Source organism: Camelus ferus, chromosome 8, assembly GCF_009834535.1.
Source record: "Camelus ferus isolate YT-003-E chromosome 8, BCGSAC_Cfer_1.0, whole genome shotgun sequence".
Classification (NCBI taxonomy): domain Eukaryota; kingdom Metazoa; phylum Chordata; class Mammalia; order Artiodactyla; family Camelidae; genus Camelus; species Camelus ferus.
The window spans coordinates 44,093,559-45,237,512 of NC_045703.1; the positions used below are offsets into that span (position 1 = coordinate 44,093,559).

A 1,143,954-nucleotide genomic window follows, 5' to 3' on the forward strand; every position below is an offset into this window, starting at 1 on the left:
TAAAATAGAATTTTCATGCCAAACTTTCTTCAAATATGCCAGCATAATTAAAAAAAAAAAAATCTCAGGCATGGAAAGCCTCAAGAGAACTGCCATGCAATGATTCACAGAGACAACAGTTTTAGGTAAAGCAGGATGAGAGAAAAATCATAGAGATGCAGCAAAAGATCTGTGAATTAAAGGTGACTGAATAGCTTGGTGAAGTTTGCTCTTATTGTAACCACTTATTTAAGATCAAATAAAAAAGAGGAAATACATCTACAATAACCTTGAATTTTAAATCTAGGGAAAAAATTACATGATGTGAATTATTGTGGAAGAGAATTAAGGAATTTAAGAATGTCCTAATTTCTTGTCTTAATAGGGAAAATTAGTTTTTTTTTTAAGAAAGTATTTAAAGAAATGATAAACAAAAATAAGGTTGGTGAAACATATTCAAGTACATGTAAATAGATTAGACTCATGAATTTAAACTTCAATTTAAAAACTGAGTATTTAAAAATACACACACGCACACAGAGAAAGAGAAGGAAGGGGAGAAGGACTGTTTAAAAGGCACATTGACTTTACTTGTGGCCAAAATAGAACAAGAAAAACAGGATTTACCCTTCAATCTGAAACAACTAAAAATCTGGATACATACAGGAAAGGACAGTTTTCAAGACATTGGCCTCAAATAACAAAGGACAGTGATCTCTGGCAGATAGGAAACAAATGAGGTGAGACCTCTGATTTTTCCAACCTTAAGAGACTGTCCAGATCACATGAAGGGTAAATTCAAGTAGAGATTAGTGGACTTCCTGATTTGAGGAGGTTGCGTTAAGAATCCAAGAAGAATGTATTTAAAGTTCATATGGCAGCTGGAGTATGAGAGAGGAGATAACCACTCAAAAATAGTTCTGGGCAACTACAGAGAATCACCCTCTTAGCAAAGTATTGATTACTGCATGCTTTTAAGAAAACTACCTCAACAGTAATTGAGGGGGAAAGAACACCCGAAATGATTAAAGGGAACAGGACCCAACAATCACATAGGTTGGGCAATAGTGTTTGTACCCATCAGCCACACTGGAAAAACTACACAGTTCACAGGGTTCTGGGTAGTAGGGTCTAGTCTTGGCATTGGGAATACTTAAACTACACATGACTCTAGTCTTGCATAGAATATCTTAAAAGCAGGATTCCAAGTGATCAAACTATTTTATCTCAGAAAAAGCTCAAAATATTTTTAGAATGCAGAATATCCAGCATCTAACAAGGTAAAATCTGTATTGCCTCACATGTAATAAAATTTATTCCAGACATAAAAAAGTGAAAAAAAGTATAACCCATCATAAGGGGAAAAAATCAGCCAATCAAAATTAATCAATAAGAACTGACAAAGATGTCATAATTAGCAGACAAGGATGTTAAAATACTTGTAATTCTATTCTATACGTTAAAGTAGCTGGAAAAAGATTGAACATGATAGCAGTAAGATTGGAAGATATAACAGAACCAAACAGAATTTCTAAGGATGAAAACTACAGAGATGAAAAACAGGAGACTATTCACTGCAGGGAAAAAAATACTGAATTTATAGATACAGCAATAGAATTATTCAAAATAAAACAGGTAGAGAAAAGATTTAAAAAGAAAATAAATGGTGCCTCACTTAGGTCTGAGACAATTTCAAGCGGCCTAACGTACATGTATTTGGAGTCTCTAAAGGAGGAGAAGCAGAAGAAATATTGAAGAAATAATGGCCAAAATTTTTCCAAATCTGATGAAAGCTATATACCTACGGATCAAAAAATTGTGTTTAAAGGAATATAGTTTAGTCCATAACCTTTCCAACCTACATATTTTAAATTTATTTTGTAACCCATTAGTAAGAAATCTATTGTGGAAAAGCACAGTACAATTATTTATATAATTTTGGGTTGTTTTCCAAACTTTGATACTGTCCTGGAGGATATATGTATGTTCATGTATAATCGAAAAATTGTGCTCTACACTGGAATTTGACACAACATTGTAAAATGACTATAACTCAATAAAAAAGTGTTTAAAAAATAGAATTTCTCTATATAGGCTCTTGTTTTAAAAAGTTTATTTCTTCTCAATTCATCCTTTATTTCCCCAAACCAACAGAGGGATACACTTCAAGTTTTAAGTACCACTGCCCAAAACATGCCTTGACATGTAGTAGGCTATCAGGAAATGAGATATGTTTTCTGATGATACACCTGTCTTATCCCATGCCAAAAAATAAGGAATTATTTTGACTCTGTATTTATAAATCACGGGTTCTTTGTGAGGGTATCATTTATACCCCCCTCTTCTTTCTCCCTTATGAAGGTTTGTAATTTGTCTTGATTTATCCTCATTTTAATTAAAGTTATGTCCCTCTTTCTTTTATCATAAAAGATTGGTGTGTTTACTTGCTGTATTAATTTTCTATTACTGCTGCAGCAAATTAACACAAACTTCGTAGCTTAAACAACAAAAGTTTCTTATTTTATGGCTGTGAGTTAGAAGTCTGACGCGGTTCTCACTGGGCTAAAGGCAAATTTTTGACAGGACGGTGCTCCTTTCTGGAGGCTACAAGGGGTGAATCATTTCCTTCCTGTTTTGAGCTTCCAAAGGCGGCCAGCATTCCTTTACTCCTCCATCTTCACAGCTAGCAAAGGTGAGCCCTATCTTTCTCACATTCCATCACTCTGACCTTGCTTCTGTCTCCACATCTCTTCTGACTTTGACTCTTCTATTTTTAATGGCCCTCATGTTACCTTGACAATTCAGAATAATCTTATTAGCAATCTGAATTCGATCTTAGTTTCTCTTTGCCATACAACTTAATATATATATTCATATGTTCCAGGGAAGATGTGGAATCTTGGGGTGGGACAGGGGCATTATTCTGCCTCCTACATTTTTTTTGTGAAACCAGTTTTTGTTCTAGCGTCTATGCATATTTCCCCTTTCATTTTCTTATAGTTATAAAAAAAATGAGTTCATCTCATCCTGCTTATCAAAATCATATCTTATTCATTTCACATAGGTGCAAGCATCTGACAATTTCAATACGTCTTCTGGCATGCTTGTGCCTAAGTTCTTACATGTTGAAATACAAATTATTTTCCTTTCTTTTTATGACTCTTTAATTTTACTGTTAGAGCATACTTTCTTCTTTCCTTTCTTCCCTTTTTGAAATTATACGTGTTAGAGGTTACATACCTATAACTTTATTTCGGGGTCATAAAAAGATTGTAACAAAATGATTACAATAAAATGGGAGGGTTGGATATCATAAGACTGAGAGTCACTATATTAGAAGTAGGAAGTTGACTCCTTGAACAATAAGCTGAAACTTCTTCAAGGCTAATTGAAGTGTTCTATCCAAAAAGCCATACAAACACCACCTGGTCCCAATACACACCTCCAAATACTTTGGATATTCAGGCAGGTCTAGAGCCACTGTCAGTGGAAATAGTGACCTTGGTACGTCATTCATTTTAGTTTTATAAAGAACTTGACTGAGTATGAAATAGAGCTTGTGTAATATACTTTGTTAAAGGCTTCACAAAGCAACAGCAGAAGATTAAGCAAATTAACTGAAGAATTCAAATTAAAAAATGGGCTAGTTTTTAAAATTTTCTAGGTAAAAAAATTAAAATCTGTCTTAATTTTATGTTGACTACCAAATAGCAATGTGCACACATTTTCAAAGTTTTAAAATAAATATTGTATTGTTCTTTGTGACACTTTCAATTTCACTTATGTGATTTATAATGGAATTCATTACCAAAACATTCCTTACTTTTATGGGGATAGTTTACATACAAATATATATCAAAGTAGAAGGTTTTAGGTTTTTAAAAATTCTCTACATTTTCCATTTGAGTAAATCTCATCTCTGATGTTACAAGTCAAACAGGAGCCTCCAACACATTTTTGGGGCTTCCTTCATAAAGACAACAGAGTAACTTGATACTCTGCTTCAGATTTTTCCTCCCAACCTTTTCTTTCCTCTAGCTATGCAGTAATGGATGGTGGTTGTAGGATAGCATTGAGCATTAAGTTCTGAAAATCCTATCCCTCTCAAAACTGTTTCGCAGTTGATTCCTTGCAGAGGCGAGCTACAGAAAGAAGACACTGCAGGATCCAGAAGGAGTTAAATAGAAATAATTCGCAGAAATATTATCTCTTGAATGTGTTAAGGGAGAAGCATCCTCAACCGTTTCCTCCTTCTAGATGCATGAATGCACCTTCTAGTCAAACTGCAGTCAAGTAGACGGTAGTCTTCTGCCTCCAGGAAACTACCAACCAACAACTCAAACTGCCTCCACTTGCCATGAGTACGTATACAATTCCCAATGAGTTGCATTCACTCATTCACTTATCTCCCTGCCCCTCATTTCAGTTTAGGCAATAACAGGTAGCTGTTTTGAATTCTTTTTTGTTATACATGATGCTCTTTACTCATTTCATTTAATGTTCACATCTCTATGTGGCTAGAATAATTATTATTTTACAAATGAAGGAAATCAAAAGGTATTTACGGAGGTAATTAACCCTCAAGATTATGCAATAAATAAATTGCAAGGCCAATAAATTAACTATGGTTGTTTAACACCAGATTGCACAATTCATTCATTTAACAAATACCTGAGTAGTATTTAATATATGTCAAGCAGAGAGCTAGGTGTTGAGAATGCAATGATCAACAAAACAGAAAAGGTACTTTCCTTTCCCTTTAGGTACATAAATTCTACGGAGGGAAATAGATGCAAGCAAAGTAACAGGTAAGAGGTCATAATTTGTAAAAAATTTAATGACGAAAACACATAAGGAACCCAGTAGGGAATAAAGGTGTCTCTGAGTACGGACTAGTTAAGCTAAACCTTTAGAAAGACAAAGAATGGCACAGGGAGAGAGTATAGGGGAAAAATACAGCCTTTCAGGCCTGCACATAAGCCAGTATGGAGGATGAATTACATGTGGTTTGGGTTAAGATTGCAGAGGTAATATAGGTAAAGCATTTTTTGGCATGTAATTTGGCAATATTCATCTACATTTTAAACACATTTTAAATTTGCTTGGATGCAGCACTTTCTTTTTTTGTAGACTTACAAAAATATTCTTGCATATGTGAACTAAGCTACTCAAAATCAGGTAAATCTTTCCCTTTCCTAAGGGAAAGGAGGATATGGGATCTTAGGTTGTTGTTTCTGTTTTTTCTTTTCTTTTTGTATCCTCTGGGCTATAAGTTATAATGCTCCATTTTGGATTTTTTTCTCCTACTCTGCAGGCAGTCACTGATAGAGATCTTTCCTGGAATAGTAATAGAAAAATAATGTACAACAAAGCTGACACGCCACATGCTGGGCTGTATTGCAGGTGCAATCATAACTTTTAATAAAAAAGTTTATTTTGGTAAAATAATATCTTTCCAGCTGTCCTAACAGATACCAGTGAGAAGTGTCCTCTGTGGAAAGGATGGTGATGGAAAGCATCCCAGACCCCCAGGGAAATGCCCTTGGGGCGGATCACAGAGCATTCCCCTAGTGTAGTAGTGAGATTGTGGCTCTACCAGTAAAACCTGCTCTGTAGGACTGCATCGGGCTAGATTTTTATTTGTGCTTTTGTTTTCCTGCAAATCACTTTCGAGTTTGTTTCTCAAGTCTAGAAGCAGCAGGCATGTAATTTTGGCAGAATCTTTCTCAGCGCATTTCTAGTTGTTTTATTGTTTATTTAGAGTGTGGGGGTGAGTAATAATGAAGAAACTGGTACCATAGTTTTAAGACTGGGCAAATTTCTTCTTGCAGCTCTGCCAGCTCTCCACAGTCTAGGCAGAATGGAGAGTTCAGCCAATTATCTAGCTAGTTTAGGCAAAAAAGTAAAAATAGAGAGGATGATTAAGTACTTCCTCTACCTCCTGCTTGAGTCACTGAGGTAACAACCAAAATGTTCTGCTTTAGTCTGGCTGCGGAAACTGGAACCTTTAGTGGCTGAAGCTGACTTACATTGCTAGAGTAAACTCTGTCCAGCTCAGTACACTGTGACTTCTCTGTGTGGCATAAAGAATATACAAGGTTAACTAGGACATGTAGATAGACATGATCTAACTCCTGATTCAAAACTTGTAACCTATTGCCTCATTTCTTTTGCTTTTGCACGCTCTTAAATCTCCAGCATAATTTGGCATCAATATATTCACTTCTATTTAACTTTTCCATGTTCAGATCATGTGATCACGTGGAATAAACTGTGGCATGTATTTACATAAATGTTTCTTTCTTCCTCCTTCCCTTCCTTTCTTCCTTCTACATTTTTTCAGTGTATGTAATATCCCAGGTACTGTGCTACATACTAGAGAAATAATGCTAAATAATAATCCATATCTTAATAAACTCAGACTATAGTTGTTGGGGAGATAGACAAGTAAATTAATAATTAAAGTATATTGTGGACGAATATTTGGATAGAAATATATATTATAAACTGCTAGAAAATAATACAGGATAACATTATAATACCTTGGCTTATACACTCACATACACAGAAAATACACAAAAACAAACAAACAAACAAACAAATAGTAAATAGCAAAGCTACCCAGAAAAGAAAATATAGAATATCAACCCAGATGCATATGAATATGACTTAGTTGTTTTTAATTTTACATAAAATAAACCTAATACATAATTATTGGTGGTCTAGGAAAATAGATTGACAGAATAAAATAATTTAAATTAAAAAGAAGTTAAATTTCTCTTTATCTTTCATTGAATTACAAACTCCATTATAGTATGGGTCATATTTATTCTTTCTTTGAATTATCTACATTTCATGACACATAATAGATTCTTAATTATCATGTTTACAGGAAAGAAGAAAATACCACAACTTTAAAAAGTAATGATTTTTTATGAAACATAATACATAATTCTCTGTATTAGAATAATATTGAAAATGACATCATTTCTTCGAGAATTCAGGGTCGTGATTATAGGCAATAATTATTAAATTCAAATTTGGGTGTACATGCGGATAGAGATACAGGATGCAAGGACAAATGGACAGCAATATGAGAAGGTACATCCCATTTTCTTTCTTGGAAAGATACCTAGATTGCTGAATGTCTTGCTTCTAGTTTATTTTCATTGATTTGTTTTCTTTCTCATATATGTGGAAGAAAAATCAATGTACTGCTTGGCCCCAAGGGGAATGTGTTATGACTATTCTTTCCTAATGTAAGTCATAGAATAAAACTATATAGTCTTCTCTCAAATACTTTCCTTACCTTCCAGAAAATTCTTCATTCTCATTGCCAGTTGATTTCTTAGTAGCACACACATCTGTATCTCTTTTTTCCCAAACTGTCACTATTATCATAGAAACTTCAATATATTTTATATATATTTATGTTGATATTTATTGAACAAGTATTTATTAAGCACCTGCTATGTATCAGGCACTGTTCTAGGAGTTCAAGATATACCAAGGAACAAAACAGAACTGCTAAATTCATGGAGTTTATAATCTAATGTTTTTAACTGAAGTGTCTCTCTATTTTAGGAATTCATGTCAGTATAATTGGGACAAGAATGCCTACTCATTAAAAATTTTGTAATATTTACAGTTGACAACGCTCCTTCAGAGAATACAATTTCATTCAAATTTCGCAGATAAGATAGGTAGATCGGTGTTATTACTGTTTATGCGTGTGCATGTGTGTGTGTGTGTGTGTGTGTGTGTGTGTGTGATACACAGATGCAAAACTTGGGCTCTTAGACAAAATAAATTACTTCTCAAGGTCCACAGGTATAAGTAGCTAAGCGGCTTGCATGTAGAACAATTAAATATTTTAGAACTACCTCAGTACTTTTTAATTTACAAAATATTTTTGTAATCAGTTTTCACTTTCTTCTTCACAATGATCTATCTGGTACTTACTGATCTCTCTCTAATTTTGGTACCTGATGGTGTGGAATTGTTGGAGTACCTGTCCAAGGTCATCTAGCTGGTAAAGGTGGACCTAGAATCCAACCAGGTTCACTGAAAAAGTCATCTCTATATGCTAAACACTGGACAAATATTCTCTTTAATCTTTCTATATTCTTTTAGGCAAACAGAGTCCTAAAAAGTCATCATATATATGGCAGAAAATTTTGAATTCTTTATGAACTAATATCCCATGAAATTAAATTTTCTCATTACATATTCTGAATAACACGCAGGTATACAGTTTGAATAATGAGGTGACAGTGGTAGGCAGCCAAATCACAAAACTATTATATGACACATTCTGTTATTCAGAGTGTATTCTATGATTTTCTTGGGTGAACCTATCATTCAGACAAGGCTTTTAAAAAAGTACATTGCTGGTGCCCAAATAAGGTTAAAACAACCAAGGAAACAAAACAAAACTCTAGCCACCCACCCATTAACACATACCTGGTAAATATAGAGCTAGAAATGTACATTATTTTTGACAGACAGAATTTCCAATAGTGCAGGTTTTAGTACACAAAAATCAGCAGGACTGGTACATGTAAAAGCTGTTAAGGTATCCTTTTTCTTCTTAAACTCAGCAGTTTGAGATTATCACTGTTTGGCAAGCAAGAGTAAACTGGACCACAATTTCACCAGCTTCGTAGAAGTATTCCAGGAGACTGTGTTTATAAATGAGCCTTAAAATGTCACATACTTTTCCTGCAGCTTCGTTGTTGATATCTTACTTTCCATGGACACACTCAGTCCTTAGGTTTCATGTCCCACTGCCAAATGTGAAAGCTGCTGGTTAAGTGGCACATAAAAAGCTTCTGCCTTTTTGTTAATAGGAAACACTTTGTATATCTGGTTTCTATGGAACTGATCGCTATCTAGCTTGTATATACTTGAACGTTGCCCTGGATGTTATTATGGTTTTCCTCTTGTCCAATTATGTTTAGAGGATTTGGGGATCCTCTAAACAACCCCAATCCTGGACAACCCCTCCAATACAGCTGTGCCCTCAGGGCTTCTGTGGTCACAGGACTCAGAATGCCCTCCTCCATGAATAGCTTAAACAATCTGGTGAAACATAGCTATTTTATATTTTGTTCTAAGAGGCTATTGAGGTATTTAGGGTAAGGGAAAGATAGGAAACCATCAAATATCAGGCACATAATATCTATCAGGTGCTGTGAGGTGCTTTCCATAGGCTGTCTTATTTTTCATACCAGAAAACTCCCTCTATAAATTACATATCATCCCCATTTTACAGATGATAAATCTGGTACTCCAGACTGTTAAATAGCTTATCCAAAGTTAAACAGCAGACAGGATTTCAACAGATTATCTCCCTCCTAAAATAATCCTGTTTCTGCTTGCCATTTGGTTTACTGGGATTAATTTGCTCCTGGGCCAAATGAAAGAGTAATAATTTCTCTTCTGATTGGCAAACTGGCAAATTAAACTTATTTTTCCTGAATTCCCAAGTCTTACTTTTCATGGTTCTATTTTTTGTTTGTTTTTGTTGTTGTTTTTGGTTAAAATGGAACATATTCAGGCAGAGGTAGATTTAGTTAAGGTGAATTTTTGTAAATTGAGTGAGTAACACTGTCTAACCAGGTTTGCTCTTTCTGCCCAAAACCCTATAATAATCAGTAGTCTGCTCAGTCCAGATATCTGTATGTGACAATGGGTTAGAAAGATTCTTTTACTTGAGACTTTGTGAAGCTGACCAAAATAATTATTAAGAATAACTAACTGCATTCCTCAATGGGGTCTATATTCATTTTCTGGATAGTAAGCGAAGTCTAGAGAGGGTGGTCATGGAAACAGCTTGTATGTTTAATTGTTCTAGATGCTTTGCTTCCTTTGATCCTTTTGGGGACTTCTCCAGGCTCTACTACCTGGAACTGATTTTTTTTTTCCCCAGAAATCCTTACCAACAAGATCTTAGTCCTTGAATGTATAAATAGCCGAAGTTCACATTACGTGGAATGTTTATCATACTTTTATGGAGACTTTGCATCATTCCAATATGCTCACTGCTTGATTTACTTACTAGCTCTGGTCTTATCTTGCCTTCGTCTGTACCTATTTAGGTAGGAGTTTCTTCTTCTTTTTCCTTTGATTTGTTTGTTTTATTCTTGGTTAAAGTAACAAGAAACCCAACTTAAACTGGCTTAAAAATTAAAGTGGTTAATCCACTCATATAACTGAGAATTTTAGTGGTAGTTTGGGCTTCAGGTTCTGTTCAGTGAAGAATCCAGCTCTATTTTTCTGTTATTCTTTTGGCTCTGGTCTCCTGCAGTTTTAGCTTTGCCCTCAGTCTGTCTTGCCTTATGGTTATAAAATGGCTGCCAGCAGCTTCTGGAGTGACCTGTTTCCTAATTCAAGTTTGTAGAAAAGAAACCATCATTTCCCAAACTGTTGAATTGAAGTTCTAAATTTTCTCTGAGTGAATCAATCATGGACGCCCAGAGGGAATGATTTTTAACCTAACTGATTCATTCTAATCAAGGCTCATACCTGGTGGAGGCCAACTGCACCACAAATGCATGGTTTCTGTACAATGGAGAATGACAAACACTTGAAAGGTGGTGATCAAAATGCCACCACATAACATGAACCTAGATGTTAATTTTGTCTTTATTCTTATTGTTGTTTGGTTTTTTTTCCCACTAACAGTGGAGCAAAGAAAGTTAGAGAAAGTCTATTGGGATCTTTTTGATGAGAAAGTCACAATCTTAATGGTAACCACAATGGAAACAAACTTTCTCCTCTATGTAGTAAGTACTGAGACAGAGTGTTGTCAACTGCTTTCAGCAGTAGTTGGGATGGTCTAACAAGTGGTTCCCAAACCCTGGTCTGGGGGACACCAGCATCAGCATCTCCTGGGAATATTCAGAAATGCAAATATTGAAACAAAAACTCTGGGAGTGGGGCAAATTTGAGTTTTAGGAAACACTGCAGTTGATTTTGACCACATTAGAGTTTGAGAACCACTGGTCTGGTCTAACACTTGCTTCAACTGTCACTATCGTGTGGCTTCCATATATACTTGATAGGATCATTTACTCTCATTTAATTGCTATTTGAGATTGGGGTGTACCAGACAACTGAGTCCCAGATAAATCATTTTCTTGTTATGTTCTGGCACATACCAATAAAAGTTTAAATTCAACTAACATTGTACAGTCAGTTCTGTTATAATTATGGTTTTAAAAAAATGTAAATTTGTTTCAGTGCAATTGATTTATTAAGAAAGAAGTTTAGCATACAACAAATTTTGCATTTGCTTATGCACTGTTTCATCTGCTAGAAAAATTAGGTGAACACAGAAAACTACACTTCTGAGCTAAGCCTCATAGGAATGTACAAAACATACACACATTCACATCTTACAAGGACAATCAGTAGTTCACACTCATTCACATCTGATGTTTCACTTCCTATTGACTCAGAAAACCTTCTTTCCACACTTCACAATGACTCACAATCTGCAACCCTTCCACAAAAAAACTTCAGATCCTTTTCAGAATGAAGTGCCATATTTGTTGTAGTATTTACCTATTTCTTATCCATTTAACAAGTGTAAAACTGCTACCATTTTCATTAGGTTTCTTTCTTGCTTGCTTGTTTGCTTTCTTCCTTCCTTTCTTTTTAATGTTCCATTGACAAATTTTTGGAGTATCATGCCCCAACCCCTATGGTTTTAACTGCATTCTTTTGCATGGTCTGGAGATTTTTAGAAGCACCTTTGTTTCATTAAGGCAGAACTGAGAATTTGAAACTATTATAATCCTTATTTCACAGCAAACTTTTTTTGTATAATTATAATTATTTCATTTCCTCGTTAGCAAGCTCAAAAGACTGAATTTAAAGCTTTTACCATCGGGGGTGATAGCCTTTAAAATATTTATCAGTTTACATATTGATGTATTTTGTATGACTCTAACATTGCAGGTTTTAGATACTAAAATATGTTAGTCCATACCAGAAAACATTCCAGGAAAAAAAATGCATTCCTCCTTAATTTCCTCTCTTTTTGCTAATGCCCTATTATAACTGTTAGACTAGAGGTCTACATACAAAGCTGTGTCTCATGGAGAGCAGCTTCTGTCACGGAGCAACCACTCTGTATAAGGTATACTCTGTGTAAGGGTGGGACAGACGATTTACTCACTTTAAAACAATAACCTATGCATATCTTTCAATACAGAACACCAGGTGTGTGTGTGTGTGTGTGTGTGTGTGTGTTATGTGTGTAATTCACTTCTAAATCTATAACAAAGGGAACAGCAATTAACTTCATTTATAAAAAAGATCAATTGATAAATCTGTTAACTGGGGACCTTGAATGGCTTTGCCAATCTCTTATGGTTTGATCTTTGAAATCTGCAATCTGTTTCTCTCACAGTAAGTGATGAGGCATTTACATGTATAAAGATAACTTAAATAAATAAAATATAAATAAATAAAAATAAATTTATATTTTGTACAATGAAAAAGTCCCAGGCCATAGTCTCAAATAACTTCCAGTATCATTTGCTTAGTGTCTGCTAAATCATTAGACATAGGGTACTACAGAATGAACAAAACACTTTTCTCCAAAATTAAACTAAAAGATTTGCAAAGATGCTCACATTAAAAAAATAACAACAACAAAAAACTACACAAATCAGTTCAATGGGCCATTCAGTTTCCAGAAATACAAATTTGTGACTCCTTCAAAGAGTCTATAAAAATCCCTGAAGAAATATGAATAGTTATTAACTTCTTTATTTTCAAAGGATATTTTTTCCTCACTGAGTTTATAGTCTTCTATTTGTCATCAAACACTAACTGGGCTTAAAATAGGAAAGGGAAAAAAACAGAAACAGATGTCAATCATGCATGTGAACTTTTGGCACTGTAAAATGAAGTACCCCTAAATCCATGTTCAGGGGACATATAAACTGACAACATTTCTAAAGTTCTAAAGTCAGTTTCTAAATTCTAAGTTATTCTTTCATAATGGACAAAACCCTTAAGTCTTTAATACAAAGTATTTTTTTTAATTAAAAAAAAAAGTGAAGTTGAAAAAAACAAAAGCTTGTATTTTAGAGATTTGGTGAAGAAATAACCCATTAGAAGCAGCTTTTATAAGTATAAACTGCTAGAGGAAAAAAAAAAAAAAAGACAGTGGAAGTATTCTGACATCTCATCATGAATTAGTGCTGATGAATGTATCTCACATTTGACATCTTTGTTTCCTAGTTCTGACTTGTTCACGAACTCAAGGTTTGACCTTGGGCAGATCACTTCATCTCTCAGGGCTTTGTATCTCCTATGTCAAAGGAAGAGGTCTGTATGATTTTTAAAAATTATTTAAATGTTTACAGAAAAACATTTTGAAGGCACACAGAGGTACTATGATGAGACAGTCTAAAAAAAAATCACTTAAATGTAACATTGCTTTGATAACTGACCACGACTGGAGAGAAGTACAAGTTCTTTTGGAGAATTTGTTTACTTGCCTTAAATACTAATGGAGGAAAAGGTATATGAATGTCTATTGTAAAAATACAGACAATTAAATATAGTTTATCATAATAGATCTGTAGATATCATGGACCATTACCTACATATTACTTGTTAAATTTAATGCCCTCTAGCACTCAAGTAATTGTACTGAACCCCTCATTTGTGTATGTGTGTTTATCTTGAGTAAAGTTTATTTCAAAGATCAGTGCCCTTGAGTTAGTCAGGGACAGGTGAAAGCTCTTAAATCAGTCCTATGTATGTCAATTAAAAGCCTCTGAACTAGTCGTATTTCTCATTAGAGCCTTTTAATTGCAAGGGGGAGAGAGGGAAATAGAGACACCACAGGACATGCATTTTCTATGGTAGTTTGATTTAGTGAATGCTGGACTAGTAAACCATTAACTGAATATAAAAACATTGCAATACATATTTTTCATGTTTGTTTTTGTGTTGCTTGCCACCCGGACAAATGAGGGGAAAATAATGCATTTTGTAGGAGTAGGTAATCCTTGTCTCTGAGTTTCCTGGACCTGAAATAATTGGCAGCATGATCCTGAAATGCAGACACAGAAAGTCACCCTTGGTTTGATGCCTTTTTTTGGCTTTTCATGTTTTTATTTTGCTGCATTTTTTTCTGATATCAGATGTTACCTTGGTGCTAAAAAATCAAGAGGGGGAAATGCAGGCAGAAAAATGAGAAAAATCAGCTCATTACTTCTCTCCCTCCCGTGTATGACTGGGCTCATGTGATTGGTACATTAGACTTTGTAGTGTCATTTCATTCCTTTCTCTGTAGATATCAATACTAGGAAATGAAAAGCAAAATTCTAAAGTGTGAGTAAAAGCACTAATTATTTATGTATGCACATAGTTTGCAAAGGTTTGTAACAGTTGATCTTCAAGTAAATGTCTAGGCTGAAGGATTTCAGTGTGTAGGTGGCTAGGATGTATTTTATATTTATTGTAATTAATATCTAAAGTAGGAAGGAAAAGAAAAATTGTCCCTCTTATTATTTTCCCCAATTGCCTCTGCAAAAGTAGGAAAGGCAGGGGATTGCTTTCCATCTACTTGAAATAGACATTTAAATTACAGTGAATTCCAAAATCCTTGGGCATTTTTCTCAAAGTTTCCTTCAGTGAAAATTGATAGGAATCAAAAATTTATATTTTAAAAAAATGGCAGGGCCATTGCTCCTAGCAGAGTTATCTGAATGATTTGCTAGGTCAAGCAATCTGTCAACTATTTTCCTCTAGATCAGAGGATTAGTATATCAGGCCAGAGTCTTATCCTGTATAACACTGAACAAAGTTATTTTTGGAATCTGACAGAGTGTATGATTTGACACTCCTAAAAGATATATCTAAGACTTTACTTCCAAAAACTGAGTGGATATTATAGCAAAATATAATTCCTATGCTAAAGTACAGCTGTAAAAACTAAAATGTAGTTTGAATACATTCAGACTGAGTCTTCAATGCTTTCTCCATTCAATAAAGAGATTGCAAATTAAAAGTACTCAAAAACTGCAGTTGACATTCAGAAACTCATTAACTTCATTCTTTTCCAAAATCACCATAGCAATTAGTCTAAACTTTAATTGGTCAAAATTGTTCATCATTGAAACATTGATTTTTAAAAGACTGTTTTTTTTTTTTTTCTGCCTTGGACTTAAAGTTTTAGAATTTTAAATCCATTCCTCTACCAGTTCCTGAAATGATCCAGCACATTTGCATTTGAATTTTGTCTTTCTAGGGAAGATATTATTTTTCTTGGACTCTCTTACGCTGGCTTCTTTCGCTTGTTCAGATGTCTGTGAGCATCCTATGCCAATCAGCTAGAGACTGCATGCCAATCTATATTTCTCAAGGGAAAAATGGAAAAATTTACACACAGAGATCCAATTTATATTTAGAAATCTCAGATGGGATCTTTTGTCAATTCTTAACTGTTTCTTCGTGACATAATCCTTACATTTTCATCTCAATTTAACTTCTTCAATTTAAGATACTACTTCCTTGTTAAAATATTTACTACCTTAAAATTACCCACTACAAATTAATAGATACAAACCTATATTCCTTCTTTCATATGTTTAGTCAATTAATTATTTGTTCATTCAGCAACTTCCAGTGCTGACACTGTGCTAGAAACAAAGAGGAAAGAGGTGTGTTCTATGATCCAAAAGTACTTATACAGGCCAGGTAAACAAACAAGTGCATTTAAATATTAAGAGAACAAAAGCAGTAGGATATGCAGGGTGTGCTGGGGCACCGAAGGAAGTTTTGGTTCTTACCACCTGGGAGAAGGGAGGTGACACAGAAGCTTTGTGGGTGTAGATGATGCATGACCTGAATGTTCAAAGGTGTTTTTCCAGATGGTTGCTGGATGAAGGTGCTCCAGAAGGAGAACCAGAGGAAAAGTACAGGCTGGGAAACAGCAGGGTGAATTCAGGAAACAACAAGGAGCTCAGTCTGGCGAAAGCAGAATGAGAGACAAGGCAGAATATTCTTTCTTTTAGAAAGAACACACCAGAGACTGGAAGAAATAGAGATAAATAAAACATTTCAGAATCTAGCTTTTGCTTCTGGTGAACAAAGACTCCACTACAGTGGAGTAAAAACAGAAGTATGGAAGAGAGGAAGAGAAATTGCTTTCCTTCAAGGAATGACAAGGATGAAATACAGAAATCTGAGAATATGGGGACCCAAACACATTCTTAACTTCATCTCTTTCACTATGCTTGGTAAATATGTGGGTAAACATACAATTACATTCAATTAGTTTCTGTAAAAGTCATATGAAAACTAAAACTATAAACCTATAATTGAGAAAACAAACTATATAATTGAAACTATAAACTCTGTATTTGTAGATATAATATATATGCCAACAATAGTAAAAAGGACAGGTGGATAAATGGAACTCTTTTTTTTCCAAAGTTCTTACATTTTACTTAAAATATTTTAAAAGAAACTCTAACTAGATCATGGTAAGTTAATAATGCATGATGTACTCCCATAAACATCCACCAAAAATAATGCAAAGATGTATATTTAAATAGAGGAATTTAAAGGAAAAATAATTCAGTTAATCTAAAAGAAAACAAACAAGCAAGCAAGAAGACAGGAACAAATAAACAGATGAGACAAACAGAAAGTTATGATTTGGTCTTGGTTTTTCATTTTTGTCTTGTTTTGTTTTCAAATCCAGGTAAAGAATCTCTGTCTTTTAATACAAAGAAGTAATTTATTCATATCTAACATAATTTATGAGATAGATGGCAAATTCTTTTTCCTCTATGAGGGAGAAACTGGTACAGGACATGCCCTTTCTCTGTAAACAATTAGAAAACTGGACCAAATGTATGAAAGAATTATTTTCAGACACTGGCCAACAGATAGCAGAGCACTGTAAGTCTTAACAAGTGAGTTAAGCCCTACTTGCCAGAGGCAAAAAGGGTGCATGAGAATGATTTCTCTTCAAAAACATGCAAGTCAGAAAGTAATTAAACAGTATTTTTTAAATGCTAAAATAATTTTATGTACAACAAAATATCTTCCAAAAAAGCAGGTAAATAAAGACTTTAAAATTATGTATTTATTTAGGTTATTATTTATTAAAATATTTGAGGTATAGCTGATATATAACATATTAATTTCAGGTGTACAATATGATTCAATATTTCCATATATTACAAAATAATCAGCACCATAAGTTTAGTTAACATCTGTCACCATGCATAGTTATACAATGCTTTTTGCTGTGATGAGAACTTTTAAGATTTACTCTTTTAGAAACTTTCAAGTATGTAATATCATATTATTAACTATAGTCACCATGCTGTACACTATTTCCTCAGGACTTTAACATTTTACAACTCAAAGTTTGTACCTTTTGACCCTCTTCACTCATTTCACTCACCTTCCCACCCCCAATTTCCGGCATCTACCAATCTGTTCCTTGTATTATGAGCTCAGTTTTGTCTTTTTTTTTAATTCCACAAGTAAGTGAGACCATATTGTGCTTGTCTTTCTCTGTGTGACTTATCTCACTTAGCATAATGCCCTCAAAGTCTATACATGTTGCAAATGCCAAGATTTCATTCTTTTTTATGACAGAATAATATTCCATGATATGTATATACTACATTTTCTTTATCTATTCATCCATTGATGGACAGTTAGGTTTGTTTCCATGTCTTGGCTATTGTGAAAAATGCTGCAATGAACATAGAGGTGCATGTATTTTTTTCAAATTTGTGTTTTTGTTTTCTTTGGATAAATACCCAGAAGTAGAATTGCTAGATGACATAGTAGAGCTATTTTAAATTTTTTTAAGAAACATTCATACTGTTTTCCACAGTGGCTGTACCAGTTTATATTTCCACCAATTGTGCACAAGGGTTCCCTTTCATCCACAACCTTGCCAACATTTGTTATTTCTTGTCTTTTTGAATGACATTAACAGTCATTCAAACAGGTGTGAAGGGATATCTCATTGTGGTTTTGATTTGCATTTCCCTGATGATTAGTGATATTCAGCATCTTTTCATGTACCTGTTGCCATCTGTATGTCTTCTTTGGAAAACAATGTATGTTCAGATCATCTGCCCATGTTTTAATCTGACTGTGTTTTGCTATTGAGTTGACTGAGTTCTTCATATGTTTTGGATATTAACTCCTTATCAGATATATGATTTGCATTCAGTAGGTTGCCTTTTCATTTTGTTGATGGTATTCTTTGCTGTGCAGAAGCTTTTTAGTTTGATGTAGTCCCACTGCATCATTTTAAAAAAAGTTTATTTTTGCTTTTGTTGCAAGACTTTTTGAGAGAAACAAAAGCTGGAAGAGTTGTCAGCATATTTTAACCATCCATCCATCTCCAAACCTTTTTCATCTTCCACAAGACTCTTTTTGTTCATTTTGTTTTTGTTTATTTTTCACTTGTTTAAGTGATATTATACTATTTAAAGCAAAAATAACAACAACGTATTTTGTGATTTATGACATATATACAAGTAAAGTGTATAATAAAAAGAGTACCAGGTGGAGGAGATGTAAGTTTTCAGTTGTAATGTCCTTACATTACACATAAAGACATATATTATTTTGATACGGAATAAATGATTTAAATAATTTAATAATTTAAAAAAGCAAATTGTGAAAAGTTAAGATGTATATTATAAACCACAGAGAAACAACTAAAAATATAAAGCAAAAAGATATAGCTAATAAACCAACAGTGGAGATGAAATTGAATAGTACAAAATAATTACATAATCCAAAAGAAGCAAAAGAGTGGGGGAAAAAACCCCAAACAAGGAAGAAATGGGACAAATGGGAAAGCAACAGTAAGTTTGTAGGCTTAAATGCAACCATATCAATAATTACATCAACTCAAATGATTTAAATACACCAATTAAGAAGATAAGACTGTCAGAATAGGTAAATAATGGAGTACCCAATTACATGTTGTCAACATGAGACACTTTAATATAATGACACACGTTTAAAGGTTTCAAAGTTAAAGAATGGAAAGAGATGTACTGTGCATTAGAAAGCTGTTATGATACACTGAAGATACAGCACCACTTTTGTTATAGTTCTGCCAAAAATGCACATCCCGAATTTAATCAGGAGACAAACCCAATCGAAGGGTCATTCCACAAAATAACTGACCTATCTCTTCAAAAGTGTCAATGTTATAAAGCCTAGGAAAAACTGGAGAATTGTTCCAGACTGAAGGAGACTAAAGAGACCTGTGAGAGGTGATTCTGAACTGGATCCTTTAAATGCAAACATTATTGGGACAAATGGCAAACTTAAATAGGGTCCAAAGAAGTGGCCTAAAGAGTTAAAGCAGATGACAGTGTTGCATCAATGTTAATTTCTGATTTTGATGGCTGTATTTTATTATGTAGGAACATATTGAATGTCTTTGGAGGAAATAAATACTAAAGTAATCTGAAAATTGAGGCTTCAGATTGATAACTTATTTTCAAATGGAACAGGAAAAGAGTTATTTGTACTATTTGTGCAATTTTTCTGTACATTTGAGAATTTTTTTAAAAACTTTAAAACTGACTAAAAAATGAACAATAATTGGAATAACATCGAACTTTCTTGACAGTAACATTAGATGCTAGAGATAGAGAAGCGGTGACTTCAAAATTCTAAGGGAATCTGTTGTTCAACAAAGAATTCAATGCCCAAACCACCCACTGATCAAGCATGAGGGTAGAAAAGTAATATTTTTAGATACATAAGAACTCAGAAAGCTCTATCAGAACTGAAGAATCTACTTTATCAAAATAAGGGAAGAAAAAGAAAATACATCCATTGGTGAACAGAACTCTTAAAATGGTAGTGTTCAGGGGGCATAAAGTGTTAAAAGAGGGGCCCAAGAGTAGTCAAATTGGGAGGTGGACAGTGGTAAATCTGGACATTACTATTCTTCATTTAAAAATAGGTACATACATTACTTTAATGACGATGTTAAAGAATTATTTTTAAAATAAAAGAAATATGGGGAAGAGAATGACTAAGTAAAGATGATAAGTGAAGGTCATTCTTAATAAAAGGAAGAAGAATGCAGGAAAGGTAGCTAGAAAGGAACACAGATTTGAGAGATATTTTTTTCCTGTTAAATTAAGAGAAATAAGCATAATTTTATAATCTAAAGGAAAGCCAGAAGAGTGGGTGATCAAATAGAAAGTACTAGAAGGAGTGCTTTTTCAATTTTGCTGGTAGAAACTACATGATCTGCCATGAAGATAGAAATAATTTGCAGTCGTGTGTGCTATAGAGAACCCCACTTTTTTCCATACAGGTCATATGCTAAGAAAAAATGAGACTTACAGAGTAAAGAGGATTGCAAAGCCTGGTGAAGACTTGAAATCACATTTGTGGCTCACAGTTGAGGGAGCTGAAGGAGGGAAACATTGGATTGCCAAGCAGCATGGATAGTCCAGCTGAAGAGATGAATATACATTTTAGTAGCACTAGCTGCACATTTGTATGTTTTTGTTTTTGTTTTTTTGTCCTCAAATATTATCACAGTCTAGGTGTAGGGATTTGGGATTTGACTGATCCCAAACAAGTGATAACCAAGGAGTTGGTCTAAACTCTTCCAAGAGAAAAGAAGTGAAACTCTGTAAGGATGACAAACAGGATTAAGAGTGAGGGGTTAAAAAGCTGGAGTTCAAAATGCATTGAAACAGCAGTTAGAGGGAAATTACAGGAGCCCCAAACTGGGCTGATGTGAAATTGTAGTCCAGGCAAGAATGGGGTTAGGGAAAGGGAGACTTGGAATTGGCACTGATGAATAAGAAAAGAAAATGCCATTCCAAAGAAGCGAGCTGGTGGAAGAGAACATCAGTAAAATAATTAGAGTTGCTTGTGTAGAAGGAAGGAAAACAGAAAGTGGTGCCTTAGGAACATGGAGCTCTCCAGTTGTTTTGGGGAAGTTAGGCTGACTTAGAGCCTCTTTGCTACCTCCTTGCATTCTTGGGGCTGACATTTCATGGATGAATCAAACTTTCACCACATTAAACTATCTGTGGGTGATAAACCACCTACTATGAAGTTGGCCTTTTCCAGGTTTCTACCTTGGCACCAATTTAACACCTTAGTCCTTTCTAGCAAGGTTGTTTTTTTATTTATACTTTCGATTTCCTCTGCATTTCAGTTGTCTTAGCACACAGTCCCAGCTGCAGACAGCTTTTATTTTTAGGCTTCCCTATTCAGAAAGAGTAGTCCCTGTTTAGGGATTTCACTGTCATTCTAAGCTTTCCACTGAGCAACGACCCTGCAGCTTTCTTCAAATTCAAGTCACTGGGGAAACCTTTTGAAATGCTGAAAAGACAAGACAACATTTTGTACAAGGAAGAAAAAGCAACCAAAAAGAGATTCCAGAACCAAGCAGATACCACAAAAAGGACAGGAAAGTGAAGACAGTGACGGGAGCCAAAAGGACAAAAGACAATACATCAAATCCTTAATAAGCCAGCCAGCAGCATCACAACCAAGGGCACTAACTTGTAGCTAGAGGTCTGCAAGCAGGGAAGGAAATTCTTGCTTCATCATTCCCCAAAGTACCACCCAAGGTACTACAGGTCATAAAAATACTTCCTATTGTTAAAATAAGGAAGTTACTTCCTAGTCCACAATACTAGTGAACTGGTTAGATTTTGAGAACTCTTCCTGCAACTCATTCAGGTACAGATTTTCAAATAAGTACATTATTTGAGTTCAACAACTTTATGCTGAACCTATATTTTAAAAAAGGAATAGTATGTTTAAGTAATGTGCCTAGATACTGAAAATATATTTATCTAAGCATTGTCATATTTTATAAAGGATATGTTCAAATCCCTTTTTGCATTATTTAACAGTCCTAGCTATGATGTACAAAAGATGGACAAATATTCAGTAAAGTAACTTCAACAAATGTAAAGGTAAAATTCAGGGCATGCATAACATGCTTTAAACATGGATATCAGGAACAATATATACTTCAAATGATGCCCAAATATGCCACATTTTGGTCTGTTTGAAGAGCATGGAAGTGGCCCTCGTTGGGAGAGGATGCAGAAAGCAAGTTACACAGAGATTGCAAAGTTGCAGAAGGAAAGTCCTAGAAAGCGTTAAAATTCTGTACCTCCCAAATAAGACCCTTCTAATCCTAGAAGATTTTAAGAATGAGTTTTCAGTCATTTATTTCCTAAAAATTAATGGTATTTTAATCTTAAACACTTCAGCCACTTGAGGAAGATGTAAGAAACAGAGAAAAACCACTAACCTTTTAAACTAACCCTGCTGTTGCAGTTCCTGCTGCCACTCACAGATTCACTCCTGGTTACTGCCTTCTGCTTTCCCCATATGTGGTTCCCCACGGCTCATTCATTCTCAACAGGATGGCGGGGACTCAAGAAGTAGGGGCAGGAGAGCAGGCTGCCTGGGCTCAGGGTCCTGTCCTGGTTTCACCTCCAACAAGTCTTGCCTTGTATCCACATTTCTTTGTCTCTCCTGACAATTTCTGATGGCCTGCCTGTTGGTCACACACTTTGCTTTCATCCCTTCTATTTCTGCTGATCATCTAGAAGCTGTTTGCTGGGACTTCCAAAACTCCTGACATGCTCTGACTTAACAATATTCATGTCTGTCTTTTGATTCTTTGTTCATTCATTTCCCTGATGTTTCAAAATGTGTTTCTCCTCAGTTCTAGGGCTTCTTCTGACCTCCACTTTACCCTTCCCCTACACATTCTGCTGTAATTAGTGTTGTATGAAAAATGCTAATCAACCAATACTTAAAATTCATAAAAACTTTGAAGTGAAAAAAAAATCTTGCATTTGTTTCGATGTGTTCCCATAGATTTGACTATCAACCTTTAAAGTCAAAAAGGGTGGTAATCAGTAGCTTTAAGTGATAAAATATTTCTGGGGGTTGTATGATGATCAGGGGTCAAGTGCTCAGCTCTATTATGTCATAGCTGATCAGCGTAGCAGTAATGATAATAATACTTTTCCCCTAGTCTTAGCATAAAGCTTGGTATATAGGAAGTGCTCAATATAAATTAACTGTTATGGTGATGAATAAAAATTGTTAACAATTGTCAAGATTTAGACTGACTTCTAGAGGAATTTTCTAGCAGGTGCCTGGCTCCCCAAAGCTTCTCATGTCTATAGCATTCTCTCTAACCCTAGCAGAGTTTCTCAGCTTCCTTTATTGACTGTGTTTTTCTCTATAATGTCCACATCTACACTTCTAGCTTTATGGAAATACTGTCCTTCCCAACAGTCTCTGATGACACGTTTCACCTGGTATGATCGTCCCTTGTCTAGTCAGATGCTATCTTTCTGTCCTGTGTTGCACCTACCAGAGGTGTGTCTCTCAGAGTTCATCAGCTGACCTTCGGAATCACCTGGAAAGATTCCCTCCTGAGCATGACTCAACACCTCTGGCTCAGCCACTCTTATCTCATCACCAGAGACCATCAGGAAACAACGTGAGTACGAAATGACACTGACCTCTTTTACTCTCTCTCTTCTGCATTATGAGAAGCCTCACATCCTTAGGTTAGGATGATTTATACTGCCCTGTCCTTAGAGTTCTTCCTCGGCTCTCATTTAGCACTTGTCACCTGTGATTGTATTTGGTTGTTTTCAGCATGCCTCCCCTTCAAAACACTAAGCTTTATGAAAACAAAGTAAATGTACATACTTCTGATTATGGCTTGACTCTGAGTTCCCAGCCCAGGGATTGGCAGTGTCATGCAGCAGTTAAGAACCTGTGATCCGCAGCCAGGCTCCTTGGTTCAGTTTATGACTCCACCTCTACTATCTGTGTGGATTTAGGCAACTTACTTAAATTACTCATATTTCAGTTTACTTGCTTGAAAAATAGGTATTTTAATAACAGTGTTTACTTCTTAGGGAAGATTGAATAAGGTAATATGCATAAAGCACTTAGGACAGTGCTTGGCACAGAGCAAACAGCTATTAAAGTAGGTTCTTAATAAATATTTGATGGATTAATAAATGCCACAGTAGGTCCAGCCATCAGCATTCTGCAGACATCATTTAATCAATCTAAACAGTCCAGCTGCCTTGAGAACCTCTTGATTTTTTTCACACATGTTTTTCATTTACTGCCTCTTAGGCTTTATTGTATTTGTGTCAAATCCGCTTGTCTAAACATTGGAAAAAGCAGAACAGCGCCACATAGTTTTAAAAACTGTTATAATTTAGCCCTATGGATTTCTAAAACTTCATATACAAAGTGCTTAATTGCCTCACCTGAGGTTTTATGTTGCTGATCAAATCCACTCATTTAACAGATATGTAGTAATGTGGCATGTAGTGCATAAAGAATGATGTTAGATTACTACCTGTGTGTGCATGTGTACTTGTATATATTTGCATGTGTGTGTGTGCTGGGAGTGGAGCTGACAACACTGAAGATGAATAAGATAAAGTTTCTGCTCTATGGAATTTTGAAATTTAATAAAGGAGATAACCATGCAAACAACTGACTAAATCACAAGGCCTGATCCTTTGGGAGCCTGTGAAAATCTGCATCCTGCTCTGGGAAAGCATAATCTCTCTTTGCGTCTATAATTTTACCCAGGCTGGCATCTGAGTTAAGAGGGTAGACTCCTAATGTTTGTGCAATGCCCCACATCTCTGTACACAGAAATAAAGTGCTGCTATTAGCACAACATGAAAAGTACTTTTCCCCTGAAAGGAACAAAAGTTTTGCCATGAAGCTACAGAAAAAGGTAAGTCTTTCAAGAAAAAGGCTTTTCCTAAAAGGACTTCCTAAGGAACATTTTAAAGTATTTAAACAAACAAACAAAACAGAGTAGAGTTTAAGCCTGTGTCCCTTCCATATTCCCTCAACCTGCTTCTTTTGACCATTAGTGAATCATTTCTTTGAGTTATTTATTTTCACCCGCACTTTGTTGTACCACTAAGAGAATTCCCAGAGGGGAGGCTATAGACGTCTGTCAGCAGCAGGGTCTATTCTGGCAGGAAAACTGTTCTATAAAAGAAAAAATAAATGGATTTCCTTTCTCTGTAGTTCAGTATTTTCCTCCCCGACGCACTGGCTAAATTCCTCCATCCTACTTCCTCACAAATGTCAGGGTGGAGTTGCCCCACTCTCAGACAGCTCTCTTCATTATGATTATCAGTGTTAATGCCTTGTCATTAATTCTCATGGGTGTAAGGAGGCCTCACGCTGAATGAATGGGGAAGGTCACCATGGAAACATTTGTCTCCATAGCTGACTCACTGCAACCCCCATAACTGCTGAACCACATCCTGCCATCTGAATTGCACTGGATGAAGCCACAAATTTGGCATCTCCCATAGAACCATATTCTTTTCAAAAGCTCTTAAAAATCTATGCCAATGAAACGTTCCTCAGACTCAGGGTAAAAATACCATCTGAAGTATGTTTAAGTGGGTGATGCTATGCAATTACTTGTTAACACCTTTTAATAGACACACACAGTAAACATTACTTGTGGTTTTCCAGCTCCCAGTTACTGCGTGGTGTTTTGGTCTCTGCAAGTGCCTGTGTAGAAAATGAGCAAAACACTTGCATTCTCACATTTCAGCGGTCTCCTCAGGGTTAGTGTGGTCTATCAACCTGTATCACAGTGAACTGGAGGGAAATAAAATGGTCTTTGCTGAGTATACTTTTTTCCCCCTTGGATGTTCCAATGCAAAAAAAAAAAAAAAAAAAACTAAGCAAGATAACCTATGCAGAAAAATTATAGGACTGCAGATTTCTCACTTTGCCTTAACATGGAAAGGCAGGATATCAGCATTTCCTAGATGGGAAATTATGTCTATGCTGGGAAATATCAGGCTTAAAGAAAATCACATGAGAACTGCATCCCAGCCACTTCGGCATAGTTCAGTGGAGCAATCTGACTAGTTCTGCCTATTTATTTAAACCTAGGCCTAAGGAGAAGCAAGCATGGGAGTGAAAAAGGGAATAAACTATTTCCTGAGCCGTGCATGGTCACTGGATCTTCACAAAAGTAGGCAAGTCTTTATTTCTTATTCATACTTTGGATCCCAGGTGGAAGACTTAAACTTGACTGATAATAGCAGACGTTTATACAGCACTTGCTTAAACATATGCCAAGCGGTGCATGTATTAGCTCATTTGATTCAATCATAAATTAGCATATGAGGTAGGTATATTCTCTACTTCACTTGACAGGTTGAGAAACTAAGGCATGGAATGATTTAGTGATTTCCCTGTGGTCAGACAGCTCTTACGTGACTGAGCTAAGACATAAGTGCAGGCAGTTGGCCTCCAGAGTTCATTTACTTAAACATTCAGCCATATATTTGTCTCTTGCGGAGTTGGAATTCATTCTCGGCCTTCACCTCTCTCCCTCTTTTCCTCTCTCCTCTCTCTCCCTTCTTTTCTCCCTCCCGATACCTCTTTCTCTCTCACCTCCTTCCTGTTACTCATTCTCATCTGCCTCCCATCTCTCCCTGCAAGCCTACTCCCACCCAGCCTTTCTTCTCCCTCCCTCTCTGTCACTGGAAGTGGAAGCTGATGTGCCCCTCCTTTGTGCAACAGTGGGTCCCAGGACAAGGGAGTATGGCCTCTCTCAAACTTTTAGCAGTAAAGCAGGAAAAGCTGGTCTTTGCTTCCAGAGTCCTTTTCCCACCAACCTTTAGTTTTTCTCCCATTTCCTTTCTTTTCCAAAGGCTTCCATGTACCTTCTCTGCTATCAAATTTTTTCTTGGAAAGTTTGGGATGTCTTAAACTTACAGTGAATTCAGTCTTTTCATTCATATTAATGAATTCCCATTCTATGGACATTTATTTCTTCTTTTCTTTTAATTTTGTTATTGATGTATACCATATATATAGTGCTATGGACTGAATTGTGTCCCCTCAATAAACTCACATGTTCAAGACTTAATCCCCAATGTGACTGAATTGTAGACAGACCCTTTTAAAAGGGTAATTAAGGTTAAATAAAGTCATAGAGTTGGACCCTGTTCCAATATGACTATGTCCTTATAAGAAGGTAAAGAGTCACCAAGGACGGGTGTGCATGGAGAAGAGGCCACGTGAGGAAACAGGGAGAAGAAGGCCATCTGCAGGCCAAGAAGAGATGCCTTAGGAGAACATTGCTGGCACCTTGATTTTGGACTTTTGGCTTTCAGAACCTCAAGAAAATAAGTTTCAGTTGTTTAAGCTACCCAGTGTGTGTTATTTTGTTATGGCAGCCCTGGTAGATTAATACATATGAAGAATTGCACAAATCTTTAATAGATTTGATAGCTTGATAGACATTTACATATTTAAGTATTTATAAAATCACTATAGATCAAGAAATAGAACATTTCAGTTACTCAGGGAAGGTTTCTCATTCTCCTCCTCACTCATTTTAGCAACTTGTTCCCATATTTTCATATATTCCTGCCTGCAGAGAGGGTATACCTAGGTGTAACCCTGTCAAGCACTGGTGTAATGCCAGTGCTTGGATGAATGCATCAATTTGGGAGCCAAGACTATCAAGTTACTTGGCTCAAGGCCTAAAGCAACATTCTTGAAGCTGTTTCACAAATGATAAAGATGATGCTATAATTTTCATCTGATTTTTGTGTCTATTTCTCAATTGTTTCTGAACTGGATAGGGAAAAGGGTGCCATTAGCTTTTTAAACCAAATATCTTGATACTTGGCTTGGCCCAAGGTTGGAATTTTTAAAAAATCTTACTATTTTTATCATGAAATATTTCAAACATTCAAAAATATAGAGACTAATATAACAAACCTACCGTACAATTTCAATAACTCAGGACAGTTTACTACCCTATTTACCTCTGAAAAAATTTTAATTTAAACTACTCTAGCAAATTCCAGAGTTTCTTCTCTTATTTGCTCTGGGTCTTGCAAACAAACAAAAGTGCCTCTAGATGAATCATATAAAAATACAATAAAACAGATAACTCTCATAATAGCCAATCCCCCCTTTTTTTACTTACCAGATTACTGGTTTATTATCAGTGCTCTTCTCTAATAATGAACTACAGAAATGATCCCTGAAAATATAGTCTTGCCAATCCCATTTTTAGCTCATGTATTTCCTAACATGTTACATAACATGTTAATCTAATGAAATGCCCCAAGGTTCAAACTGCAAATTTTAAAACTCCTCACTTCTTTCTATATGTCATTGATGATCCCATTCTGTTTCTCTACTTCTAAAACCACATAAGCCAATTCCTACAATAAATCTATAATAAATTCCCAAATAAATATCTATATATGTCCTATTGGTTCCATTTCTCTGGAGAACCCTATTACAGGGCTTCACTTTAGAGTACATGGTTGAGAAATATGATTGATTCATATTTACAGCAATATAACATTAGTCAGTCTACCTAAGTTACTCTGCCAAAACCACCTATTTTTCCAAGGTATATTTTGTTGAACTTTTTTTTTCAATTGAAAGTGACAGATTTCCAACCCAAACTAGCTTAGTAAAAAAATATATGGCATCAAGTAAAATTTACAGAAGCTCCCTAGTTTAGACATACTGGACATGTGTGGTCAAATAATATCAGACTTCTCTCTCCTTCTCTCCATCTCTCGTATCTGTCTTCTTCATGTTGATCCTTGACAGGTTTTCTCTACTTGACTCAAAAGACAACCTTTGTAAACTTATACGTAAGCGCCAAACCTACATTATCCTTGGAACTAGGGAATCTCACAAAGTAGGTTATGACTTTCTTTTTTCCACACTTATCAGTCCTCAAAAGATACTGCTTAATCTTGCTTGAAAATATCCCCCCACGTGGGACCAACCTCTCTACATAGGGGTGTGGGATATACTGACTGGCCAACTTTGGTTCATGCAGTTAGAGAAAAAGTTGTGTTCCCACAAAATTCATATATTGAAATTCTAACCCCTAATAACTCAGAATGTGACTCTGTTTCTTGGAATGGGTTCTTTAAGGATGTAATTAAATTAAAATGAGGTCATTAGGGTGGGCCCTAATCCAGTATGACTGATGTTCTTATAAGAAAAAGAAATTTAGACACAGACATGTACAGAGGAGAAGACCATGTGAAGGTACAGGGAGAAACTAGCTATTTAAAAGCTAAAGAGTGAGGCCTCAGAAGAAATCAACGCTACTGACACCTTAATCTTGGACTTCTAACCTTTGGAACTGTGAGAAAATAAATTTCTACTGTTTAAAGCCACCCAATCTTTGGTACTTTGCTTTGGTAGCCCTAGCAAACTAATACACATTTCTAATCCTGAAATGTGATGGGATAGGTGTGTCTGATCGTCCACTGAACTATAAACTCCAGAATGGGAGACAAGCAGTCCTCAGGAGAAAAGGAGAGGTATCATGACTTGAAGAAGGAAGGAGTGATACTGGACATACCATAATTGCTGATGTCTCCATAGGTGGAGAGTAACCAAATCTGCCTTGGTCCAAAGGTCATGAATTCACAGCACCATTCTGGAAAGAGAATTTATTATTTATGATAGATTTCTTATCAAAATTGTTCAAAATTTTGAACCTCAGCTTCAACCATCACAATTTGGTGTATGTTGGAATGGTAGCTGAGCAGAGTACTTAGAAGGCAAGACAGTATTATCATCACACTCAAAGTGGTAGATAGTGTTAGAAGGGTGTGGTCAAATAATGCCACCTTCCCAAAGACTCCTGGAAGGCTGGGTGAAAAGAATCTACTAGTTTTGTCAATTAAAAGATCATACATTAATGAAGGCAGTTTCATTCTTGTGATTGGGCAGAAATCTACAATGGACGGAGAAAGTGAGGAAATCCTTTTCTTTCTTAAAAAAGTCGTTTGTCTAATAGTGTAATAGGTAGATGGTGCTTTATGGGAAGGTTGCTTTTTAAAAAATTGTATAATAAAAAAGTACTTATTGACCAATTGGGATGAAGTTCAAATAGGAGATACTACAAATTGAACCAAGACACAGAAACAGCAGATGGAGCGTGATTCTAGATTGAGCTGAGATTGAGAATTTTTTTCACACAAATAAGTCTCTTAATGCGTTTATTTTAAAATTTGGCGGCGGGGGGGGGGCATTTGAGTTTCCCTCTGAAGAAAAGAAAAAAAAGAAAAAAAAAGTGGTGTCTCACTCCCTCCCCCACCTCCATCAACTACAGAAGTACCTGTCGGGAGGGTATTTCTGCGGCCTCTTAAATCTTGAAGAAGGAAGGAAACAGCACCAAGTATCCACGTTGAGAGAAGGCACAGAATGAGCCCAGGAAGCCCGTCAGGCGGGGCATCACGGGTCTTCACGGTCTCGCGAGGTGTCGTGAGGAGGACGCGAGCGCTCGTGGCTGCGGTCGGTCGTCGCCGGCTGGAGTTCCCCGGGCGGAGGGTCTGCGAGGCCCCCTGCAATCTGTCCCGAGAGTTGCCCGGAGCTGGGACGCCTTCCTTCAGGCGTTGAGCTTGCTGTGTCTCCCCTGGGGCGCTGGTGTGATGGAAGCGGTCCCCGGGCAGAGGTCAGACACGCACCGCGGAGGCTGGGCCGCCGGTGTGGGCCTCAGGTCGGCGGTAAAAGCAAAGGACTCGTCGACAGGCCTTGAGGATAAACGTGCGGGTGCCGGTCACCGGAAACTCCTTTAAGACATGGCTCCGCTTTCCGTTCCGGACCCTGTAGAAGCGACCGACCCCTCGTTGCGGACACCGAATCTCCCCAGGGACATGGGCTCCGCGGGCGGCGTTGAGGCCGCTCCTGGCGTGACGACGCCCTGGATGGATCTGCGCGGCGTCACGTCGCGGACGCCCAAGCTCGGGCTCCGCGTGTTCTCCTCACACAGCACCCCTGTTGGTGGCCCGCTGGAGGAAGCCACTATGCTGTCCTGATCTCGTTGAGGTACCGCGCCCTTGGTGACGTTGGGGAGGGTGATAGGGCTGATGCAGGTGGGGCAAAGCACCGCATCTTTCGGGCCTTGGCCGTGTCCCACTAGTATTTCTGGGCCAGAGGCCCGCTACTTGAGCTCCTGGCGGGCGGACGCCTCGCTCTTGTCAGTGTCCTCAGCGGATGAGTCGAGGAAGGGCTGCGGCTTTCAGTACTTCTGTTGTGCTTGTTGGGAGCCTTGGACCCGCACAGCACGTTCGAATCCTCACTGACTGTCTTGTGGAACTAGACGACCCAGTAGGACTTCTAGATGGGAATGCAAGTGTGGTTCTCCAGGGCCTTTCAGGCAGATCTCCAGGTGCAGCGCACAGGCCCTCCAGGTTTCTGCTCCCCCAACTTCAGTGTGTTGCACCATGATTGAGCAAAATTTTAATCACACAAAATGTGAATTTTAAGACTTGCTAGTCTTGAGCTGAATGCCGCATATCCTAGAAGTCAAAAAGTTTGAAATTAATTTCATGAATTGATCTTACCTATTTCTGTGTTCCCTCTGCTAGTTACCCAGTCTCCCAAATGAGAAGTCTGGAAGTCATTTTATACCTTTCTTCCTTACTTTCTTTCTTCCTTTCTTTCTATTGAAGTATAGTTGGTTTACAGTGCTATCTTAATTTCTGGTGTACAGCATAGTGATTCAGTTATACAAATATATATTCTTTTTCATTAGAGGCTATTGCAGGTTATTGAAGATAGTTCCCTGTGTTATATACAGTGGGACCTTGCTGTTTGTCTATTTGATATATAGTGGTTAGTATCTTCAAATCCCAAACTCCCAATTTATAATACTTCTCTTTTCACCCCAGTCTATTCTTCTTATCTTTCCCGCCACCTTCCATCCAATCAGATACTAAGTCCTGCTGATTCTTCACTTAAATATGTTGTGCGTCTATCTTTTCTCTTCATCAAATTTCTTTTTGTGATCTCTGCTGAAATGGGAGCTTTTTGTGAATGAGGCTTATTCTTTATATTTGTCTTTATCAACTCCTAAAAGCATATAAAACATAATATGCAGTACGTTTTGTGGACATGAACTGAATGATCTGGTCCCTGGTTTTTCAGTTTCATGTCCTGCTCCCCTTGCATCCTACAGTCCACACACACTGTACAGTCTTCTTTTCCACCAATACTCCAGACGATTCTACGTTTCTTTGCCTTTACATAAGCTGTTGCTTCTATATCAAATGTTCTTTGTAGTGTGCATTGTCCATCTGGAAAATGGACATGTCTCTGAAAAGTTAGTAGTAGAATTAACACCCTTGTGAAATTTCCCTTTATCTCCCTACTTCTGTGTAGACCTTGCTGCTTAATAACAAATATGTTTCTTTTTCTTTCTGGCGCACAAGGAAGCATTGCTTAGCCTCACTTGTTTGACATGGCCATAAAATGTGAGTGGAAACAATGTGTAGACTCAAGCTTGGCTGTAAATCCCTCCCAATTGACATCCTCCACACTGTTTTACACTTTCAGATGCCTGGTTTAAAGAACACCTCAAGGAGATCCCAGGAACTGTGTATTTAAGATGGTAGAACTATTGGAAAAAGAGAGCCCAGGTACCTGAGTCATTGCTTGGAGAAGTGCCCAACTAGCAACTCCTACATGGGACCATTGTAGGACTGAGAAATAAACTTTCAGGTGTTAAATCACTGAAATTTTGGTATTTATCCATTATAGTCACTGATTTAATCTTAACGAGTACAGCTTTCATTGCATTTTTTAGCCCCATTATAACTCATCATATTAAAGTGTAATAGTTGATGGATGTGTCTATTGCTCCACTAGACTGTGCCTGTCCTGTTGACCTAGTCTCTATCAATGTTCCTGGTTTCTAGCATAAATTAGGTGTTGTTTTACAAACATACATCCTAATTTTGTGGGAGAGCCATAATTTACTGTATTGGTTTTTTCTCAAAGGAGAAATGAAGAGGATGGCTCACAAAAAAACATCCTCATAATTATAACTAAGTAGATTTTATGCACATAAGATTCTCTTACGGAAAACATATCAAATGTAAGCAGTCATATTTTTACCCAGTTACCATGCCAGTTCCTCTATTTGGGATAATGAGTGATGTTGGACATATTTTCAAATTCAAATGTAGTTTTAAAATGTGTAATTTGTTATTTGTATTTTCATCAGTAGTAAGTTCAATGGTAGTTTCTGCAAATTAACGCTCACAGTCAGAGTGTTTTAATACTATTGAATAATAACAGTATGCAATTTGAAAGGTAATTCTATTATGGCAAGCTTCCTGGGAAAAACAAATAGCCTGACTGTTATAAAATTTGGCATCATTGTTAGAAATTACAAGTTTATTGAATATAAATACAGTAGTCACTTGGCCTTTAAAAGTGAGGTTTTGAATTGGTGGTGAAAAGGGATAGTTTCATATGATTCTTTTCAGTACCTGTCTCTTCTTTTTTCCAAATTACCAAATCCTGGATTGGAATTAAGACTTGTGAAGGGAGCAAAAGGGTAATTGTTGTTCAAGTCAAAATAATAGCTCTTTAAGTTCTAAGTTTTTTCTTCATTCCAGGGCAAATAAGATATTTTCAATCCACTTTAATTATAATCAGTGATTGTTAAAATCATAGAGAACAGAAGATGCTTTTGTTATTCAGGATTATTCTATAAAACAATTAGTGCAAATAGATCTAGGAAGTACTGGTTACAAAAATCTAATATGAGGACACTTGAATATTACTGTTACATAGAACCTTATTTTATACTTTATTTTCAGATTAAAATCTTACTAATTTGAATTGACAATTATTTAGGACTTATGATAAACATTGTAGTCTGAAGTTCGTTTTATTTGACTGTTTTAAAATGTTGGTGGTAAAAGTGAAATTTTAGAAGATTTGGTAATCTACATACAGTGTTTAAAGAAAGAAAAAGACATAGTTTTATATTTTATTCACATGAAATTCTTTTATTGAAATACATATCATATGTAAGCTTTATAGAGTTAATACTAATTACAACGAAATCATAGCCATTTACCAAGGTACATATAATAGGATGTTGATTAATCAGTATTAAGTTTATGTTACTATATTTACTTCAGGTGGATGCAACTATATTCCTTTTAAAATATCATAAAATCGTAGTTATTTACATTTTGTTCATATATTTTTTCATTACACAGGGACAGGGCAAATAGAATTTATAAGATTAACATTGAATCTTTGCTGTTGGGGAAAAAATGTCTCCTCAAACTAATGTGGAAAGATTAAAAACAGGAGATTCTGGGAAGATGGTGACCTAAACTAAGTGTTCTTCCTTTCCACTACCTACCAACTCCATCCAAACTGTCTTTCCTGAGTCAAATGGCTGCTCTGGGACCCGTGGAATGGCTAGGTGGAAAGGAAGCCTTTGTTTCTCTCACTCTGGTGGGGCAAGTGCCCAGGACCACCAATGGAGCCTTGGTCTAGATTGTTAATTGCTGAAATCTTTAGAGAGCTTGGCACTTAGAGATGAGTGAAAAGCCAGTGGAAGATCAACATGTTTGTGGGCCTGGTTTTCATTGGTTTCCCAAGGGAAATAACACTTTTTTTTTTTCAGTAAAGGAAAAGAGAATTGGACCATCCTCAGAGAATGACAGGTGCTTTAATGAGAATTTCTAAACTCCTGGTGGATCACCAAAGAGGCCTCCAGTGTGTGTGTGTGTGTGTTTCATCACTTTAGTACAACCATCCTAGAGTGCCACTGAGCAGAAAAAAATGAAGCAAAACACAAACATCTAAAAGAGCCCAGCAACCAGGGAGGAAGATGGATGAGAAAAAAACACAACACATGCCAAACAAAATTGAACTTGAACTCCTGAATGAGATAGATAATAATTTGAACTAAAATACAGAGTTTTCAAGGAGAGTCAAATATTTCTTCAGAAGTCTTTTTGAAGCTAAAACAAAGAAACAAACAAAAATAAAATCCACCTCTTCCCACCAAGAAAGAAAAAGTATGATTTTTTAACCAAAAATTAACCAGAACTGAAGGAGTGACAGTCTTTGGTAAGATGACAGAGACTGCTATGTGTTCCACAAAACCTGGCCCCTCTTTATCCTGGGCATGTAGGTAGATTATATTCCCCAGCCCCCTTTTCCATAACAAATGCCCGGGCTGTAGAGCTCTTGCTAATAGAATGTGAGTAGAGATAATGTACACTAACTCCAGAGCTGACAGACCTCTAATGATGACCCTCCACTCTCTCCACACTTGCTGACTGGTTGGAGATGTCTAAGATGACCTGGGAGGCCCCATGTTGAAGATAACAAGTCCCCATCAAGCTAGGTTAATTGAACACAGCTGACTCCCCCTGACTTTTACCACTTAAACTTCATGTGATCAAAAAATGCAACGCAATTGTGTTAAGCAACTGAGTTTATCTTTTATGCCTTAAGTATACCTTAATGAATCAATGCTCTGAAAATTAGTGGTTTGAAAGATCAAAGGAAATAATATCTGAATGTATGCATTATAAAAATAGATTTATGGAAATTGTAAGACATTTGGAAGGTAATTAAAATATGAAGACATGGAATTCCAGGAGAAAAAAGAACAGATAGAGAAATGATTAAACCAATAGTAGTAGAAGACTTCCCAGAGATAGAGACCGAAGAGAACTTAATGATGTTCAAACAGAATTGATGAGAAAATACACCCACCTAAGGATTTCATGGTAGTTTTTTTTTTAAAAGGTCCTTATAAGACTTTATCCAAAAAAAAAAGCAAAAAAAACCCCACAACAGTTCTTACAAAGGAAGGAGAATCTGTCAATGGACTTCTCATCTGTAACATGTAATATAGAAGAGAGTGGAATAACATCTTGAAGGGGAAAAAACTTCAAGGCAGGAATCCTAATGCGCTCATAAAAGATATTAATATTTCAGGGTGTAGGAAAGATATTTATGATTATGCAAACAATGGAGTATATACTGCATTAGAGAAAATGATGTATATACACACAAATGTACATGTATATGACCATAAACATTATATTTTTATATCCTTAAAATCATATAAAAATCATATAGAAAAAAATAATATATGTACACACAAATATACATGTGTATGACCTTAAATATTATATTTTTATATCCCATCTTAAGTAGAAAAAATATTCTTGATCAATGTAACATTTTAACATATAAGATAAAAATAAGCTTAATATTAGAAAAAGAATGTTACAATTTATCAATTAATACATTATGATAAATGTTTCATTTGAGAAATGAATAGTGATTCATTATCAGGAAATCTGCCACCAGAATTTAATGCATGATTTACTATAAAACAAATTGAATACATATATGTTTGTATCAGTAGATGATGAAAATAGCATTCTCAAAATTAATCATGGATTTCTCTCAAAACTTTAAAAAAGCCAGAAAAAAACTACATTAAAATTTAAATATCCATTTACCAAAAACAGATGAAATTTATTTCTTTTCTAGATGGTAAGATACTAAAATCCCTAAAAACATCATGGTGGATATGTTTCCAAATGAAAAAAATGGACAAAGGACACAAATAGGCAATTCATAGGACAGCAAATCTAAAAGTTCAACAACAAAAAAGAAAATGATCAAACTCACTGAGTCAGAGACATGCAAATTAAATTAACAATGAGCTGTCATTATAGCCTGATTAGATTGGCCAAGATAAAAAAGACTGATGTTTTTCTACTGCTTGTAGTGATATAAAGAAAAGAGTATTTTTGAGGGATGGAGGTGGGGAGGTAATTAGGTTTCTTTATTTTTAGAGGACATACTGGGGATTACCAAGACCTTGTGCATGCTAAGTATGTGCTCTACCACTTGAGCTATACCCTCTCCCCAAAAGAGTATTTTCAAAAACTGTTGGTGAATTTCTGTTTTTTCAGATTAGGTCAGCTATTATAATAAAAAAGGAAAAATACCTCATATAACCTTTGACCTATCAATTCCATCCTGGGTATTTAAACCATGGAGTTAAAAGCACCAGTATATAAGTATGAATACATAAGGATGTTCAAGCTAAAAAAAAAAAAAGGAAACTGAATATCCATTATAATAGTTGAATTATGGTAGCTGCATATAATGAATTATTCTGCAGCTATTAAAAATGAATTAGAGCTATGTTAAGGTACTTTGCAGAATTTTCATGAGGTATTGGGTGAAAAGAAAAAGGAAGAAAATGTATATAGTATTTAGGGTTTGTAGCAAATAATGAAAAAATTATATATATTTATGCATGTAAAATATGGTAGAATAGCTATTACATTTCAACATAATTTTCTTGGAGTGGAAAGGTAGGATAAATGTTATGAAGAAGAGAGGTGAGGAAAGGTGATATCAAGAATAAAGAAAAGGAAAAACAAACAAATAATAACAGACTAAAAGAAAAAGCAAATGTCCAAGATACGATCCAAGTGTGCATCTATGTAAATTAGTATTCTGCTGTTTTTTGCTTTCTAGAAGAAATAGATTGATATTTAACCATTACTAGGCTTAATTACACATGCAGTAAAAGCTCCAATAATTGTCAGCCTTACTGTATCAGAATATCAGGCTCCAAAAATGTGGAAGTACATGGATAATTTGGTTTTAAGAAGGTTGTGATGTGACAAAGCTATACTTGTTTCCTGCAGACCAGACCAGGGTATAGGCAAGATGTTGGCCTGTCCTTGCCTCAGGAACAGCAGAGATGGCTTGAGGGTTTGGATTCTCCAAAAGGAAGAAATCCTACCCATTTCAAGAGAAACTAGCAGGATATTTATGTTAGGGCCTCATATTTACTGGGCTTTGCCTTCTCCATTGACAGCTGGAGCCAATTGTGTCGAAGATCATAGCAAGTGGCCACCTATAAGCAGGGATATGAACAAATTTCTCCTTTGCAGAGAGTTACCTAGGTTTGAAAAAACATTCTGATGCCTGGGTTCCAATCGCAAAGGTTCTGTTTTGGTTGGTATGGGGAGATGGGCTGGGTTTTTGAGATAGAAGGATAGAGATAAAGAGAGGGAAACGCCCCAGGCCATTCTGTTGCTCAGGTAGAATTTGTAGAATTGCAATCCATTTCAAATCTATGTAAAGTCTTTAGTATTAAAAACCATTCCCCATCTGGCTTAGTTACTAGAAGGGCCAAGATTCAGTGAGCTGACAGTACATTGGAATCACCTGAGGAATTTGAAAAAGTACTACTGTTCCCCTCCTACAAGATTCTGATACAGTTGGTCTGGGCATAGGGACTTTAAAAGCTTACCGGGTGATTCCGTTATGTAGTCCAGGTTGAAAAACCACTTATCTAAGAGGAAATAGTACCAAAAAAAAAATTCTGTAGAGGTGCAAAGACCCTTTGTGATGTGATGGATGTCAATCTATCCATTTATTTATTCCTTCATTTCAGGCATTCAGTTTAGTCATTCTTTTCATTATATTCAATTAATTCAATAATTATCAAGTACCTACTTTGTCTTTGTCCCTGAAATAGGGGCAGAGATTCTTCACTCAGTCACCATTTGATGGCTAAAATGCACATTTGTTTTCACAAATTTCTCCTTGTGCCTGGAGGTCATCTTTTATTCTGTTGGAAAGAGAGGAAAGCTTTTTTCTTCTCTCTCCTTTTCCTTTCTCTTCCTTAGTTTTAGTAAAATGGGAAGGATAGGCTGGGAAAGAAAAAAATTGGAAGACTTTACTGAGTACCTCTTCTATGATAGGCGAGGGTTAGCATTTCACAATTGGAATCTCACAGATCTGTCAAGGAGATAATATTAACTCCATCTTACAAATGAAGATACCCAAACTCAAAAAATTTACATAATTTGTTCAAGATCAGACAGCCACTTAGTTGCAAAGCTAGGATATAAACTGCAAAGTTTTGCCCCAAAACCTTCTGATTACACTTTCTATAAAATCAGAGGAGAGCAGAAGTATGTCCCCACTGGAAATTGTGTGTGTAAGCATGTATTTGGGGAGTGTCTGGGAAGGTAGTTCCTTTGAAGTTTCTTCTTATATCTTAGTTTATATGACTTTTCATTTCATTCTTTATATGTTCATTAGAATATAAAATTATGCTTACTATTAGGAAAAAATAATCTTATGTTTTGCTTTAATGGGTACACTTTCATCAGTTTATCAGTTTCAGAAAAATATGATAAATTAAGGACCAATGACTACATAAAAGTTTCAGTGTCCAGGAAATGTCTGCTTTACCTTGTAATCACTAAGTTTCAGGAATTCATAGTAACATAAATCTGGAGATACAAATGACAACAGACTCTTTTTCACTGTGCTTCTGAATCTAACAAGGCTTGCTGAAAAGAGACTCAAATGCTGCCTGAATTGAAAAGGTCTGTGCTTCCACTGGCTAGTCTCACTTACTCACTGATGCTGATCTTTATTTTTCCTAATGGTGTAATTCTCATCTCATGAATCAAGAATCTCAAGTGACTCATAGTCCTTATTATTAACTCTCTTCATCCAATTAAAACTTCATTTTCTGTGTAGTGATCCTATATGTATTTCAGCCACTCAGTTTGCAGCACTTTGCACCCTTATAATTATTTATTCAATTCTTTAAATTATGTTTGTGTATTTCCTACTGGTATAAACTCTAAGAAAGTAGAAACTTCACTATTTTGTTTAATATATCCCCCGCATCTAGTATTTTGACTGGTACATATTAGGCATTTAGTATTTGTAGGATTTTCTCAAATAAGTTACTCATAAAATATACTTTTTATGTGCCAAGCTTCACTGTTTTGAGGAAAGCCTGAAGTAACTTTTGATTTCATTGATCGTACTTTTAACTGTATTGTTCTATCTACTATATCTTTTTAGTTGCAAAATATCCTGAAAAGCTCTCAGATTTGTTTGAAATATTGCTGTAAGACTGATGATTTTTTGTTGTTATTCCCTAGGAACTAAAAAAAATAAAATTCTACCCAATATTTAGGTTTATCTGTATCTTTATGATAAAATTTTAAAAATGTAAATGAGCATCAAAATTCATAAACATCTTTCGTATTAATAGCTTTTATGTACTGTAAATTTACCACGTTGGATTAGGAAGGTATCTTTGGTTGTTTCTTTTATCAAGAGCCTCTCAAAGATTTACCAGGGACATTTGAGGGACAGTTGACTCTATGGTATCAGATTGCTGCACATCTCTGTTGTTTTGTATGTTTTTACTGGTTTCAGACCTATTTTCAAATGATTGACTTTTAAATCCCCTTCAGTATTGCCAGTTGAAAATAGAATTTTAAAATTATTTGCCTTCTTTAAAGTAAATGGAAAAGATAATACATTCCCTTAGCTACTTAGAATTCTCATGTAATTAGGGAGCTCGTAGTATCAGGAACTAGAGTTGTGTCAAACTTGCCCTATGCATATCTAGTAACGATATATATGCAACTACTGCATTTGTTTTGTGATATTATATGTATTCTTTATATATCACATGTCAAATTATATTGTTTTATCACATACATGTATATATATCATTTTTAGTGAGACATGACAATTTCATTTTATAGTATCCTTAATCAACAGAGAAGATACTTGTTCCTTAAAAGAATGAAAATAAAAACAGAAAGCAACTGAGAATTTTGAGATTCAGTCTTTCCCAAGGTCACCTAAGCCCATACAGATTTGGAGCCAGTTAGAGATCTGCTCTTCCGTGCTGTCCAGTCTAATTTCAAAGTAGAAGCTCTTTTTCACTTTTCCTGTTTTAATTCTAGAGTTCTGGCAGAATGGAAGAAGTGTAAAGAAAATGGTTCATTGCTTCCTCTGGTATATACTTTATCTTGTGAGAATTTATGGTATGTGGTACTTGAGAACACTGCCTGCATGGCAATTCTTGCAGCATCTCTACTGCTGTATATCATCCCATTTTCTTATTTGCCACACTGTAAATCAGCTTTGCAAATAGCCACTCATGCAGGGAAATAACACTTAGGCTGGATATGTACTTTCCAATTTTGGTTGTGGTTTAGTAGGCTGTATCTGATAAATATACTGCATTTTTAATAATTGTCATCTCTGAACCACAATTTTTTTTAACATTTTTTATTGATTTATAATCATTTTACAATGTTGTGTCAAATTCCAGTGTTCAGCACAATTTTTCAGTTATTCATGGACATATACACACTCATTGTCACATTTTTTTCTCTCTGAGTTATCAACATTTTGTGTATATTTCCCTGTGCTATACAGTGTAGTCTATTCTACAATTTTGAAATCCCAGTCTATCCCTTCCCACCCTCCACCCCCCTGGTAACCACAAGTCTGTATTCTCTGTCTGTGAGTCTATTTCTGTCCTTTATTTACGCTTTGTTTTTGTTTGTTTGTTTTTGTTTTTGTTTTTGTTTTTTAGATTCCACATATGAGTGATCTCATATGGTATTTTTCTTTCTCTTTCTGGCTTACTTCACTTAGAATGACATTCTCCAGGAGCATCCATGTTGCTGCAAATGGCATTATGTTATCGGTTTTTATGGCTGAGTAGTATTCCATTGTATAAATATACCACCTCTTCTTTATTCAGTCACCTGTTGATGGACATTTAGGCTGTTTCCATGTTTTGGCTATTGTAAATAGTGCTGCTATGAACATTGGGGTGCAGGTGTCATCCTGAAGTAGATTTCCTTCTGGATACAAGCCCAGGAGTGGGATTCCTGGGTCATATGGTAAGTCTATTCCTAGTCTTTTGAGGAATCTCCACACTGTTTTCCATAGTGGCTGCACCAAACTGCATTCCCACCAGCAGTGTAGGAGGGTTCCCCTTTCTCCACAGCCTCTCCAGCATTTGTCATTTGTGGATTTTTGAATGACGGCCATTCTGACTGGTGTGAGGTGATACCTCATTGTAGTTTTGATTTGCATTTCTCTGATAATTAGTGATATTGAGCATTTTTTCATGTGCTTTTTGATCATTTGTATGTCTTCCTTGGAGAATTGCTTGTTTAGGTCTTCTGCCCATTTTTGGATTGGGTTGTTTATTTTTTTCTTATTGAGTCGTATGAGCTGCTTATATATTCTGGAGATCAAGCCTTTGTCGGTTTCACTTGCAAAAATTTTCTCCCATTCCGTAGGTTTTCTTCTTGTTTTATTTCTGGTTTCCTTTGCTGTGCAGAAGCTTGTAAGTTTCATTAGGTCGCATTTGTTTATTCTTGCTTTTATTTCTTCTAGGAGAAAATTTTTGAGATGTATGTCAGATAATGTTTTGCCTATGTTTCCCTCTAGGAGGTTTATTGTATCTTGTCTTATGTTTAAGTCTTTAATCCATTTTGAGTTGATTTTTGTATATGGTGTAAGGGAGTGTTCTAGCTTCATTGTTTTACATGCTGCTGTCCAGTTTTCCCAACACCATTTGCTGAAGAGACTGTCTTTATTCCAATGTATATTCTTGCTTCCTTTGTCAAAGATGAGTTGACCAAAAGTTTGTGGGTTCATTTCTGGGCTCTCTATTCTGTTCCATTGGTCTATATGTCTGTTTTGGTACCAGTACCATGCTGTCTTGATGACTGTAGCTCTATAGTATTGTCTGAAGTCTGGGAGAGTTATTCCTCCAGCCTCTTTCTTTCTCTTCAGTAATGCTTTGGCAATTCTAGGTCTTTGATGGTTCCATATGAATTTTATTATGATTTTTTCTAGTTCTGTGAAATATGTCCTGGGTAATTGGATAGGGATTGCATTAAATCTGTAGATTGCCTTGGGCAGTGTGACCATTTTAACAATATTGATTCTCCAATCCAAGAGCATGGAATATCTTTCCATTTTTTAAAGTCTTCTTTAATTTCCTTCATCTATGGTTTATAGTTTTCTGTGTATAATTCTTTCACCTCCTTGGTTAGATTTATTCCCAGATATTTTATTACTTTGGGTGCTATTTTAAAGGGGATTGTTTCTTTACTTTCTTCTTCTGTTGATTTATCGTTAGTGTAAAGAAATGCAACTGATTTTTGAACGTTAATTTTGTAACCTGCTACCTTGCTGAATTCTTCAATCAGTTCTAGTAGCTTTTGTGTGGACCTTTTAGGGTTTTCTATGTATAGTAACATGTCATCAGCATATAATGACACTTTTACCTCTTCTTTTCCAATTTGGATCCCTTTTATTTCTTTCTCTTGCCTGACTGCTGTGGCTAGGACTTCCAGGACTATATTGAATAGGAGTGGTGATAGTGGGCATCCTTGTCTTGTCCCAGATTTTAGTGGGAAGCTTTTGAGTTTTTCACCGTTGAGTACTATGCTGGCTGTAGGTTTGTCATATATAGCTTTTATTATGTTGAGATATGTTCCCTCTATACCCACTTTGGCGAGAGTTTTTATCATAAATGGGTGTTGAATTTTATCAAATGCTTTTTCTGCATCGATTGAGATGATCATGTGGTTTTTGTCCTTTCTCTTGTTGATGTGATGTATTACACTGATTGATTTGCGTATGTTGAACCAGCCTTGTGTCCCTGGGATGAACCCCACTTGGTCATGATGTATAATCTTTTTTATGTGTTGTTGGATTCTATTTGCTAAAATTTTGGTGAGGATTTTGGCGTCTATGTTCATCAGTGATATTGGCCTATAATTCTCTTTTTTTGTAGTGTCTTTGCCTGGTTTTGGTATCAGGGTGATGGTGGCTTCATAGAATGAGTTTGGGAGTATTCCCTCCTTTTCAATTGTCTGGAAGAGTTTGAGAAGGACTGGTATGAGTTCTTCTTTGTATGTTTGGTAGAATTCCCCGGTGAAGCCGTCCGGTCCTGGACTTTTATTTGTAGGGATGTTTTTAATTGCTATTTCTATTTCCTTTCTAGTGATCGGATTGTTCAAGTGTTCAGATTCTTCTTGATTCAGTTTTGGTGGACAGTATGTTTCCAGAAACTTGTCCATCTCCTCTAGGTTATCCAGTTTGGTTCCATATAGTTTTTCATTATATTCTCGTATGATATTCTGTATTTCTATTTTGTTTGTTGTAATTTCTCCATTTTCCTTTCTTATTTTGCTAATTTGTGCTCTCTCTTTTTTCTTCTTTGTGAGTTTGGCCAGAGGTTTGTCGATTTTATTTACTTTTTCAAAAAACCAGCTTTTGGTTTGGTTGATTCTTTCTATGGTCTTGTTAATCTCTATTGTATTTAATTCCTCTCTGATCTTTATTATTTCCCTCCTTCTGCTGCTTTTTGGGGCTTTTTGTTCTTCTTTTTCTAATTCATTCAGGTGGTGGGTTAAATTGTTTATTTGAGATTGTTCTTCTTTTTTGAGGAAGGCCTGTATCGCTATAAACATCCCTCTTAGCACTGCCTTTGCTGTGTCCCATAGGTTTTGAGTGGTTGTGCTTTCATTATCATTTGTCTCAAGGTATTTTTTAATTTCAGCTTTGATTTCCTCATTGATCCATTGTTTTTTCAATAACATATTGTTTAATCTCCATGCTTTCCTTTTTTTCTCCTTTGTTTCTCTGTTGTTGATTTCCAGTTTCATGGCATTGTGGTCAGTAAAGATGCTTGAGATAATTTCTATCTTCTTAAAATTGTTGAGGTTTCTTTTGTGCCCAAGTACATGATCGATCCTGGAAAATGTTCCATGTGCACTTGAAAAGAATGTATATCCTATTTTTTGGGGGTGTAATGCTCTGAAAATATCCACCAAATCTAGTTTTTCTATTGTAGTATTTAATTTCTCTGTTGCCTTGTTTATTTTCTGTCTGAAAGATCTGTCTAGTGATGTTAATGCAGTGTTAAAATCTCCAACTATGATTGTATTCCCATCAATATCACCCTTTATCTCTGTTAGTAATTCTTGTATGTTGTTAGGTGCTCCTATATTGGGTGCATATATATTAACGAGTGTAATATCCTCATCTTGTATCACTCCTTTAATCATTATAAAATGTCCTTCTTTATCTTTCTTTATGGCCTTTGTTTTTAAAGTCTATTTTGTCTGAAATCAGTACTGCAACACCTGCTTTTTTGGCTTTTCCATTTGCATGGAATATCCTTTTCCATCCTTTCACTCTCAATCTATATGTGTCCTTCTCCCTAAAGTGGGTCTCTTGTATGCAGCATATTGAAGGTTCTTGCTTTATTATCCAGTCTGCCACTCTGTGTCTTTTGACTGGAGCATTTAGTCCATTAACATTTACAGTAATTAATGATAGATGTGTGTTTATTGCCATTTTGAACTTATCTTTGCAGTTGAATTGGTATCTCCTCTTTGTTCCTTTCTTCTTCCCTTTGTGGTTTGGTAATTTTCCTTTGTATTATCATGGAATTTATTTAATTTTTGTGACTCCTTTGTAAATTTTTGGCTTGTGGTTACCCTTTTTTGTAAATCTATCAACCCATTACTATAACTGTTTTTATTAAACTGATAGTAACATGATCTCAAACCCATCCTACTGTTAAAAAAATTTAAAAAAGAAAAAAAAAATTCTTTATTTCCCTGCCTCCCTCTCCCACTCTCAGTGATTTGTATGTCTTCTTTTATAATTTCATGTTTACTTTATTTGTAATTCATGAGTTATCACCTTTCCAGTTGTGTGTTTCTCATTTCTGTAGCATCCTGCTGCTTTTCTATTTAGAATAGCCCTTTCAATATTTCTTTTAGCATGGGTTTAGTGTTGCTAAACTCCTGCAGCTTTTTTTTTTTTTGTCTGTGAAACTCTTTATTTCTCCTTCTATCCTCAAGGATACCCTTGCTGGATAAAGGATCCTAGGCTGCATCTTTTTTTCATTCAGGGCTTTGAATATATCTTGCCACTCCCTTCTGGCCTGTATTGTTTGTGTAGAGAAATCAGCTGAGAGCCTTATGGGGGTTCCCTTGTAACTTACTCTTTGCTTTTCTCTTGCTGCCTTTAGAATCATTTCTTTATCCTTGACTCTGGCCATCTTGATTATGATATGTCTTGGTGTGGGTCTATTTGGGTTCTTCCTGTTTGGGACCCTCTGAGCTTCCTGTACTTGGATATCTGATTCCTTCTTTAAGTTTGGGAAGTTTTCAGTCATGATTTCTTCAAAAACCTTTTCAATCCCCTTTGATCTTTCTTCTCCTTCTGGGACCCCTATTATGCGAAGATTGGGACGCTTTATATTATCCCATAGGTCCCTTATGCTATTTTCATTATTTTTTATTTGCTTCTCTTGTAGTTCTTCTGAATGGGTGCTTTCTATTGCCGTGTCTTCTGGATCACTAATTCGTTCCTCTGCATTATCTAGTTGGCTTTGCACAGCTATTAGGTCATTCCTCATCTCTGTCAATGAGTTTACCCATTCTACTTGGCTCTTCTTTATAGCTTCAATTTCATTTTTGACATATTTTACATCTCTAAACACTATCTCTTTTAATTCCTTCAGCAATTCGATCACTCCTTTTTTGAAATCTTGATCTAGTAGGCTATCAATGTCTATTTCGTTGATCTTTCTTTCGGGGGATTTCTCTTGTTCTTTTAATTGGGAAAGGTTTTTCTGCTTCTTCATCTTGCTCATACCTCTTTGGCACTGTGGTTTATGGAGTATCAGTTGTTTATTTTGGTCCTTAAGGATTTTATCTATCTGATGCCTATTTAGGAATAGAACTTAGGAAAAAAAAAATAAGAGAGAGAGAAAGAATTTTAAAAGAAGGGAGAAAGAGGGTTTGAAAACAGTGTATAATGAATAATAGAAGAGTGAGTTGAAGCAGAGTATTAATCGGGTTGAGACGTCCTTTTGAAACCTTTACAAAAAAAGGGGGGGGAGATGAATAGATGTATTTGAAACCTGTGTCTAATCAATAGCAGGACATCAAAACCCAAGAGAAATAGAAATGAATTAAGAAGTAAAGATTAAGAGAGTAATAGAAAATAGAACAGGTAAAAACAGATTTAAAAAAAAGGGGGGGGGTTGTCGGTGTTCTCCTGGAGTCTGTGTGCTTTTAATGTGAAGTCTTTCTGTCTTCGTCCTGTTTTGGAAGCTCAGCTTGCTGTTTTCAGTGGCCCTCCGTTGGCGCCCTCTTCTGTGCTGCTCCCAGCACCTGTCGGCAAGCAGATCGCGCCTCCTCCTAACACTAGGTCAGGTGCAGCTCTCTGCTGTGGGCGGGTGGGTCGCTGCCCCTCCGGATGCCGCAGTCAGATGTTGCAGACTGGCTGGGTAGGAGGGCGGGTCGTTCCCCCTCCCAGCACCTCGGTCAGGGGCTGTGTTCCTGCCCAAAAGGCGGGGTGCCGCTCTCGCTCTGCCTGCGCCGCCGCCGGTAGCTCCGCTGCTCTGTGCGGCTGCGCGCTCCGCGCGCCGTGGTCGGCGCTCCGCCCTGGTCGGCGCTCCGCCCTGGTCGGCGCTCCGCCCTGGTCGGCGCTCCGCCCTGGTCGGCGCTCCGCGGGTGGGCTCGGGGAAGACCGAGGGACAGCCATGTCCCTGCTCCGAGCCAAAACCCAGCTCCTTGTTTGGCTTTGTGGAGCAAGTTCTCTGAGGGACCAGGATGGAAGGATCCTATCTGCCCCGGGGTGCAGGCCAGTCTCAGTCTGGCCTTTGAGGCTGCTAAGCCCTTCGGTGCGGATGCAGGTTTCGCCCCCGCCCCCGTCTGAGTGCTCAGCGCGGAGGATATGGTGGCTGTGCCTGATCCCCGCCTCTCTTCCCCCGAAAACTTTCCGCGGGTTTTCAGAGATGGGGGTGTGCACGCTTCCCCCGAGAGCACATCAACCTTGCTGTTTTATGGAGGGCCCAGGTTGTTCAGCCCTGTGCACCCACAGCCACGGCGCGCAGCCCCTTGCGTTCCCCCGGGGCTGCCTCCGTGCGGCCACTTCCGTCCTCCGCCCAGCTTGTGCAGCCTGGCCCTGCCCGTGGCTGCCGGCCAGCGTCTCAGGCTGGGTGTCGGGGGGACGCTCTGTGCCCGTTTAACTTAGTTCTGTTAGTCAAGGGCTGCTCTGTACAGATCCGAGCCTCGGAGCCCCTCCGTCCCGCTGGCCTCTCAGTTGGAGAGGGGAGACCCAGCGAGCGAGCGCCAGTCCTCCTTTGCCGCTCCCTCCCCGTGGGACCCATCCCGCGCTGCTTTGCCTTTTGTTCTTTCTTTTTTCCTTTTCTCCTACCAGATTTTTGGCGTCTTTATCTTTTGAAGAGGGCGATGTTCTGTTGGAGTTCCACAGGTGCTCTGGTTGGCTGAGTGGGTCTGTAGTTGTGGGTCTTGGTGTATCTGTGGGAGACGGTGACCTGCGAGCGTCCTTCTACTCCGCCATCTTCCGGAAATCCCCGAACCACAATTAATATTAACTGATATACAATGATCAAGCTAACAGTTTCAGAACTCTTTGGGCAAAAAAATGATGCTATTGCAGTATCACTTTGTTAGACAGGATTGATATGGGTAATTAATAATTTCAGGATATATAAATAGCAATTCTGTGGGGTTGAGGTAGAAAATCTTCATTAGGAATTGGCAAAAATAAATAAAAATTATGCAGGATAATTTAAGATGCAGCTGAAAAATAACCTTGACAGAAAGAATAGGCACAGAGTACAAACTGGGAGCTTTTTCTAAGCAGTTTTGAGCGGATCCAGTGAGTATGAAGTAGGAATTCCTAAAGTAAGGCTCTACAAAAAGCAGTGACTGTGTATATACTTGTGGTTTTCAAAGCCAGAACTAGCTCATGTGCCCACAGCTTTGACAGATTCAAGTGGATAGGAAGCTGCAGGAGACAACAGGGAGCACTGGACTAGCCAGCGGCGCCCCAGTTCTGGCTAAAGAGCTGGCCTACCCTGTTGCCTGGGGCTGAGAAGCTGCAGTCAGCCTAGATCAAGGTGCTGGGGAAGGACTAAGCAGGTGGTTTGATCTGAAAGACTGGAACTGGCACAGAGTCAAGTAGGTCAGACAGGTGGGGCAGAAGCAGGCATGACAAGAGCTCCAAGAAGTTGTAGCTCTGAGAGGGGACGCCTGACCTCTAAAATCTTTTTTGACTAAGGGCTGTTCTGTTGTTCTTTGCCTTTTTCACTCTCCCATGGGGTAGAATTCTCAAGTCTAAATAGCTTCAAAAATTTTGGAAAAGCCCTGTTGCCTGGAAGTGATATTGTATCTTTGGTCCCCCAGGAAAAGTCTTTGTGTCCTGAATTAGAACATGTTATTGATCTTTGCCCTCAGTGATAAAGTCATCCCTGGTGCGAGGACAGGAGAAGTTTGTGCTAGTGAAAGGGGAACTCTTAAACCCAAGGATGCATCTATACTTAAGCAGTAAAATCCTAACCTGAGAGATTCATAAACTCTGCAGCTCTCCTTACTTTGCCCTTGACTTCGTCAGCTCCCTTATTTTAAAAAATGATGTAGGGCATACTGATAAGATAGATTCCCCAGAGTATATCCACCCCCCACTTCAGCCTGACTGTGGTTGACAGTTTATGTAACACTAACTCTGAATATATGGTTGTCAAATTAATATTTTTACAGAATTTATTCCATAGGTAAAACCAGTCATGCTCATTGTTAAACAGTGGACATTGTTTTACAATTTCTGATGCTTTAAATATCATCCCCGTATGACTGAATCTTATCTTGGCATAGAATTGTGGTAGTATGAGTGCTGGGCCATTTTTAGTGCACAGTAATTATCTCCTATAAGATAACTTTATTATTATCCTTCAAGATAACCATGAGATTTTCGATACTATTCTTCATTTTCTCTCTTGTCTAACTCCAATGGAAAGGAGTCTTAACTGAATTTTCATATTTTCCATAACTTTTGGACAACTCCATCAAACCTTCAGCATTTGGAATAGATCCAAAAGCTTCCTATAAGGCCATTAATTGACCAAAAGATCTCTTTTCTACATTTACAGAATGGACAATAAGCTTATTATATCATTACTCCAAGAAATTGCATAAGCTGAAAATATATATGGAATTTAAAGACATATACTTAAAAATACTTTAAAAACATTTAGTACATCTGAGTAGTGTCCCTGTCACTTGAAAATATTTCTCAAACATCTTCATGGCTCCAGGTAAGGAGCCATGAAGATGTTTGAGAAATAAGGCTTTGGTCAATGGAGAGCTACTAGACAATTTCTGAGCAGGGGAGTAAGACTAAAAGGAGTTAAAGGAGATTCTTTTCTCACTTCCTCATAAGATATCTTCATTATCCTATTTATTTTTTCCTTATGACACTTTGGTAAGAATTATATATATTTAAGTGAATAATGCCTATTTCCTCAGATAAACTAAAAAAATCCATAAGGGCAGGAACCTTGCTCCTTTTCCACATCTTCAATCTTCCAAGTACTGTGTATGATAAGAGCCTGTGCAAGGTAAGAACTTAATTCATTTTTTGTGAAAGAGTAAATGAATGAGTAGAAGAATGAATGAATCTAGTAGATAGTTAGAGGGTTAGACAATGAAGGGAGTAAGACCAGGGATACAACAGAAAGTCAGCAGAGTTGACCTTGAATAATACACTAAAGGTTCTGTACTCTGCCCTTACAGCCTGTTGGGTACTGGTGGCCTGAGTGCCCAGGTGTTGGCCATGCCCAGGGAGCATAGTGAGACCTAGAGGTGACTCTTTTCTCTGATTGTGTTGGTGGCAGTAAAGCTGTTATCTTTCTCTGGATTCTGATTACACACTGTGTATACAGTAATTGTGTAACAGGCCAGGTGAGCTGTAAACAAAAGCTGTTTTCATTTCTTCAACTCCCTGTGCAATTCTTTAGCATAAGAGATGATAAGCAACTTTGGCAGGCAGTCAGATGTTTTAAACATATTTTCAGGGTAGTCATGAATACATCATTATTGTAATTCCTCAAATTTCATGGTAACTTTTAATTGTATGTTCAGTAGGAACAAATCTAAGCTGACCTGTCTAACTAGTTGGTTGTATAATAATTAATACACATAATAAAGACATTAAAGGACCATTTTAGCTAATAATAGCAAGCTTATCTTCCTTAAATGGGCTATTTTTTTTCCCAAAATGATTTGCAGTATAATTTATTCAGGCTAGTTTGCATTCACCAAATTTCTTTATGTTCTGACTACTAGAACCAATTTGTCTTCTTTTGTTAATAGGCTTATAAATTTGAGTTTTAAAGCCAATTAAAGAGAAAATTACCAAATGAACTAAGCCTAATTTATTTAACTGACTAGCTTTTACTTTTACAGAATTAAAAAAATACGGAATTTTATGTCTGATTTTGCCTTTAGTGACTTTCACTGAGTACTTTAGACTTCAGTTTTCCAGTTACATAATCTGTAGAATGGGGTCATTTAATGATTATTCTCTGAATGTTATGGTGGTGTTACATTATAAGCTTAAGAATTTCAAATATGAGCTATTCAAGAAAATTTTGTATTAAGGTGTTTATTTACTACGTCTTATTTACTAAAACATTTTAAAAAGTCTCAGTGGTTTCAGAAAACATCTATTCAAATAGTAGGTTAGATATTGGAGATATAGGGATGAAAATGTAATCTTTGTTCTCAAGAAGCTCACTGTCTTGTAGGGAATATGGATAAGAAAAGCAAGCATTTCATTCTAGTGTGATGAGTAATATAATAGAAGTCACACAATATGTAAAGATGAGAGCAGAGAAAGGCATTTTTTTACACTAGAAACAATTTATTTTGTTGTCAAAGAAAAATTTTTAAAGGCAGTTATACTTGGTGGGGTTCTTGAAGGAAAAGAAGATAACAGCCAGAAGGAAATGTATGTGTATGTGTGCATGTGTGCACACCTGTAGTCTGGGTATTTCAGATAGAGAAAACAGCACGTGCAAAGATGTTAAGTCATCAAATAGCTCTTTATCACTTGTACTATATATAGTATTTATGTTTAGTGATCACTTATGAGAAGCTAGGGAAGATAAACAAGAAACTAGATCACTGAGAACTTTACAAAAGATGCTAAACAAAATGGCTCATTATTCTAAGGATAATGTGGCCCCTCTGAAGAATTTTATACTGTACAGTTTCTTTTTCCCTTTATTTCCTTTTTAAATACATTCTTTCAATATACATAGAAATAATATGGCCTCATCTAAAAGATTTTAAAATTCAAAATAAAAATTATTACTTTACAATAAGATTTTCCAAATTACTGTATCAGTAACATGCTTTGTTTAATTAACAAAGTCTCTCATCTTTCATCCTACTCCTTTCCTAACATTTAGATAGTATTATGTTATTTTCTTCCAGTCACTCAGTTAAGAATAACAGCTTTAGGATCAGTATGAAATGTGGATAGAGAAGTTTCAGAATAAACTTGGGAGATCTGTTAGGAGGCTATTGGGTATTGCAAGTAAAAAGTGACAAGTGTCTGAGCTGAAGTAGCAGTGATAGGAATTGAGAGAATAGAGTTGGTTTAAGTAATACTAAGGAGGTTAGATCGATAGGACAGGGTGAAAGATCAAATATGGGATGGAAATGATAGGATGTTTAAAGTTGATTGCTCAATTTCTGGTTCAGCCTAGTAGTTAGATGGTGACACACATCAGAGAGTTTTGGAGTGGGTATGGAAAAGAGGTAAGAAAAATGGTAAGTTCAGTTGGGAATCTATTGATTTAGAGATGAATGGTGTATAATAGACATATGGATACATGGTTTGGAGCTCAGGAGAGAGATCTGAGAGACTCTCAGATTTGAAACTCACTGTTGAACAAATAGTAGTTGAAATCACAGGATTGGCTAAGATGTTTCAGGACAAAGGGTTAATGGGAATCAGAAGAGTACACATGAAGAAACTTTAGAAAAAACCTGTATTTACCGGAAAAAGGAGGAAAATGAAACTTAAAGGAGGCTGAGAGAGGCTACCATAGAAGTAAGGATAAATCCAAGACATAGCAGAACCTTGGAAGATGATGGAGGAAATAATTTCAAGGTAGAAGAAATAGTCACTGTGTCAGAAGTTACTGAGGGGTCAAGTAAGATGAGGATCTGCAATTGTTCACTCAGTTTAAAAGTTAAAAAGTCAAGGGTGGCCATTGCCTCATTTGTGAAAATTCAGGTGACATTTTAAGGATTTTTGTTAAGCAAAAGGACTTATCTTGGAAGGATAAAACCAAACCAAATAAAACAAAACCCACTCTGATACCATAAAAGTATTTCCTTCATCTTCTAAATGTCACAAGCCCCTTTGATCATTTAGTTAAAAGAAAAGAGGGGAGGAGTTATATTTGCTCCTTCATCATCCTTATTAATTCAGTCAGTTGTTGATTTTAGTAAATCAAAATGACAAAATTGGCCTTTGAGATTCTATTTCTTTCTTTTCATGATATTATTTGTATCCCTTTTATTGATTTAAATAGTAATTCTGAATGTTATTTTCCAGACTAGCATTAATGATTCTAAATTCATAACATGGATATTAAATATGCATTTTTTTCCAGCTTTATTGAGATATAATTGACATATAGCATTGTGTAAGTTTAAGGTGTACGATGTGATAATTTGATATATATTGTGAAATGATTACCACAATAAGGTTAGTTAATACATCCATCACCTCACATAGTTTCTAATTTTTTGGTGCTTAGAACTTTTAAGGTTTACTATCTGAGTAACTTGCAAGTATATATATGGTATTATTAAATATAGTCACCATACTGTACATACCCCCAGAACTTACTCACTTATAACTTTTTACCCTTTGATCATCTTCATCTTCATTTCTCCCACCTTCCTCAACCCTGGTAGCCACCAGTCTACTCTCTGTTTCTGTAAGTTCCTTTTTTTAAGATTCCAGTTGAGATCATACAATATTTGTCTTTCTTTGACTTATTTCACTTAGCACAATGCCTGTAAGTTTCATCTATATTGTTGCAAATGGCAGAATTTTTCTTTTTTTGACTGAATAATATCCATTGTATATAAAGTTGGTCCTTGAACAAGCTGGGGGTTAAGGATGCTGACCCTCCAGGCAGTCAAAAATCTGCATTTAATTTTACAGCCAGCACTCCCTATCTCTGGTGCTGCATCTTTGGATTCAACCTGTTGTGGATTGTGTAATACTGTAGTACATATTTATTGAAAAAAATCCACAAATAATGGACCTGCACAGTTCAAACCTGTGCTGTTCAAGGGTTAACTGTATATACCACATTTTCTTTATCCATTCATCCATCAGTGGACACAGATTGTTTCCATATCTTGGCTATTGTAAATAATGCTGCAATGAACATGGGAGTGCGATACCTCTTAGAGATAGTGATTTCATTTCCTTTTTACATACCCAGAAGTAGAATTGCTGGGTCATATGGTAGTTCTATTTTTAATGTTTTGAGGCACTTCTATACTGTTTTTCAAAGTGGCTACACCAGTTTACATTCCCACCAACAGAGAACAAGGGTTTCCTTTTCTCCATATTGTCTTCAGTACTTATCTCTTGTATTTTTGATAATAGCCATTCTAACACTCTGCTATATACACACATATATATGTGTGTGTGTGTGTGTGTGTGTGTAGTGTAAAATACAACTTTGACATTGAAGGAAATTAAGACAATGTTTAACATTTTTTTAACCCCATAGAATCTCTCAGGAAGAGGGGCTTACCCAACTTAATATGTAAATTAGCAGCATCAAGGAAAACTTATGCCCAGAGCTGGATTGCTTTCCAGCTGATTCAGTTTTTCCAGTTTAACCCTTAAATATGGGAAACATTACATGAAATTTAAATTTGGTGAGAAAGACAGAAGAGAGGAAAGAAATAGAAATACTTAATTGCATTACTTAATAGTATTGTAAACAACTTCTGCTTCAAAGTGGAGTGATTACAAAAGCTCAAAATAACCTTGAAAAGTACAGGAGAGCAGAGAAAACACTGACCTGGATGCCAGAGATGAAATATTATGAGAGAGAACAGGTGAAAAATGGCAGCAGGAATAACATTTTGGGCATATGAAAGATTGGGATATTTCCAAGAGGCTACTCACTTCCTGAAACAGGATTGTGTGAACTATGTTTCCTAAATATTTAGCACTCACAATGTAAATGGTTAAGAATTTCAGAGAAGTTTAATCGATTACTGATTTCATGCCAGGTCAGTGCAAACATTTTTCAATAAATAGAACATGTCTACAGTTAAAAACGGGAAGTTTCAGAAAGTGTAACACTTCCTAAGTCAGGGTCTCCTTACTGAGTATGTAGACATGTTCTTACTTCTGTGATCTGTTGTTCACACAACGGGCAAAGACAAGACTGATGAAGAGCATTTCTATTCTCAACAAACTTAGCAGAACTGTTTGGAACCCTTGGCCTCCAGAACATCCACAGAGCTGTGATGTTCTCTAATCCAGTTTGTGAGGGTCAGAAGAGCTCCTGTCTCTACAGAGTCAGAGAGGCACTCTAGGCTTTAGGTGAAGGTTAGAGGCAGAGAAACTTTCCAGAAATCCCCCATGGAGCTGTATCTGGAAGCACCAATTTTATTTATAATTCATTTATAATATAAAATGTTTTAAAATAATCTAATTTTGGAATTATATATATTTGGAATATAATTTTCAGTTTGAAAATGAATTAGAATTTTTACCTAAATATTTTAATACTCTAGCACTGTACATCCAACCTAAGACACCTATGAAAATCACTGCATATATCCATATAAGCACATGGATCACATACATTGGAATGCACACAAGATTTTCAGTGCATGACTCAGTATGAAATTACACTCTGCAGTGGAAAATTTCAAGTCCTGATATTCATGGCTATAGTATAATTTCTATCTTGCTAGAAATGAGTAACTTTTCATAAACTATACAAAGATGCTTTAGAAAAGAGATACACTTCTCTATTAAGGTTATCAAACAAGTGATAACCAAAGGTTACCAACTAGTAACAGGTCATTGTGCAAATTTCTATGATCTTGTGAAATGTTACAGGAATGGCTAATCATTTTATAAAATTTACTACCAGTTTTAAATTTGTGATGGTTGCTGGGACAAATTAAAGAGTGTTTGAAAGAGTATCAAAATCTCCCTTCAGAATGAATAAAATTGCCACTGAAGATGTGGGGGCAATTCCTTAGCTCCTCCTTGTCAAACAAACCCTGTCTACAAAGGGTGACATCTTTCTGACTTTCAATGCCCACCAGTCTTGTTCAGAAATATCCTCAGTGACTGCTATTTGCTAGCAAATCACTCTTTTCCCAACTCTACTTGACAATAATTTTAATCATTTTAAATTTCTTTCTCAAATGTCACTTCTTTGTGAAGCCTTTCCTGAGTCTTTAACTGAACATATTATCTCCTTCCTCTGACTTCACAAAATTATCCACTCTTCATATTGTTACATTTATTTGTTTAATTGGTTCATTTGCCACACTATTTTGTAAACTCCTTGAAGGCATAGAGTTTCTTCTGCTTTGTATTCTCTGTCTCCTTAGCTCACTATCACATAGATAGATAGTTAATGTTTAAATATATTATTTTAAATTAAAATTATATAGAGAAAGAGTAAGTAGACACAAAAGGACTTAGAAAGACAGAGAGAAGATACTCTGGTCAAAAAGATCTTTATTATCAGCACACTAATGACCTACAATTGGAAGCATTATGCCAATCTATGTCATGACTAGCTCTTTCTTGGTCACTGCATTTTTTTTTTTTTAACTCTTGTTATAATAGCTTGCGTATTATATTTTTATCTTGGTTCACTTGCCACCTACTGCTGGGTCCTAGAATGATCATATCCTCATCTGGCCAGAGCAGAAAATGTTTAGCAGTTTACTTATGGAAGCCTAAGTTGTCACAATTTCAATAGCACCTAATCACTGCACTTTTAGTCAACTATTTAGTTCATTTTTGATCGTTGGCCTTTGTTTATTACTTCAACCTCCACTTTGGACTCCATTTTGGGACCTTCAGCTCCATCAGTTTTGGCATCATCCATTAGTCCCAAATGTCTCTTGGCTGTTCCAGTCCTGCCTCTTAGTAAGTCATAACCTTGGCATGATCTTTTGTAAAGTTCTTCTTGGGTAGTTTTACTGGATTAAAGCAAAAGGTGGGTATAGGAATGGCACAGAAGAAAATAAATTTGACTGCTGTTAAGTGTTACCTAAGTTTATGTGATTATTATCACATAACTCATGCTGTTGTATTTGTCCTTCAAATTGTCTGATGGTTGCTGCTACACCCAGCTGTCTTTAAGTCTTCTTAGGGACCCTTCTTCTCTAATGATCCCAACATAGAGTAAATGTAGTCCAGAACATTCAAACTTGGCTTATTATCTTCTTGATTATTAATTAACTATAACTTCCAACATTCACAAGTAAAAATTCACAGTCAAGGTAGAAGTAATTAATTGATTACTTTAAATTTGAAGAATATGAGAATTTATTTTTATGGAATTTCAAGAGCAAAGGAGATGAAATTCCAGAAAGTGGAATTTTGACCCTCAAATTCCCATTTTATATGCTCTTAAAGATATGGGGAAACTTGGGATTTTCTGTGATGATTTGTACCATAGTTTTTAGGAAATAAAAAAATGAGTGAAAAGTTTCAAAATAAATTAGTAAGAGGGTAAACTAGTTATTTAAAAAACTTAAATATGTATGGTAAAAATGACAATGTCTTTAACATTAATGTATCTTATTTAAATAAACAAATTTATTTAATTTTTAAATAATTCTACTTTTATAATTTTGAAAGAAAATTATAAAACTAATTGTAACTATAAAGTACATTTCTTTACAAAAATATTTTATTACTAAAAAATGAAACCCTAATAACACAACTATAAATATCAGAGCTCCAGATTTGAAATATAAGATTATATTCTTTCCATTACGATCAAAAATAGACTAAGTCTATGGAAAAACACTCAAATGCTTGTTGATGTGTTGTTTCTGTGTGTGTGTATGCGTATGTGTCTGTGAGAGAGAGAGAGAACCAGAAAGTTTGAGCTTGCTTTTGGTTGTTCTTTAAGTTAGACTACCTTCATGCTAATTATTCTTTGTGCAGCTCTAAAAGTCCTTTCTAAATTGCACATAAGGATACTTTTTGAGTTCTGGCTGCTACCACATAGTCACAAAGATAATTCTAATCATCTTCAGTATAGTTAAAAAATAGGATTCTAAGCAAAACTGGATATATTCTCTTGGAATAGCTGGACCAGTTGGAATTTTGGTGAGATTAATATTCAGCACAAGAGAATTCGGCTCTTCCCACTTAAATGGCCAATTTAACCAAGGTCCAGTTTAGAAAATTCCAAAGCAAACTAGTGGTGCACAGAGAAGATTCTGGAACAAAAAAAAAATCCATTTGAACAGCAGACCAGGGTAGTAATTGGACCTTGAGATCACAATCAAACAAACACCTAGTAAAGCTGTATTATATAGCCAAAATCAACAGTAAAAGAAAACAAAGCCAGGTGACTAAGTCAAGATCAAGAATGACAATGGTCATAATCAGCACAAATAATTATAGCACCAAAGTTTAAGGACAGATTGGCCAAAAATATGTGAATGGGAAATTGAAATACAATAAGCAGTTGCATATGGTGTTACTTCAGTCTCCCTTTCTTCTTCCCTCCCTCCCTTCTTTCCTTTCCTCCCTTTTCCTTAACTTCATTGCCTTTTTACCTTCATTTTACAAAACAACCTCTACTATGTGCCCCAGGATAACACCCACTATAATGGTGATAAGATGTGTTTCTTGCCTAAACGAAGTTCTCAAACTGTGCATTGGGATCACAGGTTAATATTTGTCCTTACCTAATCTATCTTGATTACTCACCATTTGCAAAATTTCAGTTTTCATACTCTAAAATATGAATCTGGTGCTGAACACATGGCTTGAGCTGTAGAGAATTATGTGCCTATGGGCAGAAACCCCACTCCTGACTCCAGAACTGAAATGACTATTCTAATCGATGTAATGTGTATAGCTCATGATGTTACACAGTAAAATTCACTTGGAATAGTGGTGCTGAGAGACTTGGATAATGGCCACATATAGACTTGGTAATAAAGCGAGAGAAATTCATGATTAACCTTTAAGTGAGAGGACATGATTTTTCTTGCAGTACAGCTGAATCTTTGCTATTATTAAGAAACATTAGGGTGGAATTTTAGAGAATTACACAAAACATATTGAACTATTACAATGGTATGAAGTAAAATACCAAACTCATACTTGGATAGAATATATGCCTAGCCTTAAAATATATTGTGTTTCAGGTTGAACTTCATGACAGCTGAATAAGGGATATGATATTGCCATTTAATGAGCTAATTTCTTCCCAACTTTAAGAGTGGCTAAAGGTCAGCCCTTTCAGATTGCATAGCACACACTTGTAAGAAACCTTTATAAATCATCCTTATGTTCAAGTGCAAGGCAACTATAGCACAACTCCATGTATTAAACCAAAAGTGCCTTTCAAAATAGGGGAGAGAGAAGCAAATATTCACAGTAACAATACGCTGAGTGCTTTATGAAATAGAAAATTAACCTTGGTAGTTTCTCAGTGCACAAGGCTTGGATAAAGTAGAAAGCTATTCATTAAAGATTCCAAACTTTGGAAGTGAATATGTATGCCGTCTATTCAGTTCTGGGTATCAGTTCAGTCTGCCTTATCTGTAAATTTCAGAAAATGTAACCTACATACAGCATGGCCTTAATGGATGTGGTTTAGAGAGAGCTTGCCTGAGCATTGGAACCTTTCTGAATGTTGGTTTAGACAGATTGAGAAAAAGCAAGTTTAATATTATAATGAACGATAAACGTGCATTTTAATAAAAAGACTTAGAGGAAATTCAGCAAAATGTTAGTTATGGTTTTATCTGGGTGATGGGAATTATGAATAATTTTAATATGTCTTTTAGAATACAGTTCTGCACTTTTCAAATTTTCTGCAAGTTTACATTAAGTTTATAATTAGAAAAATAAGCTTAGAAAAATTTCTGATAATATAATTCTTGGTTTTTCACAGGAAGAGTCCTTTCATCTGGTTCCCTGCTCAGCTACCTTGTCAGTGGGATCTCCTCTCAAATGATAATTCCTTGGGCTAACTTTTGGATCTCCAGGTTAGTTATTTTCTTCTGGACTTTGAGTACTTTAGTTTTTTCCCTCTTAAGAAACCACTCCTCGTGGCAGACTATTGATTGTGGAACCTCCCTTTGGTGACGGGATCTTTAGGTTGAAAATGGTAAACTACTTCATTCCACCTTTAGTTACTCACTGACATGCTGGTCAGCTTCATGCTTTACTGAAGGTACTGTATTACAACTTCTGGAGGTGTGCTGAGTGTCTTAACAAGTACTTGAAATTTTGGGATGTCAATGGGGGATATCTAGCAGTCCTCAGAGGCTTGACTATAGCTGTCTACACACCTACTTGAGGACTTTATTGGCAGGACAGTCTAAAAGAATGTTTTCATGAAAATCTGTAGGACTTCTAGGTAAATTAAGAATAAAGGATTTTGGAATTAAAAGTCACTGGCTCTCACAGACCTTGGAGTGTTATGGGGACTCAAGAAATAAATGATTAAAAAAAGGAACACAGGGGGAGATAAAGGTAGCCTTTGATATGATGAATATTTTTATTAGTTGAAAGACTAAACACTGTTTTCAGAGAACAGATAGAAAGTAGAGAAGACATTTGAAGGGAGTAGAGAAATCATTCTGAGGTAGGGACAGTTTAGGGACAAGTGCCCCATCTTCTGACAAATATTCACAGTTTATAAGGAAAATTAAGAGGCGATGTAGGTTGATATATAAACCGGTATCGAGAGACTTGATATCAATTTTTTAATAAGTAGTAACTGTTTATTCTAAGGATTTAAAGAAGTACAATTACTTATGGCTCAGGTCTTCTGTGGCATATATTACTGAAAGATATCAAATCCTAATTTTTCAAATTTGTGAATATTACTTTATTTGGAAAAATAAGCCTTTGCAGATGTGACTAAATTAAGGATCTTGAGATGAGATTATGATGGCTTGACCCCTGGGCTATAAATACCATCACAAATGTTCTTATAAGATAGAGGAAGAGGGAGACTCCACACAGACACACAGAAGAGAAGAAATGTCCCCATGGAGACAAAGATTGGAGTGATGTAGCCATAAGCCAAGAAAATGGTTGGAGCTACCAGAAAGTGGAAGAGTCAAGGAAGGTTACTCCCCTAGAGCCTTTGGAGGGAATCAAGTTCTGCGGACACTTTGAGTTTGAACTTCTGGTATTTAGAACTATGAGGGAATAAATTCCTATTGTTTTAGGCCATTCAATTTTTGGTAAGTTTTTATTGCAACCCAAGAAATGGATACATTAGCTTAAATAACTTACATTGGGAAACATCTTCATTGCAATTGGTTGGGAGAGAAAGATGACTTTAAGTGTGCTTGTAATATGGTAAAAGGTAAAATTTGAAAAGCAAGTAGGCAGTGGTGGGAGGGATCTAGCAGTACAGTGGCAACAATAACATTTGCTATTGTAAGAGGACTGGGGCATGAAAGGAGGGGAGAATAAGAGGGAAAGGGTCTCTTTTCTGAGTGTCCCAATCTCCCTTTTAGTTGAAACATTAAATCTAACCACCTAGATGGGATGAAGTTGTTTTAGTTGCAATACTGGATGAGAATTGTTTTGTTTTGTTTTCCATCCAAGTCCTGGATTATCCTTTAAAATTGCATAGCTGCGTAAATAGAATCTATGCTGTAGTTTATCAGCAAGGAAACCAATAGAAGGAAAATTGCCTAACTTATCTTTCTGGACCTGAAGAACAGTTTGTTTTAAAGAAATGGCTTAAATTACTGGTTTAAAAAAACAAAGCCAAAATAACTGCTGCTTCAAAACTCAAACTGGATCCATTCCAAAGCATTCATTCCTCAAAACTACCTTGTGGATGCCAGACCTAGTAAATTTACATTTGACAGACAAAAGAAAAGTTTTTCATGTTACACAAAGGCAGTATTATAATCTAGCTGTCAGACCTTAGCTCCACTGTTGCATGGAGATGTGGGACAGATGAAGATAATTCAGGGAATCCAGCTATAGCCGCAGTCCCAGGGAGCCCTCCCTCAGTTAGTTGAAATCCCAAACGTTTATCACAAAAGCAAGAGAAATTTGATAACAACCTGGCAGTGGGGACCAGACTTAGTCTTGCTAGAACAAGAGAGTGATATTCAGAGATTGACATACCTTTAAAATGATCAAAAGGAAAATGCAAAAGTTTTCTTTTCAGAGTTCGGGTCACACTGAGTTTGGTCAGATAGTGTGAGGCGCCCAGTCAAGTCACTCGTTAGAGTTTGTAAAATAAATTTGGGAAAGAAAGGAAGAGATTGAAAAGAATGGGCTATTTATTTACTAAAAGGACCAATGAAATCAATCCCCTCTGAGTGTAAAAGAAGGAAGGGAGGATACTCTGCGAGGTATTTAAAATGTGTGTACAGATTATTTCTAGAAGACACTTAGTGGATATGTGCCGTGGTATGCACCAAAGATAACAGAATTCTGTTATGTCACTTATCACAAAATAATGGATTGAAAAATCTATATCAATATTAGTTTACAAAAGTACTGCATAATATTAAAAAAGAAAAAAAAAAAAAAAAACAAGGGCTGTAATAAAGGCAGACATTCCCATGAATGTCCACTCCTTGGAATCAGCCATGGTTAACAGCTTGGTGTACAAAACTGTAGAATTAAGAGCTGATAAATTTGAAGGTGTTATCCAGTCCACTTCCCTTATTTAAAGTGGAGGAAAAATGAAGCACAAAGATACTGAATTGTTGAAGTTTACACTACTAGTTAGCAAAAGATCTTGCTTTTCTCTTATATTACCTAAATATACAGATGCTTTTATTCATCTGATTTTTCTTGTAAGCTAGCAGGGAAACACATCCTAGATATTTTGAACTTCCTGCTAAGTTGACTCAAACAAAGCAAGGGAGGAAATTTAAAAAAACAGAAGACAGCTAAAGAGAGCCTCCTAAGGTAATTATATGAAAAGGTAGTTTGTGACTGAATTATCACTCTCAGTAAATTAAAGAGGACTCCATTCTTACTTTCAAACTTGAGGAAAAAACATGATAACAAAAACATAGCAATAGAGTATTTACAATCTTCAGAACTTTATTTAATACAGGAGAGCCTTTTTTTAGCTCTTTCTCTAGGAAATCAACCTTCAGTTTCTGAATCCTTTTGTCCCTTTTCTTCATCCTCCTACTCCATCCTCTGCAGCACCCTCAAAGCTGCTTATTTTATGGCAAATAATATAAAGAATTTTTAAATTTTCTCTGAGCTATCCCCAAATTTCACTGAATGCTGATGCTTTTTCCTCTAGAAGAATCCTTATGAAAATCTCTTTATTTCTATGTCTTATAAAACCCATATTTAACATTTAAACTTCTCTAAGGAGATTGTTTTCAGTACTACGAAAATCCCAGGAAATTGACTAACATCATTTTATGTATTCTTAAACAGTACTAACAACCATTTCTCTCGTAAAGCTTTCCAGTTTTTCCCTGTGATTGTTATGTTTTTTCAGTCTTTCAAAGTACTGAATACGATGAACAGAGAAATAGTAAACATAGCTTTTTTTCCCTTTTAGCACCTAGTAAGATATATGTATGAATGATACACTAAGAATATGTGTATTCAGATTCTCTCTACATGTATGTTTATATATGTACATAGCATTCATAAATATGGGAGTCATAAATTTTTGAGTAGGAAAGGAGCCTGGACTTTGAATCATGTAAATTTGGGATCAAATGTTGGCTCTTTTACTTGATAGCTGTGCGATCTTGGGCAAATTGCTGAGCTTCTGAACCTTAATTTCCTCATTTATAAAATGAAGATAATGATGACTATCTTGAAGTATTTTCACCAGGATTAAAGATGAAGAAATAAAGGGCCTGATACAATACCTGGCATCTAATAAGTGTCAACAATTGGCAATTATCATCATTATTTTCTCATAAATAGTATTACATTGTCAGAGGACTAAACAATATTGCCTAAAAATCAGCTTTTGTCTTTCCTGTACCAATTTCTGCCCATTAGAAAATAACTCCTTCTTTGGTGATCATTTGCAGACTGTAGCTTTATTCAGTCTTTCTCAAACTTACATTTTTTCTTCTGCTCCATCTCTGACAGTTGTGGCTGCTCTGCTATTATAATTTTCTGACTCTTGTCCTGTTCATGCATTGTTTCAGACTGGATTTTAACATGTTCTGGAACCATTTCAGATATTCTGCTCTCTGTGCAATTGCCTTAGAATCAACTTCTTCCACAATTGGTTGTCACTTGTTACATTTTTATCACTTGACCAGAATGTTTAGTTGAATGTAGATTTGGTTGTCATGCCTCTGGAGTGCCTGAAGTTCAGAACTTTTTACTGGACACTTTCTCTTGTCACTTGATGCTAAGAGAAACATGTCAACAGTGAAACTTATCTGGAAGCTGAATATGATGTTACTGATAGATTTAGGTGTCATAATATATAGTAGACAGTAGTGTTGCTTGATAGAACATTGTTTGACTTTGTGCCAAAAGCACATTGGGTTCACTATAACCGTCTAGCTTTTTGAATATCAGTATGTCATTTGTTAGCATGCTAAAAATGTAGCAAGAGGCCAGGATTATTTTTAGTTGGAGAAGCTTCATTTACTTCTTATAGGCTAAATAGATATTTAATGAATAACTTCTTTAATTTAGCCTTGTTCTTAACACATGAAAAGGGAATAAATATTCAGTGATTTGAATGATGAGTTTTCTGTAACAATGAAATATTTAAATACTCTTACCAACAGCATTAATCGACCATAACGTTTCTTTTGACAACCACAAGTATTTTCTATTAAGTGACAGTAATCTTTTTTAAGCTAAACGTAAAATCACAAACGTAGAAAGCTTTCATTTTGAACTTTTAATACTTAGAAGTGAGCCTTTGTTCAGATTAACTTAAGTGTTGCATGCATAAAGATCTCTTCTAAGTCAACATTAGTTTTATGATTAACTTTGAAACAAAAAACTCAAATTTTAATCACTGGCATGAAATATTTCTTGGAGCAGGAAATTAGAATTTGTTTTCCTTGAGTACTAACTCCTTCATAATTTGATGCCCTCTGATATTAAATGCCATATTTTCAATGATCTAAAATGATGCATAATTTATAAAGTAGTTCAATCTATTGTTATAACATTAAATGTGATAGATTATATATAGTAATAAGTGGTCATCTATAATAAATTTGCTGAGATTAGCTGAAATCTAGGTGAGAGATATGCCTGTGAAAAATTATTCTGCCTTTAGAGTGAGAACCAAAAAGATGGTTCATTCCTTTAACCAAAGCTTTGAGTTCATAGTCATGAAGTGAACTACATTTCCTCCATTTCCTATCAAAAAGTGCATAACCAGAAAAAATTTTTTGAATAATTTCTGGCAGTAAATGAAGCTAACAATAGCCCTTCTATTTCCCATGCCAGTAGCTTTTGGGGTAGACTATTACATAGCAAAAACCCCTGATCTGTACTTCATCAGAACTGATTTGGTTGTAGTTTTTTTTTTTTTTTTTCTTTTTCTTTTTAAAGTTTCTAAAGGACTATCTCTCAATCACTTTTGGCCGTTCCAAACACGATATTTTCCTATATTGGTAGGTTTCAGTTTAAAAGCAGAAGCTTTTCTGAATATTCAGTAGGAAGGGGTTTGACACAAGAATTGCAAGCATAACCATTGTTATGGCTGGGGAGTGAAGATAGGGAAGCCAGCAGACCCGGAGAGGATTTCCAAGAGTTTGTCTGAAAGCTGTGAATTTTAAGAATCTCCAAGAAGTCGCTACTAATGTTTCTGTTGTCTGAGACACCCAAAGTGGATGATTTGGAAGTCCTTGATACAGAATCTCATGTCTCCCTGTGCATATTTCTTTTAATTGCTGCCAGAAAATAGTGCCTTTTTTTCTTTGCTATTTTCTGCATGTTAATGCTTGTTTGCCATTTGCAGACTAACTTGGAACCATCCAGTTAAAGGGGATCTGGAGAGTGGAGTTTCAAGTTCTCCTTTGAAGCAGACTAAAAGATAAAATGCTGTCTTAGTCAATTGGAGCTGCTATAACAAAAATACCATAGACTTGGTGACCTAACCAACAAGTATTTATTTCTCACCATTTTAGAGGCTTGGGAAGTCCAAGATTAAGGTTCCAGCAGATCCAGTGTCTGTTGAGGGGGCTCTTCCTAGTTTACAGATGGCCATCTTCACACTCTGTCCTCACATGGCAACAAGAGAAATCTCGTGTCTCTTTTTTAATAAAGGGAGCTTTAGTCCCTTCCTGAGGGCCCCACCCTCATAACCTAATCTAACGCTAATTCCCAAAGGCCCCATATCCAGATACCATCATGTTGGGGATTAGGGTTTCAACATATAAATTTTAGATTCACACTAACATTCAGTCCAAAGCAAATGGGAACAGGAGTGATGCCAAGTTGAACACAGTCTGGCATAGTTCATGATTTGTCAACTCAAAGTCTGTATATACACTTCCACTTACATTTTAACTTCAAAAACAATAGCCATTCAACTTCATGCTTCTACATGATGTGATATATAACTCTGCTATGATATATACATACAGCCACATATAACTTACTCTTTTCACAAAAGGGTAGACACACAATTCCATGAATAATACTATCTATCCCTGGCTTATGTCCATTCCTTTTCTAACTTAATTTCAATTCTCCTTTGATAGCTTTTAACTTATAGATTGAACTGTAAGGTTAATCTCTACTAATATACTTTATGTTGGATAGAAGAAGAGGAAGGTTGGAAAACAAACTGATTGTGCAAATATGTATATCATAAAGCAGAAAAAGAAATAGTCTTAGCTTCTACCTCCCTTATTCCCACAAGTAAATAAGAGGCCATAGTCAGTATTTATAATTTCCTTCTCTCCTACCTATTCCATTTGCTCTCAACAAGCACCTTAGCTGGTCATGGTTACCTAATGGGATAACACAAAGCTTCATGTTTGAAGGGCTGGAGTTTTTAATGGTCCTGCTTTTTTGACTTGCTCCATTACTTTACTAACCTTTTTTTCATGGAACATATCATTACTAGGCAACCCAGAGAATCCTTTGAATTTTCTCTGCCTTAATTATGTAGCAGTAACTTTTTCTCCTTGATAACAGGATCAATTACTCTCATTAGTACAGCAAACAGTTCTTTGCCTATTGGCTTAGTGGCATGAAGAGTTCAAGGTTTAAACTTGAAGTTCAGTGGACTCATGGTTAGGTCTACTAGTGGAAGCATTTATTTTTCGGGAATTATGTCCTCTACACCTGTAAAGCCAAAAGATAGGGAATGAGAAGAAAAGCTTTTGTGATTGGGTCCCTAAGGATAACAGTGAGAGAAAACACTCATTCCCAATTCTTGGTTCCTTGGTCTGTGTCTTCTGGCTATGAGAGAAATAGCACAATATTGATTGCTGGTTTAATATATCCACAAAGTAATGTAGAAAAGCACCTAACTGAATAAGGTATTATTACTTGTCTTTAATAGGGCATTCCACTGTTGTGTCAGGCAAGGAAATTTGAAGTGATGTGGCACATCATAAAACCAATAAATTCCATGAGTGTGAACATTTCCCTCATTTTTTGCTAGTAAGTGTGTTCTTTGGCCAGAAGCAAAGTTTTGTGGGTATCATGATAGAAAGTCAGAAATTCCATTAGCCTATGAGTACCGGTGCTTACAAAACAGTGCAGACAGGGATGATATGTCCATATCTATTGTGTTTATCCTCATGACATGTCGCTTCCTCCTCTGTGATGAGGTAGTCATCCTGGCTAGCTGATCACCTTGGGTACGGTGCCACAAAAGGGGATCAGCATCAGACTCAGCTGATGGCATGTTAGGTATTTAGCAATAATGACAGTCAGAATTATTCTTGTTGAAGGGCAAACCATATTTTTTAATCTATGCATAGCCTCTATCCCTGGTGCCTTGAGTACTTTGTTTATGAGCCCACTGGTCAAGCTGGAGTGCCTGGGGAAAGGGGGTGGCTAATATCCGTAGGAAGTATTATTTTCTCCACTTTATTATTGGAGAAATTCTCTGTGGTTGATATCTGTTTGTGAGCACTTACTTGGGCACACAACACATAATTTCAAGCTTACTAATGCCCAGAAGTTTACCACTTCTTATTCAGATATTCATGTTATTAATTCTTTATTTTGTTTCTTTCAAAATCCTCAGCAATGGGGAAACGGTTATACATTTTCCATGGTTCAGGTCGGCCATCTCTTTTAAGTAGTAAACAATTGAATGCATTACTTTTTATACACAAATATATTCATTTCTGGATAATTTGATATATAATTTGATGAATTTTGGCAAATGTGTACACTATGACCTCCACAAAACTGTAAATATAGAAGATTTCCTTCATCTAAAAAAATACCCTTGTGCTTCTTTGCAGTCAGAACCTCCACTTCTCCCTTCCAAACAAACACTGATTTACCCTAGATTAGTTTTGCCTATTTCATAAAATTTCATATAAGTGGAATCATGCAGTATGTAGACTTTCATGTCTGGCTTCATTCAACTGTCTAATATTTCTCTATTTTTTCTTTTTTAAATTGCAATACAGTTGACATAAAATATTATGTTAGTTTCAGGTATAAAATATAGTGATTTGACATTTATATACATCCTTGTGTAATTGTTCTGAGATCCATTAAAATTGCTGCATATTTTAGTAATTCTTTCTGTTTCATAGTATTCATTGTTTGAATATACCATAATTTATTTACCAATCAATGTGATGCATAGTCACATACAAGTCTTTCTGTAAACATATGCTGTTAATTCTCATGGATCTCTAGTTTAATTTGGTCTTTTCCGTATCACCCATGTCTCTACTTAAAATGCTCAATCTTTTCTCCAGATTCTTGAACTCATGGATCCAGTTGTAATAACTGGTTTAATGTCCTCATTTACAGACTCTGTCAACTTCATAATATTGGATCATTTTGATTGTTTTGTTTTTCTACTCACTCTGAATCTTATTTTCTTGCCTTTTTTTTTTTTTTTTTTTTGAGGACTGATTTTGTGAATTTTACCTTGTTGTGTGCTGGATATTTTTGTATTACTATAAGTATTTTTGAGCTTTGTTCTGGGACACAGTTAAGTTACTTGGAAACAGATTGGCTTTTTCAGGTTTTGAGTTTAATCATTTTTAGTGGGGATCAGAGTGGCTAATTTTGCCACAGTGCTTAGGGAAAACCAGTATGTGTATTCTACCCAATGCCCTATTTTTCACTCTGGCCTGTAGGTAGAAAAACTATTCCTGGCCCTGTGAGAACTTTGTGTATTTTCCCCGTAGATTCTTCTTTTTCTGTCCTCAGAGAGTTTGCTCACAGATATTCACTGGTCGTTATTCAGTCAAAGACTCAAGGGAAGTGAGATCCCCTGAAGACATCTGAATCCTTCCCTGTGTGCAACTCTCTTCTCTTTGGCCTTCTGACCAGCAAAATGTAGCCTTCTTCACAGAGAGCTGAAGAGTTTGTCAGAGACTGGGGTACACTGGCTCTGAAATGATGTTGACTGCTGGGGAAATGAAATGTTCTTGTGACTGTGAATCTGGTCATCTTATTCTCCTTTATCTTTGCTGCTTGCTGACATATCTTTCCTTGATAAACCCTCTCTCTTTGGTGACATTTTTGTAGCCTTTTTAGTCCTAGTCACATTGCAGTCTTGCTAATTAGTCTCCTGACTTGGTGTTTCCAAAAGTCTTTACTTACATATACTAATAGTCACATGAATTATTCCCATAAATGAGTAATTCAGTAATTATATGTTTTTACTAGTTTTACTTTTAGAGATCAATTCCATTGTAAAAATTGTGACTACAGTTATTCTGAATTAAGGATCTTAGAACTTATTTTTATTTTAAAAAATCTTTACTGGGGCTTGCTGTCTTATGTGTATGAGCTTCTTTATATCTAGATTTAGGGGAGTTATCGTTTATTTTTAATATCTTCTAGTTTTCTTTTGCCCTTTTTATTTTAGTCATATTTTGTTGTCTATAAAATTTAAATTCTTATAAGTAAAAAACTATTAATCTTTACATTTATTGTTCTTTCTCTCACTTCAGTGCACTTGAATGAATTAATCGCTAATCCAGAGACTTGATAATCATTAAATCCTATTTTCTGCTAGATTGGTGAATATTTATTTTATATTTGCAGACATTTTGGAAGGCTGTCTCATCTCACATATTTCTCTCCTTCTGATGAAGCTAATCAGTCCTTTCCTTCCTGACTGCCCTCACCCCATCACTTGGCTAATCTGTAGCATCATGGGGACAAGTCCATGATGGGCGTGTTGGGACAATCTGATTCCTCCTGTTTGATGATAGCTTATTGTAGCACAATGGCCATCTGAATCATGATGGTCTAAATTAACATTATTTTCTGAAATTTTAAATCTGGGCTCTAAAATTTAAATTGAAAACAAGGGAAGCCATTTGAATGGGTAGCATGCAATCTTAGGATGCTTGAAGATGGGCATCTTTGTTCACTGTATCCTGTAACCTTCAGAGAGAGATGAATAGATGAAGTTAGTACTCAGCAAGAAGCAGAAGGGAGAGGAGGTGAAAGGGAATGTTCTGGATTTTTGATGTCTTCTACTTTTCTAGTTCCACTGTTTCTCTAAAGCCAACATACACTCCTATCCTAAGTCGTTAATAAAACGTACCTATATCCTTATAATAAATTCTCTCTCTCTCTCTTGCTTAATCTAGCTAAATTTAGTTTATAATGCTTATAAGGTAGGAGTTCTAACTAATAAAGTGTTGAATTTTTTTAGTAAACATTTTGATATAAACCATCAGATGTGTTATCCAACATCCACCCTAAAGTACATAAACTCTTATACTATCTTCTGGGCAGCAGATGAAGGCAGTTTGCAGAAGAAAGACGATAAGGTCAAGACATAGTTTGATAATGCAGATTTATATCAGATTTTGTAATTTCTAAGAGGAAGATTAGACTTGAGCCAGGTTTAAAAAAATTCTTTGTGGGAGGTTTAAGTACCAGTACTTTAGATCTGGAGATGGGACAGAAGCAAATGGAAGGGTGATAGGAAAAGTTTGGAAGTAACATTTAGGATAATGATATAATCCATACAGAATTAATCTAGGATGAATCTCAAGGATAAGGAGTTTAGTTACTCATTAATTTTTTCATTGGGCACTGGACATATAGTGGAAACCAAGGCAGACACTGCCCTTTCCTGTGGATCTCATATTCTTGTGGAGATGGAAGAGAAAGATATTAAATAATTAATTACACATTTATTTACTTTGTTGTTATTAGAGAAGTGCTATTCGGGAGAACCATTAAGAGAAGGAACTTGATCAAGACTGGATAACATAGCATGACTCTTTGAGCAACTAAAATAAAGCATTTTTGTATATATTTTCTAAACCAGATGTTAAAGTGGCATACTTGTTCCAATAGGCCTATGGATTAAAAAAAAATCAGTTCATAATTACTTGTAACAAAAAAGTGGCAGAAATGTAAACGTGTATGGGTTTAAATTTCTGAGTTCTTTTTTAATGCCTTTGACATTAATCTTCTTCTTGAAATAAGTGTTAGTCTTGCGACTTAAAATGCAGAGAATAATACAGTTGTCTAGCTTTGTCAGAGGGGTGCAGTGAATGCAAAGAATTATTCTGCCTAAGAAATTTACCATTCTAAGTGAAAAGGCTTTAACTATCAAATAAACTTAATGCTATTGTATATATTTCCTTAAACTGTTTCCGGAAAACTGTTTTCTTTCTACTATCCAACTCAAATTGCTCAGACTTTTCTCCAAATCTTCAGTCACTGGGAGGAGAAAGAAGATAGAACTAACCAGAGTTTAAGCATGAACTATGTGCCAGATAATATAGGAGGTGCTTGGCCATTTTTTGCTGCTTCTTTGTCCTTTGAAAGCTATCCTTTTCCTTATTAGTCTAATCATGTCTAATTCTCTAACGGAACAGAACTTTTTCTCCCAGGCTGCAGACACCTTTGGGGTTTGTGTATAGGCTTCAAGGACTTAGTAAAAACTTAGAATTGTATTTCAGAGTTGGGATTGGGCAAGAGAAGCAAGTCCATAATATTTATCAGATTTAAGAGAAAATAGTGAGTCAAAATGTTAGGTAGCTGCTCAAAAATCCTGTCTTGTTCCTGAAAACTCTAGCCCAAGTTGACCACATTCTAGAAGCAGTTCTGAAAGACTAAACTGGTTCACATGCTACTTACTGGTTTGAGAAATGAATGTCTTCTCTTACAAATCAGATAGAAATTTCCAAGAGACATAATTCTTGTATGCCTTTTGTATCTCCCTTTTATTTCTAGCACAAGGGTTTAATCATAAAGTTAATTAAAATTCTTCTTCACAAATAACATATATCATTGCTTCTTTAAATGATAAAAGCTGAATTCTAATGCAAACTCATCTAGCATCACAGATTCCTATAGCTTAAAAGTAAATTTAATTATTATTCACAGAAAAGTTTATTGGTAAAAATAACAGTAAAAATATATTTAGTTTAATGAACAATACATATACAGTTTGTTGAATTTGTTACTATCTCATATCACTGGGTTATTTTGAAAAGGGATCTTACAAACATTAATCTTTTCTTATTATGCCTAACTTTTAAAAATGTTATAGTTAGCAAATTAAATAATATTGTTTAACTACTTAGTATATGATAAGCAGAAGAATAGCTCCCCTCCGTGATATCCACCTGCTAATCCTCAAATCTGTGAATAAATTAAGTTGGCATAACTTCAGGGCAAAGGGGAAAGAGATTGCAGATAAAATTAAGGCTGCTAATCAACTGACTTTAGAATAAAGAAATTATCCTGAATTTTGGGGAGGGGTGGGTACAGATTAACCACAAAGGCCCTTAAAATGTAGAAGAGGAAAGCAGAAGTATCAGAGTCGGAGTGGTTTGATGTGAGAAACTCGCCAGACTATTACTGGCTATGAAGATGGAATTGCAGGCAGCCTCTGGAAGCTGGCAAAGGCAAGAAAACAGAATTTCCCCCAGAGCCTCCAGATGGAATGCAACCCTGCTGATACCTTAATTTTAGCCTACTGAGATCCATTTCAAACTTCTGATCTCTAGAACTCCTTTTTTTTGGTTTGGGGAGGTAATTGGGTTTACTTATTTACTTATTGTTCAAGGAAGTACTGGGATTGAACCCAGGACCACATGTGTGCTAAGCATGCACTCTACCACTTTAGCTGTACCCTCCTCACATAAATTTGCATGGTTGTAGGTCATTAAATTTGTGGTAATTTGTGACCACTGTCACAAATAACAAGAAACTTAATATACACTATCAGGTAGAATAATAACATTAGATTACATTATTGTGCACATACTATGCACAAAGTAGTTGGTTAAATACTCTAAATATGTGTGTTTTTTGTTTTTTTTTGTTTTGTTTTGTTTTGTTTTGTTTTTTTTAGTTTTAGTTCCCATACAACCTTATGAACTAGACTTTTATGGCGGAAGGAACTTTTGAATCAAGCTATGTCTGACTCCAGAGCCTATGGTCATAACCACTGTGCTATACAGCCTCTTCATTATAAATCATTGAATGAATGATTGAGATATGTAACACCAAGCCAGGTATATATGGAGAACAAATGAAGTGCTCAGAAAATTCTTATGAATAATTCATATTTTAATTATAAATTGAATTTTTTATTAGAAGCCAATTCTTAATTTTCTGAAGGGCATTATTTTGGTCAACAGGAATATTCTGGAGGCTGGAGTTATTCTTCCTCCCTGGATAGAGGTGTCAGTGGCTGGAGCAATTTGAACTTAGCTTTTTGTATTTTAGCTCTTCATTACATCTGTCATTTGAGTGATACTCAAGCCTTTGGTAGTTCATTTCTTCTAATTCTGAGAATAAGAAGATACATGACCCTCCTAGCAAACCCTGGTGAATCATCTTAATCTGGGTCCCTCAAGGTGTTCCAAACAGACATTTTTTATAGGATGAGAAAGTGAAAGCATACTGAACCTAAGGCCAAATTATAGATTCCCTAAAGGTAAGCATCATATAAAACAAACGATCCATTTTTTCTTCAACTTTCCAAACTTATTTTTATCCATTTTCTTGAAATGTTTTCTCTCTTGCTCTATAAGTACATCAAGTATAGTGCCTGATTCTCCCTATGGTATTTACTTTCCGTTAACTTCTTATTGATTTTCAGTTATATGTACACAGTATTGCACCAACATAAACTGCTGCAAACACCAGACTTAAAGAAGTTCTGAACTATAACTGTTTTAACTTGGTGACAGAGCACTACAACATGAATATTATCTGTGGCCTATTAAAAATGTATTTAAAGGCAGTTGTGACAAGTAAGGTCAAGTCTAATCAAGTGATGATGTTATATAAATTATAGTGGGAAGAAATTTTGCATCTGAAGATGAAGAATGTTCAAGTGAAAAGAACAGATTAGAATGGGTAAAGATGAGTTTTTGGAAATATAGCATTACAGAAGGTGAAACAAAGTATAAATCATTAGGAAAAGAAAGGTACTAAGAAAAGAGAAAAGTGGAGGGGAGGAGTACTAATGAAGAAATACACAGCAAGTTGATATGTCACCTAAAAGGGTTATAGTTTTGAGACAAATGAAATTTTAACAGTTATTTTAACTGAGTATGATTAATAATGCCTATCACATTTTAAAAGCATTCAAATTTTTTATCGTTCTGCTTTAGAATCTCAAACACAGTAGAGGTACTTTGAAATCAGAGAGACTTGGATGTAGATTGGGCAAAGTAATTTCTTTATTAGTCTCAGTTATGTCATCTATAAAATGGAGATAATAGATATTAACTCAGAGTTATTGAATGGCTTTTCCACTAGTAAAATAGTAGTAAAGTGCCTGTGTGGCTTTTATACTTTTAAAAGTAATATATGTAACCCAGTATCCATATTTATATTGAAGCTAATTGAAATGAAAAAGTAAATGTAATAGAAAAGACTAGCCATAAATAAAATGGATTGAAATAATCAAGTAAAAAGCACATATGCTTTAATTTCTTTAAATTATTGTAAAGATTTTGATTGAAGTCCCCAATGCTGATTGAATGTCTGTCTCTATTAATAGGCATTAATAGGACAAAAGAAATAAGCAAGCTAAGGAGGTTGAAGGCAGAGAGAATTTTTTTAAACTGATATGTTGTGAAAATGATCTTAAATTAAAAGATTATAGTTATGTCCCTTTATATTATAATCTGAGCTGAAACTGAAATTGAGTTTTTTTTGTTTTTTTTTTTTGTTTTGTTTTCTTCTATATCAAAGCAGTAACAAGTAATTATCTTGAATTTTGAGATTGGGTTCCACTTTCAGACAGTATTTCTAGAAACAGAGCTAAGTTTAAATTCCTTATAAGAAAATTTTTATCACATTTCTGACCTGTATTGACCTGTATTTCATGTGCTGTATTTTATCACATAAAAGACCTGTACTGCATGAACAACATTTAAACAATGTTCATCTACATGAACACGATGTATTCCCCAAAGCTTCTTTCTTATCAGAGGAAGGTAATGAAGGTGTATTTTTGGAGGAAAGATAAGCTGCCTGTTTTAGCTTTACACCTTCTTTCTTGTGTATCATACATATCATTTGTACAGATAAGAATTCTCTATTTATCTTTCATTAGTTAATTACTGGAAACACTGTTTTGTTATTTTTCTTTTTACCGTATTTTGTTTGAAGAGTTCAAGATTCTAAAGCAAGAAGCTTACTTACTGAGTATTTTATATTGATCTTGGTTTTTCTTTATTCTTACCACCCAAAAGTTCTTACAAATACTTCAAGTGCAGGAAATAATACTCTGGTGTTTTTCTCCTTTGGCCTGGTTGAGTTGGGCTAAGTGGGTTACTGGAAAATAATTGAAAAATAACTTTTTCTTGTGGAATGACTTCTTGGGCATTAACTAATTTGTAAAAACTGAATTAAATTTTCAGTAGCCCAGCTGCAAGCTTCAACCAAATTAAACAATCCTTACACAAATTATTATTATTATTTTTATGAAGTATAGTTGATTTACAATCTGTTAGTTTCAGATATACAGCAAAGTGATTCAGATGTATATGTGTGTGTGTGTGTGTGTGTGTGTGTGTGTGTATATATATAATTTTTCAGATTCTTTCCCATTATAGAGTATTATAAGATATTGAATATAGTTCCCTGTGCTATATAGTAGGTTCTGTTGTTTATCTATTTTATATATAATAATCTGCTTCCATGTCTTTGCTATTGTAAATAGTGCTTCTGTGAACATTAGGGTGCATGTATCTTTTCGAATTAGAGTTTCCTCCAAATATATGCCCAGGAGTGGGATTACTGAGTCATATGGTAACTCTATTTTTAGTTTTTTAAGGAAGCTCCATACTGTTTTCCATAGTGGCTGCACTAATTTACATTCCCACCAATAGTGTAGGAAGGTTCCTTTTTCTCCACATTCTCTCCAGCGCTTATTATTTGTAGACTTTTTGATGATGGCCATTTAAAAAAAAAGATGTACAGTTGACATACAATGTTGTGTTAGTTTCTGGTATACAGCATAATGATTCAGTTTATATATATACACATACACACACACACATATATATATATACACACACACGTATATATGTAAATATATATTCTTTTTTATGTTCTTCTTCATTACAGATAATTAAAAGTTACTGAATGTAGTACTCTGTGCTGTGCAGTAGGACCTTGTTGTTTATCTATTTTATATATAGTAGTTTGTATCTGCTAATCCCAAACTCTTAGTTTATCCTCCCTTTCCCCCTTGTTAATCATAAATTCATTTTCTTTGTGAGTCTATTTCTGTTTTGTAAATAAATTCATTTGTATCATTTTTTCTAGATCCCACTTATAAGCAATATCATATGATATTTGTCTTTGTTTGATTTAGTTCACTTAGTATGATAATCTCTAGGTCCATCCATTGCTGCAAATGGCATTATTTCATTCTTTTTATGGCTGAATAGTATTCCATTATATATATATGCCACATCTTCTTATTCAATCATCTGTTGATGTGTTACTGAGTCCAAATTTGTTCTGCTCACCACAGGACAGGCCAATAAATTGGGAAATGAGGTGTTGGGGCAAGGAATAATGACTTTATTTAGAAAGCCAGCAGATTGAGAAGATGGCAGACTAATGTCCTGGAGAACCATCTTACCCGAGTCAGAATTCAGGCTCCTTTTATACTAAAAAGAGGAGGGGGTGTGGTTGGTTGTTGCACACTTCCTGGTATCTTGCAGAGTCTTTTGTTCTTGCAGCTGTCCATGTAGGTCAGGTTATGATGTTTCTGTAATCTCCAACAAGGCAAATGTTAGTCTCTGTTCTGCAACTTTTTATCTCTATTTGAATGGAGAAGTGTTATACCCTAAAGATCAAAGCCTTGAGAATGGGCTATCCTATATATTTCAGGCTATAGGCAACATTCTTTTATAAAAGGTGCAGAACCAGCATGACTAAGCACAGGAAACAGAGCACAAAGTTAGAGCTAAAGGAACAGATATAATATGAGTCAGATTTGTTCTTCCTTATTACAGATGGACATTCAGGTGCTTCAATGTCTTGGCTATTGTAAAGTTGCTGCTATGAACATTGGGGTGCATGTATGTTTTCAGATTAATTTTCTCTGAATATATGCCCAGGAGTGGGATTGCTGGATTATATGGTAACTGTATTTTTAGTTTTTTAAGGAACCTCGATACTGTTCTCCATAGTAACTGCATCAATTTACATTCCCACCAACAATCTAGAATAGTTCCTTTTTCTCCGCACCCTCTCCAGTATTTATTGTTTGTGGACTTTTTAATGGTGGTCATTTTGACCAGTCGTTGTAGATTTGATTTGCATTTCTCTGATAATTAGTGACACTGAGTATCTTTTCATGTGCCTATTGGCCATCTGTATGTCTTCTTTGGAGAAATATCTATTTAGGTCTTCTGCCATTTTTTGATTGGGTTGTTTTTTTGTTACTGAGTTGTATGAAATGTTTGTATATTTTGGAAATTAATCCCTTGTCAGTCACTTCATTTGTGAATATTTTCTCCCACTCTGTAGGTTGTCTTTTCATTTTGGTTATGGTTTCCTTTGCTGTGTAAAAGCTTACACGTTTGCTTAGGTCTCACTTGTTAATTTTTGCTTTTATTTTTATTGCCTTGGGAGACTTACCTTGGGAAACATTGCTATGACGTGTCAGAGAATGTTTTGGCTCTGTTCTCTTCTAGATTTATGGTGTCTTGACTTATGTTTAAGTTTTTAAACCATTTTGAGTTTATTTTTGTATATGGTGTGAGGAAGTGTTCTAACTTCATTGATTTACATGCTGCTGTCCAATTTTCCCAACATCACTTGCTGAAGAGACTTGTCTTTTCTCTACTATATATTCTTGCCTCCTTTGTCAAAGATTAATTGATCATAGGTGTGTGTATTTATTTCTGGGCTCTCTGTTCTGTTCCATTGATCCATATGTCTGTTTTTGTGCCAATACCATTCTGTTTTGATTAGTGTAGCTTTGTGGAATTGTTTGAAGCCTGGGAAGGTTATGCCTTCAGCTTTGTTCTTTTTCCTCAGTGCTGCTTTGGCAATTCTGGGTCTTTTATGATTTCATATAAATTTTAGGATTATTTGTTCTAGTTCTGTGAAAAAATGTCCTGGGTAATTTGTTTGGGATCGCATTAAATCTGTAGATTACTTGGGTAGTACGGACTTTTTAACAATATTGATTCTTCCAATCCAAGAATATGGGGTACCTTTCCATTTCTTTAAATCATCTCAATTTCTTTATCAGTGTTTTAGAATTTTCAGGGTATAAGTCTTTCACCTTCTTTGTCAGGTTTGTTCCTAAGTATTCTATAATTTTTTGATTTGATTTTCTTTTTTTAAAACTTAAAAATTAAAAAAAATTTTTTTCTATATATTTTTTCTTTAAAGCCCAGTATTTTATCCTTGTTTTTTTGATGGGGGAGATTAATTAAGTTTGTTTGTTTGTTTGTTTATTATTAATGGAGGTACTGGGATTTGAACCCAGGACCTTGTGCATGCTAAGCATGCACTCTACCACTAGGCTATACCCTCCCCTTGAGAGTGTTTTTATAATTTCCTTCTCTGATATTTCATTGTTAGTGTAAAGAAATGCAACAGATTTCTTGTATCCAGTTATCTTACTGAATTTATTTACCAGTTCTAGTAGTTTTGTATGGAGTCTTCTGAATTTTCTGTATCATGTCATTTGCAGATAATGATAATTTTACTTCTTCCCTTTCAATTTGGATCTTTTTTTTTTTTTTTTTAGTTGTCTGATTGCTGTCTAGGACTTTCAGTAGTATGTTGAATAGAAGTGGTGAGAGTGGGCATTCTTGTTATGTTCCAGTTTTCACCAGGAAGGCTTTCAACTTTTCAATGTTAAGTGTTATGTTGGCTGTCGGTTTGTCATAAATAGCTTTTATTATGTTAAGATATGTTCCCTCTATGCTCACTTTGGTAAGAGTTTTAACATGAATGGATGTTGAATATTGCTTGGGGGGATGTTAAATTTTTATCAAATACTTTTTCTGCGTCTATTAAGATGATCATGTGTTTTTTATAATTTCTGTCGATGTGGTATATCACATTGATTGATTTATGTGTGTTGAACCATCCTTGTGACCCTGTAGTGAATCCAACTTGATCATAGTATGTGATCTATTTTATGTGTGGTTGGATTCAGTTTGCTAATATTTTCTTGAGAATTTTTGCATCTATATTTATCAAAGATGTTTATTTCCATTTCTCTAGTAGATGGATTCAAAAAATATTGCTACAATTTATGTCAGAGAGTATTTTGCCTATGTCTCCCTCTCAGAGTTTCATAGTATCTGGTCTTACATTTAGGTCTTTAAAATATATTTTGAGTTTATTTTTGTATATCGTGTCAGAAAGTGTTCTAAGTTCATTATTTTACATGTAGCTGTCCAGTTTTCCCAGCACAACTTGTTGAAGAGACTGTCTTTTCTCCATTGTATATTCTTGCCTCCTTTTTTGTAGATTAATTGACCTTAAGTGCATGGGTTTATTTTTGGGCTTTCTATCCTGTTTCATTGATCTACATGTCTATTTTTGTGCCAGTACCATACTGTTTTTTATTACTATAGATTTGTAGTATGGTCTGAAGATAGGGAGCATGATTCCTCCAGCTCTGTTCTCTCTCAAGATTGTTTTGGCTATTTGAGGTCTTTCATGTTTCCATACAAATTTGAAATTTTTTGTTCTAGTTCTGTGAAAAGTGCCATTGTAATTTGATAGGGATTGCACTGACTCTGTAGATTGCCTTAAGTAGTATGATCATTTTAACAATATTAGTTCTTTCAATCCAAGAATACAGTATATCTTTCCATCTGTGTAATCTTCAATTTCTTTCCTTGGTGTCTTATAGTTTTCCAAGTACTGGAGTTTTGCCTCTTTAGGTAAGTTTATTCCTAGGTATTACCTTCTTTTTGATGCAGTGGTAAATGAGATCATTTCCTTAATTCTTTTCTGATATTTCATTGTTAGTGTATAGAAAGAAAATATAGGCAAAACATTATCTGATATAAATCTCAGCAATGTTCTCCTAGGGCAGTCTATCCAAGCAATAGAAATAAAAGCAAAAGTAAGCAAATCGGACCTAATTAAACTTACAAACTTTTGCAAAGCAAAGGAAACCATAAGCAAAACAAAAAGGCAACCTACAGAATGGGAGAAAATATTTGCAAAAAATGAGACTGACAAAGGCTTAATTGCCAGAATATATAAACAGCTCATACAACTTAATAAGAAAAAAACAAACAACCCAATCCAAAATGGTCAGGAGACCTAAACAAGCAATTCTCCAATGAAGATATACAAATGGCCAATAGGCACATGAAAAACTGCTCAATGTCACAAATTATCAGAGAAATGCAAATCAAAACTACAACAAGGTATCACCTCACATCAGTGAGAATTGCCATCATTCAAAAGTCTACAAACAATAAATGCTGGAGAGGCTGTGGAGAAAAGGGAACCCTTCTACACGGTTGGTAGGAATTTAGTTTGGTGCAACTATTATAGAAAACAGTATGGAGATTCCTCAAAAGACTGAAAATGGACTTACCATATGATCCAGCAATCCCACTGATGGGCATATATCCAGAGGGAACCCTAATTAAAAAAGATACATTCACCCCAATGTTCATAGGAGCACTATTTATAATAGCCAATACATGGAAACAACCTAAATGTCCATCAACAGATGACTGGATAAAGAAGTTGTGATATATTTATACAATGGAATACTACTCAGCCATAAAAAAGAATAAAATAATGCCATTTGCAGCAACATGGATGAACCTAGAGATTGTCATTCTAAGCGAAGTAAGCCAGAAAGAGAAAGAAAAATACCATATGATATCACTTATATGTGAAATCTAAAAAAAAAAAAAAAAAAAAAGACAAACTTATTTACAAAACAGAACAGACTCACAGACATAGAAAACAAACTTATGGTTACCAGCGGGGAGGAGGGTGGGAAGGGATAAACTGGGAGTTCAAAATTTTCAGATACTAACTAATATATATAAAATAAATAAACAACAAGTTTATACTGTATGGCACAGGGAACTACATTCAATATATATACCAAAGGAAAACTGCATTTAGAGACCATATACCTACTGTATATTGAGAATTATGTCCAAAGCTTAGTATTCCACAGTGAACAAATTGGATCCAGTGTCTACCTTCAAAGTATTTACAGAGCAGTAGGGAAATTAAGTGAAGAATAATTACAATACTGCTCATAAGAGATAACATAGAGGCAGTAATAGGGTCTTACAGGAGCACTGAAGAATAAATATAATGGCTTTTATATTGTAAAATTTATTAGTAATGTAATTTGAACAAAACTTACAAAGTGACCCAAACAGATGAAGTAGGATGTCTAAACATTAGCTTATAGTAAAAGAAATAGTTTAAATCTTCTGATGACAGTTGCTGAACTGAGAGTTTTTACTAATTCCTTCTGAATGAAGAAAAAACTTAATCCAGGTTTGCTTCCTGAGAAAAGGAAAATCAAAATTCAACAACAGTCTGAGAAAAGAAAATTAGTCAAAATGAGGCTAAAAATTATTTTAAAATATCGATAAGTAAAAGTGGAAATCAATGGAAACTACCTTACAGCAGAAAGGTAAATATAAAAACTGTATGCCTCAAAAGGAAAAAGGAAGTCTAGATATTCATGAAACAGTCGTAAAGGGGAGACATTTATGTTAGAAAATCACACAAAAGCCTAAAAGCTTAGAATGTTCAGATCCCTAAAGAAATAAAGATACCATCATACAGATTTTATTGGACATTTTATTTTTACAATATTTCATACTGAAAGTTATTTTTTTTCTCAAAGAGAGTGTATCACATAACAACTACTAAAACAAGAACAATAGGTAAAATTAGGTAAAATAGTCCATCTTTTAGCAGTTGAGGATTTAACCCTGTAATTTGTCTTTAAGTTTTTATTAGCCTGTTTCTGAGTGTCTCATATAACAGTTGGTTTATAGATTATCCCATGATTGGGTAGTTTGACTGTCCCTGAATCATAGGCTGAGAAGGCTTATAGAGAGTCTATTTTCCTGACTCCAGGCCCAGTAGCCTTCAAACTAACCAAAAACATCACTCTTTTGGTTTTTAAAAATCTTTTTTGAAGGAGAGGCCACAATATTTCCTTTATAAGCTCTTTGGACAGCATCTAATTGGTAGGCTATTTTAAAATACATTTTCAAAGATTACACTTTTTCCAAGTCTCTTCTCAATATGGTACTAGCACAGAATTTCAACAGCCCATGTTATTATCATGTCATTCTGGTACTTTAACTAATAGACCCCTGGGAGGATGAGAATCAGCTTATTCTTTTGAAATGATATATAAATTTCCTTTCTTAATTTTATCTAAAGTGTAAACTTGTATACCCCAATCATGTCTTTTCTTTTGTATTCTATGTAGCATTCCTTTCGTCTTTAGATGAGGTTTAGAAGCAATAATGAAAGAGGATATTTAGATAGTAATAGAATTAAAGTTGAATGAGAGATTTAGGCTGAGTGGGAAAGGGCTTGAGTAGGTAGTTGCTAAAATAAAAGGGAAATAAGGGACTTTGTTTTCAGAGGAGGCCTCTTGGAGAGGAAGACTAGTGTCTTTTTCAGAGACAGTGAACTGGGAACATTAATTCAAACTGGCATAAGACATTGAACATAGCTATGTAAAGTGACAGTTTGTAAACTGACTGTGTTTTCTCCATTGTCCTTAGGAAGTTGACATTTTATTTTAAAATACTCATCTGAATATAGTTACTACTGGATATCTACTTCTTTTGTTCACCTAGAATCCATTACCTTTCTCTCTTACATTGATCCTCCCCCCCAACTTTTGGAAGACTATCCTGCTCCCACTTTTAGGGCTTGTATTTTGAAAGAGATGACCACTTACCTAGATCCAGGTATGACTGTGATCCAGGCTTAGATACTAAGTTTATTCAATTCCTTCGCCTACAGAGCAGGTTTGAGGGATAGTGGGAACCACATTTTGCAGAGCAATCCTAGGGTTGAACTATTGAAAAAGAGGAGCTTTTTCCATTCCACTTGCTGAAGGTAGAAAGTATCGCCTAGAACTGCTAGAAGCTGTTTTGTTACTCCCTGGGATTGTTGCAGAAAAACGTGTTGTAGCTCAATGTTACAGCTCAGTGTTACGGCTCAGTTGTGACAGCAACTTGGATCTGGGCAAGAGACAAAGCAGCACTCGGAGAGTTGGAGAACTCAGGTTTATTATGCCAGTGGGCCCAGAGGAGTTAACACTCCTAGCTCTGGACCCCGTCTGTAGGTTTACACAGGCTTTTATAGGCTGCCAGTTTACGCTTTGCAACATCGTATGCAAATAAGGTATAACAAAAGTTGACTAATTAGGAACAAGCCTTGTAGAAATGGACCAATCAGGAAGGAGAGAAATAACCAATCAGGAGTAAGGGAAATGGACCAATCAAGAGTGAGAAAAGTAACCAATTAGGAGTGAGCTCTGTGCAAATGAAGTACTACAAATGGACCAATCAGGAGTTAGCTTAGGGAACCAATAGAATTTTAGGGGTAAGTTCCACTTTCCTAGAAGTAAGCCTTTTCAGAGGTAAAAAGTGAGAGAGAGCTGCTGGGCCAGGGAACTGGATGGTGCTGGCAGGAGAGTAGTGGCCCTGCCTGGGGGTTGTGCTGGTCTTTTTATGGGGCTTCCCACCTCAGGATAAGCTTAACTGAATGAAGCCCATTGCAGAAAAAAACAGATCTAACAGAAGGAGAGAGACGAAGTCCTTACTGATGTCATTGAGCCACTGGATATAGTGCCTTTTGAATGTTCAGTTTCTTAAGCCTATAGATTACCCTACCCTTTTTGTTTCCCACAAGCCATCATGACTTACATTTTTCTGTTACTCATGACTAGAACAGTCCTAGGTAATAAAATGTGTTTTGCTTTTATACCCATAGAGGGGCTTGGGTACTTCTATAATTCAAATGCTGAGAATTCTACCTAGAATCCACTTCCTTTCTAACTTGCTTTACCACCTGAAAAGAGGACAGTGAAGGCAGGCCTGGGTGGCCAGCGAGCTAGGAACACTATACAAATGGTTGCCATGGGTCATCTCTCTTATGTTTGATAACAATAATAAATACTTCCTTCTCTTGTTAAGGAACAAGGTGGACTTATTTTAAACTATAATTTTTTCTGTAGTGAATGCAATGAAAAGCTGATTTTTTTTTTAAAGAGAGATCACTAACAATACCCTTTAGTACTGACCAAGAGGCTGCATAGAGAAAGTAACAAAATGACACTTCTATTTTCTAGACTGCCCAACTGAAATCCTGATGTAGAAATTGTTGCCTTATAATCTTTTTTCCATCTAGCCAGGCTAGTGGTACAGAAGATCAGGGATGCTAATTACTGGTTCTTGCTAAACTTCAAAAAAAAGGATAAGAGATAGAAATAGTTTCCACTGAAAACTTATGGTCTATGATATCTGAAGTTGAGTTCACTTTCTGAAGGGGAATGTTTTTATGAGAAACTGGGATATTACAATACTGTTCTGGTGGTTTAAATAAAAATAAGTAGATTCATAACTCTAGACATTAATTATATTAGATAATATACATCATTTGTAATATTGGAACAGAGAAAGTCACATTTTCTTTGCTGATTTTCAAGTTGTCACATCATTTTTTTTCTTTTCAGGACTTAGCGTGAAGGCCATTTCTGTACTGGCAGATAAAATGTCAAGTTGAGAAAGCTCAAAGTCATTTGACAGTAGGGAAAATGTTGGGTTTCTAACTTGGCAGCAGATTTTATTACTTTTAGAAAAATTTAAAAATATATATCACATAAATTGCATAAATCATAAATGAAAAGCCATGTGAATTCCCACAGAGTCAACATGCCAGTATAACAATCATCCAAATCAAGAAACACAACATGACCAGCACCCCAAACTCCTCTGCTCAGTCACTGTGTACCTCCTTACTTACCAAAGATAACTGCCATCCTGTCTTCTTACACATCCTAACTGTAGATTAGTTATTGGCAGAGACTTGGAATGGCAGAATGGCCTATTGAAATGTGAGGGAAGTTCCATGGATGGACTTAAGCCTGAAACTGCATGAACATCTTTTACAGCAGTACCTGTTTTTCCCACAACCCACACAGGAACTTACCCTTACCTACTCTACATTACCTCTGGAAAATTTTTTATATTAAATATTCAATCTTGCAGTTGGATGACATAAGAGACTTTGTCATAAGAGCTGTATAGCATTCTATAAGATTGCCATTGGGGTGTCGATAAAGTAAGCACCTGCAATAGCCATTGGGAGAAGGGCCAAGGTGGAAGCAGTCTTGTCCTTTTCTCTTTTCTCTCTTGCCTTACTCCATAAATTCCACGGTTTACTCTTTTAATAAGAGAAAATAGGGAGAGAAATGTGTCTTTTAAAGGGCTTCATTTTAAGTCTCTTACTTTATTATTAAACTCCACTTAATCCCTACCAATTTAGACTTTAAGGAGTACAGCTCTCTGTTGGCACTTTCTACTTGCCTTCTGAGGCGAAGAAATTGGACACATGTAAATAGGTTAAGAGACAGTCCAGGAGCACCATCCAGTGTGTGCTCTGTAAGGCTGGGTTAAGTGAAATGAAAAGGTGTCTTGCTTTGAAACAACGGTCATTCCAATGTACTGCTGGCTCCTCCAGGTTTCAGAGTATGATAAACTAATCTCTTGGTCATTTGCCAAAGGGAATACTGAATGTTTAACAGAACCTACTACACATGTAGGTGTATCCTCCCCAAACTAATAGATGTTACATATCATGGTGGGATATCGGAGATATTTGACTTTTAGAAGCATGGAGCAATGATTTGGGTTAAAACTAGAGATGCTATATTATACAGTAACTCGTTGCATTAAACAAATTTCGAATTTTAAAAATGTGCCTTAAATAATATTTTACTCTTTTCATTGAACAATAATCTCATGAACACTAATAGTGAGAATCTATGGATTTTGCAATTTTCAGAGCAGTTATTTTAATCAGATTTAAAGAGATACTATGCTATATAAAACCCTTAAAATATTTTTATGTAGTAGCGCCATGGTTTATTATGTAGAGCTCATTTGAAGACACTCATGCAACATATTAAGTTAGCTTCTTGTAATCCTATATATTACAGGTATTTTTTTCTTCCAATGAGTAATTATTGGGAACTAATGAGAACTGTTGAGAGGGTGATTTCCTTAACAAAGAAGCTCTCTACCCATAGAGGCTTGCAGTCTCCTTGCAGATAGGGATTCTGAGTGTGTGTTTTGAAATAATGTGTGGAAAACAACAATAATGGCAATGAATAGAGTGTATTTGAGGGAGGAGTAGACAGATCAGTCCAATTGAATGCTTGTGTGTATGTGTGTGTAAACCAGGTGTAGAATAAGGTAGGAGTCATTAAATTGGACATATTGCAGATAGTCTTACATAGCAACAGATGCAACTGTACTAAATAAATGTTGAATGAATAAATGAAAAAACTCCTTGAATTTGCAGTGGAGGATTTGCATCTTCATCCTGCAGGTACCAAGGTGATATCATGAGTTTAAGTTGTTTCCCACTTTGTGACCAGAAATGCTAGTGTTCTTCTGATAGAACAAAGTTGCAAGTTCTTAGATGGGTGGGAACTGAAAGAACTTTTTAGCTTTAAAGAGAAAACCCTGCTCGACATTGTACATACTTAAATTGATATGAAGTTGCCCACAGGTACTGGAAGGACTCAGTCAAATAAATGGTAAAGAAACTTCAAAACATCTTGTACTTGGATATAAATTTAGTGGTTCAGTATCCTAAGAATAAAACCAGCTCATCTTTCCCAAAGCCTAATAACACTGTTTTCTGTGACATTAAATACTTTAAATTATACCAGAAAGTGTTGTGACAATATCAACTACTACTAGGGTGATAAAATCAAAATGTCATCTAAAAAAAATATATGTAAATATATACACCAAAATGATACATATAGCTGTATATATAAATGCTGTGCACACATGCACACACACTTTATTAAGTAGTTTTTAAAAATTCTATATGGTGAAATTTTGAAAACTTGGAAAAATATTAGTTCATTGGAGTTTTTTTAAAAAATTCAATTTATTTTAACTAAAAAATTCAAAAATAGAAATTCACTCATTTCTTCTACTCCCAACAATCAGAATTTCTGATAGGAATCCAGATTTTATAAGTAATTCCTGTAGTCAGATCTATGACTTTTAAAGTATAAACCAATTTATTTTATTTAGTTTCTTTTGATTTGTTTTATTTTGATTTCATTTTTAGTAATGAGTTCTAACAAAACGGTCCACTTGGTTGTGCTCGTGGCACAACTGATGTCAGCACGTTACCAGCCCGCTGTAGATGACACGTCTTGATCTCCAGCTCTGTGGCTACACTGTCCCCGTCAACACTGTTACCAAACGTGAGATGTGGATCAGTTATTTTCTGATCATTATCATCTGCATAATTTAGTTCCCCCTAGATAAGATCTTTGTAAATAATGTTGAGTTATATAAACTACAGTAGGCAAATGGCATATTGGAAAATATTCAGTTTTACTCAAGTGTATAACAGATCCTAGTGTAAGAGGACTTAGATATTTCTGTGGTCAGTATGACATTTTGCTCGTAAGTTTCCAACATAATATAAAACTTGATATAATATAAGTGAGAAAAATAAGGCTTTAGGAATGTTTTCAGCTTATTTTGGGTCATCAAATGAAAGAGTCTTGTCATCATTTCATTTGGCATCTTTGGATTATTTTAATGGATTATGTTCCAGATGGGTATTAGCATATTGGTGGGGCATGGTCAAATTTTTTTAAAAAAGCAGTAGCTACTGGATTGGCTTGAACTGTTTCCTTTAAATGACAGATTAGTTTTATGAGTGGTGTTTTTAATACTGCTTCACAGCAAAGCAGATTTGTGTAATTTGGCCACCTGCTATAAACATCAATTTTAATCAATCACATATATCTTTGCCAATATAGTTTATCAGTGGTAAAATGTTTGAAGATTTTGAAAAAAATTCATGATAAAATTAAGCAGCCATCTGGAATTATAGTTTTTCTCTAAATGATTTGTAGGTTTGAAATGTTATACATAGAGAATATACACATATAAACGCACATCTATTTTGCCCCTGTTTATGATGCTGTTTGTGAGGACATTTTATTGTGAATAATACAGAAAATTTGCCTACTTAACAAGGTAAAGCTCCGTGGGTGGAAAGACGCTTGAGCCTTGCTGGTTGAGCTTGTGTGCTTAGATGATAATCCATCTGCTCTACCCAGGGTCTCAGTGATTATGATCCAATCTTTGTAGCTTTTCAGTCAGTGTAAAATTATTGCAAAACACGAAATCTGCTTTCTGATATTTATTTCAAGTGATGTTGCTTCAATAATGGACCCCCAATCCAAATATAATTTATGAGGAAAATGTTGTATTTATCCTGCATATGCAAGTTAGATTTGTCCCCCACCCTCCAATTCTCTACAGTAGAAACTTCCCAAATTGCTCAGGAGAGACACATTCAAAGAACTTGCGTAAGGATTATATTGCAATCTGGATCTGTGAAACCAAAAATATTGAATGTTAGTAGTAATTTTTGCACATAACCTTACCTCAATCCACTTATTTCAGAGACATGGCTTATTTTAGATTTTCTTATTTTAGTCTTATTTTAGGTTTAGTGTTTTATTCATCACTAGTGGTAGGGAATGTGGGGGTTGGTTTTCATATCCTCTGTTTTACCCCTCTTTTTATACTCCTTTTATTACTCTTTTCAACATGCCACCTGTGGGGGTTTCTCCTTGAAATAACAAGTATTCGTCCAGCTAAGAACATATTTTATTAGCTTTATTGCTTATCTTGCCTTTTATTTAAAATCATAGGTCTCAGAAAAGGCTGGATACAAAATTTAAAATGTTAAATCTGAAAAAATAAATTTTAAAAAGAGTCTTAAGATTGCTATTGATGGACTTATTATTAGCACTTAAAAATAAACTATTTTAAAGCCATTAGGGATGACATGTTACACTTTTAAATTCTGTGACATTATTGTCAATATATGGGATATGGAATCCTTACTTTATAAAGATTAACACTGAACATGTAAATAAACCAAGACTCATATAATCACTGTTGTGCTTTTTTTAAAAAAAATATTTAAAAGTAAAATATTTTATGTATTTGAAGTATATCCTTAGGTTATCACATCATATAGAGAGAAGTGAAAGTTTTTATCATTTGTTAATTTAACAAAACATGTATAATGGTCTGACTACTTACCTACATCAACTAATGTAAAAACTTGGTTGGGTAAGTTAGGCTGACTCTAGATGGCAAGCTGTTGTCAATATACTACGATACCTCTCATGTAAATAAATACTTATGGCCTAACTTAATGCATGGTATAATAATTATGAATAAATGTCTGTTGGGAAAACAGAGAAGAAAGCAACCCCCTCTTCCTTGAATAGTAGATAATGATTTCACCGAGATGGTAACATTTATCCTGGGCCTTGAGGGATGCATGAGTTTATGAGGCAGGGAAGAACATTCCAACAGAAAAAATAGTATGGAAGAGTATAGTGAATTAACAGAAGGCTGAGCTTGGTTGAGGCCCATAGAATTGGAAAAGGGAACAAGATGGTGGAGACATAGGAAAAAATCAGTCTAGACCTCATCTTAGGTCAAATTATTAAGGGTATTATTGCCATGATAAAGAATTATTCTGTAGGCATGGAGAGCTAGCTAGTATTTTAAAGCACAGAACTGACATGAATTAATGAATTTTTGTAAATAGATTAAAAAGTAATTGTGTGGATGCAGTATCAAACGGGAACAGACTGGCAGCAGAGCCAATTATACACAAATGATAGTGACACATATAGCTAGAGAGGTCTGTAGGTTGATAAATTAACTCCATGGTAACACAAAAAACTATTCTTATATTTATTATCTATTTATTTATTTTTTGAGGGGGAGGTAATTAGGTTTACTTATTTATTTATTTCTAGAGGTGGCACTGGGGATTGAACCCAGGACCTCGTATATGCTACACATGTGCTCTACCACTTGAGCTATACCCTCCCCCACAAAAAACTATTCTTAAAAAAAATTAAGTATGTGTTTCCTTTATTGATATTTTGAAGATATCCAAAAGCACAAGGAACTGGTTTGTGTTTTGTCTTCTTAACTTGACTCTTCTTCATAAGTGGACATAATGTAAATTATTAGATAAATAACCAACAGGCATCTGACTAAAGAGGAAGAAGAAAGTATGTGAATAAGGAACATACCAAAAGATAATTTAATTCTTATGTAGTTGAAAGTTGAAAAGATAAGATGTCATGGGTTTTGAAAGGTAGGAACTCTTATGAAAATTATTGCTTCTATATAAGATGTCTTTTAAAAAATTCTATTCTCCTATTTATGCTGTTCAAAATCACTACTATAATAGGTTATGAAATGGGGTTCACATGCCTGGGACTGTTTGTCTATGTCAAGTATTGTTTGATGACTTTGACTTGATTTGACAAGTCAGGTCAATCAAAACAATGAAATAAGCCTTTACATTGTATCTAGTCTAATTATGCAATCAGCACTTAGATATTTTGTTATACTAGAGCATATTAATTGTTTGCTTCAAGGAGTTTAGTGCCCTTAGCTGCCCTTCTAGCATGTAAAGTGTTCTTCACTTTAGCAAATATGTAAAGGAATAGTTGGATTAAATTTTGAGCAAAGCAATTTATTTCCTTACTTAATGCAAGACTAGTACTAATGATTCTTCTAACAATTGTCATAAAGATGATTCATATTTTTCTGTGTGGCTTTATAAATGCACCATCTAGCATAAGATAGAAGATTCTACTTTAATTGCTAACATTTATCTTTTTGGGTCTCATTTTCCCCCTGGAGTAACATTTCTAGAAATGATAAAAAATAAATCATTACTTAAAAGATTGGGCTTTAAAAATGGAATTCAAGGTTATTAGATAAAGTTTTTATGGGTGGGACTGGTGGTACATGTATTATCCTAGTTTATGTATATTTTTTGTCTGTTAGGCCATAGTTATAATTAAAGAGTTAATTGTTATAATTGTCTTTTGGGGGTCAAAGTTTAGATTAAAAATGTAAGGGCGCAAGAAGTTTGCCTTAAGTTTATCCTTTTAAACAATACCTTAAGTGAGTAGCTTTTCCATGTCTTTCTTCATCTCTTGCCCTCTGCCTCCCCCACCTCCATTATTTTCTTCTGCTAACTTGTTTTCCTTCCAGAAATATATATTGAGAGCTTACTAAGTATAAAATGTGTTACTGTACTGGCAAATATGTTGCTATACAAAAAATGCAGATATTTCTTACATTAAACGTACTGTTAAGCTGAATATTGAGCAATATTTGAAGAAGGAAAGAACCATACTTTTTGGAAGGTTGATATCATGAGTGAGCAATGATTGTATCAGGGCAAAATTGACTGTTTAGGATCAAGTCCAAATGTTCATTAAATAAAAGGAATCTTGTAGGTACTGTAGGTTTAGCAGGCAAGAAGTCATGTTCCAGCTAGCAGGGGGAGGTTCCATTAGAGGATAATTCAGGTAAGGAAATAACAAACAAATTACAGATCCACGTGGCCTTTTAGCAGCCCCTTATGAGGGAAAGGTGCATGGTGCAGAAAAAAAGCATGGACTGTAAGGAGGAGGAAGGCACAAGTAGTGACTTGTGCTGTCAAAGAAGACAAATTCATTATAAGAAAAAGCAAATCCCTTTGTCTTCATCAGTGAACATTAGCTGGACCATGATGGAGTTGGCCAAAAAGAATGGGGCCCTTTTCAAGAGTAGTAGTTTAAATTGATTGGCTGATTTTTTCTTTCCATTTTTCCCCCTTTTTTCTTGAGGGAGGAATGTGGCAATTGTAGAATCAAAATTGTATCTAAGGAGACTATTTCAGAGAATGTAGTGATTAAGAGCATGCACTTTGGAGTCAAACTGCCTATTCAAATCTCAGTTTCACTTCTTCCAAATTACATGGCCTTGAGCAAATTATTTAACTTCTTTGTGCTCTGGCATTCTTATCTTCAAAATGAGAAAAATAATAGTACATATCTCATAGAATTGTACTGAGGATTAATTGAAATAATACTTGTATAAAAAAAAAGAAATAATACTTGTAAAGCGTTAGAATCATGACTGGCTAAAGTAAACAGTTGTTAAAAATATATTTTATTACAGTTATTTTATGAAATTAAATACGTTTTAAAAATCAAATAAAGGCTGTATGCATGAATAGCTTACAAGAGAAATTGTAAATACTACCATTAAAGGGGGAAAAAGGCAAACATGAGGCAATTAGAATTTGAACTAGAAGTGTGGCCTGTAGTATGTAAAAGAAAGAGTGGATCTGGAATTTATTTCCTCTAGTTTTACAGGGACAATCCAGTTCTTGCCCAGAAATGCCAAGGTGGTCTAGATGTATTGTAAGTTCAATCATATAAGTATTAAAAGAGTTTAAGATTTCAAATTCTTACTTGAAGGGACAAGAGTTGTTTAGACTCCCAAAATCCACTCTTGAGTTAACAAAATTTGGATCAAACTTCTCTTTCCAGGGGTCTTAATCATCTTCAGGGCTAGAAACCTTGGGGCTTTTGATAAAAATATCATACGACTTGGTCCACATGGGTCTGTAGACTGAATAAACAGACCAAACAGAAAAGCTGAAAGGATTTTAGAGCTGGTTCAGAGGCTGTTACACAAGTCTGGCTCATTTATGAATAGCTGGTTTTTGTGATTTGCATAGTTATTTTGTGGGTAGCACCTCAGACTTTTGACGTTTGAAAGTCTTATTCCATCTTTGAATCCATGATATATCCATTTGGATAGTCCTAAAAATGTGAACATATTTTGCATAAGCTGGAGAATGATGCAAATTAAGGAATGATTAATTGTCCTGTTGAAAGATTGATTCATATTTTCAGTTATTCTAGGGGGAGATTTCTATTGGGTGAAAAAAGGTGAATTTCTCTTTGTCACTTTGCTCAGTCTGTGGAGAGCGAAGTATTATTCTTTACAGTGTGTTTTCTAATAATCTGTCCAAACTAATTTTGTATTCCAGAGTCACATATTGCTCTTGAGTTTTTTTCCTCCACATTTCCCCCTAGTGGATTATTTATACTTTTAACAAAATGATGAATGGTACTTTGTATATTCGAAATGTGTTTATTTCCTCTGGAGAATCTGAGTGAAACAAGTACATTCTTGCAGAAGAATCCTAATAAGGTTACATATTCCTTTGAAATTGGCTTTATCTTTGATTGTAAGAATTCTCTACAAATTGAATGCTATATATTGAAAAGCTACAGTATTTCATAGCTTTAATAGCAGAGATGAGATTATAGAAACAAGTCATAATAGAGAAGGGGTTTTATTTTCTTCTAGAGAGGAGTATTTCATAACATAAAATAACTACATTTGGGGATTTAAAAATATATTTCCTCTGCACGTTACTATGAAACTTTTAAAGACATGAAATTATTTTTCTCCTTCCTAGAGATCCTTTCTCACTCTCTGATTCTCTTCTCTGGCCTTCATCACATTTTCGCACTTTGGCATTTAAGCATTTGATTATAATTTTGAATTAATAAAGATATCCATTTGTTTTCATAATATATTATGAAATATATATATGATGGTTGATATTGGAACAGAAAATAAAGGGCAAAGTGAAGATACAGAGCAACAAAGGCACAAAATTATCCAGAAAATTGCTTTTTTTCTTCCTGTATAATCAAAGTGTTATCAAAAATTATATTTAGATTTTTAGAATTTCTCGAATTGGAATGGTATTAAATATTATTTGGAGATTTTTCAAAGTGTAGTTATGAGCACATGTATAAGTAACTGTGCAGTAGGTAGCATGAGTAGAAAATTTGTACAAGCTTAGTTGTCATTAATTTTATTAAAATTATTTATAAGATGGACTTTAATAAACCACAGATTTTTAAGGTTTTTTTTTTAAAAATTTAAGCTCTAATTAAGAAACTGTAGCACTTATATAAGAATGTATACATGTTCATGACATGGTCCATACTCTCCAGGAATTATAATTCAGTTGGAGAGAAAAATGTTGACACCATGATGATACAAGCTAGTTTGCTAGTGGCACAGGATATGAAAGGCATTTTTGACTCTTTAGGAGGATATTGGACAGATATGTATATTCATAGTTCTCTGAAGAAAGGATTCATACATGCCATTAGTTTCTCCTCAAACTTTAAAACCATAGTTGCTCTCATCATTGGGTGATCTGTTGGAATAATCAGGGATGGTTTCTTGGAGGAAGTAAGAAGGAGGAGGAGGTAAGATAAACTTAGCACCTAAAAGTTGTGTAAGATGCCTATGGGCAGTGATACATACAGATAAAGGGAGAACATCCTTTAAGAGGTCAGGAGTACAAATTATGATTTAAGGCAGGAAAATATAAAGTAAATTTGTTCAGAAATAATGAGTAGGCAGCCAAGTTGAATTAGAGCTGAATTAAGTTAGGCCAAATTATAGAAGTCTTTGGATTCCAATTAAGGTATTATTGGTAGAATGGGGTCTTTAAGTGTTTTTGAAAGTTGAAATTGATTGTGGTATATAAAACAGCCTGGGAAGTGAAAAGAGATGAAGTTGGTGTTAGATTTTTTTTTTAATGTAGCATATAGAAGTTCATGTAAGATTTAATATGAGGAAGAAACTATAAACTAGTATGAGAGAAAATGATAAGAAAAAATCCTGCAAGGTCTTTGTAATTATATGTGCATGGTTATAAGAGCTATACATGTATTAATTCACCTTAACCAAAAAAATGACTGAATCCCTATTCTGTGAGCTGGGCACTGTTCTAGGGACTTCAGATACTTCAGTGAGCAAAGCAACATTACTGCTTCTGAGGTGTTTACATTCTAGGGGACAATATAGAAATCCTTAGTGAATAGGACAATTATGGCACCACAAAGTGCTTGTTGTGAAAGGGGAAACTGCTACAAAGTAATGGAGGTATTTCTAAATTTTTGTGCTAAAACAATAGGTAAGAAATTTGCTCCTTGTAGTTTGAAAGAGACAATATTACTTGTCATTAATATTCCATTTGAACTAAAGAATAAAGTAACTGAACAGTATTTATATTGAACATTTCAGAATAATCGTATACTTTATCCATCTGAATGTTCTACGTGACCTGATAGAAAAGGAAAAAGACAGGAAAAAAAAGAAAGATAAAGAAAAAGAATTAGAGATCTGAAGTGCTTCGGATAGCCAGAAAACAACATTGAATCAACTGGGTATTAAACGTCTTATAAAACAAAAAGTCTTCAATATATGGCAGTTTTCATTCATGTTTGTAATAGTGAGATTTTAGTCTGAGAAATACGTTTTCTTCAAAAGTATTTCTGTCAGTGAGGCTTGACTAGTTATAGTCTTACTAAACAGTGAGAAAGGATTGACAGTAAGTCTCTACAAGGCACACACGACACCAGCACTATTATGATATTAGAAATTTTCTTTGGTTGTTTTAGATTTATGTGAAATTCAAAATTTTAATTTAGCAAATATTTAATAAGTACCTTCTATGTTCAAGCTACTGTAAAAGGCAATGGAAAAATTTTTTATAAAGAATAAAAGAATTTGCCTTCAAGAAATTCACCATCTAAATAGGGAAACAGGCATGTTAAAAGTCAAAACAAACCAAAATAAAGTTATAATAAAACATGGTTAAAGGAGCCTAGAAAAAGGACATCTAATTCTGCTTGAGGTTATCTAGCAAGCTATGCCCAAAGAGTGAATCTCAAGATAAGCTCCAAAGTTAGACCAAGTAGAAAAGGGCATTTCAAGAATAGGAAATTCTATAGGCAAATGCACTAAAGAGGGTAAAGCAGAGAATGCTGAGGAAATTGCAAACTGAATTGTAGAATATTGGTGGAATTGTCAAAAGGCATTACATGACCCTGGATTGTGGCAAAAGCCAGCTCATGAAAGGCCTTGCCCACTAACGTGTGTTAGAGTATTCTAAAGTGGAGTCCTTCAAACCTTGTAATGTGAGAAGAAATAATGCTGTCATTACAATCTCCAGATACACATTTTTTGTCAAGCAATAACACAGATCTATGAAGTGTAGTGAAATAGGATTGTGTAGTCCAATGTAAAGCAAGTGGTCATTTTTGCAGAATGAATCTAGATTTTCCAGGGTGAAGGAGAGTCAAACCATAAATAGATAGGGGATGTTTAATGAGCTTCTAAAAGGCAAACTTCATCTAGTCAGACTGTAGAAGAGAGTCACAGAAAGGATAACTAATTAATTAATTTATCCCAATAAATCTTTATTAGGTGCCCATAACGCTATGGGACTGTCATCACTGTGGGAGATGACAGTTTTGCTCTTGAGGAGTTTTTAAGTTACCACAAACATCACAATCTTTGAGTCTGAAGAACTGAGGTAATAGAATCTGCTGAGTAATGTTGTGGCTACTTTCTGTCCCCCAGGTATCTTGAGTGAATTATGTTGCTGATCTTCAAAGATTAGGAAGGTTAATGGAGAATTGCATTTCTTTATGTGCTTGTAAGTGTGTCTTGTGAACTGAATGTGAGCCTATTTATGACATGTCATAAAGCGGTCTTGTGTGAACTCTTTAGCTGGTGCTACAAACTTGGGGGTGTGAAAAATAAAACAAGTAAGTAAGTTTTTAAGTATATAATAAAAGTAAAAGAGAAAGAAATGCATGAGTAGAACAAAGAGATAACATTATAAACCATGACAGATAGTGTTGGTCAGCATTCACTGAGTTTTGCTTATGCTCTGCCCAGGGATGTTGAGCATCAGGAGAGTTTGGCTTCCTCCCCAACTCCAGGGGTGAAACTTGATTAGTCCAAGCCAATTATGGTAATTCCATATCCCTGCCAAATAATTCATTCTGGCATGGGCATGTGACAGAATTTTGGCAAGTGAAATGTGAAGGGAAGTCAGTTGGACAGCTTCTGGGACAGGTTTAGCCATTCTTATTTAGGGATATGAAGAGAATATGTCTCCTCTTCATTCTGGCTTTTGAATGTTGTTTTGTGAGGATGTAATGTTTGAAGCTACTGCAGCCATCTTGCTATCAGGAAAAGACAAGCCTAAGGACATGTCTACATTCTGATGATGGCAGTATGGAAGGGATGGAAAGATCCTGAGTTCTTCATGGTATAGTGGTCTGATAAATTAACCAACTAACCATTCCTACCCTGCTATGAATAGCTATGAATACCCATATGACATAACAGATGTCTTTACTGAAGCCAGTTTTGTTTTAATGGCTTTTCTCTTTCTTATAGCTAAAACATTGCTGGGATGGAAAAACTTTCTGCTGCCCTCTTAGTATCAACATTTGGGGGCCTGCAAATTAAATTGACAAAAGACAGATGAACAGGAGAAATGTTTCTTTACTGATACTAATATTTTTATGTGTACTCAGACCACACAGAAAAAAAGAAAACACAAAGAGGGAGTTAGATTTGGGGCACATATATCATTTAAACAAATAGTCATAAATTGCAGAGAAATGACTAGCCAAAACAAAGGGGGTTTGGGTTACTAGGGGTATTAAATTAGGGGAGGATGACTAGAAAATAAATGTATGGTAGATAAGGGTCATTGAGTGTACTTTGTTATGCAGATAAGAGTTGTTTTCCTCTTCCTGCAGAGGGGAACACGTGTACAAATGGAAATATATGCTGTGCTTTTAGGAAAAGAGGGGAGTGTAGGGGGTTCTTCTTGCATCTGCTGCTTCTCAGTTGCCTTCAGCTCAAAATAATCCTTACTCCAAGTGACATATTTTGCAGTAGTATATTCCTTCAACATCGTGTAGTAGTTATTTCATGTTACGACTGAATGCTGTATCCTCTCGAAATTCATGAAATCCCACCTCCAAAAATGATATAATTAGGAGGTGGAGACTTTGGGAGGTATTTAGGATTAGATGAGGTCATGAGGGTGCTGCTTTTATGACTGGGATTAGTACCCTTGTAAGAGCCACAAGAGAGCTTGCTGCTCCTCTCTGCTTTTCACCATATGGACCATACAAGAAGTTGACAGTGTGCAACCCACAAGAGGGCTCTTACCAAAACTGGCACCCTCATCTTGGACTTCCAGTCTCTAGAACTATAAGAAATAAATTTTTGTTCTTATAAGCCACCTAGTTTGTGGCTTTTTTTTTTAGTGGCCTGGGCTCACCAAGGCAACCACTCTTGTATTTCCAGAGGTTCATCTTGAGCCTTTTGTTTGGGCTGGTGTGCTCTCTAGGAGCTAAAGCAGATTGGAGGGGTTTTGTTTTCATGTTAGACATATTTACAATTTATAATTTTTACATTTATAATAAAACCAAATCTTAAGCATCATTAGAGCAAAGTTGAGGTGATAAATGAGTTGAGGAAAAAAAAAAACCCAAAAAACTAAAGTGATTTACAAAAAAATCCACAGGCAGATTTTAAAGGCTTTAATAGTTTACAATTAAGACACTTTTCTTATTTTTATGATCACTAACAGTAAAAACAGAAAGACCAAAATCATGTGATTAAGAACTAGCAACGAATCAGGCAGACAGCTATTTTTCAGGTATAAAAATAAATGCAGTTCTGTAGGAAACTTAAGGATGTGGATAACTACCAGCTGTCCTTTAAAAAGACATATAAATGAGACAAAATTTAATCCATTTAAATAAAGATTAGGAGTAAGGAAATTCAGAGATTTGAATCCTATGATAAGTAAAATGTCTCTATGTCACTGTGGATATCATTTGTGTAGGGATCTGAATGACATTTAAGATCCTCTTGGTTATATGAAATTGAGTTTCAGTGAAACTAGCCTTATTTTGGTGAAGTATCTGACTTAGCATTTTTTCTTTAGGAAGATATCATTTTAATTAGTATATTTGAAGGCTGAGTGGATAGTTTTATCCTTTCAAAGTAGTGATTTTCTTCACAGACTTCAGTTCTATGTCATATATTACTGACCTTAAAAGTGTCTCTAAATTACTCCTGTTTTCTTTTCTTAAATTAGAACTTACTCCTGATTGAGAAGCAAGAACTGAAAAGAACTGAAAATGTCACTTCTCCCTTTGAGGAGTGAGGTGTGGGGGAAATATCTTAGAAATGTTCAGTTTTCTAGTTTCATGAAGTACAACTTCTACTTGTATAGAATGTTAGGTCAAATTTTTTTTTTTTTTTTTTTACTGTTGGCATTTCTCACATTCAAGGATAAGGGCTTGATGCTCATGTAAAAACAAGAAACAGAACCTGCAAAAAATCACAACCTGTATTAGGGAATTCAGTCCCCAACTGAGAGCAATTACTGGCAGTGTTAGCACGTTATCAAGAAGTGTCAGAGTTCAAATGGCCAGTCTGAGTGTTCAATTTTTACTTTACTTGCTCTCTGATACTAGCTTAAGAAGGGTATCTTTTAAAGGAAGAAGGTGATCTCACATGGATTGACAGGCAGCAGTCATGGCTGCTATAAAATATGTCATGACTCTAGACCAAGAGAGAATTATTCACTCACTTGGAAAATGCTGTATTCCCAGAAATTCATCAGGGGCTTACTGGGTAGGTAGCTTGTCTCTAATAAGTGATCATAATTGTTCTAGTAAACTTCCTAGGTTGCATGGAGAAAATTTTCATTTTCTCAATCATTTATTGGATACCACTGCAGGACAGAGACCTATATTAGGTCTTGATGGTCATAGGTCATTAAGAATCTACAGTCTAGCAGAAGGAAATAGATGTGTACATGCAGAGATAACCAAGTGAGAGAGGTGCAAATGGTGTGGTTGAAGTACAATTAGATTAAGGAACAAAAATTAGGTACCACTCGATGAAAAGAAAATCATGCATCCGTTCATACAACAAGTTCTATCTGTTTAGCATTTCTAATGTGCCAGGGATCACACTTTCTGTGAGAGTTATGATGATGAACAAAAAAGACTTACAGAACTTATTCTAGGATGATAAGATTAAAATGTCTCACTAATGTTTAATTAAAAACTAAGTTAAGTATGTGGTTGAAATGTACAGCTGGAGGGGGTTGGGGTAAATACAAGGCTGAGAATTTAACTTACATATTTTCTCAGTGAGCTGAGAATAATAAAGTGTTTTGCACTTAGATTTAGTCACATGCCCCTTTGATGCTTCATTTTCTGTACCTTTAAAACTAGAAGTTATATTTATTTCATCTCACAGAGCAAATTAATATGAAAGAAAGAGCCTTGAAAAATAAAAAGTGTTTTACAGATTTAAGTTGTATAGTGTTACAGGATAATAGTTAAAAGTACTGAGTCCAGGAACATCCTTTGCAGAACAAGATTGTTATATAAAATTCATCATGGTAAGGTCATTAAGTGCATTTATTGTTGTTGTTGTTGCAAGTATTTCACAAAAACATTTTATAGTAGGTATTTGTTGATTTTTTTTTAGCACAGTCAATAGAACAGTAGATATAGAAATAAGTTGCAGTGATTTCAGAAAAAATCAGAGGGGAGAAGACACAAGGTAGGACCAGAAGTGGAAGTCCTGGTTCAAAGATTCCTTTCGCATAGGCACAAGTCAGTGGAAATTGTCCCCTTTTAAGTTCTGATCTGTTTCTTTAGGGAGAAAGTCTTCTCCCTTAACTCCGTTTCACAACCTTTCCCTGCCCTTTTGAACAGCAAGATCATCTCTCCAGTGGGTAATTATGACTTCTCTGTGAGCCAGATAGGTTGAAGAGCCCCTAAGCCCTATGTCTGGGGTCCTTGTTGGTTTAGATTTTGTTCCTTTTTCCTTTTAAAAATAGACCATTTTATATTGTTATCTACTGCTTTATGGTTTTCCTTGTATTTTCTTACTTATGTTACCCACACATTGTTCTTCTAAATTTAAAGATTAAATTCTGTGAATCTTGTGCTTCCTTTAACTTTCCTCCATGGCACACTGAAACCAGACTGGATATTGCAATTTTCTGACTTCTTCCAGGTAGTCATCAGAGGTACCTGACAACAAAAGCATAAAAAATCAGTAGAAGAGGTAGTCCATGACTTTTTGTCACTTCTCAAACCACTCAAGATTATCATCTATTTCAGGAAGAAAAAAAATTCTATAGCTCTCTGTTATCTTCCTTCATGTCTGATCAGCAAGTGTGCTGACATTCTAAGTTTTTAAGAGCATATCACATAGAACTGGTAGGTTTTTTGATAGAATTGCCAACTGTAATATTTATTTCATGCTTACACATCACTCTCAGCAGGTCAAAAGTCATTGTATTGTGATCATCTAGATTGGTTCTTTAATATATTTGTGTTAGCAGCAGCACAGTTCCTGAGAAGCAATACTATGAATATAAGGATGATTGGCATTGACATCCATCAGTCCATTAATCACCAAGGAAAATTTGGCTGAATTAATTTTTCTGGTTATCATCTTTCCCCTCTACTGTTCGACTTGTGTCCTTTACCAAGTTGCAGTCTTGGACAGTTTTAAGATACCTTCCAAGATACAGAAGGGTTTTCATCAAAGATATGAAAATCAAGTACATAAATGTAGTATCAGTTCAGTGCAGTTATCAACATATAAAACATCATTGGGCATAAAGAAAGCTTTTTGTACCCTTCTATAGAACAGCATTTTGAATTCATGAAAATTTCCTTAGATATTTAATAACTGCACTCTGTGGTAGGTACTGTATGTAATGTGGGAGCTCAGGCTGGGGACTGGGGGTGAGGACATGAAAATGAACAGAAGTGCAAACACTCAAAAAGAAGGCACTTTGAGGCCTTTTAAATTCCTTATCATCTGACCGTATTTCTATTTAAACATGAAGAATTTTAAAATCTTTTTTTTGGAGCGACGGGAAGTGGTCGTTACCAAGTACATCATTTTCTCCCTTGTACTTGGCAACAGTCTTTTTCCATAGTTGATATTGTCCTTCTACTCCATATGCTTGTTTCTGAATGGTTTCCTACCTAGGATAACCTTGTCTCTTTTCTGTTTTCATTACCATTTTTTTTCAGGGAAAATTGCAAGAAAGTAGAATAGGATAAATCCATATTATTTAGTGCTCTTTCTTATAACTCATATTTTTTTTCTCTTCTGCAGTTAAAAAAACCCAAACTTTTATCCATGTTTTTCTTTCTCTTTTGAATATTCTTCTCTTTTCTTTTGTCTTTCTTGTCATAATTAAGTACAAGTTTTTACTGAAGTTTTTTTAAAAACTACTTTAAAAGGGGTCTCATTATGTTTGTAAAAGTTTCTCTTCATCCCTCTCATCATATCTTCCTTATGACTTTACTGTGACCTCTGCTCAAACAACTAGAATAAATATCACCATTATTTCTGCATAGATTATGCAACATGAAAAAGACTGTACTTTTTATCTAAAAGCACTTAAATGTATTGCAGTTCATGTTTAAATGTTCAAAAACTATACATAGATCATTGTCTCAGCACTATTGCTTATTTACTCTAATTCTTCCTTATTTGGGTAGGGAATCCTTCTTGTGACTTTTTTAAGGTATGGAGACATTGGAAGACTAAATATTCACATGTCAACAAGGAAAAAAGTGATGTAGCAAGTGTTGACATTTAGATTTCAGGGGAAGACACTTTGTTTTTAGTGAAAGGTGAGGGTGCCAATTAGGATTTAAATGTGTTGATTCATTTTCACAAGTACGAATTTAGAAGAAAGCTCAAAAGTGAACATTTTTGTGAAAGTGATCATATGATAAATCTTGGTACTTATTCAAGAGGTGGGGTAACCAAAAATTAAAGGAAAAAAATAGCTGAATGTAGCACTATTAGAAATTATACACTGGGAATTGAAAAAACTAAATGGTGGTGGAATAGTTTTAACTCTTCCAACTCTAAACCTATTATTTCAAATTAGTGTTTATTATATATTTTCTAATTTTGATAAAATGACACCAATGTACAATTTTTACATCAACTTCATCAATATCATTATTACTGTCATCGTCAATATTATCATCATTATCATTGAACATTTATTCCATACAAAGTGAGATGCTGTGTGTTTGTGCTAAAACAGAGATTAGACAACAGCTCTCATCACAGGGTCGTATAATCTAGGAGTAGAGACAGTAGCTATACACAGCAATGAAGGAATGCTAATCAAAATCGTTAGACTCTCTTGCAAAGTCCCCAGAATTTGCCCTAATTGATTGTGATTTTTTCTTTATGCTATCATATATAATTCCTCTAACCTTTATAATTTAACATTCGATTTTAATCTGTCTGGTTGATATCAAGAAAACCTGTAACTCTAAACATGATTTGTCTACTTTACCAAACTAATCTGGTATGAACTGTATTTGACTTACTGGAAAATATAATGAATCCCTAAATTATTGATACCTGTTTGTTTTAATCAGTGTAATTAATGCTTTATGGAACAAATAACCTTGCAAATATCATAATTTTAACAGGAAGTCTGATAGGGGTTTGTGCAGTGGTCTTCCCTGGATTGCTTATCGCTAAGCAATGACTCACACCTGTAGACTTTTTCAGTTCTGTAGCTCTCTCATCTTGGAGTCCATCTTTACAGGAGAAAGAGTAAACGATCAAATGGGACCTTTTAAGAATATATCACTTCTTCCACTGTTCCATTAGCCTGAACTTAGTCATATGGTTTAAGTTTGATAGTAAGGGAGGCTGGTAAATGTAGTCTTCTTGTGTGCATCCCTCCAAAAAAACAGAATGGGTTTGGTGAGTCCATAGCATTGTGTCTGTCACACTGTAGAACATCTGAGTAGAGATGACAATAGGCATTTGCAAATTAGGAACTTAGGAGACAGGACTGAATAATAAATATAGCATTGAAGACAATGATAATTATATCAGTGATAAGCTGGATATTGGATAATGAAAGCCATTACCCAAAGAAAGAAAATAGCAAATGATTTAAAATATGTTTAAAGAGTGCTCTTAAAAATGAGGGACAAAGAGGGAACACTATTGTGGCATGAACTTTTAATTGCCTCCTAATGACCATTTCTTTTTTTGTGAAAAACCTGATTTTTTTTTTTTTTTTTTTTTTGCCCAGCTAAAAGGCTGTTACCTTTCTTATAGTTGGGTATGATCACGTGACTAACTTCTTTCCATTAATATAAGTGGAAGTGTTATGAGGGATTTAAGCAAAATCTTCTTTAAAAAGAGGATGTATGCTGTTTGTTTTCCTTTCCTTTTTTTTGAACCATGAGTTGACCTTCAGAATGAGAAGCACGCATTAGGATGGTGGAGTAAAGACATAAGTCTGGGTCTCTGAAAACTCTGACTACCTTCTGCCGAAGTTATTTTACATGAGAGAAAATTATACTACTATTTTATTCAAGTCACTGTTAATTTTTGTTTTCTGTCTCATGCAGTGGGTCCAAATTCTAAATGGTCTATCAGGGGATACCAACATTTAACACAAATAACTCCATGGCCCACTGAACCTAGATTTGATACTTTATGGATTTGATTCTTTCCAGATAGGTATTAGAGTTTTATGATAGCAAAAGCACAAAAAATCAATACAAAATGTAACCTCTGACTCTTTGTCATTTCAAACTACTCAAAATATAATCTATTTTAGCAGGAAAAAAATCTATTGTTTTCCTTTCTGTAAGATAACCAACTTGATCTTCTAGATGTTGCAGGAACCAATATGTTTAGAAAATAACCATTCAAGAAAAGAGAAAGTACTCTATTTTTAGGTCTTTATATCTATGTGAAATATGTAGATACTATGGAAGGTGAAATAGAAAGAGTATGTGATCATAAAAAAATTAATTGATTTTGGTAAACCTGTTCTTCCTACAAACTGTTATATATATAACATCTTGGAAAATTTAGAGGGCACTGGAATCAATGAACAACAAGTAACATGGTCTTATAAAGGATAAATTATGTTAAGATTGATAGCTTCATGTCAAATTACAAACTTTGAGAAAAGAAGAAAGATAGTAGATGCAATATGTAGTTTCTGAAATTTAATAAACCATTAAAAGTACCTGAAGAAATATGTGAAAAATTAATTTTAATTGGCGCTATCATTGTAGCTGACAAATGAGTGGCATTGAGTGAATTGAAAACTGTCTGATGGTGATAAATACATGGTAAGATTAATGCCATTGCATTAATTTTTGGCAGAGCTATCCAGAAACAAGTCAGTGCTATGATAATCTCTCTATTTTTCTCTCTCTTTCTCTTTTGTGTCTGTCTTTCTCAGCATATTTTTATTAGTCTTGCGAAAGGATCGTATTATATAATAGTCTAATCAATCAACATATGTAACATGTTGGCCTGTTGTGCTCCCTAAGAATTTTGATTAATTATAATTTACTGATGAATTGATCATAAATTGGTTGTTTTGTCTTATTTTAATATCTGCTTTTCACGAAGCTGCATTCATAGATGTGGTGGTTGCAAGTTTTTGTTTTTTTTTTTTTTCTCCTCCAGACGCCTGATCTGTATGGTTTCCTTTATTCTTAAAAAGTTTTGGAGAGGACATACCTTTCTTCCAAAACTTCTTTCTTGCCCTATTTTCTTGAATGGTCTGTTTTCCTTCCCTCACTGTTTTCTCTTTGCCACTTTTTTTCTCTCCAATGTTCTCACAAAGATTTTAGATTTTTAAATGTTTAGTAGTATAAATGAGTAAAAAGGTATTAGCATTGTGAAGTACAAAAGCTTGTTCTTCAGAATCAGATCTGATTAAAAATTGCTACTCATATTAATTGAGTAATCTTGGGCCGATTACCTAATAGCTTTGAGTATGATTTTTTTTATTTACAAAAATTAGTATGTAAATACATGTTATAGGCATACTGTGAGAATTAAATATGATGCATATAAAAGTTGTTAACAGGTGCATCTTACAGAGTTGGTAGGTAGTCAGTGAAGATTTTCTTTCTTTTTTTTTTCTTATGTTTGTCCATCCTTCCCTCCCTCCGTTTTGGCCTCCATCTCTCCAAAATAACATGTTTGTACTTTACTAAAGACAACAATATCCTAATATAAGCTTTAACTTTAGTATACCTCTTAAGTCACATTTTGCCAAATTTTTATTCAGTCACTGCAGATTCAGATAACTTCTGTAAGAACAAAGAACAAACAAAATATTTCTGACTGTGAGTATTTTTATACTGGCATATTCTGTGTGAATTTTGGGGAAATGTTAGCGTTGCCTGCTTTCTTTATCCTCTCAGGGGTATTTCTCATTCTACTCTTGATTTCACTCACTTATACATTCTGATTAATGTCATAGGAGTGGCAAGCATATAGGTGCCTAAAAATGTATAAATAGTAAGATAAAGGCTATTTCAGGGCAGCAGATTGAAGTGGCTGTTTTTGTGGGTGTTAACCATATCTGTCTCCTGCCAGAGTTCAGAACATCCATAATAGTTAGCAGTTGAATCATTCCACTAGTGAAGAAATAATAGCATTGACAATGATTGCTCCTAAAATCTCTCCTCTCTGCTACTGTAGAAACTCTTTGTACTTCCCCATCATGTTGCTTCCTCTCCTCACCTTCCTGTACACTGAGTGGACAGCCTTTATTTGAAATGTTAAGCACTGACATTTCCTCTCTCACCATCCAGCTCTGTTGGCTTCCTTTCTTTCTTAAATGCTTCCTACATTGTAACACTGAGTTATTAAGCAGCTAATGCATACAATTTTAAAACTAGTATGTTAGTTTGTATTTTCTTAAGAAGTGAAATTGCTGTTGGTTGACCTATTATATAGAAGTAAATACTACTCAGCAGAAGGCAAGATATGATTGTAGAAATTGGGTGTTTAGTGAGAAGTTGCTGCTTAAATGACCACTTTGGGAAACAGGCACAGAAATGTTTGGCAATCCCAAGGAAAAAGATCCATTTATGTTTAGTGGGCGACTGTAGATGACATTTTGAACACCTGCATTATGAGTAAGTGGTGCAAATATAAAGACACATCCATACTCTACAGAATTAAGAGAACAAGCAATTTGTTTTCTTAAATCTGTGAACATATCCTATAATTTATCTAAAACTGCAAATTTACAAACAGAATATTGACAGAAATATGTAAACCTTTCCAACAGTTTATTTCTGAACACATTATAAAATGACAGAACATAGTAGATTTCATGGCACTTATTTCCCAAGGGAAGTGTTAGGTTTGTAAATCCTGGAATGTTATCAAACTATGTTTTGAACTTTCTTTTTGAACTAGAATTTTAAAAGGTTACATATTTTCTTGAAGAAAATGTTCATCCAGTTACTAATAATGATGCTGAAGGAATGGAAATGTAATTTATGGAAATCATTTACCACTTGTTAAAAGTTTTATAGTTCAAACTGGAATACTGAAGATTGAAGTTTGATTTAATATTTAGTGGAAGAGGAGAGTTTATTATTTATATCTCTGATATTAGAAATTATTTGAGGTTTCTGTTACCAAACCTCATAAAATATATTTTGTAAGAATCATTCTTAAATCAGGTTTTAGAGTGAAAAATAAGATGTGCTGAGAGGAATTAGACTTTTAACATTGTAGCTGACCTAAATAAGTTGGAAAAAGTTCTTAAACAATTTTCATTTTCCCATCAATAAAGGGAGAGATAATAATACTTAATTATTTATTGCACAGGAGTCTTGCAATAATTAATGTCTTAAAGCACTTTGAAGATGAAAACAATTTTATAGGCCTTTTTATTAAAGGTAAATTTTTATGGTAAATATCAACCAATGAAAGTCACTCATTTGGTTTCCTCAATTTCTTTTTAAATGCTTAATTTGGATCCTTATGTTAATTAGGAATTTAAAAAAAACACATATAAAAGGGATGTGAAATCCTGGTTTGAATCTTGAAGTTTAGAGTGTGAAATCATGGATAACTTGTTTTTCTGAATTTTGTTTTTCTCATGGTCATAAGCCTCTTTCATATCTCAGGGAGTGAGCAAGTATTGCTCCCACCTCCTTATTATAAGAAGAAATTTGCCATGTTAGAGCCTCTAAGATTCACCTATCTCTAAAGTCTTTAACTTAATGCAAAGAGAAAGTGTGACTATATCATGGTAATTCTGCATATGGAAAAATAAATAATACTATTCATTCATTTAAAAATATTTATTGGGCATATACTATAATCTACAGAAGATAAATCACCAAGTACATTGGGAAATACAGAAATTGCATCTAATAGAAGAATTCAAGTAATTCAATTTAAGGTGGAAAGTGATAGGTTCTCTATAGAAGGCTAAATGTCATTATTTCAGTGGTTGAGAAAGGGAGATACATGGTTTCAAGAAATACAAAATTTCTGTGAAGTTAGCAACTTAGAGGTAGCTTTTTATTTATTAGTAAAGAAGGGAGGAATGATACTATAGAACAGTGGTTCTCAATGGGGGCAATCCTCCCCTTTCCTACTTCCCCCTCCTACCTCAGAGAGTACATTTAGCAGCATCTGGAGACACTGTTGATTTTTAGTTTGTTACAACTCAGGAAGTAGTACTGGCATCTGATGCTGCTAAAACATCCCACAATGTACAGAATAACCACCTCCCCTAACCCCAACAAAGAATAATCTGACCTTAATGACAATAGAGCCAGTCTTGAGAAATTCTGTTTTTGAAAACACTGGGTTATCAAAGGTACCGATGGAGAAAGTATAGGATATTTGGAATAGTTTGACACGAGTAGAGAAATGGGGGTAGGTAATATTGAGAATGTTATTAATACTATAATAATTTTGTATGGTGACCAGTGGTTACTAGACTTATGTTAATCACTTCATAATGTATTTGATTGTCAAGTTACTAAGCTGTATACCTGAAACTAACATAATTTGTTCAACTATACTTGAATTAAAAAAATTTTAAAAGAAAGTGTTAATAGACACTCTTGAGTATTAGGTTAGACTATAGAGTTGATTCATTCTTTTCACTCACTTACTCACTTACTTATTCATTCAATAAATATTTATATCTCAGGCAATGAGGACGGAGAAATGAAAAACATAGTTTCTGCTCTCAACTGTACAGTGTAACTAGAGAGAGGCAGGTAAACCAGCCACTGAATGTCTAGTGAATCTTTGCATTTGACTTCTGTGAAACACCAATTCTACGGTCTTTAAAAATAGTTCAATTAAAGATAAAGTTTTGAAAAGACTACATACTGTATCTTTCCTCATGCCTTAGGACTTGGCTTTATTTTAGCCAGCAGTTATTTTGCCAACATACCTTTTTGTTCCTTTGGGGTAACAGCTATTAGCGATTAGCAATCTGTAATGTGTTGGATAGCTTCCATTGTTGACCCTTCCATATTCACTCCCTACTCTTCTCCATATTCTTCCATGCCCCCAGGATGCTGATGTTTGTGGATTTCATGCTTCAGTGCCCTTGTGTTTGGTTTTGGTTGTGTTTAGCCCAACTGAGACATCTGTACTTTCAGAAGGTGAAAGTGAGAGGAGAGAATGATTAGGGCATTTATTCTTCTCCTAAGTAACCAGGTCACCACAGATTAGCTGCATCCCTTAACAGAGGACCACAGCTCCTTTCAGATGGCCCTTTTCATAAAGCTATACTCTAGCAGTCCTATAAACTCATCCCTATCCTCTCTCCAGACCTTGGGCTGGCAGTTCTCCTCACCTGTGGCAAGCCTTATGATTCTACACTGTTCCTCTTTATGATACCTGTCTAAATGTTTAAATCCTTTTTAAGCTTTCCGTATATTACCCAATCTAGGACCTCATTTCTATATATGAAACACATGACTTGGAAAATGCTCATATGGTAGCTGCTTATAAAAAGAGTTCTGCAAAAGAAAGAGTCCAGAAAAGTTTAAATTTTATATTATGACCTATGAGAATCTATTGGAGAATTTATCTGTTAGCTTATTTATTGATTTGCATATTTTTAAGTAAGACACACCTCAGCGGTTAGGCTGTTTCACAGAACCATTTTGATATTCTGTATGTAATCCTACTTTTGTATGTTTGATTTCAGAGCAAATTTAAGGTTTTAGAAAAGTGACATGTCTCAAAAAAAACCTGTGCACTCTGGGAGATGGATTGCAAAGGAGGGAAGGAGACCAACTGAGATGCATAGTCAATACTGAGTAATTAATATTTTATTCCTTAAGTTTTCCTTTATTTTCTAACTCTCAGGAAATAAAGACAATACTTTAAAAAGTCAAAATAATGACTCAGGATTGACAGGGAATGTAACAGTAAAATAGGAATTGTACTAGTATAATTGACAGTAGTTGAAAATGTATTGGATGTGATCATGTAGAAGGCTGATGTGAGATACGCAGAGAAAGCTGGTAATGAAAATGTAGTACATGATGCAAAGAAACAAACTCCACTCTCCAATTCCTTTATAGGTACAAATCGTATTTATCTCATGATTACTGGGGTTAGAGTTTTATTGAGATGACATTAACATGCACAGGTATGACAATAATCTTTTAGATAAACAGAGACTCAGTTAATGGTGAAAGTAACTCCTGGTGTCAGCTAACTGGAGAAAAAGTGAGTCTTCTTACGGGAAACTTGAACTTCAAAGTCAGACCCTAAATAGAATGAAGCGGGGACTCTATCTCCTTCATTTGATCTTTAAAGTATCTCTAACATCAAGAAGGACATATAGTGGATTGTGTGTACCACATGGAGAGGGACCAGAGACCATAAAGAGACTTTGGCAAAATCTCATCTTTGTCCTAGGGTCCCATTTGGATGAAATAGGCATATACTCCAGAGGAAAAAAAATGTGTCTGTAACAAATCAGTTTAACTTATATAAAGATAATCTTTGTATTTACTTTTTTTGTTCAGTTAAGTTAATTTATATTCACTGGGCAGCAAACTTGCCAGTAATTACCAGCAATTCTAGAAATATGCAGATGAATAATATATGGACCCTGCCTTTAAGGACTTTTATGTAAACTTCTATGAACTTTCCAACTATGTTCCAACTGTGCTATGGGGATCCAAGGAATAGGTCATTTATCCAACGTGATAAAAGAAAGGTCTTCTTTGTCTAGCATGGTGATGACAGCAGCAATCTGTAAGATAACAAAAGACCAGTGTGAATCTCAGAACAAAATGAGGGTGGTTGGTGTGATCCAGTGATTTTTTTTCCCATCAGGAGATATCCTTCTGTGGGTCAACTTAGAGGGATCTTTATTATTTTTTCCATTAACAAAGCTGGCATTTCCTTTAAGTTAATAACTGAGATTGTCCCCCTGAGGGATTATAATAATGGTTGTGTAACAAAGTTACTATTAGGCCATTGTTTATTTTAGCTACAGAATTCAAAAAATATTAACATTTTCAGCCTGAATGATACATCTCTGATTATTAAAATGTCTGTTATTCACATTTTTTTTGAAAATATAAAGCAACAGAAAATTCTTATAGTGTCTTACATCTGATGCATTCAGAGAAATATTTGAGAACTTGATATTGTAAAACACTTTATTTTTGAAGATACGAATTTGATCGTCTCCAAGCTTTTTCTTTTTCAATTGCTGTCCCAACCCTTCTTTTCCTCAATTCACCAGCATCACCTAACACGTTCCCCTCCCCTAGTAACCTATGTTCCTATATTTTAACACCTTTATTGAGGTATAATTTACATATCATAAAATTCACTCATTTGAAGTATACATTTCAATGAAGCTTATTAAATTTATATAATTATGCAAACCATCACCACAATCTGCCTTTATAAGACTCAATTGCTTAAAAAAATTTTTCTTATGCCCTTTTGCAGTTAACCCTGCTCCTACCCTAGCCCCAGAGAAATCATCCATGTTTTTTCTATGTCTATAATTTTTCCCTTTTTAGAAATTTTGTATAAATAGACTCATATAACCTTCAGTCTTTTGTATCTAGCTTCTTTGTATAATGCTTTTGAGGTTCATCCATGTTGCTGTAAGTATTAATACATTTTTCCTTTAATTAGTGAGCAGTATTTCATGTTTGGATATATCATATTTTGTTTATCCAAACACCAGTTGATGGATATTTGTGTTGTTTCTAATTTTTACCTATTATGAATTGTTCTAAAGAAGGGAATATAAATAATGCTTATTTGCCCACAAGTATTTATGTAAATATATATTTTTTTTTCTCTTGGGTAGACACCTAAGACTGAAATTTCTGGGTTATACGCTAAGTATACAGTTCACTTTTTAAGAAACTGCGAAACTACTACTTTTCCAAAGTAGCTGTACTATTGTATGTTGACACCAGCAAATGTAAGAGGGTTCCAGTTTCTCCACATTCTTACCAATACCTGTTATTGTCAGCTGTTCTGATTATAGCCACTCTAGTAGATATAGAGTAGTATCACATTGTGGTTTAATATCCCATTTTCCTAATGGCTACTTGTGTTGAACGCCTTTTTTGGGGGGGGTTATTATACATTTGCATATCATTTTTTAATAAGGACATCTTTTTGGATTGTAAGAATTCTTTTTTATATTCTGGAGATAAGACTTTTATCAGATATTATTTTCATATATTTTCTCTCAGTCTATGTCTTGTCTTTTCATTTTCATACTGATGTCTTTTAAAGCCATGGATGCATAAACATATTTATCAATATATATGTGCATATGTAGAGATTTTATTTGGTCTTTTGGTTTTATTAAAAGGAAATCCAACTCCTCATATCTTTCAGTACCTTGATTTTCTCCCTCAACATACCACATGGAAATTCCTCCATTGTTTCTAATTTATTATTTTCAATTTCTGTGTACTAGTCCATGGATTTATTTCCCGATTGATGAGTATTCAGTTTGTTTCTAGGTTTGTTTTTTTTTCTCTCCACAACAGCCAGTGAAACAATAACCAGTGAAACAACCACCACACTCATATCCATACCTATGTATTCGGAGTCCTGGTGCCTTATTTCTATAGCTTGAGGTTGAGGAGTAAGATTTTTAACTCAAAGGCTACATTTGCTTTTTACTTTGATAGATGTTGCTGGGTTGCTTTCTGAAATGAGTGTGATAACTCACGTTTCTACCTAATGTCTGAGCATCTCTTCTCCCATAACACACAAGTCAAAGAAATGTCCATTTAAACATATTTGCCAGTGAGGAAGGTAAAATGTGACTGGGCATATGCATTCTATGATGACTAACAAATTTGGGCACTTTTCACATGTTTATTAGTTGATTGGATTTGTTCAGCTATTAATTCCCATTTAAAATTTCATACATTTTTCCTTTGGTCATTTGTATTTTTTCTTTTCAGAATATAAGTGTGTTTGGATATTATAGATGTTAGCTTTGGCGATTTGGATTGCAAATATTTCTTCCAGTCATATTGTTTGAGTATTGGTTTTGCTTTTAGTTTTGTTGTTGTTGTTGCTGTTGTAAGAATTTTTATATTTTGTAGTTCCTAGTATTGGTTAAGAAAGTCTTTTTCATTACCAGACTCATGTAGTTTCTTGAAATACTTATATTGTCTTTTTACTATGTTTTAAAATTATTTTCAGTTTTATAAGATGGGCACTAAGTTTCTTAATCTTTTTTTTTTTTTTTTTAAATAATAGAGTACTGTCATGAAAGTAGTGATATCCCACTCGCAGACACCTAGAGCACAGATCTTGGTTTCTGAATACCATTAACTTCTAAAAGGAACCAAGGCTCCTTGGAGAAATGGCTGATTACAAGTTGTGGCCAGGAAAATAAAATCAAGTCCAGGTCATCTCTGATGCTAGAAATGCAGGAAGTGATCAGACTAATGGGATTATGTTAAAAGAACTCTGAGATCACAATGAAAGGTCTCTCACTGGTCTAATGTGGGAAAACTTGAACATTAAAAGAAAGAACAAATAACAATGATGGTAAATGATCATAAAAAATTTGAATAAACAAACCCAAAATTCATGAGTCAATAGAGATATTCCAAAGGAGAGAGAGAGAGAGAGAAAGAGAGAAATGTAGATTAAAAAAAATAACTATTGCAGCATCAATATAATATCTGATTCAGGCAGGAATGTCAATGGAGGCTAAAGTCTTTGACCAGTGGATTGTTGGGGAACATAATAGTCTCACAGTGATAAGACATCACTTCATAGATTGCTTGCTAACTGCAAAAAGGAAAATGTACCTTTCGTATGAAAAGGTCTGCAGGCACTACCTCAACCAAATAGACAATCTTAGCATCTGCTATTAATAGGATGATACGACAATTTGTGTCTGCTTTGGTATGTATTATAACATATATAAATCATTGCCAATAAAGTGATTTTCCAAAAATGTTTATTCTTAATAAAACATCTATCTGATTTGCATTTTACAAGAAGTATTGGAATTAGAGAAGCAAGTTAAATAGCTTTATTATGAATCAGTCAGACAAATCTGTAACTTGGGGCATTCTCAAAGCCAACTGGTCTGGACTTTTTAAAAAGTCAAAGTCAAGGGAAAATAAAAATAAAAAGGTCAAAGCCAAGAGAAAAGAAGAAATACTCTAGGAGAGTTGAAGGATTCTCTAGATTTAAAGTGATTTCAGAGACATAACAATCTTTATTGCAATATGTGACTCTGGATACTGGAGTTAAAATAATAAAATATATTTTGAGCATAATTGGGGAAATTTGAATAACAACTAAATTAGATGACATTATAAAATTGTTATTAGTATGTCTTAGTTTTAGAAGTTGTATTTTTTTTTTAGAAGCATGTCCTTTTTAGGATATGTGTGCTAAAATATTGGAAGTTTTAATTGCTGCAAAAGTCTTTTTCATGTAGAGTGAAAATCTTTTACTACCTACTGGTCCTCATTCTGCCATCTGAAGCTCAAAACATATGCATTAATACTGTCAACAAGGAAATACTGTCGTTTGTATTATCAACAAAATAACTGAAATGTATACACATAAAAGGATGATTACAAAAAATTGGTGTCCTAATATTATCATACTAATTATATTCCACTGTGGCAAACACTCTTTTAAACGCATGATTCCTTCTAACAGGTATGAGGCATAAATCACTTATGTCAACTGTCTCCTACCACTTAGATGCTGTATTCAAATTAGAATTAGGGGGCAAAGCTGGGAATTCATTTTTGCCATAATTACAGTGAATGATGATCCATTTTCAGGAGTTGTGAAGAAAGCTGAGAATAAACTTACCCTAAAATAGAGGGGGGACAATAACCATGACTTTTGTCCTGGAGAATTGCAAACAAATGAGAATTAACTATAAGAAACTCAAAATATCAATGACAGATTTCTGAGGTGAAGGAAAGAAAAAGAACAGATAAATTATCAGTTATGTAGGGGTAAAAAACTCAAAAAAAGAAATCTCCAAAAGAAGACTAAAGAAATATAAAGGTGATTATTCTGAATTAATCCACTGATTAATGGGTTAATTATATAGTCTACAGATTGCAAAATTAAGTGTATCTTCTTCCTGACTATTAGTTATATAGACACTCTCTCTAGTTAATGACAACTGCAGTAAGCATCTGGAAAATATCAGGTAGCCAGCGTGCCCAGCTGAATCTTCCTTAACTTTCATGGTGAAAGCTTTGTCTATGTAGAGACTGCATATTTTATCCCTGATGGTAGAAGTAAGACATGCATGTGTTTTGAAGTTTGTAGTTTCCTATCTAATATTTTTGATTGTTATTATGTAGATTTGGAGAGAAAAATTTGGTGAGGGAACCATTGCTGTTAATATGTATTACCATTCAGCCGCTACCTTTTTATGCAAAAATAATTCTGCTTTTGAATTATATTCCTCTAGTTGTTATCTGTTGCACCTATATAGCATCATCAGTAGTATTTAAGTCTCTACACCTGACAATTTGCTTGGACAAATGCAAAGAACAAGGAGCACTGATTTCTAAGAAGCTAGTAAGAAGTAATTTAAATAACAAATTAGCTTAATTTTACTTTACAATAATCTAACATTTTGGAAAAATGTATTTATATATCACAATGACTTTTTTTTACCATACATGTTTATTTTCAGGTGCTTATAAGAATGCAGTAGACATGATTCTGTTTAATATATATAAATGTGGATAGATTTAACATTGAAAGTTTTAAGCATTTTCTTGTAGAATTTGGATGTTTGTTTTTCACTCTCTCTAGCAAGATAACTTTTGAGATAGATATGTGTGAGAAATACAGAATGGATGGCAAAATAGAATGCTAGGATATGAAGGGACATTTGATAAAAGTATAATTGATTGAGAGACTTTTGTTGAGCAAATGAAACCAAAGTTTTTTTTTCCCCAACATCACAAACTAATTACATTTCTTCCTGATTTCCTAGGAGACACATGTGGAATAAAATGTAATAAATACTGTACTTGTGTGTTTACTTACCAGAATGTTCTCCTTAGAAAAAGTAATGATACCCTTTCATTGACATCATCCAAGTGATAATATACTTTTGTTTCTGTCATTGGAGTAATAATAACCTTTCAACCATATCACTGCACAGTGCTTCTTTCTTTTATTGTACATAATGCATAAAAATAAAAAGGCTATATTATTTCTTAGGGAAAAAATTTGTTATTTAAAGAAATTCTCAGACATCTGAAAGCTACAGTTCTTTGCTAATGTGTACTAAAATTTCTATAGATGCTTGTAACTTTTTACAAAGATTTATTTTAATATTCTTTCAATTGCACATTAGACTTAACTCTGCTAGTTCACATCTCAGAAATATGACTTCAAATCAGTTATAGTTGCTTACCTCACAACGACAAGAAATTAGATTTTTTTTGCCAGATACTTCTGAAACTGTTTCAAAGTCTGATTTGCATAAAATATTGCTGGTAGGTAAATTTTATGTTCCTGAAGGGCAGATATGTCCAAGCTTATACCAATGGGTGATTTTAATACAACTCAATAAGAGTTGACACTACTCATGGTGAAAATTTCAACTTTTTCTTTCAAATTACTTTAATCACTTAAATAACACAGCTTTTAATATAAAACATTGATATGCATTTAATAGGGTCCTTTATGAGTTTCTTCCTATCATAATAAATTATATACAGTGTGAAATAAATTGTGACATTGGTCTCTTTACTTAGTATCTCTTTAGAACAAAGAATATAAGTCCTTTGTGTTTTTGTTTATTAAGTTTGCTTTACTTCATCATAAATTGTAAAACTGATTTTTGCTGGGTGAAGGAAATACAAACAGCATTACTCTATATAATAAGAAAAGTGAACCATATATTGAATATTTAAAATAAACTAATCTTAATAAACTAATCATAAAGTATCCTCATGCAGACATGAATTCTGGGAAATAGGCTAGAGGAATTTGATAGCAATTAATTATAAATTTTATATTTTTTCAATATATTATTTATTAAATAAGTAATAAATTTGTGTTTATTATTTATTCTGTTTCCTGTCTTGTTTCAAGCTCCAAAGTACTTCATCAGAGATGGTTAACGTTGGTTTGAAGTCATACTTTCAAATGGAGAGCAGAAATGTTACATCATTCCCATATTTCTACTACTGCAAGTAGTCTGTAAATTAAATCCTTGATTGTCTGTTGGATTTTAGTGAAACAAGGGATACCTAGTTAAAGCTTTTAAAGAAAAAAATCTTATTTATTTAGCAGAGCAAGAAGACTTCAAGATTAACTTTTAGCTACTCTAAAAGTCATCTTTTGTTTTTCTTTTTGGAAGGAGAAAGATTGTTTACCAATTGGTGGTATTAAGAATGCTAGATGACACTGTGACTTAGTTAGTGTGAGTTAAGCCAGGACCTTTTCCATGAATATTAAGTGATGTGTTATTCTCAGTTGCTATGGTTCTAATAATTTTTTGTTATCAACCTTATTTATATATAATTCACATACTATACATACACCCACTTAAAGTATACAATTCAATTTTTTTAAAATCTATTCACAGTTATGCAACCATCGGCACATCTAATTTTAGAATATTTTCATGATCTTCAAAAGAAATCTCATACCCATTTACAACTACTTGCCATTTTCTCCCAACCACCCCACCACTGCCTTAACCCTAGACAGCAGCTAATTTAACTTCTGTCTTTATATAAATTTGCCTATTCTAGACATTTCATATAATTGGAATCATACAATATGTGGTCTTTTAAGATGGTATCTTTCGCTTAGCATATAAGGCTCATCCATGTTGTAGCATGTATCAGTATATCATTGCTTTTTAATGAGATATATGTTACACCTCATTTTATTTATCCATTCATCAGTTGAAGGACATTTGGGTAGTTTCTACCCGTTGGCCATTATAAATAATACTGCTATGAATGTTCCTGTACAAGTTTTTAAGTGAATATGTATTTCACTTCTCTTGGATATATGTGTAGCAGTGCAGTTGTTGGATCCTATGATAACTCTATGAATGATCATTTGAGGAATTGCCAGGCTGTTTTCTAAGGAGGTTGTGCCGTTTTACATTCTCACCAGTATGAGGTTTTGATATCTATACATCCTTGCCAGCACTTGTTATTATTTGTCTTTTTGATTATAGCCATCCTAGCGAGAATAAAGAGATAGCTTGTGATTTGATTTGCATTTCCCTGATGATGTTGAACATCTTTTCAAGTGCTTATTGGCCATTTGTATATCTTTTAGAAAAAAATGTATATTCAGATCCTTTGTCTATTTTAACAATTGTTGTTTTATTATTGTTATGAGTTCCCAATATATTATTTTATCAATTTTGCTTTGTGTGGTTTAAGATGAAAACCTTGAATGTATGTGTGTATGTCTAATAAATTCAGTTATTAACAAAGCATTAAATCAATCAAATATAATTTTTGGTCAGCCTGACACAGGGAAATGAATTTGACTTAATTTTTCTTTTAATTATTCTGACCTCTATTTGACTACCAAAGTGTGTCAATTTTAATAACTTATCCAGGGCACAGCTTATAAAATAATAGGATGTACTGAGTGAAAGTTAAGTTCAGGGAAGTAAATTATTTGTTGTGGGATTTCAAAAAGAATCCTCATTTTAGAAAGATAGAGTATGAAGAAAAAAGTACATTGACCAATGTATTACTGACCAATATTTTCATTATAATTCATTTAAGTCATTTTTAAGTGCTTAAAATTTTAGCTTTTGAACAATCATCTTTCCTTCCTTTCATAGTTTTTTCATAATCCTTTCCTCATACATATTATTACTTTTAGGCTATAAATCTAAAAGAACATTAATGCTTTTATATTTCAATGAAAACAATCACTTCCACTCCCCACTCCCTTATCTTCAGTTGAAAAAGTGAGGGAAAGAGGGAAAATCTTGGTTGGTCACTTGATGTTGCCAGTCTGGCCCATTTCCTAAGCATATTGGGGCAGAGATATAAGCTTAGTTTACATGGAAGAACATTGAAGAACAATCAAAGCTTGGAGAGGAAACCAGCCACTAAAATGTCTAAGTATTAAGTATTTCTGCCTATGTAAATGCAGGAAATGGAGAAGACAGCTGAGTATTCAGGATGAGGTTCAGGTTCACTGGCATTTGAAAGATGTTAATGACCTTTCCTTTGGGTCTCTTTCTTTGGATCAGGTATGTAGTATGAAAGTCTTCTTGCATACACTGGACAGAAGGAATGTGTAGCTCAACACATACATGACTTCCTTTTTATGAAAGAAAGAAATTATGGGAAGTATAACTGAAAATTATCATCCCAATTTGCAAACTCGCTGGGCAATATGAATTTCTTTTAGGGTTTCTAACATATTTTGGTCAGACAGTAAGTCTTCACCATAAAACAAAAATTAATGTACTGGAAAACTGAACAGACTAAATTTAGCTTGAAAGTTTGTATATTTACAGGGAATCAACACATAAAATATGATGCTTATTTTAAGTGATCTTTAAAATAAAGCAGTGTATGATGTATGGTATAACTTTAATGTAAAATAAATTTACATATATATAAATTTATAAATATATAAATATTTTAAAAAAATAGATGCAGTTCTTTCAAACAGATGAAATTCTAAATATCAGCAAGTTACTACTAGTGAGAAGATGCTGAATGTTTAAGTCGGGATCCAAGTCCTAGACATAGTGATAACACTGTTTGACTAATAGCTTCTTATAACATGTGCCAGCCATATCATCTTCTGAGCTTCTTATTCTTATGCCTGCCCTTTATTTTAGGTCATAGGTATGCCATTGGAATTTTGCCTTTTAACAAAGATTCCCTGTGACAGGATAATAAGTTAATAACAGTCCAATAATAACGTGAATGTGGAGAAAAACGTTTTCAGCCAGAAGAGATTGAAATTATTCATATAGAAGAAAAAGAAAGTAAGAAGGAAAGAAACAGTAAGAGAAATAAAACCTTTAGGGCAAGAATTTTGTATCTACAAATATGCTTTCCTTTAACACTAGTTTTTGCAAGTGAGTGTGTGCATTTTGTGGTCTTAGTAAATCATGACTTCTTAACTACCAGTTTAAAGCTATTAAATTACCAACAACCAATCCTCCAAAACTTGTATGCATGAAAAGATGTAAAAATAAAATAATACAATAAAGAAAATTTTCTGTTTAAAATTTAATGCTGATATGATTAAAAATATACATCAACAGCTTAAAGGCAATCAGACTTCATAATCAAGGAATAAAAACAAGCTTCATTGTCATTTCTCGGTGCAGGATTAATTGATTATTATTTTTTGAAAAGCCAGGAAAGGCAGGAGGTGATTCATTTACTGAATTGAAAACTACATCTGGGTCACAGTTAATAACCATCTGAAAGGAGAGTATCATTTGAGAAGGCTTGGGGTTATGCCTGAAGCTTTTTGCTTTTATATCATTTGCTAATAAGCTAGTTATCTGGATGCTATATTAAATTAGAATATTTGATTTTGTTGAGATTAAAAGAAAAATTAGACTTATAGTTAATATTTTGTACTTAAAGCTTCCATTACATTTAACAACTTTTAAAAATCCAGAGTAACGGCCTGTGTTTCCTTCTTTCCTTCCTTCATTCCTCCTTTCTTCCTCTCTTCCTCTCTTCCCCTCTCGCTATTCCCCCTTCTTCCCTCGCTCCCTCCCTCCTTTTTGCTTTAGGAAATGTTTCTCTATTTGCTGTACATGAAATAAGTATAGGAATTGGAGTAAGATAATGTTCTGAACTTACGTTTTACAAAGCTTCAAACTTTAGAACTCTGCGTGGTTTAAAGAGCTTCATAATTAATATTTATGCTGTATAAACTCACTGGATTTTACTAGTATGTACTAAATCCCCCAAAGTTTATATATGTAGGATAATTAGTTATATTCTAAGCATTTTCCCCCTCTGGCTCTATAGGGAAGATAGATACAGCATAGAAAAATGTGAGAATATTAGTGAACCATTTAGGAAAAAACTGAAATTGAGAAAAAAAAAGTTAGATGTGAGAGAAATGTTACGACCAACACTGAACTTAATGTGTATTTGACAAGTGTTATACATTTTTTTGGACTGTAATTTTTTAAAATTTGGTTTTCCCTTCATTCATTTTCCTTTCTCTTTTATTCTTCTCTCCTCTCCCTTCTCATTCCTTGTTTCTTTTCTCTCCTTTTTTTTCCACCAAAATTTTTTTTCTGTCACAAACAAGAAATGATTTCATTTTGAGAATTTTAGAATGCCAATATCCTTACATTAAGTTTTGCAAGCTCAAGGAATGTGTGTGTGTGTGTGTGTGTGTGTGTGTGTGTGTGTGTGTGTATGTGTGGTAGAAGTTTCTTTTCTAAGAAAAATTTAAATATAAATTTAATTTTATTATCTTTCTCTTTTGCCTAACATTTTATAAAAATCCTATGTAGTTTTGGAAACAAATCACAGTAAATAGTTTAGAATCTTCTGTGATACAGTCTTTCCTTAAAATTTCTTATTTACTATAAATATCTATATTGACTTATTGAAATATAGCCACAAGTAGATCTTCCTACTTTTCTTAATGTTCCAGTTTATGGAACTGCAAATTTGAAAACATCATAACTACTTATTAAACACAGTCTTCAGTTAAAAATTAACTTGAGCACAGGCAATTAGTGATTTATGAATGAGATTTTAAAAGTTTCACTTATAAGATCATTGTTTAGAAATTTTGGAAGTAATTTTCCTACTGCAGCAACATTAAAGGAGTGGGACACAGTCCAAGAATAATCCCCAAACTGGTTTGTTTATCTCATAATTAAGCTGAAGTATAGATATCTTGATTCTAACTTCAATGCATTGTTTGCAGGAAAAACAAATGGTTTAAAGCACTCTTGATTTTCTGATTTACCAGAGTTTTGCTTTGCCTGTGTAATCTGATTCTTATCCCTGGCTACACAACTCAATAAGAAAAAACAAAACGAAACAAAACAATGAGAAATTGTTCAGCTCTAGCTCACCACAATTTCATGCCAATTTTAACTGAGCCCATACCACTGCCTTCTTTCTTTCTTTATGTATTTATCTACCTCTTCCTGGTTCTCTCACAAAATATTCAAAAGTGTAGCTGCTGTGGATTTTTTGTTCTCTTTCCCTTTATCTTTCCAATTCCATATTCCCTTCTTCCTCAAGTTCCATCCTTATTCCTCATCAAATGATTATTTCTCTTATTTATTTGGAAAGATTCAGGGTACTCTCCCTCCTTCTCGGCTTGTCAGTTTGTGATTCTCTTCAATTTTAGAGAAAGAGATGATTATACTATAAAACCAAACTGTCTCTTTGTCCTTGACCCAGTTCTTCCTGTTTCATAAGCAGTATTATTTTCACAGATAGTCTTTTCCAGTCTAGAATCTTATATTCTGCTTAACATTCACATTTGTTCTCACATCCTTCTCTAGCTACTGTCCTCTTTCCTTCTTTTACTTTATTGCTAATCATCTTCAATGTCCCTTTCATGTCTATCCATGTGACCTTAAATTCATTTAATTGTTTTTTCTTCTTTCTCATTCTATTGGGGTTACCCTCTCAAGATCTACTTATTGTCAACTTTAATAAATTTAATAGTGAATTTATTCACTCTCAATCCACGTAATTCTTTAATGCATTTCACTCCCTAAAATTGTGTATCCTTGACTTCTGGGAAAGCATTTCATTGCTCTGCAATATTCAAATTTTTCTTCCTTTCCTTTCTCTTAAATGCTCAATCTTTTCCCAAATATTCCTTTTCACTCCCCTGTTGTTCTCTCTGTTAAATAATACACCTCAGAAATCTCATCTCCCCCAGAACTGCAGCTGTCCCTGTGTCTGTGTGACAAATTATTTTTAAAAAACAATGACTTCTCATTTTTAAAGAGTTTTTGTTTGTATTTAATTATATTTAATTGTTAATATGAACCTATGAGGTAGGTATTATTATACTCATTTTATAGACTTCCAAATTCATATTTTTCAGTTTCCCACTATCTGGCCACTTTCTGAAATTCAACTTGACATGTGTTATATTTAGGCATTTAAATATAGTCCAGTAAAATATTCAAGATTAAATTTATAATCTTTTTTCTGTCCCATCCAGTGTCTCCTCCCAACTTCCCTACTGGGGTTAATAATACAACTACTAGCCAAGTCATTTAGTTCAAAATACTGAGTTAAATTTGATTTCAAACATTACAGACTTATAATGGGATTAACCTGGATTATCATCTCTTGGTGGCTACAATGATCTGTTTCTACTCACAGCACTTCTGACATCAAATGTGTTGGTTTTTCACACCAAGAAATTCTCCAGTTCCCTGTAAACACCAACTGGATTGCCTACAATTTAATTCAATTCTGACACTAACTACCTGGAGCCACAGGTTAAGAGCTCAGTCCCACAAGACTGCCCCCATTTCAGATCTTAGTCACATGTAGTGGGCCCCCAGGTTATCCCCAGTGCTGTACAATTTGGCTGCAAATCAGGGGTTCCCATTGCTTCCTCCTTACATTGCTACAATGACCCACAGAACTCAGGGAAACATTTCACTTCATATTACCAATTTATTATAAAGGATATTATAAAGGCTACAAATGAACAGCCAGATGAAGAGGCACATGAAGCAAGGTCCAGAAGAGTACTGAGCAAAGGAGCTTCTGTCCCCATGGAGATTGGGATGTACCACCCTCCCAACACAAGGATGCATTCACCAACTCACAAGCTTCCCAAGCACTTTTATTTAAGGTTTCCTGAAGGTTTCATTATGTAGGCACAATAGATTAAATCATTGGCCAGGGATGATTAACTCAACCTCCAGCCCCCTCACTCCTCCTCAGAGGGAGGTTAGAGAGTGAGATTGAAAGTTCCAACCCTCCAAACACATGGTTGATTCCTTTGGCAACCAGCACCCACTACCTAAGGGCCCATCAAGGATCACCTTTTCAATATAAACTCAGATATGGTTGAAAGGGGCTTATTGTTAATGACGAAAGACACTCCTCATCTTGATCACTCTGGAATTTTCAAGGATTTTAGGAGCTCTGTTCCAGGAACTGGGGATGAAAACCAAGTATATATTTCATATTATGTTACAATATCACAGTGGTCTTCTCCATTACCTGTCAACCCATCTTTCAAAAGCCCACTTAAATGGCAACTCTTTCACCTGCTCCCAAGATTCCTAGGAACCTTCTCACAACATTGTTCCTGTGGCACTGTTTTGCTCCCAACCTGATACTGCCGAATACTATCTATCAGAGCTCAGGTTCTTGGGTTAGACAGGCTTGTACTCTGATCCTTGTGCTGTCACTTACAAGCTGGATGACTTGTTGCAAATCACTTAACATTTCTGAAGCTTTATTTTTCCTTACTGGTAAATAATGTTAATAATAGTAATGCCTAATTTGTGGGATACTTAAACAGATTAAATGAGATAATAATATGTATAGCTAGAACATAGTAAGTGCTCAAAAAATTACTAGCTAACTCACCTCCTAAAGCATAATAGTATGAAAATAAGCAGAACCTGGAGTTTGAAGATTCAGTTTGCATTTTTGTGCCCTTCAGCTTTATAGTACTGTGACCTGGTCATAACACCTGAACTCATAGTACTTTTATTATTTTTGCTATACAGTGGGATGGATTATAATTCAAATGAGTATTTGTGGGATATGATGAGAAATTTTTTGTGAAGATGTTCATAAACTATAAGATTCATGGTAAAATGTAAATCATGATTAAAATCAAGCGCTTGAATAGAGTCAGATTTTGTACATCTCTCCATTTTGTTCATTACTTGAACAAACATGAATTACATGAACAAACATGTATAACAGAGCGGCTTATATATAATAGTCTGTGGTTGTTTGTGAATTGAATTTACTATGATATCACCTCTCCATTTCTCATATACAGATACTTTCCAAATACTGTTGATTAAAAAAAAAATCTCATTATTACTTTCCTCTGTAACCCCAAGCCACTCACCTAACCAAGTCCCAATCTCCTTTGAGAATAACTGTAAGTGTCATCTACTTGGACACCTTCCTTTCATTACAGTGATGTAGAATAATCTCCCTTAAATACTTATTTGACCATACCGTTCCCTTGTTCAAGAACCTTCGATGGCTTACTTTTTCCTAGTACAACAAAGCTAACCTTCTGCTTTGAATTTTAAAATCCTCCATCTGTTCCTGCTCTTCCTAGGCGATATTATTTTCCATTATTCCTTAACAAGCTTCTACTGCCCTACTGAGACAGGTATATTTTTTGTCTCTAGTAAACTAGGCCCTGAAGATACAAATTTGCATAAAATATTCAGTAGCATGTTCCTTATTTTCCTTTCACCTTCTATGCTTTCACATATGCTGTTTAAGTCTCCTGGAATGCTGTCTCCTCTCCCATCACCTTACATAAATCTACAGAAACTCCATGACCCAACAAATGTTTTTCACTCCCCTATGAATTTTCCCTCTTCTTATTAATCTTCCCCTTCTCTTAATGTCGTTACATAGTCAATTTTAGAATAGATGATTTAGTCAGGTAGTATCAAATTCAAAAGTTACCATGGAACATAAACAGTCTCTGTCCCTTAGCAGTTCCCCATTTCTCTCCTCCCAGAGATGTTCTATATATAAACAAATATTATATGATTTATATATATATATATATATATATAGGATACACACACACATACACACACCTTTCTCTCATCCCTTCCCTTACCCCCTTTTAGTACAAATAATGAAGGAAGTGATGAAGCTGTCCTTAAGGAGGTCACATTCGAGCAGAAATCTTAATGAAATGACTGAGCATATCCAGTGAATATCTGGGGAAAGAAAATTCCAGGCAAAGTAAACAGCAATTGCAAAATCCTTCATGTGGCATCAGGCTTGTTGTGCTCCAGGAAAAGCAAGGTGGTCACTGTAGACAGATTGGGAGAGTGAGGATGAGATCACAGCAGGTGAGGATAGTTTGGTATAGGGCCAAACCAAGGAAGTGATCTAAGCCATGGTAAGGAGTTTGAAACTTATTCAAAACTTGAACGTTTATTGTAGGATTTTTAGCAGAGCATACCGTGAATACTTACATTTAAAATGACCATTATAGTACTCCATTGAGATTTGATAATAGGCAAGTACAGAACAAGCAGGGAAGATAGTCTCGGCATAAAAACACTTTCTTAAATGTGTCTTGACATTGCAAATCAACTGAAATTATACATTCCTTAGAAATTAATGACATTACTACATATTAAAACTTAATGGGTATGGGTAGAATGATGCTGGGGAGAAATTCGTAACTCATATGTTGAAAATAAACATTTAGGTAAAAGTAGAATTAAGACAGCAAAGTGGAAAGGATGAAGAAAGCTATAAGCAGGAATTAAAGATAAATAAAATAAGACTAAGAACTTGTTCTTTGAAAAGACAAATAAAAAGGAGAAAATTGGCCAGTTTGAAGCAGAACAAAAAGAGAAGCACATTGAGACCGTTGTAGGTAACTTTTGTGAGGGTGGTACAGCTCACAATTTTACCTTTTCTAGGATCGGCCTTTAATAAACAGTGACAGATTCTTAGTGTCCCCATCTATAGTATGTGATCCTTTCCAGTAGCTGTCATTCATTGAGCAAGCTGGAGAACTCACCCAAGCTGGACCAATTATCCCCCTCCACCCCCCCTGGAATTCTGACATTTAAGATTGTGAGAAATAGACTCAAGAGTGGTTAGAACATATGAGAAATGGTCATCATCTGGGGTTCACTGTGCTTCTGCACATATGTGCAGACTCTTCAAAAGTTACTTGGACTCATGGATAGATTAAGGGAATCAATTTCCGGAACTTTATTGTCCGTCTGTACTCTAATTATGCTTTTCTCATTTTTATTTTCACAGTAGCCCCTTTCTCTTTTACAAAAAAAAATGGCATATACCTCACTTAGACTTCTTGAATATTATAATAGTGAGTTGTACCAGTATATAAAAAACACCAGGCTGCCAAAGAAGGAACATTTGGAAATATTGATGCTGGTATTGAACGGAAGGCCTAAAGATTAGGTTATAAATCCTCTTGCAAATCAGGAGATTTCTTGTCTTTGAATTAAATAAAATTTAAGGAGAACTTAATAGATTTCCATTGATTAATCATTAAAAATATTTTTTAAAGAAATATCACTAGGTAATTTTTGTCATGTAACTGATAACAAGTTCTAAGAATCCCATAACATTGCTATATAAAAACTCCTTCTAGGACCAGTTATTAATTTATATGAAAAAACTCTCTCAGCACTTACATCAATGAAAATGAAAATAGGGATCATATGAACATTAAGTCCAATTTCATTTAAGCACTACTAACATTCATCAATGAATATATGAATTGATAATAAAAATAAATGAAAACATATAAAATCTTTAGTCTCTTCCATTTCACAAGGAGTGCATTTTTAGTTAAAGTATACATTTAATGATTGATAATTGTCAAAATTTGTGAACTTGTTTAAATCAACAGATAATAATTAGCAATTACAATAATAATTCAATACAAAAGAAAAAATAATTTAACACTTGGAAACTTGTAGTCAAAGGAAATTAAGCATTAAATTTATGTGCATAGTTTTCTTAAAGAAAAATATAAATAATAAAGATGCTCAAGCATAAAAATATGCATCACCTTGATATAAAGTTTTATGGGGTCAAGTGAAACATAAAAAGGAAACAAGGATTGATGTGAAATTTTGGTGGGTGTCCAATCACTATGGTATTTAGGACCCACTGGGTCCATTTTAAAGTGATAGAGCAGTTTCATTTTTTAAATCATATATTTACAATATACAAAAAATTATCTTTTTGCAGCTACTTAAATGATAATACAAAATTTTAATTTTCAACTTAAAAATTCTTTACAAATATCAAATCAATACATGTATACCTGACACATATAAAATGTTATATATCTCAATTATATCTCAATAAAAATAATTCTCATGGAGATATATAAGCAAAATGTTTGATGACCTCTTTTAAAGAGAAAACCCACCCCTGAAACTTGTGCTGCAGAGGTCTGGTCTGGTGAGAACTTCTTTCTTCCTTTCACAGAAGTAAGTTCGATTTGCAACCAAAAGAACCTAACAATTGTTGGATTTTTATGGTATACAGATTAAGAACATTGGTTTTAAGTTTGAACACTTGATAGGGCACTTACTCTCTGTGTGATATTAGATAAGTAACACTGGTTTATTTTTCAATTTCTTCCTTTGAAAAGTGGTAAAAAATAGGCTACCTATCTCAAAAGTTGTAATAATTTAATGAATACAGTGCTTGGCATACATTAAGAATCTGAAATATTAGTTATTGTTGGTATAATGAAGAAATGGGCTTTAATTAAAGGTATGGAAGGGAGTAGTAGAATACTTTAGATAAGTATTTGACAAAATAACTGAAAAACTGGATTAATTGAATTTATCTTTAAGAAAATATAAATTGCTAAATTCTACTCATATAAAGTAGGAAACGTGAATAAAGCAATAATTATAAAAGAAACTAGTACCTAAGAAAGGTAGTAGGGTTAGATGATTTTATGAACAAACTCTTCTAACTTATGGAAGATTTTTAGGTTTTTAAAAACTGCTTCCCCAAGTAGCACAAGGTGAAAACTGCTAAATTTATAGTAGTATTATACTACTAGCAAAATATGTCACAGAAAGGACCCATTTACTTACATACACATTACATCTCACATAAAATACGATTTAAAACTCAAAGTTTAGGAATACAACCATGCTTAAGCATTAGAGAAACTACTGCTATAATGAGATTAAGGAAAAACCATACCACTTACTTATATTGAGAAGAGCTGACCTGAGAAATACCATCATATAGGATGTTCTTAGGAAAATTCATCATGGAACCATATCAGTTGTCCTTAAGTTAATCTATAAATTGAGTATAATTCAAATGAAAATTTCAATGAAATCATGGTTCTAATTTTATCTCAAATTAATCAATATGTGCAAATAAATATTTGACATACCTTGACATGCTTGTTGGGAGTGTTATTTGCTACAGTATTGGGAGGGTGCTAATATGGCATTATATATCTAGGTGACGAATTTGTGTATTCTTTGATCTAGCAATTAGGTAGATATGGATTGGTTGAGTGGTGGAGATTATTAGTAAGGGAAGAAAGCAATTTGAAAAACCATGTTTAATATGATTTCATTTTGCTAAAAATCTGTATTTATACATTTAGATACATTTGGGTATATAGAAAAAAAAATCTCAAAAAATACACATCCAAATGTTAACTCATGAGGCACTGGGAATGCTTTACTACGTACTGCATACAGTTCTGTAACATTGGGTTTTTTTTTTTTTAACAGCAACAACACACTCTTGTATAATTAAAATAAAAGTCAAGTGTTAGGAAAAATCATAAGGTTGGCAGTGGCTATAGGATAAACATGTTGCTTAGCTTGGAATTACAGAGAGACATAGACTGATGGGACAAAGCCAGGCTCAGAAAAATTTCCTTACAACCTCTTCTTAATTTAGTAATTGGAGGCAGATCTGTGTTAGAAACCTGATTCACTGTCGCTTTATCTAAATCACACTCTCCCTTTTGTAGTCAAATATTTAGACCTAAGTTCAAGACCTTACATTTATCTAATTTAATGTTATCTTGTTAATTTAGACCATTTCTTTGTACATAATACAAATGGTGTGGGAACTTTTGGTAGTTAAAACAAAACATATTTTTCCTAGGTTATGAGATGTTACATATATGTCTAAATTATCGCTTAAATCTTTTCCTTGTATAGAAGCAAGGAGAGGATATACGTCTGAGTTTTAGTATCAAAAGCCTCCTTGTTTCAAGGATATAGTCAGTAAAAGAAAGGTAGACTTTCACAAAACTGTGATGACATCCATTTATCCTTGGGATGTTCCTACATTTCTGTCTTTTATTTTTGTTGCTTTTGTCTTCCGGTCATGTCTTCCAACCTGATCCCACGTAGAAGCATTGTATGGTCATTCTTCCCCAATTTTTCCTCCTAGCTCTCTCTCTCTCACCTGTCTGTCAGTCTCTCTATCACCTATTTTTTCTGTACAGATTATTGCCCTTGACTTTCACATCGATATAATAAACACACATTTTCCCTTTAACAGCTTTATATGTTATCTCTCCCAGGAGAGTCTAAATTTGAACACAGAATTTGACCACAAGATTTTCCATAGAAATATTCCAAATAGAAAAATAAAATCTCTGTAAACCTAAAGGACTTGGGACAATAGCTTAAAGCATACCAGGAAACACTAAATTTCCTTGAAACTCCATGTTTTATCTGTATAATTTAAGTCTTTCTAAATTCCACTTCATAATGTTTAATATAAAATTATAGCTTCAAATATGAAATAGAATGAATCACTTATTCTACCAAATCTTTAATAAAATTGATTCCCCATCTCCAAGAAAATGTGTTCTGTTAGTATCATCACTCTCATGTTTCCTTGAATACCACCTCTCCAAAGCACAGTACTTACAACTTAACTTTCATATGCATTTGTATTTGTGTGTGTGTGTGCGCTTGAATAGGGAATTATTTTGTACTATTATTTGGCAAAAAAAGATTGCCTTTCCAACATTTCTTAGGAGCCTGATATGCTTAAATGGAGGAGTAATATATATAAAAGAAAGCAAAATGTGTGCATAAGCTCCTTCCTAGAGTTTTATACATTTTTGAAAGCTGAATTTCACAGAAACCGTTTCAGTGTCTTATGAAATTAGTCACTGGAAGGAATTGATGCAGCTTTTATAAGAAACAAAAGTTCCCACAGAGTGCTAAGGCTCTGCGAGAATGAGCATTAGCAGGCAGGTGAATCAGTCGTGCAAAATGAAATTACGTATGCACCTATTAAGGATTGCCTTCTTGCTAAGTGAATGAAGTTTTTTTTTAATGAGACATATTGCTTGTAATCGAAAGTCCTTAATTATGGGGGTATAATAACAATAGAAACTTGAGGCCGCTTGTTTGCATGATTTCTTTTTACAAAAATATTGAAAATGCAGATTAAAAAAGGATATTTTACTTTCTTCCAAATGTTTGAAATCAGAAACATAAAAGGAATAAAATAAATCATTTAGTGTCCCATCTTAGAGAGTAACATCTTTCTTTTATTACTATAAAAACAGTTATTTTAAAGCATTATTTTAAATAATTTAATGTGCAATCTAAATAATTTACAGTTGTGAATAGATGTTTATTAGGTACCATTTATGTGAAACATAAAAGGTATATCTTTCTTAAGAAAGGTAAAGGGGCCCTACAGTGTAAAATCAGAGGGCATGAGAGAAAAATACAAAGAAAAACCCACTTTGAACAAAATTTAGGGACTTCAGGAAGCTCTGAAGGTTTTAAATGACTAATAGAAATTGTATGCTAGTAGAACTGGCGCCCGGAAAGGTTACAATCCCAGTTGTGAAGGTTCTCTTTTCATGGACTTGTTGAAACAGCAAGAAAATGAAGCCATATTCCAAGAACAAAATGTGTTGTATGAGTGATGGGCGACATGTCAGCAGTCATTGCTATTAGCAGAAATTCCATTGTCCTTTTAAGTTCTACCTCTCATATTAAATTGACAATTTCATCACCATATTCAATTTCTTTCTTATTCCTATTTCCCCAATCATTCTGTACTTTTCCTTCTTGAGTCCATGTGAGTAAAAGGAGGTGGCAGTGCTGTCCTCAGCACAAACTTTGACTAGGCAACAGTGACTTTTTAATGTCACTATGGCACTTGAAACTCAGAAGGAGAACATTAAATTGTTGCTTAGCTCTGTGCTGGTGTCAAGCCAGCTCCAGTCAGGAACCTTAGTAAATAATGGGAATAAAACCTAATAGGAAAGAACTGCCAGACTTTTCTACATACTGTATTTTTTTCTCTAGGAAGAACTCCCCTGCACATAAAAGGTTTCCCTGTCCCAACATTTTTTTTCCCCCAAAGCCTCTCTTGTTGAGTGACAATGAGTTCAAAGGATGCAGTAAGTCACTCTTGACCTCTCATTTCATTTTATCACAAGTGACAGGTGTTTAAGCTGAACTATTTTCCTTTTTTTTGGCAGGACTGGTGACTTTGAGTTTGTTGAAGGTTAATCTTTCTATGCAAAAACTAGTAAGGAAGTAAATTATTCTCTGAAGATGTCCTTACTAAATACTTCACGCAAGCCTAATGCTGTGGCTTAAGTATAATTTGTCATCTGCAGTGCAATATGGAGTTAATGTTTACGCTTTATTTTTACCTTGGCTAGTTTTTTCCTTGCTCATTCAAGCAAATCTTGTGCCTTTTCCTCTTATTTTATTCTTTTTTGATTTGTACACTTGCCGTGAATGAAAGGAAATTTATGTGGGAGGATCTATGTTGTCATTTAAAAGATTTTCTTTAAGCATTTTAATAATATCTTAAATAATAATGACTTATGTGTCTATAGACAATTAAGGCAAGTAAATTAGGTATTTTGACTTGTTTTATAACGAATGCTACTGTTCTTTCTCACATTTTTGAAGCTTTGTGGTTTTGTATGAATTTGGTTTCTAAAGGCCAACACTAGGGGTCACCCTTCCTTATTTTAGTTTTAGTCATTGCCCAGAACCCACTGACAGTCCATTAATCTCAGAAGAAACTAAGTAATTTTGTTAAGGAAAGCAAAAGACTTTCAGCACTAAGAGTGCTAGTAATTTTGCTTTTTGTCCTTGCTCTGTCGTAAAGACCAAATTTGTAACAGAGTTTTATGAATGAGGAAATGTCTTTGAGCTCTTTTGGGCAAAAAGTATTTTGAGAATAAAAATTAACTCACTTGATTTGAAGTAGGACTCTTAAGACAATAAGCATTTTAGGGTGTAACATATAGTGTATTACTTAAAACCATTAAATTTTAAAATGAGTTTTTCACTTATTAATTTACTTATAGATATGATAATGATATTGCTTAATAAAATAGTACTAACATCTTCATAAAATGAAATGGGAGGAGTTAAAAATTAATGGTTATGCCTATCATAACTATGGGTTTATAAAAAATATCTGAGAATGAAGTTATAGATAAAAGTGTATGCTGAATGAACCATATAATGCTGTTCACTCTCTAATGGGTGTTTCTGTTTGAAAGAATATTTCTATATATAATAATGCAAATAATTTGCAGAGTAGCAATCACTAGCTCAAGATTTACTCCACAGTTCGACTTTGAAGATAGATTTTACAGTTTTATTAAGAAGCATGTATCTCTCTGGAATATTTCAAACATAATGTGGCGATAAAAGAGATCACTCAGAATCCCAAAGAATGCTATTCTTCCAAGAATTCTGTTCAACAGTCTTATTTTTTTCTTTTAGAAACTTTTATCTCTGGCCTGTTCTCCCTTTTTCCTTGTTTTCAGTGGGTTTCCAGATAATAAAGACAATACTCTTAGTTATAAAATGCTTATTATGTACTAGGCATTGAGTATTCGTAATGTCTTCATTTTGTTGATGAAGAAACCAAGGCACAGTGGTTTACGTACAGTGCCAGAGATAGGCTTTGAACTGAGGTTGCCTGACTGCAGAAATCAAGCTCCTAAGCTCTAGATTATGCTGAGTTTGCCAGCTGACCACACAATTGTATATCAGTTACACAGCACATATGTAGAAACACCCAAAGAGACGTTTAAACGTTAGGTAACAAATATACAATTACCTGTAGCCATCTAAAGATAGTGATGCAATTTCAAAGGAGTGATTAGTAGGGCAGCTATTTGGGAACAGTGAGGATCATACAACACCCTAAATTTTCCCTACAAAGGGAGCCACATCAACTTGGAGGGAAGAGTCTTGTTCAGGTGGTTAAGTAGGACCAGCAGTTTCCATGGCAATAAGCAGGTGAAGCACCCCTGCTGCTTGTTCATGGTGATGTTCCAGTGTGCTGAACAAGAAGACAGGGAATGGTTAAAGGGGATTCAATTATGTTTAATTGGTTCTTTAGCTGTCTTTTTTCTATATGTAGGTTTTCCTAAATCCAGAGGAAGAACAAATTTTCCCTTCCTCTGTGCTCCTTTAGCAACTTGTATATATCTTTTACTGTAATTTTCTCATTAGCTCATAAATATGTCTTGAGTTTCCTGTTTCTGTACCTAATCTACAAATTCACTGAAGCTGAGACAATGTCTTATTCTTTGTAGCATGCCCAACACGTATCACATTGTCAGACATATGAGAAACTGAAAAAATGATTGTAAAGAAATGAACTCTCAATTTTTAAAGGACTCTTGCCATATTTTTCAATATGAGGCTATCATATTGTTCAACACTGGGAAGACGGAGATTGGGGCTGGGGTATATGAGGATGCTTTGCTAGGCAGATGCAGCAGGTAATAGGTGATTAGGAGACAGAAAGGGAAAGAGAGCAAGCTCAAATTGGATTTCCAGAAAGGGAAAGGAGGTGATGAGGCTCGCCCCATTCCTGGATGAAGATAGCTGTCCTGTGTCAATTTCTAGATGGCAGTCTGTATATTGTACCTGAAAGGTTAAAATAATCTTTGGCAAAATTGAGTTTGGTATAGGAAATTAAATTTTCCTCACTTTTTCAGAGTTGACTGAAACTTGATTTGGGGGCTGAGCAAGCATCCTCTTGAAATCTAGAAGCCCACTGAGGCATCTCTGTCACTGCATCCCCACATGCTGCTAAGGTTCACTCTGAATCAATCAGGCCATGAAATCTGCCAATTTCCCATGTTTGCCACAAAATTTTCACTCATACTCAGTATACTTTCTTTGAGTTTAGAAACTCTCTTTAAGACTGAGGAGGCCATAGAAGGCATTCACATGCCCACCTTTATATTAACTTCTGTCTGTCCTTAGACTTTCTCCTCCCTGTTTTCTCTGAGTAAATCCTTTTTCCTTCCTCCTGTGGCCTTAGAGCTAGCTGGTGGAGAGAAAAGAAGAAATGAGCAGAAAGGTTCTTTCTTAACTGATGTTTTCGTGAGCTGGCATTGAGCTCCTTGGGACTTGATGTTGTTTCAAACTATCTATTTCTCATAAGGTACTTTTCAGTTTCCTCACAGCCTCCCCTCCTTTCATTCCTGTCTCACCTTCATATTTAAACATGTATCACTCTCCTTAAATGGTTTCTTCAAGGCCTTCTCTTTGGTTTTGACATGAAGACAAATGAACCCCTAAATCCCTTTCCTAGGGGAGAAGCTCAGCATACCAACTCCCCCAAAATTCTCCTCCAGATTTCTCCAGCCGTTTTATACACTCAGTGTGAGTGGGAGTTGAAGACTCATAAAATCAGTTCCTCTCACCATTTTCTGCAAATCTCATTGGTGGTCTTACACCTGACTTTGATACGCAGTGTAAGGGCTTTGACAGAAGACTGAGGTAAAACTGTTCAATTTTAATGCCCCATTAACCAAGTTCTGACTTGTGATAATATGCTGAAAAAGAAGTAAAACTCCACATGGTTAAGATACTTGCCCGGTGCCACCTATCCAGTAAATGGCAGAATCTGCCTTTTTTTTGTTGTTGTTATTGTGGCAAAATATATCTAACAAAAATTACCATTTTATCATTTTTAAGTGGCATTAAGTACATTCATGTTGTTGTGCATTGAATATACCAAGATCTTTCTGATGCAGGAAAAACGGATATGGGGCATGAGGAGGGCCGTGTCCCAGGCTTTGGTTGAGCCCCTGGAATGTGCCCTGCCAAGTGTGGGTCCTTGGCTTCGCGCAGGAAAGAATTCAAGAGCGAGCCACAGTTGAGTAAAAGTAGATTTACTTAGAGAGATACATCGAAAGGCAAGAGAAAGGTCATGAGGTGAGGGGGTTGAGTGCTCAGATTAGAGTAAAAGTAGATACACACTCCACAGACAAAGTGCAGACCATCTCCAGACGGAGGTGGGGTGGAGGGGAGAGGCTGGCCGTGAGGCATGGTGTTGCCGGTTTTTATGGGCGCAGTGGCTTCCTGTGCTAATAAGTGGAAGGACCAGTCTAACTAGCCTGGGGAAGGGGCTGGGATTCCCAGGAAGTTGACCATTTCCCACTCTTTTACCTTTTGTGGCTAGCCTTGGGACTGTCGTGGTGCCTGCAGGCATGTTACTCACCATGCTAATATATTACAATTAGCATATAATGAAGCTCAAGGTCTACTAGAGGTTAAATCTCCCACCATCTTGAGCCTCAAGGCCTACTGGGGGTTGAATCTTTCACCATTTTGATGTTAATTGCTGTAGCATTCCTTGAATGGCTGTGCCCTGCCCCCTTCCTGTTTCATTTCTACTTGCAGGCTGCGTGTACATTTTGTGACTCCCTGATTCTCATTCTGTTTGTGGCACTCAAGGCTTCAGGAGAGGTTCACCAGGCTCTTCTCCCCTCTTTCTCCAGTCCTTCTTTGAATCTGAGTATCTCCTCTATGTCTAATAGGTTTTCTTGTATAAATAATTCACTTTTAAGTTTTACTCTAAATAAGTGTCTAAAAACTACTCCAGCATTTCTTTTCTCAAGGACCAGTTGTTACATTCCACCAGTCTTTCCCATTCCTACTGGAGTTTTCTTCATACCTCTTTCAACTCACGAGAAAATGGGAAACTCTTTGAGCTGTTTGCAAGAGCAGATCTAGGTACTGTCAATGTACTAACTCCACACCTGAAATACCATCCCGCCTCAAAATATGACCATATTCCATCTCATAGTTAAGTACTTCAGATGATGGTTTTATATTTTCTGCTTTGGCCTAAGACATCATTCATTAACTAATTTATGTGTTTTTAAATATAAGAAATTAATTATAAAGGAAAATTGGATACATTTACTACATAATTTTGAAATGTTATTCCAAAAGGCAATATAAACCAAGATAAAAGTCCAAGTGATGCATGAAATGAAAAAAAAATTTTACATGAACTGGAAAAAATATACATATATTACAGAACTGGTGAATACTTGTTTGACACTCAATGCTTTTGTTTGTACACTAGCTTTCCTTGTTTTTGAGCTAGCCTCACATTGCTTCCCTTCCTTTGGAAAGCTGTTGCTCCCCAACTTTTGCAGGGTGATTGTCTCAGTGCTTTCAGTCCCCGAATCTCCTAAATCATATGAATGGGCTGCTGACCCAGGCCTAGCCAGTTGTAGCACTCCTTCCCTCCCAGCCACAGGGAGGCCTCTGGGTTGTTACATATCAAAGAGCAGGAAGACATGAGAGTCTGTTAGAAGTAGAGTGAGGCTGTGGTGCTTAGTGTGGGTTTAGAGGTGGAGGTACAAAATCTTCCTCTTTGCTCTGAGACTGTGTATTTGGTATAATGTAAATCTCAGGGAATGGCCAATGGCAATGCTTTTCTTCCCCACCACTTTATCCTTCGTGGTTTTAGGCAGTACTGCCCCCTAGTTGTTGCCATTCTCTAGTCATACAAACTTTCCTACTAAGGAACTGGGAAGTAGACTCTCAGCTAGGGTCTGTGCCTAGGGTCCATGCATAGGGCATGCTTGACCATCCACTAAACCAGAAATCTATCCATCCCCAATCCTGCCTTTGTTATCTGCAAAAAATGTTGTATTAGTTCTTGCTGTAAAGCATAGTGATTCAGTTATACATATGTATACATATTCTTTTTCATTACAGGTTACTACAAGCCAGTGAATATAGTTCTCTGTTATATAGTAGGATCTTGTTGTTTATCTGTTCTGTACATAGTAGTTGCAGTTTGTATCTGCTAATCCTAACTCCCAATTTATCCCTTCCTCCTCAGTAACCATGAGTTTGTTTTCTGTATCTGTGAGTCTCCTTCTGTTTTGTAAATAAGTTCATTTGTGTCATCTTTAGATTCCTTGTATAAATTATATCATATGATGTTTGTTTTTCTCTGACTAACTTACTTCACTTAGTATGATAATCTCTGGGTCCATCCATGTTACTGCTAATGACATTATTTCATTCCTTTTTATGGCTGTATATAAAAATATATATATATATGCCACAACTTTATCCAGTCGTCTGTCGATGGACATTTAGGTTATTTCCATGTCTTGGCTATTGTAAAAAGGGCTGCTGTGAACATTGAGGGGGCATGTATCTTTTCAAAGTAGAGTTTTCTCCAGCTATATGCCCAGGAGTGGGATTGCTGAATAACATGATAACTCTATTTTTAGTTTTTTTTAAGGAACCTCCATACTGTTCTCCATACTGGCTGCACCAGTTTGCATTCTCACCAACAGTGAAGGAGGGTTCCTTTTTCTCCACACCCTCTCCAGCATTTATTATTTGTAGACTTTTTGATGATGGCCATTCTGACTGGTGTGAGGTGAAACCTCATTGTGATTTTGATTTGTATTTCTCTGATAATTAGCAATATTCAGCATTTGTCATGTACCTATTGGCCATTTGTATGCCTTCATTGGAGAAATGTTTATTTAGATTTTCTGCTCATTTTTTTTACTGGGTTGTTTGTTTTGTTGATATTGAATGTGTGAGCTGCTTGTATATGTGGAAATCAATCCCTTGTCAGTCACATTGCAGATATTTTCTCCCATTCCATAAATTGTCTTTTTGTTTTGTTTATGGTTTTCTTTGCTGTGCAAAAACTTTTAATTAGGTCTCATCTGTTTATTTTTGCTTTTGTTTTCTAGGAGACTATCCAAAAAATCATTGCTGTGATTTATGTCAGAGAGTGTTCTGCCTATGTTTTTCTCTGGAAGCTTCTTAGCATCTGGTCTTATATTTAGGTCTTTAATCCATTTTGAGTTTATTTTTGTATATGATGTTAGAGAATGTTTTAGTTTCATTCTTTTATATGTAGCTGTCCCGTTTTCCCAGCACCACTTATTAAACAGATTGTCTTTTCTCCATCGTGTATTCTTGCCTCCTTTGTTGTAGATTAATTGACCATAAGTATGTGAGTTTCTGGACTTTCTATCGTGTCCCATTGATCTGTGTGTCTGCTTTTTTGCCAGCACCATACTGTTTTGATTACCATAGCTTTGTAGTATAGTCTGAAGTCAGGGAGCCTGATTCCTCTGGCTCCATTCTTCTTTCTCAAGATTGTTTTGACTATTTGGGGTCTTTTGTGTTTCTGTACAAGTTTTAACATTTTTTTGTTCTAGTTTTGTGAAAAATGCCATTGGTAATTTGATAGGGATTGCATTGAATCTATAGATCACCTTGGGTATTATGGCCATTTTAATATTTAATATTGATTCTTCCAATCCAAGAATACAGTGTATTTTTCCATCTGTTTTTGTCATCTTCCATTTCTTTCATCAGTTCCTTATAGTTTTCAGAGTATAGGACCTTTGCCTCCTTAAGTAGGTTTATTCCTAGGTATTTTATTCTTGTTGATGTGGTGGTATTGGATTGTTTCCTTAATTTCTTTTTCTGATACATCATTGTTATTGTATAGAAATGAAACTGATTTCTGTATATTAATTTTGTATCCCACAACTTTATCAAATTCATTGATGAGCTCTAGTAGTTTTTTGGTAATATCTTTAGGATTTTCTATGTATAGTATCATGTCATCTGCAAACAGTGACAGTTTTATGACTTCTTTTCTAATTTGGATTCATTTTATTTCTTTTTATTCTATAATTGCTGTGGCTAGGACTTCTAGTACTATGTTGAATAAAAATGGTGTGAGAGTGGATCATGTAGAAGTCTGTATATACATGATTGTTTTAAGTTGCTATCTCTTAGTTTCAAATGCATTTTAAATACTCTGCATTTGTAATTTCCTCTCTTCATGATTACTGTTTTTAATATATTTTACAACTAATTGTTTTATGTATTCTTTAACTGCTTATTGTAGTTACAGATGATTTTACTGCTTTTGTCTTTTAACTTCCCTATTAGCTTGTGTATGCATGGTTTCCTACCTTTACTGTGTGTTTGCCTTTACTGGTGAGCTTTCCCCATTTCATAATTTTCTTGGTTCTAGTTGTAGCCTTTTCTTTTCCACCTAGAGAAGTTCCCTTAGCATTTGTTGTAAAGCTGATTTGGTGGTGCTGAATTCTTTTAGTTTTTGTTTATCTGTAAATCTTTTGATTTCTCTGTCAAATCTGAATGAGAGCCTTGCTGTGTAGAGTGTTCTTACTTGTAGGTTTTTCCCCCTTCATCACTTTAAATATACCATGCCACTCCCTTCTGGCCTGAAGAGTTTCTGCTGAAAAATCAGCTGATAACCATAGGGGAGCTCCCTTATATGTTATTTGTTGCTTTTCTCTTATTGCTTTTAATATTTTCTCCTTATCTTCAATTTTTGTTAATTTGGTTACTATATGCCTCAGTGTGCTCCTCTTGGGGTTGATCCTATTTGGTACTTTCTGAGCTTCCTGGACGTGGGTGACTGGGGGGGTTTTCATCTATTACCCTTTCAAATATTTTCTCAGGGCTTTTCTCTCTCTGTTCACCGTCTAGGACCCCTATAATGTGAATATTAGTGTGCTTCATGTTGTCCTAGAGGTCTCTTAAACCATTCTCATTTCTTTTGATTCTCTTTTCTTTTTTCTGTTCTGTGGTAGTGATTTTCACTACTCTGTCTTCTAGCTCACTGATCTGTTCTTCTTCCTCATTTAGTCTACTCTTGGTTTCTTCTAATCTGTTACTCATTTTGGTTACTGTATCCTTCAGCTGTGTTTGGTTGTTTCTTTACCAAAGAACCAGTTTCTAACTCTTTGCTAAAAACTTTAAACTTCTCCCTCTGTGCCTCTATTCTCCTCCCAAGTTCTCTGATTATCTTCACCGTCATTACTCTGAACTCTTTCTCAGGTAGATTGTCTATCTTCTCATCATTTATTTCGTCTTCTGGGATTTTATCTTGTGCCTTTGCCTGGAACATGTTTCTATGCTACCTCATTTTGTCTAAATTTCTATTTGTATTTTGATGTATGTGGGAGGTTAGTTATGTTTCTCAACCTTGGAGAAGCGGCCCTCTGTAGGTGATGTCCTATGTGTGCCAGCAGTGCATGCCCCTTTCATCACCCAAGGGCCAGGGACCAACTGATTCCAGGGTAGAGTCTGGTCTGCATTTGTGGACTAGGTCCACAGGCTGTGGGATTGTTGTTTTCTTTCTTCTCATGTCTGCCCCCTGGTGGGTGAGGCTGGACTAGAGATTTGTGTAGGTTTCCTGGGAGGAGGGGCTGATGACTGCCCACTGGTGGGTGGAGCTGAGTCCTGGCCCTCTGGTGGGCAAGGCCATGTCTAGGGGCATGTCTAGAGGCAGCTGTGGCCTCAGGAAGTCTTTAGGCAGCCTGTCTGCTGATAAGTGGGGTAAGGCCTTGGTGCTAATAACCCATGCAAAGTGTCAGCCTCCAGGAAAGCTCATGCGGATGAATACCCCCTGAATGTTTGCCACTATCTTTTATGCCCCCAGGATGAGCCACAGCCACCCTCTCCAACCCATCACCTCCCCAGGAGACTTCCCCAAACAAGCAGGAAGGTCTGGCCCAAGCTCCTATGAAATTAATGCCTCTGTTCTTGGTCCCAGTGCATGTGAGATTCTGTGTAGTCTTTAAAAGAGTGAAGTCTGTTTACCCTAGTCCTGTGGCACTCCTACAATTAAACCCTCCTGGCCTTTAAAACCAAATGCTCTGGGGGTTCCTCCTCCTGATGCCAGACCCCCAGGCCGAGACCCATGACATGGGGCTCAGAACTCTCACTCTTGTGGAAGAACTTCTGCAATATAATCCTTCTCTGCTTGTGGGTCACCCAACTGGGGAGTGTGGGACCCAGTTATATTGTGAGCATGCCCCTCCCACTGTCCCACTGTGGTTTTCTCTTTATGTCCAGTTGAAGAAAATCTTTTTTGGTAGGTTCCAGTCTTTTTTATTGATGGCTGTTCAGCAGTCAGTTGTGGTTTTGTTGTGTTCCTGAGAGGAGGCCAGCTCAAAGTCCTACTGCTCTGCCATCTTGACAAGCTCGCATGCGTCAAGGACTACCACTACTACTTCTTCTCTTTCTCCTCTTTTTCTATAGTAATAAAATAATTAATTAATGGGTCAAATGATAAATCTTTGTAAATATATTCTGGGTATATAACTAGCGTATAATGTTACAAGGGTCAAGAGGTTTCTAGTTTCCTCAATTTTTTTTAGTAGTCTCTTGTTTCCATTTTTCATCAGGGAAGTCACATTGAATTCAGCTGTAGAAAGAAGGCTAAACAACTGTCACAAACTGCACTACAAGGCAATTTAATCTCAATAATCAGCTCACTGAATGAATATCATTCAGAGGTAAAGATAACCACCATGGAAATTCAAGAGCATTTAAACCCAACTTATTTTTAATCTCTCCCCAGCTGACAATAGGCAAATATTGATACTGGGTAGCAAAATCTGTAAAGCAAAGGAGAATGATTTTCATGGCTTTTGAACAAAACCACTGGAGTCACTTTGCCAGTTTTTTTTTTTTTAAACTTTGAATTGGGTTATTGTTTCAGGCATTGTCCCTCACTCAGAGGCAATTTATACAAAAAAGAGGTTTTCATTTTAATACTGAAGAATTTAAAGCATATTTCCTTGGAAACTTTGGTTGTCTGGAGCAACAGAACATAACATAAACAATGTTTTCATCAGAGCTAATGTTTCCAAAGGAAGAGGAATATTAATAGTTTGTCCCAGATAAAGCATGAATTAAAACTATAATATTTTTATGCTGAGTTTCATTATGATTAGCAAAACTTGGTTACTTTCATCAACAACATGAAATAATTACCAAAAAACCTTTCCAAAGTATATATTAAGTTACATGTTCTATATGTTATGTAATAATATCCCTTCTACTGAATTCAGGACTGGGAGGTAGAAAGCTAACTGAAATAATTGTTTTAAGTTGAGTATCTGGATAAAATATAGGTACATATTTCAACATCTTACTTTAAGTTAAAAAAGTAAATTTGTATTTATTTGCCAATCTGCTGATGGAGATCCAAGACATTTACTTTGATGGATCTGCTGAGAGAAATTCTACTTTTCCTTCTTATAGAAACACATCTGCAATATACTGTGTAATTTCTGATTTTACTTTCCTTAAACTTAGACGTAGAGCCCATGCTCTTCCAAAAAAAAAAAAAAAGTGCATATTCCTTCTAGATTTGTCTCTGTCAACTTTTAACAATTTTATTTTCTGTACTTCATACAACAGAGAATATATGTTAGTGACTCACAATTATGAAATCTTAGCATTTAACTTAGTTTACATCACAAACCCATCATCAATCACATTTCATCAGTTTGCATAAAATTTAATTTAATTACATAATTATACTAGCAAGTAAAACTGGCGTAAAGAGTTTAGGAAATATAACTGTATCTTGGTAAACATACAACTCTATGAGTGGAAGCTTATCCACTAAAAAAAAAAATTCACTGACTAGGAGCGAAAACTTTCTGTCCTCTTATGTTCTGTGGCTGGGTATAAAAATTAAACAGACATAGACAAATTAATAGGAGAAAAACATATAAGCTTTATTTCATATTTTTACATGTACATGAGAGTTTTTAAAAGAAAAATGAAGGCTTAAACAAGCCATTAGGTCTAAAAGCTCATGTATCTTTTAAAATAAAGAATAATAAATTGTGGGGATATGACAAGACAAAAGGTCTTAGGTTAGGGGCTAGTGGGACAGTGGTACAGTGACTAGGAATAATAGAGGGAAACTAATGTAAATAAAGGGTTGTTTTAGCAGATTTGTTTGCATAGATTCTTTTTTTTTTTTTTTTTTTTTTTTTGTAGAAGTAGATTTATTCAGAGATGCACGTTCCATAGTCAGAGTACAGGCCAGCTCTGAAAGCCAGAGAACACGATGTGTGGGGGGCTGAGGGAAGTGTTTAAAGCAAAAGTAGATGCACACTCCATAGACAGAGTGCGGGCTGTCTCCAAAGGCAAGAGAGAGTAACTGTATAGATTCATTTTGTTATTGGCTCCTAGTCTCTGGTTTTAAGAGTGTTCTTCTCTCCCTGATACAGGGAACACATATTTCTCATGGAAAATTTTATGACCTGCTTTTACGTAGAAAGGGGGAGGTTAGGTCTCTAACCTCCTTTCCTATATCTTCTATTTCTCAAGTGCATTTAACTTAAAATAATCAATGTGCTAACATGGTATATTTTGGGGTGGCATGTTCTGAACCACTTCAGTACTTAAGTGTACCAGGCTCTATGCTTTGTCCTGGTGATGTGAGAATAAATAAAATAAATAAGTATCCCTGCCAGGGTGGAAAGGTAGATTAGACAAGAAGTAAATAAATAGTTCTTAGTAAATAACTATAACCTCTTGTATAAGTCAGAGATGTTCTCTTCCTGCATACCCCACATTCACAACATGTGTATGGTCCTTTCTTTGCCTGAGGTCCCTGATGTTTAAATTAGAAGTTATTACTGTGGGCTTTCCCACATTCAGTGCACTCAAAGGATTTTTCTCTAGTGTTAATTCTCCGAGATTGAGAAAGATTATGTGACCTGGCTGAATATGTGACCAGTCTTTTCATTCTCCTTTTCCACCCACTATGACTTCTTTTTTTACTTTGAGCAAGGTATGCATTCTGGTTGAAGATTTTCTCCAGCATGAACTCTTTGAGCAGACGTGTAAGGGTACTTGGATAATAATTGGCAGCATTCAGGATGCAGTGGACACCAGTCAGTATATTTATAATGGGAATGGAGGGAGTAACTTTGTTGAGTCAATCACATAGACTGAATCTTCATATGTATTTATTATTACATTATGATTTAGGGGATAGGAATACAATTAGCATGTTATTATTTTTGTTCTGATTAGCATGTTGAAAATGTTTCCTTCAGAAAATATAAATGGTGCTGTTTTTACCGTATTTTGATAATGTCAACATTGTTACTATTTTATCTAAAAAGTAATATTTTAATAATAAGGAATATGATTACTTATAACTTTTTTTGTCAGTACCACAAACTAACTTTCCAAAATTGTTTTTTTTCTTTTCAATGACTTGTTTATTAAATCTATTCAGTACTTTTCTTTTATACTATAATAGTACTTCAGCAATGTCATAAGAAAATTTAGAAAAGAAAGAGAGGACTATAGTTCTTTTTTTTTTTTTAACATTTTTTATTGATTTATAATCATTTTACAATGTTGTGTCAAATTCCAGTGTTCAGCACAATTTTTCAGTCATTCATGGACATATACACACTCATTGTCACATTTTTTTCTCTGTGAGTTATCATAACATTTTGTGTATATTTCCCTGTGCTATACAGTGTAATCTTGTTTATCTATTCTACAATTTTGAAATCCCAGTCTATCCCTTCCCACCCTCCACCCCCCTGGTAACCACAAGTCTGTATTCTTTGTCTGTGAGTCTATTTCTGTCCTGTATTTACGCTTTGTTTTTGTTTGTTTGTTTGTTTTTGTTAGGACTATAGTTCTTTTAAAATAAACACAAACACTAAACATACACAGTGTGATAATGCATCCATTAGAATACTCCCACTGTGTGTCAGTAAACAAAACACTATTTTTCAACTTTGCCTCTTCCTATTTCTTTACGAAAACAAACTCAGCTTAACTGTAGTTTTCCTTTTGTTGCTATTATGATTTCTTATGGAGCAATTTTAAGCAAAGCAGAAAAAGAAGAATCACTTGTATGTATGGGAATTAAGTGGTAAAATGAGCTTGGAATATGAAAGAAACAGCTATAACATGCTGTGTGATGTCTCGATATTTTTTTTTTTATAATATTGGACGTTGTTTAATTTTCTTCTTTTTCAGAAATTTTTTTTTGATATTTTCAGGTTGAAGCTGAACTTTTTGTTCATTCATTAGTGACGTGTTTATTAAACATTTGCTAAGTGGCAGGTATGATTCTAAGCATTTGGAATGTATCAGTGAATAAAACATCCAAGATTACTGCCGTCTTAGAGCTCACTTCCCAGCAGGGAAGAAAAGTGCACCATGGAAAAGAAAGCAGAGGACATTAGGAGAATTGGGAGTATTAGGGGCACGGTAGAGTCAGAATAAGCCCCATTTGGAAGGTGATATTTGGGCAAAAACCTGAAAGAGGAAGGGAATAGGTTTTGTAGGTACGACGAGGAGAGGAAACTACTCGAGTCTCTGAGGAGCAGTATGCCTGGGGTGATGGAGGATAACAAGGGGACCAGGATGCAGGTGCTGAGTGACTGAAGTGAATATTAGAAAGTGAGAGCAGTAGAGTCATATGATCTCACTGATCACTCTGGTTGCTGTGCTGAGAATAAAGTGTATGTAGCCAAGGGACAAAGTAGAAACAATAGTTGAGAGGCTATTAAAATAAAACTGATGAGAAATGATGGTGATCCAGACTCTAGGTTTTGGATTCTGGATATACTTTGAAGGTAGAGCTTTGAATTTGTATTATTGTGGGTTTTTTTAAAAAGTATTTTTTGTTGCCGTAGGCTGGAAATATGTATTGGAAAGATTCTACTATTGCTTTGTAACATTCCTAGACATAATTTATTACTCTTCTTTAACAAGAAAAGAATTTGAAAGTCTACCTAACTTTTGCTCACACACAAAAACATTTTTTTAGTGGGAGTGATAGATGATTAGAGATATATTTCACAGATTATACATGGATTAGTTTTTAAGATAAACTTGGCTCTTCTATCATTTCTCAGTGCCCTTAATATAAATATATCTACTAATTATAGAAATACTGTCATTTATTCTAAATTTTAATTTTAAAATTTATTTTCAAAATAGGCACCATAGTTAAAAAAATGGTATATGTATACATATATCACACATATTTTATCTTTTTAAATAGACCTTCATAAACTAATAACTTAATTTCTTTTCTTTTATTACCAACTTATTTGAAATGAGGAGGCTGACATTCTTGAATGTTTGTGCATGTATCTTACATTTTTCTCATTTTATCTAAATGCCAGTTCTGGTCAGAAATTGAAAAACAAATTAAGTGTCACCAACCTATTTAACATTGTTGTCAAAATCATTCAGCTTCACATATAGCTGCTCTCTAGATCTTTGACTCCCAATTATAAGAAGGTATCTAGTATTTTTGTTTTTAGTCTTTCACCCTAATCTCCATTATAGCAGCTATTTTCATTCCAAACAATTGAAAATTGTGTCATAACTAGTTTATTGCCTTCTACTGACATAAGACATATTGAAATTTTTTAGCCTGTAAGAAGTGATGTGGTAATGAAAAAGACAGATGGAAATGATTAAAGGGAATACAGAATAGAGAGTGAATGTACCATGGGGGTAAATCCAGTCATTTTCCTATATAGAAATTTGAATGTTCTGAACATATTTTATATCAGCTTAAGCCTGGGCCTTACTGACAGTTGAAAAATATATGTTGAAAGTTTCAAAATTTCTTTCATTTGAGTACTGATAAGCCCGTTTCCTCTGGCAAAACCAACATTCTTTTTAGTGGAATTTAGGCGGGTGTCACAGCTCCTTATAGACAACATGGCCTTAAAATGATGACAGAAATGAAGGGAAAAAATCTCACAAAAATATTCTCAATTTTCAGTTTGATTCCATGCATTTAGGGGTTCTCCATGTTTTATTTGCATTAATTTCAGTGGTTAAATACCACTCACAGGTTTCTGTCTCCAACCAGATCTTTCCCTTGAATATCAGGTTGTATATCTATCTGCTTACAATTAGTGAATCCCAAACTGAATTCTCAATCTGGCACTCCTCTACCACCTCATTCTTTCTAAACTCCATCAAAGTCATCTACATCTTTCAGCTGCCCTAGCCCCCAAATTTGGATTCATTTTTGACTCCTCTCTTTCTTCCTTATCCCACATCATATCATCAGGAAATCCTGTTTGCAGTAATTTCAAAGTATGTATAGTATCTAACCACTTTCCTGTTTGACCCACCATCTACAGATTTCTAAATGTTCTTCCTACCTCTTGCCTTGTTCCTTTACAGTTTATTCCCACTGCAGTGACTGAGTGATCCATTTAAAACATAATGAATTTTCATATCACTTCTTTGCTGAAAAGCTCCACTGGTTTCCCATTTTAATTAGTGTAAAAGCCAGAGTTCACATAATGGCTTTAAAATTTTTTGACATTTTAGGGCTAAAATTAAGAGCTCTATAAAAGATGAGATACAACAGAAGACTAGATTCAATGAAAAATATCTAATTTGAATCCTTGAAGGAGAAAGAATGTCAGAGACATGGAACACATGGATATGATCTAGAGTTCTAGAAAGAGAGAGGAAATGTCGCAGAGGCAATATTTGAATAAATAATGGCTGAGAATTACCTAAAATGTATGAAAGACTCAGTAGAAACAGTACATGAAAGACTGCTAGAAAAACCTCTAGCAGAAGTTGTAGAAAGAAATCATACCAAGGCATATCATAGCAAAATTTTGAGAGCCAAAGACAAAGAGAAAATCTTAAAAGTAGGAAAAGTGAAAAAACCACTTCATCTTCATAGCTTGACAGCCAGTTACTCAGTGGAAATGATAGAAGTTAGAAATTAATAGAATGATGTCTTAAAAATGCTAGAGAAAAGACATGCCTATATGAATTAAAAGTTTTATTTTATTTATTATTTTTTTCAGTAGAAAAATAGTCAGTTACAATGTGTCAGTTTCTGGTGTACGGCATAATGCCCCAGTCCTGCATGTATATACATATATTTATTTTTATATACTTTTTCATTAAAAGTTATTACAAGATATTGAATATAGTTTCCTGTGCTATACAAAAGAAATTTGTTTTTTATCTATTTTTATATCTAGTGGTTAACATTTGCAAATCTCAAGCTCCCAAATTTATCCCTTCTCACTCCCTTACCCCCAGCAACCATAAGATTGTTTACATATCTTATAACGAAGAAAATAATCCTTCAAAAATGTAAATAAAATAATTAATAATATTTGCAGATAGACAAAAATTGAGAACTAATCACCAGCAGATCTGAATGAACAGAAATTTGGGGGGGAATTCTTCAAACAAAAGTAAAATAATTTTATATAGAAATACGGAAATTCAGGAGGCCAGATAAATACATGGGTAAATCCAAACCTATACTGTTCATAAACAACAACAATAATAATAATGATTAATAGTGCTTAATATATGTGAAGAATTAAAACACATGACAATACAGAATATGGAGGGGATGACAACCAATTTATACTATTAACATTTTGACTTTTTCTAACCTCCTTCCCTGGAGCTACAAGCTGGGTGACTCTCAGTGTGTTCATGTTGATAGTTTTACCAAATATTTTCCACTGAATAGTATAGTCAGCCATCTTTTCTATTACTAATATCAGTTTTCTCACTGTCTCCTGCCTGATTACTCAGCCAATGCGACACTGCGTGGTATTTCTTAAAGGAAGTACCCCGCTTCAAATTACTAATATCTACATTAATTAAGATAATACCAGATGCTGTAAAATTAACAAACAACACAAACAAAACAAAATTTTGGTTTATACGACTGAAGATTATATTTTGCTCAAGTAATATCCAGTATAGGTGCTCTTGGTTGATAATTTGTCTTGCATTGAGTGATTCAGGAGTTCCGCCTCCTTCCATCTTATGTTGCCATCATTCTTTAGGACCTTGAAGTCCTCTGCATTTAGTTGGTAAATAAGAAAAGAGAGTATAAATAAAGCAGGGCTCTTTCTCAACCTCAGGTGGCATCACTTTGACTCACATTACATTGGTGTCACTCCCTCAAGGTGGTAAAGAATTGGAATTGTAAACTTTGATTTACAGGAGGTTTCCACAGGAACTCTTATATTAGTGAAAAGAGATGAGTGTTTTTTTGGACAGTTAAACAGTCTTGTCACAGAAGCCTTTATGAATAAATAAGCTGAATGGTCCTGTTCTTGACAAAGACCAGCTTTAACTTAGCTAGCCATGACAGAGTTAAGTGGTGAATATGAGAGAAAAGAGTAAAAGAGAAGAGATGGAAAGTGAAATGAAGAATAGGAGCTCAAAAATAATTGGCACAAAGAATAAGATAGCCAAGTCCTCTCTCCAGAATACTCCTGTACAGATTGGTATAATGAAAAATTGCTTGTACCACAGAGGCAATTCTTACATATAAGAAGAAATATTAAACTAAATATGTACACCAAATATAAAATTGTATCTATAATTTCTATCATAGTGCTGAACATTTAGCATGTGTCAATCAATATGAGATTGAATCATTCACCTTATCAAGTTCACCTGTCAGTTTTTTATTGTCTTCACTTAATAACACTTTTTCTCATTCATACTGTTGCTTGAGCTAATTTTCAAATTCTTCCCTTTTGTTTTGACTAATAGAATTCAAAACATAAAAGGAAAAAAGGAATTGGATTAAAGGTAAAATAATGGTATCCCAAGTTGGCTATTGTACCATATGCTTTCTTCTGAAAAGTCACTTATATCTTGATTGTTCCAAATCCTAATCTTTCCCTTAAAATTAAGGGATCACAATCATTTCTTTTTAATTAATAGATTTGTCTGCTTAAAAATTTAGTTAACAAAGTTTACCTCTCATCACAATAACTTTATATTCACATTCAAATTTAAATAGACTTGGTGAAGTAGCAAAGTGTGGGGATGGAAATGCCATGTATGTTGTGCCATTATGTAAAAACTTTCAGTTAAGTCACTTATCTAGTAGTATATATCGCTAAAATGATAAGCAAATGTTGAAAACAATCATGCAGTCACTCTATTACATGTTTAAAAATACATACATTTAAAAATATACACACATTTTACTTGAGAGGAATACTTGTGAATTTTAACCTGTCCACAACGAATTTAATTAACTTAGTTAAAGACACTAAAAATAAAAAGAACATATTGATGAGAGCATTTTATATGTGCATATTGTACAAATCATTCTTTGATTCTGCCTACAATAGGGTCCTGAAGTTATACAAGCTTTCAAAATTTGGATTAGCCCTTCAAAACTAGCTCTTCTTAAACACGGGAGAGAATAAAACAAATAAAAATGTGTACAACTAAAGATACTGTGCTGAAATGCTTAATTTCTCAAAATCACTCATACTTTAACAGTGGAAGAAACAAGTGATAATTATGGTCTTCTCATTTGTGACCTAAACCCATACCTCCAGAGGCGAGAAGTGACTATTCTGACAGTATAAGTTCAAACTCACAGGCTATTTGCATATATTAGATACATACCACTGCATCAAGCCCGACTAATTGGAGGATATATTTTGTGAGATGCAATAACAACCTAACACATAAAAATATGTCTTATAACATTAAACCTAAATTAAGTATCTACTCTTGATTATTCATTTAATATGGAAGCACTACTTTTTAGATTTTAATTTACAAATAGTAACATTTAAAACAATTACATTCATCCGTGGATATATTCATTTGCAACTTAGAATCAAATCAGATGGCTGTTTAGAAACTGCTTAATCTTATACACCAAGCTTATGCTTTCTATTAGTTTGTAGAACCCATTTAGATTTAATGAAAACCTCGCATCAGTTATCCATTTTCAATACTCTTATTAAATTAGTGCTGAAATATTGTGTCTATAAAGCATTGAGTTCAGGTTCACTCTAGTTGAGTTCCTGTTCAAAAGGCACCTTCCAGTATGACACAATAAAGAAACCATTAAAAAGTTTTAAACATCATATTAATTTCTAATTAGACCTGATCAAATACATATTAAAATTTTATTGTAGTTCATTTTGTACTTGATTTATTACTGAGTATGGTAGTTGCACTTTTTTTAACTTGGTAGCAAATGAAGTGGTTTCAGCTTCATGATAATCATTAAGACTGCAGTCAACCTGTTGATTTTTCTCTTGTTTAATACAGGAATTTTTAAAAAATTTTAATAGACAAAATAGATGAAGACCCACCTGTGAGGTATTTATTTTGCCTTCAGGGCCAACACTGGAAAAATTAATATGTACATTTCATTGCTAGAATCAAGGAAATTTTGGTCTCTTGTAAATATTATAAATTACTTGATGGCAACAACTATGTCTTAAATATTTTTTGTATCTAGACTATAGCTAAGCAGTTTTATAGCCTGCAGCCGTACTGAAGGAAGTGAGGGAGGGAGCAGGGAGAGGGAAGCAGAATCTCATTCCTCTCCAAAACCTGAGAGATGAATGAAAAAGGTATTGTAGCAGCCTCTCACAAATCTGGTCCCTTTTGTGAACATGCAATATCCCTCTATTTGTTTTCCTTAATTTCTCTAATATGGCTTTTGTAGTTTTCAGTATGTAGGACTGGTATATCTCACCTTAAATTTCTTCCTAAGTATTTTGTGTTCTTTAATGCCTACATAAATTGTATTTTAAAAAGATTTTTTGCACAATTGTTTCTTGCTAATACAGAGAAGCAGAATTAATTTTTTTTTATATTGGCTTTGTATTCTATGACCTTGTTAAACTCATTTATTCATTCTCGTAGTTTGTTTTATGGATTATTTAAGTCTGAATATTATGATGCAATTTGTGAAAAAACAGTTTTATCTCTTGTTTTTATACCTTTAATATTTAAGAAAGTATCTTTTTTCTTACCTTATTGTACCTCTAAGACCTCCAGTAAAATTTTTGGGTAGAAGTGTTGAGAGTGGGCATCTTTGTCTTGTTTCATATATCAAGTGAAAGCATTTGAGGTTTTACTTAAGTACTACAGATTTATTGTACATATCCTTCATTAGATTGATGATGTTGTCTTCTATGCCTAGTTGCTATGGCTTTCTATCATGAGTGAGTGTTAAATTTTGTCAAATATTTTTTTCTGCATCTATTGAAATGATTATATGACTTATTTTGTTAATATGGTGGACTACATTGACAGATTTTCTGTTATTAAACCAACTTTGCATTTCTGTGTTAAATTCAGTTCAGTCAAGTTATATTAGCTTTTTATATATTCCTTGATTAAGTTTGCTTATATTTTGTTAAGGATTTTTGCATCTATATTCATGATAGAAATTGTTCTGTAATTTTCTTTTCTTTTAATGCCCTTGTCCGGTATGGCTCTGAGTATTCATTTTCAGCAGGGCTCTGGAAACCGTACACCCCAGAAGGCATAAAACTGCATAAAAAAAATTCTGTTTCATACTGTTCCACTGCCACTATTCACCAAAATTCAGGGAGTTGTGGGAAAAACTATCAGGCACATTGATTTATTTTTCACATCTGGGGCTTTTCCAAATTTTAGTCCTCTCTGCCAGTCTACACTGTTTTAAAAAGCTGGGCTGGTTTCTTCTCATTTCTGCAAAGTCTTATCTGTGACATGCCTGCTTATAACTCACTTGTACCCAGAAAAGGCATGTGCTCTAGGCATGGAAGCTGTCTTGACTCACTACTCTTCTATGCATGGTTCATTTCTTGCTGGGGTTTAGCTTTTCAAGGCTTCCATGAATCCATCAACCTTTGATATTCCTGTAGAATATTAGATATAGGTTTGTTATTTGTCATTTTTCTTGTGGATACCATGAAAAGTATATATTTTTGCATTTTTCTGCATCCTACTGAGAAGTACAAATTCAACTATGTTATATTGTGTTCTCTTTCTTTCTTTCTTTCTTTTTTTGAGATACAGAATTATCCCAATTGTCTGTGTTTGCTGACAGACCATTTTTTTCCCCTACTAAACCTTTTTGCATGGGTCCAGATTATAGTTACGTCCAAGATCTTGTCTCTTCTATCTATGCCTTAAAATCCAAGCCTTTAGTTCATTAAAATCAATAAATATTTTATGAAGACTCATACTGAGGTTTTAGCATACCATAGAGGTTGTCAGTGCTTTCTCTTTTCCTTTCTCTCTTCTCTCACTCACTCTTTTAGCAACCATTGGGAATTTCCTTACCCTCTGGTAAGATAAATTGTGCTTATAAAAGCTTGTTTTCTGTATTTTATCCAGCACTTCTAGACATTCTGTGGTTGGACAATATCTAGTGTGTCATACTGACGGAAAACATAAGTCACTTCTGAGGCCTTCATATAGCTTTTAACCTTTCACTTAAACAATCTGGAAATACTATTTTTCTTCAGTTCCCCTTTTATATATCTATAACATGTTCTGTGCTATATACCATTGCTAGTTTGCATGCTTGTTCTTGCTGTACTATGAGAGTGTAAGATCAGTAAAGAAAGGAATTTTTTTACATTCTTTATATCATAGTGTATGCCTAATGCAATGCATTGCATAATCTATACACCCAAGGGAAAAGTTGATGTATGAAGACTATAATAAGGTGGATAAAAATTTAAACAAAGTAAAAGCAAAAACATTTCTGTGGGAAGGTAAATTTTGAAGATTCTTTTCCCTTTAGTTTTGGCTGCAGACAAGAATAAATGCAAAGGCAAGAAGAAAATGGACAATGGTCTTTTTCTCAAACCACTTATCCTAAGTGGTGCTGCCTTCACCCTATAGTCACCAGACTTATTAAGTAGTAGTAGTAGTAGTAGTAGTAGTAATAATAATAATAATAATAATAATAATAATAATAATAATAATAATAATAATAATAATTTAGTTAAATTTGAATATTAGATAAACAAGGAATGAATTTTAAATATAAGTATGTCCCAAGTTGCAATATCTGCTCAAATTTACCTAGATGTTTTATATTTTATCTGTCAACACTGTTCACATTACAACTATGATGAATGCCCAGAGCCCCACCATTGACCATTTTCCAGGTGTATCTTCATTGCACTGTACCCTATACCCTAGACCTTCTCTCTCAATCTCACATCTCTCATGAGGATAATTTCCCTCAGCGTTCTTTTTCCTGTTTTTCAAGATGACAGTTAGCAAATTGACAAAACTGAGCTGTGTAGTAGGTGAATAATAGTGGGTTAATTCCAGTGAAGACATACAAATGGCCAATAGGCACATGAAAAAATGCTCAATATCACTATCAGAGAAATGTGAATCAAGACTCAATGAAATATCACCTCACACCAGCCAGAATGGCCATCATTAAAAAGCCCACAAATGATAAATGCTGGAGAGGGTGTGGAGAAAAGGGAACCCTCCTACACTGTTGGTGGGAATATAGTTTAGTGCAGCTTATTATGGAAGACCGTATGGAGATTCCTCAAAAAACTAAAAATGGACTTACCATAGGATCCAGCAATCCCACTCCTGGGCATGTATCTGGAGGGAACTCTAATTTGAAAAGACAATTACCCCAATGTATATAGTTTTTGGTAATGACTCTATTTATTAATACATGTATCACAGATGTTCACAATATCAATACATTCTTGTTGACCTGCGAGACAAAGGCATTTTTTTAAAGATCTTTAAAAAATATTTTGACTTTTTTTCTCCTTTTACACTCATCTTTAAATTGATTTGATGAGATCCTTGATGTCCATAATTACAATACAAAGAAAAAAGTAAAGATAAAGAATTAAAATAACAAAATAGGAGTTAATTGGGGAAAAACAAGTAATATTATTTCCTTCATGGGAAGCAACATTACAGCTTTGTAAGAGGATTATACAGGCTTCAACTGAGAGCTGCACTGAACTGTCTATATGTTCTCAGGCATGTAACAATAAGAAGCAAGGATGCCGCCCAAAGCTGAACAATTTCCTTTGTGCATGATACATGCCTATTTTTCCTTATAGAAGAAAAATAGTGGGTTTCCCAATTTCCAACTCACACAGCATGTTCCCAAGGTAATAGTGGTCTTTTGACGTCAGTGTCATAATTCAGTATAAGTGAATCTATTAATAGAAACTTTAAACCAGAGACAAAGATATTTCCAAGAAGTGAGGGAGTAGTTTGTTGTCTTCAAAACAGCCCATAATTTGTCCACTGATAACACCTGTGTTAGAAGGAGCACTTCCAGCTTGTTGAGATCATTAGCATACAGACTTTGTGATTATTTGCTACCTGGTCTTAACTGTAATTGAAAAAAATTTTTTGGTGTTGTTACATAAAAATATTTGAAAGAATTTTCATGGAATTTTAAAAAATTTCAAATGATCACCTGCAGTCTTAGTTTCTAAAAATTTGGTGAAAAATCATTAAAAATAATAAAATCAGGTATTAAACATATAAAATTACTCACATCACCAGTATTTTTTCTCTCCAGACCAACATACTTACTGAATATCACAACTTTGTATGTCATTATTAAATTAAGCAGTAAATCAGGAAATAAAATAGAACATAATTGGCATTAAAAAGAAGTAAATTGCTTTGAATGATGATCTTTAGTTCCATCCATGTTGCTGCAAATGGCATTACTTTATTTTTTTTTTATCACTGAGTAGTATTCCATTGTATAAATATACCACACCTTCTTTATCCAGTCATCTGTCGATGGGCATTTAGGTTGTTTCCTTGTCTTGGCTATTGTAAATAGTGCTGCTATGAACATTGGGGTGGATGTATCTTTTCGAATTAGAATCCCCTCCAGATATATGCCCAGGAGTGAGTTTGCTGGATCATGTTGCCTATTGGCACATGAAAATTTGTATGCCTTCATTGGAGAATTGCTTGTTTAGGTATTCTGCCCATTTTTGGATTGGGTTGTTTGGTTTTTTGTTACTAAGTTGTACGAGCTGTTTATATATATTGGAAATTAGGCCTTTGCCAGTCTCATAATTTGCAAATATTTTCTCCCATTACATAGGTTGACTTTTTGTTTTGATTATGGTTTCCTTTGCTGTGCAAAAGCATATACGTTTAATTAGGTCCCATTTGTTTATTTTGGTTTTTATTTCCATTGCCTGGGTAGACTGCCCTAGGAGAACATTGCTAAGATTTATGTCAGAAAATGTTGTGTCTATGTTTTCTCCCAGGAGGTTGTAGTGTCTTGTCTTATGTTTAAGTCTTTAAGCCATTTTGAATCATCATTCTGAATCAAGTAAGCCAGAAAGAGAAAGAAAAATACCATATGATAGCACTCATATGTGCACTCATATGTGGAATCTTAAAAAAAAAAAAAAAAGACACAAATGAACTTATTTACAAAACAGAAACAGACTCACATAGATGTAGAAAACAAACCTATGGCTACCAGAGGGGAAGTGGGGGTGGCAAGGGATAAATCGGGAGCTCAAGATTTGCAGATACTAACTACTATGTATAAAATAGATAACCAAGTTTCTTCTGTATGGCACAGGGAAGTATAGTCAATATTGTAGTAACCTTTAATGAAAAAGAATATGAAAATAAATATATGTACGTATGTATATGTATGACTGAAACATTATGCTTTACACCAGAAATTGGCTCGACATTCTAAACTGACTACTTCAAAAAAAAAAGTGCAAAAAAAAAAAGAAGAAGTAAATTGCTACCTAAAGTATTCATCTAACTAGATGAATTTTTGCATTTGGAACTTATGGGAACTTTTTTATTTATAAATTTATATTTAAGGTTGATTCTTTCAAGGATATTAATATTAGAAGAGGAGATAGGAAAAGGAATTATGAAATGATTTTGAGTAAACTAAGAGGAATTTTATTAGTATTTTAAGCACACATTTTATTTTTATGGAATAATAGGGATTTTCAATTATAGCAGAAACAATAGTTACATTGAATATAAGGAAATACTTGTAATTGGAGAGTGTATAAACCAGGAAGACAGCTATCAATTTCGGACAATTTTTAAAGGAATTCTTATAATCACCCCTCTGAGGTAAATACCTTTAACATCTTGTTATCTAATATAGCTTTTTGTTTGTTTTTAATAAGGCAATTGAAAGTGAGCTTTGTCCAACATTGTCCAGAAATTAGGTGAGGAGTTAGAATTAGAATCCATGTCTCCTATTTCCAAATGTAATGCTCATTTTAATGCCTCAAGTTTTACAATACCTCTCAAACTTATTTTAATGTCAATAATGATTTATCAATTTAATTCACAAACACACATGTATTCTTTGACCCTTCTTTTTTTTTGTTTTTGTTTTAAATTGGCTTCTTTTAACTGATTTAAAACAGGGGTCTCTGGCAGAGAAATACTCAAATATGAATTGCATGAGTTAGTCTTAGTTTAATGCTTACTGATGAACTCGAAGATATTAACACAATTTTACCACTCTTTAAGCAGATTTTGTCATCTTTTATTATTTTAGATTTTGGAACATATTGTTAGAATCTTTTATCAAGGATGAAAAATGTCAGAGCTTGCCCTAATGAGCAATTTTGATTAACTCATGCAACAATCTGGTCTGTATTTCCATACTATGGTTTCACTAATTTCAGAAGTTCAGACAGTGCTATAACTAGCAGAATAATCTTAGAAGACAGCAGACAGTGTTGATGCATATTCCTTTTCTGGTATTCGGGACGAGTAGATGAAAAGACACATGGTTATGAAGCTGGAATATGTTAGCCCCTGCTCAAGGTTCCTGCTTCTTGGGTGAATCTTCAGGAGCATAAATTCAGAAATGAACTAATCAGGTCAAAGTAATTAATCCTCTTTTATTCACATGATCACTATGTAAATTCATACATGTCCTTCAATTCAATGGCTGAGCTTTGCACAATACTCTTATTTTCTGTTATGCCTTGTTCTTTCTTTTTCTCTTAAGTACGTATGTGTATAAACTGTTTATCCAGATTATATTCTTTTAGTAGAGATTCATTCATTTATTTAAAAGAAAAACTCTACTATGTGAGAGACTTTATCCTAGGTCATAGGCATTGAGCAATCAATAAATTAAAGTCTTTACTCTCATGGAATTTATAATCTGCTTGGAACTTACAGCTTTGTAGTCTGCTTGGCAAAGATTTTGTATACACACACATATATGTCTACATACACACATATACACATGCCAACATACATATATATGTGTACATCTGTGTGTGTGTTGATACATACTATATGAAAAATAAAGAGAGTAAAGGGATAGAGAAATTCACAGGGGTGCTATTTTAGCTAGTAGGAAAATGCCTCCCTAATGCAGTAACATTTTAATATAGACATAGATTAAATGAAGGATAAGCCAGGGCGATATCAGAGGAAAGAACAATTCAGCCAAGGGAGGAGCTTGCTTTGTATGCCTGCAGAATTACAAAGAAGCAGTGTAGCTGGAGCACCATGACAGGTGAGTGAGAGATGAGGTCTGAGATGTCAGGAGCCACATCATGCAGGGCTTTGTGGGCCTAAATAAGGACTTTGGAATTTTTTCTCTGTAAAATGAACATGTACTGAAGGGTTTTGATTTGAAGAAGGGCATAATCTAGCTTATGTTTTAAAAAACTGCTATGTGTGTGGTGTAAAGAATAGACTATAGAAGAACTAATGTAGAAGCAGGCAGATGCATTGGGAAGCTATTAGAGTAGTACAGGCAAGGACCGGTGATGCTTGGACTGATGTGGGATCTGTAGAGGAAGGAGATTCTCAGTCCGTTTCAGAGATGGAACCAACAGGCTTTGCTAATGTTTGCATAAGGAATGTAAGAAGATGAGCTGACTCCATGAATTTGGCCTGAAAACCTGGAAAAACTGACATGACTATTTTATTGAGAGAGAAAAATTATATTAGATATGTAGTGATTTCCAAAGTCTTTCCTAAGAGTGTAACAATTCTCCCTGGGTATAACTAAAAACTCAAAAAGACTGCATTGGTCCAGTACCTCTTTATGTTAACTTTGTGAGCATTTTTCACAGTTGCTAATGAAAGCTCAGGTTGGCAGGAGAGATAAAAATGATTGGTGGAGCTATTAGGGAAATATTCACAGAGGCTAATAACTATCTTGCTTGACAGGCAGAAACAGTGACTACTTAAGTGGCTTTAGGGACTAGGAGTGGCCTAAAAAAAACCACTAGCTTATAGAAATGTCAGCCTTACCACAGAGTCCCTGACTTCACAACCCGTTTGCTAGTATAAAAGAAATAGAGAAGTTTCCCTGCCTTGGTTGGATTCTAAATCCATACAGATATTTAAATGCTAAAAATTAAGTTGATTTAACTTTTCCTTATAATTAGCAGGGAAAGATTTATTTATTTATTTATTTATTTATTTATTTATTTATTTATTTATTTATTTATTTATTTTATTCTGAGAATAGAGAGAACTCTGGGACCACTTAGTATATGGATATTCTTATACTGACAGAAAAATAGACAAAAAGCATGATTAGAAAAAGATACTTATGTATTTATATGTATAACTGAATCGCTTTGCCATACACCTGAAACTAACACTATAAATCAACTACACTTCAATAAAAAATAAGAATAAAACAAGATACTTAGTAGAACACTTTTAAACAATATATAAACATAATTTTTCAAATTTGTATAATAGATTTTTTTCTTAATATATGCTTTTTGATATTTGCGTTTGCATTTCATAGAATCCAGGATAATTTATTGCTGGAGGAAACTATATTTTTAAAAATAATATGGTAAATACAGTAAACAATAGTGCACCAGAATGCAAATATCCCTGGTAATGACACATATTTTGTGTTCTATTTTTAATATCCTACATGCTCGGCTTCTATAGAAATCTGTCTTTTTTTCCATAGAATGATGGTATGATACCAGATATTTCAAACCAAATCCACCACTTAGTCTAAGAAAATAAGTAACAAAAACAAAAATTGCAATGTTTCAAAAGGTAGGAATATTTTCAATTTTCTTTTGGAATTTTTATTTTAAACTCATTCCTGAAATACACAATTTTCCATCTCAGTGTGTTAGACTGAACCTGATTCAACTGTCTGTATCCTTGTCTTCATTTTTTTGTAGTGGAAGATGAGGCAGTGAATCCTACCAAGTCATATAAAATGGGAATTTTCCCCCAAACAGGAGAAGTGTTTGGAAGTCCATTGGCCAGTGCCTGACATACCAAGCCTATATTAATCCAATTGGCTCCCTCATTGCACCTATACATAGGTAGCTAAAAACTATTAGTGAGAATTGTATACTCACAAATTTATCTTTAATCACAATTACACCCCTAACCATTTTCTAAAATTTCTTTATATCAATTCCTAATCAATTTTTTCTTCTCTTCTCCACAGTAGCTATAAGAAATTTTCTCCACTTTTCTTATTCTTCTAGTTCTTCCCTGTCTATTCTTATTTTTATTAGTTGCCTTCATTGCTTTTTTCAGAGAAAAATAGAAGTTCGAGAAAGAACTTCAGTTACCTGCCACCATGCCAACAAATTCATCTTGTCACATTCATGTTTTCTTTCTTCTTTCATCTCAGTTATTAATTTTCCCATCTGTGCTCTAGATCTTCCACCTCTTTATCTCTTTATCCTCCAGAGTCAACCTGTTTGCGCTTTTTCAGGTTCTTCATTTGTATTGTATTCCTTGTTATCAGCTTTTCCTTTTTCACTTATTTGTAAGCATTGACATTTAAATATGTTCAAAATATTAACATTAAAAAAAGTTTTCTCTGACCCATATGCTTAAGCTACCACTCTATTATTCTACCCAGTGATGCTAGAAAGCTTATTTTATAATTGTCTTTAAAAAATACCTGATTTCTGGTAGTTATTTCTGGGACAGTTTTGTTGGAACCAGATGCAAAACTGAATTGAGCAGTTTTCGGAAGTATAAGGCAACCTAAATATACAGACTTTTAAAGTGGTGTTACTTGGCCATTAATGAAGACCTGAGACTTGGTTGACTCTAATGGAGTCTTTCAGATATGCCCTTGACCAACACAGAGTTTCCTCTTCTTGGTTCTGAGTAGACTAGCCTCCTCTTTCTTGAATCTCTTACAATATTCTCCTCTAAGGCAGTTGCCTGGTAATGGGCTACCTAATCTTCTCACCCTGTATTAGTTTCCTGTTGCTACCATAACAAATTATCTCAAATTTAGTGGCCAAAGACAACACAAATGTATTATCTTACAATTCTGTAGGCTAGAAGCTCAACATGGGTCTTCCTTGACTAAAATCAAAGTGTCACTAGGGCTGCCTTAGGAGAAAATCCATCTTTGCCTTTTCTAGCTGCCTGTATTTCTCAGTTCATGATCCCTTTCTTCCATGTTCAAATCCAGCAGTGGAGGTTGTCATTCTTATATCCCATCATGCTGACCTCCAGTTCCCCTTCTCTTTTCCACTTTTAAGGAACCATGTGATAACATTGGACTCACTGGAATAATTCAGGATAATCATCTCGGATCCTTGACTTAATTACATTTGAAAAGTCTTTTGCCATATAAGGTATCATACCCACAGAGTCTGGGGATTACAATGTGGACATCACTGGTGGACCATTACCCTGCCTACCACACGCGTCAAGTACCACTGTTGTCACTGAATCTGTTAGAGCAGGCAGATAGCTAGATATGAGCAGAGAAAGGGGGACACAGACCAAATGGCAGGAACTGGGCATAAAGGAGGGGCACAAGCCAAATGCAGGAAAACATACATCATGTAAGCACCAGGGGTCCCTGGGCAGAGAAAGAACAGCAGGAATCTTTGGGTTGATAAGGGGCCAGCCACACCTTTTGGCCTGGAGACCAACAAAAAAAGGTGAAAAAAAGGCAGGAATTTCCTGTGTCCAAATGAACCTTTTGCTTATTATGCCCTCATTTCAATAAAATTAGACTTGCAGATCAGAAGTACCCATCATGCACCAACACCATGACACTTCTGATCCACACTAAATAAGAACAAAAATCCCTCCTCCCTTTGGGAAGGTGGAGTTGGGATGATACTCAGGAAATACAACCCCAAGCCCTTCCCTCCTCAATGAATATTCCGCCCATTCATTTTTGTACCCTATGTAACTAACTTGCCATAGAAACACAGGGCAGCCACTCACCTGAGCCTGCCCGCTCTCCCCTTGAGAGGGTACTATCCATCCTTTAATAAATCTCACTTTACTTTTTTTAACCTCTACGTCTTGTCTCTGAATTCTTTCTGGGACAGGACAAGAACCTGGAACACTGGTTGCATCCACTGGCAACAGATCCATAGCTATGGTTATTTATCAGTATGTTTCACAGTGGCAAGTATGAAATCTGAGCAGGAAAGAAATAGCTCATTTATGAAAAAATTGCAAAATTTTTTCTAATACATGTTGCAGATGCCTGAGGAATAGATGTGGAATTGTCTTTTAAGAGCATTAGACCAAGGAGAACAGAATGTAACACTAGATTGGATCAATTTTTGAAATGGGTAAATTTACTAGATATTCTAGATTTTATTTATTAACTTGAATAGCTGGAAATAGCTTTAACAATTTGTTTTGTTGTTGATGGAAACTTAGATTGAAAGAGGTTGATATCCAGAATTTCCCTAACATAGTATAAAGAAAGGAATCCAAAAGTCTTAGGAAATATGAATGTTGGAATATTTATCATATATGACCTGTGCATTCCTTATCGTTATATTTTCTAAAAAGACCTAAAATCCTTATTTAACTAAGGCATTGACTACCAGGGTCCTTAAAAAACCCAGTGATGACTATCGTCTGTAGGCTCCTGATAACCACAGGAGATTTTGCCAGTGAGATATGTTCTTTGATTTTACTAAGAGTGGTGGGATCCAGAATGACTGAAGCTAAGTGTTTATGGTTAAATAGGATCAGAGACAAGCAGGTACATGTATAGTAATATGCAGCAGGGATGAGGTGGTAATCTAAGTATTTGAACCCACAGGAATCTTTGGAGAAGGCTATTTTTAAAAAGTGATATGTATCAGAGATATATTTAACTCATTATTGATGGAATCAATAAAATGATAAAGCTGACTAAAAAACACCGTAGGGTAGATAGGATTATTTATAGCCATGGAAAGAAAGAATACTAAATTAAGATTTCTAAATTACGTACAAAAAAAAATCAGTGACCTACAGGATATGTAAGGTTTCCTATGGCATAAAAATCATTTGCATCTCTACAGGACAAAATTAATCTGCATTGCTATAGAAATAGAATCATCCGCATCACCGTCAGTTTTATACTCACCAACACCTACCCTTACAGAGTTGCAAAATGCTATAATCAAATGCACATGCCCTTAGGCATTAGCTAATCCTTATCAGATAAACCTGCCACAAAAATATCTAGCATGACATTGAAAGGACATGCAATCATCCATTTGCCTATTTGCAAGTTTTGAATTTTCTTTTTCTTATGAGTCCTTCCTTTTTAAACACAAATTCTCTTAACCCCTGGCCACAGGCAACCACTAGTTTTCTGTCACTATAAATATGTCCTGCATGAAACTGTACACAATGTACTCTTTGTGTTTGAATCTTTTTTGGTGTAAAATTGTCTAGCTTAATATTTTTAGTATCTATCAGTCGTTCATTATTTTTGTTATTGTTGAGTTGTATCCCATTATATGGATATACCAAAATTTGTTGATACGTTTATCTACCAGCAGACTTTTTGCATCCTTCCAGTTTTTTAGCTATCTTGAATGAAGCTGCTAAGAATCTTCATATATAAGTTTTTATGTGAACATATGTTTCCATTTCAACTGAGTAAATATCTATGAATGGAATTAATAAGTTGTATGGAATGTGTACACCTTTATAAAAAACTGCCAAAAAGTTTCTCAGGGTGGTTAAATCGTTTTATATTCCTGCCAGTAATGATTTAGAGTTCCAGGGATTCCCCATTTTTATAAATACTGATATTGTTAGGCTTTATTTTAGCCATAATAATGGGTGTGTCTTAGTTCAAGCTGCTATAACACAAGTAATATAGACTGGGTAAACAACAAGCATGTATTTCTCATAGCTCTAGAGGATAGGAAGTCCAAGATCAAGGTGCCAAAAGATTTTGTGTCTGCTTAGGGCCTTCTTTCTGGCTCATTGATGACTGTGTTCTTGCTGCACATGACAGGAGAAGAATAAGAGAGCTCTGTGTGGGGTCTCTATTATAAGGGCAATAACCCCATTCATGTGGGCTTCATCCTCATGACCTAATCAAAGGGCCCATATCCAAATACCATTTCATTCAGAATTAGGTTTCAACATAAGAATTTTGAGGGACACTAACATTCAGTTTATAGCATAGAAGTAACTTATTGTGGTTATAATTTTCATTTAATTAATTTCTAATCACATTGAGCTTTTTTTCCTGTAGGCATTCACCATTAATATGTCTTTTTTGGTAAGGTACTTAATTATGTGTTTTGCCTATTTTGGTGGGGAGGTGCTTTGTCTTCTAAATATTTAGTTGTAAAAGTTCTTTATGTGTCAATGATAAAAGTCAGTTCCAAACATACATATTGAGGACTTTTTTTTCTCAATCTGTGGATTGCTTTTTCTATTTTCTTAACAGTGTCTTTTAAAGAACAGAAGTTTTAAATTCTAATGAAATCAGTTTACCAGTTTTTTTTTAAATGGATGCTTTCTTTCCCCCATCTTTGCGTACTCCAGAATCTTAAAGATTTTGTCCTATGCTTTTTAATAGAAATGTTGTATTTTTAGCTCTTACGGTTATGTCTGTAATCCCCTTTGAGCTAAATTTTATGTATGCTATAAGGTAAGGGTTGAGGTTTATGTTTTTTCCATATTTATAAATGGTTGTTCTAGTACCATTTATTGAAAAGACTACATTTTTTTCCATTAAATTACCTTTGTCAAAAATTAATTAACCACCCATATGTAGGTCTATTTTCTTCCTTTGATCCATAGCTTAATCTTTACACTAAAGACAAATTATCTTAATTTCTGCAGTATTATACTAAGTCTTGAAGTCACGTAATGCATATTCTTCAACTTTTTTCTTTTAAAAACTATTCTTGATCATTTGTGTTTCTATATAATTTTGGCATCAATTTATTAATTATCACAAACGCTTGCCTATTTTTGTTGGAATTGTATTAAAGCTATATTTCATTTATGGAGAATTATCTCAACAATTTGAATTCATGAACATGGTATATATCTCCATTTCTTTAGATGTTTTAAAACTTTGTCCAACAATATTTTGAAGTCTTTAATATACAAATTTGTCATATATACAGCCAAGGAATTAAGGGTGTCACCGTGAATATTTCTGGAGCTCTTTTTCTGTGTAACCTCCTAATCTGTAGAATACTGACTGCCCAGCAATATCCAGCTATCTAAACTTCCCTCAATCCAGCTTTTAACTCCTTAATTCAGTAAAATCATTGTGTTTTCCTTGGAATCTTCTCCATGAACTTACATCTGGACTGTGTGGGCAATGTAAATCTCATTGATTTGTTTCCTGTCCCTCAGTTGTTTCATACATTTTTGTCTAGTTTTCTCATTGTTGATGATTAAACAGCTAGTTGGATTATTTGTTACTCTACCTTGATCAGAAGCAGAACTCCTAAAAATCATTATATGTTATGGAATAAGAAAATAATTAAACGTCTTTAATTTCTAATTAGCAAGTGAGTTCTCAAAGCACTGTTTAAAACTTTATTCACTGCTTTGAAATATCAACTTTATCATACAGTTGATTCTTGATTATACTTATATCTCTTTCTGGACTTGATATTCTCTTCCATTCATACATTTGCTTATACTTAAGACAGTAATAGTTTAATAACATGAAGTTGAAAATAGAATCTTGTAGTGCAATACCCTCTAATGAGCTTTCTTTTTTTGTACTTAATTGTATATGATATGCCATGATGAAAATAGGAATGTGACATTTTGTATATTTGTTTTTAATATGTTATTAATCCATAGAATTTTTCTTCTTTTATTAAAAATATAATTTAAACTTATTTTGGTAAACTATTATTCTGAATTTAGTTGTTTAGTAATGTTCAGATTTGATGGACAAGAAAAGATTAGTCTGAAGAAATTATTCCTTATTAAAACAGTTTTATTTTCTCTATGCTGTGTGGTAGATAAATGAATGAACTGGCATATCTGAGCTATTAGTAAGAAAACTCATAAATTCAAAGTAATGTTAATAATTTAAATTTATAAATATTAAGGGTAATCAAAGGGTTTAAGATGAGCAATCTACATAAGAAATTGAGAACTTAATTTGATTCAATCTTATAGCAATGAAATTATATTTTTGAAGATTGAGTAACTTATGAAAGATATTCAACTGAACTAAGTAAATAAAACAAAATTTAATTCCAAAATTAAAACTAAGTAAATAAACCAAAATTCCAATAAAAGTATGAACTTTTGAAGTGAATGTAATATTATATAGAGATATGAGAAGTTCATATATGATAGCTACAGTTGAAATTAAGTTTGTAGAAAGAAACATAAATATTAAAAACCTTATGTAAATGCAGGAGACATGTGAAAGAAGAAAAATTGTTTATTTGACTCTAGAAGAACTTAACTTTGATCATTCATTAGTTTATTCAATCTACAAACATTTATTGAGCTTATTTAGCATCTGCAGTATAACATATTACTATTTATTGAGAGAATATAAAATGATATAAGACTTTCTAACTTCAGTGAAATCACATGTTCATAAAGATCAAATTAATTTTTATACAAATTTTAAAAGTGATAATATAGATATATAGTACATATTCTCCTAATGAATAGATATATGATCTATAAATGTTGTAACATTAATATAATTATGCTAATATTATGAATTATGTTAGCCTAGGATCAATGTTTTCCAGCTTTAAAAATATTGCTTTATTACAGTTGGATGTTTTATACCAAGCAAGCAACCTAGCAATACTAACAACTGAAAAAAGTTGTCACAAATATTACCACAATTTCCATCAATGAGAAAAAAGGACTATAGTTTGTCCCTTTGAATTTGCTCTGTTCCCCTGGGCTTCAATGAAACCTTAGAAAATAAAAACTACCTGGTTAAGTGCTTGAGAGAAAGCAGTTCCTTGAGGGAGCAAGAGAAATCATGAAAAGTAGACTAAAGATAGTTAAATACACAGATCCTATTCTGAAACCATGCCTCCTGTGTGCCTCAGGAGTTCAAACCAGTATTATTGCTTCACGGGCCATGTTTCTCACTTGGCCTCTTTACCTTTATCTTGTTATAATCATTCACTTCCTCTGTTACCCTCATATCATCTGTGCTTCCTCCTCAGTTGAAGTGGGACTCAGGAGTGCTATTACGCAGAAGCCCTATACCCCCTGTTTCTCCACTGCACTCCTTAAAGGTAACTACAAGAAACTCTGATTGATTCTCTATGACAAATTGTAATTAAGGATTGTATGCAACAGAGATCAAATTTACATATTTACACATCCATCCAAGTCTTCATTACAGTAGGTTTATATTGTTTTCATGAACTCATAAGCATTAACAGAGAAAACCAAGTAGGTATCCCACTGTCCTTGATTAGACAGTCATTGACAGTCTGGTACACTGCTTATTTATTTTTTGAGAATCTTTAGCTTACTCTCATATTTAAATGTGTCACTCTGAAGGGACTTTATGCTCTCCTTCTCCATCCCAAACCCCAGCATTATTATTTTTATCTTCTGGGATACAGATATTGTGACCCTTCCCTATGTTCTTTTTGGTGCTGATAGAACTCATTCCAGTCCCAGTGATCTTGGAATACTCTCTTTGCATCAAATCACAGAATTCTTTGTCTCTGAAATAGCGCATAAACAATTAAAGCTCTAATGCTACCTTTCTGGAATTTTGCCTCTTACTGGTTTCTGTGTCTACCCACATATGTGTTGTTCACGTGAAAGACATTGTAAAGGCACAGTGCTGGTGCCATGCATAAAATGTTTCCACTTTAAAATTTCAGGAATTTAATAAGTGGGAATTGACTGTAAAGGAATAATGAGACATTTTTATGGAATAAATTTTCATACTTTGAGCAGCATGTCCTAAGGCAAGATCCTCAGAATAACCTGTGGGATGATTCATGAAAACACAAAGGGTTTTATGGTCTAATAAATGTAGTATAATAAGTATAAACTATATTTCATCTCATAGATTCAATGCGTTGAAACATAATAGTTTCTCTCATATCAAAGAAATCTGCTTAGCATAATAATTCCCAAATTTATTTTTGAAAGGTGGCTTTGTACATCCATTAGGAGCTCAAGGTCTCTGGTCAGGCAACTCAAGAGCATATTCTGACTCTGCCATTTGCCAGCTGTGTGAAACTTGGGCCAATTACTTAACCTCTGTTTTTCTCAGTTTCATTATCTACAAGATGGGGAGAATGATAACAACTGACTCATAAATTTCTTCTGAGGATTGAATGAATTAGTATATGTCAAGTGCTTTGAATAGTATTTGATATAAGTGCTCACAAAAGATCTATGATTATGATTTAACTTTGATATCCTTTTTTTAAAATATAGTACCTACTGGTAGCTTGTTGTTAATCAGTATTTATCATTCACTGACTAATTTGCAATGCTGGTTGTGTGTGAGCTCTTGTCTTAGTCAGTCTGGGTTGCTCTAAAAAATACCACAGACTGAGTGGCTTAAACAAAAACATTTATTTTTCAGTTATGAATACTAGGATGTCCAAGATCACGGTGCTGGTATATCCTGTGTTGGTGAAGGCCCACTTCCTGCTTATAGATGGCTGTCTTCTCCTTGTATCTTTACACAGTAGAGATCAGAGAGTGAGGAAGCAAGCTTCCATTTCTCAGTTTATAAAGGCACTAATCACATTCATAAGTACACCATCCTCATGAAGTAATTACTCCCCAAAGGTCTACCTCCTAACATCATCACATTTGAGATTAAGATTTCAATATATAAATTTTAGGAAAGACACAAACATTTAGTCTATAACAGCTGTACTACTAACATTTATTTTTATTTTAAAGATAAGCAAACTGAGACATAGATTAAATTGTTCCATTTAATCAGCAAATATTCACATGGCAAAACGTAAGTATCAGGTTTGTATTTTAGGTACATGGCACACACAGTAGAATTTTGGCCTGTCTGACTCTGAAGCTTATGCCAGCAGTGGATGGGCTTAACAGTCTTATTGTATTTATTTAAGATACTTGAGACATTGAACATGACCATCTGCTAACAAGATCTCAATTGCAGAAGAAGAATCTATTATGTTCTGGGAACTTGGCATATCTAAGAATGCTGTCTAAAAGGTTTTTCCATGGCTAATTACATCAGGGGTAAGTGCCTGACCCAAGAATGAATGATCAGTTGTTTGATGAGTTCTGCCAAACAGGGATAATAGGTGATTAAATGAACACTTTCAGGCTTTCTCTTATGGTATTTGAATATCAGATATACTGAGAGGGTGTCTTTAATTTCGTTAATATTGGTTGAAGAGCCAGAATGTTGCTAGCTCACCATAATAGTTAAGTCTTAGGCTCAAAACACTCACTTCTGATAAATAGTAAGAGCCAGGTTTGTCTGATTTTCTACTAGATCTACTACTATATTTCAATGTCTCTAAGGACTGATATGTTGTGTTCACATTTTCCTTTCTTCCCTTTTGGAACAGGACATTTTGACCAGCTAAGATGGTGCAAAAATGCTGCTGACACTTTTCTCTAACTCTACCTGCCATGAATATCAGTATCCACATATGTGAAGTAATTTTGTTTCCTAATTAGAAAAAGAGGGAGGAATTTTAGTTAGGATATGGATTTTTTGAGAGCAGAAGGATAGAGAAGCTGATTATTTTACTTTTGAACCTATTATCCGTTAACAGGGAATTAAACACAACAACAGCGGTTATAAAGAGATGTCATTTCTTCTATCTCTTTGAGAGAACTTTGTGGTATTCAGGCAAGAGATTAGACCAAATTTGATGAAACTATTTGTGTAGTACCAGGGGCCCTGCAGAGCAGGGTTTATGCTCACAAAGTACAGCTCAAAGTTAGTGGAAGGCTATTCTTCCCACATCTGCATTGAATGCATTGTCCTTCTATTCCTTTAGAGTCTAACAGCATGGGGCATTGGGAGTTTTCTAGAAGCAGCGACTCTTTTCCAGGGGCTTCTGCAGTCAGGGGCTGTGAACTTATGTGAACTCGAAAGAAGAGCTGAAGATGAGTATAAATGTGACATGATGACTGCATCTTGACAGATTGTTTTTTAAGCATAATTGAAACATAGTTTGAGCACTTCCAGAAAAACAAACAAACAAACTAGAGAACAAGTTGAGAGGAGCTTATTTCCTGCTTAGGCAGGTAGGAAAGAGGTTGATGAGTCGTAATTAAATATATCTCCATTTTTTTAAATTCGCAGTCTGTTAAGGCTTGGGAATACTGGTTATAACTGAAATAAATTCCTGTCAACTGAAATAATACCAGCATATCTTAAAAGATTTCTTCCAATCTGGAAGAGCTTACCTATCACAATTACATGGTATACTACCTATAAGAAGTGAGCACAGAGAGCAGCATTGAGAGATTTTTTTCCTACTAAATTAATTTAAGGATGGAACAGTCTGAGTTTTTTTTTTTTTTTTTTTCCATTTCAAACCAGAAAGGGTTGCAATCAAGTAAACAACAAACTAAGAATCACAGGGTAAAATTTCTCTCATAGTAATAAATAGTTGCATTAACGTATACAATTTACAAATTAACAGTTACTATGAAAAATACATGTATTTCTTTTTATTCAACTTTTTATTTTGAAGAAAATTAATAGACTCATTAGAAGTTGCAAAATAGTACAGAGAGAGTCCATGTACCCGTCCTCCAGATTCTGTCAATGGTGGCATCTCTCATCAATGGTGGCATCTCTCATAGTACATTGTCCAAGCCAGGATACTAGCAAATTACAATGAATTAGACTAATTCCTCAAATACTGCAAACCATCAAAACTCACTCAAGATGAAATAGATAATCTGAATACTTTTGTAATTATTTGAAAAATTGATTCATAATTTAAAGGTTTCTGGAAAACGCATTCCCATGGTTTGACTGGATAATTCTATCAAGTACTTAAAGAATAATTAATATTGGGGGGAAGATATCGCTCAAGTAGTAAAGCACATGCTTAGCATGCATGAGGTCCTGGGTTCAATCCCCAGTACCTCCTCTAAAAAAACAAATAAATAAATAAACCTAATTACCTCCCCTCCACCAAAAAAAAAAAAAAAAATTAAAGAATAAAGTTTGGGGAAAAAAAGAATAATTAATATTAATTTTACATAATTTCTACCAGAAATCAGAAGAGAAGAAAACACTTCCGAACACTTTATTTTAGGCTAGTGTTACGCTACTACCGAAACCAGATGAAGATTGTACGAAAAAAAAAGCTACTTCCTCAGGAACATAGACACAAAAATCCTCAACAAAGTATTAGCAAATTGAATCAGCAGTATATTAAAAAAGTTATGCATAATGACCAAGTAGATTTTATTCCAGCTATTCAAGGCTAGTTCAACACTTGAAAATGCATTAATGTATCTGTATGCAAAGAACTTCAGAACTGTGATAAAAAGTATAAACTATCTAAATAAATGGAGAGGGAAACAATGTTAATGGATTGAAAAGCTCAACATAATAAAGATGCCAATTCTCCACAAACTGATCTATAAACACAATACCTATGAAATTCTCAAAAATATTTTTTTTGTAGACTTAGGTAAATATATTTTAAAATAAGTATGGAAAGGCAAAGGAATTAAAATAGCAGTTTTGAAAAGCAGAATAAAGCTAGAGGAATCTCACTACCTAATTTTAATACACTGTAATGTGTATTTTTCTATGTCTCTAATTAATTAATTAATTAATTAATTTTTCCTGTTTTATTGAGATATAATTGACATACAGCACTCTATTAGTTTAAGGAATACAGCATAATGATTTGCCTTACATACATCATGAAATTACAATCACAATAAGTTTAGTGATCATCTATTATCTCATATAGATATAAAATTAAAGAAACAGGAAAAATTATTTGTGTAATAAGAACTCTTAGGATTTACTCTCTTAACAGCTTTAATATATAACATACTGCAGTGTTAATTATATTTATCATGTTGTACATTGCATCTGTAGTATTTATTTATCTTATAACTGGAAGTTACCTTACCTTTTGACTGCCTTCATCCAATTCCCCTTACCCTACCCCTGGCCTCTGGTAACCACAAATCTGATCTCTATCTATGAGGTTGTTTGTATGTTCATTTCTTTTTGAAGTATAATTGACCTACAATGCTATGTCAGTTCCTTTTGCAAACATAGTGATTTTTTCCTATACCTTTCAAAATGATCACTACAATAAGCCTAGTTATGACATGTCACCAAAGACATTACTTAGTTGTTAACTGTTTCCACACAGTACATTTCTTATGTATATCACCACATCTTCTTTATCCATTCATCTATTGATGGTTACTTGGGTTGCTTCTGTATGTTGGTTATTATTAATAATGCTGCAGTGAATATAGGGGTGCATATATCTTTCTAATTAGTGTTTATGTTTTCTTTGGATAAATACCCAAGAATGGAATTGCTGGGTGATATGTAGTTCAATCTTTAGTTTTTTGAGGAATTTCCATACTGTTTTCCATAGTGGTTTACCAACCTACATTCCGACCAACAGTGTATGAGGGTTACCTTTTTTCACATCCTGGCTAACACTTGTTATTTGTAGTCTTTTGGATACTAGCCATTCTGACAGATCTGAGGTGATATCTCTTTGTGGTTTTGGTTTGCATTTCCCTGATGATTAGCGATGTTGAGCATCTTTTCATGTGCCTGTTGGCAATCTGTTTGTCTTCTTTGGAAAAAGTTATATTCAGATCCTTTGCCCATTTCCTCCACCTTGCTTTTTTTTTTTTAATTGAAGTATAGTCAGTTTACAATGTTATATCAATTTCTCGTGTACAGCATAATGTTTCAGTCATACATATACATACATACATTCTTTTCATATTCTTTTTCATTATAGTTTAATACAAGATAGTGAATATAGTTGCCTGTGCCATATAGTAAAAACTTGTTGTTTATCTATTTTATATATAGTAGTTAATATTTGCCAATCTTGAACTCACATTTTATCCCTTCCCACCCCCATTCTCCTTTGTTAACCATGAATTTGTTTCCTATGTTTGTGAGTCTGTTTCTGTTTTGCAAATAAATTCACTTGTCTTTGTGTGTGTGTGTGTGTGTGTGTGTGTGTGTGTGTGTATGTCTGTGTGTAGATTCCACATTTAGTTTTTGTGTATTTTGGACATTAACCCCTTATCAGGTGTATTATTTGCAAGTATCTTCTCCTATTCATTTGGTGGTATTTTTGTTTTGGTGATAGTTTCCTTCACTATGCAAAAGGTTTTTGGTTTTATGTAATAATGTTTGTTTATTTTTGCTTTTGTTTCCCTTGCCAGAGGAGACCTGTCCAAAAATATATTACTAAGACCAATGTCAAAGAGAGTACTGCCTTTGTTTTCTTCTAGAAGTTTTATGGTTTCAGGTTTTCCATTTGTCTTTAATCCATTTTGAATTTATTTTTGTGCATGGTATGAGAGAGTAGTCCAGTCTGATTCTTTTGTGTGTGGCTGTCCAGTTTTCCTAGCACCATTTATTGAAGACTTTCTTTTCCCCATTGTATATTCTTGCCTTCTTTGTCATAGGTTAATTGCCTATATAAGTGTGGATTCATTTCTGAGCTCTTTATTCTGTTCCATTGATCTGTGTCTAGTTTAGTTTAGAGCTGTACTGTTTCAATTACTGTAGCCTTGTAATGATGTTTGAAATCAGGGAGTGTGATACCTGCATATCTCTTCTTTCTCAAGATTGTTTTGGCTAGTTAGGGTCTTTTGTGTTTCCATACAAATTTTAGAATTATTTGTTCTAGTTCTATGAAAAATGCCCTTGGTGTTTTGATAGGGATTGAACTGAATCATCTGTGTATTGCCTTGAATTGTATGTTCATTTTAACAATATTGATTTTTCCAAAAATTAACATAGTATGTCTTTCCATCTATGTCATCTTCAGTTTCTTTCATCAGTGTTTTATAGTTTTCTGAGTATAGTTTTTTATTTTTTACCTCCTTAGGCAAGTTTATTCCTAGGTATTTTATTCTTTTAATGTGATGGTAAATAGAGTGTTTCCTTAATTTCTCTTTCTGATAGTTTATTGTTAGTGTATAGAAATGCAACAGATTTTTGCATATTAATTTTGTGTCCTGCAGTTTTACCGAATTTATTGATGACTTTTTTGATAGCATCTTAATGATTTTCTATGCATAGTATCATGTCATCTACAAACTGATTATTTTTCTTCCTTTCCAATTTGGATTCCTTTTATTCATTTTTCTTGTCTGATTCCTCTGGCTAGGACTTCCAATACTATGCTCAAAAATAGTGGTAAGGGTAGGGATCCTTGTCTTGTTCCTGATCTTAGAGGAAGTGCTTTCAACTTTTCACTGTTGAGTATTATGTTAGCCGTGTACTTATTATATATGACTTTTACTATGTTGAAGTATGTTCCCTCTATACCCATTTTCTGGAAAGTTTTTATCATAAATGGAGGTTGAATTTTGTCAAAGGCCTTTTCTGCATCTGTTGAGATAATCATATGATTTTTATTCTCCAATTTGTGAATGTGGTGCATAACACTGGTTTGCAGATATCAAACCATTCTTGCATCCCTGGGATAAATCCCACTTGATTATGATGTATGATCTCTATGTCTCTTTTTAAATGCCCCTATTTAACATGCTCAATTTTTCTAGCTTTTGAATATATAAGAAGCAGTTATAATGATCAACATGTTTTCATGTTCTGTCTGCTCATCCTAACATCTATTCCAGTTCTGGGTCAGCTGCAGTTGATTGCTTTTTCTCCTAACATAATTACTTGCCTCTTTGGGTGCTGCTTGATTTTTTTTATTGAATGACAGGTAATATGGATTTTGCATCTTTTGTACTATGTGCTTTTGTATTTCTAGAAATATTCTTGAACTTTATTATCAATGAAGTTAAGTTACTTGGAAACAGTTTGATTCATTCTGGTCTTATTTTTCAAAATTTGATTTGTAGGACAAGCATATCATTTGATTTAAGCCTAATTTTACTCCATTACTGAGTACTCTACATAATGCACCTTGAACTATGAGGTTTATCCAGTTTGGCTTGTGGGAAGAGGCATTATTTCTGGTCTGGAGGAGGGGGCACCAGGTACTGCTCCCTTTATTTATTTCAAGTGTTGTTGTTTTTTTCTTCCCCCTTGGCCTTGGGTGATTTTCTTACATTGATGTTCCAATGAATACTTGTCTATTTACTTGAGGGGAACCTGCCACAGTTCTCTGGGGTTCGATCTCTGTAAAGCTGTCTTCTCACTCTGTAAAGCTGTCTTCTCACTGACACTCTTTTCTTTGACTTTTGTCACCCTGGTCTTTCTGGATTTTCAGCTGTTTCTTCTACTCAGGGAATCTGTTAGTCTTCTCCAGTATAACCACTCCCTGCACAGGAGCCTGGAAATTGTTTTAAGGCAGTAAGCTGGGACAGTAGTAGAACTCACCTGAGTCCCATATCTCAGGAATCACTACTCTTCATGTGATATGTTGAAAATGTTGTTTCATATATTTTCTTTTCTTTTCAGTCGTTTCAAGTAGGAAGGTAAATTCATTCTCTCCTACTCCTTTTGGGCCACATATGTAAGTTCTACCATTCTATTTTACCTGGACATCTTTAGCGTTTCCTACATCTTTTTTTCCTTCAATTCCACTTTCTTCTAATAATTTCCTTTTGCTACAACCAGAGTAATTCTTCTAAAATACATAGTTGATCCAGAACTCTGTTAAAACACTTCATGGTTTCTTATAGCATTTAGCATGTGGAATAAAATCTAATAAAAGTTTAATATGATTTAGCGTCTAAATCTAGCCTTAATCCTTTCAATCCAGTACCTTCCCATTATTCAACCGCACTTGACCTGAAGTTCGTCAAAGGTATGAGAGAATCTTGCATCTGTAAATGTTCACACATCCTTGCCCCTTCTCCTAGCTGTGCCCTGCTTACCCTTCACTTCTTCATTTAAAGTATACTTTCTCTGGGTTTAACTCAAGTACCTAGCACATAACAGGCACATAATAAATATTTCCTTTAACATATTGTTATCTGTGGTTAGTGTGGGGAGGATATGTTGAAAATAGAGATTAATCTTGTATGTTTGTGACATTTTAAAAATTAAATGAATGCTGAGTAAAATTAAGTTACTAATTTTTATATTCTTAAGCTCTTTCCATTTCCGGTGAGCAGTTAGGAGTACGGCTGTTTGCAACACTTGAGTTTGCAATGGAGTTTATCCACCTGTTCTCTTTTCCTTCATCTCTCCTACTGAGTCGTCTGGCCTTTCTCCAGGGCTCTCTGTTTAGTGCCACATTTCACCCAATTCTAGGTTGGCATAATCATTCCATTTTATTCCAGGAAAGGCCCTTCTACTTCTTCCTCAGGCCAGCTGGCATCTTAAAACCATTTGCAATATTCGTAGCCTGTCTCTTGTTTCAGGTTATTCCTGCCTTGGCTTTTTCTCATAACACACCAGATTCTCTAATAAGGCAGAGCCTATTTATCTTGACTGCTGGTGGGCAAGATTCCGAGTCTTATTACAAACCACCAAGCAGAAATTATTTAACTAGAAAGCAAATGTGGCATTTGAATTTTTTTAAATAATAAAGGATGAAAATAAAGGGCAAAATTTTATTTCTACCCTTTAGATAAAGATCCTCAAGAGAATTTTCTCATAAAAATATAATATTAATTATTGACATATACCTTGGAATGTGTTTCAAAGGGTTTTTTTATTTAAATGATTTTAAAGTATGTGTATGATTATGTTTTTTAGAAAATAATTATTTTTCTCTGTTTTTAATTTTTGGGGTGTATGAATGTACAGTGGATTAATCTTTGAATCACATGTCCATTTGTTATAAAATACTTAGTAAGTACATCTAAGTACAAAGCACTGTGTTTGATTTTGGGAACATATAAAGACCTGTAGTCTCTCCCCTCATATACCTACTTGTGAATAGATCACTTGAAGGTCAGTTTTTTTGTTTGTTTGTTTGTTTTATGAGGGGGAGGTTTATTTATTTATTTATTAGGTTTATTTATTTATTTATATTTGGAGGAAGTACTAGGGATTGAACCCAAGACCTCATGCATGCCATGCATGCACTCTACCCCTTGAGCTATATACTCTCTCTTCAAAGACCAGTTATTGATTCAAAGATGAACTACAAAATTTTAGAACATCTATAATGCCTAACTATATTACATACCTATTATGTTTTTTGTACTTTGTAGAAACTGATATATTAATTAACATTTGTCTTCCTTTGTATCCTGTTGTTTCTATGTTTGTGTTCCAGGGACATAGAATTGGATTAATATTTATCTTTGTTTTATCACACACTCTCATCAGTGGTTCTTGCATACCTTATTTTTAGTTTTTATACATTAGTTTGTTTTCAAGCAATAGTATAACCAATACCAATTAACCTGACACCCAATATAGAAAATAAAACATCTAATGACCTGGTTTTTGCCATTTCTTCCCCCAGCCTGAGTCTTACTGCCTTCTAGTCACTATTACCTTGGATCATATAAGGATATTATGTTGCTTTTAAATATATGTCTTAGTCATTGCTAAGTATCCTTAACAAGTAGATTGCTTTGTTTTAATTTTTTTATTTTATTAAAATATATTATGCAATATTTTAACTTTTTGGACTTATTTTTATCACTTAAATTTAAATTGCTTACGTTCATTGGTGCTGTTGTATGTAACATTTATTCATTCATTATCTGACATTACCACATTTTAAGAATGTAGAATGATTTATTCATCCATTTACCTGTCACTGTACTTTTGATTATTTACAAGTTTTTGCTATTATAAACAAAATGTTACTAATATAAATATTCTGTATATATGTCTAGTTTACCTTTGCATGAGATTTTTTTAATATAAAAGTATCTGAATTAACCACAAATTTCCTGAAAGTTACCAGGAAAAATAAAAATGTGTTAGACTGTATTTTGCTATTATGTAAACTTACATATCCAAGACAAGTTCTATCTATTGTAATATACACATGTGTAGAAACATGATAGTAATGCTTTTTTTGAAAGTCAATTTTGTTAGAAATCTCAAATTTGCTGTCCATTCTGCCAATATTTTTCTTTATTGTCTTATTTTCAAAAGTATACACAGTGCTCTTTTGCTAAATTTTTAAAATAGGTAAATACTATGTTATATCTCACTTAGTTTATCAGTTGATGTGAACAAAACATCCATTTCTACCCAGAACAAGGATTTCTTGTGTTCAACTAAAAAACTGTAAGGCAAGAGTTGTGACTGCATTTGACAAATTGAAAGAAACTAGGAAGCATTGTTCAAATACCGTTTTTTCACATGACAGAACACAGAAGTTTGAACAAGCAGACTGCAGTAAATGAATCCACTGATATTTGTTCAGTGTTGATATTTGTTAATATTATTCAACATCATTTTCAGTGGCCTCTCTTGCAAACAATTTGAGATTATCTTTTTGTCTTAAACCTTTTTATTCGAATTGTTTATCTTGTATCTCCTTTTCAAAAAGCAAAACTCATACTGAATCTTTTTTTCCCAGAACCAGGTAGGCTATAATAGCTGGTGCTTTCAGAAGGGACCAAACAGATGTCTCACAGTGGCTTCTGTTACGTCTGGCTTTATGCTCAGAAATGTTTAAGGTCACATTTGTAACATATTACTTGACCACAAGGGTGCACTAAGAAGCCCTCATAAACACAAGAATCAGTTATTTAATTTACTATAACTCTTATCCAGAACAGTAAAATGTTTCTACTGGATTCACATGGAGATGTTCATACTCAAAGAACTTTCCTGCAATACTAGAAATTCTATGCATAGGAGCAAAAAATGAATTCCCCTTATCAATAAAATACAACAGATAAGAATTTCTTTATAATAATTAATTATTAGTTTTTAAAATTGTTTCATAGTTTTTAAAATTGTTTCATTCTCAGGCATGAAAATGAATTATCAAGTTTTTAAAAAAATTTTCGTTGACATTTGAAAACTAGTTTTCCTAAATCAACTACACTTCAATAAAATTTTTAAAAATTTTTTATATAATTTGATAATTAATACAGTAGATAATTTTGAATATTGATTTTATTTATTTAAAATGCCTCAGTGATTTTCAGATTTGTTATGAACATCTTCAATTATCTCATTTATATAGACATTTATACTTGTGAACAGATGCAAAATAATTAGAATTATCTCTTTATTCCATTTTGTAATTATAATTAGAGAAATGTGGAATAAAGAAATAATTAGAAAGGAAGATAGTTTCCTTCTCTAAAAAGAATTTTTAATTATTTGGGAGAAATAGAGATGAGATTTTAGCATGTATTCTAATGTGAACTATAAAAATTTAATACATTATGTTAGATTTTATCAATGTTTCTTCATTATTTAAAGTTGTGTATTGTGTTTTTATGAGCCTTACATAAATCAAGAGACACTTTACATACTGCTTATACCAACTTGCACTAGTGGAAGTGGGTTTTATTTCATTTCAAAAACAAATAAAAAAAAACCACACCAACAATAGTGCTTCAAACCTAACTATGTCTGTATATTAGAAATACATCACATCACTTCTGTCATCTAATTGAAAAAAGTGGCACTCATTTTGCTTTCAGATAAAGCTTTGCAATTGTTAACATGTAGGTCTGCCACATCCTTTATTCTCCAGTGAGCATTTATTAACTGCCTGTTTTATGTCAGGCACTGTGATAGATCTTGGGGAATTAAGGTTAATTGATTCTCAAAGTTAATCAAGGTTAACAATAACAGATACAAAGTTTCCTTTAAGGCATTCACTGTCTATTAGGACAGCATAAGAGATGGAGCTATTAGAAAGGTGTGAGAGAAAGCTTTCTTCAGTATTCATGGGAAACTTCCCATTAGCAGCAATCAGAATGGATTTTTTTGAAAGGGACATTATCTTATGTATCATGTTTTTAGTTTAGGTAGTGGAAGAAGCACTAGGTTGGGAGACAGAAGTTTCGAGTTTTAGTCTCAGCTCAGTCAGTAATACTTTGGGAACTTCAAAAGATCCTGTTTTCTCATTTGTAAAATACATGAAAGTTAGAGTAAATAATCTTTCAATTTTCTTTAAGTTTTAAAACACTATGATTCTACTTATGTGACTGTATAATTAAGAGATTCGCTTTAGTAAAATGCAAAAGAAACTGGATTGCAAACTGAACATTTTGTAGTAACAGGACAATAAATATATTGTGGGCTTTTGATTTTGAATATAAAGGCATTATTCATTTTACAGTTTAGTTCAGCATTTGGCATCTTTCCAATGTGATAAGCACAAAACGACCCCTTCCATACAAAATAATCCTTTGAGTACCACAACATTCCAATGCACTGCTGTTCATCACTGTAAATTTCTTGGTAGGCTAATTGGCTTGGTGATGGAAAAATATGGACTATCATTCCAAGAAATTATATTTCATATTGAAGATTTAATATGGGATTTTACCAAGGGCTTCCTTATTTTCCTATCACACCTATAATCACCTTTAATTTACTTCAAAATGTTTATTATAGAAAAAGTCAAACATATAAAAAATGAGAGAGAATCATATAATAAATTTCCATGTATTTATCATACAGTTTTAACAATTATCAATCCATGACCAATCTTCATTACCCTATGCTATCCAGTACTGCTTATTTTCAAGGAAATTCAATGTTGCATCATGTCATCTACAAATACAATGACAAAGCAATCTCAACCATTTGTAAACTAAGCTCAGGTTTCTTCCTGTTTCTTTGTTTGTTTGTATTGGAACTTTCTTCTCCCATATGACCATCTGTGAGTTGAGGGAGTGGCACTGCTGCAAGCATGACGGGCAATACAGGATTTTGGGATACCTGCTTAAGTGTCTTATTCTTTAATGTGCTTTAGTCTTGTTTGAGCTTGATTTGAGATGTATGACTTCCACTGAATTTTGGATGGCTGCTGTGTCTGCCTGACTTCATGACTTAGTGGACCTAACAGAACACAGCTCATGATAGGCAGTCCTGTATGTGTGCTCTTGGTGTTCCACTGACAACTGTTTCATCTTTACTAGGGGCTGCTTTTCAACAAGTGTATAATTCTCCACTTCAGGTGGCATGACCTTACTCCTAGTGATGACTCCAGCTGCCTGCATTATGATTCACCTACTGTGGCTTTCCAAAAATCCCTCACTGTCTTTAAATACCACTGAGATTTTAATAAAGGGTCTACTAACTTGTATAGCCTAAGCAGCAGGCTCTTGACCTTGCCTGAACCCATTTTATATCACCTATCTGCTCCAGCTCTAGTGAAAGATAGCAGTATATCATGGTATTCAGTATATAAACCAGATCAGTATTCCTAAATGAGAAATGTGTTGCCTTCAGAACGTTGAGTTCAAACAAGCAATCCGTTTCCTATGTTTGGGGGAGGAAATTTTCCTCTACCCTTCTAGGTTCCTCTGGCTGGCCTAAGAATTAAATTAGCATAACCCAGATTGACAGGAGAAAATCAAACAAAAGTTTAATGGCATGTATACATAGGAGAGACCCAGAAAAACTGACTAACTCACCAAAAGGGCCAAAATCCTCATCTTAAATATTACTCTCATATAAAGACAAAAGAAGCTGTTGAGGGTAGTGGATTGGGACTTCATAGGGGAGAAGGCAATTCATATGGAGATGAAAAGCAAATATTTGGTAAACAAATGTTTGCTGAGCCACTCAGACAATGGAACACAGAGTGGTCTCTAATCTTTAGGCCAAGCAAAGTTTCCCCTGCCATGCTATGAATAGTAATGAATTTAGTGTTGTTGTTGTTTTTTTTTCCTAGGACTATCACAACAAATTACCACAAACTTGGTGGTTTCAAACAATAAAATTTTATTCTGTCATGTTTCTGAAGGCCAAAAGTTTAAATGCAAACTGTCAGCAGGCAAACTGTCAGAAGGATCAAACTCCCTCCAGTGACTCTAGGGAAGACTTCATTCCTTGCCCTTTCCAGCTTCTGTTGGCAGTTGGCATTCCTTGAGCTTTTTGCTGCATCATACCAATGTCGGCATCCATGGCAACATTACCTCCTTGTTCTTCTGTCTCTTCTCCTCGTGTGTCTCTTAAAAGGTTCTTTCCATTAGATTTAGAGCACACTCAGATAATCCAGGATGATCTCAATTTGAGGTTCTTAATTATATCTGCAAAGATTCTTCTTCCAAGTAAGGTAATATTGCCAGGTTCTAGGGATTTGATGTGGATATCTTTTGGGTGCCATTTTTTTTTCTTTTAAAATTTTTATTTTGAAAAATAATCCATCACCCAACCAGCAACATTTTGACAAACTTGCTCTATCTATCCTCCAATTATTTATACTAAAGTATTTCAAAGCAATTCCCAGAATTCATGTCATTTCAACCACTAAATATATCAATATGCATCCCAAAAATGGGAAGCATTTTCTTACATAACCACAGTGCCATTATCACATCATATATAATTATCATTTTTATTGTGATCAAATATCCAGTTCGTATTCAAATGTGCCCAATTATCTACAAATATCTTTTTACAGTTGGTTTGAATTAGAATCCAAGCAAAGGACTCTCATTGCATTTGGTTATTATTTTAAAAGTAATTTCTACTGTTAAATGGTCTTCTCTCCTTTAGTTTTTCATGCCATTGACTTGTTGAAGAACCTGGGTCAGATGTTCTGAGGAATTCTGGATTTGGCACATTTCTTCCTATAGTATCCTTTAACTTGTTTCTCTAGCTGCAATATTACCTATTTATATGCAGAAGCTTAGAATTAGGTTCAAATTATTTTGGGGTGCCATCTGTTGGACTACTTCATTTAGTATAGGTTCTTCCTCCCCATACTCAGTGTAAAATAACTGTAGTGTATCTATACTTTCAGCGAATATGGTTATTGTAACTATACTGTTTTCTTTATAACCATCATTTAGTTTTAGTCCTGCAGATAACTATATACTTAAAGCTTCGTCCAGACATCATGCTGATAGCTCCCCATTTATTTAGGTTGCTTGAAACTTGTCCTCTAATAGATTCCTTCAGAAGTGCTCATGGAAGCAATATTCTCTGGGTTCTTGATGTTCCTAGTAGTTGGATGCTTTCTTTTCAGCTTGTATTTGTAGTATGCTTGTATGGCAATTTGCCTGAATATAAAAATTATTGGCTTACATTTTCTTTCATTGTGTTTCTCAGATCTATTCTTTCAGTTGTCTTATGAAGCATAAAGTGCTGGTGTCAAAAAGTCTAACAATAATCTAATTTTCTTTCTCTTTTAGATAGCTTGATGTTTTTGCCTAAATGCTCAAACCTCACCCCTTTTTCCTTTTTCTTAAAATTCAGTAGTTTTCCTGAATATGACTGAGCATTTCCTGTTCTGGCTCATTTAGCCACATATACAATGTGCCTTACAGTATGTGCTTTCGGCCTCTCATTTTCTCAAGAGTGTTTTGAACCATGTTTTTAGTATTTGTTCTGTTTTGTGATTATAGCTTTCAAATGTTGAATCTTGCCTATCTTCTAGTGATCTTTATAATCTTCTTTCCAATCCTCTTTTATTTCTTTATTTTATTTTGACTTTTAAACATTATCTCCTTTCCATCTTTTCTTTCTCCTAAGCCATTATTCATGCTGGTGTGTGTGTATGTGTCCGTGTCCCTTCCAGTTTGGACTTCATTTCTGAAGTGATTTTTATTTATTTTTTTTTATTTAGCATTCTAAGTTTTGTCAGCAATCTTTCCAAATATACTTTTGTCTAGTCATCACATTTATGAGTTTGTATAATTCTTATTTAAGCTATTAATTCACAGTTTTAACAATTTCTTAACTTTTTTGGACTAATTTTTAATAAGTAGGTGACTTCTGTGGGAATATCTTTGTAGTACACCTCTATTTTCTGAAGGGACATAAACTTTCTCCTTAATTTCAGTTTTGTTACAATAATTTTATCTGTGGTTTGACGATAATCCTTTCCATTGCTCATGCTTGAGATTAATTTTCTTACATTTTTAGGAGAGAAAAGTGGGTAAGATTATATTTTCTAGCTTCAAGATTCTAGACCTCCCTCTTCTGTTAGTTTAGTGAAGTGTTGAGAAAAGTTTACTCTCTGAGATCGTATGGCTTTTTCTCCTTTCTAAAATTAGATACCCTTTTCTTTCTTTGTGCCTATCCCCAGCATGTTTTGGAAGGAGCTTTTAATGTTTTATTTGTTTGTGTTTTAAGAGTTCACAGAGCTCAGACTACTCCAACACTATATGATTTTACCATGTTTTCCTACATTGTACCCACAAGTTGGAACCTGTCAAGTTCTGTCCTAAATCTGCTACTGTTCCTGTATTTGCTTGCTTAGCTTTTCAGAGCTTGATGATTTGGGGGTTCCCTAGCTCTATGGCTCTGAAAATTTCCTCTGCCTCCTCCAGCACAGTCATCCAAACAGGACTATTTGGGTCTTGTTCTTGAGGTGTGCATCATCTCCTATTAACATTTTAAGGTTTGTGGGGAATAACTTGTCACCTAGTATTGAGGTAGAGATTTTCCAGTTTTTGATTTGCTGCTCTGAGTGTTCCATTGTTTTTAAGGGAACAGTTGCAAAGATTTAAAGATTTCATGTATTGGTTTGCTAAGCTACTTTAACAAAGTAACATAGACTGGGCAGCTTAAACAACAGAATGTGTTGTCTCAGTTCTAGAGGCTTGAAGTCCTAGAAGTAAGATCAAAGGCCTAGAAGTCCTAGAAGTAAGATCAAAGGCCTAGAAGGGAGAGAATATGCATGCCTGTCCAAATTGTCAAGAGAGGACTTAGAAATTCCAGTAGACCTCAGGAAGTAATTGGGAAATGACTGAATAGGGATCACGTGACTTTGGTGACTTTGAAAGAGGACCTGGACTACTTGAGAAAAGAAACAGAAAGCTGATCAAGGTTTTTGAGGCTTAGGGAGATTAGGTTATCTGCAATATGCTTGATAGATTCAAAACAAAATTAGAATTAGTAGATTAATTCACAGTTTATAATATGCATTTACATCTGTTTTCTCAATGCCAGTAGAATATAGGAAATAATGACTTATTTAGCCTTGATAATTTCCCAGGAGATTTGCACAACTTGTATCTCGTGCACTCCCTGCAAAAACACTTTGATATAGATGTTAATGCCCATATATATGACAAATGATGAAATTATGCCCAGAGAGTTGAAATAACTTCCTCAAAAACATACATTTCATATGTGTTAAAGTTAAGAATTGAATTTGTCTCTCTGACTTCAAAGATCATGTTCTTTCTGCCATCATGCTCTGCCTCACAGGAAGTTACTATACGTTAGATGTGTTATAAAATATATATTAGAGATTCGGCAAAAAGAAGAAAGAGGCAGAGATAAGCATGAGACATTTTGAGAGGGCAAATGAGCTATTGACTGATCATGTATTTTGTGAGGGTAGGGATTACATCTAGCGCATGTTTGCATCTCCTGTACTCAGCACAATGTAGTGATATATTAGTCTCTTTTGAAAAAATTTTATGAGAATGCAGTGTTGAACCCAATTGAGTAAAAAATGGTGAAAAATTAATAGTATGTAATTAATCATTTACAAATTTAATTGTCCTATATATTAAAGGGAAACATTTCCTTAGTCATTTTTCTTAAGTTTGTGATTACTATGTCCTACTTATTGTCAGTCTAAGATAAATCTATTTAATAGTTGAAAGTACCAATAAAAAATTGAGGGAAGGAAAGGGGAGCAGTAGTCACCAGTGAAGTCTCTCGTTTGTGGGTTATAGAATTTAGCTCATTAGCAGCTCATTTTACCTTCACCTTCTCCCAGGGCTGATTTCTAGTCTTTTATGTTTCCACATTCAGAATGATTTTTGGACCTCTCTTAATTACATCAAGTTATAGCTAATGTAAGGACATTACTGTCTTGTCTATACAAGAGAAGAAAGAGATGCTAATGATAATGAAAACATGGACAGTGAGGATTTTCTTGCCTATAACATTTAAGTTATGCTTTATATGATGTTAAGAATTAAGAAATTACATTAAACTATTATGTTAAAATTATGAGATCATGTTGAAGAATAAAGACTATATATTTGAGCCTCATTGGTAGTATTAAATGTTATTTTTAGAAATGCTTTTTGCTTATTATATTATAGAATTAAAATATTAATAAAATCAAACTTAAAAAACAAATATAAATAATAAATTAATATATAGGAATCATGAAGGAGATTGCATTATGAAACTTCTTTTTTAATCAACAGAACACTGGTTAGGCTTTGCATTCCGGTACTAGTAACTTTTATCAAACTTATTCTCTTGTTGATGACTATTGTAACTCTGGAAAAAAAAAACTGTTTGTGATATTAAAAGCAATCAAAAGCATCAGAAAGTGCATAACACACAATGTTTTAAAGAAAAGAAGTAAACAAGATGATATTCTTGTTTAGTTGATTTTTCCCCTGAGGTCACTTCCCAGTTTCCTGAGACATGTAGAATAGTAGAATTCAAATAAAAATGTGCAGTGTTGGACTGAAAAGACAGAGGTTGAAAAAGACAGGAGCAGATGGAAATTAAGGGAATAATCTCAGAAAGGAGGAAGCTAGGAAGAAGGGATGCCTACCTCCAAATTCTGCATACGTATTTCCTTCAACTATTTAGATGATTCCTAAAATGTACATATGATAAGCAAGACTCCAAAGAGCCAAAAGGAAAGCAGAAGCTTGGAGGCTGAAAAAATGAGAAGAGGTTTTCATTGCTGCCTGTTGCTCAGGAAAAAACAAGAGTTTACTGTTTCAGTGTTGCTAAGTTCTAGCGTCCAGAACTGTGAGACAATAAATTTCTGTTGTTTAGAACACTTAGTAATGTATTTTGTTTTGATAGCCGTAGCAATGAGCAAATCACATGCAACAATATATAACAAAGATAATAAGTTTTGACCAAATGCAGTTGATTCCATGAATACAAGGTTGGTTTAACATTGGAAGTCAGTCAATGTAATTTGAACACATTAACAGAAAAAAAGGAAAAAGAAATAGGATCACCTCAATAGATGCAAAAAAACCATTTGACAAAATTCAGCACTAATTCATGATTGAAAAAAAAAATCTCTCCCAAAACAAGAATACAACTTTCCCAACCTGATTGAGGACATCTATGAAAACACTACAATTAACAACACATACAATGGTGAAAGACTGGAACGTCTCCCCAGTGGGAATAATAATAGACTCATCAGTCTCACTTTTATTCACCATTGAAATTAAAGTCCTAGCCAGTAAAATAAAGCAAGAAGAAAAAAAACAAGAAAATAAAATAAGAAGTAAAACTTTTTTTGAGGACAACATGTTGTGTACTTAATAAACTTTATGCAGTTTACAAAAAAAAAATAAAACAAAAAACAAAGTCTACTGCAACTAATGAATAAATTTAGTATGGTTTCACAAACTCTTCCAGAAAATTGAAAAGGAAGGAATACTTTCCTTGAGGCCAGCTTTACTCTAAAATCAAAACCAAACAAATTCATTACAAGGAAAAAAAAAACTGTAGATTAATATTGAGACAGAAAGGAAGAGGGCAAGGCACAGCCATTAAAGGAATGACAACAATTAACAACAAGATGGTGGAGAATTCAACTCCCAATAGACCTTGAGGCCCAAGATGGCAGGAGATTTGACTTCCAGTATATCTTGAGCTTCATTATACACTCATTGTAATATATTAGCATACAAAATTGCACTCACACAGGTGCCATGACAGATCTGAGGCTAGCCATAAATGGTCACAAAGTGGACAGTTAAGACACAAATGAGCTTACTTACAAAACAGAAATAGACTCACAGACACAGAGAACAAACTTATGGTTACCAGGGGGAAAGGATAAATACCAGGGTGGGAAGGAATAAATTGGGAGTTCAAAATTTGCAGATACTAATTACTATGTATAAAATAAATAAACAAGTTTATACTGTATAGCACAGAAGACTATAGCCAATATCTTGTACTAACCTATAATGAAAAAGAATGTATGTATATATGTGTATGGCTGAAACATTATGCTGTACACCAGAAATAGACACACTGTAAATTGACTATACTTCAATTAAAAAATGTAAAAAAAAAAAAAAAGTGGAGAGTGGCCCAGTTCCTGGGAGTCCCTGCCACTTCCTCTAAGTAGTTGGAATAATCCTCTTACTCATTAGCGTATGAAATTACTGATCCCATAAAAACTAAAAACCCCATATCTCACGGTCACTCTTTCTCTTGCTTTCTGAAATGGCCCACACTCTATCTATGGAGTGTGTATCTGGTTTTACTTTAACTACCACCTCTGCCCTCCATGCATTGTGGCTACTCTGGCCTTCTGAGACGGCCTACACTCAGTCTATGGAGTGTGCATCTCTCTGAATAAATCTACTTTTACTCAACTATGGCTCGCTTTTGAATTCTTTCCTGCATGAAGCCAAGGACCATCACTTGGTGGGGTGCATCCCAGGGACTCATCCGAGACCTGGGACATGACCATCCTCTCATGCCCCATTTTTTCCGGTATCAATAACCCTTATGAACACAGATGTGAAAATTATTAAGGAAATTTTAGCCAATCAAATACAATATAACAAAATGATAAAGTATTATGTTCAAGTAGGGTTCATGTGCATAATACAAGCTTACTCTAAAAACATTTGAAAATTAATGATATGATTTATAAATGAAAAAATTAAATTAGAAAAATCGTGTAATCATCTTAACACATGCAGAAAAAACATTTGATAGAATCCAGCTTCTATTCCTGGTAAAAATACTCAGTGAGCTAGGAATAGAGGTATATTAGTATTCTACAGAGAAACGGAACCAATAAGATACTATATTTTTATCTGTTTGTCTGTCCATCATCTATATCTATCTACCTGGAGAAGTGGGGTGGGTTGATAAGGGAGACAGGATGAAGGAGGAAGAGTGGGAAGGAAGAGGGGGCAGGGGAGAGGGAAAAGGAAATATTTAAGGTATTAGCACATATAATTGTCAGGACTGGCAAGTTTAAAACCTTCAGGGCAGGCTCTCAGGCTGAAAATCCAGGGATGGTGCAGTTGATGGTGCAGTCTTGAGTATGAAGGCTGTCTGGAGGCAGAATTCCTTCCTTTTTGGGTAGTCTTTGTCTTCTATCTTACGTTAATTGGAAGAGACTCACACATATTATGGCAGGTGATCTACTTTGCTCAATGTCTACTGATTTAAATGTTAATCACATCTAAAAAATACCTTCATAGCAAATCTAGACTTGTGTTTGATGAAATAACTGGACACTGTAGCCTAGGAGAATTGGCACATAGAATTAACCATCACAGAAGGAAACCTCCTTAACTTGATAAAAGTCTCCTATGAAAAACCTACAGTAAACCTTATATTAATTGTGAAAGACTAAATGCTGTCCTCCTAAGATGAGGAGAAAGGCAAGGATATTCAGTCTTAACACTTTTAATCAATTTTATATTGCAGGTTGTACAATATGGTAAATAAAAGAAATGAATCCAGATTTGAAAGAAAGTCACTTCATTTGCATAAGAATGTGACTATTTGTAGAATATCCTATGGAATCTCAATAAAGCTACTGTCACTAATAAGTGCTGTTGCAGATTACAAAATAAATATATAACAATCTATTATATTTCTACATGCCAGCAACAAACAATAGGGAAATTAAGTAAAATAATGCTACTTAGAATGCCATCTAAAATATGAAATAGGGATACATGTGAAAAAAGAAAAGGCAAGACCTATACAATAAGAGCTATAAAACATTGCTGAGTAAAATGAAAGAGCTAAATAAATGAAAAGATATACTGTGTTCATGGGTCAAAAGACTAAATGATGTTAAGATGTCAGTTCTCCATAAATTGATCTATGTATCAATTGGATTATGTTCATTTATAAATTGTCTAAGGTTGCTTTAGCTCTACAATAGCAGATTTGAGTAGTTGAGACAAGAGACTGCATGGTCCACAAAGCCTAAAAGCATGAAATATTTGCCGCCCAGGCCTTTACAGAAAGTTTGTCAACACTCGCTCTATTTTATTTTCCAGCTGGCTCTGGATATTTTATCAGCCCCATCTCAGTCACTTCCCACTCCCGATGTCAAACTTCTTATAGATCATCTAATGTGCAATGCTGTCTTTCATCTGTGGCTTTCTACATATTGTACCTACAATATTCTTTAACCACGCTATCTCCTATTTGACTGAGTTGTCTCTTTTTTCACCCTTCAAGCCGCATTTTAAGATACTGCTTCCTTTAGAGAGCCTTGCTGAGCCCTGAAATTTTATGGAATTGCCCTGACCACATGCTCTCATTGAGCTTTGTGCATTTTCTACTGTAGGAGTTAACTCACTGTAAACAATTTCTCAAAGATTGTAAACTGTGTTTGAGGAAGGAATTTTGTCTACTTTTTTTTTTACTGGGGTGGGCATAAAATATCAGTAAATAATTATTGAATGGATTAATAAATAAATGACAGCTTACGACCAAGATAGATTTGGACCTAGAGGCATGCTCAAAGAAAGGGTTTATGAATATCATAATGACAATGACTATTAATTTCTTCCAAAAGAACTCTATGCCATTTCTCTTGGTTAGTCTTGCTTCTAATTTGAGACACAGAGTTATAGTTCTCTGACTTTAACATTTCAAAAAACTGATAGAATCATGTTACAGAGAATTCTTCTATGAATATTTTTGAAATTAAACTTTCTTCTGGCATAGCATTGATAGGATCCTGCCTAGTATATAATGGAAACTAGTCCCTTCCAGTCCTATAATTTAACCCTAAATGAAAATAAAATTTAGTCCAGTCCTATGATTTGACCTTAAGTGAAAGTAAAAATTAGTCTCTTTACTGATATGCTAAAATTGGACGTAAATTCCCTGGGCTCCTTTCCCAGACCAACAACTGACTGACTTGTATAAAAAGTGCACACTTTTATTTGCAGCCCAGCTTCTCCCTATTTAAAGTGGCAAGACAACTGCTTTCCCTATAATTCCTTAATGTGGTTGTTGAGAGGATTGGCATTCCTTAATGTGGTTGTTGAGAGGATTGGCATTTTAATATTTTAAAATAAAAAATTAGGAAAATCTCTGAGTGCATTTCAGGTAATATGGAGGGGAATTAAAAAAACACAGCAATACTTGGCTGGATAAAGGAGAGGGCAATAAATTATATTTATGTCATGTAAAAAAATACTGTAATGATATTCAAGGTAAATAAATTAAGTGGCTTTAAAGGAAAAGTGAAATTTGTAACTAGTATGCAATAGAGGCAATCACATGATAGTGACTAGTGAGACTGATTCGATGAAGTTTTACTACTGAAAATTACAAATGGAATCTTGAATGCAAATTGTTACTTCAAACAGCTACCTAGTCTAATAATTGGAGAATTTGGCCCAGTACAGCTGCATTTTGACTGGTACAGGATGACTCTAATACTCAGTGTTTGGTGGTTTGGATTAAACACAGTAGGAGCAACTCTGGGAAGCTAAAAGGTACACAGTGAGACATCTAAACAATGAGAGGATGATATTTGAGAAGGAGATAAAGGCTCATTATTGAGATTTTAGAGAATTAAAAGGAGCGTTAGACAAAGTGCTTATTTTTAGTTAAGAAATTATGCCATAACCATATACTGGAATATAAAAAAATAGTACCCATATATTGCAACATACAGATTGTAAATTGATGAGAGAGAATACAAAGTGACATCAGTTATGTTGCCCCAGAAAAATAATGTCCTAAAATCTCTCTATATTTTGCACAATAAATTTGGCCCCCTGCCTGTGCCAGAGAAAAGGTGATGGGCAGAAGCTGCTATCATCCCTGCAGAACATTTTTGACTCAGCAGCTGAAAGCGACAGCTAAAGTTATAGAAAATTGGTGGAGGAACAATTGGATAAATAAGAGTCATTTTTTTTTTCTTTCAGAAGTTAGTATATATAAACTAAGAAACAGAAGGTTCAAAGCCTAAAGATTCAAACCTCAGAGGAGAGGCAAACAGAAACCGTTGACTTGGAGTGAAAAATAAAAAAGATAAAGAATGAACATGTTTTAGGATTACTGATGTTCTTTGTTCTCTCTTGGTCATTTCCCAGTTTCCAGAGATGAAGGATAGGTGTGTTAGAAAGTAAGCAAAAGAGTAGCAAAAGTGAAAAACCACCACCAACACTCCCCTTCCCCCCAAAAAAGCAACTCAGTGTTTTTATGAAGAAAAATACTTGAGGAGGGCAGAATCAAATCTAACCAAAAAATAAAATTAAGAAATCATTTAGCAAAAGGTTTATTATATTTGTAAAATTCTCGAAGTATTTTTAGAGGGTATATATCCTTAGCAAAAAACAATAAATTCTTTAATGTTGAGTTTAGGGGATGCTTATCATCCAAATTTTGGAAAATAACAAGAGCTGTTTTTTGAGAAGATGCTATCATAAATAATAATAAAAATGTTTAAAAGCCTTTTGATACATGAAAAGGTCAATATATTAATTGATTAGAAATATTAAATTAAGAGCTTTCACCAACACTGGCTGATGACAACGTTGCCCTTGGGTGTTGAATAGCAGGACTATGTTCCAGACACTTTGCTAGGAACTAGAAGCCCTCAGGTGACAGTCAATGTACTTCTATTAAGTTGCTTATAATATGGTGAGAAAGAGACATGGAAACACAAAAGCAGTACACTGCCATGTAATTTGGAAAAGTATGCTTGGTACATAGATGAAATATTGACAAAAGAGCTTTTATGTCTCAAACTCTCAGAATGGATGCTCAATTTGTAAGAGGAGAGAGAGATCCTACCTGTTTTGTTCAACACTATATTTCCAGTTCCAGGAATAATGATTGGCATAAAAGCGTACTCAGAATATTTTAAAAGAGTATAACAGATTAAATCTGCCTTAGGGTGTTAGGCTAAATTTCACAATGGAAGTGATGATTCTTTAGAAAAGACAGGGAAACAACATACCAATATGCCCAATGGCACAGAAGCAGCTTGATTATCTGGTCAACAGCCAGTAGTGGCTGCCAACCCTTGTAGGAAGAGATGAAGTCTCTAAAGTCTAAAGAGCCTGGAGAGATAGGCAATTGTCATAGCATTAGATGGATCAGAAATGTGGAGGATATTGAAGATTTGATATGGATGTTTCCTGAGATAATGGAAGTGAAATGGAAGGTGGAGAAAAAAGGAGATAATGGAAGACAAATCTTCTTGAAGAAAATGACTTTCAACACTTTTTAAAATCTGGTTTAGACAGGGTATGAACAGGTACCTCAATCAGGGCAGAGAAATTTCTGACACTTGGATGTGCCAGGAGAGTTTTTGACGGGTGAGGTCTAAGTTGCTTATGGACATAGGGAGGCAGGTCAGGGTAAATAGCTCCTAGGCTTGGGCTACTCTACATCATAGTATAAGTTATTTACTGTTCAAGAATTCTCTTCCATTGTCACAAAGTCTTTAGTGGGAGTCATGTCCAAAGTTATAACCTGGTGTTTGTTGACTGTAGAATATTAAGACAATACTTTGGGATACTATCACGGATATCTGGAGGACACTGCAATAAAGCTATGAATACCTAATTTGGTTGTAGTTTAAATAAGACACTTAGCACATTGCGTGGGCATAGAAGTCATGCATAAATATTAGTTGCCTTTATCTCCTCTACCCTATATCATTGAGTACTCCCATCATCACAAGTATTTATTTGTCTCTTACTGCTCTGTCTCAGGGAACCTCTCATTTAGTGTTTTGATTTTTTCCTTTGTATAGACAATTTTTATTTCTCTTTTCCCTGTACCCTAAAATCCTTACCCATATTCTCTCCAATAACCACATTAATCAACTCCATTAGGAACCTGAGGATCATCTCTATCAGGATACCTAATATCATTCTAATCCTGAGTGTTTATTTCCTATGCTTTAATCCCCATCACAGGCCCTACTTAGTCCATGAAGATACCGCAGCCCTACTGAGTTTGTTTGGATTCAGTCTATTGTTGCCTTCAGATGAGTACCACTCATTAGGCCTTAATGATTTTGTGATAGCTATGATATCATAAATAGGTTGTAAGCTCCTTACCCATTAAGTCTTGATGTGTAGTTGAATCCCACATAGTACTAAATTCCAAGATAAGAACATAGCAGATGTTCATTAAATGCTTGTGCTTGCTGAGGCCACATGTGGGTGGAGGAAGGACTCTTGAACAAGAGAAAGTGTTTGTATTCTGGACAATACAAACACTTGGATCTTTCCTAACAGAGAATGGATAGAGGATTATTCAGTGTTAGGAGGTGCCTCTTCCACTTCCCTTCCCTGTCAGACATCTTTATGACCTTCATTTTGTCATTCTACTATTTTCCTTCAGCCATTAACGATTTTCTTGGCTCTGCATCTATGGGATCTTTATGTTTATAAAATGACATGAGGTAAGCATGGAAAGAATTTGTTGCATATCACTGAATAAGAGATGTTGCTCATCATGAGGTAACGTGATATGGCAATCCCCTAATCACTGGAATGTTCTGGGTATATTATTGAACACAACAAAAATGGAACAGTTACACCATGCACACATGACTTTACAAATTTATTCTCAGAATTGATGAAACAGTAACCACAAATAGCTGCTCATATTTTGTTCTGTTATATAAAAATGTAACAGCTAAGTTTAGACTTACCTCCAGTGCCTCTGGACACTGGAGATAAGTCTAGTCAACTGTTATCAGATACGTAAGAATTTTTCTGTTATATAAATGCATAATGGAATGGTACTTGGATGAACTTTTTATGCTCTATAAAGGTAAAAAAAATAAGGACACCGGAACATTTATGAAAGATATCAGTATTACACAAAAAATCTACATAATAAATTGGACTGTTGATGTAAAATTGTTATTCCTTTCAATATCCTTACAACAGAACTTTCTGAATACATAACTTTTAAGTTATTCTAAATAGCAAATAAGAATCATGTATACAATTAATTGCCAATTTAATTAACTGCATTATTTTCCTAATGAGTAACTGAGAATATTAGGAAAGGCAAGATGATGTATTTTCTGCATTTGTTCTTCAGATAGAGCTTTGTTTTTACTTCTACTGACCATGACAAAAGTTTTCTTCCAGGGTTGTGACAGGGAAGGAGAGACAGTCATTTTTCTCTAAGAATATCTGTAATTGTTATTCCCCAAGAGAAGTTGCCTAAGGGTCCTCTTCTCCAGTTATAAGCTTTCTCAAAGACAAAAAAGCCAGTCTCTCAAAAGCCATGGAGAGCTGTGAGTCAGTGAAGCCTTTCCCATGGGCATTGCCACCGTGCTTCAGGTCTAACACCTCAGCTATGCTCCCTTAATACCTTTCTACTGATTCCTATCTTGAAATTGAGGAGGATAAAAAATTGTCAATGCTAGAAAGACTATTTGGAAACACTTGGTGAGGTCAATTTAAGAGTGACTAGTGTGCAGTTGTATGCTCTTTAAGTGTTATTTAAAGTTGATTAAATATGATAAAATGAGGAAGAACCCTAAAAGGAAAAAGATTCAATATGATACACCTATATAGTACTAGTTTTGATTGTTGGTGTTTTGCAGTGGCAAATGGGATGAAGTGACGTTTATGGCTAGACTTTTTTTGTGGTGCACTTACACATGCTTTGTATTGTTAACATTTAACTCTTCAATAGTCATGAATTGATCATTTTTTTTAAAGTACAATCACATCACTTTTCTAATGGCCGACTTCCTGTTTATGGATTCAAAGAAGCCACAAAAGAGATTTTTTGATATGAGGTTCAAGGTCTGTGAGAGACACTTTGGTGCTGATAATTTATTGTTACTTTCTTTGCATTTCTTAGTCTGTCTTCAGGAATTGGACACCGGCCTTGAGAACAGGCTAAGTCTGGAGCTAAAGTAACAGAGGCATCAGTCTCTAAGTTCTCCCCTGTCATTGGTGCAGGAGTTCCCATCACTCTGCCAGCTCATGTATTTGTTTTCATTTTCCCATTCTCTGAGAGTCCTTGCTATCTTTTACTATGGTGACTGTTTCCACTACCATTGAGAAGCTCCCGCAGGACTTTGAGTGCACGTCCATTATGTCTACCTTTAGAATATTAAATCAAACTTATTTTTCTCACTAGTACTCACTTTTTTCCTTATCTCTGACCACTCTCACTGACTGCTCTACAAGATCATGGAGTTGGTGAGATTTTTTTCATTAATTTCAGCACAAGTGACTAACAGTGTGTATTTCTCAATGATTACTGCATTTTAACTTCAGCTTCATATAGTCCTTTTCACTAAGGTTACACAAAAGAGGGATAATCAAATATATGAATTAAATTTTTGTTTTCCAAAATATACCTTTGGCAGCCATGGAGGTGGGCTCTTTGAATCCCCCTCCAAGAAAGTACTTGTTGTACAACAGCAATTAGTGCAATGACCTGATAGTCTTCAGTTGGGAAAATTGCAGTCTCTGCCCAGCCTCTGATCCAAATCCATGCTATTCCCAGCCATACCATAGTAATGACTGAGCCCACTATGGGTGCTGGTCCTGGCATATCTGTTCAATACATACAGAATTCTACTATGAGACAGTCTTTTCTCCAGAGCTCTCTGTTGGTTGGCTGAGATTTTGCTAGACCTATGTCACTGTTAGAAGATCTCTTTGCCCACTCTTTCTTATAGCAATGGATGAACTAGGACTACTACTGTTTGATAAATGCTACTTATGGTACAATGTGTAAATGCAACATATTACCTTGTGTAATTTTTGAAAGATCATTGTAAATATTTTTCAATGTTACTTAAAATGTAGATTTTTAAGGGGTTATCATTTATTAATGTATTGTCAATATTTAATATTATAATATTGACAAATCCCTATTTGCAATATTTGGAATCCAAATTATTATTAACAAAATATTTTCTATTTTAGTAAACATCAATTGTTATTAAAATAATATCTGGAAGAAATAATTCAACTTGTTTATGAGATAAGGACTCTTTCTCCTCACACACCTTTTCAAAGCTATCCATTTATTGTTGAGACATTTGGATTACTGTAATGATAAGCAGTGGTTCTCAAACATTAGCCTGCATCAGAATCACTTGAGAGCCTTTAAAACTCGGATTGCAGGGATCCCAAGGTTTCTGATTCAGTAAGTCTAGAGTTGGACTCAAGATTGTGCCTTTCTAAGAAGTTCTTAGGTAACATGGAAGTTAATGGCCCAGGAACTACACTTTAAGAACCACTACTGTAAAATATGTTTTTTTTTCAGTTATCGATTCAACCATTCTGTAAAAATCTTGATACCTACTATATGATGAAACCTGGGATTAAAAAAAGTAGAAAAGCTTCATTTTCTTTATCGGAGGGAATTATTCTGAAGAGTGTCTAGATTCACTTTATATCCAAGATTATTGTCAGTGTTTAGCTTCTACCTGCAATTTCATGTTTCCACATTATTTTTACATCATTCATGTATCTTCTATAAGGAAAATGTTTAACAAATTAAGATAGTTTGACTTAAAATAAAATGTGATGAATCTAAATTAAAGCCACCTCACTAAATCTGAAAAGCAAGATAGCTTTGAAGATCTTATACATAGTAGATTGAGATACTTAATTCACTAGGGCTGCCAACAAAATGCCACAGCTTAAACAACAAAAAATTATCGTCCTGGAGGCTAGAAGTCCCAAATCAAGGTGCTGGCAGGGTTGGTTTCTTGTGAGACCTCTCTTCTTGGCTTGCAGATGGTCTTCTTTTCACTGTGTCCTCACAGTGCCTTTTCTCAGTTCTGGAGCATTCCTGGTATCTTCCTCTCCATCCCTAGGTCTGAAGGGTCCAAGTAAGAAAGTCCTGGTACTGGGGCCCAGCAAGAATAGAAATAATAAAGGAAGGGACACACAGCGGGAGCTGTGGATGGCTGGGGGTGGGGGTGGGGGGTGAGGGAAAGCTACTGACAGAAACATGGCCCAAAGTAAGGAAGTAAAGAAGTAGTTAGAGTAAAACATCTCAATTTATCTCCTGCTCTCTATTTTGATGGTTCTTTCCTTTGTCTAAATCCTACAGGAAGTCAGTGAGGGAACTTGAATGATGTAGTCTATGGGATTAACAGAGAAGGAGAAGAATAGATGGGGAGGGGGGAGGTCCCAGAGATAATAGCAAATCACCAGCACAGAGGCTGCAGAGGGCCTAAGATTATAGTGAGAACAGCCATTTTGACACGTTATTTACAAACAAGAAGTACTTGTATGTCAAGCACTGTTGTTATGAAATAAAGTTTATATTTTGCGTTTGAAATCAAATTATGGAGAAGACTAAGTAAAATATGCAAAAAATTACAGGGCCATTAGGAATAATAAATAATCATGAGCTAAGTAATTTACCCAAAGTGGAGGCTCAGGCAAAGAGAAAGATCACTGAGGAGGTCACAAACCTACATTTTATCAAAAATCAATTTTGAGCAGTTGACCAATTTATTTAATAGTGACCTATTTATTTTTTCCTGATGTTGTGCTCAGTGTCGTGGTAACTCCATGGCTGATGTAAGATGTTTTCAGTCCGTGCTGTGGCAATGCCATACTGGAATCTATTTTTTTGAGAAGGCTTTGACAGTAAGGTCTGACAGCATTCCTAGGGTGACAAATTCTATCTTTGGAAAGAGTTGTACATTTTCAGAAACTGCTAAGGTAGCTGGGTGGTACATGGTTTCAACATAATTGAATAGTATTTTTAGGACATTGGGTGAGCATGAAATATATTAAGTGATAAAGTAGATGAATCCTGATAGAATGATAGGAAATCACCAAATGTTTATGAACGTTAAACAGCAAAAACTATAGTTTAAAAAATATTTTCATATAATTTGTCAAAATAATTGGAACACTTATTAATAAGAAATCTACCATCTGATCAGTTTACTCCCATCTCTGCATAAATTCCTGGCTTTCTAAAATGCAACATATGATTAACAACAAAATTCATCCTTTAAAAAGTTTCTAAAACTTCATCCCCTCATAAATGTTTCTAGGTTCAATCTACATATAAACATTGTAATTCATTATTTTCTTGATGTATCATTTGCACAAAATATACATCACTACTGGAAATAATTACCCTTTTTAATTGATAGATTTAATTATTTTCTTTAATTGCCTCTTTATCATCTGTCATATATTTGTAGTAATTTAAAATTTCTTATTTTGCTAAATTTTAAGTTGGTGAAGTTCCGATATCCTAGGAAGAATTTTGCAGTGATTGGTCCTATAGGCTTGAAGTTGGATTCCATAGATTTGAGCATTGGCTCTCTATTTGCTAGCTGTTTACCTTGACCAAGTTGTTGAAATTCTATAAACCTTAATTTCTTTATTTGTGAATAAGGAATAATAACCCCCAAGAATTAGAATACATGAGAATGTATTCCTGATTAATCAGAAAATAAAAAAAAATAAATTACTGTTATTAGTTCAAACAGCTTGTAATATAGACATTTAAAATATCTAATTATAAGATTTAGGTGTTCATATGTATCTTGATGTTTATATGATTTAATATTGTCAATCATGATGCAATATATAACATTCTCATACTTTAGAATATGCCATGGTTATATAATTTAATGTATGATATTCCTAAGAATAATAGTAAATTAAATAATTTAAAGATGATATTTCTTTTATAATTACTGACCTTTTAAAGTAACTTATTATTGATGACTTTTGAGAAAAAAGTTTTAATATTAAGAAGTTTATCTTTTTATCAAAACACACAATAATTTAATAATTTGGATGAGATTTTGGAGGAAAAAAATTCCTGAATGTTAGGAGTTGCCGCTAGTCAAATTCTAAGATATTTTAACATATTAACATCTCCATCTGCTCTTTCCACTATTAGTGAAGCAGGTGGTACATGTAATCTCCAAAGTAAAGCAAAAATCATGTGGCTTTCAACAATACTAATGTGAGTTTAAAATAAATTATTATAAAATTTTCAGTTGTGGAAATATTTTTAAAATGGAGGATAAGTAACAAGTATAACTGATATTTTATCTTTTATCACATAAAAATGGCAGAGTATTAAATTTGTTTGTGCCTAATGCCGTATTTTAAATGTAGAACCTCCAGGGGAAGAAGCAATCATTTAGCAATTCATTTCCATAGCTAATATACCTCATCCTGTCTATACGATATGATACTATACTATCTGATACTGTATTTTTGTGTTTTTTTGTCTCATGTAACCAAAAAACCCCCAGTGAGTGTGGCTTAAATATTAAATAGGAGTTATTGGCTTTGATAAATATGTAAATTGGGAAGCATGCTGAGTTCATCATGATTCAGCAACTTAATGATACGTTTAAAAACCCCAATTTTCTTTCTCATTCTTCCTTCCATGGTCAAATTCATCTTAGAAGTTTCCTTATATTAACAGAATAGCTCCAGCAATTCCAGTCTTTGTAAACACACATCACCCAGATACAGAAGTGTTTCTTTCTCAGGGTTTTAAGCCAGAGTCTTAAAATTTACTTTTTAAAATTCAGCTTCTGGTTAGATTGGCTCAGGTCACATACATCTGAACCAATCACTGTGTTAGAGAATGGAAATGTGTTTATTGGTTTAGATCAATCAGATGCTACTCTACCAAATTTAACTTTCCCCAGAACACATGGGCTGCATGGTGAAATGGTAGATACCCAAACTGAAAATAATAATGCCTTTAGGAAGGAGAGAGGAGACAATAGAGCTGACTAGGTGGCCAGCAAATCCACTATAGGCATTTTTATCAAAATCAGCAAAAAAGAACCACAAAAACTAATCATGGGGATTTTGTAAATATAACTTTATATCTTAAATTATATATAAAATAAATCAAAGCACATGTAAAGAACATACCTACAGCTATTACAGTAATCTCTTGACTTTTTTTCCTCAAATAGAACTTTTATTCCCAGAGGTTTTATCTATTTTTCTATGTAGATTTTATTGAAGTTTAGGGATCTTGAAATCTAAGAGTCTTAAATGACTATGCCTGTAAGTATTAGGTAATGTGTCCCAACCAAGAGCATTGTCAGATATGGGAACTGAACTCCTGTTTTGAAAATAAGCCTCCTGATAACTTGCTCTTGATGGCATCTGGAAGACACGTGTCATGTGGTTCCATCACACATGGAACCACATGCCAAATGTCACGTGGAAGCATGAATGATATTGCATTTATAGATCTGGTTAAATAATGAACAGTTTTTAAAATGCTAGAGTGTAGTATACATCAAAGTTGTAATGATTTCCCTCTCCCATTTCTCCGATGCTAGCAATAATGACACTGCCTTATTTCAAATTGACTTCCAGAACTGACAACTGTGTCTGAAGGGGGAAAGAAGAGTTAACACTCTTTTCCTGTCTTTTTGGTTTTAGCAAATCACTCCGGATGAGCTGAGGCAAAACTCCAGTTAGAATGAGCTTGAGAACACTAGGCGAATATTGCAGTACAAGCACAGGATGGTTTGTGTTAAAAGTTCTCTAGGAACTGAAAAAGGCAATTCTGTTTACAGTTTAAGTGAATAAATATAAAGTTTTGCTCCAAACCTTTTAAGGTTTTAGAGCCAAAATTCTTCAGTATTTTAAAAATACATTTTAAATCATATGTAACAACTACACAGAACAAATAAACATGAATTTGTATATAACTGTTTTGGAGGAGAGAATTAGAAGGATTAGGGATATAGAAAACATTACTTAGCATAGAAAAGAGTTCTAGGAAGGACATCTCAATAGTGCACATATCTTCAGACCAAACCAGTCTTAAAATTTTTCAGAAAGATATGGTTCTACTATTTCTTAAAATCCTCCAGAAAAGCATGCTTAACCAACAATCCAATAGTCAAGGTACTGTGTACTGTATGTTAAGAGAATTACTACTTAGTCAGGCCATTCATGAGATTATTTACAGGCAGGAGAAAGAACTTGGAGGTGGTTTGTGCTTGGTTGGGGTGGGAATGTGAAGAGGTACAGAGATAGACCTATGGGCTCTTTTTATAAAATACTCCATGAACCAAGGGAGGCTCCAGCAAAGCACTTCAGTGCTTTGGTTTAAACTGTGCCAAGAGAGAAGCACATTCTACTCGTTCATTTTTTCAGGGCAACACAGCATGACACAGACACAGTGAAGACTGAAGGAAATTCAGTATCATTTTGTTCTCTAGTGAGTTTGTTGCTTTATAAGCAACAAGAGAAGCTACCCTTATCCTGAAGTAATACTTTCATGAAGGGCACAGACAGCAGCAGCAGTATGAGTGGGCCCACTCAGAGTGCGTTGGTAGACAGCAAACTTCAGTGAAATGTTGGACTAAGAGTAGAAAATTATTTGTGAGCATATATGAGACAAATAACAGGGCTTGAGGAACTGGGTGGAGGTGCTGAGTATTTTTCATAGACAGAAGGCATAATCATGCAGTGATATTTGAAGTATTGTTGTTAACAGGATTATTTCATATTGGTAAGAGATGCGACAATAGCCCATTTCTTAACACTATGATCTTAAAAAACTAAATAACAAATGACCAAAACAAAGATGATTAATGAATATCAAGGCAAAGAATGTATATTCTCTTTCTGCTATGTATTTCAAGAGCTCTTTCCCCTCTACCTTGTTTCTGTGGTGGTTACTTCTAACTTCAGTTGTGTAAATGATAGTTTATTACTTTAAGTTTAGAGATTAGTTTGATCACCTGAAGTATGAAGAATTAAATGAATAAAAGAAGACTCAGAGATCTCTCTTATATTGTTGGAGGCTAGCCTTACATTTGGAAATGTTTAGAGAGTAATTTCTCAGATTACTAAATGTCAATATTTTCAGAAGTATTTACTTATGAGAAATACATGGAGTGTCTGATGAGTTGGCATAAGTGACTCTACCATTGCCCTAATTTGGATATCTTTTGATGAATTTAAATAGAAAATTTTTGGTGAAGTAAATTTCAGGTATATTAAAGGCTATCCAATAGCCTTTCAATATATTTCTTGTTCTGCTTATAATAGAAATAATAGTTTTTGATAGTCAACCAAGAACCTTGTCCTGAACAACAAACAATGAAGTAAAATGGATCTTGTTTTCTATGGACTTGCTGAAAGACACATAGAACTTTAATTGTATTATTTTAGAGTATTAAACTAGATGTCACTGTTGAACTGGTTCTCCAGGCTCTACAATTTTTCTTCTCTCACAGTAATTGCCTACAGTAACTTTGTTTTAGAACTGGTTTAAACACAAGGGAAGAAAGAGTACGGATTGCTTATTCAGTAGATTGAGGTTCAGCATTATTGATAGACATGGCTTCCAATCTCCCTCTCACCTTTTTATTTCTGAAAGCTGGGATTCTGCTTGCTCCTGTTAGTAGGATGCGTGGATTAATTAAATGAACTCATTTTTTATAGGTGCAAACATATTCTTTCAAATTCACTATCTCAGTAACACCACTAACATGGATATCCAAGTAAGAAAGTTTGGAATTACCCTTCATTTAGTTGTTCATTAAATTCTATCCTTTTTACCTCAAAAGCTAGTCTCAACTGTTCACCCCTACTTGTATTTTCCCAAATAATTTTATCATCTTTTGTCTCATCTTTCTTTTGTCTGGTCATTCAGTGTTGGCTTTTATGGATTTCCATTATGGGTTACCATTTATTTTCTAAACCATTCCTGTAAGAGTTGGAGTTAATATGTGAAGTGGCAAAGAGTTTTCACCCAGCTGTCAGATCACCTAGGTTAAATTCTAGCCCTATCTTGGTAGCCTGATCTCGAGTAAGTTGCTTATCCACTCTGTGCCTCAGTTTCTTATTCTATAAAATGGGGATAGTAGAACCTAGTTGTGAGGGATAGGAGAGAAAATATATATGAGGCACTTAGAAGAAAGCATTCTGTGATGCTGCCTGTCATAAAACAGAGTTCTGATCTGAACCCTATGATAATTCTCCTTTAACCTCCAGAGTATATATGTACCACAGCACACAAGAATTTTCACAGCAACTCCAGGTTACATTTACAGGCTTATCTCTATGCCTTATAAATATTTTCTGCCTACTCTAAATTATATGCTATTTTGTAGGTGCATACTGTATGCTCCAACTACATATTTCCTCATTTTTTCTCCTTAGAATGATTTCACATTGTTTATTGCCTGGAAAATCCCAATTTGTATTTTAAAGTCGCAGCTATATTTGACTTATTTTTGTATTTCCATGATTTTGGCTGAACTTGGCTCATAATAGGCCTTCAATAAATTGATCTCTACTGAAATAAACAGAGATTATCCTTTGTGCCATCAAAATCCTTTAATCACCTTTTTTGGTCCTTTGATTCATTAAAAAATGTGAAATACTTAACCCTGAAGCGACCTTAAGCTTCTCCTTCAGGGACCAAAATCTTGTCCTGGAAATCCAAATTTGGAAAGCAAAGCCATAAGTGTTTTTCTCATTCTGCTTTTCTGTCTGGTCTTTCTGGAGGAAAAAGGAAGGAAGACAGGAATTAAGAAGGAAGAAAGTGAAAGACAGAAAGTGAAAGGGAGAGACAGAAGGAACAGAATGAGAGGAGAGAGATAGAGGGAAGCAAGGAAGGAGAGAGAGATGGAGAAATAAAAGGAGAAGGAGGAGAAGAGGAAGAAGAACAAGAACAAGAGGAAGAAAAGGGAAAAAATTGAAATGGAGAAGAATATTGAGAGTTCATGTTAGATGCTCTTCTTTTCAATAAACTATAAGAAGAAATTAAAACTTGAGATAAAGGGGCAGGAAAACTTTCGGCTTGAATGGAGTGGAAAAGAATCTTGGAAAACCCAGTAAGAATAGTGTAGACAGATAATTAGTGATGAGTCAAAGTGTTGGCATTCTCCAATCAATAAGCAATTACAGAGCACCTGTTACGTTTCATGTCCTATATTGAGCAGGACTGAGACCATTTTATCTGATAAATAATACAAACCTGTAATCTTTTATTAGTCTTTTTATTCTAATTTTTTGGCTAAGCTACCTCAAAATGCATAAAAACAATACTATCACGTAAAATATAAAAATACTCTTAAATAAAGAAAAATTATGTTCAAAAATTGTCATGAAAGAGAGTATTCCACCATAACATATAGCTGCTATCAATGTTAGAATCTGCTATTTTGCTATTTTGTTGTCCAGTAAAGAGAAAAGTCCTCTGGCAATATCACTTTCTTTATTATCTCTGCTGATGTTATCCATAAAGCAGAATATTGAGTCATTGTCTCAAAGCAAAAAATAAAAATGTCTACTGAGGTTTGCACAGAGGTTTACAATATATTCTAAAGTAAAGTGTAATTTTGTAACTAGAGTTTTCTGACCCAATTTCACAATCCTAAGAAATTTTAGGCCTTTGGCAAAAGTCTTAATCTAATGAGTCAGTTTTAAAATTCAATCACAATCTTATATTCTTCTTTTTTCATATGACATTTCTTTAGTACTTTATCACTTTTCTCCAAACAATAAGCAATATTATATGTCAAAATTACTATACATTTTTGATCTTGTAAGAAGTTAATTATGCAATTATAAACAATGTCCATAACTGGTAAGAGGGTGGATTTAGCATCTGACAGGCCTTTTTATTTTCCTGTTACTTATTAGTGTGACTTCAGAGAAGTTGTCTAAATGCACTGTATTATAGTTTCCTCTCCAAAAATGGGAAAAATAGAATAATGTAAGAACTAAATAAATTAGAAGATAGAAAACTCATAACACTGCCTGGCAATGATAAGGACTTGATAAATGTTAACAATTTGATATTTGCCTTTCTGCTTGTTTGTCTATCATTCAGATCATCTTCCTCTACCCAGGGAATTCCCCACCTAAAAACCTTTGTGAATAGAAGCTTAAATAGCAAGTATTTATGATGCTTGCATGTCTAACCTCCTTTGCACTTAGGCTTGAAAACTAACTGTGTGTAACCAACATTTTAAATTATGAGATATCAATACAAAGAAATATATACAGAAGTGAATCTGTTTGTTAGAAGACCAAGACAACTGTAGCAGCAACAACCACCTTTCAGGGCAGGAGTCCTGACAGTGACTTCCAGAATTGTCAGTAGTGTTTCCTGTGGCTTTGAACGTTCAGCCGTGACAGTGGCACAAGAAATGGCCAGTTTCTAGGGTACTATTTGGCTGATGCTCCGGTTGCATGGCCTCTGGGTCTGGTTCTCCAACCCCACTGGCATTTCTTTCAAAACATTATTTTATCTTGAATCAGCCAGTGTCAGTGTTTACTGCTTTCAGCGAAGATCCTTTACTAATATAAAATTAGGACCAGAAATGTTTGAAATCAACAAGCTTAAGGGAAAATAGGGAGTGGGGTGGCAAAAGAGCACATGAACACATGCGTCTTGAGAAGTCTGAGATTTGTTAACTGGCTAAAATGCAGAAAATTTCTAGCAAATATTAAAGGGTAGAACTTTGGTAGCCAGTAGTATGTGGCCTGAGCCACCAATTAAATTATCCCTTCGGGTCATCTGCTGTAAAATAACAATTCAGAGCAAGGCTATGAGGCTCCAGCGGCTGTTACAGTGAAGTATGAAGAGCAATTCAATGAGTCTGAGAGATTTTTTTTTTTCTAAATGCATGGACATCTCAAAAGAAAAAGAGAATGGTTTGCTCAGGTTTCAAAATTCTTGGCTTAAGGCACAGATTGCAAATAAGAGAATCTATATGTCTGTGTTAAAAGAAAAAAACCCTATCATCTTTTGTTGCACAAAGCAAATATACTGGAAACTGAACATAAGTTTGAGTCTGTGCATTGCTGAATTACACTGAGTGAATTCATTGCTTCACTGACTTTCTTTGATGAAAGTGAGAGCACTTTTTGAAAAAGAAAATGCCTGTGAAAATTGGAATTGAGATATTTGGAAAATTCAGAGAAGCCTGGGCCTCCAGTGCTTTCTGAGCCTTTTTTGCCTCGGGAAAGCCACCACTCCTCTGTTGTGTTGAGGTTGCCCCTCTTGCTTGTCTAACCTAAGAGAGGAAGGAAGGAATTGGTAGGAGGAAGCCAATTTTACTGATGTCCTATCCCAATAGTTTCCTCATCTCTAAATCAGTCAGAAAAGTTAGATCCCAGCATGATTTATGGGCATAATTACAAGGTCAAATCTTACAAAGCTATGTGCATACACACAAACACACATATACTCACACACATAAAAAGTTGTAGGGACTTATAAATTTATGTGAGTAAAAATATGATAAACATATGTAGGATTGTTTTTGAAGTTCTAGATTAGAAGTGGTTTGTGTACAAAATCTGTTCAAGTAACTGTTTATAAATCAAATTTTATTGGAACACAACTCTGCTCTTTTAATTACATATGGTTTATGGCTGCTTTATCATTATAACAGCAGAGTTTAATTGTTGTGATAGAAACTTTCCCACGTGCAAGCCAAAAATATTTACTATCTGGACTGTTACAGAAAAAGTCTGCTGACTCTCAGTCTAGGCCAACGAGAAGAGAACAAAGTTTGGAGTCGGCCTGAACTGACTGATTTGGGTTGGCCATACTGGCAATTCTGAAGCCGATGTGCTTCTTGATCTGGTGGAAGTAATCTCAATTTTTTTCTTTTATTTTGCATTAGACTCAGTAGCGACAGACTCTACGTTAAGATAGCTGCCAGAAATTGCTCACTATGATAGAGAAGAAAAAGAATCCCAGTATCAAAGATGTTAGACATTTTGGAGTGGATTTAGTATATACGAAGCACTCACTTCTCTCCCTGATTTGTCACATTCTCCACACATGTAAATCTATAGAAGCCAATAGAAATATTTCACTTTCAGAGGCAGAATAGGACTGGTTACTGTTAAAGGCATTAGGACTATCTTAGAAATTGTATTGGTCATACAAATAGGTGTTTTGGTGGTTGTTTTGAAGTGGCTAATTGACCGCGGAATTTCTGTCACTGAAAAAGATGGACAGTTTTTTAAGGTCCTACCTGATTTATATGTACCCAAAACTCTGGATCTGAAGAAAAACGGCCTGACTTGAATTCATAAGACTTGAGTCTTTTTACAGGTTCACCGTCCCTGGAGGGGACGGTTAAGGGAGTTTAGGTCTGTGGAAGGAGGACTTCCTAGTGGTAGTGTGATACTCAGGATACCATTAGCCAGGATAACTGTGCACTGTGGATAGAGAAATTCCCACATGAATCAGGAACGATTGGACCACAGCCTGGTTTTAGGGGAATAAGTATGCTGATAAGCCATTGGAAAGAGTTAAGATTTAAGGAAGTTAGTTGATAAATGGAATTCTGACCCATGTATACCTCCCATTAGGCTCAGATACATCTATCTGTATTAATTAGGGTTATGTATGCCTGCAAATAGTAGAAAATCCAACTAGTGTGATTTAAATAAGCAAGCATTTATGTTGCACCTGTCTCAAGAGGTGTGGACGTAGCAGCTGTCAATGCGTTGAACAGTTCTGTGGTGTCAGAGGCTACGGTTCTGTTTCCCTTTGCCATTCTCTCACGTGAAAGGACAGCCCCTGCAATCGCTGCCTGTATATTCACGCTCAAGGGAAGGTCAACGTAAGGAAAAAAGGCCAAATTTGCTGCCAATTTCCTCCTTTATAAAGCTAGTAATTTTCAAAGAATTAACGTCTATCTAACATATTCTGATAAGAGATCATTTCTAGGAATGTATCACAGGTGTCTGTCCTGATAATAAGAAAGTGTAAGAAAAATGCATTCAGTTGAGCTGGTCACATTGCTTCTCTGAATTAAAGTGAGGATGTTAGCAAGGATGAAATGGGAACTGGATGTTATCAACCCGTAAACTCTGCCACATCATCCCATATTTATTTTACCAGATCTTGAGTGTACGATTGGAATACATATATTTAGTAACTAGCAAAACTTTCTATTTACACATCTGAACTGTGAAATCTAGGTTACTGTGGTGGGGAGGGCCAAGTGAAATTCCTTGGAGCTTTCCTTTCCTAGCAAGGTAACTTGAAACCAATACCGTCTTCCTGGGGAAGTCTGTATCATCATCGAAGAGTTGAAAGAACCCCAAGAAGCCCACCAAGTCCCGTGATTCCTTTATAATGTTGGGAGGTGTAAGATAATAATGATTGCCTTGTCCTTTCAAGGGATCTACTGGCATGTTCCCCAAATTTCACTAATAGAGTAGACCCCCAAATTTTCATAGCTTATTTCTCCCCTTTGGGAACCCATTTGTGTTATTAAGTTGCCTCTTACTGCTTACGTGGCCCTTTTAGGATGAAGTCATTGATACAGAGGAAAACATTATGTTGTTCTGTGAAAAGTCCAGCTGCTCCAGATCCCCTCAAGCTATACTGTGATAGAGCATGTGTGAGAGAATGAACATAGATAAGGGAAAGATTGCAAACACATAAGCGAAGAGTCAGAGCAATGTCCTTAATTGTTTTTTAGATTTGAGAGCCTGATTAATCATAGCCACCATATGTATCTGTGTGTGTGTGTCTGTGTGTGTGTGTGCGTGTTTGTAAGTGTGTACAAAGACAGCCTCAATAAAGGAACAGATTTATTTCTAACAATTCCTTTACAAGTTGTTTATTTGAGTTTTGGATATTCCTAGATGAAAATGTATTATATTTTTAATCAGATTGGTTACTAGGCCAGCCCAAAAAAGCCAACTTAGTCCTATTAGACTATAGAGTAGGTACAGTATGATAGTATGTTATAGATTTTAGGTCCTGTTGAAAGACAGTCATGAAATGCAGTAGAAGAAAGAAAAGCCTTCCCTGCCATTAGGACTTATAAACAAAACAAAATGAAACAAAATTTCACATCTTGCGTATTGATTCTTTTGTACTTCTACTTCCTTGCCTGAACCTAATATACTAATATACTAACCTCGTTGTTGAAGTGTAGCACTGACCCAGCCTTGCTACAGGATCTAAAGGACCCATGTTCCAAAATTATCTATTTTTTTAAAAATTAATTTACACTGATATTTGTATCACTGTGCTTGCATGTGAATGTGGGAAGGCTTTCAATCTGGGTTCATGAAACACCATGTTGGTAAGCTGCTCTGCCTGTTTATCTGCTCCCAAGGTTGGTTCACCCAAGCTCTTCTACTTTCTATAGGTCCTTTTTTTCTCCATTTCTAAATACACAGGTCACTCGAAAAAATTTAAAGTTTTTCAGAAGTTTCCTTTGGTGGCCCAGGAGAAACCTGAGGATGGAGACAGTGGGTAAAAGTAGGCGATTACATTTTGAGATTATCTAAAAATTGAGTTCTAGTTAAACTGAGGCCTGTAAAATAAACACTTTCTCATTAGGCAGATATTATCATTAGAGACTTTCATTAATTTTATTCAGGAACACGTGATGCACTAAATGTCCAAAAAGGAATACTGTGGACAAGGGATAAAGAGGGACAAGGATACAGAACTATTTGAGGGGGCAGGGGCCAAGTCTTCCCTCTCCCCTCCCATGGCAACACCTCCACCACACCCAATCGTTGTTCAGACACTTTGATCTGGTTCTATATATTAGATTACTGGTCTTTATATTAGATTTTCTAAAGAAAGGGTTCCATTGAACAAAGACTTTTGAGAAGCACTAGATAAGGTGATGTTTCATGTCTATTCCAAATCTGAAATTCAATGGTTTGGTGAAATCTTACCACTTGCAACCAGTTTTTTGAATTTTGTGAAATACTTTGTATTCTTTGATGAACTTGAGAGAAATTAAATAAAATATATTTTAAGTTTGATTATAAACATAAAATTTAAGTGTTAATGATAGTATATTAAATTTTAGAGCAAAAAAGTATTTTTTCCCCAATGCTTGATATTTTAAAACAGCATTGAATCCCTATTCTACCATTTCCTAACAATGTAAAATGGATAATTGTCTTGAACTCCTTATTCTTCAATTTTCTCATCTGTAAGATGAAGATAATAAATGTATCTATTTAGTGGTTATGAAAAACTGGTAAGACATTTAAAAGTTTTAGGAGAGTGACTGTAATCTAGTAAGAACATAGTGTAAATTAATAATTATTATTACTGCTTATGTTGAAATCATCAACTCTAGTTATTTGTTTGACCACTGAAAATTTGAGTAACAAATTATGACACCATTAAGAAAGAAAGAAAGGAAAATGGAAGAAAGGAAGAAAGAAAGAAAAATTAGGACATCTAGAATAGTTTGAAGTAGAAATGCAAAAAAGGAAAACAGATGGGCAATATCCAGAAAGAAAATTTTGCTCAGTATTGCCCATCTGCTACTCTTCGCCTGCATGCTTCACAGTAATATAAAATTTCAAACAGCCAAGCAGTATAATCCTCAATCTAGTTTAATTTGTGTTTGCACCTCATTGGCTGCTGGCAAGGGAATGGTTAGATTCAGATTTGATGATAAAGCCACATAGTCCTCATGTTTATCCCATGAGAGGCAAAGCTGTAAAAAGATTAAAATTAGTAGGAAGCAATTATTCTCCTTATTAATCAATTCTGGACACATTTGGCAGCTTTTCTCTTGCAACAGAAGTACTATTCAAATAAAGGTGGTAGAGACCCTTTTCAGTGGTGTTATTTTAATTGAAAGCATCATGCTCTCTTTAGTAGCTCATAATCTTCTTTGCCCAAGAAAGTGCTAAGATTAGTGTTTTTCATTTGAAAATTACATAGCTTTCTAAAAGCACTATCATTATTCATTCTCTTATTAATTTAAAGTATGCTTATTTACAGTAAAAATAAATAGAAGTTTGTTTGTTTAAGGAATTAGAGAATAATGCATTTTTCTCCTAATGGGAAAAAGTTAGATTACTTTGTTTTCTTTTAATAAATGGCCATTCATTCCAGATCAGTTATCAGATGATAATTTTTTTTAAAGACAGGACTAAAATAAACATCTTTATTTAGTAAACAGTTGCCAGTTTTTACAGAAATAAAAATGGCAAGGGATTAAGTCTATAGATTACTAGACCAAATGATTGTTTTTCTGTTTTAATCAGTCAGTTCAACCCCTTAAAGATTAATTTAAAAAAATAGATTTTTATTTACTTTTAACACAGAAGAGGAAAGAATACTGAAGGTTTTTCTTCTTCTTTCTCCTGGATGATTCTTGGTATCTGTAGGAATAGGAATGCTCTAATCGAGTCAACAGCAATTCAAAACTCTCAAGGTCTTAGAACAGCAAATATTTGTATCTCACTTATCTTGTATGTCACTCTAAGACCCAGGCCAATGGTACTGGCTTACCTGGAGCATTGCTAATCCTCATGACAGAGTTGGGTAGAAGCATGGCGAAGCACGCAGAATGACAAATATCACATTTCCCATTTCACTGGCCAAAGCAAGTCACACAACAAACCTTAGTTCAACACAGTGGGGAGGTGTAATCCCCACATTGGTAGGGTCAGTGAATATCTTTTGCAACACTCATATCATAAATACAACTAAAAGAGGCCTTGAAAAAAATCCTTGTAGGCCTGCATCAAAAATGTGCAAGGAGAGGAGAGAGTATAGCTCAATGGTAGAGTGTATGCTTAGCATGCACGAGGTCCTGGGTTCAATCCTCAGTATCTCCACTGAATGAATGAATGAATGAATGAATGAATGAATGAATGAATGAATGAATAAATAAATAAATAAATAAATAAATAAATAAATAAATAAATAAATAAATAAATAAAAATTTAAAAAATGTGCCAGGAGAGAAGAATTTTAGTTTAAGTTGATCATTTATCTAATGTGGGAAGGGGTAGAAAAGATCAAATAATAAAAAAGTTAAAATTAACCTTTTATTCTGAATATAACCTCTAGTCATTCCCAAATTTCTCTGGTTAAGAGTGTTTTGAGCCTGTGTGTCCTGAGAAGAACAAAGTGTTTGAATTTTGTAAGGGCATTTTGCTCACTAACAAAATTAAGAGTCTGTCAAATTGTTTTCTTTCTGAATGCCACTTTTGATGTATATATTCTTTCAGCGGAAATTTCCTGTAGGACTCCACTAGTTATAATGAACCTACAAGTACTTTGTCATTCTTTATATATTCCTTTTTATAATTGTTGCCTTCATGTAGATTATGGAACTATTTTGATCTCAGTTAAATTATGATAATGTTGTGAGGCTTAATAGGTAAGTGGGACATTTGATCCTAAAGAACATTATTTGATATTAAGATATAAATTTCAATCCTATTTTTCTCCTCAGAGGACTGCTGATTCAGGGATCATTCTATATTCTTAAAACTCTAAGTCAAGCTTTATCATGGATTTTTTGTTTTGTATAAGGGCTTTAAGTTTATCATACTGCAGAAGTACATAGCAAAATCTGAAAGGAACAAATTTCCTCTGAAATAGTAGAAACTTTTAAGGTATGCTCTATGGTTTATATTAATAACTGTGAGTTAATTATTCTTTGAAATTTCTCCTCTCTTCTGTGGTAGACTTCCCCTAATTATACAGTTAAACCTCCACTTTCTCTTCTAGTCTCTGTGAGAAAGAGTGGGCTTTCCTTTCACTTGCCTTCTTGTTCCCGTGTGAGGGATATGGATTGACACTTCTGCTTCTGGTTCTCCTCACCCTTCTCCATGGGAGGAGTGAATTATCTGGTTGATAAGTTGGGGAGTAGGAATTGGGCAAGTGAAGCTTAGGCATCCTAGTTTTGGTCTTTGCTTGCCTCTCAGGTTCTCAGCTCCATAGCAATGTTTTACTTGGGTGAGCTTCATGGGGGTGCTTGTAGTCACCCAGAGCTGACAGTCAGTAGGTGGATAAGTATCTAACTAACTCTGGGCTTGGGACTTGAGAACTTGTGGCTATACAATTCAGCTACATTCTCCAACAGTACCATCATGTTATACTGATGTTCCATTACTCCTCTGTCTGATTCTTTCTTTGTCTTTTAATTGATTCTGAACTCAAGCAAGTAAAAATTGATGTTCTCCAGCCTTAACCATCTATCCTTCCTTGAACTACTCCCACAGCTTGCTCACTGCTATGGATTAATGGCTTACAACACCATGTTATGCTATACAACTTTCCTGTTCCTTTTTGCCAGATTGAATTGGAATTTCTGGGAGTGGGGCTGGGCATCTATATTTTCATAAAACTACACATATTTTTGTTGTGCTCCTAAATTAGTGAAGATATTGACTTATATCACTTATATCTGTTGCTTTCCAGTGTGTGTTTATATTTTTATTTATGATTTTTGAGATAATAAACATTTGAAATTTACTAATAACGTCTATTTAAAAAATCTTTTTTTCCATTTCTTTCTTCCCCTCCCCTAAGAGCTGAAAATTTTCTTGTAGATTTTTATTGTTTGAATTTAAAGTAGGTTATTTAAAATCACTACAGAAATGATCCATGAATATATACATATTGTTTTTAAAAAGCTTTAAATTGTACAGAAACATATTTACTAAAATTCTCCATTAATAACACTTGCATCCTTATATGTAACCATTGAGAACAACTTGGTACCTGTAGATAGAGCTTTATATTCCTGAGTTTAATGTAAAAATATATATTGCTTAGTGACTTTTTAAACAATGTATCTTGGTGAGATTCCTGTGCCTCCTTTTTATAATGTTATGAAGTTCTATAGAAAAGACAGGTCATATTTATCTAATCATTCCCTAATGAATAGATTTCAGGTGTTCAATTATATACCATTGCAGTCACTCCTGCAATGATCATCCACCTACCCATATTTCTTTGCTCACTTGTGCAAGTACAGGCTTTCTTCCTAATGCTCTGAATGAGCTCCTAAAACCTCATGTTCTTCTAAATAGTACAATTGAAGAACCAGTCTCCTGCGGCAGACTACTCAATACCTGTGCACATTTGAAACTATAGAACCAACAAAACCAAATTGGTACTTGGGGAGATCATATAGACGGTCTAGGCAAGAGAGCTTTGTGTGCCTGGGGGCTGTTACCGTGGAGTTTTAAAATGTACAAATCTATTAAATAAAATTGCTGATATGAGTAGGCCTGATGGGACTGAAGAGTACAGGTGAAATGGAGCTGTAAGCTGGGTGGATGCCACAAAGGTGGCAATACGAATTGCCAAAGGTAAAAGCGACGTAAAGCTGAGGTTGAGACATCATGGGAGAAGCCTGGGCTCAGGCACTGATTTTTAATTTTATAAAATAGAGCTGAACCGAGTTCTGATACTTCTGCATCAGCCCAGCTGTAGGCTTTTTCCTTTTCTGCTTAAGGTTCTGTTTCTACTCATGCTTTCACCTGCTTCTTTTGCCTGGGAAAAAATAATGTATAACTCTACACAGCTTTTGTTTATTTGCATCCATTCCTTTACTTACGAATCAAGTATGAGTAATTCACATTAGAGAAACATGGGCTGAGATAATAACAGATGGTGTTTATCAAACGTGTTTCTGCAAGTGGAGTAACTGGGTCAAAGGCAATGTATATGTTTCAAATGTGTGGATTCTGTCAAACTTTCCTCAAAAGTGTAATAATAATTTACGAACAGAGTATAAGATTCTTGTCTGTTTTCCTATTATTTTCACCAGCACTAGGTCTTACTAACCTTTAAATTTTTGGATCAACTTATTTCATATATCAGAGTGGAAACAAATTTTATTATTGACTTCATTTAGATTTCTGAGATAACTGGTTGAACAATTTTTATATATCCTTTTTTTAAACAGATATTTTACTACTTTGGGTGCTATTTTAAAGGGGATTGTTTCTTTACTTTCTTTTTCTGTTGATTCATTGTTAGTGTAAAGAAATGCAACTGATTTTTGAACGTTAATCTTGTAACCTGCTACCTTGCTGAATTCTTTGATCAGCTCTAGTAGTTTTTGTGTGGACCTTTTAGGGTTTTCTATATATAGTAACATGTCATTGACATATAGTGACACTTTTACCTCTTCTTTTCCAATTTGGATCCCTTTTATTTCTCTCTCTTGCCTGATTGCTGTGGCTGGGACTTCCAAGACTATGTTGAATAGGAGTGGTGATAGTGGGCATCCTTGTCTTGTCCCAGATTTTAGTGGGAAGCTTTTGAGTTTTTCACCGTTGAGTACTATGCTGGCTGTAGGTTTGTCATATATAGCTTTTATGATGCTGAGCTATGTTCTCTCTGTACCCACTTTGGTGAGAGTTTTTATCATAAACAAATCGAATCTTTGTTCTTATGAATTGTTGATATTCTTTGCCTACTTTTATATCAAGTTGTTTGCTTTCTTGTTAGTGGTTCATAGCAACTTAAAAAAAATAATATACATAAACTATGTGCCCATAAAATATTTTGAAAAATTTCTCACAGTCTGTTGCCTATAGTTTAATTTTGCACGTGGTTTCTCTCCATGTGAAAAACTTATCATTTTTAAGAGGTTAGTTTAACTAATTTTTCTCTTGTGGTTCTGAGCTTTGTGACTTGTTTAGGAAAACTTTTAAACCCCTGTGTTATTAACCTAGTCTCTGGTGTTTTCTTTTACACTTTTGAAGTGATTTTGTATTGTTAGAATTTGAATGCATATGGTAATTATTTTTATGTAAGCTATGTAGTCATAACCTAATTTCATTTTTTCTCAATTAATAATCAGTAGTCATGGTGCCATCCTTTCTTTACTAATTCATGAATATTTATAAACCTAAATATAAACTATTAAATTGATCTGTTTCCCTGTTGCTGAAGCAGTAATGTCTTCCCTGGTTCTTCGTCTTCTTTTTTCTTTTTTTCTCTAATTTTGAAAGTTTTATTGGTAAACATGCTTTAGAAAGGAATGATTAATCCTAGTGCATCCAAGTCATAGTATCTGATCGTGGTCCTCATCCCCAACCAATCCTCACCTTCTGTGTCTCATCACCTTGCCCTGCCTTCTGCAAGAATCCTGTTAAATCTGTTCAACAAGAATCTCCCTTTCCTTGATGTCTCTTCTTAGTAATCTTTTATCACCGATTCCTCTTCCTCCCAACCCAACCTCTTCCTCGCCTGTAAATCCAGTTTTTTCTTGTATTCAGAGTTGAGCCTGATCTTTTTACCCTGCTGCAGCCTCCTCATTGTAATATTCCATCTTGAGCAAAGTTTACTTATCATATCTAACATGTGTCACAAAATTCTTTTTTTACAAGAGTCAGCTTGTCAGATTTTATAAATAGCTCTTCTAGGATTTTAATTGGTATTGATTAATTTTGAAAGAAATTAGTATATTTAATATTTGATTTTTTTCTTCAAGAAACATGGTCTATATCTCTATTTCAGTAGGTTCTGATGTCTTGCTTTTTAGTTTTTTAATGCTTATTAGAAGAATTTGATTTTCCCTTTTATAAGTCTAGGATATATGCATGCAAATATACAAACACATACGTATGTAGTTTTAAGCCTTAGTAGTATCAGAAGTATTACAAACTTACAAAACTTATCATTTAAAAGTTCATTTAGCTTTTATTTACATTTATTTAGTTTTGAGAATTTAAATAGTAAGCTTTTAATCCTTTTTAAAATATATTTTATTGAAGTATAGTTTACAATGTGTCAGTTTGTCAATGTTTGCCACTTTCAATCAGAAAGACTAAAATAAAGTTAAAAATTTATGATCAATCAAATTGAATACATGTATAGGAAATGTAAATAAATAAACTTTCAAATGATTTTTTTGTGGGTAAGTTTGTAGAATTTATGCTTCTCAAGTTATTAAAGCTTAAAAGTGGACCAAGATATTTGGGATACATTGTCTATTGATTTAATATAATTTGTACTAGATGTCAGTTAATATAAATTCCTTTTTAAAAAAGGGATGTTTCATTGTAGATAGAAAAGAAAAGCTTTTATTGGCATTTTATCTTATATAAGATAAAAAAAAATTAACTAAATATTTTTCTCAATTTTACCAAAATAAGAGATATCCTTTTAACTGCTCTAATTTTTGGCATATGCAAAGAATGAATCAGGAGTGTTTTGCTCTAAATTTTTCTAACAAAATTGAATAAAAACATAATTTGAAATAATTTGTTTCACATTTGACTTTTGCAACAGGATTCTAAAAACAGGTCATTTTTGCTTAAGTATGCAAACTCTGTCTGGTAAACATTTTGATCTTAAAACCATTTTTGTTTAAAGCATTCTTATTATTCCCATGCTTCATTTTCTTTTGTTTAATTGCTAACTGGACTAATTTTGAATGGTCTGGTCAATGACGTCTGTAGTCCCCAAAATCTCTTTCACTGACTTCACGAACTTTTATAGTTTTTGCATGATTTTCATTTTTATATTGCAATTGACTTAAATTGTATTTTTATTGTATTATTTGAAGTAATATCTGATAATGAGACTGACAAATAATGTAGTGTGACATGCAGAAAAAGACATTTCACTTAAATTTAGGAAATAATTTTAAAAATTGAGCTATTAAAATAGGCTATTCTAATGTCATAGTTACTTAGTAATGGCTCTATTTTTCTCTATCTAACCTCACAACTGTGAGGACTCAGAAAAATTCTATTCAGATAGTCACCACACACTTTTATCATGCAAATATTATTCTCTTATGTGTTTTCAGACAACTTCCTTTTTTGGTAAGGTATATATTGGATATCTTTCCATGTCAGGACCTATGGATATACTTTATTCTTTTACCTGGTAGGTATGCCTCATAGGTTTATCCAGTACTCTGTGGTGGAAATTAGGGAAACTTCTGATTTTTCAGTAATACAATTAAAATTTTGCATACCTTTTTTAGTGATATGAGAATATTTCACTAGGATAGATATTGAGTACACTTGCTGGGTTGAGACGATGGGTATTTTACATTTTAGTGTATTTTATCAATTTGTGCTTTTCAATGTGTTGGCAGATTAGACACTCCCATGGACAGTATATGAGCACCCCAGTATCAGGCTTTATCCAATCCTTGAAAAAAAACTTATTTTTTCAACCTGATAGATTAAAACTGGCACTTCATTGTTTTAATTTGTGTTTTCCTACTAACATACAAGGTTCAGTGCCTTTTTGTATGTGTATAGCTATTCCCCTTTGCTTTTTTGTGAATATCCTCTATATATTCTTTGCCTACTTTTTTGTTGAATTGTTTGCCTTTTCCTTGTTGAATTTACAAGTATTTATGTATTCTAGGTACTAAACTTTAATCTCTTATATTTTATCTTCTACTTGTCTGTTGCTTATCTGTTCATTTTATTTATTTTAATGTTGATACTGTTTATGGATTTTGAATTTTGGAATGTTGGGTCTTCCCTATCTTTGTATTTCCCTTCTAATACTTTTATGATTTTATTTTTAGCAGCTTTAAAAGTTAGTTTCTTAATCCACTGGAAATTTGATTCTGTGAAAAGTATGAAGTAAGGAAATCCTGTGGGCTCCCCCTTTAAAATATATCCAGAATCTGTTACTTCTCTCCACTGCAGCTACTCCTCTGGTTCAAGCCACAAGTTCTGGATTTCTGCAGTAGTGGCTGATTGTCTTGTGCCTAAACTTGCTTCTGACAGGCTACTTTCAACACAGCAACCAGATACATGTTTTTAAAATGCAGTATAGAAATAGCTGCCCTATTCACTTAGGATGAAACCAGTGTCCTTAAAAAGGTGAAAATGATCTGGCCTATCACCTCTGACTTGTCTCTTACCACTTTGTCTACCCCTTCCTCTGTCCTTCATCATCTTCCACTGGCTTCAGTTTATACACCACCACAGACCTGTGCACATGCCCTGTTTTCTACCCAGAGTGGTGGCTTGCTCTGTCCCATAGGCCTGGAGCCAAGTTGCTGCTACGGCAGCTGCGTCTGCTTTAGGTTGACGTCCCCACTGTGCCTGCTGCTCCTGATCCTCCTTTAATGTCTGGGTACAACTTCCCTCATGCCTCCTGTATTTTTAACGTTCCATGTTGTCACTGATTTTCAAGACATGGGCAGGAGCTTTTCATTTCACTAAGCACCACACACGTGCACCTCAGAAGTGTGAGGAACTAATTCCTAAAAGATGAACTTTGACCAAAGGGGGAATGAGTGGGTAAATAATCTCCTCTCCCCTTTAATAGGCAGAGTAGTTCTATGTAACCTCTCTGAAAATGTCTTGAATGACCCAGCCATCAGTTTGCCATAAAGCTGTGTCCCACTGCCCTATTTTGTTCTGTCTCATTCCCTTCTCTACTCTATTTTCCTAGTGTTCATGCTTCCCTGGGATTGTACTTCCCAATAAAATGTTAGCAAAAAATATGTTTCAGAGTCCATTTTCTAGCATTTAGTGCAAATAGAGTATTCTAAATTATTTTGTACACTTACATTTGTTTCTAGGCTAGCTATGTCTTCTAATTATTTCCTTCACACCTATTCTTCAGTTTCATAGAGAAATCTGTTCCCTTGACTGTGTAGTTTGTTCATGGGATGACTATAAAATGCCATCAGGAGAACTAAAAATAACCAACTGGACATCTCCAATGGCAATTACCTCAACATTTCTAACTCACACCTGGCGGTCTTCCTGTATTTCCTATCTCAGTTATTAACACTGCCAGACAGCCAGTTGTTCCAGCCTGAAACATTAGAATAATCCTTAAATCCCCATATCCGGTTGGTTAGCAAGTCTTGTTAATGCACTCTCTCAAACATCTCCAAAATATTTTCTCTCCTCCGTCCTGACCCTGCATTCATTGGACTCCTGTGCTCTGTCAGATCTCAGCTTAAATGTCACCTACTCACAGAGGCTTTCCTGACACCCTGTTTAAAGAGCCTTCACCTTACAGTTACTGTTATATCGCCCTGTTTGTTTCCTTCATAGTGTTAACAATTTGTAATGACTTATTTAAAATTTTTTACTAATTTATTATTTATTTTTTCACTGTAATGTAAGTGCTATGACAGCACAGCCTTGCCTATCTTGTTTTCTGTAGTAGCCACAATGTCTAGTTTCCAGCTTATAACAGGAAAGCTGGAATAAAGCTCTGTAAAGATTTGTTATTAGAATGAATGAAGAAAGAACACAGTACTCTCTTATGAAGGTCATTTCCCTCCATTTTCATTAATCCTTTGGTCTATTCAATCCTCCACACTGATAGAATTGTTTTTCAAAAGCAGAGCTCTAATCATGTCACTTCTCAGTTTAAAAACTTATTGTCTTCTTGAGTATAAGATAGACATCAAATTCCTCAGTCTATAAAAATGGTAGAACTATTCTTCATCTACTTTATTTTTTTAAAAAGAAAGCAGCATTTTTTAGGTTATTTTTTGAGGGGAATTTGGTATATATTTTTTTAAAATTTTAAAAATTATACAATTTTTAAAGGTTACTTTACATTTAAAGTTATTACAAAATATTGGCTATATGCCCCATGTTGTATAATACATTCTTGTAGCTTATGTTATCCCCAATAATTTGTGCTTCCTACTCTCCCTCCTCCTCCCCCCACTACCGGTTACCACTAATTTGTTCTCTATATCTGTAAGTGTGCTTCTTTTTTTGTTGTATTTACTAGTTTGTTGTATTTTTTAGATTCCACATATAAGTGATATTATACAGTATTTGTCTTTCTCTGTCTGACTTATTTCACTTAGCATAATGCCCTCCAGGTCCATCCATATTGTTGCAAATAGCAAAATTTCATTCTTTTTTATGGTTGCGTAGTATTCCATTGTAAATATATACCACATCTTCCTTATCCATCTATCTGTTGATGGACACAGGTTGCTTCCATATCTTGGCAACCGTAAATAAAGCTGCTACAAACATTGGAGTGTATGTATCTTTTTGAATTAGTGTTTTTGTTTTTTTCAATATATACCTAGGAGTGGAATTGCTGGGTCATATGGTGAGAAATTAAAGAAACAATCCCATCTACTATTTCGTCAAAAAGAATAAAATACCTAGGAATAAACCTGCCTAAGGAAGCAAAAGACCTGTACTTGGAAAACTATAAGATGTTGATAAAAGAACTTGAAGACAGCACAAACAGATGGACAGATATACCAAGTTCTTGGATTGGAAGCATCAGTATTGTTAAAATGACCATACTACATAAGGCAGTCTACAGATTCCCTATCAAATTATCAATGGCATGTTTCACAGAACTACAACAAAATTTAAAATTTATATGGAAACATAAAAGGCCCTGAATAGCCAAAACAATCTTGAGAAAGAAGAACAGAGCTGGAGAAATCACATTCCCCAACCTCAGACTATACTATAAACTACAGTAATCAAAACAGTATGGTACTGGCACAAAAAGAGACATATTGATCAATGGAACAGTTTAGAGAGCCCAGAAATAAACCCATGCACTTATAGTCAGTTAATCTACAACAAAGGAGGCAAGAATATGCAGTGGAGAAAGTAAAGATAGTCTCTTCAATATGTGGTGCTGGGAAAACTGGACAGCTAGTCACATGTCAAAGAATGAAATTAGAACATTCTCTAACACCATATATGGAAGTAAACTCAAAATGGATTAAAGACCTAAATGGAAGGCCTGATACTATAAAACTAGAGGAAAACATAGGCAGTACATTCTTTTACATAAATCATAGCAATATTTTTTTTGGATCTGTATCCTAGAGTAATGGAAACAAAAGAAAAAATAAACAAACGGGACCTAATTAAACTTAAAAGCTTTTGCACAGCAAAGGAAACCATCAACAAAATGAAAAGATAATCTATGGTATGGGAGAAAATATTTGCAAATGATATGACCAATAAGGGATTGCTTTCCAGCCTATATAAATAGCTCATAGAACTCAATATCAAAAAAGCAAACAACCTGATTAAAAAATGGCAGAAGGACTGAATAGACATTTTTCCAAAGAGGAAATGCAGATGGTCATCAGGCACATTAAAAGATGCTCAACATCTTTAATTATCAGGGAAATGCCAATCAAAACCACAACGAGGTATCACTTCAGAAAGGCTATTGTTAAAAAGACCACAAATGACAAATATTGGCAAGGATGTGGAGAAACAGGAATCCCTTGTACAATGTTGATGGGAATGTAAGCTGGTGCAGCCACTGTGGAAAACAGTATAGCGATTTCTCGAAAAACTAAAAATAGAACTACTTTTAATCTACTTAAATGAGGTTTTAAGTAGAATTCAATGTACAATATTAGGTCAAAATCTTAAAATTCATATTTTGTCTTAAATTATGAATTAAAAAAACCTGATTCTCTGGAATTTTAGGGTAAGAAAACTGATGTATTTCTCGGGACTATATTTGTCCTTTCTTCATAGATATTTTTGACTTAATTTTTTTCATGGATTAAGTTCTATTTTTCTATTTTCCATATGTTTCTTTCTTTTTTTTCTATTTTTAAGTTCAATTGCCAGTCTTTTTCTGTATTTTGGAATCTTAACAGTTAAATGTATCCTTTTCTAGGTAGAGCTATAGAAATTGCACGTAAAATAATTGTATTTTGTGATTAGCCCATGAGGTTGATTTCTCTTATGCCATTCTCCTACGGATTATATGTTTGTGAGTGGCAATTAATAACAACTGACATTTTAATATCTCTTTCTCTTTAAATAGAAATAATTTAATGATCATACATAATTGACATTAAAATTATGTATTGGCCATGTAATTAATTTTTAATTTTATTAAAAGAATAATTTTACTCTTTTAAAAGTGTTTTAACAATTTTATCTTGAGTTATACTTTGTTCTTTTCATATCTACACTGTTTTTACTTATACATTTTTCTTTTTAAGTCAGTCTTTCAAATTACAGTTGGCCCTTGAACAATGTAGTGCCAACCCTCCACTCAGTTGAAAATCTGCATCCTCAGATTCAACCAATCGTAGATCATGTAGTACTGTAGTGTTCACCATTAAAAAAAAAATCTGTGTATAAGTGGGCCCACACAGTTCAAACTTGTGTTGTTCAAGGGTCAACTGCATTCAGATAAAACATTCTTTGAAAAAAATTTCCTATCTTGTAAATTGACTCTTTAATTTTCTGATCTGTAATGCTACTTTATAGGATAAATGTCCCCATATTCATCGCAAATCCAATATTTTGTGACTACCTAGAGAATGTATTTTAGTAAATAACTCCTTAGTTTATTAATAAGTAGTCCTATGCTTTCTCCACTATTTATAATGTGAAGAAATTCAATAAATAATCTGACATAATTTTATAGGTTTGTAAGAAATATTAGTTGGGTTAATATCCACAATTATTTTTCCTATTCTTGATCTTCTCATATTTTTTGAAAGTACAGCTTTTGAGAAGCTTTTAAATATAATTTGAAAAAATTTAAACAATGTGATCCATTTCAAAGGTCGTATTATTAAGATGAGGAGTAAGAATATTCTCAGGCTATGATCCTCAAAATTGTTCTGCTCATTACATTTCTTAAATCATTCGAATGAATGATCATTTTTTTGTATCTAGTCTTTTTATTATTATTTAAAAAGTGTATCTTTGGGACATTTATTCCTAGCCATGAGGGACTAATTGATGCTGAATCTTCTGTATACAAACTACTAGGGAAAAATAAGAACAACTGGGGAAAATATAAACATGCTGTTTTAAGACACTAAATAATAGGCAGTACAAATCTGTATGTCCTGAGAAAAAAGAAACACACTAGATGGTGCCAGTGATTGAACCAACTTTCTGCTGGAGACAGTTTATGAATTACAGCAGGCAGAGAAAACCCAAGCAAAGCACAGCAGTCCTGCTGAATTGCAGAGATAGAGATCAGAGTTTGGGGAGGCAACTTAAATTTGTGAAGCAGGGTACTGGAAGAGGGTGATTTTAAGTGATAAAACTCCAGGAATCTATGTGCAAGGCCCTTGTATTTTTGACTTAACATCAGCTTCTCCAGCAAAAGTTGAAACTCTATGAAACCACGCAAAGAATTACAAGGGAGTTGAAGCTGAACATACAGGACTGGGAGACATCATTTCCAGCCAACTACAGTGAAGAGATATTATTTAACAATTCTATAATCCAGTACAGACATTAGAGGAGTCATGTCTTAATAGGAGAGTTAAACTAGACCTAAAGTGAAGGCTACCTCATTTATACCTTAAAAAATCTTTAAAACTAACAGTGAAAGGGTCAGTCTAATCCATAAAACATTTGATCTTAGCCAAAAGGCTGAGAAGGGATTAATCCACAAAATCAAAACCATCATTCTTCAAAGGAAGCAGACAAAGTCCAGATACTCAACAACATAAAACTTATAATAATTCATCACTTTAACAATTAGTCAATAATTACTAGACACACAAAGAAGCAGAAATACATGATCCATAATCACAAAAAATACATTAATAGAGACAGAACCAGAAATGACAAGAGATGTTTGAATAAGCAGATATGAACTTCAAAACATCCACTGCAAATACTTTCAAAGAGTTAAAAGTTAAAGTTGAACACAAGAAGAATAGAAAAGGAAACCATAAAATTAAAACTAACAGAATTTGTTTAAAGAAAAAAATGCAAAATAATGCACAAAACATTTACTGGATTGGCTTGAAAGTGGTCAAGATTCTGCAGAAGAAAAGATAAATACACATAGTGCTATAGACTGAATGTTTATGTTCTCCCAAAATTCATATGATAAAATCTAATCCCTAATGTGATGGTATTTGGAAGTGATTCCTTTGGGAGGTGATTAGGTCATGAGGGTAGAGACCTCATGATGAGGATTAGTGCTCTTATAAGAGAGACCTCTGAGAGCAACCTTACCCATCTGCCATATTGTCTATGAACCAGAAAACAAACTCTCATTAGGCACTGAATCTGCCAGCCCCTTGATCTTGGACTTTCTAGCCCATTTATTTCTGAGAAATAAATTTCTGTTGTTTATAAGCCACCAAGTCTATGATAATTTGTTATAGTAGCCCAAACAAAGATACATAGATATAGCAATAGAAAGTATTCAAACTGAAGCACAAAGAGAAAAAAGAATTAAAAAAATGAATGGAATGAAAACTGATCTCAAAAACAGAGATGGGCAGTGGGGGTTGGGGGAAGGGATAGAAGAGATTATAGAAGAAATTACTTAAATTTTCCTAAATTTTAAGAAAACTATAAACTCAATAGTTCCAAAAAATTCAATCATCCCCAAACAAGATAAACATCAAATAAATCCATACCAAGGTACATAATAATAACATTTATCAAATCAAAGATTACATAATAATCTTAAGATCAGCCTGAATTAAAAAAAAGAGAATAATTGCAGACTTGTCATAAGAAATTATACAATCCAGAAGATAATGAAACATCTAAAAGTTGCATATTTTATGCCATTTATATATACATATATACATAATATATGTGCATATATGTATACTGTTAGTTATAATGTTATATTATGATATATAATGATGTTATTTACATCAATGCATAAATATGTACAAGACATATACATATATATATATCATATATAAGTACAATGGTGCAGATAAAAATAGAATACCAAAAAATAATTATTCAAAAAGAAAATAGAAAAAGAAAAAAGACTAAAGAACAGATTAGGGAAAAAGAAAATATGTAAAAAGCTGATATATTAAACCCAGTCATATCAATAATGATACTAAGTGTAAAATGCCTAAACAAGAACTGTATGATAGAATTTTCAGTTATAAAAGAAATGTTCCTTGTGTATATATAAGCTATATTGTCCACTGTGGATTTTCAACACTTGAACTGTGGCTAGGGTGACTGAATACCTGAATTGTTTACTTTATTTTAATTTATTCAAGTTTAAATTTTAACAGCCATATGTGGCTAGTGGTTACTGCATTAGACAGTGTAGACCTAAACAATCCAATAAGAAAGCAACAATTATCAGTCTAGATGAAAAAACAAGATTACATTATAGATTGTCTATAAGAGACTCTCTATACATGAAGATTCAAATTGAAAAGTAAAGGGTGGAAAAAATATGCCAAGCAAACATTAATTATCAGAAATATGGAGTAGATATATGAATAATAGGAAAATGGATTTTAGTAGAAAAATATTAATAGAGATAGAGACATTTTGTAGTGATAAGAGATTAGATTTTCAAGAAGAAGTAACAATATTAATGTGCATACACTGATAACAGGGCTTCAAATTACACAAAGCAAAATCTTACGGGATTGTTGTGGTTTTAAAATATACCTACAAATTTTGTGATACTCTTCTTTCAAAAGGTGGAGGCTAATTCCCCATCCCTTATATGTGATCTATACTTATTATCCTACTTATAATGAATAAAATTTGACAAAAGAGATGGTATGCGACCTTAGGACTGGGTCATAAGTGGCATTGTAGATTCCTCATTCCTTTTTCCCTCTCAGATCACATGCTTTAGGGCATGTGACAATTATCATGTCACATGTGGCAAAGACCTGAAACCTCCTGCCAACAACCGCTTTAGAATTGGATTCTCTAGCCCCATTATAGCCTGCTGGAGACTATAGCCCTGAGTAATGTCTTGTTGCAACCTCATGAGAGACCCATCCAAGTGAAGAAAACCACCCAAATGAATGGTTCTGAATTGCTGATCCACAATAATTTTGAGATGATAATTGTTTATTATTTTAAACTTCTAAATGTGGGAGTAATTTGTTATAAAGCAATAGATAACTAATATAAGACTAGAAAGGTGAAATAGCAATATCAATAATTACAGTGATAAATTTCAATATTTATCTTTTTGTAATTGATAGAACAAATAAACAGCAAATGAGTAAGTATAAATACAACACTATCAACCAGTTTGACTTAATTAACCTTTACAGAACTCTCCACCTGAGAATAGCAGAACATTGTTTTCAATTGAATATAGAACATTCACTAAGATAGACCATGTGTTAGAATAAAAAACAAGTCTCAACAAATTTAAATGTATTTAAATATATCCTCTGACCATAAGAGGCTGAAACTAGAAATTAATGACAATAAAATATCTAGAGAAACCTCAAAAAAATTAGATATTAACAGCTGTCTTAATCATCTCAACTGCTATAAAAAATCATAGACTAGGTAGCTTACAAAGAACAGATATTTATTTCTCACTGTTTTGGAGATTTAGAAGTACAGGATCAAGGTGTCAGCACATTTGGTGTCTGGTGAGAACCTGCTTCCAGGTCTTTTTGTGGTGTCCTCACATGATGGAAGGGGCAAGGGGGCTCTCAAATCTCTTTTGTAAGAGTGCTACTCCTATTCATGAAGCACCATCCTTATGACCTAATCATTTCCCAAAGCCCTCACCTCCTAATACCATCATATTTAGGCATTAGGATTTCAACGCATGACTCCTGGGGAGATACAAACATTGAGACCACAGCGGCAACATACTGCAAAAGAACACATGTCAAAGAAGAAATCACAATAGAAATTTTAAAAAAAGATTTTGAATTGAACTAAATTTTTTTTAATTCCAAATTTGTTAGTTGCAGTTAAGGCTATGCTTAGAGAAAAATTCAGCACTTTAGTAATCATTTAATAACCATTAATATAAAAGTGATATAAGTTATATAAGAAGAAAGGTGATCTGAGTATTCACCATAAGAAGCTAAAAAGAAGAGTGAAGTAAACCTAAAATAAGTAGAATGAAGGAAAAGTTAAAGATATAAAGGGAAACCAATGAAACAGAAAATAGTCCAAAAAAAAAAAAAATCAATGAAACCAAAAGTTTATTCCTTGAAAAATGAATAGAATTGACAATCCTCTATAAAAAAGACTGATATAAAAGAATAGAAGAGACACAAATATTGGGGAGAAGATGTCATTTACTACTGATAACATAGATATTAAATGGATAATAAATATTAATAACTTTATGGCAATAAATTTGATATCTTAGCCAAATATATTTTAAAAGATATGAATTATCAAATATGATACAAGAAAAAGTAGAAAATCATTGAATCATTCTCCATCTACTTAAAACATAGAATTTGTAACAAAAATTTTTCAAAAAAACAAAGAAAACAAAACTGTGGGCCCAGAATGGCTTCACCAATAAGTTCTATAAAACACTTAGGGAGAAAATTGTAAAAATTCCATACAAACTCTTTCAAGAAGTACCATATTCCTACTAGTTATATAAGGCCAGCATTACTCTGATACCAAAACCAGATATAAATATTATAAGAAAAATTACTATAGACTAATATCCTTTATGAACATAAACCTAAAAATTCTTAATCAAATATTAGTAAATTGAAACCAGCAACATATAATAGGGATAACCTATCGTGACAAATTGGGGTTTATGCTGGGACTGTGAGTTTGATTAACATTGAAAAATCAGTTACTGTAATTCACCAAATAGAGAAATAACCAAATAGAGGGAAAGTGTTTATTTAAATAGATGAAGAGAAAACATTGCCCAAATTTAATACTCTTTTGTCACAAAAACTTTTCAGCAGAAGAGAGGAACTTCCTCACTTCATAACAAGCACCTATTAAAAACCTATAACCATTACCATAATGGTGAATGAATGACTGCTTTCCCCTCTGATCAGAAATAAGGCAAAAATGTCCACTGTCACCACTATGTTCAACTTTATACTGGAGGTCACAGCCAGTGCAGTATGGCAAGGAAAAATATGAAAGACATATAGATTGAAAAAGAAGAAGTAAAATTTCTTATTTGTAGATGGCATGATCCTGTACATGAGGTATGCAAAGGCATCTACATATGAGCGACTTGAAGTGATTTTAACAGTTTTTCTAGATCCAGTATATGTAATCAAAATCACTTGTATTACTAACAGCATGAAAAATTAAATTTAAAAGTACTGTTTATGATAGCACCCAAAAACATGAAACATTAAGAGGTAAATTTTAGGAAGTCTGTTGAACACATACAAATTGAAAACCACAAAGCAATGCTTATAATATTGAAGATGTGAATAAATGGAAACATCTATATTTACAGATTGGAAGGCACACAACTGCTAAAATATCAATGTCCTCCCAAATTTATCTATATATTGAACCCAATTGCAGTCAAACTCCTTACTACATTATTTCTGGGATTAGAAACTGACAAGCTGGCTTTAATAATTGCATGGAAATGCAATAGATCTAGAATAGACAAAAGAATTTAGTTTGTTAAAAAAATTGTAGTATTTACATTACTTAACTTTGAGGTTACTATAAATCTGTAGTAATTAAGATAGTGATATTGGCATAAAATATTCTATATATATTTGGATATATGAAAAGAGAGTCCAAAAATAGGCCCACGTATGATTAATTGACTTATGAAAAAAGGGCCAGAGTAATCAGATGGGAAAATAATAATTCTCTCAACCAATGGTACTAAAATGAATGGATATCTGCATTTTTTTTAAAAAAAAGGCCCTTATCTAAGGTCTTTACTTCACAGCAAACAGCAATAAATCATAAACCCAAGCCTATGAAGTCTCTAGGAAAAATAGAGAAGATAATATTCACAAATTTGAAGTAAAAATTTCTGAAATGGGACACAAAAACTATTAAGCATAAATGAAAAATCTAAATAAATTGAACTTAATCAGAATTAAGCACTTCTGTTCTGCTGAAGCAGATGTTGGCTTACAAACTGGCACACTTATATGTACATGGAGAGCAAGGAGAGACTGAAGAAAAAGGTAAACCACTTAGGACTTGTAGGTGGCAGATTTAACAAGCAAAGGAATTTACATGGAAGGCTTGTCTTGTGCGGCTGCAAGATGCATAGATCTCTGCACCCACCTGCTAGAATCTTAAAAGTTTATACGGAGGCCTTAGCCTGGTTCAGTCACATGTGCTATCCAGATGATCTCAGCAACACATTACTATTTCAAGGGTGTGTCCTTGAGGCAGCTTCTAGTGGAGGGAAGGCAGGGAGGGAATGCACTTTCCAAGGATAGGGAAGGGAGCGAGGAGCCTCCAGTTGCCTGGATCCAGTTAGTAGGTCAACCAGCAGTCTCGTTCTCCCGATAACCTCCTCCAGCAGCAGTTGAGAAACTGAAGAGTCAAGCCACAGGCTGAGAACAAATGTCCTATATCAAGTATATTTGACAAAGGATTTTTCTCCAGAATATATATTTAAATCTTATAACTTAATAATAATATGACAAATTAAACAATTAGAAAAAAATGAACATAAGATCTGAACAGACATTTCACAAAAGTCATAGAAATGCCTAGTAAGCCCATGAAAACATTTTCAGCATTACCAGAGAAATGTAAATGATAATGCCAGTGAGATTTTACCATGCAACCACTAGAGTCACTAAAAATAAATAATATTAGGTGTTGGCAAAAATGCAGAGCATCTGGAAGTCTCATAGACTACTGGGGAAATTTAAAATAATATAACCATATTGTAAAACAGTTTTATAGTATTATCATTACATATGCACCAAAACCCCCAATAATATCACTCTCAGGAATTGAGGAATATAAGCATATGTCTACACAAACACTGTATTCAAATATTCATAGCAGCTTTATTCTTAATAGCTCAAAACTGAAACAATCCAAATGTACTTCAACAGGTAAATGTATAAGCAAATTGTGATATATACATATAATAGAATACTATTCAGCAACAAAAAGGAATACACTATTGGAATGAAGCAACAACATGGTTATACCACCAAAACATTGCACTGTTAAAAATGAGACACAAAAGACAATGATTTTATTATTTAATTTGTATAAAATTTGTCAACAGCTAAACTTTTATATAAAATTTGTAAACAGTTAAAATAATCTATAGTGACAAAAGATCAGTGGTTGCCTGTTTCTAGGGGTAGTGGTAATGGGGGAATTACTGCAAAAGGGCAAGAAGGAAACTGGGGGAATGATAGAAATAGACTATATATTAATTGGGTTAATTGTCAAATGGATGCCTATATTTTTTAAACATAGCAAGTGGATGCATTTATTTTGTGTAGATGTACCTCAATTAAGTTTATCTGAAACAAAATTAGCTCTGATAGTACTGGTTTTGTATCTTAATTTTGGTTAAATAATTTTGTATTTTTTCCTATGTCGAATCAAACAAAGTTGACAGCAGAGATCACAGTCTTATTCTTAAGGCCTGGGCCAGACTCCATTTTGCAACTTCTACAGAAAAGAAAAAAAAGTTTCCTAGCACTAATACTGATAAAACTAGGGAAGATGGATAACACTGAGGGATATCCGTTTACTTCAGCACCTTTGGCCTCCTCGTAACTTCTCAGTCATCCAGGCCTTTTGGACAGTCTTGTCACTAATGTGGATCCCCTGGATACACAGTGCTCTCACACAACTTTGCCAGGCCTTTCTCAGGAGGTACATCTACTCAGCTTCGGTAAAGATCCTACTTGTGCAGATTTCCCACAAATAATGCTTTTCTTATGGAGGGATTTTTTAGATCACAAAGTGCTTTCATATCAATTACTTCCTTTAATTTAAAAGAAGTTTAGCCAACAGAGCAAGCCAGTCCCTTCGCAGAGGGAAGGACCGCTGTAAGGAGAGGCCTTTTCCACCGAGGACCCTTTAAGAGCGCGTGCGGGACGTCCGTGGGGCGAGAGCCCGGGAAGGGGGAGGGGGAGGGAGTGTCCTCTTTCTACCCCCACCCTCCCGCGGCGGCCGAGCCAAAACCGGTGGGGGCTGTCTCCTCCTCTTACCCAGCAGCTGCTGCTCACTCAGCCCAAGCCAGGGCAGGGGACAGGGCGGCAGCGACTCCTCCAGCTCCTGAGAAGTGGATCCCCGCAGGGCTACCGCAATGCCTGGAGCCGCCGGGGTCCTCGTGGTCCTGCTGCTCAGCGGGGGCCTCGGGGGAGGCCAAGCGCAGCGCCCGCAGCAGCAGCAGCGGCGGCAGCCACCGGCGCATCAGCAAAGAGGTACAGTGGAGGCACGGGCTCCAGGTTACACCGTTGGGGCCCCTCGGTGCTCGGTCCCTTCTTCTCGAAGTTGCTGTTCAGGCACCGCCTTCTTGCTTTGCACTAGGGGAGCGCGCTTTGGGGCGACAGGGGGTAAACTTGTTACAAGTTCACTTTCAACCCCCGGAGTTCACCGTGTAGGGGCGAACAGCCAGCCTCCCCCTAAATAACACGAAACGCTTTTCATCTTTCAGTCGTTTCTGAGAGGTCTTGTTATCACTATACATCCTGCAAATTGATTTTCAAAATCTTTACGATAGACAAACTTTTAACCACTTAAACATTTAAAAAAAGTTTCTCCAAATCAGACTCTATCCCTACAGAGAAAGGTTTCCCAAGCTGTGGTTCATCTTGGAGCTTTATGGAGGGCAGCTGATACATCTTTTTTATTTTAAGGGACTTTGTTTCCAACTCTTTGAACAGGGTTTGTAAAAGCATTAAGTATGTGGGTGTTTTTTTCCTTTTTTTTTTTCTTTTTCTTTTCCTGTTTGTTTGTTTTCCTGGCAGTGGCACCTCCAGCCTCATCTTTTCTTTACCCACATCCTAGTTTAGGTATCCTACTTTATTATAATGAAGTGTCTCCCCTTGCTTAAATGTAGATGAGAGCTCTATGTCATCTGTATTTTAATTAATACCACAGTGACCAGATACACACGTCATGGGACTTTGGAAGACAGTTGTACTTAATGTAACTCAAAATATTCTCATCAGAGCATCTTAATGTTTGTATGCATATCATCATTTCTGAAACTCTTGGGAGACTTTGAAGAGTTACTCTATGATCATGGATTTTACAAAAAGCACATATGCAGCGTTAAAAAAAATTTATAATGCAGTATTTCAGCAAACATTTCTGTAAGTTGGAAAACATGTATCAAAGTAAAAAAGCTTTTAAGAAATATCTGAGGTTTGATTTCAAATATCAAAATATTTACCCTAAGAGTACAAAATCTGGAGATTAGTTGCTTTTGGAAGTTTTCATGAGGCTGAATCTGCCAAAATTTTGAAATACACTCATCCCTCTTTTAGTTAACTGGAATAAAGCTATGTCTAACAGTTCTGATAGTTTTTCTGCTTATAATCTAGTATTTCTAGCAGTACTATTTTATTTTAAAAGGAGTAGAAAAAATACCCTTAAGCTCTTTGCTATAATGATAACTCCCTGATTAAAATTCCTAGAATAAAAATGACCTTAGGTTCACTATATAAATTTTGTCTTCTTCTATTTTTGCTTTTCCTTATCTGAGAAGTAAAATGGGGTCAATGTGGCTTAATTAATAGAATTTCTGAAACAGTGATTTTGAGAATATCTTTGGCAACTGATTTTTTTTAAATACTACTTTTAAATATTAACTTTGCTCAGTTATATGATATGCTTTAACAATACACAATACTTTAATACTGTTAGGCAGCTGGGAGTGAAGAGTCGAGGATCAGCAATTCTCTGTTCACTTGGAGTGGGCAGAAGCCAAAGCATGCAGAGCAGGGATCAAGTGGGCTCCTGACAATTTTCCCTAGCGTGCCCCCCATCCCCTTATACTCTTATTCTCTCTCCCCACCCCAGTTTTATTTGAGATAAAATTAACTCTGATTTCTATGATCTAGGCACAAGATGAAGTAAATAGAAGGGAGATTTTATACTGCCATTCGGTTGAGAGATCACTTGAGCGTTATACGCAATAAGTAATTCTATGCAAAATAAATATAATCTGCTACAGACTGCTATATTCTACAGTCTAGAATCTATTACTGTATATTTTATAGATTATTTGCAGTATATTAAAAGACTAGCTCAAAGATAAATGGGTAAAACATATTAATATTAAAATTCTATATAAAATATATTTCATAATACCTTAAATTTGTATAGTGCTTTATAATTTAAAAATGCTTTGTATACATAAACTTATTTCACCTCTAGTCATTATTATTATTGTTGGACAAATTTAAAACCTGAGACTTAGCTTTGACTTAAGTTCATGCAACTGATAATAACTTAATTTTTAACAACTAAGAGCACTTCTAGTATTGCTTTATGCTAAAGGGCACTGTATGCTAAAGTTCCTTTTTTATAGTACCAAGATTTCTTTCCATTTAATTTTTTGAGGCCATGTTTCCTTTTCAGTGTTGTTCTGTTAAAGCAAGCTCTCAGTGAACATGATCTGATATGAGTTTGATTAAAGAGGTGTTTTCTTGGCTATCATCAATTTTCTCTTTTCAGTTATACTAGCACTAACCTTCTTGGCCAAAAATTAATTGTTTAGAATGAGTTCTGTTTTCCCGTATAGTGTGGTGCCAATTTATTAATAATGTTGACATGAAGCAACCATTTTATGTAGTTTCTAGAACATACTGAATAGTAGTATGAATAGCATTGACTCAGCAAGAATGATATTCCAAGGAAATTCCTTAACTAAATTTAAGATTGACAAAATAGAAAAATGATGTAGTCAAAGTGTTTCTGCATTTCAGCAAGGCAGTAGATAAAATCTTTTCCTGATATTTGTGTTAATAATACGTGGAATTGGATGTGTAATGGTAAATTGCAACTGACTGAAAATAGATTCTTTCCATCGACTATTACATAGTAGACAGGGTCAATCCACAAAGAAGACTCTAGGCGTGTGACAAAGATTTCCTTATGTCAATTTGTCTTGGTAATGGCTTGATGGAAGACATAAAATCCAAGCTTATGACAACTTCAGATGAGCCAAAATTGATTCAGATGGCTAAACTGGTGAATAACAGATACAGGAATTTTAAAGGTCTTTATAGCCTGACCCATGAACAGAACCTATGTGGAATTGGTTTTATTATTTGTATCCAGATGTTAAATAATTTCATTTTGTCTTCTTCTGGAAATTTGTTGTGTCCTTTATATGTACAGGAATGAGTACAAAGACAGGATGAAAAAGGTAGTCTGAATTACAGCAAGTTCAACGTGAACAAGTAGTATGATATGGTGACAGAAAAGTTAGCTCACTTTTATTAAAAAAACTTAGAAGCAGATAGATTTATTTGTTTAGAACACATTTGGGTGCTTCACTGACAAATGGATGTAAATTCAGAGGAGGGAGAGCAGAAGTTAGGGGTCTGAAAAGATTTTCAGAGGAGGACTATTCCATGTAAAGATTGTTAATTTGGAGAAAGATTTAGGAAATAATAAAAGGTATCCTCAAATTTTTGGAAGTGTTGTTACCTGGAAGAGAGACTAACATATTCTTTCTAAAGTCTGAACTCGGATCTATGGAAGATTAGGACAAAGAGGAAGATTTGGGTTAAATAAAATGAGAGGAAGCCTCCTCCCTCTCCCTACCCTTCCCTCTTCTGAGCTATTCAGAAGCAACTGGGTTGTGTTAGAGCATTTAGCTTTTGGAAATATTCATGCAGTGATCAGATGTGCAACTTGTCAGAGATGATTGAGTATGGAATGCCTCTACAGAGAGGAAGTTAAAACTCATGAAGTCTCCAGTCCTTTTCCAAGTCCAAGATTCTAGTATTACATCTATTGTTTTCAGAATGCATACTTGTATTTGAACTTCTGAATTCTTAGAAAATGTCAAGAAAATATTAAGTGAATATAAATGTGTTTTTAGATGTCCTCTGGGATTTAAAATAAAAACATATTTGAGACAATCCTCACTCATGTTTGGCAAGAATATTTAAAAATTTAATGCAGAATTTCCACATTCCCATCAATTGCATGTTCTAAAACATCCTGTGCTATAAAATGTGAGAACACTATAAATTACCTGAGAACTTTTCAGGGGATTTATTGTGGTCATAAACCTGGAACTGATTTTTTTTTTTTTGGTTATTTCTTTACTCCGTATGTAACTTGTTGACTTTTTCACTACATACTGGCCTAATAATTTAATAAAAATGAATTATAACAGATGAAATGTATGGCTAAGAATAAGAACATATTCAACATTGACTATTATATTATATGGATGTATTAGAATTTTAAAAAATGATATGCACTTTATATTTTTAATCTCACATCAGTATATGTAAATTGCTAATCTATCTTATTCCTAAAAATTTTCTATTCTAAGATTTCCTGCAAAGTGATGAACTGAATCTATACCAAGATTTGCTAGGGATTATGAAAAAATTGTACATGCTCTGCCAATTCTTTCTTAATTCACTTCAGTTACTTGAGTTCCTGAAAGATGGGTTAACTGTCACCTACACTGTCATAACTATACTTTTTACCTTCCTTAGATATAATTATTTAAAAACTCAAATAGATGTCCCAAGTGTTCTACCCAGATATGACTGCATAAGAAAAACATGAGTTTATATTTTATGGGAGGGATTTAGTTAAATAAGAATTTCTGAAGTAGTAGAATTTGGAATTCTTAACACCTTTCAACTATATTGCAATAGCTATGACTTAAAACAAGTTTACCTTTTAGCAGATTTCACATTCCAGTGTTTTCTCCATCCCCATTTATCTAAAGCAGATCATTATCACTATTTTTCTATTCATACATTTCATAAATACTGATTACTCATCGACAATGACTAGTGTTCTGGACTTTTCAACATAGACCACTAAGACTGAATCACTGTTCCTTCTTTTAATTCAAATAGATTTAGCAGAATGAAAAGAAATTCAGTTAAATTTTCCATAAGGTCTCACATCTCCCTTCATAATCTGCTTCAGAATTATGGGACCACAATTCTGGGCCACAATGAAAGAGGAGGAATTGAGATTTATGAGTTCGGAATAGAGAAAAGTAACTTCAACCTAGCCTGTACATAACAAGATTAGTGGGGTGGCTAAAGTATAGAATCCAAAGGATGTATCAAATGGACACCTGAGTCCAGTAAACATTAGCTCTCCAGTAGGATTCTGTCATGTGGGTAGAACATGGCTGGGAGACTTTCTGAGAGGGTAATTAAAAAAAACCCAAAAAACTGGTGACTCCAGGTCATCTGTCCAGTTTGCAGTAGGTCCTTACTTAGCAGCTGGAGACTGGAAAAGTTCAAGAATAAAACTTTGTCAGTGACCAAACTGTTCAGCTTTTAATATGGACAATTGGGGTTTGGGATTTGTGTAGAATCACAGCTTCGAAGTGGGTAGCTAAGTGGGAACTAAGGCAAAAGCCTAGTGGCAGTGAATGAGAAAACAAGGTAGAGGTTAGGGAAAGACAGAATTAGATCAGCACACAGTTCTCAAGACTCATACCAGGCTCAGTGTATGCCAGGTAGACAGAAAGAAGACTAATTCTGGTCTGTACTCATTGGTAAGACTGAGTTCAAAAGCCAGAATTTGTGCAGGAAATTGATGGGATTGGGCCTGTGTGTATTGGAATGTGGTTATTGAATGAATGTGTTCAGTGAATAAAAGAGACCAAAAAAAAAAAAAATCTCTTTTCTTGTGGCGTTTATATTCTAGTTGAGGAGACAGAAATATGATAAATATAGAATGAATAAGTAATATAATAAATACTGATATTGTGTGGAATGTAGTGGGTGATGGATTTCTGGACAAATACAGCAGGGTAAGAGGTGTCAGAACTTCTAGGAGTGCAGGTTGATTGCTATTTTAGTTGTTTTGGATTTGTTTTAGTAGGTCTTCCTCTTCCTTTTCTTCTTTTGTTCTCTTCTCTTGTGATTTGGTGACTCTCTTTAGTGTTATGTTTGCATTCCTTTTTCTTGTTTGTATGTATATCTATTATAGATTTTTGGTTTGTGTTTACCATAAGGTTTTGGTATAACACTCCGTATGTATATGTGATATTTTAAGTTGCTCATCTTTTATTTTCAAAAGTATTCTAAGTACCCTGCATTTGTACTCTTCTCCTTTCATGATTACGGTTTTTGATGTCACATTTTACATTTTTTTGTATGTCTTTTGACTGCTTATTATGGAAACGGATGATTTTACTACTAATGTCTTTTACTCATCCTACTAGTTTGTGTGAGAATGATTTCCTAGCTTTACTATAAGTTTGCCTTTACCTGTGAGCTTTTCCATTTTGTAATTTTCTTGTTTCTAGTTGCAGCCTTTTCTTTTCTGCCTAGAGAATTTCCTTTGGCATTTGTCACAAAGCTGGTTTCATGGTGCTGAATTCTTTTAGCTTTGCTTGTTTGCAAAACTTTTGATTTCTCCATCAAATCTGAATGAGAGTCTTGCTGGATAGAGTATTCTTGGTTGTCGGTTTCCTCCTTTCATCATTTTACATATTTCATGAGACTCCTGTCTGGCCTGCAGAGTTTTTGCTGAAAATTCAGCAGATAGTCTTACAGGAGTTCCTTTGTATGTTATTTGTTGCTTTTCCCTTAATGCTTTTAATATTCTCTCCTTATCTTTAATTTTTGACATTTTAATTATAATATGTCTTGGTGTGCTCTTCTTTGGGTTAATTCTGTATGGGACTCTCTGAGCTTCCTGGACTTGGGTGACTGTTTCCTTCCCAAGGTTAGGGAAGTTTTCAGCTATTATCTCTTCAAATATTTCTTGGATCATTTCTTTCTTTCTTCTCCTTCTGGGATCCATCTAGTGAGAATGTTAGTGTGCTTCATATTGTCCCAGAGATCTCTTAAACTGTCTTCATTTCTTTTCATTCTTTTTTCTGTTCTGCAGTTGTGCTTTCCACTACTCTGTCTTCTAGCTCACTGATCCATTCTTCTGCCTCATTTAGTCTATTGTTGGTTCCTTCTAGTGTATTATTCATTTCAGTAATTGTATTCTTCAACTCTGGTTGGTTGTTTTATACTTTATAACTCTATTCTATGAACTTTGCTCTATGTATCTGTTCTCTTCCTGAGCTCTCTGATAATCTTCATAATCATTACTCTGAACTCTTTCTTGGGTAGATTGCCTATCTCCTCATCACTTATTTCTTCTTCTAGGATTTTATCTTGTGCCTTTGCCTGGAACATATTCCTCTGCTGCTGCATTTTGTCCAGATTTCTATTTGTGTTTTTATGCAGATTAGTTATGTTTTTCGACCTTGGAGAAGTGGCCCTCTGTAGAAGATGTCCTGTGCATCCCAGCAGTGTACTTCCCTCTTGTCCCAGGGGCCTATGGCCAGCTGGTCCCAGCGTAGTTTCTGGCCTGTGTTTGTGGGCTTGTTTTGCAGGTTGTGAGATAAAAGTTTTCTAGGTGGGTGAGGCTGGTCTAGTGGCTGGTGCAAGCTTCCTCGTGGGAGAGGCTGGTGCCTGCCCACTGGTGAGTAGAGCTGGGTATTGGCCCTCTGGTGGGCAGAGTCATGTATAAGGGTGTGTCTAGAGGCAGCTGTGGGGTTAGCCTTAGGCAATATCTGCTGATGGATGGGGATATGTCCCCATCTAGTTACTTGTTTGGCCTGATGTGTCCCAGTTCTGCTGCCTATAGGCTATTGTATGAGGTCAAGTCTCAGTGGGTGCTAACATACAAGCAAGATGTAAGCTTTCTGGAAGGAGAGTTCATTCAGACTAACACCTCTGAATGGCCACCGCTGTGTCCATGCCCTCAGGGTGAGCCACAGCCACCCTACGCCTCTCCAGGAGACCCCCAAGCCTAGCGGGTAAGTCTGATCCAGCCTCCTGTGAAATTACTGCTTTTGTCCTTGATCCCAGCAAGTGTGAGATGTTCTGTGCGACCCTTAAGCTTATTGTCTCTGATTCCTGCAGTCCCCTGGAGCTCTGTAATCAAGCCCCATTGGCCTTCAAAGCGTAACACTCTGGGGACTCTTCTTCCCAGTGCCAGATCCCCAGGCTGGGGAGCCTGATGTGGGTCTCAGAGCTCTCACTTCCATGGGAGAACCTCTGCAATATAATTGTTCTCCAGTTTGTGGGTTGCCCACCGAGGAGGATATGGGACCTGATTATATTGAAGTCTGCCCCTCTTACCCGTCTCGTTGTGGTTTCTTTTTTAAGTTTTTAGCTACAGAAGATACTTTCTCATAGTTCTGAGTCTTTTTTTTTATCACTAGTTGTTCTAAGGTCTAAGACACAATCAGAAGGCTTAGAGAAGTATGGGGGACAGAATCATTGTAAAGATTTTGCCTTTTAGTCTAAGTGAAAAGAATGATATTGAAGAGTTTTGAGCAGAATTAAATGAATGAATTAAATAGTAATTAATATATCTTATCTCATGCAGGTTTTAATCCATCAGATTAGATAAATAATACAAATGTAGGATTATTTTAGATTCATCTCCTGCCCCAAACCTTTCACTCATACAGTATGTTTAGGTGACTCCATTCCAGGGTATTCCACCTCAACAATCTTATCATCAGAATGCTCAGATGCATCTTTGTAAAGCTTCTATTTTATTTTTTGTCTTTCGCCATCTCATTTCCATTCCATTATTAAAAGAATATCAATACCTCAAAACTACATAAATGCAAGGAATTTTTACATATCCTTTTATTTTGCCCCCATGTTCTTAGAAATATGCCATAGATTTCTTAGAGTATTTTCAACTAATATGCACATTAGAACAAATTATTAACAAACAAAATTAATTATTCATAACCCTATATGGACATATATATATATATATATATGTATATATATACACCTTGGAGCTCTCTTTTTTATTATTCATTTCAGTATCAGAGCTAAAGTTTAGATACTGTTGTTAAAAATCACACAATGATGTTTTGATCTGATGACTCTTACGAAATGGATTTTGAAATGTTTTCCCATTCAGAAACTTATTCTATTATCTGTTTGATTTTTATAACTTCTTTAAAGATCTCTGTAAGCCTTGCAGAAACCTTTGGAATAAAGTAAAGCAATTTTGGTCTGATTAAATTCTATGATTTAGAACAAATGTAGGTGAAGAAAATTGCATAGCTTCCCTCCCTCTCTTTCCCTTTCCTTCTTCCCTCCCTTTCTTCCTCTCTCTGCTTCTTCTTTCTCTTTTGTCTCTCCTTCATTTCTTCCTTCTCTCCCTGTTTCCCTTCCTTCTTTTTTCTTGTTTCCTTTAGTATCCTGATTGTGAATACAACATGGTTTTCAAAAACATGATTCTAACAAATATAACTTTTTAGAAGGTAGGAAAGACAAAACTTCACTTAAATCTTTCTTCTTAGGAAAACCTCTGATAATTACTATCTAAAGATAGTTTTGAGGTATAATCTAAACTTATATGATGAGTTTAAAGCTTGATGGTTGCTTGACAAAGATCTATAATATGAATTTAAAAAAAAATTAAAAAGACACAACAGTGTTTTTCCAGTCATCTTGAATGTGGATTTTAACATGGGAGCTTTATCCTATTTGGGCACATGACATGTAGAAAAAGACCATAGAGGACAATCTATTAGTGGTTTATTACTCATAACACTGGCCTTCTGTAGCAGGCCTAGTCTAGTTCAAATAGCAAGTTAATCTATGTAAATTCTGAATGATGAAGACCTGAGCAACTATTTCCTGCCTGGCACTTGGGAAGGGCATCTTGTGCAATGTCAAGGATGTCTCTCCTTGAATGGTCCTCTAAATTGGCCACCGGGTTGTGCACTTACCCACAGCACTTCCTTTAACTGCATTTCCAAGGCCAGATGCTTTAGGCTGGCTTAATAGTATATAGTGCATTGTGAGCGTTAATGTATTCATTTACATAGCAAAAGGTTTTAGTTGGTTAATATAATTATCCTTATTTTATAGAAGAATAGATGTCTAGAAATTTGTCAAGGACAAATGCATGTCCCAATGCTAGTTTTAGAGAAATTAGAGTATGTTCCTGCTCCTTATTTTATGGATCCTAAGTTGTCATCTCTTTTGGAGTTTTAAGTCCTTCTTTATCTTCTGTAAAATACCTTAAAAAATCATATCTTCATTTCTAACTTATGTTAGTTGTCTAATTTGAAACCAGAGATTCATTAGGTATTATGAAAGAATAAGAAATATAAAATGTGTAGTCTTTAAAACTTTTTCATTTAAACACACACACACTACTTAAAACTGTGCAGGCATACACACATATATTACTTAAAATTATGTATAAATTTAAAAGTATTCATCAAATTTTAGTCTTTAAATTCTTCAAATTCGGATTACTGGATATTAGACAATAAGAAGGTATTAATTGATTATTTTCTTTTCTGAAGTCTCCTTATAGAAATTACTTTAGCAGACTAGAAACATAATGATATTTATTATATAATAAATTCTTTAAAAAAATAATCACTGTGTATGTCAGTGAATGAAAGGAGTAAAAGTCAAACAGATATACCTAAGAATCAGAGTAGAGTTAATTTCAAAATTCCATCTGAAGAAGTGTAGAACACTAGCAGCTTCATGAAAGGATTTAGAGTTCCATTTGAAGTTGAATCTCTCAGTTAAGATGGAAAATTTTGTAAGACTTCTAGAGTTTGAGGATGTATATGTGTAGGTCTGTATGTGTGGCACTGGTACGTATGTATGTACTATTTGTAGTTTAACCCTCTCACAATTACCTAATTAGCATATTTTATACATTGCTATTTGATTTTTTTAATCATTAGATTTTCAATTTTATAAACAAAAATCTAGAATAAGGGAGTCTAAAAATTGAATTTGCAGAAAAGTGTAGTTGCCTTGATAAATTATTATGGACCACTAAATTGTAAATGGAATCATTATATTTTTCCACACCATAGCTGCACTGTTAAAACTCTAAGGTGTAACCCTTTTTATGTTGCTTGTAACATATAAAGTCCTATTCTAAAGGGGAAATAAGGTTAGAAGAATTTGCCACATCAAATCTATTTTTTCCAAAAGCTTGTGTAGCTACCCCAATTTTCTGGTTTATTGCCTGCTATTCTGTTTTCAATTAGTGAATGAGACTGAAAATACGAAGGAAAACACAAAGTAGTGAGATTGTCATTTCAAGTCGCTACTTCACCTCATTGGTTTGTTGTGAGGAGTATATAAAACAATGAATATAAAACATGGAGCATCTGTTAGGGCTTCAATAAATGTGAATTTTCAAAAGCCCTCAAGAACAAAGAATTAAGTCTAAAAACTGTATTGGTGCCAAGAAATTCTCTGGCTTAAAGCGGCATTTTTTTTTCCCCAACACTGTGGTACACCGAACTCTGCAGAGATTGTTTATGAAGGTATTTGCTCATATACTTGAAAACACAAATGTACGAATTCTATTTTAATTGGAATTTGTGTTGGATTAGTTTCCTATTCTGAACTTCATGGCTTAACTTAACAAAAATATTCTTATTAACATATATTTCTTTATGTCTTTAATTTCTGTATACATTCCTCCACTTTAGAGATAACTTTGAATAGTAGGAAAAATATAGACTTGGGAGAGGAAAAAAATTGGATTCACAGCCAAGCTATCATTTTTCATACTAAGAGCAAAATACTGAGTCAACAGAGTTTAGATTTCCTTTAAATTAAAGTAGAATTAAGCTAGATAATATATATGAAAATATTTGGCAACTGATCAGTAAAAATTAGCTAGTTTCTTCTTTCTCTTTTATTGTTTGATCACAAAGCTCAAAAATGATAATTGTAGTGCATATGACATCCCTTTTGCTTAAGAGCCAAACACTCTAAAAGTTTTGTTGAGTACATCCTAAGAGATTATAGATAGTAAACTATTTATGTCACTGCAGAGAGATTGACGGATTCTATCAAGGTCCATGACAAGTCAGTAACAGAGATACGAAGAAGCACAAAGTCCTATAATTAGCTAATAGTTATGTTAGTAGCTTAATGTGAGACATGATTTAAACAGGCAACAGAATGGAAATTTTAGCAATGCTTTGTGGTTATTTATATTTCAAATATATAATAAACATTTTTTTGGAATTGTTTTTTGAAGAATTTTTAAAGGATTTGTTTTTAAGAGTTATTTTAATGTATATAATGTGTTGGAAAAATGTATGGCACATAGTGAGTGCTTCATAAAGATTAGTTATTATTTCAGCCTATGAAGCACATGTTGTTACTAACATCTGCATGGGTAAAGATGACAATTCAGCATGTTTGACACCCAGTGGAACATAATTTCAGGATGGCCTTCAGTGGAAAGTATAATAGGATTGTAGAAAAGCTCTCAATATAGAACCTCTATTTTGTACTCTCTCTACTTACTAAGGTAAAAAAAAAAAAAAAGTCTTGGCACACATTATTTAATACCAACCTGAATAGGGAGAATTTTTAGTGTGTCTACCTGTGTATTAAGTCTAATGATAAATTTCTGGAGAAAAACAAAAGCAAAAGCAAAAGCAAAATCTACCTCAGGAAATCATATAATCCCAACAGATCTCTAGGGAAACCTACTTTTCTATACTTGGAAACATCAGAATTTGAAAAAAAAAGTTAAACAAAATTCTTCCTATAGGCCCTTTCCTACCCCAAAAGTTTCAATCATGTTTAACATGTTTAACAACTATCCAATTTTTCATTCTGGTACATTAAAAAAATTACTGGATTTGTGACTGGAACTCCAGGATACAAATTTTGCCTTCAGCCTTTGCTAAAGCTATGAGCTTAACCTATAGAATGGTCATTTGACTATCTGAGACTCAATTTCCATCTAAAAAAAGTGAGAACCCAATGTTCAAATCTACCTCTTGGGGTTGTTATAAGGGTTAAATAAAATGTGCCATAAAAATAATATCATTAATAATGCTGCTCATTATCACAACAAATGATAGGTTTGGCCAAAGGCATTGTTGGTTTATGAAGTTTTTCTCCACCCCTCTCTTTGATTTTTTTCTTTCCCAGTGGTTTTTAATACATTTCGTTCTTCTATATTGAGAACCATGGCCCATCATCTTTCCATTTTTTTTTTCCTTTTTGCCACATGCCTCCCATTAACAGAAAAAATTAATTGGTCTGGAAAGGAAATATTAAAATGCATATCCTATCTTTATTGGTTTTGAGATAGATCTAGATGTACTTTATTTGTAAACAATGGTATATTTAAAAATACTTTAAAATACTTTTTCATTTCTCTTTATTATCTCCCCCAAGCTTGTACAAAATGTTTTTCACTCAACTTTCAAGGACTGATTTATCCGTGGGCTTCCTGACAGGTGCTACCTAAGATGTGCTGAGAAAGCAACACTATTCTAAAGTTCCTTATCTATCTAGGATTTGAAATTTTATCTTTAGATATTCATTCCTTTGTACAAAATATTCCTCTCTCAGGCCATTTTCCAGATCCTAGGAGATCCATACTTTTTTTCTTTTAAATTAATGAATGACTGTGTTTAGACTCTTTTGAAAATAATTCCATAGATTAGGTCAAAATTGTATTTAATGACTCTGTCCTGTTTATGATTTTCAATTATGTAATAATTTAAAAGACCAATCCAGTCTTATTTCGGACATACTTCAAGAGCTGTTGGTATTTTAGGGAGCTAGAAGGGCATACAATTAATTAGTTCTTTCAAGATGTTCAGCTATGTAACTTCGAAATTAATAAGGAAAGTTTCACAATGATTAGACTTTTGTCTTTTATTTGTATTTATTATATTATGTCTTGTCTCCAGTCTGGCATATGGTAGGCACACAATAAAAAAATTATAAATGAATGAAGCCACTTTTTTTATTCAGATCAAAAGAGTTAACCTTTGAAAATTTTTGTACATGTACTATTTTTCCTAATGCTTTCATAATTTGAATGAATATTTTTATAAGATATACATTTCCACAAATACCGAAAGATAGTTTGCACAGATACAAGATATGCTTATAAATAGCACTTAGGTGATAAATACAATATTTTAGAAATATTTTAGAATACATTATTTTGCCTCTGAGATACACATATACATAAAATTTTTTTTCCTAAGAATATTCCAGTAAAAACTGAGCAATTTTTAAGCTTTGGATGAGGATTGTGTATTTCTTGGCTTAGTCAGAACTTTTCTATATGTGAGACCTTTTTTGATGAGAATTATAATACGTAAGATTTAAATGTCCATTCAAGGTGTAAATTCTAGGGATAGAATATAGATAACTCACATACGGTGACTTGATTGGCATCTGTTTTCATTTTTCTTTTGTGTGTGTATTTTTTTTTTTTAGATATCGCTGTAGTCTTTTTTATTTCTGAAGAAAAGTGCTTTTTAAAAATATTCACCAGGACTCCACAATATTTCAAATAATTAATGTACTGTACTCCTAAGTGTGGTCTCTTTTTGGAGTTAACAATAAAAATGGTGATCTTTTAGAATTAATAAAAGAAATTTGCAGTTCAAGAGACATGGTACCTGTATTCTCCTTATTTCAAAAATGGAACTCTAATGTTAGGCAAGGCAGAGCTGATTTTGTTTTGTTACAACTTTATTCTCTGCATAGCCTAGATGCTGGCACAGAAAGTGGTAACAATGAATACTGAATGATGAAATAATAGAAAAAGGAGAGCTAACTTGTAGGAAAGCATAGAGATTATTAAGAATATGATGCAATCCAAAGTAGACAGTTAAAATTTTTACTCAAGTACAGAAAAGGGAACCAAAAATAGAATTTGCCAAGACATGAAGGAAAGTTGTAAGATCACGGAATGCTAAAACATGGTGTTCCAATTAAATATTTAAATATTAGTGATGCTTCTAAGAGTTTACCAGCTATGATTAAATATATGATAGACACTACTGTTCAAGGCTTTTCCCCCCAGTTTCCTTTTTAACTCCTCCACACTTTCCATGCTCACCACTTGGAAAAGATTCCCTCTTTACTTTTTCCTAATTAATCTGTAATTTTTTTTTCAAAAAGATAATTTTCACCCTCTATGCCTTTACTGAGCTCTTCATACCATCAAGAAACCACCCCCTTTCCTCAGCACTCCCTACTTTTGATCACCTGACATTCTCTTCTACTTTCAAAGTGGAGTTCAATACTCATTTCCTCCACGTCCTCAGTGATGAATCCACCTGTGTCTGATGAATGCTGTCACTTTATCCCATATATCATTATATGGGGTGTAAAGATATTCATCATATTGTATACTTGGTTTTTTTCTTGGTTTTCTTGCTTAAGTTATGTGTTTATGAGCTGAGAGTGTGGGAGGGGAAGAAATTTGTGTTGAAGTTAGATGTGTTTTCTTTTTAATACCAATTGGAGCACTGGAGATTGAATTCTGCATGGACTCACCAGGTCATGGCAACATTTTCAAGTGAGAATTTATTAAAGGGAATAGAAAAGTGGCATGCCACTCTAATTTTTATTCTCTTGGTATGTAGTCTTCATAGATAAATAAAGAGTAAAGTTATTGAAAAGACAATATAAATGAAATAATGAAACTGCAGTCCATAGAATTATTAGCATACTAGCAAATTTCTTTCAAGTTAAATATTCTACTACAAATGGGAGTTAATATTAAACACTTTAAAAATTTCTCTTCAGCAATTAGCTAGTATAGTTTTCAAATAGAGAAGATCCTATAAACTAATTTTCTAAATTAAAGTAACTATATAATATAGTTATGATTTCCATGGAGAGATAAAATCAAATCCTTTCTGATGGCTTTAATTACAGCCCCCTTTTCCACCATGCTGCTATCATATGCTTACATTTGTGTAGCATCTGGTGTCTAGGATGTTTTATTGTTTCATCACCAACTCTATGCCTCTACACAAAACATTTGAGTATAGTGTTATATATATCAGAGTATTCCTACAATTGGAGTAAAGTGGGAGAGGGAGCGGGTCAGTACTTAAAATGAATAGCGTAGCTTGATAAAAATAAGAATGGATAGAAGTAGAATCGCAGATTTTCTAAATCCCAGGCATGCATTTCAGTTCCATATAAATTCTTCTTTCTAATATAGAAAGTAGCAGTTTTTTAAAAGGAGAAATATAATATGAAAATTGCAGCATTGTAACAATATTAAAGCAGGGTAGGGTTATGCGTTTTTAAAATTGACTCTGGATAATCTATAACTTTTTTTTTATTCAGTCAAAAAAGGTTGCTTTCTCATGTACTCCATTCATTTTATCTGTGTCTTTAAAATAATTCTTACCCCTTCCATAACTGAAGTGTTTAATTCATTGTTTACATTCTATTCATGAATATGACCAGACACAACTTAGAATATGCATAGTATACTGTTTTACATTCATACACATGTATTTTCCATCTTTCTTGATAGACTTGTATATGGTTTCATATATTAGAGAATTTTAAACTGAATTTATTATAATTCACTGAGTAAAATATTGGTGTTAAATTCTAATGTTATTTTGAACATCCCTTTGAGAGATATTGGAGAGTTACAGTGAACTCATCATTTCACCAAGATTTCTTTGTAATAAGATATTCACCATTACTGGAATTATATTTTGTGCATTATATTACATTGACGTAATTTTAAACTTCCATTCTACTTCACTATAAATGGAGTTTCATTATATCCGACTCCACAATAAGTGGGCTACAGTAACGTTGACATTTAGTAAAATTATAGATCTTACTGTCTTTGTACACTCTGCATTAAAATGCATTATGTGTGTTTTCAATTCTATTTCAAAGAAACTACTATTGATTTACATAGTTGTTGTATGGAAGAATTCTTTTAAACTCCATTGCTAGATTTCATGGTGGCTTTTTTTTTTCCTTTCTGAAATCACTTGAAAATATTTCTTAGTGTATTTTCAACTATTGGATAAAAATGAGATAAAACTTACGGATTATAAATATATTCGTGGAAGTTTTCTTTAACAGTAAGTCTTTATAAAGCCTTTGTGGATCTTAAGCTGTAATTGTAGCTTTCTCCTGTAACTTTCTTTTATTCTATACTTATATTATGAAAGCTATTGTAGAAAACTAAGTATTTTACATAGTGCTGAGAACGCCTTTCTCTTTTAAAGAGTGAAATTAAAATATTTCTTTTGTTTCAAGCTCAGGGGAAAAAGCTTGGTGAGAATAGGATCTTTCATCTGGATACATGTTTCTGGGATTTGATGGCAGTGCTATTGCTGTGGAGGCTGGGGGAAAAGGAGGTTGGGCTGAAGAAGGTGACAAAGACAATGGACTTTGGTTCTAAGAGGCCTGGTGTTGGAATCTCTTCATCTTTCACCCTAGAAAATCTCAGATGTAGGCATCCAGCTGCAAGTAATCCCTTTTTTAGGTCAGAGAGGTCCTTAGAGTGCCAGAACCAAAGGGGGAATTGCCCTAGAATAGTCTTAAAGCCATTAATTGTAGAACCATTTCCTCAAGGGTTTGAGACCCAGAGAGGATCAAAGCCTAGGACACACCTGTGCAGTTCAGATTGATGGGAGGAGCATTTTAAATTCATCCAGGTCAAGATCACCTGCCACATCTGTGCTTAAACCTTACCACATGTCCTCTTCTTTCCACTCTTTCTGTTCTTTCTGTGGGGAGAAAAGGGTCACAGAGTTAGTAAGAGTAGCTACCTCAAGAGACAGCTTTATATTTCATCATTATGCCACCCACAGCCTTAGTTTTCCAGCTTGGTTTGGGGCATCCTGTTTGTAACTTACGTTAACAGATTTGGAATAAAGATGCTTTGACAACAGTTTAGATGAACAGTTTTAATTCCACAATAAAGTAATTGAGAGAATCGTTCCTTTGTCTTTATCTCCCAAGATAACAGTATCTGGAGGCCAGATTTCCTGCTGAGTTCCTTAGCATTATTGCCAGGTCAGAAACTAGGCATATTAACGTGAAACATGTTGTTCTGCATCTGGAAGCCAGAATATAATAAGCATTGTTAATTTAGTTAAAGAAAAAGACAGCTGTTTAAGATTAGCCTTCTTGTATATGTGTGGGAGTTAACAGAATAAAGTCTCTTTCCCAAGACATGTTTTTCTTTTGCTTGTATGCAAATTTTAATTGATGAAGGAATTAATGAGGTAAATGAAATAATAGACTATTTTATAGTTTTAGTTGGAAATTGGTTGAGAGGTACTCATCTGAATGCTGCTGCAAAGTTCTAGAAACCAAATAATTTTTGAAATCTATCTATACTTAATATTCTGGGTCATGGTTTCCTGTAGTATAACTATTAAGTCAGATAAAGCAACTTTATTTCCAAAACCAACCTTCATGGTAACCATTATTTAGAACCCTGGTAGAAATGCCATCTTACAGTTAAAACACTATTGCTTTCTGATATGTATTTTGATAATTATCTACATTACATGCATTTATGTAGATGTGTGTAATGAAGTTTCTTTGGAAAATATAATTTGTTGAATTTGAACCTCATTTCCATTTAGCTTTCACAAGCTTTAACTGTTTTTCTATTCTAGCAAAGGGGTAAGACCAATAAGACATTTTATTCACTTTATTTCTACTATTCCTGAGATCCCTGGGGATTGGTATTATGGTAACCATTCTAGAGAATTAGACTGAGAAAATGAAACTCATATGGACTGTGAAATATTTACAATATGACATAAAGGCATAATCTCTTTTTTAACAACTTTTTTTGAAGTATAATTTACATAGAAAATAAAATTCACACAGAAGTACCTTTAGATGACCTTTGACAAATGTAACTATCACCCTGGTCGAGAAATAGAATATCCCACTTTCCCAAAAAGACCCTGCTTGCTCTTTTCAGTCCCACAACCTCTTATCTGGTTAGTTTCATCTCTTCTAGAATTTCCTTTATATGAATCACCAACTATGTATGTTTTGTGTCTGCCTTCTTTCGCTCAGCCTAAGGTCTGAAAAAATTCCACATTTTTGTGTTCATCAATATTTTGTTTCTTTTAATTGCTAAGAATTTCCAATGTATGAATGTCTCAATTTTAAATTTAACACCTATTGATGACTTTTAGACAGTTTTCAGTTTTTAGCTATTATGAATAAATTTACTGTATATGAGTCATGTACAGGTCTTTCTATGGACATATGTTTTTACTGCTCATATTTATCTAGGAGTGGAATTACTGGGTTGCATGGTAAATATACTTTTAATTTTATAAGAATGGGAAAGATATTTTCCAAAGTGGTTGTATTGTTTTACTTTTCTAAAACAAAAGACATTATCTTAAACTAGTGATATTTATTACTTCCAGAAACATAAATGTTTGGTAGGCTAAATTTTGGGATAAGGAATGATATTGTAATTGATCATTTTTCTATTTACTTCTTTCTTTCTCTTTTGTTTAGAAAAATTATAAAAAATAAAGAAAAAAAACTTGCTCTATTTGGGAAGATTTTATTCTTTAGGAGGCTTTCTGGTAAATTTAACATTTCTTAAAATTCTACATAGGCATACAAAACAGAGTAAAATGCTTTGTTCAACTTTTAAAGTAGGTTATTGGCTGTCTTATCTAATTGCTTTTATGTACTATGGTCATGCGTAAAGCAATGATAATAATATTAATGGGAAAAGATAAATCCCAATCTATTCATTAAATATAAGTTTGTTGAACATTTGCTATGAGTCAGAAAAGGTTTTCTATATAATACGTACAAAGATGTGTAAGACATATTTTTTTCCTGCAAGAATTTTGTAAGTAGAGAAGAAAACTAAATGTGTATATACAATGAAATTAATACAGGAAGTATGTAGGTGGAAAGGGGTTTAATAAATTTATTTAAAATATTTTAAAAGTAGAAAGAGTTCTGTCTCATAGGAGTAGAGACAGTTTCACAGAGAAGATGGAATTTAGCTGAGCCTAACAGGAGAGAAGAATTTTAATGGGCAGATGAGGAAAAGAGCAGTTCATGAGAGGGAAGAGTGAGTTATGGGGTATGTCTGTTCAGAGAGGCAGTAAGTTAAACAGAATTGATGAACTAGGAGAGCAAAGGATGAAGTTTAGGGTTACTATTTTGTAAGGAAACAGGTTAGTTTGCAATGAGAGAAAGGGAAGCTCAAAATTAAATTTTGAAAATGTATCTACTCGGAGAGGTTATGAAAACTAAAGGTGAGGTCGGGTGAAGTCTGGAAGGTGTGAGAAAGGTCATCACTATGTGAGCATGTTAGCATTGCTAAGTGGCTGGAGAGTTTTTTAACTTACAAATTTCACTTTTTTAGTAACTTTTCAAATTTGATGACTCTAGCCAAAGAAAAAGACATGCCATCATTGATTTAACCAGTTATTATCATGCTTTGTATGACTGGTGTACTTTTTCTTTAAATGACACATTCATATGAAAAAAAGATCAGTTTTACTCTACCCGGGCTGCTTTTCACATTGGATAACAGCCACAGGAACTTAAGCTATCTCTTCACCTCAGTTGTTTAGATGACCTTAATAAGTTAGTTTCGCTTATTATTTAACGAGAGATATTTTAATAGAAAATTCCTTTTAAAATTGTGCACATGTAGCTTATTGAGATATAATAACTAAAGTTACTGTACTTCTTCTACCTCTGGAATCTGATTTGTGGTTGTTGTCTACACTATATTTTAGAGCAGCAGTAATAGAGCAATCAGAATTAAGCTCTCGGAGCAGATTACCCATGCTTATTAACAATAAAATATAGTCAAAATATACCAGGCATAAACATAATTTTATGTAATGAAATTACCTCAGCACATAGTTAATCTAAATTAAGTGAGTTTATAATTGAGGTTTATGTGCAAGGAAAGGGAAAATTTATCTGTTATGTAGACTATATATGTTTTTAATATCACAGCCAAAGTTATAGGTATCCTCTGAGAGTGAGTGTGGGTGCTGTAAATTGTGGCTGTCCTTCTCTGCTGTGGGTACAAATATATGGCAAACCTCGATCAAAATTAGAAAGATAAAAAAGGGACTGTGGGGAAATGGAAGAGAAAGTTGGAAGAGAAGAGGAAAGCTAACTCCTTCATCCTTTCTTTCCTCGAGGTTGTTAACCACAATAATTTCCGACCTACATAGTTACGGCAGAATAGAAAGAGATTTTATTTTTATTTTAAAAATAGCTCTATATGGCTCAGTGTTTGTTTCAGTTGCTTAATTGTCACAGCTCCCAAAAGCCACATGTTTTGTGGATGTTATATTAGATACTTCAAACCAGTGGTTTGTGCCTATTGGCTTCCTGTGTAAATAGGGAGATAAATGCTGTTTAAATAGTCTTTAGGTGCATTTGTTTTTGCACCTTAGAAAATATATGCATGCTCATTTGGAGGGTGAATGTTAAATTTGCAAACAAATGTGAAGTGGGTGACAAAGAAATACTGCTCATGATAAGAGCTGACCTATATAATTTAGCCATGTAATCCTTCATAATATTTGTATGCAATACTTGCTTCAGTTCACCATAGCTTCTGGGCCGTGTACATCCCAGTCCAGTCTCAAGCATGTCTAATTTTGCAGTAGTTCTCACTTCAAAAAATAATTTGCTTTATTTTTATTTTACTTTATTTGTTTTAGTTTTAAAGATGTACCACCTAGCTAGATAACAAAATCAGCTTTCATGGACACCTTCATTTTGAGGAGTCTTAAGATAATTCTTATACTTGAGCCTTAAGGTGAAGGTAGCATAGTCTCTAAAGCAGTCTGATAATTGAATATGGGTTAGTTATTCTTGAATTTATGGACTATTGAACATAATTATATTTTAATTTATAGTACCTAAAATGTGTTCTTAAATTTGGTATTCATATTGTTTAGTATTTCACAAATTTCTAAATTCAATAGGATAGTCATAATGTATGGTACTTTTGAACTTTTTTATTTTACTAAAAACAATAAAAACATCCCCCTAAATGTTTCTATACTTAATGTACATTACTGATTTTGAGTAATAATGGGATCACTTAAAACAAGTGGCTAGATCCATTTGTGAATAGCTCTACTTGGGGCAGTTTGTTGCTAGACCTTATTAAGGTTAAGATGGGAAATAATTAATCTATCCATTGAAATATTTTGCTTCCCATGGAACTTTGCCTGAGTGCCATTGCTGTGTATTCAATATTTGGCCAAGGGCTGAAAATCAACATGTATTTGGCTCTATCAAAACATTTTATAAATATTCTACTTAGATACTCACATGAATAAGACAGAGAGGATAATGGAAAAAATATACTGATTTTATTTAAAAAAAAACCCACACATATATACATACATACTCACGTAAATATTTCCCCCTTTTAATTGCTAATCTGTTTTTGATTAGTCTGTGGTTAACTTTGAAGAGTTATGGGAGCACAGGGTAAGAGCTAAGGAAAGAATTTTACCCAGAGCATTTCTGATTCTTTTAGTATTTTGTGGAACAGCATGAGAGATCTCTTCCAGTTGTGTAGGATAAGTACAGCCCACTGAACACTGTTTAACAGCAGTTTACCACAAGCCAGTTATAATGTCAGAAACATTGGAACCTTTTCTTTTTTTCTATATTTAAATAATGATAAATGCCTTCATGCTGTGTGAGAACTATTGAAGTGTGTTTCTCTGCAGGTAAACTTGGCGGTGTCTTATATAACTCCACTTGATGGGAGTATTACTTAAACAGTGTGAAATACATTGTCGGACCAGAAGTGTATCACAATTTGAAGTGATGCTTATGCAAGTGGATAGTCTGCCAGTTATTTGTAGTTTAAAAAATGGACCTCTGAGGCCACAATATAAAACTCATGTCTTTATTTGGGTATTTGTAGTGAAAACTATAATTGCTCCTTCTGGGAGAATAATATAAACTCAATGATTTGGCCATAGTCCATCAAGTACATGTGATGAGAGATAATTTTATTCTTTTTTATTTCTAAAATAAGATGTATAATAAATAAATCATTGTTGTTTTCAAGTGTCTAAATATAATTTTCTTGAAATTGAAATATTTAATTGCATATGTGCCTAACACCTGATTATCTACCTTTTGACTGCAGTTATTTATTACGTAACTGCTGTGCCATTTTTTGCTGCTAGTTTTGTCACCATCCATCTCCCTTGGTGATGATAGCCTGCTTCTTATGTCAAATTTCAGTAGTGATTTCATGGTCCTAGCTGAGCAGCTTAATAACCAGGTAACCAAAAATTGGGTTTGGCCAATGAGCATATGGGAATGGAGGCCAAAAATTTCAAAGTCCTTGGGAAATTTTTGAAAGATTTCAATTCTGTTAATTCATATTCCATTCATTGGGTCTGTAAGCACTCCAGATAAATGCAATGATCAGAGAGAACACTAAGTGTAGATACCAATTTTAGCAACTGAAACAGTTAGTATTTGAATCACTGAGTTTCTGATATGGAAATACCTCCCTAGTAATGTGATTGCTTGTGAAATGGTGTCTGCATTGCTCTTACAATTGGGCATGGCAATTGAGTACTGTAAATTGAAAAATCTCACCACTCTGATCATGTTTCACTAAAATAACTGGCATTTCAAGTCTTCCTTCCCTTGTGATTTCGTTGTCTTTATCCAATGATTATTTTTTAGTTAAAATCTAGTTGCATACAACTGCAAGGTCCTTTCCTTGTAGAGTGGGTTTTCTCAAATAGTGTGGACATTCAGAAGTCTAGGAGGCATCACACAACTCTGCGGAGCTGTTGTGTCCTGCCAACAGGGGCTGTAGGGTCAGCCCATGACTTAGGGCTAGAGGTGATCCAAGCCTTCCCACTCAACTGCTTTTCCATCTGAACAGTCAAGTAAAATTGGAAATTTTTTGCTGAAGCTGGATCTTTTCTCTGTTCTGATAGGAATGATCTGGGTAAGTAAGTTACTATGCAGATGGCAAGAGTAGAACTGAAGAGGTGGAGATTTGGGAAGTAGAAACTTTTAAGCATTAGGTTTAATATAAGTGAGGAGTGTTGACTGGCTCCACACCCATTATCTTTACGTTAGTGTTTACTGTCTCCTCTTCTCTAACTCAGCCCACCTAATTCTTGTTCTTTCTTTCGTCCTTGTGTTGGATTTCTTTCCATTTCCTTTGTTTCATGGTGTCTTAGTGCTTCTCCTCACCCTTCCTCTTCCACATACAACATGAAATTGAAGCTCTGTCTCTAAAAAAAAAGAAGACTGATAATTAAAGTAATATAAGCTTATCACTTACTCATTACAATTAGAAAATATGTATAAGCAAAAAAAATTTTCCATCATTCCAAACTAGAAATTAATCAAAAGTTTTGAAGAATTATAATTATTTATAGAGAAGTATAATTTATCTTATTTTTCTTAGCTATTTAAGTTTATTCTGTGTTCTCAATTTAACAATTCATTTTGTCATGTATTTTGCTTTTGCCTTTATTCCTTTTCCATGCCACAAAAGCAAAATTAAATTTTATTTGCCTTATATAGGCCTATTAATTTCATTGGAGAAAGAGGCTTCCCTTGCTTGCTTCAGGATTTATGTATTTTCATATTTCATTCTGGAGTTGAGGAAAATGAGGAAAGCTTGCCACCAGTACTACTTCTTCCCTATGGAGTTTTAATTCAACCACAGCCCTTTACTGAATGTGTACAGTGGAGAATGTTATTTTATCTTCTTACATCTATTTTTCTTTTCATTTTATTCTGTATCCTTTTATCTGTCTTCCTTTCTTTTTATCTTAGTATCCCTCATTTGTCTGTATCCCCTTTCCTTTAACCTCATTTTGATAGAGTGATATGAATCAACCTAGTGTGACAAAAAGTGTTATTTTCTTGTAAGTGAATGGTTTGAAAGCAAAAGTAATTCCCCTAACTTGATGATGTTTAACAAAAAAGTGGTATCATTACTGAAAATTTTCTAAACTTACAATTCAGTTTAGTGAAGGAGGAATTCTGTACTTGATTTTACAAATATTGGAAACATACACTTTAGGATCTAAGTAAACTTGCTAGAATGATTGTACATATATTTGCATTCCAGTAATGGTTGTGTTTGAAAATTTAATATACTTTTATCATAAAAATCTATATAATGCTGAATTATATAAAGAGAGGTTGGAATTAATAAAAAGAAAAAAAAGAATGTTGAAAGATAGAATTTGCACATGTATCATCTTCTACCCTTCTTCCAACTCTCCAATAAACACTAGAAAAGCACTGTGACTCAAACCATTGTCCATCTGGAAACCTTGTAGTCTTCCTAATCTTTACTTTCTTAATTGCCTCCATTATATCCAAAATTCCCTTGTATCAGGAGTAATATTCACAGTGTTGTGCAAAAAATGTAAATTTTATATTTCTAGTATAGAGTTTGATTTGTGACTGTGAACCTCCTTAGGGTAATTTAATCTAGGTGTTTTCAGGTAATTTCAATTCAGTCTCGTACTTTTGGGGTCATTTTTCAATTTAAAACTCAAATCATTGCAAGGGTCAGCCTCCCGATCTTTCTTCTGATATAAGATCTGGGTGTGGGGTGTGGGGGAGCATATGCATTATCATGGTGTCAGGATAGGTGGGTGTGCATTTGGATCCTGATTAAATGTATCGATATAGATAGTATATTGTGATTGTTTCAACTAGTGGAGATCAGATACAGATTCAGTTTTCCCATAATGATCTCAGTATTAACTTCAACCTTACATTCTGTCTGGCCCACAGTTTTCTCCTCCTCTGTACTGCACGTTGGTGATCTCTAGTAAGTGAACTGACTCCGCTCAGTTTCCTCAATGATGAGGCCGTAAGAGTGTTGGCGGTTGTCTTCTGCCTCTCTCTTTGAGAACCTTGGAGCACTCATGGGGATTGTTGCTCAGATTGGTTGTGCCTGTTTATGCATGAACCATATACAGCCAACTGTTTTACCAGTATCTAGAGGTAGCAATTTTGAGTGTTCTATGTTTGAAACATTAATGTGCAGTTAGTGTTAGTCCAATTTGATAATACTCAGACTACTACTATTAATACTAATAATTATATAGTGATTAAAACTTGCCACTTACTATTGTAAGTGCTGGAAATGTATTAACTCAATTCTCAAAACAATACTGTGTGGGAGATAGTATTGTTCTCATCTTGTAGATGAGAAATTTGGGGCATACGTTTAGATAACTCACCCAAGGTTTCACTTATTAAGTGGCAGAACCAGGTAATCTGATGTTTGGGTCTGCACTCCTAATCCCTAAATTCAGTGGGGGACACCCATGTGTTTGACTTTTCTCCTCACTCTGCCACATCTCTTTTCCTCAGTGGTCCAGGGGCTGGTCTCAGCCAGGGGATGGTGGGTTGTGGAGGAGCTTGTTCGGTGGAGAGCAAGTTTCGTTTGCTTTTAAATATTCCACTGCCTCTCATCTGAATTCTAACTTTTTAGATTCAGAAACCACAGATTTGAGATCTTTGTTTGTTGTTCTTTTCTTTCTCTCGCCTCCAATCTCTGACTCCTTCCAGTAAAAGAATGTCCTCATAGTCTAAGATTCAGCCAGTATTGGTCATATGGGAGAAAAGCCAGAACACATTAGTGTTTCAAATTGTTAATTTGTCTGAGGCACACTCACCAAAGAAGTCTAGTCGATCCTATTTCCTGCAAATCTATTAGTTGAACCTTATGAAACTGCCACTTTTGTAGGTTAAGAATGGTGAGTGGTAGCAATTTCATATGGTTCAAACTAATACTACTTCATCAATTTCCTTACAGGCTCAACATCATTACAATGATTCAGGTCACCATCATCTCACAACTAGCAGTCATCACAGTGGTCTTTTAATGGATCTTTCTGCTTCTCATTTCTCCCTCTTCCATTTGTTTGTTATGCTTCAGCTAGAGTGGGGCTTATAAAATACAATAGTATTGAGCCACTCCTCTATATTAAGTGCTGTCATGACATCCGATTGACCTCAGTATAAAATCCAAGTTCCACTAATGTAGCTTATAAGTCATGTAGCCATACATCCCAGTTTGTCTCTGACAGCTCTGGTTTATACCTGCTGCCCCAGCCTAATTATTTGAGGTGCCCCTTTTTATCCTCACAAGTGGCCTTATTTAGATGATGAATTATATGATCACCTTATTTATAAGGTACCTCATGATCAGGCCTCTGCATTTCTTTCCAGCCTCATCTCTCGCCACTTTTTAAATTATAATTTGAGCTGTAGCCATCCTGAACTCCTTTGGATTTATAGAACATGTCAGGATTTCTCTCAGTTCTGAGCTTGGGCCCATGATAGTGTCATTGCCTGCAGTACCCTCTGTTAGCCTAATTCATGCCAATTTGTCATGATTGCATTTTTATACTTCCTGTGAGAAGCACCTCCTGATCTCTAGACCAGCTTGAATTTCCTGGTTTTGTGTATTTATGTTTGCTCTGTGCATCCCCAGTCAAATCCTCTTTCCATTTAACCAGGTTTGTGTCTAATTTCTGTGCTTCCTTTCACTCCTGAAATCTCGATAGCTTACCATTACAGAGATTTAGCTCTCAGTCATGCAGTGTCCAGGACAGATCCATCGGATGACTCAGGGTCCCCATTCTGCTCTTGTAATGTTTCCAACTCAGCAAATGACGTCCATGGTCGCAATGGCAGAGGACGAGAGGAGACTGGAACTGACACTCCAGTTATTCAGTGCTTCAGCTAGGAAGTCATACACCTTTCTCTGATCTACATTTTATTATCAAAAATACCCTTTCTATCTGCAAAGGGGCTGAAAAGGAATATTTTAGGGATCTCAAGGAATATTTGGTAAGAACTACTAGCTCTGCTTAATCATATTGGCAAAAGAAAATCATCTTCAAAAAATCTATGAAAATCACACTCTCTTCTCAAAGATTCCAGCTACTCCTTAATTTTGATTTCTCTTTATCCTAGTAATAGTTTGTCTTAAAAGTTCATTTTCACATATATACAGCTATTACACATCCTTCCATTTCCACAGTGTTAAAAGCTGTCCATGCCTGAACTATTGACATTAATAAAATCCTTCTCCATCCAAAATAATTCCTTATTTAAACATTAATGTTCAATGCTAACATTTGTTTGAACCATTTATGATGGAGGAGGAGGTAGAAGTGGAGGATGTAAAAAGAAAAGTAAAAATGAAGAAGAAAAAGAAAAGAAGGGGGGATATCCACTGAAGACTTTAGAGTGAAAGAGATACCCTGACATTTCACTTGTATTATTTTGTCTATCAATTGAATAATCAGTTATCAGAATTCAGGAATATACTGCAGGAAAAAATTTCCCCTATATAACAAACTAAAGCTTTACCCAACATTCTTCTTAAACTCCTATAAAACATTTACACTCCTCTGTTATATATTTGTAAGAGGTCAATGCACAGCTGTCTCGAGTACCATCTGACTTCCTCCTAGATTTGCAGGTGCAGCTTATACAGCTGGGTTATCACCCAGCATGTAGATGCTTTGTCTGAGTCCACTACAAGCCAAACCACCCCTTCACATTAAGCTGGTTGCAATTACTCTTTTTACAGGATTACATCTTTTTTAGGGAAGAAACTCATTCAATGAGAAATAACCTTAAAAAGCCTTTGGCAGAATATGTATGCTTAAGTCTCTCAGCAAAATTAAGACGTGTTTGTAAAAGTAATATAGGAATATCTTTTTGTTGTAAAAAGTTCATATGTAACCTCATACATATTAGGATGGCTACTTTAAAAACAAAAATAAAAGATAAGTGTTGGTGAGGATGTGGAGAAATTAGGACTTTTATACACTGCTGGTGGGAATATAAAATGGTGTAGTCAGTCACTGTGGAAAACAGTGTGGCAGTTTCTCAAAAAATTAAAAATAGAATTATTTATCATATGATCCCACAATTCCACTTATGGGTGTATATCCAAAAGAATTAAAAGAAGGATCTCAAAGAGATAATTGTACACCTATGTTTATAGTGTCATTGTTCTTAATAGGTCAAAGGTGGAAGCAACCCAAGTGTCCAAGTACAGATGAAAGGATAAACAAAATGTGATATATACAAACAATGGGATATTATTTAGCCTTGAAAAGAAAGGACATTATGACACATACTGTGATATGGATGAACCTTGAGGACATTATGCTAAATGAAATAAGCCAGTCATAAAAGACACATAGTATATGATTGCACTTATATGAGGTACCTAAAGTAGCCAAATTCAAAGAGATAGAAAATAGAATTGTGGTTTCCCGAGGCAAGGGGAAGGGAAGAATTATTGTTAATGTGTACAGAGTTTTAGTTTTTCAAGATGAAAAGGGTTTTGGATATGGATGGTGGTGGTGGTGGTTGCATGACAATATGAATGTACTTAATACTACTGAACTGTACACCTCAAAATGGTTAAGATGGTAAAAATTTATGTTATATGTATTCTACCACAATTTAAAAAATTCAAACATAATATCCTTACTCCCAGTGCTCTACCCAGAGAAAACAGTGGTCTTTATTCTTCAGTTATGAGGTTTTTCTTATGCCTTTACATATACACAAATTCTCATATAGCAATACATGGGTTCTTCTTTGATTAGTTTTGTTTTTCAGATAAATACTATCTTATTGCACATCTTGTTCTGCATGTCCAACAGTGTTTAAGTCCTGTTATGAGAGATGGGGGAGGAAATTCCTGGACTCAAAGTGAAGTGGCCTCTTATTCCCTTCTCTGCCATGTTCTTTGTGATCTTAATTCTGTTAGTCTGATATTCATCATCAGTCCTTCAATAATGAGGCATTCTGATGGACTTTTTCATGGTCCACCAGACCTGGGATTCCTACCTACTACTTCTGCCATTTCCATGTTACTTCTCCAAAATTCTCTTTTCTACTGAAGATTATGTTTTTCTTCCTATCTATCTATCTGTCTGTCTGTCTGTCTATCTATCTATCTATCTATCTATCTATCTATCTAGGGGTCTGAGTGGAGTGTTGCACTGCAAAGGTGAAATCACACTTTTTCAAATTACCTTAGCTTTGAGTCTGTTCTGAATTTCTTAAAAAAAAAACTTTTTTGGTGGTGGTGGCAGTAGGAGGTTAGAATGCAAATATTAGTTCTTTAGGCTTCCAGTCTTTATATATGAGCAATTCATAGTCTCAAAGATGAGAACATAGCATACCCAAAATTTATCATTCTCAGAGGTTACTCAGATATTTTATACTTCAGTAATAATCAATCTTATTTGTTCTGAATATTTAGGGTGAACCCAAGAGGAAGAAGTGGAAAGAAAAGTTTTAAAACTCAAATGCTTCAGTAGGTTCCCAAGACAGCTTAAATCTTTTTTTTGTTTTTCAAGATAGGAAAATCCCAAATAACAGTGAGACACTCCACATCTAAACCTTATTTAATACTAATATTGTGTTTATTGATTAGTAAAATATACTAGAGATCATATTTTGAATGTTTATGCTTCTTTTAGAAATGGGTAATCCTTTTCTGAGATAAATTTGAGAAATTTGACCTTTGTTCTGAGCCCCTCACTCCTCTTGAAGTAGATAAAAGACCACTTAGCCAGTTAGGTATATTTAATATAGTAGTAAAATTCGGGGTTGATACGATGTTTTAGTATTCAGCAGCTATAATGTTGTAGTATTGCTGGTAAGATTGTGAAACAAATCCCAGTACACTTAAGCTCTTCTAACAAAAATGAAATGAAGAATTAAGTATGTATATGCTGAATCTGATTAAGGTTGACAACCAGTTTGAATACATTCGTTCTCTAAGGTATAGTTTTGGGTGTAAATCATCAGCAAAGCAGAAAATCGTGAAGTTGAAAGCAGCAGAACACAAAGACCTGGTGTATTTAAAGGGACTGACAATATTGTGTGGCTATTAAAGTAGGATCCATAGCTGATAATTGCCTGTAACTAATGAAATGACTAAAGTATTTCCTGGATAATACACCAATCTCCTTCCTCTCTCCTCACACCTCTAGAGCAGTGTTCTTTAGGCCCTTTCTTGGTAAAAGATACATTTAAATTGTGACCCATTTTCTCTGTTTAACATACACTTAAATGCACGTACACACACATGATGAAAATGTCATCAAATGTCTTCAAGCAATATTTAGACTTACTACATTCAGTGTACTCCAGTATTTTAACTCTATATTCTTTATTTTTAATACTAATTTTGACCTCTTAAATTGATTTAAATATCCTTTCATAGATTGTTAAATCAATTTAAAAATCCTCCCGAGTGTTTCATTTTATATATTTGACTTCACAAAGAGAGTAATTGAAATGTGTGTTGACTGAGTAATGGATCACTTCATATTTACCTGCATAGACAAGTAAAATGTTTCTGGGAGCTGGAAGTTTTGTTCAGGAATTTTGCTTGAAATTCTTTATAAAGTATTTGCCTTATTACTTGCCTTATTACTAAAAGTTTATGTCAGTACATGCGAAAGCAGAGGGAAAGGAAAGCTCTTTTTTAAAATTGTAAAATTGTTACAATGCCATGCATAGGATCATCTTTAAATATGTGCTTATTAATTATCCCAGGGGGGATTAGCAGTCTTCACTTTATTTACATGGTGACCTTCTAGGAATGAGAGATAAAAGCTGTAGGATTGTATTAACGAAAGACTCCTGAAGGATTCAAAATTCATTACTATTACAATTTTAAAATTTCAAATAGTAGTGTACCTTCTACCTCAACAATTGCACATTCTTGTCTGCATTATTTTTTTAATTGGGAGTTTATTTTCTTTAGAAATATGAAACCAGTAAAATAAGATCAACATTCTCTCTATTGTCTCAAGACTGTAGTAAGGTCAATCTAATGATGCAAAATTTGTAGTCTCATCTAAGCCCATAAATGTGAATATTACTTCAATGTCAATGACTCTAAAATCCTTATTTCCCCATTTGAACTCTTCTGTGAACTCCAGCTCCTAAATTTCAACTATCCTTTGGATATGTTTGTTTACATATCTCTGGAAGGACTTACAACTAAACGTAGTCTAAACTTAACAACTAAGCATTCTCTCTTTGAAGTTCCCATTCCTCTACACCACCCCCTCCCCCAAAATCAAGTCTTTTCTTCTTATTTCCTAATTTCTGCTAAGGACATCATTAGTCTTCCAGTCCTACTAGATACTTTTCTTTCCTCCTATAGTTTATCAACCAACAAGGCTTTGATTCTATTTGTAGAGTATTTCTTTTACTCTCCTACTTCTTTCCATTTTCACTGCTTTTATCGTTATTACCTTTTTTCTAAGTTGAAGTATAGTCAGTTACAATGTGTCAATTTCTGATGTACAACATAATGTTACAGTTATGCTTATAAATACATATATTTGTTTTCATAAAAGGTTATTACAAGATTTTAAAGGTTATTACAAGATACATCCTTATTACTGTTTATCTGAATTATTTGAATCACTTCTTGATATAGTCACTGGCGCTGTTCATGGATATTTCCCATTCTTCTGGATTCATAGTAGGATTATATTTGCCCTTCCTCTGAAGTTAGGCGTAGCCATAATCAGTGAAGTGTGAACCAAAGTGTCATATGTTATTCTTAGACTGAGTCCTTTGTAATCCAGTGCACAATTCACTATGCCATAGAGACAAGTGGTCTTACAGATGGAGGCTTGAGTGCAGAAGATATGAATCAATGCCCACCATGTTCCCCCAAATCACATGGAGCAGGAACAAGAAATAAGTCTCTATTAGGAATAGACTTACCATATGACCCAGGAATCCCGCTTCTGGGCATATATCCAGAAGGGACCCTACTTCAAAAAGACACCTGCACCCCAATGTTCATAGCAGCACTATTTACAATAGCCAAGACATAGAAACAGCCTAAATGTCCATCAACAGATGACTGAATAAAGAAGATGTGGTATATTTATGCAGTGGAATACTATACAGCCATAAAAACCAACAACATGATGCCATTTGAAGCAACATGGATGTTCCTGGAGAATGACATTCTAAGTGAAGTAAACCAGAAAGAGAAAGAAAAATACCATATGAGATCACCCATATGTGGAATCTAAAAAAAAAAAGAACATAAAAACATAAATACAAAACAGAAACAGACTCATAGACATAGAATACCAACTTGTGGTTGCCAAGGGGGAGGGGGATGGGAAGGGATAGACTGGGAGTTCAAAATTTGTAGATATTGACAGGCGTATGTAGAATAGATAAACAAGATTATACTGTACAGCACAGGGCAATATATACAAGATCTTGTGGTAGCTCACAGCGAAAAAGAAATGTGACAATGAATATGTGTATGTTCATGTATAACTGAAAAATTGTGCTCTACACTGGAATTTGACACAACATTGTAAAATGACTGTAACTCAATAAAAAAAGTTAACGCCCCCCCACGCCCCCCCCCCCAAAAGAAAGAAGTCTCTGTTAGTTTAATCCATTTAGACTTTGGAATGTCTAGCTTTACAACATCCTAGCCTGTCTTGAGTGTTACAGTCCCTTAATTGATTTCTCTAGTCAAAGTCTCTTCCCCCTCCAGGTATTCTCTATCATTGTCAAGTTAATCTTTCTAAAATGTCTAATTATATAAATTCCTTACTAAAATATTTCAGTATTTCCTGTTGTCTTCAATCCAGTGTTCACATCACAGTGTGTATCTCAACTTCCTTTTAAACAACCCTGCTGCTTCTCTACATGCATACATACACACTGGATGCTTTCTACCTCTTCTGCTTTTTTGTTTCTGTGATCTAGGATGCTTTCCCTTTCTAGTGCTGTTGAAGTGCTACCTAGTTTTAAGTAACAATTAAGATGTCACCATTTCTATGAGAGCTCTGGGCCCTTGAATAAAAGGGACAAGAGACACCTCCCTTATTTCCCGGAGGACTTTGAATCTCCATTATAGCTATCATACTTTGTACTTACCATTCTGTATAGATTTCTAATTCTTTTCAGGCAAGAAATCATCTTCTTTCACTTCCCTATTATTGCAAAGTCTCTTGCATGATGCCTACTAAATATCTTAAAATTGAACAGATGAATAAATGAAACTAAGATTGCATTTGATTTTAGAACTGCCACCTTTGCTCTTTAAAAACTGTGTGGTATTGACAACAACAGTGAGGCAAGTGCTGCAATGGATGTTTCTTAAGTTAAAAAAATGTAAGTTCCATGGCGGTCATTTTCTTTCAAGTGGTGTTCCTAAAAATTAATTTTTTAAGATCCACTTTGACTTTTACTCTTTTATTTGACTTATTTTATTTGACTTTAAAGCCCTTCTTTGTGACTCCGATTTTTAAAGTTTAAACAAATAACAATTACTTTAGGGAACTGTTATTTTCAACCTATTACTTTCCAAGTAGTGCACTTGGACTGTTACTATACAATCTGTTCTTATTCATTTTAGGTCTATTACATTGTTTTGAAAAGTAGCAATTAAGCAATACTTTTTTTCCCCCCAAACTGCTTTAAATGCACCAATCATTCTTTTCTGAATAATTTAAGGACCTAAGCCAATGAATATTCTTCTACATTATCCTATTAAAAGGAAAAAAAAAACTAAACATTTTTATTCTACAAAATCATACTTAAACATGCCTCTATATTATACTGTAAAAGTAATCTTCAAAGTAATAGATGAAAGAACAAGATTAAATTATTCTTCATCACAAATTACAAGAATGTTGCCTCTTTTTTTGTGGGCCTTTTACCAACAGTGAAGTTTTGTGTCATTGATTGCACTTTTGCTAATGTGAAATCTCTAGTAGGGGTGACCAGGCCTTATGCAAATCTGTTCAGTTGTTGTTTTTTCCAGGAGTGATGCCTTAGAGCCAGAGAATCAATCATTTAACAAGTATTTACTGAGAGCTTACTGATACTCAGGCCTTAAGCTGTTGCTAGAGAGAATACAAAGTATGGGATATAATCCCTGCCTCAAGGGCTTATGTTCAGAAAGACAAGACTCTCATACATTACAGAGAAATGTACAAGTAAATGATTAAGTTCTGAATTGCACTGTACAGCCTCTAAGTAGAAAGAACTGAGAAAAGGGAGAAATCTATATGGGGCATGAATGGTAGGGGAGAGGGATCCTTTGTCGAGGCCAGATGTCAGTAAGTGAGCACTCGGGGAAAGCTTGTGCTTTGTTTATTTATTTGTAAACATCTGTTGGTGACTTATGTACCACAAGGAAAGAAAAAGGAAGGCCCTGGGAATTTCAACATCTAAGGGTAAGCAAAGGAATAAGAGCCAGCCAAGAGGGTAGGTTTCTAGCATCTCGACCCCCAAACACGCTCCATGCCGGGTGGTCTTAGTCTCAGTTAATGACTCTTGGTGCCTGATTCAGCAACCTCAGAAGGACCCCACTCTTTTCTCTCCATCTGCACTACTTGTTACATCATTATAGTCTAACTTCAGTATTTTCCCCTTGTACTTTCACTACAGAATTTTAACTTGTCTTTGAGCTGCTAGCCTTTTCTTATTTTGAGCAATCCCTCCCCCTACCTATGTACAGTTAGTTTCCAAAAAAGCCAAAAGTTCTACAAACTTTTCATTTCTCCTCAGTTTCCACTCAGATTCTTCACATGCTCAACACCCAGTTTAGAAAGGCTTTCCTCCAGAATTGTGTTTGAAAAACTGTTTCATCTTTTAAGACTCAAGAAAAATGTTACTTTTTCATGAAAATGGGTACTCTTCTATCCTCTTGATATTAGCAATTTTCTTTTTTGTTCCTGTCTCTATAATAGCCCTTATCATAAAGTGTTACAATTTATCTTCCTCACCAGAAGCGCCACAAAATCAGGCATTTTCTTACTTCACTTCTGTATCCTTCTGCTTGATACATGGTAACTGTTCAATAAATAGATATTGGGTGAAAGCATGAATCTTTTATAACATCCTCTTCTTCACTTGACTTTGAGTTTTATGAGTTGCAACTGCTTCTGATTCATCTAATTAGAAGAGTATCTGATACATAGTACAAAAGGTAAACATGAATAAACAAAGGTTATAAGCATAATTATTTTAGAGAGAGGCAGAAGAGAAGATTTCAATGTCCTGGAAGTCCACCCAGAGATGAAAGAGCAGATGAGTATCATGGTTACAAGTAGGTAAGCAGAGTCCAAAGTGTGGAGTCATAGTCAAAAGCAGAGAGGAACAGGAGGGAGGAACAAGAAAGAAATGATCAGGTTGAGTGGAGACTAAAATACGCATCTCTATTATCTCATTGACCAACTCCTACTTTTTATAAGATAGTTGACTCAAGCATACCAACTCTGAGAAACAAGTATCTCTCACATGCATGTTGATATGCCTTCCTGGTTCTCTCTGAATGCTTTGAGCAAGCCCCCATCATTGCCTTCTAAAAAGACTTCCCCCATTCTTGCCCACTTCAGTCTGTTCTCTTCCTGGCAGCCAGAGATGTTTATCATTCCTTAACTTTAAAGTTGTAATGATCTACCATTGTTCCTATAAGAAACACCACTACTCTTGCCACTATTCTTGGCTCCACTATTCTTGCCCCTTAAGAGTTTTGCCATTATTTTTCAAGTTATGTTTGTTCATGCGGAATTTATTTTTTCATATATATATTTATTTATTGAAGTATAGTTAGTTTACAATATTGTGTCAATTTCTGGTGTACAGCATAATGCTTCAGTCATACATGAACATACATGTATTCATTTTCATATTCTTTTTCACTGTAAGTTACTACAACATATTGAATATAGTTCCCTGCACTGTACAGCATGAACTTGTTTATCTCATACTGGACTCTTTTGATTACTTAAATATGTTCTGTTCTCTCTACTGCTTTAAAAAATCCTTATCTCTGAGCCTTCCTAGTGCTTTAGAAGCTCACCCCCACGTATCCAATGCATTTTTCAAACTTGAGTTCAAATATCATTCCCTTAGAAGTCTCTTTAGATCATACCTTACCCCCTCAAGTGGATCACATTCCCTTATTAGGGGAGCTATTGTTTTCCTATGCTTTTCCTTTGTAGCATTCCTCATAGATTATAATTGTTGACTTCTTGATTAGTTGGTTGGTGTTCCTTCTTTCTCTCTTGTAAGCTGGATGGAAAGGAGTATTTCTTTTTTTTTTCCCAGATAAAATATTATAGGTTGATTTAAAACTTAATTCTCACCTGAGTATGCAAAATACCATCTCCACAAAATGTTCATTTTTTTTAACTTTTTAGTTTACAAATATACAAAATAGAATTAAAGCAAGGAACTATATTAAAAAATAATTTCTTCTGCTTAAGGGCATACTTGGGAATAAACCATTGTACAGATTATTGCACATATGAAACCACAGTGCATAACAGACTGGGAAAGGACTATTCTGTTTTCCTTACCATCTCTCTCTCTAATATTTAGCACATTGTTTGGCACTGATATACACCCTATAAGTATTTGTTAGGATGAATCAATACTGGATGAGGGAATAAACAGATCATTCATTCATGAGTGAATAAAGAATGTATTACTTTTTTTGTGGTAAATATTTTGTTTAATTCCATGGCTAAACCTAGGAGTGCCACATCCTGAAATATGACCTGGAGGCCATGGAAACGCAGGGAATATGTTAGATATGCAGAATATTATTTTAAATCTTAATAAGAGATGTGTAGTATTTACAGGGGTACAAAACCATATATTCCATAAAGGAAAAACTCAAGAGCAATGGCATGGAATAAACATGGGGCTTTTGAGATAAGTTGCCTGAGCAGGAGGTTTTCTTTCAGTGATGGTGGAAAATAAGGCCTGGCGTGGAGCAAGTGAAGGAGCGATTTAGGATGAAATGAATTTATCCCAGACTTTCAACAAATACTGACTTAACGTCTACTAGTTACCAGCCGTATACTATTAGGTGGTAGGGTAACATGGTAAATCAAATGAGTTGGGAGAGAGTTACTGTGAGCCCTTGAAAACTAAGGTGCACCATCAAAGTTTGTGTTAGAAGATTAATCTGAAACCTTTTGAAAGACAGATCTGGGATGAGGAGGAAGTTTGTTGAATAATTGAATCAATAAATCAAATAAATTAAAAACTAGTCATGCTTTTGTGAATTGTGTGCATCCTCATTTAGTTTGGTTTTCTTGACTATAAAATTTTACTTTATATTTCACTAATTCTTTGATTCTCTTACACTCATTTAAAGAAATTTTTAACATATAGCTTTCAAGATTCAGAAACAAAAGAAAATTGGCATGCTGGACAAACCAGTGAGCCCGGAACTGAAAAATATTAATCAGATGATAAATATATAAGTAAGAAAACATGATAAGGAGTTCCATTAATGAGATACCCCATGAATGCAAACATATTCTCATGTGGTGGATGGTAGTTTTATTCTCTGTGCTCAGTGCACTATAATCTAGTGACTGATTTTTCAAATACATTGTGTAGCTAGGGGTCATCACATAACCTATATATACCTCTGGCACTGAGAAGTTCCGAGGTAGGAGATAAAAGGGGGCAATGTTGGTCTCTGTTAATCTTAGCTTGAAAATAGCATCCCTAGGGAACTCTGTCCAATTTTAGCTGTGTTTAAAGTTCTCCACCACAAAAGAGCAGCAAAAAAACCAGTCTCATTAAAACAAACTCACAAAACAATTCCAAGATATATGATTAAGAGCAAACCAAACAACCAAAGCACAAATAATGTGACCTTCTCTTGACTTCTACTTTTACAGCTCTACTTATTCAAGTTCTGTTTTCGACATTAAGCTTTGTTCATAGCCATAACTTTTGTGGTTATTCACCCATTCCATCTATTACTTTTCCTCTTCGATTTTTATTGAGTTCTTTTAGGAGAAACTTGAAAAAAAATCTTTATCAGCAAAGGTTTGCTCAAGTGCTTTTAAAGTAACATGTATCTACAATATCATTTAAAAATGTCTGTTCTATTGTCATTTAAGTTACTGTTTATTGACACTTTTCTGAAGACTAAAGAAATTCTTTTCTTCCAGCTCAGTTTAAGAGAAAAAGTAATAAAAGATGGACAGCAGCCAGAAACATTGAATAAATTATTAGCCTTTTTATTTAATTATTAAAACTATGAATTGACTCATTTAAATGGATTCTGAAAGTTTTTGTGTGACTGAACACTGTTGTCATGGAGATTAAAACAGTTTTTTTCCCCATTGTATATACTGAGAATGGCAAGTTTCTTCTAGTGGATGCTTCTGTGGAGTAAAAAAAAAATTAGTTTCTGTAGAATTTTGTGGAATAAGCCCTCTAGTTGATCTTTTACAGAATTAAAAAAAACTTAGTTAATGAAAATATGTCTTAATGGGATCGTTGGTATGTAGTCTTACTTGGATAACATTTTAAAAATCACTTTTTTTTCCTGTACATTGTGGAGCATAGTGAACAATTATCAGTTGCATTGGTAACTGCCTTGGTTTCAGTTAAGCCCAAGTACTTAGCAGAGGGAACTCAGTTGAGGTGGTAGGGCTAACTGCCAAGGTTTGCTGAAAGATTGTTCTAGAGACCTGTGGGCAGTGTGCCTCCTGGACGGACTGTACACTTGATGAGAAAGAGTGCCCTTTGTGTAAGCTGCCCTCAGGTTTACTGTATAAGTCCCTCTTTGTTATGCATTTCTACACATGCTAGTATTTTTTTTAAAAACATAAACTGTTTATTTTGTAAGGCATCTAGCTTTTATTTTGATGGGATCAGAGAATGTGTCTTGCACTTCTTCTATTTTGCAGATTTGCGTTGTGGGCTTGTACCTACATTTTTCTGTATACTCAGGAAACAATGAGAATTACATAAATTTTTTTCTGCTTGCTCACTGATCAGAAAAAAATGGTGGAAATAACATTAAAACGAAATCACTAAATATTACTCATGGATAACGTAGAGGAAAACAAAGAGAGCAGTTATATGGTGTAGATAAGGAAGAGAAGGGGAAATGTATCTACCTTGTAAGGAGACCTTTGTAGTTCAAGTGAGAGGCTCTTTGGATAGGAGGTACCTAGTGACGAAAGAGCCACTGACTTTAATAAAGATTTAGAGAGATCACTTATAAAATATATTTATGGTGGGAAGTTCATTAGGTGCATGTATGTATGATGAGGTCAAGGTCTCCAAAGCTCTTCAAAGTTTAGAGTGATACATGTATTGTGATGTACTTTTGTAGTACTATGTCAGCGCTCTTGCAGTTTGTCCCCAGAACTTAATAGTTTCATACTGCATAGGAACTCACATCTATAATCTTAGGAGGTCTAGTGAACAGGAAGTTCATTAGGTGTCAGTTCTCTCATAGTATTACAAAATAGCTAATGGAATCTTATATGATTTCAGTAGACAAGGTTTTTCAAACAATGGCTTATGTCTCACCTGAGTCCAAATCACCAAGGGAGTTGAAAATGCACATTCAAGGGACCCTAACTAGATTAAATGAAATAATCTGTATCTCTGGATTTAGGTCCAGAAGTTTGCATGTTTACCAAAATCCTTACAGGCACCCCAAGTTTACAAACCACTGATCTAAAATAAGAAAAATGAAAGCTCTGATTGATCTTTTTGTTTGCTAAGTGAAATCTGGAAAACATAAACTTCAGATGCCATACTTCAAAGGCATTTTGGAAAGCAGTTTACTTTTTGAGGAAAGAGTGGAAATGAGAATGAAATGAGAGTGGAATGAGAAGGAATGCCTGGGGTGATGGCAAAATTTATCAGATACCAGAGCAGGCTTAGAAAAGGTACACTAGTTCTCTTCATATATTTCAGAGAATATCAGTAAGAAGAATTAAATTCATAAGTGTGCCTCACTTACCTAAAAATTTTTATGGAAAAATGCACTTTAGTTGATGTAATTGTGTCTTTTCCCTCTAATGACCATCTGTTAGAATTTTAAATGCCTAGACCAATGAAAATGTTTGTATCAGTAAGATACATTTGTTACAGCAAGCTTCTCACTTCTGGACTTTTTAATCGGCATAGCTGCCATCAGACTGACCAGCCAGCTTGCCTGCTAATCCATTTGATCCATGTCACACTAACACAGCAGTGAGTGGAGAGTAGCTGCTGTTTTTATTTCACTCTCCTTCTATGTGTCCTAACATTTAGGTGCCAGTAACGGGGATAGGCATGTTATCAAAGAGTTGTTACAATAGCTTAAACTCAAATCCCAACTCGTTTCCCACAAAAGAAAGATAAAGTTAAGTGTAAATTTCATTACTGTCATGTAGATTAAATATATGAGTTGGTAATTTTTAATTGTGTGCGTTTTTTCTTTTAAGTGACTAGTCTGGATGTCTGAGGGCTTTGTGTACGTACGATCATATTTGTGGGACAGTTAGGTTGTTTACTGTGGTAGGCAGATTCTAAAATGGGTGCCAAGTTCCCTAACCCTGGAGTTACATGTCCTGTATAATCACTTCCTCTTGAGGGTGAGTGGGACATGTGAATATGATGGGATAGCAATTTGATGATTAAGTTACATTTTATGACAAAGTAGAAGAGGGATTTTAGATATATTTCAGATCCCTAACTGGATTAATTTGAATTACTCAAAAGGGAGATTATCCTGTGAGGGCCTGACCGTAAATTGTTTGCTATCTAGCTAGAAATAAAACATTATACCATAGATATATATATACACCATAGATAGCCTTTCCAAATGTAAACCCATCAACTTTGTTTATTCATTTGTTCATCAATCTTTGATTAGGTATCCTGTATTTGGGAGATATTTATAGGCGTTGAGTTTTACAATGCAAAATCTGGGCACATCCTTTGTAAAAGAAAAAAGGATTACCCTTTTATATTAATAGTAATAATAGTTATTAATATTGTCAGATACCTTCTGTGTACTGTCCTATATTATTTATTGCTAGAATTATATAAGATAGGTTGTTCTTCTTATGTTAGTTTTCACTTGTAGACGATAGAAATCAAAATTTTAGCCTGCCTTGACAACTCTTGTTATTTTGGTCAGAGAGTGTGAAGGGGACCTGACTTAGCACCTGTTGACCAGGAATTGCAGTCTCTTCATCAGGGCTGTCTCCTGTCTCTTCTCAGCTTTCCTCTTTGTTGTTAATTTGGGGGGGAATCTTCCCACAAGTTGCCTGAGTTACAGGGTTTGGTGGTCCTCAGCACTTTAAATCTCAGGAGGAGAGAAACTTCCTACTTCTGGGGTCGCCGTTAATCTCTGATGGGCGTCTGTGGGTCATGTGTCTAACCATGTGCTCACAGGGGCCAGGGTTCTTTGGCTAGCTTAGGTCACATTTCCCTGAGTATCAGATAGGTGAAAATGCTTCCTGGTGTGCATTCCCTAGCTAGTCAGTATCAGCTAGGATTGGAATCCATGCTCCTTCCAAAAGATCACCCTGTGTCTACTTGAAGTACTTTTCAAGTGAACCTGCTTCCTGGTTTTGTTTTGTTTTTCCTTTACTTTTATGTGAAAACCTGTTCTTCTGGCTTTTAAGTAAAAGCAATAAAAAAGGCCCTGTTATATTTTCTTCTCACAAAGAAATTAGTTTTACATAGAGTGGATTTCATTAGTAGACCTAATCTTTAAGGAAGAAACACATAGTCTTATAAAATACTAGAATATCCTTTAATATTTAATGCCTCCTGGATTCTAATATAATTGACAGCCTTTGTGATTCACTTCCCATCCTCCAGATATACCCCTTGTTAAAAAAAAAAAACAACAAACTTATATCTGTAGTATGTATGCTTGTGTGTATGAAAAGTATGCATATGGATATGTGTGTGTGTGAGTGAATGTGTATGCATTGTGGTGTATGTGAGAGGGGAAAGGAGAAGAGAGAAAAAGAGCATGATGTTAGCTTATTGATGTACTATGGTAGTTTTGTTGAATTTTTTTTCTCTTCTAAATTGATGAAAGGATGACTTTGGATATGCTGTTTAAAGGAGATGAACTTGTTCTCCCCCACTTTTCTGAGGACAGTTTTAAAGGAAGCTCATTCCTCAGATATTTCTCATCAAAATTATAAACCTGCAAAGTGCATTTGCATTATTCTAGGTATATTTTATTGGCGGTATTCTTTAAATGTTGAATCCCAGCTGATTTTTCTTGATCTTCAAAAAGTTCAGGGACCAAATTATATCCTGCAGATATTTTGTTATTATTGTGCCAAATTTTCTGTTTCATCTCTTCTGCTTTAGTTCTACAGGAATGTTAGATAAAGATTGTTTGAAGATAGACTTGAATCCTAAAGTTTGTCTCCTAGACTAGTGGATTATTTCCTAATTTAAAATTATGCAGTATGCATGTTGAAGAATATGTTTATTTTGAGTGTCAGCATGTCATCATTTTTACAAGCAGAACACATTTTTCAAAGAAAGAAAATATGAACCTCATAATGATGACTTATAGTATTACTCTTGAAGGTGGCTCTTATTTTAGCTGTTATAAAACAGGGAGAAACATCACGGAGCATTAAAATATAATATCTATAGTCACAGTAGCATACCATTAAATAAAGTGGAGACATGAATATTTAAATTAGGATTTTTTTTTTATGCTATATTATTTCAGGAAGAAATTGCAAGCTGTGGAAATTTTTTGTATCTGAGTGAAAGAACTCTAGTTTTTATAGCTCTTTTAAAGGAATATCTACATCAGCAAAAGATTGCTAACAGTCATCATACTTGATTTTATTTAATATTTCTAAAACACATACAGTTGTTTTTATGAAAGGGGGGTTTGTTGGCATTTTACATGACCAATTCCTTGATTTAATTTTTACTCACAGGGCTGACCTGTCATATGGGATAAATCTACACCACAGCAAAGCTATTTTTCTCAAGTGCATCGCCAGATATAACACATTTGAATGAAAAAATTACAAAATCATAGAACGGGAATTATTTGAGAGCTTTTTAAAACAATCTTTTGGTTTAAAAGCAGAGAAATATTCTACCATCAAACACTAGATTGTGTGAGATGAGTCTTTGCGCGTTCCAACTGAATTTTCTTTATCTTTCTAAGTTACCCTCCACATGAATTTAAATTTCAGCTGTATTAATAAGCATTCTTTAGGGTGTCAGAGGGAGATAATGATTTATGAGCTAGATAAACCTGTAAGACACAGATGTGAGCAAGGAAAGTACTAAGAGTAAGAATCACTCTTCACAAGGAAATAAATAATAAAATTGTTTAGTACAACAATAAATGAAGCATAGTCCTAGTGGGGGAGATAGGAAGAAGGAGAACAGGGAATTGGAAACAGGATCCTGAGAACTGTGCTGGAGCTAAGCATAGATTGCTGGGTAAATGCAGTTGTGGAGTGGCCAGTGGGCCTGGGGTTCAGAGGAAGGTCACAGTAAGAATCTTGCAGGAGGGCACAGATCTCAGAATAAAAGAGGTCCCCTTTCCAACACAGGCTGTGCTAACTTCACGGCATCTGCTGTCAACCACTGGAATGTGGGCTTTAAGTGGAAAAATCTTTAGGTAATAGGTATTTAATTATTCACATTATAGAGTCAGAGGAGGTATTTAATTTGGATGTGTTTGTACTTCAGTCTAAGATGTGATTACTTCTTGAAAGACTTTATAGAATACCAATGCCCAAACTGTATTATATTTCTGTTCTGTACCTCAGCTCCCTTTGTGGTAACAGTGCAAGAATGTAGTGAGAATGTCTGAGGATCTATTTCTTTTGCTTTTTTTAATGGAAAATTTTACTTAGACAATTGTAGATTCATATGTAGTTGCAAGTAGTAACACAGAGAGGTCCCTATTAACCCAATCTCCCACAGTGACCATTTCACAATATATGTGTATTATCAAAACGTCAAGTTGTGCATTTTAAATATATGCCATTTTTGTCAGTTATATCTTAATACAGCTAAAAAATTCCAAATTAACAAAATTGAGTGTATTTGGATTTAGTTTTATTTTTGCCAAGGTTGTTTTATAAAAGCAATATCCAAAAAAAAAAAAAATTGAAAATCTTCACACAATGCTTTTTCACAATTAATAAGAACCACTGCCTTTAGAACAAGTTCAGTCTAACAATCAATGAAATTGTTCTGTGTTTACAGATACTGTATTAACTTTCTCTCTAACTGCTATGAAATGGGAACTATTATTATTCCTGGTTTACAGATGAAGTCATAGAGATAGAGGCTAAAGAACTTTAGTGAGGTCACACAGCTAGTAAGTGTCAGAGCTAGGATTTGGGCACATAGAGAAAGGTATTATAATCTGGGTCCTTAACCACTAGCTTATATGACCACAATGAGTGAGAGAGATGACAAGTTCTAGCTTTATCAAAACTCGAAAATAAAAGGTCAGAATATGTGGAAACACTCAAGATTGGGAATACTTTTTACATATAAAGAATGAATAGAAAAAAAACCCCACGCTTAATTGTTTCATCCTCATTTTACTTTCACTTCAATTGTAAGCATTTTGCTATAGTTTAGGTTTCCAAATTTGATTTTTATTAAAATAGATAAATCTATCAACCATCTATTGTATTTGTCTCTTTGCATGTTTTGTCAAATTTAAGGAGCAAAAATAAAGCTACTCATACACAGTTTTAACATTAAATAGAGCCATTAATTAATCATTTCAGAAACATTTAAAATGCCGCTTTTTCTCAAATGAGAGTAGGTTTGGTTGATCTGCATGTCTAAATTAACTCCAGGGTGTAAAAAATTCAATAAAAAATATTTGTGGCAAAAAGGAAAAAAATAAAAGCTCAGTTGAACAAAATACATGAATTCATATGAGTCAATAATTCTTAAATTGTCATAAATTTCACTACCACTTTTATAGGAAAAAATTCACACAGTTTGCAATGTGGAGAACAATAGCTATCAAAGATGGACATGGGGCAGTGGTAAGCCATGGAGTTCATAAAGCCACAACGTGGACATGGCATGTCTTCTGGGGCCACTGATTTTATTCAAGGACAATTTGAAACAATACTTTTATTTAAGCAAAACTATAGAGTAGACCAAAATGTATTTGAATTTTTTAAAGATCCATTCTGACTCTTTTAAAAAACTTCAGAGTTGTGGCTGTTAAATTGGCACTTTCCCACCAGACCCCAGGGTGTGTGCAATTTATTGTTCTCTACCTTCTCCTTGTATTCTCTTTATATTCTCCAACATATACTTACACTTTAAAATAATATTTAGTGTTAACATCATTAAAATTCTTTGAATATTACTCACACCTGAGCTCTGTGGTGCACTATGCCTATATTTTCTTTCTTGTACATTTTTTTCTAGCATTAAAACTGCCTTTATTTTAATTCTATAGTTTACTATAGACACATCACTAATTTTAAACCATTCTCTTTGATAGAATTTTAATCCTCCTCTCGATATGCTGGATCACACTTGAAAATCTATTGGTTGATTTTTTTTTTTTCTGAAACAATCATCCTGGAGCTCTTTACTCTCACATTTTTGTGGATAACATTCTCTGGTAGTTTTTTTTAGAAAGCATGAATGAAAGGTAAATGTTTGTAAAACTTACATGTCTGAAGATGTCTTAATTCTTCCTTCTTTTAAACATCTATTGGTTATAGAATTCTAGGTTGGAAAGCATTTTTTTCTCAGAATTTTAAAGTTATTAATTCATGGCTGTCACCTCCTCACTCATGTCACTCTAACCCCACTGGGTCATTGCTATATTACTGTGTTTATAACAACAGACACCTTGAGTAATTTAGTCCGAGGCTTCACCATTCGTGTGATGTGGACCTCTGGATCCTAAAAAGGTCTATAAATCAAACTATACCCAGATTTAACTTTTAAAATCTTATATATTTCTTTATTTACCTGATGGCAAAAGTAGAATCAGTTACATTTTATTTCAAAATCAATGGATCTATTTTTTTTATCCCACAACAGAATCTTCTGAAATGGCAAAGAGTAGGTTTATTAGTGAAAGAGCAACAAAGAAAACCTCATGTTTTCCCTCCTTCCGAGGGAGAGATACTAATGATGAGAGATTATACTAATTATCTTAGTGTCTTTGTTGTCTTATAATTGTTATTATGTTTTTTGAAAAAAATAAATACATGGTGGTGTTGGGGGAAGAATATTGGTCTGAGAAATAGATAGCCTTCTTCTGGTGCAGTTCTTTCACTAACTGATATTTTTAGTCTTTGATGTGTGATCACAGATAACTGTAGGAAGGGATGATCTTTAAAGCCCCCTTCTTTCTATTCTCCCTTTCTGTGTTTTTGTCTTTCTTCCCTTCTTGCTACTGAGATGTGACTCTTGTTTTCAGCTGGCTCAGATTACAGGGGTGAAAATGTACATTGTTGACAAACATACAAATAAATAATACCAAATGACCTTATGACTACTGTGAAAAGGTATGTAGAAAATACTAGGGTGATATGGATTATTTTAAAAACAATCTTATTTCTTACCTAGTAGGCGGTTTCACTTCCAACTATGGCAACGTAATTGAAATAGTGTCTCATATGACTGAGATCTTTCACATCTGGCTATCTTTAGACCCCATCTTATGCAAAATTCACTGGGTATTTTCCACTGAGTGCTTTGTTTACTGCTATAAAATCTTAAATCAAAATATTACATTAAAGGAAATCTTTCGTCAAAAGAACCTCAGTGAAACCTCAAAACGACCACTCAATTCATCTGTTTAAAGCATTAGCAAAGGCAGCACTATTATCCCAGTTTATAAGCTATGTAGACTCATCATTTTTGTTTTTTCATGTATGCTTTCCCCATGGCCAAAATTCTGCAAATTACTAATACAGATTGGCAAGGAGAGAGGTTAAAAACAAGCAAGCCATTGCATTTTAGCTGACAAAACATCTATTGAAATGTTATCTTGGTGAAGCACTAGGAAATTCATCACTGGAAGATTCTGAATCAAAATCCCCCAAGAATGTAACCTACTTAGGGGAACATACCTTCAATATTCTTCTTCTAGTTTAATTTAAATCAACATGTAGATGTTTTACATGCTCCACGCACGGTATCCCAGAGATTGTGTTTTTCCTTTTGAGGTTTGAATATGCTGATCACCTTTCATAAACAGTGCCATTCAATGCACTTTAAAACACAATCTTTGTTTTTGGTGTGAGTAGTGGGAAGGGACAATCATTAAAGACTGGAGTATAGAACTGTTGTTGATTAAAAAGGTGAGTTGAATGCCCTGTATTTTAAAATGGGAGTGAGCTCTCTTATTACTAAAAGAATTTGCATTTATGCGATACCTGATATGGGAAGGGAATGCTTGATGAGTAGCCAGTGATGTTGAACTTGTGGTATTTTCCAACTGACTTCTTTTTCTTATGAAGGCAGCATTTTAGTGAAATTGTGTTTGTTTTTCTTTCTGATAGGTTCTAATTGAAGTTTGAAGGTTCATTACACAGTACCTGGGAATATGTTGTCAAATACAATTCACCTCTCCCATAGTGAATGTTGGCATAATTTTGTAAGACAGGGACTACAGAATGCTCAGCTGTTATCATATTTGGCTCCAATTTCATTCATCATGGACAGAATTTCTACAGTGTTTAGAATCTCTACTTTCAAATGTCAGTACACTGAAGTAAATATTAAAGAACAGATTTGAATCTGAGTAGATGAACATTGGCATTCAAACAACACTTTGTAGGCTAAACCTTATGTCTCTTTCAATTATGTTGAAAAAAATACAGCCTTCAATGTTTCACAGATGTATTACCTGAAATTCAAAAGCATGCTACTTTATCAAAGTCGTCTTCATTTAAGTTTAATAAGAAAAATAAAAATAAAAAATGTTTACTCTTATTACACACACCCTTCTCATGTAGCAGGACATCTCTGATTTTATTTGGGAAATTGAGTATATGTCCGGTAGGTTTGAGTGGCTTGGTAAATGAGTCTGTTTTAGTATGAGCACTATTTTTATTAAGATTTTATAAACTAACTTGGTAGTTTCCAGTTCTGTGGCAATAACAATCTATCATCATAAACCTGAAACATAAATGTACAGGATACATTCTTATTTCAAGAGTCTGTAAGTTGAGTCCCCTCATGAACAATTTATATGAGAGGATCATAAAATGAAGTTCAGCAGTAGCACAGGCAACTGCAGTGAATAGTATGTTGTTTAAGGTCCTTTAAATCATGAAAAAAAAACTTTAAAGAATTTATTAATCTTACTTCAAATATACATATTTTTTGTAAATCACAATTGGGAGGAAGAATTTGTTTTCTGGAAGTACTGAGCTGACCATATATTAGAAAACTAAATAAAGCAGGGCAGTGATCTCTGTTCTGAGTGAAATATTTTGCTCTGTTTCACATTGGGCTATAATGATGGCTGTGTCAGTATCATTTTATTTTTCTCCTGTGCAAGTTTGATACAGCTCTTTATATATTAGTTTGTACTTTGGAAAACACAAACTCTGTTGTATTTAGAGGAAAACTGGCCTGAGAATATGAATTAGGTTTAATACCATGGTTATCAACTAAACTTTTCTATTTATTTAATTATTTGAAATAGATAACACTGTGAAAGAAAATTAAGATTTGTCAGTTTTTATTTTATTCCCATCTTGTTTCTTATTTATTTGAATCATCATTTATTCTTCTTTCAGCTCAGAAGGACTGAGCTGTCTAAAGGAAATGAGTAGTAATTTAAAGTGCATAGATTTCTGAGTGTGGGCATTTGCAAACAAACAAACAATAGTGATGGCATTATTATTTGTGGTATTTAAAAATCATGTTCAAACAGTTTAAAAATATCTCCTGAGTTACATTTATTTTATAATATTTTAAAGTGAATCTTTGAAATGTCTCCCAGTATTCAAGGGTCAATTGTATATGTTTAGACATTAGACACTTATTTAAGAGCAATTGAATATCTGAGTTAAATTCTTTTTAGGAGATGTGAGTCTTCTGTGTAATTTTTACCTTCTGTGGACAACTTCTAGAGGTCTCTTCTGTTGTTCTTGGTTAACTTACAGGCCTTTCAATTCAAATAAATAAACTAAAGCAATACATAAGAGCAAAGACTGAAAATAAAAGAAAACTAATTTGAGCTCAAGGGGTTTTTTTGGGGAAGGCCTCAGAGAATGTGCCAGCTCTTTTTAAGAAAGGCATTGTATTCAAAGGCCACATTTAGCTGAATAGATTGAAAAATCCTTATTGTTTTGATTAATGATTCAATTGTTGTCTCAATGCTGAATATTCATAAAAAGTACCCATACATTCACATTTTAAAAAGAGGTAAATTAAGGAAAAAGTAGGTCAATGTGCTGAGAAATGAGCTTTTCTTTATCAAATGGTTAATTCTGTACTCTTTCAAAAGAGCAAAGATCAGCTCAGCAAATAAGGTGTTTGGGATAATGAAAGTACTGTACACAGGAAAACTGTCCTTTTGTTTTGAGTCTAGAATTGATTAATTAAATTTCATTGTAGAAGTATTGCATAAAATAAGTTTCAAGGGCAAAATTCTTCCTCATTACACAACTAGTGAAGGTTCAAATTTCAGTGACTTACTCAAGTGTAGGTGGGAAAATGTACTCACAAAATTTATGCAGATTATTAGGAAAACTTATATTGGGAATACAGACCAGGGATGTATCCAAGAGTCACCAGCCTCAATTCATTCTTGCTGCTACAGAAATTACGGGGCCAGGCTCTTTGCACTGAGACAGGAAGCAGCATCAGGCAGGGAAGCTTTCATTACCACCTGTGTCCCATGGGGTTTGTCTGACCGACTGCTGATGGGCACATAGATGGAAGGCCTCTACCATTCCCAAATGCAATATGTAATCAACCATTAATAAAAAAAGAAATATTAATGAAGTCAATTTTAAAAGGAAAACAAATGTTTTTTAAGGTACCAAAGAAAAAACACAAAGGATAGTCAAATATTGATTATTTCATTAAATATTCATTATTTAATAATGAGTAAAATATCTGAGTGGGCACTTTTAGATTGACCGCATGTACTCTGCATGAACACCCACTTGCTATATATATGTCAAGTCTGTAGATGTACTCCTGACTATTCTCTGTAGTACGTATGTTCTTATCTGATATTGTACTGAAGAGACCATTAGAATCTGTTCTGAGCAATACCTGGTGAGTATATTTGCCCTTCATTTCAAAACTTTCTCTGTTTAAGAGTGAAGGGGAATCTCTGCCAATCAGTAGCACAAGGTTTCCATGGGTTCCCAGGAAGAAGACCCCAGTCTTTACCTAGAGTAGCACAGATTTTATTGCTCAGTGGATGATATAAATTGTGAGTCTGAACTTCGCATCTCAGGTTTAAGTTACTTAATCCTTAAAGAATATAAGATTTCCAGCCTCAGGTCCATCATTGCTCAAGAATAAGATCCCAGGTCTGTGCCTGCATTATTTTCCTTCAGCCCAAACTGTGAGGGCAAATTTTGCTCTGTAAGAATTGGCATTAAAGAAATCATCCATTCTATTTTCTTTCTGTAGATGAAATGGGTTTATGCAGTCAAACAAAAGGAAGTCCATATGAAGCGACTGTTAAGGAGGGGCTTTCCCTCCATCCAGTCTGGTGAGCAACTGCCTTGCTGACTATTCTGGGGCGGCTTTACAATGACCAAAATGAAGTTGTAGCAACACTGGTATCCTGGACGTAATAGTCTGTTCTGAGTGAATATGCCTTAATAAACATATTGGAGTCTAAAGCATATTCATTCATTTTTTTCATTCACTGATTCATTAATTATTCAGCAAATACTTATGAGTGTCTATTGTGTGTCAGCCATTGTTCTAAGCAGTGGGAAAAGAGGAGTGGACAAGTCTTTGTTTTTGTGATGTTTTCATTTTAGAATGGATGGGGACGAGGGAAAAAGCCAAAAAGCAAGGACACAGATAAATAAACAAAATAATTTCATATAGTGATAAAGAGTAGGAATAAAATTAAACAGTTGTCATAGTTCATGGAGTGGGAGTCAGTTTGACTCGGTGGTCATGAAGGGCTTTGCTGAAAGAGGCAATGTGTTAGCTGAAGCTCAATTGAAAGACTTTCCAGCTATGAGAGATCTAAGATGCAGGTGGTTCTAGATGGACAGAGATTCAGAGATCCTAAGACGTGAATGAATGTCTTATGTAGAGATGAACTTCTTATGTTTAAGGAACAGAAACAAAGCCATAAAGGCTACAATACTATGAGCTGGGGAAAGGATGGTATGAGATAAAATTGGAAGATGTGTAGGGGCGAGGTAGATGGTGCAGGGTTTTTTAAACTGTGGAGCTTTGCTGGAATCTTATTATAAGTGCGTGGGAAACCATTATCTGGTTTTGAAACTGTCCTTGTTTAATACTGTGCTACTCTGCCTGCTCTGTGGAAAAGAGATTGTAGGGAGACAAGAGTTGGAAGCATGCAATACTTCTAGTCAAAGATTCCACAGGAGACTTTGTCAAGTGCAGTTTCCATAATTCCCAAACTCTGAAGGGGACCACTAGGGCTTCTTTTTCAGTTGTTCTCATTTGTTATAGGCCAAGACTGCTAAGCAGATGAAATTGGGGGCCATTTACAACTGTTAGTTCTCGTTCACACTTTGGTCACTTGAATAGGGTTAGTGCAACTACAGGGAAGATGACGATGCAATGGTACTTTAAAATAATCACATCTGTGCACTTTAACAGAAGTTTTGAAATATTACATTATCACTGACAGTCCAATTTCTAAAGGCAGTTCACATAAATTTCCAGTTCTTTGAGAATATATTTGTTATTATATTACAACTTCCTGTGTAGTTTTAAATACTTGGGTTAATATTTTTTTATTTTAAAGCAAATTAATATTCTGCATACAGAAGCCAAAACAGCTTTACTATTTATATAGAACAAGGACAATCAAAAGCGCTCTATAAATGGAAGACATCACATTGATGTTCCCATTCGGTGGACTCAGGTCTAAGGCTGGGTGAAGATCAACACCAAATACGATTACAGCTAGTGTTGCAGTTATTTTTGAGGTCTAGAAAGAGGTATCAACTAGAATCTAGGCAGAAATCAGTGGAAATCATTTTTATTTCAGAATTAAATAACTAAATGGAAAATATGATATTTTCTGTAAACTGTATAAGGTATAAACTGCAAACTAGCATTATTATGATTGTAAATTACCAAATTTAATTCTTACGAAAATTGAAGTAATCTTCTAACCCCACATCATATTTTAACCATAAGTCTTTTTGTTTTGTTTAATAATTCTTGAAAGGATGCAAACTTATGGTGAAATTTATTATGCTACAAGGTATTTTTAAAACTTTCTGCTTGGATACAATATTATAGAATCTTAATTCAAGACATAAAGGTGGAAACTAAATTGTGAAGATCTTTCAAATATATTGTCACCTTAAGTAGTTCTCTTCTATATTACATGACCTACCAATGTTGAGTCTGTATGAGTTTTTTCAACTGTATTTGATTTTAACAAACCACTGTGGGTACAGTTAAGAAGATGTCTTATTTGAGGCTTATAACTGAAATTGGATAAGGTTCAAAGGTTCAGCAGATATAAACATACTTTAATTAAGAAAAATAATACATTAAAAATTGCTCAAACAGCTTTTCTCTAAAATTTCTTCATGAACATCAACAAATAAACATCTGTTTCATAGTAGAAAATTTAGTTGTAGGAAATTGTATTCTTATTCTGATAATTTGTTTCTCTTAACTTATCAGGATACTTTTTCTTAAAATGTGTTTTATGATTAGTGATAGAATTAGCATAACTAAGTTGATCATTCCCCATTGGTTTGTCTACACTAGCTAGCTGTCTTTTGGTGAAATGAATTAAGATGTACTTTACAATGACTGTAGCTAACAACCATGAACATTGGTAGCTAAATGTGTCCCTGGTGAGAGGTGCTAGCCTTCTTTTGCATGTCCCTTGAAGCAGGATTCATTAGCTGTAAGGCTGGATTTATTAGTGACTACATGGGAAGGTAAGATAGGAGCCCAAACTACTCTTATTTCCTGGTATGCGGTGTCTTCTTTTCCTGCTCTGTACCAGTCTCTTGGTTGTCTCAGGAGGGTTTGGATGTCCATGGCTTTCACAGTCAGCCAGAGCCCACCTCCTTTACTCTCCTTCCCCTGTCACTGGAAAGACAGTGAAGACTAAAGGAAAAAATGCTTAACTTTCTTACATGGAGAAAGCATTTTGTTACCTATATTTGTAATTTAACATGATACCTCTACGATAACTTAAAATTCAACACAATATTTTAGCAATTATTAATATATTTTTTATGTAATTAGTAGTGTTGTAGGTATATATGAAGTAGGTTACCTGCCCTCAAGATAGTGTATAGTTGACTCTTGAACAACATGGGTTTGAATTCCACACGTCCACTTATAACGCTCATTTCTTTTTCCATACTGTAGTTGATTCTTGAACGAATGGTGACTGACCATTAGTAGCAAGTCATCTTAGTTATTTGTTTGTGGGACAGGTAAAGCAACCAACCTCCCAACTGTCGAAAATCCACACATAACAACTTATAGTTGGCCCAGGGTGAGGCGAATGAGATGCCTTGGGCACAATTTCGTCTGCCTTCTTAAATTTTGTGTCATAGGGCATCTCCCTCACTTCATCACTGAAAAGTAAATCTTTATGCTGACTTAGAAAAAAAATGATATTGTAAAGGACTGTTTATTGATATGTTAGAGCACCCATAAAAACCATTGCAAAGGAAAATATATGAATAATGAAATGATTTAGTAATACCTTGAGAATAGCTCTTATTGCAAATGATCTCTGTGTCTCTTGTAATGACTTTCCAATATTCTGTGAAAAGTATTGGTGTTGTTTTAGCTATGATATTGTATTTCGATTTAATATTAATATCCCTTTATTGTTGAGATATAAAATTTAAACTGAGTGTAAGAATTGAAAATACGTAGGAAAATAATGAATTACAATGTAATCCAACTTGCTTACTAATTTAAAAGTAGTTACTAGTAAGTTACTATATTGCAGTGGAAAAAAAATTTTAAGACTGGTAATTCAACAATTGCTGCCGTAATAGCTGAAGTCACTTTTATGTGGGGCAATGCTAAATCAAAGTCCTTGTAAGATGTTACAGACCTCCTAATAGCTTGGCTCAGGATCTAAAGAGCCCAGGACATGAGAGCTCATTTGAGAGCAGGATTCATGATTTCTTTACTGTGCAGTACTCCTACCTCTGGCTTTGGCTCAAAGACATAGCCATGCAGAGAAGGACACCGATCATAGCAGAGTTTGCTATTTTTATAATTTTTCTTCTGCCGGGATCACTCTATAATTCTTGAGTCAAAAATAACAAGAAAGTTATTTAAAAAAAATAAAAGCTTAATTTGAAATATATTATGTTGTGCCTTTTTTCTTTTATTCAGAACACCTTTAAAAACTCTGCTGATGATTAAAAATGTTGAAACCATAACAGTATTTATGGCATGCTTTTAAAATACTTCTCACTTCTCTAGCTACATGACTTAATATTTGGTTTAATCGTCTCTAGACAATATTAATTGTAAGAGTTTGCTGTATTGCTTCATGGGAATTCGAGGTTGAAAGAAGTTGGATGGAAGGGTGGGGAGTAGAAAAACAGAAACTGCTTTTTCCATCCACTTGAAGGAGCTTCAAATTACAAGAGAAGATGAAAGAGTCACTGAGACAAAGGATCAGATTGGTTAAGTATAGGGTTAACCCTATTGCTTTACCTGTCCCACAAGCAAATAACTAAGATGACTCGCTACAAATGGTCAGTCACCATGGGAATGTATAGAATTCTTGCTTTGTGGTGAGGGTGCTGTGGGTTCTTAAAGCCTGTGCCCCCTTCCGTAAACAATCCTGGGAATTGCCTTCTAGCACAAATGCAGACTTGCATTTCAACTAAATGCATTTCCCTCCTCAATTGCTTTTTAAGCTTTGCTCATTAACACTGACCTAGTGCAGCATTTAAAGGGCCTAAATATATCACACAGTGGCTAGCGCAATCAAGATAAGTAGTCCGATACCAGCATGCTGTGCTCAGTATGCCCACTGGCTGGCCTTTCCTGTAATTCAAGGTACTCCGTTTGTGCCCAGTTAATCAGGTGACCCTCTACTAGCTTTATTAAGCATGGACTTGACAGTTGAAGAGGTCACAATGGGAAGAAAAGTATCCCCTCATTCTGCAGAAATTGTTGCTTGAAACCACAGAATATTTGCTAACATCCAGTTTTCACCAAAAGAAATCACTTCATGACTTGTGGAAAAATCAATCCTGTAGGTAAACAGGATCTTAAATTCAAATGGTCATACCTATCGGGGTATGTAGCAGCATGCCAGAAGCTAGCTAAAACTGCAGGATAAACACTGTACTACCATCTTGTGGAATATAAAGCTTATTTAAACATTTTGATGGGTCATGGGGCAAGTAAAACACTGGTTTGTATTAAAATATATTCAAAAATATAATGGGATGTAACTGAAAGTTCACATACAGTTTTCAGATTAACCCCGCCCCCCCCATTAATACATATTCTAGGGTACTATATCAGACTCTCCTGCCAATAGTATTAGTGCCTTGGAAAATTTTGAGATGTGTTGTCCTAGACTGTCATTGATTTTTGGAGGCATATTTGCAGAATAAATCAATGAGGTGGTGGAAGTCAAAAAGCTAGTGGAAATGAGCCTATGAATTCATTGACTCGCCTATTCATCCATCTATCCATCTATCCATTCACACAATATATATTTATCTTATGGACTAAATATTTTATTAACTTTGAAGTTCAAAATTATTTAATAGGAATTGTCTCTGCTTTGTGACACAATCTATCAAGAAACAGTTTTTTAAGTAAATAGCATATGGTGAGCAAAGTGCAGCAGTAAATTAAACAAGATGCTACTGGAACATATGACAGAAAAATAATCGATTTTTATAAAAGTTAGGGAAGATTTCCCAGAGGAAGTAGTAACTAATCTGAGATTTTTAAAGACGAGCAGGAGAAGTTCAGGTGAATAGAATTTGCAGTGAGGGTAGGGGTGGAAGGATGGGGCAGATTGTTTCAGGAAAATAATTTAGCACTTTAGCTTCTGAGGTGAACCATAGATAAGAAAGTGTGACTTTTCCAGGAACCGAGAGAAGTTTGGAATACTTGGAATTTAAGTGTGGGGTCAGTGACGGAGAAGAAGGAGGAAGCAGGGATCAGAGGGAGAAAGTAGGCAGAGGGAAGGTTAAATGATACGGAACAATCTGATCACTAACCACTTTGTGAGCCTTGATAAAGAGTTTAAGGAAATCCCTCTGATGGCAGTGAGGAAAATGAATCAGAGAGGTCAGGACAGGGCATTTCATTAAGAGGCTTTTGAGGTAGTTGAGGGAATTGGTGATAATGACCTGAATGACTGTGGTGGCAATGGAGGTGAACAGGCATGAATGGACTGACAGACTTTTTTAGTAGTTTGACTCAGAAAGATTTGGCAACTGATTAGATGTAGAGTGTGAGGAAGAAGAAGGGGTTAGGCATGACACTCAGATATCTAAGTTGGCTAAAAGAAACACAGAAAGATTTCAAGAGGGAAAAAAAGTTTCCAGTGGATTTTTTTTTTCCTTTTTTCCCCCAGTGTCTGATAGACACTCATGCTAGTATTTAGGTGTGAGTTGAATAGAGTCAAAGCTCAAGGGAGAACACTAGCTGGTGATAATGATTTGGGAAATTTCAGCATATAAATAGTCATTGGAACTCAAAGGAATGGGAGATGTTGCCCAGAACAAGTTTAGGGGGTGAAAAGAAGATGTAAGAGGAACACTGTGAAAGACATCAGCATGGGAGAGGAAGGGATGCTTTGCTTGAGGATTTACTCTCCATTCTGATTTTTCTCTTTGAGAGAAGCATCACAAAAGTAATTATTTCTTTTCATATTTCAAGCTATTTTACAGTGGTATCTCACTAATGAAGAGTGTATGTTGTGAATGCTGTTAACATTCATGAGGAATGTGTCTTGGGACCTTCAAATCTGAAAATGTTATTTTAGTACATATGAATCCCAAGAAACTGAGAAGTTTAGGTTCATGATTGCTTTGCAAGAGATCCTTCAAGTAAAGCACTTACGAAACTGATCTCTACAGTAGCCTTGTGGTGCAAGGCCAATACATGGACATAAATTATTATTCTTATAATCCCAAATTGGGGTTCCCAGTATACAGAGCAGAACTCCTATGTGCTTCCAAATAGAAGACATAATCTGTATTTGGCTATCTTCTCCTCTTTGAATGTGTTCACAGATGCGTTTTATTCTGGTGATATCTGTGATTACCTTTTCTGACCTACAACCTGGCCTTTAATCTATGATCACCTTTGGTTAGAAGGAACTTCATATGGCTACATGGTCACCTTACAGCGTCTTTTAATTTTTTTTCCCTTTTTTTGAAAGGGAGAGAGAGAGATTCTTAAACTATGTGAACTTAATTTTACTTGTGATAAATGCTGGTTCATTAGCTTCAATACTGCTTTCACCCTCCGTTGCTTCAGAGGAATGATAATATATACTTCACATATCACCTGAATTAGATTTCTGTTGAGTCAAGTATTTTCTGAATATGTTCTCACTTCACAAAATTAAATTATTTTCAACCTCTCTCTAGTTTTACCACTGTTTTGATAAAACGTTTTATAGCAGAGGAAAATGTATCAAAACTATTTCAAGACTTTAAAAATTTCCTTGTTTGCCTCGGAGACTATGTTTGATCCATTCTGTCTCTAGAATGGAAATACCGCAAAATCAACATTGTACTTTTTTACTTGAATCCCAAATGTATCTAGTCTGGTTAAGTACCTGCAGCACTGTCAGTTGACTTTCTTTTAAGGGGAACTTCTCTTTTGAAAATAAACCATTAGAAAAATTGTTTCCTGATTTACTCCATGAGAGAAGATGAGTATGGAGTAGCAAGCCTGCAATAAAATAAGTATCCTGAGTGCCTCCCAGCTTCACGGACTAGCTAATGAACTCACTCACACACTAAGCAAGCAATTTTGAGATTTGAAACAGGGCCTGAGGGGAATTACCAATGAATATTTGTAATGAATTATTGGAACTGCTTGTGCATAGTCGAAACTTCAAATATTAAGCCTGTGTATCCTGGGAATCCAGTGATTCCTTCAGCAATTTTTTTTCTGATCACCTACTCTGTGCTTCAGACACTGAACAAAATATCAATCTGTCCTTTTTTTGAGAGACCTTTGCAGCCTATAGGGGAGACAAACTCTAATCAAGTAGTCAAGCTAACAGAAATATAATTCAACATGAGGTAAGATAAGGAATGGGTTTCTCAGTAGTGTTTCACCAAACAACATGATTTTACGAGAGAGCAGCCAGGAGCCACTTCTCTGAGAAAGTGACTCTTGGAGTATGAGTAGGAGCTAGGTATGAGTAGGGAGGAAATTGGGGCAGATGTGGAGGGTCTTTAGAGAGAAATTTACATAAACATAGTCCCTCTCCTGGTGTACCCTGGAGAGATCATGGAGCCCTCAGAGATCTGAAAATGTCACTGTGGCTAGAGCACAAAAGTGAGGGGAAGAGCATTTGAATTGAGAAGAAGCCAGATTATGCAAGGCTATCAAGTTTGCATTAAGGATTTGGTACATTATTCTAATTAAATACTGTTGGCCATGTAGGTCAGGGGTATACAAAATTACTTTCTATAGGGCCAGATGACTATTGCTGCGGCTATTCAACTCTACTGTTGTAAGGGAGAAGCAGCCATAAGACAACATGTTTGTGAGTGGGGGTGGCTGTTTCAATAAAACTTTATTTACAAAAACAAATCATGGGCATTATCTTATATACTCCCTAATTAGGCAAATCCTAAAGTTACTGCCTTATTTCCAAGTTTCTCCACTGAAATTGGTGTAGAGATATTTTGGGGGACGTTAGTGCATAGCCAGCAAATATCACTATACTTTATACACTGAAAATTGGGTTAAGAAAAAAAAAATTGGACTCCTTTGATTTTGCTTTGAACTCATGTCACAAGAAGAAAGCAGCAGTCTGGTTCATCTGCCAAGAGAAAGAGCATAAAAGACAAAATGAAATGCCAGAAACTGGCTAACTAGTGGGGATGAGTGCTAAGAAAATGTTAAAAAGATTTCTTGCAAAGCAAGAATCACTTGGGAAGTGAACTTGTTCAAAGCATGCATTAACTTGCCTCTTGTGAGAACAAACTGTATTGTAAGGCTCTGCTCCAGCTTGTCTGATAGACAGCACCTGTGGTCTCCATAGACAACAGACTCTCTACTTAAAAAGTACTGAGTTTAGTGCTCATGCTGTAGGGAATGATGTACTGTCGTAAAAGTTTTCAGATGAAATCTGGAAAAGCTAAAAAGACTTTGAAAAAGTGGGTTTGACTCCCCCTTATAATCATGGTACTAACTTCTTAGATTAATTTTGTAAAACATTTTTATGTCCCAAGTGACTAGTAAATAAAATTCTTGTCAAAATCACATAGTGTATTTAAAATATTATAGAATTATAACACTGGGCACAACTTAGAGAAGATATTATTACTCAGGATGGGCTAGGTTACGCTGCAATAATTCTGGTATAATAAGCAACCCCTCAGTTTTGGTGGCTTAATACAGCAAGCGCTTATCTCTGTCACACATTACTTGTCCATCTTGAATTACTAAAGTGATAGAAAGAGGAGTTCTGTTCAATATAAACAATTTAAGACCAAAACTGTTGGATACTTAACCGTATGGACAATTGCTGGACATCTTGACCTATATAGGGATACTTGGAGGATCCCGTGCATCTCTTCCATTCTTGGCCAGGATGACAAGCATCATTTATACCTGTAGGTCACTGGCCAGAATCCGTCACATGGCCTCATCAAGGTATCTGAGTTATATGGAAGAGCAGGTAGATGTTGGGGGCACCACTTTTTCTATCACACAGATAATCTCAGCAGAGATAGGTGAAAAGTCTAAATATTTATATGTAGACCTGTAGAGGATCCCCTTTGCAAATCTGGGGGTTTTATCCTGGATATGGAACTCACTAGAAATCAAACGCATGTTAAGACCATTGGGGGTACAGTAGCTCAGTCAAAGCTTGCAAAAACTATCAATGTAACTGATATGCTTAAAATGATGAGAAGAGTATCAAATAAGAAATAGATTGGATTTTTAGAGTCATGTCTGCTCCTATTAAATGTAGGCTGTCACTGCTGTTATGGTATAAAACAATGAAAGTTCTGTCTACTATTAGGTGAAATACTTTATGAATTGACGTCAGCAGTCATTTCTGATACCATATATGAAACAGTCCAAGAGAAAAATGGTCACTTTACTTTCCTAGATTGGTGTCACACAGAGTAACATTTGTTGTATGTTTTAAAATATTTTGCTGGTTGTCCTGTATATACCTGAATTTCCTGCATTATATACAACTTGAAAGGACAGTACTCTGCATGTATGAATAACATGGCAGTTTCTAGATTTTCATTTGATTGAAAGAGGTTCTGTTTGATATTTAATTGTCTTTGTGACAGAAAGGTCCATTCTTTTCTTTTTTTTTTTTTTTTTTTTGAGTTACATTTCTCATGGAATAATGGGACATATTAGGTTAAGTTTAGGAAACTTATGTTTATCAAGCTGTCCACATATCTGTTAAAGGAATTTCATATCTATAAATAAATAAGCTTATTTTTCCATGGTGCCAGAGAGATAATGAAACGTTCATATAAAAATATTTCTACCAGCTGAAATATCATGATTGTTATTCTAATATTCCCTCCACAAATACTTAGAGAACTATGTGTCTGTTTTAGAAAGTTGGGGTACATATTTTAATTTTTTCTTGCTTCTTGAGAAATCCTTTCAACCTCAACAAAAATAGATTTGATTTTCATGTGCATATTCAAAGACTTCTCTGCACCAATACTAATAATAGGAAAATAAATCTGGAATACCAATCGTTGGACAAATGTAGGATTTTTAAATTTAATTTAAACTTAAATCTGTGTAAGATAGCATTGAGAAAATCTTAGTCCTTATCATTCTAGGTATAATTGTGATGGTCACTTTCCCCAAACCAAGCTGCACACTCTTTCCCACGTTTCCCTGTTTGGTGAGGGACATCCTACTTTCCTACGAAGACTGGCTACTTCTTCTCATTTTTTCTGCTCCTCACAGTCGCATGTAATTAAATTACCCTATAGTTGTCAGTCCCTAAATAACTCTTGATTTCCTCTGCCCTATTGTTTCTCTGCTAATGCAGGTAAAATGCAATCTCCCTGCAGTGATTTTTCCATAATCTACATCTTGTATTATCATTCTCCTAATTAAAAGTCTTTGGTGGTTCCCCATCCGTCAGGATAGAGTTCAAACTCCTGAGAGCTGCATACACTTCCTTTCAGGATCTCATTGTTGCCTGCCTTTCTAGCCTCAATTCTCATTACCTGTTCACATGCCATTTGAACCCAAGACAGTAAAAATGACTCCCAGTTCCTCCAAAACATTCTGTTCCCTCTTGCTGGCTTTCCTTTGTAAAGGCTATTCTTACTGCCTTCAACACAGAAACACCACCCCCAGCTCCTAGTTCATCAACTTCTACTCATCTCTTGGTTGCTAATGACTCCTGGAAGTCGTTCTGTAATTCCTGGTCACTTAGGCAGCCAGCTTCTCTGCTCTCATAGAACAATCTAGTCCTCTAATGTAGCATTAGTCACACATTATCAGAGTTGTTTTACTTGCTTGTCTTCTTCACTGCCTTGCTCCTTAAGGGTATTAACAGTGTTTTCTTTGTTTATTCATTTTTTTTTCTACTGAGAAAGTTTAAAAATACAGAAAAAGAGATTTTAAAAAATACTCACATTCCTATCTCTAAGAAATAACTTTTGGCATGTCATGTTTTCTTTTTCTTACCAAAGTGAAAAGACAAAATACAACTAATCTTGATCTCTATCCTTAATCCTTTTCTGCTTCTCTTTCAGACACCCACCATCATGGTTTGTGGCCATTTCCCTTTCCAGTAAAAATACTGTTACATACATATTATGTATACCTAACCAATATTGTGCATTCATAGTTTTCCAATGTTTAAAATGGTTTCTTGCCTTCTGTAACTTACTGCATGCAATTTTATTTCAGTATTATGTCTGTATAGATCTCAAAATCATAATATTGAGTGAATATGTCAAAAGGTGGAATGTTACATAAATTTAAATTTTTGGCAATTTTATGAGTGAAAATGGTATATCATTGTGGTCTTCATTTACCTTTTCGATTAGTAACAGATTGTACTTTTTCCCATTGGCCAGTCCGATGTTGCTGACTCTGAATTTTCTGCAATTTTGGGCTTTTCCTAGAGAATGAAAAAGTGAATATCCACAGGCTTGAGGAATTGTCAGTATTCTAGGATGCATAGGCAGGCAGTGTGGTGAGTAACCACTTTATTGTGGAAGAGTGATAGAAGGAGAGGATAGAGAGGAAGATGGAAGAACATGATGGTCAGAAGCTTGGATTTTATCACCTGGTGATGGAAATTTATTGACAGATTCTAATTAGAAAAGCAACAGTGTCAAAGTTGGGTTTTAAAAAACAAGCTTATGAAGGATGCTTTGTAGGTCAAGGCAAGAGATTTGGAACAAGAAAATGACTTAGAAAAATACTGCAATTGACCAGACAAAAAGTAGTAATGGGCTGAAATGAGCAGGAGTGGAGAGAAGTGACTGCACTTGCCATTTATTTAGGAAATTGAATTTCAGGGATTTGGATTGGGTGAAGCACAAAGGGAGGTATTTTATGCACATAATATAAATATTGTGATATTTATTATTAACATGTACCATTGACATGAGTTATCTTTCCTTTATTAAGTTGAAAATTAAGGTAATCAGACCCTATTAAACATTGTCCTATGTTCACTATTTTATATCCATGTTAATATGTAAAACGTGTATAATTAATACATATAATAGACACATGAACAACTACCTGCGTTTTATAGAGTGTGGTGGTTCTTGCAAATCCACCCTTTCCTTTCCTATCTTTCAGTCCTTCTCATTTCCCCATACCCGAGATACGGTCTGACCAGCACATTGTTTTGTTTTATTTTGTCTCCTGCAGTGATGCTGGGACAATTCAGAACTACTAGGAAACTCTAATTTTTAGTCTGACATGATCTTTTTCTGTTCATCAGCTGCTCATATTCTTACTGTGCTATAGTCACTATGTATAATCCATTTGACCAGGGCCTCCTCATTCCTGGCAGATGTTTGAAAACATCTCCAGAAGGACCCATTGATACTTGTTATTTAAATGTGAATATCATTGGAGGTGAGTATCCGGGTGTGAACTCCCTCTTCTACTCTCCTTTTCTCTCAACTTCTCATTTTCTCTGTTCAAAACATGGCCATCTTTCAACTTTCAGGACACTTCTAAGGACAAAAAAAATCTGTGTCTTACAAATTCTGCAGGTACATATTACAAATTTCTCATAGTAAGAAGCATTTTTCTATGGAAGAAACAAAGTTTCTTTGTAGAAATGAGAATTTAAGTGAAGTTTTCACATTGGGAATGAGAGACGTTTCTCACGAATCTTACTGGTTTCCATCTGAATTTATCTGTAATTTAATCTTGATAGTAGTCATTTTAGATGGTGACAGATATGGTTTAGTTAAATTTTACTCGATTCCTTAGTTTTCCTGGGGAAGTCCCCGGGCTCTGTATCACAAAACAACGTAAGTTGCCTGAATTCACCTTGAGAATCACTTGACTGCATTGAATCAGTCAAGTGGGAAATAAAGTAAAGATTCATGAACATTTCAAAGTTTACTAGAAACTCACTTTCTTGCTTTTCTGTGTAGATCTCCTACAAATTAATCAGTCAGTAGGTCTGAAATACATGATTTTTATTTTGCATTCAAAGATCGTATCACTTTTTATTCATTTGATATAAATCATAATATAGTCTCTTGTAAGTACAGCTTTTAAAAAACTCTTGTTCATAGCCTGCTTCATTCCTTTAAAATTTATGTCCATGATGTGCATGGTCCTGAATGTGGAGTGGGTCTCTCTGAAAAAAAGTGGGTCAGATGGTTGCTTGTGCAGATTGAGGAAAAACTGATAGTTTCCTGGGCTCTTTTGAAGGGCGCTGTTTTAAAATACGAATTAGTCAAGGTTTGCAGTGCTGTTATAGCCTGAACACATCAAACCACTATGCAATTTTAAACCATTCAGTGCTTATGGCAAAATTCTGGCTTTTGATGTTGGGGCAAGAGTAGACATTTTATTGGAATGTGAGGCAAAAATAAAGACAAAAAACTTTGGATGATTTGGGGGATTGACTTTCTTTTAATAAGAAATTTTGACTCCTAAGATCTTGAAATGTCAACAAAATGGCACACAAAACAAAGCAAAACTTCAGTTTGGAGCCCACTTAAGAATCTGATATTAATCCTTGAATATTTAAAAAATATTTTTATTATGGAAAATTTCAAACTTACGAAAAATAGAGAATATTGTATAAAGAACCCCTGAAGTACACGTTAGCCACTTCAATCACTGCTACTCACACCTAGTTTTTTTTTTTTTTTTTTCAATCTGAAGCCCTACTAACTACCCTCTTTCCTTACTGGATTCTTCTGAAGCAAATCATATCGTATAATCTGCAAATATGTAAGAATGGATCTCTAAAAGACAAAGATTGTTTTTAAAAACATAATCCCAATACCATTTTATGCTCAAAAGTGAACAATAATTATTTCATATCATCAAGTAGTCAGTGATAATCTAACATTCCTTTTTAATATATTTGCTTGAATACGTATATAAATAAAATAATTTCATCATTAACTACTTTTTTTTTTCACCCCCAGGTATAGTTCACATAGGAAAACAGATTAAATACTTGATATTTTCCCTTTATTTCCAAGTTTTTGGAAAAATCAGTTGGTTCACTAATATGCTTTAGTGGTGACCAACTTGCTTTTTGTATGTTTTTTATCTTGTGGATTTTGAACATATTTGAAGTATTTCAGTTCATTACATTTATTCTTATCAATGCTCAAATCGTCTCATCCTTGTCTGGTGGGAGTGTCTTCAACTTGGCTTGTTACTCTTTTCAGCTCGATTTTCTTTGCTATTTTCTATGTTTTTTGGTATATAAAAATGTTGCCAGCTTGTCTTGCTTTTTTCCTGCCCTACTCTTAGAAATAGTCATGTACAGAAGATCCCTGGTCCTTATAGTGAGAAATAATATTTAGAGACCATGTCTAGGCTTGTAGGCCAATTCACTGTTAATATGTTGGTAGTTTTTAGGTCTTGCAGTAGACCACGTGGGAAATACATATATATTTTAATGGTCAAAATACATTTTGAGTTTATGCTGCTATGTCTATTTAGGATTATGTGGCTATGCTTAACTTTTTATATTTTATGATGTATCTCTTTTCTCATCCACTGGAAGATTTTATTCCTAATAACTTATTTTCTCTGTCATGTTATCTCTGTACCTGTAGTTTCAGAATGCCAATATTATCATATGCAACATAGTTTCTGAAATTATTTTAAAAGATTTCCTAGTCATTATTTTGTATTTCTGAAACATCACACTTGGCATATATAGTCAAATTATTTATTTATTTGTTTGTTTGTTTATGTTTAATCTCAAGACTTTATTTTAATTACCTTTAAAAAAAATTCACTTGAAAACATTTTTCTGTGGTTAGGCTCCCAACTCTAATCACAGCTTCATTTGTCTTACGTGACTTTTTTTTTTTTTTTTTTTTGCTTTAAGGCATTACATCTTTTAAAACTTTGTTTTGTTTTATAATAATGTAAATCTTTTTCATAGTTCCAAAGTCAAATTTATGAGATAAAGGTATATTCAGGGAATACTAGGCTCCATCTCTGTCCATCCATTCTGTTCATCCCCTCCCTGATGTGTAACCATTTTTTTAGTATAGATTATCTTTCCATTTTTTTGGACTATATCAAAATAATTTATACAAACAGTTCACTAAAGGATATTTTTTCCAGCCTTTTGTTGCTACAAGTAGACTGCAAGCAATTGTTTTGTGTATGTCTCTTTTATATGTTTGTCAGTGTACATTGAGGGTAGATTCCTAAAAGTGTGATTACTCAGTCAAAGAGTAAATGTGAATGTAAATTAATTAGGTGTTGTTAAATTCCTCTCTATGTGGGTAGTACCATTTTCCAGTCCCCAGATCAGTATATGATAGTGTCTGTTTCTGCACAGATTCTCTAACAAATCATGTGTCTAAACTTCCAGAGCTTTTCTGAGGGTATGTCTGATGATTGGGGAAGAGGAAAAGGGAGAATTCAGTTTGAAGGGAATAGTCCTGGACTTGAAATTATAAGACCCAGGTTTAATTCCTGATCTGTTAATAACAACATTTTTAACCTTAGGTTAATTAACTTTTATCATTTGTTCCATAGCTCTGTGGTAAAGGCTGAATGAGATGACCTTATGAAATGTAACAGAATACGTTATCATAGTAGTTACTCAGCATGTAGTTTTTAAAATGTAAAGCAATAGAGATTTTTTAAGTATTTGGAACTTTCCAAAAGTCTTTTGATGAGAACAAATAAGAGGATATGGATTACTGACCAATGATTTTAGGATCTCCACTATCCTAGATGTTATGATAATGTCTAGTGCCACCTCCAAAGGCCAAAGTCCATGTTGAACAATACTTATAAAAATGATAAATATGTACTACATTCAAAACTTACATACCAATCACTCTTCCTGAGTTAAAAATTATGTAATATAATTATCACAAAATCCTATAATATCAGGGCTGTTATTAACCTCATTTGGCAGATAAGTAAAGTGGGATAAGAAAGGCTTAGTAACTGCCCGAATTCATACAGCCACTATAGTTGAATCAATATTTGAAACTGATGGTCTGCAAGTGTGCATGCATGTATGTGTGTTTACGTATGTGTGTTTGTGTGTATTTGGGTGTTTTGGGTTTGGGGGAAGAAAAGGTTCAGTTCAACAAATCAAAACCACTTTAGTGCCTTAGGTAGTATGACTGTATATCCTTGTTTGCTCAGGACCATGCCAGTTTACACTTGATATCTTGATACAACTACAGGTAGTACCAACTTTTATTCTCAGAAGTCACCCCACTTATGAGTAAAAACAGGCTATAACCCTGTAGGCAGTTTGTGAAGTGGTTTGATGTTATAGTTGTTCAAAGTGTTTGGTGGAAGAATCTTCTCTCCTAAATTAAAGAAAGACCATTGAAAACATCACCCTCCTGATGGGTGATCTGCTAACTTCTTTATAGTACCTGGGAGTTAATTCAGCCTGCAACTGTGATAAATATCTCCTTAGAGTTTAAGTCCCTGGTGGGGCTCAGTTTGGTTATAGACAAGAAAAAGAGCAGACTGCTCTCAATGCTGGTAACTGATTCCTCACATTTTAACAATTTATACATTCCCAAGGCTTAGATTAGTGCTTGGCACAAACTGATCACTTAATGTTTTTTGAATGAATGAATGACCCTTAATTGGTCTCTTGCCACTATGATGGTAATAAAGTTAGCTTAACCAGAGTATTCACTTAAATTGAATACTTACCTAAATATTTACATTCGTATTAATTCATCCTCTTGTTTCAGAGAAAAATGTCACCAACTTGAAATGGAACTGCCTTTTTCAAATTATGTCATTATATATATGTATGTGTATGTGTGTGTGTGTGTGTGTGTGTGTATGTTTTAAGGAAAATCAGGGACCAAGAGTAACTTGTTTGTCGGCCAAAGTTATAGCTTGGCTTTATTTTGTTTATTTACTTTGTTATTTTTAATTTGTGTAAGTATTGCTGAACATTTGATCTGATAATTAGCACTTGAAATGTTAGTCTATTTAGAGAGTGCACTGTAGAAGGACAAGTGAAGGAGTTTTAAGAGGTGGTCATGACCGATGCAAATTTACTGGAAAAGATAAAATATCCACTTGATGTTAACAAAATAGGTTTGCTAATGCCAAACCAACGCACAGGCTATGAATATGTGATCCTGGGCAAGTAACCTTTTATTTTCTCTGTCAAATGTACTTTTCAATAAAAAAAAAAAAAAAACACCACCTTAGGTAAAATTAGATATGGAAAACTGTTTTACTAAAGGAGTTTCAGTTATTAAATAAAACCTTCTAGGCCAGCCTTAGACTAAGGTACTGGAAAAACACATAGCACATGTGACAACTATGGTCATAAGAAGGGCTCAGGAGGCAGGAGCCCAATACTGTGTAAGCATGGCCCAGACAATTACATAATTATTGGGATTCTCATATGTTCTCAGAATTTAGACTAAATTAAGAATAGTTTTCTCTTTAAGTCTTTGAAATCATAGGACTGAGAGAAATTTGGTTCTCTACATTTATTTTCAGTGTTGATGGAAATTAGGTTTCATCTGAGATGAGCCAAATAAATTAAAACTGAAACATTTGATTTAGAAAACTCAAAATTTACTTCAGGCTAAGATTATTCATGTAACAAGTCTATTAGATTCAATTACAATTAATAGGATACAAAATAAAAGTGAAATCATCCTTTCCTAGACAATTAAATGAAAAAGAGGACAAAATTATTCTATAAACTAATATATACTGAGTTTCTAGAATGGAAAGGTTTGTCTTCATAAAAACATTTTATAAAGAATGACAATGGTAGTGATATGTAAATGTAGGTTGCTTAAAAATAATGATTACCTAGAAGATGTTATGACTGTGAGTCTGGCTTCTCTAGTTCTATAATATTTAGTTAAACAGATTTGTTGATACATTAATTCATTAAAAAAAATGAAACAGGGCTCCATCCTTCAAAGTTCTAACAATTGAATTGCAGTAAGAAATATACATGTGAAACATTTGTTCTTAAAATTTAAAAAATATAAAATATAAATTATGAGGTTGGAGTAATGCAGAGAAGAATTATGAGAATGTAGGCATTAAAAATTTTTCTTTTGAGTGAATGAAATCATGCATGGTGCTCATATATGCTCAGTTTATAAATCATTGGTTTCCAAAATAGCATTCGAATAGCCTGCATGGCTATGTAAGCATAGACCTTTGAATTTGTGTTGAAATTCTGATGTGCCTTTTCTAGCTAGGCTACTAGAAAGCAAGACACTTTCATACCTCAGGTGCTTAATTAAATTTGCCTCACAGAGCTGTCGTAAGGATTACAGATAATACACACAAGGGCTTGGCACATAGGAAGAGCTTATAAACAGTAAGTTACTATTTTTCACTTGACATCAGGCTTTGTTGATATTTATAAAAACCAGTTTTCTAGATAATTTGCTGGATAGAACTGAGAGTAGTTATATTTGTTATTTTAAAGTGCTTTCTACTTCTTATGGCCACTGCTAAAACAATACCAAACTCAAAGCTGTACCATCAGCCAGGATATCTTATATAGCTTTGTTGCAGAGACATGTTTATCAGGCTTCTGCAGTGTACAGTATGTCATTAGTTTTTTTGTGTGTTTCTCAGCTCTTCCTCGTCCTGTGCTGTTTCAGAAAAAAATATTATTCTTTTATGTATTTCCTATTGGTTCCTGAAGGATGCAATTACTTTAATTATTGATTATTTACAGTTTAATTGGAGACCATTTTATTCTAACTCATAGGAATAAAACAGCCACAAATGGATGTGAAACATCTCAGAAATGTGTATCTAACAAAGAAAGCATACATCTTCAAATATGAATATGCATTTACAGCCTGGCTGGTTGCCCGAGCTCCTAACAAGTTGTTCTGTGCTTCACCTTCTTATTATCATAGATCCTGCTAATGAAAACTATGGGTCCACAGCTAGAGGTAATAACATCCTACAAAATTTTGTGTCTGGGAAGAAGTGGACTTTGTGGTGAAGTGATTAAATATTTATCAGTTTGCCTTAAGCCAAGTACATGGTAAAAGACTAGTTTTATTTTTGTTGTGTTTTCAAGTAGGCTACTTCACTCTTACTTATCTTGACTTGCTCAGAGAGTTCACTGTTGAAAGCTTTAATCTGAAATACTTTCATTGTATGTTTGTTACCTAAAACAAATGAGCTGAAAATGTTTTTAATTGAGCTGTAAATTATGACTTGTCAGTATATAAATCATACAGTATTATATATTTTTATATACGCAAAAGAAGATATTTTACTTAACATGAGTTTTTGTATATAAAGGTTGAAAGAACTACACTACAGAGTTGAGAATGTAGGCATTAAAAATGTTTTCAAAATCATTATAAAGAGGCTAATTCCATTGTTATTTCTTTAGCATTAGCTAGAAGATTGTGACCCAATCAGTTTGAACAAGTTTAAACATAAAAATGATCACTTAGGTTGAATTTTGTTTCAAAGAGTAAATTCTTGGGACTTTGAATATTACACAGTCTGTCCTCTACAAGGAGGAAAAAATCATCATCTTGTGATTTTTGTTTATTTCTTTTCCCTGGGAACAGCATCCTGCTGGGGAGCTTATTTTATTCTCCTGGGTTTGCTTCCTTCTACCTTTTTCTTTCGAACAATGATTTTACTGGTTTATAAACAGAAACTTATATCAATTGACCGTCCTTTTTCCTTCTGCTGTTGATCTCAAAACTGTTCTGCAGTCCTGAAATACGACACACTATTGCCTTTTTGGTAAAACTAGTGCTTCCCAAATTGTAAATGGATGAAAATGCTACAACCTATTAAGGAAGCAAAAACATCTTCATATTTGCTCTACGAATTTTTCAAAGTGAAATACAGTCATGTCTATATCAATACATTAAAGTTCATTTTAGATTTCTTTACAATAAATTGAAGAAGCAATCTGCTTCTGGTATTAAATAGTGAAGCAAAAAGCATGATTTTAAATAATCCTTCCTGTTTTGTTATGATGCAAAAGTCTGTGATAGTTGCTAACTTAAGAAACAGTTCAGGTAAAACTTACAGTTGGCTGTGAAATCTATTCAGGACAAAATAAAATGATATTGGAAGTATGTATCTAATTACATGTGATGTATCTAAGCAAACTAGCTATTTGAGTTCTACTTTTTGTAAGTATCTCCTATGTGCTCTTGACATCTGTACATGTGTTTAATTTTCAGTGAATGCAAAATCCTGGAATTAGGCCCATTTAAGTATTAATTTGAGAAATGTATTCATAGTCTAGTAATTTTCTTTTATGTCTGCATTATTTTAAATCACAGCATAGATTTGCACTGTGTTTTATGGCCAGAGCACATTTATTTGTGAATCATTTAATCCTTTTTATTTTATCGCATATAGTATAGAACAATTAATATAATACACTGTTAAAAATTTTTAATATGATAGAGCCTTGGCATTTATAAATTTATCATTTACACTTACAACTCTTTCAGTTTCAGTTATTTGTGAGAAATCTCTAAGGTGTGTAATACAGTTTGAAAATTTTAAGGACAGTAATCTGTGCTCTGACTTCAGTCATTGGCAGCCAGAAAGTGAGCCCAGCTGACTAACCAGTACCAGCATCGCAGTGTGGCTGTCAGTTCATTGGCACCTTGTATTAACTTTTAAAAAGTAATAGAAACTTTCTTTCATAGGAAGAATCAGTACCCAGAAAGGAATTCAGCTGCTAGTCGATTAAAGTTTTTATGGATTTGAACTGTATACTATTACTTATACGTGGAATCTGAAAAAATACAACAAATTAGTGAATATAACAAAATAGAAGCAGACTCACAGATACAGAGAACAAACTAGTGGTTGTTAGTAGGAGGAGGGTAGGGCAACATAGAGGTGAAGGAGTGGGAGGTACACACTGTTGGGTGTAAGATAGGCTCAAGGATGTATTGTGCAGCACGGGGAATATAGCCAATATTTTGTAGTAATTGTAAATGGAAAGTAACCTTTCAAAATTGTGTTAAAAAATCTGTGTGGTCAAAAAAAAAAAAAAAAAGAACAGTTTGATGTCTTTGGAGATTTGTGGTCTCAAGATATATCCCTCACAAATGTTATGATTATACTGAAGTTCAAGATAGTTCTTATTCTGTGGTCAAATTATTTCAGTAGTTGGGATGTAGCACCCTCATTAAATGAGAAATGTTGCAAATTAGAAATAGTTTGCAACTGCAAGGCATTCAAATAATTATCATCTTTGATAATTTTTTTTTTGCATCTAGGTATGGGGACCCAGGAATCTGCATTTAAGAGCTACACATACACACATTTTATGCTTTCACATTTAAATGTAAAAGGTTGCCTATATTCTGTAGTGTCCAATTACATTCACGTTTAGTGAAGACAGTGAAGAGATAATTCCTGACTAGCTAGGTTAGGGTAGGAAGTCACTAACTGCTTTTTATTTTGTGCAATGACATTTCAGTTCCCATATTACTTTTGTTCTTTTTGTCTTCACTTCCTGTTGACAGTTTTGTTGTAAATACTTCATGTGCATCATCTCATTTAATCTACTGGTGTGAAGAGAAACCTATAACCAAAGTTGGGACGGTGTCAAAGTAAAGCCCATTTCTCATTTATGTACAGGGTTATCCAAAGGAAGAATGGAAATTTCATTTAAGATAGTGGAATTTTTAAGCAAAAATATTTTGGGTATCATATGCCTGATACATCACTGGTACTATTTAATTTCTCTAGCTGTCAATGAAAACCATCCCTGAGATACACTGCAAAATCTTTCAGTGGGTGAAATCACTTAACCACAGTGTGAGTGCCACGAGTTATTTATTTTAAATGACAACAATCACATTTTTATGCAAATACATTGATCTTGCCAAGAAGATTATGACTAGAAAGCTGAAAATAAAATGAAAAAGCACTCTCTTTTTCATATGGAAACATTACTGAGCAGCAGAAACTGGAAAACCATCCACCAAGAATTTAGATATAATATAGATGGGTCCTAACTTAACAATGAGTGAATAGTTACTTCTCACAAATTTAAGCATCAGTGTCTTGACAGTGGTTCTGGATGCCTTTGTGTTGCTAGGCAACCCAATAGGGGATGAGGAACTTCCACTCAAATTTACTTATATATGTTAGATTTTATACATATTATACTGAGAATGTATTACACACATCATTACAGGCTACTTGTACATTTCTGTTCTGTCTTTTGTGTGAGCTTCTCAGTATATACATGGAAGACACTCAGCCTGCATCCTTGATCCCCCTTTTTTGTAAATTAACACAGCCCTAATACACACATTGTTACAGTTGACCATTGTGGCTACATGAAAGAAAATATGTAGCCTTTTTTGATTCAGAAATAATAGTTTTTTAAAATATGAAATTTATTGTGTGTGTGTGTGTGAGAGAGTCAGTGTTTCTAAAACAAGAAATTTTTGAAAGAAAGGAGTAGTCTCTTAGTTTCACCTATTCTCATTTAATTACTTTGATTAATAGATGCAAAATAAAAATTAATACAATATCTAAATACAGTGAGATATTAAAGGTCCAAACTGTGGATATTTGAATTAAAGACTGATCAACTTGGGCTTCTGGAATAATACTCATGATATGTAAGAAACTGGTAGCATACTTTTAAGTGGGAGCATTCATTATATTTGAGAACTAGAGTGGTTTTGTGAATCAAATTTTAGGAGTTAATGCTATGTCAGTGCTACAAACCAGAGAATTAGGTATTTATAACAAAAGAGCTTTAAGGAATAGGGCATAGTGGAGTGTGATAGCTGAAACTGCTGAAAATGGATGGTGTAAATCTAAAGGATGGAGGAGGAATCTTTGTGGAATGATTACACACCTGGAACTTTCTGAAGACAGATGAGAAGAGCAAGGAATACCAAGGGTTTTTTTATTTCAAAGAAGACTCTGAGGATTTGGGTTAGATGCTATTTTATTAGCTTTGTCAGTTTCCAACTAGCTAAATAGTCCAAATTTGTGAATGAAGATGTTTTTAGTGTATCACTCTAAAATTATGGAATCATTCCTGGACAGTGAGTCAGAGTTTATAATTTCCATCCCAAAGGAATACTAAAGGGTTGGAGTCTGATATGTTGAGAGTCTTTTGCACTTTGAGTTCCTTATGGTAGTTTGAATCAATATTTAGTTGACTGTTTTTTGTTTATTTATTTGCATTATTCGTTTTTAATTGAACTTACATAATTTTATCTTTGAAACTGAAGATTAAATTGAATGTAAGTTCTACTGTATATTTTACCAAGATTATATTTTAAAACAGCATTTATTATACAAATTCTGGTCTTATATCTAATACAATCCCATAGAAATTTAGAAATACTTTAAAATTATCCTCATGGGTATTGTTTTTTGGTTGGAGAAAATAAAGAACATGTAAAAGTTTATCACACTGAATTACAAATAGTCAACAGGAATTATTTTGTGAATGAAAATTCTCATAGATATTATATGTCAGATGACATGTGTATTTAACATAATTCTATTACACTTAGCATAGTACTGTATTTACTAGGGTAGTTAAAGAAGATTTCTGTATGATGAAGTTAAGAGGTGTTGATAAGAACCCAATATTTAGTAAAGAAATCCCATGATTCCTTAGATTTGTGATTCATCAATGACATATTTGTTTACTTAATGCTTTGTGAATTTCATAATTTATTGTAAATATGGTTTAGTGTATTTTTGTTATTTAATAATTTAAATCTGTTTCTCTTATAGATAAATTTATGGGTTCTTTCTGTCTTACTTTGATTTAGTTTTCAAAAATTGAAATCAAATATAATTTTCCTTATTGTATGCTATCAAATAACCCATGGGACTGATTTTCTCTTTACCTAGTGAATTTTCATGTCAATTATGACCAGTTTTTACATAAAAATACATTTTATATGGCTTATTTCTCTTATTCATATCAAACAAAATAAGAGCATAATTAGTACACTTAGTGTATACTGATTTTTTTTCAATTTGACTAGTTAACTAAATATTAAACTTTTTCTTTACTAATTTTCTTTATTTTTTATTTCTAAAGTAATTTTTATTTGTTTATTTTTCTTCCAATTTTATTGAGATTTAATTGGTATATAGCATTGTATAAATTTAAGGTGTGTAGCATAATGATTTGACTTACATACATCATAAAATGATTATAACAAGTTGAATGAACATCCATCATCTCATATAGATATAAAATTAAATAAATAGAAAAAAATTTTGTGTGTGATGAGAACTATCAGGATTTATTCTTTTAACTTTCATATTTAACATACAGCAGTGTTAATTATATTTATCATGTTGTGCATTATATCCCTAGTACTTATTTATCTTAGAACTGGAAGTTTTTGCTACCTTTTGATGGCCTTTATCCAATTCTCTCTCACTTTTTTTTTTTTTTTTACTATTTTTGGATATTTGACAGGTATATAGTCAAACCTTACTCTTCTCTTACTTCCCTTTTATTCATTCTATTAATTTTTATATGAATTTATTATTTGCTAGTATGTTATATAAAAGTGTACAAAACAGATAAGGCCTTTGTCTTTATAGAACTTATAAATCTAATGCAGGAAAGAGCCACTAGGTAATTAAACAATATAATTATGTTATTTATATGGTAAGTGCTAAGAAGGAAATAAACAAGACAATGTACTAAAAGTTGTGTTAGGTTATTTTAGATGAAATGGTCAGAGGAGACTATGTGTAGAGGTGACGTTGCAACTGAAACAAGAAAGATGCAAAAGAGGCTGGCAAGCCAAGACTTAGGGAGATAAGTTCATAAGGCAGGATGATAAAAAAGTAGATAGGCATAATGGTAAGAAAGTGTTTGGTGGGTGCAAGAAATGGCCTGTGTGGCTAGTATACAGTAAGGGAGGGGAAGAATAATATGAGTTAACGTTGGACCTGTAGACATAAGCTGCTAAGAAGTTCAGATTTTCCAGTGAGTTTTAAGTAAGTGAATGAAGCAGCTTTCTTAAAAGAGAAATGGAATTGAGGAGGTTTGTAATGCAGTGATTTTAAAGATGGATCATGGAATCGTTAAGCCAGGGAAGAAGGAATGATGGCAGAGAAGAGGTGATGGATAAGAGAAAGGACCATGAGTTGTTGTAATGGGTGAGCTAAAAGGATGAGGTGATGTGGTGAGTGCCATGTCTAGGAAGGAGCCATGAGAGTGGGTGCCTGAGATGGAGAGGAGTAAAAGAAGTTGATGAGGAAGTCTAGGACCTGCACACTAGGTAACTCACATATGTAGATTTTGCTGTTATATAGGGAGAGGTGGGAAGGAAGATGAACCAGAAACCATGTCTTGAAAATGCTAGGAAGGTGTTTCTATGAAAGTAATAGGGGGTGTAGTAGGTGCTATATCTTAATGATAGAAGCTTCAAATAATCTGAGATTTTTGAGGAGATAGAGAAAACTGATTTGGTAGTAGCAGCAAAGAGGACATGTAATAGACTGCTAGATCTTGAAAGACCTTTTAGAAAAGGTCTTTCATTAAAAAAAATCATGTCTCACTACTCACTGACTTACACCCATATGTGTTTCTGAACAATTTAACAATTTAAATGTGAGAGCAGGGATCATGTTTGTTTTGTGGACTGTTGAATCATCGGAGCCTAATATATTGTCTTCTTACATTAGTCTGACTTAAATTAATTGACTATACTGTAAACTCAGGTTCTTGTTTTTCTTTGATTTTAATTTGCAAATTAAGAATAATGTACTTTTCTTATTTTCTGGCTTTATTTCTAATTCTTTTTCTCATGTGCTATTATAGTATATGCTCATATTTTGACACATTCTAATTATTGTCAAATTATAAGTACTCTTAATTAATGTATTTTTGATGCTTCAGAATATCCTGTTAACTAGAATTTAACACATATTCCACTAAACACATTTCAGGACATATTTATAGTTAGTTCTGTTAACACAGTTTCATTATGGTTTCAATTTATGTGATCCAGATTTCCAAGTAAAACCTTATGGAATTATCAGATTCCTCAACAATATTCAAAACTTTTATGAAACATCTGCTGAGTTTTCAGACATTTATTTTGGAAAGAAAACATATACTGGGAAGAAAATTATACTTTAACATGTTTTATTTTGGGGAAAAACTTCTGAAAGTTCAGATTTTCCTGTCCTTTTCATGTAAAAACGCTGGTTTCTTTCCCAGAGTTTATTCACAGTGTTTATGTTGGCTGCTGAGGTTAGGTTTGTGTAAGGCAGTAAGTTTAAATTCTCCCTGGTTTTTCTCTCAATTTCTCCTTCCTTCTTTCTTCGTTTTCTTTCTTCTTCATTAATTTTTAAATCTACACATCTCACACATTTTATCTTGTAGGGGTAGGTGGGAACAGTGATTGCTCCTATCTTATTCTGCTCGATTATCTTGGCCTTGAAATTTAAAAAAAATGACTTACTAACATTGTCTTTTGTGCTTTATATAATAAGATAATATCAAGAAAATTTGCTTTTTTACATTTTAATATACTATTTTATTAAATTGTTGAATAATCAATAACTTGTTGACTTATTACTTAAAATTATTTCCCATAATTTAATATTAATTGTACAATTTTAATTGAATTTCAGCTCCTATTTTAAATACATGCAGACTAGTACATTGTTGTTGAAGAAATAGTTATAATAATTTAATTCTAGAAAAGTTTTCCAATTATTCTGAGGCTCTACATATTGACCCAAAGATTACTCTACTCAAGGGGAAAATATATATAATTTTTGTATTTCTGCCTCTTTATATATTAACTTACCTACTTGTTACCTCCAGTATCTTTATTTATTATTAGGAGAGAGAATACTTTTCAAGTGTTTCCTATTCTTATGCTTTTTCTTCAGAAATATCTGTTTGAGATTTATTGTACTTTCAGAGAAGAGATATGTGTGATATAATTATTCTTAGTTTTTGGTAAAAAAGTAAGAACTCTAAGATTGAGAAATGTCTCTGATGGCAGTGCCTAATGTTAAGCATTTATCATAAAGATTAGATTAGTATTAAATCAATCTAGAATTACATACATAATGTTGGCAGCAAATATCACAGGCTAGGTAAGAACCAACTTGTAAAGTATTAAAAATGCGATCTCCAATTATTGAGATCCAGAGACATGTCACTTGTGGTTATTACCGTATATTGGAAGAAATTGTATTGTTCTCTGTATAACACTTTTTATAGAATTTTAACATAACATTTTAAAGTACTTTTTTTTTGGCAGAGAGGTAGGTAATCAGGTTTAATTATTTACTTTTAGGGGAGGAACTGGGGATTGAACTCAGGACCTCATGCATGCTAAGCATACATTCTACCACGTGAGCTATACCCTCCTCTCTTAAAGTACTTTTTGAGTAATAATTTAGTGTCTTTTTACTATTTGTGTCAACATATTTTTTAAGGAAGAAATGGGTGATAATTTTATTTTATTTTAGCTGACTTAAACATACTTGTCTTGATCTTAGAGTATGGGCACTAGGCAGCATGACCTCTCATTTCTTCCTCTGTATTCCTCATCTCAGTGAGCTGCCCCATTCACCCATTATCCACACCACGAGTCACACCATGGAGCCCTCTTTTACAGTTGCCATCCCCACAGCCACCAAGTCCTGTGGATACTGCCTGTGACGTCTTCTTAAAATCCCTCTGCTTCTTTCCAATCCTACAGCCAGTGCCTTCATTCAGAATTTTAATATTTCTTCCTTTGATTTCTGCATAGCCTCTTAAGTTAGTCATCTGCCACCTCTCCTCCTCCCATTCTCATATCTCTCTTGCTGAATATTCTGCTAAGGATGCCATGGTCTCCAATATAAAATTTATATTGAAACTTTTAATAAGATAATCATCCCTTTATAATCTGGTCCCTGTTCATCAGCCCAGGCTAATCTTCGCTACTTCTCCCACTGATACTACACTCTTGTCACACTGAACTCTTTGCAGGTACTGTGCTGTGAACTTGCATACACTTTCTCATGGGCTGCCCCTTCTACCTCCCTTCTCCTAAACTTCCCATTATTTGCATGAGTAACATATCCTCACCTTTTAAGAATTTCCTGAAATTATCCCCTGACATCCTAATCCCTTAACAGTCACCACTCTGGGCTACAGAGGTCTTGGTATTTATATCATTTATCACATGACACTGCCACTGAAGGTTTAAGTGTCTGTTTCCCATCGTGGGCTTAAGTAGCTCTGCAGAGGGCTAGGGATGCAACCTGGTGGAAGGGGGCCAGGGAGACTTGTCTCTAAGATGCATGGGCAGAGCAATGTTTTACTAAGATTATATTTATTCAAGATGGCTTTGGGGCGGCTCAGAGAAATTACTGGAGAAAGGAGAAGTATGAGGGATCGTAAGCGGCTCTTGCCACCACCATTGCTATTTCCTCTACTGTAGAGTGAACTCCTGGAAAACAGGGACTATGTCTATCATCTGTGTGTCCCCTGAGCACCACATAGTGTTTAGCAAATAGATTGTATGCCTGGTGCACATTAGGTTCTTAAATGTTAAGTGAATTGGAGATTCTAGATGCTATTCATGGAACCATACTAAATTGCTTCCATAAAGTAATTTCTCTGTGGCATTGGAGTATATATATAAAACACATCCCATTTTTTTTCCAAATGAAATGTCTGATCCATGCTGTTTCATTAAGATGCATGAACTCAAACAGGATTACCAAAGCGTTGCCATGTAAATGTAAATCACACATGAATAACTAGTCTAACATTCTATTCACTAACGGAGATTTAGTGAAAGGAATCTCTTCGGACAGTGCTTTTCTGATGGAGGAATAAGTCAGAAATATTAACAGCCAGCTTTCTCCATTTTAGGCTGCCATTTTTTCCTAAGAGCTGTGACGCATCTAGAATACCTAAATTGCCTTTCTGAAATATAGGAACACAAGTGTATTGTCAGTAAAATGGTCTGTGCTGATTAGTTTGTTTTTGGGGTGCAGCTGATTCATCAGTTGATGGAGATGCTGCTGGCATTTCATGCAACCTGCTATGGTGTGCTGGCTTTATTGGCTTCCTAGCAGCGACACTGACATGAATTGTCAGATTTTATGGGCAGTTTTAAACCTAATGAAATACATCCTCGAGAAACTCCCTTCGCTATTTTAGTAGCTGTACAATTTGAAAGAAAAGGACCAGTGTACACAACACAGGGTAGTTCAGATCTGAAATCATAGGAGATGGTGACAACATGCTTATTTTGTTCTTGCACATGGTGTCATTAACTGCACGATGGGATACTGATGCTGCCAAAGAGGCTGGTATTAATCTTTGTGTCAAAGCTTGCAGAATCCCGGCATGTCTTCACTGATGTAAGTGTTGCTGTCCATCTTTTTGATCTTAAGATTACTCCTTTGGGGTATAAGGTAATATAAAGCTGCTGAACTTTAAAAAAAAATTCAAAGTTGGTGAAGATAAGAGATGTTCATTTTCTTCCAGTACTGAAAAATCAAGAGTACAAAGCCACATAAGAAATAGGAGTTCTGTCACTGTTGGGTAATTTACATCCATTATCCAATTTAATCATAACCCTGGGAGAGTGGAAATATTATAGTTCTATTATATCAACGAGAACTAAAAAGTTTGCAGGTATTTGACCCCAGGTCTGCAAGGATCCAAAGATGTATCCTTAATTAGTCCTTTCTAGGGTCTTCTATCAAAGCAGTTGTTTTACTAAAGTTTTGCTGTTTATTAAACCTATGTGCAAAAAAAATATGCTATTTCCTCAAGTAAAGGAATGTTGACAAAAATCCACACTCAAAGTTACCTAATCCTTTTATTTATTTCTACCTTTTAAAATATTCCCTAAATAGTGATGGAGTCAAGATCTGCATATTGCCAGGAACTTTGGCAGAGTGAGAGATTACTTTTTGGATAGAGTCACTTGTAGGAATTTTCCAAATGAATCACACAGAATCAGCTTAAGCTTCTGGAAAACATTGTAGGGACCACAAACACATATTGTACCCAGGATGTAGTGTGCTTACTGCAGTGTGGGCTATGATTTTTCTTTTGGTGTGCATAACCCAAAGACCCAGATAGCAATGGCTGACTTTAGCACTTCTGCTATATAATACTTTCTTAAAAGAGAGTATCTTCTTTCACATTAAAACACTAGTATCTCTACCAAATACAATAAATTGAGAAGGACACCATGCCACTGAAATCTCACCTAGTGGTTACAAGGAAATGATCCTCTCCCTTGGATGTCTTTGGAAAGTAAAGATATTAACTCTTTAGTCAAATAAAGACTCATTTAGTATAAAAATTGCCTGTTTAAATACTTGTGCCAATGTGGAAATAAGTTAACTATCTTCCCACCCAACTACTATCTCTCAAGTATTAGAGATTCTCTTTCTTTTTCCTTCCAAGCACTTTGGAATTATGGCTCAAAAAAAAAAAAAAAAACTATGTTGTGATTAATTCTTCAAAAACCTCAAAAATTTGACAAGTATTCTGCAGTTTTTTCTAATTATTTAAAAAAGCCACAACGTGCTTAATCCAAAAATCCAGGCTGGAAATAGACATTAGATGAGACACTAGAGTCTCAAGAATAATGAAGAAATAATTTTTTTTGAAGAGCATAAAGTCATTAATTAAACATTTGACCTTTTGTGGCTTCTCAAATGTCCATTTTCAAAAAGATGGAAGCAGTTAGAAGGAAAAGATATGAATGTAGATTCAGGGCCAGAGGACGAAAATAGTTTAAATTGCCTTGATATATGTTCACAGATTGCAAATGAGCACTTCTTAAAATTTACACCCTTGAATATGATATCTCAGGCACTGAGTTTTTTTATGTATACAATGTGATTCTTACTGCCTTCCAGCTGTGTTCCGAATTCAGAAGATGACCTTCCCTATAAGTTTTATATGTAACTCATAAAATGCACAGCCCTGGAGAACAATTATCATAACAGGGAGTGTGCTCTCTTGATTATGCAGTGGGGTCCTGTTTCCCACCTCTGTTTTTGAAGGGTATTAAAGGTAAGATTAAAAATGCCCCCGTTGTTCTGCTTGCTTGAATGTAACGGTGAAGGAGACAAAATTGATTCTAGCCTGTGGCTCAGTGTTTCAATGTTATTCAGCAGCACCTGTTGGCCGGCAGCTGTTGGGGATTATTGCAGGTTTCGTTGTCAGGAACAGTATGGCAACAATAAGAAATCAGATTTAAACTGGTTACTGAAGGGTTTGTTTAAAAGGTTTAAAAATCTTTTTTTTTTTTAATAATCAAAGACATTAATTCTAAGTGGTGAACTCGAATGAATCTGCCTATATCTTGGGACCAAGTCATAATTTCTAAATCTGAATAATGACCACACATGTCCTGAAGCCAGGACAATTTTCTCCCCAGAAATACAGCAACATTGAAAGCTTCCCTTTTCAACAAGCTTGAAAAGATTGGAAGGGTACAGTATTCCTTTAATTTTTTTTTTTTTTCTCTTTGGTTCAGGTGAAATCGAGGATACATCTCTGATAATTAGAATTTCATATGGCAAATGCTCGCGTACATAGTGGATTTGAGGAAATCAATTTTCTCTAATAGAGAAAAATTTCTCCTCTGGAGAGAAGAGATTTGAAAACTTTCATGATCTATTTAAATTCAACATATCTCCCTCCTATTTTGAATACGGAAAAGTGACTCTAAGGTCATAAGGTGGACTTGACTTCTCCCTTCCTGGTATATTATGACATTTCACATTCAGGCAAAATAGGGAGAAATATTCATGGATGAATAAGGAGGAGAGAAATGTAAATTTTTACTGTATTGTTTCCCATGGCAAAACATACTTTATGCAATCCGTCATTCCTGGTTGTCTAAATATGTGTTTTCCCTAAGGCAAAGTCTCAGAAAATTCAGGAAGTGTTTCAGGAGTTCTGTTAGAGAGGTGAATGGTCTAGAGCTAGAGCAAGTGTTACATGACTTTTTATTTAATATATTTGTTTCCTGTATCTATGCCTTAGGCATACATGTACAGTCACATGCCCAAAATTCAAGTGTTTGCTTTTTTTCATATTCAAATTTTATTCTGAGAAAAGCAGATTTGTTCCTAATCCCGTTAATCTGTGTAGAGAATAGCCCACCTTGCTCATTTTACTTTGCAAACCTACTCGCTATTCTTACCCCTCCTTCTCTTTCTTTTCATCCTTCACTAATAGAACCTTCAGTTACTAAGGCAAGGCATACAGGACCACTCTGAAGCGTAACTGAAATTAAGCAGATATATCATTTAAGTGGCAAATCTGGCAGTCACCAGGTTCTTTTATAATATCAGGTCCCTGCTCTTTTGGTAATGGGTGTGAAAAATGCTACACCAGTTCCTCGGATGGAGAAAAGAGATCTACTGGTTTATTTGGAAGCTTTGAACCCACCCGCACATCTCATGTTTATGAGATTACTGTGAGTTGTCTTGTATGTCTTTTCAAGTATTTATGTAATTAGGTTGGGCTCCATCTAATGGAGAGGAGTCACTCTTATTCTGTGCCCATGTGGCTCATCCATCTCTGAGACTTTTCAAGCTTCAAAGGTGGCAGTAGTACGCTCGAAATCAAGACTGAGCAAAGAAAAGATCTTCACAGAGATTACTCTTGAAATCTATTCTGAGAACACCTGTTTCTCTCAGTGCTGTTTACTTCAGGACTTTCAGGGTCAGGAGGAAAGCTTTTCAACAAATCTGGTTCCTTTTCAAAACTATTTTTGGTAGTTATTCTACATGTGCCTGGTAATTCATTTTAAGTGGGTAAGGGAGGGTGATAATCAGTGGATAGAATTCTAAATGCACTATGGCTCTTACCATCCTGTATTTTTTCATAGATTTCATCTGGTAACATACAAAAGTTGTAAAAATGAATAGGTTTAACTTTGTTCAATACTGAAAATTTATTAAAAGAGGGCAAATGTGGCACTGGACTCCTGGACTGTTGTTTATATTCTTCTCCCTTTGCAAACTCTCAGGATTAATTTTAGTTGTTTCACGCAATTCCATACTGTACCTTGTCTTTCTGCAAGGCAAAGATAATATTGTAGTTCAAAACTCAGACATCCATAACCCTTAAGGAATATATTTTTATTACTTCTCAGCAGGAGCACTTAAAATTTCTCTACCTATATTTTGCACTTATCTGCATTCTTAAACACAGAAAGTAGATAATAAATATTCCGATTTGCATAACTCATTTACTTTTACTATAGTAGTAGCTGTGATTTAAATACAATGATAACATTATGCACTGTTAATTTATTTAGAACTTTTTACCTCTATCTATCTGCAAATAACCCCAGACTTCAGTACTGTTATGACCCTTAATTTGTTTCCTTAAAACAGTTATAATTTGGAGTTAAAATTGTTGAAATTATTATAATTATTTACAAAAAAAAGGATTTATACATTCTTCTATGGATTGTATGCACATTTATTTTGGATATTAAGAAGACTATTCGTTTTTTGGAATACTTCTTTTTTCTTGATTATTCACTGGAAATAGCTAGTTATCATTTTTACATGTCTCTCAAAGTTACTGCAATTTCTTAGAGGTAATGGGTTTTTGTCCTAGCAGAAAGATACTGTGCAAATAATGCTCACTGAAGAACAAGAATATACTGTATTGTTTTTTGGTTCATCAAGGTGATGGCTCATAAAGAATAAATAAATGTTCCATTGACAAAGTTAGTTATGTATTTTAGCTTATTAAATGCATTAAAACACAATGAAAAGAAAATCATTTTCAAACCCGCTGTGCTTGGCTCTCACTAATTATGTTTTTGTCTATGGGATATAGATTTTAAAGGCTTTATTTAGAGTCAGTAACACATGGGCTGTTTATATATGATAAGATATAAGACACTTACCTTCAATAGGGAAGAGCTATAATGTCCCCTTCTTCAACATAATCATATTACAATTCCCATCTCTTCTTGAGGTATTATCTATGGTCATCAGACTGTGGTATGAATGTGCTTAAAGCAAATATGACCAAATGCCACTATTATTTCAACTTTTTTGTATGATTGATATTTTTATTAAAATATTGAATAAATAAAATAATATAACATATGACCAAATAGTTATTAGGTGGTCAGGGAACACCTGATTAAAGAACCCAGAGTGGCATGTTGTAGGAACCAAAAGAAAGCTGGTATAACTGGAGCATAGAAGGTGTGGATTAGAAAAGTAGTCCTATACAACTAGAAAGAAATGTCAGCGAGGTGGACAAGGGCCAGAACATGTAGGGCTTTGTAAGCCAGGAGAGAGATTTGCATTTTATTTTTAATAGAATGTAAGTAGAGATATGTATTACTTTGGACGCATTTAAAAAGATTTCTTTGACTACCATATGGAGAATTTATTATTGGGATACAAGATCTGAGGTAGGGAGACAAGCTAGGAGGCTATAGGAACCCAAGTGTGATGATGACTTGTATAGGGTGGATTTCATGGAAATGAGAAAGGTATACATGTAGGGGATATTTTGGTGGGTGGAATCAGTAGTTCTTACTGGTGAATTGGATGTAGGTGATAAGCAGAGAAGGAGAAAGTTTAATGAAGCTAGTTAGGGAAGGAGACTCAAGGATAGATCATAGATTTTTGGTCTTGAGCAATTACATAGATGGTGATGCCATTCAAAGTGCTGGAATATATTGGGAAGAGAGCAAGATTTTTATGGAGGGAAGGCAAGGGAATACAGTGTTCTGCTTTAGCCATATTGAATTTGAGACACCTTTTAGACATCTAAACAGAGCAAGGTCCTTGAGAAAGTGGGAGAGGTTGTGATATTGACTTTACAGACCACGTGTGGAGAGTTTGGTCTTCAATAAGAAGAGTTTTGTTTATCTATAGCAACAGGAGGGAATGTAGAGAGTATGGGGCAGATGCTGGTAGGTTGGTGTATTAGTGGTGTGAACATGAGAGGGTTTCTGTCTCATTGCTTCTAATTTCTTGAAGAGGTATGAGGCAAGGCCAACAGTGGAAAATAAGGCAGAGTAAAGTGGTGTTCTGTACACTTGAAGAGCAGGAAGGTATGGTTACCTTATCTGTGCCTTTTCTGGTTATCTTACATTTGGATCCTGTGTACTTTTTATATTGGCCTGGACTACCTAGCAAAAGCTAGAGCTAGGTTTATTCCCTCTGTACTTTTACGACTTCATTGGGCAGGTCTGTTTCTGGATTCTTATCTTATAGGTCATTATTTATTCATGTACAATATTTATTGAGTACCAGACACCACATTTAATCATTCCAACTTTAAGTTTTTCATCATCCCATCATCTAGATTTTAGCTGCATCAGAAGAATCATATAAAAGCTGCCTTCAGATGGCTCATTAGTGTTGCTAAGATTCTTTAAAGTTATGTTTTCTGAGCGCTAAGCAGAAGAAAAATACCATTCATCCTGTGCACACTTCCTAGATGTTTGACCATGGTGGAATTATTTAACCTTCCATCTTTAAAACAAGGAATATAAAAATCTAGCTAGTAGAGCAGGCAACATAATTATGAAAAAGTCAGGACATAAAGATTATGAAATAATAAGCATTCAGTATTGTTGGTAGACTCTAGCTGAGTGAGAGTATATCAGGTATTCTGTCAGGGAGAGTTATCAAGCCTTAATGCTTTGAAATATAACTCAGAAATCTCTTCAAATAAGAAATTAAGTAGAATTTACTCCAAGATAACTAATTAACACTTTCCAAAATAGCTGAGAACACTCATGTCTGAAATTGAACTCAATATAGATCATTTATCATTAAAAATGTAAACATACAAACTAAAGGATACCTACTTAGAGGTTAAAAACTTTAGGCTATCTTATTTGGAGATACAGATCAAGAACACAGATATTAAGGAGAAGTTACCTTTTAATCATATCAAATCTCCAGGGTTTTCCCACTTCTCTTAAAACGCATGTAAGTTTAGGCTGGTCAGAATCTTTGTTGTCTTTGCTGTGAGGTTGTCAAAATCATGTGTTTAAGCTAAGAAGCACTGGTGACAAATGAGAACCAGAAAGGGGGGGTTGGGGGGTGTCTCGCAAACCCCAAGGGAAAGGAATATTCAGCATCTCAGCTACTTCGGCTTCTCCCTAGAGTTTATCTCTATTATGGATTGTGCAGGTAGTTTTAAAATATAAATATGCTTAATGTAATAATATTCACAAGTATTTCACCATGAAAATTGCTAAACGTTTGAAATATATAATATGAAATGCACTATCTTTGATAATTATTTCAATTGACTATATCCTTGTCAACTCTAATTTTATTAAGAAATTTAGTACCCTAATTCTTCAGAATTTTAAACTTGTTATTTTTTTTTTAAGTTTTTGATATGACTGTCAAAGGAAGGTATTACTTCAAGTAAATATAATTTTCCTCGTTCCTAATCAAAAGTTTTTTTTTTTATGTAGTCTGCACAAGAAAATGGAAATGTGCAAAAATACAGTGTTTTAACTTGCAAGTTGCTTATGCATCTTGGGTTTGCTTGTTTTTGCAATTGTGTGTATTTTAAAATCACCATTTGTATTTTGTATTCTACCTTTTGACTGTAGTAGAAATTCAGATTGAAGACAATGGGAGCTGTGATGTACTATATATAAGCTTGCTTCCAGCTGAGAAAAAGGACCACTCTTGCTTGTGCTTCTGTCAGCAGGAGGTTTTCTTTCAGTTTGTTTAGAAGAACAAGGTCCTGTCATCTACATAGCATACGATATTTGACAGAAGAATTTTCTTTTGCCTTTTGTGGCTTAAATGCTGAATGCCACAGAAACTTCTGTCTAGCTGAAGAACAGTTTAAGGTATCATCTATAACAATGGGTAACAATAAAACCAAATAAAGATTTGAATTATTATGCATAGTAGTACAAGAACTACTGAATACCAATAAGAGCCAAAAAATTCCCTGAGATTCGTACTAGACATTAAAACATTTCAAAAACAGGTATGTAGTATAACTCACTTTGGAATACTCTTTGGCATTATCTACTGAGGTTAATAAATGCATACTGTGTGAAGCTGCACTTCAACTTGTATGCATAACCTCAAGAGAAATGTGTGCACCTGTGCACCAAACACACATCCAAAAATGCTTGTAACAGCACCATTGATAATGTCTAAAGCTGGAACTAACCAATGACATCAGTGTTAGTGTGGATAAACTTTTTTTTGGTATAGTCGTGTAAAGAATACTATAGAGTGGTGAAAGTGAACCTATCCCTGACAGCATGGGTGAATCCTCGAACATAATGTTGAGCAGAAGACATCAGATAGAAAAGGGTATATACTGCATAATTCTATTTACATAGCATTCAAAAGTAGACACAACTGAACTGTCATGTCATTTCTAATCAGGATATTAGTTATCTTTAAGGAGGGATTGAGAGGGTGGATTCTTGGGTATGAGAGATATTCTTTCTTGACCTGGATAATGATTATATAGGTTTTTACTTGTGATACTACATTGATAATATTATTATGATAAGATAATAAGATTTTAATTTATGATAGTACATTCAAATTATACTGATATTTATATATATGTCACATATTTATATAAAATACATGGAATTTATAGTATATAATATGTTGGTATGTAGCATGTACCAATTTTAAAAATGCTTTAAAAATAAGAAAAAAATTCCAGGATATAAAAAAAAATTCCATTTCCTTTTCAGTAGAGGTAACTTAATTATGTACAAGTCCTACATGTAGTATCTTATATATATGTTTTAACATTTTAAATAAGCAATAAGGAAAAATTGGTAGGTTATGTTAAAAGTGATATAAAAGTCAAAGGAAAAGATTGATAAGATATATTATTTTGATTTTTTTAAATAAAAAATACAAGCACAAAAAAGTTAAATAGTATTAAAAAGCTTGAAACACATTTATCCACTCCTTCTCGATTCCCAGTTATGTTCTTCTTAGGTGTCTAATGGGAACAGTTTTTGACTATTTTATCTCATTTTTTTTGATAGACTGTTATTCATATTTCTCAGTTTGTCAATTTTATATACTATCAATTGACATTCTATTTTTATAAATCAAAAATTAACTTTCTTAACACACCATCTGTCTTGCTTGTACTTCTAATGTAATTACATCATGGCTTTATTTAAATAGTATATATTCTATGATGTAAATATTATCCAGTGTTAAAATATCTACAATTCCATGTTTATATACCCTATTTTAAGAGTAATTTTTTATTTGTTTATATTTCCCAGGTTTCTGATTCTTCTTGTCCTTCTTGTACTATTTGTCATTATCATATTGTTTCCTCTCTCAAAAATATTTCAGTACATTAGTTTTTCTAACTAGTCCCATTTTTCTTTAGATCTGTTTGTCCAAAGTCCTCTGTGTCTTACCTGAACTTGCACTTATTGTTCCCTAGGTTTCCTGCTGTGTTTTCCTACATTGAATCCACTTTGTCTATATCATACCTTCCTCTTTCTTGTTTTATTTTCTCATTTTGCTGGAGTACATCCTCAAATAGTTTCTTTAAGAAGTGTTGCATGGGAATAAACTTTCTGAGTCCTTTTCATGGAGTTTAAATCATTGTATTTTATCAAATTTCTTCAAGTTTGGGTAATTTCTTTCTTCTGTTTTTAATAGAAATTCTTCTATCTGGTTTCTCTATTCTATCTTTTTGAAGCTCCTTTTCTTCAAATTTGACCCTTTTGTATTGATGATCTGTGTTATTTTTCCCTCATATTTTAATCTGTTTTTCTTTTGTTTCTTTTATAGGCAATGTTCAGAAGTTATATGGAAACTTTATTTTAGAATGATTGTAATATTTCTTTTTCATATTACTATATTCTCTTCCTCTTCTTGAATCTCTCCAAGAATATTAGAGGCTTCTGTCTTTTAAAAAGATGATATTTTTGTATAATCCTTTGTCTTCCAGGTTCTTTTTTTCTGTTTAATTTTGGTTCTTCTTTTCTATGATGTACACTTTACTAAAAAAAAAACACCCCCAAAACTCTGCATATGTTTATTCCCTATTAATATTTGCTGTGAGGTTTTACAATGATCTGCTTGAGGAGATGATTGAGAGGACTGAGAACCCAGAGTGTGAGAGCAGGACAACAGGGTGATTAGACAGAGAGCCAGTCAAATGCAGGAATATGATTTCTTTCCTCTGGGATCATATCTTCAGAGAGGTAACCTTCATTCTTTTCCCTGGCGGAGAAGTGGCTACAGGATTTGGGGCCACAGCTGTTCTTGGCCACAAGTAGAAGTGTTCACCTATAGAGAAAAGTTTCAATTACTTTTGTCAAATTACACCTCTTAATATAATCACTTCTTATGAATAACTTATTTCACATAACTGATTCATCAAAGGAAACTTCATAGTTTTAATTCTCCAGTAAAACAATGGAATTTCTCCTTTTTGGAATAACATTTCAAAGTATAGCAGGCTTAAATCGTAGTGTTTGAGAAAAATTCCAGTTTTTGAATTATAGTTTACTCAATTAGTGGAACCTTGGTGGCCAAATTACGGCATCTCATTCACCAAGCAAAATATTGAGTTGTTTGACACATGGTATCTCTTATTTATTTCAAAATATTTCATCTATGAATCCATTGCTCTTCTGTGTTGACTTTTCTGTTTGCAAAAGTTAAAATAATGTTAGAAAGGCAAATTATTCAGATACTGAAATTACATTTTCATTGATTGCAGGTAGCTTATAAACTGTTAGAATTAGATATTTGCTTTAAGTAAATAGTTTTTATCTTAAGATTATATAGAAAGTGCACATAATTCTGGAGGTAAAAATATTCAAGTGCTAAGAAGCTCTCCTGTTATTTTGTTATTTTTCTTCTATTTGCTACACACATGCACACACATTCATACACACACACACACACATAGTGTAGTTAATTCTATAGCCACAAGAATTAGCAGCAGTTTGGAGAGAAAAGGTAGGAGAAAGAATGCCCTGAGCATCCCTTTGAATAGCTCAGGCAAGAACAGGTGTTATTATCCCAGGAGGAAACTGTAAGTGACTTTTTTGTAATTGGAAGTATGTCCTGCCCTGATAAGAACTTGTGGATAAGGAAACAAGAGACTTGTAAATAGCCAAAGGGAAGGAAGCCAGAAAAGCTTGCTGTGTTCCTCCACTTAAATATATGTCATTTCTTTAGGGACTGCAGGTTTTACAAAAAGATGAGGACTAATTTGGGATGTTACCTCTGTTTCCAAAAGAAAAAGACTCCTCTAGAATGTGGTTTTAAGTAGGCCATGGACCAAAAATAGGCCATAAAGCCTGTCAGGCAGCTTTATGAACTTCAAGGTTCTAGGAAATTTCATCCGTTGAAGAGTTCCCCCAGTGCTTTAAACAATATTGGAAAGAAAACAGCAGTTAAAAAAAAAAAAAATCAACCATGCTAGTAAAAATCTCTCCTGCAAGAAATTATGGGATGGTAGAACCTAACTAGTTTTGCTGTTGTTGTTGTTTTGTTGGTTGAATGGTTTGTTGTGGACATTTGCTTACTTCTTGGCTTGTTGATTTCAGCATATAAATAAAACTTTGCAAGGCCAACTAAAGAAAATAATCTTTCAGGAGGCTTTAGGATAACATCATACATTTTTGAGGTTTTTAAGGCTGAGATTTTTACTTAAAAGGAATGTCATAATGCTGCCCATTTTTGCTTATTTTACATTTTTGCTTACTCAGGAAACTCAAGAAATTCTGCCTGTTGACAAGCTCTCATTGTGTATTAATCACAACATGAAACTCTCATTTACTCTTAAGTGTTCAATGCTATGCATGTTATAAATTCATTCTTGGTGACAGAATTTTCTTGGTGCTTAAGAAATTGTACTTTAATCACTTTTAGTCAAGAAGTTTAGCAAAAATAGTGCTTCGACATACAATGTCAGCATGTTCATAGATTTTGATAAATGTTGACAAAATCGATACATATATGAGAGCCTACATAAAGTCATCATACGTCAAAAGCTTTTCCTAGCATAACTCACGGCTGTAGACTTTTCCTTTCAATAATAAGAGAAGACATTTTGATAACTAAAAAGCATCTAGCCAACTTTCTATTCAAAGAGGACTTTGTTCCAGGAGGCAGAATAATAACTCAAGAAACAAATAGAATCACAAACTTCAAAATACTCCTGTACTTAAAGATACTGTGAGTTTTAAAATAATTTAGTGCTTCCAGTTTAGATATGTGGGGAACACTATTTGAATCTACATGCCAATATTGATTGACGCCTTGAATTTGAATATTCCCTGTAATCAGATCTCATTGCATCTATTTTTTTCTTCTTAGTTAGCGTTTTAATATATCACCCTATTATTTCTTTCCTTTCAGCATTTCATTTGCTTAATTTTTTTCTGTTTTTAAAAATAAAACAAAAAAAAATTATATACTGCCCTCTGCATCTGTGTCTCATATCCATCTACTCTTCAACTGGTGACAGTCTGCATTGTTTCTATCTCTCCATAAAGCCATTCTCATTACAGTCACCAATGAGCCCTTAATTTCTGAATCTAGTGAAGATTTTTCTTTATCTTCCCTGAATTCTTTATGGCATTTAACATGTCTGGGCACTCCCTCTTTGTTTGAGAACTATCTTCCATTGACTACTAAGACAGCACTTTCTTTAACCTCTATAGATTCTAATGTATAATCCTTACCTACAGATGTTCTTCTGAATTCCATATTTTTTTTTTTTTAGTTTAGAATTACTCTGTATATCTGCGAACACTTCCTTGACATTCATTCCAAGTATATATTCGAGACTCTCAGGTCTGGACTTTCAACCTGATCTGTTGCTCTTTCTGTATTCCACACCAGGTGCCAGCAAGGAAACTTGGGGATCACCCTTGAGTTCCTTCACTCTTACCCCTCATTTAAGGAATTACCAGTCTCATTGATTTTACCTTATTAATAGCTCCTGGATTGTTGTTCTGTTCTCAGTACTTTGTCAGTACCCTTCAGACGTGGTTATGTCCCACCTGCATTGCAAAAATAGCACTCCAGTTTGCTGTCTTGTCCCTAGTCTTGCCAACCCCATTCAGTCCATTCCTCTCATCTCCTTCCCTTTTAACATTTATCATATCACTTACCAATTTTCATTATATATTTGATTTTATTTATTCACTTATAAGTCACGTGCTTTGTTATCTCATTAGATACCAATTCTATATCCATGTTATTTTTATCTTTGTCATTCACTGCATATACATATCATTATACTCATTGTAAATAAATACTTTATTTTTTAATAAATACTTTTTGGAGAATAGATAGGTGATTAATTATGATCTGACTGCTCCAGAGCCGATGATTATGACCACATGAGTGGTGGGACAAGGATAAAAGATAGTCACTGAAATTGGAAGCACTGAAATTCCTCAGCTGCTTTAGCAAGAGTCCGGGAGGAGGTCTTTATCTCTTCCTTGCATTTGTGAAAGTTGCCTGTATTTTAAAGCAGGGTTACTCATACATTTAATATGGAACTTAAATACAGTTCAATGTTGAATCTACTTACTTGTTATATAGAGAGTACATGAGATAAATAAATCAACTCAGGTGAAAAAAAACTAGGAATCATGATAAAGTTATTTTCTCATTTCTAGAGGACATACACTATGCCCACGGAACAGAGTCACCTCAATTACTGTATAGCTGTAGATTTGTCTAACTAAATTCATGTTATGTCAAGATGTTAATGGTATGTGCAGATATCTTTCCATTTCTTGGTTAGGCAGAAGTGGTTAAAGGCAGTCAAAATAAAAAGTCAAGTGCTGTAAGAAATACTTTCTTTTAACTTATGAACAGTTAAAAATTAATTTAGTGCTAAGTAGTTTTGGGATTCATACTGTATAGAAAATAATCTTGCAATGACAGAAATTACATGTAGTAACTGTTTATAGCTAAGTAAATCTACTGAGGAGTGTAATATAGTTTAAGTCATTGGGAAAAGAAAGAATTGAGGTATTATAAAGTGTGAAAAATTAAGTGAAATGTACACTTTTGCTATTTTTTCATAAATTGGAACTTTTATTTCCAATTACAAAATAAGTCTTTCTTTTCCTCCTCTCTCTCTGGGTAGCTTGTTATCTGTAGCAAGTAAATTTCTGAGAAAAGTGAAAATATTCATATATATTGTCTTTACATCTAAAAGAAAAGAATATGTATTCAGACACTGCTACTACTTTAAAAATAAAAAGCTGAAATCATAAATTTTGTTTTATTAAAGATTTTAAAAAATAGCCAACTGAAACAGTTATTACTCTTTTATAAAGATGGAAATACCATATTTTGCTTTAATATAACTATGATTACTCTTTTCATCAGTAGCTTTGTTAGTAGGTCAAGGAGAAATCATACCTAAGAAGAAGGGTCCATGGAGAAAAGAGATGAACCATATCAGAATTAAAATTAAATTGAAAAAATTTAAATCAAGGAAACCATTTTTGCTTCTTTCAGTATGATGTGCAAATTCATGCATTTTAAATGGGAAATGGGAAATTTCATAGCTGCTGAACAGCAGTGATGTGAGCTCTGTGGTCAGGGTGGATGCGGTGTACAATATACCCGTGGCAGCTTTTGCTCATTTAAGGAAATTACGTTTGAAACATTCTGACTACGTTATGGAGCCACAAGAAAATGTACAGTGATTTCTTTTTAGTGGAACAAAGTGCTTGCTCTTTTTCATCTCAGAATCATTTTCCAATCTTGCTATATGTAACGGGCAGTGCAGATTCAATCAGAGATGTATTTGCTGTGCACATACCTGCACCCACAGTCACACCTGTAAAAGCTTACCAACCATCTATGTATGTATTTGTGTGTGTCAAACTTAGCCATCAACTAGAATTTGTATTTAGTTTGAATATTAATTTATCTCATCAGTAAAATGCTCATCACTTTCTCTCTATAGGCTATTTTATCTAAGAAGTGTTAGTGATTTTTATTTAACATAATATGGAATAGAAAGAAAGGTTGTGTGAAATTGAAATCATGGTATCAATTATCTTTCTATCATGCAGAATAAAATAGCTACTTTGACTAGATATGTTTAAATACCTATGATAATTAAACACACTCATGCTGTAGCAACTGAATTTAAAATATATTGATTTTTCTGTTAAATTATATAACATTTTCACTAAAACAATGTATTATCAAGTTGCAGGTAGCACAGTGCTAAAATATTTTGCATGAAGACAGTTGTATAAATGCACACTAAAGTTGAGTCTGACAGCAAGGATGAATGTAGTGGTGACAAATTTAGAAACTCCAAGAATAAAGCTGTTTAGAAGCAATTAGTATTATATGTGTTTTGTGAGTAGGGATGCATTAATTCTTCCAGATATAAGAATTCTGTTTCTCAAATAACTCCATTCATGTAAGCAGTACAATTCCTGTAACGCAGGTTTCAGCTTCCAGCTGTTTTCTGATGTTCGAAAATGAAACACTAGGGTTTGAAATGGTTCTGGGGACACAGCCTTTCCTGTCAGGGATTCTAGCAGATGCTGATATAATTTAATATTCGTGGAAGACAGAGCAAATATAGAATAGCATCAAATTGATTTTGCAAAGTTTTCAAGCCAGATGTCCCTTGGCATTTATATGGAAGAAGTGTACAGTGTACCAAGTTGCATATTTTTGTGTGCAAGTTCTCAGCCATGGGATGTAGTCATTGGTGTTTTGACAGCCATCTGCTCAGGCCTTACTTCCTCTATTCAGCCATAGCTAAAACTGAACATTTTTCAAAGTGAAAAATTCCAGGTAGCTCTGACTATAAGAGAACATAAGACTAGTACTCAATATTAAATATTAAAGCAATACATATCTTTTGTTTAGTAATAACCCTTATATTAAAGAGAATGTTTTAAAAATAGCTGTACAAAATAAATAAGCTTGTTGAGAATAGAGACCTTGTCTTCTTATTGACTGAGTTTGTTTTAATTGTGTCTGAGGCTCTGGCTAAACACTGAGGGTGTTAACAGAAGTGAATAACTCCACAATGACTTAGCCCAAGGCTGACCTTACCTTGTATACAACAAGCACTCCATAAATATTTTCTGAATGATTAATGAATAAATATGTTAGAATCCATATGTAACAACCTGTTCATTTGTAGAAATTTTTGCCCAGCAACTGATAGGTTTTAATACTTGGAGATGCTTGCATACACATATGTGCACATGTGTGTGTGATAAGTATGTTTACACTGTACGTGAATGAAAGAGTTAATAAGAACTGTTGAGCACTGACTATGCACTTACTGGTATGCTAAGCATTCTGGAGATTCAAAACAAGTAATTTTTCTAATGTCATAAGTACATGTGCATAAAAAGAATAAAATAAAGAACATTTGTCTAAAGCGATAAATTGTGTAATAAAAATGGATTTTTTTACCCAAAAGATTAGAAAAGGATGAATAAATTTTTTATCAAGATTTTGAAGAAAATATTTAATTTAGACCTGTGGAGAATAATTCTGGTAAAGAAGTTAACACAACCTTGGTGAGGTGGGTAATGAAATAATGTTTTCAGAGTAAGATAAGGAAATTATTTGACTAGAGCATGGCATTTTAATTGAGAATAATCGGAGATAAATTTGAGTACTTTAGGTAGGGAAGGTGTTTTAGAATAAGATTATGGAATACTTGAAATATCTAGGTAGAACATTTATATTTAATCTAAGAGTCAAGTGAGAGTTATTAGAAGGTCTGGAGTGGGGCAAGAAAATGAAGAAAGTGGGCATCTGTGGAGCTTATTCTGACAATTATGCACAGGAATCTAACACATTATTATCATCTCTGCTTTTAATAAAAATAGGATTTATTCTGTATCAGTAGTGATGGAGGATAATGGAAATTTGAAGCATATTTTAAAAAATAAGGATAAGACCTGATGATTAGAAGATAAAAGAGAAGAATTTGTCTCAGATCACTCCAAAACAATGTCAATACAGACACACTATCATATCTTATACGATAAACTGTTTGTATTGTTTTCTGCAGTGTAAGTTTTTCTATTCCATGTTAGAAACCAGCCTTGTATGCTGTATTCATGCATTAATTGATTTATTTATCAATTACTTATTGAATACTTTCTTGGGTCCAAAATTACACTAAGCAGATATATTACTGAACAAGCTTTCAATTTAGTTTAGAGGAATGGAGACAGTAAACAAATATGATTATGAGTGTCTAGAAATCTTAAGGCCCCAAATCCATCTATCAGTTTCATAAGCATGATTTACAAGCCTGCTTCATTACTGACAGGGTAGACAAAAAATATATCTCTAAAGAAAAACATTTTACTAGGTATGTTTGTTGTAGCCAAGCAAATACATAGCATTCTGAAAATATTGTTTAAATCTCCTGTTTCAACGTGCTCGGGACCAGTTAATGTTTACAGTTTTGTGACTGAATAAATCTATATACTGAAAACATTTCATTCAATAAGCTGGCCTTCTTGAGTTTTGAATAAATTTTGGAGCCTGAGGGAATCAATGAGTGTTTAAGTTTAATCTCTTAGTATTGTCAGCTCTTTATTTATTGTTGTTTTAATATTTTGAGTAAAATAATTACCTTTCAGAATATTTTACTCTATTAACTTCTATCCATAAGCCAATCTGGTGGCAGTTATAAGATTCAGTATCTGTAGGAAAAAATGACCAACCCTTGGCTGTCTTGACATGACTGAATCCACCAAATATATATTTCATTTCCAAAGTAATTCAGTATATAATTTTAGACAATATAGTTAATATATTATTAAATTAACCAGTAGTGCAAAAACAGATGAAATATTAAAGCTACATGTAGAGAAGAAGTTAGAGAAGCGGGCAGACACAAATCATAAGTTTCATGTATAATACTGAAGAGCAATTTACTTTGGAAGCAAAAATCTCATGACACTAAAACAAGATGACGGAGAAATTACTCTGTTTGCAAGTGTGGAGAAAAAATAGCTTGTGATACCATAGTGATCTGAGAGCTCATTATACATCAGCAATGAAGAGCTCTAACTACCATGCAATTAAAATACTAGAGAGTATAAATAAGAATGTATCATGTGTGGTGGCATATAAAAATTCAGAAGCGGATGGAATTTTAGTAGAGTGATATTCTTGAAAAAGGAGACTGATTAGGAATACTTAATTAGAGCACAGTTACACAGACAACTTCTGTAGTAAGAATGTCTCATTTTGGATATCGTACTTACAGCAAGAATAATATTCCAAAAATGCATCATCCCTGGATGCTGATAAGGATGCTCTGTTTCATGACCTATAGCACATATCCAGACTCCATTAAAGTCCCTTTGTCAACTTGACTACCAAGCAAGATTGAGAACCGTGTAAGTTTCAACGTGGACAACTAGTAACCACTGCAAGTTAAAAAGAGTCTTATTTCTCTCATCTCTGTGTCCCAAACTCATAGATCCCAGTGCAGATAAAGCACTTTTTGAAGACCTTTGAAATACTTGCAATGGCATTTATTCTGGGGGAACTCTAAAGAAAATCAGAACATTTAAAGGTGACTGAAGTTAAAGAACATAAAATTGGTGAGGGTGAGTGATTTTCTTAATGCCTACTAATTATTGGAGAAAAGAGACATGCTTCCAAATAACATGAGAAAAACTGGGGAAAAGACCCAGGGAAAATTTTTTTTATTGGGGTATAATTGATTTGCAGTGTTTCAGTGCACAGCGAAGTGATTTAATTTATATATATAATTTAATATATATATTTAATTTATATATATTATATATATTCTTTTTTAGATTCTTTTCCATTATAGGTTATTACAAGGTACTGAATATAGCCCTTGTTGGTTATCTGTTATATGTATATTAATCCCAAACTCCTAATTCATCCCTCCTCCACTTTCCCTTTGGTGACTATGAATTTGTTTTCTGTCTGTGAGACTATTTCTGTTTTGTAGAGTTCCTTTGTATCAATTTTTATAATTTTTATGTTCCACATATAAGTGGTATCATAAGATATTTGTCTTTGTCTGACTGACTTCACTTAGTATGAGAATCTCTAGGTCCATGTTGCTGCAAATAGCTTTATTTAATTCCTTTTTATGGCTGAATAGTATTCCATTGTATATGTGTGTGTGTGTGTGTGTGTGTGTGTGTGTGTGTGTGTATTCTTTGTTCCTAAACTTATATATGTACACCACAATTGCTTTATTCAGTCATCTGTTATGGACATTTATGTTGTTTCCCTGTCTTGGCTATTGTAAATAGTGATGTTAGGAACATTGGGGTGCATGTATATTTTCAAATTAGAGTTTTCTTCAGATATATGCCCAGGAGTGAGCCAAGGGAAATTTTTGAAAATGTTTTAAACTACTTTTGGTCACATTTTGACAGTGGTTTTTCAAAAATTTTCAAATTTTGAAAATCTAAGTGGATTTTGAGAAATGGCGTGGTCACTTTTTCCTCAGATCTGTAGGGCATGCGATTGTAGAGCCTTCATGCCTTTACCCATTGACTCAGACCTGCTTGTGTGCAAAGGCTACCTCTGGCTCTGGGCTAGAATACACAGTTTTTTCCCCCCTTTGATAGCCACTGACTCAGAATCAGATCCCTTCTCTAGGATCCATGTCTTTAATTCTCTGTTCCTAAACTTAGGTTCCAAGTCCTTACCTAGGTGTTTACGGCAAAGAGTAGCTGAATCTGGTTTCTCTGGGCTTGTATCCATGTTTACCTTAGGTCACCCTCTGGGCTTGACCTCTGGCTGGACTTACTCTGAGTATTTTTCAAATTCTTTCCTGGCTGCCTGCTGTCACCTGCTACTTCCAGTCCTTCATGTATTATTTTCAATATGAAAAAAATTTTAATAAAATGTATGCAGAAATTTTATTATATAATTCTCTTGCACTAGTTTGAAGCTCTGTGAAGGTGAGAGTCTTGCCTGTGTCCATTTTTAACTAATTAGCTGACCAGCTGAGTTCCTGGACAGTTGGAGGATTTCAGTGAAAATGTTACATATGGTCAAAGAAAAACCAGGATTGGATTTGAAAAACAGAGCTCTATATTTAAGAAATTGTCTATTATTACTGATGTTGTAATATTTTATATATATATATATATAATTGAGTTAATATTATCTATAACCATCTATCTTACAGTTTTGTTGTGAGACTCAAGAGATAAATGAAATATTTTGTAAAATTCAGTGCTGTACTTTTATTATGATCAAAGAATTGGATTATTCGAACAGTGTGAGTTAACAGTACATACCACGTGACAAAGGAAAGTTCGTGGGTTTTGTTTTGTTTTTGTTTGTATAAATTGAGCTAGAACAAATATACTTAACTCCATGAAGAATTTTAAAGAAGTTAGAACTGATATGACTAAATCAATTCACAGTTAATGATATTCATTAATGTTATGAATATTAACTGAGCATTTATTTGATATCATTGACTCTAGTTGTCTCTTAGAACATAAAGATGAATGAATTATGGTCTCTGCCCTCAAGGAACTTAGAATTTAGTGGTCGTAGAATGTTGGTAAAAAGGCAAAAGCAAAATTCTGACAAAAACCTCATTATATCTGAGACTTTGTATGTGCTTGGTAAATGAAAAGTATTATTAGCAACACTATGCTAAATGACTGTAAAATGCTGATTTTTCGCTTCCAAGTATTTACAGGAGCAAATAGAGTATTTGTGAGTTTTCTTGCATATTTATGTGTGTGTTCAAACAGCTGCTGGAGAACAAAGTGTTTTGCTATAAACACTGTCAAATCTGACTTTGAAAAAAATTTGTCTATAAAACAAGTATTTCCATAGATATACTGAAGCTGCATAGAATTTGCTTTTAAAGCATAAAACAGAATTAGATGCTTGAGTCAGCTGTGAAGAATTTTTTCATGCAATTCTCTTTCTAATTCTTCACCCTATGTATCAGGCTGACCTGATACAACTTGAAAGGGATGATGTAATATAAAATTTCAGAGGTGAGCATAAGTTTAACACTGTATTTATTAAAAGCATACATTTATAGATTTATATCTTCCAAAATGTTTTTGTTTCTTTTGTTTTTTGTAGACGGGGCTTTGGGAGGAGGATGTTTGTGGACTGAGGTATTGGGAAATACATCAGTCAATAAATCTAACTCTGATTAATCAACCAAACCAACCTAATTCCAGGGAGAATTCAAAGTGATTCAAACAAAACACGAAAGACAGTTTTGTTTATTTTCTGAAAGAGAGGATGAGAAACTACCCAGAGTTTAGGGATTTGGGTTTAGGAAGACAATTAATACAACTTCAAGAAAATAATAGTTTTAGCCCTCGATGCTAACATTATCTATGTTGTCAAGTCACTAAAAATAAAAAAGAAATGCATCTATGTGTATTTTTTTTTGGTACGTTTTTGTTGTGTTTAATTTTTTCCATGTTTTATTCTTTTTTATGTTTTGACAAAAGGAAGTTTTCCACCACTTCAGGATAGGCACACAATTATTCCCTAAATTCTAAGATAAAATTTTCCTTGGAGAATATTTTTGAGCACCTTTATGTGTCCTGCCCTGGCTAAGCTGTGAGAATATAGTGGAACAAACTAAACAAAACAAACATGGTTTCTTTCATCATGGGGCTTCTGTTCCAGCAAGGGAAGTAGACCTTGGATAATATCACATATAATTACACATGGGAAAAGTGAGGCATAATTAGAGATTATAATGGGGGACTGTTTAGAAAGGGTTAGGAAAAATCTCAGAGGAAATAAGATACAAGGAAGAAAGATTTGTGAAAGTTAGAAAGGTATGATGTGTAGAGGAAAGTTAAGAGGCAGGGATTTCTAGGCAAAACCCTGAGGAAAGAAAAAGCAGATCTGTGTTCTAGAAACTGACTAAAGACAGTATTCTTGGAATGTGATGAGAGAATATTGTAAAATAGGATAATAATTTTGAATTTTAACCTAGGTGCAATTACATTCCCTTGAAAGGTTTTAAGAGAGGTGACTTGATCACATTTGCATCTTAAGAAAGTCCATTTTGTTAAAAATAGATTGAAGAAAGAAAGGCAAAGGGTAATCAGGAGTCCATTTAAGAGGATATTGCATACTTCAAAAAAAGGGAAAAAAGAAGAAGCTATTGCAGAAGTCTAGAGGCTAAAAATGCTTATGACTTGGTCTCAAGTGTTTGCAGTGGTGCAGGGGAGAAGCATATGGATCTGAAAGTAATTCTTAAGTTAGTATAGTATTTGGTGATGGAATGTATCAACAGTGATTCCTAGCTTTCTGTATGAGACATTAGGTGGGTAAAATAAAATGTGCTGAGCTAGAGAGAACTCAGGGGTAGCTAATCCAGGGTGTCTATGCAGGGATGGTGGTGGTGCTCAAGCTCTGGAAATCATGAGCTCTGCTTTGGGTAGATTAAGTTTGAGATGTTTGTGAGACATCTCAGTGGAGGTGTCAATGCATAATTAGACCTGGAGCTTCAGAAAAATATCTAGCCTAGAGATATAACTTGGGACTTGTTGACTATGCAGATGGTATGTAAATGGTTTAGAAATAGATGAGATTATTAGGGATTATTTGAAAATTATTTGGGGATGAGAATGAAATAAGAAAAAGATCTAGGATCCAAGCCCTGAGGAACTCTAATACTTACTGATAAAAACAAATGAAAAAGAGCAAAGTAAATTAATGTGACTTTTCTCTTTCCTTTTGTCTAGGTCTTTTAAGCCAGGAGAAGCACAGTATAGAACAGGAATTTTTAAAAAATATCTGTTTTATCATGAAAAATAAGAAATTGTCCTAGCAGTCCTTAAAGAGCAGGGCCCACGGTGAACAGCATCTTTCCGGGCTGCCATTGTATGCATCAAAGCTTACATGAGTCCCCTCTGATATTTTTGTTTGAGGGATGTAAATATAAGCTCATTCTCCTCACATATCAATTAATTTAGAGACTTACTATATTTTTATACTTTAGATTGTTGACAGCAGACAGAGTTTTTTTTGTTTTCTGTATTACAGACACCTCTGTTGTGGGATAATTGCCAATTTAAGGCTCTAAATTTCTTTTTTTTTAGATCTGTTTTGATTTATTATTTACATATACTGTTCTGGTTTCAAATTTACCTAATTATTTTATAATATTATTGCACTTTTTTTGCCACTGCGCTAAGTACTTTATTTTTTCATTTGAAGTATAGTTGATTTACAGTGTTCCAGGTGTACAGCAAAGTGATTATGTTATGTATGTATATATGTATATATGTATCCAAATATATATATACTTTTTCAGATTCTTTTCCATTATAGATTATTACAAGATACTTAATATAGTTCCCTATACAGTAGGCACTTGTTGTTTATCTATTTTATATGTAGTAGCGTGTACCTGTTAATCCCACATTCCCAATTTATCCCTCCCATACTTTCCCATTTGGTGACCATAAGTTTGTTTTCTGTGTCTGTGAGAGTATTTCTTAGGGCTCTAAATTTCATTTTCAGTGACTTGAAATTGTTTTGCATTTCCTCTCCTTTGCCTTTTTTGCTCCTCATTTTGAGTTTGCAGACAGACCTGCCAAAGAGGCATCTAGTTTATGGGCTTGGTTTTGGAAGCCAGGCAGAAGAGAGCAGATTCTGAACATATGCTCTGCTGATATTGATGAAGTGAGGTTGGAAGAAGCTTGGAAACTATTTCTCCCCAGCTGCCACCCCCTCAATGGATATTTTGGGTACCCTTATGCTAGAACATTCTAAATAAGTGCCCCAGCTATAATAATTATTTTTTATCATATGATTTTGAAAATCTTTAGGATGATTCAGGATTGTTCTGCAAGTGGAACATAAAAAAATAAAACAAAGCAGTTTGTAGATTCTAACTTTAAATGGATATTCGGTAAAATTTCCATGCATATTGATAGAACTGGAAATTTTGTGACCAGGGCAGTGCTCACTAGGTCCTCAACAAATGATGGAAGCCGGAGTAATGGGGACCTGTATTTGGGGGAGATGGATTTGAAGTTAGATAAAGAATCTATTCAGTCTAGCCATAGAGATGATATTTTGCTAAATTTTATTTATTTATTTTTTTTTGCATTTCAAGAAGTTTTTATTGATCACATATAGCGTGGTCACCTTCAGTTTATTGAGCATTCAGTAGTTAGAGTTGGTTTAAAAAGTATATTTGAGGAGTTCCTTGAACAATGCCTTACTTTGAGTCATTGTCATGGAGATGTTTTGTCATGTCCTTCCTGGTGTATCTGTTAGTGTTCTTACCAAAAATCCAAGTCATAATAGTAGCTATTTTCTTCTATATGGTGTTTTAGGTCATTGAGAATTTTTGGTGTAATCCTGTCTTAATAAAATCCCTTTGTCAGAAATTTAATAGAATTCTGTAGCACTTGGTTGGGTCAAGTGGCTAAGATGGCATCTGAGTTAATTATAGCCCTTGTCATCCTTATTTCCAGTCAGAATATCTGTACGTTGACATTCTACAAGCAAAACTTGCTTAAGACCCTTTGGAGTATGTGTGGTTACATCTGATTTAATTTTTTTTCTGATGATAATAAAAATACTTAAGGTTTCATCTTAATCTGTTTAGAATGAACAAAGGAAACAATTTTTACCATTATTAAATAGAACATGTACTACTTTTTTTGATTAAGAAAGAAGAAAGGAAACCAGACCGACCCTTTAGCCTCCAGAAATATCCTTTTCTTTTTGTAGCTGAAAAGGAGAGAACTAAGCAACAGTACAAGACAAATTTGAAAGGCCCGTAAATACAAGTTAGGGCCAGAATATGCGCCTGTTTTTGTTTTTGTTTTTGTTTTTGTTTTTCTGAACAACTGGATTCAGCATTATTTTTTTCCAGTTTACAAACGTTGTTGTGTCTGGACGGCTATTAGTTCAAATTGGACTGATTTTCTAGTTCTATAAAACTCTTCATCTGCATCATGGATCAAGAGCATTAAGTTCCTTCCTGCAGTGCACAGCTGGAAATCATTCTCTTCGGCAACATTTTGTTTTGTCCCATTTTTGTTTTATACCAATGTGTTCCTACACACCCACATAGCTCAGGATTTCAGACAAGTATCTTCTTTTCTTCCCAGACACGTCTTAGAACATTTTAAATTGGCAGATTCTCTTTTGTCTTTCAAATGCTGAATTACTTGCAAACAGCTCTGTTTGCCTGCATGAAAATTTTTAAAAATGCTCCACAGACTTAGAGACTGAAGTGGAAAGTTAGAAACATTGAAACAGACAGTTATCTCGTATTCTTTTGAGAGGAGAGAGGTGCTTGGCACAAACAAGCAAGAGAAATACTGTATACCAAGAGTGGGTTGACAGAAGGAGAGACGGAGAGGGAGAAGTGTGTACTGTATTGGTGTAAAAAAATGTGATGATTTTTAAAAGTTATTTAAAAATGGAATATATCGAAGAGAATCCATTAATTGGATGACTTGCCCATAGCAAGTCTCCAAATGCCATCTGTTATCAATTATATGAACGATGGTCTATGCAAGCTGAACTATAGTGTTAACAAGAAATATTACTTGAGAAATTAAAATACATACACTGTTTATACTGATATGCAAACATGTTTATAAATATTTCTGAATGTTAATTAAAATATTATAATATGCTAGGCACAGGCAATGAAGACAGCTACTCCACAATATTCATTTAGTTTAATATTTAAAATGATGGAAATAAGAAAATATATTTAAGAATTCTTTTTGTCAGACTACGTTAAGTTTTTCTTTAAAGACACGAGTTAAATCATTGTCATTTTAAAATGGTAGTTTACCAAACTTCATATAGTTAAAGGTAATCAAAATAAAGAACACAATGGAAACAAACAAACAAACAAACAAAAATAACCTAGAAGGAAACTTTCACCATGAAACAGAATTTTTAAAGTGACATTGTGACCACTTCTGAACATGCTCATTTAATAAGTCTTGTGTCTTTGTGTAAACAATTATGATTGTTGTCACTGCTATTGTTCCTTCACACTTTATCCTAAAGGTGTTTAAATGAAGCAACTGTTCATATATTTAACTGTTTTGTCTTGATCTTCCTATCTTCATTGTGTGTGTCTGTGTGTGTGTTGGTGTACGGGGATGTGTAAACATAATATGTGACCCTTCTGTCCCTCTGGCTTCTTGATCACAAGCAACAGAAATCACCAAAACTGTTTAACTTAAACAGAAATGTATTTGAAATATATCACAGAACCTGTACAATTGCTGGAAATACTTGAAAACTAGGCTTAAGACAGGCATCAAGGCAATTCCTAGGTTTCATTGTCTAAAAAGGCTAGTCAGGGTCCCTTTGCAGACATTGCTGTTACCACTTCTCCCACTTGCACTGGTACTGTTATCTCTGTCGCTATCATGATCTTATTTTCCTTATCTCCTCAGTTCTGTAATTGCTCCAGATTCAGAGCCCTAGGCCAAAGTCATGTGCACAGATTTCCCAAACTGCTAAAGAGAGGGAAGAAGAAAGATCTCCTCAACTTCCATTTCCTCGGTAGGAGGTAGGGTACTGCAAACCCTCTGTACTAAAACTGCCAATTACCCGCGAACAGAAATGGAGGCTGAGTGTTGGACAGCCAAGCCATGATAAAAGATCTACTACATTTTTCGAATAGCTTGGGTTTCTTTGAATTATTTCACTGAGCCTAGGTGCCAAAACAGTTCTATTTCCTCTAAATCAAGGGTCTGATTATTTTAGTGGCTTTTGTTTGCCGGATTTCTCCCCGAAAAGATTATACAAGTGCATGCATTTATTCTCATTCAATAAATTTAAATTTGAGTGCTGTTATATTCTAGCTAGTGTTATCCCTGTACCCAGTCATGTTATAGACTAGAGATCCAGTGTAAAAGATACTAATGTTTCAGTGTGATAAGGGTTATAATAAGATATCAGCTAAGTACTAGGTAGACACCAAGAAGGAAATAACAAATTCTGTGTTGCAAAGTCAGGAAACACTCACAGAGAAGTGGGTATTCACAGAGAGCTGGGTAGTGAGAGATGAGTAGATGATCATCTAAGCAAAAAAGGAAAATGTTCTATGTGGAATGGACCAAAATAATGTCATGACAAAGAATTTTCAAAGCACCTGATACATTTATAAACAATAAGTTGTCAGTACACTGGACACGTAGGAAGTCATGAAAGAAGAGGGAAGCAGTTGATTTTAGAGAAGTAGTTAGGGGCCTGATTATAAATACTCAGACTACCAAAGAATTTGGATGCTATGTTATAGGCAGCAGGCAACTCACAGAGTTTTTAAACAAGAAGGCAATATCGAAAGACAATTTTTAGGAAAATAATTTCCCCACCAGTTTGGAAGACGAATGGAAGTGGAATCATGAAGGAAGACTAGTTAGGGTACTGTTGCAGTAGACGTAAGTTCCCATAGGATATCCTTATCTGAAAGTATAGATAGAGAGATAGAGAGACAGATAACATTAAGCTGGAGACAAAAAATTAATAGGAAGCAGAAATCTTAGAATGGTAAGAAGACATAATTGTTCTCAGAGTACCTTTTAACATTTTCTGGTTTCTGTGGAATAACATTTTATCAGTGCTAGTTTATGTTTGCCTATTTAGTGAGAATGGCAGAGATTTGGGGGATAAAAATAACTGTGAATCAGTTACCGGCCAGTTATTTTTGTAGATGGTCTCATGAAGTCAGTCAGTAATGCAGGTGAGCCCTTGGAAGGGTTGGATGATTTGGACTTTTTAAGAAGTTATAAGTGACAACTAGAGGAACTGATTTGTAAGTAGCATTTAGAAACCAGAAGGGGGCTATTTTTCCTCTCCCAGTGACTAGCGATCCACTGGGGAGATTTATGAAAGTGTCGTTTTCAGAGGAAATCAAGACTTCAATTACAATAAGAAGGTTGAAGGGGTGCTTTCTTAAAATGGAAACATTTGTAGATAAAGGATAGGATTTGTAAAACTATGGTGGAAGTTGGCCTGTGAGTGTGCCTATGGGAGGGAAAAGGAGAACTGGATGACACAAAACAACAGGAATGAGTAGGAGCTGAAAAGGGTTTTAATTTAGAGTAGGAAGAGGAGTGAGGCAGGGTAGATCTTTAATAATGAAATTCATTCAAATTTATTTGGGATTGCAATAATTGTGTTTGAAAACCAGCTGTGCCATTTAGGTTCTGGAAATTATTTTCCTCATTTGTAAAATTCAAATTTGAACTAGACTTCTCTGATTTGAATTCTTTTTGCTACTCGTTAGCAACCTTCCAGTTCATCACCTAGAGAAAAATTGCATAAGTCCTAAGGAATGAGTATGAATTGTGCACAGAACAGATGACTTATTGATACATTAAATGCATTTCTCTCTGACTCACTTCAAAAGGCATCACTTATGTATTAAATATGAAGCTAAGTCAAAGTTCTCCATTTTTAAGAAGTAAGTGCTGGAAGAACTGTACAAGGAGAACAGTTACCTGCTGATTGCTGGCCTGCAGGTGTCTTGGAGAAATGTTCAGCTGTTTTGCTAATCCAGTCCTTTATTTTGCTCGGTTCCTCTGATTCTGAACAGGATTGAAAAGATAGTTTCCCTTCATAGTATCCAATCAGCTTTTCCACATTTGATTTAAGTAATGTCAATTTAAAATTTTGTTGTTACTGATGGTTGATAATTTATAAAAGCCAAAGAATGCAGTAAATTGTGTATATATATATACGTACATATATGTATATGTGAGTATATATACATATATGTATATATGGTTATATACACTGGTACATACTTATACACATACATATCTAATGTCTCTATAGATAATTTGTCAAATTTTAAGAAAACATTTTCCCATACAGAAAGTTGTAAGAATCATACAATGAACACCCATATACTCAGCATCTACATTCTCAAATGTCGCCCTCTGTATTTGCTTTATCATACATCTATCTGTCCATCAGTATCCATCTTGTATTTTGATCCATTGCAGACTTCATGCCTAAAGATTTCATCATGAATATCATTAACTAGAGTTCAATATTGGTTTACTTTCTTTTTTAAGGTAAAATTTACATACCGTGAAGTATACAAGTCCTTACGGGGTGTAACATTCATTCATTGATTGAAACATTTAGTGAGTTTTAACATATGTATACACCTGTACAATACAAACTTCTATTAGGAATATTACCATCACCTCAGAGATTTCTTTTATGCCTCTTCCCCTGAAGTCAACTATTTTTTTCTGTTTTATTTTTACAATAAAATAAAGTGGTTGTACTAATTTACACTCACAGCAGCAATGGAGCAGAGTACCAGTTGCTCCCCAAAACTTTTAAACATTTGGTATTGTCCATCTTTTTAATATTGTGCCACTGCATGTAAAACATAAAAAACCTTATAAATATATGGGTTCATTTACTGTGATCCCTCCACCCACCATTCCTTTGCTCTAATTGTCATATGTATTGCATCAACATACATTGTACCTCCCCAGGCAACATTATAATTTTTCTTTAAACATTATTATATATTTAAAGAGCTTGGGAGAAAAAAACTATCAATTTATATTCAGGTTTACTTACACTTGATTTTGTCATCTCCAACTTTTTTTAATCTCATGTAGTAATTTTTTAGAATTCTAAATCCTGCATTTTTCAGTTCTAGAATTTATATTTGGTATTTTTTTGTAGTTTCTTATCCTCTGTTGAGATTTCCTATTTTTTTAATTATAAGTATTTGTGTGTGTGTGTCTTTGATCATAGTTATGAAAGCTATTTAAAAATATTTGTGTACTGATTCCAACATCTAGTTGATATCAGTGTTGGACTCCATTCACTGCTTATCTCCTAAGCAGGGGTAGCATTTTATGTTTCCTTGTATGTCTAATACTTTTTAAAAACACTTTGTTCTGGATTTTGTGAATGATACATTGTAGATACTCAAAATTCTGTTTTGTTCTTCTGAAGAATCGTTATCCATCTTTTAATTTTGTGTTATATCAGTTGGTTAGCTTATCTGGACTCAAGACTCTATAGAGTCTTGTTTTTTCCTGTAGAATGCAGCAACTGTTATCACTATTTTGTTCTTAGTTCCAACTGGGGTACTTGGAATCTGCCTAAGGAATATGTATATCTGATATCAGTGAGAGATTTGGGAAGAGTTTTATTACACATATTTTGAGGCTCCCTTTCTGTTGCTTTCTTTTTTTATAGTATTTCTTCCTCACTTTACAGCATCTGTGATTATTCTTAGTTCTGTTTTCTGCTTTTTCAAGACAGAAATGAAAAAAAAAAAGGAAAGAAAAGACAGTGAAATTGTGGGTTTCTACTTGAGTTTTAGTCACCTTGCATGGTGCAGTCTGAGGCACACCAATATCTCAATCCTAAGCATATGCATTCCTCCTGGTTTACCCCTTTTGAGTTGTTCTTCAGTGTCTTCAAGTATTTGTGATTTTTAAAAATATATTTTGTTAATATATTATGGCTGTTATCCATGAGTGGTTTGATTTAATAGGAGGTACTCCACAATTACTAAGTAGTATCTCCACATGCAGGTTTTAAAGATGCTTCTGCCATTTGAAACCAAAATACGGAATTTTAAGGCAGATCATCAAAATCCTGCAAACTTGTATGAACATAGCACAGTATTTGAGCAAGCAAATGCTGTCTAAAAACATCTGAATGATAACAGTGAAAATTTGGTGAATTTCTAAATGTTTACTATATGGTAGCAGAATTCCTATTTTTCACATGACATAGACTTAGCCTTTTTCTTAGAATACTTACTAAATGTATATATTATAGAACAGAATATATTATTCTTTAAATAGTATACATATTCTAATCTTTAATAAAATATATAATATAAGGAGAATAAATATTATTTGTTTTTTCTTTATACTTTCTTCTTTAAACCACAAATCCAATTAAATTTACTTAGTCTTTTTTTTAAGGAAAAAATGTCTGTCATAATTGTATGGGTAATGATGACTGGCTTTTATGTCATTAACATTACATGACCTCAAATTGAATTAAGAGGCTATAAGTCAGTAATCTATAAAAGTTCATCATCTATTTGTAGTTCATTTACACTTCCAATGTTTGTATAATCTTAACCAAGTAACTCATATTGAATATAGCAATAAATATTTCTTTTGCTGCTTTTGAATAGGAATAAATAGGTGCAGTCTAATAGATTTAACCTATAATGAAAATGGGCTGCAATCTATAATACAACCTGCTGCAGATTCAATAAAAAGCTTCAAGTTGATCGTTAGCAACTAATTGGGGATCTTCCCTGACCAATACACTTTACTGATTATTTAAAATAAACAACAAAATAGCTAATAAAATTTCAAAAGGCAGCTGTTCCCTGACCACAAAGCAAGACTATTAAATTATGAAAGGTTAATTTTGAGCACATTATCGATAAGCGTAACAGAAATAAATCAATGGAAAGAAGTGAAAGATAGTAAATGTAAATTTTATTGACATCTTTAGTTGAAGAAAACTCTGTGAAACAACAGAAGGGTGGTGACCAGGTAAATTATTTCTTTTATTAAATGTGTAAATTGATAAACTCTGCTGAGGACCAGGTTTTGGCTTTTCTTCAGGCTCTGATGATCATTAGCCTTCTGAGTTAAAAAGCTGAGTTAAAATCTTAGTTATTGATCTTACTCGTTCATAACTTTGTGCATATTATTTGTGTTCTCTGAGTTGAATTTTCTTCATTTGTAAAATGGGATTATTAAAACCTACACAATGGGGTTACTGAGGGATTAAATCATATTATTTAATGAATATGAAATATCTTCAGAATCAATGTCACTTCCATATCTGTAATCCTTTTGTTTATAGCCATGCGTTTTGATCACATTATATTCACTTAATCCGGTGGGTAATCCAATTCTATATTTTGGGACGTAAGATATACAGGAAAATAATTTTCACCAGCCATCCTCCCCTGTTGGCTCCCTCCTGTGATTCCTCAGATCTGAGAAAGTCCAGGCCTACCCAACTCCAGGCAGATTCCTTAGGGCTGCTCCAGAGCAGGGCACGGGGAGTCTTACCCATTCTTATGAAAAAGAACCCGAGGTCAGGTCAAGGTCGAGGCTAGTCAGAGGTGAAGGAGACAAAGATCTCAGAGACAAACTGACCATGTCTTGAGGCAGTTTAGAGACAGTGGCTCCTACCTGAGATGGCTTTTGTGTAAGGAAAGGAAATTTGTTTGAAGGGCTAGAAGGGGCTTCATCCTGCAGGCCAGCAAGATGTTGTTCCCTCTTAAGAACAGGATTTCCAGCATAACCTTCCTTTTTACTACCTATCATTTTACACTATAAATTATAATTTTAAAGACCTGGGAAAAATCCCACTGAAACAAACTACTAACAATGACAAATAGGCAATAGTTTGTGTTGATATATATATGTGAACCATTATGTATACTCTAAGTGTAATCTATACATAACTATGTTATATCTAGATCCAGATCCATATCTATATCTATATCTACATCCAAATCTATACACAATCACATGATCTAACAGATTAGAACAGTTACAAATGCAGTGCTCTGTCAGTCGCTCAACATCCATGTAAGCTTTCAGTATAAAGTTCATACTCATGTACTATTCCTCTGCCTGGTATGTTTGCTTTTTCTTTCTTCCTTTTTTATGCCAAATACATTTCTATTACTCCTCCAAAATTCAGCCCATAGCCACTTCCCACAATAAACCCATATAATAGTATTTTAATTGCCCAGTTTTTTATGGTATCTGGTATAGTATGTGCTCAACATATATTTGATGAAATAATAATTGTACAGCTAAATGCAAAGGAATGATTAATAACAGAGGAGAGAGATATACAGATAAATCTTACTTACTTAATCATACATCATTTACCAACCTAAAGAATAAAATGTCTAGAGATAGGGAATAATGATCTAGGGTTGGTCAAATTATTTTTAAATTTGTAACGTGACAAATTTCACAAAACTGAAATATTTTTCAATAAGCCTTGTATACACAGGTAAAGCTTTAAAAAAAAAAACATATCAACCTTTGTAAAGTACTTAATCTTTTGTAAAACACTTCGCATTTTCTCCCAAAATAAATAACAATAGTTTTATGAGTGGCTAAAGTTTTTTGACCAGTAATCGTATTAGCTGACTCATATCACCTTGACGGAGTGTCTCATTGAGTTGGAGTCAGAGCATAGAGATGAGGGGAGAGAGAAATTTAAGAGAAAAAATGAATGAGATAGTAACTGCAGTTAAGTAAAAAGGTTAAGTTCTGAACTTCTAGAAAAGAAGAAAAATTGGAAACCTCAAATAACTATTAACTAGAGAAAAGGGCTAATGTGGTGGTGGGGGTACTGGATTGGAACAGCAGAATCAGAGGAATTTTAGAGACTGGTGAGTGTGGGGAGGGAGGGAAAAGATAGAGGATTGTTTAGAGGAAGCTTTTTGGGAGACCCTGAGAGTGACTGAGGGAAGAGCTTCCTGGTCTTACGTATTCACTTATCTCTTTAAATTTTTGAGAGTGATTACAATAGAGATTCAAATTATTTAAAATTATTTTTTATTTGTTGTACTATTGCTTCTATTAAAGAAATGCAATTCTAAGGTTAACCAGGACCACAAATTAGCACTAGATTTCTGGGAGCTTCATGTAACATTTGTAGAGACCATACATAGACTTTGGGGCCAGATTGCTTGCACTCAAGTCACAGCTCTGCTACTTGATAGCTATAGTCTTAGGCAAGTTGTTGAACATCTTAATAAAATAGGGGTAATAATGGTATGTAGCTTGCATGGGTGTCATGCATAGTGAATTAGCCCACAGAGATAGTGTTTGAACAGACCCTGACAGAATAGTGCCTGACACATTATAAGTATTCAGTTATGCTGGATGTTATTATTATTGTTATTGTTGTTATTATTATTGTTATTGTTGTTGTTGTTGTTATTATTATTATTATTATTCAGATGATACAGAGGAATGTTTACAAGGCCAATATTTATAATTCATTAATTTTACAAATATTGACTGCTTATTGTGTACCCAGCATGTGCTAGGTTTTGACAATAATGCATAAAGCACTTATAAACTTAAAACTCTAGAGACTGTCAGTAAATATTAGGACATGAGATTTAGTCAATAAAGGACTTTCTGTCAGAGATTGAATTGATACAGACCTACTTGTCATGTGTATAGAGCAGAGACCACCTAGATGTTTAGCATGTTCTTTACATAAATCGAGTTGAATTATCTATAATCTCAGATGCGCTTTCTCCAAATGAGTTTTTCAGTTAAAGAGTGACTTCTGATAAGTGACTTGACTTTATTGTCATTGAAAAGAGGTCTATAAAGTGCAGAAACTAGACATATATGAAGCAGCATTGAGAGTAAGTTATAGAAGGTGAAGAGATTGAGGTTTCTTTTTTTTTATGGAATCAAAGGTCTCCCCGGCTCTACTGTGAAGTGTGCCTATGAGATTGCATCTAAGCAAACAGAACACTTCTATTTTATCTTAGAAGTAATTTGTGGTATGTGATCATGGACTACTGTGATGACTTGTTTCTGGTGAGATACCGCTGTATAGTATGGCTATATAGCACAGAAAGCAGTCAAGAATGGTTTTCCTGGTGTTCCAAATTTTTTCGTTATTTTCTATCTTCTCCAGTCTGGATATAAGTGACAATAACCATTTATGCTAAATGATATTGGAGCATAAAAATGACCATGAAAAACAGATATATAGTTGTTCAAAATCTTTACATATGATTGCCATTTAATACTAAATATAAAATAGCTGAAATGCAGGATGGAAGTTTCAGTAAGACCTGTGCCAATAATATGAACAAAAGATTTTTTTAAAGTGTGTGTTATAGGCAAGACTTACTAATTAAGTATTAGAGGTTAAAAATTAAGAAGATAGCTTTGGAGTCCATATGTAAGACCCAGAAAAAAAAAAGTTCATTTGGTAAAACATGCTATTTATGTAATGTACTTAATTAAGCTAGGTATTTAATCATCACTGATATTTCATTTTTTGTTTAATTTAATGATCTGAAAAACATCCTATCTTAATTTCTTTTTAAAATGCAGCAAAATCATCCCACACACCTACATTTGTCCATCTTTTTCAGGTTTATTCCCTGCTGTCCTGAACCTCGCTTCCAATGCTCTCATCACTACAAATGCAACATGTGGAGAAAAAGGACCTGAAATGTATTGCAAATTGGTAGAGCATGTCCCTGGGCAGCCCGTGAGGAACCCACAGTGTCGAATCTGCAATCAAAACAGCAGCAGTCCATACCGTATGTATTTTACGATGAATTTGTATGGCACTGGGTAGGATCTATAATTGAGAGATGTTGAGGCCAAACTGCATTAAAGTCAAACAGTTTGTAATCCCCAAAATTTCTAGAACTTTTCTTCCAGTGTGAGCTTTACATCCCCTCTCCATCACTTGACAAATATTATTGGAATTCCTTATGTGTAGCAGGTATGGTGCTCGAGGTTTTCTAGCTGAAGAACTGTGGCAGTCCTTAAGTTTACTACTTGCAGAAGAGTCTCTGAGGATGTGGTTATTAATGCAGAATTTAGTCATTCATTGGCCACTTATGTGCCAGGTACTATGCTGGAAATTCAACAGGAATAAGAGGTCCCTGGATTCAAGTTGAAGAAATGGTAAAATGCAGACTATTTCTGCATAGTGTGGTGAGTACTAAGGAGAGAAGGAGCATAGGGGCTTCAGGGAGAAAGGGGAGGGTCATACATTCAGTCCTGGTATAGAAAAGGCTTGCCAGAAGTAGTACCTAAAGATCTAATATGAGTTGAGCAGGTAAAGCAAAGGGAGGAGAAGAAGGAATGCCAGAAAAAGAGATCAGAATAAGACAGAATATATTACTTGCCCAAGGAACTAGAAGTAGTTAGGAATGGCTGATCTGAACGTGTCAGAGGGCAGGGGATAGGGATGAGTCTGGTGCAGAGGCAGGAACTAGACTATGAAGGTTCTTAAACAACACAAGGAGAGCTGTCAAACAAAGCCCTCTTGGATGCCTTGAGGAACCAGGCTGATATCTCAGACTCTTTCATACGTTTATTCAGCAAGCATTTGAATATCGGCTACTAGCAATGCATTGTACTGGAGGAGAGGGTTAAATCACATATAGCCTTTGACTTAAAGGACTTAAAGGGGAAATAGGAGATAGAGAAAAGTAAATTGAGTACAAAAGGAACATCTACAGATTACTGGGAGAAAGTGACCCATGTAACGAGAAAATAAAGATTAATGAGATGAAAGGGGGAAAGCATTAAATTAAAAAACTACATAAGTCTTGAAAGTATGAAACAGCATGATATATTCAGAGACTATAAGTAATTAGTTTTAATGAGTAAAGAATTTATATAGAGAAGGGGAGAATGGTGTGAGATAATCCTATAGATGGAGGTTGATTTATAGATATACATTGGGGAATCATCAAATATTGGGGAGATTAATGAAGCAAATACTTAATGTCAGTGTGGAGAATTATAATGGGGATAAAGCTTCATAGTTATATTATTTAAAAATTTTCTTAGTTTTTCTTCTCCTTTTATTTTAAATTGTAATACTTATAAAATGAAGAAAGCTTTCTCTCACAATTTGTATATTTTATCTCAAAAGAAAGTTCGGAGACACTATACCTTCTTTCTTGGAGTTGATTAAAGGGAAGAGTGCATAGTTCCATCACTATTATAAAATGTAGAGATGCTGAAAACATTAATCTGTCTGGAGAATTAGGACTTTTGTGAATAAGATTACTGGTCTTGTATATCACAGAATGTTAAAAAAAAATAAAGTTAAGAAACCAAAGATGGTAAGCATCGGAAACCTTCCTTGTTTTTTAAGTTTTTTTCAAGTGTGGTTATTTTCTGTGGTGTAGATTGTTATGGGTGTAGGAGCGGGGGATATTGGGACACATCCTATCTGTTTGCTATTCTTTTATAGAATGGGAAGGATAAAAGACCTACGTCAGAGCCCTGGGGAAAAATCAAAAGCAAGAAAATTGAGGTAACAGCCAGAAAATAAATGAATTGTTGGATTATGAACTTTAGGTTTGTTAGGAAAGAAGATGAAGCCTGATGGAGAGAAATTACCATTGGTATAAGAATTAATGGCCTTGATGATTTCATAGAGAATATGAGAAAGCCTGGAGCCATAGAATGAATGGGAGGAAATGATGGGGGTGGTTGGAAGTGTGTGGATGTGTGTTTAGGAAGGGCTAGGCAGAGAGTGAGAGTTGGAGAGATAAAATACGTAAAAATTATATATGTGTGTGTGTGTATACATATATACATGTGTATGTATGTGTATATGTGTATAGTTATCTATATATGTATGCATATAAATATAAATATTTATAGTTCCTGTCTACAAGTACAATGTCAGAGTAGATAAGACTTGGATAGAGAGAGCAATTAAACAAATGTTCAACGCAGTAAACTCAGGGCTATACCTTGCTGTATATGTTATCAGTGATGTTAGAATTTCTAAGGAAAACATCAGTGGGAACTGAAGTAGGAAGAGAAAGTTCTAAGCTGGTGGTCAGACTCAGAAGGGCTCTAAAAACCTGAGTTACCTGAGATAAGAGGGAAAAGCATTCCAGCAAAAGAGAAAAAGAAGGAAACATATACAATCACAGACACAGGATAGAAGGAAGATGGAAAAATTCGGGTAGAAGATAACTGAGTGGACACTTGTGGCTGGGAAAATGGATAAGATGTATTCACCAAATTAATCCAAGAGCCACTGTTACTTCCCTCTTCAGAGTTCCATATTCAGGCTGTCAAAGGAAGACATCTATATATTCCCACCCCATATTTTCATGTTGGAACAAAATCAATTAATTGTTTTAGTAAAGCAAGGCACGTATGAGGTATATTTAGTATTTCTCATTTTTGTTTACTTGTGGTAAGTGTTTAAAACTTTTCACAGTCTAGATTTCCTTCATGTGATTAATTTAATTTTAAATTACCAGCGTAATTACACTTCAAAATCCTGTTTTGGAAGCAGAAATTTAAAAGGAATAATACCCCACAAGAGTAAAAATTTAGCAATAATCCACATGAATATATTTTAGTAGAAGTTGGAGTAACAGATAATAAAATTCCACAGATTCAGTGAACAGCTAGAATAAACCTGGGAGGTCTGTATTTAATTACCATACAAAGGAAAGGAAACTTGAACTTCCTGACTATGAATAGATTGTGCTTTCCAATTAAAATAGCTGTTTGAAAGGTTTACTTCATCAAGGATTCCCTCGCCAATTTTCAGATGCATTGGATTGACTTGAGTAACTATCCCTGTTGAGGATGTTATAAAATTCTATCTCTATTTAAATAAGGGAAGTATGCCAACAATTAATCAGTATTTGCAAATTAATTATGATTAAACTTCCATAATGGGGGTTATGGTTAATTGTTGATTCATCTCCCAGGCTTCCTTTTTGTGACTAATTCTCATATCAATTTGACCTGAGGTGGCAGATATCAAATTTCCAATTAGATAGCTCCTCTCACAATTACCTACGAGCCACAAGTATGATTTGGAAATGTGTGTGTTTTTCTATCATATATTAAACCCAGTCTGTAAAGAATATTCAGGAGGATGTTTAAGGACTGTTTGCTGTGATAATTTATTTTTCTTCGGAAGCAATGCCAGTAATATTTCATTTATGGTTCTGATTCCTCATGTGCCAATTTTAGCACCCACTCGTACCACCAAGGGCATTTATTTGAAATTTAGTTATGCTTCTGGTATCTGTTGTGATTAGAAAGACCTAACACTTTCACTAGCTTCAGCAGAACAGGTTAACTAGTGCTAATTAGTCAATTTATTCAGCAATTTTATTTTTCATTAATGAGATAAGATGCCTTATGTCAGTGGACTGCTAATGGGATAAGACTTGGTACAAAGTCCATCCAGCTGTTTAGTTGAGTTAAATAATTTACCAATAAAAATAGATTATTTTTGTCCTGTCTTATATACTCATATTATCATAAATAACTCAAAGATATAAGCCTTTACATTTTCAGTCAAACAAGTTATAGTAAGCTACATTAATAAAATTAATATGTAATAAAAATGCACAGAGTCTGAAAATGGCAAATTTAATGAATATTCAAAAAATTTTGAAGATGATGTTACTTAACTAGCAGACTCCTATTGCACTGAGGTCTTCTTTTTGCTTGATTTTTATTTTCAAAATTTTTATTAAATGTAATTTGTCTCCAGTAAAGACTCAGAACCCTGCACATTTTGAACTGATACATAATTGATTTTATGTACCTGCATAATAATAGTTATAATATTAATTGTTGTAATGTTTCTTCTGGTAACCCTGGGAGTTGAGAGTTCCCATCCAAGATAATTTTACTAGTCCATGACAAAATGATAAAATGAGAACATTATAATTTTTTAATGAAAATATAATGAATACCTTTTAAAGAATTAGCCTATATTTTGATACTATGTTTTTTTTTTAATTTTTGTGGTGTTTCAATGTCCTCCATTTTATGAAACAATAGTGATGATGTATTAAATGGTAGCAAGAGTAGACTGGACTCTACTGTTACTTGGAGAAATAAAGAGCTGGAGCTCCTATATCAATTCCACAGATCTCTCTCACACACACTTTAAAAACATTTGTACTTTTTTCTGAATGTTAACATTCTGGGGACCTGTGCTGGGAGTGGATTTTGTTATCCTTACTTCAAGAATGACACAGAGTTTAAGTGAGTTGCCCACGGTCAGTTAAGTACTAAGTGGTGGATTCAGGTGGACTACTTAGCTCCTCATGCTCCAGCACTTCATCGTCCGGGTCTTATGCTCTTCCATCACCATTATCATTCAAACACCTGGCTAGATTTCTCCATTACCTAGGCAAATTGAGTCCATGATTATTCCTCATAGTGATATGTTTTGCTCATTATTTGAGATATTTCTTTAGTTTACAAAAAAAAAAAAAAAAGATTGTGCTCCAATCTAACAGGGTATTCTTAGTCCAGTCATTTGAAACATCTTCCTCAAAGAATTAGTGTTATAACAGTTCTCAAGACTGACACCCCAAAGCATACTTAATCCATAATGAACAGAAGAGTAGCAGGGAAGCTGACCTCCACTCTTTACATTTCTGTGGGCAAAAAGGCTGACTTTCAAAGGAGATGTTAGGAAGTTCAGTTCTCTTACTGCAGTCCCGGAAATAGGAACGTCTCCAATAATCTCTACTCCTGCCATCCTCATCCATGCATGAGCTGGGAGAGCCAGAACTTGTGTTCCTTTGGAAACAGAAAAAAAGATGTCAGACAAGAACCAATGATTGTGAATGAGAGCTTTGGCATTCCAGAGGTAATGATCGCTGCTGTGAGATGCATGGAGGAGATGAGGAATCTGTGAGTGTGGGAGATCATGAGAAGGAAGGAACTGTAAGACAGGACTGTGAGAGGAGATGGCAACGATTGTCCACATCTCTTATTTCTTTCTCTAGTCTCCCCTTGAGTTCTCACAGTAGGTCCTGTTCTCATCTGTCTGGAGTAGAGGCCAGGGAAGGTCCATGTTGTGTGGTTGGGATGGAATTTCACGTGCCATCCTCTCCTTGTTTGCCATTATTGTCCAGGCCCCTCCACCGAGCTCATGATTATGGGGATGGGCAAACACTGGATGGGAGATTTGGAGTATCTTTCATTATATTTTTAAATAGTGGCTTAAATAGAAGTTGGCTAGTTAAGGACTGTCTGCAAAAAGCCTACTAGGATGAATTTGACAGCATTTTATATTAAAACCAGATATGTATTGAGTCGCCCAAGTCTTGAATGTGTCAGAAGTGTAAATCTTCAAGTACCTTTCAGCCACAATTCAGGAGTTTATACCAGAACTGCCTCAAACAGTAGGGTTTTTGCTTCTTTGAATGACTGACACATCAATTAGATTTCAGTATTATTTCTTCATGCTTAATTTCTATAGTGATCTTTAAAGTTGCCCATTTTAGTTGATGGTCAGAGTGCTGAACAGCTTCTTCTCTTATATTCTGAAGTATTTAACCATTTCAAACTATCTTGTAAATGCTGTAAAAAGAGTCTACATTAAACAAATTCTGTTAAAAATATGAATTGCTGCCTCTTATTTTAATGTTTGACATTCACATCATGATGGCTTTAACTTAGTTTTAATTTTTATTTAAAAAAAACAGCTATAAATTCTTCATATGATTTTTTTTCTCCTTTCGCATGCTGCTGCTGATTCAATAGAGAGACACCCAATTACGAATGCTATTGATGGAAAGAACACTTGGTGGCAGAGTCCCAGTATTAAGAATGGAATCGAATACCATTATGTGACAATAACACTGGATTTACAGCAGGTAGAGTGCCTCTTTTTATTTTATTTTATTTTTTTCTTATTTTCCACTTTGAAATTTACCTTGGATTTGCTATTTGTGTAGTTAGTAATTCTTGGGTGAAAGCATACTCTTTCTTATCACCCTCCATTATTATCATGATACAGTGGTCAAAGGAGCCTATTCACTTAGTATTTTTTAATTTCAAAATATTTGGCATTTATTTCTAAAGCACAACTAAATGAATTCACATGAAGAGTTTGGAACTGAATTAGGAGCTAACTCTGTTTTGACTAGTTAATGATGAAAATATTGATCAACATTTTACATAAAGAAAAAAATAATAGTGCTCTTTTTAACTTCTAAAATTATAATAGTGCTGCCACTCTGCTCATGGTGTGTGTGCTAAAAGGTTCTTGGATAACAAGGCTCTTGTGTAAATTGCCTCTCATTACTGAGAATTGAGCAAGCTGTGACAGTTGATTCTTAAATTAAACCTGGGCCACTAAATGAGGTAACAAGCCTTGCAGTTGTATAAAATTGATGTTGGAAGTTGTTAGAGTTTGTGTTTACATAGGCCTTAGGTGCCTTCTACACTTAATTTCTTTCTTTCTGTTCACAATACTCAGGTCAGGCTTAATCAAGAATCACCATCACCCCCAATTCTTTAGGCTTGCAAATAAGATGGAATCTGGAAAAATGTTCCCATATTTTACTGTTATTCCAAATACAGAAGTTTATTTAATTGACTGAAGGCTGAGACCAGGAATGTTGAACTTAGAGGACTTCTTTACTTCAGCCTGTTCTCTCATGCTCTGGAATGAGGGGCTCTCAGCCACTCCTCCCTGGCCACGTGGAGACAGAGCAGCAAAGGAGTTTGGTGTTAGTGAAGAGGGAATGGCCAAGATAGTTAACAGATACTACACACTGTAGAGGTTGTGTTTCCACAGGTGATCACAGTGGAGGAGTACCAGCGAGTGGGGGTCAGTCACATTATCAGGAGGCCAGATAGACACCAGGCATTTCCCTACTGGATGCTGTTTGTCATCAACAAGAGTATAGTGTGCCACCATCGGGTTTTGGGTTCATTTTGGACAATGTGCACATATTCAGGAATTGCAAAGAACTGGTTAGTGGGTCTCACAGAAGATACTCTTTCCAACCATCTGGGACTCTTCAGGACCTGAGCAACAGGGTAACAGCAGGGACTCAGTGCTGCAGCCACATTGCCAACTGGCATGAATTTATTTCTTCCCCTACCAGCAGCTGAATGTCATTCTTGAGTTAACAATACTTCTGAGGAAGACTCAGAGCACAATCAGGGAGTGACAGGGCAAACTAGTATAGTACACTGATCAATTATGCTTTAAATCAACTAAGTCTTATGTATAAATTCTCTGAAAATTCTAGTCTCAGAATGGACTTCATCCCTCTCTTGATAAAGACAGTTTGGTCCTTTGCCAGTCACAGCAGTTGTCCCCCTTCATGTGATCATTGAAAGTTGGCTTTCCCAATCAGGAATGAGTCTGCTGTCTCTTGCCTTGGGTCATCTCCTAGGATAGGAAATCAGTAAGTAGTGATGGTTGAGTTTTCTGTTTTAATCTCCATCTATTCTTTTAGATAACACATGGAGCCCAGGGACTGAATCTTTAATATAGTTTTCACAAATCACTTATACTACTCTTTTGAACTCAACCACAATAGTGTTTATAGGCATACCTCATTTTATTGTGTTTTGCTTTATTGTGCTTCACAGATACTGCTTTTTTTTTCTAAGTTGAATGTTTGTGGCAATTCTGTATCCAGCAAGTCTGTTGGCGCCATTTTTCCAACTGCATTTGCTCACTTCATGCCTCTGTGTCACATTTTGGTAATTCTTATAATATTTCGAACTTTTCCATTATTATTGTATTTGTTATGATGACCTGTGATCAGTGAGCTTTGACATTACCATTATAATTGTTTTGGAGGTGCCACGAACCATGCCCACATAAGAAGGTGAACTTAATAATTGTTGTGTGTATTCTGACTGCTCACCAACTAGTCATTTCCGTATCTCTCTCCCTCTCCTTGGCCTTCTTATTCCCGGAGACACACAACATTGAAAGTATTAACCCGACAGTTAATAACCCTACAGTGGCCTCTAAGTATTGAAGTGAAAGGAAGAGTCACATGTCTCTCATTTAAAATCAAAAGGTAGAAATAATTAAGCTTAGTGAGAAAGGCATGTCAAAAGCCACGACAGGCCAAAACTAGACCTCTTGCACCAAACAGCCAAGTTGTGAATGTAAAGGAAAAATTTTTGAAGGAAAGTAAAAGTGCTGCTTCTCCAGTGAACATAGGAATGATAAGAAGCCGGAACAGCATTATTGCTGACATGGAGAAAGTTTTAGTGATCTGGATCGAAGATCAGACCAGCCACAACATTCCCTTAAACCAAAGCCTAATCCAGAGCTAGGCTCTAACTCTCTTCAATTCTACAAAGGCTGACAGAGGTGAGGACTCTACTGAAGAAAAGTATGAAGCCAGCAGGGATTGGTTCATAAGGTTTAAGGAAAGAAGCTGTCTTCATAGTATAAAAGTGCAAGGTGAAGCAGCAAGTGCTGATGCAGAACAGATGCGAGCTGCAGCAAGTTATCCGGAAGATCTAGCTAAGATTATTCATAAAGGTGGCAACACTAAACGCCAGATTTTCAGTGTAGATGAAACAGGCTTCTATTGGAAGAAGATGCCATCTAGGACTCTCATAGCTAGAGAGGAGGAGTCAATGCCTGGCTTCAAATCCTCAAGGGACAGGCTTACTTTCTTGTTAGGGTCTAATGCAGCTAATGACTTGAAGTTAAAGCCAATGCTCATTTATCACTCCAAAATGCTAGGGCCCTTAGAAATTATGCTAAATCTGCCTGTTTTCTGTAAATGGAACAACAAAGACTGGATGACAGCACATCTGTGTACGGTATGATTTACTGAATATTTTAAGCCCACTGTTGAGAACTATTGCTCAGGAAAAAAACAGGTTTGTTTTTTTTTTCTCAAAATATTACTGCTAATTGACAATGCACCTGGTCAACCAAGATCTCTGTTGGAGATGTGCAATAAGATTCATGTTGTTTGTGCCTGCTAACACAACATCCATTCTGTAGCCTATGGATCAAGGAGTAATTTGAACTTTTAAGTGTTATTATTTAAAAAATTCATTTTATAAGGCTAGGCAAAGTAAATTGAAAACCTGTAAAGGATTCATCATTCTAGATGCCATTAAGAATTCGTGATTCATGGAAAGAGGTCAAAATATCAACTTTAACGGGAGTTTGGAAGAAGTTGATTCCAACCCTCATGGGTAGGTTGGAGGAGTTCAAGCCTTTGGTGAAGGAAGTAACTGCAGATGAAGTGGAAATTGCAAGAGAACTAGAATTAGAAGTGAAAATGTGACTGGGTTGCTGCAGTCTCATGATAAAACTTGAACAGATGAGTTGTTGCTTTTTATGGATGAGCAAAGACAGTGGTTTCCTGAGATAGAATCCACTCTGGTGACAGTGCTGTAAAGACTGTTGAAATGACAACAAAGGATTTAGAATATTACATAAACTTAGTTGATAAAGAAGCAGCAGGTTTTGAAAGGATTGACTCTAATTTTGAAAGAAGTTCTGCAGTGTGTGAAATGCTACTGAACAACATTGCATGCTACAGACAAATCGTTCGTGAAAGAAAGAGTAAATCAATGCAGCAGAACTTTATTGTTATCCTATTTTAAGAAATCGCCACCGTTGTCCAGCCTTTAGTAACCACCATGCTGATCAGTCAGCAGCCATCAACTTTGAGGCAGGACCCTTCACCAGCAAAAACATTACGACTTGCTGAAGGCTCAGATGATTTATAGCATTTTTAACAATAAAATATTTTTAAAATTAAGGTATGTAGATTGTTTTTTTAAACACATGTTATTGCACACAGTACAGTGTAAACATAGCTTTTATATGCACTGGGAAGACAAAAACAATTCATGTGATTCTTTTTTGTGATATTCACTTTATTGCAGCGGGCTGGAATTGAACCTGTGATGTCTCTGGGGTACTCTTGGACTTGTTATCAAACATAGTAGCATTTTTTCCTTCTAATTTACAACTGTAAGATACAATCACACGTTTTTACTAAGTCATTTTTATTCAACATATGAATCATTATAAATTCCACAGATCAAAGAGTCCACCCAAAAACACACTGTTCAATGAAGCCATTTATATTTTCCCATTTGCTTTGCATCCCACTCATCCATTCCCACATGGTTTCTCAAGAGTTATGTGGATTTGTTTTCCTGGTCTATTTTCCTTGACTTTACTTTAATGGCCTTAAGATGAGTAAATGGTTAAGACATCTTTTATAGTTCATTATTCCTAACAAGTGATAGGAATCTGTTTATAATACTGGTTTTCCTGTCTCCAAAGTCTAGAATACACTTACCTGGAAGTGGTACAAGAATTTGTCCTTGTATGCTTCTGCATCTCAGGATGGTGCACCTATGTCTCTGTTCACTTCAGCCCTCTCTTACCTCCTGTGAGTCAACTTACCATGTGTTCAAGAGAAGGGAGAACACAATCTACAAAATAAAGTAAATCCTTATTTCTACTCAACTCAAGATTTTAATTTAGTCAATGATTTAATGATGCACAAAAGTTAAGCAGTTTTAGTAATCAGATTTTATAAGGAATTCCTTAGTCAGGAAGGGGCTTTAGACCTCTTATTTGGCCTCAGGCTTTGTAGTAACAAACTGTGGAACAGATTCTTAGAACCTATTCAATTAAGGAACAAAGCTGCAGAAAAGCATACTTCAATGCATTGACAACAGAGAAAATGTGAATATCCTTATTATTTTGTTTACTTCTCACAGTTAGCCTATAAGGCAACTAGTAGTATTTTCCCTTTGTAATAGTTGAAGAACACTGAGACTTAGAAAAGTTAAGTGACTTGGCCTTCTTAATAAAGTTTATTACGGGCAGGGCTGGAATTTCATCCTGAGTAGTCTGTATCTAGACCCCAAACTATACCAGTATTTCCTAAATGGATCTAGAGACCTAGCTTAGGGAGAATTTTTGGTATATAATTTCAAGGGGTCCATACATAGTTTGGGTTCAAGAAATACCATGCTATAATCCCCTGGCTTATGGGAGAATATAGCCAGTATCTGTTTTGTAGAAAACAAAGAGTAGATCTCTCATTTTATACTACATTTTAGTATGTCTCTAAAATGGCATAACTTCAGTCTTTTCCACCTACAGCATGAAGGATTAATAGGTTATTCATCATAATATGAGCTATTATTCACCTGGGGCAAGGGCAGCAGTTTTGTAATGATTAGGTAAATGTCACTGAATGTTTGTCATTGATTCACCAAGAGGTTTAACCATTTATTAGTTCTCCTTTTTGTTTTGAGACGCATGAATTTCAACAAGTGCCAGTTTTTTGTTGTTGATACATACTTGGCTCCTCTGTGAAATACTTTAATAAATTACTATTTTAAATAAATAGTCACGATTGAATTTCCTTGATTAAATCATTACAGGTTACACTGGGAAATTTCTTTTACATTTTAACATTCAAGATAAGTATGAGAAAAATATAACAATTATTGATAAGACAGTAGACCCTTATTTTATAAATAGATTGTTTTTAGATTATTATTACTAAGCGATTATTAACTTTTCCCAATTCTACTAATTACTCACAGCATATCTGGAGCAGATATTTTAATCATGATGTGCCTCCCAAGTTCTAGATTAGCAAAATAAATATTATAATATCATGGCAAGAAATTGAAATAACAATATAGCAATATAACAACGAATTCCATCTGGCAATTATAGCTATTTTAAGGTCCTGGTATGAGCATAAACACGTTGAGAAGCTTAGCTGTTACAGTGGTATGTATGCAAAAACTCAATATAATGGCAAAGAGAAATATACATCAATTTAAAAGACAATAATAGGGAATTAAAGGTTAATAGGATGTCCAAGATACTTCATTTTAGTCCCTTTCCAACCAGCTTTCACCACAACATGTCTTATGATATCTGATCTCATTTTATGACTTTTTAAATTTGGCCATTTCCTCGGTCCTGCTCTTTGATTTGTTTAGGAAGAAAGTTGATTGGCAAGTAAGATAAAGCACAGAGGGACAGCTCCTTAATAGACTTTTTAAAAATGTATATTGAGTTCATATGCATTCCTGGATAATCCAGGTACACCATGGAATTAGTTATGCTTATGGGTAAGAATCTCCTTTATCTCAATACATAAGTCCAATCTCTTCCTAATTTATCCCCCAAAACTAAAAATACATTTATCAGGAAAGATTGTCTTACAGCTACAGAGATCAAGTTCTACATGTTCTTGACCTAAATATTTTATTCATTGACCTTATAGAGACATATCTAGTGAGACTGATTAACTATTGTACATAAGAGTTATGTTTTGAAGGAGGTTGGGTTAATATTTCCATGCAAATATTACCATACTTTTGGAATCTATGTGAATAGCATAGAGCCATTTTTTTCTAAAGCCTTGAATCATTAATGTGATGATTAAACCTTTATATAATAATAAAGCATGAAATACATTGACATATCAATGTGTTCAGTTTTTTCATATATTCAATTTTATTTTGTTTAAATAAAGTAAAGGGTATCAAATTTTTAATTTCAAAAGAAGATTGTTATTCTTGCATATCATACTCTTTTCTCACACTCTCTTCTTACTCATTCCTATTGAAAGGATCTGTTGTTCTACAGCTTAGAGAGCATTATTAGCTCTACCTATTAAAGAATGGAAAAAATGAGATGTATACAATTATTACTTATTCAAAAGGTAGAAAGGACTGTAAATGATATCCCTATATTTAATATCTCATTATCTAAATAAGGAAGAAGACACACATGTGATATATTAAAAAGCCAGGCAAGATGTACATAGTTCTAGCTGAATATGGTTCTGTTAATCACAGTCTATTTGGTGCAAGGTTTTCTTCCTGGAGACAGATCTCTGTGAAGGATTTAGCCCTTGACATGGTGGTTAGATGTTTATTTCCCTATAGTCCCACTAGATTGCTAATTCTTGAAGCAGAATTCTGAGTTCTCTCTATCCATCATGGCACTTAGCATCTAGCAGGAACTCCGTAGATTTGATGAAAGAATGGTCTTCAAATAACTGAATTTTTTTTCTTGGTATTATTTGGTCACTGCTAAATTGATGAATATAGAACTAACTACAGAGGAAATTATAATCTTCATATTCAAAATGTCCTACACGGTACGTCTTGTTTAGTATAGCAGAATACAATTAAATTCACAGTTCTTTACCTGCTTTTTTTTTTTTTTAAAGATCATTGATTCAATGTCTCAAGTAGGATCTGTGGTTAATTAGAAAATGTATTCTCTCTCTAAATGAGTTTGTGCTGACCTTTTAATCACTAATAAAGGTGACAACCAGCTTTAGTGTCTATATTGTGCACAACATTAGTTCTAATTGTCTCTCCTTCTGTCTGCTTTCAGTACTGCACTCACATTGATCTTAGTACAAAATCAGATCTGAGACTCCTTCCACTAAAACTCTAATGGCACTCAGTAGGAGAAGCACAATTGCACACAAGGATTTACGGGATCTTTACCTCACCCCTTTTCATCTCTGGCCTCTTCTCCCCTCTTCAGTTGCCTGACTGACTGCTTCAGTGGGCCTTAAAGTCTTTTGCAGTTGCTGTCCCTGTCTCAGGGCCTTTGCACTTGCTGTTCCTACTGTCTGGAATAATTTTTCCCAATTTCCATATAGTCTGTTTCCTCATTTCCTTTGGGTTTGTATTCAAGTGTTACATTCTTAGCAAGGACCTCCCTGATAATCGTGATTAAAATGACAAGCCCCTCCCTACTTCCTAACCTATTCCCTGTTTTATTTTTTGCCATAAAACATGGCTATCTAGCTTACTACATATAGTTTACTACAGATCTTTCTCTACTTATGATGGGATCACATCCCAATAAACCTATCATAAATTGAAAGTACTGTAAGTCAAAAATGCATTTAATACATCTAACCTACCACACATCATAGCTTGGCTTAACCTACCTTAAACGTGCTCAGAACACTTACATTAGCCTACGGTTAGGCAAAATAATCTAACCCAAAGCCCACTTTATAATAAAGCGTTGAATATCTCACTAGTAATTTATTGAATACTAAACTGAAAATGAAAAACAGAATGGTTGTGTGGGTACAGAATGGTTGTAAGAGTGTAGGTTTTTCACCCTTGTGGTCCTGTGGCTGACTTGAAGCTCAGGCTCACTGCCCTGCCCAGTATCAAACCATATCGCAAGCCTGAAAAAGATCCAAATTCAAAATTGAAAGCAAACTGTTATAAGTCAGGAACCATCTGTATTTGTGTTGAATGTTCTTTACCTATCCTTTTTAAATATAGTTTTCATGAGAGTGGAGATATTTGTCTATTTTTATTTTTTGAATTGCCACATTCAAAGCTCTTAAAATAGTGCACAGCATATGAAGCACTCAATAAATTTATATTAAATGAATAAGTGATTGAATAACCAATGCAAAACATCAGTTCATAGTATAAGAATCTTATTAAAGCTGAAAATTAAACAAAGGAAGAAATAATCTTACTTCTTATGATAAAATAGGCTATGCATTTTTTAACCTCTTATTTTTCCTTTCAGTCTTAGGTTAAATAGCATGAAGTAGATTTTCTCACTAATCCTTTTACTAAGAATGTTCTAAACTTCAGTTGTATTTGTTACTCTTTTTGTTACTTTACCACATTTATAGCTTTATTTGGGAAAAGTAGATTTTAATCAGTTTAACTCTTTTATAACAGAGAAGTCTAGGACTAGAATTTTTTAATTGATATTTTATTATTTCTTTGTGGGGAAAAAAAGTATATGTGAAAAAGGGGGAAGGGACCACCAGGGTGCTGTTTAAACAAGAGGGTAGACAAAGGGTATTATATATTTTGATATAAATTACTGATAATCTAAATTTGAGCAAAATCATGAACATATAAACATTTTGGAGATGCAGATCCTATTTCAAATAGTGTCAACATGAATGCCCTGGAAAATGATTCTTGAAACCAGGGAATATGTGAAAGAATTGTTTATTTAAAAATAGAAATAATAATACATAAGGGAGAGATCTGTTAAAAATCTGTGGAAAAGATGTTAAAATTTTTAAAATTATACTAATTTTGTTATGCAAGTCTGAACAGGACTGCCTAAAATAGACTGAATGTGGGCAATTTTTCACAGCTGTCTGATGACTTCCACACAGGAAATACAACTGTATTTCATCATGTTGGTGGAATACTGTGTTTTCCCATTTTATTCTTAGAGCCTAAGTTTTTACTTATTATATGTATGTGATTATAATTATATGTATTTATATATTATATATATTTAAGTTATGCAATAACATATGTGTTTTACATGTTTTCATGTGTAGATAATACATGTTTCCAATGTGACCCTGAGTCTTAAATATACAAACATGGCAAGAATGAGGCTAATGAGAAAGGAGGAGATGTAATTTTGTTCAACTTCCATTTCCTGACTTATCACTTGATTTACTTTTGGTAAATTGTCCTACTTTTATACTCCTCATTTGGTCATACGTAAATTATAGTTAGTGTCACTACTTCTTTTTGAAGAAGATTATTAGAAGGCTAAAGTGATATATTATAGGCAAATAGCCAAGCACAATGCTACACAGTAGTTGATACTCGGTTAAGTAACAGTTCCTGGCCTTCTACATTGAAAATAATGCTGAATAGAGAATAAATGTGCTAGAGTTGTAATAAGAGTGATATAAAAAAGCAAAACAAAAGCTAGTTTAACAACAAAAACAGTTTAATTACTGGGATATTTGAAGGTTACCTACTAGTTTCACTTGGCATATAACTTTTAAAAAATTATGGATTCAATATATATTCAGTATTTTGTGAAAATTAATATCTATGTAGGGAAAGCCTAAAAAGTGTCACTTGGGCATTGAACTCTTTTTATTATAACTTCTGTATGATTTTGTTGTTATTATATCTTCCTGATTACTGAATTTTTAATCATTAAGAAGTAACCTTATTCATTACTATTATGCTCTTCGCTTAAATTTCTTTTCTGCCTGATATTATTTTATTTATATCAGCTTTATTTTGTTATCATTTGCATGCTTATTTTTCTGTTTATTAATTTCAACTTTTCTGCCACCTTCCATTTTACATATGTTTTTATACACAGCATATAGTTGAATTTTGATGTTTTAACTAGTGTGACAATGTTTATCTTTTAAAAAAACTTTTTTTGTGTTTGTGTACCTAATATTTTTATTGAAGCATGTATATGAAAAAGTTGGCAAATCATAAGTGAAAAGCTTGATGAATTTTCACAAAGTGAATCTACCTAAGTAAGTACTACCCAGATCAAGATAACCAGTAATGCAGAAATTACCCTCATGTTCTCTCCTAGCTGTTCTCTTCACTCTCTCTGTAAAGGTAACCAACATTCTAACTTCTATTCAACAGTGAAGCCCATTAGCCCCAAGTATTTTCTCTGTGGATAGGCTTTGAGTTATAGATCAATTTCTATAATAAATGTGGGATTCTTCAGAGTTTTTATTTCTTATTATGTCTGTTTAGTTGAGTTGGGCTTTTTAAGAAATCTATCCATTTCCCCTATATTTTCAAATATATTGACATGAAGTCAATGATATACCACTATTGGCTTTTTAATATATAAGTGGTCTGTATAATGTATAAATGATCTCTTTTGTTTTGTTTGTTTTGAATATTGTTGGTGCAATCTTCATTTTGGTTTTGGCATCTTTAATAATTTTTTTTATAATTTTGGTATTTTATCAATAGTCAATTTTTGACTTGGTTGATTTTCTCTATTGTTAGATAATTACATTGTATTTAATTCTGCTTTTATGTGTCTTGTCTTTTACTTCTAATTTTTTTGGGGGGATTTTAGTTTACTGTTTTTCTGTCGAATGGATACTTAGATGATTAATATTTCAGCCTTTGTTTTCTCCACATATATTTTAAGGGTACATATTTGCCTCTACATATGGCTTTAACTGCATATTACAGGTTTAATGTTGCACATTTCATTATCATTTTTTTAAAAGTATTTTCTGATTTTCATTATAATTTCCCATAATACATGGGTTATTTAGAAGTTAAGTGCTTCACTTTTAAACTATTGAGTGTTTTTATTATCTTTTCATTTTTGTTGTTGTTTTTCTCACTTAATTTAATTGTAGTCAGTTTATTTCCAGTTTTCTGAAATTCAATTTTTTGAGACTTGTTTTCACCCAACATACATTTCTACTGAGAAAGAATATGGGCTCTGTAGTCAGTAGTTGTAGTTTTATAAATGTATCAGTGACTTATGTAAGTTTTATTTATATATATTGAGGCTGTTTTATTAGGGGCATACAAATTTAGGATTTGTGCTATATTAACCATTCTTTCTATTGCTAGCAATAATTCTATCCTTAAGATTTACTTTTATAGTCTTGCTAGCTTCCTTTTTGTTAGTGTTTACATCATACAGCTTTTCCATTTATTTTGGTATCTTTATATTTAAGGATTATCTTTTGTGAGCAGTATGTAGTTGAGTTGTTTATTTAACCAATCTGACAGTCATTGTCTTTAAATTAGATATTTAATTATTTTCATTAAGTATTGCATTAAATACTACTGATATTTGAGTTGAAAGTGCTATGTTCCCATTTTTTAAATTTTATCTAATTTTTTGTTAAATTTTTCTTCTGATTTTGGTTTTTTGGATATTAAAGATTTTTCCGCATTTAATTATTCTTTGTCTCCTTTCATTAACTTGTGTTCTCTGCAGTCTTTTATTACCTGTTTTATTAATTACCTTAAATATTATAGCATGCATCCTTGATTTCAGAACTTGCTATAAATTGATAGTTTCATCACTTCCCAGACAAGGCAAAAGGCCTTATAACATTTTAACTCCATACTCTCCACCCCCACCACCCACTCTCCCTGACCCCAGTCAGATTTTGACTTATAGTTCTGATGTGTTTAATTTTATATGTATATTAAATTCCATAAGAAGTAATTATTATCATTATAAACAGGCACTATTCATTTAATTTTAAACACATTTAACTTTTTCAGTTCTCTTTCTTTATTCTTTTGTTAGTAGACTTCCCATTAGGTCATTTCCCTTCTGTCTTTTTTTTTTTTTTTCTTTGTTTTAAATGACAGTTTGCTGGTGACAAATTCTCTCAATTTTTTTTCTGAAAGCATTTATTTTCCCTTTATTTTTGAATCACATATTTCATTAGGAATAAAATTCTAATTTGAAAGCTATTTTCTTTCCACACTTTAATGATCTTATACCATTACTGCTTGGCTTTTATAATTTCTGTGGTGAAATCAGTGGAAGTTCTTTTTTTTTTTTTAACATTTTTTATTGATTTATAATCATTTTACAATGTTGTGTCAAATTCCAGTGTTCAGCACAATTTTTCAGTTATTCATGGACATATACACACTCATTGTCACATTTTTTTCTCTGTGAGTTATCATAACATTTTGTGTATATTTCCCTGTGCTATACAGTGTAGTCTATTCTACAATTTTGAAATCCCAGTCTATCCCTTCCCACCCTCCACCCCCCTGGTAACCACAAGTCTGTATTCTCTGTCTGTGAGTCTATTTCTGTCCTTTATTTACGCTTTGTTTTTGTTTGTTTGTTTGTTTTTGTTTTTGTTTTTGTTTTTTAGATTCCACATATGAGCGATCTCATATGGTATTTTTCTTTCTCTTTCTGGCTTACTTCACTTAGAATGACATTCTCCAGGAGCATCCATGTTGCTGCAAATGGCATTATGTTGTCGGTTTTTATGGCTGAGTAGTATTCCATTGTATAAATATACCACCACTTCTTTATCCAGTCACCTGTTGATGGACATTTAAGCTGTTTCCATGTTTTGGCTATTGTAAATAGTGCTGCTATGAACATTGGGGTGCAGGTGTCATCTTGAAGTAGATTTCCTTCTGGATACAAGCCCAGGAGTGGGATTCCTGGGTCATATGGTAAGTCTATTCCTAGTCTTTTGAGGAATCTCCACACTGTTTTCCATAGTGGCTGCACCAAACTGCATTCCCACCAGCAGTGTAGGAGGGTTCCCCTTTCTCCACAGCCTCTCCAGCATTTGTCATTTGTGGATTTTTGAATGACGGCCATTCTGACTGGTGTGAGGTGATACCTCATTGTAGTTTTGATTTGCATTTCTCTGATAATTAGTGATATTGAGCATTTTTTCATGTGCTTTTTGATCATTTGTATGTCTTCCTTGGAGAATTGCTTGTTTAGGTCTTCTGCCCATTTTTGGATTGGGTTGTTTATTTTTTTCTTATTGAGTCGTATGAGCTGCTTATATATTCTGGAGATCAAGCCTTTGTCGGTTTCACTTGCAAAAATTTTCTCCCATTCCGTAGGTTTTCTTCTTGTTTTATTTCTGGTTTCCTTTGCTGTGCAGAAGCTTGTAAGTTTCATTAGGTCCCATTTGTTTATTCTTGCTTTTATTTCTTCTAGGAGAAAATTTTTTAGATGTATGTCAGATAATGTTTGCCTATGTTTCCCTCTAGGAGGTTTATTGTATCTTGTCTTATGTTTAAGTCTTTAATCCATTTTGAGTTGATTTTTGTATATGGTGTAAGGGAGTGTTGTAGCTTCATTGTTTTACATGCTGCTGTCCAGTTTTCCCAACACCATTTGCTGAAGAGACTGTCTTTATTCCAATGTATATTCTTGCTTCCTTTGTCAAAGATGAGTTGACCAAAAGTTTGTGGGTTCATTACTGGGCTCTCTATTCTGTTCCATTGGTCTATATGTCTGTTTTGGTACCAATACCATGCTGTCTTGATGACTGTAGCTCTATAGTATTGTCTGAAGTCTGGGAGAGTTATTCCTCCAGCCTCTTTCTTTCTCTTCAGTAATGCTTTGGCAATTCTAGGTCTTTGATGGTTCCATATGAATTTTATTATGATTTGTTCTAGTTCTGTGAAATATGTCCTGGGTAATTGGATAGGGATTGCATTAAATCTGTAGATTGCCTTGGGCAGTGTGACCATTTTAACAATATTGATTCTTCCAATCCAAGAGCATGGAGTATCTTTCCATTTTTTAAAGTCTTCTTTAATTTCCTTCATCCATGGTTTATAGTTTTCTGTGTATAATTCTTTCACCTCCTTGGTTAGATTTATTCCCAGATATTTTATTACTTTGGGTGCTATTTTAAAGGGGATTGTTTCTTTACTTTCTTCTTCTGTTGATTTATCATTAGTGTAAAGAAATGCAACTGATTTTTGAACGTTAATTTTGTAACCTGCTACCTTGCTGAATTCTTCAATCAGTTCTAGTAGCTTTTGTGTGGACCTTTTAGGGTTTTCTATATATAGTAACATGTCATCAGCATATAATGACACTTTTACCTCTTCTTTTCCAATTTGGATCCCTTTTATTTCTTTCTCTTGCCTGACTGCTGTGGCTAGGACTTCCAGGACTATGTTGAATAGGAGTGGTGATAGTGGGCATCCTTGTCTTGTCCCAGATTTTAGTGGGAAGCTTTTGAGTTTTTCACCGTTGAGTACTATGCTGGCTGTAGGTTTGTCATATATAGCTTTTATTATGTTGAGATATGTTCCCTCTATACCCACTTTGGTGAGAGTTTTTATCATAAATGGGTGTTGAATTTTATCAAATGCTTTTTCTGCATCGATTGAGATGATCATGTGGTTTTTATTGCTTCTTTTTTGAAAGTGAAGTGTCTTTTTTCTTTGAAGATTTTATTTCTTTGGTGTTCAGGGATTTACTAAAATGTGTTTAGTAGTGATTTTATTTGTATAAGTAGTCATGGGAATCAAAAGCTTCTGGATTCTATGGGTTGATATATTTCACTGGTTTTGAAAATTCCCAGCCAATATTTCCTCAAAAGTTACTGTTCACTTTCTCTCTTCTATTTCTGGGATCCGAGTTACACGTATGTTAGCTTTTTCATCAAGCCAATTATGTCCATTAAGCATTATTCTATGCTTTTCTTAGTTTTCATCTTTTTTCCCTATCTCTCTGAAGGCTTCTTTAGTCTATGCGTTTTCTGGTGACCTATTTTTGAGTGTATTAATGCTTTCTTCTGTTGGATCTAATCTTCTATTAAACACATTTACTGAACTCTTAATTTCAGTAATTCTATTTTTCAGTTCTAGAATTTCCATTTGATACTTAAAAAAAAATAGATTCCAGACTACTTCATTTGGTCATCTGGAACACATTAATCACAGTTGTTTTAATTATATGTTTGATAACTAACATTTGAAACATCTGTGAGTCTGTATTTTTTTTTTCCCCTTCTTGGTTTACAGATTCGTCGAAAGCTTGGTAGTTCTTTTTTTTTTTTAATTAAATAATATACATTGTGTCTGAAATTTCATAAAAATTGTTTTAAATGAATTTATGTTCATTCTGGCAAGAGTTAGACTAGGACCAGATTGCCTCGATTCGATCAGCTATTCAGATTTTTGGGTCCTGATCAGGGATTCTGGTGGCTGTTTCTGGTTTGCCCTTACTTCTAGACCTTCAGGGTTCCTAACTGAAAGTCTTTTCTTTTGGCAGACTCTGAAATTTAAAGTTTGTCTTTTCAGCTCTGTGAGACTTACCAAAGAGCTGCTTAGCTTTTCACCTGTTATGAGTTAATTTTTGCATGGTGTTTATCTTCTGAATCCTTCACCTAATTTGGCAACTCTCTTGAGGACAAAAGATGAGTAGAATGTAGAGCTCATTTTTCTATGGCTCATGGTTCTTCATGTCCTAGCTGACTTCACAGTTCTGAACTCCAATCTTCATCTTCTCATCCTGTGAGATTGATGAAAGCTCTAGGATGTAGCTTTTTATATGAGCCTCTGTTTACCTCTGAGTAAATCAAGGAATACCCTGAAAGGAAAATGGCTAGCTCATCCTGATATCTTTTTAATCAAGTTTGTCTGCTTTGTTTGCTCTCTGATGACTTCAAATAGCTGTTTTTACTATTTTATTAAGCTTTTATAGTTCTTCTCTTTGAAAGCAAATATGTATTTGTTTTATTTATAGTTAAATCAGAATATTATCTGATGAGAATTTTTCTTTTTTGTGAATTTAAGGAAGATTTTCAATGATTACTTCAATACTAAAATATATCAATTATTGAGACATTTTAATGGGTTATAAAGAAAGCAAGAAAACATATTTAAAATTGGAATCATCCTGAAAAATCTGGGATGCAAGAAATTGTCCCCTAAAGCAGTCCTAATTAAAGTAAGTACAATCCTAAGTAGGAAGAACCTTGCCCCCTATAGATTTGCCCTCAATAATATATAAAGAAAATCACATTACAGTAATAAATTGGAAAAACTATTTATTGATTAAGAACTACTTGACAAGCACTATTCTGAGCCTGAAAGTTTGGCCATAAAGGAGCCAGAAGTCCTTGTTTTTCAAGATTTTACATTCTAATTGCAAGAGTCAGGAGGGTTGCTTGGGAAAGAAAAGGTATGTGGAAAATTAAGTAAATAATTTAGCTAAAATGTCATGGAAAAAAACAAAACAGTATAATATTATGGAGAATAATAAAAGGACACTTTATTTGTATGTCCTACCTATGGGTTTCTAAGAAACTGATATTTGAGCTGAGAATTGATTAACAGACATTGACAGTCATGAAAAACTCTGAATAAGTTTATACCAGGTAGAAGTAACCTTGGTAGGCTGAGGAATGAAAAAAGGTCCCTGTGTGGCTGAAACATACTGATCAAAAGCAAAGGTTATATGAGATGATGTCCAGGAGGTATCCAGTTCTACTTATAGTAATTTCTGGAGAGAGTAGTCAGTCATGATAAGGTGCTAGATTTTTGAGTGTAATGAGAGACCTGCAGTGGGATTTAAGAAAGGAGTAATATGATTTTATTTATTTTGTTAGAAATATTATTCAGCCTGCTAAAGGGGGAATGTAATGAAAACTAGGTGGCAGTTAGGAAACCACAGCAATATTCTAGCCAAGAAATGATGGTGACTTGGGACTATGGTGGTAGGAACAGAGATAGACAGAAATGGTGGATTGGGATCTGCTGTGCAGGTTGATATAACTAGATTTGATGGTAAAATGGGTATAGTGAGGTAAAGATGTTGATTCCTAGGATTTTGGCCTGAAGAAATTTACTTTACTGAGATTGTTATAGACTCAAGGAAAAGCAGGATGGCAATTCTAAGTGGTAAATAGGGCTCTGTTTCGATGTGTTATATTTGAAAAGGTTATTAGTCATCCACATGGAAATATTAAAGACACAGTTGGACTTATGAATTTGGAGTTTAGGGGAGAGACTAGAATTAGTGATATGAATTTGAATATCATTGGCAAAGAGGTTGTATTTAACACTATGGCCCCATTTAAAATCACCTAGAAAGAAAGTATAGAGTTAAAAAAAGTTCCTAAAATTGAATCCTTGGCACTTCAAATATAGTGGTGAGTGGAGTAAGGAGGAGAGAAAGGTGAAATCGGAGAAATCAAGATAAAATATATCAAGAAAGAGGGAATGATCAACAGTGGCAATATAGCTGCAAAGAGGGACAAGTTACACTTAGGTATTGGAAATATCAGAATATAGAAAAAAAGCATCATATTAAATTTCAGAGAGTGACAATATTGTTTTATTAGAGAAACCTTAATAGAAGGTGAAGGCTCCAAACACTGAGATTTAATTTGAAGCTTTCACCACAGCAACACCTATCAGTGATCAGTTTAATTATATAAAAACACAAACATTGATTGTGTAATTTTAAACTTAAGGTAACAGCTAATAAAACAGTACAGAAAAAAATAGATTATAGCATCCTATATCTATTAGCCAGATCATGTCTAAATATTAAAAGTAATATATTTCCTGTCAAAATACTTCAGTTTTATTTGTTTTAACAAATATTTTAATGTGGCTTTTTAGCCAAGTTTGCTGTGGGAAGGTCATGGTAGATTAATCTCAAATTAGCTGAAACAATGAACCCAACTAAAAGAAAAATTGGCCTCATCATGTAGTACAACCAAGGAAATCAGCCCCAAACCCTAATGAGCAGTTGCCTCTCTGCATTGGGTCATTATGATTATATCAATTTAACAAGCCATGTTGGGAAGCACAGATGAATAATCTTCAAAATACAGAGTGAATACCTAATTTAGCTGTCTGCCTTTATACTATTTACTATTTCTGTGATAAAATCTTGCAGTAATGGGCTGGAACATACCATCTTCTCAGTAATAATATTTCAGTACAATGTCCATGTTTGCTCAGTCATCATCCTCACTGCCACCTCCCTCAATTCATTTCAACTGATAAGCTTTTCCATCCATCAGTGTTTAGAATAGTTTATTTAATTAATGATTTTGGAAGTATGGCAATGTTTATAAAATAAATAGAAAAATCAAGAAATGGAGTAAGAAAGTAAAAAAGATATTTTCCACTGCTTTTAGAATATACTTAGGAAACTCTGCACCCTTTAAATAGTAATGCCTCCTACCCACCTCCTCCTAGTCCCTGGCGACACCATTCTACTTTCTGTCTCTATGAATTTGACTACTCTAGGTACATCATATAAATGGAATTATGTAATATTTGTCCATGCATGTTGTAGCATGTCAAAATTTCCATTCTTTAAGGCTGAATGATAATCCATTGTATGCATATACCACATTTTGTTTGTCCATTCATCCATTCATGGACACTTTGGTTGCTTCCACCTCTTGGCTATTGCTAATAATGCTGCTATAACATAGATATACAAAAATATTTTTGAATCCATGCATTTGTTTCTTTTTGGGTACATACCCAGAAGTGGAATTGCTAGATCATATGCTAATTCTATTTTTAACTTTTTAAGGATCCACCAAAGTTTTCCATAATGGCTTCACCATTTTACATTTCCACCAACAGTGCATGAAGTTTCCCATTTTGCCTACCGTTGCCAAACCATGTTATTTTCTGCCTTTTTCTGATAGTTGCCATACTAATGGGTGTGAAGTGGTAATGGTTCAGATTTCTTTTCATAGTTTTTAAATCTTTCTTGAGATAACAAGGGATAAATCATTCAGAGAGATACATAATAACTTTTAGACCATATGCTGTTGGAAAGAATAGCAGTAAAGAGGGACCATGTAAAATTTGAGAATCTTGAAACATGACAGATAAAAGATTTATATGAAAGGGTGTTAAATCCTGGACAATTTTGTTCATCTTACTGAAATGTGTCATTAACAACAGGCATGTGATAAGTTGGAGTCAGTTAGAAAATTAAGTGTTTTATTTACCATAATTTATTTGTGTAAATTATGTTTTTTATAATATAAATAATTTAATAATATAAATAAAATATGTAGAGTACTTGTGTCTAGAAATACAGCACTTTTATCTCTAGTGAGTAAATGGCACTTCTTGCAAACCTGTTTGGTCGCAGGTGCAGGGCAAAATGTTTTACATGCATCATTTTATGTGTTTTTTTTTTTCAACTCTATAAGAACAATACTATTACAGATGAGAACATTTTGCATCAGATAGATTTAGCAACTTGATCAGAATTTCACAGCTGGTAGCGATAGAGCCAGAGTCCAAACTCAGTTCTCTTTCTAATTTCTGAACCTGCCTTCTATACTCCAAAGAGGTATTCACGCAACTTAATTCCTACCTGAATCTTAGAGTAATCAAGAGCATCAGGACTTCTCCGTATACCATATACATTTGCATGTATAATGGCATGTATACATGCCGGAAACTGTGATAATCTCATTAAAACAAGAAAAGATTAATGTAAAAGAGTATTAAAATTTAAAACTACCTCTAAGTTAAATTTAAGATTTATCAAAGATACTAATAACCTCTAACTTACATGTATAGATGTAACTTGAAATACTAAGTTGGCTATTTAAATGTATGTCTGTGTCCTTTGTCTTTTTAAAGTGTTTTGAAGAGAGTTATTGCATTATTAAATGCTGTTCATTGCTCAGTTTAAGTAATTTTCTTTTAAGGAATCATGCAGAATTTGTGAGCCTGTATAAGAAAATTCTTTGGGCAGTTACAATTGCAATAGACTAAATCCTACACTAGAGTATTTGAGAAAGATTATCATTGATCCAATTTGGTTAAAATGATTTCCAGAAGTTTAAATCCTTATTTCTTTATTTTTAGTGTTATTCATTGATTTTCCTAAGGAAGGGCTTTTAAGCTTCTCCCCAGTAATCACAATGAAAACCTGCTTAAATATTTACATATCAACATAACTTTTAAAGTTCTTAGTACTTACAGACATTAAGTAGAATTCCATATTCTAAATTTTACAAATGAAGCATTTCTGAATATAGAGAAAATAAGTATAATTTTAAGCACAAAAATTTGCATTCTTTTTTATATCATTGTCAAGTGTAGAAAATGAAGGTTAAGGTGCTAAAACAACTTGCTAAGAAACAATGGTTTATTATAAACTTGTTTAATCTGTATGTCAAATGCTTGGGGTTTTTAAAAGTCATATATCTCAATCAAAATATTTCTAAAAACATAGTGATACCTTTGGCAAAGTTATATTTTATACTTGAAATAAAAATTATACTAGATGATTGTATTAAAAGCCATACTTGCATGTGATACTATTTAAATGTAGAAATATGTAAGAGTTCTTGATAATTCCTTTACGAATCTTCATTACTTTTCTAGCATCTGGATGGATACAGGTGACTAACATGTAATAGGTGCCCAAGAAGTAGCTGTTGAACAAATGGTTAGCCTTGCTGAATGGCTCCAAGCTTTGTTCTGTGCTGCTATAGCATTACTTTCTAATTAAATTGTATCCCTCTTTTTTAACGATTATACAAATTATTCCTTGCTCAGGAATAGCATAAATTGCTAATGCAACCTCAGGCTTAACACAGTTTTTCAGTTCTCTAAGTCTTTAAAACACCCAGTAAATTTAGAATATAAAGTGTTACTTCTCCTGTAGGTGCCTACTTTCAAGTTTCCGAAAGAGCTCAGTTTCAACAAGAAACACTTGTGTATATTGATTACATAATGTAGGGATTCTGTCTGAGGAATGTACTTAAAGTAGATGCTATTGTAAATCGTAAAATTTAAGACTCCTCCTATTTATGGTCCTCTCTAAATTAGGCTATATTGTCAGTTTCCTAGGAATAATCTTTATTCCCTATCTGAATACTGACTATATTGACTAGCTTTAATTCTTTTGATTTTCATTAAAACTTTGAATTCCAAATTAATTTGTGAACTCCATGGCAATATGAAATTGTTTCATCAAACATCTTTTTATCTATTTAAAATCATTATATTTTACTATTTCCAATATAAGGAGTACTTTTAAATTTTATTCCTGAAACATTTGTTTTTCTCTATAGGTATTTTCCTGTTGATTGTTTTTCCGTCATACATTTTGGGAGTTTTACCTAGGTTTCATAGCAAGCATAACTGTCTTTACAGATATTTCTTCTCATGAATTAACTTTTTGATATAGATTTTGCTTTATTGTATTACAAATTTAGTTAATAGCAATAAGATTTGGTTTTATTTTCTTTCAGTTCTCTTCTGCACACACACACACACACACACACACACCAACACATATATTCACACACAAATACATATATATTTTAAACTGATAGCAGACTGTAGATAAAATTCTATATTCTTTTCAACTGTATTCTGTTAGCTAGATACTATATTATGAACATCTTCCTCATATAATTATGTGGTCTTTGAAATTTAGTTATTTAAAAATTAAATTTCAAATGTATGGTCTCATAGACTATATTCCTGCTTCCAGACCTCCTAGACGTTGTGGACGCCCTGAAATGCAAGGGTGATATAAGTGAGACACAACACCTGCCAGGAGCTCAGGAAAACGATGGACTTTCTGGTACCTGATGATATCATGGGAGCAATTATATCACCTTTCAAAACAAATAATAAATCTCAATAATTAAATTTTAAAATGTATTCCACCATTGCATTATGTAAATATATTTTCTTTATTTTTATTCATTACAACAGTGAAACCAAACAAGACAAAACATAAACAAATAACTATTGGCAGGTGAATATACAAGTGAGGGTTAAGGTAGACTTTACTCTCACTTAGAAAATATCTTTTGACTAATCTAATTTCTCTTTGTCTCTGTGTCTCTGGTCTCTTTCTCAGTTAAAAGTTTCAAAATAGATCTAGATTTTTTTGCTAATCTGATATGTTCTTTATTTCCCTATCAAGATTATCTAAAAAGAATAACAACTTAGATCCAATGTATTGTTTAGGAAATGGATGAAAGCACTGCTACTGATGATAACATATTTAATGAGCATGTAATATGGGTTGGACACTGCAGTAGCACTTTATGTGTGTTATGTTTTGTAATCCTCACAACTTTATAATGAAAATGTATTATTATTTTTATTGTCCAGATTAAAAACAATGAGTCACAGAGAGGTTATGAAACTTTCTCAAGTAGCAAGAGCCCATTTAATACTATGCTGCAACTGTCTCTCAACCAGTAACTCCACTTGAAAATCTAATGATGCATCACATATTTTACAGTTCACAGCAGAGGCCTTGTTGATTTCCTTCCTCCAAACATGCACCTTCTCAGTAATAGCACCACTCTTAATCCAATTATTCAGACAAATAGATAAACACAAACAGAAAACTTGGGAGTTATATTTGATTATTATTTTCCCTTCATACCCCTTATCCAAATTCTGAAAACTCAACCTATAAAATATATCCTGAATTTGACCACTTCTTATCGGCACCACTACTACCACTACTTTTTTTTTTTTTAACATTTTTTATTGAGTTATAGTCATTTTACAATGTTGTATCAAATTCCAGTGTAGAGCACAATTTTTCAGTTATACATGAACATACATACATTCACTGTCACATTTTTTTTCACTATGAGCTACCACAAGATCTTGTATATATTTCCATGTGCTATACAGTATAATCTTGTTTATCTATTCTACATTTTGAAATCCCAGTCTGTCCATTCCCACCCCCTGCTCCCTTGGCAACCACAAGTTTGTATTCTATGTCTATGAGTCTGTTTCTGTTTTGTATTGATGTTATTATTATTATTTTTTTAAGATTCCACATATGAGAGCACTACCACTACTTATCTGCATCACTGCCACCCTAATCTAAGCCATCATCATCTCTCACCAGGACTCCTAGAAAAGCTCCTGACTAGTCTCTTTGCTTTCCCATCCCCTCTTCATAACCTACGCACCAAACAGCAGCCATAGTAATCTTTAAAAAATGTACATTGGATCTTACCACCCCTCTGCTCAAAATTCTGCAATGCTTTCCTGAAGTACAGAAACAAAAAGCCATACTTCTTGTCATTTCCTGTAGAATCTGCATGGCCTGGCCCTTGTGTGTTTCTCCAGCATTAGCCCAGGTCATCATCCATTGCTGCCACATTTGAGATGAACCAAGGGCATTCCTGCATCAGGCTCTTTACACTGGCTATTTCCTTTGCCTCAAATACTCTTTTCCCCGGATCTTGACATGGCTTAATTTGTCATGTCATGTCATGTCATTTGAACAGAAGTCTCTGCTCAAATAAAAATTCTTCTGTGATCACCATCTATTGTAGAAACCCCTACCTAAAATTTCATTATTTTTTCAATTACCTTGTTTGTTGCATTGGGGGCCTGGCAGATGATTAACCGTTGATTGTCCAGGGGTAAACAAAAAGCCTTAATTTGTTGTGTTAGCCAGTTTCTGTAGTGTGAATACTCACATCAGGACTGATTTCAAGCTACCAAAATGATGTCATTGAAGAAGGAATTGGGAAGATATAAACACAATTGGCTTTTTAAAAAAATTAAAATATATTTGCTATACAATATTGTGTAAATTTGATTTGTACAACATATTAATTTGATGCATCTATATGTTGTAATATGATTGCCATTGTAGCATTAATTAACATCTCTATCATGTTATGCAGTATCACTTTAGTGGTTGTAATAATTCTAGTCTCTTAGCAAGTTTGATTATTATAATGCAGTGTTGTCTGCATTCACTGTACTGCGCATTAAATCTCTAGGACTTATTTACCACTTGTTGCAAGTTTGCACCCTTAAACCACATCTGCCCTATTCCCCAACCCCTACCCACCTGGTAACAACCATTTTACTCTTGTTTTTATGAGTTTGGATTTTTGAGATTCTATAGATAAGTGATATCATCCAGTACTTGCTTTTCTCTGATGACTTCTCTAACTTAGCATAATACACGTGCTCAGCATTCACCCATGTTGTTGCAAATGGCAGGACATCCTTCTTTCTCATAGCTGAATAATATTTCATTGTATATATGTATAATCTCTTCTTCATGCATTCACCCATTGATGGACACTTAGGTTTTTTCCATATCTTGGCCATTGTGAATAATTCTGCAATAAATATGGGAGTGCATTTATCTCCTCAATATCCTGCTTTCAGTTCTTTTGGGTATATACCTAGAAGTGGAACTGCCAGATCTTATGCTGAATCAATTTTTTAATTTTTGAAGAACCTCAGTATTGTTTTTCATAGTGACTGGACCAGTTTACATTTCCATCCACAAGGTACAAGTGTTCCCTTTCCTCTACGTCTTTGCCAGAATTGGCTTTTGAAAGCCAGTACAAGCTGGCTCCAGCAGACTACTGGTATGTTGTCTGTTTTTCTAGCATATAATCCCTGTGAGAGAGCAACTTTGTTATCTTCTCCACTGTATTTCAGCACTTTAAAGACTGGCACAGTAAATAATATGTTGCTCAATAGTATTTTAGAATAAATGAATCAATGAACTAAATATATTACTCTGTGAGTCTTCAAAATATTTATGGAAGTGCAGAATTTTAGAATCCATAATAGGAATTTTGAGAAAAATAGGTATAGTAATACTAGCCTAAGTGAATGTGACTGCAGGTATAACTGTCTTTCTTGCCCTTCTTAATCAAGGAGTCATCCTAGTCCCCTTTTGAATATATTCTTTTAAGCCTCCCTAAAGAGATTACTGAGCATATAGACATTTAAATGTATTCTGTTCATATTTAAATAATTTCATTTATGTTTAGTGTTCAAAAATGATCTGATGTTTTCCAGTATGTTGTGTACTTTAAGCATTTGATGCATGCCCAAAATGTTGTTCGTGTCAAGAATATCTACAATTCAAATCATGACCTTCTTTTGGTTTGTCCTATAAAGTGACCTAGACATAAAAAGGATTAGACTTAAAAATATTAATAGTTATACAGCTGTTGTTCACTTCTGTCTATGATGATACTTGATAGTGTATTATACTGAACAGGCAAACAATGGGAAAAGGGTCTCCTTCACACAAAATGTGTGTAAAGTCTGCTTTCAATAAGTGACTGCATTTACTACCTGTTGATTATGATCACTGTTTGAATACCATATTTATACTCACTGCAGACATGATATCTGGAGTAAGAAAAGGTTAAGCCTTCATCCTTCATACCTCTTATAAAGCTTTGCAAATAGCTGCAGCTATTTTGCAACAATCCACAGTATGTTTAGGTCTTGGCTTAGTAATGAAGCACTTCATTAAAATGTTGTTTATAGTGTTTCTGTTCACAACAGTACCTCCATATATGCTTATGGTAGAGTTGCACGGATGTTCTATTGTCATCCATTCTCTGCTGTTAGGTGGATTCAATTTATAGTGTCGGAATTTACTCTTGATGACTTTTCAGCTTTATTCTTTAATGTTGGGTAATTGTAGTCAATCAAACTGTTCAAGAACCCCTATGAATTCTATTTTATGCCTGGGGTATCATAAATGAGATAGAGCTTGATTCCACATTAGTAAAATACTACTTCTGTTTCCCAAAGGTATATTGTTCTTTACAATTTCTTTCTAGGCGTTATTATTAAATGTTCTATTGGATAGTGATTTCAGGATCAGAATATAATGACATTTTGTTGTACTTTAAATGGAAACGTGTGCAGGGTTTTTTCTAGTGAATTATTTTATATAAATTAATCATGTTCAAGGATGATAGAATGTTCACAGTGGGACATTTGGTACCACAGAAAATATCCAAAATAATTTGCTCTTTTTCAGGACAACTGTAACCATGACTTTTTGTGACATTCATAACCTGCTAAATTGGACAAATTTCAGTGTTAGAAAATTGTTCTCTGTCACTCTTTAAGCTTTTTTCCCCTCCTGCTGTGCTAAGTCCTAATTTGATTAGCCTTGATTTTCCTCTAGGGGTGAAGGTTAAACAAAAAACTTTTTTACTTTGGTGCAACCAATTAATTAGTCCTGCATGGAGAGGTATGGAAAATCCATGAGCAGTCAGACTTTCTAATGGAGTAAAACGCTTGTTTGTGGAGGCGGCATAGAGAAGACAGTAAAATTTCCTAAGAGTTATCTGTGTGTTGTGCATCCTTTTGGAGCTTCAGAAATCTAGCTCAGCACTTCATAAATCTCTTCTGACTTGACATCACCAAAGTACTATGATGATTTGATGCATTTCTAACTCATAAAAATCAGGAGAAGTTTAGTCAGAGGACAAAGAGCAAAGAGTTTGCAGGGTTGTTTTCATAAGAATTTTATCCTGTGTCCTCTCAATATGGTACCCTTTCAGACATATCTGTCATAACTTTCAGCATTTGGTCTGTAGAAAATGTCTGTAGAGTTATATGAGTGCCATCTCCTGCCCTTATTTTTAAATCTTAGCCAGAATGATATCAGGCTCTGCAGTTTCTCATTTTTCATTTCATTTACACTCTTCACACTTCACTGTGAGGTGAAGTCACCTTTCTAAAATTTGAGGTAAAGGCCAGCTTGACAAACCTTGGCAGAATTCTCTCTTTTGCAGATTTTTATCTCAAAGGGAGAATATGTGATGTAGACTATTCAAGGTAGTTATCTTGGTAGCATTTCCCAAGAAAACTGGAAATGATGAGGGATGTGTCATCTGTACTTATTAATGTTAAATGGTAGTTAGGTAGGTGCACTCTTTAGGTACTTGTAGAAATCAATCTAAGTTTCCTTAAATCATTTCAGAGGTGGCATTCCATTTTGATCACCTACTCCATTGAATTAAAAAAATAATTGAGAATCTAGTATGTGTAAGGTATTAAAAGACATTTATAGTGTATTCTACAATTTCTACTGCTACCAACTTATAACTTAGTTTTTGTGGTAAAACGAGGGCAAAATTATTTTTTACAAAGTAAAATTAAATTGTCATAAGAGATGTTCAGTTGTTATTCTGAAATATAAAATGGGACATGAGAACGTGGCTAGGTTAGAAGTTTGAGATGTGGGAAATATCTGTATAAAGGAGTTAGTTTAGGTATTCATAGATATGGAAGGTATTATGCAAAAAGCAAAATGAGACAAAACTGGATTTATAAACCTGCTCCATAATTTACTAGTCATGTGAAGTGGAACAAGTTACCTAGTGCACTGGTTTCCTATTGCTGCCATAACAAATTACCACAAATTTAGTGGCTTAAAACAGCACAAATTTGTTATAGTTTTAGAAGCCTGACATGAGCCTCACTGGCCTAAATCCAGGTGTGAGCAAGGTTGCATTCCCTTGTGAAGATTCTAGAAAGGAATTCATTCCCTTGATTTTCTAACTTTGACAGGCTGCTTGCATTCCTTGGCTTATGGCCACTTCCTCCATTTTCAAAGCCAGAAATGGGTTGAATTCTTCTCATGTTCCACCACTCTGACCTCTTTTGCTTCCCTCTTCTATTTTTAAGGACCCTTGTGATTATATTGGGCCCAGGGGTACTTTGCAGATATGATTTAAAGACATTCCTTCTCAAGGTCTTTAAATCATATCTGCAAAGTACCCCTTCACATATAAGGTAATATATTCAAAGTTTCCAAGGATTAAGCTGTAGACATCTTTGAGGGGCCATTATTCTTTCTGCCACACAGGATTCTTGTTAGCAGAAAGAAACTTCTGTATGCTGAAGTGCCTAGCAAAAACTAAGCACTCAATAAAATGCTACTTTCCCCAAGAAAAGATTTTTAGGACGTAGAACATTGGGATGCACCTTTGTTAAGGAAACTTGAATTAAAAAGAACCACAGCAGGCACACCCCACACAGTGCTCTCCTCTGAACACTCCTTCTGTCTTCACTCCCTTCTTTCCTATTGTTTATTTTCCATTTTAGGCAAAAAGCTGTATTAGGAAAACATGTTTTTCTTCTTTAAAAAATCTCTAAATTATAAATAAATATCATTTTTTCCAGAGATAAAGAGAGCTTCAGATAAGGGGAGAACAGTATAGTCAAAAGCTATGGAGATTTCAAAGAAACTTGAGGATGGAGGAAAAAAAAATGAATTTTCCAACTAGGCTGCTGGTCACTCTTCTGAAAGTGATTCGAGTAGGGTGGTGAGTGGTTCATGGGCTGCAGGGGGTTAAATAGAGAAGACACGCTAAGGTAATAAACAACAGAGAGCACAGACTATTCTTAAGAACGTCCCTAGAGAGGGACAAGGAAGTGGGGCCTAAATAAGCAGGAAAATAGCTGATGCTATTTCATTTCAAATAGCTAAAACTGAGTAAGTGTTAAGTGACTCTGATCTGTTGAAAGAATTCATGAACCAAGATCAGAAAGTTTCATCTGTCTGTGATTTGTTATTCTACACTGTTAACATTATATTTCTAACTCTCTTCATCACTACAAATCTTTGCTTTTATTCCCCAAATGCTTTGAACTAGAGTAATTCATTCATGTCTGCAATGTCATAAATTGGTGAAAGCATAGGTTCTTCCTACCCCGGTAACTATAGAAGCACAAAAACAAAGGCAATGCTGGGTATTTCTCCAGGGTGAATAATTTTTAGAAAGCAAGCTTTAAACTGTCACATTTCTGACTGTCTGTGATTCACACCAATATTGTTCTTTGTGATGGCTTCATTGAAAGGACTGTCATGTTCGATGGGGGAACTCAGCCTACCTGCTCTTTTACCAGTAGCTGGTGTGAAAGCCATGCTGTGCCAATGGCTTGTTCACAGGAGGCAGGTCCATCTTTTGAAACCATAGATTATAAGAGAGAAATATGTGAGGAGAGAATACATGTCAAGGGCAGTGCTAAAGAGAAGGAACAAGCTTGTCTGAGTTTCACCTGCAGCTAACATTGTTAAAAGTGATAGCAACTTAATGAAGCATGAGTACTAATACATTCATAAGCTGAGGGAGGACATTACTCATTCTCATTTGCATTCCATTTATTAGTGTTCCTAATGTTTTTAAATACTAGACTAAAATTTGATACTTTCTGGGCCAGCAATACCCTTTACAGTTGATAATTAATTTTAAATAATTAAGATATATTTCTTGAGCTCAGAATGCAATGTAGTTGCGGTATGAAACAGATATACATTTATCAAGATAATAAAGAAAATGCATTAAATAATTTGCTTTTTAAGAGCAAGCACTGAATTACCAATAGTGGAAAATCACGTGAAAGAGAATCATTTGTTTATTAGAATGAGGTGTATTAGTAATCTTTTTTATTCTGATTTTTATGAAAATTTCCCAACATACAGAAAAGTACAGAGAGGAGTACCATAGACCTAGATATACCCAACACCCATCTGTAAGAATTGACTTGTGGCCCTTCTTGTTTCAATTTTACATTTATCCATAGTCCACCCCACCTGCCAGTTTATTTGGAAGCAAAGTCTATACATATTACTCCCTTTATAAATAATTCAGTATGGATCTCTGAAAGATACAGCTCTATTGTAAACAACACCATCGTCACACCTAAACATTAGCACTATTACTACTACTTCTTTAATACTAACAAATATTCAGTCAGTATTAAAATTCATCACACTGGCCTCCAGACTTTTTTTTTTTTTTTCCGAATCAGGGTTTACCTGAAGTCGCACACTGGATTTGTTTGATCTATCTCTTAAGCTCTCTTAATCTATAACCTCATAACCTCATAACCTCATTATTTTTTATTTTCTCGCAATTTTTTGAAGAAACCATATTGTATGTCTAATAAAAGTTCTCACACTCTGGATTTTGCTAATTGTATCCCTGCGGTGCTGTTTTCATGCTCCTCTGCTGCCTTATTTCCTGTAAACTGATAGTTGTTACATTTAGAGACTCACTCTGATTTGGGGTCACTTTTTTGGCATGACTGCTTTATAGATGGTGCTGTGTCCTTCCATCACATTGCAGAAAATATCCAAGTATCTCTCTTTTGGGGACATTTGTGGCCCTTGATGACCATTAGTGGTCATAGATCCATCATTTCAAAAAAAGCCCTCTTCGTAAACAGCAGCATCCTGTATACCTGAATATTATCCACGTTGGTTTTTTCACTTAATAATATATCCCTGTATTCGTTGCTCTTCCATCTCAGGTTTTCTTGGCTATTCTTGCTTGTTAAGTTTTCCAAATCAACTTTATAATCAACTTGTCCAACCTACTATTTTTAATAAAGCAATGTAATTGCTCTATATTTGCATATTAATTTAGAGTGAGCTGAAAAGTAACTCTTGTTAATTTTCAGAAATAGAAGTTGAGATTTTCTTTCTTGCATAGTGATGTAGGAAAGTCCTTCAGATACTTTCCCATGAGTAGTGAGGCATTGATTAAAACCAGTTAAAAAAAAGAACAATTTCAGCGAATAATTGAACATTGTATCTTCAAAGGATTATCATTAGTCATCCAGTTAGATTAATAGTTCTTAGAAATTTTGGAGTGTAATTCATTTTCAAATGTGTAAACTTTACATGAGTTTAATGTGAGTATAAAAAATCTGTTTTAATTGAGGGCAGATTGTTTCTGTTCCTCTGGCGACACGGGAGCCACTTACCCTGAGGTGAAATGGCACATTTGCTTACCTGCAACTCATTAAATTCACACTCAGCGATTGCAGTATACACTTGGGGGTGAATAAATGGGCTGCACATTGTAACTGAGGGACAATTACAAATCAATTCAGTCTGTGAAATTATTGTAAATTAATTTGTCTGAAAGAAAGTACAGGCAGGCAAGGGGGCTATCCTTCAGGATTCCCCACCACATGATTCTAGGTTAACTGAAGTAAGTGTAAATGTACAGGTGACGTAAAACTCACCTAGGAAGTAATCATTGAAGATATTTCTAAGTTAATTTTTTTAAATTGAAAGCATTTATTATCAGAGCTTGATTTAAACATAAGTCCAGTAATAGTGTTATCAAAATATGTATCACGATCTCTTCAGATAATTTTTAAGATTGTAGTGAGCCACTTGTTTTCTGTGATTGCTCTGTAATTTGTGCTGGGGAGTAAGAGTTTGGTTGCATGTGGTTTGGTGGTAGGGGGGTAGTCTATTGTACTCAGACTTTCACTGAATTTCCTACATTCGTGCCCACTTCTCACCCCTGCTTCTGCTCAGACCTGCCATCGTGAGGATCTGCTTGACTTCCCCCAGGGCAACAGCCACTCTGAGTTCTTTAGCCCGTGACCTCTGCTCTCCCTCATCAGCCAACTCTCATGGACCTTCCATAAAAATACTGAAATACTGAACTCTTCTCTTTGTTGTTGTTGTTGTTTATAATTTCTTTATTCTCTCTTTTTAGGTCTCAGGTTAAAGATCAGGTAATTGCATGAACTTGATCCATCAAATAAACACAGAGATGTTTACACATTTCTATAAAGCTACCCCGATTATTCCAGTGGGTACTAAGCTTGAAACCTGTGCTTCCAAGGATCCTTTCTGGTTCTGATATTGTGTAACTCCCATTGCTTTCTGAAAGCTAATATATATATATATATGAGTAAATAAGGGAATTTGACAAACATACTTTTAGGACTAAAAATACACATGAGTTTTCAAAGTATATTAGAGATAGCATCATAGCTTAAATCCATAACATTGGCAAAAACAGGTAGTAGAATATTGCAAAGCCTCTTCCACAATTAAGCATTTTTGGTATGTGGGCAACTATTTGCTATAGGAGGTTCACAGACAGCAATGTGGGGAAGGAGGCAGAGGTCATCAGTTGGCAGAAATTAGATGGCCACATGTTGTTCTCTTGACAAATTAGGAAACAAGAAATGGAAGAGAATAATTTAGGTCAAGTTCTGTAAGAAAGTTGATCTCACATCTTCCATAGAAAAGTGGCCCTCATTAATAGTTTTATGGCTTTCATGGGGGATCAGCCTATAGGAAATAGAAGTCCTGTGTCCTTGTTACATCATTAAAGAGTCATACTTAGGCTTGACTCTCTAAACTGTGTGCCAGTGACACTCAAAAGTCTCAGTAAAATCTGCAAAACACAATATGCTTTGGTAGCATTTTCCCAGATCTGTGATTCTTTTGAGGACAAAGGAACCGGGATAAAGTAGGTTCCTGAGAGTCATAGCACAGAATAGTTTTTAAAAATCCAGACCCTGCAATGCATGTGCTAGAAATTGGTTCTGGATGTCAGACATATCCATATGAGTTATAGGCAAGCTAATGTGTCCAGACTCAGGGCAGCATCTAGAGTGACCAGAGTTCCTCGGTAGCTCACTTTGGACTGTGAGGTCTCCTCCTTTTGCCCCAGTGCTGTACCAATATCTTATCTCAGCCATGATGTGAAAAAGATTAGAAACCATCACTATGTATGATGGTCATTTTGTGTTACTTGTTACTTAGGGATTGAAAGATTCTTCAGAAAGATCCTATTCTCCATTTCCACCCTAAATGAGATCAAGTTCTTAATACTCTTGGGAACATCTAATTCGATGGTACATCAGTGACATATGATTATGATTACCAGATATTTTGTTAGGTGACATACAAATGGAATATGAATTAGAAAGTTCTCCTTGATACAGTAAAATGTCAAACATTTGGCATAATTTATAAGTTATTTTGATTTTTTTTTCAGCCATGAAGTTAGTAAAAAGTGGCCTCCAGCAACAACAAAAAGTTGGGTATTGTGTGTTGATATCTAAGGTTCATGGAAGCCCAGCCGTCAGAGCATTTTTGTACTTAGAATGAAGTGTATGCTTTCCTTGTTGCACCCCATACAGATTGGGGTTTTATTAATCTGGTTTTATAACTACTGATTTTGAAGAGTTTTTATACTGAAAACATGAGACAGAGTTAATAAAAGTAGCATAGTTACATTAGAGAATCATAAAATTTTGGAGTACTTAGAAAATCACTGTTAGAATTTTCCCAGTCTTTTTCTGATGCTTTCAAAGAACACTTTTATTCATTATGTTTTTCAATAAGGCTGTCTACCACATTTTTAAAAGTTTATTCAAAATACTACATGCCAACTAATTTAATTAATTTTGCATGAAATTTGAAAGAATCCATAGAAAATAAATGAAAGAAGGATATTGTTTTGAAATGGGATGACTCTAATATTCTCAAAGGCAGTGACTGCTTTTCCATGTCACTTAATTCTGGCAGTTATATTGAATTATAGAAGGAGTCTGTGTGGTTTCTAGTATAACTTCTTTTCATAGATTTCATCTATTATTCCAGAGCCAACACAGAAGCTCCTAAGTCATAAATCCATGTTGTAGCTCCAAGAGAATGTGGCCTTTTCCTATATACTTGCTTTCTGAGGTGTTTCTGCTTCTAAACAAAGTTCTTTTTCCATACATCAATATGTCTTTATTCTTCTTATTTGTGCCTATAATCTCTAATTATGCTTTGTTATTTGTCTTTTGGTTTTCTACTAAAAAAAGTATCTGTGCATTGTATTTTTCTGGGTGGAAATTTGCTGAAGTATTTATCTAGATGATTTTTTCCAAAGAACAAGCAGTATTTTTTATTCATTATCTCATTATCTCTTCCATGGTTTTAACTTTGGAAAAGAAACACTGGGAAACAGAGGGTAAAAGAGTTTAAGAAATTTATTCAGCTTATAGAGACATAATAGAACGAACATGCAAGCAATGTATGTCTTAGTTACTGCAAGTGACAAGATATGCTGGTTGGGATTTAAGCTCTAACAAACAGGAAAAATAAACAGTATAAAGCTAATAGCAGTAACATGGAAGCATGTTACAATAATTTTGGTTATTCAATTTATATAATAAATATTGAATGCACACTATTTCAAAAGAATTATAATCAGGAATGTAGCACCTGTGCTCTTTAGGTGCTCACAGTTTAGTTCTTCATAATTCTTTATTATTTTACAGGCTTTGTCATGAATAATTTAGGATTACCAGAAATTAGGACCATAGTGTTTCAGATTTTTAACAGAAATGAGTATCTCTCTGTGTTCTATCAGATTAATCAATAGGTATGTCCTTCAGTGAATTCCTTTGTAAAGAAGTTTCATGGGTATGAGTTATTGAACATGGAATGTCTAAGAATAATAATTCCTTGTAACACCTGAAAAATGCAGAAGTAGCAGATACTTTAGATTATGATTGATAGAGTATATTCCATCCAGTCTTACTCTTGTCCTTTCTTTGTTACTTATTTTTAATTTTTTTTCCTTATTTTAAAAATAATTTTATTAAAAACTAAGGCATTTATGTTCATGCAATTAATATAGCAGAATATTGGATGAAATATAAAAGCTCTTTTTCTCTCCTTGACTCCTTATTCCCAAACCCCAGAGGTAATGGCTTTGATATGTTCATATATTCCCTTCCCCAAAATAACTGTAAGTGTATTCCAGTATTTATATGCACATACATATGTATGTGTCTGTCTGATATTATACTTATTTGTATACCTTTGTAAATATAAACTCATAATATTTCCCACCTAGAGTGATAGTCAATAAATTAGAACAGTCAAAGCCCAGACTAATCAGAGGAGATGTCTTGGCTGTTCCTTGCTATCCCAAGGTTAATCATATGGTCTCAGGAGAGGGGAAGCATTTGGAAGGCTTGGGCAGCAGTAATTTACCAACAAGTACAGAAGTATTTCAGTATTTTAACTACCAGTATTTCCACAACTGTGCCTAAGGGGCAAATACCAGCCCAACTTTCAATCGTTTCTTGGTTCATGATTTTCCTCTCAGTGCACTCAGGTAGAAAGGCTAGTATTCTAGTAAAGATCTCAAAAGACCCACGTCAGAGCCATCTGTCTTACCTCTTGTAGAACAACTTTTCATATGTTTAAATTCAGTTCCTTAGAGTTTGCCATAGTCACCTTACCCATATTCCTGAAAATCTCACGTCAAAACTATGAAGCAAGTAAGGTTTATTTTCAGAACATTCCTTTCAAGCTTCTCTCTAAGCAGACCCACTGATTACATTTTAGTGGGTTTTTCCTCCAGTGACCCCAATCACTCAGAGCTTAAGCCTGTCAAGCTCCTCATATCTCACTGAATTTACTAAACAAGAACATATAATAGTCCTTTGTTATTAGTATATTTTTCATATATGCCATTTTACAGTATATTATCAACTCATAGATGGGGAGACTGTAATTTAAACTGACTTGTATGTATCTTTTTACTCAGGACATTGTCTATAAATGTCACTCAATAATGTTTGTGTGTTATTCTTTCTGACTTTTGGATTGAATTGGTAAAGACACACATATTCACCGTCACAGAGCATCCAGAATATTTATTTTTTACATCTTCAAATATTATTTGAAAGTAAAGAATTGCCATATTCTCAATTGTCACTCTGCAGACTTACAGTGACTTGAAGCCTTTCTTTATTTCCCTTTTTTTTAAACACATGTTTACCTCTTGTACAGAAGGTACATAAACCCTCTATTTAATGTGTTCCAGTTTCAGATAGTTGTCTGCATGTCCTAGAATTTCTTCATTATTTTCTACTTGGGGATGTAGAGGTAGACATTTATTGAGTATTTACAACCAAGTCCCTTGCTAGGTACTTTGCATACATTGTCTCATTTAATCTAAATTGCTCTCAGTAATGTACTTTGTATATTTATTATTGATCCTAATTTGCAGAGAAGAGATCTAGGAATTGACAAAGCAAAATAATCTGCCCTTGGTCACATAATAATAGGACCACAATTTGAATACAGGACCATGTCTCTAAAGTGCTATGCTGTTTTTGCTGTACCACAGTAACACCATCTACATGGTACTTGTCTGAGGACTAGGTGATAGAAGTGTTTCTAAACTATCAAGCACAATCACACATGGGGTTTCTAACGCATTTATTATACTCTCCAACAAAGTAAGGTGAGTACATTGGTATGTAATAAATGCTTTAAGTGGTTGTGATTACAATGGAACTTCAAAAATTAGATGAAATGATGTCAATGAGTTGTTAGAAAACTAAAATCCAATTTTAACCCATTTCTTTTAAAGCGTGGGTGTCAAAATGAAACATCTCGTTTTAGCAAAAAGTTATTAAATATGAATATGTAACAGTAAAATCAGTTCAGAGAGCATAATAGGGTTATCGAATAAAATCTGAAATAAAATATATTGTAGCCTTAGGCCTTATATTTGATATCTAATGGTGAGAATACTTTGGAATTCAGAGTTATGTGTTGTTGTTGTCACTCTTCCCCAGGTGTTCCAGATTGCATATGTGATTGTGAAAGCAGCTAACTCCCCTCGGCCTGGAAACTGGATTTTGGAACGCTCACTTGATGATGTTGATTACAAGCCCTGGCAGTATCATGCTGTGACGGACACAGAGTGCCTCACCCTTTACAATATTTATCCCCGCACTGGACCACCATCATATGCCAAAGACGATGAGGTCATCTGCACTTCATTTTATTCCAAGATACACCCCTTAGAAAATGGAGAGGTAAGATGAGAAAACTCACCATAAGTACATTTAAGATGGCAAAATGGGCCTGTCAGAAAGACTTGAATATGTCAGTAATTAATGTCAGGGGGATTTTAAAGTAGGATTTAGCAGAAGTACATTTAAATGAGTTATTAAATAAAAACGAAAAAGCAAAGGTGATTAGAATTTTAACTATCTTCATCTAGTGTGTATTTCCCATTGCCAAGAAAGATCAGAGAAGAGGAAACGGGTTTAAGTTGGAAAGTCAGTGATTAATTTTACATATAAAGAGACTTTTCTGGCAATGAGGTTTGCTAATTATTGGAGAAGGACTGAGACCTTAAAAGAAGCTTTAGATCTGTGTGTACTCTGGTCTGGAAAGGAGGACAGAAGAGGTAAATTTGGGAAGAAATATAATTTCCAGGAAGGACCTAAATAGAAGGGAATTTTGTCAGTCTTTGTATGCTTTTCTACTGTCACCACAGAGGGCTTCAGTGGGGTTTCTTTCCTTTGTTCAGGCTTTGCTTATTATATATGCTTAATTCAAAAGTGTTCAACTTTCTGCAGCATCTTTTAACCTGTGGTTCAAATTTTAGATTCAGTCATTGCTTTTTGGCCACAGATTCAAACCATGACTTCACCTTTATCAGCTGTGTGATCTTGAGTCAGTGGCTTAGATTCTCTATGCCTCAGTTGCATCTCCCATAAATTGGAAATAATAACAATAGTTCTTCTTTCTTATGATTGTCAAGAAGATTAAATTATTTATTATGTTTAAAGCATTAGAACAGTGCTGACATATATACTTTTGCTCTGTAAGCATTATGTAACTATTTTGTTGTTGCTGTTGTAGTGATAATAATAACTATTGAGACTGTTGGTTGTAGTGGTGGTAGCAATAGTAGTAGTAGTATTGTAGTCTCCTCCCAAATACCCAAACCTTGATTTACTGACTCTCTTGGATTCTCTACTTATATTTTCCTAATCAGTCTCATTTTGTCCTGCCTGCTTATATGCATCTTTATTTTTACTCATGTCTGATATTTTCTCTTCACTAGTTCATACACCTGAAGCTAGTATCATTTTTTATATATACATTTTCAGAAAACCCATACTCATACTCTGTCATGGCCACCTCAGCCAATGTGGGGTTATCTCTTTAAACACTTCTGAGGGGAAGTTAGATTTTTGACATAAATCTGTCACACTCTCTTTTGGCATTATTACTCTATAACTGTACACTAGTGCCTCACTTTATTTCAGTTTCATGTTCAAAAATACCAGTTTTGGGTGAAAAAAAATCCAAATGGTGCTCTCAGCAGAGATCTCAATCTGCCAAATGACAAGGAGTCAAAAGCAGTGAGTCAAACAGCTGTTCAACCTGCTCTGTGCCCAGAAGCATCCAATTCCTGGCCAGATTGGCCAGAAGATATGGGAGTAGGGAAGGAGTGAAGAGAGAATATATCTGAGTTGAATTTGTATTATTTTTCTCCTGGATCCAGTATTTATCCAGAACTAATAATTTTCTAATATTTATAAAGCTATATTTTACCTTTAAAAAATGGTCCAATTCAGAAATTTGTGGAACAATATAAAATGTACCCAGATAGATATGTAAAATACAAGTTACATGCATATCCCCAACGCATGCTCTTCCTGCATCAGTGGTGGTTCTCCATCCTTTAGACCCTGCCAACTTGACAACATGGAACAGATAGATTGTGTTTGTTTACCTGCATGTATTGTTTTAGACATTCACTAAAACTAATCATTGATGATGACTTTTAAGAAGTTTATTCAGCTCTCTCTGTGACATTTTTTTTTTTGTTTTTTTGTTTTTAGTCTATTTCTCTGTCATTGGAAAGTGGATAAGGTGAGGAACAAACAGAAAGTAATTTAAAATATTTGAAGTAGAATGATAATATATAAGAATATGAATTAAATTTAGACCTCTCCTAGAATATCTGCTTCATTTTATATCTTACTCTGTGAAACATGTTACTTTTTGAAATGAACAGGTCCTGAGAAGGTAGGTGATATTCTTCCAAGACTCCCAGATCAACTGGTAACAAGGCTGAGATAAGAATCCAGGTCCCCTGACTCCTAGGTTGTCTCTTTCATATTCTAGTAAAGACCCAGAAGTTGATATTTTTAAAAAGTTGATAATTTTTAAACTCAAGAATGGTTACAGGAGACATAGATATACTTCTGTTATAAGTAGAAAGATTCCTAATTCTGAAATATTATGATATAGAAGAATGTACCTGGGATTAGACGACTGGGCTCTGATTCTGACTCTAGTTTTTCTGAGACTTAGGCAGGCCACTTAATCTCTGAGATTGAATTTATTTAATACATAAATTAGTTTAATATATAAATTGCCCTTAAGCCATCTTTCAGTTCTATAGTAATACAATTTTGGATGTCACCTACAGTATAATATGTGGGACTATTTTAAATTTTTTGGATGCTTTTCTCCAGTATTTTCCAGAAAAGTGACTATGAGATAAATCTCACTGTCACTAACTTTTAGTTTCAAAATGATTCACTTTTAAATACCATCTGAAATTTAATTATTAGGTGCTTATGTTCAAATCTTTCCAGAGAAGTGACAGTCAAGTAAGAAAAACAAACATATAAACCAGTAAGTGCAAAATGATAGTATAAATACCAGAACAGAAGTGTGTGCAGAGAGTGGTAAAGTCCCCCTGGATGAGCCAAAGAAGCCCCATTGAGAAGATGAGTTCTCAGAGTACAGGGAAACAGAAACAAAAGTTTCTTAGTATCTCAAAAGTTTCAAAGACAATATGCAAATCTGCCAGTTTGCCCTGTGAGTTAAACTAGGCATGTAACAGAATTCACTTCCACTGTTGAAGGATATTTTTATTGAGTATGGAATTGTAGGTTTGTCATTTTTTTTCTTTTGGCACATTTTATTGTCCTCTGGTTTCCATTGTTTATGTAGAAAAGGTAACTACTTAATAATTGTCCTTTGTAGTGTCTTTTCTTTTATTTCTTTAAAGCATTTAATCTTTTTTTTCCAGGAGTTTTACTATAATGCTCCAGATCTGCACTTCCAAATACAATCTTCATTAGAATTATGTGGTTACTTAATTTAAATTTCAGTTAATTCAAATTAAATGAAAATTCAGTTTCTAAGTTACATAGCCACACAAGTGCTCAGTAGCCACATGTGACTAGCAGCTACCACATTGGATTTCATAGAATGAAACATTTCTATCATTGTGCAAAGTTCTATTGGTCAGTGATGACATATATGATAGCTTTTTATTTTATGGGTTGGGATTTATTTAGTTGATATATCTGCAGAGTGATGTCTTTTATCAGCTCAAGAAATAATTCAGGCATTGACTTTCCAGATATTGCCCTTTCACCATTATCTTTCCTCTAGAAATACAATTTAAAATAATTTAGAACTTCGCACTGTGTACAGTATGTATCTTATACTCTCTTTTGTTTATACTCATTCTTTTGTTTATACTCGTGGCTTTCTGTTCGTCATTGTAGATATTTTCTTCTGGCTTACTTTCAGTTCATGATGTCTTTCTTTAGCTATATAAAATCTACTATTGAAACCACTCATAGGATTTTTAATTTCATTTATTATATTTTTCAGTTCTAGAATTCCTTTTTGGTTCATTTAAGATAGTTTAGTATCTAGTTTTATATTGAAATTTTATACATCTATTGAATTTTTAATAATAAAACTTATATTCAAATTTTTAATATTCTATTTTTATGTCCTTGAACATAAAGTAACAATTATTTAGGAGTTCTTATTTTATAATTCTAATATCTGGCCTTTGTGAACACTTAAATGACGCAAAGCTGTGCTGCACTCCCATGACAGCTGCTTTGATTCTAGTTTATCCTCATCCTAGGCTTCCTGTCTTTGGAGTCTAAACCAAAGTGTGTAGAATTTACCCAAGTCTCACCCATGCAAGTCCTGGAATCCAGCTTTTGTCCTCCTAGTAATACAGCTAGGCTTTCCAAAGCACTGCTCAGTCTCTTGGCCATGTCTTCTGAACAGGGAGATGCCCACAGGCAAAGGATGTCACAATATGCTAATTACCTCTATAGACATCTTTCTTCTCTTGATATTGAAAAGTTGGTTCTCCATCTCCTTTATAGCTGTCAGATAGCTTTACATAAATGTTTTTTATATGTTTTGTCCAGTTGGTCTAGTTGTTACCATTAAAAGTGTTGGTGCTAATTTTATAATTTACTATACACAGAAATATAGTCTCATATATGTTTAAAATCTTTTTTATTTTAGAATCATTTTAACTTTATATGAACATAAGAAGAAGAGAATCCCCATGTCCCTTTTACCTGGCCCCCAGTAAGGATAATATCTTACATAACCACCATTTATTTTGTCAAACTGAGAAATTAACACTGATACTCTATTACTTAATCCATAGATTTATTCAGATTTCCTTCATGTTATCATTAATGCCCTTTTTTACTCTTCTGGGATACAATATGAGATACTACATTGCATTTATTGCATCATTGTGTCTCCTTAGTCTCCTCTAATCCATGACAGCTTCTTAATGTTCCCTTGTTTTTCTTGACCTTGATCGCTTTTAAGAGAACTAGTCAGGTTTTTTTTGTAGCATATTACTCATTTTGAGTTTGCCTGTTGTTTTTCATGATTAGACTGGGCTTCTGGGTTTTGGGGAAGAATACCATAGAGGTGAAACAACTTTCTCATTGCATCACTCATATTTATTTTTATTTGCACATGCCCTCATGCCCTGTCTATTTCCTTTTTATTGATTTATAAGTCTTACTGTCTTCTATTAGCTAGGGTTTATTTTAGACAACAGTGTCTAAATATACCCCATGATTTAAAATGTACATTTTTGACTAAGCACTGAATGATCCTTTGCTTCCAAATCTTCACATACCCTTTAAATATAAATTTAAGTCAGAGAACAAAGGAAATAAGAGCAGAGTATTTTTAAGACTCGTCTGTGAAACAAAGTATTATGAAATAAACATGCCTCAATTATGACCCACTAATTAAGCAATCATGTTTATGTTACAGGTATAGGACATTAATAGACAATAATCTTCTGCGATTAACATCAAATCAGTTGAGTCCAAGGTTTATTACATTGTCACATGTCTATAGAATTTTGGAGACATGTGCCAAAACTTTTAGAACATTCCAAAATATCATATTCAGTTGAAAATTGTATCATTTTTGAGTCTGAAAGATTCCTCAAGTAAATTCATTATCCTTATCCCTTATTCCTTATTAAAGGATATCCCAGCCCCAGACTTCAGCGTTTATGTTCAAACTTCAATACTGCCCTCTGTCCATATTAGCAATGAAGACCATTTAAGCTTTTCCTTCTGACCTCTTGAATCTTAACAGCATCATCTCTGCTTATTTTTTATTTTTAGTTTTATTTGTTGCTCCAACCACCCCCACTCTTTTGCCTCCACCCTCTGGCTTGATCCATTTTCTACCTTCCACCCCACATTGCTGTCAAGAGATCCACAAATCTTAATCATGTGGATTCACTGGAAAAGTAGCATAGGACACACACCCAGTCCCCTAGATAACTAGGTTCAACCACTTCCAAGAAAGAGAGTGGTCCTGCAGCTAGCATCCTGGACTTGCCCCCAAAGGGAGAAGAGAAATTCACTGAGCTATGAGATAAATCACATCTCGGGGCCTAGTTGAAGAAAAATAATAGAGGACAATGGAGGGGTAACAGTATAACTCAATATGTTGTTATGCAGGCCGTAAACAAAAGGAGATGTTGAACAAAAACCTTCTTACAGTTCTATTTTAGAAAGGCAATTTTGTGTCTCAGTACCAAGAGAAGGCTCAGCAGGAACCTTGCTTTGAGAGAATGATCCTGAGCTCCAGAGTAGGAGTTCTAGGGTGTGAAGTAACAGACAGCAGGAAGCCTCCATTACTTCAAGGCCAGTCAAAGAAAAAAGCTTGGTGGGTACAGCTGTGCAGACCTACCTCTCCAGCAGTGCCACAGGGAGCCAGCTCCATCTAGAGCTACTGTCTGCTCAAGTGCTGCCTCTGCTGAAAACACTTGCCCCAAAATGCTATTGAAAACTGCTAACAAGAACCACCACTTGTAGGCACCACTGAGAACCATGACTGTAGCAGTGTTTCCTCCCAAACTTGGCTTTACTTGGAAATCACGTTTGAAAGACAGCTATTTCTGGGACCAGGGTTATTAATTCAATAGATTTGGAAACGGCTCAGGAAGCTCTATGTATATGTCAAACAAGTACTCCTGGTGACTTTGATGCCCTCCTCTTGGCTCATTGTTCAGATATTTTCCAGCTTTTTCAAACCCTGGAGAAGAACCAATTATTAGTTATTTAGGAAAGAGTATCAGACACTCTGACTCCTTCTAACTGAAGAAAGAGACTAATATTTTTCTGTCAGGACTGAATCTGTGTGTGAGTTTGAGTTGAGTAAATAAACTTTGAGCTATAAGTAAGTTATAGATGGTTGAAGGAGCAGCTGAGAGAATGGAATCACATTAGTAATACTGACAAGAATGAGGCTGTATAGATGGCACTGCTTTAGGGTTCCTAGAATTTAAATTGCAGTAAATGTGTTTCTGTTATTTGAGATTCTTCCCTTTCTGTGACTGGGATTATTCCTTTTAATTTCCTTGGATTGTCACTTGACTGCTAACTAAATATATTCATGGTTACCATAGTAATTTTTGCTTCAGTTTCCTCATACAGAGATCTTTAAGTTATATACATATGCTTTCCTTTCCTCCTTACCAAAGCCTTCCTCTCTCCTGGACTGCAACTCAATTGGAACTTAGATTCACTTTGATTCTGCTTTTGAAACATGGCAGGCTTGTATAAAATTCTCTGGAGAAACCATCACTAATTCTTGAAGACACCTTTTTTTCTGTAAACTGTGTGCAGAGCTTTGATATTATTTTGATTTCCTATGTGACAGAATTTTATATATACAGGCAGAATATTTTTCTCCTTCTTTTCATCACCTGACATTATGATGATCCTTAGAATTGCAAATACTGGAGAATGAAGAAACAAACCCAACACTGTATTAAAAAAAAAAAACCTATTTCTGAGATCCTTCTTTGATGTGATATTGTTAGGGGTATAGCATGATTGTATATGTGAGTTTGTGTGGAAATGCAGGAATGGAAATGAGGAACCAGCCTTTCTCAATTACCCTTGGAGTTGCTCCCTTATGGAGAAGCGGTAGGGTGTCACTAATTTGTATAGGTTATGAAGAGAGATTTAGGGAAATAATTATTTGGGGTTTCAGACTTCCTTCCTCTAAAAATAATTCTTGCATTGACCAATATGGGGCCAGTTAGGACCTGGAGCAACAACGTCAAAGTGCCTCATTACAGAGGTTTACAGGGCTCCCTCCAGAAAAAAACCCCAGCGTGTTTCAACTCTAGTTGAAATATTTTAGAATTATATGCGCATAAAATCCATAATTCGTTTAAAGTATTTGTATTATATTTAAAAACATGCCTTTGAAATAAACTAAAAATAAAATTAAGAAGATTGTATTCCTCCTTTCTGTTGGTCAGTTTATAGACTCCTCCCAAGAATATGGTGTCTAGAAAATATCAATAAATCCTTGTTAAAGTAATGCAGTGTTGTTGAAAAATCATGACATCTAGAGAAACCGAATAGGAATGGAATCTTGAGGAGATAACACCAATTTTTAAGAACTGTTTATCTCAGTGTTGTAGTATAGGATCTTCTAGGATTTACTAAAATGGAACAGAAGAATAAACTTCTGTTGAGCTGGGTAAGGAAGTGTAGGGCTGTGGTAAAGGCACAAAGACACAGCTTACTGTCTTTTAGGGTGTTCACTAGGTACAATTCTCAGATATAGCCTTGCCACAAATTAACCATGGGGCTTGGACAAATAAGTCAGCAATCTACTGCAGGCGTTGGCCAGTTCACATGACTATAATAAAGATCAAATTAAGTCATTTGTGGAAATGCCTCCTTGTAACCTGTATAATGGGGATAGTAAATACCCTAGTTCAGTAGCTAACGTTGGCTTAAGCCTACCTCTGATTGTGAGATGACTGGTCGGTGCTAACATCGCTATTATATAAGGAAATCTGCAAAGGATGAAATAAGATTTAATATTGTATATACAGTCTTTACCTTGTACATCCAATAACACTTTTCTTCTACATAAATATTACAGAGACTAGTGCACAAGCTTTGTTATGCTAACACCTTGTGGAAAAATTTCAAGAAAGCTGGGTAAACTGAGTTCCATTTGTTATACTCATACTCATTGCAACTTGTTACAGAAAAAACCTATGTTAAAGTTCTCTGAACTGGGAATTATAAAGTGTTGTCAGTATTTTGAGTCCCAGTTCTAAAGCATATTGATATTACAAAATTATGAAGCAGGAGTAGTATTTGTTGTGTAAAGAAAGAGAGGGAAAAATAACTGTTATGTGCATTGGACATCATTTGACTTTAAAATCAAGCCTGAAATCCTGAGCAAACAGTCAGTCCATGATGGAATGGCAGGTCATACTAGAACTAATGGTCTCATCATTTTTTTTTTTTTTTTTGCATTACCAAAGCAGGGACTAGGTCTTTCAGTTGAAGTCTAAATCCCATGGGAAAGAAGAGGATTCATGAGTACTATTGTTATTGTTACTGATAATGTTGGCAATGACTATTTCGGGTATGGTGCTTCATGGATTACAAAGCAGTTGTCACTCACACCCTCTTCCATCTGATCTTTACCAAAGCCTTGGAGACACTTGAAAACAAAATATTTATTATTCTTCTTTTTATTGATGGAGGTTAAATAACTTGTTTGGCGCGATCACAAGGGCTGTGTGACACTGTATAATATTTAAGTGCCACCCACCACCTCTACTGGGAAAAACCTAAGGGCATGTCAGTTAACCAATCTCACACAGGAAAGATAATGTACTATTATTTTTATTACTGAAGTATACTTGAAAAATACAACAAAGGATCTTAGGATCTTGAAACTATTAAAATAAGCCTCTGAAGCTTAGAGAAACTATTTCAATACTAGAGCTATTGTCAAAAATCCTTGAGACAAGTAACCCAGGAGTGGAATAGTTATGATTACACTCTACGAGCAAACTTAAAAGGGTATAAGTAGCTGCTTTACCACAGCCCTTGCTGTGAAATGAAAACTGGAGAAAAATCTACTGCAAAGCATTCTAGCCTGAGGATGTGTACGATTTTGCACCGTGGCCGACAGACTGCAGCCAAATATTTTCATTGGAAATAATGTGATGAGTGACTGTTGAATTCTGCTACCTGGGAATCACATAAGACATACAATTTAAATTCTAATCATGGGTAGCAAAACTCCTATGATACTCATTTTGCAAAGGAGAATGGCAACCCTGGCAAGATTACAAGTTAGAAAATTATATTCCCCTTGTGTAAATTTGTTCTTCAGCTTCATTCAGTAATAAGAATTATTTATTTTCTTATTCAAAAGATAAGTGCCTTCTAAAACCAAGCTTACTATTAGGTTGAGCCACATGAAATTGCCAATATTTGACTATTTTTAGACAATAAATATGCAGTTTCACATGGTTTAAACTAATATATGCCAAAGCATGAATAGAAATATTTGCAGAAATTTAAATTGTCCTCAGCATAACCTCACTTGTACACATATTTTTTAGCAAAAGCATTGAAAGGAAATCAAGTCCCTTCACTGAAACAATAATTTACAAGTATAATAATTTAAACTAGTTATTTTGTGAAGGGTTTTCTTTACTAGGTTAGTAATATGGTGAATATAAAGCTAAAATGAGTCGTACTGTATCTGTTTCTTAATTTTTGGTGGTGGGGGGAATATAAATAGAACTTTCATATGAATAATCAGGCATTACATCAGGTGTAGTGGGGAACCACGTGGGAGTTGAAGGTTTATCCATTAACTAGGAGTAAGTTTGGGAACTGAGTAGTTTTGGCTCATAGAACGTAAACCATGAATTTGCGTATCTGTGTTTCTACACTAACACATTCCAGTGCCCTTAAACGTACAGCATAATTGTGTGACTAGACATTAGTTGTATCAGGAATGACAGCTGCCACCTTCTCAGAGGCATTTCAATTATTTTTAAACGTGGCATCCATCTTATGGCAGTTATCCACTGTTCGCTTCAGTATGAATTATCTTATTGTAAGACTATTGGTGAAAATTCTTGAAGATTTTATTAAGGGGAAAACCCTTTATTGTTTTGGAAGGGAAAAAATCATAGTAGTGATTTAATTTTACTTTCTTTCTTATCTACTTTGTTCATTTTATCAGTGGATGAAAAACATTTTGCTCTTCCTTCTTATAATTCATTATGTTGCATCCTTTTATCTCCTAGCAAGATAAAATTTGGTGTTGAATTCACTGCAGTAGAGCAGCTCACACATTAATCACTACTAAGCAAATGTATGACCAAAAACAATAGGACATTAAAAATATAGCCAGGATACAGTTTCAGTTCAACCAGCAAGTGATTTGGTATTGTGAATAAATTTTATGGGTTTATATAGGCAGTGAGTAGTCCTCAACACTTAGCTATTTTTTTCCATTGACAAATACTGATCATCACCTATGTTGCAAATGCTCCCTTAGGTGCAGGGGATAAAAGACATTATGTTTCAGAGGAGGTGGATAAGAAAAGAGATTCAGTAAATCAGAGAAAATGTCTTGGAGTCTTGGACAAGGTGGTAAAGGTATGCCTAGCACAGAAAAGTCTTGGTTACAGAGGGAAGGGGAGAGAGAGAGAGAGAGAGAGAGAGAGAGAGAGAGAGAGAGAGAGAGAGAGAGAGAGAGAGAAAGAGAGAGAATGGCAGTGATTTGTCTAGGGAACTGAATGGTGCCACCTAGAAAATGTGGGAAGGAGTGATGGGAGACAGGTTGTGCTCATAGCAGTCGCTTTGACTCACCGTGATTATTTCAGCTACTGAATATCTGATTAAATTGAGTAGAGAGGCTGTCTGTACTGAGCTGTAAAACAGTTTCAGAATAAGAAAATTCAGTTTTAAACTTACACTCAGAAAAAAACCAAACACCTGCCTTGCAGAAATATATAGCAGAAACAGATTTTAAGGGAGCAGAATTCTTTCCCTGTACAATAATTATGGCTAAGTCCTTGTTAAAATAAAAAATAAGGATGTTTATCAGCCTAAAGAATGAAAGCATTTGGCTTTTTTGCTTTAGTTTATAAAATGTATCCTGTTTTGTAATTATTTTCCAATAAGGCTTATGCAGTGTGGGGTTCACTCTTTAGCTTGAGGGACCTACTACTGGAGTTTCAGTGTTTTACTCTTTCTTTTTTTGCTCTGATCAGTCTTTTCCATTGGGAGGTAACTTTTTAATAATTCCCAGAAACAAGCATGGAGTAATGTTTAACCTCTAAGTTACTGTCACAGGTGAAGCAGTCCAGTTGGTCAAATATGGATGTATTCATTGTCAGCAGGGCTCCATACTCAGGAAAGAATCCTCATTTTTCTGGAGACAATGGCCAGCTGAAAGCATCAGAGAACTGATAGAAAGAGAACTGATAGAACTGATAGTAGGGAGAAGAACCAAAAACAAAGGACTATATAATTGGCCCTCCATATCGATGGGTTCTGACTGTACTATGCCATTTTATATAAGGGACTTGGGCATCTGTGGATTTTGGTGTCCGCAGGGTAGGGGTCCTGGAGCCCATTTCCCGTGGATACCGAGGGACCACTGTGACCCATTTTGTCAGCACTTACATTGTGTTGTCTGGGTGCTATGACAGTCTCTACTAGTTAATTCCACTAGGTGTCTGATGTTTACAGAACTACTAACATGGCTTATGTTAAATATAGACAAACAAACTCACAAAAAACACCTCTCTGTGACCACATAGAGAGTATCTGAACTTGGACAGAGGATTGCAAATGGTGTTCTCAGGAGGCCAAACCATTAGAGTGGTAGCAGAATGAGGGGAAATGGTGTCCTGGGCATGTAGTGTGTTTATACCCATCTTCTTACCTGCAGAGCCACTCTGCTAAAATTTGCCAAGGCTCACTAGTGTCTTGGAGACATCCCAGAGAGGGGAACCCAGATATCATCACCTTCAGCCCTGCTCGGTTAAGGCCCTGCATTAGTACTGAGAGGAGAGATGGTTCAGGGCATTTTACTTCTATCACTGGAAAATAGCACAGTTGGTGCCTAACTTTCATTTCTGAAAATAGCACAGGTGATTTTTCAGCCAAATCCAGATTTTTATCAAAAGAGGAAACAAAGGCAGAATGTGGAGAGAAACTGATATCAGCTTAGAATATACTGAGATTTGTTTTAAAATATCAAAGTAACAGTATCTCCAGGCACTTTAGACTCCAAAATTGGGAGCAGGTGAAATAATGACAAATAGGATGTCCACACTTGAAAGAGAGGGGACTTGTAAAGCATAAGGTAAATGCAAATCAAGGTTGAAAAGATATAAAATAATTAGGTCCAGAGCAATCAGTAAAATACATGCCAAACCAAACAATACTTTGATATTCTGGTCTGGAATGAGGATTTGGGGTTATTTTGAAAAATAACGTCAGTACAGCTCTGTCCAGAACTCACAGCTGCAGAAACGGAAGTAAACAAGTCATCCTATTAGAAGACTGGAAGGTTAAAGAACAACCAAAGACTCAAAACTCAATGAAATTCTTATTAGTTCCCAGTGATACGGTTACCGCTCATACAGATCCCTAAAGGGAAACTACAAAAGGATGTTTCTAGAGATAGGAGTACAAATGCCATTTGCTCATTTGTTTGTTTTTAAATCAAATAACAAGAATGAAGATGAGGTAAAAGATGTTTTCTGTATTTGTTTTTAAAAAGTATCTGTATATTTTATGTGCCATCAATTAACAGAAAATCTTTCCCACTGTCTTTTCATAGATCATTAAGTGGTTGAAAGATGCTGCTGTTTTCTAGGCATTGCTAAAAGCTCTTGAGTTCCATGAGGGAGGGGAGTATGCCTTATTCTTTTTTTGCATTTTCTCACTCCACAGTTTACATCATGTACACATACATGTAAGATCTTCCATGCTGACAGCCAAATCAGATTATTCTTGCCTGGAAGTAGAAAGTGGGATTTAACTTACCGAGTTTGACTATCTTGACCAATGAACCAGGTAGCTTTCAAATTTGTGACAGCAATGTAGCACCTTAGAATTTTATAGTATTTGCATTTATGTGCTAGAGCTACATGAAACTCCCAGGAAAATCAAGAACAAAAAGATAATTATTCTGGACTCAAATTTAAACATCCACATAAGTATATTAATAGATAAAATATATTTGTATGACAAGTTTCATCTTGTGTATCTCATCTCTTGGGGGTACCTAAGAGACCTATGCTTTCTCAACCTGAAAAGAACACGTAAGAAAAATGCTACAGGGGACCGAGAGTGTTATCTTGAGGACTGTGCATTAATTACCCAAGTCAGAAAACACTTAACTTTGCAGCCCTGTTCCATCACTTATGAGAGTAATTTCTAAAAAGCAGAGAAATAACCAGTCTCTTGTAAATTTGCACAAAACCAAATTGGTGTCTCCACTTTGATTTCTCTTCTGAAATTAATTTCCACCTCGGTTTTCTTTTGCCTCTAGTGTTCTGGATGATCATTTTGTAGCATCTGGATAATTTTTTGTTAACATCTGGAATTGAGTTTTTTTTTTTTCCACTTGTCTGGTGTATATAGAATGCTCTGTAAGAAATATATTTTTCCAGCTGCTGTTTATTCATTTCAAAAAGACATGGTTAAGTGAGTGTAACAGCCTCTAAAATTCCCAAGGAAACACAAAGCATGTTTAATACAAAGCACTGCCAGTCGACTTTCTCTCCTACCAGCTTTTCCCATGGCAGAAATGGTTGGGATCCACGGAGAAGGAAGAGTTTTTGAATAGTAACAGGTGGTGTCCTTGAGCACACGGGCTTTAAAACCAGCCCTAGTTTGGAATCTTGGTCTAGCAGCCAAAAGCTGTGTAACCTTGGGCAACCGTTTGGAGTTCAGTTTCCTTATCTCAAAATGGAGAAGTATAAATACCTGTTTTCTAACATCGGTCATATTAAATGAGACGATTTAGGTAAATTATCTGGCTCAAGGTGGGGACTCAAAAGAGGCATTGTTATCATTAATTTTTGTGTATTACAGAATGCAGCTTAGACTTTCTTCTTTTTCTGACCTCCTAGGGCTTTTATTATATGATGAGCAGTTTGGCAATTTGTACAAGATTTTTGAGAGCTGTGATGGAATCTTTTCTCTTAAAGAGTTGCTCTTGGAGTAGAAAGAAAAGGAAAGAATCAAACTGGCTACAGACATTATTGAGGAAACCAGAGACCGCTTCCTTTCTAAGCTTCTGTAGCACAGGTCATGATGTGTGCTTGCAAAGTAACTTGAATTTTTAAGCAATGCTTTGAAATTCACATACCAAAACAAAATCTGTAAGTCCAAGCTATTGTGATAGGAGGTATAAAAGGATCCTATAGTCATTGTCATAAGTGAAATGTTGTTAAAAATGTTTTGGAACTCTTCTTGGAGTCTGTTGTTTTTATATTGATGACTTATTAACCACTTTTGACTCTAAATGACTTTTATTCACCCTGCCCCAGAAATATTCATCTTCAAAGATAAAGTTTTATAATACTGAATTAGTCAAAGGAATGTACTGAAGATTTTGAACACAGCTCTAAAGAGTCCCAAAATCTCCTGAGTGTTGTTGTGATACGTGTAGGCAATTAATTTAAAGCATTTTTCATTCATTTAGTTGTAAGATTTTTTTATTTCTTTGTAAAAAAATTAGTAGCTTCATTTTACATTCACAGATTAGAAGACAATTTTTAAAGGAGCATGAATTAACAGAGGTTCAGAGAAATGATTTTAGTAGCATGAATTTCACATATTGATTCTAAACACCCAATGATTTTCTTAAATGTATTCTTTCCCATGCTCTTATGCTACAGGTTTACAAACTATTTAATTTTTCATTCTTTCTCAGATATTTAGCAGATGTTGGTGCTCAATTATACTAGATAATACTAGAAGAGCAAATGAATGGAGAGATGATAAAATAAATGAATGTATTACCATTGTTTATTAAAGAGGTATCCCTTTTTATACCTCTTCTAATTTCCAAGAGCAATGTCAACAAAACACAACTTTAAACTCATCAAAAAAAGAACATTTAACTGAGCAAAAAAATTGAAAAGAAGTCCACATTTACTGTTCATCTGGAATGAGTTAGTTATTGCAGTTGAACTCTTAATTTAATTCAGAATTTTCAGACAATTGAGGTAAAAAAAAGAGAGAGAGAAATGTTAAATTATACAGTTTCCTTGTCTGACAAAGGAAAGCTTCCAAATTATGAAGACAAACATTTTCTTGGCAATGAATTCTCAGAGAGCATTTTATGCAGTCCTTATGCAAAGGCTTCAGACAGCAGAAGTGCAAGATTTTCAAACATAGCTAGTACTGTTACTTACTTATTTCTACCACATAAGAAAGTTAAGGATATAAACTTAAAATTTTCACTCAATAATGCTGTATGTGTCTCTGAAGAATTAAGATAATATGATTCAACTTATAACTTCCTGATAGTATTACTTAACCCAAGGAGGAGCTCTGGAGATGGATAGGTAGTATGTCCACCTTGATGTCAACCTCAGATGTCAAGTGCACAGGCATATCTGCAGGGTTGAATTATTTGACAGACTTAAGCACCCATATTTGTTGCTGGATGGTCTTCTGCATGGTTGACATAAAGAATGTACTCCTAGCCAACTGGAGAGCCAGCCCACTGCCACACAGAAGTGCACTGTCAGGTGGCCTGTGATTCGAACTAATATATTTTCCCCAGCGTATATTTTGAGTGGGAATAGCTAATATCTATTGATTACTTGACATATGCCAGAAACCGTTCTAAGTGCTTTGCATCTCTTAACTCATCAAACTTCCACAGTAACCTCCTGCGCATGCCGTGGACATTATCATTGCTCCCATTTTATGAATGAGGGAATTGGTGGATGGTATCACCTTGTCCAAGGTCATACAGCTAATAAATGGCAGAGCCAGGATTTGAGCCCAGGATGATGTTGTAGCCTGTGTGCTTAGCTACAGTCATGAACTTAACCTCAGCCTACCTAGAAATTTATATTATCATGTAGACTTGACTGAATGGATAACTTCAGACTCGTTCATGTAATACAGGAGGAATATTGACATGATCAATGATAAGGGGAGTAATCTAAAAATTTCTTGCCTTCACCATGAAGGAGCATCAGTGTGACTCCTTGTCCAGTATCTGATTGTGGAGAGAATTGCATTGTCATCAGCAGGCTAAGATGCAGAAAGTAAGAAAGGTGCCCTGAATAGTCATAGCCAAATGAATGGATCCACCTATTGCATGGCTTCAGTCTCAGAAAGAGTGCTCGTCTTATGAAAGTGGTCGTGGTCTAATGGGCAGTGCATTGGATTTGAAGTAAAAACCAAAAATAGAGTTTCATTTCCAGGTCTGCTACTCATAGTCTCTGTAATCTTCTAGACTTTACTTTTTCTGGGGCTTTTGATGTGCCTTCTTAGAAGCTGTGTTCTTATCTGTAAGTTGGGTAAAGAGTCCTCCTCCCTCTACTCACTAGCTTTGCTGTGATACCAAATAAAATACTGGATGTGCATACCCTTGTCAATTCTAAACCAATCTACAGATGCACAGCATTCAGACATGCTTGCCATAGGTGAAAGGCATGCATCCAATTAATGAACAATCTGTACCAAGTTATTTTAGTTCAATTAAAAAGACAAGCAACTTATCTATAGGCCAATTTCATGGCATTTAAAGCTGGAATTTTGTCTGTTATATATCTGTTCTTAATTTCTCTGATTCTGTCTTTGAGGAAATTTTAATAGACTAGAATAATATGCCAAGAATATATGGAGTCAGAATCTCTCTAAGAATTGAAAACTGATGAGAAATTGCTGAAAACTGAGAAAACGTGTTATTGTTTTGAAATGCTTTTCTTAAGAACGGAAGAAGTGAAGCCAGGACAAGTAGTGGTGCTAATAGGCTCTGTGGGTGATGCGTAGGAGTGAGAGACCCAGTCCTAAAATTCCTTAAGGGAGCAAAAATTTTATAGAAAACTTAAAGTTTTGTTTCAATATTTTTAAAATGCCAATTTAAAAATAAATAGTACAAAATTATATAGAGTAATTATATGAGGAGAATTGCACTATGATGAATAGCCAAGATGAAGGAGAGAGTCCTCACTTCTTGCCCTGTTCTTTCCACTGCTAGCAACTATTAATGGTTTGGTATGTATCCTTCTAGATATCATTTGTAATGCATATATGAAACATGTATAATATATGTATTCTTGCTTTTTTCACAAATAGGATTATCCTCTATGCGTTATTTGTGATTTGCGTTTTCACTTATGATACTGTAGGCATTTTTTTCCATTTCACTATTGGTAGATTTACAATGTGTTTTTAAATTTTAACTGTGATGTATGTAGTACTTCATTAGAAAGTAGGTGTCCTACAGTTTATTTAACCATATGCTCATTCTTTAAGTTATTTCCAACTTTTCATGATTATAAAAATGCTGTAATGGACATCTTGTACAAATATCATTATTGTCATCCATGAATATTTCTGTAGCGATATAGAAATTCATATTGTTTTAATTAATGGAAAGTTATGTATCACTTATACTGGCTGTAATTATATCTGTGATATAGCCAACTTAAGAAACTTTAAAATATAATTTCCAGCACTTGTATGCTAATATCATAAAGAAGTTTTATTTATAACCAGAAATATCCAGATTTCATAGGAAAATCAAACATGTCGAGAACATATTTAGTGTTGTCAGAGCAGATTTCAGCATGTCCCAGCCTGAGTCCCTCAGATACATATTTTGGTTCCTTTCAAAGAAAATCAAAAGAAATTATTTAAATATCCAAATTTCGATTCTCTCCCCTTCTCCTTCTCTATCCTCAAGTGTCTCTATATCAGTGAGTCATCACTGACACAGTAATGGAAAGTTAAAATTGAAAACTGAGTTTTAAATGTTTGGGGATTTCTAAACCCAATCACTGAAAAATCCTTAAATAGATTACCATTTTTAAAGCTTTAAAAGTATTTTATCCAAAAAGGAGAAAAAGAAGAAACTCAAATGAAATAAAACAATGAGCTTTGTTCCATGAAACATTGTCACACGTAAAAATTGACACGATTAGACTAGTAAAGTTTTGAACTTACAAGATTTTATGAGAATCATACTGAGTAAAAATGTATAATGTTTTGTAAATAAAAATATTATGGGATTTCTGATTCAAAAAAATCAAGAAAAGTACAATACTTTTACAGTGTTTACTAAAACATAATGATTAGTATACCATAAAACGTCTGGATTTTAGATATGATTTATGACCTTATAAGTCAAACCTCTCTCCACAGATGACTTCACTGTTGTCTCCAGTGTTATTTTGTTTAAAGGCTTATTTATCCTCCATCAAATGATCTTTCTAAGGCTTTTCAGCATGTCTTTTCCAATTGGTTGGTAGATCTTCAAGGAAATTAGTATCCTCACAAGTCCACACAGTCTTTGGCTATTGCATTTTCCATGACTCAGAACAAAGGCAAAATGTACAGGGAAATGCAGAAGCAAGCACTCTGGAAGAATCCAAATGTACCTAATGTTTTCTCATGCTACTTCTTTATTGCCTTTAATAAAAAATAGCTTTTGAATTGCAAGGATATTTTTAAGCCGCATGAATCAGTATGTGCCTTTGGCTGGACTTTTCAAGGAGACTTTTTGAATGCTGAAATGATTAACAATATCTGAAGTGAAATTGCATAAACTGTGTGGTGTGGTAATAGTGGGTGGGAATACATATTAGTCTAGAGGCTCCTGCTGAGTGCAAAACCTCCTTCCCCATTGTCCCTCACCGATGGTGGGCCTGGGATTTCAGAAATAATTACTTACAGAGCACTTACAAAAACAAATGACTCAGCCTCTTCACTGTGCTTGTTCCGTTTTGGGAAGTTCGTCTACCAGGCTGTTAAGTTGGGAGACTTACCAATTTAATAAAAATATTTACTATTTTATGAACACCTCAGAGTTTTCTGCAAATACACTTTCAATTTTTATTACAAACCTCCCTGATACTGTTGTTTACCATACATTTTTACTTACTTTGGATATTTTAATTTAGCGTGAGTTATTTCTGTAGATTAACAACTTTCCATTCTAGCTTGATTTCGTCATTGTCTACTGTGTGTTTTCAGTAGTGTGTCTGCTATTCCAAAGATCTCTCTGAACTTTACAGATTAGAACTGGCAGAGCCTCATGACACCTGGAGTAAAAGCTAAGAGGTCTGGAAAGTGGTGCTCACAAATAACCTCAAATCTGGAAACTGTATGCTTTAGAAAACTAAAATCATTTTGTCAGTGAAGCTCTAGATTAGACCTTCTAAAAATCTTTATAAAATAGGTTTTAAGAAAATTATATTTGGAGCCTCTGAAAACCATGGAAAAGGCTGTGGATCAAAGAAATCAGAAGGCAGGAGCAAATTGTAAATACTATATTTTGAAATGATGATTGAAATAAACCAGAGTTAATTTTCTGAAGCATTGAGCCATTAAAGATTTATGAGTTACCTAAAATCTCAAATCTTTCTGAGGTAATCACTTCAGTTGAGATAAAGGGAAGGTATCTTATTTGCTGCTTCACTGCTTAAACAAGTGCAAAAAAAATCAAATTTATGATTATTACTAATTATTATGTTCATTGCAAAATTATGGTTAATGCAACATTATGTGAGAAAAAGGACCACTAAATGGTGTTTTAGTCTTTTCTTAAGGCTTACAAGCAGAACTTACGAGTTCCCTAAACCGATTAATCTTTGCTTGAATATGCAGCTAAATGTCCTATGAAATTTTAGGCTTAACTAGGTAATACTTTCATTATATTAATTGATAATCTATAAATAATTAGCAGAATGTTGAAGGAAATGGATTTTTTTTCCTAATCACATTTATACAATCAACATTTATAATGTGGTTTTTGAAAAAAATCTTATATGGGAATTGCTTCCCTGTTTGTCACGTGTCCCCTCCTGAGAGGGCACCAACACAGACTTCTGTGTTTCCCCTTGGTGACTGGATTTCATCCTGGGGAGCTGCAGTGGGGAGCTGTGCTCATTATCACAAACAGCACCTTATTAATATTTGTGGTCCAGAGTGAAAATTCAAGAAAGACTCAGAACGCCTTCATGCTATTCTTTGCTTCATGCCTTTGGAAATCTTTGGGAGGCCTAATAGCAATGGACAGGATATTGGGGAGCAGGATTATATATGAAGTTTACAACCTGGTTTTTCCTAAATGGTGCTTGTATGAACTTTTGTAAATTGTGCTTTTGGGGAGATTATATGATCTCCAGGTTTGCAGGGCTGAAGTTGTGCAGAGCAGTCGTCTGTGGCAGGGTGCGTTCCGCCTGGGCCGCCAGTTCCAGCTCACCCACATGGCCCCACCGCACACACTTACTGTTGGGCTGTCCAAACTCTGTCACTTTTAACCTGTCTGCTCTTGGCAAGTTCTTTAACCTCCCTGAGCCTGCTTCCTCATCTGCAAAAATGAGGAGCATAGTAATTCCTTTCCAACCCTGAGAATTAAGTAAGATGAACTTAAATGATAAGATCAGCTCATACATGCCTTTTTTTAAATTATTACAACTTAAAATCTTCTAATTCCTATGGTGTTTTCTTGAATAGTTGTATTTTAGTTAATAGTCAAGAGTCAAAAGCTTATGTGTAAATTCAGATGACAAACCTTGGTAAATTTGGTTATAAATTCTGAAACCAGAAGCATCGATCACCTTTGTTCCAGACTACCTTTTCAAGTCTATTAATAGAGTGAACAACTTTAGAAAGTAATGATAGTGTCTTCTTGTGAAGCCAAAGGCAGGTTTTCTTACAGCCTTGGAAGATATAGATGGTGTCTGTATCCTCCCAGAGTAAAGATTTGATTTCCTTATGCTCAGTGTTCTTCAGCTGTAACACAACACACCAGAGTGCAGGTATCAACTGGTCCTCGTTGTATCCTTCTGTGTTGCAAAGTGAGGCTGGTATCATCAAGTATGCTGATGCTCGTGCTGCTTCCTGTGCTGTGAGTGATAAAGACCCCTTTCCCTGTTCTTGGAGTCTCATATGTTCTGCCAGAATCTATGAAACGGTGTCAGTCTAACTTATTATCTTGCAGATTAGGTAAAATCCAAAATCCCAGATCTTTCACAGTTTTTAAAAAAGGCTTTATTAAGGTACATTTCACATATGACAAAATTCAAAAATTGATAGTGCACAGTACAATTGTATTTTGTATATTCACAGAGTTGTGCAAGCATCATCACAATCTAATTCTAGAACATTTTCAACACTTCAGCAAGAAACCCCATACACATCAATAGTCATTCTCCATTTCTATCCATCTCTCTCTCCCCAGTTGTGTTGGGTTGATCTTAGAACCTAGGAGAGCAGGGTAGAGTCAGGAGAGTGGTTAGGAGAATTTTGTGGTACTTCAGGGGATAAATGATAGTGACTGAGAGCCTGCTGGTGGCAGAAGCAGAGGTGGTGAGAATTGTCTGAATAAAAGACACTTTTTAAAGTAGTGCCAATAGGATTTCCTGACCAGTTGGATCTGCCAGGAGAATTTGCTGATGGATTTTCCAGGAGTTGTGAGATTATGAGATGAGTAAAGGATGAGTCTGCAGTTTTTGGCATGAGCAACTGGAAGGATTGGGTTGCAGTTAAATGAATTGGGGAGAACTGTGGGTATAGCAAGTTTTGATGGAGAGGAACAGGAGTTCAGTTTGGGGTATGTTAAACTTGAAATGTCTTAATAGACATTATGGAGAGGTTGACTAGATAGTATGTAGTATTCTAGGGTTCAGATGAGAAATACTGCTGAAATATATGAATTTGAGAATTTAAAACTGTTAAGTCTATATGAGGTCACCCAGGAAGTGCATGAAGACCAAGAAGAGAAACAAACCTAGGACTGAGCCCTGAGGCACTTCAACCTTTAGAGGTCAGAGAGAAGAGGTAAAACTAGTAAAATCAAAGAGCAAATGCACAGTTTTGGACAGAGATTTCTCACAAGAACATTGCAGGCATTACACATTCTCTTTGTTGCAAGATGTGAAAATAATCTTCTGGGAAATGTACAGTCAGACCTTGGTGAAATTTATATAATAAGCAATGGATTATTTGCTAATTCCATTTGATTCCTAAGAAAACTAAAATGTTATTTGTTATTTAAAAAACAATATCGGGGAAGGGGCTGGAGGCTCATAGAGAACTTGATTGGATTTTCCAGGAAAGGTGTGGAAAAGCCCAACCTCTGTTATACATTAAACAAAAGCAAACAAACTAGCATATACTGTTTTATGTCCTTCAAGATTCACATTCCAAATTGTTATATCAGATCTTAAATACCATGTATTCAAAGATATATCCCAATGGTTCATTCTTCAAATAATATCTGAAGGATAAACTCTGAATTTAGAGACTTGCTTTGAAAAAAAATTATGATATAAATTACTGAATTAGTTTTTGCTTCTGGCTTTTGGCTGCATTGGTAAAACTTTGAAGGACATTTAGTTTTAAGTACAATTTGACTTCTACATTTTAGCCAGAGAGAAGCCTTGCCAGTCAAATTTTACATATTGAGAAAAAAAAAAAAAGAAGCACGCACTGCATTATTCACATTAGTTTCCCCTCCACTATAATGTGCCAGAATTCAAGAAGTACTTAATGTTTTTTTGTAAAACAGAGGGAGTGTCTTACGTGATGCCAAACATCTGAGTGAAAAATATAGTTAGCCGCCAATGTTTATTACTATCTGGATATTTGGTGTCATGGACATGATAAGTCATAATTAGCATTTCAATTTGTCAAACAGATGTTCACTGAATCACAAACACAACCTATTCCACAAGCTGGAAGGACATTTTAGATGACCTGTAATTGTTCTTCTGCTTATCAAAGTTAAAGAGGAAAAAAATATTAACATAATCCATCAAATGATGTGTAAAGATAAGTTATGTTATTTTATAAATATGTGAATTTACACTAACATGACAATGTGTTGAAATTAACTTAACCTGTTGTGTTTCAATGACTGTGGCTGAAAACAGCAGCAGGCAGAATTATAAATCATCTTTAAGGCTCAAGCATAGTGTCTATTTTTTCAGATTTTCTTTCTTTAATTAAGTTTTTTTTGTAAGTGACATTGACATAAAAAAATTCTTTCCATGATGAATGATTATTTGTCTTCAGTGGGCTACAAGGGTTTGATTTGAGGAGTGAAAAGATTTCTCAAGAAAACTATCTTTGGTTAAGAGTTTCTTTCTTAAATGTTTAATATTCCCCAACAGCTCCCTATAGTTGATTCTTTAGGAATATGAAAGTTGTAAGGAGTCCTGGAATTCTGGGTGGTGGAGGAAATATGTCAGCAGGCTCTGCGAGCTGCACCTTTCTCTATTTCCAATTTGAGTTTTTAAGTTTCTCTCCTGATCTTCAATTTATGTGACTTATTTTTCTTTTCCCCAATAGCCTTTGTTTTTGAAATAGTCTTCCTCCCACCACTTAAAGAAAAATTTCAGGAATAAAGAAAAACACAAGGAGTATTAAAATGGTTAAAGAAAAAGCATTATTGTTGTAAATAGAACACTCCAAAATAATTATTTTGAAAGAACAGCATTCATTTGGATGTATAAACTCTGGAATGCTTATTTAAAAATTGCTCACTGGGTTGTTGACCTACATATGCATTGTGTTTTTATTTGAAGGAAAAATGGGATTGCTGGTGATATATGTGCACTCTGCAGAGATTGTATAAATTGATGATGATATTTATGTTATAAGAGAATGTTTTCCTTTCTCTTTGTCAGTGCTATCATTTCTTAAATACACCACTGGAAGGAAATAGGGATTTATAGGTGTGAAGGAAGTGATTCAGATAAGAGCAAGGTGGTAAATTAGAATTGAGAATGAGTTAAATTTTATTTAAAACATAACATACTTTTGAGACCCATTGAAGGAACTTTAAAGACGCAGGGGTATAAACGTAGCAGTTAAAAGCAAATTCTATTTCAGTTAAAGTAAATACCCAGAGGATGGAAAGGTCATGAGATAAACCAGTGAAAGAGCTTAATTATGATAGAGAAGAAAGAGTTAGAAACAGAAAAGAAGGTGGATTATCAGGGAAGAAGGGAATGAAAATTGATTTTCAGAATAACCTACAAATAAACCTTCATCAATAATAATGCCAATCACAGGCCTGAGATTTTTCAAAACCAGCTCTCTAAGAATGTACTCTAGTTCATTGTGAATAAAGGTAGGCCTGGAGCATGGGGCATGGTGATCTCTGGCCCTGTGCTATGGAGTGAGATGACCAGGCTAGGACAAATCTGTACATCATCTTTTCACATAGGTACTCAGCCCATTGGAGACACCTGTAAATAGAATTTCAGAGATTCTTACTTGTGTCTCTCAAAAGACTGCCATACCTAGGCATCTAATAAGGAATGTCCTGGCCTACTGATGAGTCTGTGTCTCTAATAAGCACCTTATCAGATTTAGAGATACTGAAGATGGCAGGGATGCTGAGAGTGGTGGGATATGGTAGGCCTAGAGAAAAGATACAGGGAAGTCTGAGATGAGAGAGAAAAGGTAATTTTGGAAGTGGAGAGACTGGAAGCATTGCATTCTGGTCAGTGAGCATTCACTGAACTTACTGTGTGCTTTTATTTCAAGGAACCAAGTTCACAGCTGTTAGAATTACAAAAGCAACATAATCATATTATATGCTTTCTTTTAATAATTTATGTGTCATTATTATAAACTACCTCAAAAAAGAGGTTAATGTTAGCTTTTTATTTTGGAAATAAACATCATAAGAGGAACAGAGAGATAAAACAATCTTATTGCCATTTCTCATTGGAGCCAGTTTAGAAAGAAAACAAACCAAAAAATTCTTAAGCCCAATAGTGATATTCATAACAATTTTCCTAATTTAACTCCTTTTCTTTTTCACTAAGGAGGAACAGTTGTATTTTTGTCATTAACAGAAAAGGGAACAGAGCCTAAACACCCTATTATGAATTCTTCTGGGAAAGCATATTACAAATAATTGAAAACAAACGTGATTCTGTGAACTTGGCAGCAAATGTGTAACAGAAAGCAATTCAGCCCTGGCCCCTGGATGATTGATTAAATGCTTTATTCACTTTACCTTTCATTCATGCTATGTTTGTCAGAGGAAAGAGAAAAGGGAATGTTGCAAAACAAAATCCACTTTAAACAAATAACTTACAATAATGATCAGTGACCTCAAATCAGCCATTTATTCATTTTTCTCAAGTTTTAATGTTTCTGAATGTTTGCTACTCTGCATGAGTTCCTGCAGAAAATGGGGCCTTGAATTTCGGCACGCCCCCACCCCTAGCCAGCTAACCGACAACACAAAAGATACTTGAGCTTCTTTGAGGGCATGGCCCTGCAGCTTCCTGTGGTCAGTTATTAGTGTCAGTCCAGCAAAGGAACAAGAACACTGTGTACTCGGTGAATCTACAGAAAACTTCATCTTCTGGCTGTGTGGGAGGAGAGGTCCCTTGGTGCATTCTGTTTCTTTGAAGGGACTAGAGATCTGTTGGTGCCATACAGATGTCAGGGGTGCGCAGAGCCAACATCTTATAAACCTGGTAAATAAATGATTATGATCCAATTCTGTACAGAATAATGGTAAGAATGTGAACTTAGGATACTGTTGACACAGATCATGTTTGTTGTCGTTTTAGTTGCTCGATAAAGCATGTAAAATTAACACCGAACCTTTTCAATGAAACACTTCCTTAAAACCTTTATATTTTCTAATGATACCTAGCCGTCTGGGCACATCACAGGACTGTGTTGCAAACCTGGTGACTCCAATGAAATTTTAAATATAAAGGCAGGTTTACAGAGAATCCCTTCCTATATCATATCCTTTTCCTTTTCATCTCTCTCTAGTCACAAACCACTGCCCAGATGTTGCTAATTCTACAACCTCCCCTTCCTGCAGCCCTTGTGTTGGCACTTGGTCACCTACTCTATCCTCAGCCCCAAAGGCCATCATGTCAGGGAATGGGAATATAGGCCATCCTCAGAGCAAATCCCAGCACATAGCTGGAGGAGGTTTGAGCTAGGGACCCTTCTGACCTTTCTTTTTCTTAATTGCTTGTGTGAAATTGAATATGAACGAGGAGGCAAAACGAGGGCAAATGTCCTGCTCTCCTTCATGCATAGTCTCCTGTTGCAATTTGACATCCTTAGCCCTTCCAGAATCACCCTCCATTGTGGGTGAGAACTTTGTCACTACTACTTCCATTGTCTGAGGCTGTCCAGGTTGGTGACAGGTAACTCCTGTAGAGGGGGCAGCACATCTTGCTTAGCAGGGAGACACCCAACCATTTGTCTTATTTTTCTTACTCTTTCGAGAGTAACAACTGACACTTCATAGTTTTTCCTGTGTGCCAGGCATTTTTCCACTCAGATTGCAATAAATTACCTTTTTAATCTAGCAAACAGCATACTAAGTAGGTATTATTATTATTGCTTGCCTTCTACAGAGGAAACTGTATCCCAGAGAGATTATGTCAGTTGCCTAAATTCGCATAAGGAGTAAATGGCAGAGCCAGACTTTGAACTGAGGCAGCCTTCTTCAACATATATGATCTTCAACTGTGATTAACTGTCTGAACACATACAACACACATGCACACACACAATTATACAAAGCACCAGGAATGGTATTAACCTAAATTAGAAAAGCATATATATACAATTGTCTTTGTAGTCTTACTTGCAGGCTCATAGGTACTCAACTTTACAAGCCCACTGAAATAAAAATCCTTCAATTATGGAAGTATAAAATTTTGTTCTGGAAAAAAAACAATTCATTTTGTTAGTTATTTTTACTCTTTGTGCAATCTTAGGATTGGAGAGGTAAAACCTGTAGTTTCTTCTTACACAGCTAGGCTAGAGGCCATATTTAAAGAAATAGAATGCATGATTTCACTTGAAAGCCTAGAAACTTGATAAACTGTGGATGGGAAATTTCCCTCTAAAGATGAAATAAAACGAAGCAAGATAAGAATAAAAAATATAAGAGGCGATAGGAGAATGAGCAAAGATATGAAGGAGACACCAAAAAATTAATAATGTGAAAGCAAAAAAATAAAGAGGCGAAAGAAGGGAACATTCAGAAAATATGTTGTCATTATATTAGTGCCAGTGGGCAGTTGGATGGCACATGTCAAAAAGTGGGGGTGTGGCCACTCAGCAAGGAGATTCTAGTTTGCATACACATATGTTAGGATTATTAGAAATACGGCTAGCCTGGTGGGGAGGTGGTGCTCAATTGTGAGAACCTTGTGCTATATTCAAACCCTTCTCTAAGTCTTACTATGTCTCTGTAAGTTAAAATCTCTGACATCTTGTTGTTTGAAGCTGAAAATTTCTGAGCATTAAATTAGCTGTGATTACCAGTAGCCATCCCAAAATACTATTTTCTATAAATGAGAAAAATCCAATTAATGTATTTTTACAGCTTTCATTTATTTACTTGCAACACACACACACACATACACACACACACACATGCATTTCTCTCTGAGGAACCCTTGAGTCAGAGAATGAGGATGGAAAAGAGACTGCATTTCTCTTTCAAGTGCACATCTAGGTTTAGTTCCAATCTACTGACACAGGATCTGGTGCTGTATTTAGACCTCTTGCTCCAAGATTTTATTTTAATTTCAAACAAGTATTCCCATGCGGGGACTGAAAACAAAACAGGAAAATGTTGCTTAAGTTTTCCTTTGTGCTGTTATTATATGTGTTTCAAGTGTACTGATTGTTCTGTCCTACCAATGTAGGTCACTGTACTCTCAGTGGCTTTTTTTCTATTTGGAACTTTCTCTAACAACTCTCCACACTAAAGAAGAGCATATTAATTTCACAGATATTTACTTCCGGTATTAACATATTATTTTTCCCTTCTCCCTGTATCTTGAGGTTTTAGTCCTTCCTACTTAGTAGAATTTGTCATAAAGTAGAAATTATTTTTTTTTGCATATCAATGCATGGTTTTTACTTACTAAAATGCTTACGTACTAAACCTGTCATAACCAATTTCATTTATTTTGATGTTAGTAAGACTTTTAGGGGTTGGTTCTTTTCTGAACAATTGATGCTTTAGCCTTCAACTCTTGGACAGGTTCTGGTTCTGGTTTTGATTAGTGTAGACCTTTGCTTCCACTTACGAGGAGGATTTCTACTGATACGGATCAATGCCAGGTGGTGTTAATCAGGTCTAGGACTATCCTTGGCTTAGTGATCCTCTGTTCTTTAGTATGCTTCATTCCTGCCCCTTCACAGGAGGCCTGTTTAGCATCTGGGTGGGTGGTGGATCCTGGGTGGTGACCTAGGGCATGGTAAACAATTTACTCAAGAGAGTCTAGAACAGACACAACTAGTAGGATAAACCTGACCCAAATTCATGAAGAAAAGCCAAGAGCTGGGGAAATCAAACAAGCTAGATAATTCCAGAAGAGCAAGAGCAGGATAAATAAAGAAAGAACGAAGTTAAAATACTAGTGTCAGTAACATATGGGATTGCAATGTAAGTAAGGCAGGTAAATAATGGAAAAGTGCATGGAAAAGATGATCTCACCAGTGGTAAGCTTAATGTTGTTAGAAGTCTTCAAATAGTGCCTGGATGACTGGCTATTATTCATTCAACAAATGCTTACTAAAACCCTGCTCTATGAGATGTACAGTGGTCAGCTGAGTAGCTCAACCAATGAAGTCAGACTAGAATTGGAACACATCTTCGCTATATGAACTTAACCATACTTGTTAAAATTTCAGTGTCTGTTTTCTCTTCTTAAAAGGGAGACGATAATAACACTAACCTCATGAGGTTGATGTAAGCATTCAATGAGTTAATACTATATGAGTTAGTATACACAGATTATATGCAAGTATGCCTAATATCCAGTAAGTATGAAATCATAACCACCATTGTTTTTACGTGTTAAGTGCCTGTGTATTGGAAAGAAATTTCTAAAATAGCTGTGAGGTTGGAATAGATGACTGATGATTTATTCTCTTAGTCTGTCTCTGGTTGAGGCACATCCAGCAAGTGTCTAGGGATAGTGAAAGAGTTTTTCTTCTGGTGATTTTTCCCTCCTGGTCTGCTCTGAAGCTACTCCTCTTAGATTCTTTCCTTGCTATGAATTTCAGATGATGTCTATATCCCTACACAGTCTTCGCTTGACAGCACAAAGATGTAGTAATGACATCTGCATTTAATAAAATTTGAATGAGACACTCCTAAAAGAGACTGAGAAAACCTGTTTTGACGACTCTTTTTTTATCCATGCAAATATTATATATGTTAACTGAGGAAAGAAAAAACAAATAATAAGTGAAAATTTTCCAACTTGAAGTACTTTTAAAAAATATCATTTGAAAATAATTACAAATTTAAAAATAGATATAAAACGAGCTCATGTGTTTCAAGTCCTTTTAGAGGAAAAAGGGGGTGATGTTTGCATTCAGTAATTATTTCCTCTTTTGAAAATTTTAGGGACTTAGTTGTCATTGTTTCTTTTATACGTCATGACCAGTGAGATCTTCCATTCAATTATGATGAAATTACATGTCACCCATCTGGACATGTTTCAGATGAAACTAATCTAAGCTCAAGGGAAATAAGTGTTTTGCTGGATGGTTTTGACTTGCACAAAGGAAGATGACCACCAGAAGCTTTTTGAAAAGAAGGACCATACCAATTTTGAAACTGAGAAAATTGAAACTCCTAAAGCAGCTAAGATTTTGCTTCTATTTTGATCTTTCCAAAACACTTAGTTAGTCCTTCTATGTGTTAATTTCATAGGAGTTAGAAAGCACTGCCACATGAAATCTAGTATTGGTACAAAAAATAAATAACTGAGTAACTCTGATACAGAGAGAGAGAAAGACAGAGAGAGAGAGGGGAGCTACACAACCTTTGGAGCACAATATTTTGATCAGTTTCACTCAGAGAGAAGAAAAATAAAAACATAAAAGAACAAATACTCATTGAAGAAAACTGAATTTCTTATTCTACTATAATTTATTAATGACCTTTGCTTTGACAGTGATGAATCTGAGTACATATTTCATAGAAGGAAAAGCTTTCATCCAGGAATAACAAATTCAAGAATTATAATTCTAAAGAACAGGAGGAAAACAATCTTAAGTTTCAGGGGCAGTTGGAGCCAAGTAGGTATCAAAACGGAAATACTGTCTCACAGGAGTGTGAAAGACCTGCCAAGGCTAAGCTCGGGGTACAGTTGTCAGTGATACAGTCGTATTTGTTAAGTAGTTCATTAGGCTGACATTTCCTTGTATTCTTGGAATAGATTAGTTATGGAAGTTAATGTCATGGACAGTCTTTGACATTTTATATGTTAAAATATTACTTTTCCAACAGCACAATAGTCATCAACCAGGGAAGAGTAGTAGTTGCTTTGGTTGAGCTTGTAAATTCTAATGATAGTGTCATGTTTATTAGGGACCTTCTAAAATAATTCAGTACACTATACTCTGCATGAAAAGAAAATCTTTCCAGTTCTGGTAATGCATCTAAGGATATACACGTGTATCACATTATTTTTATCTTCAAAAATGCTCTGTTAGTGTCTTAAATAACTTTTTGTTCATTTATCCAAATATTGGAGGCTACAAGGATACCCATATAATGTTTTTTAGGTACTTGAATTATTACACCCCTGGTGAGATGTACTGAATTATGGCAAATAAAATGTATGCTAGAATTCTTGATGTATATCCAATAAATGCAATTAAAATATAGGTAAAATATATACAAAGTCAAAATTTAAATGATATACACAGTACAAAAATTGTGAACGTGTGATTTAAGAGCTAATTCACTGGAAGTTCTATCACAGTCTGTAATATCTGGGTATTGATGCTGATTCATTCATTCACCAAATAATTATTGAGAATCTACTGTGTGCTACTCACTGTGTTAATCACTGCGACTACATTGTAAATAAGATAAACTTCCTATTCTCCTGGAGTCTACAGTCTGGTAGCAAACACACAAGCAAGTAAATAGGCAAAGATAGTAGTGAAGCTTGGAGAATTCATAGGAAGAACTCCTAGACAGGATATGGAGGTCTCTGTGGAAGGAAGGAATTGCCACCTTGGATGAGACTTGAAAGATGTATAAAGTATGTCTGTGCTAATTGAGAGCAGTGGGGAGACATAAAAGGTACTTCACAAAGGGCCCAAGAGGAAATTGACCATGACACAAAAGGGGCAGTGAAAATTAGTCAGTGGCCTAGAATAGAGTAGGCAGCCAGTAAAGACTTTTGAATCAATGAGTGACTGACAGACTAAATGAATGAATGAGAAATACTGAAGTATGAAAAGATGGATCAGAGATAAAATTTTGTAAGCATGTGTTTTAAGCCTTCAGAGTATTTCATTTTCTGGATGTGCAAATGAACAGTATTTGAATTAGTAAAAAGACATCATAAAAACCATCATAAAAATGACAGTGATTAGTTGGAGGAAATAACAAAATACGGGGAAAGGAAAAGGAAAGAGGACTTCAATAAACTGTGCCTGATATAACTGGAAATAATGGACTGGAGAAAGATTCATTTTATAGTACCCCATTTCCTCATTAAGAACCTGAAGATTCTTGATAGGGAAAATCTCCAGTCTGAAATGTATACATATTTTATTAACTTGCATTATAAATGACACATTATGTAACTGTTATTATTTATCCAGTGTGTTTTATTGCCCATGAATTAATTTTCACATATTAATGTATTTTCATATTTTAAGACTAAAAATATCACATTGATTTGGAAAGGTTTTATAAACTGCGGTGAAACTTTTTTGATAAGATAGGAAAGGTTATTTTTCAATAACCATTCAGTTACGTTTAATAAAACTAATGACAATCCATAAAGATGATAATATTTAGTAAAAACTTTTCTTCTAGAAGCTGCATACTTTGTAATTGTTCTTTAATCTTAGCAAGTCCATAGGGTTTAAAGAATCTACTCTATGACTTAAACATATTCTACGTGCTGTCATGAACTCTTGTGTAAATAATATTACATCAGATTTGAGGGTTGGACAATGAAATAGAATATGATTTACACCAAGAAGGAACTAACCAATGGGTAAGGCCCACTTTGCTCTAGTTAAAATTAAATTGAATAGTTCTTAATTTGAAATACAATGTTTTATGACATTTGTGTGTCCTTCTCAGCTGAAAATAGCCTGTCTAAATGAAACTTTGGTGTAATAGAGAATAAAGTTAACTAATATTTAACTAATGTTAACAAATGTAGTAGACCTAGATGTAAGGAAATCATGGATCAGAGCTGTTAATTCCTAATTTTCTCTAAATCAACTTAACTCAAAATGCTTGGGTAGAAAATTATATGAGGGATTACTGAATTTAATTTCATTATGTGGAAATACCATACTCAAGGATTTGCTCATATAATAACAGAAAAATGTAATTAATTATTCTGTGAAATTGCTTTCCATATAGGAGGCTGGTTGAATTTGCTACATATTTAGAATGTACATGTTTCCTTTATTCAAAATTTTTTACTGAGTATTCAGGTTTTGCTAGGTACTATCCTACGTGCTGGGAATTCTGTCAGTTAACAAAATAAATAAACCCCTGAATTCTTGAAACTTATATTCTAGTGAGTGGAGAGAAATAATCAACAAGATAAGTAGGTAAATCGTATTCATGATATATTGGAAGAAAAGTACTGTGGAGAAAAATGAAGCAGATAGAGGAAGTAGAGAGTGCCAGGATGAAGTTTGCACTGTAATTAGATATGGAAGGACTGGCTGAGAGGGCCTCATCTCAGCAAGGTTTGAAAGAAGTGAGGAAGTAAGTGTTGCAATACCTAGGAATAACATTCCAGGCAAGAGACCCCAAGTTTAAATGTCCTGAGGTAGAAGCCTATCTGGTCTGCCCTAAAAAAGATGGCAGCCTGGCTGGAGCAATTGGATGAGGGAACAAGTAGGAAAAGAGCTCCAAAAAGTCATTGTTTTCTCCTGTAGCATAATTAGGGAGTAGGGGTGGAGGGGTGACATGGAAGATAGTATAGGATCTCATAGTTCACTATAAAAATTGTGGCTTTTATTGGTAGTGAAGTAGAGAAGCATTGGAAGATTTTAAGGAAAAGCGTGATATGACCAGAGTTGTATGTTACAAGGAATATTAAAGAATTCCCTGAAACAGAAGCTGACCTCAAGAGAATTTACAAGTCAGTTGTTGAGGCACCAAATAATAAGGAGAGAGTAAAAATTACTACTCCCATTCAGGAAATAATGACTTCTGTGCAGTTTGCTAATGATGAATGTGATTATGGTGTAGGGTTTGAGATGGGAATGGACCTCTTTTGCTGTGGTTTACACTATTTTCATAAAGTTGAGGGCAAATGTTTACCTCTTGTATGTAACTTATTGAAGAGAAATCTTTGCAGAGATTATTGAAGATCATATGGCAAACAGAAGTAAAGAAAACACAGATACAGACCAACTTAGAACATGAGTGAGAGTTGGCTTTGGTCTACAATATTTTAAATTATTAATATTAAACTTGTGATCTTTGTTTTTAAGGAAAACAGAGAATAAAATGATGGAAGTACTTACTAAAAACTTAAAACAACCCCCTCCCCAAACAGCTGCTATGTTGTAAATAAATCCTAAGGAGGTAAGAGTTATAGCTGGAAGAAATGTTCAGATCCTTATCGTAGTGCCCAGGTGCAAGAAGACGAAAGCTTGGACGAAGATTATGTTAGTGGAAGTGGTGAGAAGTGTTTGGATATATTTTGAAGGTAAAGCCAACAAGATTGGCAGACAAATTGGTTGTAGGAAGAAGGAAAACTGAAGGATGCAAGCCTGACTCCAAGTTGCTGGGCCTGAGTAGTTGAAAGGATACAAGTATGTAGTGAGATTGGGAACACTGGGGATGGAGAGCAGGAACTCAGCTTGAGATGTAAAGTTTGGGATACTTGTTAGACAGCCACATAAGTGGATCAAGAGGGCAGTTGGATTCTGCATCCTGACCTTCAGAGGAGAGATCAAGCCTAGAGATATAAGTGTGGGAGATGTCAGAATAGATGGTATTTAAATCTGAGAGCTTTGGTGGGATCACTAAGTGAGTAAGTGTAGATAGAATAGAAGATAAGTCCAAGGACAGAGCACCATGTATTAGAATGTTAGGGAGGAGAGAAGATAGTAAGAAGGATTGAGAAGGGGTAGCTGGAGAGGTAGGAGGAAAGCCAGGACAGTGTGGTATCCTGGAAATGAACAGACAATCAGTTGTTTCAAATGCTTCTGCTAGATCAAGTATGGTGGAGACTGAAAATGGATGACTTGCGGCTTCCTATTTATCACCCAGAGCCAGAGTCAAAGCCTTTGCTGTGCTAGAAACAGAGGGAAAAGTTGCTGCACTGTCACCTTTTCCTTAGTTTCCTACAGTTCACCCCCTGTCTCCAAACATTTGCTTTCTTTTCTTTCTTCCCCACGTGCTGGGTAAAATATAAGTGATTAGGTTCATTTTTCCAAGTTCTCATCGTAATCTTATTCTTCCTCTCTGAACTAACATACTAATCATGGTTAGATTTAAGAGGTTCCCACAAGTCTCAGCCACTCATTTACATATACGTTGTTTGACCACACCAGTAGATAGCTAACCTCATCCTACACATATGGATTTTATTGTTCTATCTCCTGTGGTCGCCTTACTACCAAATTGTTATAACAGTCACACTTAGAGACTGATAAATCAAAGGGGACTTTAAAATATTCTGAGAGCGATTCAAGTTGTCAACTCCATTTCCACTACTGATTTCAAAGTTTCTTATTCTTATTAATGATCCTTAAGTTACTTTCATCCTCCCATCCATCCATTCACTCAATAAACTTGTATCGCTAGGAAGGGCATTAGGAGTATGCTGTTTCAGTAATCTAAAGCAGATGTAGCAATATAAATAGAAAAACATAATAAGAAGGGACCATTATCTGTACTAGAGATTTGATTATTTGCTGTATAAACCATCTTTAAACTATATTCTTATCATCAAAGTAAAAATGCCGTAGAGGCATCAAGATCTTCTCTATCTACAAGGGAAAGATGATTTATATAGTATGCTTACACTAATAAAAAATAATTATTTGGATGGATAGAGTATAATATTGGTTTAGTCATTTGGTCATAAAAAGAGATCAATCTCATGAGGTTTTTTTGTTTTCCTGTTTATCTGTGAAAACTAATTTCAAAGAAGAGTGTAATTGTAAAATCTAAAAAAAAACGGCTGTTAATCAAGCTGATATTTTCATTTGGAATAAATTCGTTTGACAGCATGAACATATATCCACCAACATGTCTGTAACGGAAATCATTTCAGAAGACACCAGACTGCCCCAGACTTCCCACGGCCTCACAGCAAGGTAGTGCTGGTCTTGAGGACTGATACTTTTCTTCTTTTTGAAGATAGACACCCTCCAGTTGTCACTCCACAGGAAATCAGGAAGTATGCTAAGCTATCCAGTGAATTTGGAATTACACAGCAAAGTGCCAGTGGAAATATCCTATCCAATATTATGATTTATTTTGAAGGAGAGTTTAAAAAAAAAAAGAAAAGAAAAAAGAAAAATGAGGAAGTAAGCTGCACACAACATGTCCAAACAGCTGTCTGGTTTTCTATCTCAGAAACAACTTGGGACTAACTATACTCACAAGATCTCTTGGCGGAGTAGCTTGATGAAAATACCAAAGCTGTGAGGAGAAGGGTTCTTTTGCTGAATCCTTTCTGCAGCTATCATATGGTTTATTAACCTAAATGAGAACTTGTACACCATTTTTTTTTAAAGTTCCAGTATGTTTATGTGAGACACTTACTGATTCCGTGTATAGCACAAATACAGTTCACGGAACATTGACACCAGACAAACCTTAATGATTTTCAGAAACTTGAATCCTAGACATGTAGTCATTTTCTCTTTTTGAATAGCATTTTTAGGAGCAGTCAAGGAAGAGCTTGATAAAACTGAAATTTAAGCATGAATTCAGGGCACTGATGATTTTGGGATGCCCAAATTAATCTCTAAGGGGAATTAATTTTAATTGCTTCATGCATCTATGAATTAATTTTTAAACATTTAATTGAAACCTTCTTAAGTAATAGAGAAAACTTGATTTTAAACACATTTCTTGCTCAACTGCTAGATGCCATAACTATGGAATATACATCTACTTTACTCTTTTAGAATATTCTGCATTAGACGGGAGATAGTATTTTGAGATTCAGTGTTTTAGGAGACCTTGTATTTTTTCATCCTCAAGTGTTGATTAAGTGAATTTATTCTACTAAGTATCCAAGGAAGACTCGATTAGCTGGGAAATTTCATATTTTTATCATGAGGCATTTTGAATCAATTCTTTGTGATATCAGAATTAGTTTCTCATCTCGGAATTTGCTATATTTATTTCTCTAGTGACTCAGTAGTTTATTGGCAGTCAGTTTGTAAAATGCGCTTGGGGATTATCTAAATACAGGATTTTAGGAATGGAAACACATATTGCCTCTCCTGTCAAAAAGCACAATTAACACACATGATGTATCATCTTGCAAAAGTGGATGAAAATTCCAGTGGGTGACCTCAAGTCACAGTTTCCAGTGCACTTATAGACTGTCGTGTTCCTGCATAGCTTCCAGCCCAGTACAGGACTCCTTTCTTTTATTCCTAACTCCCTAGCCTCCTGTGCGTGTGTATACGTGCTTGTATGTGCATGGATGTGTTCAGTCAAAAACCTACCACCCAATTCCAATTTCTTCAACAAATTTAATTCGATTTAATTTATTGCATAGGTAAAGCTGCATTCACAAAGTACAAAATAGTGGAAGTACTTCTTCCTATAAGTATATTGAGAGTTTCCTCATTCTTTTTTATGGCACACATAATTCACCATATAGATATATAATTTATTTAACCAGTCATATACTGATGAACGTTAGATTGTTTCCAGTCTTTTGCTATTACCAGAAAAATGCTGTAGGAATTATATATTTTTATATATCACCAATACATATTAATTAATGATAAATGTAACATCTGTGGGATAATTTCCCATGAGCAGAATTTCTAAGTAAAAAATTCTATGCCTTTGTAATTTTGATGGTTACTGCTAAATTCACCTTCAGAAGGGTCTGTGCCACTTGGCACTCATGCCTGTCCTAAGTGTGTGAGAATTCCTGTTCCCTCTCGATCTTGCCATTGGGGAGTATTACCAATATTTTGGGGTTCTGACAACTTGAAAAAATGGAAAAAAAGATTTTTAGAGTGGTTTTAATGAACAGTTCTCTTATGAGTGACGTTCTCTATCTTGAAAGTTTAACAGCCATTTATATTTTCCTTTCTTCGAATAGTCCTCTTGTATCTTTTGTCTGTTTTTGTGTTTTGTTGGTATTTTTTTTCTTGATTTATAGGATTTCTTCAGGCATTAGAAAAATAATTCCTTTGTCTGTGATACAAGTACTTCTTATTTTATTAAATGGTTTATCCCTCATTAGAAATCTCTGCTCTCATGAAATCCCTGTGAGAGCATGTGGGCATCATGCACCTTTGGAGGGTAGGTCCTTGACCATTTTCCCATTTTTTACATGGGAAATTATATGATTAGCTTTGATTTATTCTGATGTCAATTGTGCTAAATTATTTTCCTGAAAAATTTACCATTCCATCTAGGTTTTAATGTATTTTCATAGAGTTGATTTTTCATAGAATGTGTTATAGCCTTGGTAAATTTTTGCCTTCTTGATCTATAAATTACTGTAAAAACAACAACAACAAAACCCCACAACATATTGAAATTTCTCACTGTGATTAGAGATTTGTGTAGTTTTTCTTGTAATGTGTCAATTTTTGCTCTCTATATTTTAAGCCTATATATTTAGATACTTTCAAGTATCTAAAATTCCTGATGGTTTCTTGCTTTTGTCTGATATTTTGTAACTTTTTAAAACCAAGTTTTCTGGTTTCCCATGATATACCAGAGTCTTAAATACTTTAAGGGGACAATAATTTTCAGAAAAGAAAGATTGATTTAAGAATTTATGGTAATCCTTGGAAGGTCAAGAAGATGCAATGCCTTGGAACAGAGAAATATGGGGAATTGCAGTGTATAGAGAATGTCTAAAATATAAACAATAAAATGTATTAAAACATTCATAAAATTCCTCAGCTACTCTCCTCTATTCCAGTAAAGTACTTACTCGCCTGTATCTGCCTGACTCACTGGGAGAAGGGGAGCTTAACTTTATTTTTCTAAGAAAAATCAAACAAAATCAGGTATTTAATTTTTGGTACCCTTAATTCTTAAATTATTTCCCGCACTGCGTAGATTCACATCTCTTTGATCAATGGGAGACCGAGTGCTGATGATCCTTCTCCTGAACTGCTCGAGTTTACCTCCGCTCGCTATATTCGCCTGAGACTTCAGAGGATCCGCACCTTGAATGCCGATTTGATGATGTTTGCTCACAAAGACCCGAGAGAAATTGACCCCATTGTCACACGAAGAGTAAGTTATGATGAATCATATTGGAGCCTGTGAATGATCTTGCACTTTTCATTTTAATTATCTGTTAAATAGTTTTAAAAGATATTTTTCAGTGATTTACAGGAGTGATTTTTATCAAAGACTTAAAAATTCCAGAGACTTTCCTTTGCTTAAATCCCAGCTCTGCTACTTATTAGACGTGTAACATTTATCTAACTTTTTAACATTTCAAAACTCTAATTTCCTCTTTGATAAAATGAAGATCATAATGCCTAGTTCATAATCCTGTTTTTGAGCACTAAATTCATTTTTTGATACTTTGAGTGATCTGTGCTACTATTATAATTGGCTTTGGGAAGTTGCTACAGGAAGTGTATGGTCTTTGAAACATTTATGGTTGCAACCCACACTCCAAAATATATTTTATATCATGAACTCAGTACACACACATACACACACACACACAAACACACACACACACATCACATCACATCACATCACATCACAATATATCTTAAACTTTAATGAAAGTAGAATCAGCTGGTGGTGTTGTGGAAATGCAGATTCAGATTCAGTAGGTCTAGGACAAAGTTGAGAAACTGCAGTTCTAAGTTCCCAGGTGGTATTGATGTCACTGGTTTGTGGACCAATTTGTCTTATCAAATCATTTTGTTTTATGCTTCATTAATGAATCATAAGGCATAGTTCATAAAAGCCCTGCTGTAAGAAAAAAGGTGATTCTATATACTATTTTATTTTACTTTATGAACTGAATATCAGAGAAAAAGTTATAGCTTCCTTTCGACAGATCATTGATAACAGAAGCTAACGGAGGTGTTGTTTTCCAATGTTAAACAGGAATTTGAGAGATTATGACATAGACGATCAGCCCAGGGTTCTGTGAGTGACAATCGTACTCCCTCCTAGCCGTGCCGCACCACAGTCACTGGTTTATGTCATCTCCCTTATGTGCTGCTACACAGCCAAGACATTATTACCAAGAGAGTCAGTTCGGCTATAAATCCATAAAGCAAATATGCTAACAGAATATCTGCCTGTATGACTAGGGGAGGAGGTGAAAAGAGGATTGTGGGGAGGAACTGAGATTATGAGACAAAACACTGTTCTAGAATGACCCTACTAAGGTTAGACCATTGCCACCAATTGTCAAATTGCTGAACCTGCAGGCTGAATATTGAAGGACAGCGCTTTTCACAGTTCCCGAGTACCCCTCACACGTGTTCTCTTCTCATTACTTAACTTACTCACACCTAACCTCTCCATCATTAAAAAATAACTTTTAAAGTTTAATTATCCCCATGCAACACGTTAGATGTTTTAGTGCGCTGTATTTTCCAAAACTGAAATAATTTGACCTTGACATAATGTTTCAGTATATTGTAAATTGTCTTATGCAAAAGTAGTCATTATTTTACAGCAAATCTAGATTCTTCACTTGTTAAAAAATAACTTTTAATTATAATGTTGGCATGACTTAAAAATATACACCAAGGAAGACTGAATAATTTTGAAGTGAAATTTAATCTTTCTTGACAGTGTATCTATCAAAGAAAAAAATCAATGAAAATAAATGTATTCTTTTTTTCATCTTTTGCAGAAGCCATAGATGGGGTTGGGATGCACATCTATTATTTATAACTTCATTGTACATGAGCCTTCAAAATAGTGCAGTGAAATTCAACATATAAATATGATTTTTGAAAGTATTCAAGTTCAGTAAACACTACATGTAAATTTCAATATATAAAAATAAGATATTGAATTTTAGCTCCATTTTGTGACTCAAAAATGAAGCATTACACATTTATATTTAAAACAAATTTCCCAATTTTAAAAGCATCTAAAAAACTACTGTATCAGCTTTCTGAACTATTATCCCTATTTGTATCTGTATTATTAGGTGATGAAGTTAGTGAAAAGCAGACTTTTATGTTACCTAAACTTCCTAGCAAGTTACATTACTGTGAGGTCTAAGTATATCAACTAAGATAAAGTAACAAAAGTAACAAAAATATTATAAAAGAGACTATATGTAAATAACAAAAACATACGAAAAGAAAAGAAAGAAGTAAATGGAAAAAGGGAATTTGTAGTCAGGGAATTCAGATTTGTGTCCATCTACTTATTTTTGCTAATTTTTTTTTATTGTTGTTGTTGTTTTGTTTTTTTAGTGTAAGTAATTGGAATAATAGAGCTATCTTCCACTGAGATGGTTATTTGGATTCCAAAAGATAATGTGAAATATTTGCACAACTATAAAATGTTATATACAAATTAATTAAAATTTAAAAATAGTCCAGTTTTGTAATTACAAATAATCTTTTCCAACTCGCTGGATAGTTGAGAGTAATTAGAAACATAGCCCTATGTTAACTCAGATAGGAAAGTAATTGCATGGATATTTTAACATAATAATGAAAAAAAAGCATCTGGCACATCTAGTTTACTCTTTACATTATATTAAATCAATCTTGTAGTTAATTACTTTTTATTTCCCTCTTCATATGGTTAAGAAATGTGTTGTTATGAGCACAAATTCCCCTAAATTTGTTGATTCTTTCCAAATCCATCAAGTAAAACAATGCATATGCTTCACGAATACTAAAGTTCCTCTAATGACAATTAAAGAGGCTTTCTTTCAAGAAACTCCATGAAACAACTTTTATAAAGAATTATTGTCCTTGCTGTCCTTACCCCCAACCCCGTAACAACTTGCTTTCAATAGTAAGTACTCCAGCACAGACTTTGTACTGTCTGTGAGAAAGAAGTTTCTAAAATGTCCACCTAACATAAATTAGAGGCATTCTGTCCTTGGGCTGTGATTGCAACGTGAGGAGTTACTTGATATCTTTGTGAGCCTTCAGTTTTTCTGCAGTGCTTCACACTAAGGATACAAGCAGAAAGCCAAGTTTTTAACTGAATGTTCCCTTTTGTACTTTCACCTTGCAGTGGTCCTAACAGGATTTCTCTCTGGATTGCTTTTTGCAGTATTACTACTCGATCAAGGATATTTCTGTTGGAGGGATGTGCATCTGCTATGGTCATGCCAGGGCTTGTCCACTTGATCCAGTGACAAATGTATGTATATTTATACGATACTTAGGCAAAATGAAGCTCTGAACTGTAAAATGGTTCATGAGAAGCTTTGCTGACACGGACACTGTGAATGGGTGTCAGGTCCCCACTTAGACAGCGTAACAGAAAGCCATGCCAGGGTGAAATAGAGCTGGCAGTTAGGATGATAGACTTTGAAGGCAGCCATCACAGTATTGGAAAACAGATTAGGTTTTTTTTTCCAAAAAGGCTTCAAACTGGTCTATCTATTTTGAAACCTCTCTAGCTATGACAGCCTGCTATATGATTTAGCTTTAGAGAATACCTGCCATCCATCAACCTGACCATTTCTTTTAAGAGTTTTCATAAGAAAAATTAATGCAAACAAATGAAAAATGTGCATGGAAGTAAATATAAGTGACTATGGAACAGGAGGCTGAGCTGGGACAGGGGCTATAAAGAGTCGAGTGGAAGAGAGTATTCAAGAGAGCATTGAAACCACCAGTTCAGAAAACACTGGAGTGGTTTTGGGTTGAGTTTTTCATTAATGACAATGTATTAAGTGAACATAATATAAAAAAAGAAGATGAATGAGCATCTGTTTTACTCAGTCATAAACAAACTTGTGAGATACAAAATCATCTACTGTATAGTGTATGGAAGAAATATATTGAGTAGTAAGATCAGTGAACAATGTAGCTACCTATGTAAAGTTTTTTTTTCCTACTAAAACTATAATACAAATGGTATTTCTCTCAAAGCTAGTTTTCTGACCAGTGCATCCTTGTGTTACTTCCTAGGGAACAGTCAAATCCCTGGCAGATTTTTCTGGGCAAGATGGTGGTGCTGCTTTCTGCAGAGCATGAGCACCATCTATCATGCATTCTGATAAGCAATATTTCCCAAACTTTGAGAGCCCACATGATGGCCTTGAAAGGCCAGCTCCATGCAGTGAATTAAGACTGTCCTCAAAACACACACAGACAGGAGATTCAGGCTTAGGGTATTAGATTTCTGTTACTTCCACGGCCCCCACCTCATGCCTAGGAATCTACTCTTTCCCCTCTTCCTACACCAAATGTTAATGATACTTTTAAGGAAGCCTTAAAATAGATGCGTCCAACTCTCAAAACCTGTAGATCTCGGGAATCACAGAGGGGATTTCAGTTTTCAAGACCACCCCCTTTGGACCTCTTCTGTCTTCTACGTCAGAGCCTGGTGATTGCAGAACCAGCCTGGACCCCCCTTCGCTAAGCTTATGTTGATCAAATATACCCACTCCCAAGGCTAGCACCTCTTTCCTCCTAGATTGACAGGAGTTTTATATTTTGGTACATAGTCTCGATGTTTTCTCTTCATTCTACCTTTCAGGGAAAACTTCTCATTTATGGTTCCAAAGGATACTGAAAGTACACTTTCCCCCAATTTTTTGACTAGAAATCCCGCTGTGAATGTGAGCATAACACGTGCGGTGATAGCTGCGATCAGTGCTGTCCTGGATTCCATCAGAAACCTTGGCGAGCAGGCACTTTCCTGACCAAAACTGAATGTGAAGGTATGTTCCTGAGAAGAAAGGCCAATAACATGCAGAATACCTCCTTTTCTGGGACGCAGGTGATATACACATGTGCTGATTTTGGGTGGGCGCCTGTTTTCAGTTTATATGTTTTACGAAAGGCAGTCGCTGGTAAGCTCTTTTACCCTCCTATTTTAGAGTTTTCAAGTTTTTTTTTTTTTCACTTTGACAAATATTTATCAAACACCCATGAATTTACCACTGTGTGAGGATTATGAGAAATAGGTAAAATCATAGTATACACTTACTGTCATCATGGTGAAGCTGAAGCTTATAAGATATATATAGAGAGAGATATATATAGAGAGAGAAAAATGTAAATAAACATTCAGCAAATCCTACCGGATATTGAGATTAGCCTTTTAAACATGTATGTTTATAAAATGGTTCTGAAACCAGTCTAGCTCCAGATCCTCTGCCTGTTCCCTTTGTAGTCCCCCTCCTAGTAAATAGCTTTTGAATACTATCATCTAATAAATGGAGGAAAAACAGAGAGGAGAGATGATACCCTACAGGTTAGAGTCAGTTTATTATCTGGAAAAAAAGGACTCTGTTTCATTCACTATACTTATTAAATGGTAGTGTTTCGGGGCAGTAGCTGGGACGAATAGGAGAGTATAAAAGGTAGCAGAGAATGCAAGAAATCAAATTTGTGAAGAAAGAATATTTATTTTAATGATAAGCATTGATCTCTTGAAGTATGGTTTCACATTAATAACAGTATAAAATGCTAATATTAGAAACAGCATCAGTGACAATCATTAGCATATTACTGTGCTATAGTAATTACTAGACAGTGACAACCAAGCAAAAAGCCAGTAACGAAAAATAACAAAACAACTGGCTATGCAAACATGTGCCAACAAATACTCATTTATACTTTAATATTATTGCTTTTGAAGACAACCCATGTGTCCAGTTTTTCCCAAAGGGAAATGCCCAAGAATGGTAGCAGGTGACTTTATAGCCTAATATTGGCAACTGTCTCAACATAGTGACAGAGATGCTAGAGAAAGCCGTGTTTCTGGAGATCTGCTCAGGACAAGATGAGACCTAAAAACAAGTACTTGGGCTGAATTCTAAATCCAAACTAGCTATGAAGTCCAATTCAATTGAATTCAAATATCAATATTTTAGTGAGTCAGTCCTAACTACGTTTTTCAGTTCAGTAGGTATAATATGAGGTATAATATAATATAATATAATATAATAATAAGAACAGGTGTAGTAGACATTTTGCACTGTTACCAACTTTATATATTTATTGAATAAAATATATTTATCATGTATCAGTCATGACAGGTCCTTAAAATTACTGAATCATAGCAGACTTTAATCATAAAATATTCCCCAACCATAAAATACATTTTCTTTTCAGTTTTGATTTTGCATATACTATAGAAGTCTTGAGTCCTTTCATTTTCTGCACTTACCTTTATTGCTTTTTTATTTGTATCTGTGTGCTTGCGAGGATATTATGGTTGAGAAATCACTCATTGCTTCTGAGATGTATCTGAAGGAATGGCCACCACTACCCACTGTTGTAAGGGGGTTATCAGAAGCCCAGCTTTTGTTTTCTCCATCTATCCCAACACCATTCCTGATCATCCCTCAGGGTTTCCACAGCTTCTCCCAATAAGAGCAGACATTCATTCCTAAGAGCGAATTTCAGTTAAACGACACCATGAATATTTCTTCTCAAATTTCCTTAAATTTAATTAACTTCTTTTCTGCTGTGGAATATCAGCACTCACAAGTGGGAAAAGCATTTGAGGGTAGGGATTCCTCCTGTAGACTCTGACATTCTATCACATAGTTAGAATGATGTACTATTAGGTAGATATGCAACATCGTTACCATTCTCCACTTGTGCATATGTGTTTAAACAAGGACACAGAAAGGATACATCAGACTTAGCAACAGGGATGGAAAAAGCAACATAAAAGGAGATTTCCACTTGCTGCTATATACATGTTTTAAAATAGTGGATTATAAAACAATTTTATCTTTCTTTGTGGGAGAGATGGGAAGTTATATTTCCAACTTGAAAAAAATATGTGTTTTTTAAATCCACAAATTAAAGATGGTGTCTTAACCATAAAACCTTGTATAAATATTGTGTTTTTGGCAATGCATACATTCTTAAAAGCTTATATGAAAATTTTCTTTTCCAAGTTGAACTGTATTCCAGTCACCTTAGCATGTAGAAAAATCCTGTAACATGACAAATCCCTCTATGAAATGAATAATTGCCTTCAAATTCATTAGAGTTTAATTTGAATTTTCATCAGTCTAGCTTAGTTGAGGCAGATTGTATCTTCAAAGTGCAAAGAATATGTATTCCATGGCTAAGCCCATGTTAACAGACAGTTTCGCGTGCCTTGAGCATTCTGTGAAATAGCGAACTGCTGATGACAGAATGTAACATGGCTCTTTGTGAGTAGGTACCACCCATGTCTTCTGAGGCTATAGATGAAAGCTGTGCAGGCCCAGGGCCTTTAAAAGCAGCCAGGGCAGAGGGTCCTCACCGCGTGGAATGTGAGAAGGACTGCTCCTCAAGCATCAGTGTTTACCTGCATTAGCTCATGTTTATACATACTGTCAGCAATACGAGTTCTAAATAATGTGAGAATAAATTTATATTTCTCTGTGTTTCCCTCTAGCTATACTGGTAGTAGAAATCTTGACTATTTCTTACAATATATTTTTACAAGACTTTTAAGAATCCTTGTGCATTGTCCTAAAGATGTAAAACTCCTTGTAATACCTAATGACATATTTGTGACCACATATTCCCCAGAATAAGGTTGGAAAACTCTCTATTAATATAGAAAGAATACCACATCCTATATCAAAAATCCATAGACTGGGGAAGCTATTTGCAACAAATGAGACAAGGAGATAATGCCCTTAGAGATCTTCTGTAGCAATAAGAAAAAATATATATTAAAAAAACTGTTAAAAATGAGCAAAGTTCAAAACAGGCACTTCTCAGGAAAAAATATGACTTATAACCATATAAAGATTATTATTACATTTATAATTAAGGAAATATTAATTGAAACAATGAAAATACTCTTTTTAACTTACCAAAGTGTTCATTCATTCACTCAGCAAATGCTTGAATGCTTACTATGTCCAGAAACTGAATTGAAAGTGTTGATAATGAAGTGTCGGTGAGGCCATGGGAAAACAGGTTTCATCATAGCAATTGGAAGGAGAGTAGTCTGACATGGCATTTTTGGAGGGAAATTTTTCAAGTTAATTAAAATTAAAATTTAACATGTTCCTTGCCTAGAAATTGTCCTTGCAGGAATTTAACCTATAGATGTACTCAGATGGCTAGACAGGACACATTATGAGCCTTATCATTGGTACCTGGTCCTTCTGCTACTGACATTTACGGGGTTGAGTATTTACTGTCCCAGGCATTCTGCTAGGTAATTTGCATTCTCTCAACAACCTAAGAGTTAATGAACTAAAATGGCACTAAAACTTGAATTTCCTCCTCAAATAACTCAGCTGGCAAATGGGAAACTGTCTATCATCAGAACCCCGACTCTGACCTCCACCTCCATTGATCTCCTAGTAGGTACTCAGTGTTATCTATAAAGAAGAAATCTGGAAACACTGTAACTGCCCATTAATAGGGACCTGATGAATACTTCCATTCAAGAAGTACCCAGTGTAACCTTAGGGAGAACATATACCGTTAGATAGAGAACTATGCTATTTACTATTAGTAAAAAGAAATAGTTCAGCACAGTATGTAAATGTCCCCCTTTGTGGAATTAAAAAAAAAAAAGATTGAGCAGTGTGCCACATACACGCATGTGCACATGCACACACTTGCAGACGTACGCACGCACATATATGTGTGGAAATCAATACAAAGATACCTGAGAAACTCAACATCAGAAGAAGATGTCACAATGTATCTTTTCCCTGGTTCCCACCCTAAAATAAATTCCATCATTTTTCAAAGCCTTAGTTCTCCCTGGGGAAGTGATTTTTCACTTCTCTGAACTGCTGTAATGTGACATGAAAAAGAAGAGGAGAAGAGGGTAGGAAAAAAAGGAGGATGAAGAAGAGAGGAAGTGGAGGAGGAAAAAATCAATTAAGAACTTATTGACAAGGCATTATGCTAATGATTTTACATGCATTTTCACACCTAATGCTTTGAAATATCCCTATCTGCTAATTACTATTGACCACTCCACATTTTATATGGAAACTGAGCCTTAGTGAAATTAAGACTTTCTCTACTCCCATGACTTCTCAGTAGTGAGAGGACATGCCCATCCAAGACTGGCACAAAATAGCCAGCCACTAGGTTACTTGGTGGTTTTCATCCATCTTTTTTCTCTTACCAGGTAACTTGAAGGGACTGTGGTAGTGGTGAGCCCTGCAGACTCTGGAGCCTGACTTCAGAGTTTGACTTACAATACTGATTTGGATGAGGGACCAAGGACAGAGAGGGCTAACTGCAGAGTTCTACTCCAGCTTTCCACTGCGCAAAAGATTGGTGCCCTTAATACCTGCATTATTCAAGAGTCAAATGTATATACTAAACATCCTTTTTTACCCATAAAATCTAACACAGAGATTGACATATAATAATTATTCATTACACATTACATGGGTATTAATCATTCGGTGCCATAATTCAATAATTTGTCATAGTAGGAGATTATAGGTTGAATTATATGAAATATCAGTTTTATTAGATAAAATCAGTCAAACATTGGCAATTTCATATGATTCAGCTTAACTTATGTTTCAGTTATTTCCAGTTCCATTAAAACATGTGAACTTAATAATGTATCTAATAAATCCAAATACTTCCTAGATACTTTTGTATTGATCATATGCACATAATGTAATATAATTTTTCATATGGTAAAAAAATCTCTTGTGCAATAGAAAATAATTTTTAAATATATCTGAAATCTGAATTTAATGTTTATGAATTTATTTTTCCCTAATGCAGCCTGCAATTGTCATGGGAAAGCTGAAGAATGCTATTATGATGAAAATGTTGCCAGAAGAAATCTGAGTTTAAATATACGTGGAAAGTACATTGGAGGGGGTGTGTGCATTAATTGTACTCAAAACACTGCTGGTGTAAACTGTGAGACGTGCGTTGATGGTTTCTTCAGACCCAAAGGGGTAAAGTTTACTTTTCCTTTTATGAAGTGTTATTTTGGCTTTTTCATACAGAAATGTATTAGAGAGAAAAATAATTTTGATAGCTTTTCTAAACAGCTGGACTTCAAATTTTGAAAGGTGATGAGGAACATTTCAAAAGGAGAAACTGATATAAATCTTTGAGGATGTGATGTAAAACATTTCTATCTGTCCAGAAGTTTCCACTGTGCCTCATTCCAGTCAATCCCCACCCCCAGGCAAACTCTGTTCTGATTTTTAGAACATAAATTAGTTTTGCCTCTTAGAGAATTTCATAAAAGTGAAATCATAAAGTACATACAATTTTTAGTCTTCCTTTCACTCAATGTTAAGATTTATCCCATGTTGGCCATGTCAATTATTAGTTCTTTCTCAAAAAAAAAAAAAATTGCTGAGGGCTCCTTTGCATGAACATACCTCGAATTTTAATCTGTTTTCCTGTTGTTGGATATTTGGGTTATTTCCAGTTTTGGGTTAGTTCCTACAAAACAATTTTATATAAGTCTTTTTGTGGTCATGTTTTATTCATCTAGTGTAAACATCTAAGAGTAGAATCCTTTATTCACAGGCTAGATATGTGTTTGCCTTTACAAGAACTGCCAACATTTTGCCAGATTAGTAATACTATTTTGCATATTCACCAAAAGTGTATGTGAGTTCCCATCCTTCTGTACCATCTCTAATATTTGGTGCTGACTATCTTTTGGAATTAGCTGTTCAAGAGGATGTGGGTGTAGTGGGCATGGCAGGTGGGTATCAGGCAATAATAAGTCGTTCCCATCAATGCTTGGTGCTACAGCAGATCTTCTGTTATGAATTTACAGCAGATCTTGTGGATTAAATTTTCATTTTAAGTGCTTATTGACTACCCCTAAATCCCTTGTTATTCCTTTAAAGTCAGTAGTATTTATACTGATATTTCCTTTTAATTCCTAAAATTGTTAATTTATGTTCTCTTTTTTATTGATCACTTATGCTAGAAGTTTACCAATTTTCTTAATCTTTTCAAACAAACTTTTGCTTTTTATTTTTTCTTTATTTATTGATTTCTGTTCTTTATTATATTATTCTTTTAACCTGTTTTGGGTTTAAATTTCTTTTCTTCAATTGTCTATCAATTTGGAAACTTAGATTATTGACTTTAAACCTTTCTCTTTTTTTCGATTGTAAGCACTTAAATATAAATTCCCTTTTAGTGAGAATTTTAGCTGGTTCCCACGAGTTCATAAGTGCTTTACATACATTATCATCTATTTAAATAATTTTTATTTATGTTGTGATTTGTTCTCTGTTGTTTAATTTCCAAATATTTGGGCTTTATTAAAATATTATCTTTTTATTGAGTTATACACTATCTTATGGTCTGAGGCATACTCTCTAAGATGCCAGACTTCAGAGGTTTCTTGAGATTTATCTTATGGCTCAGTTCATGGTCTTTCTTGGTAAACCAGCATGTGCAGTTGAGGAGAATATTTATCCTGAAGTTGATAATGGCTATAAATGTGGATTTGTCAAATATATGATTGTGAATTCTTACCTTTCATTTTGTCAATATTTCCTCATGTACTTAGAAGCACTGTTTTGGGGTGCATACATATTTAGAATTTTTTCTATCTTTATATATTCTATGTCTTATAAAAATTATGAAAATCTCTTTATCTCAGATAAAACTTTTTGTTATAAAGTCAACTTTGTCTGCTGTTAGTATAGCTGTACCAGCTTTCTTATGCATAGTATATATTTTCCCATTTTTTAGTTTCAGTCTATTTGCATTTTTATTTAAAAACAAATATAAACAGTAAAATAGCTGGGTGTTGCTTTTTTATCCTGATAATCATTGTCTTTTAAACCGCATGTTTAGTCCACACATTTAATGTAATTAAGGGGTGGTTGGGTTTGCTATTTATTTTCGGGTTTTGTTCCAGTTCTTCCTTTTCTGTCTTCTTTTGTGTTAAACAAACAGATCTATTTTATTTTTTTTGGTTCCATTTTATTTGTTTACTATCTTTTTGACTGTAGTCCTTTGTATTATCTTTTCAATTTTTTAGTTCATGCTATAGAGATTATAATATACCTTCTTAACTTGTCACTGTCTGCTCAGAGTAACTAATACAATACTTGCTTAACATACAATCAAAATTTTATTTAGTGTAGTTCTATCTACACCTATCTTTTGAGCTGATATTTCCATATATTGCATATAAGTTCTAAGTCTCCAATACAGTGTTGTAATTTTTGTTTGAAGTCACTTTTCCTTTAAAGAAATGAAGGGGAGGAAAAGATAGTTTTACATTAACCATCTATTTACCATTTCTAGTATTTATTTCTTTCTGATTAACTGGGCTCTGTCTGGTATAATTTCCCTTCTACCTGAAGAACTTCCTTTAGGTATTTTTTTATAGTACAAGAACTGCTGGTGACAAATTCTCTCAAGCTTTATTTTATCTGAAAATGTCTTTATTTTTTTCCTTACTATTGACATATATTTTCATTACGAGGAGGGAGATTTTAGTTTGTTTTTCTTTCAGTACTTTATAGATACGGTGTTTTCTGGATTTCATTTTTTCTTATGAGAAGGGAGCCATCACTTGTATTTTTGTTCTTCTACATATAACAGGTTTTTCATTCTTTGATCGATTTCGAGATGTCCTGTTTATATTTGCCTTTTAGCAGCCAAACTATGTACTGGCAAACTATGGCCTCTAGATCAAATTTGGCATGGCCTATATTTGTATGGCCTACAAACAAAAAATGTTTTTTTTTTTTTTTTTACATTTGTAAGAGCTTGTTAAAAGAAAAAAGAGAAGGAGGAGAAGAAGAAGAAAAAGAAGGGGAAGGGAAAAGAGAAGGAAAGAGAAGAAAAAAGAAAAACAACATTAGGAAAAAGAAGAACAAAAACAAGATGAACAAGAACTTGGAGGAGGAAGCAGAGGAGAGGAGGAACTGGGAGAGAAAAAAAACAGACCTTATGTGGTTTATAAAACCAACAATTTTACTATATGGCCTTTTGTAGAAAGTTTTCCAGTTTCAGAGTTAGAGACCCCATGTGCCTAAGTGTGACTTTCTTTGTGCTTATCTTCTTGGTTACTGAGCTTCTTCTAATTATAAGTTAATATTTTATACCACATTTTGGAAATTTTAGGACATTATTTCTTAAAACATTTTTTTAAAGCTTGCCATCTCTTCTCCTTTTGTGACTCCAGCTACATGCAGGTTAGGTTGCTAGACTGTGTCCTACAGGTTCCTGAGGCTGTGCTAATTAAATTTTTTTTCTTTTTTTTCTTCTTGGGATTGGATAACTTCTGTTTGTCTGTGACTAGGTTACCATGGTTTCTCCCTAGCATATCCATAATTTTTTCATTGAAATATTTTACTTTTCAGCTTTCTAGAGTTCTTAATTTTTTATTTCTCTGCTAAAATACTACATGCATATCACTCATTATAATAAATGTTATTCCCTTTATGTTCTTAAGCATGTATGGAGTACCTGTATAAGTCCTTGTCTGCTAACTTCATTACCTGGGACAACTCAAGGTCTGTTTTTATTGACTTGTTTTTTTTATTTTTTCAGGAGCACACCTTTGTTTTTTTCCTCATGTGTAGTAATTTATGACTTACACAGGATATTGTGCATGATACAGTATAGAGACAAGATTTTGTTACCTTCTTCTGAAGATTTTTGATTTTTTTAATTTGGTAGTCAACTTACTGACTAATCATTATGAAACTATACTTTGTTAGAGCAGATTAATAGAAAGCTCTGGGTGTTGATCTAAACTTCTAACTTGGTTCATAAACTTTAATTTCAGTTTACTTTATGGTGTGTGAACTGGAAATTTCTACTCAGGCCAGCTGCTGCTTTCCACAGGACTCCTTGAAATTTCCTGAATTAATGTACAATTAAGGGATCAGTTAATAATTGAGGGGTATTTATACGCAGATTTTGTTACCCTTATACAAACATGGATCTCATCTAGTGCATTTTTTCTTTCAAATCTCAGTTCCTTCCAGTTTCTGCCTGCTTTGGATTATTCTCCCAAGTCCTCAAATACTTGATTTTTATATTTTATCCAAAATTCATAATTGTTACTTGAGGGTGTGCTGGATCTGTACCAGACACTCTGTCATCATCAAAACTGGAAGCTTGATCAAGTTTTTTATTAGGACAAGTTGTTAAGTGAATCTGAGCTTAGATTTTGATATTTTAACCCATAAAAATGCTTATGCTATATTGTGTTAAAAGATTAAAATCTTTTAAGTGCTTAATATTTGGGTAGAAGTTCATTGTGTTTTTATGAAGATAAAGAAAGAGAAGTTTGTGCACTGCAAATTTTATAGCTGAAAGTTATCTCTGATAGTCTTAAAATTATTGCTTTATAATCTAATTTTAGATTTATCTGCTAAATATGTGTATTTAAGAGTTAAAACAAATATATATGTGTATATATTACATAGTTTACTTTGAGGACTAGTTAGTAACCTTGTTATTTTAATAAAATTCAAAATCAATTATAAAGTAGATATATGTATAGAATCTCATATGTTAAACATTTTTCTTGATCAGCACTCTGATTCAGGCAGATTTTCCCAACTACCAGAAAGAAGGATAAATTAAGAAGATTTAGTTTACTGAAGCTCATCATTGGAATCATAAATCATATTTATAAGAGCTAGGAATTTATCTGAAGAAGTCCCCACTACATGCCCACAGAGGGTTTTGGGGTTTTTTTTTTTTTTTTTGGCTTTTGTCTTTTGGGTTTTTTTTGTATGTCTTGGTGGTTTTCTCGGGGTTAGAAAGCCCTTGTCCCAATTCCACTCTCAAATTGCTACTCATACTTCAAGCCCCAGTCTAAATGTCACTTTTTCTGTGAAACATTGCTTGACTTCATTGTGTTATTATTCCCTCCTCTTTTGCCCCATAATGCTCTGCTCTGCTTATGTGTGTTTTATCACTTGACACATTCTATTTAATCAATATCTTTCAAGTCCTTTATTCCTGTAAGCTTCTTTAAGTCAGGAATCAGGCATTACCTATCTGTGCTTTGTAGGAAGTAAATGAATATGTCCTAAACAAATGATGATTTTTGAAACTGATCTGTGGACATAGTTGGTTGATATTCTATCAGATATGTAAATATTTCTCTCCTTATGACACTGACTTATATTAGCAAACAAGTTTTTATTTGTAAATTAAGCCTAGGTATATACATATATAAAAATTGATTTTTATGGGGGAATTATATATATTTATATACATACATTTATATATGTATTCAGCAGTATTTCAGTATTTCCTAGGCAAATAATTTAGTTATTTTTTTGTTGTTAGCCTATTGTATCAGGAGAATATTGTATATATGCTACAGAACAGTCTAGGTTTGTTTAATTTAAATATTCTAACATTGAGAGCTTCCAGCTGTATTAAATATTTAGTATATATGAGGAACCTTATGAGATACTTTATGTTATTCCTCTTAATTTTAATTTAAGAACATAACTATCGTTGCTATTACTATCCTCATATTACCAGGGAGTAAATGAGTTGCAGGAGGTCGCATAGCCAGTAAGTGGCCACACTGGGATATGAGCTCGAGGTTTCCTAGTTATAGAGCCTACACTGTTTTCCTCTAGATTATGCTGCCTTCTCAGAAAATCTAATTTTTAATCTAAATATTTAACTTTATCTTTTTTCAAGCACCAAATACAAATTTCTGCTTAATTAATCATATCATGATCAATGTGAAAAAGTTCTTGAAAAATAAATTTGAGGAAAATTACTAATTTTGAGCTCTTTTGTAATAAAACAAAACAATGAGGAAGATTTTATTATGGAATATATATTTCTCTAATATTCTCTACATACGTAAACATTTTTTTTGTTATGATAATACTTTGGATATAAAAGAAAGAGATGTATAACTGAAATGTGTACGAATTAAAAGGCTATTTGGGGTTTTCTTTAAAAACTTCTGCAAAAGATAAAACATGATGAAACTTATGTGGCAAAATCTTGATAATTGTTGAATCAATATAACATATATAGGAATTTATTATACAATCCTCTTTATTTCTGTGTATCCACTTAGAAGAAATGAATTTTGGAAATTGCAAACATATATTAAAGAAACTTTCTTATATTATCATTTCTCAATATAATTTATTACTGTATATTATTAAAATTAGTTTATCTTTAAATGCTTGTGGAATTGAAAAATATTAATGTTTTCATTACACTTGATTAAAAGCATTTTAATATTTTTGTTAGGTATCTCCAAATTATCCAAGACCATGCCAGCCATGCCATTGTGATCCAGTTGGTTCCTTAAATGCAGTGTGTGTCAAGGATGAAAAACATGCTCGACGAGGTAAGAGTGGCCATAGAGGATCATTGTTCTGATGGAAGGACAGCTAAAGCCAAATGTGATTATTTCAGGAGAACATGTTGCAGTTGATTTCATTCGCATAATAAATGTATTCTTATATCTATCAATATCCTCTCCAGAAAGCCATTTTTAATTCATCTCAATAATTATTTTTGTGTTTAATTATTCTTTAAAAGCAAAAAGAGTTGTTTTGCACTAGATACACATGTATGCATATATATACACATATTTAAGTATCTATGTGTATATATATATTTTTTCTAGTCAATTACAAACCTGTGATGTATGTAATTTTTTGATGTCTTGTTATTTGTGAGATTGTTTTGTAGCCTCTGTGGTTTCTAAGGTGAAATGACAGCACTGAGGGATGTGTGTGCATAATGAGAAGAGCAAATAGAGATCACAGATGGAAATGTAGTCAATAGTGTAGAAAGTAAGCAGTGTACATAAAGGACCACAAAAGATAGTAGTCATGAGTTAATGAAGGGAGGATGGCTGACTTTAAGCCAAATACTTTATTTGAGGATTGAAGTTCATAATGAAATCCAAACATTAAGAAATCAAATGTCAAAATAACTCCTTGATGTAAAACATTTAGTAGCTACTTTCAGGAAAGTTGCTTGCCAAAGTTAAGTAGGAAATTCATAGAATATATCTGAAACTGTTTCTTTATATTTTAAGAGGGGATTCTTCTCGTCTTTGGAAAGACTAAAATAAATCATGGCTATAATACAGGCTTTTCCCCCACCACCCCAAAGACTTTTGAGTTAAAAGACTGGTAATGTTTCTTTGGCACAGTTTAGCTTACCTGATTTCTTCACAAAACTATAGGATTATCTATTTATCCTTAGTCTTAAATCTTAAAAGATTAAAAAAAATGATAGTTTTAACACTAAGATGGTGAATTATTGATGTCATTTTTCATTTTATGGTCCCTTATCTTTTTATGATATCAACTAAATCATATTGTTTTTAGTAGTATGATTTAACTTCCTCCTTGAGTTTAAAATGGTATTTTGTTGTTGAAAAGGGATAAAAAATAGAAAAGTGGAAATACAAGTATATGATGTAATGGTGATTCAGCAACAATACAGCATATTTTTACTCCCAAAGTAGTTTCCCATCTTGTGATAGTCAAAGGCGGTTTATGAGTCAGTTAGAAAATATTGATACATGTCTCATCTTCCGTTAGGTCTGGCGCCTGGGTCCTGCCATTGCAAACCTGGCTTCAGAGGGGTGAGCTGTGATCGGTGTGCCAGGGGCTACACTGGCTACCCAGACTGCAAACCTTGTAACTGTAGTGGTGCAGGAAGCACCAATGAGGACCCTTGTTTTGGACCCTGTAACTGCAAGGTATGTTGTTTATTCCAGTAATGTCTCACTTGTAAGACCAAAGGTCATTTCCCTTGACTTCTCTCTTATGTCTGCTGGCATTAAGCAATTGGAATAACTTTTGTAAATGTCCACTCTCTATTCTATTTGTGGTACACCTATAAGTGTCTTTAGAACCAGGTTTATGGTAACAAGACACATGCCATTTGTTTAAAAACCTACAAATACACAGAAGATATGTGACCTTAAAAATGTGTTATTTTGTAACAAAAACACTTTTCCCCCATTACCTTTCTAGTCTGTTAATTTAAAAATATACAACACTAAATCTCGCAACCCTTTGAAACAGGTATACACTCAAATCTACTTTACCTTTGTATCTAATCCTGAAAATAATTGTCAAGGTTTTTTTCTAGATTTTTAAATAATCTTCTGAAGTTTGAACCCAGATAGATCTGAAAATACCATGTTCAAACTCCTCTGTTTAATTACTAAATATGTGAGAAACCCTGGCAGAATTGATTAAATGCTCAATATTTCTTCCCACTGCTTTCAGAAATGCAACTTTATTTCTTGTATACACTCAGATAATAGCTCATCATGTTAGCACCAAGGGATGCATTACACCTGCAGCTTATATACATTGAGGAAACAGAGAGGCAAGCACAAGTCTAAAATGATAAAACTGATTTCCTCTAGCTATAGTAATCAGTTCCAAAATGTTCAGATCAGACAGTATTAGCTACATTAGCTGAGAGAATAACACTCCACTGAAAAAGTTAGCGTTCCATACTGATGTAAAAATGAATGTTACTTCTTTTTTTCCTTTTTCTCAATCATAGATGAAACCTTATTAAGAATCTTTCCTTTATTAATGCATTAGTCTTACCTAGGCAGCTATAAATCATGTGCTTACAGTTGTTATATGGATGTGCACATGTATACAAACATTCAACCATAAAATAAGAAGTAAATATTAGTGTTGATGTTGAGTATATATTTATTGGGAAAAGAATATCTGAAATATGAAGCTAAATATTAGAATAATTATATAATAAGTATATGTTATATCAGGGAAATTTAGGTACCTATCTTGGACCACCAAAACAGTAAAACTGTCTACATAAATAGGCAGAAAGTCCACAGTACATGTAAAGAGTTGTCATGTACTGAAATATAATATATTAACTAGACCTATTACCTTTTATATTAATATTATCTGAAATGAAAACTTGCACTTGTCAACCTACATTGTGTAGTAGTCTGTGGGTGATCACTTTGTAAAGGATGTCACTCTTCTTCATCCTGTGTGTCTTTGGGGGAAATCCTATAGGCTTAGTGCATTTTCTGTAATATTTACCAAATATATTCCCTGTGTGTGCTTTATTCCTTTTCCAAAACTCCACAGAAATCTCTAACCTTTATCACTTGTTCAAATAAAGGACAGGCAAAGCTGAGCTTAAAATGAAAGAGAAACCTCCTGAATGTCTAGAATAAAGGAAATCAAACTGAGAAAAAGAAAGGAAGTGTTTTTGTACACATACTATTCATAGAAAGGAGATGCCGGGTATTTGCAAGGAAAGAGTAACAAACACACGAGGGATGCAGGCTACATTTATTTTCTTTGATAAATGCAGCCAGAAAGACTAGAACAGGAGAGCTGTGGCCATTAGCAGAGCTCCAAGGGAAAGTTCCTTGAGCCATCACCTGCTCTCTGCCTGCCTCAACATTGTACCAAGAGTGATTGTAATCCTAATAAGAAAATTGCCTCCTACAAAGTCACTTGAAGGAGAATGAAAAATTATGTAAGCATCATTAAAAGAGTTACCTTTCAACTAAGTGATATTTTAAATAGATGGCTATAAACTCTTATAAACTGAATTTTTTAGGGTAAAACTTAACAGAAAGCAAGTGTTATCAAATATCTACATAATTTTAAAAATCATGAATTATATGCATGTTTCACAAAAACAATATTTGACATAGAAATGTCAGCTGATTATTCAAAACAACATAGATCAGAATGCCATTTAACATGTAAAACTTTATTGACAAGCTAAGATACTAGAGAGTTAAATTCAAATAAAATGACATCTATATAAGCGTTCATCTCCAAAATGTGTACTAACCAGTAAACATTTGCATGTGTATTATTTTATACTGTAATATGTAACAGTTTTCCATAATTTTAATCAGAAGGAAGTAACTTACAAAAGTTTGTGAACATTTTAAGAAAGTACTTTGTCATAAAGTCTTGGGCCTAAATTTATTTCTATTAAAATTTTTAAATGACTGATGTTCTAGTAAAATGCTGTACTGTGAAAAATGGACACCAGTCCCATTTCTGCCATTTTAAATACAAGTATTCTGGATAGAACAGAGGAAATAAATTTGTAATCATGTAGATTCAGGAAAGAAAGGAAATTTCCTAGATGTCAGACCAAAGAACAAAGCCTAAGTTAAGCATAAACGTAAGCAAAACCGTGCAACTGAAATCATGGGGTACGGGATGGAAGGTGATCTTAGTCCTAAGATGAGGATTAAAGTTTAGAGTTTTAATGGCTTCTCTAAGACAACGCTAGGATTTGGACTCAAAGAGGGAAATTGAAACTGAATTCACTTAAGCTTGGACTCTAGAAATGCCCCCTGACAGTGAAACAAGCAGGCACTTGTAAATTCCACCTGCAAGATGGGAGTAGCAGCTAGGAAACATTCTCTTTCCTTTGGGGCTCTAGGTGGGTAGAAATTAGTGCACTGTCAAATCTTCAAATTTGTGTGCCACATGGGAATGGCATTGGTTTTATTCTCCCTTTATGTGCTGGAATTCTTCAACAAGTCAGGCAAATGATATTTCCACAGGAAAGAAACTATAGCCTCAACTGACTATGAACCCACCATAAAGCATAAAGCAGTATACTGCACAGAAGGAAAATAACTACAAAAGGAAACCAGAAGCCACAAGAGTCAGAATATTTGTACACCAAGAATTGGAAAGAATAGAATAGTCTGAAAAAAATGTATAACCTAAAAATATGTAAGCATAATTTATAATATCAATCACAGAAGTAAAATATATAGAAAATGTATAGTCATAAAACATGATTGGAAAATAAAAGAATAAAGAACAAATAGGAAAAAGTAACACAAAGTAGGGCGCTATATTAAAAGAATGAGCAGGTTTGGAAAAAAGTCAATATAATTTACTGCTAGAAATAAAAAATATATTTAGTCATTGAAATTTAAAATTCAGTGAATGAGTTGAACGAGAGATTAGAAACTGCTGGATAGAAAATCAGAAATATAGACCCAAGGAACTTACTTATAAATTGTTGTAGGGACATAAAGAGATAAAAATATGAGATGCTAAGTGGCATGGCTGATAGATGATAAAATGTAACATTATTCTAGCAGCAGTTGCCAAAGAAGAGATCATATGAAATTGAGAAGAAACAATATTCAAGAAATAATGGAGTAAAGAATTATGAAAAATTAAAGAAAGTTATATATCCTCAGTTTGAAGAAGATAAAGAAGTCCATCCCCAGTACTTATAGTAGAAAACTTACCCAGCAGTCAAGACAAAGATTAAAATAATAAGGCTAGAGACAAATATCAGATTATTGTGTTTACCACTAGCAGTTCAACTTCATTGAAAAAACTGCCCAGTGAGATGTGTACTTTAGTAAGAAGAATATTGAACCCAGAAGAGTCCCAAGGGATTGCAGAGTACAAGAATCAGTCTATAAAAAGCAGCAGCATTTATATGTACTAGGGATAACCAATTAGGAAATGTAATAAATATATTTAGAACAGTAACAAAACTATGTGGTACCTGGAAATAAATGTTCTCAAGTAGAGATAATTTTTTAAAGGTTATGAAATATCATAAAATTATATTTTAAATGGGTAGATAGCTGCTAATATCAAGTGCTGGTGAAAATCTGGGGTAATGGAAATATTTACTGCTCCTGTTAGTAGGATGATTAGTACCACAATGTAGGAGACCATTATGGCATTATGTAGTATCACTGAAGATGTTAAAAGCCTGTCAGCCAGCAACTCTATATCTAGACACTTACCCTAAAGAAACTTTTACAATATGTACAAAGAAGCTTACAAAAGATGTTCAAAATAGACCGACTTGTTATAATAAAAATTATAAAAAATCTAAATATCCATAAATAAGAAAAATAAATTATAATATATTCATATAATCTGATACAAGAAGCAACTTAAATGAGTGAAACAGGTCTTACATGTAAAAACACTGATAAATTAATTTCAGGTGAAGTGAAGAAAACAAATGCCATTATGTTATCATTTATGTACATTCTGTGAACACACACACATATAAATTAAAAAATGTAAATACACTGATATGATGTGTACTAATTTCAGAATAGTAGTTAACTCTAGAGAAAGACCAAAAGGAATAGGATGGAAGTGAAGTGAGATTCAAATGTGCTTAAGTTTTATTTCTTTAAAAATATAGCTAAAGCACACATAGGGAAATGTTCGTACTTTTTACCTCTAGGTTGTGGGTAATGGATGATTATGATATTACACGTACTTTTCTGGTGCTTTAAAATAATTCCAAATTTAAAATTTATTTAATTGAAAGAAAAAAGGATTTCTTGAGGTGAATAAAATTTTTACTTAATACAATATCAACTACTTTTATCATTACGCAGAAGATTTTCTGTATATCTTTGTTTAGATAATGATATTATTGAATGTTATCCTCATTATATTTCAAAACATGAAAACAGTGCAGCTCAAGACTCAAAAATATTTATTAATTTTTAATGCATTATTTAAAAAATTTTAAATTTCTCTCTCTTCTGGTAAGTTACAAGAGACAAGCCAATCTCAGTTATGCCAAGTCAATTAAATATAAATACTATTTGACTCTTGATATTTGTTTATTTTAAGTACAACATGCTAGAAATTGGCTCTTTTGAAGTTGGGTGTCATGTTATCTACTCAAAGTCAGTTGAATTATAGGCTCTGATAAATAATATAACTAGACCTTGATCTAGGTAGGAACATGTACTTTTATTTTTATCAAAGTCTTATGATAGAAAGATAAATAGTGAAATAAAAGACTAGAAATCAAAGTCTGTATTTTCATCTTGCTTTGCTTTGGGATTTTTATTACACTTTACAGTAAGTCCTTACTGGCGCAGAAAATTATGTGATCTGACCTTGGTTTATCTCTCCAGAATGTTCTTGAGCTTTAGCCACTGTCTTCCAATCTTGTTTAATTTCTTGAGTCACCAAGTTCTTTCTAATTCTGGAATGTTACAGATTTTATTCAGACTGCTTGGAAAACCTAACTCTGACGTTTTACCTTTGCTCAGCTAGGCCGTTTTCAAGGCTCAGTTCCACTTAGCAAGGCCGTCCTTGCTCACCCAATATAAATCATTCTCCTGCCATAGTCGCTTGACACCTTTTTCTTTTCCTTTATGATCTTTTCACATTTTGCAATCCATTTAATGTTTATCTCACCTGTGATGACATTGATTCTGTATATTTTATTCATCATTAAAAAATACGAAGATAACATAGTGACTCATGCATAAAAAAGAAGGAAAGAAGAAAAGTAAAAATAGTGTGAAACTTTGACAGTTGCTTAAACTGACTGATTCACATTTCTTAGTCTGTAAAATGATATTAAATCTTTCCCACCTAGCTCTCAGTAGGTGTAATTATAAAGTTGAAGCCCTGTGCAAATTTAAAGTATAATCATAAATACCTGCTAGATTAATTTTTTGTTTATTTATATATTTTTTTAAAGTAGAGGTAAGTTTCCATTCTTTTCCCCAATGGGATTTTTATGGTGTGTGCTAACATTTTATTGGTTTGAGTTTCCCTCTTTTCCATTTATGTACAGGAATGATTACCTCATTAACTCATTAGGCTCAAACCCCAGGCATTTTTACAAAAGACATTCAATTTATATATCTCATCCAAAATCTAAATTATAGATGTAAAATTTTTAGTATTAAAAGTACGTGCCAGAGTTTATCTCTTGCAACAGCTACAGTTTCAAAAATATTATGTTAATCAGATTATTTTTAATACTGAAAGCTAAGGTTGTGAAAAGTGAGAACTAATTTTCATTTATTTTCTTCTCTCTGTCTTTCTAACCCACCAGCTATTTATTACATAGCCTTGGGACACTGTATTTAAAGAGTAAACACTCAACAAATACTGCTTATTACCTAATTATCCTTTTGTTAACTTCTTTTAATACTAGGGATGTATTAGAATGAAGGCCATAACAGAGGAAAATTTGTAATTGACTACAAACACCCCAACAAACAGGCATGACTGCAAAATTTCTGAAGCAATTATCACAAAAATAACTTAAATGTCACTGGAGATATTTCTGGTACCTTTGTCAATAGAATTCCCAGTCGGCCAACCATCATAGTTAAACATGTACTGCTGCAGTTGTTCCTAATTTATAAGAAGGCAGCTTCATGAGGAAGAATACAGGGAAATGACTGTGATTCTATTTCTCTAGAGAGAACCTGTGCTGAGGAAACTATAGCAAAAAGAAAACTGATGTCAACCCAACGCTATCTGACTTCAAAAAAAAGGAACCTAGTCAGATTTTTCTACTGCAGCTTTGTTTTTAGGGAAAAGGAGCATCAAAGAAAAAAAAAGGCAGTTATTATCATTTTTTGTAGGGTAGGCCACAAAATACCTAATTAGATACTCAGCTAAATATGTTCAATAGAAATATGTGTCCAAAACACACATTTGTCCCTGTGGGGATGAAAATTGGTTCTTGAGGGACAAAAATATCATATTCACTTTATGTATAAGGCCAACATATTCACACAGTGCATCAGCATATACAGTATATCTGTAGAATTAAAATTTCACAGTAGGAATGATTATGAAAAAAATGACTACAGAGGCTCCTTAGGGACATGATAATGAAAACTAGGTTGAGAAACACTGGTCTGAAGTGACACTTTTTATTATCACAATATATAAGAGAATAAAAATACTTATTACATGGGTTAATTTTTGACAATGGAAAAATAATGACTTTTATTTGTTCCTATTTAACTTTTGTTAATATAGCCAACTGGAATCATGGTTTAGAAACCAGGAGACAAGAGTATTCATTTTTAGGAAAGTATGGTGGTATAAGGGAATGTTTGTCTCTAGAGTGGAAGTCTGGAGCATTCTGGAAATTACCAACTTCATAGGCTTACGTGTAAAAATAATTATTAAATTTGCAAATTAGAAAGAAGCACTATTGAACTCTAAATAAATAAAATATTAAAATTACTGGATTGATGAGAGCTACCCATTTGAAATGCTGAGAGAGAGAACAGATTGGACCCCATTTTGTTTAGATAAACAGTTAAAATGACTTTTAAAATTTTTATTATATCATATGTTAACAACGCTTTTGAAAGTGGTTCCATACTAAGAAGTGATAGAATAACAGCTAAAAGAGAGAGAAATCTCATGACTAAGATAATGTTTGGGTTAGAAGTTGCAGACTCTCGCCTTCATTATTAGGCATTTAGAATCAGTTATTTTCACTTCTGTGCTTTAGAGACTGAGTTGGATGGTGACAAGTTATATGATAAGGTATTTGCCCTTAAAGACCTTAATAGCATAAATGGTAAGAAAAGAACAAAAACAATAGTTTTACTGTTTGGATTTGATTGATTTAAATGACCTTTGGTAGGCATTCTTATATCTGTAAACATACCAATTAGGAGAACAGTGCTGCTGTGGCCTATTTTAATCCTATCACGCAAACTTTGGGATAACATCTTTTTCTCTCAACCTTGTGGCTGAGCTGTCTTATTTTCCTTCAAGGAGTTGGAGCACTTTGGTGATAAATCTGGTGTTAGATCCAGAGCATGTACTCAGTATCCCTCTTAGGGCAGTGACTTCTTACTGCACTGTGCTGTATTTATTTGTCCATACTCTTACTTGCTTTGCTATAATGCTCTTGAGAGCATTTTTTTATATCCCCTCTGGCATTTCATGTAATGCCTTGTATGCAGTAGCTCAGCTATGACTTGGTGAATGAATAACAGTAGAGACTAAAGAAACTATGAGAAATAATATACAGAGCATTTATTAATAATTTGATATTGATAGTAAAGAAAATTAAAGTATTCAAATAACCTACCCATAAAGCAAATGGTTCATTCTCATTCTCAAGCTGAAAAAGAATTAGGAATACAATCAGAGACTGCTTCATAGGTGACAGTTGTTGATAAGTCACAGATAAGTTTTGGGAAAGCATTTATACTCCTGGAAACCCATAGACAGAATTGAGACCCAAGCTGCCAAGATGGTGTGTTTTAGCAGACTACTAGAAGGTGGGGGACCTCTGTCTCTGTGAAGGTACAATGAAAGTCCTGGAACACCATGCTTCTGTGTTTGAATCGCACCACTCTAAAACATCTGAAATATGTTAAATATTAAACTATACTGTTCTCTAGTTATCATTGTTTTAAAACAAATATATTTTAAGAGAACTCTAGAAACACAATCCTTAAATAAGAAATTACTTATATATATACTCTCTCAAGGGAAATTAGGAAACGAAAAAGGAAGTAGAACCTGATATAACTAATTAATTCTATACATATTGACACATGTCCAGAAAGCAGAGTTCTGGTGAGTTAATAAGATGTTCTCCCCAATTCTTCATTTTCCTACCAGCCTCAAAATGCTCTTTAACCAGTCCATAAGGACACGCATATAAGTAAGTATGCTATCCACCATATTTATTATTTAGTGTTGGCTTAATATTTGACTGTGGTAGACCTTGAGAAAAATCAGAACCAAGAACATTTGAATTGAATGACCCTAGCTCAATCTGATTACAAGCTATATTCACTAAAGAAAAAGCATGGTATAGACATGGTATACAAAGACACTCTAATCAGGCAAGATATTACAAGGATTTACAGGTTACCTCTCAGGAGCTGGTCAAGTGACAGTCTTCAATTTAGAATGTGTAGCCTTTGAGTACTCCAAGCCCACTGAACTAACCCTTTACTGCATCATATAGTATTGAAAGATTTCTTTGTTACAGAGTCTCACATTTCATGAACATGTTACCTGCTATTGCCAGCTTAAGTGCCTCAAGTATAGTTCTGTTGATTTATCTCCTGCTCAATAACTTTTAATGACTTAGTCAATTCCTAAGGGACAAGACCCATATCTCTTAGGGTAACCTTAAAGATATGTAATATGAGGTCAGGGGCCCTGAAACCTAAGTACCAAATGAACTTTCTAGCATACAGGAAATATTGAGTACATTTGTTTTGAAAGAGTAAATAATGAATGGACATGCTATTATTGAATTATTTCTTATTCCCAATATCTTTGCTAACATAGGTCTCTATTCAGAATAGTCTCCTCCAACAGGTCAAATTTTTACACCATGCTCCAAGGTTTAGGTCAAATTCCACTTCTGTCATAAAGCCTTCTCAAGCCTTCATAGCAGAACCTAGCCCTTTCTCCCCTATGTTCCCAGAATTAGTTTCTGAGATGCACTTTTCATGTTCCACCTTGCAGTATAGTTGCTTGTAAATCTGTCTTTGTACCCAACTCTAGATGTTGGCTTTTAAAGACAGAGACCTTGACTCACACATCTTTATAGTCCCTAAAATTTCTACCCTAATGTGATTCTTCAGTTTATTAAATTAAGTTGAATATGGCAATTATTTAATCATAATTTTTTTCAGGGTTATGTTACCAGGCGAAAATGTAACTAATGTCTAAAAGTTACTAATTGTTGAATTTAGTCTGAATCTCAGAAAAATGGTATTACAAGCTTTCAAATTAGAGTAAATGAAAGTAGATTAGACCAAGCACATAAGAACACAGTGTACCAGGACAGCTGTACTGTGTTCTCAAAGGGATAAGCTAAATTATAATTATTATAGATATGTTTCATCTTTCCTGCCTGTGCACTCTTCTGAAGATGCTCTCAACTTCAGGGTTTTGGGGATTCATCACCATAGGTCTGAAATTAGTTTGATTAGTTTTGCTGACATCTAGCATCTCAAAAAGTCTGAAATTTACCTTAGAAATAAAAACTAGCAAGAATATCAGTGGCAGTCATTCAATTTGTGTACATACTAGGATAGTAAATTATGACATGTCAAATGGGTCTAGAGACATCTCTTTGTTTAGGCTCCAGACAATGTAGAAATGGTTGAGGTTGTAAATAGGTCATAGAAATTAAGAGTTCAAAAGTAAATTTCAAATGAATTATTCTCTTGGATACAAGGAGAACTTTATTTGTTCATTCTTACAAATTTCTGTATTTTTTCATGCTATTGTTCTCTCCTCTTCTACTTTCCCCCTATGTTCTCAGATTGTATCACTCTTATCTTCTGCTCAATCTTGGTTTATTCAAAAATGTTTTTATGAAACATCTACTAGGTGCATAGCACTTCTTTATGCATGCAAAACACAACTACCAAGAGATTCACTTAAACTTAATAAAATTTCATTAAGTTAGTACCCAGTGTTGTACCAGGAACCCTGTCATTTCCTGGTACTTTAAAGGTAAGACAGGGTTTCTACCTCTGAATAGTTTATGATATATAGCCAGAGAGAATAATCTTAGAAGATAGAGCAATACTTTTTGTGGTTATAATAGAGCAATGTATAAAGGGCTATGGTAACACCCTTGAGAGACAAATTAGTTTTTTAAGGAAAAGGAAAGCTTCAGAGTTGAAGTAATAAGTAAATTCAAGGAAAAGGGAATGTGGAGCAAATTCATGTGTAAGAAATATTGAGAATCTGTTTCCTGGGAGGTAGGGAACTTTCATTTAGACATTGGTCAAGATTAACCATTCTTTAAATTGAGACATTACACCCTTCCAAGTTTTTCATTATATAGTCAGCTTTCCCTGGCTTGAATCCACATTATAGGTCTACCTATAAACAAATAATTTTTCAGTATATTGAGCCTAGGATTAATGAAACCAATCTGGAGAGCAGTCACCGAATGAGAATTATTTTTCCTATAATATTGCTATATAATTAACTGGCTATACCAATGTGTTGGAGGAAACACTGTGAAAATTGACCAGGGAAAACTTTCCTCCTTTTCTACTGCGTCTCATCAGGGAAATAATATGACTGTTCGCTCCAGTTTCTCTACTGGTCAGGTTCTTATGCTTGCTTCAAAGACATGTATTTTTCATATTTTAATGTGAAAAGTATTTTTACCATCTGCATAATACCAATGTTCTATTACACATCCATGTATTAGCATAATATCTTTCATTTTATCGTTTATCATGCATTCTAAGAGGAAGAAGTTCCCCAACATAGTACAGTAAGCAGTAAACTAAAAGTCTTATTTATTGCTGTATTTATCATGACATTTACTCTGGACTCTTGACATCGATGAAGATCAAATTGTAACTTTTACCGCGGTAGGTTAGAATCCAATATTCTTTCCTGTCAGTGTGACTAGTTAGGACAGGATATAGCTTAATAAGAAGCTTTTGAGAAGTTTTTAAAAAATATCATTATACTTTAAATAAGGTGGAGAGGTAAAATGAAGAATATATGGCATATATTTTTCTTCAACAGAAATAGAGAAAATTCTCCATTTTGAATCCACCTCTCTATTTACAGGAAAATGTCGAAGGAGGAGATTGTAGTCGCTGCAAATCCGGCTTCTTCAATTTGCAAGAGGATAATCACAAGGGTTGTGACGAGTGTTTTTGTTCAGGGCTTTCCAACAGATGTCAGAGCTCCTACTGGACCTACGGCAATGTAAGCAACAGCCTTTGACTCCTACGTCTGCTCCACGGGGCTTCTTGCTATTGTTGTCTTTCTCTAAGAAACCAAAAAAATTGTTCTTTCTTGTAGTGAGCTTCTACTTAAAGGTATCATGAAGAAGTGATGGAATTTTCTTTCAAATGCTATTTGTGTCTCTTTGACAAAAGCCTTTAAGGTTTTATTGGTACCAGTGTGTAGACTGGAACCTCTTGGAGTAAGCCAACACCATCCTTTTCAGTATCCATGACTAGTAGGTGAAGTGGTAATGGAGTTAATGTTGTTTTAGCCTCAAGGGATTCAACAGAAAAAAACATCAGATTGTGATATGAACTACATATTTCACTCACCAGTGTTTTTGGTACACACTTTAAGAAGAACTCCTTTAACATCTATATACGTCATACATATTACCCACCAGCCTTTAGTTGCCAGGACCCCTTCTTTATTAAAAGGACACAGTAAATTTGAACAATACCTTTATTCTTAATTGATTTCAAAAGGTTTAAATTATGACCTGTTTAGTAGTTACTGGTGTATTCCTCCTCTAAAATAAACATAAACATGTTGTTTACCTTCCTTCCTCTACTGCCCGTCACACTCCCTCTGCCTTTTCAACCCTTCACAGATGGTAGTTTGTCTCCTTTATAGAAGAGGTAAGAGAGGAGAATGAGACCTTTGGGGAATTTCGAATAGCTTGCTTGACAGCACTTAAGGGTACAGGGTGGCAGGAAACAGGCTGAAGAAAGAGAAACCTAAAGAGGGAATGAGACACTATACCATATAGGGTTGAGTTTGCTAAGAAGTTGGGTCCTTATCCTTGGAGAGTCATTGAAGGATTTTAGCAGAGGAATGATATGATCAAAGTTGTGTATTACAAAGATCACTATTTTAGTAAACTGTCTTCCAAACACTGCTCCTGCCTTTCAATTTTAATCAGCTAATTAATCCTTAATACAGCTATGAAATATTTTTTGCTGCCTGTACTGCCTTTAAGTCAAGTCTGGAATATTATGAGTAGTTTCTTTTTTCTTTTTTTCCTATGGTTTAATTTTTTTTGTTGAGTTATACTCAGTTTACAATGTTGTGTCAATTTCCAGTGTAGAGCACACATTTTCAGTTACACATGAGCATACATACATTCATTGTCACATTCTTTTTCACCATGAGCTACTACAAGATCTTGTGTATATTTCCCTGTGCTATACAGTGTAATCTTGTTTATCTATTCTGTATATACCTGTCAGTCTCTACAAATTTCGAACTCCCAGTCTGTCCTGTTGAAATATTATGAGTAGTTTCTGATTATACTCTCATATCTAAATTTCAATCTGTACATACTTGATCATAGGCATTACTTTTGGAGCAGATTTCATAGAACCAACAGCAAATTGACATCTAGTCTAACTTCCTCCTTTTGTTTGTAGAGTCTCACCTCACCCTCTAGATTGCCCCATTAATGTGCTTAAGTTTTATGGCTAGCAGAGGAGCCAAGGTGGCACCCAGCCTTGTTCTTCAGAAACTAGGTCCAATGATATTTGCATTTCAGTAAGTCTTCTGGAATGAACTTCCTCTGAATCTCACTGGGCTGTCTCAGAATGCCTGATGCATGACATTGGAAAGGGAAGAAAAGAAAGTAATGTGTGTTTTGTTGGCTGGCTGTCCAAAAAGCTTGACCTGGTCTCCCTTTTGACCAGGGCAGTCCCAGCAATTCCACAGCTTTGGGAGATATAGAATCAAATGATCTCTACATGAAGACATTTAAAAAAATGTCATCCTCATATTATTACCATTGCATTTCTGCTCCCCATCACCCACAACACTGAGCAGCTCACACACATCTGGGGGGTCCCTGATAACCACAAACCGCAGTGTTCCGTGTTTTGTCCTGACTAGGTAGGATGGTTTGAATTAGAATTGTAGCCGTATGCCCACCTATGGCTGGAGTATAAACATGGAAAAGCAAATCATCATGTATTCCCTAATTCCTCCTTAAAGGCTCTTTCCTTTTCTGGGTCACGGATCTTGGCTAGGAGTTCCTACAACTCTTCTGACCTTATGGAGGGAAATAGGTACAGTATTGTGAGCTGGTGGATTTAAATGTCCTTAAGCCTCAAAGTTGAAATTTAAATACGTGGAAAGGAAGGAAACACTGAATGAAAAGCCACCTTTCATATCTTATTTTTTTTCTTCCTCTGCTTTATAAATACATATGTAACACCTTTTGAAATAATTCTTTTCATAAGCAACAGGAAATTACTAGTGGAGTAAAAAATACAAAATTCAAAGTTCAGCTGTTTGATAATTTATATAACATCATGTGTAATTTTGAATAAGTTTCCATTTTTGAGAAAGAAGTATTTGGAATCATAATTTTTCAAAAAGCATTCTAAAAACAGGTTACTATATAGTACCAACTAAATTCCTAGAAACATCAAGGAAAAAAACGAGTACCTACAATAGAGTATCTATGATAAGTTTAATGATATTCACAACTTTCATATTTTTCTAAACTTTAATAGCTTTTTTTAATTAAAAAGAAAATGAACGCTTCAGGAATATGAAAGAGAAGAGAAGTGGATTTGTTTTCCTAAGTAAGGATGATTGTATGTTTCCTTTAAGATACAAGACATGAGTGGCTGGTATCTGACTGACATTTCTGGCCGCGTGCGAGTGGCTCCTCAGCGTGATGACTTAGATCCACCTCAGCAGATCAGCTTCAGCAGCCTGGAGGCCAGAGGAGCCCTGCCACAGGACTACTACTGGAGCGCGCCAGCTCCATACCTGGGAAACAAAGTAAGTCCAGACGGTGTTCCTTCTTGCTACTTTGCTTTAATTGATCAATAAGGTGAGTGGGTTTTATTTAGTCTTTCTTTAAAGGAAGGTAAGATCAAGTATATACTGTCTTGGATTGTTGGAAGCAACTGAGTCAGATTACATTGGACATTTCCACCCTGCCCCCTCGGTCATGGCATCCCTACTTCATACAGCTCTACATAGTTGCTGTTCTGTGTCAAATTTTTGAATGAACAAATAAATTAGTGAAGCCTCTAGGGCATTTTTTTTGCAGAAAAATTATAGATATTAAAAGAAATATAGATATTAAAAAGGTATGTTTTCTGTAATAACTTTTTCTAGAGTTGTCTATGGTGGAATACTTAGTGAAGTTTTTCTCATCTGTTTCTATTTCATTTCAAAACTGATTTGCAAGAGAGCTACTTTTCCTACCTTGTCTGGATGTTAATTGGAAATGAAATTTATTACATAACTAATTTAATACTTGCCATGAAGCTTATATAAACACCATATTTCCTGGAGCTCAGAAAGAGAATTACCCTAAAAGAAGTGTCAGATTGAAAGCACACGTTTGTTTTAAAACCCACTCACACACGTATAAAAACATACACAGATAAACAAATGTAGCAATTTCAGAAATGCAGGTGCTTTTCCCCTCCTTGTTGTGGATTAACTGTATCTAGATAGTTGCCGTGGCTTTTTTCCTTTTGTTTTATTTTGTTAAACAATTTATTGGAAACAAAATTTGGTATAGTCATTCTGAATGGGAATACCTGCTTGTTCTGTGGAATTTAATACATCAGGTAACAGTTAAATTCCCTAATCACACCAGAAATTGTGACGGTCACAGAAACATCCCTTAGCAAATTGATTCTATTTAAGCCTAGTTTTCACCCAAAAAAGTAAAGTGTTACTCTTGAAGAAATCTTCATTGATTACACAGATAAAAATATATTAATAGTGATCCTCTTGCATGGCATGTGAATATTACGATAGAGAAACTTACTAGTCCATATGAATGGGAACTGATGGCTTCAGCTGATTGAAAAAAATTTTAATTTATGGCCTGTTTCTTACTTTCATAGGGTTCTAAATGCCATTATGAAAAATGTTTAAATGAATAAAACAGGTTTTCAGTGAATATGTATTTTTAAAGAGACAGTGTATGTTGCATAAAATTTTCTAGGTGTAATAAAACTAATTAAATTTTCACTTCAAAGCCCTATAACAAGAAGTCATTCTATCCTGTTCTATTTAGGAACTTCCTGAATCCCTGACAAGAATGAAATAGCACATGCAACTTGAATGTCTGCAGCTTAAAATTGCAAGAAAAAAAAAACAAACAAACCAAAAAAAAACCTAAAAAACAAAACCCCATAAACTGTCTTTTTTTTTTTTTTTTTTTCTTCCTGCTCTGAGGAGTTTAAAGAAGAGCCATGGGTCAAAATTGGATCGGTTTCAAAAGTCTTACTTTTCTTATAGTGTTGAAATTTACTTAAAGATAGTTTTTTTTTTTTAATAGACTATTCTTTGCCATATTTTCCATCATTTCTTCTTTGGTCATATGCTTTTTCTTTCCGTTGGCTGAAAATCAAAGTGACAGAAGGAAAGCAAGCAAATGGGATATTAAATAGCATCAGAGCAAAGAATTTGGACATCCTGTTCCTGGTTGTTGGTTCCCAAAGATAACTTCCCTTATCCTGGCTGAACTGCTTCTTGTAACCACCCACAATGAAGCACTTCATATCCCCCACAGATTATTTTCACATCAAAAAGCTGTGCTTGCCTGTGCTTCAGTTTCCATTCAGTGAACAAAATAATGGTAACGGGGTGTGCAAATTGTTTGAATATGGAAGACATTTTTTAATGTAATGTGGAAACCCTTGGTGGTTTACTGTCAGATTTCTTAGTATGAATGAAACAATTCGCCTTAATAACTGAACCATATAAATTTTTGATACTACAATAATACTGCAAGCTCTCACAAATTACCACAGTACATCTTAACTGTCATGTCACATCATGTAAATTATAGTCATGATGACATGCTTAGCTTGGTTGATTTAATATCTTGCTAAGGAAATGGAAAATTGTAGGTCCTTGTTTATAAATCCAATAAAGCCACTTTTCTAAATAGTTGAGGCTAAGTTCTTTACTAGTAATTGCTGTTCGAATCAGAGTCGTTGCCAGAATCTGACAGAAACACTAGTACATCTGCTTAGATACTGAATTTCATTTGCATCCATGACCAGGAAGCTGCAGGTACATAATCCCTCCTCTGCTTTTTTTAGTGTTAATTCCTAAGTTGAAAAAATATTTATTAGGTGCTATTAGCTTTTTCTAAATGTTTACATAACCGATTTGAAAACATTTTCCAAGTTACTTGGTTATAAGTCTACTTCTAACAGAAGGGAGATGTGTTGTGCGTATTCTGTTATAATGAAACTGCCACATGCCAGTCGTCCTTTTTTGGGGGAACCTAGCCCCAAATAATAAAACTGCTCTCACTTAGGATACACTTTACTAACATAGAGCCCTGCCTGATTGTTATTAAACTCAAGAAACACTAGCCAGTTTAGCAAAGGAATACTTTTTATCCTAAGAAACATATTTATCAACTACAGTTCTTTGCGGAGTAATGAGGAATATATAAGTGAATATGGTTGTGTGTGTGGGTAATAGATGAGGCCTAGAAAAAGTCGACACATTTTTTATACCGTTCATTTAAAAGATTTCCATGATCTTCTTGTCGAATGCCAAGTTTGTGTGCCCAACACACAGTGAGGCCAAACAAACCAAAATGTCAGAGTTTGGAGCTAAGCAAGGTTTACTGCAGGGACGAGCAAAGAAAATGGGGCAGCTCATGCTTGAAAGACCCAAACTCCTCAATGGTTTCAGGGAAGCATGTTTAAAGGCAAGGTGAGGGAGGGGAGTTGCAGGGTGTGTGATCAGCTTGTGCACAATTCTCTGGTTAATAGTGAACAAACATGGTGGTGTCACAGGGGTTAACATTATTAGTCCTCAGGCTCCAGTAGGTCTGGGGGCTTTGTGCTCATGGTCATCAAGTAGTCAACTCCTTACATTTGGTGAAAGTTTTAGTATCTTTAAAACAACTCAGAAAATGTGCATCAGATACTTGGTACTTTAGGGAGGAACTAAAGATTCTCTGACAGTCATATGGCTGATTTACTGTTTAAATTCTTACCAGTTCTCCTGTACCCGATGGTTATTTTTGTCACTTCATGTTCACATCCTTTCAATCATTAATTCTTGAGCCAGGCTTTTGTGACTCAGGAGGGCCTGGGAGACTACAGCTTTTCTGCAGGCAAGAGGCAGGCAGAGGACATGGGGAGAGGGGTCTGTCCTAGGAAGGCCCCACAGGGTCTTGCTGGGTTAGTCTCGACTATGAGTTAATTCCTCAACAGCAATCTTGAAAATGTTTTTTTTTCCCTCATACGTGAGTATTTAGCACAATTGTCACAATCAAGTGTTAATTCCCCACCCCCACTCCATTCTAGATATTCAGAGAATTATGTGAGGCATCCATAGAACTCTACTAGGCAGCGGTCTTATTTTCAAAATGCTTTGCACATGTTAATGCCTGGTTTTAGGGCATTTGTTTAAGCGTGGAACTAGGCAGGAACAAAAGAACTAGAGGGAGTCATGCTGATTTGCATCAGTCTACAGCTATTCAGAAACAGTTTGAGTATTTCAGAGTTGGAATAATTTACTGGTTTAGTAAACTAAATGCTATTGGAACGCTGAACTAGTCATTTACTTAAGGTTACCCTAGTGGTCTGAAATAGATAGTGCAGCTTCCAAAAGCAATTCACTTCCCGTCTGTAAAGTTCCCTGAGGATCTGGCTTTGGCCTGACTACTGTTCCCGCGTTACCATTAAGGTTTGCAGTTTTGTCTCTGAGCATTACTAAATTAATCTCATGTGATTTGGTCTTTATAAAACAATGCTTATTTTCTACAACATTATACTGTCTTTCTGTTTCTAGCTCGGAGAAGCTTTTAAATTGTTTCATGCAGTTGCCAAGAATACCTGTAGTTCAGCTTAAGATGTAAGTGATAAGTCTGCTAAAGAAATAGCATCTGATTCTGAAAGTAATCTCTTGTATTTCTTTGTTGTGCTTGTTTGACTTTTAGTTCTACCTCTCAGATCCCAAATTAAACCTATTGATTTAAAGGAGACTGATGTTTGAGATTTATAGGACAGGATAGTTCTTGTCACATAAAAGGAGCTCAACAAATACTTTGTGATTAACGCTACATATTTTACTACAACAACAAAATAGTTTTGATTGGATTGCTCAGAAATGACTTTTTTGAAAGAGCTGATCCTTTTTTTTAACTTTTTATTATGGACTACTTTTTAAAAAATACATTTTGGGGGGGGTGGTAATTAGGTTTACTTATTTATTTACTTCTAGAGGAGGTACCAGGGATTGAACCCAGGGCCTTGTGTATACTAAGCTTGCACTCAGTGCTTGAGCTGTACCCTCCCCCTTAGAAATGACTCTTGAGATAGAGTTTATGTTAGAACTGAAAGATGATTTCAATCTTGGTTAAAAAAGTTAAAAACTCACTAATAAGCATGATCTACTCTCTTTTTAGCAACATAATTTATATTTATGACTTCTTTGCTCCAAATTCCTCAAAATTGTTCAAAAGTAAAGGTCAGAACTTCTCCCTCATCCTTAACATCCTCCAATTTAAGTGTTGGATTAAATAGATTAATTAAGAATGCATTATATATGTGGAGAATGGCATGGCCGTAAAAGTAATAGGATAAATCAACCATGATTGAATTTTTATTCCATAAATCAGATCATTTAAAAATTGATTTGGTAATGAAGTAGTACCCAGAAGAAGATTTGTTGTGAAGAATAACCATATGAATTGTTAAGGGTAAATGAGGAAACATATTTATCTAGAAATAAACAAACAAAAAAACTCAAGAACTCATTTATTGCCCGGAACTCATTACTACCCAAAATTAGCCCACCTGTGAGGACTCAGTCAAACATAAAAATCTCTCAATTTTACCCATTCTTTTCATAGTATTATCCTCATAGTTTTCCTAATAAAATTTATAAAGACATTTTAATGTTGCAAATTATTATATAAAATAACATTTTCATATTCATATGCATTATTCTGTTTACAGTGCCTTATAATAAAGTACAGTGGGAACAAAGATCAGTTTTTAAAGTTGATCAACTGAACAGGTACTAAATAGGGGAATATTCAGTCTAACAACAATTTGGTGGGAAAAAGTAAGGAGTTCACTTAACAGTATTTTCAGTCTGAGTTGATTTTGTGCTATGGTTGCAAACAAAACTAATGTAATCTAGGCTACATTGGTGAGAATTTACTGGCCATGTCAAGGGAGGTAAGGGTTATACATATTCTGCACAAAGCAGGTCACCTAAAGTATTCAACTTTCTTGTGAATTTCTGTTTTCATCTATGTTAAGATATATTACCAAGTCATCAGCTAACAAACCTAAATAAACCAACTAGTAAGAGATAGAACCAAGATTGGAATTCAGATATTTCTAGCTCTTTCTAATTAATCATTTTTTCATTTAATTATGTTTATTAATTCTTGTAAGGCATACTTAGCTTTGGAATAGAGATCTTTGAGCCACTTAGCCAAAAGAAAGCTTAAGAAAGAATCCAGTAAAGACATGAATTTATACAAATGCAAATTAAGAAAACCTAAAACGAATATCAGTAAAGAGGACACGAAAACAAAAACTTATTTTTATAAAGATTACAAGCTCTAGCAAGATTAATAGAGAAAAAAGTGACTATAGCAACACATAGTTTTAGAAGTATAAATCTAGATGTAACTAAAATTACTTCAGAAAATTAAAAAGTAAGAAAAATCATGAAAACTTTACACACAATAAATTTATTTATAAAAATAAATTTCTAGAATAATGAAAATTAATAAAACTGGCTCGAAGGAAAAAATCTGAAAGTCATATGAACATTAAAAGCAAATGAATCAGTAGTCCAAAAATATCTTCTCATAAAGATAACACTAGGTCTATTTTGTTTACAGGTGAGTTCAATCGATATTTAAACCTTAAAAAATTTCAATCTTACACAAGCTTTCCAGAGAACAGAGTCATGGGGACTACTCAAGTAATTTTATGTGGCTTGATATGCTTGATATCAGGGAGCTATAAAAAAGGAAATCCCTGTCCAAACTCACTCATGAAAATAGATGCAAACATCCCAGCCAAAGCATGAACAATCAGAATCCATAATGTAAAAAAAATGGTAAAACTAAATTGGCTGCTTTGCTTTTATCATAGGAGTTCAATGTTCGTTCAATATCAAAAAATCAGTGTAAGTAATTGACAATATTGACTGATTAAAGGAGAGGGAAAAAAACAACTATCTCAATAAGAGTCAGCAAAGGAAATAGGTAAAATTAAGTAATGATTCACCATGTTTTAAAAAAAAGTTATTAAACTAAGATTGGAAAAGCACCACTTTATGTTAAGAATATCTACACAGAAATGAATAGTGTATGTCTTATTTAGTATAAAATATTGAAAGAATTCTTTAAGATCACAAACAATTTTCACTCTGGCCACTGTTACTTAACATTGTACTGGAAGATTTGGACAGCGCAGTAAGATTTAAAAAAAATAAAAAAATAACAGAGATTGAAAAGCAAGGAATAAAACTGTTGTTTATAGGTGATATGATTATCTACTTTGTGAACTGAGAAGATAAGTTATTAATATGTGAATCTAGAAAGGAACTGTATACAAAATTAATATATAAAAGTAGATTGTGGATTTTTACATCAGCAAAAACCAGTTAAAACAACACTTTAAAAATAAGTCCTTTATAATAACAATAAATAATAAAAGTACCAAAGATAGAATCTATATGGAAAAACAAAGGGCCAAAAATAATCAAAGGAAATCCTAAAAGAAAGATGGAGATGGAATTTTAATCAAAACTTACCTGATATAAAGGGCTCATTTTAAAAAAGAAATAATGATTGAGACATAATGCTGTTGGTGTGAAAACAGCTTCTAAAAGATCAGTGGAACTGAAAAAATAGTCCCATGCATATATGGATTCTTGACTTTTAACAAAATAGATATTTCAGATCAATGATAATAGAATAGACCATATAATAAATGCTACTGGTACCACTGGTTATCTAAAGAGAAAAAAAAAACTATCTCTGTATCTCTACTTCATATTATACATAAAAATAAATTCTAGTTGAAACAAAGACTACAGTTTCAAAAATCATACTAAAAAAATTTTCAAAGGTATTACCTTGGAATTTTTGCTTCTGACTGTTATTGAATAAACCTTTCTTAAACAACAAGAAAACTTGAGGGAAAAAAAAAATAACATAAAACAGTAGTTTCACTACACAGCAGATAGTGTATGACTGTGATCCCTGAGGAAAGAGAAACAAATGAGGTGAGGCTTACAGTTGCCCAGGTTGTTGGCTGGGTGCAGTTTCCAAAGTGAAGTGCATTGAGGGAAAAGCCAAACAGCACTGTCTGAAAGAGGAGGATTGGAGCTCAGGGAGGCCCAAGAAGCTGGAAATTGTGGAACAGCATATTAGAGAAGAGGGAGCTAGAGAGAGAGAGAGAATCAATCCAGATATCTGGAAAGGTGTAAAAGGCACCTCCAGCCTGGCTGAGTATTGAGTTGGATGGGAGAAAACTACCTACCTACCTAAGACTGGTGGGAGAACTACCAAAAAGTAGTAAGAGGAGCAATTCCTGGAGCTAACACAGAGCTGGTAATAGCGAGTTTTCCCACCACCTAAAGGGGAACAGCTTCATAATAGAGAGGACTTCAGTAAAGTACCCGGAGAGTTTTGCCCTAGTAGAGGGGCTAAATTAGCCCGGACTGCAGCCTGCTCTAGATTCACCTTAACAGATCTTAAAAGTAAGCCTTAAAAGAAACCGATTTTTTCCAAAACTGCATGCCAGAACAAAATCTGGTACTCCTTAATTAATTACAACAAAATCGGGCACCCAACAATGTAAAATCCATCATGTCTGGCAATGAATTAAAAATGACCAGCCATGTAAACAAGCAGAGGTATATGAACCATAGCCAGGAGGAAAACCAATCAATGGAAACAGACCCAAATTGACCAGAAAATCATACCCCCACCATCAAAAGGTACATCAAAATCAAATTATTAAAAAGGAAAACAAACAAATAAACAAAACAGTGGTAGGAATAAAGAGAAAATCTTAAAAGCAGCCAGAGATAAAGAAGACACAACATGTACAGAAGAACAAAGATATGAGAAATAGAAGAATCTTGTCAAGCATCACATAAGCCAGAATGCAGTACAGAAATATTTTAAAGTATGGGGAGAGGGGTAGAAATGACAACAAAAACAAACAAAAATTAGTAATCTAGAATTCTTTTTCATGCCAAATATCTTTTAAGAAATGAAGGCAAAACAAAGAGTTTCTTAGAGAAGTAAAGGCTGAGAAACTTTTTTTACCAACACAGGTAGACTAGTAGAAATATGGAGTTCTTCTGGTAAAAGGAGTACGGTAGCCAATGGAAATTCGTCCCTACAAAAAGAAATTAAGAGTAACACAGAAGGCAAATAATCATGCTTTCTTCATGGATCGCCGCCTACCACAGGACCTCAGGCTGGTCTCTTCTTCAGCCGTAGGGCTTCTGAGCACAATAATTATCGTATGAACAACAAAACACACAAAGTTAAAATAGAAATTTGGATACTCTGTATGAGCATTTATTTGGAATTGTAGAATGGAAGACCATGCAACCCCCATTCCTTATCCCAGAACTAAAGAAAGCAAAATCGACATCAATTTAAAAGAGTTTCAATCAAATCTTAATGTAAAACTTTGCATTCTCAGTATCCTTTTCAGTAACACTTTACAGCCGTGTTCCACGGGCAGCACAATGGAGAGCTATAGGCAAGTAATGGATTGCTGGTTCTGACGTGGTTACTAGCCCAAGTCCTTGTGGGACAAACCCCCAGTGTGCTGGCCTCTGCCACTTGGAGTAGATCAGACCCGCCAGCTGCTGTTTTTGTAGTTTATTGGGGCAGTATTATGCCATTTCTGAACCAATCATGGCCAGAGTGTTCTTTATATACTGGGTTTTTAAATCTCACCTAGTGTATATGTTGTTTAATTGTTGTTGGTAGTAGGAAAAGAGCAAGATGGTGGGGAAGGATGGGACACAGATATGGAGAGAAGTAAGGTGGCCGTCTGTAAGCCAAGGAGAGAGGCCTGGAGCAGATCCTTCTCTCATGGCCCTCAAAAGAAACCAGTCCTGTTGCCAGCTTGATTGCAGACTAGCAGAGATATTATTTCCTCTCTTCATTTTCATGAGAAGAGATTGAAAGCTGCTATTTGTGCAAGGGGAGGCCCTAGGCAGTTGTTTTCAGTTTTTTGATCCTTATGCCTTTCACGGATCTGATTCAAATGCTGGATCGCTTCCTTATTAGTTTTGTAATCTTGGATACATCCCATAATTTAGCTGAGTCTTACTTTCATTATCTGCAAATGGAGAGTTCCAGCACTTCATCAGAATTGTGCAAAGCCCTCAACACTGCCCTTAGCGCACGGAAGCTGTTCAATAAATGCCAACTGCCTTGTGAATTTCTGTAGTTGTATGCTGCAGTAATTTATATCAGAGGTAATCTTTATATCAATGAAAGACATGTGTTAAAGAACACTTTGTTCACTGCTTATTATTGCTATCTGATAGAGCATTTAGTGATGATAAGGACAAGATAGCATTAGAAATAAAAATGGACAATCAGACAGTTAATTTTAGCAAGTAAGTAGATTATGTGACTTAAACAGCAGCTTTGCAGAAATGTGAAAATTTTAAATCAGTTATCGAGCTTCCTGAGAAACCTGCAGAGTGTTTTGCACTTTATCTTGAGGGTACCAAAATAAAGCTAACGAGCATCACTTCATGTCTTTCCAAGCACATTACGTGACAAGTATCTAACTATTCCTGCTTCACTAAAGACCTGGTACTTAAAGGGATTTAAGATTTCTGCCCAGCAGTAACTGATTGGAGAAGTAAATTTTATAGGCATAATAAACAGCGTCAATACCCTGAAGCTCTAATGGGGCGAGTTAAAAATGAGCTCATTAAGGTGGACCCCAACTCAATCTGAGTAGTATCTTTATAAAAAGGGAAAATTTTGGGACAGACACTCCTACAGGGAGAACATCATGTGAACATGAAGACCATCTACAAGCCAAGCAGAGAGGCCTAAAACAGATTATTTTCTCATAGCTTTCAGGAGGAACCAATGGTGACAGCACCTTGACTTTGGACTTGTAGCCTCTATAACTGTGAGAAAATGAATTTCTGTTTTTTAAGACACTCAGTTTATGGTGTTTTGTTATGGCAAGCCCTAGCAAACTAATAAAAAAAAAACCTTATTTTTAAAATCCCATAATTTTCATTTTGTTTTAATTTATAGCAAACAAAAGGCTAATCTAATATCTAAAAAAGTTATAGAAATTGATAAAAGATCAACAGTTCAACAAAAAGTGGGCAACAGATATGAATAAACAGTTCATACAAAAGGAAATACAAATGTCTCCTAAGTATGTGAAACAATATGTAATCTGACTCATACATCTACACTGAGAAATCATTTGTCATTTATCTTAGGAAAACAATAGAATGACAAAATGGATAGCATACTATTACTGAGACTTTAAAAAGACAAAGATCCTTATATATTGATAGTGGGAATATATACTATAGATGCAATCCAAGAAAACCAATTCACAAATCTTCACCAAAGTTACAAATGCACATACGGTTATATATTTCTCCTCTGGGAGTTTTTCCTACAGGTGTATATAAACTTGTGAAGTACAAAATTATTATTAATAAATGTTTGTGATAAATGCAAAAATGTCTATCATGGAGAGATTGATTAAATGAATTTTGATACATACATACAATCAAACAATAGAAAGCTATAAATAAGGAAAGTTCTTTGTATACTAACATGGAATGATTGATTAAATCTAGAAGCAGAATAGTGTATATATGACCACCATTTTTGTAAAAAACAGTGGAGAAAAAGAATATGTTTGTAATTATGAGGTAACTTATCTGTTTAAAGTCACAGCCAGCATTTGATTTGAGGTGAGTTTGCCTCAGAGACTGTCTACTGCCCCACTTAAGAGCATAATATTGTCAGAGTTGGAAAATAAGATATTTTAAGTAGGACATCCTTTATTTTTTATTTTGATCTATTACAATTAGTTTTCTATTCTACACTTTGTTGTAAAGATTATTGCTTTGATGTGACCACTTAATAAGTATTAAGTGCCTTGATTCTATAAGCTAAAAATTGGTTGTTGTACTTAGTCACAAAGATCCCAATAGCACTCTTATCTTTCCATATAGTTTTAGGAAATTCTGTTACTATGAGCAGGGCCTGCTGGGGAAGCATAAAGCTTACATTTCTATTCCTGAGGTCTTCTCATCACTTCCAGCAGTAGTAGTTGAATCAAAACGACCCTCTCTCACCCTACTTTTTCTGAAGTTCTGCCTCTATTACCTGGGTCTAAGATTCCAAGTAGTTAAAATTCGACATTTGCCACATGGAAAAAAGAACTATGTGATAAGACTCTAATCGGAAATGTGATGAATTATTAAACAGATAGTTTGTTGGGTGATTGAAAATTACCTGTGAAAGAGTGCTTATCTCCTTGAGGCAAGTCAAAAGCTGATAGAATTGAGCCAATTAGACTGACTGTCTCTTCAATGAGTTGTGACCTCTCCATGGTAATAGCTTATTATGATGATAAATGAACCCATCTCTTCAACTGAAGCCTGAGTACACACTTCAGCAGTTTCCTTGAATCATGAGGCCATTACCTCTCGACTTCAGATCGACAGCGGTGACAGACACGAGAGCAGAGAGCATGCATGACTAGACACAGTTGATTGTTTTACTCAGATGAATATATTTACAGCTATTTCCAAAGAAACAGGACCTCCCCGTGCATTGTGTGTTCACACCTGAAATATTTACCATATGACATTTCCTTTATCAGGAAGAAGGCTACATCATTCTGAGATAAATCGTTTTATTTTGGTTTTTTTCCTTATCTCTTTCTCTCTCTCTTTTTTTTTTTTTTGTTTTGTTTGTTTTAGGTTTAGTTTTTGTTTGTTTGTTTGTTTTAGGTTTTAGTTTAGATTTTGTTTGTTGTTTTCAATGTTTAAATTGCCCTGTCTTGGTCTCCTGATTGTGTAAAATTTCAGAATAAAAATATTTTCTTACACTGAAGATGTTCATAATATACAGACAAGTTTTTTTTAATTTAATTAATCTAATCTGTTAAGTTCCACAGTTTATATTTGATGTGAGTTAGGGAAACTTGCTCAGTGATTTTTTTATTTGTAGAGAAGTTTTATAAAGATCTTTGCTTTAAGAATCACACAAGCATTAACACTTTAGTTTTTGGATTTATATTTTAAGAAAATGCCAAGAATTCTTTAAGTAGTTACTGAAGTTTGATATCAGTTCCCTTATTCAGCTATAGTGATATCTTGGTTTGAGGAGAATTAGAACAGATTGGTTTTTTTAAATTTATATTTGTATTAAAATACAGTATTATAATTCCTAATAACTAGTAGAGAGATATCAGTTGTCAACTTCCCAATTATATTCCTAATAAAACTTATTAACCAAGCAAAATTAAGCTTGTGGAGTTAGTGTAGTTAAAGGAAAACACCAGTCTCCTTGACAGAGTCTTAACAGTGTCTCAGAAAGTAAAGAAAGACCAGGGGAGGATACTCATGGGTTTTAGGGGAAAGGTTGGCTGATTTCAAGGCAGATCTTGCATTGCAGACAACTGGGCAGAATTTATGATGCCATAGCTTTGGATTTGTCACAGAGTCTTGAATCAAGTATTGAAGAGCATACTATTATAATGTCTATAAGTAAGCTAGTTGAGACAAATCACAGTCCAGGTTTTCTTGGAACTTATTTGCAGAATTTTTTTTAAAATAGAGATTGGAAATTATGCTTGTTCTCAGCCATAACACAAGAATAAGGAATTATGTCAACTGTAGATCTTAAAGACTTTAGCTCTGGGATCATAGTATACTTATCTCTGTGTGGCACTGTTTCCTCATGTGTAAAGTGGAGATAATGTTGATACCCATTTCAACAATTATTTTGATGATTTAACACATACACAGCATTCAATGTTGATTGATAAATAAAAAGCACTTAGTATTAGCTATTGTTAACTCCAGATGGGCCTATTTTGAGGTCAGACATTATTCCGTTGAAATTTTAGAAAGGCTACACAGGAAGGAAGGAAGGAAGAAAGAAGGAAGGAAGAGAAAAGGAAAGAAGAAAAGAAAGAAAGGAAAGAAAGAAAAAGAGAAAGAAAGAAGAGGAAAGGAAGAAAGAGAGCAGGAAAGGGAAAAGTAAAGGACAAATCTGCTCCTATGTATTTCATTTTTTTAGGGAATTTTGATTTAGAAAGTAACTGTCTATCAGGACATCTCTTTTTTAGCCCAAATCTGTCAAGAGGTGGTGGTCTTTGGGTAAATAACCTTTTTTTCTAATTTTCTTCCGGGGCTGGATTTGATGTGATCATCAGCCCCAGTGTTCCCAGAGTAAGTCCTTTATAATGAAAAGGAACTGGAAATAATCTACAAGCAAAAAACTTGGCAGGCCACTGAAGGTCCCTGAGGCCATTTACTGCCTTAAGCTTATTTTCACTCATCACAGGAGAAAAAAAATAAGTAAGGGCATTGTTCTTATATCAAATAGTTTTAAGTTAAGATGTGATTTTTAAAATAAAAGTCAAAACGCTTTATTTTGCCTTTTCTTTCAAAACAAGTATAGAGATAAAATTTGATTATGTTAATATCTAATCTTAATTCTGCTCTCCATCAGACATTCTTTTGAAACTTTACAAGGGAAACAACAGAGCAGTTTAATGTAGCTCACTATCTAACAGATATTTGGAGGATGAAGGATGGAGTAAGTGTTTTGAACAAGAAATAACTTTTTGTTGTGCCAAACACATGAACTTTGTGTCTGGTGAAGATATTTAGGCTAAAGAAAGTATAAACTATACTGGGAATGAACCCCATGACCGCTTGATCCTGTGGGTTTGATTCCGTGTCCCTGACTCATATGGTGCAGCATTTTCACTTAAAAGAGACAAGCCAGGTTAAGGGGTTCAGCAGAACCATTTGAATCAACGGATTCTTTTAAAATGTAGTTAGACCTTCAACAGTCTCTCCACTGTGGTACTCAGGCCCCTCCACATCAGAGTCATCTCAAATCTTTATTGAAAATGGACATTACTCACTTCTATCTTGTATTCACTCTGTCAGGAGATCTAGGGGAAATGTGTGGAAATCTACATTTTAAAAAACCTCCCCAGGTGATTCTTTACTATAACATTTTGAGAGCCACTCTTTTATGATTATTTTTTTAATTGCTGATGATTATTCAAGTATCTGTAGATAATTCCCAAGACTTAAACTTTCCAGGGCGTTAAAAACAAAAAAAATCCTGCAGCAGGCTTTAGTCTGAATTCAGAGGTTGACTTTTTTACACAACAGCAATAGTTTAGCCTGTGCAAGGGAACCCTAATATAGTATTTCCTTAGCTACCACAAAATCTGTAAATCCAAATCTATATATCAATCTCATTACAAACAGAAAAACACACACAACACACACAACCACACATATTCATATGAAGAGAAAATGAATCTGTTTTCTTTTTAAATAGGAAGTCTGAAGTGCACTGCCCATTAATATCTGGAATGAGGAAACTTGGCAAGACCAGAATATGACATGGGGATTAGGGGCAGTTTTAGATTCTAGAAGAGACTCCAGCTCTTCCTGAGTGTTAACAGATTTACTATTTGAACTCTGCTTCCCACTAGCTAAGTATAAACACAAGCAAGACCCTTAACTTCATTGTCTCCATTTTTCACTGGTGAAGATGGCGGAAGGTTACAATTTTAGCACCAGAACCTGTTTTACAAACAAAATCTTAGGTAGGACATGAAAAAACAAACAAACAAAAAAACTAGTTCAAATGGGGACAGAGCTGGTGCTGGTTACTGTGGGAGACAGGAATGGTGCTGTTCCACTGACTGACAGGGCCAGTTCTGGTTATACTGGGTGACAAGGCGAGGAGATCTGTCTTCATTTATCCCATAGCCTCATCTGTGGTTTCCCCCCAAAAAACCTAGGTTTTGGAGAAACACGCTATGAAAACAAATAGACCAAAATAATCAGAAAGTCTCTTGCAGAGTTAAATTATTATGATTCTAACACCAAATAGAATCATGCAATCAGCTGACTACTAACAATGAAACAGTAACTCTACAAAGCATGGCATAGTGACCACTTGATACCAATTGAAAAGAAAATAATGTTTCCCAGCTGAACTATTGTCCACATCCAAACGCCATGATGATACATAAGCCCGGCTGTGGAAAATGTGGCATGTGTCAGAGCAAAGCAACCAACATGATTTAAGATGTGAAACAGTTGGTGTTCAGCCCACATCATTTCTTATCTAAATTATAGAAAAAGCCGTCTAACTTTCTTTCTGCCTCCGATGTTTCTATTCTAATACTCTATTACATACCTGATGGATAAATATCTTTATAAAACTCAAATTTGATTGCCTTGGTCCCCTGTTAAAAAACCTGCTGTCTTAAGGATACAATGAAGTCTCTGAGACCCTTCCAGAGTTGTAGCTGAGGAAGAAACTCTGTGGTCCAGCCATCAGAGCGCCCATGTGTTCCATGCCCTCTCAAACTTTCCTATCTCACAGTTTCCTTCTTTCTGAGAGTCCCTTGTACCATTTCCCTGAGTGATTGACTACCCTGTATTCATGCTTCAAAATGCAATTCAAGCATTGACTTCTATAGGAGACTTTTCTGACCCCTCCCCCCTCCATCTCCCAGGACAGGCGGAGTTAGGCCTTTCTTTGTGCTCTTCCCCTGAGACTTCCCACCACTCAGCATACAGCAGTGTTTCTCCCTAAACTGTAAGTTCCCTGATGCAACTGGATTCTGTTCACTTTTGTACTTCTGGGACCTAGTCGTGGCTTAATATTGCTTAGAAGCTTAATAATCCCCTGTTGAGTGAATAAGTAGATGCTCTGTGTGAATAGTAATTATTTCTGTTTCTGTAGAAGATGAAGATGAGGAAACATAGGTAGAATTCTCCCAAAATTTTTTTGAAACCATAGAAGAACTCAGGATTTCTTAAGAAGTGCCTGTTTGGATTTTCTAAGTGTTTTAAAAAATAATTCTGGGATCATTTAAGGCCACATCCATTCAGAGGCAAGCAGATGACCTAAATAGTCTGCCAAATTCTTTTCCAGCCCTCAAATTTTATGAGCCTGAGCAGCATTGTTTGAGTAAAAGTCTTGTTCTCTGTGGATCAGGAGGAAGTTAAGATGTTTGGAATACTTACATAGAAACAAAGACTTTCAGAACTGGAAATAATTTGAGTCATATTCTGCTTCATGATTTTCACACTGTGTCCTGTGTGGTCATCCTGTGCTAGGACAGGAGGTAGGATGGAGCAGACAGGGAGTCCCTTTCCTTTTTAAACCAAAGTGTCTTTATTTGTTTTGCACGTTGAGAGTACCCAGAATGGAATGTGGAAACTGAGACTGTAAGAGATTTAGTCACTTAAACAAAGATATACAACTTCTCCAGAGACCATGCTGACATTAGAGTTATGATACCCTGTCTTCCCCTGTACATCTCTTTACATTTTTCTATGCAGCACATGTAAAGAGTAGGTTATTTACTTTATGGTAAGGATATGTTAAAATCATGACATTTGTTTTGAAACATCAATTTAGAATTCATGCCAGCCAATTTAAAAAAAGTTTGTTAAGTAAGTTTAATTTGCTTTCACTTAGGAAGCAGCTGGCTTTCAGGATAATAAAATAAACAGATATAATAATATTTGGTCAGCTGTAGCTTTTAATTTAAATGTTTGACTTAGTGCTGTTTAGTCTGCCAGATTCCAAAACACTTTGTGACAGAGGTGTATGCATTGTAAAGCATTTGAAATGTTTGCTATGATGTCCTAGGTCTGGCTGACTTTCTGCCATTCTGTATCCCCTGAGCAGACGTGACGCTGCTTTGGCAGCACAAATTTTCCAATAGACGTGTTACTTTCATAATTTATATTTTTTAGAAGTGGCAAAGATGGAATAGAACATTTTCTTCTTTACTGTCTCCACAGTTTTGTCTTTCAGAATATCACATAGTTAGTTAGAATCATATGGATGTAGTCTTTTCTGTTGGGTTTCTTTCATCTAGTAATACGCGTTTTAAGTTTCTGTACGTCTTTTGATGGCTCGCTAGCTCATTGCTTTTTAGTGCTGAGAAATAGTCCTTTTTCTGGCTATGCCACAGTTTATTTATCCATTCACCTAGTAGAAGACATCTTGGTTGCTTCCAAGTTTTGGAAAAAATGAATAAATCTGCTACAAATATCCACAGGTAGGTTTTTGTGTGGACTTGGAGTTTTTGTGGGTTTAAGTTTCCAACCCCTTCACATTATGGGAAGAGAATATTTAGTTTTATAAGTAACTGCCAGTGTCTTTCCAATGTAGCTGTGCTGTTTTGTATTCCCACCAATAATGAATGAGGGTTTCTGTTGCTCCACATCGTTGCCAGTATTTCGTGTTGGCAGGTTGTGGATATTAGGTGTTTTATAGGTATGTAGTGGTATCTCATTGTTTTAACTCATTATTCCCTAATGATGTATGATGCTGAGTATCTTTGCATGTTTTTATTTTTGCTATCTGTGTGCAATCTTTGATGAGTAGTCTGTTCAGATTTTTGCCCATTTTTTAAACTGGGTTGCTTATTTTCCTATTGCTGAGATTTAAACATTCTTGTAGACAAGTTATCTATGAGAGTCTTTTGAAAATATTTTCTCCCAAACAGTGACTTGTGTTCTCATTCTCTCGATGGTGTCTTTTGCAGGTCAGATCATTTTTAAGTTTAATAAAGTCCAACTTATTAATTTTTATTTCATGCCTTTGATATTGTATCTAAAAAGTCACTGCCAAATGTAAGGTCATCTAGATTTTTTCCTGTTATCTTCTAAAAGCTAAAAGACTGAATAGGGCCCCCAAGGATTATTCAAATTAGAATTTTTTTTCCCAGTAGATTCATAAAGAGTTATGACCCAATATCTTTTGATTTAGATCACTCCCTCATATCCATAAGTTTCTTTTTTTTTAAATTTGAAAACAGTATTTAATTTTTTTTACATTTTTTATTGAGTTACAGTCATTTTGCAATGTTGTGTCAAATTCCAGTGTAGAGCACAATTTTTCAGTTATATATGAACATACATACATTCATTGTCACATTCTCTTTTGCTGTGAGCCACCACAAGATCCTGTATATATTTCCCTGTGCTACAGAGTACAATGTTGTTTATCTATTCTACATTTTGAAATCCCAGTCCCTTCCCACCCCCCATCCCCCTGGCAACCACAAGTTTGTATTCTGTGTCTATGAGTCTGTTTCTGTTTTGTATTTTTGTTTTTTTAATTTTTTTTAGATTCTGCATATGAGCAATCTCATATGGTATTTTTCTTTCTCTTTCTGGATTACTTCACTTAGAATGACATTCTCCAGGAGCATCCATGTTGTTGCAAATGGCGTTATGTTGTTGGTTTTTAATGGCTGAATGATATTCCATTGTATACATATACCACAACTTCTTTATCTAGTCATCTGTTGATGGACATTTAGGCTGTTTCCATGTCTTGGCTATTGTAAACAGTGCTGCTATGAACATTGGGGTGCAGATGTCATTTTGGAGTAGGGTTCCTTCTGGATATATGCCCAGGAGTGGGATTCCTGGGTCATATGGTTAAGTCTATTCTAGTCTTTTGAGGAATCTCCATACTGTTTTCCACAGTGGCTGCACCAAACTGCATTCCCACCAGCAGTGTAGGAGGGTTCCCTAGTCTCCACAGCCTCTCCACCATTTATCACTTGTGGACTTTTGAATGATGGCCATTCTGACTGATGTGAGGTGATACCTCATCATAGTTTTGATTTGCATTTCTCTGATAATTAGTGATATTGAACATTTTTTCATGTGCCTGTTGGTCATTCATATGTCCTCATTGGAGATTTGCTTGTTTAGGTCTTCTGCCCACTTTTGGACTGGGTTGTTTGTTTTTCTCTTATTGTCATATGAGCTGTTTATATGTTCTGGAAATCAAGCCCTTGTCAGTTTCATCTCTTGCAAATGTTTTCTCCCAGTCCGTAGGTTGTTGTTTTGTTATGCTTATGGTTTCCTTTGCTGTGCAACCTTTTATGTTTAATAAAGTAACTTGGAAAGATAATATTTTCGTTTGTAGATGCTTAAATTTAGATACATATTCAAAACTTTAATCATTTAATTAAACTGCAGTTATCATTTATTGTTGAATATTTATACATAAGGCCTCAAAATGAATATACTTTAATAATGGCATAGTGATGAAAGTACCTTTGTTTAGTAAGGATTTGCCAATTATTCTTTCAAAAATTTTGGGTAATTTACTAGTTTTCATGAGTTTGGATTAAGAGAATGCCCTAAATATAATGGCTTAAAGCATGTGTGTTAAAAGATGTGGGTGAAAAAGTCATTCTAAATCAGTAGTCTTCAGGAACTCATGATTTATGTGCTCCATTGACATGTATGTAGGAGGAACATTAGGACTTCTATACACATATTTTATTTAATTTAAAAAATAAAGAATAAAGGCTTTTGTAATGTTTATTATGTGGATTAACAGTAGCCTACTCACTTGGTGAGGTATTATGCTCAAGCTGTTCTGAAGGAAAATGAGCGTTTAGAAGGTGGGAAGATTTATAGTGATAAATGTGTTATGGTGGTAAGTTGTTCATTAACTGACATATTATGAAATATTCACTTTAATTTTGCTTAGCTAAGTTGATTTATATCACCTAGTTTTTTAGCTAATATAAGCTTACCAAATCAATACACAAGTTTACTATATCCTTTCAAAAGAACTACAGTGAAAATAGTATTGACAGTACATGTACAGACAAGAACAAGGAAACACTAATGTTTACCATTACTTTATGTTTCTCCAGTCACAAAATGAGGTGAAAGTAATGACAACATCAAATGTGACAAAAAGTTGATCATTGAGTAAGAAATTAATTGTCTTGCAAAACTGGATTTTATTATGCACAAACAATTTTGAAAACAATTGTTCAGAAAGTTTCTGTCATTTTGTGGCTCAAATTAATATTAGTCTATCAACCACAAATACTCTTCTGTACTTGGGAATCAGAAAGCAGAATTATCTAACCTACTTTAAAGTCTTCTGAACACAATGTTTCAGTGAGCTTTGAACCTTTTTGTTTGTGTTAAAATGCCACATTTTCTAAGTAATTTTCAAGTACAACCAATTTTCATAAGGAAATGTATTAGCCAAATTTCAATCATAACCTAATATAATTGATGAAGAGGATTAAAATTAAGTATCATGATTTCGTATGCTCAGCCAATGATGCAATTCTTATAATGAGACCTGTGTGTATTTTGTTTGCAGGATCTCTTCTAAGTTGTGAAAATCACTACTGCTAAGTAGTAGAGTAAACAGAAAGAAACTAAAATTTCAATATGTAGTAATATCACTAAGTAGTAAGCCAAGATTTTTAAGAATAGAAAATCATGTTTAATTACTTTGCTCTTTCTAAAAACAGAGCCTTGTACTGTTGATTAAAGAGGAGTCTTACATCAATAATTAAATTAAACATTTAAAATAGTGCTTATTTTATTTCTCATACTTTTACATCTTTATCTTTGTTTTTAAATAAATTTATAATATATTAATGGCATAGCTATTATACCATATGTAAGTAAATATAAAAAAGAGAGTGTATAGATACATGTATATGTGTACATATGTATGTGTATCTGTATGCTCATGTATATGTGTATAGATACCCTAAAAATCATTTTTATTGATAAAATTATAAAACCAGTTCTGGAGACCCCTGCTTTAACTGAGTATTGCAGTAAATCCAGCTCTAAGAAAAATTCATGGAATAGATGAAATCTGTCTTTCATGCATAATTAATATCTTTCCAACTGTGGCTCTCATTCTCCTGGTGGTTATCTAGGATTCTTCTGTTGCTTTTAATTATACCATTATTTGGTTTTAAGTGCTCAAGATAGACAGTTAAGAGATTTATCATTGTAAATTACCATTGGATAACTGATATATGTAGTCATTTATCAGGAACTTTCTAGTCTCTGATCAGTGAATACAACAAAGAAAAACCCTACCCTCCTGGAGCTTATTTTTAGTTACAAAAGAGAAAATTGATTAGGCAAGTATGTAAAATATATTATGTTAGCTAGTTAAGGAGAAAAATAAAGCATGGAAGGGAATAGGAAGAATGATGGTAAGTAGATGGTTCTATAATTTTAGATAAAATATTTATTTAAAGAACTGAAGATGATATAGACACAAACTATATGGATGTCTTGGGCAAGAGGGTCTCATGGCAAGAGAAAAGCAATTGTAAATGCCCCAAAACATGAATATGCCTGGTAGGTTAAAAAAATGTTCAGGATGGGGTGAGTGAGAGGGAGTGTAGAAGCAGATGGGGATGAAAATACTGGAGACCTTTAGGTCATTATGATGTCTTTGGATTTTTCTCACAATGAAATGGGAAGCCATTGGGTGCTTTGAGCACAAAAGTTTAATTATCTGACATATTTTAACAGAGTCAATATGATTGTTACATTGAGAACAGAATGAAGAAGACAAGGGCAGAAATAGGGAGCCCAGAGGTTTTGTAATCATTGGGTCCGTAGATATGATGGCTTGGACCAAAGTGGTAGCAGCGAAGGTAATGAAGTGATTTGATTATAAATATATTTTGAAAGTAAAGTCAAAAAGATGTGCTGACAGTTTGGTTGTGGAACATTTTAGAGAAAGAGGAGAGTCGAGGATGACTTCAAAGTTATGGGGACTGAACAACTGAAAGAATAGAGTTACCATTTGTTTAGGTGAATAAGATGGGAAAGAGCATATTTTGGGAGGAAGATCAGGATCTCAGCCTAGCTGGGTCTATTACATTAGAAATGCCTTTTAGATATCCAAGGGGAGATGTTATAATAATTGTCATACACATCTGAAGTTCAGGGGGTATGTGTGTGTGTGTGTGTCTGTGTGTGTAGGGAGGGCGTAGAGGCATCTGGATTAAATTAAAAAAATGTTTTAATCTTCAATACAGATGTCATTTAAGCCAAGAGACTAAATATGATAACCAAGAAAGTGAGAATAGTTAGAGAAAAGAAGAGATCTGAGGATTGAGTCCTAGGACATTCCAACACTTAGGAGTTAGGAAAGTGAGGGGAAACCAGAAAGGAGACTAAAAAGGAGTGGTCAGAAAGATAGAAGGAAAACCAAGAGAGGGGTGTATCGAAAGCCAATAGAGTTAATCAGAAGCGCTCAACACTACTATTGATGGAGCAAATAAGGTACAGGATGAGAATTAACCGCTGGATTTACCAGTGGATGCTACTGGTGTCCTTGAGAAGTGCACTTTCAGTGGAGTGATGAATATAAAAAGTCAACTGGAGTGGATTTATAACGGAATGAAGAGAAAGGATTTGGAGACAACAATCATAGATTTCTGTTTCTAGGAAGAAAATAAAGATGTGTGCTTGGATGTGAATTGAAGTGGTTCTGGGAAAGGCTAAAGTTTTCTTCTGTTAGCCTTAATATTCTTAGAATAATAGAAAATAGTTGAGCATGAAGATATGGGAGGAGGATTTTTGAGTTTTGAGAAGAAAAAAGAAAATACAAAATAGCAACCAAGAACATGGGAGGGAAAGTGTACCAGGCAGTATTAAGGAGCCACATGAGTTTAGTACCCATTAATTTGAAGTGAGGTCAGTCAGCAAGGTGTTATGTGTTTCCTCAGATATGTCCAGCTCAACAGTTGCAGTTACAAAGATGGTAGAGAGTTGGATTTAACTAAGGTGTGTTTTCCCAAGGGAGTACAAGGAACCCAGAGAAAAGCCAAGGACACTGAATTCATGCAAAAGAGATGAAAATTATTGACCATGGAGTTCAAAAAAGAAAAAAAGGACACAAGTGAACTTATTTACAAAACAGTGACAGAGTCATAAACATAGAAAATAAACTTAAGGTTGCCAGGGGAGAAAGGGGTGGGGAGGGTTAAATTGGGAGTTCAGAATTTGTAGATACTAACTACTAAATATAAAATAGATAAACAGTGTCCTACTGTATAGCACAGGGAACTATATCCAATACCTTGCCTATAATGAAAAAGAATATGAAAGGAATACATCACTATGTTGTATACCAGAAATTAACACAACATTGTAAATCGACTATACTTCAATAAAAAAAAAGATAGTGATGGGAAAGTCTCAGTCCATAACAATTTCTCATTTTTCCCACTTTCTAAAATGCTATTGGTATTCCAGACAAGTCTTTTTTTAATGGGACTAGACAAGGCATTATAAAATGTTTAGTATCTTTGGCCCCCCAGACACTAAATATCAGTAGCCACTTCACCAGAATTAAAGGTACAGTAAGTGGTATGAGCAATTTTTTAACCTCAATGCCCTTTCTTCTTTTTTAAATGGACTTTTTTCAACATGTCTCCCCAAAACAGAGCTAGTTTATGTAACCTTTAAACACTTACACAAACATAGAAACCAAGCTCATCTGTTGTATCCAGTACAAAATATGGCAACAAGGATATTATAGGTTAATGTTTTAAAATTATACTTTACTGTGTACTTAAGAATGTTTACTATTTAACCAATTGTCTTATTTCTTAGATATTTTAATAATAGCAGTAGCTGAAATGTATTGAGTATTCATATGTAAATCTGAAATGTATTGTGCTCACATGTATATATGACACAGTGCCAGTTGTTTTACCTACATTATCTGGCTTGATCTTCACACAAGTGAAGTATATATTACCATTATTTCTATTGTATAGCAAACAGTATAAAAATATGTTTGTTACTTGGGGAAATGGAGGAATGTTTTGCAATACTATATGCAATTGTTCACTTTCCATCTTTGTGTGTTGACAGCGCCGTAGAGTGCATCCTTTTTTGCAGGCATAAACACACTTCATTCCTTTGTCCTTTAGTTACTCAAACTGTTCATGCATGTCCTTCCTTTTCTTTTCACATTGATGATTAAAATTGAGAGTTTACATTTTTTTAACAAAAAGCAAGCCAGTGGAACATATGCCCTCCAAAATATTGTGTAGTGCATCTTTAACATAAAATGATTCAATTGCTTAAAGAAAATATTCAGCTTCTGAAGTGGTTAATATCGTTAGATATTAGTGACATTTACTTATAAATGAATGGATGTCCTTGGCCTCTATGTACTTACCATCGCTACATCAGCACAGTATTTATATAGACTTCCAAATACATTGCAGAAAGATGATACAGAAATAATGGTGGTCACTAAGGTCCCCTTGATTGAAACTACATTATACAGTGCTCTTTCCTTTCAGGTCAATAATCTGAAAAAATATAGCTGTCTATTTAAAGAAGACATTTTCTTGTTTGGCAGAATATTGTCATCACACAGTTTATGTATAATATGGTCCTAATTTGTGTCTGTATGTGCTAGGCTTAGAAAAGTCACTTTAAGTTTTACTTAATTTATTTTGGAGTTTAACTCTAACTTTTGACATGATTTATATTTTAAGGAGATCTCAGCTTCTTCCTTCTTGAAACTCAGCAAAATGTCATTAGATACATAGGGAAAGTATATGCATTTATTATAGCAATGTCTGCTAGGGCTGCAGCCCTGTGGTTAGAAACCTGTCAGAATTTTCAATGTAAGCCTTCCTTTTCTGAGTATTATGATTTAATCTGTTAACTCCTATTGCTCCCTGAAAATTGTGCAGCCATTCTGTATCTTAGAACAAAATCTATAAATACAAATCCCTTTTTCTTTCTCCATTCCTCCCCTCCCTCACATGTCTCATTTTCATTATGTCAAGATTAATATCATAGCAACTGACTCAAAATGGAATTCTGGATCTGTTTGCAGAAGTGGTGGCTAGTGACCCTCAGGAATTTCTTTCTATTGACTTATACATGTGTAGGCTGAATAATGACCCCTCCAAATATGTCCGCATCCTAACCCCTAGAACCTGTGAAAAAATGGTATTTTAAATGGCAAAAAGTCCTTTTCAAATGTAAGTTTAAGGACCTTGAGATGGGGAGATTGTCCTGGAATATCTCAGTGAGCCCAGTCTAATACATGAAGTCTGAAAAGTAGAACAGGAAAGCAGAAAAGGATGTCAGACTGATGGGACAATGGAGGAAGAGGAAGGAGAGATCTGAAGCATGAAAGAGATTCTGTCCATATTGCTGGCTTTGAAAATGGATGGGCCCATGAGCCAAGGAATGTGGGTTGCCTTTTAGAAGTTGAGAATTGGTATTGGCTGTCAGCCAGTAAGGAAATGGGAACCTTTGTTCTACAAGCACGAGAAGTGAATTCTGCCAATACTCTGGATGAGCAAGGAAATGGATTCTCCTCTAGGGCTCCAGAAATGAGTGTAGTCCTGTTAACAACATGATTTTAGCCATCTTAGTCTAGTGAGACCCATGCTGGAATTCTCACCTACAGAACTGTGACATAAAAATTTTGTGCTGCTTCCAGCTGCTAAGTTTGTTATGACAGCAATTGGAAACTAATATAATATATATGGATGCTTATATTTTTGGACAGAAAGAGGTGGAAGTTATTATGTGCAAAAGACCTAGAGGAAATAATGATATTAGAAAAAAATTAATGGAGAAAATGTCATAGCATTTGTCCCTCGTTCTCCTCTCACCTTCTTAGAAGGCCTTAAGAAACTGGTTCGAAGTCTCATTTCAATAGAGGAAAAGGTGGAGGACCAGAAGTGAGGGAGGTATTTTTGTAAAAAATATTTCAAGACAAATCGTGAAACAGAGCAGAGGAAAAGCCCATTTTCCCCACAGCTGATCAAGAGCAGGTTTGATATCCTAAGGGTAAGAGCAGCTTTGCTTGAAGAGCACCAGCAGTCACATAATGAAGAGATGTCTTGATGAGGGACCAGAACAGATTTCTTTTGGAGATATACAGGGGCCTAAGACGATCTTTATTGAACATCGATGTTGGTGAAACTTCATTTCTGCCCAGAGGTTTGCAAGGCCTGGGAATATGGGCATTATATAACAAAGACTATATTTATCATTAGAAAAACCTGAAGTAATTAATGTTCAAATATTCAGCCATTTCGAATAATTTATAATGCCACTCTTATAGGTGAAAACCCTGAAAGTTAATCATTCATCCAAATAGTTCTACCAACCCACCTGTTTGTTATTATGTAGAAGTCCTCAGAGGAAATTGCTGACTTTTGTGTTTTTCACTTATATTACAGAGTCAGGATGTTCAAAATATAACAAAAATGGGAGGTAAATTGGAAAAAAAATGTAATAATGGTATTTCTTCTCTATACACATATTGTATTAGACCTATTTTTATCATAAGAAATCCATTAACATGATATAGTTTAAATTAAATAAGTAATTTTTATTAAAGCAGCAAAATGTTTATTTGGGAGAGTACATTTACAAACAGTTGAGAAATCAAAACTGCATTTTTTAAATTAAGCCGTATTTATGTGAATAAGTCAGAGCTAATATTCTCATTATTAATTGTGTATGCACTTTCATGCTATTTAGAAAATTCAGTTACATAGAATGTGTTTTCAACATTCAACTGTTAAACCACCGAGGTCATATACTAGGAAGCATAAAACTGATCATTGACTCTGTGTCTTTATGAAACTATAGAAATGAAAGAAAAATTTTTCAATAGACTCAACTGAGTTCATCTCAGTAACCTACTGCAAATTGTGGCCTGTGTGTTTGAGTGAACGAAATGTAGTAAATTAAGTTAATCATATTCTTCTGAAAGTTTATTTTAGACATAATATATGATTTTAAAGCTGGAAGTAAAATTTTAAACACATCTCTGAAATGTTAAAAAGATAATTTCATAATTCCAACCTTTACAAGAATGTACTGACTCATCTGAGCATTCACTATTGAATGCTCACGTTGGCATGGTTGACAAGCAAGAAAATTCTGGGGACTGGAAGTCTTAGAACCAATTGAACTGTAAGAAAATCAGCATTAGGTGTTTCAGTGTATAGAGTTTATGGGGGGAAAAATGAGTTTTCAATTATTATGCTCCTAGAGTATCCACAGTTTGGGATTGTTTTGTTTTGCTTTTATCAAGTCATGGCAAGAAGCCAATGAGCTTTAACACAATGATTCAAAGACCCTTGGTGCTCTTGCTTTCTCCCCTCCCTTACTGTGCATAATCAACACCTCTCCCAAAGAGCAAACTTTACTCCTCCTACATTTTTCATCCAGGAACACTGACAAAAGTTACCAGTCTTTTCTATCTTTCTACTTTGACATAAAAAAAAGATTAGTATTTTATAAATTGCACCAAAATAGTAATACATGATTCTTTTTGCTATATCCTTAGATTTATACATACTTTTGCATAGGACCAAGCTTAACACCAAACCATATGTAAAAATATGCTTATTGAATTACCTAATAATAATTCAGATTATAACAGAATTTTATTTGGTCCAGAAAAATGGTTAAATTTTCTTAAATGTCAGATTTATAAAATAAGATAGAAAAAGTTAATAAAATGATGAATGTGCTTGCCTGATGATTATGATACACATTAACATTTCTTCAATTCTCATTAGCTAAATATAATGTAACTCTAAAACTGTCTATTATGGCATTAATTTGTTAAAACTTTATTATGCAAATTACTATGCATAAAAATTACTTTTCCTTGATGTTCTTTTCTCTCTCATTTTTGAACTTCTTATGCATTTAAAGTGTATTGTCAGATTTGATAATGCTTTTAGAAATAGTGAAACTTTTTGTTTTACGTTTAATTATTTGATTTTTAATTTATAATTTTAAATAAATAAATCACATGGTTAGTATATTTTCTTAGAATTAGTTGCTACTTAGAAATGCTGCAAATGTTGCCTTATAACTGTGAAACTATACATACTATTAGTTTACCCCCGTCTTTCTTTGTTATAATTAGAACTGCCAATATATGATGAATTTCTTCTTTGAAGAAATACTCACTGCATATTCCTTGAAGAAATGCTCCTTCATATTCCATATTCCAGTAAAAAAGACATTTTTTTACTGATATGCAAGCAAACAATTGTAGTACTGATGGACTTTAATGCATGACTCAATTTTTGAAAGTTAAGGAGAGAGGATGTAAACATTTAGTAGATAAATCTTACTGAAAACAAAAAAAGTAATAGAATTCTGTTAATTTTATATTCATAAGCCTATACTGATGGAATGTTTTAAAAACTAGTCTCATGACAGACCACACATGCATACTCATGTACACACACATTTTTCAAAAATTCTAAAGCCAGAAAATGTTTGGTTTTCAGTGTCTGATCATGGTGTAGTCAAGTATAAACACAAGATAAAAAAATAATAAATAAAACACCATTTAAAATCTTAAAACGTGCTCTAAAATAACTACCCTGGCAATAAGAAATTAAAGTTACAACTGTGTATAATTTAGAAAATACAGTATCATAAAGCAAAAAGTCAGATGAGGCAGAAGCAGTACTCAGGGTAAATCTAAAGTCCTAAATGCTTTCATTATAAAATAAAAAGAGGAGGAAGAGGAAAATAAGGAGGAATAAATTAAGCAGCAACTCTCTCTTCCCACCTGCTCTGAAGAATAATTATTTTATTCTTTTCATCTCTATATCTTTGAAATCTATTAATTTTTATAACATAGGTTATATATTCAATACATATTTAGTGGATGAAATTTAAAAAGAACTTTAACCAAAAAGATGAAACAGTAGTACAAAGAATAGAGTACTGTTTTATGCTCATAAAAATAATATGCAAAAAGGTGGCAGAATTATAGCTCTAAAGAAAGATCACGTAAGAAAAACAAAGCTATATAACAACAAAACTTTTGACTGGCAGTTGCTGAACTTATACATACTAGCCAGTGTACTTAACCCAGATAAGAGAAAACTAAGATCTAAGAGTTTTCCAGTTATCTATTGCTGAGTGACAAACCACCTCAAAATTAGTAGTGTAAAGCAACTACTTTAATACGTTCACAAATTTTTCAGGTAAATAACTTGGACAGAGTATTGCAAGGATGGCTACTCTTTACTCAGTGATATCTTGGGATTCAGCCAGACAGACATGAGTGATTGTGGGTAAATTGAACAGCTGGAGGCTTCTTCACATGCATGTCTAGTGCCTGGAATGCAATAACCCAAAGGCTAGACTCACCTGAGACAGACAACCAGAAATCCCACACATTACCAATGTATGTGGTTTGGGCATCCTCCAAGCCTGGTGGCCTCAGGGTAGTAGAACTTCCTTCATGACAGCTCAGGGTTCCAATAGAATGCGTACCCAGAAAATAAGGCAAAAGCTTAATGATGATTTGTGACCTTACCTCAGAAGTTGCACACAGTATGCCATTGATCAAAGCCATCACAAACCCACCCAGATTCAAGAGAGAAGGCAAAGACCCCAATGACTCTCAATGGATGAGTGTCAAAGAATCTGTAACCATATGTTAAAACCATTATAACAAAATAAAACAGGCCAGAAAACATGTTGTCCTAAGTAAATAGTATTTGCGAACACATGTAGAGATGTAGAACTGAAACCAAGACTCAGAATCTCTGGCATTATCTTCACTTTGGCCTTGGGCAGGTCTCATACCTTCTCTAGTGTTCTTTATGAAAAAATAAGTGCTTGGGGCCTAAAAAACTTCTCAAGTCCTGTTGGAGAGGAAATAAATGAAGTCAGTAAGATTTCCATCAACTTCTTCATACGTGATTACTTTCAGAAATACTGCTGTAGACTCTAAAATGATGGGAGGCCATTCATGTTATCAATGTAGGCTTATTTATCATTGAATAAATGAGTCCTGAAAGTCAGACAGCTAGTCACAGAGGTTTGCTTTATTATCCACTTTTAGTGAATTTCTAAGAAATACCTAATATTTTAAAGTTAAATCTATCACTTCCAAGAATTACATGAGTGGCCTAAATGATTTGATTTAGGAGAGAAATAAAGGTCCATGTTTTTACGTCTCAGCAGTTAGGGTATGGATTCACTCAAAGAGGTGTTTTCCTTCTTCTCCCCCACTGGGAAGAGAAGTTTGCTGTTAAATGGACCAGAGAGCTTATGAAGTTTTGCTGTTGCCATTTACAAAGTATGTGAGGTACTACACGTTTAATTGGAAATGTTTTGTATTAGTCATTAGTAGCTGGAGATAGCCTTCTGTTTTAACTGATAATACAGATCCCGTGCTTTCCCACATACCCAGATATAAATGGTAACTCAATGAGAAAAACTGATGAGGAGCCTGAAAATTAATGAGACATAAAATCTTTTGACTCTGACCTTGAGGTGCAATTTGGTATTTATGATGTTAAATTACTTGCCTTCTTTTAAATAGAGAAACAGCTGGTCTGTGTGGGAGGGATGTTCAGTTATGATTGAGAAGAGAAACAGCAGAGATTTAAAAACCTTTAGAAACAGTATATAAAATAAAGTACATACTACAAAATTCAATGCAATATGTTAATGTTCAAAGGATGCATAAATATCACCCCCTCAAAAAAAAAAAAAAAGTACACAATTGCTGTGCTGATGTGAAAGTGTGTGAAGAAAATAAGTGTCCAAAGCTTGAAAAATATTTGCATCCCCGTGAGAGTGTGAGACAGTGTGTGTTTCATGTTGGGATTGATGGGATTGCTTTTATGCCCCTCTTTGAACTCTTAGCAGAAACTTTGGAGTGTCCTGAGGGTCCGTCTGCCTTTGTATGGCAGGAACTCTGTTTTCTTAGAAAATAGTAAAGAACAGTTTGTACTTCCTTTGTTATAAAATGGTACCTACAGTTTATGGGAATTGAGGAACTTGGTAGAAAAATCACAAACTTTCTCGTATACCTTATAAGAAATGCTAGGCTTTATTTTTAAATTTTGGGTATTGCTTTTCCCTGATTTCTGGGTTTTCTTTGTATTTCTTTTGAGTCAAGGAGTCCATAGTCTGACCAACTTTTAATATATGACTGATGAAATTTGTAGACTACTAAGGAAATTTTCGTCTAATGATTTTTCTACAGAAAACAAAAAGAAATGAGGTGAAGGCAGACCTAAAATACTGTGTAATATATTTACCTGAATGCAATTATTTCTGCAGACTAGAGAGTTTCATGATTGGAGCAAGAGGTCTTGAACACTTAATTACATTATTTCAGTCAGAGAATTTTAGAACTAAAGGTATCAAGTAGTAAAAGTGTACATATGGGTAGCCTTCCAAAATATGGTCATAAATACTACTTCATAGAAATCTCAAACTAATACAGTAAAATAGCAGGAATATTGTTGAAATTTGCACAGCAGAGATGATGATTTTAAAGCTCTTTCAGGTGAGTATTTGGAAAGTCATAATTCTGCAGAATACTCAGGAGCTGAGACATGTCAGCTCTTTTCGCTTCTATAATCCAAGTTTGGTCTTGGTTTTGTTCTCCAGAAACTAATAATTTTTTTTAATTACATGTCTGATTTGAGCAAGGCTGGCTAACAAGTCTCCTGACTGCCTTTTCTTTACTTTTTCTCAGTATTGCTCTTCCAGAAACTTTCCTATATATATTTCCAAAGCATCCTTTATAAAATGCACTTTCTAACTGAATTACTAGGACCATTTTCTCATGCTTGAATCCCAAATATTTGACTTCACTCAGGTATTCCAGCTAGTGATGCTGATTGATTAGTTATTCCATCTGATAAATTAAGAGTAAATATTATCAAAATAGTAGCTGCCATGTATTTTGGGGTTAACTCTTATTTTCCCTATTTCTGTATTTCTTTTTATGTATATATATTATACATGAATATATATATATTTTTTCTCATTTTACACAAATGGTAGCATGACATATACATTATAAAAGCACATTATAGTTTTTATTTAATATAATGAAGATAATTCCATATTAATGGGTAAAGATTTTTCCTGATCTATGTATAGAAATATATTTATTTATTTACTTTTGGTTCATTTTATTTTGTTGAACAGATGCACTTAAATTTGTTCAGCAGTCATAAGAGAGGTTAAACATCAACTCCAGTGCTAGGTCAGGAGGTTCAAATCTAGCTTCATCATCTACCAACTTTATAACCCTGAGAAAGTTATGTAATCATTCAGTGCTTCAGTTTTCTGATCTTTAAATGAATGTAACAATAATAACAATATGCCTAGCTCATAAGGCTGTGTGATTATTGTCTTGAGGATTAAAGGAGCCATATGAAGCCACATTGCAGTGGTTGCCATCTCCATGATGCTGCTGCTGCTGCTGATGTCTGTTAGCAATCACTGTCGATGGACAGGAGCCTATTTTCAATATTTTTCTAGTACAAACATTGTTGCCATGAATAATCATGTGCTTCCCTATATCTTACATGTGCAAGTATAACTATTGGATAAATTTCCAGGGGTTAAACTGCTATAACAAAGTGTATATGCGTTTGCACTTTAAATGGATATTGTCAAATTGATCTTAAAGAGCCTCAGTTTCCTCCTGTATACATCATCATCATCATCATCATCATCATCAGAATACAGTACAAGATTTTTGGAGAGTAAAACTGGTGTAAAAAGTGCTGTTGAAATTCTAAAGTTTCATACAAATGTTTGCTTGATTTTATAAGGCTTAGTTAATTGGGTCCCCTTAATTTTGGAGACCTACCATAATTTTATGTTATGTATATCTTGCTTAAAAATGTGGCAGATATTTTTGTTTTCAAGCTTAAAAATATCCAGATCATTCTGATTTGTTGCAATGAAGTGAAACTCAGAGAATCTTGCTCTGAATGGTTACAAAATTTTGGAGATTGTTTTATGCTGTGGCAACAAGAACAAAAGCAATGCTAGCAGCTAACCTTTATTAAACACGTGTAAACTGCCAAGCACTCTTCTAGATTATTCAACTGAATTCTTACAACAACACTATGAGGCATTTGAGGAATTTACTATTGTATCAGGTCCATTTTTTTGGATGAAGATTTGAGACAAAGAGAGATTAAGTAATTGACTCTAGTCTACACACCTAATAAGTGGCAGATCTGACTGTCTTCCCCCCAGGAGCCTAGCTCTAGAACATTTTCTTTTTCCCACTGTGCCGTGCTGTCTCTCTGAAACTGTCTATACAGGTAGTTTTCTCTTGATAAAATACGTTGCTTTTTTCTATAAATTCTTTATAAAATCACAGAACAAAGAACAGGTGTATATGATGCTCATTACCATTCTGGTGCTCTGCAGTAGAAATTGCGAAGGGTTACCCTGATATTTAATCAACCAGCTATTAATAAATTAGCTGTAAAACTTAGCATGGTGGAATTGCAAGTTGCCTGGTGATTTCAGGCCTAGTCCAGTCTTTCATCAGCATTCCTTCTCCATCATCCCAGACAGATGCACCTCTACTCATGTATCTTTGGGGATATGGATACCTTACAAGGTAGCTCATTCCATTTTCAACAGTTCGGGATATTAGAAGTTAATTTTCACACTTGATCAAAAATGTCCCTTCCCCCCATGTCCTTATTTAGGTTCAATTTGTGTGCTACAAACAGAGCAAGTTTTCTTCCTATCATAAATGCTAGACCTTCAAACATTCAAAGAAAACAACTATGTTTTCCTAAAGTCTTCTCTTTTTAAGGTTGAATATTCCCATTACCTTTCTAAAACTTTTGCTCATCTTTTAAAGCCATTGACATCCTGGTCACACCTCTTTGAATGAACTCTAATTTGTCAGCTACTCTCCTAAATGGCATTGTCAAGAATGTGCTCTGACTAGCTATGATCACAGATGGATCGCTGTTTCCTTTAATCTGTATGCGAGGTATCTTCTTAATACACAGAGTACGTTGTTTGCCAGTATATCAAAACTTATTGAAAATGTATTTATGACTTATAAAATATGCATTAGTGGGTGCTGGAAATTGCACTATTATCCTTGCATGTAGAAGCTGGTGAAAAGTAATGGCATATACTTGCTTCATGTGTGTAAATGTCTAAATGACATGAATATTGATTTTTCTCTTTAACTGGAGATCAAACTTCCCAATACTAAATGTTCCTTATTTTAAAACAGACGCATTTATAGTTTGCCAGTCAGCAGTACAGTGAGTTCCTGTCGTAAGCTCAAATCACCTAAGGGCTCAAATAGACATAGCTTCTTTGGTTTGTTTTTAGGACTGATACAGATAATAGAGAAACCAATAAAGGCCTACTTTAATAACAACCGCAAGATCTCATAGGAGTAGTACAAATTTGTCCAAGCTTTTTTATGCCTTCATACATTGAAATGATATATGATGTTGAATATGATAAAATTCAACACATATGTACCATCTAGCATTTGAAAGATACTTATGCAGAGTACCAGGGGAAACATTAAAATGTGAATAAAATCTGAATCCTGCCATCACTGTGATCTTTCAGAAACCCAAATATTTTCAAATGCATTTAGAATCATGAAATAAATATATTATAATTAGGTTTTTAGTGTGAATTGTGTATATATTTAATTTTGAAAATGTATTAAAGCAGTATGACTTACAATGTTTATTAAATATATACTTTGTGGTAGGTGCCAGATGAGGAATTTAATGTGTATTTTCTCATTTTATCCTCAGAACAAAATTCTTAGGTAGGTGTAGTTCAGCTCATTTTATTGAAAATTAACCAAGACTCTGAAAGCATAAATAACTTTCCCAAGGGTCATACAGCAATTTAAAGGCTGAAGCAGGATCCAGACTCAAGTCTGGAAAATCTGCAGGAGTGGATTTGACTTTTTGTGTGATTTATATTTGATTCCCATATTAATAGGCATGTCAGATAAGAAACACACTTTTTTATCTGTTCATTCTGGGAAAAGGTACTTGAATGTATTTTATTAGTCTGTTGATTCTCCTCTGGGATGTGACTTAGTTTCCTTTGAACATTTGGGAATCTTTTCTTCTAAAATGCATAATTAGCTTCTACTGCTGTAATAAAGATTCACCTACAGAGTTCACAAATGAGGGGAGAAAGAAAAGGGAATAGTGGTAGATCAATTTAGCATCAAATCACAGTAGTATTCCAAGGTGTTTGGCTTCGGCTTTTGAGAGAATATAAGTTGACTGCGATTTCAAAATAACCTCTTTAAAAATAATATAACCTAAAATTAATTGAGTTTATTTAATCACACAGCACTTCCAACCTGTTTAGTGTTGCTCAAAGTATTAACTGTTAGAATTGCCTTTAGGCAGATGAAAACTCTGTTTACTATACTCTTGTTGCTACTTTCAGAATAAGAGGGGGAAAGGCTATACAATAGCCATATACTGTCCAAAGTAGTGAATGTAATTATAAGACAAAATACTTAAGCAGTAAGAGAAATGTTAACTAAAATCCTCATTCACATAGAAAAATAGCAATACTGATAACTCTTTTTTACAGTGTTCTCATAAGTTTTCCACAAGGATTATATATTTTGTTTTTATTCATTTGTCATCTATGTGAAAATAGTTAAGTCTGTTTCTCTTTAACTTAATGGAACTTGGATTAAAATGCATCCTGTTACTTTAATCAGCATCAGTGTTGTATATCATGAGCATGCAGTTTTATGTTTTCTTGGCAGAGAACTTAAAAGAAAATTAAGCCCCAGTCAGTAAGAAACTTATGTATATGTAAAACCATAATTTGTGGTTTATTTGATTAGATCAATGTTTAATTATGTATTACATGTATTTTTTGTACTGAATATTTACTCATAAATTAATCTAACCCACAGCAAGAGTACTAATGGAACCTTCCATCCAAACATAATAAGTAAACAGAAGACAAACAGCTGTTGCAGAGATCTTATTTTTGAGTCTCAGCTTGATAACAAAAAGCAGTTGGGAGAATTTGGCTGCTACCATTTACTCACATCTGTTCAGACTTCTGTTTCAACTCAGGACTTGGTCAGTGCATGTCACAAAGTAGCACGTAGTTCTCTAAGTCAGAGAACTTTGAGAGAATGCAAAATGTATGGGATGTTGTATTTCTAAGCACTTCATCATCCTCTGTGTAATGTTTAGTAAATCTATCCATGAGGTGTTTTTTTAAAGTACCCCACATGGATCTAAGTGTTTGTAGAAAATATATGAAAACAGGAAAAACAAAATAAAACAAAGCAAAATTAACCCTTTCATTGTACTTTAAAAAAATTTGATCTCTCTACCTCTGGACTTCTTGTTATATGAGAACCACTAATTATCTGGTTTTCAGTGGCAACCGAAAACATTCTTACTTGATCAAACCCTTTAGTTCCATTTACTATGAATCATAACTGAGTATAAGGAAAGTATAACTGGGCCTTACTGTGTTACACAGGAGACAGAAAGCTTATGTTGAAGATAGGTTGGCATTATTCAAATGAATAAACAATTAATTTAACAAAAATTCATATGGGAAACTGATGTTGATGTCTCAATTCCTCTGGCTGTGTCTGTCATAATTATTTTGTTTTCCTTCTGCCAATCAAAATCCGGTAATAAATGCCTCAACATTATTAATAAGAAACATTGTATATAAATATTGGCTAGGAGGTAGGTTGTGAGAATTTGGAAGAGCAGGGTGAAAGTTGGGGAGAATAAATAAGTTTGAGTAGTTCCACCTGCAGTTGGAGGGCTGGGCTGCAAGGACACTGATTTGTCAGTTAGTGAGTGTTATGTTGAGGGAATGAGTCTCTCTGGTGGGTGGCCACAGAACTCTGTCCTTGGCCCTGTCACATTCATGATTTCCATCCCTACTTTGGATACTTATGAACTTGAGATGGTACCAAATACAAAGAAATGCAACATTATTTTATCAGTTTGGAAGTAGCCCAGTCTAAAAAGAAAAAAATCAGGAGAATGAAGAGGAGGAGGAGCAGGAGAGCAAGGAGAAGCGGGGAGATGGAGTGTCTAAAAGGAAGGAAAAAAGGCAGGAAAAGCAAGCAGATAGGAAGAAAAGAAGACAGGAAGGAATAAGGCGGGCAGGCATAAAGTAAAGTTCCTCAAGATTTTCTTCTTTCTATCTTCTGGACTACATAAAGCAGCCTCTTGCCTTCCAAAGCAACATTTCTAGAATAGATTGTCTCTGTTTGACACCCACAACTCCTAGCCCATTTTCTATGGGTAAAGATGATGTCCCTTTAAGACTGCCCATGTAAATTCTGCCTGTTCTTTAATTCAACATCCCCTTATATCTGTTCTAAGTCTAGTTATCAAGCTTTGAAAAGAGAGAAATCTGCTCATATCTCAATGTTATAAATATGTGGAAAAGTGTAATAAAACCTGAAGTGGAATACTTTTTCTATTTTGAAAGAGAGCTCCATGAATAGATCATTAATAAACACTTAAATGGAAGGGATGCCTTTTCAGAGTTTAAGGCTCTGGGATTTTGGAATCTAGAAAAATGAATCACTTACCCTCTTTGAGATACTAAGTTGAAATTGGCATATGTTTCATTTATCCTGCTCTTATTACAAAACCTCTTCCTCATTTGCTTTTTGTATATACCTCCTGAAATATTTGCTCTGGTAAGAAAAGCAAATATTAGGTTTTATACCCCATTTCGTGGAGTAAGAGTGATGATGTTCTGACATCAGAGAACCAAATATTCTAGGCTTATTTTTCTGAAGAGAATTTCCTTGCAGATACATTGTCCTTCATAGATCACCCATCCTTCACCTCTCAACTCATATTTCTTGCATTAGGGGGGAAAAAGAGAGAGGTTAGAACACACACAGCCTAATACAAAATACTTTTGTAAAGCTTAGTTTTATGAATTACCTTTAGCCTTTTCCACTCACGAGAGAAAACTTTCCTGCCTCATTAAATCTTTAACGCAACATGCTGCATGCACACTACATTATTATGTGTGACATTAGGTTGTATATTGCATAGTAACTATAATGTTACTTGCAAACAAGCTGTTTCTTTTCCCTGAAGGTAGAATTAAAACAGGTACTCATGGGAAACAGCTACATGCGTTGTTCTTTTCTTAATGGGGTGAACGTGAGGATCAGGAGTGTGGGGGGGGGCTTAGCACCGAACCATTTCCAGGAAGGGATGGTGGGTGCTGCTCTGTTTCCTTGAAGTGCTTTTGCAATCTGATACCTGAATCTCCCCAAAGAGAATTTTGCTTAAGATAAGGGGAAAGGTAAAAGGCTAGGTCTTTCGGAACTCTTATGGAATGAAATATTCTCATTAAATTCATTCTCTCTTTGTGTTAAAAAGGGATACAACTTTCATCGCTGGTAAATATAGTGTAATCCATCCAGTAGATGTAAGAATTGCCCTAAAGCAAACTGGAATTGCGCTTATTTCTACCTGAGGAAAAGCATATTTCTCAACCAACAGAATGATGACAGCTTAGTTCCTATCAGGAGAAAACAAAATGTCCTATTGGCTGTACATGCCATACTCTGTTAAAATTGCAGAAATCAATGTTGTCCCCCAAGTTGACTAATTTGAAAATCACACGTATAAAATTAAGTTGAATCCACAAAGTCAAAAGTTGTGGAGGGTTAAAGTTATGCACAGTACGTATAAATTATGAAGGCCGTGTGATGTATTGTTAGAATTCTTTGATGTTATTGGATGAGTTGGTTTACATAGAGTTCTGCCTATTCTAAAATCCTTTAGCCCTCTTATTTGTTGTGGTTGCCACTAACTCCTCAGTAGAATTTAATAATATTACTGAAAGAACTATTTTTCCCTTAGTCTTCTGACCAATCAAACATCAGCCAGGCAAAGAAATCAAAGTCACGTTTAAATGATCAGAGAACTGTAGGAAAGAATTTCAGCAGGAAAATTACTTTAAACAAATCTAAGTAGCAGAATAGATAGATATAAAAAGAGGTTAGATTGGGCGTTCCAAAACTTTTTCAATTTGTGATGCTCTTAGTGTGTCTCTATTTTTTTCACAATGCCTCCTAGACCAACTGAAATATGCCACAGCAGTTAGGGCTAAATAACTTAATAAATATTTATATTTTAACAACTTAGTAATTATTTTAAAGTGATATAAATTTAGACAATATACTAACTTCTTTTCTTCATAAATAATCACAATCGTACTAAGAGGTTTTTTCCTTGCTGGATGATACTCAAGTTCTCAAAATCTAGAATCAGATCAGGCACTGCTAACTTTATTTTCTGTTTCACATTGAGTTTTGTACAATACTTAGTTTTTATCACAGCATTCACTGGAAACTTTAACAAAGATATGACATGGCTGGAAGTGCAAGTAAACAAAAACATAGCTCAAAATTTTGAGAACATCTTTTAAAAGAGTATAGCATTATCTAATGTTAAAATTGTGAACTACCTCAAGCTAGTTGCGTGACATCCAACAGATATATAGTATTGCTGTATTTCCTTCAAACATTTACGGCATCCCACAGTGCCTTTGTGAGTCTACTGCAATGCCCTGGGGCGCCTCTGCACAGAGCTGGTGAATAGGGGGCTAGATAGATCCTAGAAAGTGTTGAAACTGCACAGAAACTTGAGTATTGCAGATCCCAAGGCCACTGGAGCTTCTCCATTAGGGAAGCGCAGTGACAGAAGTAATTGTTTATAAAATTTTCCCTAACAGGAAGACTGAAGTCAGAGAATTGAATTCAGATGCTTGATGAAGACCTAGTGAGTGTGATGTAGCAGTGAGAATGGAAAGTTAGACAAGAAGCATTTGAAGAGAATAGGATTGAGGCACTAATCTGATATAAATAAATAAAGTGAAATCATTATTATGTGGTACCTGTGGTTTCCAATTTAAAATAGAAAAACAAAGCAATTGGCTTGACCCAATCATGAAAGTGGGGAAATAATTGTCTGTTTCCTGGAAAGATCCAGATAATGAGATTAACTTTGGTTGTATCGAGTGTTTGATATGTTGTTGTCATTCAGTACAGGACTGTCATAGGCTGAATCATCCCCCCAAATTCATATGTCGAAGTGCTAACCCCCATAACTTCAGAATGTGACTGTAATTAGAAAAAGTACTTTATAGCCCAATCAATTAATTAAGTTAAAATGGGGTAGTTAATGTGGGTGGATTAGGGAATCCACTATGACTGTTGTCCATGTAAGAAGAGGAAACATTAGGACACAGACAAACACAGAAGGAAGACCATGTGAGAATACAGGGCAGAGATGACCATCTACAAGACAAGGATAAACCAACCCTGTTGGCACCTTGACCTCAGATTTCTGTTGTTTAAGGCCCCCAATCACTGATCCTTTGTTATGGCACCATGAGCAAATTAATACAGGGACACAGGATAGTTTGGAAGATACAGATCAAGGAACCAGGTATGAACAGAGTTCAATTCATGAGAGAGGAATGGAAAGACAATAAGAAAGGATAACCAACAAAGAGTAAGAGTCTTGGAGACATCCATACACTGAGTGTAGAATAAAAGAAAAATGTATCTACAAAGGAGACAGAGGTATGACTCTGTCATATTCCAGAGGAATAAGTATCAGAAAAGTTTAATACAGTAGTAGACTTAAGAACTATTACATGTCACATAGAGATTAAGAATAAAACTGAACAAAAGCCCATTAGTGATTGCTAGTTAAAGTTGATAAATGGCCTTTCAAGAAGCACTTTTAGTAGAGTACTAAGAGTGGAAGACAGGCTGCAAGTAGATAAAAAGGAGAGGTGGATGGGTAGAAATAAAGAAAATGAGTGTTAATACCCCATATCTCAGAGTCTGATAGTGAAAATAATAAATAACCATAGATAATAGCTAGAGGAGACAATAAAGTAAATTGATGACTCACAGCCCTGTGCACATTTGATCTGATGGAGAGAATGAAGGTTGGGTTACTGAAGGAATTATAGGAGAGTGGGGAAGCAGGGATGTGGAAGAGCCAAGTAAAGATGCATTTGGAATATAGAGCAGTAGATAGATGGAAGAGAGACAGAATTCTTCATCCAAAACTATATATAGGAAAGGACAATTTATACTCTGAATATTTTCAGAGCTTTTCCCCCAATAAGCAATGTTTCTCAGAAAAGGAGGTGTTGTCTTATAATTGGCTCATTACAAAAACTCTCATACGATTGTATGTACTCTTTGGGGAAGACACATTAGCTGGAAACAACACCAGGAAATGCTTGATTTTATTGCTTATGAAGAGATTATATTATGGAGTTGAAGGAAAAATAGAGACAAAGGAGTTTAATAGAGAATAAGTAATTATTCCTAGGAGGTACAGCCTCTAAATTGAAGGATGGTATCTTAAGCAATCTTTCTTTTTAAAACTTACTTAAATGAGTACTTGACTAAGTGGATGTATAGAGATGATCGTAAATATATACCTAGGGTGAATGAAAAATACAATGACTTTAATATTATGGAAATGGATACTTGTGGCTTGGGGAAAAAACATCTGGTAACAGTATTATGCATCTATTTAAAATTGTTTTCACAACTTAGGTGGAAGTAAAATGGATTCACTCATGAAAAATGATTCAAAAGCTTGTTCTAAGGATGCCAAAGCATGGATATTAGAGATGCATAAAATAGTTTTGAACAATTTGTTTTATGAAATGTGAATAAGAAAGCAATTTTTCATAACTATTACTATTATTATTATAAACCCTCAGGAGAATAGGCTGAATTAATTCTACTCCTTAGTTCATGTTTTATTTATTACCATTGACCCACATAAAGCCTCTTTTTCCATGGAGTTATTTGTTTCTTTTTTCCCTCATTTCCACTCTCATTACTCTCCCATATTATATTATTTTACATACTATATGACTTTATAACTATTATAAATTGGTATGGAAAATACACTGACAAATCAAATATTGTAACAAATCAAACATTTTTCTATTACATCTTAAGTCTTAAAAACTTGGATATTCAAAATTACACACACTGTGGCTCATTTTATTGGCAAAATGGGAATCACCTTTAATTCTAAGTTTCTTAAATTAATCTAAGAAAGTAAGAATTAATTTAAATTGATATTTTTCCTTTTTTATTTTTAGGGAAACATATTCCAGGAAAATAATAACATGTAATCCAAATTTTAAATAATCAAAATATATTTGGAAGCCCCAAAATTTGCAGTGTTAGAGATCTGTCCCAATGTCCTTCCCAAATTCAATCCCTACCTCCTACTAAATAAATGTTTTTTATTAATTTAGAAAATTCTGAAGAGTTCAGTCCTCTCTGAAATATATGAAGCATTCTTTTCTGCTGCATTTCCAGACTCCTCTCATTGAGAAAATGTCTGGCTGATTTTGAACAAGCATGCCATGTGAAATTTTGGAAGCTTATCTTAATAGAACCAAAAACCTTTTATATAGATTCACCCCTCATTACTCACAATAATGCCAAGTGCTATAGTCCAGGCAGATATTTATTATTTTATATGTGAAAAGACATTAGAGTAGGGCTATTTCTCAGTGGAGCAGGGGAATAAAAGTTTTCTGAATTTGAGTTCCTCATAGAGCTCATTACATGAGCTCTTAGAAGATGTTGAGTAGCTGCAATTTAAAAACCCTGTTTAATCAGCCATGGCAAGCGATGTTCCATTCCCTATGGAACAACCCTGAGAGGAATCCGGGTCCCTCCTCCTCCATCCAGAGCATCACCAGGAATTGCTTTGTGGTCAGGGTCCTCTGTGAGAGGCCACAGAGAGCCAACGGCTGCGAAGCTGGGTCTTTGCTTGTCAGCATGGAGGAAATGGCAGAATACAAATCATCAGCTTTGTTTTATGAATGTCTATTTACAATGCTGGGGTGGAATTTTTTAAAAAGCACTGCAGCATTTGCATTGAATCTGTCACTCAAGCTCCAGTGTTGATTCCTGTCCTGTAAATGATCTTGCTTTCCTATTATTTTTTTCCTTTCTACAAGGTTACTGTCAATGTCAAAAGATGTAAACCTCAAGCATATGTTGTATGGGGCTCAGCGTGCATATTGGAAGGAAAGAAGTTTGTTTAATGAAAAGTGATAACAACATTTATTCAAACTAAGCATATTTGATTGCATAGGGGAAAGTATATCTTCTTTAGGAGTTTTGATTGAAGTTTATCATAATAAAAAGTTTATGGTTTTCTTTTCCTTTAACCAATAACATTTCCCAGGTTAGCTTACAGACTGTGTAAAGTGCCTGTGAAAAGGAGTGTTGTCTTTGTTCAAAGCGTTTGGACCTGTAGACAATGAGTGACCCTCAGGGATGGGTAGAAATCTCCCAATTTTAACAAAGATTCTTCTCCATTTGGGAATTGTAAAGCTCAATCTATAGACTAGGAAAATAACAGGAGGGACTGTGTTTGGTTCCATGGAACTTAACCTATTTCAGCAAGCCCACAATACTGGGGAAAATAATACATGAATTCATATTTGTGTCAGGCTTGCCATTGATGGGTAAGGTTCGTATAAAGGTTACTCCTAAAGAAATATCTCTCATTCTCACTCGGCACACTCATGATTTCTATTTCTTCCAAATCCTGCCCTCTAAAACAATAAAATGATTTTAAAATAATAAGTAAAATATGATTTAATAGCCCATCTCCTGTCCTGTAATGATTACACATATCCTCTCTTGTAGCTTACAGCAGCTGGAGGACAGTTGACATTTACCATATCCTACAACCTTGAAGAAGAGGAAGAAGATACAGAACGCATGCTCCAGCTTATGATTATCTTAGAGGTAGCGTATGGAGAGCATCATTTATGTTATGTTAACTGCTTTACACTCTTACATTATTTGAGGTTATTCCTTACTTGGTTCATTTAACATTAATTTACATACTACTAGAGAAAAATATCATGTCTTGGGGATTTTTTTATGGCAGGCTTATGTTTCACTCTGAGACATACGTAGAAGACTGAGTATATTTATTGGGTTTTAATGATAAAGAAGATTTTTAGAGCAGGCTTGGAATTTAAATTTAAGATTTAATTACCATGTTCCCAAGAATATAAGGCTACTGAAAGTGTTTAGGCAAATAGCTGATGTATTTTTTCTATCTCTCCTTGCTTCCAAGTAGATTTTATTGTTTATTTCTTTTGTATTAGGCAAAAGTAAATGGAAAAGGAAACTTGTTTATTTAGGTGCAGTTAAATCTTGATTTCAAAACTGTTAGTTTAGGTAAGAAAGATACAGGAGAAGCTGCTTTCAGGATTTGGAGGGCCATAGGCAATACCCAAATGTTGGAAGCTTAAATTTATCATAAGGGCTCTCTTTCACACTTTCTCATACTGTCCCTTTCACATAATACACACCCTCCTCTCGACTCACACATACTCAAAGGCACACATTTTATGCACCCGTGTGATTCCAAAGGGGTCCATGTTGATTTAGCACCAGACTCTGTTTTTTATCTTGAAAGTTTCACGTATCTGAATCAATACCAAAAAAAGTCTTCCCTGAAAATGAATGTTTCCAGTATTAGATGAAGTGATATGGGTGATATATATCAGGAGGTTCTCTAAATGTAAAATTTTGAGAAATTATATATTATTAATATGAATGAACTAAGATAAAAGTTTAACCTAAATGATAATGATGGTGTTTTCCTATCGTGAACATTAGACTACAGGGTTTTCTCTTGTTTTTTGTTTTTTTCCCAGATGGAAGAATCCTTTAAAACAGTAGCTTAATACAACTTTGGGGGAGGAAAAAAAACTATAGTAGCTTAATACAATGTTATAAGTTTTCTTTCCTATTTTCCTATACAACCCACATTCACCATAAAATAGCATATTTGAAATATACAATTTTTGTGCACTTCTGTAAAATAGAGGTATCTGTAATCACATATTTGTATGAGTTGCCAAGTATTTTTTATTTTAGTTAATGGGGGAAGCAAAGTCATGAGTAACCAAAAAGCTTATACTTTGTAATTCATCTAGTTAAAGCTACTATTTAAATTGCTTTCTCTGCCTTTCATACATACCAGAAATATGCTTAATGACAGGGGAAGCCAACCTTAAATTAAAACCCTACTGAGGATAATCCACAAAGTGGAGAATCCAAATACGGATACTTTTTACCCCTTTATACCTTTTTTTTTTTTTTTTTCAGAGTTTTACCCTTTTTTACTTTCTTTTCCCTTTAGGGAAATGACTTGAGAATCAGCACAGCCCAAGATGAAGTGTATTTGCAACCATCTGAAGAACATATAAAAGTATTGTTACTTAAAGAAGAATTATTTACCATACATGGCACAAATTTCCCAGTCAGTAGAAAAGAGTTTATGACAGTGCTTGCGAATTTGAAGAGAGTCCTGATACAAATCACAAACAGCCTTGAGATGGGTGCCATCTTCAGGTAAGCTCAGGAACTGCATCTCCCAGTGTTTACACCTTTACCTTGGGGCAAACATACATGTGCTATGAATGACTTTGAAGATTCTTAAGGTTTACTGTCTTCAAACAGTAGATAAGAAAGGAGCACTGGTTTTCTGAAAAGTGTTTCTATTAAGCTTTTAAAATTTACCTACCCAGAATGGATTTGTCTGAATCCTTTTTTAGTATTGATTATTTTTTCACAATTTTGCCAGAGCATGCAATAAAAATGATCTCCATACTGAGAAATGCTATACTGGAAAACAGTTTCCTTCGTGATGGCTTAGATAGTGGGAAACTGAAGTGATGTAATTCCAGGGTATCCGTGTTCAGAAAGTGGTTTGTGAAATATTTTCTTCCATTAATTAATTCAATAGTTTCTAACTTAATAGTATATAGTTTGTAATAAGAAATATAAGCACCTTCACTTAAGTAACCAAAAGTCTTTTATAAAGCACTGTAATACGGTAATGATTGCATGATATAAAGGAAAGTATGAGCTTTGGAGGCAACCTGACTAGGAATTCAATTAGTTCTATTGCTTATTATGTATGTGACCTTTGGCAAGTGGTTGGTCCTTGGGAAAACTTGATTTCTTCAAATGTAAAGTGGAGATAATAGTGCCTACCTTTCAGGGTCGTTGTGAAAATCACATGGGATAATTTTGTGAAATGTTCATTACCTAGAACACTTTCAAAGGTTAGTTCCTTTTTGTTCTCCATTTTTTTCCTTAAAGAGATCACTCCCTGACTTGAGCCAAAGGTGGTCACGTGAGACTGATTGTCAGCTGCTGTGCTTTCCATTGATAAAACAGTGACATATTTGTCTGACAAAATGTTAACTCCAGCTGTTAAAACTGCCTGAATGAGCTCTTTCCTTTCGCTGTGTCTACTCCAGTAGTAAATAACACAAGCTATCATGGCAATCTTTTCCTAAATTAGATTGTTAGATGATCGAATATGAACCAAAACTAACAACGGATCATACCCATAATCAAAGCAGTGTCTTCAAAACTGGTTTATCTGCAAGAGGGTTTTTTTTAATTGCTGATGTCTCCCGCCCATCATTTGCTTGTGCTGCCTAGTTTGTCTTCCACTTGTAGTATTTCAACTAAGTGTAATCATCATTACGATCTCCCGAAGGAGGGAATTGCAGATTCATAAACCACTACCAAACAATGTACCTCTTTTGCATAGTCAATTCTGCTAGAAGCTGGGTTAAAATGCCATGAAGATGAGAAGCAATATTTAGGAATTAATTATGTTTTTTCACATTTAGTAAATAGAGATTGTCATGATGCTTAAAGAGTACAAACAGACTCATCCTCTGGCTTTCAAATTAAATGACAACCACATTGACAAAAAGTGGCTGGGGGCTTATTTATTTTTGTCAGCATTGCTTCTCAGACTAGTTAATCCAAAGGCATTTCCCCCTGATTCATGTCAGATAATTTCAGTGTCTACCCATCTTAATCATTAGTTTTCATTTGAGTCTTCTGAGGTTTTCCCATATGTGAGCGACGTGTTCACAGAGCATGGCTGTGGGCCCTGTCATAGGAACTCATCCAAGTAGATGTCACTTTCTGCAGCCTACATTACATAAGGCACAGTGGCTCACAAAGTAAAAGCCATGTCAGATTTGAAACTCCTACCCATTTCAGGTGAGCCAAAAGTCAGCATGAATCCTGAGTTGGTAAGCTTGTTATATTTTATTTATCTCTGATCTACTAGTGGATTGAGTCATGTTTGTAAAACATCACTTGAATTGATTTCAACTTGTCTTGCACAGTAGGCTTCCAACTTGGTACACATCTTGTGTGCCGACACAAGTAAATTGAAGCTATCGCAACAGAAATGCATGTTTAGATTTATTTAAGGAGGATTTACTTCCATGGTAGTTCTCTTGGCAAATAGGCTTATGTTCCCCCAGCCATGGAGGAACTGGGATTGAATAGTCGGAGAACTTGGCTGCAGGTCAGGATTTTGACTTCTGTTTTCAACTTAGATATTTAATAGTTGTAAACATAAGTGTCATTTTGACCTCTGGATTTCAATCACGTCGTCTGTAAAATAAGGAGGAGGAGAATTGCTTGCTAACTTCAAAAGGTCTCTGTGAGAATGGGATTAGAGGACTGAGAAAACACTTTGCTAGTGGCAAATCAGCACACAAATCCAAAACATTTCTATCTGACCTGCATCATTCCAAGGAATACCATTTTCTCCAAGTACTGGTAAGACTTGGAGACATCTAGAATGAAGCATGTACTGATATTTCTAAAATTGTGGCAGTTTTTGCTGTCATTCTTTTCCAGAATGCCAGATACCCATACAATAAAATTAATTGACCTCCTTCTCATTGTCCTTATTGATAAGATGAAGATAAAAATGGAAAACTTTTTATTCTTCCTTTAGAATGTAAGAGAAATCGACTTAACCTAACTGTGCATCTTTCTCCTTTAAATTCTCCAAACCTTAGATTTAGTAGCATCCTTGATATTCAGCTCAAGCCAGGAGCCTATTCATCTTTCTTAAACAGCTGTTAGATATAAGACTGTGCAAAAAATAAATTTTCCTTATTCTTTATAGTAGACATTAGTATAGTTCATCAAATTTTCAATCTCCTTCTTTTAGAAGATTGCATTTCCCTAACCTTTGAGGGTAGATGTGTTCGTTGGACTTGGTATGGCCAATGAAATGTGAGCGGAAGTGATGAATTACTCCTCTTCCCCTTCCTCCATCCTCTGGAAGAGATTGAATTGCCAGTATGAGGCTCTGTGGAGCTCACTCAGCTACCAGAAGATCAAAACAGCCTGAGGTATTGACAGCACATGGAGGTCAGCTGCCCTGAACAGTTACCCAGACCTGTAGAGGATTTTACATGAGTAAACTTTAGTTTTCTGTTTAAGCCACTGAGAATTTGGGGTTGTTTGTTGCCACAGCATAACTGAGCCCATCATGATTTAACTGTGATATACCCCCATGTGTCTTTACCACTTGTAAAGAAATATGGAATTTCTTCAAGGCAAGATGTTTGCACATGAGTTTTAAGAGTAATGTTTTTGGTATCAAAAATGTTACACAGAATTTATGTAATAAGTAATCTAGAAAAATCTTTATAAACAAAGGAATGTTTTGATGATTATAGAAATTGTGTTGATAGTATACTTCTGCCTTTTGAAATTAATGATACAGGTAATCACATTTTGAAGAAATTATTATAATGAGGGCTCTAGGGTTCTTAAAAAGATCTATGTAACTTGTTATTGGTGAGAAGTTGAACCAGAATTTATACCCACTTGTGTTTTCTCCCCATTATCTTCCACTGCTTTGTAAAGCTATTCTGTAATATTACATTCATTCAGACTGCCGAAATTTACTGAGTGCCTTGCCTGTGTGTGGAAGTCTCAGTTCCTTTTTTGGTAAAATGGCAGAAACAATATCTAACTTTCAAGATTGAATCCTCAGAAAATGATGTATCTAAAACATCTGAACTGCTATTCAGTGTATGTTGGGAGGCAGTGCAGGGTGACAAACTAATCATTGGTTTGGAGTTTGAGTCTGTGCCGGACCATTTGCTAACTGTACTCTATAGACAAGGCACTTGAATACTCTGAGCTTCAGGTTCTTCCTTTGTAAATACGGGCAAAAATATATTGGTTTCATTGATATTTAAAGGAGAGGCCTCTCATGTTCCCATTAGAGTGCCTAGAAGACAGTAGACACTCAGTGCACAGTAATTATTATGATGTGATAGTTCTAAGCTAAATAAAAAGTAGACAAAGATGGATAAATGATTATTGAATTCAAAGAAGACATAGTTCAATGTGAAAGGCAGACATGTAGGTTTGTGATAATATAATACACAGCGCAATGGAAGTGTGTGTGGTGCAGACTAAGGAGGACTCAGGAGGAAGAGAGGAATTCTCATATTAGCATTTAATATATTTTTTTGACGAATGGTTGCAACAGCAGCAAATTCTGTCAGTTATTCCCCTTATTTCTTGTGAGGTTGAAAATGTTTGGAGAAAATGTCTAGCTTGTCCCCAGGTGGCCCACTTAGGCATTGACTAAGCTAGTGAGTGATTCTGTTGCCTCTTTAGGAATGGAGTAAAAATGATCAAGTCTCACAAATTGAGTAGTGTTTTGTGGAACTTCCACAAGAAAGAGACTAAAGGAAGTTCTAAGTCATCATCTTATGTTTTGCCAAAAATGAAATAGAACAAAGCACCTGAAAAGCAATGAAATCTTTATCTCTGGTGACTAACCCAAAGTAGCATTTACGTACAATTAAATGGAGGTTTTCCATATAAAACAGATGACTTGAAAAAAATAATTATTTAAAAGAGTTTAAGATCAAAGTCTTGTTTAAAAAAGAATTTGTTTTTATTTTCTCCTTTTTTTGTGAAGCATAACATATCTAACTCTGGTAGAAAACAGAGTAAAACAAAAATATTTAGAATAATCTTTAAGTCATTGCCAGGCCAGTATATCTGATGTGATATCCAATATTTTCAATACTAGCTTATATAATTATGTCTTTTCTCTTCATCCATCATTTTATCTGTATTTTCTACTGATAATAATGAGAACTAGCCAGCTAAAACATTTGACTTACTTGACAAATCTTTGACAGTTCATGCATCTCCAAATTTTAGAACTTTATTACTACCGGTGTTATGTATTTAAATGAATGCAGCCTGTATCAAGAAAAGAAAATGACCATATTGAAGGGAAAAAAAAAGAGTAAACTGCAGCCTTCTTCATGAGTAACACATAAAACTGTTAAACGCATTAAAATCTCATTTAACAAATAGCAAAACCTAATGAACATTGGGACTGCTCAGTGAATACTAATGTGGAATATTGCTGGGAAAGATGTTAGAGCGTTGAAATTTCTCATAGCTCAAAATGGTTACATAGATTAAGGAGAGGAACATCTGTTGTTTCAAAAGACAAATGAAAGTTGACAGTTCATTGAAAATATTTTTGTTTTTGTTTTGGTACATTTTAAATTGTTTCTTAAAGTAATTTGTTACTCACTTTTCTATTTTAAAGCATTGCAATATTCTTTATTTTTTGCTTATGAATTTTATATTGAAAATCCTGGGACTCTATCTATATACAATTGACCAGGCTGCTACTGCGTAAATTGTACTAGTCTTTTGTATGGTAATCAACGAGCATAGTCATCATAAAATCATCTAATTCTTAAAGTGATCAGAAATATGTTTGTCATATGATAGTCCATTAATTGCAGACAATTAGATGTCACAATAAATTCAGATGAGTTCTGGCCTTTGGCTTCAAGTCAAACGCTAACAGTTTTCAATTTATTTTCTTTGTTAGATCTCACAAGTAATTCTTCTTCTACTTACCTGATTTTATTCATCTGAAATGTGGATACTAAGCTTTAGTGTATCGTTTGTTATGGAGTATGTTACTCATTGTAATATAACTACATTCCATTCATCTATCCATTTGTTTATTCATTTATGTATGTATTTAGTCTTGTATCCATCTATCCACTATCCATCTGTCGTTCTATCCATCCATAGATCCATCCATCCAACGAAAATGACTGAGCATGTATTGAGGTGATCAGGCTAGATACATAGACGACACAATAGAATCTCTGTTCTTAAGGAGTAGCTCATAAGCTCATGTCAACATAAGCAAGGACTCTATTTTAGTAACTCTTCCAAACCTTATGTAGTGTTAAGAATTGCCACATCTAGAAATTCCACTCTTAGTCATATACCCCAAAGAAATTAAAAACAGGTACTCAAAAATACTTGTACACAAATGTGAAGGCAGTACTATTTACAACAGCCAAAAAGTGGAAATAGTCAAATATCCATCAACAGATGAATGGATGAAGAAAATGTGGTATATTCATACAGTAGAATACCCATAAAAATAAATGAAATACTGATATGTGCTACAACATGGAAGAACCTTTAAAACATTCTGCTAATAGAGAGAAGCCAGACACAAAAGGTCATGTATTATATTCAACCATTAGTGTGAAATATCCAGACTAGGTAAATTCATGGAGACAGAAAGCAGATTTACCATTGCCAGAGGTTGGGAGAATGGCACTCTATCAAGAGTGGCTGCTTGATAGGCACAGGGTTTTATTGTCGGTGAGGAGGACTAATGAAAATGTTTGGAACTAGAGATGGTAGTCACATAACATTGTGAATGTACTAAATGACGCTTTCAAGTGGTTATTTTTATGTTATGTGAATTTTACCTCAATTTTAAAAAATTGCAAGTGACACTACATATACAAGTTTATTTGGTGGAAAAAAAAAACGACCACCTGAATTAAAAAACAAACAAACAAACAAACAAACAATCTAACCTGAACACTGAAAAACAGTGTTTTTTTAATTCTTCCCAGTTTAGGACGTTCTGCCAGGTTGTGTAAACTGTGCCCCTGATGAAGAAAGCATTCAAGAAACAGCATCAGATGAGTCAACCTGTAGCTAAAGACAATTCACTTGTCTTTAGAGAACACCAGCTAGCACTCAGCCAGATGCCTGTCTTCTAAGATTTCAAGTTTATTTTCCTTTTCTACTTCTTCTTGATTATGTGTAAAATCATACATTTTCCGAGGTACTATCAAGTGTCTAGGATTAGTAAATTCAAGGTAAAAACAATATTTTAGAAACTTGCTGCTGAAAAGCTTACAACTTGGTTAAAGTTTGTCACTTTTGGAGATACATTAAATAAGGCCATTGACTTTGTCCTCTGGCTCAATTATAACATACATTATCAAATTGGCAAGCTCTTTGGTGATTGTGAATTGCCAGTCAATAGAAATCTACCACCACTAAACTAAACAAAACTAAAAATGCACGATCTAGCAAAAGTTAGCTGCATCTGTTTTGGGCTAAAAAATGTCATATTGTATGTTACAGAGATCTATCAATTGTTTTAAAAATCTATAATTATCATTATGAATCAATTGCAGTCATTTAATTTTGTGCTTTTAGAGTTCATTTAAAGTTTATTTAAAAAAATTAAAATGACAAAAATCTAGTTTGGGGGATGCAAGCAGTATTTTTTGTTTTTTGTCGTATTTCTCATAGTCATTTTTATTCGATTTCAACAGTCAATGTGAATATGCTAGGCATTTTATTATTTCTTGATATAGCATATCAATAAATTTATCTTCATTACTTCATTTAATCCTGTAATCAAACTCATGATATTTGTGCTCTTAAATTATCTCTGTTACATAGATGACAGTATTGAGGCCTAGAGATATTTCTAGATAATTTCTCTTAGGCTGTAAGACTGGTAAATGTTGGAGACAGGATAGCAATCTTGGTCTGACTCCTGAGTTTGTGTTCTTAACAAAGAAGATTTTAAATTTTCATTTATTAAAACATGGGGGAAAGTCAGTAAGATGCCAATAACATTTATTTAAATTATGAATATTTATTGTTTGCATCATTTTTGGAAAGAAATACACACACACAGTATACATATATACCACTAGGCAACATTTTTCAATTTGACCAGACCCGCTTTTTCCAGAAATAATGAATGATGCCAAATCCCTCTGTTGAAATCACCAGATTGACAGAAATACCAATAAAATGAAGCCCATAAATACAGAAAACAATGAATTTAATTTAGTCCCAAAACAATATAAGAAAATAGTCCTAACTAAATCAACCAAGCATTTGAGAAAGTTTTACTTTTACCTACCAACAAGCAGATTTATTGCTGAGAAAAAGCAACCAAATTAACTTCCATCTTTCCTTCCATTCTTTATTTTTTTTTTTTTTTACTGCCATCTTTTCTTTAAATTTCAAAGCTTGGACTGAATGTTAATATGGTGTCCTTCCTTTTTTCTAGTGTAAATGTTAAAAATGAGTCAGTCAGATGAATGTTTTCTGATTTAAAAATTCCTTCAACCATATTTTAAACTCTTTATCTCAGGGGAAAAAAAAAAGGAGAAATCAAGAAACATAGCCAAAAAACAAGAAATGAGTAAGAACGTTCTCATATCTTTTGAGCATTTGAGAGTGGAACTGATTGTGAGCATTTTTACCTGGGCTGACTTCACCTAATATGATGAATGGCCAGAGCTTCAAGTTATGGAGATTCATTTGCCTTTTTTCTCAACATAGATAATTTGCTTATATTTAAATCATCGTTTCTTTGCTCTTCCCCAGGAGATGTAACACCTAAGAGCTTGTTTACTCATTTACCATCTCTTTTCCCTCTTGCTCCAGGTTGGGCTCTGTTGGCCTTGAATCCGCTGTCCCCCATCCTACTGACGGAAGCACCGCAGTGGCTGTGGAAGTCTGCCAGTGTCCACCAGGGTACATTGGCTCCTCCTGTGAAGTAAGTGCACAGGAGTAGAGCCTCAGTGCACTCTGAGTTCCTTCAACATGACTTTCAATAAACTAGTCTAAAATAAGCTTAGGTTTTCATCAATGACTGCACAAATGGTAGTGTATTACTTAAAGAAGAAGCTCTAATGTCTACCAAGTCATGGCTTTCAAAAAGAGTGTTGCTCGTATAATGTCATCTTGAAATTGTGTTTCTTTTGGAGATATTTTGCCTTATGACATATAGCTAAAAATCTGATGTTTCTATAAATATTCATTTTATATTTAATCTGTTGATAAAATAGGATGAATGATAGCAGAATGATATTTCAAAATATTTTTCCTTCATTTCCACCTTTGTATTTACCAGCAATTTAGCACTACATCTTTTCTTTTCTTTTCTTTCCAACTTTTCCTCCAGTTTTTCAGTCCTGTGTACCACACTCTTTCTCTACTTTATCCCTAAGGATACAACCAAATCACAATCATCTGAAGGACTCAATCTTTAAGATGTCAAGAACATGATATATGGAAGAAATACCTTAATCTGGAAAATTCCCTATAAGTCTTTAATTTGTTTAGCACCTAAAGTTTGAGATATTTATTGTTGTCTCAGTAGTCTAGATTTATAATGAGATTAATGTTTCTTCCTTAATACCACAATGTGTCATATTAAGGTAATAACTGTTTTTTTACTTTTATGTATTTTCTTTAGGTGGTTTGAAAATTGATTTTACTTGAAATCTGGTCAAAAAATGTAAACACTATTTTCCTGATAGAGGGCATGGCTTGCAAATAAGTAGGAGGTTAAATTCTTTATGAATGGTGCCTTTAAGGGATCATCTGAGTGTGCCAAGATGTTCCACTTCAGCACACTGCCCCATTATGCCATTTACAGAAATACTCTAGGCATTGCTTTGTCAGTTCTCTTGTACTTTAAAATAATGCATGCTTCCAGGGCTTAGAGTCATATTCGTGACAAATGTGTTTTATTTAACTGGGCTTTAGACTTACCTATCTAGAAATAAAAATAAATGTATTTCATTGAAGTACTCGCTTTTCCAAAAAATCATATAGAGAAGAGAAAAATAACTAAGGAAATGAATTAGCTCTGTCAACCCAAATTTGATTTTACATCTAAAATACATGCTGTGTTTTATGAAACATATTCTTTTATTAAGAACCTAGCAGTTTTTATTTCAAACCAGGAAGCTCTCTTTGAACCTTTAAGTTCTTATTTCAATTAGAATAATAAGTACCTTGATCCTATTCTTGCTTTAACACTTATTCCTACTTTGCTTATTCTCAGTACTAGTCATCATCTTTTATACAAATTTCAAATGCCCATTGAATGTAAAATTGTCTGAATATTAGAATTATTTAATTGGCTATGCATTTTGTTTCTTCTCTTTCTTCAAAACTATTTACTAAGACTCTTTGGTAAATTCTGCACTAGATTCCATGGGGATCATCAAGAAGATTACATCATAATCCCTGTCTTAAAAAGCAAACAATCTGTTTACGGAGACAGAATAAATACCTATGAAAAATTGAATCATAGCACTATATGATTAGGGCACCAGTAAGTGGTACAGACCGTAAGTGCAATAATCATTCAAAGAGGTGAGTGATTAGAGTGGAGAGAGATGTCACAGAAAGTCTCCTAGAGTGGAAAAATCTCACCTCGGATGCTAAATAATGGTGACAATTAGGTAGGAAGAGAGAAACAGGAGAGTATGGAAGAGTCAGAACAAAGAAGCAGAGGAGAGATGAGGAAAGCTGCCTGCGCCTCTCACACGATAATTGTTTGATAAATACAGTTACTTCAGAATCCATAAAAGAATTTAGTCGAATCAGGAGACAATGACTTCTGGAACTCAAGTTTCTCTCTGGCTTCTCCTCTTCATTTCTTCTACTGTCTAGTAATTCCTTCTTTTCTTTATCAAAATTTCCTATCCCCAGACTCACTGTTATCTATTCCTATCCTTTCTTAATTTCATTTGCTTTTTCATTGAGTTTCATTGAGTTTCATAAGGCCAAGCATCCTAGTTTTGTTCTCACTAATGCCCCTGGACCCTTTAAAAGCTGAGTAAACTCCAAAAGACCATTAATGTCTTAATTCTAGCCTGCTAAAAAAAGGTCAGGACTCAATTATAAAATCATTCTCTTTTGTTTTGTTTGGGGCTATGATATTGATTCAGAACCCTTTTTCTCATTTGTACTTTTTATAAATCCCTCCACAGTTCATCTTTCAAATATTGTCTTGCTTTCCTAGTGTCATCATAATTTATTTCACTTGACAAGTGAGACAGGTGAGGGAGTGAAAGCAAAGTTGGGTAGTGAAAAAAAGTGTTTTAAGTCGAATATCAGTTTCCTCTTCTCTATGATGAAAATATTAACCACTTCATGGAAGTGTTCATACTTTCATTTTAGCTAACAGATATTGGTGGCCATACATTTTGAGACAATCAAGACCCCTGACCTGGAGGATAATGTGATGAACCATATAGATATGGTCCCTGCCTTCAAGTGGGCTGGACAATATACCAGAAAGAAAATTTAGATAAATATGAAGAAAATAAACAGGGTGCTTTGAGAGAGGTACTGAGAATGAGTATAGGAAGATGAGATGAGAGGGACTACATTATGAAAGGTGGTCAGGAAGGCTTTCTGAGGTAGTAGCATCTAAACTGAGTTTCACGTCAGCTAGGTAAAAGGAGCTGAGGAGGAAGTGAAAGGGAGTTTGGAGTCTGCAAGGACCTGAGAGAAGGTAGGTATGGCTGGAGCTCAGTAGGCAAGGGGGAGAGTGGCACTAGCTGTGACTGGAGGAGTTATGCCTTTTCAAACTTTGCATGCACGATAAGAACTTGAGGTTTTATTCTAAGTGCAATGATAAATCATTAGAAAGCTTTAAACTGAGTGGTGCCATGATCTGAGTTACATTAAAAAAAAAACTCATTATATAACTACAGTATGAAGAATGTATTATCCGTGGCAAGGATAGTAGGAAGGAAAATGGTTAATATACTACTGTGGTAGAATGTAATGATGACAATGGTTTGTTAGGATAATGGCAGAAGATGTAGAAAGACATGTGTTTCTTCTAAGTATATTTTGGTAGTGGAACCAATAGGTCTTACTGATGGACATGCCATGGGAGAGTTGAAAGAAATAAAGATTTTAAGAATGAGTCAGATGATGAGCTTGAGCAATTGAATGTGGTGCCATTTACTGAGCTGAAGAAAATTGGGAAAGGAAAAGCTATGGTGAGGAAGATGGAATCAGCAGTCCATTTTAGAAATACTAGATTTGGAAAACCTATGACGTGTTTGTCAACTTTCACTTGAGAACATGCAGTCTTGAACTCAGAATATCTGTCTAGTCTAGAGATATGTATTTGGAAGGAATCATCAAGTAGGGGACTGAATAAAATGACCTAGGAGAAAGTGTGGAGGAAGAAAAAGGAAAGTAACTAAGCCCCTAGGGGTTCCTGACAGTGAGAAGTGGGTCGAAGCAGAGGAGACAGCAAAAAGATGGGGTGGAAATTGGGACACTGTCATATCATGGAAGTTTTGAGGGGAGGGCTTTTGAGGGAGATAGGAGTCAACTAAACCATATCTTGATGAGAGATCAGATAAAATGTCAATTGTAGAATTATCCATTGGGCTTGGCTACATGGAATTTGCTGACATGGACAAGAACAGTTTTAATCAAGTGGTGGTGGCACAAGACAGATTCGAATGGAAGGAAGCGTGAAGGGGATATGAGGAAGAACAGACATTTTAGAGCAGTCTTACAGAAAGGAAAAACAGATAGGTAAATGGAAGTTATGTGATATTAAGGAAGTAATTTTGTCTTTTTTTCTGGTAGCTAATTTTTAATTTTAATACAATACTCAATCGTATTTTTGAGCTGATAGTAATGAACCAATAGAAAAGAAAGCTATTACTGATGCAGCTCAGAGAGGGAATACTGGGAAGACAATAGATACTGGAGCACAGATTACAAGTGGAGTGATATTCCTTTGAGAGGATGAGAAATTCTGCACATCACCCCCATTGTTCCAGAGGGGAATATGCCAAATGGAGATACATACTTAGGCTTGTGGACTTCATACATATATATATATGGAGAGAGAGAGAGCACTTACTAATGACAATTCCATGAGTATTTGTCCTGTAAGCAGTAATCAGTTCTTTCCCTGTTATCAACCCCTTTAATTTCTACCCACTTTTGGATATGTAGCTTCACCAGTTTTTAGAAATACAGATTACATTACAAAAGCTCTTCTGTAATGAATCTAGAATGGCAAAAATTTTTAATGAGGATAAATTATTAGGAAGGGTTAGGAAATTGACACCTTTTTTTTGTACTGCCCAAATTAAGAGGAAAGTTGCTTTTGTTTTCCTTTCAGATATGAAGTATCAGCTCATTCTTTTTTTATGTGTTTGCTATAGATGTTCAAATTTAAGAGTCCTCATATCCTGAGGCAGAAGGAACATTTCCAGCAATACACAACACAGTTTTATATACTTTATTACTTCAGTGGCTTCTCTCTTGTTTCCATTTTCAACTGAAAAAAAAAAAAGGCCTTTTCATGATATATTCTGTTGTGATAACCCTCCAGAAATATAGTAAATAAACCACAAAATGCAATTTTAACTTGAGGGAGATTAGAAGCTCCTAAAGGGCAGTGATGTTTGTCCCCCTCACCCTCCTTATTTTGCATCTCATCCAGTTTGTGGGGACCCCCAGAGAAGAGAGACTTAAACATGATGATGGACTGAAGGCCAGCACTGATACATACATACTCTAAGACCCAAATATCCTTTTTCTAATATTAATTTTATTTTTATACGATAAAGTGTGTCAGACTTAAAAAGCAGAGTCCTAGTAGAATAATGCCATAAAATAAAATATCAAGAGAATGTATGGTAAATAAATCATAAACTACTTTATGTAACTTGAGAAAGCATAATAGAATGGAGGAAGTTGAGAATGAGAGGTATAAATTATTTATGTGTAGAAGACAGCCTTGTGTGTGATCAAATGTGAGAGCAGGGTGCTACCTTTCTTCCAAATGATTGCAAAGATTTTCTGAAAGTGACAGAGTTAAGGACAGTTTGTATGTGGGAAAGGGAGTATGTTCCAGAGGATCCACAGTCCTTGGGACGACATTAGGTGCTCTCTTAGGCTAAGGTTCTGAAGAATCCATTTATGTCAACTGCTTTTTTTCAGTAACTTTTCCTTCCATTTTCTTGTCTGTACTTTTTACTTTGAGACTGTCACGTTTCAACTCTTTATATCTCTGCTTTATTTTACTATTTCAGAAGAGACATCAAGCTAATGCTTCCTCTAATCTCATACCTGCCAATAATACTAAGGTCAGTACAAAACCCGCGTGTTAGGAAGAATAGCTCTGTAGCAATGTTTCAACAATGGCAGTGCTTTGACAAGCACATTTGCTGGGTTTGCTACCTAAATATTTTCCTTTATCTAAAAGGACAAAAAAACAAACTTTTTAAATATCCCTGAGACTAACTTGAAACCTTATGTTCCTTTCAGTCTTGTTGGCCTAGGCACAGACGCGTTAACGGTACCATTTTTGGTGGCATCTGTGAACCCTGTCAATGCTTTGGTCACGCTGAATCTTGTGATGATGTCACGGGAGAATGCCTGGTAAGTGCTTTCTCCTTTGGGGATGCTGATTGAGAGGGCTGAAATCAGCTCAATAGGCCCTGCAATTCAATTACTACCTTTGGGACCTAAAACACTTCAGTCAAGAAGTGATTTGATGAGGAATAGCTTTACATTGAACTGAGTTGGAAGCTGAGAATGTCCTTTCGTATGTGGTCTCCCTGACTAACAAGTATTAGAAAGCGTTTATTCATATTAGTCTGAGAATTGAATTAGGATCAGATACATCATAATGAAACATAACTAATGACTGGGATACATACCTACCATGAGTATATATGGTTTCCATCCCTTCCAAAAATCTACCTAAGAAGACTGTACTTACTGTATCAGGAAATGATGTGTATCCTCATAATACGAAAAGTATAAAATATAACCTCTGTAATAGGCATAATTCAGGTTTTTTTCACTTTGAAAATGAGGGCACACTGTATGTTTTTGGTTTTAAAATTTTAGCATTTAACTAAATAATCATATGTAGATTAAAAATTAATAAATAAATGTGGTACATATTCACCAGAGCTGCTTACTCCTACAATTAAGTCTCTACTTGAACCAGAAAAAAAAGCTTTGCAAAGGGCAAAGCGCTTTCCATCCTGCTAGAAAGCCTTTGGATTGGAGAATTACGCTGAATAGACCATTCTGATTAACTCAAGGGCATGTTAGTTTTATATTGCCTGACATGGCATGAAGCTTGAAACAACACTTCTCATTTCATTAGTCTTGCAGAAACACAATTTGAAATGGTGCCAATTTAGGAGGATATCATACTCTCATTTCCCTGTAGAATTTAAGGCAGGCTCTGTTATCTGTATTTCTTAATGTTCTCTCTTTCCTTTGCTCATTCTTTCCCCCCACCTTTTTCTTCTACTTAAAAGCTTCTGGGAAAAATCCAAAATGAAAATTCAAGGCTTTTGTTTCAGTGTGATTTGGCATTTAGGTTTATTGATGTTCTTTCTATTTTCTCTGTAGAAGATTTTGTTTAATTGCATTGCAGTATAAAGCACGATAGTCTTAACTTGTGAATCAGTAGATTTTTCAAATGGCGTTGTTATGAGTAGAAAGACTAAGTGATTTTTTTTTTAATTATACAATGAGTCTTTTAAAATGTACCTTGGGAAAAATATAGTTACCTTTAAAACACTTCACTAACATGCAATAGGAAATACTCAGCCCGGAACAGATATAGATGTGCTTTATTTAACCCTAAAAGACCAAAATAAATATATCACAATACCAGGCTTATGCTTCTGATAGTAACATTGTATGTCGAATTCATTAAGTCTAAAATCATGCTATTGGTTCATTTGGTTATGTGATATTTCTAAGAATGAAAGCCTGTTGTTTTAGAATAAAATAGTTTCATTCAGCATAATTTGGAAAGGAAGTAGAGAGAGGATCTGTGTTTATCTGAGGCTTTCTACTAATGAAATCTAGTTTATTGACTTTATTTCATGGACAAGGAGATAGGAGGCCACTTCAAATAACACAATGAATCTTACAGAAACTATTTAAATGTTGCACACCAAAGGCATTCATACTGTTCAGCTGACCTGCATTTTAGCTTCTTTTTAATTATTTATGTTTTTCCCTAAATTAAACAGAAAATTTATGAAATTTACAGATAAACTTCTTTTCAGTTTGGCTTTGAAATCTAATTAGAAATGAACTGAACTATTTTTTGATATTGGATTGAAATCCAGACCTCTGTCATAGTGTGGACCTACATAAGAAGATCATTTTAACTCAGGGTACATTTGAAGTGACCTAGGAAACATTCAAAGCCATAGGGGAAGATTGCATACTTGCTCCTTGTCACTGTTCTTGTGACGAGTGATGTGAACAGACATTTGAAAGCACTTTTGTAGCAGGACACCTGTAAAAATAACCAGCCCATCAGAGTGAACCTTTCATCTTTTTCAGTTTGGGTTTCCATTGTATTGCTGTCTAATACTGTTTTAAGTTTCAGTTGCAAAAACACTTGAGTTTTAAGATTAATTTTATTATTTCCATTAAGTGAAATACGACAGTAGGAAATGTAAGGAACTTCTACATGTTATTTTTCTTTTAAATCAGTAAAGAAAAGCGAGGTCTCTGGGTTGTACAAGATTTTCAGCTGAGTTTTAGAAAACTATTTTCAACATGGCTAAAACATAATTGGTTTTATGATCTTATTTTTTAAAATCCCTGTCTTTGAAGATATAATTTTGATTGTGTCAGTATGATAATGTGCAAAGAATAGTGCAAAAAACGAACTAATATGAAGGTGAAATGGAAGAGGAAAGCCAGTCATCAAACTGATCTAATGTGTTGCACATCCCATCCCAATTACTGTTATTTAGACAAGTGTTGGTAGTGAATTTAACATCTTTGCTACTTTGATAGAAAATTGCTAAATAAATTTGAGAGAGAATTCTAAATACCTTGAAGAAAAATCTATTTTCAAGTATCAGCAGATACTAAAGAATTACCTATTCATTTGTAGTTGATGAAACTGTCATGGGATTTCAGAACTTGAAAACTTCATAAATTATGATCTTTAGTTCCTACATTTTACAGAATGTAAGCAAGTGGTCCAGATTTAAATTACTGGGTTTTAACTTAGTATCTTCTACTCAATAAAAAGTCTGTCCCTTTCCCCAAGGAATTTAACAAGCTATGTTCAAAAGTGTTTACTTAATGTGTGTTTGTTATTAAATCCATTTACTAAATGTAGTTAAAATTGAGCTTCTTAAAAAATATGCTGAAATAAATAATAATTCAGAACTTTTATTAATTCAAGCTAATTATCCCACTGTTCATCCAGATTAATAAAATTTTATTTTATGCTTAAAATAAATTTATATTTAGCTGTTAGCTATTTCCTCCACATGTTTGGTTATTAATGATAAAGTTAAAGATTTTGAACCCCAAACTGTGATAGACTCTTTCAAAATGAGAAAAAAAATAGAATTTTATATGCTTGTAAAATTAGAAATGTATTTCAGTCACAATGAATCTATATTGTATTATATTTAATAGACAGTAGATACATTTCATTATATCATTGGCGTTTGAAGACGTTATGCCTACATGATACCAAAACATCATAAAAATTTATCAAATGGTGTTATTGGAAGCTTTCTAGACAATTTCATTGGTTGATTACCTGATTGTTCACCTTTACCAATCTTGATGAATTTTGTAAAGACAATGTTAGTTGATGAATATACTTTAATTAATATGAAGAAATGGAGATATAAATTGTTTTATTTTGATTTTTTAATTTTTAAAAAGGACATGGTTCCAAAAATATGTAATTGGTAGAAAAATGCCATTTCAATTTTAAAAAGCAATGTCTGAAGGAAATTGTTATGTGCCTTGTGGTTTTATTATATACTAGTATACATTTTTAAATTTTTCACTATTCTCATTATTTAATTATGCATCAAGCAAGCCCCTCACAGATGTAATGCATTAGCCCACATCATCAGAGACTTCTGAGGTAAGAGGGCCATAGTCTCAGAAGATTTGTGTGAGCCACAGTTCTCTAAGTCAGCAGTTTTAATCTGAACAATTGATTTTTACCTAAAATCAGGTAGTTTCCATGAAACAAATGTTATTAAGACTCTAGGACTGTATATATATATACACGCACTCACAGTCATGTATATTTCCTTAAGAAAAAAATTAAAAACCAGAGGAGGAAAGGATTGCATAAGATTTGCATAAGGAAAAAAATTATAATGAATTTCAGTCATCTTTTTGTAAGTACGCATATGCTGAAACTAGCATGTAGTTTATAAGCTAGATATTAAATTAACTTTCAATGCTATTTCCCAGCTGTAAAATTGACCGTTTAATGTGGAAAATTATGCTTCCCGGCGGGGAACAGACTAATGACTCTGTAGACCTATTTTTGGTAACGTGTTGATGCTTGAAATCAAAATAATAAACTCTGATGTGCATTTCTTCCTCAGAACTGTAAGGATCACACAGGTGGACCTTACTGCAATAAATGTCTTCCTGGTTTCTATGGTGATCCTACTAAAGGAACCTCTGACGACTGTCAGCCCTGTGCCTGTCCACTCAATATCCCATCCAATAAGTGAGTAACAAACTTCTCTCATGAGTTGGGAATCCAGTTCTGCAAGTGCATTTTTGATATAGAATTTACCCTTTCTCTTGTCACACATAAATAAATAATAAATATGTGCATGAATTTCTCGGGAAGATAATACGAGTTTTTCTAAATATAAAATATTTAAAGTTATAGCTGTTTACTCTACAGAATTTTTTATATTTCAGCTCTAGTTTGGGAGATTTAATATCTAAGACAGAACTCAAATAGAATTTCTAAAGCAACTCCAAAGAACAGACATATATTATATAAACATAGACGCGTATCCACATGCACACACACACAAACACACATACGCACACATAAATAATAAAAACACTGCTAATATAAATGCTACTCATTTGGGTCCCGGTCACATTCTATGTATTTGTGACTCTGGGGCAAGTCATAAACCTCTCAAAAAAGTAAAATAAGAGGTTGATCTAGTTGACCTTTAAATACCAATTCTATCCCTCAGTTATCATATGGTTAATCATAGTATCATATATGTTGTGTATATATATGTTTGTCATATTGAAACAGTTATAGTGGTTTTATATTATAAATTCTATAAATATTGAAATATGGGTGTAATTAGCATCTTATTTTGCATAAACTACAGCTTGAAAAAGTTTAATGCAAACTTCACACAATTTTTCTATTCATTCAGATTTCTTTCTTTGTTTTTTAAATTTTCTAATTGTTCACCTAAAACAACCTTTTGTAGCAGGCTTTTAAAAGTATATATTTTGTCTGCCCTTCCCTTTACATTTTAAGAGAACACTGTATTCTAGCTGCTCTAATTCGCTTTTCCCTCAGGGCAGCCATTCCTTACACAAATACATAAGCAAGACCCTGAAATAAAAAACATCTTTATTTTAATGAGGCATATTATGTTGAACAATAATCAATACTTTGTTACTAGTAAAAATTGTAAATAACTATAATTTTAAATCAAAGACTTTTTTGGAATATTCTTAAGGGTAAGCTTAGTGCTTAGTAAAATTCATATTATATTATGTTCTTTCCAGCTTTTTCTAAATACTGTAATAATGCTTGCAGAGCAATAATTTTTGTGATTTTTAATGGAATTTATCAGTGACAGTCTTTTAATGTGAAGGTGTTATCAAGTTATATACTCTGATGTCTTACTCAAGATATTCCTAACAAAAATGGATTTTGTTACTAGAGTCCAAGAATACTACAAACCAAAGGCTCTGAGAATTATTCTGTCATTAAGTTTAAAAGTCCTCATTAGAGCTAGGCTTTAGCCCACATGAAATCGTGGTCCTCTTCCCCAACCACCTTCCTCCATCAGCATTTTCCACCTTAGTCATTGGAAAAGAAGAGAAAGAACTAATATTTAATAGAAATAGACTACTACATTCTAGGCATAGGGTCAAACGCTGTATTTAGTATTATTTTATCTTCAAAAACAATGAGTGAGAGGATATTATTCCTCTCATTTTATAGATTAAGAAAAGAGTTTCTGAGTGGGACAGGGCATTATAGTGCCAAATCTGGAGCTACAATGCCTTGATTTACAATGTTGTGTTTCATACTTTCTAGCTGTGAAATTCTGGGAAAGTTACTTAAACTCTCTGTGCCTTAATTCTCTTCTCATTAGTTGGGATAATAGGGCTCTCTCATAGGGTTGTTGTGAGAATTACAGAAACTAAAATACGCAAAGCACTTGAAACAATGAGTGAACATGGTGAGCCCAAAATGAGGGCTCACCATTATTATTAAGTAATTTGCTCAGAGTCATAAAATACTGAAGTATCAGATTCGGAATTTTAAGTTTAAAGTCCATGTGCTTTCCATTTCTCTACAATCTGAGGGCTTCTTTAAAAAGCACACTGCGTTTTAAGTGATAACATTAAGAGACTTAAGTGGGAAATGGGATAAAGTACAATAGTGATCAGAAGTTGCACCTCTTGGGGAGTGATGGAAATGTTAGCTATCTTGATTGTGGTAGTGGTTTCATCAGTGTAGCTATCAAAATTCATCAAATTATACATTTGAAATATGTGTCATTTACTGTACAGGAACCATACCACAATAAAGGTGTTAAAAAATAACTTAAAAAATCGTGATCAAAACATTCTCAGAATTTAAGGCATGAGCCTGGGTGGTTACAAAACTGAAGCTCCTTTAGCAACCAGATATGTCAGAGAAGAGGAAGAAGGCGAAACAGAAATCTGGAAAATAATGAATATGTTGGTAATAACATGACACAAACCTAGCTCTCTGGTATACTTGTGAAGGGTTAGAGCAAGCAATGGAGAACTGACTCATGGCGGAATGGAATTCTCCAGAACCATCCAATTTACACAAAACCTTCACTGAGGAAAACAGAGGGGTGGCATCTGGCCTCTCATCTGCATTGCACTCCTTCTCAGCCAAAATGTCAACGGCATTAGCACAGCTGTCAATCCAGCAGAGCTGGCCATTCATAGCACCACATGAAGCCTAGCCTAATACATTTACAGGACTGTGTAGCTGAGGGAGTATGTAGGCTTTATAAATTTATCCTCAAATTGGACCATTACCATAAATGCAGAAGAGCTATCAGAGAGACAACTTTGCTTGGGTAATTACAGACATTTGTGACCCATCCTTCTCTGTTTACTGTGCTTCTCCTTTAAAATGGATTCTAATTGTGTTCCTGAAAGAAGAGAGAAAGTCAGCAAGTGTTAAAGCACCATCCATCAGTCCCAAAGGGATTGAAGTCTCAGTGTCCAGTGATAGTATTCTCTTAAGTACGTGTCTTCTAATGTGGTATATTATGCAGATCTTGATTCTTTAAAATAAAGACAACTCAATAATAACAATATCAGGTACACCAAATATTTAAAGATCCTTTAATTTACAAGGTGCTTTCACTTACATTAAATAATTATTAAATTATTAAGTAATAATTTTTTTCTTAGAAGTAAAATTGGTAATAGAGTGTAATGGCTTATTTTAAATTCCAACTTTAAATGTGGCATTTTTACAGAGGTTTATACCCGATATCTTGTAAAAACCTATAATGGAATATAATCTGCAAAAAAACTGAATCACTATGCTATGCACCTGAAACTAACACAATATTGTAAATCAACCCTACTTCAAATAAAAAGTGGCATTTTTATAAGTAGAAAGAAGGAACACTGATAATCCACTTTGTTTAAAAGTTCTAGAAGTTTGTGTTCAGAGGTATTAGGTCTTTTAAATTTAAAACAACTTTGAAAATTAACATAGTTTAGCTACACAGTTGTGATGAGGAAAATTCATTTTAATCTAATAACCTGATTTTTTATTCACTAAATAACGGGGCGCTTAATGACTTAGAGAAACTCTCCTTTTAAAAAAGTTCTTTAAAGGTCATTACTCTTATAATCTGAGTTAGAAACTCTGAGGAATAAATTGAATAGTCACATATTATCCAGAAGATGGAATTTGAATGTTCACAGGTTATTCAGGAAAAAAAAAATAATTCAGCTAAAGGTTGCTGCAACCTTCATCTAGAAGTGTTAGGCTTAGTGATAGTTTTGCCTTGTGATTTATCTATTTAATCCCTGGTCATAAATCTTATAAATCACAAGCATTTTGGCTCCAAATTTCTTAGATAATATTGCAAAATAAATCAAATGTGTAGGGAGATAGAGATAGATTGGTATAATTACTATGATGTATGAATACAGACAAGCACATAATATTTAAATTATACGTATATATCAACTGCATCAACTATATACAGTGTCCACTGCTTAGCCTTCTCATCTTGGTGATGTATATATTCTAGCTATAGATTGTAACTAGGTAGTGAAATTTATTTCTAGAGAAGCAAATAAAAATGTAAATGTTTCAAATGTTTTATATTCATTAATTTCTGGCATCATATAGCTTATAGAGTAAATATAATGTGAAAGAGACACATGATTGTCTGGCCTTGAACACTTACGATGTGTTTGAATAAATAATGTTATTGAAATCATTATAGACTTTCATCAGTTATATAATAAAATTAGAGATATTCTTGGCACGAGACTGGACGGAGGGTAGGCCCTTAAGTTCTATCTGTTAACATCATTGTGAATACTACTTCTTTCTGTGCATCATAAATGCTAAAATTTAAACTTTTGAAAGAATGGGCCACTTCTAGAGCTGACTCTGAGGCTCACTCAAGGGGCCACACTGAATTATTGTTGTTAAATTAGTACTTGTAACAGAGAAATATAAATATTCTAAGACAAAATAATATTTATAATGAAGTTTCTTCAAAAGAATATTAAATAGTAAATTTAAGGAAACATTCTTTAAAAATTTTAGAGTGTGTTAGATATTTCAGGGCACTTTACTACATATTATTTTGTGTCCACATAGGTGATTATCATGCATTTTACTAGTCCTGTATACCAGAAAGGAAACTAAACTCCAGAGAAATTCGAAGACTTGATGGTGATCAATCAGCTTGCTTGTGGCAGAACCAATATTAAAACCCACATATTCTGATTCACTTTTCTGTGTTTCTTCCAGTGGGGCTATAGAAATAGAAACAATTGCAGAGACATTGAAGAGAAGAAAAAAAATAGAACTTAATGTTAGACAAACCGTGAATGTCCATTGTAAAAAATTGCTCTAGGGTTTGGCAAAGCTTTGCTTACTCAAGTGTAAGAGACTAGAGCAAGATGAAAAAACTGCCACTTTGAATTACTAAATTAGTAACTAAATACCCTATGCTACTTTAATTACTAAATGAGTAACTAAATACCCTAAACATTAAACAAATCAACATATATTGGCAAACATTTTTAATTGTTATTAAATTGTATCTATAATTTATTGTGGCACTTTCCCAAGTATTTGCCTTCATACTTTATCAGCATGAAAGGCTTTACTCAGTAGATTATATGATCCCATTTTACAGAATGAGAAACTCAGGTTTAGAGACAGAAAATAACCCAATTCTAATTTACAAGATTCATTTATGGACATTAAGTCAGATTTCATATTATTTTGCAATGAAAGAAATATGTGTTTGTTTAATGGTTCTACTGAAAATAAGTAGAACGGAGATCATTGAACTGAAAGATGAAAAGACTTATGGAGAAATTTCAAAAATTTATGTGGTTCAAACCACAGTGATGAAGTCAGATGAGTTTCCCCTTCATTTTCCTCCAGCTTAACTCACAGTAGTCCTATAAAGATTTAATAATTCTTTTATTTATTTATTTTTAATTGAAATATAATTGATTTACAATAGTGTTTTAGTTGCAGGTGTATAGCAAACTGATTCTGTTATATATATATATATTTTTAAGATTATTTTCCATTATAGGTTAATACAAGATAATGAATAGAGTTCCCTGTGTTATACAGTAAATTCTTGTTGCTTATCTATTTAATGTTTGATAGTTTGTATCTGTTAATCCCATATTCCTAAGTTATGCTTCCTTTCTCCTTTTCTCCTTTGGTAACCATACATTTGTTTTCTGTATCTATGAGTCTGTTTCTCCTCTGTATATAGATTCACTTGTATTATTTCTTAGATTGTACATATAAGTGATATCATATATTATCTGTCTTCCTCCTCTTTCTATCAGCCCTCCGTTCCCTCAGCAGTTACGCTTGGACATTCTCATGACCCTGCCCCTAACTTCCTCACTCACTGATGCTTTGCAGCATCTTATCCCTTTTGGTCTCTCTTCCCTACCCATGTGTTCCAGGTAACAATTTAACTAAAAGGATTTAACACTGCTCCTGTGTTGTATATGCAAACATAGAACATGTCCTGATTGTCTAACCCGTAATAATGGAAATTTTATGCCAATGATGAAAGAATTGATTATTTCATATCACATCACAGAAACCAAGAGGAAATTCAGTTCCCTGTTGACCTGCCACTATCAAATGAACATACTTAACAATATATACACATACACATAAATACACATATGTATATATGCATTTTCTTAAATATGCATTTTGATTTTATCTTTAGCTTTTTTCTCTTTAATCTTATTGCATCTTTTATCTAAATATACATATTTTGATAGATGGGATTAAATACTTTCTGGAACAAACCGAATTGTATCTGCATTTATATATTCACAAAGATAAATACATATACATATGTTCACATACATATTCATATATATATACAAATATATACTTACTTATAAATGGATCATTATAAATATAAGAATCTATGCTCAGCCATTAAGAAGGACTATTTCCACATGCAGATCCTTACTGTTTATTCCAGCAACAGCTTTCCTTCCTCCTCTGTTTGCGGAAAATGACTGCTGTTCTTAGATCTTGTGTGTCTTCTGTGGCATGGAGTGGATAATCCAGGAAGCTGAACCCTCCCTCTGCCAGTGTAGAGCTGGCCAACTAGAGTTGGATGACATAATCTTGGAATCACTTGAAGTCAACAATGATCTTACAGTTTCTTCTTTCTGTCACAGCACAGTTAGCGTCATATATTTGCCAAAATCAACGTTAAATTGCTGCATTTGCCCATTCAAATTCTAGAGACATTTTTTATTGTATATGTTTATTTCTCATTTTAATTTTTTTTTTTTTTTGCGGCTGAATGCTGTCTTCCCCATAGCTATAACCACAGTTACAGCAGTAAGGAAGGGAACCCTTCTCAGTTATATTCTTTATAGAATATTGAAGCACACGTACAGATATATTTTATGAGAAGGTTTTGTTTAGATTTATCATGTCAAGTAGCTATATTATTATAAGTTTAGACTCACTTAATTCTTACCAATAAGTTGAATGCCAGTATTTGGTTATTGGAGAAAGAGAGCGTCAAGTTAGAAATCAAAAGTTTTGGATCCTATGCTAAATTCTCCTGGAAATTAGCATATTGTTTTGAACAAGAAAAATTATGTCTGCCCCGAACAGTTCACAGGACTTTGTGAAAATATGATAGAATTATTTGTAAAAAGCACTCTAAAAATGCAAAGAGTTAGTCAAATCTGATATATTGTTATTGCTTAATTTTTTTCTGAAATGACATTGATTTTTGTCAGTGAGTACATTTTACTTTACTTCTGTATATTTAAGAGTTTGAAATCTATTTTATAAATAGTTTTAAAGTGTAGAAAGCCTTGTCAAGCTCTTTGGACGTGACTTATGGTAAACTAATTTAGGATTTTAAAAAAAATTGGTAGGGTTTTCTATCAATCATTTAGTCCCAAATGAGTGGAAAACGTAGGGCTTCTAGTTAAGTCACTTTCTCCATAGCCGATTAGGTAGTTAAAAGAATGCCAATTTTAAAAGAAGACATAGGTGCATCCTAGAGATTTGTCAAAATCCACTCCTTCCTTTTATGTCTAAAAACAATAGCAAATCACATGATGGGGGTGAAAAAAAATTCTGTTCCTTTTCATTTTTGTATGTGCCTCTTCTCTTCAGCGCAATCATACTCCTGCCAAGAAAATTGCCCATGGGGACTTCCCTTTGGGTCACGGGTGGCTAGCCACAGGTTGCTTTCTGAAAGGTGGTTCTCCTCCCACAGACCACAGGCTGGGTGTGACTTGGTTTTGCTGCTCGTGGCAGTTACTAGAACCCCTTACATGAAATCTTTTATCTAAATAAGATATGTAAACTCAAGATACCTCAGACCAGGCTCTCCCCACTTAACCTCAACAGATTCACTTAAACTTTCCACTGCATTGAAATTTTTTTAAATTATGAACTATGTAGTTTTAATAGCTTGCTACTAAAACAAAAAAAAAACCTAAGAATTATTAAATCATAAAAAACAAACAACCCAATCAAAAAATGAGCAGAAGACCTATATAGATATTTCTCCAAAGATGACACAAATGGCCAACAGGCACATGAAAAGATTCTCAGCACTGCTAATTATTAGAGAAATTCAAATCAAAACCACAGTGTGATATTGCCTCATAGTAGTCAGAATGGCTATCATTAAAAAGTCTACAAATTACAAATGCTGGAGAGGGTGTGGAGAAAAGGGAACTGTTCTACACTGTTGGTGGGAATGTAAATTGGTAACTACTATGGAAAACAGTATGGAGGTTCCTTAAATAACTAAACACAGAGCTACCATATGATCCAGCAATCCCACTCCTGGGCATATATCCAGAAAAGATTAAAACTCTTATTCGAAGAGATAAATGCACCCCAGTGTTCACAGCAGCACTATTTACAATAACCAAGATACAGAAACAATCCAAGTGCCCATCAACAGACATTGTTTTAAGAAGATGCAGTATATTATATATTATGTAATACATAATATATATATATGCAATGTATACATAATGTATAACACACATTATGTATATATAATGGAATATTACTCATCCATTAGAAATGAAATATTGCAGTTTGCAGCAACATGGATGAACCTAGAGAGTATCATACCAAGTGAGGTAAATCAGACCAAGGAAGACAGATAATATATGATATCACTTATATGTACAATCTAAGAAATAATACAAATGAATCTATATACAGAGGAGAAACAGACTCACAGATATAGAAAACAAATGTATGGTTACCAAAGGAGAAAAGGAGAAAGGAAGCATAACTTAGGAATATGGGATTAACAGATACAAACTATCAAACATTAAATAGATAAGCAACAAGGATTTACTGTATAAACACAGGGAACTCTATTCATTATCTTGTATTAACCTATAATGGAAAGTAATCTGAAATACCTGTATATAACAGAATCAGTTTGCTATACACCTGCAACTAAAACACTATTGTAAATCAATTATATTTCAATTAAAAATAAATAAATAAAAGAATTATTAAATCTTTATAGGACTACTGTGAGTTAAGCTGGAGGGATATTATTCTAAAGCAGTACTCATGATCTGATCTGCACAAATGTTAAGAAAGTATTCCAAAGTCACGCAAGTGCCAGGAGCAGAATGATCTCAGGCCTTGCAGTGTTTAATTTGCTGTTCTCTCTTTAATTCATTTAGCCATCAAGCAAGCCTCTACTGAATTGTCCTGTCATATGTAATAGAAAATAAATTTAGGGAAAACATAATGGGAGAAAGATTAATTGGGGGCATTTCCTTTTAAAATGGCAGAGCTGCAGAACTTACAGAATTCAAAACAGTTGCTGGCTCTTCAGAGAGCCATTGTGTTACTCTTGGGGTAAATATTCATGCATGAGGGGTGTCTCTCACAAGGCAAAGAAGTATGGTCCAAGTCAAACATGTTGATGGAGGCTGAAACTAGCACATAATTGACCTGCTGGTTCCTGACTTGATGTTCAACTCTGTTATTTCAGACCCAAACTGGAAATATGTGCAAAGAGAGAGGTAAACTTTGGAATATGCCAGAAGATATGAAATGACAAGATGTTTGGTTTTATTATAAATTTAGGCAGAGTATGCATGAAGGAATCTCATCTGAGAGCTTTTCTGAGATTCCATTTGTGTAGACAGCGTACCCATGAGGTCCCCACGGGCAGCAGCCTGTACACACACATACACACACACACACACACACACACCAGTGACAGGGGTACTGGACAGAGACACCCCATCACCACCACCACTTCCACTACCACATACTGAGTTTTCCAAAATCTCTAACAGATTTCTTCGGGCTGCTTCAAATTCGGAAGGATTTGGCTAGAGAGAAAGTGCACAAGGCTGTATTCTGCTCGGCCTGGGGAATCCCTAATAAGCAGTTGTACAGTCCCACTTGTAACCGATGATCACGGACCCAGAACTGTCAAAAGTCAGTTAATAACATGTCACAGGGATACTGCTCTCCACTGGGCTGTGTTCACATCTGCAGAAGTAGCACTGCCGTTTCATTCTCCATTGGCCAGACCCTAATCTCCGTCTGTGAGACGAGAATGACTAGCTCATACCCTTCAGTCACAGCAGTGTTGGAAGAAGAGAAATAAAAATGTGCTGCTAATGGCTTTGTACCTGTGCTTCTTCCTTGTCCCTGTCATCCCCCAATGACATCAACATAGCTTTAGCCCTACGTGCCACTTGGACCGAAGACTTGGATTGATCTGTGATGAATGTCCTGTCGGGTACAGAGGACCACGCTGTGAGAGGTAAGCACATACTACACTGTCTTTCAACGTGATTTCCACCTTGGGAGTTATCAAACCACAGGCGTTATCATCCTTTGCAGTAACCCAGAAAAGCCGCTACACTCAGTGAGGTGAAATAAAGTTTCTCACCACACTTGTCAAGCAAATGCATTATATTTTTATAGTTTATTTATTCTCTGGAAATTACTCTATAAATCTCCATTCGCTCAGAGAATGTTTGATTAATGTTTTAATCTTAAAGGTTAGGCATTAACCTGCAGTCTTTCTAGAAAGTATTGCTCAAGTGGAAAGTCGTGCACTTTAAGATTTATCTTACTGTCTACATTGGCACCATTTATTTTTCATAATTAGCTTTTTGTCCTTAAAATGTGGCTTAAATGTGTAGTTCATAGTTCAGCAAGAGGTCCATAATTTACCTTACATATATTTGAAAATCAAAACAAAAGGTAATTTATTATCATGATTTATATCCTCTTCTAATTACTTCTAAGCCAGTATTTTAATTTCTGTTTATTTTACTAAGTTACTTTGCAGTGGAACCGTGGATATTATTTTATGTAATTTGTGTGATTATTTTTTCTTCTGAAATCTTTTGGAGGAAAAGATTCTTCTGTATTTTGGTCTCACTGAAAATGGTCAAAGATATCGCTGACAAACACCACAGCATCTCTCTGGGTTTAGCACTGAAAACATTGCCCTTTGCTGCCATCACTGGGGGTGGGGGGAGCTGGCAGAGGAAGTGACCTGCTTTTTCCCAGGATCACCAAGGCTGACGCCACAGAGGGCTTTTTCTGCCTATATTTTCCCATCCTCTTGGCAGCCATCATCCCTATTTCAACCAGGCTGCATAAAGTTAATGAAGCAAGAGCCAATCACCCAGAGAGAATTTAGCCAGCAGCTAGCTGGCTGTGGACAATGTGCCAATGACAGCTCCTAGCAGCAACGAGTACTACTTGTGAGTATGGCAGCATCTGTAAGTTAATGATGGAGGAACAGAACTGAAGTAAGGATTTATTTGCAATCAGGAAACTGGAAGTCTTTGATTGTGTTAAGAAAAAATAAAAAAGGAGGGCACGTGTATATTGCATTCCATAATAGCAGGACATCTCATTGCCAAGACATATTTACATCAAATGCCTAATCCCCCTGGCTCACTACAGGCAACCTTTTTTTTTTTTTTTTTTTTTTTTTAGCAACTGGAAAATGACAGCTGCTTTGTCATACAAGGCCATTATATCCACTTTTCTAGGTGAGCTTAGCCTCTGATGTATTTATATTGCTTTGCTTCATGATACGTATTTTTCTATACACATTAAACAATGGTTTCTGAACCATTTGAAATTTACAATCCTACATTTTATTTAACAGACATTTGTTTTCCAACTACCATGTGTTAGGCACGGGGCTAGACAAAGGCTATAAAACAGATGCATTCTACCGTCCTTGCCCTCAAGCAGCTCACATTTTTAATGTGGGTGAGAATAATTCAGTGTATTCTGAAACACATTCTAATATGAATAATAAAAATCACCAAGGAAAGAAATACCTGACAGGCAGGATGATTTCCTGTCTAAAATCTTCATTGATCTGATTTTTTAAAAGGTGGAAACGTGCACATGCAGCTCATCAAAGGGCCTATGTCGTCTGATTCGAGGGTTTCCCTCAAAATTAGCACCACATTGTAAATCAACTGTACTTCAAAAATAAAAACAGAACTCTGAAGCTATAGTAGAAATAACAGTAATAATCTAAATCTATTATTGTGTAGAAGATGTGATATTATGTGGTCTTATTTTGCTAGCCAAAATTTGGACTAGGGTTTTCCCGGAATATTTAGGGTTTATCATTTCTCTGTATTTATATGAGCCAAAAAGTCTATTAGATGGATCCAGAATATTAAGAGAAACATTTTTTAAGATGGGCAGGCTGAAATGGAAGGGAGGGAGAATAAGGGTCAGGGTAAGAAGAAGATACCAGTTGCATTGAAAATCTTGTAATCAGAACTATTCTGTGAATGATTGGTGTAATTAGTTTATGCACATCATCGACACAAAATCAGCATTGGAAAACTAAAGCCATGTTTCTCGAGCTGTAAATTATCTTGGAATAGAGTTCTGTGATCACATAAGTTTGGGAAGCATCTATTAGCATGTTAAAATTTCTGACCATTTCTGGAATGAAGAAAATCACTTCAGTTTGTTTACCTCAGCGTTTTCTAATCTTATGTGACCATAAATCCCTACTTTTATCATATAGCAAGAATGCATCTCAGACTATGGAGCTCAGGTAGATGGGAATTATAAATTTATATTTTTAATCTCAATTTAATTTCTATTTTGAGATCAAATTTATATGTAGGAGCTGTGAGAGCTTGGACACATAATCTCAGTCAAGTACACTTTAAACTTATCCAATGTTGTATGTCAGTTATATCCCAATTTTAAAAATTTGTTTTAAATTTTTTTCTCTTCTCTCCCACCCCCACTTCCCACCTCTAACTTTGGTTAGAACCAAAGTTCAAGCAAGCTTACTTAGTACCAAGAGGCTTGAACACTCGAGTGAGTGTGTGTGTGTGTGTGTGTGTGTGCGTGTGTGTGTGTGTGAGAGAGAGAGAGAGACTGTGTCTGTGTTTAGGGCAATGGACATATGGTGGGGCCAACCAGTCCTGAATACTTCATCCAAACCTGTTTCTGCTGACCTCTTCCTTTTTCCAGTGCCCCTGATTACCTTTCCCCTCAGGTCTAATAACTCTCTGCAGTACTTTCCTACCACCTGTGGGGGCACAGGGCTCGTTCTGCTGGCTTCCTTCCACACTGGGATCCACTGACATCTCTACTCTTATCATTTCTCCTCCATCTGCCTTTCTAACTCCATCCATTTCCTGTTCGGGGATGAACTGCAGGAGGAGGTGCCACATTCACATAGATGGAGGCCAAAGTCCAGAAGGTTCCTATGTTTCTGCTCCTGTCCCTGTTGGATCCCTTCCCTCAGCCACGCAGCACAGATGGCCTTGCTGCTTAAATTGAGGGAAGGGAGAAACATCGTGAACAAGAGGGTGGCAAAACAAGATATGACAAAATAGGGATCGATAGTCTGTCACAAGTAGGACACTAGTTACAGTTTCCAGAAACTTTTGCTTAGGGCCAAAGCACTCATACTTTGAAATATGACTGCTTTCATCTTACTGGGGAATGGTTTAAACAAAAGTAAAAGAAGAGGGCCAGGGGTGAGGGGATGGGATATTCATCTTGACACTTGGCTAAAATTCTAGGCTTTTACTGTCTAGAGAAGAGGAGTAAGAGAAGAAAAAGTAGAAAAATAGACAGTATTTTGAGGTCAAAAAGAGATGAGTGTTGGGGCTTCAAGAGAAATTAAAAAGGACATGGAGTAAAAAAGTGAGCGGTAACTGAATCACTACGCCATACACCAGAAACTAATGCAACATTGTAAATCAAATATACTTCAATTTTTAAAAGTTTTTTTTTTAAAGTGAGCTAAATGCTGATAATACTTGCTGTACTGGGCACTAAGCTACTTTCTGAGTAAGTTCTGAATATGGAGCCTCAGCCACATAATCACATTTCATGGAGAAAGACGTTGACTGTGGCAAGTTCACCCAGCGAGATCCATAGGACCAGAAGAAACTTACTGGGATACGTGGACCCCCCTAAACCCTGTCCCCTCCTGGGGTGGCCAATTTTAAGTCCTCCCCAAGTAAACAGAGAGAGGTCAAAGTCAACACTAGCTTCACAGTTGCCACTGAGAATGCAGAAGTTATCTGGGCTCAATTGGTTAGTATTTTGGAAATTCACCTACAGTTTTATCTACATGCTTTATGTTCAGTGTCAGAGAAGTTCCTTCCTGTTTCTTTTAAGTTGTGGTTCCAAAATCCAATTTAGGTATTCTCTGCTTCAGAAATTGTCTTGATGCTGAATCAAGTTTAATTGTCATCTGATCACTATGCTGGTGAGAATTTCTATTCATGGTTGAGTCCCCTTGAACCCTGAGTGCTGGTTGCAAAGCATGGGGTTTCAGAAATAAGAGAGACGGTTATACTTACTTGGTAGTATCATTAGTAAAATTGTGACTACACGTGAGGTTTCAGAAATGTGCTCGTCTGTAGTTGTGCATTGTGTACACTGTATAAAGGTACTCAACCAAGGGGGAGACTGAGAGCTTGAATCCAGCGTGTCCTCTTCTTGCCAATACACTACTGAGCTGTGCTTGGGTGCCCAGCCATGTCCACTTGTCTCTTCATTGTTCTGAATATGCCCACCGTTTTTTTAATTTTCAGAAAGGCACCATATAAGCAGCCACACTCCCTCAGTCTTTAGCTGGTTCGGTCAAATGGGAGGTAGTAAGAGTACAGCATTGCACAGCCACTCCCATTTATATTCCAGTCACCTCCCCTGTGCCTTTGCCAATCCTGTTCCCTCTGCCTGGAAGACTGTAGCTCTTCTACCCCTCTGTCTAAGACTAACTCTGCCCGACTCTTTAAATTCAGCTCTATTGTCTGGAAAGGGCACTTAATGAATCCTCATCTGAGTTAGCTGCCCTTTTCTGTGCTTCCTTAACAGTATTTGCATGCTCTAATAGTTCACTGCGACATTTTTAAGTACAGGTGACCCTGGAACAACGTGAGGCTTAAGGACACTGACCCTTGCAGTTGAAAACCATGGAAAGTTTTGTAGTTGGCCCTCTGTATCCACAATGTGGCATCTGAGGATTCAACCAAGCTTGGTTCATGTAGTACTATAACGTTTACTGGAAAAAAAAAAAATCTGTGTATAAGTGGACTCCTGCATGTTGTTCAAGGGTTGACTGTGTATCTTTCTTCTCCGTGGGCTGTAGTTTGAAGACTGTACCTTATTTATATTAATATCATGTAAAAGTGTTCAGTAGATGTTTAAGGAAGGGTGGGAGGGGAAAAAAGCAAGAGCCTTTCTAATTTGCTTAGAGAGATTGAAACATTGTGTTCAGTGTATAGATAGTAAGAACCTAAGCCACAGATTTTAGCCAAAAGTTACTGAAAAAATGATGGAGCAGAATGAGGTAAGAAAAAAGTCTCGCCAATTTCCTTTCTTCCTCTCGTTGTTTCTTTGCACTTCTGCCATTTTCTCTCAGAGAGAGAGAGAGAGAGAGAGAGAGAGGTTCCTAGGTTATCAATAGAAATAACCATATTACATAACTAGATGTGTTACCTACATTTAAAGGGTCTTTTTCTAAAATATTACAGTTTGATTTGAAAATAAGTTAGTGAATGTGTAAAGGAGCAGTGACTTTGCCATGTCAAGTTGTCCATCTCTAGTAAAAAAATCAATAAACTCTGTTTAAAAATGTCATCCTTCTGCCTTACATATGAAAATGAGAGGATTTGAGATTTCAAAGTACAATTTGTTTTGGTAGAGTGAAAATCTGAAAAGCTGGAAAGGTTTAAAGGACTGTGATTTACACCAATTTTAATTAGGCGAATCCAACTTGATCAGACTATAAAACACTATTATTGTTAATAAAATATGATTAGCAATATTGTATTCACTGACCCTAGAATCACCTTTTAATTTCTATTGAAACATTTTTTAAGTCTCTAAGAATACTGTTCTGTGTATAAATACACAGAAGCACATACTTACGCATTTGCACACATACACACACTAGTAATAAAATCTGAACGCTCACTTTAAGTGAAGTGGCGTATAAATGATGCATCACGTATATTCAGTAAGTCTCCTTACATGTCCTACAACAAAAAATAAAACACAGATGCTTCTTCACTTATTCTATTTAATTGTAGTTATTTTCTCCTGGTTTGAAGTGATTTTTTAAAATTATTATTATGAGAGAATTTTGAACTTATTAATTGGTATCTACATTAAAAAAAATTCCCAGATCTCGTTATATAGTGTCATCTCTCCTGAGGACACTAAATCATTTTGAGAAAAGTGAGATGAAAATAATGGGGTTTTGTTGTCTGTGATAATGATCATTTTATATTGTTATTCTAGCGGACCAAATTCACTCTCTTAATGGTAAACAAAATGAGATGTGAATATATGTGGATGTGATCATAAGCCCTGAATATCAAGTAAGGCAAGAAGAATTGGGTTAAAATTCAAAAGGATCTTATTATCTTTATTGAATATCACTCCCGAAGTGATTGTGGGGGAATTTTCTGCACCAATATATTAGTTAATATTTTACAATAGAGAATTGATAAGCAATTATATTTGTGGGTGGCAGTATTCTTCCAAGCAATATTTATACAATGACTTTCACAATTTATAAAATATTTTGTTAAAATTAAAACTAGTAATCTCATTAAAAATTATGGTAACAAGGTAATTCTACAAGCTTATTATGGCACCTATAAATGTCTTAGAAAACTTAGAATTATCAAAGTACTTTACCAAATTAATGACATTGCTCCACAATCATGATGCTATTAAAGTATCCTCGTATAATTTAAGCCTTTTCTATTTTGAATGGTAGAGAGCATTTCTTTCTATACAATGACTTACATATCTGTAAGTAGATGAACATAAAAAAATACTATACTATTGAAATTATATTCTCCCACATTGTTTTTATTGCCCTTCGTTTTTGACTCTTGCTGCAAAAGACTCTATTTTGCTACAATGGCACAGATCACAGAGATCACAGAGCTAACCTAAGGATAAGACTTCAGATGCACTGTTTCATTTCTCCTTTGGCAAGTGGAGCTTAATATGAAGCATGAGCAAATGTAACTGAAAGAGAAGACAGAGCAGAATATAAATAGGTGCTTGCATAAAGGTGTATCTGTGCATCTGTCACGTTAAGTAGCATTTTAAAACAAAACATGTGGTTAAAGGGAAATTTGATACTATAATTTAAAAAAACTCTCCTATACCTCATAAAGAAATGAGCTTTCATTTTTCCAATAATACGTAAAATAGTATTTAGTCTTAAAAAAAAAAACCTAGAGTTTGTTAATAAGAGTTGTGGGCACAATTAAGCATCACCTTACGACATGTTACCATAACGTGCAGGCATGCCTGCTTCTCAGCAAAGATTCTTCAGTGGACATCTGCCTCTGTATGGATATGCAAATACATAAAAGCCTGTTATTATTTCAGAGATACTCACAGCCCCCACACAAATAATGAGAATCTTTCTATTTTCTCTGTAATAAATTCTGAATTCTCACTACTGAATTTCCTTGTGAGCCTGTTTCCTCATAATAAGCTCTTGCTGTAACAACAACAAAAAATGTGAACCTACATATTTGCACAGAAAACAACCAATTGGAGTAGATACATATGATGTGTTGTACTACAAAGGCTTTCCAACATGGACCTGGATTCCTCCAGAGTGCCAGCAGCAGATTTCTTATTATGCTTTGGTCTCATCTTCAGTGCCAGTGACAAGATTTTTTTTTTCTGGCTGAAATCTAATTACTAGTGGGGCTGGCAGGATTTCATCTTGTATCTACACTGCAGTAACAGGAAACATTTTTTTAAATCACCTTGCACTTGAGAAAAGGAGCACTTAAAGGGAAAACGTATCCTGTGAGAGGGGTAAAATGAAAAAAATATATAAACATAGCCCCCAGTGGGTTTCATGAGTTCCTCCCAAATATTCACTGATGAAATTTTTCACCCTAGGTGTGCAGAAGGCTATTTTGGACAACCTTCTGTACCTGGAGAATCGTGTCAGCCGTGCCAATGCAATGACAACCTTGACTTCTCCGTTCCTGGCAGCTGTGACAGCTTGTCTGGCTCCTGTCTGATATGTAAGCCAGGTATAACGGGCCGGTACTGTGAGCTTTGTGCTGATGGATATTTTGGAGACGCAGCTGATGCAAAGAACTGTCAGCGTAAGTCCTGAACTATTGATGCCCCTGACAGAATTGATGTATTGCACCTCAAGGAGCTGATGAGTGCTTGAGTGGGGATTGGAGAGTAGGAAATTATGTGTAATACATGTAAGGTAGCTGCACAGCCCATCCATAGAGTCTGAATATTCAGGTAGATTTCTTTGTGCTGAGATTAAATCCTTTCAAAACTGCTGCACTGTTGAGGTGTCATTGTTTTTCAAATGATACACATATTTCCGTTTACATGTGAAATGAAGATTTTTAAATAAATCTACGTCTATGACAGGTAAGAAGAATTTGAAAATTGGGTAGGCCCTATTTATCCTTATTGTTTATCTCAGTTCCAATCATCTTCTTGAAATAAATTTATCCGCCCCCATTATTCCATTTGTACCTGTCAGTAGGTGTTAACCTGTTATGCTTTCATATGTAAACTTCATATCCTTGCATTTCATAATAGGTGTAAAAATCGGCCAATATTCTAACACACTGGCATTTGTGATTGTTTGAGAGATTAACTATCACCTTAGGACTGTTCATAGAATGCTACTTCTGTGTTTTCTTTCCACAAGACTAGCTATATTGTAGGGCTTCATCCATATTAGTTACATTCCCACCCTAACTGTCATCTCCTTAGCTGTGTTATTTAGAGTTGCATAGAATTTATAAATGCTCTATATTAGTGATAATGTAATATGCAAGGGTGATCTCGTGGAGAATCAAATGGAGTGAGAATCCATGTTAGTCCACGTTAGCACTGGACACTGCCATCAACTTCACCTGCTGTTATAATCTTTAGGCAGAGCAGGTTCACGTCTGCTGACTTCATTATCTAAGATGAGACTCTTCTAATTATTCAGTTGAGTCCCAAGATCTGCAAAATTATGGAAACCACTAGGAATGTAGTGCCTGTTATTGTCTTCCCTAAACACCAAAGACCTGATAGGGCCCCCAATTTCAATAAGAAATGTGTCTTTCTCCTCACAGGTTTGGAAGATGCGTGCCAACTTTTTCTCATTTAAAAATGACAGTTTGTTGAGTCAAAAACAAATCCCTCTCGGAATAGTCAGCAACTATTAATATCACCCATAAATTGTCAATTTTTTTAAAGCAGTATTTCTAGGAGGCTTAGAAGCACGTTTAAACACCGTGGATTTGTGGCATCTGTGTAAAATCACAGGAAGCATAAGAAATTTTCCCATTCAAACACATCATCTAGAATCTACACTTTCTAGCTGTGTGAGCTTGGGCAGGACATTTGACTTCAGTGAGATTCGGTTTCCTCATTTACATAAAGGGTCATAGTTTTCTGTGGGGATTAAAGAATCTAGCATATGAGAGCATCCCGGGAGCTGCCTGGGGCCTGGGCTGCTCACACCTAGTAGCTCAGTAGCTCCTTTTGTGGAGATGCTCTTAGCCTGTATGAGTATCCACACCTCACTAGTTTTAGGGCTGTGTTACTCGTTGAATGACCTTGTTTACTATCTTCCAAAAACCCTCTCCATAAAATTGAGGAGACAGTTCAACTATTTTTTTATTGTGGTAAATTCAGGATCTGTAGCATGAAGTCTTAAGAACACATAGAAGAATTTAGTATAAAGACACTTTTGAACCATCACCAATTTTTATATCACTTGCCATGAGGTATAGACATGATTATGTTTTTTTGTATATATATTTTTATTGGAATATAGTCAGTTTACAATGTTGTGTCAATTTCTGGTGTACAGCACAATGCTTCAATCATACATGAACATATATACATTCATTTTCAGATTCTTTTTCAGCAAAAGTTAAGTTACTACAAGATATTTAATATAGTTCCCAGTACTATACAGTATGAACTTGTTTATATATTTTATACATATTAGTATTTGCAAATTTCAAACTCCCAATTTATCCCTTCCCACCCCCTTCCCCCTTTGTTTTCTATGTCTGTGAATCTTTTTCTTGTTTGTAAATAAGTTTGTTTGCCTTTTTTTTTTTTTTTTTAAGATTCCACATATAAGTGATACTTATGGTATTTTTCTTTCTCTTTCTGGCTTAGTTCACTTAGAATGACAATCTCCATGTCCATCTGTGTTGCTGCAAATGACATTATGTTATTCTTTTTATGGCTGAATAGTATTCCATTGTAAAAATACATCACAACTTCTTTATCCAGTCATCTATTGGTGGACATTTAGATTGTTTCCCTATCTTGGCTATTGTAAATAATGCTGCTATGAACATTGGGACATGATTATGTTTTTAATGCTCTTTAGCATATAAAAATATCAGAAACTTATTTACTGTCCATTTTATGATATTTCATAGATACAGTGGCTCTTCTATGCAGAGTTAGTAAACCCTAAAGAAAAGAAAATTCACAGTAAACTATTAATTTAGTTGCCTCTAGATCTGTTCCTGAAAAGCATACTACTATAAAAAATGTATTTTGCCTTTTGAATTTATCTATATTGTTTGTGTCATATATTTCATTTTTAAATACCAATTAAAGTTCTATATTGTTTTTTATTATTTTAAGAAGATTTTATGGCATATAATCTGGTATTCCTTACTCTAAGAAAAAGTGGCTTTTAAATTCTAGATTTTTTGAGATTTTAAAAATTGATTTATAATGTATGTATATAAGAAACTTGTATAAAGAAACTAAAAGTATATACAACAATTCTAGTATCCAAATGAAAGGAGTATTTAAGGAAAATATTTTCTTCCACCTTTTCTCACATACCAGCTATAGACTCTCTCTCTTTAAGCTATTACCTAAAGATAACTGACTGGGGTCAGTTCCTCAGGGGCCTCCCAACTAGTATCAAGTTAGCAGACACTGAAGGCCACACTGCTGGAAGAAAAATCAAGCAATTTTTAGGAAACAGTAAAACTAAATACAACCCCTAGCCAAATGAACAGAAAAATAGCATAGGCTCGTGGAGTAGGTATTTATAATTTTTTATAAGTTGTGCTTAAATCAAAATATTCAGAGACATGAAATAGTGTACAAAATTTACCAAAACCATCTGTGAATAGTCTCAATTCCCATGTCATCTCCCCCTCACATTTTTATTGTGGTATCAATGCAATTATATGTACTATAAAAAATACACTTGTAGAGTACAGAGTGAACCATTCATTACTGTTCTTTTTGTGAAAAAGCTGCTTAATTTTTAGACTGATTTATTATATGTTCCCAGATAACATTGGACAACTGCATAACACAGAAATGACAAAAGATTACTGAAACCAGATACATTTTCTATATTTAGAGACAGTATAAATGGTAAAATAAAAATGATTTTTAAAAATTATAATGCTATTCTCTTAATACACTTGAAAAAAGTTTTTATCTTATATACATTTTATTGAATATGTTTGACGTACAACATTTTATAAATTTAAGGTGTAAAAACATGTTACTTTTATACATGTATATATGGTAATGCGGTTGCCATTGTAGTGATATTTATCCTACCATATAATTATGGTACAATATTATTGTCAATATTCACTATACTGTGCATTAGATCGCTATGGCTTATTTACTACTTGTTGAAGTTTGTACCCTTAAACAACATCAATTTTATCCCCTCATCCCATAGTAACCACCATTTTACTCTGTGCTTTTTATGAGTTTGACTTTTTTAGATTCCATGTATAAGTAAGTGGTATCAGTACTTGTCTTTCTCTGTTTGACTTATCTCACTTAGCATAATGTGCTCAAGGTCCTTCCATGTCATTGCAGATGGCAGGGTATCCTCCTTTCTCATAGCTAAATAATCTTTCACTGTGTATATACACCACATCTTTTTATCCACTCACCCACTGATGAGCATTTAGGTTGTTTCCATATCCTGGCTATTGTGAATAATACTGCAATAAACAGGGGAATGCATATATCTCTTCGAAATACTGTTTTCATTTCCTTTGGGTATATATCCAGATGTGAGATTGCTGGATTATATGGTAGATCTATTTTTAATTTTTTGAGGAACCTGCATATTGTTCTTCATAGCGATTGGACCAATTTACATCCCCACCAACAGTGTACATAAGGTTCCCTTTTCACCACATCCTCACCAGCACCTGTTGTCTCTTGTCTTCTTGATGCTAGTCATTCTACAGGTGTGAGGTGATATCTCATTGTGGTTTTGATTTGCATTTCCCTGATGATTAACGGTGCTGAACATCTTTTTGTGTGCCTGTCAGCCACTTTGATGTCCTCTTTGGAAAAATGTCTACTTACTGCTTTTGCCTTACATAATTTTCTAATCTCAAAGATTTATGTATATGTGTATATATGCGTATTTTATCTCAAGCTCATTTTTTGAGCTTAGTACAAAAACTGGCACATAGTAAATAATCATTACATTGAAAAAATTAATTAATTTTGCATCATTAATAGTGGCATTAATATTATGCCATGCATACTATTAATTTTGATAATTTCTCAATATTATTTCAGCTCCAGAGTCAGTATGCATTACTTGTAAGGAGACTATAAAATGTTTAATGTCACCCCAGTGTACCTATGGAGAAGCAGAACAGCTGGAGGAGTGATGGAAAGAACATTTTACCTGAAGTCAGGGGACTGAGGTTCTGGACTCAGCTGTTTCACCTGCTAATCACATGGCCTTATTTGAGTTATGGCTACTTTGAATTTTAGCATCTTCATTCTCAAAATTGGAGTAATAATGGTGGCATTAATATTTTCAGAGCATATGATGTGCCAGGAACTGTGCTGCAGCTTTACAGAAATCCTTTCTACAGCTTGTAGAGTTGTAAAGATCAAATACTATAATGCCTAACAGAAAACCTATCAATCAGAAAACATTCTATTCTAAAACTTTGTGGTACAATTACCATCTGGAGGCCATTATTATTTAACAAGCCTGTTAAGACTGTTAGAACATTTTTCCCAACCACAGATCTCTCTTCTCTTTGCAGCCTGTCACTGTAACACCAACGGCTCCTTCTCTGAAATTTGCCATGCCCGGACAGGGCAGTGTGAGTGCAAACCTAACGTGCAGGGACGGCGGTGTGATGAGTGCAAGGTAAGAAACAGGAGCTAATCGATGAATCACTTCTTTCTTCAAACTTTTCATTGGCTTTCAGTGACATACACCTGAGTATATTGAATGATGGGTTCAGGATTATCTAATTCTACACGTAAAATCACTGTGATCATTGAAATGTTTTCTTCAAAATAGAACAAAATTTGCCATAAACTATCATGTGACCTTAACCTGTGTTTTCTTGGTAGTGAGTTTGTGTAATATTTACTGTAATTCAGATATTTCTGAAACAACATACAAATTTAACCTCAGTCTATGGAGAGTCAAGGACTCTTTGTTTCTATGTTTTTGGCAAAATGAAATGTCTCACCCTTTGCTTTTACCAAACACTTTGTTCTAGTTCCATCATTTAAAAGATCTGGAGAGCATTCTATTCAACACAAGCTTTCAGTAGAGCAGCAAATCATAGTATTTTTTAGACACCATTTTGTTACAATGAAACACAAATCAAAATATGTTGCTCTCTGTTCCTGAACGTATTGCCCTGCCTTCAGCTTGGTGAGCACCTTGACATTCCTCCATGAGACTGCATGGATTTGCACTCTCTTTCACATAAATATGTAATTTTGGGGTGATAGACACTGTTAAGCAGAATCAAGCACTTCTCAGATGTCAAACTGGCCTTTCTGTAGGAAGCTTGAAAATATCATTTGCTTCTATCTCTTGAATAACATTATATGCTCTTTTTTTCTTCTGTTTTTCTATTGGTTTTTAAAGCCCACTATGAGGTGGGACCCTGAGAAGCAATTCTGTGTGTTATGTGGCTGCAATCCCGTTGGCTCTGTGACACCGCAGTGTGATATTACAGGAAGATGTGTCTGTAAATCAGGCTTCGTAGGGAAACGATGCAACCTCAGCAGGCAGGTGCACCGACAGGAGCAGCAGCCCCAGAGAGCACAGTGGGTGCTGGGGTCCCCCCAGAGGTGGGGCTTCAGCAGCTCCGGCGGATGTCCTCGGGGAGCCCATCGGCCTGTGGCCCCGGTAATCCCAGAGGCGCTGCATGGCTTGTGCTTCGGCATGCTGTGTTCCGCGTGCTGCTGCTGGCCTGCCCTGATGGTGTCTTACCAAATAATCGTCGCTAAGTGTGCAAATTGCAAGTGTGAAAACTAGGCAATTCCTGGCTGAAGTCTTCCTTGTAAAGACAGCTGTCAGTATGTTTTTAAAAGTATATTCAAGTTCATAGGTTCATAAACGTTTCAAATGATCACAGATTCGTAGAAAACAAGGAGAAATTTGTTTGTAGGAACCTATAATCTTAGAAGTGGAAGGAACCTCAGGCATTATTTGGAGCAAATGAAGGGAACAAATGAATGAAAAAATGAAGGGAAATCTAGCAAAGAAAGTGACTTGCCCAAGAAAATCAAGCCCAGGCTGACATTTCCTCATATTTATGATTTTGTTACATTTCCACATCATAATTTTGCTCATGTATACGACAAACAACAAGCACACTATAAATTTTCAACACACTATAAATGTACAACATATACAAAGTAAAGTAGCATGTCTTCTACTACAAAAGTTTGGTCCTCCTTCTCATAGGGCAAAACAAAACAAATGCTGGGAGGAAGGAAGTTAATAAGAGAAAAAGAGGGAAAGAAAGAGAGGAGGGAGGAGGAAACAATAGGTTCAAGGCCAAGTTACAGAGTACCCAGAAAACGGGACTTGCTAGTGTAGACTCAGAGCTTCTGGGAGAATTAAGAGTAAGGGATAAAAGAAGGATATGGAGAAGGAAGAGGAGGAGAAGAGGAAGAGGAAGAAGTAAAAGAAAGAGAAGGAGGAGGGAGGGGAAGAGGAGATGGAGGAGGGAGGGGGAGAGGAGGAGGAGGGAGGGGGAGAGGAGAAGGAGGAGGGAGGGGGAGAGGAGAAGGAGGAGGGAGGGGGAGAGGAGAAGGAGAGGAAGAGGAAGAATGAATAGAAGAAGAAGGAGAAGAAGAGAGGAAGAGGAAAGGCAGAAGAAAACAAGTATGATTTTATTTCTTGGCTGTTTATTGACATTTTGATGTCAGTAAGAAAACTACTTTTGATATCAAACTGCCTCAGGTCAAATCCCAGCTCCATTGCTTCATGTAAACTGTAAAACGGTTTCTGAAATCTTTCTGTAATTCAGCTTCTTTATCTGTAATAGGACCTACTTTATAGGGTTTATGTTTTCTTGGATCCTCCAAGGAGGAAATGCCAAAAAATGTACGGGGGGATACTCCAGTGAAGGATGGCTGGGGAGAGAGCATAGTATTCAGGGAGCCTTTGGCTAAAATGCAGGTCTGAGCATGTGAAAGGAGAGAGGGAAGGAAATATTGGGTAGAAAAGCCTCATTGGGTGCATTCTGCCCAAATCTGAAATTCTTGGCCAGGTCAAGGGGAAATGCCCAAGTAAAGTTTGCCCATTAGGGGATTCCTGAATTGAGCAGGAAGATTTTGGTACTTCAGTGCACCAGTCATTGACTAGGAGAAGTGTGACTTGCTCTGAGCTCCCTGAGTGGATCCAAAAGAGTGGAAGCAAGCTGGGCTTATTAATCAGAGACACTCCCACTGCAGGGACCAGTCCAGGCACCTCCATGGCTGTTTCTGAGTTGTCACGAGAACAACTCAGAAGACATCCATCTGCAGAGTTCTTAGTAAATGTTGAGTGTTATTACTGTTATTATTACTATTGTTATTCAGTGAAGACATCTTTAAAAGAGAGTATGTTTTTCAGAAATAAATGCATACATTTAAAGTAAAAGAAAGGGACAGTAACGGATCAATGTGTCTCCAAAATAAAAATTTGGCAGAATTTTAACCCTGATTCATGTCCTTTTCTTACGTATCCTACAGCGCTTATGTATGGAGTGCTGTTTTGTCCTGAGACCATTTCTCCTGTGAGGCAGTATATGTGAGAGTTAAGAGCACAGACTCTGAAGCCAGGCTGGCTGTTTTGGAATCCTGACTCCACAATTACTTGACCTTTCTGTGCCTCAGTTTCACCACTCTGTAAAATATTGTAATAACTAACTTCCAGGATGTCTTGAGAATTTAAATGAATTCATATTTGTAAAGACTTTAGAACAGTGTCAGGCACACAGCAAGCATAACATGTGCTAGTTTTTATTATTACCCCAAATGAGAGTAAAACCTTACCACTGAGACTGAGCAGGCACTTCCTTCCATGTATGTTTTACTTTGTTAATCTCAATTAATAAGAATGTTTGTTCCTTAAATTTGTTTACTACAGGGCTTTGCCTAATCTGTGAAATAAATTTCTGAACACAAATTTATTAACATTTTATCACTGGATTCTTGTAGAATTTGTTTTGGTGTAACTTAGGCTTTAAAACTGCATTAGTTAAATATTTGAAAAGTGTGGTAAAGACATTACTTCTTACATATTTCTTTACATAATCAGCTGTGGAATTTTTAAAATAAGTAATGATTTGGAAGTTCATTTAATATTTTATTGATTTAACCATTAAAGGTATATGTAGATTTACAGATATGCTAAGTGAGGCAAATTTAGGAAATAAAGATGAATGGAAACTGCTATCTCTATGATTCAAATACTAAATCAGAAAATTTAGGATATAAGGACAAATGCACAATACTACTTAAAAAATGCTTTAGTATATAATGTTCTGGTCTTCTTTCTGTGCATATATGTTCCTATTTGTGTGTGTCTGGGTGGTATGTGTGTCTTTATGGGTATGTAATTAGAATTGTAGTATAAATATAATTTTGTATACTACTTATTGAGATTTTACTTAATGCTATATGCTAAGCATATTCATATTGTTAAAACTGCTTCAAAAACAGGAGTTTAATGATTGCATATCATTTCATAACATGAATGTATCATAATTTAATTTATTCAACTTTTTCTGTAACATTGAACATTTAACTGCCTCTACAGTTACTCACTATAATAAATAATATCATAATGGGTATGTTTGTACTTTAGCCATTTTCCCAATTTCTGATTATTTTTCTAGGCTGGGTATTTAGAATTGTATATTGAATTGGTTTTTAGGAATAAAAATACGATGTTTTATTTTTTTTCTTATAACTAAATTTAATTTCAAAAGCAAGCGTTAGGTCATTTATTAGAAGTGATGCACACCTTCTTCTTCAATTATATAGTGAAATCAAAATTAACTAGAAATAAAAATAAAGTCAACAGTAAATATAAAGATTAAAATGATTATCAAACTTAATCAACCCATTTACATTTGAAAAACAAAACTATTCTTAGCTACAGTCATTTAAAAAGACTAATTTTCAGTGTGATTTTGTTTTCCAGGACTTATTTTTGATACTGTTAAAAATAATGGCAAAAATGCATAATGGGGCTTATTCATTTCTCTTTGGGTGGCTCACATTAAATAGCAAGATTTATTTTTACCAAGAAGTAATTATTAAGTCTAATTTTCCAAAATAGGAATTAGTTTTACAAAGAAGTAATTACTGAGGCTAATTTTCCAGATTAAAATATCATAATAATGTGACAGACTTGTTTAAAAGACAGCCCTGACATACTTTAAGTAGGATATGTGCTTTTCATTTTTCTAGCAGGAGTGATTTTTAATCCATCAGCATTTTCTAACATATTCACTCTAGGTCTGATAACATGTATTTCCAGAAAGTCAGCCAAGGCCAGTAATGCATGACCATGGAAGGTTATTTCTTACAAATAGATAAGATATGTGCATATGAATAACTCATCAGAGAATAAAAGTTCTCCTTCATCTACCTAATCTGGTACTTTGATATGTGCTCTCACAAGTCAGTTTTGGTTGTTAGGTTGAAACCCAAGAAACTAAATGTTAGTCAAACCAATTATTTTGTCAGTATAGGCATAAGCTAAGAGTTATATTTACAATGTGAGCCCGATAGAAGTAGTTATGGATGTATGACAAAAAAATTAGATCAAATATTTAGAGGAAAAATGATTTAACTTTAGGCTGCTGGCCAATAATACTGAAAACATTTTTACCAAGTAAAAGAACTTAATGAGATCTGAAAATAATCGATTTGGATTATTAAGAATGAAGCATGAAAAAATTTTAATTAAATAGAAATGCCATCCTAGCTTACGTACACACTGCCATTAGAATCTTGGGAAGTATAGGGCAAGGCTGGTGAGAATAATAAGACTGAATGATAGTGCCCTAGTTCTGCCAGTAATCTCAAAGAAATTTCAAAGTGAACTTTTCTCGTAGACACTGTAGAAAAGGCCTGTTAGATTAAATGACAATCCAATTGTCGTCACTGAAGCACCTTGATAACCCACAGGCTCCTCTTTTCCCGCCTGATCTTACTGTGCATCTTGTTCCATTGTGAATTATTGATTTAAATGTAATTTTTCTCCTGCCTTTTCTGTGCCAGCCTGAAACCTTTGGCATCCAATCAGCAACGGGGTGTGTTCCCTGCAACTGCAACTCCTTTGGGTCTAAATCATTCGACTGTGAAGAGAGTGGTCAATGTTGGTGCCAACCTGGAGTAACAGGAAAGAAATGTGACCGCTGTGCTCACGGCTATTTCAACTTCCAAGAAGGAGGATGCACAGGTCTGTAAATAAGAGTAAGCCCTACGCATTCATTATCGGGTTTTGGTGTTTAGGCGTCCATAACAGCTTGTTATATAGGGTTCCTGGAGATGGAAGGAAATGCACCTTGGCAACAAGCGTATGATACAAAAAGTATTTAATCTAACATGTAATATGTATTTATTTTAAATAAACTACATGAAATACATCACAATTTGAAACATTGCCCTGTAAATAACTGTGTTTGCAAGTACTCTATAAAAACCCATCAGCAGACCCCAGTTCTGCTGTCTCCCTTCCTATCTGTGACCTCTGTTCAGTCATTCATTCAAAAGGCTACTGCAGCTTGAATGTCAGATGTTCAGTTTTTCTGGTGCCAGTGTTACCTCAGTTTAAACTTTAGTCCCAAGCTAATACAGTTCAACTTTTCCTTTTCCTATTGCAAAATTGGTACAAGGATCAGGGAACTTAATATCTTTTTCTGGTACCAAAAAATATGTATGTTTTCATCTACTGCCAGGTGCCTTGAAAACTGTGATGTTCTGAGAGAAATAGATTGGCTCTAGATACTTGCTAGTTCATGGGAAAATGCAAGCAGGGGTTTCTAGCCATGATTCCCTCAAGCAGTATTCTCATGTCCAGCCACAGTCTTCCTACAACATCCTGAATTAAGAAAATAGAAATTAGCATGCTACAGATGAAAGTAAAGATTGAACATTTGACTTAACTTATAGTCACTAATTTGGAATTGACCCCTATTCCAACGGCCACTAGATTGAATGTTACCCTTGTTTACTAAACTCACTAATTCAACATTGATGATACTCCCACACTCTCAGCACCAGAATAAATAGACAGCAAGATTAAGACGTTATTATTGACTACTGCAGCAAATTTATGTGAGAAGTGGCAAGAATAATATTTAAACTTATTTTAAAAACCAGTGCCTTTCAGATAGTCTCAACCACTTTTGATATACGGTTTTTATATAAATGAAGCCATTATAAGTTATTCTGAATGTTATAATTGTAGATCTTCTAAGAATCTATGAAGGTCTCCATGCCAATATTGTATATATTAAAAATTTTGCAGCTGCATTTTAAAATATATTTTGGTTTTTTAAATCCAACTCTCACTAACATTTTCACTTCATATGAATTGATGAGAAAGTACTATACATTCAGATCTATCCACTACCAGAAATTATAAATAACAAAAACATTATTTAAGATTATTAAATGGTGGGAACATTTTAGAAATGCAGACTAAGTAGCATTCTAACCCAGAGAAGCAGAACAGAAACAAAGTACAAAACAGGCAGGATAGCATTATGGTTGAGAGCATGACTCCCACAAAGAGCTTGGATTTGTTTAGTGACTCCACCAGCAACTAGTTATGTGATCTTTACTGAGTGTCTTTGTCTCACTGTCCCTCTGCAAAATTCATCTATTAAGTCAAGAAAATAATAGTATCTACCTCAGTGGGTTTTTGTAAGAATTAGTTGAGTTAATGGCTGTAGTATACTTAGAGTAATGCCTGGGACTTAAGTGCTAAGTGAGTGTTTATTATTATCATCCCATTTCTTTATGAGTATTATCAGTTGTGCTAAGCATTTCATTTTGGCAGGGAAAACTAGCTAGTTACTCAAGTCTTCTTCCTAGTCAGTGTTATGATTCCATTGAGTAACTAATTAGAGAATTTCTGTTTGCAAGTAATGACTGTTCCAAGATAATTTTTAGCACATAAATTTAAACATAATGTGAACAATTTATCTTCTTAATAAATGGTGTATATAAAATAAATCCTTTGGCTTAAAATTACCAATGATAATAATGAAAACAATGGCTAACATTTATTTGGTGTTTATGTCAAATATTGTGCTAAACATTTTTCACAGCTGGGATGTAATTCTATAAGCAATGATGATTGTGATCCCTTAAAAGGTGAACTTAACCAAATAGCCTAAATGTATTTTTTAAAAAGATTTAATCGTCATATAACTAATTAAAAATTTTCTTATAACATTAGTCTCCTATTTGAATCTGAGTGTTTGATGGTATTTTCCTCTTTCCCTTTTTTATTTGAAATGCTGCTAAAATATACTCAGCAACTGAGTCAACTACAGCTAATAAGTCGCATACATTCCTTGTCTTGGATGGCTTTGAAGGTCTTCTCAAATCTTTTTTTTTACTTTCTTCAAATCTTATTTTTGCATTCTTTAAGGAAGTACAATGAATAAGGATGTTTGTACTCTTCATATATTGTATCATAGCTAAAAACCAAAATCCATTGAAAAGAAATAAGGCAGATGGTAAATGAAACTCAAAAAAAAATCTTTTTAAAATACACAGATGAACTTATTTACAAACTAGAAACAGACCCACAGACGTAGAAAACAAACTTACGATTACCAGAGGGGAAAGGGATGGGAAGGGATAAATTGGAAGTTTGAGATTTACAGATACTAACTACTATATATAAAATAGATAAACAACAAGTTTCTACTGTATAGCACAGGAAGCAATATTCAACATATTGTAGTAACCAAAGACTATGAAAAAGAATATATATATATATGACTGAAACATTACATTGTACACCAGAAATTGACACAACATTGTAAACTTACTATACTTAAATTTAAAAAACAACCTTTATATATATATATATGTATTATATATATATTTTATATATTATATATATATTTCTGTGATTCAACTATTATAAAATATTTGCAAAACTGAATGAGTGTCATTTATAACTAAATACATGATATACTGAATTTAGGAAGCTTATTAAGCTCATTGGTTTTATCGCAAATCTGAGTCATCTACAGGAATGAAATATTAATCTATACAGCACAGAAAAATTAGTTATGAACTTGAAATAAATATAGAAACAATATTCTAACCTTGATGGTATCTAAATATAAGGTAATACAGTTAACAGGGAATCTGATACATCAGTTCTCTTTATCCTTAGTTGAAAAGCTAAAAATGTTTTACCTTTTAAAATTTTAAATGAAATTCAGTATATCTTTATTGAACAACCCTTCTGAAATACACTGTACTATGATATAAAAAAGAATGAGTTTTTATTTTCGAGAATCTTTAACCATAGTATGGAAAATAACACAAATCACACACACAAAAACCCACAAATATAAAACTCAACACTTTATGTCAAATTTTAACTTTTTTTTTATCCTTTCACCTGTGAAGCTTGTGACTGTTCCCATCTGGGTAATAATTGTGACCCAACGACTGGTCGATGCATCTGCCCTCCCAATACCATTGGAGAGAAATGTTCTAGATGTGCACCTAATAACTGGGGCCACAGCATTACAACTGGTTGTAAGGTGAGAAGATTGCTTATTTCATCTGATAATGTCTTTTAGGGATTTCTATTTTGGTAGGGCTCTGTAGTCAAGGATTTCAAAAGCCAATGTTATATTATAAAACAATATAGAACTATCGCTATAGAGTGATTGCACGTATTGATCAGTATCTTACATTTTACTTGCAGGAAAGATGGTAAAGTATGTACACATTTATGCAGCTTCATCCATGACACTTAGGAAACAAAAGGAAAAAGAACAGAAAGCTCTGTAATAAAATCAGAAACATCTGTAACTTCATACCTACACACAATAAAATTTACCTACAAAGTACAAGGAAATTAGGAACTAATTAAAGGAATTTGCCAAAAATGTATAGGAATTTCCCCCGAATTATACCTAGGTCTCAGTTTTCAGGAAGTAATTGAGAGGATTCTGAAGAGTCATATAAACAACCTTTACCTTACACGAAATCCCCATTTTTTTCCCATGAGTGGACCATAGAAAGTAGCATGCCCACACTCACATTTAGAGAAATCTATATAGCATCAGGGTAGAAGGTTACTTGCAAGGCTGTTGCAGAAATATTGGTTAGAGGTGACAGAAGTTTGGATCTAGTCAGTGATCATTCACGAACATTTAGCATTTAGGGGGCAGGCTAAGTTATAGAACTTTCATACTGGTATGGCCTGGTGAACTCATCTGTTTAGGGGATAGGAAAGAGAAGGCTTAAGGAGGACTGCCAAGTTTTACTTTACAGCAGAGTAGGCGATGGTGTCATTTACTGTTAGAGGGATTATAGGAGGAGATGCAAGTTCAAAAAGGAAATGTAATAAATTCAGGGTTTTTGTCAGCTTTTTGCGAGACGTTAGTGATAGACAGTTCACTTACTTAAAGTGACGAATTTTGATCAATGATTAGAGTTGTATAACCACCACTTGTGCTCCACTGCACTCTACTTACCCCCTACCCTACAAAACAGTGTCAAGAAACTACTCTTTTTCAATCACTGTAGTTTTGCTATTTCTACAAGTTCATATACACATTTGCCATTTCTGCAGTTCATATCCATATTTTCTCCCAGTATATGGCTTACTTTGTACTTCTCCTACAATACCTTTATCTAATTTTATAAAGCCTAGTTTATTATCTTCTTCCATGGTTTGTGCTTTTTATGAATACAATTATACTCCATGTTGTTGTTTAGAGGGTTTTTTATTTGTCGGTTTTTGGGGATTATTTTTAGTCTGGCTTCCTCTAGTTAGTATAATCCATTTGTAGTTCATCTGTACTGTTGCATATATCAGTAGTTTGTTCTTTTTAAGTGTTTAATAATTTTCCATTGTGTGATATACTATGACTTGCTAATTCATTTACCATTTGATGGACATTTGCATCACTTCCAGTTTGGACCTATTATGAATAATTTTGCTGGAACTATTAATGTAGAAATTAAAAGTATATATGTAGATATGTTTTTGTTTCACTTCCCAAGAACACTGCATCCTTTCCAATACTCAGGATTCTAAGTCTTTATAATTTTAAGCATTCAGTTAGGTTTGTATTCATATATTTGCATTTCTTTAATGTCCGATGACATTGAAAACAATTTTATTTATTTATCATTCAGATATCTTTTTGGGTGAAGTGTCTATTCAAATCCATTGCCCATTTTTATTTTGGGTTGTTTGTTTTCTTAGTAATAAGTTGTAAGAATTCTTTATATATCCTGGATAATAGTTCTTTAATAAATCTAGTTCTGCAACTGTTTCCTTCCAGTGTATGGCTTACTTTTTACTTCCCCTACAATATCTTTATCTAATTTTTATAATGACTGGTTTATTATCTTTTTCTTCCATGGTTCATGCTTTTTATGTTCTGAGAACTGTATGTTTACTTAAGTTAAGGTCTAAAGATATTTCCCCTGTGTTTTCTTCAAGAGGCTTCACAGTTTTATGTCTAAATTTTAGGTCCATGTTCTATTTTCAATATTAATTTTTGTATATAGTGTGAAGTAATGTTCAAAATTCACTTTTTTCTGGATATCCAATGTATCCAACACCAGTTGTTGAAAAGGTTATCTTTCTCCCCCATTGAGATGCTTTGAGCCCTTTGCCAAGATAAACTGGCCATGTGTGTGCCCACACATTTCTAGACTCTAGTCTGTTGCACTGATTTATGCCTATCCTTGTCTTGAACACGAGCTTTCTAGAAAGCTGTGAAATTAGGTGCTGTAAGCTTTCCAACCTTGCTCTTCATTTCCAGTAGCATTTGACTACATTAAATTCATTGCATTTTCAATTGCAAATTTAAATCATTATATGAATTGACAACTTAGCTTCTCAATTTCTTTATCAAAAAGCCTGCTAAGATCTGATTGGGATTGCATTAAATCTGTAGGCCAATTTGGAGGAAAACTAGCATTTTAAGAACATCAGATCTTCCAATGTATGAACATGGCATAACTTTCCATTTAGTTAAGTTTTTATAATTTTTCTCAGTGATGTTTTATAGTTTTTGGTATGCAAGACTTGCGTATGCTTTGTTAAAGTTATCATTAAGTATTTCATATTTTTTATGCAAATGCTACTATTTGTTCCATTTCCGTTTCCAGCTGTTTGTTGCTAGAATAGAAAGAACAATTATTTTTATACAGGAACCTTCCACACTGCAGTTTTGCTAAGCGTATTAGTTCTAGGATTTTCTATGTAGACCATAGTGTCATCTGCAAATTGAGTTCTACTTCCTCCTCTCCAATCCATATAATTTTTATTTCATTTTCTTGACCTATGCAGTCAGCTGTTAACTAGAAGAGGTTGGAGCAAACCTCTTTGCCTCATTCCTTATGTTAAGTAGAAAGCATTGTCTTTAATTAAAACATAAGTAAGATTGATATTAGCTATATTTTATTTATAGTTGCTCTTTATCAGCTTGGGGATGTTTCTCATGTTCCTAGGTTGCTGAGAAGTTTTATTGGGAATGTGTGCTCAACTTTGTCAAGTGCATTTTCTGCATCTATTGAGATGATCATATGATTTTTCTTTTTAAGCTATTAACATGGTGAATCATATTTATTGATTTTCAAATGTTGATCCAACTTTGTAATCCTCAGATAAATCTTGCTTGATCACAGGGAATTATTCTTTTTAAATTATTTTGGATTATGCTTGCTAGAATTTTGTTAATGGTTTTTGGATCTATGTTTATAAGGAACACTGGTTTATATTTTTGGTAGTATTATTTTCCAGTTTTTGTATTGGGGTATTGCTAGCCTCATGAAAGAGATTAGGAAGTATTCCCACCTCATAATTTCTGAAAGAGTTTGCATAATCAATGAAATAGAAAACAAAAATACTCCAGAAAAGTCAGTGAAGCCCAAAACTGGTTCTTCAGAATGATTAATGAAGTTGATAATACTCTAAGATTAATCAAGAAAAAAAGAGAGATGAAACAAATAAAATCACATAAAAGGGACATATGTATAGATCCTATAGACATTAAAAGAATATTATAGGAATAAACTGAACAATTTAATAAACTTGGTAATGTATATTAAATGAACTGAATGGAGGAATGTTTTTAAAAGGTTTAACTTTCCTTCCTTTTGCTTACTTTGAAGTTAATTTGCTCTTGTGTTCCATGTTCCTTAAGGTAAAAACTTAGATAATTGACTTGAGATCTATCTTTTTCACTGCTATGAGCACTTAATATTATAAATTTCCTTCCAGGCACTATTTTTATTGCTTCCCACACATTTTGGTATGTTGTGATTCAATTTTCATTGTTTAAAATATTCTTATTTATTTTATTTTGATCCATTGATTGTTTAGAAGTATATTGTTTAATTTCCAAATATTTAAGAGTTTTCGAGATATCTTTCTGTTACTGTTGCCTAGTTTCATTCCGTATTGGTCTGAGAACATAATTTGTATTATATTAGTCCTTGTGAATATATAGAGCTTGGTTTTATGTCTCAGAATTGTGTCCATTTTCATTTATTAACATGTAGCCTTGAAAATAAAGTATATTCTGGCATTGGATAAAATCTTCTATAGAAGTCAATTATCCTTCATGATTTTTATGTCTGCATATTCTCTTAATAACTGAGGGTGCTGAGCTATACTTGTGATCTGTTTCTTCTTTCAGTTCTCCCAGGGTTTAACTCATGTATTTTGGAGCAGTGATATTAGGTGTCTACTCATGTAGGATTATTCTTTTGGAAAAGTTGCCTTTATCATTACAAAATGTACCTGTTTATCCAGGGTAATAGTCCTTGTTCTGAAGTGCACTCTTTTCTGATATTCATATAGCTATTCTATCTTTTTTCCCAGTTGGTAGTTTTATAGAATATATTTTTTAAAGTTTTTTTTGGCAGGGGCAATAATTAGGGTTATTTATTTATTTAGCAATTTAGCATAAGAACCTTACAAGAGTAAACCTCTAATTTTCTTTTTTGTCTTTATGTTATTGTCATATATTTTACTTCTGTGTGCTATATATACAGCAGTATAATCATAAGATTTTGATTAAATTGTCAATTTTTTTTTTCTAAGGGGGAAAAATTATTTTCTGTTTTTCTATAGAAGTATCAATTCTAGTGCACTTGACTGCTTTGGTACAGCCACACTTCTATTTCATAACATTTTTCCTCATCCATTAACTGCAACTGTAATAATTTAACTACTTTCCTAAATATTGTTGTTATTTCTGATATTTCAGGTCTGCTTACAATGATTCTTTTGATTTTTATTATAAAGATCTCTATTTTCATTTCATTTTTCAAAGATACTGTTTCTGGATATATAATCCTAAATCCTGTTTTTCAGCAATTTAATAATGCTGTCTTTTTGTGATTTTCTTATATTTATTTCTCATGTCTTAGTTGGACGTGTTGGATTTGTGGGGTTTCAGTTTTCATCAAAGTTGGAAATTTTTCATCCCTTATATCTTTGAATATTTTTTGTTCTTCAACCACATTGTCTTCTTCTGGAACCCATTATGTGTGTGTTGGACCACTTTATTTTTCCACAGCTCACTGAAATTTTGTTTATTCGTTCATTCTTCTATTTTCTATACTCTTCATTTGTATAATTTCTGTTGTTAGCTGTTCAAATTCTTGTTTTCTTTTTCTTGTGATATCAAATCTGTTAATTCAGTTGCTAGTATTTTTTCATTTCAAATATTATCTTTTTCATCTTTAAAATTTCCTTTTGGATCTTTTTATATCTTTCATTTCTCTCCTCCTTATATCCACCATTTTTCATTTATCCTTGAGAAAATTTGTTTATAACATTCATAAATACTGGTTTTTGTAAAGAAGTTTTCTGCTAATTCCATCATTTGTTTTATTTCAACATTATGCCTATTGTGATTGATTATTTTCCTAGTTAGGAATTATATTTTCTTGCTTCTTTGCATGCCTGCTGATTTTTATTTAGATGCCAGATATTGTACATTTTTATTGTTGCATCTTAGATTTTGTTCTATTCCTTTACAGAGTTTTAAACTTTATCCTGACAATCAGGTTACTCACTGATCATTTGAGGCTTGCTTTTAAGTTTTATTAGGGAAGGTCCAGAGCAGCCTTTAATCCCGGAATCATTTAGCCTTACTACTAAGAGGTCAAGTACTTTGAGAACACTATCCAGTGCATTACTATTTATTCACTCTGGCTGTTGGGAATATGAATTATTAAGCTTTCTATGAGCCCTAGGAGTTTTTCACCCTGTGGCTTTCCAATGCTTTTTCCCCAATTGTAGAATTTCAATCCATGTATGCACATATCAGTACTCAGCCAAAGACTCAAGGGAACCCTCTGCATATCTCTAGAATTCTCTCTCTGTGTGACTTCTTCCTTTTTGGACACATATGTTATTTGCCCTCCATAAATTCTAACTGTCTCAGCTTCTCCAGACTCTACTCTGTTTCTCAACTCAGCTATAGTATTGGACTTTATATGAGTTTTCCCTCTCTGGGTTGCAGCCTAGACACAGCCTTTGTGTTCAAGCTCATTTGTTTTCCTTCTCTCAAAAGTCACAGTCCTTTGCTTCCTGTTATCCAATGTCTGAAAACAGTTGTCTCTTGATTTTATTTGTTTGCGTGTTTTACTTTTGGTCTTGTAGTTTAACAGATTAAAAGAGAGGAGATAAACCATGTAAGTGCTATAAAAACTAAGAGACTGTTTAAAAAGAAGGAATATTCTTTAGTGCCTAGTGCAACGTAGAGGTCAGGTAGTATTAGGGCTGAACTTTGTAAATGTAAGAGCATAAATGCAGGCATTTTTGATGTTAGTGAGAGCCATTCCAACTGATCACGTTAGATTGAGAAATATTGAAACATGATGACCAAGTGTGACCTGTTTGACTCCATCATAGTGCTTTGTAGAGATGTAAACTATTTTTTTCCACTGAGTTAGTTCACAAGTAAGCTATAACTATTCTTACATATATGATAAAATATTTGAATACACTGGTCTAGAACACACTGATTTAGAAAAGAGTATTGGTGATTGTTCAAGGAAGTTCAAATACATTACTTCAATTAGACATGTGATTAAATAAACACTAGGCAGAACACCCATTTTTTTAATGTCAACAGCACTATTAAATTTTTGAAGGTCGGTAGAACTACATTTTGGAAACAAAAATATCTCGGTAGTTTCAGATTTTTGATGAGTATGAACAATGCTGTAAGTTTCTTTGACTGACATTTTTACACTTCCAACCTCAAATTCAAGCAACTGCCCTATCCCTTGGACTTATGAATTAGTCATATAGAAACTTGTGAGGGCTCCATGCTACCTACAGAATCCTATGATGTGGACAAACTCTAATGAAACTCCTGAAATTGAAGCTGATGACTAATGTTCAGGATGTAAATCAGGATGGAATGTAGACCAAGTTTTTTTTTAAGTATTTATATGTTTGGTATCATTACATTTACTAATCTTTGAATAAATATTATGTTGACTAAAGTTGACTGAAATTTTTTTATTACTTTGAACCACTGTTAAAAATCTAAATTTCTCAATAGCCAGACACTTCATATTATGAACAATTAGAAAAAAAGAATCACAGAGCCCTCACAAATATTTATGAGCATTTATCTACCATTTAAAAAACTTGAATGACTTTAATCTAGATGAACAGTGATTTGAGATTTATAGCTTTCCTTTCTCTGTGTCATGGATAATTTCTCTGTGCTGAGGTGTGAGCACACACGTCATTTGAGCTTTTATTGAAGTAGAATACAAAACCTGCCATCTTTCACTAGCAGGGGAACACTGCATAAATCCTCCATTGCTAAACAAACATTACATCTAATTATGATTTAAGTCTGATGTTGGCTATCTTGCTATCTAAACATATGGTTAATGGTATCATTTATTCTCCACTATATCTTCCTGAATAAGCTTCCTGATTTGGAGGGATCCCAATGTCTATTTGTATTGTTGACTGGTCTTTAAGAATTAATGCTTCAGTTTTATATAATAAATTGAGTAGCAGACATTTCGTATTTTAGTTAAAGTCTAAAGACAGCTATTTTAGTTAATAAAGTCTAGGACATTTATTTTAGTTAAATATCTCATAGAACAGTTTTTAAATTTATTACATGATGAAAGGTTCCATAACATATCATAATTTTCTATTTCTGATTATGACCAACTTTGTTTAAGTGAGTCAAGGAAAAATTATATAAGTGAATAAGTCAATCTTCCTTATTTTGAATTCTCTTTCTACATCTGATGTTCTATGAGGACAAGTTAGTTGGGGAGATGGCAATGGTTTGTTCTGTGCTTTGGAAACCGTGGCCATGTTTGTAGTAGAATAAACAATCACATTTTAGATCTTTGGGGTTAAAATAATTTTTAGTAGCATCTCCTATGGCAGGCCTTTTTACTGGGTTGCAATGAAGACATAGAAAATATTTCATCATAAAGACACCAAAAATAAGGCCAGGTGATATTTTAATATCAGAATCTGGAAAACTACTTCACCAAACATTTGGACAGGAAAGAGGTAATAGATGAGAAACTGGTGATTGTACATCATATCCTAGAAACAATTGTCCCATAAGTAAACTTCTGTTGGCAGGAGCAGAAGCAGGAATATCCCTACTAGTGGTGGATGTAAGAATTAAGCTGAGCAATGAAAATGTGAGAAATGCGAAATGAGATCCAACCATACTTGGAGTCTGGCAAGCTGCTATGCCTATGAGCTGTAGATCTGAGAAGGGTAATAGGACAGCACCCAGAAGAGTCAGTTCATAGATTTGTGTGGTGACAAACTCAGACACACAGAGAGGTGGTACCCACTTGATTTAAACAGGGAAAGTAGAATATAAAGAATTGTTAACTGGTAAAATGCTTTTAGTTACTAAAATGGATAAAAGAGGGATATTAAAACCCTACCACTTCTAGGGTGATGGAGAGTGGACAATAAAGGAACCAAGGACTAGGAGAGGGTATCCCCCCACATCCTACTGCTCCGCACTCCCAGCAAGGCTTAAGTTCAGACACATTTGAACAGAGTGTGGCTACCACTGGAACACACCACCTGCTGGTAGTAAAATAAAAACAATAATAAAAACTTGCCCGAGGTTGTGGGCAAGTGCGGGTCTATAAAAGCTGCCCACCATTGTTGGAGGATATGGGCATACTGGACCTACTTAGAAGCAGCCATGGCCAGAGCTTGTGTGGAGACCTAAGCTGCTCAGAGGAGACAGTGGCCTGAGGGCATAGCTGGAATTCTTTCTGGGCTTCTGGGCTCCTGTGCTAAACAATTAAATAATAATGATGGTGATGGTAATGAAGAGCCAGAATCTAGTACCAAAGTGTCTTCCCATCACTATGGCCTTATTTGGGTCTCTCCAGGACACTCTGTTGACTAAGCCGAACATTCTTCTGCTTGGACAGAGGAACGTCCATAGGATCTAACTATGATATCACAAAGCAGGGCAAGGAGGAGTGAGTTTAGAGCTCAGAGACAGTAGAGTGATCACTGGCACAGCTGATCTCTGAAAATGATTTATTTAAAGATCTTAAAAAACATTTTAGAAATCCACTCAAGTTTTAATTAGATTGCAAGGAGCCATGAGCTCTGTAAATCAGAAGCAGCAAGCCTTAAGGATCAGACGACGAAAAGACGTGGATGAGCAGCAAGTGAAGACTGCTGCTGAGATGAAATAAAGAAATTATTGAAAAGAAGCTAAAAATGCAATAGTGTAATTAAAATAAGCACTGGTGGTATATACATACAACAGAATTTTCATTTTGTCAAATAGGAGGGATAAAATGGAGAACAAACTTGAGAGACAAATAGGGAAATGACTACAGAAGACATTAGTATATTATAGATTTGGCAGACAGACAAAAGTGGTGTACTTTAAGAATTATATGTGATCCTGAAGAAGAAAATTGAAAAATTAGAACAGAAGATCAAAAACAAAATCAAAGAAATAGCATTGAATTAAAAAGCAATTTTGTTCTCAAACTGAAAGAACTCTCCATATCTCAGTAAACTAATAAAAGGACTCAAACTTTTAAAAATTCTAGCAAAATTTTAAATTACATAAAGAGAAAATTCTATGTCTAGCTAGGAAAAAGAAAAAAGATTAGCAGCAAAGCAGTTCAAATCGTGCTTGTCTATAAAACTAAATTCTCAAAAACAACATGCTAGATGTCACTTCTCTTCTAAACTCTCTCTGGTTTCCCCACATCTGATTGGGTGCTTTTTATGTTCTCATAGCATTGTGCAGTTCCCTTATTATATCATGCTTATTCCATTGAGTTATATTTACATGATTACTTCTCTTCTTCATTATAAATGCTGTAAAGATGAAATGATAAGGTAAAATGACTTACTCTAAAGTTCAATCTTTGAAACAAGAAGTGTTTAAAGAAAACCTATACATAACTCGTCCTTGCTGCAAAGACAGAGAAAACACAGTTTCTTTCCTATTCAATAGCTTTATGCTTTCTGGACACATATATTTTAGTAAATGCAGGAAGCAATTTTAACATTATGTTCACTGATGTTTCCCAAGTGACTAACCCAGAACAGTACAGAGTATATAACAGACACAGGATTAATATGTGTTTAATGGAAGCATGGAAACATTAGAGTTAAAATTTAAAGAGACTTCCCATGAAATGGTGTTAAATCATTGCTGTTTTTATCTCTTCCATAGGCTTGTAACTGCAGCTTGGTAGGATCTTTGGATTTCCAGTGCAATATAAACACGGGCCAATGCAACTGTCATCCAAAATTCTCTGGTGCAAAATGTACAGAGTGCATTCGAGGTCACTGGAACTACCCTCACTGTAATCCCTGTGACTGCTTCCTGCCAGGGACTGATGACTCAACCTGTGATTTAGAAACTAAAAAGTGCTCCTGTGTCGATCAGACTGGGCAGTGTACTTGTAAGGTATGTACTGCCAAAATTCAGTAAGGAAAAACCTCACTCAATTCTATTTCCATTGCTGAGTCTTAACTTCATTCAGTTATTTATTCTTGTGTCGTTAAGCCAAACAGACAGACGAATATTCATTGCAAGACACAGAGTTTTTATCTGGCATACAGATCAGCACTGCTTTTTAAGAATATATTTTCATCCAAAACCCAACTATTTTTCTAGCTGGTGTAAATGATTTATTTTCAATAGTGAAGTTCAATTTGCCTATACATATTCACTTTGCTTCAACAAGAATAATTAGGGAGGGAAAAAAAAGACAGTTCTCTTAAGTATCATCAGAGAAAATCACTGCTAAATAATAAGCCATATTAAAAAAAAATTTCTCCTCAAATTAATCCACAATTGCTGTACACTGAAAAATATATTTACTGCTGTGGAAGTTTAGTAAAATTTCATCATGTATAAACACCGACATTAGAAACAGTGACTATATGCAAATTTCAGCCCTCATTAATATTGTTAAATGATGTAGAAAAACAGCCAATTAAAAAGGATAAGAAGGATTTTTTACCCCTTAGATATTTCTGAAAAATCAATCCCAGGGAAAAATGCAGTGAAGACTGTCTCAGAGATATCTTTTCAAGAAAAAGTCTATGCAAAGAGGGACAGAGGAAACAAGAAGATGAAATCTGAGGAGTGATTGTTAAATAGTCTTGAGAATTTAGGAAAACAGCAGCTTCTGCCATTAAAAGTCCTGGACAAAACAAAGTACAATGCTTCATTATTGCGTATTATAATTATGATTATAAGTCATATTTAATACATGCTATATGAGTGTATGCACAGTATTCATTAATAATTTTATAAATCTATATTTTGATATCCTGCCTGTATTTTTTACAACTTTGCATCACACCACTGTCTAAGAATCAGTGTTTTTATTCTACTTTTGAAATTCTCATGATTCTCATACTCCTCACAGTGCAATAGTAGGAAACAGGCTGCTTAAACTTAAAAAACAATATACAATATCCTTAGTCATAAAGCATTTTTATTCCTTCTTGAGTTTATTTCTCTCATAACTTCACCATATGGACTCTGAGGAACTCTCATCCTTCTTCAGGTGAATGTGGAAGGTGTCCACTGCGACAGGTGCAGGCCTGGCACATTCGGACGTGATGCCAAGAACCCACTTGGCTGCAGCAGCTGCTATTGCTTCGGTGCTACTACTCAGTGCTCTGAAGCAAAAGGACTGATTCGCACGTGGGTGAGTAAGGAACTGGTGAGCCATGTAATGGTATAATGTGAGCTCCTGCTGGCGTCTTTTAGCCAGGCACTGAGGGGCAGGAGGCAACGGCAAAACATTTAAGTAACCTTTTCCCCTGTACACATTTAGAACTGCTGAAGGAGCCATGTGCCATTAGACAGTGGGGGTAAATACCTTTTATATTCTTCCTTAAAAATAGTTCACTTATTGTGGGTAAGGAAATAGACACCAAGTGAAAAAGGAAAACGTTATGAGGGAAACATCGTGTTTTGGGGGATGGGAAGAAGCTACTTTCCAAAGCGCGAGGGTGCCCGTGTTTGAAGGTAGAGATGTGCTCACGCAGTAATGAAAACCAGAACTTGTGCACTTATTCCAACCAGCCTTAGAGAATCGCTGCTTTTTAGGGTGGAAATATGTTCTTTTTTACCTTAATTTTCCTGTAACTCTTTCTACTTTTAAACTCCACTTTTTGATAGTGTGACAGACCAGTTTCACAGATGTTGTGGATTTCACTACGCAAACATGTCAGAATGGTTTCTCCCCTCTGACCTGCTCATTGTGCATGAGTTCTGGTCCTTGTGAGAACACTTCGTCAGAAGGGAATGGGGCTGCAGGTAGATGTGCAGTCTACAGCTCAGTTGTAAAGGAGGCTACCTGCTGTGTTTTGATCCCTTGCAGGTGACTCTGAAGCCTGAGCAGACTATCCTGCTCCTGGTGGATGAGGCATTGCAACACACAACTACCAAAGGCATCATGTTTCAACCTCCAGAGATTGTTGCACACATGGATCTAGTAAGACAAGATCTTCATTTGGAACCTTTTTATTGGAAACTTCCAGAACAATTTGAAGGAAGAAAGGTAAGGACAACTTTGAAGTCGCATGAGAACAAGATAAAATATGTTTTTAGAATAATGCTATTTGCAGACTTATCTAATGCATTATTCTCCATTTTATTTTGTCAGTTGATGGCCTATGGTGGCAAGCTCAAGTATGCAATCTATTTTGAGGCTCGGGAAGAGACAGGTTTCTCTACATATAATCCTCAAGTTATCATTCGAGGTGGGACTCCTTCTCATGCGAGAATTATCATCAGGCATATGGCTGCTCCTCTAATCGGCCAACTGACAAGGCATGAAATTGAAATGACAGAGGTAAGGTTGTTAGTTGTTGGGTGCCGGGATGCCAGTGGTTCTGCATTCAGTTTTGTCAAGGTGGTTTCCTTTCTTGTTAACAGAAAGAATGGAAATATTATGGTGATGATCCTCGAATCAGTAGAACTGTGACCCGTGAAGACTTCTTGGGTGTACTATATGATATCCATTATATTCTTATCAAGGCTACCTATGGAAATATCATGAGACAAAGCAGGTAAACTTTAGTAAAAAACATCCAAGTATAAAAGGGAGAAAATTGATCGTGCCAAAGATCAAGGGATGATTGTTTAATCTGAGAGAGAAATAAGCATATTTATATACCATGGAGGAGGGATTAGAATTAGTAGTAAGATACACATAAAAAATGATAGAATAAAGAGAAAATAAACAACGGAGAAGCCGGGATACTTCAACACCGTGAGTACACGTGGTCATGTCCCTCAAGTGTAAGGGACAACTTATCCAATGAGATCAAATGAGGCATTGCACCAATGTAGCTAAGTTTCATAGATTGGAGGCAGCAACTTGTTGACTTCATACACAGAGTCTCAATTTCTCTGGCATATCAGTTTCTCTGTTATATCCTGTAAGAATATGAAATCAATGAATTAAAAATTGTCTTATATCATAAAATAGATCAGTGCAGGAAAACATAATTATGAACCCTCTCACTGGCAAACCAATGAATATAAAAATACCATATTTCAAATGTTTACATTATGCCAAACATGCAGCAGAAAATCTTTTCTTTGTTGCAGAAGATCCATATTGCTCTTCTGATTCTACCAAAAGTAGGGACCAAATCAAGGACCGAAATTCACTTTCAAGTCTGTATTACTTTGATTTCTTTTCTGTATTTCTCATTTCTAACAGGAGATTATTTTTATGCAAATAATAAAAAGCATGTCCCAAAATATATTGTCAGGTATATTGTTAATTATTTTAGAATATCAGCTATAACTCAGGTGGCAGAAGTCAAAGCAGGTTTGCATGTCATAGAAGACAGCAGGTACCTCTGTGAATGTGCAAATATATTATTTTGCAAGGTGTTCTGTGTTTCAGTAAAAAAGTTTGGTAGTACACAGAACATTTTGTTAGAGGATCGGATAGAAACAATCTTGTCATGCATTTTTCATTATATTTTCTTTGCCTCTCCCACGCAGATTCCACCTTCCTGTGAGGTTGCTTTTTTCCCCATAAGTCTCTTTCTCTTATCACCTTTCACATACCTCACTAAATAATATCCTTTGGCTTAGGAGTTTATTTTTTGAAACATTAAATAAAGACAACTTTTTCTAGGTTCAGTTAAAACTAGAGTGAGCATCAAGCAACAATAAAAACAAAGCCACGGATTGGCACTTGATTTTGTAAGACAGTGAAATTATGAGAAAGGTCAAAAAGATGCTCATTTTCCCCCCGAAGTAGTTAAGTCATAACCCTACTAAGATGCATCTTTATTCAGTTACAAATTTAAAGTCTCAGAAGAAGAGATGTTAAGAATTATACATATGATTTGAGATTTGGACTTTGTACATATTGTCAATGCTGAAATTAATTTTTTCTTTGCTTTTGTCTTCTCTTACACTTATTTGAAGAACGTAACAACTTTGTTTTTCAGTATTCACTTAAATAGAAGCCTGAGTTTGGCTAAATCCCTGATTCAGGCAAAACAGTTCCTCTCTGATTCCCTGAGGAAAAATGATGTATTGCAGAAATATCTGTTGCTGACACCATTTAGATTTCTCTTGGCTTTTAAATCCTCACTAGTCTGCTGTGTGCATGCATGTACAGTAGATGGGAAGGTGACTGTAAAATACCACAAGATGCCAGCAGAGATGACTTGTCAACAAATACCAAGTTACTTTCTTACTTCCTCAGAAAATCTAGTCTTCCTTATAGGAGGGGAGAGGTGTGTTTACAGATGACAACTACCATGCGTCCTACAGGGAGGACAGTGTGAAATCTGAATTTTAACTGAACACGTGTTTCATAAAGGTTGGCTGGTCGTCAAACTGCAGATTACATTGTGAGTGGAGTCAGAATATGCATTCATAATTCAGTGTCAATAAAACCTACCTATGCTTGTTATAAAGTTTATGACTCAAGCTCCTTAAGCGATTGGAGGTGGCTTTTATTGAAGCAAAACTATTCATTGTCTCATTTAAAAGTTTATTTGCAGAACATTTCATGTTACCAGTTAGTCATGAAATAGTCTGAGTTTATGGACTGTGTATATTTTAAATGTATAATTTCAAATTAATGAAAAGGGTATCACCATGTTCACTATGAATATTTTTTTTCAATTATAAAGGCCTTTCTACCAGTAGGAAAGGTGAGTTAAGTTACTTGAAGAATTTATTCAATAAAGTTAACAAAACACTAATTTGAAAGGTTCTCTATCCTCAGAAAGACATCAGTATTATTAGATTATTCTCAATTGTTGTTTCCTAGATGGTTTTCTAAAGTTCTTGAAAGGATATTCAGAGATTCAAGAGCAAGAAATTGGGGCCGTTGCAAATTAAAAGCAATTTCACTGGTAACTCCAGGAGATACTCTAACAGGGAATCACCCTGGGTTATCTGTTTGAAAGACTGTAAATGTCTAATTAATTGGCTATGCCTACCTGAAGCCACTCACATTTTTAAAAGTGGAGGAAAAAAATCTTTATAATAACTTCTCAACAGGACGTCAGATATCTAATTTCCTAAATGCTTTATGATTTATGTGAAATATTTACAAATGTGTAATCTCACCCTTTGAGGAGGCAAAGATTCAGGAATAAGATGGGGCACAGAGGCTCCTGGAATTCAGCAGCTTCAAAACAACAGAACAAACTGAGGTTATTGACAAAACCCTGAGAAGACTCTTCTTGTAGGACTGAGTGTTTCCTAGGTGAGCTTAAATTACTGGTCCATCTAAGCATCTGCTCATTGTTTCCAGGATTTCTGAAATCTCAATGGAGGTAGCTGAACAAGGACGCATAACAGCAGTGACGCCTCCAGCTCACTTGATAGAAAGATGTGATTGCCCCCCGGGCTATTCTGGCTTGTCCTGTGAGGTAAGCTGGCTCTAACTAACCTGGTTAAGCTCAACTCACTTAACCAGCCAGATGGGAATCCTCCCAGAACTACCTTTGCTGCAATCAGTTTTACTTTGATGCATACCCTCAACCTATTTTATGTGATCTTCCATTCATTGTGTGAGACACCGTAAGGAGATGTTGAAGTAGGAATCAGAACTGAAGGGAAATATTTAATAAAAATTAAAAAATTTGTAAAAATATAAAACAGGAAATTAGAGTTTTCCTAAGGCCCATTTATTGTATCTGATCTGTTTTCTTGGCACCTTTCCTGAACAGTTAGAGACATTTCAAATGCAGTGATTATGAGATAGGATTATATCGGGTTTTGAAAGACTGTTTTTATACAGAACATGACAGAAGTTAAGCACCAAATAAGAGACTGTTCCCATCAACATAAGCTTCTCAGAAGGACATATATTCCTCCGAAGTGCCACTATCGCTAAGTCATTATATTTTTGAAACTATAGGGATTTTTGATTGTTTGTTTTTTACTTTCTGGGATAGTCTTTTGACTATCTTCAGAATTGGTCAATTTTCTAGATTTTTATTTTGTAGAAGCAATTTAACTTTTACAAATAATATCTTAGTGAAGAGATTACGGGGATAAAGACCTATCTTTTATAATAAGGTACCTGAGGTTTTCTCCACAACCCATTGCCTCTAATCCATTATACATCTTATTTATAATTCATCTTGATTCTAAAGTGTAATTACTCAGGCATAAAATCTAATCATCAAAGCAAGAACTAAGGACAGTTTTGAAATAATACATCCCATTCTAGTAGCATATGTGTATTCATGACCCAAAGCAATTCCTTTACAATGTTTTCACCAAATTTAATGTGTTCTAGAGACATCTGCATTTACAAGCTACTCATTTTGTGTTTCTATCCAGAAATGTGGTTGCAAATAAACAAAATTAAGTGTTGGTTACCGCTGTAAATATAGCCAATTGTGAAGACACTTAGCTTTTGCCTATTACCTATAGTGTTGTTTACATTGTAGCCCTATTTATTGAAAATGTGAGTTCAAGAAATGCCTTATTATAATTTATGATTTCAAGTAGAGACTAGGTTATCTTTAGAAGTCAAATAAAGGACACAGTTTCCTTACCACATTTGTTGGTGTGGGAGCCACTGAGTTTACCATCCTTTACCTACACTCCTTCTCACCACATCTCAGTTAACATTTGTTGCCTAAACTGACCTAAACTCAAGTTAGATTGTATGTAGAAATGGGAACTACTCAACACTGAGTATGTGGTTCTCTGCAGTAAGAGCATAGAGATCACCTGTGAGTCTCTGATTTCTAGACCTAGAGATCATTGTGAATTTTGCTCATTTCAGCTGCTTTCCCCTTTTACTCTTTTTAAGGGGGCTTCTAGCTCACAGTTGAATGGCTAGTGTGTAGTGGATCACCACTCACAAGCTGTCACTTGGCCATCAAAAGTAATTTTTTAATAGGGACCTACTGTATAGCACAGGGAACTGTATTCAATATTTTTTAATAACCTATAATGGAAAAGAATACACACACACACACACACACACACACACATACACACACACACACACATATGTATGTATATATGGCTGAGTCACTTTGTTTTACACCTGGAACTAACACAGCATTGTAAATCAATTATTCAATGTTTTAAATTCTCAATTTATACCTATTATCAACTCAAACTGAAAAGACAAAATAGTGAGAACAGACTTTTTTCCTTACACATGCCCATTTCTAGGAATACTCTTTACTGCTTCTGTTGCACATGAAGATCCAAAGACTCTTTCCATGTACATTAAAATATTAAGAGACATGCATGGGTAAGTAGTATCCGTTGTGATTTTGTTTCCCAGTGCAGTGTAGAACAATCACTGTTGCTTTTGTTTTTAGTGTATTCTCAGTAACTATACTTTTTAAATTATGTAGAATAAAGGCACCTATGTTGGTTTATTGTATGTCAAGCACCACACATACATCATCTCATTTAATCCGCAACAACCTTATTAGAAAAAAACACAAAATTGGCCACTTATTGAGCACTTACTGTATCCTGCACAATGCCAAGTACATTCTTTAATACACTTACACCAACATCATTAAGTGTATATGATTCCCATTTTGTGAATGGGAAATGGAAACTCAGGCAGGTTAGGAAACCTGCCCATTATCACACAGTTCGGAAACAGCCAAACTGCAGCTGGAACCTGGCTAAGTCTGTTTCAAAACACCTAGATACACTTTCACTCAACAAGTAAGTTATAAAATATCCTTATGTTGCAGATGAGGAAACTTCAGCCCACAGTATTTAAAACCTGTACAAATCATAGGTTAGTACGTGGTGGAACAGGAATTAAACCTAGGATTGCCTGATTACAAAACCCACGTAAAGATACAAGATCGTGCTTTTACTGGCAACAACACAAGTATCTATTTTTATTGTTAAACTCTGAGGAGGGTAGAGGGGATATTGTGTAACTCCGCACCTGGAACATGTTGGCTCTTTACTTTCTTTGTCTCCCATCCCCTTCTCTCCACCCTCCCACATTTTTGTGCAATTTAATTCTAACGTTTTGTTGGGATACCATGTTATGAAAATAAATTAAAGATAGAAGGAAAGCAGAAGAAAATTGAGCTATGAATAATTTCAGCACAAGTGAGGAGAGCTTGGAAAAGTTTGAGTTAGAAAGAAAGGGATAAGATTAGGACAGAGTTAATTTACTTGCTTTTCTGTAATTCTTCATTTTGTTCCAGAAATGACTTTAGGCAGGACTTTAAAAAGTAGCTATCATCTTTCCTCTTTTGTTCCTGACTCAAGCATTATCATTCTCATGAATTTTGTCCCAGACGACTGAAAAGGAAAACATCTGATTTTCAAAAACATCCTCAAAAAATTAAAAAATGGAAAGAATAAATACCAAAAGAATTCAGGAAAGGAGGGGATTAAAGAGGAATAAATGCATCTCATTCCTTTACAAAATGCATTTTAAGTTTGTAACTCCTATGTTACGGAATAGTCTCTTTTTATTTGCTCTTAGAAATCTATAAAGACACAAAATTAATCTAGAATGTTAGAACTGTAGAAACTTCAGAAATCAGCTGAATTGATACATCTGCTCATTTGTGGGATGAGGAAACCACATCTCAAAGATACCGATCGATTTGCCTGTATCCCCAGGCAAAATTAACTTGTGAAATCAAGGCTTCTGTCTTCATTTGTGTCGTAGTACCAGAGTCTGTGTGCCCTTCAAAGACACACATTCCTAGCATAGAATGAAGAGCATGCCAGAGATTCTTAATCCTGGCTGCTTGTTAGACCCTCCTGGGAGTTTTAAAACAAACCCTGGCCCTATACTCCACCACTTCTGCTAGAATCTTTGCGGGGTGGAGTCAAGTAACAATATTTAAAACTCTCAGATGATGCTAGGTACAGCCCGGGTTGAGAATCACTGAGATGCCCTAGAAGCTTCCACACAGAGCTTGACTTGAAGCCCAGGCTTGTACTCTCGCTAGGGGTGCGTTTCTACTTTGTCCCGCTATCCTTCCAGATAAGAGCCCTAGTAATGGGAGAAATTGGGTGTATTACAGTAAACGTCTGCAGTGCTCCTTCAGATTTCAGTCCATATCATGGAGTTTCGTATGATTCCTCAATGAAAAGTACTGTTTCTTAACGTTGTTCTTCCTCTAAGACTTGTTGTAAATGTTTGTTTGATATAAAAAGGCAGAGGTAGGAACTCTCAATTTGTGTGATTTTTACAACAGATACACACACACACACACACACACACACACACACACACACACACAAGTAAATAAAACAGTAAAAGAACAATAATTATATAGGTATCCAAGGATAAAATCTATGTAAAGAAAATCCAGTTTTATTCTATAGTCAGCATGCTCAAGATGGAACAACTCACACTATGTAACATTTTAAAATACACCTTGGATTGTTTCTTCTGTTATGCTTAAATGAATTCCTCAGCCATAATTTTCAGACCTTATTTGGTAACGATGACAAAATGAAGCTGGTTTTAAATAATATGAATAAACTTATTACATGATTAGGTCCAGCATAAGACAAATACGAATCAAAATATTTTGAATACTATTCCCGGTATTATAAGCTTGTTCAAAGCCAGGACATTATTAAACCTCATTAGAATTTCTTACAGACTGAGATAAAAGCAGAGAGACTCTTAAGTGCTTAATTGAAGAACTCTCACATTATCCAAGTCAAAACAAACAAGGAGAATGCTGACTATTGATCGTTTTCTCTTTCTAAGGAACCTCTTTACATACTCCACTCTGGATGACCTAGTCCAGAACCCGAAGGATGCAAAGGCATTAAGAAGTTCTTAATCCAGTATTTTTTCCCTACTTTTTTTTTTCCAATCACTTTTCTCATCAGTGGGACCAAGATACCATGTGAAAAAAATTCTACATAGCTAATGTCCCTTTATAATCTTCAGTGGACTCTGAAAAACTAACTCTAACCTCTTACTCATAAATCAAACAATGGCTGATAAAGGCAGCAACTTTGCATACTAAGGTTTGAGCCCAGAACACAAAATTGTTCTCCTTCTTTCTTTAGAGCTGTGGGCTCTCTTCCAAAAAGCCAGAGATGTTTCTTGACACATTTACATAATAAACCCGAATGAAGATGGAGTCTTGATTTTGCATATGTCAGCTTTGCTAGCAGTTTCCTGTTTGCGCTCAGATTTTTATTGCAAAATGAGAAACTGGATCAAGGAAAGATACATTTTATTGGTGGCCTAATATTCCCAAGACATGTAGAGGTTTTATTACTTTGAATTTCTTACTTTTATAGTCTTTAAATTATACTGATAAAAATAACGCAACCAAGACACATTTTTATTTATTTAATTTTTTGCTGTGTCTCATTGGACATTTGCTAGTTACTCACCAAGCACAGCAGAAGCAGATTTTAGGTTGTCAAGGACATTGGAACTCTCACATTAGTCCATATGACAGTTTTTTTTTTAAAAACGAACTTTCTCAAGAAAAAGAAGACTAAAGTTTGTTCAGCCTGAGTGGTATTTGCAAATGACAGCTTTCCTTTGCTTAAATCTGATGACACAGGTGCCTGTGTACTCCACAAACCAGGCAGAAATACACATTAGGAATCAAAAGTGACACTAGTGTTGCCTTTAACGCTGATGGGGGTTGGGTGGAGGGTGGGAAGAAATCCTTCTTTTTAATTACTGAAGAACCCAAGTGTTGCTAAAGAGAGATTTCTAACTTGGCTGTCCTAACTGGTTTCCTTTTCTTTCAGGCATGCATGCCAGGATTTTATCGACTGCATTCTGGGCCGGGAGGCCGTACCCCTGGACCAACCCTAGGCACCTGTGTTCCATGTCAATGTCATGGACACAGCAGCCTCTGTGACCCTGAAACCTCTGTATGCCAGGTATTCATCTAAGCCTTTCTAGAACAAAGGCCACGTGCTCATTTCTCTTTACATATATTCATATGCTGAGTGCAGAGGCCAGCTAAACTGCAGGGAACTTAATTTGTGTGTGTGTGTGTGTGTGTGTGTGTGTGTGTGTGTGTGTGTGTCTGTGTGTGAAATAAAACGTGGGAAAAAAGACATTTACTATATTATACATTTTTAGAAGTAATTTAAAAATTATAACTTGAAAAACCACTACTCATGTCAAGAAATAGCATATTCACAAAAATAAGCTCAAAATGATTTAAAGACAAACATAAGACAAGACACCATAAATCTCCTAGAAGAGAACATAGGCAAAACATTCTCTGACGTAAATTGTAGCAGTGCTTTTGTAGGTCAGTTTCCCGAGGCAATAGAAGTAAGAGCAAAAGTAAACAAATGGGACCTAATCAAATTTATAAGCTCCTGCACAGCAAAGGAAACTGTAAACAAAATGAGAAGACAATCTATGGATGGGAGAAAATATTTGCAAATGATGCAACTGATAAGGGCTTAATTTCTAGAATATACAAATAGCTCATTCAATTCAATAACAAAACTAAACAAATAACCCAATCAAAAAATAGGCAGAAGACATAAATAGACATTTCTCCAAAGAAGACATACAGATGATCAATACTGCTAATTATCAGAGAAATGCAAATCAAAACTACAGTGAGGTATCACCTCACACCAGTCAGAATGGCCATCATTCAAAAGTCTACAAACGATAAATGCTGGAAAGGGTGTGGAGAAAAGGGAACCCTGCTACACTGTTGGTGGGAATGTAGTTTGGTGCAGCCAGTATGGAAAACAGTATGAAGATTCCTTAAAAAACTAAAGATAGACATACCATATGATTCAGCAATCCCACTCCTGGGCATCTATCTGGAGAAAACTCTAATTCAAAAAGACACATGCACCGGTGTTCATAGCAGCATTATGTACAATAGCCAAGACGTGGAAGCATCCTAAATGTCCATCAACAGATGACTAAATAAAGAAGTGGTGTGTATACACACACACACACACACACACACACACACACACACACACACACATATAAATACAGTGGGATTTTACTCAGCCATAAAAAAGGAATAAAATAATACTATTTGCAGCAACATAGATGGCCCTAGAGAACATCAAACTAAGTGAAGTAAATCAGACAGAGAAAGACAAATATCATATGATATCACATATATGGAATTTAAAAAATAATACAAATGAACTTACAAAACAAAAACAGACTCACAGACATAGGATACAAACTTATGGTTACCAAAGGGGAAAGGAGGGGGAGGGGTAAATTAGGAATTTGGGTTTAACAGATACAAACTACTATATATACATAATAGATAAACAACAAGATCCTACTGTATAATACAGGGAAATATATTCAATAGCTTGTGATAACTTATAATGAAAGAGAATATGAGAAAGAATATATATATATGTATATGAATCACTATAATGTACACCATAATCTAATACAGCATTGTAAATTAGCTATACTTCAATTTAAAAAAAAAGCGAACAGTAGAAAAATGTATCAAAAAGAAAAGAAAAGAAATAGTATGTTAATATGAGGGGCATCTTAGACAACACCAGAGGACACAACTTAAAAATCACAAGTCTTTTTTCTGATTATAAGAAATTTGGAAATTATAGAAAAGCAGTAAGGAGAAACTAAAAGTCACCCAAAATTCAAAATAAGATAAACATTTAATATTCTAGCTATTTCTCACCAATTTAATGCACGTATTTGTAAGATTTATATAATACCATAAGTGTAGTTCTATGTTCTGCTTTTTAAATATACCTATCGTGAGCATATTATGTTGCTAGATAGTCTCTAAAATCTTTACAGTCTTTGATTGGATATCCCATAATTTAACCATTTCCTTAGAATTTCGACTGCTCTTTTTTTTTTCCAATGTTCCTATGTTTTTTATGTTCCTTACTCTATCACTGCTGAAACAATCAGGACTATGGATAAATTCAGATTTCCTGTGTCACTACTTAGGGTCCCCTAGACTCTAGTTCCCACATACCTCTGGATGTCTCCTTTGCTGAACTCATCTCCCGCCTCTCTCATCTTCTGAAACCCTTCCATGGATCCTTGTGGAACTCATGATCAGATATCAGCAAAATCCCCTACATAATCTCCCTCTTCCCTTAATGCTTTCTTCTTTTGCTCAAACTGAAACCTAGTTTTCCAACAGACTGCTCCTCCTGTAGCACTCTCAGTGGTACCATTGTTTTCTCTCACTCTCCATTCCCCTGAGCCTGAAGGCAGGGCAGTGTCCCTGCTTCTCCTTGCCACTTTCATACCATCCTTCTTTTCTCCTCCATAACAACACCCAGATTTGAATCTCATGTCCCCACACATCTGCCCTCTATACCTGCTTATTGAAGCCATCTACCAAACCACAGGTCCCCCTCTCATTCCTTGAAGAGTTTTCCTCTGTATCATTGCCATTTTTTCTAGCACTACTCCTATCATAATTCCTGGTGATTCTGATGCCTATAAAATAAAATGCTCCATACCCTTCACTTCAGTGTCTGTCCTGACTCCATGATCTCATCCTACAACTTGTCACTCCCAGGAGCTGCATTGCCTCTGCAGTGTCAAGGTCAACTGTCCTCTCCTTTGACTGCGGTTTCTTTTCTGTCCAATTCACTTCTTCATAATACTCCAGTGTCACCATTTTTAGTCCCATTATCAATGCTCACAATTTTTCCTTGTTCCTTATCTCCGTCATGCCCTCACTTTCTTAACCAGCTAATATTCATGATCCTTTACTGTCATTGCTTTGTAACATTCATTCTCTTGCCACTCCTTTACTTCTGCTTACTCAGTGAATTCCATCTCTGGTTAAATCCTCTTCTGCCAACACCTGCACCTTCTAAGCTGAATGTGGCTGTTGAAAAGCAGACAACTATTGCTGACTAGTCTCACTATCTATTTCTTATCACTCACTTCAGATGGGACCTTTGTGCTTTTCTTCAACCATGCCACTTTTCTCCAGTCCATTTCCCTCCTTACTCTCAGTTGATCCTTTGTCTTATTTCCCTGAGAAATTAGAAACAATCAGAAGAGAACAGACCCAGGCACACCCACCTTTCTGCATCTATGCCCAATTACCTGATTCTTCCATTAATTTGGATGAATTGTTCTTATTTCTAGAAAAGACCAAGCTGGCCACTTATGCTGTAGATTCCAGTCCTCCTTCCCACTCAGGGACATTAGTCTGCCCATGCCCATCCGCCCCTCCCTCTGAATCTCACTTTTTGACTCTTCTTCTGTCTTAAAAAACAAAACAAACAAACAAACAAATAAATAATGAAACCAAACTCTCTTGACTCCACTTCCCCTCTTGATCTTTACCACTTCATTCATCTCCTTTCATGTGGAGAAGGGTTTCTACTCTGAACCCATTTCTCTCCCACCATTCTCCCTTGAGCTACTAAAATCAGGCTTTACCTCCATCAGTACATACACCAACTGCTAGTGTTCAGCGCTCAGTCTTCATTTTACTCAGTCTGTCAGCAGCATTTGCTACTCTGAATCACCCATTGCTCTCAAAGCTTTCTGTTCAGTTTGCTTTTCTGGACATGATGTTCTGGGAATTTCAAACTTGAGGGCTGCTCTGTCTTAGTCTTCTTTGCTGTATTCTCATTACCTGAAATCAATACTAAGATTCAGTCCTTGGAGCAGTTTGCTTTTCTCACTACACTCATTCTCATGGTGATCTCACCCAGGCCGTGACTTTCAGTATCTGTGCTGGGATCCCACAGTATTACCTGTGATTTCTATTTTAGATCCAACTCTTTAATCTTTTCAGATTATTTAGTAATGTGGGGAGATCAGTTTTCCTCAAATATACTACTTTAAAGAAACATTTATTTCTTAATATATCCTTTTCTCCTTGACACATCATGGTATCTGAATATATACACGTTTGTCTTATTTATATTCAGATATGGCTAAAGGATCATCTGTTCCTTTATACTTACATTTTAGCTCTTATCACAATGCTCTGATTACATTTATTTTATAGTAAATTGTAATATCTGGTAAAGCAAGACCTTTTACTACTTACTCTTCTTTTTCTAATTTTCATACTGTGATGTACTTATATGGTCTTCTAAATGACATTTTGATTCACTATTTCAATCTCTTTCCTAAAAAAGATTGCTGAAATTGTTATTGGAATTGCATCAAGCCTATTTGTAAAGAATTGCTGTTTTTACACTATTCAGTTTTCCTCCCTCAACCCAGGAACATGATACTCTTCTCTGTTCAGACATTTTATATCTCACACTAAACTGTTTTTAATATGATCCATATAAGCTTATATTAAAGTTGTTCCTTGTATCTTATATTTTCTTTTCCATGGTGAACATTATATTTTTTTGTTTCAGTATATTTACTAACTGATCATTACTGGTAAATGTTGACAAAATAGATTTTTTTTACATGTATTTGACATGCAACCACTTTTATGTTAGTTCTATAAGTTTTCTTAGTTGATTCTTTCAGTTATTTTTATATTTTGAATAATTTTATTTACAAATAATCATAATTGTGTTTTCCTTGCCAGAACTATATCTACTTTAATTTTGTATTTTTGCATTGATTAAGTCTCCCAAAAAATGTTAAGTAGGAGGTAGGTTAGCTTCCTGTCTTATTCCTGATTTTAATATGAGTGCTTTTCACCACAAAATATGCTGGTGGTTAATTTAAAGTAAGTTTTCTTTATCATGTTAAGAAAACTTCTTTTTATTCCTGAATTCTTAAAATATCTTCTTTCAATCAAGGATATTGAAATTTATCATATGCTTATTTGTGAGGAGTGGGGTGGAGGAGAAGATACATTTGAGATAAAATCATATGTACTTTTTTTACCTTAAATAGAATGATGAATGATATCGACTAGATGAATAACTGACTAATATTAACCATCCCTGAATTCCTGAAATAATCATTATTTGGTTTCAGTGTAGTATTTTTTCACCAATCTGCTAGCTTTTAAAAGTCAGTAAGTAATTTCAGGAAAGGGGGTTGAATTATACATTCTTAAGTGGGAAATAAATGCATTTTTCTTTCTTATGCAGTCTTCACTGGAATTTTTAATGGTTTTGTCACTTCATATGATTAATATAGAAGCATTAATAAAAGATACCATTTAGTTTCAGTTTTATTTAGAATAAAAATTATCTTTGTACTGTCCTCTTGACCAGTTGGCTATCATAACTATTTTTGTGCTGTAAGAATCTTTAATACAGGTCTATTTTCTGAAGTATCCCTAGATGAACTAAAAAATAAATACATAGGTGCATCAAACATGCACAGCTAGTATAAATTGTTGTGCTCTGAATTTTTATATTTCCCTTCAGGGAACTTACAACTTTTGAATTTAGGCAACTTTGTTCATCTTTGAAACAGCCCCATGAGGCAAATAGGAAATAGCTATTATGTACTGAGGCAACTGAAGCATGCTAATATTTCCTTACTATGTGTAGTGTGCTTCCCAGTTTAATATCATGTCCACTACACAGTGCAATGCCCTCTACTTTGGTATAGTGGTTATAAGCATGCAGGCTGCCTTGACTCAAATCCTGACTTCATCCCTTGTGGGCTGTGTAAGCCTAGTCAATTTATCTAACTTCAATGAGGTCTTAATTTCCTCATTTATAAAATGAAGATAATAATAGTTCCTACTCATGGAGTTTTTCTATGGATTCAATGAAATACTAGGTAAAAGGGTTAGAACATTACTTAGCACATGATAAATTTATAGTAGAAATGACAGCTGTGATGACTGATGATGATAAAGATGATAATTGCCATATGTGTCATCCACCATTTATAGTCTAAGAACCAATCAGATGAAAACTAATCAAAATTAATGTAAAAACCATTGTTATCTCCAGTGCTATGCTAGATTTTCTCAACTTTTTTTTTCTTCTTTATTGCTTCCTTAAAGAATATGGGGAGAGAAGAAACAAAACTATAGAAAACTACACAGGCTAAGCATTTTAACTGTTATATAAACCCACATCACTTTGTAACTATTCCCTTCATAATTCCTAATGACACTTACAAGAGAGCTGTTGCTTCTTTGTAGGTGTTAATAAATCCTACATTGTAGGCATGTTATTACCAATCGCTCAGTGACCATTGCCCCTTAAGGAAGATTTTCCTCAAAATGAAAGAGTGAAACCTACATGATACTGAACCTCAAACCCAAAGGGGGCGAGGAGGCAGGTGAGTTAATACTAATTAGTACACACACACACACATAGATTAGATAGATAGATAGATAGATAATCTTCAGAGTTTACATAACACACACATCTATATCTATATCTATATCTGTTTATTCACATATATATTCTCATTTAATTATCTCTACAACTCCATAATCAGTATTATTTCTCCTATATTTCACATGGGAATATTGAATTCTCAGCTAAGGCAAATAACTTTCTTTAAGACCAAATAGTTTGTGAAAATGTTATTTTCACTCTATTACAATTCTTATTTTAAAATAAGGATTTTTAAAAACTCCATCATTAATCTGTCTTGTTGTCTATAACACCATCAGTATCTATGGTGATGCAATTAGTCCTGTTATCAGTAAATAGACTCATAACTGGAATCTACCATATTTAATGTTTTCTGTAAACCTTATCTTATTTAATCTATTTAATACCTTACCAAAGTTGGACCCATTAGCATTTCATTACAGCTCTGAAAATTAACCCTAAAAAAAGTAAGACGTCTACAGAGCCTTGGCTAAAAAGTGTTAGAATCAGATTTCAAATCCACTGTAAAATGCTACCTGCAGACTGTGACAGAGAGTAAACACACTTTAAGCTGATTAAATGAGTTTGATTTTGAAGGTCCAGGTGAATTATACCCTAGAGTACTGATAGAATATGCAGTGTGAGTAAGAGACATAGGAGAAAAATATTTGCAAAATCATGAAAATATGAAATTTGTCACAAGATGGAAAGCAGTGAAATGTCATTCCAGGTTTTATAAAGGAAAGTAGAATGTAAGAAACAGATTGGTTTTGATCTCCAGTGAAACATAAATAATGAATATTAGGAATCAGAATAGGTTCCCTCAAAATAAAACATATCAAACTAATGAATATCCCATAGTTCCCTGAATCTTAGTATAATTTCAAATTCATCATACAGTGTGATACCTCATATGTCAAATTTAGCAAAAATAATGGCAGCTACCATGTGTCGAAACCTATATATGTACCAGAGCCAGGGCTTGACACTTAGATGGATTTTTTTCTCATTTACTTTTGCACTAAGCTTATGAGACAAACCAGATAATTCTTTCTGTTACAGTTGATGAACTGATACTGAAAGAAATTAAAAATTTACTTAAGTCATAAGCCAGTAAGGGTCAGATTTATGGTTCAAACTCTGGTTTGTTTAAATAGGCATTTGACATTATGTTTCATTATATCCTCACAAACAAGGTTGAAACTATGGACCAAATGGTAATCAGTTAACAAATTTGATGGGTGTAGAAGTTGCTGAATAGCATGACCTAGAATAAGCCCTAAAGATGTCCCCAGTGATGAGGCACAGGACTTGTGTTTGATCCTGTCATGTTCAAATTCTTTATCAGTGATTTATATGAGATTTATAAAATATTCTGATGACATAAACCTGGAAGTGTTACCTAATGTATTGGGTTAGTGGTCAAGAATCAAAAAAAGCCTGGCAAGTGGAACTATGAGCCACAATTAACAAGATGAAATTAATAGGATAGAACTTTAGGTAGGCTCACTTGTTCATTTATCTTTGAGACATTTGTTAGTAAGTTTTTCTATCTTCAGGCATCGTGGTAGGTACTGGGAATATAAAGATGAGGAATATGTGGGCATTGCCCTCAAGCAGCTTGTATTCTAGTATTTAGGGGGAAGAACAGAGGAAGTTACATATGATAGCAATTTCTGTGAAATAGGAGTTCTTACTGGACTGCAGATTCATCTGTACAAGATTCAGATCAAAGAAGGAAGTGTGTTTCATATATTTGCAAATTGCAGGTGAAGATTTATGATCTTTATTTTAAAAGAAATTCTGAGAAATCAGGGTTGTTAAATGTTTAGCTTGGTAAAAGGATATTTAGCTTAAAAAAAGATTTAGGAAGTAATACTGTTCTTTAGATATTTGAGGACTTTCCCTAGGAAATGGAAATTAGATTTAACCTTCATTGCTTCAGAAGGCAAAACTTGGATCACTGACTTAAAATTAAAGTGAAACAAGTTTTCATTCAGCATGAGGAAAAACGTTATTGCTTATAATTATAAAAGCTGAAAAGGGCTGCCTTATAAGAATCCGTGCATTTAATAATATGCCAAGGAATGTGTAGAGGCATCCCTATATGGAAAGAAGATTGGGTAAAGTGACTTCTCACCTTAGTTTTAAGATACTAAATATTAATATAATATTCATTTAATTTAATGGAAGGAATATATACCACCAGTTTATCCATGTGCAAATACAAAAACAAAAAAAAATAATATATTCTAATCTACTATTGGAAAGATACTACTACATATTAATTTCAAGATAATTAACTTCTCATTAGACATCTGAAATATAGAAATTTTTCCAAAAGATTAATTTATATATAAGAGAAATACTATATCCACTATCTCAAAGCAGATGTGAAAGTCATGTGAAAGGTTGATGTCATAAAGTTTCAAAAACAGCATCATGATTTATGTACTGTATTTGTGGGCCTAACTGGGACAGTGATTCAGGTAACCAAGTTCAGTATGTCAGCAACCCTGTGAAAGATTGACTTCCCAAAGGAGGTTAAAATATTTGCTTACTCCGTGAAGAAATTATATACAGTTGTATGTATAAAAGAAGAAAACTGTATTTTTCGATCTCTGTATTTTTAGTATGATCAGCATTATCTTTGTGTTTTAATTCAGTTATCAATGTTATATTAGGTTACATAAAATAACTCATTATGCAGTTCATTTTTTTACAAAGGTTAATGCTGATAATTGTCATTTAAGAGACCATGTACTTTGGGTACGCATGTTCATTTCTATAACTTTGAAGTATGTTCTTACAACACTCCCCAGTTAACACTTACTCATCATTTGGTATCCTGCTGAATGATTTGAGACTGTAATTCATAGATAATTATTTTATCTTGGAACCATTATCTTCACCATGCTACTGTTAAAAATGGAATGGCTATTTTATTGCTAAAATACCGTGGTTCCTCTGGATGTTCAAATAAGAAAAGATAGTGTTACCAAAATCAATATCCAAATATAGCAAATCATCTTTCCCTGCTAACCACCCTTTTGTAAAGTCTTTAGACTTGAAACTTGACCTTCTTCATCTTAAGAAACCTGATTAGTTTTAGCTATAATACCTAGAATGTGCATATATTTGTGCTGTCATTCAAAATAGTCATTGAATGTTGGCATATTTCAGTCACCGTATCGAGTGAGAAGGAACACTTAGCCCAGACTTAGGGCATCAGGGAATGTTTATCAGAGAAAGTGACAGTAAAAATAAGAGCTGAATGGATAGGTGTTAGCTAGGTAAGAAGAGGGAAAATATTCCAGAACAAGGGATTCTTGTATGAAAAGTTCCCAGAGGTAAGAGAGAGCACTGCATGATTTGAGAATTTCAGATGGTCCCTGAGAATTTAAGAATTTCAGATGGCTTTAGCATAGTGTGCAAAGGTTGCAGTGGCTACACTTAAGGCTGGAGATGTAAGCAGGGGCCAGATTATAAAGGTCTTCTTTGCCATGCCAGAGAGATGACAGTGACCTCAAATGAAATAGAAAGTACAAAAGTATTAGCAGGATTTAAAAGAGATGAGCTTAATTTTGACATTTCAAATTCAAATGCTTTCACGTTGTACGATAAGATCTAAGAATCAATTAGAAGTGTAAGTCTGGAACTTATTCTAGGTAGAAATCTAGGCTGAATATATCAAATTTAGAGTTTGGGGAACAGAGATTATAGCTGAAGTTATACTAATGGTTGAAATCACCAAGGTAGAACGTGTAGAAAATAAAAGAGATGAGAGCCAAAGTTAGAATCAAGGACTCCAATCCTATTCAACAGAAGAGGGAGGAAGAATTCATGAAGGAAAATAAGAAAGAGAGGTAGGAAAAAAATTAACATACTGTGCTATTAAAGAAACCATAGAAAGAGAAAATTTCAAAGAAAGAGTGGCCAGCAATAACAGCTGCTGCAGAAAAATTCATGTATCATGAAAATTGATTATTATCAGTAAATTTTGATTTAGCAACAAAGATCTTATGCGTGACCCTGGAATTATCTTTCAATAGTGAAATCAGAAGCCAGTTTAAAGAGTGAAGAAGTGAAAAGGAGATGAGGAGGTAGAAAGCAGGAGTGTAAACAGTGCTTTTAAAAAGCTTATCAAAGGTAGGATGGAAGTTTTCCAGAAACATGAGACCCCAGGGATGTTTTTGAGATCGGAAAGGCCTGATCAACCTCAGCTGTCAGTGGGAATAAGCCATCAAAGATGGAGAAAGTGCAGATGTTGGAGGAAATGGGAGACAGGAGGACCTTCTTCCTCAACCAGAGTTTAGGAAGAGAGCAACTTTAGGCAAAGAACAAAATACCGCTTCCTGTGGACAGAACTAAATGTTGAAGGGATGGAAAGTAATGCAGGCAGGATAGTGTGTTGTTGGCCAGGAAGATGAGGGAACACCAAAGTGAGGGCTTCCTTTTCTCTGAAAACAGGAGGCTAAAATCTGCTAAGAGTGAGGCGGGGAATTAGAATATCTGAGGTTGGTATCCTATCATATTAGAAAACTGGATCCACTTAACAGTGAATTATAAAATATATCTGTAAGTAACACAATACATTTTCAAATATAACGTCAAAAATGTAAACAGGACAAAACAAAACAATGGTCTAAAATTCATCATAATAATGTCCTGGTTTCATCCCAGACAATAGCATAAAAACTCTCAAAAAGAGTCAACCAAAGTTCTAAAAAATAAAATTTTATGGCAATATCTGCAGAGGAAGTGACTTCAGATACTGTTTGTGGTGAATTACCGTGTATACCAAACACTGGCCATTAGAAGACACATGAAAAATAAATATTCTTGATTGATTGAATGAAGCATAAGGGAAGTTTACTATACCTGCTAGTGGCTCTGTGGTTTCAGCTGAGTTGATCAGGAGATGGTTTCACTAACATATGTATACAACTATTTTGTTACTGACTTTTTTTGCTTCTCAACTTAAAAAAAAAATGTTTATAAGAAGTCATCCTTCTGATCACTCCAAATCCTGTCTTATAAAATCAAGCTAAAATCCAACTCCAAATCCTCTCTATTTATTCCTTTTCTCAGCTCCCAACATCAGATGTCACATTTCCACTAAACAGCAGTCAATAGTGCTCCCATGTTTCTTATTTGCCATTTAAAAGAAATTTCCGTAAGTGGAAATAAATTCTTGTAGGGTAGAATGTTATTTTACCTTTCTCCCCACTGGATTTCTCTTAGTACCTTTCTCAGTGCCTGGCATGTAGCTCTTCCAAAGTTCTTATTGAGTGAATGATTGCTGAATATATTGTTAAATATAATTCCACTTTATGAGAATTTTAACTTCAAAACTGTTTACACAATATTCTGAAACTGTTTTCGTTTCCTTATGGAAATGTCTAAAAACACAAAGCATAATACCCAAGTGCCCCTTATGCATGCATGAAAAGAAAATATTGACCTGAGATTCCTGGTTTCAGATTGGGTTCTCTCTATCTATAAAGAATGGTCAACGTTTGGCAAGAATCAGATAAATAACTTTCTTAATATGGTAAATAGGCTGACTTTTTTTCCCTATTTTGGGGGATTCTTTTTTTTTCTGTTGCTGTCTCTTAAAACATTTATGCTTTCCACCTTGGTTTGGTTTTAAAAAGCCCACTGACAGGCATGCACCAAGACTCTTGACTTTTAGTACTGTCTTTAGCACCTTGTAGAGAAGAAACATGAATGGCCAGGTGATATAATCAATTTTAGAAATTTGTGACGTCTATTCCCCAAGTTAAGAGAAACATTTATGCAGATTGATGCAGGGAAAAGAACAGAAACTCTTACTGTCAGTACAGCTACAACGACCCAGTATTAAGGTCTCAAATAAAAGAGTTTCTTTAAAAATATGTATGTTTAAGAACTAAATTCTCTGTCACAGATGTGTGTGTGTGTGTGTGTGTGTGTGTGTGTGTTCACAGGAGCTCACACACATTCATAGGTGGAGAACTGTGTGATAAATTATATTCTACCTCTCATTAATTTAAAAACAAACATCCCTTTTCCTTTACAGAATTGTCAACATCACACTGCTGGTGATTTCTGTGACCGATGTGCTCTTGGATACTATGGAATAGTCAAGGGGTTGCCAAATGACTGTCAGCAATGTGCTTGCCCTCTGATTTCTTCCAGCAACAAGTAAGATTAAGAAATATTATCATATTTCCCAATCAGTAACACCATCTGTGTAGCACATGGGCTTTCTCTGATTTGGCTGTTTTTTTTCATGTAGATAAAATCTCAATTTAAGGTAGACTTTTTTAACAATATAAAAACATAACAAGGGGGGAGGGTATAGCTCAGTGGTAGAGTGTGTGCTTAGCATGCATGAGGTCCTGGGTTCAATGCCTAGGACTACCATCAAAATAAATCAATAAATTATGTAAATAAACCTAATTACCTCCCCTACAAAGCAAACCAAAAAAATTTTTTTAAAACTTAGAGCATCTAAAAGGTGATGTAGGAATATTGATCACTTTAAAAAAAGGCAGAAGTGAGCACCTAGTACTCTATGGTTCATTTTTCCTTTAAAACTCTGCCCCAAGTAAATAATACTTATTAATTGAAATGCAAATATCAATATTAACATATATTCATGAAATACATATGTGTACAAATGTGCATAATGTTATAAATTTTTAGAAAGGTCTAGTGTTTGCATAGAGTTCTGCCATAAATTCAGCTATGAAGGATTGTATGGTGCATATTACATAAATTTAGTGGCTGTTTTCTTTCTTTTTGTGTTTTTAATTCACAACTGGTAAAGAATTATCAAGGAAATAACTGAAAAATAGTGCTGTTAAAGCAGGGTGACTTACTGTTATGCTCCAAAATAAGTCAGTATCTCCCAGAATCACAGCCCCCTTTCTGTTAAGATAGTCCAAGCTTGGTACCATGGAAACACAGTCATAAGGGGAAACAAATGCTGGAATATTTTATTTCAGTGCTGTCAACATTCTGCATTGGTTTATATATTGATGAAAACCCCTAGGTGTTTTCACTTACCTTTTTGCTAAGGCTATCTACACTTTCTGCTAAGTGATTTATAGACTTGAATCTCTACATGGTAGGGCATTTACCTAAGAATTTGCTTTAAAATATATATATATATATATATATATATATATATATATATATATATAGTACTTTTCAGAATTAGAATCCTGGACATCTTATCTTGAGTGTATAAGAACCACAAAGCAATTCAGGTAAAGAGATTGTTTCCACTTATGCCCACTAAGTTCTTTTTTTTTTTCCATCTTTGCTTTTGTATACATTTTGAAAACATTTTCATATAAATTGCTTCCCTTTACTCTGCAAGCACCTCTTTTTTGTTGAATAGAATCACAAGTCTTGTATTGGGTAGCAAATGTAAATTTTTAGGTGAGTGGGATATTGATGAGGGTAAAATTAATGAACTTATTGTTTATCTAAGCACCAAGTGGTAGGTGTATGAAAAATACTATTTTTATTTTTCTTTTCCTAATCTCCCTCTAATGACCAGATCTGAACAAGAGAATGCTATTCATGTTATTGTTTATTCAAATGTGAGTCATCTGGATTAGAAAAATTCAATAATTGATTGATAATTTCCTGTTGGGTGAACTATAACAAAAGCTACAGGAGTTGTAAAAAAAAAAAAAAAAGAAGCATAATATCTCTTGGAGAGGCTCACAATAAAACATGTATCTTCAGAGAAGTCAGTTTAGATGTAAAGAGAATTCAAAGGCACAAAATACCACACGTGATTTTGAAAGCTTAAAGAACATATTAAAAGAAGTAGTAGTATTTACTATAAATTTTAAACAGTAGATTGAAGGACTTTTCCTGATGGAGATAGTAGAAAATTTTATGAGCAAAAGCTTAGAAACAGAAAAACACAAGGCATATTTAAAGACTGGTAAGAGAGTTTGGAGCTTGGGTTCAAATAGAATTTCATAATTACAGATGAAAATGAATGAGAGAATGGAGGCCATACTGTAGAAATTCTTGAATACCAGTCTAAGAAATTGCTATTTAATTGTCTATGTAATGAGGAAACACTAAAAAAAAACCTAAGTTTTTATTAAAAAAAAAAGTTAATGTGACCAGAGCCACACTTTAGGAAGACTATTATGATGGAATTGAGTATAATGAATTGAAACAGGCAAATAAGAAAAGCAAAGAGACTGATTAAAAAGCTATTGCCCTAGCTTAGGCAAAAGATAATTAGAACCTGAAAGTAGGTAATAGCAACAAGAATAGAGACGAGGGGATGGATGTGAGAAAATTGTTGAATGCAGCTCTGCAGAATTGATAACTAATTAGATATGACAGGTTTGGGCAAGGCATTAGTTGAAGCCAGGGGTTTGTAGCCAGACTGACCCCCAAAATTGTGGTGCCATTAACTGAAGTGGAGAAACCAGGGAAGAGCTGCAGCAGAAGAAGGAGACAATTTATGTTTTAAACAGGTTAAATTGATATGAAAGTTCTCTCTAAATGAAAATATGCAAATAGCTGCAAGAAATGAAAATCTAAAATTTGGAAGGGCAGATGAAGGAAGAGATATGTTAATGAACGAATTATGAATAAGATTTCCCAGGGTAATGTTACTCACGGGGCACATAGGAAGAAGGAAAGACAGGACTACCTACATTAAAGAAACCAGAAAAAAAAGAGGCAAGAACAGAGAGAAAAGAGCAGCAGTGAATGAGCTCAGATGTTGCCCTCCCAAGGGAGACTAAGTACATCCAGTGACAATTAATTGTGAGGGTCCCTGACAGATTTGGACAATCAACAGTGAAAGCAGACATTGGGTTACAAGGGTGTGAGTTAACAGCTCTAAGAAATTTCAAGAAGGAAAAGAAAGAATCCTACTTTGATTAGCAGGATCAATAAAAAAAAGCGTGTTCATATTTGTTTCATTTTGTTTTATATGATTTATGTAATTTAAGTATATTTTTTAATGCAAAGGACCTTGTAAGAATCAAAATACCAAATCAAAGTGGCTGGTTCAATGGCTTTTGAACTTTATTGATCACAACCATTGAAGAAAACCTTTTGCTGAATGATAAGCTAGAACACACACACACAAAAAGTGCATAGATATCTAAATAAACATATTATATACTGTAACTTTTATTCAGTTTTTATTTTCTTGCAGTATTAGAAGAAATTTTAGTCGAAACCCACTAAAGTGATTTCAGGACTCTTTAATGTCACAGCCTAAAGCTTGGAACATTAGTTAACGAAGCAAAGACCTGTATGTGGTGGGAAGAGAAGGGTTAAAATGCAAAGCAAAGAAACCAGCCAGGGCAAGGAAGAGAGACTTCTTCCTGAGACAGAAAAATAGATTCTGAAATATAGATGCAGGAGGCTGAGATATCTCTCTTCCATGACTTCAACCAGTGTAGTCGATGAAAAGGAAAGGGTAAAGCGTGATGAGTGATTACTAACTCACCCACATGTTAGTTCAAGTCTTCAGTATCTCTCAAAACAGATACGATAAACTTTTAACCATTGTGAGAGTACAGACAGCATTACTCACATACTCTCAAGACTTTCCCGCTGCCTACCCAGGAAAGGTCAGATATTTTAGCAGAGTATTAGGAACCCTGTGCAGTCTGACTCCTCTTTCCAGGCTCCCCCCTTTCTACAGTGAGGCCAAGTTTGAGTTTCTTGCTTTTCTCCAAACGTGCTCAGCAATTTTTGCCAAACAGAGAAAAACAAAAACTGTGTGGTTTCAATTATGAGTGATTTAAAAACAAACAAATAAACAAACTCTAGAAACAAAGTGTACAATAGTGGTTGCCGGGGCTGGGGAATGGGAGAAATTGGGAGAGGGTGATGAAAGGGTGCAAACTTTCAGTTATGAAAGGAATAAGGTCTAAGGATCTAATATATAACATAGTGACCATAGTTGATAATACATTATTGTAAAATGGTAACTTACTAGGAGAGTAGAACTTGTGTTCTTACACACAAAAAAGGTAAATATATGACGTGGTGGACGCGTTAATTATCTAGATGGTGGGAATCCTTTCACACCTTACATAGATATCAAATCATCACATGTACACTTAAATATATTACGATTTTATTTGCCAGTTGTACTTTAACAAAGCTGAAAAAACACAAACAGATATGTAATGTAATATCAGATAGTGACAGTGTTGCCAGGAGAAACAAAGAAGCATCACTGAATTTGGAGTAAATGGGGTACCCTTTTAGTTAGGGTGTTCGGTGAAGATCTTCACGAACAGGAGAGGCTTGTTGAGCACCTTGAATGAAGTAGTGTAGAGTGTCATGTGACTATCTGGGGGAAGAGCAGCCCACCCAGAGGAAAAAGCGAGTGCAATGGCCAGGAGACAGGCCCATGCTTGGCAGACAGCCAGGACCTAGGGCAGCTGGGGCAGACTGAATGGTGGCAGGGGAAGGATGACAGGAGATGGGGTCAGGGAAGCCCCAGTGAGTAACTAAATGTCCTGAAGGCTAAAGATCTTCTCATGACAAGAGCTGGCTTAGAACAGGATAATACAGTGACAATGCTGGTAACACCAGGAGCATTTGCAGATAAAATCCATGTGGAATGTGAGAGAAAGAAGGAAACAAAGTTGACTCTGTGGTGTATGGCAGAGCAAATGGAAGCAAAGCATGGCCACTGACTAAGCTGGGGAAACTACAGAGAGGTCAGTAGTATTTTTGGAGGATAGGAGCTCAGTTTTAGATCCATTAAGACAGATGGAATATTTAAAGCTTTTAAGACTGAATGAGATTGTTTCAGGGAGAGAAGACAGGACGGGACAAGATAGGAGAAATCTGAAGACTGAACTCTGAAGCCTATTAAGAGGTCAAGGACATGACATAGATCCAGGAAAGGAGACTGAAAAGGAGCAACTAGTGAACTGGGGTAAGGGGGAGGGGATCCAGGAAGCTAATTCATTCCCATAGTCTCCACAGGGGATGACACAGAGTAGCAGACTCTAAATCTTAGAGACTGTTGAGGCCAATTTGGAATTAACAAATCTAAGGTAATGTAAAAGATGGCCCCCAAGAGAAAAACACTAGAATTTCTGAGTGGCCTGGCAAACAATATGCGTATTTGGAGGCGATGAGGGATTTGAGAGCATAAAGAGTAAATTCTAACTTCGAGTAAGATGTATTTCCTGCTTCCTCCTTCATAGGTCCCTATATGTGATGTAAGGAAAAGTTTCAGTCCGTCATCATATAATTCAAAAAAGTTTTATATCAACTATCTAAGGAGAATTACAACATCCCTGCATAATAATTGAGACAGATATGTTACTATAAAGGAATATAATTTAATTATGTTGGCTCTATAGAGTTTCACTTGAACATCTAAAAATCTGCTTCCAAGTGTCTATGTATGTATGTGAGTTTGCGTGTGTGTGTGTATGTGTGTATGTAGATGAACTCGGCATCAAGCTTTAAATTAAAGAGCTAACAGCTTGCCAGGATGTGTCAATTATGTGTTTGTTAGTCTATTTTTGTGAAGGCAAAGAAAAATGGTTGGATAATGAGGCTATGAGTAGTAGATCAATTTGTTCACATATTTTGCAAAGGTTAGAGTTTGTTACTCATTCATATACTATTGATTTAATGCATTAGAAGACAATTAAAATAGGATCCTAATGGTACCTGACTGATAGAAGTTGTGACTCTGGTCTAAATACTTAATTGCTTTTTTGTGGACCAACAAAAAAGAAGGTGGGTTTGCAGCATTACCATTTTGCAACAAATATACATGTTTTTTCTTCCTAAGTTTCTAGTGCACCAGGCATTTTGTCCAGGGAATGCATCACTACTTATATTTGAGAGAAGTTTGTAACAACCTAAAAGTACATTTTAGCATAGTTTAGTTTTTGAGTCTCATCTAGTCTTTCTTTTGTCAGGTAAAATGACTGGCCATGGTCTACCAGTGGTGTTGTAAAGACAGGACATGTTATATGAGACCTGCCTATTAGAAAAGATTGTAACATTGTTAGAAAATCTTATTCATTTTCGTGCAGAGAACTTTCCCTTCTTCCTTCCTCACACTAAATCACTTTATTTTGTGTTTAAATTAAAATATAGTTTGAAATCAGTATATAAATTAGAAAAGGTACTCTTATTTTAAGTGAAACATCTATTCACGCTTCACACATTGAAGTGCCAATGGCAATTTGGGCTGAATTTTCAAGAAAAAATTATATAGCTTTTATGCCTTCCTTTTATTTTTTACCTGAAAGTTATTTGGTAATTTTATTCTACTGTCCCACAAATGTGCAAGAATTCTCATCATGTTTTTCTTTTGATTCATGAAAAATAGGACACTTTTGCTAGATGTTTAATATTTTCATGGTTGTCAAGGTTTAACATGGTCAGTGTGATGCATTGTTAATTCATTAAAAAAAATATTTATTTGCTGTTACTGGAAATATGTATTTGTGGTATCCTACCCTTGAGTAGGAACTTATGAATAATTATAAATACAGCACTTATAACCATCCCAAAATAGTTCCAATTATCTCAGTAATAGATAGATCTGCTTAAATTTATAAATAAATAAGTTAAAATGTTTTTCACAGTCTTTCTTTTTCTGGTTTAGTTTCAGCCCCTCTTGTGTCATGGAGGGCCTGGATGATTACCGCTGCACAGCCTGTCCGCAGGGGTACGAGGGCCAGTACTGCGAACGGTAGGAACAGTCACGGTACATGTAGAGTAATGATGCAGAGAGATCACGTAATGACAGAAAAGGATTCATTATCTTCCTAATGTCATTATTTTCATATTCTCTAGTAGTTTATATACTTTCAAAACTATTTTCTTATCTTACGACTTTATCCAAAGAAAATTGTTTACTTCCATGCTATATTTAGACTTTTTCTAAGATTCCAAATCATTTCACAATTATTTAGTTTATGTTTTAGTGTGTTTTATATGTGTATATACATATATATACTAACATGTATTAGATTATATTAGAGAGGAAGAGAGGGGTAAGGGAGTGTTGTACAGGAACAAATCAATCAAATCAATTTCCAAAAGCTTATCGGTAATTAACAATAGCAAAAAGCTGGCCACACATTGTTCTCATTTTAGTTCACTGGAAAACACTGACTACCACTAGCTGCATGCCCATCACTGCTCTGAGCACTATGGCATTATGCTAGCAAGTGTATACATAATTCAGAATATAAATGGTATCAAGCATTCTTAATTAGAACAACCCAAATAGTACTGTTTATTTGGTTCTCCTTTCAGCATGCAAAATTATTTAAGTGCTTCCTCTCACCATATTTTTTACAAATTCTGATAACTCGTGTATATAGCTATTAAATTGAATTCTAACTGTAATACAAATAATAAGTTAAGAAACACAATTCTAGACCAACTATTTAGGAAAGTTGTAATTTATATTTTCTTGGTCCATATTTTCTATAAGATACCCAATATATCTATATCTTTGGTATTCAAACTAATCACCACCATTTTTAGTAAGTTTTAGATTATTATCTTTAAAGTAGCAGAGAGCAACTGAAATTAACTATTAAAATTATACGAACATGATAATTTTAGCATGATCAATAACAGTATAAAGTGTTATAAAGACCCATGGACTTGGCTGAGCTCCACAAACTTTGCTGGGTCCCATTTTTCTCACGTGTAACATCAGTATAGCTGATGCTCCACCTACGTCACACGAACATTGTGAAGACCAGGTGTGTAGAGGATACCCGGCCTGAGTACCTACACGGAAGTCTCCTCTCCCACAGGAGAGGCAAAAAGGCCTGAGAATTTACTCCACCTTCCTGCAGTGGCTCAGAGCCTGTGACTCACTAGTGTGGGAGTACAAAAGTCAAGCTCCTTTGCCCCAAAGCTGAATAAATTCTCAGATGTTATTTATGCCCCAGAGTTTTCCGTGGAATCAGACTAAGACTGGGACATCATCGGGAATCACACTGTTGCTTGGATATTTGCTTTTCCATTTCCTGTTTCAATCAGTCCTTTGCTGGACTCTTCTAGGAGCACATCCTTAAACTACAAATCTCTTTGCAGATATAAACCGTTATTAATTTTATCATCACCCATTTAAGAATCTTCTTTTACTATAACCAGCAATGGTTGTGTTAATAATGGAAATAAAGAGATAACTAAATAATTAAGTTTTATAAATTCTAATGTGGTTTCTATAATTTCTATATATTTACAAAACATATTTCTAAATAATTTTGTATGTGCTAACTCTAAACACAATATCTACTACTTGCATATACATACATATATAAAAAACAGTACATTCACAATTTCCATGCCAACAGAAATTAGTAACAATTAAGTAACTAAAAGCAGTACAAAATCCAAAAATATTTCCATTTGTTGTGAATTTTATATAATATATATGTATATTATATAAAATGTGAATATATGTGTTTTAGTATCCACCAGCGTGCTTTAGTATTCATGCTTAGGCAAATATTCATCTCATGCCCTTGTAAACACCAGAGGATGATGACTAAAACCATCCCTGGACACCAAGGGGATTATCTGCCATAATTTATGAAAAAATATCTGATAGTATAGCTACATTTATAAATTGGAGTTTCCACTATCTACAAAAGCATGTATATAGAACAGAAAGGAAGGGTACACTGAAATGACAATTACTGTCTTAAGGCAGAATGATTACAGGAAATTTATTTTTTTAATATCTATTCATGTTTAATCAATAAGAGTTGACAGTTTCTATAGCATAGAGATGAGCAGGGTCATATACTATCAAATGGGAATGGCTTGAATTGTTTTTGCAGTTCTCAAATATTGTTACAGCTTCACATTCATCATCTCTAACATATAAATGATTGGTTATATCAGCTATATATTTTCCCCGAAAAATTGCTTTTATTCAGCTAAATTAAACCAAAGTTCTTCCTTATATTTTTATTGTAACCTTCCAAATAAATTTGTTTCACTTCTGAGAGCCTCTTAAATCATTCAAATCACCTTATGACCTGCCCAAACTCATCAGCTCAGGTCTAAAACTGCTTAAATATCTTGAGTGTCCCTGTATCACAGAAACCTCTACTCATGCTGTATCTTCATTACTCTCATAATAAACTTTTTGAATATTTAATCAATCTGAACCTGCTTAGAATTGAATTACTTCACCTGCAAATGTTCAGAGACAATTCAAGTGGACTTACTTAAATGATATTTGTATTGAGCATTTATAAATAAAGTATTAAAACCATAAATGTATAAGAAATAAAGTATTAAAACCATAAATGTATAAGAACCTAACATTGTGGGTAGCTTTCTTCTTGTTTTTTTTTTTTTCCTAACCAGCATAGGATGAATTAACTTTCACAATCAGCCATGTAAATTTCTACACTTTTACGCCACTAAATATGGTCCAAGATTATTTGGCTAGTGTTTACAACTTTTGGCTTCCATATCCTGCTGTCTCCCAACTTTCTCCCTTATTTACTTCTTGAACAAAAACTCTGATTTGATTATATTTAGACTGATTATATATATAATTTATTGTCCAATCCGGGACATGTTTTTAATAGTTAAGCCAAAACAACAGACAACCTGGGACCATCCAAGGTAAACCAGAGCATATGGTCTTGCCAGCATCTTGTAAAGTTACCAAACTTCCAGTAGTACATCTGACAGTGGTATATACTTAGGTGAATGGTTGCACAGAAGGACAGAAAAGTCAATGAACAGATGGCATTTTCGGATCATCCAGTTGGATTTCCTTTCTAAGTTCCGAGACTGGTATTACATATTTTATTTGCATAACATTATCTCGCTTCATGGATACACAGTGAAAAATCCATCTTGGGGAAGATGTACTAGAAAGACCAAAAGAATTAAATAAAAAATAGTAGTTTATTGCCACTTAATTGTTTCTTTTTGTTCATTCGCAAAATTAATAAGTTGAATTATTTGGTCATTTTGATCTCTCAGATGCATCCTAGGAAAGCCCAGGAGTCAATATAAAATTGTATTCATTTCTAATTTAGAAATGAAAGCTGCAAAAAAAAGTTTATGGTCTGGAGCATAGTGGGCAAATTATGGCCTGCAGAATATGGCAATGATAATTCTGTGTGCCACTCAAGCTAGGAATGGTTATTATAGGCAAACATTGATTATAGGAAGCACTAGACTTGACCCGTAGTTAAGTAAATTTGATACAACAAGAATCCCATTCTCCTTATTATTGGATTGATTTTACATCAGTATATTATTATTATAGAACAATTTGTACTTGATTATTATTACGTTTTGAATTCCATCAACCAAAAATGTTTGAAAAGTTCTTTCTCTTTCACTGCAAGAGTTTGATTTTGCTTCTTGACTTGCAAAGCCTAAAATATTTACCATCTGGCTCTTTACAGGAAAAGTCTGCTAACCCCTGATCTCTTGACTTTTGGTACCAATTTTGTTTCACTCAAAACAACACACACACACACAGCAACAACAATTTTGAGACATGACTTATTATTAACCTCCTTTGTTTTGTCATTGTTTAACTTCAGGTGTGCCCCTGGCTATACCGGCAGCCCAAGCAGCCCTGGAGGCTCCTGCCAAGAATGTGAGTGTGACTCGCATGGCTCGCTGCCTGTTCCCTGTGACCCTGTGACGGGGATCTGCACGTGCCGACCTGGAGCCACGGGGAAGAAGTGTGACGGCTGCAAACACTGGCATGCGCGCGAGGGCATGGAGTGTGTTTGTACGTATACTAACTTAGCCATTAGTTCTGGGTTCCATCTCTGTCTCACTTCCAATGAGAAAGACTGACTTTTTTTTCCCTTTTTTGCAACTGCTAGTGCTACTCTTCACTCTCTCTGACACTATCTATCCACCCTCTGCTGTTTGCCTGCTGTTTTTGTCTCCATCCCGCTGAGCCAAGAACAGCTGAGAAAATCCTCAGCATGCTTTAGTCAGTTCATTGAAGACCTACAGTGAAGCTCCCAAGGCAGATTTTATTTTATTTTGCCCATCTCAGAGTTTGCAGTTTTACCGAAAGTTGACATTGCCTTTGTGACAGATTAAAGATCTGGGCTTATTAAATTTTTTTAGAATCTTCCTGAGTTTATAATCAGCTGGACAAACACTGTAAGCCTTGAATTACGACTGACTTTTCTCTTCCGAGTTTTTGCACAAATCCATGGGCATCTTGCTTTGTAACTTTCTCTTGCACTACAGAACCTGGAAGCGGTGACAATGAGCTCAAGTCTTACTCACATGTGCAATAAATGGAGAGCAGTTTGGTTTTGTTTTGTTTTACTAACAGCTTCTGGATTCAATAATGCCAAGCTGAACATACATTGAATATCAGTAGTTAAATAGAATTCTTGGATCTTATATAAATTCTAATCTAAAAAGGTTATTTGTAAATTTAGGGAGGACTGTTATATTATGCTAATATTTTCCTTGGGGGAATTTATATTAGTGGCCTTAATTCTTTCTAACAAATAGAAATGTAAATTATTTCAGTGCCTTTTATTTCAATATTTACCTATTTTAATGTATTTACACATGCCAGTATTTCTGGTTTTAACGTCTTATGTGTGTCTAAAGCTTAATAGCATTTTAACTAGAATTTTTGCTTGTGCTCTAGTTTTTTAATAGTTATCTCAAAAGCTAATGGTGGCTTTTCAAATATGCCAGAAAGTAAAGATTGGTTATGTTTGGGAATATATGATTTTAAACTTTTTTCTATCTATTTCAACAGTATTTAATGAAAATACATCACATGTAAAATAAAAATAAATATCAAGTTTGTTGGGATGGGAGAGACGAAGTGTAATATGTAATACACATTTATATTATCATATTCAATATTGGTATATACATGGTCACTCTTCTCAAGTAAAATGGCACATTTTAATAATAATTGAAGTGGATTTCCAATGTAATCCAACTAGTTTTAATGTTGTTTTCAAACTAAATTATTAACATGAATATGATTAACTAGATAATGCATAGAAACTTGCAACCTAAACACTAATCTGACAGACTGAATTAAATTAATTCTTTAATTATCTAGAACTAAACTTGAAAAAAATCACATTTTATGTGAAGCACGAAAAAATTACAATAACACATTAAAATCTGTGAGAGAGAAAATAATGGAATCACTTTCTGAACATTTCTTTTAAAGGAAATTTTCATTCTGACTGTCAACAACAATGGCTCCAAGTTCTTGTTCTGTCAATGATCAATACTTCATATGATTTAAACAAATTTATAATAAGAAAACTCAATTCGTGTCTTTCCCTGTCACATCTGTGGATTTTAAATCTCCCAGTGTCCCTGATAACAAAAGGACCAATCTTCCAGTTACAAAGTTATACCAGCCTTATAATGTTCATTTGCTTTATACTTGTCCCACTGGGAAGTGTATTTCCAACTGCTATACGTGCTGTTCAGTTCAGTTGCTAGATCCAGGAAATTTTAATATTCTCCTGGAGCACTAGATAATAGTGATTTTTCTTATATAAAAAAAGTGTTCAATTATGGGGATTTAAAAAATATCTATATACTTTTTCTAAAATGTATATAATTATTTTATAAATAAATTTATTTCCAATATAGCAAACATTTTCATTTTATAAATGCTATATAGAGTTTCTTTATGCTGCTCTTAAACATAAGTGCCTCCCACTTAATTCTAAGAGTGTTTTCTCTTTACCCTGCATTAGGTTAAGCATAAAAATTGTTACACAGAGTATCTTCAGACTTTTCTTCTTTTTTCATCTTCTAAAATTTCTCCTGTTGTGGAAAAATACGCCATACTTCTATTATGTCAGGCTTTCTCAGACTAGTTTCTACTTCAAGTTTTGAAATGAGATTATAAAGCAAGATACAAGTAAGAACGTAACTCTTACTTATTCTCAGTTCTCTTTTTAATATCTTTCTATATTCATTTTTTAGTTTTAAATAAATTTTTGTTCCAGTTTTATTAAGATATAATTGACATACAGCATTGTATAAGTTTAGGGTGTACAGCATAATGATTTGACTTATATAAATCATGAAATGATCACCATAGCAAGTTTAGTGAACATCCATCATCTTATATAGATATGAAAGAAAAAGTGTATTTTTTTCCTTTGTGATGGGAACTCCTAGGATTTAACTCTCTTAACAACTTCCATATATAACATACAGCAATGTTAATTATATTTATCTTGTTGTATATTACATCCCTAGTACTTAATTTATCTTACTGGATGTTTTTACCTTTGACCATGTTGATGCCCTTCCCCCAACCCCCACCCTTCTGTCTGATAACCACAAATCTGATCTCTTTTTCTATGAGTGTTTGGTTGGTTGGTTGGTTTTTGACATATAACTGAGCTACACCATTATGTTAGTTCCTGGTTAGTCCCCATTTCCCCCTCCCCCAACCCTCCACCTCTGGTAACCACCTCTGGTAATTTGATCTCTTTTTCTATGAGATTGTTTGGTTTTGAAGTATAATTGACCCAAAATACTATGTTAGTTCCTGGTGCACAACATATTTATATAACTTACAAAATGATAACCATGATAAGTCTAGTTCTAGTTACCATCTGTCACCATACTAAGATATTACATTTTCATTGGCTGTAGTCCCCACACTGTACATTTCATACCTATGACATTCATTTTGTAACTGGAAGTTTGTACTTAATCTCCATCACCTATTTCTCTTATCTCCCCAACCTCCTCCTCTCTGGCAACCACCTGTTTCTTCTCTGTATCTCTGACTCTTTCTGTGTTGCTGTGTTTGTTCATTTGTTTCACTTTTAGATTTCACATGTAAGTTAAGTTGTATGGCATTTGTCTTTTGCTGTCTAATTTATTTCACATAACATAATACCCTCTAGGTCCATTCATGTTTTCACAAGTGGCAAGATTTACTTCTTTTTATGGCTGAGTAGTATTCCATTATGTATATATACCACATCTTCTTTATCCATCCATTTATCAGTGGGCACTTAGGTTGCTTCAGTATCTTAGATATTATAAATAATGCTGCAATGAACATAGGAGTGCATGTATCTTTTCAAATAACAGTTTTCATTTTCTTTGTGTAAATACCTAGGAATGGAATTGCAAGACCATATGGTAGTTCTAGTTTTAATTTTTTGAGGACCCTCCATACTATTTTCCATACTGACCACACCAATTTACATTGCTACCAACAGGGCACAAAGGTTCCCTTCTATCCACATCCTTGCCAACACTTAGTTGTTGTCTTTTTGATAACAGCCATTCTGACAGGAATGAGGTGATATTTCATTGTGGTTTTGATTTATATTTCCCTGATGATTAGTGTGATGTTGAGCATCTTTTCATGTACCCATTGACCATCTGTATGTCTCCATTGGAAAAATGTCTTTTCAGGTCTTCTGCCCATTTTTTAATCAGGCTGCTTTTTTGTTTGTTTGTTTTGGTTTTTTTTTTTTTTTGATGTTGAGTTGTATGAGTTCTTTGTATATTTTGGATATTAACTCCTTACTAGATACATCATTTGCAAATATCTTCTCCCATTCAGTGGGTGTCCTTTTTTTTTGGTTGTTGATAGTTTCCTTTGCTGTGCAAAAACTTTTTAATCTAGTGTACTCCCATTTGCATAGTTTTGCTTGAGGAGATATATCCAAAAAGATATTGCTAAGACTGATGTCAGAGAGTCTACTGCCTATGTTTTCTTCTAGTTTTATTGTTTCAGATCTTACATTTAAGTCTTTAATCTATTTTGAGTTTATTTTTGTATATGGTGTGAGAAAGTAGTCCAGTTTGATTCTTTTGCATTTTGCTGATTAGTTTTCCCAACACCATTCATTGAAGAGGCTGTCTTTTACCTGTTGTACAATCTTCCCTCCATTGTCTTAGATTAATTGACCATGTAAGTGTGGGTTCATTTCTAGACTCTCTAGCCTGTTTCATTGTGCCAGTACCATGCTGCTTTGATTACTGCTGCCTTGTAGTACAGTTTGAAATCAGAAATTATGGTACCTCTAGCTTTGTTCTTCTTTCTCAAGGTTGTTTTGACTCTTTGAGGTGTTTTATTTTTCTATACAAATTTTAGAATTATTTCTTCTATTTCTATGAAAAACACCATTGGTATTTTGATAGGGGTATCATTGAATCTGTAGATTGCCTTGGGTAGCATGATCATTTAAACAATTTAAACAGTATTTATTCTTCTAATCCATAAGCATGGTATATCTTTGCATTTGTTTGTGTTGTCTTCAGTTTCTTTCATCAGTCTGTTATAGTTTTACAACTCCTTAGTTAGATTTATCCCTTAGTATTCTATTCTTTTTGATGCAATTGTAAATGGGATTGTTTTTCTTAATTTCTGATAGTTTGTGTTAGTGTATAGAAACACAACAGATTTCTGTATATTAATTTTGTATTCTCCAAACTTTACTGAATTCATTAATGACTTCTAATAGTCTTTTTGCAGTGTCTTTAGGATTTTTCTATATATAGTATGTCATCTGCAAATAGTGACAGTTGATAGTTTTACTTCATCTTTTCCTTCTATCTTTATCCATAAGCTAAATTGGAGCAAGAGACCAAAGAATGGATTCACCTGGCACATTTTGAAGGGCCTGCTTTATCACATCACATGTAAGAATAGTGGAATTTTATAAAGCTCATGGCAAGAGTGGATCTGGATCAGGCAAGAGAATCTGTATGTAGTAAGAGAAATGTCTTCTGAGAAAAGCTTTTTCTAACCTGGAGCTCATGTTACCTCAATGAAAAATACATATAAAATTGTACTGTTAATCTGGTGCTGACTGTAAGAAATAAGATGTTTATCCTATTTGATAGCAATAAGTTAACACTCAGATAGTTTAGTAGCATGTACTGTATAGTCAATTTTCTTTCTTTAGTTGATTATCTAGAAAACGCAATTTAATTTGGCCCACATCATGGATATATATATCAAAAAAAACTCACGATAAATGACTTAGGCATGATCATTGCATTATCTCAGGTGAGCCACATAGTGGTGGACAGAATCTATATACTCACTGTATAGTTAGATTATGCTCTTAATTTATTTAACAAAGAATTTAAAATTGTGCTGTAGAGAACACAGCAAATGCAGAAATCATGAGAGAGCTTTCCTTGACCAGCTGCTCTTCCAAAAGAAACTAGTAGCTGCCACGGACAGTTGCCAGTGAGAAACTAGTAGCTGCCATGGACAGTTGCCAGTGAGAAAGCTACAAGTGAATTTCTTGCAGAACACAGACTATTTATACATGGAAATTCCATTACTATCTTGAAGAATTTACACAAATAATCTGTGCCTTTAGTAGGAACTATTTTGATGTCAGTCTCTCATAGTTAGCCAAATTCAACCTACCACCATTATTAACCCCACCAAGCCAGCTCAGTGCCTGGGCATACCTACCCAATATATCTGCCTTCCATCCCAGGCACTTCCAAAAATCCCTTTCCCCACACATGGTTCATCATAGCAGTAATTCTTTGAAAGCTCAGCTGTATTAAGAACCTACTACTTGTCAGAAATGACGTTAAATACTTTATATGCTGTTCTTTTAACTTTTGCAACATCCCATACATTGTCATCTCCACAGTGTGATTTAAAAAAAAAAAACTGAATTTAGGTGATTTAAGTCACCTTTCCAAGATTCACCCTGACTTTTCAACAGAATTATAATTTGAACCTAGGTCTGTCTTTTAAGTCTTACTTTCTTAACCTCTGTGCTGACTGTTAATGTAAGACAAAAAAGAAAACATGGTATTCCCAATATATCCAACATTAATTAATTCAATTCTTTATTCATTTACTTCTTCTGGGCTTAGAGACCATGTTACTTCAATGAAGAATAAAGATAAAATGAGCTACAAAAAATAAAATTAAAAATTTTAAATATATATAATGTCAATAAGTACATACTTTTCTTCTCTCCTAACCATTGAGACTATTTCCTCTAAGATTTAAAGCAATATGGTAGTTACGATAGGTTATTTATTCATCAGAGATGTCAAGTAGAGTCCTGTCTTCTGTGTGGGTGAGAGACACACTAGCTGGGTACCCAAGGCCTTTTTCTTTTTTCCTAATAGAAATAATTGGGGATAGCTCTGCAACGTGTTCTTTCTTTACACATGTTGGTGAGTTCGGAATAGAGATTTTATTGGACTTCCCAAATCAGGACTTCTTCTTAGTAAGTTAGGGTAATACAAATCCAGCCTTCTCTTTCGATTCTCATTTATATTTTACATGTTATTTTATAAAATGAGAACAACCACCTGCCCTTCTGAAATTTGAAACTAAGCAAGAAAACCATTATTTATTTAATAGTAAAGTTTTGTATTGGGAAACACAAAACCTGGATTTGTTCATGCCCCATTTTCTACAGACTAGTAGTTAACACAGAACAACTCGTGTGATGTTTAAAATAGATTATGAGTGGCATAGTAAAATATATTACTCTCCTAAAGAACAGAAGTTATAATTAGTAGCTGTTGGCAAGATGTCATTCCATAAAGAGTGCCTGAAATATCATTTTATTAATATCAAGTTGATGCTTTCTATTTTTATTCAATGCACATGAAATATTAGGAATATATCAACTTTATTATTTATAGTCACAATTTATCTAAATATAATATTTAAGATGATGCTTTGCTTGTTAATGTTACAAAAGCAGTCATGAATTGTGTTTTTTACCTGTAACCTAAGGTAAGCCTAGCTAAATGTGGTAACACACTAACTCTCTCAAATACACATTTTCCAGCCACTTGGTGAAACCTGAGGTTTGAAGTTTTATCCTACCTTGCTACTGACCTCCAGAGACACAGTCCAGATTATTGTTTTTAACATCCAGTTGTCACCAAGGATCTTATCACAGTAATGCAGAGTCACTTATATATTATCACAAGAATACTGCAGTACTCTTATAATCAAAGATGATTATAATGCCAATTACTGTTTCCTATATATGAGAGCGGGAGCAAAATAGTGGGATGTGGTTGATCACTGTAAAGAAAATGGGACTTCCTATAATAAAAGATGATGAAAAAGCATCAGTTGACATCCATTTGCTATTTAATGAGCTAAGCTTTGTTTGTTGGACATGTGATCACCCACCATCCTAGCCCTTAAATGCCCTCCTCTCTCTGTCCCCATTTAGTCCCCCAATACTAGTTACTATTCAAACACCAGTATGTCCACTATAGTTTTCTACAACTCTAAATCAGGGCATGTTGTTCAAATCTAGGCATCACAGCAGCTATAAAAGTAACTTCTGTTCACCCTGTTTGCACCTTCTTCACGTCTGTTTTGTTAGTGAAGGATGCTTTGAGTTTCTTGTTGTCAACCTTCTGGGCACAGGTCCAGGCTAACAATGTTGTAGAACAGCAACTGTCACTCTGATTTTAGATAATTTTTCTATTGAAAGTAATATATTAATAGTATATATAAAGTATATATATAAAGTAATATATTACTTTCAATAGAAAAATTATCTAAAATCAATAAATATCTAAAGTATCTAAAAATAAATAACTAAAATACCTATATCTATGTCTATATCTATATATATACATATAAAACACATGCATTTTATCTTTTGTTAGAAATGTGCATTTACTCTTTTTATCCCTATTTGATTAGAGCAAACAATTTTTGTATCTTTACCTAAAACTGATTAAAAGGTTTGGCCTTTTCAAATATACGCAATGCACTCATTTCAGCTTTAGCTTCTTTGGTTTGGATGCAGCATATGAATTTTTTGTGACAGTAAGCCCGTAGTTATTATGCATGGGGGACTCTGGTAGAAATGTAATATTTTGTACTAATTGCTAACAGAAAGATCTGTAATATCATCTGCATGATTTGCCCCTCACATGTGCCCAGCTATAACAATCTGAATTTAGTACTGCATTTGTTAATATTAGACACAGATTTATCCCGACACTTTCAGAGGCGAAGCCTCAAAAACATTTAGTCATGTAAAATATAATCATAGTCTTGAAATATTGGCTTTTGCTCCTGTGCATTTCAGGCAGAATCTCATTTTATAACCATATCTCTATTGCTGAAAAGGAGAATAATTTGGAGAGGTTCCTTGGGGGTCTTAATTATAAGACAGGTGTTAATTTACACTGAGCAGTTACTGCACCCTTATCAAAGAACAATTGTTTGTATAATGTGAATATCTCATGTCTCTATACACTCTCACATCCTCCTATCATAGTGAATTAAATGTGTTTTTAATTTGCATCCCATTTCCAGTGTTTGGTGCCAGACATTTCAGACTTTTTGAGGACAAATAAAAGTAGCTTGTGGTATAAGTAAAATATTTTGTGTCAGAATAAAACAGCAAACCATTATGTAAAGGGCACATTTCCCTATGTGTTTATCTTAGAACTGCATGAACTAGACTCATACAGAAGCTTTGAAAAAAAATCCCATGGCTGTCATATTCATAAGTCTTTCTGACCTATTTGGACAGATGTTAGTATATTACTTGGAGCATACTATAAAACTTACCTTTCACTGATGGAAATGTGCCTGTACTTTATTCCCCCAAAAGCGAATACGGAGACTGTAAGACATGGGATGGTAATAGACCTATGGACACAGAGACATAAAATGGAATTATGAGTCCTTGAAAGAGCGATTAAGTACATTTTCATTTCAACAACTGAAGATGAGGAACCAAAACAGATGGGCGGAGGGTAGAATAAATGAGAGAAAAATCAGTATTCATCATGCCTCTTGGCATTCTAGCTCACCAATTTACTCTGTAGTATATTACAGTAAACCAGATCCAGTTCTGCACTCCAGTCCCTGATTTATGCTTGTATGAAGAGAAAACTGAGAAAAATTCTCTCTGGAACCATCAGTAAGGAGCCTCTAGCCATACCATTATCGATGAGTTGACTCAGCTCCTCTTGGAAATGGGTAGGTTATAAATTATAAATAAATTAGAGAAAAGGCTAGCTAGCAAAGGGTTTCTGAAGAACATACTACCCTAAAAAGCTTAGCAAGATGTTATATTATCAAGTATCTTTCAAGATCTTGAAAGTGAAAAAAGAGCACATTGCTTGTTTACATCTGGAAACATCTGCCCAATATACATCTTCACTAAAAGTTGAATGGAACTTTTAAAAGAGTGATGAACTTGATTCAGTGGGAAAGGAACCTTTGTATTCATGATTTTTAATAAAATTAAGAATTATTATTAATACATATTTTTAACCTATGAATTGCAACTTGAAAGTCTCTAATCTGAATTCACCTGCTGAATCACACATGCAAAACTTGGGAAAGTGTGTCAGTTATCTATTGCTGCTACTCCAAAATTTAATAGTTGTTGATAATATACAGCAATTCTGTAGGCTGACAACTTGGACTGAGTCCCCTTGAATAGTCCTCTTGTTGTTATGCTGGGGATGGGGAGGTTCCTAGATGGCCTTATTCATGTGGTAGAACCTCAGCTAGAATGGTTAGACCTGCCTTTCCTTGCTCATGTTGCCTCTTTTCCTCAAGAAGGCTAGCCTGGGATTTTCTCACAAGGCAGCAGGATTCCAAAAGTGTGGAAGCAGAAACTGCAAAACTCTTTGAAGCTAAGGCTCAGTGTCCCTCTGAAGTATTCTGATGGTCAGACTTTATCATAAAGGCAACCCCAGATTCAAAGAGGGATTGCTGGGGGAATAGACTCCACCTGTTAATGGGAGGGGCTGCAAAGAAGTGGTAAACACTTTTAATCCACCCTAGAAATGAGTACCATCTTTGTCTGGTCAGTAACCCAATTGTGTTATTTCTTTTAAAAATGTTTTGTGTCTTTTTTCTTCCCCTCCAACCCTCCACTCCACAACTTTCCTGGATCAAAAATGAATTACCTCATGCAAGTATCATAACTGTCATCTCCTTGACATCAGTTTCTGCCTCTCCAATCACAAGACATTTTTCTCTCTTTAGCCATTGTTTTTCTACTATTCTCTTTCTCACATATCTGTGTGGTTCTCCATTTCATAACACATATCATTTTCTCACATTCAGACATTTCCTATTTGGCCAAAATCTCTCTATTTCTCTATCTTTTTCTCTTCCTCTTCTCCTCCTCTCAGTCTTCTCCTTATGGCTCCCTGATCTGCTCCAAAATATTTTTTGCTCTTCTTTCACAAAGATAGTAGTAAACAAACTTTTTTTTTAGAAATTTGCTTTTTGTTTACTTTTGGAGAGGGTGTAGGTAATAGGTTTACTTATTTATTTTTTGGAGGAGGTGCTGGGGATTGAACCCAGGATCTTGTGCATGCTAGGCATGTGCTCTACCACTTGAGCTATACCCTCCCCCTAGTAGTAAACAAACATTTGTTGGTTTTTTACTATGTACAAGACACTTTTGGAGGCACTGTGACCAGAGGTGATTAAGATCCCTTCTCTGGAGAGAGAGAAACAATACATAAATAAATAACATAATAAGATAGTGCACACGTGCATGAGTGTTAAGATAACAAACAGAGGAAATACAGTAGTGATTGGTGGGGGCAGTAATTTCAGAGTCATCAGGGTCTTCTCCAAGGAAGTAACACTTGAGCACTTGACCTGAATCTCCAGGAGCTACATGGGTGAAGATGGAGAAAGACGTGTTCGAGGCATAGGAGACAGCAAGTAAAATGACCTCTTCCAAATCCTAGCTCCCTTTATGACAGAGCATCCCTAACGTCTTTCTTCTAGCCCAGTGGTTCTAAACCCCGGCAATATGGTAGGTTCATCTGGAATCTTTTAAATATACTGATTCCTGGGCCTTACCACAGACCTATCAAATCAGATCCTGTGGAGGTTAGTAGGGGAAACACCTGGATACCTGTATTTTATAAATCCCCATGATTCAAATGTGCATCCAAGATTGAAAACTACTGACCTATAGCAGTGCTTTTCAAACATGAACATGCGTGACTCCCAGGTGACTCCTCCTAAAATGCAGATTCTGATTCACTGGATTTGGGGTAGGGCCCAAAATTATGTATTTCTTTTCTTTTTAAATTGAAACATAGTCAGTTACAATGTGTCCATTTCTGGTGGACAGCACGTTTGTCCCAGTCATGTATATATATACATATATTCATATTCATATTCTTTTTCATTAAAGGTTATTACAAGATACTGAATACACTTCCCTGTACTATACAGAAGAAATTTGTTTTTTATTTACTTTTATATATAGTAGTTAATATTTTCAAATATCAAACTCCCAAATTTATTCCTTCCTACACCATTTCCCCTGGTAACCATAAGATTGTTTACTATGTCTGTGAATCTGTTTCTGTTTTGTAGATGAGTTCATTAGTGTCTTTTTCCTTTTTTTAGGTTTCATATGTGAGTGATGTCATATGGTATTTTTCTTTCTCTTTCTGGCTTACTTCACTTAGTCCACTGGTCCATCTCTTTCTGGCTTCACTTAGAATGAAGACCTCAAGTTCCATCCATTAATAAATTAATGCTGTAAATGGCATTAATTTATTCTTTTTTATGGCTGAATAGTATTCCACTGTATAAATTTACCTCAGCTTCTTTATCCAGTCATCTGTTGATAGACATTTAGGATGCTTCTGTGTCTTGGCTATTGTATATAGTTCTGCTGTGAACATTGGGGTGCATGTATCTTTTCGAATTAGAGTTTCCTCTGGATATATGCCCAAGAGTGGGATTGCTGGATCATATGGTAAGTCTACTTTTAGTTTTTTGAGGAATCTCCATACTATTTTCCATAGTGATTGCACCAAACTACATTCCCACCAACAATGTAGGAAAGTTTCCTTTTCTCCACACCCTGTCCAGCACTCATCATTTGTGGACTTTTGAATGATGGCCATTCTGACAGGTGTGAAGTGATATCTCATTGTAGTTTTGATCTGAATTTCTCTGATAATTAACAATATTAGCATTTTTTCATGTGCCTATAGGCCATTTGTATGTCTTTTTTGGAGAATTGCTTGTTTAGGTCTTCTGCCCATTTTTGGATTAGGTTTTTTGTTATTAAGTTGTATGAGCTATTTATATATTCTGGAAATTAAGCCTTTGTCATTCACATCATCTGCAAATATTTTCTCTCATTCCATAGATTGTCTTTTTGTTTTACTTATGGTTTCCTTTTCTGTGCAAAAGCTTGTAAGTTTAATTAGGTCTCATTTGTTTATTTTTCCTTTTATTTCTATTGCCTGGGTAGACTGCCCTAGGAGAACATTGCTAAAATTTGTCAGAGAATGTTTTGCCTATGTTTTCTTCTAGAAGGTTTATTGTGTCCTCTCTTATATTTAAGTCTTTAAGCCATTTTGAGTTTCTTTGTGTATGGTGTGAGGGAGTGTTCTAACTTCATTGATATACATGCTGCTGTCCAGTTTTCCCAGCACCATTTTCTGAAGAGACTGTCTGTTCTCCATTGTATATTCTTGCCTTTTTTGTCAAAGATTATTGACCATAGATTGATGGGTTTATTTCTGTACTCTCTATTCTGTTCCTTCATCCATATGTCTGTTTTTGTGCCAATTACCAGGCTGTTTTGATTACTGTAGCCCTGTAGTATGTCTGAAGTCTGGGAGGGTTATTCCTCCAGCTTTTTTTTTTCCCCTTTCAGTTTTGCTTTGACAATTCTAGGTCAATTATATGATTCCATATAAATTTTAGGAAAAGCTTTTCTGGGTAATTTGATAGGGATCACATTACAAATGTAGATTGCCTTGGGCAGTATGGGCATTTTAACAATATTGATCTTTCTAGTCCAAGAGCTTGGGATATCTTTCCATTTCTTTAAGTCTTCTTTAATTTCCTTAATCAATGTTTTGTAGTTCTCCGTGTGTAAGTCTTTCACCAAGTTGATCAGATTATTCCTAAGTATTTTATTGTTTTGGATGCAATTTTAAATGTTTCTTTACTCTCTTTTTCTGATATTTTGTTAGTGTGAAGAAATGCAACTGATTTCTGTATATTAGTCTTGTATCCTGCTACCTTGCCAAATTCTTTTATCAGTTCTAATAGTTTTTGTGTGGTGCTTTTAGGGTTTTCTATATGTAGTATTATGTCATCTGCATATAGTTACAAGTTTACCTCATCTCTTCCAATTTGGATCCTTTTTATTTCTTTTTCTTGCCTGATTGCTGTGACTAGGACTTCCAATACTATGCTGAATAGAAGTGGTGGGAGTGGACATCCTTGTCTTGTTCCAGATTTTAGTGAGAAGGCTTTCAGCTCTTCACTGTTGAGTCTTATGTTGGCTGTGAGTTTGTCATAATAGCTTTTATTATGTTGAGATATGTTCCCTCTATACTCACTTTGATAAGAGGTTTTTTTTAATCATAAATGGGTTTTGAATTTTATCAGATACTTTTTCTGCATCTGTTGAGATGATCATGTGATTTTTGTCCTGTCTTTTGTTGATGTGGTATATCACATTGATTGATTTGAGTATTTTGAACCATCCTTGTGTCCCTGTGATGAATTCACCTTGATCATGGTTTATGATCGTCTTTATGTGTTGTTGGATTCTGTTTGCTTATATTTTGTTGAGGATTTTTGCATCTGTGTTTGTCAGTGATATTGGCCTGTAATTTTCTTTTTTGGTAGCATCTTTGCCTGGTTTTGTATCAGGGTGATGGTGGCTTCATAGAATGAATTTGGGAGTATTTACTCCTTTCAATGTTTTGCAACAGTTTGAGAAGTATCGGCATGAGTTCTTTGTATGTTTGGTAAAATTCTCCAGTGAAGTGATCTGGTCCTGAAATTTTGTTCATAGGGAGGTTTTTTTTATTGTTGATTCTGTTTCATTTTTAGTGATCAGTCTGTTCAAGTGGTCAATTTCTTCTTGATTCTGTCTCAGTGGACTGTATGTTTCCATAAACTTGTCTATTTCTTCTAGGTTGTCCAGTTTGTTTCCATATAGTTGTTCAAGACTATGCATTTCTAATAAGCCCCCTGGTGATGCCAGTGCTGCTGATCTAGTAGATCTTCAAAGTGTGGTACACAGACCAGTGTGTTAATATTCACCTGAGAGTGTTAGAAAAGCACATTCTCTGTCAAAGAATCAGAAACCAGCTGACTCAGTCACCTCTTAAATCCAAAACACTGAGGGTACAGCCCAGACTTCTTTGATTTAGGAAAGCCCTTCAGATGATTCTGAAACCCAGTAAAGTTTGAGAACCAGACTGTGTCTTGATGTTCAGACATAGCCAGTTTGGTACCTAATTGTGTTCTCTACAATTGTTTCATGTAGGCAGGTCTGTTGAAATTTCTCAAGCACTTGCTTTGAACTGAGAGTATGAAGCCACAGTGTTTTCTGTCTGTCTGTCTCTTTCTCTCTTCATTTAGTTTCCATGCAGAGCAAACTCTCATTCTGGTTAGAAAAGGAGGAGATCCAGTTTGAGTTTTAGACTTCAGCTCCTGCCTCCAAAGCCTCCAAAGCTGGTTCACTCAGCTTGCAAGACACCAGGAGCTTTAAGACTCCTGCAGGTGATGCTGGAAACTTATGCAAGGAACTGATTTATTAAAAACCCTACTGGGGCAGTTTAATCCCAGTAGAGGAACATTGTAACTCACCTCTAACTGCTGTCCTATCAAAAAATCACCTTCTGTACTGCTTTTCTTTGTTTACAAGCTTCAGTAAATAGTTTTCTCTCCATTAGTCAGCTCGAGGGAGTGCTGTTTAGAGAACTAATTGAATTTTTGCCAGTTTGGGCATGAGCCAACGCTACTCCAAATCTCAGTACTTTTCATGTTATGTATTTTGCTCTCTCCTAACATGCATGTAGTTTTGATACCTCTACCTCCTCTACCTGCAAAGTATAAGGTAGAAATTGTAACTGTATATGAATGCATATCTTAAATATGGTAGCACATGCTTCTTGGCATGGAGAAACTACATCTCATTACTCTGATGCAAAAGTAAAAAAAAATTGAACTAAAAATTCAAACTGAGTAAGTATATTTTTAAAAAGCCTCCAAAAGAATCAATACATTCTAATTTTAGAAACTGTATTATTTATGAGATCAATATGATAGTGAAGAAACCACTCTTTCTGTCTACCATCTCTCCTACCATCCATTCCCCTTCTGGCTCCCCCAAATTTGAATAATCTCTGTATTCATTGAAAAAAATATAGATGGAACACTAGCACTTTTGGCTACTTAAAGAATAAAGTTTTCCTGGCTTTTGTAATGATTTATCCATAAGAGTGGGTTAGGTTAATCATCAGAGTTGGAATTTGTGGGACTGCATCTGATCATGGGTGATAATATGCTGAATGGCTACAGAGGAGGAGTTGGCAAACACATGAGTAACTGACCAAGTAAATAAATACAGAAATCAATTTCACCATGAGGAAAAAAACACAAATTATAAAAAGAAGAGTTCCTTTGACTTTAAAAAAAATCTCTTCTCAATAAATGTCCAGCTAAAGAGTTGTACAGTTTTGAGTATGTAATCCATGAAGCATGTGGAGACCCAATTGTTGCAGACACTTCACAGTGCAACCTAATGGAACAGTGTGCACTTGTACACATTTTTAGATTCTGAAGCATATTTTATTCCCAATTACAAATTTCGTCTAGATTGGGGCATTTATAATGTTATATTCCATGTCTGACCTCTCCTTTCATACTTAGGCAATACACTTATTTCCCCTCAAAATCCGTTTGCTCATTCTCTGTTGTCCTTCAGTTTGTATCACCCTCCATATTTCAGGTCTGGGCGACAGGTATGTCTGCTCTTTTGTTGTTCTTTTCATGTTTTTTCAACTGTCATCCATTAGAAAGTGTTAATTATCGGAGATGAGAAACAATCTTTCATGGAATTATACTTGGGCCATAAAATATTTCATAGCTGAAATCTTTGAACATCTGCCTGGGATGCTTGGCAGAAGTAAATATTCTTTGTCGTTTCCCTTTCACAGTTTGTGGAGATGAATGCACCGGCCTTCTTCTTGGTGACTTGGCTCGCCTGGAACAGATGGCCATGAGCATCAACCTCACTGGCCCGCTGCCTGCTCCATATAAAATTCTGTACGGTCTTGAAAATATGACTCAGGAACTCAAGGTAGGTTGGAGCAGAAACAGCAGGAGCCAGCAGAAAGATGACAGAAGCTTCCCAAGGGGTAATTGTGTAGTTGGTAAATCCTCTTCCCATTTTCCCAAATCAAGGCAAGCAGCCATTAGGGAAATTCAGACTTTCTAAACCAGTGTTTTTCAAACTTGAGAACTATACTTTACAGATTGCTTTTAAGGGAAAAGAGGCTTACATACTCTCAGTATTTGGCCTAAATCAATTTTATTATGTTCCTTAAATATGTACAAACATAAAATCAGATATGAACTCCTTGTACTTAATAGCTCTATAAAATAAAAACAAATTAATCCTTACAGAAGCTTAAAAACCCAATAAAATTCAAATTAAAAACATTAATATAAGATAGCAGATGATTTTTGCTGAAAGCCGATTACTACTTACAACAAGAATAGGATACTGACTGCTACCACCAGGTTCTTTTGTCAGCATGTGACATGTAACTGAGTTCTCCCACCTTTCCACAATTTGAACTAGAGAGCCCTTTATGAGGGGTCCTCAAATGACATTTGACATCACTTGACAAGTGCACATGATTTATGTGCTCAATCTGCTTTATGATCAAATAGGCAAGCAAATGTAGATGCTGAGATCAGGCTGTGTTCCTCTCCCAGGTGCCCAGCCTGGGTTCCAGAAATTCTTACGGTAACATTTAAGTTTATTGTCAAAGTGAAAACACAAGGTTAAAATTTTGTATTAGAGAATGAGTAGCCTTTTGAATGTACTTCAACAAGAGCTTATCTGAGAAACACTATTCTAAGACATTGTGAAAGCTTTCAGTAGTTAGTGGGGTAAGGAGGAAATGTTAAGGAAATTGGGGTTGTTTCTCTTGATTTTTTAAAAAGATGAAAAGTGACTGCTTATACACTATTGGTCAATTATCAGATATTTATTGAGAAATTCTGGAATTCCCCTGTATTGCACTTGGTTTCCTGGGGGTTTCATGACCCCTGTAATGTAGTCACTGCTCTATAGCTTAGAGTCTATGTGGGTAAAAAAATAAGTAAACAATAATAAATAATTAGCAACAATGTATAATTACCATGTGCTTTGTGAAAATTTTATACACAATAACGTACAAATATTGGAGAAACAGGTAAGATTCAGAGTAACCAGGGAATGCATTGAAGGTGTAATTTGTGTTAGAACTTGAAGAATAGAAATAATTTTAATAGACAGAAAATTGTTTGTGAGGACTTGGGGTAGAAATCTAAGATTTACACTAGACACTGGCAGACACTCTTTTAGAGAGTTTATACTTTAATTGGGACCATAGCCTTTAAAGTCAGTATTATTATCCCTATTTACTGGAAGAAGAAATCAGTCATAATTATAGCAAGAATAACTAACATTTATTGATGAGTATCTCTGTGCTAGGCAATTGATTCAAGTCTGACATGAATTATCATTCATAAATTTTACAGCACCTCCAAGAACTAGGAAAGGAGTACTGTATTATCTACATTTCCCTCAGGTAGTCAGGTAGGGACACTGAGGCACAGAGAAGTTACATGTGAGACACAGAGTCACATGGCTACTAGATACAGAGCTGGGATTTGAAAGGAGGCAGTATAACTTCAGGGCCTGTGAGAATGAAACTACCTTTGCACAGCTCAGAGAGAGAAGGACCCAGGCCACCAGTGGTGAGGTCTCCTTGACCCCTAGCCCATCCAGTCATACTCTGGCCACTGAATCTAGGAGAGCCATGTGAGCACAGGCAAAGATGTGGATGAACGAGGCCTGTCCAGCAGACATTAGAAGTCAGGTCTGCTAGTGGAAGATAAGGCTGGAGACTTAAGTGGGGCTCGGTAACATGAAGGACAACCTTGAAAGCCAGGCAGAGGAACCTGAGTTTACTTCATGGGCCCAGCATTCAGGATTGTGAAGAGTTCTAATAAAGAAAATGCTGACCAGTTATTTTCCTTCTACATGGAAGGAATACAAAGAAAGAAAATTAAACTAGAGAAGCAAATACTTCAGTAGGATGTAAAAAATTTTAAAATAATCCCTAAGCTATGGATGAAGTACTGAAGAGCCCTCTGAAAGAAGTTCTAATCTGTGGGCATCAACTAAGCCAATAGGTCCAGTCACCAGTTTCCTTATGGCTAGGTTTTGAGCAAAATGACCTTGATTTGCCTTAAATTCCAGTCTTTATCTATTCTGTGTTTGTGTTCATCTTCCATAACTTATTGAACATCTGGATACTTAGGATCCCATTTTGATATTCTAAATCCATCAGTAAGTTATTCACCCTCTTTGTTCAGTTCCTTTAACTGCTTTAGTCCTCCCTGGGTTCTAGCCAGAGACCACCAGGAACACACATGTGACAGAAAAAAGTTGGGTTTATTAACTTGTTGCAACAAGGGACAAAGCACACCATGGAGTATTTGGGGGTGTCTCAATAACAGGACAGTAGGAATAACTTACAGTATTGGGGTTTGTGCTAGGGAACTGGGGGGAAGTTTCAAGGAAGCAGGGGTTTGTTTTGGATTGGGTGCTGTTCAGAAGTGGGACTAATTCTATAATTGAGTATTCTAATGAATCTTACCTAGGAGGGAAGAAAAAAGGAGACTAAACCTATGATTTGGAAGGAGGCAGTGGTCATTCATATTAGCGAGAAAGTGGGATTTGGGGGTACTTCTGTGGTCTGCACAGAGACTAGGATTTTGTCTGTGTTTAGGCAAGATTATGGAGTGGTCTCATTTTTTGTTTCATTCATCACTGTCACAGTGATGCTGTCTGTCTAATATTAGTGTTCTGTGAGACTGATTATGTTCAATAGAAGAAGAAGATGGCCTCGCTGTGAGTGCCAGGCCCGCTCCTACAACACGGATGCCACGCCAGTTAGTTAGAGCCCAGCCAGGACCCTCTGTCAGGGCTCCTGTCCTCTGAAAAAGAGATATGAAACCTGTAAACCGTATCTCTGTTGACTGAAGTGGGAGCCGTAAAGAATCAGAGTTCATCTTGACTCTATCCCTTCCTGGCTGTGTGATCTTATGTAAGTTTTTAAGTCCTTCAAGCCACAGTCTCCTATATACAATAGCATTTACCTCATTGAACTGTTGTAAGGACTGAATGAAAACAAAACAAAAAGCAAAAAGGCCTGGCACATTGCAATGTCTCAGTAGATTACAGCAGTTCATATTATTTGCCAGATTATTCTACACAGTGCTTTGTGTTTTAAGTGCCAAGGTGAAATAGTTTCTTACTCTTTTCTTTGAACATGAGAAGGCTAAGGTCTTTGTATGTAAAGGAAAAATGTGTTCTGTTAAATGTTCAACCCTATGATCACTGCAAGACCACTTACTAAAAGGCACATGGAATGAAATCTTTTTCAGCATTTGCTCTCACCTCAGCGGGCCCCAGAGAGGCTCATTCAGTTGGCAGAAGGCAATCTGAACACGCTGGTGACAGAAATGAATGAACTTCTGACCAGGGTAAGTTGGCAAAATCATGCCTCTTCTGAAAGCAGATAGATTGTACACAATTAAGGAAAATTACCGCAAATTTCTAAAATGCAAATCTTGTTCTTCCTAAATCCCCATTGGCTGCATGAAATAGATGTATTTTTGGCTTGATACTTCTGCCTCAAATAAAATCAGAGAACCCAATAGTGTGAGAAAAGATTGGGATACAGACTTGGAGAGTGTCAAGGACCATGGCTAAAAATATCAGAGTGACAGTATATTTTAAGTACTCTATCCAGTAGCCTCCATGGTAGAGTTTTTATTGACTCCAGATTCCAAAAGCACTGTCTTTGGCTATGTAAGAAAAAAAAAATGAAAATACTTGTATTGTAGTCTCTTTGATCTCATCGTGGGATTTTTGCATTTGTATAGAAATATTGTCTAAATCAGTATTTGCCCACAAAAGAAGAAATCTTCTTTATCATGAAAATCCAAAGCATTTGAGACACTTTCTAGAGTCAGAATGTAAAGTCTGTATTGCATTTCTCAGACTTTTGAAGGCATTGGGAGATTTGGGTTTTTTTTTTTAATATATATATATATTTTTATTGAAGTGTAGTCAGTTCACAATGTTGTGTTAATTTCTGGTGTACAGAATGATGCTTCAGTCATATATGAACATACATATATTTGTTTTTATATTCTTTTTCACCATAAGTTACTGCAAGATATTGAATATAGTTCACTGTGGGAGTTTTAAATGTTCACAACTGCAGGAGGGTTAAGGTTCTTTCTGCTGGTAGAGACTGAAGAAAACAGCATAAAGGCCGCCATCTTGTGGCCAGAAAAATGCATGAACTGGAAAACTGGCCTGTAATTTAGGAATCCAATTTGATTATTAAAGAGTTTTAAATGACAATAAATATCAGCACTAGAAGGTTCTTACAGATTATCTAGCCCATTTTTTAAAAGAAGAAGTCCCTCAGGCCATGATAGTGAAATGAATTAACAATGGCCATATAATTCACCAAATTCAAGGACCAGAGTAGGACCCAATTTCCAGGTTCCCACTGGCCCAGTACTATTTCCACCTAACCTCCTGCTGGCTTAGGAAAATTTCCACAGGCAAATGAAATGGGAGTCTGAGCACATAAATGCTGAATAATGGCCCTGCTGTTACAAATAGCATACTAAACACTTTTCCTGAATCTTCTACCAGCAATGTGGATTGTACCAATGCAGAAGAGAGTTTCTTGCCAAATGTCATTAGACATTAATGAGATTAATTACTATATTTATAAAATATAAATTTAATAATTAAAAATTTTATATTTGTTATGTGAGTACAACTAAGTAAGAACTTTTGAACGGATCATGGCAAACTTTACTTTAACTCAATTCGACAAGCACATATGAATGTTCACCAGATACAAAGCCCAAGCAAGTGGTGGCAGATGAAAGATATAAATGAGGCTCAGTCTGTCTTCAGGAAGCTTGCAGTTTAGAGTGTGTGTGTGTGTGTGTGTGTGTGTGTGTGTGTATACATAAACATTTAGGTGTGAGGAGGGTAATATGGGATAAGTGCAAGTAAATTGACAGTACAACATGAAATAAAGAAATGTACCTGAGAAATACAGACAAATGGAATAATTTAATCTTGCTAAGGGTAATTAGGGAATTCCATGGAACAGTGACATTTCATTTATTCATTCATTTAATTAATACTTACTGGGCATTGAACATGTTCTAGGTGCTACGACAGAATGACAGACACTGGAAAAAGAGGTATAAGCAAAACTGACACTACTATTGCCCTCAATGAGGCGAATGCATTTGAATGATCTGAGCCTAGAGACACAAGAAATATTTCACTAAGAGAGTCAGATCTTCATTATTTTTTAGTCTGCATCCTTTCATCTTTCCAGCAGACTCTCCCACACTAAATATGTTTAAATGGATTTTGTATTTTTGGGAACTTAAAGCAAAATTGATTAGAAAATACTGAGATTTCTCATATGCACCCTGCACAGCACAGCCTCCCCCATTATCAACATCTCCCATCAGTGTGATACATTTGTTACAATAGGTGAACCTACATCAAAAAATCATTATCACTCAAAGTCCTTAGTTTACTTTAGGGTTCACTCTTGGTGTTGTACATTCTATGGGTTTTGACAAATGTTTCACATGTCTTCAGCATTGTAGTATCATTTAGAGTAGTTTCGCTGCCCTAAAAATCCACCATGCAATGCCTATTCATCCCTCCCTCTTCCTTAACCTCTGGCAACCACTGATCTTTTAACTGTCTCTATAGTTCTGCCTTTTTCAGATATCATATAGTTGGAATCATGCAATATTGAGCCTTTCATATTGGCTTCTTTCACTTAGTAATATACATTTAAGTCTCCTCCATGTCTTTTGATGACTTGATAGCTCATTTCTTTTTAGTGCTGAGTAATATTCTATTTTCTGTATGTACCATAGTTTATGTATCTATTCACCTACCGAAGGACACCTTGGTTGCTTCTAAGCTTTGGCAATATGAAGAAAGTTGCTATAAACATCCAGGTACATAAGTTTTCAGTTTATTTGTGTAAAAACCAAAGAGGACAATTGCTGGATCATATGCTAAGAGTAAGTTTAGTTTGGTAAGAAATCACCAAACTGTCTTCCCCAGTGGCTGTACCATTTTGCATTCCCAGCAGCAATGAATAGGAGTTCCTATTGCTGCACATGCTCGCCAGCATTTACTGTTGTCAGTGTTTTGAATTTTGGCCTTTCTAATAGGTATGTTGTAGTATATCATTCTTGTTTTGATTTACAATTCCCTAATAACATACGATGTTGAGTGTTTTTATACGTTTATTTGCCATTTGTATATCTTCTTTGGTGATATGTCTGTTCAGGTCTGCTAGGAGCTGAATGTTTGTGTCCCCTCCAAAATTCCTATTTTGAAATCCTAATCCCCAATGTGATGATATTAAGAGATGAGACTTTTGGGAGGTTATTAGGTCATGAAGGCAGATCTCCCATGAATGGAATTAGTGCCCTTATAAAAGGGACCCCAGAGAGATCCTTTACCTCTTCCTTGCCATGTAAACACATGGTGGAAAGACAGTCTATGAACCAGAAAGTAGGCCTTCACCAGATACCATATCTCCCAGGGAAGTGATCTTGCACTTACCGATCTCCAGAACTGTGAGAAATAAATTTCTGTTGTTTTTAAGACACCTAGTGTGTGCTGTTTTGTTATAGCAGCCAGAATGGACTAAGACAAGTCTTTTTTCATTTTTCAATTTTTTTTTAATTATTAAGTGTTCTTTGTGTATTTTGAATAACAATCTTTTATTAGATATGTCTTGCAAATGTTTTCCCACAGTCTGTGACTATCTTCTCATTCTCTTGACAGTATCTTTCACAATACAGAAGTTTTTAATTTTAATGAAGCCCAGCTTATCAGTTATTTCTTTCATCAATTACTTTGGTGTTGTATCTAATGAGTTGGCACCATACCCCAAATCATCAAACTGCCTCCAAAGCCTCCAAAGCTATTCACTCAGCTTGCAAGACACCAGGAGCTTGTAAGACTCCTGCAGATGATGCTGGGAACTTATAGGTGTCATCTGCAAGGAACTGATTTATTGAAAAGCCTACTGGGGCAGTTTAATCCCAGTAGAGGAACATTGTAACTCCTCCTTCAAATTCTCCGTTTTGTTCAGTATGACATGTGATGCTCTCTCCTCATGGTGTGATTCCTGCTTAATTCCTTAACCTCATCTGCCCCCAACTCATGCCCTGACTATCTGGACCCTGATGCACTGAACATATAAGCCAGAATCTAGAAATCCTCCTTGATACCACTTTCTTCCTCATCATCCTCCCACTTATTTAAAGCATTGCCAAAAACAATTGGTTCCACCTCTGTGTATTACTGTCATCTTTACTACCCTACTCTCATTTAGACTCCTAGTTTGGGATTGCCACATTAGCTTTCTAGCTAGCCCTCTGCTTTCACTCTTATTTTCCTTTCTATTGTTCTCCAAGGTATAGCCTTGTTACCAAACCAAACTTGCATTCACTTGCTGGCACACAGTAAAGCCAATCTACTAACACTAGGTTGTGGTGAAGGAAAGTGCAGCGTTTATTGTAGGGCACCAAGCAAGGAGTCCAGGGCAGTGAGTGCTTAAAAGACCCAAACTCCCTAAAGGCTTTCATGGAAAGGTTTTTAAAGACAAGATTAAGGAGGGGGATTGTGTGGTGTGTGATCAGCTCATGGACATTCTTCTGATTGGTTGGTGGGGAGGTAATTGGGAATCAACATCATCAACCTTCTGGTTCCAACCAGTCTAGGGTCTTCATGCTTGAAGGCAGCAAACAGTTCTTCCACCTGGTGGGGGTTTCAATATCTGCAAAACAGCTCAAAGGATATAGCTCAGAATATTATCTATAGCCCTTGAGAAGGAACTAAAGGTCCTTGACTTTGTTTAATGGCTAAACTATTACTATTATTATTACTTGCTTGACTGTTTCCTTTTTTTTCCTGCATTTTCTCACTTCTTTGATTAAATGTACTTTTTGGAACTCGGGGAAGCCTAGGAGAAAGTTTTTCTACAGACAAGAGGCAGGTGGAGGACATCTGAGTCAGGGGATCAGTCCTGGGAAGGCCCTATAGGGTCCTGCTCGGTTCCAGCCAGAATGCACTTTTGCTGTTGCAGATTTGAACGTGACACACTAGTACTTAAACTCTTCCCCCTGGCTTCTCATTGTTCTTCAGATAAAGTCCAAACCCTTCCAGCTGGCCACATCTCTCACCACTTTGACCCTGGCCATCTGCATTCCAGCCATAGTATCCTTCAGTTACCTCGTCCCACCACAGAGAGCTTTTCCACACATTTTCCTTTACCTTTGTAGTAAATCACTTCCTCCTATCTTGTTAACATCTCTTAATTCCAGTTTACCTTCTAAGCCTCAGCTCATAAAAGTCTACCTTAAGTCTTCTGTGACATTCCAGGTGTGATGTGATTCCTCTTACAACTGTCATATACCACTGTGCTTTTACTTCACTTTGTGACTATAAATTTATCTTCATGATCATTAAACAAATACCCCTTGCCCCCACCAGACTATAAGCTCCAGAAGGTGAGGACATGTGTTTTCCCCTTACCATAGTGTCACCAATGTCATGCACATAGTTGGTGTTGAGTCAATATTGGTTTAATTAATTAACTGTGCATAATTTAAATAATAGCATAAAAGCAGATGAAAGGTAGAAAAACCCACAATAAGTATTGATTTTGAATTTCTCTAAAATGTACTAAAATCAGGCATTTATTTATAATTATATTGAGTTGAATATTTTGCTTTCTTTGGTAAACATCTGTTAAATGTTTATATTCTGTAAGGGATGAATGCTATATAATAGACTGAACTATATAAAATATCAATATTTAGCTTTATTTTCCTTGTCTTTTACTGCATATTGAAAATCAAATTTAAATGAAGAAGAGGCGTTTTCAAAATGACAAAACTAGTTTTTAAATGATTTAAATGCCTACTATATGTGTGTGTGTGTGTGTGTGTGTGTGTGTGTGTTTACAATGCCTTGTTTATAAGTTTTAAAAGGTTTAAGTTGCCAACAATATTTTTTATTTATGCTGTTACATTTTTAAAAAGGGAGAAATAATGTATAACAAATATACTTGTTTATTTGAAACTTTCAAAACTGACACTTGAAATACTTAGGGAGAAACTTCACATGGAACTGACTTTACCATTCCATGGGGTCAGGTGTCTGCCCCTATTCCTTTCCTCAAGTGTGATCTGTCCTAGTGGCCCACCTGAGGAGTACTTCTCTGATACTTAGATATGCAGAACCGGTAATGTTTGAAGATGACCCTTGAGAATATCATATAAATTATTACATCTGAAATTTAATTTTAACAGGAAACCATTTAAGTTTGCAAATGCAAAGGTCGTTGCCATCTGAGCAATGTTGTCTATTCAGTAGTTAGATTTGCTCCATTAGATTCTAGTTTTAACATAAAGAAGGCAGAAAATGAAAGACACTAGTAATATCCAGCCAAGAAAATTATGTGCAGATTTCAAGAGGCACAGTGAGAACTGCCTGAGCTAAAACAAGAAAGCAACAGCTACATTGTTCAGAAGTAAATGAATGAGTGCCTAATGGTAATACATGCTTCCTGGATATAAACACTCTGAAAAAAAAAAAAAAGGAAAAATTTAAAAATAAAAGGAAAAATACCTACTTGAGTGATCTTGAATGTAAAAAAAAAAAGGTATAATCAAAAGTAGGAGAGATACATGCAAACTTTTATCTATATGAGGTATTGTCTACAAAGGAACACTGGAAAGACTGTAGAACAGAGGTAAGAGAATGTGAGAAAATCTAAGACGGAGAATGAAAGCAAGATGTACCATATATTAGGATAAATGAGAAGACATTTGTCAAATACTCAAAGGACAAGATAATAGTGAGTAAGAAGGAAGCTAGGACATGGGGATGGTAATTTAATAAAATGCAGGAAGACCCAAACTGAATCAGACAGATAGCTCCTATCATGTAGTATTTAGCATTCATCTGTATCATTATCAATAGCCTGTCCTGGGTGAAACTGATTCTTGTGAATTTAGCTTTTTACAGTCTGTCATCCCTCCCCACAGGTGACAGTGTATTTGTCATTGGCTTCCTTTATGGAGTCTCTCGTGGATGATTTTGACAAGGTGACTCCTCAACTTAATTACTGTGTAATGAGACATGATTTTTTAATGTATCTATATCGTGTTCTGACATGGATCTTTAAATAAGTAAATTTACTAAAACCTAAAGCTTATGCACTTAAAAGACTACAAAAGCTGGAGCAGTGTCCCTCCTTCCACCCAGAATGCTTAGCTTTTTCATATATCTTCCTAGTCCTCCTGGATGTTAGTGAAACATAAGCTAGTGTTTGATACAGAAAATATATAACGCTGTGAGACAGAAGATGAGTGTTTTGTCCCCAATTCCCTGTGTGTGTGAGTTCAGGTAAGTCATTTAACCTCTTCATGCTTTCATTCTCACCAGTGTAAAAACAGAGATCATGCCCTCTGTATATCTCTAAAGGCAGGAAGAGTAAACAAAACACAAGAGAGTGTTGTGGGCCCTTCTGAACACACATATCAATCTGGGGTACAACTGAGCCTGACTGTGTAACCCACCTTTTGGAGTGCTACTACCATAAGTCAATGCCTTGTGATGCCAGGAACCTCACATCCCCTCCTCTCCTGGAGTGCAGCCAAGAGATAAAGCTCTTGTCTGTGCAGAGGGAAGGCTATCTTCTTCCTTAGACAACACAGTGCTGGCCATAAAGATTTCTGCCCATCCCTGATCCCTTCCTCCATCCACCCTCCGCAGTGTGGTATTGGGTGTGCAATTGCAGGCTCATTTTGAATTGCCAGGAGACCAGTGACTGGAATGCACATGATTCGGGCTGGAAGCTCTCCGACCTGGCTCTCCTCCCAAGCACTGCTTAGCTATAGCTCTTGAGTAGCAGCGTCCTATGAGGCTCTGAAAAATGCCCAGAAAAATGCCCAGCCATCCACATTTGCTGGCAAGCAAAACACCAGGCATATGGCCAGTTTGAATGGTATTGGGAAGGCATATGGAGAGAGATGGTTTTTCCCTCCCAACAGGCTCTAGAACTTCAAAGGGATAGTTTGTTTGATTATCATTCTATCAGCCAATCACCCCACATCTTTGACCCCCCCACCCTACAGTTTGCCAGGCACTATTCCTGGCACTCAGAAGACTAAAAAGAGATAAGACGTAGCTCTAGCCCTCAGGGATTGAGAGTAGATGGTGAAGCTCCTAACAAAATAATTACCCACAGCAGTCATAAATAATAGTAACAATAGTTGTTTTTTGAAATCTAAGGAAGAAGAGTATGTGTCAAAATACTATGGGATGGCTTCACAGAGAAGGTGAGGTTTGGACTGAATCGCCTTGAGGGCTGGATTTATTTTGGATAATTGGAAAGGAGTTAGGGAGCAATAGTATGAACAAAGCTTTTTCTGGGAGTGTTCCTAGGAAGGCAGGCAATAAGGAGGCAGTGTGAATGGTAATAAGGTTGGCAAGATTAGTCAGAAAATTGTTGTTTAGTTGTATATTTAACAACAGTCTTTCAATATTTGCTGTAATTGAGGCATCGTACTGGAAGCTGGTTATAAAGTGATGAGCAAAACAGACCATGTTCCTGTCCTCTTAGAGCTTAACTTTTTGTCAGGGAAGTAGCCAATAAGTAGGTATGCCAACACATAAGTAATAATTCTAAAATGCTACTATCATGGTGCTATGGAAAAAATGCTTTACTGTAGGAAGTTCTGAAACCTAGCTAGGTGCCCTGGGGGTGGCCACACCAAGAAGAGATACTTACTGAACTGAAAGCTGATGGATGTGACTAGGATCTAGTCCCTAAAAGTGTTGAGCATAAGCTCATTCCATGCAAAGACAAAAGAATACATGAAGGCCCTAAGAAGGGAGGAGTTTGGCATATTTCATATATTAAAAGGAAGCCAGGGAGGTTAACTGCATAGTCTTGATGATAACATTTTTGAGTTATTTCTTATCATGTAGAATTCTTGACGTCTTAATGTTGGAGGACTCATGTAATTGGTACTGAGTGTGTTAATGAGGACTTTTACACACTATTATATAAATTAATTAGGTAAGTGGAACTCAAGGCAATGAATAGTATCTTGATCATCCAGAATGTAAAAAGGAGAATGTATCAGTATACAGTTATTTTAAAAAAATTAGATGTTCTGAGCATACACGAGTTGGTAAAGTTGAGGGTATGAACATTTATGTAAGTTATTACCTTTTGATAATATAAATAAGATAATGATAAAGCCAGAAATAAATTTTAGTTCAAATTATAATATACATTTTCTGTGTAGTAAGAGAAACTAGTGCTGGTGATATATTAATTCTTAAAATGTTGAAATGTGACCATAATGTAGATCGAGTCCCTTATTATTATAGTGTTCTGTGATATGTGGAAATAGCAGTGATACTACCAAATCCAGTAAAGTCCAGACTAGACAACATCTAAAGCAGTCTAGACAGCCGACGTCTCAAGCAGTTGACCTTAGTAATTCAAAAGCAATATTTTAAAAAGTATGTGAGTATACATTTGTGTGGTGTGTGTGTATAAAGAGCTTCCTGACCCAACTGAGCCTCAAATCTAAAAGTGAAAATAGTTCCACTACTAATGTTTTAGAAGAGTTAATCAAGAGCCTTCTAGTATATTGACTAACACCTTCCACATCATTGTCTATGTATAATGAAACTATAAAGAGGAATTTTTAAAACTTCCATTGGATTCTTCTCCTTTCATCCTTTTATTTGTGATGATAATTGCAGGTTGAAAAATTAGATGATAATAGTTGGACTTTATATTCTACCTTGTATGTAAAACCTTGAAAACTTTTATAAATTAAACCTCTTACTGCCCCCCTGGGAAATCATAAAATGCAGTATAATTCCTGCAGCACCTCCTACCGTGTTCCATGCTGGCCAGACATTTCATTCTATTTTGAGTTCTATTTAAAATCCATTTATGTATTTAAAAATTTAGGTTCCCTGGGCATGTCTAAAGCACAAGCACTCTGATGCAAGGTTGTAGAGCATTAATACTCTGCCAGCTTGGACCTCATTCAAATTATATTGAGGCAGTTTGTGATTCTTTGATTCATTATCTGTAGTTAGAGTATCCCTATCTTTTAGCAAAGGAAGTCGTATTTATACATTAGCATATGCATACACATAGGAAAAGGAAGCACAAACCTATTACAAGATGCTCTAAGCCTTGTAGAATCTGAAACTTTTAATGTTATACATGTCATTTTTATTTGACTAAATATGATGTATCTTAACTATGAGCATATTAAATGGATTTCATTATGTCAAATGGTATTTTCAGTGTGAATAAGGGTGAAACAAAATGAGGACACTTTTGGGGGGGGCTGTTGTGGGCTTCTGTTTTATTTTGTTGGCAGTAATATATGGTTCTGTGATTACTGGAATTTTTTCTGGTGATGTCATATGGGGAAAGTTATCATTTATTCTTCTTTAACGTTTTACTGGATCTTTAGAGTTTTATAAAACAAGTGCTTACTACTTAATAGCTAGCATTTCCCCCTTTGTTTCTTTTATTGATCTAAACCAAATCTATAGGATCAAGGTTATTGAGACAGACTGCCTGTGCCTCCTTCAAGAGATCACTGCTACACTCCACACTTTTTCAGTACATAAAATATGGACAAAACTGCAACATGTGGAGGCTGAAGAATCCATTGAAGACTTTTGGCAATAGTACCTTAAAGATATTTCAAAAATAATTGTGCTTCATTGCTTCATCTGTGCCATTACATATAACGAGGGTTTTAAAAAGACCAAATACAGCTCTCTGATTTCCATTTAATGGAAGAAGTAATAAAGTTTAATTGTATACTTGAGCACGGGGCATCATTTCCAGTACATCTGATCAATAATTCATCGATTGCCTTTGGCTCAAAGTAATATTTGAAAGAAAATGCAGCCAGTGGGAGCTTATCTGGCCCAAGTTTCATCATCTCTATTAATTATGCTTTTCCTGAATTTGGATCATTAGGCTACCAAAGTGACAGCAGATGGCGAGCAAACTGGACAGGATGCTGAGAGGACCAACACGAGAGCAAACTCCTTAGGAGAATTCATTAAGGACCTTGCCCAGGATGCAGAAGGTATTAGAAAAGTCAGTTTAATCATTATTTCTCCCAACAGAAAAATAAAGGGATTACACGAGACTGGAATTTATGTAGTAAGAGATGCCATCTCTAAATTTGAGAGTTGGATTTTTAAAAGCATTTTGATCTGGATATTGAAAGGCATTATTAGCTGAGAATCTACAGCCTACCGTGTTAAATTAGTGACAACAGTTAGTGAATTAGAAATTATGAGTACAGAATAAAAGTAAATTAGATGCATTCCTTCAGGAACACTCTGATTCTTGAGGAAAGGTGAGTATGATCAAATTCGATTATATTGGTTAATGGGCAACTTACGCTCTGCTATTGTGCTGTTTTTATATTTAAAACTTAAAGATTTTTTATTTTTTAACACGGTTAATTTTATCATTCTCCTCAGCACATTAAAGCAGCACTTTAATTTCTCAAAATAACCTTTAAATACTTGGTACTGGTTTTTAATGAACATCTGTTGCTTGGGATTTGGATGTGCTACCTTACCAGAAGCTGTACAGCATTTAGTCCACAATTCTCTAGGAGTTAGTTCTTGGCATCTACGAATCTGATTCGAGAATCAAAGCGGAAGCTAGTTTTGGGCAAGAGCCCAGATTAAGAAACTCAAAGAAAACAGACGATGCTTAAAAAAACAAACAAACAAGCCTCAAAAACAAAACAAAACAACAAAACATTAATTCTTAAATATCTATTAATATATAACAAAAATGCATGCATGTCAAGAAAGTAGGAAAAATGTTTTCCTTTTACTTTAGAAAAATAAAACATTTTTAACTGTTCTACAATGTTACTCATTTTAGATATTTTGCTTGGTTATATAGCCAAATATTATCAGGACATGAGATAACTTTCAAGGCAGATCCTGGCAGGTAATTCTTAGGAATCACTGGCTAAGAAGAGGCAAAAACTTCCAAAGATTCCCCACAGCAGGCAGCAACAGAGTTCTAATCTGAGGCTTAATCTCAGGCAAAACACGTGAGAATCTGACACAGATGTTACTCCTACCAAAAGGTTCTCTTGCGGTTTGTCCTCTGCTAGATGAAGTTGTTGTGCTTTCCCTGATTTTATTTTCCAATGTTATTTGAAAGTGTTATTTTCTAATGTTATTTGAAAGTGCCTACCATACCACCACCCACCACACATACACAAAATTCCAAAGCACATACAGCAGGTTCCCTCCACCTGGATCCCTGAATCCCTGAATCCCTGAAGACATTAGTCAGTACTCCAGGAACTTTCCTTTTCCTTCCAGTCTCAAACACTAACACCCAGCAGTCTATCCTAGAAACTCAATTTGATCATTTCAATCAAACGTTGATACATAAGAATAAATGCTAATACTCGTTTTCAATAGACCCCCGTATCAGCCCAGCTTACTTCTCTACAATACACCCCTCACCTCCCAGTTTGTGTGCTCCACAAAGGCACCAGCAGGGGGCAGAGTGGAAATGCTTGGCTCGCCACCCACAATCTATCAATCAAAGAAAAAGGGTTATGTATCATCAAAGGTGTCTCCCATTCCTTAAATCGTGCATCAGTCAGGTGGTCTGGTTGTGTCTGTCCAGATGGGGCACCTTTTTATTCACATGGAGTGCTGTGTGGGGTAGCTGTGATCCTTTACCGCAGGGAAATGTGAACACTACTCTCTTTTCCCAGCAGATACTAGCATAAATGATAACAAAATGGTAACCACAGCCCTTTGTAAAAGAACTTTGACAGAATTAATCCAACTGTTAAAATTTCATGAAAATTAAAATTTGAATATGCCAGAGTTAAACTAAATCCTCCCTAAGTTTAGACGTACTACAAGGCTTGGACATTTAGGGGATTTCTTTTTTTTTTTTTTAAGAAGAGAAACTCACCAGAAGCTTTAAGGGAGTTATGCAACATATTTATACCATTTTTTTCTCTCCCAAAACCATAATAATGGTGGATAATCATCAGTGCTTCTAGTTTTTATTAGTGGTAATAAATTGCTGTAGGAGAAGTGAATGCTTCAACCTGGCATTTGTCTATTTCAGTTTTATTTTTAGATAAATGAAATACTTTATTCATCCTACATTTCATTATAAGTCATGGTCTCTTTCTAGATAATCAACTGCTATTAATCTGAGGCATTCTTATGTCACTATAATTTTATAAATTCTACAGTGCTATAACTCCTTATTAGATCACAAATAAACTATATTTTATGCCATGTACTATTAGAATAAATGAATGACCATACATAAGCCCATTAGTTTATGTCTGGAATATACTAGGACTAAAGAAATGCTGGATGCCCTTCTTTCCTGCTCCTCAGTTCACAATATTTGTCATTCATGATAAACTTAACCATTAGAGGATTTTTTTCAAGTTCAGTATATAAAACAGCTTTGCTTCTCCTGAGGAATTAATGTATGTGACCACAAGAAAAACAGTGAGGCTATATCTCACATTTCTTCCTTCCTCAATACCACCTAGGTACAGGACCTATCTATATTTGATCAAATTTCAAAAAATGTCTCTTATCGAAGCTCATTTATGTATTCATTTAATAATGGAAAAACATATAGCTTTGGCAGGTTGGGAAGTGGGGTTTATTCCTTTCACTTAAAAAAAAATGTGAATGCAAGTGATGTCAGTGGTTACTTATATGCTACAATTGGTTAAAATCAACTGTACAAGCAGGCATGCATTCAGACCAAAGTATGGGGCTATGTCATAGATAGAGCCAAATCTCCTACTGCCTTTCTTGAAATCTAAAAAGTAGAAACCTTTTTAAATTTAATCATCAGCATTTTGCAGTGGCTCCCACATAGTCTGCTGGATCAAGGAGCTTTCAAGTCAACAGTCCATGGTCACTACGGTTCCTTAACAAAAATGACATGACCTAGGTGTTACCTTACTCATGGTAGTGGTGAAATTTTGAGAAGGTTCTTTGGCACATGCCAAGGTATGACTATTAAGTGGTCAACTAGAAAGAGACATCCTCACCAACTTCTAGGAATAGCACGGGAGCAATAATTTCTACCACAGGGCTAGGAATGGCCATATTTGTTCTCTGAAACACCTGATTCAAACTGCTCTGCAGATTAAACTATGGCTATCAGAAGTAACAGGTTGATGGCAGCAATTTTCTAACCAAAGACATTTATCATAAGAAAAGAATTAGAAAGACGCGTTTGGGGAAGGGTAGAAATGGTGATCGAAACTCCATTTCTAACAGCAGTTCCTTCTACTAGCCCAGCGCTTCTCAAGCTCTAGTGCGCATCAGAAGATCTTGGAGGGCTTGTTAAAACAGAAATTGCTGGTCCACGCCTCCGAATTTTTGACCTAGTAGGTCTGTGGTGGGACCTGAGAATCTGCATTTCTAAGGAGTTCCTAGGTGATCTGATGCTGCTCTTTTGGGGATCACACTTCAGAACCACTGTACTAACTCACCGTGTCACACCCACCGCAGCTGGTCTACTTAGCCTCACTATGTGCACTTGTTTCAGAAGCTCTGTTCACACCATCCTTGGAACATCTCTGACCACTTAATCAGAAAAATTTCTCCAAGAATAGAAATGAGTTTTGAAAATTCTTTAGGTCTTAAAGAGGTCTTAGACAACAGCCTGGAATGGTAGAAAATGTCTCTTGACCAAGTCAGAGCCCTCATTCTGGCAATTTTCATAGGTAATGTTATAGGAATGAGCATTCAGCTGACAAAAGAGTTAAAAAAAAACTTCTCTCTTCAACTCACTAAATTAATGCTCCATAGAACACACTTCAGGAAAACTTGGGCTGAAACTAATGGTAGAACTGTGTACATGTTTGAACTCACCAATATTTCAAACTTTTGACATAGAATTCTTTTTTCGAATGAAATCTTGCATAAAACACCAACTTATAAAACAGATTCTTGGCAGAATAAACATCATTTGTAGAATACCTGAAGCTCCTGGAGAATCCTAAGATTCCAAAGAGCACGGTTTGAAACCCCATTTAGTGCATAATAAACACAGACTCTTAGGATAGCTGTTATTGCTGGAAGGTGTCTGTGAGCCCTAATCTGTAATGCTTGGCCCTCGACCAGGACTCCTTTCCTCATTCCTTTACACAAATGAGCACAGAACTGTGTGGAAGTGCGAGGGCAGGTTCATTTTCAGAGATCTCATAACTGATGGTACTTCTCTACTCAGTATTTTAAAATCAGATATGATTGTGTCTTATCAGCAATGCAGACCTTGCATTTTCAGCTTGCAAGTGTTAGGCTACATGTCTTGTTTTTCACCTCTTACCTGAAAAGGGTTTGAGCCACTTCTTTATTTCTTCCTTTTAAGGTGGAAACACTGTGCTTTAATTACCATGTTCCCTACCACCAACAAAAGAAATATAATATGGAGAAATATGTCATGTTTTCCATTTTGTTATGGATTGTTGTATAAACTGCCTCTCTGCTTCCCAGCAGAAATGCCCATGAAAAACGACATTTCTCTTGGAGATGGTAGAGAAGAGCAGATGCTGAGTGCCATTTTTGCATGTGGCATTTTGTTTACTAATTTGCAAAATTTGTTTTACCCCCTGCAGCTGTAAATGAAAAAGCTGTAAAACTAAATGAAACTCTAGGAACTCAAGACAAGGCCTTTGAGAGAAATTTGCAAGAGCTTCAGAATGAGATTGATCGGATGATGACAGAATTGAGGAGGAAAAATCTAGACACACAAAAGGAAGTTGCTGAAGATGAGTTGGTGTGAGTGGATGCTCTGTTATTTTTTCATTTGATAAACCGAGCTTTTCAAATTGCTCATAGTTTTCTAAACTTTCTGTCACATAGATCAGTAGGAGATACTCTGTTTGCTGTTTATTTTTCATTTACTTAGTTATAATATATCTTGCTCTAAAATGGATCAAAGGCATGTTTATACGTATATGTAAATAATCAAGCAAATGATCTTTTCTGGTGCTATCCCTTCTGCAATTAGGCTAATGGGCTTGCTTCATTAATTTCCTATATTAGGGACTTTAAAACTATCAATTGTTTTTGTTTTAATAAAAATGTATTTGGATAAAGAAAGTTATGAATTTAGCAGGCCATCTTATATAATTTGTCATCTTAAGAAATGTCAAATAAGAGTTGTCAAAAATACATGCCTAATACTAAGAAAGAAAGGTCGGGAATTTGAGGTTGGGAATAATGATAATGATTTTACTAATGCCAATGAGTTGCTGTGACTGAGTAAAAAACTACATTTTTACATTCATAGGCAGCTAACTTCAAAATGGTGGTGTTATTAATATTTAAATAATATATACTAAACCAGCAACATCAGCAACACTTGAGAACTTGTTAGAAATACAAATTATCAGACCGACTAATCAGAAACTTTTGGGATGGGGCCCAGCAATCTGTTTTGACAAATGCTTCAGGGGATTATGATGAGAACTACTGTTTCTCAAGTATTTAGCCTTCCTTAAAGGGCTCAGATATTATCACTTTAGGAAAACCATTAAGTTAAATCCAGGGAACTCCCAGAACACTCAGTTCAAACAAAAAGAAAAGTAGATCAAAATTATATTATACTATCATGTCAATAACATGAAGTTATACTCTCTGGTTCTAACCAAACATATCAATATTCATATCTTACATTCAAAGTAACAGAGAAAATATCTCATTATGGTAAATCAGGTAGCTTTTATTTTGGGCTTATAAAGTAAATTATAAACTCATTTCATCAGCCAGAATATGAGAATAACATGAGATCCTTTCCAAATGAAAATGTTGTATTACTAATAAATTTAGAATATGTGGATTTGTGTGTGTGTGTGCTTTAATTTTAATTGTAAATGGTCTTGCCACTTTTCAGCTATCAGTTTTCAGCTTGGTTTAGCACAGTCACTCTGCTTTAAATCCTGTCTTATTTTTCCAGACTTTTAATGTTAGCATCTCTTTGTAACACTGTTTAATACCAATAAACCCTGAGGCCGTGACAAGGGCTTATTGTCTGTTTTTGGTCTGGGCCATTTATAGAGCTGCAGAAGGCCTTCTGAAGAAAGTGAAGAAGCTGTTTGGAGAGTCCCGAGGGAAAAATGAAGAAATGGAGAAGGATCTCCGGGAGAAACTGGCTGACTACAAAAGCAAGGTTGATGATGCTTGGGACCTGTTGAGAGAAGCCACAGATAAAATCAGAGAAGCTAATCTCTTATCTGCAGCAAACCAGAAAAACATGACTGCTTTGGAGGTGAGTCTCAGAGGCTCTTTCATCCAAAACTAGGAATGTGGAGTGGGGGTTTGACATGGCCGAGTAAGTCGAGTTGATGCACATTTAGTCAATGAAGTATGATGACTCTGAAAGGAGACGACTAAGAAGCAGAACAAGGAATGATCCTGTTTTTGTTTTTTAGTTAATGATCATTGCCCATAGAATCAAATAAAATTTAGATAAACAATTTAAGATTTTTAATGACAGTGTGGTACCATGGAATGAGAGCTTTACTAGGGATCAGGGGTCCTTGTTCTAAATGACAACTGTGCTACTAACTAGAAGTACAAGCTTGGGCAAGTCAATTAAAGTCTCGAAGCATCCGTCTCCCAACCGTACAGTGAGTGCATGATTCTGCAGCATCTCTAGGGCTTCTTCAAGTACTAATACCAGGTGGTTTTACAATCCACTCAACCTAATCCACAAACCACGATTTAGACGTCTGGCTGCCATAAAATCACAGAAATGCCAGGGATTCTGTCACGAAATCTGGGCACGGAACAAATAGCTCACTGAGAGATCAGAGCTTGGGAGAATTTTGGTTCTCTTTTTCTTTGCAGTGTGTTCTGTGAAAATCATACTTTACAAGGGACTAACATGAACAGATCAAGTCTGAGTTATTCTTCCTTCCATTTCTTCAGACAAGAGATACTTCTCAAGAAATAGTAGACTCCCTTTATTTTAGAGTGCCAATGAAGCTAGAACTAAAGCAGATTCCTCCATCCATTCCTTTCTCCCTTCCTCCCTCTCTCTTTCCTTTCTCTTCTCTCTCCACCCTCTCTTTCTTTTGTTTCGTTCTTAATACTTAACATGGCAAACTGGTCACTTTTCCCGAGTGAATTCAGCACAAGATGGCACAAACCTGTATTTGGCGTTTGAAAAACAACAACTTTCTCCCCAGAAACAAACTCACCTTTGCTCTTTTCAAAGTATTTGACCCCAACAGATCTGAAAACAGTGGCAGACCTTTATCTCTTCTAACATAGAATTTCACCTTTAGCTATAACCGAACACTCTCTGGCATATATTATGCTCTCTAAACTGTTTGTGGAATTACAGTTGGATAAAAAGAATCTGGAGGGTCTTTTTTCTTATACACTCATTTCTTTCCATTTTCCTTTGGATTAAGAAGTAAGAGGATGGATTAATTTTTTAAAAGAATTTTTTTTCTGGGTCCCTCTGCTGGTACTTAGCCTTGTCATTTTGATAAAAGATTGAGGAGACTCACTGATATATCTAATCTTAACCAATTTGGAGTCTACTGACATGCCAGCAATATTAAAGAAAAAGCCCCGTCTTGTTAGGTAGGATGCTGGGCCGCTGTCATATCACAGGCAGCAGCATGAATCATCTTGCTCCGTGACACCCCGGTGGTGTGACTTACCCGGAGGTGCACTGCTCCATTTTATGGCAATGGTTTAAGAAATTAAAATTACCTGTGTGGGAAGTATAATAAGCATTCGGAAAGTATTTCAGGAAGAGTTATAGTAGCATAGTAAATGGTGCTTTTAGCTATTCCTTCATTGTAGTGATGTTTAAAACCAAGAGCCATCATTCTCGGGTACCCCTAGAGATGCCTGGAGCTTATGTAGTCACTACTGAAGTTTAAGTGGTCCTTTTTGTATTTTCACTTTGTATGTCATGCTTAACTAAAGGCTTATTTAAAACTTACTAGAATAAATAAACTGGCTAAATTAACATGAATAAGGCACAGCTTTATTTACGTTCGCTTGCCAAGGCTGATTAAAGTTGATTGCCAAGGTTGATGCTAGACTGGCCAATAAAGACCTCACCTGGAGAGTTTGCTAAACAGATGGATCACCTGGGCTCCCAACCAGAATCTGAGTTACCTGGTCTCGGGGGTGGCCCAGGGTCAGTATGATAAAACATCCCCTGGGTTAATCTGATGTGCATGGAGGTTTAAGAAGAACTGATACTTTATATCCATTTGATTGAGTAATTAGTTGTGTTCTAAATAAATGATTTCATTGAGCCTGTGCCCACAAAGTAGGTGATATAATAAGACTCAACATAATTTAAGAAAGCAAACACATGATTTTTATTATTAAAAACATTTATTGGGCCCCTACTAAGTTCAGGAAATGCACTAGACACAAAAACTGAATATACAAACACTGGTCCTCATGGTGAGGTCCTTGGAACAAGTGGCATTAACATCGTCTAGAAACTTGTTAAAAATGCTAATTCTCAGGTTCCACCCCAAATCTGTCAACTCAGAAACTGGGAGTAGGGCCCAGTAAACTTGTGTTTTTAAAATCCTACCCATGATTCAGATGCAGTCTTAAGTTTGAAAACCACTGATATAAAGAGCAAAACACCATCTCTGGTGACTTCAGGTGACTTGTATTTAGTGGGAGGGCCACACAAGTAAATTTGTCTCTACACTACAGTAGTTATCTTGGAGGTAAGCAAAGGAAGGGCATCTAAATCACCCCTGGATTTAGGAAGGGCTTCATAGAGAACCTGACACATATGCTAAGTCATGAAGGATAAGTTTTAATTAGTCAAAGTAGAAGAGGAAGAACATTCCAGAAACAGGGAAGGAAAAAAACCATGCAAACACATGCATAAAAAAATAAGTAACACATTTTGGAGAAAATTCAGTGGTTTGATAAGGTTGGAATGAAGACTGCTTGTGAACGAGTGAGAGAATAGAAAGATAGAGAGGGCCCAGACCTTGAGTTACGAGAGAGCTGCGTCTGAGACTAAGCTAAGGAATTTGGTTTTATCCTGAAAGCTATCAGAAGCAATTGAAATATTGGAACCATGGATTAAAATTACATTTGGAGACTTTGTGAGTGGTACCTGTAAACTCAAGGGTTGTTTTTGTATTGGAAAACAGTGTGAAAGAAGGCAAGGAAGACAGGCAGGAATAATATGCAGATGTCTGTTAGACACCTGCCATCTCAAGGTGCTTTTGGCAACCAGGGTGTTTGAAGTTGAATACGAATGATTCCTGGCCTCAATAGAACTTACAATTTCCTGAAAATTCAGGCATTTTAACCTTTGGTTGTATGTAATACTGTGACTAATCGGGGCTGGGAGACTCAGCAAAAGTTTACCAAAATGATGGTATCTTAGCAGAAATTCATAGAAATGATGGAGTGGCACCAGCAGAAACACAGCTTTGGAAATGTAATCTTAGGAAGTATCAAATACAGCAGTAACAGTCGTTCATAAGCTACATAAAAGTCTGTAGCAGAAGACAGCTCTAAAAATGGCCTTTGGAGCCAGATCATAGAAGGCTTTGAATACAGCTTTCTAGAACAGGACAGGGTTGGGAGGACATGTCCAGTGATGGAGGGAAGACAGACCGGGCCAAGGGGTAAAGAGAAGATTAGTGAATCAATTAAGCAAAGAAACGTACATTGAACAGTGTCTCCACACTTATCATTATAACCTTGAAAAGGAAGGATTTTGAAGAAAGTGAGCTGCTAGATAAACGGATAGACAGGAAAGTAGCTTTTGTACGTTCTTGATCCACCACCCAACACCCCCTTGCCCCCAACAAAAGATGTTGAAGTTACAAAGGTCTGGAATGAATTAAGATCTAATTAGAAGGTAAAAGTAGAAATATAACAACTATGATGTCCAAACAGAATCACTTAATTAACATTTCTGCTTGTGGTATAGACTTGGAGAATAATTCTCTCTGTACATGAGCCCTCTTTCTGCTCCTTAAATGCTCAAAGCTTCCTATCTTAAGTGTTTTATATCCTACATCATTCTCTACCCATTCCCTCTCTTTATTTTTTTAGCACTCATCATTACTTAGAGATATCTTATATGTTAATTTACTCATTCGTTCTTTCCCTTCAGACAAGCCCCAAGGAGCATGTCTTCTTGCCCACTGTATCCCCAGGGCCGAGACAAAACAGAAGGTTTCTTCTCAATGAATAAAGCACCATAAAGCAAACCCAAATAAATGTTATAATACTTTTATCAATATTTAGGAGCTCCAAATCTTCATCTTTCCTTGGTTCAAAGCTAGATTTTATCTGTGTCTAATCTGAAAATTGCCACCACTGAAATCTCCTTAATCCCTAGATCATTTCTGCTGTAGTATGGTAAAAAAAACACATTTGGATTTTCGCATAACAGTTGGTTCCCTAAAGTGACTCAATTACATCTTTTATAAAGATTCTAACTTACTGCTTAATTGAAACCAAAATGAATGTAGCTCTTCACCCAACATGTATGTGGAAATATTCTCCCTACTGTTGATACAGCATCTCAAATTACCTTGATTCATAAATACAAACAAGCTGTGCTGAAAAACGATTCCTGAATGTCTGTCGGTGGTAAACTTTAAGTCAGTTCATACAAAAGCTAAGGGCTAAAATTGATAGTTATGTAAAAGGATTTCGGACCCTTGAATAATAAGATATGATTTATAACTGCAGCATCAGGACTACCTCTGTATTTGTTGTCCGTGGAGGGAGAATGAAATTTCCTCTGAATTAGGCAAGGAAGGGAGAAGTGGAATGAGCCAAGTGTCACCAGTGCAAGTCCCAGGAATGCAATCTCATTTCATTTATTCATTCAAATCTACTCATTGAGGAAATTCTTCCAGGTACTGGAGATAGAGTGATACAAAAACTGTTCTTATGGAATTTATATTATAGTGAAGAAGATAGTCACTAAACCAATAAATAAGTATTTAATACGGCCAAAAAGTCTGGAGCATGGGCTGACATACACAGTAAGTGACATGTTCAGTATCTTGCGTGATGAATTCAGTGTTATCCTTCAACAACTAGGTACAGTTCAACAGGCTATACGTTTCCCCTCCTCCCTATGCACGCATCTTGTGATGAGTTAGTGTTGCCTATTTTGTTAAATAACCTGTGCTTTTAGCAGCTCTTAGAAGAAGCAATCAAAATGGTTTAATCCATACAAAAAATAAAATAATATTGTCTATGTTTCTATATTTATAGCCAACCTATAGAATACAATTCAGATAAATGAGTGCTAGGAAAAAGAAAGTAAGGGAATTATAATAGTTAACAATTCTATACTGTTTACTGTGTGCCAGTTCTAAGCCTGTTCTTCTCAAATTTTAGTGTCTATCAGTCACCTGGGGTTCTTGTTAAATGCAGATTCTGAGTTGGTCGCTCCCAAAAAGGCACTGAGATTGTGCATTTCTAACAACCTTCCTGATGATGCCAGTGCTGCTGGTCAACGAGCCGCATGTTGAGTACTGGGGGCCCTAGCATTTCACATGTAATGTAATGGCTCAGTGGCAGGAACAAGGTGCATGTAGTGGCAGCAAATTGAAGTGGTTGGTGAAGAAGTAGGGAAAGTAGGGTGTGGAATTTGTGCTACTCTCGTGCAGATAAGAAACATGATTTCTACAACTGGAGTCAGTGCTTTCACAGTTGAAGACCCAAGCTTAGGTCGATTCAGATCTTAACTACACTGTACTAACTGTGTGACCTTGGGTAAATCACCTTAACTTGTTCAATTTTTTACTTATTTAAAAGGTGATAAATATGGGACCCATTGCATTAGTGTAGAATTAAATGAGAAAAGCTTATAAACTACCTGGCACATACTGAGATTTAAATGAATACATAAACTAGCATTATTATTTATATAAAAAGTATAAATATCAGAGGCTTCAAATGATAATGGATGCAGTTAAATCCACAGGTAAAATGTGATTGGAAGAATGAGTCAAACTAGCAAGAAAAAAGTAGACAAAGTTATGTTCCAAATGGAGAAATAGAACTATTTCTTTTTCGTTGATTTTACTCTTCTAGACTAGGAATGAGTTTCATGAGGTTTTGAGACAAGCTATCAGTTTCAAAGAAAATTTAGAGTCTGCTCTCTTTATATGGAACAGTCCATTAAGTTTATTCTTCCATGTGATACTTTCTCTTTTTTTTGAAAAGTACTTCCCATAAGTTTCTTTAAAATCCCACTTCTTCCAATTTTTATAGAACTCCTCTAGAATAAATCTGCTTTCATTTATGCTCACAAAATATTCCTTTGGACATAGATTCTGGAATGTAATGTCTAGTTCCAGTGTAACTCAGTGTACTACCGCATGTTCAGTAATACATTTTCAGCACTTCCATTGTAGTTCTTGCTTTAAAAGTATTTTTTAATTCCTCAGCTACCATCACATAACTTTTCTTCTCTTCGCTGACTTTCTCACAATAGGAGGCAGAAAGTACCTACAGGCATTTAAATAAAGTAACTCTTAGAGGGCTGGCTGGGTAGTTTATATCATTCGTATCTAGCCTCATACTCAACATGACATACCTTGTTTGCAAAGTCTTGTTCAGACAGGAAAATCAAGAATACAGGTCTAAATAAGGTTTTCCCCAAAGGGCATTTTGATGTGTTGTTCATACTGTCCTACAGCAAAAGAAGGAGGCTATTGAAAGTGGCAAACGGCAAACTGAGAACACTTTAAAAGAAGGTAATGACATACTTGATGAAGCCAACCGTCTTGCAGATGAAATCAGCTCAGTCATTGATGTGAGTATTTGATAAAACCCAAAGTTAAAAGAAAGATGATAATGACATAGGCCCTCATAAGTGGGAACCAATGAGAAAACTCAGTAATATAAGCAAATACTGTTATTTTCTTGTGGGTATAAAGTTGTTTTTGCATTATTCCTTTGTCATCATGCCCACCTGTTGGTAACAATTAGAGCTTCACATTACTCTCTCAATAGACATGAGTGTCTGGTGAGGGTACTCACACACTCACACCAACCTGTGCTTTTGTTTTCACAATGATGGAAGGCATTTCTTGTTCCCAGGACAGCACTTACAATCTGCTTCAATATTCATGTAACATCAGCCAAAAGAAATGTAAAGCTACAAACAGACTCTTAACATACTTCCTAACGCAGTAAAAACTAATATACAGTGATACCTGGTAATAGAAATGCAAATGGTCTAAAAGATCCTAATGACTATCATATATGCATTTATACTATCTTTTTTTAAAGAAAGATGGTTAGGTTCTTCTTGGTATAAACTGGCTTCATGAATTTCCTAATCTCTTTGATTAAATCACAGCTTTTATTCTCTATTCTTTTTTTGCTAGGTTAGTAAATTTGAAGTCCATAAAAAATTAAGCATATGTAATTATATCTCTAAGAGAAATTAGTAAGTGAGAGGAGGCTTGGATTTACCTACTTTAAATGCCTTCTTTTCTCTATGTATCAGTATGTTGAAGACATTCAGAATAAATTGCCCTCCATGTCTGAGGATCTGAAAGATAAAATAGATGCCCTCTCCCAAGAAATAAAGGACAGGAAGCTTGCTGAGAAGGTGTCCCAGGCTGAGAGCCATGCGGCTCAGTTAAATGATTCATCTGCTGTCCTTGATGGGTATGTCATTTGTTGTTGGAAATATCTATGTATCTTGACATGGGTCCAAAAGTTTTGACTAACAGAAACAGTAGAGAATTGCTTTCCAATCTTGATTTTTGTAATTATGAACATACGAGCTACACGGCCTTTCTGTGGAAAAGCCTAATTAGAAGGGTCTGGGCGAAGCTCTACTGGAGCAGCATCAAAAGTCTGAGTTAAAAGTGGATTCAAATATGGCATGGTGGGGAGTGACATTGCCTTAGGCTACACTTAGAAAAAAATTTTCTGTTCTTTATTAGAGAGCACAGCAGTTGCCTTATTAGCATTTTAAATAATAATATATAAACACATTCTGCTCCAAATTTCAGTTTTATATTTTTAATGGAATCAAAACTATTTAATGTTAAAAGGGTGGCTTTTGAAAAATGTGGCTCCATACTTAGCCTTGAAGTCTTTTTTTTTTTTTCACTCTTCCAAACTCCAGGGAGATACTACATATTCCTGTAAATTAACAGCTCACTATAGCTGGGATTCTTATATGAGTGGATGAGGGAGGGGCATGTAGTGAGGTGTGCTTGACTAGTATACAGCCTTCTAGGTATAACAGGTAGGCTTCCCCTACAATTTTGGAATTGTCCTAAGAATGTAGGTGCTATTAGCCCCAAGAATAATTTTCCTAAATTAATCTGTATTTAATGTATTCCATGTGTAAAGTTTTGTTCCAATGCTTAATATACTTGATACAAAGGAAAAATATTAATGTTTGAAGACCCTGGGCAAAACTCACACACAACTCATTTTATAACAATTTTATAATATTTTTCTAATTTCACATGAAGGGTGATAAGTGGAGTGGTAAGTTAGAAGTCAGCAAATGCAGGATCCAAGTCCTTAACTAATGACATGGTGGTCATGTGACCTAGGACAAGCTATATAACCACCTGAGATTCATTTGTCCTCATCTGAGAATTGCACCTACTCTAAAGAGATTCTGTGAAATTCATTCCCATAATGTGGAACAAGTGCTCTGAAACCTGTAGAGTGCTTCACAAATGACATAAAGGATTGTCTCACTGCTCATACTTGCATGGTGCACATGGTTGCAGAAACTTCTGGAGGATGCTATGAGTACTTAAAAATATGTTGGTAGTATTTCATAGCTTAATTATTTAGGAATGCACGTTTAAACTGAAAACTACAACATAATACAGTAAGTAGATCTCTCACTATGACTTGGAATTATCATAATTATATTGGCCATGATCATTTGGAAGCCACATTTGTTATAAGTAAGATGTTCTTCATTTGAGTACCAACTGCTCTGATGTTCTTTTTTGGGGGTAATCTCAACAGAATCCTTGATGAGGCTAAAAACATCTCCTTCAATGCCACTGCAGCCTTCAAAGCTTACAGCAATATTAAAGACTATATTGATGAAGCTGAGAAAATTGCAAAAGAAGCCAAAGTTCTTGCACATGAAGCTACAGAACTGGTAAGAAACAAACCGTGTTATGTACTGAGAATGGAGGTCAATCTGTTTGAGTAAGTATCTAAACTAAATCTCTTAAATGTAAATAAGCTCTGGAAAAATCCTAGTAAATTAGAATTTTTTTTTGGAATTATTTTCAAAGGCTCCTTTTAAATTTTCTCCCAAATAAATCCTCAATGTGCGGTAATCATAGCAGAACTTTTTTCTCAGCCACCCACTACTTACCAGTACTGATAATGGTCTTTAAAAATTATCACAGATGACAAATAGGTTTGTGCCACCAATTTGCAAAGGAAAAACAGTCAAACATAAGACTCTAAACAGGGAAATTTATCACTATTATTCCAAATGTCTTCAGTGTGAAGGTGCCTTGGAAATTGACACCATTACTTATAGTCACATAAATTGATTCTATGTAAAATTTGATTATAAAGTGCACATTATATAAAATGCATCAGATCATATACTTCTAAAATATTTATACTATTTCTATCAATTGAAATGTTTACTTTCAAAGCAACTTTTGGCTGCTGTCATTGTTCACAATAAATTTGCAATTCATATTTTAGAGTTTTGAGGTTCCAATTATAGCACATTATCTGAGTGTCTTCAGTAGTGACAAATCTTCATTCTTTACATGAAGAGCAACACTTTTTAAACAAGTTATGTGATAAATCTTGGTAATACTATTTTAGGTCAAAAAGCATTTCATAGGAAGCACATGATGAGTTAAAATGTTTAGAACCATCATTTACTTCTTTGGCTTCACACAGAATCTCCCAAATACATCAGAATTTCAGAAAGAAAGAAAAAAACTTGATTGGACATTTGACTGTGAAGGAAATATGTATAAATGGTGGATGTTTAAGGAACAAATCAATATCTTCTTTGCTTTGGTATTGAGCACAAATGCTTTCTCAATCTCAGGTATATTAGAAATATTTGCCACTCTAAGAGGGCTTCTCTTATGGGCATAGTGAAAACATCATATTCCATCAGCAATTACTACTATTTTGGTTTCTCTGGAATGAGCTCTCTAGTACCATATGTTGCGTTTATTTTTTATTCAAAATCATGACACAGTTACTGCAGAAACTTCCTTATGTTCAGTCATTCTTTCAAAACGAACCATTTTTCAAATCTATTTGAAGACCCCAGTTTTCAAGTTCACCATTTTCATCTGACCTGTGTTTTATTGGATGAGCTTTTTCAGCATCTAGCACAGTTCTTGGCAAATAGCAGACACTCACGAGTGAATGAATGAATGTCATTCTCATCGATGTTTTCATGCCTACTTACAGTCTTTTGTACCATAAAAATCTCACTGTTGTCATTGCTTCATTTAACGTTTTATGTTAAAGACATATTACTTTCACCCAAATGTAAGTTTTTACACTTACGAGACTCTCATTTTCATGCCAACACGAAATACTCACTTTTCCCCAACCCCGATGCTTATACATAATAGACCAGCCAACCTCAAACATAGAAGGACAAATTTTAATGCATTGCAGTGTTTTCCCTTGTTATTGGTATTCCCTTTCTCTTCCCATAAACCATGTAAAAATAATTAAATATCTGAAAAATTACAAAATAAGTGCTAAAGAGAATCACTGATTTATTAAATGGCTATCAGCAAACACACAGAAGACTGATTTTTGTCCAGAAAGTTTGTTGGACTATGTTTCATGAACAGAATAAATAAAGCTTTAATTTTAATGTCATTATAATATAGTTCTGTTTTACTGGGAAAGAAATATATTTGCCATTAGGTTGAGCAATTACCTAGATAGTACTAGCATTCCATAAATGTAAGAGCTGGTATTATTGCTAGAACTATAGATAAACATGGACGAGTAAGATTAAGTTCATTATTTATGTATGAAAGAGTCACTTGAGTCTAGTCCTACAAAGAAGGAAGAATGTTTTCAATGAGTTAGAAACAAAGGACAAAGAAACAAAGCAGGGATTTATACAAGGAGAAAAAAGACATGTTCTACAAGCAATAAAACAACCAATTATTACAGTGAGGAAAATGGACATAAGATAATGTAAGAAAAAAAAGCAGTGAAAACACCACAGGAAAAGGAACAAATGAATAGCAGAATAATCTCAAAGCATAATTGCCAGCAATTTTAAAACCACTTCACTTTTTAAAATCTGCTTAAGTCTACCTATTTGTAATAAACACATCATCAAGAATAGAATTGAAAGGAAAATATGAGTGAGGAGATGGTTGATCCTTTATTTTAATTAAATAATAAGCAGTGGAAGTTATAAGCAATTCAAGTTTGTAGTGTAGTTCCTATGTAAAGAGTAACAGCCTCGTGTCTTGCATACATAAGTTATTTAAATATTAAAATGAATTTATTATGAAAATATTATTTTAGGAACATAGACATTATGAAAAAACAAACACTATTTTTCTGTCATTGCTGGGTGGGAAAATACTATTATTGTATTATTGGTACAAAAGATTGTTTCCCTACACGCAAGCTCCAAGATAACATCTCATTTAATACCTCTCATTGTGGGGTGCAAGGAGAAGGAGAAAGAAACTATGTCACTGTTTGCAAAATAGAATATAAAGATCTGGTAATTTTTTTTCTAGTCTTAATTGCTTTAATGCTTAAACCTTTAAAAAAAATTGCCATTTCATGGGTGAACTTAAAACCTATATTATCAACCAGATCAGATTTTAGAAGTAGATAAAAATAGATTTCATATACTGCTGGATCCAGAGGCAATAGCACAGTTACAGTGTGGTGGCACTGAGATGAGACCCTCTGCCCTTTTCCACTGGGAAGTTCTTAGGTGCTATGCACTTGAATCTGGTGTATCCAAACAGCAGACCACAACAACAACAAAAGAAGGGTAAGGTTGAATGAAATCTGTAGTTCTGGTTCTTTATGATCATGAAAGATCCAGATCTCCACCTGTTCCTTTCTTTCTTTCCCCCTCTCCCTTTCTCGAAGTGAATGGAATGTGCTCTGTGATATATAGTTCAGTGTAGAAAACATCAGCAGTCTTCATCTTCCCTAGGTATCTTGTACTTAAAAGAATCACTTTTTAACTTCCCATGGCAAATGAAGATTTCTTCTTTCTTTTGTACCTTCTTCTTCACACTGCAGTCACTGTTATTGTCTGAAACTTCTCCCCGCCTCTCTCTCTCTCTCACATACACACATACACACACACACACACACACACACACACACACACCACCAGCAATGTTCCTTAATACCCTCCAGCCCAGGATCCTCTGTCTCAATTAATTTCAGTGATCTTCACTAAGAATCAGCATTACAAACTGATTTATACTGGCTTTGAACTACAGTACACAACGTGGTCTTCCTCTTTATTCTCCAAATTCAATGTCTCTCACTTGCTACAATTACCCTTCATTCCTAGGATCCACAAACATAAATATCTTTAGTATAATCTTTTCCATGCATATGTAGGAAAAAATAATATAAAATTCAGAAGATAGTGAGGGCAATTTGTTAAGTAATGCACTTTCTCATAAAAATAATAATAGTGGGGTAGTTAGTAAAGAACAGTGCTGGGGAAGTAATTATGTAGGCCTTAGATGAGCTAAAGAGAGGGAGGAAAGTCTAGAAAAAATTATATTCTACAGGAGGAAAATATACCTAAAATTAAGTAAGTTTAAAGCCTCAGACACCTGATTCTAATAAATATGTGAACTGCTATTATAAGTGACTTCCCACTGTTTATTCCTTAATATGAGGAGAGTAAAAACCCATAGAAACTTCAAAAGGAGTTTTTTCTTTCTTTAAGGTCAAGAGTCTACAGAATACATTGGATTTTTGTAAATTTACTCTTATGTGGCAGATGAGTGGGGAGAAACATCCTGATAGAAAATAAGGATATTAAAGGAAAGTCAGGAAGTTCTGATAACATGGCAGCCTGAGTTAATTTAGATCCATCCTAATGTTAGAAATTCACAAAAATGCTAAATTTTAACTCCCCAAGTTTAATACATATTTTATTTTAGAAAGAAGAAATAAAGGGGAATCTAAAGATAAAAACGAAGGTAAAACAGAATGGCACACTCTAGGGCTGGCACCTTGGTGACCCTGTGAATTCGGAACATAAATATAGATCGTATGTCTAGGAACTGGGACTTTAGAGCCCAATCAGGGAGAGAAGACGTCAGAGACATCATCCTAAACCTACAAAAGAAGGAGTCTTTTTTGACTAATTGAAAGTATGGAAAACCATGAGACTTTGGATCAATTGTTGTCATCAATGAACACTCCTTCTAGCTCAGGAACATGCCAAGGAGCCTTGTTTCTTTTCATGCTTCCTGTTGTGAAAAATGTCTCTCATAAGTTGCTGAAAACACAAGCTTATGAATTGAAGTCCAAATTTATACCATCCATATGGTACAAGGCTTCCCAAGCTAAAAATTGAATGGAAGAGAGGAGGGGAACTGGCCCTGGCTCTTGGAGCCCCCAGAGCATCTAGAAGGACACAGAAGAGTAGTCTGATTAGATACACTATAAATAGTCAGCCAGGAAAAAGGGTAAGCAGGCAAAATATGTAACCTTATCCTGAGGTTACTAAAAAATCTGAAAAAGAATATAAAATAAAAAGGTTTAAATTATTGAAATGTTAAAAAGAATGAATAGAAAAGAGTGATAAAAAGAAAAAATAAAGAAGATGATTATGGGAATTTGTAATAGAAGCAAATAAAGTTTCTAAAAATAAAAAATATGTAGAATTAAAATTAAAAATTGAATTGGAGGACTACACAAAAGGAAAAGAGAACAGGTTAATTGAAAGTGTTGAAGACATTACCCAGACTGCAACAAATATGGTAAAACATAAAAGGAGTGTATGAGACGAGGAATGTAGATTGTAAAACTGTTATGGAAATCTATTAGGAGTTTCAGAAGTTGAGAGGAGTGAGAATGGGAAGTAGTAATAGTAAAAGAGATACTGAAAATTTTCAAGTGCTGGTAAAAGATATGATTTCTCAAGTTAAGGAAGCCCATCATGATAAATAAAATTAAGTCCACACCTGGATAGATCATTGTTAAACTACAGAAACCAAAGACAAAAAGAAGACAAAGTCTTAAAATAATCCAGAGAGAAAATGCAATTCTCTAGAAAGGAATAAAGATTTTTCAGTTAACATATTTCCCATGAAGTCATGATAGAAATCCAAAGACAAGGTGCTGATATAACATGCCAATCAACTCAGAATTCTCTATCTAGTTACATCTCATTCAGAGAGGAGGACAAAAAAAATGGTATTTTCAGATAAATAAAGACAGAGTTTACCAATCACAGATGCTCACTGAGCTACAATAAAATACACTTCAAACAAGAGATCAACAAAATCAAGGACACTGGGGATTATAGAGGCAAAAGAGAACAAAAAATAGTGAATGTGTACAAATATAAGTAGCATTATAAAAATCAGGAAGATAATAATTACCAAATGTGTGTAATTGTTTTAAAAAATAGAACTGAAAAATAAGAAAATAACATAAAAATGGGACAGATGGTCAGAGTTAACATTTTTTAAGTTGTTGAATTTGGGGGAAGAGAATTAAAAAACTGGTTAGATTTAATCTTCATTACATATATGTATTAAACATTGAGGGTAATTATAGCATCATGAATCAGAGTTCTCCAGAGAAACAGAACAAATAGGATGTACTATATACAGACAGAGATTCATGTTAAGGGATTGGCTCATGTCATTGTGGGCTGGCAAGTCTGAATTATCCAGGGCAGGACAGCACGATGGAGACCCAGGGAAGAGTTGTTGCAGTTTTGAGTTCAAAGTCAAGTCTGGGGGCAGAATTCCATTTTCCTTGGGGGACTTTAGTCTTTTCTGTTAAGGCCTTCAACAGATTCATGGGGTTCACCGACACTATGAAGGATAATCTGCTTTACTCAAAGTCTACTGATTTAAATGTTAATTACATCTAAGAAATACCTTCACAGCAAAATAAAGACTGGTGTTCGACCAAAAAAAAAAAAAAATGGTATCCTAGCCTAGCCAAGTCAACACATAAAATTAACCATAGCAAACAGCTATGCTTTCCAAATAAGCAGAGAGAAAAAAATGTGTAGAGAGGGGGATTTTCAATCAATTCTATGAAAGGCAAAAAAACCCCAGAAAAACAGAAGGAAAAAAGGTATAAGTAAAACACAAAATGTGATAGAGTTAAATCCAAATACAATAGTCAGGGTAACTGTTAATAGCTGCCTCAAGAAAAAAACTCCTGAAATCTCAGTAGCTTAATACAATTCAAGTTTATGTCTCATATCACACCCAGTGTGTGGGAGACAACCTTTCTCCATGTTGTAGCTACACAATACCATGTAGCCTCCACGGTTGTCCTAACAGGGAAAGAGAATGAAGGAAGAGACATGCTGGCTCTTACCTGCCTTGGGCACATCTGGTCCCTTGATCAGAAGTCTGCACGTATCTCAATCCAACTGTAAGGGAAACTGGGAAGAATACAAGGCCCGTAGAATATCTGATGAGCATTAACTGTCTCAGCTTCAAGTTGTCTTCATAATACATGCAAAGAGATTTAAATGACCAGTTAGATAACAAGGATTTTCATATTGGATTAAAAATGTTTTAACAAATGCATCCATCCGTATATGATGTGCACAAAACACCACTAGTTATAAGGGTACAGAAGACTGAAAATTAAAAATAATAATAATAATTTAAAAATAAATAAATAAATACTTTTAAAAATAAATTAAAAAAAATAAAAGAAGACTGAAAATAAAGGATGAGAAAAGATACATCAGAGAAACTCTAACTAGAAGAAATCTTGTGTACTAATACTAAAACAATCAAAATCTTTAAATTAAAAAAAAGACTATTAGAAATAGAGTCATCACAATATAATAAAAGGAACAAGTTAGCAAGGAGATTAAAAAATTTTGAACCCATGAGGTCATAACTATAAAGCCTAAGAATGAATAAAAGCAAATGTTAGAATGACGCAATCAATACCTCTATAATAATAGTGGGAGATTTTACCATTATCTTTCTTAAAAATTGACAGGCCAAGCAAAGAGATGTAAGGATACAGGAGGTTTGAAAAGTACCATAAAAACGCTTGATTTAATGGAGTTATAGAACTCTATATCAGTAAGATAATTAATTCTATATGCCATATTAGGTAAAGCTCATGAAACAAGCAAACAAACAAACAAAAAAGAACATGAACTCTATCACAAAGCACATATCAGCAAATCCTAACAATCCAATAGCATCTGGACTAAATTCCCTGATCACAATGCAGTAAAATTAGAAAATTATGCAGAAAGATTGCCCCAAAAATATTTCAAATAAAAAACACACTTCAAAATAATGTGTAAGTCAAAGGAAAAAAAGTTTGAAATTACAAAATAGTTTTATACAAAAAGTATATGTTAATATTATATATTAATATTCAGCTCTGATATATAAAACTGAACAGAAATAAAACTTACACACATCAGAATTTGTGGGGTACAAATACAGTGACAATGAAGTGGAAAATAAAGTCTTAAATGTAGATATTAGGAAAGGATTAGAACTGAAACCAATTAGCTAAAATTTCTGCTCAAGAAGTTAAAAAAAGTACAAAGAAAGAAAGAAAAATGAAGGCAGAAATTAATGAACTAGAAAAAAATATTAGACAGGATTGACAAAATAGAAAGCTGAATCTTAAACAGGCAACACGGGAACAATTAAGCACAGAGAGATGACATAGTAAAAGGATTAGGAATGAAGAGAAAGAAATAGCTATAGGTATAGTGTTCATTTAATAAATATGGTTTTACTATAGTACACTAGCAACTATATTCAGGTAAGTTTGAATGCTTCATGGAGTGAACAATAGATCTAAATTTACTCAAAAACAAATAGTAAACCCAAGTAGAACTCTAGTCATTAAATGAATTCAATCAGTAGTTAATAATTTACTTAGAACAAAATAACATCTACCAAATTTCAAAGACTCATCCGAAGAATTTCAGAAGAATAGAAAAAGCAGGAAAAAAGAGTCCTCAGCTTATTTTGTGAGGCTGGTATTAACGTGATGGCAAAACCCTGTATAGGAAAGTATTAAAAGAATAACTGTAGGCCAATCATAAACAGAGATGCAGAACTGTAAATAAAATTTTATCAAGCTAAGTCCAAATACATGTTTTTAAAGATATGGACCAATGCAGCAGAAAGTTAGTATCAGTCAAAAATGGGTGATGGGAATACAGATTTCTATATTAATTTCTATCATTATATGGTTAAATATCTTAGTTAAATATCTTACCTGAAATAAAGGAGGAGAGAGAAAATCAGTTCTGTAATAAGCTCTTCCATGAAAAATAAAAGGAAAATGGATCTACAGCATGCCTGGAAATGAAGCAACCACCTTCAGCCTTTACACCAAAAGCAGCCCTACATTTCCTTTTCTAATTCATGATGCGTGCATATTTTAATTTATTTTCAGTTGAGAAGAGAAGTGGATAATTTCAAGCAACAGTCCCCTGACCTACCTTTTCTCTAAACTCAGACCCCTAGGGCAATCGCTTCTAAATTTTTCAACTGTTTCTTCTCATGTATCTGTTCATATTACAATCATGCTATCATGTGATTCGTTACATTAGGGAATGATCCATTTAATTACTATATGATGAATGACACTCCCTTGGAGTGTGTCCCATCACATACCCCTCCCACCCATTTCCCATGGTACATCACCGGTTAGATCCCTTACTGTTTTCTTTTTAAACTCAAGTAAATATACTTAGTGCTTTATTTCCTGTTCCATAAATGATGAACTTACAGTCTCTAAGATGAAGGCATTTGAGTTCTCACCTTTCCCTTTAGTTCTCTTTCTTCCCTTCCTCCTCCCAACTTCTACCTGTTTAATTTTCCTACTGTCACATCAATAACATTTGTAATTTATCTACAACCATAATTGTTCCATGGCGGAACAGAAGTCTTTTGAGCCATTCCATTTCCTTAAAAGATCCCCTCTGATTGTTTTCAGGGAGGGACGGATGGGGGACACTTGACGTCTGTTTGCCAGTTGCTGTGTGCAAGAGTGAAGGAGAGGGGGGCACTCTGTTCCATAAAATGACTTGTCATGAATTATCTTTAATCTCATGACTCTCATCCTTTACCTTACCTGTTGTCTCTGAGGTCTGGCCTTCAGATTCTGTTTGTCTCCTTCCTGCCTTATACCCAGCTGAGCAAGTTGAGGGTAAAATACCTACAAAGGACTAAGGGGGAGTAAGTAGCTAAAGACCCACGTTGGTGTGGTTAGGAAAGGGTGTCCCTCCTGCTAAAGGGAAGACGCCTCTGCTGAGTCATACACTTTCTTCTGTCTTCTTCTCTTTCCTCCGTCACAGTTTTGTTTGCCACTGATCTCCCCTGAACAATTACTCCATTTTACTTCGTCTCTTGGTACTGTTTTCTGAAAACAATCAGTCTTTTGCTCAAAATTCAAATTCTAAATTAAACAATTCAGATTTCTGAAGAGTCTTTTGTTTACTTACTGTATGTTTCACTTCCTCATGGGAAGGGTGTGTCCAGGGCCTCCACTAACCCAAAAGACTGTAGGCGTTTGGAGAATCAGAAAAAGGCATCCCACTGGGCAAGACATGCCAGGGCACACAGCCCGGTGAGCAGTACCCTGGCCAGTTCCATCGCTTCTGGGTGTGAACCCTTGGGTCAGATGCCAGCTGTACAGCCCCAGCATCCACAGCATCTGGGACTCTGAAGGATGCTGTGACAATGCTTGTTTTCCTCTCTGCACATTCTGCTCCCATGGCCTGCTGCTGCCGTTTCACTGCGAGGTGACTATGGTGTTCTATGTTTTTCCTACTTCCTTTTCTCAGAAAAGAATGTCTCCAGAATTAAAATTTATGCTGAAAATAGAAGCCGAGTGGACAGAAACACGGATAACCCCATGAGAATTTCACTTTCATGAGTTCACAAGTACTATTCCCAAGTGATTTTCATATAGGTAACACTTGGGATATAGTAGCTGATCACTAAATGTAAATTGCCCCCTCCTGTCTCCAGACATTGATGCTAGGAATCTAGAAAGGCTAGGATGCTCCAGATTTCCAGAATGGACAAGATATTTATGTTGCCACGAGAGATAGGAAAGGTCAAAGGAAAAATAAAATTACTTTCTTTCTCTGGTTGTTTTGAGATCACTTATGAATTTTGAAAGTAGATGACTTGTAGGATTTTTTTTTAATGATTAGAATTAGGTTCAAGTGATGTGCCAGAATTTCCTAATCAAGTTGCAGGAAGAAGATAGCAGGTCAGAATTTGAGGATTTGAAGATCAGTCTCAGTGCATATTGCTCATGTATTGAGCTGTGTCAGCTAAAGTAGTACTTTTTTAAGAAACACTGTGCAGTCTATTCTGATCCCTCTCTTGGCTCAATTCCTATAGTAAATATCATCCCCAAAGCTTAGAACTTAATTTTTTTAATCTGGCTTAATATTCAGTCTCCAATTGTATAAGATAATTTCTTACCCTTCTTTGATACAGCTATGGTGCTTATAATAGGTGCTTCTGAGCTGTTTATTGATATGAGGTGTTAAGCATGTCCACATTTTCAAATTTTTCTTTAAGTTTTAAAATCTCTTTAACCATACATTTATCATACTTAATATATAACAGCATTATGAAACACATAGGAACAGAGATAAATAGAATTCTTGCCTGTCCTCAAACCAGAAATAATCATTTACATTTTTATTATTTGTCATGCTAATAAAAATAATACTTTCCAGCTTTTACTTACATAATTTATTCTTTTCCTTTACTACAATTTTTCCTTTCCTTATTATTATTTTCCTTACTATTATTTCATATTTGTATTATTATTCCTAGTAATTTCCTCTTCTTTATTAGTTTTTTTTTTTTTTTTTGAGTCCCTATGGTATTCCAGATTCTTTCAACATCACTGGTTTGGTCAACAAATTATATTAAACACCATGAATCTTACAATAGTATGATTAAACACTAAGGTATTTCTAATGAGTAATTGTTTAGAAATGTGGTCATATCTTCAGTCTATCTTATTTAATATTTGCTTTGTGTAATTGGATGAACCAAAATACATAAAGAATACTTGCAAGGTCATTTTTGAATTTTTATTTCCTATGTAAAGGACTGTGCAAATATTAGCAGAATACACATTGAATTCAAAAGGCCCAATAAAATTTAGTGGCAGTCAAGTTTTAAACTTTAACTCATATATACCTTGTATTTTATTCTGTCAACCCTTACTTAAAAGTCATTCAAACAGTAATTTTGCCTTCTTATTAATATATGTAATCACTGGAATTTAAATTTTATACCAGTGTAGTGTTAATGGAAAAATAGTATCAATCTGTAATTGGTATGACAATTGAATCTGTCAGTAAAACTGGTGAGCATTTTTCTCCATCAGCAATTCAGCAACCTATCTAAGAGCTGAGTGATTCACACAAAAACAAATATGGAAAAGTCAGTGAGGATCTAAGTTACATACAAAAATATTGAATCTGTGTGTGGAAACAGTATTCATTAAGTCACCTCACTTCTGCGATTTTCTTTGTACATGATATACTCTTTTGAGTCAATAACTAAAAAATCTATTGGAAATAGAGAAACAAACTTCTATTTTATTACCTAACATTTGATGTATTTAAAATTTCAAGGCATGAGTTGACACAACATTGTAAAATGACTGTAACTCAATAAAAAATGTAAAAAATAAAATAAATAAAAATAAAAAAATAAAAATTCAGGGCATAAAGTGTTAAAAATGAAATCAAAGAGTTTTTCATCAGTCAGCAACACACAAATTCTTTGGAAGGATGCTACAATGCAATATAAATCTAAACTAATTTTATTCAAGGCAGCAATGCTCTCAGACCTGCTATTTGGGATTTCCATCTATAGGAATAACATAACAATAAATATTAGGAATAATCCAGGGGTAAAATTGCTATGCTGAGTTGATTCTGGACATTTAATGGGAAGAAAATCATAAGCCCTCTGAGGATATCTAACTCTAAACATTTCTCCCTCGTCATTGCTCAGAATCAAGACTCTCTGTGGTACCAGCCCATCCTACCCTCAGCAGCTTGTCTCGTTCCTGCCTCATGGCTGCAAGCCAGTGGCACCCAGAGGTGCTGGAGCAATGGCTCTCATGCTGTAATTGGCAAAAATCTGTTCTCAGTTAGTTGCAAACTTTCAAATCCTCTCAGTTGTTTTCTCGGTGTTCTCAAGCTGAAAATTTGCAGCCATAAATTCTAAATTCTCATAAGTAATTCTGAAAGTTTCTGTTTCATCCCTTGGTCTCCTTTGTGTGCTGAGTTGCTGTCAGTCCTCCAGAAACTAATCCCGCTCACATCTTAGGACATCACGTGATGCCAAGATCCACAGCCTTTCACCAGATTCCTGACCACAGCCATTTCTCTGGGTTGTTTCTGGACTCATTTTTGATTCAATATTTCATTTTAACATCCTGTAGATTTTTTAAATATAGGTTATATTAAAACATCTTTAAAATCGATGCACAATGATTGCCTTATTTTAAAAGTGTGTGAATGTTTTAATTATTACAAAAGTAGTTCATGCCCATTATAGAAAAATAGGAAATACATACAAGCAAGAGGGATAAAAATATAAAAATGTTAGTAATCTCACCAACCACAAGTAATCACTTTTATAATGTTGCTTATCTGTCTACACCTTTTCCTGTACAAATAGTTTTTGTACAAATGGGTAGATTCATATAACTGTTTTGTAGCTTAATAATATCAATTAATATCACGCACATTTTTTCAATATTCTCAAAAGTTATACCCTGTAAAATATACATAGGACTAGATTCCACCATTTCTTCTAAGAATTTATTTTGTCATAGTAAGAAATTTCTCCCTGACTTTTAACATGCTGAAATATAAATTTCTTCTTAATGTATATTTTACATAAACACACTACAGCTGATTACAAGCCTTTACGTATAACCGCACATTTTGAACAGTTTTCTTTATTAAAAAGATTATAAATTTAAAATCATCTAAATCAAATATTATCTTAACACATTATCCCCTTTGGAAATGTGCAAGACTTGTCTTCTGAAATAATTTTACAAAGAATGGAGTAGATCGTAAACTATGCTGATGAATTTTCAGCTAGTACTTTCTTCAGGAAAAAAAAAAAAGAAAAAACAAAACATTCTGCATCTCTCCTTCATGCCAACTTTTTCAGTAAATTCAGAACATTTATTTCTAATAAAGAAGTTATTTGAGGAATATTAAGAAAAACAATAAAAACATAATATAGAAATTAAACAAAACTTTTAAATTTGCTTATTTAAATAATAAGTCACTGGGATGTAGGTTTACCATCCTGAAAAACTTAACTTCAGGTCTCACCTTCACATCTCGTTTCCCTAAGAGAGCCTCCTCTGAAAACAAAACACTTAGATATTTCCATGCTCCATTATGGCAGTAATTATTATCTTTATTAGGGATTCTTTTTTGTTTGTCTCCCTACTCCACTGTGGTTCCATTAGAGAAAGCAGAGTCTTTTTACCTGTGAATAATCAGAACTTACTCTGGTGCTTGAGATAGCTAAAAAACATTTATTGAGTAAACCAATCAATTCATTCATCTATTAATCAATGACATGGTGCCTTAACAAGTCACTATGAATATTTAACAAATAGTAGAAAGAAAAAACTAACATATATTAAAAGCCAAGTAAGTGCCAAGCCTCTGTCAAATCTTTATAGACTTTGTCATTGTATTTTTTCCTATATCTTTCCTTCTCTGATGATGCTTTAAATTATCTCACATTTTCTATAAATGATTTTAATTAATAAAACATACAGCAACGTACATATAATAATAGCTCCTATTTTTTATATTTATAATAAAAGGTTTTATATAATTTTTACATACAAATATGTATATTTGTATATTACACACAGAGAGAACTTATCTCTAAAAATACAATCTCTAAAAAGCAAGAAACAAAATATCTTGCAACTCTAAGAACCTCATTTATATTTCACATATGCTGTAGACACAGCTCAGAAACTCAGATGTGATGCTTATAAATATGTATGAAGTACAATTAGCTTGGAAAATGCTGCTTCATCACCTGTCCTGATATTGTTGATGTGCTTCAATAACTTACTAAGCAATGTTGGAAAAGGAACTCTCCAAATTCCACTGAATTGAAACAGTTCTGTTCATCCATAACATGTTAGTGTTTTCCATTCTGTTATCATATGAAAGACTTATCTTTTAAACCTGGATTGTTGGTATACTGCTTGTAGCTGACAACTGAATGCAATCAGCTCTTAATATTTTGGAATGCTTCTTGAAACATTGAAACCTGTCATATTCCTCCCCATCTCTTGAACCCAAACCTCTCATTTCCAAAGCCCTGGCCTAAGGTTACAGCTCTCTTTCCTCTGGCGCGTACTGTTACAATAGCCAAATGATATCTCCTTTTCCTCCCACACAGCTGCGCACTTCATCTTCTTGGACTAAGGCTCTCATTATACATTCCTACTCAGAAACTTTCCGTGGCTTCATATTGCTTGTCCGGTTTCCTTAGTCTGACATTCCAATTCTAGAAACCGACTCCAACCCACATAACAGCCTCACTTCTTCACACCACCCTTCTTAAAATCTATAGTCCTTTGCAACTGAAATACTTGCTCCCCATCCACACATCAGAATTCCCTACCTCCTGTCTTTCCTTACCTTGTTGCTCCTGTATCTTCTACATTCTCAAATATATACCGTACATCTGAGAAAGGAGTAGTTGACTAAATCCAGGAAGAAATCCTTGGCTTCCTGAAAAACAGGAAAGACGAGATGCCTGGAACCAAAAGGCAGGCGGGACTTGTAAATGCAACATGGGAAATTAGCAGTGGGGAAGTTTATCAGCAGATGGACTGGAGTCAGGACTCAGTCGTGTTACTGGATGACAGTGCAGAGGTCTAATGGAAGACCAATAAATGGATAATCATCCAGTCATACTGATCAGAAAAATTCAGAAAGGTCACCAAAATCCAACATCAGAAATGAAAGAGGTGAAATCACAACGACTTCTGCAGACAGTAAAGGATAATAAGAGAAAATTATGAACAACTTTATGCCAAAAATTCAACAATTTGAATGAAATGGACGAATTATTTGAAAATCACAAACTACCAAAACTCACTCATAAATAAATAACTTGAATAGCACTATATTCATTAAAGAATTGAATTTTTAGTTAAAAACCTTCACACACACACAAACACACAAAATTCGGTTCCAAGTGACTTCACTGGTGAATTCCACCAAACATTTAAAGAAGGAAGCAACAAATTCTTCAGAGAACTGAAGAGGAGAATGCATCCTACCTCATTCCATAAGGCGAGTATTACTATGATCCAAGCCAGACAAGATACTAAAAAAAAAGAAATTATAGGCCACTATCCCTCGTGAACATAGATGTAAAAATTGTTGACAAAGTTATAACAATTGAATCCAAACATTTATTAAGACAAGCTACAAACTAGAAGAATATATTTACAAACTACGTATCTGATGAAGGATTTGTATCCATATTATGCATAAATATCTTTCAAAACTCAGTAAGAACAAATAACCTAATAAAAACTTGGACTAAAGATGTAAACAGACTTTGTCACAGAATATGATAAATAAACACATGAAAAGATGCTCAACATTGTTAATCACAAGGAAAATGCAAAATAAAACCAAAATGATGTACACGCCTATTAGAATGTCTCAAATTTTAAGACTGACTATATAAGGTATTGACAAGGATATAGAGGCAAGTGTAAGTCTCATGCACTGCTGGTGGGAATTTAAAATAGTACAAATAATTTGGAAAATGTGTTGATAGTTTCTTAAAAATGTAGACATACATCCACCACATAATCTAGCCACTCCACTTATAGGTGTTCACTCTGAGAGAAATGAAGGCAGATGTTCTTGCAAAGATTTGTACACGAATGTTCACAGCAAACCTATTTAGAATAGTCAAAGCTAGAAATAATCCGAATGTCCATCTGAGGGGAATGAAGAAATAGATTGGGGCATATCCATATAAATAAAAGAGGGATCATATGTTGACACACACAGGGCAAGGATAAATGTCAAAATAGTTATGCTGAATGAAAGCCAGACAAAAAAAGAGTGCATACTGATTGGTTCTATTTATATAAATTTCTAAAAAATGCAAACTAATAGTGATGGAAAACACTCTGCTGTGTGGAGATGGAGAAAGACAAGGAGGAGTAGAAGGGAGGGATTGAAAAGAAATGGTGGGTATGTTCTCTGCCTTGATTGTGGTGATGGTTTCATAAGTGTATTTAGTCAAAACATATCAAATTGTACATTTTTAATATATGAAGTTTATACCTCAATAAAACTGTTGAAAAGTAGAAAAAAGTAGAAAAAAATGAATATTGTGCATCACTGTTTGTGGTCCCTTCACAATTTCCACAGCTCAGACTTTGGCCTCTTCCCCCGCTGTCTGGCCCTCCTCCCTCTTCCCTCTCTCACCTCCTTTTCATTAATTTTCTTACACACAGCAAGTCAATTCTCTCTTCCTCCTTTACACCCTGTGCCTCACTTTGCATATCCAAGATTAGCTTTAAAATTTTAAATGCTCTTAAGATTATGTTCTTGTAGAAAGGAATTCACACCTCAAGGCTATGCAAAAAGATTCTTCTTTTCCTTCCTACCTTCCTTCCTTCCTTCTTTCCTTCCTTCCTTCTTTCCTTCCTTTCTTCTTCCCTTCATCTAGTATTAGGAATGACCAATATCATCCTGATGACTCAGGATCATCGTTGTCAACATTAGTTGTTTTACTATGATAATATTGGCATCTACTGAAACCTACTTCAACTTATCCAAATTGACTTGAACTCCTGAGCTTTAAAAATTCATCTCTCTACTTGTTGGTTTTCTCTTTCTTCACTGTCAGATTGTCAGCTGTCACTACTTTCAGGTGCCTGTTTAGAGAACCTTCATCTTTCTTTCTTTGTAATTTCCTTTCTCTAATCTATTTTGATTTAGTAAACCTGTAACCAAGGGAATAAGAATGGCATGTAAATTTGGAACAAATATAGAACCTGAGTGGGTAATGGAGGTTTTTTTTTTTTTTTAAAGTAAGGTACATTGGATTTCTGCCATTTATATTGACACTCTTGCCTCTTTTTCAAGATAAATAACATTTACGTGCTGTTACTGTATCTAATTCCCCAGAGAAACTGTAGGACTAAGAATTTCTGTGTTCTCAGTTGAAGAGAGTGTCCATTTTCCACAGAATAATTTGCCAGAGTTGTCAGACAGCTCTTTTTGCAAGCACTCGATATAAAGGCAAATGTCTCCTTTTATTTATGTAGGTATTTCCAATATATCCTTTTGTAAATATCATGGTAATTATATAATCAAGCTGTTCTGTGAGTAATAGATTATTTAAGTGATAACTGTTGGAATAATACCTTAAAACAAGTTTTACCACAACAGTAGCAAGTTCTGTAATCTTTCCTAGTTTAATGCTCAAATACTATGACTGATTAAAAAAATGTTATTAAGGCACTGGACATGTCTTTGAAGAGGGTTATGTCTGGGCTAACCTGAGATCAGATCTTTAACTTCAACGGTAAGTGTTTAGCATTCTCTAGCTCTCATTGAACCCTGAAATACTTTCCAATTTAAAATTTACATTAAGAGCCTATTGGATTTATCTCTTGGAATTAATGTATTACATAATGATTCCTGAGGAGCAAACACTATTAAAATGCATAACTAAACATTCAATTGAGATGATCCTTTTCTATTCTTTTTGTGTCACCTCTTTTAATCCAAGCCTCAGCAAATACATTTTTGCTAGGACACGATTGTGGCTCAGAGATCATCATTTAGAAGATTTTGTTTTGCCATAGTACTTTTGAGATGCATTAAAAAAAAAAAAAAAAAAAAGAGCAGTGGTCTTCCTCATTTCAACACCCAGGGACCCGAAATGCTCCCCCACTTACTCTGCAACTCAAGTGAGATGTGTTAGGGATGAAGTCAGTGGATGTGTTTCATTCTTAATTTGCTTGACCATTCTCCAGCGCTTGATGGTGCTGACCAGTTTATGACCTTGCAACACTGCCAGTCGTCAGACTCTGAGCCACTTCTGTATCTCCTGATTTCCATAGTCTCATGCTCTCCTGGTTTCTCTTTGTCCGCTCTGGAATCCCAGTCACCTTGCCACTTTCTGCCCTTGAATGTTGGGATTCCTATGTGTTCTGTCCTAGGCCTTCTTCTCTTCTCCCAGTAGAGTCCCCTGACTTTAATCATGAACATGTGCTGATCATTTACAATTCTACATATGTCGCCCAGAATATTTTTCTGAAGGTAAACTCAGTATACCAATTGCCTGCTAGATATCTCTACTCCATAATTCAATGGATTTAAATATGTGATGCTTCTTTTTCTGTCCACAGGCAACAGGTCCTCAGGGTTCATTAAAGGAAGGTGCCAAAGGCTCTCTTCAGAAAAGCTTCGGGATTCTTAATGAAGCCAAGAAGTTAGCAAATGATGTAAAAGGTTAGTGTGACCTCTCTTTATTATTATTTTCAGGTTAATTGTAGTTGTAATTTGTAGGATATTTTATCACACTATTAGAAACGTGTAATTGTTTGCAGCATGGTTTTTATGATTAATTTTATATCTGGATTTAGTGCAAGTAAACTATCTCATCACTTTTATAGTATTTTGTCTTCACATTCATTTGGTACTGGGAAATACTTTTATTTTTTAAACCTAATTTCTGTAGCATCAGTTCACTTGTATCTAAAGTATTGGTAACTTTTAAAGTATGATAAGTTTTAAAGATCGCCCAACACTACCTTTTGTTTTTCTTCAGAAGTGAATCAGGCAGATGTAATATAATTGTCCTTGTGAAACTTCTGATTTAGTGGGGCACATGTCTCAAAGGTTCCACACCTTTTTATACATATTTTTGTGTATTTTATTCCTAATTCAAGAATCAAAGGTCATAAAATATCTACCCTGATATATTATGGGTTTTGCGTTAAAAATATATTATTCACTATAGCCACTCTCTAGATAAGCTATTGTATTTATCATTTCATTCCACTGTCTCCTGTTTCTCATTTGAGTTGCCTCCTGTTTCCATCTTCAGTCTCATTCCTCACCATTTTCTGTCTTGCATCTAGCTCCCCAACCTTACTGAAATATTCGTGTCCTTTGAAAAATGCGCTGCCCCTCCAAGCCTCCAAGTTTCATGGTGTTAATTCTCTCTGGAACACTTCAGCCTCCCTCTTTCTTTTTCATTCAACACCTTCTACCAGACCTTCAAGATTTCACTCAAATGTCACTCAGATCTTCTGCAGGAAATCTAGCGCCCCCGTCTGAATCACATGCCCCTTCTCTGTGCCTCCCTTTCTCTGCCACCATGGACTTAGGTTCCACCTTCTTGAGGACAGCCACAGGATCTTCTTTTTAACATTTGCATTTCTAGTGTATAGTATCACAATGACTATCTCAAATCAGGAAATAAGCATATTTTTAAAATAAAAGAACAGTGTTGATCTTTACTAACCTTGGAAGGAGAAGAGGTTTTATCATCATTTATATCTGTCATGCTCTAAGCTGATAGTCCTTGGTCTCCACTAGAGGCTGATATGGAATTACAAGTTCTGTCCCCATTATAGACGGCACTCTGATAGTAAAATACTTCGGATTATGTACCACAGGTAAAATATGACCCCTTATATACATGATTCAGTGCAAGAGATTGCACTTACTACAACCTAAAGAGTAACTACAGGGTCAAAACCTGTTTTCCTATCAGACAAGTTGCATTGATTTCTACTTTGCCATCACTCCTTCCTCTGCAAAGTCCTTGCTCAGAGCTGGGACCAGGGTGAAGTGAGTGAGGTGAGCCATGCAAGTGTGGAGTTAGATTCTGTTTTTATTTAAAAGTTTAACAGTTTGCCCATTATTGATCTTCCTTGAATTAATTTTGATTTTTTAAAAATACTGCATTAAAACAGTTTTATCTGGATCACTGAGTTTTGGGTGCCCCTTTGAATTTCACACCTGACATGAATACCTGAGTCACCTCACCCACTCCCAGCCCTGCCCTTGCCTCTCTTTCCTCCCAAACCCTGATGTTATAAAAATGAAAAAAAGAATTCCATTTTTAGGAATGTTTTTCTAAGGGGAAAAGAAATCTTAGGACCCGGCATGGTAGAAAGGGTTAGGTGACAGAAATGTTCATTAGTTTGAATGTCTTCTTCTGTACTTCAGGTAGTACATTATTTAAAGTAATGAAAACCCACAAACTACTCAAGTAATAATTCCTCCAGAAATCCAAGCCAAGGCTCTGACGAAGATGGGAGTGTTTTCTTGCTACATTATGACATTTCCCCTGATTTGTGGCCACTTATACAAGTTATAAAATGGCTGTTAATCAGGGAAATGCCATATATTACCACCAGGAACTGTTGAAGTAGGCCCTACAGAGCAAAATACTTGACAGCAGCTATTAAAATCGAGATTTAGTCATTTCTCTCTATGGTGCCTCTTTTCCTATGAAGGAATAAAAATGGTGGGCCAGCATACCCTCCATATCTCTAATTTGTTACTTGATTCGATTCAGTAATATCCAGTTAGTTTGTGAGCATTAGTCAGGAATGACTTAGTGCTGCTCCCTGCCATTTTTATGCTGTCCTTGCCTTGGAGGAGTCTAAACTTGCCAGGGGCAATTTGTTTTGCTTTTTAATTCTTGAATATACATTTGTTAAAAGTAAATTTGCCCTTGTGCGCATCTGAGATTTGAAGCCAGTCTACATTGAATTGATTGAATGTCCATGGAGATAAAAATTGTTTTGTTGATGGATGTGGGGCTTGGTCCAAACTGATGATCAAAAGAGAAGATAAATGAATGCCACCGGGTGAATTAATACTATTTTTCAGATTGGCAAGAGATTTTGTCTATAAAATAGCCAGTTAAGGTTCTCATGGAAAGTGTACAGGACAAGGAATGAAGTAGGGATGGTATATTAGAAGTCTGAAAAATACTAAGATTTTACAATCATATATCTTATATGGAATAACTTTTCAATTTTATTTACTTCTTAATTTATCCCTACTTTTTATCCTTGCCCAAAATAAGTGAAATTATTTAATTACTTAGGAACAAATAGATAACATTTCTGTAAAATGGGAATGATGACCATTCATATGGAATGAAAAGATCTATTCCTAAGCCCAAAAACGTGGAATCAGTAATTGCATGACAGCACAGTGCCAGAGTTATTTCAAACATTAATTTTAATCAAATTAATCCATACTTTCCTTCTATACTATGATCCTCCAGACACTGAGTCAATAAGTCTAGACAAGTGTATCAGAATGGTTTTGCGATCATGAGTATAATATACTTGCAATTACTAGCCTGTTAAGAGTCTGTGTTATTATTTCAGATCAGAAAAAAGAGAATAAACAGGAATATTGCAATGATGTTAAACAAAGTATGATATAGGAATTAAATTTTTTCTAGGGCATTTTTATATTATTAAAATATACTCCTTTTGAATTTGCACACTGCCGCTTGCCAGAATCAGCCTTCCCGTAGGTGAGCATGTGAAAGAAAAACAAAACCCTTTCCACTGACAAAAAATAATCTTAGACTAAATGGATGAAATCAAGCCTAGATCCCCTAGCCCACTGAAGTCTGGGGAACAAAACAACCTTTTCCTGTAGAAACTGGTGATTCCTCATACAGAGTTTTAGTTCCTCTTTGGGAGTGTGAATAGAGAAGACAGAGAAAGTTAAAGTGAGTTGGACTCAGTTTAGGAATTCAAATGAAAAGTGGCAAAATAGTGGCCAGACATGGAAGAGAAGGAACTATTGGAACCAGAGTGCTTGTCTTACTTCAAAAGTATTTAAATTCAATATCTTTTAGAATACCTTACTGGCCAACACAGAACCAGCCTCAGGCCTACAGTCAGGCTTTATTTAGAGCTGGTCCTAGAGGAACCACGTGGAGTTTTCCATGTCTGGTCATTTTGATTTTTCATTCTACTGGCTGAAGACAGGACTCCTCTCTATCCTGATATCTTAAGTCTTTGGAGATCTCAATATTAAGAAGACAAAGGACTACATAAGTGAATGAAAATTATAGTAAAGTTACTTGAGAGAAATTGTACCCCTTATATTCTTAAAATATCCAAAGATAAAAATATAATGTAATATAATAAAATTAATAAATTGTATAGAGCAATCACATATTATATAATTTAGTCATTGGTTACCTTTGGTATGTAAAACAAAATCATTTAAGTCGAAGAAATACTAACAATTTGAATAAACAGCATAGAGAGAGAGAAGAGAGAAGAGAGAGTGAAGTCAACACTTTAGTCCAAGTTAGTCTGGCTCCAAAGCTGATGCTTTTAACCACTGCTGGACAAAAACCTCTGGGCTTCTGCTGCAGTGCAGAAGGTGACACATTAACATTCATGGCCCTAACAAATGTTTGATGGATGAATGAATGACTGAATGGATAAGAGTAGCAGGAATCTCTCACTACCGGAAAGGTCAAAATCAAGGTTTCCACATGACCTCATACAGACCCCTTGCCTATACCAAACTTTCTGCTTCAGAACTGCATATGGAAGCACTGCGGAGATTAACCTATTCTCTAACTTAGAAGGAGCATCTAGAACAAAAGATGAAGTATATTTGTAGCCTTGTAAAATTTTTTTTACAAAGAAATCTTAAAGAGGATATTCCTCCATTTTTGGCAAAGGAGCAAATCAGAAGTGATATCGAATGCAAGTAGTAGATCATAAGACAAATGTCATGGTAATGAAGATTTTCTTTGCAAAATGTTATCCAGATGGCAATTTGGCAGTAGATTCCATTTAACTAAATCCCTTCAAAATTAAAAACAGTTCTACAAAATTCACCTTTGTGAATGAGGAATTCTCTCAAGGTATTTATCTGTAGTGTGTTCATGTTCATAAAAAATAAAAAATTGCATTTGAGGAACTTAACTATATAAGTTTGAATAGCCAAAATAGAACACTCGCCTTAAAATCTATAAAAATCATCCTTACACTTACACTTGAAAATTAGGGCTATATACATATATTCAAGAAATATAAAAAGGAAATAGACAAATTTAGATTCTGGACTATGCAGTTTAAACACAGAAGGTAGCTAATCATAAATAACATTATTGAAAACTGGCAAACACACCAGGACAATTATTAAACCAAGAAGAATTATTTTGTTATCATTTACTAACTGCCTGTGATAAATCCAACACTTTGTCTTACATCCTTCAATTAATTTATTTCTCGTATCAATCATATGAAGGAAGGTGTTATCTTCATTTTACACATGTAAAAGGGATGGAAATGACACTTGAACCCACATCTTCCAACTCTAAATCCTGTAATTATTTTATTGCACCAATCATACTACGTTTTCTAATGGCTAGGATTTTTTAAAAGACATTAATAATCAGAGAAATAACTTGTAACAGCTTTATTTTGAGATATTACAGAGCAGAGTTCAATGTTACCAATTCTAAGTAAACTAAACTCTAATACATATTTAGCACAGTGCCAGGAACAAGGTCAACATGAGTCAATGCATATTATTAATGGAAGTAACTTATAACTCTGTCTGGTGATTTTCATTTTGAATATGTCTGCCTCGCTCAATGCCAATGGTTATGCAACAAAGGGGAGTGATATTGTCAGACACGTTCACAGTCTGTCCTGGCTGCTCTGCTTCTTACCCTCGCTTTATGAGCTCTGCCTCTGCCAAACCCATGCCTAGACATTTGTCTTCTAACATGTGAGGACCAGATGAGAAAGGGAGAACCAAAGCTGGGGTATATCTGTGTAGCCTTTGAGGTTTGGCGGGTGTGATATCTAGAGAGAAGATGAGTGACTTGGCTACAGCTAATAAATAAGAAAACTGAAGAAATGAGGAGAGTAAAATGGACAAGATGGCACTATGGATTACAATTTGGGTGCCTTTCTTGTTCTCAAAAAATCACAAGTAATGAATTGGGTTGGATTTTTTTTTTTTTTTACTACTAACAATTCTGTTTCTTTGGCCATGTTACAGTTCAGACTATACCACGTGGGTTCTTTCTCACATTTTGATTGTAGATACCTCTGCCTCGTATGTATTTTCATTTAAAGCCAGCCTTGGAGTGCTTATTTTTCTAGATTTTCATGGCTATCATTTTGTAAATTTTCCATTTAAAAATCTGCAGTTCTTTTCTGTACACAACTTCTATTCATCTGAAGAATCAGACTGACAAAGTCATAAAATGTTTAGAATTGGTTTGAAAAATTCCAAAAATTACTTCAGAAAAAACAATCAGAATGTAAGAAAGGATAAGTTAAAAGAAATCAGAGTTAAATAGCTAAAACAAAGAAATCAGAACAGGCTCAGAATATTCACATCTTGACATTCTAGTACAAAAAGCAGAGGAACAAAATTACTGCTTTGGAACTTGAGGGATGGCAGTAACAATGTTCTTCAGATCAATCTTTCTTCTGAATAATTGGCCTGATTGTTCAGCCAGTATTTGCTGTCAGAATTCATAAAATAGTATAAACCAAGCAATGCCCTTTAAATTAATGGTTTTTTTCACTATACATGAATGCCTTGTTTGCCAGAACATTTTGAATGTTTCATTATTTTAAAAAATCAAATCCAATCAAGAAACTAAGAAATGAAATTTGTATTGTACCATTTCCTTAATTGATGAAGACTTCCAAGTTAATATCAAAAGAGCAGCCTTTAACTATTCTCAGGGAATTCATATAGCTATCACAGTCATAATCAGACTGTCTTTATTTCAGAAAATATTCTTTATAAAACCTATTCAAAGATTTTATTTTAGTACAGTGAAAAATAACAGCAGTATCAAAAGAAAGATGAATTGTGACTGACAGAGGAGAAAATCTAATCACTTGGAAAGTATATTTTGAAGGACTAGAATTGAAAATAATAATGTCTTAGTGACTGAAATGGACATACTGATGTTTTAAAGCCAGGCTTTGCTGGAATACTTTATGCTTTGTTTTTCAGCAGGTCTTTAGCTTGGAACTTAAAAGCAGATGCCTCAAACAATATTCTGTGCTTCTATTACTGTAGTATAACAGTGGTGAAATTTGTCTGCCTATAAAACCCTGATATGAATTGGAGTGAATCATTAATTAATATGCTCAGTACTCTTTTTTATATCCAGAACACTGATGGTTCAGAATTCTCCACCTATCTTCCCTTCCCTTTGCTGTTCTTTCCAGATGAAGGCCAATAAAGGCAAGGATTGTTCTCCAAGCTGCCAGTGGCTTGTTCAGTTCTTCCAAGAAGCCAAATGCACTCCCTCTACAAGGGGTGGACACACAATGAAATCAAGGCTGTTCTGGCTCTGTTCTGCAAGATACAGTCTCTCCTGATCTACCCACTCTGGGTACCAGGAAAGTGATGAGAACAACAGTTTTGGTGTTGGCAGATAACAGTCTTCCCCAATTTAAGTCTCTTATTTTTTTAACTGTTTTAAATAAAAGAGCAGAAATATTTGCACAGGGAAAACAATTTAACCAGATATAAAATGAAAGGTTTTAGTAAACTGCCCCTCACACCACGGTTAACTTCCTTACTTTTTCTGCTCCTAGTTTTTATCTGCTGTAAATACTGTCAAGGCTCTCTGGGACGTTCTTCCCCACCTACCCACCGCTGGACCCCATCCTGCCAAAAATTTTTTATATGTGTCAACATATATATATGGTGGCCCTTGCATCTTTGCATGGAAAGGTCTTAGGGGTTTTTTTTCCATATCTGCGCTTACTCATCTAATTCTTTTTAAAGACTGCATATATATCATTGTGTGCGTATGCCATATTGAGACAAACGATCCCCGATACTGAGCATTTTTGCTATTTCCCTTTTTTTGCTATTAAATATAAAGATCTAATGAATATTCTAGAAGATATATATTGATATACTTTTACAAGTATCTATAGGGTAAATTTCTGTCAGTGGACTTGCTGGGCCAGATACATGTCTACTTAAAATTCTAATAAATGTATTGAATTACTCTTTAAATAATGACATCAGTTTGCACTTGCACCAACACTCTTGCAAACACTTGGCATTATCAGACATTTGACTTTTCCCATTCTGATAGATGAGAAATGATATCTCACAGTTCCTTTGCTTTGTATTTTTTATGATGATATTGGGTGCTTTATTTTATTGGGTGATTGATTGTTTTTATTTATTTTATTGTGAACTACCTATTCTTATATTTTGCTGATTGTCCTTAAAAATATGGAACACTTTGCACATTTGTCTGTGGTTTTACAAATGGGCATTGCTAATCCTCTCCAAATTATTCCAGTTTGATTGTATATATGTTGCTTATGTGAGGCTCATAAGGTTTTTTTTTTTTTTACCATGACCAATTTTTTTTTTTAAGGCAACAAAGAAGAAAATGAGAGGGAGGAAGGAGAGAAGGGAAAAGGATGGGGAGCAGGTGGTGGGGAAGAGCCCTGCTATCTAATATGCTCCACTGACTCCTGGTTGTGACTACCAATCCTCCAGTAGAATGCATTAAAGAGCATAATATCTGGAATCAGACTGTGTGGATTTGAATGCCAAGTCTATCGTTTACTAATCATGTGACCTTAAGAAACTGATGTAAATTCTCTAAGGCTCAATTTCCTCATTTGTTAAATGGAGATGATAACCGCACATACGTCATAAAAGTTATCGTGAGGATTAGAACCCTAAACGTGGCACATACGCATACTCAGTGACTGCCGGTCATGCCTATCACTAAATGTTGGCCAGTCCAGATCAGGAGAGCATCCTTTCTTTCCTGATTCTTCCTCAATGCTCCTCCTTACTTGGGGACTCCACCTTTTATTCACATTTTGCATTTCTGAGGGGCTAATTTAAACAGTTAGTATGCATCTCCCAAAGGAACAACATCATGGCATAATAAACTATTTAAAATACCTTCAAGAAACTATCTGCTTTATCCAGTCAGAAGAGGTAAAAAGGTTTGCAGGAAGCATAGGGTTTTACAACATTCATTTTTTTTAATTCCACCATTCACTATTAAATGATGTAAGAAAAAGAAGGTAGATTCAGTCTTGATACATTTGCAGTTTGATACATATCTAAGCAAAATTTCTAAATTTGCATACTTATATCAGCAGATTGGATCTTTATTTTCTTTCCTCTAAAAGATTTCATGACTTTCACCCTTTATATTGTTACACTAAACTCTAAAATACTTAGTTACTATGATAATACAAACTAACCTGAAGTTTGGACAATATTAAAAATTGGTGGAAAGAAGTTGGAAAATTCACATTTGTAGTATTACATAATTTCTAATAAATGATTTATTCTAGTGTTAAAGAAAGCATGCTAAAGTAGCAGGGAAAAAAACCCTATATAAGGCCTACTTGAAGCAACTTATAAAGTATCATTTTCTCTATAAAAAAAAGTTTATTAGAAATGTGCTAGAAGCTATTTTTCCACTCCTTTGATTTTTATTTGTTTCAAATAAATATTAATAAGTGATGTTTACTAAAGTTGGGAGATTCTGCTTAACAATCATATCTATTTGAGATCTTTAAAAGCTAATCCAACGATCCATTTTGGTAATAAAATTTTTAAAATAAGTGGAATTAGTAGGAGTGGTGTCAAGAAAGCATCATTAAAAATGCAATAAAGACCAATCCTTTCAAAGTTTTTTCTCCATAGGAAGCGATCAGATTAAGTCAAGTAAAGATCAGATACCAAGAATAAAATGTAATTGTTGAACATGTTGAAATGTCAAATGGTCATATAAGCACATATTTTATATTCTTATCTGAAATATATTTATGGACAGATGCCAATAAACTAATTGAATCAATTTTCTTGCTTTTAATTAACTTTATACTAAACTAACCTAAAATTGTATATCCAGCTATAACCTCAGAGATGATTAAAATTGTGTCATCCTTTTTTGTTTTCTGTTCACAGAAAATGAGGACCGTCTGAATGGCTTGACAGCCAGATTAGAAAATGCCAATGTTAGAAACAGGGATCTCTTGAGAGCTCTGAATGACACTCTGGAAAAATTATCAGCCATTCCAAATGGTAAGCATTTAGGGCACTGCAAACTCTGCTAGTTGATAGGAACTTTTGAAGAATGTTCTAACTTCTACCATTTTTTCTAACATTATATTTGTACTGTTGTCAGGCTATTAGATACAGGCTTTCTTATGAATTCTTTGTGAGAATGAGAAACTAAATCATACTTTACACTGTGATGTTTCTCATCATTTGCTGCCTTAGCTGACATCCATAGGAATATGTTACAAAAAGGAAAATATAGCCATCTTATTATTATATTGTTTTTCCGTGTTTCAGCCCAGAAAATCTTATATTGCTGGGAAAGACTAAAATCATACAGACACTATTCTCTAAACTGTTGATTTACTACCACAAAATTGCAGTTTATTACAGTGCCTACAGTTATTGGTGAGAGCCAACTGCCCTTCAGCACATCTTTCTTGGCAAAGTTCAGTTCCTTAAACGTTTCAGCTTTCAAAAACGCGAAGAGTTGAACCATGTCTGCAATATCTTTCTACCTATTACAAGTACTTGGAGTTAATGTTTGGTATTAGTTCCTGAAAGCACTATTCTTTTAGGGACAATATTTTTGTATTTTTAATAGCATAATAAGGTTAAACAATAACAAGGGTTGCTAACATTTATTGAGTGCTTACTCAATATGTTTATGTTAAGTGTATGTAATCCTCATTCTAGTCCTGCAAGGTGAACAGCATTATTATCTCTACAGGGAACACACTTAGACATAGTATACCGAAGGCCATTGATAAAAGAGGAATACAGGAGATTCGAACCCCTCAATTTAATTTCAGAAGCTGTGATCTTAACCACTAATCTACGCATACTAGTAAGAATACATATATGTACTATATGTATTTTATACAAATTATGATCAAGGAAACAAATGCATATATTTATACAACACAGGAAATATTAAAATCTTAATAATTTTTACTTTTTTTAACATTAAAAAAACCTAAATTTTTAGTAAGGAAGTACATAGAAAATTTCCAATGCTGAAAACAAATATAAATATACAGACATATGGTCTAGTACCTGAAAAAGCCTCTCCATCCTAAAATTAAAATACATTCATTTTCCCCCACCCTAGAAATGCAAATTAAATCTTAAACCTACTTTTAATGAAGCTATATGATTAATTTCGATAAATTTCTCTTTTTAATAATGTTCAGCAGCAAATCACAATATACCCTTACACAGTGACCATTTAGAATAATCACTTTGCTATTTTAAGGGCTAATCAGGCATTCATAGCAAAGGTCCTGGAGAAAATTTAATTTAGCTAAAAATGTGCTTCATTTGCTATAACCGAATGAGACAGAGTTCAGCCTTTCTCTTTGAGCGTGTGTCCCTGAGGTCAGCCAGCCGCAGCCTCGTTTTGACAAGCATGGATTAAGCCACTAACTCTAGACCCTTTGTTTTGTTTCTCATATCGTCTTCTGCTGACAGACACGGCCACTAAACTGCAAACCGTTAAAGACAAAGCAAGACAAGCCAACAACACAGCTAAAGATGTACTAGCACAGATTAAAGATCTCCACCAGAACCTTGATGGCCTGAAGAAAAATTACAATCAGCTAGCAGACAGCGTAGCCAAAACAAATGCTGTGGTAAAAGATCCTTCAAAGAACAGTAAGATCTCCTTTTTCACTTTGATTATGTCATTTATTTCTTCACAATTTAAAGGGTCCTAGACTCATAACTGTTAGAGAAGGAAGAGACTCTCTTAGTGATGGAGTCTGCCTCTTCCTTTCATAGACTGAAAGGGCCCAGGAATTAAGTGCCTGCATCTCCAGAGCCAGAATCCAAGGCTCCCAGCTCCACCCAAGTGCTTACTTACTCAAATTTTGTCCAATTGAGAGGAAAGTAGGAATTCTCAAAGGCTGCATGATATTTAGTGTAGGGATGCCCACATGCTTTTTAATCCTTCAGTGTAATTGAAAATACAGTTATACTTGGGAAGTTATATCCTCAGAGTTGGTGAAATTGCATGGAACCTAGAGGTCAAGGAGCACTCTTATTAGCAGGCCTGTTAGAACAAGATATTAAAGTGGTATCAACTTGAAACACATTCACATTGGAAAATATTGATATTATTTAGATTCTAGTCAGTTAAAATTTTCAGGAAATTAAAGCATTTATCTAATTTATCAAGATTTCTTCACATCTTTTGTATATTACATTAAACTATATTGAGTTAATAAAGACTTACTGAAAAAAGGTGGGAGAACTGACTATAATGATGATTTAAATTATTAAGTGTAGTCGATAAACAGTATGATTTTTAATATTTTTCCATTCTTTAAAGTGATGAAGTGTTATCTTAGTATGTGATTTCACCAAAGAATATGCTAGATTCTTTGTATTTGTCACTCTCAAGAGACTAGCCCTCTTTCTATAATACCAATATATTTATTGGGAATCAAAACATTTGTAGAAAATAATGACAAAAACACTGTTATTGATATTATATGCTGTATAATCCAGATACTGTTTGGGGAGTGGAGCCTGATTTTTCAGCAATTTAGCCTCAAATGTAGCCCCATATCCAATGCTAATGATGCTGTGAAATACTAGATACTGACTAGCCTAACTCCTTCATGAGCAAGTACAAACAATCTAACGTGCACCTCAGAGCTAGGGAGAAAGACTTCATTACTCATCATGTCTTCAAGGAAGAAAAAGAGGAGATACACAGTTTTTAAATTTTGTCTTCTGTAATCCTAGAGTTAGCTTAACCCTGTAGTTCAAAGGTTCCATCTGTATAACTGGTTCAGAAGCATGCCAATTCACAATATTTCCCCCTCAAAAAATGAATGAAAATAAGTTTTAAGGTAAATGTCTCTCTCTCTTTTACTTATTCTATAATTTAAGATATCATTCATTCATTTTCAGATTAATTCTCAACTGATAGTGGCCTTTGTATAATGAGATATTTCTCCCTACCTTCTGTGATTCTATCATCAATCAAAAGAAATAGTTAATATCTCTAAACATTAATTAAACTGGGTCTGTTTCTATCTTATTAAAATATTATAATAAATCTCCTTTTAATATGAACAATGGCCAGCTAAATGACTTGTTTTTGTAGACTTTTACTTGATAATACTAGTCTGACTTATTGGTAATTAGTCTTGTGAAAAGTACCATTTTTTACAGTCACTACTGTATAATATCTATAGATATTTTCTCATGAATTTTCTATTTTTTGTTTTACTTCCATATGAAATTACCTGCAGAAATCAGTATGTATATGTTTATTTGCATTCCTTCTAGTAATTTTTATGCTTGATTGTCTATTGCAAAAAGCTTCAGCTTTGCATGTTACCATGTTTTGGTATTGCTGTAAATATTGGATAGCTATTCTTTCCAGCATCACAGTATTAATGCTAGATATATAGAAAGAATCTTGCCTTACAAAAAGTTAGTATATGAATGTATTTGATATAAATATTTCAATTGTGTTTGAAAAATTAGTGAAGTACCTATTTTACCCACATAGAAGTGGAAAATTGAATTCCTCTGCAGATTGAACTACATTATGATGTTTCTGATAACACAAATTCAGTCACTGAAATCCAAATGATTTCTTTGCAGCAGGATTAAGATAGGTTAAATCTACATTGTTATTGTTGCTTTTCCCCCCTGAAGCTTGCTTCTCCCATTTTTTCAAGTAATTATTCTCAAATTTAAGAGAATTATATTTGGAGAAGCACAAAATAAAGTTAATAAAATTAGATCTTAACAAATGAGCAAGCACTAAGATATAAAAATATTCTCTCTTAAACATCTTATAGTTAAATTCAATGTCAAAAATAAAACTGCAAAATAGAAAATAATAATAATAAAATCCAGCATATCAAAACCTGAGAAATATGACCAAGTGGAAATTGTGTGCAATGACATTACTAAAAAGCATTGAAATAAACAATTTAGGCAATCAATTCTGTAAGTCAGACAAACTAAAATTAACTAAAACAAAGAAGATGAAAAAAATTAATGAATTAGAAGACAGAAAATACTAGATGTGATAAATCCTAGTGATGGATTCTTAGGACTATACAGACAAAAATTTTTAGATGCTTCACAGGGTTAATCAAGGAAAACAAAGCAGAAATGGACAAAGTTCTGAAGGAGCTTTAACTAGATAAGGGAGGAAATTTCACACGTAAGAGAGGGCTTGGCAAAACTGTAGGCTAATAAATTTTAAAGCCTAAAAAGAGAGATAATTTTGTAGTAAAACATTAAGTTATCAAAATCTATCTTCAGAAGTGATTTTAAAATTTGCACAAACAATTATGGAAGAAAGTGAAGTTTTCAAAAACTACTGCACAAGAAAGCATCAGGCTCAATATCACAGGTGATTTATTTTTAAAACCTTCGAGAAGATTGTTTCCATATGACTTCAACTGTTCCAGAAGATAGAGGGAAAAACAAAACAAAACAGGGATGGGAGGACTTCCAGGTTCCATTTGGAAACATTTGATAAAAACAGCTGGGAGCTTTAGATGAAAAGGACCCGTTACTTGTCTAAGTAGTCTCAGCTTAACCCTTTTTTCTCTTCCTCATGAATCGAAATCTAAATCACTTTTTCTCAGTCGCAGAATAATTTGTAGAATATCAGAGTAATATTGGGGAATTAAAGGAAGTGGAAAAGTGGACCAATGGTCTACTTAAAGTGTACGAAATGAAGGGTAATTGTGTTTGTACAATTATGTAACAAGATGCTTTGACCCCGGTAACCCTCATTTCAGGTTAGCAACTCTATCGAAGTTAATAATAGACCTGTGTTCTTTTTAAACATTACTGACAATGTAACTCATACTTATGAGCATGAGTTCAAAATACTTATTTTAAAACCTAGTTTTAAAATAACTTCCTTTTGAGCACATTTGATTCATCCTTAAGGATTAACTCTCAGATCATTCATAGTCCATCGAGGCCTGTAGCCTTGGACCTTAAGCAATTTTTCTTTTTCATCAAGGTCACAATGACAGAAAACAGAACAAATTGTGCTCAATCAGATAATAAATGGCATGGTTTGGATAAGACTGCCAGCATCCTAGAGACAGAATAATTGATTTTCCATGTGCTATTTGTCCTCCTATGAAAAGTACATGCTGAAAATCTCTGAATCAGTGATAACATTCAATTATTTTAAGGTTAAACCCCTATTAAAATCATCAATATTCAACCTTTTAAAAATTTTAGCTACAAAAAAATGACAGTTTAGTATGGTTCAACCTAATATAGAGAGCAGGAGAATCAACTATTCTTCAAAATGAAAATGAGCTACAGCATTAAAGTTTTAATTAAAATATAACAGGCCTTTAGCCTAAGGGCTGTTCACCATTGAAATGTTTTCCAGAAGACATTTTGATAGCTTTTCTCTTTAAGATGTGCAAAGAAAGTGAGAAAAAGAAAGAAAACCAAAAAAAAAAAAAAAAAAAAAAAGAGAGAGAGAGAGAGAGAAAGAAAACCAATTTTGTGTGAGAATCTTGATTTAAATATATATCTGGCTTGGACAGACTAGGTAAGATTTTAAAGATGCTTCCAAGTCTTTGATTCTATGACTACAGTTCTATTCTCTAAAGATTAGCTTTTTGGTGAAGCTAGAAATTAAGCATTGAATTAAGTTTATCGTATTTGTGATCTTCAATGCTAACTTTCACCTTAATCATAAAGCCAGAGTGTTGGCCATCTTTCTCTAACCTCTCTTCTTCTGACCTGCTTGAGTCCCAACTAAAATATTTCCATCTGCCATCACAAACTGCTTCAACTCTCTTGGCCTCACTTCTGTCACGTGGATAAATGAAATCCCATCAATTATTTAGTTAAGCTTTTCTCTGTGTGTGCATGTGTCTGTGTGCATACATGTGCATGTATGTCTGTGTCTCTGTGTGTGTCCTGTGTGTTGTGTGTGCACATGTATGTGTGGTATGCACTAATCTTGTTCCATCAGTTGCCGATGCAGATGCCACTGTGAAAAGTCTAGAACAAGAAGCTGATCGACTAATAGATAAACTCAAACCCATCAAGGAACTTGAGGATACCCTGAAGAAAAACATCTCTGAGATAAAAGAACTGATAAACCAAGCCCGGAAACAAGCCAATTCTGTAAGCTCTTTGGATTTTCAGTATCAGTAAATGATTGTGATTTTTGGTAATATTCCCAGAAGGAATACCTTTCCCCAGTGTATCCTATTGAATGATGTCTGGTTTTTTTCCTTTAATTTGAAGTTATTTGGGGAGGGGGAAGGTTAGAATTTTTCCTGTAAATTTTAAAAGTAATTTCTTGAGATAAGTAATCACCAATTATTGTTTTAGAAATGAAAGTTCTATTACTGTTTGAATAGAGCTAATACAAATCTTAAGAACAGAAACCTTGTTTTTGTATACTCAAAAGGCATGGATGACAGTGCCTTGCTCTTGATGAAAGCAAAAAAGACCAACCAGTGGGATTCTAGAAGCAATGAATGAGCAAGGTTATATGGATAGTAGCAAAGAGGAACCATTAGTTTCTGCATATTCTTTTGTCTGAGTATGAGCAACCAAAAATTATTTTGGTTACAAACAATTTCTACAATTTTTTGGAGTAAGAATAGGAAACACTTCACTTGTCTCAAAATGTTCTCTTTATTAACCCAGTTAAAAAACTATTAGTATAGAGGCAGAACTTTCTAGAAGGCAGCATCTTAATGAACCAAGACAGATTAGTGTAAATGCCAATATGAAACATTAGCCTAGTGAAGTCATCTTATGATTATTTTAGAAATAGAAGGGGAAAAAAAAAAACAATCTTCATGTCTTCAGGTTTAAACTCAAATCTTTGTAGATATCCAAGCCTTCTATCTCAAAAATCCTATTTACTTATTTATTCATTCATTCATTTAATTGAAGTGTAGGTGATTTATAATATTATATTAGTTTCAGGTATACCACATTGTGATTCAGTGTTTTATAGATTATGCTCCATTTAAAAGTTTTTACAAAAGAATGGCTATATTTTCCTGTGCTGCATTATATATCCTTGTGGCTTATTTGTTTTGTACATACCCTTACCATGCCCCTCCTCCTTCTCTCTCCCCACTGGTAACCACGGGTTTGTTTTCTATATCTGTGAGTCTGTTTCCTTTTTGTTGTACATTCATTTGTTTTAATTTTTAGATTCTACATATAAATGATAACATAGAATATTTGTCTTTCTCTGTCTGACTTATTTCACTAAACATAATATTCTCTGGGCCCATCCATGTTGCTGCAAATGGCAGAATTTCATTCTTTTTAGTGGTTGAATAATATTCCATTTAATATATATACCACAGCTTCTCTATACTTAGCTTGCTTCCATATCTTGGCTATTGTAAATAGTACTGCTATGGGCACTGGGGTACAAGTATATTTTTTAATTAATGTTTTTATTTTCTTTGGCTAAATACAACCCAGGAGTAGAATTGCTAGATTACATAGTACTTCTAAAAAAAAATCCATTTTTAAACAATGTAAAACTAAAATGACCAGAAATAATTTTTCTTAATCCATCAACTTATTTTTTAATAAGCAGCCAAGAATATTATACCTGAGTGATAGTGTATCCTTTTTCCTCCTTCTATATAACTGATACTTCTAAACAAGGTCAAGATAATAAGTTCAAAGTGGACCTTGAAGAGGAATTCATGACTGAAGAAAAACCTAGAAATGACAAAAAGATTAGTGAAGACGAAGTACAAAATCTCAGAGTAAAAGAAGCAGACAGGGTGGAAAAGACGTACATTGAGCTACAATATGAAAACCTCGCAGGCAGTATGATGACAGGTGATCATTGAATACATAAAGCACAAGGTGAAAGGAAATCAGATGTTACTCCGAGGTTTGTGTTTTTATTTGAGATTTAGCCAGCACAGAAAAAGCATCGCCTACGTGTAAGGCTACTTGCTGCGAGGCATGCAGAGATGAATGAGGTAGTCCTTCCACTCACAAAGTTTGTAATGTCTTAGGAGAAATAAGACAAGTACACAAATAACTCTAACATAATGCTGTATATGGTGCTACATCACATGAGCTACTATGTTCTGAAAGGAAAGATCACCTCTAGTGGGGCCAGAAGATTTCCTGAAGGGAAAGACTTGAGGCAGGGCCTGAAGTTGGATGAAGTTGGACAGTCCTGGACGTGGGAGGAGAGGGTGAGGGTGGAGAACATGCCGAGGAGAGGGAACTAACTTGAGCCAAGGCAGAGAGAAAAGGCAGTTCAGGGTCATTTCATGACAGAAGAGTCTAGTTTTACTATTGGTAAAGTGAACATTAAACCAGACATGTCAATGGAGGCTAGGTCTTTTCAGGCCTTAAACAGGTGAGTTAAACAGTTTCTTTCAGCTGCAATTATACCTAAGATAAACCTCACCAGTGAGGAGAAGCTGAAAGTTCCAAAATTCAAAGTGTAATATAATCAGAGTACTGCTTTTTGAATATGAATCTGGAAGTAGTTTGTGGGAAAAATCAGAGAAACTAGAAAGAGGGAAGCAAATTTAACGAGACCCAACTGTAGCCGTGGCAGTGGTGAGAAAAAGAAAGACTGACGTGACTCTCCTGTGTTGTGCAATGTCAAGTTCAGAGAAGCAACCACAGTAACTAGTCTCTTGTGAGTCCCAATCTTAGCCACACTTCCTGACTTAGTTATCAAGTGGTGAAATCTGGACGTTTTTATTATTTCTTCATTGTAAAGAAATCTAAAAATATGCCCATGTACTCATCAGTTATGAGTGCCTCCCCATCCCAGGCCCTGGGAAGAGAGATCAAATTCTGGTGTGTAAATATATCAAACCTGTCTCAAAATACAAAATGAAAGAAAGATATGAAAATAATTCCTGAAAAAAAAATCCCTGTCCATGCCTTTTAAGTAAAATTTCAACTACTTTTGGAAAGGGAAGTTACAATAAGGTGCCTTGTTTTTTTTAAGGTGTTAGAAATATATAAGCAGCCAATTTTTTTTCCAAATAGGTTTTGTACTAATTGAAGGTTGCATATGCCTGATTTAGAAATATATTTATAATCTGACATGAGTGTCTGGATGTGGCCCTAACATACTTAATGTGACCAAGAAATTAAAGACATTTATTTTGAAGTAGATTTATTTTGGTTTGTTGAGTCTGAAATCGAGTGGCTGATACTCTTTCTAAATGAATGACCTAGTTAACTGGATGAAAAAATGCAGTGAAAATCCAATAGATATAATAATGGAATCCTCAATAATGTTTAATTGAGTTCATGATGATGAATTGGTAATCATATTGTATGAGAAATGCCTTAGAGATAGCTACTTCTTAGTGATTTTTGTTTAGAAGTCTTACTAAGGGTTCACTTCAGAAATAACAGTAAGTAATAGAACCAAGTATCTTAAGAGAATGCTGGTGTTTCAGAAATCTCTCCCCCTCTTCTGAGAGGGATATATACCAGAGATTTCTTCTGGAGAAATTTTTAAATACTGTGCTTTGATTTACCTGTTTTAAGTTAGTTAGAAGAAATATCTATAATTGGAAAACAATACACGAGCTATTTAAATGGAGAGATTAGTCGCTATCGACTGGTTACCAACAGTTTGGGCTGCCTGAGTATTTCCGATACTGAGAGTATATTTAAAACCATAAGCCAGAGAACAGAAAATCCAGAGGGCTTTTATATAAACATGGAAGAGTGGAGCAGTAGGTTACTTTACAAGATTAATTCCTGGCATATTGGGTATAACGACGCCATTTTGTTCAGAGAACCGTAGATTTTCGGTATGTAAAGTGTGCCATAAAGCAGATTAATTGTAACTCCTAGTGACATTAAACACCCTTGGCTCTAAGGCGGCTGCTCTCCTAGACTTCCAAGCCTCAGATGGAGTTTCATCAGTTGAATTAGGCTTCAATACTGGTGCTCCGTCTTCTACACTTTGACAGTGCCCTTTTCAACACTCCAGTCATGTAATCCCCTATCACTCCTACCAAGTAGGCTTAAGCAAGGACAGAAACTCACCCTGACCAGCCACGCACTCCACCCACTCAGTCATTTCTTCTCCAAACAGTAACAGAGGGGTATTACTACATTGTGTTCTTTGTAACATGTATGAGTTCTTTGTAACAACAAAAGAAATAACCAAAATAACATATATAACAAGTTTAATCACAAATAGCAAAAATGAGTAATTGTGGTTAAACTAGCCATAATATAGCTCTATGAACAAGCCTATAAATCATGTATGAAATAAAGATAAAACAAACTACACACACAGTTACTTTTGACTCCTAATCCGGCCCTACGAGGAATTTGAGTGTGATTTCCTGCCAGGGATAGCTCAATCTGTTACTCAGTTCTACTCATGAATTCCTGTCAGACCTGGAATTCTTCCCTTTGATCTTCTTACGATGTCAGTGGCTCTTATAGCCTGCTTCAGATACTAAATTTGCTCAGTGCCAAGATCTTATCTGATGGTGGTTTTGGTTCACTTGCTGCAAATTCCTAAAAACTCACTATGTCCTACACCTTTTCCTGAACATTAAAAACATGTAAAGATTGCAATTCTGCTACCTGCCCTCCATTATATTATTTTTCTCTTGCTTTATTTTATCCTTTTCGTCTCTTAAATCCTGGGATAACCCTTTGTGTAGCTGCTATTTATCATGTTAACACCCTCTGCCAGCCTCCACTGCACATCTACCTTATAGTATTAACATCCAGAGTAAAAGCTGAACGTCTCATGGTTCTGCTATTCTGCAATTCATTTTGAATCATCTACGCTTAGTGTTTTATTTAGAAGGGAAATCCTATCATTTGTGGAGCAAAGAATTAACTTCTTCACTGACAACCACACCACCAGGGAGACTATCTCTCCAGAACATAGAGAAAACACTCCGGGGACCAGAGTGGACCCCAGTACTGAGCTCTGCAGTTGTCAGACGGGGTCCCACCCTTAGAGGGGAGGCAAGGACAGCAGCAGACTTTCTAGATTATTCCAGCCCCAGGCCACACACACAGTTCCATTCGGGCAAGCCTGTTTTCTTCGCTGGGCGATGCAGTTTGGATAGCAGATTAAGTGAGGAAAAGTGCAAATATATGAGTTAGGCAGGGTCTGTGTGGTTAGTTAGGCAGCGATTCAGCCAATCTGCTGTATCATCAGGATTTCTCAAACTTGGATAAATGTACATATTTGTCAGAACCAAAAGTTCCTCCGTGGCTTTCCTGAATCCAGCACCTCCTCTGTGTCATCTGTGCCACCTTTGGAGTGGGGTCCTGGTGCTGCCTTACACTCACTCCCCAGTTAGACCCTTCGAGGCACCGCCTGACTCATCATAACATGGAGATTGGTGTCTTAGGCTCTCTTGTTTGGAGACTGCACTACCCTTTTATTGGGTAATAATAATACTAATTGGTTTTCTTCAAAGTGTGGAAAGTGCAAGAAGGAATGAGAAAATGGAAATTCACCCCTAGTGAGGGCCAAGAGGATTTCTGAGGCTAGACATTTGAATCAGTGGCAAAGAGAAATTTTATATCTTCCCCTGTTTTTGCCTCCTACTGTGAGCACTGTCACTCACAAAGTAACTGATTCTCTCTGAGTCCAGGCAGCTACATTGCTGTCCTGAAAGTACCCCCTAGAAGATGCATGAAAGCCAAAAAAAATTAAATGGGATAATCAACTAGTGTTATTTGTGATTGAAGAAAGGCTCCCTAAATATAAGTAAAAATTGGTGTCATCTCTATTCACATAGGAATTCCTTTCTTAGCAATTTATAGTAATTTTTAAAGTACTAGTCAAAAAGAAAAAGGAGCTGTTAAATACATTAGTAATGATAGCCATTGGAAATGATTTCTTTTTCATTTCCTGGCAACTTAATAAGAAGGTATAATTTATTCTGAAATGTATGTTCTGAGTGGAATGATTAATAGTCTTCTTATTGTTAGAACATCTAGAACAAAATCTAGTTGGCCTCTTTCCACTGTACGAGCATGGGAGGGTAGGTAATTTCCTCTTGAAAACTAAAAGAAAAATGGTTTCCTACTTTAAGCAAATCCAATCCCTGAAATTTGAATTGTAAAATTTCATTAAACAGCCTGAATGAAGATCTATACCATTATCTTCATGTAAAATCACCTTTTGAGAATGTCCCCATATTCATCAAGGAGTCAGGGATGAAAGTAAGAATTTGTTAGTTGCACGCTTCAAAAAATAGTAGCGTGCTGACAAGACACAGGACTGTGAGCAGCTCATTGTCAAAATGCTGGTGGAGAGCTGCTCTTCTGTGCCCTCATTAGTGAGTGTAATGGTGTCTGCATTTGGGCATTTAATGTTACCATTTGATGATGGAAAAATAACTTCAAAGAAGAGATGATGCTGGCTTTGTGGTTGTTTGGGAGCTACTTCAAACTTTCTGAGAGATTTAGTGCTTGGTTCTTTGTACCTTGTTTTCCTTGAAGATCAAAGTATCTGTGTCTTCGGGAGGTGACTGCATTCGAACATACAAGCCGGAAATCAAGAAAGGAAGCTACAATAGTATCATTGTCAACGTAAAGACGGCTGTCGCCGACAACCTCCTTTTTTATCTTGGAAGTGCCAAATTTGTAAGTCTAACATTTAACAGTCTAACCCAGTGTTTGGGTTTAGTCAGAGGTTAATCCTGGTAGTATGGAAAGTGTATAGAATCCAATAACATGGTCCCAAAATTGGGTAAGGTGGACTTTCACATTTGAAAAACCTCAGAATCTCACCTCACAAAGTTCTGAAGTGTCAAATTAAGTTAGAAGGCAAATGAAATGAAAACTTTTTACAGTGTTTAGGCACATCTGCTTTCATTTCTGAGTACATCAACATTTATTTTGAATTGTATTTTCAGATCCAGATATTTAAGAAAAAAGATTAATAGGAATAGAATTTTTTTTCACTTTAACTAAGAAATTACAATGAACTTTCATGTTAAATGAAATGGCGAACTGTGTCCTAATTTCATGCTGGTGAAGACTCCTCTGATTCATGTTGGATTTATGATTCAAACTGAAATAACAGAAGTTGTATCTGGAAGAGCTCACCCCAAAAGTTCTAATTCCTTTCATTTGACCCATTTGACTTTGTATGCATGGAAACCTCTCAAAATGAAGACTTTTCAACAGACCACTTATCACGTAAATCAATGCTTGGAATTCAGGGGAGAAATTCTGGGTCACTTTGGATAAAGTATCATATCCAGCCCCTCAAAAACACCAGTGCCCGTCATGAAAACATTGAACTCTGAACCCAAATGTGTGCTTTTATTTCCACCACAAATATCAGGGTGACAAAAAATTTTTGTCTCAGTGTTAGACCTAACTAGAATTTGTTGAATTAGCACTTTGGCCTCAGCAAAATAGACATTTGTGTCGTTTTAAAGATATAATAATATCTAACCATAGATAATAATAGATCATATTATTTGGGACTTTTATTCATGAGGCTTCTAATTATTTCACATACCTGGAAATGGCACCTGTTGAAAAGACTCTTCTGGCCTCCTCTCTCAGGGTGCTTTATATCTGGTATCTATTGTTTTTGTGTTTCTCTGCACTAGGTTGACTTTCTGGCTATAGAAATGCGTAAAGGCAAAGTAAGCTTCCTCTGGGATGTTGGATCTGGAGTTGGACGTGTAGAGTATCCAGATTTGACAATTGATGACTCGTATTGGTACCGTATTGAGGCATCAAGGTAACTAACTCAATAAAGGTTAAGATAATTGACAGGATTTTGATGTAGTTTCATAGTTTTTAAGAAAAAACATTTCTCTTTCAAGAAGGTAGCTATGTATGTATGTATACAAATTTTAAATATCATCTACGTGTTTAAGTATGTGTGAACGGTATCTTTGCAGTACCTGTTAGGAACTGACAAACCTTCATGATATTGAACAGACTGAGCTGTCCATTCTGGCCCCCTCTTCTGGAATCTCGAGGTTAAGTTGTTTTCAGTCATCTGAAGGAGATGTATTGAGACTCACCTTCATCAGTACAATCCAGAGCACAAAGGTGCCATTGGTGTCTGTCTTGGGTGCAAAGCTCCTCTTGTCGTCTGCATCGCAGGCTTGGCTACAGACAGGTGTAAGATCCAAATGCTGGCATGAATATATATGCCAGGTCCACACAGGAAAATTGATTTCCAACAGGAAATTGATTAATTCTAACTTTGAATCTTTAATTCAGTTAACTTCTAACAGTGTAGAGATTACTTATAGAACTCATTCTTGTCCTCAATTCTTTCCCCTCATTTTTTCTTCTTCTTTTTTCTAATTCTCAATTGCCTCCTAAACTCAAAGCAGCTAACAGTTGAGGGGTTTTGTTAAAGGCTGAGGGCTAGAGATGAAGTCGATCAGAGATGAGTAAAGAAGACTTGAAGATCTGGTGATTGTTGAATCTAGGGAATGGATATGTAGAGTTTCATTCCATATTTGTATATGTTTAATTTTTTTCATAATAAAAAGTTTGAAATAAACTTACTGGGAGAAATATCTTCAATTCCTTTTTAAGATCTTCAGTAAAAGTGTGTGCATGTGTGTGTGTGAGAGAGAGCACATGCATGCAACAGATAAAATGTGCTTGCATATGTGATAGTGTGGGAGGGATTAAGTACTTTACTGGGCTTAAGAATACTTATATCTACAAAGTATAGTTCTTCTATTAGAAGAGATATATTTTGTTAAAGGAGAACCTTATTTGATAAATTCATTCTATTGTTTCCACGTATTTCAGTTAATACTGCACCCTCAAAGATAAAAACTTACCAGAATGAGACAGCAGAGAGAGAAACGTGACATTAAAGTTTTGTTATGACTGCTCATCTCAGAAGAGAGATCAGATTTTCATATTTAACAACTCACGGGAACCACTCACTTAAGAAAATGAAATACAGTAATAATAGCTTTTCAAATTCTACTAATTGAATCTAAATGTGAAGTTCTGTACAATTTGTATACACAACTCTGAAGAATGGGTGTTATGCTCTATACATTAAGACGGTATGCCAAACAATAAATGATGCATGATTCCAGGAAGACTACTTCAGCAAACTCTGATCCAAGATATAATAAGGGATTTTAGGAGAAATTATGCAGCTTATGATTCAGAAGGGTGGCTTATTGAGGGTTCACTTGCTAAGTTAAATTAGACAAAATGCTAAGTGAAGTAATATCAACTTGTTTAAATAGTACATGTAGGTAAATAGTAAATTGTTTTGTAAAGCAAGGGGAAAAAGGCTTTCTATCCAACCTATGGTAATTCCATCAGCTGATTGCTACTCTGTCATTTCCTATCAATGCTCACACTCAGAATCAGGATACACTGCTCCCTGGTCCTGGTTGAATCTGATGGTAAACATATAGCAGAGATCAGACTCTGGGTTTTAATTTGCAGCTTAATGAATCTGGAACATTTAAAGCAAAACACCCAGTTATCTCTGAAATATTCTAAAACAAGGCCTTATATTTTATATACCATTTAAATCAAAAGTGACCAGAAATGTGATACATAGTTCATTTTCTATATTTTCTTCCATTTCATTTCAACACGTGCCCTGGAAGAACTGGGAGAAATGGAACCATCTCTGTGAGAGCTCTGGATGGACCCAAAGCCAGCATTGTACCCAGTACATACCATTCAGCGTCACCTCCAGGGTACACTATTCTAGATGTGGATGCAAATGCAATGCTGTTTGTTGGTGGCTTGACTGGGAAGTTGAAGGTAATGTGTTCTTCCCCATCCTGTTAATTTCATTTCTGCAGACAGTTCCTGCCATGACTACTTTAGGAGAAGACATGATAAAGCACTGCAAAAACTTGACCACTGTATACTTAATTTGTTTTTTATGAAAAGCTGAATATGTTTTGAGTAAGAATTTTCTTCCTTGAATATCCACTCTGGAAACACACTATTTTTAAACCTATGTGTATTTACTTTTGATATTCTTATGTTAGTTGCCTCAGGAGCAAAGTGTTTTTTAAAGATATCCCATTTTCTGAATCAATTATGATTCATTGATATGAAGTGCTATAAAGTTCAAACTCACATCTAATTAAAAGATTTATGAATACCTTGGGAAATATCACAGGACCCATAAGTCTTCAAATCATGATCTGATTTTTAAAGTTTTCAAGTTGCTCTTCTCATTCTTATCGAGAGTAATGCACTTAATATTCATAATTGCTTCATGACAGGTCCTTGTGCATTTCAAATTGCAAAATGTCTGCATTTAAAGAAGCTCGTGTTGATTAAATGGAATTAGGTGTTGGAAAACGACCTGTGGGTGAGATGTAAGAGCACAACCAAATATTACAGATAATCCTGGGCTTGTCAGAATCATCCCAGGATGAGATTAGTCAGAAAATGTGAAAAGCTAGGGTGACCCCAAATTTATGAGAACTCAACCTTCATATAGAGTGAGGTTGTTTTATTTGCTTTGTGTATGAGATGTGACTTTAAAGTATTGGAATGGGTTCTGCACTATACACTAAAATCATCTTCATTTCTTAGAGCTACATATAAATATATATGCTACATAGTAAAATATAGTCATATTGCCAACTTTTTCTCTTCTTCAGAAAGAGAAATATAGGGGTAGGACTGAGTAATACAAAAAAAAATAATAAAATTTGAAATTAAATCCAGGTTGAATTCCCTGCTCTGTCACTTACTAAAATATGACCTTAGGCAAATCATTTAACCCCCTGGGCTTCAGTTTTCTCAACTAGAAAAAGGAGATGAAAATATCTATCTTGCTTGCATATTGTAGGATATAATAATAAACTTTTATAACATTTATATAGCCCTTACTATGTGCTAAGTAATACTCTGAGTAATTTACATGAATAAACACTTAATTTTCATAACAACCCCAAAAGGTAGATAGTATCTTCTTCATTTTATAGTTAAGGAATCTGTGTAAGAGAGAAGTTAAATGATTTAACCAAGATCATACAGCAATCAGTGGTGGAACTGGGATTTGAACACGTGTTACCAGGCTCATTCTCTATTCTTAATCACCATGCTTTACTACCACAATGAATAGTGAGATTATGTGCATAAGATTTATAACAAATGCCTAAGATATAGTAGTCAAACCTTAAAATGCACATTAAATAATTTTTTTTTCTTATTCAGATGTCACTAGGCATAAAACTTTTTTTATGCCAATCTGAGGAAGAAAAAAAAAACAGGCAAATGAAATCTATAGAAAATCTTAATCATTTTGGCCAAAAGTTTCAAGGCTCCTGCCACATCAGCCTAGAAACCGGAAACTGAAAACAAGTTACTCAATGAATATGTGATGGAAATTCAAAGGAGTAGGAAAATATCCCAAGTATAGATTTTCTGATGCAAGAAGGAAAAGCAAAATGCAAGTAGAATCCCCAAATAGGATGATCAATCTCCAGAAAATTAAGAGAAGCTTCCACTGATGACAGAGACTTCCAAGGGTCAGTCCTGACTTGTAAATGTCAGTGTCTCTCATCAGTATTCCTTCTCCATGGCAGTGCACCACTCGATCAAAGCAACAGAAACATGTACATGTTGATGCGTTTAACCTAAAATTATAACTGCAAATATTTAACTACTTAGTGACCATCTTCTTATATTTGTTCTAAAACCCAAATATGTCATTTCACTTTTTTCTTCTACATTATTCAGAGAAACGTGGATTTGCTTTGGCAAAGTGTTTCTGAAGTTGTAGAATTATATCGATGCCAAAAGAAACAGTTTAAATTACATCAGGGTTCTCTGGAGTGGATCAGATCATGCCCCTCCTTCTTTACTATGTTGTATATCAAGCTTAAGACCTTTCCCTGTGAGAAGGATACCAGGGCTGTCATTCAACGAATATTTACTACACCCTTATTTGATGCTGGCCTCTGTGCTCTGTATGCCAGCAAACAACAACACAGCCCCTTCTCTTACAAATTCACGCTGTCCTTTCATTCTCCTGCCCTGGAAACCTGTTTGGGTGTAAAAGGAAATGAAAAATTGGAGACAGCATTATCACAAGGTAATTTACATGCAAGCTTATTTTCCCCTTGTGTAGCCAGTATGTATTGTTTCTCATGATGTCTGGAGAGAAATCTTAGTGATGTAGGAGCACTAACATTTATTAAACACCTTCTCTGCTCTGTGCTGGTCACTGAATGAGGTACCATAAACAAATTCTGTTATTTAATTCTCCTAATAATTTCATGTTACAGACTTAAAAAAAAATAGAATCTCAAAAAGAATAAGCAGCTCACCTAAGATCAGGAGCTCAGGAGTGTTTCTTTACTAGTGGTGACAAACTGGTATAGCACAGAATAACCAAGATCTGTGAAGACATGATGTGGTTAAAAGATGGATATGTACACACCCAAGATTTTCACAAAGAGTGGATAATATCTACTCCACATTCTGCTGCTAAGAACTCTCATGGATTCTCTAAGGTGTTTTTGAGAAATTCTAACAAATATGTTTCTCTCTGCAGAAGGCTGATGCTGTTCGTGTGATTACATTTACTGGCTGTATGGGAGAAACATACTTTGACAGCAAACCTATAGGGTTGTGGAATTTCCGAGAAAAAGAAGGTGACTGCAAAGGATGTACTGTCAGGTTAGTTGAGATGAGGGCTCTCCCAAGGTCTGGCCTGCGCATCACAAAAGCTCTAATATTATTGTGCAACGTTCTATTATCACATAAATGATGTGAATGCAACAAGTTTGAAGAGATTGTGTTCAAAGGTGAATTTACCAAGAAGCTAAGAAACTTCAAGTCCGCTCCCTCATTTGTGCAGGCATTTTCCAAGGCCCTGGGAAGTACCCTAACAGTACTTTGACATTGTCGTATGTTTTTGTAAAATTTGCAAAGGTAAGATACTTGAATCTCAATCAGTCAAGGCTATATTATCTCTCTGTCCCATCTCACCTTCGTGTCCAGGAGATGCTGCATGTCTGGGCAATTCTGTAGTCATAAGGAGAGCTCTCCCTAAACTGATTAAGCTTCGGGCCTCTCAGAGCCTGGATTCACTCTGTTTATGTTTATAACAAAATATAAAACGGTACTGCAGGTTTTATCTCCTACAGGATTTCTCCAGTGACACATAGCATCCCATAAGTGTTTCAAGTGGAAACCCATGGGATTCGAAGATTCTGCTTAAGTGGAGAAGGAGAAGCAGAGGCTGAGATAGGCCGGGAAAAATTTCCATAATAAACATCATTAATTATAAGACAGAGGTTAGAATGTAGGAATTCGAAAATATTTAGCAAGCATATAAAGCATATGTAGAGAATAAATATTCTTATATAAACCTGACTAGAGGATGTAAAACAATTAGGTATAAGTGGAGAATTTTTCTGCATAACAAAATTAGAGCCCACTGATCAACTGAAACTACAACAATTTTAATTTTAAATTAAAGCTATAAGATTAAAGTTAAATACCTGGAAGCTTAATATATACACACAGCAATTCTAAAATCATTTGATGCTAAGGGGTCTGTATTTTTTATTTCCAATGTAAAGGGCACATGCACATTGCCAGGACCTAATTTCCTCAACAATGAAGCAGAGTACACTTTACATTTCCTTCTCATCTCTAGAGTTTTACAGAAGAAAAGCTCTTTATCAACAAAACACCTGAAGCATTTAAATATTCATTCAGGAGTGCATATTATGTGTTAAGACTGTAACATCACTAATTATCAATTCTGCAATGATCTCATGCCTTCAGTGTATAAAGTACTATATGAATTACTATAATTATAATAGTATTCACATATGTGAATATATATACATATATATACACATACATACATACATATATATATATATATATATGAATTTGTAGGGTGTTTTTCAGTTTAGAGAGATTCACACTTACAACTTCCTGATACTAAGAAGAATACAGTCCAGTTCTACCCATCAAGAAACTTATAGCCAGAAGGGAAGAAAAGACAGATAATAAAATAGCCAAAACACAAGGGATAATAAAAATCCCCTTAAAAAGGTGCACTCAGGGTATACTATGATTATTCACATGGAGTTAAGGGCATCAAGATCTGCTTCATGGAAGAGGTGACATTTAAGGAGGGCTTTGACACAAAGTAAGAGTCCAAAAGAGGAGGGAGATGGCAGATAGAATGTGGAGAGCATTCTAGTCCCAGGGATCAGTGAGAGCAAAGGTGGGAAGGCTGGAAAGCCAGAATGTTTTTAGAAAAGAGCAAGTAAAGTCTGTTCTGCTAGAACACATGCTTCATAAATGTGAATTCACTCAGACAAGATTGAAAAAAGGGAGAATAATGTCATCAAGGTGCAGAAGTCGCACTGGTTCATACACACTTCTTCCCAGTGGGTTAGTGTTTTGTTCCATTAAGTAAAGGCAGCTGAATGCAAAGTGAACCAACTCAGCTGAGGACACCAAGCTCAGGAGTACTGGGTCCAGAATACAGCCTGCAATACCCATTCAACCATGAACTTGCCCTTGGTTTGGCCAAGCGCTCTGTCTCCGAAAAGTTCATTGCCCAGTCCTCTTTCATCATTGTGTATATTTACCACATCTGTCACTCAACCAGGTCAACCTCTTCTCACACTCCTTGCCATCAAACTACCTTCACTTAATCCTTTTAAGTTAAACCTCTACATTTACTGAAATAATTCCTTATTTTAAAAATTCTTAACATATCTTTTTGAATCATGCCAATATTTTTATCAAGATTGTTTGTTTCCCTGAGTGAGCTGATTACAAAGTTGCATCAGTTTTGGGTATCTTGCCCTAGCCCTATTCTCCCATAAGCCTTGGTATTTTTAGGGATAATTTTTACGGAACTCCTGGTGTTTGTTTTCTTTTCAGGAGAACATATATCACATTTTAACATAAAACCAATTGTTCCACTTGTAGAGCAGAAATGATTATATGGGGGAGATGAACTAGACGAGGTTATAAAGCAGAGACTAAGAACATTTTGTAGAAGATCTTGGGATGTCAGTCTTAGAAATTTGCATTTATTCAGCAGTCAGTGGAAAGGACATAATTTTTGTAATATTTTAGAAAGGTTATCTGTGCTATTAAAAAAGAAGTGTATCTTATTTTTCTTAAACTTCTGAAAATCACATTAAGATTAAAATAGGAAAAAAACTGCTACAAGTAAAATGTATTGAGCTGAACACTGAAACAATGATGAAATGTTAATATACTAAACCCCAATATACATGTCATTCTACAGTTAACAAGTTTTACATGGAAGAGCATGGCTTTAGCATAATTAATCTTTACTAACTTGACCAGATTCAAGGTTTAAAAGAGAAACATAAGGCAAGTTAAGAAGCTTAGCATTTATTAATTATAAAAGGTCACTTTTCCTGGTACATATATTGAAAATGAATAGGAAAACTCTAGTATAATGTTAGATATTGAAATACTATAGATTACACCTGAAAGGACTCATTTTTCCCTCACCTCAAAGTCATCAATTTGAAGCCAGACTTACCTGGTTTTGACTAATGAATTAAATGAAGTGGGCGGGGCTACATCTGCACGCTTTCCTGTCCCCAGCCCAGAACTTGCTTGCAGTTTTGCCTTTTGCTTGAGTAGAAGAATATCCTATAGGGTTGGGGTGGGATGGGCCTCAGAAATCATTCACTGACTTGACCCTTTCATCTCAGAGCGGAGACACTGAGACCCCCAAGTATCAAGTGACTAGGGAGATTCCACGTCAGAATCAAGGGTAACACCCATCTACTCTGCTATTTTTTCCATTATGTGTTGAGGAAATTAATAGATTAAAAGCATGAGAACATCAGGATATAAATATCCCAGAGTTTTTGTACAAGGAAAATAAAAATGTGACATTTTTTTTAATCCAATGCTTATCCCTATATTATATTGTGACTTGATTTTTTTTTACAAGTTATAAGTAACTGAGCTAAAGCATTCAGAAAACTGTCAACAGTGACTCCCATGGCCTTCCTGGGGTTGTCATTGGTAGCATGGCTGTATATAATGCAAAATCCCAGTGTTTGAGAACCTCATGGAACTTCTCCTTAGACTCTATGCAACATTTTCTTGTGTCAAGTGTAATGCTCCAGAAATTAATGGATTGTTATAATAATGATGGAGGGCCAAATAATAGCTAATTTATTCACTATCAATTATACTGTTAATAAACTGAGTTCCTCAAACTTGTAGTTAGCACTTTTCTGAATATTGAAAAAGCATCTTTTAAGTTTACATTAGAAAAAAAGTATGACATCATCTGATCTTATATCTTTTGAGATGTAACTTAAAATTACAAAGACCTGACTATGAAAGACACAGAATGACTCTTCCCTTCCTTTTGTCTTCAGAGTTTTATTTCTCTCTTTCCCAGAAACAGAGAAAAAGTCATCGTGTCTGAAATTTGTAACAGTTCTTCCTCTACAAGCCCATTAATGTTTGTACATATTATTTAGCTGAGATTTCATGCAAATAATATTCTAGCCTCTTATTATTTTATGACATTACTATATTTCTCACTACCTGCCTCTCTACCCTCAAGTTAATACAACACTTCAATTTCAGAGATTCAAATATAAGCTAATATGCAGACATTTAAAGTTTAAATATATCCTCACAATCGCAACTTACTCTGTTAACATCAATTAGATAAGATAAATAGATGATAACTCTGCATTTGAAAAAGAAATCTTTTTAGATGTTATATTTACAAGACATCTTAATTCATTAAGTATTCAACCAATATTGATTGAACATATATTCTCTGTGAGGCAATTTGCTCTACTAAAATCTTTTTCACTCCACAAATATTTATCAGATTCTGCTATGAGCTAAGTACCATGCTAGACACTGAGCTTGTGCCTGACATAGAGCCTCGCCTTAATCTCTACTTAGTTTCACAGAACTTACATTCTGGTGAAGAAGAGAGATCAACAAATATACATAGAGAGAGAAATCCTTCGTTGTCTGAATCTAATCTGTCCCAGAAAAACCTACTGGATAGCAAGAGTTCAGAAAGTATATTTTGTTACATTTTTTTTTTCTTACAACTCTAAGTTTTTGACCATCTTTACCCATTTCATCCAGCCTCTACTCTCTATTATGGGAGTACTAGGGAAGTGTAATAATGCATTCTTAGCTCATTCCAAAACTCCACCAGTTCACACCACTGAGATACACTTAAACACCAATATAACTATCCACTGTGTACTTCAGCAAAAGAATCTAAAACATCAGTGATCTAGTTAATGAACACATAATGAAGTCCATGTGAGAGATGGTGGTTACTTGGTCTAGGGTGGTGGCAGTGGAGGTGGAGAGAAGGGGAAGGATGGAAGATATATTTGGGATGGTTCCTGCCCTACAGCAGTTTACAATCCAGTCTCAGAAGACAGTTGGATGTATTTCATACTGGTGGACCAAGTAGACATTGTCTGATTCATGTGAAATGTCTCTTTTCAGTCCTCAGGTGGAAGATAGTGAGGGGACTATTCAGTTTGATGGAGAAGGCTATGCATTGGTCAGCCGCCCCATTCGCTGGTACCCCAACATCTCCACTGTCATGTTCAAGTTCAGGACGTTTTCTTCAAGTGCTCTCCTGATGTACCTTGCCACACGAGACCTGGTAAAGATATGCACAGTGGATCTTTCATGATTGAAAATGTGTTTGCTTCTTTTTTGTAGGGTTCCAATACAGTTATCAGTTATAGTTAAATTATCAGTCATTGTCCAAAGAAGTCTGGGATGACTGTGTTTATCCCAGAGTGTGTGATGCATAGTGTTTATGTATATTCATCAGTAATTTTAATTACAGATACAGTTTAATTATTGTTTATTTTCAATGTAATTCCCTTAGAATCTTTTAAGAGAAGCACCCAGGTAAGATCCCTTAGTATGAATCATGCAGGAGCAAAACTACTTCCTTAGTCTTCTTCTAGAGACCTAAGTCAAAGGTGGTTCTAAATATCTTCGTTGGTTTATCCAGATCAAAATTTCTTAATAAATTCTTTTGGGGAACACACCTTTTAGTTTGCTTAATATGTTTTTAAAGGAACCCACTTTTTAATCCTGTCATAAAAGGATACATTCTAGTAATTTGGTTGTAATCATTTGCACCATAATATCACACTCACAGATGTTCACAAAATAAGAACACAAATTCTGTTTCCAAAAATGGATTTCTGTTACAGGTCAACACTTTTAGTAATTTAGCCATAAAGCCCACAAAGAAGGTAAATACCTGTATTGTTTTCTGTGTATCTAATCACTGATATATTTTTACTCAATTAATAGAAAGATTTCATGAGTGTAGAGCTCACTGATGGACACATTAAAGTCAGCTATGATCTGGGTTCAGGAATGGCTTCGGTTGTCAGCATTCAAAACCATAATGACGGGAAATGGAAATCATTCACCTTGTCAAGAATTCAAAAACAAGGTGGGTTCCTATAGTATTAATGCACTCTGAGCTTTCATCATGCTATCCAAAGCTCCCACGTACCTTATCATGAGGAAGACCTGGTCTGTAATTTTATGTACTCACAAATTCTGTGAAAAATTGATACAGTCATTTCTTTGGTTTAGATTATAGGTGGTTTGGGTTAGACATGACTGATTGAAGAGCCAAATGGTTCTCTGTCATTTTCTTTTGAAAGTGAGAGTTAATTTGAAAGCATGAAACTGTCTTACAACTTGTAAAATTACATCCTGTAGTAGATTTGAAAAGGTTGTGTGCTTTTCTTTCCTTCCTGTTTTGCCAAGATGTTTCCTTTCCAGTGGCCCACAGGTACAGTTTGTAGGGGTGGCAGAGCACAACTCCCCTTTCTTTGCTTTTTAAAAATGCCAAAAATTTGTATGTGGGCAAATTAATAATTGATTAATAATAATGTAACATTTTGATAGTTCCAGGATATTTTCAAAACATTTTCCTAAACCTTATTTCATTTGCTCATATTAGCAGGTATTTTGTTCTGGTTTAGAGGAAGGAAAATGTAGACTCAAACTTGCATGTGGTCACAGACATAGAAACAGAAGATCTCACAACCAAGACAGAAAGCAAAGCCTATTAGGTCTTAGTGTGCTGCTGTTGTTATCTTAGTGTAATTCCTCTAATTCTGTGTGCTATGGCATTACCAATATCTGCACAGTGAAACCAGTACTTCTGTTTATATATTTAGACCCATTTCATTGTGAACATGATAGTGTGACATTTCATAAAAACTTATGTATAACTTGCACCATCCTTCATTCCTGCATTTAACACATATCTGCCAAGCATCTAGTAAGTGCTATGCAAGAATTAAATGAAGTCTGTAAGTCCCTGCCTTTAAGGAACTTGCAGTCTAATGGGGGAGATGGGCAGGTCAGTTAATGGTTAGCGAGGAGAAAGCTCATTTCTGTGTTGAGACACATAGCAGGCTAGGAATCTCAGAAGAGAGAGATGCTGAAGTCAAACACAGAGGTCAGCTCCCAGGGGAGCTCCCTGAGGCAAAAGCAGGAGCTGAGGAGTTCTGTGGGCGAAAAGCGCCCTCGGACAATTCAGAGAGGTGAACGTTGTGTGAAAGCCTGGAGGTCTCGGGGAGCGTAATATAATCATCATGCATCATTTTCCAGCTGCTTTTTTCTGGGAAGAGAAAACCCTGGAGAAACTCCTCAATTTGAACAAAAACTGGTTTAGCACTTGTATAAATTTGGGTGCTGCATACACTGTTCTCACGTGAGACAGGCACCAGGCACATTTGCGTGTCACAGGCTTTGCACAGTAGTTAAGAAGAATGTTTAACTCTGATCCAACATTTCCCAAATTTCTTTGACCACCAAAATCCTTCCATGCAATACTAACATTTGGCTGAAGACACTTTGGGAAATGCTTTAGTAACTACAAGTAAATCCAAGGCCAATAGGATGAATGTTGGCAGAAAATTATCAGACAAGGCTAAAGAGATAACAGAGCCAGTTACCCTAATGAGTTAACTAATGAGTTTCAACTCTTCCTGAAAGCAATAGGGAACTACTAAGAGTTTTAATCAAGAGTGTGACACCATCAGATTTGTGTTTTCATTAAGTTTCTTTAGCAGCAACCTGGAGGGTAGATTGGTGACAGTTTCAGACACTGCTGCTGCAGTCTGCAGGAAGACCAGAGGAGGGGCGAGGAGAATGAAACCATGAGAATGGATAAGAAAGATTGAAATTGAAGCATATTAAGCATTTTAAAATTGAGGAGCTTTATGATATATTCAATGTGGAGACTAAGGTTATTTTTTTTAAGGAGACCAAAATGATTCCTTTTTTTCCTTAAAATAATAAAGAATATGTCAGTGCCATTTACCAAGCTATTGGATACAGGAAAAAGCAGAGGTGTTTTGTTTGTTTGTTTGTTTTTTAGGAAAGATGCTGAGTTCTATTTTGGACATGTATTAACAATAGTCTTAGTATCTTTAGCAAGGAAGCTGTGTAATTGACAGGCAATTAGTTATGTGTATCTGAAGATTAGCAGAGCTCTAGGGGAGAGATGGATAGGTACAAATAATCATCATGTTTTAAACAGAGCTGAATGGGGATGAGAAAAACCAAACAATCATATCTAGAATGAAATGATCCAAAGCCCTGGAACAAGCAGCAGTATTGAAGCAGTATAGTAAAGAAGACCCCACAAAGGGAGCTATAAGAAAATAATCAGAGAAAGGAGAAATAAGAAAGGTAGATTTTCAGAAGATTAAACTAGAGGCAGAGTGCCCACTTAGGCATAATAATAGTTCAGACAGGAGATGAATGATGGCTTGAAATAAGAGTTGCAGTGGGATTTGACAGTAGGGAAATAAATGCAAAATGAATCCACAATACAGTACCACTATACAGTTACTAGAATGTCTAAAATTAAAAAGACTGAACATACCCAGGGCTAGCAAGGATGTGCAGCAAGTGGAACTCTTATATACCGTTGATGAAGATGTAAAATGGTACCGCTGCATTGGAAAACAGGTTGGCAGTTTCTTAAAAGGTTAACTATACACCGGTCTTATGAACCAATCATTCCACTCCTACATATTCACCCGACACATGAAAACATATATCCATACAGAGACTTGTACCCGAAGGTTCATAGAGTCTTTATTTGTGATACTCAAAAAACAAACAAACAAACAAAACAACTCAAACATCCAAACAGGTGAATGGATATACAAATTGTTGCATATTCACACAATGGACTACTATTTAGTGGTAAAAAAAAACATAATGAACTATTTAATATGCACACAAAATGGATGAATAACAAGATAATTTTTCTGAGTAAAAGAAGGCAGATAAAAAAGTACTATTAAATTCAAAATTATATCGAAAGCACTAATATATAATCACAGAAAGCAGGTAGAAGATATTTGTGGATGGGCTTTTATAGGGAGGGAGAGGAAAGAAGGATAACAAAGAGGCATGAGGAAACTTAGGGTGATGGATATATTAATTTTCTTGATTGTGATGATTTCATGGAAGAATAGAGATCTCAAAACTTATTAAATTGTATACTTTAAACATGGGCAAATTATGCTATGTCAGTTGTACTTTGATAAAAATTTTAAATAATAGGACAGATAATTATAGTTACTCAGGAGATGAAATTAGTAGGGCTGTTGATTAATAAGAGTGGAATAGTGAGGAGAAAGGATGACTGTCTAATTTAGGAGATGGGGTGAGGGTCATAGTGCCACCAAATGAAATCAGCAGTACAGATTTGGGAGAAAAAAGATAAGTGTTTTGATTTGGAATGTTAACTGGGGAGGTATATAATGACTTACTTATTGAATAGGGATTTTTAGGGAAAAAACAGGTCTAGGCACATAAATTTCTGAGTTGTCAACATACATATAAGTAGACATCAACTTGAAATCACCCAGATAGCCCAAATCTGACTCAGCCAAATGAAAATACATTAGGAAACATCAACATTTCAGAAGTGTTCAAAGTAACAGGTTCCAGGGAAGTAGACTGAGACCGGGGTTGGAAAGGCAAGAGAAGCTGGAGGAGTTGGCATTATGGAAGCCAAAAGAGGAAAACCCTAGAAGGAAAGAAATGTTAACCTCAAATACTGCATAGACATGGATTAAGACAATGGCCAAAGGATCCCATTGGGTTTGATGTAGGGAGGTCACTGTGGATTTTAGCAAGATCAGAATCCATGGAGTAGAAGGATGGGAGTTCCAGTAAGGCCATTGCTCTTTTTCAGTCACCAGATTAGTTGTTTTACATGAATTATTCTCAACTAGTTGGTAAAAGTACTGTCTCTTGAAATTCAAAAAACACTCCTTCAGGAGGCATTCCCCACCTTCCCTGAGAATCAGTTAGTAGTGACCACAGTCACTAATAAAACTGCACCATCCTCTCCAAGTGCATTAACATGGACACAAGATGGAGGACAAACACTGAGATTTCCAGCAGACTAACTGAGAGAAGAAAAGAATTACCGAAGTAAAAACAATTTGTTTATAACAATTCAACATTGAGTATAAATTACTTGTTAAGCCCCTACTCTGTGTCTAGTATTTAATAAAACCCTTACTTCCCTGCTTACCCATAAATGATGTCTAAACTCATCACCTCTGAAATTTTATGTTAATAGCTCTTCTGTAAGGGGAAGAAATAGGGCAAGAAATAAAAGCAAGTGTTAGCATTTCATAGCAGAACCCACTTCACTGCTATCGTTCATGAAGGGTAGAGTAGAGCCCTTCCATTAAATCAGTAAAAATATGCCATCTTATGTCTCTCTGCCAAAGCTAATGCTTGGGCCAGTGAGTTTCAATTCAATTGTGTCTCTGCTCTTTAATCAGTTTTTCTTAGAATGATTTCTAAAAACGCATACATTCACTCAGGAATAAGGAGGAAAACTACCTCCAGTCACTGGCTTGCCTGTGATAGAGAGACGGAATCTCATTTTCACAGGCACCATTAAAATATACACCAGGTCTGAGGAAAAAGGCTATTTTCATGTTCCAGTCAATAGCCTCATGTGAAAACTTTGCTAATCTGGATAAAAGGAATATGTATGAAAAAGTCCTGGAAACAGTTTTATATGTTTGGTTTTTTTTTTAATTTTAGCCACCAGTCTGATCAAAAAGATATGTGAGAATGAAATTAATAGGTACAAGAAAGTAATTAAATTTTTCAATCTTAACTTGCTGAATATTTTTTAATTGGGCATTAGTTTTGAGGTATTTTTTGTTGGGTCTTTATTTTTACAGAAATCTGTTTTGAGGATTATGAAGTGTTAATAGGTTTGAGTTTTTTATTTTGGTCATTTTTACAAGGCAACTATGTTTGGTTTTATTGAAGACACTTCTTTTTGGAGTAGAAGGGCTTCAGATTATAATGGAATTTTTGAGTTTGATTATTTCTCTTTGTTCTCCAAAGAACACTCTTCTAAAAGACGATGAATTGAGAGAAAATAATGTTATAAAATCAAACAAATTTGGGAGATACTTTTTGCTCTTCATCCCTCTTTTGGAGCATTTTATTACATATTAACATGTTGAGACATCCAGACAGCCATAAAATTAAGATATATGTTTAATTTTGCTTAACCTTGTGTTTGTCATATTTATTTGACCCAGGAACACCCAAGAAGCTAGTGCTCCAAAAAATAAACATTTAGAAATGCCCTTATAATCCATTGGTTCAAGTAGCCATTTTTAGACCCTTGCTAATTCAAATCCCATATCAGGCAAAGATTTAGAGGCCAAACTTGTCATGTTAATGAAATGATACCTCAATATGCATCAAGGATCCAAAATATATGAAGCAGTTAAAGGCTGGGCCTAGGCAAATGTTATGGTGAGAAAGCACATAATTCAGAAAAAGCCTAGCCTGACTCTTAAGAATGAAGAGGGTAAAATCAATGAGATAAAGGGTTCCCATCTGCTTTCTGACAAAGCAATTTAAATAGAGAAGAGTCTCTCTTCTCTCCTTTCTCGTTTTTATTTCTGAATTTGTATTCTTATCCTATTAGAAATACCTTTAGAGACCGGAGAGAAAAGCAATAGGCATGAAGACTGTACCGTGCTCAAAACACTCAGTATCCCCCGTATAAAATGTAATTTACATGGATGTGGGTCCCATCATCTTGCAGAACCAAACATTCCTGTCTCCACTTCCATGCACAGCCATCTCATCTGAATCACTGTGTGGATGAGCCCAAACCCCAGTACTTCTTTGGAAACTGAAATTTACAGAAGAAACCACAAATTCTGTACATTTCTAATTAATAATCTAATTTCTAGTTATTTATCTTAGCATTAGTTATCTTACTCTATTTTCTAACTACTTAGCTATGTTATGGAAAACTACATCAAATGGTTCTCTGCTGTCAGTCTAAACTTTCTTTTATCTTGATTGGTTTGCTTTCATTGGTTTTGCATGCTTTCTTTGTGGGTAGTTTAACAATGTGTTTCATTGATGTTATTGTTTCTGCAATTCTTAAATAGTTGTGTAAAGAACAAGTGCTTGAGAAAGTCAATGTTAATTTGAGAATTAAAGTAAATTTATCTTGAAGTGACAATGATGATATAGATGTGGTTGGTATTGCTCAAATAAAATGTTAAACTTTCTCTTTCCTTTACAGCCAACATATCAATTGTAGATATAGATACTAACCAGGAGGAAAACATAGCAACTTCATCTCCCGGAAACAACTTTGGTCTTGACTTGAAAGCAGATGACAAAATATATTTTGGTGGTCTGCCAACACTGAGAAACTTGAGGTAATTGGTGTACGTCTAGAACTGAGGATTAATTTTTAATTAACGGCCACTATGCTCACTGGAGTTCTGATGTTTCATTACAACAGAATGTCATCTAACCTTTAGTTGCAAAAAGGCCTAGTCAACAAAATCATGTACCAGGATTTAAAAATCAAAGGATTAATTTGATATCTTTGTTGAAGACATGGATGGGAATCACTGTTTTCCTCGTAGAAACTAGATGGAAAGAATTATAAAAGTTATTAAAGGTGGAAGCAAGAGTTAAATGTGGATCTTGTAATTGCCATTCTCCTTGCATGTTCACCAGAGATGAGGGCACATGGCTTAGTGTTCTGAAAATTAGTCAGTGTGCCAGGATGACCTATTTTATGGCTAAGCATGAGCACGATAATGGTGTATTGGAACTTTCTCATATGCTTGATGCTAAAGTTACATTAGTTATTTTCGTCACCTATGTCAACTTTTTTTTAATGTCATGTATGTTTCTAGATAGCAGGATGAGGAGATATATTTAGCTCATAGTTCAAAAAATAAATACAAGAAACTAAAAAGGTCAGAAAATATTTCATGTGTATTTAATTAATTTACTGCTCATTATAAAACATCTTATAAGAATAAAACTTATACAGTACCTGGTGCTCAATAAATGCTAATGCAATCTAATTACAATGGGATGGATTGTTTTGGTTAAGCCATGAGTTTACTATAAATACAGAGCACTATGTTTTTAAGTTTTGTTTTGTTTAGTTAGTTTGTTAGCTTTTGATGGCTGCAGAGTCCTTCCTAGGCATTTCTACTCTAAAAAGACACATTATGATTGGAGAAGTCTCAGGATAACTAAAAAGTCCAGTAGTCAATTATTTTCATATTTCTTAGATGAGCAGTGGAACTTCAGACTCGTTTTATGATAGCTAGCATGCAGACTGAGGCTCCCTCTCCTCCCTGTATCTAAATTCATAGACCAGCACTTGTCTTACTACCAGTCTATCAAGAGTGTAAGTTGATAAGCTTCATGGTGCAGATAAACTGGCTATGCATTTGTCTACTTGGTAATGTATTTGTGTTAAGACTATAGATTTAAAGGGTCTGGTCAGAAAAGTCGTAGATAAGAATCTACTTTGTTCCAGGGAATATTTAAATACTAAGCATCCAGCAAGTTGTTCAAGTCTAAGATTTACTTTGCAAGATCATTAACTAAATTCTCTATGAGTGAATTAAATGTAGCCAAAATAATGCTATCCAAAGGTAGTTTCTTATGTTTTTGTGATGATGTGGTTTTAATTACCATAAAGTGATTTTTAGGAATTACCTACAAAGGTGTATATGTTAACTTCATTGAGATTGGCTTATGTATTAGTTTGCAGTTTACACATCTAATGAGTCTTTATGACCAAGGTGTTTTTATTTTCACAGTGCAGCATTTCATAATTATATTTCTATGGTGTGGCATGTTATTTCAAAACAATCTTTAGATATATATTTGTGACTAATCAAAGAAGCCATGCATTCACAGGTAGCTATAATTTTGCCCACAGATAGAATCTTAATATGATAAAGTGCAAAAGATGTAGTGAACATAAATTATTTTTATATATTAAGTTCAGATTAAGTTCAGAGGTAATGAGTTCTCCTCATAAGCTACTCATGAATACTACAGCATAGCAACATTTGTGCGTTTTCCCATTCATAAGACTAATAAATATGAGTACTTTAAATTCAATTCCAAAATAAAAATTTTCTAAGAAAAAAAGTGGTGTGGGAGATGGTCACTTTTAGATTCTGTTTTCACTGCAGTCAAGGATATATGTCTGTTTTCTTTTCTGTCAGTGTTTTATATTCCTTTCCTTTGTAGATCTCTGTGAAATGCTTTTTTTTAAAGATCTATAATTAAAGTTTATTGTTCTACTAAATGAAAATGCAATTATAAGTAAATCATGTTTTTCTCTTCTCTTTGACCTAGTATGAAAGCAAGGTAAAATTTCAATTTATGCATGCCTTCTTCAAGTGCATGAGTTGGGTAAATGTGGCTTCTTAGATAAAGCAGCAATGCAGAAGCAGAGTGACACCTATGCAGCTTTGTTCATAGTACATTTCATGAGCAAGTAATGCATTCTGAGATATTTCTCATGCTGCCCTTTGCTTATAAAAAAATTCTGCTACTTAGCCACCATCAACTGGGCTCAATTTGACTTGTTTCACCAGCCGTGATGACAAATTTGCTCTGCTTATTTGTTCAACCACTTGCGCACAGTGCCTCTGGTGTACACACGCAGCAGCACACACGCCAGGGCAGCTGGTCAGGTTTATGGGCATGAATCTAGTTCTGGGGGAACAAAGTAGTCCCTTGGGTTGAACCCTGGGCTCTGGTCTCCCTGGTACCTGGTACTGTTCTATCTGCTGAACAATCAGCCTGTGCTCCCAAATGCTTACTACTGCCTGGTTGCTTTTTGCAAGCCTGCAAACATGCAAACATTTACACGGCCCTTGCACCTCTTGGCAAAGCTGCTTCTTTGTTTCCATGATTATTTAGAATTTAACTGTGGAGTCAGATAAAAGGACTCTATGGAAATGCGATATGTAAAACAAGTGTTTGTGTTAATGATGAGGAAGTCTGCGGATGGTCATCCTAGCTTCTCAGGAGCATTTTAATTCCTATTTGCAGACAGGCGTTAGCATGGAAGCTGTGAGCAGCAGGCTTCTGTTAAGTGGCTGATCAAACCCCAGAGATGTGCAAGGCTGGCGCACTCTGGCTAGAGCTACAGCCTAGTGTTTTGGTATTTCAAATCCTAACTGTGCCAAATTTCTGGAAAGGAGATAATGAAGCTGAACTGATCCAAGAAATTTTGAGAGCAAAAGCTAGACTTTCAATACCAGAAACTACACTGTATAAAAATGGAAGTGTGAAAAAAAAATGATCCAAGTTATTTTATCACAATACAGTTATGAGAACTGCCAAGTGCTGTTTGCTGAGATGGCTAAAAGGCAAAGGCTGGCTTTCATTGAAAATATATGCTAATAAAACTCTGGAATGACCCTGTGTAGCTTTGTAATTTTGCCTTTGAGGAAACCAAGGCCTATGGTTACCATTAGGAGTCTGATCACCATATGTGATTACTTATCCCCTGCGATTTTCATGATGTCAAGCTTGCTAGATCATTGTGTTTCAAAGTGTTTCTTTATCATGAAACTATGAACTGTATAAGTTGTAGGAGTGATTTATTTTAGTGATAATACCTCAGAAAAAATAGTGACAAATCAGTCTTCCTGTAAATGAAAACGTGGAAGCAAATGAACACTAAGAATGAAATTCACTGATTTCCTTCACTTTATACATGAAGAATAGAAGCAAGATTCTCACCCTCCAGTTGGCATGGTCTTCATAATAACCAGCTAACTGAACAGAAGGGGAAGACCTTGGGAACAAGTGGAAATAATCAGAGAAAATAAAGCAGCCCCAGAGAGAGAGAAACAAAAAATCCAAATACCTGGCATTACATAAAGCACCTGATACACACTGCTAGGGTTACATTTGTTTTCCCACCTGTTTGTCTTCATGCCATGTGTTTTTTATGAAGACAAAAAGGGGAATCCTGCCATCATGGTACAATGAGGAGAGAATTAATCATTATCCAAATAAGTATAATATCTTGGTATTGATTGGACAGTTTTTAAAGATGCTGATTAACACCAAAAAAAAAGGATTATTTTTTCTATTGCTATTGACCTACACTATTCAATGTAGTTGTCACTAGTCATGGTGGCTACTTAACTTTAAATTAAATATAATTAAATAACAATAGTTTGGTTTCTCATCGACACAAACTACTTTTCAAGTGCCAGCAGCCACATATGGCTAGTAATTAATGGTTTGGACAGTCCAGAAAGGAACACTTGCATCGTCACTACTGGGCAGTGCTGCTGTAGACGAAAGAGCTGTCATCACCATTGCCATCCTGCTAGCTTTTGTTTACTGCATGCTAGCCTGTTTATCCCTTTTTAAGAAGTACTCAGCAAAAAGTAAACATTCAAGTGTCATTTGGGTATAGGAGCCATTTTCAACCTTATTGGAAAAATTCAATGGATGTTTTCTGCCTTTGGTTGCTTTATTCTGTTATTGCTCCAGTATAGAATAAGGACTTTGGGGCCAATCTCTAAACTTAATCTTAAATTATCTTTTTTAGACTATATAATCCAAAAGAATGTTTCTCAGGTTTTGTTTTACTTAAAATCTTTAAGGATAAATATACTATCTTATACTCCCCCCACTACCAAAAGTCTCAGTGACAGAAATATTATCTTTTCAAGGTAAATGTTTTTAATTTTGAGCAAGATTTTATTTAACTTTTTTGATATGTAGTTTGGTTATGCATCCCTAGACAAGTGCCTGCTCTTTGGTGGAAAAAAAAGGAACGCATTTCATTATAGATATGAAGACTTAAAAAGTCAGTTAAGTCCTGTACCTGGTATTTAAATGTAGTAGGTGAGATTATTTTTTAAAAGGAGAGGAAGATGAATTACATAAAGAGTCCTTCTGCAGAATAGTGCTAATATCCACTTATCCAACTGGTAGATAATGGAAGCATCGTTTGCTGGATACATGTGTGCACGTGTACACTGTGTGAGAGACATGCCTGCCTGTGTATCAGTTTGCTTCACATGGCTTGCTTCCAGTAGTCAGGGACACTATACTGCCCTTGCCTTAATGATACTGTTTTTGTTTTCCATTTAATTTTTCAACAGGCCAGAAGTAAATTTGAAGAAATATTCTGGCTGCCTCAAAGATATTGAAATTTCAAGAACTCCGTATAACATACTTAGTAGCCCTGATTATGTTGGTGTTACCAAAGGATGTTCGCTGGAGGTTGGTCTCAGTGGTTTCCTAAAGACATTCGTATCAAATTTCACTTGCTTAGTTTGGGTCTTTTATAGGGATCAGTCCTTGTTAATATATTTTAAATTCCTGCTGACCCTAGAATTAGCCATGCATAAATGATAAAGCAAGAATGAAGTACTTCTGTAAATTTCTGTGATCAGCTGAAGTTAAGAAAATGACATTATAAAGACCCCAAATTGTGAACCAGTTTTCCACATGTACAGAACTTTATAGCACATGTTTTTAATATGAATCTCTTCTGGTTCTCTCTTCCTTTCCAGCACCATTTTTCTCTTTTCCTCATTTTTGTCATCTATTTTAGATTTCTTTTCCTTCTTGTATTTTAGATAGCTTTATTAGAATCCTTAAATAATTTTTCTGGAATGTGCCAGGAGTTTACACAAATAACACGCAACAGTGTACACTCTAATCATTAGTGCATAGAATCTTGTCCAGAGCTTAGAAGTCAAAACTCCTTTCCTTTCACATACTGGGAACCATCTACAAAGACCTGGATTTGATGTGACTGCAAAGTTCCCTGTTATCAGGTATCTTCAGCATCTTTCCTTTGTTGCCAAAGCAGCCCAGCAGGTCCCTGATTCCACCTGACTATTCTGCACTGACTCTACAGTAGGGGCTGACCCATCGGGGAGAGAAACACAGGTCCCAGCTCTGCTCTCGTATAATATCTGTAAACAAGAGCCAACAGTCATCAGCAAATGTTAATAAAAATGTTACAGGGATTCTAAAAGTGATGAGTTTGTTTTAAAAAGAAAACATTAAATATATCATACTTACAAATTTTTAATTACCCTGATAGGACACAACTATTCATTTTGGCTGCTTTCTCCAATTAAAATTATTTTAAAGCATTTCAATGGGAAATAAAGAGATTTGGAGGGGAAAAAAGTAAATTACCACTGAGCCATGAAGTTTAAAGACTGGAACAGAGCTTTCAGGGTCTTCATTGTGCCTAGTTACAGTCTCCAACTTGGAACTAGTCACAGACATTCACCCCAAGAAGCGTGGGAATAAGAAAAAAAAAGGAAACACATACTAAATTGATCTCTGAGAATCCATATTGGCCTCTTAAGGAAAGTTTTACTGAGAGTTTTAATCTTCCAAAGACTAACTCTCATCCACATGCAAAAGACATTTACATGAGGATGAAAAGCTGTCTAGAAAATGAGTAGCCTGTATGTGTGGAAATGATGGTTCTGTAAAGGCTTCTCAGTAACCAAGAGTTATTTGCAACTAAAATATGAAGCAGAAATTTGATGTGGATAAATAATGAAGAGTCTACATAGTAGTTTTAGTTGGACTATTCAAAATGCAATGAGTTGAAAATTGGAATAGAAAACAGATTGTACATTGTACAACACTTATGTCACTTAACTGGGCCTGAAACACTTTGGGGGGGGGTGGATTCTGCATTAAAGGATTCCTTGTTTTCACTCCAGCAAAATCTGGGACTTTCAAAATGAGCACTTTAAGTACTCTAAATGCCCAACTACATGGGCTTGCTGAAATAAATCCTTGCATATTCATACACGGGAATGACCTGCCATTAAAAGTGATGATGAGGTCTATGTTTGCTGACAGAGAGACATCCCCGCACAAGTGAAGTGAAAAAAAAGAAGTTACACATGATCATGCCTGTCATAACTCAGTTTAAATACAGAAAGGAGGAGCGAGGAAGAGGGCAAGGTTGTAAAAGCTAAAATGAGTGAATGAATGCATGCATGCATAAATGCGTGAAAGAATGGGTTATAAAAAGCTATATGCTTCTATCCAGCTTTGGGAGGGAAGTGGTTTTTACTTTCTCCTTTTTGCGTTTGGTTACCATCTAAAATGTTACTGTTTTAAGTTTCTTATTAGCAAGGACAATGATACTATTTTCATTTTGAGAAGAAACCTGGACTATGAAACATTTAATTTATTTATTTTTTAAGATTAAGTTGTATCTGATTTTTTAAAAAATTCCTCAAGAGTGTGTTTATACATTTGATAGCAGTGAACATCTTTACCTTGGACTCATCACTGAAGAAGAATGCAGACAGAGACCAGGGTCAGACTCAGCTATAAAACATAAGCAATTTGTTGGTAAAGGGTATTGAAGAGATTAATTAGAGTGTTTTTAAGGGAGACTTTGCAAGATAGATTTAAACTGAAAGAAAATATTATCTACCAGTGATCGTCTTTTATATTTTAAATCAAAAGTTCTAGAATAAAGCATAGGCCAGAATTCTTATTTTAACCCAAACTGCTCAGAAAATTCAGAGTTACAGCTGGAAATAGTGTTTCTTCAGTTGCTTTTTGGTTCTCCACGTAACTGCGTTTTCTTGTGTTCTAAAATGACAATGTATTTCATAGTAACATTAAGCGAATTGAGGAGGGTGAGTGAGATAGAGAAATTTAAATTTTCATTTCTAATGCTTTCTTCCCTTTTTTCTTTTTACACAAAGAACGTTTACACAGTTAGCTTTCCCAAGCCTGGTTTTGTGGAGCTGTCCCCTGTACCAATTGATGTAGGAACAGAAATCAACCTGTCCTTCAGCACCAAGAATGAGTCCGGGATCATTCTCTTGGGAAGTGGAGGGACACCAGCACCACCTAGGAGAAAACGAAGGCAAACTGGACAGGTACCCTCACACCTAGTTAATTAATGCATTTTCTTTAATGCTTATCTATAATGATTATTTTATAAAGAGACTGATGAGGCATTTAGGGTTTATACATTGTTTTTATATTTTTTGATTTGCATTATTTATTTCCACTACCATCTTCTTAGGACAAGTATCTTCACGAGGATTTTTCTGTTGGTCAATTCTAAGTGCAGACACACTTGTATTTACATCCATATTTTATGTATGAGTTTTGCATATATAAAGAGAGAAAGCTTAAAATATATTCAAATTGCATTAATCTTCTCTTCTCTTTAAGTCCAGTTTCCTACCAGATCTGTAGGTGACCAGATAGATCCTTCAAATAATTTAAATTGGAATTTAAATTCCTTTAGGATCAGTTACCCAGTTACCCAGTTTCACTAGCAAACATGATGCAGTCTGTTTAAGCCTAACCTGTTCCACCTTCTCTGGACACACCTGGCTAGGAGAAGGCGAAGAGAGCGCAACCAACACAGGCATGGACAACAGTGACATTAAAATGACATTAAAATAAAGCCTACACAGTGTCTGCTTTGTAGGGCTGTGAACAATTTTCATACCCACTAGTCATTTGATTCTGTTAAAAGCTCAGCTGTCCAGATCTAGGCACCATAGCTCTTTTTTTTTTTAACATTTTTTTATTGAGTTATAGTCATTTTTACAATGTTGTGTCAAATTCCAGTGTAGAGCACAATTTTTCAGTTATACATGAACATACGTGTATTCATTGTCACTTTTTTTTTCACTGTGAGCTACCATAAGATCATGTATATATTTCCCTGTGCTATACAGTATAATCTTGTTTATCTATTCTACATTTTGAAATCCCAGTCTGTCCATTCCCACCCTCCCTGCCCCCTTGGCAACTGCAAGTTTGTATTCTATGTCTTTGAGTCTGTTTCTGTTTTGTAGTTTTTTTTTTTGTTTTTTTTTTTTTTTAAGATTCCACATATGAGTGATCTTTCTTTCTCTTTCTGGCTTACTTCACTTAGAATGACATTCTCCAGGAACATCCATGTTTCTGCAAATGGTGTTACATAGATGGTTTTTATGGCTGAATAGTATTCCATGGTATAAATGTACCACATTTTCTTTATCCACTCATCTGTTGATGGATATTTAGGCTGTTTCCATGTCTTAGCTATTGTAAAAAGTGCTGCTGTGAACATTCGGGTACAGGTGTCATTTTGAAGTAGGGTTCCTTCTGGATATATGCCCAGGAGCGGGATTCCTGGGTCATACGGTAAGTCTATTCCTAGTCTTTTGAGGAATCTCCATACTGTTTTCCACAGTGGCTGCACCAAACTGCATTCCCATCAGCAGTGTAGGAGGGTTCCTTTTTCTCCACAGCCTCTCCAGCATTTGTCATTTGTGGATTTTTGAATGATAGCCATTCTGACTGGTGTGAGGTGATACCTCATTGTAGTTTTAATTAGCATTTCTCTGATAATTGTGATATTGAGCATTTTTTCATGTGCCTATTGATCATTTGTATTTCTTCCTTAGCAAATTGCTTGTTTAGGTCTTCTGCCCATTTTTGGATTGGGTTGTTTGTTTTTGTCTTACTAAGTCATATGAGTTGCTTGTATATTCTGGAGATCAAGCCTTTGTTGGTTTCATCTGCAAAAATTTTCTCCCATTCCATAGGTTGTCATTTTGTTTTACTTACGGTTTGCTTTGCTGTGCAGAAGCTTGTAAGTTTAATTAGGTCCCATTTGCTTATTCTTGCTTTTATTTCTATTGCTTGGGTAGACTGCTCTAGGAGAACATTTTTGAGATGTATGTCAGATATTTTGCCTATATTTTCTTCTAGGAAGTTCATTGTATCTGGTCTTATGTTTAAGTCTTTGATCCATTTTGAGTTTATTTTTGTGTATGGTGTACGGAAATGTTCTAGCTTCATTGATTTACATGCTGCTGTCCAGTTTTCCCAACACCATTTGCTGAAGAGACTATCTTTATTCCATTGTATATTCTTGCCTCCTTTGTCGAAGATTAGTTGACCAGAAGTTTGTGGGTTCATTTCTGGGCTCTCTATTTTGTTCCATTGGTCCAGATGTCTGTTTTTGTACCAATACCATGCTGTTTTGATTACTGTAGCTCTATAGTATTGTCTGAAGTCGGGGAGAGTTACTCCTCCAGCCTCTTTTTTTTTTTCTTCAGTAATGCTTTGGCAATTCTAGATCTTTTGTGGCTCCATATAAATTTTATTATGGTTTGTTCTTGTTCTGTGAAATATGTCCTGGGTAATTTGATAGGGATTACATTAAATCCGTAGATTGCCTTGGGCAGTATGAGCATTTTAACAATATTGATTCTTCCCATCCAAGAGTATGGGATATCTTTCCATTTTTTTTAAGTCTTCTTTAATTTCCTTAATCAGTGTTTTATGGTTTTCCATGTATAAATCTTTCACTTCCTTGGTTAGTTTTATTCTTAGGTATTTTATTACTTTGGGTGCTATTTTACTTTTTTTTTTTTAACATTTTTTATTGATTTATAATCATTTTATGATGTTGTATTAAATTCCAGTGTAGAGCACAATTTTTCAGTTACACATGAACATATCTATGTACATTGTCACATTTTTTTCTCCGTGAGCTACCATAAGATCTTGTATATATTTCCCTGTGCTATACAGTATAATCTTGTTTATCTATTCTACAGTTTTGAAATCCCAGTCTATCCCTTCCCACCCTCCGCCCACTTGGCAACCACAAGTTTGTATTCTATGTCTATGAATCTATTTCTGTTTTGTGTTTATGCTTTGTTTGGTTTTTGTTTGTTTGTTTTTAGATTCCACATATGAGCGATCTCATGTGGTATTTTTCTTTCTTTTTCTGGCTTACTTCACTTAGAATGACATTCTCCAGGAGCATCCATGTTGCTGCAAATGGTGTTATGTTGTCAGTTTTTATGGCTGAGTAGTATTCCATTGTATAAATATACCACATCTTCTTTATCCAGTCATCCGTTGATGGACATTTAGGCTGTCTCCATGTGGGTGCTGTTTTAAAGAGGATTGTTTCTTTACTTTCTTCTTCTATTGATTCATTGTTAGTGTAAAGAAATGCAACTGATTTTTGAACATTAATCTTGTAATCTGCTACCTTGCTGAATTCTTCGATTATTTCTAGTAGTTTTTGGGTGGACCTTTTACAGTTTTCTATATATAGTATCATGTCATCTGCATATAGTGGCACTTTTACCTCTTCTTTTCCAGTTTGGATCCCTTTTATTTCTCTCTCTTGCTTGATTGCTGTGGCTAGGACTTCCAAGACTGTGTTGAATAGGAGTGGTGATAGTGGGCATCCTTGTCTTGTCCCAGATTTTAGTGGGAAGCTTTTGAGTTTTTCACCGTTGAGTATTATGCTGGCTTTAGGTTTGTCATATATAGCTTTTATTATGTCAAGATATGTTCCCTCTATACCCACTTTGGTGAGAGTTTTTATCATAAATGGGTGTTGAATTTTATCAAGTGCTTTTTCTGCATCTATTGAGATGATCATGTGGTTTTTGTCCTTTCTCTTGTTGATATAATGTATTACATTGATTGATTTGCATATGTTGAACCACCCTTGTGTCCCTGGGATGAACCCCACTTGATCATGATGTAAAATTTTTTTATGTGTTGTTGGATTCTATTTGCTAATATTTTGGTGAGGATTTTTGCATCTATGTTCATCAGTGATATTGGCTTATAATTCTATTTTGGGTAGTGTCTTTGCCTGGTTTTGGTATCAGGTGATGGTGGCTTCATAGAATGAGTTTGGGAATATTCCCTCATTTTCAATCTTCTGGAAGAGTTTGAGAAGGACTGGTATGAGTTCTTCTTTCTATGTTTGGTAGAATTCCCCAGTGAAACCGTCAGCCCTGGACTTTTATTTGTAGGGAGGTTTTTTTATTGCTAATTTGATTTCATTTCTAGTGATTGGTTTGTTCAAGTGGTCAGTTTCTTCTTGACTGTATGTTTCCAGAAACTTGTCCATCTCCTCTAGTTATCCATTTTGGTTCCATATGGTTTTTCATAATATTCTCATATGATATTCTGTATTTCTATGTTTTTTGTTGCAATTTCTCCATTTTCCTTTCTTATTTTGCTAATTTGTGCTCTCTCTTTTTTCTTCTTTGTGAGTTTGGCCAGAGGTTTATCGATTTTATTTACTCTTTCAAAAAATCTGCTTTTGTTGTGATTAATTTTTTTTTCCTTTTTTTTTTTTTTTTAGTCTCTATTATATTTATTTCCTCCCTGATCTTTATTATTGCCTTCCTTCTGCTGACTTTCGGGTTTTTTGCTCTTCTTTTTCTAATTCTTTTAGCTAGTGGGTTACTTTGTTTATTTGAGATTGTTCTTTTTTGAGGAAAGCCTGTATCGCTATAAACTTCCCTCTTAGCACTGCCTTTGCTGCATCCCATAAATTTTGTGTAGTTGTGTTTTCATTTTCATTTGTCTTGAGGTATTTTTAAATTTCAACTTTGATTTCATCATTGACCCATTGTTTTTTTTTTTTTAATAGTGTGTTATTTAAGCTCCATACTTTCCTTTTTTTCTCCTTTGTTTCTCTGTAGTTGATTTCCAGTTTCCTGGCATTGTGGTCAGTAAAGATGCTTGAAATAATTTCTATCTTCTTAAAATTGTTGAGGCTTCTTTTGTAGGCATCATAACACTTTACTGCCTTGGTATTCCTCCAGTACTTTCAGTCACATTTTTAAAGATTTAAATTTTTCCACTTAATCTAGCTTTTCTCAGTGAAAGAGTTTTTAGGAATTACCTGGTCTGCCACGGTCAAAGCTTAGAGTGCTTAAGATATATGTCCTTAAATATGCACACATCCTTGTAAATCAAGGTGTATTGTTTGTGATTACATATTTTTCAATCACTTTTAGCATTTAAAATTTAGTAATTGATAATATTATATGATAATATTACTCTCTTGTCCTGCAAATAAAAGAAAGACTAAACAAAATATAGTTCACCCTTGAACAACATGGGTTTGAACTGCACAGGTCCACTGATACAGTGTTTTTTTTAATAGTAAATATAACAGTACTCCATGACCCTAGGTTGGTTGAAACTGAGATGCAGAACATCCAGTACAGAGTAACTGTGTGTAGGGAGGGCCAACTACAAGTTATACTCGGATTTTCAACTTTGTAGAGGGTCAGAGCCCAGTGTTGTGCAAAGGTCAACTGTATTGGCAAATAAAATCCAAAGATGTATAACTGTGAGTAACTTGCATTATCTCAGGAACACAAAGGTGGTTAGATATTAGAAAATCTAAGAATCATATAAGGATCTTGATAGATGCAGAGAGAACTTTTGGTAAAACTTAACACCCATTCCTGATTAAAAACATACAAACAAACAAAAAAAAAGACTTGGTAAACCTAGAGGATGGAGCTTCTTGATAGAAAAACGTTATAAACATTCCCTATAAAATCAAGCCCGAGAAAAGGATGAATATTCACTGTACCAGTCTTAGCCAGTCTTAGCCAGTGCAATAAGTAAAGAACAAGTAAATAATAGTGTAAAAGCAAGGATGTAATTTAAGAATAAATATAACAGAACAAATGTAAGACCTATATGGGGAAAATTATAAAACTTGTTGAAAATTACAACAGACTACTTATTAAAGTCAACATGTTAATGGGGAGACTCAGTATTAAAAGTATATCAGTTCTTCACAAAATGGTATGTAGATTCAGCTTCAATGAAAACACCACCTTATCTTTCTGTCAGTCAGGACAAGCTAATTCTAAAATTTATATCAAAGATCAAAAGCCCAAGAAAGTCCTGAAATAGAAGAATAAGTTGGTGGGCTGTCCTACCAAATACTGGCTAGAGTTTTGAATCATAGTAGTGTGGTGTTAATTCATGGATAACTCTGTGTTAGTGGAACAGAATAGAGAACCGTGAATATACGCGAACATAGATAGAAATGACATTTAGCAATAGGCAGCATTGCACATCATTAGGAAAAAATGAATCTTTTAGTGAATGATTCTGAGGCAATTGGTTAACTATATAGAAAAAAATGAAATAAATCTATTCACACCAAACAGAAAAATAAATTCCCAATGAATTGAAGTCTTATATATAAAAGGAATTTTTTTTTTTTTTAATTTTAGGAGAAAATAGAGGTTAATCTTTGACCTTAGGGGGAAAAAAAACTTAGTGAAGAAAAAATTTTTTTAAATTTTTTTTGAAGAGTAGAGGGAGAAAAGTGTTATTTTTATCTCATTTTATGCTGCACATAATAAGCACTGACTAAATATAAAACATAAATGCTCTCTTAAATGCTTTATCTTTTAATTTTAAAAAATAAAATTATTTTCAAATTGTTACAACTGATGAGCTAGTTATAATAAGGGGACCAGATCAAACATTGTGAAATGGATTTCCGCTGAAGGATGTGTTTCCTAGGTCATGGTCAAATAATTAAGCACCACCTTAGGTTTCGGATTTCTCCTCTTCAGGACTAAATAAATGGACTTAAATCACCAGCTTTCATGTTCTTAAAATAAACACAGCTCTCTCTCTCTCTCTCTCTCTCTCTCTTTGTATATATATATATATTCCCATTAAAACAATTAAATGAGAAAATATTAACTACTGTAATACAAAGTAAATTAAAAATAACATGTTCATGTTTCAATGTATCATTTTAATGGTAATGAGTATCTAGTTTTTAAAATCTGTTAGTAAATGCTATCTGAAAGAGGAGACAATATTAAATAGTTCATGTCTGTTGTAGAACCAATACTGGTTAAACCAACATACTTTATTTTTCAAAGCTACCAGTTTTGATACCCATAGGGTCATTTGTGATTATGTTCTGCTGAAGGGGTTTGAAACATCGAGCAATCAGCTAAAAATTTTTTTAATTGAGTGAGCACTTGGCAGTTGCTCCTTTGATGGGTGGCGAGCACTAACCCACATCCTCTGGACAATTTGTGTTGGACAGGCAGCTGCATAGATGATTTTGTAAATTATTAGAGACATTGTGATGTTTGACTGAAACCATCTCCACCACCTCAGGTGACTTGTGGAGGACCGAATGATCACCCTGCAGCAAATGCCCCCGTGCTCCACAAGAGAGGAGCACGCATGGCATAAGCTTTGGGGACAAGGACTGCATTCACACTCCCTGGGGTTCATAATCTGATCTCAAAACCATACTGGTTGCTATAGTAACAGTGGCAAGAAGAAAGCAGTCGTGTTTGTGGCTGAAAAATTGTCTTCCTTCTTTCTAAATGTAGGAGACACGTTACATGTCGGTGATTGTGATCTGTTCCAGCAGCCCAGAGAACGAATTAAAATCTAAACACTCAAAATGCTGTGAGGTTGGGAGTCAGGCATGATTTTCAGAAGCTAGCTGTCCATTTATGAATATAAGGGAGAGGAATTTTATTGACACCCTTTGTTCCTGATGGGTTTTTTGAGTTAGAAGCCCAGTGCAAGCACAGCTGTTACTTTCAGCATCACAAATCTGCTTTGCAGACACTGCTATATTATTATGTCCACTTTCCACATCATCTAACAAGCAAAAATTATAAATGGTTAAAAAGCTATTTCCAGCTGCTTTAAATACTCTAAGAAAATATTGAGTCTTAACTTCTCAGGTAAGATCTCAGAGAAGATGGATCCGCAGTTCCGTCAGGGAACTAAGCTTAAATCGTACGTGAGATTCCCCTTTAATCCTCAATAACCATTTGCTGTTTCAGGCCTATTATGCGATATTCCTGAACAAGGGCCGTCTGGAAGTGCATCTCTCCACGGGGACACGAACAATGAGGAAAATTGTCATCAAACCAGAGCCGAGTCTGTTTCACGACGGGAGAGAACATTCTGTTCACGTAGAGAGAACTAGAGGGTAACAATAGTCCTAGCAACTGACTGTACTGCCGTAACTAACATGAACTCCTTGGCTGGCCTTAGTCTCTGCCTGGACCTTTGAGTGCATGGATATACAATGCATTGCCAAACTATCAAAACGTTTAATTTCACTTTCTTTATATTTCATACTTCGGGAACCTCATTTACCTTGGTGCTTAAGAGTTTTATTCTTAATGTTTTTATGCTGGGCAGGTCTCTCCACCTTTGGAAAACCCAAACACATCTTCTGAAGCTAGAGACAAAGCTCTCCCTCCACACCCTTCAAATACTCTCTTCTCTAGTAAGGTCTGCGCGTGGTGAAATGCACAGAACAGCTCCGCTGGAGCCAGCAGCCTTTGGCAGCTGCTGTTTCATTCAGGCTCCAAAGCAGTTATGGCAGCCGCTTAGAAATCTGTCACAGATATAGGGCATGGCAGCAGCTGCAGGACCTACCGAGCACCGTTCCAGGCATGTCTCATGCCTGGCCCCTGCCAAGGTGTGCAGAGCCCCTGCACGGGGGCTTCGTGAGGGAACAGAGTTGAGAGAGAGAAGGGAGAAGGCTGCTGTCTTGCCGTCAGCGCAGAGGCTGCCTCTCTGCAGATCCCCTAGAGCACTTGCTTCCCAGCCCTGAGTCCGAGAACTGGCTATTAGCATTATGAACTGATTTCTTAGGTCCTCAGAATGCTTCAGGGCTTTCTGCTTACTTGATGGGGGAAGTCACTTGTATTTTTCATCAAAATGCTGTATGACAGCTCAGAGAGGTAATTAGTTTAGAAGGACAATTAGAGAAAAAGAAAACAGAAGTCCAGAGACTTCAGACCTCCAAACCAGCAATCCATTTATTAGACTGAAGACATAGAAAAGAACTGGAAACCATTTGCTGAAACCTTAAAACACAGAGGATACTTTTAAATACAACAATGTGAGTGTGTCATAAAAGTTCAAGTAAGCACATGCCGTTCTGTAGTTAAAGACCTCCATTTTCCAACCATCCTCTTGCGTGGAAAATAGTTTAAGTAAGTGATAAGCATGTCTTGTCTTCTAAGTAAGTGGTAAAACTTTCCTCAGTTCATGTCTTTTTTATTACATAGGGCATTAGGTTGTGGGCTGAATTGATACCAAGCATTCTTGCAGAGTATCTGCTAACTGAGATGTTTAGAAACCATGATTAAGACAAATGAGGGATCAATATTTGAACAAACTAAGAACTTTTACTAATCTTAGAGGCACATATTGCAGTCATGGTTTCTGAAGAGAAATGCAAACTGAATTTTCTCATTTAAATCTTAAGGAATGCTCTAGAATACTGATTTTACACGTCTTCCAGACTAGATTGCAGGTCCTATGCCAATTTTTAGTTCTTCTCATTGGAAGAAAGACTTTTAAAGTCTCTAAACTTTAAATAATTTCCATAAGCAAATGCTGACTTGAGAAATACAGTTGACAAAAAAATCATGCGAAATCTGTTATCTTGTAGAGAAAGGATCCTGACATTCCCAAGAGCATTACGATGTTGTGCTAAGGTGTCCTTTTAACAGGTGTCTGTTATTTTATTGTGCCAACTTCACAGCTGTTGGCCATCAATCTAACCTTTATTTGATTAAGCTCAGTGTATAGTATATCACTGAAAACTGGTCATTCAGTTAATTGGCCATATAAACAAACAGTTTTGCTATTCGCTGTTAATTAAAGGATAATGTATTGGACATATTAGTGTGTTGTCACTGCACTCTGTGGCAAAGCAAGAACTCATTTGCTACCATAATGTCTCATTCAGCACTCTAAGGTCAAAAAACAATCATCACCTATCCTTTAAGCAAGCGCTTCAATTAACTCAACCAGAGATCACTAATGACCCTAAGAACTTCACCCAGGAATACATTTTAATGCTTCATATCAATTCCACTGCATGCTCTCTGTCAAATACTAAGCAAAGATTATGTCCTTTAGTCATTTGCAATGTGAAATCTGTATTAATATCATTTCATCACAGATGAGGAAATATTAACCAACTGTCCCAAATCACATAGCTAGTAAATAAGAGACAGGGTTTAAAGTCAGATACACTTGACTTTAAACCTCCATCTGTGCTCACCAGCTATTTATTCTTGCCCTTTCTGTGACATCAAAGATCTGTGTTACGTCATGTTGATTATGATACTCTTATTAGCTTAGAAATATTTGCTGTCTTCCAACACTGTTTAGACCATAAATGTCAATTGTCAACTTCTTTTCTTAAAACTCTGGAGAAGATGGTAATTTTAATATCACCTCATAAAACCAATAGCTTTTTATCAAATTGAGAGGCATTATTCTTGCCTTTTTCTCTCCCCTCCCTGCCTCTCTTTACCTCCTCCCCATTCTTTCTCCTTTTCTACCCCTTCCTCTGCAAAAATTTCACCTCCTTTACTTTGATGTCTAATTCCCTAGTACTCCAGTGACCTCTCCCTGCTTTGCCCTCTGATCCTTCTCCCGGAGTCCACCTAAGTGGCCGGTGGTTCTAACTGGATGAAAACATTAAGCCCTAAGATCCTGGAGTAGAAGCTTAGGCAAATAGGTGTTCTCCTCTGTGACAGTGTTCTCCACGCAGGTACAGAGTTAGGCAAAAGACCACAAAATTCAATCAGATATTTCAGGAGTAATTTGAGGTTTCCAGAAGGAAACTGTGATTTGGACACTGCAACCCAAATGTTTCTTTCTTACAGTCCAAAATATCTTCAACCAAAAAATTTTTCAGATTTTGTTTGTCATGTAAATTGCAAATATCAGGGCACTTTCTCTTAAAATCTTTTACTACATATGTAGTTCATTTGGTGGTGGTCTGAGAAAAAAAAATCTTAGACCAATATTTCAAGCAAACAAGAAATAGAATGTAAGTAATAAAATGTTTAATTATTAAACTCCAAGAATCAATTATTGAAATTTTAAGGAAATACAGCTGACCTATCACAATACTAATAGTAATGAAATGTTTCTCATAATGCTTTTTGCACATAGCAGGTCCTCAGTAAAGAGTTTTTGAATTAATACTTTATTTGGTTTTGTTTTTTAAGTTTTTTTTTTTTTTTTCTGGGTCGAAGGAGGTAATTAGGTTTATTTATTTATTTATTTATTTATTTTAATGGCGGTACTGGCGATCAAACTCAGGACCTTATTCATGCTATGCATGCACTTTACCACTGATCTATACCTTCCCCCTGAGTTAATACTTTTAAAAAAGGAAACACACCAGAATTTTAGAGCACATGTAGGTAATCTCTTTCTTTACAAAGAACTTAAATAAATGACCTAGATTTGATGCTCCTTGGATGTAAAATACGAGCTGGATTCAGCCATGGTCTTCTAGCAGTGCCCTTATACAGCCTCAGTGCAGTCCCTTAGTTAAAGTTTTCCATGGGTCAAAGTAGGTGTTTTTATCCTCATTTTATAAATGAATGAAATGAGACCGAGCAAGATTAAATAACTGTGCCAAGGTCACACAGCTAGTAAGCTTCCATAGTAGTACTTAATTCCAGTTTGTTCCTTCTGAAAGTTCATGTTCATTCTACATCTCCACCCTGTGATCTGATAAGAAAGGATCATTTTTATGGTGTTGGGGCAGAACCAGACTGAGAGAGTCCACATCACAAAGAGGAGGGCCTCTCCTAGATCTTTAAAGACTCTAATCAAAAGCAGAGATTTGCTCTCCTTGGACAATCTTTAATAGTGGCTAAAACCCCTCATTAAAACCCTTAAGAATACTACTATATCATATTAGTAACAGGTTACTTCTAGCAAAAGAGAGAAAAACAGGAACATGGGGGGTTACTTCTTGGTGAGTCACACATACCCAGAAGTGAGTGGGTATGAAACTTCTAAAAGTTTCATCAAACCACCAACATTCTTAGCAATGAGGTTGAACTCTCTTGAATTTTGCCAGCACAATCTTCTGGAATCTGGCAAAAAAAAAAAAAAAAGCCCAATATATCATTTCCCCTATTTTGCCTTTGAAACAAAATCCAACCTACTCCATCTACACATTCCAAACAATGACATTTTGAGCCACAACAATATCTGTTTTTTGTTCCATTGTCTTACATTTGAATTGTCCCAGTGGGCCAACTGCTCAGTGCCATTTCAGAGCGTCTTTGCCCTGGTTTATTGTTTCTAATTCAACATGTGTTTTTTCTTCTTTATAAGATCAAGTAGAATGCCACTTTAGGACTGAGTTTTCTATCTAAGTACTTCAGTTTTCTCCCTAGATGTGGAATAAGTTTTCAGGAATCCATTCATGATCCCTGGGCTATTGACTAACACTTCTGACCAAGAGCCCCACGCTGACGCTTGGGACCGAGTTCAAAACCTGCTTCTAGAACAAGAGAAAATGCCTTTGGTCATTTTCGTCACCCATCAGAACTCTTTGTCTCTTTCTGATTCTTCGCCCCAGGATCCAAGGAGTGGATAAGTAGCATGAGGTTCTCAATTAGTAATGTGTGAGCTATCTCTCGTAAGCAAATTAGGGAAATTAATGAGATGGCCACTAAGGAAAATCATTGCAAAGAACAATTAGCATGGTGTACTTGCCTGCCTCTTTGATTCAAAAGCCAGCAGCTACATTCTTTATAAAACGTCCTGTAAGTGTTTGCTGTTGATTCCTGCAGTCTAAGCTCTCAGGAGTACAGTTTGTCCCCTAGCAAGAAGATAATAGCTAGCACAAACCAAGAAACAAAGAGCCAAACAAAACGTGACCCCATGCTGTGCTAAACTGACTGAGCCTCATACGATTAGACATTACTACCTGGAACAGAAGCCTGCTCAACGGGCTCAGGCCACTGTAAGGGCCACTGTTGTCAACACCCCCAGAGGCTAATGTTGCAGCTGCACCACGGCCTTGTTTCAGCAAACTCTCAGGGAGAGTTAACGAGGGAGGCCGAGGGCCAAGATCCTGAGAAACAGTATCGTTTTCTTAGTGTGGAATTCCTAATCATCACATTCAGCTCCCTTCAAAGCTACAGGAAGGAGGGGTGAGGGGTGGCAGGAAAGAGTTTGATTTCCGGTTGTAGTGGACGTTAACGTGTTTTTTACTTATTTATTTTAAATGTTTTATCAGCATCTTTACTGTTCAAGTCGATGAAGACAGAAGGCATATGCAAAATCTGACCGTAGAACAGGCGATAGAAGTTAAAAAGCTTTTTGTTGGGGGTGCTCCACCTGAATTTCAACCCTCCCCACTCAGAAATATTCCTCCTTTTGAAGGCTGTATTTGGAACCTTGTTATAAACTCTGTGTAAGTGAATCTCTTTGTTAATTTTTTTTTTCCCATGTGAGAATCACTGTTGCAAAAAGAATCATTTTCTAAAACCATGGTGGGTGGGGTCAGGGAAGAAAACAATGCAGATCTTCAAGTTAGACTTTTTTAAATTGCACTGATGACCTTTAAAAGGGGAGGGGGGAAATGTGCTATAATTGTAAGGAAGCAAGACAATGAAAAATAAGAGAAAGTATTTCATTTTAATTATATTCCCTTAGGCCTATGGACTTTGCGCAGCCTGTATCCTTCAAAAATGCGGACATCGGTCGCTGTGCCCATCAGAAACTTCCTGAGGATGAAGATGGAGCAGTTCCCGCTGAAATAGTTATCCAGCCAGAGCCAGTTCCCACCCCCACCTTCCCTGCACCCACCCCAGTTCTGGCACATGTAAGTGTTTACATCCCGCTGCTTTCTAAATTTAACCCTGTTTTCAGTCGTTTCAGAAGGAAGGTTACTCAGGATATCTAGTCTACTCTGCTACTCGTAGAGGAAGGGTCCCCTGTCTATGAAAGCCTATTCTCCTTACAAATTCCTTGGATTGCTTTTATTTATGTATCTATTCTCCTCTAATTTTCCTGGCATGTGTTTTTAGTTGAAAAGTTAGCACAGAAATGTCCACAAGATGAAGAATACAGTCCACCTATAATAGCACCACACAGAGGCAACCATATCAATTTTCAGCCCCTTTTATTTGCATTTTTACATAGTAGATCTCATGTCATGTATAAAATTAGGTATTCTGTTTTTAAAAACTGGTAATACATAATTGAAACTTTTTAAACATTAAGCAAATGTGTGTGTCTAATATGATTACATATGAGTGTGTGTGAGAGAGAGACATACACATGCAAAATATCTCATGGTGCAAGAGGTAATATACCCTTGATTAGAGCATGGGGTCCAGAGTCAGACTGCCTGGGTTCAAATCCCAGCACTCTATCTACCATCAGTATGAATCTGGGAGAGCTACTTAGCCAATCTACTCCCCTCAGGTTCCTCATCTCTACAATGAGTATATTAATAACACATATGTCAGAGTCATTATGAGGATTAAGAAAAAATTTGTTAAATGCCTGGCGTATGCTAAGTATTTAATAAATGGCATAATTATTATATAGTAATGATCAGAATGACTGCTTTTAACAATGTTTATTCAATATTGTGTGTAATTTTCCTAACAGCTATGTAACATATATACCTATAGACTTATCTCATTTTCAGTTGTGTTAATAAGAATTGGCTAGCCTGAGTAATATACCCAGACAAGCCAGTAAGTGGCAGGATAGGAATTTTGATCCAGTGGATCTGATTATACAGTCTGGTTTCTTATCACTGCAGCACTTTGTCTTTACAATGTATTCTACTTCTTCCTCATTGAGGGCCATTTAGAGTGTTTCCAGTTTTTCACTATTAGAAACTCTATTCTGATGAGGGCCTCAGTACAGCAGCCTTTCTCATTGTTTCTGATGATGTTCTTAAAATAGATTCCTAGATGGGTAACTCTGCCTCCAAATGATGAATGTACCTAAGGTTCTCCATACATTTATATGAACTGTTCTTTGCAAAGGTTATACCAATTTACGTTCTCACTGCCAAAGATTTCTCTATGCTCTGGACAGCACGTGCATCGTATTTTTAATACTTGCCAGTTGATGGGTGGGACATGTCTTGAGTGCAGATTTCGAAATCTCTTGAGCATTTCGTTCTTTTCTCGTTTCCACGCTGGAATTGGTTCTGTAGAGCAGTGTGCTTCTTGTCACCAGAAATATTGACTAAATGCGAAGCCAAATAATAATCTTTTAGGAAAACTGGTCATTTATTCCAAGCACCATTTCAATCTCCGTAAAACGTAGGTATTACACCTACTTTGCCTGCCACATGGGATTATTGTAAGACTCAAATGAGATAATGTATGTGAAAGTTCTTTGAAAATTGGAGGAAACACACACACATAGATACTGTGAGGAATGTGTCCAGTGCTTTGTTGGACATTTTGTTTCCATTATTTCATTTGATTCCCATAAGCTATTGTTTTATGTATGTTTATGTATATTGTTGGAAGTACTGTTTGGCCCCATTTAACAGAAGAAAACACCTGTGATCACACACCACAGCTAGCAAGTGAAGGGCCATCAATCATGTGGGGCTTAGTTCAAGGAGTTGATTTTCTCCTAAGACATCACTGAGATCTGCCACATGGATTTCAGAATGTTTCTTTAGCTCTTTCATAATATGGCCTTATGCTTGATTTCCCCCAAGAAGGGGAAAGTTAATGATTCTCCCTCCCTTCTCCCTCCTGTCTATTCCCTGGACTCAAGAAAGTGTTTTCAATTGATGAATTAAAAAAACAACATGGGTTAAATAAAAAATTTTGACCTTGGATTTGGAAAATAGACCCTAAGTTCTGAACAACTTTAGAATTATAAATTATAATAAGCAGAAGCCCTGGAGATCGTCTGGTCCAACAGCTATCTTAGTACATGAGTCTTTTCATATGACACTTGATGTGGCCCTGCAGCCTTTGCTTGGACAGTCCATTGACAACGGTTTTCCAGTGTTATGATGAGGCAGGCTCTAGTTGTTAGAAAGCCGTTGGTTACGATGAAGTAGAACTGCATCCTTGCAACCCCTATGTAACGATTGTGTTTCTGTAGACAAACACAATGGGTCTATAGCTTCTCTAGCATCCCTTCAAGCATTTGAAAATAGCTGTGTTCTTCCCCATAATCTAAATATTCCATTATCTCAAGCATTTTTCATATAACTTAATTCTATGTCCCATTTTTCCCATTGATAATATTCTTACTTTTGAAATATCCCTTTCAGAATATGGCACCTAGAATAGACCATATTACTCAGAATGGAGTGCCCAGTTCAGGGGACAGCAGAGCTCCTCCTTCCACTGGTCTGTCATCATAGCCTACCAACACACCTGGGAATGTTTTAAGCAGATAGATCACACCATTAGTTCATCATTAGGTACCATATTCTGTCAATCAAAACCTTGAGGGTTTCTGTAGACTTGAACTTCTCTTGAATCAAGTTCCTCAGCCAGTCAACGTTGAATTGGTATGGTTTATTGGTGGAGGACTCTGCTGGTTCCCCGTGGTCTCCTTTCTTTTCTAAGTTGTGTCTCTAAACCACAAATTTTGTTTTATAGGAGGTCTCAAGCATATTCATCTGTGGTTTCTAGAGATCACATTTTTTCCCTTTTTCTGAAAACAAAAGTTGCTTTCCCATCTGGACTGGAGATTTTAACTCATTGAGTTTTCTCATAACCTTCTGTTCTAATTCCAGTTTCCATTTTCTCTCAGCAGTGTATGTATTAACTTTTCCAAAAACGACCATTCCATTTAGTAGATAAGATAAAAGCAAAAGAGGGGTTGAGCAGTCTTAAGGGTTGATGTAGAAAGACTCAGAACATTAGATCTTGTACATTATAATTATTTATGACGATGTGGTAAAAATTATATATTTTTTAGAATTTTTCATCTCTATTGGGTTATACTATATTTTCAGAGTTTCAGATCATGGAACTGTATGTATCTCTTCTCTTTGATTTCTTTCTCTTGTTTTCATTATTTGTGTGTGTATGGAGAGAAGTGTCTGCTTTTTAAAGGATAGTTAAAGGTTTGGCAATTTATAGTATTTATTAAGAACCTACTACTAATTACAAAGATGAGAAAAATATCATTATTGCTAGCCAGAGAAAGAGAAAGGCAGAGAAACTGAGAGACATATTTGAGAAAGTAGACACTGACATAACACAGAAAGCAAATACAGGTGGAGTTCAGTCAGGGTAAAGGCCAAGTGTTTGCTGCAAACACAACCTGCTAGCTTACAAGATTGAAAATTAGACAGGGGACACCACTAAACTCCAAACAAAATGGTGAGTGGAACATTGAAGTGTGAAAACAGGTCCGTAAAATGCACATTTTAATATGTCACCATACTCTTATACTTAAAATCTTTCAATTGAAATAATATAAAATGATGATGATGACATATTTATGGCATTATATTAAGTGGAGAAAATGATATAAAACTATATAGACTGCATAATCATGTCTATATCAATAGCTAGAAAAACACGTAAGAAAATCTTTTCCAAGAAATGCCTCAGGTACTAACAGCAGATGTATATGGACCAGAGATGATTTTCATCAGTTCAAAAAATATTCTTAAATATGTTTTATTTTTATAATTTTTAAAATGATAAATTAAAAGCAGTGGTTTTCAACTTTATTCCTCTACAACATCCAGTTATATGGCTGATTTCTGCTCTAGGGAAGAGAGACATGGTGAGTGAGCCCCTCTCAATCCCTCCACGTTGAGAGTCACCAAGGACACCAAGTGGATCTTTAATCCAAGTGATCCGTGGTACAGGTCTGCCGGCCTGTCCTGCTGTAGCACACCTACCTTCACTCAGAGAACTCAGGGGGTTCACTGAGTATCTTACTTGTCCTCTCAAATGTAAGAAAACCCACTGAAAAATGTGAAGGATAATATCTACCTCCGAGGATTATCATGGAATAAATTATATGTTGTATGCAAAGCACCCAGCATCACATCTGCCCCATGGTAACACTCCATCATTCTTTTAAGGGAACTTAGAAAGGTTAGTTTAACCTTTCATACTTTTAGGAGAAGAGCAAGTGTTGGAAAAAAGGGGGTGAGCATTCCATTTTAAACTACCTCCAACATGATACGGTTATTATCTCTCAGGTCTCCCATTATATTCAATTCTCACGATTTTCTTTTCTTTTTCTAAGTCAGAATTCAGAATCTTAAGGAGAGAGGATACAGCTCAGTGCTAGAGTACACGCTTAGCATGCACGAGGTCCTGGGTTCAATCCCCAGTACCGCCATTAAGTGAATGAATGAATGAATGAATGAATAAACCTAATTACCTCCCCCCCTAGACAAATTTAAAAAAATTTTTAAAGAGTCTTAAGAATTTATTTAAGAATTAAAACTTACACATTAATTCCTGACATGGGAGCTGCCTTTCTATGTGTCCCTGATTTGTTCTAGCACAGTTGACAAAGAACCCTCTCCTAGTCTCAATACACTTCATTTTCTTCTTTACGTCATCACACCTCTCCGCACCAGCAACTTACAGCATGAAGATGATATTCACTCTACTCTAGGGCAGTTTAAGAGTATCTTGAGAAAGCCCTGCCCTGTGAAATGGATTATGTCAATCCTATTATTAATACATGCCAGAACATCATAGATCAGAGAGCATATTTTACGCATATTATCTCGTTTGATAGTGTGGTAGCCTAGCTTCTCTTTAGCATTCTCTCCTACTTGTTGGCCCACTTAGAGCTGGTTAGCTGAATAAAACATTTCTATATATCATATTTGGGGATATTTCTCCTGGAGGATGGCAGAGGTTAAGAGTAGATAAGCATATCGACTTCTGGTATTACAGAAAGTTGTCAAAATGTGACAAGTTCTCTACTGGTATTCACACTGTTTATACCAAGTCTTTACAACCAGCATGGCCTGTGTGGATTTGTATACAATGAGCTGGCTGCATATTTTTTTTACCTGAAGTTTATTGGAAAGTTGAACTGTAAATTTCAAGTTTCAAAGTGAATTTCAGCTTCAAAGTTTAAAATGTGAACACTAAGAAAAGCAATAGAAACAGCCATGAAGGGTCCCTGAGCTGTTCAAAACTCTTGGCGAGATGGGGAAAAGAAGTGGGCAGAGCAGGAAAGACTAGAGCAGAAAAAATATATACCTACAGCAATTTTAATGGTGTGACTTTAAAAGCTAAGTTCAGTCCTGGCCAAAAGATAAATCAATTGGATACTGATATGTATTTAAAGGCGAAACATACATTTCCATACTACAAAGAATCACTGCTCAGGCATTAGTGTGTAAACGTTACTGCAAATGCCCACTATTTACCGAAAGAGTTTATGTGCAGGGAGTTTACATAATTCAGTTTCTCAAGTTGAATAGGGATTTTATATTTCAGAACATTAAAGTCAGTGCCATAAAAAGTATCTTTCGCTTAGTATTCATCCCTAAAAAAGAGCATCATGAAGAGGCATCCAACTTCACAGATGTCATTTTAGCCCACATTTGTGAGAGGATTATTGACTCATGAAAAAAGAAAATGTGATTTTTAATTAATTTTTGTTGAAGTATAGTTGATTTACAATATTTTATTATTTTCAGGTGTACAGCATAGTGAATCCAGTATTTTTGCAGACTATACTCCAATGATGCAGTTTTTGTATCATTCATCATTTGGTGCTTTCAAGAACAAAGATGCCAGGTTTTGATCAATGCAATTTAAGTCTCTACTCTGCACCAGTTTAAAGTCAAGGAATGCTTATCCACTCATCATATGCCATCCTGAATCTAATAACTCATTTCCAAATGTCAGCCAACAACTAGCAGTCAGAAATGACCACAGCTTTATTCTGATCTGAAATTAATTGAGTGACAGTATAAGGCTAAAAATGTTAAGCTCCGTCACTAATCTGCGGCACTACCCATTTGCCTAAATGTGGCCCAAGCGTGGCTTCCTTCAGAATCCTCTCCAACCGCATCCCTGCTCTAGCCAACAGGTGCATCGCCACGTTTAGACTGCCCACCCAAGTCTTGTCTGCCCACCCCTTGTCACCTGCTGAGCAGAGACATGAAGCCAGCACATCCTGTCCTTTCCTATCATTTCCCCCACATATGTACCCGTAGTACTTTAGAGAGTCCCCACAAGGTGGCAGGATTGTAACATGCAGAGATTGACGAGCCTCGACTTGAGACCCTGATGTTTGTATTAGTGTTGTTTTAACGTGTTACAGAGATCCGTAATGATCAGTGTTTCCAGATAAAACAGGTCAAGTATCACGTCCATAAAGATGATGCTTCCCCTCAAGCTCGCATTGGCTTGGAGGCAGAAGATTCATCTTGCAACGACCATTCTTTAAAGATTTCTTAAAATTATCTCATTAGAGGACCCTTCCTCTTAGCTTAGATTTCTGTAGGAAGCAGGGTTGAAAATATCTTAATGAGGATATCATTTTATTCTTGTGAAAACCTCAGGGTGCTTTCTCTTGCGTCTCACATGTTCCTTCTTAAAAATTGGTATTAGAAGGAAAAAAGACCTTTGAGCGGGAGAGTGAGCAGATCCACCCTCTGAGGGGTGTGAGGGAGGAGGAAAAGGAGGCACAAGATGCAAACCCGCTAGGTATGTTAGGCTGGGTTTCAGATCACCCTCAGGAAAGTGATGCAAGGCAGATGCAATCCAGTACTGTCTCCCTTTGACCAAGTGTAAAGAGAGATCTGGATTTGCACCAGAAACATGACCAGATTGGAGACTGTTGAGAATTGTCTTCCCATTTAAATCCTAAAGTTGATACACATAAAATCCTCTTACACTGACTCTTCTCAGTCCTCTTCCAAACACTGATTTTATAAAGGAAGGTGATGGATGTTTTATTAAAGCAGTATTCATAATTTCCATCCTGGTGCAAACTGATGATAGTAAACATCAACTCGGATGCCCTTAAAGAACAATAGACTTACGTAACGGCTTTATACTTTGAGATTACCTAATAGAGTGACCCCTTTGTTATCACTCTCATCTCTAAAATTGGCCAACCTGAGAACACTGCTTTATTAACCACTGCTTCTTGAGACCCAAAGGGAGACAGGAGTCTCTTCAGAAAGTGCCCTTCTTCCTAAATTTCAAGTGGGTGTATCATGTGATGCTTCTTAACAGGACACTTACAGAGTCAAAGGTTTTCTGAAATAATGTAAGCAGGGCCTTCTTCATCTAGAAAATCTAATAATAGGTGGTAGATCTGCAGACCAGTGTTGGAAACCACGTGGCCAGTCCACTAGTGAGCAAGTGTGTTCAGTCCATGATGCCCAAAACATATAAAGACAAAAACACTCCACGACAAATAACGGCTACCAATAAAATACCTAGCCTTTACAATTGCCACTTTGAGAGTTAAAAATTACATTAGAAAAGTTATTTTATATTAACATCTACATGTAGCCACTAGACAATGGTAACAGGAACAGGGAAATAACCTGCTGCTGGTTTTCTTTTAGGCTACACATTAGAGTTCCCTAATTCCTCCACATCCAAGGACCTTTTCAATCTCTCAGTTTTCAGAGCTGAGGGTTTAGAGATGTTCTAGCTAAATTTCGCCCCAGATGGACTTCCAGCAGGTCAGATTTTCTTCGAGATTTCTGAGGAGGACTGTAGGCTAGTTATGTTTGTTGTGATGGTCCTCTCTACAGGAAATATTGTGAGAGGCTGGATAAAGGATCCCAATTCTATTAATAGCATCATTGAAGGCTGAGACAATAAGCTACCCCGGCCTTTCCATTTGGGCCCTTTTTGCAGGCCATGTAATGAGAAAGGTGCTACATGTTGATTACAAGAAAGGCCCATTCAGCTGTGTGAATAAATAGCATTTTCCTATTCTACCCACTGGGTTTTTGCATATCTGTGTGAATTTCAGCCACAGTCTGCTCTTTGTAACTGACCATCTCCTGGGAAGCCAGAAGGGAAATACTTCCATAAAGGCCAATTTTACAGCATTTCAAAACACTTAAAGCCTTTTACCTGCTGTGGCAGAGTGCTCCATTTGACTAAGCTCAAGAAAAAGGAGGGCAAGGCTTTTCCTCATCAAGTAAACATTTTCTGTGTGCTGATGAGTCATCTCCAAGGTACGCTATTTGGGAAGAACATTCTGCATCAAAAGCCTGCCTTGGGCTGTTTGAGAACCTCTGCTGAGTCAGCGCTCATGGGGGCAGTGGCCCAGCCAGAGCTATTAAGCACAGATCTTTAAAAACAGATGTATGGTTGAGAGTGTGCAGGTTATTTATTTTCTCATGTGCTTTGTGTTCTAAAAGGCTTCCCAAGCAGCCTGACCATGGAGCTATTGTGTGAAAATAAAGAACAGGGAAGGGAATTAATGGCTTTGGTCAACTGAGGAGCCTTGATTATCTATTGAGCTGAGGGTGACAACAGCCAAATAAGGTCCACCCAGCCAGGACTGAATGTATAATTTGCAGGGCCCCTTGTTCAAAAATAATTAAGAATTTCAAGATCGTGACAGCAGAGCATTCAGCTCAGTGACTGCACAGGTAGCATGCCTCTGAAGCTGGCCCTACACTGAGCTCTCCCCTGTAAGCACTCTAGGAAGTTGATCTTTGAACAGTGGCAGTTAAAATGGTGAATGGTGGGTTACATTAAAAAGTGTGCGGGGTTGCTTAGCAACGGGCAAAGGGCCTGAATGGGCTGACTTGCGAGTTGAGATACACCATCTTGAAAGTCAAAATTCACGGAAACCTCCTAGTAGATAATTTTCAAGAAAAAGTAATCCAGTGGGGGAGAGAAATGGGGAGGGCAAGAAGGAACACATTTTTCTATTCTTATCACCCAGTGGTGAGCTTGTCATTTTCCCTCTTCAGTATTCTAACACTATAACTCTTCATAAGTGAAGTGGAAGTGAGAAGGAAGTTCTGGTTTTCTCAGAAATGTAAACAACAGTTTTCCTTAAAAAATAATGAAAACACAAATTAATCAATGAATATTTTTGAGCACATTCATTTGATAATTCAAGGGTACCGTATAAGAAAACGGATTCATGTCCGTTGAACATTTAATAGTAAGTACGTATTATGTAATAGAATACAGAGATGAATAAGAGTTTTTATTTCTGAGGAACTCAAACAAGATTATGTGAGAACATTAAACTAAAATGTAAGAAGCCATTAAACAGCAGCATTACATTTTAAAGAATGGAGTCCATTATCTCCTCTTCTTCTTTCCTTGGTATTTTACAGGGTCCTTGTGCTGCAGAATCAGAACCAGCTCTCCTGATAGGGAGCAAACAGTTTGGGCTCTCGAGAAACAGTCACATTGCAATCGCATTTGATGACACCAAAGTTAAAAACCGGTATGTATCATTCTGAGATATTAGACAAAAACTGATACATGGAAGTGCTGAGTATTTGCAATTATTCAAGTTGAATCAACTACATTTATTAATAAATGCACTGAGTACAGTAAAGAATAGAATTATATTCATCTGAGCCTGAGAAGCCCAGTTTAGGAAATCAGCAGACCTTTAAAGTTGTCGTCTTGGAAAAGGTTTTGCTGTCCTTTATGAAAAAGCCCCCATGATCAGTCACTCTGTCTTGGCACAAGAACACGCTTATTCTTCTGTTTTACTTTGCATGCTTTTGTTTCACAGTCTCACGATTGAATTTGAAGTGCGAACCGAAGCCGACTCAGGCTTGCTCTTTTACATGGCTCGGATCAATCATGCTGATTTTGCTACAGTTCAGCTGAGAAATGGATTGCCCTACTTCAGTTACGACTTGGGAAGTGGTAACACCAGCACCATGATCCCCACCAAAATCAATGATGGCCAGTGGCACAAGGTAATAGTCTACAGGATGTTGGCAGTGCCCTACAAGGGGGTTCCTGGGTGACAGCCACCGGCATTCTCCTGGTGCCAGTACTGTTTGCCAGTGCAGACACTGACTCTGGTGCTACTGGAATATGGCCCAGGAGTACCATATACAACTGCCCAACCTTGGAAAATGTGAAATCAGACCTGGATAGCTTTATATTTGACCCCTTACATGCCTCATCATGGAACTGCAGGATTCCATCATTACTATGCAGCTGTGGTTCCCAAACATCTGTCCACAAGCTAGGGCCAGGCGACTGAAGATGTTTTCAATGCCCCAGTTATTATTATTGTGGGACAATGGAGCATGTTCATCATAAAGCTCTATGGATTCAATTTAGAGAAATAATATTTATTCTGAGATTCTATTTTCCTTTAGTACTTTTGGGGTACTAAAATGGCCTCTCTTTTATGAAATAATATTTGACAAACTTAAAAGCTGGCAACACTAAAATGGACCCTGAGGCCACCCGCCTCCCCCCACAACCCACCCCATACCATTCTGAGCACACCCAGAATCTGGGAATCTGCTACATCATGTTTAAAGGCCTGTAGGGTATCATTTCCACCAACAGTCATTTGGAATGACTTTTAAAATGTTGGCCTTACACCCAGAAGCTGGTGCTGTTATGGGCACAGAAGGCTCATTTGCCAGCTTACTGTCCTCTTTGGCATGCCTGTAAATAGATAATATACTGCCTGATTAAAACGAAAACTCAGAATTCGTCTCTGCGCCTGTGGTGGCCTATTAAGTAAAGCTTCCCTAGGTGGACCAATGAAATGTTTAATTTTTAGAGTAAGATATTATTAGATATTGGATTTTATACATTCACATACTTGGACTTGTCATATCATCTAGAAAGCCAAGGAACCTGAAAAAATATAATAAAAATGCGAAGTCAGACAATTTGTTATTTGGAAATAAGAAATTTTATAGGGAGCTTATGACTAGCAAATACCAGTATTTCTGAAGGAGCCATCATTAAGATTTATTCTTATCTCTAGCTAATAGAATAATAAATATGACACTTGAGAAAAAGACATATTGTTGGGCTACAGTGAGGCTGGGATTAGGAAAGTTGTTTAAATACTCTAGTCAAATTAAGTGAGGGATTTTATTTGGAAAAATTGTTTCCGAAACCAGAATATTTGTGTAAAATAAGGTCTTAAATTACTCTAATGCTGAAGTCGATTGGTTTTTAAAGCGTTATGGTACTCCAGCATTTCACAGGGTTACTTACTCCTTTTGCTAAATTCAGACTCAAGGATTTTATGCTCAAGCTAGTCTTCCCACCCCTTATTTCACTCTGCCCAGAAGATAACTCACTCCACCGCAGTAATTTCAGCACCAGGCGGCTTTCCATCTTCCTGCCTGACTTTGGACTAATCAGCTGCTGCAGAGACAGCAGTGCAGGCTGGATGTGCTGCCCTTCCTCCAATTTTGCCCGAGAAGTGCCTGTTAAGCAGAGGAATGTAGCATATCTGAAATTGTGTTGGGAAGACCAGGCTTTGCTCAATCAAACTAATGCACTTTTAAAATTGGACATGAAGTTTTGCAGCCCACTTAATTCATGACAGGGCTCTCAATCTGCAAGTTTCCTTACAAGTGTACCTCTCAATCCATATGCTCACTTGGCAACTATGGAAGAGTCTTCAATCTAAACTCACTCAGGAAGGTTTTGTACTCTTTTGGAGGTGGTGCTAATGGAAAAGACAGACTTTGAGATATTCTGCAAGTAGTTTTAATTTCACTTATATTATGGGTTTAGCATCGATTAGGCACTCTGTAAGTTATTTCACATTTTCCTAAGGAATATCCTAAAAGTTCTTATGTCTTATACTCTGCATATTTGAAATTTATCTATGATTGGTATTAATGACTCCTCTTCTTTTGGTAGATTAAGATTATGCGAATTAAGCAGGAAGGAATTATTGATGTAGATGGTGCCTCCAACAGAACCATCAGTCCCAAGAAAGCTGATATTCTGGACGTTGTGGGGATGCTGTATGTTGGCGGCCTACCCATTAACTACACAACCCGAAGAATTGGTCCAGTAAGTGTCGAGTGTGTTTCTTTGTGGCCTAAATGGCTGCCTGAGTCATGTATGTATCTTGAATAATTAGGTCCCATTGGCACATGACCACTTACAGGTGAACAGGCAATCATGTTTTCTGAGAAGTGACTGATTTTCTAGACAGATTTGACTATGGGAGGCAATATTACAAAACAGAATGTGGACCCTGGAGCCAGACTCCCTGGGTTTGAATACCTGCTTAACTGTTAACAAACTGTGTGATCTTGAGTAAGTTACTTAGTTTTTCTTTGACAAAGTTCCCTCTTTGGTAAAACAGAGTAATAATAATGCCAAACAAGCAAGGTTGCTGGAAAGATTAAATGAGGTAATAAATTTAAAGTGCTTGGAAGAGTACCAAGTGTACAGAAAGCCCTGGACAACAAGGAAGATGATAACGATGATACTGACAGCATTGTTTCAAGATGAGAGATTTTAGCAACTATTGAGAGATGCGGTATTTAGAGTACAGTTATCTGATACTGAATTCAGAATTTAAAGTCTTCACCAATTTTGTAAATCGATATTCACAAAATAATTTTTTGTCAGACCACGTGTCTTGGTTTACTTTGGGAAGCATTCTTTTAAGGAGCACAGGAGATTAGTGTTTTAGGAAATTGCACTACATACAAGTGTGGTCCGTTTCAGTGCTCAAATTAGAACACATGATGATGTAGAGTTGTTCTTCATCAAAGACATGTGTTCATGATGGTTGCAGTTCTCAGTATTTGGCTCCCCTCATGAATGATCAGTATTACTTTCCTCTCATAGCTGTTGGATAAGCTACCTAGGCCAATCAAAGTGAGGGTCCCTGAACTGAAAGTGGCAAGAGTGATTAACTTGCATCCCTTAAATCAGATGAAATAGCATGAAGCAGAGTATGATTGATTGATTTCTAAAGTCTCTAAACTTCACAGGTTTCACGCAGACTTTCTGGTTTTTACGTGTATGTGCATTTTCATAGGAACGTGTCGAGAGCTTTCATTAGATTTTCATAAGGAAGAAGCACTGAACCAAACCTAATTACCTTTTCAAGTAGAATTTGAACATAGGTTATGAAAAAAATGCATATGTAGTAAGGTTAATAAACTATCACTAGAAACATGAAATGGAAACATGAGACTAATTAAAACTTACGATATCCATATGGGGTCCATAGCTCTGTCAAACCAGTGGTCCCACTAGAGAGAGTGTGCAGGATTTAGAATATCAAAACAGCCGTATTCCAGGCTAGATGCATCCCAGTCGAGAAGCACAACCCAGGATTCTGCACCCATGCTGTGAAGCCTGCAGTGATAGCGCTAATCCAGGCAGTTTTGGAGATGCTTCGGACAATGGGCTGATGATTACATACATAGAGCATCCTGCAAATTCCACATAAAGGGAAACTTCTGCCAAAACATGATGTGTGCTTCTTCTGACTTGAATATTTAGGTAACCTATAGCATTGATGGCTGCATCAGGAATCTTCAGATGGCAGAAGCCCCTGCTGATCTTGAACAGCCAACCTCCAGCTACCATGTTGGGACGTGTTTTGCAAATGCTCAAAAAGGAACATATTTTGATGGAACAGGTTTTGCCAAAGCAGGTGAGGTGCTTCCATGTCCCTTCTGTTGAATATTAACTAGGTACAAATACTGACTTCTTGCCTATGTGGGAAAATAAAAGTCCCTGGGGTCCAAACTAGTATCCTTGATTTAAACCAGAAATACAAACTCATAGAAGTAATAAAAACTACCTCTTAAAGATTAATGAATTAATCTGATTCTGATAAGAATAGAAGAAATAAAGTAAAAGGCTATTTGGAGAGTCTTCTATTTCCTACCCTGGAGATCAATAATAGTAAAATAAGGTAATTCTGCAAGAAGGTTCATATGTTTCTATTATGTAATGTGTCTACTTTCCAGTTTTCCTTGTCTACCTTTCTGGAGACAAGATAGTATTTTTCTTTCTTCCTCTCTTCAGTTCCTTGCGAGGTTCTGTCCCATGCTCTCCTCTCCCACACACAGCACATGCATCCTGGTACCCATTTCTTGTTGATGGTGATGATGACTGTCCCCTTTCCCTGACTTTTTTTTAAGTATCTCCCTCTTCCCAGTGGACATTTCCAGGGCAGGTCTGGATCACTGATAGTGAATGTACAATTTGGAAAGAAAAATATAAAATAACTTGTACATAATGACAAAAAAAATGACATTAACATACTTAAGATAGATTCAGTCCAGTGTTAGAAAAAAATTAATGAGTACATAATATGTAGAAGTTAACATGGGAAACAAAAATTTAAAAAGTGTCATTTCTTCCTTCAAGAATATACCATCAGTAGATAAGATTCTGTATGCTCAGAAATCACAAGAAGGCAAGTAAAAATAACTAAAAACTATGGAAGACATACAAGCAAGGTCTGTGGATATTTAAAGAAAAGATTAATTTGGGTTGGAGAAATCAGGAAAGGTTTTGTGGAGGTATTGACATTTGAGCTAGGGTTTAAAAGATGAGTTGAGCACTCACATGCAAAGGTTATCAGAAATGGAAGAGCAGGGCCCTCCAACAGAGTATAAATGGGAGATTTCATTTGTGCAGAAGAAAACAGAGAAACACAGGATATGTTAAATATTGAAACATTGGAGGTTCTGTTGAACCCCAAATTCCATTCCCCAAGTCCAAAGCTTTGCTCGAGTTTTCTGCAAATTCACTGGTGGCTAGCATACACTTGGTCAGATCTGATGGCCACCTTCTGTTTCAGCCTCTGCAGTTAATAGATTGACTGGCCCTCCTGCCTGAGTTCTGGATCAGACTGGACCTGAAAATTAGCAACTTCTCCGGTTACCAGTAATTCCTGCCATCACGTCAACACACAGTGTAATATAATCTGTATAGGACTTGGGTGGTCAGAGGAGGTTACTGGAAAACATACAACTTCAATTTAAGCCTCTGACATCTTTGTCTTTAAAAGCTTTCCAGCTCCCCAGTTTCTGGGGTCCGAATGGCTCTCCACTCCCCTTGTCCTCCACTCAGCTGCTTCGTGTTATTCCTCTCTTTTCCTGATTTCTTCCCTTCAAGAGCAGAAGCAAAATCTTTATGTTCAGTTTTGCAGAACAATTCAGCTTCTTCTACCCTATATTCTTTTTTTGTATATATATATATATTTTTTTTTAATTGTAGTCAGTTTACAGTGTTGTGTCAATTTCTGATGTACAGAATAATGCTTCAGTTACACATGAACAAATACATATTTGTTTTCATAGTCATTTTCATCATAAGTTACTATAAGATATTGAATATAGCTCCTTGTGCTATACAGTATGAACTTGTTGTTTATCTATTTTATGTATATTAATTAGTTTCTGCAAACCTCGAACTTAAAATCTGCTCTCAACCCACCTTTGCCCATCCAAACCCATGAAGGTTCTCAGTAGGAAAAAGAAATCTTTCACAAAGCAGGTGCCTCCCTTCATTGGAGATAGTTGTGGTTACACATCGCATGTGTTTCTTGCTTAATAAATAGGAGACCTGGAGAAAATGTCTGTGAGTTTCTCCCTAGTACTTCATGCAGATGGTGTAGTCTAGCCTGATCTTAATGAGTCACTTTGTTCTAAGAGGCATGTCTTAAATACTTGCTTAGAGATTAGGTAAACCAATGAATCAAATATGGATAATTATACAGAAAAGATTTAGTTTAGTGAACTAGAAAAGTCTGTTTACGTCCCAGAATCTTCTCCTTCAAAATTGTATTTGCAATTCCTTTCTTTATTAATAAAAATGTTTGGGGACATTTGAGCCCTTTCAGGTCTTCGTGGTACCACTGAGAGTGTCCTGGTAAAATTTTACTGAATAGTCATTGAAATGCGTGACTTAAGTCAACAGCAGGAGTTCTAACAATCATACCTGGCTGTGAGATTTTTTGAGTGAATCTCAGTGTGTGTTCATTCATTCATTTATTCAACAAATACATATTAAACTTCTGTTATGTGCCAGATGCTTTGGTAAGCACAGGAATAAAAAGGTGAGCAATACAAAGTCCTTGCCCTCACAGAACTTCCATTCTAGGAAGGAAGGCAGCCAAGAAAATAAGCAATATCGATGAAGTGTATTATATGATTCGATGGTGGAGGTATAGGCAATATGACAGTCTGGAACTTATAATCGACTAACATGTGAATTGAAAGCTAGTAACAATTGCATTGTACAAATTTGAATTAACAATCCCTAAACTCTATTTCACAATTAAAAAAACAACCTTTGTTTTACAGTTGATGGGTTCAAAGTGGGATTGGACCTTCTTGTAGAATTTGAATTCCGCACAACTAGGACCACTGGAGTTCTTCTGGGAGTCAGCAGCCAAAAAATGGATGGAATGGGCATTGAGATGATTGATGAAAAGGTGAGCATCATCGGTCTTAATATTTATGATCTCTTCGTGATATTGTTGTTTACGTATAGAAAGCTCTATTTTGAAGCTTTGCTCTATTCTTTGTTGGGAGAAAGCTAACCTTGTATCTTTTTATCCTTCTGGATTTTCTCAATTCTTGTGTGTTTTCAGCACACTTGTTCTGTAGACCAGTGTAAACTATAATATAAATGTGCTAATTCTATGATAAGCCAGTTGTACTGACTAATAATGGACTAAGTAGTTTAGATCTCAAGCTCTTACTGTGTTGCTAAAAGCACACTGTTATTCTGCTCCTTATGAATACACAGTCTATGAAGCTATCAATTCCAGTGGGGAAAAAAAGGAGAGGGCGTGGATTGCCTAAAATCAGTTTTTGCCTCTTATAACAGGGTGGGCCCCTTTCAGAAGTCAAGATGGCTAGCTGACATGTTGGTTTCTCCATTTTTATTTAAAAGTATCCATATACAATTTCAAAATAGAACAAATTTATAATAAAGTGATATTAGTAGTGTATCAAACATTGTGTCAATTTTCTCACAAAGGATAATCTAATTCTAACCATCACTTTAGTCCCTGCTTGCCTGTCACCAGCAACCTACGGTGAGATGACCAGTTTTTATGTACTTTGCTCTATACAGAATGGGGAAAAGCAAGAAATTTCATAAGTTTCCTATCTGGCTATTCAATCGGATTCATACTTCAACTCTGTTTACATTTTGCTTGTAGGGTACTGTTGCCTCCCAAGAAGAAAAACCACCTATTGATCTAAAATACACCTTCCTTTTTCCCTCTTCTCAGCCTTCAAACTGTCCACAAAGGCAGTAAAGCAGAAAGATCCAGGAGCACAGAGGCAAAAAGGGAGAACAAATAAGCAACACTTAATAGAGATTTTCAAAACATTTTCACTGCATCTTGTCGAGGGAAGCTTCATTTTTCACCTGCTTGTAACCAGGGTTCTTAGCAACTTATCAGGGTATCAAGTTGCATCACAATGCATACGGATTTCTCACCAAGCTCCTTTTATGTGCACAATTCTGTTATTACGAATTCCACCCAATATAGTAAAATCTTAACTAATATTTACATCACTGTACAGTTTACAAGCTTTTCACCTATTTGCTTGCACTCTTAATCTTCTTTTTAAAACCCCAATTTCTTTTCTATTACCTTGTCAAATGTTTTGCCAGACTGACTGTTTTTAATGTTTCAATATGTTTTTTTTCTTCATCAGCTTCAGAAGAATTCTGTCATCTCAAATTTCAGGCACCCTTCCATGTTACTGAAAACAGATTTTTCCCATTTTGACAAGAACTCCCAATCTAAGTTCTTTATTGTTAAGAATTTAACTGGCCTTCTGGCTCTAAGTCTTTGGTGCCTATGACATGAAGCTTGCCCCAAAATGTAATTTATGTAACTTTCAACCCTATATATAAAATAGACTCCATGTAGGAAGAAATATATAATTAAAACATCAAAAGTTTAAATTAAAAAAAAAAAACAACCTTTAAAATGAATTCGTAAACCAGCTCCCTAAGAACTCCCACACTCTAATAAGATCTGTGATAGGAATTTTTCCCTGTATATACTGTTTCCTTCTTTGTCACCTGCCCTCAAATTGGATTTCACATTTTCTAAAAGCAGAATTATTTGTTACCAGTCTCACACATCTTACCTATTGCTCCCAACAATGTTCAATGGCAAAGAGTGACCCTGTGACCCTGGTCATTAAATTTGTGTTTTAATTCTTGTCAAATTTTTTAAAAATGTAGTATGCCTCAGTTATGTTCATTTCAAACTATTCCAGCCAATGTCCGTCCTAAAGACCTGACAGTTTCTACTGTGTGAACCACCATGTTATCCTTCTAACGAAACCGCTGTGAGCGTTCAATTTCCTACTTTCCAGCTTATGTTTCATGTGGACAATGGCGCCGGCCGGTTCACTGCTGTCTATGATGCTGGGATACCGGGGCGTTTGTGTGATGGGCGGTGGCATAAAGTCGTGGCCAGAAAGATCAGACACCACCTTGAGCTGACAGTAGATGGGAACCAGGTGGAAGCCCAGAGCCCAAATCCAGCATCTACATCAGCTGATACAAATGACCCCGTGTTTGTCGGAGGGTTCCCAGGTGAGTGTTGCCTACCCCAGCAAGAGTGTCTTTGCTCTGTTGTGTTAGTGGTTTTGAACACATTTATATTCTGTAAATATGTCCAAGGATGTATACTTGCTTCTTAGCTTTAGAATCTGCTCCCATAAATAACACCTTACCTGACATTTCTAGTGTGTAAAATGAGCCTTTTACTTATATAAACCACATGGGACTGAACTTTTCATGATAGCCTTCAAATTTCATTCATGGGGAGATGGAGGCTAGAGGAAATGAATTTGGCTTATAAAAGATATTAGGCATTTAGCAGCAATCAGGGCCAGAATTGGTATTCTTTCAGATTTTTAAAAAGTTAATATACCAGAGGAATCATAAAATGTTATGGAACTTATTTCCTCAAGTTCTGGAAATCATTGGGTTAAACATAGCTAATTTCCCCCTTATGCTGTTATAGAGTTTATATTTATATTACAAGAAACCCAAGCAATAAATCTGTATTCAAAAATCCCTTTCCAGCACATTAAATACAGCATGTGAACCACAAAGAGTTACCTAAAGTGCTCATAAGCAAGAGTGCCCAACTTGATGAGAAATAAGCTAAGTGCCTCTTAATAAATACTGTACTAACACAGACTCCTGGAATGGTCTTTCAGTATTTTGGCAAGAGAAACTTTTGTCCCCATTTATATAGAGCTCCTCTCCTTAACAAAACGAGCAAAATATATATTCAGCAGCAGTTGATGTAGGAAAAGCTATAGAAGTAATGGGGACCAGTTCTGAATTCCTCTTTCCAAAGTTGCTCCTGGGTTTTTGAAAATACTTACTTCCACTTCAATTAGGATAAACCCCAAGACTTTATGAAGGAGATAATGTACCTCTCCATTCACAGTCTACAAAATGGGATCTTAGTTAGCACCTAGTAGGCCTGCTAGTAGAAGGGACTGTCTCAATAAGAGAAAGATGTGATTGAGTTCTCAACCAATTTCACCTTTTGGGATTTATTTATACAAAGTAATAAAGTCACCATTAAAACTCAGTGTCCTAATTCAGTACTTCAAGTATTTGATCAATTGCTTTGGTTCATTAAATAACATTTAATAATTTTAAGTCACAACTGGAAACTTGTTCCTTCCGAACTAAATTCTTTGTTTGATGTCTCCAAATGGATAATTGTAGATATCTCCATATTTCATAATGCAGAACCATAAAAAAGTTGATATTTCTCTACAAATTTAACTGTTAGTAAAGCTAAGAACATAATCACTAACTTTACATAAAATAGTCTTCCAGTTGCATCTTAAGCTAACAGCTGACTTTGAAACAAGCTCTTAACAGAGCAGCTGCATTTGAAAACTGAGCCCTCTTTGCTGTGCTTTTCAGATGGCCTCAACCAGTTTGGCCTGACAACCAACATTCGTTTCCGAGGTTGCGTCCGATCCCTCAGGCTCACCAAAGGCACGGGCAAGCCACTGGAGGTGAATTTTGCCAAGGCCCTGGAACTGAGGGGTGTTCAACCTGTGTCATGCCCAGCCAACTAATAAAAAATAAGTTCAGCCCCCAAGAAGGGCCCTCCAAAACAAGTATATCAAGTAAAACAAATGTATTTTATCTATATATGTTATGAAAACTAATTTGTGCATGTATATTGAATTCTTGCTGTATTCCGATGGTGCTAATTCAGATCCCAGACTGAATTTTAATTCAATTTTTTTTCTCCAGTCCATGAATATTAAATCAGTTATTGCATTCTAAATAATTGCTTGTTTTGTGTGATTTTAAAGATAAAAGGCAACTGACCATAAATTGTCGAATTTGCAACTGGAGTCATCTCAAGAAAAGCTCAGATGTAATTTGTGAAGGCAACATTTTTTTTTAACTAGTGCCTGTTTATACTTTTATCATCCTTTTTCCATGTATATCAGCTTGGGCTTTCTGTCCAGGCCATTGAAAACAACAGTGGATTTGGCATGTGTAATTGGGAGGAAATCAGCTCCCTCGCTCCCTGTGTTTGTAAAAGCATTAGCAGATCATTTCCCTGGTCCAGGTTCATTATTAGAGGGTTTAACTAGCCATATGAATGAATACCTTTTTATGCTGAAGGTAGAGTATAGATCAGATTCAGGCCAGAGAGCTTAATTACTTGATTTTCTTGTTTGATGATGATTTATAGGCTTTGGGGAGATACCAGAACCAAGCTCTAGAATGACAACTAAGCACACATTTGATACTGCAGTATTGAGGCTCTGGGCCCTTTGAGTTTTCAGTGACTATCCCAGTCTATACACTTGAAGGAATAATCCTGAAATGTGCTTTTTACTTAACAGGAAACAATAAACCAGAAACTTAAAGAGTATACATCATTGGGTCTTTTGAGTTGCAATTTAACCTAACAAATCCATTTCCTAAAAAAAAATTCTGATTTTTTCCTTCTTTTACCCACTATTTCAATCATCTTCAAAGGGACCTGTGAGAGGACAAGCCTAGATTTTATTCATAAACTTAAGAAGGAAGCGTTTCATTTGCCATCTTCAGTAGAAATAGTTGTAGTCTAATAAAGCAAATAATTTAAAGGAACAGATTTTCCTCACAGTGGTAATTTCTGCAAAAGAAAAATAGTCATCTCTGATAATGCTCTCCACAGGGGAAAGAGAGGTGCTGTTTCTAATCGAGGAGGTGGCTAACACAATCTTACTATTTTATCATTGGCTGGTTGCTTGACACAGTTTGTCCACACAACTTCATTCTAGAGCAGGCGATTCTCAGCCATGGCTCCATTTTGGAGTTACCTGGCAGGGAGTCTGGTAGCCTGAGCATAAGGATTTTAAAAAAGCTTCCCAGGCAATTCTGAAGTGCCACTGGGATTGAGGACCACTGTTCTAAAGAGAAAAATTATCTGCTATGCTAACAAAGAGTTGTGGAGTCATCTGAGAATCCTACTGTTGACTTTGTCTTGGCCATTTTCACACATATAATATCATATTATAACAAAATAACATAATATTGAATCTAGCTAATGCCTTTTGACCAACCTTCAAGCAATAACATTCTTTGAAAACCAATGTGTTTTGAAAATGAAGACATTAAGGAACCCTGACATGACTTTTGGGCTTATTCTGGATAATAAGTGGATAAACAGGACTAAAGATGCTAGGCTACTAAATTCATAGCTAATACCTTTCTTTCCTAACTCTTGAAAAAAAAAGATACATAACAAATTTGAAAGCAAAGTTACTTAATTGGCACTCCTATCAGCGTCAAGCCCTGCTGAAGCCAGTTTGTAGGTAAGTGCCTTTGAATGATACTGTTGGAAAGATCCTTTGAGATCAATTAATACAATGACTCAACTCTAGCTAGACAGTAAAATTGCCTTGGGTACTTAAAAAAAAAAAGAAAGAAATGTATATATACACATGTGTGACTGTATCACTGTGCTGTATACCAGAAATCAACCCAACATTGTAAATCAGCTATACTTGAGTAAAAAATTAAATTACATTAAATTTTTTAAAAAAGAAAGAAAAAAATCTTACATCTGGATATCCCCTAGACCTTAAATTATAATCTTTGCATAATGCCCTGGCGTTGACATATTCTAAACATCTCCAGTTGATTCTAATGTGATTCTAAGACTGAGACCTCCTGGGCTTCTACTGCTTCCATGTTTTATGGGGAGGATCTGGAGGGAACCCAGAAATATTTGATGGTGTGCTCAAAGTCCCACATTAATTAAGTTTTCCAAAGTAGGCCCAAGAAAATTGATCTGGGCCCAAGCAGCTTTCACTGAATCAGGTATTAGCTAAATGTGTCCCTTACAAAATCCACATTCCAAAGTAGTTCACGAACTTGAATGGACAAAGCTTGTCCAGATTCTAAGATGAGAGATAAGGAAATGTTATAGAAGGGAAAAGTTTCTCTAATGTATTTTAAACTAATTTCCTACCTTAAAAATAAATTAATTTTTATTCCAAAGCAAGATAACAAGATAAAATGTTTCCTTTACCCAACTTTATCCCCTTAGTAATTTCCTCACCTCCTGCCACCTATAGCAATTATGAAGAAAGAATACTTTTCATTTGGTATTTTCCAAACACCCATTCATACCAGGTTGTCAGCCTTCTTTAAGAAGGTGCTTTGTACTTTAGAAGAAAAACATTTGTGAGGGGAGTTTTATTGAAGTTGCCATGGTGAACACCACTGACAAAGGGAAATAAAGAACAGCAAATTTCAGCCTCAAATCACCAGAGCACTGTCAGACACTTAAAGCTTCAATTAGTGGTTTTAAAAATCATAACTATTTTCTCCTTCTTTGATTTAGCCTATTGTCTCCAACTGCAGAACTCTTCTACATTTTCTGCTTAACAACAGAGAAAAAGACTACTTTGACAAATTGAAAATCCCTTGATTTTATGTGAGTTATTTACTGAATTACTTTGTATATAAAATTGGTACCTACAATTAATGTGAAAACAAAACACAATAGTCAGTTTTCACGAGTACAGAATATAGTCTTCTTTTCCACTGCCACTTGCAAAGGACTTGACTTATTGCTGATGCAACTTTTTTTATCTCTGGTTTTCAATGTTCTTTCATCTGTGTTGAGTCAAGAGAGAGATATAAACGTATGTACTGTACTCATTTACCTCAGACCCAAGGACATGTGAAGGGAAGGGATGTCCCTGGATGGATCCTGAATTCCATTATTTTGGGGTCCTGACATGCAAGGTGGTGACTCAAATCACTCTTTGGTGTTTGTGGCAGTTAACTAAGGGAGCATGACATTTGTGCCCATTACTGAAGTTAAAATGTTAGATGGTGTGAATTATGTTTCTCCAAAATTCATGGGTTGAAGGTCTATCCCCTAGTACCTCAGAATGTTACTGTATTTGGAATTAGGTCCTTTCAAGAGGTAATTAAGGTAAAATGAAGTCAAATGTTTGTGCCACAACCCAGCATGACTTATGTCTTTATAAGAAGAAGAGATTAGGATACAGGAAGAGAGAAAAAGACCATGTGAAGTCACAGAGAGAAGAAGGCCATGTACAAGCCAAGGAGAGCGATCTCTAGGGAAAACAACCCTGCTGACATCTTGAACTCAGACTTCTAGCCTCTAGAATTGTGAAAAAATTAACAGCTGGTGTTTAAACCGCCCAGTCTGTGGAACAATTGAACAGAAATATAGCAGGGACCGAAGACGTTAGGCTCCAGCACTTTTAAGTAAAAAGAGTTCTCTTTTTGAATCAAAACATTGTCAAAGTCCCATTTTCTTAGAAGACTCTGAAGAGTACAACCACTATCCAAAGGGAAAAAAAAGCCAAATAAAAAGACAAAGAGTAAGTTATTCAGATGAACCTTTCAATTAAGAATAAAATATTTCTTAGGACCCATTTCTAAAAATAACATTGAGACAGACTAATGAAAGTTATATAACAATTGTAAGAGCTTTTACATAACAAAATATTGGGGAAGATAATATACTCTATTTGGTATAGGTTTTTTAAATCCTTCTGAAGGTAAAAGAAAAACACATTTACTGAATTTATTGAGTTGTAGAAGACACATCTGCCTCAAATCTATTCCCCTTATTACTGGGCACCTACCCTTCCCAGTATCCCTGCTGAAGAAATGAGCACCGGTGCGGGTAGTTCATCAGCGAATCTCATCCCATCCTCTTGCCTACAGTGATTGAGATGATAAGAAATCCAATGAGAAGCAATGAGTTTTCTGTTAGGCCTACTTGAAAATATACATCTCTCTCCTAAGCTACGGCATAGTGTGCCCAAGGCTGTGAATATTGCCTCCAATTTACTACTAAGTGGGGACAGCCCAGATCTGCCAAAGGACCACAGGATGGAATCTGAGGATGAAGCTGACATAGCAAAAAGCAAAATGGAGAAACCACATCATCGGTGAGTAAAACCTCATCTGAAGGCTGTCGGAACTTTTCAATTACAGGTACTGTGCTAGCTTTTTGATGTTAAAGAAAATTATTAGTGTTAGCTCTCACTTGTAACATTTAGTTCTAACTGACAGGAGTGCCAGCTATTTGGTAGGCACTACACACACAATCTCCAAGATAATCCTCTCAACAGCCCTTCTTCCTGGTACTGCTGTCATCATCCCCTTTTTAGATATGAAAAAACAGAGGCTTGAAATAATTGACTTGCCCAAAGTCACCCAGCCAGGAAGTCCTGGAACCATTGATTTTAAATTGAAAATATTCACATTAGGTTCAATACTTTCCAAAAGTAAAGTTCTAGATTATTATTTTTCTTACACTTATATTACTTTTTTAAAAATGGAACTTGCAGAATTAAGCTGAGGTTGAAAAGTAGTTATTGTAATCCCAGGGGTGTTCTCACTGAGAAGAGGGGTAAAAGTTATCATTCCTCATCTTTCTTTCCACAAATATTTTTAACTCCTAAAATGTACAGGCACTGTTGAGATAAGAAGCAGATATCTCATCCAAGTTTCTTTAGCTTGTGAGTAAAATCATCAAACCAACCAAAGCAACACGAAGTGTATATTATCAGAGTATCAGGGAGTTTTGTAGAACCCAAGGAAAGAGCAGAAGACTCTCCTCTCATAAGGATGTGCAATCAAGGACTGAAAACCATCAGGTGTTACCCAGCAGCTAGTCTGCCTCCTTCTCTGTTTCCCACTGTGTTGCTGCTTCACTATTCCCTCTCTCCAGATGGGATGCCCTGGTATGGCTGCCTGTAAAAACAGACAACTCATTTTAAAGGACCCCATGAAAAAGGACTAGCTGCTCTTGATCCAAATTTTAAACTCTCTAAACAGAAAGCATGATTGGCTGAACACGAATCCAATGCTGGTCTCTTGTAACCAAATCAGTATGGCCATGGGAAGGATCAGGTAGGACAAATATACTGTATATGAAACTCCCCAGTGGCTGGAGATGGGAGTGATCCCAGAGAAAAGGGAGACTGACTACACAGAAATTCAAAAATCTGTTTGACTACAGCATAGCAGCAAGATAAAACAAGACAAAGGCAGCGCTCAATTTAAGGTACATAGTTCAGAGGAGAAGGGGTTCTGTGGGGCCACTAGGAGAGGCTTTGAGTCCCTGGTGGAACCTTATGATTCTGACTCTGATCCAACTTCTGATCACCAGTTTCAATTCTGGTGTGCATTTTTCATTCCATATCACCAAGCAATTCTCTCGGACACTAGCTGGGTATCCTATTATTTAATTCATTTCTCACACTGTCTACCTGGAGATAGTGTCAGATCCCACAGGTTAATAGCTAAGTCATGCAAGACTGCCCCAAACCCCTTCAAATGCGAGTCTGGGCTGTCATCTTTGACTAAACCTCCTTGTTGTTTTCAATTAATTTGCTAGAATGACTTATAGAACTCAGAGAAACATTTTACTAACTAGATTACCAGTTTATTATAAAAAGATATAACTCAGGAACAGACAGATGGAAGATGTGCATAGGGCAAGGTATAGGGTAAGAGGCATGAACTCTCCATACTCTCTGATCATGCCACTCTCCCCGAATCTCAAGTGTTCATCAACCTGGAAGCTCTTTGAAGCCCACCATTTTAGGTTTCTAGAGACTTCATTCATAGTCATGATTGACTAAATCATTAGCCATTGGCCACTGATTCAGTCTCAGCTACTCTCCCATCCCACAAGTAGGGGGAGAGGGTGGAAGAGATGGGCCCATAAGTTTCCACCTTCTAAACACACACTTGTTTTTTCCAACAACCAGCACCCATACTTAGGTGCTTTCCAAAAGTCATTTCATTAACATAACGAAAGACATATTTATTGCTCTCATAACTTGGGAGATTCCAAAGGTTTTAGGAGCTCTGTGCCAGAAATGGGCTAAGACCAAACATATATTTCTTATCATCAATCACTATATCACAGACTTGAACTTGGCCATAAGGGATTTCCATAGAATGAAAGGTAATCCAAATAGGGGGATCTGAATCCTGGACTCTGACTCTGAAAGTGATCTGATGAATGAAAGTATCATATTTTAATAAAATATGTAACAAGAGAAACAGAATTGAAAAATAAATGAACTGACATGTTGAAACTACAGCTTTTTTTGATATTCCCAAAGAGGTTGTAAGAATTGTGTGGTGTCTCATACAATCCTTCCAAAAAGATAAATGATAAATGAATTTCTAAACTAAGTACTGGTTTTGAAATTAAAGTTTTATCACCACAACCAAAAAATATTTAGTCATTGATTAAATGATAATGAGTTTTTAAAATCATTCTTTCTCCCCCTCTCCTTCTAAAGAACCTCGTCTGCCTAATAAATCTATCGAAATCACGCCATAATTTAAAGGTTTACTGTCTACTCAGAATGCTTGGTTTGTGTTTATTGCAGTCCACATAGTGCAAATATGAAAAAAATCTAATTTTCTTAATGGAAGGTCTATAATTGACTCAACCTAATGTATTTCTGAAAGATTAATAAAGCTACTTTTCCTCATGGCAGTAAGACAGACATTAAATAATAACATCTCTCAAGAGTGAATAGTAATCCAATGATCTCTTTCTCATTATCTGCAAACACTTTATGAACACAAACACATGGGATAGGGTCACTGGACCCACAGTCATCCCTACTGAACTAAAGTAGATTGTTTTCCTGCTCAAATGGAATAGAAATTATAAAACTTATATAATGACCTTCATTTATGCTTTCTAGATCAAACATGATTCTCAGAAGTGATTTTTTAATAAATTCTAAAATAAGGTACTAAAATTCATAGTGTAATCAATTATTAAATGCCTCTTCCACCATTTTCTCTTACTCTGATTTCTCCCCTTTTCTTGGCTTACCATTATGTCATTCTTTTGCTCAGAAAAACTAATCTTGATGAATGCCAGATTAAGATCAATAGACATGGCTGTTAAAAATAAGAAAAAGAAAAGTTTAGCACTCCTTTTTCATCCACCACCTACCATCGAGGGCCTCTTATATGCAATGCCTTGGCTAGGTGCTGGAGATGACATGCTATATTGAATCAGATAGATGGAATACCTTGTCTCTTCCATCATTTTGGGAGAAACAGGTAAGTAACGCAGTAAAATAAAACCTTGTAATAAATGCTAGAGGAAACAAACAAGAAATTAAAACAGAAACAATGGGAACCAATTTTAGAATGGGTGCTTAGGGAAAGCTCTACTGAGCAGATGACTCTTATGCTGATAAATAAAAATGAGAAGAAATCAATTATGTGAAAAGTATGTGCATGTGTTTTCGAGAAGCAGGGCATTATGTCAGAGGGCAGTCTAACTGGAAAGACTAGAAAGGGCAAAGACCCTGAGTTAGGATGGAACGGGTGTCTTCTAGGGATGGAAAGGAAATTAGTGTGACCAGAGGATAGCAAGCCAGTAGAAGGGAGGTATGAACTGAGGTTGGACAGAATGACAAGGTCACATCATGCAGAGTGTTACAGTCTATGGGGATGAATTTGGGTATTGATGCAAAGTAGCTGTATTCATAATTGTCAAAAATTGAAAGCAACCTACATGTCTTTCAATAGGTGAATGGATAAACTGTGGTATATCCATACAATGAAATATTACTAATCAGTAAAAAGAAAAGAGCTCTCAAGCCAAAAAATAAATAAATAAATAAATAAAATAACCACAGAAGACCCTTAAATCCTTAATATTTCTTAGTGAAAGAAGCCAATCTGAAACTACTAGATACTGTATGATTCCAACTCTGTCACAGTTTATTTAGAAAGACATCTTGGTTGCTTCCAGTTTTTGGCAACAACTATAAGATAGAGTTGCATAGGTGGCTAATAGTGTCTACAATGGTGAGGGAAAGAATTAGTGTTCCTTTTTGAACATACTGAATTTGATATTGGAAGCATCACATGAATATGTCAGGTAGGCACTTGGATGTGTGAATCTGACACTTAAAGGAAAGATCTGGATGAGATATATGAATTTGGGAGGCAAGAACTTAAGGATCCATGCAGACTGGTAAGATCTCCTAGGGGAAAAGAGAAAGAGAGAGAGAGGCACCCAGGACCAGGCTTAAAAAACCACCACATTTAGAGGTTGAACATAAAAGAGGTGATGTCATCAAAGGAGAACGACAAGGAACAGAAAAATATTTCAGGAAAAGGTGATGTCAAGAAAGACAAGAGAGAAGAGTGTTTTAAGATGCAGGTAGTGTTAAACGTGTGTTTCCAAGGATAAAGAGAGTCTTATAGTCTTTTGGTGGACAACATGATGACCTCGGCGAGAGCTACAGAAGTTGATTGGTGGAGGAAGGATTGTTTTGAACAGTGAATGGAAAACAAGAAATTAAAGAGAGTATTTATGAACAATTAAATGTTTCCTGTTTTTCTGAAGAGGGATTATTTTGTGTCAGACCAATGTCTTGCATATAAATTTGCCTCATTCACACCAAAGGAGCAAAGTGAAATAAGAACATTAAATTGCTTGAACCACAGGTGTGCCAACAAGATTCTGATTGGAGATACTGGCCCACGGAACCAGCTGATGCAACTATAAAAGGTGCTGGTTCTCAGAGTTCCAACTCCAGTAACTGAGAGGTCGCTAACTAAGAAGGAAGGCAGAATGCTTCTGGATTTCTAGAGCCTAAATAATTTAGTTAAAATAAATCACTCTCCAGCCATAAATAAGTAATAAAACCTTATACATTTAATAGAGTAGAATAAAAACAAATATAATAAAATATCAAAATAAAAGATAAAATATAGATAAAGTAATAGAATCGAATCTAGCAGACAAAAGAATCAAGTTGAATAAAGAGCACGCACCAGCGCTGCTAACCACAGGCCCCCGCCACCTCTCCGCGCTAACCCCCTACCCCAACACCACACACACAAAAATGAGCGGGGGCCCTTTAAGAAGAGGTGGCTGCAGGAAAAGGAAAGCCCACTAACAAGCTAAGCTTCTGCTGTAAAGAACATCTGACAGTTGACTTCTAGGAGGGGGCTCCATTCTCACGAAATTCCAGTGTGACCACAAAACCCAACAATAATTTCTTCTGGTAAAACCGAAGAGCATAAACAAAATTGAGTTTATAAGCAAAGGCCTTGCTTGACGTCATTTCAATTCCTTCTAGTTTTGCTTCAGTGGTCAGGTAATTTACTAAGGTCAAGTGATGAGGGTGGATGTACTTGGGTCAGGTTAGGGTACAGGGACAATGAACAAAGTTCCTACTCTGTGTGCGTTACCCAGGAGGTTATTTCTTCGTTTACGATATTCTGGTTCTGTAGTTTTACTATAATGTATTTAGGTGAAGGTTTTGTTCCTTTGTGCGGTTCAGAACTTAATGTGCTTTTTAATGTAAGACAAGTTTTCTTGCAGTTGGAGGACATTCTCTTTAAATAGCACCTCTTCCAAATTCTCCTTTCCTTTCCATTTGAATCCTACTTAAACTGAAGCTCTCATTTTATCATCCATAGCTCAACCTGTCTTTCGTACTTCCACGGACAGATCCAGGTTTTGGGGATCTGCAATTTGCACACCTGGGAGTAGTTTATAAATAAGCGCACAAAGGACGCCGGGAAGCGCGCCTTGCGCAGACGCAGAACGGCCCTCTAGCTCGCGTTGCACCGCCTGCGCGGCTTGTGTGCGGCCGCTTGTTCCCCTGCGTGGGGTTGCTGCCGGATTCGCAGCGAGCCACGGCTGCCGTGGCCGGGTTTTTTTTGTGTCCGAAGACCTGCATACACTACAGAGGGCCTTTGGACAGCTTGGCTGCAAGTGTAGACAGGAAATCCTCACCGCGCGGCGCCACAACCGGAAAAGGCCAGGTTAGTTGTCGTTTAATAAATGCTTCTTTTTATTACTGTTTAACATTGTTTTAAAAATTATGGGTAGTACAATAAAACAAGAAACAAAAGAAATATAATGATTGTAAATGGAAAGGTAGAACTATTATTTACAAATGATAAGACCATGTTCCTCAGAAATCTAAGAGGATCACCTGAAAACCCTTTGGAAGAGTGGTTCCCAAAATTACCTACACATGGGAGTCACCTGGGAGATGCAAAACAGAAAAAAAAAAAAAAACAAAACCAACAACAACAAACTTGTTGGCTGAGCCTTAACTTCCAAGAGATTTTGATGTTTTTGGTCCAGTCAGTGTTATGTGTGTGTGTTTAATATAGGATAAAATAAACCAGAAAATATCAGTGCATATTTCATACAGTAAGTATTGTTTTGTGAAACCTCGTTTTCAAATACATATTTGACCTGAATGTGTCTAATGGATAAGAAGGGAAGTCTATTTTTCAGCTGTGGGCGTGGTGTAAAAAGTTTGAAAGTTGCTCTGAATTACCTAGAATTGGTGGAGGTTTAAAATGGGAGCTGCGTTGTCTTCCTGTGGAATATGTTACAGAGAACAGTGCTTGAGTTGTTAATAGCACTTGGAGTAAAGAGAACTCCAGAGGCAAGAAGCCCTTCCAGAAATGTCCTCATGAGTATCTATCAAGACGCCAGGAGAGTGAGCTCCTCTTTACAACAGTGGCAAGGACCATACTCAGCTGCAGTGCCTCTGCCAGCTGACCGACTACGGTTCCTCTAATTAACTACGTTTTCTCTTCCTATTCCTTTTTAATTATTCAGATCTCAGTTAAGCAGAGTAACAAAGGGGAAGGAGGCTTCAGATGGAGGTGACTTCCCCACAGGGTGGGCTAACCCCACCTGAGGCGTAGCAGGGACCTGAAACCCCTCATCTCGAGAACTTGTCTCCAGTGAAGGATCCACATAGCATTTAATTGTTCCTAGTCTCTTGCCTCACCACCTTGCTTGTTTTCTTTCCACTTGTGACTGAAATATGAAGTGAGAAAGGAGAGGTTCTCTTTTAGGTTGTAAATCCTGGGACTCTGCGTGATGCCCTAAGGAAATTCAGGTAGTGGCAGGCAGGTGGAGGGCAGGAAGGGGGGGGTGGTGAGGGGAGAAGGATACAGAAGGAAGTGGCTATAGACTAGCTTGTTGATATAGGTAAGCTGTTCTGTTTGAACGATCAAGAAGTCCTAGAGATTTGTAGGGAGTGAGTGAAAAAATCATGTAAAATCAATCAATTTGTGTTCAGGATTTAGTGTTCATTCTTTTTTTTGGTGGTTGAAGTATAGTCGGTTTACAGTGTGTTAATTTCTGATGTACAGCATAGAGATTCAGTTATAAATATATTCGTTTTCTTATTCTTTTCCATTATAGGCTATTATAAGGTACTGAATATAGTTCCTTGTGCTAGACAGTAGGACCTTGCTGTTTATCTCTTTTATATACAGTAGTTAGTATCTGCAAATCCTAAACTCCCAATTTGACTCTCCACTCATCCCCTCTCATTAAAGTTATAAAACAGAAGTTATGGTGAGAGTTCCTTATATTGCAGATTACATGGTACTTCATTAACAGATGAACATAAATAGGCAAAGCAGGACTATAGCCTCACATTTGTTTTATTTTGTTTTTTTCAAACATAATGATTCCACCCACATTTTATCTAAAAACTGGAAAGGACTTTAAAGTTTATATAATCACCTGTCTCCTTTTAATTATTTTCTTATTAAATGGAGGTATTGAGAGTAAGTCAGAATAAGTGCAGAGAAGATACTGTTCCCAGGTTTCAAAATTACTGGTTAGATTGTTTCCATCAAAGGAAGCTTCTTTTTCTTCATAAAGAAAAGGTTACACCTTACTATGTTATTATGAAGTTCATTCACACACTTATTCATTCATCATTCCAGAAGCTAAGTACTGAGCTTGTATTATGTGTCAGCCACTCTGCTAAGTGCTTCTCTCTACAAGTAGAATGAGACAGGCTTGGTGTCTGCCCTCATAAAGTTCATGCTCTAGTTGAGGAGAGAGTCATTAAATCACTTTGAAAATATTCAGTTCTGGAGAGGAAAGGCAATTGAATACAGGTTTCCTAAATTCTTCTACCTGTTGATGTTCATCAGATTCGAACCACCAGAATCTGAGAATAGCTTCGTAGCTCCAGTTTATGTCCTCAAAATAAAAAAAAGTCAAAGAACATAACAAGAAAAAAAATGGTGTGATGAAATGCAGAAACTTCAGATTCTAAAAAATCCCTGATTTAGTTTCTTAAATGTTGTCTTAAATTTTCGCATTGAAATAGCTCCTTCAGATTTCCTTAATTTGTACATGCTTTTACCCACAAGAAATAACAATCAGGAACACACAGGCTAATTTTAAAAAGTCATGTTTATCAAGTGTTGGTTTGAGAGCCAAAAAGCCAAATCCCTCATCTCCTGAGGATGCCCTTCTGGAAGAGTGGAATGCAAATATTTATATTAAGTTATTTTCATAGGTGCTAACCTTATGTCTTACGGTGGTTCAGATTAATCAAAGAGAAAATAAATAATTCTTTCCTCCATGAAAGTATTTGTGAAGTGAAATATTTTGATATCTTAAAATGTATGCATTTTCATACTGAGTATATGTTCTACAGTTGGAAAGTAAATTTTAAGTAAGTGTCATATGAACATGAAATTGACTGAGAAATACCCTTTGAATAATGTCCGTTTAGTTTCAGGTTAAAATGGCAGTATTTTCTGTGGAATCTATAACCCAAACAGCTGTCATAAAATTATTATATTTCTAAATGTAGGATTTAGTAAATATTAAAAATATCCAAAATGAATGTTTAAACTATTTCATAAATCAACATGAGCCTTTTCACTTACAGTGATGCAAATTGATATGCATAATTGGTGTGCATGCGTCTCTTAGCTCATCTGTTGGGGATAATTGAAAGAAAACAAAGTATAGGGAGGACAACTCTTGTGCCAAACACTATACTGTAGAGTAGTTTTGAGGGACCAAAATGATTTAGATGTAGAAGTCAGGACCATAAAAATTAAAGTAACTAAAAGAACTAGGATTAATTTTATCAGAAAAAGTGTACAAATGTAGTGCTGCAGTGAAGTACAGGAGAGCACTTCGTAGAATAAAAGAATGAGCATAAAGTGACCCTTTGCTTCTATTTATATTTGCATAGAGTTGCATCCTGTTTATGCTTCATAAATAAAGGCCATAAGTAAAACTTAAAAAAAATACAAAGTATGAATAGAAAGTTAGACATGAGGTGAATATTCATTTCTTGAGAATGAAAAAATCACATAAGTTATAAATTGAAACAAAACAAATACTACAAACATAATAAACTGTAGGAAAAATATAATTTGTATATTAACTGCAAGAATACATCCATAACACTTTCTTTCTCCTTTATTTTTGGGTGCATTTTCTTTTGTGACAATAATTATGTAATCTTCTTCATTTGAAGGAATAAGATGTATTGGTCTGTTGTTCTCTAGTTCGATTTTTATTGACAATTTGTCTTTTAAAAGGTTTCTTTTAGTGCTACAACTCATTAGTAATATCTATGTTTAGGATTGTTGTCAAATATGGGGGAACGGCCAGCATGTTCCTTTCGTATATAAACTGAAGGACCGCCTTCTGACTCTGTATATGTCAGATCTTGTTTTTTCTTCCTTATTTTTACTGTCCAGTGCCAGGGGCTAGGACATCTTTCTATCACAAAATAATCTCTGACGCTGTTTTTCAGTGACACGATGCTAGGTATTTTGGCACAGTGGTGGCACGGTATTCCTGGAACTAGGGATGCCTGCACTAACTCTGCTACACAAATGTATCCCAGCAAACACAAAGCAAATATTCCCAAGTCAACTCTTCCAAAAATGTATGTAACTATAACAGTGCTGCCCGACATGAGGAAAGTGTGACAGAGGCCAGCTGGAATGGAAAGATATGGCAATATTAACCATTTGTAGTTTTAAAGTCTCGCTTTTGCAAATATTATAGAAACATATAATAATATGAACACGTTGCTAAGGAGGGGAATATTGCTGGAAGGGGCAAGTGAAGGGCCGAGGCATAAGCCTCATTATTTCATTATAAATCTGGTAAATCTGTCTCTCTACTTTTCCCATTTCTTCCTGTTTCCGCTGTATTTTGATTTCTTCAATCTCTATTTTGCATTTCATGAGTTTTCTTTTCAATGAAGTTAGTCTACCATTTATCCCGTCTATTGACTTTCTCATTTCAATGACTCTTTTTTATTGAAGTGTAGTTGATTTACAATGTTGCGTCAAGGACATGTTCTTATTTCTGAAATTTCTATTTTGTTGTTTTTCACACCTTCTTCTAATTAAAAAATATTAATATCCTCTTCTTATGTATTCATTTTCTTCTTCTGTATCTCTAAGCATTTTAAGTACATTTGTATTTTAATTTATTCCGAGTTTCTCTATTATCTATATTTCCTTGAGTGTGAATGCTCCCAAATATCGTGCCGCCTAACACTCTCAAGGTGGCAGAATGCCTCGCGTGTTTGTAGTTTGTGACAGAGCTTACCATGACGGGAGTCTTACGTGCCCTGATTTACGAAGGCATCCCCACGAGGCCGTTTCCTGTTGCCTTTTATGACTTGAGCCCAGGTCTCACACACAGCCACACAGGGCCTCAAACCATCTCTGCACTGGGATTAAAACCCCATCCCTGTGTTGCAAAAAGATGTGGGGTGATTTGATCATTCAGCAAATAGCAGATTTGGGGGGTAAATGTTGGTATCTTCCTGTAATTGAGGGAGGTAGCAGCTGATACCACACCTAAACACAAACATACATATACCACACACATATAACCTCAATAACAGATGGTGTGTCACAAAGAAAGCAAGTCATGAGCCAAATTCTGCTCACTAGCACTCCCCCCACCCCCGAAAAAGAAGGCAAACATTTATTAGCAAGCAAGTACAAAACTAATTGCATGCAGTGGTCTTTGCCTTACAGCACCTTGCATAAAAAATCTTGCTCCAATACAGAAATTATAATCTCACAGCAGAACTACCTAGATGTACAGTCAGGGTGGATGACTGGGTCCCCCGTGATCAGAGGAACTTGGGTCCAATGGTGCTATGGATCTCAAGCACTACAGTAACTGTAGAATTCTTCTGAGATACCGGGATTTTTATGCTTTGTTCCTCTACAATGTTCCTAACCAAACATCTATCCTGAACATGATTCATTTTACCAATGAAGAAATTGTTTCTAACATCCCTTAAACTAATAACAGTCTCTCTGGTGAGGATTTTGATAATATTTGAAATGCTAAGTGCCCACCTCTAACAGTGTGGATTCCTGATGAAGTTACTTCAGATGCTGACTGACCACATCTGTCTTTATATTTGTCAGCTTCAGTCTTTCTTGTTGCAGCAGACTATCTCCATGAACCAGAAAGATGCCCACCAGCAGCTCCCCACATTCCGACAGCTTCCTGACCAATTTCAGCTTGAGAATTTCAGTGTACAATGTTCTTCTTAAATGTGGTTTTCAGAACCAAATGGCCTGATGTAAATCAAACATCATCAATGAAAACATGACTCTTAAACCAATGAGATAGACAGTCTAATTCTGTTGACATGATCACAGAGTTTCTTTAGCAGCAATTTGGGTGATGAGTTTTTAATCACCTGTTATTTTTCACACATGCACACATGTGCTCAAGGTGAGGTGCTCCATACTGTAACTGTATAATTAAGTTTTACACCTAAATTTAGGCTATATATATCCCATTTACATTAATTTTACAACTTTCCCTCCATAATGTCCAAGTTTTTTTTAGAATATTTATTCTGCCATCTGGGTGAACAGATGGACAGATGGATAAAAGATCTAACATTACCCCACTCAGTAGACCATATTTTACAGTCAGCAATGCTGTCCTAAAACTATTTCAAGCTCTGGATTCTGCTTCTATTATTTCCCAATCATTGCCCCACTTTCTGTCTTTTTTGGATATTGCAAGCCATCTCCACTAGCAGCCCTGGAAATTGCAACTGAAGAGAAAAGCTTATGAAAAAACAGTAATTTATGAAGCAGTACCCTAGTGGTCTGGGTTATTACAGGCTCCCAAGGAGCCTAACTCCCTTTGGGGGAGCAGCTTATGCAGTAGGAGAAGCTGATTCGACATATTTCTGATCCTGCATCCTCTCCTGGTTCTGAGTGTGCTATAACCAACTCTGCTAAGTGATCAAGTTTCACAGCACATGTAATGGTAGCACAGCAGGACTTCAGCAAATCACCAGGAATTAGAGGTAGCTAGGGAAAGCAAACAATTATGGAGAAGTTACGGATCACAGAGAGGTGGCTCCTAAGGCAGAAAATTCTTCCTGTGTCAGGCTTGAGTCTAGAAAAACCTGCATACAATGGTCTGTTGTGTAACTGTCCGATAGTCATGGACTTTGGTCACTACCAGCCAGGGAATGTTTGTACCAGGCAATCTTAAAAGTAATTCAGTTGGTTATTAGTCCCTGAAGCAGTCTTGTTATTCTATGCCAAGTAATAATAGTAGTAATAATTATTATTATAAAAATCTTATATACAATGAGCTTTTAAAAGTCAGCACACTGTAATTCCTAGCAAAATAAAACGTGGTGAAGGATGTAGTATCATGTCATTCATCTCTCAGAAGCTCTAGAAGGATACCGTTACCCAGTTGGACATCTGAGATGATAGTATCTATTAAATGAATTATCTCCCTAGAGATGATATTAATGGGTGCTAAAGACTTGATTCTTTTATTAGCGACTTTTTTCTCAAAACCTTAAGGTCTCCTGTGTGTAGATTTAAATTCTAGAATTTGTGGTATTCCCCTTTGTATAATTGCCCTAAAGAAACAATGGCTGTGAAACCTACCAGACTTCTTTTGGTGGCTGTCACTCTTGTTGATGTCCCTTCATCTCTGAAACCTCCCTCATTCCAAACTTCCCTTCATTTTATCATCATTTATTCATATAGGGAAAATCTGTTTCTCAGTTTCCTGGTGGTGTTTAATCCATACTTTCTCTTAATAAAGTGAATATTCAGAATGAGAAGAGGAATCATTACAGATTTAAAGATGTTGACAAAACCACAAACATCACAAAATCCAGAAAAATAACATTATTATTAACTGCCTGGAGACCACCATGATCCCCCCCCACTTTTTTTTTTTCAGCTGCCTACATTTTCACTGCTTTTTTTTTTTTTTTTTTTTTTGGTAAAATATGTGTAACATTAACTCTACCATGCTTTTAGGTGCTAAGGACTACCGTTCTTTATTTCTATGTGCTGATTATTTTGAACAGCACTCTCATGGGTCCTATTTCATGTTTGAAAGATGCTAGCCAAATTCCCTTCTAAACAAAGAAAAAATTGCTGCTTCTGCCTTCATTCTGGATTATCTTCTTTATCCTCTTCAGGAGTAGTGAAAGCAAAGAGGGTGGATGAGGCAATCATTATATAGGCCAGAGAATCCCAGTTCATGTGGAATCATCAGCTCCAGCTCTCCTGCCTCCTTGTAGCTTTTCTAGGGCACTGAACTATGCAGTGTCTGAGCGCTGTCTGCATGCGTAGGTTTCTTATCAGAAACATTGTCTGTTACACCTGTACTGTTTTGTGGGCATGTGGGTATGTTGGAGCAGGGTGCAGATAGGGGAAACCTTTAGCTAAGAAAATAACACACCAGCAAATCTTCCAAATCTGCCAAAGAAGTAAACTCTTCCCCAAGCCAATGAAGAAGTGTTGGTTCTGGTTTGATTTCAATTGCCTAGAATCCTATTAATAAGGCTAGATTTCAGTTTTTTTGTGTGTGTTAAAATGAAGTGCCTTTCTTTTCGTGTTGTTAAATATATGTGGAAAATAAATACGAAAACTATGCTGACCTAAATAACTATTTGCCTGGTCTTCTACAGACGTAATTTGAAGGAGGTGATAAAGAAACTAGGGTTCCTTAGAGACCTCCATGTAATTACAAAGGAAACACTCCAGAAAACTAAAATGGCAAGTATATTTAAGGTAATTCCCTGTGAATAGACTTTGGCTGCCACCATCCATTTTATTATTGCTCTTCTAAATTGCTTTCTTGCTGTTCTCTACCAGAGCCGCAGATCAATCTCTAGGTATTGTTGCGAGGGCTTGTCCAAAGTAATGACACCTGGCACAGGGCTGGAGTTGTTTTATGTTCAGGGCATGTTATGCTGTGCACTAAGTCTTTTTCTTCATTAAGAGACTTTGAATCTCATAGTTGGATTTAAGCACAAAAGAAGGCACATTGCAGAAAATGTTTTAGTTTAGATAGAATTTCCCCAGGGAAGCAAGGCGCACAGGGTCACCCACATTCAGGGAATGGGAGGTGGTGGGAGATAGCTAGAGCACGGTGTGAGTTACCGCTTTATTACCTCTCAGCCCCAAATTCACTTTGCCTTCCATGCGCTGCAGTATTAGGGTAGAGTTCTATAAACCTGTCTCCACTGCCAGCCGGCCCAGCATTCTGACTGTCAGAAGAGGGGTGCTGGAGGAGGAAGGGGCTTCTCCGCCTGGTCTACCGTGTTCAGTTTGTTGGGCTCCTGCAGAAATTTCTTCAGAAATACCGAGCAGCCAGCAGCAAGTGACCCCCATCTGCAGCAGCTCCCCCAGCGTGCTCCCTTCAGGAGACAGCACAGCTGAGTGTCCAGGATGGTGCGTCTCAGCCACCAGTCTCTGAGACTGGCTTCTCAGCACCCCACCCCACCCCCACCGTGAGCTTCCTAGGGGAGGGCCATTGTCCAGCATCTTTCCACAAAGTGCTGGCAGGCACAGCATCTCCCCTTTAACCATCTCTGGCCCTGCCACAGCCTGCAGAATTCTGAGTCCCTTAAGTTATGGCTTCTCCCAGCACTCCAGAGGGAAGATTTCCAGTGAACTTCACGTAATCCATGAGCCAGGACTGTGCGCTCTCCAGAAAGTCTGCATCTCTACCCTGAGAGATGTGACCTTCTCCTGGGTACCCTGTCTCAGCCCCAGGGGCAGTGGCTGCTCCTGTATCTGCTGTTCTTGTGTGTGGTAGCATCCTCATGGCTTGAACTAGCAGTGCCTCATTGCTGAAAGCCCCTGATAATTCTTTATGTTAAACTTCTTCTATTCAACTTTTTGATGTGTTTTCTGTCTCTTAGACCAATCCCTAACACAATGCCTTAGTGGTAAGGAAGAGCGAGAGGGGTTCTCAGTGCTTTGCACAAAGAAGAGCTGCTTCATCCCTGACTTTTCTGCCTCATGTGCCCACCTTTCTAACAACACCCTTGTCCCCAGCTGCTCTCCACCTATGCTGATCACTGGCTTAAACCCACTGGACACCAGTCCTCTAAAGGCTCCTCCCTCCCTCACTCCCAGAGTTTCCCCAAATCTCTGCCCATCTTAGGCACATTTAAGGAGGGTGAGTAAAAAGAATGACTTTAATATCTACATAAAATGTACTCTGGTAAAAACTGTACCTTGACCTTTAAAAAAATTCACAACTTGGTATTTTGTAGCAGATACTTAAATAGAACTCTGACTTGATCAATATTGCAAATTGCCAAGTTAGTGAAAGTCCCAGAAAATCATGCTGAGAAACAGCAAAAATTTGTTCATCATGTGAAGGTCAATCAGGAATTTCTGAATTGCATTGGACAATATCACAACCACAGTGGCCTGATTTTGACACTGTAATCCATCTCCACCATGGCACAAAGAAAATCAGTGTTCATTATACAGTTTTCCAGTGCATGACCAGAGTAGCGACAAATTGACTTCCCATGATGACTATAAATAAAGGAAATGCACTTTAAGACTCTCGTCTAGTGTAGTAGCCTGTAGATAAGTTAGACATTAAAGTTAGAGGATTTGAAATGAGCACTACAGTTATTTCTTTGATCTGATTTTTCTACTGGCCTTTAACCTCTTGGCCCCAGCAGATACAGGCTCCAATTATTCCTCTAATGGGTAACTTTAATCTCAGTGGAAAAAAAAGAAGAGTGATTCATCTGAAAAATTAAAATCTGAGCATGAAATACAAAATAAATAATGGATTCTTTTCTAATAGCAGAAATGCCTGGCTAGATTCTGTTCCACAAGTATGCTGCAAAGGTGCAGAGCTGCGGTTTTAAATTTGAAATGCATTCATCTCTTAAGAGTATGACATAAAATTCAGTTCCTGGAGTCTGGGCAGATACTGTACTGAGGCTCAGCCTTGGCAGTGCTTGGAAATGCAAGTTTCATCTTTATGTCCATTGTATTCTTGCCGATCCCCTCTTCCATTTGCCTTGGGCATGTCAGGCTCTGTGTGTGGCCTTGTCTGCCAAAGGACTCAAAGTGCAGTATCCCACCGGACACAATACCAAAATACACCTTTTACATAGGATGCACAGGAGTGCCCCCGGAGTTGCAGAGGGACTGAAATACTCTCACAGAGGGGACGATGTCAACGGAAGGCAGAAAGGGACAAGATGGAAATTACTCAGATTTCAGGCAAGGACCTCGGGGGGGAGGAGCTGCTACTGCCTGACATGGGGGATCATAAGAGGAGGAAGCAGCTGTTGCTGGGAAAGGTACGGAGTGATGAGGGTCTGCTCTGGGTTCTCATGTACACTCACTTTAAAAAATTCAAACTGGCTAAGTCCAGAATAATCCTGTCTGGACTCAGATTTTCAGTGGACTGGTATAGGTGCCTCCTCTTGTTAATCATCCAGTTTCCTGCACCCAAGACTCCATTTGTACAAGACCTTTTGAAAGGGGTTGTTCACCTAGCTAGTCTGATCCTCTCCCTGCTCCAGGCACAGTTATGAGAAGCAGCCAGTCTTGTCTGCTCAGTGGGTGACCTTTCTCCCGGCGTGGAGAGCAGGATGCTGTGTGGACAGGGACAGCAGCTCACCGAGGTGGCAGCCTCTCATCAAAGGTATATCTTTTCCTGAGGCTTGATGGTGTCTTCTTCCTGCTTTCTCAGAAATCGCGTCACCCAGGTCACGACTTCCCAGTTCTCTGGTTCTGCTTAGTGTCTGCGTCCGTTAACTAATAAATCTCCATCCCCCCTTCCCCAGCCCCTGACAACCACCCTTCTCCTTTCTGTCTCTGTGAATTTAGCTATTCCAGGGCTATTTGACTCTTCTAGATTCCACCTCATGTAAACCATACATTATTTGTCTTTTGTGATTGGCTTCTTTAACTTAACTCAGTGTCTTCAGGCTCATCCATGTTGTAGCATGTGTCAGAATTTCCTTCCTTTTTAAGGCTGAATGTTATTCCATTGTATGTATATATCACTTTTTATTTATCCATTTATCTGTCCAAGGACACCTGGGCTGCTTCTGCCTTTGTGCTATTGTGAATAATGCCGCCTTGAACGTGGGTATACAAACATCTTTTTAAGACTCTGCTTTTGATTCTTTTGGCTATGTATCTAGAAGTACAATTGATAAATCATACTGTTTGATGTATCCTTTGGCAATACTATAACTCTGATTGAATCTCACTTTCTCTCCCTAATTTAACCCTGCACTCATGTAGCTGTTCATGGCTGCAGAAAAGCAAACATCCAACATCAACTTCCCTCAGTTTATGACTAGGATCCAGTGTGACCAGCCAGCCTGGTTTGCTCAGGACTATCCCAGTTTTAGCACTGAAAGCAAGGCCCCTGAAAAGCCCTGAGACCAGGGCAAACTAGGACAGTTGGTCATCTTACCAGAAACAGGCTCTTGACAGGACCTTGTATCATACTGTATTTCCCTAGTCCATTCACTCTCCTATTCTCCTGAATGACTTTTTCACACCTGCTCACTTCTTAAACCTCTGACACATCCCCCCCCATATTTATTCTCAATTGAAGACCTTGATCCCTACTTCACTGAGAAGATGGAAGCATTCTGAAAAGAACTTCCTGCATTCCTACCACCACCACCTACGCAGTGGCTAGAGTCTGCACTCACATCCTTTGACGTCCCTCCTACAATCATCTTTTTCTTTTTTTTTGCCATCATCTCCTATAATTTATTCCTTTGCTCATTATATTCCAGGTACAGAGAAGTAGTTTTTTTTTTTTTTTTTTGCCAGTCTTCAAAGGCCAAGCTTGTTTCTGCTTTGGGATTTGCTATTCTCCCTGATAGAATATTCTGTTCCCCCCAGGCCCTATCTTTGCATGAATGTTTGTAACCCTACACATTTGGAGGGTAGGGGTTAGGATAGGAAGCAGACAACACTCAGTCTAACTCTCCAAGTTTCTAAATGCTCCCCCTCTACCAGACCATTTTGATCAAATTGTTCTCTTTAATGGTTATTCCCGAGTCACACCATCACCAAACTCTGACATCTCCTTTCTTTCACATGGTAGCATGTAACTAAATATACTTAGATGCTGTCATTTTGGATATATTGTTTCATCTTCACTTACATGTGTACCTGTTGATAACATCATTTCCATATCTCCACCTCCTTCTGGAGTCATCCTTTGATGCTTTCCACCTATTGAGTTCCCAGCGATCAGGACTAGCTTTCTGTGTCCTGTCCCTTTTGCTCCTCAAAGCCTCCCCCCCTTTTTTTTTCTTCAGTACTCTTAGGTAGTCCCACACTTCTTCCTCATAAAGTCAAACTTCTCATCCATGGCAGCAAATAATCAAGTTGGAAACCCACGCCCATGCCAGCTTATTTCTAACAATAGTGGTACCACTCAATTCCAGTAGTAGTCTTGCTCCTTCTCAGCAATACTCAGAAAATGTATCCAGTCAATTTCTTAAGATATTGCTATTTAATTCTCTTTGGGGAATTCACATGGTATAGACTTTAGAAAACATAAGAGGTAAGAGAGAGAGGAGCTTTTGGACGAAATGGAGACTGTTAGCAAGCCCCGTTCTAGTGAGCTGGGCACACAACAACTCGTCTTCATTGGCTTCCTTCTTCTTCCTTCATGATGCTTTCCAACTTCAACCAATCTCAAGGTGGCTTTGGAACAATCAAGGAACAATTATGTCCTATATGTTAGCTAATTTGTGCAAAAGAGAAGCACACAAGAACTAAGAAAGAGTAATTTCCATAGAATAAATTTATAATAGCATAACTATCTTTAGTTTATTTTATATGATTGTATATAGCTTTTTAATGGCTAGTAGAACCCATTTCTAACAAGCCTAGAAAATGTGCTTTACCTTTTCTTACCTTGAATTGACATTTTTTTAATGAATAAATTTAAAGATTCTCATGTACCTTAATGAAGTAGGGAAAAAACTGGTGGTTCTAAGTTTGAGTCCAGTCCAATGATCTTGAGTAAACTGCTTTGCCTCTTTGAGCCTAAGTTTTCTCATCTATAAATGAGAATATTATCTTCTTCCTAAGGCTGATGTGAGGAATGAATGAGAATATATATGAAAATTTTCATAAAGTGTCAAACAGTAAGTGCTTATCATCCAGTTCCAGCAAAAGAGCAGAGTTAGAACAACCTGTCAGATGAGGAGAGACTACAATATATGCACTTAGGAATTCCATTCCCCAAACCACAAAATTACCTTTGTTTCAAGTCACCATACAGATTTTTCACTTCTTAAGAAATAGATATGTTCAATTACAATGTGTGGAGATTTATGGGGCTCTGGAAAATGGTATTCCTGCTGTAAGCATAAGAAAAGAAATGCAAATACTGATACTTAAGTGGACTCATTATATTGCATTTTGTTAGAGTTAACTAGAAAAAACCCCAAAAGATTTGATGTAAAAATGTGGTTTTTTTTCCTTGTAGAGAATTAATAGCCCCCTCTATGTAAAAACCAACAACTAGAAAACATTTTCTAAGGTTATCTATACATATATTTTTTTTTCTACACATGTTGCAATCCTTTCTAATTCACAGCTCTCAATCACCCCTCATTTCTTGTCCTCTAATCCCCATGGGGAAGCCTCTGCATACCCCTCATCCAGCATCCATCTCCTGTGCCTCTTTTGTTTCATCATTTAAGATGTCAACTCCTAAACAGATATGTCCAGCCCAGACCTCTGTTGATGGACAGATTTTAATATCCAACTGCCACTCATCTCCTCTACTTAGATGTCTAACAGGACTCAAAATTACGTCCCAAACTGAACTCCCGATCTTTGCCCTCAGTGTTGCTGTACACCTAGTTTCAGTTTGTTAGTGACTATTCCATTCTCCCTTCGATTAGGCCAAAAATTTCGTAGTTGCATTTCCACATCCATTCTGTCAGGAAGTCTCACTGGCCCTACCTTTCAGCAATGTCTAGAATCTGACTACTTCTCACCAATCCCACAGCTACCCTTTTGGTCTGAGCCAAAAATCTCTCTTGTCTAGGTTTTTGCAACACCCTTCTCACTGGGCTCTCTGTTTTCATTCTTGTTACCCCCAACTCTGGATTTATTTTCAAAAGCAGCAAGAGAGTGATTCTTTTAAAACCTACATCAGTGCATCTTACTGCTCTGTTCAAAACCCATAGTATTCAAAGATGGTGCCCTCCTCCTCTTCCTCCTCCACTCTGGCTCACCCTGCCTCAGCCACACTGGCCTTTTCACTTGTCCGTGAACATGCTACGCACATTCCCTTCTCATTCCTTCACATTACTTTTCTCAGTGAGAACCTCACTGACCATCTTATTTAAAATGTCAACCCTCCTCCTGTTCTTTTTTCCTCTCTAAATACATACTATTTATCACTTCTACATGATATTATTTTCTGACTTTCATTAGAATATAAAGACCACGAGGGCTCTAACCTAGGTAGAGTGCCTGGCACTGAGTAGATGTTTGTTGAGTGAATAATTTCAGCCTCTCAGTTTTGCAGAATCTTGAAAGTTGAGTTGTGTGGTGTATTAGTTATCTGTTGCTGCTTTAACAAATTACCACAAACTTAGTGGCACAAGACAATACAACTTTATTGTCTATAGTTCTGGAGGTCAGAAGCCTAAAATCAAGGTGTCAGCAGGGGTGTTCTTTATGGAAGCTTCAGGGAGAATCTGTTTTCTTCCCTTAATTTTTTAGCTTTTAGAAGTTGCTTACTTTTCTAGGCTCACAGCCCCTTGCTCTCATTACTCTACCTCTTACTTCTGTTGTCACATCTTCTACTGCTTGCTTCCATCTCCTGCCTCCTCTTATAAAGGCCCTTGTGATTACATCAGGCCAACCTAGATAAACCAGGATAACCTTCTCATCTCAAGATCTTTAACTTAACCACATCTGCAAAGTCCCTTTTGCTTTATAAACTCACATTCACAAGTCCTGGGGATTAGGACGTGGACACCTTTGGGAGGCCATAATTCAGCCTACCTCATGTGGGAAACAGTTTTGGGGGTTGAATATATGAGCATCACATAACTAGGCAACAGCTGAAGGGATGTGACTGAGTCTATGATACCTGCCCGTGTGCCAGGCACAATAAAGCAGAGACAACAGGAGATGACGCTTTATTCACATAGCCTGGGAGACAGGCATATGACTTCTATTTAAATAGGCACATACTGGAGATGGAATAAAAACCAGTAGAATTGGGTCAGAGAAGTTTTGAGCATAGAGGTAAGGTACGAGGCTGCGGGGAGAGGGTACAGCTTAGTGGTAGAGTGTGTGCTTAGCATGCATGAGGTCCTAGTTTCAATCGCCAGGGCCTCCATTAAAAAAAAAAAAAAGGTATGAGGCTGAGAACCTGGTCAGGGGTGAGACATGGAAATTCTCCTAAGCCACATTAAGGATTTTGGACTTGGTTCTAAGGGAAATTGGAAACCACTGAGAAGATTTACATATGGAAGTGGCCTGATCAGATTTACAATTTTAAAACATCACTCTTGCAACGTGGGGGAAAAAAATGGGAGAGCAGGAGGAAGGATGAAAGACGAGCTGGGAAAAGGGTGCAGTCATCTAGGTGACAGCGGCTTGCTGCTATATTGAGTCTTGGTTTCTTCTCTGTAAAATGAAGATCGTGTTGTTATCACCTTCACCTGACTATTACGATGATGCAGTGGGAACACACACACAGAATGGTGTTGCGCATATCAACTGTGCTGGCTACTGGTAGTGTAACTGAATCAGATCTTAGCTACCCAGTCCTAACATAAAATTACAGGGAAGCTGCTTAAAAGGAAATAAGGTTTCAATTACATCTAACATATGGTATTTAAAAGCTAATCAAACATTGACATAATCACACCAGGATAAGAAGCTGGCCTCTGCACCATCTGATTAGGTCAAGAAGACCCGCCTTTAAATACGTCCTGGAAAAGGAGGTGAGAGATGACCATGAGCTCAGAGAGAACGTGGATCCCAGATTTCAGTAACAGTGAAACAAGGAGAAACAAAATCACTGCTGGGAATTTGGGCTGCCAGAGGCTAAATATTATGAAAATGAACAACGTTGAGGGTTTTCAGAAGTGCTTTTCTTCATGTCATTAAGCAGTGAGTTACAACAATATTGTGTACAGAAGCACAGACTTGGACATGACAAGGGGGTTCAAGTCCTGGGCCTGTCACTAGGTTTACCACTGGGAAAGCCCTGTAAACTCTCTCAGCTATTCTTTCTGAAAGTCAAAATAATTATAGAAATACCTCACAAGAGGCTTAGAATGTACTGAGAAAACATTTACAAAGTGCTAACACAGTGCACGGCCCAGATTAAGTACCCAAATGGTGGCTATTGTTGGTATTAATGTTATTAACTGTTGTAGGCTTTTTTCTTATATGTCAGGCTGATACCTTTCAAGGCATTGCAAATAGCATCCCAAAAGGTGAGGGAAGCAGGAAAGAGACCAGCAGGGAAACAGCACAGTGAGTGTTAGGGTCAATGCCAAGTCTTCTTTCTCAAACAGACATGCTCACATGTGACTCAAGCAAGGGTTGAAGAGTATGAGCAAGGAGCAGGCTACAAGCAGGCGAGAGAAGACGTAGGCAGGAGCCAAGGGGAGAGAACGACAGCATCCAAGCGCCAGAAGCAGCTCATCTCTGGAGTGCCAGGCTCACTCTGGTCAGGACTCGCATAGCACACAAGAACACTGGCCGTGCTCTCAGGGCTGCAGCTGCCCTCTCTGCGAAAACACAGGCACGTTAACCCTCCTTTCAAGAAGCTGTTTGCAGCCTTCTCCAGAGGGCACTGTCAGGTTATGAAAGAGAACCACTTAAAAGTAACAAGACGGCTGTTGTCAACAAATAAACCTCTGAAGACAATCTCAGGTATTATCAAGGATAAGAGAGTCCAGTTGCTGGGTTTTCCAATGGATTCAGACTGCCAGAGCCCTTTATAAGCTGCATATGGTCAGAGAGAAAAATAAAGAGATAATGTAATTTTCTAAAAGCCAAGGGGTAAATCTAAGTCAGGATAAGAAAATGAAGAGGTGTCTAAATGACTGAGCCTATTCAGAAGGGAGGGACATAGGAGAGTTACCTGGCTGTCATTCTTCCCTTTGGATGCCCCAAGAACTCAGGCTGAGTTCCTATGGAAAAGAAGCACTTTGGTTTCAGCTCAGCAAAGTGCATTAGAGCAGGCCCTTGGAATGGCTTTCAGACAGTGAATGTAGCAATTTTCAGGACTAAGAATTATTAGATGTCTTTGGAAGACTGGATGATTGATTATGTTTCACTCTCAAATCAGAAAGATTTCAGTGGCTCCCCATTGCCTACCAATTACATATTCCTCACCCTGATTTTGGAAAACCATCCTTTTCTCTGCTCAGTCCCCACGATGGGACAAGGAAACTCTGAGGGTCCCAAGTACAATCCCAACTGGGTGTGGAGACCAGTAACAGGACGCTCATCTAAATACTAAATTCTCAGGAAAACTGACTTCCCATCTCAAGTCAAGTGTCCACCCTTGGTCCAGTTAGACATGGCGACACCACAAACAAGCCTAAAGTGTGTCCAGCCTGCCTTTCCCCGTCTCTTTATCTTCTGTTCCCTAGACTCAGCCACGTTAGACAGTTTGCCATTTCCTCCACATCCTTCCTCTGGGTTTTCTTATGATTTTCCTCAGGGTAGAATGCCTGTTGGAAAAAGAAATTAGACACAGCCTTCAAGGACTAGGCTCGGGAACTTTTCAGAATTACACTCAGACTCATAAATGTTAAACAAACTAAGGAGGCCGGAAGGAGCCTCTCACACCCTAGGGCAATAGCAGAGCCCAAAAGGAAGAAGACAGACTTCCCCTTCTTGCTGGCAAGAGCTTAGTCAACGAGAAACTGCCACAGCTCAGCCAATGGAGAGCCACTCTCAGTTCCTCCAATGGACTCTAGCCCTCCCAGCTTCCTTTCCTCCTCTTAAAGAGTTCACCTCTCCATTTTCATTGGGGACCTGCACATGGCTCACCAGGCTTGCAAACCCTGAATTGCAGTTCTTTGTAGACCCAAAATAAACCCGTTTTTGCTGGAGAAATAACTGGCAGTCTATCAGTTTTAGATCAACAATCATAAACATTCACCAGGCACCTACCATGGGCGAATTACTAAACACTGGAGATACTAGATGAGAAAAGACTTCTGTTCCCAGTGTGCAGGAAATCTCATTCCTGGGGCATTATCTACTTTGACACTTTGGTGCTCACATAATGCTCACAAATTCACAATTTATACAACTTTTTGACTTAAATGATTTCACCTCTCAGCCCCGACACTCAAATTGGAGAATCATAATCTTCTCCAATGGACAGCATCCCACATGCCATCACCGTGCATCTATTCTGGACTTGCTCTTTTTCCATTAAAACAGCATCATCACCACTGCCATCATCATAGCTAATATTCACAGAATGATGGCTACACATTAAAGAGTGTGTTCATATAACTTGTCTCATTTATGTATCCAGACTTCTCATCTGGGTTAATTTACCAAAGCTCCATGGGGGTGGAGTCTCTGTTTTCTGGTACATCTCTTGATAAACCCAGATGCTCAGTATGCTTTTTGGTCACAACAGGTCACCAGGTCTTTGACTTCACAGAACAATTTTCATAGTGTCCACCAAGCTTCTACTATAGGTTCAGACCTAAAGTGATGCATTTTAGTAATACATGTTATGTTTTAAATTTGACCTGAATGTTTCTCCCAAATCCATGGCTTTGTAGTACTCACCATCCTTGAAGGTCACCTGCTACCTCTGCACCTTTTCAGAGATTTGCAAGTTTTTCTTACCGTCTGAGGTCAGATGGCAAAAGAGCCTTCTAGGTTGATTGTATGTTGTCTTGGGACAGAAAGGTGTTTTTGTTTTTTGGTTTTTTTTTTTACTACTAATTTTTATGCACTGACCATATATCTCTGGAATCTTAGTCATTGCATTTCTCTACCTAGGTAAGTTAATTTTTCTTATTCTTCATTATTGTCTTCATATATAGTTCCCTAGCCAAATGACTGACAGTTACATAAAAATTGTACTTACATTCATCTTGGTGTAAAACTTTGAGAAACCACTTTTACATCTCAAATACATATACAAGTTTACCTCTACCCACATGCCTCTTTACCCTCACTTTGACAACATATGCAACAAGAGCTTTAAACATCCTTATACTCTGAGTCAGTAATAATTTTTTTGGCTACTTCTCAGCAGTTGACCAAATGAATTACCATGACAGCAGGGTAACAAATCCATAGGTAAGTCAGATTATTTCAAATTCTTTGTTTTCAATAAATATATAGAGAGACCTATTAGCTGGTAGATCATTACAAATAATTTTGATGATAAATTGCTATGATTTTTGGCATGCAATAAATTTTTAAAGGAGTTAAAAACCTATCACTGCTATAACTTAATTTTTTAAGTTTCTCAGTGCATAGATATATTTGAAAAATATATTGCTAAATTTATTAGGAATAAGTAAAATCTATTCATTAATAATTGAGGAAAAACAAAGTCCTATTCTCATTAAGAACCCAATTTTCAATAAAGTTTTATATTTATTAACTATCAAAATTTGTGATATATCTTTGTTGTTTGATCAACTAGAAATTCAGTATATACACTTATTTTGTCACAGAGAAATGTAATTAATCTGTACCATTGAATAGGTTATTTTAGGATAAATTTCTAAGGAGAAAGTACAATGGAAATAGAAGTTCAAATAAAGATAGAACAATTAAAAATTTCTTACTATTAATATAGAGCTTTCATGCATTTTTTTTTTTAACAACAGATAACAGGGCATCAAGTCCCTATGGTATTAAAATTCCACTGTAAACATTTTAAAGTATTAGAATGTCCTTTGCAATTATTTAAACTTACGATGAGAAGTTGTGATTTCAGTTTTAAAATATGCAAGGTGATACACAGTCTATGAAAATTAATTTTAGAGGGTATGTGAATGAGAAAAATTTTGAAGAAAGGAATTATAGAGCACTTCAATGCATGCTGTTTACCTCTCAATAATTAGGATTTGGAAACAAAGCTTATAACACTTGTCCTAAATTTTGTTTTACTTAACATCAGATCTTACAGATTATCTAATACATACTCCTCATGTTTTGCTGTATAGATTGTAGTGGGCAGAGCAATGACTCTCACACGTGGCAGTGCAGAAAGGCAGTGAGACAGACCGGCATCTCCCAACCAAGGGTATTTCTGACAGAGCTGCTAACCTGGAACAAGGTTTAATGTACCAGAGTTATAGTCCATTTAACACCAGCATCCAACAGGCTTACTTTAACATCATTTGATTTTAAACTTGGGAAAGTCTTAAATTTAACAATCATCAAAATTAAAATCAGTGATCCTGCTTAAGGACTGGTAAAAATCCTTGGGGGGATTTTTCACCTTTAGCACCATTTTCTTCAAAACTTATTCAGTTATTTAGAGTAATATTTTACACAACATGGGCCAAGATGCTCTTGAATTAATGAAGCATAGAAATACAGGTAATATCAGATATTAGAAAATTCTATGTGAAAACTATTTGATGAACGAGTTTCCCCTCTGCAAAAAATAAAAGAAAAGAAAGAAAGAAAGAAAGAAAACTGATAAAATGGCTTCCTTTTGCCCCTTCCCCCAACAATCTCAACTAAATTCACAGCTTCCAAGTCCTATTTACATCTTGGCCAAACTGCAAGAGGCTTCTGTCCCCATCACTTCAAAACCACCCGCTTTCTAGGTCAGCCTCAAACTTGTAAACTTTAGCCCCAATATTGTCTCTCCTCAATCTTTGTCTAGTTTCTAACTCAATCTTCTTCTGATTTCCATCTCTCAATTATTTGATATAGTTAACCATTTCCTTCTTGCAAAACTAGTTGTCTTCCCTGAAGTCAATGATTTTCCTCTTCTGACTCTACTACTATGGTTTGAACTGCTCCTTCCATGGCATCTCTTCCTTTACGATCTCTTAAGTGGAGGGAGCTAGACCCCAAAGTTGTCCTTAGCCCTTTCTTGTCCCTGCAGCCTCAGAAGACCATCATTTTAAATTATCACCATTTTTCTGAATACACACCTTTTAAAGGCGTCTTGCCTAAGAGATGTCTCATTTCCAGCTGTTCAGGCTCTTCACACACCTCAACACAGCCTCATTTTCTGCCTCTTCCATGCCCATAATACACATGTCTCCCTTGCCCCAATCCCTTCATCCCAAACCAGTACTTCCCTTGTTCTAGGACTCAATACAAAGCGCCATCATCTCCTCCTAGGGGTCTATGACGCCTCTCTCTCTTTCACTCCTCTCCATCCAGTGGAATCATCAAGCCCTCTTGACCCAACTCTGCAGCATCAATATAACCCATTCTCACTCATTTTCATTGCCATAGGCTTAATTCTGAATCTCAGCCTTCCAAACCTGGTCTAGTCCGTGGTATCCCATCTGAGCTTCCAGCTTAAATACCACTGCCTCCACTAACAATTACCCAGTTAATGGTGTCCTTTCTCTATGCTCCCAGGATATTTTACCCATAAATAAGATACATTGTTAGTTGCACGCATTTCTGCCTCCCTCAAATCAGAGATCCATTTGCTGAGACTCCATTCCCTATCACCAGCCTGTATCAATGCTACCCACAAATCTAAATCTAATCCCCTGTGGAAATGCATCATAGGATTGATTTTCACATCACCACAGCATAAACCACAATGTAGAAGAGCAAGCACTACAATGTCTGGAAAGAAAAAGAAGAAAGAGGAACAACTAGATAGCCATGTTTTTTTTGTGGAACTTTAAAGTATTTCTTTAAAGTATTTCTTATCATAATAACATCTAATAAACTCATAGTGTGCTTTAAGGCATCATCCAGTAATGTCTAATCATTTCTTAACAATAAAGTACATGAATTTCCTTCCTCTCCTTAACATGAAGAATGATGATGAATGAAACATGTCCTAGAACGTGTTTCAAGATTCCCAGACAAAAGGTGATGAACAATCCCTCAACAGGTAATTCTTCTTACTCTCAGTAGAATTCTCAGAATTGTCGAACTCAAACTGGGTGATACAAGCAACCCAGGCTAAGATGCCCCAGGATGTCTCCCATTGAAATGAATGTTTTAAAGGCACCAGTAATGATGAAATCACTTCCTTTTTTTCTTTGTGGCAAGGCTTCTATCAGGTGAGAGAAAGAAAAGTTTTAACTGATTGCTCAGAATTGGGCCACACTCGGTGACTCTCCTTATGAACTTCCCTCTATGGGAAATTCCTTGTTCATGTTGGCCCTGGCTGGAGGGGAATGTGACTTAAGACAGAGATTACATGAAAGCCGTCATTTTGTACAGGTTATAGGAGATGCAACAAGAGACAGAACTGAGCTGCCTCGGTGCACTGAGGGGCGAACATCAAAAGAGGAGTGAAGACAGAAGAGAGTGGGCCTGCTTTCTCTGAAGCTTATCTGAGCTCTCTTGGTTGAGAAATCAAGACTTGAAATGTCAAGATAAAAAGCTTGCTTGTGACAAAGCCAGTGCATATTGGCTTTAGTTGGAAATACCACAGAAGCAGCTTTTCTTGTAACCGATCTGCTTCTCCTATACTGTACGCAGCTCTATGTGAAAATAACTCGTGGAACCTTTCAAAGACATCTCAAGGCGTTTAAGGAATGATTATATGGATAGAGGTGGGTGCTCATGTTTCATGTGAAACGCTTTCTAGCAGAACCAAGTTCCCCCATGCAATACTTCAGGTCAGAAGTGGGGGGAAAATAAAAGGATGCCAAGTCCAAATTCTAAGATTGAGGCCAATTGAAATGGAGGGGAAATTATTATTGCTGTTTATTAAATATGAAAACTGAGAAATCAAAGACCCAGAAAAACCCAGACAATGAAGTGGGACCTTTGTCTACAGGAGCAGCTAACACCCACTGAAAGTCCCTGGACCATCCCCGGCGTGAAAAAGTTACCAAATACGGGAGATAAACTGGGTGTGTGTTTTCTTCCTGGGCCTCCTGGTCTGAGATACGGGGAGAGAGCACTCCCTCTGGTCAGTCTGCTTACCTTAAATGAAACAGATCAGATTTAAAGCCGGAGAGAGAGGATGTTCCAGAATTATTTATGTGTCCTCTGCAGCGCCATATATACCTGAGGAAGAGTAACCACCACTGTTTTCCAGGTGGAAAACCACCACGGCATTGGAACCAATAACCCGGAATGAGACTGCTAGCTGATCATATTGATCACAGTATCACGAATAAAAATACAAAATTTTTGAATACTATTAGGCAGCCACGCTGCTGAACCCTTTCATATGGATTGACTAATTCTAGTAAGCGTCTAAGAAGTAAATATACCTTTTATTCTCATTATACAAAGTAGAAAATGAGGGCTAAGTAAGGACTTGTCTTTGGTCACATCAATTAACCCAGGTCAGCTGGCTCCAGTGCTCATGTCACCTCTTAAAACTATTTAACGGCATAAAGTCCCAAACTATGTAGCCCCACATTCAAGGCCCTCCCTACACCTCCTACATCTTCTGCTTGCTAGAATCTCACCTGCTTCCTTGTGTAACAGAACTCCTTGTAAAGGAGTTGTCCATAGTCAGTCTTCAGTTCTCCCACTCTGTCTTAACCCTGCTTTAATCGGTCTTTCATCCCTGTCACTTTACCCAAACTGCTCAGCACGGTCAGCAATGACCTCCCCGCAGATAAACCCAGGGGTCCATTCTGAGCGTTTGGCTCATTTGCGCCCTCAGGAGCATCTGACATCACAATCACTCCCTTCCCTCAATAACCTTTCTTCACTTGGCTGCTGGCACATCACCATCTCTTGGTTATCTCGATGGTTGCTTCCTCTCAACCTTTTTCCTGGTTCCTTCTCCTTTTTCTCACTTCATCAGAGGTAAGCTCCATTGGGTAGCTCCAAGGCTCAGCTCTTGGTGACTCTGTCTACTATATGCACATTCATTGCCTTGGTGATCTCATGCAAGCTCCCAGTTAAAGTCCACTTACGAGCCAGTAACTCCAGCCTAGACCTCTCTCCTGAACGTCTGCACAGATCACTGCCTACTTGGATGTCCAGTAGGCACCTCAAATTCAACACATCCACAATGAACTCCTGAACCCCTTCTCCCTCAGAATACCTGACTTAACCTTCTCCTTCCCTATATCTGCTGTTGGAAACTCCATCCTTCCAGTTGCTCACGTCAAAAGTCATGTGGTTATTCTCGATTAAAAATGCATTCTCACTGTACACCAGAAATTGACACAACATTGTAAACTGACTATAACTCAATAAAATTAAAAAAAATGCATTCTCTTTTCTCCTATTAGAACTCTGTAGGTGCTACCTTCAAAAATACACCCAGAATCTGATCACTTCTTACCACTCCACAGCTGCTTCCTCACCAGCAGCCCCATTTCACTCAAGAATGTTCTGATCTGAATAAATTATGGTCATCCTAACGCAAGGCCCTCCATGGCCTCCCCCCATGCCCACCCCAGCGTCACCTCTCTGACTCGCCCACTACTTTCACGGGCTCTTATGACACTCTGGCCATGACGGTCTCCTTGCTGCCCTCTGGGGAGCCAGGCACATGTGTGCCTTTGGCACTTGGTTCTGGCTGTTCCCTGTCTGGAGGGCTCTTCTTCCAGATATCCGTGTGGCAAGTTCCCAGCTTTCTTCAAGTCCTTGCTTGGCTCTTAGATGTTCAGTGAGACCCCCCATTTACTAATGGAATGAGCCTATCTCTCCATTCTTTGTTGCCTTTACCCTGCTCATCATTTTTTTGTCTCCATTGTACTTACATCCTTTCACCACACTGTATACACTCATCCCTCGGCATCGGCTGAGGATTGTTTCCAGGATCCCAGCAGATGCCAAGGTCCATGGGTGCTCGGGTCCCTTCTGTAAAATGGTACAATATTTGCATGCAGCCTATGCACAGTCCTCCAGCATACCTGAAACCGGCTCTGGATGACTTATAAGACCTACGATACTGTAAGTGCTATGTAAGCACAGTAAATACAGTGTAAATGCGATGTAAATAGTAGCTAGGGTATAGCAAATTCAAGTTTTGCTTTTTGGAACTTTCTGGATTCTTTTTTTCCAAATATCTTTGATCCACGGAACCTCTGGATGTGGAGGGCTGACTGCACTTTTCTTGTTTTGTTTATTTGTCTCTCCTCGCTGGAAAGTGAGCTCTGTGAGAACTCCAGGGTCTCCAGGACAGACCATGCCCGGTGTACGCACGTAGGTCCCCAGTAAGTATCTGTGGGAGGAAGAAGCAAACACGTCCACAGTAAAGACAGAGGTCATTATGAACTCTCACACATCCTTCGTTTTAATTTTCCACTTCACTGTCTTCCTCTCACTGTGTTCCTTCTGCTTGAAACAGACATTGTCAAAGCACTTAATTTGGGCTCGGAAAAACCTCCTCGCCTCCTGCCCTCTCCACTCAACAAGTTAAGGATAAAAGCAGACTAACAGATTGAACATAGAAACTCTGAAATTAATTATTTACAATTCTCAGAATCAGTGACCCAAGTGAGAGCTCCAGGCTGGCTTACCTGTCTTGCGGATACCTGGCACTGAGTCTCAGCCACACGCCACCAACGCAGGTTCACTTTCAAAACTTCGCCTCGCTTAGCTGCAAAGGAATTCCTGACCAATAGTGCCACCTACTGACCAGTCTTTGAGAAATCAGGACGATGAAGTAGAAAGTACAGTCCAGTCTAACCTGAAAAGTAGGAAATGAAACATCCCAGAAAGTCAGGAAAATAAACCACTTTTCCTAAAGAGTGCTAGCAAGGAGTTACACTGAATTCTACAGCAGCAGTCAGCAAGTATTGTGCAATTGTAAAGAATCACAATGACTCCATTTACAAAACAGGAAGCATCTCCAAAATATTAGCAGGGCAACCAATCACTAGCTGTCTACTTTTCACCAGCAACTTAAGAATTAGGATGTTTGAGACTCAAAGCAAATATATTTGTTGTTTTTATTTTCCCTCACATACAAACAAATCAAAACTAATCTACCCTGAGACTTAAAATTCACTAGAAAAAAAAAATTACAAAAAAAGCATTTTGGTAAATGCCAAGGCATTCACATTTGAGGCTGTACAATATAAAGTTTCTCCTCTTTAGAAGTACACAGAGACATTTTTCTTAGTTAATTAAATGCAATATTGTTCAATATCAATGAATATGGATCACGTGCTCTAAGGATGACTCAAAATAAAATGGCATTTTCATATTTTTTCACCAAGATCTAGTACTTCTTCATTATTAAAAGCTTCTTGTATCCCCCCTTCCCGCCATGAGTCCACGAGTAGTAAACGGTGACAACGAGTTGACACGGGCTTTAGGAAGCCATTTATCTAAGTCATTGTACTCACTCCTGCCTTTTTTAAGTTGTGTGCTCCTAAATGTTTTAAGCACTTGATATTGGTTTTATATTTTTAATTGTTTTTCATTACATTAAACCATTACTAAAACATTTTGCTAACTGGGGAATGAATGTACATTGTTGGAATCAGAAACAGAATACAGTGTGCTTTGAAAAATTCTAAACAATAGAAATCTGCATAAAGAAAAAAGCTAAGAAAGGAAACAAGTTTCTATCTCCCACACGTCTTCCCACTTTAAAAAACTACACAGGAGCAACAGGAGCAGGAAAACTCAAAATAGGCCATTATTACACTTGTGAATGGATAGGATTAAAAGCAATAATTCCAAGAGAAGATCATTTAGAAAAATGCATTTAATTATAAAAAATTTTTAAATAAAAAAGCAATGGCACAAATCACCAGTTACTTAAGTGATCATATCCACAGGCTGCTCTTGTAATTATATGCCCAAAATTTGCAACCGTTCTCATTAGCAGCATTTCCCTCCTCATTAGAGTGACTGCAAGAGCTTCTGAAAGTGTGCAATTTTTCCTAAAGTCCTACTAAAAGTATCATAAACACAGTTTGTGCAACATTCATTTACATCACCTTTTATTTACTACACTCTAAACTCATAAAATATTGAACAGACTCTCCCTCACTTCATCCCTCTTATTTACAGTACAGAGGCTCATCGCTTGTCACAATATGGTGTGTGCATTAAAATCCCTGAAAATGGGAACTTCCACAGCATTTTAATGAATTTGCTCTGATTATTATAAGTACACAAACAAAAGCTTGTTCATATGACTCTGTCATACCCAGAAGAATAACTCTTCCTGCTGACATATTTATGAGTAGAAAAAAACCCTCTTTCAGTAGAATGCATTCTCGACAATTACTGGATCATACTTTCACGCATATTTATGCTAATACGACGGTAGGTAAAGCCAGCTGTGACTCTGTATTTCATTTAGAAGGGTGCAGAACACGTGACGTGATCTGGCTTTCACTCTCTTGTTATCCATAATCCAGTTATGCCACACGGATACATTTTATTTATTCTGACTATGTAAGTCTTAAGTGGTGGATTAATAATTGGCAGTTTCTGACAGTTCTGTTTTCTTGGTAGTGGATACAGTTCCGTGCACCTAGGTCAGAAGAACTGAAAAAAGAAATGCAAATCACTTCACGTGACACGGCAGGGAGAAGCGGGAAGCCATTGTCTGAACCAGTGATTCAAAGAGATGAATATTAACATTCAAGAGTGCCAGGAATACTGCTGAATTCAGTCTGTTTTAAGCTGTACTGTCTTCACAACTTGCCATACCTGGTGTTTGCTACCTTTTTGGTTGAAAAGCAAATCTAAATGGGGGAAGGCAGATGTCAGGAGGAGAGAAAGGTGAAAAAGCACCTACTACTGGATGTATCATTTTAGGAGAAAAAAAGTAAGAGGGAAGAGAGTATTATTTTCATATTAAAGAAAAATGGTATCACAGCTGGACATATTTCACAGGGTACATAAAATTAGCCTACAAGCTAGGTAAGCTCCTTTCTTCTCACTCCAGAGATATTTGCTTTCCAATAATAATATTAACAATAATAATTGACATAATCTGGCAGCAGCACAAATCTATAACATTTTAAGGCTTGAGAGTGTCACTATTCAATAGCTGGGTGTGTCAGAATAACACACAAGAGTCCTGCCTGTCTCTTTTATCTACACCCTTGACCCAGCAAGCATTACTAAGGAAGTCCTTGTGGTCACTGGTGGCTCAAGTCTTCTACGATGGCTTTGACTTTATAACCCACTCAGCATTTGGGTTGAGCTGATACAAGTCCTTCATGTAAGTGTCCTCATCGAGGCAGCGTTCCCCTATTAAAGAGATGTTGAGTCAGTTTAATACAGTGAGGAGGTAGGGATGCGGTTTTAAACTGAAGCCTAATGGTTTAACTCTGAAGCCTTACACTTTGAAATAGTTCTCATTCTTTCTTGTCTCCTATACTATTATAAGACTTGGCCAAATATTGGATAAGTCAATTAGACAGTTCTTTGCTAAATGCACAGGTTTCAAATTAACTGTTTTGTTAAATGGTTCCTTAAATGCTTATTCACCTTTATTAAGAGTGGCAACAGTTTTGAATGGACCTCAGTAAGAAATCAGGCTTAATTCCCAATATCTAATAGCAAAATGCAAAATCAAATGTATTAATACTTCATCCTTATTAGTAGAGTTAACAACCCAGATTTCGAATGGAGTTGTGGTTTATTTAAAATTTTAGAAGGAAACTTTACATGCCTGTCTTCAACTTTCAATATTTACTAAAATTCTTCAGTCCTAGAAAAAAAACTCTACAAAACTTGTCTTAAAATATTTTAAATTACTATTTTGAAAAAAACACCATTTAATTTATTTGTTGACAGTTTCACTCACCGTTTTAAGGGTCAAAAAAAGAGAAAAAACTTATTTTAAATTTTAACAAGGAGATGGGTATGATGCATTGATAATTACAGATGGGCAAATAAAACATGAGACATGGTCAAAACTAAGTCAATTTTCCGACTTCTATTTTGTAAGTTACCAGTATGTCTATGTATGTGTGCAGGCAGTCAACAATGGCAAAAACGACTTGTGCTGTCACTAAAAATATCTAGTTCTGTACCATAATACAAGCGTCATCTGGGTCTTAAATAAACTCAATTACTTTCTTTATTAAGATATGACATCAGCGTAAAGAAACAGCTTTGAAAAACTTCATTAACCATTTTAGAAGTTATTCCAATTTTAGGGAACTTGCCTCTACTCAGGTTCCAAATAGACAGGCATTTGTACAGAAAAAGCCCTACAAGAGCCTACACAGACGGGTCAGACCACTAAGCAAATCCACAACATTTATCAGCTATCTACAACATGCTGCATTTTTATTCTGATTTTCTTTTCTCTCCCGAAGATGTAAATAATAACCATTGGCAATGTCAAATCAGCATATGGAATACAAAGATTGAAAAAAGATTGAAAAAATGTATGGGTGCTTACCAATATTTCCTCCAATTTCATACAAAAAAACTTCCCCGTTCTTGAGAGTCTGGGCAACCCCACTAACAGGGACAAAACAGACTGATTAGTTGTATCATCAGACAGCTTGCAAGTAAATCACTTTAATGTGCTTGGGGAATTCTAGCTTGTATGGAGAATTCATGACTTAGACATACTGTAATTATCTACACGTTTGTATTTTCCCATCTGTTAAATGTGCTGAATAGGTAATAAAAATGTCACACCTGTAAGTTAAAATAAACAAATGGAATCATACATCTGAAGGTGAAATAAAAAAATCATTATCTAAATTTGTGAAGTTAAAAAAAAAAGTGACAACATTTTAGCTGCCAATACAATTATTAATATGGTCATCTATTTTGCATAGGGGCCAAAAGTCCTCATAAAACTACAAGAAAGGTTTTCTCCTTAGTTGTCACAGTGCATTTATTCCATAGGTATTTGTCACAGGTTTACTGTGCTGACAACTCTAATAGTATGATGAATTGAATCGAATCGAATAGGTGAATACAAAGAGGAGGACATGGTTCATAACCCTCCCTGTGCTGACCATCCAGATGCAGGAGGCACATACACTCAAAATAGAAGCAGATACTCAGTATGAAGACTTTACAAGTAGGATGCATTGTACAGGTTTACAGTCTTCAAAGAATAAACTCTTTAGAACATTAAGTTTAAACAATAAAAATTGGTAACATTCAGTGGTTTACAAAGATCTCTGTATACAAACTACCTGGGAAGCCTGCTAAAAATCAGATCCAGTGCTCTAGAAACTCTGGCTTAATATGTCTAGATTAAGCCCCCAAATCTGCCTTTTAAGTGCTCTCTTGTGGACTCCAATGCATGGAAAGGTGGGGGAACCACGGACAGAAGACTCTGAAGACACACTCCCTGGAACTGAGAAGAGCAAACCAGGTCTGACTTTTGTCCAAACCGTTAGAGAAATGTGGTACAGCAGAAGCTTTCCGAACCAAACTATTTCATGGCTCACTGGTTATCCAACTCCGTCTACTCTGCCGTCCGTGGCACACTGAACACTCAGGGCTATGGGTGCCCTTACGCTTAAGATGTGCCCTGCTGAGCTGCATCCTAACCCAGAGGACAACTCACTTGGTTTCCAAACTGGTGTGTTTATTTTTGAAATTAAAGAACTTAATAATTATACTTTTACTTTTAACATAGTGCATAACCCAATGAACTATGAGTATAAAGAGGGTCATTATTTCTAGGAAATATATGAGAACCAAACAGAATGTTTTGGGGAGACTAGAAAAAAATCTAATCAGATGCTGTTCTCAGATTGCTTCTCCAGTATCTATGTCCTTTTCCACTTTAAAGAAATCTAGACTGGATCTCCTGATATATACAAGCTTTCACATAATGCTAGCTTAAAGAAAAGGCAACAGCCTTTATCAAAGACTGGTGAATGAATGTAATTTATTGCACATTTGTTTTATATCATTCATGTGTCCTTGGCTTCAGTAGAGAAAACAGGGGAGAATAAAGGTGGGGGGATGTAGGGTTTCCCACTGTCCCTACGCAGGTGGAGTGCAAATGGGAGAAAGAGGGGAAAGTCGTGGAAGAAAAGACTCACACAAACATTTGTTTAGAATTTCACTTACTAGATGCCCAGACAGATAGTGCTATGTGCTTCATGGTCATGTTCCCAGTTAATTATCATGAGGCTGTAACGTAGGTCCATCCTAATGTGGTCCACTTTTACAAATGAGGAACTTGAGATTTATAGAGATTATAAAAACTTGCCTAAGATGAAACATGAAAAGCTGGTAGTTGGATCCAGATCATCTGCTTCCAGCATCCCCAAGCATGAGGGGAAGGGCTGGGGTTTGGAGCAGGGCAAAAAGGCAAATGGACAGAGAAGTTTACCAGACTCCCCTCTGGGTAGAGCAGGATGGGGAGAAGGGAGGAAGGAGATGGAGGGGATACTTTAGGGGACAGCAAATGCTGAATAAAAGCTTCACAAGCAGAAGATCCAAACATGCAAAGGGCACTTTTCACAAATCTGGTGCTTTCTATCATAATATGCCTACTATGGTCCTACTCTAACCTAAATATTAAAGTCACGATTGAATGTATCATTCAACTCCATGGCCACATCTTGTACTGTCTGCAAGTAGAGGACCAAAAGTACAGGCTAAATTGAGCACTTGAGTCCTGCAAGTAAACACTGTGTAAATTCAAGCCAGGCCTAGCCAGGAAAAGCTGTTTCTATCTGAAGTCTGGACAGATCATCAGGTACACACTCTTGGAGAGGATGGGAAGTCACCCTGGGTGGGAAGAATGGCAAGCGATGGTATCTACTCAGTTAGGGCAGGGAGTAGAGAGGACGTGGACTGACTTTGTTGAAGAGGACAGACCTTTTAGGGAGCAAAGACTCTAAGAAATTCCAGTCGCCCCAGGACTTAATCCCCCACATTCCATCTACTCCCAGACTCTGCACCAATGGCCCCCACATCCGTGATGGCCTCTAGCCAGTATGAAGATAGGTTAAGGGACTTCCTCTGAAGACAGAAACCACAGATTTAGAATTCAGCTCTACGACGTATGAAACATGACTCTGCAAAGTCTTGATTTTTCTTATCATTAAAACAGAAGTAATAGTATTATTTCGTTCAGAGCGTGGTTGAGAGGGAAGTTCATGCTGGCTCACTGAAAGCCCAGAATTACCAACAAGCCTCTTTTATTTCATCACCATCTGTTAACTGCATGGGCTCATCTCTTCACCCAGTTTACAAACCCTGAGGGAAGACACTTTAAAATATTTTTATACCCCTTCCAACATCTAGCAGAGGGCCTGAAACAGAGCAGAGACATATTAAATACATGTGTTTCTGTATTAAAACGGGAGAAGTTTTGGCAGAAAATGTGAACGTTAGAATGAGGAGATTAAATTCTATGGGAGACAAAAACAGAGTATTCAGAAACTGGGATGCCAAAGTGCCTGATGTCCCTGTCTTAAAAAAAAATTAGATTCATTTATTTCAATGAGTGGAAATGAGGGGGGAAAGCATTAAGATACAGTTTTAGCTAAAAACGAGAATTCGAACACTGAAATACCCTTACCCTGTTGGAACCTCTAAAATCCAAGAAAAGATACTGCAAAATGTCTCAGAACATGTACATCGGAGGGAGGAATGCCAACAGCCTTCAAAGAACTCCCGCCCTATCAGCCCACGACCGAGGGGAAGGCTCAGTCACCCCTACTGAGGATGGTGTGCTTTGCTCTGGTGACTTCCGAGCTCTGGGGACTGGCTGTCCTCTCTCAGTTCTTTATACCTTCTGTTTTAAAATTTAAGCATTTCCTTTTATTCATTTCATTTCACAGAAAAAGTTGTATCTTTTGTTTGTTTTAATCCCACTGTATCCTAATTAGTGATTTTCCTAACAGCCTACACCCAGTAATTAACCTCCAATCAACAGATTCTGGAACGAACATTGAACGGTCTCCTGTGCCAAGCCCATTGCCGGCGCCGTGGAGCAGTGCTCAGACATCCTGCTTGAAATCAGCTCAACGTGAACACAAACTCCATCAAATGAACTCAACTCATTCCAACAGTCTAATTGTTAAGTCTGCTTTTCTTTCTGCTGGGCAGATGAAATTTTTACTCCCTTCATACCATCCATAGTTTAAAAAAAAAAAAGGTAGGGGGTGGGGGGAGAGAGAGAAAGCAAGTGAGTTATAGCATGGAATAATTAAAACAAAACAGGCTTCTACCTTTCTTGGCTGAGAAACCTGGCAAGTACATCACTGGCTTTGAGTTCTTCAGTTAGCTGTATTGCCATGGAAACTTTCGAAAGATGGGGAGCTTGCACTCGAATCACTCCCTGAGGAACGTCAGCCTGCAAAGCAATAATGACACTGGAACAAAGCTGGCAGCAGCTGGAACATGTAACTCTGTACCATGCATTATATGGTAAGTGTGCTTAACTACTAGGCATTTTACTTCACTACATAAAAACCTTAACTACTGTATAATGTAATTTGCTAAATTACATCAAACCTCAAATATCCTCTTAATGGTGATAGGGGAACTTTATAATGCCTGTGCAGTAATGCTTAATTATTTTTAAAGATGTAAAGAATGACAGCAATAACCATTACTGCCAGATTAAGTGCTGATTTCTGAGGATTATCTACTAGAGGGTGCTTCCTCATGTAGCAATTTATGAAATTGAATCAGAAAGAAGTTACTTTGTGTGCTGTTGCAACCTGTGCATTTTAAACATCTTGCACATTCACAAAATTTCGCAAAAATTTTTGTCCCTGAGAATATTTAAAAAAAAAATGAGACGTACTTTCCTAATACACGTGCACTGTCTGCCCCTCACCTGGCTGACGAGCTTATCCTCTGACAACACACTTTGAACCTGAAATGACACTTTCGAAACCCTTTGCCCACAGATGTTAAGAACATTTTACGTACTGAGAGGCTATCAAAGAAAGATTTTGAGAACTGTAGTATCACAATGTCAGCTATGACATTTGAAATATTAGGTCTAATTAAATCCTAATGGTTCTGCTAAAATAAGTACTAATTTATTATTTATAACCATATGTCTTGAACAGACCGTAGAACAAACAACATGCACAAATTATGTTTAAATTTAATGCTTTAAACACTACAAACACCCTGTTTAATTCAACCAAGATTTACTGAGCATCTAGTGAGTCCCAGGCATTGTGCTAAATCTGCTTACCTGGTAGATGAATAAGACATAAGTCCTCTGCTGCACAGTATTATTTTGTGCTCACAGTGTCATTTTTAATGTACATGGTCTTGAGTTTTTGGTTTGTTTTTTTTTAACATAAAGTAGGACTACACCACAGATGGAATTAATGCAACTCTTCAGAGTTTAACAAAAATAACATGGTTTGAGATCAGGCTGCACCAAAACGTACATGCCTTCAAAAGACATGACTGCTTCTCGGTAACATCTGAGAGGTAGTGTGGGAGCAACAAAGAAAAGGAGCGACACTGCACAGGACTGTCAAGGGAGCCCAGGGTTGTGTAAGACAACGGCTTCTTTCCCCTGAGGGCTGCAAACACCTGTTCCACGGGGAGAGACAGACCGCGCCCTGACCTGACCACTCGGGGAAGCCCAAGGGGTGCGCTCCCTCCACCCTAGACAGAGACAAAGCACGTGGGTTGCTGCCCGCTGTCCTGCTGGGCGTGGAACCGCATTCCTAGCATCCCTGTCCTCGTGGGACCTCTCTTCCTGGGGATCCCGTGCTCAACCTGATCCCTAAAGGACACCCCGATCCCAGCCTGTGCACAGGCCTGTCAACTTCTGCTCCACCTCTCCCATCCAGCCTGGACCCTTGGCTGGAGCTGCTGACTTCCAGTTTCTGGGGCCTACGGTTCGGCCGGATACCTTATCTAGTCTCTGAGCTCCACCTCGCCTCCAGGTTATGGGTCTAATTTGCCTTTTTCCTTGATGCTAAGTCAGATTTTACTTTCATCTTTAACATTTTGGAAAATAAGTTGCTTCTCCCAATGGATGGGGCATTTCACGTGGGAGAGTTGCTACCTTTTTTCCTTTCAAAGCAGTTATTAAATCACTGGTGTATCTTATAAATTGGGGATTATGCTACAAGCACCTCTCCCTTGGGGTTCATCTCTGGCTTATGTCCTGCTGGGCCATGCTGCCTGCTGGCCTGGCCTCCACTGTGTCCTCACAGGGGTGAGAAGCAATAAGCTGGGCCTGACAACTTGATCACTGGGATGAAAACTGTAATAACAACAGTTGAAGCACTGAGTCTGTGTTCACAAAATCCAATCCCCTCTGTCCACTCAGTTAGGGAAACAAATATCGGTGTTTTAGATTCTGTTAGTCTGTTACTATTATTCTCTTATGGAGGGTCCTGAACAGCAGATTAGGGTCTGCAGACTGGTATCTACTATATGCTGATTTAGAAGTCAGGAAATTCTGCTCAAGTCACAGCACTAAATACTCTCACCCAGAGGTTTCTTTGGTGAAAGTAATGGTGGCAATACTTGTTCCCGTAATTACATCTGATCCAAGCCTAGAATATCAAAAAGGCAGGCAAATCTATGCTGACATTTGAAGTGAAGATGATATGATTGAGTTTTCATATATAGTTATAAAAGCAAAATGATCCAGAAAAATAATAAACTGCTACAGAGAGTTCGGGGATACAGCAACCATACTTTGCTCCTTGCTTCCTCCCCACCCCTCGCTTTTCTTGTGGGACATTCCATCCTTTGGATAAAAAAGGTCAGTCAAAATTTGCTACAAACACCCACGCTTTCCTATCTTTACATAAGTTCTACTCCCCTTCTGAAATATCTCCTGCTAGCTATCCATTTTTCAAGGTTCAGCTCAAATACTTCATGAAACATTCCAAGATCCAGAGTCAAAAGGAGTTTCCTCTTTCCACTGAAACTCTTTATGACAGGGATCCTAATAAGTGTCGCCTGTATTCTAGTTACAAGCCACTTATCTGAGTCACATCTGTAGCCATCCATCATTGTTTACTGATTAGATAAGGAACTCAAGAATATTTCTCATGAAAAATGCTATGCCAATAATAATAAAAATTTCTCTAGAATAAAATAAACTATACCAAGGAATATTTTCCTCAATAGCAAAAAAAATAGTCTCAGGAATATGGTCTAAAAGAAACAAGTTAAGTTGCCTCTACCTACCACATGGTACCACTACTCTCCTTGCTACTGAGAAAAGACAGGAAGGGAACGAGAATGGAAGAAAGGAATTGAAGGTGCTACAAGGGATAATAATTTAGTCCTGCAGAGAGTAACCAACGTTAGCGTGCACCTGCTTGGGGATGAAGCCGCTTTCCCCCCACAGCATCTCATGCACAGCTGAAGACCTCTAATAATATAATCATGGCCTCTACTTTCTAAATGAGTTCAGGGATCACCCTTTGGAGAGTATGGCCTTGCTTTCTCGTAAATCACAGCACTGAGATCAGGGTGGTGTCAGGAGTTGTACCCGACAGCCCCCCATCTGACACAGGAGTCCAGAGTCTCTCTGATAGTTTGGAAGGGAAAGGCCCAGGTACCAGCTTCTGAGGGCACTTGAGAGTTCTCACATGTACGGGAAACGTCAGGTAACTGCCGTACTTTGGCTTTTGTCAGCATATGGGGAGTGGCACGTATACAGGTTCCTTATGGCTGTGAAATCAAACATTTCCTACACCCCTCCCCTCAGTGTGTATGTGTGTGTTTGTGTGTGTGATGGGAGCAGTTCTGAGTGTTGATTTCAGTGGTAAGACATCCCCTCCCAATTCTCACAACAATACAAAGATGGACAGTTGGATTCACTTTGAACCTCCCTTCCCTTTACTGTTGGAGTTTAACTGGTAAACGTAATGGTTAAAGATGAAGAGTTTAAAAGTTGTTTTTGGAAAGTTTTCCCCGGATAGCTCGACAAGGGTGGCCAAATAATACTTACTAAAGACGATAAACAATAAATGGTATCAAAGCTCTCATTTAAATGGCGTATGACAACTATGATTAAGCTCCAGAATCATGCTGCATCAAATACTAAAGCTATTAGTATACTAATTACACTGAGCTGCCAAGCTTTGAAGAGACACAACATGCCTGATTGTTAAGCCAAACCGTCTGTTCTTAACTTGAGCCACTGTAATAACTAAATCTGTGAGTAGCACCATCTTTATAACCTTTCTACTTCATATTTTTTTTTGTCTTAACAGCTGTGACTCTGTCCCTTACTTTTAATTTTCCTAGTGTGCTTGTGAGCTGAAGTTTTATGATGTACAGCAAGACAGGAGAAGAGTCGTTATTTGACTACCATGCCATTAAAAATTAGTCACAAAGGATTTTACAATTTATAAAATGTTAGTTTCTTACTCATGCAAAGGCTGTTAAAGCAAGAATGATCTCTCTCATATGGTGCTCACATGTTTTACGCATCGAACTAAAGTATTTTTTTTAAAGTATGATTTTATTTCTTACTATTTGGTAAAAATTAACAATGATTTTTAGTATTTTTTTCAAAAAGTATAGATAAACATGGCATTGCTATTTTTGTACCCTAGAGATTAGAAATTTGATGTCAGACCTTGAGAAGAGACATTAATTTCCTTTTTTTACTGAAAGCTAATTTAAATGTGAGGATGACATTTTTAATACTACAGAAAACCCTTTTTTATCTTCAAAAGGGCAAATTGGAAATACAGCTTTCTCAAATAAAGGCCAGATATAATACATACTTTAGAAAATTAAACAAGGCCATTTTAGCAGGGTATCTTAAACTAAAATGGCATATTCATCACTTCAGTCTGATTGGAGGTGGAGATACAGAAGTCATTCTATGCTATCTTGAACTGTCTGCGTTCTGATTATAATTGGGCCTTTGTAATCCAAATACTTAAACTTTTATCCAACTCACAGATTCAGAGAATTTTTAAAGAAGGGCCTGAGATAACTTCTGTACTTAATATGCATTTAATTTACAATGAAATAAAGTTCTGATAATTTTCTCTTTTAATAGGGTATTTTTTATGCACTATAAAAAAATTAAGAGAATGTCTGAAAAAGAAACAAGATTTTGTGCTTGATATTATAATTTGATTTTCCACATGGGTCCCCAAGTAGATCCAGACACTGTTTCCAGACCTAAAGCAGATGCTGGAAACAATACCTGGGACAATGCTCTGAGTCAGAGCTGTTAAGTGAAACCAGAGATGGAATTCTAAACAGTTGTGACTAAAGACATACAACCCTCGCCACAAACCACCCAGAGTCTGCACCGCACTGCTGCCAACTCCAGGATTCTTCTGGAGAATGACAGAAGATGAGAGTAAAAGATCTCTTTTCCATGTCCAAAACCCGGAACCTTAAAATGTTACAAGATCATTTTGGAACTCGTAGCAAGTCATGTAAACTCTCTCAAGTCCAAGCCCCTCAACTGTTAATTAAGGGCATGGCCAACAGATCATCCTGAGTTAACACCCATTCGCGTTAGGAGCGAGAACTTTTGCTTCCTTTACAAGGGCAGAAGTGGTGAGTAGCTTGGCTTATGCCAGATAATCTCCCAGAGCTTCACTTTGCCCACCCTCTCTCCTAAATGGACAGCTTCCCTTTCTTCTCAGAGGTAAGCTTGAACGGCAGGAGAAAAATCATACAGCTCTAAGTCCACAATGGACTTGAAACATGCATGATTCAGCAACTCATAATCAGAAGTTCATCAAAGCTGCCCTAGATCGTTGTTAGGCAGAGATGCAATCTGAGGTCATTAGGGACAACATGATGAAAGGTCTGTGACTTCCTTAAAAATACTAAAAGGAAAAAAGGTGTGGGAGGTAAGATAGAACAAGATCAAAAAAATGTGTTTGATTGTTGGTTGATGGCTTTATGGGGGTTCATATACTCTTCTATCTTTGTGGATGTTAGAAAAATTCCATAATAAAATTAAATATATGTGCACACAAATACATGTACACTAAATGGGGGAAAATTTACCCTTACAATTTTTACACAATATACAAAACCAGGTCCTGTTCTTGGAGATTCTGACTCAGTGGGTCCAAAAAGTGACCCAGTTGTGATTTTTTGTTTTTAAATAAATAAATATAATAATAATAATAATAATAATAATAATAATAATAATACAGATGTTCCTATTGTATTACTTCTGGCTAAACACCATTCATCTGGTCTTATTCTCATTTTATAGAAGAAACTGAGGCCCAGAGAGAGGAAATTATCTGCCATTAATGCCTCAATATGGCAAAGCTAGGGCTATTATCAAGCCACATGACTCCTGCCGTTTGATGTGGCATGTATAAGTGTGTATGTGGGTATGATATCAATCCCAAATACAAGTTGAAAACTATCTGAAAACAGTTATTTTTACATGGTCTACAATTATGTGATTTTTTCACCAAGTGTTTCTTCCTGCTGTAATTAATAGATAAGTCTCATTAGTACTTAAGAAAGTCACAAATTTGTACCAAATAATGAATACACTGTAGTCATTATAAACATTGGTCTTATTAAGTAGATTGAGTGTGCTCCTCACAACATGGTTCAAACTATTCATTTACCTAGTCAAGTATGTCTTAAAACATGAGTGCCTGATTATATATAGTTAGCATTAATAGCATACAGAGGGCTTTAAAAAATACTACCTTGATGAATTTTCATGATCTATAATCTCTTGTCTTTCACTTTTCAATCCCTGGCAATCATGGCTTCTTCCATTAACAGTCACTGACAGTGCTTTGGAGAAAGTCACGAACTAATCTTTCAAATGCAAAATCCAGTGGCCCTTGTATCCAAGGCTAACCTGACTCCACCTCTCTGGAGTATCTGGTACCACTGACCAAGCTCTATGACTTCACTCTTTCTCCCTGGGGGGGCGAAGACACTACAGCCTTCAACCTTCTCTTACTTCCTATTATTTCTTGGCCTCTTTTACCAGTGCCTCTTCCATGGCCCACTGATTAAATATTGGTGTTTCTGCCTTTTTGTTTTCTTACCCTATATATCCACGTTGTGTAATAGAAACCACTCTGTGGCTTTAGCCTCAATCTCTATGCTGATCCCAAATGCACTCTTCCAGCCCCGGTCACCCCCTGAGCTTCATGCCTGTGTAGCCAACTTTCACAAAGGCACGTCAACCCCAAATGTCAAAACTACCTCATCAAAATCTGTTCCTTTTATTGGATGTTTTGAGATAAAATCACCCAAGATAAAATCAGTGAGACATTCTAGATTCCTTCTTCCACACTCCTCACATCTAAACAGTTTCCCCATCTCACGGATGTGGGTCTTACTGGCTCACAGTCAAAGCTTCTTTCCCTTCCCATTGCTGGGCCTTAGCTCAGCCCAGGACTGTTTTAAAAGCTATATATTAAACATATCTTAAATGGCAGTAATACATGTTTATTGTATTACTACACATAAGCTCAGGATTTGTGAATATATATATATACACACACACACACACACACACATATATATATCTATATCTCCTTCTCAGAGGTTTGCTGTGCTCTTTGGGGAAAGAGACTAACCGTAAAGACACCTGGATTTAAAATCATGTAGATCTGGTTTCAAATTTCAGCTCCACCACTTCCTTTCTAGATAACCTTAAGTTAGTTATTTAAGATTGCTGATCCTCACTTTCCTAATCTGTTAAAAAAAAAAAAGACAATAATATACTCCAACTAAACTTCTATGAATATTAAATAAGATGTTGGTAAAATATTTAGCATGATATCTGACCTCTGGTAAGCATTTAAAATGCTGACAATGATTATCCCTTCCCAATGTAGCAATATAATAGTATTCACTGATTTGTAACTTCTTTCTTCAACATATTACAAATATCTTCCAATGACACACACTTGTCCATTTTCATGGTATTTCATTACACAGATGTGCCACAACATATTTAACTGATCATCTCCATCCTTTTGAATCCTTCCTTCCTTCCTTCTTTCCTTCCTTTTTTATTTGGGTGGGGAGGGCGGCTTAGGTTTATTTATTTGTAATGGAGGTACTAGGGATTGAACCCAGGACATTGTGCACGCTAAGCAGCATGCGCTCTACCACTGAGCTATACCGTCCCCCCTTGAATTACTTCTAATTTGGGTCAGTATAAAGAAAGTGGCAACAAACTTCTGTATAACTATTTGCATGCTTATCTTATTATTCCCTCTGAAGGAATTTCTAAGCCAATGAGGGGTATGGTTTTCAGGACTTTGCTGTATGCCAACTGCTCTCCAGAGGGATTCTGCCAATTTCGTATACTCCCATCAACAATGAAATTAGCCGGCATCTCCTACCTAACCTCCTCTCTCACACTCATCCAGTGTGTCCTTCACCTGTCCTCATAACAACGATTCTAAAGTGCAAATATAATCATGTAACTCCTGGAGTCATGACCTTCAGCAGTTCCCTGCCATTTACAGAAGAGAAGCCTGGCTCCCTCTTAGCCCCATTCCTGCCTTTCTTCTGCCCCTGCCCCTCCACACACCTTACCGGCCAGTATGACCTCATTCTCCCTCCAAACACCCTCAGTCATGCCCACTTAGATATCCAATTCACATTTCACACTCAGCAGGTCCCAGGTTGAAACTGTGATCTTCCCTAAGTGTCAATTTCACCCTTCCAGTATCTCAAGCCAAAAACCTTTGAGTCATTCTTGACTTCTTTCTTGCTCTTATAACTCATACCATTTCAACAGCAAGAAATCCCAATGGCTCGATCTTCCAAAAAAAAGAAATCTAAAACCCAACTTTTCTACCTCCAGTGCTAATGCCCTGATCTGTTACTTGGATTATGACATGACCCCCTTAAATGGTCCCCCTATTCTATCCTTGCTCTCCAGAGTCTGTTTTCAACACAATAGTCCAAGGGATCATTTTAAAACATAGATTTTCAAGCCTTTGTTGAAAACCCTGCAATGACCCCATTTTACCCAGGGCAAATCCAAATTTCTAACAATGACCTACAAGAGCCCACACAGTCTGGTCCCATTGTCCCCCTGACTTCACTTCATACTACTGCCCCTATTGTTGGCTCCACTCCAGTCACAATCACTTCTTACTAGTCCTCAAATACCCCAAGAAAGTTCCTGCCTTAGGGCTTTTGTACAGACCATTCCCTCTGCCTGAGGTACAGATTCAGCTCCATTCCCTGTTCTCCAGATCTTAGCTTGAATGAATACTACCCAGATCACTCAACTTAATACTGCAAGAGGCTCCCCCTCCCAATTCCCCATTTTTTGCTCTACTATTTTTATTTTATAGCATTTACCATATACTAACATACTATGTAACTTACTCATTATATTTATTTTTATTTATAGGATTTAAGCTGCACAAGAGCAGCAATCTTTATCTGTTTTGTTCATATAACATATTTCAAGTGCCTAGAATAGCGCCTGGCACACAACAAGCACACACCAGAGTCGTTTCACAAACCAACCAACCATCCCAGGCAGTTTCATGCTCTGTAGTCAAGAAACACAGACCAACAAGACAGGACTGGAGGGGAGGGGTGCTTATCCGAAAGTTGACAGACCATGTTTCATCCAAAAGGAATAGCTGCTACCCAGATCCAGGCAATTGTTACCCTGCAGGAAAGCAGGTCTCCTACTGTGAGGGGATGCAAGGATGCTCTGACCTCCAATCTGTCAAGTTAAGATGGAAGTTCAGACTTTGATGTTAACTCTTTCGGTGTTAAAATTCTGGCAATTGATGGACAACCATGCAAAAACTGACTGGTTAATGGCTCAATACATATCCATAGTATTTGATATTATCTTCTGCTTTATTTATTGTTCTGTAATTATTTCCTAAGTATATTTTTTTCTCCCTGATAAAATGATGATAACTTGAAAAAAAATTCTGGCAACTGATGAAATTTTTTCAACCAAAATGACAGGCCAAATGACCTCCACTGTGGGCCACGACCCCCTGTGGGGGGGCCAGAAAGCTCCCTCTGCTAGCGAGACTTTCTCTTCAGTTTGCTGCCTCCATAACACCTGCTCATTTTTCACGTCTCAGCGCCACTCCCCAGGGAAGCCTCCCTGATGCCCACTTCTGGTTCTGTAGCCCAGGGTACCCTGGTCAGGCTCCTATCACACACCCCGGCACCCCTGAGCTCAACCCTCCTACATCACTCTCCCGGCTCCCTGTGGGGCACACCAACCGCATCGCCCTTTAAAGACCTAACAGGGAGTGGGGGCTTGGCACCAAGCAGGTACTTACTAGCATTTTGCAAAAGAATCACTGAACTTCTCAGAAGACAAAGCCAAAACTCAGAGATTAAGTGACAGCTAATACGTGACGAGACTGAGAGTTAAATCCAGGTTTAAATCCCAAGCCTTAAAATGACAATACAGCTTCTAACTAGTACAGACATTAATTCTCAAACCAGCTCTCCTCTATTTAACCCAAAGTACAAACTAAAGAAATCCAGATTAATACTGTTTTTCTATAAATGACAAAATTATTTAAATGTTCCATCTCCCAAAGAGTAACATTTTCATTTTTGTCTAAGGATTTACTGTTTAAAAGGTACAGCACAAATTTTGTTTTTCTAGAAACACACTGTTCCCCAGAGGATAACTGTCTTATTAAAAAGACAAAGGTATAAAGTCACCTAAGTTAATATGAATAAGCAAGGTTACAAAACAAGAAGGTATTCACATATTCACAATGGTTTTAGAAGTAATAGATCATTCTAAGTTAAACAAAAATGATACCTCAAAAATCCTCTCTAACCTATAACATCAAGCCCTTTCTAAAAAATAAACACCATGTGTAATTTTGCTTTATTAAATTTTATGTTTTTAAAGATACTTTTAAATTGACCAAAAAATATTTAATGCCAAGAAAATGCTATTTTCTAAGAGTGAGAACTATAAATAAATAAAGGAGAAAAAAATATTTTTGTGTGTGATTACTGGATCCCTAAGTAGGCCAAAGCAGAAATATCAAGACAAAGGCTGATAATTGCATTTCCACATTATTCCACAAGATGTCAGCATACAACTGAGGAACCTCAATGGTGGTGCTGGTGGTGGAGGGGTGTCTTCACTGTAAATAGAACAATAGAAGCCCTTTCATTTCATGATCCTAAGTTAGAGCTTCAGTAACTCACTTTTTAAATGTGTTTTCATGTACATTTCATTTTTTTTATACCCAGTTCTTACTATATTCTTACAGTAGTTTCTGAATGCTGAAATTTAGATATTCCTTTTTTGAAACATTTTAATTTTCTTCATTCCAACATAACTCCCTCCAAATTCTTCTGATCCAATCAAGAGCCTGTAAGGTCTTGCTGAAGTCCAGGAAGGATTGCAGGCACGCCACCAATACTGACCTACTTGTCTGGCTGGGTTAGCTATTTTCCCCCATTTCACAGATGAGAAAATCGAAGAAAAAGAATGGTTCACATAAGGGACGCTACAGTCGCCAAACATCACACAATTAGTGGGGAACTCGAGCCCCCTGGGAGCCCTGTGTGTGTGTAAGTGCGGTAGGTGTGGGCTGAGACATGCCAGTCCTGCTGCCTTCCTTTGTTCCTTATCATCAGCTCACATGCTGAGTCACCCAGACCTATGCAACTATCAATACTGATCACCAGTACCAGTCTAGTAGCACAGTTACCATCACTGATGCCTTTAACTTGTAAGAGTATCAGGGCCTAGCAAGTGTGCAGAAAGTCACACTACAAAAACCTCTAAAACTCTCTGTCATATGTATGATATTTAAAACAGCACTGCAAGCTGTATAAGTACGTATCTGCAGGTTTCTCTTACATCATTTGCACTCTTATCTTGCTTCTCATATTTTTCTCGGTCATAAGCCATTTTCTTCAGCAATTTCTTCATGGCTTTTTTATCTTTTCTATGATTTTCGGTGTTTTGCTTCCTCACTTGGTTGACAATAAACTTGGGAATCTATGGAGACATAAAATTAAGTTTGGGGAGGAAAAAGAAGTAGCACCATTTTAAACTATGGAAATAGTTATCTTTTTATTTCTTCTATTTGGAGAGAAGTAAAGGCTTTGTCTATTTGATAAGACTGTGCCATTCATCAAATCTGTGCCCCAAAATGCATCGTATTACTCATTTACCATGTGTACAGAGCATTAACATGATGCAAATTACCACCCACTGTGTCAGGTTGAAAGAGAGGCTTGGTGAAGTTCAAGGACACAGTGGCATCTTCTGTGCCTGGTACACCAGGACTGGAGGCTGCCTGGGGTGACTGGCATTAGGGCCACCACCTCAGCAATTGGTCCCTTTAGCAGCCTCTTACCTGCAACCTAGCCTCTAGCTAACCTACAGTCCCTTTCTCATAACCAGCTAGGCTCTCCTGTCAAAAGAGAAAGAAAAACTCACCAATAAACAAGAGCTGATAGGTATCGAGCAATACTCCAGGAAAAAAAAATGATCCTCAGAAATTCCACTAGCAAAAATAAACTATTTTAAAAGTTACCAAATTGAAATAATGAAATACCATCAGTTTAAAACCTGAGATTTAAAAAAGGGACATTAATTTTTTTTTGAAGTCACATTTGAAATCACCTATATTGGTTACCTTTTCTAGAAAATATAACAATAAAAAGACTTCAGAATCTAGATACCATCACTTATCAACAGAGCTTGAAGATACATACTTACTGTCCACAGAAGTTTTTGATACTTAATCAGTAAGTGCATGATATGAGCTATCCCGGCTGCCATTCCAAATTCTCGCTGTTCGCTGGACTTCAAACCCAATGTGTGATACATGAAGAGATTTGGGGCCATGACCATTGCTACATTCATGACTGTCATCTTATTCTTCTCTTTATTGTCTACCACTCTTTGGAGAAATTCAAGCAGGGCCTGAAACAGAAATGACTCTTTGGGATTTGTGTTGTATGTGAAGGTAAGAGAATAAAGCACTGTAGCATACAAGCTTTTTATTTATTTAAAAAAATAAGTGGTGCCTAACCACAGTCAGCTAGCCACATCCAGTGGAAGGCTCATTCAACCCCAGCTGCCTTTGTCTTAAGGGCTGCAATAGCTGATGGACAGGAGATCCAAAAACAATGGGGAGGAGGGGGAATAAACAGAGACAAAGGGAAAAAGAGTCTTTTTTTTTTTTTTTAAAGGAATGAATGAAAAGAAAATTTTCACCAGAACAGGCTAGTTGATACTCAGTTTGATGCCACCAACTTCCCACCTCTATTGCCAACACTTATGTCTCCTCTGAACCTCCCCCCCACAAAAGCCACAGACAGCTGAGATCATCTTCCTTCTGCTAGGAGGGCAGGCTTTAAGTTCTTTTCTTTCCTTCTTGTATTAATTTTGGTCTAAACAATAGTAACAGTAACTGCACAGGTAGTCAATGTTCTCTACGGGCAAAGTATTATTTTAAACACATCACAGAGGTCAACTCCCTTACTGGAGACAGATGCTGTAATGATCCCCATTTTACAGATGAGAAAACAATGTCTAAGAGAATGTATAAAACTTCACAGAGGCCATAGAGCAAGCAAATGGTGGAGAAGAAATTTAACTGCATGTCTATTCTGAATTCTTAACTACTAAAAGAATCAATGTTTTCATATTTAGCCTAAAATCCCTATCTGAAAGAGGTCAAATAAACTATACCAAAATAGAAAAACAGAAACAAAACAAAAAGACTGTATTCATCTCTCAAAGGATCTCAGGGAAAAACAAAAACAACAAAGTGTTAATAGATTGATCTTGAATCAAGTTTAGCTGCTAAATAGACCCCCAAATTGTGAAACAAACTAAAGGCACAGCCTTAATATCTAGCAATGAAATTAATGTATCTAATTTCTGGTACAGTGCTCAGAAAGTTAAACTGTAATCCAAGCAAAGGTGAAACAGAAACAGTACCTTCTCAAATGAAGACAAAAGATTAACTGGTAAGGTTTGGACAAAATACTTAATTTTGTTCCAGAGACCAGAATAATTCTTCAGGGACCAGTGTATCTCTTTCTTTACAAGCATAAATTACAGAGATTAGGTAATAAACCACTTAAATGTGGTGTGCATAATGCAATATTCAAAATATTACTACCAGGATACTAGAATGTGTGTGTTGTCTGTGTGTATAGGTATGAAACTAATTAAAGGTTAGCCTAGCCTCAGCTGAAAGAACTCCATCTTCACGTGTATTTTCTTTTCATCTGAAAGATAAGGACTGTCCTTTTAAAAAAGTATCTATCACCAGTCTGGTATTATGTAAGTATCACTGAACCCATTCTGAAAACCTAGTCAGAGTCCCAGCACGGTTACTTATTAGCTATGTGTAATCTTAGGGCAAACCTTCTGGCATCCTGCTCTTTAAAGTCTTCTTGTTCATAAAATGGAAATACTAATCTCCTAGCCTAACAGGATTAAGCAACACAATGTATGTAAAAACAAACTCCCTAAAACTACAAAAAGGATAAACATATGCCCCTAATTATATTAACACAGGTCTCCTATTTTATCTTAACATCAGTCTTTCTTATTGCTCCAAGTCAAAGGTAAGTATGATCACTGGTCCAAATGCACTAAATCCAAGGTTAAAAAAAAAATCCCGGTTAAGCAATTTCTCCAAAGACACCTGTTGCTTTAGACTTAAACTAGGACATGGTGTTTAACATGGTCACTCCAAACCCTTAGATGTGCTGTAGAAACAGTCTACACAAGCCATGCACATGATCCTGTCCCTCCAAATGGCAACTGAAGGAGTAGCACTAGGATTGGAAAAACTGAGGAAGTTTGCATTAAGCTTCCTGAAATTACCTTGTGATGAAGTTTCCCTTCTCTTTTATAGAACTAAATTTAAATAGTTTATTCTCTTGTAGGTATACTTATTTCAATGTTTCTATTATTAGAAGTCTTGTTTGAAATCTTCACCAGAGCTGGCTAATTAAGTTACTAAAGCCTAAGTAAATTATTAAAATTACTTGTTTTCATTTTCTAATTTTTTTTACCCCTCAGAAGTATTTTCTACCTTATTTATATAATTGTGCTCCCAGTAATCTGATATGCAAAAATTAAAACTACTTTAAAATTAAAAAAAAAAAAAGTGCCTGGGACTTTAAAGGCAAAGTCCAAGAATGAGTTCCAGACCAACCTCGCCCAATAGTAACCATACCAGGATAAGCATTTCCTCCCCAAACTACCTGAATTCTTTTGAATGCAGGCATATTTTAAGTAAATCATGTATCTCAATTTCCACCTTATACTGGTCATTCACAGGGTCATCACATAGACAGGCACCTTTACGTGACGAAGAAAAATATGGATTAAATTCCTCTTTCTGGGTAGTTGATACCCTATGTCCAGGGCATGGCTAACAAGCAGAGAACAGACTGGAAATCAGTCCCCACTGTGTCCTGGGCCAGATGCTCCTATTTTAGTCACTAGTCTATACACCCATACACAGCAGCTCTGGTCACACAATTTTTGAATACATCCCTCTCTGGAGTTGGTCTATCTCCAAATCCAGACCAAACCAAACCAAACCTAATCTGCCTTGTCGGTTATTTATTTAACAGCCAGTGAAGCAAAAGATTATTTTCTGACTTAGTTAAGGGAATAACTCTTTGGAAGTTCTCCTATAGTGATGCAGTGTTTTGTTTTGTTTTGTTTTTTAACTCCAGTGATCCTCATTAACTGCTTCATCCAGAAGAGCTGAGTATTAATGTTCAATTCCATGGGCATGAAAGAACTCACTCACCTAGTTTCAATTCAAGGAGTCTTAACAAGGTACAGAAAAAAATTTCCAAGGTTTACCAACTGGTGGTTTTGTTTTCTTGACAGGAAATATTTTTGACATGATTTTTCATTTTAAATAGAAATAAAGGGGTAGATGCGTAAAGTTTTCACCCTTATCTATATACAAAAATTTTTTTAAAGGCAACAACAAAACAGAAGGTATAAAAACTCTTTCTAAACTTTATAAAAGTTTATAATTAAATTTCTTCCAACTACTCTATAAACTTTTTCCCCTAAGGAAAATAAATCAACACAGAACAATCCACTGATTATTATAAAAGCCTCTGACAACATTTAAGATAAACAGTATTAAATCATATGAATATTGGACCAAATCACTTTGAAATCATGACATAAATCAGAAACTCAGGGTAAAGCCCTTATAGAAATGACTAGCATTTATTAGAGTTGGTCTATGTTTTGGCTAACCAAACATTTCAAAATCATCATTATGACTTAGTTCAGACTCTACTGCTTGGAACTACAAATGTAGCGTCTTTAGGCAACAGTGGGTTATATTTGACGAGCCTTAGGATTTTCTTTTTAAACTTTCATTTTTCACCTTACTAATACATGCTCATTAAATAAAATTTGGAAAATGCGGAAAAATAGAGGAGAAAACCCCAAAAGCACCCATGTTTCTAGTAACAAATGAACTTCAGATACCTGTTTTGGTAGAAGAAATGTGACAGTGAAAAACAAACCACCCAAAGACAAAAAACAAACAAACAAACAAAACCTAATGATACCATTAATATGACTAATCTAGTTAATAAATTAATAAAGTTAAAGACTTTCACCATCTGTCCTTAAATATAGGTCCTTTCTTTATAGACAACTACTAACATTTCCATAACATCATTTTGTTTTGCCACAAATAATGAAAAATTACTCTGCTGCGTTCTGAGGGAGAGCTCACGTAAATGAGTCCAGCTGACCTTGAGTGTGTCTCTGTTTGCATCAGGCAGCAGGATGACAAGAAGGTTCAAAGCCTGTAGTTGCTGCTTCTTGGTTGGAAGATCTGCAGACAGAGTAGACAAATCTGAATGCTTGTCTTTACCAAACATTTTTCTTTACTTTCTCTTCTCATTTTGTAAGAAAGAACGTTATTTGGCATAAACATCACTGGGAAATGTAAGACACAAAGACCTGAGCCGAAGCCTTGTTGAGAGTGTGTTTGTGGGAGACCAGGGGAAGCAGCTGTTGCTGTGGAGTGTTCTCTCCCTCAGAATGCTCACTTCCAACTGTGATCATATGACGAGCGGCCTTATGTTTGCAGACACACAACAGTGCTTTGGAAAAAATTTTAACTTCTGCGTGATAATTATTTCCCAAGGAAAAGACATAGAAGATTGGACCTTCTAGGATATGGTGTCAGGGTGCATCTGTAACAGTGAAGTCTGTTTCTCTTAATGGTGAGTGAACAAATTATGTGGTGTACATGGTGAGAGTCCATCAGTTCCAACAGGAATGTGCAAAACAGGGCCTGGAACACAATAGGTGTTCAATAAACACTTGTGGAATGAATGAGAAAACCCACTAGCAATGAAAGAGTTGGAGAGGCACAATCATCACCCTTGATACTCATTTCCGGTAGCCCTCATCCCATTAAGAAACACTCTTGGATATCTGTAATCATTCTGGCATTTATTTTTCAGGGATAAATTTAGTCCTTTCATCTTTAGCCAAGGAATATATAGGCAAAATAGCACAATTGAACCATTAAAAAAATTTTTAGAAAACGATTTCTGTCATGTCTTCCCCAAAAATTCTGAAGAGGTGTTATGATATCTAATAACCCACAGGAAACATTTCAATATAACATGCTTTAAGACTAGCCTGGCACATAATGGAATAATATTCATCCATAAAAAAGAATGAAATAATGCCATTTGTAGCAACATGAATGGACCTAGAGATTATCTAAGTGAAGTAAGTCAGAGAAAGACAAATGTCATGATCTCATTTACATGTGGAATCTTAAAAAAAAAGATACAAATGAAATTAATTACAAACCAGAAATAGACTCACAGACTTAGAAAATAAACTATGGTTACCAAAGGGAAAAGGGATGAGACGGAGGGATAAATTAGGAGTTTGAGATTAACACATACACACTATTATGTATATAAAATAGGTAAACAACAAGAACCTACTGTATAGCACAGGGAACTATATTCAATATCTTGTAATAACCTATAATGGAAAAGAATCTGAAAAAGAATATATATATATATATATGTACACGTATAACCAAATCACTTTACTGTACATCTGAAACTAACAACATTGTAAATCAATGGTACTTCAATATAAATAAATAAATAAATATAATGAAATCTTGCCGTTTGCAACAAACATGGATGAACCTGGAGATCAATATGTTAAGTGAAATAAGACAGAGAACAACAAATATCCCATGATCTCACTTACATGTGGAATCTTAAAAAGACAAAAACAGCTCACAGATTCATAGAATTGATTTGGGAAACAATCTGAACCACCATAGGTGGTGGGGATGGGGGGAAATGGGTGAAAGGAGTCAAAAGGCACAAACTGCCAGTTATAAAAGAAATAAGCCCTGGGGAAACTGTACAGCATGGGAATTACAGTTAATAACACTATATGTATATTTGAAAGTTGCTAAAAGTAAATCTTCAAAGTTCTCATCACAAGAAAAATATTTTTCTGTCATGTGTAGTGACAGATGTTAACTAGACATTATGGTGTTCATCTTGCAATATATACAGATACTGAATCATTACACTGTACATCTGAAACTCATAATATTGTATGTCAATTATACCTCATTAAAAAAAAAAAAAAAAAGAATAGCCTGGAACAGTTCTGGTTGACACTGTAGCTCGCCATAATCATTAACAGTACCTCCTTTTTACTCTCAAAAGTGTCCCAACTTGGAATTTAACAATATGGTCACTATAATGTGGTGACAGCATTTTTCCTGTTTTAATGGTCTCTAAGACTAAAAGAGGTAATCATGCCAGTACATGAACCTCCTAAGATCTCTGTGTTCACTGGACAGGAATCGAGAACTACTGGAGACCTTAATTTGGAGCTTTTCCCAAGACCACAATATGGCAAGACATGTGAAGTTTGTCACCCTCCCCCCGACCAATGAGGCAGCCAAATGATTTGTTCTACGTTTCTGCATGACAATTTCAGAAATTAATTTTTCAGGAAATAATCACAGGTTCTGCCACATCCCCTTGTGCTTTTATGATAACTGTTAATCCACAGCTTCTCCAGTAAGTGTTGCTTTTAACATTTGGCAAGACAAATGTATCAGAGAACTTAACATGACTCATTCTGTTATAAAAGAAATCTGAAGTTTCCAGGTTTTAACACGAAAATACGTATACTGAATTGCTGAAAGGAGATGCAATTAATCTGTACCCAAAGAGAACATTCTGTTATCTATTTACTCAGAGATGTATATTTATAAAGGAAAAGGAAAACACAGTGTGGCATTTGAGTACACGCTGCCATCAGTGAGTCAATATGTCTATCCAAATATATCTGGTTATAGTCTGTGTGCTGCAAAATGTCATTAAAACAATTAATATGGATGGCACCAGCACAAGAATGGCTTCAGAGACGGATGGACAGCACTTACTCTGGACAGCCTGAAACGCTTTGAGATATTCCACACTGAGCAGCGGCTGGGGCAGCTCCCGGATGAAGAGTTTCAGCAGGCTGGTGGCATCGTGCTGCTTGACACTTTCCCAATTAAAAGTCCCTTCATAAAACTTTGCTTCGAGTTCTTGGCAAAGATTCTGAAAGGCAAAGGAAGAGAGAGACAGGGGAAAAAAAGCTACCAGTGAGTGCATTTTTTTTTCTGCCGAGAATGATACACTTCCCACTTTAAAAGAGGTTCTACTCGTGTAAAGTCATCTGAAAGTACCAAACACTCCTCTCTTAATCAGAAAAATACTCCCCACCCCCACCCTAAATGTACTTCACCAATGAAGATGATACCTAACACCAAAAAATTTAAAAAACTGTACAATTTTCAGGACCTGCAACAAACCTTAAGCAGTGCAGATTTAATCAAAAGGTTAGTTGTAAGAGCCTTTACATTTGGTGGCTTTACTTAGATACTAAAATTTTTTCACTCACTTTAAAAAAATCATTTTAAAAAACTCTATGTTTTAAATTATTTAGAAGTCCGTTACATAACAAAATACATAATCAATCTCTGGACCTAAAGCAGGAGGCCACCTCTGAGTACTCACCTCTAGGAAATGGAAAACCAAATTCTCCAGCAAATGAGGCACGAAAATATATCAATACACCTGTCTTAAAACCACAGGCTGTCAGTGACACAGCCATCCTGCTGCTAGCTGCAGAAAACAGTGGGGGCCATGTAGAATTAGAAATACCTACTTCATTTACCTCAGAGATGCTGCAAAACTTGCCAGACAAATTATTAATAATAAATCAACTTAGCTTCATAATTACTATTTTCTATATGCTTTTTCACTGTGGCATAAATCCTATTATGATAGAAATCCTTCCAAGGTTGTCATTTTCTTCTATTATTTGAAACCGTTCTCCCAAGAAACGTTCTTTTGCTTTTCCTGTAAGGTGAATTTCTGACACTTTCTCGACACAATTCCAGCCTTCACCCCAATTATTTTTGTAATTGGTTAAATATGTAAAGGCGAACCTAGAAATGGGGGTTAGGGGAAAGACAGGTGGAAGGAGAGAAGGGTGAAAGGAGTCGGGGGGGAGGAGAGGAAAGAGAGGGGTGGGCGGAGGGCCCCAGCAACTTGGTGAGGGAGGGGAGGAGAAAGAACCAGAATTTTTGCATATTATCTTTAAATTATTTATAATGGACCAGCTGCTGTGTAATTTGGTCTGTGACAATGGGCTGTGTTGAAGAGTTGAGCCAGCCGAATCCACGTAATTGAGCTTCTAAGAAATTATACCGAGTTGAACTCCTCCCTCCGCCAGCTACCCGGCCAAAATGCAGAACACGCATGCTGCGCACCCTCGGATGCTCAGCAAAAGGCGTGCAGGACTCTGGCAAGCGGACCAGCCGTCGCATTCTGCTCATGCGCGCTGTGAACAGTGCCCTGCGAAGCGGTCGTTCTCGCGGAGGTGGGTAACATGAAGTCCCGTTACCTGTTTCCGAGGGATTCTTTCTCTGCAGGAGAACGTGCTTCTCCACAGAACTCATCTCCGAATCACACAGTGTCCATTACTGACCGGTGGTGAAAGGCCGGAGGTGTCAGCAAGGGACCTGAGACCAGGGCACCTCATCACGCTCACTCACGGGGGCACCGAAGCAGTTTCGGGGACCTCTGTGCACCGCACCGCAAGCCCAGGGGACACCAGCGGGATGACAGCTGTGAGCAGGGTATGTATCGGGTGACTCAAACCCGATTAAACTGAGATCACCACGTAGTAAGAGCCAAGTCGGCCCAAACTAGCTTCCTAAATTGAGGAAGCTTATCAAGATAAGCAGGTGATGCAAACTGTGGAACCTATGAACAGTAATTCCGGTCCTGGCAGCGCCACAGCCATTGTCCCAGGCAAGGAGAGTGCCACCCACCAGGAGTCATTTCTTCTTGATCCAGCTCTAAAGGTCTCACACAGAATAGGTCTTAAGGAAATGAACAGAGGATTACCTCTTCCCTCTATCCTATTTTTTCTTAGATTTACAGATTCAGGAAGACAAAATATCGGATGTGGGCAGTGACCTATCTAACTATCTATTCAGAGCCAGAGCTGAATCTGGAGGATAGGGTGATGGATATTGTTCATAACTGCTAACCAAACATTTTCCCTTGATAAAGTTTCTAGATAGAGCTACCAATCCAAGTATGAAGTCCCTGTAAAATACAAATCCGGGGGGAACGTATACGAGCCATGCCATCGTCGGGGGGTAATTGTACTTTACCATGCATTCATTTACTTTCTTGCCCAGAGCAGGAGCTGGGGAGCAGAGAAAGGAGGAAGATACACAGCATTCTAGGACAGTGGGAAGGAAATGGCATCTTGAGAGAAGAGAAGGCAGGGGGGGAGGAAAGAGGGGGCTTCGACTGGGAAGTCTGGGAATTCCCTGGCCTCTTTTATTTTTTATTCAAAGAAAGAATTTTTTATGATATGAAGAAATAAAAAACTGGTTGCAAAACTCAGGCTACTCTTGGATCCAGGGAGCCAAGGAACTGTGACAGTCAACAGGGTGGTTGAGACAGAGTCTCATTTTGCCAGCTTACTAAAACTAATAATGTCTGGGGACTGATGTCAAGTCTTCTACTCTGTTCACCTGGCGGAGTTTATCATCCTGCCTTTTTTAACTACTCTTGTCTTTTGCTTGTTTACTTTTGTTCCTATTTTACGTTTGCCCAGAAGAGAGATTAAAATCATTTCCCTCTTAATTTATCACAGTATTATCACAGGTAATACAGTGATTTTGGAAAAAAAATCAAAACCTACACAAATCAAAAGAGACTAGAAAAACTAACTATAAACTGAATGTTTAATGTTAGAAGGTTTTTTGTTCTATTTTGTCTACTAAAATGGGAAGAAGGGGTGGGGAGGACAAGTTAGCTTTAAAAATGCAAAAGTATAATTAAACAGTAAAGTTTTACATGAGTAGAACCAAGTAATTACCTTGATTCTAACGGCAGCTCCGGGTATTCTTAAGAGGCCTTCAGTTTCCAAACCTCCTTCTTCAATTCGAGAAATCAGCTGTGTGTAAACAGAATACTCTGATTTTGGTATTCTCAACAGGTACAATTCCAAATTTAACATGTTTCATATATAAATACATGAAAGTTGATTACAGTGACATGTAAAGTGGATTTCATGAAGTTTTGAATGCTCCTTCACTACCACTATCATCCTTGAAACTGACATGTCCCAAAACTTGTCATCATTTAGAAAAATGTCGAGTTTTATTCTCCTTTGTAACACAAGTGTGTAGTTTCACACAACAGCTGAGATACTCCAAACAGAGACTGACCCATGTTCATTATTTCAAAGCAACTAAGATCATGCATTTCTTCTGGTTTCCCAGAAACATACATTCTTCAATCAAACAAATCTTATGAAATTCTAAGTATTTGCATATTTATATCTCATTTTTAGTTTATTCAAAGAAAGAATTATTTATGATATGAAGAAATAAAAACTGGTTGCAAATAGTCATTTTTAGTCTTTTAAGCTTTTGGTGGTAAACTTAATTAAACAAAAAAAAGTTCTTGTATAGGGGGTCTAAACTAGGCTAAACTGGGCTACCCAATGCCCAATGAATACATACAGTTCTCTCTATCTTCAGAACCCCATTAAAATAACAAAGTTGGTTTTTTGTTTTTTTTAATAAGGCAGAAACCCACAAGAATAGGCAAATGGAGAAATTACAATGACAATGTTGGAAGCTAGGAAAATATAAGTGGTTAGTTCTTGGCAGAGACCTCCAGTTGGCATATGCATTCCCTGGGCAGTACACAAAGGGTTTTTAGGAGGTACTCTGCTATTTTAAGGAAATCAGTTTCTTTGTCCTCAGTTTAAATACAAGGCACTTGCTAGCATCACATAGATTTTCCTTCCTAACACCCACCCTCCCCTTTTCACAATAGCTTTCTAAAAGACAGACCTACTCTTTACTCAGCCCCAAACTTACTATAATACTCTCTGCAGACCCTAAGGCACAAAATCTTCCAGAGTACCAAAAGAACGTAAAAAATTTTAATTTTTTTTCAAGGAAACCTCCTTTAATGATTTACCAAAGCTCTGTAAACAACATAAAGCTTACTATTTTCCCCTTCTTAGCAAAGTGTTAGGAGCAATGCAAGGCGTCATAAATGAAGTCTTTTGACCTTTATCTAGATGTTCTGAAATCAGATATATTGTAGAATGTAGACACTGGAAGAGAGGGCAGTTTTTCTTTAATGACCTCACCCCTTCTGTCCCTGTACTATAGCCGAAGAACGCACTGATCTTGAGGGAGTCAGGTAAGAATAAAAAAAGAGTAGTCTCAGAATTTTCTCAAGGATTTACTATTAACTGAAAAGAGAAGCATCTTTGACCAAAGCAGTACATGATTTTAAAAAATTCATCTGGGATGTTTTCCAAGACATTTTTCAAGTTACCCTGGATTAAAAAAAAAAAACCCACAGGAAAAATCTTTATGTGAATTATTTTAGATTAGACTTTAGACTAGATGAGCATTATTCAATAAAATATTCAAAACCAAATTTATCAAATAATACCATGCAACGTTTATTCATGTACAAGCAATTTTTGTTTTATTTCATCTTATAAAACGTTTAAAATGTTCTATTAACAAAAAATAAAACTGTATGCTAGTAGCTGGACCAAATTAGTTTTTAGCAGCATATGAATTTTGCTTTCATTAAATACACAGGAAAAAAATGGATGATTTCTAAATAACTGTATGAGAGTGATGTCTGGATTCTTATATTTGAATTCTTTTTATTATTCTCTAGTGCTGAATACTAGTATTCAATAGATGTATGTGTATATATTGTCTGAAAGAATGCCATGTGTTTTCTTATATTTCTCACTTTGAAAATATTTTTAGCTACCACGTTATATTGCATTATTAAAATGTAAAATAATACTTAACAACTTTCCTTTTATTTTCAAAACTTAAAAATGGAGAATGGGGAGGGAGGGTATAGGTCAGTGTAGAGGGCATGCTCAGCATGCACAAGGTCCTGGGTTCAATCCCCAGTACCTCCATTAAAAATAAACAAACAAAATTAGTAAGTAAACCTTTAAAAAAATGGAGAAAAACTATAATGATCTATATATTCTAATCATGCTGCTTTTAGTAATTTATCTTACAAGATACATTATATAATAATTTATCAGTGAAGTTCATAGCCTTTCCCAAAATAGATACTACATACATATGAATTTGTGAATTAATGGATTAAATATGAAGTCAGACATTTTTGACACAAAGTATTTTTTATTTGATTAGTCTGACAGTGAAAACAAGATTTGCTAATTTGGAGAATTTTGCCATGGATAAAAATTAAGAATATTTCTATTTCTCCAACCCTTTCTGAGAATGTGGTTTAAACAATGTGCCTCTAAGTGGGAGGGAAAAAAAACAGACACAATTTACAGAAATTAGATAAGCTTTATTCAAGTCTTTTTGGGGTATATTTCTCAATAACTGAGAGAAAATAATCCTCGAAAGACTGGTAATAAAATTTTTTGTAAATCAGTGGGTTCCAATTCTTTCCTTTCTACAAAATTGAAGGAATGCATAATTGTCAGCTGATAAATCAAAAAATATCATGATAGATCACTGTGACTTTTTACTTATAATTCAGAGGGGATGCAAACAGATGAGCATTATCTAATAGAAAACTGTTTACACTCCCTTTCTTTTTTTATATGAACCAAAAAACTTTAAGACTCTTGTCCAATGACTTCAAACTGGTGGGCAGTCTGAGTCTCCGGAATGTGAAAGAGACCAAAAATGTAAGATAATTAATTAAATAAATAACGAAAACAATTTCAAGAGAAGATGACAAGAGGCAGGATGCAATCCTGGGCCTGACCAGGAGGCAACACTGACTTTTGTGGATACCAGAACTTACTGCTTGCTGGTGTGATGGTGAACATGATGTGTCAACTTGGTTGGGCTACAGTGCCCAGTTGTTTGGTCAAACACCAGTCTAGATGTTGCTATGAAGATATTTTTAGATGTGACTTACATTTAATCAGTAGACTCTGAGTAAAGAAATTACTTTCTAAAATTTGAGTAGGCTTCATCCAGTCAGTTGAAGGCTGTAAGAGTAAAGACTGAGGTTCCCCAAAGAAGAAACAATTCTGTCTCAAGACTGCAACATAGAAACCCTTCCAGAGTTTCCAGCCTGCAGACTTTGGACTCGACTCTGAAACATTAACTCTTGCCCGTGTTTCCAGCCTGCTGGTCTGCTCTTTATAATTCAGACTTGCCAGGCCCCACAACTGCATAAGTCATCAATTCCTTAAAGTAAATCTCTCTATATATGTATACCAATATATAGATATATAGACACAGGTATAAACATTAGATAAAATCTCCTACTGGTTCTGTTTCTCTTGGAGAACCCAGGGAAAGGATCCTACTGAGATCCCTGCTTTGTCCACCTGTGTAGAGTAAATCACACCTTTCACCACCATTGAAAGAACCTGAATATATGGCTACATTTGTCAGCATCTCTCTTAATCACAGAGACCGCTGACAGCTATGCACACACATCCAGGTTCTGCAGGCAGTCTGTGTAGAACAAAGTCCATCAGGAGAAACACTGAGACACAGGTTTGGATGTAATGAGTGAATATGAGGAATGAAGGAATCGGAGCTTCGTAGGTAAGATGGTAAAAGACTGGGAATAACAGAAGAATTAGCGCCAAGCAGACTGAATCTGAGTAGTGTTGATGAACTTGTTGAACCAAACAACTGTGAAAGTCCCAACTGCCACTCTTGCCACCCCAGAACTTCCAAAAACTGTGAAATCCCTGGGCTGTTGCAACAACCTACATGTTGAGTAGCCCATAACTGATCTGACCCACCTTCCTCATGGGCATTCTCTGTCTTTTATCAAATGTGATCTGTGTTCCTGAATAATGATAGCTTGAAGTTTAGACTGAAATTTTTATATTGTCATAGATAATCCCCTTATGAATAATTGAGTGTTGACTGTATGAGTGACTTCATAGTTTAGCAATCATTTTCTAATTCTACTTTATGATTTCTTTGACTACTTTGGAAGTAGGCACTAGTAAATTAATTGGACATCGTCACTGTAAATAGGAAAGCCTGGGAAATACATACAGGCATGAAATATTCATGAGGATTCAATTCCCTGGAAATTTATAAGCAGTTCCCACTCCTATGTATTATAGAACTGAGATCTCAATTATACAAAGCCAGATAATATAAGACAGGAAAATGATGCCATGTAATCACAGTTACAAGTAATAACACTGAAAGCATCACCATGAAATAAAAAATTATGAGCTTTTGAAATAAATTTGTTTCCTGAATAGAAAAATCAAAGTATAAAAGAGCGTATCAATTGGAAAACTATATTATAATCCTATGAGTGCAAAACAAACAAAAAAGAAAACAAAACCCACCGTTAGCTCAAGTATGTTCTCTCTATGCTGACCCATTCAGGCCTACTTACTTTTTGAAATATCAAGGGTATTCGAGTTCCTGGGACTTTCTTCTGATCTTGTTCTAACAGTACTGTCAATGGAACACAAAACAGGCCAGAATCTGCCACAAAAAAAAAAAAAAAAAAAAAAGGTAAAATGTCTTCACTTTCATCAACCTATAAAATATTAATGCAAAAATGTTAAGGCAACAGATTCCTGATCTTGTCATTCAATCAGACAAGTATTTGCCGAGCACCTAAGTGAGTGACGCTGTCGAGCCATTAGGGATACACAACCCAGCTGGAGGATTCTGGCCCTGCCTTATAGCGCAATCTAGCAAGGAAAGAACCTGACAAACGATTATAAACAATCACCAAAATAATTAGAAAAGTATAAACTGGTACATAAGAGAAACAGTGCTGTGGGAGTAGGCAGAATCTGCAGATCATTCATTACATGTAATCACACTAAAGCTTCTGGCTTAAAACAAATATCACTCATCTCTTCCATACTTAATTGATAGTCGACATTCTACAATACAGTAAAATATAAACATCTGCTTTTTGAGAAATCAGCCAACATTATGATCTTATTCTATAGAAGTTTTTCTTGAGAAAATACAGCAAATGCTTGGTCTTTGTGGATTTAAATGTGTAGTTTTATATATTTGAAAATAACTCCAGAAGAAACAACAGGTAATAAGTTATAATTTTTCTAAATTAAAATCATACACCTTCAGTCTAGGATGAGCATCGCTTCTACCCAGCACCTCCTACCCCACGCCCATTACCGAGTGAACAGTAAGCACAGAAGTGTAACACACATCGTCATTCCCTAGAAATTTATAAGCAGTTCCCACTCCTATGTATTACAGAACTGAATCTCAATTATACAAAGCCAGATAATATAAGACAGGAAAATGATGCCATGTAATCACAGTTACAAGTAATAACACTGAAAGCATCACCATGAAATAAAAAATTATGAGCTTTTGAAATAAATTTGTTTCCTGAATAGAAAAATCAAAGTATAAAAGAGCATATCAATTGGAAACTATATTATAATCCTATGAGTGCAAAAAAAAAATAGATAGAAATCATTCGTGAACATGGAAAAGGTGATTATCTTGTGATATAAAAACAGACATGAAAACTGCCATGTCAACAGAGATGACATTCAAGCAAATGCCAATAACCCAGTAAATAACTTGTAGTTTAGGAATTAGGGGGGAAAAAAGCAATCTTCAAGAATGTCAAAAGCCTAGTTTATAATGTAAGATAAATAAGATACAAACATATAAAAAAGATGAAAAGAAAATCTGTTATATTAATAGTGATATTCTTAATGAGAACGGCTTAATATTTCTCTCTCTGATAGGAGGCAATTCTAAAACATAAAATTAAAAGACCTCTTTAAGCCACTTTGAAAGTCTTGAGCACTGAGTCACAGCTATTTAAATTATATTTATATTTAGTATTTGGAGAAGACTTTGTGATGAGCTTCTGAAAAAGCATCTGAATCTTCATTATTCACAATGGACTGTGGAAAACCAGAAGAAATGTTTGACTCAGAAATTCACCATCCCAAGCCTTAAGCTAAAACACTCACTCAAAGGAACTGAACACAGAATGAGGTCTTCTGGGGCCCAGCATGGGGGAAAGGACCTGAAGGGAAGGTACACTTCAATCCTACAGAGAAATTGCCTCTAAAACTTAAATCAGGTGAACACTTGTCTTTGCTAACGTTACCATAGCAACTCAGTAATCCTCATTCTTGGTTTCTCTTTAAGAGATGCCTTTAAAGTTAAAGGAGATGTTAGAGATTCCTAAACAGTAAAGCTTTGTCAACAGAAAATTATCTGGATTTCCAGGCCAATAAAATTTTGGAAAAACAAAAACTAAGGAGGTGTCTGTTCTCTACCATGTTATAAAAAATAAAGTCTATTTATGTAATGGGTAAAGCAAGCTGCTAACAAAGGAAAAAACCACACAAACCCATAAGAAGCACAATTCAGTGACATTCTGTGCCACAACTGCACTAGTTTCTTAATATAGGGGAGAATATTTTTTTGCAAAATAGTTAACGTAAATGAACAAAGGGACAGACTACTAACTGCCCTATGTATTTGCCATCAAATAAATAAGCAAAAGTAATTGATCAGGAACAACCATCTTAAAGTTATTTTTCAAGATCCAATTTTGGAAATAAGTATATGTACCAAATGTTATTTTTAAACGTAGTTTTCAAAGGAGAGCCCATTTGAGTTAAGAAACCTTGACTCAGAATTTCCTTCTAATTTCCTTCTATGGTAATTAAACATTTGATTATCCCTTTATTTTTTATAATCTAGGAGGCAGTGCATTCTCATCAAGTCACAAAAATTTTGCAAGGAATGTTTTAGAGTCTGAACTGTGGATGTATTCAAGTGTTGGTTTATTTTGTAGATGTTTCCCACCCCTACAAGAATATTTCTAAAAAGCCAAGCTCATTCTTACTACTTTAGGAGTAAATTCAACCACTTTTCATTTCAAAATTACCTTTTGTTTTGATTTTCACAGCTTTTTGTTGTTTCAGTTCAATACCCAATACATCGTAGAGGGCAGTCAGCTCAATTAGGGCTAAATGGCAAACTTTCTTCATGTCCTGGGGTGCCAGGTCACCAATCCTGGTGGTGCCTGTTTTGTCTTTTGGCAATCTGAAACTCTAAAATAAATACCATTAATATAGTAAAGGTTTACAGTAGTTAACCCCTTTTTTAATGAAAGAAGACAAAATTGTAACTACAGAAAGAAGTTACACTCAAGAGGACTGACAATGAAAGCTGTAGCAGGATCTCTCCAGTTGGAACGAAGAGCAATCCTATCTTAATGCTGGTTGCAAACCTGTAGGAAATCAATAAAAGTCTGACAGACAAGGGAACCAGGCCATGTGCCAAGAATATGAATACCAGTGGCCAAGAGGACAAAATCAGTAAAAAAAAAAAAAACTCGAATTAACAGACCTTAGAGAACCAAGAAGGAAGAGAAGGCAAGACAAACCATGAGGAGGAGGAAGAGGGAGGGAAGGTGAAGAAGAGATGAGAAAGAAGAGGAGTGGCCACCAGTGAGTGCTCAGACTGTGCCAGGGACCCTGGACCTACGTTATTATTAATTGCCATATACATGTAATACATGACATTGTATGTATAATATTGTATATATGGCATATATAATATTGTCACAAAAATGCAAATAAGACAGGTACAGAAGGACTGTATTGCACTGCGGAGGGCAGAGGGGAGACTCAACATGGACTTCAGAGACACAATGCCTACCAGTCATCTAACTACTGACTAGCTGTGTGGGATTCTGGTAGTAAAATAGGAGGCAGTGGGGAGAGGCGGGGGAAGGAGAGGAGAATACGAAGGCGGAGAGGGGGAGGGGAAGGGAGAATTCCCCTAATTCAAAGGGCTGCTATGAGGTTTAAATGCCTGGTATTTCCCAAGCACTTCTATGTGGTTGCTACTATTATTACTTCCACTACGGAATAAATTAACTGAGGCTTAGATACACTTCTATCACAGGCAAATAAGTGGTGTCTTTATTGTCTTGTGCCTTTCTCAAATGTTATCTACTACCTATTCAGCCTCTTCATATTGAATATGTGTGAAACTAAGAAAAACAAAATAAAAACACGAATTTCTCTAACATATTTAATACAAATTATAGTTCCACTGTATGTACCAATTACTAAAACAATAATCATTCTCTAAGAGTTTGATAAAAATCTTATTATTAAGGTTATGACTTTGGGGTTTGCTCTTGATTTCCTAATTTAATTTAATGGCCAAGGGTATTGAATTGATTCTCTTTTATTCCCTTTACTTTGCTCAGTTTTGCACCATAGCATTAACACTTCATGGTCTAGAAACTATTGCAAAAGACATGTCCTAAAGCAGGAGTTCTTAAAGTGTGGTCCAGGGAGGCAGAGAGGCACCAAATAATACTCTTTCAAGGAGTCTAAGAGACCAACACTATTTTAATAATTAATGCTGGGGCATTATTTGCCTTTTTCACTCTCATTCTCTTATGATGTACAATGGAGTTTCCCAGAGGTACAAGACATGGTGTTGCCAACAGACACTGCAGAAGTAGATACTAGAATACAGCTGACGTCTTCCAAAGCCAGACCATTAGAGAGCTGCTAAAATGTAAAACCATGGCATATGTCTTAATAATTTGTTCTAGAAAATATGGCTATTTTTCATAAAATGTTATTTATGTCAACTATAATACTATATTTTAAATGGATTAAAAAGTATTCTTAAAATTTCTCAATTTTAATTGCTAATAGGGTAAATATCCACACATATAACTGACATAAACAAAAGCTTCCCAGATACACACAGTATTTTTAATTATTTATCAAGAGAAACTATTCCTTCATCTACTTATTCATGTTTCACAGCTCAGGAACACAGATCAGTGACAAGCCTTCCAGGGAACGCAATCCAAAGAAACTCTTTACATTCCAAAATCACTTTGTACCAGCCCTCTTCATCTCCTCAAAATCTTTCATGGAATCATAATTTCTGTGGAAATCTGCGTACGCCTGAATTCTTGGTTGTTGCGTACAGAGAGCAGCAACACCCGAGGAGGCAACAAATGCTCCAACATGAAATCAGATTCTTGGCCAGAAGGCTACGTGCCTGAGGCTTCATCAAGCACTGGAAGCTGTGGTAGTTACTTTCCTCAACCCCAGCATCTTCCCTGACGGATAAGACAAACGCTTTTTGAGGTCCTCCATTATTTTTAAAAGCCTAAGCACATTATAAGACCAAAATGTTTGAGACTCACTGTTCTAGAGCGTTTCCTAAAACCTACAACTTTTGGCAATTGAGCAGCTAATTCTCTTCAAGCAAAGCCAACTCTGAGAATCTTAGATACTTCTCCACAGAACCAAGTATAGAATCTTCTTTAGAACCTGATAAAGTCTCAACAGAGTCCACTATAAGAGAAAGGAGGTCTCTCTTAACTTTTAATACATTTTCCCCTATAGAACATTAAAAGAATAGCAATAGATATCACCAATACACTACCTAAGTGAATTTCCAGCATAACTTCCAGTGTTAATGGTACAGTTGCACAGGGGTTGAAAACATGGAGTCAGGTATCATGGCTTTTATTTTCTCTTAAATATTACTGCAAGGTAAGGCAAAAACGATAATACTCATATTTGATAAATGATTTCTCATTCTATTCCACAAAGGTCCTGATAGGATAAGAATGATTACAGCATATGCTAGGTGGGGAAACTGAGGCTCACTAAGAGGCTAAATATGGTACCCAGCCAGGGACATAAGAATGCAAATTCGGATCTTCTAAATCCTAAACTCAGTAACCATTCTGTCCTGCTCCATTTTCCCTGTCCACCGCAGCAGACAGGGAGGGATGTCTGATCAGTAATGATGGGGGACTGTGAACTCCTCAAGGACAGGAACCATGTCTTAATCATCCCCATCTCCCTACTGTACCAGAGCCGTGACACACTGCAGGTGTTCCGTTCCACTGTATTCAGTGAAATGAAGACCCCCCTGCCCCTGGGAGCAAAGTACAGAATCAAGCTCAGTGAGACTCAGGGTCACTGGCCTGATGCTCCCTCAATTTCCCATGATTTGTACTGAGCTTCACTTTTAAATCACACAAAACTCTCTGTATTTTCTTCATGCCTGGCCCCAGAGTTCTGTTAATTGCTTTATGTTCTGAAGGGCTGAACCAATTCTATTTACCAACCATTTATTAAAAAAAAAAAAAAGTCCTAAATGTTTCACTAAAATCAGTTGCTTTTAGTCTAATAAGTCAAACACATGTAATAAAATTATTTAAAGTATTACCCAAGGTAAATGTTTAAAGAAACCTGAAATATTATTAGTTCAAACATTTGAATTACCTTGCAATCTGTCATGAGCTTTATTTATTTATTTATTTATCTAACATTGTGCTTAATGAAAGGAGTTAGTTCTTTATCCCAATGTTTAATTCATAGCAGTGGCTTTAAATATTTATGAAGTTTCATGTCATTTTTGTTTAGTTAATAGCCTGGATGGTTCAGTTCATTGGCTAAGAGAAGGCAGTGCAGTTTCAGCAAAAGAAAAGCTCTTTACCTTTTGAAAAATGTGCTTTTGAAAAAGGAGAGAGAAAAATTTTCAAAAAATGTAAGGTCACTGGTTCCCATGTGGTTACCATAAATTAATCAGGTAATTCTCCCAGGCTGCACCCCTCTTTTGTAGGCCTTGGAATAGGAGGGGCCCATCAGAAACTTTGTCAGTAATGATGGACTTGACTTTTTCACGCATCAAGTCACTCTAACGTCAGCTCAGAAAGCAAGAGAATCTATTCCTACTGGTCAGTTTCCACAGATGGCTTCTTATCATCTGCTAGGACATTCATCTCTTACCTAAGACTTTTCTATGTGTAAAATGTGATTTTATTATGGTGTTTCATTCACTGTCATTCTAGAGAATGGATACCTTTCTAGATAAATGAGATTTTAGGAAACTTTCAAATTTACACTTCTTAAAATTTCCTTATCTTTTTACATGGGGAGCAATAACCATAATTTAAGCTTTTCTTGACAATTCAGGATCATGACCCTACACACCTAGTTCTGTATGGTGTCCAGACGTGGGTCTGTCTTAGGTTTTCAGTCTCCTCACTGTATACTGAACCACCATTTCTTTTACTGTCCCTCTGCTTCCTTCCTCCAGAGGTGTTCTATTCTCTAGCAAACTCCCAACTTGGGCCTCCATGCAAGTTTTTGGCCTTCAGTATGCGCAGAGCTTTGTTTCCAACCAAAATTACTATAAAACATGAATTTACTTGAATTAAACATAATTCAGTAAGAATCCAAAAGACACTGAATAAAGACCTAAGAACTAAAATACAGGCATGCATCTAGAATATAGACTTTACACCATAGTTATCACTTCAAAGCTATGATCTTAAAAATTCCTGAATAAATCCTTAATGTTTTAAGTCTCCCAACGTAAGATGAAGGAGTGCTATTAAATTTTTATCGTATATGATGGACTCAACAAACCAGAATTTCATTTACATAATATCCCAAGCTATCCTAAATAAGTTGTTAGTAGCTCCAATCCAAGGACAAGGACACTTAACCTCACACCTAAATGAAATGAACACATACCCCTAGGGCACATCAAGGAGGGTCAACAGGATCTTCCAGAAAAAACTCCTGCTTCAAAAGCTTAGTCACTAAAGCCAAGCCTTAGCATGCCATGCAATCTCTCTAACCTGTCTCTGTGTATGAAAAACAGGAATTGTAATATCTGCCTCATACAGATCATTGATAAGTGAATGAAATATCTACAGAGCATACTTTCTAAGATATCGTGGGTACACAAAACACAATTAGTACCTAATTTTCAAACTAACACCCATTGAAGGTTATAAAACCTGATCTCCAAATTTAAGAGGAGACATTTGAGTCTGCTGTGAGAGAGTGTAAAGAATTAATAAAGACTGCTGGATGCCGTAAGAAAAAGGAAGTGAATATAAAATGAGGTCAATGGGGAACCACGCATTACATAGAGCCTCCCGTTCATTTACAGAAGTGGGAGAGCATGAAGTAGAAATAGAATTTAAGGTTTTATCTGCTTAGACTCCTGCCTCAGAGTAATGAATATAAATATTCATTTCACCAACCATGCTGAGGACTTGTGGAAAGCTAACAAGTATGCCCATGCCTTCTAGAAGATATACAAACAAATAAATGATTGTATACATAAACCGATACATATATGCATAAATAAATACAAGGATACTATAATTTGACAGTAATTATCAAAAGCATGGCATCTTAACAGTTTTAAAAATAATTTTCTAAATTTTATCTAATGTAAGTTCACAATCAGGAAAGACCTAACAGTAAAGTTAGAACTGAAATAGACCCTAAAGGGTTAGTTAAGGCTTCCTTAGTAAACATGGAACAACAGAGGGGCAGTCATGGGAAGGTCATTGTAAGCTTGGGGCAGCACAACATGAATAAAATCAAGAAGGTAGGTGAGCAAAATTTAGTCTGTTAGGCAGAGAAAAAATGAGAGAGGAAGTTTTGTTTTTAAGTCTCTGAAGCAGAGATGAGTTTTTATTTTATTCCACTGTTTGAATTAGCAACTTAAAAGCCCACTGTGTCTTGTTTAATTAGACTCTCCTATACTTCACTTAAACCCCCTCCCATCTGTTGAGATATAGAAGACAATCACTTTTAAAAGATAGTTTTGCTAAGGATGGTCTGGGACCTGGATCATCTCTTGAAGCCATATGATACATACTCCTTTATTTTTCCTACTAGGATTAAAATGGATTTTTAAAAATATATGGTAAAGCCTGGAAATAACCTAGATGTCCACCATCAGGTAGCTGGTTGAATAAACTGTGATACATCTTCACAATGGGGTACAGAGTATAAATAAAAAAGAACAAGAAATACTTCTCTATATTATTATGAAGTAATCTCCAGAACATACCAATAAGTACCCCACCAAAAAAAAAACCAAGGTGGAGAAAAGTGTGGATAGTGGACTTCCACTCTTCTAAGAATGGAAGGATAAACCATAAAGTTAAAATCAGAAGAAATTTACCTGCACAGTAAATTTACCTGGAAGGGGGAAGGAGAGAAGAGGGTGACGGCTCAAGGATAAAAGTGAGACTTTTAATATATCTTGTTTTTCACTTTGACTTTTGGCCATGTAAATAATACACATGCTTCTAAAATAAAATTAAATTTCAAAAAAGCAATCCCTAAACATTGACTACAAAGTGAAACTAATGAACCTAACCAGGTATGCAGTTGGTGACTTACCTATATGGAGAATAACCATCCTAAACAACCTAAAACAGAGTAACTGGATTATGGCAGTCCTTTTGGGATCCACCCCAAGGATACAAACAACGGAAGAAAAGAAAAACAAGTTTAAATTATTTTCAAGTAATCATATTGTTGACAGCAGTGTTAGTATTTTTATTCTGAGAATGCTGTGCATTAATGGAGGATAAAACAAACAAGTAATTATGTGATATTCTGATTATATTATCTGCTGTATCCTGAGAACCACTATTCTCAGCATGGAAGAAAGAAGATACATGTACTTCTGTCCTCTGAAAAGGCTTAAAGCAATGGCCACCCCAGAGAAAGGAACACTCCTAGTGTCCTGAACACAGTCACAGAAGTATATTTCTACCAAACAGAATCAGGGTTTCTTGCAGAGATAGACAATTCTAGATATGGAGCAGAAAATATACCAGAAACATATGAGAAATTTTCTCATTTAGATGTCTAAATCCATGAGTTAAGATACTATTTTTACAAGAAAATAAAACAATGCTAATTGTTCACAAGTGAAAGATGCTAGGGAACCAAAAAAAAAGGAAAACCAGTAAATAAAAGGAAAAGGTAACCCATTTGAGACAGTTTTTCTTAAAAGAAGTATTTAAATTAATAAATGAAAAAAAAGAACTTAGAACATCATTTTGTCACCCTTCGTAAGTGTATGGGTTCAAGCAGTGATCAGCAGCAGCTGCTAGTTTCATGAAAGAGAAAGACAACCAGATGTTCAGTGACTCTTGATACCTGATCACGTATGAAGTAGTCTTGACCAAAAAAATGAGCCTGAATCTGATACATCCAGAGGTAATCAATTTACAAGGAACAGAAGAACACAGGGACAGAATTAGAAACTTTAATAACCAGGTTCCTTCAACAAACAAATTTTGGAGCAGGGAAAAAGGAACAGAGGGAAGAAAGGATAGGGGAAAAATGAAGAGTAATGAAGGAAGGGAGAGAGGGAAGGGAGAGAGGCAGAGAAAGAGACCCACACGGAGAGACACGGAGACAGAAGAAGGGAGGGAGGGAGGGCAGGAGGGCGGGATTAAAAGAGTCTTAAAAGGCATTATCAACTAACTGCAATGCATGAACTTTATTTGGATTCAAACTGTAAAAAAAAATCATGAAACTTGTGATACAATTTGAAATTTGAACACTGATCAGATATTTGAAATGAAGAATTGTTAGCATTTTTTAGATACAATAATAGTACTATAGGTATGTGTTTTAAAAAACTATCTTTCAGAAATATATACTGAAATATTTATAGATGACAAAACAGAATTCAGAGATGTATTTCAAAATAACACAGTGGGGAACTAGTTGGGGGCATGCACAGGTCAGGACTAGCCCTGAGTTAATGAACGTTGGGAGCTAGGTGATGAGTATTGGGGGCTCATTACACTATGCTTTTTAACTTCCATGTGTGTGAAATTCTACAAAATAAGTAAATGTAACTTTAAAAAATATAAGACATTTAGTAGCAATGAGAACACTCAGTACACAGAGCTTGGTCTCCAAATACAATCTGCTACTGAAAAAACAAGGGCTCTTTGAAGAAATAGATTCTTTCTAGTCTGGGAGGAAAAAGTACAAGGTGAACCTGGAATATCTTGTACTAGAAAGCAAAGAAGCAAAAGAATGGGGCCATGTTAAAATGGCACGGCTTGAAGGACACCTTTTGTCAAATTTGGGTAAATTTAAACGTCAAAGAAAAAACAAAGATTCATAAAACACAATGAAAAAGGAGTCATCAGTCTAGAGTGATATTCAAAAACAAAAAGAGAAAAGGGGAGGAAAGCAATTACTACAGATCACCAGTCAATCATTACAAAAGGAATAAGAGAATGAGAGAAATCACCACTTCGCAAACACTAGTTTCATTACTGTTTCAGCTAAAGATTATAAATGCATGGTGAAACCAGTGGGTGAATGGTTGTTAGTGACAACGGGGTATTCACTCAGTCTTAAGGATCACAAATTAGTATTAGCTGCAAGGGGAAAAGGTGTCTGTACAATGGGGAGAGCTGGTGAACATCTTAACCAAGTGGTCAAACATCCATCCTCAACCAAAGGACCATCTGAAGTCAGGCCCCTCTTCTGATGATGCTATGGGAGGCAGAACCATCTAGGCAGTAGTTTGGCTAAACAGGTTTAACTTGGATCCAGTCATCAAGAACAGACAAAACCAGAAATTTGATTTAGACCCCTCAAAATATTAAAGAAAAATCAGAAGACCTGATCTAGATTCAAGAAACCAAAAAGATATGACATCAAATGCAACACATGACCCTTGCTTGAATCCCAGCTGGAGTGAGGAAGAGAGGAACTATAAAGGACAATTCTGTGGCAATTGGGAAAATTTTAATATGACCATATACAAGTGTAATTATTGTTTTCATGTTCACTTTCTTTTTTTTAATATATGTATTTTTTAATGGAGGTACTGGGGATTGAACTCGGGACCTCACTCTACTGCTGAGCTATACACGCTCCCTGACAAATATTCAATTTCTTAAGCATTAGAGCTGTGTTTTGTTTTGTATGCCTTGTTAAGCTTAAAGAAAAAAAAAAAAAGAAGTGAGTGTATATTTGATAGTGCAACATATACACAAACAGATGGATGTAGAAAGAGACAAAGTAAATGTTGTATAATGTTAACTGTTGAATGGATCTACATGAAAGCTGTAGGGGTGTTTGCTATGCTATTCTTTCAACTTTTCTAAGTGTTTGAACTTTTCACAATAGAAAGCTGATGAAAAATACATTCTGATGTTTAGTGACATCTCAATAATGTGCTACGTACAGGTAACAGGGCATCATCGCCTTTGCTTCTCAGGGTCTTCTCCTTGGAACTCTCTTTCTGATTGACTGCTTGCTCTGCAAATGATACCTCCAGGTTGATGTCTGTTTCAGAGGCAGGTGCCTCCTCAGGCACCAGTGGAATCAGGTCCTTTTCACCAACAACTAGGCTAGATGCCTGGCCTGAGGAAAAAAAACAAAAGACTCAATTCATATGCTTTGGTTATTTCTTTTTTTACTTCAAATGCATAGACTGTATAAACCTTTGGGGAAAGTACTATTCACTACAGGCAAGAATTAACAGTTATTTTACTAGTAAAAAGCATACTCAAGGAATCCTACCAACGGTGCACGAGGGGAAGAGAAGGGAAGGTGGTGACTAGAAACCCAGAGTTCAACTGTGGAATTTTTTTCTAAGGTCACAATTCTTAGACTGTGTCCAGTCAACACTGCTGATGATCTCAAACTTGGAATAAATAATCTCACAAAAATTTAGTAGACTTAATTGTTTTATTTTACACGGGGAGCTTAACAGCAAAAAAACAAACAAAACAGAGAGAAGAGAAGGAGGTTAGTTTTACTCTCTCTTAGAACTATGATACACCACTTAACTTCCTCACAGTGGAACAGGTTCCTGGAAAAGACTTCTTCCACGCCCTGCATGTCCTTTCTGGAATGTTATCTGCCTATCATAGTGAAAATTCCAAAAGTTAGCACCAAAAACATTTGCTGTGGGAGTCAGGTCGGGAGGCACCTGGTACAGGAACTAACAGGTTTTACACCAAGAGTATATCAAAGATTGTAACAGTTCTTACAAATCTAGTCAAGTAAGTTTCAGATACTTGTATCAACAGTTTAGCTTTTGTTTGCTTATTGTTAATCCTCCAGGAAAAAAACTAACATTTGAAAATTTGAAAACTTCTTTGCTAGAAAAAACAGCTTTAAGCTTAGAAGAAAATTTAGCTTCTAAATTTGACTACCTGGTAAGTTTTTGGTTTTAACACAATTCACACTAGAGGAAACTCTGGAATCCATGACAGGATTACTTTCTTTTTTTCTAATTGCCAACCTTTAATTTATGGTGAGCAACTCTGGATTACATAAATAATAGTGCACTCACATGTTTATATACTAACACAACAAGGTGATGGAGGGCAAAGTTAATTTTAAAATTTAATAATATGTCATATATATGTATATTATGAAAAGTCTAATGCCTTCAGAAAATGTTTATATTATCTTCTATTTTCTATATTTATATCAATTTAAATCAAAAAACACAAAAAATGTTTTACTGAAAAGAAAAGAATAGATCTAGCCTTTTTCACTCCCATTCAACAAGCAGGGAAGGCCTTATGGCCATGGACCTGTGTAGTGCTCAGCGGGGCCCCACATGGGGTTTAATGCTCTACTGTTGCCATCTTGAAATTGGAACAAGAAGACCTACGTTTTCAGTTTGCACTGGGCTTGGCAGCCTACATAGCTGGCCTGGTGGCATCTCCCAGTTGTAAGTAAACACTAGGTAAGTAAACACTGACCTATGCCAATTCCAAAAATAGGTAGAAATTTAAAGCTCTTTGATTGTATTTATCTGCTACCATCCATGCCACGTTACGCTTTTTCCAACAGCCTATGACAATTTTTTTAAAAATTATAACTAGACCTTTCTCTGATTAATTTTTAAAGTATGAATTTAAATGTCAAAGCACAATTTGAGTTTTATTTTCCCCACTGGTTTACACTGTTTTTATGTTTTACTGTGAAATATGTATGTTGGTTTCCTAGGAAACCATTCTAAGAGGAAAAAAATGATTAGCCATTTTCTTAAATTAGAAGCTACCTTTCCAGAAGCTGAACATTTATGGATTAAAAACATTAAAACGATTCCCTTTTCTCCTTAACACTCCCATATCAAAGTTACAATAAATACCACCTTTCCCTCCACACAAACAAACGTTCTGTGCTGAATTTAAAACCGAGAGGAGATATTATAATTAAGTTAGAATGCATTTAAAACATACAAAGTTCCTCCAAAACATGGTAAAAAATAAAAAAACCTAGTAAGGACTAACGGATAAAATGATAACCCAAGTTAAGGCAGACAGTAGGAAAACCCATTTCACGAGTGACAGAGGGACACTGCTAAAAGAAATGGATGGTTAATTGGCTAATAAATATACCTATGAATTATCTTCTCTCAAAGAGAAAAGGTAACAGAGAATGCAGAGATAAATCTTTTAGTTCTTAAAGTCCTAAAATGTAAATAATATAATTTCTTTAATCTATTCTCCTTTGGTTTTTGAAGTGGACAAGAACACTGAGTTATATATATTTCACAAAATTCCTTAAAGTGTTTCAGTTGTCCAAAATCATCCACAGTGTCTTTATTTTAAAAAATAATTTTCCTTTCTCCATGGAACTCAAACAAGAAAATATACATAATATGAAATTTTTAAAAATTATTTGAGCATTATTAAAAATGACTTGGGCACTATGTTTCTTATACATAGAGTTGTACAATTTGGTAAGAAGTTAAGATTGATACTTAGCAGGAGATTAGTTAATCTGAAATGCAACAACCCTTGCAACATTAAAATTTTATAACTTTTTCATTCAGAATAAATAACTTTGAACATGTATAAAAGCCCAAGTGTAGGGAAAACATTTAAAATAGACTATGTAGCTCAGAATTTCAGATTCCAAGTGGAGAGAGTTCCACCTTTGAACTTTAGACATGCATTTCATTCAGTACCTTTCAGTGTTTTCCTAACACTGTTAACTCACTGGCCAGCAAAGGAGCATGGCATTGCCCAGAACAGGTGCGGGAATAAATACTTGGTGACTTGGGTGGCACTGTACACATTCTCTTAGTATTCTGATTGGAGGCTCTCAGCCCAATTCACAGCACTCCAGCAAAAGCAGATGTATATCAGGCAGCAAGTTTGTCACATTCCTCTCAGCTGCTGTAAGCTAGGCTGGAAAGTACTCACATAATGAACTTGTCTTCCAGGACTTCTGTTTATATAGCCTACATCACCATCTCTGGCAAGGGAGGAAAACGTCAAGAAAGGACAATGTTTTCCTCAGTATTCATTTAGCAATTGCCAGTCACTCTTCCCCAAAGCCCAAAGCATATTGACATTGGCCCAAAAGGCTCATCTGTCTCTCATGATGACCCAGCTCTTGCCCGGCAGCACTGGCTGTTCCAGCTTGCTTGCCACTTCAGCTTGCCAGCACACAGACTCAGGGAAACACACCCAGTGACTCCATTCTGATATAAAACATGGAACTAAAGAGACCTCCACAGAAGAGTAAAAAGCAAGTGCTTTTATAGATATAAATATATAGACAAATACGTGTCTATATGCACACATGCACATGCTTATATTTATAGATATGTGTGTGTCTGTATATTTTAAGGCAGGGGTATAGGACAAAAGTTTGGAGAGAAGTATGGAGGAAAAAATAAAGACATTGGATGCTCCAAGACTCCAAAAGACCCCATATACAGTAATTGTGGACTAACATTTAATTTTTATAGACAGGTTGGGAACACTTCCCAGTCCTCTGCAGTCTACCTGATATTCCTCCTCCAGGACTTCCAATCCAAATACAACACTATTAATGGCATGGACACTTCAGGTGCCAGGTCTTAAGAACAAAAACAACAAGAGCAAAAAGGACAAGCCCCTGAGCAGGAATCAGGGAGCCACAGACCACCTTTGTTATAGTTTTTAAGCAACAACACATTAAGGATTAAGTTTTTAAGCTTAAATTTATAACCTTAATATAGAGCCTTTTTTCCTTCTCATAAATCCATGAAAGAGCTATAAATTCTTTCTTGGTAAGTACTAATAAAGTCTTAACATATATTTTCATTCAGGCCTTCAACTAATCCATTTCTGAAATAACAGATATAGAAAAAGAATGAAAAGCAGAAATAAAATCAATTGCAAAAAAAAAACTTAAGTTTTTAAAAAAGTTTTTCTACACCTTCTGAAAAGCAATCCATTTCTGAACCTCAGAATTTATGATCTGAGATCCATTTATGAACCTCAGAGCTAATGATTTGACAGTGGGTCCCCACATTCACTGGCTCCCCTTCCTAGCTGTATGGCCTTGGGAAAGTGACTTCGCATCTCTAAACCTCAGTCTTCTCATCTGTAAAGTGGGTTAAGAACAATATTTACTACATAGAACTTTTAAGCATATTAAATTAGGTAAGTATCTCTGTACAATACCTGACACATGGTAAACATTTGGGAAAACTGACTATGCATAGAGATGTTAGAACAGATAAAGATAGACAGGTATTACAATATATGTATATACATCAAAGGCCCACTACGTGCTCAGTCTTATGTAATTATCTCCTTTGGTATTTTACGTGAGTATTTTAATAGAATCTGCTTACTAGAACTGAGGATGAACGTTTTAAAAGGTTTTATACGTTTGTTACACTAATAAATGAGGAAACACAAGAGAACAGGTCCAACATACCATCTTTTGCTTGATCTTTGTTTTCATCTGTTCCAACTGATTGTGATTCGGAGCCATCTGGAGCCTAAAGATAGAAAGTGGGCCATTGAGTCATCTCCAACTCACAAGCAGAGAAATGGTATTGTAAATAACTCTATCACTAACCTTTAGAGTACAAGAAGTGTACTCAGAATTATAACAATCAGAAAAAAAAAGGACTATGGTTATAATCAAGAAGCAATCATCCAACAAATGTGTGATTACCCACAACGTGTAAGACACAATACTAAGCCCTGAGGGAGATACGAGCAACGTCACGAGAATCCCTGTCACCAAGGACACCACTATGGATTGAAGTGAAAAGAAGTTAGTAATATCCGTTAACAGATGAGTAGATAAACAACATGCGATCTACCCGCACCAGGGAATACTCTTCGGCCATAAAAAGAAATGAAGTACAGATACTCGCTACAACACGGATGAGCCCTAAAAACATTAGACTGAGTGAAAGGAACCAGGCAAAAGGGCCACATATTATGTAATTCTGTTTCTATGAAATGTCTGGAATAGGCAAATCATAGAGACAGAAAGTAGATCTCTGGTTGCCTGAGGGGTAAGGAGGGAAATACAAGGAATGACTGCTAACAGGTATGGACTTTGTCTTGGAGATGATGAAAACGTGCTAGAATGGATTGTGGTGATGGTTGCAAGTCCATGACGACACTAAAAACCACTGAAGTAAACGGGTGAACTGGACGGTACCTGAATTTTCTCTCAATAACGCTGTTACAAAACAAAAGTACAAGTTGACATGTAGGTAATAAAATACAAATTATTCAAATTAAAAAAAACAATACATATGGGGTAAAATAAAAGCTAAATTACCAAGCAGGTAACAAGAGCTTAGATATTCAAAGGAACTCCCTGGGCAGTGACACTTGGAAGAATATTGCCCTCCAAGGGTTTACAGACACCGTAAAACATGGCTGGCTCCGTTCACCAGTAAGTGTGTCCAGGCAGTATTTCCTCCCTTTCAAGTAAAGCTTCAGAAGGAATTTAGGAAAAAGGGAAGCGAAGTTGAGATGAACCATATACAGAGGTCTATTTGAATGAATTATTTTTAAAATACTCATTCTATTGGTGTTTCATCTCTACACAAAAGAGGTAGCCTTTGTAGTCTGCTCACCGCACATTTCAACTCAAGTGTTAGCAGAGAAGGACCCCCCTCTCCACCTGCAGCCTAAGAAGAGTCTAGAAAAGCACTCAGGCAGGCACACTGAGGTGCTCTCCTTAGAGATCTGAAGTTCTGGGGACAATGTAGAGTGACGACCAACCACAGAAGTGGTTCATGAGTCATGGCACTGCCTCAGTCCCCCTCAGGCAGAGCAACACCACCGCCTCCGCCCACAAGCCTGCAGAAGGCTAGCCCCCCATGGCACAATGAGCACAGTGAGTAGTTCTAATCTTACATACGAACACATATTATGGAGCGTGTGGTTGGAACTGTTTTCCTAAGCAATTGAAGACGACAGTGCAGATGGTATTCATTTCTATATTATATTCCCCAGTGTCAGCAAGGGCTTCATGAGGAAGCGCTGAAAATGGACGAGCTGAATGTGTACAGTCATCCCTCGGTATCTGCGGGAAATTGGTTCCAGGACACCACCACCACCCACCTCCTGCCCTGCCCCTGCAGATGCCAACATTGGAAGATGCTCAAGTCCCTTATTAAAACAAACAAGAGTACAGTCGGCCTCCGTACCCATAGGTGCAGAACCCAGGGATATGGAGGACCCACTGTGCTTATCTGAGAACAGAAGAACTGCAGGTGAAGGTGGCTGACCCATGTTTGCTTCAGGGATGGGGGCAGTGCTTCAATTAAAGGCATGCAGTGGGAGCAAGTTAACATTATTTTAATTTACTTGCGCTATTTCTCTCTTGCTGACTCCATCAGATGATACAATCACCAATTACCTTACATTCAAACCATATGGTTCAGACGTTACCAGGAATTTGCTGGAAAATGTTGCTTCTAGCATTGAGTAGCAACATCCTCTTGGGGACTGGCAGGAATCCCACAGTCTGCAGTTTGCTTAGGCTCAGCTCTCTGCCCCCTCCCCCTTTTGGCTTCCTCTTAACTCCCTCTGGGAGGGCCCTTTAATTGGGAAGGAAATGTCATAATACTGTATTTCTTTACCATTCATTTTTCTACAGCTGGTAACCGAATCCAGTCCTTCAATTCCAGTGGATGTCCCAAATAACCACTGGGTGGGAAGTGAGTGTGTAACTGCCTTACAGCAGCAAGAGACCTGTCTGAAGCAATCCAGTGACCCCAAAACTCCTGTAAAATGGACTGGATTTCATCTACAGTTGACTAGGCAAATAGAGTAGCAAACTGCAGCTATAAAGGATTTCTTGGAAGAATGAAATGTCTACAAAAAGCAAAAAACCTCTACATGACAAAGACATCTTAAATATATAGCCCTTTCATTCCCTCATTTTAAAAAAGAATCCTATGATTTTTGTTAGCTTTTATTTACAGTGCAAATACAATCTCATGTATTTACTGAGATTACTTAATATCAGCGTCTTAAATGGAAACCCAAATATAGCAGGACGCATAGTGGTTAAAAGCACATATTTAGAGTTAGTCACATTTCGGCTTACTAGCTACAGGATCACTGAGCAAGTTGCTTAAAGTCTGTGAGCCTCAGGTGCAGAAGGGAAATGATAATACCTCATTCACAGGACAGCTATGAGGACTAAATGAGATACGGCCTGGAAAGTAGTTAGCAAGTAAGTGTTTGGTAGTGGTGGCAGCGAACAGGATTGCTATGATCATCACTGCAACCATCATTTAAGATTCTTTCTGTTTGTTCTCATCCCAACCACCACACTGGGTCTTCTAGACCAGACTATTCAGTGTATGAATCGCTGAATCACTATGCTGTATACTAGAAACAGAACACTGTAAATCAACTATACTTCAATTAAAAAAAAAAAGTGTCATCTGAGAACACGTCAGACTGTAAATCAACTTTGACCCTTAGAACATCATTTAGTTCAGCTGACCTTTTTTCTCTTTGGAGCAAGTTTCTTGATGAAGGAGCAGATGATAATTTACATCTTATGCAAGCTCTCCAGGTCCTCATGGACATGTAATAAACAGACTACCACCTGGCTGTACTGAGTAGCACTGTTCCAGGGCACACAGTTCTCCTACCTGTCCCAGGCCTTCCCTGATACCTGTCAGTCCCAGAGTCCCTACCAGACTCCAGCAGCTTCCACTGATAAATCAATCATCTTGACAAACATCTACTCAAATCCTCCATGTGCTAGGCTTCGTGCTAGGCACGAGACACAGAGAGGAAGTTATTTCATGTTTCAGGGTTCCTGTTTTGTAACTGAGCTGCACAATTCCCTGCCATTCATCCCCACGTGAATCTAGAAAAAAAGCAAAATCTTCCTACAAGAGTTAATGGAGAAGGGAGAATCCTCTCCCTCCTACATTTCTGTAAGAAACAATTAGCAGTCACTTTGTCTAGGGAGCTGGGGCCACTCCTAAGGCTCCAAAGCCACTGAACACAGGCACTGTCATACAGAATTGGAACTCGTTTAATTTTCTGCTCCATTGGGATAACTTCTAGAAGGGCAGGGGCGGAGTCCCTCTTGATCACTGCCAGCACAGAGTTTCAGTGCCCTGCAGATCAGTGCCCATTGTTTTCAATGCCTCAAATTAGACTGGATGGGTCCAATGGATTCTAGGTGATTATTCCTTCACTTTATCAAAAAAGAAAACCTACTTCTTTTTCTTTTGACTCTCTCTGTTGAGCAAATATGTCTCTGACGTCAGGAACCTGGTACTGTTTGTTTTTTTTCCTCAAGGTCTGGGAGACAGTCTCCACTCGTTTCTGAACAGCTGCCGCCTGGGTCCGGGTCAGTGTTGATAAAAACACCATGCTTTCTTGGGGATCTCCAGCAGCCTCTCCGAAGAGATTGGACAAACCGGCCTCCTTAAGCCATTCTTCTTCCAATTCTCCCTCTAAGACAGTAAGAGAAAAAATGGTATTTAAGTCATAAAATATGAGAACTTTTACCTTTTTTTTTTAAGCTGTTTAAAAACTCCTGCTGAAACTCTCCTATCACAACCAAACCACAGGCCCAAGAATCATTATCTGAAACCTGGACAGCTGCCAGCAGCTCCAGCCATAAAGATATCAAATTTTAGATCCATTTCACATATACTCAATTAAAAATTTTAAATGACTTCACATGTGATTAACCTCTATAACTTCCCTGCAGATTAACTAGGGGAAGATAATACTCTTACCCTTTCAGAGACTAGCAAGCGATGAAAAGATAACTTACTTCCATCAGGTCACAGAAGGCAGTCGATGCTGGGGATAGCCATCAAAGCCCTGTGTCTTGGCTTAAATTCAGCACTACCCCCAGCCCAACACTAACTGGTGGAAAAGTTTGTGTTCTCTGCTTACTGTAGCTGACAGCGAGAGAGGCCAAGACGTAAAGAGCATCCGAACATCAGGAACTAATCAATTTCAAATTAATTTTTTTAATCCCCCTAGTCAGCACATCAGAGTCATGGTTTTTTCACAATTTTTTTTTTTAAAAAGCAATAGCTTATTAAAGGAAACCTGTTAAACAACTGAATCAATTCAAAACACCGAAAGGAAGTAAACAGCAAAGCAAGTGTTGTGTGAGATCTATTGAGAATTACAGAAAAACTGAATGGTAACTAGAATAGATTCACTCCAAGCTCCAAGTTTATAGAGGAAGGCGAAAGACCAAGGACCTAGGACACAAAAGAACTGTATTCCTGCAAAAGTCACGTCACTTTGGCCAAGTTACTGAGCCTCAAGCTGACTCTGTTTTCTCATATATAAACCAAAGCACAGCTGCCCTGACCGCCTCATGACCAGACGTGAGCATGTTACAGGGGAGAACTCTGCAGAGCTCCGGCACGGCCCGTACCACGTGATGTAACACTTACTGCTCTTCCTGTCCATCCTCCTACGCTGTGCAAACTCCACAAGGGCACAAATCAAGTAGGAATAACCTTGGTTTCAAGAAACATAAGGCAGTGCTGGGCATTCTGCACGCCAGGAAACAGGCACTGTTTACTGACAGAAAACGTCAGCCATTACTATTAATGCTATTGAGGAAGAACTCAGTATGTGTGTGTAAAACCAAAATTGCCAGGAAAAAGCTGATATTGCCATGACATAGAAAGAAAATGAGATTACAATGCACTGTCACTCATTCCTTTAAAAAGTAGAGGTAAAATTCAAACAATTTAAAGTCAAAGAAAAGGCATGGGCCTGGAGAAACGTTCCCAATTCCTCTTGATAATCACATCATGAACAACTATCTATGAATCCACCTCCATCCGGGAGAATTAAGAAAAAGCTAATGCTGTGGGGGAGGGTATAGCTCAAGCAGTAGAGTGCATGATTAGCATGCACGAGGTCCTGGGCTCAATCCCCACTACCTCCTCTAAAAATAAATAAAAGAAATAAACCTACTTACCTCCTCCCAAGCCTCCCCCACCAAGTCAAATTAAATTAAAATTTTTTTAAAAGAAGAAAAAAGGAAAAAAAAAAAAAAAAGACGCTAACGCCACAAGGCTAGGTATCAGGCTGGAGTGCTGCTTTTCCTCACTCAGCAGGCCACTGGTAAGAGGCTTCTATCTTGAAACACTGAGACAGGAAGGCTGAGAGAGGCTATTAATTATCATAAATAAGCTCACCTGGATTGGTCAGGCGAGGAAGAATGACAATACAGGGAAAGAGAACCCAAATAAAAGAATGAGTTGGTCATCATTTTCCTTTCCAAATCAAAGGAATGTTAAATTAAGAAAAATCTCCGACTTTTTAAAGTATTATTGGTTGATTTTTTTTTTTAGGCAATGTTATAGCAAAGGAGAAAAAACTGTATGTAGATTTCAGTACTAAACAGCTTGATGCCAAGTCATTTAGCATCATTAAGCAGTCTTCTGTTGAAAAAGAGGTCACTATCCTTGGGCCACTGTGGCTCTTTTATATCAAGTTATATACCAAATACATACTTACCAAGCTATGGATGGCACAAGGCGTAGACAGAAAGCTAATATAATAGATGCCAGAGCTGGGCATCAGAAACCTGGTGTCTGCTTGAATTTAAGAGATTGACAGCAAAAGTATGAGATTTAAGGAGTAGGGGGAGTAAAGTTTTACATATTTCTTCCAGAATATCAAACACAGTAGTGGAGGCTGCAGAAAATGTGGCTGGAAAGAGACTTGAGAGAAATTATAAACCAAATACAAGAAAGAAGTAAATATGGAGGCTAAAAATGCTAATGCCACTTTCCACTGTCCAAATCTACACCCTTAGCTTAGCTGGCTAAGCTGTGGCACTGCAGCCAATGTGGAGTGTGAAATTGTGACACTGTGAAAGATTCGATGACCAGGGCTGAGATAGGTCTGAAAATCACCAACAAGGATTGGCTTATGTGAATCTTTTTTCCTTCTAGAAAAAAGTTACTTGGCTAGTAAAACAAGATTACTATCCTCAACCACTTGAAAGGCTATCATGTAAAAATAGATTTATTCTGCTCTTCCAGAAAAAGTGAGTCAAAGGTAGAGTAGAGCAGATTGTAAATCAATAAAAAAAAAAAAAAAAAAAATCAAAACAGCTCGAGCTGACTGATCAATTTAAAAACACCTCCATCATCAGAATCTATACTCACTAGAGGCCAAATGACTGTATGGCTAGGATACTATAGGAGAAATTTAAAGGGAGGTTAGATGACCCCAAAGGTCAAGTCTAACCCTCAGAGTTTATGACACAGCAAGCTTGGCCAACAAGACCCTGACAATATCCAAAACTAACTGAATTTATTCTGCCACTTATATTTGGCAGCTGCATCTATAAATCTGCCACAATTAAGTAATTTTCAAGTTGAAAGGCAGCCACCATTATCTTTTTCTCATTTTCCTATCTTTAATTATTTTTTGTCCTCTTCGTTTCCATGAATTCATTTCCCATTCAAAATAAATATCAAAAAAAAAAAAGAGTTTTATTTATTTCATTATTACCATCAGGCTCTTTGACAACCACCACCTCCTGGTCTTCTTGTCTGTTCTCATTAGATTTCCTGATATTCTGTATTTCAGTCCAATAGTCTTCCATAGACAGTTCATCCAAAGAATCCTGGGAACTTGATCGATCAAATGGAGGCTTTTCTGAAACTTTGGTGATTTCCTGATTCATGGTATACTGGCCATATCTGCGACTGTAAATTCAAAAGAAAAGACAGTTCATTTTAGTACATGAGGAATTAGTACAATTTCTTTCTTTCTTTTCTTTTTTTTTTTTTTTTTTTTTTTTTTACAATTTCTAAAATATAGTACTGAGCTGGAGAATTTGGAAACTTCTTAAATTCTCCTTAACAAAACCAAAGAGATGTGTATTTTGAAACTGTTTAACTTACCATGTGACCCAGGAATCCTGCTCCTGGGCATATATCCAGAAGGAACCCTACTTCAAAATGACACTGGCACCACAATGTTCATAGCAGCACTATTTACAATAGCCGAGACATGGAAACAGCCTAAATGTCCATCAACAGATGACTGGATAAAGAAGTTGTGGTATATTTATACAATGGAATACTATTCAGCCATAAAAACTGACAACATAACATCATTTGCAGCAACATGGATGTTCCTAGAGAATGTCATTCTAAGTGAAGTAAGCCAGAAAGAGAAAGAAAAATACCATGTGAGATAGCTCATATGTGGAATCTAAAAAACAAAACAAAACAAAACATAAATACAAATCAGAAACAGACTCATAGACATGGAATACAAACTTGTGGTTGCCAAGGGGGTGGGGGTGGGAAGGGACAGATTGGGATTTCAAAACGTAGAATAGATAAACAGGATTATACTGTATAGCACAGGGAAATATATACAAGATCTTGTGGTAGCTCACAGAGAAAAAAAAATGTGACAATAAATATATATATGTTCATGTATAACTGAAAAATTGTGCTCTTTACTGGAATTTGACACAACATTGTAAAATGATTATAACTCAATAAAAAATGTTAAAAAAAAACTGTTTACCTTTGAGATGCTACTGATTATAACATGCTTGTAGAATGAACAGTTCTACTCTCTGCAGAAAAGTATGGCAAAGAACCAACAGCAATGTAATAAATCATCTTTCCCTTGCCATTACTCTTTCACTTAAATTATTTTAAGGCTCCTTTAAAACTAAAAATTTGTTCTTAGAAAGTAACAGGTTAAATCTTGATTAGAGGTTAATTAAATTGGGATTGAATTTTATATAGTATTTCATATTTATCACCAGTATCTATAAACCAAACTCAGTTTACCCTTACATAGCACATATATGCAACCAATGAATGAGGTACAATTTGAATTTTTGTTTTATTTTTTGGAACCAAAACATAAACAGAAGGATGATATATTAAGCCTGCTGTTACATCTATTCTAGAAAGCAGCTTTTAATCTTTGCCTATAAATGTACCTATTACTTATATAGATTTTAAAATGTGGTAAAAATGTATTTGTTGGCAATTCTGAATAGTTAAGAATTACCTCTTAAATATTTAAATATAATCTATGAAAAAAAAGGAAAGTGAATAAATAAAGGTATCTGCATGACTTCAAGTTAACTATGTATTTTTTTCTCATAAGTCAAATCCTATCTACTACTAAAATTGAATTAAAGGACTTACTAATAAAAATCCATATAGAATAGAAATACTGAATTGTTTTACTGTTGTTTATATTGAGATAGAAGGAGAAAAGCCTTATTACTTAAAGGAGGAAAATTTTCAGTTCTGGTTCTTCCCCTTCATAGTCAATAATTTTTTAAAAACACAATTTGAGTGGGGACAAAAATTGGTGAACCAGTGTTTTGTTGTTCCAATTTCAAATTGCTTTTTTTATCTCCCAAGAGGCCGTTAGGAAGTAATACTTTGCTAGATTGGTTTTACTTACTGCACACATAGAAAATAAAAAGAAATGCAACAAAACAAAATTCTTCTAATAGCGTGTGAATATTTTCACATTTCAACTGACCTTTCCCATAATTATTTAAAAGAGTAGTAAATTATTTAATACTACATAAGGAAGACCACCACTAAACTCTAGTCAAATCTACCCAGCAGTTTAATTCCAACTGACTTCTTAGAAAAAGTCAAAGAACTTAATTAGCTATTGCTGCAAATAAATGCGATATAACTGACTACTTAACCGTAATATGCTAATAGGCCAGTTTTATCCCTTTAAAGATGATTCTCTTTGCCTTAATTACATACTTTATTAATGCTGGTTGCATAAAGGAATGAACAATTTCTATAATCTCTCCCCCTCTAGCAATCCTGGGGTGCTGATTGGTGGGTGTTGGGAAGAGGGCCAACAGGAGGAAGTCTGGACATGTTTGTGTGAATCTCTTCCCTCCAGTCTCCACTGTCCATTGTCTGCCTCCTCCATCCCTTAGTTCAAGGGACACTTCCTCCCCTCCTCCCCAACTCGTGCTTACATCCTTGTATCCCACCCTGGTCCCCTTCTCTCTCCCATTGGCTGCATTACCATCAGTGTTCTCAGTTTGAGGTTTATTCTCCTGATTCTTCTTCTTTTTTTTTTTTTTAATTTTTTACTGATTTATAATCATTTTACAATGTTGTCAAATTCCAGTGTAGAGCACAATTTTTCAGTTATACATGAACATATATATAGTCACATTTTTTTTCTCTGTGAGCTACCGTAAGATCTTGTATATATTTCCCTGTGCTATACAGTATAATCCTGTTTATCTATTCTACAATTTTGAAATCCCAGTCTACCTCTTGCCACCCCCCCACCCCCTTGGCAACCACAAGTTTGTATTCTATGCCTGTGAGTCTATTTCTGTTTGGTATTTATGCTTTGTTTGTGGTTTTTTTTTTTTTTTTTAGATTCCACATATGAGCTATCTCACATGGTATTTTTCTTTCTCTTTCTGGCTTACTTCACTTAGAATGACATTCTCCAGGAGCATCCATGTTGCTGCAAATACCGTTATGTTGTCGGTTTTCATGGCTGAATAGTATTCCATTGTATAAATATACCACAACTTCTTTATCCAGTCATCTGTTGATGGACATTTAGCTGTTTCCATGTCTCGGCTATTGTAAATAGTGCTGCTATGAACATTGTGGTGCCAGTGTCATTTTGAAGTAGGGTTCCTTCTGGATATATGCCCAGGAGTGGGATGCCAGGGTCATATGGTAAGTCTATTCTTAGTCTTTTGAGGAATCTCCATACTGTTTTCCACAGTGGCTCCACCAAACTGCATTCCCAGCAGTGAAAGAGGGTTCCCTTTTCTCCACAGCCTCTCCAGCATTTGTCATTTGTGGATTTTTGTATTCTCCTGATTCTTAAATTAAAATGTGAGTGAGAAAGCTTTTTCTCCCTTAAAAATGAAAAGTAAATTATATTAATTTTTAATTTCTGAGATCAGCAGCTCAACTGATCTATGGTTCATATTCTTAATCCCGCTTCATCAGGATAGCTAGAGCTAATTTCTAGAGTGTCTGCCGGGTTCATCTTTGGTTTATTTCATATCAAATATACAGATGTCCTATCCTTTCTTTTGTTTTACCTCTCATCATAATGTAAGATGGTCTACCTTATTCCTATTTTCTACAACCCTTAGCCCACAAGAAACCATGATGAGAACTGTGGAATGTGTGAACTATAGTGACTAATGCCAAATAATTTGGTTTATCTGCTCACAAGAAAGAGGTGCAGTTGAAGGAAAAGTACATTAAGCCTTTCACTCCTGAAGGAATGTGTTTATTCTGGCAAGAGTTTTCCAGTAAATTTCCATTAAGATAGCATGTGCAGAAAAATTCAAGGGCATTGAGCAACAGCACTGTTACGTAAATACACCTCCTATATCAAGCCTTGCTTTCAAAGCGTGCAAAAAGTGAAAACCTAATCGCTTAGTGGCTGATGAATCGACTCAATATTTTGACTTTAATAAGATTCAAAAGCTGAATACATTTGCTGTAATAACTTGAAGATACTGAGTCATGGAAAGGAAGGGTTTTTTTTTTTTTTTTTTGATCACTGGCAAATGTTGCAAGAAAACAATTTCTTTTATAAATATTAGGGGGTGGGGGAGGGCATAGCTCAAGGGGTAGAGCGCATGCTCAGCATGCATGAGGTCTTGGGTTCAATCCTAGTATCTCCTCTAAAAGTAATTAAATAAATAAACCTAATTGTCTCCCTCCCTCTTCCCCCCGAAAAACTAAATAAATATTAGGGGATGGAGTGCGGGAAGGAGGCAACCATCCAGTGATAGTCCTCTGCCATATATTTTATATTTTCTCTAAAAATGTGGCTGAACATTCTTTAATTACAGTTTATATCAATAAACATGTCAACCCACTCTCCTTTACTTCTTAGATATTCTCACTTTTGTACTCCTGCCAGGCAATGGCTAAAAGTCTGGCCCATCTGCCCTTGTAGGAGGCCAGTTAACTTGCTTCCTCTCTTCTGTTTTTAGGAGTATGTTATATGACACCATCTTCATTCTGCAAATTGGGTTCAAAAACATAGAAGCAACATCTGCTAGACATAATGAAGTGTGGTGCAAAAATATTCTGGATTTCTGAAACATCCTAGCCAGCACATGGTGATGAAATCAAAGAAACACAGTTTGTACCACAGGCAACTTCCTGGCAAATAGTTGTTCTGTTTGTTCTTCTTCACTCCCCACCCTAAATCCTTTGTGCTAAACCTCCCATGGTTGCTCTTCTAACACCCTCCTGTTTCTCACTTTTTATAATGGTAACAATGGAACTAGACACTGTCCTCTAGAAGTTGCCTCCTAGTCAGCCCTACAGGTCATGCTCTTTCTAATACAGCACAATATTATCACTTGGCCTTTCTTCCCATGGGCACTAACATTACCAGCAAATACTCAACTTTGCAGACCCTTATGAGCCTCCATGGTGGTTCATCATCTTGCTGGTGTGTCCTCATGCTGTGGATAAAAATTGAGGCTCTGTTTCCTTATATTTTCCCCAGGTGTATTTTATCTCATTTTTCTGTAATATTTTTTTCCACCTGGTCTTTGGATTTCAAACACACAGGTATCATTCAGGGTATAAGTGATACCTGTTACTTTGTTGTAGAGAATATTAAACTGATCTGACACAAGCTGTCCTTCATAAGAAGGTGGAGCCTGCCGTGTGCTGTGCTGTGGTCCTACTGTGATTCAGCCTAGCACCAACTCAGTCAGCAAAATGACAGGCAAACACATGGGACTAGGAGTCTTTAGTTCCAAATGATTCCAGCTCTACTTAACTATCTTTTATGATCTTTGGAAAGTCACTTCTCTAATTCTAACTTTTCCTATCTATAAAATGGGAAGAATGCCGATAGCCCTGACTGCTTTGTTTGTTGTGAGTTATCAAATAAGAATTCCTACTAAACTGCCTCAGAGGTAACCAACAAGGCAGCACCCAAGGTGGTATCATTGCTAACACTTGTATAACTGCCACTGCCATAGAATAAGGTCACCTTTGCCCTCTTTAGAGAAACTACTTATCCTCTAGGGACAGCCATTCTGAAACCTTTGGTCCCAGGACTCCTTGCCACACTTAAAAAATGTTCAAGGGCTCCCAGAGGGCTTTTGAGATAGATTATGGCCATTGATACATACACTATTAGATATTAAAACTGAAAAAAAAAAGTGTAAATACTAGTTCATTTAATAATAAGAATAAACATCTTAGATAACATTTTAGGGAGGGAAAAAAAACCAAACCCTATATTTTCCATACCAAAAAGAAAAAAAGTGCTGAGATGAGTAACATTGTTTTGCATTTTTGAAACTGTCTTTAATGTCTGGCTTAATAGAAGACATCTGGATCCTCACATCTGCCTCTGCATTTACTCTTTTGCGATAGTGTAAGTCATGGAGTTGCTGGGAAACGCCACAGTATTCTCAGGAGAGAATGAGAATGCAAAAGGCCAATAATGTCTTGATGTTATTATGAAAATAGTTCTGATCTCCCAGACCCCTGAAAGAGTCTTGGGAGCCTCAGGTGTTCCACGACCATACTTTGAAAACCGCTGCTCCAGGATTTCTCAAAAACACCTAATGGATCTGAAAAAGCACTTTTCAAGTCTGTGGGCAATGCTCCAGAGAAAGCCTTACTGAAAGAAACAGACATGCTTTCCTAGTGACTCTTGACCCACTTCTTTGTTTATTTTAGTTTAATTTTATAGCCTTTCATCGAAACTGGGACTTATTCCAGTGATATATCCATATTTAATTCACACTACAATGACAAAGAATAAAAGCGTCATTGAAGAACCCCTGCCTTGCCAATGTCTTCCATCATTCGCTTTTATCCATCATGTATAATGGGCAGAACGCCTCTCTAAGGTTCCCCTTTTGGCCAGTGTATTTGAAAATGTGTATTTTCTTTAATGCTCCTTTGCCATCTCTTCCTACAACCATCTCAAGGCATTTAGTTGGAATTAGGACATTTCTTTGAACTCATATTTAGTTATCTGACCCAGTTTATACTCTGTCCCCCACCCTATCAAGAGTCATGTTGCTACACTTCGTATCCAATCTATCTCCTGGCTCTGCTCCCTCTGGAAGCGTTTTTGTGGTCCCAAATCTGCTTTCTTGAAGTCCTTTGCAGTTAGGACTTGGTTTTGTTTGTTTCCTTACAAGATCCTTTCTAAAAGAGCTGTACTTTCTTTCATGCTCCTTATTTTACTTTTATTTCCAATGCAGGAAAAGAAGTGACTGGGCTGAGAGATACAAGGGAACAAGGTTATTTTTGTTTTGTTTTGTTTTGTTCTGCTTTCAATGTACTAAAAATAAAGTTCTTATTCAGATCATGACTTATCATCAACCATAATGACTAAGTATATTTTAGAAAAAGCCATACTTATCGAAGTGTAAACCTTAGAATGGCATTGGAACTTAGAGATTTAAACTGATCCCATCATTTTCTAGATGAGGTAATGAGGCCCCAGGGTTAACTCTTCTTCAAAATCTCAGCAAAGTGATGCTGGAATCAAGATTAATGTCCTCATTTCTTCTTCAGCGATTATTTTATTAAGCAAAATATACTAGAGAGGGTAGAGTTTACTTTCTTCACATCCGATGCTCCAATCTTTGTGAGTCTGTACTGCACATAGCAAAATCAAAAGTGATCTTGTAATTAACATTTTAAAATGACCACTACACTTATCTAGAGAAAAATACATTTAACAGTCAAATCATACCTCTTTAAAATGCATGAGAAACCTTTTCCAATGCATTTTCTAAAATATGGTTTGTACCCCACTGGGGCACGACTTCAAATATAATCCTTTTAAAAAAAGCTTTGTTTTGAAGATGTTTAAATTTGTTTTAAATGTTTTAAAAATTCACTCTGCCTCTCCATCCTTCATTACTTCTAGGTTGGGGGCTGGGGTGTTTTTCTGACGTGTAGATTTTTCTCTATCATTTTGTCAATGACATTAAAGAAGTAATCACTGCCATCACGAGATGGTGAAGCTATTAATACTCTGTAATGGCCCTGTCCATCAGGCCACACTGAATTTGAATCACTAGGAAGAGCTGCAGCCCATGAATGACCCAAGTCATTTTTCTCGCTGGGAAGTGAATGCCTACTATTGTTTAGCTGAAAGCAGTAATTATTAGAAGTGGCTCTGCCATCCAGGAAGAAAGAACACTGACAATGCCTGAAGGCAGTGAGAAGCTGATTGGAAAGTAATATCCCACTGGCCTCTCCCCAAACCCAGGCCACCTTCAGAACCCGGGGAAAGGGTTCCTTCTGTCTTCTACCCAACCCAATTGCTACAGTTTTAAAAATACATTAGTTAATTTTCACGTTTCAAGTAAACTTTTCCTCTTGGTACATGTGACCCCTTTCATTTTGGGGAAAAATAAAATGTACTCATTATTTCTTTCAGCTTTCTTTTTCTTTCAAAATAAAAGTTACTTAATATGGTGGCCTCCACGGAGGGTCCACCCAATTTTGACACACAGCAAAACAAAGAGCAAATGAACTGATGATGCTCTATTTACACAACGTTGCCAAAGTAACACTGAAAAGAGAAGCCCATTAGTGACACTGAAGAGTGCTTTGATAACTTGGCTTTATCACTTTTACAGAAAACTATGGCAAAACCAATTCACATGTGAGCATCGCAAAAAAAAAAAAAAAAAATAGGGGTAGAGGCAGCGATTACCCAGGTCTAGCAGAAAGAAAGGAGGAAAGACACAAGACAGAAAGGCCTGCGGGAGAGTCATGAGGCAGCCATAGAACATCGGGAGAACTCCCTTCCCTTTTACACACAGACATAGGGCACATAAAGGGGAAGTTATGGGCCAGCACTGGCCAACAGACACAGGTCCTCCCTCTTTCAGAGCTCCGGTTCTGGGTAGAAGTGAGACCCTCTTTGTTCCTGAGCTCCCCAAATCTATCTCAGGGGGAGGTTTTTCCTCCTTAATTGGAGAGATGACTGAACAAGCAGCCAGATGGGAGCCATGGATTCTCACGTCAAAATCATTTGCTAAGACAAGGGTAAGAGGTCTGCAGTGGGGCTTTGACATAAACTATCCAGATCTTGGAAAACTGGTTCAAAGCATATCCAACTGAGTCTGCACCTGCAATTCTCCATCACCAGATTCGTATCTACCTGACCCCACTCCTCTCCAGAACTCTTTCCTTTCCTAGTTCCGGTGGGTTGTAGCGCCACCTGGGGATTAAACACCAGTGTTCAGAGCACAGGAGCTCCAGCTGGATCTGCTTTCCCGCTGCCACTACTCAATTTCACATCTTGGTACCTTTCTCCATGCGGGTTGGAATAAAGACAGACATTTCCTCGCTCCTTCAGTCTCACCATTGCCCTCCCCACATGCTGCACCGTGATACTCCTGCTTGTGTCTCTACCACCACATTGTATGTTCCTGGGGGCAAGAATCTGCAGTTTATTTGTTCATTTTAATCTGGGAATCCCTGGGTTGAGCAATCCATTTGCCAAAGCAGATGCTTGTGAATTGTTCATTATTAATTGCTGAATTATTGCTGCCTCAAAAACATCCTTTTAACTTTTAAGGTGTTTCTTATTTAATCGCACAAAACTATAAAGGAATAAAACAGGGGCATAAAAAGTAGACACTGAAGAAATGAGTCATCAGAAAACCCTAAAGGGTAATTAATAGGTAATTGTTCTATGCTCCTATAGTTCTTGGGTGTTTAATATGAAAGTAGGCTTTCTTATGAGGGAATAGAAACATACAAATAAAGGGCCAGTTTCCTATCAGACTGTACCTAATAGTAAGTCACAAATAAGCACTGGAATGCAGCTTGTTAAGCTCACATTCCCTGGTTCCATCCTGTCAACTTAATCTCTGAAAATATCTGTTGCATACCCACTATATGTTGAACAACTTCTCAGAGATCTGTTGGACCAACCTACTCAAGCCTTTATTGTGAGATAGATTATAAAGACACTGATACTACGCGTGGGTGGAATTTTCCAGTTCCTCACTGACCGGCAGCCCAGACAACTCTCCATGAGCCTCTGGGTCATGACCTTTGCTTTAGCACTGTCCCTAACACGCTTCAGATCCTGCTGTGGTTCACCATTCCTTCCTCAGCAAGAATTTCACTTCTTCTCTAACTGCTACCGCCCACTCACCTCCACTTCATCCTCCACTCAACCACTTCCATAGATGCAGATCAATAGTTTGAGGTTACCTCCACGGTCCATCCTGGATCCTTCCCTCTCCCCTTGACTGCTGCTCACAGTCGTGCTGGATTTGCCTGAAGCCCCCGCACTGGTCCATTAAGGAAGGCTGGTCTTTCCCGAGATGGAGTCTAGCTTTCTCTTGTCTAATGCCTGGCTCTTGTTTCAAAATAGTCAAAGGTAGTTATCAACATCCGAAATTTTCATCAACCTTTTATCCATTTATTTTTATTGCTTTTAACAAATCTTTTCCCTGTTTTGTTTCAAAGCTGTGCTCTTTTCTTTCTGAGGACTCCATCAAGTTTTTAACACATTTTCAGAGGTGAAATGAAGAAAGTAATTTACTAATGAAGACCAAGTCCTCCCATCTTCTCTAATAATCTTGAACTCATCATTCGAAAGTCTCCTATCAAGTCTATCAGCTTAGAATCTCATCATTACAGTTTACCAGTTTATGTCTTAAAAATACATAAATACAAACAGATAAATTTTCACCAACAAGCAACTCTCTCATATACAAAAGTTAACAATATACTTCAAGATCTGGGGTCCAGGATAGATGTTGAACTGTTGGCCAGGAATCTCATTCTGGGCATCACCTGACTACAGATTGACAAACTGTAACTTTCTGATATCCCCCTCTAATTCATAATGTAGGTCACTATTGATTCATAATGCCTGCCATCATATAGGTACCAACAAAACATTTGTTGATATAATACGAAACTATGAACATTAATATTTTTTAATTTAATGTTGGAATAGCATTGAAATAATATTAGTTTTACTTATTTATATGGGCCAAACTCTCGCCCACCTGTAAGACTTTTATATACATATTAACATCAACTTTCTTATAAATTTTTCTAATAAAAATGTGGACACAAGGCAAAGTTGGATAAAAAAACGTTTGATAACAACTAAAGGTAAATGCATGGGCATATATTATAGAAGAGATGTGGCCATTGTTATTAAACTCTTCTTAGTTCTCTGTGATTATTTGCTGCAGTAAGGTAGAGAAATCATCACATATCTCAGTGGGGCTACAGGGACATAAAGCCAACCTTCCACCAGCCAGCATAAGGAATACCATAAATAAATATTGGAAGGATGTTAAAAATGAAAGGATGAAAAAAAAAATGAAAGGATGTCTGTGTTTATATTATATAATAGGAAGGTAGAGGATACATACTTCTCCATCATTTCAAAATAATGCTGGTGAATGGTAACAGTAGAACTGAAAACAGCAGCAACAGTGTGGCAACTACCTGGGTAGGAAAAAAGCAAGCCACTTCCCTTGGGCTTCAAAGTGTAATTATATGGATAGCTCCAAATGACCTTCAAATATTATAATGTTCCACTGATAAGCACTGAAGGCCAGAAAGTATTTTTATAAGCCAGGTGCAAAAAGTCAGCTCTACTAAGGAGATGGAGGGGGTGAAGAAATAATTTCCAGCTTTTCAAATAATTTAGCCAAGCTTAGAAACAACTCATCAGTAATATTTTCCACTAAATGTCTTTAGAAGTCAGTTACAAAGTAGACTATGTGAATATTACTGGGTAAGTTTTCCTTTTTATATGAGATTATCTAAAACCATTTTTTCCTTAGTATGCTTTAGAATCTGAGCTGAACCAACATGAGACAGATCTGAATGCAAGTAGCCTAAAAGATACATAAAATATAAAATAAAATTGGGAAACTAAAGGCAATTTTCAATACTAAAATACTGCTTGGGGATGGGGACTTTCAACTTAACTTCTGAAGGAAAAAACAAAACAAAACAAAGAATCCCACAAAAATGTGTTTTCAGCAAAAGCCACTGGACTCTGTTTAGAGGACAGGAACAGGGTTCAGAGGGCAGTGAGACCTAATGTGACCATGGGGCTTGGGCAAGGGTTTTATGGGAAGGAATTACGGAACCTTCAAGAGTTGAAGGGAGGAAACACAGAAGGCAGAGAAAACTATTAATAAGAAAATGTAACTAATGCTACTCCCAAGCATTACCACATCACCCAGCACAGTTACGGGCACTTTGAGCTCTAGTGAATGCCACCCACAGGTACATCCAATTCCAGGATGATTAAACCCCCCAAACTGGAAGCTTATGAATGTATCCTAGTTTAACTCCTATCCTAGTCCTCTTAGGAAGGCCCTGAGTCTCCCACTCATCATGCTAGCCTACTGTTTACTTGTTACTTACATGGGGCAGCAATATTCCCATTCAGCCAAAAGCAATATGGCATCTGGTTCCAAAATGTCATTTTATGTAGGAATCTGAAATAGGTCATGAAGTCCACAAGAAGCCAACGCCCTTGAGACTTCCTTCCCTAACCATGGCCAGGCTGCTGGCACTCTATAAAAAGCTAAACCAACATCCAGCTCAAGGACTTCCACCTCCCGTCTTCCACTGGCATCCTTCTTGTTCTCCTCTGCTTTCCCCACTGCTCCACACGTGGATTCTCCTTTCTGCCCAGTCCCTGCAAAGAAACAATCCAGACTAAGCGATACCTATTTCTTTCCCAAAGATCACCTGCCTGGATGCCTTCCTGAACCGCACACTCAGCACTGGCCAGGGCTCCTGGGAACTGACATCCCAGCCAGGTCTGCTACCCTTTCCCCTCGCCAGGACAGAGAAGCGGGAGAAAGCACTGATAGCTCACTGCAGAAGGGATTAACCAATGGGCCACTGAATAGGGAACAGAGCCTCTAGATACCAGAACAGAGTCTGAGTAAGTCCTAAAAGGAAAAGATGAAAGAATTAAGAGGATGTAGTTCCCCTAGGGCTGAAGGCAGTATTCGTGCAAGGCACCAAGGGCATGGTAGCCAGGGTAGATGACAGGATCAAAGATGAACTTCCTTTACTATCTTGTCAGATACTCTACAGGAAAGATCCTAGACTTAGAAATTTTCTTGCTCTTTGTTTTACTTTTTCTTTTTCAACTCAGGTACTTGAGGGCCAACTATTAAGGGTTCTCACCTCATAAAGGACTTTAGTTATTTCCTGGAGCTGGCTCTATAAAGTGAAATACATAACTTTTATTAGAAATACCTGTGAAATTCTAAGCATATGCCAACCAGTCTAATACAGGAATGTAAATGTCTTAATCCAACAGCTTTGTGAATAGAAAGTTTCACTGTACAGTGCCTATGTTTAATCCTCGGTCTTCCTTTATTGCGATACTGGTCAGAATTTCATGTTTAAATTTTGTTTTTTTTTTAAATATCACTGTGGTTGATTTAACAATGAAATCAAGCCACGAAATGAAGTACATTTTCCATTCCAAGTAATGAAGTGGACACTGGAAAGAAGAGTGGAATTGGAATGAAGCCAACACTTCAATGTTTTGGTGGAGTGATGCTATAGAGCCTGGGTCCTTGCTTGGTAATAATAAGCAGATAACTAAGTTGTGATTCACACATTCATTCAACAAACACTGGCTCCTCATTAATTGCAAGATACCACACAAATTGATGTCCAAAGCAGCACAGAGCCTCCTCTCTGATCCCCAAGAGTCTACACTGCAATAGAGGAGATAAAATACACAGGAAAACAACCACCCCGGGCAGCACTGGCTCCACGCAAATGACTGGTGCAGACAGCAGGTACCGCAGTGCTCATTCCAGTTAAACTGAGGCAGACCCAGATGCCAGAAAACGTAAAAAAATGTCAGCAGCACAGCCAGGGCAGGTAAGAAGGGAGATTCCAGGCTCTTCCTATCCCTCGTTCTCATTTTAGAAAGCTCTCTCCAGAGCCAACAGGATCTTCCTGTTATTTGATTCAACTTTACTTCCCTCTAATTTAAGCCCATTTCCTCTGAGCAAATAAAGAATTAATCAGTGTCCTCTTTATATTAACCCCTTTGCTGGGAACAGTTTTGAGTCAGTCCTTTATTATACCTTGAATTGGCCAAAGAATAAAAAGCAGTGTCTTAGAAATATGCCCTATGTACACAGTCTTAACGGCATCTGGATCATGATACAGGTAACTGCGTATCACCTCTGTTCTGAAATTTTCTCTTTGGGCCTCTTTCAGATTGCCTCTTGCTCCGCAAGTGAAACCTCCAAGCTGATGTTGATTTTAGAAACAGGTTCCTGTTTGGAGCCAGGTGGGCGATCCTTGGTACAGATACCAAAGTTAGAAACCTAATCATAAATGTTTCTTCTTCCTCACTGAGAAAGGGAACACTGTTACGAGTTTCTTTCCATGGTTCTGCTTTCTTTTTTAAAAAGCCTTTGCTAATGATGTGCATTAATATTATGCTAATAAAAGTAAAGGGATGCTTACTAATTCAGTCTCTGCAGTAGGAAATAAGGATCAGAAAACGAGAGGCAATTTGCATGTTTTCATGATTCGAATGAAATGGCATTTAAATACTTGTTGCCATTTCTGAAGAATAATAATAATACACGTTGGGCCAGCCTGGGCAGAAGTAATTTCTCCAGTGGAAGCATCTAAAACCCAAGTATTTCAAGAGACATTTTGCTTCTAAGTGTGAATCTCAGATGACAAGGATGAGCATTCAAACCCAGGGCAACCACCTGCATCATAAATACATTTCAGTTCCTCTCTGCAGAAGAAATTCATTTACTGTTGCAGGCCATTCACTTCCACTTCTGGGTGCTTATTCCTCAAAAAGCTTCCAAGTGTTGTGAGAACAATGATTAAAAGAGGATCTTTCCATCTGTGCTGCATTAGGCTGCAAGACAGCCCCTCCTGCAGAAACAGCCTTTGCATAATTCATTGTGCCATTTTAAACCCTAATCAGTGAATTGTAATAAGTGATGGATTGAGTACAGAGGGAAGAGAGACTGACATTTTTGGCCACCTCCTAAGCGTTCACCCAATCCTCACTTTGGGCTACTGCTCCATGAATCACAGTACATATGCCCTCACTTTATCTCCAATAGGTTCTTACCCCCGCCTCCTTCAAGCACTGCCGTCGTTGTTTGGTCATACTAAAGTCCCAAGACAGAGCATTTCTTAGGTTATTTTTCACAGGATAGTAAACACAAGAAGATTCCCCTGGAAGATAGAAGAAGTTGGCCTGTTTCCAGCTCTACTGTTCATTGTGTGAGCAAGACAGATAACTCACTCTACAAGAAGAACAGCTCAAGTCTCTTCCAATTCTAAAAATTATATCTCTAACCTGTTCACACTGATTTTTCATGTCTAAAACTTTAATTTAGCTTGCTACTTCACCTGAGTGTTGTATTTTGAAGAAGAAACTAAGGTGATGGGAAAGGGCCTCTCTGGTTTCCCCACTCACCGCTCAACCATAGAAGCTTTACTTCAGTTTACCTGTTATTTGGTGATACATCTAAAAATGTACCAGAAAAGGATTCTATGTCTACAGAAAACTGAAAAAAAAGTGCCTTAGGCATCTCAAGTTAAAAAATTTTTTTACAGAATCCTTAAGCTTTAAATGCTGAAAATTTAATTTAAGCAGAAGGTTTTAATGATGGCATGAAATGTGTATGATTTTGAACCAGCAAAAGTACTGAGAAACTATGTGGGCAGTAGGGTTAAAGGCATTGCAAATTTTATAATAAACTTTCTCATCTTCCATTTCTTATTATAGGTCATGCTAAAAAATAAATAAGTAAACATTCTGAGTTTTTAGTGATAGGTGACATTAACAGAGGTGACATATGGTAAAGTTTCTGAGATTTAGTTTGGTAGTTCAGTAAGAATCAAAAGAATTCTCTCAAAAGACACTGTAACTTGGAAAACTGAATTCAGTGGTAGTATTTTCATATAAATGATTTTATTTTTAAACCAATAACTCATACTTGAAAACTTAACCCTAACCATCAGATATTTGACAGAATCTCAAAAAGCACAACTGGGGGTGGCAGAAAACCTGAGTTTTTCTGAATGTGACAATAAATTGTTATTTTAAAATGGTGCTATCTAATTGAAATAAAAAATAAGCCATAATAGTAATTTAAAATTTTCTAGTGCTTACATTAAAAAAGCAAAAGAGAGGTAAAATTAATTTTCATGGTATACTTTAGCCCCATTTACCTAAAATATTACCACTGCAACATGTCATCAACATAAAAATTGTTAATGAGATCTTTTGCTTTTTTTTCATTCTTAAGTCTTCAAAATCCTGCAGCTTAAGCTTGTACCGCAGCTCAGTGTGGTCGCCACAGATGGCTGGGGGGCTACTATATTGCCAGCAGGGCTGCAGAATGAACAAGGTAGTAGGCAGGTTCTCCTCACATTGCTCAACATATACAAATGACGTCATTCCCTTCCACTTCAAATCTGCAAAATGTTATTGTCTGTCTGTCTAAAGAGTATTTGCTGTTTTGGCGACTTGGCAAGCATTTAGGGAAAACCTACTTTATTCCACACTATGCTACACTATGAAATGCAGCTGTATTTCAGACAAGGTACACCTAGAACTTAGCAGGGAGCAAAGACATGTGCAATGAACTCCAAAACAATATTGCAAGTGGTAACTGCTGTGGATATGCAGATCAGAAAAGTCACAAGCTTGAAGGAGGAGACTTGGTAAAGATTTCATAGAAGAGTGATACAACCTGGAGCTTGAAGGCTGAGTAGGATTCTGCTAGGTAGAATAGGATGAGAACGGATTCAAGGAGCTAAAATATAGAAACAAAGGTACACAGTGAGCTTGGGGAACTGTGAGTGGATTGGTGCAGACCGACTGCATTGACTTCAAGGGAAATGTGACCAACTTGGGGCAGGGGGTGAGTGTCGTTAGGCATTGGGATAAAAGGGACTATAGCCAAATTGTGTTGGACCTTGTTTGTCATATTGAGACACTTGGAATGTGACAGGGGAAGATTTTTAAACAAGCAGATGTCACTCTGAATTAGTGTTTAAGAAATATGCCTTTAGGAAGAATAAATACTGAGATAGCCTGGAGCTAGGATGCTCTGGAGATGATAAGGATCTGAATCCAGAGGGCACAGATAGAAACAGAAGTGAAAGGACAAATTCAAGAAGCTTTCCTCAAGCAGGCTTAAATGATCTTGGTGACCAGCAAGGTAAAGTGGATGGAGGACACAGAAGAAACCAAGGCGGTTCCACAGCTTGTTCTTGGACAGGCAAGCAGATGGCAATCATTAACAAAGAGAGGAAATATGGACCAAATACCAGGTTGGACAGGGAATGTGATGCGTTCAGTCTGGAAGATGTTCAGTTTGGAAGATGTTAGAGACCCCAGAGTGACAATGTATGGCTACACTCGGCTCACGCCCACCTCATACAAGAGTCGTTTGTCTTTACCTCTGTGCCTTACTCAATGACTCTTTGGGTATAAAGTGTGTTCCCAGGACTAATAGCACCGGCATAAAGCTTGTCAGAAAGGCAGAATCTCAGACCCACCCCAGACTTGCTAAATCCCAGTGTGCATTTTACCAAGGTTCCCGGGTGACTCCTGTGCACATTCAAATTTGAGAAGAACCGCTGAAAGTATCTGAAAATCTGGATTAGGAGCTCCTGAAAGAGGTACTTACTGGAGGGAGGCTCATTTCAGAAGTCATCAGCATGTATATGAGAGTTAGAACTACGGAAGTGAAAGAGAGCTTACTCACGGAAAACAAAGCACTTTAAACACGATAAAAGAGTCTGTGTGGTGACGAGGGGGTTGTACGTTTGGAATTAAAAGAAAGAATTGTCATAAAGGTAAACAACAGTTCTCTCTTGTTAAGTACCTTAAATAAAAACAGGCCCTTCAAGAAGAAAAGGAGGAAGAGAATAAGGAAACAAAACCTTTAAAAACAATGAAAGAACCACAATGGTGAATACACATTAAAGCAAGCTATAAAGAATTTCTATTTATAATTAAGATAAACTCATATAAACATTCCTTAATATTCAAGGACGATGAACAACGAATCTGTCGAAAAATAAATCTGACATGAGTCGAGGCAGAATTAACTGGACGCTTTGGGGTCACTGCCTGCTGGGGCAGAGGTCACCAGGACCTGGGACAGAGTCAGAAGGCCTGGGATCTAGGCTGGCTTCCCACCAGCTGGGCATCACCTCTGCATGTCTCCTGAGCTGTGGAATAAGGAGGCCTGAGAACAAGAGACTCCCATCTGAGATTTCCAGCTGTGACTGGCTACGTGGGAAGCGGAGATTCCTCTGTTGCTTCCAAACACTCCCTGACAACGTGAAGAATGTTCCTTTCCCTTCCCCACCCTCAGCCCATCCCGACCGCCTCATCCCACCTGGTTACCCAGCCAACAACTTTCCTGAAGTTTTGTTCAGACTCCAACAGCTGTTTAGAGCCGGTGTCAAGTCCACCCAGCGGTCTTCTGTGTCCTCTGTTTCCCAGGTGACGACGCTGACGTGGCTGCCTGGTGTTGCCACCAACACAACCAGCACGCCCAGGCCTGCAACCAAGAGAGCCCCCCCAGGCCTGGTGCAGGCCGTGGCTCCCTGAGGCGGCCGGCCGTCTGCTGCCCGGTGATTAAAAACCAGCGTGCATAACTACCACTCCATGTCAAAGCCTCACATCTATTTTTTAAGTTGGTTTTACTGCAGGTCCCAGAAGCAAGGCCGGGAATGGCAAGCCGGGCTTTTATGTGGGGGACAGTGCCCATGAATACAAACACGGCAGAAGAGGAACGCACCGCCGACAGGGACGGGCTGCTCTAGCAGGAGCCGCGGCAGCCCAGGATGAAGGGCCGTCGGGGCGCGATGCTTGCTTCTTGACTCCTTGGAACAAATACTCAGTGTAAACCCACACTCTCCTTTTGAAGTGGAGGCAATTCATCTATTGCCATCCTCTTGCCTTAAATTCCGCTCTAGTGTGGATCTGGAGAGGTGACTTTGTCCTCTCAGTGCAGGTGCCCTTCATGTGAGCACGTGAAAGCTACTAAAACATCTTCTCATGTGATAAACTCTTCCTTCCACTGCATCAGATAGTCTCATCTGAGATGGATTCCAAATCCACATTGCAAGAATGCTTCCTGTGCAAAGGATCACAGGCACGTGCACCCAGCCACAGATCCAAAAGTTCGCTTTTTAGTTAACACAGGACCTACAGCTCACACCCCCCTTACACAAAATTCATTCCTCTTTACCTCTGCGCCTTATTAATGGATATCAATCAACTGCGGTTGCTCTGTTATAGGAATAAAATGGGCATTTGATAATTTGCCAGGAACAATAATCACAACAGCAAGACTACAAGGTAGATACTTTATCCCCACTTTAAGGATGAAGAAGCTGAGGTTTAGTGAAAAAAATCAAAATGACCAAGAAAGGCAGAATGCAACGCAGGCCATGTGGCCCCAGAACCCATGCTCTAAGAAGCCTTAGAAATCTTCTATCGTGAAAGGGGAATCCAAGTTATGATGGAGCTTAGAGCTGGGATGACCCCAGAGATCACCAAGTCAAATTATTCTCAACTCAGCTGAGCTTCAAGGCCGGCAAGTGAGAGGAGCCACAGCAAATCCACTGTTATCATCAACGTGTTTAAAGACATAAGTGATAAATACAAACCATCCAAACCCTGTCTCTCGTCTCTAATGCTGGTTTTTGTTGTTGTTATTGTTGTTGTTTGCTGTTGTTTGTTTGTTTTGGAGACAAAGATAAAGAACCAGGTTCAAGTCCTGCATGAAATCCTCTGCATCCTTTGTTTCCTAGGCCTTATAAAGTCCGGCCCTTAATCATTCAATCATGAATATGACAGAGCAGAAAAACTGGGTGGTTTGCCCGGTGACATACAGGTACTAGTTCACGGCCATGTCAAACCGCTAAGAAGATTTCCTGACTCTCTGTCAGTAAATAGCATAACCACCTACCTTCCTTTAGGACAGATGGTATTATGACAGAGAAAACACATTACTCTTCAACTTTATCACCAGGGTAATAAAGACGGGCAATGAATACTCTTTTATTGATAATTATTTTCCCTCTGTGAACTTTGACAGCCCAACCCACTGGCCCTTTGGCTAGTCGAAAGAACAATTATCCACAGCGATACCACTTCACATCTTCTCCAACGGAGCCACACTTACTGAAACCTACTCCTTTGTAAAGAAAAGAGCTATTAACACTAAAACTTCAGCAGACACCAACTGGGAGCCTGCAGGCTAGATTTGGCTGGCAGAAATGTTCTGTCTGGCCAATGGGGTATTTCAAACATTTTTAGATTGGCTTAGCACCTTTTTCCCTTGTAACATGTTTCTCTGGATGGGCAGCAGGTGCTGTGGGCCCTGCCCCTCTGAAGAGTGGATATACTCCCAGTCTGCCGTAGTTCCCACCAGTCCTGCTCATCTGTTATGCTATCTGCTGGTCCCTGTGAGCATCTGTTTCACAGTCTCCACTTTACTGCATTAAAATAACACGGCCCACTATTTCACACCCATCACCAATGACTGATACCTATATTCTACACCAGAATAGGGCTCATTTTATCAAGAAGAAAATAAATGCAGGAGGCTGTAGGGAGATAGGACTGAACTGGGAGATTGGCTATCTTGACTCTGGTCTTTTCTCCATCAGTAAATAGTGAAATTACTTTGATCATGTCACCTAATCTCTATGGATCATGGTCATTTCCTCATTTGTAAAACAGGAAAGTTGGCTGGCTACATTTTTTTTTTTTGCTATGATTTTTTTTTAAGCTAACTAAAAAATCCTATGAGATGTCCCTTACCTCAGTCATGCACGAATATAGGAATTTTCCGAGTGTCACTAGCAAAGGGGGGAACATGAGGGACTTTAGGAGTCACATAGACTGGAATTTGATACGTGGTTCCAACATTTTCCATGTGATTAGGCAAGTTGCATAAAACTTTCAGAGACTCTGTTTCCTCATATTCATTTACTGAACACCTACCATGTATCAGGTACCTTCTATATGCTGGGAATTTGGCAGTGAGCAAAACAAAGACCCTGCTCTCATGAAGCTCACGTTCTAGTGGTTTGGAGAGCGAAAAAAAAGATATGTATAATCTGTTAGATGATGAAGAAGTGCTATGAAAATAAATCAAGCCGGTTAAGAGGATGAAGGAGGGGAGGTTAGGTTATTAGAGACGGGAAGAGAAGCCCTCTCTTAATCGACACTTGACAGAGACCTGAAAGAACTGGGGAGGAGGGGATATCTGGGTATAGGTTGTTCCAGGCAAAATCCCCAGGAGCTGTAAAAATTTAATGACGTGACAAACAGAACTCCTGACAGAGTTATTGTGGCAGCTTCTTTCCTCCCCATTTCCTCCCTCCCCACTGTCCCTCTTCCAAACAACTGTGGTCTTTAGGATCTCCTGAGTGCCTTGATATCAGTACCAAACATCTCAAAGCAAAGCAGATCAAGAATGAGAAAACTCACTTCCCATTTCATGTTCTATCCAATGACAGCTACACCTGTCAAATCCTATTTTTCATACTCAAGTAAAAGAGTCAAATCCTTCCTCAACTGTGTTTTGAGAAAAATCCTTTCATAACAAAGTACTCCAAAATACATACAGGTAGTGAATGGTTATGATCTGTTCTCCTCAGAGTGTGGGAGGTGGCACACAGAGGTTAAAATCACAGTCTCTGTGTCAGAAAAGCCTGGATCACATCCCAGCTCTCTGCTTGCTGCCTGTGTGACCTTAGTCAAGTTACTTAGCCTCTCTGAATCTCAAGTTTTTCAGAGGTAAATTGGGAAGCAACATTATCTCCTTTCAGAGTTGTGTTGACACTTGTATGAGCCTACATGCATAAAACACTTCAAGCTTTCTTGGCACAAAAGAAAGTGTCCAATGAGGTATATGCATCTCTATTAGGGCTTCTGATTGCAAGATACAGACATCAACTCTAAGCAGAAGAGAATTTTATTCTTTTACTCAGGAAGTAAGGAATTCTCCAAACCAGATAAGGGTATGACCTCAGATGCCCAGCAGCCAAAGAATGACAGGTATCCAACCATACCACAATTACAATACAGTTGACCTTTGAACGGCGGCAGGGGTTAGGGGTGCTGACCCTCTGATCCTTTGTGCCATCAAAAATCTATGTGTAACTTATGGCCAGCCCTCTGTATCTGCAGTTCCTCCGTATCCATAGTTCTGTTTCTTTGGATTCAACCAAACTCAGACCAAGAAGCGTTGAAAAAAGTCCACGTATAAGTGGACTCCCACAACTCAAAACCGTGTTGTTCAGGGGTCACCTGCATAGATACCCTTTGGAGCATCTGCTAGTTTGCTCACACTTCTGACATCACCAAGAAGGACCCCAGCCTTCTCCATGCAGTGCAGCCCCATCCTGAAGGCTCCCTGCTCTGGGAAGCCTTCCAACCTGACTTGAGGGCTTGCTTCCTCCCTTCTCCTGCTAATTCTCTTACAAGGCACCTCATTATAAATTGATTTACACCCTGGCTATGCACACTCATATACAAACAGACACAAATCCTTTGGGGAAATACACAGGGTAGAGATGAAAAACAAATGTATATACAGTCATAAATAACACTGCCTAGTTCACGAAACATTTCATATGTGTATATCTCAACCCACAAATGAGGTTATAATTCTTTGTCGACAGGGAATGCCATCCTTTTCTTCTTTACCTGTTAGAAGCCTATTTTCTGTTCTTTGCCAATGTTTAACACCTTCTTTATTTTTAATCTGGGATGAAGCACAGTTTTTATATTGAGGGTCAAATATCTAATTCATCTACAAATAATACTTTGTCAAGAGCAGTAGATTCAAACCCCCACATAGAATGGGGAAAGTAGCGGAGGCGAGGGTGTAGCTCAGTAGTAGAGAGCACACCTAGCATGCACAAGGTCCTGGGTTCAATCCCCAGTACCTCTATTCATAAACAAACAAACAAACAAACAAACAAACAAACCTAATTACCTCCCCCCAGCCTCCCCCCCACAAAAGGCAGGGGGTAACCAGTGTCAACAAATTTCATAAAATATTAGAGCCCTTACAAATTAAAATAATCATTTTATAAAATCCTTTTTACTCCCTATTTTCAGATTAAAACAACAACAACAACGACAACAACAACAACAGCATCTTCCTACTCTGAAAAGTGGGGAATCCCACACTGCCCCAATTTTATCAAGGAAAAAAAAGCAGTTTTTTCCTGTTTTTTTCCCCCATAGAATAAAATTCTCATCTTGCAGGCACTATTCTCAACGTTTTCAAAACTCATGGTGACATTTTCAGAACTGTGACACCTCTTAATACTGTTCAGGGATAGACAGAACTGAACTACAATCCCTATTTGGCCCATAAGCCAAAAGTTCCCTGAGTTTTTAATAAAAGCTTTCTGCACAGAGCACTTGTAAATTTAAAATCATTATAAGCCTACAATATTGAGTCAGGCATCAACCAGGTGTACAGAAAAAGAAAAAAGATATATATATTTTTCAGATCCACGGATACCTAAAGAGGAAGCTCTCCCATGAAGGGTTCTCAATGAGTAATGAACTCCTCCAGGAAACATTTATTGAGATCCAGAGTGTCTAGCACGGTACTGGCTATTATCCCCAGGTCAGGAGCTGCCAAGCAGAAAGCAATGCAACTGTGAAGGGCAAAGAGAAACGGACAAGACGCTCAGTGGCTCCCGGCAGGCTCCTGGCCAAGTGGGGGGAGGCTGATAACGCCTGCCTGGGCTCTTGGCCAAGAGGAGGCCGGCTAGCAGGCATTCAGAAATGTGCGTGTGTGAAAGAGTGGGGAACTAGAAGGGAGAGGGGTTGGTGAGACAATAGAACAATGGGACAATGGAAAAGCAGTCAAAAAGAAGTAAAATGAAATACGAGGAAAGAGGCTCAGAACAGAGCCCATCTCTCTTCTCTGTACTTCAAATGCCCCTTGGGAATTGGAGCAAGTCTGCAACTTACAGATACCACAGATATTTAAAGTTCCCTTGTCATACCTTCCTTCCTTTTGGAATTATCATTATGCAACAAGCTTATTTGGTCTTGGTTACATGCACTCTTCCTCATTCAAATAGTCTTTTACCAGAGACAGAATTATGCTTCCTAAGCCAGGACAGGATGTCAAACCACTGTTTTCAGCCATCGTTTATTTCAGAACAACCTTTTTGTTGAAGAAGGCTATCACTGCAATGGGGAGCACGCGTGCAGGATAAATGGAGCAGCATCTGTAACCATTCGTCCCCAAGCATCAGTTTATCCAAATTTCACCAACAAATGTGCCAGAAACATTCTATGAATTCAACAGCTCCCATCATCTCCAAAGTCTCTTTTAAATCTCTCTGTAAACCATAAAATCAGTCGGCATACAGGAGCAGCCTGGTTCACTAGGTTGTCAGGCCCTGCATTCTGCCACTCAAGACCCTCTGGGCTCTGCCCCAGCTGTTTTCCCCATCTGGCCTCAGGCCCATCTCCCACTTCTCTCATCAAGGACTCAACCCATCCAAGGACACTGGCTTGCCACGCCCACCTCAACCTAGGCACCCTTCCTGCCCCAAGAGCCTCATCTGCCTACTCCCCACCAGTTCTCACACCCTCCCAACCTTCCCTAACGCCTATTGGCCAATGATACAATCCCTCATTCTGATGGGGTGCCCGTCCTGTGAGTCTGGTGCTGCAAGGACAAACGCAGGCTTTGGGATCTGAAACGCTGGGACTCACTGCACGTGGAGTCTAACCTCTTTGAGCCACCTAACCCCTTTGAACATCCCTTCCCTTATCTGCAAAATGAAATAACAATACCTACCTTGCAGGGCTATTATAAGGGTTGGAAATAATTTACATAAAGGGCCAAATACTACACAGTAGATACTCAATAAATGAGAATCATGATTCCACAAACAACAACAGGGCAAGTGCCCAGAGAAATAAAGCAATCACACGAGGGGCTGTCATAGAAGCTGTGGGTTCCTGGAGAGCAGGGTCGGATACTTCCTCTCCTCCAGGAACTCAGGGCTCCATCCACTGGGCTTCACTTTTTAACGGGCACTTTTTAAAGAGCAACAGAGAAAAATGACTAAAATGACGTGCACCAAAATGTTAATGTCACTAACTTCAGACACTGGTTTTGTAGGCAGTTTATTGGTTTTTTTTAAAATTTGTGCTTGTCAATATTAACTAAATGTTCTACAGTGAACAAACATTATAAAAGTTATGCCAAGTGCATTCAACATCTGACCACAATTTTGAATCTTCAATCCCCATTACACACCATAAATAAAAGTTACATTAATAATTGTTCCATTTTTCACTTGATTTTTCATCCATCTATTCATCCTTTCAAACTTTATCTAATTTTTCTCCTCAAGTAATAATGCTTATAATAAAGCAACTTTTTCTAGACTCAAACAAGGACAGTTTTTATTAAAAATCCCCTTAAATCTGACTCCAAAATATCCCCTCAGAATTTTATTTACTTTCCTATGAGAATTCGTGTTGGATGTCAAGTTCAAACTTTCTCTGGTCGAAAACCAACTTTAAATGAAAAAAAGGGAGTAAACCCAAGAAATCCCACATTATATCATAAAGAATGTCTCATTATTTTGACATTCATACTTTCTCACCTGGCAGGTATCTATAATCACTGCAGTTTTAATATTTTAAATATTCTTTAATATATTATATCAGTCTACAAGCGGAAGATAGAAAAATCATCCAATTAAAAACTCAAGTGGCAACAGTGTGCCTGTTGAAATAAAAAGGAAGACTGCATATCATGCGTGACTTTTTCTCACATTCTGGTAGGAGACCTTCACACTTCAGATGGATGTTGGCACCATGTCAGAATTCAAAACCAAAATAAACTTCCAGAAAGAAGGGACACATTGGTGGGCAGCCACATAATTTGGAAAACCTCTTATACCACCTACTTTCAACCAAAAAGGAGGATCATCTAGATGCAGCTAAAAAAAAAAAGAAAGGAGTGTGAAGTCATCATTCCTAATTGTTAGTGCCCTCCCCTCAGTGCTCCCCTCTCTTCCTCTGTGGGCTGAACTGACGCAACCTCCTTCACTTCATCCCATCTGCCTGCATCCCCAAGGTCCCGGCACCTGCCTTTCCTCCAGAAAGATCGTGACCTTTTCAGATCCTCCTGGATTCACAAGAAGTGACTAATTTCCACCCGATTCCCAACCTGATGCTGTCAGTTTTTAACACTTTCCAGTAGAGAAAACCTGCCTCTTCAAATGGAGCTGTAGTATTTGAGAGATGTCAGGAGTCAGAAACCTTGGGGATCATCTAGTGACGTGGTTCTCAACCTTAACAGACGTGCCCTTAACATAAACATATTTTAGCATCTCCACCTTTGCCATACTGAGGTGAAATTGTGATCATTCATCTCTACATAATTTTAAGACATGTGTATGTGCCCACGCCCTTTATCATAATGAGAAATAGAGGAAACTAATTTAAAATATTATGTATTTCAATAAGTGAACTAATGCTTAGACGCTAAAAGACATAAGGAGTAGTCAACTGCATATTTCTACTTGTTGTTTCTACTTATAAATGAGTGAGTTTAGATTTGGAGAAAAACACGATCGGAAAACATTCCTCATAAGAAAAACAGAAAATAAGAGAACAAAGGGACATACAGTACATGGAATTAAAAACTTGAGTTAAGGTAAGCAGAGATGAGACTTTTTTATATGGTATCCTTCAGCAATGCCAACTGGGTCATTATGAAGGACACCAGATAATTCTGCTTGGCAGGACTGTTGTGAAACTACAGAATGTATAACACAACTGGAACCTGCCCTACAAACAATGAGACAACATAAAACACCCCCACATTTTCAGGATGCCCTTTAGAGGGCAATACTGCCCCTGATGAGAGGCACTGATGATACAGCTCAACTGTTCCCCCTCATTTCGGCTTTGAGAGCACAGACGCCCTGCGAGGTTAAGAGATTATACTCCCAGCAGGTAACTGACAATGACACAGCTGGTTCCCGAAAAAAGACTCATAATCACCACACACACGCTTACACAAAAACTCCCCTCCCCTCTCTCCTACCCCTGGCTAGACTTTTCACCCCTGCACTCTGCAGTCATCACACTTAGAGTTGAAACATCTGTGCCACTCTGACCCCACAACTCTCACAATCTTCCCTAATTGTGTATGTGACTTGTCCCCACTGCACATCAAGTCTCATTACCATGGTCACAGCCTGAGCCTTATTATCTCAAATCACAAGGAGCACAGCCACCGTTCCCCTTCCTGGACCACAGCCATCCTCTTTACTGTCTTTGGGACCTTCTGGTTCCCAACCAATCCATCATGTCAGTCCCACATCTCACCCTCTCAGCATCCAGCACTCTTTCAACACCTCTCCCTCAGCGTTACCCAGCATACGTCTGGTAAGCCTTGGTGTAAGGCTCCACTGTCGGCTTTTTCCTTAATCCTTACTGCACAGAAGTGTAAGTATGTTAAATTCCATATCTAAGCAGACCTGTGATACGGCATGTTCATCACCTACGCTGTAATTCCATTCAATGTCATTCCTTCTAGCTGCTTAAAAGTTTCTTTCAATGGCACCTCCAAATCTGCTGAATCAATCCACGATTCAATCCACCTATAAATGACTTTGTTCTAATAATAATAAGGCCAATAAGTTATGACGATGCCCCTTCCAATAACATCCCTGTTCATGCTGTATGTCCAAGTGGAATGCCTCCTTTCTGAAAAACCAGGTTTTTTCTTTCTTTCAAAATCTAGTTCCTGTTATATCCTCAACAAAGCTTTCAAGCTCTTGGCCCATATTGACCTAAGAATTCTCAAATTATTAATAATGACAGATTTGCAGAAATACAAGAAATCTTTAGACAACCTAGCCAAGTCATTTTATTTTTCAGATGAAGGAACTGAGATTTAGAGAAGCAAAGAAACAGTCTCTGGTCATAGAAGTGGTTGTTTGCAGACAAGGCTGCAACTCTGGTCTCTCCCTTCCTGCCTGGTGAATAATTTGATAATATTTACATACCTTTCAAAAAAAATCAGTAAAAAAATATTTTCTTTAGAAACATGCTTTTGGATAAATGTTAGAAAGATAACTCCACTCTGCTTTGTATTGTCATTCATTTGGTACTTAAAAATGGAAATTTTTTATTTGCAATATATTTTCATACTACATGGAAATTTAATGCAAATATCCAGTTCCTATTTTCCTTGTTCAGTTCAAGTTTTTTTCAGTCAACAACCATCTCCAGTTTGATTTCCAGGACAACACAGCTCTGCCAAAAAAATCTTATATGGAGCCATCAAATAAATGTCCCAAATGAAGCTTTTTAAGTTTTACAGCATTTCAGTTTCAAAGCAGGTTTATTTTACAAGCGGTTTTCCTTTTCATTTTATGACTACACAGAAAGAATAGAGTAACTAAAATCACAATATTTAATCTGAAACTCTTTCTTAAATTTCTAAAGTGTGCTTTGCATGACTTAACTATTGGTAACTAGTCAGCAGTGAGTCGCACACTGTCTAAGCTCATGTACTCTCTGCTTACAATTCCTCAGCCCTCAACCATTTAGGCAGTAAACCCACTTTTAGGTGTTAAACATTTTAAACAACCAGAATAGTTTGTTTCCATTCTTCCCATGAACTTATTTTTACTATTTGCTTCTTTAACATTCAGGTACCATCAGTTGACTCTTTTCAACGTTATCTTTGACTCTTTTTAATGGTATCCGAAGACAACAGTCAAAATCCAGATACCAACCCATTTCAAACCTGCACGTACATGTTACTGTATGAATGTACTTCACCAGCCTTGAAAATTTCTACCCTTTGAAGTTACTTTATGCTCTATTTTAAACACAATCAAAATGTGGAAAAGGAAAGTGGATATTCTTCCAAAGCCACTCAACTGAATGACAAAATAGGGGAAAGTGTCAAAGATACTGGCTCCCATTTCATTTTATCTCTAGACCCACAGAGTAACACACACACACACACACACACACACACACACACCTCTTTGAATAAGATGTTAGTCACTGACCTCTTTTTAACTTCTTCCCAATTCCACCTCAAGCTTTTAATCTCTCCATCATTAAGGAAAAATACCTTGTTGAAGTATTTTATAAACTGTCTAAAGATTTCAATTAACTATTTTTATCTACATGAAAAGTGTTCTGTAAAATTCTCATTGTTACAACCATCCAATATTGAAGCAAACTAGTGTGACACGTTAGCTAGGCAGGTGTTGCACACGAAGATCTGTAACACACGTCTGTGACTTAAAGAGAGGCCAAGTCTGCCTGCCTGGCTCCACTATTAACTATGTAATCTTGAATGAGGCACTGACTCTCTGGCTTCCTTCCTTCCTTGTAAATCAAGGGAGTAGAGGACGTGAACATAGTATCTAAGTTTTTAAATTTTATAGTTCCAGGAAATTACAAAAATTATATTGACATTTTTCTGTAACATGTTTAAATGAATATTTTTTTCTTAAAATATATATGTGTGCATGTGTGAGAGTGTGTATGTGTGTATTTGGTTTTCAACAGAGGCATTGCCTAAGAGCTAAACTGTGAATCCCTTTTGTTTATGACATCAGCTCATTTTCACGTGTTACAAGTGGCCAAGTGAATCTATAAATAATTCACAAGGTTTTCTTTTATAAGGTGTCACTTCTACTTTTCATTTTTTAAATGTTGACAAAATTGCTAGTAAGAAAGTCAAATAGTCAAGAGGGAATAACAGTAATGATACCAGTAGCTTGTACTTACTGAGCAATCACCAGCAGCCAGGAGCTCCTTTAAACATTCACACAGGTGTTTTTGCATTTACTCTCCTACTGATTTTTCAGTTGAGAAACAGAGGCACAGACTGGTTAAGTAACTGGATAAGGCTACAGCAAGGTAGGAGAGGGGGATTTGGGTGCCAGGCAAGGCACCTTCAGCTCACTCAGGTGGCTGACACCATATATATACCCTTTAATTAAGATGCTGAGTGGCAATAGGAAAGGTTAGTTCAGTCCAACGCTAACCAGCTACGTGCCCCTGGAACTCAGTTTCCACCACTGACAATGAGAATGCCTGCTGGAGCAACTTCGGTCTTCCACTATCTGTCTGATGTTAGAATCTACAAAATCCATACGAGTATTTACACAGACGTCCAAAAAGATGGGCATTTCCCTCTGGAGCATCTCTTTTAGCACAGCCACTTGCTCTTTGTCCTACTTTGTATAAACAAATCTACCACCAAGGAAACAGCCTTGGCTCCAAGCCGTAAGAGATATGAGAAAGTGCTTCAGGAAGAATAAGCAACAGCGACTTAACTGCTTCTCCCCACCCCTTGTTCCTTGGATGTGTTCCTTGGACACAGGTAATCAATTCCCCTCCCTCTCTGTCCCTCGCCTTCCTGTGCTGCCAATCAAATAGCTCTCAAGTCCAGACCAACTCTCACCTCACCCCACCCTACTCCACCCAGCTTAGCACATGACTGCTCACAAATGGAGGAGCAACTGTCCTATCTCATGCAAAGACTGACCAATAAGTGGCCAGAGATCACTTTAAATGGCAGCTCTTACTTCTGCTGAAAGTGTAAAACAGATCCACTGAAGAAACCCTGGTTAGTGTCATTGGGGTCAGGCACTTGACCTAGTACATCAAGCGTTTGCCTCTGACTCTTTCCTGGCTAAATGCTGGGAGAGGCTGTGCAATGGTGAGAAAAGTGGGAGAGAATGAAGACAGCAGATGCGGCCAAGGCTTCTCACATCTGATGCAGTCGGTCAGTGGTCCAGTAGTAGATGGGAAAGTAATAAATCTGTGGCAAATGCAATGTCTTCTGACAAGTGAAAGTGGAAAGGACTATTGCTTTTGCTTTCTGACCACCCATAAAGGTTAAATGACCCCCATGAGCTGCAGAGGGGGCAAGAGGTTAAATATCACCACTAGAACTTACATCACTGGGTGATCAATCCATTAAATACAGCTTAAGGTATTAGTCATTGAATTTTCACAAGCATAGGAAACCACCAAACTATCCAAAATCAACCACTGGCTCTCCAAGAAGGGGTGGGCGTGCCATGCACCTGGCTTATGAGTTCCCATACCTTTAGCATCTCCACAGTTAGAGTTCACGTGAAAAACATTCCTTTTTCATCCTTCATGAAGATGGAATGAAAACACTCTACCCATTCATACATAAACACTACAGTATACATACTACACTTTGTAGACCTTCAGTATTAGATTGTTGCAATAGTACTCTTTAAAATGCCTGGAAAATAAAATGTGTACAGCAGGCACTTAGCAACGTTCATCAGGGATTCCAGGTTCCGCTCCTTCCACCACCAGCTGGACGTGAGAGACCTTGAACAGCCAGTAACATTCATCAGTGATTCTAGGTTCCGTACTTGGTTCCGTCACCAGCTGGCTGTGGGTTTATCTCTTCTCACCTCCTTCTCCTCACATGTGAAGGAGAGAATTAGACCAAATGACACTTGAGTTCCCTTAAACACAAAAATCTATGATTACATGGTAAAAGTACTATCCTTGAAAATTATGTATCCTTGAAAATCATCTAAGACTCAGTGATTTATCTGAAAATAGATGAAGAGTTGCTTGTACATTTTTCCAAAAAAAGGGGAAACTAGAACATTCAGGGATAATAACACCACTGAATTTTTGTATCATTGAACCTAAATAAGTAAATCATAGGCCAGATCTCAAACTGCAAATTGAGAGTTTGTTGGGATCCTACTGCCAAAGGTTAAGTTTAAATAACAGGTTACATTTGTTCACTAACGTAGTCTTCACTGCTTTTTTGTTGTTGTTCACAAAACTCATACTTGCTTATGATTATGAGTAACTAGTTTTAGGCAGTTTGGTGAACTGTTACTTTCATGAAGCAGGACAACTTAGAAGTCTGGCTCTCAAAGAACTAAGGCACCATTTTCAAGCCTGTTAGGTTCTCCCTCTTGGTTAGATTGGACTATTGTGTGCTACTTGTCAAGCTCTTGGCACTGTCCTAAAATTGAACGTTGATGCTTGGAGAATATCCAATGGAGACACAAAATAACAATGGTTAAAATATTTCTTAGAATTTTGTCACCACTGAGAGGACACTGAGAGGTCACTGTTTTTTTCCCTGGACACACATCCCCAATCTCGCCTCATACCAAAGCCAGTCACAACTCACTTCTTCCCACGATCACGTTTTCCTTGTCCTCGCAAAAACCTATGCTCCCAAACTTCACCACGTTTACTGTCAGCCAGAATTTAAGCTTCCCACACAGAAATAATACTACCATCACAGCTATGAATAATTTTAATGTGTGAAGGAAAAAGGAATGCAAGACAGCAATGACTGAAAGTTCCAAAATAAAACTGCATTGAGTGCCGCCACCCACGTTTTCCTTACCATGCTTGCTTCATGTTTCCACAAGGTAGAATTAAACCCATTGATGCAAGAAAAAAGAAAAGTGATTATGTGCATACCAGAATATGAGCTCACTCTGGGGGAGGGGCAGCCTCTAAGCTGTTTTTTTTTTTTTTTCAAACTGTGCCCCACTGAACCCCAGAGACCCACAAGGGTAGCTCCTTTTGGGGTCTCTAAGCAATGTGTCCACAAATCACACAATAAAATTCACCTTACATCTCTGTGCACATATTTGAACCTAAACATACCATTGATTAGGAAGGTGTGGTTCTCCATTAATCTATTTTCTAAATCCAAGTTGACACATTTGTGCTCAAGCAAAGCTGAGTAGGGAAAGACATCACTCAGTCACATCTTACACACTCAGCAGATGCCCGCTCACACGCAGGAGCCATGGATTAAGCTCATGCAACCTACAAATACATCTCAGTTGCCTGCTCTGCCCAGTCTCTTCTAGGCACTGGGGATACAGCAAATTCCTCTCTTGCAGAGATATCACAAGCAAATACACCCTAGTTTAGAAACAAAAACAGCTACAGAAGGTACCCGGGAAACATTGTGGAAATCTTAATGTGGACTGTATATCAGCCATAATTATCTTTGGTGTGATAATGGTATATATTACAGTGGTTTTCAAACTTGTCTGCACACTGGAATCACCCGGGAGCTTCAAAAAAAAAAAAAAACCAAAACACTGATGTCTCTGACCCATCTGGAGATTGAGATTTAACTAGTCAGGCATGTGGCCTCAGCTTTGAAATTTTAAACTTTTGAAAATTAAAACTTTGAATCCAGATGTAAGATTTATGTGTATACAGTATCCACTTTAAAACACTTCTAAGTGCTTAAATTTTTTGCAATAAAAATTGAGGAAACAAAATCAATCAGCTTGTTCACTTGATCCTCTTAGACAGGATACTGTCCTGAGTATGAAATTCAGCAATTTACAAGCTGAAAACTACTTTCAGATGATGGGAAATGTTTCAGGAGTCACCAAGTGAATTCTTAATTTCAACTTACTGCAACAGTTTTACTATGAACTCTTTTTGTTCCAGTGTTTATTTTAAGATGTTTTAAAACCATCCTGTCATTGAAAGAACACTGCCTCACTGACATTATTCTGACTATCAGCTGCTCCTGCAGAACGCTGCAGGCACAGGGAACATGGGGGTTTTATCTATACTGATCCCAAAAACACACTTTAAAGTACATTTTAGATTCAATCTTTAATATACATTTGATTTGTCTTAATTTGCCTCTTTCTGCAAAAGATGGAACGGAATGTTCCAATTAATATTACAGTCAATTCCAGTGCCATCTGTCATCTGGACAGTTATTATTCATAGGGGAAATTGTAGTTATTATTCATTATTTATATCACCCCAATTTGTCTTTTTCTCTTGGCAAGAAAAAAAAAAATACACACAAACATATACTCACACAGACACATATATACATACAGAGAGGGGAGACAGAAATGTAATTGGAAATGCAGACTGGAGGCCTGATTAGAAACATACTCATACTTAAGCATGTACTCATTTGGAAACTATTTACTAAGAACCTACTACATGCCAAACAATGTGGAAATAATTATAAACAAGCCAAACAGGATCCCAAATTTATGGTCATGTTGGGAATACAGACAAACGTGCATGACACAATTAGAGCACTGCTTTTGGAAAGCTAATCTGATGATCAGGATTAAAAGAAACCAGACCAGGCTTGCATTAAAATTGTACATCATGTACAAGTAATAAAGGGGTTCGTTCTAAAAATTAGAGTTGATGCTATAGTCCTGATCGAGTTGCTTTCCATTTCATTTTTATTTCTTTCCTCAACTGTATTAGTTTCACATGGCTGCTAATTACTACAAACTTGGTGGCTTAAAATAACAGCAATTTACTCTCATAATTCTGGAGGCTAGAAGTTCAAAATCAAGGTGTCAATGGGGCCAAACTACCTCCAGAGCCTTTAGGGGATCCGTTCCTTGCCTCTTCCAGCATCTGTTGGTTCAAGCCTGCCTTTGCTTGTGGCCATGTTGACTCCAACCTCTGCCTTCATTTCCACCTGCCTTCTGTGTGTGTGTGTGTGTGAAATCCCGTCTGTCTTTCATAAGGATGGTGGTGACTGCCATTTGGGGCCAAACTGGATAATCCAGGATAATCTCCCCTCTCAAGATCCTTAATTTAATTGCATCTCCAAAGACCCTTTTCTTACATAAGGTGACAGTCACAGATTCTGGGGATGAGCACCTTGAATCTTTAGGAGTCATTATCAGACTACCACACCTACCCAAGAAAGCCTCAGAGTGAAAAGGGACAACAGGGTAAAAAGCCAACTTGACTAAACCAGAGCGTTTCCAGATCTGCTCCAAACACACCTCACGAGTTTGCCCACTTCTGTACAGGTCGCTGAATAAAGGCAAGGTGGTTGACTCCTCTGCTATAGTCATGTGTTTGCGGTGAGAATTTAATTAAATGAGATTTGAAAGCACCATACAAACTGAAAGGAATGTTAAGTTTTTTTGGGTTTTGTTCTTCTTTCTCTGCTTCCTCAGTCATTAACCTCAAATATCCTCACAAAACAGCTCCTGGAACTTTCACTTACCCATTGCAGGCCCCTGGCTTGATTTTTTCAGTATATTGAGTATGGAAGAAAGAGCCCCCCCAAAAAAACTTCAGGAAGGCAGCCCAACCCAGGGCTGGTTCTTGTGAGTCTCCAGGACCAGAGGGAACCTGGGCAACGCCGAAGCCTGGTCTGGTGCAACTCTGAAGCTGGAACCTCCCTAGTCTCTGGAAAGGGAAAAGAGGGTCCCCTGTTCACCCTGGGGACACTCTACTTATGGTCACTTTTCCATAATTACAGAAGGAAGTCTGGCCTAGAGACGCTAAGCAGTCTGGGGCCAAATTTATATGGACAAGAGGAATCGTACAGAGAAACCACAGGCTTCCGGTCAAAGCACCGAGGAGCCAGCCTGCCTCTGCACCTCCGCGACCACTGTAATGGAGGCCAGGCCACGTGCCTGCTCTCCTGACCAAGCCAGCTCCATCCCGTAACACAGACCACCACGTCCTCTAGAGGCCTGGAGAGCGAGAATTTCTGCTCTTCTAGAATCCACTAAGCCATGATCCTCAGCTGAAATTCTTACTCAGAAGTGTTTCTTAATACTGGTAACACATAAAAGTGTCCTCTAAAAATGAAAACATCCTGCTGTAGAAACTTTAACATGAACCAATAATTGCTTATATACAAGCCCCAGCTGCTTTCTTCTCACTCCAGATCGGCACTAGTAAATAAATTCCATCCTTAGCCTCTTAAACAAGAATAAAAATACCACCTAGTACGCTATGATGCCGTTACAAATATATTTCCATTTTATTTGAGCCATTAACTTCTTTTGCTTTTATAAGCAAATAATAAAAGAATAAACAAAACAATTCATTTCTTTGTTGCATTGGCTTAAAATACAACAACATGAAAGCAAATGAAAAATGAATAACAAACTAAAATCCACTGGATACTAGTCAAGGGCTGTCTGATGTTGGGCAAGCACTGGGGGACAGTCCGAAGACACAAAACATTGAATTTCACCTTCTTGTTTTCCAAGAGCATGGTGAGCCAGCTCATGGGTAGGCTCTATCTCCTCTTCCTCACCGACTGGCTTGCTTTCAGGTAGCAGATGTTCCAGGCAGCTACAGAATACATCTATTGTTTCTCCTCCACTGTCTCATCACGAGATCTCCTTCTGCTACAGTGAAAAACCCATATTCTCTTACAGAAATCACTTTCACTTATTAAATTTATAATACAATAATTGCACCACCAGAACACACCGTAATTACAGAATCACACAACATTTAAAAAAAAAAGGGTCATTGTAGATTCAGTATATGAAAGCAGACATTACAACGACCCTCATCAGACTTTCTGAACAAAAGTCCTTCTACCCCTCTCCCCACTTCCCCAGTTTTGGCTGAACCAAGGAAAGGACAATACTGGTGTCTGTGAGTGTGAAGGCATGCCAGGGACACAGAAGAGATAACTACAGCTTTGGAATATAAAACTCGTGCAAGCCAGAATACTGATATGGCTGCTGAAGCACATTTCATGTGGTCTTGGGCTCGCTTCCCTTTTTAGCCCTGTCCTCAAAGCAAAAGACAAGGTCTTAGAGCCAAGTAGCAACACAAGAGGAATCAACCCAGAGCTGCCACCAACATAGGTTGCAAATGACAGCTTGTGAACAACTGGGTGCCATTTTCCACTGGTAGTTGTTGAAACCTGGATTTCTGACACTGGTGTTACAGTGTCAAATTCTTTAATTCTGTTAGATAAAAATAAAGTAAAACCCTGGAGATACAAAGAAAGGTTATTTTTGTCCCAAAACACTGTTGGATAATCAGCAATCATTTATTGACTGTACACAGCATGCCTGGCATTAACTAGATGTTGAGATTCCAGTATTAAAAAAACAACAGGTTCAATGCTTTTATGGTTATTCTACAATAGATACAATAAATTACACGTGGAGCTGAGAAGAAAGAAGGGACGACACAATAAAACACAAAGAGAATGTCATTTTTTAAAAAAATTTGCACACATAATGCATTTTTATCAAAGAAAAACATACTCATAATAACACACTTTTATCAAAGGACACAGCTTGATAATATTACTCTCTCTTACTGGCTGTTCTATTTCTTTATCTCTCCTCCTCTGTTTCTCCTTTCCTTTTTCACTGCTATGGTTTAAAGTAGCTATTCCTAGACTTACATACTAGAAAAAATTTTTTTTTTAAATTGGGGGTGGAGAGTATCAACAGAGGATTGTAAACTTTCTATTAGCCAACTAAACGCTTTTTTTTTCTAGTAAAAACTACCTACTTGCATTAGCTTTATTTTATTAAATCCACTCGATCACATAAAAGAACACATGATCACATTCATTCAAGTATCAACTACCAATATCAGATCCTTTCATATCTGACTAGAAGTGTGAATTACAGAGCATGAAGAATAACAAATAACAAATAGGAGAAAAGAAAAACCCTTGTGGTCATAAACGTAATGGAGAATAGAGGCTGGAGACAGCAAAGACTGCTTATTTCATAGTTTTCACTGGGGTCAGCCCCGTTTATCTTCAATGATACAGTAACAAAGGACCAAGTGTGTCTTTTTTTTGTCTTGCATGGAGTGGATGAGGTGAAGGAGGACACCATCAAGAATCTTAAAATGACGCAGAGACAAGCGGGAAGTAATAGAGGTGTTACCAGGGGGGTGTTCAGTACAGAACAGGGTGCTGAGAAGAAAACACTTGTGAGAAAATTACTTTTTAAAGTGGATTGAAAAGAAAAGAAGCTGGAAGACAGACATAGACAGCATGAGACGGCTGACATGAAGATGAGGGTTGCAGTGGTTGAAAAATAGAGCACAGATCTGAGAATGTTTAGGGAAGAAAAAAAATAACAAAGCTCAATAACAGGCCTGGGGAGAGAGATGTCAGGGATGACTCAGATGTCACGAGTGGAGGACAGGCAGGCCAGCAGCAGGGCTGCCAGCGACACTGAGGAAGTACGAGGGGAAATGATGCATGAGATGGCTAAGGCGCACTATAAATAGTGACATATCTGTGGTTTCTCCAGCAAAAGTGCATGTGAGAAACATCCTGTGTTCTGCACCTTAGTTACAATTTAACTAGGAGAATAACAATGTATGCATGACACAAAATGTTGCTTTGAGAGTGTGTGTCTAGGAATGTGCATGTAGGAAAAAAAAATACTAAGGGAAAGTAAATTTCAATAGTGCTAGCTCTGGAGTAGTAGGACAAGTGACCTTATGTCCTTCTTTGCACTTTTATTTATTTTTCCAAGTTTCCTCTAATGAGAATGCTATTTTGTTGGTAGAACTTTTGAAATTTCGTAACTGAACATGTTAGTGTGTTGTGTTACTTGGTAAGTTTCATGGCCCCACATACAACACACACAAAACATGTCCACCTACTTTAAGTGTTAGGGAGATTTCTGCACACTAAGGGAACCCCACATCACCAAGACTATTTCCACAGACGTCAATGTGGATTATTCTGGTCTGTCACCTGGTGACTTTGACATTTAACATATAGCAAAAGCACAGAGATTGGTCTTACTTTAACCAAAGTTAATCACAAAAGCCAAGAAAGTTCAGCCCCATATGTAACCTAAAGCCTGCCAATGCCAAGAACTAATATCTCAAGGATTATTTTACTGAGATCTGTGAAAAGCACTTCTTAGAAGTATAGAAGATATCAGCACTAAGATCTCCTAGTAGTAAATAAGGCACTTTATGGTCATAAAGAAGTGGAATGGGTACTTCCGAAGCACACTGGGCAAAACCAGCATGCGATTTCATTGGAACAGAGAATAGTCATTATTCCTACTGTGGACAGTGACACAGTGCAGTCACTAAGAGACCAAACTCTGGAAACCAGACTGCCAGGATTTGGAGCCCAGCTCTGGTCTACTACTTTCCCAGTGTGTCATCTTGGGTAAGTTTCTTAACCTCTGTGCCTCAGTTTCTCCCACTGTAAAATAGCAATAAAATTATATCTACCCTCAGAGTACTGTGATGTTTCTAGGAGGTTTTATTCACATAAAGGATACTGTAAAGCAGATAAAAGAGCCCAAAACAAATACAAGGCACCATGTGAAGGTTAGTTATTATTTATTTTTCTTCACAAAGTGAGATGTTGAAAAACCTCAGCCTTCTCAAAAACTAGACTTAACTGCAACCATAAACTGTGCTAATCATACGGATGATCATGTGATACAGTTTTGCTATATTCAAAAGTACAAAGTTGCTTTTTTCTCCCTCTCCACTGCTTCTTATTCCTCAATGACCTACAGACATAGATGAACAGAGTTGATACCAGAGTTCCTCAAAACTAAGTGTCCCAAGAGTGAGAAGCGTAGGTGCTTTCCTGCCCTGTGTCATGCTTGTCCCCGCTCAAGCCCTCCCCTTGGAGACAAAGGAAACTTCTTTCCTCAACAATCCAGTATGTTGGCAACAACTTTCAAAATCAAATGCACAAATGACTCACTCTTTAAAAAAAAAGGTCTGTGCTAAAGGAAAATTAAATAAATACATATTTTACAAAAAGCTACAATAACTCGCTCTCCTGTGGAGAAATGCAGCCTCTCAGAACCCAGCTCTTGAGTATTTCTTCAAGTCACCTCTCTAGATAATGAATCATTTCCCAGCAGGACTGTCCATTTGTGTACTTAGTGCCAACACAAACAGAAACACTAACTCTCACTAGAGCCAAACCCCACTACAGTGGTTGGTTCCGTCTTCCTTGGCCACGCTGTCATTGGCACTTGCCCTCTGCAGTCTGGGCTGCTCATCTCCTAGTGAGCTTGTCTTTCCCCAGGCAACCACACAAAGCCCCCTGAGCATTCCACACATGAGTATCAGGGAGCCCTAGAAAGCCCGCCCCACCTCCAAATCTGGCCAATGACAGTAGCTTCTAGCCTAGCACTCCACCAATAAGATGCCAGGCCAAAGGCTGCCTGTGAGGTAAGGTGACAAGTGCCAGAGGCTTACCCAGAATTCCCGTGACTCCTCACAGGGAGCTAACATCTACTAAGCTCAGCCTCTTCCCTGGGATACTGAGAAAGCCATCCACCTGGATATTCCAGCAAAATATGGGCTGAGAGCTCCCAGAATCCTCAGAATTGGAACCACAGAAGTATTTATACAGACTTCTGGCTTTCTCCAGATTAACGTTTCTTTCAGAAGTCAGGGGAGTCACCATGTCAAGTGTCACTAAATTGCTTCCCTAAAAAAACTATTCTTTATAAGCGCACAGCCTCATCACTTCAGGACAATCCACTGCAGGTGCCAGGCAGGTAGTCCACACTGTTATTAGGGCCTGGCTTCTACACATCACACCCTCAGGACTTGTAACTCTGGTTCATGGGTCTCAGAGAAGTTGGAAACCATCACAGTGTCCAACCGTCCAAGTTACTGCAGATGACAGGTGCCAAAAATTAATAACTCTGGAAATAACACTAAGGGTCTAAGGCTCTAGTGACAGAGCTTGTAGCTGAAACCTTAGCCCCCCCCCCCCCCCCCCAGTCAAGAAAGTGTTTTCTGCCTGTCTGGGGCTGACAAGCCATAACCCCTTTCCTCTCCTCAGGGACCAAGTAGGACTCATCAGGACAGACATCCGAGCTCAGGCTCGAGCCCACCAAAGCAAGCCTGGCCTGAGGATGCTTCTCTCATTCTCTTCCCTGAGGAGGGAAGGAGGCAGGCAAGCATCTTTGCTCTAGGAAGACAGACTTCACTACAGGAGGTAAACTTATAGGCAACTACTTACAGTCCACACAAAATGTCATATTTTCTTCTAACCTACACCTTGACCCGTGTTGACCATTTCTCACACTTTGTCTATATCTAGATTTATTCACAGACTTATTGTGAGCTATGCTCATAATAGGACAGATAGAGGAGGAGAATGTCTCAGATGGTGTAAGAGGTTCAGTAGGGAGCAAGGTTCTCGGGTTTTTTATTTGTTTGTTTTGTTCTCTGGTTATCTGCAGTGAGCCTGTGTACTTCACGTGGCTTACCTCATTTAATCCTCATACCATCACTGAAGCACAGAGAGGTTTAGTAACTAGCCCAAGGCCACATAACTAGTAAGTGGATCCTAGATATGGAACCATGCAGCCTCGCAATCCACAGCTCCCTCTTTTCCCCACCAGGCCCTTCCATCACACCTGTCCCAGCTCAGGGGCTCCAGGGGCCCATGACAGAATAGCTGGGTATTCTGAAAAGTGGGCAGGTCACAAGCAGACACAGACTGAAAGAAATCCCAACTCCTCAGTCAAGGTTGACCTTTAAGGCTTGCCACAACCTCCGCTTCTAACCCTTCTTCCTCCTCTCTCAAGCCTCCTGTCCTTCAGCCAAATTAGAATCCTCACAGAATTGACCCCCATCTGAACCTCCCTCTCCTCAGAATGCATCTGTCTTCTTCCCGCAAAGCCAAATCCTACCCAACCACTCCGACAAGATGAAACCTGAAACTCTCTCTGATCCTTGGTCGACTGTAAGATGTCCTTTCTCGGCAAACATCCATAGCAGGGTTATTGGTATGTTTTTAACCCCTATTATAGTGAAACTTCCTATAGTAATTGTAACATGTGACACGGCTCGCCATCCTTGGCAGAAATTTGAAAACTCCTTGCAGGGGTTTATCTCTGAATCACACATGGTACCCAGCATAGGATAGTACTCAGTACCTCTTCAACATACTTCATAGAAGAGTTTACATAATACAGGTTTTTGTTTTTGTTTTTGTTTTTAAAGATGTCTCCCCACTGACAGCTGCTACACTGGGTAATGAAAACAAACATAGCTGCTACCAGTGACGATGATTCCAGCTTTTGGAGATTTAGTAGAAGAATGATTCTAAGTGTGCTGCATCTAACTGTCTAACCTAAAAATCTCTATTCTCTTTCCATCTCCTTGAGGATGTCAGTGTCACAAGGCCAAGAAGAGGCAGGCTCTAGGGGATTCTTTAACATCCAAAAATGTACTTGCTGTTACTCTTCTTTGTCTGGACTTTACTGAACAAACAGAACCAAGGGGCTAATCTTAAATTTCTAGAGGAATTAATAGTTGCTATCACTAATGCTCGCTCCCCAGCCTGGCCTCTGAGGCCTGTCAGCAGCTTAGGAACAAACGTATCAACCTTTAGCATGAAAGACAAGAAGAAACCTGACAGCTGAAAGGCAGAGATTCTTCTCCCAGATGAAGGTGGGAGCCTTCCCCCAGGAAAGAGAAGTGGGCAGGTGTTTTTGCATTTGAAAACTACAGCAGAATGCTTCCTCGAAAGGCACAGGAATCATAATCCACTTATATGTTATTTTGCATTAAGATGTCCTTTTGGCGGGAGTAACAGAAACCATTGCAAGTGTGAAGGCAAAACACACAGACAGACAGCTTTCTACTCCTCTCTCTCAGCACTCAGGAAAAGCACACATTTTTCCATTTGCTTTCGTGAGGGCCTGAGAAAACAGCACCCCTGGAGAAACAATTGTTCTCTGCCTCCTTCATGCCTGTTATCCCAGCCTTCAAGTTAGAATTCTGAATTCTGAAAGTACAAAGAGTTTTGGCCGTTTAAGCCAACTCGTCGTTTAATTTTAAAAGGGGGCTAGTCAATGTCTGCGTTTAAAAAATCACATAAATTTAAGTTACGAATCTAATGTAAATCACAAGCAAATATCCGATTGTTTTGGCTAAACAGTCAATTAATAACATTTTGTGAATCACAAAATCAATACAAAGCTCTTGCCCGTGTAAATCCACATGTATGTGTGTATGTAAAATGATTTATATGGAAATTGTAAGTAAAAATTAAGCAGATGCCTAATTCATAAAGTACTAATATTATCTTCATATAATGTACAATGTCTAAAGTGGTACATGTCATTAAAATGTATAAAATCACTGCTGAACCAAACACACACTTATCAGATGTATTTCTATAAATGCTATACCTAAAATGGAAAATTCAAATACCTGATGTGGCTTGAGCAAAAGTGGCAGATTTTACCCTTGGCTCAAATCATCTGTCATTGCATACAACATAAAAATTCTCCAAATGTAAAATGATCCATGTTCCAAATGTAATAAAACAATGATAATTTGCATAGTAAAGAAACAGTTGATTACTCACAGGTACAATTTCAGAATTCATACATAAGGTTTGTTTTCAAACAAATAATTACTATTGTCTTTATTTACTTTTTATGCAAGATGTGCAAATAAAACATTAAATAGTGTAAATATTCATGCACAGAGGATATATATCAATAATACAGCATTATGTAGATTTGTAGCATTTAATATTTCTCTCAGAAAGAAGGAAAACATTTCATACTATGATTTCATGAGCTTAAAAAGATATGTCACAATTTAGAAGATTCATGAGGGACGAAAGAACTCTTACATGCCTCACAACATCCAGACATTTTCTTACGCTCTCTGAAATTGTAAATTCAATGCAATCACCATTTATTCAATACAAACTACTTGAGTGATTGAAAAAAGACGCTAGCGGTACACAAAAACACAGTGGAGCAACTGCATTACATCTCGATCCCTTATTTATGGGGCTCAGTTTAAGCTGTTCTTTGTTGAGCAACACAAGGTATGTTACAGCAGTGCACAAAATCCTCGTCCTTTAACAGGTTATTCGAGCCTCCGCTTAGTTCATTAATGAAAAGGAGATGGGGGACAAAGCAGTGAATACGTGAGGGGGAGAGGAGGGCGTGGATGACCCCAAAATTGTCACCTGCAGCACAAAAGCACTAAAACTTTCCCTAAACCAGTCCTTGATAAAGGATGACACAGACTTTGGCCACATGTCTTATCAGCATGGGGCCCTGAGAAGCCTGGGGAACTCCACCCAAAGAGCAAGAAGATAGGGACCGGGGGAGGCGGGGGACCCTGAAACAGGCAGATCCTTTGCTTTCGCCAACTCTGTGGAAGGATCTAGCTAACCTGCATGAATTTTGTGCACTTCAACATTTTGCTCAGTGAGCCAGTACTTCCTAATGAGATCTACTCTTTCGATAACTTCTTCAGGATGCTTGGATTATTAGGATTCTAGGTAGAAATTTAAAGACCATCTCTCTCTAAGCTGCAAAACTGACTGGCCAAGGTGTCACAGAACAGAATTTTCTGAGATATATATATATTTTAAATATCAGAACTATCAATTATAAAAGAAAAGGTACATCCCAACCGGTGCTTCCCTGGCCACCTCCCCAGGAAACATAATTAAGGGGATGTGAACTACCCCACAACGGCACCAACAAATGGTCTCCGGTGGGTGAATAACCCACCCATGTAGCTGCAGGAGTCTTCTCCCACCCGTAGTCTGTTTTTAGGTCGCCAAAAGTCTGCTGAGAGGCTACCCACACACCTCCCTGCAGCCAAGAGCTCTGGTACCTGCTATGCCCTCCAGCCTAATGCCCCACTCCTGGTGGCCTCCTGGGCTCCTGGCTGCTCCTGTAAGACACCTCCATTGCCACTGGTGCCTCAGGCCTGACCCCAGGCTGCTTCAGCACTGACACCCCCAGCACCTCTGTCAGATAACAGGAGCAAATGTCCCTCATTTTCATAACTGCCCTCCTCCCCTTCAGGCTCATTTTTCTGTTCTTGGCTCTGAAGCCCAGGGGGCCCTTCCTTCCCTAGACTGAGATCTGCAGGCCCACTGCCTGAGACAAGGGCTGGGCAGCCTGGGCTTTGTCAAGTTTTTACATTGTGAAATATTTGACTCTTTTCAAAATGCATGCTCCCTTCCTTCCTCCTTCTCCCCAAAGGGGCAGGCTGTCCATGGAGCAAAGCTTGCCTGCACAGGCCCCCTTCTCAAGACTATTCCATCATGCCTGGGTTCCCCTGCAGCACAGGGTTCAGATTCTCCTTCCTCTCCTGTCCTCCCTGCCCTGGGTCTGCAGACTTGGCCGCTCTGGAAGATTGCTCCATGCAAACCACTTGCCCAGAAAGGGTAATAATGTCAAGGAGCTTAAAAAGGCAGAGAATCAGGAATCGAATGGACTTCTTTGGGCGATGTCCACACGCCTTTCTCTGTGGTGGAGCAGCACAGGGCAGCATCCTAGAAAAGCAAGAGTGCTTTGGGTGGCCACAGAACTCTGCTTTTGCTAAGATTAGCAATTTGTGGCAGCGGGACATTTATGGGAACATGTCATGCAGGGACAGCCTGGCCTGGAAATCGACTATTTATAAAAACAGGTCTAGGTTTAGGACCAAGAATAAGGTAATCCCCAACCTTTGGCTTCCTGACAAGTTTCAAATGACTTCGTCTAAAAGTGAGGAAGCTCCAGAAAGAGCTGTGGTGAGGTGATCACTTGGTTAGTAGTTATAAACTAAGAAAATCCACTTGCTATGAAAAATCTCCCTGGCTAAAAGATGGTTATAAGTATATGCTGTCCAGCCAACCAGCCAGCCTTCACTCACCATCTTCTTAAATATTTTTCAGTAATTTAATCAAAAGCGCCTTTGAAACACCAAATAGGTCACTTTATTTTGGGACTTTTGGGTCTGTGGCAGGCCAAGAGCTTAATACCCTTGCAGCCCCCTGAAGTGTCTGAATGACTTTACTAAGTGTAAAGGAGCTGTTCATTAGCACACAGTCATAGCTAAAGAGAATGACTCATATGGACTTCAGTGGAAAGTTCTCATGCAACAGAAAGAGTATTGAGACCACCTTGATTGTTGGGGAGGACCTGCAGCTGTCTCATTGTCCCATTTTTGGGGGAGCTAAGGGAAATCTGATTACTTAGTCTTTATGGAAAACTACAACCACCTAACAGGGATGACGATGGTGATGGTGGCAGTATTTTAAAGGCATGTGACTGTGTCATGCTGGTTCCCAGAGATTGTCAATGCATTTGAAGAGAGTTTCCAGTTTACAAAAGCCTACTGATGGAGAGAGAGCAGAGACGCCCCACCTGGGGCTTTCTGGGGCTTTCTCCTCTTCTGTATCTACAGGAACTTTTACTTCCCCATCATTCCTGCAGCCCCCACCGCAGCCATGGCATGCCCAGACTGCTGCTCTGAAAGACATCCTTCTCTTGAACTGGGGCCCCACTCTCATTCAGACACACATGCTTTGTTTTGCTTTTTGGCGGGGGGGGGGGGTAATTAGGTTTATTCATTTATTTATACGGAGGTACTGGGGATTGAACCCAGGACCTCAGGCATGCTAAGCATGTGCTCTACCACTTGAGCTATACCCTCCCCTCAGACACACATGCTTTGAAGGGAAAAAGCCAATAACAGCCCTTACTCTGCACCACTTAGCAGAAAGAAAATGACCAGAGTTCAAATCAGAACTGATCGGTACACAAGCCGTGCAATGTGAGACCAGTTATTCCGTGTACATGAGCTTTCTCTTTCTTAAGATGTGGATGATAATTCTCACCTTATGAAAAGTAAACAAATTCCATCTTAAAGGGCTTTGAACATAGAGAGTACTCAATAAATATTTGCGTTTTTTTCCATCTGTGATACAATTTGGTCCAGTTACATGAATAGCTGACCCCAAAAGGCCAGGAGACACCTCAAGGCCACGTAAAGTTATTTACTTAAATGGCAGAATTTAGTAAAACTATTTACTACTTCATTGCAGTAAATGGTATCTTGGGGCTTGAAAGCAATTAAGGTTATCTCCCAAAGTGCCTATTTCACTACCAGTGAATTGCTTAAAATCCAGATTGGCATACTCTTCTCTCAGTACCAAAGAAAGCAGAGTTATTATCGCACACACACACACACACAAACTGCCAGACAACCAAACATTCTGTTGTAATTTAACTTGTTCTGCATATAGTTTTAGAAACCACATTCAGGTTTTTTTTTTCTTTTTGTGGAGGGGAGTAATTAGGTTCATTTATTTTTTAAGTCGAAGTACTGGGAATTGAACCCAGAACCTTGTGCATGCTAGGCATACACTACCACTGAGCTATACCCTCCCCCTATTCAGTTTACAAAAGTTGAAAGTGATTAATTTCTATGATTGACATGGTGGTGAAGACTCCCAGAGCAGGTCCAAATCCCAGTCCTGCCACTTAGCTGTAGGACCTCAAACGACTCACTTTACCACTCCAGGCCTCCATCTCTCGTTGTGCAGACCAGGAGTGACACCACCTACCTGCTTGGGTTGTTATGAGGATTAAATAAGTTAGGATAGCATTTCTAATTGAGTGGCAGCAACCCTTACCTGAAAAAAAAACACTAATATTGTCCTATTCTTTTAAATAGAAAAAATAACATATAACATGTCTACCCAAGACCTTAACCCGTTTTCTAAAATTAAACACACAGCAAAAGTCCCATGCATAATTAACAAGCGATAATGTTGAATGTAAAATGCTTACAATGCCCTTTACTGGAGATCAAACTGTGAGTAAGATTAAGCATTGTTCCTAGGCAGTGACACGTCACACATCCTCTTGGCCAGCACTGGGTAATGACCCTTGAGATATTTCCCCCACATTTGTGTTTAAAATGTCAATATTGGGTTTGCAGGCATACATATAAATTTTTCCTATAAAAATATAAGCTAAGAAATGTATTCAATAAATATACGTATGTATATACATGACTGGGACACTGTGCTGTACACCAGAAATTGACACATTGTAATGGCCTATACTTCAATTTAAAAAAAAATTGTACTCAAGGATGTGTGTTCTGTAAAGCTTGAGTGTTAAAAAGCAAAAAACATTCTTACTGTGGAAACATGTTCACCAAGGGGAGACTTTACAGGGCTTGCTTGTGTGGATAAGATGGATAGTGGCCGCAGAAGAAGGGTAATTTTTAAGAAACTATTACTACTACTACCACCACTACAATAAAAAAGCCCCAAATGTTACTAACCCCAAAGTATACAATTTATAACATTTTCCCACATATAAAGAAACTGCAATATTTTGAGGTTTGACAAATTGTGTTCCCTGGAACGTTAGTAGTAAGTGTTCTGCAAAAACAACAATAACAAAACAAAGCAAAACAAAAAACTAAATCAAGTAAGTTCAGAATATTTAGACTATGCTTCTGGCTACCAGGTTTCTTCTAAAAATTCATAATACTAGCTAAGATATTATATGCTACATGGTGTGTTGCAGTAAACTCTTGCTTACACCAAAATAATATACTGCAAAACCTTTTTTTAATGGAACACTTAGTAACAATATTTGACACACAATTTGGGAAACAGAGACCTAACCCTTTGACTTACTTATTGAAGAAATTTTGCTTTAAGAAGATGAACAAAGTATCGGTCTCGACTGAAATGTATTAAAAACCTACTGGGAGGAGCCTTTCATTAGAAGGACACATGACCTGGCCTTAGCTTTCAAGCTTCAGGCTTCAAACTAAACTCAAAAGAGATTAGTCTCTTTCTGTTGCCTGCAAAATGAAGAGGATATCATTTCGAATCTATAATATAGAAATGGGAAAACTGGTGTAAATATATTTCTTAAATGACCCTAAAATCTTAGGAATTGAGCAATCTGACAAAACAACTATAACATTACCATCATTGCTATAGACAAATAATTAAAATGTATGCAGTAGGTTCTCACAAAAGCAGCAGCCGCCTTAAGGAGATACAAAGTATTTCTAAAAAAAATACATACATATTTTAATCTTAGAGTACTGTTTAAAAATTTTTTTTCCTTTCTTTAAGGGAAAAAATGCTCCCCTTGTCCCCCCTACCCCAGAATACAAATGGTGTCCCAGCCACTTCTCTTCCTCTTTGTTTTGAAAGAAGTGTGGCAAGAGGCAAATCCAGTTTAGTAACTGATCCAGCAAAGCAAAATTTCTAAACAAGAAAGAAAGGAAACTCTATAGTGACGCTATTTAGGTATACTAAGGGGCAATGATAGAAGTTATTGGACAACTGCTAAATTTAACTAATGTTTCGGGAGTACAAAAAACAAGCAACTCAAATACCGGCAATTAATTTTCATAGAGCCTCTGGGATATTCTCCATATGTACTAGATGATCTCGAAAATACTATGTACTCCAAAATACTACATCTGTGTCCAAGAGTCCCTTAGAGTAAGTATCACTGGATGCAAACAAACAAGGGCCTTTGGCAACTTTGCTCCTATCAAATAGAGGGAACGTGTTCTTTCCAAGGAAGATCTCATTTCTCAGGACTCTGTTCTTTCCAAATTCAAATTCACTTGATCCTAAAATCAAATGCAAATTTGGAAGCTTTTGTGAAAAACACTTTTGAGAATCAAGCATATTTTCTGGTGAGCATCATGAAATTGAAATCCTACCTAGAAAGTAAACTAAACATGAAACCCCACCCATCCAAAATATCAAATGTCAATCAGTGCACAAATATAGCTGAATTCCTATTATACTTAGGACACTAAATCCATCTAGTGCTTAGGATAAAGAAAAAAATTAGGCCCATGCTTGGGGCATTTATGTTCTTGATGAATAGAAAAAATTTTCCAATATAAAAGTACCTAACAAAGCGAGGCAGAGGGATTAATGCACATAGGATGTGTATGTACTAGTGGAGAATTTTAAAGTCAAGCTTCAGGAAACAGAGGTTTCTGTATAAGAGCAGTTGGCAATAAGACCAGAAAAGGCAGGCAGGGCCAGTTCGAGAGAGACGGGAATGATAACTGAGCAGCTTATTGCCAAAGATGACCTCCCTGTGGGTGAGCCACTCCCTCACCGGGAGATGAAGCCTACTCCCCCATGCTCTTGAATTCCTGCTGGACTATGATTCACTGGCCGATTGGGTACGGCCAAGTGGCACTGAGTAATGTCTGAGGCTAGGCCCTAGGAAGCCTGGAGGGGGTCTACCTAGACTTCTCAGGATGCTCACTCTGGGGTAAGCCAGCGAGAATGTAGAAGTCCGACCACACGGACCCGGCCGTGCTGGGAGGAAGCCCAAGCTAGTCGTGTGGAGAAGCTGCATAAGGAGAAAGTCGACCCACCAGCCCAAGTGTCAAACCTGTGCGTGAAGAGCCTCTGATGGCCTTCTACCTCAGCCCATCTTGCTGAGATGGACCCCAAGAAAGAACTTGACTGGGATCCTCCAGAAACAAGAGAGAAAATTGTCATTTTGGGTCACCATGTTTTGGAGGAGTATGTTACACAGCAACAGATGGCTGAAAAACCACCTTGACCTTCAGGTTAGGGGGTCACAAGTGGTGGTGCCTAGGTCAGGTCCAACCTGCGGACAGGATTTTGGGGGGGCTTACACAATATTTTAAAAATTCTCACTAACATTTTCTAACAAAACTCACATTCTTCTGAGGCCTGAACTTTCTAATCACCCACTTCACTTACTTACTATACAACCTGCCAGGCCCCTATCGATTCTTAAAAAATGGAGAGCAAAGGATGAATACATGTATACCATTACCTAAACATATCCAGTGCGATAACATTGGGAAATCATGCTATAATCCAGAAAGATTCAAAAAAGGCCATAATTCAAAAGAATTTTAGCCTGGAAATACTAAAGCATGCATGTTCCTATTTTCAATAATACATTTAAAAAATGAATAATCAATGATTTATTTAAAAAAAAAAAAGACATCATACAAATTTACTTCTACCTTGACCTGAATAACTTCTAACAGATGATGGGCCATAGCTTTGACAGTATTATTTGGACCAGAGAAAAATGAACAGACACACACTTGGTAACTCTAGTCAAAACATTAATTATAGAATAAGTTGATTGAGTTACATGTTTCTGGACCACCTATAAATAGCCAAAGTTCCTTTCAACTTTCAGTTGCCAACTCACCTTTTCTTACTCAAACCAAACCTTAATTACTCAATAACAAATTCTTTTAAAGTTTTATACCTCAAAAGAGAGAACCATGCCATGGCTTCCTAAGCATGATAGTGACAAAGTTGTTTTAGAATCCATGTGAATTTTATTGCAAGCTCCTTCAGAGCAAGAATTCTTATATGTATTTTATTCTAGGCTTATCATCTACACCCAGCAAGGAACTTCACAGTTGTTTATTAAAATATACATTAAGGTTCTTTTTTAATAATTAATTTTAAGACACTCTACATTTACATATTTTTAATACCTTTCTGAATTACCAAATCTCTTTCTAAGTAGGATTTCAATTTCATGCTGCTCATCAACAGTAAGTTATTCCTCCTATTTTCCTCAAAACATAGAAGGAATCTGACAGATGTGAGCATTCAGAGATAAACCAGATCTCTATAGCCAAACCACCCAGACTTCAAAGATTCTTATTAGTGTGAATCGCAATATTTTTCTTCACAGTTTCAGTTTTATAGGGGCATGATGTTAAAGCATTTCCCACTTTATTAAGTTAATTATACAGTTCTAATATGATTCAAGGAGGATCACAAGAACATTTATCAACCTCCATATTCCTAAATCTCCCAAAATAGATGAAAAATTTAGACAACTGCACCCTCTCTAATGGAAGATAGGCATACGTTTAGGAGATGCAGAAAGACATACTGGGGTGTGCAGTGCTACCAAGTACCTTGAGAAGCACACTGTACTAGAATAAGACAAAACTCAAGGCAGCAAAAAAAAAAAATCACTTTCACACCTCAATTCACAAAGATCCTAACAGGCAACAAAGAAACACTGAACAGTAACCCTCAACTTAGTTGAAGATTTTACTTAGGTTTGAAAAATGTATTTCAAAACCTGTTGTTGGGAACTCAGAACATATTTTCCCAAAGCAACAATGCTACAAATACATGGTGTTTTGAGTTTTCTGGCTAGTGAAAAGAACTGTAGTAATCCAGAAAATGGCACAACTGGAGAATTTACAGCTCAATGGAATTTAAACATCATGTATACTATTTCCCTCCTTGTGGAAAATGGCTTCTGCCTTACTAACTGGCATACATCTGCCCCCTCCCCCTAGTTACTTCCACTCCCACCAAAAAAGCCCCCAGTCTCTTAGAAGTGGAAGCGAAACAGCCTGTTCTTGTGTGCTGTTTGTGAGCAGGAGCTACCGAGTGTAGAGCAACTTGAAAGGCACATACTGGAGGGATCTGAGAAGGACTGTCAAAGAGGGCAGTTTCCTAGCCTAGGGCCCAGTGCACAGTAGGCATTTAAAGTAAATTAATTATGTATGATATAAATGAAGAGAAAAATCAACAGTACAGTCTTCAAAAAGGAACCCTCCTACACTGTCAGTGGGAATGTAAATTGGTGCAGCCACGATGGAAAACAGTGTGCAGGTTCCCTAAAAAACTAAAAATAGAGTTGCCATGCGATCCAGCAATCCCACTCCTGGGCATATATCCAGGGAAAAGTCTAATTGGAAAAGATACATGCACCCCAATGTTCATAGCAGCACTATTTACAACAGGCAAGACATGGAAGCAACCTAAATGTCCATCGACAGATGACTGAATAAAGAAGATGTGTGTACACATACATACAATGGAATACTACTCATCCATAAAAAAGAATGAAATAATGCCATTTGCAGCAACATGGATAAATCTAGAGATTATCATATTAAGTGAAGTAAGTCAGACAGAAAGATCGTATGATATCACCTATATGTGGAATCTTAAACGATACAAATGAACTTACTTACAAAACAGAAAGACGCACAGACATAGAAAAAAAAATTATGGTTACCAAAGAAAAAATAAACTTATGGTTACCAAAGGGGAAGAACAGGAGGTATAAATTAGGAGTTTAGGATTTGCAGGTACAAACTGCTATACAGAAAATAAATGGCACAGGGCACTATATTCAGCATCTTGTAATAAACCACAATGGAAAAAATATGAAAAAGAATACATATATGTATAACTGAATCACTTTGCTGCCCACCAGAAACTAACACAACATTGTAAATCAACTATACTTCAATAAAAAGTTCATTTCCATTAAAAAAAAAAACACATTAGTCTTCAGATGTGTGCACGACATTGGAAGGGTTGAGTTGGGGCTTAAGGAGAATTGGGTGGGGGAACACATCCACCCAGATCTGTGCCGTGGCTATCACACCCTCAGCTTAGCTCTGCTCCATGAAACACCACTTCTTGGTTATAAGATCAAGAGTTGTTCATAAAGTACATAAATATATTTTAAGGGGGGAAGTGTAAAAATTAGCCTTTCTTCAAATACTTTAGTTATGATCATATAGTAGTACTTTTACCTACAAGTGTTCAAATAACCTAAAGTCAATTTGCTCTTCAAGGAACATGAGCAAATAACTTTTCCTTGCTCTACATGAGATGATTTTCTATCTTATTAAGAGTTAACAAATGATTTAGAAATTTATATCCACCCAAGCTATAAAAAGTTATTCAAGACAGTCACCTGGGCATAACAGGGGTTCAACATCTTTAAGCCCATTTTACGATACTTTTTTGATATTCTTAGTAGTTATTCAAATTAAACCATCTGACATATTTTTATAAATATCTTAAACTTATCCCAGAAATATTTTTAAGGTTTTTTTGGGGGGTAGGGAAGTAATTAGGGTTTTTAAATTTTATTATTTATGTATTTTTAATGGAGGTACCGGGCATTGGACCCAGGACCTTGCACATGCTAAGCACACACTATACCACTTGAGCTATACCCTCCCCTGACAAATACTATTTTTCAAATTAAGAAGTTATACTGCATACATATTAAAGCAAACATTTTGCCCCAAACCATTTACAAATCAATCTCAAAAGTGCTTTCTGAAAGAATTTCCACATTAATTCATCAACAAGTAACCATTTTTAACTGCCCTGCATCACCATAGAGAAAACATTGTGCTTTATGTCAAGCATTCTTTTAAATACCTCACATATACTAGTTCATTCAATCCTCACAGTACCCCTTGCGTTAGGTATTATTGTCTCCAGTTTGCAGAAGAAAAAACTGAAGGTCTATGACATTAAGTCCTTTGCTCAAGGTCACACAGCTGACAGAACTTGGACTCTGACCCAGGCAGCCTAGTTCCAAAGTCTTAGTAATCCAAAGGTTACAAAGGTGTGTAATGACTACACCCTACACTCTCTGACACTTATTCATTCATTCATTCATTCAAACTTATTATTTGCCTACAGTAGGTCAAGCATCCTGCTAAGGCCTAGGTAAAGAGACAAAATAAGGCAAGATCTCCATCCTCAAGGAACTTACATTTTAACACACACCTAAAAAGGAAAATGCAAATTAAACCAAAAAGCCTAGCATGACAATTCTGGTTAAGTGAAATGTCTAGGGAAATTTAGACACGGTATTGAAAAAGATTTAGTAATAATACTCCTTATGTGTCTATCTTTTGAATACTTGCAAAAAGCTTCACATTTGATCTCTGTAATTAACTTTGTGAAGCAGACAGAGCGTTCTCATTTCATACATGAGGAATCAAAGTTCTAAACAGCTTCGCAAAAATGCCACATCCCCTTTGGCAGGAATCTGTCCCACCTCCAGAATCTGCTTCTCTAAGACTTCAGATGGTCAAATCGTAGGCTTCCTGGGGCAGCTCAAAAAGATTCACTGGGCAGATCCCCTTTCAAAAATCTGAAATTAGTTAACAGAGAGATGGGTCCATTTGCTATGAGATGTAAGGTACGGAGGGCAACAGGCTGGGGCATCCATGAAGAGCCTAGCTCAAGCTCGAAAAGATGAGATTCTAAAGCCCGTGGACAGAGAAGAATGAAGAATCTCAGAGAGCAATGCGACATGTGACCAGTCCCTGAGGGAAGACAACAGGGCGTATGGTCTTTTCCTTGTGACCCAGATGCTTGCAATATACCTCATTTTCCCTAAAGACACAAGTGTCCTTTGCAAAAGAAACTAGTAAAACAGGAGATGTAGAAGAGATGACATTTCATACTTTTTTTCATACTTAATGGCCTTGAGCAGGGAAAAGACTCCAGATGTAGTAACTGACCACACAGGTCTTCATGGTTTCTGTTTACTTGTTACAAAAAAAGAAGAAAAAAGGGATAAACTTGGCCAGCTCACAGCAACAAACATGGAAGTCAAAAGAATGTGTCTTCAGAATAATCCAGACATCATCCCTTCTGCCCCCTCTGCCCTATCCTACCTGCCTTTACTGATTCATCCCCACTCTCCTCACATAAGACTTCTTATTTTCTATCTCCTCTCACCAAAAGAAAAACAAATATCAATATTGACTATTAACTTTCACAACAAACCATTTCATCTCAGAGTATTTGTATGAAATTAAAAGTTTAGGTCAGGACAGAAATCACCCAGGACAGAGTTCAGGAAAGGTTTGGCATCACACCAGGCCGAGCACAGCTTCTTCCCCAAACCAAGCATGGAGATCACGCTGCTAACTCGTCCCACCCCACCCCCTCCACCCCTACACCGTCAGCGCCCAGGGAACCGCCTGGAGGCCCCAAGTTTCTGCTGTTCCAAGCCCTCTCACAGGGACACCACGAGGGCGACATGCAGGGAGGCTTCTCAGGACCCTTGGGCTGAGTCCAAACCAAGAAGATGCAGGAGAGAGAAGGCTGCCAAAAGGAGTGAGACCTCACAGACCCATGACCATGGAGCACAGGGAGCTGCCACTTCACACAAGTGCAGCCTTGGCCTCTGCGATGCTGGGTCCTTTTTCTAATGTGTGAACGACACTTATGTGTACAGCTAATGAGGAATTTTAACACAGGAGAAAAAAATCATTCATGCTGGTGGGCCCATTATTAAAAACTCTCTAGGCCTAATTGCTGTGCAATCCAGTAGCCATCACATGTCATTAAATGCATCAATTTTTGTGAGTTCATTTTGTTGCAGCAGTTAAAAACATGACAAATACTAAAAACTCAGATACAAAAAGATCAATAATAAACCTTCATAATAAGCCCCAGCTCCACTGAGAAAAGAGAGACGAGGGTAGACAGGGACAGAAGCAAGTGTGCCATGAAAAACAAGGAAAGCTTTCAGCTGGTCTTTTTTTTTTTTTTTTTTTGAGAGGTTGGGGTTCTTGAGATTTATAAATCCTTATCATTGAATGGCATACACCTAATACCTACTACAATTTCCATGAAGATAACTTTAAACAGGCCTGCAAAAATCATAGGCCTCACAGATGAGGTTGGGTAAGAGGCAAGCATTACATAACTAAATGAAGGTCAGACCTGCCCAGTTAGGGTACCAGGTGTGTCTTTTAATGATTCAAGAGAGAATTATGAACTGGGCTTTCTAAACGACACAGTAAAGAAAATCAGTTATTAGAAAGTACTCTTATGCCATAAAATGGAGGACTAGATTGATCTAGAAAACAATTATCCAGGTGAACAGGTTAAAAATACATTTAGTCACTAACTCTTGCAAAATTTGAATGAGGAATCATGCCTTAAACGCTAAAGTTAGGGGAAAAAAAAGAAATATGAGTTCACTTATTGCATGATTGCATTATAAAAACCCTTTACCACCCCTTACTTCACCAAAATCCTACATAATTTTTGATAAATACACAAATTCAGAAGGAAAGAATGCTATTCGTGATCTAGTACCCAGGTTTTTTTTTAAATGCTGCAAATTTATGTGAAAACTCTGACCTCCTCCAGAAAGACAGAAGATGGCAGCCCACTTCCATGTGGCACACGGGGCAGCAGTGGTTCATAAAGAACAGGGAGGCAGCACTCAGTCCAGCTGCCAAAAGGGGACCCACCCACATTCCATTTCACCATAAAAGTCAGTGTTTGCAGCCCTCAGGGTGGCCCGTCAGTGCCCCAAGGCCAGCCTGCTGTAAGTTCAAATTGTAAATGTTGCTGTGGCTCCCAAGGACATTTACAAGGTCTTTCAGACTTCCAAGGCCTGAACTTTTACATTACGGTTAATTTTCAGTGCCGCCATTTTCAGTTTAGCCTATGGATCATGCCCATGTTTCTTAACACATGACAAAATGTTGATTTGCAAAAAACAAAACGAGGAAGAATATGCTATATGCCGCAAAGCTCAGTACGTTCTTTCCTTCTCTGTATCTAGTGTAAAAGAAAGCAGTGACTAGCAATAAACCAGGCACTGTTCTACGGGCTTTACAGGGGTCATCTCTCTTAATCCTGCCAGTGAAGTGAGGACCGATATGAAGTTCAACTTACACGCAGAAAGTTAGGTAAACCCTCCAAGGCCACACTGCTAACGAGTGGGAGAGTCAGGATGGGAACTCATGCAGGCCGGCCCCCAAGCCCAGAGTTTCAGGCTTTATGGCACCATGACCTAGTGCCTCTTGGTTCTGCTTGCCCAACACCAGTGGCCAGTGGGGTCAACAAAACAAGATCTCACATGATGAATGCCATGCATTTATTCACAGGAGACATAAAAATACATCCTATGGCAACCAGTTAAAAGGTCCAATAAGAAGACAAATATCATTTGACATTAATATTTATCAAATATTAGCAAAAACTGATAGAAAGCAAACAGAATGGTTTTTCTTAAAATGATGAGAAAAGTCAAGGAAGACTAGTAAGAAATAGACAAAACGCAGTATTCTTTGAAAAACTGCCTTGCAAAAGTAAACATTAAAAAACACACTTGAAAATTAACAAGTAAATAAAGTCTTATAAATATAGCTACTCATAAAAAGTGGTTTCCTCTGGAAACATTTGACTACGTACAAGTCAGTCAGAACAACTAGTGTTAGTGTATTTCTTCAAATCCTAATGTTGTCAGGAAGAAATATAACCAAAAAAATTCAAAACAGGATTCTTGTAAATATTTGAGAGGTTCTAACCAGGAGTAGGAAGAATTCCTTAATCTGGCATCCAATGAATGTGTCCTGATAAAGACAGATAATGGATAGGAATGGAGGAAATTTTAGCCTAACGCATTGCTTACAAAAATACTAATTCCTACTATCCCAGCTTCCTCAAAAGATCAAAACAACAGTAAAAAAACAACTACGGCTAAAAATCATACACTTTCTGTAAATATCCTAAATCACATACACAACCCTTTACTCTTTTCAAATGGCATATACATGAGTTCATTTTATTTTACTAAACATTTGACTCAACAGTCCATCACAGTGGATATTATTTAGAAGAAACAAAGTCTTGCAATAAGCTAAATTAGACATCTGTGCTTTCTATAGCAACTGTTAAATAGGTAGGCGGGAACACAGAGTAAGTTTTCTCTCTTTCTAAGAGTTTTGTGTGTGTGTGTGTGTGTGTGTGTGTATTGGTTTGGTTTTGACTTTTGAAGAGTTTTTTAAAATAGGGATCAACTTTGCACCTCAGAGCAGATTCTCAATGCTTAAAAGCACCAGTTGACCACCCAGGGCCAGAGCCAAAGCCCTGTGCAACCCCACCCCCAACTTTAGGGCATCACTCCTGATCCCATTCCACCTTCAAGTCCCTCCTCCGTCTGCTCGTCCCCTTCCCACCCCAACTACAGTATCTCAGTTCTTTCAGGCTAAAGAAGGCACCTCCCAAAGACACACTAAGTTTATGTGATAAATGACTCCATGCTTCAGGGTAAAAGCCAGTAAGGACCATCCCTTCTCCTTCCTGCTTGCCTTTCCTCCCAGCCCTCAAAACAGGGCTGCCATCTTCTCCAGCCTAGGACTCTAGCTCAGTGGTGGGAATCTGGGACCAGTATGGGCAAGCAATATGGCAGCCAGCGGGGGAGGCATGTGGGTGCTGCAGCCTCATGGAGAGAGCTCACTGTGAGTGGCTGTTCACCCTGCCGCCCTGTACCCAGGATTCTGCACAAGCCTAAACTGGGAATAATCCTGCTCCAGCCTAGGCTGAGAATGATCCCTTCCTCTCTTTTGTTCTCCCAACCCGCTCAAGTATAGGCAACCCACAACGGGCTACAAAACCGCAAATGTGGGCTAAAGCCTCCATATCTCAATATGAAGCCCCAGGCAAAGCCCTAGAACAACAGGCCTGGCAGCAGCCCACTCCCAGGGTTCTAGTTCTCAAGGCAAAAATGAGAGGCCAGGCCTCGATGTCCCTAAGGTTCTTTTCACTCTCACAATCAAGATCCAAAATTCAGCTCAGATCCTCAGGCCACCCCAGTGTCAAGTCTCTGGAGAATGTGCTAAGTTTGCCCAATTTTGGCATTTTTGACTGTCACGTGGAGTCCAAGTTACGGCCAGTATGGAGTTGACATTGCAGTCTGCTTACTGCTGAAGGGTTAATACCACACTAGGAGTCTACAGAAAAATGGATGAAAACATTTTATGACCTCTCACAAAAAAACTTAAGACAGAAAATAAAATGGTAACATAGCCAAAACACAAGTTGCAAATCCCTTTTATCTTTGGAAATGAATTAATTCAGTGGAATACATATGGTGATTGCTATGTGAGGCAAAATTCTGGTCAGCCTGGGAATCTAATAGGGTATTACAGCCTTTCTTTTGATTTCCTTATTCCCCTCCCCCGCATCTGGGGATTTTAAAACAAATGAAAGAAGGCATTATTTCAGCTTAAGGCATAAAGCATAAATCACAAAAGAACAAAGGAGGTTTTATTATCACATTAAACATCAAGGAGGAAATGCACCTAATGATAACTAATTTAGCGTCCAACCCTATTAGGTTAGCATTTGCTGGTTGCAAGCTTCTAGGCCAATATTTACGATTTATATCTAAGACAGGAGGTAAAAATGTCTATCTAGTGAGAAGGTCATTAAGAAAGGAAAAAAAAATCCTTGGAAAAACAGAACAAAGTACACAGATAGAGAGAAAGGTACTCTTTGCGCCTCAGTGGTCTATAGAACATTTGCCCTCTCTGCCTATAAAGTGATTTAACATTAACCACATGTAACTCTGACAGCAGAAGACTACTTCCTGACAAAACCTTTCTGAAAGATCCCTCCAACAGCCTCAAAATCTACAGACACAAAAGAATGTGAAACATATTGCCACAGGCCAGTGTCTTCAGCTTTCTGCCTAAGAAGTTTGCTTTCAGTGGGAAGAAGGGGGAAAAAACACACTCTCACAGCAACAGATTGTAGGGTGAACAGCCCCCCCCTGCTTGTTGGCACGGTTCCCAACCAGCAGTGCCAGTGGCTGGGCCTTGAGCTCATTCAAGAATTCCATCTCATGGGAAGTGTTTCAAACATAGTTATTTGATCTTTCAGCATTTGCAAATGCACCTGCTAAGCAAGGAGCCTAACAGCCATCGTGCCACTTCCTTCCTATCCGTCTTCCCCCGTCATCCTCCTCTGGGCGGTTTCAGACTTGAACTAGGTGAGATGCAAAGTACAGAAAACCCCAGCCAAACATTAGTGCTGCTGCACGAGGTTAGGTGCGACCTGCGAATGTCGGCTCCATTCTCCCCACACCAGCTTCCCTGTCACTTTTTTCCTGGAGCAGGTAAGAGGGTTTTGTTTTGTTCTCTGGCTTTCCAGTGCCCGGGCTTACCTCGCGGTGGCTTCCTCCCCAGCCTGGCCATGGCTCCCCGCCACGGCCTGGTCCTTGCCGCTGGGGTGGTAGGCGGTGAGCACAACTCCCTGGGAACTGGAGAGCCAGCTCATGGTGAGAGAAGGGGCATAGTTTCTGCGATCCTGACACAGAGACCGGGAATGAAGTTCCTGGCTCTCCGGGCAACTCCGCTCATTAGCATTGGCCGGCCCCTTCCCTCGAGGCCAGCGATTCACACAGGAGGGGCGGGGCCTCTCCCGCGCAGGGCCGCCTCCCGGCTCTCCAGGGAGCAGACCTGTGACTCAGAGCATTGCCCCAACCCAGGACAACTCCAGTTCGAGTGGCTTCAACTAAGGGGTGGGGTGGAGGGGGTGCTTGCTGCCCCCACCCTCCAAGTTATCCTGATCTGATTAGGCTGCAGGCTGCAGCCTCCTCTCATCAGTGTGAGCACAAGCTGTCTTAGGAAACAATGAATTACTGCTGAGCCTTTTTTTTTTTTTTTTTCCATTCTTAATTCCTGTTTCCATCTAATAATTTCTGCTACTTCATGTAACATGAGTAAGGGCTCTTCTTAACCCCTTCACGATCAGCGTTAAAATTAACCATAGCAAAACCCAAGCAACCTGTCTAGCAAAACCGTGAAGGTAACAAGAAAGGCTACTTCTTGTGTCGGGTTAAAAATATTCCTATAAAAATGTTGTGTACCTGGAATGTCGTCTTCTTTCATATAAAAGCCAATGCCAAGTTTATGTTGTTGCTTTTAACGAAATATCCTTCAGTAGCAAAAAGTGACCCATCTACCAAAACTCTGTTAAATGGCATTGCTGAGAATTAAAAAAAAAGGGGGGGGGGGACCTACCACTTGTTGAGCACCTACTATATGCCAGGCTTTCTCTGTGACAGCTGTTTTACATGTATTATCTCATTCAATTCAGTTCAGTTCTTTCTCCATCCCCCTCCTTCTCTCTCTCTCCCTCCTTCTCTCTCTCTCTCTCTCTCACACACACACACACCTTACAACATAGATATCATTATCATCTGCAGAAAGGTGAAGCTGAGAGGCAGATTAAGTAACTTGTCTAAGACAACACAATTGTTCTATGCCAGAAGCTAGATTTGAACAGAATTCTAGGCTAAATTCCATTCTTTTTTAACCAGCATGCTGTTCTTTGTCCTGTAGATAAGGAAACAGGTACAAAAGTTATGAAAAACATAACAGCTGTTTCTGTCCTTTCTCCTCTAAAAAATTCTGCTCTCCTGTAGGTACCCAGTAGTCTGAATTGAAGTGGTATTTTGTTGTTGTCCACTTTTATGGTCTATCAGGATATCTAAACTTCCTCCTAAATAAGTGTTCAACTTCATCACTCCGTAAACATACTGTTTATACTTTTTTCGTCATTTAAAATGATCATGAGAAATTAAGTACTTTATTCACACTTAAATACTCTTAAAGTATCTAAAATGTATTATTATTCTTTAAATCCTCTTTGGTATCTACTGTGAGCTCTCATTTACAAGCCTTCCTTAAAAAAAGAGCTTATTACAGCTTTCTCCGACCCCCTCCACAATTAGTTGGTCAACCTTTACATAATTACCTCCATCAGGCTCTACCTACTGCCTCCTTTCTCCCCCCATTGCCCAAGTCCTCTCTCTATACTCTATAATTAGATCTTAACTCCAATCTTACAACAGCCCTTTAGCTCATTTTCTTGCTTTCTCCTCTAAATTACTGTGTACATTATCATCCCACCCAAGCACAGTCCTAATGATGTCTCTCTGTACTTAAAAACTTTCACTGGCTCCCCACTGCTAACAGAACCAGTCCCAAACTTTTGAGTAGACTGCTGAACATTCTTGTTACCACAAGCCTCTCCATCTCTTCTGTCACACACTCTTCCCTCTGGTCCCATCACCATTCCTTTCTGTCTCTTCCACATCTAACTTAATCCTTTACCACATAATGGGTTTTCAACAAATGTTGACTGGTAAAGAACTGAATGAACGTCATGTGTCCTTAGAAAACACACTACATTTTTTAGTTAAAATTGGTAATATTAGACCAGTGATTCCCATGCACATATAAGTGTGAACCTATGGTGAAATGTTTACCAGTTCAGGCAAGATGAAAAATACAGGAAGAAAGGCAAAAGGTAAGTTGATTGGAGTATGAGTTCTTTATGATGTCTATATGGGAAAATACTAATTCCCACATTCACCCTTATTTCTTATGTAGTTGCTCTGAAATGCAAAACAAACAAATAAACAGGAATCACTACCTTCTGCAATTATTGATAGGCCAAATAGACTCTACCTTTTAAAAACTCCTTTTTTTCTCCAATTTCTTCCCTATCCCACCCCATCCTTTCCCTTCCCTGGACCTCCTTTTTATCTTCTTTATTTTTCTTTCCTTCTTCCTTTGCTACATCCCCAGTCTGTCAGTATTACGTATGCCCCTTGACAGCCACGAGCCAGCTCTCATGAGACAATCTATGATAAAGAGAAATTATGCCCAATTTTAACTAAAATGATGATTAAGTTATATCTTTGCATAATTATACTCTCTCCATTTGGTTAATAACAAATCACAATGTGCAAATCGAAATGTAATGATTGTGCTAGCTTGAAATAATATTTGTGTTCACAGCAGCCAGGCTTTTCTAATTTTTGTGAGGCATATATAAAATGAAATGTGGTATACATTGATTTACATAGCTTGGTACATAAAATTTGAATCCAGCTAATTTAACTTTCAGGTACATGGAAATCCTCTGGATTCCTTCTCCTTTTCTCCTAATAAGCCCTGTTGTTACTGGTCTGAGAATGTTGCCTGTCACGGGGAGACAGCTGGCAGGCTTGTGCTGTGGTGCACACAGCCTCAAATACAGGCTGAGGTAGATGAAAAATAGTTTTCAGAATTTTCTTGTGACCATCACAGAAGCAAGCCCACTGTCAAAATGCTCTTTTGAAAGGCGATTCCCATTTCACACCTAAAACCCTACCAAGCATTAGCTAGAATCTGTCCCCTATACATCACCCTTCCTCAAAGAGACACATTTTACGAAAAAAAAAAAAAAGTACTATTTTACTCCCTTCCGCAACCACTTTAAACAAACACTAAGAACCTAACATTCTTGAAGATGTTAATATTCCGAGCTAGTGACTGCATGCCAAACACTTTTACTGTTATGAAATAGCTCGCAAAGTAATTAACAATATCAAGACTGTTTAAACATTCATTTGTTCCCTTCAAATGGATGTCCTAGATGACATAGGGAGGAAAAAGGAAGCTGTAATTTACGTACCCAAATCAGTTCTTAAAAGCAGGGTGGAGATAGTACTGTAGTCTCAGATAACTTGATAACGATGTTTAAAAATAATGAAAAAAATTCTTAGTTTCAGTGCTAGTAGTATCAAAGAGTTATTAACTGATCTTCATATTTCGATTTCGGAGCCTATTTCGTAGTATGGAATTATATTTGCAGGGTACCAACACTGCAGCGGAACCAACATATTTATCAAACGTTTTCTCAGTCGGTTCCTGTCCCTTTAAATGGAATTAACTAAAGAGAATGTGTATACTCAAACATTGTAAGATGACTGGAAGCCTGTGTAGGACACAGGGCTATGTGAAAACTGACCTTTCAATTGGCAATGTTAATCTCAATTTACAATGATATAACAAGAACTCGAATAATTTAATCATCAACTATGAAGTTAAAGTTTTACATAGGTGATAAAACCTAGACTCACACTGCAGCATTAACATCAGGTAGGACATATGAGAACAGTTCCTCAGGGGATTTTTATCAAACTTAAAAAAATATATATTTATTTATTTGTTTTGGTAGGGGAGAGGTAATTAGGTTTATTCACTTATTCTTTAAAAATTTTAGTGGAGGTACTGGGGATTGAACCCAGGGTCTTGTGAATGCTAAGCGTGCATTCTATCACGGAACTATACCCTCCCTACCCCATCAAACTTTTTTATGAATAATTCTGTGAGCTTGCAAGTGAGCCAATTCTGTACTGAGGAGCTGTGACTGAAAATTATTCTGTATACAGAATCTAAACCTTCTCCCTTGGAAATTGCATTCATTATTACTAATTCTGTCTCTGGAGCAACAAGGAAAAAGCCTTTTCTCTCTCTCTGGACAGCTCTAAAAAAATTCTGCATTATTCTCAAAGTTATTTTCTTAACAGTTCCTCCAGGGAGAAAATACTAGCCATGCCTGGAATGATTTCTAACTGCTATTGCCAGAGGCTAATTTAGGCTTCTTGGTAAACAGCTGGAAGAGATCTCATAGTTAAGAGTTTACTACCAATAAATAATAATGCCTAATGTTTGAGAGCTTGCTGTTTGCTAGACATGGTACACATAGTCTCTCCTCTAATTGTCACAACAACCCTAAGAAATAAATATTAGAATTATACCCTCTTTAAAGATGAGGAACCTGAGGCCACCCCACTAGTAGGTGGCAGAACCAGGATGTATAAACCTGGGTTTACATTGAGCCCAAGCTGTTAAACATTATAAAGGTTACAGCTGTCCTGGAGCTGACTCTATTTTGTTTCTGAAAAAGTCCACATGAATAATTAATGAGGTAAAACAATCTACAGCAAATCTAAAGTGTTTAACCAAATGGAATAGTGATGTAAATGCACTGCTGTGGAGATGAGCATTCAGACAGGCACAAACACATCAGCTTTTTATTTTTTTCCTGGTACTTTGAAATGTCTTTTTTATGTCAAGTTACTAGGGGGTGTGGCATAGTATACATGCTAATACAAGGTCATCATCTTTATGCCATTGTATCTAAAATTGTCTCTGCTTATAGAAATGAAAGAAAATTGGGAGTTCGAGATTTGCAGATACTAACTACTATATATAAAATAAATAAACAAGTTTCTTACAGAGAACTATGTTCAATAACTTGTAATAACCTATAATGAAAAAGAAAATGCAAACAAATATATGTATGTATACGTATGACTGAAACATTATGCTGTACACCAGAAATTGACATAGCATTGTAAACTGACTATACTTCAATTAAAAAAGCTAAAAATAAAAAACTAAACCAAAAGAAAAATAAAAACTAAAAAAAAGGAAGAAAAGTCCTCGGACCATTATGATGATACACATCCCTTTCCTTTTAATTAAAAAAAAATTTTTTTTAATATCAGGCAAAGACAGATCTAAGTTCAGGGACCCTAAAGCTTTCAGAATTTCTTAAATACAGGGCTTTGGAAGGGGCTTTGCAAGAGCAAGACCTTGAAAGTTTAACTTCACTTAGCTTCATCTGGCACATCAAAACTAGCTTACAGTGGAAATTAGCCACAAAAAGAAAAAGCAATGATCTTAAACTTTCCTTTGGTTTTCTCCTCACTGCTGAACACAATGGGACTCATGCGGGAAACAACTGCATTTAGAAGCACCAAGTCAGGATGAGTGAAGTGTATTCCAGAGGTAGGTACATTCTGGAAAGGTAGTATTTTGCTTATGAACAAAACTCAAGTTGAAATATCTAGAATTAGAGCAGTATTTAGATTTGCCCCAGTGCAATAGCCTTGTCCTGAGGTAGATCACAAACAATGCTTATCACCTTGTCAAGTCCATCATGGTTGGGGAAGACTTGGTGAAAGTGAATATCTAAGGAAAGCACTATAGTTCTATTAAAGTTTTAGTTTTTATTTTAATTAAAATAACTAAGGTTGAGTTTTATTTATTAAAATTTTAGAGTAGTTTTTAGAGTAATAATACTATTTTCATTGACTGAAATACTTGATAAAACTGCACAGACAGATGCTACCAAAGAAGAATTTCTATTTTCTGAGCCCTTTGGGAAATTCCTAAGGTTAGAAATGTCTCCAAAAATGATAAAGCATAAATCTACTCGGAAAAAAAAAAAAAAAAGGTCCTATTACTCCATTTACAGAAGAACACCTGGAAGACTGGGCAACACCCCTGGTTTTTCTTTCTCTGGTGAAGAAATTACATCATATATCATCATGGATCAGTGCTTCTACACATGCACACACTGAAGGCAAAAACTATTCTAGAACCATGCAAGTTGTCAACATCACCAGACAGTGGGCCTTGGCCATTAACTTTTCAAAAGGGGGTGTCAAGAAATAATAGAAAAAATATTAGCATCCTTTTGATTACACAGGGTTTCACTAGATTTCCATAGGATATCTAGATGTGTTTGTATTTCATGGAGAAGTTTGCTTTTTAAAAGAAAAGGAAAACCCTCAAGATAATCTCAAGAGGATTTTAATCAGGGAGTTTGGCTCATTTAATAGTAGTTATTTCTGGTCAGTTGAATGAGTAAATCTTCTCATTTTTAAAGTTGCAGAACAAGCAGAGTTGTTTTGGACAGGTAGCCACCATGCCCACAGAGGTCAGAAATTGAAATACGAGACAAATTTTTGAATGCCATAGTTGAATGCTGGTATAGCAAAGGACAACAACTTCTCAATTTCTCTGCAAGCAAAAAAAAAAATCTCAGGAGAACCCTTTTTCAAGTTTGCTTCTACTCAGATGAAAGGGAAAATAACACTTCTTGACTTTTTAACACGACTTCGACTCAGGGTCTTAGAAGATTTCTGATAGGCCTTACTTGCCTGCATCTGGCAGAGTAAGCTTTATGAATTCTAATTTTCTGTGCTGCTACTACATACCTCTGGGAATCAGGATTTTCAGGAATTGTTACCAAAATAAAATCAAAATGAATTACATATAAAAGAAAATATGTGCATTATTTTGTGAAAAAGCAGCCTTTTTACTAAAATTTATTTAGGGAAGAATCTGTTTTGTTTCTTGTTTTACCATTTAGGATTTTGTTTCTGTTTTTTTGGAAATAATCATTAATTTTTTTTTTCCAACTGGGTGAGTCACAGTTCCTAGTTTAAAAAAAAGTTTATATCACAGTCCCTCAGTTTTAAGAAACAGATTTTAATATTTTTTAAATTAGTAATACTTTGAAATTAGAATGTTTTATATGGTGAAAAGACTTTCTCTGCAAAATTATGGCAAAATAGACTGACTTCACTGGTTATAATGACTTTGCTTGATTGGCTATAATTTGCTTATTTCATCGGAAATTTATTTCTCTGTGAAAGAATAAATTTCCCACGAAATAAGTAAATTACATCAAAAAATTTAGTATAATTGTTTATAATGATTTTTTTGAACCAGAGGCCATACGCCTCCAGAATTCTCAATATACCTCCAGAAAAGATGAAGAACCATTGCCCCAGACATTAAAGGATTTTCACCCAAATGCCCCACACCTCACTCTAACTGAGAAAGATCTCCTTACATAATATCCTAGCCCCAAATTGTTTGTGTTCCTGAAATATACTCTGAAAACTCCTAAAAGAGTTATGTGCCTTCATTCTGTTTAATAATTTGGCTAGCTGGTTTATTGCAGAGGCTCAAAGAACATAGCTATAATCATGAGGATATTGGCTTTCTGAAATTTTAAAACAGACTCAAAATTATAGGGTTGAGGTTGTCCAAAGGTTATCTCTACCTACTCCAAACTACTTCTTTTATAGAAGCAGCTGCTAAGGAACAAAAGGTGAGGCAAAAGCTGTCAGGCAGATGGTGACAGAGCCAAGACTCAGGGAGTCAAGGAAAACACCATATCCGGCCACCAGAATAGGTACTTTCCCGCAGTATAAACTGCTCAAGTTCAGACACTGTCTCAGCACACAGTCCTGGCTCACTCAAAATGTCAATTATAAGAACTGATGTCTGGTTCTTGTGACTTACTCCTAAGTCATGTCTTTAAAACTTCCCATCCCCTCCCCCCTCAGAAAGTCCTAAGGTTCTCTATAATTCAAATAGTGAAAAAATTTGATTCCACTACATAAAGTGGAAAATTTATTATTTTCTATCATCAACCTGTCCTTCTGCTAACTATACTTCATTTTTGTATCTTTCTTTAAAAGTATGGAAGATCTATATTTTTTCCTTCCCAATAATGAAATTATATATTTAATATTAGATATGTCACATTCCTGCAGGAAAGGATTAATAAGCAACAATAAACAGAATAAAATTCCTCGCAGTCATCATTCTTCCAAGCCTGTTACAGTACATTTTATGTATACATCAAATACCCACAAACACTGAAGATTAGATTAATATTTCTAAAAAACAGCTTTTATCACAAATTGGCCCAAAAGAAGAAAAGCAGAAAAATAGGCACCTTGGCGTGACAAAGGTAGATTATTCTTTAGTTTTCTAACACATTATATCACACTGCCTCTTCCTCTTAAACAGAAGTAGTTTTAAAAATTTTTTTCTGGAAGGTAAATATATAACCTTCTAAATCTCTGAGTGTCAATCACAGTCAGCGATGGTCTGAGAAATTTACATCACTGTAAGTTATCACGAATTCAGATCAAGGCAGCAGAGTCACATGTTTGGTCACAAAAATGAGACACCTATCAGAAATCTCCTTACTGCCCGTCTGGCCCTCTAAAAAGTAATGCTGGCGAAGATCATCAAAATAAAGCTGCAGTGAACAAGTAAATACACCACTTACAGAAAACAAGGCGAAATGGACAGAGCCCTCTAGGATTTGATTTCTTGCAAGAGAAGCTGCCATGCAGGCTATTACAAGCATTCATATATTAGAGGATTATAAAAGGAAACTTGATACAGTCACCATCAAACATTTAAAAAGACCTTTCAAAAGCTTTCAGTCCAGAACAGACATTCCGCCACCTCAGTGTGAACTAGAGACAAAAAATGAGCCCAATGGAGACTCCTCAAATGCCCCAAGAGCAGGTATTAGACACCAGAAATGGTTGCTGGGGTACTTAGAGGAAGACTAGTAGGCCTGCCTCTAAAAAAGTATAATTCTCCAACAGCCCATGGTTTTTACCACTAAAGTCACATACAGGGTTATACTGCACAGCCACTGGCTCAATCAAATAGATAATCTAAGAGAGGTGTAAATGAGTCAGACACAACCCAGCCCCTAGGAGTTCATTTTTTGGCTAGGATGGACAACTGTGTACGTATTTACAATATCAAGCATTGAATAGTAAACGTAAAAATAAACAAATAACCCAACGCGTATCCAAATGCTAAGGGAACAACTCTTTGGAGTTAAGTAACTCCACAATCTATTAAGGTTTCAAGGAAGGGGGCACCATTAAATTAATGTGCATATGTAATTTTCCCCCAAGCTTTCTGTATGAAGCAAAGATTATTTTACAATCAAGGAAAATGCTATTGAACAGACACCCAGTAAGAACAACCCATTAGGTCTTGAATTAGGGTGGGTAGAGCCGGGCTTTCCAAAAAGAAAGGGAACAAAAGAGGCGAAGGCACAGGTTCTGGATAACTGCTTATTCAAAGTCAAGGCATGTTCACAGCCTAAGTGCTGCGAAGAATGCAAACAGGCAAAGGGAGGCATGATAGGAAGATGAAACATAAAAATATCTAAATTCACACCAGATGTTTAGGGACTTGGATCCAGTGCCTTGCAACTATGTAGGCTCTCCTCCGCTGGCAGCGGGGAATAATCAGAGGTTACAGAGATAGTAACCTAACCAACTACAGAAGAAGAAAGTACATTATGGTAGCTGTAAATAGCACAGATGGGAGGGAAAAGATGGAGAAGAGAGATCCACTAGGTCATGACAGGAGAGCTCATCAGTTAGGAGGGTGCTGTGATATTACATCAGGGGCAGTGCGCAGAGGCACTCAAGCAGTGGCACCTTTAGGAATTGGGAGACACGTGGACGTGGGAATGGAAGAGGATGGGGTCCAAAATGACCCCCACGGTTTCTATTCTGGATGATGGAGACATCTAACAAATGGTTAAAAACGAAGTTGTTTAGAGGACAGCTGTGACGTGTCCCCACAGCAGGAAGGCCTCAGGCAACATGTGGTTAGGAAATACCTGGTGGCCGCTGATAGGTGAGGAAAACGTTGAAAACGTACCAAAGTTTTGGGACTCGAGCCAGCTCTCCCCAAGAGAACTAGCTGCCCAAAAGGTTTTGTCCTGTGCCTGCCCCACTGATGAGTTTCAGCACCTGCCCATTTCTCAAGGATGCTTAATTTCCACAGCAGGAGCCCACTTAGATCCGCTGAACTTCAGAACTGTTTCGAACAATGAAAGTTTTCAATCAAGAGTAAAGAATTAAAAAGGAAGAGAAGAAGAAAGATGGCAAAGGTGAATTCTGAGCAGCTATCAAGTTCCAGGCACTTGCGAGTCCCTTTAAAATACTTCCTCCCTTAATTTACCATCTTCTGTTCAGGGGCACTAAAGCTTTAAGACACATCAGTTCACTGCCCCTCGTCACAGAGCTAGCCCTCGGCACAGTCTGGAAGCAGGCTAGGCTCCCTTAGAAATCTGACTGCAAATGCAGACAAAAGGCACTCAACCTGCTTTTCATTTAAGTCTGATGATATTTTATTACTAAAAATAAGTCAATTTCCTTGTTACTTGACCCATTGGCAGCCTAATTAAAAACGTGATTACCAAATAAGAGAAAGAAATACTGAGGCCAAAACAAAAATCTTGTAATTGAAAAATTTCAGGCCAAATTGAGAAAATATGAAAGCAATTTCCACACCAATCGCCTACCAGTGATTCCACCCTGGACCGTTGAGCCTGAAGGTCTAATATCCATTGGTTATTAGTCTATTGTTCTAACATAGTACATAGCCCAGGTAACTTGCTTCGGTTTTGCACCAAGCCCTGAGGTTTTAGTACCGATCTTTAATTTCAATCTATCTTCACAGTTATGCTCTATCGAAACAAAAGAATGGTGTGAATTGATTTATGAATCACAGTATTTTTGAACATTTGGTTTATACCATCTTGAACCAATTTTCTGTGAACAATGAAATGAGGAAAACAGCTGCTCCCAAAATTGCTAGGCCAGGTGATATAATATCCTTTTCCCTCTTCCTTTTCCTCTTCTTTAAATAGAGGCTTATCCTTGTTTACAGGATGAGGGCAAGAGGCGAAATCCTTTCCAGAAAGGATGCAGTGTGTGCTGTTATTACTAAGGTACTGTGCAAACCTGTGACCCAGGCTGCCGAAGGAAATTTACCAACAAAGAAGTAGCTAAGCTCTCACCTCTGTGGATAGTTACTGGTGAGGCGGCTAAGGGAGCACGGGGGGCGTGGGGTACAGGGAAATAAAGGCTCCCAGGAGCTTTTTCTCTCAACTCACACTTGCCGCTAAGCCTCTGTCTCTGAACCAGTAAAATGGAAGTTACATGTTCCTACCTGACAGGGCCGCTCTAAAGTATAGATAAGCTGGTGGAGGAGGTTGAGAGAAAAAAGGAAAAGGCATTCACTGGATCTGCTCAGTGAATGTCTGTGCAGTGCAGAACCCTGATATGAAGGCTTTATTCTCATCATGCAGATGAGAACACTGCAACTCAAGGACAAATGTCAGGGAGAGCTCTTTGCTCAGATTTTTTTTTTTTAAAAGGTAGAGTCAGGCTTCAGGGTAAAATTCCTTTGATATAAAATCCCTGCGTTTCCCATTTTCCCATTATTCTATCCTGTGTCTATGGCAGCACATGAATTATTAAGGTGAGTTTATATATTATTTTTATAGTCTACCAAATCTGAGATGCATACTTTTTTTAGACTCATTATTTTGCAAACTAGTGAAGAAAAATACTGCCAGTAGTACTAGGAAGACCACCAACTGTACGTTGCATCACAATTTCAGAGACGTTCAAACGTGAATGAAACAAATAGACATCTTACTCCTCGTCTTTCTTACAAATGACGGACTGCAAATGCAAAGCTCGCATCTTTAATATGAAAACTCCTACTCTAGATTTCTTTATTTGGTTATCTGTTTATCCTTAACCTTTGAAAAGAAGGCTCAGGGCCTTTCCAATTGGCACAGAAGTCCTTGCACTAGGGCACGATTTAATTGGAACCTGCCCAAGCCTGGAGTTTTCCAGACTTTGCATGTCACCACCTATACCCATCACGTTCCTGGCTTGGTTTGGGGGCTCCTGGAAAGACTTTGCAATCGTCTCTTGGCAGACCCACACCTCAGTATTTTCACTGAGCCAGTCCTGCTGGGATGAGATTCCATGTCCTCCAGAAGTGCACATAAACCCCCAGGAAAGCCTTAGAAGCCATCTGATGTGCCCTGGGTCACTTGGCAAGGAACAGCTTACTCCATTTCAGATTTCTGTTCTGTACCAGCCAATGAACTTACTGTAGCCTGACAGATGTCAAGTACAAACACAGTCATTCCTTTCTTAACACCAAAGTCACTTACCTATTCCAGTAATTGATAAAGTAAACTTTAAATTAATTAATACAAGAAGAAAATTCCTAACTACTTTTCTTTTTGTATTGAAGTATAGTTGACTTACAATATTATATTGGTTTCAGGAGTATAACATAGTGATTCAGTATTTTTATAGATTGCACACCAAAGTTATTATAAAATATTGGCAACATTCCCTGTGCTATACATTACATCCTGGTGACTTACCTATTTTATAACTAGTAGTTTATACCTCTTAGAAATCCCCTTTACCTATTTCACCCTTCCCTCCACCCCCTCTCTCCTTTGGCAACCACTATTTTGTTCTCTGTATCTGTGAGCCTATCTCTGTTTTGTTATATTTATTTGTTTTGTATTTTAGATTCCACATATAAATGAACATACAATATTTGTCTTTCTTTGCTTGACTTACTTCACTAAGCATAGTACCCTCCATGTCCATCCATGTTGTTGCAAACGGCAAGCTATTTTTTCAATCTAACGACCTTTTGATAGTTATGGACTTTTCTCTTAACTATCCTTTTCTTCTGGATGAATGTGAGGGCCACTAAATTGGCCCTAAAATATCACTTATGGCATAACTATTGTCAGTTCATTTGTTTATTGTTCTATGAGAATGTGTTCCTTGGCCACTCATCAGTTTATTCATTCAACAAACACTTTTGCCCTGCCCTTACTGGTGCCAGGTACTGTATTAGCTGATGGTAATAAACTGATAAATAAGAATGAAATAGGGAACTTACAAAAAGCTGGTGGGCCCAAATTCTTAGATTCCCTCAGCTGGAAAAAAATGCATTTATTAAATACCAATTATATGCTACTCTGTGCTATTTTGTTTCTTCCAGGTTAATCCTCATTTTTTTTTGCCTCTGTTTGACAAATGAGGAAACTGGAAGATTAGTTAGAAAGATTAAGCAATTTATATGAGATAGAACCAGCAGGGCTCACATCTGAAACTGCGTCTCCTGACTTTAAATCAATCATAGTCTTTGTCACTGAGGCATGTTACTCATGGCATCTGTCAAACGGAGTATTATGGTGCAGTTAGAAGTTCTGATCGCAAGCGGATTTGTGTTGTGTCAGTTTGAGCATTGCTGTGTCATTAACAGAAACTTGGATCACAGATTTCTAGCAGCTGAGCACAGTGTGAGCAAGACAGTCCTCCGAACACTATTAAGTCTTTCAATATTTATTTTCATTTGACTAGAGAAACCACGGTCTCATATTTTAATCCTAGGAGGGCTCTACACCTTCTCTCTGTAGTGAGCAAGTCCTATTCGTTCAAGTGAAAAGTGAAGCTACTAAGATTTCTCAGACTCTGTACGTGTTAAGATTATAACAGGGTCATTAGAATCCCATTATAATGAATTCTGGCTTCATAACAAACGATTGTTCCAAAGGAGACTTACTCTTACACTGAGATAACACTTGGTCCCCAAAACTAAATCCCCTTGGGTCAGAGTCAGCTATGCAGCAAAGCACTTGCCCTACCTGCTCACTGGCCTCTCTCTCTGCCTGTCCCACTCTACGAGGGATTTGAGGCTGTTTTGGGGGGTTTGGGTTGAATGTGTACCACTAAGACACATACACAGCCTAGCATTTTAAAATGTGAAAGCCTTTCTTTCTCACAGGGAAGTTCTAGGTATTAACTTAGATCTCCCTTGGACATTCTAAAGAAAGGCTGATTTCCTGAAGTATGTGTGATAATTTCACCAATAATACGTTCCCACAGAATGTGCCTGGTTCTCCACCACTCATTCTGTTATACCAGTTATTTATATTTCTGATAACTCCCTCCTCTACACACACACACACACACACACGAGGATTCTATAGGATTACATGGTCATTGAGGGCCGAAAGTTTAGCCATCTCTACACTCTCCATATAAAGTCTGGCCAGTCATTCATCAGTATTTGTTGACTGGATATGCCAAAGTGTCCATGTCCAAACCGCTGATCTGGCCAAGGACACCAGTAAAAGCTCCAGAGGTCTATTCCCCACAGAGGCATGCGGAAAGGTCAGTGCAAACCCTGAGAACAGTGGGACAGAGAAATGCAGCAGATTTGGGGCCCTGCTGGAATAGTTTCTTGGCTGATGAGATACATGCTGGAAGTCTGAGTAAGAATAAGCTATTCTACTGAATCAGTCATTGTTAATACAACCCTGCATCACCTGTGAAGCAATGGGAACTACGCATTCTGAAATTGGAAGGAAAAACAATCATTTCCACCCTATTCTTTACCTCCCCTTTCCTAAAGAAACCAGCATCACGATCATACTAGAACTGACTTAATGTGTCAATAGTCTCAACTCGTCTTTATCTTACAGAGCATCAGAATACATGAGAAAAATGCATTACGCGAAGAGCACAAAGCCTGCAATCCCCCCACAGCACAGAATCAAACTACCAGTGGCATCACTAATCAGCAACTGTAATTAAGCCTAATTATAAATTACAAGTATCTAATTTTAGAAGACCTTGGCTTTATAAATCCTAGACATCAGAGATGTTATTAGCTACTTTGAATTATTCCAGAGCCGGAAATATCCTTCATGCATTCTTGCCTCATGAATCTGGCCTAGAAACAGTCCAATAACCAGGATCCTTTCCTCAGACCTACAGAGGGCAGAGGCAGTGATCCTTTGGTATTATGAGTTAAGCATCTCTGAGAAGGAAGTCTCAGAGTCTTGTAGTCCTGGTGTGACTTATGATATGAATAATCCCAGGAAATGTGGTAAATACAAGCCTTATTGATTTAACAAAGACCTGAGCAAAGGGGAGCCCTGAACTGGGAAAGAAGTGTCAGAAAAGGAAGAAACAGGTCCACTCCAGAAAATCCCCAAGCGGATGGCCGTGTACTTGAGCCCCTCACTTCCAGCTCTGAACCACCATCATTTCTGTTTTGGTTGAGTTTTGAGCATTTCCAACTATAATTAAGATGCCCAAAGTATTATCTTTGCCAGGTATAAGGACTGGCATAAAAAGGAAGGAGAAACCATCACAGTCATTCGGAATGTGATGGCTCAGTAAAGTCCTGGTGAGTTTTCTTGATTCATAAAATGAAGGCTGCACTGCATGCGAGGACCTCTGTGCTCCCTCCAGCCCCAATGTGATAGGTCTAGGGTATATCACCACGTGAATTTCCCTGGCAGCATGACAGACCACACCTCCCGCATTGGCAGGTTATACAGATACAACGGCGATAGTTACCAACTGATTCAAGACACAGTGTCCAGAAATCCCTGACCTCTAGAGATACTAGACAGCTAAGAGCGGCAAGCAGTAAGCTAAATAAGAGGGGAGATGTTTGCTCCTGTCTGCTGCTTGAAAGGCCTTTTATAGGAAACTGCAAGTCATTAAGGAGAGCCACGGGATAGCAGCTTTAGCAGTGAGCGTTGCTAACTCTTTTTCCTGGAACACAGGTGGTGGTGGTGACCCTTAGCCATTCCTGACAATCACAGGATGCTGTACGTATGTCAAGTACAATGGTCAGTAGGTATGGTCTTCCTGTTGAGAGAAAGGTGGCACAGCAGGGACTTGCTCTGGAAAAGGAAGCTAGCGTTAGGGGTTTATATTACTGTTTAGAGTTGACTTTATCTCAAAGGATATCAGCAGTATGTGTCATGTGACAGGGCTTTTGATCATGACCTCCCTTCTAAAGGCAGTCACCACAGCACCTGCCACACCCACTACCCTGCCCACAGTCCCCTGAAAAGGAGTAGCTAATCCTCGACAGTCATGCTCTATAGGACCCAGACCCAGCCAGAGCTAATGACTGAACCAGGGGTATCAGTGTGAAAAAGAACAGTGCCTTCAGGAGAGCTGGTTTCCAGAACTCATGTTGATGCTAATTATCTCCGTGACTTTGCACAAGGTACCTTTTCTATGTCCCAGTTTCCTCACCGTATAAAGAAAGGGTTAGTTAGATCACAGGGGCCTTCAGATCTCTTCCACCTTGAGCGACTCTGTGGAAATGATATACATCACCTAAATAGCAGCATTTATTATGCTTGCTTTCTGTGTGGCATGCACCATACTAAGTCCTTTCCATACATCCTCCGCTTTAATCCTTACTACAACACGTGATGATGGTTTTATCCTCACTGTATAGGTCAAAACAAAACAAAACAAACAAAAAATCCTGAGACGCAAAGACAGGATTTACAAAGGGTTCTGTCCTGCTTATACTTTTTTTCCATCTTTTTAGTCAAAATGTGTGCTCTGTTTAAAAATCACACAAACTCACAGTGGGCAGACAAAAAAGAAATTCACGTAAAACCAGATTAGAAGTAAAATGAAACAGAATTTTTATAACCTTTCTATTTTATCAATTGATGATTTCGCTTTTGACTCTGCTTTTTGATCTGCCAAATCAGTGAGTAGTTTCATTATTGTCGACACAATGTTGCATAATTCTGGACGATTCCTCTGACAAGCCTCTGAGATGTATGACCACACTACTCTGGTATTCAAAGCAAAAGCAGCTTGAAGAAAACTATTTTTCTAGATCTGGGGCCCAGTGTTATAAAAAAAAAATGCCTTTGCCAGGAGTGACTCCACTTTAGAGCCAAATGTTTTCCATCCACCTGTCATTTCCAGATAGCATTAATATGAAGAGGCAACCTTTTATTTTTTTAACCAGTTATCATAATGAGGTGAACCTTTAGCTTTAATTTGGTTGCCACCTGCTGGCTGAAAGACAGAAATCTTCCCTCTGCAGCAAAGGCAGCTTGGGAACTCAGAAGGACGAATGGAAACAAGTTCTCTGTCATTAATCAGCAAAGCAAGTTTGAGTGGCATCGGGTTACCTTCTAAATGGGAAGGGAACCAATATTTGTTTGCCAGGTACTGTGTTAGGTACTTGAGAGACATTTAATTACACTTACTCAGCCCCCAACAACGTGACTGGCCTGAAATATCAACACCACCATTTTAACTGGCTTCAGATTCCAAAACCCAAAAGCGGCCGCAAATTCAAGGTCTCGTTCAGACGTCAGCCTGGCTTCGTCATCAGCAGGTGCTCTTTTCCCTTATTCCGTGAGTCTTGTCGGCGACGGGATGTCCAAGTAATCTTACGCTGTACAGAAAATACTGATGGGTTGAGGCTTAGGATCAGAGCCACAGCTCACCGCGGAGCTGTGTGTCACAAAGCCTGCATGATATTTCACAAGTTAAGCAGAGACAAGTCAGCTAAATACTTCATGAATTTGGCAAGAATTGCATCAGTGATTAGTCAAAGTAAGGTAGGATGAGAATGTCACGAGAACTATCGATAAAAGCCACTTCAAGGGGATCAGAAAAAATAACATATTTTAAATTAAAATTTCAAACATTCAGCCTTTCAGCAAAATAATTTGAAAAAAGGAGGGCTGGGTATTTTTCCTTTGGTCTGTTTAAGAAAGTCACCTGTGCACCCATCTCTTCATGGCCACCAGTGTACTGGGTGCTGTGTGGCACATATACAGCCCAGCTCCTGGCCTCAGGGAGCTCATGATCTAGCTGGCCAGACAGCAATATAAAAGCAAGCTCCAGGACTCAGAGCCCCCTTCTCGTCTACCATCTTCTGCTGTCTCTGAGAGGCACTACCACTGAAAAGAACAATGGCTAGTGTTTGTGGGGTAACTGTGTACCAGACACTGATCTAAGTTAGTTAATATAAGGAAAGTGCTTAATCTTCATATAGTGGTGTGAGATAACTGGTATCTTTAATCTCTCTTTTATCCATCTATGCAAGGGTAGACAATTTGCCTAAAATCACACAGATCTCATAAGTGATTGAACTGGTGTTCAAACCCACGCACTTTGCTCCACAGTTCAGATTTTTCAAGACCAGGCTAGGCAGCCTCTAAGAGAAGTATGATTGCATTGGTTTCAAAGAAGAACAGGAACACAGAGTTCAGAGAACTTAGCAGAGGTTGCATAGTCGAGGAACTAGAGTGGAACTTTCTCTCGAACCACTTGTCCAGTTCTCAACTACTACCATTGTGTTGCTTCTGAAAATAAGAATGATGATACAACAAACAAAGAATATTTATCCACGTCACCTAAGGAAGTTCAAGGTCAGGTTCTTAGGAACAGAACCTGTAGCAGTGAGCGGCTTACTCCAAGTGAGGCTGCTTTGAGGCTTTGAGCTACTTCCAGACCCGTCCATCTGTGACCTCCTCCTGTTATTTCAGAGGCCTGGCACAAAGCTACAACTCTCTAAGTGAGGAGGGTGACTGACTAGCCATCTCAGCCCCTCTACTCTGAGGAAGCATGTGAATTCCCATTTACACGACTCACATGGTTTATCAAATTAGAATGACCACCAGTTCCTGGGGCAAATTCAAAGTGCATTCTGGTGTCAACTGGAAAGACATAAGAATTAAAATCCACTCCATACATCCTTCTGGAATTAATACCTATATGAAATCGTTATCCTCAGATGAAGTTTTATTTAGAAGTTTTAGGAGGAATCACCATTATTATTTAATAACCGTATCTCACATTCATCTAAAACAGCTATAATTGAAAGATATGGTTATAACTAGTATTTACCACTAATCAAACAAAATATTGACACTAAGGCAGTGTGTGGATAATGAGATACACAGACACATCTGGAAATTACCCTACCGAGAATTACTAAGATACAAAATCATGACTAATGGTCACCCATGAGTAGACCTAAAGCAATCTGACAAATGTTTTTTTTTCCTTGATTCTTCTAACTTCATTTCTCAGGACATTAATACTTTAATTCTATTTCTCAGGACATTAATGGTTTTCTTTCTTTCTTTTTTTTTTCCACCATAGGATGATGTGTTTGTTTTCCGTTATGAAGGCTATGAAAAGAAGAAGAAGAAAAATGCCAGTGGAGGAAGGAAAAACATATACTGGCAAATGTAGGTGATTCCATAGAGAATTTTACAAGTGAGTTATAATTTTCATTGTTCTAAAATACTTTATAATTATTGCCGGTGGCTTAAAGGTAGATACATCATGCTCTGTATGTGTTTTAAGCTCTAATATTACATTTCAAGAAAAATGTGTATCTAGAGAGGATGATTGGGCTTGTGTGAAATTCCCAAAATATATCATATGAGAAAAAGTAGAAAGAAATAGGCATGCTAATCCTCTGAAGGACAAAAACATTCAGAAATAAGAGCAGGCATTATGCTGTACATTTTAAGCTTATATAGTATTATGTCAATTCTATCTCAAAAAGCTAAAAGAAAAAATGATAACAGCAAACATTTATTGAACGTGTATTATATACCAGACATTGCACTAAATAATTTATGTGCATTATCTCATTTAATCCTTACAACCACCATATGGGTAAGTAATATTACATTTTACAGACAGAAACCAAAGATTGGAAATATTCAGTCACCCAAGACCATAAGTTAACAAAAGGGGAAGGTAAAACCATCCTGCAGGTCTGCCTTCCACGTAAAGCCTAGTATCTTATTCAATCCACTACAATGGGCTCAATGTAAGAGATAACCCAGCCTCTCTTGTAGAGGCTGGGGTTCTGATACCAACGCTGCCACCACCTGGGAATGTGACTTTAGGTAAAACATCAGCTCAGTGATAGTCTTCTGTCATCTACCAAACAAGAGTTGGGATGACCCTGAAGTTTCTCATAGCTCAAATTCTGTAACTCCAAATATTAGGTTTATTGAACAGAGAATGAATTTCATGTTGCTTTAGATGACAGAATTATAATTAATGGGATTACTCAGACTGACCATAGCGTACAGAATAAAATGGAATGGAGAGATCTGCAAAGAACATATGAATGAAAATACAGATCTCAAACACACTCATTTAGAATTGAATACACCTATGTTTTAGTAGTATTTTGCTGTAACACTAATGACGGTAGAGTGGAACCAAAAGTAGACTCCAAATTCAACTTTTAGAATAAAAAGAAATTTTAAAATCATACTTTGTTCTGTTATTTTCCCCCTATATTCAAAGAGAGTGTCTTTCAAAAGAACTAGTCAAATTCTGAATCCCCTAAATGCTAAAATGATTTTAATGATGTGAAATGGCTTAGATTATAATTTCACAGTGCTAATGAAAAATGTTTTAAAATATTCATAATCAACAAAAAACTTCATGGTGACAATATTAGAACAATCCATTCTCAAATATAAAAGTTCCTGATGACAAATTTGTTTTTCTATCAAACTAAGATTATGATGCTAAAAAGTTAAAGCTATTGATGATAGAAAATCTTTGTTGTCGCCATTCTACTCTAAAAATTAAATGATCACGTCTATAGGGAGGACGTGCAGTCTCGATTTCTATGCTCAATTTCTCTCTATTTAATATGCTGGTCTTGCATTCTGGCTACCTGCTGGATATCCATCTCTGCTGGGCATCCCTTCAACATCTTAACTGCACGTGCCCATGCTGGCAATCTGTGGAGTTACAGAGAGGTGCCTCAAAGGACTTGAAAAAAATGACAGCAACAAGCAGTCTTCAGTCTGCTGATCCAAAGGAACCTAAAGCACAGATCAGCTCTTAGGACAGCAGGACCAGGCCAGTGGGGCAAGTTTACAGTCCTATTAGCATATCCAACAAATGATCAAAGGAGTGAGGGAAGAGAGGCTTGAGCAAGGCAGGCGAAACAGACAGATGAATGGGAAATAGCAGTTTCTATTCAAATGATATTCAGGGGCCTGGAGCCTTGCTAACTGGCCATGGAGGCTGGGCAGACCTCGTCACTGAGAGAAACGTTCCAAGCCTAATGTATCCAGCACCCCTGGTTTTTGTTGACAAAACTTTTTGGCATGGTTTCCTATGGTGGTCTGCCTAGGAGATAGTGTTCATCAGACAAACTTTTAAGAGAAACTTTAAAGAATTTCCTAATTCTTTGTCACTGGTCCCTAATCAAGTGTCAGTAAAATGGTTTCTCCATTGACTTACAGAGTAAGAGTTGACCATGCCTATTAAACACTCCAGTTCTTGCGGCAAGTCAAATATAAGGCACATGAAGAAAAATATACAACACGGTAATCTAGACCTCTGGGATTGATCACAATGCAAATATTCAAGTAACCACCACTGCAGCCACAAAATTAGGACACTGCTAGCCCCTAGAAACTTTCTCCTCTTTCCTTCTCAATCACTACCCCTAACTTTCTGAATTTATATGATAACCAATTTATTGGGTTTTTTGGTAGAATTGCCACCTAAGCACATAGCCTTCAAACCAAGGTTCAGTTTTATCTTTCTCCTACTCTTTATATGAATGTAAAGGTACAATGCCTGGCTTTTTTTTTTTTTTTTGACCTATAATTTATGCTCACAAGATTCATCCACATTGTTCAAATAAGTGTAGTTTATTCATTTTCATTGTTGTATAGTGTTCCATTATATGGATAAACAACTTATCCATTCTACTATAAACAGAGGTTAGGGCTGTTTCCAATTTTTACCCATATAAATAATGTCTATGAATATCCTTGTACGTCTCCTGGTACACTTGTGAACACACTTATTAACTGTTTTGTATATGCTGAGAAGAAGGTATATGCTCCTGTTGTTGGGCTCCATATACGCCTGTTAAGTCAGTTTTGCTAATCATCTTGTCCAAATTCTCTACATTTTTACTGGGGATTTTTGGTTGTTTTTATTTTTTTTTTAATCTCCCCCTCTCTCACTCCTGTTATTTCTCACTCTTTATAATTAAAAGCAAATTAATAATCTTCTCCCCACTCCCCAAGAACTCTTCCCACAACTTCACTATTCTAGTATATTATATAACCATTTTCTTAAGAAATATGACTGTTTGCTTCTCTAAATCCTCATGGGAGTGTTGAATTGCATTTATCATACGTTTTACATTATGGTTGTATACTAGTCTTATCTACATTACTAGATGATACATTTGTATAAAACTTTCATGCAGTATGAAAACAATAGTTTCCAAAAAAAATTTGTTGAAATTATATAATTCACTTTATCTGAAAACACCTCCAAAATTGTTTTCATCCTTTAGAAATCAGCTGAGTGAATGGAAAAAATTTGCCTTTGAAATCTCCTTTTTATCATCCCATTTCTTTCCTGAATAATCTAAATCTACACAAGATCCCCATTTAATTTATATCAGCCAAAACCTTAAAACCATCCAAATATCCATTTATAGAAAAAAAGAAAAACTGTGATATTTCCATACAATCAACAATTTAAAAAAGAATAGCTTTTGATATATGAAACAATATAGATGAATCTCAAAAGCGTCATATTAAGAAAAAGGCCAGATATAAAAAATAAGCCAGATATAAAAGCATACATGTATTTCATTTTAAATAAAGTTCAATAATAGACAAAAATAATGTATGGTGATAGAAGCCAGAATAGTGGGAGAATAGGAACAGGATCTGAAAAGAGCACAGGGGAACTTTCTGGGATGATGGCTAGTATATTTTACCTTGATCCAGACTGATGGGTACACAGGTGTACAGACACATATACATTCATCAAGCTGCACATTTAACATACTTACATTTTGCCATAGGTAAATTATGCCTCAAAAAAAGTTAAGGGGAAAAAAAAATCCTGTGCGTTAAAGTCTACTACAGGGCACTAAAGATAAACCAATACATAGAACGCTGTGTGATAAAGAGAAAAATGAATAACACTGTGACTGCACTCCTTTTGACCACAGGGAAATATATAGCCAGTAACATAATTTGAACAGTAACCTTGCAGAAAGACTCCTTGTTGACCTCCTATTTTTATTACAGCTCAATGTCTTAATACACATGTGTTAAATGTTCATTGTAGAAGATGTAGAAATTCCAAATAAGTATAAAGAAAATTAATTATTCATAATCCAACCACAGAGAATATTTTCTTTTTTAAATTGGTTAAACAAATTATTTGCTCTACTACTGAGCTATGTCCAAGTTAACAGGAATTTCTAACCATAAATTCCAGGATCCCTTGAACATTGAAAATATCCCATTCTACTCAATTCATCTTTCATTAAAAAATAAATATACAACATCATTCTAAGTGAAGTAAGCCAGAAAGAGAAAGAAAAATACCATATGATATCGCTCATATGTGGAATCTTTAAAAAAAAAAAAAAAGAATATAAATATAAAACAGAAACAGACTCCTAGACATAGAATACAAACTTGCGGTTGCCAAGGGGGTAGGGGGTGGGAAGGGACAGACTGGGAGTTCAAAATTTGTAGATACTGACAGGCATATGCAGAATAGATAAACAAGATTATACTGTATAGCACAGGGAAATATATACAAGATCTTGTGGTAGCTCACAGCAAAAAAAATGTGACAATGAATATATGCATGTTCATGTATAACTGAAAAATTGTGCTCTACACTGGAATTTGACACAGCACTGTAAAATGACTATAACTCAATAAAAAAAACCTGGAAAACCATTTAAAATAAATAAATAAATAAAAAAAATTAAAACAACAAAACAAACTCAACTGAGATATGTTTTACTGATGGCTTGTTGCAAGAAATAAAGGGAATATGGATCTACGTAACAATTTCGGAGTACTTTGTAATTTGTGAGTACAAATTATAGCTAAAGTCAGATGGGGCTGTTAAGTCTTAAGGATCCCTGATTTTAGTCACTGGTTTTTAGAAACAGTCAATAACACATAAAAGATTCAAAACCTTACAGAGAAAGTGGGATGAAAACAGATTCAGTCTAAAGAACCAAGTGTTCTAATGGCTCCCCAAGGACAACAGCAGCCTTTCGCAGCGGAGGATGGGGGAAAGGTCAGTTGTGGTAGGCTGAGTATATTTAGGAAACAGGTCATGCCATTTCTTACCCTCAGAAAATTAGAACTTACATAGTAAAGTGATGCTCTCGGAAATCCTGATTTGACTCAAACTGATTTGGCTACCTGAGCCACTCTCCTCCCACTCCCAACTCAAGTAACAGCTATGAACATTTCAAACTCAGACCACTCTCTGGAAACACCAGCGATTCAGCTGCTCAGGGCCTCCAGGATGGTGCCCATTAGCCCTCTGGCCCCACCTCCACCTTCTTCTACGGACACGCTGGCCTGCCACCACAGCAAGACCACTGCCCTCCCTGAAGACACCCTGGTGGCTCACAGGCTCAGTATATATACCCTGCTGTCCTTTGGCCTCCCCATCTGGTCCGTGCCTACTCATCCTTGAAGGCAGAGTAAAACCTGCTTTGCTAGAGAAGCTTGGGCAAACCTGCCTCGAGGGGCCCATTCACGTTCCAGTCTTCTCCATTCTAGGCATTTCCTCAGCATATTATAATTGTCTTCTCCCGTGACTCCCTACACACGGGTCGAAATGAGATCTCTGGATGGTGGGACTTTCTCCTTTCGGTCTTTTACTAAGGTAGACTGGCAGATAGGAGATTCTTACCAAATACAGGTTAACTGAATGAACAAATGAACAGTAAATTATGATATAAGCTCTTCTCAGGGAGGTGAATCAAAATGGAATAGCTGTTAAATTAAGATACCCATATTCTTATTTCATCAATTAATTTATGGTGTTAGCATTCCTACTAACAGTGTATTTCTGACTGACTCCAGATTTCCCCATTGGTTACACAGTGAAAAAGCAAATAGACCCAATGCCCCGTACACTTAAAAGTGGTTGAAATGATAAATTTTATACTATGTATATTTTGCCACAATTTTTAAAAAGTAAATGGAAACAAGAAATATTTAGAAGTTATTTTTTTTTGTCCTGATTGCTGTGGGGGAGAGGGGTACAGTAGAGTTATATAATAACTATAATCTTTTTGAGCCAATTTCTTTGACTATCAGACCAGCAATTTTAAAATGTGCTGAGCCGAAATTGTAAAACTGAGGGTAAAAAAAAAAAAAAAGTAAACAAGTGAAAAAAGTTATAAAAGACACGTTTTTATTATGAAATTAAAATGCAAAAAGCCCCTTAATTAGAGAAAATAGAGAAGCATTGCTGTAAATGACATCCTCATTAGTACCACATAAATTGCAAGGGACAGCTTACAGCTCACAAGTGACTATAAAGTTAGTTAACTAGTTTTACAATAAAACACATTCTAATACCACATAAGAGCTGTCCGTGAGAGAGATTTTTACGTGGCTCATAAGCTTGTTCCTAAAGATATCCCAGTAGAGGGGTTCTTGCATACTTTGATCCATGAGAGACGCTTGTAATAACAGATCCCCAAGGCGTTTACTCCTCATAAATTTTCTTCAAAGGGGACAACATTTCTGGTTTGTTTTAGAATAATCTGTAGTCGTAACTTTATAGGCAAGCTGCTTCTTTATTCCAGATCCTCAATCAAAAATTCTAGTATTTATAAGATGTGCAGAAAAATCAACTACTTTCAACTTGATCCATCATTCGCATGACTTGTAAATATATGGATCAGACACATTCTGGTACTCTCAGTTTTATCATCCTTAAGAATAAAGCACTTCTTAAATTGGCTTAACTAAGATTTTCCTAGGTTTCCCTTATCAGTAAGGTAGCATGTAACTATTTTGAAAAAGGGTCAGTGAAGAAGAAATTTTAAATGCCTAAAACAGAAGACATTTTCCTAGAAACAGTTACAGTATAGCAGGTAAACAGCATTGATAACAACTTTCTAAAACGAACACAAAAAAATCCTACAATTTCTCTGTTCATATCTTGTAGCAGTTATTTTTGTTAATCAAATGTGGAAAAGATCAGGCAAAAAATACTATCCATTTATTTTCATGATTTGGCAGGAGAAAATAAATTTAGCATTTTCTATCACCCTATTTTTAATGACACTAAGGCTAGGAATTTTTGTACTTTTAATCTTTACCCCACGATCTGTGATAGGTTACACTGAGTTAATCGATCTATTTTCCCCCCTTACTTTTTGTAGACAGATAATCCAGGATCATAAATCAGAAGAAACCAGTTTATCTAGAATGAAGGAGTACAGCCAAGTGACCACCAGCTGCTTCCTCTTCACCCCACTGAGAAATGACGCAACTTCTGAGCTCCCTAGACAAGAGCTGAACATCAACCACAACTCTCACTTCTGTTTCTTGGTCCTACTCCTTTAAAGATTTGGACCACGTAGGTAAATTCTGCAGCGACCTAAACAACTAATAAGAGGAGTATAAAGTAAAATCTACTTGAACAATTCTGCATGACTTGCCATGCCCTTTCATTTATTTTAAGGATATAATTTCCCCAAATGAAAGCATCAGCTGCCATTATTTTGCTACTGCCTGATCTACTCCTAAGACCTAGTGTTTAGATGCTGACACGTGGACTCACTAAAATGATCTTCTATCCTTCTCACTGTGAAGTTCTCCCTCCCTGGGTCCCTGGCTGTCCCTCCATAGCATTCTACACCCAAACTTCTGACTCATCCCTCTGATGATTTCTGGGAATTGACAGTGTGTCTGCCTGGGCTGTGGTCCCAGCCTGTCCCTCACAACTTAGCCCAAGTCCCCCAAACTTGACTCCTGACATGCCAACCTTATGACACCAACCAGCCTACCTTTTAGTTGACCCAATTCCAGACATTGGCACCCCTGGCCTGCCACTTTAGTTGTAATTTCTAGGCTGGATAATCCACAAAATGGGTATGAAGTTACTTTGCAGTAATGCTCCAAGCTATTTTGGGAGGTAGAAGAAGACACACATTTGCCATATCCAGAGACTCAGACTTGATAATAAGGGCTCTATTCAATAAGTGACATACACCAAGGGAAAGATCACATCTTCTTAGGAAACTATGTAACATGTAAGAGAGTCAACAGAACTATAGTATATGAATGATACCGCAAATAAGGTCTGTCATCAAAACATAAGAGAAACTGGTAACTGATATCAGATCACATATTATTTAAAGGACACTGTATATAATTCAAAGTATGCAAAGTTAGTGAGTAGAATGTAAGTTTGCTCATTCTCACCAAATCTTGTTCATATAATCACAAGCTGGAAAGAACCTCTAGCGGGTAGGGGGTTAGCTCAGTGGTAGAGTGCCTGCTTAGCATGCACAAGGTCCTGGGTTGGATCCCCAGTACCTCCATTAAAATAAATAAATAAATAAACCTAATTACCTCCTCCCTGCAAAAAATAAATAAATAAATAAATAAATAAGAATCTCTGTATAATATCACAGGGGTGATGATGGGGAAAGACAGCAGCAGGTATGGTCTCTATCATTTTAGAAGAAACCAAACACGTTGGGGAATAGAAGTTCTTCCAGCCGTATGTAAAACCTACTGGTAGAAGCATAATGTTTGAAACTTGTAGGCTTATGTCTAGGCTGGGGGCTCTTATCCCATCATTTGAATTAAATATGTTTACCAAGAATTAGGAGGCTATTCAGGCCAGTTAGACTTATTATCTTAATTAAATAAGTTAATCATATATTATTCAAACTGATAAAATAGGAGTTCAAAAAGAATGGTTTCTATGAAAACTAAGTTGAATGCCTTGGGAATCTTTTGCAAAGGCAAACTGCCAAGAAAAGTGCTGTTGAATTCGACGTGAGCAAGGCAACGATAAAAAATTAGAAATGTATAAAAACCTAGAATTCTACACTCATGTCAGAAGAGGTTTTAAGCTCTAAGATGATGAGATTTTTAGTTTTTATAAAACAATACACCTCAAAATACATTATGCCCATAAATTTCCATATGATTATATGAGTGTGGAGAGAGACACTGGAAGGTACACAGCAGGTTGTAAACATGGGTTTCCTGATTTCATGTTGTTTTGTTTTGAAAGCAGTTATGTGGTGGGGGAGAGGTGAAGGAAAAAAGATTGCATGTGAGAAAAAAGTTACAAAATAAGTAACATCATATATAAAGAGAATCGTGAAAGGATGGTCATTAAAATAGTAATGGTGGTTATCTTGAAGCTATTGTAGCTTTCATACATTTCTTTATATTGAATATTTTACAGTGAGCATTATTTTACATAATCATAAGAAAAATAAAAACATTCTCATTTTGGATTTTTTACACTATTAAAAAAAGAGAGACAAAAGAGCCCATGAGACAAATTTTAGGGGAAAATCAATTGCATGACTTTTGATCCTTGATGATCTGGTTTTACAGAAGAAGGGAAACTGCAGTGAACCACCTGTGCGCCAACCAATTTCTAGCATGTAAAGCTTCATTCTTCAGGGATCCAAAGGACCTGTTGTTTTCAAACTGCTTACACTTTCAGATGACAACACCTGGCCCTATCTCTACACTTTCTTATCCATCTTATCTGCATGGTTTTAATAGAAAATATACCTTTAGCCCACCTTTTATACATCTTATAGCCCACAGACCTACTGAAAATTCCAAGTCAGCTTGCCTTCTGCTGGATTTTCAATATTTAACTCCAGGCCAGTGCTTCATTCAAGCAATGCCTGTCACAGGTTATAGCTTATTTTTAAGAGCAATGCATAAGCTTATGGCTTCCCAACAGATAAGAGACATCAGACTGCAAGGTGTTAATTGCAAGGGGTAGGGGACCTCAAGTTCCAATGATACATTCCCAAGTATATAAGGGGAAAAAAATTCTAAAGAAATCTTAATTTTTTTTTAAGTCCACTTAAAGGGAAAAATGTCACAGGGAACAAATTCTAAAAAAAGAAATTATAACTTCGTTACAATGAAACTAATATTTCAGCAAGATCTAGGACCTGAGAGAGGAATCCAGCTCTTCTTACTATGTTCTAACAATTATTTTGAGGTCTTCAGATGTCAACATTCAAGTATTCTTGAACACTTTTTCTAACATTTTCCCTTTTCTAATAAATCTCAATCCTTGAACTTCAGTACTACTTTTTAAAAAAAAGAAAAAAGGCCACTCTCTACAGTCTATTCTTTCTTCCCCACTAATTCAATTATCTATTAGACAGGTTTACATTTACGGTGTGCACCAAGTACTCTACCTAGAGCCAACTCACACATAGGGGCAGTTCAGGCTCCCAGAAGTTACGGAACTTATCTGTGTTTCTACACAAATAGCAAGTGATAAAACGGGAATTCAGACACATCTGGAACCCCTGGATTCCAGGTGAGAGCAGGTACAATGTATCCAAGACAGGGTCATGAACCCTCCAATCCTCCATTTTCGTTAGTTAATGAAAATCTGCCTTAGAAGTAGATTCCGTAACATTAGGTTTACCTTGCAGTGGTTCCTTCACCTTGGTTGTGATCTAGAACTGTCTGTCTATAAATTTCTCCAGGGTGACAGGAGAGATAAAGAGTATTCTCAAGCTATTGCAGACTGACACCAAATTACCAGGTCTACTGCACAAACTCATCCATCTACGCCAAGTTAAGGGGATGATGACTGAGAAGAAACCTTCCTGATGTGGTACACACTTCACACCAGACTGTAACAGAAGCCGTCTCCTGTTTGATGACAAGGCTCCTGGAGGTCCAAATCAGAGTGCATCTCAGCGCTGCGGCCTTGGGCTTACGCCCAAGTCCCGACACTGATCTGGCCTGCCTCACCGCATGGCTGTCCTTGGCTTCTCTTAAAAATTCATTTGGTTTTACTTTCACTTACACACAAACACACACACCACACAAATGTATCACTAGAAGTTATCACTATATTTGATATTAATATCAACAGCAAGTATTCTAAGTCCATCCAAAAACGCAGTTATTTCTTACAAGGAAGAAAATACGGTTAATTCCATATATCTTTTCTTCTGAAAGTAATAATTAGATACTCAGATGCTATACACACTATAACGCCCAAAACCAGACCTTTAAGTCTCAGGGCCTTGAAGGTAGAAATCACACATGAAAATGATCTAATTGGGAAAGAAGACAGAGTCTGCAAGTTATCTGCTGTTCATGTTTCTTCTCTACATCTAGTCCCTGCAAAGACGGGCAATCTGGATGTGGAGGGGGAATTATCAACTTGGGCGTCAGGAGTCCTCGTTTCTCATTCCAACTCTAACACCAACCTGTCCTGAGACCATGAACAAATGCCTAACTTCTCTGGTCTTAGTTTCCTTATACGGGAAAAGAAAAGATGAACAAATAACTCCTAAGACCTCTTCCAGTCTAATCTCCTCTGGCGTGCCTTTTCATATCAGAGCCCACCCACCCAGCCCACAACTGTGTTTCCGTACTTTAAACTCTTACTTGGACTAAGTGTGAATTTTTATTACCATTGTCCAGCACCCCCATTAGAAAAAAAAATCACATTGTTATAAGACTGAGCAAACATCTGCTCTAATTTCCTGGTTTTACTGAGATATAACTGACAAATCCCATTGTATTAGCTTAAAGTGTACAACATAATGATTTGAAACATGGACACATAGCAAATGATTACAGCTAGCATCCATTGCCTCACATAGTGAGGATTTTTTTCTTAAAGATGAGAAATTTTAAGATCTACTCTCTTTGCAACTTTGAAATATACAATACAGTGTTATTAAGTATAGTCACCACACTGTACATTACATCTCTAGGACTTAGATAACTTTTTTTAATTCTTTTTTTTTTTAATTGACTTGTCAATTTACAGTGTTAGTTTCAGGTGTACAGCAAAGCAATTCAGTTATACATATACATACATGCACTATATATAGTCTCAGTTTCTTTTCCAATATGGCTTATTATAAGAAATTAAATACAGTTCCCTGTGCTATACAGTAGGTCCTTGTTGTTTATCTATTTTATATCTAGTAATGTGTACCTGTTAATCCCAGACTCCTAATCTGTTTCTCCCCTCCCCCACCAGTTACCACAGTTTGCTTTCTATAGGACTTACATATCCTATACCTGGAAATTTTTACCTTTTGACCCCCTTCACCCATTTCCCTCACCCCCAGCAACCACCAAGCTGTTGTCTCTATGAGTTCTGTTTTTTTAGATGCCACATAAAAGTGAGATCATACAGATGAAATAATAAAGAACTGAGGAAGCAGGAGAGATGGACTCCTACCAATGTCTTTGTGAAATAAAATTTGTGGTTATTTGACACTGTTGACAAAGGATGTTATTAGACTGCTCAGAATTACAAATGAGGTTAGAAGTACTGTTAGATATTAAGCAGATTCTATTTCACAATAATTAACAAGGATAGAAAAGTATGCATGCTAAATCACATCAGAAATTTCCTTCGGCTTTTAGGCATGCCAGGAAGAATTTGAGTCACTTTTATTGCTTATCCTATTCCTGTGCCCCTGAAGGGGGAGGAGCGCGGGAGGAAGAGCGTTAGTCATCTGCAATTAATTACTCATTGAATTTTCTGAGCCGTGATCATCTTTCCTTTTGAGCTTTCATCTAAGTATCGCTAAGAACTTTTGAATATTAATTATAACAACACTGTCCTGAAATAATTTTTGGCTTTGATTAAAATTGCGTGCCCTACTTTTGATTACTCCCTTCAGGTGTGGAGCCTAAAAAATCCTAGAAGGTTAGAGCTTAAAAAGATGTTAAGCACATCAAACCCCACACCTCACCTTCTACAGGCGAGGTTCTGGGACTACAAAGGTTAGGAGACGTGCCCGATTTCACCTAGCTAGTCACAAAGCAGATTCAGCCTCCAATGAGCCACATCCTGTTCTCCGAGGCCTCCTTTGAGCCTGTGCCAAAATAACATTTCATAATCATCTTTCACCCATTCACCCCCTAAGTTACTAAAAGAAAATTTTAATTTATGGATGACTTTCTTAGACACAAGGCCAGCATGTAGGTGGGAAATGCCTCTGTTGCCAAATAAATGGGGACTCTGGAGACCTAAGCAACATATATTTTTAATTTTTAAACTTTTTATATTTATGTCATCTCAAAATTAAGCTCACCAAGATTTGGTTAATTGTCAAGATGTGACCGTTGCAGGCAATTCTGGAGCTGAGTGAAATGAACAGTGTTCAGATCCAGGAAGGCAGCCCCTAAACATCAAACATCAAACATTCTGTGGCTAGTAACATTAGAATCTGGGTTCAAACTCTAGGTTACCTGCAAGGGATCACAACCACTGGTGGAAGAGCTTCTTGTTTTGTTTTTTGTTTGTTTTTTTAAGTGACCTATGGTGCCTGAGTGTCTGGGAAACAGTGGGCTTGTAGGGTGGGAGGTGAGGACACGGGTATGAGTGAGAAAGAAAGAGAACAATGAGAGGGTATCTAAAGAACAGTTCAATTAATTCACAACATGGCAGAGGTCTGGCTCTCAAATGCCACACTTATTTCAAGGGAAGACCATACTAACATGGCTCAAAGTTGGACCTCAAGTGTCAGACAGACTAGGTTCCTCCACCTGGTCGCCAGATGCTCTCAGTCTTATTACTTTACCTCCTTATGCCTCAGTTTTTCTATTCATGAAGTGAGGATGATAAATGAACCCCCCACAGAACTTTTAGGAAAATTAAATGAGAGAATACAAATAAACAGTAGCAAATATTAAGCACATAGTAAGTACTCAATAAGTTAACTCTTAAACTTGCTTCAAAACAGCTGACCTGTCTTTCCATCAACTGGTTACCTCTTAATGGTTTATGCAGTTGTGAAAAGCAAAGATACTCAGGAGGCACCCCTTCAGAATGCTATTTTTCTTCTCTCCTGGAAAGCTGTTTTTAAAAATTAGCATAGGCTAGTGTGCCTCTTTCAGATTTTTTTCATTTGAGGGTACAAGGCTTAAATTAATCCATCTGTCCACCATTTTTTTATTTCTTCAGAGATATTCAGAAAAATGATGTGCAATTTTATTGACCTGGGTTACATTAGGGTATCTCATCTGAATACTTCATCTTTTGTTTCCACCTTTGTAATTTCTTTCCTTTGTTTTCTACCTTTTGCTTTATTCCACCTCACTAGGCTCTGTAACTCCTCAAAGAAAGCACAGATAATCAAAAAAGAAATGGAAAGAAAATTACGAGTAATAGTGGAAAACACAAATAAATTGAGTTAATAGAGCCCAAAGTGTGGAAGTTTCATGACCTAGAGAATAAATGTGTACCCTTTCTGGTTATTTTCTTTGTGTCTTGCATAATGTCATGAGCCTGCATTCCTGGTAACATATATTGCAATGTCCAAAAAGGTACAGAAATTAATTTTATAGTGCTCATAGGAGTATTCCTTGACTATAGTATCTCTTTCAGATATTCAGTGTACTTACATTTTGCTACTGTAGCACCAGAGTTACTTTATAAAAATGATGTCAGGAGATCTGCTTGGTTAATGTTCTGACAAAAATAAAGAACTGGCTTTCTGCTTAGCTTCATCAAAGTTCCACTCCAAATTGGAGATAAGGTAGATTTTTTTTGTATTGGCAGAATATCAGGTCAGGTGTTCCTTACATTAGGTATGTGTAGCCTGAAATCATCAATGATTCAGTTCAGAAAATAAATTCTATTGCAAACCAAAATAAGGGTTGCATGTATCCTATAAATGGCTCCCAACTCTTTTGTTCTCATGCGCCATCTAGTGTTACTTAAGGGAATATGGTGCTAAATTCTCATTCTGCTGGGAAAATGAAAGGTTTAACCTGGAAAGAGATCATCTCGTTCAAAGCCCTGCCCTGATTTTGCATATGAAGCAGACCCACTCATTTCTGCAGGAGAAACACAGAAAATTAGTGATTATCCCTAAATATGGGGTAAAATATTATTCTAGTATTGTGGGGGGCATTCTCCATAAAACCCTGTTGGCTTACTTTATCTGCTGTTCATAATCATCATCATTTACTAACAGTTTCGGGGGCACAGAACTGAGATATACACAATATTCATTACAGAAACTTAAGTACTACAATGGCTTTGGAGTGAGACAAGTAACTGTGATTTGGGGAAAGTTACATACTTCACTCAGACTCTGTGACACCACCTGTAAAATGGGCATCATCATATGTATCATTATCATCATACCAACCTGTTATGGATTAAAAAAAAAAAAAAAAAGAAGCATGTGTAAAGTCCCTATTGGAGTTTATGTTCCGTGGAAGCAGTCAATTAATGGCAACCATTTTTAATATTGTATGAATAGCCCTATGAAATAAAGTTCCCAGAAGCTGATAGATACTTGTTTGGATCAGCATCCATCTGGGTAAATCAAATACAGATTTGTACAATAACTGTGGTCCCCCTTCTTTCTACTTACTAGCAATTCTCCTCTGGTAAGGTACTCAGTGAAGAGTAGTGGGTGAAAGTAGTGACTTGAGTGCCAACGGTGGAGGGACTCAAACCGCAGCTTCTCCACATCCGAGCCAAGTGACCCCGGACTTTCTGCTTGACTTCTCTGTGGTGAAGTTTCAACATCTGTCACACAATGATAATGGTAATTCCTATCTCACTGGTTTTTGTGTGTGTGTGGGGGGGGGATTAAATGTGTTGATAGATGTGCCTGGCACATAGCAAATGCTATGTAACTGAACTGTTGTTTAAGTATTAGCTGTAATTTAAAGCAAAATAAAAGTCATCTACTTGGCCTAAGTTCTAATAACACTGTTGTCGAACTGCTAACTGATAATTAAATAAATTTTTAAGAAAAAGATTGCTATAATATAGCAGTTGATTTCCTTAATCATAAAAAGCTAGGAATACTTGTATATTTCAGGCGTTTTTAATACAAATTGATAAGATTGTCATCTTCTTGAAAGATCTGTTTGATAGAAGTATTTTGGTTCAACAGTAATAACAATTTTCCCTGCTTTCTTTCTCTGTGCCCCATACTGTGCTGTGTGCTTATGGTTATTATGTCACTTGATCCCAAGGAAAGCACTTTGAAGGCAGAGGGCACGACCACTTTCCAGACTGTACAGATAAGGAACTGAAGCCTCAGAGAAACTAAGTAGCAAGTTCCAAGTTCACAGAGCTGGTACGTGTGAAAACCACCACCACCGCCAGGATTTCAAAAGAGGGACATTTATAACTACTACGTTAAATGGCCTCTCCACTTACAAATGGTTGAAACCGTGTCCTGTGAATACTTTCAAATGAAATAATACTCAGATCCTAAAGCAAATTGCTTGACCTCTCTAAGTCTCAGTTTTCCATAGATATAAAATGAGGGTGATTGAATCAGATGGTCCAAGATACTAAAAACTCTAGAATTTAAAACAAGTAATTTTACTTCACAGATCTCATTGGTAAACCTAGAAATTTAAAATTTTGAAAACACATCTACTCATGATTTTTCTGTTGGATTCTCTAACTGGTGTCCTAAAACTATAAATCATCTATATCAGTACAAAAAGTTTAGATTTTCTATTACCTAATTCAGAACTCAAGGGCTATAAAAATATCTCTTCTTATGTATATAACATATCAACTCTGTATTTGATCATTTTAATGATGCCCAAATTTTCTACAAGCCTAGGTTAAAGGAAAAAAAAAAATCATCCCACAGGGTCTACTTTCTCCATCAAAATATACCTTATATTAAATCTATAACAAAAGTATCCAATATCATAAACCCATTTGATTAATTCTACATTTTCTTCTTAGTCTATAATATTTAAGTATTTAATGTTAAAAATGTCTACACTTTAATCGTTTGCTCATTAACCAGTCCCAATGTCTGTATATCAGTGAATATAAAACAAGGTGGAAATCTGCCAAAAGTCAACTTAAATATTAGCAGAACACATCACCTGCTTGGCATTTTGTTCTTATTTTCCTTAAGTCAGGCAGACATATTTATAAGAAAAAGGAAGATAGTACTATCAATGCAATCTTCCATTCTTAGTATTCAATGAACACATCCAACACTGGAAAGGAGCTCCCTGCTATCACAGTACTGACATAAGAGACAGCACTAAAGTCAGTCTAAGCCCCCATCTTCATGTACATCCTGTACAGCCAAACTCTTCAGTTGCTTGGCCAAGAAGGTAAATTGCATCGTGGTTCCTAAGATAAGGGAGCCAAGCTCTAAACAAGCAAGCATGGTAGTGTAGCAGCTACACCAGGTGTGGAAGGAAGAGAGGACGCCTCCCCATCCCTGACCACCCACTGGAAGGTCCATAATCTTCCACGTGCATTATTCACATTCTCTCCACAGCACTCATAATTCTGATAGGTTTATTAACTGCCTCTTTTTCCCCATCAAAATTCAGGTTCTGGGACATCAGGAATTAACCCATCTTCTCACCCTTGCATCCCTAGAATAGTACTTGACACATAAGAGGTGCTTGGGAAAATCTACTTACTGCATAATAAAAGAAGTCATGCAAGTGGTTGAAAAATGACTTTCTCTTTCTGGATAATTTTTATCCCTAACCCCTTGCTGTTAGTTGTTGTCCTGTCTCCCTCTCTGCCCACTCTAACCAATCCCTTCCCGCCTCGGTTACCAACTATGTCTTAAACTGAAAATTCCTCATAGCCAAGGGCAGAAAGTGGCAGTTTGCTGTTGAGCTGTTAGGGGTTTGCCCTGAGCTCTGAGGATGCTTACTCTTGAAGGACAGGAGACACTTCAGGATGGTTTTACCTCTCCTCCTGAAACTTCTTTCTTAGGAGTTTTTCATAGACTGGATGCTCTGATTCAGCACCATGAGCTTTGGACATCTCCATCACATCTGGAGGTACAAGGCTCCTTATGTACTGAGATACTTGTGTCTTGTAAGCAACTCCATCCTTCACGAAGGCATATCACCTGCCCCATTCTGACCCATGATGTCCGTAAGATGCACTCGTGCACTGAAGCCTTGCTTTCTAAGTGAAAACCTGGGAATTGTTTAGAAATAAGGGATGGACAAGCCTACATTTTTGTTTTTTCAATCTTCAACTTTTTACTGTCTTTAAAAGGACTGCTCATATCATTTCACAAGCAGGGGAAGAAAATACAATGACTGTTTGGATATAAAATGCATAATCCAAGAACATCTTTCTTAAACCACTGCCACTAACAATGAGCTCCCTTTAGACACCCTCTCTGCTCTACCCCAACCCCCACCCACCCCCAAATCTATAATTGTTCTGGGCAAGGCCTGCATCCAAACTGCAAATGAAGGTACTAGGCTGACCACCAGGCCTTTCCATACTGCATTCTCCCCTGGTTACCTCTACTTGGAAGTAGATCTCACCTTGCCAATCCTGCAAAGAGGCCAGAGGGCTATAACGGGCGGGTACCTGTGCTGCAGCATGGTTCGTAAAGCCATCCTTCACCTTGTCCTGTGGGAGTTGGTGGGCATAAGCTGCACAGACTCTCACACCCCTCCCAATGGGGGGCATAAGCAGTCAGACAAATGGTAGCCCTGTTGGTATCACACAGTATCATCCTCGACTTGGGTGTGAGGTACTAATTCTCAGCCTGGTTATCCCCTCATCATCTGCTACATTGTACTTGATGTCACTTGAATAGGCCTTTTTCTTGACAACCTTGACAAACCAGAAACCCACATCCATGTCTGGACACAGACCTGCAGGCCTTGCAGAGCTCCCTGGGAGAAGACCGCAGTCCATGCCAGGCATGAGAGGACCTGGGGAGTTTTCTAAATGCAGATTAGCGACCTTTTTTCTCAGGAAATTTTGCTTCAGGAAGATTAAAAGTGGGCCAGAGACTCAGTATCCTTTACAAGTTTATTCACTGCTGCCACTTCTACCAACCACTCAACCCTCCACTTCACTGTCAGAAGCAGATTCATTTTGGGAACTCACTCACCTAAACCACGTTCCTACAAGCAACGCAAAAAGCAACAACTACTTCATTTTGCTCTCAGGACAAAGGGAGCACTCGTTCATTCATTCACTTACTGATCTGTGCATCAGACACACTTCTAAAAATCTGCAGGGAAATAAAAGGTAAATAAGACATAGTTCCTGTTGCCAGGACTGACTACATTACTTATGGGATCCTGTGTTGGGAAACAAACCAACCAACAAACAAAGCGGGGCCCTTTGTTCAAAAAGTATTAAGCACTTCAAGATGGTTACTGTAGAGCATTACCCAAGCACAGGGCCCACCTGAGCATGGGCAAAGCATGTTCATTTTGGGAACCCACTGACCTAAACAACATTCCTATCAGCAGTACAAAAAACAACAAGTATTTGTTTTGCTCTCAAAACAAGGAGAGCCCTCAGCTATGCCCATGACACTGGCCCGGCTTATGTATGAAGGAGGAATGTAGAACATTCCCACTTGAGAAATGAAGTTCAAAAGGCAAAAAGTGATGAGGTAATCAAAAAAACAGTCATTATCTACGATATATAAAATAGATAAACAGCAAGGTCCTACTGTACAGCACAGGGAACTCTATTCAATACCTTGTAACAGCCTATAACGAAAAGGAACATGAAAAGGAATACATACATGTATAACTGAATCACTGTGCTTTACACCAGAAATTAACACAACATTGTACATTAACTATACTTCAATTTTAAAAAAAGTTGTTATTATTAAGAAAGAGTCTCTATTTCAACCAATTTTTCTAGCTGAATAACTAGCCCTTGGTCTTCCAATGATTGTGCTTAAAATAAGAACTACACAGAACAGTGAATTACTTCATTACTTTGGGGTTTCCTGGGTGCTATCACCTTCTAGAAGCTATAGTAAGTCCTGACAAATCAGAGCCCCTCTTTATAGATCCGACTGAGGCATAAGCAAATGATACCCATGGGTTCATGAAAAGCAAAGATTAGCAGGCCCTCATTTCCACTTAACTCACAATAGCTTCTAAATACACTTTCTAATCTCCTAGTGAAATGCAAAAAAAAAAGTGTGAAATTTTTCACTCAAAAGACAGCCAACTTGAAACTTGAATTAATCCAAATGCCCTTAATAAATGAGCTCTTCCTCAGAACATTATTCTTGTTAAGACATTTGTCACTCATATTCTGCCAATTCATGTTAGTAACCATCATGATTCCATAATACAGAATTATGTAGTTTAAGAAGTAGATGGCTATTTTGTTGTATGCACTTGGAGATTTATAAACCCAAATCTTGGTATTTCTTCCCATCCTTTTAAGGTCAAATTTTTTATAAATGTGCAGACCAAAAAGCATGACCGAAATGCTTGCCCTTCCTAAACATAGGGCTTAAGAGTTCTTTGTGTGGCTCCTGATTGTTGAGGCTACTACATTAGCCGCCAAAGTGCCAAAGATGTGGTTCTTAGACATTTACTATTTTGTGGTTGTTTTGCCTTATTTGTATTCTGACATAATACTCGGCTTCAGAACATTGCAAATAGCAATCAACAAAACTAAAATGAACACAGCTACATAGTATGCGGAAATGGCAGTGAAGGGGAAACAAAGTTTCTAAGCAGAAGTATGCACAGAGCAACAGGGCTATATATTGTTTAAAAAATACTTACCCAGATGATAAGGGGTACTTTCTCCCTGCTGACAGAGGAGGAAGAGCCAGGAAAGAAGACCTCTCCTGTGCTATTTCTAGTCATTTCTAGAAGGCACTTGTACATTTAAACTTGCTACAGTGAAACCATGGAAGGGTAGCAGAGTCTGAGCTGTTCACGACTCCCCCTCCCCACAAAATAAAACCTCACTCTTAAGAAAGATGGAAAGGGAAATTATCAAGTATAGAATTACAATTAATTTTACACAGTGAAAAAACAGAATTTGCAAAAATTTAACCAAATGTACTAAGGGAAAAAAGAATTTTGCTGAATTCAGTGTAGTTTTTGGACGGCAGTCCTACGGTGATCCAAATGTGACGTACATTTGTAATATACATACAAACATTCTACAGTTTTTCTTAAAACTAAGAATGTAATGAACTCTATATATAATTGTTGCTTTACACCTATTATCAAATAAGTTTATGTTGTCAACAAAACATCTTATACAGAACCATGCAATTGCTCTAAAAACAAGACAATCGAGTATTCTTCAGTATTATTCTTTTAAAAATACAGACCAACCTTGGGGATTCTAACTTGCTAAGTCTGGGGTGAAGCCCAAGTATGTTTTATTTAAAAAAAATTTTTTTTTAAACCCCTAGTGGCTCTGACATGTAACTAAGGCTCAGAACCATTGTTCTAAACTAATGTTTCTTAAAGTGTGGTCCCCAGACCAGCAGTGTCAGCTACACCTGGGTACCAGTTTTAAATGCAGCTTCTGGTGCATTACCCAGACCTATTGAATTAGGAATTCACGGGGTGGGAGGGGGAATACGCTGCAGTGCTTAACAAGCCTTCCAGGTGATTCTGATTCGTATTAAAGTTCAAAGACAGCTGTTTAACCAAAAACGATTTAGGTCAAAATCATGTCTTTGTTACTGAAAGCCACCAGAACTTTCACCAGATTTTTTTTTTTTAATAGTTTCTATCTTCAACACACAAATCAAAATAAATCTCAGGAAGGTATTACTCCATATAAGGATCTAACAGCTGACACTTTGGAAAAATTCCTGCAAGCAATCACGTTTGCCACCCTGATCTCAGCCTCCATCTCCTTCCCTGGTTAGAGCAAAGGTCAGAAAACTTTTGCTATAATGGCCCAGATAGTAAATGTTTTTGACACAGCATGTCACATGGCCTGTCACAACCACTCAACTCTGCCATTTACAATTCATAAATGAGTGGGCGTGACTGTACTCCATTAAAACTTTATTTACAAAAGGGAGTATCAGGCCCGATTTGGCCCAAGGACTGCACTTTGCTGACCACTGAGCTCAAGATGTGATGGCAGACTAATCGAGAAAAAACCAAAATGAAATGCACGCTCTTATCCAGTCTGGAAGCTGCTTCTAGGTGAAGGACAGACTACGAGGAAAGGAGACAAAGTGCTGTGTCTCACTCATTCATCTATCTCTTATTCACACAGTAACCACTAGTGAGGTGCATACCATGTGCCTGGAACCAACCATCAAAGCCCTACCCCCACAGACCCAAGTCCAACAGAAGAAAAAAATTAAAATAATTAAAAAGAAACAATGCATTGTAGCACAGCCAGACAATGGAATATTATTCATCACTAAAAAAGAATAAGCTATTAGGTCATGAAAAGACAATGGGAAAACAAATGCATATTGCTAAATGAAAGAAGCCAATCTGAAAAGACTACATACTGTATTATTCCAACTATATGACATTCTGGAAAAGGCAAAACTCTGGAGACAGTAAAAACTACTGGTTGAGGGATCCTAGAATGTAAAAATAATGCCAGTGAGACATCTGATACTATATTGTTGTTCCAATCATGATGGTTGTATTCCAGTAAATCCCACTATCTGGCCCTTTAATTCATGGTGTCGGATTAAGTAGACTAATTGCTTAAGTGAACCCACAGGGCTGAAGAAAGAAGCCTGGTCTAAAAAAGGACTAAACTAGGTGATAACAATAGTCATAATGACCCCAAACAGCATTTTGCTTTAACCCTATCATAGCCTCTCACTTTGTAGGTGTCTTGCCATTAGACCATACATTCACTAAGAGCAAGTCCCTATTTTATTCATTCCTATATCTTCAAGAAATAATGTAGTATCAGGCAAGTGGAAGGCACACAATAAATATGTATTAACATTAAATTAACAAACTCCCTTTAATTAAGTGGCTACTGAAAAAATAAGAAACTGCTTTAATATTAATCATATTGTTTTAGGAGTAGAGGAGGAATGGCTGACAACCTCTAAAGCAGCTAAGAATCAGATAAATTAGGTCTGGATCTCCTGGAATGAGTAGGATTACACCTCTTGGAGAAGGAGAAAAGTAATACAGTAGAGGACACAGCAGGTGCAGAGGTACAAGGCTCAAGAGGAACACATTAAAGAAACAAAGAGAAAATCAACAGAGCTAGACCATGGGGTAAAACAATGAGGAAGGGAAGGAGAGAAATTCAGAAAATAAAGGCAAACTGAGATGTAATTTGTATGTCTTGAGAAGTTCAGAGACTATCCAGATACACAGCATTGTATTATACAATCTGGAAATCATCATGGTCAAATATCCAAATTTTCAAAAGCCCCGTAAGATCACGCTGGTTGCAGCACAGAGGACCAAAGAGAAAATTATTACAGGAGAATGCTTAACAGAGCCAGGGAAAGATGAAGGAATTGACTGAACCAAAACAGTGGCCAGAAGAATAGATGGGAGGAAAAGATTTGAGAGGTTTTTTTGAACTTACATAGACATTATTTCCTATCAGATGGAGAAGAAAGAGCTAAAGAGGATTCTCCCCTTTCTCATTTGGGAGACTTTGGAACAGATAAGAATTTTACCTGAGTCAGGAAATACAGTAGGAGAAGCAAGCTCGGAATGCAAAGATAAAACTTTATTCTGTTGTGCCTACGCTGAATGTCAGGTGTTTGGGGAAAGAGAAACAAGTGTAGTTCTCAAATGTTTATTTAATAGAGAAACCCAAATGAAACAACTCTGAAAATCTGAAATCACAAACAGTAGTAATATTTTTAACAACCAAGATATGACACACCTATAAGACGTAATGTATTTTGAAACCAGAGTAAGACGTAAAATGAGCGCATTCTTAGGGATTCATCAGAAACCAGTGCGAGATCTCTCCCTTTCATGTTTCAGATGTCCACTGCCCGAGGCGAGCCGAGTTCTCCTGTTAATGACAAGCACCTTTGGAAAGGTGAAGGCCTACAGACAAAACTTGGAAAAAATAAATGTCTAGTCTTCCGGCCCCAAGATTTCTCTTGGTCCACTCCAGGCCTGGGCAAGCCTATCAGTTTCAACCTCTTGCTGGGCTACCCCCTAGTGAAAGATTCCAAAAACAGAATAAGAGTTCTAGTACCCATGTCTTTGCGAAAGCAGGGATTGTGAACAATACAATGCACATATTAGATCAGAGGGTCAAATTCAGCCTTCCTCACCCTAAACAGTATAGTGTACACATTTGGGATACAGGAGGGGATGGTTGATTCAGAGCACACACCACAGATCATAGAGCCCCAGCATCTGATGTACAGTGAAATATTCAATGAATAAATAAGGTGACGCTGTGGCACATGACATTGTTTTTCCACCCAGACTTAAAGCAGACATTTTCTGGTTTATTTGAGCCAAAAGAGATGCTTTACCAGAATATCCAGAATAAGCTCGTTTCCTAAAAATAATATACTGGCTTCAGAAAAAGTTCATGGAATACCAAAAATATTATCTGTAAATTTAAATGATAAGATTATGGATTATTTTATTTCTTCTAGGGACAGGTCTCCGTATTTTCTAAGTTTTCTATTGATGAATACCAAAAACATTAAAGTGATTGGGTTTGGGTGCCGGGATTATGATTTCATATCTTTGGGGAGATGTCTGTCTATCCTGAGTATCACGGGAGAGCTCATCATATAGGTGATCAATAAGCCTTTGGTAAGGAAGGGAGGAGGAAAAAATGTATCAGCTGGAAGGATTTTAGCTGAGCATTGCCTTCAAGTTTATTTTATGATGTGCTTGAGGAGGTGATTAAGATTGTGCATTTTCTTTCTCAGCATGCCAGGGAATCATCATTGCCAGTTTGTGTGATACATGGTAGTAAAAGCAGAGAAGTTAGTTCAGGCTGTTCTTTTGAATGCTTTCACCTGGTGACTTCTTAGAACTGAAGGTCTCTTAGAGATTCATCGGGTTATCTCTGCCATGGCTGACGACTCTTTTAAAGTGATATAAGCAAGACCTTCAAACACAAAAATATAAGCAACTTAAAGGTGCAGGAGGACGGAGTGGAAAATAGAGAATGAGTTGTTCCAAGAAATGCAGATATTCAGATGCCAACTAGACTCGCACCTTCGAAATGACATGAGCAGTGACCAACCCTGGTCCCCGCCACTGCTGAGCTATTCTGCAGAAAAGAATATCACAGAGAAATGATACTATTCTCAAACCTTAGGATGCATCTATATTCCCAAAATGAATTCTTAGCAGTGACAATCTGAAAGATGCTGGCTGGGCTGAAAGCTACCTATGCCCTTGAAGATGACACAGAATCCTTGGAATTCTGGATATGAATATATCAACCCTAGAACTAGCTTGGTATTTCTAGCCTCTTGCTCAGACTCCAGTTAATGTTTGAGTATTTCTAGTTCTGTATAGGTATAGTTTTCCTTTCCTTAAATTGCTAAGCCCAAAGCTAAGAGTCATCCTAATTAACAGGAAATCCATTTATTAAATCAAAAGCAATCAGTGACCAGAGCTAACACCTTTTACACTACACAAGATAGCTCTTTTTAGACTGCCATAAGAAATCTGATGGAGGATAGATGAGAAAGCTCTATATTATCTTATTATTACAATAAAAACATTTCTGATCGTGTGGTACCTCTACTGAAAAATCCTTGGGATATATACTGGCTGAGGTTTTAAGAATGAACAAACTACCACTGAGCCGTGTTCTAATCCTAAACAGTGGTAGAAATAGACAGACATAAGTTTTTCTTTAGTAAAGGAAAAGAAAAGGAAAATGTACATGTTGGAACTGAAATTCTTGTACTATTCAACTGTTAAAAGGGAAAATGAAATTTATTACATTTCAAGCAGTTGCTTCACAGACTCGCTCACTCTAAGGCAGTCTATAAAATCACACCTTTTTTGTCTATATGGAAAAAGCCAATAGTAGAGCTGTAGGGACAGGATACAGGGACAGCAGGGCTGGGACAGGATAGGGGCAGACACAGGGGATGCGCTGGCCCCAACACCACCCTCACTTTGCACTGGAAAACTTTTGCTCCTCATCGTGTGTCATAATTGGATGAGGGCAAAAAACTGTCTAACTATTCTTCAATATCCAAATGTTGAAATGACTTTTTTCCTGTTTCCTTCTTCGGACTGGTGGTTGAGGCATCATTCTAGGTGACGGCTGACTGGGGTTCTGAGCCTTAGAACAAACTTAATGTCTAACCAGAACAGAATAATCACGGCTATGGTGGGGAGGAGAGTGCTTCCCAGAAACCACTCCACTGAAAGAGACTCAAAACAAAGGCAGGCCTTAGGAGACAGTTTTTCTCAGTAAAATCCTGGGTCTTTGGGAGCTTCTAAATGGTGCTTGTGTTAATTCCACTGGGGGACTCCTGGGTTGAGGATCTTGGAACTCAGCTAGTATGAAGAGGTGTAGGTCAGAGGTCAGACCGTTAACATCAGAGTTCCCTGGGGAAGATTTTTGTCTCTGCACAGGTCAGCTCAGAGCTTAGAACTTGGGGTGCTAGGAATGCACAGAATATTTACACCAAAATGGGAGGAAGGAATGGAACTCTCTCAGCTCTCAGGCCAATAATGAGACTTTAAAGAACTTTGTCCCTTCTGTAGGAAAAAGTCTGTTGACTGAATGCAGTAGGGGTCCTGTCCCTATAGAATAAACCAGAAATAGAAAGTTTTAGCTCTGCACAAGTTAGACTCTTCACCCTTTCTCATTAAGAGACTGCTTAATGCTCACTGTTAAATGGGCCCACAAGGGAACACATCACAAACACTGAAAACCACTGCCTCTCTTATAAAGAAGGCTTGAAAGGCATCTGTCCAGAGACTCCAACTTTTTTCAGTCAGACATTTACCACTCAATATCAAGTATTTCCTTCTCTTTCTTCCTCTTTATCACTGCAAGATTTGTAATCTTTTTAGTTTTGATAGGAAAAAAGTCCTTTGATGTCTTAGCAAAACAGCACACACTGTTTTAAATGAATTGCTATTAATAATTTATCTTCAGAATAAGCAGGAAATAAAGAAATCTAATATCATAATAGAAAGAAAACATTTTTCTGCCCCATTTGATTACAATTGCTAAATGTTAGGCAATACTTGTCAGACCTACTATTGCCTTATTTGAGATTAATTTGGAAAAGTGATCCTTCCTCTCAAAACCTCCAGCCAAAGTAACAGTAATTGAAATGGTAGCTATTATTACATGGCATTTTAGATAGTTTTTCTTTGGTAGCACAGTTAAATACTTGTATTTGAGTGCTCTTGGTTTATACTCAAAAGCCTCCTCTATTTTTGTTTCTTTTTATGAGGAACCAGCTGAAGATATTGACTCCACAGTTTCCAGCAAAAAAATGTTAATGTGCAACCACAAAGCTACACTTTGAAAATGTTTCTTTACTTTTGAACTGATAATTCTGTGGAAAAACTATCCTATTCAATCGCCAAAGAATATAAGGGGTGCTAATTTTTTTTTCTTTAAATTTGAGGGCTTCTATTTACTTCTCAAGAGTAAACCCTGAACACTCGTTTTTACAAATAACCAGGTAATTGCACATAGTATGAGTATGTCATCCAGTCAGCTTAAGTTCAATGCTGGTCAAGGTTGATGTTCAATTTTAATATTATTATTTTCTCTTGGCTGTAACTGAATTACCTCGAAAAGGCTACTATTATGATATCCGTTTACCTATCTGGAAAGTACCGTTTCCTAGAATATCCCAGGCATCTTTAAAAGGAAAAAAAATGTATCCTTAACCTCATCTTGCAAATAGTGGCTTAAATTTTACCAAGCAGGTCAAGGACAGGGTCAAGAATAACAGAGGTAAGAAAGAACACTAATGCTTATTTTCAACGTCAAACAGAAAGGATTTTTAAAATCACACAAAAACTCTCTTTTCTCAGTCTTCGTTAAAAACAAACTTGTAATGTGAGAATACGGCTAGCAGCGCACGAGACCTTCCCCCGCTGTGGGTTTCGGAGCTAGTAAATGCACTGAAAAGAGAAAAGCATGCAAAGCTGCTCTGCTTACCTGAGGTGAAAGCAGTGCACCAGCTTCGTTACTATTATAACCATCGTCCCCAGGTCCAGAGCAGGGAATGCCCGGGTGACAAGAAGTGAAAAGGGAAGCGACGATTCTGAGCCTCTGGGAGAATCTTCCCCGGGCGCTGGCTGGCTCCCCCGACACGCCTCCTCTCTCTGGCCGGGAAGAGAAGCGGCTCTCGCTCGCGCTTCACCGCGAAGCGCAGCCTGTCTTAGCTGCTCAGTCGCCCAGCGGCTGCTGGAAGCGCGGGGCCGAGGCGCGGGCACGCGGATCAGGAGCACGAGACCGGCGCCGCTGAGCCGGCAGCGTGGCTGCGGCGGGCGGACGCCCCGGGAGCCCGCGGCTGCGCGGCTGCTGCTGAGGCTCCGACAGCCGCTCGTTGCCGGGCGGAGAAGGTCAGCTTTTCAGTAACCAGGATCAGCTGCGGCGCGAGCCCCTCGGCGTCCCCGAGCCCCGTGCGAGCCCAGGCCGGCCGTGAGCGCAGCGCGGCCCCAGCTACTGAGCATGCTCGGCTGCCCCGCGGCTCCGACAGGGGCCTTGCCAGCGGCGACTTCCCTTCCTGATCTGAGAAAGGGAGATGGGAGAAGTGGGCAGAGGGTGAGATTTAGTGGAGGTAATTTCTTGAACAGGGAGATGTCTTCCTCCCCATCCTGCCCCTGGCGGGGGGGAAAAAAGAAGAAAAAGAAAGAAGAAGAAGAACACATTGCACTGCGCTTAGCAAATATTTTTGATTGATAGGCTGAAGACGTTTGGAAGCTATCAGTAATGTTTAGCCTTTAACTCTCTCCCTGCACAATTAAGCTGCCTCTGGGGTCAAGTACGTGGTCTAGGCAGTGAAAGGGTTTTAATCCTAGCAAATCACCGTCGTTTAGGATTAGGTGTGGAATTGCCTATATTTCAAAGTCTAGGCAACATGCCATGAATTAATTGCTCTCTCCACAAGTGCAATCTGCCTATAGTTACTATTTTATTTTTTAAAAAGTCTTTTATAAGATACGTGTGCAGTTTTTGAAAGTAGACGTTGAGCTATATTACAACAACATACATTTTGATTTAAATCTTTCAGATGGCAGGCTCAGTGAAAGCAGGGAATGTTGCTTATTTGTCAACTGGAAACCCAAATCCTTTCTCCAGGACCTGGTAAAAGACAAGTGCTGGTAAATGCTTGTGTGAGAATGAATTGTGAGTTTGTTAATATGTAAAGGGCACTTACATAAGGAAGGCTGAAGTTCTTGAATTTGATAGGAGCCTAAATTCTAACTCGACCTCAGCTTTGCATTTTTGGGCCCCATGACACTAAATTTTTGTCTTAAGTGTCCAATGGATAAGCAAATTGGCTTTTAAATAGGATTTTCACTTTTGTCCCCTTGTCCTCTTTCAGTTCTCAATGTTCTATGCCAAGATGAGCCAAATCCACAGCCAGTTCTCTCCGCTGCTGTTGAAACCAGGGACATTGACTCTGCATGGTTTGCAGATAACACAATTTCATTTTTAAAAACTTCTAGCCAGTCAATTCTGCCAAGTCTGTGGAGGGTGAATCCAAGATTTCATGGCTGAAATGAAGCTTCAGCCTGAAAGCTGGGCCTGTGAGAGTCTATATTGGAAACACGGGTGAGCTGGGAGTCAGGTGTTTCTTGAATCCCTACCAGTGCTGCCTTGGCCCATTGATCAGATCCTTGGGTCAAGAAAGTTACTTCTCTCTCTTTATCTCTATCTCTCTTCCTTTCTCTCCTTCTCTTCCTCCATCGTCTGACTACCTTTCCCTCTCCCTTTAAGATTCAGGTGCTGCCTGAGGGCTTCTGGAGTCCAGAGCCCCTCCTGGCCCCACTCCAGAGTGTACTGTTATCACAACACTTTCTAGATTGTCTTCAGCTAAGTCAGGCTCCCCCTACCACCAGCTGTGAGTTCCTTAAGACTAGAGACAGCACTGGCTGTTTGCATGTTTACAATTGTGTACATCTGCACAGTGTCTGGTTTTCACGTGTTTTCAGTTTAGATTAAGGCACAGGCGGGAGTCCTTCTAATTGTAGCGGCCAATTAGAAGATTGACAGGGTTAATCTAGAGACACTTCCTAGGGGAAGGGATTCCAGATGGAAGAATGAAAATTCCAATACAACCAAATCAAATATTTCAGGATTGAAGAGGAAGATGCAGACCTTTCTGTACAGCCCTGATAAGGGCAGATAATCAGGGTGGAGCTGTTTGATGGTCCTTAATCCCTGATTCTCTATGCTGAATAGAAGTAGAAGCAGAAGAATAAGCACCTCTACCCTTTGGATACACTCATTTTATTTCATAGCAGAGATTCCTTATACCATCTCCCTCATTCACCCCCTACAATTCTTTGTTGTTGTTGTTCTTCATTAATTGCAGTAAAACTGGTTCTCAAAGCTTCCCCAGGCTACCCAAATCATCAAAGCCAAGATTTTCTCAGTTTTGATGATAAAATCATAGCTATCATTTCGTTGACACCTCATTCTCTGCCAGGCACAGCTAAATTCTTTACAGACATCACATTTCATTGCTACAGGAAGCAGCTTTTCTTAGCATTTATCACAATTTTACATTTTGAATTTATAGCATGTAATAGTATGTTTGCTGATGTCAAAAGAAAATAGGCACAAACAGTAATTGGTCATGGATAAGGATAGAATATTATCATGTCTGATGATGAATCCAAGGCTCTGAGAGCTCAAGATAACAGAGCTAACAGGTGGAGCTGCGTTTGAAGTCCGTGCTGCAAAGTCTCGAAAGTTCACCTGTGCTGAATCAGCAGCGATGGCAGCTGCTTCTCAGTTGCCCTCACACCCTACTAAGATAGCAGAGCCCAGCAGGGAAAAGAAAGACTCCACCTTGAGCAGATCAGTCTTGTAAAGAAGCGAACATTGTACCAAGTGAAGAGCAGAGATGGAAAACCTGGGTCTTTGGTGAGCATCATTGAATTGACCTGTTTACCCAACTGCCTACCTTACCTCACCTCTTATAATGCGTATTGTATTAGTTCAATCTGTTTAAAGTCACTTTATTTTTTTGTATATATATATATATATATATATATATATATATATGTATTCTATTGAAGTATAGTCAGTTTATAATGTGTCAATTTCTCATGTACAGTATAATGCTTCAGTCATACATGAACATACATATATTTGTTTTCATATTCTTTTTCACCATAAGTTACTACAAGATACTGAATATAATTTCCTGTGCTATATAGTATAATCTTGTTTATTTATGTTATATATATTAGTTAGTATCTGCAAATCTCAAACTCCCAATTTATCCTTTACCACCCTCTCCCCACCGGTAACCTTAAGTTTGTTTTCTATGTCTGTGAGTCTGTTTCTGTTTTGTAAATAAGTTCATTTGTCTTTTTTTTTTTTTTTTCCAGATTCCACATATAAGTGATATACGGTATTTTTCTTTCTCTTTCTGGCTTACTTCACTTAGAATGACAATCTCCAGGTTCATCCATGTTGCTGCAAATGGCCTTATTTTATTATTTTTTATGGCTAAGTAGTATCCCATCATATAAATATACCACAGACTCTTTGTCCAGTCATCTGTCGATGGACATTCAGATTGTTTCCATGTCTTGGCTATTGTAAATAGTGCTGCTGTGAACATTGGAGTGCGTGTATCTTTTTGAATTAAGGTTCCCTCTGGATATATGCCCAGGAGTGGGATTGCTGGATCATATGGTAAGTCTATTTTTAGTCTTTTGAGGAATCTCCATACTGTTTTCCATAATGACTGCCCAAACTATATTCCTACCAACAGTGTAGGAGGGTTCCCTTTTCTCCACAGCCTCTCCAGCATTTATCCTTTGTGGAATGTTGAATGATGGCCATCCTGACTGTGTGAGGTGATACCTCATTGTAGTTTGGATTTGCATTTCTCTCATAATTAGTGATATTGAGCATTTTTTCATGTGCCTATTGGCCATTTGTATGTCTTCATTGGAGAATTGCTTGTTTAGGTCTCCTGCCCATTTATTGGATTGGGTTGTTTGTTTTCTGTTATTAAATTGTATAAGCTGTTTATATATTCTGGAGATTAAGCCCTGTCAGTCTCATCTTTTGCAAATATTTTCTCCCATTTCTCCGTAGATTGTCTTTTTGTTTTGCTTATGATTTCCTTTGCTGTGCAAAAGCTTATAAGTTTAATTAGGTCCCATTTTTTAATTTTTGCTTTTATTTCTATTGTCTAGGTAGACTGCCCTAGGAGAACATTGCTAAGATTTATGTCAGATAATGTTTTGCCTGTGTTTTCTTCTAAGAGGTGTCTTGTCTTATGTTTAAGTCTTTAAGGCATTTTGAGTTTATTTTTGTGTATGGTGCAAAGGAAGTATTCTAACTTCATTGATTTACATGCAACTATCCGGTGTTCCCAACACCATTTGCTGAGGAGACTTTACTCCGTTGTATGTTCTTGCCTCCTTTGTCAAAGATTAATTGACCAAAAGTGTGTGGGTTTATTTCCAGGCTCTCTGTTCTGTTCCATTGATCCAGATGTCTGTTTTTGTACCAATACCATGCTGTTTTGATTACTGAAGCTTAAAGTCACTTTAAACTGGGTTTGCCTTGCAGCCAAAAGCCTCCTGTCTGAGATAAACTCTTTTACTTTCTTATTCAAAATGCTAAAATGATTAAGAATTAGGTCAATTTCTTAGCATAGCATTTGGGAACTTTCTCCTGATCCCTCTGTTTTTGTACCTTTGTCTCCCATTATATTCTGCTCTGCATTTTACTTTCTGGCTGTGCTGGGCTCCTTGCTCTAACTGTGAGCTTTGCTATCCCACCTCCCATCCTGCCTGCCTTTGTCCTGCATTTTCTCCTAAGCTCTATTTGTAATATACATGAGTCTCTTCCTTACTGAATGATGAACTCCTTAAAGGCAGGAATTGGGTTCATCTTTGTCCCATTGTACGTTTCACATAATAGGATCCAAGTAGAGATCTGCTTTGTTACTGAGCTGAGTTCTAGAATATGTGACCTCAAACTTCTGTGTCAGTAACTCCTTACAAAAGTAATAGGGATTATACCCTCCTAAACTTCATGAGAACTTGCTTTCAGAAGATGTAAAATGCTATTCCATGATAAAGATTTTTTTGAAAGAATTAAAAAAAAAATTTTAAAATAATTAATTCAGTCTTACTCTCCTGGCCACTAAACTCCTCTGGGCCTGTGTCTCCACACAGGAGTTCTATTCTGAAACTCCGGTGTCCAGTGTCAGGCAACAAAGTTGAGCATTGGATGATGAATACTCCATCTTTCACAAACTTAATCCCCAAGGCCAGTGGATTATCAAATTTTTGGGTTAATTTTATAATGTACTTAATTTTCTCTGGCATGATACACTATTTCATCAGAATTCATTTTTAGGTGGTATGTGTTGACCTAAAACAGACTGCCAAACATTTCTTCAGCAAAGATGGATTTATTCAGTATCAGCAAGAATTGCTCTGTATCATTGTTAATTTAGAGTCAATGAATTTATTTATGGTTAAGATATAGTAATAGTGTTTATAAGTCAGAGTCTGCTAAGGAGACAGAAACCCCACAGTAATTTGAAAAGAGAGGGCTTATATAAAGAATTCTTAACTATTTTCAGAGAAAACTACTAAAAGGGAATAAAGAGAACTCTAAAGAATACCCCAAGGCTGATGGAGTCCAAGGAAGGGGGTCCTCCCTAAGTCTGGGACTCAGCCCTCTTTGGGCTGGTTGCCCACTGGACGGTGGAGAAGTTTACTGGGTGCCCAGGCCACAGTGGTCTACAGTCAGCAAGCTGAGGCTTCCGGGCAGGTACTGTGGGGCTGGGACTCACCAGCTGGAAGCCTCCTGCAGTGGTGCCAGTCAGCTGAGACTAGGTGGTAGGACGCTGCCTGCTGGGATGCTGATGACATTTGCTTGGAGGCTGCCTGTGGACGTTGCTGTTGAACTGGCTGAGAAGCTGGCTGGATACTGGCTGGACTCAACCAGAAACCTGCCAGGAAGTCACCTGAAAGAGGTGTTATTGAACTCTCTGGGCACCCTCAGAACCCAGCTGAATCCACCCATGAGGATGTGCCACGGAACTTACTGATGTGAAGCTAGCTGGAGTGACTGCAGAACTCTCCAGAGGCTGCTGCCTGGAGATGGGGAGATGCCGGTGAACTCAGCTAAGATGCTCCTGGAACTTACCTGCAAACTGCCTTAGGAGGTGCCGCTGCACTTAACTGCTGCAAATCCTACTGGGGAACTTTTGGAACCCACTGAAGACTTCTGCAGGGGTACCGCTGAAACTCACTGAAGGTGAACTCCTCTGGATGTCCTGCACGCTAGCCCAGCATTGCAGGAGCTAGAATGCTGGCATGCACACAGGAACTTGGAAGAGAACCCTACCTCCTGCAGCGTCCCTCTAGCGCCCTCTACTGACAAAGCTTAACATTATGCCATCTGGAAAGAAATATTTCAGTATCCCAAGCAGGCAAAGAACGATGGATTTGGAGCTGAGAAGCAATAAATTAATGACTGATTGGCATGGGGCTTTTGTCAAAATCACTGCTCTATTTTAAAATTACCTCTTTACTTTGCTTTACCTGTTTGTTTCTTCCGCTAACAGACGATATGTAAGGGCTTCAAAGGTAAGGACAATCTTTACATTTTATGTGTAGCGTAGTGTTTGGCAAGTATTATACATTTAACACAAATTTATCAAAATGTGTTACTGCACATACGTAAACATTGCATCCTGCGCTCACTTGGTCTGACAAGCACTAGGTGTGCCAGGATTTAGTTGGCATGAAGGGAGTTATTTCTGTTATTTTCAATGTTTGCACAAAGAAGGAAAATTGCAGTAGTGGCGATGGACACACTGCACACCTGTAGAGTCACTATTTTCTAAAAATGAACTTTTTGTAGTTCCTTGGCATTTTGGTTGGGGTTGACTGACTGGAAATCCTCCATGAGTCACCAGGGGGGAAAAATCCCCCCCTTCTTTGGAGAGAAAGTTTATTCTACTCAGAAATATATTGAGAAAATGAAAAAGCAATTATACTAGTAAGCTGAAGGATGCTCATTTCACACAAATTTTAGTCAAAAATGCTGAAAGTTAGCAATCTCTACTACACAAAGATTCTTTATTCTGAGATTATTAAAATTTCTGCTTAGTTTTAAATATTTTAGAAATGTGTTGAATATTCTATCACGATTAATGCTAACTATAAAATAGTGTTAGCTATTCTGAATATTTAGTGGTTAGGGAATCAAGGTTAGCCTTCACAATTTCTGTTACCTTGTTTTATTAAATTAATATATAGGCTGCTAGAAAGATGTAAGCCATTCACCTTTAAAAAACAAATTGGTAGCTACTGTGCTAACAAACAAGCACAAGAAAAAAAGAAATAAAAGAAATTTCTGAATAAATATAGCAGAGTAGGAAATAGCAGGTACAAAATTCAATTTGGAAGGCAAAAATTATTTAACAACAGTAAAAAGTACACCAGTAGCCTTGAAGGGAGGACAGTAGCATCAATAATATTTGAAAAATGTCATCAGTGATAAACCAAAGAGATTAACAGGAACAGAGATGCAAGTTGAAATTATTTAGAAATCACACTGCGATGCCCTCAATTTGAAGGGTAATGTAATGACAGGAATAACCACAATTGAAAAGAAAGCATAAGATATTATATGACAATATTTTATGGAATTATGCAAAAAAAAATTGAAAACCTGACTGAAATAGATGATTTTTTAAGAAATGTTAAAGAAAATAATTGATCTCAGAAGAGATATAAAAGCTAAATAGATGAACAACTACGTAAGAAACCCAGAAAGTAATCAGAGAAACCTCAAAGAAAAAGTGGTTTTCTGGATAATTTTTTTCAAATTTTCAGAGTACAGAGATTTTCAGTGTTCTTTAAATTGTTTCAGAGCATGGAGAATGAAGGAAAGCAACTGTATTAGTCAGGGTTCTCCAGAAAAACAGAGCAAATGGAATCCGTATATTAGCTCATGCTGCCATAACAGAATACCGTAGACTGGATGGCTTAGCCAACTGGAGGCTGGAAGTCAGAGATCAGGGTGCCAGCAAGGTCAGGTTTTGGTGAGGGCGCTCTTCCTCGCTTGCAGATGGCCACCTTCTCACTGTGTTCCCACATGATAGAAAGAGAGAGCAAGTTCTCTGGTGTCTCTTCCTGTAAGGACACTAATCTCATGAGGGCCCCATCCCTTACCAAATGTGTATATAATTTCTAACTCCTTATCTTTTTGTAGGCTCAATTCTCTACATACTATTTTGGTATGGGTTTATGCTCAGTTAATCTCCAAGCCTCTGATTTATCAAGATTCACATACTCCTCTAAGAAAGCTGACGTATCAACTTACACTCTTTTTGTGTTCAGTTTCCTTCGTAATTTTTGTCCTCTGGAGACTTCCCTCACTTTCTTGTGAGTAGAGCTGTGTATGTTAAAATAATGTTTGCTATCTTTTATTTATCATTTCTATAATTTTGTATCAGAAAGATTTTCAGTTTATCTTTAAGGCCCTATTTTCAGAGAACATTTTTAGATGATATTAAAACACATTAATTTGTCCACATGTTTACAAACTCTTCAAAATACTTTGATGTTAATTTTGAAGGTATTTTAATAGCTTCAGATCAGGACAAAATTATACAAAATGGCCAATAAATGGTTCCTGCAAAAAGACTAAAAAGCTGATGTTAGGTTAATGAACAATGTAATAATCTAGAATTTTTGCAATGGTTTCTTTCAAAGAAAATAGTGAATACAGAAATGCATTAAGGTGGGTTAATTGTGTGAATAACAATTATTCTCAGGCAAAATCTTTTATTAAGAGATCTTAATTCTAACAAGAAAACTGGATCGAAATTTGAAGATCTAGTGTACAAATTAATGGTTCTGGATGTTTGCTGTTCATCAGTTCTCAGAGACATAAAAATGATTTAGCTCAGTGTTGGCAGGGCTGCAAGTAAGAGGGCAAATTCTTTTATGGCTGATGGTAATATAAATGGGTGCCATTTTTCTAAAGATCAGGAAGGTAACATGTAACAAGAGCGTAAAAATACATTTATATCATCTGATAAAAGAATGTTATTTCCAATTATATTGCTTTCTTCTATTTTTATCCATTTATCTCTCCCTTCTTTTGTTCATTGACCAACAGTGTTTGGGGAGCCACTTACGTGCCAAACATTATGATTATTTTGTGAATAAAATGATAATCTACACATGATTCTTTCCCTTCAGAAACCATTGGCCTAATTATATAATAGACTTCTCCTACTTTCATAGTCCCACCCTGTCCCCCCAAAAAGATGCATTATCAACAGAGATATTAAAAGCACAATAATTTACAACAACAAGAAACTTTTTCTACGTAAGCCCCTCTAACACCAATGTAAAGAAATACAATAATAACAAGAAAAATGAGTATGTGGAATTCTACTTCTTCCAAGAGGGAGTAACACGGTCAAAATGAACTTCCAGCCATAAATATCTAAATAGTTGAGAACTATAGAGGAAATCTATTTTTAAATATTGGAGAACTGCCAGCACAGAACCGTGAATTCTAAAGTGAAGAAATTAATGTTAGACATACTATCACCTATATACTTTCTGCCCAGAGATAGTTCCCTGTGGTGTAGATGAGAGTAACACAATAAAGGCTAGCAGTCATTGTTAGTTGTGTATACCAGCTAGAATTCTTGGAGCAGATTACCCAAAAGAGGGGAAATACAGAGATAAAATTTCCAGGAATCGATAATAGGGAACCCCGGAGTCTTTCTCTGAATACTGAAGTGTTCGTGCATAGGGCGAATGCTCCTTTGGGCCATCCAAAAACGTCTTTCAAAGAAAGAACAATTAATGAGAAATTCTAAGACAATCATCAGAGCTCACATAGAACCAGAAAGTATCCTTAAATCAGTGGGGAGAAATCTCATTGAGGTCATGAGACCTTAGGAGTGGCACAAAATTGATTATAGAATAAAGGCTACTCTAGACCCAACTTAAAAGACTTTAAAAACAAATCTCAAAAGGAATAAGCTAATCGAAAAGAAACTTGACTTCTTTCCAGAAACCAATCAAACAGCATTTTAAAAATACAACAAAATCTAGCAGTCAACAATACAAAATTTACAATGCTCAGCATCCTCTCAAAACTCACTAGAAATGAAGAAGGAAAATGTAACCCCTAATCGTGAGAAAAATCAGTCATTGAAAACAGACAAGAAATGACAGATGATGGACTCTGCACAAAATGATACTGAAATATCTATTATAAATATGATGCATATGCTTACATATGTAAAAGAAAATAGGATCCTGGTGAGGAGAGAAATTGAAAGTATATAAAAAAAGAATGTAATGCCTAGAAATTGCAAACATTATATCTGAATTGAAAAAATACATGGCTGGGATGAGCCATATTAGACATTGCAAAAATAAAAGATTAGTGAACTGAAAGACCTAGCAGTAGAACTATCCAAAATGAAATACAAAGAGAGAAAAGGCAGAAAGTAATAAACAGCACAGGGACATGTGGGAAAATACCAGCCAACCTAACATACATGTAACTGAAGTGCCACAAAGATGAGGGGACAGACAGAAAAAAATTACGAAAAAATTTCCAAATTTGATGAAAACTATAAATCCACAAATCCAAGAAGTTAAATAAACTCCAAATAGAAAAAACAAAGAAAATTATACTGTGTCATATTATAATCAAATTGCTGAAAACCAGTGATACTGGAGAAAATCTTAAAAGCAGCTGGGGGAAAAGTCACATTACATACAAAGGAAGGGTGATTAGAATTTTTGCAGACCTCTTGTCCAAAACAATGTAAACTGGAAGATAAAGAAGAGACATCCTGAAAGTATGGTGGTGGGGGTGGGTGGGTGGATTATATTGTCACGCTAGAATTCTTTACCCAGTGAAAATAGCTTTTACAAATAAAGGCCAGGTAAAGTGTTTTTTAGACAAACAAAAGAGAGAATGTATACCCTGCAGGTCTGCACTACAAAAAATGTTAAAGAAAGTTCTTCAGGTAGAAAGGGAATAATACCAGATGGAAATCTTGGACTATACAAAAGAATGAAGAACACCAGAAATTGTAAAAGTGGGAATAAATGTGAAGTGTATTTCCCCACTTAAAATTTTTTTAAAAGATAATTGATGGTCCGACGCAAAAATAACAACATATTATGGGATTAGTAACACATATAGAAGTAAAATGTTTGATTTTGACAAAGATAGTTTCCAATAAAGGCTAGAAAGGAAAAATGAAAAAGTATACTATATTAAGGTTTTATTTGAAGGTAGACTGGCACAAATTAAAAACTTACATTGTAAACTCTAGAACAATACTTTAAAATATTTTAGAACTAGTAAATCACATCACTAATTGTTAGAGAAATGCAAATCAAAAGCACAATGAGATATCACCTTACACCAGTCAGAATGGCCATCATTAAAAAGTCCACAAACAATAAATGCTGGAGAGGGTGTGGAGAAAAATGAACCCTCCCACAATGTTGGTGGGAATTTAAATTGGTGCAGCCACAATGGAGGACAGTATGGAGGTTCCTTAAAAACTAAAAATAAACTTACCATAAGATCCAGCAATCCTACTCCTGGGCATATACCTAGAGAAAAATATAATTTGAAAAGACATATGCACCCCAGTGTTCACAGCAGCACTATTTACAAAGGCCAAAACATGGAAACAACCTACATGTCTATCAGCAGATGACTGGATAAAGATGTGGATGAAATACACAATGGACATGGAATACTACTTGGCCATAAAAAAGAATAAAATAATGCCATTTGCAGCAACATGAATGAACCTGGAGAATGTCATTCTAAGTAAGGTAAGCCAGAAAGAGAAAGAAAAATGTCATATGATATCACTTATATGTGAAATGTAAAAAAAGGAAAAAAGAGGACACTAATGAACTCATCTACAAAACGGAAACAGACTCACAGACATAAAGAACAAACTTATGGTTAACAGTGGGTAAAGGAGGTAGGGACGGATAAATCGGGAGTTTGAAACTTGCATCTCCTGGGAAGTGGTGGAAATGTTAGCTATGTTGATTGTGGTGGTGGTTTCATCTATCAAAATTCATCAAATTGTACATGTGAAGTATGCGTAGTTTACAGGAATTATACCACAATAAAGGTGTTTTAAAATATTTTAGAGCTAGTAAATCAATAGAAGAGATAAAATGGAATCTTGACAATTATTAAATTTAGTAAAAGAGCCAAAAGGAACAAAGATAAGACAAATAGAAAATATAGGGCAAGATAGTAGATTTAAATTATTGTATTGATAATTTCATTAAATGTAAATGACCTAACACTCCATTAAAAAGCAGAGATAACTGAATAAAAAGGAAAGGGGAATTACATGTTGTCTACAAGAAAAAATATGTTTTAAATATAAAGACAAATGATACTTCAAATAAATGAGAAGATATAATATGCCAACATCATTCAAAAGAAAGAATAGATATTTTTCTATTAGGCAAAGTTGATTTCAGAGCATGGAATATTACCAGAGATAAAGAAGGACATTTCTTAATGATAAACATTAAACATATAGAAATGTAAGATATATTCATCTTATATATATATTTATCTAAACACAGAACTTCAAAACACACAAAGCAAAAAAATTGATAAAATGCAAAGAAGAAATAGACAAAACCACAGCTATACTCCTCTCTCAATATTTGATAGAGCACACAGACAAACAAAAGGTTATCAGCCAGCTATACCTAATTCATGTTTATAGAGCACTCCACCCAACAAATACAATGCACATTCTTTTCAAGGGCATATGAGAAGTCACCAAAATAGACCGCATTCTGGGTCATATAACAAATTTCAATAAATCTTAAAAGATTAAAATTGTAGAAATTATGGTGTCTGACCACAGACATTAAACTGAAAATCAGTAACTGAAAGACACCAGTAAAAAATTAAAACACACTTCTAAAATTCTAATAACCCATGAAACAAAGAAGAAATCACAAAAAAATTTAGAAATATTTTAACAGTAAAAATTAAAATCAACATCTCAAAATTTATACAATGCAGCAAATGTAGTGCTTAGAGAAAAACATGACAAGCTTGTGGTAGAAGAGGAGAAAAATCGCAAACCAATTAGCTAAACTTCCACTTTAAGAAACTGGGAAGAGAAGAATAAATTAAGCCTCAAGTAAGAATGAGTAAGAAAATAATAAAGATAAGAACAGAAATCAATAAAATAAAGATAAAAACAATACAGAATATTAATGAAACCAAAACTGATCATTTTTAAAATAATAAAATCTATAAACATTTAGATACATTGGTTAAAAAAAAGGAAAAAAGACATAAATCACAAATACTAGGAATGAGAGAGAAAACACATGTCCTGCAGATACTAAAAAGTCAGAAAGGAAATATTATGGAAAATACAATGACAATAAATCTGATAGCTAAAGTGAAGTGAATTTATTCCTTGAAAGATGCACGCTAACAAAGCTTGCCCAAGAAAAAACAGATTACATAACAAGCCACATTGGTTTTGAAAAAATAAAATTCATAGTTAAAATGTCCCCACAAAGAAACTCCAGGCTTAGAAGGCTTCTCTGGTGAATTCTGCTAGACATTTAAGATATAATCTCAATTATACATGAACACTTTTAGAAATTAGAAGAGGACGTAATGCTTTCTTACTCATTTTATGATACCATCATTATCCTGATACCAAAATTAGATAAAGACACTACAAAAAAGGAAAACTGCATTTGAATATCCCTCATGAACATTAACCTCAAAACATTAACGAATATTAGCAAATAGAATCCAGCAATATTTAAATAGACCATCATGACCCAAGTGGAGTTAATCCCTGAAATGCAAGGTTGATTTACCATTCAAAATTCGATGTCAGTTTTAGCAATGCCATCCCATTACCCAAATAAAAGCAAACAGAACAAAGAGTGTCATTGTCCACCCCTGACATTTCTGGTATAGTATTTTACTGTCATTTACATTATCACTTTCTATAATGACAAATTTCTGTCATTTACATAAGTCAGCAAAGTCTCCTTTTAGATCACTGTTGTTTATTTATTTGATGAAATGGAATGTCTTAGGAAAAAACTAGCAGACTTCAACATGATATAATCTATTCAATGGTATCTGTGTGTAAAAATCAGAAATGTATAATAAATGCATTAAATACTCAAAATTCAGTAGGATTCAATAATTTTATTAATAAAATTGATGTAATTTTTAAATGCATAGCTCTTAGATATAGATGACAAAAATTGCAGCTTAAGTCAAGGAAGGAGATAGTATGGGCCCTCAACATGATCATGACCTGGCATTTTTCCTTTTTTTTTTTTTTTTTTGATATGAAATCTGATTTCTTTTCCATAATTTTTGTTTGGCTGAAATAAGTATTATAACTGATTTATTGACGACTTAGCAAACTTTTCTCTAATTATTCATTAACAGATGTTTAAAAAAAACTTCTCTAAAGTAGATGAAATGAGATAATTATTTATTAAGGCATTATGTGCTAAACTGTAAACAAGACATTGTATAGCCATGATAAAGTAATACAGTAAAAGAAAAGAGCAACCTATGTTTTATTGCTGCAATTCCAGACAAATCGCTCTCAAAACTGGGGTGACCTAAGGTCCTATGTCAAGAATTTCTGTGCGCTTGGACAGGGAACTTTATAGGCTGGAGTTTTTGGTAACTTAGGAGACCATTTAGTGTGTCCTTCCCATCTAATGTCATGTGTATCAGACAAGGAGAGTGAATTTCACAAAGACATTTGGGGCATATTTCCTCCAGGCCCTTGAGAACTATTATGTAGAATGTGACTTGCAAGCAAAGCAAATAAACACTGATTTGAGATGACTCAGAGTTTCTAGTAGTAATTAAGAGAATTCCCATCTAAAAAAATAAACACAGTTATAGCACTTATTTTTTTACACATTTTCTTAATGTTACCTTTTTAGGTATAAATCCATGTACGGAACATTAGGTTGCATATTATTATTATTATTATTATGGGAACTACCTTTTTGAGGGGAGCACTGAGACCCAATCTAACTAGACTTTCCCTGCCTGGGGTTTGAATCTGCAGTGGAGATAAAACACTTAGGAAAGGAAGTGACAATGAGTCATTTCAGATGCAGATGTCCATGAGTTCCCACTAAAATGTATTACTGGTTTCTGTTTCCAGAAGCACATATCTCCTTCATAAATACTTTCCAGATGTGTTCCTCTTGGTCGTAATATAAAAATATGCCTATTTCCAAAAAAAAAATCTGAATAGGGTAACATCTTAACTAAAAATGGTATACTACTACAATTTATTAAAAACCCAAAATGTGAAACAGGCTATATACACTATCTGTTACTATCACATAACCCTCCGAAATAGGTCTGTGATCCTCCTTGCAGCAGAGTCTTGGTACGTTCTCTCTCCCCATCTAACAAACTTGCTGTTCATCCTGTAATTTGTCCCTGAGTTTCTCTGTCAGTTTCCTCTCTCCTGACTCAGAACTTTGGCACACTTTTATATTTTGCTGTCATGATTTTGTCTTGACTTACTAGTTCTTCTCAGGGTTGCCCCTCCCAGTCCAGGCTAGCTGTTGCTGGACTCTCTCCAACCACAAGCAGCATTTGTTCGTTCAGTAACCTGGAGGGCTAGCCTAACATCTGTTTTAGAAGCCATCAAATTCACTCCTCCATTCTGTGTAACTGGCGAACTCTTTCTCACTCTTTCTCTCAGCAAAAGACTTGTTCTCTGGCTAGAAGGTTTCTGGACTGGGAGATGTCCAGGCACGCGTGTCTGGAAGAAAGTGTGACTTATGAAAAATGGGCCAGTTAGAAGACATAAGTAGACTGGATACTGAAACCTGGGGACTTTGTTCTCCACTCCTAGAGTGCTGAAAGCCAGGCCTGCCTTTCTTCCTAAGGCAGGAAAGTGGGATGGTTTTCTTTAGGAGACCTTCCTGGCCCAGGGGCAAGTCCTCCACAATTAAAAGCCCAGTCAGATCATCTGACAGTGAGTCTCAGTTAACAAGCCCACACATGGACCCAGAGCTTCCAATCACCCCTCCCTCTTCAGTAGCCACAGACAAGCAGGCATTAATGGGCATCCTAGAAGAGCCTCTAATATGAAAGATATAGGCTGAAAAAAAAGAAATAAAAGTAAGAAATAAGAAAAAAGTAAAACAGAAAGAAGCCACTTAGGAGAGACGTATATTAAACAGGAAGAAGAAAAAAAACCTATCATTAATGTCTTCAGCTGTGAATAGTTTTATATCATTTTAATGTACATCATTGACTATCAATCCAAAATACCAAGCCAAAACTATGATACAACTATATTGGGAAAAGGGGGGATGATACTAATGTGTGTGTGTGTGTGTATGTGTATGAGTATATATATTAATATACGGAGAGAGAAGGAGAGAGAGTTAAGTCCTCATCCTTTGCAGAGGGAAGTTGATAGGTAATGCCCAAAATTGAAAAATATCAAAATGTAACAATACAGCCTATTATTTAGGAGGTAAATACCTAAATTATTAGCTAAAATTGTTGATAGTTACTCCCTCTAGGGAAACAATGGAAGGATGGGTAGGGGACTAGTGTTATTTCTCATGACAAATTTTGTGAAATCTTTATGTACATGTATAACTTCAACATTTTTTCATTAAAAAGGGGGGAGGCAATAAAAAGGAGCCAAAAATGACATGTCATTTAGACAATTTTTTTTGAATTTTATGCAAAAATGATGATGTCTTGAATTAGGATCATGGTAGAGGAAATTGAAAGAAGTGGAGAGAAGAACTATTGAATTAATTTCTGCCATTGTGGTCAGAAAAGATGCTTTGATATGATTTCAACAGATGAACCATTTAAAAGTCACAGCATCTGAAAATCAGCAGGATATGGATCTCCAGCTGGAGAGCAGGAAGCAACCAGGTTGACCACTGGGTATCTGGCTTGAGCAACTGGATAGTTAGTGGTGCCATTTGCTGAAGGAGAGGCTCGAAGGGGACAAGCAAATTTTAGGGGGGAAAATACTTGAGTTCACTTTTCGAACAGTTTAATTTGCCTGTACATTTCCCCCAAAGAGGTAGTGCAGAGAGGTTGCTGGATATGAAGTTCTAGAGCTCAAGACCTATAATGAAGCTAGAAAGTATAGGCAAAAAAGTTGACAAAAGGTGATAAACAAGGCCACGGATATTTGTTCTCTTGCCCCAAAACTCCTTCCCTTCCTCAGAGTTCCTGTGAGGACATTCGTGTCTTGGCTGGGACTCACTCGACTCTACTCCAACTGCAAGGATGGGACCCAGACTAACCCTCTAAGTACCCCATCCCTCTGGCCCACAGTGCTTGGTTCAGGGTGAGGATGTAAACTGAGGTGAGTTTATCAGAACTCTTCTTGAGAAAGTGGGAATGGATATGAGAAGAATGTTCATCTCTTTCCTTCTAGGATCCTGGGCCAGGAAAGTCTGGGGCTGTCTGTAGCTCTCTTGGCTGTTCAGGGAAAGAGCCTGGCTGAGACTGAAGACAACACTGTGTAAAGCAGGGCTCAGAGACAGAGGAAACAGGACAGATTCTTACTATGATTAGTCACCTTCGTGGATAGAGCCAAGTTTCATTCTCTGAATTCCCCACTTGTGTGAGCCAATAATTTCCCTTCCTAAGATGGTCTGGGTTGCCCCTGACAGTGTCCTGTCTTGTGAGCGGAAGTGGATAAGGTTGCCACGTGAGAATGTGTGGGGTAAATTGAGAAAATATTTAGAAGAGCACCCTACACGTCTCAGAACTAGGAGTAGAGGAGGAGCTGGAGGGGGAGATAGGGAAGAAACTGCTGGGGAGGTAGAGAAAAAAAGAAAAGGAAAAGCCATGACAGCCACGAGAAGATAATGTTTCCAGAAGCAGAAGGAAATCAACAATATTAATGCTGCCCAAGGTCAATCAGCACTTTGAAAATTTGGCTTTGGCATCATGGGCCTGACCTTGAAGATGAGAGGTGTTGGTGAAGTGAAACTGGATGGAAATGGCTTGGGGAATGTGTGGGAGCTGGAGAAATTATGACAATAAATGGAGACAACTCCTTCAAGAAGTGGGGTTTGTGGAAGAGAAGAGATTGCATCAAAGCTGGCAGGGGACATGTCGAGGGAGTTTCTTTTTCTTTTTTCTATTTTTGTTTTTTTTTTTGTTTTAAGAAAAGAAAAGCATGAATATAATTAAATAGTGATGGATAGGACTAAGTGTAAGGAGAGAAACTGAAGTAGAGAAGTCTAATAGTTTATGAAGGGAAATCCATGAGCTGTTGAGGGGGAAGGTGGTCAAGAGCACAGGGGAAGGGTGTACTTTGACAAGGAGAGGGAAGGTGGAGACATCGATGGATACGTCGATGGAGACAATGAAACTGGCTTTATAGGCTTGGTTGAGAGAGTTCCCATCTTCTGAATTTATTTTCATTGTGAAATAAGAGGCAGGGTTGTCTGCTGAGAATGAGGAGAGGTGGAACATTTGAGTGAGGTTGGCAAGACCTGAAAGAGTCACTGAGCCAACACATGAAACGACACTAGGTTGTTGGGCAGCGTTGAGGGCCTAGATAGGGTTGTGTCCAGGAATTTAAAGGCATGTGCCCTGCAGAATTGAAGGGGTTGCTCAAGCAGTTAAGGGTGACATGGGAGCTGGGAGGAAAAGCTGACTTAGTCTAGGGTTGACGTAGAACATCAGTCACCTTCTTGGGCATGGAATTTCTTTCTTTAGAAAACAACCCAGCTATTTTCTTACCCTAGGATATGTCAGGAGAACTGATGGAGCTTACTGGTTGGACAGTGGGATGGAGAGTGAAAGGATACATTTCACAGCAGAAGTAAAAACATAGGTGTCTATCAGGCAATGAACAAGTTATTTCACAATCCATCAACTCATCTAATCTTCATAACAGCTCCAGGAAGTAGTTTTACTATACCCATTTTATGACTGAAGAAACTGAGACTTGGAGAATTAATAACTTGTCCGAGGTCTCTCAGCAGAAAATGGCAGACTGTTATCATAATAGAAAAAGTATGATTTCTGGTATATCAAAGATACATGTAGATCCAGTCAATCTTTTCTCACTGTGGAAAGAGCTTGTCCTAAACACTCTATGTGATGAGTAGCGTATCTCTGGGGACAGCAGCCCTGACAAAGGCCTTAGGGACACAGTCATGGCTGAGCCAGACCATGGACACAGGATTCCCAGCCATCCTTCCCTAGGACTTGGGCAAGAAAGGCTTATGCCTTGGGCCAGCACTCCAGAGGCCCCTGAGTATCGCAAACGTCTGTGAAAGAGCACATGAGGACTTCTGTCACTTGCCATCTATGCAGCACTTGGTGCTGACGTGGCAGAACCCATAATCCTAAACATTTGCTCTTGGAAGTAACACTTTTCATTCTTGGGAAACACTTTGCATCCCTTTTCCTATATCCTCTAGACAAGTGCTGGCCACCACTGAATGCTGCCAAGATCTGTGGGTTCGGCTGCTGACACTGCTCCTGAGTGCAGGGAGGATTTTGGACGTGGAAGCACGTAAAAAACAGAAAAGGCAAATTAACCAATTTGTTAAATCCTTCCTCTCAAATAAGATTACTGCATTAGACTCCTGTAGAATGAAACGTCCCTTCCCAGTGGTATCAAGCATCCAGGTTCTGGCTGTCCTTGTCTTCTACATTCATTATTGCACATGGCATCCAGGCAACATTTTGCAGTATTAAATAGTCAATATCACTCTTATATTTGTTTGCGTTTGTCTCTATATCTATTTCTACATATACATAAGTCTAAACAGAATATGAGTAAGGCATAATCTAAATTTTGTAAATGATGACTAGATGAACATTAAAAGCTGGAATTGTAAATAGTTTTGTTTTTGTGAAAGTATTTAATGAGATTTATTAATTTTCCCCCAAATAATTTCAGACTCATTTAAATAATTTTATATTAAACTTTGTATCAATCATTATACTTTTATATTGCATTTTAACTTTTATATACCATTCTGAATATTATAGAACATAATATTTTTGAAAACATGGATAAAATTTGAATTTCCTTTTTTAATGAAAATAGGTCAAACTAAATTTAGTTTTAATATACTTATATTTTATTTCTTAATCCTTTAGGTTAATGAGAATGATCATACTAGAAATAGAAAATACAAAAGTAGAGCTGGGGGAAAATTTAAAAAACATCAAGAAATAGAAAATGTTCAGACAGCTTGCTTAGGTTTTTAAAAACTCAAAGCAATAAAAGTGAGATTTTATTGACCATTAATCACATAAAATTTTCAAACAGGACATTATACATTCCTAATTAAATAAAGATTTAATTACTGACCAAAACATTGAAAATAAAGTAAAATTATTTTTATTAGATCTACTTTGAACAAATCAAATAAAATCCCAGCAATTATATGTAAATGAAGATTAAATAAAAATATTACTGTAAGAGATGGTGATAATTACATAAGTTACATAATGAAAATGAACTATTTTCATAAAATTTTCTTTAATAAAGTTTAAATTTTATAAAGTTTTGGCTTCATTCCCAAATATATATATTGCAAATTTTATTAATTTTTTTTGCTATTTTTCAGCTGGGCAGTTTCTCCAAATTTAAATAAAAATAGTCTAGGAACTGCAGTGACTCAATTTGACATTACTGTTAATAGAACACAAATTATAAGAAACTCCTGACTTTAACAATATAATTGGCATTTCTCTTCCTGAAATAAAGATAAGAAAAATAAATTGTGTGGAATAATTATATAATAATCCATGAATTATGGAGTATCTTCATTTTATTACTCAAACATCACCAGCCCAGTCAACAAAGCTCCCACACTTGTACAATAATAATAAAATTCCATTTTCTTGAAATGTTGCTCTCTTCAGGTATATAAAAGCCATGTTTTACATGTTGGTAAAAATTTTATTGTTGTTTAAGATACTTCTGGCAAGATGGGGGAATCAACATTATATTTAACAGTGTGATAGATTTTACTGCTTAAATGTTTAGTTATGTGGTGTATGGGTCTCCATTTGTACTCTTCCCACAGACAGTTTAGTTGTTAACAATGGACTAGAGACTGGTCAACAGTTGTTAAATCAGAACTTCTTAACGTACCCACGTGTAGACTTAATTTAACCAAGTTGATTCCAGAGAACTACCTGATAAACCACCCTCGAAACCCCAACGGGATCATTTGGAAAGCAACAATGCAAGCAAATTAACCTAAGAGATTCAGCCAGCGTAGAAGAAATCAGAGAGGAAGGGCACATGTAGATAAAATGATCTCTAAATTGCTGGCTCACACCAGAACCTTCTTGAAACACTGACTAGAGTGGGTGGAGATAGTTAAAATGTTCACCTGGAAAAGGTTTGGGCAAATTATTTTTGATTATATGCAAATCTGGAGTGGTAATGAGTTACCTATTTATTTTGGTTATCATTTCCCCTAAAAATTAATAGTGGTGCTGGTGTGTGGAGGCAATTACAATAAAGCATGGTCTATAGGACTTCGTGGCATCATCTTCTCATTGAAAAATACCCCCTCATTCTATCTGTAATGGAAATAAAGTGTTTCTTCAGTGCATGTAATGGGAAAAAATTACAGCTGTCAGAAATGATAGCCTAGACTACTTTTATAAAGCATCTCCTTAAAGCTGTAAATCACCAGTGTTAGCACAATCTCGTAAATCTTCCTCTCCTTCCTTTTCGTGTCTTCTCCCCATTTACATTCCCCCCTTTCCTTCTTTGCATTGTCCTTCTTCTAAGTGTTTATCCATACTGTCATTTTGAGTAATGCTTCTCATTAAAAAATTTCTAGTATTTTTCACACTTTGAACATATTAAGCCTCAAAAATCTGGGGCCTTTGTGATGTAATAATTTTTGTTTGGATTTACAACACGTTAGGGAAAAGGATACTTTGAGTTTTGACATTTGAGGAAGTTTTTACCTGTATTAAAGTGCATGTGATCATATTTAGCAGGATTTTTATTTTAACATGAAAAAATATAACCAAGAAAAGCAAAAACAACAGCAACAGTTTAGAGCGCTGGTTTAGGTCATACAGACCTCAGTTTAATCTGAGCTCTCCCTTTAGCAGCTGTGTGACATTGAACAATTTTCTTAACCTTCATGAGCCTGAATTTCCTCCTCTGCCAAGTAGGTATAATAATAGTCGCTATCTCATAGAAATGTGTGAGTTAAATAAAATTATCTGTGTACAGTGCTTATAGCTGTGTGAAGCACATAGGCAAGCTTGTGAACATTATTACTGATTCCACTGTTACTATCATGTATTATTATTAACTGCCTCTGACCTTCTTTTATAAAATAAATACCCACAGTAGACAACACAGCCAGGAGAGAAGCACAAATTGAAGAGCCTTTTTTCCTCGCTTCTGCCATCCCCCTTCTGTTAAATATTTCTTTTGTATTCTGCCCCCAAATTGGTTTGAGAACCAGCATATATACATTCCTTCTTGAAACCACAGAGCAATCAGGCTTCGTGTCCTGTCTTGCACTTTTGTGACTTAATTTATCTTGACTGTCTTTCTCTATGCACAACTATGTATCACCCTCATTCTTCCTAATAACTGTGTCATGTCCCCATTGTATACATGTCCTGTAAGTCATATAACTGATCTTCTTTTGCAGCTTTTGATTTTGCAGTTATGACTGTAAGAAAAAGTCTGAGTGGTGGAATTTCTGAATTAAAGTATATGTGTGTTTTCTACGTCGATATATTTTGCCAAATTACCCTCCCAAAGGTTTGCACTGGTTTACTTTAGTGGTATTTTATACATTCGGACATGACCCTGAAAGTGTGTATGTATATAAGGTATTTGAAATAGATTTTTTTTAAAGTTAAACATATTAGAGATGTGATTTATGTTATAGCAGGGTCCATGACCTCTTTTGATGATTTTTGAAAGATGTGGCGAGAAGAGAGAGGAATCTAGAATGACACCTGGATTCTGGCTAGACAAGGAACACGGGAGGCTTCCATCCTGCAAGTGCTGAGTTTGAGCACTTGTAGGATGTTCTCTTGGAGAGGTCTTAAAAATAGATGCATAAAGAGATCTGGAGCCCCAGAAAAGAATTTGAGCTAGGGATTTATGAGTTATTAGCTTATACTCGCTAAGTATTAAGCAAAGTGAGGCAGGTGACCAAAATCCCCCTGGGAGAGGGTATAGAGAGGGAAGAGCATTTAGAACAGGACCCTGAGGTCCTGAAGTATTGACTAATACTTAAGCAAGGAATAAAGGAAGAGATGCCCACCAGGAGGCTGAAGAGGAGCTGCTGGGGAAGGAGCAGGAAAGGCAGCCAGGTGTGAGGCCATGGTGGGCAGTGCCGAAGCCACGCTACGCCACGGGGAGCTGAAATAAAACCATTGCTAAAAACGTCTCTTGAGTGTACTACTGAAGGAGGTATTGAGATTCCCCAGAGTAGTTTCAATAGTGTGATGGGGGGCAGAAGTGTGACCTGAATAGGCTGAAAAGTAACTGGGAACATAGTGCCGGTGGAAAGGGGTTTTATTCAGAGCACAGGTGGAAGGGTGAACCTCAGATGCAGAAAAGGAAACTTGCTCCGTTGCAAGAGAAGGAAAGGAGAAAAGGATGGGTGCATTCGTTTTCATAGAGAAAATTAGAGAATGATTTTCTGATATCTAAATTGTAAGAAAGAGCAATAAGACTTCTTGAGTTGTCTCAAAGGACCAAAACAGGACCAATGAGGAAACAAGAGGAAGATTAAGCTTCACTTGACTTCAGGAGGAACTTGTTAATGATGACAGTTCCTCAAAACGGAATGCGTGTCTTAGTAAATTGTGAGTTCCCTGTCATGGGTGTGATTGAAACGAACATAATGGCTACTGCAAGGGAGAGTAAAGACTAGAAAGGGGAGGATGGAGGAGGAAAGGATTGACCGCATGCTTTTGAATATCCCCTCCTGTCCTCATATTCGACTCTGTAACCTAGAGCAAGCCTATTATGTATTGAGTACCATCCCTCAATTCCTTTTTGCTGGGGAACTGCTCAAATACTGGTGGTTAAAAATTTTATTCTCTAGACACTCAGCTTCCAGATTGCAAGGCAGTTACAAATATATCAGACCTGGGAACTGCATCACTTCAAGAGTGGGGACTAGAATTAATCTTCTGACCTATGCCTGATTTCCAAGGCCTCTGTGATAAGACAAACTCACAGGTCCTTTGACACTGCAGCTTTTCCTTCTAATCATCACAGCAAAGCATCTTCTTTTTTATTGCTGAGCACCCACTATGTTTCAGGCATTGTGCTAGGTGCTGAATATGTGATGATGAGAGTAGATTTCATAAGGATGTAGATTTTTGTCTGAAAATAGTTCACTGATGTATAACTTCTGGCACCTAAAACAGTACTTGGCACAATGCAGGTCTCAATAAATATTTGTCCAATGAATGACACAGACTCTGCCATTAAGTAGCTTGAGTCTGTACAAGACAAACATACGTGGCACGTGCCGTTGCGGGAAATTGCACAGGAAGCACAGAAGGTGAGCCCCTTCCTTGGCCTGGGGTTCTTGGTTTGTATTCTGTTCTCAACCAGCATTGGAACCCAGGCTGAACTCACAGCCGCCTGCTGACCTGTCAGCCTTTGCTGTTCTCACCTGTAAAGCTGAACCATGTCACTCTACCCCAAACCATTTGTGGGGACTCCTTTTCAATCAAGATACTGCAAAAATCATGACCATAAATGGGTATTGCTCCTGGTCAGAGATAGGTACTTACATCTAGCAGATCAGAGTCCTTAGTTGGGTGAATGCCAGTCCCAGGCGTTCCTAACTACACATAGCCTCTTGGACAGCTAGCCAAGTTCTTAGAGGCCAAGTCGTGCTGCCAAGACAGTGTCTCAAGGATGGGTGACTCTACTGCCTCCTGTGCTGGCTGCCTTAGAATCCCAAGATGACTCACAGATGTATTCAGGCAAGTTCTCTAGAAATCATTCCCCATTCCAACATGTATTCCTTAATACAGAAATGTCATCAGCGAGAGAGGAGGTGTGGTGAAAACAGCATGCGTTTGAGCCCCAGACAGCTTCTTTGCCTCTTTCATGTGACTTTGGAAAAGTCACTTAAATTCTCCACCTCTATCTCTTTTTTAAAAAAATAATTTTTCTCTAATTTGACATATCAGACTGTCAGCCAAGGGAGGCTGAAGAGGGATTCGAGGAGGTGAGCTGCCCAACTGGGGGAAGGCGCGAGGAGCCGACATTACGCACGAGGAGCCGACACGGAGCAGACAGCACTTTCCTGCAGTACAAGCGGGTGGCGCACGCGCTCAGGTGTACGCACTTGTCCTTTTATAAGGCAGTGGCGCATGCGTATTGCTCATAATGCTGACTCACACCACTAGCACATGTGCACATTTGCCTCTTACCAGGTGCAAGCTCTTGTGAACTTTGGCCTGGGCCCCATGACCTACTCACTTAAGGCTGCTGACATTTCACTCCCTAGGTCGTGGGGACCGTGGCCCATAAAGTGGAATGCTGTGCCCAAAGGCCACAACAACAATATAGAGAACAACATCCTATTGCTAAACAGGCAGCTACAATGGCCAGGACAGTTAGGCCCCATCTCCAGGAGGAGCTTAAGGATGACCACCAATTCTTAAGGGGGTCTTAAGTTACATGGTCTATGTGATCTAGTTCTTGATCTATTTCTTGCAGGGCCTCAGCTACTCCCTTCTGGTGATCTGGTATATAGATACAGCACTCAATATGTAACGTAGCACATGTGCCACCTTGGCTTGCAGTGAGAATATCTAATGCCATCCTGTTTTGTAAGACCACCTTTCACTTTTGGGTGGATTCATCTCATAATTCCTCTATGGCTTTCCTAGTAACAGTCAATGCAGCTGATATGTGCTGAGCTAAAGCTTCTACCTGCAACTCTACACTGATGGTCCCGGCTCCAGGCAGGAGCAGGGCCATGGGATAAAACCACCAAGCTGCATGCTTTTTCACGGTGCCAGCAGGTGTGCAGTGGATCCCAGTTCACAGGGCGCTCTGTTAATGTGGGCTGGATATCTCCAGGCAAGTAAGCTTTACCAAGTATAGTGCCCTGTCCACTTAGCCGGGGGACATGCCCTCCTGTGGGTGTCACGTACCCACAAATATCTTGGCGGTAGGAAATTGGTGGGTCTTGTGCCAATCAAATGCTATCCATCCCACCTAGTGGAGACATTCACATTGAGAGCGATGTTGGCACATAGCCCTTTGGGGAGCCACCCCACTGTGCAGTTTGGGGCCTTGTGTTCAAACCGCTGCTCGATACAGAAGGGACTTAAACTTCTTAATTTTACATGAACAAGTATTGTCATAGAGCAGGTTCCCCTGCAATAATTTTTCTAGTGGGCTCATACCAAAAGGCTTCAGTGGCAGGGTGCAGTGCTACTGCAACCCACATGGGCAGACTGCCCTTGCAAGAACCACCTGTATACCGAGCAGTTCCCGGGGGTGGCCCTTTTCTCTCGTGAAAGGGACTAGGCGTGGAGTCCACCTCGTGATGTGGGAGTGTCTGTACAGCAGGCGCAACTCATCTCACAGGCCCTAACACCTGCTGCAACTCTGCAGCCAAGGGGCTGGTGGCATATTGGGCCCTCTGTTCTAAATAAGCACCCAACTTCGTCAGAGTTGGGGTCTGTGCAGTTCCCGATCGGGGTTGCTTTACCCATGTCTGTACCCATCCTGCAATGGGGTATGTGGTCTGTACTTGGACCTCTTGCCTCCCCGTCAGGGGTTCAGTGGATGCATACGTTGCTAATAAATTGTTTCTCAATTAAAGAATAACAATATTCAGCCCCTTTCCACAACTGAGACCAGATCGCTATGGGCACCTTCCGATGCCCATGCTTTTGCCATAAGCCCCAACCATATCCACCATCGTCTACATGGACTGTCAACCAGAAAGGGAGGTCTGGATCTATCGTGTGCAGCGCTTGCACTTGGGCCACTGCCCTCTTAATTTCTACAAATGCACGTTCGGCCTCATCTATCCAGTCCCAGACTTCTTCCTTCTTAATCAATTTATAAAGGGGTTTGGCTATTTGGGCCAAATGAGGGGTAAAAGCTTGCCAGTATCCCAGAAGACCTAAGTAAGTCTGTAACTGTTTAACTGTCTTGGGGCGGGAGTATGTCTGGGTTTTGTCTATTGCTGCCTCAGGCAGCACTTTTGTCTTACCTGGCCAGACAACACCCAAGAATTTGATAGAATGTCCAGGTCCTTGCACTTTGTCCCTGTTCACAGCCCACCCCCCCGCCCACCAGGGCTTCTTGCAGCATTGTGGCACTGGTTTCCAAATCTGAAAGAGAACCAGAGGTTAGCATATGTCATCTATATAATGGAACAAATAAACAGTATCTGGTTTGCTCCTTGTAGCCAGGTCCTGGGCCACTGGGTTATGGCTCAGTGTGGGGCTGTGTAGATATCCCTGCGGTAACACAGCAAACGTCCATTGTCTACCTTCTCAGGTAAATGCAAACTGTTCCTGGCTCTCAGGGGCTATGTCTATAGAGAAGAATGCACTGGCCAAGTCAACCACATAGTGACAAGTACCCAGTTCATGGGACAGCCGGTCCATCAAATCTGTTATATTTGGCACAGCTGTATGCATGGGGGGAGTGACTTTGTTCAGTTCTTGATAGTCCTCCTCCAGGACCCATCTGGCTTCCACACTGGCCATGCTGGAGAGTTATATGGGCTATGCATAGCCCGAATTATACTGGCTTCCTCAAGCTTCAAAATAGTCCGTCCTATCTCATCGTGGCCTCTGGGCAACCAATATTGCCTGACATTCACCACTCGAGCGGCCTGTGGCAGAATCAGAGGTGCTTGATGAGGGTGCCCCGTATAACTGTTTTCACCACGTCAACTCTCAGGCAAAATTCCCTTTGAGTCGTCTGTATTTGCAATCCTTGCAAAATGTCTATTCCCAGGATATACTCAGCTACTGGGGATACATGTACTTCATATACAGCAGGGGGCAAGCAGCCAATACCCAAAGTCAGTCACTCGCTTAACTCGCATTTGCTTGATTCCATATCCCTCTATATCATGGTCCCCAAAAGCGATCTGGATTTCCATACAATAATGTAGTTTCGGCTCCTGTATCTACTAGTGCTAATACCCACTGTTTATTTGTAGAGGACCAGTGGGTAGTCAGTCAGTTCAACATGTGGCCTCTGGTCGCCTGGGTTCCCCGTGTCCTGGATGCCGTGGCCTTCCCCCTAGTCTGGGAGAAAATCAGTAAGGGCCACCTTTCAGGCCTGCAGGGAGGTCGTCAATGGGGTATATTGTTGCTCAGGCCTTAATTTCTTCTATAGAGCCATCAGGACCTCCAGTTTCACCCGCTGCTGCACCACAGGTCATAGATGCAGTGGAACAGGGCAGGGGCCAGGCTTACTGCTCTCGAAGAGGTGGCAGAACTGGAGCCATGCAGGCATCTTTCTGTCATACTGAGTCTCTGCTCAAGTCCCTCTTCCTTGCACTGTAACTGCTCCACTTGTATCTCTAATTCTCTATTTTCTCAGCTGGCATGGCATAAGACCAATAAAAATGTCCAGGCTACCCTCCCGGCCACCTCCCAATGGGCCTGTAGGACATAGTTTTCCAACAACTCCAGAGCCTTCTGGACGCCATCTGGCCTGGGTGCCACCATGTCCCAATCCTTGGGTGGAGCCCCTACCAGCAAATAAGCAGCCACCGGGTACCATAAAGAGGTAGGGGACCACATTGTTTCCTTCTGAGCTTCCCCGTCAGAGGAAGGGGGAACAGAAGGGGCACTCATTTCATCCTGCCCACTCCGCCAAGTGTCAGCCGAGGGAGGCTGAAGAGGGATTCGGGGAGGTGAGCTGCCCAGCTGGAAGAAAGCGCGAGGAGCCGACATGGAGCAAACAGCACTTCATTGCGGTACAAGCGGGCGGCGCGCAGGCTCAGGTGTACGCACTTGTCCTTTTTTTTAACGCAGTGGCGCATGCGCATTGCTCATAATGCTGACTCACGCGACTGGCGCATGCGCACATTTACCTCTTACCAGGTGTAAGCTATTGTGAACTTCGGCCTGGGCCCCACAGCCTACTCAATTAAGGCTGCCGACACAGACTTACAGAAGAAAAACGGCTTGTTGCAAGGCCACAGTGGTCCCAAGGCTGGTGCCCACGCACTCTTGGGTGAAGCTGGGTCCCGGGGCTAGTGCCAACCTGCTGGTGAGTGGAGCTGGGTCCTGAGGTCTCTGGTTGAAGGGTCTGGGGTTCTGGGAGCTCACATCAGCCTGATGGTGGGTGGGACTGGTTCTCAGTAGCTGGCAGCAAGCTCCCACGTGTCCCAAGGCTAGTGCCAGCCCACTAGTAGGTGGGGCTGGGGCCATGAATTGGGGTAACTGGAGACCGAAAGGCTAATGAGGCAGCTGGCCCATGAGTGGCTGTGCCCCCTTCAGCTAGCTGCTTCACCTGGGACATCCCAAGACTGTTGCAACTGGCTGGTGGGCAGGGCCAGATCCCAGCACTAATAAGCTAGAGGGAGAATTCCAAAAAGGCACCAGCCACAGTGTCCTCGTGGTAGAACAAACTCCCCCCAAAAGGCTGCCACCTTTGTCTACCTCCCCAGGGTGACTTCCAGCTGCCTCCTGCCTTTCCGGGAGGGATTCCAAGATCAGCAAGTGGGTCTGGCTCAGGGTCTTTTTAAATTGCTGCATCTGCTCTAGGATTTAGAGTGTGTGAGATTTTGTGTGCACCCTTTAAGAGTGGAGTCTCCATTTTCTACATTCCTCTGGTTCTCCTGAAAGGAAACCCCACTGGCTTTCAAAGCCACATGCTCTGGGAGATCATCTTTCCAGTGCAGAGCCCCCAGGCTAGGGATCCTGATGCGGGGCTCAGATCCCTTGTCCCTTAGGGAGAGCCTGTGCAATTGTAATTTTCTCCCCCCCCCCCATTTGTGGGTTGCCCACCTGGGGATGTGGGTCTTGACTATACTGCATCTCTGACCCTCATACCAATCTCATTGTGGTTCCTTCTCTATATCTTTAGTTGGAGAAGACTTATTCTGCTAGTCTTCAGGTTGTTCTCATAAATGGTTAATTGCTCTGTAAATAATTGCAGTTTGGGTGCACCTGTGGGAGGATGTGAACTCAGGGTCTTCCTATTCTGCCAGCTCGGACACTCCGGTACTTTATCTTCTTTGTTGCTAATGTAAATGGGGTTTTCTATACTATTGTGTTCTCTGTTATCATTTTGTAAGTAATTGCTATTGATTTCTATATGTTGGTTTAATAGCCTTCTACATTACTAAATTCTTTCACTGTTGGAGTTTTATCACTGTTGGATTCTCTAGGGTTTTCCAGGTATAACATCTGCAGATAGAAATAATTCTGTTTCTTCTTTTCCAATTCTTATGCCTCTGATTTCTTTTATCTAATTGCTTGGTTGACATTGCCAGTACAATGTTGATGGTAATGGAAACGGTGGCCAACTTTCTTTGTTCCTCTTCTTTCGTGTCTTGCCATTAAGTAAAATGCTGGCTTTAGAAGTAAGGAATATATATTTTCTCATGTTAAGAAAGTATCAATTATTATAATCTTAAGTGTTTTTTATCAGGAAAGGGTGTTGATTTTTTTCAAGAGTGCTTTTTCCAGCATTTATGAAGACAATCATATATAAAATTTTTCTTCTTAAAATGTTTAACATGGCATATTATACTAATGAATTTTCTTCTTTTGAAATAACCTTGCATTTCTGAAATAAATTTTACTTAGTCATGCTGTATTTTTTAAAAAGTGGAATAGATTTTTTTCTAATATTTACAATTTTGGCATCAATATTCGTAAGTGATACCAAGTTGTGATTTTCTCTCTTGTACTGTCTTTATCAGGGTTAGGTTTTTTTGTTTTATTTTGGGGTGGTGGTGGGGTGGCTGAAGGAAAGTGCAGCGTTTACTGTAAAGCATCAGACAAGGAGTCTGGAGCAGCTAATGCTCAAAAAAAAAAAACAAACCACAAACTTATCAGGGTTAAGTATTAATGTTACACTTGTTTCATAAAATATTAGGATATTTTCCTTTATTTTCAGTGCTCTGTAACATGTTAACAATGGCGCATTGGGACTATGTGATATCTGAAATTTTGACAGTGATTTTCATTCAGCTCTATAGCGAAAAAATGAGAACAGTTGTATTTCCTTCCCAGTAAGTTGTGGAATCAATTAAGTGATGGACTTGGGAATCCTTTACAAATGGCACATCACTAATAACATGTTAATCATTATAATTCATGTAAGAACAAAGTGTGGTGCAGAATGGGTAAATAAATCTGCCTCAGTTGGGAAAGTGAGAGATACCTGAGAAGGTTTCATAGAAATTTCCTTTGTTCAGTTTTGGATAAGGAATAGGGTTTCACTGAACTAAGAAGTAAATATTCCAGGTAAAGGAAAGGGCACAAGTAAAGATATTGAAGCTTATGACTTTAAAATTTGCTAATTTTGTGATATACAGTAGTGATAGACAGTTGACACTTTACATGTATTAGTTAATTTGATTTGGGGGGGGGTGTAGACAGGTGTTATTTGCATCTTAAGGTCAGAGAGGGCAGTGACTTCACAAGTAAGTGACAGAGACTGGAACAGAAACTGGAACAGTTGATAAACATTTGGGGCATTTTCTGATGATACAGTAAAGCCACAATAAATTTTTGTTTCTTTTGCACTTCCTTCTGTTCCTCTGTTATTTTTGTGTACTATATAAACAACTATTACCAATGTGTTGTGTTGTTTTATGTGATACCATATTGTCATTCATTGTTTCTTAATGTTTTCCTTATCTTTACAATTAAACTGTATCTCCTTTTGATAGGTAGAGTACACATTTGCTGTTTAGACTTCGTATAGAGAGAAACCCAATTTTTATTCTTGTGTTCTACTTCCTTCAAGTAGCTCATAAGTTTCAAGGGAAGCTAACACTCTACACTCCTACCCTCTAGACAGGGAGAGCTCAGATTGTCTCAAGCCAATCAGTAAATCCCATTGCTCTGGCCACAGTGATTAGCTCAGGACCCAGTGTGAGCCAGTAAGACTGGAGGCTTCTAGGAAAGAAACATCCTTGCTCTTTCCCACTGGATCTAACAGGACACATGAACAACCAAACAGGAAACACAAGAAGTGAAACCTGCCAAGAATGAGCCTAAAATAAGGGAGCAGATTAGGGAGAAACAAATCAAGTCTTGAGCTACCATTTTAAACCTCACCTGAAGCCAACATAGCTCAGGATTTTTCAAACACATAAGTCAGTAAATGCTGTTATTCTGAAAATCAGTTTCTGTCATTTTCAATCAAAGATCCTACTTGGTATAAGTTAGATAATGCTATGTATATCTGATGTACCTCATTGGTAGCAAAGAAGTGGGCAGAAAATCATTTATTGAACTTTTGTGAAAATACAAACATGATACAGTGTATCCATTTATTCATTCAGTACACACTTGCTGAGTGTTTATAATGCCACTGGTACATAGCTATTCATATAGGAAAATTATAGAATTGAACTCCCATTAGTATGGTTTGGGGTTTATTTTTTTACAGATGACCATTCATTCATTGACTCACTCAATTCAAAAAATATTTTTTGAGCATCAACCATATGCTAGTCTATTATTTCTCAGAGACCATTTCACTTGGGACTAGCAGACTCATTTCTGGGGAACATATCAGTTAATGACTACAAAAATGAATTCACATTACCAGTCCAAATGACAGAATTAAAACTTTGCACCATAACCCTATGTCCAGGCAATTGGTATCATGAATTTGATGTGAATCACTGCATCCTTCCTGTCACACATAAATGCACCCACATACAGTAGGTAGTAATATTTTTGTGCATGTTAAAAATCTGCACAAGAGAATCAACATGTATTTTTATTTTTTACAAACATTCTTCAGATCTATCATGTCCACTTATCAAACTCTTATTAATTTCTTTAAAGGGTTATAAAATATTTCACCTATTAATTTTTTAAAATCAATACTCATACTGATGGACTTTATGTTTCTTCTACTTTATCACAATCAATGCTACATTGTACATTTAAGTACACATGCCCTTGTGCATGAATTTATCTAAGGCATTCACATGCAAGTTGACTTGCTGGGTTATTGGGTACCACAGAGGCACACTTCCTAGATATTCCTTTCCAAAGAGGTTGTACCAGCTTAATTCCTATCAGCAGTGGATGAGCAATCTCTTTTCTCCACATCATTGACAACATTTATTTGCATTTTCAATCTGAAATTTTCTAATCTCAAGCCACCTTTGACAACTGCCCCAAACAGTATCTGCAATATAATTTCTTATGCCACTAGTTGCCTCAGCATACTTCTATTAGCTAATTTCTACTAAAACCCTATGCTATAAGACACCTTCATGACTCAGAGTCCACTTTAATAAATTAAAGATTCTAATCCCATATTCAACTAGTAAGTAGCCTCTCAGATTCCCATGACCAAAATGTTGGCTAGGTTTCAAGATTAAAATTTCTATGTGTTTTTTTAAAGCATTTTTACATTTAAGATCTGTTGATACTAGATACTCATGAAAGAAAAAAAAATTAAGTTTTAGTCATAGCTCCAAGATTGAAGTTACATTTTTATATGAAAAAAAAAAAATAAAGACACCAGCACATGGTGCATCACTAGACAATGTACAACAGCCTTTATGCATCACGGCCTGGATGAAAAGCTCTGCGTTTTCTATGCCCTTTTCCCTCTGGTGCACCCTGAGTTCCAGCAGACTGGACTAGGTTCCATTCCTATTCCCACCTGGGCTTTTGCTCATCTGATAGTCCTCTGGAGAATGTAGTGCATGGCGGACAATGATTTTTCACAGCCCACTTCAAGATGGCACAGGTGCTGGTGTGTCCGTGCCAAGCCATGCAAGAGAATAGGTTCTCCCCCCACAGCAAGACGATGTCCAGTTTGTGCATCTCCAACTGTCCCTGTGGAACTTACGGATTTTTAAATCCTCTGATTTCCCAGTGCAGTCAAACAGCTGATTCCCGGAGAATAGGGACTTCATTCAGATATAGTGATGATCACAGAAGGAAGCATATCCATTACCTCTAATGCATTCTTTCTTTCTTTCTTTTTTTTTACTCTTTTGGTGTCTAATGGCTTTTTAAAAATATATATTTGTATTGAAGTATAGTCAGTTTACAATATTGTGTCACTTTCTGGTGTACAGTACAATACTTCAGTCATATAGGAACATACATATATTCGTTTTCATATTCTTTCTCATCATAAGTTACTACAAGATATTGGATATAGTTCCCTGTGCTATACAGTATAAACTTGTTTATCTATTTTATATATATTAGTTAGTATCTGCAAATCTCGAGCTCCCAGTGCTTTCTTTTGAGGGTGACTCTTTCTGCCCTAAGTAACTCAGTCTCAAACTCAGCCTGATTGGCTAAGTTATAGTATCTGCAGCTGGTACTATTTTCCCTTGTAAACGGGAAGGGGATCCTCCCATATTGTCTAATACAGTACCTTATTTTTAAATTTAAGTTAATTGTAGTTAAATTGAAATTAATTTCCTCAATCACGGTAGCTGCATTTCAAGAGCTCCAGAGCCACATGGAGCTACTGAATAGGACAGCAGATATGGAGCCTTTTCATCATTGCAGAAAGTTCTATTGGCTAAAAACGCTCTCTAGAAAGTACAAAGAGTATTTCCATTTCAGGAGCAAATTTGGCTCTGAGAAGAGACTAGATGCCATTTGATAAGGTAAATATTCTGTAAAGTCACTTGGGGTAAGTTAGGGTGATACCCTGAAGGGACATAATTGGAGAACAAAGAATGGTTGTTCTTCAAGCAATGATAAGGATTTTGTTTATATTACTGGTGTGTGTGTGTGAGTATATATATATGTATATATGCTGCGGTCAGAATCTGATTGGCTTGGAACATACAAGGCATTTTTAGAAGCTGTGTAGAGGCTGAGGAAGAGAACGGAGACCTGGTTGTTGGCAGCAGCTAGGCAAGACAGCCAGGATGTCCAATGAAGAGATAAGTAAGTGTGCTGTGGTGAGTGCAATGCAACCCTTTCCTCCATCTCCTCCAAAAATCTTGTTAAAATGTACATTACTCATCAGTGCTTTGGGAGTCGAAAATGTTGTTTTTGCTGAGTCTGCTCTCAACATGAGTACAGTGAAGGTACAATGTGTCCGGTTATATTCAGTTTAAACATTTTTCTCCCTTGTATCTGGGCATCCTCTTTCTCCAGGGGCAATCTATGCCTGTCTTTTCCTTATGACACTAAAGGCTCTGGCTGGATCAGTACAACAACCAAACCCCTCCCATGTGTGCCAGAGGAATCTTTCAACATGCAACTAATTTGAAGAATTGTTGCCAACTGCTCTGAAGCAAGAAAAAATCTATTTGCTTTTTCTCCTCATTTAATTGTGCATCTTATATGTCTAATGCAACCCAGACACTCTTCCAGGAGCTGATTATATAGCATTGAACAAAACCATATCCTTGCCTACAAATAGCTTAAGCCTCGTCAATTTTAATGTCCTATGAGCTACCAAACAACAGCTAGAGATAAAACAACTACTAGGTATGGTGCTTTACGTATGTTACACTTGAACATTCCTAGTGCCTCGGAGTTGATACGCATTGTAAAGATATCATTGTAATAGACACATAATTAATAGTATAAAAATAACAGTTCCTTTTTTAAAAATAATAGTTCTTAATGTCAGAGGGGCACAGTAAAATGGGTACTTTTGTACTTTTGGTGGGTGAATACATTGGTTCAAATATTGTGAATAGCAATTTGAAAATATGTTTCAATAATTAAAAAGTCATACCATATGATCTAATAATTTCACTTCCAGTGATCAAGTTCACCTGAGAACTCAGATGAAGATCTATCTAATGTCTATCTACTTAATGTGAAAAAAATTATATAAAATGTAAGCATCAGTAAAAAGGAAATGGTTAAGTAAGTTGTAATGCATTTATATTATAGAAATATATACAGCCATTCACATTGTTTAAAATATGTTTAATGAAATGTTTAGGATATAATGTTAAGTTTAAAAAAAGCAGAATTGAAAATTATAGTGTAATCCAAAGTAGTCAAAAAATGCACACACACACACACACACACACACGCTGATTCCTAATTATGAGATTATGAATTATCTTACTTTTCTTCAACTTTTTGTATTTTCCTATTTTTGAACAATGAATAATATATCATTGTGATAATCTTTGAAAATACTGGCTAGAGTAATGAACTAAAATTTTGTGCAGTTGTCATTTTAGATAGTTATTGGAATAATAATTTCAGTTCCTGTTTGAATTATTGGGCATATGGGGAAGGGTGAATATTCTTTACCAAGAAGAAAGTTGGATGGTAATTAACTCTGTTTTTAAGGATGATTTGGTCCTCTTTTTATTAAACTATCAGGGACATTTAGATAGAATAAAGGAAAATCAAAAATAAAGAGCTAAGATAATAAGTAAGGCATAATTCTTGGAAAAGTTATAACTTTATTGTCCTTTATTAAAAATGTGAGATATTCCCAAATTTTTAATCTTTTATGAAATCTTTTCTTGCCGTAGAAATGTTCTACAGAAAAATACATTGTCTTCATATGAACCAAATTGTATTTTCTCTCTTTTCTGACAGTTTTTACAAAGAACATCTATGGATGCTTTTGCTATAGATTCATTTACCTGGCAACTTAGGTTTATAAAGTTTATGAAGAAACAAATTTAGGAAATGCTTTTATTTTTCTTTCTTTATTTTTCTTTCTATGCTTATCATAAAATTCTCTATCACACTTCTATAGGATAATCTCTACAGCTTTAGAGTGACACCAAACAGGTTTTGAATTTATCAGTTCAGCTACTAAAGAAGATTGGTTGAACAAAACCCATAAAATCTCAGATAGGAGTTTAATCTTTAGACTGCAGATTTAAAAATAATATCCTCACATGTATTTTGGAATCAATGTCAGTCATTTGAGAACTAATTCCTTTAAGTAAAACATTATTTAAAAATACGTAAATTGATTTATATTATATGATAACACAGTGGTCTAATAACTTTAGAGCATGTTTATGAAAAGGTTATACATAACACAAAAGTATTATCTTTCTTTAAAATATGAAAGTAATACCAATCTTGCCTGAAAAATATGCATCGAAATGTAGGATGGGATTCTACTGACTTACAATTCTCTGGAACATTGGCAAAGGAAATTTAATGGTCTTGACTCTGGACCTTTGAGAAGTTATATATAGTTTAAAGCAATAAAAACAAAATTGAATATTTAGTTAATATGTCAGATGCACAATAGTTTTAAGCTAAAATATGCACCCTATTTGTATTTTTAGTTTTTGTGTGTCAAGTGGTGTCATCAAGTAGATAATGATAATCATTTTAATGAGAGAAAGAAGAAAACCACAGATTATTCTTGTGATCAGGAGGAAAGGAAAGAGAAGTATTAACATAGTAGTAATTACCTGAGCAGATGGATTCCTAATCCTAGAAATAAACATGCTAATTAAGTTCCACTACAGAATGACAAGATATTAAGGCCCTCTGAGTCTGGAGAGATGCTTATTCTAATTTACTAGTGTAACTTAATTCTCATTATATTAAAAAGTACTTAATCAACCAAATCTTTTTTAATTATCAAATTTATTTAGGCAGTCTTAATGTTTCTGTAAATTTCTTCCAAGTGTCAGTTAATATGGGGGGCAGTTTTTTTTTTCCATCAGTATATTTATGATTTGTTCGATATTTGCATTTTTCACGGAGAAGGACTGAGTTTTTTGTATCACTAACAAGACACACCTTCCGTGTGCTGTCGATGTGTTTTTAACTGGGGAATCAAAGATCATAATGTGGACCCTTTCCTAACTACCCTATGCTGCCTTCCTTGAAAGATAAAAAAAAAAATCATTATTAGTAATTGGAATTTGAAGTCCCTTGACTTATTTAGAAGAGTTACAGATTTTGATACTTCTGTAACCAAACATTTTGGAGGAAATTAATAGGAAGGATGGGAATAAAGGATGATAAATCAAAGTTTGTATGAATAGGTAAATGTGAGAAGGAAGCAAGGGGGACAGTAGTGTTACTTTCACACCTACACGTGCATGAGAAGCTTAAATTATCTAACCAGTAACTGATCAACACAAAGTAGTTTTTGGAAGGTTACCTGGAATACATATAATTAGCATGAAATTTCTTAGTGGTTAAATGCATGTCTTTATGGGAGAAATAGACTTTTAGGATAAAAAGACTCATTTTGGAAAAACATTCTAGAGAGAGAGGGTTTTGTTTAGTTTCTAATTGTTTCCCTAACTGTGTGTGGGAGAGTGTGTGTCGGGGGGAGGGTGGGACAGGAAGAGTTGTCACTTTCCTCTACTTTTTCCTACACTTATATTTTAGTTGTAAACATGCTATGCATTTCTTTTATATCTGGAGATGTTTTAAGCATACTAAAAAATGGGAAATATTTGAGATAGTTATATAAATTTAACTCACCTCAATTTTAATACAATTCAACAAGCATGTGTTGAATAATTATGATAAAAAAAAAACATAGGATTGGCAGTACAGAGCTATACAACCTTAAAAAATACATGGTCCCAAGCACCTAGCCCTTGCTACTTAAAGAGTGGTCCATGGACCAGCAGCAGAGGCATTTTCTAGAAATTGTTAGAAATACAGAATTTCAGGCTTCTAAACCACTCTAGCCCTCTAAACCAAAATCTGCATTGTAATAAGATCAATTCAAATACTTGATTCAAATGCACATTCCATTTTGAGAAGTACTGTTAGATAGAACACCATAATCTAAGGAAAGAAATAGACATTTACATTTTTTAAAAGGCAGTCCTTTCATAAGGAATGCTCTAACAAATACTCTGGGACAGTAACAGAACCTAATTTTGGTTACAGGGATTTGCAGTAGTTTTTAATCTGCCCTTTTCTATGTAATAGTTTCCACATGATACATCAGCATTTTCTAAAGTGTGTCTCTGGTCAAATATGTTTGAGAAGCAGCGCCCGAGGTATACTACTTCTTTGAGATGCCTTGTTCACAATAGTACGTTCAAGGTTTTAGGGAGTCCTGAAATAAATAAGTCTGTTTTACTTAAGCCCAGGATTCCACAAAAATACTTAAACATGCAACTTTTATTTTCTTTGCATGGCACTATTAATATTACTCAGAACTAGGGTTCTACAGAACACACGTTGGGAAACACTGTATTTTATGACTCTGAACATTTTGCTCGTGAATTCTTTACAACAAGTCTTCTGCTCTCCATTAATTTCTCTTGTTTCTTTTTATAGTTAATAAGTATTCTGAATAAAGTCAACCTTGAATATAGGAATGAACAAAAAATACAATTTAACTTGGACACAATATACATAATAATATAGGAAGTCTGAAGCAAATTAATTCAGCTGCTCTATTAAAAATCATCCAGATCTGGATAGATAAAATTGTCTTTGAACAAACAATATGCTAAAGTCTGGCCTCCACAAATCATTGAAATTAAGCCGAATCCTGCAAGTAATGAAAGAGAAGTTTTGGTTAACTACCAATAATGAATTATTCATTGGTGAGATTATGAATAAGAACAATTGTTATGACTGAAATAATGTTCCCCAAACTGACATAGTATTTGAAATAAAGGAGTTTATAGATTCAGCTAAGAGAGAGTAGGTATAGATTCTGCACTGGTAAATTGTTGAAATTCAAAACTTCCTTCAGGGAATAAGTGATGGTTCTGTCAAATTAATAGTAAGGAGCTCTTAAAACTCAGAAATTCAAAGGCAATGAAGTCAAAGCTCATGCCAAGGAATTTACAATTCTCAATTTTTTTAGCCCTTCAGACCTGCCATTTGTTTGTGTTGTTACTATTTTAAAATATTTAATAAGGTTTTTTTTTGCCTCTAATTATAAAAGGAAAACATGCTTACTAATGTGGAAAATATTTTTGAGTATAGAAAAGATTTTGAAAACAAGAATTCCACCTACCTGAGCTATTTGGTTTTATGAAAATGCCTTTAGCTCTGATTTTGTTGTCCAATGATTCTTACTTATTTTAAAATATTAGTCTGGCTTTACAGGGCTTTCATAAATCTGTTGTTCTGTGTATACTGGTAACTGCATAACTCCCATGAATATCTACCGTTCCTGAGGTAAGGGCCCTTGGTGATTCAGAGGCCTGCAGGACTGCACAGCTCACGCAAAGACGCACATCCCATGTGGACCACGAGATAGAACTTCCAAGGTGGTCAGCCACTATTCTCTTACATCTAAATTGTTAACTCAAAGAAAAACAAAGAAGGCTACCTCAGACATCACTTGACAACTGTCCTCTGAGTAATCCAAACTTGATTACTGAATCCGAAATTGTTACCCAACTATTTTAGCAAATTCTGTTAGTTATTCTATTATGCCAAAGTTGATTCTCCTTGTCTTCAGGGTTACATTTGCTATGTGACTGAGCTGGCTAGGCCTCAATAAATTTTATGGTATTGCAAATAAAACCCCAAAGAGAGTTGTTTTTCATAGAGAAAAGATGATTTCCACTTAGGTTCATGAAAGCATTTCTTTCAGTATCTTTTTTTCTAATTTATTAAAAATTTAGATCTTGGGAAGGCTTATGCAGAATAGAACACCACTTTCTTCAAGTGTTTTCTGTATACACTAAACGACATTGGAAAATTATGGATATGCATGGTAAGTGGAGAATTAAACTCTAGTGAAGGGGGCTAGTAGGTAATGTAAATAATATTGGTACGATAAACAGGTAACTCGACTTCAGGGAAAAGAATGGGGTAAAGTGCTGCATTTCCATTTCTCATCACTAAGCACGACAATAATTAGATAAAAACCATTGCCAAGTTTACTGCAAAGAGGAAATCTAAACATATTTTGTGGGCAGTATCTGGCGTAACGTAAAGAAACAGCTTTAGAAAAGTCACTTTCTCTTGGTTAATTTTCTTACCGCATATGTGATTGATGAATTCAGTCATTCAAATGGTGGACAGAAAAAAACTCATGAAATAAAATAATTTCCTTTCTTCCTGTACTACTATGAAGACAATAATGCCATTCATGTAGAGAGAAAACCAAATGAATATGTCACAAATATATATACAGTGTTTTATTCCCTATAATTTTAGAATTTTAAAACCCTTGAGTAGTCTTCTGGTCCAATTACCTGACCCACATAAAAATATTTTTATGGTCCCAGTTTTTATGTACATATATATTTATGTGAAATAGGCATTATATACACATATATATGTATAATATACATGGGTATTACATATATATATTTAAATACCTAAAGCAGCCCACCAATGTGATGTCAAGGGGAATTCCAACATAACTGCAACAGAAAAAAAGGGCTTGTTCATTTTCAAAATACACATTACTGTTTTGCTCATGAAGAAATACTTCTGCTTGGTCAAATCGTAGCCACATAACAAAGAGAAATCTTGTCCACATCTGTGAAATCAAGGTAGCTCCAAAGTGGTACTTAAGTCATTGTCTAAAAATGTCATTTGTTAAGTCAGATATTTGAAACTTCACTCTTAGAAATGGATGTCCTGAATTGTCAGGTTCTCAGGTCAGTTCACAAAGTTGACTTGAAATAATACACAGCAGAAATGAGCCTAAAGCCATCCTGAATCCTCAGTGCCTGGCTCTCTCTGGAGTTCTAAGTGACTTCACTACTGTGAACTCAATTCTGTTGAGCAGTGTTTGTTAAGCATTCTCTACGTGCTATGTGTTAAACAATTAACTTGTGACTTTTCTGGATCCAGAACCTATTGCCTGTCTTGACCTTGAAGTCTGAGCTGCCGTATGCTCCCAAACCCTTTTGCAAATGTCCTATGGCTGCCTTCAGGAATATTTAAGCCCTGAAGTAAAATAGGGAATTTCAGGTGGGGTTCAGTGGTTTCCCAAGTTACTGAAAGCCTTTGTGTCTGAGGAAATTGATGCTAGAAGACTGATATACTAGCATGTTCCAATAGCATTGATGCTGAGATGCAGCAATTCATTTAAAAAATTGTGTGTTCTTAAGTTGGAGACTGATTATACCCATCAGTAGATCAAGGCAATGAAAATATGAGTGATAGTTAAATAGTTAATAAATAATAATAACTTTGAATTATAAATTGTGGTTGAAGACCACCCATATTTTCACTAGAATTTTTTTTTAATAATGGAAGACAGTAAGAGAAAAAGTTACAATGGAAAGGTAAGTTTTGAATAAATGGATGAAAGAATGGGTGAAACTATCAGTTACTGAGTAATGATTGTAGGCTAGACACTGTGTCAGACAAGTTCTCATTCTCACTGAAACTTCACTAGGCCTCTCCCATTCTGCAGAGGGGAAACTAACGTAAGGATGTTGTGCCTTGCTTTAGACCAAACACCTGGTAAAAAAGTAGGAATGAAGTTTGAATCCATTTCCTTCCAACTCCAAAGATCACAGGTAGCAGTAAAAACCCTTTAGTCTAAGAACCTGGTTTTCTTGTTAAAATAGTAACTATTGTTCGGAAGTTTGCAAGCCTGCAAGTACAGGTTTCCTCGGGTCCCAGTTCCCAGTCTTTTGCCAATTTCTCCCTCAGGAAAGCATTTGGAGGAAAAGTATTTAACAGAGGCAAACCCCAACCAATTGACAGCAAGTTGAACATGAAGGCAGGCTAAGTAACACCTACATTTCAGTACAGTTTTGAATTGGAAGATGGAGCTAATCAAAACTTCTCTGAGGAATTGGCAGAAGAGCTTGGTGGGGAGGAGGTGAAGAACTTTCATCATCAGTTTTTATCATTTAGCCGTCAGAGAACAACATGCGTATAACAAAGTTCGACTCTTACGAATCGATTTCGGTACACCACCAGATTGAACACATTTTGTTTCCTTTATTTTGTTTTGCTTACTAGTGGAAGTGATGGCAACATGGAGAATAGTTACTGAAATACCATAATCCCAAACCCACTCTTCCACAACCAGAACGAAAAGCAATCCGCAGGTGAAGTAGGTGACCTCTGTTGAGACGAAAAGAACTGCAGATAAAAGGAAGACTATAATTATTTAGGCTTACAGCAACTAATAATCCTGAAACACAATTAGTAACAGGACCGATACAACTTGTTCTGCAAAAAAAATTTTGATAAGAAATGTTTAATGTTCCATCTCTTCACATTCCTCAAATTTGAATAATAACTTAAAAAATATTCCATTTCTTAATAATTGTTAGGCTTATAGAAAAATAACAATACATCATTTCTGTTTTATATTCTTTATACTTAGCATTTCAGAAGTAAAATACAATAAAGAAAAGTTGCAGTGTAACCAGTGCACACCAACCTGTAACTAGATTGCAAATTTCATTTGAAGATATATTAAAAACTAACGAAAAATTCAGCTCTGGGTTTTTAGAAATGAAAAAAAAACAAAACAAATGTAAGAGTTTATTGAACAATAACATTTCTTTGGTACCAGTTATTGCCTAACTTGGAAATGAGTTCCTTTGTGTCTTTGTAATAAAACAGTATGTTCAGATAGTCATCTGGGAAACATAACCGATAACCATGAAGGAAAGAATGTGTCTTAAATGACTCATGTGGATGGAGGTACTCTTCTCAACCAGCAGTTGTTTCCGAGTGTTTTCCCTGAACATGGATAAAGAGCTAGTTATTGACAGATCAGTACCACAAATCTCCAAGAGCCTTGAACATATGAAGAGAGTCAGCCTTTGCCTTTTGTCTTTGGTAAGGATCTTAACGACTCTGGTAGTTTTGAGGTAGTTTTGGTAGTTTGAGGATGAGATCCATCAAACTTTAAAATGACATATGTGACATACCACCACCGTCTCTTTGTGTGGATATCACTTTCCATAAAAATTACCTTTCTTTCCTTTTAAAACACAGCAAATGACTGGTATGTTCATATAATTCAGGAACTGATAAATATCAGTAGGCAAACTCCACATTTTTCAAAGCAAAAAGTAAAATAGTCCCATTATGTTTTATTGTGCATGAGTAATTTATTAATTGGCATGCCAGCAGTTGCCTAGTGGGTGAGCAAGACACTCAGCAAGTGCCAGAGTTTTTATTCCTCTTTAATTCTATTTAACTCAACAAGTTTCAAAAGTTGAATGGAGAGTTCACACTAGCTCCTTTTCTGTCGTATGGAAATGCGATTTCAGCATGTCCTGCCCTCTGAAGTCAGGGCTGTGGAAAGAACTACACTGACATGACCTCTCTCATCACATTTCCACTGCTACCTCCACTAGCGGTTCTCAGAGCTCCCCCCCCCCCCCCCCCGATTAAAGGGAAACAGGGATGCCTCTTTTATCAGCATTTACAGATTTTATAGGTTAACTTGCAGGTGCTTAGAGAGAGTGATTTTAGTCTTGAACAAGCTGTATTTGCTTATATTGATAGAGAAGGCTTATGTTTTGTTTATGATAGAGACAGCATGATTTAAAGGAAGTCGTACACAATTTGAAGTCAGGATACTGGTGTTCCAGCCTCACCTTATAACTTGAGTGGTATAATCTTGAATAGGATTTTAACCTCTGGTGGTCAGTCTGTTACTTTCTCTATAAATTGGGAAATGGAGTACTATCTCATCTACCTCAAAAAAATTGTTGGGAGGATATTATTTATTTATTTTTATTTTTTATCAATCAGTAGTTTTATTTTTGAAAGCTCGGGCTTGTTTTCAGTTAGAACCTATTCAATTATATTAAATATAAGGATGCAAGTCCCCTTTGGTTATTTATTTATTTGTTTGTTTATTTATTTATATTTTTAATTGAGTTATAGTCAGTTTGCAATGTTGTGTCAATTTCTGGTGTACAGCACAATTTTTCAGTCATACATAAATATCCATATATTCATTTTCATATTCTTTTTCACCATGAGCTACTACAAGATCTTGGATATATTTCCCTGTGCTATACAATATAAACTTGTTTATCTATTTTATACATGCCTGTCAGTATCTACAAATCTGGAACTCCCCAGTCTGTCCCTTCCCAACCCCCTACCCCCGGCAACCACAAGTTTGTATTCTATGTCTGTGAGTAGGGAGGATTTTATTTTTAATGAAAGCAGTTTGTAATCTAGTCTCTGTGATGCAAGGGAAAGGTATCAGTAGTCAAATGTCTCAACCAGACTCACATTTCACAGTGTTTGTGCTAAACCTGACCTCCTCGGTGACAAAACGGTGGAAACAGACAAGAACCCTGACCCTCAGTATGTGCCCAAGGCTCTGAGATTTAGTCTTCCATTTTGTCTCCAAGATTAAACAAGTCTGGATCCTCAAAGTAACAACTTTAAAGAGTTATGGTACCTATCTCTCCACGCCCCAAAACGAAACATCGAATAGGCTGAGGGTTTACTGATGTCTTTGTACACATGTTAGTTGTTTTGCGAGAGGAAGGAGCGATGTAAACTGCGCCAGGCATCCTGAGGCTCCTCGCTGTTCTCAGCTATGTCAGAACACAGCTTTCTCCAAGGAGCCTGTGTCATCCTCCTATCCTCCACTGACTGACTCAAGGGCAAGAATTAAATAATGGCAGCTGAATTTCAAATCTTTCTCCCCACCCCAACCACACACACAGCCCATACTTAACTCTTCCCTGTGACTATTTCTTTATCATTTGTGGAATGACTTGGAAGAAAAAAGTTAATTCAATCTTCAATAGGGAAATGCATGATGAGAAAGTTAAGATAGAATGTTAGAACTCTTGTATCTCTTTTGAATGAAAGAGTCTTGTCTGAACATAGTCTGTCTATCCCAAATTAAATCAATAATGGCACCAAACAAGGGTACCCATTGCAAGAGACTCTTCTGAAGCTTTTTACTTAAATTCAGTAGTTCTAGCTGACCGAATTTCCTATACAAGTCATGTGTGGCTTCAGGCAATTTGTATATATTTGCATATTTGTTCCAAAAATAGATGTCCAGTGGCTTTCTAAAGAATTGTAATGTTTGAAGAATCTACAATTCATTAAATGAAAAAAGGTAGGAAGAAATTTAACAGAATATTAAGAATGGTTCTATTTACAAAGCTAGTTTGTGATTGATTTTCTTTTTTGGCTCCTTTCTACTTGTAGGTATTTTATAAGCTTTCCTTAAATTACCTCTATTATTTTGTAATGGAAAATAGCATTAAAATCTTATTTTCCGAAAGATGGGCAAACTCATCATGAATAACTCCAAAACAAGTATGTGTAATATTCATTCAATACAAATAGATGTTACTGTTAACATACATAAGGATTATGAACTTACTAGGTATTAACTAATAATTATTTCTTCAACAAAAACAGTGAATTTAAAAGAGATAACATTTTCCTAATATATTCTTTCTTAATATTTTTCCTTTGCATTTTGGGGAAGAAAAATCAAACTAAGCAGAAATGTACAAAGCAGAAAATGAAAGTCCTCTGTCATCCCAGCTGGGAGATAACAGTTTGTTGCTTAATTCTCCAGATTTCTTACCACTGACATAATGTATTTTACTCTAGTCTACAAAAATGAATAATTATACTATACAAACTCTTTTGTAGTCTTTGTTTTCCATTTCATATCTCACAAATATCTTTCTACATCAGTCCATTAAGCCATTCTTCCTCTTTTTCTTTGGAAAATATTTAATGCATAAAAAGTTTACCCATAATATCACCAAAAAAATCATATAGCAATACTATCCACCTATTTCACTCTATTCCATCTTTTAGGGACAACCGTTTAAAAAATTCTAATGGCACTTTTCCACACTTCTAAAGTCAGATATAGGATACAGATGGCTGAGACGAAGGCTTGATATTTGAAAAATTTTTTATCAAACGAAAACTATTTTGATTTTTGGAGGCCTTTAGTTCACTAATTAACAAGATTTAGAACTAAAACCAGGTACCTTTATAATTTGTGTTGAGCCATGAGGGATTTGTTTTGAAATCAAATGGTGCCAGGACATCCAACTCGTACACCCTGAAGATGTTACAAATGGAAAGAGTTTACGCTGGAGGAGGCAGTTCATAACTTTGCACATCAAGGTTCTGCACATCAGTCTTCCCATTCAAGGATAAGTCATTAGCTTTAATCACTTGGTGACACATTTGAAAACTGGCTGACTTGAATGGCAGCCAAATAACCTCTTTATTCACATTGTCTTCTTTGGGCAATTAAGTCCATTTTGTCCACCAAGTGGACTTTATTTCATTTGAGATCTCAGCTGTAATCCTGGTGGTCCCTTCCAACAAATGGGGGAGAAGAAATGAACAATGTGATGAGGGCATAGACTGGGAGGCAGCAAGACCTGGGTTATAATCCTGATGGAGCCGTTAACTGTGAACCAGGGCAAGTTGCTTAACCTCTCTGGGCTTTAGTTTCTTACCTATAAGTTGAAAGGATTGATCTCTGAGATCTCTTCCTACTCTAAAATCTGTAAACCACACTACCTCCTACCATGCCCAAGTTTGTAGTTGTGTGCAGTTGGTCCATCAGTTAGCTGGAGCTATAAGGCCCAATTACTTCAAATCCCTCTCTGATTCCCATTACTACAAACCCTTGAAATCCTAGGCTCAGAGAGCCCTGAATATTCTCAGCCCTTCCCTGATCCAGGCACGGCCTCAACATCTCCAGTCCCAGGCAACAGCTGAGACTGTGTGTGAAACACCAGACTCTTCCTCAGTGGGTTTGCCTGCAAACAAGCTTCATTATTCTGGTTACAAAGGTCAGTGTAATCATTTCTTGACACTAATTTGCATATTGAAGTTGAAAGGCCCTAATTCCTTGCTTACACAATAAAATTAAATTGTATAAACAATCAACTTCTAGGAAATTCCTTGTAACTATACATAATTATTTTAAGGAAATTAATGTATTGGCAAGCTAAATCTATAAAGACAAAATTCCACCATAGCAAGACCAAAAAAAAAAAAATACCTGAAAAAAAAGGCCTCACACTTACATAAAAATATCTTTAAAACTACATGTGTTACTTTGTCCTCATGATAACCCTCTTTTGGATTATTACCTCCATTTGACAAATGAAGATAATTGAAAGAAGACACTATGGCTTAGTCAAGATGATCCAGGAATTAGTAAGAATCTGGGCTGGAGTGCAGGTCTTCTGACTCACAGTCCAAAGCTATTTCCAGGATACATCAGAAAATATTTAAATTGGATGTAGATTTTCTCTAAATTCCCTTCTAGTTCAAATGTCCTCTGATTCAACACCAGCCCAGGGAGTGATAGCTTCACTTTCTTTCCATGATCATCCTCCCAAGGGAAGAGGACCAGCCCTGCCTGGTTCCAGTCACCTCATTTCATGATTGTTACTTCTACTGTTTTCAAAGATGGCACATATGCTTTTTTTCACTTTTTTTAAAAAAGGAAGAAGGTATACCATTTAAAAATCTGCTTCTTCTATCCCATAAAAACATGTTCAGTATTGAATGTGAACCCACTTCATATTGGATCTGAGCTTTTGGGTTCTGTGTGAAGGCAATGTGCTACTTACTTGAACATCACGCTGCACATGCCCAGAACCACGTAGTACACAGTGTAGAAGAGGATGACACACAGGAGAAGGTTCTGCAAAACAACCTGCAGAGAACAGAAGGGTGAGCTCCCAGGGCCTGGGCTTTTTCACATGGTTGTTGGTAACGAGTCTGACAAACAAAAGACAATGGATGAGTGCTAGATAGCGTTGGCTAGCCTTGTTTTGCTTGGAGACCCATGGGGTGGGAAGGATTTCAAAGTGCACAAAGAAAGTGTTGCTGACTGGAAGGCTAACACAGTACGTATTTGCAGCAAGGATTAATGCAGCACATAAATCCACACCACCTACCCTCTGTCTACCACAGCAAAGTTCCTAAGTGCCAATATTTATGTTTTTACTTGACTGGATGATTCTCAATCTCAGCCATCATGCTAGTAAAAATATGCGAATGGCTAAGAAATTTTGAAAAGTATGAACAAAAAATTATATCTAATAACACATCAATAGTCAAACCCTTGTGCAAGAATTTACCAAGCAATTGGCTAAAACACAATAGACAGTCCTGCAATGGACCCTTCCACATATGAGACTTATGAAGGAAATGTTGCAGATGAATGGAGAACAGATGGATTATTCAACAAATAGTGTTGTAAAAATTGTCTAACTTCTAGATAGGGAAATCCCATAAGATTCCAGTCTTGTATGAAACACCAAAATTAACCTCAAATGGATTAATGGCTTAAATGCCAAGAAATACAACAGGAGGAAATATTCGCAACATGTATCACAGGCAAATCACAATTTTTCAATAAGCAAATTGAGTTGCTTCTAGTAACTTCTGCCTATAATCTGCATTCTACACAGCCTGCAAAAGTAACTTTCTAAAGGGCAATCAGACCATGACATCCCCCCATCAGTGTCCTTTGATAGCCCCCACACTGTCATCAGGATTCATTCATCCATTTTTTCATTTGACAAATTGTCACTGGGCTGGGTGGCAAGACAGGATGAATTGGATGTGGTCCCTGGCATAGATACCCAATGTAGCAGTGCTTCTCAAGTGTATAAATATCAGATGCACCTTGAGGGCCTATTAAAACAGATTTCTGGACCCCAGACCTAGAGTTTCTGACTCAGTAGGTCTGGGGTGGGCTCCATGAATTTGCATTTCTAACAAGTTCCCAGGGGATGCTGGTTCTGCTGTTTCTAAGACCACACCTTGAGGACCACTAATCTAGAGGCAGGAATGATGAATATACAGATGGCTACAATTCAAAGAGACAAGCTGTGACTGGGGAGAGTACAGAGTGCTATAGAAACCCAAGAGAGAGACTAGTGTGTGTGGAAGGTGGGGTAGCAAGGAACATTAGTCCAGGAGAAAATGTTCAACAATAACACTTATTGTAGATTTGCCATGTACCTGGCACCATCTATACATTATCTCATTTAATCCTCGTAAAAATTCTGAAAGGCACCTCTTCATTTAGTACAAGTCTATTATTATTCTTAGAAGAACAATGAGACTCAGAGAGGCCTAGTTACTTTTTCAAAGTTTGTCAGTAAATTTCAGAGCGAGGATTCAAACCTACTCTCTAACTCTTAACCGTTATGCTGAGGTGGGGATGAGGGGTTCTGCTCGAGGCAGAAGGAGAAGTACCTGCAAAGACATGCTGGGTTGTGGGGAGGAGGGCTGAGAGAGAGTTTATAAGAGTTGGGTCAGATCATAAAGGGAACTTAATGCCTTGATGAGGAATTTCCAGTGTCTCTGAAGGCCAAGGAGAGACACTGAAAGATTTAGGAAGGAGCAGTCTTGATTGGAGAGGGACCATTAAGTAGGGAAAGCACTGAGAGAAATGACAACTTTGTGACACGATAGAGATGTTAGCTAATGCTCTGGTGGTGATCATACTGCAGTATATTAATACATCAAATCACCTTAAGTTAACAAAATGTTATATGCCAATTATACCTCGATTAAAAATGCAAACAATAAAATAAAATACATGGGTTTGTCATAGTCTAGGCCGGTAGTGGAGGTGGAGAAGAAGACAGATACGTGAGCTAGTAAGGAAATAGAATCAACAAGTTGTGAGGGTCAAGGAAGCAGGGCAGTCGAGTTCATCCCCTGTTTGACTAGATGGACAATAAAAGAAGGAGCAAGGTCAAGTCGAAATGGTTGGAATGGCAACTGGTGATCTAGCCCAATGCTGTCCAATAGATTTCTACAAATAAATAATATATATTCAATAAATAAATAGATATTATGCAAGCCATGAAGGTCATTTGAAATTTTCTAGTAGCCACATTCATAAAAGTAAAAAAAAATGGGTGAAATTAATTTTAATAACATTTTATTTAACCCAATACTTCCAATTTCAACTTAGAGTAAGTATTAAAAATTATTATGGAGATATTTGTTGTTTGTTCACAGTGGATCTTAGAATCCCAGAGTGTATTTTTAAAAAATTTTAGGGGGTAGGGGGAGGTAATTTGGTTTCTTTGTTTGTTTGATTGTTTATAATGGAGATGCTGGGGATTGAACCTAGGACCTTGTGCATGCTAAACATGCACTCTACCACTGAGCCATGTGCTCCCCCCCCCCACCTTGAGTGTATTTTACTTACAAAACATCTCAATTTGGACTAGTCACATTTCAGGTGCTCCATAGCCACGCGTAGCTAGTTGGTACTGTATTAGACAGTGCAGCTCTAACCTTCCAGCCTCACCCCCACAGTGCTGCCCCAAACAGTTAATAGTCTAACTACATGTACTATGTATAGGGGGATGACTACGTGCCAAGCACTCTACCCATGTTTTCTCATTTTATCCACCCTTCCTCGTACCCCACCACTATGGATTTTGGTGACTATCATCTGCATCTCACAGATTTGCAAACTGAAGCCAAGGAGGTTAAACTCATGCCAGCTCATGTGGCCTGTATGTAGCAGGGCTCCAGTCCAGATCTGTCAGATGTCAGAACTCTCTCTCTTCACCTAGACTTGAAATAGAAGGATTTTGAATAATCAAATCTAGCTCAACACTTTCTTTTTTAAAATTATGGAAACTGAGACTTGGATAGGTTGAATGAATGACCCAAAGTCATACTTTTATTTAGTGGTCAAGGTGAGTTAGAAAAAAAATTGTATTTCATTACCAAAGGAAAGGCACTTAATATTGCCACCCAAGTGACTGAACTCATAACTTCATTCTCATATAAGTATTATTAGTGCACTTTAGGAAAAGCTAATATATAAGGATCAGAATTTGTAGCAGTCTCAATATTTAGCTACTGTCAAAATTTTCATTTATTCTTTTAAAATACATATTTGGATCCTGAATCAAACAAACTATTAAAAATTATGATATTTATGAGACTTTTGGCTATTTGAACTTGACTGTTTATTTGATGATGCTGAAGAAATTAATATTATTAGTATTTAAAGGTGTTATAATGGTGTGATTATTTTTGAGTCCTTATTTTCAAAGATACATATGGAAATATTTGCAGATGAAATAATAAGATTTCTGAGTTAGCCTCAAAGTAAAAGGTGGTAGAATAGGGGGAGACGCGGATGTCACAAGACAAATGAAGAGAAGAGTGAAAGGTCGCTGTCAATTCCAGAAGGATGGAATGAATAGGACCTTTTCCTCTTGGGCTTATGCCCAGTCAAACCAGTATAGGAACTGGCAAGACAGCTGAGTGAGACATGCAGCTGGGGGGCTCAGGCTCCACTAAAGCTCTGAGTCCTCAGGGTTCCACCTGCAAACATTCACACTCTGCCTGGGGTCCCAGACAAGTCCTTACAAAGATACTGGTCCTGGTTTGGGGGGATTCTGAAACCTCAGATAGAACTTTCCTCTATTCTTTTATAGTTGGTACAGTCCTTCCTTAATTTCCCAAACTCTCCCAAGAACAAGGACATTTCCTATATAACACAAAACTATTATTATACACAAAAAATTTTACATGGATACAAAATATTTCTTATATAGTGTCCACACCGAAATTTCTCCAATGGCCCACAAAATCTGAGAAACCTAGAATCAATTAAATTTTCAGTTATTACATTTGGTTGTCTTATCTTCTTAGTGTCATATTCTGAATGAGGCTGATAGTTTCTTTATGGTTAGAGACTTTGGGGAAGAATCCTACATGGGTAACATTGTGTGTTTCCCAAGTATCTCATGTAGAGATACGGAACTTCATTTTGTCTCATTATTGGTGGTGGTCAATTTGATCACTTGGTAAAGGTGATGTCTTCCAGTTCTATTTTAATTATACTGTGTATCTTTTGTAGTTAGTAAGTAATCTGTGAGGTGAGATTTGAGACAATGTGACTAGCCTATTCCCTCAAAACATTTTTACCCATTAGTTTTCCTCATCCATTGATAGCTCTGGTTTAAATCAGTTCATTACACTGGTGGTGTGAAATGGTGATTTTCTCATTTTATTTTTTCCTCTACATATCAGCACGCATTTGTCTTTATATAAAGAGATTTCCCTTCTTTTCCTTGAACTTATGTATTTACTATTTATTCATCTATTTTTGGTAACTTTTGTTATTTTCTATTTTCTATGTGTTAAAATGCACCAGTATCATGATTCTTATTGATGCTGAAATTGTCCCAAATTTGACCAGTGTGAGCACCTACAGGATAGCTGGTGTTCATTTTATGTATCCTCATCATTTCCTTCGTACTTCTTTGCTTTCCATCACAACCTGACATTCTAATGAGATACTATCTTTTTCATTACTATACTTCCATGTGATTTTTTTGTCTACTTGTGAGCTTTCCATTCTCTTCCATTACTTTCTCTGTCTTTTGGTCTATTCAGGGATCAATATCACACTGTTTTAATTACAGTAGCTTTATGGTATGTATAAATAGAGTCAACCTCATTGTTCCTTTTTTAGGGTTCTCATGGCTATTTTTATATTTATTTTTTTCATACAAACTTCAAAATCTACTTGAATAGGTACATAAAATAAATTTGTTATTCTTATTGAAATCATGCTAAATGTACTAATAATATGGGAATAAATGATAGCTTTATAATGTTTACACATGCTATCCAAAACAAGAAAAATCTCCAAATTTATTCAAATTTCTTTTATATCTTTCAAAATTGTTTTAATTTTTCCTCACATAAATTTTACACATTTCCTGTTACTTTATCTGTAAATAAATTCTCTTTTGGCTACTAATATAACTGAAGTTTTATCTTCTGTTACATCGTCTAATCAACTATTGTTTGTGTATAAAAAGTCTTCTGAGTTTCGTTTTTAGTTTAATGTTCTATTACTTTACTGATTTTTTTATGTATTTTCATTGACTTTCTTGGATTTTTCCAAAATATACTGCAATATCATCTGTAAGTAGAGATAGTTTCACATCTTCTACTCCAATTCTTATGGCTCTATTGTTTATTCTAGTCTGATTGCTTTGACTAGTACCTCTAATATATTTTTAAATTATAGTGGAATTAGTGGATATCCTTGCTTTGTTCTCGGCCTTAATGTGAATGTCTTCTAGTAGTATTATACTGGCTTCAGGACTGCACTCTGTGTGTGTGTGTGTGTGTAGTTATAATCATATATTAACACTAAAGAAGAAATAGTTCTTATTTTATTTAATGTTTTAATAATCAGGAATGGTTGTTAATTTTTCTCAAAGGCCATTTTAGCATCAATAAAGATGATCATATGATTTTCTGCTTGTAATAAATATCACTTGGTCATAATGTTTAATTTTTATGTTAAGTTCTTAGATTCTGTTTGCTAATATGTTATTTAGATTTTTACTTCCATACTCATAAGTGAGATTGATTATAGTTTATTTTTTGTGCTATCTTTATAAGGTTTAAATGACAATATAATTCTTGTTTCATAAAAAGGTCTTGTGGCTTTTCTCTTTCTATACTCAGAAATAATTTCAGTAACATTGGTAGTATATTATCTTTGCAGATTTAGGAGAATTCCTCTGTGAAAACCTGGCCTAGTCCTTTTATAATAACCTCCATTTATTCTATGAAAACTGGAAGACTTTATACGATTTTGCAAAGAAGAATGTTCCAACTAACTAGAACAGCTCTACTCTACAGAGCAAATATCTGTATATCCTTCAAGGTCTAGCTCATATATCATATTCACACTCCACCCTCACCTGAAAGACAGAATCAACCCCTCCTTATTTCTTTTACATCTGTTGTGTTATGTGTATGTCATAGATTTAATCACATGTGTCTTAGCATACTTATCATGGAGGTGAATTTCTCTAGACTCCCAAAGACAGAGACACTAATTTAATCATTTTGATTCTTCAGCCACAAACATATTGCTTGGTAAATGTTTTTTATATATATAAATTTATATATATATATTTTTTATATATATAAATATTATATATATATAATAAAATGTATATATATAATAACATGTATATATATATAAATATATATAAGATATAAATATATATAAATAAATTTTATTTTTATTGAAGTGTAGTTGATTTACAATGTTAATTTCAGGTGTACAGCAAAATGACTGTTATATATATACATACATATACATATATTCTTTTTCAGATTCTTTTCCATTATAGCTTATTACAAGAAACCAAACATAGTTCCCTCTGCTATACAGTAGGTCCTTGTTATTTATCTATTTTATATCTAGTAATGTGTATCTGTTAATCTCAAACTCTTTTTTTATCCCTGCCCCTCTTCCCATTTGGTAACCGTAGTTTTTTTCCTGTCCATGAGTCTATGAATAAAATATACTTTGAATAACAATAAATGAAGCGAAGAAAAAGAAGATAAACAATGAAAGCCCACTACAGTAAGAAGCATAGCCTACTTAGAAAAAATGTGGACTCTAGGATCAAATACTGGTTCTTCTCCAGTCTCTCACTGGCAAGTGTGTGACATTGGCCAGTGACTCTCTGTGTTTTGTTCTACTCATCTGTGAAATATAGGCACAATCTCATAGGGGTTTTGTATTTAGCATACAAGTAAGATTTCTAGCAGTAGGTACTATATGTGCTCAACAGGTAACAACGTGCCCTCCACTTGTCCCCATGTGGAAGCCTGCTGCGTGGTTCTTTGGAAGATTCCTAGAGAAACCATTATATGTGGCTCTCTTGTCTGTAGTATCATGGCACAGGATCCAGCCTACTGATGCTAATTCCCTCTAAAAATGTCTATAGGAATGAGATTCTCCAGTTCAGGGCAACAACCACAAGGAAATGCAGGAATGCATTGTGCTTCTGAGATTTTTACATGCAACGTTTGTTTTAGAATTGTAATTTTACATTAGTTGAATGTAACTTTGAAATGTGTGTTCCACTGGAGTTCTGAAAAAACAATGCATCGTATCCCAAACAACAACTTAGCAGTTCTCATACCTGGGCTTTCTTCCCAGTTCCTGTGCTGTTTCCCCAGACAGCAAATTAATTAAATGGCCTTTGGCCATAACTCTTTCCCTTGAGTCAGCTTTTCTCTCATTTAAAGTGTAGAGATAGGGAGGATTTAATTAGCCCAATGCCTGGCACATTGCATGCACTCAATAAATGTCTATTGAGTTTTGGAATTCTCTTTATAGACAAAGGTCACTTTTGCTATTACTATTAATTTATGAGCATATCAGTAATTCCTCTGCTGATAAAACTGACAAAGAACAAGGACTTAAGAAAAGTTAACTCATAATTTACAGGGAGGTATCAGGAGAATTCAGATTTTCAGCAACTCTCCTATTTTCAGCCTATTCATATTGGTTTAATGTTCTAAGGCTGTGATTCTACATATAAAACTCTGAGATTCTGAAAAAAAGTGAAGAACTGAAGCAATTACTTGGATATTTCCACTGGAAAGAGCGCGCGCACGCGCGCGCGTGTGTGTGTGTGTAAGCCCAGACTAAATATAGAGTCCCCATTCTTTATGTAAGCTACTTAAGGGAAAGGATATTATCTTTTCATTTTTATCTTTCAAATAAAGTTATTATTGCTAGTTCAATCCCAAAACTACATAAATTATGAACAGTTAAAATCCCCTTAAAATAGTTAAAAAAATTTTTTTTTGCCTAAAATAATGTTTTTATTGACCTAGAAAACTTTTCTTAGCTATTGCCATACGTAACATTTCTAACTGATGATATATGTTGTGATGGTGGCAGTAAGCAGAAAAAGCTTAAGGAAATACACCCAGCACTGATGTTTTATTAAAATGAATGTAACACTAATTCATAATCATAATTCAATTTTTAAGAAAAAATCAGACTTTCCAGAGTGTCATTCCCATAAGGCTGGATGTTTATAGGCCCAAAGCCTATGTGAATTTACACAGCTGTTTTGAGGCTTTCATATTTCCTTGTTTTAGGTGCTTTGATTTTTTAAAAGGAGTATTTTTATACTGAAATAAAACACAACTATTAACACCAGCCTCAAGGGAAAAAGAAACTAACAAACCTACAGATTAAAAATGTTTCAATACTTTGCCTTTAAAACCTTGTACATCCTTTAGAAGTTGGAAAAATGAAAGTCACCCCCTGCCAAAAAAAAGACCGAGGACAAACTGTCATGATTTCAGAGAATGACAGCAGAAGTACAGGTGTTCATACTAGAAAGTTTGCCTGTGAGTGAAATCGTACCTCTGAAACAGCCCCTATTTAAATGTTGTTGAATCTTTTCTTGGGCACGAGTGCCTCTGTATTGCCACCGTTACCACACAATACCAGCAGTACTGCAGAACGTTTTCTGCACCGTACCCAGCCAAAAGCGAAACAAGTTGCCTACAGACAGAGAGGCCATTTATAGAACAGATTTGCTTATACCAGTGCTAGGCAGTAACTCAAAAGGCAATGCAAAGAAGTTAATTCTCTTTACCTTGCTGGGAGCAACTCTGACCTGGAGAGCCATGTGCACATCCTACGTCAAAGAGGTGGTGAAAGCCACACTCTTGATGCCGACGACGTCTGGAACGAGAGGCAACTGTTGCGGTGAGCTTTGCAATTACTCCTGAAGACTGTGAGACGCAGTAGTGCAGGATGATTGGATTACACAAAACGAGACAGAAGCCATCTGTGAGCCATGCGTAAGCTGCTGAGTGCCAAAGTGAACGTCCTTATTAGGCAACTGAGTTCTCAGACCATTTGTATTTTGGTCAAGTTTGAAAGATGAGTTGATTGTTTTTAGACAGTACTGCAGATAGGCAGGGACTTGCAATTCTCCCTGTCTCTAAGAGTAATTAACTGTCTCCTACTTAAATTAGAGACATGAGTATTCAGTTCAGAAGTCTTGGGGTTGTCTCCAAAGGATGCTGCTGCCCCTCCTGTGGAAGCAGGACCTGTCCTCTCTGTTTCATCTGCAAGGATCACAGACTGAGGGAGAAAGAAATCATTTAGTCCCTTTCACATCATAGCAAAGCAGTACAAACATTCTGACTTTCTTTGGGGAAGTGGAAGGATTCTCATAAGCTCTAAAGTAGTGGCTTTTATACAGTCAGTGAAATGTTTTTAAGAACTGCCAGGACGCGGTCAGTCCTGAAACTCTGTGTTTCTCTGTGCCCTCAGGCTCCAGAACCAATCCTTCATTTACCAGGTTTCATCACCCCATCTGTTGATTGGTGCTCACATGTAGGTGGGAATTCACCTGTGGTCTGCAGTTCTTTTCCCATTACAGCATCTTCTTAGCCTCCATTTAGATCACATTATGCAATAAATATCACCATACATAACAGTACAGCTCTGGTAAAGGTGAGAAGAGTGTCTCTAGCAAGCCCCGGGCTTGATAATTTTTCTTCTGAAAATGTTTTCGTTTGGACTTTCATATGCATGTTAATAACATTATCTGTGCTCATTATTAATATGCCTTAGATAATTTCTTTAATATGTGGTTGCCCTGCATCTCTGCTCACATTGTGAGTTCTTGCAGAGAAAGTCTCTTCTGCCTGCTGGTAATTTTGTAACAGCTCCTAGTGTCTGCCTCAGTGCCTCCCAGTAAAGGCATATGGTGGACCTTCAATAAATGTTGATGGACTGCTTGGATCTCAAGTTTTGCCCCGTTTGTAACAGGTACTTTCTCCCTGTAAGAGGCCTGGAGTCATAGCCCAGTGCAGAGCCAAGAACCTGTGCTTCCCTTGCTGTACTCCCAACACACTCAGAGTGTTTTGTGTACAACTCAAATTCCATCAGTATTATTTAGTTCAATAGTATCCACCCCAAGCCTGTCCCCTCAGGAAGTTGGCACTGTACATTGGGAGCCAACACTAATTTCATTACAGCCATCCCACTGGATAAAATGTTGAAAAGTACTAATTTTCTATAATTATACAAAAAAATTAGGTGGCCAATGGAGTATATTGGGTGGAGACTCGTGTGTGTGTGTGTGTGTGTGTGTGTGTGTGTGTGGTTGCATCTGCAACAATAAATATCTTTTATTTGAACTACTAATGTGATCTATTGTGAGACTATGGCATGATACAGATACACAGACACACACATTCATTAGCTCTAATTCTATTTCCCAGTTTGCCAGTAGATTGATATGATATGAATGTGTACCCAGTATATGTATATATGTATGTGTATATTTGTACATGTATGTATATGTTTTCCTTTTCATTCAGCACACCCATATGGAAGTTAAAAAATAAAATATGGAAAACTCTTCACCCTCTTGGGTTCTGAATTGTGCCCCTTGACAGTTGATCATGTTTTAAAGTGTTCTTGGTCCTTTTGTGTAACTTGTATCCAGAGTTGTTCTTTGTTTACACTTAGTTTAGCTACTTCTTTCATAGTAAAGACATTCAAAAACTTCAAGGTATTAAAGCAATATTCTCGAAATAATAGTAAATAATCTAGCATTTCTTGCTGAGAAAATCAAAAGAGAAAATGAGTTCACATCTATAGTCATTAATCTCACATCTTTGGGGCTAGAGATGTTTCAAATTTAAGAAAACTTTGAATTTTAGGCAGATAATAGGATGCATGTAATATTTTACATTACACACCCAAGAGGACTGGAACTTCACTCTGTATTCAAATGCATTGTTTGAGCAGCAAAGTGTAGGAATATTCACTCCAAGCAGGATAGATAAAAACAGTAAACTATGTTAGTTCAGGTGAGGTTTTACCACCAAATTAGTTTGGGTTAGGTAAATTTTCTACCACCTTAAGTGTTATATAGATAGTTAGGTTTCAGGGCTTTTTAGATTTTGCATTTATAGCTAACAAATTGTGGAGATGTACAAATGTAATCATAAGAATCTAAAGATTGGTGTTAATGATTGAACTCCAAATACAATTTTAAATGATATGGTGAAGAAAAAGATGCTGCTTTAACAGAGTCAGATTATCCAGAAGAAGTAAAAAAGTAAACCTCCTTGCCCCTTGTGCCAGGATTGAATGAAACCAGTTCCCACAATGCTTTCTGTTCCTCTTATTATAGTTGGCTTTGCTTTGGAAGCCCGGCACTGTGTATTTTTAGTTTTAACTGACTTTCTCTAACCCATTTCTCCCTTTCGTGGCCTTCTACCACATCTGTTGTTCACTGCCTTTTTGAAATTAAAATAAAGTATTCTGCAGGATATCACTAAATCATAAAAAAATACTAAGAACAAACAGGCTCTATTTTATTTCAGGGAGCCGTGGAAATACCAATCAAAGTTGAGATAAATTCTTTCTGTTTATAGCCTTAATGGAGTTTCCTTTAGGTTTGGGCCCATGTTAAAGAGAAGATATATGTCTATGTGTATAAGTACACACTGATTTCATTGTTTCAGATTTATTGAGTAATAAATTGTATCTTGAAAGATGAAGTCACAAGAAGGGACAATACCTCTAAACAGTAGTGGCACAGAATCAAAACCAGTTGGCACGGGCGAGTAGTTATGAATATTTCAGTCCTGATCAGACAGTAATTTCTATACTCCCCCCCACAAGCTCGAACCAGGGCCACTAATCCCTGCAAACGTGGACCCCTGAGGCTCAGTGTCTCACTTCCCCTGCTTCTAAGTCAGTCGACCACAGTTCTGGGCCTAGCGTGGAAGAGCACCACGAGGTTACAGAAAAGAGCTGAAGAGGCTACACATTGTGTCAACTTTCAATACTACCTGGGAAAGAAACGTGGAAGCCAGGGCAAGTTTATCACAGTGGCCCCAGAGTAAAACTAAGTATTGAATGATAGAGTCCTGATTCAAAGAATGTGAATTGGATTTTCAATACAGTGAGAACACAGAGTCAGGGGAAGGAGCGTGGGGGCATTCCAGAGAAGAGAAACATCGAGTACAAAGGACGTGAGAACAAGCCAGTGAGATCTGCTTTGCTGGGAAATCAGGAGTGAGACTAAGGCAGTGGAGGGATGCTGATTGGCGGAGGCCTCAAAGGACAAATAAGAGAATTGTATTTTGGTTCGAAATAAAATAGCCCTGTTCTCTTTTTTTTAATTTTATTTTTTATTGAAGTGTAGTTGATTTACAGTGTTAGTTTCAGGTGTACAGCAAAGTGATTCAGTTATACATATACATACCCATATATTTTCTTTTCCATTATATGTTATTATAAGAAATTGAATATAGTTCCCTGTGCTATACAGTAGGCCCTTGTTATTTATCTATTTTATATATAGTAGTTTGTATCTGCTAATCCCAAACTCCTAATTTATCCCTCCCCTGACCTTTCCCCTTTGGTAACCATAGTTCGTTTTCTATGTTTGTAAGACTGTTTTTGGTTTATAAATAGGATTTGTATCATCTTTCTTTAGATATCATATATAAATGACATCATATGATATTTGTCTTCCTCTGTCTGACTTACTTCACTTAGTATGATAATCTCTAGGCCCATCCATGTTGCTGCAAGTGGCATTATTTCATTCTTTTTTATGGCTGAGTAATAGTGCATTGTATATATACATATACCATATATATATATATACACATATATATACAACAGTCCATTGTACGTATACATATACATATACATATATATACACACATATACATACGATATATGTATATCCAGTTATTTGTTGATGGACATTTAGGTCATTTCCAAGTCTTGGATATTGTAAATAATGCTACTATGAACATTGGGGTGCATGTGTCTTTTTGAATTACAGTTTTCTCTGGCTATATGCCCAGGAGTGGGATTGCTGGATCATAAGTTATATCTGTTTTCAGTGTTTAAGGAACTCCATACTGTCCTCCACAGTGGCTGCACTAATTTACATTCCCACCAACAGTGAAGGAGGGTTCCTTTTTCTCCACACCCTCTCTAGCATTTATTATCTGTAGACGTTTTGATGATGGCCATTCTAACTGGTGTGAGGCGATACCACATTGTAGTTTTGATTTGCATTTCTGTAATTATTAGCAATTGAGCATCTTTTCACGTGCCTATTGGCCATCTCTGTGTCTTCTTTGGAGAAATGTAAAATAGACCTGTTATTGAGCCCTGGTGTGACAGAGGAAATCAACATATAAGGAACATTGTTTTACCAGCAGAGTAGAATAAAAGACCACAGAGAGCATGCTGGTTGGTTTGTTGGAGAAGGCTTAGGATTTGACTTTTGTGGGCCTAGAATAACTGCGAAGGAATAGATTTTTAAAAACACCTTGGTTGCAAAGTGTGCAGTCTTTATGATGAAGGCCTAAAAAAGAAGCTGTGTGGTTAGGTATCCAAGATGGCTGTCCTCTTGCTCTCCGTGCATCCCCTCTGCGACCAGTGCCTTATTCACCGACACCCTACTCTCATGACTGACCTCCCTATATATTTGCCTTAGGCCCTAGCTAGTGATTGTTCTGACCAAAGGGGCCTTGAGGGGCATGCCCCTCTGTTGTTTTCCCTGATAACAAATGAGCTAACCTGATGTCAATTCCTGCTATAATTGCTAACCTCCTCCTGCCCTGGAAGCAAAGCCTGCAGCCATGTCCTGCCTGCCAGACCACTGCACATGGTGGGGAGTCACTCCAGGACCTTGCTTCAGGCATGTAAGATCCCCCATCCATGAAACCACTGCTGTCTCTGTTTTTGACTCGAGGTTCTTATTCGGTCTTGAAACTGGGCAAGCCCAGGGCTTGAAGGCCTGCATGGTGCGGCCCAACAGAAGGCAAAATGAAAAAGAGGAAAAATGACTTCAAGATTCTGATGGCAACAAATTAAGGTGATTGTGATGCTATCGATAAAAATGGTGAGATTAAGAAAATAGGAAATGAGAAGCAAACTGTTGGATTCACCACTAAGTTTCAGGGCCAGTTCAAAGTTCAGTGAGCATCAGCATCACCTAGCAGGCTTAACAAAACAGATTGCAGGAACTTGCTCTCAGAGTTTCTGATTCCACAGGTTGGAGGTGAGCCCATCATTTGTGTTCCTGGGTACCACACTTTGAGAACCATGTATGTTAAGTCATGTCCTCAAAGACAATTAATGATGATGGAGATGAGGATGGAGGTCTGAGGCCAACAACATAAGTATGTGAATTATCTGTATCCAGGTCATTGTTGAAACTATGCTGTGGAAATTGCTGATTTATAGCACTTTCCATCATTTTTATACCCTCTATCATCTGTTTCCTTAATTATATTGCTGACATTAAAGTGAAATAAATGTTCAGTCTCGGGTAGTTGGAATAAAAGGGACTGATTGTTTAAGAAATAAAAACACTGATTCTGAAAATAGGCAATGAGTATATAAGTGAAGAGCAGAGCAGAGCTTTTGAAGGATGCTACAGGAAGAGACGTAGGAGCAAATTGCAATCAGGCATTATGTGGCGGTTAAAAAAAAAGGACCTCTAGGTACTTGACAATCTACTCTAGAAATTTCTCTCACTCGCCGTGAAGAAGCTAAAAGGTAGAAAGTTAAGAGGAAAAGTTAATAAGTCTACTTTATATTTTAATTATTGTCAAGTACCCAGGTGCTTCAGTGAAGAGTTTCATGTACATATAAATTACTTCTGTGCCCTAGCATATTTGCAGAAATCTAAATGAGATGTTGTTCCATTTAAAATTTAAATAACTCCCTTGAGAAAATGCCAACCAGACTGCTTCAACTAGAAGCCAATGCATAAACATGTATTTGTTATTTACTTGTTAATGTGTCCGGATCTTGATGTATTTTGGTGTTCTTGCATGGAACCTAAGGTCCTCTGTAATGTGATTTGATGACCCTAAAATGATGTGTAAGAAAGTAAATAAACAATACTGTGGTGGATGTAGGGTGTATTATTTATAGAAAGACTTTCTCCCCCTTCAAGAGATAATGGTTACCAAGCCTGATACTCCATTGTTCCAAAAGTGTTCAGACGTGCCTAAGCTTGCACTTTTTACAAAATGGCAAGTTCAGATCCACGAGTGCAACTCTCTAACGGGTGACTCAGCGGAGGGAAGTTCGCCTGAGACTTAAGGCGCGAACTTGGCTTTGTTCAGCAGACTCTGGCTGATTGAGTCAGCCTCGGCTCTGACAAGGCAGCTGCTGGCAGAAGTGTGCAGTCATTTCACATTCTCCATATTCTGATTGGAACTTACCTCTTAGAAGAACAATTTAAAGTTAAAATGGGGGTGGGGGGAAGTTCAAGTTCAATACTTCGTACTTGAAAATACACAACTTCCATGCTCCAGTTGGGGAAAATTTTGACTAAAAACAGATTGTTTAAAAAAAAAAATGCCCCTAGGGTTTCTTGGACATAAAATTGTTTTTTTGAAAACAACAATATGATGAGTTAAAAATGAATGAATCAGAAACATACGGATTAAATTTTCCCTGAAATTTGCATGGATTTGGAAGTCATGGACAAAAGGGTACTTGGCAACATACATTTGAGATTTTTATCCAACCAAAAACATTTGAGAAATAATCTGAGGTGCTTTGGTGGACACAAAACTGTGCCAGATTCTTTCATTTTTATAAACTGCACTACAATTAAAAAAAAAATAGGAGAGAGAAAATGACCTAATTGCAATTTAATGAAGACATGGAATACTGCTTGTGCAGCAACTAGCAAGTTCTGCAGTTAAGCACCAGCTTTTTTAAGAGATCGGGCTACGGGCATTTAAGAGCCAGTCTCAATCAAACAGGAGCAGCACTTCTATAGACTGCAAATGCTCTCTGCCCACAGCTACATTGGGAGAACAAGCTGAGGCTGTGGAGGGAATGTTTTATTTGCTGGCTGTTTTTCTCCCTCACCTAAATGAAATGAACATCAGCAATCACAATGACTAAAATATTATTTTAAGAAAAACACATGGTGATGCCTATTTGTATGCATTACTAGCCTTTTATTTGTTTTTTGGTTTTTTTTTCATTACACAGCATGTCAGTAAGCTGATACTCTGGGGCCAAGACTGTGGCTATAAAGGCCTTCTGGGGTGTCCAATATCAGGTAGGACAGAGCCAAATTTATACAAACTGGCACTTGAACAAGTGAAAATCAGCTTCAAGTTGTTTTATAAGCATTCACAATGTCATTAGTATTTAGAATGACGATCTCTAGATCCATCCATGTTGCTGCAAATGGCATTATTTTGTTCTTTTTTATGGCTGAGTATTATTCCATTTTGTAAATATACCACAACTTCTCTATCCAGTCATCTATCGATGGACATTTAGGTTGCATCCATGTCTTGGCTATTGTAAATAGTGCTGCTATGAACATTGGGGTGCAACCAGGGAAGGGGGTTGAGAAGGAATAAATTTGAGAGTTTGAGATTTTAAAATGTTAGCCACTATATATAAAAATAGATTTTAAAAAAAGTTTCTTCTGTATAACACAGGGAACTATGTTCAATATCTTGTAATAACCTTTAATGAAAAAGTATATGAATATATGTATGTACATGCATGACTGGGACATCGTGCTGTACACCAGAAATTGACACATTGTAATTGACTACTTCAATAAGGGGAAAAAAAACAATGTCATTAACAAAATGATTTATGAGGAAAATATATTTTGAAAAATCTCAGTTCTATTGTTTTCATTGTGCTAAATATTTTTCAGCCTTAGGAAAGTTCTTAGTGTAACATTTTTTTCCCCATGGCTTTTTCTGGTGGATCAAATACTCATATCCCATTCATAGAGGATTCATATAAGGTCCTATTCCATAACTACATCCGTGTAATAGCTTAGAAAGTTACTGTATTGATAAACGGACATTTTCTAAATATTTACTGTTTGGTTGAAAAGAGAGGTAAAGAAGAGGAATAGAATGCATAGAGAGAATTTTTATGGACATGGAGACCAGAGTGTATAATTTGTAGTATTCAGTGCACAGACCTAAAATTTAAACTTACAACCACGGAAACAAGCAAGGTCATTAGGAACCTTGACTTCCTCCAGATTTGCTCTTGACCCCGGGTAAAGAAAATCACCTTTTCTTACTTTGCAGATGGTTCTAGCTGAAGCCAGAAGGAAGGCTCCCGTGAGCATAGTAAGCTCTATCATAAGCAATTCACTTTCTGACGAATAAGCTAATAATAAGAGTAGTTTTTAAGTGGAATCCAAGATGAACCAGGGAGTCATTCACAGAGCAGGTCCTGCTGGGTGTGTTCATTATTACTTGGCCAAACAAAATTAGTTGTATAAATAATATCCGAAGTTTTTGAAAGTCAGTCCCTCTGGCTTCTTAACTCTAGTAATATCATGTCATAGGTAGGGAAGGGGAACATGGAAAGGGCAAACCCATTCAAAAGTAGGTGAATTTACTCAGAAGATGGTTAGAGAAACCTATGATGCAAATGCTGGGTTTCTGAGTCTCTCTTTAGAGAAAATCTATCCAGCCGAAGGGGATAAGGGCCTTTTGTTTCCAAGGGGGAGGACCTGAGCCCTCAGTTAATGTCAAAATTTGTGAATTCTACCGTAATACGTTATTTTCCCACAAAACAAAAGCAAAAGCACAAGTGAACATCTATGTACCTCTTCAGACACATAAGTGATTTATCGCTTTCACTTAATAAGTACATTTTACTGTTTCTGGTACTTTCTGAATCTGTCTTACAATCAGCTTCTACTTGTTTCCACGTAGAACCCGCAGGAGAACTCTGCTGCCTTGTAGAGCAGAGCCACTGTAAACCCTGACACACCACTTTTCAGCATAGCAAGTCTCCCCTAGGGGGATTTTCCACTACTGTCTCCCACCCCAAGTTGACCATCTCAGTTTGAGCTACTACCTGTGTGTTTCTGTGGCAGCCTGAACACTGCCCGTCACAGGTCTTGTCACTTTCCATTGTGATTGCCTGCTTACTTATTTTTATACCCACTAGACTGTAAGCCCCATGAAGGCAAGTACTGTGTCTGACGTGGTTTATTCATTTCTATAATTGAAGTACATAGAAAAGTGCCCAGGACGGGGCAGGTACTCAGTATGTTTTAATATATGAATAAATGTATCTGGGTGATGTTCTACATATATGGGCTTTTACTAGATGGTGATATCTACTAAAGGGCTATATACATTTGAGAGCATGAAAACATAAATGGTATCAAGAATGTACAAATGGTGAACAATAGACTTAACACATGATAGAGAGGTTAAAAAATTCAAGGGTACCTTGTCTTTTAGAAACAATTTTCAGCGTTAGTCCATTTTATACTATCTTTAATTTTCTTGTATTCCTCAACATCGAATCCACTGTTGACCACTTCTGATCGTGTTGAGAAACCGGCTGAGGCTAAAACTTGTTGCTTTCAGCATGCCTAATCTGATGAGAGCCATCTTTGTCTCGAAATACCACATTTAAGAGATCCATGCTCTTTATCACTAGTAACAGCATTTTTCATTTTTTCCAACTTTTATTTTATAAAATAATAAGGAAAAGGTCAGTGAAGATTTAAATGGTTGTACAAACTGCTGTACGGGCCAGAGGGTGATGGTGCCAAAACGGCTGAGGTTTGGGAGGCACAAGAGACCCCCTCATGCAATCCATCAGCCAGTTCCTCAGGGTCTTCTTCCAAAGCATGCCTTGCATATATCAACTTCTTTTCCTCTATTACAAGCTCCACAGTCAAGCCACCATCATCCCTCCCTATCCTTGTGTGCTAGTCTCCTGATAACCCCTGCTTTTATTTTTGCCCCCAGAGAGTATCCTGTCTACCATAGAGCGGCCAGAAGGATCCTTTAGAAATAAGTCACTGGCTTAAAATCCTCACTGGCTTCTCTTTGCTTTTAGAAGGATGATGCTGATTTCTTGTTCTATTGTACGAAGTCCTCCCTGACTGCCGGTCTCCTTCTCTGACCTCATCTTACACCGTCCTTGGGCACCCTCCTCCTGCCCATTGGGCTTCATTTCATCCCCAATATGCCAAGCTCTGTCCCACCTTATGGCCTGAATGCTCTGCTCTTTCTGCCTGTAATGTTTTTCTCTCCTCTTCATCCTCTTTTTCAGATCTCAGGCTGTTTGTCCTCTAAAGCAGTCACCCCTCTTATTCTGCATCTCTGCATAGAGGTTGTGCTCAGTACTCATTTTCTTTTTTGTTGTTGGTTGTCCATTTCCTCACAGGAATGAAGCTCTTTGAGAGCAGGAGCCTGCGTCCCTTCGGGAAGTCAGACCTATGGGTTCATGGGTAGTTCTCAGCTTTTCTTTCTGCAAACCCAAAGCTGATTACACCCTTAATGAGAAAATCACGTCAGGGAGATTCTAAATGTTAACAAACTCCCTTCATCCATATGAAATCACGTCAGGGAGATTCTTCATCCATGAGAGTCCTTTTCTTTCCTGAATGCATTGGATTATTGGAAAGATAAAGTGCACGTAAAATACTACAAAAAGGACTAGAAAGGAGTAATGAGGGTGGAAACGTTAAATATAATGTGTGAAAACATTTGACACAGTACCTGACACGTATTAGGAACCAAAATATGCTCATTGGTTTGTATATTTATCACCCATTATTCACCAATCCCTTTACTCGTTGACTCACTAGATGTAGTTCCCCAAATCCAGGGCACCAGTAGATACTGACAGTAAAAGGGGCATGTCTTCAGAGAGGGATAAGAAGTAAATCCACCAAAGCTGCTAAAGGCTAGAAAAGACAGCCAGGAACGTGAATGGCCTGGCACTGAATACACTCAGCACAGAAACTTTTCGAGGAAGAGAAATTTGATAGAAGCTAGTTGGAGGAGTTAAATGTGTGCCTGATCTTAGAATTTCTATTGATTTTCTATACCCTTAAAAAATGAGAATTAAATCTACGAATTTGCTGAATATATACACATTTAAATGTTAGTCCAGTTTACTATGACGGGATAGCAGATTACCACACAATTTAATGGCACAAAATAATGATTTCCTATGCTCTCAAATTCTAGGTCAGTAATTCCAGATGGACACTGTTGGTTAGTTCTCACGTAGGGCTAGATAGGGGTGACAGTCAGCTGAAGGCTTGACTGTGGCTTGAGGTGGCTCCCTCACAGGTGTGACAAGCTGATCAGATGCCTCAGTTCCTTTCCATATGGGCCTCTCCAAGGGGCTGCTTTCCTGTCATAGTATGGTGGCTAGCTTCCCCCAGAGTGAGCAATCCAAGAGCTCATGGTGGAAGGTACCATGTCTTTTACAATCTCGAGAGTCACACACTGTCACTCTGTACTCTGTTGGTCACACCGGACCAGCCTGGATTCATTGTTAGAGTAGATGACACAAGGATGTGAATACCAGGGAATGTAGATCTTGGGGGCCATTTTGGAGGTTTGCTAATGCAGATATCATTAAATATTAACGTTTTTGGTAAATAATATGCTTAGAGGATGCCCAGGGATCAAAAAAGAAATTTTCCATGACCAAAGTTAAGAAAAATGAATCACTTACAGCAATCAGTAATATAATTTTAAAATATTTTTTATATTTTTAAAAATAAAAATTTATTTTGAAAATGAAAATGCAGAATTGTATAAAAGAATACAAAATTATACTACTCATAAAAAATTCCAAATATCTTTTTAGACAGGATCTTTCATTCATTCATTTAGCCAATCATGCACTTTACTAAAATTTATTGAATGTACATAGTCCTGTAAAAAGTAGCTGTGAAAAAAATGATTTTTGTCCTCCTCTTTTCAAAAGTAACTTAGGCCATTAAGGTACTGGTGCTTTGACCAAGAAATTACAGAAAGGAATGACTCTGCATAGATTGCTGCCTTAAAAAAAAATTGTTCCAAAAAAAGTTTTGGAACATTTAGACCCATTTCCTGACAGTTTTCCACTGTTCCTTCCAGTGCAAACCCGCAGTTAGTAAAGGAGGTGGGGTAGGAGCCTTAAAGCTTGATTTGAATAGTCACTAGTTTTAAAGTATAGTTTGTTTTTTATTTAAAGACACAGCAGTGTGCGCGCACACATGCACACACACACACACACACGCACAAATGCCCCACATGCATGTGCATATCCCTGTAAAGCATTGGGTTGACAGTAAGTTGTGCAACTGAATTTTGATCTCCAGGTTCTTCTCTCTGAAAATCAAGTCCATATGACTCTGAAGCAAGCTGACAGGAAGGGTGAGAGAACAGGTTTAACCAAATTTAGACCCACTCAAAGCCTCATGGAATCTAAGTTTAAAATAAACCAAATTTTCCAAATCTCTCCAGATTTTGCTTTGCCTAGCACAGGGGAGAACATCTTTCCAGTAATTTGAAAGAAGAAGAAGAAAAGAAACAGGAGCAGCAGTTTGAGAAATAAGTTCCATAGCTTCTCAGAAAGTTAACAGTCCAAATAAAACAAAACCCTGATATCTTGGTTACTAACTTAGCAAGTACCTGTGGAAGGATTCAGTTACCCTGCAAGGTCTGAGTAGTTCCAAATGGGTAGGTGTAAGGGGATGTTTGGTGAAGTTCTTTTGAGTTTTACCAAGCCCAAAGCATTTGAAATCTACCTGGAAATAGCTGAGCCCAGACTACCACTGGATTTGTAATAGATATTGTGTCACAGAACAGAGCGTATTCAAAATTCATGAAAAGAACCATTCAATAACATCATTGGAGGCGGCCACATTGCAGACAGGTGTTCCATAAATAGGTCCATAAGCTCTGTATTTACATTTCCAGCCTGGTGTCCTTGTGAAATTCAATCATAATGGCTCTTGAGTTGAAATATATACAAATTGACACAGAAAGTTTTGTGCCAACACAGGATATTTATGTTTGCATGTAGCAATGACATTCCTGGATGATCTGAAGTTTTGCCTAAAAACTCCAGGTGAGATCAGGCCTGATATATTAACTAAATTAGGCTAGCTTGAACAAATTGCTAGCATAAAAAACTGACCTAGTTTCTTCATCATGGGTTAAAAAATAATGATCATTACAGGAAGTGAAACCTGATTACATGAAACTGAACCCACGCAAAACTGAAGCTATTCAGATAAACAAAGTTTCCTCCAAGAAAGTTCTTCTGTACCCTTAACATTAAATGTTTAGTGCTGTATGTGAGACTTAAGGTTATCAGTCAGAAAATTTTAGAGTGATTATTTGTCTTGTGAGAAGTTTTCTGTTGTTTCTTCTTTCAGTTATTGCAAAGTCATAATTTGTTCTTTATGCCTACTTACTTTTGGGAGCACATTTATCATGTAAGAAAGAGACTTTGGAGAAGTCATATTATATACATCACTCTCTTTGTCAGTGTTTATGTAAATATTCATTCACAGGCCTGATCACCCCTGTCACATAATGTGCTCTGACATACATGATGCTAGTAAAATTGAGAAAGATTTCCCCTATTTTCAGTTACTCCAAAATTTTTGTTTTGAATACATTTTTTGTATTTATTTTATTGCTGTATAGTTAGTTACAATGTGTCAATTTCTGGGGTACAGCACAATGTCCTAGTCATGCATATACATACGTATATTTGTTTTCATATTCTTTTTCATGAAAGGTTGTAAGATATTGAATATAGTTCCCTGTGCTATACAGAAGAAATCTTTGTAAATCTATTTTTATATATCGTGGCTAACATTTTCAAATCTCAGACTCCCAAATTTATCCCTTCACATCCCTTTTCCCCCAGTAACCATAAAATTGTTTACTATGTCTGTGAGTCTGTTTCTGTTTTGTAGATGAGTTCATTAGTGTCCTCTTTTTTTTTTTTTTTTAGATTCCACATATGAGTGATATCATACGGCATTTTTCTTTCTCTTACTGGCTTACTTCATTTAGAAAGACAATCTCCAGGTCCATCCATGTTGCTGCAAATGACACTATTTTATTATTTTTTATGGCTGAATAGTATTCTATTGTATAAATATACCACTACTTCTTTATCCAGTCATCTGTAGATGGACATTTAGGTTGATTCCATGTTTGGGCTATTGTAAATAATACTGCTATGAACATTGAGGTGCATGTATCTTTTCGAATTAGAGTTCCCTCCAGATACATGCCCAGGAGTGGGATTGCTGGACCATATGGTAAGTTTACTTCTAGTTTTTTGAGGAATCTCCATCCTGTTTTCCATAATGGCTACACCAAACTACATTCCCACCAGCAGTGTAGGAGGGTTCCTGTTTCTCCACAGCCTCTCCAGCATTTAACATCTGTGGACTTTTTAATGCTGGCCATTCTAACTGGCGTGAGGTGACACCTTATTGTAGTTTGGATTTGCATTTCTGTAATAATTAGCGATACTGAGCATTTTTTCATGTTCCTATTGGCCATTTATATGTCTTCATTAGAGAAAACTTTGTTTAAGTCTTCTGCCCATTTTTGGATTGGGTTGTTTGTTTTTTTGTTATTAAGTTGTAAGAGCTGTTTATATATTCTGGAAATTAAGCCTTTGTCAGTTGCATCATTTGTAAATATTTTCTCCTATTCCATAGGTGGTTGTTTTGTTTTACTTATGATTTCCTTTGCTGTGCAAAACCTTAGAAGTTTAATTAGGTCCCATTTGTCTATTTTTGTTTTTATTTCTATTGCCTGAGTAGACTGCCCTAGGAGAACATTGCTGAGATTTATATCAGAGAATGTTTTGCCTATGTTTTATTCTAGGAGGTTTATCGTGTCTTGTCTTATATTTAAGTCTTCAAGCCATTTTGAGTGTATTTTTGTGTATGGTGTGAGGAAGTGTTTTTGAAAACATTATTAAACACAACTCATAGTGATGAGTAAGATGCTCAAGGATTGCTGAAAGAAAGAAAGGTTTCTATTTGGCCTTCCCCTTGATCTTACTGATGGAACAGTGGTGAAACAATGACAACCAAACCCCAACCCAAACAAGACAGGACAAATGGAGACCAGGAAAGAGAATGACGGGTCCCCATTACCTCTGACAGATGTCATGGCAGCAGCACCGGGCCAGGGTGGGAATCCAGACAAGAAGTGAACCAAATTTAATGGTAACCCAGAGTCAGTACTTAGAGATAAAACTTGGAAATGTGTCAAATTCATTTAGGAAAATTAGGTGAATATAGAAATTCACAAAAAGAAAGTGAAGTCTACACATAATTTCACCCCTCAGATATACTTCTAATTAAATTTCAGAGTATTAATAGAACATTTTTTTTTAAGTAGAGATCATAGTTTGTGAACTTCTATTGCATTTCCATGTGCCAACAACTATTCTGTATTTAGAAAGGCTGAATGTTATGGAAGTATCATCTTACTTAACAAATCCCTTCTTGATAGACTTTGACCACACACAGATTTGGTTGGAATTGTTGCTCTTGTACTATTTTAAGTGATGCCATGATGTGAATTCCTTTATGATTGTGAATAAATCTTTGTAGATGGTGAATTACTAAAAGTGGAATTGCTAGGCTATGGGTTTGCACATTCTCCGGGCGTCTGTAGAGTATTGAAAATGTTCTTCTAGTGAGGTCATATGACTGATAACCAGCAGTGTAGCAAGGTGGAGCTTTTTTCAAGGTCTCAGTCCCCTGTAATGGTGCCTCAGTGGGTCTTAGAGGGACAGCACCCAAGGCCTAGGATTTGGGAGGGAAAGGGGAAGGCCCGGCTACACTTCTGTGCAGCATCCTTCCTCAGCTTTCCCTGCTCATCCCGTGTCATTTGATAAGGGGAACCCATTACACATAGGAGAATGGTTGGGCAGTGCTAAGTGGCCAAAAGCAGGATGAAATTAAACTTCATAATTTTTATCTCAAGACTAGGAGAGATTTATTGACTTCCTGAAGGTTATATAAGCAACTTAAGCCATGACCTGAGAATAAAATGCAAGCTAGTGACTATTCAGATAATTACCAAACCAATTTTTCTTTCTAATAAAAGTCACTCACTTTAATGTCTAGGTTAATTAAAAATTAATAAAAGATATCAGATGAATAGCTCAGAAGGCTCCCGCCTTCTTAATCTAGGATCCAAACAACAGCATGCTTCTCATAAAATCATTCACAAATGAGCTACAACCGTTTCCTCTCCACGGCCATCACTCAGGCCTATGGCAGAATTACATGTGTCTAAGAAATTCAATCAGATCAGTATCTTGAGACTTTAAAAAAAAAATGCCCTGATGAATAGAAAACTGGGGTGGAGACTGGGGGCCTGGGGAAGCACCCAGCACCCAGACAGGCAATGTAAATTGAAACAGTTCAGTCACTTTGGTGGTGTTTAGTTATTCTGTGGTCATCTTGCACAGATTATCTTTCTAAGTTCACTTTCTGGCCTTCTGCACTTATCCTTTCACTGGAAGACAGTGCAGTTTTGAGGAGCACACTGGACAGGGAAACCAGCTTTCTTGGCTTTGCTGCTAACTAACCAGAAGAGTTGGGATAATTCCCTTAACCTTTCTGGTCCACGGTTACTTAGTTTATCACATAGTAACTTATGTTTATAACAAGCAAATACCACTAATTAATATTGATGGGAGCCAGGTTAGCCTATATGGTGATTAAGATATTTGACCACAAGTCCTGATTACAGGTTCAAATCCTGCCTGTATACCACTTAAGAACCACATAACCTTGGGAAATTTGCTTAACCTCTCTGTCAGTCTTCTTATGCATAAAACACAAATATAATAGCACCTGCCTCTAAGAGTTCATGCAAGGATTCTGTGATACAGTTCTTGCTTGTCATCTGGGAAGCACGCAATAACTGTTAGCTGTCAATAGTACATATTCATCACAGTGTGGTAGAAATTTATTATATAAGACCCTTCAATTCATCTACTTTAGGAATCATTTGGACCAATGTTTTTATTGCATCTATTTGAGCACTATTTAGTCTAGCTTGATATCTTTACAAGCAGTAATGATTTGTTTATGTCTCATGGCTAAATCTGCTTCATTTTCTGAATAACTTTTTCTCCTTGGAGAGGCCTTCATTTTATCTTTATCTTCTTGTTTCAGAGCTGCTTTCAGGAAAAAACACTGAAAAAGTTGCTTGTATTAATGATGTAATTATTCAATTAGCTTTCAAAATATGCTTCAAATTTTATGAGAGCCTAAAATTTATTACTTGAGTTTAAAAAAATTACTTTGAATCACATCAGTCATTTTGTTAATAAAAATTTAAACCACGCAATCTACTACTGTAGAATTTATCATTCTGTGACTCCATTTGGGTCAGCCTCTAAGGAGTTAGTTATCAGAGAGGCAGAAACGCCTCATTACCACATGATTCACCCTGAAGAGGTCGCTTAGCTGTTCGCAGAGGGTACTTGGACTAAGAAACAAGGCTTTAGTGGAAAAAGAATGTCTATTATTGGAAAAAGAATTTTTATTAGTATCCAAAATTTAATACCACATCTTAAATTATGTCAGTTTTCATGTGATAAAAGTAAAATTAAGGAAACTGTCAACATAAATTCAGACATGCCCTGCACAGGTTATGATATTTTGATGGTAGAATACTCTTCCATGTAAAAAGGAAGTACATTAAAACAATATGAGGCACTAACAAACCTAATAAGTATTTATTAGGTGTAGTACATTATTGTAACTTTCCTTCTGTATCTTAGAGAACACATTAAAGACCTATTTGGGGGGAAAAAGAGAAACCCACAATACAAGGCATTAAAAGTCTACATTATTCAAGTTGATGAGTAACAACTAATAAAATAGATGCAAAAGAAGTCTATTTTCTTTCTTCCTTCCTCTTTTCCTTCCTTCCTCTCTCCCTGCCTCCCTCCTTCCCTCCTCTTTCTTTTTTTGTTTCTTTCTTTCTCTCTTTCTCTCTTTACCTGCCTACTATTTTCCATCATTATCTATCTATCTAATTATACCAGAGATAAAAAGATACATCTGTCGCTATCCCAAATTTGTGATGTTTTAGGAAGTTGCAGATTTTTCTGAATTTATATCAACATGATAAAGACACACAACCATTCCTGGAAAAAAAAAAATCAACCCACCCAGTCTCCATTTGGTTAGGGAAGAATAGATTTTTCTTCAAAATATTGTAATGTTCACTTTTGAGATGAGTTATTGAAGTAGTTGTAATTTATGATTATTTGCTTCAATCTGAAAGTAAAAAGGGGTGATTTTATGTATTTTTAACTCCCTTTTTTTATCATATCTAAGTAAACTTGGGGATTATTTTAAATTTCAGATTTAAAACACACAATGTAAGGAAATCAGAGCAATAACTAAATTTTAACATCAAACATTCTGATGAGGATAGCACTTCATCAATTTGAAGTGTTTTCTAAATATGCAAAGTGATTAAAAGACACAAGTTAAAGGAACATTTTAGTCCCAATTTTTGACAGTAAAGCGTTTCTGAATTTTAAGCAATAAAAGGACCTTAACTGTAATGTTTTCTCATAAAGCTTTATATGATTCAAACCATCAAACTGATTTTGTCCAAACTTAGTTTGAAAATAAATTGCATTTGAAATTCATATATTGACAGCTAAAGATGAAAAGGAATATACACGTGACACTGGATCAAAGTAGTTGGTGAGATATAAATTGCCAGATGTATAATGTGTGTTATAACAAAAAAAAATAGAAAATAGAATTTTGTTTTCAAGATAATTTGTACATAGATGAAATTTATGGTTCAAACCAACACCTCAAGAGTAGAAAGATGCAAGAACTATGGTAAAGGAGTGGAAAAAAGCTAATTACATGCATTTCTTTGAAGGATAAGCAATGTCTCCATGTCATTATATATTCTAATTCTAATCATTTCTGACCGTCCAAAAGCCATGTTCTTGGGCCATGCTATTTTACTGACTTACAGAATTGTCTTAACTGGGTTCTTTTTGTTGTTGTTGTTACCTTGCTTTTCACTGAGAGACAATTTAAGAAATATTAGTATGAGCTTCCATTTCTGAAAATACTGCTTGCTTTAACTCCTACTGCCTCCTCAACTGGGAAAAGCTCTTCCCCCTGGGCAACCTTTTTTCCCTCCTCTAAAGAAAATGAAATCATTTCTTTCTTTTCTTGCTTTGTCTTCCTGGAAGCTCAGAGCCAAAGTTGTTCTCAAACATCACAGCTTTATTGGATCTTAGGACAGACCTAAATGTATTTTCCATCGTGTTTCCTTTTTTCCTCCTCTGGACCTGTTTTCACTTTAGTATTTAATAAATTCTTTGCAACCAAAGGTCATGGCTGGAGAGCTAGCTAGATGTGATTGATAGCTCTGAGGAACATGATAGGAATCAGAGTTGGTTGAGGATAATAAACAAAGTCTGCTGGGAGGGAACAGGTTATTAAAAGTAATATTTTATGCAGATGGTAAAAGAATATGTTTGTTCATTAATGAAAATACAGACAGGTTAAAAAGAAAAGTAATATTCGTACAATCCTGCCTGCCAGAGACATCTGCTGTTAACATTTTGGTGTCATCCTCATCAGTATCTTGTCCACAAGAAGAACATGCATTTAATGGCCTTCTTGGCTTCCCCTGCTGCCATCCGCAGAGCCGTCCTTTCTTGAGCACTCACTACGTAGGGCCCTCACCCGGGCAGTTCACACACTATCACATCATCCTCACATCTGGAGGGTCCTCCCACCAGCCATGAGTGAAGAAACTGAGACACAGAGAGACTTGATAATTGGCCCAGAGCTCATACTATCAAAGCTCTGGTCTGAGGTTAGGAAGACTGAGTTGAAAGCGAGTGCCTTGCCTGTGCTACCATTGCGAACAAGTGTCACATTTATTGGAAATCCTTCTAAGCACAGTGTACTCAGCCTCCTTCAAGGTACTTGATTAGTTGGAAGCTCGGTCTTTTCCTGAGATGAACTGCATGACATGGTCCCTCTGGGAACGTCTGGAAGGGTTGGGCATGATTGCATCATTGCATATATTTACAGCCCCCGCCTTCAGCTTTGCACGTTTACATGCTGGGGGCCACCGTGACTTCTTCATTATGTGTCATGCGCATGTTGATGCCTGATTGCTGAAAGTTTCCTGACCACTGATTACATAATGTTCATTTGTCCGATACTGACTTCCTCCAACCTGGGGAAACATGTGTGCACTGCCTATGACAGACAAAGACTAATAGCCTTCAAAAACATAAAGCACTTGATCATCATCAAGAAAAAAACTCACTGGAGAAACTGGCAGAGGATAATTGCATAAAAGGCATCTCATAGAAGGAAAAATATTACCTGTTCAATAAACATATAAAAATATGCCCGACCTCAGTTTTAATTAAAAAAAAATGCAAGTACCAATAGTGAGAAACCAATCTCAGCTTCCTCTGTCCCCTGTTGATAAGCTGGCAAGCCAAAGCATTGGGGTGTGAAGAAAATAAGCAGTCTCATAGACTGTTAATAAGAGAAAGATTGATGCAAATTTTTGTGAAATAATTTGGCATTATTTATCAAACATTTAGAGAACTGGCCTTTTGATTTGGCAACCTCATTGCCAAGCATTTATCTTGACTCTATCTCGTGTGTTTATACAGAGAGAGATGATAAATGCAATGATTTTTTGGTAACAATTTTTATAATAAAAAACTGAAGACAACCTAACTGCTTATAAATAAGAGATTAGATTTATAGATGGTGGTTGTTCTTGCAATGAAATATCACTCCACTGTGAGGAAGGATGATGTCTATGTATACATAGACTATGCATGCCAAACACAGGCTCTGCTTAGTGATTAGAAACAGATTCTGGAGCCTCAGTGCAGACCGTGGAACCAAACTTGGGTTCGAATCCTGGTCCCACCACTGATAGCTAGGGGTTACCTATGGCAAGTATAATAATCTCTGTATGCCTCATTTTGCTTGTCTGTGAAGCAGACACAAAAACAGTACCCATCTCATAGGTTGTTACAAGGATTAAATGACTCAGTGTTTGCAAAGTGCTTAGATGAGGGCTTGGCACCTGGAAAACACTGTATAAATATATTGTGAAATAAAATAAATATTGATACAAAAATTGGTTAAAGTTCATAGAGTAGAAAGTAAAATGATGCAGAACAGTATAATTCCATGTATCTAAAAAAATGATATGGGTGGAATCCATACTTGCGTGAGAATACATTTCTGCAAGCCACCACGAGAAATGCTGCGTTTTCCTCTGGGATGTGGAAAGGAGCTAGATGATCTCAGAGCCCTTTTATCATCCCCCTTCTGTACAGTTGGAAGTTCTTTTATTTCTATTTCATCAGGAAGTAGGAGGCACAGCAGTGGCAGTAACAGCTCCTGGAAGATTTTGTGATAGGCAGAAGGCTGGTGTGCTCTGAGCTCACAGAGGACTTCTGTCGGGTGGTTGTGGGTTGAACACCACAAGCCAAACTCACACCTCATCTCAGATTCAACCAAAATACTGTCACATACACACATGCAGACACACATGCACAAACTCACACATGTTCACACTCTGCACATATGTTACAAAATTAAGGTTATATTATAAACACAATTTTTTGTTGCTTTTCTTTTTAGTTAATGATCGCTTAGGAGTGTTTTACCATTTCATTACATTTTCTTCGAAAACAGGATTTCAACAACTGCATAATGTTCTACCATGTACACACCCCACGTATCCTTTCCTGAACAGTTTTAAGGGACTAAATGGGCCGAGTTGAACATAGAATCAAGTCAGGATGTCCTGTGAGGCAGACCTGCACAATGTATCTACAGCCCTCCTTTTCTTTTTTTGCTGGCCTGTGACATTCCTTCATCGTCATTATAAAAACACAGGCAAGGATCTGGCAAGCTAATTCACTTTAAGGCACAAATTACTGATAAGGTGGGGAGAAAAATAAATAACTCATATGGGGGAAAAAAGTCTGCATTTTAACACGGAGCGAACCATTAATCCAGTTTTAATTTCTAGTGGTAGATTTTCAGGAACCAGGAAAAAGAGTAAGGGAAGCCTTGAGTAGAATGGAGGAAACAATTAGAGTTAGCATTTGCAATTTAGGCTCAGGAAATGTTGACTGAATTGAAGTCTTTGGAGGTTGGCATAAATAGGCCTTCAATATATCTTCCCTGGATTGTTACAAGAATCTACCGTGTACAAACCATAGGAAATCAAATGAGTCACAACAAGAACAGGAAGCCACAGAGAGTTCTGGAATATAAAACACTAGTTTTCCAATTCTGTCCACCGGGGCTTTCTAGCTTTGTTACAGCCTTTGGCAAGTTCACTTGACTTCTCTGTGCCTCGCTTTCACCATCTACACAATGAAATCTACACTCAAAGATACTGTGAGGCATCAGGGCTCAAAACACTTCTTGCTTTCCCCCTTTCCTCGCCTCTCCTCCCAGGGAAGGCTGGGCGTCAGAGTAGACACCACATAAAACCCTTGACAATGAACACGCATTCAAGTCTCGACTTGAACCCATACCATCTAGGTGGCAACCCAACTTAACTTCACGTGGCTAATCGATAAAAATAGGCTAACATACCTAAATTCATGGTTTAACTTACTTGAATGTCAGTGTCTATTGCCTGACACTCCTATTTTCACTGAAAAGAGAAGCAGGAGGATAGAAACACATCTAACATTTGGGAGCATATGAGGTCCTTTGGTTGGCTGCCTCCTTTGATCGTCAAAGTGGCTGTTCTAAGGCAGGCACTTTACACACCGAGAGATGGAAGCTCAGCGCCTGCCCAAACGCACGCACTTCAGAAGTAGTGCAGCTGGAATTAAAATTCTGAAGCCTCTATTTGCTGCTCCAAACCGCCTAGGTGATTTTCAGAGGTCTGTAGAGGCACATACAAATTAAGCATTACTATTACCATATTACTCAAAAGGTTATAAAACCAAAGTAGCGTGAGTCACCAAAATGAGGGTGACTCACCAACCTCTCTGTTGTGAGAACTTTTTGTTCGGGAAGTCTTCCCCCCACATGGAAGGGACTAATTTATGATGAAGTGTTTCATAAAATAAAGCCATGATATGTCAGTGACTATAACCGTACATACCAGCAAGAGCTGGATTTCTCTACACAGATGATTAAGCTCCGTAGAGCCTGTAAAGCATCTTTTCCATAGATGCTTACATGCAGGCATTTATTGTAGTTATGACAAATATAAGATAAATGTATGCACATATGTACTTGTACATGTATACATGTATGAATACATGTATGCGTATGTGTATATAAAGGGTGTATGGGTGGACTCTATATTTGACCTATTGATAACTAAGATGGAGTAAAACATTTGAAAATGAGCAAATGCCATTACTGTTCTTTCACGTTGTCAAGTGAGCTGCTCACCTGCCAGCTATTTTCCTGGAGAATCATCTTAGCATGATGTCCATTCATACTATTTCGCCTTTCCCACTCACGTTAGTCCCATGGAAACCTAGAAGGAGCATCTTACACACCTGTCCCCTCTTCCCTTTTGAACGTGGCCAGATGTCTTACCATCCGTTCCAAAATCACTTCTCGTGCCACTCGCTGTGCCAGGCCGGGCGAGGTGAAGCACTGCACGTGCAGGCAGCAAGGCCCTCTCCCCGCTCTCCAGGAGCTCACAGTTTGACGAGATGAAGATCACTGGGTGGTGCTGATGGTGCAGCTGAGACAACTCCACATGGTGGGAAGCTGAAGGGAAAGGCCCCTTCTGAAGACAAAGTCAGATGGGAGGGCCAGTGACCATCTTTTGAGAAAGCATAAGAATGCTGATCAGGAAGTGAAGGGAAGACGCTGGAAGAATGTGATTAAGGGGTTTCAAGCCACATGGTTTTGTAACATTCTTCAGCTGGCTTTAGGGGAGAGGTTAGAAAACAATCTCTATGTTCAGGAGAGGAGGCATCGAGGCATTTTTCCTGCCTTGAGATTGACACCCTCACCCCTACCCCGCCCCATCTCCTGTGCAACTGAAAATGTCAGCAAACATAAATGGTTTGTCCTGAGCCAGGGATCCAGGCCCCCAAGTAAGAACAGTCGCAGCCTCTCTGACCTCGTGTGTGCTCTGAGCTGTGTGCTGATGAGTCAGACAGCCTGGGAGGCAACTCTGCCTGCCGTTTGCCAGCGTTGTGACCTCTGCCAGTTTGCTTGAATTTTCTAATCCTTGGTTTCCTCATAGGTATAATGCAGATATTAATACCTATCTCACAAGATTTGGGGACAGGTGAAGATCAAAGAAAAAAATACATGTAAAGCATTTAGCGTAGTGCCCAGTATATTGCAGATGTTCAAAAACTGTATTTAGTGTTATTTTCTTTCCACACACGTGTCATTTTCCTCCCTGGTCTACTCCTAATATCCATGGTTTTTCATTTCATTGCCTTTTTTTACAGTCTTAACCTCACCCCTCTCATGTTTAAAACTGCCTCTTGACTCTCCCAGGCTGTCCGGGTCATGTACCCCGTGGCCTGATGCAGACTTCCCCTGGTCCAGTCCCTGCCTTTAAGGGCTATCTGCATGGGCTGGGTTTGCCTCGTTCCACCATCCTTGTACTAAAACCTGCCTTCAGGTCGTGTGTACATCTCCTCTCTGGAAATACTCTGTGGCTGTTAAAAAAGCCCAAGATACATGATGTGGATATACTGACAAGGAGAGATGTCTGAGATCTATTACTGAATGGAAGAGGGGAGGGACAGATCTGAATGTATGGATGAGCTCATTTTTGAAGCAAATTCTGCTTCTATTATTCACAATTTTTTCAATAAGCATATACTGCTTTTACCATTGTGTGTGCAAAGATTTAAGAAAACTGGTACAAGTTACAGGCGTTACAAAGACTGGAGAAATGGAAAATACAGGTTAAAATGAAGTAATGGTGGTAGGGAGTCAGCCTAAGCTAGTGTTTTCCCAAGTGGCCACAGAAGGCAAATTTGATGGCTATTAATGGCTTTCTCCTATAGAAACAGAAGTAGTTTAGTCAAGCAAATCTGTGAAACACTAGTTAGGGAAAGTCAACAGATTTATTAGTTTAACACAGGACATCTCTGAGGCTTTAATGTGCCCAGGATCCCTGAGAGTCTGCAAAGTGGAGAGTTGATGGTGTCCTGATAATATTTTTTTCTTTGGCGCATGCCAGCATTGGAGGGAACTCTCAAACTTTGAGAAACGCTGGCCTAAACCATTTCTCTCCTTAAATCTCTCTCTCTATTTTTTAATCTCTGTTCCTTTTTATTCTCCTTTTATTACCAAGAATTTGTATCAGACTGTTACCTGTAAGCTCAAAAGTTTGTTCACTTAATAACTATATTTAAAATCTCAATGCCCAGTGAACTTGAAATACAAATAACTTCCGGTTGTTTTCAATTGGCTCAAAACAAAAACCATCCAGCTAAAATAAATATCTCCTGTACTTGAGAGATATATCTCCTTTGCTTAGGAGAGAAAATTTTGGTTCTTTTTTTTAAAATAATACTCTAAAATTTGACCTTAAATTTGACACAAGCATCATGATTATTTTGACCTCATATTCAGAACCTGAATTGACCTGCGTCATCCCTGAGTTTTGTTTCAGGCACATTATCCTCATTGATCCCTGCAAGGTCCTTTCCTTAGCTGAGTTATTAATTCATTCTTTCACTTGTTCCTTTTCATACCTACTTCCCAATTCCATCTCCTTTTCCCAACCTTTCTAATGTATTTAAACAGATTACAGAACGGGAGGATTTTATGCTTGTGTAAAATGTAGATTGTTGCTTTACATTACATATTCTAACTTATAAAATGGTTTATACTGCAGAATTTCTGTCTTAGCTTTTCCACTCAGCATTATGTTTTTAAGATTCACTATGTTGCTAAGTGTACATACAGCTGTTATTTTTAACTGCCGCATAGTAATTCATCATGAAAACTCATTCCGTTTTACCTACTCACTTCCTTAGTGATGGACACCCAGACTTCTTCCAGCTTCCTACCTTTACAAATGACACTGTGATGAGCATCTTTTTGTATGTCCCTTATGGACCTGTGTGAGATAGACTTTAGGGCGTATACCCAGGAGGAGGTATATATCAGGTCACAGAATAAGCGTATACTTGTGTTGTTTTATTGCTGGCCTGAATGACTCAACTCATCTACATTTCTACCAGCAATACACAAAAGTTTTCACTAGCCAGATTCTAATTTTTGCTAGTCTAATTGATATGAATTAATATCTTAATTTTATTTGCAATTTTTTGAGAATTATTCCAATCCTGCTGCCCAGAATTTTATGAGATTTTTGACTGCATAAGAACTTTGTAATAAGATATTAAAAGTTTAAACACGAGCACCAGGAACAGTGATTAAATCCTTAGAGTCACACAAGCCAAAATGTGCATGTGATAAATCAATGAGTTTTGCAGCTGTATGTGTATATTTTGCTGAGCAATATTGGATGCAAAACAGAAAGCCACCACATCCAAAGAACATCTTAGTATTATTTACTAAAGATTGAAATGTTCATTTTATCATTCTCTACATTCTTCTTACAACAGGAAATGACTTCTGAATACACTGCCTCATCTGTCATTGTCAAGGATTAAATATGAACCAAATTTGCAAGGTATTTTTTTTAAGTTTGCTAGAGCAGAATAATGACATTGTCAACACTTTTAAACATTTTATGACTTTGGGATCTTTCCTTAAAAAAATAGCACATTGCCAAACTAATTAGAATTGGTCATGAATATTAATGTTTGAGTTGAAAACAACTGCCACTAGGTGGCAAACAATCTACACATAGAATTATACAAAAGAGAAAATTATAAATACACTGTATCATACATGCATATTACACTAGACAGTACAAAAATATCTGGTTAATATATTATCTTCTGTGTATTAAGGAGACATAAGCCTAATGGTACAAAGAGTAACAAATGCACTTGGTGAGAAATTGAGCTTTCTTTTGTCTTAGGTGAAATCTTTTTTTTTTTTTAAACAATGAGAATAGTAGGTATTGGGCCTTAAAAATCTAACATTTATCATTATTGTGAAACTGGCACATGGACATACATTACCTCATCTGTGCCCTCCAAGTAAGGCATCTTTCTATGGTTGGAGACACACCGACGATAAAACACAATAGCGGTCAGTGACCTTGATCTTGTCCTGGGGCTTCTTGTCTGGCCTCATGGATTCTGTATGATTATCAAGTTTTATACCATGTTGGACATAGAAGGAGAAACATGCTCCTGGGGTTTTTCTTTCTCCATTTGATTCAACTCTCTAGGAAATAAGAAATATGATGTCATGGCGAAGAATACAGACTCTGGTGTTAGACTGCCAGGTGTGGGTATCAGCACAACTACTTACAAGTTGTACAACTATTGGTCTTGGGCTTGACCATGTATGTGCTCTGGCCAGTGGTACCTGAGGAAACACAACATACATCATGTCTAGCAAGCAGCTTTAAGATGCGTTGTAGGTTTCCACTGCTTCTCTTGACCTTTTCCTCTACCAAGAAAATGGTGTGTCCTTTAGTAAGAACTCTCTGCTCCTTCAGCCAAGGGCCCGGATTAAGAAGATCTGTAAAAAAGAGCTAAAGAAAATGGCATGCAGCTACCAAAATATAATATTAGTGAGAAATAAGTATGTATTTTTATGAATGACTAGAATTTTGAGGTTATTTGTTATCACAGCATTACCTAGTGAAAACCTACTATTACAATGATTTGGAGCCTCAATTTCTTCACCTGTCAAATGAAGCTGATAATATTACCTATATCATAGGGTTTGGGGGATTGAATGAGTTAATAAATACAAAGAATATGGAACAGTACATTGCATCATAGAGGTTAGACATCATGATTAAAATGCCCTAAATGTATGTATGTACAAAAAGACCTTCATTTATTGAATGACTGCTATAGTCTAGAAATGTTTTACTCATGATTTTATTTAGTCATGAAATATTTTTCTAAAGTATCGAGATTCTTATTTTATAGAAGAGGAAACTGAGACTCAGAAAAGTCTCCTAATTCATTGATTCTCAAGTCATTGTGGCTAAGGACAGTTTTTTGTGTGTTTTCCCCCTGAATCATGGGCTAATATTTTTGGGAAATATAATAAAAATGAGTTATGAGAAAATTAAATAAAATGAACAAATTTTAAAAGACATACAAAATGCAATCCAATTTTTATAATTAGATTCAATAAATATAAAATTAGATTTTAATTACTATTTATGGAACAAACATAACATAACATTAAAAAATTGAAAACCTACAAAAATTTGTCATATTGTTCAGTGAAAATATGCATTTAGTGTCCAATATAGAAAAGCACTATTTTACTTGTGACTTTTAATCATTTCATAATTGTAACTATACAAAAGCTATGAATGAAAAATAATTTCCCAAATTAAATGCCTACATACCTACTTTAAACTATACACAGTTTTTAAGTGACAGATAGGCTTGCTTCTTGCTAACTTACCTAATCTACTTTTGACTTTTGTTTTAACAGCACTTAGAGAAATAAGTCTCACAGAACTATGTTGATGGGAATGGAAGAAAAGATTTTAAACAATTTCAGGATATTCATTTTTAACTTTTATCAAAAATGAAACAAATGATACTATATATTCAGAATTTATATTTCTTCAGAAGGCAAATCCAACAATTTATTCTGTAGAGTTATGTGTAAATTTAAATTATTTTTATTATGTTTTTTTTAATGGAGGTAGTGGGGATTGAACCCAGGACCTTGTGCATGCTAACCATTTGTACTACTACTGAGCTATATCCTTACTCCCTAAATTTAAGTTATTTTTAATGAAATAAACAAATTCTAGGTTTAACGCTTTTGGCCTGTAGTTGACAAGCTAACATTAAAATACCATGTTGTAACTGCGCACAATTAGCAGGCATCTTTGAATCCATGTAGTGTGGGCTCATGTAAGATGCATCGTGTGATTTTAAGAACTAAACTATTCTATACCTTCTTGACTGAGATGCGTCAACCAATCACATGCCTGGATGTTTCAGCTACTTTCTAAACACCTATGCATGATTTCTGAATTCATATTTGCAGACCAACAGCAAGCAGTGTGCTGGAAATACAATTCTGTGAAACCTATCTTGAAAAGCACTGGCCTAGCTAGTAGGTGACACAGATTTCAACCCAGGTCTGGCTGATGGGTCTCCTTCAATGGAAGCAGATTGTTTGAGCTTCGGATTATATTTGTTTCACTGCCTGCACTGCCTCACAGGAGTAGCTGGCTCACAGTAGCCTAGAGCCAGGCATGGAGAGGATGATGGATGCATTGGATATATGTGTAGCTCTTGTGTATACCTATAAGATGAAGTGTGTATGGTACTAAAGAAATATTGCTTTCTGCATTTCAAACCCAAATAGTGACTTTTAGACCTCATTTCTTTGAATTGTCAGTACAATTACCAAACTGTATTGTGTGCTCTTTGATGGCAGAAATACCATTTTAAGTGGTTCTGGACATCTGTATACATCTATAATTGATTGTCTGGTTAGTTGGCTGGCTGGTTGGTTGCCTTGGTTGGTCATGACATTAAAAATGTATTGGCTTCCTGGTCTAAGTAAACTCAAATTATGACTTAATTTCCAGTACTGAGGGGGAAAAAATGAAGTTTCATAGTGGAAAAATTAACTTGTATACCATTCTAGGAATCAATCTACAGGCATAGGCCAGAGGAATTTGGGTAGAACAAAAAGATTTAAAACTTAATTCATTAACCCTGGTTAGAATCAAGGCACTTTCTTTTAAGCCTCAGTTATATTTATTCTGAATCTGTTTTAAATTCAATGATATTTCATCGTAAATATAAAGTTATTAAATTTGAATAAAATTGTTGTTCCTCATTCAACATATACTTACATAAGTCAAGGAAGTTTGTTTGTTTTGATCTTACATTGCTTTTATTTCCCAGTTAATATAACTATCACATAATTATGTATAAATTTAAATAAGTTTATTGCTCAGTTAAAATTACCAAATGATCTTTTTATTTTGCTTTACATTTCGGTTTCTTGTAAACATTCAGATGTGCAGGGTCTTACCTGCATTACCACTAAGAGTAATTTAAAGTGCTGACATATTTGTAACATTAAGTATTTTCAGACTAGAATAATAGCATAGATTTAAAGAAGATATTGACTGTCTTTTTTTTTTTCCTTAGTCACAGAAACAAGCACATACTGTAAACTGGATTTCAGTTCCCTTTCTTGAAAAAATGGTTCCCTTGACCTTCTTGTCTGTTTCCTCCAGGAGCTGATACTTAGTATAAAAACAAGCAGAAACACTTTATTTTATTCATTAAAAGAGTTTTCACATGTTAAAAAGATGCAAACTGTATACAACATCTAGCTTCAGTTCCTGGAAAGCTCGACCTTTTCCAGGTGAAACAGGGCACGTGTCAGGAAGCATCCTTTACTCCAGGGACTTTAGAGTTTTTGTTCATGGACTTCCTTACCCCGTTTTGAAAATACTTCTATCCTTTCAAATACAATTATTTATTTACTTAGTCATTAAGTTTTTATTTAACTTTCTTTTTGACAGCTTTGTGGAGATATAATCGACATACAATAAACTGTATGTGTTTAAAGTATACACTTTGATAAGTTTCCCCATATGTGTATACTGCTAAAACCATAAACACTATCAAGAAAGTGAACATATCCCTCACCCCCAAAATTTCCTCCTGCCTCTCTCTTTTTTTTAATTTTTCTTCTATTTTTATTTTCATTTTTTATTGAGATTTACTTGACATATGGCATTATAGTTTCAAGGGTATAACATAATGATTCAATATTTGTATATATGGTGAAATGATTGCTACAATAAGTCTATCTATTATCAATCACCACACATTGTTACAAGTTTTTTTTCTTGTGATGAGAACTTTTAAGATCTACTCTCTTAGCTATTTTCAAATATATAAGACAGTATTATTAGCTATAATCACCATGCTGTACATTATATTTTCAAATATTTTAAAGTTTTATTGTATATCATGAGTTTTTAAAAAGTGCAGAGGATATAATAATATTCATATTGGCCTTTTAAAATAAAACAGTTACTTTGCTCTTTTAATTGTATCCAGAGAATTATTTTTTTACCAAAGCAATTTTATCTACCCATGTAAATGTGAAAAATATAAAAAAACTCTTCCTTAAATGTAGACTTAATTTTTTGCTTTTTCTCTTCCAAAACATATCTCCAATTTCCTCATGAGAATCTTAACATATATATTTATGATGCATACTTACACTTGAAATTCTTTTATTAGTCTATAACACTTTATGTATATAATTTGCATTTTAAAATTTTGTGAACAGAGACTAAAGTATTAAAAAAATTCCATCTGGATTGAATTATCATTCTGATTATTAGTGTTCCAATGATCAAAACAACATTTATTATAAGTTTTACTAAATATGCATTAAGCATTACAAAATTTATCAGAATCATATCTTTTAATGAGATAAATGAGGTCATACCTATCTATAAATCTTACTTACTATTAAAACAGACAATTTATATTTCCAGTTTTCATTGTTATAGATGTAAGCACTGAGAAGCGCTGACAGAACTGGAAGGGAATTTGTTGTGGTCCTGTTATTCAATTCTTTGAACTCCTTCTGAGTTATGTAACAAACATCCAAAGTGATCTATCATCAAAAATTAGTTTTTAATGATCTGTTAGTAAAGAACTCTGTTAGATTCTCACTTAATTTTGATTAAAAAATTTTAAGGAACTTCTTCTTTAGAATGATTTGTTAACCAATCATTTGAGTTATTCACTTTTTCACTAATTATTTGGAATTATCCCTTCATTTTCCACGGGTGAAGTTTTTCAGCCAAGAAAACTATGATAGAGCAAAATTTAATTTAGGAAAGGTAAGACCTTTACGTTTCTTTTATAAAGTGTGAGAAGAGGGGTTACAAAAGGAGACCTGGAAGATGAGAAAGCCCAGAAGACAGTGTTAGCAGAGTTTTGCGAGAGCATACATTTGGTACTTGAAGATCTGGAAACTGATTTACTGAAAATCACTGTCCTCTTCTTAGGCCTTGGAAAGCTTCCACATGCTCCCATGTGTACATAAACCCCAACTGGAAGATCACTATCTATTGTTAGCAGAGTAATTCTTTTCTGAGATAGATAGTGGGGACTTTGCTTTACAAGTTTCTCAAAGTCCACTTCCTAGTCTATTGATATTAGTAATATCATTATTTTACAAGTTGCTCTTTTGAGACAGGATGGACAACTCATTAGTTATTGTGTGTAAAAAGAAAGCTCTTGGCTAAATTAAGTAATATAAATGATTATGTTCTTGCCAAAGGACAAAACCATCATTCTAAAATTGCCTTTCCTGCTATACAGTTTAGGCAGAACAAACTTTTCCCTAGACTCCAGGGATATTGAACTGTGTAGGACCTGGTCGAAAGGTATTGAGAAAGTCTTTCCTGAGATCCCAAGCTTGGCTAATTTTCCCTCTTCTGGCCATCCATCACTCTCTCTGCAGACCTTTATCAAACAAAAAGATATTAAAATTATTTTCTTATCATCTGTCTTCCCCCAACAAACTGTGAAGTCCTTGACGTGAAAGAATCATATTCATCTTCGAACCCCCGCTTCCTGCACAATACTTGTTACATAGAGGTGCTCAATAAATATGAATTGAAATGAACTGTACTGAATGAGGTAGAGACAATTATATTTGCATGGAGTGATGTGAGAGTCAGAGAAACTTTTCTGCTGTGAAATATTAACTCTACCAGTTCTTCTTAATTCCTTTGATAAAAGCTTTCACTTCTCCTGGAATCCTAATATTAAAAAGTGAAATATGACTAAGATTTAGCTGGGAAAATAGTAACAGTGAGGACAGAAATTGTTCCCTACAGTGGGAACAGCCAGGCAGCACACTGCAGACTCTACAGCAGAGAGTAGAGCTTGCAAGGGAGGGGATGTTCCAGCAGAAGGAGGAGCTTGACCCCAGCATGACCACCAGGTTCTGGTGTGGGATTTGGGGTTTGATCATAAACATAATAAGTAGCCATTGGAGACGACTAAGCAGAATATTGACATGATCTGATCTGGTTATTAAAAGATCGCTCTGGCAGACTTCTTTTGCTTCATTGCACCAACTCTCCCACTAAAAACAATCAAAACACCTAGAAAAAAAATATTTTTAACAATCTCTTTAAAGCATTGAAAGACATTAACTGAATAAGAAACTTCCAGGTCAAAATCACTTAAAAAATAAAAGGGAACCCTGAGACTTCCAAGAAGCCCAATGAATTCCAAGCAGGATAAATCAAAAGAAGCCCACAGTTAGATATAGCAGAGTGAAAATACGGAACACCGAAGACAAAGAAAAAGAATTTTAAAACAATCAGAAAAATAAAAGCATACAAGTTTTCTTAGGGCTGCCATAACAAATTGCCACAAACTGCTAGCTTAAAACAACAGAAATTGATTCTATCCTGGTTCTAGAGACCATAAGTGTGAAATCAGGGTGTTAGCTGGGTTGATTCAGGAAGCACCAGTGGGGAATCTGTTCCATGCCTCTCTCTCAGCACCTGGAGGGAGCTGGCAACGCGTGGCATTCCTTGGCTTGGAGCTGAACTACTCCAATCTTTGTCTCCTGCTACACGTGACACCCATCTCTCTGTGTCTCTGTGTGTCCTCTCCTCTTCTTCTAAGGACAAAAGTCTTTAGAGGTAGGGCTCACCCTAAATATAGGATGACGTTGCCTTGAGATCCTGAACTTACTACACGTGCGAAGACCATCTTTCCAAATAAAGTCACATCGCGAGGCTCTGGAGGAACATGAACCATCGCAGGCCACCATCAACCCGAAGCAGTTATTTTCAAAAAGCAATGGTAGACTGATTTTCAGTAGTATTAACAGGAGCTGACAAATGGTGAAATTACATTTTTAATATGCTGAAGGTGACTTCCAACCTAATCCCAGTGAAAACAGATTTTAAAAACAAAGGCAAAATCAAGTCATTTTCAGATAAATGCAGTGCAAGTTTGCTACCAGTAGACATTTGCTAAAGAAAAATTCTAAAGGCTGAATTTCCGCAGAAGGAAAGTAGGCCCAGGTACTGAAAACAGTGAAGAATGTAGATAAAGGTAAATGTGTGAATAAATCTACATGAGAAGTGACATTATAAACAGTAATAATAATGACGGTGGAATTTAAAAGGGTAAATATAAAAAACAACAACTAAAATACGTGAATCAGGATGGAGTAAACTGAGTTCAAAATGTTCTGAGGACTTTATACTGTCTGTAAGGAAGGTAAAAGTGGTGATTACTTTCTGTTGATTTTAAGTACGATTTAAAATTTCTGGGGTAGCCACTAAAAGAAGAGGGAAAAAGTGAATAAATCTCAAAAAAGTAAGAAAAGAGAATAAAACTGATTTAAATACACACTCAATCAATTTCAAGAAAACAGAAATAAAAAGGCAAACAGAATATGTGGGACAAATAGAAAATACAAAATAAGATGCTAAATTTACACCAGTAAATATATTATATCTATAGTAATTATATTAAGTGTAAGTAGATTAAATGAACTGTTTAAAGAACAGAGATTGTCAGAAAGAATAAAAATATAACTGCATGATGTTACTAACAAACATAACTCAAATATATGTATGTGAAAGATTGAAAATGAAAAAGAGCACAAAGAAATAACATGGAAGTATTTTTAATACAAATTTTGAATCAAAATTTATATTAAAATACATTGCTAGAGAAAGGATAATTATTTCATATTTACTGAGGTTTCACTTACCAGGATGATATAATAATTTTATATTCATCTTCATATAATAATAGAACTTCAAACTCTATTATTCAAAAGCAATAATTAAATGAAATAAAAGAGAAATCAACAATTATACCACGTGCTTTTAACACACTTTTCTTGGCGATTGATAAAAAAATACAAGTAATTATATAAGATTTTTAAAATATATTTTATATATTATAAATAATATATATTCTAATATATTTACAAATATATATAATATATAATATATTTTAATACATTATATAAGATTTGAAAAATAAGATAAGTAAAATTGGCCTAAGGGACAAATTCAGCCACTGTTTAATACAGTCTTTTCAAACACAAATAAAACATTTTCAAAAACTGACCATCTATTGAGCCATAAATAAATTTCATCACATTTCAATGAACCTGAAATCATAGAAAGTATATTTTTTGAATTCAAAAGATACAGAGCAAATTTCTGACAGTAGCCACTTACCTCTAAGACAGAGAAAGACAGAATGTGTGATTGTGCATGAGCAGAGAGGGCTGGGGATGAAATATTCTTTGAATCTTTTACAATAATACTATATTTATGTATTGCCTATGTAATAAAAAAGATAAAAACAGGTTGTTGAAAGAGGAATAAACAATTTAAATTTTGTTAGAAAAAAGTATATTTTCTGATCAGATGCAAATAAACTAGAATTTTTTTAAAGGGTATCTGAAATATTCCCATGCTTATAAATTAAGAAATATACTTCAAACAAACCCATGGGTCACTTCTAACACTCTTATTGAAGGTAGTTAGAGTAGTCTTAGAAGAAAATGTATAACATTAAATGTGTATATTAGGAATATAGAGGCTGAAATTTAATGAATTAAGCATCTATTACAAGAAGTTAGACAAAACTCAGCAAAATAAATTCAAAAAAGGGAGAAGGAAGAAAATAATAAAGATAAGAACAGAAATTAATTAAATAGAAAACACAGTAAAGAGAACAAACTCTCCCAAAAGTTGGTTCTTCAAAAAGGGAGAGGGATAAATTAGTAGCTGGAGATTAGCAGATACAAACTACTATATATAAAATAGATAAACAATAAGGCCCTACTTTATAGCACAGGAAACTATAGTCAATATCTTGTAATAACCTATAATGAAAAAGAATCTGAAAAATATGTTTTCAAAGTATAACTGAATCACTGTGCTGTAGACCAGAAACTAACACAACACTGTAAATCAACTATACTTCAATTTTCAGAAAACTGTCAAAATTCAGTTACTACTGATTAGAGTGTGTGTATGTTTATAAGAGAGAGAACTAAATTATTACTGTCAGGAATGAAGATGGAGACCTTACCAGATGTATTAAAAAAGTCACTACAAAAATATTATAAATAATTTTATGCCAATAAATTTGAAATTTTAGACAAATGGACAAATTCCTAGAAAAAATACATCTTACTAAAATCGATCAGTGAGGAAATAGAAAACTAAAATAGTTGTCTCATATAATTCTTACAAGGAATTTGAATCATTAAGGACTTTTCCACACCAAAAGTTCCCCAGATCCGTATAACTCCAAATGTGAGTTCTACCAAATATTCAAAGACAACATCCTTCTCTACTTAAACATATTTTTACATATGAAAAACATTCCCCACACCATTTTAGTAGGTGAAATAACCTTCATAGAAAAACCTGACCATCACAGATCTAGAAGGGAAAAATTAAAGGTCAGTTCCACTCATGAGCAAGTTACAAAATCGTTAAGAAGGTAACAGATGATGAATAATTTAGGTTTAACCCTCTAAAGTTAGATTTGTTTAATGCTAGCAAATAAATTAATGCAATTTATCACAAACAACAGATTGAAGTATAAGAATGTCATGAACATTTCAATAGATTAAAAAATATTTAAAATCAGCATCCATTTATAATTTTTTGAAAAATAATGTCTTGACAAACTAGTATTAAAAGTGAAAAATCACTAATCCAATAGAGCGTATCTACTAAACCCTATAGCAAAAATTCCTAGTGATGAAAAGTTAGTATCTTTCTCTTTCAATGAGAAATGCCTGCTAGCACTTCTTCTAGTCAACATTTTATTACATATCTTAACTAGTACAAGTAGACAAAAATGAAATTATATGTGTAAGTATTAGAAAGAACTAACATCACTGTCATTTTCAGGTAATATGATTGAGTAAACAAAATCCAAAATAATCTAGATGCAAGTTATTAAAATTAATAAGAGAACATATGATGATTGATGAGTACATATACAAAATTGTGTGCTATACAGCTGTATATCTGCAATAATCATACAAAAGTCAAATTAAAAGATGTCACTTAAATAATACAAAAATGGATGTATTTAGAATTAACTATATTAAAAGATGTATATGCTCTCTCCAAGAAACTTACAGAACATTATTGAACACAATTGCTTATTTGAAAGAATGCCTACTGGTTAACTTTTTGATAATCTGAGCAGAAAACGAAAAATGACATAATAGATCATAATGGATGGCATTTAAAAAAAAAGAATCCATGGGTACATGCTGATAGCAAAAACATTAAAAGGGAGGGTGGGGTGAATGGAAAGCTCTTCTTCACAAAAGAATGCCACTTAATAAAAAAAGGAATGATGAAATTTCAAATCACTGTTTTGCAACCACCATAGCAATAATTGATCATCAATGGATGCTAAAATCATTAGATGAAAAATTCCTAGGGAACAGGATGTGCATACAATCTTATAATGTCATCCAGGAGGTTATTTATTAATTTCAAAGGAAAAAGTTTCTTTTTCAAAGGTGACATCTGGCAGACATCACCTTAATGAAGAGATCAAACCTAACATCAGCAATGAGACGTCAGATCAAGTGTGTTCCGAGGTGAGCCCTGAGCAGGAAACACGACCTCTCATACAGTGCTTCTGCCAAACACTTTAACCAAGATTTAATCATGAGGAATCAACCTATCTAAGTTGAATTTTACAAAACAGTTGGCCCAGGTTCTTCAAAAATGTCAATCTCATGAAAGACCAGAAAAGAGGACTAGAGAACAGCTGTTTTAGGCTGAAGAGACTAAAGATACACATCAACTAAATACTTTGCATGATCTTTTCTTGACTTTTTTTTTTTTTTTAATGCCCAGGCAGATAGCATATATGGTTCTGGGCTTGATCAGGGAAGCAGAGCCACTCTGAGTGATTTATGATGGGGATTAGCTCTTACACGATTATAGAAGCTGATGGAGCAGTCTCTGAGACCATTGCCTCTGGAAATAGTATTAAGCTAAAAATTGTTTTCGGTCAGCCAGTCAAGCAATCAGGAAAGAAAGATGTCAATGGCCGCAAGGGCAAATCTTGAACCTGAGTCTGTTTCTCACCACCTCCAATCTCAGTATGGTGGGAGACCAGCCAGAGAAGGTAGCCCCCACACCATGGAATTGTACATGCACTTGGCTATGACTTAGAGATGATAGAGAAGGACAGCTGGCAAGGAATTGAAGGGGCAACAGGTCTCTGTGTCATCTCGACCAACAAGGTGTGATAGCAGAGTGGTGACAATGTGTGTGAATTGCCACAAAGCCTGGGACCCCGTACCACTGACCTTACAAATAGCTACAACTTCACATCTACTTTCTAAATCTCATGCAAGCTTCTCTTATGGACAAGGCTAAATCCGAACCATACAGAAAAGGGAATTCTGAGAAATGCAGTTAAAAGCGTATAAAGCTATCACAATCCACCAGAGTGGCCTCCATACATACCTAGTTTGTCATACTTATTTCACAAATAAAGACAATAGCAAAGCCATGCTTCTGCCTAACCTGATGTAAATATTCCCCACGTAACAAAAGACATGTAGACTTCCCAAAAGTTGATGCAAAGCCTTTTCTCCATCTTTTAGTGACATTCACACCTCTTCTAGCTGAGCTACAGTCTCCTTTGGAAATTCTATAATTTAATCCTGAGATATAGGTTTATTACTATCAACACGTCTTATCTTAGATGATAGGGGAATGGTAGAGGGAAAGGAAAAAATTAAAGAAAAATACTTAAAACTATTACAATCCTTGTTTCTGCAACAGGTCATATGGTCATAGCTGGTATGTAGAACCACCCTCTTCGGTATCCATTCTGTCTTCCTTTTGCCCTCAGCGAGCACCTCAGATGGGCATGATTCCTTGCCTGGTGGGGTGACTCCAAACATCATCAGTAGCCCTGCCTGCATTGGGTTGATGCAGTTTTCCATTGACTTAATCATAGGATAACGGACGTACTAAGAGGCACCCCTAGAGGATCTGCACTCCAGAGATGCTCCTCCTTACACCTGGGATGCAGCAGAGCAACCCTTGAGAGTCAAGATTAATCACCACAGCTGTACAGTAACCCCAAACCCTAAGATTAATGTATGTACTCTGCATTTGTGACATAAAGATGTTAGCAGTAACAGTATTGATCAATTTTAGGGGTGGAAGCATTAAGTAGTGAGAGGAGACAAAGGAAATGGAAACAGTGGAGACAGAAAACATTTTCAAGAAATTTGATGGGAAGAGGCAAAAAAGAGACCACCAGAGCCAGAAAGAGATGTGGGGCCAAGGGAAATTGGAGTTGTGTTTATGAGTCAGAGTAGAAGTTTATAAGTGGGAACTCGATACCTCACCCAGCCCAGTGAGTGGCAGGACCAGGCATTCACTTGTTCAAACCAAAAACTAAGGAATAATTCAAGTGTACTCCCTTTGTTCTACCCCTCTTCTACCCCTCATATCCAATCAATCTGTGAGTCCTGATGTCTCTCCCTCTAAAATATACCCAGATACAATCACATCTCCCTACCTCCACTTACCTTCTTCACACAGGCTACTGCCGTAGCCTCCTAACTTGTCCCCTCGCTTCATGCTTACTGCCTTTCCCTCCCCATCTCCTCCTCTCCCCAGGTCATTCTCCACACAGCAGTCAGAGTGATATTTTAGCCTATAAATCAGAATATGCCCCTATAATACAATAAGCCTCCTGCCAGCATTCCTTGCGTTTACCGACTTTGACCTGGTCCCTGCCTCCCTCAGCAACCTTATCTTTTGCTTTATGCTCCAACTAAAGTGACCTTTTCTCTGATCCTTGAACATATGGACTTACTCCCCCCAGGTCTTCATGCTTGCTCTTCCCTCTGCCTGGAATGCTTTTCCCTCTTTGGTTCCTTGCCTGGCTGGCTCGCTCTTACCACTGAGTCTCAGCTCAAATAACCCCTTCTCAGAGAAGTGCCCTCCCCCGTCTAATGTATCACCTCACCCTCAATTTTCTCATCTTGTTTTATGGTCCTCATAGCACTTGTCACCATCTAAAATCATCTTGTGTATTATTTTAGTACTTGTTCATTTTCTGTCTCCCCTGTTGTATAACAAACTACCTGAAATCTAAGACCTTGTTTGTCTTTTCCATGTTCTGTCTCCACAGCGAAGGAGAGTGGCTGGCACACAATAAGTGTTCAGTGAATATTTGTTGAATTCAAATGAGTGAGTAGTTCCCAAAGGCAATAAGAGCTAGCTAATGCAATAGAGGAGATAATTTATATCACTAGGGTGTTGTGCTGGTTATTGTCCCTCAGGTACATTGTCCACCCTTCCTGGCATTGTTCTGTGTCTTGGGAAGCTGACCCCTGTGGGACTTGGACAGGCTGGCCCCTTCCTGGTTGATTTCTGGCTGGGTTCGGTCAGTCGGGGGCACCCACAAGAGACTGGAGACTAGGAAGCAGGGAAGAAATACTACTTTGGGGCCCCACATCTGACAAAGACTGAATTTCGTTAAATTTCCAGTCCTCACCACCCACCATCCTTGATGACTGCAGTCCTCACTGAGCTCCAGTAGCACTGTTTCTACCACTTGTTCCTTCAGTTCTGGGGGTGGTAATGTTGCTATTTCCTGGGTGCTCTAACGTTGCTTTCGTGTCTCTTACCCTTGCTGAAATCTCTAAGTGGTCTCATTGAAAGTCTCTTCAGTAGAACCATTTGGAATATGCTTGCTGTCTTCTGCTTATCCTTCAGGATCCACTCTCCACTTTTCTCCACCATGTTTTGTGTCCCAGGAAGCTGGAAACACCAGCAGGAAACCAAGGTGGGAGAAAAGGGAAATCGGGGTATTCCGTCCCTTTCTCTAGCTACTAGGTTTACTCAAAACAGGTGCTTTTCCCCCCCGCGAAGGACTTAGGTCCTGTCAGGAAATTCACTCTCACACCTAGAGTACACTTTCCCCTTGTCCCGTTAAACCTAAAGTGCAGAAGCCTCCCTGTTTCTACAGGCTGCAGGGTACTTTTCCATCCCTTCCTGTTTTTCTTAAACCTGGCCTACATATTTGCATATATCCTTTTATTAACTCTCTGCAAATTACTCAGTTTGATGGTGCCATCTGTTACCTGCCAGGACCCCGGCTGGTAAACGACGTGAGGCTCCCCCGTTACCACATCACAGGACGCCTCTCAAGTTGAACTATCTGCATGTTAATTTATTTCTGTGCAAAGGATTGTGCTTGTTATTTTCACTCTTTTCTCTCTCACTACGTAATAGAGACCGACCCAAACTCGGAGAACGCATACCTGTGGGAAGAAGGGGGAGATGGGACTACATGAGATTTCTCCTAACACAAGAGTCTGGTCCTTCAATATCCACTGGTTTGGGTAGCACTCCGTGCGACATCTTGGTGCTCTGTGTACTCTGCTTTGCTGAAGGAAGTGTTGTTCTGGACCTCAGATCTGTGTTGGATGCCTATTTCCTGTTGTTATGTTGATAATTCTTCATCTCTTCTCTACAACTGCTTATGGCTCATACTTAACCTGGTCAGCAGTTGGAGAGGGAAGCCCGGTTTTGTCGTGGTGGGAGCAAGGACGTCAGGTAGACCTGGGTGTGAGTTCTCACTCACTGACCACTCTGTGGCCACAACAGCCTCAAGCCAAAACTGATGCTAACTCTGCTGAAACAGAAGGATGTCCACTCTGTGACAGGCAAGTCACGGTTTCCTTATATTCAAGAATGACTTCTTACTTTGGAGGTTCTCTTTGTGCTGTCTCTGTTATGCTGTAGTGAGGGGAGGGGTTTTAAAGGCCAGTCTGAATCTGTGGGACTGGGGACAAGGAGAAGACAGCTTCCAGGTAGGATACTCCTTGAAAGTGCATCCTGCTGTTGGCAGAAATCACCGACTCTGTTACTTCCTGTGTTGTACTGCAGTACGTCAGCCTCTGCCTGAAACAACCCAAGTCCCAGCTGATTAACATTCACATACACAATCCAAGGGCTGCATTTAGACAAAGACTCAGGGTGTTAAGAATGTATGTCACATATGGGCCTTTTTAATGTCTACTTTTTACCTTAAAAAAAAAGGTCACAAATACGGTAGGTCCTGGATGACTCTGCAGAACAGAACCCACATAGCTAGACACAGCTCACACACAGCGAAAAGGCTGCACAGTGAAAAAGTAGAGCTAGCGTGACCTGTTTCAAGTCTCCTCCAAACTCTGACTCTGCCTGTCGTAAACCATAGTTCAAAAAAGGATGTCTTTCCGTCTGATCAGCTTTAGGCATAGCTGGAAGTTCATGCATATCAGTTAGGATTTGCTTGGCTGCAGAAAGCAGGGCATTCTCACCATAGCTTTGACATACAGGAATTCAGTTCTCTCACCTAACAAGAAGACTGGTCCAGGAAGGTGCAACTACTTGACAAGCCTGGCAGAGACCCAGACTTAAACCTTTTTGTCCTGCCATACTTAGCTTGTAACTTTAATAAGCACAATTGTGAAAGGATTGCTATGACCAGGCAACATACTTGCATAGCCAGCAGGAGGAAGGAGCAAGGGGCAGACGGCTAAATGAGTCTCTCCAAGTGATTTCTGATTGTAATTCATTGGCCAGAAGTGGGTCACATGGCCAGCCCTAGCTACAAGGGAATCTAGGAAGGTATTTTTCACAGAGTACACTGCCATCATGACATAACTGGGGTTCTGTTTCTAAAGAAGAGAAGAGGTTGCGAAGGCGTATCAGACACGTGGTAGATTTTTTTTCTTTTCTTTTTTTCTTTTCTTTTCTTTCTTCCTATTACATACTTTCTTGTATCTGCTGATATAGTCTCTCTCTTCCCCTAGAAGCACATTTTATATATCCAAGCCTAGAGAGTTTACCCTCAGTTGCAGTAGTACATGTAGGATATTTGAGGGATGGGATGAGGGTAAACACTCAATTATAACTAGAATCAAGGGAGTTTCTTTTTTCTAGCAATTTATTTTCTTTCTTTATGCCCCCACCAAGTTTGTTACATTTATCTTTATGGTCATTATGAAATTACAAAAATATTAAAAAACATTTAGGAAATAGAGAAAATAAAAGGATAATCACTAACAGTTTTACTATTCCAGTACTTCCATTGTTAATATACTTGTATAAAGCTTGCTGTTTTTTACCAGGGATTTTGAAAAATCATTGTGTTCATTAAATTTCATATCCCAATTTTTACAATAAGCAAATCATAAGCATTATTCTATGTTATTAGAATAATAATGCCATTATGTCATAAATTATATATATATAAACATATATATATAACATAAACATATATATATGTTTAGTCATATGTACATATGACTAAAAAGTAAAAGCCAATGCATTCCATCTAATAGGACTGTTAACACCATTTAGTGAGCACTCACTGTATACCAGGAATTGTTTGAAAACAACTTCAAATACATTATCTCATTTATTCCTTACAACAAACCCTATGAACAAGGCATAATTCTCATCCCATGAACAAGTTAGGAAATTTGCTCTGAGTCTCAGAGATGGTTAAGTGACCTTTCTACAAACCGCACAGCTAGTGTCCATTTCATTTGTAAAATAATAATATGTGTAGTAATAATGTATAATTCTGAAAACATAACATTAATGCAAAGTTTATCTCCAATTCTAATGTCTCTGTGTTTCCCTGCTTCAATTTTGTTATAGAAATCTTACTCTGAAGCAGCACTCATAATTCTGAGAGACAAAACGGGTCAATGTGGTCACTTGTAAAAAGAGGATTTGAAAATTATCCTGTCAAGTTAATGAATTATGTCTGTTTTATCCAATTGGATCATCTATTGTATTCAAATTGCTACTACTTAACTCTGACGCATAAACAAGCTTTTTTAGAAACAAATTCTTATATATTTGGCAATTCTCTGCCTCTCAGCTTAATCATGTCACAGTTTCCTGATTATTTTGTGATATTTATAAAAATAATGATTACTCATATCAAAGTTTAATGGTTTTGCCTTCTCCTTTAAGATGTAACATAGATGTATTTGGAGTAGGGAAGTTCTGATGACTTATCAATCTTTTCGGAAAAGACAGAGTTAGAAAAGTGAGAAAAGTCAGAGATGCTTAGGATATTCTTTGATTCTTAATGCCATAAAGCAATTGCTAAAAAATAAAGCAGTTACATCAATTACTAAATGACTTTCATGGGGATTTATCAGTGTATTGACTTAACATTTCTCTTTACCTTTTTCTTGTACCAGGAAGGCTCATCTAAGAAGATACTTCAATGTTCTTGTTCAAAATGATTAAACCAGAAAAAAAAATTAGGGAGCTCTTCCTTATCTTGCCGGGAACTAAAATGATGAGACTAAAATGTATATCTTCTAAAAATTTATTTAGCTTTTATTTTTAGTAGGTCATACATTCAAATATTTTGAAAAACTAAGGAAGTAGAGTATACATTGAGAAAACTGTTACCTACTCATTGTCCACCGCATTTACTTCCTGCCCCCTGCCCCATCCCCACCCCTGCATGGTTAACTACTTGTATTCATTGCTGACATTATTTCCTCCATTTCTTAAATAAAATGTGGCCTCTCATTTGCCTTCTTCTGCACCTTGAGTTTTGCACTTAACAACGCCTCCTGGAGATCTTTCTTTACCAGTGCATCTCATGCTTCCTCGTTTTTTTGACAGCTACCTAGTATTCCATCCTGCGCAGGTACCATAGTTAATTAGCCACTCCTCTGCTGATAGATAACTTGGGTTGTTTCCAATCTTTTGCTTTTACAAACAAAGCAATATTGAATAACCGTGGATATAAATCATGTTGATGTGTGCAGATATGTCAGTAAGATACATTCCCAGAAGTAAGATTGCTGGGTCAAAGGGTAAATACATTTGTAACTATGAAAAATAATGCCAAAATGTCCTTTATGGGGGTTGTTGTGTCTTGTGTCCTCCAGCTAGCAATGCATGAGTATCTATTACCCCATAGCTTCAGAAGCATAATGATGTTCAGCTTTTTGATTATTGCCAAGCTGATAATTGAAAAAATGATGTTGGTTAGTATAGTCTGGTTTTAATTCACAGAGATAATATGCTATTTTGAGTCACACAAAAGATGTTGGGTGTTTTTTTTAATGTAATCTGTGTCTGTGCCACACAGTCCTCAAGTCTCATGTCACTAAATCAGTGCTGTTAGTTGAACTGTGTCAGTGAGAGCTTCCAGGATTTATGTTTTTGGCCCTTAGTACACAAGGTATCGGTGTGTGGCAAGAGCGCTTGAACATAAGTCAGTGGAAAGATGCAGGAGCGAGGAGTCAAGCCCTTCATCTGCCAGTAACTGATCATGTGCTTCGAGCCAGTCATTGACCCACTAGGGGTTTAGTAACCTCTTACGGTCGGAGTATCGGTAAGCAGATTAATGGGAGAGGAGAGAAACAGAATTTAGATGACTGTGGCTGAGGAGGGAACACTGTGGGAGAAGACACCAGTTTGAGACAGCAAAAATATGCCTGCCTCCAAACCATTGATTGGAGATGGAAATATGACTAGTGATGATCTGGGAAGAGGAATTAGACATACTCTATTGGAACTCCTGTTCAGCTCCAATATAGTGAGTGAGATGCTCAGATGGACCCAGGTGATTCCAAATTCTGATTACATTGGAGCTAAGCCAGCGCTGAAGTTAAAAGGGAATTGGTGTTTGTAAACACTTAATTTCAAAGCCTATAATTAGATACAAATGAAATTTATTTTACTTTGGAGCTCGTGCACATCTCATGACAATAATTTGAGTTAAATTTAAATTCTAAGATAGTCTGCTCAAAATTACATGTTAGATTTTTGTGCATTGATAATTATCAAATAATTATTCCCTGGTTGCCAAATATTTAACTAATAATACATAACGGACCCATTTCTGAAACATTTAGTTGAATATAGAGTATAATCCTATTTTATTTGAAATCTTATTTGCTGACTAGTGCATATTTATATAGAATAATACTGAAGAGACTATACACTAATAAGCATATGGCCTTCCAAACCCATTCTATCTAATTACAAGTAATCTTATTTTTTGCTTGCTTCTATGTATTTCTGTAATTTTTCTACATTGAATATTTGAATATTTGTTATCTTTGATAATACTTTTATAAAATCAAGAAAAAGTACTTCTGAGGTTAAAAATGGAAGTGGGGAGGATTTCATTGTTAAAAGTTCAAAGAAGCTGGGGGGAGGGTGTAGCTCAAGTGGCAGCATGCAGAAGGTCCTGGGTTCAATGCCTAGAACTTCCTCTAAAAATAAATAAACCTAATCACCTCCCCCACACCACCAAAATAAAGTAATTAAAAAATATAATAGTAAATAAAATATTTTTTTGAAAGTTCAAAGAAGCTCTCATATCAAGTCAATGCTCTTCAACCAACCAGAGGCATTTTAGATGAATAGGGTAACAATTGCTAAGCTTTTTTCCTTTATCTGAACACTTTCTGCAGTATCATTCTTTCCTTGTTTTACATTTTTTATTTGAAGTAAAAATAGAGGAAGTCATAGAGCTTGAAGGTGAAAAACCTTTCAGTATGCCTACTTGGTATGTAAACATAATACTTCAACCACGTTGTTTCATTCCTCTTATGATTTCCAACAGCTATAATAGGTCTTAGTTCCATTTTCTATTGTGTTATAATAGTTATTTTCACAGGACATTGTTCACAGTATCTTTTTAACTGGTCTCTGTGCAATCCACCCGACATACAACCTGATTAATATATTCCTAAAACACCACTTTCATTATGTAACTTTCCTGCTCAAAAATCTTCAATAGTTTCTGTTATCTATAGTCATCATTGTCAAGTCTTTAAATAGTAGAACACTTTTCTCCAAAGGAAACTTGATGTGGAATCCCTATGTAAAAAAAAAAAAAAAAGATGAAGGTTAATATTTTATGAGAATTTACAATAAAGACATTCAATAAAAACCATGAGGCTATTTTGATGCACACAAAAAGAAAGCCTGAGTGTTATGGTTGACGCTGAAAGTCTTCAGCCTTCAATATATTCCTGTATTTTATTTTAGGTGCATCCATCTGGGAAAATTTTCAATTTATAAAAAATAAGTAGATGCTGTTAATAAAAAGTCTTTTTAATAGCTAACAATCACAATGAATCACAAATTATATCAAAAGTTTACTCCAAGGTTTGCAATGAAAGTTAACGTGTTGGTGGAGGTCACTGGGTTAAAATGTGATATATCACACATTTGAGTGTGGGTGTTGTTTTGCTTGTCTATTTCATTGTTTCTTTCAATTACAGGACTTGAAATTCAGAAAAAAATTTTTTAATGTTAAAGATCAGATTTGTTCTAAAAAGCTTCTTAGTTCATGGAAGGATTTTCACCAAATAAGAATTAGTTAGTTCTTTGCAGCTTGAAAGTAGGCATTCATTTTTCCTCCTTGATCCCTTGCATCCTTCCAGATACATTTTTCAAAAAAAAAAAAAAAAAAAAAAAGACCAGTTTTGTGTACCGTGAAAACCTGCTGAAGTGGGAACCATTCCTCTTTGTTGATCTCTGCAAATTTAGGGAATTATTTTTGTGGCTTTCACACTCACCTCACTTTGACATTGTGCATATTTCAGTGGAGCTTTGCACCTGTGGAAATATATCTTTCATTAAAGGTTTCAAGACCATTTTAAAAAATTTTTTAATTTTTTTTTATTGAGGTATAGTCAGTTTACAATGTTGTATTAACTTCTGGTGCCCAGCAAAATGCTTATATATTCATATATTCATTTTCATATTCTTTTTCACCGAAAACTACTACAAGATATTGAATATAGTTCCCTGTGCTATACAGTATAAACTTGTTTATCTATTCTATATATATTAGTCAGTATCTACAAATCTCGAACTCCAGCCATAAAAAATGATAAAATAATGTCATTTGCAGCAACATGGATGGCCCTGGAGAATATCATTCTATGTGAAATAAGCCAGAAAGAGAAAGACAGATACCATATGATATTACTTACATGTGGGATCTTAAAAAAACAAACAAACAAAAAAGACCATTCTTTTTACTCTGTTTAGTTGGCCTTCGAATTTGCAAACTCTGGAAATCATCCCCCACATAAACATGAGGCCAATAGATAGAAGGTTCTGAGATTGTTCTTTTAGCCCCACTGGTATCTTTTCATTGTGTCATTTTTACACTTCTGCTGATTATTGCCAATCACAGAGGCAAAGTGCTTTTCAGGTGTTGCAATAGTCACTCTTATTTCCTCAGAATCTGTCCTTCTGATGATTTATTTCCGATGCACAAATAACAAGTGCATTTTCATATCTCTTTTACTTTTTAAAATTATTTCTACTTTTTGTCCTAAACACATGTCACTTCTGTGACTTACACTTTGAACACACATTGCTTTGTTGTACTTATTGGTCATGATAGGGTCAATGCTCATTGAAAGCCCTTTAAAACTAAACATGCATTCAGCAAACACACAGTAAACTCACAAGGACAGTAGTCAAGACTAAAGGGAACAGAACAACTGTTGACACTATCTGTTGGTGACACACAAAACTGACTCACTACTGCTCCAGTGAGTAGCTCTGAGTGCAAATATGACTGTATGGAAGTTGCAAGTTTGTCAGTTGACCTTTCCTAAAGAGTTTCTGTAGTTAACAAGCACACTTTTAAAAAGCAATTCAAATCAAGCGTTAGCAGAACATAACTGCATGTTAGAATAAAGGTTAGCAAATTTATCCTGTAAAGGACCAGATAGTAAATATTTCAAACCGTGCAAGTTTTAGGGTTTTGATTATGACTACTCCACTCTGTGATTGTAGCACGAAAACAGCCATAGATAGTATGTAAACAAATGAGCGTGACTGTGTCCCAATAAACCTTTATTTACAAAAGCAAGTCATGGGCCAGATTTGGCCTACAGGCTGTAATTTGCCAAACCATGCAAGGGAGTATAAGCAATTCTTGTTTGTACTACTCAGTGTACTTTAATAAATAATCACTGTGGCCGATCAAAGATGGCAGCAAATCCTTTGCTGCTTCTTCCTTTGAGAAGTAGAGTCTAATTCTCCTTCCCATGAGCTGTTTAACAAACAGTGTGTGCTTGAGTGTCATTCTGGGAATTCCTCCTCGGCCTCTTGGAATGCTTGTTTTAGAGAAGCCAGCCAGCATGTAAAAAGACAACCCCGAGAAAGCCACGTGGTAAAGTAGACCAATCCATGCGGCAGAGCCGTGGAGGGTGAGACACAATGTGGAGGGGAAGTGAGTGAGGAACAGAATCATGTGGCTTAAGAAGCCATCTTCAAAAGGGGACCTCGGCTGAACTCCAGCTGGTGCCAAGCAGATCAGAGAGAAGCCACCCCCAGCCCCATGACGCTCTATCCAAATTGCAGATTGAGCCAAATAAATCTTGTTGTTGTTTTCAGCCATTTTATTTGGGGGTAGTGTAGGGAGTTTGAGAATTTCAGGGCTCATCAAGGGAACAACAAGACCACGTGGTGGCAACAGTACACAGAAGCCTTATTTGGGGGTGCTTTGAGAAGTTGAGGGAGAGGCCCCTGGGGGAAGGAGACCCTCCAGTGATAGTTGGCATGGAGTCACCACTCAGAAAGGGAGAAGGACCCAGGGAATTCCAGGGGAGAGGGGAATCAGAGAGCAGGCTTACACATTTAGGTGATGTTGTGAGCTGCTCCAAAGGGCAGTAACAGCTTGGGGTCTTTTATAGCTGCTCGCCTTGTCTTATACATAGCCAGAAGATATTGGGTGCAGTTTGTGGGTTTTATGCAAAGCAGGCAGGCTCTAAATGACAGAAATATGTTCATGTGGGCAATATTTTTTAAAAATTTGATGTGTAAAATTTGAGTTTAGTGCCAGCAGGCTTTAAGCTAACAGTCAGCCTACTGTGAAGAAGTAAACAACATAGGCGTCTATACAGAAGGGCCATCTTTGGCTTGTTCATACAACAAGTGGTTTATTATTGCAGCAATAGATAAGCAGGACAATCCTACAGCTATATGGTAATGCAATCTTTTCAGGTACCTATATTTTGTTTCCCTAATTAGATTCCACATTTCTTCAGCACACGGAAGATACCTTGAATGTTGTGTATTCTGAATAGGATCTAGCCCAATGCTTTTTAAACAGCTGCTAGATAATAAATATTTTAAATGATGCAAATTTAGCAATATTTCTATGGCAAAGAAGTCACTGTTCTGATTAGTGGACGCAAAAGAAAGGGATCCGCTGGCATGCAAAATGCAAATATTCTGGAGTCAGTGAGAGAGGGCACTTTCTGCAAAGGTTTGAGAGGAGATGTGGAATTAATCTTTAGCTCTGTTGATCAGATCATTTTCTTTGAAATCGACTGTACTCTTACCTTCTGACAGTTACACATGCTTTGAAGAATATGATTAAAATGCACTGGTAAGCCAAATAATTCTTCTCAATACCATTTGAAGTCTTGGCCATACTTCAAAAGCACTGTGCTATAGCTGACATCAGTTGGTATGTTCATTCTATTAAGTGGTAGATTTTAACCCCTAGAGATGTAGATGCATCGGCTTTGTTAACTAGCAGGATACCACCCAGACTCGTATCTGTTTGATCAATGTGCGTTTTAAGAAATTAAAAACAAATCATTTATTGAACTACTATATGGACAGAGAACTATGTTAGGTACTTCAGGGGTCATCAATGTGAATTAAACAAAAGGCCTGCCTTTAAAGAGGTTACAATCTAAGAAGAGAAATAGAATAAGTGTAAAATTAAGCATACGGTAAGGAAGAATGAAATAAGTGTCATAGTAGAAGAAGAAACATGGGGATTTAGTACGTAGAGAAATCAGAGCTAGCTTCATGAATCAGGAAAACCTCAAAGAAAATGCAAATTTTTGGATGGATTTTACAGACAGATAACTTTCAAATAGCTAATTTGAATAAATTTTTATTATTATTTTCTAGCCAAGAATTACTTAAAGATTTGGGGTACTTCTCTTTAAGAGCAGTGACTTAGACAAAAGATCTATAAATAGTCTTACACCATTTTTTTTTTTTTTGGCGACTGGTCTTTATTTTATTAGGAAGGAAACCAGGAGCACCCCAGGCTCCTGCCAGGCAGCCCTGGCAAGAACATACCATAAACCCAGTGATCACACCCAGCCCAACCTGCCATGGAGGTTCCTTCCTTCTCAGGCCAAAGGAATAAACCCCAGTGTACTGCTTATCATTAGCACATCACCAAAAGACAATAACGCCAGCCAAGCAGGACAGATAGTTAATTAGTACTTCCACACATCCCGCTCTGAACTCAGGGAACCTCCAGCTCCTGGCTGCTGCAAGGAGCTCCATAAAGCCTTGGGAGGGAGCACTGTACTCTCACAAAACAGAGGATAATGTGAGAGACTTGTGCAGGCCATGGAAACCAATGAACATGTGTATCCTACAAAGTGGACCAGACCCACAGTGGTGTACTTTGACAATTGCCCAGACAGCAAAAACAAATAATCAAATGACTTCCATCAAAGCTGCAGATGAGACAGCAAATGACAGTATTCTGTGCTTCATTTGCCAGACAATAGGGAGTCATGGAAGGTTTCTGAACAAGGGAGTGATGTGATTGGAGTTGGGCTTTTTGAAGATCAACTGGTGAGGGAAACAGGAAAGTGGATGCAAAAAGGTTTATAGTCATTAGGAGGAGTACTGAGGTTATTACAAAACTTTGCTGACATGAAAGATTGTGATGGCTTTAATAGAGTAATGGCCACAGAAAGGAAACGTTGGCATAGCTGTGACATTGTTTTCATTAGGACTCTTTGGGGTGCAAGAAGGAGAGAGCCCTGTAAGCAAACATGGGCAGGAGTATTTTAAGGCATACAAATCTTCAAGTGAGAATTTGAGAAGAGAGCTATAATTAATTGAGATGGGCTTTCTAGAATAGAGGGAAACCCAAAGTCCCGAGGCTTCTCTGCATGAGTCTGAAGAGACATCTCATTGCTCGCCTCCGCATCGGTCTGCAGGTCGGCTTCCTTCTCCAGCCGTTCTGATCATCATCCTGTTCTTGCCCAGAATTTTCCCGTTCATAACTCTAAGTTGCACACATGCCCCAGAATTCTACAGCCCTGACTCTGCGTGTGAACCCTCAGCTGCAACCTCTGTAGCTCACTGGTAATAGTCTGCTGGCTTTCTAGTTCTAAAATTCCCGTGTGATGGCTGATTGACCCAGATGGCCTCCCCACATCATTCCCCAATCTGTCAATGAGCTGTCCTCAATGAGAGTGCATCACTCTCTCTAAATAGCTGAGGTCAGTGCCAGGCTGGACTCAGGGATCAGAAACAGGTACATGATATGGATCATGGTAGTCGAGACCTGCCCCTTTCTTCAGAGACTGATGGATTGGAGAGAAAGGGTCAGATGCCTCAAAACACATCTTATCAATTGTGGTTCACTGTCAACTTGACAAGTGGCTATGTGGAAGTTCAGAATTAAAGCCTAGGAGAAAAGTGGTGTCACCTGGAAGAAAGTGGTGTCACTAGCCAAAATAAGGAAAGTATATGGGAGAGCCAGTTTTATGAGCTATGGTGAGTCAGGTTATTGGTCTTTAAAGAATAAAGTGAAGATATTCTGTCTGGATTTTCTTGTAAATGGATAGAGGTAATTCCTGAGGCAAGACTAAATTATAAATGTGGATTTGGGGGACATTCTTCCTTTGTGAATGTAGCTGAATGAAAAGGTTATCTATGAAATAAATTTCAAATGGGAATAAATGAAAACCACTTTAATGCCAAATAACTTTAGATAAATGATGCCCTGTCTTCTAAGCCCATTAACCTCAGAAAGTTTGGTTGTAGCACAAAAATAACAAATAGTGCTGACCACATCTTTGAACGTCTAGTGTGTCAGCAACAGCATTATCCAGGCATCTTTTGGGTCAAAGGAGTAAATTAAACTTACAAGAGATACACTTTGGCTTCACTGCTGAATTGTCATAATTCTGGATACCTTTCCCTGGAAGATAAGGGAATAGAATAAGAAACACTGGGCAGGGAGCAGACTTTCTTTTTCAGTCTTGCTCAAAGACACAGTCATATTGTGGACTGATGCTGCCGATAAAGTGCATAGGATTTCCTGCTATAATACCGTCTGAGCGTTTCTAGAGAGAGAACACTCAAGTAACAACGAAAAATGCCAGCAACTTTTCAACTTTTCAAATTGTTCTCATCACTAGAAATGCCTTTCTTACAGTCAGCCAAATTCTGCTTCCTAAACTACATTCATTGATCCTGGTTCTTTCCTCTGACGCTACTCAGAAAAAAATAAAAGTCATTTTCTTCAACCATTTCTCATCTGACATGATTTTTAGATGCCCCAGCATCTTTCTAGACTTCTGCATTGACTGATGACTGGTTTTGCTGATTTCTTAATGTGGTCTGAAGAAGAAAATTCAGTTAGCAACTTACAAACACAATGGCCTGGAATTAGATAACTCAAGGGTTCAGAAAAATATGGGAACAGGTTTTTTTTTGAAAGTTATGTAATAAAAGCCATCAAGTATCTTATCAAAAAATAACAATGGTGGTAAGGACAGATAACAATGTGTGGATCTCCAGAACTTCCAAAGCCCTTTCCCAATTGACATTTCTCCCCAATTCCTATTTGTACTATAATCCTAGTCTTATTTCCAACACTCATTTCTCCAGATCCAAATAAAGTAAACAGTAACTGTATGTACTTTGACTTAAGGAGAACAGAAAAAAACCTTCTACTTATCAATCCTGATTCTATCTGCTCTTGAATATCTTGAAAACTCTACTGTTAATTTTTGAATATGTAATTCAAACACATAGTACAACATTTAAAAGATATTAAATAGTATATAACAGATAATAATTCTCCATTTGAACCCAAGCCCAAACCTCCCCAATTCCCCTGAAGACTATGACAGACACCAGTTTCTTTTGTAGCTTTCCAGAGAGTCTATAAACATTGTGATCACATATGCAAATTTATTTGCATACACAAATTAAACTTTTTTTTTTACACACAAATTGTAACAATGCATTTTTGGAGACCATTTTGTGACGGAACATAGAATTGCCCCATTCTGTTAAAACATCCATTGTACTCTGATACCACAATTTATTGAACAGTCTACCTTTGTTAGACATTTTGGTTGTTTCCAGAAAACGCTGGTAAAAACAACACTGCAGTGAATATCTTTGTACATATATTATTATCCACACATGCAAGTATACTCGGTAAAAATAATTATTTTAAAATGATGTACCAAGGAGCATGCACATTTTTTATTGTAATGGATAATAGCACCTCCAGAGAGTCTGTGCAACAGTGTGTGAGTTTCTATGCACCCTTGCCAAAACTGTGTATTAACAAATCTGTTGATCTACAACAAAATAAAGGTCAAATACAGTGATATACATCTCACTTTTAGCTGGCAGGTTTTTTATGGTGCTAAAACTCCTTTCAAATTTGAATAGTTGTAAGTACTTTCTTTTTAATTACTGGACTGTTCCTTTTTTTTTTTTTTTAGTGTATTGAACGGTCTTTTTAAAAGATTCATTTGTAGCAACTTTTTAAATGTGAAGCTATTAACATTGACTATAACATGACACCAATACTTTCTCCTAGTTGGTATATATCTTTGAATTTTGGCTAAAGAAATTTTGACATGCAGATTTTTAAAACATATTTAAAGTTAGAAAAGTTAGAAAAGTTTTCTCCTCTGAGTTTACATAAAAGGCCTCCCATTTTGTTATAATAATGTTATGGTTTTATTTTAACTTATAAATGTTTGGCCCATCTGGAATTTATTTTGATGTAAGGAGTGAGGTGAAAATTCAATGCTATTTTTTTGAAATATTTAATAATCTCAGAATTACTTATTGAACATTCTAATTTTCCCCAATGATGCGAAATCCCACCTTTATCACTTACTGAATTTAATTTGGGGATTCTATTAGTGGACCTACTCTTCTATTTCAATTGTCTGTGTGTCCATGTGCCAATACAAGACTATTTTAACTACCATAATTGGTAGGTAACCTTTCCCCATGGCTGCAGAGAATTCTCCTAACTATTCTTGTATGCTTATCTTCATATGTGATGTTTAAAGCTTGTTTAGTTAAAAAGATCTGTTGATACATTGTTGAGAGCATGAAGAAATGATAGGTTATTTTAGACACAATAGAGATATTTATAATACTCCTTTCTCTTTAAGACTAAAGTATACCTTGTGTATCTTTATTTCTTTTTGGTCCTTTAGTAGCATTATAAACTTGCTCTTACAGAATTTTGCAAGATTTCTTATTAAGTTTATTCTCAAGTATTTTGTCTTGTTGTTGTTATTGCTTTTTATCTTTTACATGTTCAAACTGGTTACTCTTTGTATATAAAAAGGATATGTTCCAGGGACTTTACTGAATTACCTAATTATGAAGTAAAAGAAAAATTATGTATCTAGTCTGGGAAAAATATTCTTGGGAAGAATCATATTTAAATTATCTAGTCTTATTTTATAAAGAACTTTTATCACAAGTAAATGTTAGTATTTTATCAAGTATTTCTTCAGTATCTGTGAAGATTATATTATTTATTTGATTTATTTATATAGTTAAATACGTGATTAGATTTGCTCATACTGAAACATTCTTGCACTTCTTTTTTTTTTTTAACATTTTTTATTGATTTTAATCATTTTACAATGTTGTGTCAAATTCCAGTGTAGAGCACAATTTTTCAGTTATACATGAACATATATATATATTCATTGTCACATTTTTTTCTCTGTGAGCTACCATAAGATCTTGTGTATATTCCCCTATGCTATACAGTATAATCTTGTTTATCTATTCTACAATTTTGAAATCCCGTCTATCCCTTCCCACCCTCCTCCCCCTTGGCAACCACAAGTTTGTATTCTATGTCTATGAGTCCGTTTCTGTTTTGTATTCATGCTTTGTTAGTTTGTTTTTGTTTTTGTTTTTAGATTCCACATATAAGCGATCTCATATGGTATTTTTCTTTCTCTCTCTGGCTTACTTCACTTAGAATGACATTCTCCAGGAGCATCCATGTTGCTGCAAATGGTGTTATGTTGTCGGTTTTTATCGCTGCGTAGTATTCCATTGTATAAATATACCACATCTTCTTTATCCAGTCATCTGTTGATGGACATTTAAGCTGTTTCCATGTCTTGGCTATTGTAAATAGTGCTGCTATGAACATTGGGTTGCAGGTGTCATCCTGAAGTAGGGTTCCTTCTGGATATATGCCCAGGAGCGGGATTCCTGGGTCATATGGTAAGTCTATTCCTAGTCTTTTGAGGAATCTCTATACTGTTTTCCACAGTGGCTGCACCGAACTGCATTCCCACCAGCAGTGAAAGAGGGTTCCCCTTTCTCCACAGCCTCTCCAGCATTTGTCATTTGTGGATTTTTGAATGATGGCCATTCTGACTGGTGTGAGGTGATACCTAATTGTAGTTTTGATTTGCATTTCTCTGATAATTAGTAATATTGAGCATTTTTTCATGTGCCTATTGATCATTTGTATGTCTTCCTTGGAGAATTGCTTGTTTAGGTCTTCTGCCCATTTTTGGATTGGGTTGTTTATTTTTTTCTTATTAAGTCATATGAGCTGCTTATATATTCTGAAGATCAAGCCTTTGTCGGTTTCATTTGCAAAATTTTTTCCCATTCTGTAGGTTGTCTTTTTGTTTTACTTATGGTTTCCTTTGCTGTGCAGAAGCTTGTAAATTCCATTAGGTCCCATTTGTTTATTCTTGCTTTTATTTCTATTGCTTGAGTAGACTGTTCCAGGAGAACATTTTTAAGATGTATGTTAGATAATGTTTTGCCTATATTTTCCTCTAGGAGGTTTATTGTATCTTGTCTTATGTTTAAGTCTTTGATCCATTTTGAGTTAATTTTTGTGTATGGTGTAAGGGAGTGTTCTAGCCTCATTGCTTTACATGCTGCTGTCCAGTTTTCCCAACACCATTTGCTGAAGAGACTGCCTTTATTCCATTGTATATTCTTGCCTCCTTTGTCGAAGATTAGCTGACCAAAAGTTTGGGGGTTCATTTCTGGGCTCTCTATTCTGTTCCATTGGTCTATATATCTGTTTTTGTACCAATACCGTGCTGTCTTGATGACTGTAGCTCTATAGTATTGTCTGAAGTCTGGGAGAGTTATTCCTCCAGCTTCTTTCTTTCTCTTCAGTAATGCTTTGGCAATTCTAGGTCTTTGATGGTTCCATATAAATTTTATTATGATTTGTTCTAGTTCTGTGAAATATATCCCAGGTAATTTGATAGGGATTGCATTATATCTGTAGATTGCCTTGGGCAGTGTGACCATTTTAACAATATTGATTCTTCCAATCCAAGAGCATGGGATATCTTTCCAGTTTTTAAAGTCTTCTTTAATTTCCTTCATCAATGGTTTATAGTTTTCTGTGTATAATTCTTTCACCTCCTTGGTTAGATTTATTCCTAGGTATTTTATTACTTTGGGTGCTATTTTAAAGGGGATTGTTTCTTTACTTTCTTTTTCTGTTGATTCATTGTTAGTGTAAAGAAATGCAACTGATTTTTGAACGTTAATCTTGTTACCTGCTACCTTGCTGAATTCTTCAATCAGCTCTAGTAGTTTTTGTGTGGATCTTTTAGGGTTTTCTGTATATAGTAGCATGTCATCAGCATATAGTGACACTTTTACCTCTTCTTTTCCAATTTGGATCCCTTTTATTTCTCTCCCTTGCCTGATTGCTGTGGCTAGGACTTCCAAGACTATGTTGAATAGGAGTGGTGATAGTGGGCATCCTTGTCTTGTCCCAGATTTTAGTGGGAAACTTTTGAGTTTTTCGCCGTTGAGTACTATTCTGGCTGTAGGTCTGTCATATATAGCTTTTATTATGTTGAGATTTGTTCCCTCTATACCCACTTTGGTGAGAGTTTTTATCATAAATGGGTGTTGAATTTTATCAAATGCTTTTTCTGCATCTATTGAGATGATCATGTGGTTTTTGTCCTTTCTCTTGTTGATATGATGTATTACATTGATTGATTTGCGTATGTTGAACCACCCTGTGTCCCTGGGATGAACCCCACTTGGTCATGATGTATAATCTTTTTTATGTGTTGTTGGATTCTATTTGCTAGTATTTTGGTGAGGATTTTGGCGTTTATGTTTATCAGTGATATTGGCCTATAATTCTCTTTTTTGGTAGTGTCTTTACCTGGTTTTGGTATACATTCTTGCACTTCTTTTGGGATCCTTATTTAGTCAAGGTCTATTACTGCTTTTAAAAGTGATCAATTTTGCTTACTAATTTTTTAGAATTAAAAAAAATTCTCATAAGTGAAATAGATCTGTTGTTTTCTGTTAGTGTCTGTGTCAGGTTTTGGTCATGATATTTATCCTAGTTTCTTGAAAAGAATTGTGAAGTTTTCGCAACTTATCTATGTTCTGGGACAGTTTAGATTAGTGTTCCCTATCTTTGGAATTTTAGAAAATACCTTGAAAGAATACCTGGGTCCTATACATTTTGGGGGAGGAGAGTGAGAACAAGATGGCTCTTTATGCTTTTTCCCTGTTTTTATTTACATTTTCTACCTCTTCTGTGGCTGGTTTGAATAATTTGTGTTTTCCTGTAAGTTGATCTATCTCTCAGAGTGTTTTCAAATTATATTTCATACATTTGAGCAAAACAACCCCTTATAATATTTATTGAGTTACTTTCCCATTTTCTTTCCTAATGGTATATTTCTCCCCTTATCTTAGTTGCACTAGCTAATGTCTTCTTTATTTTATTGTTTTCTTTGCTTGTTTCCAAATAATCAAGTTTTAGATTTCCTATGTATTTCTATTATTTTTTTCTGTTTCCTAATGCATTTATTTCTAAACCTCCATCCTTTTATCTTTTTTTTTAACATTTTTATTGATTTATAATCATTTTACAATGTTGTGTCAAATTCCAGTGTTCAGCACAATTTTTCAGTTATTCATGGACATATACCCACTCATTGTCACATTTTTTTCTCTGTGAGTTATCATAACATTTTGTGTATATTTCCCTGTGCTATACAGTGTAGTCTATTCTACAATTTTGAAATCCCAGTCTATCCCTTCCCACCCTCCACCCCCCTGGTAACCACAAGTCTGTATTCTCTGTCTGTGAGACTATTTCTGTCCTTTATTTACGCTTTGTTTTTGTTTGTTTCCATCCTTTTATCTTAAAGCTATGGTTCTTTTAATGTGAAAATTATTCTTGGGAAGAATCATATTTAAATTATTGATAATCATTTTACATCTTATGATAAATGAGTTCCAAATTCTTTTCTGAGACTAGGTTTTGGAAAAGGGAAGGGAGAGTTATTAATGAACCAAGAACTAGAGTCCTAAAGAAGGACGTGGTGACAAGAAGCATGAGCAGAGTGCTGAGGAGGCAGGGAGATACATACGTTTCCTGTCACAGTGTCTCCCCAACACCCATCAGAATGTGCCCCTCTATCATCATCACGTAAGGGCTTGATGTTCCAGAGAAGAAAAGTAAATTATCCAAAGTATCTATTGGAAACATATTTATATAAAAACCACAGAATTAAATCAGCACCATAAATCATGATACAGAAGTCATGGTACTTTTTGTTTCTCAGTAGTAAAAATAAAGCCAAATCGCATAAACACCTTTCTGGAGAGGCCCCTAACTAGCTACTCAAACTCCCAATCAGGCCATTTCATTCACCCAAAGGTACTGTCACAAGGAGAGGCAAGACCAATGACGGCCCCCCACGGCAGCCCCAGGCTTCCTGGGGTCGCTGAGGAGTCGAGTCATCCCTGCCCTGCAGTACCTCCTCTCTCTGACTCAGGTGTGACCATCATCCTGCATTTTTCCAAGCTTCGTTATATACGTTCTCCACTTGAACCCTATACCAACCCTGTTTATTAGACTTCTCTCCACTCCTGATCTTCCACTTCCAACCAGACACAACTCCTGCTGATTCTTAATTCAAAATGTTTCCCACATCTTTCTCACCTTTTTATTTTGAGGCCTTTCCCTGAGTTTGGGACTTAACCATCTCATGCCCAGGTTTCTGTAGGCATGTTTCTCCTGTCATCCTGCCTCCAGCAAATCTCAGGTGTAACACAATAGAGCTTTATTTCTCATTCATATCCTAGTTCAATGGAGCATATGGTTGGGTGGGGCAGGTAGGAAGTGTTCTATGGAGTTTTCCAGAGATCCAGGTTCCATGTAGCTATGATTCCACCATCCCTTTAAACACAAAGATATAGACAGATTGAAAATTAAAAAATGGAAAAGTAAACCTTAAGTTTATTTAAGGAAACAATAATTAGGAATTAGGAAAGAAAATAATAATTAGCTAAAATCAATGAAATGGAAAACAAACAACAGAGAAAATTAATAAGGTAAAATACTGTTCTTCAAAAAGACAAATGAAATTGATAAAGCTGTAGCCATAGTGCTTAAGGAACAAAAAGAGAGGAGATATTAGCAGTATTGGGAATGAAAGAAGTGATATTACTCTAGATCCAAAAACATTAAAGATAATAAAAAAATTATGAGCAACATTATGCCAATAAATTCAATAATTTATTGGACAAATTCCTTAAAGAAAATAAAAAGCTTACCAAAATTGACGTAAGATGAAATAGAAGCTTTAAAGGATACTATGAAGTAATATTAATAAATGACATGAATATGAAAATAAGTATAGTATTACAATAATTATAAACATAATATTTGAATAATAATTAAAATGTTTAATTATCAGAAACAAATTTGATATATCTGCTTCTTTGGGGATTGAAATCTATTGTTTAATAGAATGAAAACGTGAACTAACGTCAGTTACAGCACAGGACATTGTGAGTATGGCCAAGACTTTAAAGGGTACTGAGAAAAGTTATTTGGCTTATCAGTGCATTTAATCACGAAGGCCCAGATGGTTTCATTGGTGAATTTTCTCAAACATTTAAGGAAGGAATAACAACACTCTTACACAAACAATTTTTAAAAATAAAGGAAGAAGGAATTGTTTTATGAGGCAACCAAAATCTGACAAAAATGTTTGAAAAAGAAAGAAAGAAAGGAAGAAAGAAAGCGAGAAAGAAATGGAAGGAAGGAAAGGAGGAAGGAAGAGGAAGGAAGGAGGGAAGGAGGGAGGGAGGGAGAAAGGAATGGAGGGAGGAAGAACTATAAAAAGAAAGAAAGAATTACAGGTGAATATCCCCCATGTACATAGCCACAAAATTTTTAAACAAGATATTGGTAAATCAAATCCTAAAATATATGTAAATGGCGATACATCAGACCAAGTAGAGTTTATCCCAGGAATGTAGGAAATGAGAGAAAATATAATTATAAAACAGGTAAGCAAATTAAAACTATACAATAAGATGGTAAAAGTAAACCCAAATATAAATTATCATATTAAATCTAAATGTACTAAATCCTAAAAAATTAAGATTTCCAGACTGTTTTAAGAAACCACCACCACGAAGAATATGAAAACGAATATATGTATGTTCATGTATGACTGAAGCATCGTGCTGTATACCAGAAACTGACACAACATTGTAAACTGACTATGGTTCAATAAACAAAGTAAAAAAAAAAAAGAAACAACGACCACAAAATTTATTATCTGTGCCAACAGACTTTGTACCAGTCTTAGTGATGTGTTAGTTTTGACTCTATGTAATATATGTGATAGGTAGTTCATTAAACATATTTACATAAAAAAAAGAAACAACAACCACTACATGCAATTTAATATGCATAACAAAACAGAAAGTTGAAAGGATGAGGGGAAAATATACCACGCAGATAAAATTTTTAAAATTTGGTGTGTGTACTGATATTAATGATAATAGACTTTATGGTAAGAAGTATTAATAGCATTAATAACAAGAAAGTTTTAATTCACCAGGAATGTTTAACACTTTTAAATTTGTATGCACCTGTTTACTTGGCCTTAAAGTATATAAAATAAAAATTAACAAGAACTATAAGAAGAAACAAAAACCAATATTACATGTCTCATTTTATTCCTTATTTTAAATTTATTGAATCATGCCATATTTTGTGCTTATTTGTAAATTGATTTTAAGTCTTTTTAGAATAAGCAGGTATTTAACTCCATTAATTGGCTTTAAAACTCCAATAGCAGGACCTCACTGAAATTACTAATATTTATGGTTAAAATTCTTAAAGTTATGGTCCTTAACTCCCTTCTGAGAAGGAGCTGAAACTCCATAGTTTTGGTTCGAGATTCCTTCCATGGGCCTGGGTCTTGCCAACCAATGCCACGTTTTAAGGAAACTTTCCTGCTTTGGTCGGTAGATAACCCTACATTAGCTGAAGTCTTAGGCCTTGGATGTATAACGTTTGATGTAACATAATTATAGTATTAAAATTTAAGTGCCAGTGCTATCTTTGAAATGAAATGGATGAGTGGTGTCTCTTGTTTTTATTTTCATTTTTATCTTAAAAAAAAATTGTGTGCTTCTAAACCTTTTGATGTTTGTTTAATGGTAATACATTCACAAGATACAAGATTCAAAACACGCAAAAGGAAATGTTGAAAAAATCCATCTTTTCTGTACAACCCCCAAATCCCAGTTCCAAGTAGTAGAGGCCACGAATGTTACCAAAAATAGATTACCAAACAGGTGTTTTTCACTTCCGCCTTTCCCCCTTCATTCCTATTTATCCTAGGCACTATTCTGTATCAGTTGATACAGTGGTTCCTCATTCTTTCCCACCTCCTACGGAATATCCATTGTTGAGATGAACCATTTTTTTTCTTACCAGCTCCTTCTGAAGGTTGTTTTGGTTGTTCCTCATCATTTGTTATCACGGACAATGAGGCAGTAAATAGCTTTGCACGCGACTCCTTGTGGACTTGCCCCAGTGTATCTAAACAGTACGTCCCTAACAGTGAATGAGTTAGATCAAATGGTATGCATATACACTGAATGTTGCTAAATACTGCCAAATTGTTTCATAGCTAGAAGTTCTACAAATGTACTCTCCCAACAGTTTCCGAAGTTGATTGTGCCCCATCACCCTTCCCAGAACAATTCATCATCACAACGCTGATCTTTACTATTGTGATAAGTGAAAAATAGTTTCTCACTGTCATCTTAATAAGTACTCCTCTTATGAGGGAGTTGAGTATCTTTTTAAAAAAAATACTATAAAATAATATTAATAAGTAACATGAATATAGTTAGTAAAATAATTATAAACATAAGAAATATATTATAAATATAATGATAACAATAGAATATAACATAAGCACATACCATTTGGCTTAAAAAAATACATTAGCAATCAGGTGAAGACCACTGTGCATCCTTCTTTATCTGAATTTCCCCATTTCTTCTTTTCAGAAGTAACTTCTGCCCTAAATTGAGTATTTTTTTATGTCTTACAACTCACATATGTACTCCCAAAATATATGTGTGTGTATAATTAGTTTGCATGTTTTTTAAGCTTCATATAGTGTTATCTGTATGTATTCCTTACAGTGTATTTTTTATCCTTAAATTATTTTGTGAAAATTCATTCATGATATCTATGTAGCTCAAATTCATTCATTGATTTTAGTGCTCATTACTCCAATGAATAAATTCATCATAATTTATTTTACTATTGATGTCCATGTAAGTTTTTTTTCCAATTGTTGCTCTTTGAGACGATGCTGCTGTGACCATTGTAAATGTCTCTTCACCCACACGTAATGACATGTACATACCTGGGAGTGGACCTCCCATAGGATTTGGCATCTTCAGCTTTACTATGCGTTGCCAAATTGCTTTGGAAGTGATTGCCCCAATTTATATTCTCATCAGCAGTATAGAAGATTTCCTGTTGTTTCTCATCCTTGCCAAAACTTGGCATTAGGGTATATTAATTTTTTGCCAATACAATGAATTTGAAATGGCATTTCATTGTGGTTTTCATTTGCATTTTCCTGATTACAAATAGGAATGAGCATTTTTGTGTAAAAGCATTTGTATTTTTCTTTCATGTAAATGGCCTTCTTGTGGTCTTAGCTACTAGGCTATTAGCTTTTCTATTAGGTTGTTTTTGCTTTATTTTTAATTGCTTTGTAGGAGGTTTTTTATTTAATTTTTTAGGACATTATCTAAGCTGTCAGTTTCATCACAAATAGCTTTTTTGAGATTTTCATTTTTCTTTTGTTCTTATTGAAAGGAACTTTATTTTAAAACAAAGTATTTAATGTATATATTTATACATATATTTACATAAATATAACTATATAAATGCATGAATGTGATCAAATATAGGAATTTTGTGTGCGGGTAATTTTTTCCTGTTTTTGTTTGGCTTTCTCCCCATTTTTTGTACTTTTCCTCTAATGTGAATCTCTTTCTTTTCCCTGCAAAAGTAATTCATATTAAAGACTATATATCACCCACATTTTTCACTATTTTCAAGTAATTCTATACTGACATAATTTGCAGGCATGTACATTTATATACATACTATACAAAGTATTTTAATTTTTATCATTACTGGTTTATAAATGTAGGATTAAGCTAATATAATTTTGTTTTACTTTTTATGTTTTTACTTAGCAATACTTTGTGAAAACCTCTCCTAATCACCTTGCATAGTTCTAATTCATTCTTTTAATGGCTCCTAAATTGCCTTGCATTAGCAAAAATTTTGCTAAGCAAAAGTCACAGTATAGAAACTTTCAGGAACCTAAAGAAAGCTAATTGTACTTAGTCAAAGCTTTAGTAAATATACTTTGGACATTTATTTATATGCGTGAACTTTATAGTGACATTAAGAAGTACATTTCCCCCATAAAATTCTGTTGTTGTAGAAATTAATGTACAGGTAGATATATGTATATCGAAACAGAACCAAGTGACAGGAAGTCTATTCTGTTCTATTCCTGGCTCAGTAGTAGATGCCTGTGTGAACCTGGGGGAATAACTTACCTTCCTGGACTCCAGTTATCCATCTGTAAAATGAAGGCTAGAATTAGAATATAACCCTTGTCCCTGACGAAGTCACAGAATTCCAGTCAGTCAATTCAAAACTAATCCAGGGTTTGCCAAGGCTTCACACCAGCTGATGTGGCGCCACCATGTGGTACTAGTGCAAACACAGTTTAAAATGCATTTGATTCATCGGCTTTCAAATTACATGATTCTTCATCAGTTTCTAATTTGAGGAATTAACATCATCTCAAAATTTGCACCTAAATTGGGACCTTATTAACATGCTTACTTTGTACTATTTCAAGTTTGCATAAAACATGACCACACTCTATATAGTCAGAGCAGTTGTGACCTCTAACAGTCTTCCTCTACCATACAGTAGTAGCCAATCACATGAGAAAATGAGGGAAAAATGCAATAATCAGAGAAAGTGATTCATACTATTAAAGTGTATTTTAAATAAAAATATTCAGCAGCTTTAACAGCCATATGGCTAGAAAACTTTTCAAAAAGCCAAAAGGGAACCAGAAAAATTGTGAGCAGACTTGGGTACAAAGGTACAAGTGACTGTATTAAAATTCTGTATCATCATTTAGTTTTCAAAATATTGGGGGCATATGCTGGACTGAAGAACATCACACAATCCAGTAATGAGGTGGCAAATAGAATAAAGGCTAATGTCAATTTTTATTTTTTATTGTAGCACTTATGGATCTATTACTATTTATTGAAAATAATTGTCAACTCTTCACTGACTTTAGGTATTTGATTTTTGTTTATTTTAAGGTAAATTTTAAATTTTAGAATAGTTTCAGATTCGAAGAAAAGTTGCAAAGGTAGGACAGATATTTCCCATGTACCCTGTACTCAGCTTCCTCCATTAATATCTTACTTTACTATGGTACATTTGTCAGAAATAAAAGGCAAATGTTGGGACATTATTATTAACTAAAGTCCATACTTCATTCAAATTTCCTTAGTTTTCACCTAGTGTCCTTTTCTGTCCTTTTCCTATTCCAGGATCTCATCCAGGGTACCATATTACATTTAGTCCTCATGTCTTCTTATGCTCCTCTTGGCTGTGACAATGCCTCAGATTTTCCTTGTTTTTGAAGACTTTGATGGTTCTGAAGAATACTGGTCAGGTATTTTGTTAACTGTTCCTCACTTTGTGTTTGTCTGATGTTTTTCTCATGATTAAACTGAGGCTATGGTTTTTTGAGAGGAAGACCACAAAGGGAAAGTGCCACCCTCATCACATCACATCAAGGGTACTTATTATCCACGTGACTTACCACTGTTGGTGTTGACCTTGATCACCTGGCCCAGGTCGTGTTTGCCAGGTTTCTCCACTGTAGAGTTATACTTTCCCCCTCTTTCCATACAGTATTCTTTGGGAGGAAGTCACTATGCAAAGCCCACACTTACAGGGAAGGGAGTTATAATTACCCCCTAAGATGGGAATTATGCACACAAATTATTTGGAATTCTTCTGTATAAGATATTTGTCTCTTCTCCATCATTTGTTTATTTATCAGACATTTATTTATATCATAGGGACTTGTGGGTATTTCTTTTATACGTTGGGTTATAATCTAATCCTATGTTATTTATTCAGATATTCAAATTGTTCTATTGTTCAAGTTTTGGCCATTAAGAGTGCTTTTAGGTTGACTTCTGCATCCCTTTGACATGCCCCGTCATTTGGTTTTTGGAATACTTCTTTACTTTCTGGTGCTGTCATTTGCTCCAAGCTCATCTTGTAGATTTCCTGCCCCAGTGCTGGAATCAACCATTTCTCCAAGGAACTCTGGTTCTTTTAATTGGAGATCTGGGCACTAGATGTGATTTTTGTTAACTTTGAATATTTCCTTTCTATGTTTTTACATAAATGAATCTTTCCTCTTGATATTTTTACATAAATTTTTCTCTCCATGTCTTGATCATCTTAAAATTGAGATAATTTTTTTTAAAGCTTTGAAAATTTAAGGAAGTTTGGTTAACAAGACTTGTTTCACATTGGTTAACTATTGTTGTGGATTATTGTTACTGTTAACACTACTCCATCACGACTTGTAGAGTTTGTCACTCCCAGATACGAGTTCAGGATAAAAGCTTTCTGGAGAAAAATGATAAATTATGTATGCAGTTTTTCTTGCTACGTTACTTTTAACCAAATCAGCAGTCAACAAGTGTGTTTCTGTCATGAATAAACAGAGCTACATGTATATATGCATACAGGTGTTTCCCTTTAGGCTTCTTATTGGATCACATTCCTAGAAGACATGTGTCAACATTACTAGACTGTGATTTGCTTGAAAGTAGCACCTGTGTGTTCTCGCCGCCATCTTTACACTTCCAGGGCTTAGCTCCTGCTTGACACAATCCAGGGGCTTCCTGCACGTTTGCTGAATAAATCGCAGAGACTCCTAGAACACGGTGAGGCCTACATCAATAATGTAAGTGTGTCTAAGGATCCCCCCGCCCCTTTTTGTTTGTTTTTGTTCTGTTTTACTTGCTTGCTTTGTTTGGGACGGCTTCAGTGCCGCTAATTAAAAGACTAGTGGTCACTGTCTTTCTCAGTGGAAACTGTTTTCATCCTTCTGATTGTGTTCCATCATGAGCCATGGCAAATTAATCACTTTTAGTCTTCTTTTCCACTGGTGCAATAAGGCCCAAACCATTCATTTCAGAGAAAATGCTTGCCCATAGAAAGCCTATAAAACCAGAGTATATTTTCCCTTGATTCACAGTAAAACATGAACCCTTTATTTGAGCCCTCTATTACATGGAAAAGCATTTCTGTGTATCATGTTGAATAAGCTATTCTTCCACTGGATGGTATTGAATTTAATTAGAAGAAAATATCTTCATGAAAATAAGCCTTAAATGATATACGGTTTCATTTTAAGACCATAAGTCATCATATCCTCTAAATGGTGGGATAATGATGCTGAAACAAAACCCTATAGAGAAAAACTATTCATTTGGTGTTTAATCTTTCTGGGGACAACATGTGCATTTTTGTTCTTTTTCTTCCTTATATTCTTACTTCCAATTTCCCATTTAAAAGAAGGTTCTTTCATATGTTTTATTTTAACTCTACTCTAGATTCAGTACAATTTTCATAAAATGAAATTCATTTCAATATAATTGAGGAACCAAGCAGTCTTGAATGGAAGTATTTGAGACAGCTCTCATGGCTTCAATAAAAACACCACCACCATCCATCCATTCATACATTCATCCACTTATCAGAACTGCTGTGTGTCCATTGCTGTCACGGTGCTGGGGAAACATGGATGGGCAATATAGATTGTGCTTTCAGTGGGTAGCAGGGATGGGATAAAAAGAAACTGGATAATGTAGCAGGATGGTACTGGTTGAGCAGAGGAAAACATAAACCCTGGATCTGGCCTGATGCCTCGTTATGTAAGAGTTTATACAATGTACCCTGTAAGGACCACGTGTTGTGAGCAGGTGCACAACGAATGGGGTAGGTGGGAACTGGGACAACCTGGAGTCTTGTCTCTGGCTGCTAACTTTTCCCTTTCTTTCTTTCTTTTTTTAAATGATTATTAGCATTTATCAAGTGCTTGCCTGAGTCTGGACTCTGTTCTAGGGACTCTGTGTTCTTAATTGGTTCATTTTTCACAAGAGCCCTTCCCAAAAACTAACACATGGTGACAGACTCTGTGTGGTCTAGAGGAGGCACTGTGGCTCCTATTTACACTTTGCAGATGAGGGAGCAGAAGCACAGAGAGTTTATTCAGCTTAACTAAGATCACACAGCCCCAACTGTCCCAGCCAGGATGTAAGCCCCCCTCCCACTGCAATGATTATCTGCAGTCTCTCCTGAGTTTTAAGGAGAGAGGAGCAGCAGACAGACGCTGAAGAAGCTGTTTTTCCAAAGGGCTCCATGGGACAAGCAGAAATAGTGAAGTGGGAAGGGGCACACACAGTGCTTCTTAGGTCCTTTCAGTGGCCAAAGGTGACCTGGAATCCGGGAGAGGGAAGCTAGCACTGCTCCTTGAGACTGATGGTGTCAGGAGCCCTGAAAGGTAGCATCTCAACATGGACACCATTGTTCTCATCTGGGACACTAGCCGCCCTGAGATGAGACATCCTCTGGGAACTTCAGAAGCCGAGAACAATGACAATGGAGAGAAATGTTGGGAAAATTGGGGGGAGAAGCGGAGTGAAGCAAGAGAAGAGCCTAGAACCTTCACGAGGATTGTTCGTGAAGCTGGACATGCTGATACAGCTTAAAGGCTGTTTTGATGCAGAGGACATTTTGGTGGCCTCATGAGAGCTGTGAAACCACTGTTTTGTTGTTTGGTTTCCCAAGCAGTGTACATACCATTCCTAAACCTTATTCTGCTCCAAAGACTCACCAAGATTATAAGAGATTTACGTTGTCCACTTCATTGAGTATAATTCGAATGTTTATTGGTTTATATTACTTTTAGAAATGAAAAAAAAATTCCCTACAATTTGATAGAATTGGTTAACTTCTAAGGAAATAATAAGGCAAATTTATTATCAATAATGAATTTTTATGATAACAATTATGCTTTATTAATATTACTGAGAGAAAAGTCAAAAATTTAATTGAGCATTATTGTGCAGTCCAGTCCCAAGAATGAGGATCATATATGTGGACCAGTTATTCTCTTCCCCAGTGTCTTTAACTTTAAGGGATGGTTGAGAATATTTTATGCAGCTCATTCAAGATGCAAGGGAATTCTCAGAGATGAGCCAATGCACTGTGTGGAATGATTGATGGTCTTCTCTGAGATGAGTGAGTGCAGGAAACAGAGGACTATGTGACCGTGCTTCTGCCAAAGTTTCCAGCCCAGTTCCTCTTTCATCTCTCACCTCCCTCCAACTTAGATTACCCCCTATCAGTAGAAGGAGAAAATAGAACGAGTTTTTCCAAGGATGGAGTGAAGTGATTTATTTTTATCATTATCTTGTAATACAAATTGTTAAAAAGAAAAAAAAAAGAGATATAAGGTAAGTCTTAGTCCAAATGTCTCATCAAAATGTCCCTACCTTGGAAAACATTGTGTCCAAGTGACTGTTTCAGAGACTGAAGTCAAAACAGCTGCATCCTAGTGGCTGCCTCAAAATAGTCGCATCGAAAAGACCGTCAAGACAGCCCCATCAAAATATCGTGTACCTGGAGCAGATGGGAGATGCTCTCTTGACACGCCCAGGTGTAATGAGACCAAGATCTTATAATGTGTTTCCTCTGCACCCACAGTCCCTTGAGGCTTTGAAATACCTGTATTAAAAGTATCGCACGACCTAAATGTCAGGGGAAAGCTAAGCACAGGGTTTTAGAGGAGGAGAACTTCAGAAGGAGAAGGCTTCCTGGAGGAAAAAGGAGTGTTCTAGGAGACTAGAGAGATGGGGGTAACTTGGAGGAGGGCAAGAGGGAGGGAGAAGGTATTCCAGGCTGAAGCAACAACAGGAACATAGACACGGGCATGAGAAACTGAATGGATAATCGCAGCAAACTACAGGCATTCCAAGTTGTTCATCATCCAACCTTTATTGAGCACCTACGGTATGCTTCACCACATTTTCCCCATCATTTTGGAGAGGACATGATTGATCTAGTACATGGTTCTGTCTTTTCTCCCTTTCTCTCAATGACAACAACAAAATATATCTGATTCCTACACCAATTTCAAAAATCTGGTTTGATTTCAATGCTACATGGTTCCCCCTCAAATTTGCTCCACTTAATTTTTAAGCCACCTTAATATGAATTAAATAATTCAGAAAGAAATTTTTTTCTATTTATTTTTGAAATCACCTGAATTAAATATAGGTAAACTACTTGGTTTATTTTGAAAACCACAATTACATTAGAAATACAAATACAAACAAATTGCTGGCCAATTACGTTAGTAAGCATTCACTTGCTATGCCGTAACTTCTGAAAGAAAATACCAGTAATTACTCAATTTTAGTAATAATACTTTGTGCTCTATAGAATTTCAATGTATGCTGAAACATTTTAAATACTCTATGTCAATCTTCTTAAAAAATGAATCTTAACATGTGGATTAAGTACAGATTATTTTTCTGTAACATAGCTATCAACCTGAATGTTCCCATGGTAACAAGAGATCTCTAACAGAATATAAAGCAGATAGCTTTCAATATTTAATTCAAATTCATAAATAAAAACATTTGTAGTTGAATGAAAGTTACACATTAATCCCATCTATCAGGGATGCAGAACTCTCCTTTGGAATCATATTTTTAAAAATTTTATGTTAATACTTTATAATTAATTTCTGATTACAAAGTAACACATGATTTCCGTAAAAAAATTGAAAAAAATGAGAAGAAGAGTTAATCTCTAAGATGAGAACCACTACTATTTGTTTGCAGTCTTTCTTGTATATTATTTATTTATAAATTTTTTAAAAATGTTATATCAGATTATAAATTTAGTTTGTATTCTTAATTTTTTACTTCTTCCCTTCCTCCCATGTCATTATTTTTTAAATTTGTTTTGTAGGTAGTAGATCTGTGACGGCCTCTGTAATGTAATCACACACCTCCTATTTAAGTGATTTTTTAAAATTCTTGCCACAATTAATCTCATACTTGCAATTGTGAAGTCATACTCCACCCCCTCAAAGAATAATGACTACAACAGTGTTAAATTTCTTTATATTCTTTTTCACCGATTTCACCAGATGATTTCTATAAACATCCAAAATTGATTGACAGTGTTTCAGACTAATTAGTCCTCACTAAACACATTTTTTGGTGTCTAAAATAGAGTAACTGAGAGCTCTTGTAGGAACTCAGTCATAAAAACAGTCACTTCTGAAAGAGAACTTAGAGCTTAGAGGGGACATTGCCTTATATTTCAGCCTTTATAGTAATCTCCCAGGAAGACCATAATGTAAAATTTTAAATAGAGTTTACTACTTTGGCACACAAGGAAATAGTGATAACCAGAAAATGCTCAGTATGTGAACATTTTTCATCTTAATTATATCTATGTTTCCATTATTTTAACTTTGAAGTAGTATCAAATAGCAGATTATATCCAAATAGGAGAGAGACAGAATGGGGACTGTGAAATCTGACAAGCCCAAGTTGCTGGAACGCGTCATCATGGTCAGACAGGGAAATGCTGACGTTGCCTTCCTCTGGTTGCAAATAGTGGTGAGGAAGAGAGATTTACAATAGGTTAGAGAAGAACTCACCCCAAGAGGAGAAATGCAGTAGAGGACCAGGAACTTTGGAAACCAGAATTGCAAAGGTTTGGGAAAATCTAGGAAGTCCTTTTCTTTCCCAGAAGTCTCAGTTCAGCACCTCTCTGCGACCTGATTCGAGTTTCTTTCTCTGCCCAGCAGCCTCCACTGCTCCTCAGTTCACAGGGTGAGGGAAGATGGATGATCCCCACAGCTCCAAGACTCACAGGAAGATACATACAGGTCCAGCCACCTGGAGAAATGGGTTCTCTCTCAGTGCAATTAGGTGCTGTGGACTGAATGCTTGTGTCCTCCCCAAATTCAAAGTCGAAACTCTAATCCCCAGTGTGATAGTATTTGGACATGGGCTCTTTGGGAGGTAATTAGGTCACGAGGGTGGAGCCCTCATATGGGATTAGTGCCTTTATAAGAAGAGACACTGGGGAGCTCACCTCTCTCTGCTCTCAGCCATGTGTGGGTACAGTGAGAAGATGGCCATCTGCGACCAGGAAGCGGGCTCTCAGCAGACATGGGATCTGCTGGCATCTTGATCTTGGACTGCTCAGCCTCCAAATCTGAGGGAAATGGATGTTTGCTGTTTGTATCACCTAGCCTGTGGTATTTTGTTACATCAGGCCAAACTGACTAAAACACCAAGTAATTGTCTCAGCTTGACTCAGGTGCCTAACTCTGTGCCCATCAGCTGTGACCAGGATACAGAGTCACGTTGGAAAAACCTCTGAGTCGCCTCTGATTACTGGGACAGGAGCCAGACGAAGCTTGTGAGTTTGCCCACTGCACCCAGGTAGCTAAACAATAGGTTCTGAATTTGTACGTAATATGATTTTCTTTTCTATTATTTATTTTTCTTTTTTAAGAATAATATTAAAAGTACCCAAATACATTTTACTTATATCTGGTGTGTAAACTTCCAGACCTTTTTCTTTGGGGAAATCTTACTGTAAGTATTATTCCACAATTTGTTTTTGTTTTGTCACTTAACAATATATTTTGTATATTAAAGATATATATTTTAACAAATTAATTTTTAAAGGTATACAAGTATTATATGACTGCATTTTTATTGTAAAAAAATCTATTAATACAGATCATATGGCTAAAAAAGTCATAGTTCTATTTCACACAATTCTTGAATTACTGTTTTTTTTACTTTACTAGGATCATAGTTTGTATCTATTGCTTTGCAACTTGAATTAATGCATAAATATATACTCATTATTTAAAAATACATTACTTAAGAAAACATTATTTAAAAATATATATGCACCATAAAAAAACAGAATCCCCTTTCAACACCTTTTTGTTACCACAATCCAACTTGCCTTCTCAGAATTAACATTAACAATGTGTTATGTATCTTTCTGAAATTTTTTCTGTGTATTTACATATATATGTATTTACATATATATATATAAAAATGTGTAGTTTGGGATTTTTTCTTTTAACATAATTGGGATCAAGGTATGAAGATTAAACAGAACCTTACTCTTTTCAATTTACAGATATGTGTTACAGATGGTTCCACATCACTACAGGTAGACTTATTAAGTTCTGCCTAGCATTCCATATTATAGATGTATAATAGTTGAACTATTTCTCTGTTGGTAAATATTTGCTTTTAATTTATTAACTGTTAAAAATATTGGAATGAATATATTTGTACATATTTCTTCATGCTTCTATGAGGGTGTTTTTTCCTAAATTAAATAAACATAAATATATTAAAAAGACTCCTCCAGAAAAAGCTGTAATAACTTCATTCCATTCCACATGGAATGTCCGTTTCCACCCTCCCAGCCCTGGATATCAGCAATCGTTTCAATTTTTGCCAAACAGAAGGGTAAAATTTAAAAATCTCTTTCTCTTATTATAATTTGTGTTTCTCTCATCATTAGTGAGAATGGGTATCTCTTTACATGTAATTGGTTATTGATATTTCTTCCCTTTTTTCCCTCTTGGAATTTTTTATACTATTTTTAAAAATCAATTTGTAGGAACAATTTATTCATCTGTCATTATATGTTTTAGAAATATTTCCCAGATTTAACTTTATTTATAATAGTTTTATTATATGAAGTTTAAATTTTTTAAGTTTAAATTTTTTTAAGCAGTCAACACAGTCTTTTCCTTTATGGTTTCTAGATATTGTGCATTGCTTTGGAAGTTTTTTACCACACAAAAACTATTAAAAAATTCTCTAATTTTTAAATACATTATTATATTTTTTAAGGTTTAACTTTTTAAAAAATCTAGAATTATTTGTGCATATCTATATTGTAAGTTGAAAGCTAACTCTACTTTTTTCTAAATGAATAATCAATTGTCTTACCAATTATGAAATTGACTAATAGTTACTCAGTGATTTGAAAATCTGCCTTTCCTAAAAATTAAATTCTCATATATAATTGGTCTGTTCTCAGATTATTTTCTACTGATCCTTTTCTAGTCTTTTGATAATGCTACAATGTTGCAGCTACCATAACTTTGCATTATGTTTCAATATGTGATTATTCCTTTTTCAACTTTTTTTTGACATTCTTATACATTTTCTCTTACAGATAAATTGAAATATCTTCCAATAAAGTTACATAAGGAAACTTTGGGGATGTCTTTTCAATTTTCTTCCAATCTTCTATAGGGATTTTTAATGGAATTACATTGAATATAGATGAAAATGTAGAAAAATGCTTATAGAAGGACTGGAAAAACTCACCTGTAGAACCATCTGAGACAGGTGACTTTCTATCCAAGGTTTCTCCTTCCTCTTCAGTCCAACATACCCATATGTATTTTCTAGAAAACCTTCCCTTCCTTCTAGATTTTCAAGCATATTATATAGAAGTCTTCCTTACTCATTTCTTATGTTGGTAATTTTGCCTTTTCACTTTTGTCTTAATCAGATATGACAAAGATTTGTTGTCTAGTCTCCAGGCAGCTGGCTAAAATCTCTGAGTTGTGTTGTGTTACTAGCTGCTTCTCCAAAAGAGAAATGTGTCCTGTGTGAAGTGGGCAGGACACTCTGACTGCCATGTTTCATTCTAGGCAGGAAGAAGCGAGGGAGGCTGGTGACCTCTCCCCTCCTATTACCAAAGTTAAGAGAGCTTTAATTTGGGGCACATCCCGTGAGTGTCATTAGACACATGTTTCTCTTTTCTTCCCTTAGTGTGTGTGGTGTGGTAGTTCCAGAGGAGTCCCCCCAAGCTCTGCTCAGATTCTCCCAGGCAGCCAGTTCTCTGAGGAGCCCTTGTCCTCCTGTGGCAGATTATCCACCCTCCAGAGGGTTTTTCTGATTTTATCCAGGGACAAACACTGCTAATCCCTGCCACTCAGAATAAGTGGGAAGGGAGAGAGAAAGAAGGTGCCCAACTGGCCTAGCTATTTCAAGAATGTGTTGACTCTGAGCATGGAAAAATCACTGAAATTCCTTCAACACTGTAAAATGTTCTCTTCCCCGTGTTTTAGCCTGAGGTTTTCTCTAACCTTGTTTCTTCATCAACCCGATTCCGTTTTGTTTCTATTTATCCTAGAAACTTTAATTTTCTAGACATCCTTTCTCATTTTCCAGCACTGATACAGATTTATTCTTGAGAAACAAATGAAATCTTTTCTGTCGTCTTCTGGAGGGACTGGGGACAAGGAAGAATGTATCCATGTGTGCTCTGCCGCCATTTTTAGCCTGTCTCTGCTTTTAAATTTGTTTACTCTGAACTGAGGAGGATCATCCCAATAAGTAAATAACTTGAGGAACAAAAATAAAGACTGAATTAGGCACCCTTGTTAGACTCTCCTGTCACTCTGCATTTTTTCTGTTGTTTCAGTGGTTAAACTTGGGTTCCAGTTGTTTAAGTCACTGTGAGAACAAGGATGGTGTCTCTTGATGTGCTGTTCATGTTCCTAGTACCCAGCATCCCCCCATCACAGGAAGCATTCCGGAAACATCAGTTAACTTGAAATGTGAACAAATTATTTTATGTACAAACTGAAAACACAGAAAGTCAAGAACAGGACCTCTGGAGGATTTGGTGCAGATTGATACAGACAGCGACAAGACCAAGACTGGGGACCAGACTGAGTTCTCCTGGAGTGCCCTTTCCACTGACTTTCTCAGGCCCTTTGCCTTGTTAATGGTGTTCTTTCAATGGCTTAGGCAAAGACTACTGGAAAAAAGTCTGACTTCAGTTGACAATGGCAGAAACTGTCACCCTGTCTAACAACTAACATTGACGTCACTTCTTCCATGAGCACTTCAGGGCACCAGCTCGAATAGCTTCACCCCTCCTCCCTTCGGTCTTATGTTCCTTGTTAGAGCAATAAACTGGGGCTCCAATCATCTCTCTGATTATGTTGTAAACTCTCAGCATTTCTGGCCTTTAGTGATGTTGCAAAGGAGAAAGGTGTTGATTAGACTCCGTATGGGGGTTGGGGAAGTAGGTAGGTGTGTAGGGCTTGTTTGTTTATTGTTGTAAAATTTAACATCAGAGTTAGGGAGAACTGTGAATTGGCAAGCCACTGGTTTCCTAGAACAAGATTGTTTCTTTCCAGAGAAGGGAAAAATGGTCCTTTTCTATTTTGTTCCAGCAACATAATAACCACAGGTCTTTGAACCTAATAGCTGAATCCATTTGTTCCCCAACATCTTACCACAAGTAAATAGATGTTATTTTTCTCTGCTGGGGATTATGCTGTTTATATGCCTAATGTGGATGATAAGGTGGATTTAGAAAAATGTTTTTGTTTGCTTTTGTTGTGAGTTATGCTTTCTTACTTTCTTGTAACACAAACTATAGATATGAATTTGTGAGTTAGAAGCTTGTGCATAAATCTTTCTTTTTACAGATTAATATGAAGGTGATTATTACAGAATGGTAATTAATGGATTATTACCACACCACATGATACAGATAAGGCCCTACTGAGATTGTTCATAAAAAGGCTTATTATCTTATGAATAAAATTTTAATTGATATATAGAGTAATTTCCTCTCACTATTATGAGAAATCTGGAATGTTTTCAGGTTACAGGTTCTGACGACATTGAATAAATCCAGCTCATATTAAGAGTTGCCAATAACATTTTAAATTATTTTAAGAGTTGGCTTTCACTTGTCTCTGTTTAGAATAAACAACTGTTTTTTCTTTTTTTTTTTTAAATAGGGTATGTGACTCCAGTTTAACTGGAAATTACTACTGCAGAAAACAGAACAACCTACTACGATGTCTTAGGCTTGGGGTCTTTCTAACAATCTCATGGGCTCATGATGTAAGCTTATTTCTTCTGCTGATACAGGAGCAAAAGAAAAGGCTGACTTGCCACGTTTTTCCTATTGCACTCAGTTGTCCAAACACACTCAGACATTCAACAGTACATGAGTAGCCAGCCATTCAGTCTTCCAGCCAAAAAGGCTGAGGCTGGGGGTTGCTTGAGAAAATATCTGCTTTTGATCAAAATAAAATTCAAGCTGTAAACCAATATAGTTCATGGCCTGTAAGAAGCCTTGTCCCTTAGGGGTCATGATAACACTGTCGGCTTCATATGTTACCCTCTCATCTCCCTCTCTCTCTCTCTCTCACTCTTGCTCTCATTAGTTATCTACTTTGGTAGCATTTCTATGTTCTGATTGTTTTCTTTAGAGATCTGCTTTCTATAGAGGGTATCTTATGTGTTCTGTGTAAATTCTAAGAGAAATGTATGTAAGTATAGAAAGTCAGGCAGCTGGGTGCTATAGAGTTGTTTGAAGTTAGATTATGTCTTCCTGGCCAGGTACCACTAAACACACCTACCAGGCATGGAGAACTCAAGAGTTCTCCAAAACCTACTTCTGCCAGATTAGCACCTGTGACCACTGCCTTGGGGCCACATATTATAATTACTATAAGAAGCAGGTTGTGCAAACTCTACAACCAGGCTGCCAAAGTCCAAATCCTAGCTCTACTGCTTGCAATCTGTTCATAAACTTTGTGTTAGTTACTTCTTTTCTCTATGCCTCAGTTTCCTCATCTTTAAATTGGGGATTTAAAAGAAAGAACATACATCCCAGGGTTACTGTGAGGTTTGGTGAATTAGTGCATGTAAAGCCCTCAGAACAGTACTTGGCACACTGTAAGCACTAAATTAGGGTTAGTTATTATTAACCAGATTTTTGAGAGACTTTTCTTCTGTTCTAACAGAGACTAGAACAAAGTGGATTAGAAAAAGAGGTACGTGATTTATATCTGACTCTGTTATAAACACTGTTCTGAAGTATTGTAATATTCCTTCAGTTTTCTGGATAAAAACTATATTCCTGTTCTAGAAAATAATCTTTTCTTCTGGGCTAGAGTATTTGCGATTCACCTTTGGCAAATGGTTTTTGAGATCACTATAGCTGAGAAATATTTCTGATCATCAAGATTCCCACCCATTTCTTTATGGTTGGAAAGAAAAGTAAGAAGAGGTAAAAATAATGGACTTTGCTTAAGAGAGGGGAAGTTTAAATTCTCTTTATTTGGTTGTGTAAAAAAAAAAATCTGAGATTCAGTTTTCTCATCTACCTTGAAGATGTCCCTACAAAGAAGTTATTTTGAAAACAGTTCTGTTGCAGCATTAATTTATTATGTAACAAACATAATTTTGAGTTCTAGATATAGAAAGAGTGAAATATAAAAACAAAATTATTAGAGAAAAATACTGAAACTTGGTTCTACTGAAAATATAAATTTAGAGAAGATACTCTTTTTCTAGCACTGGAAAAGAATTAAAACATAGTAACATTAGCTAAATCCTAGTGTCAGTTAAAGTATAGTGAATTAGATACGTTATACACTGCTGGGAATACAAATATTTTCAAACTTTCTAGGAGGCAACTTGATGTACAGATCAAGACAAAACATTTCCATTTGTCGCTATTTATTCCATAGAAATAACAACAGAGAAACACAAAGATTTTTTATTAGAGGATGTTCATTGCAATTATATTTTAGAAGAAAATTGGAAATTTCCATATCTTGCAATTAGAATTTAGTTAAATATATGATGACATGTTCATAAAACAGAATTCTATGTGAATGAAAAGTCATGTTTTTTCATGACATGGAAAACATGGATGATATTAAATTTTAAACAGTAAGATAAAGACTGCGAATAAGCATGGTTCCACTTTTATAAACAGCAAACAGAATCTGACTGTGAATGTGGTGGGAGGGCTGCTCGGTTTAGGATTGTGTGTCACTTTCTGAGATGTAAGCAAGTCCGGGCAGGCTTGAGGAGCTGGTGAGCGTCCTTCTGGGCTTTCAGTCTGCTTGGGGGAATGAAGGAACTTCCTAGAAAATAACTCACTCTAAGTGAAAAGGGAGTTGTGAAAAACAAATTTGGCTGTGAGCAGAAGACTTGGGCTGAGAGGTGGCAAGAATTCTGAGCCCAGGGGTCTCCCCTGCGTCTGCCCTGGCCTAGCCCCCATGGAATTGGAGCTTGTCTTGGGAGACAGAGGATGCCATGCTAAGGTGGGAAGATCTGCTTAAGTCAAAGCCTTGCAAAGCCTTGCAAACCCCGGGAGCGCCCACGGCACTGTTATGTCTGACAAAATGCAAACAGAGGCTTTCTTTGCTGGTTTTCTGTTGACCTGCAACCCAGCTTGGGATTTTGAAGGCTTCGGTGTGTCAGGGCAGTCCTTGAAAATAGAAAGCAGCCAGGCACTGTAGAAATAGCACTGGGGCCCGCCGGCCTGCCATGTGGGAGCTGTGTGGGTGGTGCCTGGGCGCCTGTACGACACCCTCTGGATAGCAGAGAAACACATTGGGAGCAGGGCGAGATCTCCAAGGGGCTGAGGTCCTGCGCTTTGACAAGGCAGCGAAGCGGAGGTAGCACCGCTGAAGTGAGCCTATGCTTAACTCCAGATTGGTGTCCTTTAAGGAAACTCAGATTACAAGTGTGTATCTCCAAAGAAAATAAACCCAAATGTTATTGGTGCTTATTATTTTATGTTGATTTCAATTTTTCTCTTCTGTGTGTAGACTGTGATGGTGTCAGTGTAAAATTAAACGTTTCCATCACTGAGATTTAGATACGACTGGGCATACCATACAGTGAATGTGGTGAAACTTCCGTGTCTATGGTACAGCGAAGGCCTGAGGATTGCTCTAAGAAATTTTACCCCAGAGAAAGAGATAGCAAGTTTTCTTTTCTTTTCTTACTGTTAACAGAAAAATATTGAATATATCTCCATTCCCTTTTAAATCAGATATTCGATATGATTTTATAATTTGGTGAAAACACTTGTAGGTCCATGATCAAACATTTTTATTAATCTAGGAAAATGAAAGTATAACTGCTGTTGTATGTGTTGTGTTTTGCTTATAAAATTCCATTTGTCTCCTGTGGAATTCACAAAAATAGTCATGGAGACCATTGGTTTAAATACATTTGTACAAGAGATCCAACGACTAATATGTCTAGAGCAATGGAAAACAATAAGAGAATTTATTTAAGTGTGTGTTTTTATTTACTCTAGTCCTTTCAATCCTTTATATATAATAGAAGGTCTGGAATTTTTTATTGAAGTCTAGTCGATTTACAGTGTTCTGTTAATTTCTGATGTACAGTATAGTGACACAGTTTTTTATGTACATGTATACACACACATATACCTTTTCATATTCTTTCTATTATAGGCCATTACAAGGTATTGAATATAGTTCCCTGTGCTATATAGTAGGACCTTGTTGTTTATCTATTTTATATATAGTAGTTAGAATCTACAAATCTCAGACAGAAGAAGGTCTATCTCTGTGTGTGTGTATGTGTGTGTGTGTGTGGTCTGTATTTTAGCTATTAATATATTAAGCTGTATTTCTTAAATAAGCTGGGATGTGAAAATAATGCTTTTGCATTTTTTCAAGGAATCAAGCCTGACTCAGCAAGAGGTTTCGTGTGATATCATGTGATAAATGCATCAAGCTCCCAAGGGGAGGAAAAGATGGAATTTATCAAGAGTTAGGAGGTTTGAAAAAGGCAATTTGAAGAGGATACTAATTACATATACTCGGAAGCTGTCAAAGTCACACATTTAGGATATACAAAGTACTCGCAGTCTTTGTCCTGAGGAGGACCATATTAAGAATCTTTACTAGTTGAAATTTCCTTTTCCTCTTCATTTTTTCTTTCGGCTTAAAAAAATTTCTTTTGAGGAGGGAAGTAATTAGGTTTGTTTTCTTCTTTCTTTGTTTATTAATGGAGGTACTGGGGATTGAACCCAGGACCCCGTGCATGCCTAGCATGCACTCTACCACTGAGCTCTACCCTCCCCACCCCAACTAGTTGAGATTTTTAACTTTTAGAATATCTATTGATTATGGAGGAACTGGCCTTTGTATTAAGATTATTTCTACAATATTACCAATTTTTTCAACTGCCATCAATATTTCATGATTAAGATGACAATTGTGTTTGTTTTGGTTAATAAACTTTATCAAATTTCAGTAACTTTTAAAATTCCCATTTTAGACTTATAATTGGGACATTTTTCATCAAAATTCTTAGCATCTGTGATATATTCATGGCTTTTTTCCTTGAAGTTATCAATGAGGTGATTATTTTGAAAAATGTCCTGCTTTTGAATCAACCACACATTCCTGGAACAAACTACTTGGTTGTGTAGCATTCTTTTTGGTGTGCTACTAGTCCATTTGTTAATCATTTACTTAGAAAATCTGCATCCAGATTCGTTAATAAATTTGGCTTATATGACTTTTGTTCCTGTTGTTCTACTGTCTATATTGGGTAATGGTATTAAGCTTAAATTAGTTTCATAAAATTAACTGAGGAGCTTTCCTTTATTCCCTATGAGTTGGCATAGTTAAAATAAGATTGGTACAGGCATACCTCAGAGATATTGTGGGTTCTGTTCCAGTCCGCCACAATAAAGCAAGTATCGTAATAAAGCGAATCACACGATTTTTTTGATCTCTCCAAGCATGTAAAAGTTTTGTACACGCTATACTGTAGTTTATTAAGTATGAAATAGCATTATGTCTTAAAAAATGAATGTACCTTAATTACAAAATACTTTATTGCTAAAAATTGCAAACCATTATCTGAGCCTTCAGTGAGTCATAGTAGTAGCATCAAAGCTCACTGACCACAAGTCACAGATCACCGTAACAAATATAATAATAATGAAAATGTTTGAAATATTGTGAAAAGTACCAAAATGTGACACAGAGACTCAAAGTGAGCTAAAGCTGTTGAAAAAGTGGCACCCGATAAACTTGCTGGAGGCTGGGTTGCCACAAACCTTCAATTTATAAAAAGTACAGTATCTGTGAAGGGCAGTCAAGCAAAGTGCAATAAAATGAGGTATGCCTGTACTTATAGATTAAAATAAACTTTAAATAAATATTAACTATATTAAAATGAATATTAAAATAAATATTAAGTATATTAAATACTATTAATACGTATTGGTGTTAAGATAAATATTACCTGTTTTTTAAATGTTGCTATAAGTTGAAAATCAATATGGATCCATTGTTTTTTCAAATGATTAAGTTCATCATCTTTCCAAATGCTTTCCAAATGGTTTTTTTTTCTGTTCAAGTTTCTATTTTCAGTTGGTCAAATGTGGTTAGATGTATTAGTCAGAATAGGCTATGTGAGGCTGCAGTAACAAAACAGTAAATACCAGAAGCTTAACATGACAAAAGTTTATTCTGACTCATGTCATAGTTTGAGATAGGGCAGAGAGCCATCTTCCAGCTTGTAGCTATGCCATATGGCATATGTGTCTTCTGAAATCATCAGGAAAGAGGACTAGAAGAATGGCAGGATATTTTTAGGTGCCAGACCCTGGAAATGGTTTGCATCACTTGTATTCTCACTCCTTTGGCTGGATCACAGTCTCATGGCCTCTACCTAATAACAAGAGTCTTAGTGTCCAAGAAGAAAAAATAGGAAATAAAACAGCCTCTTTCTGCCCTAGTACTTATATTTTGCCAGGAAATCATCTAGTATCTCTAAATTTTCAAATTCATTACCATAGAATTGCACGTAATGTTCCTTTGTAATCATTTTAATTGTATCCTTATCTCTAATTATATCTTCTTTGTCATTCTTAATTTTGCATAATTTATTTCATCCCTTTTGTCTTTATTTGCTCATACCTGCTATTCATCGATTGGTCTTTATGAAAAACAAGCTTTTGTTTTTATTTATTCTTTCTATTGATATCACAGATAATTACTGAGTGCTATTCTAAGTAAGTGAGCATTTTGTGGAAGTAAGCAAATGAAAGTTCCTGCTCCCACAGAACTTGGAATCCTCCTGCTTTCTTTCAGGCTATTTTGTTTTCTTATAAGTTGGATGCTTTTTTCATTCATCATTAATCTTCCTTTTTAGTTTTAATAAAAGTCTCTAAGGCTATACAATTTCTTCTTGTCTTAACTGTGTTCCATAGGTTTGGTATTATGGATTCTCATTTTCTTTTCTTTCCAGATCCTTTTTTCTCCCTTTGGTTAAGATTTCCTCTTTGATTTAGTGTTTTTGTTTTAAATAGCACATTTTCATTTCCAAGGAGTTAAGCGTTTTGATGATTATTTATTTTTTTCTCTCTAACTATGTTGAATTACTATCAGAAAATGTAGTCTGTAAAATCTCTGTAGAATTTATTATTTTCTTTGTGGCCAAGATCATGATTAATTTTTATACATGTTCCATGGATCTAAACAGAGAATATATGTTCTCTGATGTAAGACATAGCTTTTTATAGCTTGTTGATTATATTATTAAAATAATCTATGTCTTTAGTTATTATTTATCTACTTGAGCTATCAAAGTCTGGAAAAGATATATTAAATTCTTCCACTATATTTCTTTAAAGATCTAGCTGTACTTATAAAACCTTTTTATGTATTTGATGATATGTTAGTTTGTGCATAATTTATGCATAAGTTGTGGGACAAAACTTTTCTGAGTCTAGGTGATTTGTGTCTCTCACCATAAAATCATGTCTCTGTTGTGTTTAATGTTTTTGGCCTTGTTGTTTATTGACAGTTTCACGCCTGCATTCTGTTTGTATTTACCTGCCAGATCTTTCCCCATATCTTTATTTTCAACATTTCTTTGCAACTTTGTTTTAGATGAGTTCCATTTTTAAATTATTTTTAATATGGCCATGATAAAATTTAATGAGAATTGATAAACTTAATTTCATTCCTTTCATTATGTTGCATATTTTCTTGATATTTTACTACCTTGTTGTTATTATTTTCTCTCTTTATTACCTTGTCTGTCAATTTAAATTTTTCTTTATGGCTTTTTCAAATTTAGTAATTTAAAATTTCTTCTCTTTTTTAAATTCTGCTGGTGATTGAACCTATAGCTAAATCTATATTTACCTATTATCATATGAGAATATAGCAACTATATCTAATCCTATATATTTTGTTGATTTATTTCCTTCCTTCCCATACCTGAAAATTAGAATGTTTCTACTTCCTCATGCTCCCACAGTTCTGTTCTCTCTGTCTATAATTGTTTATTCTTAAATTCCAGGAATTTCAATGTGATATTCAAACTATGTAAGTGGGGACATTCATAGAGCTCACGTCATTTGTTTCCTTTTTCTCAGTGATCATGGTTGTTAAACATATGCTGTCTGGTTTTCTAGTTATTTAAAGTGAGAGGGTACATCTAGTTCCTCTAATTCCAGCATAGCTAGAAGTGAAAGTGTGTGTCTTTTTTTCAAAGTAATCTTTCCTAAAATTTGGTAAATCTTGTTAATTTGTACACCCCAGTCTCTTGCTGCTCAGGGAAATTTTATCTCATAATTTAATTTTTACTTCCAATTTGCCTCCCCCTGAGTTCCAGAAGAAGTCCCACATGTTGAATTAATCCCTTGTTGGCTTTCCTGGATCTGTTCTCCTATTTTCTTTTCCCTCATTAATTCCACCTCTTTGTATCTTGCCCTGTGTTCTGACACATTTTCCCAGTAGATTTTCTGCACTACTAATTTGCTTCTCAACAGTAAATGTACCCTACGGTGAGTTGTTTGCCCAATTGTGGTGTTGGGTTTCCTTAGCACTCATGCCGGTTAGGCTGTAGGATCCAAGGAGCAGAGAAAAACCATCAGACAGTGTGAGGCAGATCAGAATCTTTGTGTTGTAGGAGAGCAGCAAACAACTCCTTTCCAAACAATGAAGAATAAAGGGAGATTTTTGAATGGCTGCCATTTTTGGAGGCATTAATGTTTTTCTGAAATCCTATGGTGTAGAGTCTTCTGGGAAAAGTAAAGCTTTGGATTTTGTTTTACTATGGATGAGTTCAGAAAACAGTGAAAGTTTCTGAGTAAAGAACAAGTAAGTGTCACCTGGTGATGAGTATTCCAAAGTCAGCCCACAGCTAGCCCAGTAATAGGGATACGAAGGGCTGAAAGTGTTAGGGAAGGTTTTATTTGGGGGAAGAGGTCAATGAAAGACTTTCAAATAAAAAGTGACAAAATGTATTCACAACAGCCAAAAGGTGGAAGCAACCCAAAACGTCTGCCATCAGATGAATGGATAAAGAAAATGTGGTAATTATATACAATGGTATACTATTCAACCTTAAAAAAGAAGGAAATTCTGACACACGCTACAACACAGATGAACCTTGGAAACATTGTACTAACTGAAAAAGCCAGATGCAAAAGGACAAATATTGTATGATTCCATTTATACGAGATACCTAGAATAGTCAAATTAATAGAGACAGAAAGAAGAATAGTGGTTGCCAGGGCAGGGGGTGAGAACAGACTGGGAAGTTATTGTTTAATAGGCACCAAGTTTCAGTTTACGATGATGAAAAATTCTGGAGATGGATGATGGCGACAGCTGCACAACAATGTGAAATGTACTTAATGCCCTGCAATATACACACCTAAAAATGGTTAAAATGCTAACTTTTTTAATGTGTATTTTACCACTATATATATATATAACAAAATTATATATATATAATTTTATATAATTCTCACGGAGTATATGGGAACTCTTTCCTCAGTTTTACTGTGACCCTAAAACTACTCTAAAAAAAGTATTTTTTAAAAACACAACTTATCTAAATTTTAGGTTGTGATGGCAAAGGATATGTAGATGAGGACTACAGAGGACAGAAATATGTGTAGAAAAAAACCTACGCATTCTAAAACAATTAACTGGAAAAAGGAACAAAGGAGATTAATTATGCAGTTACATAGTCATTCAAGACTATTTGACATTGTTTCCACGAGATAATGTCAGATCTCTGGATGAACGGAAAGGAGAGTGGGATTAGAATGTGATCTATTAATCTACAGAGTTCACTCTATGTCTCTTTAAAAAATAGCTTTATTGAGGTATAATTGATACTCAAAACCCCACACATATTTAATGTATGTAATTTGATGAGTTTGGAAATATGCATATAACACAATAAAGGTAATAAACATAACCATCACCTGAAAAGTTTCCTGACTGCCCCCACTCTTTTGTGTCTGTGTGTAGTAAGAACACTTAACATGAAATCTACCCACTTAGCGAATTTTTAAGTACACAATACAGTATTGTTAACTATAGGCACTATGTGTAAACAGATCTCTAGAACTTATTCATCTTGCAAACTGAAACTTTATACCCATTGAATACCATCTCCCCATTTACCCCTCCCTCCCAGCCCCAGCAACCCCTTTTCTACTCTCTGCTTTTATGAGTTTGACTATTTTATGAACCTCATATAATTGGAATCAAAATTTGTCCTTCTATGTCTGACTTATTTCACTTAGCATAATGTTAGGATGGCTATTTATAAAAAACAAAAACAAAAAATAAGTGTTGGTGAGGATGTGGAAAAACTTGAACCCTCATTTACTGTTGGTGGGGATGTAAAATGGTGCAGCCACAATGGAGACAGCATAGAGATTCTTCCAAAAATTAAAAATACAACTATCTATTCAACAATCCTATTCTTGGGCATCTGTCCAAAAGAATTGAAATCAGAAATCTCTATTCCTGCAGTTCCATGTTCATTGTAGCCCTGTTCACAATAAACAATTTATGGAAACATAATTGTCCATCAGCAGATAAATGGATAAAGAAAATGTGGTATATATAATGGGATATTATTGTCCCCCTCAAAAAAAAAGAAAGAAATTCTGCCACATGCAACAACATGGATGAATCTGGCTGGGAGCTCTGAGGGAGTTTTTTTATAAGGGCACTAATTCCATTCATGAACACTCCACCCTCATGACCTAGGACATCCAAAAGGTCTCACCTTTTAATATCATCACATTGGGCATAAGGATTTCAGCATATAACTTTTGGGGGACACAAACATTTAAACCATAACATTCTCTAATGGGGTGATTTCCTGTATTTCTTCATACTTCTTATTGGAGGCCATCCTCTGTAGTCGCCCAGATATAGGCAATGCCTCTAATTTTGCAGGTTACATAAGCTTCATCCCTTGGTCCCAGCACATCACCAGAACTCCCTTCCAGGCAGTGCTGTTGAACCTGACTCAACAAGACTCTAACTCCACCTCCTCCCACATGGTCAAAATGTAGTCCACCCAGAGCCACTCATGAATCCACGTCCACTATTGTTGAAAAAGCAGGACATTCCCAGTACAGCTCTTTCCCTCTCTTGCTCTGCCACCTTGGGTCACTCTAGGTACAGCTTCTCCACTGGCCGTCATGCTCCCCAACTTCAGGAAGTAGAGCTTAATTTCTCTAAGTGGTTCTTATAAAGCTCCCTCTCTAACTTGGCTTGGGGTAAAGGGGGAATGACATGGCACCATTTTCCCCTCTCACAAGGTGTGATCAAGAAAATCTCAAAGTTTCCAACAACATTCTCCAAAGAGATTCTCTCTGTCTGTCTTTGCATATGTATGTATGTATGTATGTATGTATGTATGTATGTATGTATGTATGTATGTATTTTTTGGCGTCCCTGGATGGGCATGATCTCTCTTTGCATCTTTAACCTTAATAACTTTATGCCTTCAGTTTGGTAATGAAATAGGGGTTTAAGTAATCGGTTTTTATAGGGGTGGTCTAGAACCTGCCCTCAGAAACTCAAAGATTTTAGAAACCACTGTTTTATTGATGGTCTTTGTTAACTCAGCCAAAACTAAGACTATTTTAAAAACTTGTTTAAAAAAGCACCAATTCTCTCCACATGAAGTAGACTGTTTCATATTGTTTTTAAAATGACTGGCCCTGGTAATATATTTTAGAACATGTTACTAACATTGCCTACCTCCCCTCTCCCCTCATAGTTCTTGTGGCTTAATAAACGTCTGAAAATTTAAGAAAGTAACAGGAGAATACTAATTATCTTATTGCAGAAAAACCCAAACAAACAAACAAAACTTCTTTCCTCTCTAGCTTGACAAACCATTCAAGAACTCTCTCCACTGCAAGAATAAGAACAATTGTTGTATTCGTAAATACAAACATAAAACATAATTAAATCTTGCTTAACTGGAATATTTTGAATGAACCATTCTGCTAAATTAAATTTTCAGGTTAAGCAGCAACCCCTTCTTGTTTCAACGTTTAGTCATTAAATATCTTCCTTAAATTCCTTAGCTGCCTTAAATTCTTTTTGGAATCAGGCTGTAGGAAATCCCTCCTTATCTACTGTTTTGCTTTCCACGATTTCATTTACCCACGGTCCACCACAGTCTGAAAATATTAAATGGCAAATTGCAGAAATAAACGTTAAGTTTTAGATTGCGCGCCGTTCTGAGTCGCGTGATGAAATCTCGCGCTGTTTTGCGATGTCCCGCCCAGAACGGGAATCGCGCCTTAGTCCAGGGTATCCCGCCCCAGTCACTGAGCAGCCGTCGCTTCTTGGTTATCAGAACTACTGTCTCGGTTTAGCAGTGCTTATGTTCAAGTCGCCTTTATTGTACTTTATAATGGTCCTATATTGCAAGCGTACAGATGCTGGCAATTCGGATATGCCAAAGAGAAGCTGTGAAGTGCTTCCTTTAAGTGAAAAGGTGAGCATTCTTGACTTCACAAGGAACGGGAAAAAAATAATCATATGCTAAGGTTGCTAAACTCTGTAGTAAGAATGAATCTTCTATCCAGGAAATGGGAAAGAAGGTAAAAAATTTTGTGCTAGTTTCGCTGTCTTACCTCAAACTGCAAAAGAAAGGGCCACAGGAAGTAAGTGATAAGTGCTTATTTAAAATGGAAAAGGACATTAAATTTGTACAATAAGATATTGTACAATAAGATAACTTCCATTGCAGTATTTTGTTATAATTGTTCTATTTTAGGTTATTGGTGTTAATCTTTTACTGTGATTAATTTATATATTAAACTTTATGATAGGTATGTATGTAAAGGAAGAAACCTAGTATATATGGAGTTTTCAGTACTATTTACAGTTTCACACATCCGCTAGGGGTCTTGGAATGTATGCCCTACGGATCAGGGAGAAGGGGGGCGACTGTGTAAACAAAATAAAATGAAAATAAATGTCATTTTCCACCTTAATATGGTTTGTAGGAAAGAATTTAATATTTTAAAATTATAGGATATATCAGATAATCCTTGAACCTCTGGCATTCCTCCTCTGCTATTATTACACATCCCTGGGCCTGAGATACCCACACTGCACAGAAAAGTAGAACAGCAGGATGGGGAGGCATCATCCCTGATCAACTAGGAATAAAATCAAGTGCTTAGTCTCAAGCCAGGTGCTGGTTTGCATGTGACAAGGGGAGATCCCAATTTGAACAGGGACCTGGGTCCCCTCTTGGGGGACAGCTGGATGAAAATACTAGCAGAATAATATACTGCCAGTATATGGCCAATTAATTTTTCTCTTGTGTTCTTTTCTTATACTATTTCATGCAAGTAGTCAGGCTTTTTATTTCCTCTATCAGAGATGTTGGCAAACGATGCCTGAGGTCAACAATTTGTTGGTAGTGTGCATTGAAGAGATTTTGCAGTTGCATTGAAGAGTGATTTTGAGAGACTGACAGGAAAAACAGTCCTTAAATTCTCTAGATTGTGAATGAGAAAGGGGCCTTTGGGTCTCTGGCATTTTCTCAGGGGTGGTGAAGGTCTGAAGAAGGTGGCTGTGTGGTATATGTAGGGAGGAGGGATTCCAGGCATGGGTTTCTAGTGTAGGCAAAGATGCCTGTACTTCCAACATGTTAAAAGTAGAACTTTCAGACAGAATGGGGCCATATGAACAAAGGATAGTGAATATCTTGAACAAAAGCCAGTATATTGATGACTGAAAGGGCTTCCAAATGCTTTGGTGTCACCTAAGACCCCAACTCATTTGTACAACTTAAACTATGTGTGCAGACAGGAAAAGGAATGCTGGAATGACTCAGTCCAGAAGGCTGGATGCTTACAGTCAGAATTAAGTAGATTTAGAGAACTCTTATAGGTGTTGCACACTGAGGATGTGGACTAAATTTCCTCTGACCAATGTCTCAATGAGCTCAGGATCCACAATTGCTTTTATTCACCATTAAATGCGCCAGCCCAATGCTTGGCACCTGGAAGATGCACCCCAAAGTAGAAATACACAGAGTCTGCATTAAATATGCCATTATGTGGCTTTGACAAAGAGACCTGTTAATTTTATTGATTTAATATTCCTATCTCTAAAATGTTGAAAAGAATTGTACTTCAAAAGATTGTTGTGGTTATTAAATTAAAAAAAAATCAAATGATCATTAGGCAGACCAAATGAGGTTCCTTCCAGTTCCCTACACTCTTCTTTGAGGCTTTGAACTACTTGCCTGATTCATGGCCCTCTTGAAGACTTCACAGTGGTTATAAAATCTCCCAGATTTCTGAGAGCTGAAATTTCTGTCTTTCTCAGTTTTCCCCTGAGAGCCATGGTTACTGCAAGCAAGTTTCTGAGGTGGGTGCTGATGTCAAAGATGGCTGGCCATCTACATGAGTGGGTGACTAGGTGGCTAGTCAGTCAGTCATCTGTGAGGTGCCTGGAACTAGATCTCTCCACAGCAGGGGCGCCTTATGCTGGATGGTGACTAGGTCAACTGAATCCTCTGTCTTGAGGATTTTAAGTGTGAAATATTAGAGTCAACTGTTAGTAATGGAGGCAGAAATGTATCCATTCATTTTCTCAACAAACGCTCTTGAGCTTCTACTATTTTCTCTTTTTTAATTGAAGTATAGTTGATTTACAATGTTGCATTACTTTCTTATGTGCAGCAAAGTGATTCAGTTATATATAAATGCTTTTTTCATATTCTTTTCCATTATGGTTTATTACAGAATATTGAATATAGTTCCCTGTGCTATACAGTAGGACATTGTTGTTTATCCATTTTATAAATAATAGTTTTTATCTGCTAATCCCAAACTCCTAATTTATCCCTCTTCTCCCCCCTTTCCTCTTTGGTAACCATAAGTTTGTTTATGTCTGAGTCTGTTTCTGTTTCCTAATTAAGTTCATTTGTATTGTGTTTTAGATTCCACATATAAGTGATATCATGTGATATTTGTCTTTCTCTTTCTAATTTATGTCACTTAGTATGATAATCTCAAGGTCCACCTATGTTGCTGCAAATGGCATTATTTCATTCTTTTTTATGGCTGAGTAGTATTCCAGCATGTGTGTGTGTGTGTGTGTGTGTGTGTGTGTGTGTGTGTGTGTACCTCAACTTCTTTATCCATGCATCTGTCAGTGGACATCTAGGTTGCTTTCATGTCTTGGCTATTGTAAATAGTCCTACTATAAACATTGGAGTGCATGTATCTTTTTGAGTTAGAGTTTTCTCCAGAAATATGCCCAGGAGTGGGATTGCTGGATCATATGGCAACTCTATTTTCAGTTTTGTAAGAAATCTCCATACTGTTTTCCATAGTAGCTGCACCAATTTATATTCCCACCAACAATGTTGGAGGGTTCTCTTTTTTCGCACCTTCGTCCAGCATTTGTTATTTTTAGAGTTCTTAATGATGGCCATTCTGACTGGTGTGAGGTGATACCACATTGTAGTTTTGATTTGCATTTCTCTAACAATTAGCAATGTTGAGCATCTTTTCATGTGCCTATTGGCCATCTGTATGTCTTCTTTGGAGGGATGTTTATTTAGGTCTGCCCATTTTTTGATTGGGTTGTTTGTTTTTTTTTTGTTATTGAGTTGTATGAGCCATTTGTATATTTTAGAAATTAAGCCCTTGACAGTCGCGTTGTTTGCAAATATTTTTCTCCCAGTTCATAGGTTGTCTTTTTGTTTTGTTTATGATTTTCTTTGCTGTGCAAAATCTTCTGGGTTTGATCAGGTCACATTTGCTTATTTTTGCTTTTATTTCTATTGCCTTGGGAGGCTGACCTAATAAAATGTTGGTATGATTTATATCAGAATGTTTTGCCTATGTTCTTCTCTAGGAGCTTTATGGTGTCTTATGTTTAAGTCTTTAAGCCATTTGGAGTTTATTTTTGTGTATGGAGTGAGGGTATGTTCTAACATCATTGATTTACATGTGGCTGTCCAGCTTTCCCAACACCACTTGCTGAAGAGTCTTTTTTCCACTGTATAATCTTGCCTCCTTTGTTGAAGATTAATTGACCGTAGGTGTATAGGTACTATTTTCTAAATACTCTTCTAGATCGTGAGAAAATAACCAGTGAACCAAAATAAACTATTTCCTGCCCTCCTACTACTCATATTTTGGTGAGAGAGACAAACATGTATTATATTTAATTGATTTGAAGACATGCATTTTTGGGGGTGGGTATAGCTCAGTGGTAGAGCGTGTACTTAGCATGCACGAGGTCCTGGTTTCAATCCCCAATACCTACATTTAAACAAATCTAAAGAAAAGAAGCTATGCATTTTTTCCACATTTAAAAATTTCTGAAAATGGAATGCATTTTACAGTCATTGGCATTTTGTAACCACAGTTGGACAGGGAGCAGTCAGAGTCATTTTCCTGTGTGCACTTATTTATCTGTTTATAGCTATAAACACAATTGAATTATGTGCATTGTTGGTACTGTATGTGTGGACTTAAAATACTGTCTAAAATGTCTTCGAAATATGGTATTCTTATATAGCTGAAAAAGAAAAGTTATTATGTACACAACCAGGCTCAGAAACATAACAATGAGACATAAATTTGATGTTAGAGAAGCAAGTAATAATATTTGAAGAATGACCACAATTCCATATTTCTTGCTTTATGAGTCCTTAGAAGGGAAGACACCCACAAGTAGATGAAGCCGTGTTATATTTATTAGTGAGATTTTGTGTGGGAAAACAGTGACATTGAGTATGAGTTGAAGAATATATCAGAATATTAAATTCTGAAAGATGTCGTAGATATAATTTAATTGATTTATTTTGCTTATAGGTTCTTTTTCATGTGTAAAGGATATATGACTTCTTAAAAACTGTGTCTAAATAAGTCTGAAAGACCTCTTGCCATGAGTATAAGATAAAAATTCTATGTGATAAGAAGAATGATGTGAATTTTATTTGCCAGAGTTTCTCTTTCTTGATGGGTGTGTAAAATAATGGCACATGTTTCAACTGATAACATCTCAGAGTTGCTGAAATTCAGTAGCTATATAATGTCAGTGCTAAGTGCCACAAAGAGAAATAAAGCAGATAAGGGGATAGAGAGTAATGGGCAGATTATGCTATTTTTGGATATGGTGTTCAAGGAAGTCCTTTCTACTAAAGAGACTTTTGAGCAGAAATCTGAAAGAAGTGGAAAGTGAGCCATGCGGTTACCTAGGAGAGGGTTTTCCCACATGGAAGCCACTTCAAAAGCAAAGGTTCTGTGGAGAAAGCATGTGTGAAATGTTTGAGGAACTGGGAAGAGTTTTCTGTGGCTGGAGCATAGTGAGAAAATGGGGAGAATGAAGTCAGAGAGGTGGTGGGGGGTGTATGTTATGGAAATCCTTGTAGACTGTGGCAAGGACCTTGGATTTTATTCTAAGGGTGGTGGAAAATCATTAAGGATTTTTAACACTGAATACTGCATGGAAAATAGAATAGGGGACAAGTTAGAAGACTGTTACAATCATCCATGGAAGACATGATGGCAGTTTGTAACAGAATATTTGTGGAGATGGTGGATTTTGAATACATTTAGGAGGTAAAACCTCCTAAAATTTGCTGATGGATTTGCTGATGGATTATATATGGTGATGTGAGGGAAGGAAGGAATCAGGGATGGCTCCAAGGTTTTTGGCCTGAACATCTCGTTAATGGTGGTGACCTTATCAAAACAGGCAAGACTGTAGGAGAATTAGGATCCATAGAGGGTGTCAGGGAGGGAATCAGTAGATGAAGACTTTGATTTTGGACCTGCTAAGCTTAAGAATCTAAGAGAAAAAGATACACATCATGTATAAGAATCTGTGGTTGGGGAGGGGCTAAGACATCATCAGAGTATGGATGGTATTTAAAGCCAACACGTAGGATGAGATCACGATGGGAGTTAACAATGGAGACTGAAGAGAGGCAGACAGACAGTGAAGAAAGTGTTTCAAGGAGATGAGACTAATTAGCTCTGTCAAATGTTGCTGAGAGGTCAGTTGAGATGAGACTTCAGAATTGACCATTGGATTAAACAACATGGAGGTCATTGATGGCATTGACAAGAACAGTTTCAATGGAGAGGTGGGAACACCAACCTGACTAGAGCAGATTCAGGGGAAAATGAGAGGTGGAAGGTGAAGAAGATGAGACTAAGGAAAGAAATATTTTAGGTGACTTTTTTGAAGGAGAAAAGAGAAATGGCTCAGATATTGGAGGAAGATGTGAGGTCAAGAGTTTTTTTCTTTCTGCTTTTTTTTTTTTAGAGTATGGGAATTATTAAGGCATTTGGTTGTGGCTGATGATGTGAATGATCCAGTAAAGAAAAGAAACTGAAAGAGAGGTGTCAAGGAGTAGGCAAAAGTGATGTGTTTCCATCTTCCATCTGTAAGAGCAGAATTTGTATAGGAAACTTAGGAGCATAGATAGGAAAGTGAGTGACTATGGTCCAGAACCAAGTAATATTGGGAGACAGTGCATGAGTTTCTCATGGTTTTGTTCATCTTGTAAGCAGAGGCACTGTCTCCTTTTGTTCCCAAATATCATTCCAAGGATGTTTGGTGTAATGAACAGCCTTGGACAATAGTGATACTGTCTTCCTCTGGAAAAAAGTAGGTCTGCTTACTGCCTATTATAAAAGATATGGGTCCCTAATCTCAGGGCTCCTCTCCTATAACACAACCTTTAGCATGTACAGGCATCAATCGGGGCTCATCTGTGAGGGCATCGGGCAGGGGGGAACTGACAATAAATATGCCAATGCTCATGTTGCTTGCTATGCTACGAGTAATAATGTTCTTTGTCTCTGACCCAGAAGTCTTGTGTCTTCTGCTGGCATTCATGGCACTGTGGTAAGCTAACTTGTTAGCTTGCAAGTAGGGTAACATCTCAGACCATCCACAGTCCTCTAAATACAGGTTGGTGAAGGGATAATGAGAACATCCGTACTGGATAAAATATAAAGCAAAATCACAGGCTAAGAATGAGAATGGGGAAGATATTTTGGAGGTTAAAAGACAGAAGAGAAGGCATGGAATAGACATCTTAGGGAATGAAGTGATCAAGGAGGCGCAATAACATTGCCAAGCTATACTGGGGGTATATTTGAGTATTTGGGGATATAAATATAAAGTGCCAGCAGTCTGTATAGTTAATCATTTTTCTTTAGCTACTTTCAGTATTTAGGGTGAAAAAGAAGAAACAGAAAATTAGATTTAACTAGAAGTTGGTTTTTGTCCAAGGTGTGAATGCTGAAGGGAGATCTTGGTGGGCTTGAAGAACTATTGCGATAGACATACTACAGAGTGTGATCTAGAAATGTGTAAGGGAGTGGTTTAACAGCAGGGTATCTGAAATTGAAATTTTGTAAGTGGTAACAATATGGGTAATTGGTCCCTATGTGGATATTGATATCACCAAGAATGATGACTAAGGTAGTGGTAGAGAGAAAGGTAATAAGCCAGGGGTAAAACTGCCAGTGAATGAGGGAAGTACTGTAGATGACCACGTAGGGAGATGATGTGATCTGATCAGGATGGCTGCTAGTCCTAACAGTGGGTGCCTTCACAGAAATTAGAAAAAGCACCCTCTTGATAAATGTAGCTTTGCCTACACCAGGCTTGGTGAATGGTTTATGTCTCTGTGCACATTAAAAATGGCACCTTTCCCCTGGTCACAGCCATCATTCACCAGCCTTGTGCAGGTTCTGCCCGTACAACACTATGTTATAACCCTGAATCAGATGGCACGTCTCCCCTGAAATAGGCTTTATTGGATTTTTTCGTATTTGTTTGTTTTCAAAAACAGTTGTTTTTTTTTTTTTTTCCAGAAATGGCAAAGGGAACCAAAGATGTGGGCTTCCACCCTAACTCAGGATAAGTGGTTTGTGGGATACAGGAGAAGAAACAATCATTGCTGCCAGGGTTAAAGGGAAGCTGAGTTCTCGAGGGAGTCAGGCTGTAGTAAGAGAAAGAAGGTTCAGATAAGAGGTCAAAGACATAGAGTATTTAAATGATGACATACTATGGGTATCAGAGAGTAAACTGGGTACATGGAGCTGGGAGAGCTGGAACACTGGGCAAAGTCAGAGCGTTGTATGTAGGTAAGAATCCCAGAGAAACTAAGGAATGATCTTGAGGGCTTGGCTGTGTGATGAGATGCAGAACCTTTTAGAATTAGTCTTGATGGTCTCAGGGTTTTCAAACATTTTGACCATAGTAAAAAATATGTTTTACATTGTGACCCAGAACACACACACACACACACACACACACCAGCAAAAATTCCATGAAACTAGTCCTTATCATATTCTTTTTTATATACAATACACACTGATATTTTCTAGCCAGTTCTATTCTCTTACTAAAAATACCTGGACCCTTCTGGGACCCCTACAGATGGTCAGGAGTAGGAGATTGTAGAAATTCTGAGTAAGCAGAAACCCAGAGGTCAAGAGGGAGACAGAGTGGCTGAGGCTTAAGCTTCGTGTCAATCTGTAGCAGCTTTTCAACAGCCAGTATTTCCAGTGACTGCAGGGACTACCGTTGGACCTTTAACTCTAGGAAAAGCATCCTGCAGGTCTCCCTGAGGCCAGCTGGGCTAGTATTTTGATCTTCCTTCCTTCCTGGGTGTTCTTACAATAAACCTCTATTATCTAAGGTAGATTTAACATATTTGTGACCTTTGAAAATAGAAAGAATCTAATTAATAATGACTGTGAGGCACAATGCCTCATACATATTGGCTATTGATAAATGGTAATAAACACAGTAACAAAATGGGCCCCACCCTCGAATCAAATGTATTTTCCCTAAAGCAGTGCTTCTCTGACTTCATGTGCCTATATATCACCTGGGAATCCTGTAAAAGTGTGGGTTTTGACTCAGTAGATATGAAGTGAGGCCCAGTATTTGGCTTTTTTTTTTCTTATTGAAGTATAGTTGATTTACGATGTTGTGTTAGTTTCTCATGTATAGCATGGTGATTCAGTTACACACACACACACTCACACACACACAAACACACACACACACACATACATTCTTTTTCATTATAGGTATTGCAAGCTATTGAATATAGTTCCCTGTGCTATACAATAGGACCTTATTGTTTATCTGTTTTATATACAGTAGTTTTTATCTGCTAATCCCAAACTCCTAAGTTATCCCTTCCCCAGCCCTTTCCCCTTTGGTAACTGTAAATTTGTTTTCTATGTCTGTGAATCTGTTTCTGTTTTGTAAATAAGTTCATTTGAGTCATTTTTTACATTCCACACATAAGTGATGTCATATATTTGTCTTTCTCTATTAGAAGTTGCTTAGTGTGATCATCTCAAGGTCCATCTGTGTTGCTGCAAATGGCATTGTTTCATTCTTTTATGGCTGAGTAGTTTTCCAGTGGGTGTATATACCACATCTTCTTTATCCAGTCATCTGTTGATGGACACTTAGGTTGCTTCCATGTCTTGGCTATTGTAAATAGTGCTGCTATGAAATTGGGGTGCATGTATCTTTTCAAATTAGAGTTCCCTCTGGATATATGCTTAGGAGTGGGATTGCCGGATCATAGGGTAACTCTATTTTTAGTTTTTTAAGGAATCTCCACACTGTTTTCCACAGTGAGGCCCAAGATTCTGCACACTAGTTTGTACATCACACTTTGAGTAGAGAGACTCTAGATTGGGAAGTGTGGAAGTTTTTCTAGAAGGGACCAGATTATAAATATTTCAGGCTTTGGGGGCCATACAATGCCTGCCATAGCTACACAACTCTGTCATTGTAGGAGGAAAGCACAAACATGTAGACAGTACTTAAAAAAATGCACCTATATTCCAATAAAACAACAGACATATCTCAGAGATATTGTGGGTTTGGTTCCAGACAACCCTGACCATTGCAATAAAGTGAATATCTCAGTAAAGTGAGTCACACAAAATTTTTGGTTTCCCAGTGCATATAAAAGTTATGTTTACACTATATTGTAGTCTATGAAGTGAGCAATAGCACTGTTTTTAAAAACCATACATATCTTGATTAGAAAATGCTCTGTTGCTAAAAAAAAAAGTTGATCATCATCTGACAATACAGGGTTGCCACAAACCTTCTGTTTGTAAAAATTGCAATATCTGTGAAAGGCAATAAAGTGAAGCTCAGTAAAATGAGGTATGCCTGTACGTACAGACACTAAATTTGAATATATATAATTTTAATATTTCACAAAATATTTTCATTCTTTTGGGGATTTTCTCAATATTTAAAAATGTGGAAACCATTCTTAACTCACAGGCCATACAAAAATACATGTATGTATATGCATGACTGGGACATTGTGCTATACACCAGAGATTGACACATTGTAATTGACTGTACTTCAATTAAAAAAAAATATGTGGCAAACCAGATATGGCACACAGGCGTAGTTTGCCAGCCCCTGCTCTAAAAGGTGTCTGCTAGTTTTCACTACCCAGCATCTGTCGCACTTTCCCATAACTATACCTCCAACTGGGGGGAGACAATTGAGGGAAACCGCCCTTGTCCCCATTTATTGCAGTTTCAGTGAGACCATGAATACCATGATACCCTGATCAAAGAGTAGGCACCTGACCCAAGCTAGACCATTCTCTTCTGGGAATTTGGCTCTTGGATAAAGTAACGTAAGGACTTAATGATGTCAGTTTCTCCCACAGGGATGCCCCAAAGAGACTGCCCCATGGTTCCTGCTAACAAGACACAGGAAGCAGCAGATAGAGCAATTCCTTTCTGCAGAACTGTTTCCCAATAGCGTGATATACGCATTGGAATCTTTTCCAGGGATAACCTGTGCCAGTTTATTTATTATCATGTAACTCCAAGTCCATCCTTTTCGCCAGCTCCATGAAAATGGATCTGGGCTCTTTAAATATTTTCCTTTGCCAGTTGGTACACTGTTAGGTTATCAGTGGAGGATGATGGAGAGGCATTGCAGGAGAAAAGGGTTTTGCTTCTGGTGTGCCAGCTTAGCAAGCTGCTGCTGTGTGGACAGCTTCCTAAAACACTGGCAACTTCTGCAGCCCTTGGCTTCTGCAGCACACGTCACTTCTCCAGCACTGGACTCCTATAATGCGTGGCAGCCTGGAGCACCCAGTGGCCAGCAGCTGCCCCCAGGAGACCCCTCAGGTGGTTTTGCTGCAGGGTGCCTCTGGTGAGACACTTCCTGTGAACAGCTTTCCTCAGCATTCTCAAGGGTGGATTTCTGGCAAGTTCCAGAGGGTGAATTTCCAGCAAGTTCCACTGTTGTGGCATCACATGAACTCTCTTCCATCCAGTGAGCCATGCTGTGCCCTCCCCAGGATGGTCTAGATGGCAGCTTTGAGGGATGAGCTCTTCCTTGGGCATCTATCTCAGCCCCAAGGGTAGTGGTTGTTCCTTATGTCTGCCATCCTTGTGTTCTCTCAAGTTCACTTCTTACTCCCAATCCCGTACTAATTTAACAGAGGATTGGAGTCACGGTTCTTTATATTAAGCTTCCCCTGTTCAAACAGCTGTGTGGTTTCTGTACCTTGTGAACTCAGAATAATATATATGATACATAACCAATTTTATCTCCAAAATAATCATACCAATTCACCATTTTATGAGAGTTTTCATTTCCTCATCCCTTTGAATTGGAAGATTTTTAATGAGTGCCCACTAGATGAGTTTGAAATTATATCTCCTTGAAGAGTTAATGTTTTTCCTGATCATGAGCCCCCTTTGACCAGTCTCCTACATAGTATCTGCACCATGTTTTCGTACACCGGCCCGAGGGCTGCCTCCTGTGGGTTCTACATGCTCACCCCCTAGGTGGTGTGCTAACAAAGTACCTTGAAGCAGCAAGCCACTTTCTTCAGCAGCTAAAGATTCTAGGCCCAAATCTGATGGCCATGCCAGACTCTCAGATACCTATGACCAACATTTTAGAAACCTCAGCTTCACCATTAATATTTCCCCACATTTGCTTTAGCATACACACTCTTTCCGCATCTGTCTGTATGTTTATATTTGCATTATATGAATATACACATATATATTATACATAATTTATTATTATTTTTGGAACCATTTGAGAGGAAGATGTAGACATCATATCCCTTTACCCCTAAAAATTTCAATGTGAGTAATTTATAAACAAGAACAATATCTTTTATAATCATGGTACAGTTCATTATAAAAATAGAGGAAATTTAACAGGAATACATTTTGTTATGTAACACATAGCCAACATTTAAATAGGCCCCAATTTTTTCCGTACCCAGAGTCTGACATAGGATCATGGATTGCATTTAGTTACCATGTGTCTTTCATCTTCTTTATCCGGAGCAGTCCCTCAGCCTCTTTATATTTCACAACATTGATATTTTTGAAGAACACATAGTAGTAGTTTTACACATGGTTCCTCAGTTTGAGTATGTCTGATGTTTCCTTATTATTAGTTGCAGGTTAGGCATTCTTGACAGAAGTATCAGAAATATCACAGAAATTATATTATGTTCTTTCCAGTGCCTTGTATTGTAAGGTACCTGATAACCAGTTTCTCCTAATATTGGTGTTGTGGACTTTGATCTCTTAAAATAGTATCTGTCAGCTTCTCCATATAAAATTATTATTCCTCCCCTTTGTAATTAATAAGTAATCTATGAGGAGATATTCTGGGGCTATGTACTTATTCTGTTTCTCCCCTTCCCCAATATGATTAAAAAAATTTTTTTTTAATTGAAGTATAGTCAGTTTACAATGTTGTGTCAGTTTCTGGTGTACAGCACAATGCTCCAGTCATATGTGAATATACATATATTCATTTTCATATTCTTTTTCACTGTAAGCTACTACAAGATATCAAATATAGTTCCCTGTGCTATACAGTATAAGCTTGTTTATCTACTTTATATATACCAGTCAGTATCTGCAAATCTTAAACTCCCAATTAATCCCAGTTTATCCCATATGATTTTTTTTTTTTATCTTCCTCCCACAGTGAGAATCCTGGGAGCCAACAAGATCATTGTCTTTACTCATTTGCTCCATCCTATAAATACGTGCAATATTGCTTTATAATTAACACACTAATGCCACCACCAACAACTAAATGGTTACTGAGTGAAGTTCAAAAATTCTTTACAGTCCTTTTTTTGATACACTGTGTCCTAGATGTAAAAAGTACTGTGTTCAAAGCTACTTGACCCATGTTTTTTTTTCTGTGTGATTATTTTATTATTTTGATTTACATGTAGGTTTATTTGTTTCTGTTCACATACTAGTTAGTGATTTACTTTTTTGTCCTTTTTCAGTTTAATTTTACGTTTTGCGTATTTAAAATATTAAACAGTTTACTCTGTTCCTGTCAACCTCTAAAGAAAATTGATTTTATAAGTTTATGGTATATTCTTTCAGTGTTTCTCTTTGCAAAAATAAGCAGATATGTGTATATGTTCTTATTTCTCTTATACAAAAGATGGTATACTATACAAGCTCTTTTGTGCTTTGCATTTTTCACTTAGCTCTGTTTCATAGAAATTTATATAGGGTCACAGGGATCTTCCTCACTCTTCTTTACAGTTTCACAGTTTTCCACTGTGTGGATGTGTAATAGTCTATTCAACCACTTTCCTGTGTATGGTCATTTTGGTCATTTCAGTATTTTCCAATTACAGACAATGTTGTAGCACATAATATTATATACATACAAAATTTTTATTTTTTTTTGAGGTGTAACTTCGGGGTAAATTCCTAGAAGTGGTATTTCTGCATCAAAGCATAAATGCTTTATGTAGTAGTTTTTTGTATTTTTTAATATTAGATATAGCCGAATTCTCCTCTATAAAGTGTGTACTATTTTGCACTCCCATGAGGAATACACAAGCGTGTCTTGGGCCAACATCTGAGGCACGTACTTTCCTCACGGCTGAAAAGTCTAGTCTATTAGTTAAAGAAAGCCAACAAAGGAAATTGGAATGGGAAGACTCCTTGTCACGGTCTCCACTGGGAAAAATGAGAAATGAATGGAACAGAGAAAGGGTCAGATATAGACCAACGTTTTTGTTGAGTAAAACATGACTGACATTTGAAACCTGTGTGGAAAGGATACATTTTTCAACAAATGTTGTTGACTGAGTGGTTAATCATTTGGGGGAAAACATTTTGTCAGATAGCGATCGCGGACTGTGCTCTTCGGATGAACCCAGATCAACTCCTGATGGAAATAACTAAAGAGCCTGGACAAAATGTAAAAATATACTCCCTAAAAGCGTTGACGATATGATGAGATAGTAAAAAATTTCTAGGCCCAAACTGAAAGAAAAGAAGAACCAAGATTAGTTCCATTAACTCAAAAGTGCCTTGGCTCTTAGGGCATTTTCTGATCCGTGAAAGGGAGAAGCTTAGTTTTGATAACTCATAAGTTGAGGGGAGAGGAAATCAAAACCTGTAACTCATCCAAGATAGGTATTCTCCTTCCAATAAGCTGGCACTCCAGTGGGCTATACCATCAAGGTAAGGGTGAACCAGAAATTAAAACAAAACTCTGAAGTTGAATTAAAGCTCAAGTTCCTGTTACTTTAAGTGGTTGAATGCAACCCTAGTCTGAAAGTGCCCCCAAGTGTCTGACAGAAGCAAATGTAAATCCTCTGGAAGAAGGTACCTTTATCATAGGTGTCAGATTTTCTCCACAAAGATTTTGCAAATATAATGTACAACAAGTAATATATAATAAAGAGGCAAACAAGGAAATAAAGCTCTATGACTGAGAACCAACAGAAAAAACAAACAACAGAAACAGATGCACAAAGACTTCAGATATTAGACTTATCAGACACAATATAAAATGACAATGCTTACTATATTTAAAGAAATTTTAAAAGGCTTGAAGGTATCAGTATAGAAGAGAAAGTTATAATAAATGGTACTGGACATCCAAAAGAGAACCAAATACAATTCTAGAAATTAAAAATATAAGCAAAATTAAAGCTAAATAGATACCTATCTCACACTATACAAAGATTAATTCAATATGGATCATAGACCTACACATAAAAATTAAATCCATAATGCTTTTAGAGGAAAACATATAACAATATTTTTGTGATTTGGTGGTAGACAAAGTTTTCTTAGATCATAGGAAGCAATAAGCATAAAAGAAAAAACTGACCAAATTAAAAATTACTTTGTATCAAAAGACATTGTAAAAATAAATAGGCATGCTACAAACTAGGGGGAAATATCCGCAAAGCATATAAAAGGTTGGTAGTTAGCATCTATAAATAACTTTTATGAGGAATAATAGATAATAAACTCAATTTTTAAAATGGACAAAGGGTTTAAGAAAAAGACAGCTAAGAAAAAAGATAGATGAATGGCCAACAACTTAGAATTCTATGTCCAGCAAAAATATTTGACACCAAAGGAAACATATACATATACAAAGGAATGAAGAGCAATAGAAACTATAAATGTCAATAAATAAAAAAGGTCCTTTCTCATTTTTGATGCTCTTAAATGATAAAGCAAAAATAATAGCTATTATGATATTTCTAATAGGCAAAAGTTAAATGTATGAAAATGATAATAAAGAGGACAGAAGAGCAAATGGAAGTGTACTGTTTTAAGGTTTTTACATTAAAGGTAAATTGGTATAACACTGTTTGTAGGAAGACTGAAAAAAATAAAGATGCATATGGTAATTCATAGATTAACCACTTAAAAATAAAATGGAAATATATAGATAATAAGCCAAAGGTGTGGATAAAGCAGAATAGTGAAAATACAAAAGAATAGAAGAAAACAAGCAAAGAACAGATGAAACAAAAATTTTTTAAAAATACATCATTGTAGACTAAAATCCAGTCATTGTGTTGACCACATTAAATGCAAACGGTTTAAGCATTGCAATTAAACGGCAGAAACTGTCAGACTAGTTAGAAAGCAAGAGCCAATTATATGCTGTCTGTAAAAAAACCAAAAAAAACCCCAACAAAGAACATACAAAAAAGCCCACTATGAATATAAAGATAGATAGGTTTAAAAGAAGTGTGCAAACACTAATCGTAAGAAAGATGGAGAAGCAATACTAATATCAGAAAAGATACATCACAGAACAAAGAATATTATCAAAGACAGAGGGACATTTCAAAACAATAAAAGGAGCAAGTCATCAAAAATATGTACAAATTTCACATGTGTATGTACAGAATAACAAGCTTAAAATATATGAAGCCAAAACTGACACATATAAAGGATAAACAGATAAAAACACACAAAAGTTGAAAACTTTAATACTCCTATCTCAGTAACTGATGGACTAAATAGAGATGAAATTAGGACTATAGCAGAGCTGCACATCGCTATCAACCAACTTGACCTACTTGATATTCAGAGAACACTATATCAAAGGCAGAATATACATTATTTTTCAGTGTACAAGAAATACTCACTAAAATAGATGATACACTGAACCTATTAAAAAAAGACTGTATATATTTCAATAAATTAAGAACATATGTAGTATGTTAGCTAACACTATGGTGGTGATCACTTTGCAATATATGTTTATCAACACATTCTCTGCCTTAAATGTATACAATGTTATATGAATTATATCTCAATAAACTTGTGGAGGGGAAAGCATACATGATATGTCCTCTAGCAACAAGATTAAATTAGAAACCAGTAACAGAAATGTATGATAAATTCCAAATTTTTGAAACAAACAACACATAAATAACCCATGGTCAAAAATAAATCACAGGAAAAATTAAAATACATTTTAACTAAATTTTAAAAATGTTAGTACAAGAGACAGAGTTATGGGATGCAGCTAAATCAGTGCTTAGAAAGAAAGAACTTTTATGTTCATGCCAGAAAAGAAAAAAGCTCAAGTATTAATTATCTAAGTTTTTATCCTAAGAAACTAGGAAAAAAAAAGGTTGATTTAATCAAGAGTAAATTAGTAGGAAGGAAATAGTAATAAGAGCAGGCATCAGTGAAATAGAAAAGGGTTAAACAATAAGGAAAATTAATGAAATAAAAGCTAGTACCTTAAAAATACCAATAAAACTTATAAACAATTATTTAGACTGAACAAGAAAATAAGAGAAATCATAAGCTAAATTAAAATTACCAATATCAGAAATGTGATAAATAAATGAGAGAAAACCACTAAAGTCCTACAGATATTTTAAAAATCATAAGGGAATATTATGAGCAATCTTAGGGGAATAAATTTGATAATTAGATACAATGAATGAATTCCATGAAAGATGCAAATTACCAAATCTGACCCAAGAAGAAATAGAAATTCTAAATATGTCTATATTTGTTAAAGATATCAAACATATAATTAAAAATGTACAGCAAAAACTCTGGGCCAGATAGCTTCTCTGGTAAATTCTATCACACATTTAAAAAGAAATAATACGATTCTAGATAAATAATTTGAAAAATGAAGAGGAAGAAGCACATCCCAACTCATGTTATGAGCGTAGTACTTTCTTGATACTGAACCAAAGAAGTTACCAGAAAAGAAAACTACATATTGATATTCCTTGTGTTTACAAAAAATAAGCCAAAAAATAAAAATGAAAATTGTTAACAAAATGTTGGCAAGTCAAAAACAGTGATATATAAAATAATAAAACATCATAACAAATTAGGTTTTATCTCAGGAATGTAAGACTGGTTTAATAGTCAAAATTCAGTCATGATAATTCACCATATTAACAGAATAAACAAGAAAAAATATAATCAGCTCTGTAGATGCAGAGAAGGCATTTGACAAAACTCAACACCCTTTTTGTTAGGGAACATAAAACTCTTGGCAAATTAAAAATAAGGGGGAACTTCTTAAAACTAATAAAGAATATCTGTAAAAAACTCTACAACTAATATCCTATATAAAGCTAAAAAAACTAAATGCCTTTCTTCTAAGATAATGGAGAAGACTCATCTGTGCATTCTCGCCATTGCTAATCAATAATATATTGGATCTCTTGGCAAGTGCAATCAGACAAAAAAAAGTCATGCATATTAGAAAGATAAACTTTCTGAATTTATAAGTGACATGATTGTATATTTATGTATGTAGAAAATCTTAAGGAGTCTGCAAAGAGAGGTATTAAAATAATAGTTCAACATAGCAATAATTCAGAATACAAGGTCAATATACAAAACAGTAAAATATCTATATACTAGCAAGGAAAATTGAAAAACGGAATTTTTTTGAAATATGATTTACAATAGCATCAACAAACATAAAATACTTAGGGATATATTTAACAAAATATATGCAAAATTGATATACTAAAATCTACAAAATAGTTTTGAAAGAAATTTAAAAAGCCAAAATGTGTAGTGACAAACTATTTTGATGGACTGGAAAACCAAATATTGTCATGGTAATTTTCTCCAAATTAATCTAAGGTTTTTAATGCAATCCTAGTAAATATTTTCTAAATTTTTTAAACAGAGTTTGATAAGCTAATTCTAAAATTTATATGAAGATACAAATGACCAGGAAAAACTAAAATAATTTTGAAAAATACAAAGAAAATTGAAGGGCTTTCACTTCCTGGTTTTAAGACTTAATAATAGCTAAATTAATCAAAATAGAAAGGAATTTGTATAACAATAGATAAACAGTTTAGCAGAACAGAATATAGTCCGGAAGGAGATCCATACATATGTGATTACTTGATAAGTTCCCAAAGTAGTTCCTAAAAGTATTTCAATGGAGAAGGAATAGTCTTTTAAAGAAATGGTGTTGGAAAGATTGACTATTCATGTGGGAAAGAAAAATTAACCTTGATTCTTATCTTCTACCATACACAGAAACAGATCATAGGAAAACTCAAAAGCATAAAACTTAGGAAGGAAAACACAAGTGAAAGTCTTCATGCTCTTGGTATAGGCAAAAGTATTTATATTTATAAGACAAAACCCATTAACCACAAAATAAAAAAAAATTTAGACTTCATTAAAACTAAAACCTTCTAATCTTCAAAAAACATCATTAAAATAAGTTCCAATTCTTCTAAGGCAATATAAGCTCCCTAAAATTCCATCCATCTTATGATAATAATATGAACTATAAACAAAATATTAAAAACAAATATCTGAGAACTCTGAAGAGTTAAAAAAAAAAAAGGCAGGCAAATTATGGTGAAGAATCAAACTTAGAGAAGTGAATAGCATGGGGAAGGGCTTTACTGTGGTTCTTGGAGTAAATTTACTGTGGTTGTTACTATTATTGTTGCTCCTGCTGCTGTTGTTGTTTTGCAGCTTTCCCAAGATAGAATCACAGTCATGGAACAGTGTGAGCAGCTAGATTTCCAGGCAAAAATCTAGCTAAAATCTTGGTAAAGAAAATGTGAAAAGTAGCCTAGGCAACATAAAGAGAAACTGAGAGAGCTGGAGAAGTGGAGAGTCATCTAATTTTGCTTATGAACACACACAGAGACTCTGCCAATCCCCAGAACCATGTACACATGGGACAGACTCAAAACATTGCAGAAAAACTCAAAGAAAGAAATTGAGATTTATACCACCACTCAAAGAAGATAAAAAAATGTTACTGTATGAACCCAACTTGATTAATTGCCTGCTAAAACAAAAATATCAATATTCTCCAGAGAATATAACAGAATGCAAAATCTACACATCTATAAGACACAACATCCAAGATACAATCCAATGTGACTTACAATAAAAATAATCAGGGTTAGGGGGTCAGGTATAGCTCAGTGGTAGAGTGCATGCTAGCAAGCATGAGGTCCTGAGTTCAATCCCAAGTACCTCCATTAAAATATATAAATAAATAAATACAACCTAATTACCTCCCCCTCCACCAAAAAAAAAAAAAAAAAAGTATACAATGCTGTATGTCAACTATATTTCCATAAAACTGGAAGAAAAAAATTTAAGTAAAATAAAATTTATTAAAAACAAACAAACAAAAAAACCCAAACCAAAAAACAATCAGGAAAATATGACCCATTCTCAGGGGGAAAGACAATTAACAGATGCCAAATCTAAAATTATCAGACAAGAACTTTACAGTAGCTATTATAACTTTCAATAAGGTAAAGAAAATACACCTGAAATGAATGAAATAAAGGAAACCTTGGCAGAGAAATGTTACAAAAAATAACCAAAGGGAAAGCTTTAGAATTAAAACATACAACAACAGAAATAAAAATTTCACTGGATAGACTCAATGGCAGGATATAGATGACCAAAAAAAAAAAAATAAAAAGTCAGTGAACTTTAAGTCAGATCTATAGAAATTTTCCAACCTGAAGAATGAAGAGAAAAGGGGGTAAAAAAGAAAGAGCCTCAGGAAACTGTGGGAAAATATCAAAAGGTCTATTGTGCATATAATTGGAATCCAGGAAGTATAAAAGAGAGTGGGACAGAAAAAATATTTAAAGCAATATTTTGTATCCTAATATCCTAATTTTAAGGTATCCTAAATTTTGTGAAAGAAATTAATTAATAGGCTCAAGAAGCTCAAAGAACTCCAAACAGCATGAATGCAAAGAAAACCTATACATATTACAATCAAACTGCAGAGAGACAAAAATTTTTTTTTAATCTTAAGAGTAGTCATTAAAAAAAAAATAACTCTTACAAAGTAACACTGATTTGAGTGACTACAGATTTATCATCAGAAACCATGGAGGCCAGGTGACATGGAAGAACATCTTTAAGGTGCTGAAAGGAAAAATTTTTTTATTAACTTAGAGTTTTATATCCAGCCAAAATATCCCTCAAAAAATAAGGCAAGATAAAGACATTTTAATATAAAAGAAAACTAAAAGAATTTGTTACCAATGGCCCTGCAGTATAAAAAATACTAAAAGAAGTCCTCTGGGCTGAAGCAAACTGTGCTAGAAGGAAATTTGGGTTCCAGATCAAATAGCAAACATCAGAAATAATAAATATCTGAATAAACAACAGTCTGTCTTTTCCTCTTGAATGTTTTAAAATACATATGACTTTTTAAAGCAAAATTATAATATTCTCATGTGTTGTTTTCAGTGTATATAGATATAATGATATCTGTAACATAAAGAATGGCAGCAGGGAGGGTGAGCAATCTATATTGTTGAAAGGTTTTTATAATTTACATGAAATTGTTAGTATACTATTAACTTTGGGTAGACTGTGAAACGTGATAGATGATTGATAGAGAGTAATTCCTAGATCATTCCCTTAAAAAATGCAAAGTAGTGTATCTTAAAAACCAATAGATAAATTAAAATGGAATGCTAAAAAAGATATATACTGAAATAACCCAAAATCAGGCAGGAAAGAGGGAACAGAGGGACAAAGTAACAGTGGGGGAAAAAAACCCAAGAAACAAATAATTGACTGGCTGACTAAATCCATCTATGTCAATAATTGTATTAAATGTTAATTGGAGCCTAAATATCCCCAATTAAAAGAAAGATATTGACAGATTGCCCCCCCCAAAAAAAAACCCAATTAGATCCTGGCTACAAGACGGAGTGAAGTACTGGTAATTTTAATGTATATGCATATAAAACATACAAAAACATTACGCTGAGTGAAAAAAGTCAAACAAAAGAATATTTTCCATATGATTTCTTTTACGTGAAATTTTAGAACAGGCAAAACTAATTTAAAATGACAGAAAGCATGTCAGTCATTGCCTGGAGCCAGGAAGTAAAAGGTAATGAAATTTTATGTATGATAGAAATATTATATTTTTTGATTTGGGTGATGACTAAAAGGTATGTGCATTTGTCAGACTCATTAAAACTGTAAACTTAAGATGGATGCATTTCCTTTATGTGAATTATCCTCAATAAAGTTGAAACAAAACATTAAGATACAAGTTAGAATTTGGTCTTTATAAACTCTTAAGTTTTTCTGATATGTATGTACCTATATAAATTTTAGATTTAGAAAGAAATTAGTTTAATTCCACTCCTCCTTCTGCCCTGTGCTACCCAAAATTAGTTTGCACTCCATAGTCCAGTCCTTGGGAAAATAACATTTTCTTCTCACTGTTTTGGAAAACATAGCTCATCAGAGGGGAAAAGCTTATGCCATGGCTTCAGATTTGGATTTAAATGACATCTCATATTTATTATGTAACTCTAGATAAACCCCTTGTTCTTTTGGAGTTACTCTCTCTTGACATGTAAAATGGTTATCATACCTGTCCTGCTGAGCTGCCAGAAATAAACAAGACATGGTGTGTGAAGTGCCTGGCACTGACAGGAGACTTGAAAGAAATGGTTGCCCCCTTTTTAGAAGAACCACCACAGGTCCTAACTCCAAATGTTCCATTGAATCTATAATCTCAGGTATACTTCTCTTACCATGCTGTTTATTTTAAAAAATTAGGTGACTATATTTTAAAAGCCAAAAGTAGAGAGTTTATTTTCGTTGGCACTAAGTTTATTTTTTAGGATGAGTAGTATCAGGGCTGAATGGAGGTTGAAGATGAACAAGAAAGAAGAGAATTGATGACTGAGAATTCTTAGATGGTGAGGAGTGATGTACTCCAAAGGAGAATGGAAGGGTTGGTCTTTGACATTTTTAAGCGGCTAAAGGCAGCGGAAGGCAGACGATGCAGACAGGTTTGTAGAGAAAGGATGAAGGAAAAAGAGGTAGCATGGTGGAACGTTTAGGAGCCAGACTATGAAACCAGGCTCAAACCCAACTCCTCCTTACTAGCTTGGTCAAGATCTGCTCTTTCTGGACTTCAATTTCTTCATCTGTGAAATGGAGGAAAAGTATTACCTATTTCATAGATCTGCAAATTTTTAAATGAGTTAACATTTATAAGAGCACTTAAAAAATATCTTGTACCTCCCAAGTGCCGTACAGATGGTAGCTATGATTAAGTCATTGTGGGATGGTAAAGAAGGTCCTGGTGATGGCTTCTATTTTCTTCAATAAATGGGATGAATATGAAAAAAATGTTAACCTTTCTAAGGTGCAGTCACATAAATAAACAATGAGAACTTTTTTTTTCTGTTAAATTGCTAAAGATTTAAAAACTACAGTACCCACTGTTGGTAACAGTGGAGTGAATCAGGCCTACTCCTCCACATCTGGTGAAAGCAAAACGTGTACGTTCTCTTCAGGAGGCAGTTTGGTCCTATGAATCACAAGATTTTATTATGCCAACAACACAGAGGTCCTCGGAGGAGGGGTATGTGCTGTAAAGGCTGGGTGGAAAGTCTTGCCACTGAGAAGCTAGTTAGTTGCATCTGACCCCATCCCCACTTCCCTGATTGCTGAAACTCCTGGAGTCCTCCCCATGGTTCCTATTAATACCCAGGTTTATGCTCTGCAGTGTGATTGGCCTCAGGCTCCTGTGTTTGTATGCTGTCTTTATTTCTCTTTACAACAATTTGGCTTCTTCACAAGTCTCCAAAAGAAATCCACTCAGAGGGAGGGGGTCGCGTCCTTGGAGCACACAGCCTTACATCTTATTTCTCACTCTTATTCTCTACTCCAGCCCTCCAGGCCCCATCTCATCCCCGCTCCGCTGTGGTCTCTGGGTGTTCCAAGTTCTCTAGTGTGCAGAGCTCTTCAGCTCTTCAAATTTCTAATTCGCAAGTTGCATAGTAAGCTAAAAGGCATCCCGGAGAGCATTCTAAGACCCACTGAAGGGTCATCAATGGCAAAATTTTACTACTGCCTCAGCAATTCCGTATCCAGAACTAAGAATAATCAAATATTTGTTTCAGTATTATAACCACCAAAACATAAACTATTTAAATACTCAACAAAAAGGCCTAACAAATCATGATTTATATCATGTGATGGAATGTTACACAACTATTAAAATATGGTTTGAAAAGCACTTAATATGGGGAAATTTTTGCAATATTTTTTAAAAAATATACTGAGATACAAAGAATAAAATAACCAAAAAGGGGTAGGCCCTAATCTCCCTTCTCATCAACACTTTAATAAGGAATAATGCATGTATGAGGTTATAAAATTGAAACAGTGCAGAAAGTTACAAAATGAAAAGTGAAAGGCCTCATTTCTGTCTTTCCTCTCCCCACCACTATCTCCAAGTGAACAATTGCTTATTATACTTCCTAATTTTAAAAAGCATAAATCTGCATAAATTCACATCTATCTATCTTTATTTTAATTTCACACAAAAGTGAGCACACAATTTACATAGTTTTATACCTTTTTTATACTCCTGATACATTTTAGAGATCTTCTAGTAACAGCGTATATGTATATATGTACAGATACACATTTTTAATACGGCCTTGATAATACTCCACATCATTCCATCATCTCAACATACTCTAATTTATTTATCCAGTACCCCATTTTTGGAAACTCTGGTTGCCATGCTTTCTTCCTTAAGATTGCTCCAATTTGCACTCCCATTTACAGAGTTTCCCCATATTTTCATTGCATCTGTACTATCATTAACATTTACAATATATACTGAAAAGAAAAAAAAAAAGCCCTATATAAAAATGTCGATAAAGTCATTCAACTACCAGTGAATGAGCACCTACTACGTGAATCTGGAAATCATGCCATGGTATTATACACTGTACACCAACGAGAGAGATTGGTAAGATATGGTTCTTAGTGTCTGTCCTCAGTTTAATAATCTGGGGGCTGGAGGAGAAAGATGTAAACAAGTGACAACAATACAGAAAAGAATAGAAAAGAAAAAGAGTGCAAGAGAGAAACAGTTGCCATACTGGAATTAAAATAAGGAGTAGAGCGAGAAGGAAGAATTGACTTATTTCTGCTGGGATTATGAAAGCCTTCCTGCTACAGGTACCGTTTTACTTGGGATTTGGAAACCATGACAGCTACCATTTTCTGATGGCACCAGGCACCATGCTGATTTACCTTAAGTACATTTTAAAATTTAATCTCCATAACAATAAGAGGTAGATAAGATTTTCACAGGCCTTTTATAGATAAGAAAACGGAATCTAAGCAAGATTAATCGCTTAACATCACACAGCTGTTACCATACACCTTCCATGTACAGCTCAGTTAATTCCTGTAACGTTCTTATGAGGTAAGCAGTACTATTACTCTTTTACAGGTGATAGAAATAAGGCACAGAGGACTTAAGTTATTTGCTCAAGGTCACAATGACAGATGAGTGGCAGAGCAAGGACACAAACCAAGGCAATCTCAGAGCTTAAGTCCTTTATCGATTTGTTGTGGGAAGGAATAGGATGAGGAAAGGGCATTGGAAGAGCGGAGAGCTGGCTGAGCATGGTCAGTATCAGGGATGGATTGGGTGGACTCTGGAGTCACAGTGACCAATAAGGGAGCTGTTCACTGGGGACTGGATAAGGCCAACAGCCTTGAGAATGGAATAAGTTAATGGAAATGAGATATGTTGCCAAGGTAGAATAGAGAAGACTTGATGACTAATTGAATGCCTCAATCACAGCCCTCTCTAAACTAAAGCGTTTTACCCCTTTTAGTCAGAGCTCACAGGCAGCCTTTTATTCTTTTCATTTTGATTATTTTAGAAGCCTGTTTCAGGATGCTTCTGTTAGAATTGAGATCGTTCCTGTGCAATGTGGGCTTGAGAAAGGATGATGCTAATGAGCTGTGCAGTTGGAAGAGTACTTCTCCCTCCATTGCTCAATAATGCACCAATCATGAGGTTAGGATAGCGGTTATCAATCAGGTTGCAAGAGAGGTAACATCCTACCCGCCAATGGTTTCTAAGATGAATAGAGAGATAGGTCCAATCGCCATATTCCAGTTATCCTAACACTTCTTTCTGTGGCACTCGACCCTGCTGATTATTCCCTCCTTGAAGTCCTCTTGGCCATTAACTTCTGCAATATTACTCTTACTGACTTTCCTCCTACCTCTCTGACTTGCCTTTCCATCCCCCGTAAATCGTGCTTAACTATCCGCTCCTTTGCCTGCCTCTTACAGGACCATGTTCCTCAAGGTTTGCTCAGCGTTCTTCAGTTCTCCTGTTGCTTCCAGTACAATGTCAGATAAATTTACTTAGAATCTTTCAACTGTCAGTTCACAGGAATAAGAGGACCTGGACCTCTATACTTATTTCACTGTTTTTATTCAGAGAACCTCATTAAGCATATAACATTCTTATAACTAGGGCTGTAACTCATTTCTGAGAAGGTCACATAGGCCAACTAGACTTATCTCCTTTCTCAGCATATACCATGACTTCAGCTCTGATCTGGGCTCTGCTCCTTGACTGTATTCATGCCTAGGCCTTTGCCTACCCTGCTCTCCGCTACTATGTGTCAACACTTCATTTGGCCCAATCTAGTTAGTTATCTGTAATCTACATCAATAGTTTCCAGATTTTACAACACATGGGAATCACCTAGGGATCTTTAAAAAAATTCTGACACCTGATCCCCACACCCCAGACATGCTGATTTAATTGGTAAGGTGGAGGGGGGGTACTTTAAAAAGCTCACCACATGATTCGATTGTGCAGTAAATTTGGCAACTACCACCCTATATGGTAGTTCTCATGCCCAGCTACTCATAGGAATCACTAGGGAAGTTTCTTAAAAAAAAAAAACAACACAGATTTAGGGGTTCTACCTTAAACCTCAGCCACTGGGACCCAGGAATCTTTACTTTTTATAAGTCTCCGGGGTGAATGGAATATTGAGACTGACTACCTGCATGTGTGCAACTTGAAGTGGGCCTTTATGGCCAGACCACCGCTGCCTGCTTTCCATTGTTTTGAATGGCACCATGATAGAACTCCCACCAGTATCTGAAGGACAGTCTGTCCGTAACTTCCCTTCCTGTCCGTGTTCTGTGATCCAGACTCATGCGTGTAAGATCCCAAGGACATTTGGCTGTCATGCCACAAGAACTTCAAATTCAACATGGCCAAAGCTGAACTCCTCAATTTTTTCTTTTGTTCTGTGTTTCTCTTGCATCTTGTACAGGTGAACTTCACCCCTACCTATACAAGTGCACATATCCCAAGCCTAGCCACCATCTTTGACTTTTGTTAGCCCTATAGCCAACAGCAACTAACTCAGCTACACTAAATTCTATACTACTGATTCTTTCTGTTTTGCAGATTACAGCCTTGTTCAGATCCATGTTATCTCTGAACCAGAGTACTTTTAATAACCTTACTGGTCTCCCTGCTGCTAATTTCCTGACTGCAATTCTCAGCTTTCTTCCCATTCTTTACTGCTGCTTGAATGAACTTTCAAAAATGCAAATCTGATCTTATCACCACGCTTTAAAATCTTTCAATGGCTCCACCTTGCCATTAGGATAAAATTTGAACTTTTAAGCATACAAAGCCCTTCATGAGCTTTGCCTGCAGCCTCATTCTCTGGGACAAAGTTTCCCTTCCGAGTGAGTCACCTGGGGCCCCACGCCAGACCTGCAGAATCAGATTCCCTAGAGGAAAAGTGCTAGATATCTAATATTTAACAAGCCCTAGGTGATTTTGCTGATCACACAAGATTGGGAAACAGCCCTCAGACAGACCCATTCCACTTGTCACTTTAGAAAACCAACTTGCTTGAGGCTTACTGGTTGTACTGCACTGTGTCACATCTTTACTGTAATTTGCCTGTGCCCTCCCACCTGGCTCGCTTCTACTTATCCTTCAAGGTCCCTTATGAGGTGGAGTTTCCTGACTCTTCAGGTACCACTCTCCTGGACTCTTGTATTTATATCACACCCCGTGCTCTTCCTTATTCCACTGTTTACCACCTTTTTATTTTCTTATCTAGTGTCCCCACTAGAATTTGAATTCTTTGATGGTCAACAAAGTGCCTTTTTTTTATCCCCAGATTTCAGCACAATGTTGAGCATAATGAATGTTTGTTGAATGAATGACTAGAAAATGAAAACGGAGGCAACTATTGTAAAGTAAACAGAGTTGTCAAAATCCTAGGCAGAATTAACAATACAGACAACTATCCAAATTTGAATTTAAGTCTGGAGCTCCTGTATCAACTATTTAAAATACAAGTATGTAGATACACACAGAATCATGGTCTAAGTACAGCATCGGTCAAAGTTTTTAATTGCAAGTGATAGACACGGATAAAGGCTGATTGGAACAGAAAAGGAATCTATTGGAAGATTGTTGGGAAGCCCACAGAATTTCCAGGAAGACTCAAATGCCAGGCTTTGAAAACAGGCAGGAACAAAGGAAGGCTGAACAGCTAGAATCACGCCGCGGCTGAGTAGTGGAGGCTGCAGCTCACCCACCTGTCTCCTCCAGCACGAGGCACGATTCTGCACTTGGTGCTTCTTCTAGTGACTGTTGCTGTGGCTGCTGTCACTAAAATGAATTCTCCACTTACTCTGCTGCCTTCCATTGAAATCTCAGACTGTTCAAATGACCGGACAAGGGTATGTGTGTGCCGGGGGTGGAGGCGCTCCGAGAGCACACTTTCGGACATCTCAGCATGTGGAGCAAAGCTTCATAGCTGGGAGAATTCCCCAAATAGAGACAGGAGTTCAGAAACTGCCAGCCAACTTTTTAGAAAATTTCTAATTTTATGTAGTGTTATAAAATGGTAAAATTAATTAAAATCCTAGGGCTCTCAAATTAATTTTTGAGTAAAATAACATTGACAACATACTGTGGTATCAGACTTGCAGAAGTCTTGAGGCAGCAAAAACTGCAGCCTTCTTCCTCCAGGACACTTGGAGAATGAATAGGAATCCAGAGGAGAAACTTAGGTTCCAAATAAGGGGGATAAAGAGGACATGGGTGGGCTCAAGATTGGGACTTGCAGGGTCAAGAGTTTGGAGATCAAATTGCAGCAAGAGTGTGAAGTTCTGAATGATTGTCTCATACAGGGGAAGTATTCAAGGTAGAATAGTTCATTTAAAACTACATTTACTTGCTTTTATTGAAAGAAAAATGTTCTTTGTAAAAAACATAGATCCTTAAAAATTTTTCAGCAATATTGAAAAATGCAAAGAAGAAAGTTGAAACAATGACTTTGAATCTTACCCTCAAGAAATAGCCATTAACACTAGGGGAACATCATTCTAACCACCTTTCTACACATGGTAGATGTATAGAAAACATACATACAAGCATACAGGTAAAAGCGTCTGGGCTGCCACATTACACCATTCAAGCGGTCATCATTCATCCAGAATGCATGTGATAAAGGTAGTCTACTGGACAGATAGATGGATGAATGAACTGTTGTTAAATGATCTCATTTAAAAAATAAAAGTAATAGCTTTAATTTTAATTGAGAGAAAAAAATGAAGGGAATTGGTGGATTTCAAGTATGTTTCTTTATTATAAAATACATTATTTTCTTTAAAAAAATTCTCTTAGGTTAAAAAAAAGAATTTGTTAAAAAATAAAGAGGTTGAAATTTTTTTTTTTTGTTTCAACTAAATGTTTTGGTTTTAGATAGAATCATGTGACTCTGCTATGAAAGATGATGACTTCAGCTTTCTTATGCTTATTGTCACCTGCCCCTCTCAATTTTGCCTTGTTTGCAAGTTGTTTTGTTTTTATACTGTCAAGATTTATTACAGTTGTATTCTGTATCTTCCAGTATTCTATATGAAAATGGAGTAATTGCTCACCACGTGGGTTTTTGGGTTTTTTTTTTTTTTGCCACCACTTATCCATTCCTTTATTTTTAATTTTGATTCATTTCTTACTCAGCTGAGTTTGTGTCATCAAATATATTTTACTTTACAAGAAAAGCTCAGTGTGTTATATTCCCTAGGTCTTTCTTTTTAAAGTATGTTTGTTTTTACTTACATGACACCGTGCCTGGGAAAATATTCTTTGGTCCTAGTTTCTTTGCTTTAGAACTCTTTTTCACATTTATCCATCATCTCCCTGGCATTGAATACTCTGTGGAGAGGAGTATGATGCCAACCTTTTTTTTTTCTTTGTAGGTGATTTGGTTTTTACCTTGACATTAGACTATTCATTTTTATAGTTTCAAGTTCAACAAGTAACCGGAAGTTTCCTGGGGCTGAGACTTCCTTATTTAATTATCCTTATCAGAATTTGAGGTGTGATTATTGCTTTCCTGACTTTGGCAGTCCTGAGAAGTAGTCTTCTAGGAACCCTGAAAAGCCAAGGAGTATGAATACATCAAGAAGAATGCCAGATGGTGTCTCTGATTCTGATTTTGTCTTCTAGGTCCATTGCCTTTGGTTTTTGTTTCTTCTCATGTTCAAGCAAGTCCTGAGCTCTTCTTGGGTAACCTGAAGTGGTTTCATGCACTCAACAGTTGCCGGAAAGATGATGTAAAGAAGTAAGAGGAGTATAAATCACTGTTGTTATGGAGGAGCATGCTTTTGGTGGAGAGTTGTGATGACTCCTGCACATAGCAAATGGGGTAGACCAGATGTATTATTAGGAAGGTGAGTTTTGTAAGATTCTTTCTACCTGGCCAATGATCTGTGATTTGCTGTAGATAAAAAGATAAATATATTTGAAAAGATATGGACAGAATTTTTTTTCTAAAATGGTAGATGAAGTAGCTGGGAGTCCATGGAGGTAAAAAACTTCCACATAGGCCTCCCGTGCACAGATAATATATCATTTTGGTGAGGGCATATGCTTCCACCAAGAAAATTTCATACCTTAGGAAGGAGAAGGGGAGCAGCCAATGGTAAAATACATGGTAATGTTATCCCAGAGGTGCTTGGGGGTCAGGAGGACTTGAAACAATTATTCTGTACCATTTGATCTGTCCTGCTATGTTCATGTGACATAGGTGTTTGTATTTCGAATGTTAATATGCCAAAGGTAGAGTCATCAGATAGTCCAGAAGGCTGTTTTCAATGTTTTTAGTGGCTCACAGTGCACAGAAGCACAGAATCTGTGGGTGTGCATCTCATGCCAAGATGCCTCATTGGTTTGGTTAAGAGATCTTTCCTATCTCCGGACCATGCTACTGGTGGCTCTGGATGCTGATCAAGCCCTGGGCCTCTAGGTGTTGGCTGGCTTTCCTTGAATTGCCTTCCTTAACTCTGACTGAGGCTGAGATATCACAGTTTTTATACTGGAATATTTCTTGTGATGGGCTGGTACTGGACCTCCAGAGCTGTGTATCTATGTGGTTTTTTTGAGCTCTTGTCTCTCGTCAGTGATACAGATAGCAAAATGGAGCTCCCCTCCTCTGATACAAGTGGAGTTCTCCAGATTGCTTGTCCTACTCACAGCCTTCAAGTGAGAAGTGAATCTATCAGGATGTTGAGCCTTTTTATTTTAATGTGGCACCAAAATGTCTTTGTCAGTAGTTTTGGGGGGTTTTTACCCCTCACTGATGAGTTACCCTGATGAAGAGAAATAGGTCAGTGGTCTTGGAATCTTTTTTGGGCCCAAATGGTATTCACAAAGATATTAGAAAGTTAATTTAGATCAAAGATGTCAAGCTATAAGCCTGTATTATGAAATCAGCTCGCAGGCACATTTTCTTTGGCCAACATGCCCTTTGCCTGCACACAAATTCATTAAAATATTTTTTCAATTAGTTGCTTATTTTTTAAATTTCAAAAATATCTCAATAAATCCAAATTTCTATCTTTTTTGTTAAATGAGAGATGTGACAATCACACCAAATGCACATTTCCAATGGCACCACCAGGTCCAGAGCTGCTAAGAAGAGCTGAGGGGCAGGTGTCCTCTTGTTACAGGTCTGTACTCTCCAGTTCACTAGGTCCCACCAGTTGTCATCCTCCTGACACAGAGGCCAGCTGGCGGTTCCCATTTATTGTCACACCTGAACTTTTGTTTTTCACCTGGTAGAGTCAAGAGGAACATGATGTATGTCCTACCTCAAGTGGAAATATACAAGACAAACAGAGAACAATGGATTTCTTTTTTTCTTTGGCCTGCTTTACTCATTACCTGTTGGGAACCTCTGAGCATCTGGCTGTATGACTGTTGTTTTACATGATAGAAGGGCAAGGTGGGTCAGGTAGGCCAAGATTAGGATACAGATAAACATGATGGTTAGCTTATAGAAAAGGGCAGCTCCTTCCACATGACCAGCACTTAGCTTCATCATGTAGATTTAATGAAGTAGAGATGATAGAAGTCAGTGTCCTTAATTGTTTTCAGTAACATATAGCTTTCTGATTTTTCTCCCTGAGTTTCATTATTATACAATTACAATGTGATTTATTGCAAGTCCTCTGCTTACTCTCCGTGCCTGAACTACTGGGCCAATTAGCAGTTTGCATGTGAGCCTAACCAATGACTCTAGGCTAAGCATCCTTGTGAGCCATGGTTCTGAAATCATCTGAATTTTATACTGGTCAAGACACTTTGCAACTACGCAGCCATGCAGAATATTATTCTTGCATAAACACAAGTTGTCACCTTACTTTCCTTTATCTAGCTTTTAAGTTTCTTAAGCTTTTTAAAAGTATTTTTAAATTTCTCTTGGAAGGACTAATACATTCCCTTACATTCAAATTCAGAAAGTGAAACATCTTCCACTCACACCTGCCCCCCGATTATCCAGTGCTCCTCATTGAAGGCAAATAATGTAACCAGTTTCTAATATATTACTCCAGAAACTGTTTACACTAATATTTCTCAAATATTATAAATCTTAGTGATCCATGGACTCCTGTGGGTTCCCAAGATGCCTTGAGGGGGCCTGTGAGATCAGAACCATTTTTATAATGATAATGAAACACATTTGCCATTTTCACTGTTGACGTTTGCCCGGGTGATGCAAAAATGGTGGTGGGTAAAAACACTGACACCTTGACATGAGTCAAGACAGAGGCACTAAACTGTACTAGGAGTCATTGTCTTCTTCCCTACCAGGTAGTCACAGATAAAAACATTCAAATTTCACTTAAGAATGTCTTTGATGAAGGAGGAAAAGCTAATAATTTTATTAAATCTTGACTCTTGAATGCCTTTTTAATATTCTGTCTGGTGCAAAGGGAAGTATGTATAAAGCACTTCTGCTGCATAACAAAGGACCAGGTTGTCTCGAGGGAATGCACTTGCATGGTTATTTGAGTTGCAAACCCAACTGGCTGCATTTTTCACGGAACATCATTTTTACTTGAAAGAATGACAGAGAAACTATGGTTATTCATACAAGTGTTTGGGAAACATTTTCTTAAACATGAACATAATGTGCCTGTTAATTCAAGAAAAACAAATGACAATGTGAGTTGTAAATTATAAAATTTGAGCTTTTAAGTAAAAATTAGAATTTTGGAAAACTTGTATCTACCAGTGTGAGCTCAATAGCTTCATAGAATCTAAAAACTTTTCTGATGCAATTGGTGATACAGCAAATGCAATTTTTTGACATTGTAAAATGAGATGTGTTAACATTTAGAAAGATGTGTATAACTCAGTGGACCATTATTTCCCAAATGAGCAATGCATGATCTTAAAAAATCATGCATGGGTAAAAGAATTATTCAAAGTGCAAGATAGACCAGTGGATTTAATGTACCTGGGTATAAATAGCTTTTTGATAGTTTCAGATACTACATTGCAATTAACCTTTAAGAAACTATTAGCTGTCGAGTTTTGGTGTAATATTAAAGAATAGCTACAATTACCTGAAAAGGCTGTTAAACCACTTCTCTGTTTTCCAATGTCTCATCTGTATGAAACCAGATTTTCTTCTTATACATCAATCAGAACAACATATCATGATAGATTGAATGCAGAAGCAGATATGAGAATCCAGGTGTCTTTTCCTGAGCCAGACATTCAAGAGATTTGTAAAATTATGCCACTTTTAACTTTTTTTAAACCCAGTTATTTGTTATTTATGTTAACATGTAATGGGTTCATAATTGCTGTGCTCTCAGATGATGGGAGGAGCAAGGGAGCTCCCCAGAGTCTCACTTATAAGGGCACTAATCTCACTTATGAGGGCTCTGCCTCAGGACCTAATCACCTCCCAAAGGCCTCACCTCCTAACACCATCATATTGGGATTAGATTTCAACGTATAAATTTTAGGGGGACACAAACAAGCAGTCTATATCCACATATATTAAATATATATGTATATCTGTGTTCTTTATGTAGTCTCCTTTTCTTATACAGAACATCCTACACTCACTGATCCCACACCTTGCTTTCTGAACAACCAACATGTCTTCAGAATTATTCCATTATCAGGACACATAGATCTTCCTTATTCTTTTTATGGCTACATGTTATCTCCTTGTAAAAATTTGCCATAATTTAAAAAACTAGTCTTATATGGATGAATTTTTTTAAAGTTATTGTTCTTAGAGACAATGCTACAATGAGTAACTTTATACCTATGTCGTTTCACACATGTTTGGGAAGGTGTGTAGGACAGATATAGAAATGCTAGTCAAATATTTAAGTGCATATATCATTTTGATATATGTTGCAAAACTTACAAGCTCATTTTTTTTAAAGCAAGTAATCTGTTATAGCTTTATAAAAATAGACTACATCAATGTTATATGTAAGTTGTGGTCAGGTGAACATAGCAGAGTGGAATGGTATGTACACACATGCATGTATGCAGTTTACATGTTTGGGAGCAAAAATTGATTTTGAAAAATAAAAATTAAGAAAGCTGTAAAATCTTTTGTAATGTATAAGATATATTGTTAGTTGTTCATAAATGTCCTATATCATGGATGTAATTTTGGAGAAGTTGTAAGTTTTGGCATTTGTTTGGTCTATAGTTGAAATGATTTGTTCTTTTGCTGGAGGTCCTAAAGCAGCTGGCACTTACTGCACCAATGAACACAAGGTCCCGGCATTTGTAAATTCCATGTTCACAGTGGCCAGTGGAGAGATGGTGCTTGTCATTGCAGAAGAAAGGTTTCAGAGCCTAGAAGAGATGAATTCCAGGCAAAGATTTTTGCAGAGAAGCAAGATAAGTTCTTGAGTTCTTGCCTAGATGTTGTAGGTAAGCCCTTGTAGCTCATAGATATGGGCTGGTAAGTGATATAATGAAGCATCTTTGAGTGGGAGGATGGATTTTTTTTAGTCTTAACATTTTCAAATAAATTTAAAGAAATGAAAGGCCTTAGTTACCTCCTCCCTGCCCCCAAAAAACCTTCACAATTTTGGGGGGAGGTACTTACTGATCTTTTGCTCATTATATGGGGTCCCATATCTCCCATTCTGTCTTCACATATCAACATAAATGCCATCTTTTCCAGAAAACCTCACAAGTTTCCTTTAAGTGCAACAAAGTTATCTTCCTTCACATTCCCATAGCATTCTGTACTTTCTCTACCACATTCTTTATTTTTGTACTTTTGCTACCAATATTTCTCTAGCATATATTACATGAGATATGATAAAAATATGAGGTATTATAATTGCCTATTTATTGATAACATCTCCACAGTATGTACATCCTATGGAGAGTGATCATATGTGTTTTATTCAATATGTTTTATTCCCAGAACCTAATATACTGCCTGGAGTATAGTAGATACTCAATAAATATTTGTTGAGTCAACAGAAGGACAAATATGGGTTCTGACTATCTGGGAATTTTAATTTAAAAGTTCCCAGTATCTTAGCAACTACTTTAAACAGTTTTATTTTCATATCATTTGTTTTACTGTTTCATATAAAATTTCTAGCAAAATAAATAAACATAGTATTTCTACATAGTGTAGATAGGCTATGGTTTGACACACTATAGAATGCTATTTTCTCCTCTGTTTTCTGTTCTATCTCTAGTGATATCAGTTCTAGTTTCCTTTTTGTCCATCAATGGCACCTTGGGCCTAAGAATGAATTCTCCAAGAAATAATAGGATAAATCACATAAGAAAAATAGCAGTCAATAAGCTGGTATAAAATACAATTAATAGCCAGTGAAAACATGCTTTAGATGATATTATTAAGTATGAGATTACTTTTCTATATTTTGACCAAAATTGATTTATTTTCCTTGATTTCTAAACTGCCTTAGGTCAACCAAAGAAAGCAATATGTGAGGTAACATTATCATCTTTTAATTCTGAAAAGGCTTCCTGTGTGTTGACTTATGTGAGCAAGGCTCAAGTGAGGAGGAACTCAGGAAACTTTGGAGTTCCAGGAAGCCTCTTCCCCAATGGCCCCTGCCACCTCTTCGCTTTTCCATAAGGCAAAATCCTGTTCATTTCCTTTGAGAAGACTTCTTTCATTCTTTCATTCCAGTCAGAATTCATTATTCCCTCTTCTGTGCAGTCTTTTACTATTTTCCCACAATGTGTTCATACTTATGTGACTGATTTTGTGTCTACTGATAGAAAATGGATTTCTCGGGGGTCCACCTTGGGTTTTCTCATGCCATCTACCATGATAACTCACATGTGATGATGCTCTATACATGTTGTCAAATGCCTTAGTATCTCCATAGTGACGGACATGGGTGTAGAGACCAGGGTATTCAGTACAGGTGGAAAGAGGTAGCTGGACAAACTCTTAAAAATCCAGAAAAGTTTCTGCAAGTACAATATTTAGATGAAGAAGGTAAAAATCATCTGAAAAATATCACAACTCAGCTTAAACACTGGTTCAAATCTTGACATTCACATTTAGAAGTTTGTCATCTTGGCCAATGACTTACCTCTCTAAACCTTAGTTTATTTATCTGTAAAACAGGGATAATAAGAGTAGCTACCTGTGTTAGACAGAATTATAAGATGGCCCCCAAGACTCCCCCTAAGTGGTGTGTATCCTCTGTCTAATCACCACTCCTTGGCTTGTGATGGGAATTGACTCTAGTGATTAGATTATGTTAAGTGACAAAAGAGAAGGGGTTTTTCAGATGTAATTAAGGATTCTAATCATTTGACCTTGAGTTAATCAAAAGGGAATTTATCCTGTGTGGAATTCACTTAACCAAGGAAGCCTTTTAAAGAAGGGCCCAGGGCTTCCCTGAAGGGAGACATTCAAAGTGAGAGAGATTTTTCGGCCAGGATTGAAGAAACAAGCTGTCATATTGTGAGAGGCCTATGGATGGCGTCATATGGCAAGAACTGCAGGGGCCTCTAGGACCTGACAACAGGCAGCGCCTGCTGACAACCAGCAAGAAAAAGGGACTTCAGTCCTATAACCACAAGGAGCAGAATTCTGCCAATAACTACGAGAGCTTGGAAGATGACTCCAAACCACAGATGAGACCTTAACCCTGGCTGATACCTTGACTGCAGCCTCATGAAATCCTGAGCTGGGGACTCAGTTTAGCTCTGCCTGGAGCCCTGACCCACAGAAACTGTGAGATCATAGATGTGTGTTGTCTTTAGCAGCATGTGCAGTAATTAGTTATATAGCAATAGAAAACAAATATACTTACCAGGAAGATTTTTAGGTTACCAACTGCTGATTCTGGCTAAAATTAGTTTTTTTCAAAAACAAGAATTTACTGAAACAAAATTTAGTATGTCACAAAATTGAAGGAAAAGCTAAGTGATCAGGCTTTGGGAATAATAGGCATGGGGGCTACTCAGGATATCATTTAGGAATTTGGGAGAGTGTGCTTTGAAAAACCCTGCCTACAGCCAGCCTACTCTTGTCACTTGGGCCATGAATCGATAATCAATACTCCTGACCGGGTCTAAATGATCTCACTTCCATCACCCACCCATTCCTTGATATTAGAAAGCTGTGGACTTGACAGGCCCCCAAGACCACATGAAATGAGTTGGTGAGCTCCCTAAAGGGGAAGTTGGTGCTAACAATGAATGAAGAGGGAAAGAATCTGGGGGAGTTACAAAAATAAGGAATCCACCTTACTTCCCCATAGTGTTGTCAAGAAGACAGGAGATACTATAAGGAAGTGCCCTGCATGGTTCTTGGCACATAGTAATCACTTAGTAAATTTTAAGCATAATTATTAAGCACCAGGGCATGTAAGTCTCATCTAGATAGTAAAACAAAGAACTCTGCTCCTGAAGATGAAAAGAAAGATCCCATCTTGATGAGGGAAAAATCTTCTTAGCACTCAAGAAAATAGGCTTAAGTGTCTGACGCTACCTGGATAATTTATAATTAAAGCATTATCAGAGGATAGAAAGTTACAGATTTCCAAGTGCTTTTTGCGCTGATTATTGCCATGTACTCAAAACCAAACCAGCTGTCAGGTGGACCCCTCCAAACTCCAATGGGTCAGGAGGGGAAACCAGCTGTTAGTGGCACTTCCTCTTCTCACAGAACCCTTCATGGATGGCTCACAGCTCTGATAGGAAATGCGCCAGACAGTGCCTACACCCATCGATCTGGGTTTAAATCGTGGCTTTAAACTTGAAATGTTAGAAAATTAATTCAGATGTGAGATGATGGCCCATTTACTGAGGATCATAAATAGAATCCATAGCAGCTGTAAGTCCCTGGTAGTGAGTGATGCAGTCGTGTTTTAGAAGTGGGGCTTTCCTTTGATCGTTTTGTTAGAGTGTGTTATTGGTCAGTACACCCATTCTGAGGAAGGCCTGTCTGTGAGGTGGTATCATTTTTGGCCCAAAACATCACTGATGGCTGAATCTAACTTCCATTCCATTCTGTTCTACTCCACAAGTATTTATTGAGCCCCCATTATGTGCATTGAACTGTATTAAGTGCTATGATAGATAAAAAAATGAATAGATAAGACAGAGCTCCTGACCTTATGGTATTTTATTGTCTCAAAAGAGAGACAAATGTTTACAAGGACCAGATACAATATAGAGCAGGATGTGACAAGGGCTAAAATTGATACAGAGACAGAAGAAAGCTTTAAATTTCGAGTGTAATCACCTGGAGTTTTTCACGGTAGAGGTAGAATTTGAGCTCTTCTCAATTATATGCCCCTCTGGGACAAACAGAACTTTATTATTTATTTGTTCATTTGTTTGTATTCCCAAGGCCTAGCACAGTCCCTGGTACTTAATATATGTGACCTAAGATGAGTTTGGAAAAAAACTTAATTCTGGTAAAATATACATGACATAAAATTGATCATTATAGCCATTTTAAAATGTACAGTCATATGACATTAAGCATATTTGCATTGTTGCAAAAAAACTATCACCACCATCCATCTCCAAGACTTTTTTCATCTTACAAAACTGAAACTCTGTACCCCTTTAATAACCCCCACCTTTCCCCTCCCCTAGTCCCTGACAACCACCATTGTGCCTTCAGTCTCTGAATTTGACTACTCTAAGTATCTCAAATAAGTATAATCCTACATTTGTTCTTTTGTGACTGGCTAATTTCACTTGGTATAATGTCTTCAAAGTTCACCCATGTTATAGCACATGTCAGAATTTCCTTCCTTTTATAAAGCTATTCCATTGTACACATATACCACATTTTGCTTATTAATTCATCTGTTGATGGCCATTTGTGCTGTTTCCACCTTTTGGCTATTGTGAATTTGCAGCTATAAACATGGGTGTACAGGTATCTGTTTAAGTGAGTTAGAAATTTTGATAGGTCATGTGAGGGCACAGAGAAGGCATTTTAAGCTTAGGAAATAGCATGAACAAAAGCAAAGACAGGTGGCACTGTGCTGGGTTTGCTTGGCATGGCTTACTTGTGGGTTTGTGGGGTATACCAGCTGAAGATAGAAAGGTCAATTTGTACCTATGCTCGAAGGGCACTGAATACCAGACCAAGGGGATAATTCTTTTCCGAAGTTCTAAGAAACCATTTAGGAATTTGGAGTAGGGGAGTAACATTACCAACTCTATCCTCAAAGAGGATGATAATGGCAAAGATGTAGTTAGAAACATAGAGTACTAAACCTGGCAGGAGACCTGGTTGGGCAGCGGCAGAGTAAACAGTAAAAGGGGAGAGGGATTAGAGAAGAGATATTACAGAGGGACAGTCAATAGGATCTGTTGACCAACTGCATGTGAGTGTTAACAAGAGGAAGTTTCAGTTAAGCCAGTGACTGAGAGTGCTGGGACATTATAAGCTGAGATGAAGAATGCAGAAGGAAGAAGAAGCAGACAAAAACAATAGTTGCCATTCATTAAGCTCTTATGTGTCAGGCATCTTACATGCATTATCTCATTTGATCTTGATAAGGGCTGGTACGGTAGATATTATTGGAAATGCGAGGAAACTCAGTTTAGGTAGATTGTTACTAATATCTGTTAAGTGGTGGAAAGGGGGACCCCAACACAGGCCTAACCCCAAAGCTTTTTTTATTTGTTTGTTTTAAACCACCACATTATTCCATTGTCTTCAAACGCAAAGAATATCCATGTGGATTTATGACTCAAGAAAGTGGAAATATTAAGTCTGAAGCTCTATTGAATGCTCATGGACAAAAATATGGTCCAGGAGTTCTGTAACCAAAGATGAGTTCAAATGATGCTGAGAGAGTATAGGAGTGCCCTCAGGAGAGAGTGTGAAAACAGAAGGGAAGGCCAGAACTTAATTCCAGAAGGACTCACGTTCATCAGGTGGGAGGAGAAAGAGGGACTAGGTCCAAGGGATGCGAGAACAACCAGAAAAGGGAATTGACAGATTACGTGAGGACAGTCTCAAAGAAGGGATTACTCAACACTGTCAGATGCTTCTAGACTGTGGCCACTAGATTTAACATTTAGGAAGTCATGGGAGAGTTTACAAAGAAGAGAGCATGTTCAGTAATGTCCATGGATTGAGGATTGAATTGGATGTAGGGGAACTGAAAAAGTTGAGTATAAACTACTTGTTCAAAAAGTTTGGCAGCAAAGAAGAAATTATGGTACAGTATTTGAAGGGATGTAGAATTGACAAAGGTTTTCCTTTTTAGGACTGGGAAGATATGAGGATATTTTTTGGCTATAAAAAAACCAGTGGAGAGTAAGGAACTGCAAGTATCAGAAGAATAGAGAACATTTATGGAGGAACAGAGAGAGGGTATCCTGGAGGGTATCCTGGGGATGAAGTGAGGGTATTTACCCCTGGAAATGGGAGGGGAAAAGAGGAAGTTTGTAAACTGAAAGGAAGAGTTGAAGGAACTTACATTGGACTAGAAGAAACCTGGAGTAGACTCTGGCCTTGACATTTGTAAACAGTTGGTTGGGCTATGGAAGAGGAAGTCAACTAGAGTCAAAGAAAGACATTATCCAGCTTTACCGAGGGCACCTCTGAGTTAGGATTGTTTTCATCTGTAGTGAAGCCTGTCAACTGTAATAGCGACCAAAACTCAGTACCCCTTTTCTATTCCATTCATTCTCAGACTTGCCTGAAACTCCACAGAGATACCTGACTGGATCTGGCATTTCCCCAGTCTCCTTAAACTCGATTACTCTTTACTGATTTCATCAACAGTGTACTGCTTTTTTTACCCTTTCATTCTTCACTCTCTACAAATTCTAAGGGCAGACATACAGAAACCCCCAGCACATGGACATGAGGAGGAAAGAACTTTCTCAAAATGATTTTCATAGAAAAAGACTGGGAAATTACTGAGATACGGTGAAAGGTTTCGATACTGACTTTCAAAATTTTATCCTTAAAGTTGTCAAACCTATTGAGAAACCTCAGTTTAAAAAACCTTTCTATTGATTCTAGTTTCTGAAATAGAACCAAGTGAAAGGCACTGCTAGTGTAATTTCAAGTAACAGATTGTCTTCTCCCCAACACTGACATTCCATTCGGCATTCTACACGAACAAAGTCATGTTCCAGATTTTTTTTATATATACAGTTACACTTACTGTATTTATGTGATGAATTTTATTCCAGATATAGGTATTAACGATTGGAACCATGCCTCAGTTACCTCCCTCATGAAAGATAACGGAGGAATGTTATAACAAATATTTAGTTAAAAAACCGAAAAGGGCTTTGAAAATGTAAAAGTGTAATATAAATGCTAAATAAAGATAATATATTCTGAACAGCAGGCTTCTTTGAAATAGGGCCTATGAATTCCATTAGCACTCTGTTTACATGCTTTTAGGAACTTTTAGGAGGATGTTGTCCACGGGCAAGCCTGTGACGTGACACCGTGGCCTAGTAACCAGCGGGGAAAGGGACAAGTGAAAGAGCAGCCATAATAATTCCCGTAATATTTCTTTAAGTCAGTCAATAAATATTTATTGCTTACTTCACTGTTGCACGTACAAGTTTGGGTGCTAGGAATATTGCAGGGAACAACTCAGGCAAAAATCCCTACTCACAAGCTAACATTTATTGATTACCAACCACAGGCCAAGGCTTAGTCCTGCAGTATTCTATTACACCTGCACAACCACCTTATGAGCAAGGCACTGTAAATATCCCCATTTTACAGATGTGGAATCTGAAGTAAGAGAGGTTCAGCCATTTGCCTGAGATCACACGTTAGCAAGCGATGGAGTTAGGATTTGTTTCTCACCTTCTGACCTGCGTGTTCCACTAATAGGAATGGTGATTGGGTCCTGGACTGACTAAACTGACTTTCTAACTTGGTCCCCCTTAAATCTGTAGGGCTAAAGAGAACGAGTCATACACATGGCTGTTTCTTAGGGTCTTTGGTTTATCTACCCAGTTCAAAAACCACCTCAATTTTCCATAAGGAATGGGGAGTTATGATGATGATACTAGTGAAGACAGAAATTCTAGCTATGCAGGTGGTCTGCATGGTGGCCCAGAGTGGCCAGGCCTCTCCAGGACGAGAATGACACTTGGGAATAGGAGGAGCAGAAGGAACAGGAGAAGGAGGAGGCCCAGGAGGTCATGCAGGGCCCACTGCAGCTCCAGCACCTTTACCTCCATCTGGCTGGTTCACTTCTGCTCTGGTCTGTCTTATTATTGCTACCATGCGTGGTTTCCAACGCCTAACAGCTAACGCACCTGCACTCTACCTTTTCTTCTCTGTGAATTGTTTAGTTTGCATAATGCCTATCAACTAATTTGATCTCTGGTATTTCCAGTTCATATGGCCAAGTGTGAGAATAGACTGGTCCATTTCATCACTTTTATTCATCTGGGGGAGCACCCCTAGTCTGCCCCTACTTGATTCAGTCCTTGGGTTAAATGCCCACTCCTGGACCAGTCAGCTGTGGCTAGGAGGCCAGGTCAAATGGAAAGAACATTCTAGAACCAGGCTCTAAGGGTATCAGGGGCTACTGTCACAGACTTGTTCTGAAGTCTGGCTTGTCCCTCTAACACTGTTCAGTTATAAGGCTTTTGGTTTAAGCTTTAAGTAAGTGTATTATGGAAAATTATAAATTGTCTCTTTCCTTTTAATTTAGAAGTCACTTTACAGTCCTATACCATTTCACACTTTTGAATATGTCTGTCATGTTTCTATCTTTACCTTTGCATCTAAACAGAATTATAGTAGACATTCACATCTGTCCAGAAGTTCATTATATAGTAATTTCCTTGAGATGTTGAGAATGTGATACACATTATAATCCTTTCCTTACCTGATGAGTAATATATCCTTTTTCTTTCACCTTCAGCATTTCAATTATATTTCACTATCAAAAGCTCTGTGCTAAGAATGTATACAGATGTGTCACAAGAAAGATAACGGGTTGAAATTAGAGTACTATATGAACATTTCAGTGTTATCTGGAACACTAACAAGAAAATCAAACTCAGCTCTTATAAATAAATATCAATAATAAAAATCTTGGCCAAATCAATGTTAACATCATTTTTATACTTGGAAGAACATGGAGCACACAATTATGTAGGCTAAAAAAAATCAATAGCTTGACTCACACTTAAAAGTAAGATAATGCATTGAAAGAATGATTTCAGGTACTGTTCACATTAGGAAATTTCTATGGGAAGATTCAGTTTTACCTTAAGACTTGTGCCCAATAGCACACATTACAACATGGGAAAACTGGGGTTAGGAAAGCAGTCTGTGGCTATGAAACAGATCAAAACTAACTAGTCATCAGGGAACGGAACCCTTGACCTTCATCTCATTAGTACTAGGTTTAAACCAACTGAATAAGCAATAACTGGTAACATTCTGCTACCTAGCAAATAGATGGATTTTTTACTCCTTACTTAAAATTCTTTTCTTGGTTCCATATTATTTGTACTAAAATGTGGCAGTGTTCCTGTTATATGGAAGGATGGGGAGGGACATGGCTTTCAAAGAGATCTCAGAAATCAATTATGACGCTCTATTCTTTGTGTAACTAGTGAGAGAATTCAAACCCTGAAACATGAAGTGACCTGCCTAATGGTTCCCAGTGGGTGGTGGCAGAACTGGATTATAATAAAAATCTCTTGGACTTCAGTCCTGGTCACTTTCAATTTGTGAAGGGCTGGCTGGTGGAGGTGATCGTCCTTGAATTGTTTCAGGAAGGAGGAGTGTGTCCTATCAATGCAGAATAAGCTTGGTGTTAGGAAAAGGGAGTGTTAGGTTTCTAAACTGAATTCATACAGAGTGGAGGTTACAGGATGAAGTAGAGTGAGAGAGGTTTTGAATGACCTTCATCCGGGAGGTGATGAGGAGTCTCAAAAAGTCCCCGAAGAGTGAGTACTATGATTTGTTTAAAACATTTTCCCATGTAAAATGGCTTCAGCTCAAAATATACAAGAGTGGAATAACCTGAAATCATTGAGGGTGGTGATGAGGGACAAGTTTGTGTAAATAAATAAGTACAAAGAAAAGTGAAGGAGTGAGTTACTACTTTAGTTTGGGATGTCAGGGAAGTTACAGACCTGTTCTGAGGATGGATTGGGTATGTTGGTGTGATTGGGTAGAGCAGGGTGGGATGGGAAGGACAGGAGAAGGGTGGAGAATGATGGAATTAAGGGATGTGGGAAAGAAGGGATTCATCGTGAATTATTAACCAGTAACTGGTGGAAGGGTGAAGGAACAACAAAGAAGCTTCTACTAACATATTACCATTTATGGAACAGATAGAGAAAGGTCCTGTAAATACTACCAATTTATATAAAGAATAACATGATGTTATTTAGATTCTAATATCACTGCCTCTGTTGCAGGTGGTGACACCAGTGGATTCTTTGTAGAAAAATTTGGTAGCATTATCCTTACACGTGAGTACTTTCAAAATATCTCCCATTTGGAACTGCATCTTGGGAGCAACTTAGATTAAATCTTTGAGGTTTTACTGATGATCTCTGGGAAAGAAAGACAACGTATTGTAGAGAGCCTCAACTCATCCTTATTTTTGTTAGTGAACCTCAGTATGTGCACAGGTCCCAGGCAAGCCTTGCTCTCCAAACCCTTGGATCTTTACTCAGGATTCCTCTTATTGATTCATCTTCCCAGAGAAAAAGGAGAACCACAAACCCTGGACGCTTGTCCTTCAAGAACCAGCTTAGTTTTCACTCAGTTGTTCTTGCCCCACACACCCCTAGTACAACAAACACCACACTGTGAAGCAATGCCCAGTTCACTAGACTGGCTCTTTGGCCAGACTGAATTCCTTATGGCCTAGTTCCGATTATCTGTTTATCCCCAACACCTTGTACAAATTTGTACAAGGTAGGCCTTTAATATAAGTGTACAGACTGTGGAACCAACATCTCTGAAAATATATGTGACATAGACACATCATCCAGAAACTAGAGAGAACAAATCTAAAACAGACTTTTAGAAGGAGGAGTGTAAAATTAAATTCTGTCTCTTTGGGGGTCAGGGCTGAGTTTTGCACATAACTCCTGGCCTTGCCTTCCTTTTCCTCCCATTGTCTGCCTTTGGCCATTTCACTGCTTATTATTCAAGGGCTGGGGAGAAGGAGAAGCTGAAATTCAGATCGGTTAATTAGGCTGTTTGGGAGTAGCTCTGAAAAAGGCTGATGTGGTGGATGAAATCAATGAGACTCTCAATAGCTCTCATTAACCCAGCCTTCCCCACTTCACACCCCTAAACCCATGGCTGCCCAACATATGAAGCACATTTCATGAACTCATTTCAGCTTCACAGGGTTTGTTCTTTTGTCTTGAGTACGTGTCAAGCGGTATGTTCTGGGTTTTGGTTGGGAGAATTTGGTCCCTGTACCGACAGAAGACATAGTCCCATGATCTGTTTCTCTAGGGTAATTTCATGGTCCTGAGGAAAGAATTTAACAGTTTATTTTCTGAAACTGGTTCAAGGAACATTCCTTAAATGAAAAAATTCAATCAACAGTATTATTACTTACATTTTGGAGAAGGATTTTTTTAATACAGAATTTCCATCTGTGATATATTTAAATTCTAGGCCTCAGGCAGCAATTTCAGAAAAGGGCCTCCTCTACCCTTTATTAGATGCAAGCTAAATAGTCCACTGTGAGGGGCGGGGCCTTACTTTATCTCACCACCCCTGCAAAAAACTTACTTCCACCATTTCTGAAATCACTAGCGCTACTTTTTTTTCCCCCTCGCACAGCAAACTCTGTTATTGACATAAAAATGTTTATCACAACTTCAATTACTTGAATTATTTTGTAAATACTTGTATCTA

The 1,143,954-nt window shown here is 35.9% G+C and overlaps 3 protein-coding genes and 4 long non-coding RNA genes across 13 annotated transcripts; 3 read left to right on the top strand and 4 right to left on the bottom strand.

Moving 5' to 3' along the window:
- Window positions 1-234,405: 234,405 nt before the first annotated feature.
- Window positions 234,406-750,460, top strand: LAMA2 (laminin subunit alpha 2). Of its 2 annotated transcripts, XM_032484891.1 has the most exons (65): window positions 234,406-234,659; window positions 350,299-350,469; window positions 356,444-356,556; window positions 393,149-393,391; window positions 431,997-432,176; window positions 435,165-435,254; window positions 436,668-436,785; window positions 441,797-441,975; window positions 448,259-448,358; window positions 449,569-449,729; window positions 461,359-461,499; window positions 464,125-464,298; window positions 508,163-508,264; window positions 509,676-509,887; window positions 518,153-518,264; window positions 523,817-523,930; window positions 527,908-528,035; window positions 538,027-538,113; window positions 545,757-545,968; window positions 550,913-551,019; window positions 556,398-556,578; window positions 559,779-559,915; window positions 570,083-570,319; window positions 571,431-571,574; window positions 572,253-572,432; window positions 572,538-572,726; window positions 572,810-572,943; window positions 575,670-575,787; window positions 581,111-581,245; window positions 593,646-593,770; window positions 600,219-600,305; window positions 604,159-604,352; window positions 620,549-620,691; window positions 624,057-624,155; window positions 634,793-634,904; window positions 639,474-639,636; window positions 640,918-641,128; window positions 647,540-647,656; window positions 648,356-648,519; window positions 649,855-649,993; window positions 668,524-668,626; window positions 678,122-678,238; window positions 679,685-679,867; window positions 681,475-681,480; window positions 684,198-684,352; window positions 690,686-690,829; window positions 691,810-691,943; window positions 693,808-693,967; window positions 696,726-696,850; window positions 701,690-701,852; window positions 702,521-702,665; window positions 708,837-708,975; window positions 710,936-710,947; window positions 713,716-713,836; window positions 716,314-716,490; window positions 724,240-724,388; window positions 729,480-729,656; window positions 729,899-730,067; window positions 739,506-739,618; window positions 739,916-740,105; window positions 742,036-742,191; window positions 743,644-743,797; window positions 746,463-746,593; window positions 748,506-748,728; window positions 750,088-750,460. In XM_032484891.1, the coding sequence occupies exons 1-65, from the start codon at window positions 234,542-234,544 to the stop codon at window positions 750,243-750,245; spliced, it is 9,375 nt and encodes a 3,124-aa protein (XP_032340782.1). In that variant the 5' UTR covers window positions 234,406-234,541; the 3' UTR covers window positions 750,246-750,460. The 2 variants fall into 2 exon arrangements, with proteins under 2 accessions (XP_032340782.1, XP_032340783.1); XM_032484892.1 differs by lacking the exon at window positions 710,936-710,947.
- On the bottom strand, window positions 646,155-656,383 carry LOC116665398. The gene is made up of 3 exons (XR_004321994.1): window positions 656,374-656,383; window positions 652,312-652,321; window positions 646,155-646,561 (listed from the first exon to the last, which is right to left on the bottom strand). It is a non-coding gene; the product is annotated as an uncharacterized LOC116665398 (long non-coding RNA).
- A 22,070-nt stretch (window positions 750,461-772,530) lies between the features above and the next one.
- On the bottom strand, window positions 772,531-782,122 carry LOC116665400. 2 transcript variants are annotated; one of them, XR_004321996.1, is made up of 2 exons: window positions 780,984-782,122; window positions 772,531-773,896 (listed from the first exon to the last, which is right to left on the bottom strand). It is a non-coding gene; the product is annotated as an uncharacterized LOC116665400 (long non-coding RNA). The 2 variants fall into 2 exon arrangements; XR_004321997.1 differs by lacking the exon at window positions 780,984-782,122 and adding an exon at window positions 774,066-780,977.
- A 5,487-nt stretch (window positions 782,123-787,609) lies between these two features.
- ARHGAP18 (Rho GTPase activating protein 18) lies at window positions 787,610-950,945 on the bottom strand. Of its 3 annotated transcripts, none has more exons than XM_014555858.2 (15): window positions 950,778-950,945; window positions 844,000-844,196; window positions 840,712-840,950; window positions 836,930-836,993; window positions 832,434-832,612; window positions 823,285-823,450; window positions 820,777-820,868; window positions 816,233-816,310; window positions 813,228-813,387; window positions 810,532-810,614; window positions 806,489-806,695; window positions 805,622-805,762; window positions 794,049-794,173; window positions 790,292-790,353; window positions 787,610-789,129 (listed from the first exon to the last, which is right to left on the bottom strand). In XM_014555858.2, the coding sequence occupies exons 1-15, from the start codon at window positions 950,819-950,821 to the stop codon at window positions 789,038-789,040; spliced, it is 1,929 nt and encodes a 642-aa protein (XP_014411344.1). In that variant the 5' UTR covers window positions 950,822-950,945; the 3' UTR covers window positions 787,610-789,037. The 3 variants fall into 3 exon arrangements, with proteins under 3 accessions (XP_014411344.1, XP_032340785.1, XP_032340786.1); XM_032484894.1 differs by lacking the exon at window positions 950,778-950,945 and adding an exon at window positions 903,933-904,121; XM_032484895.1 differs by lacking the exons at window positions 790,292-790,353; window positions 950,778-950,945 and adding an exon at window positions 903,933-904,122.
- On the top strand, window positions 903,447-930,329 carry LOC116665402. Its single transcript, XR_004321998.1, has 3 exons — window positions 903,447-903,884; window positions 923,025-923,141; window positions 930,100-930,329. It is a non-coding gene; the product is annotated as an uncharacterized LOC116665402 (long non-coding RNA).
- Window positions 950,946-951,054: 109 nt separating the features above from the next.
- LOC116665399 lies at window positions 951,055-954,245 on the top strand. The gene is made up of 3 exons (XR_004321995.1): window positions 951,055-951,184; window positions 951,856-953,717; window positions 954,188-954,245. It is a non-coding gene; the product is annotated as an uncharacterized LOC116665399 (long non-coding RNA).
- Window positions 954,246-986,927: 32,682 nt separating this feature from the next.
- Window positions 986,928-1,008,554, bottom strand: TMEM244 (transmembrane protein 244). 3 transcript variants are annotated; one of them, XM_032484898.1, is made up of 5 exons: window positions 1,008,377-1,008,554; window positions 999,515-999,600; window positions 997,907-997,980; window positions 993,912-994,037; window positions 986,928-990,075 (listed from the first exon to the last, which is right to left on the bottom strand). In XM_032484898.1, exons 1-5 carry the CDS (start codon window positions 1,008,407-1,008,409, stop codon window positions 990,044-990,046), a joined length of 351 nt encoding a protein of 116 aa, XP_032340789.1. In that variant the 5' UTR covers window positions 1,008,410-1,008,554; the 3' UTR covers window positions 986,928-990,043. The 3 variants fall into 3 exon arrangements, with proteins under 3 accessions (XP_032340789.1, XP_032340788.1, XP_032340787.1); XM_032484897.1 differs by lacking the exon at window positions 986,928-990,075 and adding an exon at window positions 990,089-990,516; XM_032484896.1 differs by lacking the exon at window positions 986,928-990,075 and having other exon boundaries at window positions 990,526-994,037.
- Between the last annotated feature and the right edge of the window lie 135,400 nt (window positions 1,008,555-1,143,954).

What these genes read in the sequence shown, in the direction of transcription:
- LAMA2 (XM_032484891.1), top strand. Translation starts at nt 234,542, where the DNA reads ATGCCTGGAGCCGCCGGGGTCCTCGTGGTCCTGCTGCTCAGCGGGGGC. An exon ending in CTCCATACCTGGGAAACAAA is followed by an intron (nt 464,299 to 508,162) that starts GTAAGTCCAGAC and finishes CCTCTCTTGTAG; the next exon opens with CTTACAGCAGCTGGAGGACA. An exon ending in AAAACATGACTGCTTTGGAG is followed by an intron (nt 641,129 to 647,539) that starts GTGAGTCTCAGA and finishes ACTGTCCTACAG; the next exon opens with CAAAAGAAGGAGGCTATTGA.
- ARHGAP18 (XM_032484894.1), bottom strand. Translation starts at nt 904,045, where the DNA reads ATGAGCTGGCTCTCCAGTTCCCAGGGAGTTGTGCTCACCGCCTACCAC. An exon ending in TGTGAAAATCAAAACAAAAG is followed by an intron (nt 820,869 to 823,284) that starts GTAATTTTGAAA and finishes TTTTTGTGGCAG; the next exon opens with ATTCTGGCCTGTTTTGTGTT. An exon ending in AGCGTTTCAGGCTGTCCAGA is followed by an intron (nt 810,615 to 813,227) that starts GTAAGTGCTGTC and finishes CTCTGTCTGCAG; the next exon opens with ATCTTCCAACCAAGAAGCAG.
- TMEM244 (XM_032484896.1), bottom strand. Translation starts at nt 1,008,409, where the DNA reads ATGGCTCTCCAGGTCAGAGTTGCTCCCAGCAAG. An exon ending in ATGTGCAGCGTGATGTTCAA is followed by an intron (nt 997,981 to 999,514) that starts GTAAGTAGCACA and finishes TAACATCTTCAG; the next exon opens with GGTGTACGAGTTGGATGTCC. An exon ending in GCTCAACACAAATTATAAAG is followed by an intron (nt 994,038 to 997,906) that starts GTACCTGGTTTT and finishes TTTTATCTGCAG; the next exon opens with TTCTTTTCGTCTCAACAGAG.